Here is a 1,143,704-nt window from a genome sequence, read left to right on the forward strand (position 1 = left end):
CTATTCCTCATGTCTTTTTTTTTTTTTTCCCGGAGTCTCGCTCTGTCACCCAGGCTGGAGTGCAGTGGCGGGATCTCGGCTCACTGTAACCTCTGCCTCCTTGGTTCAAACAATTCTCCTGTCTCAGCCTCCTGAGTAACTGGGACTACAGGAGCATGCCATCACACCTGGCTAATTTTTGTATTTTTAGTAGAGGTGGGGTTTCACCATATTGGTCAGACTGGTCTAGAACTCCTGACCTCAGATGATCCACCCACCTTGGCCTCCCAAAGTGCTGGCATTACAGGTGTGAGCCACTATGCCCAGCCTTTTCATGTTTTCTTAATAAAGTCATTGAGTGGGGTGATTGTTACATTGGTGGTATGTTTTAAATTCATATTATGTTAATGCTCTGAGATTACTCAAGGGATCTTTCATTCTTTGGAGTGATATGTAAATGTTTGACTACAAAGTTATGGGAAGGATTTATTCCATTTCAAGGTCAGGGTTATGGTGGTTAGATGAATATTTCAGAAAAAGAAATACACAATATAGGGAATGCAGATTTTGGAAAATTTCTCCTCACATATATTGCCTCGCACTTACTATTCAATATATTTTTCTTGACTGACTGACAATGAATGAATTAGTAAATTATATTAATCCAGGTCTTGTCCCCTTCTCTGAATTAATAATAATTATTTTCTGAGCTTCAACCAATGCTTTTAGATGCTTTTGCTCCCATGTTTTGGCAGCTGGAATGGCTTTTAAAGTCCCTAATTAAGAACAATTTGTTAATAATTATCTTTGAATAATTTCCTTCTCCTATTTTTTTTTTTTTTTTTTTTTAGAAAGAGTTTCGCTCCTGTTGCCCAAGCTGGAGTGCAATGGTGTGATCTCGGCTCACTGCAACCTCCACCTCCCAGATTCAAGCAATTCTCCTGCCTCAGTCTCCAGAGTAGCTGGGATTATAGATGTGCACCACCATGCCAACTAATTTTTTGTATTTTTAGTAGAAAGGGGGTTTCTCCATGTTGGCCAGGCTGGTCTCAAACTCCTGACCTCAGGTGATCCACCCGCCTCAGCCTCCCAAAGTGCTGGGATTACAGGAATGAGCCACCACGCCTGGCCTCCCTCTTCTATTTTTTTAAGCTGTCTTTATACCCTCTAAGTCTTTTACTATTTTTCATTCCTTAGGTTAGTTTTTATTAAATAAAAGAGAACAAAACTTTTTTCTCTCTGCCTTTTAATAAATGTGACCCTTTCTGTCATCCTTTCCTTGATCCTTTCCAAATCAGTAGCAGTTGCCATAAGTGACGGCTGAGAGACAAGACGCCAAGTGCCATGGCTAAATTTAAAGAGCAGTGTTTGCACCTGTTGTTAACCGGCAATGACCAATCTCACGCCTACAGTTTTCTCCACGCCCTGCCTCCCACCAAGTACAACCCATAGCCTAGATTCTATGTGTTCATGTGTAAATAAGTACTGATGAAGATTATATACATTATATCAAAATTGAGAACGAATATAGCTTTTTTCTTTTCTTTTCTTTTTCTTTTGTTTTTCAGGGATGGAGTCTTCCTGTGTTGCCCAGGCTGGAATGCGGTGGTATGATCATGGCTCACTACAGCCTCAGCCTCCTGGATTCAAGTGATTCTCCCACTTCAGCCTCCCAAGCAGCTGGGACTACAGACAGGTGCCACCACACCAGGCTAATTTTAAAATTTTTTTGTAGAGATAGGGTCTCACTATGTTGCTCCCAGGCTGGTCTCAAACTCCTGGGCTCAAGTGATCCTCCCAGCTCAGCCTCCCAATATGCTGGGATTACAGGTGTGATCCACTGCATCCAGCCCCAAATATAGCATTTTGGCAATACATTAGTTTAGTTTAAGAGGAGCTGAAATTTGGGCAAAACCCAGCATGATATAAAGATGTATCTGACCTTGAAGAAGGCAGACTAATATGGCTCAGTATTTGATGAATTTTTGAAGACTTTTAAGGGACCAAAATAATTTTTTTTAGACTTGCCACACTTTGTGAAATTCTTTTAGATATCAGCATTGAAAGCTCCTATAAGTGTTGTATAAAAGAGGCAATCTAAGGAGTAACTGATATCATCTAAAGTTAGCTTCAATTAATTTACCAGATTGGCACCTCTAACCTGGAAGAGCTCTGTAGGAGAAAGATAGTAACATAAACAATTTTGATATGAAATATACATAGAATGGTGGGAGAAGGGAACTGTGGCCCAACCAACCAAAATAGCCTAATTAAATAGATGTGATAATCAAGGCCTATGACAGACCTCCCAGTCAGATCAGCTCAGATCCAGGACCAAGATACTGAGATAGAAACTCAAACAACAAATTATGAGAAGATGCAAGAGGGAGAGTTTAATTTTACTGGGACATTTACCCTCAGATGAGACCAAGCTGGTAATCAAAAGAACAGTAGGACAGGTGGCTACAGGGAGAGTAGGAGCAAAGAGTGGAGGTTGGAAGTGTCAGGGCATATTCAGGGTATGGAGAGTAGATATCTGGGCAGGAGGCTGGGCGTGGTGGGTCATGCCTGTAATGCCAGCACTTTGGGAGGCTGGCGGGTGGATCACCTGAGGTCAGGAGTTTAAGACCAGCTTGGCCAACATGGAGAAGCCCTGTCTCTACTAAAAATACAAAATTAGCCGGGCGTGGTGGCACATGCCTGTAATACCAGCTACTTGGGAGGCTGAGGCAGGAGAATCACTTGAACCCAGGAGGCGGAGATTGCAGTGAGTCGGGATTGCGCCACTGTACTCCAGCCTGGACTATAGAGTGACTCCACCTTAAAAAAAAAAAAAAAAAGGTATCCGGGCCGGGGATTGCTGAGAGAGGAGCCGCTTTACTAATTTGGGATTTTTTTGTAGTTGAACCCTATTAGAGAAAGTTATGATCTTTTGGCACTTTTGAATGCTCTGGAATGGATGGTGTTGGGTTCCGTAAGAACGTGAGCCGAATTCTTATGCACTTAGGAGGTGTGGTTTATTTAAGTGTAAAATTAGTGTCCCACCCTTTGAATCACTTCCGATAGAGATAAAAGACTTCCTATATCAAGAAGTCTAGTAAGCAGAAGATTACAGGAGGCCACATGTCAATGGAACACAAAAAGGACAGCTTTAAAGTTTGCTGCCAACCTCTCAATTTCCAAGAAACATGAACAAAGATAATCCTATTTGAACAAGCCCTGCCCTTCCCAACTCAGTGCTTTCCTGGAGTTCTGCTCTCAACAGAAAAACCTGCAGATTGGATGTTCCTGACTTAAAAGAATGTTAGATTATAAGGCCACTAAGTTATAAAATGAATGTGGAGTCTGTCATCCTTTGGAGACCAGGACATGAGCCTCCTTCCACACAAAACATTTTACAGGGATTATATAAATCTATCTCTGACTTATTATTTTTATTTATTCATTTTTTTGAGACAGAGTCTTACTCTGTCATCCAGGCTGGAGTGCAGTGGCCCTATCATAGCTTACTGAAGCCTCTAACTCCGGGGTTTAAGGGATCCTCTCACCTCAGCCTCCTCAGTAGCTGAGAATACTGACACACATCACCACACTGGGCTAATTTTTTTGTAGAGCTAGGGTCTTGCCATGTTGCCAGGCTGGTATCTCTGATTTAGAGTAGGGTTGAAATCTATATTAGAGTATGGGAAATGGGAGTGTTGGAGGAAGAAAAAAGAGAAACAAAAATGAGGAAGGAAAAATTGTGTGTGTGTGTGTGTGTGTGTGTGTGAAGTGAGAATAGATATAGATATAGACAGGAAAAGATATGTCCTGCAGTTTAAGAGTAGAACCCTTCTCAACTACGCTGACTAGAAATATTTATGATCCAGAGGAGCTGACAGAAAAAAGACAGGAATCATCACAGAAACTAGGAAATCATGGGAACAGGCGCGGTAGTGATGAAGAGTTGACTGCAGGTGGATATACGAGGAGAAATGGGAATAAAAACATCTGGAAAAACAGTAAAGCATAGCCAGCAAACAGGTCTAGGCTGTGGTTCGTAATAAATATTGGAAGGCGAAACCCTTTCCTTTTGGCTTTCCTCTTCGTGTACCTTTTCCTGTTAAATACTGCTGATTTCACTTGAATAATAATTCATATTATCAGTAAGCAATGAAATGCAGCCCCTAGATCTCTGGGCAGATTCCTTTTATGCTTTCTTGATCATGTCAATGAACCGTGTGCATCACCTACCCTAGTTATTCTGGAATGCTTAGGCAAATACTCCACTGAGTTGAGTCATACTTGAGAGTTGACGTCAGTGTACATTTTGGTAGAGAACCTAGTTAAGTTTCATGCTCCAGGAAGCCTGTTCTGATTAGCTTTAGTTAAAAAAAAAAAAATCAACCTGTGCTTAAGAGTTGGTACAGAAAACAATTCCGCAGCCATGTTGGTTTTAGTGACCATGTTTTATAATTACACAGTAATATGCAGGTGAGAACAATTTACTTTTCATATATATATAAATTGTAAGGTGTGTATATATATACATCTTAAATTCAAGCAGATGAGAATATTTTAAACCATTCAGAAGAATAACCACCCCTTAAAACTTCCCAGAGGTAACATGTTTTCTTCTGGAAACTACTATCTAAGTTATACATATATATAAATGACTTTACAAAGGGTCATCTATGCTCTGTCATCTATATTATTTAAACATATAGATAGCACCTGTAATCCCAGCATTTTGGGAGGCTGAGGTGGGAGAATCACTTGAGGTCAGGAGTTCAAGACCAGCCTGGCCAATGTGGTGAAACCCCCATCTCTACCAAAAATACAAAAATTAGCTGGGTGTGGTGGTGCACACCTGTATTCCCAGCTACTCAGGAGGCTGAGGTGAGAGGATCGCCTCTGAACCCAGGAGACAAAGGTTGCAGTGAGCCAAGATTGTGCCACTGCCCTCCAGGCTGGGCAATAGAGTGAGATTTCATCTAAAAAATACATATATATATATATGTATAGAGAGAATAATTTTTTTTAAGAGGGAGGGTCTCACATTCTCACCCAGGCTAGAGTGCAGTGCCATGATCATAGCTTACCGTAACCTCAAATTTCCTGGACCCAAGCAAGCCTCCTGCCTCAGCCTCCTGAGTAACTGGGACTACAGGCGTGCACCACCACACCTAGCTAATTAAAAAAAAAATTTTTTTAGAGATAGGGTCTCACTGTGTTGCCCAGGCAAGTCTCAAACGTGTGGTCTCAAGTGATCCTCCTGCCTCAGCCTCTCAAAGAGCTGGGATTACAGGTATGAGCCACTGTGCTTGGTACTCAATTTTTTAATGGTTGAATAATTTTCTGTTACAAAGTTAGTGTCTAATGTATTTAACCAATTCCCTGTTGGAAGACATTGAGGTTTTCTTCAACTTCTTTCTCATGAAAGTTACAATTTTTAAATGTTTTCTGTGGTTGTCTTGCCATCTTTTTTAAATATAGTATCTCTGGAGTGATCAGCACAATCTCTGGCACATAGCAGGTATGTTAATTCCCTTTCCTTCTCTCTCTCTATAATGTGTGCGCACACACACACACATATATACACACACGTACACACATAATTTTTTTTAGGTTTGAGAATGACTTTCTGTTGAGCTATCTACACTTTCTCCTTATCAGGCTTGGCCAACCAGCTCATGTGAGATATGTCCTTTGCAGCTATGAAGAAGTTTTTCTCTGTGAGGAGATAATTGATATTTGTTTCAATTAATTGCTGGCCTTGGATTACTAATACCCAGAACTGAGTATAGTCAGTTAATCCTCAGATTTATACAGCCTACCTCTCTCTGGTGCATCAGTGGTTTCATCTTAGTAGATAAAAGATGACATATTTTGGTAAATAGGTAGGAAGAAAACTTTTGCTAATACCTCCAGTTTCATGTTTGTGTACTTAAAAATATTATTTACTTAGTTCTTTTGCTAATGCACATGAGTAAATCTCACTGCAGGATGCACATCTAATGTTCATACTTGGAAAAATAGAGTAAAGGCAATTCTAGTAAAATTTCTTAAAGTGGAAAGTGGAAATGAAAGGAGCAATCCTGATTCATAGCTAGATCTGGTGAAGGCACAGAAAATAAAAACAAAACTAAAATCCATGGTGATCTTTGTAAGAAGGTGTGAAGGGGTGAGAGAGAAAATGACACAGTATGGGTAAGTACATCAAAAGCAGTTGGGATAAATATAGATGGGTGGAAAATGATTGCAAGGGAAATTGTTCCAGGAATGTCATGGATTTCCAATGAGGGGGATTACTGTGTGCAGCTGTTGAATGGGGGCTCATTCTTGAGGTCTCAAGTTCCACTTGTTGGGTAATAAAGCCTTTTGGGTGAGTGACGTGATATCTCACCCGGAGAAGCCAATCATCTCACTGTTTTGGGGTAGGTGGGGCATAAGGATTAAACAAACAAAAACTTCCACATAATTTTTAAGCTATTCTTGGCCAAGAAGGTACCATTTCAGTCAAACTTTAAAGAATATTCTTAGAACAAGTGATAATATTTTCTTCGTATTTATGTGTGTGTTTTGTTTTGGTTTTAAATTTATCATCTAAAGCTATACACTACAAAGATGTTTTCCAAAATTTAAAATAATGCTTGTATTTGCTTCCCGAACTATTTTCCTGCTCCAGATTTTAAAAAGAGGTGTGAGAATTTAATCAGCTCATAATAATAAACAGATAGCAAGGAAATACTCTTTTAAGGAAATTCAGGACCCAAAATTTTTCTTAGGCAGTATTCAAGGAGCCCACATTGTGAGTTTAAGTGGAAAGAAGTATTTTTCGCGAGAAAGTGATTGTTATTCCAAAGTGTATTCTGAGAGCTATTTTGGCAAATTTATGAAACATCATTAAAATAGCCTTTTACATGACTTTTTTTTTTTTTTTTTTTTTTTGAGAGGGAGTCTCTCTCTGTCGCCCAGGCTGGAGTGCAGTGGTGCGATCTCGGCTCACTGCAAGCTCCGCCTCCCGGATTCACGCCATTCTCCTGCCTCAGCCTCCCGAATAGCTGGGACTACGAGCGCCCACCACCACGCCCGGCTAATTTTTTGTATTTTTTAGTAGAGACGGAGTTTCACTGTGTTAGCCAGGATGGTCTCCATCTCCTGACCTCGTGATCCGCCCGCCTCGGCCTCCCAAAGTGCTGGGATTACAGGCGTGAGCCACCGCGCCCGGCCTTATATGATTTTTTATGACGTTATTACTGCGTTCTGTTTCTGTAAATGCACACAAGGTAAAGTAGTGCTGTTTCTGGAGAGTGTAAGAATATCAGTATAAAGGTGCTGTAAAAATGAATTGGGTATTTGAGATGTATACAGGTCTGTTAATTCACTCTGATGGCATGTACTCATTCTGGGACTTTGATATTGTAATCGTTCTACCCCTCCTATACTATGCTACACATCACAGTCATTAGATCACTCCGTGATGCAGGGTTAATTTCAGCATATCTAAATATTATCAGTTATGAATGATAACTCTGGGCGTGTAGTTGAGAGTTACAGCATACAGTTAATGGTTATTTGGTGCCTATTTTGCCAACTTAGAACACTGACTTAGAACTCTACTTAGAACAAAGCTTTTCACAAATATCTATATCCCCCGTTACCCTTATCATAGTTCTACCGTTGGTGAAGATTAGCTGAACCGAACATGCCATCTCTATTGCTGTTATTTTCACGGGCTTGGGTGCCAATTACCGGTTCCCTAGAATTTGCCCGTAATTGACTATGTCCCACTATAGGTAACTCTGGAAGTGACAGGCAGTTTCCAATGTGGTTCTCCCGCCTGTCGATTGGGCCTTGCAGGAAGCCCCGCCTCATCAACTCAGTCAAGGGCGTTAGTTGGCTCGGTGTCGGTGAGTGGCGGATCTTAGCTCCGCCCCGACCGTCCGCTGCGCTGCCTGGGTCGGCGCCGTTTCCAGTTGAGAGATGGCGGCCGCCGCAGGTAGATCGCTCCTGCTGCTCCTCTCCTCTCGGGGCTGCGGCGGCGGGGGCGCCGGCGGCTGCGGGGCGCTGACTGCCGGCTGCTTCCCTGGGCTGGGCGTCAGCCGCCACCGGCAGCAGCAGCACCACCGGACGGTGAGCGAGCGCGCCCGGAGGCTCCGGGGAGGGCGGGGCGGCGCTGGCGTGTGGGAGCCGCCGGCGGGCAGGCCGCCGGGGCAGCAGGCGAGTTACCTCAACTCCCGGCCGCTCCCGAGGTTGCCGGGCACCGAGGAGCCGCCGTGCCCTTCAGGCGCCTGCGGCGGCGACCAGGAAGGGAGGGCGGGCGGGAGGAAGCCGAGAGGAGGAGGAGGGGCGACGGCGGGGATGTTCCCGCAGGACTGGGGACACCAGGGCGGGGAAGGCACGGGACTTGAACCTCTCCCCGACCCACCCCCAATCTCGGTCCCTCCCTTCTTCGTTCTTAACAGCCCTGCCCCAAGGCTCCCGAACGGAGCCCGGTGGAAGTTGTCCCCTTTCCCTCCTCCTCTGGGCGGGTTGGGGAGTCCTGAGTTGCCGCGGCCGCCTTGTGTGTGCCAGGAGAGTGGCAGTGCCATGCTGCTGGGAGCTGCCCCGGAGAGCAGCCCAGGACCCCGGCGGGGCCGCCCCTCGTCCTCTCTCGTCCCGGAGGGGTCGGGCAAGAAGGAAAATCAAACTTTATCCACCTCTGTGACTTCCTGTGTGTGTGTGTGTGTGCAGGGGGAACCAGCTCCCTCGAGATGGATGCTGCATTGCTTCAGGAGGCAAGCTCCATCCTCTCGGGTTCTTAAAGGTGCTTTTGGGGGTCCTTTCGAGGGTTACTGTATAAGCGTGTTCACGCGTGCCTGAGCGGGAAGGGTGGGCAGCAGGCACAGGAGAAGCGAATATGACAAGTTATTGACAGAGGCAGAGATTTGGTGGTTGTATTAACCAGTTGTTGCTAGGTTTCATTGGCTGGCAGAAAAAGAGGATTTCTGTTTGAACACTCTTGGGTGAGTGTGTGTGTGTAAGAGAGAGAGACAGAGTGTGAGAGAGATTTCTTTTTTCAGTTGCAAGAGATGAATTTGGCATGGAGTTCTTAACCTAACAAGTCAGGAGGTTTCCTTCCCTTGGACTTTCTAGACCTGTATGTGTTGGTCTCTGGCCACCTCTGAGGGAAAGAATGTAGGTTTTATTTCCTGGGGCTGAGTTGTATAGTGTGGTTATTAGAGGATCACTGTAAACAGCCTGATAGGAGAAACTACAATAGTACCTTCAACTCTCAATAAACACATCACCTGCCTTGTTCTGATCATAGCTCTTAAGAGGAAACTGAACTGGAGCTCTTCAGAGAGGATACTCCTAAGGCCAATGACAACATCAGAATCAAGTGTCTGAAAGAGCTATGAAAAGACCTAATGCTCTGCACAAGCAAGGTGGTATTATTATTAGTCATAGGTATGGACTCTATCCTCATTCTTGTGAGAAGATTGTACCTCTTTTTATTTGGCATACTGGCATATTGCTTTGCTGAAGCTTTTGGGTGAGAGCCGAGCTTTTCCACAGTTCAATTTAATTTGCTTGTTTCGTAGCCTCCAGTTATGCGTTTTGTTCTCTTAAAAACATAAGGCCACCCCAAATTTTGATTGCATTCCCCTTTTCCTCGAACTATTTAAAGGCTTCCCAAGTTGTCCTTAAGTCCATATTTTAATAAGACATCTTCTGACTTTGCACAGTTTTTAAGACTGTTTGGGTGTGATATTCGTTTAGCATTTTTAAAGATTTGTGCCTTGTATATTTTCCATTATGCAAATTTGTCAGGCTGTGAGTGTCTCCCTTGTGGGGATGCTTCATGAAGGTGTTCTCTGTGCTATTCTAGGGTGGGTAAAAATGAAGTGCTGAATTTGTAACTGAAAGCACAATTAAAATGAAATGTTATTTCTAAAAGGCAGGAATGTTATGGGAATGGTGACTTGTACATGAATTTAGAATTGTAAGATTTTGAAAAAAATCGAAACTGATTATTTAAAATATATAAACAGACTTTTTATTTTTCTACAATTCTTCTGAAGCCATCATATATACAGCTGTTTCCATAGGATAGTCTGTGATTCCTTACAAGACATTCCATTTAGAAGATATTGAGACCCTGAACAGAGAGAGGCTTGGCCAAGGTTATGTTAGCTAATATGTAACAGTTTTAGGACTCCTACTCATCTGAAATAGTCTCACCCCTTATTGTGTTCCTTTTATTGTAAAGTGCAAATACTGCTTTACATCTCTCTACTACCTTGTAAAATGTCCTATTGTCCGTTAGGAGAGTATTGCTATTTCAAAACCCCATGAATGGGAATTCTCCTGTAAATAGGGTTGATTTGAGTACATATATTAGGTGAATATGGAAGCAAACAGCTTACCAGAAAGAATAGATGTTCTGGTAAAGTTCCCTGAGAGACACTAAGGTTGAATCTTGCTTGGGAGACATCCTGTGTATGTGCAGCAGATGGCAGTCTGCATTGGTCTCGATCACAAGTCCAGTTTGTGCCACTTTTGTTCTGCTGTATGGTATGGTAAATTACAACCGGGGGGCATAACCAGTTATAGCACTGCCTAATTTTTTGAGTGAGAAATTCATGTTTTCCAAGTTTCGAGAATGAGTCCAAAGCAATACAGTAGCTCAGCTAGTTGGTAAGTGCAATTATGAAGTTATAAACTTAGTTCGTCCCCTCCCCCTTCTCCATTATATCTTTCAACTGAGTAAATAAGAGTAAAGGTACAGGGGCTTATTCAATATTTTTAGCACCATCTAGTGTAATTTTTTTCCTTCTCTCCAGCTTGTGACTGTAACCAAAACTGATGTAAAATGTTTGTTGCCTGCTTTTCTGTATGGTTAGTGAAGGTGGCTGCTATTTTTAAGGATGGTTCTTCGAAGAGGAACTGCCTTTCACTGTGAGCTGTGTAATTCCATTGCTAAAACAAACTGTTTCATGTCTGATTATGACAGCCCCACTGTTGGCATTTTCTAGCAGTTAACGGCTATGCTGAATTACTACATCTTTTACTTAAGTCTGTCATTGTCCTGTTACAGTTTGTGACTGACTTGCTCTACTTTACACATCACAGTTCTTTTGGCAGTGACATTGTTTCAGCTTAACCTGAAAGTTTTAACAGGTTACATTGCCTGATACAGAGGCAGGTCTTAATTCTTTAATTGAGTTCCTCGTGGTCTGGCCCAATCTTATGCCAGATTCATCCCAGCACAAATACTCTGTTGTACTTAAGCTAGTCTCTGCACTGTCCCATACATCCATACTAAACCTTTATGGATTTTTTGTAGCTGAATTTCAGCCTTTATCACCCCAATCACTCCTCTAGCCTCTAAGGTTCATTTCAGGTTACAGACTGTGATGTACAATTCCCTTTGAATCTAACATTCTCACTTTACACGTGAGGAAACCTAATAAACTGAGGAAAGTGACTGTTAAGTTATGTTTGTGGTTACGAACAGACCAAGGATTAAAATTCCTTTACTTTTTTTTTTGATACAAGGTCTCGCTTTCTCACCTAGGCTGGAATTCATTGACACTATCACAGCTCACTGCAATCTTGAACTCCTGGACTCAAGCTGTCCTCCCACCTCGGCCTCCCCAAGTAATGTGCACCACCGTGCCCAGCTAATTAAAAAAATTTTTTTTGGCTGGGCATGGTGGCTCACACCTGTAATCCCAGCAACTAGGGAGGCTGAGGTGGGCAAATCAGGAGGTCAGGAGTTGGAGACCAGCCTGGCCAACATGGTGAAACCCCGTCTCTACTAAAAATGCAAAAATTAGCCGGACATGGTGGCAGGTGCCTGTAGTCCCAGCTACTCGGGAGGCTGAGGCAGGAGAATCACTTGAAACTAGAAGGTGGAGGTTATAGTGAACCAAGATCACGCCACTGCACTCCAGCCTGGGCGAAAGAGCGAAACTCCATCTAAAAAAAAAAAAAATTTTTTTTTTTGGTAGAGACAGGGTATTTCTACCAGGCTGGTCTCGAACTCCTGGACTCATCCTCCCAAAGAGCTAGTATTATATGCGTAAGCCACTGCATCTGGCCTAAAATTCCTTTAAATGGAGATGGATTCAAGAATTCCTAGTGTGAAGATGATACTTTTAGGGATAATTTCTATAGTTCATTACTAGAAAAATTTCTCTAAATGTGTAGAGAAAAAAAAATTCCTAGTTTGAATCTTGATTTGTGTAATTCCTGATTCTTAACCCTTTTCTATTTTTATTCTGTCCTCTCTGAATTCTGACATGATTTATTATCTTTAGGACACAGATTGACACTGACATGTTTTCTAAATGTTTTATTTGTGGGCATCTGATCTTACTGGGGAGATAAAGCAATGATGTGTATCTTATTACCTTTGTGGCTCATAGACTCTAGCACAATGCTGGGTACATAGGTGACACTCAGACAAGCATTAATTAGCTATGTACCCCTTTTTCTGCTTGCTGGGGAAAAGATATGCCCTTTATCTCCTCTTCCTATCCCCCTACCCCCGGTTTGGCTTGCTTAATAGCCTTCCTTAGGTAACCACATTTGGAGAATTGCTTTAAGCTTAGTATTGCCAGTACTGTCTTTGGTTGTATATTACACTTCTTTATGGTGGATTGATGGAAAGAGTTGGTACCACTGGAGTAGCTCAGCAGTGGTCACTAGCTTTCTGACAATAGCCAGCAAAAGTATAGTAATTACCCAGATTATTACAAATATATGTTTGAATCAGACTCTACATTTGTTGGTTTATTCTATATTAAGATTTTGAGAGTTCTGGATAAATACGTTTAAGAACAGACTTCTATTTATTTATTTTTTTTAGATGGAATCTTGCTCTGTTGCCCAGGCTGGAGTGCAGTGGCGTGATCTCTGCTCACTGCAGCCTCCACCTCCTAGGTTCAAGTGATTTTCCTGTCTCAGCCTCCCAAGTAGCTGGGCTTATAGGTGCGTGCCACCATGCCTGGCTAATTTTTGTATTTTTAGTAGAGACAGGGTTTTGCCATGTTGGCCAAGCTGGTCTCGAGCTCCTGGCCTTGGGTAACCCACCTGCCTCGGCCTCCCAAAGTGCAGAGATAAAAGGCATGAGCCACTGCACCTAGGCCAGACTTCTTCTATTTTTTTTTTTTTTTTTTTTGAGACAGAGTCTCACTCTGTTGCCCAGGCTGGAGTGCAGTGGGATGATCTCGGCTCACTGCAACCTCCATCTCCCGGGTTCAAGTGATTCTCTTGCCTCAGCCTCCCGAGTACTGGGATTACAGGCGCGCACCACCACACCTGCCTAATTTTTTTGTATTTTTAGTAGAGGCGGGGTTTTACCATGTTGGTCAGGCTAGTCTTGAACTCCTTACCTCGTGATCCACCCACCTCGGCCTCCCAAAGTGTTGGGATTACAGGTGTGAGCCACCGCGCCTGGCCGACTTCTTTTATTTTTAAGGAAGCAACCATTCTTTTTTTTTTTTTTTAATATATTTTTTAGAGACAGTCTTGTTCTCTTAACCAGGCTACAGTGCAGTGGTATGGTCGTAGCTTGCTGGAGCCCTCTACTCCTGGGCTTAAGCAGTCTTCCCATTTCAGCCTCCTGAGTAGCTGTGTATATAGGCATGTGTCACCATGCCTAGCTCATAAAAAGACTTTTGTTTTGTTTTGTTTTGTTTTGTTTTTTTAGAAACAGTCTTGCTATGTTGCCCAGGCTGGTTTCTTAACTCCTGGCTTCAATAGATCCTGTCACTTTAGCCTCCCAGAGTGCTGGGATTACAGGCATGAACTACCACATCCAGCACAAAATCTTGCTTATTTTAAAACTCATAAAATATCTGAATAAATGATCTTGGATATCTTAAAATTCTGATTATTTGAACTTTTCTAAGTCCCAAGTGGCTTTTCTTTATGCTTCATGTAACTCTTTTCTTTAACATGAAATCTAAATAGAAAATACAGCATCAAGAGTGGTGTAAGTCAAAGGCAATACATTGGTAGGAAATCATTCAGATGATGTTATCAATGAAATGCTATTTGATTTCAACTTCAAACATGAGGCAGCCCTAAAAAAATGATTTACTATCAACCGCTAGGATGTTTTTTTCTTCTTACGTTTTAACTTTGCATCCCTATAGATTTTCTTAAAAATTACTGTTTGTTTTCCTGTGATTAAGGTCAAGATTACCTTTTAATATCTCAGGATAGCTGTTAGAATAGAGGATTCAAAGGCTAATAGTCAGCCTTTGAATCTTCTATCCTTTTTTTGAGACAGAGCCTCACTCTGTCGCCCAGGCTGGAGTACAGTGGCGCAATCTTGACTCACTGCAACCTCTGCCTCTCGGGTTCAAGCAATTCTTCTGCCTTAGCCTCCCGAGTAGATGGGACTAAAGGCACGTGCTACCACGCCCAGCTAATTTTTGTATTGTTAGTAGTGACGGGGTTTCACCATGTTGGCCAGGCTGGTCTTGAACTCCTGACCTCAGGTGATTGGCCTGCCTCGGCCTCCCAAAGTGCTGATATTACAGGCGTGAGCCACCATGCTCAGCCCAATTTATTCTTTTTTTTTGAGACAAGGTCTCACTCTGTCACCCAGGCTGGAATATAGTAGTGTGATCACGGCTCACTGTAGCCTTGAACTCCTGGGCTCAAGTGATCCTCCAACCTCAGCCTTTTGAATAGCTAGGACTATAGGCACAAGTCATCACACTGGGCTAATTTTTAAATTTTTTGTAGAGATGAAGTCTCACTATGTTGCCCAGGTTGGTGTCGAACTCCTTGGCTCAGGCAGTCCTCCTGCCTTGGCCTCCCAAAGTACTGGGATTAGAGGGTGAACCACCATGCCCGAACCCTTTATTCTTTGATTAATGCCATACCATGGCTCGTGGATATATTAGAATTACTAGGATAACATGTTACGAAAACTAAGATGTTACTGTGGAAGTTGTGCACTTTAAAGAATCTTAAGAGTTGGCCGGGCACGGTGGCTCATGCCTGTAATCCCAGCATTTTGTGAGGCCGAGGTGGGCGGATCACGAGGTCAGGAGTTTGAGACCAGCCTGACCAACATGGTGAAACCCCGTCTCTACTAAAAATACAGAAAAATGAGCCGGGTGTGGTGGCGCGCACCTGTAATTCCTGCTACTCAGGAGGCTGAGGCGGGAGAATTGCTTGAACCTGGGAGACGGAGGTTGCAGTGAGCCGAGATCATGCCACTGCACTCCAGCCTGGGTGACAGAGCAATACTCCGTCCCGAAAAAAGGAAAAAAAAGAACCTTAGTGTTTAGAGTTCAGTAAGACCTTATATTGAGGGAACAAGAATATGAGCAGTGAAATGGCTTTTTTTTTTTTTTTTTGAGATGGAGTCACTCTGTCGTCCATGCTGGAGTGCAGTGGTGCTATCTCGGCTGTCTGCAATCTGTCTCCCGGGTTCAAGTGATTCTGCTGCCCCAGCCTCCTGAGTGCCTGGGACTACAGGTGTGCGCCACTGCCCCCTGCCCATTTTTGTATTTTTAGTAGAGATGGGGTTTCACCATGTTGGTTAGGGTGGTCTCGAACTACTGACCTTAGGTGATCTGCGCGTCTTGGCCTCCCAAAGTGCTGGGATTACAGGTGTGAGCCTCTGCGCCCAGCCGAAATGGTTTTTTTCTTAGTAGCTCAGCATGTTAATACAGAACTGGAAATGGGTCACGCATCCTCTGATTTTCCTGTTCAATTAGTTTTCCTACTAAATTACACAGTTCTTTGTTTCATTTAAAACACTTAAGCTGAGAGTGGTTCTAAAAAGTGGATTGGGGTCAAATTCTTTTTTTTTTTCGAGATGGAGTTTTGCTCTTGTTGCCCAGGCTGGAGTGCAATGGTGTGATCTTGGCTCACTGCAGCCTCTGCCCCCAGAGTTCAAGCGATTCTCCTGTCTCAGCCTCCTGAGTAGCAGGGATTACAGGCACCTGCCACCACGCTGGACTGATTTTTTGTATTTTTATTAGAGACAGGATTTCAGCATGTTGGCCAGGCTGGTCTTGAACTCCTGGCTTCAGGTGATCCCCCCACTTCAGCCTTTGAAAATGTTGGGATTACAAGGTGTGAGCCACTGTGCCCGGCCAAATTCTTAAAGTACCTAACTTCAAAGTCAGTCTCAAATAATTACCCTCTGATTTAGATTAAGCTTGATAATAACTGTTAAAAAATCTTTCCTCTGTAGGTTGAACACAAAAGGGAAACAATGCATTTATTTCATTGCACTTTGTTAAATGCTTGCAGTTAGCCTGTGTAAAAATGAAAGTTGACTTCAAGCAAATTAATTTTAATAAGTTTAGTGAATTATTGGTTCATAAACTGTGTACACACTTGAATCTTTTATATTGATAAAAATATAGCTTCATAAATTTTATCACCAATTGGGTCTAAAGCATGCTAAAGGTGAACTTTTTCTAATGCAGTTCTGAAATAATTTGATGATATGACATTGCATTTTGACATCTCAAAGATATGAGCCTTTTCCAAATGTTCTTTAATGACGTTAATACTATTTATTAATCCAGAAGAGTGAGTATTAATTTTTATGCTTTATTCCTAAAGTTTTCAGTTTTTATGTATTTTTTCTTGCTATTTATTTTCCACTTTATTGTTTGGGAAGTGTTTGTAATAATCATCAGAAAATTGCTGAGGAGTCCATTAGGTGTTTGAGACTGTGTAGAAGACAGTTAGAAATGTACGGTCCTGAACTCTACTGCCTTGTAGGTATCAGTATCATTTAAACTTCTTTTTTGCCTGCTGAGACAGGCCTACTTTGTACCTCTTTTCTATGGTAAGTAATGTTAGAGGATGTTTAAGAGCACTGTATTAATATCTGCTTTAAACTTTAGTTCAGAGAAAGTTAGTGTGACTGATAAGTTGTCAGATAATAAGAGAGCATATAGATTAGCTTGAACCACTTGGTTTCTACAGATAGAGGAATAGACATAGAAGAAACCATCTAAGACCTGAGGACATTGTTACTTCATTTAATTTTTTACCATAACCCTATGAGAGGTATTATCCCAGTTGTATAGTTTAAGTGTCATAAACTGGTTTAGTGCTAGGGATGCACTGAAAGCCAGGACACATGTTTTGGATTTAAGCCTAAGTCTGGCTAGAATGAAAACTGTACTGTTCTGGGGGTCAGTGTGGGTCATCCTTCCTTTTCATTTCTGCTCCTTTAGCATGTTCTTCCTCAAGCATCTACTGCTGTTTTCCTTCAAGAGATCTTGACATCCTTCCCACTGATTACCTTTCTTAAATCTCTTTCCTCACCCTCCCCTCCAGGTGTTAGCTGTTAGAGGTCTGAGATATTTGCCTCTTGGAGATATTCCTAATTTAGTTTGGATTTCTAAAATATTCCACCCAGCTGGGTGCTGTGGCTCGTGCCTGTAATTCCAGCCTTTTGGGATACCGAGATGGGGGAATCACCTGAGGTCGGGAGTTGAAGACCAGCCTGGCCAACATAGTGAACCTCCCCCCCATCTCTGTTAAAAATACAAAAAACAAAAAAACAACAAAAAAAGATTAGCCAGTCATGGTGGGGGGCGCCGTAATTCCAGCCACTTGGAAGGCTGAGGCAGGAGAATTGCTGGAACCTGGGAGGCAGAGGTTGCAGTGACCCGAGTTCATACCACTGCACTCCATCGTGGGTGACAGAGCAAGACTGTGTCTCAAAAAAAAAAAAGAAAAAGAAAAAGAAAAAATAAGTCCCACCCAGTAAACCTGGTAATTATTGAGTTGCTTCTATACCAGATACTTTTATAACATTCTCTAGAGTATTCTACAACAGTCCTTCTGGCAAAATAGTATTCCCATTGTACAGATGGAAAATGAAGACTTAGAAAGGTTTGGTAACTTGGAGATATTCAGAAAATATCTGTGGAACTCCTGCATTTTATGAGGCACTGCCGTGAGCATTGGAGAGAGAAATGCCTTTGTGCTGGTCGTAAAAGAGTTCACAGTCTGGCCAGGAGACATTGTAGAAACAGACTATAAGTGGCTGTGCTCCTTTTTTTTTTCTAAAGAAGGTTAAGCGGGAGCACTTAGGACCTACCTGTGAGAGCTGAGGAAGGCTTCACAGAAGAGGTCTTGCTTAAGAGGAAACATTTCGGGCCAGGCGCAGTGGCTCAGGCCTGTAATCCCAACACTTTGGGAGGCTGAGGCGAGTGGGTCGCCTGAGGTCAGGAGCTCAAGACTAGCCTGGCCAACATGGGGAAACCCCATCCCTACTAAAAAAATACAAAAATTGGCGTGGTGGTGTGTGCCTGTAATCCCAGCTACTCAGGAGGCTGAGGCAGGAGAATCACTTGAACCTGGAGGCAGAGGTTGCAGTGAGCCGACATGGCGCCATTGCACTCCAGCCTGGGCAACAAGAGCGAAACTGTCTCAAAAAAAGAACAACAAAAAAAAAGCAAACATTTGGAAATATAATGTGACTGGAAAAGCATGGTCAGCATTCCGGGCAGCACCAATCTGACATGACCTCATGAGCGAGTAAGATGTATTTGAGAAGCAGCCATTGGTTTGTTACAACTGGAATATGGGCAAGAATAGCTGGAGATTAGGCTGGACAATAGTAGTTATGCCAATGATAGTATTTTTCAAGTATATCGTGTGCCAAGAATTTCATGTAGATTATCTCATTTAATTCTTGTGATACACTATGAGGTACTGTTTTTATCCTCATTTTATAGGTAGTGAAACTAAGTTACCTACTGAGTTAAATGATTTGCCCAGGGTCACAGCTGCTAAGTGACACACCGTAAATGACTTACCCATGATCACACAGCTAGCAGATGTCACACCTAGCATATAAACCCAAACAGTGGCTTCAGATCCTGTCTCTTAGCCGCTGTTTCTATGATGAGGGATCAGACTATGAAGGGACTTCTGAAGAAATTGAAATTTTATTCTGTAGGTCAGTGTTTTTATGTTTTGTTTTTAACTCAACCCACAGTAGAAGTACATTTTACACTGTGACCCAGTTATGTGTATGCATTGTACACACATAAAACTAAAGAAAAGTGTCTGGGCATGGTGGCTCACGCCTGTAATCCCAGTACTTGAGGAGGTGGAGGCAGGCAGATCACTTGAGGCCAGGAGTTTGAGACCAGACTGGGCAACATGGTGAAACCAACCTAATACAAAAATTAGCCTAGCATGGTGGCATACACCTGTAATCCCTGCTACTCCAGAGGCTGAGACATGAGAATTGCTTGAACCCGGGAGGCGAAGGCTGCAGTGAGCAGAAATCACTGCATTTCAGTCTGGGTGACAGCAAGACTCTGTCTCAAAAAAAAAAAAAAAAAAACCTAAAGAAAAGTTTCATGAAATAATATTTTTACTATGTATTTTATATAGTTTCTGTTCTGTTTTGTTAAAGAAATACTGGTTGAGACCTAAATTGATTTTACATCTTAAGCCACAGTTTGAAAAAATACTACTTGCCCATAGGTGAGCCTCTGAAGAATCTCAAGTGGGAGAATCAGATGATCAGGTAGGTAATGCTGGCAGCAGTATGAAGGCTGGCTGGAAAGAATGGGATCAGAGAGGTAGAAGGACCAGTAAGGAGCGTCTCACTGAGCCAAGGAAAAGATGCCTGAACTAGGACAGTAGCATTGTAGATAGAGAAAAGGAAATAGAGAGAAGAGAGATTTAGGAAGTAGAACTGATAGAACTTGGTGATTGAATGTAGACTATCACTACCAGTAGAAAGGCCATTCAATTCAAGGTCTGTCTGACTTTATTACTCAGGCACTGAAACTTTATTTCTTGACCTTCGCTGAGTGTTCCTTTTTACAATCATGTTAAATATGCTTTTTTTCTATGCCTCTAATTTTGTATTTAAAACTGTGCTGACCTGCTACAATTTTAAGTTTTGACCTGATTTAAAGTTTGTGATTTAAAAAAAATTTTTAAATGAAATTAAAATTTTTCTAAAGACAAGGTCTTCCTCTGTCACCCAGGCCAGAGTCCAGTGGCACCATTATAAATCACTGTAGCCTCGAACTCCTGAGCTGAAGGGATCCTCCTGCCGCAGCCTCCTGAGTATCTGGGACTACAGGCATGTACTGCCATGCTTGGATAATTTTTTTTTTTTTTTTTTTTTTTTGAGATGGAGTCTTGCTCTGTAGCCCAGGCTGGAGTGCAGTGGTGCGATCTCGACTCACTGCTACCTCCGCCTCCTGGGTCCTGGTTCAAGCAGTTCTCCTGCCTCAGCCTCCCCAGTAGCTGGAATTACATGGACACGCCACCATGCCCAGCTAATTTTTGTATTTTTAGTAGAGATGGGGTTTCACTATGTTGGCCAGGCTGATCTTGAACTCCTGACCTCGTAATCTGCCCGCTTCAGCCTCCCAAAGTGCTGGGATTACAAGCATGAGCCTCCACACCCAGTCACCTGCATAATTTTTAAATTTTTTGTAGAGGTGAGGGTCTTGCTATGTTGCCCAGACTGGTCTCAAACTCCAGGCTTCTAGTGATCCTCCTGCCTTGGCCTCCCAAAGTGCTAGGATTATAAATGTGAGGCACTGTGCCTGGCCAAAACAAATTTTTGTAAAAAAATTTTACTTTAAGTTCTGGGATACATGTGCAGAACGTACAGATTTGTTACATAGGTATACATGTGCCATGCAAAAAATTTTTTTTATTTTAAAATTTATATATCAAAAATCAGATGCCTACCTTATTTTCATATGCCTGCTTCCCCTACTCTGTTCCATAGAATTTGAATGATTTGCATAGCAGTATGAAAATATTTGTTGAAAGGACATATTCTGGGCTGGGCGCTGTGGCTCATGCCTGTAATCCCAGCACTTTGGGAGGCTGAGGTGGGTGGATCACTTGGGGTCAGGAGTTCGAGACCAGCCTGGACAACGTGGTGAAACCCTGTCTCTACTAAAAATACAAAAAAAAAAAAAAGACTGGGTGCAGTGGCTCACGCCTGTAATCCCAGCACTTTGGGAGGCTGAGGTGGGCAGATCACCTGAGGTCAGGAGTTTGAGACCAGCTTGACCAACATGGAGAAACCCCATCCCAACTAAAAATACAAAAATTAGCTGGGTGTGGTGGCACATACCTGTAATCCCAGCTACTAGGGAGGCTGAGGCAGGAGAATCATCTGAACCCGGAGGGGAAGGTTGCAGTGAGCTGAGATTGAGCTATTGCACTCCAGCCTGGGCAAGAAGAGCAAAACTCTGTCTCAAAAAAAAAAAAAAAAATTAGGTGTGGGTGCGCATGCCTATAATCCCAGCTACTTGGGAGGCTGAGGCAGGAGTATCTCGCTTGAACCGGGAGGTGGAGGTTGCAGTGAGCTGAGATCGAGCCACTGCACTCCAGCCTGGGCAACAGAGCAAGACTCTCTCAAAAAAAAAAAAAAAAAAGGGTATATTCTGTTTATTATACTTCTCTGAAGCTTTGTGCTATAACTGAATTTTATGTTTGTTAATTAGAAGAATACTTTTGAGTAATTTTCTTTGACTTTATTCTCTTTAATTTTTCATTTCTATAATATATAAGTTGATAAAGAGCTTTCTAATGGCCTTAACTTGTTTTGATCTCCTTTAGGGACTATTGAGCATTGTATGATAATCTTATCTTTTTTTTTTTTTTTTTTTTAAAGTAGCCATTACTAAGCATGAAACCTTTTCGTAGTAAAATTGTACCAGCCTTCCCCTCCACATTAGAAATACAGATATATGAGATTCCTGCTGCTTCTGCTGCTCCAGTGACTCAGAAGGTATAAAAATATATAATTGAAAATGTTACTTGGAGTGATTATAGCATTTTGATTGACTAGGTATCTTACTAGATTGCTTTAGACAACACACATTCTTTGGTTTTCTAGTTATTACAGTACAAAAGTGTAGGTATTTATTTCTTTGATAACTCTGAAAGTTTTTAGAGATGTTGCAATATCTCTTTTTTTTTTTTTTTTGAGACAGAGTCTTGCTCTGTCACCAGGCTGGAGTGCAGTGGCGCGATCTCAGCTCACTGCAACCTCTGCCTACGGGTTTCTAGCGATTCTCTTTCTCAGCCTCCCAAGTAGCTGGTGACTACAGGTGTGTGCCACCACATCCAACTAATTTTTGTACTTTTAGTAGAGGCAGGGTTTCACCATGTTGGCCAGAATGGTCTCCATCTCTTGACCTCGTGATCTGCCCGCCTTGGCCTCCCAAAGTGCTGGGATTATAGGCATGAGCCACCGCGCCTGGTCTTTTTTTTTTTTTTTTTTTTTTTTGAGACAGAGTCTTGCTCTGTCGCCCAGGCTGGAGTTCAGTGGCACAATCTCAGCTCACTGAAACCTCCACCTCCTGGGTTCAAGCGATTCTCTTGCCTCAGCCTCCCGAGTAGCTGGGACTACAAGCTCTTGCCACCATGCCCGGCTAATTTTTGTATTTTTAGTAGAGGTGGGGTTTTACCACATTGACCAGGCTGGTCTTGAACTCCTGACCTCACGTGATCCATCTGCTTCGGCCTCCCAAAGTGCTGGGATTATAGGTGTGAGCCACCGCACCTGGCCGGACTACTATATCTTCTCTATCGGAAGAGAGATTATATTTGTAATGCTATTGGTGAGCCTTTTGAAATCTTTTTTTTTTTTTTTTTTTTTTGAGACAGAGTCTTGCCGTGTCGCCCATGCTGGAGGGCAGTGGTTGAGTCTCGGCTCACTGCAACCTCTGCCTCCCGATTTCTAGCTATTCTGCTTCAGCCTCCCGAGTAGCTGGGATTATAGGTGCACACCACCACGCCTGGCTAATTTTTGCGTTTTTAGTAGAGGTGGGATTTCACCTTTTTGGCCGGGCTGGTTTTGCACTCCTGACCTCAAGTGATCCACCCGCCTTGGCTTCCCAAAGTCTGGGATTACAGGCATGAGCCACCGCACCTGACTCGCCTTTTGAAATCTTATGGGAGCCAAGGATTGCTGTACCATCACAAAATATTTTTATTATTAGTTTTCTGAGATAGTTAAATAAATGAAGAGGTGGTCGTAGTGAGTGGGGTGTGTGTGTGTGTGTGTGTGTGTGTGTGTATTTCCCACCAAAACAAAAGTAATTGAAGAGAATTTGGTGCCAAGTGGTATAATAGGAACTGGGTCTGTTCCTCTTTGTTCTGTTAACTTGTTATTTGATCTTGGACAAGTGACTTAACCCCTTTGGTCTTAATATTTTTGTCAGTTAAATAAGGATGCTTGATTAGGTGAACCTAAAGGGCTTTTAATTTTTATTTTATTTATTTTTCTAAGGTGGGGGGTCTCACTATGTTGTCTAGACTGGTCTTGAACTCCTGGGCTAAAGTGATCCTCCTGCCTCAGCTGCTTCAGTAGCTGTGACTACAGGCACGCACCACCATGTTCAGTTAAAAAAAAAAAAACCTTAAAATTATAAAACATGTTGTATTTTTATACAGTACTTTACAATTAATTGTGTTATTTCATTAGATGGCTTGTGTAAAATCATAAACTCAGGTATCACATATTTGCTTATTCTCACAAGGGCCAAGAGCTTGAAATGAAGAAAAACAGCCTTCAAGTTCCTGTTTAGGACAGTTTTCATAATTATTTCTGACATCTTCATGAACAATTTACCTTGTATTCCTCTTAAACAGTTCATTATGCCTGTAGTCTCATCTTTCACCTTTGTTTTCTTTTCTCTAATCCAAATTGCCGAAGGGAGTGGAGGAAGAGGTGAAGATGTGGAAAGCCCAGAGAGTTGGAGAGTTGAGAGAAGGAAGAAAGCAGTTAAGGTCAGAGTACTGAAGTAAGATGGGACTGTACTAGTAATTTATTAATTCTGAGTTGTACCTTGCCAGCCTGAAGCAGAAAATGTTTTATTTTGTAGTAACACTGTAGGAATCCTAGGTGTGAAATCCTTAAGTGATTAGTTGCCAGCAGGAGTCAGTAGGCATAGTAGCCCTTAAATTGTTCCAGCTCTGTGAACTGAGCCTAGTGTAGTATCAGTCACATAGACATTCAGTCCATGTTGGGTGAATGAGAGTCAAAAAGTCCTAGACACTATTTCCTAAATCCTTCAACCCTGTGGGTAACACAGCTGTAGATCATCTTGTTCTCTGTGCCCAGATACTACAGTGATGGGAATTATGGGAATGTCAAGACGGAATGACTTCTCTTTGATTCATGAAGCAGCTAATACTCTTAAAACAGTTCCGGTTGTGCTGAACAAGCAGGACTAAATAAAATGCTAAGTAAAAATAGTAATGAAAGAAGATTGTAGAGCTATTATGTTAAAAGTAATTTGAGGCCAGGCTCAGTGGCTCACACTTGTAATCCCAGCACTTTGGGAGACTGAGGCAGGAGGATCGCTTGAGCCTAGGCTATGGTAAACTTTGATTGCACCACTGTACTCCAGCCTGGGTGATACAGTGAAATGCCCTATCTCTAAAAAAAAAAAAAAAAAAAAAATTTGAGAAATTGATACAGTGGCATCTACCTGGCATGATTGGTGGGAGTGTGGGCCATGCTGGACACTGCAGAAGAGAGAAAGGAACTATTTCAAAGAGGTGCTGCCAACTGTAGATTCTCTCTGTATATATATATTTCCAAAGAAGGCAGATTTTTGGAAGTGTTTATTTTGGAACTAATCTTGTGTATTTCCATTCTGTCCCCACTGTATCCTGTATTTTGTACTGCCAGAATTCTGATAGCTGCCATGAAGCAGGGCTGTGGCAAGTGGCCAAGTGTGATAAAAAACTATTTTTCATTTTAAAACAGAAAGTACAGATGTCAGAATACTTTAAAGAAGTATTTAAAGATAGAGTAGAGTGGAAGAAGTAGTAAAAACCTAATGAGAAGATTGAAGGTTTTCCACTTGCTTTGGATGCAATTACATTTTTTGTAAACAGAAGAATACCAGGTTATATCTGTCTTGATCTGTTAGTTTCTCTCTCTTTCCCCCTTTTTCCTCATCTGTGAGTGCTGGTGCTAGACACTTGCTGAATAGACAGGAAAAATTGATTTTCTGGTGTTTTTTTTCTTTTTTGAGAGGGCCCGTAGGGTATACTTTGTGTGAATATCTGCCTAGATATAGATATAGATGTTAATAGTTTGGTTTTGTTTCTTTATTGTTTTAAACCCAAAGAAAATGAAATCTTGTTTTCTTTTTATTTTCAGCTGTGACTTAAACGTTAAAAATGCTATCTAAGCACAGTTGAGATAGTAAAACAGAATTTTAGTGTAACATATTACAGAATTTTGGAATATTCATTTACTTAATGGAGAGCTGAACTCTAGTCAGTGCTTACTTTAAGTTTAATATCTCATCCTGCATTGGTGTTTGATTCAGAATGAATTCGAGTTCTTAGTGTGGTCAACTGCCACAAAGTTGGGTGAACTTTGAATATATAATGGCTTTCTGTTTTGTTTTGTTTTGTTTTGTTGACGAAGTCTCGCTCTGTCACCCAGGGTGGAGTGCAGTGGTGCGATCTCAGGTCATTGCTACCTCTACCTTCCGGGTTCAAGCAATTCTCCTGCCTCAGCCTCCCAAGTAGCTGGGACTACAGGCACGCGCCACCACGCCTGGCTAATTTTTTGTATTTTTTAGTAGAGGTGGGATTTCACCATGTTGGCCAGGATGGTCTTGATCTCCTGACCTCGTGATCTGCCCCCCTCAGCCTCCCAAAGTGCTGAGATTACAGGTGTGAACTACAGCGCCCGGCTAATGGCTTTCTTTTTAATGATTTCTAGAGCTTTTAACATGAAAAAGTGGAAAATGAAAGGAAACTATAATAGATTTCTTGCCTAAAATGGGTATTCTGTGTAAGATGAAAAGTAGAGACAAGCCAAGACCCTGAGTTATGGATCCAAATGTCACATCACAGCCAGTGTTAGAAAGTCATAACACTAGTGGAAGAAAAGGCAGAAGGTAAACTGATGGGAATGCTGTCAAAGGAGCTCACTTGGAAGGGCCATTCCATCACCTGAGGGTTTTTTTTTTTTTCTTTTTTGGTGGAGGTGGGGTGGTCGTTTATAAGGAAGTTACATTATGTTCAGTCAGACGTACAAGGACAAAAATCTTTTATTTTTAAATTATGAAGTGTGTCTTGTCTATAAAAAGAAGTAGAATAATATAATGTACAACCTTTAGCATGAGAAATTGAATATTATGATTATAATTGCTGCCCCCAAGTACCCTTCCGTAGACCTTTCTCCCAAAAGTAACATTCTCTTAAATTTGGTGTTTACCATCCCATGAGTGTCTTTATCCTTTTGCGCTCGTTCTCGCGCTCTCTCTCTCTCTGTGTGTGTGTGTGTGTGTGTGTGTGTGTGTGTGTGTGTGTGTATAATCCCATCTTTTCGGGAGGCTGAGGCAGGATAATTGCTTGAACCCGGGAGGCAGAGGTTTCAGTGAGCCGAGATCACGCCATTGCGCTCCACCTGGGCAACAAGAGCAAAACTCTGTCTCAAAAAAAAAAAAAAAAAATTACACTGTATGTATCCTTCTGCAAATCTTTTTTTTTGGAATGGAGTCTCCCTCTGTCACCCAGGCTGGAGTGCAGTGGTGCGATCTCAGCTCACTGTGATCTCCGCTTCCTGGGTTCAAGTGATTCTCCTGCCTTAGCCTCCTGAGTATCTGGGACTATAGGCATGCGCCACCACACACAACTAATTTTTGTATTTTCAGTAGACACGGAGTTTCGCCATGTTGGCCAGGCTAGTCTTGAACTCCTGACCTCAAGTGATCTGCCTGCCTCTGCTTCCAGAGTGCTGCAATTACAGGCATGAGCCACTACGCCTGGCCTTTTTTTCTTTTTCTCTTAATACTTAAAAAAAAAAAATTAGGCCAGCACAGTGACTCATACTTGTAATACCAGCACTTTGGGAGGCTGAGATGGGAGGATTACTTGAGGCCAGTAGTTTGAGGTTACAATGAACTATAATTGGGCCATTGCACTCCAGCCTGGGGATAGAGCAAGACTGTGTTTCTTTTCTTTTCTTTTCTTTTTTTTTGAGACAGAGTCTCACTGTGTCACCCAGGCTGGAGTGCAGTGGCGCGGTCTCCTCTCACTGCAAGCTCTGCCTCCCAGGTTCATGCCATTCCCCTGCCTCAACCTCCCGAGTAGCTGGGACTATAGGCGCCTACCACCATTCCTGGCTAATTTTCTGTATTTTTTAGTAGAGACGGGGTTTCACCTTGTTAGCCAGGATGGTCTCCATCTCCTGACCTCGTGATCCGCCCGCCTCGGCCTCCCAAAGTGTTGGGATTACAGGCGTGAGCCACCGCGCCCGGCCCAAGACTGTGTTTCTTAAAAAAAACAAACAAAAAGCAAGAAAAACCTTATTTAGTTGATACATGTGGTTCTGGTTCATTCATTTTTAACTACTTTGGCATTTCTGTCTCTATTTCATATATTTAAACCTCTGTTGACTGACAGACTTTTTGCTGAATATTCTGGGGGACAGGAAAGAGGAATTTATTATGTCATTTTTAAAGTTAGACTAGGAATGCTGTTTTGACTTTCAAAAAAGCCAGTTTTCCTTTTTTGGTGTGTAATGTCCTCGTTTATCATATTCCTGGGAAAATCCTTTGTACTTCCTGAGAGAAGGCAGAGAAGAAGAATGTTTTATTACACAGATGAACATGTCTTGTACAAAATGCAGAGCAGCATCTGCCACAATACAGTGAACTCATGGGGAATTGAGCTGCTGCAACAAAAGCCTGGGTTACTAAAATTCTCAGATGTTTCAAGTGCAGAAAAGCTGTGGGTGGAAATTTGTTGGCATTAATTCATTGTTTCTTTTCTGTGTGTTTGGAATTGTCTGCAATTTGGGTACTATCTGCTTTATTTTGTAAAAGGAGGTGCGCCTTTTATGGTAAAAAGGCTGTTCTTGAATTGTGTTGTGGTTTTATGGGGCAAGCAAAAGAAAAGTAAGGTCTAGAAATGAGGGGGCATACTTTTTGAGACAGGTAGTTGGTGTGAAATAAATATTTGTTTTAATAATAAATCTGTATGTATTAGTCAATGTATATTCTTACTTTGAAGTCGTTGTTTTAAAAAGACAATCTCTGATAAAGTTTTTTATCTTCTCAATTTCATGCTGTTGTCTTTCGTTTCCAACATTCTTGATAATGGTTTGAGCATTGTTGCAGAGTACACAGGGCAGAGCTTCATTCAGGTTGTCCCTCCAAATGATTTGCTATAGTGCATCAACGAGAAATGCTGAGGCAGCAAGGGAAACACTAATAAATTGGGTGGTTTCCAGGGACTATAGCTAAGGCAAGCAAACACAAGCCAAAATTAAAATGTTAGTTAGGCACCCAGGATATAAGTCTGGCCAGATATGCTATTAACAGTGAATCTTCCATTCTCATTAAATTATTTGAGATCTGTACAATTTGAAGATTGTTACAAATGGTGACCAATTTTAAGCATATTTTAGTTAGGGGTGGTACAATAGTCTTTTGGCTAAAACTTAATTAGAATGAAAAAATACTTTTGCCTCTTTTATTTGATAGATTCCCGTGCCTCAGGAATGATTAGAACTTAGTTGCCTATTTGTTTCTTTCATGGTTCTGAAGGGAAAGAGTGCTGGATGGACCTCCAGTAATGGAAGAGTTTTTTCTTTTTCCTTTTTTTTTTTTTGAGACAAAGTCTCGCTCTTGTTCCCCAGGCTGGAGTGCAGTGGCGTGATCTCGGCTCACCGCAACCTCCGCCTCCCAAGTTCAAGGGATTCTCCTGCCTCAGTCTCCCGAGTAGCTGGGATTACAGATGCCTGCCACCAGGCCTGGCTAATTTTAGTATTTTTAGTAGAGATGGGATTTCACCGTGTTGGCCAGGCTAGTCTTGAACGCTTGACCTCAGGTGATCTGCCTGCCTTGTTAGTGCTGGTTTTCTTGCTAACTACACAAATTATACTTCTGTAATAATTTTCACAAATTATTTTACCTGTGAAAAGTATAGGTATGGGGAGAGGAGATAGTGGTATGTGAAAGGGCCTTTTATATTTTTCTTGTTTTGGAATGATTTCCAATCATTTTCAAACAGAACCCCTACCAAAGAGTTGTGTGACTTGGCAAATGAACCAGAATTTTTTAAAATTTAGTGCTCCAAGGTTTCTAAAGTTTGTAAACTTGTTTCTGAAACTAGTGGATAGCCTAAGACTTTTTTAATTTAAAAAATATTTCTTGTTTCTTCATTATTTGTTAGGGTTCTGTCAGTTTTTTATATTCTGGAAGCACAGAGAATTTTTTTCCTCTTCCTTCATTTTTGTGTGTATGTGTGTGTGTGTGGTGTTGGCGTGTCGCTCTGTCGCCCAGGCTGGAGTGCAATGGCACGATCTTGGCTCACTGCAACCTCTGCCTCCCGGGTTTAAGTAGTTCTCCTACCTCAGCCTCCCGAGTAGCTGGGATTACAGGTGCGCTCCACTACACCTGGCTAATTTTTGTATTTTTAGTAGCGATGGGGTTTCACCATGTTGGCCAGGCTGGTCTCCAACTCCTGACCTTGTGATTCACCCACCGCGGCCTCCCAAGTGCTGGGATTAGAGGCATGAGCTACCACGCATGGCCAATTTTTTTCTTCTTTAATCTAAAAATATTTATAAAAGAATTGGTTTACGAGCTGTTACTTCAGTCCCCCCCCCCACCACCTCAGCGTTTTTTAGAGTTGGGGTCTTGCTTGTTGCCCAGGCCCAGGCTGGCCTTGAACTCCTGGGTTCAAGCAGTCCTCCTGCCTTGGCCTTTTGAATAGTTGGGACTATAGGCACACACCAACACAGCCAGCTAACTCCCAATTTTTATATTTGTTGAGCTTATGTGATTATCAGATATTTATCATTATTATTATTATTTTTGAGACAGAGTTTTGCTCCTGTTGCCCAGGCTGGAGTGCAATGGCATGATCTCGGCTCACCGCAAACTCTGCCTCCCGGATTCAAGCAATTCTCCTTCCTCAGCCTCTCGAGTGGCTGGGATTACAGGCATGCACCACCATGCCCTGCAAATTTTGTATTTTTAGTAGAGACGGGGTTTCTCCATGTTGGTTAGGCTGGTCTTGAACTCCAAATCTCAGGTGATCCACTCCCCTTGGCCTCTCAAAGTGCTGGGATTACAGGTGTGAGCCACTGCGCCCTGCCCAAATATGTAATACTTTATTTCTGAAAAAAGTATTTCAGAGTTTCTTACAGTCAATCTGGATTTTTCTAGGTTACAAGTCATTTTTTTAAAAAGTGCTCTCTTGTCCTAAGGGTCACTGTAATAACTAGTGGCTAAGAATGACTTAAACAAGGTCTTTTCAGACTTTCTTTCTTCTTTGGCATTATATGCTGAGGTACCCACATTAGCAGGCTCAAGAGGGCCTTTACCTTTGACATTTACTTTACTTTTTTCTATTCTTTTAGGTCTTTCACTACCATTCCTACAGTGATCAGTGATTGGCAAGATATCGTTTCCACCTCACTCTCCATGTACCATGCCAGTGACATCTTAGCTGCTAGAGTGTGGAGCTGGCCTGTGGGAGTCAAGTAAGTGCCTTTTTTACTATTTGGCATGGTTTTTGCTTACTTTGCAAAGCCATGTAGAGGAGCTTCTTAAGATTAGTTTTTAAAAAGGCACTTGCTTGATCCTTGTGGGCTGGCTCTTTGCTCCAGCCTGCTATTGAACACTTGGTAGCTAACATGGGGATGAGTTTAGTGAGGTGACTGTTGCACAATAGAATATTTTTACTATGGTACACCCTAAGGGATAACAGATCTGATCTTAGCCTGATTAGACCATATTGGTAAACAACCCCAATAAATCAGAACTGTGCTACCTCAAACAGTTACTCTGGCCTCTTGGAAATTTAATAGGTTATGGATGACCAAGGCTCTGCTGGTGTAAACCAACTAGATTGCATGGAAACAGGGCAGCTCTCCTTGGAAAGCCAGTTACCTTGGCATTTATCTTAATTAATTTGGCTTAATATATGGAAGAAGTAATGGTTGAGGTTAATCGGGTATGGGTTTCTATGTTTATCATTAAAGTTGCTAAAACCTGGTATCTTACTTTTGCAGGTCATCTTGTAAATTTTGCCTATATAAATTAACACATCCCCTGTATGTCATAACAACCATGTAAGGGAGAGTGTTTTCCTGCTCTGTCTTAGGTTTTGGTGATGTGACCTGTTCACGCAGGGGAAACTTGAACATTTGCAGGTATGTGAAAATCATGATTCATAAGCATTTTTTCCCTGCAAGCAGAACAGTTTATTTCGGTGTGAACTCATGTGGTTTTATGAAATCTATATTGCCAGTTGATTTTTCTGCCCCCTGTTACTGTAGAACAGGCCTTGACAAACTGTAGCATAAATCGTTGCTTGATTTTGTAAACAAAGTTTTATTGCAACACAGACATATCCATTTGTTTACAGATTGTCTGTGGTTGCCCTGGCACTATAAGGACAGAGTTTAGTTGTTACAACAGAGACGATATCGTCCATAAAGCCTGAAATATTTTTTATTTGGCCCTTTAAGAAAAAGTTTGCCAACTGCTACTGTAGGTGAACCAAACTTCAAATTGTATTTAGAAATAAGCTTGCCAAAACCACAATTGTTCTCAAATAGGCTTCTAAAGAGAAAACCAGGAAAGCCAAGACCTGTGCCATAATGCTGACTAACAAGTAAATATGTGCAGTATGTATAGTGGTATGATTGATTACTAATACAAGGTTACTGAAATGGAAAGCTATAATGGCAGTCCAGCTTCTTTATCTTTTCTTTTCTTTCATTCATTTATTCTTTCTCTTTCACACTGACTCTCGTTTCTTTTTCTCTTTTGCTTTCTCACTGGGTATAGGCATTCATTCAGTGGCAGGATGTTACTACTATTATTGGATTCTCTAAAGGTTTTATAGGCTGGGCATGGTAACTCACACGTGTAATCTGAACACTTTGGGAGGCTGATGTGTGAGGATCGCTGGAGGCCAGGAGTGCCTGACCAGCTTATAGTGAGGCCCCATTTAAAACAAAAAATTAGTTGGGCATGGTAGCATGCCCCTGTAGTTATGGCTACTTGGGAGGCTGAGGTGAAAGGATCGCTTGAGCCAGGAAATTTGAGGCTGCAGTGAGCTGTGATCATGCCATTGTACTCCAGCCTGGATGACAGAGCAAGACCCTGTTCCTTGAAAGAAAGAAAGGACCTCCAGATTCATGGAAGAATTATTACAGTTAAAATACCAGTCAGGGTAATGGAAATTGAGGACCAGAGTTATTCAAGGATCACAGAGCAAATCAGTGTTCTACTACTGAAACCAGAGGGTAGGTCTCCTGCTTCCTTTCCTAGGGTTCCTTTTGCTAGGTCTCACACCATATTAGGGGATGCTTGTTTTCCCTACTAGTTGAAAGGTGCACAGTCTATTTCCTTTCTCTCTCTCTCTTTTTTTTTTTGGCCCCTGAAGTAAAAGCAAAGACTCAATGATTTAAACCACAAAGATATGGTTGTTAGAGTATCGGTCTTACTTGGAATTTGGATGCTTTTATTGTTTGAAGATAACTAGGAGATTGTTTCTTTTTTTGAGACAGAGTCTCGCTCTCTCGCCCAGGCTGGAGTGCAATGGCACGATCTCGGCTTACTGCAACCTCTGCCTCCCGAGTTCAAGCAATTCTCCTACCTCAGCTTCCTGAGTAGCTGGGATTATAGGCACCCACCACCACGCCTGGTTAATTTTTGTAGAGACGGAGTTTCACCACTTTGGCCAGGCTGGTCTCAAACTCCTGACCTCAGGTGATCCGCCTGCCTCGGGCTCCCAAAGTGCTGGGATTATAGGTGTGAGCCACCGTGCCCGGCCGGGATTGCTTCTTAATGAGTCACTAAGTGCTTATAGTATATACTCAGAAAGGTTGGCTTAGATGGAATAAAAAAAGAAGAGCCTTGTTCATAATTTTGAAGCTAGGAGCAACACTAAAATTGGCATAGATAGAATGCTTTCCTCATATATCTATGTATCTAAGACCATAGATAGAAAGTATATTTGTGTATGTGTATGTGGGTATGTGTGTCTAACAGCTTTAAAAGTGCATCTGGATTGCATTTTGAAAGGAGTTTAGCAGGTGTGTTGCAATCTGCAGATTATGTTGCAGAGTTTTAATTGGACTTTAAAAAAAATTTTGAACAATTTTAGATTTACAAAAAATGGGAAAGATCAGACACAGAATTCCCATATATCCCTCACCTTCTTCTATTATTAACATTTTACATTACTTTGGTACATTTGTTACAATTAATGAACCAATCTTGATACATTATTATTAACTAAAGTCCATACTATATTCAGATTCCCTTAGTTTTTGCCTAGTGTTCTTTTTCTGTTCTTGGATTAAAGGAATTTTTATTAGCATGTTCATTGAAATAGGAGACCTTTGTATGATCACGTGAAGGTTAGGCTAGTTCTGAAGTCCCTTTCAGTTTCCAAGAGTCTATTTAAATGAGTACAACAGGCAAAGTTCGGACTTGTAAAGTTTATATTCTCCTGTTACATGTTGGGGAAAAAAATTGTTACTTTATCTTATTGATAGTAATGGCTCATCAATTGTTTCTAAATTTTAGCATCATCAGTTTCAGAATGGGCAAGATGGATTTGGTTACTTCTCTTATTAAGTGTCATATGCTAAATTGCTGGTGAAAATATTCTAAAGTAAATTGCCTCCTTTGGGAATGATGTGGATCAACTATCCTACGTCAATAAGTTTTTTCCCCACTGAAAGTAATTTTGGAGTCCATACCTTCTGATGAATCTATTAATCATTCATATTTCCCCATGAAGATTTAAAATAGTTTTTCCTTAAAAGTTCATTAGTTATTTACAAAAGTTGAACACATGCATACCCTATGACTCGGCAGTTCCATTTCTAGATTTATACAAAACAGAATTATATGTCTATATTCACCAAAAGACATGGACAGAAATGTTCATGGCAGGACTAATAGTCCAAACTGGAATTTTCCAAGTGCCTGTCAGCAGTAGAATAAGTATATAATTTGTGATATAACCACATAATGAGTATTAAACGGTGATCAGAATGAACAGGTTACAACTACATATAAAAATGCATGGTTCTCACAAATAACATGATGAACGAAAGAAGCCAGACACTAACAGTGCATGATTCCATTTATATAAGTTCAAAAGCAGGTAAAACTAATCAATAGTGTCAGAAGTCAGGAGATTGATTACCCTTGTTGGGGGTTTGGGGAAAGTGACAGAGGATATGAAGGGGGCTCCTGGAGTGCTAGTAATGTTCTGTCTCTTGGTTTAGGCATTGGTTACATGGGTGGGTTCATTTTGTGAAAAATTATCAAGTTTATACTTTTTCATTTGCATGTTATTCAGAAAGTATATACAAAAAGTATTAAAAGTATTAGCAGTTCTGGAAAAAACGCAACATTTCACTGTTAACATTTACAGGATATATAGAGAACCAGTTGAACAAATGAACCTTTTATCTTAGAATATATGCTGTCAGAATTATAGGATTATCAAGATACCATTATGTTACTGGAACCTTTACGGTCTTATTTGTATTATAAGAAGAATAAAGTAGCTGATGTTAATGGTCTCTTTTTATTGTAACCAGGTTTTTGAGATGCCCCAAAGGAGGACATCTTTTCTTTTTGGTCTGTTTTGAGTCACCAAGTCAAAACGTTCATCTGTTCTTTCACTACAGTAAAGAATGTTCAGTGAAATAGTTGTGCCTTTGGAATATTCGTGTGTTCGTGAGTGCTGGTATGTGTTCCTTCCCACTGATTGTTACATCAGCGAGTGAGCTGCAGTCTTGGTTGTGTGTGTATTTTACGTGTTCTTTTGGCTTTTAAGGTATCACTTAACATAACCAGAATGTAGAATCTTCTTCCCAAACAAAGCCCTTTTTGTGACTTTTCTTATTGTCACTTTTGGTTTTTCCAGTGACTTGAAGATAAATCACCTCAAGCATTTATCCTTTGTATTTCAAACAATACAATTATGTTCTTTTAGTTATTTTAAAATGTACAATTAAATTATTATTGACTATAGTCACCCTGTTGTGCTATCAAATTCTAGGTCTTACTCATTCTTTTAATTATTGTACCCATTAACCATTGCCACTTCCCAATCATTTTTATTGATTGGTTAGTTGATTGATTGAGATGGGAGTCTTGCCGTGTTACACAGGCTGGTCTTGAGCTCCTGGCCTCAAGTGACCCTCCCACTTCAGCCTCCTGAGTAGCTGGGACTGACTACAGGTGCAAAATACTACGCCTATCTAATTAAAATTTTTTTTTTGGAGAGACGAAGTCTCACTAGGTTGCCCAGCTGGTCTTGCACTCCTAGCCTCAAGCAATCCTCCCACTTTGGCCTGGGATTACAGGCATGAATCACTGTGCCTGGCCAGTAATTTTTTTTTTTTTTAAGGTTTTTTGGCTGTAAGTTTATTCAATGCAAAAGAATCTTCTCCAATTTTACTGAGGTGGCTGACCACGTCCACGACCAAATCCGCCTCTAAACTGGAATTCGGTTGCTGACCCAGCCCCAGCCTCGGCTTTCTTGTCGGCACCAGATGGCACAGCACTCTGTCTGTAGGTATCTCTGTCAGCTTCCCCTCTTGTGAGTCTCGCAGGTCGTTCACCCTGCAGACCTTTAGGCCTAGGCCTGCCAGTCTCTGGACGGCTACGGCGTTGGGTGGCAGGCACAATCTCCGGGGGCAGATGAAGGTAATCACGGAGATACTGGATACCCTCATTGGTAAGGTACCAGTAGAAATGTCTCCAGGCAAACTGTTCCTTCACGTAGCCTCGGGACTTGAGAGACTGCATGGCCTTCATGACATGAAGGTTGGGCACATTCTTGTCTGCCAGCTCCGGGTGCTTAGGCATGTGGACATCCTTCTTGGCCACCATGACTCCCTCCTTAAAAAGGAGTTCATAAATGGCAATCTGGTTCTTCTTAGGCATCAACATCTTGGCGGCTGCAGGGTCCGGAGCTGGGGCTGGAAAAGGCCAGTAATGGTTTTGCTAACCAGTGACTGCTTACTAACTTTCAGGTAGTGTGACATACCATACGTATATGATTTTATTTCATATATTCTGTGCACCAGTCCTATAAAGTAGGTACTATAAATTCTACTGCTGAAGAAATAAAGACAGGAAGGTCCTATGTAACTTGCCCAAGCTAGTAAGTAATGAAATTAGGAATTCAGGTATATGTCTCCATAGTTCCCAATTGTAACCTCTGTCTCCCCACGCTCCTGAATGCCATGAGTAGATTACTCCTTAATCACCAAGTGCATTCCCACCTTTGTCTTAGCCCTTTCACTTTGCAGATCCACTGCCTATTAGGCCCTTACTTGTTCCGTTTGTTCATTTCTCATCATCTCACTCTATCCATCCTTCAAGGCACAGCTCAAGTCCCATCTGTTCAGTGATTTCTTCCTCCTCCTTTCCAATTTATAGAATACTCCTTCGCCCTGCCACACATTTTATACTTTCATTGTGTTGAATCTATCTTTTTATATATGGATGCTTTAGTTTAAACTTCAGATTGTAAGCTCCTTGAGGAAGGGGCTTGGATTACAGATTTTACTTGTGTTCTCTGCAGTGTCTTATAAGAGATGTTCAATACATGTATATGTTGATCAGTTGAAATGATAATAGAACCCTTAATAACTGAAGATATGTAACGTGCATCTAAGACTCCTGGTTATTTGAGCTTCTTGAAGTACTTTATACATCCAACTAACAGTCTTAATTCAGAACCAGGAATGACATGTTTAGGTTAGAGTTAGATACTGATTTCTAGATAGGAAGCTTAGTAATTGTTGCTACATACTGATGCAAATCAGAATAGTTCTTTGTATCCAGAGCCTGAACAAAAGAGCCAGTGGTGAGACAGTGAGTTGATTATTTCTCACTGTTTCACCACTGGCTCTTTGGTTCAGGTTAACAATGTATCTCACCTAGATTATATTAACAGCTTTCTAATTAGTCTCCCTGCTTTTGTTCTTTCTTACCTGTGGTCATAACTCAGCAGTGGGAATGATGACGTCAGGCAGAAGGGAACTTATCCAGTAGCTTCTGATCTCACTCAGTAAAAGACAAGAGTTCTTCAAGGGGCCTACAGGTAGTGACGATAAACTGGCTCTCTGGAGGGGGAAAAGGTTCTGATTTGTAGCATTTGCCTGTTTTACTGGTAAAATTACTCCCACTCTGGCTGATTCAAAGTTCTAGAATGTACAGCAATCTGCTCTCCAGCCAGTATTGGCTTGAGCACATCACTGTTGAACATTTGGCTCCCTGTCTGACTCCCATCTGCTGCCACTTTCCCTCTTGCCCACTCCATTTTGTGATACTGACCTCCTTGCTATTCCTCAAACATGCTGAACATGCACCTACCTCATAGGATTTTTGCATTGCAGTTTTCTATCATTGGAATGCTTTTCTCCTGAATATATGCAGGTTTTCTTATTTCTTATCCCTCTCAAGTCTCTGCTCAAATCTTATATTCTCAGTAAGGTCTTCCATGATCTCCCTACATGAAATTTTTGTTTTATTGGTTGTTCTGAGATGATTTTAATATACACTACAGTGTTTTTGTACTCGTCTAGTGCCTTGCTGTAGTGATGCATTACAGCTATTTCTAGGCAGTGTCATCTGTGGGTGGGGATAATGGTTATATTTGTTGTTGAAACTTAAAAAGAATCATTTCATTTTGTTTGAAACAAAAATATCTGTGATACATGTAAACAAATCAGTTTGGGTCTCTTATTGGTAATTGCAACTTGAATTACTATCCACTTAAGCTCATTATGGGGAATACAACAATATTTATGGTTAAGTGTACATTTGGTAGTATATTGTTCTCACAGTAACATCATTGTGGGTTTGAAGATCTGTGCTAAGTTATGAAACAATGGAATTTATACACTTTATTTAAAGATAAATTGGATTTATAAGGAATTCTTGGTATAAATATTAAAATGTATCAATTAGTATAACATACTGATTTATTATAATTAAAAAAAGGTGTGGGCATCTGAATCCCAGCTATTCGGGAGGCTGAGGCAGGAGAATCACTTGAACCTGGGAGGCGGAGATTGCAGTGAGCAGAGATTGCGCCTTTGCACTCCAGCGTGGGCAACAAGAGCGAAACTCCATCAACAACAACAAAAAAGAGTATATGACTTCTTATGAACTAGATGTCACCTTTTCCCCTTAATCTCAGCTGTTTTTTTTCTTTTCTATTTTACCAAGGAACTTTAACCTTCCGCTTGACTTAATCTAGGCGTAGCCAACATTACAATGAGGTAACAAGATTGAGTTGTAGTTATTGCCACTTTTTTCTTTCTTTTTTTTTTTTTAACATTTAACTATTTTTACAAGCAAAATTCTAGTGTAACCAGAGTTGAAAACATGATAGCTATAATTACTTCTTAAAAATTAATTTTTCAAGATTAATTTCGATAGCCCATTTTTGGGGGGAGTTTGATTTATAAATCAAAGAAGAGAGTAGCTTGCACTGAAAGTTGCTACTTCTTCCTGTTAGATGATTAAGAAATAGAGACAAAGTCTGTTTCTTTTTTTTATGAGACCTTTTGTTACTTTCTTGGGTGACATTTTAACTAAAATTTGCATTATTTCTTTTCTCAAGACTATTGAACATGGGAGAAAAAGTCTCTTTTTCTTATCAAAGCTTAATTTCCTTTGTTCTGTTACTGTTATGTTTAGAAAATGTTTATTTTTGGCCAGGCGCGGTGGCTCATGCCTGTAATCCCAGCACTTTGGGAGGCCGAGGCAGGCAGATCACGAGGTCAGGATTGATCAAGACCATCCTGGCTAACATGGTGAAACCCCATCTCAACTAAAGATACAAAAGATTAGCCGGTTGTGGTGGCGGGCGCCTGTAGTCCCAGCAACTCGGGAGGCTGAGGCAGGAGAATGGTGTGAACCTGGGAGGCGGAGTTTGCAGTGAGCCAAGATTGGGCCAGTGTACTCCAGCCTGGTTGACAGAGTGAGATTCCATCTTAAAAAAAAGAAAATGTTTATTTTCTAGTCTTTTTTTTGCAGTTGAGTTTTTAAAAATTACCAAAGGCCGGGCGCGGTGGCTCAAGCCTGTAATCCCAGCACTTTGGGAGGCCGAGACGGGCGGATCACGAGGTCACAAGATCGAGACCATCCTGGCTAACACAGTGAAACCCCGTCTCTACTAAAAAATACAAAAAACTAGCCGGGCGAGGTGGCGGGCGTCTGTAGTCCCAGCTACTCAGGAGGCTGAGGCAGGAGAATGGCGGGAACCCGGGAGGCGGAGCTTGCAGTGAGCTGAGATCCGGCCACTGCACTCCAGCCTGGGCGACAGAGCGAGACTCCGTCTCAAAAAAAAAAAAAAAATAAATAAATAAATAAAAATTACCAAATTTGTCAGAACAGAGATTAAATTAATAAACTTGGCCGGGCGCGGTGGCTCAAGCCTGTAATTCCAGCACTTTGGGAGGCCGAGGCGGGCGGATCACAAGGTCAGGAGATCGAGACCATCCTGGCTAACACAGTGAAACCCCGTCTCTACTAAAAATACAAAAAATTAGCCGGGCGTGGTGGCGGCGCCTGTAGTCCCAGCTACTCGGGAGGCTGAGGCAGGAGAATGGCGTAAACCCGGGAGGTGGAGCTTGCAGTGAGCCGAGATCGCGCCACTGCACTCCAGCCTGGGCGACAGAGCGAGACTCCGCCTCAAAAAAAAAAAAAAAAAAAAAAATAAACTTAGTTTTCTGTTCATATATATGATGCTATGATTCTTATTTTTTCTAACATATTCAGAATCATTCATTTTTTTAAAATTTCTATTTTAAAAGTACTAAATATTTTGTCATAGAAAATTGAGATGTACAGAAAAATGGAAGAAAGAAGTGCTACTCAGAGACAACTATTGTTAACATTTTTATGTATTTCCTTCTAGACATTTTTTAATGGAATTCATCTTGCTTTGATAAAAGAATAGGTCATCTTTATATACAACATAAAACCATATAACTTACCATTGAAGATGACTCAAGGAAGAAAAAAACCCATGTAACTATATTTTGCTTTTTTTGCTCAGCATTATACAAAATATTTAACAAACTTGTCATACATATTTAATGGCAGCATAATATTCCAGAGTGGCTCTATCAGTAATTTGTTCTTGCAATATGCTTTTCAAAATATATTTTATTTTTGCTAGCACATTTGAGAATTTTAAAGGTAAACATTCTTTCCTCATTTTCACCTGATGACTTTTGTAGTTTGTTGTTCTGCAAATAGATTAGGTTACCTCCCTGACCGTGTTCTTCTGCACTCACAGGTAACAGCCACAAATTGTAATAATGCTATTCAGAACATCCTTAGAAGTTAATCTGTTTCAGATGGTATCTTCGAGAACTTTTAACACAAACTGTCAGATTCTTCTAAGGTCACTGGAAAGCCCATCCTTTTGTCTCTAGATTTACTCATCAAGAATGTTAAGAAATAGCTTATGATTCTTTAATATAGAAGATATAGTATACTTTTAAAAAATCAATTCCCTGTTACACATGTATGTTGTTTCCAGTCTTTTACAGTTATTTGCATTGCTATGGTGAATAACCTTGTGCATTCATCATTGCTTGTGTATGTGTTTATAGAATGTATTCCTTAAAGTAGAATGTATTAGAATTACTATCTGCTTACGTCTTTGCCAACACAATGTGGTACTAAACTTTCTGACTGGTGAAAAAGTGGTATCTCAATGAAGCTTTAATATGTTTTTCTTGTATAAGTGAAATTGAGCATCTTTTAAAAGTACTGTCTTTCTCTTTGCTGTGAACTAAAACTCATGTTCCTTAACTCTTGTAGAGATGTTGGTTTTTTCTTTGTAATTTGTGGGAGTTCTTTGTATATTAGGAAAACTAATCCTTTGTAATTTTAGCTGCATTTCTACCCCCCCCCCCCCAAGTTTGTCACTTTTTAACATTTTAAGTCCCTTAAGTCTGAATCTGGACATTCAACTCTTAGGCACATTTAAAGGGCTGTGTTACATATGAAAGTAGGGAACTACCTGTAAATGTTGCCAAGTAAACACAGTACTAGTCTTGAACATATTTGAAGACAACTATGTGGATGAAGGTTAGATTAGATTCATTCTTTTTCTTTATGGAGAAGCAAATTACAGCTCAGCATATGGAATAATTTTCTCTCATTAGATCAGCTTCAAAATGGAATGGAAATCCTTTGGAATAGATGGATTATTTGTACTAGATTTTTTTATTGGAAAGGAGATGGCAACCTTTTTCCCAGTTCATTGCACAAAATAAGCACTTAGTGTTGAATAAGTGAATCTTTGGGGCATCTGGATGGTTGGATTAGCTGGTTTTTAATAACTTTCATACTGTGTTTACTTTTTTATTTTTTTGAAACAAGGTCTCGTGTGGTCATCCAGGCTATAGTGCAGTGGTGTGAGCATGGCTTACTCTCCTGAGCCTTGACTTCCTGGGTGCAGGGAATCCTCCCACCTCGGCCTTTCCAAGTAGCTGGGTCTACATACACACACCACCACACCTGGCTAATTTTTTTTTTCTTTTGAGACGGAGTTTCACTCTGTCGCCCAGGGTGGAGTGCAGTGGTGCGATCTTGGCTCACTGCAAGCTCCGCCTCCCGGGTTCACGCCATTCTCCTGCCTCAGCCTCCCGAGTAGCTGGGACTACAGGTGCCTGCCACCACGCCCGGCTAATTTTTTGTCTTTTTTAGTAGAAATGGGGTTTCACTGTGTTATCCAGGATGGTTGCAATATCCTGACTTCGTGATCCGCCTGCCTTGGCCTCCCACAGTGCTGGGATTACAGGCGTGAGCCACTGCGCCCGCCCCACACCTGGCTAATTTAAAAACTTTTTTATAGAGATGGAGTCCTACTACGTTGCCTAAGCTGGTCTCTAACTCCTGATCTCAAGTGATCCTCCCACCTGGGCCTCTGAAAGTGTTGGGATTACAGTTGTGAGCCATTGTGCCTGGCTCATACTATTTTCGTTTAAAAAATATTTTACATGAAATGTAAGCCAGGCGCGGTGGCTCATGCCTGTAATCCCAACACTTTGGGAGGCTGAGGTGGGTGGATCACCTGAGGTCAGGAGTTCGAGACCAGCCTGACCAACATGGTGAAACCCCGTCTCTACTAAAATACAAAAACTAGTTGGGCGTGGTGGTGGGCACCTGTAATCTCAGCTACTCAGGAGACTGAGGCAGGAGAATCTCTTGAACCCAGGAGGCGGAGGTTGCAGTGAGCCAAGATCACGCCATTATGCTCCAGCCTAGGCAACAAGAGTGAAACTCTGTCTCAAAAAAAAAAAAAAAATTAATCTATATGTTCATACATATTGCCTTTCATATAACTAAAATCAAATTTCTTTCTTCCTTTCTTGCCTGGTTCTCTCTCCTTCCCATTTTGCTCCAAGATAACCATGTCGTATATATATCCTTCCATATTTTTCCTCATACTTGCATGATTATCCTATCTGTTTTTGTTTATTTATATATTTTAAGATAGGATCTTGCTTTGTTGCCAGGCTGGTCTTGAACTCCTGGGATCAAAGGATCCTCCCACCTCAGCCTAGTATCTGGAAATTATTCTAATAGACTAGAAGGTAAATTGAGTTGAGACGAATTTTAATGTATGGCTTTGGGGATGGCGGTTGGAAAATAAAGGCCATTTTGGCAATAGATTTTTATCTTTAAAGTGAGTATCCACTTGGTTGCAAGAGGATTAATTATAGGAATCTCTTCCTCTTGTAGTCTCTCAGCTTGAACAGATAAATATAGAGCACCAGTGCTCAGAGAGGGAATGCTGTAGAGAACGTGTGGGTAGCTGCTGTAGTTTTACACAGCAGATAACATCTAGAATAAAGAACAGATGAAAATACTCATTGAGGATTAGTGTTCTTGAAACATCATCACATGGAACATTCCCCAAGCCTAGCATTCAGAGCCATTCATAATCTTGCTCATCTTGCATGTTTGATAATATCTCCTATCGAGCCCAACATACTTTTCCCTAATCCCACTTTACTCGCTGCCTGCTGCATTCATTCCTAGTGCCAGACATTTGTTTTATCCTTTCGAAGATACATCTCTGCCTTTCTACATTCCTGATTACAATCTGTCTTTTCAGTACTCCACTCAAGTGTCACCGCCTTCATGAAGCCTCTTTGCTTTCTCTAGACCACATTGATCCTTTTTATCTCTTAACTCCTAGAGTACTGATACTTTGAATTCTTCGTATTGGTTCCCGAGTATGTATTTGTGTAGCAGTAGGAAGTGTTTTTTGAGTGCCTCTTGTATGGGAAGCACTATGGTAAATATTGGGTTTATAGGAATGAACACGACAGTTAATGTCCCTGTCCTTAAGAAGTTTTATATTCTTGTGGGGAGAGACAGCTAATAAATAATTAACAAGAAAATATCAGTAAGAATCTGATGAAAAAATGTATGAAGAATGAATCAGAGCTCTTAGTTGAAACGGCAAAGCCCAGTAGTTTATTTAAGCAGAATTAAAAAAAAAAATTTTTTTTTTAAATCTAATAAGATAGCTCACAGAATCTTCACGGATGCCAGAGAATCAGTCTTGGCGTCTACTTAGCTAGGAAAAATGCCCAAATTATACCACTGGACCAAATCATTGGAGACTACTGCTTTTGCCACTGGGAATAGGTATTAGAACTTGTAACTGTCTGTGCTGAGTGTGAGATGCCACTGCTAGGACCTCTGCTATTTCTGCTTCTGAAAGAATGCTGATATAACTCTGAAATGTTCTTTAGAATGGATTTCACATGGCGTCTCCATTATATCACTTGCCTCCTAATGAATATCATGTGAATGTGTTTTATTGGCATAATATAGGTCAATTACCTGCTCCTGGTTTGCAAGAGAGGATGGGTAACTGAATTTCTGACTTTTATTTTGAGGAGGTAGGATTTAAGGGATGAGAAATTCGCCAAACAAGAAAGGCTGTTTAAAGGTACTGAATACTTAACTAGTCAATTATTAATAAACTATGGGAAATTTGATACAGTGGAGTGATTGGAGGATTAATTTAGATTTGAGTAGTCACAGAAGATTTCTCTAAGTTCATGATACTTAAGCTGAGACATATATGACAAGGAGAAATCCATGTAAAGATACGGGTGAAGAGGAACAATACAGTCAGGATGGCTAAAGGTGACCTCAAGAAACCAAAGGGCAAGATGTCTGCTTATGCCTTCTTTGTGCAGATGTGCAGAGAAGAACATAAGAAGAAAAACCCAGAGGTCCCTGTCAATTTTGCAGAAGTTTCCAAGAAGTGCTCTGAGAGGTAGAAGATGATGTCTGGGAAAGAGAAGTCTAAATTTGATGAAATGGCAAAGGCGGATAAAGTGCGCTATGATCGGGAAATGAAGGATTATGGACCAGCTAAGGGAGGCAAGAAGAAGAAGGATCCTAATGCTCCCAAAAGGCCGCCGTCTGGATTCTTCCTGTTCTGTTCAGAATTCCGCCCCAAGATCAAATCCACAAACCCCGGCATCTCTATTGGAGACGTGGCAAAAAAGCTGGGTGAGATGTGGAAGAATTTAAATGACAGTGAAAAGCAGCCTTACATCACTAAGGCAGCAAAGCTGAAGGAGAAGTATGAGAAGGATGTTGCTGACTTTAAGTCAAAAGGAAAGTTTGATGGTGCAAAGGGTCCTGCTAAAGTTGCCTGGAAAAAGGTGGAAGAGGAAGATGAAGAAGAGGAGGAGGAAGAAGAAGAGGAGGAGGAGGAGGAGGATGAATAAAGAAACTGTTTATCTGTCTCCTTGTGAATACTTAGAGTAGGGGAGCACGATAATTGACACATCTCTTATTTGAGAAGTGTCTGTTGCCCTCACTAGGTTTAATTACAAAATTTGATCATGATCATATTGTAGTCTCTCAAAGTGCTCTAGAAATTGTCATTGGTTTACATGAAGTGGCCATGGGTGTCTGGAGCACCCTGAAACTGTATCAAAGTTGTACGTATTTCCAAACATTTTTAAAATGAAAAGACCCTCTTCTTGTTCTCCTCACTCTGTGCACTTTGCTGTTGGTGTGACAAGGCATTTAAAGATGTTTCTGGCCTTTTTTTTTTTTTTTTTTTTTTTTTTTAGTTTGTAAGGTAGTGTTAACTATGGTTATTGGCTGGAAATCCTGAGTTTTCAACTGTATGTATCTATAGTTTGTAAAAAGAACAAAACAATCGAGACAAACTCTTGATGCTCCTTGCTCGGCGTTGAGGCTGTGGGGAAGATGCCTTTTGGAGAGGCTGTAGCTCAGGGTGTGCACTGTGAGGCTGAACCTGTTGACTCTGCAGGGGGCATCCATTTAGCTTCAGGTTGTCTTGTTTCTGTATATAGTGACATAGCGTTCTGCTGCCATCTTAGCTGTGGACAAAGAGGGGTCAGCTGGCATGATAATTTTTTTTTTTTTTTAAGTGCGATAGTTTTTAAACTTTGTTTTTAAACAAACTGTAGAACTCTTCATTGTCAGCAAAGAGCCACTGCATCAATGAAAGTTCAAGAACTTCCTGTACTTAAACATGATTTGCAACGTTCTGTTATTTTTTTTTTGTATGTTTAGAATGCTGAAATGTTTTTGAAGTTAAATAAACAGTATTACATTAAAAAAAAAAAAGATATGGGTGAAGAGTATTTCAGTAGAGGGAACAAGCGAAAAGCCCCTGGTTTGAGATTGGGTTGGGGGTTTAGGGCATGGATATTATATGGTCTTATACTTACAACAGGAAAGAGTAGCAGGATGGCTAATGTGGTGGGAGTGTGGGAGTGAGAGGGAGTATAGTATGAGATAACACTGGGGAGAAGGTTCTGTTTTAACATAAGTTTGAGGACACTCCGCTTATTTCCTTTCCTACTCTGAGAATGACTTGTTGAGAGTAGGGATGAAATTATAGGTATATGGATAAGAAAGGCATTCCTGTGTTATTAAACCCCATGAACTATTGGATACCATGGAGGGACTAAAATTATTTGTATATTTGTTTAGGAGGAGAATAACATGAGGGATCTAGCAAAGATAAATACTAGAAAGACTATGTTTCTAGTGAGTAGAGGAATGAAGCCTGTTTTTATTCTAGTGTCCAAATCTGGTGGGCCTTGAAAAGAATTGCTTCTTCATTCTTCTTACCTTGGTATCCAGGAACAGTGTATTATGGTTGCAGTTACTTGTATTGTGCTAGCTTTTAGGACTGCTTCAAAATACCAAAAGGCTCTAAACCTAAATGTACACTGATAGATTTTTCCTATTAAAGAATAGCATTGTATAGTAAAGTGATAGAAAACTGTATTTTAGGCTGGCCGCGGTGGTTCATGCCTGTAATCCCAGCACTTTGGGAAGCCAAGGCGGGTGGATCACCTGAGGTCAGGAGTTCGAGACCAGCCTGACCAACATGGAGAAACACCATCTCTACTAAAAATACAAAAAAAATTTAGCTGGGCATGGTGGCATGCGCCTGTAATCCCAGCTACTCGGGAGGCTGAGGCGGGAGAATTACTTGAACCTAGGAAGCAGAGGCTGCCATGAGCCGAAATTGCGTCACTGCACTCCAGCCTAGGTGACAGAGCAAGACTCTGCCTCAAAAGAGAAAAAAAGGAAACTGCTTTTTATATTCCTTTTAAAAAAGAAATCAGTCCCACAAACACATGAGATAAATTTGCTTTTGGAATGTTAGAACAGTAACCACTCTGATTAAAGTGGTTTCTGCTTCTTGCTCACTCTTTTTCATTTGTGAAACTCAGCTTCTCACACTAGAACAGATAGATTAATACTTTCATACTGTGGAGTAGTATTTGGACTTTAGATGCACTAACAGGACTGTAGGTGGTAGTACTCAGAGTTACTCAACCTTGGCATGTCTGATACTTTGTTTCAGATCATTGAGAGGCTCTCTTGTGCATTGTAAGATGTTTAGTAGCATCCCTGGCCTCTATCCACTAGGTGCAGGTAGCGCTTCCCTCCCTAGCTGATAGCCAAAAATGTCTTTAGACTTTACCAAATATCACCTGTGCTTAAGAACCATTGCTGTGTCTCTCTTCAGCATTCTTTTTTTTTTTTTTGAGACAGTGTCTGGCTGTGTCATCCAGGCGGGAGTGCAGTGGCGTGATCTTGGCTCACCGTTAACCTCTGCCTCCGGAGTTCAAGCGATTCTCCTGCCTCTGCCTCCCTAGTAGCTGGGACTACAGGTGTTCACCACCACACCTGGCTAATTTTTTGTATTTTGAGTAGAGATGGGGTTTCACCATGTTGGCCAGGCTGGTATCAAACTCCTGACCTAAAGTAATCCACTTGCCTTGACCTCGCAAAGTGCTGGGATTACAGGGATGAGCCACCATGCCCAGCCTTTAGCATTCTTTTAAAATTTGTTCTCCTATTGGTCCTTTTTTTTTTTGAGACGGAGTCTCACTCTGTCACCTAGGCTAGAGTGCAGCACCTATCCGCTTCCCGGGTTCAGGCAATTCTCCTGCCTCTGCCTCCTGGGTAGCTGGGATTACAGGCATGTGCCACCATGCCCAGCTAATTTTTGTATTTTTAGTAGATATGGGGTTTCACCATATTGCCCAGGCTGGTCTCGAACTCCTGACTTCAGGTGATGTGCCCGCCTCGGCCTCCCAAAGTGCTGGGATTACAGGTGCGAGCCACCGCGCCTGGCTTATTGGTCCTTTTAAATAATATCTGATGACCACACCCTGTAGATGTTTTGCTGAGAATGCATACATGTGAACAGTCTCTGAATATGACCTCTTTATCCTAAGTAGGCAGAAAGCTTTAACATAGTTTTAAAATGAGAAGACAAAATCCCTTTTCCCATGTGTATATCATTTGGATCTTTCTAATACTTCTTTTGTAAGATCAGATAAGATTAAGTATGCAGCAATGCACTGTGAGCCATGCAGTGGTTGATTCTGCAACAACTTTTCCCCATTGTGCACCAGCAGTATGATTTCTGAAGGTTTCAGGTGTGAGTTCTGATTAGCCTTAAGCCGGTCGGTTTTTAAAAAGTTATTATATTTTTAGAGAGATGGAGTTTTGCCATGTTGTCTGGGCTAGTCTCAAACTCCTAGGCTCAAGGGATCCACCTGCCTTGGCCTCCCAAAGTGTTGGGATTACAGGCGTGAGCCATCACACCCGGCCCTAGTTAATTTTTTTTTAAAAATTCTTCTTAGTAGGGGTGTGGTCTCACTATATTGGCCAGGCTGGTTTTGAATTGGTCTCAAGTGATCCTCAGCCTCCCAAAGCACTGGATTATAGGTGTGAGCCACAACACCTGGCTGCCTCATTCTTTTTAAGTGGCCAGAAAAAAAAAAAAAAAAAGGATGTGTAGAGATCAAGCCTGTGAGAAAATGGAAACTAACTCCACTTGTTCAGATTTAGATCCTTTTATTGTAGATATCTTGCCACTGAGTGCCCAAGGAATGGATATTGGAAAGCTGTAGCTGTCCTTAACTTCAGTGTCAAAGAGTAGGAATCTCCTTTTTTAAAGCAGCGGCTTTATTGAGATCCAGTTCACATAGCATAACGTTCACCCTTTTAAAGTATACAATTCAGTGGTGTTTTTTTTTTTTTTTTTTTTTTTTTGAGACGGAGTCTGGCTCTGTCGCCCAGGCTGGAGTGCAGTGGCCGGATCTCAGCTTACTGCAAGCTCCGCCTCCCGGGTTCACGCCATTCTCCTGCCTCAGCCTCCTGAGTAGCTGGAACTACAGGCGCCCGCCACCTCGCCCGGTTAGTTTTTTTTTTTGTATTTTTAGTAGAGACGGGGTTTCACTGTGTTAGCCAGGATGGTCTCAATCTCCTGACCTCGTGATCCGCCCGTCTCGGCCTCCCAAAGTGCTGGGATTATAGGCTTGAGCCACCGCGCCAGGCCACAATTCAATGGTTTTAAAGTAGTCACAGAATTCTGCAACTGTGACTATCACTAATATCTGATTCCAGAATGTTTCCATCACTGCAGGAAAACAAAAAGAAAAACCCAACAACCCATGTTTAGCAATCACTCTCTATTCCCCTCTATACCCAGCCTGTGGCCATCACTAATCTTTCTTATTTCTATAGATTTTCCTCTTCTGGACATTTCATTTGAATGGAATCATATAATACTTGGCCTTTTGTGACTAATTTCTTTGACTTAACATAATGTTTTTTGGGTTCATTCATGTTGTAGGATGTTTTGACATTTTATTCCTGTTTATTGCTAAACAATAATGATATAAATATCCATTCATCAGTTTATAGACATTTGGGTGGTTTTTTTTTACTATTATGAATAATGCTGTTATGAACATTTGTGTACAGGTTGGACAAATATTTGGACAAATATTTTTATTTCTCTTGGGTATATACCTTTGAGTAGAATTGCTGAGACAGGGTAATCCTGTGGTTAACTTGTTGAGGAACTGCTAAACTATTAACATTTCCCAAAGTGGCTCTACCATTTTTTAATCCCACTAACAATGTATGAGGGTTCCAATTGCCCTGTCTCCTTGTCAGCACTTGTTCATGTATTTTTTATTTTAGCCATCCTAGTGGATGTGAAGTGGCATCTCATTGTGGTTTTGCTTTGCTTTCCATAATGACAGATGATATTCAGTGTGTCTTTGGAGAAATACCTATTCAGCACTTTAGCCCATTTTTAAATTGGGTTGTCTTTCTGTTGTTGTAAGAGTAAGGATGCCTTTTTAAAGCTCCTTTTTAATTCATTATGAATCTGGCATCTATTCATTTAGTTCATCTATTTGATAACTCTTAGAATATTTTTTCAAACAAGGCAGTTTTGTGCCCTTTTCAGTATCCTTCAGTTATTTTAAATGCTGGTCAGCAAGAGATTAAACTATAATTCTTAAGAAAATGAGATGGAGACTGTTGATGCGAACAGACAGATATGTGAAAGAAATTATAAAGCACTGCTAATGTAGATCAAACATGATAGGATCTGGTGAACCGAATTAAAGCTCTAGAATTCCTGTGGGAATTTGATTGAGCAAGTAATCTATAACTTCTGAGTGTGTCAAACTGCCCTTGGTTTCTGGTATGCTCCTTAAGCACACTTCCTCATCAGGAATATAAGAAACACCTGTGCTTAGTTTTGTAAGGTTTTGTACATAACATTTTGATTATGTATTTGTTTTACCTTTCCTCACCAGGAATTTGGGTTTAAAGAATTCATAATTGGTTTAACTAGATCATGTAGCTATGGTGTACCAACTTTTGTAGCAGCAAATGAAAGCTACTGAATATATTCTTACCTTGATTAAATGATAGGCGAGAGCATCCATGAGATGAAAATGGCCCTTTTGAGTGCTTTTTCTACATCTAGTGAGGTTAACATAATCTTTCAGTAAGAGCATTTATGTCAGATTAATATTAAATGGAAGAAAATAATAGTGCTGAAAGAAAGGTAGAGAAGATTGGAAAAAGCACAGGTTTTGGTGCCAGACTGAATTTCAGATCAAATTTTAACTCTCCCTTTCCTCTTTGAGTGACCTTGGACAAGGGAATTAATCTCTGTAAACTTCAGTCTTCATCTGTAAAATGGGATGGATTAAATATATCTTGAGGCTGTGCGCGATGGCTCACGCCTGTAATCTCAGCACTTTGGAAGGCCGAGGCGGGTGGATCACGAGGTCAGGAGTTCAAGACCAGCCTGGCCAACATGGTGAAACCCCATCTCTACTAAAGATACAAAAATTAGCAGGGTGTGGTGGCGCGTGCTTGTAATCCCAGTTACTTGGGAGGCTGAGGCAGCAGAGTTGCTTGAACCCGGAAGGCAGAGGTTGCAGTGGGCTGAGATTGTGCCACTGCACTCCATCCTGGGTGACAGAGTGAGACTCTGTCTGTCTCAAAAACAACAACAACAACAACAACAAAAACTATCTTGTACTGAGGCAGGAGGATTGCTTGAGCCCAGGAATTCAAGTCCAGCCTGGGCAACACAGCCAGACCCCCATGTCTAAAAAAAGGGAAATCTTGTAAGGTTGTTGTGAAGATAAAAAGAACCAACGTGTGAAAAGCATTTAGGGCAGTGCTTGGCACATAATGAGTACTCTGTTGATGGTACCTGATATATATGTTTCAAATACACACATATATATATGTATTTTTTTTTTAAGGAAAATTTAGATAATTTTATATAGCTTAACTTGCAGCATCTACTCAGTCTTGACAAGCCTTTCTGGTAATTTAATTTCACAGAAGGTAGATACAGTAAACCTGGGCCTGCTTTTTTTGTTTGTTTTAAAGAATTAACTTTTTATTATGATGGTACAATATGCTTATTGGAGAAAATTTGAAAAAATTATTTCAAAAGTAATTTTTTTAAAATTCAGAAAATTATAGTAGGAGTCTGTTAACAGAAACTTTAAAGGGAATGTGGTCCAAGAAGGAAAGAAAAATTCCTCAGAAGTAAATAATAATTATGTTAATTGGAAATTATATAAGAACTAGAAGCAGAGTCTATAAAAACTGATGAATACTACAAAAGAAATTCCTGATTGGGTGTGGTTGCTCACACCTGTAATTCTAGCACTTTGGGAGGCTGAGGCAGGAGGATCCCTTGAGGCCAGGAGTTCGAGGCTGCAGTGGGCCATGATCGAGCCACTGCACTCCTGCCTGGGCGATGGAGCAAGATCCTGTTTCTAGAAAAGAAAGAAAGAAATTCTTCCTTGCTTCAGTGAGATCTAAAATGGACATTTAGTCACTGGCCACATGTGACTTGAGGTGTGTATAGTCCAAACTGCTATGTACTACAAGTATAAAATACACATTGTACTACAAGTATATGTACTACAAGTATAAAATACACATTTATATGTTGCAATAATATTTCCTGTATATTGTATTAAGTAAAATGTTATTAAAATTAATTTTATCTTTGTCTTATGAATGTGACTACTGGCCTAGTTAAAATTATATATGTGGCTCACATATTCTGTTGGACTGCGCTGTGCTTTAGGCATTGTAATACTTACTAATTTTGAAATATTTGAAAATTCAAAGTTAAGATATTGGATAGTGAACCAAGGTTTTAATAATTTCCTTATAAACAATAACTGTTTTTTTGGGACAGGGTCACTCTGTCACCCAGGCTGGAGCTTGGTGGCCTGATCATGGCTCACTGCAGCTTTGACCTCCTAGGCTCAAGCAGTCCTCCCACCTCAGCCTCCCAAGTAGCTAGGACCAAAGGCGTGTGACACCATGCCTAGCTAATAAAATTTTTTTTTTTTTTTTTGTAGAGACAGGTCTCACTATGTTGCCCAGGCTAGTCTTGAACTCCTGGCTCAAGCTATTCTCCCACCTCGACCTCCCAAAGTATTGGCATTACAGGCATGACCCCGTCTCTACAAATAATTAAAAAAAAATTAATTGGGTGTCGTGGTGCACACCTGCAGTCCCAGCTACTAGGGAGGCTGAGGCTGTATTGCCTGAGCTCAGAAGGTTGAGGTTTCAGTGAGCTGTGATCAGGCCACTGCAGTGCGGGCTGGGTGACAGAGTGCGATTGTCTTTAAAAAAAAAAAAAAATCGTCTATGTTGTATCATGTATCAGAATTTTTTTTTTTTTGATAGCTGAGTAGTATTTCAGTGTTCAGCATTTTTATTAATGACATGGATAGAATATTTAGACTTGCTTTGCAAATCCATATACGACCTGGAATTGGCAATGAAAATAAGTTGTATTATTAAAGTGTCTTGGGTTTTTTTTCAGACTAGAGATTGAAAATAGTTATCAGACTGAAAGAATTGACTTAATTGATTAAAATGTATTCAACATTGATAAGTGCAAAATCCCATATATGATTTAAAAAGTTAGTGTTATTGTAAATGGATGTGATGTGGTTTAATAGCAGGTAATATGAAAAATACCTGGAGGGTTTCACTTGACAGCATGTTCATCATGAGTCCACAGTGCGATCTGGGCTCTACTAATAGAAGCGTGGTGTCCAGAATGAGGACTATGATTGTCCCAAAGTATTGTGTTCATGTCTAGGTACCTTACTTTAATGGTAAACATTTAAAAACAAAGGCATATTCAAGAGAGAAACCAGAATGATCTAATGGGAAGGTAACTAGCCACTTAGTATTAAAATAAAGCTGTTGTAAGGTAGAGTGGACTGCCTTGCGAGGTAATCAGATCTATATCACAGGATTTGTTCAAGCAGAAGCTGGATGAACACTTGGCAGGGATATTGTAGACTATTTTAGTTTCACTAGTTGGGTATAGGGGTGGAAAAGGTGCCTAATTATATAGAATATCTTTGTGGATTTTCAACCTTGATATTAATATTTTGTAATCACAGAACGTTGCAGAATACTGGGGTTTAAAGTGTTAATAGTGGTTGTCTCTAGGGGATGGGATAGGAGACTGTCATTTCCCATGTTATGTACTTCTTTATTTAATTTTAGTTTCTACAATGAGTGTATATTGCTCTATTAAAACAGTTGTAAGCACTTGTTTCTTGGCTAGTGACATTGCTGCAAAAAAAAATTCTTGTTTTGTAAATCAACACAAATTAATACTTAAAAATTTTTCGAAAGTAACTTAGTAAATTAGTATAAACAATTTAAGTGTTTAAAACCCTTTGTATTGGCAGATTTGCGTATTCATGGACGTTGGATATATGGACTTTTTTGCCATTGGAAGACTGATTTGCTTCATGAGCCTTTATTCTTTTCTGTAGTTGATCTGGCTGGTGACAGTGAAAGTTAGCTGGGCTGTTACAAATCATTCTGCGTACTCAGATTTACCTTCAGCTCCAAGGTTTGGATTATCAGATAATTAAACAGTAATGCCCTGACTGCTGCTGCCTAGTACCCTTGTCTAAAGGCTTAGTCCTAAAAGAAAATGAGAGTGGAAAAAATTGTTGCATTCTTAGGAAAATATTTCCTTCTAACCCAGACATCTTTTGTTTTTCCCCAGATGGTTCTGTTATATCCCCCAGAGACCAAGGGTTGGCCCTTTATGCTTATTAGGAAAGAAGGATTATGACCAACACTTGCCTTCTGGATATGTTTAGGATAGATGTTGCTAAGCTGCTTTAGTAAATAGATCGTAAACAAAAACTGAGCCACACCCCCTCCTGCCATTATTATCTTAGTAAATGTTTGCTTAGGATTTTGATTACTTAAATGCTGTGTTTCTCTCATGTACTTAAAAAATCTATAGCATTTTGTCAGTAAAGAGATGTATTAATATGCTTCCTTTGCCTTAGCTCAGTAGTGCCCTTTTGATGATTTTTTGGGCCAGGCATTTAGCAGTCTAAATGGTGGACAATCTTGGACATTGCCACTTGCTGTCACCATAAAGCTGTTTGGTGTTTGAGATGGTAGTGCTAGGAAAAATGTGTTAGCATTTGCTAAAAGAGCTTTCACAGGCTGGTCGCTTTCAATGTTTAAAAAAAGTTTATGTAAGACTGTTTATACTTCACTACAGTGTTCCCAAAAGCTTTCTAGTCTTGTTAGTGAAGCATGTGGGGCATATGAATTGTGGTTTAAACTCTAAATGGCCACAAACATTTTTCTTTAATATGACTCTAAACTTACTTTCTCTAAACTTAAGTTTGATACTGTAGTAGTTGTTGGTACCATAGTAGTTGTGTAGTTCAAACTCTCCAGTCATGAGTTTTCATTCTTGGATATGTTAGTGTCTTTGAGGTCGGGAAGAAAGAACAGAAGTCACTAATGTTAATAGCAGAAACTTTAACATTATAGGAATAAAAGTGGTAATAATAGATGAGCAGAAACCTTAATTCAAGAAATACTTGTTTCAAAAAATTATTATTCTGTACCTTCTGTGTAAAATGCCCATTACTAGGCCTGGGCCCTGGACTTTAAAATAGCATATAGTCTAGTTGTAATGGATCGATAATTTAAAATGTAAAAGGAGGGGTAAGGGAAGCAGCCGTATATGAATTCCTTAGAAGGAAAGTTGGTGTTATTTTCCCTTTTTCTTGCCTTTTCTTTCTTTTTTTTTTTTTTTCGGAGATGGTATCTCGCTCTGTTGCCTGGGCTGGATCGACGTGGTGCGATCTCAGCCCACTGCAACTTCCGCCTCCTAGGTTCAAGTGATTCTTGTGCCTCACTTCCTGAGTAGCTGGGACTGCAGGTGCGCACCACTATGCCTGGCTAATTTTTGTGTTTTTATTAGAGATGGGGTTTCACCATGTTGATCAGGCTGGTCTTGAACTCCTGGCCTTAAGTGATCCTCCCCCCCCTCAAACTCCCAAAGTGCTGGGATTTCAGGCGTGAGCCACCACGCCCGGCCTGTTTCCCCTTTTTCTGTTTCTTACCTTTTACTTGAAGTTCAAGAGTGAGCTGTGTAGGCACCAGGGCAACAAGATGTTTATTATATTCCTAGGAACTCCATATTCTTTCTGCTTTTAAGTTGGCATGGGAGCAGGGATGAGCAGTGGTATTGTTGGGGTTATCTTTAGGTACAATTGCTGCTTTAGTAGTCTTTAGGATTTACAGGCTTTTGAGAGTTAATGCAGCTGGATAAATACTTTAAACAAATGAGAAAACCTAGACTGGACACTGGGAACAGAGTTACAGTCTAAGTAAAAACCACTGGAAAAAGCTTTCAAATTCTGTTAATATAACAAAACTAATAATTATAGTAATCAAGAAGAATTTATTTGGGAAAAGTGAAGGGGAAGTTGGAGTAAACTTATATGAATAAGTATCCTGGGGGCTCTGAGAAATTGTTCCCACTCTTTCCTCCTTGCTTATACGTCCAACAAATCAAAAATAGCCTCCTGGAGTGAAGAAGAGAGCCAATCATGTATAGCAATAAAGTAAGTATATCCTACATGCTGGATTTAGCTTTTAGATTGAACAAATGTTAGAAAAGACTCTTTTCCTCTGGTTTGTGCTATTTATTTTAGATAAAATGGGGCAGAAAGACAAAGAGCCTTTCTAGAAAGTTTATGCTAAGCAAGGAAATGTGGATTTTTAATTGTCTTGAGACGAGAGATCTCGCGTGCTGATCACCCAGGCTGGAGTCCAGTGGCGCAATCTCGGCTCACTGCAAACTCCTCCTCCCAGGTTCACACCATTCTCCTGCCCCAGCCTCCCGAGTAGCTGGGACTATAGGCGCCTGCCACCACACCTGGCTAATTTTTTGTATTTTTAGTAGAGACGGGGTTTCACCATGTTAAGGGGGTTCACCGTGTTAGCCAGGATGATCTCGATCTCCTGACCTCGTGATCCACCCACCTCGGCCTCCCAAAGTGCTGGGATTACAGGGGTGAGCCACTGCACCCGGCCAGCCTGTATTTTAATAGTTAAGAGTTATAAATAGCAAAGCCAAAGGAAATGTTATGTAAAATTTACACTTTCTTATCTGTGGAAATGCCATATTTGGCACCGTTTATAATGGTCACTCCTTCTGCTTAAAATCCTCTGTTGACTGTTGCCTGGAGAATGAAGCTTAAAATCTGTGAACTTTGGTATTGAAAGCCCTTGATGGTTGAACTCAGCCTAGCCTTCTAGGCTATTTTTTTCTCCTTTCCTTTTTGCACGGAGCCTTTTGCTGTGCTAGATTCCTGAGATGTGCCTTATGGTTCTCTGACTTTGTTCACATCTTTCTGTGTGGGATATCCTCCTGTTCCTTTTCTACTGGTCAAAATGCTCGTTTTTTTTTTTTTTTTAAGGCTCCAGATCTTTTGTTTATATGATTATTAGGACACTCTTCTCATTATTATATTCAACTAGAGCCAAAAACATATTTGGGTATATATGGGAAGACACATAGCTATGTGCACTTATACAGTGTGAACATTGTGGTTTAAATGTCATGCCACAGTGATGCGCTATATATTATAGATGTATAGTAAATCATAATTAAGTTACTGAAGTAGAAACTATGAATTGAGAGAGACTAGGTGTAATGTACCTTAAAATTTTTTTGACTACTAGTGACTAATCTTCAAAAAAGAAAAGGCTGGAATGACCAGTTTACATTACTGTGAAGTTCATATATTCGAATTTGTGCTAGACCATTCCTTTCAATGCACTTTAAAAGTAACATTTGGAATTATATTTAGCACAACTGGAATCTTATTAAATTGTATTGCATCACATAGGATTTAAAAAATCTTGTATTGGGAATTGGAAAAGCGATAAAAGTCAGACTATATATGTGCTTTTTTTCCTTTGAATTCCAGCTTAAAAATGTTAATTTTAGTTCTAGGTGAATCCAGCATTTTAATGGTCTTCCTTGGAGTAGTGTTTTAGGCCTTCTTTGTTTATGAAACAGAGAAACATTTTCCATTTTAAAGAAAGCCAACTTCTTATGTTCCCAAAGTCTGACTTTTTCCAGGGGTACTGCTTTAGGGGTATGTGATTATTCAGCCTCTTTCCTCTAAAAGTAGGCTTGGTATATGAAGTTACCCAATGAAGAATATTAAGATTTTTTTTTTCTTTTCTTTTTTTTTTTTTGAGACCAGGCTGGCATTCAGTGGTGTGATCTTGGCTCACTGCAACCTGTGCCTCCTGAGTTCCAGCGATTCTCATGAGTAGCTGGGATTACAGGTGCGCACCACCATGCCTGGCTAATTTTTGTATTTTTAGTAGAGATGGGATTTCACCGTGGTTGCCAACTGGTCTCGAACTCCTGACCTCAAGTGATATGCCAGCCTCAGCCTCCCAAAGTGCTGGGATTACAGGCATGAACCACCGTGTCCAGCTGAAAATTAAGATTGTTATTTTCTTCTCTTATGATCCTATCAATCATTGTCTTTTCTCCTTACTGTGTGTTGGTTAATAGCTCTCTTGCTTACTGTTCTGTGGCCAGCTGTAAAAAGAGTGCCATCACGCAGTGGCTCACGCCTGTAATCCCAGCACTTTGGGAGGCTGAGGTGGGCTGATCACAAGGTCAGGAGGTAGAGATCATCTGGCCAACATGGTGAAACCTCATCTCTACTAAAATATAAAAAGTTACCCGGGCGTGGTGGGGTGCGCCTGTAGTCCCAGCTACTTGAGTGGCTGAGGCAGGGGAATTGCTTGAACCTGGGAAGCGGAGATCGCAGTGAGCCAAGATCACGGCACTGCACTCCAGCCTGGCAACAGAGCGAGACTCTGTCTCAAAAAAAAAAAAAAAAAAAAAAGAGTGTCATCTTCATGATCTTCTCACTTCTAGTGTGAACCTGACTCTTCCATTATCTCAAGATAGGAAGCCCCATAATTTGTTAATAGTGAAATGACTGGAATATACTATTAGAAATGGTTTTCCAAAATTGAACTTATTTGTCAGTTTTGTTGGAATGTCTTGAACAATGAAGCTTCAGAATTGTGATTTTTATTTCTATATTTCTTTCTGACTTCTCACTCGTATTCCTATTTATATTTTGTATGTTGTTTGTTTTCCTGATTTCTGATTTTGATTCCAGTAGGTCATAAGAGCTAATGTAGTACAAGGGTTGAGTTCAAACCAGCAGGTGCTATGAGTCATTTGCTCCTTTGCTGGGGCAGCCAGTGTGCTGCTGTTAAGTGTGGCTGTGTCTCAGCTCTCGGGAAAGATCCATTTAATCCAATTGTGACAGAGGGGAGATGAGAGCATGGTTCTGAAAGAAAAAGTTCCTAAATCTCATAGGCAGAGACTTCTTGGATACATAAAAAGATTCTGGCTGTGTTTAACGTAATATAGGCTTTTCCATTGTATTTTAATAGTTATTAACAATATATTAATAGTCATCCATTTACTTATAAATATATTTAATTGTAAACAATTAATCTTTTTTTTCTCAGATACAGTAGTTAATGAGTTTATAATTGAGTTCTTGAGAGAATAGCGTTTTTTTCTTTTTTCTTTTTTTTTTTTTTGAGACAGAGTCTCACTCTGTCCCCCAGCCTGGAGTGCAGTGGCACGATCTCAGCCTACTGCAATCTCTGCCTCCTGGGTTCAGGTGATTCTCCTGCCTCAGCCTCCCAAGTAGCTACGATTACAGGCGCCCATCCCCAGACCTGGCTAATTTTTTGTATTTTTAATAGAGATGGGTTTCACCATGTTGGCCAGGCTGGTCTCAAACTCCTGACATAGGTGATCTGCCCACCTTGGCCTTCCAAAGTGCTGGGATTAAAGGCGTGAGCCACCGTGTCTGGCGAGAGTAGCATTTTCTTGACCATAACTAAATACAGATTTCAGTAAGCATAAGCAAATTATGTCAAAAATATGTCCAATTTACTGGCATTTACTGAAAAGGATAAACAGAGAGAGACAGTCTTCTTTTGACAGTAGAAGATATTTCCATGCCTGGTAAAGCGAGAGGCACCTTAACAGTGAGAAGAGTGTCCATGTTCCTTGTGGTTAGTGGACACCAGCGTTAACATTTCCTGTGTTATGCTGCCAAGTTGATGATGGCTTGTAGGTTATGTGTATCTAAAACTTATGTCTGATTAGTCTTCTATCCTTTTCTGTGTATATCATGCACTACAAAACGACATTGCAGTCAACCATAACCTGCATGTGTGGATGGTCCCATAAGATTATAATGTCGAATACTGTACCTTTTCTATGTTTAGATATGCAAATATTTACCATTGTTTCACATTTGCCTATAGTATTTGTTACAGGAACATGTTGTACAGGTTTGTAGCCTCGGAGCAATAGGACATACTGTATATTCTAGATATGTAATAGGCTGTACCATCTTGGTTTGTGTAAGTACACTATGATGCCTGCATAATGATGAAATTGCCAAATAATGCATTTTTCAGAGTATATCCCTGTTGTGAAGGAACACGGGACTGCACTCTGTCCATCTTTGTCATCACAGGATTTTTTCAGACTTGCAATTCTATTTTATTTATACTCTGTTGTGTTGCCATTTCCCCCTATAGCTTCTCCACATTTTTATATATCATCCAGCTATTTTTTTAGACTTAAGTAAATAATGCTCAGAAATGAATATGATTCTTATAGCCTTGGTTTTCATGTGTTCTTTGGATGCTTGCATATTTATTGGAGAGAGTGATTGTGTGAAAATCCTGTCTAGTAGTATTTAATTAGGACAAAGTGGAAAATAAGTTAAACATGTCTTGCCCCCAAACTTTCACACATGTAAGTGTGCCTAATAACGAAGAGCTATTAATTTTAAGAGTATGTGGCCCATGGGCAGGGGCTGGACTATAGATAAATTGCAGGGATTGATTATACCCATTAGGGGAGACAGAAAACACCAGGGAACCCAAGTTAGGAAAAGTCTTTCTCCTGAAGATGTAATTAGAATGGCAACTTGCTCTTTGGGCAACTCCTGAGGTGATTTCTAGGGGGATGCAATGCTATAAATGCTACTAGGGGTTTTATTCAAGGTAGGAAGTCAGGGAAAGGGGGTAAACAAGTACTCTATATTTGGTTTTGGTATTGAATGGACATGTGAGAGTGTGTGAGAGAGAGCAGTGAGAGAGTATGAGAGAGAAGGTGAGGGGGAGAGAGAGAGAGAGGAAGAGACTTGATCATCATGTTGTATTTATGGCATTGCCCCGTCATTAGCTGTCTACAGAAAAGTGAGGATTTTTGGGCCAGGCGTGGTGGCTCACACCTGTAATCTGGGAACTTCAGGAGGCTGAGGCAGGTGGATTATCTGAGGTCAGCAGTTCGAGACCAGCCTGGCCAATATGGTGAAACCCGTCTCCAGTAAAAGATACAAAAAAAAAAAAAAAAAAAAAAAAAAATGCGGGGCATGGTGGCGGGTGCTCCTCGGGAGGCTGAGGCAGGAGAATAACTTGAACCTGGGAGGCAGAGGCTGCAGTGAGCCAATATTGCACAATTGCACTCCAGCCTGCGTGACAGAATGAGACTCTATCTCAAAAAAAAAAAAAAAAAAAAGGGTTTTTGGAGCCCCTTTAATATATGTATCTTTATGGGGGGAGATAGTAATATTCATTAGAATTAATTCCTTTATTCATTTACTGAATACCTACTGTATATGAGACACTGTTCTAATTATTAGAAGCTTTTTTTTCTGTACTTGTACAATTAAGGTGCTATGCAAGTCATGTTTCTACTTCTAGAAGGTTGTGCAAGTTATGCAGATTAGTGTATTATGAACTTAGAGGCAAATGAAAGAAACTTCAACAAATACAGATTAATTTTTCTTTATCACCTAGAGGGGTGGATGCTTTCATTGGAAGAGTGGCTATGAGGAAGTCATGGAAGATTTTTATGGGTATGATGGAATTTGAGACCAACTAATTAGACTTGAAAATAACCTTAGTTCTGCATAGTATATTTCTATATGAAATTCTCTTGGTGCCTGACGGCAGCTGATTCTGAGAAGCTGAGGAGGATACTGTTCTGTGGTATAATTAAACTCTGCCCCTCTTTCCAGAAATGCAGCCATTTGTGTTTTGTAGGTTATGCTGTAGCTCATCATTTTCATGTCTCTCCCTTAATAGTTTATATATATGTGTGTGTATTTATATGTATTATAACATATATATGTTATTTATATACATAAATAAAATATACATGCATCTCCCTGTTAACCCACTCTTAATATAGGAGGTATTTTCTATATAGTTTATAAATTCTTTCTCTATATTATGGAATAACTATATATAACCTATATAGTTGATCTTTTGGCTTCATTTTTCAGATATCTGAAGATGCTTTTTTTTTTTTTTTTTTTAAAAGATTTTTGGGTGGGTAATGTTTTGGAGAACTTTAGCAGTAATGTGCTATTCCTACTTAGTGACAGACTGAATGCAAGCTTGATTCATAGATTGACTTCATTTTGCCAACTAGCTTCTTAAATGCAGAGGAGTTTGGTGGGGAGGAGAAAGTGCTAGAATTTTTGGCTCACTGGCCATAGCTTTGGAGCAGAACACAAAACAGCAAGGGTAGACTAACTTCATTTTGTTAACTAGTTCCTTAAATTGGTGCACACCTGTAGTCCCAGCTACTCAGGAGGCTGGGGCAGGAAAATCGCTTGAACCCAGGAGGCAGAGGTTGCAGCGAGCTAACATCGCGCCACTGCACTCTAGCTTGGGCGAAAGAACAAGACTCTGTCTCAAAATTCAGGAGTTTAGGGAGGAGAAAGTACCAACAGGTCACAGCTTTGGTACAGAACATGAAACAGCACAGCTGGTAGTTATTCAAAAGGGTAGGTCTGCTCTCCTGTCTTAAAAACATCTGGTTCTGCCAGCTCTCTTTGAGTACCATGCAGACTTCTTACTGCCAGACCTGTTTCTGAGTTGGAGATCATTAAAGGAATGTTTAGATAAACCTCTGGGGTCAGCAGATAATCCCTGTGTCACCAGTTGAGATTTAATTTTTTTGTTTTTTAAACCTTTGGGTGTTTAGTGTAAGATAGAGGTTTGTTTTTGTTTTTGCTTTTTTGGTTTTGGTTTTTCCCCTTAACATGATCTACCCCTCAGCTTTTCTTTTGAATTTGTATAATAAGGCCCACAGATAAGTGTTTCCTTTTAATATTATAAAATTGTTTTTGGGTTAGTCTACATACATTAAAAAAACCTATTTATAAACTCTCAAGGCTTATGGACAACTTAGATCAAAACAATTTAATTCAGTTTTCTTAAAGCAAGCATGTTTATTTCTAAAGATTCAGATTTTACATTTACCTAAAGTTAGTTTTTCTTCCACTGGAATACTATTCAGAATTTTTTTTTTTTTTTGAGATGGAGTTTCACTCTTGTTGCCCAAGCTGGAGTGCAATGGCGTGATCTCGGCTCACTGCAACCACTGCCTCCCAGGTTCAAGCGATTCTCCTGGCTCAGCCTCCTGAGTAGCTGGCATTACAGGCGCGCACTACCACACCCGGCTATTTTTCTCTATTTTTAGTAGAAATAGGGTTTCACCATGTTAGCCAGAGTGGTCTCAAACTCCTGACCTCAGGTGATCCACCCGCCTCGGCCTCCCAAAGTGCTGGGATTACAGGCGTGAGCCACCGTACCTGGCCACTATTTGGTATTTTATGCATAGATAGCTACTATAGCATGCTACTTTCATCACAGGGATATGGCAAACATGTAGAATTTTCTCATAGTACAATGTTTTCACCGAGAGTCTTTTTTCTTGTTTATTTTTTCCTTTACCATATATTATAATATGGTATATTATCGTATATCATTACCATAAAATGATATATTACCATTATGTGGTAGTATACTATGTATCGTTGCATGGCCAGACTTTCTCACCAGAGTCTCAGTGTCTTCCTGTGAAAGCATAGTCAGATGTCACACTTGGCTAACTGTTAAAAAAAAAATTTGTTTTTATTGTGGTAAAGTATACATAACATAAGATTTACCATTTTAAATAATTTTTAAGTGTATAGTTCATTGACATTAAGTACTTTCATGTAGTTGTGAACCATTACCACTATTCACCTCCAGAATGTCTTCATTATTTTGTACTGAGTGGCTATTTTTAATGTTTCTAGGTGGAAGGGCATCCCAGCTGCTCCTGCCTGTGTTTTGTTTCCATGCATCCAGTTTTTCTTTGCAGTTTGGTGATAGTGGACATACTTGTCCTTTTCTCATTTATTCACTCACCAAATATTTGTTGAGCGTCTTACGTGTGCACAGTATAGCATGAAACCTAGTGGAAAACTATAGTTATAGTATTCGAATATAAGACTGATACCAGCCACACTGGCGTTGCAGTAATTTTTAAGAAACCAAAAAGAAAAGGCCTCCATGAAATGTTTGAATTATAGTCAGGCTTAAAATGAAAAAATATTTGAGCAGAACCTCCAAGTCACTTCACATATCTGGAGAATCAGAAGTTTTTTTGTGGTTGTAAAAAAACAAAACAAAAATTTTTTGTACAGGCGTTTTAACTTTAAGTAGAGGCGTAAATGTCATCTGTGTCTATGTAAATACTACCTCCCTTTTCAGTTGGATAAATCTGACTTAAATGCTCTCATTAAGTTAAATGCTTGAATTGTATCTATTAGAACAGTATCCTAAGCAGCAAGCCCGAGACTGTTATTTTCAGGCCTTCTGGTTCTAGGGTATGTAATAAGACTTCAGTGTTTGAAATGTCTGAAATTGTCTCCAAATAGATATTACGGTAGCCCTTATGTGTTTGGGGATTCTGTGCTAATTGCATAATTGTAATGTTTAGCAGCCATCTGAAATGTAAACTTAATACCAAATTTGTTATAATTGCTTCCATGGAAGGTAACCCAGGGTTCAGAAAAAAAACAACTTATTTGGACTTCTAATCCCTGCCAACTCTGAGATATCAAGACATGTAGTTATTATGTAGTGAGTTGGGGAGGTGACTAATTTATGATCTCTATCTAGAAGTTTGGTAAACACTTAGTGATAGGTTGCTAGGCATGAATTTAGTCTGTTTGAAATTTGGAAATATAAGTGTAATTCTGAACCTAACAGTGAAACTGTTTAGGCCTTTTCAGCCTAACCCTGGAAATGTGACTAAAACCAGCTAAAAATATAAACTAAAAATATAAGGAAAAGTTTAGGGACTAGATGCAGGGCAGAGGTGCTGATTTTTAACTCTGGTTGCTTCCACTTGCTGCTTTTAGTCCATGTTCAGTGTCTGTGTTTTGCTTCCTCATTCCTCGTTGCATTCCTTCTCTGTTGCCATGGGTTTCCCAAGCTGGCGTTATGGTCTTCCAAAATCCACTGTTGCGTTGTTTTCAGATATTTCAGGGATCACACATTGTCTATACAAATGTTATAGATACTTAATACATTCTTAAAGGATACATTCTGAACCACAAAAGTAAGGAGTAGTGCATTTTAAAAACTTTCTGAGTTTTTGTTGGTTTTCTTTTCTTTTTGTTCTTTTAAAAAATCTGTTAAGGAATGTATAGTGCTTGTTATGATGAGGTAATAAGGACTGTTCTTGTTACAGATAATTTTGTGGCTTTTGCACTTTGCGGCAATTGTTGTTATGCCTGCTATTGGTAATACGACAATTATTTTGGAAACACATCAAAACATAGAAATAGGTCAGGCATGGTGGCTCCTGCCTGTAATCCCACACTGGGAAGCTGAGGCAGGAGGATCGCTTGGGCCCTTGAGCCCAGTCAAGGGAACACAGGGAGACCTTGTCTCTACCAAAAAAAAGAAAGGAAAAAAAATAAAAAAGCTAGATGTGGTGACCCGCGCGCCTGTGGTCCCAGCTATTCTGGAGGCAGAGTGGGAGGATCACTTGAGCCTGGGAGGTCGCAGCTGCAGTGAACCATGATCATGCCACTGGCTTGACAGAGCAAGACCCTGTCTCAGAAAAAAACAAAACAAAACCAAACCATGGAAATATAATATGGCCATATATTTAATTTAAAATATTTTAGTAGCCATATTTTAAAAAGTGAGAAGAAACAAGTAAAATTAATTTGAATAATGTATTTAACATAAAAATATTTCACTATGTATTCAATATAAAAATTATTAATGAGTTACATTCTTTTTTTCGTACTTAATCTTCAAGAGTCTTACCACAACCATCTTTTTTTTTTTTTTTTTTGAAGCAGAGTCTTGCTCTGTCACCAGGCTGGAGTGCAATGGCACGATCGCAGTTCACTGCAACCTCTGCCTCCCGGGTTCAAGTGATTCTCTTGCCTCAGCCACCTGAGTATCTGGGATTACAGGTGCCTGCCACCACACCCAGCTAATTTTTGTATTTTTAGTAGAGATACAGTTTCACCAGGTTGGCCAGTCTGGTCTTGAACTCCTGACCTCAGGTGATCCGCCCGTCTTGGCCTCCCAAAATCCTGCTGGGATTATAGGCGTGAGCCACCGCGCCAGCAAACTGTCTTAATTATCGTTAGATTAGACACATTTTAAGTGCTCAGTAGAGCATGTAACTGTCATATTGAACAGCGTAGGTCTGCTTTTTATTATCTTTTCCCCATCAGATCCATTAACAAGGAGTGATAAGTAATAACTTTTTTCCTGTCTAGTGAACTATCCAAAGTGAATGTCAAGGAGATATAATGGCTGAGCAAGGTGGCTCATGCCTGTAATCCTGGTGCTTTGAGAAGCCTAGCGGGGAGAATCACTTGAACCCAGGAGTTTGAGACCAGCCTAGGCAACATAGCAAGACCCTGTCTCTACAAATAATGAATTTTAAAAAAGGAGATATAAGGAGTCTGGTTAATTCATTCTCTGAAGAAATACTTCGTTGTTTAAAAAAAGAAAAAAAACAAGATAAACCAGAAAGGACATCCTGGTCCATGTTTGTAACAGTCTCAAGAAAATAATTATAATTTGAAACCTGTTCTTTCCTTGACAATGGTATTACTTTAAGGAAACAGAAGTAAACTTTCCATCTGAGGATTAAGATGTTAGGGTCATTTAGCTTCTCTAGAATTTGCCACACAGCATCCTAAATTGGGATGAAAAACACTTACTATTCCACACTATCAAATAGCTGTAAAACTTGAGAATGTTGGATTATGATGGCTCACGCCTATAATCCAAACACTTTGGGAGGCCAAGGTGGGAGGATTGTTTGAGCCCAGAAGTTCAAGACCAGCCTGGGCAACAGCAACATGGTGAAATCCCATCTCTCCCAATAATTGAAAAAAAAAAATTTTTTTTTTTCTGGTCATGGTGGCACATGTCTGTGGTCTCAGCTACTTGGGAGACTGAAGTGGAAGAATTGCTTGAGCCTAGGAGGTCAAGGCTACAGTGAGCCGTAATCATGCCACAGCACTTCATCCTGGATGACTGAGTGAAACCTTGCCTCTAAAAACAAAAACCAGCTTGAGAATGGTGACATGGGTAGAGATTTTAAATGAGTGATTTATTTTTCTCCAACCTGACTGATAGGAGCTTTTCTTCTAAGGTATAAGGTATTTACTAGAGTGTGAAGCTATTTATATGCAATTATATAATGCAAAGAATAGAATTTGATTAAAATATAACACATTAGGTTGATCAAATTAAATTTTTCTGCCTTTTTTGGCCTAGTATAGGGATTTCTGTTTATAAGGACTGCTTTCTATGTCTTGGTGATAGATAAGGATTAAAAGTTAGATTCTTAAAGGGGGTTAGGATGGCCATGTAAGTCACCTCTAAATTACAGTGCCTTTTGAGTGAAAAAGAGTGCTGACAATAAATACGTTACAGGAGTAGGTGTTAAGCTGGACTATCCCAGGCAGATTGGGACATATGGTCACCCTAGTTAAAGGGTGCTATTGCAGCTTTGCTACCTTCTTCTTCTTTTTTTTTTTTTTTTAATGGGATGGAGTCTTACTCTGTTGCCCAGGCTGGAGTGCAGTGGCGTGATCTCGGCTCACTGCAACCTCCGCCTCCCAGGTTCAAGTGATTCTCCTGCCTCCGCCTCCCAAGTAGCTGGGACTACAGGTGTGTGCTACCATGCCCGGCTAATTTTTGTACTGTGTATGTTTTTTTTTTCCCAGTAGAAATGGGGTTTCACCATGTTGACTGGGCTGGTCTTGAACTCCTGACCTCAGGTGATCCACCTGCCTTGACTTGGCCTCCCAAAGTGCTGGGATTACAGGTGTGAGCCACCATGCCCAGCCTTTGCTACCTTCTTTTTGGAGAATCCTGGTAGGCTGTAGAAAGTGAAGTCACAGAATTCATCAGTGTAAAGTTCCTGATCTGTGAATGAGGTCTCCTTCATCTCAGAGCTTAGAACACTTTTTATTCAGGGAACACTGAACTGGAGAGATTGAGTAAGAGGAAAAAGGTAAATACTTTTAATTTAACAGACGAACAGTTTCTCCCATCCCTGCCAGAAGGTTTTACATGCGTGAAAACCAATGTGACAGAAGGATGTTTCCTTTTAATTGTGTAATATTATTATTATTTTTAAATTATTATTTTTTATTTTAAATTATTTTAAATTATTATTCCAATTTTTAAATTCTAGATTAAGATAATAAAATAGGTACAAAATTGAGCCCTAAGAAAACTTTGTTGCAAGGCATTGATTACAAATTTGATTTTTAAGAACATTGTTCAGTACCCTTATTTAGGCTTTTTGTTAACCGTCTTTGAGGGAGATATCCTGGCATTTATGTGGATGGGTGTCTAACTGCATGATCCAGTAGGCTTTTACATTTTCAAGAAGTGAGTATGTGATACATCTAATGTCATGGTCTTAGATATGCATCATTTGGAGGAGATACTGATTTTTTTCAGAATTTTAAAGTCTGTATTTAATAAAACTGACCTTTTTTTGATGTACATGTCTATGAATTTACATGGATTTGTGTAACTACCTTTACAATCAGAATGCAGAACAGTTTCATTGCCCCTAAATTTCTGTTGTGCTGCCCATTTGAATTCAGTTCTTCCTCTCATCCCTAACCCCTGACAACCTTTCATTTGTTCTGTTTCTATACTTTTGCCTTTTGCAGATTGTCATATAAATGAAATCAAATAGTTCACAACATTTATGTTAGCTTATTTAGCTTAGATTAGCTTATTTCACTCAGTACAGTGCCTTTGAGGTTCATCCATGTTATTGCATGTATCATAGTTTGATATTTTAATTCATTTTTATTTTTTATTTTATTTTTTTGTAGACAGAATCTTGCTCTGTTGCCCAGGTTGGAATGCAGTGGCGTGATCTCGGCTCACTGCAATCTCCATCTCCTGGGTTCAAGTGGTTTTCCGGCCTCAGCCTCCCGAGTAGCTGGGATTACAGGCACACGCCACCATACCTGGCTAATTTTTTATATTTTTGGTAGAGATGGGGTTTCACCATGTTGGCCAGGCTGGCCTCGAACTCCTGACCTAAAGTGATCCGCCTGCTTCGGACTCCTACTAAAGTGCTGGGATTATAGGCGTGAGCCACTGCACCCAGCCTCAAATGTTTTTTTCTCTAACATCTTCTTCTTTCTTTTCTTTCTTTTTCTTTTTTTTTTTTTTGAGACAGACTCTTATTCTGTTTCCCCGGGCTAGAATGCAGTGGCGCGATCTTGGCTCACTGCAACCTCTGCCTCCTGGGTTCAAGTGATTCTCATGCGTTAGCCTCCTGAGTGGCTGGGACTACAGCCATGCACCACAAGGCCTGGCTAATTTTTGTATTTTTAGTGGAGACGGGGTTTCACCATGTTGGCCAGGCTGGTTTCAAACTCCTGGCCTTAAGTGATCCACCCACCTCGGCCTCCCAAAGTGCTGGGATTATGGGTGTGAGCCATTGCACTCCACCTCTTTCTCTTCTTAATGATGATGATGTTGCACAGGCTCATGAGGGTCTGGCTTCCTTTGAGACATTGTTTTTAATCCCTGAGTGTCATTCATTCAGCAAAAAATTTTTGACCACTCATTATCTATTCCCTGCTGATAGGCATGCAGCTAATTTCCAATTATTTTCTGTAATAAAGATGCTGCTGTGAACATTCTTGTGCAGGCCTGCTTGGGTACATGTGACAGATTTTCTTTCTTTCTTTTTTTTTTTTTTTTCTGAGACGGAGTCTCGCTCTGTCGCCCAGGCTGGAGTGCAGTGGCGTGATCTTGGCTCACTGCAACCTCCACCTCCTGGGTTAAAGTGATTCTCCTGCCTCAGCCTCCCGAGTAGCTGGGACTACAGGCACCTGCCACCATGCCCAGCTAATTTTTTGTATTTTTAGTAGAGATGGGGTTTCACCATGTTAGCCAGGATGGTCTTGATCTCCTGACCTCGTGATCCCCCCTCCCTTGGCCTTCCAAAGTGATGGGATTACAGGCTTGAGCCACCATGCCTGGCTGCACACATTTATATCTTTAACTCATTTGTCTATTTGAAGTCAACCCTTAGGAGATAATACTTTTCATGCATTATCTCAGAGCAGATCAGTCTGCTGAGGACATAAGTGACAGGTCCAGATTTTTTTTTTTTTTTTTTTTACTAGGGATAGGGTTTCACCATGTTGGCCAGGCTGGTCTTGAACTCCTGGCCTCAAGTGATCTGCCTGCCTCAGCCTCCCAATGTGCTGGGATTACAGGCATGAGCCACCATGCCCACCCTCCAAATGTTTTTTTGAATGGGCAAAATAATCCACAGTAAATATAGACTGTGCCTTGTGTCTAAATGCTAAGAACATACAGGCATTAATGAAGTCGAAAACATTCTTTCTTAGTACTGTATTGATAAATGTGTGGGTAGCTTTTTGGTGGTAGTAATAAACATGAATAACAACAAAGCGATAACAAAACTGAGGGCACATTTGGAAGACAAAGAGACATGAAGGACAATGTAGGATCTGGTGTTAGTTTTGTTTTGGGTTTTGCCTGCTGCATGGGTCACAGGAAACATTCAGTTACCGAACTGGAGGCCTATTAAAATCCTCTCATTTGTAGGCCTGTGGCCTGTGTTTCCTATAGCAGAGTAATGTCTGCTGTGTGACTGTAAGTTTGGAATTTATGGTAATAGAAGCTTTAAATATCTCAAACATTGCAGTAAAGGTGGAAGGAGCCCTTCGTAAAGAAGCAAGGTCAAATACTCATTTTGAAGTTGAAATGAATCAACAGGCAGTCTCTGAAGAATGCCATTTCCAAGTTAAGAGAAGATGCAGTTATGCCATCATAACATCGTAACAGTCTGCTGGTTTCTGCACGACATGTGGATATAAAACACCATCTTTTCTATTGAGAGGCCCTAATTTAAAGCAAGAAAGTTCATTGGTTGTGGTGACTTTTTTAAAAGTTACTTCAAACATTATAGAGTGAAGAATTTTTCTTTCATAGAGGATACTAGTTAACCTTAGACTTCTTAGATTTGTAATGTTTACATATATCTCTAATGAAATAATTTTTTCTTGCAGTTTAAAGTGATCTATGAGCATGATTATCTTCCCTAAAATAAGTAACACCCAAAATAAGAATATATGATGTAAACATTTTAAAGAGTTAATACCAGCTGCAAAAATATTACTTGATGCTCCATCATATTAATACATTAAGTTCTAGTTACCAAGAACCCTTTATATTTACTCGTTGTTACATTGTACGATATAGTTTATAAACTGCTTGTTCATTTATCAAATTTTATTCAACATTCCCAGAAATGTCTAGTGCAGTAGGTGGTATTCATTTTTAGCATATTAGGAATCTGAGGCTGAGAGAAATTATGATATTAATGGTTAATGGTTACAGTTTATTGAGAACCTGTTAAGTACCTGGCACCTTAACATGCATCATTTCATGTAATACTCAAAACCACATAATGGGCCGGGCGTAATGGCTTATGCCTTTAGTCCCAGAACTTTGAGAGACTGAGGCTGGTAGATCGCTTGAGCGCAGGAGTTTGAGACCAGCCTAGGCGACATGGCAAAATCCTGTCTCTACAAAAAATACAGAAAATTAGCTGGGTGTGGTGGTGGCATGCGCTTCTGGACCCAGCTACTTGGGAGGATGACGTGGGAGGATCACTGGAGCCTGGGAGATTGAGACTGCAGTGATCTGTGATCATGCCACTGCACTGTAACCTGGGTGACAGAGCAAGAAGACTCTGTCCAAAAAACAAAACACACACACACACACACACACACACACACACACACACACACACACACAATGAAGCAAGTACTGTTTTCAACCATATTTCCCAGATAAGGAAACTGAGGTTTAGAGTGAGTGATTAAGTAACTTACCCTAGATTATATTGCAAGTAGCAATTATTATATAGTAAGTAGCAGAGTAGGCAGAGCCACACTAGCTATGAGAGACTTCTGTTTGGATTAGGTAAGTTACCCCCTGTGGTGAACCAATGAGGAAGCCAAACTTCTTCTGGCCTGGCACACCACCCCAAGCAGTAACTCGGGGACCTGTGCTTAGATACCACTTATCTCAGCATCTGTGAGCTGAACATGGGCAGAATTTCAGCCTTATTTTGCTTCCTTGATGCCTTTGTACTGTGCACAAACTGAGCCACCCTTACCTAAAGGTCTTAAAGCCCAGATTTCAATCCAGGTCTGTTTGAGTCCAGAGCTTATATTCTGTTTAATAGCATGCTGCCAATTAATGGCAAAGTTAAGACTTCAGCCAGATTTTCTAACCATCAATGTTTTCCTCTTCCTATTATGTATCATACAGGTTGGTTGAATTACAGATGACTCTGGAGGCTGGATCACACCTGTAATCTCAGCACTTTGGGAGGCTAAGGCAGGGGGATTACTTGAACTCAGGAGTTTGAGATGAACCTGGGCAACACAGACCCTGTCTTTACAAAGAATTAAAAAATTAGCCAGGCATGTTGGCACACACCTGTGGTCCCAGCACTTTGAGAGGCTGAGACAGGGTTTCACCATGTTAGTCAGGATGGTCTTGAAGTCCTGACATCAGGTGATCCACCCGCCTTGGCCTCCCAGACTGCTGAGATTATAGTCATGAGCAGCCCAGGAGGTTGAGGTGGCAGTTAGTCGTGAGCGCACCACTGCACTCCAGCCTGGGCTTAGCTAGACACTGACTCAAAAACAACAACAACAAAAAGTACAACAAATGACACTCAAGTCCCATACTGCTCTGGGCCCAGTTTGCAGACCTTTTTTGCGGATGATGTTAAAGATTTCTTAGGACTTAAAGGGTAGTAACCTCACATATTTCATAACCAGCTGTGTTTTTATGTGGCTCAAGATTTGTATTGAATTCCTGGTGTCACCACCTAGTTAGCTGTGTGACCTTGATCAAGTTAGGAAGGGAATATAATAAGTATAGTGGTTAAAAGCATGGGCGGTGGACTCAGATTACCTGGGGTCAAACTCTAGCTATTTCTTACTAGATATGTGAACTTGGGCCGCCTTTTTTTTTTTTTTTTTTTAAAGACAGAGTTTTGCTCTTGTTGCCTTGTCTGGAGTGCAGTGGTGTGATCTCAATCACTGCAACCTCCACCTCCCGGGTTCCAGCAATTCTCCTGCCTCAGCCACCCAAGGAGCTGGGATTACAGGCATGCGCCACCATGCCTAGTTAGTTTTGTATTTTTAGTAGAGACGGGGTTTCACTATGTCGATCAGGATGGTCTTGAAGTCCTGACCTCAGGTGATCCACCTGCCTTGGCCTCCCAAAGTGCTGGGATTACAGGCATGAGCCACCCGCCTGGCCAGCTTGGGCAATTTACTTTATGTCTTTAAGCCTGGTGTGTAATGTTGATGGTAGAGTGGGGAACAATTATACCTATCCAATGAGTTGTGAGTACTATATGAGTTAAATACATGAAGCACTTAGAATAGTGCCTTGCACATAAATATAGTAAATACATTAAGTACTATTTAAGTGCTAACTGTTGTTGTTATTGTTATTAATATTAGATCACTATGAGTTTGCACTTGTAGCCTATAATTCAAAGCAATTTGAATGGCCAAAGCATAAATAGATAAATGATCACCTAAATATGGCATCTCTTCATCCTTTGTTATTGTTCTTGTTTTTTTTTTTTTTTTTTTTTTTTTTTGCCATAAGAGTTTTCAAAGATTGTGCAGAGTGCTTACTTTAGGGATATTAGCCCAACTGAAACCATTTTTTTTTTTTAAACTGAGACAGAGTCTCTCTCTGTTACCCAGGCTTAGAGTGCAGTGGTGTGATCATAACTCACTGCAGCCTCAATCTGCCAGGGTCAAGCAGTCCTCCCACCTCTGCCTCCTGGGTGGCTGGGACTATAGGTGTGTACCACCATGCCCAACTAATTGTTTTCTTTTACATATTTTGTAGAGACAGGGTCTCACTTTGTTGCCCAAGTGGGTCTCGAACCCCTGGTCTCAAGTGGATCCTCCCACCCAGCCTTCCAAAGTGCTGGGATTACAGGTGTAAACCACCACACTTGGCTAATTTTTTGTGTTTTTATTAGAGACAGGGCTTTACTGTGTTGCCCAGGCTGGTCTTGAACTCGTGAGCTCAAGCAATCTTGTTGCCTCAGCCTCCAAAAGTACTGGATTACAGGTGTGAGCCTGGCCAAAACCAGTTTTTAAAAGAGGTTTACATGGCCGTATGGTATTTTATTTCTTTTTTGGAAACAATACTATTTGTACCGTGTTGTGATATCAATCTATGTTTGGATTGTTAGCATTTAAGGACTACATTTTTCAGTAGATTGCTGTAGGTTATAGCCACTAACAATTACTTATACATAAAAATTTTCTTTTGAGTCATTAGCCAGTTTGGGGAGCCTCTCAGGAGAAACTGCATAATTCACTGGGTGAATGCAAGTTCATTGCTCTTGGAGGCTGTGATAGCATAATCATTGCTTGCTGTATTCATGGTCAGTACACCTTCTGATTTGTTTTTAGCAGTAGTTTTGCCATATTCAAAGAAGAGCTCAATCTGAGAAGACTCTTTGATTTGGCCTTACTTTGGCATAGCTAGCATATTACCTTAAGTTAGCCTTTGCCATCCATTTTGTTCCCTGACCTTCCTTGTTGACGTTTTATGCCCCCCCACCGCGCCATGTCCAGCTCCCCTCCTCCCAATCCCTGCACCCTGCTGCCATCTTCTTTAGCACTGAAAAGTTAGAGTTTTGATCTCAGAGTCCATGAACTCAAGCTTTTGCTTTATATTTATAAAAGAACCATGTGAAGCTGCGCTCAGTGGCATACACCTGTAGTCCCAGGTACTTGGGAGGCTGAGGCAGGAGGATTATTTGAACTCAGAGTATGGGTCCCGCCTGGATAACATAATGAGACCTCCATCTCGAAAAAGAAAAAAAAAAAAGAAAAGAACCATATGAAAGTACATAAGTATATGAAAAAACTACTTAACATTTCAGAAAGCAGTAAATGGCACATTGCCAGGTGAGTGGTTTTATCAGTCAGGGTCTCACAAGGAAAACAAACCATTTCAGGCATTTACAACGGAAGGAATTCGATGAGGAAAATTATAACGCAGGTAGTGAAAGAGCTGAGAGCCAAATAGGAGATGGTGAGGTAATGTAGAGATTAGCAACAGGAAGTCACCACCACCACCTCCTTCAGCTGAAGAAACAAGGGAGATGTGACATTATTGTATAAGGAGTACAAACATTATTGTTTCAGGGAAAAACATGAAAAAGGAAAATATAATTTGGGACAAGTACAGTATGCTTCATCTCCTTCTTCCTCCTACTTCCCCACCCCCCACCCAAAGAACATACAGAAAGCTATGTAAAAATTGCTATTTTTTGAATGGAAGATTTTTACTTTTTCTAAGAGGTGCCAGCCTGTGTGTCAGTGCTAAAATATAAAAGTAGTTTTTCAAAAGACCATAAAAATTGGAGTAACATCACCTAGTTGTTACAGTTTTTTTTTTTTTTTTTAAATCTCTAAAGAGGGAAAGAATTTATGCCTAGCTAGCTGAAGTGGTCTGAAGAGATAATTTGAAGAGTTATTTGATAATATAAGCCAGTGTTTTTCCCCAACTAAATAATTCTGTACCCCTCCCCCATGAGAATGTTCTTTGAAGCAATTGTCAGAGAAGAAATATAATTTTTCCTTAACCCTCATAAGTTCACATTTGGGGACAAACCTTTATGACAAATGACAGATTAACAAGCGAAAAACAAGCAGGTGTATATTCATGTGTGCAGTGCACATGATGCAGGAGAAACCTCAGTGAGAAGTAATTCAAAGCAGTGGCTTACAACACTCGCCTATGTAGCATCTTCAACAAAGAGCAATGAATTTTCCAGAAGTGACAAGACAAAGGAAAGCAGGTTAATACTTCCAAAGGTGGGAAACTATGGGAAGGAAAGGTAAATATATGGCAGTAAACTAGTGGAGTAAGATTTGTGATCCCTCTGGTACCATATCTGAGTTGATAAGTTGTCTCCAGTAAAGGAGAATTTATATCTTTAGGTGGAAATGTAGGAGAGGAGGATAGAAAGAGCTCTTCCTTTATTCATTAATTTTTCTCAACTCCCTCTTCACAGATTGTTTGTTTATTTGGTTAAGAGGGTCTAACTATGTTGTCCAGGTTGGCCTTAAACACCTGAGCTCAAGTGATCTCTCATCTCAGCCTGCCGAGTAGCTGGAACTACAGGCACATGCCATTGCATCTGTTTCTTCAGTTTAAAATACTTATGTCAAAGAGAAATATTTTGGGGTGACATATTCTGGCTTCCTTTACAGCCCTCTGTGCTATATCATGTCCACAGATAACAGTTTTATACTGGTACACAGAGAGACAGTGTGTAAAATCTCAGATAATTGATGGTGTATGTATGAAACCTCAGAGAAATTGCCACCCAGAGAAAGGGAAATAGTTACGAAAGCAGTCTATTTCTCTTTTCTGAAAGTATGAATATGCAACTTTCAGTTACTAGAAATAATTTCCTTTAGCCTGCTTGTGGGTGGATGAGATTAATTGATGAGTATTGGTCAAGAAATAAGCCAATGCTTTTACCGAATGTGCCATTTTTTTTTTTTTTTTTGGCTTTCCCTAAAAGCAGAAATCACAGAATCATTAAGCTAATTAAACCCTGGTTTTCATGACTCTGTTTAATCTATTTTCTTGGCTTTGAGAAATTTAGTGTTTGAGGCCTTTTAAAAAATCTCCCTTTCCATAATATTACTTAAATTTTCTGTTGGAAACACAATTTTAAGACAGATTTAAGAAGTAGTGTGGAATAAGACAATGGTAATACACTTAGAAAAGGTTTGAAAAATGCAGTATTATTTAATGGAATGAACTTCAAGATAAAAAGGCTCTAGTTCTGTTTGTAGCTCTGTACCTATTTAGTTGTATTATTAAGGTTATGTTGCTGAACCTCTTTATGTCTGTTCCTCAAGTCTGCATGTAGGGTAATAGTACTTATGTTCATCTTACAAACTTAGCATGAAGTTTAAATTAAGTCTATGAAATTTGCTTTAAAATTAGAGACTCTCAGTACAAAAATAAATACTCTTTGTTACAGACTGAATGTTTGTTCCCCCCAAATTGATATTACAAATTTACACATTATAAGGTTGAAGCCCTAACCCTCAATGTGACTATTTGGAGATAGTGGCCTGTGAGGAGGTGACAGAGGTTAAATGAAGTCATAAGGGTGGGACCCTAATCCGATAGGGCTGGTGCCTGTTTAAGAAGACGACATGCCAGAGCTCTTTGTCTCTACCATGTGAGAACACAGTGTGAAGGTAGCTGTCTGCAAGCCAGGAAGAGAGCCCTTACCAGAAACCAGTCCTTGATTTGGAGCTTCTAGCCTCTAGAACTGTGAGAAAATAAATTTCTGTTGTTGAAGCTGTCCTCTCTTTGGTATTTTGTTTTGACAGCCCGAGCAGACTGAGACACTCCTGATGCTACATTATTTTTAAATTCTATAAAACTTCAATTTTTTTTTTTTTTTGAGACAGAGTCTAGCTTTGTTGCCCAGGCTAGAGTGTAGTGGCGTGATCACAGCTAACTGTAGCCTCGACATTTTGTATTCAAGTGATCTTCCTACCTCAGCCTCCTGAGTAGCTAGGACCACAAGCATATACCATGATGCCAGGCTAATTTTATTTTATTTTTCATAAATGTTTTGGTTTTCTTTTTAGAGAGGGTCTCACTCCATCACCCAGGCTGAAGTGCAGTGGCATGATCTTGGCTCACTGCAGGGTCAAACTGCTGGGCTCAAGCAATCCTCCTTTCTCAGCCTCCTGAATAGCTATTACTACAGGTGTGTGCCACCATGTCTGGTTACTTAAATTTTTTTTTTTTTTTTTTGCAGAGACAGGGTCTCACTATGTTGCCCAGGCTGGTCTTGAACTCTTGGCTCAAGCAAGCCTCCCACCTCGGCCTGTCAAAGTGCTGCAATTACGGGCTTGAGCCACTGTGCCAGGCCCATACACATTTTCATTCCTATTCAATAAACAAGGCAACTAAAACCCAAGATCTTACAATTAGTAAATGGTAGGGCTGAAATTCAAACATAGTCTCTCAGAAGCTTTTAAATTATGTCCTGATTCCTTCTGTTTCTTCTAGTTGTACTGGACTCAGTCGAATGCCAGGCAGGATATAAAGGTTAATGCCACCTTAGAATGTTGTAGGTCAGAAAAAAATTGTAGACTTCATCTAATCTGACTTTCTCATTTTATGAATGAGAAAACTAAGGTCCAGAGAGTTAATGAAGTGACTGAAGATTATAGCTAATTAATGAAGTGTGAAGATCAATATTGCTAATGTTTTGCAGTCCATTTTTAAGCCTGTGTAAATGCTAACCATTAGTAATGAGAAGCATCACAAAATGTTGAACAAAAGGTTTGAGTTGTATGTGGAACCAATCTTAAGCCACCAAATGAGCCTACATTTGTAATCTTTCTACTTTGTGTCTCCCAAAGAATGGAAGTAACAGTTGATAAGAAAGATAGGGCTGTCATATAATTTACAGATCTATTTTCATATTGGAAAATTTATTCTGAGGTACAAAGAAAATGAAGTTATCTTATGGCCAGAATACCTTTTCTCACCTTGTCACATGATGGTACTTTTTGGTATTTTATGATAGGCACTGCTATGCTTTCATGGGGACCTGTCTTTTTGCAAGTTCTTTCTCAACTGTGATGAATGACTTTGCCCAAATTCCAGATTTGATCAGTGGAAAGAATGATACATATGTTGATGTAAGAAATTTACTTTTAATTTCTTTTTTTAAAAGTATTTTTAAATTTCAATAGCTTTTGGGCTACAGGTGGTTTGGTTACAACCACCTGTAACATAGATGGTTACATAGTTTTTTGGTTGTATAGATGAAGTATATAATGGTGAATTCTGAGATTTTAGTGTACCCATTACCTGAGTAGTGTACATTGTACCCAATATGTAGTTTTTTTATTCCACACTCCCTCCTCTGAGTCTCCAAAGTCCATTATATCACTCTCTATGCCTTTGTGTACTCAGAGCTTAGCTCCCACTTATAAGTGAGAATATTTCGGAACATATTTTTAGTTCTAACAATTCCAAGATCTGTTAAGAACTATTTTTATTTATCCGAAGTGCTTTGTCCTTAGGCTCCTTAGGCCCCCTGAATATCTAACAAAATATATTAGTACTGAAAGTTCAGCCCTTAAATCAAGGATTTAGAAATCTTCAGAAAGTATCAAAGTACCATTTCATAACCCTCTAAAATCAAAACATACAAACTTGCTAGATTAAATCAGGAAGAAAAGAAACCCTGAACAGACCAATAGCAAGCAGTGAGATTGAATCAGTAATTTTAAAACTGCCAACAAAAACAAAAAAAGCCCAGGGCCAGATGGATTCACAGCTGAAATCTACCAGACATTCAGAGAAGAATTGGTACCAATCAATCCTACTGAAACTATTCCAAAAGACTGAGAAAGAGGGAATCCTCCCTAAATCATTCCTAATGACAATACATACTATGATTTTTAAAAATACATGATATTTGATATAATAGAGGAACAGGGATTTTTTTTTTTTTTAACTACATACATGCAAGTTCCATGGAAAGACTGGGTCACAGTGAATCCTTGTCTTAATAAAAAGAGGCATGTGAGAAGTAGTAAACTGGAAGGACTGGTGAGGAAATGTGAAAGGAACTCATATTGGCAATTAAGATTCTGGATTGGCCGGGCGCGGTGGCTCAAGCCTGTAATCCCAGCACTTTGGGAGGCCGAGACGGGTGGATCACGAGGTCAGGAGATCGAGACCATCCTGGCTAATACGGTGAAACCCCGTCTCTACTAAAAATACAAAAAACTAGCCGGGCGAGGTGGCGGGCGCCTGTAGTCCCAGCTACTCGGGAGGCTGAGGCGGGAGAATGGCGTAAACCCGGGAGGCGGAGCTTGCAGTGAGCTGAGATCTGGCCACTGCACTCCAGTCTGGGCGACAGAGCGAGACTCCATCTCAAAAAAAAAAAAAAAAAAAAAAAGATTCTGGATTGAAGAAAAATGTTTTAATTATACTAATAGAATCTTTGAAATTATGAACATGTGTCAGTTCTAAAATACTATTGAGCATCTCTATGTACAGGAACTATGCTAGGTACTGGGAATGCAGTTTTAAGTAAGAGTTTCTGCCTTCGATATTGTTAAGGTTTAGTCAGGGAGCAGGCACAGATAGTGATAGTATAATGTCATAAAACTGTTCCCAAGTGTATTAGATGTTTTTTTTTTTTTCCTGCAGTAATAAATTAAAATAACAAATTTATTATCTTGCATTTCCTTAGGTCAGAAATCTGACAGAGGTCCCACTGGGCTAAAATCAAGGTGTCTGCACGGATGTGTTCCTTTCTGGACCTGTGAGAGCAGAATCTGTTTCCTTGCCTTTCCTGGTTTCTAGAGACTACCCACATTTCCTTGGTTCATGATTTTTTTTCTCCATCTTCAAAGCTAGTGTTTTCATTTCCTTTCAGTCTACCATCTCTCTGGCACTCTGCAGCTGGAACAGGTTTTCTGATTTTAATCGATAAAATAACTGTGATTAGATTGGGCCCACCTGGATAATCCTGAGTGCAAACTTTTACATTTTTACATCAGAGTCCTTTAGCCATGTAAAGCTCCTTTTGCCATGTAAGGTAACATATTCACAAATTTTGAGGATTAGGGCATGGACACATTTTGGGGTCCTTATTTCGCCTACCATACTAAGGAAATATGAAAGAGTCTGGCACCTAACCCAGTTTAGGAGCCCAGGAAAAGCTTCGAGGAGCAGATCAGCTGGGTCTCAAACTGGGTGAAGTGGGAGTGTGAGTGGCTGCTGGCTGGGTGTCAAATGAGTGAGGGAAAGGCATTTGAGCTAAGGGGAGCTACATGAGTATATATAGAGGTGTGAAAAAGAATGGGTTTTAAAATTTTTATTTTTTAAAGAATCATAAATTAGTAAAAATGTAGTATGAAATGGCAGCTTGGGGATGGGTAGGGATGGAGAGAAAGGTTTGATTGTGGTGGGACTTTTGCATACTGTGCTTCACAGCTTCGGTTTATCCTGTAGACAGTGGCATGTCATTGAAGGATTTGAAACTGGGGAGTGACTTGGTTAGATTTCACTTTAGGTAGATCATTTTCAGCTGTCTGGAGGGGGAATAGGCTGGCAGTAAAGAGACTGAAAAGGCTGTTACTATAGTTCAGGTATCTTTATATATAATTCAGCTGATTAAGTTTTTGACTTAGGTGACTGAGTCATGCCATCAGAGATAGGAAAATACAGAAAGAAAGGTATGAGAGATGTAAGGTAATATTAATACTCTCCCCTTCACACTCCCCTCCCACACACACACATGCTCGCGCTCAAAATGAAAGAATGAACCGTGATTAGAGTCAACCTAAATTCCTATTTTTTTCCTCTAAAAATAGCCATTTACCGTCAGTAAATAAGCAGAACAGTTTAGATTCAACTGTTACATTTTTCCTTCTTAAGAGCTAACTTTGTTCCCTTTAGCATCCCCTTCACATTTACATAATGTTGACTGGACACATATTTTGTCTTTCCTTGCCCTGTGGCTTTCAGTTCCACTAAATGATTTAATAAATTAAGGTGTTGTACAAGTCCATTCCAGTTTACTTTCTTCTCCTTCATTTTGCTGTGGTGATTGAGCCAGTTTCTGGCTTACCAAATAGCCCATTATTCAATTTAATGGACAGTATTATCTTGTCTGAAGAAGGAACTTGATATTTGAAGATATCAAAAAAATTCCGGTGGCATAGTTACTGGTTGGGAGTGGAATTTGCGCGTAGACCTGATGTTAAAAAAACCTTGTGATTTCGCAGCATTCTAATGTATTGCATACCTAGGAATTCTAGCTATTTTGAAAGAATGATTCTGTGGTTGGTCCGGTAGCTGAAAGGTAACATAACATTTGAGCACATGTGCCCAAATATGTTCTGCTTACCAGCTGAATTAAGAGTTCTTACATTACACTGCTAAAACTATAAAATGTTTAAATGGTGATTATACTTTTTCATTAGGAAGACTATGCAGTAGGGAAGAATTATAATTTGAATTTAAAATATTGCATTCCCCTAAACAGATTTGGGGTTGTAATTTTAATATTTCTAATTGAGATATGGGCTACAGTCTACTCAGAGTAAGAAATGTAATTGCCATGAAGTTCTAAGTAGATGTATATGACTTTTGGCTATATTAAGAGAATAGGGTTTATCAGGGAATGGTCTGAATTTCTATAGCACAAGTTAACTGTAAATACTTTGAGAAAGCCACTAAATAGGTTAATTAATGACCACATATTTATAGAATGGGAAAACATATGACTTATATTGATGTGATGTTTGCCCTTATAAAGAATTAAATATTAGAGGGCCAGGAGTAATGGCTCATGCGTGTAATCCCAGCACTTTGGGAGGCCGAGGTGGGCAGATTGCTTGAGCCAGGAGTTGAAGAAGTGAACCCCATCTCTTTTAAAAAAAACAAGAAAAAGAAAAAGAAAAAAGAAAGGGCATATAGAGCAAGAGTTGTAATGAAAAGATGTTTATGTTTGGCCCTAACCTCAGTTTATAAATTCAGTTGTTGATAGCATAGTGCAGTTAATTCACAACTATTTGATTGTTTAGAAATGTATTAATTAAAATAGTTTTGCCATAAAATGTTGCAAAATCTATAAAGGGTTTCATAAGTACTATAAAAGAGGAAATGATAGAAGAGGGTAATGAGTAGAAGGGAAAGGTTTTATTAGCCTTTTGTTCTTCTTTATGCTAGCTCCTCCTGCAAAGTTGTTATTTCCTAGGTCATGTTTTATATTTCAAAGATTATTGTTTTAATAATCTGTAGGGCTTTCTATTATAGATATTATTAAGGCAAATACCTCCAGCAAGAATAAGGAATCAGTCTGGGCATGGTGACTCACACTTGTATTCCCAGCATTTTGGAAGGCCAAGGCCAGGAAGATTGCTTGTGCCTGGGAGTTCAAGACTAGCCTGGGTAACATAGCAAGATTCCATCTATACAAAAAATAAATATAACCAGGCATGGTGGCACATATCTATGGTGCCAGCTACGCCAGAGGCTGAGGCAGGAGGATTGCTTAAGCCCAAGATGTTGAGGCTGCAGTGAGTTATGATCTACACTCTAGCCTGGGTGACAAAGCCAGACCCTGTCTCAAAAAAAAAAAAAAGAATCCCTTTTCTCACCAATGAGTTATAGTAGCTCTAAAACTTGACAGAATAAAAACAATTCAGATGACTATTTTCTCCTTCCTTCCTTCCTTCCTTCCTTCCTTCCCTCCTTCCCTCCTTCCCTCCTTCCCTTCCTTCCCTTCCTTCCCTTCCTTCCTTCCTTCCTTCCATCAGAATCTTGCTCTGTTGCCCAGGCTGGAAGACATGGAGTACAGTGGCCAGATCACAACTCACTGCAGCCTTGACCTCCCAGGCTCCAGTGATCTTCTTGCCTCAGCCTCTAGAGTAGCTGGGACTGTGGGCGTGTGACACCACACCCAGCTAATTTTTAAATGTTTTGTAGAGATGTGGTGGTCTCACTATGTTGTGGGCTAGTCTTGAACACCTGGCCTCAAGCAGTCCTCTCACCATGGCCTTCCACAGTGCTGGGACTGTAGGTGTGAGCCACCATGACTGACTGTTTTTCATTTCTTGACATTCATATCAATTGGAATAAAGTTAAGAGAAATTTGCAAATTTTGAGTACCTTTTGTGTGGCTCTTTTTTCTTGTCTTTCTTTTTATAGTATAAATATGACAAGACTAGATTTTCTTGAATCTCAGATTAAACCCAACCTATCTTAATTAGCATTAGTAATTTATGGCAAAAGTCAAGGTTTGCCACAGTCTCTGAAGTTCAGATATCAGCTTTTCTTTTAATGGTCTTTATATATTGCTAAGTACAAAATATGCAAGAAAAAGCCAACCTATGTTTATTCATTACACATAGATCATTGAAGTTGTGAATTAGAAATCTGTACCTTAGAGCTGCTTGGACTACTAGAACCCTTGAATATTTTTCAATTTTACCTTTCACTAAAAAAAAATTCCTTTCTTATCTGTACTTTAGGAGATTGCAGAATCTTGTGGCAAGTGTATTAAAACTGACCATTCAAGGTCATAGCCCGTTTCTTGGTACTTGCATTTCTCTCTCTGTAAAATTGGTACTTCATAGCCTTCTGATGCTGTATTTCTGATACTTATTGATCAATTATGATTGAAAGCCAGGTTGTTTAATGCTCTGTCCGTTTTCAAATGAACTTTTATTTATTAAACTGTTTATTCCTTCTGATTTAAATAAATTTCATTTCCCTAAGATGAGTAGGTATGAAAAGTAATACTCAGAAGAGATTGTTCTTGTGGGGAGAATGCTTCTACAGGATCTATCTTTGATTTTGTATCTTTCAATCTTTTTAAAGTCAACTTTAATGAATTTGAACCTATTTTAAGTGTACAGGTAATAAGTTTGACAATTGTATGTGACTTCTACCACAATAAAATGTAGAACATTTTTATCATTGCATAAGTTCCCTTGTGCTCTTTACAAAGTTACCTGTCTTCTGTCATTACAAATTAGTTTTAGAGTTTGTATATAAGAAATATTTTTTATTTGTCTTTTCATTATTTTGTGAAAAGGATTATTTTACGTCTTTCTTTTTTATTTTAATGGATTACTTTGGTTTAAGACTTCAGGAGTTTCCAAATTAAAATAATTTCCCTTCTGCTGTCTGTCATGATCTTCTCATTTCTGAAGTTGCCTAGGAAAGGTCTTAACTGCAATTCATAGTTAAGAAAACTGAGACACAGATATTATAGAGGCTCAGAGATTACACAGGACTATGTGAGTTCTTGCTTGTTGAAAAAGGACTCAGTTGGAAGTCTTAGGAGAATGAGAATATTTTGATTTGACTATATTTATGGTTTTTACTATCAAATTGGTTAATTTAAGCTCTTTTGTATTTAATTTAATTTAGCTTTGTTTTAATTTTTTTGTAGAGATGAGGTCTCACTATGTTGCTTGGGTTGGTCTTGAACCCCTGGGCTCAAGTGATCCCTTGGTCTCAGCCTCCCAAAGTGCTGGGATTATAGGCACACGTCTTTGCACCCAACCCGTTTCAGCTCTCTTGTCTCTGGCATATTAGGTTCTGATGAATTTATAAAGGATAGAAATTAAGGATTTAAGATTTGTGTTTGAGTGCTGAGTCTTTCACTTTTTTGGGGGGATGACTTTGGTCAAAAGGTTTAGTCACTTAAGATTTCTGAAGTTTAGTTTTCTGATCTGTAAAATGAAATAATAATTCACAGTCTTATAGGAATGAAAAGAGAATGTATGAATAGACAGGAGTTTAATTTTGGGATCAGTTTTACCGGTTGTTTCATCTTCATCTTGTTAGGCTCTTTTAATTTAGGCAGATTTTAGATGATCAGATCAACTTGGAAAAACAGTATCTGAGGGAACATAGAAAATGTTAAGATTCTTAAAATGACTTGTACTATCTATTAAGATGAAGAGTTTCTAAGGGGAATAAAAAAGGATCATGAAACAAAGAGCAGTTACCTTTGAACTAGAGAGGAAAACAAACAAAACAAAAACAAAAAGACTTTTTAAAAAAAAGTTGCATTAATTTTTGCATAAAATAAAATTGTCATAGAATCTTAAATTCTGTTTCTGCAATCCTTGGAATTTTAGGTGAAACTACTGATTATGAAGTCATATTGGTATTTTATTAATCCATTTTGCCTAGGTTTTGAGATAGACATATGGTTTGTAGTCAATAATAAGATTCTGAAGAACTTCTACACAAAGGCTTCTGGAAATTTATTTCTTGTTTTTAAAAACATTTATATAATCTCAGTCAATTTAGGATTTAATATTCACGTTAGAATTCCAGTAAATTAGAATTAGGCAAATCAGTCTGGAATGCTATGCTACATAGTGGAGTTATCAAACCTTTTTTGTAATATTGTGCATCTATACAGTGGTTGCAAAAGAGGCTCAGAAGGTTGCATAGAACTAAGTTAGCAAGATTCAGCCCGTTAAATGGTGAGGTTAGTCTGTTCACCTTGATTGTCATTAGTAATATACTGTTCCATATTTCATTGCCTCTAAGATGCCATCAGTTGTAAGACACCGTTATTTATTAGCAGTAAGAAAAATTAGTTAAGATGACAATGCTTTGTCATGTGATTTCTTATTTTATGCTTATTGAAAAAGTTAGTTTAAAAAAAAAAATTAGATACAACTCTTAGACATTTAAATTGTCTCAGGAGTTCTCTTCCAAGCCACTGACACGTTATGCATGGTTTTTGTTTTTGAGACAGCAGCATCTTGCTCTTTTGCCCAGGCTGGAGTGCAGTGGTGTGATCATAGCTTACTGTAACCTTGAATTCCTGGGCTCAGGTGATCCTTCTGCCTCAGCCTTCTGAGTAGCTAGTACTACAGGCATGCACCACCACACCCAACCATTTTTTTTTTCTTTTAAGAGATACAGTCTTGGTATGTTGCCCAGGCTGGTATCTACCTCCTGGGCTCACGTGATCCTCCTGCCTAAAAGCACTGGCATTACAGCTGTGAACCATCGTGCCCAGACGTTTTGTACTTTTTGGTCCTGGAACTTTCTTAGTGTCAGTGGAATGTCTGAGCAACAGGACTTTTATTTCCTCCTAAAATGAACCTTAAGTGGTTTGTTGTCAAAGGGTTTTAGGTAACCAGTTATGCCATGAAGAATAAAACCAAGTTCTTGCTCACACTAACAATGACAACTGTGTTATAACTGCTACTTTGCTGTCAGAGATTCCACTGCAGGTAGATGCATCTTGGTTTCATACATGTTAAAATATGGGGAAGAAAGGTTTTAATATTGATGGAACATACTATTTTATTTATTTTTCATTTTTGTTTGTTTTTTGAGACAAGGTGTCTATGTTGCTGAGGCTGGTCTTGAACTCCTGGGCTCCAGTGATACTCTTGCCTCAGCCGCCTGAGTAGCTGGGATTGCAGACATGCATCACTGTGCCTAGCTGTAGAAGTTTGTTGATTTTAACAGCCTTATAAAATACAGTTACAAACCATACAATTCACCCATTTAAAATGTAACTCATTTCAGTGGTTTTTAGTGTAATCACAAGAGTTGTACAGCCTTTACCACAATCAAGTTTAGAACATTTTCATCACCCCAGAAGGAAACCCCATACCCATTAGCAGTCATTTCTCATTTCCGCACAATCCTCCCAGCCCTAGGCAACCAGTAATCTATTTTTCGTTTCTGTGGATTTACCTACTGTGGACATTTCTGTAATGGAATCATACATTGTGTGGTGTTAGGTAGGTGTTTAGGTTATTGATTTGAGATCTTTTAAAATATAGGTATTTACAACTATAAATTTCCATCTGAGCACCACTTTAACTGCATCCCGTAAGTTTTGTTGTATTGTGTCTTCATTTTCATTCATCTCAAAATGTTTTCAATTTTTCCTTTGTGGTTTTTTTTCTTTCTTACATTGGTTATTGGTAGTGTGTTGTTTAATTTCCACATATTTATGAATTTCCCAAATTTACTTCTGTTACTGATTTCTAATTTTATTTCGTTGTGATCAGAGAGCATACTTTATTATTTCAATCCTTTTAAATTTATTGAGGCTTGTTTTATGGCCTAGCATGTGATGTCTTACATTTTTATACCTCACTTTTCCCTCACTGCTTTCTTTTGCATTATGTGAATATTTTCTAATGTAACATTTAAATTCCTCTAATGATTTTTTTTCCCCACTATTTTAAAAGATTATTTTCTTACTGGGCTCTAGGGTTTATCATATACATCTTAATTTACCAAAATCCACTTCAGATTTGTACTAACTCAATTCATGTGAAATATCAAAAAGTTGCTCCAATTTGTCTCTCTTTCCTCTTTCTCTTTTGTGCTATTACATTTTTTTCTGTGCTATTATTAAATATTATAGGTATATATGTTACAAACCTAACAATGTTATAATTGTTACTTTGCATAATTTTATACCTTTTAAAGAAACCAAGAGAAATATGGAGAGCAAGGAATTTTTATAGAGTTTGTTAATATTCACCTTCTTATTTACCATTTCTGGTTGTCTTCATTTGTTTCTGTGTTTTCAAGTTACCTTTTGGTGGTGTTTTCCTTACTTCAATTCATGTTTGCTTCTACTTACTTTCTTTGTTCTGATATCGTCAAATATATTACATTCCTAAATGTTGTAGACCCAGTAGTACAATTATATACATATTATCCTATATAATTGCTTTTTGAATAGTTAATATAGAAATATGCATTTATACTGTCTTTTATAACTGTAATTACATTTACTGGAACTCTTCTTTTTTTTTCCTTTGTATTTGAATTACTTTTCAGGGTCATGTTCTTTCAGCCTGACTAGCTTTCTTTACTATTCCTTGTAATGCAGATCTGCTAGCAAGAAATTCTTTCAGTTTTTATCTTGGGATGTTTTATCTGCCTTCATGTTTTTTAAAAAATTATTATTATACTTTAAGTTCTGGGATACATGTACAGAAGGTGCAGGTTTGTTACATAGGTATACATGTGCCATGGTGGTTTGCTGCAAAAATCAGCCCGTCATTTTACATTAGGTATTTCTCCTAATGCTATCCCTCCCCTAGCTCCCTAATCCCCGACAGACCCTGGTGTGTGATGTTCCCCTCCCTGTGTCCATATTGTTCAACTCCCACTTACAAGTGAGAACATGCTGTGTTTGGTTTTCTATTCCTGTGTAGTTTACTGAGAATAATGGTTTATCTCATGTCCAGCTCTATCCATGTCCCTGCAAAGGACATGAACTCATCCTTTTTTATGTCTGCATAGTATTCCACAGTGTATATGTGCACATTTTCTTTATCCAGTCCGTCATTGATGGGCATTTGGGTTCATTCCAAGTCTTTGCTATTGTGAATAGTGCTGAAATAAACATACATGTGCATGTGTCTTTATAGTAGAATGATTTATAATCTGCCTTCATTTTTAAAGTCCACTTTGCTGAATATAAGATTTTTGGTTAACACCTTTTTTTGTTGTTTCGACACTTAGAATGTCATCCCAGTGCCTTGGGAGCTTCATTTTTTATTTTTATTTTTATTTTTATTTTTCATGTTTTAAAATTTTACTTTAAGTTCTAGAATATGAGTGCAGAACATGCAGGTTTGTTACATAGGCATACATGTACCATGGTGGTTTGCTGCACCAATCTATCGTCTAGGTTTTAAGCCTTGCATGCATTAACTATTTGTCCTAATGCTCTCCCTCCCCTGACCCTCCTCCCCACCACTGGCCCCAGTGTGTGGTGTTCCCCTCCATGTGTCCATGTGTTCTCATTGTTCAACTCCCACTTATGAGAGAGAACATGCAGTGTTTGGTTTTCTGTTCCTGTGTTAGTTTGCTGAGGATGATGGCTTCCAGCTTCATCCATGTCCCTGCAAAGGACATGATCTCATTCCTTTTTATGGCTGCATAGTATTCCATGGTGTATATGTGTACATTTTCTTTATCTAGTCTATCATTGATGGGTATTTGGGTTGGTTCCATGTCTTTGCTATTACAAATAGTGCTATAGTAAACATACATGTACATGTGTCTTTATGGTAGAATGATTTATATTCCTTTGGGTATATATCCAGTAATGGGATTGCTGGGTCAAATGGTATTTCTGATTCGAGATCCTTGAGGAATTGCCACACTGTCTTCCATAATAGTTGAACTAATTTACAATCCCACCAACAGTGTAAGAATGTTCCTATTTCTCCACAGTCTCTCCAGCATCTGTTATTTCTTGATTTTTTGATAATCGCCATTCTGACCAGCGTGAGATGGTATCTCACTGTGGTTTTGATTTGCATTTCTCTAATGATCAGTGATGTTGAGCTTATTTTCATATGTTTGTTGGCCACATAAATGTCTTCTTTTGAGAAGTGTCTGTTCATATCCTTTGCCCACTTTGATGAGGATTGTTTTTTTCTTGTAAATTTGTTTAAGTTCCTTGTAAATTCTGGATATTAGACCTTTGTCAGATGGGTAGATTGCAAAAATTTTCTCCCATTCTGTAGATTGCGTGTTCACTCTGATGATAGTTTCTTTTGCTGTGCAGAAGTTCTTTAGTTTAATTGGATCCTGTTTGTCAATTTTGGCTTTTATTGCAGTTGCTTTTGGCATTTTCGTCATGAAGTCTTTGCTCATGCCTATATCCTGAATGGTATTGCCTGGGTTTTCTTCTAGGGTTTTTATTTCTTTGGTTTTTACATTTAAGTCTTTAATCGATCTTGAGTTAATTTTTGTGTAAGGTGTAAGGAAGTGGTCCAGTTTTAGTTTTCTGCATATGGCTGGCCAGTTTCCCCAGCACCATTTACTAAATAGGGAATCCTTTCTCCATTGCTTGTTTTTGTCAAGTTTGTCAAAGACCAGATGGTTGTAGATGTGTGGCGTTATTTCTGAGGCCTCTATTCTGTTCTGTTGTTCTATATGTGTGTTTTGGTACCAGTACCATGCTGTTTTGGTTACTGTAGCCTTGTTGTATAGTTTAAGTCAGGTAGTGTGATGCCTCCAACTTTGTTCTTTTTGCTTAGGATTGTCTTGGGTATACGAGCTCTTTTTTGGTTCCATATGAAATTTAAAGTAGTTTTTTCTAATTCTGTGAAGACTTGTCAATGGTAGTTTGATGGGAATAGCATTGAATCTGTAAATTACTTTGGGCAGTATGGCCATTTTCACGATTAATTCTTCCTATCCATGAGCATGGAGTTTTTTTTCCATTCATTTGTGTCCTCTCTTATTTTCTTAAGCAATGGTTTGTAGTTCTCCTTGAAGAGGTCCTTCACATCCCTTGTTAGCTGTATTCCTAGGTATTTTATTCTTTTTGTAGCAATTATGAATGGGAGTTCATTCATGATTTGGCTCTCTGCTTGTCTGTTGGTGCGTAGGAATGTTTGTGATTTTTGCACATTGATTTTATATCCTGAGGTGTTTATAGTATTCTCTGATGAATAGTTTGTATTTCTGTGGGGTCAGTGGTGATATCCCCTTTATCATTTTTATTGTGTATATTTGATTCTTCTCTCTTTTCTTCTTTATTAGTCTAGCTAGCAGCCTGTTTTGTTAATTTTTCAAAAAACCAGTTCCTGGATTCATTGATTTTTTTTTTTTTTTTTTTGAAGGGTTTTTCGTGTCTGTATCTCCTTCAGTTCTGCTCTGATCTTAGTTATTTCTTGTCTTCTGCCAGCTTTTGGATTTGTTTGCTCTTGCTTCTCTAGCTCTTTTAATTGTGATGTTAGGGTATAGATTTGAGGTCTTTCTACCTTGCTGATGCAGGCATTTAGTGCTATAAATTTATCTCTTAACACTGCTTTAGCTGTGTCCCAGAGATTCTGGTTCATTGTCTCTTTGTTCTCATTGGTTTTAAAGAACTTCTTGATTTCTGTCTTAATGTCATTATTTACCCAGGTGTCATTCAGGAGCAAGTTGTTCAGTTTCCATGTAGTCGTGTGATTTTGCGTGAGTTTCTTAATCCTGAGTTCTAATTTGATTGCACTGTGGTCTCAGAGGCTGTTTGTTATGATTTTAGTTCTTTTGCATTTGCCAAGGAGTATTTTACTTCCAATTATATGGTCAATTTTAGAATAAGTGCCATGTGGCACTCAGAAGAATGTGTATTCTGTTGATTTGGGGTGGAGAGTTCTGTAGATGTCTATTAGGTCCACTTGATCCAGAGCTGAGTTCAAGTCCGGGATATCATTAATTTTCTGTCTCATTGATCTAATATTAACAGTAGGGTGTTAAAGTCTCTCACTATTATTGTGTGGGAGTCTAAGTCTCTTTGTATGTCTCTAAGAACTTGTTTTATGAATCTGGGTGCTCCTGTATTGGGTATATATATATTTAGGATAGTTAGCTCTTTCTTGTTGAATTGATCCCTTTACCATTACGTAATACCCTTCTTTGTGTTTTTTGATCTTTGTTGGTTTAAAGTCTGTTAGAGACTAGAATTGCAGCTCCTGCTTTTTTTTTTTTTTTTGAGACGGAGTCTCGCTCTGTCACCCAGGCTGGAGTGCAGTGGCGCAATCTCGGCTCACTGCAAGCTCCGCCTCCCGGGTTCACGCCATTCTCCTGCCTCAGCCTCCCGAGTAGCTGGGACTACAGGCGCCGGCCACTGCGCCCGGCTAATTTTTTCTAGTTTTAGTAGAGACGGGGTTTCACCATGGTCTCGATCTCCTGACCTTGTGATCCACCCGCCTCGGCCTCCCAAAGTGCTGGGATTACAGGCGTGAGCCACCGCGCCCGGCCTGGGTCTTGACTCTTTATCCAACTTGCCAGTCTGTGTCTTTTAATTAGGGCATTTAGCCCATTTACATTTAAGCTTAATGTTGTTATGTGTGAATTTGATCCTGTCGTCATGATCCTGTATGGTTATTTTGCACACTAGTTGATGCAGTTTCTTCAGAGTGTCATTGGTCTTTATATTTTGGTGTGTTTTTGCAGTGGCTGGTACCGGTTTTTCCTTTCCATATTTAGTGCTTCTTTCAGGAGCTCTTGCAAGGCAGGCCTGGTGGTGATGAAATCCCTCAGCATTTGCTTGTCTGGAAAGGATTTTATTTCTCCTTCAATTATGAAGCTTAGTTTTAGCCCTTATAATTTCTGATGAGAAGTCTGCTGCTAATCTTTTAAAAATTCCCTTATTAAATGATGAGTTCTCTTTCTGCTTTCAAGATTTTGTCTTGAGCTTTCAACATTTTTACTTAATATGTCTTGATGTGGATCTCTTTTTGTTTATCCTACTTGGAGTCTGTTGAGCTTCTTGGATATGTAGATTGTTTTAACTAAATTTGAGCAATTTTTAGTCATTATTTCTTTAAATACTTTTTTCTGATCCTTTTTCTCTACTTTGTGAAAAAAAAAAAAAAGTTTTCTCTGTGCTCCTATTATGCATATGTTGTTACGCTTAATGGGTTTCTACTTTTTCCAAGGCTTCGTAATTCATCCTTTTTTTCTCCATATTCTTCAGACTGCATAATCTCTTATTAATTTGTATTGAAGTTTGCTGATTCTTCTGCCATTTCACATCTACTATTCAGCTCCTCTACTGAATGTTTTATTTTCGTTATTGTACTTCTCAACTCCAGAATTTCCATTTTGAAGATAATTTATATATCCTAATGATATTCTCTATCTGATAAGACATTGTCCTCATAGTTTCCTTTACTTTTTAAAGTGCTGTTTTGTTTAATTTTTTGAACGTATTTTTAACAGTTGTTTTGAAGTCGTTGCCTGCTTTATTTGACATCTGGGCTCTTTTTTTTTTTTTTGGGACGAAGTCTCGCTCTGTCACCCAGGCTGGAGCGCAATGGTGTGATTATGACTTATTGCAGCCTTCACCTTCCGGGTTCAAGCGGTTCTCCTGCCTCAGCCTCCTGAGTAGCTGGGATTACAGGTGCGTGCCACCATGCCCGGCTAATTTTTTGTATTTTTAGTAGAGACGGGGTTTCACCATTTTAGCCATGACAGTCTCGATTTCCTGACCTCATGATCCACCTGCCTTCACTTCCCAAAGTGCTAGGATTACAGGCGTGAGGCACTGCGCCCGGCCCATCTGAGCTCTTTCAAAGGCGGTTTCTGTAGCCTGCTTTTTCCCCCTGTGTGTGGGTTATACTTGTTTCTTTGCATGTTTTATAATTTTTTGCGAAAACTGAACATTTTAGATAACATTATAGTAATTGAGGATACTGAGTCCATCCCCCAACTTCTCCATCCAGCTGGATGTTGTAGTTGTTGTTTGCTTATTTGTTTAGTGACTTGGTTGGACCATCTTGATAAAGTTTATTTTCCCTGCAGTGTGCAGCCTCTAATGTTGTTCCTCAGAGGTTACAGTCTTTGGCATGTGCAGAGTCACCTTGGGATGATGGTGGTTTTAGCAGGGCTCTCTAGCTGTCTCTTTCCTTGTTCTCTTTTAAGCTGTTTGCATATGTAGGTATCACACCCAGTTATTAGCCTCTACTAATTGCTAGCTGATTGCTCTGTTGTTATCAGTGATGCCAATGGTATAAATTCTTCCACAGTCTGATGCAATTAAATTTGGGCTTCATTACAGGAGTAGTTTTGAGGCCAACCTTTGTGGTTTGTTCTGAACTCAGGAATACTCTTTTTAGTTTTCTCTTTCCTAGGCGTGGTCTCTGGTAGAATTCTAGCTGATCTATGCTTTAGCTTGCTATTCTGGTAGAGCTAGCTACCAGTCTCTTGTTAATTGCTTACCACCAAAATCTTTATTGTTTTATACAGTGCCCTTAGGCTTGAACTTCCCTACACTGTGTTCTAAATAAAGTCACTTTCTTTGGGGAGAGATTTAGAGCTCTTCTCTTGTTATGATCTGCATCGAACTCTGGGCCAAACCTCTGTCACTACCCTAAAGCTGGGGGTGAGGATAGTGACCTGCTTCTCTCAGAATGACACCCCTGCTTGGTTTTCTGGACCTCTTTTATTGTGGAAATTTCACTTAATGAGTGGGCTGGGGCAAGGCAGCTGAGAGCCAGTATTTTTGGTACCTTGCCAGGGTAGAACTTCTGTCCTGTGACTGGGTCTGGGTAGAGAAGCCCCAGACTTCTCAGTTACTCTTGTTACAGAGTTTCTGCAACGTAGAGATGGTTGTATGAGAAACGTGGGTGGCCTGCCTCTCCTGGGAAGAGATGATAGTTCTCAATTGGGAGTTGAGGGAGGAGCTCTTTATTCTTTATTCAACCTCTGCTCCTGGGTTCAAGCGATTCTTCTGCCTCAGCCTCCCGAGTAGCTGGGACTACAGTCCACCACCACACCTGCCTAAGAGTAGAATTTATATCACATCGAAGTGGGAGGCAGTGGGAGAAGGGAGCAGGTTGTGGCTCAAATACAAGTTTTCACTCTTCTTACAGAAATTTAGTAGATTTTCTTGAATACATATTACTTCATTTGTTGCATGTTTTTAGGACAATTTCCAGACTTTAAATGATTGTATTTTGTTGTTTTTTTTTTCTTAAGAATTTTCACAATTATGGTTGTTTTGCTTGGTAGATGGTGCACAGACATCTTCACAATTTCATTCTAGAAGTTGTCTTCATTGATATTTATTTTCATCATCTTATTTTACACTTCTAATTACTATTTCTCTGCTATTTTTCTTGTGCTTTCCTTCTTTCCTTCTTCTTCTTACTGAAAATGTATTATTTGTGGCCATTTCCCTCCCTCCTCCCCCATGGGTTTAGAAGTTATATGTTCTTTATATATTTTATTAATATTTACCTGTACCTTTTTTTTTTTTTTTTTGAGATGGAGTCTTGCTCTGTCACCCAGGTTGGAGTGCAGTGGTGCAGTCTCGGCTCACTGCAAGCTCCGCCTCCCAGGTTCATGCCATTCTTCTGCCTCAGCCTCCCGAGTAGTTGGGACTACAGGCACCTGCCACTACGACCGGCTAATTTTTTGTACTTTTAGTAGAGACGGGGTTTCACCGTGTTAGCCAGGATGGTCTTGATCTCCTGACCTCGTGATCCACCTGCCTCGGCCTCCCGAAGTGCTGGGATTACAGTCGTGAGCCACCGTGCCCGGCTCTACCTGTACCATTTTAACATGCATTTCTGTCTTAAAGTCTAAAGTTAATCTGTATCTCTACTTTTCTTTCATACAATTCAGAAACCTTAGTATGCTTTTACTACCATCATTTCTTCTGTAATACAAAATGTTCCTTTTATTTTTTTATTTTTTATTTTTTTGAGATGGAATCTTTCTCTGTTGCCCAGGCTGGAGTGCAGTGGAGCAATCTCTGCTTACTGCAACCTCTGCCTCCTAGGTTCAAGTGATTCTCCTGCCGCAGCCTCCCGAGTAGCTGGGACTACTGGTATCCACCACTACGCCTGGCTAATTTTTGTATTTTTAGTGGAGATGAGGTTTCACCATATTGGCCAGGCTGGTCTCAACCTCCTGACCTTGTGATCCACCGGCCTTGGCCTCCCAAGGTGCTGGGATTACAGGCATGAGCCGCCGCACCCAGCCTATTTTTGAAATTTTTACTTATTTATTTTTTTGAACTGGAGTGTCGCCCTGTCACCCAGGCTGTAGTGCAGTGACACGGTCTCGGCTCACTGCAACCTCTGCTTCCCCAGTTCAAGCAATTCCTTGCCTCAGCCTCCTGAGTAGCTGGGATTACAGGCATGCACCACCACGCCCAGCTAATTTTTGTATTTTAGTGGAGATGGGTTTTACCATGTTGGTCAGGCTGGTTTCGAACTCCTGACCTCAAGTGATCTTCCTGCCTCAGCCTCCCAAAGTGCAAAATGTTTCTTTTATCTAGCTTTTAATTCTACTTCTTATTCTTCCCAAATAATTGTTGTTGTTATTGTCATTATTGGTTTTTATGTAATGCTGGTTTAGATTTATCACAAGTTTTGCCAGTTTTTTGTTTTTTGTTGACCCTTTCTTTCAGGTTCAGTTTTCTTTTTTTTACGTATTTAGTAGTAATTTCTCTTAGGGTATGTAGTAAATTCTCTCATACTATGTTTTTGTGAAAATGTTTTCATTTTTTCTTACCCTTAATGATAGCCTAGTGGCATATGGAATTGTAGCTTGACAGTTATTTTATCTCAGTCTTTTGATGATATAATTCAATATTGGAGTAATTAGACTAGTGTCATTCTAATTACACATATATATGTACATATATATACAAACATATACATATGCACACACATGTATATATACATACACATACATACACACATATACAACACAAACATTACTATCTTTTTTTTTTTTTTTTTTTTTTTTTTTAGGAGTCAGAGTTCTGCTCTGTTACCCAGGCTAGAGGCTAGAGTCCAGTGGCATGATTTTTTTTTTTTTTTGAGACGGAGTCTTGCTCAGTCGCCCAGGCTGGAATGCAGTGGTGTGATCTCGGCTCACTGCAAACTCTGCCTCCCAGGTTCGCGCAATTCTCCTGCCTCAACCTCCCGAGTAGCTGGGACTACAGGCGTCCACCACCATGCCTCGCTAATTTTTTGTATTTTTTTAGTGGAGACGGAGTTTCACCATGTTAGCCAGGATGGTCTCGATCTCCTGACCTCGTGATCCGCCCGCCTTGGCCTCCCGAAGTGCTGGGATTACAGGCATGAGCCACCATGCCCAGCCCAGTGCCATGATCATAGCTCACTGCAGCCTCAAACTCCAGTCCTCCTACCTCGACCTTTTGAGTGCCTAGAACTACAAATATGCCCCATCATGCCCAGTTAATTTTTTAACATTTTATTTTTGTAGAGATAGGGTCTCACCATGTTGCCTAGACTGGTGTCAAATTCCTGGCTTCAAGTGATCCTCCCACCTTGGTCTCCCAAAGTTCTGGGATTACAGGTCCAAGCCATTGTGCCCAACTTTTAACCATTTTTATTTATTTACTTATTTATTGATTGATTTTTGAGACTGAGTCTTGCTGTGTTGCCCAGGTTGGAGTACAGTGGTGCAATCTCAGCTCACAGCAACCTCCATCTCCCAGGCTTAACCAGTCTTTGCATCTCAATCAATCTCCAGAACTTTTTAATCATTTCAAATGGAAATTTTATACTCGATAAACAGTAACTTCTCTTTACCCCTACCCCGAGTCCTTGGTAACCACTGTTCTTTCTGCCCTATAAATTTTACTAATTTTAACTACCTCCTTAAAGTAGAATCATACAATATTTATCCTTTTGTGTCTGGCTTCTTTTACTTAGCATAACATTTCCAAGGTTCATCCATGTTGTATTATTCATCCATGAATAATTTTTCAATCTTAAAAATATGGTATATACATGTATATACCACATTTTGTTTATTCACTCATTTGTCTATAGCCGTTTTGGTTATTATCGCATTTTGACTTTTGTGAATAATACTGCTGTGAGCATGAGCGTACAAATAACTGTTTGAGTCCCTGTTTTAAAATCCCAGGCTGTATACTACCCAGACTAAGGAACTTTTCCCCATGGTTCTGGTTTTCAGTTCTCAATTACAGGTCCATGGGAATGTTTCTTATTTTTTTATGTGCTCTGTTATGCTTTATGCTTTTTTACCCCCAAAGAGACAGGGTCTCACTTTCCACCTAGGCTGGAGTGCAGTGGTGCATTCATGGCTCACTGTAACCTCAAACTCCTTACCATACCTGGCTAATTAAAAAAAATTTTTTTTGTGGAGATGGCTTCTTGCTATGTTTCCCAGGCTGGTCTCAAACTTCTGGCCTCAAGTGATCTGCTCACCTCAGCCTCAAGCTGTCTTCCCACCTCAGCTTCCCAAAGTGTTGGTATTATAGGTGTGAGCGAGTGCACTCAGCTCTTGTTATATATTTTTAATTTTAATTTTTGAGACAAGGTCTTGCTCTGTCACTCAGGCTGGAGTGCAGTGCTGTGATCACAGCTCATTGCAGCCTCAACCTCCTGGGCCCAAGGGATCCTCCCACCTCAACCTCCCGAGTATCTGGTACTACAGGTGCATGCCACCATGCCTGGCTAATTTTTATTTTTTAAAAAACTTTTTGTGGAGACTGGGTTTCACCATGTTGCCCAGGCTGGTATCAAACTTCTGGGCTCAAGCAATCCTCCCGCCTTGGCATTGTTCCAAAGTGCTGCAATTTTTTTTTTTTTTTTTTTTTTGGAGATGGAGTCTCGCTCAGTCACCCAGGCTGGAGTTCAGTGGCGCGATCTTGGCTCACTGCAAGCTCTGCCTCCTGGGTTCACACCATTCTCCTGCCTCAGCCTCCCAAGTAGCTGGGACTACAGGCGCCCGCCACCACGCCAGGCTAATTTTTTGCATTTTTAATAGAGACAGGGTTTCACCGTGTTAGCCAGCATGGTCTCAATCTCCTGACCTCGTGATCCACCCGCCTTGGCCTCCCAAAGTGTGGGATTACAGGCGTGAGCTACCGCACCTGGCCCAAAGTGCTGCAATTACAAACATGAGCCACTGTGCCCAGCCCTTTGTTATATTTTTATCCAGCATTTCTCCACGTTTTGCGATAAAAGCATTTTTATTTATTTTTATTTTTATTCTTTTTTTGGAGACAGAGGCTTGCTCTATCCCCCAGGCTGGAGTGCAGTGGTGCGATCTCAGCTCACTGAAACCTCTGCCTCCCAGGTTCAAGTGATACTCATACCTCAGCCTCCTGAGTAGCTGGCATTACAGGTATCCACCACTATGCCTGGTTAGTTATTGTATTTTTAGTAGAGACGAGGTTTCACCATGTTGGCCAGGCTGGTCTTGAACTCCTGACCTCAGGTGATCCGCGCACCTTGGCCTCCCAAAGTGCTGGGATTACAGGTGTGAGCTACTGTGCCAGGCTGTAAAAGCGTTTTTTAGCTTATCTGGTCTAAAGTATTGGTGATAACAAAAGTACTCCTTGATATCATTCAGGACATTTTGCGTATGTGAACTAGTGCTAGTTCATGTGGAACATATAGCAGTGTGTTTGAAAATCCTGGGATTAAAGAAATCTTCCTTAATTTCCAGAATCCTTGTCTTCGGATAAAGGTAGTTGTCATGGGAGAAGTTGAGTTCAAATTCAATTTAAATCATATTGCTAGTAGTACTACAGCTTTGACTGGCCTGAGGAAAGATGGATTGATAGTATCTCTGGTTTTTTACAATTTATTTATAAACCTAAATTATATAGCCTACTTATAAGTGGTATAATGATGCATTGTTATTATCTAGCTCCCCTGCCAAAATGCATAGTAATATCAGCATAGTTTAAGATGGGAAAAGTCTCAGTTTTCTTTTATTTGTTAGTATATATGTTATGATGAATGGTGAATAGCATACAGCAAATACTGAGAGAGTATATAATTCACTGTTTCCCACTACGCATTTACAGGGGAAAATACTGAAAATAGGTAGCCATTTGTCTTTGGGCCTTATTGGATATGGAATGCAATGAAGTACTTTTTGGATCCAGGGGATCTGTGATTAGCTTATACCAACATTGGCACATGAGGTTACAACCTTTTATTGCTGTTACTTTTTATCAAATAGAAAAAGCCTTTGGGCATGAGGTAGCAGAAGGTGAAATACAGTTAACCCTGAACAGTGTGGGGGTTGGGACACTGACCCTCCACATAGTTGGAAATCTGCGTATAACTTTTGAGTCCCCCAAAACTTAACTATTAACAGCTTATTATTGAGCAGAAGCCTTTCTGATAACATATATATGGATTTTTTTTGATAGAGTCTTGCTGTATGTATTATATACTGAAGCTAGAGAAAATAAAATTACTAAAAACCATTGGAAGAGAAAATATATTTACTGTTAATTAAGTGGAAGTGGATCATTGTATGAGTTGATAATTTAATTCTCCTACCACTGTGTTTCTATTAAGTCTGTTGTAAATCTTTTACTCAGGGCAGCATGATATCATTTGGTCTTTAATGTCTTAATTGTAATACCTCTCTGCTTTTCTTATTAGCTTAGGTAAGTGAGGGAATCTGATGACTTTGTGTGCTGGCAAATACACAGGTAGGCACACACATATCCTGGTGGAACTCAGTTATAAAGTATTCATTCGGATTACCCAAATTTTCAAAGGTAGTAAAGGCTTGAAAACAGGGTCTCACTTTTCACCTAGGCTGGAGTGCAGTGGTGCATTCATGGCTCACTGTAACCTCAAACTCGTTACCACACCTGGCTAATTAAAAAAAATTTTTTTGTGTGTGGAGATGGCTTCTTGCTATGTTTCCCAGGCTGGTCTCAAACTTCTGGCCTCAGAAGTTTTTTTTTTTTTTTTTTTTTTGAGACTGAGTCTCACTCTGTCGCCTAGGCAGGAGTGTAGTGGTATGATCTCAGCCCACTGCAACCTCTACCTCCTGGATTCAAGTGGTTCTCCTGCCTCAGCCTCCTGAGTAGCTGGGATTACAGGTGCCTGCCACCACACCTGACTAATTTTTGTATTTTTAGTAGAGATGGGGTTTCCCCATGTTGGCCAGGCTGGTCTCGAACTCCTGACCTCAAGTGATCCACCCACCTTGGCCTCCTGAAGTGCTGGGATTACAGGTGTGAGCCACTACACCTGGCCTAAAACTTCTTACTGAGTACTCCTAAACTGTTGAGTATACAAACACAGACCTGGACAGTGATCCATATTGAGAAATCTTAACTAGATCACTAAGATTCTACCATGACGCTATGACTAGGAAGCTATTCCTGTAAGTGATGGCAGCAAGTATATATACACATTTCAGGGTGTCTCACTATCTTAGATTAGGAAAAAGTATGAAGTTAAATGAAATTAGAGTATCTTTTAAACAGGAAACTAAAAACAATCATACTGTCTCATTGCAGTAGGGCAGTGGTTCTCAAATGGGGAAGATTTTGCCTCCTAGGGGATATTGGCAATGTTTGGAGACCTTTTTAGTTGTCAACAACTGGTGGGAGGTGACAACAGTGCCAGAGCAATTCTACTGGCATCAGTGAGTAGAGGCCAGAGGTGCTTCTGAACATATTTTAATGCACAGGTCAGCCCCTCACAACAAAGAATGATGGCATAACTCTTTAGAGAAGACAAGCTGAGTGGAGTCAGTGGGAAGGTATACATATCAGAGAGCGCTAACCTTTATTTCCCTTTATAGTAGGAAGTCAGTAGCTAATGCATGAACCTGAAAAGTCAAGAAGTGGTACTATAAGTGTGTTATTTAGAACTATGAAAGCAAACACCCAAAGCCACAGTTCAGAGTGATTCCTGTGGGGATAAGAAGAGGTGATGTGGGGGCTAGGAGCAGGTGTGGTGGTCATGGGTTACTGGTTTTTACAGGTTTGCAGATTACATAACGTTTCACATAATGTGAATGTATAATGGGTGAAAAAAAATGAAAGAGAATAAATTTGTATATACACATTCAAACCAAATACAGTGAGGCCCATTAAAATACCTAGTCAGAAATGAATATCAGTTCTACTGTGTCTCTGTGACCAAAATAACTATGGAATTATAAAAAGAAGCACAAGATTTATACATTGACAATTATAAAACATTGAAAGAAAGAAAACCCAAAAAAGAAAAAAGATGTTCAATGCTTATGGATCAGAACACTTAATATTGTTAAGAGATGTCAATACTCTCAAATTGTTCTACATATTTAACGTAATTACTCTAAAAATTCTTGCTTTTTTTTTGCATAATTTGATAAGCTGATCCTAAAATTTATATGGATATTCAAGGAACCCAGAACAGGCAAAGTAATCGTGAAGAATGAGAACAAAGTTGGAGGACTCACACTTAAAACTTACTACAAGGCTTCTAGTTCCAAAATGACAGTGTGGAAGCAAACTGGCTTAACTACCCCAGACCCCTTGCCCCATACCCCCCCACCACAGAACCACAAAAATTAATATACAGCACTAAGATTTTAACCAGTAACAACCCAGAGTTCAAATATGAGGATTAGAGAATCCTAGGGCCACAGAGAAGTGAAAAATTTTAAGCAGACGGTAGGAGAATCAGACTTCCACATCTTCATTGCCCCACTACCCCATTCTACCCAGGACCAAGAGTTTGTAAAATATCCTTCCAACTCATGGCTTCTACACTGGAAACAGTGAGGTAGTCAGCGAACTTCCCCACCATCTTGGGTTCCCTGTTGGGAGACTTGTCCTTGCCTTAACCTGTGGGAAGCACAGTGACTGCCTGAAGGGAGAAAATGCCTGAGGACAGGCAGAGACAAAGTGGAGAGGTGGGACTACCATCCTCAGCCCTGAAAACTGCTGTTACTCAGTCAAAGAAAATGCCAAATCACAGTGGCTGTTGAGCAGCACCATGCTGTAGGGGTTAGGTTCCCCAAGTCGCATGGGCACGAACTCCTAGCTAGCCTTGACACACTGCTGGGACAATCTCTTTGGGACCTCCTAGAGCTCAAAAGGAGGCAGTGACTTAGCAATATTGATTCACTAAGCAGATACATCTAATAAAAATCAAAGCAAGGCTGGGTGCAGTGGCTCACGCCTGCAATCCCAGAACTTTGGGAGGTCGAGGTAGGCAGATTGCTTGAGGCCAGCAGTTCAAGATCAGCCTGGCCAGCATGGCAAAACCCCGTCTTTACTAAAAACACAAAAATTAGCTGGGCATGGTGGTGCACACCTGTAATCCCAGCTACTCAGGAGCCTGAGGCACAAGAATTGCTTGAACCTGGGAGGTGGAGGTTGCAATGAGCTGAGATCGTGCCACTGCACTCCAGCCTGGGTGACAGAGTGAGACTCTGTCTCAAAACAAAATAAAAACAAGCCAGATAGAGAAAACCAGAATAACAGATCCTTCAATGCAAAGACATAGAAGGTATACCCATAAGAAACAACAGGGAATCGTGACCTTCCCAAAAGGACAAAGCAAAAATTCAGTGACTGGCCCTAACAAGATGGCAGTTTATGAGCTTTCTAAGAATTCAAAATAGCAGGGGTTTTTGTTGTTGTTGTTGTTGTTTGTTTGTTTGTTTTGAGACATGGTCTCACCTTGTCGCCTAGGCTGGAGTGCAGTGGCACAACCATGGCTCACTGTAGCCTCAACCTTCCAGGCTCAGGGAATCCTGTCACCTCAGCTCCCTTAGTAGATGGGACTACAGGAACATGCCACAACACCTAATTTTTGAGTTTTTTGTAGAGATGGTCACACCATGTTGGCCAGGCTGGTCTTGAATTCCTGGCTCAAGTGTTCCTCCTACCTTAGCCTTTCAAATTGCTGGGATTACAGGCATGAGCCACCATACCTGGCACAAAATAGCAGTTTTAAGGAAACTGAGCAATCTCCAAAATAACAAAGAAAAGTAGTTCAGAAATTTATCAGAGAAATTTAACAAAGAGATTGAAATAATTTTTAAAACCCCACAGAAATCTTGGAAACAAAAAAGACATTTGCTTAACTGAAAAACTGTATGGAGGCTCTCAGTGACAGAATGGACCAAGCAGAGAAAATAATTAGTGAACTTGAAGATGGGCTATTTGAAAATATACAGTCAGTGCAGAAAAAAGAATGAAAAGGAACAGACTGTATAAGATACAGAAAATTACCTCGAAAGGCCAAATTTAAGACTTATTAGTGTTCAAGAAGGAGGTGAGCAAGAGGAAAGATAGAAAGCTTATTCAAGGAAATAATAGCAGGTAACTTTTTAAAACTTGAAAAAGATAGAACTATCCAGTTACAGGATTAAACCCAAATAAAACTATCTCAAGGCATATAATAAACTCTCAAAAGTTAAGAACAAAAAGAAGATCCTAAAAGCAGCAAGGAAAAGCAGCAGGTCACATATAAAGGAACTCCAATTAGTCTGGCAACAGACTTCTCAGTGGAAGCCATACAGGCCAAGAGGGAGTGTAATGACATTTTCAGAATTCTCAAGGAAAAAATTGCCACCCAAGAATATTTTGCAAAATTATCCTTCAAAAACTGAGGTACAACAAAGCATTTCCCAGACAAATAAAAGCTGAGAGAATTCACCACCACCAGACCCATCTTACAAGAAATGCTAAAGGGAATTCTTCAATCTGAAAGAAAAACAAACAAACCAACAAACCAGTAACGTGCTAAAAGAAGCGTTTTCAGCGTATAAAATCCACTGGTAATATTAAGTACACAGGCAAATACAGAATACTGTATTACTGCAATTGTGGTGTGCAGTACACTTATAACTCTAATATGAAGCCCAAAATCACATCTGTCAAAAACAATAATAACTACAGCGACCTGTTAAGAGATAGGTAATGGAGGTAATATTAAAAATGTAAATTGAGTCAAAATATGGAGGAGATGGAGTTAAAGCATAGAATTTTTTTTTGTTTTTTTTTGTTTTACCTTTGTTTGTGTATTTTTGATCTAAGTTCTCATCTCTTTAAAATAACGTGTTATATCTCTAAGATGTTTTCTGTAAGCCTCATGGTAACCAGAGTACAAAAACCTATAATAGATTCACTAAAAATGCAACAAATTAAAAACAAATTACTAGGGAAAGTCACTTAACCACAAAGGAAGAGAGAGAGAAAGGAAGAAAAGTGGTTCAAAACAATCAGAAAATAAGCCACAAAATGGCAGTCTTGTGTCCTTACTTATTAATAATAACACTGAAAGTAGTATTGTCAATTCTCCAGTTAAAAGGCATAGAGTGGCTGAATGGACAAAGAAACAAAACCCAGCTCTATGCTGTCTTCGGGAAACCCACCTCACTAATAAAGAAACACATAAGCTGAAAATGAAGGGTGGAACAAGACATTCCATGCAACTGGAAACCAAAAAAGAGTCGGAGTAGCTATACTTACATTGAATAATATAGACTACCAATCTAAGACTGTAAAAAGAAACCAAGAAAGGCACCATATAAGATAAATAGATCAATTCAGCAAGAAGATATACAAATTATATTATAAATATCTGCGCACCCAATACTGGAGCACTTAAGTGTATAAAGCCGATGTTAGTAGATCTAAAGGGAAATGCAGACTACAACACAACTATAGTAGGGTGCTTTAACACCACAGTCTCAGTAATGGGCAGATTGTCCAGACAGAAAAATCAAGAAACATCTGAGTTAAACTACACACTAGATCTAATAGACTTGATATTTACAGAACATTTCACCCAATTGCTGCAGAATACACATTCTTTTCATTAGCACATCAAACATTTTCTAGAATAGAGTATCCCATAGGCCACAAAACAAGTCTGAAGACATTTTTAAAAAACAGAAATAGTATCAAGTATCTTTTCTGACCACACTGGAATAAAACTAGAAATCAATAACAGAAGGACCCTGGAAAATACACAAACACATGGAAATTAAACATCATGCTCCTGAATGACCAGTGGGCCAATGAAAAAATTAAGAGGAAAATTTAAAAATTTCCTGAAACAAATGAAAATGGAAAATACAACATACCAAAATCTATGGGATACAGTAAAAGCATTACTAAGAGGGAAGTTTATGACAATAAACACTTCTATCAAAAAAGAAAATTAGAATTTAAGTAAACAACCTAACAATGCACCTCAAAGAAATAGAAATGGAAGACCAAACCAAACCCAAAATTAGTAGTAGGAAAGAAATAAAGATCAAAGTAGAAGTAAATGAAATTGAGACCAAAAAATCTCCACAGAAGATCAATGAAACAAGAAGTTGGGTTTTTAAAAAGATAACCAGTATCAGCAAATCTTTAGCTAGTCTACAAAGGAGAGAAGATCCAAATAAAACAAAAAATGATAAAGGAGGAATAATAACCGAAACCTCAGACATACAAAGAATGGTTAGAGACTGTTTTGAAGAACTGTACACCACCAAAATGGAAAATCTAGAAGAAATGGATGAATTCCTGGATACCATATAACCTGCTAAGATTGAACCATGAAGAAATATAAAACCTCAACAAACCAATCATGAGTAATGAAATTGAAGCTGTAATAAAATGGGGCCAGGTGCAGTGACTCATACCTGTAATCCCAGCACTTTGGGAGGCTGAGGTGGGAGGATCCCCTGACACTCGGAATTTGAGACCAGCCTGGGCAACATAGTGAGACCCTGTCTCTACAAAAACAGTTTTAAGAAATAGTTGTGTTTGGTGGCATGTACCTGTAGCCCCAGTTATGTGGGAGGCTGAGGTGAGAGGATCACTTGAGACCAGGAGTTTGAAGCTGCAGTGAGCTATGATTGTACCACTGTACTCCAACCTGGGCAACATGAGTGAGACCCTATCTCTTAAAAAAAAAAAAAAAAAAAAAAAAACTGAAGAGGAGATAATACTTCCAATCTTATTCTGTGAGGCCAGGATTACCCTGATACCAAAACCAGAAAAGGACCCAAGAAAAGAAGAAAAGTACAGGCCAATATTATTGATGAACATAGATGCAGAAATCCTCAACAAAACACCAGGAAACCAAATTCAGCAACACGTTAAAAAGATCATTCACCATGATCAAGTGAAATTCATTCCAGTGATATAAGAGGATGATTCAACACATGCAAATCAATAAACATGATATATCACATTAACAAAGTTAACAAAAACCACATCATTGTTTCAACAGATGCTGAAAAATCATTTGATAAAATTCAGCACCCCTTTATGATAAAAGCCCTCATCAAAATGGGTATAGAAGGAGCACACCTCAAAATAATAAAGGCCATAAATGACAAATTCATAGCTAACATCATACTGTATGGGGAGAAATTGACATTCTTTTATCTTAGGACTGGAAGAAGACAAGGGTGGCTACTTTTACCACTGTTATTTAGCATAATACTAGAAGTTCTGGCCAGAGTAATTAGGCAAGAGAAAGAAATAAAGGCCATCCATATTGGAAAGAAAGAAGTCAGATTAGCGTTGTTCACAGATGACATGATCTCATACCTAGAGAAACCTAAAGACTCCACAAAAAAAATTGTTAACACTGATAAATGAGTTTAGGACAATTGCAGGATACAAAATCAACATACAAAAATCAGTAGCATTTATATATGTCAACAGCAAACAATCTGAAAAAGAAATCAAGAAAGCAATCCCCCTTATAATAGCTACAAAATACCTAGGAGTTAATCTAACTAAATAAGTAAAAGATCAAGGAAAACTATAAAACTCTGATGAAAGAAACTGAAGAGGATACAAAAAAGCAGAAAGATATTCCATGCTAATGAATTGGAAGAATTAATATTTTTCAAATGACAGTACTACTTGATGTAGTTTACAGATTCAGTGCAATACCTATCAAAATACCAATGATATTCTTCATAGAAATAGGGAAAAAAATTCTAAAATTTATATGGAATTACAAAAGACCTTGAATAGTCAAAGCAATCCTGAGCAAAAAGAGCGAAGCTGGAGACACTACCTGACATCAACGCTACAGTAAGCGAATAGCGTGATACTGGCATAAAAGCAGACACATAGACCAATGGAACAGAATAGAGAATCCAGATATCAATCCATGCATTTACAGCCAATTGATCTTTGACAAAGGCACCAGAACATACAATGGGGAAAGGACAGTCTTTCCAATAAATGGTACTGTGAAAACTAGATAACCATATGCAGAAGAATGAAACTAGACCCCTATCTCTCTACATTCACAAAATTCACATCAAAATGTATTAAAGCTTTAAATCTAAGACCTGGAACTGTGAAACTACCAAAATGAAATACTGGGGGAACCCTCCAGGACATTGGTCTAGGCAAAGATTTTTTGGGTTAGACCTCAAAAGCACAGGCAACCAAAAGCAAAAATAGATATGGAATTACATCAAGTTAAAAAGCTTCTGCACAGCAAAGGAAACAGTCAACCCAGTAAGGAGACAACACAGAGAATGGGAGTAAATATGTGCATCTGACAAGGCATTAATAACCAGAATATATAAGAGCTCAAACAACCCAAGAGCAGAATAACAAATAATCTATACAGTGAGCAAAAGATTCAAACACATGAAGACATGCAAATGGCCAAATAGGTGTATGAAAAATGCTCAGCATCACTAATAATTAGAGAAATGCAAATCAAAACCACCATGAGGTATCATTCCATCCTAGTTAAAATGTTTTGTATTAAAAATGACAGTAACAGATGTTGATGAGTATGTCTAGAAAAGGGAACCCTCATAAACTGTTGTTAGGAATGTAGATTACTACAGCCACTATGGAGAACAATATGGAATTTCCTCAAAAAACTAAAAATAGAGTTACTATATGATCCAGCAATTTCACTACTGGGTATATAGGCAAAAGAAAGAAAATCAATATTTTTTTTTTTTTTTTTTTGAGACGGAGTCTCGCTCTGTCACCCAGGCTGGAGTGCAGTGGCCGGATCTCTGCTCACTGCAAGCTCCGCCTCCCGGGTTTACGCCATTCTCCTGGCTCAGCCTCCCGAGTAGCTGGGACTACAGGCGCTCGCCACCTCGCCCGGCTAGTTTTTTGTACTTTTTAGTAGAGACGGGGTTTCACCGTGTTAGCCAGGATGGTCTCGATCTCCTGACCTTGTGATCCGCCCGTCTCGGCCTCCCAAAGTGCTAGGATTACAGGCTTGAGCCACCGTGCCCGGCCAGAAAATCAATATTTTTAAGGGTTATCTGCACTCCTATGTTTAATGCAGCAATATTGATAATAACCAAGATATGGAATCAACCTAAGTGCCCATCAGTGGATGAAAGGATATAGAAAATGTGGTATATATACACAATGGGATATTACTCAGCCTTAAAAAGGAATGAAATCCTGTCATTTGCAGCAACATGGATGGAACTGGAACCCATAATCTTAAGTGAAATAAACTAAGCCCGGATAGAAATATCACATGTTCTCATTCATATGTGGGAGCTTAAAAAGTAGATCACATGAAGATAGTAGAATGGTAGTTACAGAGGCTGGGAATGGCAGGGGGAACGGGGGGGAGGTTGGGAGGCACGGGGTAGAGCACCAAAGAATATAAAGTGGAAGCATAATCATGTTGATAACTTAATTGATTCATACTAGCAAGAACACTGTCCTTGTTTTGTAATAAACCAATAGTTATAATTAAAATGCCCCACAGGCATTAAAAAATATCATGCATGGAAATAATGAGAACAATTGAATATTGGACTAACTGGTCAAACTAGATTTTGACTGTTAATATAAAAAATCACTATCCTGGCCAAGTACACATTGAAATAATGTACTAAGCAACAAAGGATTTTTCGGTATATGATAAATACTGGAAAACCGAAAAAAAAAAAAAAAAAATTCAGCGGGGAAAAAAAACTGGCTGCAAAGCAACAGTAATGAAAACAGTGGAGAGCCTGCATAAGGATGGACTATGGAATAGAATCGAGAATTCAGAAGTATCTTTTCTTCTTTTCTTTTCTCTTTTCTTTTCTTTTCCTTTTCTTTTGTTTTCCTTTTTCTTTTCTTTTCTTTTTTAGATGGAGTCTCACTCTGTTGCCAGGTTGGAGTGCTGTGGCATGATCTTGGCTCATTGCAACCTCTGCCTCCTGGGTTCAAGTGATTGTCCTGCCTCAGCCTCCCAAGTAGCTGGGACTACAGGCACACGCCACCACACCCAGCTAATTTTTGTATTTATAGTAGAGACGGGGTTTCACCATATTGGCCAGGTAGATCTCAATCTCTTGACTTCGTGATACCCCCACCTCGGCTTCCCAAAGTTCTGGGATTACAGGCATGAGCCTGGCCTCAGAAGTATATTTTCACAGCACTTTGGGAAAGGCCTAAATGTAAGAGTTACAGCAATAAAACTCTGAAGACAACAGGTATAAACCTTCATGATCTTGGTCTTGGACTCGTCAAATGATCTTTTAGGTATAACACTAGAGGCACAAGTGGCAGAAAATAGACTTCATCAAAATTGAAAACTTCTGTGCTGCAAAATGATACCATTAAGGAAGTTAAAAAACAATCCACGAAATGGGAGAAGATATTTGCAGATCATCTATTTGTTAGAGGACTTGCATCCAGAATTTTTTTTAAAAAACCTCTCACAATCCAATAATACAAGGGACAAAAATCCCAACAGAAATGGGGTGATTTGAAATGACATTTCTATAAGGAGATGTACAAACGGCCAATTAGCACATGAAGATGCTCAACATCATTAGTCATTATAGAAATACAAATGAAAACCACAATGAAATACCACTTTATACATACTGTATGGCCAGAATAATGAGACAGAAAATAGCAAGTGTTAGTGAGGATATGGGGAAATTAGAACCTTCATTCATTGCTGTTGGGATTGTAAAATGGTACACAGCCACTTAGGAAAATAGTTTACTTCTCAAAATGTTGAACGTATATTTCCCATAGAACCTAGCAATTCTACTTGTAAATATGTATATACCCAATAGAAATAAAAGCACATATCTACACAAAAACCTGTACATATATTCATAGCAGCATTAGTCACAATAGCCAAAAAGTGAAATAACCCTAATATCTGTCATCTGATGAATGGATAAACAGAATGTGGTATATCCATACAATGCAATATTATTCAGCCTAGAAAGGAATGAAATACTGAGACATACTATAACCCAGATGAACCTTGAAAATATTATGGTAAATGATAAGAAGCCAGTCACAGAAGACCACATAATACCTGATTCCATTTGTTTGAAATGTGCAGAATAGGCAAATCCATAGAGAAAAAGTAGATTAGTGGTTGCCAGGGCCTGGGTAGAGGATAATGGAGAGTGACTACTTATGGGTATGAAGTTTCTTTTTAGGGTGATGATATTACTGGAATTAGATAGTGGTGATGGTTACGTAACTATACTAAAAACCACTTAATTGTACATTTTAAAAGGGTGAATTTTATGGTATGTAAATTATTTCTTAAAAGGATTTTTAAAAAACAGCTGTGGAAGGATGAAATGGAAAATTAAGTCTGCCGGTTATTTTAATGTTTTAAAGTATTCTTTGGCTAAGTGTGTGTGTGTGCGTGTGTTGGGTGAATTTGGAAGAGAGATACTGTTGTCATCATTTGTTAAAACAAATTTGCCATAACCTCTTACCATAGCAGGAATATCAGGGCTCCTTGATTTAGATGAAATCACTCAGAGCTTCTCTCCTGCTGCCCCCTCCCAACCTTCCCATCATCTGGAAAGATCTAGCAAGGAAAGACTTGGAAGAGTGATGTCTGGATCTTACCATGTCACTGCATCTCTGGTTTTCTCCAATGTTAGTGTCTTCTTTACACTCACAGGCTTATTTGTGATAGTTAAATGAAGTTTTAGATGGGAAAGGACTCTTAAAGAATTAAAATCATTCTGCAAATATAACACAAATATAATGAAACACTGAATGGTGTTTTAATTTGGTGACATTGTGATACCCATTTAATTGGTCTGACTGACATGTAGAGACAATAATTTAATTAATATTTTATTCATTTATTTGGGGGTATTTGCCTTCTTAATGGAATTTTAAGAATTGGAACACTCAAAATTAAATTTTTTTTTTTAAAGAATTGGAACACTGGAGTGGGGAGAAAGAGGATGGAACTATGGAGGAAATTTAGGTAGGAAAATATTTGATGTAGAATCTGGTGTGTTGTTATTGGTAATCAGGATAATTCTGGTGAATTGAATTTGTCGGGCAGAGTTTGGAGATAAAAAATTGTTGAGGCTGAGGCTACTTGGAGCCAATAGGACATCTTCGTTTAGATGTATAAACTAACTAATCATCATACTCTTAACCTGGGCTGCAAGCTTTCAGAATTTTTCCCCATAGCTTAACTTTGCCTCTGACACTTTGCTTTCTCCTACAGCTTACTCAATATCTTAGATTTATTAATTTTAAATGAATCATTGTGGAGTTAAAGTCATCTCTTAAGTCCTAGTCAGGTTATAGGTGGTAAAGATTCCACAAAACCAAAAATACACAGAGTATACAGTATTTGAAGTATCATTCATTTATTCAATGTTTGGTTAAAACAAGCCTTTGGGAGTTTGAGTATTTATGGTTGTTTTTAGAAATAGATGGTCATGTGCATCTGTAAAACTTAAACAGATGTTTTGTTTTCCTGAGAATCGGTTGAGGCTTAAATATGAGAGCTTAGCCTGAGCTAATTCCTAGGTGAAGAATGAGAGTGACAGGGTGCTTAGTTCCCAAATAATACTTCAGAAAAATAGGAACCTACTTTTATGTCATTTCTCTTTTTTTCCTCTTCCTTTGGTTGCTGCAGTATATTTAAGGTCTTTTTGACTTGGCCAAAGGAATAATGATCTTGGAATCCATTTTAGTGACAGGATCTCTCTGGAAGATCCAAATAGTCAATTCTGACAGAACAAGGACACTGACTTGTGGCCATGAATAGGCTGCAACAAGGGGAAACTCCTTTTCATCTTCATCAGATGTTTGGGGTCACTTTCACGACAGAAACCAACGAATGCTACCAGGACACTGCAGACTCCTCCCCACAGTCCCCAGATCATGAGTCTCTATACCCTGCCCTAGAGCTCTCCTTCACCATTGCTGATTCCACAAAAAATACCATGACCACACATTCAGATGAGAGTAACACAGTAATTGGCAATACAAAAGAATGTGCCATATTCTTCCTTAGTCTGCCCCAAAACTCCTTTGTGGAGTACTTGTAGAGGTAGAGTGATACTTAAGCTTGTCCATTTTTACTTGTAGAGTGCCCAGTACTTTCATACCCTCATGCTATGTGTGTATTTCTTCACTCTGTGCTTTTTCAAATACTCTCTTATTCTTTTCCATTTTTCTAACTTGTACATAATCCTTAAAATCGTGAATCTGTTTTGTTGTTGTTGTTGTTGTTTTTGGAGATGGAGTTTTGCTCTTGTCACCTGGGCTGGGGTGCAGTGGTGCAATCTCGGCGCACTGCAACCTCTGCCGCCTGGGTTCAAGCGATTCTCATGCCTCAGCCTCCTGAGTAGCTGGGATTACAGGCGCCTGCCACCATGCCCAGCTAATTTTTGTATTTTCAGTAGAGACGGGATTTCGCCATGTTGGCCAGTCTAGTCTCAAACTCCTGACCTCAGGCTGCCCGCCTGCCTCCCAAAGTGTTGGGATTACAGGCGTGAGCCACTTTACCCAGCCCATAATCCTTAAAAATCAAACTGAATTTCTGCCTCTTATGTAGAACTCATTTTGTTTGCTTATTTAACTTTATAGGGATGTGTGTCTAGTTCCTCTCATTAGTTTCTAAGTTCCTTGCATATAGGGCTTATAGATTGTTCGTATCTTGTCCAACAAAGCCAGTAGCTGCAGAAGTTATTTTGATTCTAGTGCAGCTGTCTTACTGTGAGCCAACATCCTGCAAAAGAAGGAGTTTGGAAATATTTGTGACTGGTAATGTCTTTCACTGAACCTAAGGCAAACCTGAGCAATTTGCAGAATCAGTTGAGGCTTAAATATGAGAGTATGTATATGTATATATTTTTTAAGATGGAGTCTCGCTCTGTCGCCCAGGCTGGAGTGCAGTGGTGGCGCCATCTTGTCTCACTGCAACCTCCGCCTCCCAGGTTCACGCCATTCTCCTGCCTAAGCCTCCTGAGTAGTTGAGACTACAGGCGTGCGACACCACGCCCAGGTAATTTTTTGTATTTTGTGGTAGAGACAGGGTTTCACCATGTTAGCCAGGATGGTCTTGCTTTCCTGGCCTTGCGATCCGCCTGCCTCAGCCTCACAAAGTGCTGGGATTACAGGTATGAGCCACCGCGCCCGGCTGAGAGCTTGTATTTAAGCTTCCTATAGGAAAGTGTGTAGGGAGTTTCCGGCCATGGAAAAAGGAAATAATTGGTTTGAAGTATTTGTGGAATGCACTTTAAGCATAATCAATATTCATCCTAAGTACTTCATTGAATAGTTTGAATGAAACCACCACATTGCATGTGCTCCACCTTGGCTAGAGAATGTCAATGTGTAGACTTTTCAAATTAGATTTTATCATCTGGCATGGGTATACCAACTAGTTACATTTTATGTAGAGCCTCCAGATATTTTGAAATGGATTATGTTTTACATTCCTTCCTATGCTTTCAGAACCATCACCTTCATGTCCAAAACAGTGTGATGCTATTCATTTTAGAATATTATTGAGGATATCACACTGGTGGCTCTTTGAAGGGATGTGTTTTGGACTCAGGTATGGAACTGCCACATGCCACTCATTCAACTCTTCGGCATCTAGGAGGCTTTGCATATGCCATGTGAATCCTCTCGTCCTAGGAGAGTTTACTTAGTGGAACAGTGTTGGGATTTCTAGCCTGTTTTCTTCTGAGGAAAAAAACATGTCAAGTTAAACCTTCTAGGATGAAGGGAGGATTTTGCTGGGGGGAGCTGTTGTATCTGAAGTGTTAATGTAGAGCAATTGCAGTTTATTTTCTCAAAGGAGGAAGAGAGATCATGCCAAGAAAAACGCATAGAGTGGGGTGGAGTGGAGTTGGGAAAGAAAATGTGACAAGTCCCTAAAATCAAATGCCTGTAGGAAGGATTTTCCGAATCATTAGCTCCAAATGTTGGGGGGTGGGGAGGATGTTGCTTGTTTCTTTATTTTTTTTTAAAAAATTATTTTACTTTGTTCTTGACTCTTTAGTTTCAGAAGCAGATTAAGGAAAAGCTTATTAGGAAGTCTAGAGCCATAGGCACTGTAGAAATTACCAGCCCCCAAAAGTCAATATCTAATTACTGTACCTTTTTGGCTGTTCCACGTAATTAACCATGCTGCTTGATCCAAGTGAAGCCAGGGGGAAAGCCGGGCACTGTTAGATGGTGTAGCTCCTTGCTTAACCCCTCATGTTGTAGTGCAAAGATGAGTGCCCACTTACCTGGATCTCTCAGGCGATGACATTTTCCAAAAGATTTTCTTCTGGTCCCTCTTGAGAACAATATAAAGAGTGTGTAATTCAGAGAGAGATTACTTTGAATTTGACTAAAAGGGAAGTACAAAGGCTTTGTTTTTTCAGATCCTATCAAATTAATACTGTCACATTTGGAAAATGTTGCTCTGTTTTAATAGATCTCTTAGAAGCATGTCTCTTATGCAAATAGTAATTGTGGTTTTTAAAGCTAATATAAATGTGATTCACTTACTTAAAATCAAGCCACCTTGTAGCTGTGAGTAGTTTTCCCATTTTGTTGAAGGTAAGTACAATTTTTAATTAGCTACATTTGGTTGCAGGAGAGGTTAAAAAATAGATTTAAGTAGGCATGTCCAAAAAGGACAGAAAGTCCCGCAAAGCAGTTGTCAGCAGGGATTAGATCTCTGGATGTCCTTGTTTGTCAGGAAAAGCCTTCCGTGTATCCAGTAGCTTCTGAAAATGTTAATGTGGCACTGTGCAGGGAGTCAAGGGAACAATCTCCTCATTTTCAGTACAGGATGCTAGGGAAAGCCTGTCGCTATGTGTGCGTGGGTGTGTGAGTGAGGGCTGGCTGTGCACTCTACCTCTCTGGCTGAAGTAAGTTGCAGTGCAGCTTTGCCTTTTCATGGGCTTGGGTGTGGGGAATCCCTCCTACCAAGAGTATTTTGGGAAATTCCTAAATGCTGATGTGTTCTCATCTCTATATAATGCCCTTGTTGGAGTGAGTAGCAAAACGCACATGGAGAATGATTTTAAAGCACCAGTCAACCAATTCCTGGTATGTGTCTTTTACTTGCTTGATAGAGCTGTTCAAGGAGAATCTTGCTGTTGGTCAAGGATTTTAGGCTTCCACATAGCACAGGGATTGCTCTTCTTTTCCTTTTCCAGGGCTTTTCCTGTCTCTAGATATTTAGCATGCAGATGCAGTTTCATGATCTAGCACGAGAATCTCCCACATTTCCACATATATTACACAGTCGGCGAAGCAAATGGTAATGGTGGCTGCTCCAGCCAAACCTGGCGGTGCTACTGCCATCACTTTTCTAATAACCTTAGTGTCTCTGCAACAAGGTTAGTGGTGGTATTTACCAAAGCTACAACTTTCTTTCTCCTTTCTCTTTCCCTGCTTCTGTTGTCTCCCTGTCTCCCCTCCTGCTGCCCCCTACCACTTAAGTTAATGAACTTGCCTGTGGTATGCAGAAATTAGTCAAACATGCATCTTTAAAAAACATTTTAGAGTTTTAAAAAATGTGCATAATAGAAATATATCCTAAAGTTCAAAAACATTCTGAGATTGTCACAGTTAGTGGCAGATTAAGGAAACAGAATATAAAATAGCCAAATATATTCCAGGAAGTCATGCTTGTTGAGTAGGCATTTATCTGACAGATTGAAATGAGCTTCTTTTGTGTGTTGGCACATAGTCCAGAATTGCAAGTTTTTCACTTTTAGTGTTTATATAAAATTCTCCTGCTGGCTCATTTCATGGAAATAAAGGCTCACTCACTTCATCTGTAACTTGTATCTGTAGTAAGACCCTTACAAGGACCGCAATTTTCATCTTGGTTTAATTTGCAAGAAAAACATTATTATGTACATATAGCTACTTGTTTTAATTTAGTGTCAGTTGTCAATGTCGTAGTAGAAATGAAGAAAGTCCTTTTGGAAAGGAGATTTTTATGGAAATCAAAGGAGTATTGCTCAGCAACTCTTAATAGGTGTTTACTGAATATATACTATGGGAATGTATGTGTGCTTTAGAGATTCTAAAGAATAACATATCCTTGCCTACAAGGTGTTGCTTACCAACTTGAGATGAAGATTCTCCGTAGAATAGGGAGTGAACAAGCACTGTGTGAAAAAAAAAGGTATTATGCTGTGCAACAAAATTTCAAGAATAGGGTAATACGTAATGGACTGATTTACTGTGGAGATCATTTCATTATATGTGAGATTGATGTCCAGAGATGTCATCCAGTTTAGTTAATGTAGTTCTGGCTAGCTGTTTGTGGAATTCTGGCTAGTTTGTTTTTTTAATGTCTTTATCCTCTTTCTTGTGTTATACTTGAACACATCAACATAGAGTGAGAAGTTAACTGTTTTTGTTACCTAAAATTAGTCACATAGTAAAAAGAGATGGGTTGAGAATCAGATATATTTGATTTTAAATCCTGGCTGTGCTCATTCTTAGCTCTGTGTGCCTCAGTTTTCTCATTGGAAGAACTGGGATATAAGTTACTAATTTACAGATTTGTTGGGATTAAATTATTTTCAAGCACGGCTGGGTGCTGTGGCTCGTTCCTATAATCCCAGCACTTTGGGAGGCGGAGGCGGGCAGATCACCTGAGGTCAGGAGTTCGAGACCAGACTGGTCAACATGGCAAAACCCTGTCTCTACCAAAAATACAAAAATTAGCAGGGCGTGGTGGCAGGCACCTGTAATCCCAGCTACTCAGGAGACTGAGGCAGGAGAATCGCTTGAACCCAGCAGGCGGAGGTTGCATTGAGCCTAGATTGTGCCACTTCACTCCAGCCTGGGCGACAGAGCAAGACAATGTCTCAAAATAAATAGATAAGTAAAAATAAATAAATAAATTATTTTGAAGCACAAAAGCGTTGCTTTTTCAGTTTTCTCACCAAATTTAATCGTCCTGGAAACATGCCATCACTGGTAGAATATTAGGTATTTAGGTTATTTCCCATAGCACTTGTTCTTACGCAAATTACCAGATTTGTGCTTTTCCACTCTCTCTTATGAATCCTTACATCCCCAGTGTCAAATAGCAAAATAGCAAAGAAAATTTATATATGGGAAGAGAAGGATTTTTCAAGGACCATATTTCAATCTCATGCTTAAAGGGTAAATTTCTATCCATTTAATAATGTAATATAAATTATTTTCATATTAAGCTAAACAAAACATAATTTGAAAGACAAATCTGCTGCCTTTGCATCTTACAAAATAACATGTCCTTCTAAACCCAGCTAAAGTCCTATCTCCACAAAGCCTTCTCTGGCCACTCCCGCCCACGGTAATTTTTTTCTCATTGAAAATGCAGTTTCTTTTGGTTATACAAATTTCACTGAGTTTTTGTTTGTATTGTTTTTTGAGACAGAATCTCTCTCTGTCACCCAAGCTGGAGTGGAGTAACGTGATCCCAGCTCACTGCAACCTCCGCCTCCCGGGTTCAAGCAGTTCTCCTGCCTCAGCCTCAAGAGTAGTTGGGATTACAGGTGTGTGCCACCATGCCCAGCTAATTTTTGTGTTTTTAGTAGAGATGGGGTTTCACCATGTTGGCCAGGCTGGTCTTGAACTCCTGACCTCAGGTAATCTGCACCCCCCTCCTTCCCCCAGCCTCCCAAAGTGCTGGGATTATAGGCATAAGCCACCGTGGCCAGCCAATTTCATTGAATTTACCTCTCATTTGGCACTTAAGCATTGTTATAAACCAGTATATGTGTATTTTTATTATTGTATCCTGCCTTGCCAATTAGATTGTAACCTCTTAGCAGCCATATATACCTTGTCTGAGAATTAGTTATTTTCTTTTTTTTTTTTTTTGGAAATGGAGTCTCACTCTCTGTTGCCCAGGCTGGAGTGCAGTGGCATGATCTCGGCTCACTGCAACCTCTGCCTCGGGTTCAAGCAATTCTCCTGCCTCAGCATCCTAAGTAGCTGGGATTACAGGTGCGCCACCACACCCAGCTAATTTTTGCATTTTTAGTAGAGACGTGGTTTCACCATGTTGGTCAGGCTGGCCTCGAACTCCTGACCTCAGGTATTCCACCCGCCTCGGCCTCCCAAAGTGCTGGGATTACAGGCATGAGCCACTGTGCCTTGCCTAGAATTAGTTATTTTCTTCACAATACCTCGTGGTGCTGTGTACGTGATAGGCACTGAGTTGATACCTGGTGCTTGAGGAAAGTGGTAACAATGTCAGGAAACAAGAACAGGTTTTTTTCTGTATTCAATTTGTACAGGAGGTTCTGGCTTATTTATTCAATAGGTATAGAGTCCTTACCCAAATAAGTAGCTGCTGACTATGAGTGTATGACTTCAGTTGATTAAACAACTCAATGACTGCTTTTCAGCACGCTGAAATGATGGGATTGTAGTGAAAACACAAACACATAGGTAGTAGGCTGGCATAAATGGTTGTACATACAAACTAGTGATGAGTGACTCATGCCTGTAATCCCAGTAATTTGGGAGGCCAAGGCAAGAGGATCCCTTGAGGCCAGGAATTGAAGGCCAACCTGGACAATATAATGAGACCTTGTCGCTACAAAAAATAAGAAAAATAGCCAGGTATGATAGTGTGTGCCTGTGGTACCAGCTACACAGAACCCTGAGTCAGGAGAATCACTGGAGCCCAGGAGTTGGAGGCTGCAGAGTGCGCCATGATGAACCACTGCACTCCAGCCTGGGCCACAGAGTGAGACCCTGTCTAAAAAAACAAAAACCACAAACTAGTGATGAGTGAAGTTCATCTTGTGCTTTCTATTTGGAAATTTTACACCAGATCCATACTTCTAAGAGATGGCTACAGGAGAATGTCTTTTTAAAATGCATTTCATATTTTGCATTGTCACCTAGTAACACATCATGAATAGTTGACTCTTGATAAAGTGTTTGCTTGCTAGTCCATAGCAAACCATATTTTAAAAGATACTGCAGTGAACCAGGTGGTTTGTTGGAATAAACCTCACATTTGCGGAGGAATTGCTGGATATATCTGATTTCCTTCCTTTGACAGTAGTCTAGAGTGGAGTGTGATGTCTTGGAGCCACTTAAAGATTTATCTTTTTCCCTAAGTGAAAAAGATAAAACTATACTTAGAGTCCTATAACTTGTTCACTTTTGCTTTCTATAATGTTTGTGTCTACTCCTTGAGCCTTTAAGGAGTAGGTTTGGGGTATTAGATGAGGAAAATTCGAGGGTTAGCTTGTAACTTCTAACTCCTTTTCCTTGGGTGACTTGACCAGTTCTGAAAATGAGATTGAATGGCTAGAGACTTTGGAAACATCTAAGGTACTTAAAGAATATAATCTTAGCACAATAGGTAGTAAGATGTTTTAGGTATAAATAATAATATGTAATTAAAGTTTTCTTGTTGGTAGCATGTGTACAAGTTAATATCTAATAGAGTCAAATGACTTGAATTTGGGTGGTTGCCAATACGTATTAATTATAATATAACATTCCCAAAATGTCTGTAGTTTCTGTTATGTTTAGCTACCTTAGCTTTAGCTTCGTGTCAAGTATAGGAGCTTGTAAGAATTTATAATGCTAGCTTTATGTCATCTTATAGTCTAACCATCTTGTTTTCAACTCTTGAATCAACTTGTTTCAACTTTCAGTTTTCTTTTATGAGAAACTGCTCCATTTTCATACTACATCCAGATAAAAAAGGTCAAACCATGTTTGACATACAAGATTAATTCTGCTCACCTCAAATGTAAGATTGGTAAAGTTTACCTCCAGGGTTCCTAGCTTGCCCTTTCTCTTTCCATTAATCCCTGTTAAGACCTGTTCCCTCATTATTCTCCATCAAATTTTCACCCAGGAAAAAGACTACCAATATCTTAATCTTTGTAACCCTCCTGGGATTCTGAAATTAGATTCATATTTCTAATAATCTACTTTCTGGCATGAAAGTAGTTTTCCTCTTTTAAAGGCATTTCAGACTTCAAGCCATTTAAATCACACCATACAATATGGAGCCCAGGAAAATGAATGTGAAAACCACCTAGCATAATCACAGACCTTCAGAAGGATGGCGGTTCCTCTTCTCACTACATGGTCCACTAGCCATTTCTAGTTATACGCTTTGGATGTATTTGCTGGCTTTGGTTCTGATTCAGACAGGGGTTTGATTCAGCAGACTTTATGTGGAACTTGTTCTAGGCCACACACATCATAGAACATTTAAACTGTAGATGTACACATCAGAATTCTGAACTCTGTGTATCTTTCTTAACCCTACAGCATTGAAGTCCCAACACCAGCATTTTGGTCTAGGTCTAGTATCTGTCTTTCATGTTGCAAAATTCACCAAAGAAGATGGGGGAAAAGACATTCCCTGAATCTGTATCCACTGAATGTTGGAATTTGCTATAGAAAGAGAAGAGAAATAATTCTCAGGTAATTCCAGTGCCTTCCCTCTTCCTTCTTCCACCCCCAGTTGGGGGTTGGGGGAGAAGCTACATGAATGTTGTATGTATTTTGTAACTCCCAGAAGCCTAAACAAACATCTAGAGATTTTGAATGGAATGAAATGTAAGGTGAATCATATACACTCCTCTTAGACATTGTGGTATTAAAAAAAAGACTGCAACATGATTCTGATGTATTTTATTTTTGAATTCTATTGTAGATGAATGGAGATGATGATATAAAAAGTATGATATAAAAGTTGAAGTGTACATCTCTTATTAAATTAAATATCTGATTGCTTGATTAAATAACTCTGGATATTCCTGGGATTCCCTGGTATTTATTTATAGCTCTGTATCTAGGGAAGGCTGGTGCTACATAATAAAAGCTACTAGGTGTGCTTTATGCCACTATGCTCAGAAAGCTTTGATTGCAGAAGTTCTTTTGTGAATAACACCACTTCAGTTGAAATGTAATCTCCTAGGATCTCAAATCCAGTATTTATTTTAAATCATAATAGTGCTTTTCATTTTTGTTACAGAGAACTAAGAAACAAAGAAACATATTGTGGTCTGACAAAGACAGATCAGATATTTTGGAAGCATTTTAAAATCTTGAAAGCCTTGCTCTATTCGTACATAATTAGTGGATATTCTTCAGAGTGATTGTTTCTCCCCAGAAGAAATAGTGTTCATATTCTATATTCTTGATAGTCTTAGAAGTTGGGGAGAGGGGTGGCAAACATACTAAAATTTAAAGTGAAATCGTCTTCTCATTGTTAAGAGGTAACAAGTGGTGGCACATTTTACCTTTGTTGCCCTGCCTTGTTCCCAACAGTTTCAAATTAATGGTGAGTATTATATCATTTTAGATCCTTTAAATTATGGAATGACTATAGTGTTTTAAAATCACATGTATGAAGCTCAGCTGCTGGCTGGCTCTCTCTTACCATAGTTAAAAAGTTGTGCAAAATGAACTGAATTTTAATGTCATGTGTAGACTGTAAACCGTAACCATTAGTATTCATTATTTCACTTCTTTTTGATTTTCACTCTCTTCACAACCTCCCTGTCTATACCCCAGTTCAGGGGAAGAATGTCAGTGTTTTTTATGCTAGTCCTTGGATGAATTATCTTCAGAGAATGTTTCTCTTTTTAAGAAACAGTGCTGAAAAGGCTATGCCTTTTCTTTCTCTTTCTTTGAGGTTTTATCTTAGTTATATTGCTTGTTTAGATATAGGATAAGTTATTTTTATTTTTATTTCCAGGAAGCCTTTCAGCCCGATGTGCTTTCCCATAGTTATTGAAATGCCACAAATCACCGGTGCAACTAATCTGAATAATTAGTAACTGAGTACAGGTATACTGGTTGTAAAATTATCTCTACATCTTTATGTAAGAATAGTAATTACATGAATTTACTTTTAATTTTTTTCCCTGCTGAACATGTTTTCTTTTATGTAGGAAATTCTTTCTAAATGCCAAAAAAAAAAAAAACCTAAAAAGATTTTTAAGTGATTCTATCCAGAAGAGATTGCTACCTCAGTTCCTTTTATCAAAAGCAGCCATACATGTAGTCATTTTAAAGAGGGGGGATTTTGAAGTCAAGTTTGAATCCCAGCTCTTCCACTTCCTAGCTGTTTGACCTTTGGGTAAAGTCTTTCAGTATCTCCATGTGAATATGAAAATAGTGTTATGAAACTGAACTGGGGTTTACTCGCCTGGAGCAGTAAAACTAGATATCCACACAGACATTTTGCAGTGGCAGAAAGAAAGGCTTTTATTTGCAGGGCACCAAGGAAGGAGGACCAGGCAGCTAATGCTTAAATCCTTACCTCCTTGATAGCTTACAGGTAAGGGTTTTTAAAGGCAGGGGTAAATTTCAGGAAAGCAGAAGTGACAGACAAAATCCTATGTCAATGCATGGAGGTTACACAGTGGTTTTGGCCTAACAGGACAGGATATCTTGAAGCAGCAGCTTATAGGTCATAGGTAGAGTCAAAAATTTTCCGATTTGTGCTTAAGGAAGAGAAGCTTTGTTTAAAAATTTGGAATCAGTGGAAAAGAATGTTAAACTGCTTCCTGGGGATGACTCTCTCCAGGCCTCTCAGGAAGAAATTTAGAACAAAGAAAGGTGGTCAGAGTTCAGCCTTCAGTTCTTCCGTATCTGAGGTCTACCTGCCAGTGGATCAGTTCCCAGAGAGTTCTAGGTGGGGCTCCTGGTTTTTGAAAAACTCAGAGACATATGTTAACATGTTATCTTCAGTCTCTGTAGGGAAACCAAACATCTCTAACCTTCCCGTCACCTTCTTTTTATCAAGTTACTTATTTACATCTCAGGGTCAGGTGCCTGGAATTTCCCTTAAAGGAACTCAGGATTTTCCTTTATTTTTTTATATGCTTGCCCAACCCCCAATAACTAACTCTCCCTCTCCACCCCCCAACCTACTCGCCCCAAAAGGGGCCTGCCTGCTCCATCTTAAATAATGTTAAGACCTCCTCAGGAGTTTGCATTGTAGAGTGAATGACATCAGTGCATGTAAGGTACAGTGCATTATAGGGCTAATGCCCAGTGGACATTAGTGGTAATGATGATTACACTGCCTTTCTTTTCTTTTCTTTTTTTTTTAAATTGAGATGGAGTCTCACTTTGTTGCCCAGGCTGGAGCGCAGTGGTGCGATCTTGGCTCACTACAACCTCCACTTCCTGCGTTCAAGTGATTCTTCTGCCTCAGCCTCCTGGGTAGCTGGGATTACAGGCGCATGCCACCACGCCTGGCTAATTTTTGTATTTTTAGTAGACAGGGGGTTTCACCATGTTGCCCAGTGGTCTCAAACTCCTGACCTCAGGTGATCTGCTCACCTTGGCCTCCCAAAGTGCTGGGATTACAGGCGTGAGCCACCGTGCCTGGCCTGATTACACTGCTTTTTAAGGCTTACTGCAACAGTATAGCTAGGTACTTAGAAATAAGCATTGTCATCAAGGTGAGGGAGAGCCTGCCTCAGATCCTCAGGCAAAATAAAGTCACAGATGAGAAGCCAGATGTTGAGCCACTTAAAAAGAGAGAGCAATCAACAAAAGGAAGAAATGGAGGAACTATTAAAATATTTTTGTAGAAGCCCAGTAGTTTAGGACCACTTACTGAATAGGCAAACAGTCGTATATACCTTTGTGGCCATGAGGATTTAATTTATTAAAGCAGCAACAGATTGGGTTCTGGTTATCTGTTGCTTTGTAACAAATCAGAATTAGTATCTAAGACAACAACCATCATTTTATTATTGTCTCTTAATAGTGTTGTGGGTTAACGGGGCCCAGCAAGGTTGTTGTTGCTTGGAATATCTGATATGGTCACAATCAGATGATGGCTGGGACTTCCTCACACGGATCTGACTGAGGCTGACTATTAGCTGGGCCCTTGGTTGGGGCTGTGGGCTCAAATATATCTACATGTGGTCTGTGTGACTTAGATTTCCTAACTGCATGGTGGCTGGGATCCAAGAGTAAGCATCCCCAAAGATCCAGGTGTATTGCTTTTCATGACCTAGCTTCAGAAGTTATATCATTACTTCTTCCATATTCATGGGACTACTCAGATTCAAGACCCACTTCTTGATGGGAGGAATAACAGTTTGATCATGCGGTGAGCTGAGCATGTGAGATGGGATGTACTGGGATGGCCATCTTTAGAAAACATTCACAATCCTCACATATGCAAATTACATTCAACACCTCTATCAATACTCCCAATTTACATTCTATTACAGTAGCAACTCTAAGTCTAGGATCTCATTATCTAAATCAAGTCCATCCCATTCTAGCAGGTGTTGTTAAAATTTTTTTTTTAATTAAAGAAATAAATCAAGCCCATGTTTGATTGAGGCTCCTTGGTCGCAGTTCCTTTCATCCAGCTCCTTGGGAGTCATTCCTCTTGATTTGAAGACCTTTTACTAAAGAGATAAGTTATCTGCCCCACATATACACAACATACAGTGGTGGGAAAAACATAGGATCACCACTACAGACCCTCCCATTCAAATAGGGGGAAAATGAGATTCGTAGAGTTACTGATCTGGAATCCAACCAGACACGTGGTGCTATTTCCTTGACTGGGGATAAGTCTTTCTGCCTATGGGGTTGTTTCCTAAGGCTCTTGGTTCTGCCTTCTGGGCTCTTCGTTTGCTGAGTCATCCTTACTTCTGCATAAAAGTAGCCTGTTTTTATTGCTGAGTAGTTTTCTTGGCCTATTTCTTGCCTATAGAAAGAAGTTTGGGAAGTCCAAAAGCCTCCCTTCATTTTGTTCTGTTTCTGTCCCTTTCAGTCCAAGCTGATATAATTTCTTTTGAATCTCTGTGAATTTCTTATGAGTCAGTTTATGAATTCACTTCATTAGACAGACCGACACCCCCAAATTTCTAAAAGATAAGCCTCTCTACCTTGAGCTCCCTCTGAGACTACTGTGGAACAAGACCCTTAGGCTTCTTAGAAATCTCTCTTTAATGTAGAGTATCTGTGAGGCATGCCCTTAAGATCTTTAAATAGTTTACCCCACCTCCCATTTGATATAGGGTCTATAGAGTACCTATGTAAATCTCCCTGAGTCTTAATAAAATATTTTAAAGGTTCATTCTGGATTTTATATTTTGCCCAGAATACATTTCTTCATTTGAGAATGGCTTGCTTTCTGGATTGAATGAAAAAAATGTTTATTTTTCAAACCCAGAAAATCCTAGGTTATTTATGTTTTCTTAAAATATTCCTTGAAAATTAGTTTTTAAAATTTATACTATCTCTCTTCCATTTCTGTTTAACTATAGCCAGCTAGAAGAAGACAAATAGTACCTTCAAAATTCTGTCCTAAAATCTCCTCATTGAGCTCATTAGGTATATTTCTTATTTTCCACATTACCATAGGTGACTATGTTACCAAGTTTTTCACCACTCTAGCTTCCAATAAAATTTTCCCCACTTTCCTGTAAGTTTTCATCATCACCTTCCTCAGGCCCACCCTGCCTCCACCTGCCATCCCATCTCAGTCATTGCCACACGTTTTTGGTTTTTGATATGGCATCACCCCACTTCCAGTAATATTGACTCTGGGTTATCAAGTTAAAATTGTTTCATATTCAGTATGTTTTAAGAAAAATGAGTAAATTTTAGAAATTTTTCCATTAAAACTGCTAAAAATTTGAAATGTGTATATGTGTATGATATGGTGATTTTTAAAAATCTTATCTTTTAGATATATTGAAATTTAGTGTATAACACGATATAATTTTTGGGACTTGGCATCAGCAGTATATTAGTGGGGGAAATGGAGTGTGGGTACAGTTTGATTGTAGCTCCCGATGACTGAAAATGTTGGTGGCTTCTGATGAGGCATCTATAATGTGGTGTCTGTTTCTTGGCACAAAGGAACAGTGTAGTTAAAAATGCCACTCTGGACCCGGGTGCAGCAGCTTACGCCTGTAATCCCAGCACTTTGGGAGGCCGAGGCGGGCGGATCATGAGTTCAAGAGTTTGAGACCAGCCTGGACAACATGGTGAAACCCTGTCTCTACTAAGAATACAAAAATTAGCCGGGCGTGGTGGGCCGAGCCTGTAATCCCAGGTACTCTGCTGGCTGAGGCAGGAGAATTGCTTGAACCTGGAGGGGAGGCCGAGGTTGCAGCCAGCTGAGATCGAACCACTGCACTCCAGCCTGCACAACAGAGCAGGACTCTGTCCCAGTGGAAAAAAAAAAAAAAAATGCCTTTCTGTAACTGTTAGAGCTCATTGATCCACCAAGAGTTTCTCATAAAACATTTCTCTCAGACAGTGATTTCTCTCAGAACCATTGTCTTAAACTGCATGCAGTACTTTCATTTCTCAAAGAGAAACCTTTAAAACAGTCCAGTTGTGGTGACTCACGCCTGTAACCGCAACACTTTGAGAGGCCAGTGTGGGAGGATGGCTTGAGGACAGGAGCTTGAGACCAGCCTGGCCAACATAGTGAGACCCTGTCTCTACAAAAAATAGAAAAATTGGCCAGGTGTGGTGGCATGCACCTGTAGTCTTACCTGCATGGGAGGCAGAGCCCAGGAATTCGAGGCTGCAGTGAGCTATGATTATATATCACTGCACTTCAGTGTGGGTACCTGAGTGAGACTGTGTCTCTAAAAAACCACAATAACAACAACAAAAACCTTTAAAACAACAAAGAGCTATCCTAACGAATACAAAGCCAGAGCTTAAACAGGAAAATTTATTTTGTTAATTTTTTATTTTTAAAGAGACAGGTCTCACTTTGTTACTCATGTTGGAGTAACATAGTGCACTGCAACCTCATCCTCCTAGGTTTAGGTGATCCTCCTGCCTCAGCCTGCCAAGTGGATAGTACTACAGATGCATGCCACTACGCCTGGCTACTTTTTAGTTTTTTTTTTTTTTTCTGTAGAGATGGGGTCTTGCTGTGTTGCTCAGACAGGTCTCAAATTCCTGGCCTCAAGTGATCCTCCTGCCTCAGCCTCCTAAAGTACTGGGATTACAGGGATTTAACAGATAAATTTAAATATGTTTCCTCCTTGACCAAGAATTATTTAACAGAGTTTCAAAATTTCCAGGTGGAATGACTTTATTTCTGATTTTGTTTTATTGCAGTATGATTAAGGATTTTTAAAAAATTTTTGCTACTACTTAGAATTTATTGATGTTTTCTTTGTAACCTAGTGTTCAATTTTCATAAATGTTGCATGGACATTTGATAATAGTTTTGTTTTTTAATTTCAGGGTACAGAATGCACCCATAGTATTGTAGCTTATTGACTAGGTTAAGTAGCCTCATTATTTTTGTCTACATGAATTGCGACGGTCTAAGAAGTAAAAGTCTCCTGTTACTAGTATATTTCTGTATGTTTCACCTTGCTGTTTCTACTTTATAACATAATTTTGTGTTATTCTTTTTTTTTTTTTTTTTTAAAGACGAGGTCTGACTCTTACCCAAGCTGGAGTGCAGTGGCATGATTTTGGCTCACTGCAACCTCTTCTTTTTTTTTTTTTTTTGAGATGGAGTCTCGCTCTGTTGCCCAGTCTGGAGTGCAGTGGTGCGATCTCAGCTCACTGCAAGCTCCGCCTCCCGGGTTCGTGCCATTCTGCCTCAGCCTCCTGAGTAGCTGGGACTACAGGCGTCTGCCACCACGCCCGGCTAATTTTTTTTGTATTTTAATAGAGACAGAGTTTCACCGTGTTAGCCAGGATGGTCTCAATCTCCTGACCTCGTGATCCACCCGTCTCAGCCTCCCAAAGTGCTGGGACTACAGGCGTGAGCCACCGCACCTGGCCGCTCACTGCAACCTCTATCTCCTGGGTTCAAGTGATTCTCCTGCATCAACCTCCTGAGTAGCTGGGATTACAGGTGTGTACCACCACGCCCAGCTAATCTCAGCTCACTGCAACCACTGCCTCCTGGGTTCAAGCAATTCTTCTGCCTCAGCCTACCAAGTAGCTGGGATTACAGGTGCATGCCACCATGCCCGGCTAATTTTTGTATTTTTAGTAGAGATGGTGTTTCACCATGCTGGCCAGGCTGGTCTTGAACTCCTGACCTCGTGATCCATCTGCCTCAGCCTCCCAAAGTGCTGGGATTACAGTCATAATCCCAGCATTTTGTATGCTTCTCTCAGGAGTTTTTTTCCTAGATGCATTTAGTTGTCTTTTTTTTATTTTTTATTTTTTAGAAATCTTTTCTTACTTGAGTAATATGTGGTGTTTATAAATCAAAATAATACAGAAGTGTTACAGAGCAAAAAGTGAAAGCCCTCTCATTAGCAGTTTGATATACATTCTTTCAGACTTTTCTCTGTGCATATACAATGTGTGGATATAATTTAAGCTAAAGTATAGAATCATACTCTATATTTTGAATATAAAATCAATCTATGTTTAATTTTATAAATTAATTTTTATACCTAAGATTCTGTAATATACTTTGACAGCTGTGTATGTGGATCAGTCTGATTCTTTTATTTTTGTTTTTTATTTTTTTGAGACGGAGTCTTGCTCTGTTGCTTAGGCTGGAGTGCAGTGACCTGATCTCGGCTCACTGCAACCTCCGCCTCCCAGGTTCAGGTGATTCTCCTGCCTCAGCTTCCTGAGAAGCTGGGACTACAGGCCCCTGCCACCATGCCCGTCTGATTTTTATATTTTTAGTAGAGACGGGGTTTCACCATATGGCCAGGCTGGTCTCGAACTCCTGACCTTGTGATTCACCCGCCTTGGCCCCCCAAAGTGCTGGGATTACAGGCATGTGTCATCGCGTCCGGCCTCAGCCTTATCCTTTTTAAAAGCTATATAGTTTTCATTGTATTGATATATCATAATTTATTAGATGATTTCCAAATATTCACTATAATTAATAGTATTACAGTGAACATTCATTCATTTAATAAATATTTAATGATTACCTGCTGTGTGCCAAGCACTATTTTTGGTGTTGAAAACTGGTAGACAAATCTTAAGTTCTAGCCTTCACAAAGCTGTTCTCTGTAAGCACTCCTAGCTTTGGGTACTTGTGACAATTTCAATATATAACTTTTTTTTTTTTTTTTTTTTTTTAAACGAGATGCGGTTTCACTGTGTTGCTCAGGCTGGACTTGAACTCCTGAGTTCAACTGATCCTCCCACATCAGCCTCCTGAGTAGCAGGGATTACAGGTACATGCCACTATGCTCAACTCAGAACATTTTTTGAAAACAGAATTGTTGGGGCTAAGAGTTCACATTCGATACTGCTAAATCTCTCTAATCTTTTCTCATCTGATAGAAAAAAAAGGTAAAACAAAACTCATGTCATTGTTTTTAATAAATATCATTATTATTACAATTAAACATTTTTTTCAGGTCATTGGCCATTTGTATTTCTTATTTTATGAATTACTTATTCATATCTTAAGGATTACAAATAATATCTGATAAGTAATAATGCATTGCTTTTGAAACATATTAGACATACAACATTTGTTTGGATGATTATAGTTCCTATTATTTCATTTTTTAATAATCAGTCTTGACAAATACAAGTTCAGCATCTCTAATTCAAAAATCCAAAATCTGAAACGCTCTAAAATCTAAAACTTCTCGAGTGCTAAAATGACATGCCAAGTGGAACATTTCACACCTGACCTCATGTAACATGTTGCAGTCAAAACGCAGGAATACAGCACACAGTTTATTCAGGGATCTCAAGGGAAAAAATACCTCCCCCAGTGCCCTCCAGTTGTGATATATCTTTTCCAAGCACAGCATGATGGTGATGCCAGACAGCCACAAATTGTCCACATGGTGGCCAAGATAGTTGAAACGTTTGCTTTCTGATGGTTCAATGTATACAGACTTTGTTTCCTGCCCAAAATTATTTAAAATATTGTATAAAGTTATCTTTAGCCTATGTGTATAAGGTATATATGAAACATAAATGAGTTTTGTGTTTAGATTTGGGTCCCATTCCCAAAGTATTTCATTATGTGTGTGAGGATATTTCAAAATCCAAAGAATTTCGAAATCTGAAACACTTTTGGTCTCAAGGATTTTGAATAGAGAATACTCAACTGGTAATGCAAAAGAGATGGAAAAGCCTCTTGCTCATGTATCAAGACGTATTTACTGAATGACTTAATGAGTCCATATATCTTCCAAAAACCCTGTCTACAGATTACAGCCTCTTAATTGTTCTTTCAATTTGAAAGGCTGAGAATCACTGATAACAAAAGAAAACATCCTATAACAGAATACTGAATAAAAGAGAGAGCTGTGCCTTTCTAAAGAAATTTTTGAATTCATTTGTGTTTGGATGATCTTTTCTAACCTTGCCATCATACATTTTTAATTGATATAATTTACACACAATGAAGTACACAATCTAAGGTGTTGGATTATTTTTTAAATAGTTTCACTGAGGCCTAGCATGGTGGCTCACACCTTTAATCTCAACAGTTTGGGAGGCCAGAAGTTCGAGACCAGCCTGGGCAACATAGCAAGACCCTGTCTCTACAAAAAAATTTAAAAATTAGCTAGGCATGGTGGAACACATCTGTAGTCCCAGGTATTTGAGAGGCTGAGGTGGAAGGATTGCGTAAGCCCAGGAGTTTGAGACTACAGTGAGCTCTGATGGATCACACCACTGCACTCCAGTCTGAACAATAGAGGGAGACCCTGTCTCTCAAAGTTTCACTGAAGTGAGAAACCAAAAATTTTAGTATATTTTCACTAATTTGTGGGGGTGGGGATAGGTAGAGGACATATTCATAGTACTTTGGGCAGTGTTCTCTAGAAAATTTATAGTACTTTTCGTGTTATTATACACTATCACCTATTAAGGTAACTATTCGGTTATAGTGCTGTAGAAATGGAGGTGATGAGAGGTTCTCATTGATTACATAATTTCCTAGATAGTGTTAACTCATAACATTTTTTCTTTTTCTTTTTTTTGCTGAAAGTATTTTCAAAAGGTACATTGATTTTATAGGTACAGTGTAGTGAATATAAGTGCCAGCCAGTACTGGAGCTAACATTAGAACTTTACCCTTCTGACTCTAGTTTCATGTTCTTCCCATAAACCTTACTTCCGCTTGGGTGGCTTGGACTGACTCTGACCCACAGACTTCTCAGGTGATTTTTGATAATTCTTTGTCAGTTTGTTTTCTTGAAAATTGCTACTTCATTCTAAAAGTAGATAATAGAAAACATCCTGTTTCCTATTAGTTGATGATGAGTCTAGGTAATTAGTTCAAAGTAACTTTTTTTTTTTTTTGATATGGGGGTCTTATTCTGTCACCCAGGTTGGAGTGCAGTGGTGTGATCTTGACTCACTGCAACCTCTACCTCCCAGGCTCAAGCGAGGCCTCAGCCTCCCGGGTGACTGAGACCACAGACATACACCACTATACCTGGCTAATTTTTTATATTTTTGGTAGAGATGGGGTTTCGCCATGTTGCCGAGGTTTGCCTTGAACTCCTGAGCTCAAGCAATCCACCCACCTCGACCTCCCAAAGTGCTGGGATTATAGGCGCTAGCCACTGTGCCCAGCCCTAGGTACCTCTTAATTGTGTTTTTACACATTTGTGTGGGATTTCCTTTAAACCACTTATGTGGCCTTTGAGGAATTGTGATACCAAGTGTTCAACACAAAACTGGAAACTTCCACTATTGAGAGGTTCATCCATTCTGTCTTGAAGGACAACAGGCATTTCCTGCTTTCCTTCTAGGTTTAACTTGTACTTCTTCAAGGGGCACATGGTTCTGGAGGGGCAGGTTCGTAGTGTTCCTGAGGATTTTCCCTGCCTCCTTTTAAACAATCATCTATCATTGCTTCAGTAACTAGCATTTTCAGTGAGTCTTTTGATTCAGTAGGGATAAAGAATAAACAAGACAAATTTTATTAGCCTTGTTTTCATTTAAAAATAATTCTGTACTTAAGTGAAATTTAAATAAACTCTGTTTGAGTTTTCTTTAAAAAAATAAAAAATAAAAAAAATGACTCAGAACTAACCACTCTGGCCAGAGCTACTGAACAATGTCTTAAAAGTTCTCCAGTGAAACTGACAAGAACCTAAACAAGGCTGACAAATTTGTAATTTCATCAGAAACTGAGCAAAAGGAAATGTATGGTAAAGGTAAATACTTATCCATTATAGACCATTGGATAGCCACAGCTCTTGGAGCCTGCCTTGCTGAAATATATTCAGTGTGTATCTACATACGAAATATTCAGCCTTTGCTTTAAAAGGCAAATAGAACACTATTCCTTTGTATAATCCTTAAAGCTTCAATTTCTGGTTTATGTTTTATGCTTTTATTTGAACATTAAAGCAATATTTGTTTGTATGTATTTCCCCTTATTCTGTATGAAAGGTGATCTGGTAAATCTGTTAAATCCTTTACAAAAACATCACCACTCAAACTTACTTTGAAATATTTGTAACTCCTGAGTAATTATGTTGAGTAGCATTTCACTATAGCTTAACCAACAGTGGTTTCATTCCCTGTACAGCCATCAGATCGTGTGCCAAAAGAATTGTATCTTATTTCATGTACTCATGACTCATTGTTTCTGTATTTCACCAAAAATAGACTAATACTCCTTTCCCCCTCTTCTCCTTTGTGGATTTTATTGTAAGAGAAGATAGGCTTAAAACATAATAATTTTCAGGAGCAAAATTACATGGGTTTTCCATCTAGGTAATCCATTTTGGCTTTTATTATTGTGGAGGAGAATATAGCTCATACAGTAGATGGTTGGTTGTTTCTTTTTCCTGCCTTTTTTTTTTTTAAAGAAATAATTTCTTCACAAAATCAGCAACAATTCTCCTTGAATTTTTCTTGTATTTCTTCATCCAGTTGGCTCTCATTTTCCCCCATCTTCTGCTTGCCTATTGTGATACTCAGTGAGCCTGAGGAGCTACAGAACTTTCATTTAAAAATGCAGAAATAGAAACAATTGACAAATGCTTGCCACAAAGAAAAAATTACAAACTCATAAATCTGGCCTGTTTAATTTGTTCTGCAGTAGCATCCTCTGCTATTAATTTATTTATGTAAGCTGTAAAGTCCAAGAAAAGGCTTGTGTTTTTAAAGGCTTTTCAGTTTCTGTTCTCCAATTTTTTTTGTAATAAGCATAAACTTCCATTTTATATTCTTCTTAATATTTTACTATGAAAGTTGAAAACCTTTATGAAAGTTGGAGTAATGGTTTAATGAATCCCATGTACCCAGTACCTAACTTCATCAGTTACCAACACATAGCCTATCTTATTTCATTTTTACCCCCACTCATTTTTTTGCACACACACAAAATACTGGATTGTTTTATGGAAATCATTTATTATATTGTTTTTCTGTATATACTTCAATATATTTCTCTGACATGTAAGGATAGCCACAATACCATCATCAAATCTAAAAATATTAACAGCATTTTTAATATCATAGAATATCTAGTCATTGTTTAAATTTTTCTGATTGTCCCATAAATTTACAGTTAGCTCATTTTAAACGGAATCCAAACAAGGACCAAACATTATATTCTTTCTTAATCTATAGGTTCATTCTCTTTGTTTTGGAATGTAAGTAAAAAATATATATATATAATAAGAGTGCCAACAATTTGCAATTTTTTTTTTTTTTTTTTTGAGACAGAGTCTCTCACTCAGGCTGGAGTGCAATGGTGCGATCTCAGCTCACTGCAACCTCTGCCTCCTGGGCTCAAGTGATTCTCGTACTTCAGCCTCCCAAGGAGCTGGGATTACAGGCGCCCACCACCACATCTGGCAATTTTTTTTTTTGTATTTTTAGTAGAGACCGGGTTTCACCATGTTGGCCAGGCTGGTCTCGAACTCCTAACCTCAGGTGATCTGACTGCCTCGACCTCTCAAAATGCTAGGATTACAGGTGTGAGCCATCACGCCTGGCCAATTTACTTATTTTTAAAGTCAACAAATGCCTCAAATACCACAAAATCCAGAAGAAAAACAAAACATTTTAATTAATTACCTGATACATCTCTATAATACTTTTTGTTCCTGCTTTGTCTTCATACTCTTTGATCACTTCTTCATATGACAAAGATTTTCTATTATAATTTCTTATAGAGAATAAACCTAATTCAGCCTTTTTCCTAACAGTTGATTGAAATTTGTTTTTTTGTTGTAGATCACATGCAAAAAAACTGGGAAATTCGCACACAGCTGCAGTGATTGTAGTATTAATGCACACAGAAGAGTATCAGTTCTATTTTGTGTGATTCCCAACAAAAATGAAAACAAAATATTTTGCATTGTAATTGCACCCACGTGTTAGCCAATAAATTTCTTCTTACTTATTGGTTGGTTGGTTGGTTGATTGGCTGAGTGCAGTGGTGCGATCACAGCTCACAGCAGCCTCAATCTCCTGGGCCCAAGTGATCTTACCACCTCAGCCTCCCAAGTAGCTAGGACTACAGGCGTGTGCCACTAGGCCTGGCTAATTTTTTATTTTTTGTAGAGATGGAGATTTGCTGGTTGCCCAGGCTGCTCTCAAACTGCTAGACTCAAGTAATATTCCTGCCTCTGCTCTGCCTCCCAAAGTTGTGGGATTACAGGCATGAACCACCTCACTGGACCCTAGTTTCTTTGTTTCTTTTCTTTTTCTTTCTTTTCCCCCTCCCCTCCCCTCTCCCTCTGTTTTTTTTTTTTTTTTTTGAGACAGGGTCTCGCTTTGTCCCAGACTGGAGTGCAGCAGTGCAATCTCAGCTCACTGCAACCTCCGCCTCCTGGGTTCAAGTGATTCTCATTCCTCAGCCTCCTGTGTAGCTGGGACTATAGGTGCCTGCCACCATGCCCAGCTAATTTTTTGTATTTTAGTGGCAACAGGGTTTCACCATATTGTCCAGGGAGGTCGGACTCCCAAGCTCACGCAATCCGCCCACCTCAGCCTCCCAAAGTGCTGGGATTACAGGTGTGAGCCACTGCACCCGGCTGCCCTAGTATATTTCTGATGACAGAGAACTTCCATTTTGATAAGGTGTCAGTGAGAACCCAATCCTTTGCTTACAGTTTACCCTCTTTTTTTCCCCTTGCTGTTTATTTGTTGAATAAACCAGTTCAACTGTGCTATAGAAAGTCCCTGTGGAATTTGCTAGTCATTCCCTAGATATTTACCCATCTAATAAAATATTTATTGAGAGTCTGTTATGTACAGGCACTTCCTGCTTTCATAGTGCAACAGTCTAGTAGATGAACAAACACTAATAATCTCACGATTAAATATCAAATTTTAATTTCATAAGCACTTAGAAGAGAGATTTGAAGAAAACTTTAAGAGCATTTCATAAGGGATTTGACCTATTCCAGTTATCAAGGAGGTGGTAATTGAATGAGGTCTGCAAAAATGAGTAGGCATTAACCAGGTGAAGAAATGACCTAGGGGATCTTTCTCTAACCAGAAGAATGGGGAAAGGCCTGGAGCCCACAGAGAAGAATGAAGAATATAGGAAATTTCAAAAAGCCTGTGTGGTGAAGTACAGAGAGTGAGAAGGCTGATGTGAGATGAAGTCAAAGACATAGGTAGGGAATAGTCCATGAAGAGCTTTTTCTTTTTTTTTCTTTGAGATGGAGTCTCACTCTTGTTGCCCAGGCTGGAGTGCAATGGCATGATCTCGGCTCACCGCAACCTCTGCTTCTTGGGTTCAAGCGATTCTCCTGCCTCATCCTCCCAAGTAGCTGGCATTACAGGCATGCACCACCATGCCTGGTTAATTTTTTTTTGTATTTTTAGTAGAGACGGGGTTTCTCTATACTGGTCAGGCTGGTCTCGAACTCCTGACCTCAGGTGATCCATCCGTCTCGGCCTCCCAAAGTGCTGGGATTACAGGCATAAGCCACTGCACCCGGCATGAAGAACTTTTTTTTTTTTTTTTTTTTTTTTTTTTGGTTTGTTTGTTTTGAGAGGGAGGCTCACTCTGTTGCCCAGGCTGGAGTGCAGTGGCGCGATCTCGACTCACTGCAAGCTCCAGCTTACTGCAAGCTCCACCTCCCAGGTTCACGCCATTCTCCTGCCTCAGCCTTCCGAGTAGCTGGGACTACAGGCGCCCACCACCACGCCTGGCTAATTTTTTGTATTTTTAGTAGAGACGGGGTTTCACCTTGTTAGCAGGATGGTCTCAATCTGCTAACCTTGTGATCCGCCAGCCTTGGTCTCCCAAAGTGCTGGGATTACAGGCGTGAGCCACTGCGCCCGGCCATGAAGAGCTTTAAAGACGGCTATGTGGAGGCCTTTGATTCATTAATTCATTCAGATATGCAATGGTTATTTGAGGGAATGTGTCGGTTATTTGAGGGAATGTGTCTGTTATGTGACAGGCACTTCTCTTGGTGCCAGGAACATACAGAATTAGTCATGGACCTTGCATTCTAGTGGTGGTGTAGGCAGTGGAGAAGAGGGTGGGAACAATAAATCAATAAGAAAGAATCACATGTGAAGTTCCAAGAATAAAATAAAGCAGAGTCTTGTGTTTAAAGCGATTGTTGAGCTACTTTAGATTGAATGGAAAGAGAGGACCTTTTTGAGAAGGGATTATTTAGTGAAACCTGAATGATGAGGAGAAACCAGTCATGCAAAAAAAAAAAAAAAAAAATCTATGGAAGGAATACTTCAGGCAGAGAAACGAAATTATGCAAGGCCATGAAGCCAGAAGCAAGCTTGGCCAGTTCAAGGAACAGTTCAAGAAGACGTTGGCCTGGGACATAAGGAGTGAGGATGTCAGAGTTACAAAATAAGGTTGGGAGAGGCATATAGCTAACATATAGCTATTAAACCATATTACAGAATCAGTCACAAAATAACACAGCTCTAAAGAGTGACATTTGCTTTGGTAGTAAATGTGGTTCCTTAAATCACTGAGAAACAATATTTATTGTATTGCTTTTCACACTCAGGAGTAGCATTTTCATTTATTATGTGGAAATTTAGCTGAGCTTGAAAGCCTGATGGCCACAAAGACTTTTATAAGGTTGTACATCTGTAGAGTGAAGGGGGAAAGAAGATGCATTGACAGTAATTTAATTATTTAGTACAGTCAGCTGAACTAAAACTTAAATGAGAATTTGGAGTATAGTACCTAAGCCTAAAGATAACCTTTTAATGGCTTCCTATTGTGCCAAGAGCACTTCTTCTGAAATCTTTAAAAAAAAAAAAAAAAAAAAAGTGACAGCACTTCTCCTTGGAAATGGCAACTTTTAATGTGGTCTAAGCCAAGAAGACTAATGAAATTTGCTTAAGTTCAATGAGTTCTTTTTTTGTTTGTCATTTTTATTAGAAAAGGAGGCCAATCATGATAGTATAATCAAACTCCAAAGTTTAGCTCCCAGGTAACTCAAGTCTAAATAGTTCATTGGAACAGTGAATCTAATACTTTGATTGTTTTGCCTCCTTTTACTCCTTTCACCATATACATACGCACCCTCCCTCTCCTCTCTCACACACACATAAGCTTTACTCAGAAAATAGACCTGATGTTGGATTTTTGACTTCAGCGTTGACTGGCTGTTCTAAGGGATGGCCAACAGAAGATAGGGCACTGGGAATCGTTTTCCTTTTCTTACCCAAGAACATCTGTTATTCATAAAATAACATATTCTGGTAATATGTATTTCCTGCAAATTATTAGCAGGAAATAGAAAAAACTGAAAAGGAAAATAATTGATTTCTGTCCAGATTCTGTTTACTTACTTAAACATCTAATTACTTTTCCAAATAGAAACAGTCACTTAAATGCAATCTAGTCAATAAGCAACATGAAATAGGAAAATTTATAGCAGTCTATTGACAAGCTTATTTTACTTGATGGTAAATAGATGATTTCTTTACGGAACACTTTTTAGGAGAAGAATAACCTGAATTTAAAGAGTAGTCACATTTTACAATGCCATGCTATCACCACTAATGGATATTAGGTTTCCTTTGTCATTATATTAAGCAGTTGGCTTACCTTTTCTTCCACCTGCTATCTTTGAAACTCAGCCATTTTCTCTTGTCTTTGGCTTCTGATACAGATCTCATTACCAGCCAAATGAGAACAGATTCAAGTAAATGTTTGCCCTGAAATTAGACAAGTCTACTGTAGAAATTTGTTTGTGAGGCAAGAATAGTCATAGGCATCTGAAACACTAGCTTCAACAGAACATACAATGATTGCAGAATCCAAAGAAATATTTCACAGTTTTGACTCAAGAATGAAGTTCCCATAAAATTGTTTTAAGTTTTCAGGTAGATTCTTAATATTCATGGCGTAGATAGCCATTAGATGAAAGGAAATAAGACCCTAGTAACATTTTTTAAGGTCATCTTGTAGAAGGAAGTATCCTTTCAGTACCTTGAGGGAGAGTTAGGATTGGTTTATTTTCTGGAAAGCCTCATGCATTAGTCTGTTCTCACATTGCTATAAATAACTACTCGAGACTGGGTAATTTATAAAGAAGAGAGGTTTAATCGACTCACAGTTCTGCAGCCTGTACAGGAAACATGTTTGGGAGGCCTCAGGAAACCTAGAATCATGGCAGAAGGCAAAGGGGGAGCAAGCACATCTTACCATGGTGGAGCAGGAGAGAGAGAGTGTGAAGAGGGAAGTGCTACATACTTTTAGACAACCAGATCTCGTGAGAACTCACTCACTGTCATGAGAACAGCAAGGGGGAAATCCGCCTCCATGATTCAGTCACCTCCTACCAGGTCCCCCTACCGAAATCGGGAATTAGAATTTGACATGAGATTTGGGTGGGGACACAGAGCCAAACCATATCATCTTGGAAATTATAAGATGTTTTGTCTTTATCCTTTCAGCAATGAGGAGCCAGTGAAAGTGTTCTGAAGAGATGATAATATCATCCTTTCTTTCTTTTGGAGAGCGACTGGTGCATTCTGATGGATATATTAGAAGGACAAAAGATTGGAGGCAATTGCAGTAGTAGTGACAATAACAGTTCTTTTTTGAGTGCCAGGCACTGTGCTCACTGTGCTTAATGCTTTATATGCATTAGCCCTTTGTCTTTTTTTTTTTTTTTTTTTTTTTTTTTGAGACAGAGTCTGGCTCTGTCGCCCAAGCTGGAGTGCAGTGGCCGGATCTCGGCTCACTGCAAGCTCCGCCTCTCGGGTTTACTCCATTCTCCTGCCTCAGTCTCCCGAGTAGCTGGGACTACAGGCGCCCGCCACCTCGCCCGGCTAGTTTTTTCGTATTTTTTAGTAGAGACAGGGTTTCACCGTGTTAGCCAGGATGGTCTCGATCTCCTGACCTCGTGATCCGCCCGTCTCGGCCTCCCAAAGTGCTGGGATTACAGGCTTGAGCCACCGCGCCCGGCCAGCCCTTTGTCACCTCACAATATCTGGATTTATCTAAACAGAAACTAAGACTTGAGGTAGTCAATGAAACTTGCTCCAAACCACAAAGCTAATAAATGGGAGAGCTGGGATTCAAATCCATTGGTGACTTTAGGGCCTGTGCTCTTAACCACTGAGTTATATTAATGTTGATAGAAAAAAGAAGGAACAGAAAGAAGCAAAAAGGGTGATGGTAGACTTGATAAGACGTGGAATTGGCTGGGAGTACAAAGTGAAGACTCTAAAATGACTATGGGTCTTAAAGCCTGAGAGACTGACCAAAAAGTTTGAGTTATAATTAATCGAAATAGGAAACATCAGAGTGGAGCAGGTTTGGGAACATATATTACTTCAGGGACTTAGAAGTATATTTGATAGAGCTATTCTAATAAGCAGTTGGAAATTTGAATCTGAAAATCAGTACAGAAAGGACTCAAGACATTATTTTCATTGAGATAATAACTTGAAGTTCTAAGAAAGGTTGAGCTCTCCAAACAGAGTAAGTATGAAAAGACAAGGGCAAAGAATAAGCCTTGATGAGTATTTAGGGGATAGCTGGAAGAGCAAGAAGTCAGTAAAGGAGACATAGAAGTGGTCAAAGACAGTAGAGTAAGAAGTAAATTCAGGAACTCCTAGAGTGTCATAGAATTCAAAGAAAATTTCAGGAGGGAGGAGGTAGTCAGCAGTATCAAATGTTTCCAAAAAGGCATAATAGTATGAAAAATGAGAAAACATCAGTGGAAATTAGGATTAGTGAAGGCAGGCTTGTGTGTGTGTGTGCGCGCGCGTGCATGTGCGCAATGTATGTGTATGGGGGTGGGCACAGTGTAGAACTAGACATGTTTAAGATTGGAGAAAGAAGCCATTGAAGTTGGAGCATTAAAGATGGAAGAGAGAAGAACTAACTGAAGAAGTAAAGGTATTCACCTTGCAAAGGAGTGGGGAGACATCTTTCCCTGTGTTAGAATGAAAGAAGAGAAAAAGAGAAAATTGAGAGAAACTTGGTGTTGGAGAAGACAGAAATTGTAAGGGTGAAATTTCAGAAATTTCCTATTTTAATGGTTTCATTAAAATAGGAGGTGAGGTCTTCAACTGAGAGGCAGGAAACAGTTCCGAATAGCTTCTGTAGGGAAGAAGTCCGAGAGTCCACTGACACATGTGAAAGCATTTAGTGGGTAAACTTTATCATCTAGCTAAGATTGGATAACATGATTTTGTAGTGACGTCAGTTAAGACAATTATGTTGCCTTTTTTTTTTTTTTTTTTTTGGTGATGGAGTTTTGCTCTTGTTGCCCAGGCTGGAGTTCAGTGGTGTAATCTTGCCTCACTGCAACCTCTGCCTCCCAGGTTCAAGTGATTCTCCTGCCTCAGCCTCCCAAGTAACTGAGATTACAGGTGCCTGCCACCACGCCAAGCTAGTTTTTGTTGTTGTTGTTTTGTGTTTTTAGTAGAGACAGGGTTTCACCATGTTGGCCAGGCCGGTCTTGAACTCCTGACCTCAGGTGATCTACCCGCCTCAGCCTCCCAAAGTGCTGGGATTACAGGTGTGAGCCACTGCGCCTGGCCTGTGTTGCCTTTTTCTCATAGGCCTTGCTTTATCCCACAGCAGGAGTTGATGAAATAAATTTACCAGAAGGTTAGAATTGGCACAGTAGGTCTAGGAGATCAAGGAAGCCAAAATGCTAGAGAACACAGTTAAAATAAGGCTTATACTGAGTATGGAGGTAGTAGTAGAGAAAGGACAATAGGCCTGGAGAATATTGAAAAGACTTGGTAACTTCTTTTGGTTGTACCCAGTAAGAAACCTCCAGCCTTCTCAGTACATGCTTTTAGAAATAGCTATTCAGTGTATACTGTATTAGTTTACCAACTGGGGTCACCCTTCGAACCAAAATAAACTTAAATCTTTTACTGCCAGTTTCTCAAGACAAAAATGAGTAATTTATAATGTAGGAAAGATAGACTGTAAAATAATTGATAAGATTTAAGTCTGGATTGCCTTTTCAGTTTGGTTGTGGTGGCTGTTGTTTGAGAAAAAAGGTTATTAATGTTAAAGGATAGTTGCATTCTAGACTCAGTGAGCCAAAATAAAATTTGTTGTGAACTTGTTAATGTGTTCACGTGTTTTTTGTTGAACTGAGTTGACATTTTTATGACAAACATTTTTTTGTGTCTGTTGTTCAATGAGAAGAGGGCCAAATATAACCAGTAGACTTGGTCCTCTACTAATCTGAATAATAAGATTTGTTTTGTAAGACCTGTGGGGTCCCTTCAGATTATTCTTACAATTGGATTTTCTTTTCTTAGCTAAACAGCCGCACAATCTCTCTTTGCTTTTCTTTCAATGATCACATTAGAGTTCCAGAGCAAGAGGCATCTTTCACTCAGTTTAGTTTGATTGAAAAGGCCCACTTAATTAAAATGCGTAAGTTGTCTTTGAGCTTATCATGTAATGATTTTCTTCTATCTCTGTATTAAGAGACTAAGTAATGATAATGTTTTGAATTTTTGCAAAATAAATTTCATGTTAACTAACTTATCTTTGAAGATAAAAGATAATTTCTCAAGATAACATAACTATGTTTTAAAAAGAATTTTACCAACAGGCCATACTGTCTTTTTCAGTCTTATTTTCATATTCATAGAATTCTGAATGCTGTCTTTTCTTTTATTAACATATAATCAGAAACATTTCTCTGTATCTTCCTCCTTGTTCAGTTAAAAAATAAATTTTATTCAGCCAACCCTGTGTTCCTTGTCATTTATGTACTAGATACACTTGAAAACAGTTTCCTATATTGAACGTATTTTAGGAAATAATAGTATTTACCTATTCATTTTGGATGTTTACAGTGCTTTTTTTTTTTTTTGACATGGAAAGTAAAATGCTTTTAATTTGTAATTTCAAGGTTTCTTTTCTTTTTCTTTTTGAGAGGGAGTTTTGCCCTACTGCCCAGGCTGGAGTGCAGTGGTGCGATCTCGGCTCACTGCAACCTCTACTGCCTGGTTCAAGCAATACTCCTGCCTCAGCCTCCCAAGTAGCTGGGATTACAGACACCTGCCACCATGACCAACTAATTTTTGTATTTTTAGTAGAGGCAGGGTTTCACCATGTTGGCCAGGCTGGTCTCGAACTTCTGAGCTCAGGTGATCCACCCGCCTCGGCTTCCCAAAGTGCTGGGATTACAGGTGTGAGCCATTGCGCCCGTCCTCAAGATTTCTTATACTTCATTATTGATATGAGGTGGAGATAGTGGGCCGAGCAAGAGACAGTACAAAAGGAAGAAAAGTGACCAGAGAGAACAGAATTCTGTAAAGAGATTTAGTGGTTGAAGACATGATGCAAAAGGACAAAGGAACCTCAGGGATGGTCTCTAGTGAACAATCTTTAGTATTATTGAGATATGCTTTAAAATAGCATCAGAAATGAAGGGCTGTTTTCTGACATACCTTTCTATCATTACAGAAGCAAATGGTTGCAAAGCAATGTAAAGAGGAAGTAAGCTTTCTTCCCATTACTGCTTTATGTAATGTTTTATCAAATGCTTTGGCTTTATGTTGTCCGGTTTTTAGTGTCCTGTGGGAAGTTAATGGAGAGGAGTATCCAGCCCTAATTCAAAAATACGCAGCTTGACAAGTTAATCATCTCTGGCTTAGTGCTTCAAGATGTGCTTTAACTGTCACCTCTGATTCCTGGATCACTTTCTTCACTGTCTTTTCTGAGCTGTACTAAACATTAAATAACATGAGGGCTCCTTGCTGCCAGCATTTGGAATACAGTCTAGTTCCTAGCCCAGTGTCCTAGCCCAACATTCTGGATTTTTTATATATGCTGTGAGGATGACTCATGGCAAGAGTTTGTTCAAACAGATTCACCATAGGAAGCTGAAGTGAGAGCTTTTGGCAACGCAGGTAGGGCCCATTGGAACATAAATTCAAATGATATATTGCTAGTTGTGGACTGCTAGTGAGCAACAACTGACCAGCCAACTTGAAATTAACATTTAGAGTTAGTGTCTTTTTATGAGCAAAGGCATCAGCCAGCAGTGTTATGTAACGTCCAGAGCTGTAAACAACTCTGCAGAAACCTAACCCTTTAATTGTAGAAGGTAATGAAAAATCAGGTAAAACTTGGGAAAGAAGTTGTAAGAGATCTGTTAATTTAAATACCAGCTCTTTTTTTTTTTTTTTTAAGAGGGAGTCTTGCTCTGTTGCCCAAGCTGGAGTGCAGTGGCACAATCTTGTCTCACTGCAACTTCCGCCTCCCGGGATCAAGCCATTCTCCTGCCTGAGCCTCCTGAGTAGCTGGGATTACAGGCATGTACCACCACACCTGGCTAATTTTTGTAGTTTTAGTAGAGACAGGGTTTCACCATGCTGGCCAGGCTGGTCTCGAACTCCTGGCCTCAAGTGATCTGTCCGCCTCAGCCTCCCAAAGTGCTGGGATTACAGGCCTGAGCCACTGTGCCCAGCAAATAACATCTCTCTTGATGTCTGCACTATGGATAGCATATTTTTGTGATTTTTTTTTTTTTCCTGACTGAAATGAAACAACACGATTGTTGTAAACAATATGGAAACTGTACATAAATTATAACCTGCAGATCTATTTAGTCTATGTCCTTCAGGTCTATAAATATATATATACATATATATATGTGTGTGTGTATATATATATTTTTTTGAGACGGAGTCTTGCTCAGTCGCCCAGGCTGGAGGGCGGTGGTGCGATCTGCAAGCTCTGCCTCCCGGGTTCACGCCATTCTCCTGCCTCAGCCTCCCAAGTAGCTGGGACTACAGGCGCCCGCCACCATGCCCGGCTAATTTCTTTGTATTTTTAGTAGAGACGGGGTTTCACTGTGTTAGCCAGGATGGTCTCGATCTCCTGACCTTGTGATCCGCCCGTCTCGGCCTCCCAAAGTGCTAGGATTACAGGCGTGAGCCACCGCGCCCGGCCACATATATATTTTTTAAACATAATTTAGGTTCTTGCTGCACACTGTGTTTTGTAACTGACACCTAGACCCAAAGAATTTTGAACCTTAAACCACCCCCCAATCTAACCTTATGAAATTGGAGGAGACATTTGAATCCAAGTGGCAAGGGATGGAAAAGGAAGGCAGTTACATACATGTCAACAAATGAGGGTCAAAGCAAATGGAAGAGTGCAACAGGAACTTTAGTAATGGTCAGGTGAAACTGGTAATCCTAATCATGGTAAACTGGTAAAAACCTAATTTGTAAGTGTGCCATGGAAGTCTTTTATAGTACAGCATTCTGCAACTGCCTTTAATCCAAGTGATACAACTGATTTGGCATGGCTGCTGGAACGGATCTCCAAACAAATGTTGTTCCTGGCACAGGCTTGTTCTGAGCAATTCTTTCACACTGCTGATGTTGTTTTTTTTATTTTTTTGTTTTTTTAAATATATCTTTCATTCCCTGGTGCATTAAAACCTATCAGGCCTATAATTTTTTGCTTTAAAGATTAGCTCTTCCTACAATGTAATGTGTGAGGAAGAGACTTCAATTAAAAGTAGCAGAATAAAGGAATTTTTACTCTTCCTTTCTTTTTTGAAACTCATTAAAAACAAGAAGACAGGAAAATAGAAAAGAAGTTCATTATTAGTGAAACTAGGCACAAAGCTAAGCCCCAGAATACAAACAATGAAGCATAACTTGCCAAATACATACTATGAAATCTAGACCACATATAGGAGGATGCTGAACCTCTCCTGTGAATTCCAAGCAATGTACTGATTTCTCTAAAAGTAAGGGTTATATTACTTTAAAGGTCTAACCAGTGAACCTTTGTTGTAGTGTTCTGACATTTAGTTTTTTTATAGACTCAAATTATAGATATGACCTGTTACAAAAAATAGGAATCTGTCCAACACAAGTGTTAAGAAATAATAAGGCAATAGGAGGAGATGAAAAACCAGTGGGAAAACCTTAGGAAAGAAGTATAAAAGAAAAATAAAAGTGTTAGAGAAGTGAAAACCACATCAGAAATAACAAAGAGTAAATGTAATCAGAGACATGGCTAAGAGGCTTGAGGAAATTATATAAATTTAAGAAAATACAGATATAAAAATTATAGAGAAGATGATAAGGGAAAACAAAGGACATCTATGCATGGCATCAGCAAATTTGTAAAGGGCCCAAAAATAAATACTTTAGGCTTTGCAACCATATAGTTTCTGTTACAGGCATTCAGCTCTGCCTCTTATAGTACAGGAGCAGCCATACACACTATATATGGCTGTGTTCCGGTGAAACTTTATTTACAAAAACAGATGGTGAGCTGGATTTTGCCTGATTTTGGTTGCTGACCTTCGTTGTGGAGAAAAATAACAAATGGAACTGAAGTAATATTTAGAGCTATAATAGAAAAATTTTTCTGAAATCATTAAAACCTTGAATCAAAGATGACTACCCTGTGGCCCAGGAATAAATGATATAGAACAATTGATACTGAGGCATATTTTGGTGAAAGTATAGAACTTAAATGGATAAAGAATTTGGTGGTCATGTAGGTAGTGGGATGGGGGACAGAGCTTGGGCTTACCTTAGCTTTCTCTTTAGCAAGAAACAATGTTAGAAAACAGTAGAGGAATGTTGACCATGCCTTTAGGTTAACCTGGGATTTTTTAACCAGCAAAATACTTTAAGCATAAATATTAGTACACGATGTGCTCTAGCATGGAAAAGCTCAGCAAATCTAATACCCATGAGATCTTTTTCAGACAGATTACATCATGATTAAAAACCTACCTAATCGAAAGAATAATCAAAGAATTCAGAAATAAACTGATAAAAAACAGTGTGATAAGAATTAAATTCATTTCATTACAGAGTTAATATGCCTCAGTGGAAATTACACTTTCAGAATAGATTATAAGTTTATAATCTTGATATTATAAAAATAACATAAATAAATCAGGTGGGGAAGGGAAGTGTAAATATCATTCCTTCATAGCAAGAAGGATCACTTGAGGCCATAAGTTCAAGATCAGCCTGGCCAACATGGTGAAACCCCATCTCTATTAAAAATACAAAAATACATGGTGGCGGGCTCCTGTAATCCCAGCTGCTTGGGTGGTGAGGCACGAGAATCACTTGAACCGGGGAGCGGAGGTTGCAGTGAGCCGAGATCATGCCACTGCGCTCCAGCCTGGGAGACAGAGTGAGACTCCATCTCAAAAAAATAATTAAAAAATAAACTCTAGAGGGATCTTTTAGGAACTGGTATATCATATGATTCAACACTCATTAACAAGTCTGGTTTTACATCAGATTTTTTTTCTTCAGCTATTTCAGTGAAAACTTTAAAATATTTTAAAAATAACAAGTAGGAATGGGCAAAACATAAAAGATGAGATTTATTCAGTTGTACAGTAGAAGTTTTAGCAATCATTTAAGTAAAAGGAAATTTCCTCTGGCTTCCTGAATTCAGTAATTGAAAGCTATTCCTTTACAGCCAGTTGGTGTGTGCTTTTAAATAGCCAACACACAGTGATTAAGACTAAGACGTCAGCGGGGCACAGTGGCTCACACATAATCCCAGCACTCAGGAGGCTGAGGTAGGAGGATCTCTTGAGCTCAGAAATTTGAGAACAGCATTGACAACATAGCAATACTGAATTTCTATTTTAAAAATTAAAAATTTAGCTGGGGTGGTGGCAAGCACCACCAGCTACTTTAGATGCTGAGGTGGTGGATCACTTGAGTCCAGAAGACCCAGGCTGCAGTGAGCTGCACTCCAGCCTGAGTGACACAGGAGATGTTATCTCAGAACAAAACAAACAAAAATGAATACATAACCTGGTGAGGTTGCTGACCTTCATTACAAAAGAATCTTCTGGACAGCCAGGCAAACAAGCAAGTTCATATAAATGTGATGAGGAATGGTAACATACTATCATTATTTAAATAGTTGCATTTAACAACTTAATTGACTAATAAAAATTGTTCTACAGCAAACTTAACTACTCATGTATTTCTATTTCTTTACTAGTGATTTATAATTACTTATTGGGCTAGTTTCCTGCATATTCTTCCCCTGACTCCTTAAAATTAGTGTAATCCAGAAGCATTCAGGAGAATCATTTTTGGTTAGTAGTTTCCCTTCCACCGTCTGTTACTTGGTCCAGAATTTCTGTGGTATCAAATATAAGACCTCTATATTGTAAAGCAAATACCCTATATCTATGTACATTTCAAGTAGAGTAATTTCAAGCTTCCACCTTGGAGAAGAGAGTAAACTCTCCTCAGATATGTTTGTTTTTTACCCTTCTACCTGGCATCATTGACACAATACAGTAATAGGACCCTTTAGTCAGTTCCATCTCATCACATGTCATTTCCTTGTAGAATTCCAATTTCACTTTATTTTCTTGTATTGACCTTACCTCCTTCTTAATAGTAACCTGAGGTAGGCTAGTTTGCTATACTGTATAAGGAAACCTGATATTATTTTGAATAAATGTGTGAATCAGTTCTTTAAACTTTGCTTGCCGTGACCACTGTCCTTGGACATTAGAATTTTATTGTCTTTAAGATGACAGTTATTAAGTGGTTACTATAAATGAGCATTAATAGAAGTACATGCACTGTTCCTGTTTTTAAAGGGCTTACAGTCTAGTTCAAGTTTTTGTTTTATTGTTGTTGTTTTTAAGAGATGGAGTCTCACTGTGTTGCCCAGGCTGGACTCGAACTCTTAGGCTCAAGCAATTCTCCTACCTCAGCCTCCTGAGTAGGTGGGACTAGAGGAGTGTGCTGTCACACCCAGTTTGGTTCGAAAAGTATCTTAAATGTTAGTAAAACTGTGTCTTATTTTGTATTAGTAAAGTAATAAGTAGACAATAGTAGAGCCTTTAATGGACTTCAGTGACCCAGAGAACACTAAGATTTTGTCCCAATGGAAATTAACATTTATTGAGTGACTTTGCATGTACTATAACAAAATCTAGTCAAGGACTAACTCTAACCTCTAAATGTGAAAAATATTTTGACTTGTACTGTTCTTTTAGAATTTTGTAAAATGGAAAATAGCTGCTTGAAAATAAGCAAAATTAACAATGTTAAATTTCCCTCTTGAAAAAGAATTAGCTGATAGGAAAGTTATAGAGTAGAAAACTTAAAAAGGCTTAAACAGTTTATAACTAAGCAACTCTTCTGGCTATGTTAGATTGAAAAATTTGATTTAAAATGAAAAGTTCCTCTCTAACCTAGGTCACCTGTGACTTTTCAGATTTTCATGTGCTTCAAAGCTAGGATTAGTGAGAAGAGAGAGGCTAAGTGTGAGCAAACCATGATTGCTTTGTTGTGGTTAATAATATTCACAGTGTTTTGCTAACTCACATTATGAAAATAAAGCAGAAAGTACTATTCTAAGAAGCCATCAACGTTCTTTGGCCTTCTTGACTTCTATGATTTCTATTTTGGAAACTTGAACTCCTTTACCACACCCTGATTGTAGAACTGACCAGTTTTTATTTATTGCCATTGTTACTGAAGATAATTAGTGAATTATTTAGTGGCATTGAATCTAAAGATGAAGATGATGGCCATCCTCAAAGAGCTTGTGTTGTCAAGACATAAGAATAGTACTAACTCAACCGGGCGTGGTGGTTCATGCCTATAATCCCAGCACTTTGGGAGGTCAAGGCGGCTGGATCAGGAGTTTGAGACCAGCCTGGCCAACATGGTGAAACCCTGTCTCTACTAAAAATACAAAAATTAGCCGGGCGTGGTGGCGCATACCTGTAATCCCAGCTACTCGGGAGGCTGAGGCAGGAGAATTGCGTGAACCCGGGAGGCGGAGGTTGCAGTGAGCCAAGATTGCACCATTGCACTCCAGCCTGGGCAACAAGAGCAAACCTCTGCCTCAAAAAAAAAAAAAAAAAAAAAATACTGACTCAACATTGTCTTATCAATGCTGTTAAATGATGTTAAACATATTGGCATTCAGTGTTACACATTGGAAATAAAAGTTACTTCTAACTCTTAATACTTTAATCCTCCTTTTTTAGAAACGTTCATTCAGTATATAAACAGATGCCAGTTTTTACTCTGTTGTATCTCTGTTATGCTTTCTTCTGCTGGACAAGACAGGGCAATAGATAAGATATTTTGTAGGATGACATTTGAAATTTTCAAGGGAGAAGTCCATGAAGAATGGTGTCTAGAAATTTACCAACATCTCTCAAAATCAATAGCAGAGAGGGATTTAGTTCAGTTTTCCTTATTTTGACAAATCAAGTGAGCCAGGAACAGCCTTATGACTTGCAGGCCATACATAGTTTGCTACTTTGAGGAAGTAGCTTTTGTGGCACATCTGACATTTTTGTGAGAAGGCAGAGTAGAAATAGGGAAAGAAGGGGGGCGAGAAGAGACAGCTACCACATACAGTCAAGACAAAACTTGCTAGCCCTTTCATTAATTGTTGCTACTTCTGTTTCCCACCATTCCCTCTACCCCAACATGCTAAATATTCATCCGTAAGTTTGTTTGTTTATTTTTCATCAGTAACTTTGGGTAGCAGAATTCTTATTAAATAAAAAGCAAGGGTAAAGTTTTTACATTCAAGGAGCTTACAATATTCTGAGTATCACTTTCAGTTTCCTAGGCTATAATAACTCATCAACCTAACATTTTTGGATTTTTAATAAATACTTCCTTATTTTTTATTTTGAAAATTTTCAAATCTGTATAGAAGTGAAAGAATAATGCAGTAGACATCTAAATTCCCTTTACCTAGATTCAGTAGTTGTTAACATTTTTCCAGTCTTTTTTTTTTTTTTTTTTGCACTAAGCCGTTTGAGCCATCGACACTTCATTCATAAAAAGTTCATAATGTGTCTCCTATGGACATTCTTCTACATAATCATAATACAAGTTTTGTACTCAATAAATTTATCTTAGGTGATAGTATTGTATAGTTAAATTGTAGTGTATTGAAAAATATAGTGAGATAGTTGTTAACTCAAGGAAAATTGGTTTTTTTACTGCCTGCCTCAATGGAAAATACATTTTGCCCATTGAAGAAAAGTCTGAGGAGAAAGTGTGTACGATTTATTCAGTGAACATGAGTGATATATGTCTGTTATAGGGCAGGAAGAAATAATCATGCTAGAAGTAAGGATCTTGCATCAATGGGGATGTGTCACAAAATATCCATTTACATTTCTGCCTCAAAGAATATTTCATTTGTGCTGTGCATGTGAATATATTTACATGCCTTGTGTTTTTGTCATTATTATTTACAAACATTTCTAGATAATTTTGTCAGTAAGAAATAAGGTAGTATGTGCCAGGTGCCATAGGAACTATTTATTAGATTTGATGCTTAATAATTTTTCTCATTCTCCTGTTCTACAAGCTATACTCATGAACTTCCCAGGTTAATTGTTGGAAGGAAATAGACAGTTTTGGTATTTCTCAGTTTCACTTTTGACCTCATGCTCATAGTTGCTGTAGGGTAAACATTTAGGTGATTATTTGTCAAAATTGCTCTGACTTTGCTTTGAAAGAGAAACACAGGTGTCCTTCTGGACTTCTTCATCAGTTTGATTAGTATTTTTTTTTTTTTTTGAAACGGAGTCTTGCTTATTGCTCAGGCTGGAATGCAATGGTGCGATCTTGGCTCACTGCAACCTCCACCTCCCAAGTTAAAGCGATTCTCCTGCCTCCACCTCTCAGGTAGCTGGGATTACAGGTGCCCACCACCATGCCCAGCTAATTTTTTGCATTTTTAGTAGAGACGGGGTTTCACCAGGTTGGCCAGGCTGGTCTCGAACTTCTGACCTCAGGTTATCCACCTGCCTTGGCTTCCCAAAGTGATGGAATTACAGGCGTGAGCCACCGTGCCCAACCTGGTTAGTATTTTTTAATGGGATAACAAAATGAAGTTAACAGTGCTTTTGGTCAGTAGTTATTCCCTACCACTTTCCATACGTGTTCCCTTTCTGTTGTTGGTTCCCCCCACCAAGTGGTGACATGGTACTAGACTCCAGAGAATAATCTGCCCTTTAACAGCTCAATATTGAGACCAGAACCTGCATGTTGTACATACAATTCTGTTCCTAGATTCAGTGCCCATTTTGCTAACTGAAATTGATTTTTCCTTTATTTCTAAAGCATTGTCCCATTTTTTGTTAACTTTGTAACTTCTTTGTGATCATTACTCCTGTCTAAGAGAAGTGATGGGTTCCTATATTGTAGGAAACAAACTAGAACGGGAACAAAGATCCATGACGAAAGTCAAACAGGCTTGTAAGACTTAATTTTTTTTTTTTTTTTTTTAACTAAAACTTTTGGTCTTCAAGGCCTGCATGAAGTACAAGGATCAACATTTTCTTAATGAAATGCACCCGTCTCATAAAATGTAGTGAAGTAATCAGCAAATTTTAAATTTCATCTGGTGTTTAAATATTATGATTTATTTGTGAGAAAGTTTTTGAATAATGTGTATTCCTTCTAGAAAACTGCTTTAAAAACCAATTGATTTATGTACATCTGGAGAATGAAAATGACCCAGTCCAATCTTTCTTTCCAGTCTCAATAAGATTGATATCCACGCCTGAGTTCCAAAAGCATGCTTTTCTGCTTGACTTTTACTCCACAATGTTTAGGGTGGCAGCATATTATATTTAGAAAGTTCCTCAGAACAATTTCTTGAAAATCTTGACTTTACAGGGATAGAATATCTCTCTAGACTGTGAAGAAACAAAGTTAAGCCCTTTGTCATACACACGAAAATGTCAACTTCAACTCAGCTGGTATTAAAAGCCCATGGCAACATCAAATCCAACAAAAAGTATTATAGGATTCTTGCTTTTTTCAAGTGCACATGGAACATTTTCCAGCTGACCACAGTTAGACCATAAAGCAAGTCCTAATAAATTTCAAGGGATTTAAATCATACAGAGTATGTTCTCTAACCACAGTGGAATTAAGATAGAAATTATATTTTCACTGGAAAATCTTCTGGTATTTGAAATCTGCATCAAAGAAGAAATAACGGCTGGGCTGGCCGTGGCTCACGCCTATAATTCCAGCACTTTGGGGAGGCCGAGGTGGGCGGATCACCGGAGGTCAGGAGTTTAAGACCAGCTTGGCCAACATGGTGAAACCCCGTGTCTACTAAAAATACAAAAATTAGCCGGGCATGGTGACAGATGCCTGTCCCAGACACCAATCCCAGCTACTAGGAGGCTGAGGCAGGAGAATTGCTTAAACCTGGGAGGCTGAGGTCACAGTGAGCCAAGATCACGCCGCTGCACTCCAGCGTGGGCAACAGAACGATACTCCTTCTCTAAATAAATAAGGAAATAACAACCAAGACTGACAGATCAAGAAAAAGTAGTCATAGTTTACTAATACTAGGAACAACAAAAAAAGGCAATGCCACTATACATTCTATGGCCATTAAAAAGTTATGAGGGTATTCTGAACAACTTTATGTCAATACATTTAAAATTTCACGCAAAATGGACAAATTCCTAGAGTAACATGACTTACCAAACACCAACACTAAACTTGATAATAAAAAGACAACCCAATGTAAAAATGGACAAAGATTCTGAATAGGCATTTTTCCAATGAAGATATAAAGGTGGTCAGTAAGCATATGAAAAAATGCTCAACATCATTACTTATCAGAGAAATGGAAATCAAGGCCACAATGAGATACCATTTAACATCTACTAAGATAGTATAATTGAAAAGACAGATAGGACTGGGTACAGTGGCTCCTACCTGTAATCCCAGCACTTTGAGAGGCCAGGGCAGGAGGATTGCTTGGAGCCCAGGAGATCAAATCTGCAGTGAGTCTTGATTGTGCCACTGTACTCAGCCTGGGCAACAGAGTGAGACCCTGTCTCAAAAAAAAAAAAAAAAAGAAAGAAAGAAAAAAGACAGTGTTAAGTGTGAGTAAGGATATAGAGAAACTGGAACCCTCGCTGTAAATGCAAATGTAATGTAAAAATAGCAGCCACTTTATATAAATAGTATGGCAATTCCTCACAATGTTATCAGAGTTCCCATGGGACCCCACAGTTCTACTCCTAGATAGCTATCCAAGAAGTAGGAAAATATATGTTCGTACAAAAACTTGTACATGAATGTCTATAGCAGCATTATGCATAATAGCTAAAAAGTGGAAACAACCCACACAGTCAGTGACTGATGAATGGATAAACAAAATGTCATATATCCATACAATGGAATATCATTTGGTAATAAAAAGGAATTAAGTACCAATATGTGCTACAACATAGATGAGCCTTGAAAACATCACGCTAAGTGAAAGAAGGCAGTCACAAAAAGAGTGCAAATTGGGCCCTGTGCATGCTCAGAAAATATAGAAGATGGTAGTGATGTTAGTAATGGTATTCTTTCTTTATACGCAAATAAGCATCTGCTGGTCTCTCAACTGAAAGTTGTGACTTAGAATGGCTTGCTAAGAGACTGGTCCCCATGTGATCCCTAAACAGACAGGAGAGGTCAGCTGGAGTATAGGCAGAGTGGGCTGAGGACCATTCTGGGTTGAATGTTTTCAGTTTTGAATTATATGTGAAAATCCTCTTAACTCTCTTATTTGATCTTCCCCTTTATACTGCACTAAGACCTTAATGACTGTTATTCTTTGGTATTAATCTTAATCTGTTCATTATGTAAAGTTACACCTTGGCATGACTTTGTTAAGGGTATTTTTAAAAACCAAGCAAATAAAAATAAGTCCCCTTAGCTAAAGGTAGAGAAAGAGAATAGAGGCTATCAAAATTAGTGCATTTGTTTGAAGCCAAAGAGTTAAAGACAAGTAAGACTTATGGGCTAGCACAGTGGCTCACAGCTGTAATCCTAGCACTTTGGGAGGCCGAGTCGGGAGGATTCCTTGAGGTCAGGAGTTGAAGACCAGCCCTGGCAACATAACCAAACCTCATCTCTACAAAAATTAAAAAACTTAGCTGAGCACAGTGGCATATCCCAGCTACTCAGGAGGCTGAGACAGGAGGATCACTTGAGCCCAGGAGGTCAAGGATGTAGTGAGCTAGGATCATACTGCTGCACTCTAGTCTTTTTTTTTTTTTTTTTTTTTTTGTTGAGACGGAGTCTCGCTCTGTCGCCCAGGCTGGAGTGCAGTGGCCGGATCTCAGCTCACTGCAAGCTCCGCCTCCCGGGTTTACGCCATTCTCCTGCCTCAGCCTCCCGAGTAGCTGGGACTACAGGCGTCCGCCACCTCGCCCGGCTAGTTTTTTGTATTTTTTAGTAGAGACGGGGTTTCACCGTGTTAGCCAGGATGGTCTCGATCTCCTGACCTAGTGATCCGCCCGTCTCGGCCTCCCAAAGTGCTGGGATTACAGGCTTGAGCCACCGCGCCCGGCCTACACTCTAGTCTTGATGGCAGAGTGAGACCCTGTCCCTCCCTACTATCCCCAAAAAGGCCTTTATGAATGCTATAAAATCTCCAATTAATGGAATGTGATTTGTTGTTCTTATGGTGTTCCTACTGGATAAAATCTGGAAGGAATGAAGGAATCTTATTAGTCAGGTGGTACATGATTTCTTTCTTTCTTTCTTTCTTTCTTTTTTTTTGAGACAGGGTTTCGCTCTTGTCACCCAGGCTGGACTGCAGTGGTGCGATTTTGGCTCACTGCAACCTCCGCCTCCTGGGTTCAAGCAATTCTCTTGCCTCAGCCTCCCGAGTAGCTGGGATTACAGGTGTCTGCCACCACGCCCGGCTAATTTTTTGTATTTTTTTTTTTTGTTTTAGATGGAGTCTTACTTTGTTATCCAGGCTAGAGTGCAGTGGCACGATCTCAGTTCACTGCAGCCTCCGCTTCCCAGGTTCAAGTGATTCTCCTGCCTCAGCCTCCTGAGTAGCTGGGAATACAGGCGCATGCCACCACACCCGGGTAATTTTCGTATTTTTAGTAGAGACGGGGTTTCACCATGTTGGCCAGCCTGGTCTCGAACTCCTGACCTCCTGATCCACCCGCCTCGGCCTCCCAAAGTGCTGGGATTACAGGCTTGAGCCACTGCGCCTGGCCTTATTATTTTTTTTTTTTTCCGGTAGAGATGGAGTTTCACCATGTTGGTCAGGCTGGTCTTGAACTCCTGACCTCAGGTGATCCGCCTGCCTCGGCCTCCCAAAGTGCTGGGATTACAGGTATGAGCCGCCACGCCTGGCCCATGATTTCTGTTATTCCAGTTTTGAGGTTTGTAACTAAGTGAGACAATTATGTTAGAAATGTAGGTAGCATATTTATTTTATTTGTAATTAGGTAAAATAACTTACAGTAAATGGAAAAAGAATTCTAAAACAAAACCAGCTACTTTGCTATAACTTTCTCTTTTTATATTTTTTTCTTTTCATGGTATGAGTTTCACACTCACACAACACATGGGAGGGTAGAGAGTGATTTTTATAGCAGCTGTTGTATCCCTCTCATTGCAGGGGAATAAGAAAGGCCTATAGTTATTTATATTTGTGAGTGGTAACTGCATTCTTTTTGTTATTAACTGAAGCTAGAGCAAAAATGAAAATCACACAAAGCATACTTTTGATTTGAAATTGTTTACTTCATTAATACAAAGAAGATTTGAGATGACTTCTCACCAGCATTTCTTTTTCCCTTTTTATTTTAGCCTTACCTGAGAAAAAAGTTAAGTCTGTAAGTCAAGGTTAAAATAAAGTAGCAACATGGGAGTGTACATTACTGAAATTCTTTCTATACTGATCTTTTTTTCTTCTATTCTAGCTTTTCTGATGCCTTTTAAAGGTTACAGAAAAGTAAATAAATCTGTTATATTTCACCTTAAAAAAGAGAAGAATACAACAGAGCACAATTGGGTCAGTAGATATTTATAATTCTTTTTCTCTCTTAATTTTTTATTTTGAAAAAATTCAAACCTACAGAAAATTGCGGAAAGACTACAAAGTACAGTCTTATACCCATTACCTAGATTCACCAGTTACTCATCTTTTGCCACATTTGCTTTATTTCTCTCTACCTATGTGTATGCACATGTGTATATGTATACATATGCATATTATTGTTTCCTGATCTGACAGTGTCAGGCATCATAATCTTTCACCTCTAAATATTTCAGCCATGTTTTTTCTAAGAACGATAACATCCTCTTGCTCCTGTACAATTCCAAATTTGTTTTTAATTTTTCCAGAATCCTGTCTGTTACCTGTGTTTTATCAGTATTCAAGAACAAAGGAAGCAGTGAGAGAAGTTATTAATAGCAACCACCCACTCCCTAAGTTATTCACCACTCTGCATCTTCCAGAAACCAAGTGGGAAAACAAAGAGGTTGATTTTTCAAACCAAATAAATACAAAGTAATTGATAGACAAGGCCCCATAGCATTAAGTAGGCCCAATTACTTATTCTATCACATATGGTTGAACTGTTTCTCTAAACTACTTTGTGGTGTGTGTCTTGTGTGTCAGGAAAGAATGTATTTGTATTTATTTTCATGAATTAATAGACTTTCAGAGTTGGAAGGGCCTTACAATGTATGTTATATAACCCATGCATTTTACAGATGAGAACTAAGATTCAAGGTCATGCAACTAGAGATGAGACTAGAATCTAGCCTTTGAAACTCAATGCATTGGTTTCTGCCATGTGGTGTTTCCTCTGTATGAGCCCTAGTTGCTTATGCTGGGGTCTTGATAAATGAGAATGGTGAAAGGTCTGACAATACTGTTCCTAGCTAACTAATGCATCCCTTTGAACTCATTTGCATGAACTGTGGTAGTGCTTCTCAGACTTTAATGTGCGTGTGAATTTCCTGGTGACCTTGTTAAAATGCAGATTCTGATTCAGTAGGTCGGAGGTGGGGCCTGAGAATCGACATTCTAACAAGCTCCCAGGTGATGCTGATGCCCCAGATCCATGGACTACATTTTGAGTAGCCATTTTCTAAAACAAACACAGATTTCTCAGGCCCTAGGCATCATCAAAGTAGAAAAAAAACACTTAAAAATATAAGCCCTTTCAGTTCTATGAGGTATAGACACAAATGTAACTAACACCTGTTTATCCATCACCAAACCAAAATAAAATACTTTGTAAAGTTTGTATTTTCCTAACTTTTATGGCACTTTAAGAAGGAAGTTTTATCTCAATATGTTGTAATAGATGCAACTAGTTCCCCAACATTGTTATGTCAACAAAATGCATTGAGATTCCACAGGCTTTAATGGCACTGTGTAAGAAAATATGAATTCAGGTGATGAAAAGAACCATTGCCAAACTGAACTGTCTATCAAAAAGGGCAACCAAATGAAGTTCCATTTTTACTCTCAATAAAACTCTACAAGCCAACTACATTTATTCATTTAACAGATACAGTACAGTGGTTCCCCCTCACCTGCTGTTTCACTTTTTGTGGTTTTCACTACCCACAGTCAGCTGCAGTCTGAAAATATTAAATGAAAAATGCTAGAAATAATTAAGTTTTAAATGGTGCACTGTCCTGAGTAGTATGGTGAGATCTCACATAGTCCTACACTGTCCCACTCTGTCCCACCCAAGACGTAAATCATCCACGTACAGTACAATAAGATATTTTAAGAGACCACATTTGTATAACATTTATTACAATATATTGTTGTAATTATTCTTTTTTATTATTGTTAATCTCTTACTGTGCCTAATTTATAAATTAAACTTTATCCATAGGTATGTGTTTATATGAAAAAACATAGGGTTTTGTACTGTCAGTGGCTTCAGGCATCCACTGAGAGTCTTAGAACATATCCCTCACAGATAACGGGGGAATACGTAGAGTGTCTATTCGCATGGAGTTTACATTCGGACTTTATTCCCTTGCATCTAAATTTATATGCTGCTTTGAATTGCATAAATGATTGTTAAAAGGTACAAATGCTAGGTTTTATGTGACAGTGAGTCCTTTAAGTAAAGATCTTTGCATTTGGGTTTTTAGTTTTTAAAAAGTAATAATGAACAACACATTCAATGACCATCTCAGTACAACATGGAATGCATTTGTACCTACATCAGTCAAAAATAAAACAGACCTTTAATATATAGGGAGAAATTTGTACTCTGTATCAAAAAATGCTTACAGAAATCATAATTACTTTTATTTCTCAGAGTAGCTTAGCAGTAAAACAACAAATCTTCAAATGTGTTTTATGTTGGTATCTGAAGAGATAGTCTTTTAAAACCTCAGATTTCTACCTTAATATCATAAGATGTTTATTTTGTATATTATCTCTGTTTAGAGATAGTTGTGGTTTTTGAAATGTATTACAGTAATTCAATTTTTTATGTTGAGTCAATCTCTTAAGGATATTGAAGGTTTATTTTGAGTTTGTTTCTGTAGAATATTAGTCATTCAAGTGTTATCATGTTTATATTGTCACTTTCCTTAAGTGAAACCAGCCTTGTGAAATGGTTTTGTTATCATTGTTGCATTATTTTTAATTTAACAGATGAAGAAACAGAGACTTAGAAGTGGAAATTCAAGATAGTGAGTTGTGGAAGTGGGCCCAAGTCTTCCCATTCCAGTGTTTTCCCCCACTATCCAATCTCCAGGTTAAAGCCACAGTCCTTATTTAGTATATCGGTAGATTAGAAGTAGTAAATGTTGCTGATATGATGTTTCAACAACTTTGCTGTATCAGGGATATGGAAAAAGACTGATCCCAACCTGTGTAAGCTGTTATAGGTGTGTCTTGCTTTAGACCAACTGAAATAGTTTATGCTGCTAATTGGAGTATCCGTACAAGCACTGAATTTTGGAGACAGGTTTGACAGAGTTGCTGAAATATGGGTACTCTGGTCTTAGAAACGAAATTTTTGGAACATTATTGAAAGGGGTTCATTTTATAAGCATTCCATGTTGTGCTAAGGGAAATGTAACAGGGAGATACAAGTGGACATATCCAAACTTGAGGCAGAGTGAGGATATTTATAATAAGATTTTAGCCATGGACAAATACATAGATACAGTTATTCCATCTAAAGCGGTTTGATGCAGTTAATATAGTTTAGTTTGATGTAGTTGGTAGCTGTTTGTTTCTTAATGAAATTAGATCCCAAGATTTTCTTAAAGGGAACTAGGTTAGTAAGAAAATAACTTTCCCTCTCTTTCTTTTTTTTTTCCTCTCTCTCCCTCCCTCCCTGCACCCTCCTCCCTTCTTCCCCCTCACCATTCCCCTTCCTTTAGCCTGATGTCTATTTGACTGTGAATATTTGGGGGCTATTGACAGGTTATTTAGATTTGACAGTCCTCCCAAGTTTCTGGAAGGAGTATACTGCTGAGTTTGCTCTTTTGAACTATGAAAGATGAATTAAGTATAGTTGAATAATTTATGATCACAGTAAGGAATTTAAAAGTAAATTTTGACTTGAATTTAATACTTTTCTGAGGGCATAAAATATCTTTTTTATCATTCTAAAGTTTAATTTTTGTTGGCTTAAATCTTATGTTTTGGAGAAATAAAGTTACAGTGTTTTGTAGCCTGACTCTAAATTGATAACACTAGGGATTAAGATCAAAGATAAAGGATTATAATACTACCGCAGACGTTATACTTTCTTTTAGTTTCAAGTCCCTGATTTTCCTTAAAGTTCTCAAGTTACTTATTAAAGATATGGACTGGTACCAAAAGAATAAACTTGCCGTCTCTTTTCAAGGAACTATGGGGGCACCAAATCACCTTATTCATTTGGCACCAATATTTCTAGGGAGGCTGGGTGCCTTGGCTAATGCCTGTGATCCCAGCACTTTGGGAGGCCAAGATGTACAGATCACTTGAGTTCAGGAGTTCGAGACCAGCCTGGCCAACTTGGTGAAACCCTGTCTCTACTAAAAAATACAAAAATTAGCCAGCCAGGCATGGTTGGTGCTCGCCTGTAGTCCCAGCTACTCGGGAGGCTGAGGCAGGAGAATCGCTTGAACCCAGAAGGCAGAGATTGCAGTGAGCCAAGATCGCGCCACTACACTCCAGCCTGGGCAACAGAGAGAGACACTAGGAAAAAAAAAAATTCCTAGAGATTTTCCCTTTCTCTGATAATTTTTGAAATACTTTCTAAATAATTAACTTTACTGAAGTTTAATCTTTGTATCTGCCAAGATTTAACTTAATTGACTATTTTAATCTTGGTATCTGCCTGTGAAATTTAAATATGTAAATATTACATACCATTTGCCTGATTGTTTTTGCTGACTTTTCTTTCTTTTTTAACTTTTTGGTATATTTTTCAAACTTTCAGCATCAGTCAAATATTTATTAAAAGCTTCCAAGGAAAGTAAAGGGGGAGGGAAAAAAAACCTAAACAGTAAAGGAAAAAAACTTTTAAAAACTTACTATTTTCTTGTGACATGTTAAAAATACAAAATTTAAACCACGAAATATTTTCAATTTAGGGGAGTTATGGAAGAGTTTAGAATAGTGATGGTTCTTTGACCTTGAGCTCTTATAATTGCTTCCTTGGTTTTTTTTGTTTTTTGTTTGTTGTTGCCATATTTCAAGGAAAAAAGGCAAGAGCAAAATAATTTTTGTTTTTGTTATCTTTATTAGACTCTAAACTTCTGGAAGGTTTAAAGGAAAAAAAGGACTTATATGTGTGTTTGTAAATACTTAATATGTGGTACTTTATAATTGGCAGTGTCATTATAGAAGTAGATGGGAAGGACTTTGAGAAAGTGAATTATCCCAAAACTACAGAAACTGTTCTATAAGCAAGGATCAGCAAACATTTTCTTAAAGGGCCAGATGGTAAATATTTGATACTTTGTGGGCCATGTGGTCTCTGTTGCAGCTACTCAACTCTTGCAGCTGTATATCAACCACTCAATTTTGCTGTTGTGATGTGAAAGTAGTTGAGTGGGGTATAGAGAGTAAGTAAATGAATGAGTTTTGTTATGTTCTAATAAAATGTATTTACAAAAACTGGCAGCCAGCCTGCCAACCCATGTTCTGTATCATCTAACAAATATTACTCATAACCAACCATGTAATGATGTGGTTCTCTTCCCCACAAAAACATCTCTTATTATTGTTGAGGATAATTTATGAAGTCATAGAGGACAGAGGATTTCTGTTTTAAAACGGCCCAGTGTATGTATATTGAAGTGATATGATGGTTGGGATTTCCTTCTAAGATACACTGAAGGGAAAAAACTAGGTGGATATAGATGAACTGAATTTGATAAAATGTTGATAAATATAGAAGCAGATGATGGGTTCATGAGATTTCTTCACACTGTGCTTCCTACTGTATGTGTTTGAAGATGTGAGTATTTAAAAGTTACTACATAAACAAATAATGGCCCAGTAAAGGCAGCAGTTTCTCTCTTCTCTTCTCACATCTTGGAATAGGAAGGAGAATAAGACAAAAATACAAGCCACATCTTCAGCACAACTAGGGAGATCTCTGCAATTCCAAAACACTTATTATATAAAGGAAGGTTGTCAGATCCAGTGAAGGTCAAATAGAGGTGTGTGGGGAAACCCTGAGGAATGATACCTATGGTTGCAGATCCCCAACAAAGCCAGCCAAGCACAGTTCTCCAAAGGAAGCTGCTGACCTCAGACTTCTCCAAAGCAGCATTCAACACAGATACTTTCCCTTCCAAATCCTCAAGGAAAGATTAATTTAGAAATTAACATGCCAAGCTACAGGAAATTTAGCTTTTATGAGTCCTACTTCTACAGGAAGAAGTGCAGCCAACCAAGAAATGAAAGGAGAAACTACAGCTAAAGAGTATTGGCAGTGAACATAGAGTCCATTGATCTATAGCATTAAGACTAAAACAAATGTGGAAATTAGATTTATAGAGCAGAATATGAATCGTTAAAACCTTGACAGTGCAGTAATGAAAGTCGATGAGGAAATAAATGATGTTGTCATGTTTTATAACAACCTGTCAAAAGATGTCATTTGAAATCAATAAATCTAGTAAAATCTTAAGATTGGGGTGGAGGGGAGTCTGTAGTTGATACATAGATACGTAGGTTAGAGTGAAAGGTAAACACTAAGGGAAATAATCTAATAAACTAAACCGAGTGGTAGAGGGAAAGAAAAAAGAAACATAGCTGTATTAATCATTGCTGATAATAGAGATAGGATTTTTATATGTTACAGTATATTTTATGTAAAACTATAGTTATAAAAAAAACTATAAAATATAGGATTTTTGTTTTTGTTTTTGTTTTTTTGCCTAACATGTATTCGATGAGGACTTGTTATTTGCCAAGCACTGTCAGTGACCAAAACAGATGAAAATTTTTGCTTCATGGGTTGGAGGAGACAGACAAAATAAAAATAATAAGTAATTTGTTAAGAGGTGTTAAATGTATGGGGAGAAATACAGCATAAAAGGATTAGGAGTACCCATTGATGAGATTGCTTTTTTTGTAGTGGGTGAGTAGACCTTAGTCAGACAATGAAATTTGAACAAATATTTGAAGGAACTGAGCCAGATAGTTATCTAGAGAAACAGTATTCTAAGCAAAGGTAGTTGCTATTACAAAGGCCCTGAAGCAAAAACGTAGCTGGGCTCAAGAAACAGGGAAGAGTGTAAAGGGGTAAAGCACAGTAATATAGGAGGGAGAGTGGTAAGCGATGAAGTCAGAGAAAATGGGATATCAGAGAATATTGGACTTTCAGAGGCCGTTAAAAGACTTCAGACTTTTACTCTGAAGTAGCTACTAGAAAAAGTAAACCTTTTTTATTATCAGAAGGAATATGTACATAAACAAAGTAAGCACAAATCATTGAGTAATTTTATTTTAATGTTTTTTAAGAAATGAGGTCTCACTCTGTTGCCCAGGCTGGAGTGCAATGGCACAATCATAGATCACTGCAGCCTCTTCTAACTCCTGGGTTCAAGCAGTCCTCTCACTCAGCCTACCAAAGTGCTGTGATTACTGGCGCAAGATACCATGCCCAGTCACTAGTAAAGTATTTTTACTTTAGAAAACATCGCATACAATTTCATAACTGATGAGAGCTTAAATATGTATGCTATATTAATTAAAGTAATTCTCCTATTAAAACATTCTCCTATTAAAACATTCCCAGATTCTAATTCTCCTAATTCTCCTATTAAAACATTCCCAGATCAGATTACTAAGAAAATGAAAGCAAAGAAACTCAGAAAGGATAACAAAATTAAAGAACACGCAAAGCTGTAATAGGCATATGCAAACTCAAACATGCAGGGATCATGTTCCTAATATTGGACAAGACTTAGTACAAAAACCATTACACGAGGAAAAAGAGCCTGCAAGATCTGCTTGAGAGCAGCTTTAAAGTGCTTCTCAGAAATACAAACAGAGACTTAAATGGAAAGACTTACAAGATTCTTTGGCAAAAATCAAAATCCTTTTTTAACCCATGAAGTTAATATCTCACAACAAGATATAGCTAGTATTTATTGAGAATGTACTCTATGCCAGGCATGTTCTAAGGACTTTATATGTATTACTCATTTAGTCCTCACAAGTACTTTACATGGGTGATGTTAGTATCACTTTTTGCCCATTTTTCAGTGAAGAAACCAAGGCACAAAGAAGTTAATAACTTGCCCAAGGGTTGCAGTTAAAGTTACTGACCTACAAAATGAACTCAGGCAAGATTATTTCAGATTCTGTGCTTTTAACCACTGCACAATACTGTTTTTTTGAAACCAATAGCTGTGCATGTGTGTGTACGTCTAGATAAACTGACTCTAAAGTTCATGTGGAGAAACAAATAAGAATAACTGGGAGATTTCTTAAAGAAAAGTAATAAGGGAAAACTAGCCCTACCAGACACTGAAATATAAGACTAGAATGTTGAAACAATGTGGCTACTAGAGCATGAGCAGAATAGAAGTTCAGAAATAGATCCAAATTCATGTAATTATCTGGAAAATTATAAACATAACATTTCAAATAAGAAAGGAAAAGATGTATTATTCATTGTATGGGACAGCTATGTTGTCATTAGAGGGAAACTAGATTTCGACTTACTTTGACTAGAAGTAATTCCTAATGAATCAAAGATTTAAAACTAAACTAGCTGTAAGCCAAGTCTCAAGTAATTTTTAAATTATTTATTTAAATTTTTTATAAATGTCAGTCTCACATTTCTGCATGCTCTCTTAAGTTGAAACGAGATGGAAATTAATGATAGTCATATGAAGTGCATCAGCACAAAGAAAAATCATTTAGGACTCTGTGACAATGCACACCTTAATACAGCTTAGTAGATGCTAAATGATTTTTCTTTGTGCTGATGGAATGGAGTATGTCAGGCCTGAAGCAGGTATATTGGATTTTATTCAGTTAATGCCTGCCCTTCCTCTTCCTTTGATACTTTTTGGGGCTGGGAAAGTAAAAGATACAAAGGAATAAAGTATTTGCCAAGTGAGAAATGTATTCAGTATTCATTCTGAAACATGGTTTAGTTATGAGAACCTGAGTTCCAGATCCACATCCACAGTGACATTGCTCTTCAAGGAAGTAGTAGAGGTGGATGTGAGTGGGAGTGATTTTTTCTAACACTCTGAAGCGGTCATGATTAAGGACCCAAGTAGTGAGGTTGCCTCTCCAAGTTTTTTAAAAAGGAGAGTGAACATAAAGACCAGAGACCTACTCCATAATAGTAAATTGTTGATACAGCTACTTAATAACTCTTATACCTGGTAAGAGATAGGAAGGAGATGCAGGTCTGAAAGGTAACCAGAGGAAGAAAAAGCCAGAAAGTTTACTTGAGGCCTGATAGTACCTAGAATCAATATTAAGTGTTTTTAAAGTACATAAAACATGATTTGTATAATTCTAATTTTGTTTAATGTAACATGTATACTTGTGTTTGTATATGTAAATGTGTTTGCATAAATCTTAAAAACACCAAAATGTTCACCACTATTATTTTAGGATGATAAGAGTTTGAAAGACTTTTATTTTCTTTTATCTGTATTTTTAAAGTTTTCTACAAAGCATACATATTACTTAAGTAATCATATTTATATATTTATTATATACACACACATAAGTATATGTTTGTTGTTCCATTCTGACAGTAGATGTATCTTTTATGTTGTCTAGGTACACCAAAGGATCTCTTCCTGGCAGAATTTGGGAGTTGTTTATTGCAGTACTGTTGTGCCCTCTGATGGTGAGTTTCAGCAAATCCACCGTTTATGTCTAATATTATTTCCCTCTTAGCTCAATGTTTCCTATTCTCTATCTGACACAAAAATTTATAAACCATACTCTTTCACTTAAGGTGGGCTTAGGGGTTAGAGAGGGAAAGGAGGAGAAGGAAAATAAAATTTGGATGAGAATCTAATGAGTTTAGAGAAGAAACCAAGAAGAAACACTAAGATCCATTAAGACTTCATAGGTTATTAAATGATCATATATCTTTTATTTTTTATTTTTGAGATGGAGCCTTGGTCTGTTGCCCAGGTGGAGTGCAGTGGTGCGATCTCAGCTCAGTGCAGCCTCCGCTTCCTGGGTTCAAGCAATTTTCCTGCCTCAGCCTCCTGAGCAGCTGGGAACAGGCGAGCACCACCATGCCCAACTAATTTTTGTATTTTTTGTAGAGATAGGGTTTCACCATGTTGGCCAGACTGGTCTCGAACACCTGGCCTCACGTGATCCATCCACCTCAGCCTCCCAAAGTGCTGGGATTATAGGCGTGAGCCACTGTGCCCAGCCTCATTTATCTGTTAAAACTAGGGACATGGTTAATTTGAAGATCACGGAAGCACCATCTTTTGTGTTTTCCAACCATTGGGTCTTCACATTATGGATAATGATGATCAAACACTCCAGCCTCTTGTTGTATCAGAGCCTAGACAGAAGGAACTCAAAGTCTAAGACCTCCTACTCTTGCTTGTCTTTTTCCCTACTTAGGTATAGGACTACAATACTCTTCTTTGATGTGGGAAGGGATAAACAGATGCTTGCAGACCACATGCAATCCTTTTTAAAGGTCTTTGATGCTATAAACTGTTGACAGGATCCAAACCTTTGTTGTTTTTATGGTAGTGGAGGGAGATGTGTTTATAACTCTTACTGCCATTTCTCTTACCCAGTAGTGTGCATTTACAGTTTAGGTTGCTTAGTTTAGGGGTTGGCGGTTAGATATGTTTCCTCTGTGTAAAGTTGAGTTTGATAGAGCTCTGATTTCAACCTTAGAAACATTTATTCATAAGCACAACAACCGCTGAAAGAGCGTCCTGCAAATTTACAAGGGTGCCTAAAACTAAAGAAGCCCAGAAAATGAATCATGAAAACACTAGAATCCCCAACTTTTAGTCAGTATAATTTTTTGCAGTGTTATCAGAATCACCTCCCAAAGCTGTTACGTGAATTTATAGATAGTGTGCTCGTATTTGCCAGATCTTCTAAATTTGGAAGAAAAATCCATTGTGACTACTTGTTTGTAATATGGAAAGGTTAAAAAGGGGAAAATAGAGCAAAATCAAAATAAGGAAAATATTAGCTGGCTCTCTGTTTCCAGTCTCTTAAAGACAAAAAAACTAATAAATTAGTACCAATTAATGTATAAATTAAAAAACAGTACTTAGCACTGTGTTGTGGCCAGAAAGGTAGCTGTGTTGCCCCCAGTCAAGAGTCAATATGTACCCAGATAGCAGTACTTTCTACATGGCCACGAGCCAGAGGACCATAATGCCACCTGGCTATGCTACCTATTCCTTTCCCTCCTTAAGCTCCTTCAATGCAGTGGGTGGGTATCTCTCTTCCTCCTGACACTGCTTGGTCCATTAAATAGCCAAATGGTGACTGTCCACATCTATGCCAGCACTACTCCCAGGTTCTGACTTACTCCATTACCACTGCAGGGTGCCATCATTAGATAGTTTGAATAAAAAGAATTTCTCTCACTGTAAAAAAAAGAAAAGAAAAGAAAAGGTTTATATTGCTGAATCCACTCAGCTTTTGCTGAACTATTTCATTCAAAAATTTCTAGTCTTTATGATATTGTTTAAAATTATCATATATTCAATATCCACATATATCAGTATATATTCATAAAGAATATCAACCAAGTCACATGTTATACTACAGCAGGAAGGTCAAGTCCTATTGGCAGTTATGATATTTAGTGGCAATTAACTTGAACTAATAAATTCATATTGGAATTGATATTAATTTTGCTACTTATTGCCATTACTGTTATCCTGTTATATATACCTACATATAGGCTGTGTTATATATACCTATATTCTGTCCATATGGAGATATTTCAGTAATTTAACAATGGTACAGTTATACTGGGGTATCTGGTCAAATGTTATCAGAGGACATAAATGCTAATAGGTTGCCAGTATGAGGGTTTGAAGGCAATATTATTTTTACAAAAACTAAAAGGATACCAACTTAAGAAAAAAAAGAGTGTCTCCCCAAATTCCAACTAACACTATTTATCCTTCTTAAGAAAACTAATTCGTATTACTTATCAAGAAATAAAAGCACAAAATTATTTGTTTTAATGTAGCTTGATGTTCCTTATTGTACATCTTTCTAATTTTGTACTTTTTTTTTTTTTTTTTTTTTTTGAGACAGAGTCTCACTTAGTCACCCAGGCTGGAGTGCAGTGGCACAATCTCGGCTCACTGCAAGCTCCGCCTCCCAGGTTCACGCCATTCTCCTGCCTCAGCCTCCCAAGTAGCTGGGACTACAGGTGCCCGCCACCACGCCCGGCTAATTTTTTACATTTTTAGTAGAGACGTGCTTTCACCGTGTTAGCCAGGATGGTCTTGATCTCCTGACCTCGTGATCCACCCACCTCGGCCTCCCAAAGTGCTGGGATTACAGGCGTGAGCCACCGCGCCCGGCCTAATTTTGTACTTCTAAGTTAATTTTACCTTAGGTCAGTATAGCTTGTGAGAAAACTGCTTAATCCACAGCTACTCCAGTAAGTAGAGTTTGGTCACCAGCAACAGAAATTTCTACCATCACTCCCTGCTCTTTGTTGTGACTGCTGGTCATCTTCAGTATTAAATGAGGACTTCACCCTCGGTTTTTAGAAGAGCAAGGTCTAAAATATCATATCCTGTAATTATGGTATTTATATACTTAGTAAATATACCTATATATACTGCTTTTCAGTAATTATTAATTATGTTAGTTGACAAATCTGGTTATGATGGTAACAACTGATAATAAAATATGTAGATTATCTTAAATGCTTACCTCTCTAACAAAGCAATCTAACAGGTTCTAGATTTTTTTTCTTTTTGGTATCGTAAATACTTATGAGGATCTATTGAAAGCTCTAGACCCTTTCTCTAGAAGAATTTATATAAACATAGGAAATTTTGCATACAATGTTATAGTGATACAGATTCCCCTAGACCAAACTGTGGAGCAAACACATACCCATACTGACACCCACGTTACGTTTTATGAGAGGCATTCTGCTTAAAGGTTAGGAGTACAAGCTTTGAAGTCAAGCAGACCTAGGTTTATATCCCAGTTCTACCACTTAACCTCCTTAAAACCCCCGGTAAGTGATAAGTCAAAGCCTGTTTCCTCATCCATGAAATATAGATAGTAATAGTTAACACCTCCAACAGAAAAATGTAGAAATAGTACTTATTCTGTAAGGAGTGGTTGTGGTGGTGTTAAAGACCTCAAATCTAAAACACGTGGTCTTAGACTTATTTTAATTTCTCTGTGCCCCAGATCCTCAACTGTAAAATGACTAATAGTAAAATTTTTATGGTTATATAGTTTATACTTACTTGAAGTCTTTAAAGCCTTCAGGGGTTTCCCTTCATGTTAGTGGAAGTTACAATGATGTGGATAATTCTGCTGTAGACAGTTTGTATAATTTATCATCCAACTCAGAACACTTTTGAGAATGAAAGGAGATGCCTGATACTTTTTTTTTTTTTTGAGACCGAGTCTTGCTCTGTCACCAGGCTGGAGTGCAGTGGTGCAGTCTCAGCTCACTGCAACCTCCGCCTCCCGGGTTCAAGTGATTCTCCTGCCTCAGCCTCCCGAGTAGCTGGGATTACAGGCACCCACCACCACGCCTGGCTAATTTTTTTTTTTTTTGTATTTTTAGTGGAGACGGGGTTTCACTGTGTTGGCCAGGATGGTTTCGATCTCTTGACCTTGTGATCCACCCTCCTCAGCCTACCAAAGTGTTGGGATTATAGGCGTGAGCCACCACACCCGGCTGCCTGATACTTTTTAATAGTGTAGACCAGGACCTATCTTCACTCTAGCTATTGGGAAAGTGTGAAAAGTGAGCTAGAGAAAGAGCAAGAAAAATAGCCTTATCTAGTTGCTTTTTTTTTAAATCCAGAAATGTAACCCTACTCAAACTGCCTTATATTAAGAATTGCTAGGACCTGGCATAGTGGCTCACGCCTGTAATCCCAGCACTTTGGGAGGCCAAGGTGGGAGGATCTCTTGAGTTCAGGAGTTCAAGACCAGCCTGGGCAACATAGACCTCATCTCTACCAAAAAATACAAAAATTAGCTGGGTGTGGTGGCATGTGCCTGTGGTCTCAGCTACTTGGGAGGCTGGGGTGGGAGGATTGCTTGAGCCCAGGAGGTCAAGGCTGCAACGAGGTGAGAAATCAAGTCAACAGTGAGCTAGGATCTGCTACTGCACCGCTCCCTCCTGAACGACAGTCAGACCTTGTCTCACAAAAAAAAAAAAAAAAAGTGAGAATCGCTAGAGAATTGTTATGTTTATCTTGTACTTAACAAAAGATGTAAGATTTCCCTACAAAAATTGTTTGTGGGCAAATCATTTTAATAATGAAAGTATCTGAAAATTCCTGTTTAATAATAAACAACCATCTGTTTAGTCAACCCAAGTAATAGATAATATATAAATTCTAAACCTAAGGTCTGCGAGTGGTTTTGGGAACCAGATATATGCTCCAGCTTTTTTTTGTTTTTGTTTTCTGTCCTGTTGCTTTTTAAAGAAGCTTTATTGAGCTGTATTTCACATACCATAAAATTTACCCATCATTGTACAACTGTCACAACAAACCATCTTTTTTTTTTTTTTTTGAGATGGAGTCTCGCACCAGCACCCAGGCTGGAGTGCAGTGGTGCAGTCTGGACTCACTATAACCTCCCCCTCCCGGGTTCAAACGATTCTTGTGCCTCAGCCTCCCTAGCAGCTGGGATTACAAGCATGCACCACCATGCCCGACTGATCTTTGTATTTTTAGGAGAGAGGGGTTTCGCCATGTTGGCCAGGCTGGTCTCGAACTCCTGACCTCAGGTGATCCACCCACCTCAGTCTCTCGAAGTGCTGGGATTACAGGCGTGAGCCACCATGCCCAGCCACAACAATCCATTTTTGAACCGCTCGCTTGTTTGTCAGTTGATAGTGTAGCAAAAAAATTTTTTTTAAAGTTCCCCAGTTCTAATCTTCACTCACACCCTCAACCCCAGGTAACCACCAATTTGCTTTCTGTCTCTGTAGTTAAACCTTTTCCAAAAATGTCATATAAATGGACTCATACAATATGTAGTCTTGCATCTAGCTTCTTTTACACAGCGCAATGCTTTCAAGGCTTATCCATGTTATAGTGTGTATTTGTAGTTCTTTATTTTTATTGCTGGGTAGTATTCCAGTATGTAGAAATATCCCATTTTGTTTATTCATTCACCAAATGAGGGACATTAGAATTGTTTTCCATTTTGAACTATTAAAAATAATGCTGCTGCCAACATTTGCCTATAAATCTTTGTATGGACATGTTTTCATTCTTCTTGGATAGATACTTATGAATGAAATGGTTGGGTTATACTGTAGGTGTATGCTTAATTTTTTAAGAAACTGCAAACTGTTTTCCAAAGTGACTGTACCATTTTGCATTCCCACCAGCAGTTCATCGGTGTGACAGTCTCCCTACATCCTCCCCAACCTTGGTACAGTCAATCTTGATTATAGACACTCTAATGGATATACAGTATTACTTCATTGTGGTTTTAATTTGGATTTCACTGATAATTAATGATATTGAACATCTTTTCATGCGCTTATTAACCATTCAGATATTTTATTTAGTAAAGTGTCTATTCAAAGGACCTTTTGAAAACATTTGACTATTTATCTTCTTATTATTGAGTTGTAAGAGTTCTTTATATAGTCTAGAGTTTTTCTTGTTAGTTTTTCAAATAGTTTTGAGAGAAAGGGGACAGATGTTATTAATGACTTTTTGTCAACTCATGTTAGTAACTGTTGTACACAGTTGGAAATTCTGTGTCATTATTGTATTGAGGGCACATACATACCCAACCACTATACCCCACCACTATATATCTTTCATTCCAGCTTTAAAAAGACTTGACAACAAAAAAGAAATGAAGCATTGAAGCTACTTAATCACCAAAAATTATAGGGCACACAGAGCTTAAGTATTTTAATGTGGCAGAGTTCTCACCAGCTTAAATACAAAGTTGTGAAAACAGAAGCACCTTATTTTTTTTATTTTAAAAATATATCCAACAGTTCAGATTTTTTTTTTTTTTGTAAGTAGTAATTACAATTTGAAACTTTACCAAAATGTGGATGCACTTGTTTCATCACAGAACTCTTTCCTTGAAGGATTCTTCAAGATTGACTTTTATATTACCAAGAAAAGAAGCCACATGAAATTGGAAAGACCTTTAAGCTTTATGTGCTGACAGTGAACTACTTCGCTTGGAGCAGAAGAAAATTTATGTCAGATTTCAGGTGATGCCATCCACTTCAGGATTGTCATCATTTTTTCCAATATTTTGAAGTGAATTTTGAGGGAATTGGAAACTAACTCATTTTCCTCCAGAATGCAGCTTGGTTAAAAAACTGATACTGCTCAAAGCAGTTAGTTCCTAGTTTTTGTCTGTTAACATGCATGTTGACACAATTAAAGAAAAATTCCTAATATCCAGGTCTCTTGTGGAAATTACAAAGGCTGTTAATATTAATGGCTACCAGCATCTCTGACAGACTGTTAAACTTCTTTGCCAAAATAACTACCAGAAAAAAATTTTTTTTTTTTTGAGATGGAGTTTTGCTCTTGTCGCCAGGCTGGAGTGCAGTGGCACTCAGCTCACTGCGCCCTGCTTCTCCTGGGTTCAAGTGATTCTCCTGCCTCAGCCTCCTGAGTAGCCGGGATTACAGGTGCCTGCCACCATGCCCCCCTAATTTTTGTATTTTTATTAGAGACGGGGTTTTACCATGTTGGCCAGGCTGTTCTCAAACCCCTGACCTCAGGTGATCCACCCGCCTCGGCCTCCCAAAGTTCTGGGATTACAGGCATGAGCCACCGCGCCTGGCCCAAAAAAAATTTTTGACTCTAATGAAGATCTTAGTATTCTGCACAGATGGCGCATCTTCCAAACTTAGCAATGTGCATACTTATACTGCCTCAGAGGAGAAAGCAGCTCCACCCATTGTAATAATGCATTGCTTTTCTTTCTTTCACTGGCACATACTGGCTTTGAAGACTCTTCCAACAGGCCTAAAAATTTTGTCTGCTCCCACAGAAGTAATCAATTTCATAAGAACAAATTTTTATCAAAAAAAAGTTTAAAAATTTAAAATTCTCCTTTGCTTTATTAAATTTTTGGCAGGAGTTTTGCTTTTTGAAAGAAAAGAAAGATTAGTACAGGAGGAGTTTATTCGTGGCTTGATTTACTTGGGGATATTTGGGGCTTTATGAATGAGTAATCTAATTCAAGACCTTATAGTTGTTATGGATTTGGCAGAAAAATCATAAACTCTTAGCCAAACTATTGCTCTGAGTAAGGTAAAGCCAGGAGTTTGAGACCAGCCTAGGCAACATGGTGAAACCGTCTCTACTAAAAATACAAAAAATTAGCTGGGTGTGGTGGCGCACACCTGCAGTCCTATAGTCCTGTAGAAATGGACAACCATGTGAATTTTCTACTACTTGAAGTATCTCTGTAGGCTAGTCATGAATGAAAAGTTTTGTCAGTTTCTCCGTAGGCATATAGGAAAACCGCAGAGATCTTAAAGATTACCTTCACACAGAAAACCTCACAATTGAAACTTGGATTTATAATCTTTTCACTTTTCATATTGTATTGAGTAGTGATATGAAATCAATTCTCAGACAATTCTTAGTTTCCTTGCACAAACTTAACCTAGCATCATTTCGCAAAGTGAGCTGTGATTCTATTTGTTATCGTATACCTTTCTCGGAATTTTCAGTACCACTTTTCATCAAAATAGAAAGTGCACAACCTTTTGGATATCAAAGATAATATTCAGTTTACCATGTTCCAAAACTAGGGCAGTATGTGACTTCTTTAGTCAAGCCAAACAATAGCAGCCTAGAATTTACATGTTCTTTCCTCTTGAATTAACTTTTATTTTCCGTTTAATTTGTGTATTTTATTTCTTTGTAAAAAACAGGAAATGGCCATTAATTTTGGTTCAAAAATGAGGGAAATAATCCTTCAGGTTTTGTAAACATTGATTTTTAAAATAGGGCAATACAAAGAAAATCGTATTTTCTTCGTATTACATATAAAATAAAGTAGTTATATAAAATGAAATTTTATAAATTATATAATTATAAAATAATTGTAAATAAATACAATAATTTATTTTATAAATTATATCTAAAATTTTTATGTACAAACTGTTTTGATTTTTTCAGGAAATAGGGTTGAGGAAGAAGTTCATCCATAGCTTTATCAGATTCTCAAAGAGGTTAATTAACCAAAAATACTAAAAAACAGATTATTTTTTTAGAGCAGTTTTAGGTTCACATCCCAAATGCGAGAAGGGTACAGAAATATCCTATATATTCCCTGCCCCCAAATCCTTGCATAGCCTCCCCCATGATGAATATCTCCCCATGAGAGGAGTACATTTGTTATAATTGATGAGCCTGCATTGACACATCATTACAACCCCAAGTCCATTAATTTTCGTTAGGATTCACACTTGGTGTTTTACATCCTATGGGTTTTGGGCAAATGTATATATGACATGTATCCACCATTATAGTATCACACAGAGGAGTTTCACCGCCCTAAAAATCCTCTGTGCTCTACCTATTCATATCTCCCTTTTCCCTAACTCCTGGTAGGCAGGTACTAATCTTTTACTGTCTCCATAGTTTTGCCTTTTCCAGAATGTCTTACAGTTGGAATCATACAGTATGTAGCCTTTTCTGATTGACATCTTTCACTTGGTAAGATACATTTAAGTTTTCTCTATGTCTTTTCATGGCTTGATAGCTCATTTCTTTTTAGCACTGAATAATAGTCTGTTATCTGGGTGTACCACAATTTGTCCACTTGCCTACTGAAGGACATCTTGGTTGCTTCCAAGTTTTGGCAGTTATGAATAAAGCTACTACAAACATCTGTGTGCAAGTTTTTATATGGGCATTTTTCAGCTCTTTTGGGTAAATACAGAGAATCGTGGTTGGTAGCAGTATGTTTATTTTTGTAAGAAAACACCAAACTGTCTACCAAAGTGGTTGTACTATTTTGTATTCCCAACAGTAATGAATGAGAGTTCCTGTTGCTTCACATCCTTGCCAGCATTTGATGTTTAACTTACTCTTTCCCCTTGTTAAACTCAGTGGAAGCAGTCATTTTTCTTCTCTTGACATTTAAAGAAAATTTTAATTATTTTATATATTTAAGTAGATTTTTCTGAAATTATTGTGAAGCAAACACATTTTGTTTATACATATTAATTATAGATATTCTGTCAGATGCAGCAGCTCATGCCTGTAATCCTAGCACTTTGGGAGGCCAAAGCAGGTTGATCACCTGAGCTCATGAGATTGAGACTAGCCTAGGCAACTTGGTAAAACCGTCTCTACCAAAAATACAAAAAATTAGGCTGGGCGTGGTGGCTCATGCCTGTAATCTCAGTACTTTACGGGGCCAAGGTGGGCGGATCACCTTAGGTCAGGAGTTCGAGACCAGCCTGGCCAACATGGCAAAAACCCATCTCTACTAAAAATATAAAAATTAGCTGATCATGGTGGTGGGCACCTGTAATCCCAGTTACTTGGGAGGCTGAGGCAGAAGAATCGCTTGAACCCGGGAGGCAGAGGTTGCGGTGAGCCAAGATTGCGCCACTGTTGCCTGGGCAACAGAGCAAGACTCCATCTCAAAGAAAATGTAAAAAAATAGAAATACAAAAATTAGCTGGGCGTGGACGCATACATCTGTAGTTCTAGCTACTCAGGAGACTGAGGCAGGAGGATCTCTTAAACCTGGGCGGTTAAGGCTGCAGTGAGCCCTGATCATGCCACTGCATTCTAGCCTGGGTGACAAGAGTGTGACTCTGTCTCAAAAAAAAAAAGTATATATATATATATATATGTATATGTATATGTATATGTAAATATTCTGAGGATGTTTTTGCGATAATATATAAGGAAGCTCCTTATTGTCACCAAAGTAGATAGATATTTAGTTTATTCTGTTAAAATGATAGTCTTATATTTTGTCTAACATATAATTTAACAAAGCATATAGACTTTTGGAATTATCCTTAGGAATATAGAAGTGATTGTTAAATTACTTGAGGGCATCTAGGCATAAAACTAGTAAAAATAAAATGTAAGACATTTATTGAGAATAATAAACTTTATTGAAGGACATAAGATAGGAATAAATGCAGTGTTATACCATCTTAATAGATATGAAGACAACAATTGTAAATTGTCTATTTTCCTTAAATGAATTTATAAATTCAATGCAATGCTAATCAAAACCCCAGTGGGAGCTGATCAGCTTACTTAAAAATTCACATGAAAGAGTAAAGCTATATAAAAAACTAAGATAAATTTGGAATAGGAAAACACGGGGACATGTGGTACCTAAGCATGTACTAAGACATATTTCTAAAACTGTAATAATCAAAACAATGAAGTATGGGTACAGGAAAGATTGTTGGATCAGATTAGAGAAAGCTTACATATATAGAAATCTGACATGCGATTGATTAGCATTGTAAAGCCAAGGAAAAAGGGCAGACTATTTAATAAATGGTGCTATTACAATCAACTTCTCAACATCACAAAAATAAATAAGTTCCAGATGAATTAAGGAGTAAAATGTGAAACACAAGGCTCTAAAAGGAAATAAAAATTTACATCAGAAACTAAAAACATTGAGTAGTACTACTTTCTCTTAGCCTTATTTTTATTTATAATAGGGGAAAAAAATCTGGTTTTTCAATATACAAATTATGGTATACAGTCATGCATGTACTGAATAACGACATTTCAGTCAACAATGGGCCACATATATGATATTGGTCCCAAAAGAGTATAATACTGTATTTTTACTGCACCTTTTCTATGTTCAGAAATGTTTAGATATACAAATACCACTGTGTTATAGTTGCTGACAGTATTCAGCACAGTAATATGCTATACAGGTTTGTAGCCTAAGAGCAATACCTAGATACCTACTAGGTGTATGGTAGGCTATACCATCTAGGTTTTGTAAATATTATCTATGATGTTCACACAGTGACAGAATCACCTAATGATGCAGTTCTCAGAATGTATCCCTGTTGTTAAGCAATGTATTCATAGAATGAAATTCTATATAGGAGGTTTTTTTTCTTTTTTTTAAATTTACCACTTCCTTATATATAGGAGTTTAAGTGAATGTTTCCAGAAATATGATTCAATTTAGATAAACCTCAAAGCAATGATTATCATAAAAGACAAGTTTTAGAGGGTTGTAAACACCGTGATCCTTTATATATAGGAGTCTCCCCTCCACCCCTTTTTCCATGGCTTCACTTTCCATAGTTTCAATTACCCACGGGCAACTACAGTCTGAAAATATTAAATGGAAAATTCCAGAAATAAACAATAAGTTTTTGTTTTGTTTTGTTTGAGACAGAGTCTTGCTCTGTCACAGGCTGGAGTGCAGTGGTGCAATATCAGCTCACTGCAACCTCTGCCTCCCAGGTTCAAGCAATTATCCTGCCTCAGGCTCCCGCGTAGCTGGGATTACAGGTGCCTGCCACCACACCCAGCTAATATTTGTATTTTCAGTAGAGTCAGCGTTTTACCATGTTGGCCAGGTTGGTCTCAAACTCCTGACCTCAAGTGATCTGCCTGCATCAGCCCCCCAAAGTGCTGGGATTACAGGTGTGAGCCACTGTGCCCAGCCCAATTAATAAGTTTTAAATTGAATGCTGTTCTGAGTAGTGTGATGAAATTTTGTGCTATCCTGCTCCATCCCACCTGGGATGTGAATCATCCCTTTGCTCAGCATATCCATGCTTTATATGCTACTCGCCCATTAGTCACTTAGTAGCTGTTTCAGTTATCGGATTGACTGTTGTTGTACTGCAGCACTTGTGGTCGAGTAACCCTTATTTTACTTAATACTAACCCACCATGTACAAGAGTAGTGATGCTGGCATATTGTTTTAATTGTTCTAATTTTTTCTTAGTTCTTTCTGTTAATCTCTTATTGTGCCTAATTTATAAATTAAACTTAAAAATTTTTTTTCTTCTTTTTTGAAAATGAAAATGTTTGACTGGACTGGGAAGGCTCCCCCCACCCCTCAAAGCCAGAGCTGACAAAATTGTTCCCTTTAGGGTCCAGATGGAGGGAACCAGGATAGGGACTGGGAAGAAACCAGGAAGCAATGAAGGGAAGGAGTGGAAAGGAATAATCCAAATGGAGAGGAATAAAGCCTCCAAAAATCTTCTACCTAAAAGTAGGAGATCTTAGATCCAGGGGAACTTCCTCCCAGGGTGGCCAGGGAGACAGTTGAACTTTAGATGTCAGTGTATCTGTTTCCATTTTTATTGAGACGAAATCTTGCCCTGTCGCCCAGGCTGGAGCGCAGTGGTGCAAACTCGGTTCACTGCAACCTCCGCCTCCCGGGTTCAAGCGAATCTCCTGCCTCGGACTCCCAAGTAACTGGGATTTCAGGCGCATGCCACCATGCTAGGCTAATTTTTTGTACTTTTTCACTAGAGACAGAGTTTCGCCATGTTGGCCAGGGTGATGTAGAACTCCTGACCTCAAGTGATTCGCCCGACTTGGCCTCCCAAAGTGCTGGGATTACAGGCGTGAGCCACCGTGCCTGGCCTGTATATTGATTTCTGATCATGTTGACAAGTTTACATTTGGTCAAGAATGTACCACTTCTCCATATGGGCTTCTCCATAGGGCTGCAGGATTGTCCTCATGATATGATGACTGGCTTCCCCTAGAGCAAGTGTACAAGAGACCAAAGCAGAAGCTGTAAAGTCTATTATGACATAGTCTTAGAAGTTACAGTCATCACTTCAGCTGTATCATATTGGTTCTGCAGACCAGCCCTGATTTGATGTGGATGACACTACTCAGGGCATGAATGTAGATAATCCCTGACTTCTGATGGTTCAACTTATGGTTTTTTGACTTTATGATGGATTTGTTGGAGTATTAAATGCATTTTTTGACTTACAGTGGGTTTATGCAGAGGTGATATCATAAGTCAAGAGGCATCTATACTATCTTAGTCCATTTCTTTGCTGCTATATCAATTGCAAACTGAGTAATTTATGAAGAAAAGATTGATTTGGCTTACAGTTCTGGGAAGTCCAAGATCGAGGAGTCCATCTAGCAAGGGTCTTCTTGTTGCATTGTAACATCGCAGAAGGCATCACATTGTGGGGAAGTGTGCACAGGAGACAGAGAGGGGAAACTAAGTTGAACTCACCTTTTTTTTTTTAATCAGGAACCCACTCCCCCAGTAACTAACCCACTCCTATGATAATGGCAAAAATCCAGTTACAAGGGCAGAGCCTTCATGACCTAATCACCTCTTAAAGGTCCTGCCTCTCAACACTATTACAATGGCAATTAAATTTCAAGGTGAGTTTCAGAGGAGACATTCAAACCATAACAAATACTTACAGGCAAGGATTATAGAGAGTCTTCTTGAAGGCTGGCTATCACAGTACTAAATATCGTGTATTGAGATATATATTTGTGCGTGTGTGTGTGTGCGTGTGTGTGTATAAATGGATGGAAATTTATACCAAGTTGGTAAACACCAACTGCCAACTTCAGGATAGTGGCTTCATTTGGAAAAAGATCACCCTGCTTCAATGTGGAAAATTGAACTGGAGCAAGGCTGGAATGAAGGACTCCAATTACAGTGCAGCTGATAGAATAAAAAGACAGTGGTGGCCTGGACTAAAATGGTGGTAGTGTAGAGAGTATCAGAGGGCTTAGAGATGTTTTAAAAATAGAATGAAAGGGCCGGGTGTGGTGGCTCACACCTGTAATCCCAGCACTTTGGGAGGCTGAGTCAGGTGGATCACGAGGTCAGGTGTTCGAGACCAGCCTGGCCAACATAGTGAAACCACGTCTTTACTAAAAATACAAAAAATTAGCTGGGCGTGGTGGCAGGCACCTGTAATCCCAGCTACTCGGGAGGCTGAGGCAGGAGAATCGCTTGAGCCTGGGAGGTGGAGGTTGCTGTGAGCCGAGATTGCGCCACTGCACTCCAGCCTGGGTGACGGTGCAAGACTCTGTCTCCAAAAAAAAAAAAAAAAAAGAAAGAAATGAAAGGACATGATGAGTAATTAGATCTGAGGAATGTCAGATTCAGATTCTGGCTCTACGAGTAGTCAAGGATAGCAGGTAATTTTCTGGCTTGGTCAAAAATAAAATAATGGTGGTGTTATTGGTTGAGATTATGGGTGGTTAGGGAAGATGGATTCACTTTTAGGACTTTTGAGTTTGAGTTATGGCTGTGGGAGACCCAATTTCTAGCAGACAATTGAATATAGGCTTGGCATATCATCAGCATTTACATGAGACTTTGGGAAGACACGAGATTCCCTAGAGAGTGTGTGAACTGAGAAGCACAGAGGCCGAGGACAAAGCACTTAGAAACTTTTAAGGGATGAGTAGAGGAAGAATAACTTATGAGGGGAAATTAGAAGGTCGAGACAGAAAGAAAAGCTAGAAGCCTCATAGAGGCCAATGGGGAAACTTTTTTACAAAGTGAGGGAGTCGTTAACATTAGATGCTGCTAAAACAAGCAAGTTAAGAACTAAAATATCTACTGAATTTAGCAAACTAATGTCATGTGTGACCTAGAAGAGGATTTCTTAGTCAAATGAACTATTGCTATTGAATTGAACTATGTGATCTTAGGAATATTATCTTTTCAGGAATATTATCTTTTTCTTTTTCTTTTTTTTTTTTTTAGACAGAATTTCGCTCTTGTTGCCCAGGCTGGAGTACAGTGGCACAATCTCAGCTCACTGCAACCTCTCCCTCCCGAGTTCAAGTGATTCTCCTGCCTCAGGTGCCTGAGTAGCTAGGATTACAGGTGTCTGCCACTACACCCAGCTAATTTTTTGTATTTTTGGTAGAGATGGAGTTTCACCATGTTGGCCAGACAGGTCTCGAACTCCTGACCTCAGGTGATCCACTCACCTTGGCCTCCCAAAGTGCTAGGATTACAGGCATGAGCCACTGTGCCCAGCCCAGGAATATTATCTAACATTACTAGACTCTATTATTCTTGGCTGCAAAAGAAGGTTGTTAGTTTGTATGATCTCTCTGGCCTTCCAGCACTGAAATTCTGTGATTATATCTCACATTTATGATGCAGAATATTACAGAAAATGGGGAGGAAATCGATAACGTTAAGATCATAAGCCCCTGAAATCATCCATCATACATAGTTCTACTCCAAGCAGCTTTGCAGAAAAAGCCCAACATGGGCTTCCTTACTGTACCAGTTCCCTTTCATAATAAGCCCTCAAAATATATACAGGTGATATATTTTAATGGAGATTTTACTCATTATTTTGAACACTAACCAAACTTCATACTATATATTTTTACAAGCATTTAAAAAATATTTTGCAAAATAATAAGCATTTGTATTTTATGACTGTTTTTCAACTCCTGATGCCTCAAAGGCATTTTTAAAAAATGTATTCCTGCTTCAAATGCAATTGTTTGTAGTTCCTGCACTACTCTTCTTAGTCTGCACAATTCCACAGCTTTCTGTTTTTATGCCTAAATCTGTTATCGTGTTATCGTGTTCTAACTCTAAGTATTCATGTTGAACGCTCCATAATTTCTAGGCTTTTTTTGAAACACACTGCTCTGGAACATACTTATGTTATTTCTTATTTTATTCACTTGGAAATCAAAACAAAAGAAAAAAAATCCAACCAAACAGCCACTTGATGCAATGTATACTTTAAAAGAATATTTTGTCTCTAGATGATAGTAACTGACAACTGTCATTAGCTTGTGAATACCCATTCTGACTTCACTACAACCAGCTGTTTATTGTTTATATTGTGAAACTTGAGGAACCTTGGCAATTGTTATTCCTGAATTGCAAACTAAGAAATCTAATGTTGACATTACAATCCACAGTGTAGGAGAGAAGAGCAGGCCTTGGGATTTCAAAAGCAGTATAATAAAGGCTTGTCAGCTCTGAAATGCGCTATTCATTGTAGAGTTTCTCAAAAGCTTTCTTATTTCATTCCCTTGAAAAAAGCATCATGCTCTTTAAAGGAAGAAGTTAAACTGGGTATGAAAGACCTTCATATTCTCCGTTGACTTTGACTCAGTTATTTTAAAACAGTAACCCCTAAGCATTCACCTGTGAAACTGATGTTTTAGTGCATTTGTAACTGCCCAACAGCTTCTCTGTGCCCAGTACCTGGATAGAGCCAATTTGTCAAGACAGGAGAATTGCAACAGAGAAAGAGTTTAATGCACACAGAGCTGGCTGAATAGGAGACTGGAGTTTTATTACTCAAATTAGTCTCCCCAAATTGGAGGCCAGGGTTTTTCAAGGATAGTTTGGTGGGCAGGGGGCTAAGGGAATGAGTGCCGCTGATTGGTTGTGGATGCAGTCATAGGGGTGTGGAAAATGATCCTCATGTGCTGAGTCCTCTTCTGGGTGGGGGCCACAGGAGCCTGAAAGGACATCTCAAAAGGCCAGTCTTAGGTTCTACAACAGTGATGTTATCTGCAAGAGTGGGTGTGGGGAAGTTGCAAATCTGTGACCTCTAGAATAATAGCTGGTAATCCCTTACACTTACATTTTAGCAGAATTCAGCCACCTCCCATCTTCCTAACCTGGTGCTCTTTCGTTAGTTTTGTGAAGGCAGTTTATTTTGGGGGAAGGCCTATTATTTAAACTAAAAACTAACTTTCTCCCAAAGCTAGCTAGGCCCAAGCCCAGGAATGACCAAAGGCAGTTTGGAGGTTAAAGGAAGTATGGGGTTGGTTAGATTAGGTCTCTTTCACTGTCATAATTTTCTCACTTTTATAATTTTTGCAAAGACACTTTCAAGATTCTCCAGATATATTTCAGACTCACAGATTCTATCTCTTTTTTAAATTCAACTCTCTCTACTTCTTGATCTGTGGTTACTCTTTTTCACATATATAGAAAGGGGATAATTGGATAATTTAATCACTAATCTTAATGACTTCATCATCATTACTGCTATAGAAAAGATAGAAATATTCTCATGTTAGTGGTTCTGACTTCAGGAAACAGTAGATTAATTGCTAAGGATTCTTTTAGAACAAGAAGGAATATGACACATTTTAAAAATATCTTTAGGTATTGCAAACTTTAGATAGTACATGCTATATATTCAATTCAAATTACTATTTTGACCTCTTCTTCCTTAGGAAACAGACTATTCCTTTGGACAGAAAAAGGCAATAGGGATTTCTGATTTTGCCTTTTAGTTTTTATGTAAAAATTCAAATCATACATCCATGAAGTATTAACTGCTGTGGGAATTACTATCCTGCTATAAACAAGTAGAACACCAGACAAAATATCTGAAACAACTCTTTTCAGACACTGGACGATAGGCACATAGGACTGTGATGCCTGAGATAAGAGGAACAAATGAGTTAAACCCTGCATTGGTTGAGTTTACAGCCTGAGGCAGCCTCTAAACTGCATCACAGAGAAGGGAAACAGAGGTTGGCCATCTAGTTAAGATGAAGAAACAGAGATCAGAATTTGTAAATCTCAAGGCAGCTAGAATTTATGAGACAGAGATTTACAGAGGAAGGAGCTATGAAGAAAAAGAGGAGTCTTGGAAATCTGCAAAGGCATCCTGTGAGACTTTGGCTGAATTCTAAACCACAAGACCAGGCTAAAACTTCCTAGAAAATAGCTATTGCCAGTAACATAAAATGAATAATTTTGCTTCCCTCTAGCCACAGTAGAGAGATACATTTGAACACTTGAACATTTGGTAGACATTCTCATAAGAACCATATCTTAGAAGTAGGGACAAATTGATCCTAGAATAAAGGATTCCCTAGATCTCTCCTAAAAGAAGTTTTTGAAGTCTTGAAAGTGCCAAACTAACATGCAAGTAATTTAACTATACAAGACCGAGCACTCCACAATGTAAAATTAAAAATGTCTAACCACCAATCAAAAATTACTAGGCATATGAAGAAGCAAAAAATAAACCTTCCAAAAATACAGTCAATGAACAGACCTGGAAATGTCAGAGATAATGGAATAAACAGCCAAGAAGTTAAAATAGCTATTATAAATATGATCCTTATGCTCATAGAGAAAAGGAAAAGCATAAGTATAATGTGAAAAGAAATGGAAGATATAAAAAGAAATGGAACTTCTAGAGGTGAAAAATATGTCTGAAATGAAAACACCATATAGATGGAATTACCAGAAAATTAGACACCACAGAAGAAAAAAATCCATGATGTTGAAGTATATTGCGATTAAAACTATCCAAAATGAAACTGAGAGGGGGAAAAAAAGAAGCCCCTGAAATGTATGAAGAAAACCTCAGTGACCTGTGAGACAGTATCACATGGCCTAACATAAGTGTAATTGGAATCCCAGAAGGGTAGGAGACAGAAAAAAATAATAGTTGAATAAAGGTCAAAAGTTTTCCAAATTTGAGGAAAGCCAGATCTAAAAAATCTAACAACTCCCAACCATTCACAGAGAAAAGCAAAGCACATCACAGTCAAATTGTTGAAAACCAATAATAAAAGGAAAATGTTAAAAAGCAGGCAGAGAGCTGGGCGTGGTGGCTTATACCTGTGAGCCCAGCAGTTTGGGAAGCCGAGGCAGGAGGATTGCTTGAGGCCAGCCTGGGCAACATAGTGAGACCCTGTCTCTACAAAAATAAAAATTAAAAATTAAAATTAAAAAAACTAGCTGGCCCAGCGCTTTGGGAGGCTGAGGCGGGTGGATCCCCTGAGGTCAGGAGTTCGAGACCAGCCTGGCCAACACAGTGAAACCCTGTCTCTACTAAAAATACAAAAATTTGCTGGGTGTGGTGGTGCGTGCCTGTAATCCCAACTATTGGGGAGGCTGAGGCAGGAGAATCACTTGAACTTGGGAGGTGAAGGTACAGTGAGCCAAGATCACACCACTGTACTCCAGCCTGGGTGACAGAGCGAGACTCTGTCTCAAAAAGAAAATAAAAATAAAAATTAGCTGGGCATGGTGGCACATGCCTGTAGTCCCAGCTACTTTGGAGGCTGAGGCGGGAGTATCCAGTGAGCCCAGTAGTTGAGACTGAGTGAGCCATGATGGTACCACTGAACTCCAGCCTGGGCAACAGAATGAGACCATGTCTTTATTAAAAAGTAAAAGTTTTTAAAAGGCAGACAGAGGAAAAAAGACATAGAGGAACAAAGATAAGAATATACACAAACTCTTAATATATACTATACAAAACAAAATCTGTTTAAAAGATAATCAGAAGGTAAAACACAAAAATAATGTGTGGTTTATAATATATGTAGAAAAATGTGTGAGAACAATACCATGAAGAATGTAAGCAGGGGGAATGGAAGTATATTGTTGTAAGGTTCTCTAAAACTATACCTAAAGTGATACTATATTATTTGAAGACTGATTGTGATATGGTAAAGATGTATAACACAGAACAGAATTCAGCAAACTATGACCTTCAGCAGTGCTCCTCAACGTTTTTGGCAGCAGGGACCAGTTTCGTGCAAGACAGTTTTTCCATGGTACCAGTCTGTGTCCTGGGGGTTGGCGACCCCCTGACCTACAGGCCAAAGCCAGCCCATTGCTTATTATAAATAAAGTTTGTTGGAACACAGCCATGCCTATTTATTTATATATTGCCTGTGGCTGCTTTTGCACCACAGTAACAGAGTTTATAGTTGTAACAGAGATCTTATGACCCACAGAGTCTAAAATATTTAATACCTCAGACTTTACAGAACAAAGTTTAGCAATACCTGCTCTAGAGTAATGCTTAAAAAAAATAAAATAAGGGCCAGGCCTGGTGGCTCACACCTGTAATCCCAGCACTTTGGGAGGCCAAGGCGGGCAGATCATTTGAGACCAGCCTGGCCAACATAGTGAAACCCTGTCTCTACTAAAGAAAAATTAGCTGGGTGTGGTGATGGGTACCTGTAGTCCCAGCTACCCGGGAGGTAGAGGCAGGAGAATGGCTTGAACCCAGGAGGTGGAGGTTGCAGTGAGCCAAGATCACACCACTGCACTCCAGCCTGGGCAACACAGCAAGACCCTATCTCAAAATAAATAAATAAATAAATAAAATTGTATTTAATAAGTCAACAGCCGAGATTAGCTTGGGCATTGTGGCTCAATCCTGTAATCCTAGCACTTTGAGATGCTGAGATGTGAGAATTGCTCGAGTCCAGAACTTCAGGGTCAGCCTGGGCAACATAACGAGACCCTGTCTCTACCCTGCCCCCCCCCCAAAAAAATTATCCAGGCATAGCTACATGTGCCTTTAGTCCTAGCCACTCAGGAAGCTGAGGGAGGAGGATCACTTAAGCCCAGGAGATCAAGGCTGCAGTGAGTTGTGATCACACCACTGCACTCCAGGCTGGGAGACAGATTAAGACCCTGTCTCTGAAAAATAAAAGTGAGAAAAAAAATAGAGATTAAATTATAATAAATAGTGATTAAATGAAAAAATCCTTTTTAAAGAGATTAAAAGATAGTAAATCTAAAAAATGGCAAGAATAGAGGAAAAGTAGAAGAAAGAACAGTAGGGTCAAATAGAAAATAAGTAGTAAGATGGTAGACATATACTCAGCCATACTTATAATTACATTAAATACAAATAATATATACACTTTAATTAAAAGACAGAGATTGTTAGATTGGATAAAATAGCAAGACCCAACTATAAGCTTTCTGCAGGAAACTCACTTTAAATAAAACATGGATAAGGTAAAAGGATAGGGAAAGATACACTATGAAAACATGTCACACAAAGGCTTGTATGCAAATAATCATAAAAGCTTTATTCATAGTAGCCAAAACCTGGAAACAACCCAGATGTTCATCAACAGGATAAACAAGTTGTGGTTTGTCTATGCAATGACACTCTTCTCAGGAATACAAATGAATGACTACTAATGAACTAGTTAATTGATGAACTACTAACAACAACATAGGTGAATCTCATAATCATGCCAAGAGAAAGAAGCCAAATACAAAAGGGTCCATAGTGTGATTTTATTTATATATAACTCTATAAAACTCTAATCTGTGGTGACAAAAATCAGATCAATGGTTACCCAGGGATTAACTGGGATGGGGATCAGAGAATTTGGGGGAATCAAAAATGTTCTTTATTTTGATTCTTATGTCAAAACTCATCAGATTTCCATTTTAAATAATGTATTTTGTTATTTATAAGCTATGTCTCAATTAGGGTTGTTTCTTGAAAATTCAAATCATGAAAGATTTTAGTGTGAAGATTTTGTGTATAATGTAGGCCTTATGAATTACTAGAATAGACAAGGAAATAAGATGTAGATGTCTACAACTACAACTGTGGAAAACTTGATGCATTTTGGATTTCCAAAACATTAATCTCACACATTTCCTATAAACTCTTTGATTAGTAGGGATATAAATCCTTAGAAGCATAATAGAATGTAATTTTTGACTCATTTTATTTTTAAAAATTGTTTTTAGAAGCCAGGCATAGTGGCTCACGCCTTTAGTCCCAGCACTTTGGGTGGCCAAGGCGGGTCGCTGCTCAAGCTCAGGAGTTCAAGACCAGCCTGGGCAACATGGTGAAACCCTGTCTCTCCAAAAAAATATATATATATAGCATGGCATGGTGGTGCGTGCCTGTAGTCCCACTAACTTGGGAGGCTGAGGCAGGAGAATCGCTTGAGCTTGGGAGCTCGAGTCTGCAGTGAGCTGTGATCATGCCACTGCACTCCAGCCTAGGTGATAGAGCAAGACCCTGTCTCAAAAAAAAAAAGTTTTAGACATGGGGTCCCACTCGGTTGCTCAGGCTGGAGTGCAGTGGCACAATCATAGCTCACTGTAGACTCAAACTCCTGGGCTCAAGCAGTCCTCCTGCCTCAGCCTCCCGAGTAGCTGGGACTACAGACACGTGCTGCCACATCTAGCCAACCTTTGATTCTTCAAAGGAGCTAGTAAGGAAACATTATCATTTATGTATCATGTAGTGTGCTAAGTGTTTTAAATTATTTATGTATTTCACTCATTTCTCACAACAGCTCTACGAGTTAGGGATTAAACCTTTTTTTTTTTTTTGAGACGGAGTCTCGCTCTGTCACCCAGGCTAGAGTGCAGTGCCACGATCTCGACTCACTGCAACGTCCTCCTCCCAGGTTGAAGTGATTCTCCTGCCTCAGCCTCCCTGGTAGCTGGGACTACAGATGTGCACCACCACGCTCAGCTAATTTTTTTGTTTTTAGTAGAGACAGGGTTTCACCATGTTGGCCAAGATGGTCTCAATCTCTTGACCTCATGATCTGTCCACCTCAGCCTCCCAAAGTGCTGGGATTATAGGCGTGAGCCACCACACCTGGCCAAAGCCCATTTTATATATGAAAAAAGTGAGACTCAGAGAAGTTACATAATATGCCCAAAATTACAGAGCCAAGATTCAGTCCCAGGTTTGACTCCAAAGCCTGTTTTCTTTCCTCAGTGCTAATATCATCTTTAAATGCTTAGTTGCTTATGTAAAACATTTTGATTTTAAAAATGCATTTTAAAAAAATGTATTTGAAAATTATTGCGAAAGAGGGTTATTCTGATGTTTGTTTTACTAGGGCCCTACAAATCAAGAATACTGAGGGAAAAAATAAGGAAATAGGCATGCTATGCTATACTTTTGTAGAAGATCCCTTCAATTTTATAACTCATAATAAACTTTCCCTTCATAACATTTTGTTATAAAATCTTAAACAACAGAGTTTTGGTTCTGTCTAGCCAAGCTCATGAAGACATTCAAGAGAACATGAATTGTTTTTGATAGAATGTTAACTGAAGAATGACGAGGTTCATGAATTTGGAAAGGAGACGTATATTTCTCATAAAGGTTGCAGCCTGCAGGGTGGCCATTCTGACAGGCTGGAAGTGTAGCCTCTATTCAGAAGCCAAAAACGGACACTTTGAGGAATAGGCAAAAAGAACAGGAATGCATGCTGAGCAGGGTGGCCAAATGTACATACTCAGTACACTATAGGAGAGGTCATGCATATTTATGAAAAGAGAAACATGTGTATGCACAACTGAGCTTCATGCCCCTTCATGGGTCCCGTGTACAAAAAATGGCTGCATCAGCATGATCTGAGGGTGGAGTTTTCAGCTCTCTGGTGTCAAAAGATGAAGCAGAGGGTGTGAAAACCCTCACTGTGCATTCTCCGTAGACTGGCCAGAACCACTTCACGGTCGGTGGCCTCTTGTCAGGCAAAAAAGAGGGGCAGTGTTGGGCAGTTAATTGGTTGATATCAATGGTGGAGTCTTTTGAAAGGGCTAGTTTCTCTTAAGCCCTTAGGAAGGAGTGCCTAATGGTGGCTAGCAAGGAGGGGATATAATGAGTTGTGTCTGACCTCCCATCCTGTCATGGCTGAGAACTTAGCTTTAAAGGTTTACCCTGGGTGTCCCTTTGGCCAAGAGGGGGTCCATTCAGTCAGTTGAGGGGCTTAAGATTTCACTTTTGTTTCTCACTTATCAACTTGTACTATATATACATGAATTGCCTGTTTTGGAGTAGGAGTCTCACTTATTAGGGTACTTCTTGAAAGCTCTGGATCCCAAGAGCCACGTCCTATAGGCTATGAAGTCTGGCCCAGCAATCTCTGACTGCTTAATAAAATCTTGCTAAATGGATCCAGGGCTTGTATTCACCAATATTAAGAGCTTCACCTGATATCCTTGGGAAAGCCTCTCCTTGACCCACTCAGAAGACAGTTCCTTGCCTGTTTTTTCATATCTGTAAAATGAGCTGTGTGATCCATTTGATCTTTTATAAGCCAGTTTCCAGAATAACCTTCAACTAAAGCTAAAGGGCATGTTCTTAAACCTTCTTTGAAAACATTTTAAATCATGCTAATAATAGACCACCATGCAAGAATAGTAATAATGTGACTTTAACTTACATTGAAATCCAATTATCATATGTTTTTGGGTCTTTTTCATTCAGATGTTACAGTGGTTTATCAAAATGGGTTACCTGTGATATCTGTGAGGCTACCATCCCGGCGTGAACGCTGTCAGTTCACACTCAAGCCTATCTCTGACTCTGTTGGTGTATTTTTACGACAACTGCAAGAAGAGGATCGGGGAATTGACAGAGTTGCTGTCTATTCACCAGGTATAGTCACCATCATTATTAATTACCATCTACCCCTCATTTCACCCCACAGCAATTTCTAGACACATACATACACCATACACGTAGCTACAAAAGAACCCTATACTGTTAACTTCAGAAAACTTTTTTCTTTTGCTTAGCACTTACCAGGAGAGAAAGTGATTTCTCTCCCAGTAGTACTCAGAGTATAATTGATCGATTTTAGCAAATGTGTATGCACAGGGAATCTCATTCAAAAGCATCTCACATATAATGCCATGAGCAAGGATGAACAGTCAATCACATTTTATATTATTGAGACTTTTTATCATTACTTTAGGTGTAGAATAAATACTTCCAGTAGTTAAACCCTCATGTCTGGAAAGAAAAGTTTGCCAAAATAAAGAAGTATATGATTTGAAAAGAATATAAAATAAGGCACTAAAAATTACCATTTTATGTATTTCATTTATTTATTTTTTAAGTTTTTTAATTTTTTTCCCATTTTTAAGTTTTTTTCCCATTGTTTTTTCCCCCATTTTTACTTTAAAATTTTTTAAATCTACAGAAAACTTGAAAGATTAGTACAATAAATGCCCATTTACCCTTCACCTGGATTCACCAGTTAACAATTACCACATTTCTACTCATCTGACAATATAATTAGTAGACCAGCGTGGTGGATGTATAATACTTTGTTAACCCCAGCATCTGTCTCTACTGAATTATTGGCAACTAATCAATGACTATACTGAAGAGTACCATATGTCAGAAAATACTGTTTTTTTGTTTTTTTGTTTTTTTGTTTTCACTCAACCAGCTTCCATTATGGACAATGTTAAGTCCATACAGCTCTCCCAGTGACCCTAGATTTCCAATGTACACCTACAGAACTATGACCGTTAATTATTTCACTTGCTCATATAGTTCACAGGAGAAGCTGTTGTTAAATCTTCACAAACTCGAGTCCTAAAAACAGAGCTTTAGGCAACCTAAACTTTGCATAGAACTGGGAAATGAGGTAAAAAGTTAACTGAAATTTGAAAAGGAGGAGGTAATTTTTAAAAACTATTTTGAAGATTGAATTTTCCTGACCATTCTTGAATAATTATGGACCTATGACAAGTTTCATTTGAAATTTTCACAGATGGTGTTCGTGTTGCTGCTTCAACAGGAATAGACCTCCTCCTCCTTGATGACTTTAAGCTGGTCATTAATGACTTAACATATCACGTACGACCACCAAAAAGAGGTAAAATAGTAACCTTGGTAAGGTCACAGAAATGTGGGAAGGGCTTTTGGAAAGAACTTTATTTTTTTTCCTTGGGTAACCTTGAGAAACAGACAATATTCAAAGAACACTGAAAGAGCTCATTGAGTACCTGGCACTTGACTAGTACATTGACTAAAATCACTTAGATTCTGCCTTGACTAAAATCACTTAGATTCTGCCTAGATGCCAGAATGCTTTATTATCTGACATTGTCACTCTGTTTCACATAAATGAATGTCCTACATAACTGAAGCTCCTTCCCTTCATAAAGGCCAAAAGTCGTACTACTTTAATAACATTACAGGGGATATCTTTTTAAAATAAGCTGTAGGCTTCTCTGTTCTCTTAAGTGTTGTAATAAGTATTGAGCTTTTTTTATGGCTCAAGATCAGCAGTCTGAAAGTCAATTATTGTACAATAATAATAGTTCTTAGGAACTTCTGACATGATGCATGGTTGGTTGTTTTTTTTGTTTGTTTGTTTTGTTTTTTGTTTGTTTTGAGACAAGGTCTTACTCTGTCACCCAGGATGGAGTACAGTGGCATAATCACAGCTCACTGCAGCCTCGACCTCAAATTATCCTCCTACCTCATCCTCCCAAGCAGCTGGAGTAGCTTGGACTACAGGCATACAGGCATGTGCCACCATGCCTGGATAATTTTTTTTATTTTTGTAGAGATAAGGTCTCACTATGTTGCCTAGGCTGGTCTTGAACTTCTGGGCTCAAGCACTCCTCCCTCTCTGGCCTCCCAGAGTGTTGGGATTATAGGCATGAACCACTGTTCACAGCCTGTATATGCTTTTATGGGAAAAGGAAAGGTGCTTGCCTCAGACACAAATTTTAAGAGGGCACCAAACAACTCAGTAATCAAGATAAAGAATTGTTGTTTTGTTTTTAAGAGTCTCGCTCTGTCGCCCAGGCTGGAGTGCAGTGGCGTGATACTGGCTTACTGCAAGCTCCACTTCCCAGGTTCAAGCTAGATACGGGTTTCACCATATTTGTCAGGCTGCTCTTGAACTCCTGACCTCAGGTGATCTATCTGCCTTGGCCTCCCAAAGTGCTGTGATTACAGGCATGAGCCACTGTGCCCAGCCGCCGGGCTAATTTTCGTTTTTAGTAGAGATGGGGTATTGCCATGTTGGCCAGAATGGTCTTGAACTCCTGACCTCAAGTTATCCACCTGCCTCAGCCTCCCAAAGTGCTGAGATTATAGGCATGAGTTACCACACCCAGCAAGATAAATGGTATTTTAATGTACTACTTTAAAAAACCAGAGTTAATGCAAAAAATGCATGATGAATAAAATTTTAAATAAAGACAGAGTCAGTATTGCTAATATTTCTTTTCATCCTGGTCTCTACTGTGGCTCTGCACAGTACAATGCTAAGTAGCCCTCTAAAATAGCGTTTTGAGTTGTGTCTTTTTTGGTCCTGTTTCTCTATTTGCCCTTGATATTCATTGTTACTCACTGCTGTTGTTAATGCCCCTTCCACCACTCCTTCCACCAGCGCCATAGGACAGCAGTTCCCAACCTTTTTGGTACCAGGGACCAATTTTGTTAAAGATAATTTTTCCACTGACAGTGGTGGCAGGGGCAGAGGCAGTGGTTTTGGAATGAAACTGTTCCATGTCAGATCCTCAGGCATCAGTTAGATTCTCATAAGCAGCACACAACCTAGATCCCTCACATGCACAATTTACAATAGGGTTTGTGCTCCTATGAGATCTAATGCTGCTGCTGATCTGACAGGAGGTGGAGTTCAGGCAGTAATGCTTACTCGCTGGCCTCCTCCTGTGTAGCCTGGTTCCTAACAGGCCACTGACCAGTACTAGGTCGCACCCCAGGGGTGGGGGACTGCTGCTGTAGGACATCCCTTCTTTTCAATCCTGCTTTTAGGAATTGGGTTTAGGCCTGGTAAGGTGGCTCACACCTGTAATCCCAGCACTTTAGGAAGCCGAGGCAGGAGGATTGCTTAAGACCAGGAGTTTGGGACCAGCCTGGGCAACACAGTGGCAACCAGCCTGGGCAACACATCTTTAAACAAAAAAAAAGAGAAAGAATTGGGTGTAACATAGAAAAGTTCTGAGTGAAACCCTGTTATTAAATTCCTCTATAATCTGGTCCACATCTACCTTTTAAAATGTTTTCTTTCCCTCTTACATGTTGCCTACTTTTTCTCCACTGTGTATTCCTTTATGGTTTCCTGAACTATGCCCTGTTCTTTCCCATCTCACTGTTTGCTCACTTTCTTCTGCCTAAGATGCCTTTCTTCCTAACCCCCGTTTTCTCAAGTCAAAATTGTCAATATTGACTCTTCCAGTAAGCCTTTAATGATCATACTCTTTCCTTCTCTGACCCCTGACCAACCAAAAGTGATAAATATCTTCTCTGAATTTTGCTTCGTCCTTTTCTTTGATGCTCTGAGGGAAGGCACTGTGATTTCATATTCCCCATTGATTCCATCTATATTGAGTGAATTAAATGTGTTCACTGGGTAGCATTTTGATTGTGCAGAGGCCATATTCACTTTCTTTAAGCTAGATGAGAGGGGGCTAGCTGGGAGAAAGTATAGAAAAGTATCCTTAAATAGTAAGAATGGAAAGATATTCTTTACATACAGTTGACTGTTGAACAAAGCAGATTTGAAAAAACTTGCAAACGAACCACATAACCTAGAAATATCCAAAAAATTAAGAAAAGTTAAGTATGTCATGAATGCATGAAATATATGTAGATACAAGTCTATCTTATTTTATTTTATTTTGTTTTTGAGACGGAGTCTCTCTCTGTCCCCCAGGCTGGAGTGCAGCGGTGCAATCTCAGCACACTGCAACCTCTGCCTCCTGGGTTCAAATGATTCTCCTCCCTCAGCCTTCCTGTAACTGGGATTATAGGCACACATGTTTCACCATGTTGGCCAGGTGACCTCAAACTCCTGACCTCAGGTGATCCACCCACCTTAGCCTCCCAAAGTGCTGGGATTACAGGCCTGAACCACCACGCCCTTCCTATTTTTTATCATTTACTACCATAAAATATATACATATCTATTACAAAAAGTTAAAAATTATCAAAACGTATGCACACACAGACCATGCATGATGCCATTTGCAGTTAAGAGAAATGTAAAGATGCAGTATTTAATAATGTCTGCATAAAATTGACTCTAGTACATAGTATACTACTCTAGTGATTTCATAGCCACCTCTTGTTGCTGTTGCTGTAAACTCAAGTGTTTTTGATATCAGCTTAAAATGCTGTGTGATGCTAATTATCTCCTCATGGGTAGTTCATTTCTCCAGTAAATTGTCTATTGCAGTAAAAATTGATCTCTTGCAGTTCTTGAATTTTTTTGTGTGTTTAGTCCACCTTGAATAACACCATGGGACCCATATGAAGTGATGCTGGAAGTGGTCCCAAGAAGGAGAGAAAAGTGATGACATTGCAAGAAAAACTTGGATTGCTTGATATGTACCGTAGACTGAGGTCTGCAGCTACGGTTGCCCATCATTTTAGACAGATGATTTATCTTGCAAACAGACAATATAAACTTACAATGTAAATAAATACAGTATAGCACTATAAATTTATTTTCCCTTTATGATTGTAATGTTTTCTCTAGCTTACTTTACTGTAAGAATACAGTATATAATACATATATAAAACATTTGTTAATTATGTTATTGGTAAGGCTTCTGGTCCAGGTAGGCTATTAGTAGTTAAGTTTTTGAGGTTTCAAAAGTTGTAGGGGGGTGGTGCCCCAACCTCGCCCCCCAACCACATTGTTCAAGGGTCAACTGTAGTAAGGCATTATCGAATCAGATTTTATGAACTTGGAATAATTAAACATGTAGACCAGGGACAGTTAGCCATATATCAGCTATGCTAATGTGTTTTTCTTCTTTATTCCCTGATTCTCAGGCTAGAAGTTCTCTTTAAAATAACAGAAGTACAGGTCCTATTTTACTGAGGTGTGTTTTTGTGTGAATTGCCTAGAGAGTTCATCTGTTTAGATTTTCTATTGGTAACATTCCGAAAGTTCACTAATATATTCCTATATAAAGTATAACAATCAGGAAAGTTAAGATGTGAGTTTCCATATATTATGTTGTCAAAAACTAAAGGTATTTTAATCAATCAATAAATACCAACCATTTCTGTAATAACTGTATTTTTTAAACAGAAATGAATGTTTAGTTTTTTAAATAAAGCTTTTCTCAAATTGAATAAGAAAAGGTAGAAATTGAAAAAACAGGGGATTGTATTTGATTCCCTGGTGATTTGGCAGCCTAAAACAACCCATTGCTTTATCTGTATCCAGGAACTGTGGAGTATCTACCTTGCTTTTCTAGAAGTAAATTAGGGTATGAAGCTTGCAAGGGTCAAAAATCTGTAATTCATGGAAATAATCGTAAATTGAAGTGTGAACTTTAGTAACTCAGTAGCAGCATTGGTGTAGAATTTCAAAAGACCTTTTTAATGTTTAGATACACACATCATAGCTCTCTTAGTTCTGTTATTCTATAGTGAGATTATGCCATCAGATACCATCTCTCACAGAAACTCAATATGATTTTAAATCCATAAACACTTTGTTTTCCTTGATCTTAAATTTAATTATTTTTTTGAGACAGGGTCTCACTCTGTCACCCAGGCTGGAGTGCAATGGCGTGATCACAGCTCATTGCAGCCATGACCTCCCAGGCTCAAGCAGATCCTCCCACCTCAGCATCCCAAGTAGCTAGGACTACAAGCACACGCCACCATGCCTGGCAAATTTTTTATTTTTTGTAGAGATGAGGTTTCCCTATGTTGCCCAGGCTGTGTTTTCCCTGTTTTGTTTTTTTTTTTTTTTCTTTTCTTTTTTTGAGATGGAGTCTCGCTCTGTTGCCCAGGCTAGAGTGCAGTGGTGCAATCTCGGCTCACTGCAAGCTCTGCCTCCCGGGTTCATGCCATTCTCCTGCCTCAGCCTCCCGAGTAGCTGGGACTACAGGTGCCCGCCACCATGCCCAGCTAATTTTTTTGTATTTTTAATAGAGATGGGGTTTCACCATGTTAGCCAGGATGGTCTTGATCTCCCGACCTCGTGATCCACCCTCCTTGGCCTCCCAAAGTGCTGGGATTACCGGCATGAGCAACTGCGCCTGGCCTTTCCCTGGTTTTTAAACATAGTAAAGAAAATCTTTTTTTCTCCTTTTGATAAAATGCAAAATAGGCTCAAATTTTGTTTCTACCTTGTGTCTTTCTGTCCCTGGTTGAGGAAGGTATTGCTGGCATCCAAGGTACCACCACTCTTTTTCAGCTGACTACAGTAAGAGAGTGGTTTAAATTCTGTATTTAAGAGGGATGCCATTCATTGAATAAGCATGTTCCTTTGCCCTGTGTTGCAACGCTTTAGTGGAAGGGCTAAATGGAGGAAAGAGATAGAAGGCACTAGGTTCAGGATGTTTAAGAGGAATAGTACTAGAGTTTCTTTGTGTTTTTTTGTTTTTTGTTTCGTTTTGAGGCTGGGGTATAGTGGCGCAATCTCGACTCACTGCCACCTCCACCTCCTGGGTTCAAGCGAGTCTCCTGCCTCAGCCTCCCCAGTAGCTGGGATTACAGGCGTGCACCACCGTGCCCGGCTAATTTTTGTATTTTTAGTAGAGATAAAATTTCATCATGTTGGCCATACTGGTCTAAAACTCCTGACCTCGTGATTTGCCCACCTTGGCCTCCCAAAGTGCTGGGATTACAGGTCGTGCCCAGCCAATACTAGAGTTTTATATATACATGGAGAAGATGGAACAAATCTGCTTTATCTAATAAAATAGTTCATGAAAGGGGACTGAACTTGCAGAAGAAATTTAATATTGGTATAGTAGAAGCACTGTAATGTAGCCACAGGCCTAGAAATCAGGAGACGTGGACTCTACCCCTTACTGTGCCATTCTGGACAAGTTACTTCAGCCTCCTAGAGTGCAGTTTCTTCTTCTGGTAACTTTGGACAGTTTAAGGCTATATGCAAATGTGAGCAGCAGCTTTGGTACAAGGAAGACACTGTTGACATAGATGACTTCTGGAACTCAAAGTGCTCTTCCTTTTATGTTCCCATTAATTCAGCACACATTTACTGAGGCATACAAGATACCCAGCTAGGTGCTATATCCCGTTTTACTATATCGGCTCTTCTCTAATCCAATTTGCTACCTTCTTTTGAATTTTTTCATTGATTGAACTTCTATAATAACTGTACTAAAGGACATCCTTAAAGAATGTTCGAAATACATGGTTAATTCTGACTGTGGCTTGTTTTGTTTAGAAGAGTGCTACCCTTATGCTGTACCTAACATTGAAAGCTAGTAAGAATCTAAAAAAAAATGTGCTTAAAAAAAAAAATGGGCCGGGCGCGGTGGCTCAAGCCTGTAATCCCAGCACTTTGGGAGGCCGAGACGGGCGGATCACGAGGTCAGGAGATCGAGACCATCCTGGCTAACACGGTGAAACCCCGTCTCTACTAAAAAATACAAAAAAAAAAAACTTAGCCGGGCGAGGTGGCAGGCGCCTGTAGTCCCAGCTACTCGGGAGGCTGAGGCAGGAGAATGGCGTGAACCCGGGAGGCGGAGCTTGCAGTGAGCTGAGATCCGGCCACTGCACTCCAGCCTGGGTGACAGAGCGAGACTCCGTCTCAAAAAAAAATGGACAGCTTTAGTCAGCAGAGTTTTTATTTGATTCTGAAAACATAATTTTTAGATTTCTAGAAATACATGCTACTCATAGTAGAGGATATTGAATGAAAGAACTTAATCTTTCACCCTTTCAGTCGTTCTCATAACTTCATACCCTTTAGACCATGATACTGAGGCTCCTACAGCTATTCTCTGTCTTTCCTCATCAGGAATGAATAAAAGTTGGTATACTAGGGAGAAGAAGAATGAGAGTTAAGATTATTAGAATGGGCCAGGCACGGTGGCTCACGCCTGTAATCCCAGCATTTTGGGGGGTTGAGGTGGGTGGATCACGAGGTCAGGAGATAGAGACCATCCTGGCTAACACGGTGAAATCCCGTCTCTACCAAAAAATACAAAAAATTAGCCCGGCATGGTGGCAGACACTCAGGAGGCTGAGGCAGGAGAATGGCGTGAACCTGGGAGGCAGAGCTTGCAGTGAGCGAGATTGCACAACTGCACTCCAGCCTGGGTGACAGAGCGAGACTCCGTCTCAAAAAAAAAAAAAAAAAAGATTATTAGGATGATGGCATTTTTATTTATGCCTTTGTATTTGCAAATTTGAAATACTATATATTTTTCCCTTAGGACTTACTAAGGGGAAAAAAATCAATTAAAATGGCAGAACTACAGATAAGTTATAGTCACCATTTTAATAAGCATAATAATCAGATTGATTCTAAACCTCTCTACTAGTTTTTAACAGTTGCTTTAATTTTGTTTTTATCTAATGAAGATCATTATTATTTGTATTATTTTTCTTAATGTTAATCATACCCTCATTTGTAGCATTTAGACTTCCAAGAATATAATGGTAGGTATTTGTTTCAAATTTTTTTAGTTACCCAAATACGAATTTACTTTTTTTTTTTTTTTTTGAGGCGGAGTCTTGCTCTGTCTCCCAGGCTGGAGTGCAGTGGTGCAATCTCGGCTCACTGCAAGCTCTGCCCCCCGGGTTCACGCATTTCCCTACCTCAGCCTCCTAAGTAGCTGGGTCTACAGGCGCCCACCACCACGCCCAGCTGATTTTTTGTATTTTTTTTTTTTTTTAGTAGAGACGGGGTTTCACTGTGTTGACCAAGATGGTCTTGATTCCCTGACCTCGTGATCATTTGCCCACCTTGGCCTCCCAAAGTGCTGGGATTACAGGCGTGAGCCACCAGGCCCAGCCATGAATTAACTTTTTACATTTGTGGACAACTTTTTTGTTTTAACAAAAACTATAGGCTGGGCATGGTGGCTCACGCCTGTTACACCAGCACTTTGGGGAGGCCAAGGCAGTCAAATCGCTTGAGCCCGGGAGTTCAAGACCAGCCTGGGCAACATGGTGAAAACTTGTCTGTACAAAAAATACAAAAATTAGCCAGGCTTGTGGCTGGTGCGCACCTGTAGTCCCAGCTATTCAGGAAGCTAACCTCAGAGGATTACTTGAGCCCTGGAGGTAGGGGCTGCAGTGAGCCAAGATCACGCCACTGCACTCCAGCCTGGGTGATAGAGTAAGACATTGTCTCAAAAAAAAAAAAAAAAAAGAGAACTATTACTTTCCTTCAGTTTAACACTGAAGGCGAGATACCTATAATGCATCAGTCTGCCTCATGTGATAGTCCTAGGAATAGTAATCATTTAAGGCATACATTTTTTTAAAAATGTAACTCCTTTGTTTCAGACCTCTTAAGTCATGAAAATGCAGCAACGCTGAATGATGTAAAGACGTTGGTCCAGCAGCTATACACCACACTGTGCATTGAGCAGCACCAGTTAAACAAGGAAAGGGAGCTTATTGAAAGACTAGAGGATCTCAAAGAGCAGCTGGCTCCCCTGGAAAAGGTAAAACTTCAAATCTCAGGTTTTTCACCTTACCTGTATTTTTTCCAGAGCATATATGTTTCTGTTTTTTCTTGTAAGTTTTATGCAGTTGAGTCATGTCAATCAAATTAGTTCTTTAGTTTATGGGACTGAACCATAAAAAAGTTTAAGTCAAAGCTAAGAAAGGGCTGAAAAACGAATCGTTTGGAGCCTTGATAATGGACTTAAGAGCTTTCAGTTCTGAATGTACTGCCCTTAACCAGATTTACCACCTTTAAAATTAAGATCAGAATAATTGCTGATCAGGAGAGGCTCTTGAGTATAGTGGATAATGATTTTAGCCAAGTTAAGAAGGAATATTACAGTTGGCCCTCTGTTATCTGTAGGTTCTATATTCGCAGATTTAACCAACCTCAGATAGAAGATATTTGGTAGGGGGTGAGGGGACAATAAAACATAACAAGGCTGGGCATGGTGGCTCACACCTGTAATCCCAAAGCTTTGGGAGGCCAAGGCAGGCCGATCACCTGAGGTCAGGAGTTTGAGACCAGCCTGCCCAACATGGCAAAACCCCATCTCTACTAAAAATATAAAAATTAGCCAGGCGTCGTGGCATCATTTGCCTATAGTCCCAGCTACTCAGGAGGTTGAGGCACAAGAATCACTTGAACCCAGGAGGTAGAGGTTGCAGGGAGCCAAAATTGCACTACTGCACTCTAGCCTGGACGACAGAGCAAGACTCTGTCTCAAAAACAAACAAAACAACAACAACAAAAAAAGAATACAAATTTTAAAAATCAATACAATAACTACATAGCATTTACATTGTATTATAAGTAACTAGAGATGATTTAAAGCATATGGGAATATATGTATAGGTTATATGCAGATACCATCCCATTTTATATAAGGGACTTTAACATTTATGTATTTTGATATCTTGGTTTGGGGGGTATCCTGGAACCAATTCACCACGGATACCTAGGGACAACTGTATATAGATTATTATGCAACTATTAAAGGGACTATATAGATTTTATTTGCCATAGAAACCAAATTATAAAATAGTGTGCATACTATGATCCAGTTTTTAAATGTATTATGTATATACCTAGACGCATTTATATATATACATACACAAAGAAATCAGAAGGAATACGTTCCAAAATGCTAGTACAGTAGTCGGGTTATGACTGATTTTTCTTTACACGTTTCTGAATGTTTACAATGAATATATGTTACCTTTATTTTTTCTATGATATTTCAATTTTAAGAAATCAGATTGTAAGGAGTAAGGAAGGGAACAAAGACTCTTAGTCGTTTGCATTTTCTGATTCCTGAAAAAGAATTTTCATCGTTTATAGAATATTTACTATGTTTCATGAATTGTGCTAGTATTTTACCTATATTTTCTTATTTAGTCTTCGGAACAACTCTTTAATGAAGTTAATGGTGATTTGCAGATCAAGGCTCTGAATTGAGCTGCTTTAAATCCAGAGTCCGTGTTCTGTCCCTAGTATATCACTGGAGTTAAAACTGAGAATAGATTAAATCGTGTATGCAACAGTGAAAGAATATAGGTATGTGTGCATTTCCCTCTTTCAGAGAAGATAATCTTGTGATTGGATGAAGACCTGTTAAAACTGAGTTATTCATGCCCATATTTTCACCCACTTCTAGGGTGAAACATAAAATACAAATGCCCTAAATAGTAGTTATACTTACATGTATATATATATTTTTCAAGGCGGTTTCATTCATTCACCCAGGCTGGAGTGCAGTGGTATGATCTTGACTCACTGCATCCTCCAGTTCCTGGGCTCAAGCGATTCACCCACCTCAGCCTCCCGATAGCTGGGACTACAGGGATGTGCCACCATGCCCTGCTAATTTTTGTATTTTTTGTAGAGATGGGATTTCGCCATGTTGCCCAGGCTGGTCTTGAACTCCTGGGCTCAAGCAAGCTGCCCACCTTGACCTACCAAAATGCTGGGATTACAGATGTGAGCCACTGCATCTGGCCTAAGATATTTTATTCAGTGAAAACTGCAGATACTATTTAGGAAGACAAGCTATATTTACTAGAACTGAGACTTGTGTCTTGATTATGAGCCCTGTTTCTTTAGTGAACATAGAACAGTTTAAACCTTTTTAAATTGGTGTTATGTCAAAATGCCTTACAATTATGTGTGCCCAATAGGTACGAATTGAGATTAGCAGAAAAGCTGAGAAGAGGACCACTTTGGTGCTATGGGGTGGCCTTGCCTACATGGCCACACAGTTTGGCATTTTGGCCCGGCTTACCTGGTGGGAATATTCCTGGGACATCATGGAGCCAGTAACATACTTCATCACTTATGGAAGTGCCATGGCAATGTATGCATATTTTGTAATGACACGTCAGGTAAGAATTCCTCTTCAAGTAACTTTTTATGAGCTAGTAATAAAGTTTTAATTTTCAAAAGAGTTTTCTCTTTTTTCTCATTTTCTAAGGCCAGTTTTCTTTAAGTACTCATCCTTTACACACATACACACACGTGTGCCACTTGTGTATTAGGCAATATTCCAAGCAAGTGCTGTAGATTGAGAGGTAGATAAAAGACATGGATGACAGTTGCGTCTCATATTTAATATGGCTGCTGTTGAACATATGCATTTTCTTTCTGTTGTTAGATCAGTGGTCACAACCTATTTGTGTTTGAGAAAATGACAGCACAAGAATGTTATTTAACCTATCTTGGCCTTCCAAATGTGTCTAATAGAGAAGAAAGTAAACTGTTTTATGTCCTACAATTGCTTGCTCAGACTTTTTAGCACCTAGTGGCATGTCTGGCTCATACTAGTCACTGTGAACAGAACTGAACAGTCACATCATTCTTATCTGATCACAGCTCTGGGCATGGCTTGCATCTGTCTGTGACATTTCTGTCTCTCTCTCTCTCTGTGTGTGTGTGTGTGTGTGTGTGTGTATCTTTAGCGCTTGCTCTCTTGTGCTCTCTCTCTCTTCTCTCTCATTTACACACACTTTTAATGGCTTCTTTTTATCTACTGATTTAAGTCCAAACTCCTTAGCCTGGGTATTCATAACAGGTTGCTATCTGTCCTTTTCAGATGTCTCTCAACTCCTCTGTGTATGTTCTAAACAAGCCAAATTCTATTCTCTATTCCCCACAGTGACCTGAGTTTTCCACCCTTTTGTTCCTTACTTCACATCATTCTTTCAACTGGGAAAGTTCTCCCTGTTGATCTCTACCTGTCATCTTTCAAGGTTTACTTAAATGTTTATCTTTCATGAACCTTTGACCAATTCCTTGTAGCTAACTTTGATCTCTCCCTCTTCTAAGTTCCTATAACATATTGTGCCCCTCATTTTACTCATCCCATGTGCTCCCTTTTATTGTAATTATTATATGCTTTCTTTTTCTCTGTGCTAGACTGTAGTATCTTTTTTTTTTTTTTTTGGAGACAAGAGTCTGTCACCCAGGCTGGAGCACAGCGGCACGATTTCTGCTCACTGCAAGCTCCTCTGCCTCCTGGGTTCACGCCATTCTCCTGCCTCAGCCTCCTGAGAAGCTGGGACTACAGGCGCCTGCCACCACGCCCAGCTAATTTTTTTATATTTTTAATAGAGATGGGGTTTCACCGTGTTCAACAGGATGGTCTCGATCTCCTGACCTCGTGACCCGCCCGCCTCAGCCTCCCAAAGTGCTGGGATTATAGGCTTGAGCCACCGCACCCAGCCTAGACTGTAATATCTTTTGAGGCTAAGCATTTGGTTTTATTCAGTTTTTATTTCTAAGATCTTATTTCTAAGACTTAAGTCTTTAAGTCTAAAAGACTTAAGTCTAAGTCTTAAAAGTCTAAAAGACTTAAGTCTAAGTCTTTTAGATAAAAGGCACATGTTACACAGTGATTTATATCTACATTCCCTTAGGCACTGTGTAACATGTGCCTTACATCTAAAATACTAAATGAACTGAACATATCAAATAAATGACACAATGCTTTGGGAGGCCAAGGCAGGAGGATCACTTGAAGCTAGGAGTTTGCAACATAGCAAGACCCTGTCTCTACCAAAAAACAATTTTTTAAATTAGCCAGGTGTGGTGGCATATGCCTATAGTCCTAGCTACTTGAGAGGCTGAGGCAGGAGGATCACTTGAGGCCAGGAGTTTGAGGTTACAGTGAGCTGTGATCATGCCCCTGTTCTCCAGTGACAGTGTAAGACCCTGTGTCATAAGTAAATAGATATATAACAGCCATGTTTTCAGCCAAGCACTAATTTTTTCCAGTTATACCTTAAATCTAAAGATCACCCTTGATATATCTCTTGCTGATTAATTGGGTACAAAATGGTGGTATTTCCTTGTGGAATTTGCATTTCCTTGATTACTGAAGAGGTGAAGCATTCTTTCCACTGTGAGATACCCATACCTTTTGCTTGGTCATTACTGTTAAGTACCTTTTGCTAAGCCTTATTATGTGTTAAGCATTTTACATCTAGTAACATAAGTACATATATTCATATATTTAACCTCAACCCTGTAAGTATTTATATATCCCCATTCCATAGATGAGGAAACTGAGTCTCCAGGAGGTTAAGTAATCTGCCCAAACATTATATCTAGTTCACTGTAGGACAAGGAATTGAACCCAGATTAGTGTGACTCTGTAGGCTGCTCACTTTCTACTCAATTATACTGCCTTCCGTTGAGTTCATTTATGAGGAGTAACTTTTGAAAACTATAATTAGAATAGAAATAAAAATATATTGGGGAAATAATTACTGCTTACAAAAAGCTGTTTTGTAAATGTTTTCTGTATTAGACTTGAATACAGTGTTACCACTTTCTCCCTTTTCATGCTGCTGTAGAATCTTTAATGCCTTACCTGTCCTACTAGTTAAATGCTCCATTCTGTGATTCCCAAAATAGTCTTGCTGCCCTCAAGTGACAAGTTGCAAAATAGCAGTAGTAAACAATTTAGTCACTATTCACTTATGAATAGGAAAACAGTGACCAAATAAAATGTAGTTTTCACATTAAATATTTTTACTAACATATCCATCTTAATACCCCGAAGCAAATGCCTGTTCAGTGGCATTTAAACTCTTCTAAACTGCTGTTACTATGAGTTGCTGTACTTGTTAGCAATCTAAATATATGCCAATAATATGTTAAGTTCCAAAGAATCTTTCTAAGATGGCAAGCTCCTTGAAATCATAAAATCAAATGGAATATTGAGTGTTGATTAATATTTCAGTAGAACCTGAGTACTGATTTCTACTATGTAGAAAAGGAGCTGGGCAGTAAGACTTGCCTGTGGGAGCTGTGTCATCATGCACATGGGCCAGCCGTCCCACCATCTGGCCCATGCCTTTTCAATGAAGGGGATGATGTTGCCTCATGGGAGTGAGCATTGATTCTTGGGGAGTAAAAACATTTTACATATTACAATGCATAAACAGATAAACAGTATATTAAACCTCCTTTGGGAAGTAGGAGTAATCAGGAAAAAATGCCTTAAAAGGCTACTTAGGGGGACAATAATGAAAAAAGTGTTCATAAATAGTGACCTAGCCTTTAATACCCTTTACCTCCTCAATTCCAATAACCATCATTTATATTGTACTGCAGCAAACCACTTCAATGGCTGTTCAGGGCCTTCTTTCCTAGAACTGTCCCACTTATAATATAAATTAGTATGTTAATTTCTGATAATTTATTTTCTTTCTAGACCTTTTATTCACTCACTCACTCCTTCGACCTCATCCAGACCTTTAAGCTACTGGCATCTTTCTCTTAACTTTTTACTATCACCTTCCTCCTGTATCACTTCCTTTTCTGTCCAATTTAAACTGTGTTGTCATTCTCTTGTTAGTATCCTACCATCCCTGCCCTTTTGTCTTTCCACAGTATGTACTCTATAAACTCCTGATATTGGATTAATCTAGTCCTTTATCCTATCTATGTCTAGGCTATTAAATATTGCTAGAGAAAAATCATGTCATAGTGTAGAACGGGCCACTGCTTGTGTTTCTAATCACGTTTTCTTCCCTCATATCCCCATAGTAGTTATTCTAAGACTTCATCAAGATCCCCATCCCACCCTTAACCTTACCTCCTACTTCTCCTAGAAAATTGAAATTAACAGATAGAAGCTTTCTAATTCTTAAGACTGTAAATGCAACTATATCTGTACCGAATTTTACACTATTTCCATCAAATTCCAAGAAGAGGTGGCATTTTCCTATTTAGGGCTAGCCCCTCCACATGTTCTTAGTCCCGTTCCTTCCTCCTAGTATCTTATTCCAATTTATTTTTTGTATTCCCTGTGTTTTCAACCTCTCCCTCTGACTTTCTTTCCTAATGAAATTATCTGCATCTTTTCTCACTTACTATCAAATCACAATTTTTTTTTTTTTTTTTTTTTTTGAGACAGGGTTTTACTCTGTCTCTTAGGCTTGAATGCAGTGGCATAATCACAGCTCACTGAAGCATCTACCTCCCAGACCCAAGCAATTCTCCCACCTCAGCCTCATGAGTACCTGAGATCGTAGGCATGTTCCACCATCCCCAGCTAATTTTTAAAAATTTTTTGTAGACAGGGTTTCCCTACGTTGCCCAGGCTGGTCTCGAACTCCTGAGCTCAAGTGATCCTGCACCTCAGCCTCTCAAAATGCTAGGATTACAGGCATGAGCCACTGCACCCAGCCCAAATCACAGAAATTTTAGAAGAGTCTAGTACATAGTTGCTCAGTAAATGCTGGTTGCCCAAAAGAGGAAGCACAGAATAGATTTGAATAAACTTAATTAGTGTGTATATTTACATCCTAAGGGAACATAGGTGAATAGCCTAGTAACAGCATGTTAGATGAATGTAGAGGGCTTTCCCTCAAGTTCTTAATCCACTAATTATCCCTTCAGTCGATTCAGACCTCGATTTTATTCATTTTAAAAAGGTTTCCACAAACACTTTAGCTATCAGTCTTCTAGTATCTATTATCTGTCATCATCAATAATTAAATATTTACTCTGTTTCTAGTTGTAGCATACTAGGCAATCAACCAGTCCTTCCACTAAGAAAAGTTAGAATTGTTAGACAAAACAATACACATCTGCTTGAAGATACTAGAGAACTAACAAAATAGCAAAAATTGCTAGGTGAGGGTCTAAATAAGAAGAGTTCCAGGAAGATGAGACTAGTATTTAGGTGTGCTTTTTCCTCTGGTAATTTATGCTAATTGAGAAGGGTATAGTGGAGAGGCCAAGAAGCTGAGCCACACTTGTTAGCCTAGAGGAACCGCAGCCTTAGAGATTGGTGTCTAATGATCACTAGAGTAGGCGAAACAGAAACTGTCTTGCTTTGATTTGGAACCTGTAAAGGCTACCATTGTAGAATAAGGATGAACCTGTTATAGGCTCTCTCAAGTACTGTAGCTCATCTTTCATTCATCTCAATCCTGTAAATTAGATTGAGGTAGTCTTGGAATAATGGTAATCCCCGAGTGCTGATGCTCACAGGTTTAATGCAGAAGCAAACATAAATCATCCCTGGGAGGAGATAACATTATTCTAAACCTTAAATTACTTCTACAGATAATTTTGCTTTTTTATTTTTTTATTTTTATTTTATTTTATTTTTTTAAGACAGGGTCCCACTCTGTTGCCCAGGTTGGAGTGCAGTGGCACAATCATGACTCACTGCAGCCTCAAACTCCCAGGCTCAAGCAGCCCTCCCTCTTAGCTTCCTGAGTAGCTGGGACTACAAGCACGTGCCACCATGCCCAGCTAGGTTTTTTTTTGGCATTTTTTGGAAAGCTGTAGTTTCTCCGTGTCACTCTGACTAGTCTCAAACTCCTGGGCTCAAGTGATCTGCCTGCCTCGGCCTCCCAAAGTGCTGGATTACAGGTGTGAGCCACCGTGTCTGGCCAGTTTTGCAAACATTAAATTAGACATACAATAAAAATAAGCAGATACACAAATAGCTACAGAAACAATAGACATTACAGACACAAGGACTCCAGATATTGGTATTATCAGACATAGCCTTTAAAATAAATATACTTACTATATTCAGGGAGATAAACAACAAGGTTGAGAATATTGGCAGATAACTTGATTTTTTTTTTTTTAAAGAACCCATTGAAAAATTTTAGAAATGAAATATAATGGATGAGTTTAATAGTAGATTAGACGTGACCTTGAGTGAGGCACAAGAAACTATTCAAAATGAAGTGTGCAGATACAGAAAGATGTAAAATATAGGAAAGGATAAGAGACACAGGACACAGTGGAAAGGCCTAATATATATTTAATTTTATTGGAGTCTCGGAGAAGAGAGAGAGGATGGGAAGAAACAATATTTAAATAAAGAATTAATGGCTGAGAATTTTCCAAAATGATGAAAGACATCCATTTACAGATTTAAGAATTCCAACCAATATCAACCAATATAAAAACTGGGCGCAGTGGCTCACACCTGTAATCCCAGCACTTTGGGAGCCCGAGGTGGGCAGATCACTTGAAGCCAGGGGTTTGAGACCAGCCTGGCCAACATGGTGAAACCCCTTCTCTACTAAAAATACAAAAATTAGCTGGGCATGTTGGCACACATCTGTAATCCCAGCTACTCAGGAGGCTGAGGCATGAGGATCAGTTGAACCTGAGAGACAGAGGTTGCAGTGAACTGAGATCACACCACTGCACTCCAGCCTGGATGATAGAGCGAGACTCTGTATCAAAAAAATAAAATAAAAATAAAAATAAAAAAGGAAATTTCCATTGAGACATATCGGTAGTAAAACTTCAAAAGCCAAAGCCAAATGGAAAAATCTTAAAAGCAGCCAAAGAGAGAAAAAGTTTGCCTTCAAAGGAGTCCCTGTTAGACTGAATGCTGACTTCTCAGTAGCAGCAGTGAAAGCCAATGGGATAGTATCTTCAATTTTTAGAAAGAAAATAACTGTCATCTTAGAATTCTATACTCAGCAAAAAATATCTTTCCAAAATAAAGACATTTTCAGACAAACAGAATTTGTCACCATCAGATCTGCACTGAAGGAGATACTAACAGATGTTCTTTGGGCAGAAGAAAGATTATCACACATGAAAAGTCAGAAAAGCAGAAAGGAATAAAGAGCAACAAAAATGGTAAACCTGTGAGTGATGAGTCTAAACAAATATTAAATATATAAAACCATTATAATAAACTCTTAAGGAATTTAAGATATAGAGAGAATTAAAATATGCAACAACAGGCCGGGCTCATGCCTGTAATCCCAGCACTTTGGGAGGCTGAGGCAGGCAGATCATTTGAGGTCAGGAGTTTGAGACCAGCCTGGCCAACATGGCGAAACCCCGTCTTTACTAAAAATACAAAAAATTCAGCTGGGCATGGTGGCACACACCTGTAACCCCAACTACTGGGGAAACTGAGGCATGAGACTCGCTTGAACCCAGGAGGTGGAGGTTGCAGTGAGCCGGGATGGCGCCATTGCACTCCAGCCTGGGTGACAGAGTGAGACTCTGTCTCAAAAATAAATAAATAAATAAAATTAAATATGCAACAACAATGACATATATGTCTGGAGCAGGTAAATAGACTTAAAATGTCTAATATTCCTTCATTGTCTGGGAATAAGGTAGAAGTACCACTCCTGTTCACCTTTGAAGAGGAGGCCCTAGCCAGTGCAGAAGGCAAGAACAGAATATGGAAGATATAAGGATTGGAAAGAAAGAAAACTGACACTTAGAGATTTTGTACATGAAAAAATACAGAAGAAATGTACAGATAATTGATTAGGATCCGTAAGTGAGTTTCATAAGGTTATTGGATACAAGGTCAATGTATGTAAATCAATTGCATATCTATATGCTAGCAACAAATGGTTAGAAAATGAAAATATTTTAAAGCTGCACCTTAAAATTACTTTTAAAAATACATAGACCACATGTAGAAGGCAAAGAAGGGGGGAAAACCCTAGAAATATATTGTATAAAAAATGGATAAGACTCTATCCAAACATGTCAACTCTACCCAACTAATCCATTAGATTCAGTGCAATCCCAGTCAGTCAAAAACCCAACAGATTTGGGGATTGGGGAAGAGATTTGAATAGACTGCTTCTAAAACTGATATGGAAATGTAAAAGACTAAGAAAAGCCAATAAACTCTTGAAGAAAAACTGGGTAAGAGGATTTGCTCTATTAGATATGAAGACTACAGCTTTAGTTATAACACTTCAATGACAGTGGCACAAAGATAGACCTATAGAATAGAAGAGTATAGAAACAGACCCAATGTAAATGAACTTTTGATTTTAAAAAGTGATAGGTCATGCCTGTAATCCCAGCGCTTTGGGAGGCCAAGGTGGGAGAATCAATCACTTGAGGCCAGGAGTTCACGACCAGCATGGACAACATAGTGAGACCCTATTGCTAAAAGAATTTTTTTAATTAGTTGAGTGTGGTGGCGTGCACCTGTAGGTACCAGCTACTCAGGAGGCCAGGGTGAGAGGATTGCTTGAGCCCAGGAGTTTGAGGTTGGAGTGAGCTATGATTATACCACTGTACTCCAGCCTTGGTGGCAGAGTGAGACTCAAAAATAAATAAACAAAAAAGATGGCCCTACAAAGAAAGGAGAGTCTTCTTCAATAAATGGTGCTAGGATAATTGAATGCCTATATTAAAAAATGAAATAACCCCATTTTATACTATAAACAAGAATAAATTCCAGGTAAATTGTAGATCTAAATGTGATAGGTAATGTAATAAAACTCCTATAAGAGAATATCTTAATGACTATAGAGAATGATTTCTTACACAGAATGAAAAGCACTAACCATACAGGATAAGAATGGTAAAGTAAGCCAGGCACTGTGGTGTGTGCCTGTAATCCCAGCTACTTGGGAGGCTGAGATGGGAGGATCGCTTGAACCCAGGAGTTTGAGGCCAGCCAACACAGCAAAATCCCATATCACAAAAGAGAAAGAATGATAAATTAGACTACATTAAATTATTATCTGTTTATTAAAGAACACCATGAAGAAGGTAAACAGGCTAGAAGGAGATACTTGCAGTATATATAACCTACAAAGGATCTATATCCAGAATATAAAAACAAATTCTACAGATCAGTAAGAAGGTGACAGAATCCACTAGAAAAAATGGCAAGAGATCTGGACAGGCATTTCTAATAAAGGATATGCAAATGGCCAATAATAGATTAAATGAAAAGGCCTCAGCCTCTTAGGGATCAGGAAAATGCTGTGTATCTCCAAGAGAAATGAAAACATACATCCACACAAAAGCTTGTACACAAGTGTTCACAGCAGGATTGTACATAATAGCCCCAACATGGAAACAATCCAAATGCTATCAACTGAGGAATGGATAAATAAAATATGGCATAACTATTAATGAAATGTTACTTGGCAATAAAAATAAATGAAATACTGATACATGCCACAAATGGATGAACCTTGAAAATGTTATGCTAAGTGAAAGAAGCCAGATACAAAAGGCCATGTATTGTATGATTCCACTTATATGAAATATCTAGAATAGACAAATTATAGAGGCAGAAGATAGATTAGTAGCTGCCTAGAACTGGGAGTTTGGGGGAAAAGGAGAATTGACTGTCACAGGGTATGGAGTTCTTTTTTGGGGTGATGAAAATGTTCTAAAATTATAGCAATGATTGTACAACTCTGTGACTATATATAAACCATTCAGCATTATACTTTAATTGGGTAAATTGTACTGTGTGTGAGTTATATCTCATTAAAGCTTTTTTTTAAAATGAGATAGTATTTCATACACAGCAGAATGGCTAACATCTTTTAAACCAGCAATATCAAGTATTGGCAAGGATGTGGAATGATGGTACCTCTCATAATCCTGCTGGTAGGAATATAATTGGTACAGCCATTTTGGAAACTGTTTAACATCACTTCTTACATTTGAACACATGCATACCCTGTGATCTAAGATTTTCCACTCCTAGATATATCTCCAGCAGGAGAGATAAATCCAGAAATGCTTTTGGCAGCATTATTAGTAAGAACCAAAACAACCCAAAAGCTTATCAATAGTAGAATGGTTAAATAAACTACGATGAAGTCATACAATATAATATAATGGAAATGAATAGACGGCAGCTATACACAAAAGGTGAATTTCACAAACATAATGTTGAGTGCAAGTAGCCATATAAATATGTACTGTATGACTCCATAAAATTCATAAAACAGGTAACACTAAGTTGTGGAACTTAGGAATACATGCTTAAGGAGGTAAGTTATAAAGAAAGCAAGAAAACAATTACCATAAAAGTCAAGAGACTGATTACTTTGGGGGAAAGAAGTGTGAGTAATTGGAAAGGGGCAAGAGGGAGTTTCTGGATTGTTGGCAGTGGTCTATTTTTATAAAATCTGGTGATGAGTAACATGTTCATTGTGTGTTGATTCATTGTGATGTACATTTTGTGTGTACTGCTCTGTATGTTTCACAGTAGAAATGTTCAGGTAGTAATTAAATACTTAACACAGCACATGTCAGCATACATGTGTATATATGTATTGAATCTTAGCAGCAGTTAGTGACTATTTTGTGAAGATAGTATGCTAAGGACTGATAATTCCATTTCTTCATTTTTTTAGGAGTATGTTTATCCAGAAGCCAGAGACAGACAATACTTATTATTTTTCCATAAAGGAGCCAAAAAGTCACGTTTTGACCTAGAGAAATACAATCAACTCAAGGATGCAATTGCTCAGGTATTACAAAAATTAAAATAAATCCCAGCCCCATCTTGCATGGTTATTATTATTATCCACAGCCACAGTTCTTCAAATGAGTAAACTGAAAGAATGTTCCAACCTTCTTCCTGTATAAATTATTCGTCAGTTGATTACAGTAACTATTTTAGGCATGGACATTTCACTAGAAAGTTTTATAAAAAGCAAGTGAGAAGATGGTGTGTCCGCTCCATCCTGTTAACACCAGCACATTGACATTTTTAGGCCTACTTTTACTTTTTTTTTTTTTCATTTTATTTCTTTGTAGTTGTCTGTTTCTACTTTTCCCTCTGCTTTTTGATTATTTCTATAATAATTGATCTAAGATTTTTCACATAAATGTGTGGTAGTAGTGGGGAAAAGTAAAACCCAGGTAAGAGGGAAAGACTGCTAGAAATCTTTGCCAGGGACAGGTTAGAGGTTATTAAACTAGAAGATACTTGGAAAAGATTGATATATTTTATTTTTCGTAGAAGCTACCTCTTTCAAATTTCTGGATGTGCCTTCCTCACTCTGTTATCTTTGATTTTGGTGAATAAACCCTTATTCTTTTTCTCTGTAGTCTTTGTGACTTTAGAGATTTTTCAGCAATCTCTAGAAGCTTTTCCATCCTCTTTATGTTTAGTTGCCCTTCTCTGCCTTTCCTGTCTCTTCTTGATGATGGGGTTGTGCTTTGAATAGGCTTAATCCATATTCCTGCTTTGGCCTAAGTGGAGTTCTGTCTTCCTTTACTATGTACGGTGGTTCTAAACTGGAGGGAATACATCAGAATCATCCCTGGATCTGTTAAAAGTACAGATGCTTCAGTCTCACCCTAGGCTTGCTCGTTAGTCCAACTCCTCTGGGGTGAAGTCCAAGCATGTGTGAGTTTTGAAAGTACTACAGTTGACTCCACACGCTGTTTTAAAATTAATTGGCTAAGTAAAAACTTAAACAGATACTGGATAAATAAAATCTTGAGTAGCATGAAGTCCTGGCTCTTAGCCCTTGTGAAAGGGCTTCTCACTGGAGAAACACCATCAAGATGCCTGTCTCAGATGCTCTTTACATTCTTAGCCTCTGAGTCCTACCCTGTTGATAGCACTGCTTTTTCTGGAGGCTTTGTTGAGGGCTGAAACTGCCAAGGAAGGTTTCCATTTTGTATTCACCCTTTGTTGTCCTATGTCGTGAGTTAAAATGCTTTGTTTTTCAAGGCACTCTTATTTTGAGAGTTATTGAGATGATCTCTGACTCATAGTAATGGAGAACAGTTTCCTTTTCTCGGTAGAGAGTAATTTCATTGAAAGCTTCGCTAGCCAGTTTTTCTCACCTTTTGTTTCTATTTTAGGCAGAAACGGACCTTAAGAGACTGAGAGACCCATTACAAGTACATCTGCCTCTCCGACAAATTGGTGAAAAAGATTGATCTGCAAAGAGCCTCTGAATCCCGGCAGAAGGAACACCTGTTTGCCTTTTTAATTAAAGCCTTGCAGGTGGAAGCTGGGAGCGATGGGGGTAGAGCGTTTTTACCTTCAATTATAAAACAGAAACAGAAAGGATCTGAGGGAAGAAGGGAATGTTAAAACCTGAGGATCAGGCATTGTGGACTGTAAGCTCAAAGGGCTTAGTGAATATTGTCTTAACCAAGTATCTCAGTTTCTGGATGAAAATGATGCAGTTATATAGTAGAGAGATTCATAAAGAGAAAATGATGCTGGAGGTGTTTGTTTCTTGCATCTTTGCAGAGTCAGCAAAACAGTAACACACCAGCACCCCACTCTGCTCCATTTGTTTTTAATTTAACTGTCCCTATTTTTGACATAGGAGTAAATAAATCTACCAGAAAAGCAAATTCTCATGATATGCTAAAATATCATTAGCATTTATTTTAAATTGGACCCAGTCTCTGCAGAGTTACCAGGAATCTCTCCTTCCTGCATCCCTTTACTGACCACCTACCTGTACCTCTTAGCTACACTCATTTTTTCCATTTGATAATTGGAACCAACTTAAAACTGTTTAATAATTGACACTTTAGATTATCTCTTAATACCTTCTTAAATGTCTATATATCCCAGTGCTCTGGATCAGTGTCTAAAAATCATTGGCAACACTGCATGAAGTTGTTGGTTTTGTTTTGTTTTGTTTTTTTATTAGTTAGTCTTTCATAGGAGGAGAAATTGCCCTCCTTTATATACTTATCTATGGATAATCCCCTCTCCCTCCACAACACAAATCAGAGGGAAGGGGGGCATTCAGCTGTACTACCAAATCAGGAAGATGTAAGGTTTACAAATTGGCTAAAAATCATGGCTCTGTAGCCATTTCAACCAGAATAAGTTTATTGCTAATCTGCTTGTGTGACAGCATTCCAGGCCAGCCAGATGGCACTGCCTTGTCTGGAGGCTTTGTTCATCTCGAAGGACACACAATTCCACACTGTTTGTGAGCCCTCCCACCTCCACAACTTCAGTTGTTGTAAATCAAGTGTGTGAATCTCAAAGGGTGCAATTTATCTTTATATAGAAATACATTTCTAGGGCTTCCTTCAGCCCACTCTCTTCACCCTATTTTTTCTTATCTTAAATTGAGAGAAAGAGAATTAATCTTATACTTTGTCAAAACATTTTCTACCATATTTCCAGATGACATCTGCGCTTGAAGAGTCAAAGGAATCTGTCTAATATCCTGTTTTTAACTGCTGTAGGGGCAGGATGGAAAGGATGATGGGGGCTGCCACACCACTGATTGGCCTTTTCTTTCACGTGATTCATCCTTCCTCATTGTGGCAAGGAGTTTCTTTCTCTTTTTCTTCCTCCTTTGGGATCATTGTGTATGAAAAGAAAAACTTTAAATGACAAATCCAGACTCCAGGTGCCTTGCAAAGGTTGAAGGCCAGCCAGGATTGCTGCTGCTGCTACTCCTGCCACCACCCCTTTCATTGGCATGATGGAATGAAAGGATGCATGTCTCCACTTCCTGACCCTCCGCCCACTTCCTTCTCCCTCCACCACCCCCAGTCATCAGCTCCTTCCCTCATTTATTTTTGTTAAGTTGTGTGAATTATTTTTAAACCATTTATCCTGTTTGTGCATAGGGTTTTTAAGAAGAAACAGCACAGTGCAATGAGCAAATCTTTTCGGGGTGTGTGGGACGCAAGGGAGGGAGGACATGGAGAAAAGTTCTTTAAACAAATAGCAAACTATTGAACATGTGTAAAATCCTGTATCATTTATGAAATATGTATAAAAAGCAATGTACCTTCTGGAACAATAAATACTTACTCAATTTTTGAACGATACATCTCATTATTTAAAACAAAACCAGAAAAACTACATTTCCTGTGATTCTAGGTAGTAAGTTTTTACTTCTAAAATTCATTTTTATAAAAATATCATTATCAAATTAAGCTCTCTTCCTTAAGCCCGTATTTCAAAAATAGGCGTTTCACTAATTCTTCCTGAACCTAAGATAGTCAGTATTTTCCTAATTTGCCAGAGTCACCAAGAGGTTGAGTGACCTCTACAACCATAAATAAAGTCAGCAGCAGCAGTCTCAGTGAGCCTGAATCCTCATCTCCTGATTGACAGGAAAAATGTCCATGGTATTGGATCACCTGGATTGCCCAGTGTGGGCTCCTGGACTCAAGAATTAATTGTTCAAAGATGCACCAAAATTAAGTATTCATTATTTTCAGAGTTTGTATCAAATTTACAGTTGTAGCCAAACAGGAAATATCACATGCTGCCAAGGTCACCACAAGCATATTTAAAAACTTGTATTAAATATCTGGTTGCTGTAGTGCAATATGAGGTGCTGTTCAAACAGCCTCTGTAGCTGTGGTCCTGCCTTCTGGCAGCTTACAGCAGCCTAACACAGACAACCCTCACCCACGTGTAAGGTGTAAGAATTTAAGGTTTGACAGAGCAGGAGCATCGCCATCTTGGACAAGCACCGCCATTTTAAGTTCCCTTTGATTAAAAACCGCCTAAATCCAGCCCAAAATCATCAGCTTAATGGCTAATGTCAGCATGACCATAAACCACAAATGACACCTTAGACCAGAAACATTCCAACCCTGAGATAAAGCCCCCTCTGACCAGAAACATCCCAGCCCCGAGATAACCTCTCCTCCGAACAGACATTCCAACCCTGCAATAAAATTCTCCTCCACCCAGAAATACTCCGAGCCCGTGATAGGCTCTCCCTCACTAAACCCTGAAGTACCCATAGTCTGTAAGAGAATGCTCCTGATCGAAATCAGCCAGAATATTCTCCAAAATAAACCTGTCTTTGACTATGGAGCCACTTTTTGTGTTTCTTTCTTCTTCAACTCTTACAAGGTTGAAAATATTAAGTCATTTTTTGCATTCAGTAAATAGTATCTACATACTTCACACATTCTGTTAAGCTTTGCAGGGTTGTTTTTGTTTTGGTTAGGTTTTTTAAGGAAAATAAAACCATGATTCCTGCCTTTAAGGAGCTTACAATTTGAAGTTTAAAGCAGGAGTGTCCAATCTTTTGGCTTCCCTGAGCCATACTAGAAGAAGAATTGTCTTGGGCCACACATAAAGTACACCAACACTAATGATAACTGATGAGCTAAAACAAAACGCAAAAAAACCTCAATGTTTTAAGAAAGAAAGTTTACAAATTTGTGTTGGGCTGCATGCGGCCTGCGAACCATGGGTAGGACAAGCTTAAAGTATAGTGAACCTAACAACAAAGGAAACCTGATTTAAAAATGATCAAAGGAGTTGAACAGTTCTCCAAAAAGATATACAAATGGCCAATAAACACGAAAAGATGCTCAACATCACTAATAATTAAGGAAAGGTGAAACTACCGTGAAATACCACGTCACACCCATTAGAATGGCTATTATCAGAAAAAGCAGAAAATAAAACGGTGGTGAGGAAGCAGAGAAATTGGAACCCTTGGCACTGCTGGTGGGAATGTAAAATGGTTTGTCTCCCGTGGAAAACAGTATGGTGGCTCCTCAGAAAGTGGAACAGTTACCATATGATCCAGCAATTCCATTTCTGGGCATATGTCCAAAAGAATTGAAAGTAGGGACAAACAGACGTGTACACACATGTTCACAGCAGCATTATTCACAATAGCCAAAAGGTAGGAGCAATCCGAGTGTCCGCCAACAAATGAATGGATCAACAAAATATGGTGTGTACACACAGCTGATTATTATTCAGCCATACAAGAATGGAATTTGGTCACATGCCATAATGAGGATGAGCCTTGAAGACACATGCTAAATGAATCGAGCTAGTCACAAAAGGACAATTACTGTATGATTCCACTTATATGAGTAGTCAAATTCGTAGAAATACAAAGTAAAATAGTGGCTGCCAGGGATAAGGGAGGGGAGAATGGGAAGTTATTGTTTAATGCATACAGACTTTCAGTTTGGGAAGATGACAAAGGTCTGGAGGCGGGTGGTGGTGATGGTTGCCCAACAATGTGAATGTACCTAATGCCACTGAACTGTACACTTAAGTGGTTAAAATGATAGATTTTAGGTATATTTTACCACAATGGAAATTTAAAAAGCATAGTGGATTAGAGGCAAATAATGATAACATCAAATCTATTACTGAGTGTAAGTAATGCAGTTTCGCTGAGGGAGCATAGACTTTAGAGGTGGAAAAAGTAAAAGGGTTCTCAGAACATGGTCCCCAGAACAGCAGCATGTCATCTCCTGGAGTTGTTAGAAATGCAAGTTTTCCAGTCCCTCTTGCATCAGAAACTAGGAGTGGATCCAAGTGTTCAACAAACCCTCCTGGTGATTCTGATGAGAACCCTTGATCTAGCCTAACCATTGCTTTAAAGAGAAAGGAACGAAGGCACAGAGATGGCGTCTATGTCACAACTCCTCAGAGCGTCCTGTAGTCAAGTACCAGATGAAGTGACTGGAGGACTGCTGAGCATGGTGACTGGTGAGTAGAAAAGATGTAACCAGGGGTCATGTTAACGCTAATGTGGTATCCTGCTCGTCAGGGTGCAGCGGTAAGCACGTGGTAGATGCTTTCAAACACAAATACAAATAGGTTGACTTTTAAAATCTATCTGGAAAGATTTCACAGAAAAATAGGACTTCTTAGATTTTAGAGCTCAGTTTCACCGAAACACTTCAGAGTTTTAATTCAGTTTCATCACTGCCAACCTTTGTTGCTCTCCCAAGTAAGTCCAAACTCCTTGTTTCCCATGGTGCACTTGTGATATTTCCTTAGGATAAATGTATAGGTCATTTTTAATGAATCCTACTGAATATAAGATTACCTACTTTGCCTGTAATCCCAGCACTTTGGGAGACCAAGGTGGGTGGATAGCTTGAGTTCAGGAGTTCAAGACCAGCCTGGGCAACATGGCAAAACCCCATCTCTACTAAAAATACAAAAATTAGCCGGGCGTGGTGGTGCACACCTGTAGTCCCAGCTACTCGGGTGGCTGAGGCAGGAGAATCACTTGAACCCTGAAGGCAGAGAATGCGGTGAGCTGAGATCGCGCCATTGCACTCCACCCTGGGCGACAGAGTGAGACCCTGTCTCAAAAGAATACTTACTTGATAAATGTTTATATTTTATAAATGCATCATACACTGAGCAACCCCTCCTCTTTGAATTTCGGCTCCTGTGACTCCACCCTTGCATTTCCTTTCATAAATCTGTGATTACTTCTTGGTCTCCTTTACAGCGTTGTATTCCTCTGTCCACATCTTTGATATCAGGCTTCCCCAAGGTTCCATCTTGGACCCCATTTTCCATAGGTGTGATCTCACCCCCCTCCCCTATTTCAATTACCATTTATATGTTGGTAGCTCTCAAATTGTTACTCTAGCTCAGATGCAGATCGTAGACTGATTTATTCACTTCCTAACTGGTCTATTTCTAGCATTGCCTTCTGTACATTAAATTCTCTCAGTGTCACCAGAGTATTTTTGTTTTTAAATTCTAATGGCACATAATTAAGAAAAATTATAACATATGACCAAACATCAACATTAAATATGGGGGAGGAGACAAGACACCACAAAGAAGCAATTCACCAAACCCAAAACTTGGAACATTCTGTAGGACAAATGGTGGGGTTTCGTCAACAAATGGGAGAAAGAGGGGAAGACCATTATGGATTTAATATATATATATATATATTTTTATATATTAATATAAATATATATATTTTTGAAACAGAGTCTCCCTCTGTTGCCCAGGCTGGAGTTCAATGGTACAATCACAGCTCACTGCAACCTCCGCCTCCCAGGTTCAAGTGATTTTCCTGTCTCAGCCTCCCAAGTAGCTGGGATTATAGACGTGCACCATCACACTCAGCTAGTTTTGCATTTTTAGTAGAGATGGGGTTTCGCCATGTTGGCAGGGCTGGTCTCGAACTCCTGACCTCAGGTGATCCACCCCCCTTGGCCTCCCAAAGTGCTGGGATTACAGGCATGAGCCACTGCACCCAGCCAATAAAAATAAATTTAAGTGACAACCAAAGTGTAATATATAAATCTTGTTTGAATCCTGACTCAATCCAGGATTAAAAGGAATATTTGGAACTATTGGAGCAATTTAAATATGGTTTGGGTATGAGTTAAGGAATTATTACTAATTTTCATAGTTGTAATAAAAGCATCATGATTATGTAAAAAAAAAGACCATGTGTTAGAAATGCATACTGGTATGTAAATGAAATGAGATTGACAAAATGTTAGTAATTATTATAGCTGGGTGTTCATTATCGTTCTTTATACTTTTGTATATATATTTGAAATGTTTCATCATAAACAGTAAAAAATGAAAGGGCAGGTCAACTAAAAAGGAAAAAATAGAAATAAGGTGGAAAAACACTTACCATCCTGGGAATTCTTGTTTACAGAACCAAAAGCTATCTGGTGAAAGTCCTTGACTCCAGCAATCAATCCTGGCAACAAGTCTGGGTTTATCTCATGCACACGTCCTCTGTTTCTCTGCAACACATATGAAGCCCTCAGATGGCTTCCTAGGCACAGGAAGTTGTGGGGGTTTGTTTTTTTTGTTTAAAGCACTAATACTTAGCAACACTATCCTGCAATGAGACAGCAGGGTCATCCATTGCTGCCATCAAACCACAGCTTAATAAGTTAATGGTCAAATTGCCTGTGTCCCACTGATGTTAGTAATAAAGTAGCTAACTAAAATTTTAGATCAATGGAAACCCCTTGCTTGACCATAAACCCTGTGCTTCTGGAGACCATTTGCACTTTTTTCACTGTCAAAAACCAGTGATTGGCCGGGCTCGGTGGCTGACACCTCTAATCGCAGCACTTTGGGAGGCCAAGGCGGGTGGATCACGAGTCAGGAGATCGAGACCATCCTGGCTAACATGGTGAAACCCCGTCTCTACTAAAAATACAAAAAAGTTAGCTGGGCATGGTGGCGGGTGCCTGTAGTCCCAGCTACTCAGGAGGCTGAGGCAGGAGAATGGCATGAACCTGGGAGGTGGAGCTTGCAGTGAGCCGAGATCAGGCCACTGCACTCCAGCCTGAGCGACAGAGCAAGACTCTGTCTCAAAAAATGTGCTATGAAGCACATTTTCTCTCCTTTGTCTAAATGTGAAACTTCAGTAAATTTTGACATTTAATTTTCCAGAGTGTTAATTTAATGAGTAGTTTCTAATTTTAAGCTCCTACCCCATCTTAATGTGAGAATTAGTGAAATAAATAACATAAAACCATTTTTTAATTTTGGGAGTAAAGACAATAAAAACATGAGGTATTGCTGCTTGAATTGGTAAAAACACAATTTAAACCTTGTTTCTTTCAGAAGTTTTGATGTCAAAGACCGTAATAAAACAAACTTAGGAGCTCATTTCAAGAGAATACTGTCCTTGTCCCATACCTGTCCTTACTACTTTGTTTTGTGTGCTATTGTAAGCTCCTTGACTATCTGACCAAGACAGGTTCAATGATTTGGCTTCATCCATTCTCGTTTAGTGTGCAATGCTATGGCTGCAACATTGTGAAATCAATTCCTGTAAGTCACAAAGCAAGAATTTGATGTGAGGGGATGTCCCTCATTTAGAATTCCCTTCTGGATAAGATACTGGAGGTTCCATTGCAGGGAATTCTTGAGAGAAAACAATAGGAGGATGAGGGATTGTGGTTTTGTTTTGTTTTGTTTTCCTAAAGAAAACTATCAATAAAGGAACCGTGTTGACAGTGTAAAGCAGTGCTTCTCTCTGGGGCCAAGGCCAGAGCTGTGGACACCTTGTCCCACTCATCCTCATCCTCTTCCTCTGATAAAGCCCCTGCCGGTGCTGATAAAGTCTTTCTCATGAGAGCCTAGAGGCCTTAAAAAAAAAAAAAAAAAGAAAAAAAAAGTGCTTGAAAGAGAAGGGGACAAAGGAACACCAGTATTAAGAGGATTTTCCAGTGTTTCTGGCAGTTGGTCCAGAAGGATGCCTCCGTTCCTGCTTCTCACCTGCCTCTTCATCACAGGCACCTCCGTGTCACCCGTGGGTGAGTCTCACGTCAAGAACTTGGCACAATGCACTTTTTGTTGTGGCAATTTGCTATAATGTACAGATGATTAAGAACTAGATTCCAGTACCTTAAATGCTAGCTCTAGAATCTTGTAAGAAAAGTCCCTGAAAATAGATTTCCAGAGAATTTCTGTTACATGTTCCAATTAGCCTCTCGCCTGGACATCCAAAATTTCCATGGATCTGCCATATCCCACAGCTTTCACTAGCTAAAGAGTTCCTGGAGTTTGTGTAAAAATAATTCTGTCTTCTTTGTGTTCTAGGCACTTTTATATTTCCAACTTGAAGAGCCAAAAAAAAAAAAAAATTTAAAGTTGAGCATAGAGTTTTTCTTTAATGAAGGCAAGGGACTGAAAGCTCTGTTGCCATGAGGGGCACAGATCTGGATAAACCAGACTTATCAGTCTTTATATCAGAATATACTTTTTGCACAGATCGAGTGAATCTTAAATTGTCTCCCTCCTCAGACTTGGTGCAAAACTGGCCAATCAGACAAAGAAAAGTTTCAATTCCAGTTACTAACAGATTTCTCTCTTGCCTCTTTTTCTAGTAGAATATCAGTACTAACTGGAAGAGAGGGTGGGGGTGAGATGGAGAGAACCATCCTTCTTGACACTTTTGAGTAGTTCAGTATTTAATTGACCCTGGTCTATTTCTTCATGGTTGCTCTAGCACCTTAAAGGATACACATTAAACAAAAGCTTGTGGCCAGGCACGGTGGCTCACACCTGTAATCCCAGCACTTTGGGAGGCCAAGGCGGGCAGATCACCTGAGGTCAGGAGTTCGAGACCAGCCTGGCCAACGTGGTGAAACCCCATCTCTACTAAAAATACAGACACACACAAAATTAGATGGGCATGGTATCGCATGCCTGTAATTCCAACTACTTGGGAGGCTGAGGCGGGAGAACCACTTGAACTCAAGATGTGGAGGTTGCAGTGGGCTGAGATCGAACCACTGCACTTCAGCCTGGGCAACAGAGGGAGACTCCGTCTCAAAAAAATAAAAAATAAAAATGCATTTAAAAAAATGGCGGTTTGAGACCCTCAGGAGACCTGATACCTAAATGTAATGTGGGATCCTGGAACAGAAAGATATAGGTGGAAACTAAGGAAGTCTGCATAAGTGTGGACTTGAGTTAATAAGAAGGTATCAATAGTGGCTCATTAACGCGACAAAGTTACCATGCTAATGTATGGTAAGTGTATGGCTAAAGGTAACACGCCATAACAAGGGAAACTGGGTGTAGGGCATGTGGGATCTCTTTGTCCTATCATCTCAATTATGCTGTAAATCCAAAACTGTTCCAAAAAATATGCTTGAGCTACCTGTCATTAATCACCCCATATCTGCTGCCAATAACTAACCCAAGGTTCTCTCAGAAAGTTGTCCTCCTGAAAAATCTCCACTCCCCTTTCTTCCCACCCTTCTCCTTACCTATTCTGCCTCTAGTACCTCCTGTATTCCCCATTCTTTCCATATACCCTTGCCCTTCCCAGATCTTTTCCTCCAACCCCCAACTCCTCAAGGATGATATATGGCTCAATGCCAGAGGCGTGATAAAGGGGGAACTTTGAGGACTGGAGCTGGTGTTTGCCCTGGAAGTGAGAGAAGAGGGAAAAGAAGGGATGAGAAAGGGGGAAGCAAAGTGGGGTGATGAGGGAGGAGGATGGAAGAGGAGGGAGCAGGAAAAAAGGGATGCTTCCCAACCAAGCTCAGGCGCAGGGTCGAAAGTGGGCTGTGATTCAGGGGAGGCTGTCTGTTGGATAGGACCTGGAGGGTTGGAGGACTCAACACTGGGGCGAAAGAGTGGGGACACAGACATCAGTTCTCTGTCCTTGGCCCTGCATGGTCCTGGTGGAAGACGCCAGAGGAGTGGCTGGCAAGTGGGCATCTTAGCAAACCATTGAGGAGCTTCTGGCAGGCCAGGAAGGAACCCACAGGGCTGTTCTTTTTGAAGCCCTCCCAATTAGATGTATAGATCAGCAGTTTAGGATGAATGTGTGCAATACCAGATTCTGGGCTTCACACTGAGATTGAAAACAGGATATAAAACCAGCAGCCAGATTATTAGATTGGATTGCTGCCTTAAAAGGGTGTAGAGTGGGATGGGTACATTTAACGTCAGAAAGTATTGGATGGTTAACTTTTAAAAATACGTATGTATTATTTAGTTAGTTACAGAAGGTGGCAGATAAATTTCTCCTCCTCATACCCTATCTCCCCTACAGCAGGGGAGCAAGTGAACTTTTAGCAGACAGCCAAGAAATGACATTTTACTTGAAGGAAAAACTTTATAAATAAGGAAATAGTTACTGAGAGAGGTTTAGGAGTTTCTGTAGAAGTCATTAAAAGTTGAGTATCTAGCCATCTCTTATAAAATTAGAGCCAGGGAGAGGAACCAAATATTTCCATGACTCTATAATCACCTGTGAAACTGCTCTGGAAACTTGTTTGTAAGAAAAAGCCACAGCTGGGAGAGCAAAGGAGGAAATCTGTCCCCTTTGAGGAGAGAGAGAATCTGAGGATATTTCTTCCCCTCAAAGGATTCTGGTCTAGGGCTCAGCTGAGATACATAAGGGGCATTTTAAAGAAAGAGGGTTGTTTCTGCCATTTGCATCCCTGCATGTTATTTCCAGAAAATGCAATATCCCACTTCTTTCTTGCCTTAAATTGTCATATTTTCTTGGAGGCCATTAGCAGTGGGCTATACTTTTCGCTACGTGTGACTGAAGTTTAGAGAGTAAACTTAACTTTGAAATATGGATATGTAGATTGGAAACATCTAAAGTATTTTCTAGACAAGTTAGATTTGGTGATCATGGCCGATTCATATTTAATCGTTGTGCAGTATTTGCGAATACTGAATTCCCTGCCCACGAAATATATTGGCCCTAATGTGAATTCCCTGCCTACAAGATCAGTTACGTAAGTCAACCTCATGTGCATTAAGAAGAATAATATAGTACTCTCTGGCCAATGTTCCTTTCTAGAACTTCTTGGTTTCATAGATTCTTCATAAGGACCATTTACCTATGTTGATTCATTAATTAGTTTCCCTGGAGCTAAGGGGAGCAATGAGAATATTGGAGATATTGGTGTCTTTAGTCATTGAAATGTTGTTTTTCTATTTATTTATTTATTTGTTTGTTTATTTATGAGACAAAGTTTTACTCATGTTGCCCAGGCTGGAATGCAGTGGCATGGTCTTGGCTCACTGAAACCTCTGCCTCCTGAGTTCAAGCGATTCTCCTGCCTCAGCCTCCCAAGAAGTTGGGATTACAGGCACACACCACCACACCTAGCTAATTTCTGTATTTTTAGTAGAGATGGGGTTTCACCATGTTGACCAGGCTGGTCTCGAACTCCTGACCTCAGGTAATCCACCCACCTCGCCCTCCCAAAGTGCTGGGATTACAGGCTTGAGCCACCGCACCCAGTCAAAATGTTGTTTTTCAATGTCTTCATGACATATGATAAAATGTTTTGGTTGAGATATGGTAATTTATGCACTAAACACATATGCCTGAGAAACTTGGCTATATGACAGCTAGGATAATAATGCCATGGTTAACTACGAATACACAAAGTTCTTGGTATTTTCAATAAGCTGGTAGAAGATATACCAAAATTCACTTTGAGAATATTTCTGGTAACTACATGCTAGTATACTGTGTATTTCAAAATAGGTGGCATGTGCCCGAGGCCTTTATCTTTTCAGTGGAATGAGCTTTTACACATTCCTGATCAAGTCAAACTTTCTAATAATGCAAAATTCCACCTACAATCTTTACAAATAGCCAGCCAAATACTTTTTTGAATATTTCCAAGGATTGGAAGCTAACTGCCCTGTGACATAGCCTCTCCCATGACTGGATAGCTGAACTGAAATGTGCTTCCCCATAATTCGTACTTGTTCTTGTAACAGAATAGCTAATTCCTCTTCCACAAGCCTATTCCAGATTTTTAAAAAACGAATATGTGTTTTCTTCAGTCTTCTTTTTTCAAAACCATAATTCTCAACTTCACCAGTAAATAATTTTTAGGACCCCTTCTAAGTCTGGTCAACTTTCTCTGAAGTTTGTCAATTGCTTTCAAAAAATACAGTCTCCAGCAGAGCGCCAAGTTCATGCCTGTAATCCCAGCACTTTGGGAGGCTGAGGCAGGAGGATCACTTGAGCCCAGGAGTTCAAGACCAGCCTGGACAAGATGCCAGAACCCTATCTCTACCAAAAAAAAAAAAAAACAAAAATTAGCCAGGTGTGGTGGCATACACCTGTGGTCCCAGCTACTTCAGAGGCTGAGTAGGGAGGATCACTTGAGTCCAGGAGGCGGAGGTTGCAGTGAGCCATGATTGTACCACTGCACTCCAGCCTGGGCGACAGAGCCAAACCCTGTCTCAAAAATAATAATAATACAGTTTCCAGGTAATGAACAAAATACTCAGAGTATGGTCTGACTCGCGCAGAGTTCAGTGAGTCTTTAATCCTAACCTCCCTTGGTCTGAACACCTATCCTTCTATCAAATAATTATTATGGATAAAAATTCAGTTCAAGCTAACGCTTAATATTAGGTTTGAAATAATTTTGAAAAGGGCATTTATGCAGCATGTTTAAATCAACCTAAGGAACCTTAAACAACTATTTTTTTGGGGACCTTAACTAATTTCTCTTTTGAATTCAAAAATGTCCAAATGCAAGACCAGGAAGGTGGACTTGGGCTGTTGGTGCTGTGATCTGAAACACTCCAGGTACTCTGAGGTATCTTTTTCATTTCCAGCCTTAGACCCTTGTTCTGCTTACATCAGCCTGAATGAGCCCTGGAGGAACACTGACCACCAACTGGATGAGTCTCAAGGTCCTCCTCTATGTGACAACCATGTGGATGGGGAGTGGTACCGCTTCACGGGCATGGCAGGAGATGCCATGCCTACCTTCTGCATACCAGAAAACCACTGTGGAACCCACGCACCTGTCTGGCTCAATGGCAGCCACCCCCTAGAAGGTGACGGTATTGTGCAACGCCAGGCTTGTGCCAGCTTCAATGGGAACTGCTGCCTCTGGAACACCACAGTGGAGGTCAAGGCTTGCCCTGGAGGCTACTATGTGTATCGTCTGACCAAGCCCAGCGTCTGCTTCCACGTCTACTGTGGTCGTGAGTACCTTCCCTGTGCTCTTTTTCTCCACCAACAAGGCCACGGATGGAGTCCAAAAGTGCCAACTATAGGATACGCAGTTACAGTGACAACTATATCTCAATCTGAACAACATTGATGTGGGGCCAAAGATACCTCTAGATTGTGATTTCTGAGATCTCTTCACAGAACTTCTGAAAAATTCCTGAAGAAATAGAAGGGGAAAGGAGCTATGACTTTAATCAGTTATTTTTAATTTTGTCCGAATTCCATTCAAACAACACATTAGAAAATGAAATATTGGGCTAGGTGTGGTGGCTCACATCTGTAATCCCAGCACTTTGGGAGGACGAGACAGGTGGATCACAAGGTCAGGAGTTTAAGACCAGCCTGGCCAAGAGACCAGCCTGGCCAATAAGGTGAAACACCGTCTCTACTAAAAATACAAAAATTAGCCAGGTGTGGTGGCGTGCACTTGTAACCCCAGCTACTCGGGAGACTGTGGCAGGAGAATTGCTTGAACCTGGGAGGTGGAAGTTGCAGTGAGCCGAAAAATCACGCCATTGCACTCCAGCCTGGGTGACAGAGTGAGACTCCGACCCAAAAAAAAAAAAAAAAAAGAAAATGAAACATTGATTTAGGTTATCTAAATAGTGGATTTCCAACTTGTTTGAGTATGGAGAACCCCTTTTTAAGATCTCTAGATAGATAGATAGATAGATAGATAGATAGATAGATAGATAGATAGATAGACAGATAATCAGACACCCATATGGTTGGATTGTGTTTGGTGTCCACTGATTTTTTAAAATGATATATAATGGAAGAAGCTACTTTGTGTCAGCAATACTTCTAATTTCTGTGTTATTAATCCTGTCAAGATCTGTATTCATTTTAAAAATAGAGCACTAGAAGAGTAAGACGTAACACTTTCTTAGTCTACAGCTCATTTATGGTGAGGTTTTAGATTTGCAGACAGTCTGTGGCCACTCAAGGGCCTATGGATCTGAAGTTGGGAATCATTGATCTAGAAGACAGAAGATGCCCTAGTTTGTTGTTTTCCACTGGGTTATATAAACCCTGAACAATGAGAATTCCCTCGATGGTGGCTGGAAACTCATCCCCCAGGCTACACTCATGAGGCTCTCTCAAGGAGAGGGTCAGCTGGATGCAGTGGCTTATGCTTGTAGTGCCAGCCACTTGGGAGGCCAAGGTGGGAGAATTGCTTAAGCCCAGGGGTTTGAGGCCAGCCTGGGCAACATAGGGAGACCACCCCTCCTGCCCCACCGCACCATCTCTAAAATGAATGAAAGAGTGTCCTCTGGTCTCCTCCTCTCATGAAGATAATCTTTATTCTTCCGTAGATTTTTATGACATCTGCGACGAGGACTGCCATGGCAGCTGCTCAGATACCAGCGAGTGCACATGCGCTCCAGGAACTGTGCTAGGCCCTGACAGGCAGACGTGCTTTGGTAAGAAACTCATCAAAGGTAGAATCAGGCTATTAGGATTGAAAGGACAAATCAAAAACTCTTCCTGCCTCAGAGCGCCATCATTTTCCCAGTTTGTGTCTCCAAACACTTGGAATGGCGTTTCCTTTTTAGTTTATACCTGGACTGAAAGCCCCACACCAAATTTGTATCACGGTTAGGGACAGTAGAGAATTGTGCCCTCCACTAGAGTAGCCACAGGTGGCCATGGCTCACTTGAGATGTGGCTAGTATGACGGAAAAATTGAATTTTAATTTAATTTTATTTTAATTTTAAAACCGATGTTTGGCCACACACGGTGGCTCACGCCTGTAATCCTAGCACTTTGGGAGGCTGAGGCTGGCAGATGGCTTGAGCCCAGGAGTTCAAGACCACCCTGGGCAACAAAGAAAAACCTCATCTCTACAAAAAATATGAAAATTATCTGGGTATGATGGCATGTATCCATAGTCCCAGCTCCTCAGGAGGCTGAGGTGGGAGGATCACTTGAACTTAGGAGTTCAAGGTTACAGTGAGCCATGACACCACTGCTCTCTAGCCTGGGTGACAGAGTGAGACTCTGTTTCTAATAATAATAATAATAATAATAATAATAATATCTTTAATATTGGTTATATATCAAAGTGAAAATATTTTGCATATAATTGGGCTATATAAAATATTATTAAAATTAATTTCACATTTCTTTTTTAAAAATTTTAATGTGACTACTAATAAATTTTAAATATGTAATTTGCTTTATATTTCTGTTGGACAGCACTGATCTAGAATTATCTGAGGACTTACTCCTCTAGCTTCACTGATATAATTTTGGTCATTCTGAGTAGCAAGAAAGATGAGTCAGATTGTCCGTAGGAAATCCAGAGTTGTTGAATTGTATACTATGTTGTCTATAACTAGAAAAGAACAGAGATGAAAACCCCAAGATTGAATATCATCTCTCTTTTTCTTTAATGTTATGAAGGTTTTGGATTCAGACTCAAATAGATTTAAAACAAGTCTAGAGAGAAAGGGGAAGATTGCCCTACCCTGGTCCCCCAAGAAGAACAGTAACAGGTCAGGATTGAGGCAGGAGATTAAGGTGAAAGGAGCATAAAAGGCTTATTGGTGTTTGTTTGTTTGTTTGTTTGTTTTTGAGACAGGATCTTGCTCTGTCACCCAGACTGGAGTGCAGTGGTGTAATCTCAGCTTATTGCAGCTTCGACATCCTGGGCCCAAGTGGCTTCTTGTTTTAGAAGAGCTTTTGCTCTTCAATCTCCTAAATGAGCCAGGGGCAATGGCTCATGCCTGTAATCCCAGTGCTTTGGGAGGAGGAAGCAAGAGGATTGCTTGAGACCAGGAGTTTAAGACTAACTTGGGCAACATAGTGAGACCCCATCTCTATAAAATAAAAAATAAATTAGCCAGGCATAGTGGCAGCCTTCCAAAGTAGCTGAAGTTTCAGCTGAGGCAGGTGGATTGCTTGAGCCCAGGAATTTAAGGCTGCTGTCAGCTCCAATTGCGTCACTGCACTCCAGCCTGGGCAGAAGAGCAAGACCCTGTCTAAACAAACAAACAAAAATCATAAATACATCAATAAATAAAACCTCCTAAATGAACCCCACTGACCATCCTGTGGAGCAGGTTTCAGCCCTGCCATAGGAGTTGTTAGGGGTCTGGTGTGGTTGATTCTGAGTATGTGATTTAATGCTAAATGGCTTGGGGTAGGGGCAATAGTGGTTCCTGAAGTTTCTCCCTACCCTCATGTATTCCTGTTCAAAAATATTTAGCTTTATTTTAAACCAGGAGTTGCTTATGCATTTCTTTGCTTTTGTTTTAATACAGCTCTTGAAGAGGTAATACATTTAAATGGTTCTCAAATTAAACAACATGAAAAAGTATACAGCAGGCTGTCTAGCTCTCAGTCACCCTCTTGCCCCATTTCCCTCTTCCCCAACTCCATCCCAAGGAAACGGTTGTATTATTTTCTTATATGTGCTTCCAGGGTTTCTACAGTCAGATTTTAAAATGCATATATATATATGTGTATTAGCCTGTTCTCATGCTGCTAGTAAAGGCATACCCAAGCCTAGATTTATAAAGGAAATTTATAAAGGAAAGAAGTGTAATCGACTCACAGTTCCACATTGCCGGGGAGGCCTCACAATCATGGCAGAAGATGAGGAGAAGCAAAGTCACATCTTATATGGCAGCAGGCAGGAGAGCATGCGTAGGGGAATTCCCATTTATAAAACCATTGGATCTCGTGAGACTTACTCACTACCAAGAGAACAGTGTGGGGGAAACTGCACCGATGATTCAGTTATCTCCACCTGGCCCCACCCTTGACACGTGGGGACTATTACAATTCAGGGTGAGATTTGGGTGCAGACACAGCCAAATCATATCAATATGTTTACTTATTGGCCATTTTTAAACATCAAAGGTAGCGTATCATTCACTTCTCTTCCTTAATTTATCTTAGACAATCTTTTTCTATCAAAGCCCCAAGTTCCTATGTGGGATCTGTGGGACTTCAGGGAGGTGAATCCTCTGAAACTGTAGACAGTGTTTTGTGTTTGTGAGCATGTGTCAATTTTCCTTTAGTTTTTATTTAAATGTAATAATTTTAATTATTTATTTTAAATTATATAATTTGTTCAGGCAGCAAAAAAGAAAATAATATAACAGACACTCATGTACCTAGATTTAACTAGAGTTAAGTTTTGCTTCCTTTTTGTTTTTCTTTTTCTTTTTTTTTTTTTTTTTTGAGATGGAGTTTCACTCTTTTGCCCAGGCTGGAGTGCAATGGCACCATCTCAACTCACTGCAACCTCCATCTCCTGGGTTCAAGCGATTCTCCTGCCTCAGCCTCCAGAGTAGCTAGGATTACAGGTGCCCACCACCACGCCCGGCTAAATTTTTTGAATTTTTAGTAGAGACAGGGTTTCACCATGTTGGCCAGGCTGGTCTTGAGCTCCTGACCTCAGGTGATCCACCCGCCTTGGCCTCCCAAAGTGCTGGGATTACAGGCGTGAGCCACCGTGCCCAGCCCTCTTTTTCTTTTAATTTAAATATAATTTTGTAAATACAATAAAGCCATCCTACCCCATCCTGCTTTCTTCTCTCACCCTCCAGGGGTAATCATTGTTTTGAAGTTAGCATGTGTTCTTCTGGTCCCATTTTAATGCTTTTATTATTTATGTATGTACCCATAACAGTAGATAGCATTGTTTTGTGTGTTCTTAGAATTAACATAAAAATGATACCTTACCCAGTGTGTGAGATTTTCTCTAGCAGGTACCCGTAAGAATGGAACTGCTTGGGCATAGAGTGTCTTCACTAGCTATAAACAATAAACCCCCAAATAATGACGGCTTTGAAAAGTAGAAGTTTATTTCTCTCTCATAAGATAAGCAGTCCAGGCTTGGAATGGAGGCTTCTAAGGGACCTACCCAAGCATGGGTGTCACCATGTCCACATCCGGGAAGGCTGTGAGCCTCTAACCGTCTACTTTCCAGGCAATATAATGAGGAAAGGGAAAGAAGGGGACTTGATAAAGATTCTTAATATTATCAACTACATTTTGCATTTCTACAAGTTCTGTTTGTTTTCAGTTCTGCCTTGTCTTTTTACACACTTCTTTTATTTTGCTTATTGTCCTTTCTTTTATCTTTTTACTAATTCTTTAAATACTTGTATTATGGACTTTTCTGGATAATTCTGTTATCTCCAGTTCAAAGCCTCCAATGATCACACCAATGCTGTCTCACAGTGGATCATTCCTCATTTAAGTGTCTTGTGGCAAACCATCTTCTGTTGTAGTTTTTTTTTCTGTAGGACACCACTCTTGTCATCTGGTATCTTTGTTTAGTGTGGCTATAAAGGAATACCTGAGGCTGGGTAATTTATAAAGAAAATGGGTTTATTTGGTTTATAATGCTGCTGGCTGGGAGACTGAGCATCTGGGGAGGGCCTCAGGCTGCTTCCACTCATGGAGGAAGGTGAAGGGTGCTGGCATGTGCAGAAATCTCATGGCAAGACAGGAAGTGAGAGTGAGAAGGGGGAGGTGGCAGGCTCCTTTTAAACATGCTGAAACTAATCTAATAGAGCAAGAACTCACTCATTACTGCAAAGATAGCACCAAGCCATTCACAGGGGACCTGCCTCCAAGACCCGAACACCTCCCATTAGGCCTCACCTCCAACATGAGATCAAATCTCAATATGAGGCCAGGCATGGAGGCTCATGTCTGTAATCCCAGCACTTTGGGAGGCCGAGGCAGTTGGATCACTTGAAGTCAGGAGTTCATGACCAGCTGGCCAACATGGTGAAACCCCGTTTCCACTAAAAATACAAAAATTAGCTGGGCGTGGTGGCGCGTGCCTGTAATCCCAGCTACTCGGAAGGCTGAAGCGGGAGAATCGCTTGAAACCTGGAGGCGGAGGTTGCGGTGAGGTGAGATCGTGCCACTCCACTCCAGTCTGGGTGACAGAGACTCTGTCCCAAAAAAAAAAGAAAAATCTCACTATGAGACTTGGAGGGGTCAAATATCCAAACCACAGCACCTGGTTTGAGGAAGTTTTACACAGAGCACTTTTTCAAATGCTTCTGTTGGCATCACAGATTCTTTATCAGACCAGGCCAAATTTTCCATCAATTTCTCAGCTTCAAGATTCCCCATACCGTGTGGGAAGTGTAAAACCATACTTGAGCCATGGCAGAGCCCTGGCTTGGGGCTTCCATTGGTTGTGAAGGCTTTTCTTTCTCCTAGAGCCTTGGGCGGAGTTTCCTTATTGTTTCCCTGGGCCGCTGGGCAAAGTTCTCCCCATCTCATTGAGGGGATACATTTTCTGGGGTTTAGACTTAAGCAGGGTTTCAGTCACAGCTTATCTCCTCTCCTGGGGCCAAGGTGATGACTCCTGTCACCGCATGGGTGTTTAAACCTCAGTCCATGGTTTATGTCCTATCTAGGCCTGTTATTCCTGAGGACCATGACAAATTTAGCTCCCAAGCTTCCCTTTCCTTGTTTGTAAAAAGAAAGGCATAGACATTTTCTGCCAACTGTGCGTTTTTTTACAGCAAGAGTCCATACCCTCCATCAGATTCTTAAAAAGATTAGCAACCATTGCTTAAGTACAGTGTGAGAATATACTAATTTAAAAAACAGATTTTGAGGGCAATAGTTCATATTATAAAAGAAAATTGCCTTACAAAATATTTTATCAGCTATTTCCTTCTGTAATGTAAGCTCCTCTCATGACTTAAAACAATTTACTTTATAAGTTTGTATTTATTTAGCAACTTCTCAGGAACTCATTAAAGAAAGTGAAATTCACCAATACAAATAAGTAGGTGTACCCAGGACACAAAAGGAACTTCATTTTCCCATTGTTTTTCCCTGAAGAGAAAGTAATTGGCAAGCAGTTAGGTACCTTCCACTCAGTAAAGGGCAGATGAACCAATAACATGGTTAAGGAGATCAGGTAGATGGGAGCGATGATACTGGATCAGAGGGGGAGCTGGGTGGTGGAAGGTCCATCAACAGGATCTGAAAAGATGTGGAAACTCTGCCCAGGGGTTTGGGAAAGGCTGAATCACTCAGCAGTATAGAAACAGTGTGGTTTCTCTTCTGCAGATGAAAATGAATGTGAGCAAAACAATGGTGGCTGCAGTGAGATCTGTGTGAACCTCAAAAACTCCTACCGCTGTGAGTGTGGGGTTGGCCGTGTGCTGAGAAGTGACGGCAAGACTTGTGAAGGTGAGAATGGGCAAGAAGGGACCCAAATCAAGAGCCAAAGGAAGCCACTGGCTTATTCTCTGATGTTCAGGAAACTGCCTTAGTGTCCAAAGAGAGCAACAGTTTGGCTGTGCAAAGAAATGACAAAGGGGTTCATCAACATTGAGAATACTCACACTGTGGACAGAATTCAGTTTTGATTTTGTCTCTAAGATTTAACAGGAGCGAATTTTGCAAGAGGCAGAAAGCCACATTTTTATACGAGAAATAAAAATAGGGTGTTCTGGCCAGGTGCAGTGGCCCATGCCTGAAATCACAGCACTTTGGGAGGCTGGAGTGGGAGGATCACTTGAGGCCAGGAGTTTGAAAGACCAGCCTGGGCAACATAGTAAGACACTATCTCTACAAAAATTAAAAAATAAAAATTAGCTGGGTATGGTGGTGCATGCTTGTAGTCTCAGCCACTCAGAAGACTGAGGATTACTTGAGCCCAAGAGTTTGAGGCTGCATTAAGCTATGATTGCGCCACTGCACTCCAGCCTGGGCAACAGAGAGAAAATATCTCAAAAAAAAAAAAAAAAAAGGAGGGGGGATATTCGGTATTTCTCAAACTTTAATGTGCCCATGAATCACTTAGGATCTTGTCAAAATGCAGATTCTGATTTAGTAGGTCTGAGATCAGGTCAATATATTGCATTTTTAAAGACGTTCTAGGAGTCACCTATGCTGCTGGTCCAAGGAGCACACCTGGACTAGCCAGGTAATAGAGGCAGTAGCATAACCACTGGCCGACAGCTGTGTTTCCCAAACTTCCCTGCTACTGAGAAGCACCTGGGGCTTTTACACTCAGCCCCTCTGAGACCCTCTCCTGCAGCCTCAGCTTCAGAGGAGCTAAGATGGGGCCTTAGAGTTTGTGTTTTCAACAAGTTCCACGGGTGACTTTTATCATCTTGGAAGTTTAAGCCATTTCCTCTCCTCCCCATATGCTTTGTGTTTATGGGAGATGAATACAGTTTGGGGGGTAAATAAAATAATCTATTTAATTTTACTTTTAGATCTGTTTTTAATAGCAGACATTTTATAGGACTTTATACATTTATATAACTAATAACAAAAAAGAATTCATAATATATATCAAATAATTGAAATGGAAATTGCCTACCATTATTATATGAAACTTAGACAATAACCCTTCTCTAAGGCACATTTACCCTTGCAAATTGTCACAACTAAAATTCGCCAGGCACAGTGGCTCATGCCTGTAATCCCAGTACTTTGGGAGACTGAGGTGGGTGGATCACTTGAGGTCAAGAGTTGGTAATCAGCCTGGCCAACATGGTAAAACCCCATCTCTACTAAAAATTCAAAAATTAGCTAGGTGTGATGGTGGGCGCCTGTAATCCCAACTACTCAGGAGGCTGAGGCACAAGAATCATTTGAACCTGGGAGGCAGAGGTTGCAGTGAGCTGAGATAGCGCCACTGCACTCCAGTCTGAGCAACAAAGAGAAACTCCATCTTAAAAAAAAAAAAAAAAAAAAAAAAAAAAAAAAAGGGCCGGGCGCGGTGGCTCAAGCCTGTAATCCCAGCACTTTGGGAGGCCGAGACGGGCGGATCACGAAGTCAGGAGATCGAGACCATCCTGGCTAACATGGTGAAACCCCGTCTCCACTAAAAAATACAAAAAACCAGCCCGGGCGACCAAAAAGAAAAAGAAAAAAAAAAAAATTCCATCACTTCTACTTTAATAAGTCAGAGTTCTCATGACACCCTGCAGATTACATGGAGAGATAAATGGTATAATTGTTATTATTTACAGAGGATATATATTTGTTCCTTAGGATAATTAAATTTGTGGAATAATAGAGCTGTGGTACTACTTACAAAAGTTCACTTTATTCTAGCTATATTCAAAATAATAAAATACTACGCCAAAGGGAAAAATTATGGCTAGTGTCCATATTTTATTTCATGCAACTAACTTTGCATTATTAACTGAGAGACCATTAACCGGAATATTAAATTACTGTTCCTTATAATAAGACTAAATGTATTTTAAACTTTATTGAATAGGGGTAATGTCCAGAGTCCTCCTTAAATCTTAATTATTTTATGTATGAATCTTTACATATTTGAATGTTAATAAAATGTTCCATAAAAACATTTGTAATTATTTATGAGTACTTTATTGGAAAGATTGCAGTTAATCCTGCCTCATATAATCTTAAAACCTAATAACCATAACTGAAAAAATATTTTAGCAGAAGATGAAAATTAAGTGTGAGTTATACTTTAGGATTAATATTCCTGTTTATAACCCTTAAGTTTTATTGATAGTCCAAACATATATGTTTCTTTAGCTAAGCTATTTGATAATTATATGTTCATTTTTTTTTAAAAAAATGGCCTTTTAAATTTTTTTTTTTAGATTCAGGGGGTACATGCACAGGTTTGTTACATGGAGACATTGCTTAATGCTGGGATTTGGGTTTCTATTGAGCCTGTCACCCAAATAGTGAATATAGTACCAATAGGTAGTTTTTCAACCCTCACCCTGCTCCCTCCTCCCACCTTTTGGAGTTCCCAGTTTCTTTCTTTTTTTTTTTCTTTTGAGACAAGGTCTCACTCTGTCACCCAGGCTAAAGTACAGTGGTGCCATCTTGGTTCACCGTAGCTTCTGCCTCCCTGAGCTCAGGTGATCCTCCCACCTCAGCCTCTCGAGAAGCTGGGACTATAGGCATGCACCACCACGCCAAGCTAATTTTTGTAGAAACAGGGTTTCACCATGTTGGCCAGGCTGCTCTCGAACTCCTGAGCTCAAGCAATCCACCTGCCTTGGTTTCCCAAAGTGCTGAGGTTCCAGGTGTGAGCCACTGTGCCAGGCTCCCTGTGTCTATTTTTATATAGTTTATATTTGTCCCATCTTTATGCCTGTGTGTACCCATTGTTTAGCTCCCACTTGCAAGTGAGAACATGCAGTATTTTTCTGTTCCTGCATTAATTCATCTCTTGTTAGTTTTTAAGTAATTTTTATTTTTTGTTTTACTTACTATTTATTTATTTATTATTATTATTATTTTTAAGACAGAGTCTCACTTTGTTGCCCAAGCTAGAGTGCAGTGGGGCGATCTCAGCTCACTGCAACCTCTGCCTCCCAGGTCAAGTGATTCTCCTCCCTCAACTTCCTGAGTAGCTGGGATTACAGGTGCCTGCCACCATGCCCAGCTAATTTTTAGTAGAGACGGGGTTTCACCATGTTGGCCAGGCTGGTTTTGAACTCCTAAGCTCACACAGTCCACCTGTCTTGACCTCCCAAAGTGCTGGATTACAGGTGTGAGCTACCACACCTGCCTGTTTTGTTTTATCACAAAAGTGTAGAAGAAAATACAGAGGAGCAAGAGAAAAATAATTAAAATGACCCACAATCCATTTGCCAGACATAGCCATTCTAAACATTTTGGTATATCTTCCTGAGAGACTTAAATATTTTAAGCTAATTTAAATTTTCAGTTTCTTTTATATTTTGTATTTTTAGACCTGAAAATATCCTGAGTGAACATTTAGTACAACCTCTTCATTTTACAGATATTGAAATTGTGACTCAGAGAAATAAAATGACTTAAGGAAGGTAATTTTTAAGGGAAAAAAGTGCTATTAATGTTCATTTTAACATCTTACAACATATTTTTGTGCTTTCTTCTATAGTATTATATATAATCTTCAGCCATTTCAAAAGCCCTTAGGTATGCTTTTATCCTTCAAAAATATACAGATGTATAATGGCCAGGCATGGTGGCTCACACCTGTAATTCCAGCACTTTGGGAGGCCAAGATGGGCGAATCACGAGGTCAGGAGATTGAGACCATCCTGGCTAACACGGTGAAACCCCGTCTCTACTAAAAATACAAAAAACAAACAAACAAAAAATACAGATGTATAAACTAGTATTACTTAATCTCTTTTAAGTGTTGCAAAGAGTAATTCATTGCCATATTTTTCTCTATATACATTTCACAAAAACTAATTCATCCTAAGTTAATTTATTGATGTTCCAAGTAACTGCTTTTTAAAAACTATTATTGAACTGAGAGAGTTATTGCTATAACTGGAAATCAGCTTTTATCTTTCCCTGAGCATCTCAGATGTTTTGAAAACATTCCCTTTCTTTATTTTAACCTAGAACAGGGGTCAACAAATTTTTCTCCAAAGGTCAGATGGTAAATACTTTAGGCTTTGTGGACCATACAGAATCTGTAGAAACTACTCAACTCTGTTCTTGTAGTGAGAAAGCAGCCATGCAGGTAAATGAATGCACACGGCTATGTGCCAATAAAACTTTATTTGTAATAATGTGTAGCAGATTAGAATTTGACAACCTCTGACCTAGAAGATAATGTCCAAGTCCCACAAAGGTCATTTTTTTTTTTCTCTGTTAAACATGAAATCACCTTATAGATTCTTCAGTTTTCAATGGAATATTTTTCCTTTTTGTCCATTGCCTTGAGTTTGCTTTTTGAACATGCAAAACATTAAAAAGGGAAAATTAAACAAAACCATCTCATAAGAGGACAATCACCAAGAATTTTGTTTAATGGACTCAGCATGATGTCCAGGCCTCATTTTTATAGTTTGCTGTCAGCCCAAAGCCCTTCACCCCCAGTGCTCTTGTCCTAGATATTTGAGGAGAGGGCCAGGTGACCCAGCCAGTCCACAATAAGTCAGATCTATCCAGCCAATTCAGGTGAATTTGTATTCTGTCAGTCTCTTTTACGTCAATAGTGCTCTATAAAATGTCAAATTGGTTGGATTAAATGTTACAGCAAATAAGAAATCACTTTTGGGTCCTAGTCCTAAAAACTCATAACCCCCAGCTAACCATAAGAAAAACATCAGACAAACCCAAACTGAAGGACATGCTACAAAATTCCTGACCAGCTTAATTGGGTAGAGTTACGGATATTGGAAGATTGCTCTTTGTAGCTATGATATTTCATAAACATTCTTTGAGGTCTTGCCCGAATGTCTCAGTCACTAGGTTAGGCACCAGGGATGCTACCATAAGTTAAGTATAATCCCTGATGCAAAGTGCCAGAATTCTTGGGGTAGAGGGTTGCAAGATGATTCCCTTTTCTGTTGGCTTCTACTGCAGACATTGAAGGATGCCACAATAACAATGGTGGCTGCAGCCACTCTTGCCTTGGATCTGAGAAAGGCTACCAGTGCGAATGTCCCCGGGGCCTGGTGCTGTCTGAGGATAACCACACTTGCCAAGGTAGTACATGGGGCGGAGCGGGGGCTTGTCTCTACTCTGATTACACTTCTTCCTCTCGCAAAGCTCTTTGTCTTCCTCCCCCAAGTGTGTCAGGGTTCTCGTCTTTTAGAACAATGGCTCTTTGAGCAGTGTATATTGCTGAATCATCACTCTGGAATCATTTAACAGAGAAGATCTCTAAGAAAGGATTACCAGAAAGTTAACTTTAATTTGCTGTTTATCTTTGGTTTTTGACTACTTTCTATGGTTAGTTGTATGACTAATACTCAATATGGAAGCATAAGTCATTGATACAGCTACTCTCTTTTCTAACAGGGCTTGACACTAAGTGAACTCAGTTGAAAGCCCTGAGGAACATATTCCTCTCCCTACACTTAGGATATGAGGGTTAACAATCCTCTGATAATTGTTTTCTGGAAATCTAATTTTTTTTTTTTTTTTTTTTGGCAGAGTCTCACTCTGTTGCTCAGATGGAGTGCAGTGATGTGATTTCAGCTCACTGCAACCTCTACCTCCTGGGTTCAAGCAATTCTCCTTCCTCAGCCTCCTGAGTAGCTGGGATTACAGGCTTGTGCCACCATGCCTGGCTAATTTTTGTGTTTTTAGTAGAGGTGGGGTTTCACCATATTGGCCAGGCTGGTCTCGAACTCCTGACCTCAAGTGAGCCGCCCCCCTCGGCTTCCCAAAGTGCTGGGATTACAGGCATGAGCCACCGTGCCTGGCCTGGAAATCTAGTTCCTGATGTCCAGAATATTCATCCATTCATCTACCAAACATGTAAGGGGCACCTGTGTCTGATTTCTTTGCACCACTACACCATCGTTATGATGTGTCTTCACGTATTGGACGCTGACAGAGCTCAAGTATTCTTTTCAGGATATTTGCAGAGTCTAGAGAAGAACCTGGGAATGCTAAGGAAAAGCAATCTTTTTTATATTAAGCTAAAGTGGTGAAATTTATAGTCAGAGTTTATGGTTTCCTGAGCAATGCAAGGACAATTTGGAAGCCTTTCCCAAGTGCGCTAACACTGTTTTTATTGTCTCTGTTTTACTAGGCAGTAATTAATGGTAAAGTCACAGCAGTATCGTTATGTACCTTAGGCCTATATCAAAGCAGCACTTTTTCTGTATTGCCAATAAACTGTGTTTGTGCTGAAAGTTAATCTCTTAGGTGTTTCAGTTCACAGAGTTATGCTGGCTACACTTTGAAACCAATGTTTGGTGAATTGAAAGTCGAACCTGGTATTTCCTAATTCAGGGAACCATATATTTGAGGAACATTATTTCACCATAATCTTGGGAGTTATGAATAGTGGTTTTATTCACCAACTTGTTTTCAGCCCCTCTGATTTCCTTGGGGATGGAACAAAAAGCTCAGGTTTTGTGAGGGTGAAATTATTTCTCCTAAAAGGCTTCCTCTCGATTCAGGTTTCCTGGCTCTAACAGTGGCCTCTTTTCTCTGCAGTCCCTGTGTTGTGCAAATCAAATGCCATTGAAGTGAGCATCCCCAGGGAGCTGGTTGGTGGCCTGGAACTCTTCCTGACCAACACCTCCTGCCGAGGAGTGTCCAACGGCACCCATGTTAACATCCTCTTCTCTCTCAAGACGTGTGGTACAGTGGTCGATGTAGGTTCCTCCTGGAGGGCACTCAGGGAATGGCCAAAAGCCGGTTATTTGGGAGGTGGTGGACAGAGGTATGCCATGTGGCTTGTGTCATAGATGAGATATTTACGCACAAAAGATTTGAGCTCAAAACATCTTATGTCATTCATTTAACCAACACGTTCTTGAGCATCTGCTGTGGTCCTGGCACTATGAAGAATTCTGCTATTCCTGTTTTCAAATACCCCATCTCTCCAGTATGCGCAGACATTTTCCTGAATGCATCAGTACCGGTGGTACTGGAAGGCTGGCTACATCCCCTCTGACCAACTATTTTATTTGAAGAAAGTAACTAATACAGATGATGGTTCATTTATGGTGGAGAGTTCAAGTATTGAACCAGGTTGAGTGAAAAGGTTTATATTTTCATCCCAAAATCTGCACACAGCCCTGTGCTGGAGAGTTAGACATGTATGAAGTCCTGCCTTTTAGGAACTTGCACAGCAAAATTGAGATGATGACACAGAAAATGTAAGGAAAGGATGAACAGTGAGACGGATGACAGGTCCTGTAGGAGTCCAGTCAAGGGACAAACACAGCAGCAGTCAAGACAAGTGGGACTTGGATCCAGGTGGAAGTGTGTGTGTGGTTTACACAGCAGAGAGGAAAAGAAAGAGCCTTTCAGATGGGAAACAAGTGAGCTAGTCTCTGAGAGGGGATATGCAGGCCTGTGCGGAGGCATGTGGAGAGTGCAGCCGGACTGGCCAGGAATTCCTACTGGAAAATGAAACCGGAAAAGTAGATGGGGCGGGCTGAGCTTCCAAAGGCCTGCCTTGTGTGCTAGGGTGAGCCGTCTGGATTTGATCCCACAGAAATGGGTTTAGGCAGGGACTGTGGTGATGAATGCCATGATCTGACAGCAGCTTGCAAGATGGATAGAGCAGAGGGGGCCTGCATGTGGATCAGCACGGAGGCCTTTGCGATCATTTGGTTAAATGAATATTTATTTATGACTCTAATTAAATGAAAATCAGAAAGCTGATTCGACTTGCAGTGAGACAAGTGGGGGATATCCAAGGAGCAGGTGGTCCCACTTGAGGCAAGTTATGTTGATCATATCGGTGGATAATCAAATGGACATGCCGCATGGTAGGTTGGCGCTATTCTCCCGTGTACGGCAGAGCAGAGGAATCTGGAGATAAAGAGCTGAAGACCATCCGGTGAATGCCACAGCCGAAATTCTGAGTGTGCAAGAGTTCACACAAGGTCATGCTGCCGCCGCATCACCAGGTCTAAAATTCCTGAAAGAAACATAACGGGCGGAAGCTGTCCTTTTCTAAAATACCAGAGCTTTGGATTCGCTGATTCTGCAGAGATCGGGTATTATGAGTAATACTCTAAAGGAATGTGTGGGGCTGCCCAAGAAGTAGTGTGTAAAACTCTTTTTTTTTTTTTTCTTTTTTTTTGAGATGGAGTTTTGCTCTTATTGCCCAGGCTGGCAATGGAACAATCTTGACTCACTGCAACCTCTGCCTCCTGGGTTCAAGCGATTCTTCTGCCTCAGCCTCCCAAGTAGCTGGGATTATAGGCACCTGCCACCACGGCCGGTTAATTTTTGTATTTTTGTTGAGACGAGATTTCACCATGTTGGTCAGGCTGGTCTTGAACTCCTGACCTCAGGTGATCCACCTGCCTCAGACCCCCAAAGTGCTGGGATTACAGGTGTAAGCCACTGCACCCAGCCTTTTTTTTTTTTTTTTTTTGGTATTATTTTCTTATTTATTAAAAAGTACACAGCAAAGAGTTAGGCTGTATAATACCAATAGTTAGGATATAAAGCCATGTATAATAATGGGCTAATTAGGAGGTAAAGAGAAGTTCTAAATGCGAGCCATGTGAGTTTAAGTTACAGTTGATTCTTGTTATTCACAGTAGTTATGTTCTACCAAGCTGCCACAAGCAATGAATTAGGTAATACGGAAGCTAATTTCTTTAGCAAGTAAGCATTGCTCCTAGGGGAAACACTGGGTTAGGTTCCTGTAATCCTCTGGTTACAACATTTTTGTTAACCAATCAGTTAACAGTCTTGTTCTGTGTGTGTTTCCATTTAAAGATACCTTATTTAATATGCATTATAGATTCATTAACATTGCACTCATGGCCAGCAGCACTGCAACTCATATCTGGAGTTTATCAAACACCTATTTTCCCATTTTCCCTGTAAGGCTGTCATAGCCTCCTTGTGCTTGGGATCACTAGACAGCCCATCTGCACTGCATGTGTGGGTGCCTTTCAACAGCAACATTGCTCACAAAACACAAACATGCAAAAGCATGCCGTTCTGTAGATCACAAAAAGGATCCTGGTTTACAGTATGAGAGCTAAAACAAGAAGGCAGTGGTGCCTTGTTGGACCTCAGCTGGGAATGTGCCACTGTGCACATTCTGAGAATAACCTCAGAAGCATAGTGAGTACTGATTTTGGGGTTATAAATAAATGTTAGCTGCTAGATGAATTCACACATACTAAATGCACGAATAATGGGCATCAACTGTACATGGTAAACCTGGGGGGACTTCTTAGAAGAGATGAGTTTGAGTGAGGCATTGAAGGATGGGTAAATGAAGATGGGAATGATGGATGAGGAGAGATGTCAGCCACTAATGAGTTCTAGTCTCATCATCACACTCGTCCCTTTCTGACCACAGATCATTTCTTTTTTTTTTTTTTTTGAGACGGAGTTTCACTCTGTTGCCCAGGGTGGAGTCCAGTGGCGCAATCTCAGCTCATCACAACCTCTACCTCCCAGGTTCAAGCAATTCACCTGCCTCAGCTTCCCAAGTAGCTGGGACTATAGGTGTGTGCCACCACGCTCAGCTAATTTTTATATTTTTAGTAGAGACAAGGTTCCACCATGTTGATCAGGCTGGTCTTGAGCTCCTGACCTCATGATCCACCCGCCTCAGCCTCCTGAAGTGCTGGGATTACAGGCATGAGCCACCGTGCCCAGCCGACCACAGATCATTTCTTACTCTTGTATACCATAGTCTTTGAAGCTGAGTTTTATTTTTATTTTTATTTTAAGCTCAGGGGTACATGTGCAGCATGTGCAGGTTTGTTACATAGGTAAATGTGTGTCATGGGGGTTGGTTATACAAATTATTTCATCACCCAGGTATTAAGCCTACTGCCTGTTAGTTATATTTCCTGCTTCTCTCCCTCCTCCTGCCTTCCACTCTCTGATAGGCCCCAGTGTGTGCTGTTCCCCACTATGTGTCAGTGTGTTCTCATCATTTAGCTCCCACTTATAAGTGAGAACATACGGTATTTGGTTTTCTGTTCCTGTGTTAGTTGGCTAAGGATAATGGCCTTCAGCTCCATCCACGTCCCTGCAAAGGACATGATCTCATTCTTTTTTTTGTGGCTACAAGTATTCCTTGGTGTATATGTACCACATTTTCTTTATCCAGCCTATCATTGATGGGCATTTAGGTGGATTCCATGTCTTTGCTATTGTGAATAGTGCTGCAGTAAACATACACGTGCATTGCATGTGTCTTTATAATAAGACGATTTATAATCTTTTGGGTATATACCCAGTAATGGCATTGCTGGGTCAAAGGGTAGGTCTGTCTTTGGGTCTTTGAGGAATCACCACACGGTCTTCCACAATGGTTGAACTAATTTACACTCCCAACAACAGTGTAAAAACATTCCTTTTTCTCCACAACATCACCAGCATGTTATTTCTTGACTTTTACTAATAGCCATTCTGACTGGTGTCAGATGATATCTCATTGTGGTTTTGATTTGCATTTCTGTAATAATCAGTGATGTTGAGCTTTTTTTTCATATGTTTGTTGGCCACATGTATGTCTTCTTTTGAGAAGTGTCTGCTCATGTCCTTTTCCACTTTTTAATGTTTTTTTCCTTATAAATTTAAGTTTCTTGTAGATGCTGGATATTAGACCTTCATCAGAGAAAAAAAAATTTTCTCCCATTCTGTAGGTTGTCTGTTCTCTCTGATGATAGCTTCTTTTGCTGTGCAGAAGCTCTTTAATTTAATTAGATCCCATTTGTCAATGTTTGCTTTTATTGCAATTGCTTTTGACATCTTCATCATGAAATCTTTGCTTGTGCCTATGTCTCAAATGGTACTGCCTCGGTTGTCTTCCAGGATTTTTATAGTTTTGGGTTTTACATTTAAGTTTTTTTTTGTTTTTTTTTTTTTTTTTACTTTATGAAAATACTGAGTTTTATTTTATGTGTATCTTTTTGTCTCTCCACCATTTCCATGTCCAACCACTGCTACTACTATGTCCTATCATAACATTCCACACATGCTTAAACCCAAGTAAAGGGTGGAGTTCCATCTTTGAAAACTAAACAGGTATTTTGGACAACACATTCTTGGCAATGGAACCTGGACAACATTTATCAAACATTGTAGGGAAAGTTCTCACTCTGCATTACAAAAAGGACAGCCAGATATCAACTGTTACAGAAACGAAATAAGATGGAAAATTTTTAACAAATTGTTTAAACTATTTTTTTAAAGAGACTTCCTCCATTGCCAGAGATCTTGAATAGCCTCCTGGTCAGTCATCTGGAAGCAATTCTTCACATAATTGATGAACTTGGCTTCTACTTTGGGAAGAGAATCACGTTTTTCTATACTTGCTTGCATTTTTGCTGTAATGTCTTTTACAGAACTAGGTCCTTTTGGTGTTTTAGGAGTTTTTCTGTTTTTTTGAAGGGTTCTTGTCCTTTTGATCTTGGTGTTGATGATGGTTTTGAGTCTTTTCCCTTCTGATTTAAGTTTTGTGCATTTTTGGCTGGAGTATCTTGTATAGATTTCTTCACTTTTTCTTCAGCTTCCTCATCATCTTCATCATCATCATCATCTTCATCATCATCTTCATCAGCAGCAAGTTTTACTTTTTTCTGTGGAACCTTGCTACTACCTCCAGGGGCAGACTGCTTTCCAGATATACTTAAGTTTCACATCCTCCTCTTCTTCATCTTCTGACTCTGCATCTTCCTCCACAGTTACTCAGTACTGTCCACTAATATGCAGTGGACCTGAACCACACTTCAACCTTAAGACCACTGGTGGTGTTATTTCAAAGCCCCCAAGGGAAATGGTTGGCTGTACAGACATTTGCAAAGTTGCCAGTGTTACTTTAATTGGACTGCCTTTTTAATTCATTGCCTCTGCTTCAACAATGTGCAATTCATCCTTTGCACCAGCCCCTAAACTGACCGTTCTTAAAGATAACTGGTGCTCATTTTCATCATTATCCACCTTAAAGTGATAATCTTTGTCAGCCTTTAGTTCACAACCAAAAAGATAGTTCTGGGGCCTCAGGGGGCTCATGTCCATGTCCATCGAATCTTCCATTGGGTGGCAGCACACACAGGTGGGAGAGAAGGCGGACGGAGATAAACAACCACTGCTCAAGAGAACAGCCGCACAGGACGGAATCACACCAGGGTACACTTAAGTTTTTAACCCATCTTGAGTTAATTTTCCTATATGGTGTGAGGAAAGGGTCCAGTTTCAATTTTCTGCATATGACTAGCCATGTATCCCAGCACTGTTTCCTCATTGCTTGTTTTGGTCAGGTTTGTTGAAGATCAGATAGTTGTAGGTGTGCAGTCTTATTTCTGGGTTCTCTTTTCTGTTCCATTGATCTGTGTCTGTTCTTGTACCAATACCTTGCTGTTTTGGTTACTGTAGCCCTATAGCATAATTTGAAGTTGGGTAGCATGATGCCTCTAGCTTTGTTATTTGCTTAGGATTGCCTTGGCTATTCAGGCTCTTTTTTGGTTCAATATGAATTTTAAAATAGATTTTTTCTGCAAAGAATATCAGTGGTAGTTTAATGGAAAAGCATTGAATCTATAAATTGCTTTGAGCAGTATGGTCATTTTAATAATATTGATTCTTCCTATGTATTTCCATTTGTTTGTGTCATCTCTGATTTCTTTAAGCAGTGGTTTATAGTTCTCCTTTTAGAGATCTTTCACTTCCCTTGTTAGCTGTTTTCCTAGGTATTCTTTTCCTGGCAATTGCAAATGGGAGTTCATTTGTTATTTGGCTCTCAGTTTGACTGTTGATGGTGTATAACAATGCTGGTATTTCTGCACATTGATTTTGTATTCTGATACTTTGCTGAAGTTGTTTATCAGCTTAAGAAGCTTTTGGGCTGAGATGATAGGGTTTTCTAGATATAGAATCATGTCATCTGCAAACAGGGATAGTTTGACTCCTCTCTTACTATTTGAATGCCCTTTATTTCTTTCTCTTGCCTGATTGCTCTGGCAACTTCCAACACTATGTTGAATAGGAGTGGTGAGAGAGTACATCTTTGTCTTGTGCTTGTTTTGAAGGGGAATGCTTCCAGCTTTTGCCCATTCAGTATGATGTTGGCTGTGGGGTTGTCATTCATGGCTTTTATTATTTTGAAGTATATTCCTTCAATACCTAGTTTATTGAGAGTTTTTAACATGAAAGGATGCCAAAATTTATTGAAATCCTTTTCTATATCTGTTGAGATAATCATATGGTTTTTGTCTTTAGTTTTATTTATGTAATGTATCACATTTATTGATTTGCATATGTTGAACCAACCTTGCATCCTGGGGATGAAGCCTACTTGATTGTGGTGAATAAGATTTTTGATGTACTGCTGGATTCAGTTTGCCAGTATTTTGCTGAGGATTTTTGCATCAATGTTCATCAAGGATATTGGTCTGAGGTTTTCTTTTTTTGTTGTGTCTCTGCCAGATTTTGGTTCAGGATGATGCTTGCCTCATAGAACAACTTAAGGAAGAGTCTCTCCCTTTCAATTTTTTGAAATGGTTGCAGTAGGAATAGTACCAGCTCTTCTTTGTACAGGGGGTAGAATTCAGCTGTGAATCTGTCTGGTCCTGGGCTTTTTTTTTTTTTTTTTTTGGTTGTAGGCTATTACTGCCTTAATTTCAGGGCCTCATTATTGGTCTCTTCAGGGATTCAACTTCATCCTGATTCAGTCTTGAGAGGATGTATGTGTCCAGGAATTTATCCATTTCTTCTAGGTTTTCTAGTGTATATGCATAGAGGCATTTATAATATTCTCTGATGGTTGTTTGTATTTCTGTGGGGTCAGTGGTAATATCCCCTTATCATTTCTGATTGTGCTTATTTGATTCTTCTCTCTTTTCTTCCTTGTCTAGCTAGTGATCTATCTATTTTATTAACTTTTTTGGAAAAACCAGCTCCTAGATTTGTTGATCTTTTGAATGGTTTTTTTGTGTCTTTATCTCTTCCAGTTCACCTCTAAGTTTGGTTATTTCTTGTCTTCTGTTAGCTATGGGGTTTGTTTCCTCTTGGTTCTCTAGTTCTTTTAGTTGTGATGTTGGGTTGTTAACTTGAAATCTTTATAGCTTTTAATGTGGGCATTTAGTGCTATAAATTTCTCTCTTAACACTGCCTAACCTGTGTCCCTGAGATTCTGGTATGTTATATCTTTGTTCTCATTAGTTTCAAAGAACTTCTTGATTTCTGCCTTAATTTCATTATTTACCCAAAAGTCATTCAGAAGCAGGTTATTACATTTCCATGTAATTGTATGGTTTGGAGTGAATTTCTTAGTCTTGAGTTCTAATTTGATTGTGCTGTGGTCTGAGAGACTGTTATGATTTCAGTTCTTTTGCATTTGCTGAGGAGTGTTTTACTTCCGATTATGGGTCAATTTTAGAGTAAGTACCATGTAGTGATGAGAAGAATGTATATTCTGTTGTTTTGGGGTGAAGACTTCTATAGATAATTATCAAGTCCAACTGATCGAGAGTTGAATTCAGGTCCTAAATATCTTTGTTAATTTCTGTCTTGATGGTCTAATATTGTCAGTGGGGTGTTGAAGTCTCCCACTATTATTGTGTGGGAATCTAAGTCTCTTTGAAGGCTTCTAAGAACTTGCTTTATGAATCTGGTTGCTCCTGTGTTGGGTGCATATATATTTACCATAGTTACCTCTTCTTGTTGAATTGAACCCTTTATCATTATGTGATGCCTTTCTTTGTCTTTTTTGATCTTTGCTAATTTAAAGTCTGTTTTGTTGGAAAGTAGGATTGCAACTCTTGCTTTTTCCTGTTTTCCATTTGCTTGATAAATTTTCCTCAATCCCTTTACTTTGAGCCTATGTGTGTCTTTGCATGTGAGATGGATCTCTTGAAGACAGCATATCAATGGGTCTTAGCTCTGTATCCAGTTTGCCACTCTGTGTCTTTTAATTGGGGCATTTAATCCATTTACATTTAAGGTTAGTATTATTATGTGTGGATTTGATCCTGTCATTGTGTACTTCAGTATGTTTTTATAGTGGCTGGTAGTGGTTTTACCTTTGCATATTTAGTGTTTCCTTAGGAGCTCTAGTAAGGCAGGTGTGGTGGTAACAAATTCCCTCAGCATTTGCTTCTCTGAAAAGGATCTTATTTATTCTTCACTTATGAAGCTTAGTTTGGCTGGATATGAAATTTTGGGTTGAAAATTCTTTTTCTTTTCTTTTCTTTTCTTCCTTCCTCTCTCTCTCTCTCTTTCTTTCTTTCCTTCTTTCTTTCTTTTGACAGAGTCTTGCTTTGTCTTCCAGGCTGGAGTGCAGTGGTATGATCTCAGCACACTGCAACCTCTGTCTCCCAGGTTCAAGTGATTCTCCTGCCTCAGCCTCCTGAGTAGTTGGGACTACACGCATGCCTGGCTAATTTTTATATTTTTAGTAGAGATGCGGTTTTATCATGTTGGCCAGGCTGGTGTCAAACTCCTGACCTCAAGTGATCTGCCTGCCTCAGCCTCCCAAAGTGCTGGAATTACAGGTGTGAGCCACTGTGCCTGGCCATTTAAAATTCTTTGCTTTAAGAATGTTGAATATTGGCCCCCAGTCTCTCCTGGCCTGTAGGGTTTCTGCTGAAGGGTCCACTGTTAGTCTAATGGGCTTCCCTTGTAGGTGACTTAGCCTTTCTCCCTGGCTGCCCTTAACATGTTTTCTTTCATTTCAACTTTGGAGAATCTGAAGATTTTGTGTCTCAGGGATGATCTTCTTGTGGAGTATCTTCCTGGGGTTCTCTGCATTTCCTGAATTTGAATGTTGGCCTGTCTAGCAAGGTTGGGGAAGTGCTCATGGATATCTTGAAATATGTTTTCCAAATTGGTTTTATTCTCCCAGCTCTTTCAGGTACTCGAATCAGTCATATATTCAGTCTCTTTACATAATTCCATATTTCTTGGAAGTTTTGTTCATTCCTTTTTATTACTTTTTCTCTATTCTTGTCTGCCTGTCTTATTTCAGAAAGACAGTCTTCAAGCTCTGAGATTCTTTCCTCTGCTTGATCCATTCTGCTATTAATACTTGCAATTGCATTATGAAATTCTTGTGTTTTTTTTAGCTCTATCAGGTTGGTTATGCTCTTCTCTATCTTGGCTATTTTCTTTTCTTTTCTTTTTTTTTTTTTTTGAGATGGAGTCTCACTCTGTCATCCAGGCTAGAGTGCAGTGGCATAATCTCAGCTCCCTGCAAGCTCCGCCTCCCAGGTTCATGCCATTCTCCTGCCTCAGCCTCCCCAGCAGCTGGGACTATAGGCACATACCACCATGCCCAGCTAATTTTTGTATTTTTAGTAGAGATGGGGTTTCACCATGTTAATCAGGATGATCTCGATCTCCTGACCTTGTGATCCACCTGCCTCGGCCTCCCAAAGTGCTGGGATTACAGGCATGAGACACCATGCCTGGCCTATCTTGGCTATTTTCTTTGTCAGTTTCTATAATGTTTCATCATGATTTTTAGCTTCCTTGCATTGAGTTAGAACATGCTCCTTTAGCTCAGCGAAGTTCGTTTTTATCCACATTCTGAGGTCCACTTCTATTATTTCAGCCATGTCAGCTGCAGCCCCATTCCAAACCCTTGCTGGAGTGGTGATGTAGTCATTTGGGGGAGAGAGGGCACTCTAGTTTTTTGAGTTTTCCCTGTGTTCTTGCACTGATTCTTTCTCATCTTTGAGGGCTTATCTACCTTCAGTCTTTGATGTTGCTGATCTTTGGATGAGGTTTGGGGGGTTTTGTTCTCCCACTTTTTTTTTTGAAATGGACCCTCACTCTTGTCACCCAGGCTGGAGTGCAGTGGTGCAATCTCGGCTCACTGCAACCTTTGCCTCCTGCATTCAAGCGATTCTCCTGCCTCAGCCTCTTGAGTAGCTGGAATTACAGGCCCATGCCATGACACTTGGCTAATTTTTGTGTATTTTTAGTAGAGATGGGGTTTCACCATGTTGGCTACTGGTTTCGAACTCCTGACTTCAGGTGATCCACCTGACTGGGACCCCCAAAGTGCTGGGATTACAGGTGTACTGATTTGGCCTTTTTTCCCCCCTTTTAACAGTCTGGCCACCTTTCTGTAGGGTTGCTGTGGTTAGCTGGGCATCTGCTCCAGTCCCTAGTCACCTCAGATTTTCCGGTACCTGGAGGTATCACCAGTGAAGACTGTGAAACAGCAAAGATAGCAGCCTGCCCCTTCCTCTGGGAGCTCCATCCCTGCACAGTACAGACCTGTTGCCAGTCTTAACATACCTGTAGATGGTGGTTGGAAACCCCGGTTGGGAGGTCTCACTCAGCCAGGAAGAAAAGGATTGGGGACCTGCTTAAAGAAGCAGTCTAGCCCTGCTTTCATAGAGCAACTGAAGTGTGCTGAGGTACCATTTCCATCACCCCCCAGTCAGGTTGAGCTCTCCAAAGCCTGGAGGCTGAAACAGCTAAGTTGCTGAAACAGCAAAGATGGTGGCCTGCCCCTTCCTCTGGGAGCTCCATCCCAGTGGGTACAGACCTGTTGCTTACCTGAACACACCTTTAGGAGGTGACTGGATACCCCATTTGGGAGATCTCACCCAGCCAGGAGGAAAAGGATCGAGGACCCACTTAAAGAAGCCATGTGGCCATGCTTTCCTAGAGCAGCTATGCCATCCTGGGGTACTGCATCCACTTCTAGACAGTTTGGACTCCCTGCAGGCTAAAATGGCTGAGTTGTCCAAACAGTTGTCCAAACAGCCTACCCCTCCCCCTTGGCACTCCATCACAGGTAGAAGTCAAAACTCTGTCTGCTGGAGAATATGGGCAGAGCCAGTAGGAGGCCCCAGTTGGGAGGTCCCCCCCAGAGATAAGGAGCAGAACAGGGTCCCACTTAAAGAAGCAGTCTGGCTGTGTTTTGGTAGAGCTAAGACTCTTAACAGTCAGGATGGCGTGATAAAAAGAGGAGGGCAGTGGGAAAAAACAAAACAAAACAAAACTCAGCCTTAGGCAACCAAATCTCTAATGTGTTTTGAGTTAGATAGACGCTGGTAGAATGTTAAGGTGAGAGGGGAGGATAAAAAAAACTCTGTAGAAATAAACAGACAATCTCTTTCCTCTCCTCACCCTCACCTGGCTCAGGTGGTGAATGACAAGATTGTGGCCAGCAACCTCGTGACAGGTCTACCCAAGCAGACCCCAGGGAGCAGCGGGGACTTCATCATCCGAACCAGCAAGCTGCTGATCCCAGTGACCTGCGAGTTTCCATGCCTGTACACCATTTCTGAAGGATACGTTCCCAACCTTAGAAACTCCCCACTGGAAATCATGAGCCGAAATCATGGGATCTTCCCATTCACTCTGGAGATCTTCAAGGACAATGAGTTTGAGGAACCTTACCGGGAAGCTCTGCCTACCCTCAAGCTTCGTGACTCCCTCTACTTTGGCATTGAGCCCCTGGTGCACGTGAGCGGCTTGGAAAGCTTGGTGGAGAGCTGCTTCGCCACCCCCACCTCCAAGATCGACGAGGTCCTGAAATACTACCTCATCCGGGATGGGTAATGCTGCTGCGGGAATGGTCTCATCACCCCTAGTTCGCATCCAGCCTCTAAGTTCACAGCACACCCAGTTATTTACTAAAACTGCATGGCACGACTGTCAGCTCTTTATTAGTTCAGGAACCACTTACTGACATTTTGGAGGTAAAACTAGTGAAGGAGAGGAGAGTCAAAAATGGCTCCTAGGCTGGGCGCAGTGGCTCATGACACAAACTGGTGTCCAGTTTGTGAGTACAGCGAATGATAAATGGGACAGACGCTATTAGTGAAAAAGGCTAGGTCTGAAGAGGCCTTCACAGGGAAAACTTTAATTTTTCTTTCATTCCCAAAAAGCTTGAGTACACTCCAGCCTCCTCCACCCCTTTGGCTCTCCTTGGGCCAAAATGTTGGGCTAGATTGTTTTTCCACCTCTGCTGAAGCAATCAAGTCTTATGTGCTATCTGCCCTACTTTCAGCTGCGTTTCAGATGACTCGGTAAAGCAGTACACTTCCCGGGATCACCTAGCAAAGCACTTCCAGGTCCCTGTCTTCAAGTTTGTGGGCAAAGACCACAAGGTGAGTTGAACATCTTTAATTTATAACCCCTGAACCTGAGCCTTTTTTTTTTTTTTTTTGGTGTCCCAATATATTGACATTCCAAGAGCCCACTGTGAGGATCTGCATGGGCTCAAGAAAAAATACAGAGAAACTGGCCATTGAGAAGCTTAACCCTTTCATGCATGTCACACCCCACTGCCTGCCAAAATCACTGTGCTGTTCAAAGAAAATATTATAGGATCATAATTTAATTTAAAATCTTTGCAGGCAGTTATGGTTGAAAAGTCAGTGTGGTGATTGGTCAAATGGCAAGGGATATGGACAGGAAATTCACAGAAAAGACAAATAGTGAAATGTTCACTGAAAATAGTACTTAAGTGCTGATGAAAACAATTATAAGACACCATTTTATACATATTAAATTTATGAAAATTATAAAATACAACACTTACAAGGTTACAGGGAGAAGTATACAGCGACAGTATAAATTGGTACATTTTCTGGAACATTGTCTGATAATATGTAATAATAATCATAAAATCATCATATTCTTTTATCTAAAAATTCCAATTCTGACAGTTTCTTAAAAACAAAACAAAACAGAGGCAGGTGGATTGCTTGAGGCCAGGAGTTTGAGACCAGCTTGGGCAACATAGCAAGACCTCTTCTCTACAAAAAATTTTAAAATTAGTTGGGCATAGTGGCACACATCTGTAGTCCTAGCTTACTCAGGCAGCTGAGGCAGGTCACTTGAGCCCAGGAGTTCAAGGTTACAGTGAGCTATGATCAGGCCATTGCACTCCAGCCTGGGTGAGAGAATGAGACCCTGTCCCTAAAAACAAACAAAAAAAATTTTTTTTTTTTTTGAGACGGAGTCTTGCTCTGTCACCCAGTCTGGAGTGCAGTGGTGTGATCTCAGCTCACTGCAAACTCTGCCTCCCGGGTTCACGCCATTCTCCTGCCTCAGCCTCCCGAGTAGCTGGGACTTCAGGCAGTCCCCACCACACCCTATTTTTTGTATTTTTAGTAGAGAAAGGATTTCACCGTGTTAGCCAGGATAGTCTTAATCTCCTGGCCTTGTGATCCGCCCGCCTCGGCCTCCCGAAGTGCTGGGATTACAGGCGTGAGCCAATGTGCCTGGCCCCAAAAAGATTTTTAAGCCAAAATGGACAAGATGTGTTGGAAGTGTCTGTAGATCATTGTTATAAGGGGGTAGAAGAAAAAGCCCCCAACGAACAGGGCTAAGGGCCACAGTATATCAATTTAATGCAATATTAAGAGTTATTAAAATGATAAATACGGGAAAAGCAGACATAAAAACTGTTGTCATAGCAATTTACAGGCATATTAAATATGTTACATTTAAAAAACATGTATACTCATGGATAGAGGTTATAAAGGGCTATATAGAAAAGGTTGTAGTGAGATAAGCTGAAAGTTTTTTTATCGTTGTTGTTAGAGTGTAGTTGCGAAACATTTAAACAAAAGGAAGTTGAAGAGGCCGACATTCTTTTCCACACTGCTTGTAAGTATATGCGGGTCCGTTCCAGCTACACCATGGTTACAGAACAACTGCTGACAATGATGGCTGATCCCGATCGCCCTCAATCAGGCAGGCAGCCCAGGCAGTTACCTACAGAAAGGCGCTTGCAGAGAACACTGGTTATTTGACAGCACAAGTGCATGGGAGCCAATGCTATCCCCAGACCTTGGTGTGAAGAAGGAAGATGTTCTAGTAGATGTTGCTTCACAAAGGCCTCTTCTGTTCCAGCTCCATGCAGGAGTTATGAATATGGGTTTTTTGATCACCCACGTGACTTAAATGCAACCTTTGCCACATTTTTTACTAAATGTTTACATTTTGGCAAGTTCCTTTACCTCTCTGTCTGTTTCCTCATCTGTAAAACGGGATGATAACCTCTGCTTGTGGGTGTCCTTGTTAAGATTACATGAGTTAATGCTTGGGAACATTGAGTATTGTGTCTGGCTCCTTAGGGTGCCCCCCAAGTGGCAGCAGTTACTGTTTTTATTAACAATCGTGATCATCTCTTCAGGAAGTGTTTCTGCACTGCCGGGTTCTTGTCTGTGGAGTGTTGGACGAGCGTTCCCGCTGTGCCCAGGGTTGCCACCGGCGAATGCGTCGCGGGGCAGGAGGAGAGGACTCAGCCGGTCTACAGAGCCAGACGCTAACAGGCGGCCCCATCCGTATTGACTGGGAGGACTAGTTCGCAGCCACACCTCGAGTCCCTATATTGGGTGGCTCTGCTCTTTGGAGCTTCTCCCCCCGGCCCTCTAAGAACATCCGCCAGCACCTAGGCTCAGACTTCACACTGTGAGTTCAGACTCCCAGTACCAACTCACTCTGATTCTGGTCCATTCGGTCAGCACAGGCCACAGCACTGCTGAACAACGTGGCCTGGGTGGGGTTTCATCTTTCTAGGGCTGAAAACTAAACTGTCCACCCAGAAAGACACTCACCCCATTTCTCTCATTTCCTTCCTACACTTAAATACCTCGTGTACGATGCAATCAGATCACAAAATCAGAAGCCGGGTATAATATTTCAAGTAATAAACCCTAGAAAAATTAAACAGTTACTGAAATTATGACTTAAATACCCAGTGACTCCTTAAATATGTAAATAATAGTTATACCTTGTAATTTCAATTCAAATGCAGACTAATGATAGGGGAGTTGGAAGTTTATCAATAAAATAGTACATAATTTTAAAAGTAGTATTTGGTTTTTCTGTCTCATACTAATTTCTTTTTCTTTTTTTTTTTTTTTTTTTTTTTGAGATAGAGTCTTGCTCTGTCACCCAGGCTGAAGTGCAGAGGCGCAATCTCAGCTCACTGTAACCTTTGCCTCCAGGGTTCAAGCAATTCTCCCGCCTCAGTCTTTTGAGTGGCTGGGACTACAGGCATGCATGTACCACCACACCCAGCTAAATTTTGTGTTTTTAGTAGAGATGGGGTTTTTCCAGGTTGACCAGGCTGGCTCGAACTCTTGGTCTCAGGTGATCCACCCACTTCAGCCTCCCAAAGTGCTGGGATTACAGGCGTGAGCCACCGTGCCCGGCCATCTTTTGATACTTCTAATATATTGCCTTAAGTGAAATATTTTTACCTAATAAATATTAATAAATTCATCAACATGTATTTAAGTGCTTCAATGAGATGTAACAGAATTAAAGTTTGGTACCATATTCCCTGTTATTTGGTGTTCTGTACCCTCAGGTTGATAAGATAATAGAAAAAAGTATACAATTCTGCCATACTGTTTTGTAGGTACTTAATAAGTTTTATTGAAATAAAGTTATAAACCACAAAAAATAAAAATATAAACCACAAAGATAAATTTTATCTGCAGTTAACTCCAATTTCTTTATATGCCAATTAATTTTATGGCCTTTACATAAGATCAGAAAAGTTTTTCTGCTTTTAGTTTTTAAAAGTTGCTGCAGTCTGGGCTCAGTGGCTCATGCCTGGAATCCCAGCACTTCAGAGGCCAACGTGGGAGATTTCCTTGAGCCCAGGAGCTCAAGACTAGCCTAGGCAACATAGTGAGACTTCGTCTCTACAAAAAAATTGTTTTAAATTCGCCTGGCATGGTGGTGTGCCACCGTGGTTCCAGCTACTTGGGGAGCTGAGGTAGGAGGATTGCTTGGGCTCAGGAGGTTGAGGCTGCAGTGAGCCATGGTAGTGCTCCAGCCTGGGTGACAGAGTGAGACCTTGTTCCAAAAAACCCCAAATCCCAACAAACAAACAAACAAACAAAATGCTACATTTAATGGTTCTTAGTAGAAAAGTAAAATTAACAAAAGTAAGGGCAAGGAGAAAAGGATTTAGATAGAAGTCAGCAACTTTTTCTGTAAAAAGCCAACCGGTAAATGTATTAGGCTTTCTGAGCCCTGCAGTCTTTGCCACAGCTACTCAACTCTGCTGTTGTAGTGCAAGGACAGCCACAGAGAATATGTGAACAAATGTGAGCATGGTTATTGCAAAAAAAGATTCAAAACCAGGCTTTGAGCCAGGTGTGGTGGCTCACGCCTGTAAACCCAGCACTTTGGGAGGCCGAGGCAGTGGGATTATTTGAGGTCAGGAGTTCGAGACCAGCCGGGCCAACATGGTGAAACCCCGTCTCTACTAAAAATACAAAAATTAGCCAGGCCTGGTGGCAGGCACCTGTAATCCCAGCTATTCAGGAGGCTGAGACAAGAGAATCACTTGAACCCAGGAGGCGGAGGTTGCAGTGAGCCAAGATCTAGCCACTGCACTCCAGCCTGGGTGGCAGAGTGAGACTCCCTCTCAAACAAATAAACAAACAACAACAACAACAACAACAAAAACAGGCTTTGGGCTAGGCTTGGTCCACAGGACTTAGTGGGCCAATTTCTGCTGTAGATTAGTGGCCCCCAGCCCTTCTGTGCAGCAGAATCACCTGGAAAACATTTATAAAATACCAGTGTGTATTCTTTATTGGTTTGTTGTAAAGGATTCTCAGGTGATTCTAATCCATGGTTAGGGTTGTGACCCGCAAGTTAGGGAATGGCCACTTGTCTCTCACTCCCGACAGGCTGCAGGGACTTTTCCTAGCCAGCTCCGTTAGTAACTCTTACCAAGTACATCTCAGATCTTAGCATGACTCTAACGTCATTTAGTAACTGGCAATACCAGCAGGGTCAGGTCACCGAAGGGAAAAATGAATCCTCAGAGACCTAATTCCATCTGACCTTCTCCTCCATTGGCCTTAATCAGGTAAGCCTCTGAACCTGCCCACCTGTTTTCTCTTTTTAGCATCAGTGGGAATAACTGTGGTCATCGGTGGAACTTACCAGGTTGGGTTTTGGTCTCTTCTAAGTGAAATGGAAGCATATTGGTGATAATGGAATTCATTCATCTCTATCCAAATGTTCTAAAAAGTACACTTTATTAAATGTGAGATGCTTACTGGCAACTGAAACATGGGCCAGCAGAAAGTCATTGCCTCCCAAATGCCTGTACTCCCCACAATTTCACTCATGAAAATAATTGTCAGGTCCAGGAATTGCAGGGTTTTCTTGCATTTTAGTCTTTAAGCTAAGAACTGAATTTCCAGGCAACGTGTCTTGGCTGGGGAGAGCAGTCTTAAATGAAGAGTAGCCTTCAAACCACTCCATGTTTTTTTCAATTTTCCTCAAAAGATAGGACTCACTTTCCAGGTGTAGAAAAATGTTTCCTTTCTCCTGCTTTGTGGTGTCCAAACTGTTGGAAGAACGAATGAGTCACGCTGACTCGATTGACATCTCGAAGGCTGACAGCTGTGGTGTCACTCAAAACCAGGAAGGAATCACTTCTTCCTCATAACTCTTCCTTCTCCTCCTCTGCACAGATGCAAGCTGCCCGCTGACTATTCATAAAGGGGCGGCAGCCCAAAGTCCACACGGTGTTGAACACGGTGTCAACCAGGGAATCACAGGCTACTTGAAAAAGATGAAGAGGGACAGAAAGGTTAACATTGAGTAATTCTGAAGAGGAACTGTATTTCCAGAGATGACATGATACCCAGAGGAAAGTAGAGACAGTAATCCAAATACAGAATTCAAAGGAAGAGCATACATTTCAGAGAACATTCTCAGAAAAGCTCCCACCCAATCCAGTAAAGCAGAAGACACCTGGAGGTGCCCTCGCATGTGGGCCCTTGATCAAAACAATGGTGAGCAACCAGAACCTCCCACACCACCGTGCTCACTCCGTGGAGAATGTTTTTTGCAGAAGACTCCCTCTTTTATGTTTTCCATAGCTTTCCCATCTATGGACATACCACCCGGAACACACCCAATCTCGCCTAGAGTTTTCACTGTTCAGGTATTGGATGAACAACCATTCGCTGATGGAAAAACATTTGCATGTGTTGGATATGTTCGTTAGCCACTGTCTTAGGAGCCAAGGATACAGAGACAAAAGGCATCATCCTCAACTTAAGGACTCCACAGTTTGGATAAAGTGGTGGACAGGTAAACAGATAGCTACACTACTTCATGATGAAAATAACCCCAAGGTGGTATGGGAGCCCACAGAAAGGGTCTCTATCCCTTCGCAGCAAGGGTTATTAGGGGAGGTATCTTAGGGGAAGTAATATATCTAAGTTTAAACTTCAAGAATGGTCAGGAAAACGAAGTACTGATGCATACTAAAACATGGATGAATCTTGAAAACATTATGTTAAGCAAAAGAAGCCAGACACAAAAGGCCACATATTGTATGATTCCGTTTATATGAAATTTTCAGAATAGGCAATCCATACGGAGAGTAAAACAGTGATTGTCTAGGGCTGGGGTGGGGTAGGGAAGGTAATGAGTAATGACTGTTGATGGCTACAGGGTTTCTTTTGGGACTAATGAAAATGTTCTAGAATTAGATTGTGGTGATGGTTGTACAATTCTGTGAATATACAAAAACCACTGAAGTGAAGGGTATATTTTATGGTATGTGAATGATATAGCAAATTTTTTAAGTTGGTTCATTGAAAAGATAAAAAATGTTGACAAACTTTTAGCTAGACTAACCAAGAAAAAAAGAGAGGATTCAAATTACCAAATTCAGGAATAAGAGAGAAATGTCACCAACAATCTTACAGAAATAAAAAGGATTAGGGCCAGGCACAGTAGCTCACGCCTGTAATCTCAGCACTTTGGGAGGCCGAAGCGGGCAGATCAGAGGCCAGGAGACCTCTTGGCTAACGAGACCCTCTAGGCTAACACAGTGAAACCCTGTCTCTACGAAAAATACAAAAAATTAGCAGGGTGTGGTGGCGGGCGCCTGTAGTCTCAGCTACTCGGGAGGCTGAGGCAGGAGAATGGCGTGAACCCGGGGGCAGAGATTGCAGTGAGCCAAGATCGCACCACTGCACTCCAGCCTGGGCTACACAGTGAGATTCCGTCTCAAAAAAATAAAAATAAAAAGGATTATAAGGGAATACTATGAATAACTACATGCCAAAAAATGTGGATAACTTGGATGGAATGGACAAGTTTGTAGAAAGACATGAACTGCTGAAACTGACTCAAGAAGAATAGAAAATATGAATAGATTGTTAGTGTATACAAATACAATTACTAACCCAAGCTGGTGATTTAGTAATTAAAAACTTCCCCAAAGAAATCCAGTTCTACTTGGCTTTACTGAGGAATTTTACCAAACATTTAAAGAATTAATATCAATCCTTTCTAAACTTTTTAAAAAATTAGGAGAGAAGGGATCATTGCCCAACTCATTTTACGAGGTCAATATTACTCTGATACCAAAACCAAAGACATCACAAAAATAACAAACTATAGACTAGTATCTCTTGTGACTATAGATGCAAAATCCTTAACAAAATACTAGTAAACTGAATCCAGCAACATATAAAAAGGTTTACATCATGACTAAGTGGGATTTAGCCCAATAATGCTAAACTATACTAAAATCAATTAATATGATACACTACATCAATAGAATATAGAACAAATACCACATGATCATCTCAATAGATGCAGAAAAAACATTTGAAAACATCCAACACTTTTTCATGATAAAAACATTCAGCCAGACGCAGTGGCTCACGCCTTTAATCCTAACACTTTGGGAGGCCAAGGCGGGTGGAGCACCTGAGGTCAGGAGTTCCAGAACAGCCTGGCCAACATGGTGAAACACTGTCTCTACTAAAAATACAAAAATTAGCCAGGCATGGTGGCGGGCACCTGTAATCCCAGCTACTCAGGAGGCTGAGGCAGGAGAATCACTTGAACCCGGGGTGCGGAGGTTGCAGTGAGCTGAGATAACACCGCTTCACTCCAGCCTGGGCATAAGAGTGAAACTCTGTCTCAGGAAAACAAAAAGAAGAAGAAGAAGAAGAATTTAAAAAAAAAAACAAAAAACACTCAACAAACTGGGAAAAGAGGAGAACTCCCACAACCTGATAAAGCCCATCTAGAGACAGCCATAGCTAACAATCATGCTCAATGGTGAAAGATGAAATGCTTTTACTCTAAGATCAGAAACAAGACAAGAATGTCCACTCACAACACTTCTATTCAATGTTGTATTGGAAGCTCTAGCCAGGGCAATTAGGCAAGAGAAAAAAATTTTAAAAATCCAAATTGTAAAGGAAGATGAAAAGCAGATGGCATTATCTTATATATAGAAAAACCTATGGAATCCATGAAAAAAATCAATTAGAACTAAGGAGTTATTTCAGCTGTGTTGCAGGATATAAGATCAATGTACAAAAATCAAATGTATTTCTATACATTATTAGTAAATGATCTGAAAATAAAATTTAAATACAATTACATTTCAATAGCATTAAAAAGAGTAAAATACTTAGGAATAAATTTAACAGAAGTCCAAGATTTGTACTGTGAAAGCTATAAACACATTGTTGAAATAAAGAAGACCTAAATAAATGGAAAGGACATTGATATAAATATAATTTTGTTAAGATGGCAATATTCTCAAACTGATCTATAGATTCAATGATAACCCTCTCAAAATTCTAGCTGCCATTCCTTGGAGAAATTGACTAACAGTTCCTAAAATTCATATGGAAATGTGAGGGATCCAGAATGTCCAAAATAGTTTTGACAAAAAAGTACACAGTTTAAGAACACATCTTGATTTCACAATTTACTGCATAACAACAGTAACAGACAGCATGGTCCTGACATAGATCAGTGGAATAGAACTGAGCGTCTAGAAATAAATCTTAACCTTTATGGTCAATTGATTTTTGACAAGGGTGCAAAGATAATTTAATGTAGGAAAGAATAGTCTTTTCAACAAACGGTGCCAGAACAACTGAATATCCACATAGAAAAGAATGAAATTGGACCTTTTTCTTAGGACCTTTTTATATTTCTTCATATACAAATATTAATTCAAAATGAATCACAGACCTAAATGTTAAGAGCTACAACAATGAAACTCTTAGAAGAAAACATGAGTAATTCTTTGTGACCTTGGGTTAGGCAAAGCATTACTACATATGACACCAAAAGTACAAATGACAAAAGAACAGATTAAAAAATAGATAAATTGGACTTAGAATTTGAAACTTCTGTGCTATAAATAATACCATCAAGAAAGTAAGGGGAAAAAAACAAAAAAAGGGGGGAGAAAATGTTTGCTAATCATATATCTGATAAAGGACTTGAATATATAAAGAACTCTTACAATTCAATAATTAAAAGACAACACAATTTAAAAAGAGACAAAGAATCCTAATAGACATCCAAGTATATATGCAATGGCCAATAAGCACATAAAAAGATGCCCAACCTCAGTAACTGTCAGGGAAATGCAAATTAAAATTACCATGAGATACAGCTTCACAGGGAGTAGGGTCTATAATTAAAAAGACAGATAATGACAAATGTTGGTGAGGATGTGGAAGAGCCTGAGCCTTCACAATTTGCTGGTGAGAATGCAAAATGGTGTGGCCACTTTGGAAAACAGTTTGGCAGCTTTTCAAAATGTTAAACATAGAGTTACCATTTAACCTAGCAATTCCTCTCCTAGATACATACCCAAAAGAAATTAAAACATATGTTTCCACAAAAATTTGTGCATAAATGTTCATAGCAGTATTATTCATAATAGCCAGAGGGTAGAAACAACACAAATGTCCATCAATTGATGAATGGATAAAGAAAATATGTTGAGGGAGGTTCCAAGATGGCCAAATAGTAACAGCTCCAGTCTACAGCTCCCAGCATGAGCGATACAGAAGATGGGTGATTTCTGCATTTCCAACTGCATTTCCAACTGAGGTACCAGGTTTATCTCACTGGGGTTTGTTGGACAGTGGGTGCAGCCCACGGAGTGTGAGCCGAAGCATCGCCTCACCCGGGAAGCGCAAGGGGTCAGGGAATTCCCTTTCCTAGCCAAAGGAAGCTGTGACAGACGGTACCTGGAAAATCAGGACACTCCCACCCTAATACTGCACTTTTTCAATGGTCTTAGCAAAAAGCATACCACATTATATCCTGCGCCCAGCTCAGAGGGTGCCATGCCCACGGAGCCTCGCTCACCACTAGCACAGCAGTCTGAGATCAAATTGCAAGGGGGCAGCGAGGCTGGGGGAGGGACGTCACCATTGCTGAGGCTTGAGTAGGTAAACAAAGCTGCTGGGAAGCTCGAACTGGGTGGAGCCCACTGGAGCACAAGGAGGCCTGCCTGCCTCTGTAGACTCCACCTCTGGGGGCAGGGCATAACTGAATAAAAGGCAGCAGAAACTTCTGCAGACTTAAACATCCCTGTCTGACAGCTTTGAAGAGAGTAGTGGTTCTCCCAGCATGGAGTTTGAGATCTGAGAACGGACAGACTGCCTCCACAAGTGGGTCCCTGACCCCCGAGTAGCCTAACTGGGAGACACCTCCCAGTAAGGGCCGACAGACACCTCATACAGCTGGGTGCCCCTCTGAGATGAAGCTTCCAGAGGAAGGATCAGGCAGGAACATTTGCCGTTCTGCAGTATTTGCTGTTCTGCAGCCTCCGCTGGTGATACCCAGGCAAACAGGGTCTAGAGTGGACCTCCAGCAAACTCCAACAGACCTGCAGCTGAGGGTCCTGACTGTTAGAAGGAAAACTAACAAACAAAGGACATCCACACCAAAACCCCATCTGTAGGTCACCATCATCAAAGACCAAAGGTAGATAAAACTACAAAGATAGGGAGAAACCAGAGCAGAAAAGCTGAAAATTCTAAACATCAGAGAGCCTCTTCTCCTCCAAAGGAATGCAGTTCCTCACCAGCAATGGAACAAAGCTGAACGGAGAATGATTTTGACGAGTTGAGAGAAGAAGGCTTCAGACGATCAGTAATAACAAACTTCTCCAAGCTAAAGGAGGATGTTTGAACCCATCGCAAAGAAGCTAAAAACCTTGAAAAAAGAATAGACGAATGGCTAACTAGAATAAACAGCATAGAGAAGACCTTAAACCACCTGATGGAGTTGAAAACCATGGCATGAGAACTACATGACGCATGCACAAGCTTCAGTAGCCAATTCAATCAAGTGGAAGAAAGGGTATCAGTGATTGAAGATCAAATTAATGAAATGAAGCAAGAAGTTTAGAGAAAAAAGAGTAAAAACAAATGAACAAAGCCTCCAAGAAATATGTGACTATGTGAAAAGACCAAATCTACGTTTGATTGGTATATCTGAAAGTGATGGGGAGAATAGAACCAAGTTGGAAAACACTCTTCAGGATATTATCCAGGAGAACTTAGCAAGGCAGGTCAACCTAGCAAGGCAGGCCAACATTCGAATTCAGGAAATACAGAGAATGCCATAAAGATACTCCTCGAGAAGAGCAACTCCAAGACACATAATTGTCAGATTCACCAAAGTTGAAATGAAGGAAAAAATGTTAAGGGCAGCCAGAGAGAAAGGTCGGGTTACCCACAAAACAAAGGGAAGCCCATCAGACTAACAGTGGATCTCTTGGCAGAAACCCTACAAGCCAGAAGAGAGTGGGGCCAATATTCAACATTCTTAAAGAAAAGAATTTCAACCCAGAATTTCATATCCAGCCAAATTAAGCTTCATAAGTGAAGGAGAAATAAAATCCTTTACAGACAAGCAAATGCTGAGAGATTTTGTCACCACCTGGCTTGCCTTACAAGAGCTCCTAAAGGAAGCACTAAATGTGGAAAGGAACAACCAGTGCCAGCCACTGCAAGAACATGCCAAATTGTAAAGACTATTGATGCTACGAAGAAACTGCATCAACTAACGAGCAAAATAACCAGCGAACATCATAATGACGAGATCAAATTCACATATAACAATATTAACCTTAAATGTAAATAGGCTAAATGCTCCAATTAAAAGACACAGACTGGCAAATTGGATAAAGAGTCAAGACTCATCAGTGTGCTGTATTCAGGAGACTCATCTCACGTGCAGAGACACACATAGGCTCAAAATAAAGGGATGGAGGAAGATCTACCAAGCAAATGGAAAACAAAACAAAAAAAAAGCAGGGGTTGCAATCCTAGTCTCTGATAAAACAGACTTTAAACCAACAAAGATCAAGAGACAAAGAAGGTCATTACATAATGGTAAAGGGATCAATTCAACAAGAAGATCTAACTATCCTAAATATAACTGCACCCAATAGAGGAGCACCCAGATTCATAAAGCAAGTCCTTAGAGACCTACAAAGAGACTTAGACTCCCACACAATAATAATGGGAGACTTTAACACCCCACTGTCAACATTAGACAGACCAACAAGACAGAAAGTTAACAAGGATATCCAGGACTTGAACTCAGCTCTACACCAAGCAGACCTAATAGACATCTACAGAACTCTCCACCCCAAATCAACAGAATATACATTCTTCTCAGCACCACATCGCACTTATTCCACAATTGACCACATAGTTGGAAGTAAAATACTCCTCAGCAAATGTAAAAGAACAGAAATTATAACAAACTGTCTCTCAGAACACAGTGCAATCAAACTAGAACTCAGGATTAAGAAACTCACTCAAAACCACTCAACTACTTGGAAACTGAATAACCTGCTCCTGAATGACTACTGGGTACATAATGAAATGAAGGCAGAAATAAAGATGTTCTTTGAAAACAATGAGAACAAAGACACAACATACCAGAATCTCTGTGACACGTTTAAAGCAGTGTGTAGAGGGAAATTTAAAGCACTAAATGCCCACAAGAGAAAGCAGGAAAGATCTAAAATTGACACCCTAACATCACAATTAAAAGAACTAGAGAAGAAAGAGCAAACACATTGAAAAGCTAGCAGAAAGCAAGAAATAACTAAGATCGGAGCAGAACTGAAGGAAATAGGGACACAAAAAACCCTTCAAAAAAATCAATGAATCCAGGAGCTAGTTTTTTGAAAAGATCAACAAAATTGATAGACCACTAGCAAGACTAATGAAGCAGAAAAGAGAGAAGAATCAAATAGATGCAATAAAAAAATGATAAAGGGAACATCACCACTGATCCCACAGAAATACAAACTACCATCAGAGAATACTATAAACACCTCTACGCAAATAAACTAGAAAATGAAGAAGAAATGAATAAATTCCTGCACATACACCCTCCCAAGACTAAACCAGGAAGAGGTTGAATCTCTGAATAGACCAATATCAGGCTCTGAAATTGAGGCAATAATTAATAGCCTACCAACCGAAAAAAGTCCAGGACCAGATGTATTCACAGCTGAATTCTACCAGAGGTACAAAGAGGAGGTGGTACCATCCCTTCTGAAACTATTCCAATCAATAGAAAAAGAGGGAATCCTCCCTCACTCATTTTATGAGGCCAATATCATCCTGATACCAAAGCCTGGCAGAGACACAACAAAAAAAGAATTTTAGACCAATATCCCTGATGAACATCGATGCGAAAATCCTCAATAAAATACTGGCAAACCAAATCCAGCAGCACATCAAAAAGCTTATCCACCACGAACAAGTTGGCTTCATCCCTGGGATGCAAGGCTGGTTCAACAAATGCAAATCAATAAATGTAATCCATCATATAAACAGAACCAAAGACAAAAACCACATGATTATCTCAATAGACGCAGAAAAGACCTTCAACAAAATTCATCAGCCCTTCACGCTAAAAACTCTCAATAAACTAGTATTGATGGAACATATCTCAAAATAATAAGAGCTATTTATGACAAACCCACAGCCAATATAATACTGAATGGGCAAAAACTGGAAGCATTCCCTTTGAAAACTGGCCCAAGGCAGGGATGCCCTCTCTCACCAATCCTATTCAACATAGTGTTGGAAGTTCTGGCCAGGGCAATCAGGCAAGAAAAGAAATAAAGGGTATTCAGTTAGGAAAAGAGGAAGTCAAATTGTCCCTGTTTGCAGATGACATGATTGTATATTTAGAAAACCCCATGGTCTCAGCCCAAAATCTCCTTAAGCTGATAAGCAACTTCTGCAAAGCCTACAGATACAAAATCAATATGCAAAAATCACACACATTCCTATACACCAATAACAGACAAACAGAGAGCCAAATCATGAGTGAACTCCCATTCACAATTGCTTCAAAGAGAATAAAATACCTAAGAATCCAACTTACAAGGGATGCGAAGGACCTCTTCAAGGAGAACTACAAACCACTGCTCAATGAAATAAAAGAGGACACAAACAAATGGAAGAACATTCCATGCTCATGGATAGGAAGAATCAATATCATGAAAATGGCCATTCTGCCCAAGGTAATTTATAGATTCAAGGTCATCCCCATCAAGCTACCAATGACTTTCTTCACAGAATTGGAAAAAACTACTTTAAAGTTCATATGGAACCAAAAAAGAGCCCACATTGCCAAGACAATCCTAAGCCAAAAGAACAAAGTTGGAGGCATCATGCTACCTGACTTCAAACTATACTACAAGGCTACAGTAACCAAAACAGCATGGTACTGGTACCAAAACAGAGATATAGACCAATGGAACAGAACAGAGGCCTCAGAACAGAGGCCTCAATGGAACACCACACATCTACACCCATCTGATCTTTGACAAACCTGACAAAAACAAGAAATGGGAAAGGATTCCCTATTTAATAAATGGTGCTGGGAAAACTTGCTAGCCATATGTAGAAAGCTGAAACTGGATCCCTTCCTTACACCTTATACAAATATTAATTCAACATAGATTAAAGACTTAAATGTTAGACCTAAAACCATAAAAACCCTAGAAGACAACCTAGGCAATCCCATTCAGGACATAGGCATGGGCAAGGGCTTCATGACTGAAACACCAAAAGCAATGGCAACAAAAGCCAAAATTGACAAATGGGATCTAATTAAACTAAAGAGCTTCTGCACAGCAAAAGAAACTACCAGCAGAGTGAACAGGCAACCTACAGAATGGGAGAAAATTTTTACAATCTACCCATCTGACAATGGGCTAATATCCAGAATCTACAAAGAACTCAAACAAATTTACAAGAAAAAATCAAACAACTCCATCAAAAAGTGGGCGAAGGATATAAACATACACTTCTCAAAAGAAGACATTTATGCAGCCAACAGACACATGAAAAAATGCTCATCATCACTGGTCATCAGAGAAATGCAAATCAAAACCACAATGAGATACCATCTCACACTAGTTAGAATGGCGATCATTAAAAAGTCAGGAAACAACAGGTGCTGGAGAGGATGTGGAGAAATAGAAACACTTATACATTGTTGTTGGGACTGTAAACCAGTTCAATCATTGTGGAAGACAGTGTGGCAATTCCTCAAGGATCTACAACTAGAAATACCATTTGGCCCAGCCATCCCATTACTGGGTATACACCCAAAGGATTGTAAGTCATGGTACTATAAAGACACATGCACACGTATGTTTATTGCAGCACTATTCACAATAGCAAAGACTTGGAACCAACCCAAATGTCCATCAATGATAGACTGGATTAAGAAAATGTGGCACATATACACCATGGAATACTATGCATCCATAAAAAGGATGAGTTCATGTCCTTTGTAGGGACATGGATGAAGCTGGAAACCATCATTCTCAGCAAACTATCACAAGGACAGAAAACCAAACACCGCATGGTCTCACTCATAGTTGAGAATTGAACAATGAGAACACTTGGACACAGTGTGGGGAACATCACACACCAGGGCCTGTCGTGGGGTGGAAGAATGGGGGAGGGATAGCATTAGGAGATATACCTAATGTAAATGACGGGTTAATGGGTGCAGTACACCAACATGGCACATGTATACATATGTAACAAACCTGCACGTTGTGCACACGTACCCTAGAACTTAAAGTAGAATTAAAAAAGAAAAAAAAAAAAAATACAATACAGCCATACAATGGAATATTATTTAGCAATAAAAAGGAATGGAATACTGATACATTCTACAACATGGATAAACCTTGCCAAGTAAAGTAAGTCAGTCACAGAAAACCATATATTATATGATTCCATTTATACTAAATGTCCAGAACAGGCAGTTCTAGAGGTAGAAAGTAGGTTCGTGATTTCCTCAAGCTGGGCAGGGGGAGTTTGGGGAGAGACTGTTAATGGCCCTGGGGTTTCTTTTCAGGATGATGAATATGTTCTAAAATTGACTGTGGGATTGACTGCATAATTCTGTGAACATATTTAAAAGCATTTAAATGAGTGAATTGTATCGTGTGTGAATTGTAACTTAATAAATCTGTTTCAACAACAACAAAAAATGAATGATTAGTGCGTTTCACACAGGGGCAGAAAGGAATGGGCCATCTACCCAAGTAGTTTATTCACCAGGTTGGAAACACTCTGTGCAGAATCTACGAAGGGACATTTCTGAGCCTACTGAGGCCCATAAGGAAAAATAGAATATTCTGTGATAAAAATGAGAAATAAGCAATCTTTGAAAATGCTGTATGATGGGTGGATTCATCTCACAGAACGGAACCTGTGTTTTGATTCACCAGGTTGGAAACACGCTTTTTGTAGAATCTACAAAGGGACATTTCTCAGCCCATTGAGGGCTATAAGAAAAACATCTAATATCCCGCGATAAAAACTAGAAGCAAGCTATCTGAAAATGCTTTGTGATGTGTGGATTCATCTTACAGAAAGGAACCTGTGTTTGGATTCGCCAGGTTCGAAATACTCTTTTTGTAGAATCTAAGAAGGGGTATTTCTGAGACCATTGAGGCCTATAAGGAAAAATCGAGTAACGTACAAAAAAAAAAAAAAATTAGAAACAAGCTGTCTGTGAAAGTGCTTTATGATGTGTGGATTCATCTCACAGAATGGAACCTGTGTTTTGATTCACCAGGTTGGAAACACTCTTTTTGTAGAATCTACGAAGGGACAGTTCTGAGCCCACTGAGGCAGGAGTCAGGAGAGAGACCAGGAATGCCCAAGATGATGGTGGAGAGGAAGGCTAGGGCTGAATCAGAAAGGGCCATGTACGGCATACTGAGGAGTCTGGATTTAATCCATAAGGAGGAATGTATTGAATGATTTACACAGGGGGTCAAGATGATCAGATTTGTGTGGCATATCTGGTCCCAATGGTGACCATCAATTAGATGGGACACAGAGACTGGGTTAATTTGCAGTAACCAGGCAAGTGAGATATGAAAGAGATACTTGGGAGAATGAATCAATAGGACATTGCTTGCAGAAAGTAACTTGACCTGACCATAGATTAGCAGCAGGCACTTTTTCATCCTCTGTAGAAACAAAATAGGATGATACTCCCTTTCATAGGGCACACTGAATTATTCACATTTCCAAGCCCTCACACCTTCACCTCCAGACTGCACTCTAGACATTGATCTATGAAAAGATCCAAAATTCTCTCTGCTGCAGACACTGTCTGTGGTGTGGAGCCAGCTCTTTATCAGCCTGCATTTCAACTCTTGTCTTCTAAAAATAGAAAATGCTAATTCACAACTGGATACAATATCCTGGCTTCAGAAACTGAGAGAGTAAAAACTTCCTAAGTAAATTAGGAAAAAGAAATAGTCAGTGCTAGAAACTAGGTAGCAAAGCAGTTGTTTAAAATAACTATCCTTGCTGGGCATGGTGGCTCACACCTGTAATCCCAGCACTTTGGGAGGCTGAGGCAGGCAGATCACTTGAGTTCAGGAGTTCGAGGCCAGCCTGGGCGACATGGTGAGACCCCCCCCCCCATCTCTACTAAAAATACAAAAATCAGCTGGGCATGGTGGCACATGCCTATAATCCCTGCTACATGGGAGGCTGAGGCACAGGAATCACTTGAACCCGGAAACAGAGGTTGTAGTGAGCCAAAATCACACCACTGCACTCCAGCCTGGGTGACGGAATGAGATTCTGTCTCAAAAAATTTGTTTAAATTTTTAAATAAAATAATTGTCCTCAAGTGTATAGAGATCTTTACACAGAAAAGGTTTCTTGAATTCCTACCCTGACTGAAAACAAAACAAACAAACAAAAAAGGCTTAAGCCAAACCAAGCGGTCCTATAAGGAATAATTCCTGATATGGAAAATTATTTAACAGTGGAATGGATAATCCAAGCCAGTTGGGCAATTCCTTCTCCAGCCTTAAATGATAGATTTTTATTTTTTCTGGGAAGGCTTTGGTGTAGTCGTTTACCTTCAGGAGTGGAGCCAGCAGCTCGCGGGCAGGACAGCAAGAACTTTAGTGAAGGAGTGCCCAGAATCTTTCCTTCACCATTTCTTGCTCAGCCACAGTGTTCCGTCAAGAATATTCAGTTAGCTCTGATGATCTCTTTGAGTCAAGGGGTTCTGGCTATATCTCAGTGTGAAAACAGGAACAAAACTCCCTGTGCACTGTACATGCCATTGAGATACCTACCTTCCACTTTGGAGACAAAGCCCAGACTCCGCTTAAGGTCAGAGCAGATGGAGTGGAGACACCATCGGAATTTTGCATCGCAGCGATATTTGTTGGCACCGCACGTGTCATAGCAGACGTCCAGCTGGTTGCAGCACTTGGTCATTGCTGGAATGCCCAAGTCCATCTGGGGAAAAGGGAAGGAAGGGAAAAGAAGGGGAAGAAATGCCACGTTTAGACTAAGGACCTTAGGCAACCTTGCCCACCTTGTTATTAACTAGCCGGTTCTCACATTTCTATTGCATATCCCGATCAATTCAGAAACATCAATGACTCAGTAAAATGCCAACAGTCACAGGATTACAAGTTTTCATTGTTACTTAGTTATTAGTTCAATAAGCGATTCTGGCCCATTTTTCACCTTTTTTTTTTTTTTTTTTTTAGATGTTAGTAATTTTACAATTCAGAGGCAGCTTACAGTAATGAAAATAGAGACCGGAAGGGTAGTCAAGAGAGCAGAGCCACAGGGCTTCTAAATTAATTAACACTTAACATTCCCATGTGAGATTTTGTGTGAGCAAAGGATTCTACGGCTAAGAAGTATAAAAAAATTCAGCCTCAGTTCATCAAGAGATCACCAGCATCCCAGACAGCACTATTTTAAAGGTGTGTGTGTGTGAGTGTGTGTGGATGTGTTGGAAAGTAGAGTGGGTATAGAACACACAGCTCCTGATCACAAGAGGGCTGTAGTTAAACCACAACATCTCACACACACCCATGCTTACTAAGCATCCTATAAACAACTGTAAATGTAGTGGCATAAACTGTGTAACTAAGTTCATAAAATGCCACATGTGTCTGGGCGTGGTGGCTCACGACTATAATCCCAGTCACCTTTGGGAGGCCGAGGTGGGTGGATCACTTGAGGTCAGGAGTTCGAGACCACCCTGGCCAACATGGTGAAACCCCGTTTCTACCAAAAATACAAAAATTAGCAGGGCATGGGCTATGTTTGTGTGTTTGCAGATTTCTACGATGTCAGCACTCCAAACATAGCCAGTTTGGCACTACTAACATGAAGTCAGCTGCTTGCAAAAGTCATGATGATATGTAACAATCAGCTCTCACTGGCCAGCACCAGCTGGCTCCGGCACATCACTGGAATGGTCCACTAATTTCAATAAGTCAAACCTGTCAGATCTATCTCAAATTAAGTTATGTCGTGATGTCCTAAGTCTCAGCTGACATTTTCAGTGGTGATTTCAAAGTTCTGATCCACTACCAAGGGTTTATCTGAGGGACAGCTGTCCCTGGGAAAAGGAAATCACATATCTTCTTTGAAAATTCTCTCCCTCATATCCTTAAAATACTTAATTGTATTGCTCAACTTTTTTCCAGAAACAATCACTTCCATCAAGGATAACTCTAGGATTGCTCTCAGTCAGAACCAATCAACCAAGAAGGTAATGCTGGCAGTACATACACTTTCTGGTACCTTGAGACCCAGGAAATAGGAGCCGCAGCCGTTGGGCTCTTGGGGCTTGTAGCCAGGTCTGGGCATCGGTGCCTTTCCTTGCAGGAGGAAGAAAGGAAAGCAAGAAGAAATATTTAGAAATCAAGCATTTGGGAACATTCATCAAATGAAAATTTTCTAAAAGCATATTTCACTTTTTCTTTAAAAGTCACTGTTCCTCACATCCAAATCAGGTGATGATGATGATGATTCTTCTCACAGAAGAATAATGACTTTCAGACGACTTTGACTTTTTCTCCTAATCTCAAAAAATCTCATGAGTTTTTTTTTTTTTTTTTTTTGAGACAGGTTCTCTCTCTCTCACCCAGGCTGGAGTGCAGTGGTGTGATCTTGGCTTATTGCAACCTCTGCCTCCTGAGTTCAAGCAATTCTCGCCTCAGCCTCCCAAGTAGCTGGGATTACAGGCATGTGCCACCATGCCCAGCTAATTTTTGTAATTTTAGAAGAGACAGGGTTTCACCATGTTGGCCAGGTTGGTCTCGAACTCCTGACCTCAAGTGATCCACCTGCCTCGGCCTCCCAAAGTGCTGGGATTACAGGCGTGAGCCACCGCACTCAGTGAGCACTTCTTTACTTACATTTCTAATGTTTTTTAAATGCATAACCTTGAAGATAAGGGCCATGGCAAAACCCAACTAAAGCTCAAGTTTCCTCATTCCTTAACCACTGCAAGACCATACACCACTCAAAGAACAAGCAGAACACAGCTTGATCACAAACTTAATTATTTCGTAGTTATGAAATATTTCAAAACTGTTGAAAAGTCAGAGAAACAAACAACTCGTACCAAATGCACAAACATAATAAATGTTAACATTTGCCAAACTTGCTATAACGATGTTATATCTTAGGCATTTATTTAATTAAATGTGACAGTTAAAGTACAGGTTTAGGGTGCTGTTGAAGCCTCTTTGCACTCATCATTCTGTTTTAACTTTTAGACACTAAGTTTATATTTTAAAGCCCTTACTTTGTATCATTCTGCAAAATTGTCTTGATTATGCTTGGACCTTTACTCTCACAAAGAACTTTGCAATTTTTTTGAATTTGTAGAACCAACTTAGTAAATTCTGCAAGAAAGATGGTCAAGAGTTTTATTGAAAAATCCATCGAATGTATAGATTTGGAGACAGCTGTCCTGTTCGTCTAGGATACTCATGCTCCTTCACCAAATACAGACACGGTATAGTTCTCTGTTTACTTATGTCTTCCTGTATGTCATTCAACAGGGCACTGCAATTTTCTCCATATGTGTATTATACTTTCTATATACCTATATTATTCAGATCCTTAAACAAGATGGAATATCTCATAAAAATCCGGAGCTAAGACTCATGCCTCTGGTATAGTAAATCGGCACTTTCCTGGAACCCAGGCTGCTTCCAGCTTTCTACTCTACCAGCTGTAGAGTGTAGCCCTGGCTCTCATGGTCTAAGATGGCGCTTCAGCCAACATCCATATTACCTGTAACAGGACGGGAGGAGTTGGAAGCGTCCAGCCCCTCTCTTCAGTAAACACACTCCAGAATGTTATACCCGTCACTTCCTCATACTTCCCTCTGGCCAGACCTTAATCAAATGGCAAAATCTGGTTGCAAAGGTGGGCTAGAAAATGAAGTGGGCAGCCATGAGCCCAGCTAAAATGTGGAAGGAGGGGCTTGATACTGTAGAAAAGAGGAAGAATGGATATTAGGGGACACTAAGCAGTTTCTGCCACACTTTGGGTATTTGTTGCTGTGATACATGTGGTTATAACATTGTGGTCCAAGATGACTTCCAATGATGCCCACCTCCTGGTATTCACCTCCTTGTATGTAGTCCCAGGAGTGGTCTGTGTGACCAAGAGAATACTGCAGATGTGGAGGTGTGTTCCTCCTAAGACTAAGCTATAAAAGACCACGATTTCTGTCTTGGGCTCTCTTACTCTCCCTCTCTCACCGTTCACTCTAGGGGAAGTTACGTCATGAACAGTCCCATGGAAAGACCCATCTGGCAAAGAACTAAAACCTCCTGCCAATAGCCACATGAATTTAACAAGAGATCCTCCAGCCCCAGCTGAATCTCCAGAGATGGCAGCATCAGCTGGGCAACATGACCTCAACCTTACGAGAAACTGAGCCAGAATTGCCCAGCAAAGCCACTCCAGGATCCCCGACCCTTAGCAACTGTGTGATATAATCTTTGCTACTGTAAGCTGCTAAGTTTTGAGGTACCTTGTTGCTCAATAATATATAACTGTTTCAGTTGCCATTATGATTTTTTGTTGTTGTTGTTGAGACGGAATCTCACTCTGTCGCCCAGACTAGAGTGCAGTGGTGCAATCTTGGCTCACTGCAGTCTCTGCCTCCCAAGTTCAAGTGATTCTTCTGCCTCAGCCTCCTGAGTAGCTGGGGTTACAGGTGCACACCATCACACCCAGCTACTTTTTGTATTTTTAGTAGAGATGGGGTTTCACTATGTTGGCCAGGCTGGTCTCGAACTCCTGGCCTCAAGTGATCCACCCACCTTGGCCTCCCAAAGTGCTGGGATTACAGGTGTGAGCCACCTTGCCTGGCCTGCCATTATGATTTTAATCTCTTTGTTATATTTTTTTCTATGACAGCTTTATTGAGCTATAATTCATATATCATATACATTCACTCATTTAATGTGTACGATTCAATGGTTTTGGCATATCCACAGAGTTGTCCAGTCAACACCATAATCTAATTTTAGAACATTATAATCTCAAAAAGAAACCCTGTACCCATTAGTCACCACTCCCATCTCCCTACCCCCAGCCCTAGGCAACTCCTTCACATGAATTAAATCATACAACAGGTAGCCTTTAGTGTCTGGCTTCTTTCACTTAGCATAATGTTTTCTGGTTTCATACATGTTGTAGTATGTATCAGTACTTAAGTTCTTTTTATTGCCAGAAAAACCTTCCATCGTATAGGCATACCATATTTTGTTTACCCATTCATCAGTTAATAGACATTTGCGCTGTTTTCACCCTTTAGCTATTATGAATAATACTGCTACTAATATTTGTAGACAGGTTTTTGTGTGGACATGTGTTTCATTTCTCCATAAGAATAGGATTGCTGGGTCATATGGTAACTCTGTTGAACATTCTAAGGAATTGCCACACTGTTTTCCAAAGTGACTGCACCACATTCCCACCAGCAATGCGTGAGGGTTCCAGTTTCTCCACATCCTCACTAACACTAGCTATTGTCTGTCTTTTTTATTGTAGCCATCCTGGCGGGAGTGAGGTGGTGTTTCACGGTAGTTATGATTTGCATTTCTCTAATGATTATGTTGAGCATCTTTTTATGTGCTTATTGGCCATTCATATAAATTCTTTTGGAAAATGTCTTTTTAAAGCCTCTACCCACTCTATAATTGAGTTATTTATCTTTTTACTGTTGAGTTGTAAGTGTTCTTTATGTATTTTGGAAGCAAGTGCCTTGTCAAATATGCAAATATTTTCTCCCATTCTATGGGTTGTCTTTTCACTTTTTTGATGGTGTAACTATTTGTTTTTTCTTCTTCTTCCTCTTCTTTTTTAAGAGATGGGGTCTCGCTGTGTCACCCAGGTTGGAGTGCAGTGGCACAATCATAGCTCACTGCAGCTTCAAGCTCCCTGGTTCAAGTGATCCTCCTGCCTCAGCTGTCCACGTAGCTATGACTGCAGGTGCATGCCATCGTGCATGGCTAACTCATAAATTTTTTTATAGAGATGGGGTCTTGCTATGTTGCCCAGGCTGGTCTTAAACTCCTAGGCACAAGCAGCTCTCCAACCTCAGCTTAATGAGCTGCTAGAATTTCAAGCATGAGCCACTGTGCCCTGCCTCTTTTCATTTTCTTTTTTTCTTTTATTTTTTGAGACAAGGTCTCTCACTCTGTCACCCAGGCTGGAGTGCAGTGGTGTGATCTTGGCACACTACAGCCTCGATCTCCCAGGCCCAAGCAAGCCTCCCACCTCAGCCTCCCTAGTAGCTGGGACTACAAGTGCTATCACTGCACCTGACTAATTTTTGTATTTTTTTGTGGAGATGGGGTTTTGCTATGTTGCCCAAGCTAGTCTTGAATTCCCAGACTGAAGCTATCCACCCATCTTGGCTTTCCAAAGGGCTGAGATTATAGGCATGAGCCACAGCACCCAGCCTTCTTTTTCTTATTGAGGTGAAATTCAGATAACATAAAATTAACCGTCTTAAAGTGTGCAATTAAATATATTCACAATATTGTACAACCATCACCTTTATCTAGTTCAAAAACATTTTCATCACCCCCAAGGTAGACCTTGTGCCCATTCAGCAGTCATTCCCTGTCTCAGGCAGTTTGGATGCTATAACAAAAATACCATAGACTGGATGGCTTACACAGCAGAAATTTATTCCTCACAGTGCTGAGGGCTGGGAATTCCAAGATCAGGATGCCAGTGCATTCCATGTCTGGTGAGGGCCTTCTTCCCGGCTTGCAGATGGCCTTGTCTTCTCTTCTTTCTCTTTCTTTTCTTACGAGGACACTAGTCTCATCATGGTGGCCCCACATTCAAGACAGCATCTCAGCTCACTGCAACCTCCACCTCCTGGGTTCAAGCCATTCTCCTGCCTCAGCCTCCGGAGTAGCTGGGATTACAGGTGCCTGCCACCACGCCTGGCTAAGTTTTTGTATTTTTAGTAGAGACAGGGTTTCGCCATGTTGTCCAGGCTAGTCTTGAACGCCTGACCTTAAGTGATCTGCCCTCCTCGGCCTCCCAAAGTGCCAAGGTTACAGGCGTGAGCCACCATGCCTAGCCAGAGAATGAAACATCTTTTTCACAACTTTGCTGAAAAGGACATTCGCTACAGACTTGGCTCGGTTTCTTGGGTTACCCTCTGCCTTTTTGCCCTTGATAACTCACAGAAGATAAAACTCTGCTATTCTAGTTTGAAAGATACCGGAATGGAATTCCTATCCAGCCTGCAGCTGATGATGGTTATTTTTATTTTATTTAATGTTTTATGTTAACTTCAGAAATTCTGTTTAGAAATGAAGCTGAAAGTATAAGTTCTAAGACAAAAGGTAATGGTTTCAGTCTAGGCAAAAACAGAAATCATTCAAGAATACCATATCCTCAAATTATCATTTGAGGAGCTTATGGTTGATGTTTTAAGTCTAGGCATTAATAATGTATCATATCCACAGATGTTTTATTTTCTGGCTGGAGCTGTTTATAGGAGTGAGAGGCCGACAACTTGATCCTGCTCAAATTCACATTTTAGTGTTCATAAAAAAAGTTTTATTGGAACACAGCCGCACTCATGATTTAGCTATGGCTGCTTTCACAGAAAAAAACAGCAGAATACTGTTCTAATCTTGATGTGAGGATGGTTTTCTAATCAAGACATAAAATTCAGAAGCCATAAAGAAAGAGACTGACAGATTTGATCTTATAAAACTTAAAAGCTTCTGAATAAAGTGAAATACCATAAAAGTCTTAAAAGACAAACTGGAGGGAGATTGAGAAGAGTTAGCCAAGAATCCAAGAGCTCTGCCTGCCAGTGGTGGACACTGCCTCCTGAGCCCACCCTTTTATCTCTCACTGGAAAGAGCAGCACAAACTTTCAGGGCTTTGTGTCCCAGGGCAAGAGTTTTGCCTTCCCGGGAGGGTGCGTCCATCCTCTCCACCCAGCTGGTTCCCCGGGAGGTGCTAGCAGGGAGTGAGTACGCTTTATTGAAAGGTACATCTGCAGCAAACCACTGTGGCACACATTTGCCTGTGTAACCAAACTGCACATCCTGCACATGTACCCCAGAACTTAAAAATCAACATTTAAAAAAGGATTAACATTTATATTTCCAAAAGAAATTCACGGGAGTGGTTTTTTCCTGTCTGGCAGCAATAGTTCTTATCACTCTTCTTTTAAATTTTGCCACTCTGTTGGCTGAAAGTGGCATCTCATTGTTACTTTAATTTGTAGGCCCCTGATCAATACTGAATTCAACCATATTATTTGTATGCAAACCATTTAGTTTTTCTTTTCTGTCAATTGCCTATTTCCATTCTTTGCTCATTTTTCTTTTAGACCTTTCGCCTATTTCTTCACAGTTCGTAAGAACCTTTTTGTAGTATACATATTGTGTCTTTGTCATTTATTTTACAATTTTCCACTTAATAGTATGATTTTTCTATTAATGTTGTATTGTTATAAAGAACAGATAATGATACCAAATGAATAATAAGAGTATTTACTAAACTATTATAGGCATGGCTTCATCAACAACCCCGACTAGCTGTCTCAAACGTGAGAAAAAATAATTTCCAGGCGGGGAGCAGTGGCTCACACCTGTAATCCCAGCGCTTTAGGAAGCCCAGCAGGGGGATCACCTGAGGTCATGAGTTCGAGACCAGCCTGGCCAACGTGGTGCAAGCCCGTCACTACTAAAAATACAAAGTAGCTGGGCGTGGTGGCGCATGCCTGTAATCCCAGCTACACCAGGAGGCTGAGGCAGGAGAATCACTTGAACCCAGAAGGTGGAGACTGCAGAGAGCCGAGATGGTGCCACTGCACTCCAGCCTGGGTGACAGAGGGAGACTCCATCTCAAGAAAAACAAAATTCCAGAAAAAAAAAAGAAAAGTATGTCTTCCTTCCTCTCAGAAACACTCAGATGCAACATGACTAATACATCAATGGAACACAGCAGGACAGAGGCAATTCTCCTGAAGAGAAGAACTCTGTATTTCAGTTGCGAAAACAGATTAAGTTACTGCAAAAGGTAGGGTGACCAACTTGTCCTGGTTTGCCTGGTACCATCCCAGTGTTAGTACTGAAAGTCCCACATCCCAGGAGCATCTCCCCTGCTCCCTGAGTCCCCAGCAGACTAGGAGGTCAGTCACCCAAAAACAAGAATAATCTGTTTGCCTCTAAGCCAGTGGCTGTTTTCATTTTTTGGGCTCTGGATCCCCTGGAGAATCTGATGAAGTCTGTGAGTTATTTCCCTGGAAAAAGATACAAACTCACAGGTTTATAAAATTTTGCTGTAAAACTTCAGATAAAAATTCTCTTTAAAAAATAAACTGATATTTATTTTTATTTATTTGTTTATTTTTGAAACTTAATCTCGCTCTGTTGCCTAGGCTGGAGTGCAATGGTGTGATCTCGTCTCACTGCAACCTCCGCCTCCCGGGTTCAAGTGATTCTCCTGCCTCAGCCTCCCAAGTAGCTAGGATTACAGGTCGCGCCACCACACCCAGCTAATTTTTGTATTTTTAGTACAGATGGGGTTTCACCATGTTGGCCAGGCTGGTCTCAAACTCCTGACTTCAAATGATCCACCTGCCTCAGCCTCCCAAAGTGCTGGGATTACAATAAACTGATGGTTAAAGAAACTTTTAAGATACTTTTACTCTTGGAACTAAATCCAGGAAGAAATTCATTTTCAGGATCTTTTATTAAAGTGTGAAAGCGTGAACAGCATCATCATAGAAACTCTGCTCCATTGACCCAGCTCCAGAGACCTTCGTGAGGCAGGTAACTCTCCAGTCATTGTTCCCTCGAGGGACTTCTTCCAGAAGCTGAGAGGCTGTTGTCCAGCCACTGGGATTTCTGGGATTTTTCATTTTTATGTTGAAAGAGAACTGGAAGAATCTGAATGCAATTAACCTGTTCACTAGACTGTCTTTCTCATAACGTTTATAAAATGTGTTTGGTACCTACTATGCTCTCTATATACTACTGATTCTTTATGTATATTATCTTTAATTCTCACAACACCTTTGCAAGGTGGGTATTAGTAACACTATTTTTACATATTTGAGGAAACTAAGGTTGAGAGAGTCAGATAACTCACCCAAGGTCACCAGCAATGGGATATTTTCCCCTAAATTCAAATCCATGATTTTTCCATTACCGTGCTTATTTCTCAAAGTCTAGTTCAAAGACTACCCATTAAAAGTGCAGTTCCAGCCAGGCGAGGTGGCTCACATCTGTAATCCCAGCACTTTGGGAGGCCGAGGGGGGCGGATCACGAGATCAGGAGATTGAGACCATCCTAGCTCACAATGAAACCCTGTCTCTACTAAAAATACAAAAAATTAGCTGGGCGTGGTGGTGGTGCATTCCAGCCTGGGTGATAGAGTGAGACTCTGTTTCAAAAAAAAAAAAAAAAAAAAGTGCAGTTCCAAGGTCCCTCCACAGGCCTACTGCATCAGAATCTCTGGAGATGGAAAAGGGTATCTACATTTTGGAAACAATTCTCAAGGAAGTCTTGTTTGCATTGGTACAGAGTCTTTTTTTTTTTTTTTTTTTTTTTCAGACGGAGTCTCGCTCTGTCGCCCAGGCTGGAGTGCAGTGGCGCAATCTCGGCTCACTGTAAGCTCCGCCTCCCGGGTTCACACCATTCTTCTGCCTCAGCCTCCCGAGTAGCTGGGACTACAGGCGCCCGCCACCATGCCCGGCTATTTTTTTTTGTATTTTTAGTAGAGACAGGGTTTCACCATGTTAGCCAGGATGGTCTCGATCTCTTGACCTCGTGATCTGCCCACCTCGGCCTCCCAAAGTGCTGGCATTACAGGCTTGAGCCACCACGCCCGGCTGGTACAGACTCCTTAATGACAGCTGTGCTAGGTATGCCATTGACACACGCTGGATCTTGTCATATTTATAGCCCACTTGTTTGACAAGTACAGATTTTGTGTGTTGGCACGAGAACAAATTACTTTAGATACGAGAAGCATGGAAAACAATGTTGACATGCTATCGTGGGCTACCAGGATACATACACAGTTTTATCTGCCTGCATAATTTAACCTGTGGGCTGAAGTTCTCTAAGAATGACGTCATAGAATGGCATTCCTTTACCTCGGCTGTGCTTTGCAATCACCTGGGAAAAACGTTAAACTACTGATGTCTGGGACCAACCCACAGAAATTTTGATTTAATTGATTTGGTGCCAGGTGTTGTTAAAGCCCCGCAGGTGATCTGAAGTGTACCCAAGTTAGAAAGCCGCTGTTTTAAATAGTAGTTAGTACCTATCAAAGGTAAGATCTGGCTGGTGCTGTGGCTCACGCCTATAATCCCAGCAATTTGGGAGGCCAAGTTGGGAGGATTGCTGGAACCCCGGAGTTGGAGACCAGCCTGGGTAAGATGGTGAGACTCCCTTCTCTACAAAAAGTTACAACATTATCTGGGCATGGTGGCGCATACTTGTAGCCCAAGCTAACTGAGAGGCTGAGGCAGGAGGATCTCCTAAGCCCAGAAACTCTTACTAATCAGAAACACCTGGAGTGGGGCCCGGCGACCTATTTAAATCAGCCCTCCAGGGGCTTCAATGCACAGGCGAGTTTGAGAATCACTACTTAAAAAACAAGCACGGTGCATGAGAGCACGGTTGCGTCACAGAGCAAACTACAAAAGCGCAGACTCGTTAGTAGGCGTTGTCTGTTCCAAAGATTGCTCGATTCACAATCAGTTTGAGAAGATATTTTGTACTCTTGGGCACAGCCGACAGGTTTTTGGCTCCACTGGGTTCCAAGGTAAGGAGGCGTAGTCCCCTATTTTTCTAAGTGTTTTTCAGGCCTCTCATTGAGCAGGCCGTTTTACACAAAGTGAGAAGAGTTATTTGCCTTCCTCTTCTCTCTATTTACTCTTCCCATCCCCCACCAGTTGCTGCTGGCGTCCACCCTGCCCAGCCAGAGGCTCTGCAACTAAAATTTGCTGAAGTCTTTTAATGCTGTTTTGCTAGAGAAGGAAGAAGAGGGTTTGGTTCTTGATTTCCTAATAAAAATTCCTGCTGTTACCTATTTGCTGAACCACAGATATTAGTCTTGTGTTGCCTTTAGGAAGGAAAACACCTGTGTTGATTCCAATGTCTGAAGTGAGTCAACCCCTTCCCTGCCCCATCTGTGCAAACGAGGTGAGCATAATCCAGTGGCAAGGCCTCTGCGTTGGTCTAACTGCCTTGGACAAATACACGGTTTCAGGCCAAGGTGGGTCCTAACAGACCAGGCATTTTTCTCTGTGAAGCTTTCACAAAGAAGCTGCAGCATAAATGGTTAAACCATAGATTTTAACTATAGATGGTTAAACCATCTATGCTGCAAAACTTTGGGTCCTGATGCAATGATTAACCATTACCTCCTAGTCACTGTTAGTGTATAAGGAAGCGATTTTCCCCACTCAAAAACGAATAGAGAGACTTATGGGGTGATTCCGGGAAGTTTGTAGTTTTTTTGTGCATCTCTTGAAAGTGGACTTTTTCTCTGTTATTTGGAGAAAATATTTCTCAAATATTTTTTCCTGTTAGACTAAACTGATCATTTTCATTTCTAATCCCATGATGAGATAGTTGACTAATTAAACCATAAAACTAATGCTACCCATGACCTGAGACTGTGCATGCTTTCATGCGCATCGGCAATTATAAGGTGCTACCCAGCTTCAGGGCCTGGGGCTCCACATTTTGCTCCCATTACATTAATTTCCAGGGCCCAGTGAAGGAAGCACTCGTGCCAGGGACTCCGTGCCGGCAGTCAGGTGTGCACCTCAGCTCCTGTGTACCCCAGTCCTACTCAGGCAAGGTAGGGGAAGTGCTCCTGCCAGCTCACAATTCTACATCTGGCGCCAAGCCCAGGGGACAGCCCTTGGGATCCCTGGTGAGCCACGAACCCTTTCTCTCCACAGCAGGCCTATCATTGCCGAGGCCGCAGGCAGGGACAGCTCCCCTGGGAAAGTCCAATAAATTGATGGCAGTCAGGGACCGAGAGCTGGGAGGACGGTGTGAACTGCAGCAGCGGGGAGGGACAATTTGTTTCCAAGCTGAGCACAGAGCAACTGAAGAGGCGGTTTTGTCCCGTGGCAGATTTTCCTCTGCATGTTCAGCTTCAGTTTTCATCCCTGGGAATTCCTCACAGAGACCTCTCACACCCACCCTCCTTCTTCCCACCCCAGGTACCCTTTTCCTAAGAACAGCCTCACAACAAACTCATAAAATGGCCCAGGGAAGGTTACCCAGATACAATACAGGAAGCTCAGTGAAATGTGAGTTTGAGATAACGAAGAATTTGTCAGGATAAGTATGTTCCAGATATTTCACTGGATATACTTATACTAATGACTTATTTGTTGTTCATTTGGATTTCACATTTCACTGGGTGTCCTACATTTTTATCTGCTAAATCTGGCAGCTCTAAATGGTTAACAGGAAAAAGTCCAAGACAGATCGTGGCCTCTCTGGGGCTGCCCATGGGTCCACCAGCGACAGTTTTCACAGAAAGAGAAAACGCACACTCACCATATCGGCACCTGTACTGACAGACTCCATTCTTCCCTCCCAGCAGCTCCAGAAAAGAATCGAAGTAGCTGTTGACAGATTCAAAGCTTCCCCGGAGGTGCCGAAGGCCCCAGTCTGAATAGGACTCCTCCGCATCAGGGCTCGTGTCACTCTGAGCCAGGCCAACCCCAAGGCTGAGCCACAAAACCAAGAAGCCACTGGCCAGCTTCATCCTGCAGCCAGGTAGGTACTGGCTTCTCTCCTCAAACCCCAGCCAGTGTCCCAGAAGTCCAGGGACAAACCCCCTACCCAGATGTCAGGCAGGACTGGGAAAGGGATTATCTGGAACATTCAATCTGTCTGTTCCCCAGAGGTGGACTTTAAACATAGCTACGGAGGTTGGGATGAGATCAGGGCAATTAGAAAGAGGGCAAAGGTTAGGGAGTGGGAGGGCCAGGGAGAGAGAACACTTCAAAGTGGATTCTGCCACCCTGGAGGAGGGAGATGTTGACCAACTTCGAGGACGCAGAAACGGTGAAGCATTCGGAGTTCTACCCCCACCAGCTTGTTTACCTATTGATCAGTTACAAGTGTGGCTCTTCAGGGCCAGCCTCTTGGTAGAAGAGCTTGCCTGAAGGTCCTAGTCGCACCCCTCAGCCAGCTAGCTACCTACACAGTCTCCAAGGAGAGTCAGGAGGATGTGTAAAGGGCTCAGGAAAGCCCCAGTGATAGGGGTTAATAGTCACTTTACCAAGGGTCACAATATTGTCAGAGTTTGTACCAAGTGTGTGTTAAGTAGAAGTTCAGATGTGAGACCCCGGCTTCTGTTTTGGAACCCACATGGCTCTCAGACTTATGAATCCTCTAATTTGGCAGAGCTCCCAGATGCAGCCATCTGAGTGCAGGGACAGTTTTGCTTCTATTTACAGCAGTGTCTCTGTTTACACTCAGCAGCACTGAATCGTAAGACAAGATCTACAGATGGCCCAAGGACGATTCTGGGGGCACTCTGCTCTCCTGCTGGTGTTTTTCCTTTGAGTTACTTAAAAGTCAGAGGGTTTATCAAATAGTGTATTTGAGAGTTTAGGCTTTTAAGACTGTTGACTGAAGTCTAGTGTTTTCGTATCATTTTCAGTTTAGACTCTGCTTTTAGTCGTGTGAAGAAATGCCATCTATAAAATCACTAGTCTAGGGCCAGGCATGGTGGCTCACGCCTGTAATCCCAGCATTCTGGGAGGCCGAGGCGTGTGGATCACCTGAGGTCAGGAGTTTGAGACCAGCCTGGCCAACATGGTGAAACCCCGTCTCTACTAATAATACAAAAATTAGCCGGGCGAGGTAGTGGCTGCCTGTAATCCCAGCTACTAGGAAGGCTAAGGCAGGAGAATCGCTTGAACCCAGGAGGTGGAGGTTGCAGTGAGCCAAAAACATGCCATTGCACTCCAGCATAGGCGACAAGAGCAAAACTCTATCTCAAAATAATAATAATAATAAAATAACCACCAGTCTATAAAAATGATACCTTTATGGACCACATGAATCATTTAGCTCCTTTCTCAAATATTTATCTGGAAAGCCCCATGGAAAATAATGAATTAAATGAATTAATTTCTTCATTTCCAGTAAATGTGTTTGGCTAAAGAGACTCCAGGAAGGGCAGTGGTTAAAAATTATTCACAGTCACAACAATGCCACCCAATATTTTAAAGCATCTATACTTTTTCAAACCACTTTCATACACACACACATACACAGAGAGACACGGAGACATACACATGCACATATGCACAAATGTTCACGCAGGGTAAATGTTCCCATTTCGGAGGTGAGAAAACTGGTGCAGAGGGTAAGTGACTTGATCAAAGCTGGACAGGCTATCAATGGGTAAGCTGGCACCAGGGCCAGCTACATAATTTGTGGGGCTTCGCCAAAACAAAACTGAGAATACAGAGCTCCTTTTCCAAGTGCAGAGGAACGTGCCATTAATATACTAACTATAGGCTGGGCATGGTGGCTCACACCTGTAATCCCAGCACTCTGGGAGGCCGAGGCAGGCAGATCACCTGAGGTCAGGGGTTCGAGACCAGACTGGCCAACATGGTGAAACCCTGTCTCTATTAAAAATACAAAAAGATTAGCCAGGCGTGGTGGTGCGTGCCTGTAATCCCAGCTACTCAGGGGGCTGAGGCAGGAGAATTGCTTGAACCGGGGAAGTGGAGGCTGCAGTGAGCCAAGATCGTGCCACTGCACTCAAGCCTGGGTGACAGAGCGAGACTCCGCCTCAAAAAAAAAAAAAAAGCTAACTATAAAGCTTTTTCCTTTAAAAAATTTTTATTATTTGTAAAATATAATAAGGTTAATAGAGATACATGGGTATCAATATATACATAAATTTAAAAAAAATTTTTTGGTGTCATAATTTTATATGATACTATAGATTATGCAATATCTTGATCATAGGATTTTTCTGACTGGCTTTTCTGAAAATTCATTGATTAGGTCATCAAAGTTTATGCTTTTAACAACCTAATTTTCAATCAGTATAACTGAATGTGATGTCAGTTGCTCTTGGCAGTTGTAAGATAGCAAGGAATATTTGATACTTTTTCATTTTGAGAAGGATCTTTTTGCTGATGCAACTGTTACTAGAGTTGTTAATAGTATTTTCCCCCCATTTCTTGAAACTTTATACATTTTTTAACTGTGATAAAATATACATAACATATTTACCATTTTAACAATTTTTAAGTGTGCAATGCAGTGACATTAAGATTATTCATATATTGTCATGCAACCGTCACCACTATACATCTCCAGAACTTTTTCATCATCCTGAACCAAGATTCTGTTCCCATTAAGTGGTAAGTCCCCATTCCCCCTTTCCCCAGCCTCTGGCAGCCACTATTCTACTTTCTGTTCTTATGAATTTGCCTATTCTAGGTACCCCACATAAATGGAATAATATAATATGTGTCCTTTTGTGTCCGGCTGATTTCACTTAGTATAATTTTCAGTTCATCCATGTGGTATGTATCAATACTTCACTGAGAATACTGCTGCTATGAATATTGGTGTACAAATACCCATTCAAGTCCCTGTTTTCAATTCTTTTGGGTATCATATACCTAGAAGTGGGTTTGCTGGGTGGTAATTCTATGTTTAACTTTCGAAGAACCATTATACTGCTTTCCACAGTGGCTGTACCATTTTACATTCCTGCCAGCAATGGACAAGATTTCTAATTTCTCCACATCCTCGTCAACACTTGTTTCCCTTTTTTTTTTTTTTTTTTTTTTGACAATGGTCATCCTAATGACTGTGAGGTAGTATCTCATGCATGTCCCTCATAATTAGTGATGTTGAGCATCTTTTATTGTGCTTTTTGGCTGTTTGTATATTTTCTTTGGAGAAACATCTATTTAAGACCTTTGTCCATTTTTCAATTGGGTTTTTTTGTTATTGTTGAGTGTCAGAAGTTCTCTATATACTCTGGATATTAATCTCTTATCAGGGCCGGGCATGGTGGCTCATGCCTGTAATCCCAGCACTTTGGGAGGCTGAGGTGGGTGGATTGCTTGAGCTCAGGAGTTCAAGACCAGCCTGAGCAACATGGCAAAACCCCACCTCTACAAAAAACAGCCAGGTGTAGTGGTGTGTGCCTGTAGTCCCAGCTACTCAGCGGGCTAAGAGGGGAGGATGGTTTGAGCCCACGAGGTTGAGGCTGCAGTGAGCTGAGAACATGCCACTGTGCTCCAGCCTGGACAAAAGAGCAAGACTCTGTCTCAAATCATCATCATCATCATCATCATCTCTTATCAGATATATAATTTGCATATATTTTCTCCCATTTTGTTGGTTGCCTTCTCACTCTTTGGTAGTGTCCTTTGCACAAAAGTTTGAAATTTTGATGAAGTCCAATTTATCTATTTTTTTGTCCTTTGTTGACTGATTTTGTGTCATAGCCAAGAAAGCGTTGGCAAATCCAAAGTCATGAAGATCTTGACCCTATGTTTTCTTTGAGTGTTAGAGTTTTAGCTCTTATGTCTTTGATCCATTTTTAAAAATCACATAACAGGGTTGGGAGCTGTGGCTCACCCCTGTAACCCCAGCACTTTGGGAGGCCAAGGAGGGCAGATGGCTCAAGACCAGCCTGGGAAACATAAGAACATTGTCTCTACAAAAAACACAACAAATCAGCTGGGCATGGTGGCGTTTGCCTATAGTCCCAGATACTCTGGAAGCTGAAGTGGGAGGATTGCTTTAGCCCAGGAGGTGGAGGTTGTGGTAAACTAAGATTGTGCCACTGCACTCCAGCCTGGGTAACAGAGCAAGACCCTGTCTCAAAATAATAATAATAATAGTAATAATAGTTTTATTTATGTTGCTAGGATTGAGGTACAAGTCTATTTCTTTGGAATTATAGTTTTTTATGAGACAGAATATCACCCTGTCACCCAGGCTGCAGTGCAGTGGCACAATCTTGGCTCACTGCAACCTCCATCTCCTGGATGCAAGCAATTCTGCCTCAGCCTCCCAAGTAGCTGGGATTATGGGCACCCACCACCAAGCCCAGCTAATTTTTGTATTTTTAGTAGAGACAAGGTTTTACCATGTTGGCCAGGCTGGTCTTGAACTCCTGACCTCAAGTGATCCACCCATCTCAGCCTCCCAAAGTGCTGGGATTACAGGCATGAGCCACAGTGCCTGGCCTGGAATTATAGATCTTCTGTGTTGGCAGGAATATGAAAGTTAATCTCATCCAGCAGGTCTTCTAATACTTGAATTCCCTCTATGCTCATCAGCTTTCTTGGTAGCTTCAGAGTTAGCTATTACATTTTTAATATGTAAGGAGGGAATGATTATGTTTTAGTTTGAAAATTTAAACATGCTTTTTTTTTTTTGAGACAGGGTCTCACTCAGTCACCTGGAGACAGTGGCTTGATCATGGCTCACTGCAGCCTTCACCTCCTGGGTGAAGCAAAGCTTTCTCTTAATAAAAAGAAAATTTAGCCTATCATGACTCCCAGTGTTTTTCTCAAAATTGTAAAGAATGAAGCAAATGGATTTCTAGAGAAAGAATATAGCACATTCCCTTCCTGAGTTGTTTCTACCTACACTCTAAGGTTTGACTTCTGCAGTTGCTGACATACCATTGTTATGATGAGAGATGCTGTCAGTTTTGAATGAGAAACAGAAGAATATCGTTGGAATACGTAAAGAAAAATTGAGCATTACTTATTTACAGGATGCTTTTCTCTATGTGACAACCAGCATTCACTACCTAAATTAATAGCATATTTTAGAAATCAGCCTCTTTATACCATGGGTTTTCTAACTCAACAACTTGGTTAGGGATTTAGTGAAGAGAACAGGGTATTTCTGAATGTCAGTCTCACGAATTCTAGCTACACTTTCCATCTGTTTTCATCAAACTCTTGGGTTCCAAATGTCTTCATTCTTTCACAAAGTTTTCCTCCCTCTTTTATTTCCATATAGAAGTTTTTGGAATACCCTTACTTTATGTATGAGAAAGGATGAAAAGTAATGAGACCAATTTCATCAATAATGTATGTGCTAATGAACACTGACCTTCAAAGTTAGTTAAAACTTGTCTCGGGGGCCCAGTGTTGTCATTGTTAAAAATAGCTCAAAAATGTTTCGGAACTGCTTTAGGAGCCACATAGCCTGTTCCACTGCACTGGGGCTAGATCGGTTGTTCTAAACCTTGTTTCACATTAGGGTCACATAGGGAGCTTGAAAAATATGATGTCCAGGCCCACCCCCAGAAATTCTGATTCATTTATATGGGATTTGATTTATTTAGAGTTAATTTTTGTATGTGGTGTAAGGTAAGGTATCAAATTCATTCTTTTTCACGTGGATATCCAGTTTTCTTAGTACCATTTGTTGAAAAGATTATCCTTTCCACCATTGAAAAGTCTTGGCATCCTTGTCAAAATCATTTAACCATATATTTATGGGCTCTTTATTCCATTCCATTGGTCTGTATGTCTGTGTGTAAGCCAATACCATACTGTTTTGATTAGCTCTGTATCAAATTTTAGTGTTTTATTTTTATTTTTTGTAGGTACATAGTAGGTTATATAATTATGGAATACATGAGATACTTTGATACAGGCATGCAATGCATAGGAATCACATCATGGAAAATGGAGTATCCATCCCCTCAGGCATTTATCCTTGGTGTTACAAGCAAGCCAATCATACTGTTTTAGTTAAAGTGTACAATTAAATTATGATGGACTAAAGTCACCCTATGGTGCTATCAAATACTTTGTCTTATTCTTTCCAGCTATTTTTTTGTACCCATTAACCATCCCCACTTCCTCGCTATGCCCACTACCTTTCCCAGCTTCTGGTAACCGTCCTTCTACTCTCTATCTCCATGAATTCAGTTGTTTTTATTTTTAGATCCCATAAATAAGTGAGAACATGTAAAGTGTGTCTTTCTATGCCTGGCTTATTTCACTTAACAAACATAATGATCTCCAATTGTATTCATGTTGTGGCAAATGACAGGATCTCATTCTTTTTTATGGCTGAATAGTGCTCTGTTATATATATGTACTGTATTTTCTTATCCATTCATCTGTTGATGGACACTTAGTTGCTTCCAAATCTTGGCTATTATGAACAGTGCTGCAAAAAAACAGAGGAGTACAGATATCTCTTCAATATACTGATTTCCTTTCTTTTAGGTATATACCCAGCAGTGGGATGAATGGATCATGTGGTAGTTCTATTTTTAGGGTTTTTTTTGTTTGTTTGTTTTGGGGAAACCTCCAAAGTGTTTTCCATAGTAGTTGTACTAATTTACATTCCCACCAACAGTGTACGAGGATTCCTTTTTCTCTGTATGCTCGCCAGCATTTGCTATTGCCTGTCTTTGGATAAAAGCCATTTTAGCTGGGATTAGATATCTCTTTGCAGTTTTTATTTGCATTCTCCAATGATGTTGATAACCTTTTCATATACCTCTTTGCCATTCATATATCTTCTTTTGAGAAATGGCTATTCAGAATTTTTCTATTTTTTAAATTGAATCATTCACATCCCCCCTCCCCCCTACCCTATGGAGTTGTTTGAGCTCCTTATATATTCTGGTTATTAATCCCTTGTCAGCGGAGTAGTTTGCAGATATTTTCTCCAATTCTGTAGGTTGGTTCTTCGCTTTGTTGATTGTTTTCTTTGCTGCGCAGAAGTTTTTTGTTGTTTTTGCTTTTTACCTTGATGTGATCTAATTTGCTCATTTTTGCTTTGATTGCCTGTGCTTGCAGGGTATCACTCCAGACCAATGTCCTGGAGAGTTTTCCTGATGTTTTCTTGTAGTAGTTTCATAGTTTGAGGCTTAGATTTAAGTCTTTAATCCATTTTAGTTTGAGTTTTGCATGTGGTAAGAGACAGGAGTCAAGTTTCATTCTTCTGCATATGGGTATCCAGTTTGCCCAGCACCATTTATTGAAGAGACTTTCTTTTCCCCAATGAATGTTTTTGGCACCTTTGTCAAAAATGATTTCACTATAGGTATGTGGATTCGTTTCTGGATTCTCTATTCTGTTCCATTGGTTTATGTGTCTGTTTTTATGACAGTACCATGCTGTTTTGGTTAGCATAGCTCTGTAGTATAATTTGAAGTCAGGTAAAGTGATTCCTCCAGTTTTGTTCTTTTTGTTCAGGATAGCTTTGGCTATTCTGGGTCAAATTTTAGGATTGTTTATTCTACTTCTGTGAAGAATGTCGTTGGTATTTTGATAGGGATTGCATTAACTCTGTAGATTGCTTTGGATAGTAATGGACATTTTAACAATATTGATTCTTCCAATCCACGAACATGGAATATTTTTCCATTTTTTTGTGTGTCCTCTTCAATTTCTTTCATCAGTGTTTAATAGTTTTTCTTGTAGAGATCTCTCACTTCTTTGGTTAATTCCTAGGTATTTAATTTTATTTGGGGCTATTGTAAATGGGATTACTTTTTAAATTTCTTTTTCAGATTGTTCACTGTTGGCATACAGAAATACTACTGATTTTTGTATGTTGAATTTGCATCCCACAACTTTACTAAATTTGTCAGTTCTAATAGTGTTTTGGTGGAGTCTTTAGGTCTTCCCAAATATAAGATCATATCATCTGCAAACAAGGATAATATGACTTCTTCCTTTCTAATTTGGAGGCCCATTATTTCTTTCTCTTGTCTTATTGCTTTAGGTAGGACTTCCAGTACTATATTGAATAACAGTGATGAAAGTGGGCATCCTTATCGTGCTCCATATCTTAAAGGAAAGGCTTTCAGTTTTTCCCCATTCAGTATGATACTAGCTGTGGGTCTGTCATATATGGCTATTATTGTGTTGAGGTATGTTCCTTCTATCCCCAGTTTTGGTTTTTTTTTTTTTTTTTTTTTTTTTAGGATTTTTATCACTAAGATATGTTGAATTTTATCAGATGCTTTTTCAGCATTAATTGAAATGATCACACAATTTTTGTCCTTCATTCTGTTGATATGATGTATTACATTGATTGATTTACATATATTGACCCATCTTTGCATCCCTGGGATAAATCCCACTTGGTCATGATGAATGATCTTTTAAATGTATTGTTGAATTTGGTTTGCTAGTTTTTTGTTGAGGATGTTTGTATCAATATTCATCAGAGATATTGGCCTATAGTTTTGTTTTTTTTTTTTTTTAATGTTTTTGTCTGGTTTTGGTATCAGGGTAATACTGGCCTTATAGAATAAATTTGGAAGTATTCCTTCTTCCTGTGTTTTTTAGAATAGTTAACGTAGAATTGGTATTAATTCTTCTTTAAATGTTTGGTAGAATTCATCAGTGAAGCCATCAGGTCTCAAGTTTTTCTTTGCTGGGAGACTTTATTGCGGCTTCGATCTTGTTACTTGTTATTGATCTGTTCAGGTTTTGGATTTCTTCATGGTTCAATCTTGGTAGGTTATATGTGTCTATGAATTTATCCATTTCTTCTAGATTTTTGAATTTGTTGGCATACAGTTGCTCATAGTAGCCATTAATGATCCTTTGAATTTCTACAGAATCAGTCGTAATGTCTTTTTTAGCTCTGATTATTTATTTGGATCTTCTTTCTTTTTTTCTTAGTCTGTTTAAGGGTTTGTAAGTTTTATTTATCTGTCTAAAGGTTTGTAAGTTTTATTTATCTTTTCAAAAGATGAACTTTTCGTTTCATTGATCTTTTGTATTCTTTTCAAATTACTTATTTCTGCTCTGATCTTTATTATTTCCTTTTTTCTACTTTTGGTTTGGTGTGCTCTGCTCTTGCTTTTTAGTTCTTTAAGGCGCATCATTAGGTTATTTGTTTGAAATTTTTCTTTTTTGATGTTGACACTTATAGCTATAAAATTCCCTCTCAGTGCTGCTTTTGCTATATCCTGTAGGTTTTGGGATATTGTGTTTCCATTATTTGTTTCAAGAAAATTTTCAATTTCCTTCTTAATCTCTTCATTGACACACTGATCATTCAGTAGAATATTGTTTAATTTCCATGTGTTTGTATAGTTTCCAAAAATTCTTCTTATTGATTTCTAGTTTCATTTTGTGGTCAGAATGATGCTTATATTTCAATTTTTTGGATGTTTAAAGACTTGTTTTGTGACCTAACATACAGAATATCCTTGAGAATGATGCATGTGTTGAAGGAAAGAATGTGCATTCTGCAACTGTTGGATGAAATGTTCTGTAAATATCTACTAGGTCCATTTGTTCTGTAGTGCAGATTAAGTTCAACATTTCTTTGCTAATTTTCTGTTTGGAAGATCACATCTAGTGCTGAAAGTCAGATGTTGAAGTCTCCAGCTATTATTGTATTGCAGTCTCTCTCTCTCTCTCTCTCTTTCTCTCTCTCTCTCTCTCTCCCTCCCTCCCTCCCTCCCTCCCTCCCTCCCTCTCTCTTTAGCTCTAATAATATTTGCTTTATATATCTGGGTGCTCCACTGTGGGGGGCATACATATTTACAATTGTTATATCCGCTTGCTGAATGACCCTTTTATTATTATATAACGACTTTCTTTGTCTCTCATTACAGTTTTTGTCTCGAAGTCTATTTTGGGCATAGAGGTGCATAGTGGCTCATGCCTGTAATCCCAGCACTTTGGGAGGCTGAGGCAGGCAGATCACTTGAGGTCAGGAGTTCGAGACCAGCCTGGCTAACATGGTAAAATCCCGTATCTACTAAAAATACAAAAATTAGCTGGGCATGGTGGCATGTGCCTGTAATCCCAGCTACTTGGGAGGCTGAGGCAGGAGAACTGCTTGAACCAGGGAGGCAGAGGTTACAGTGAGCCAAGATTGCCCCACTACACTCCAGCCTGGGTGACAAGGCGAGGCTCCATCTCAAAAAAAGATATCTATTTTGTCTGATGTAAGTATAGCTACTGCTGCTCTTTCATTGTTTCCTTTGGCATGGAATATCTTTTTCCATCCCTTTATTTTCAGTCTGTGCGTATCTTTACAGGTGAGGTGTGTTTCTTATAGGCAACAGATCAGTGGGTCCTGCTTTTTTATCCATTCAGCCATTTTTGACTGGAGAGTTTAGTCCATTTACATTCAGTGTTATTATTAATAAGTAAGGACTTACTCCTGCCATTTTGTTATTTGTTTTCTGGTTGCTTTGTGGTCTTCTCTTTCTTCTTTCCTTCCTTCCTATCTTCCTTTTAGTAAAGGTGATTTTCTCTGGCATGATTTAATTTGTTTCTTTTTATTTTTTGGGTATCTGTTGTATGTTTTTCTTTTCTTTTCTCTTCTCTTCTCTTCTCTTCTCTTCTTTTCTTTTCTTTTCTTTTCTTTTCTTTTCTTTTCTTTTCTTTTCTTTTCTTTTCTTTTCTTGAGATGGAGCCTTGCTCTGTCAATCAGGCTAGAGTGCAGTGGTGCAATCTTGGCTCACTGCAACTGCCACCTCCCAGGTTCAAGTGATTCTCCTGCCTCAGCCTCCTGAGTAACTGAGACTACGGGCATGTCCCACCATGCCCAGCTAATTTTTGTATTTTTAGTAGAGACAGGGTTTTGCCATATTGACCAGGCTGGTCTTGAACTCCTGACCTCAGGTGATCCACCCACCCCGGCCTCTCAAAGTGCTGGGATTACAGGCGAGAGCCACCACACCCGGCCATGTTGTATGTTTTCCAATTTGAAGTTAACATGAGGCTTGCAAATACTCTCCTATAATCCTCTATTTAAACTGATGACAATTTAACAATGATTGCATAAACAAACATGCAGAAAGAAAATAAAAACTGTACACTTTAATTTCATTACTCTACTTTTAACTTTTGGTTGTTTTTCTTTGTCTTATTGTACTGTCTTAAAGTAGTAGATACTATTTTTGATTGGTTCATTTAGTCTTTCTACTTAAGACTAGTTTATACACCATGATTACAGTGTTACAATGTTCTGTGTTTTCTTTGTGCTATTACTAGTGAGTTTATACCTTCAGATGCTTTAGATATATATATGCAGGGTCTCACTCTGTCACCCAGACTAGAATGCAGTGGCACAATCATGTCTTACTGTAGCCTCGACCTCCCAGGCTCAAGCAATTTTCCAACCTCAGCCTTCCAAGGAGCTGGGACTACAGGTGCATGTTACCACTCTGGCTTGCTTGCTTGCTTATTTATTTATTTATTTATTTATTTATTTATTTAGTAGAAATAAGGTTTCACCATGTCACCCTGGCTGGTCTTGAACTCCAGGGCTTAAGTGATTTGCCCTCCTGTGCCTCTCAAAGTGCTAGAATTACAGGCATGAACCATCATGCCTAGCTGAGATGATTTCTTATTGCTCATCAATCTCCTTTTCTTTCAGATTAAAAAACTCCCTTTAGCATTTCTTGTAGGATAGGTCTAGTGTTGGTGAAAGCCTTTAGCTTTTGTTTGTCTGGGAAGGTCTTCTTGCTTGAAGGATATTTTCACCAGATATATTATTCTAGGGTAAAAGTTTTTTCCTTCAGCACTTTAAGTGTGTCATGCCACACTCTCCTGGCCTGTAAGGTTTCTACTGAAAAGTCTGCTGTCAGACATGTTGGTGCTCCGTTGGGCAACAGAGCAAGATTTGTCTCAAACAACAACAACAACAACAACAAAAACAAGACTCTGATGCATTCTTTAGTATTTAAATTGCATTTTACAACTCTAGAATTTCTGCTTGACTCATTTTAATAATTTCTCTGTCTGAAAGGCCACATATCTCTGTTTCTCCAGAATTGGTCCCTGGTGACTTATATAATTTGTTTGGTGAGGTCATGTTTTCCTGGATGGTCTTGATGCTTGTAGATGTCCATGGGTGTCTAGGCATTGAAGAGTTAGGCATTTTTTGTAGTCTTTGCAGTCTGAGCTTGTTTGTGCCCATACTACTTAGAAAAGTTTTCCCAGTGTTGGAAGGGACTTGGGCTCTAAACTCAGTAACACTGTGGTTCTTGCAGACTTATGGAAGTACTGCCTTGGTGGTCTTGGATAAAATCCAGAAGAATTCTCTGGATTACCAGGCAGAGACACTTGTTTCCCCCGCCCCCTGCCCCTTCCTTTCTCTTACTTTGTTCTCCCAAACAAAGCCTTTCTCACTGTGCTGGACTGCCTGGAAATGGGGCTGGGGGGACACAAGCACCCCTGTGGCCACCACTGTTGGGACTGTGCTGGTTTAGACCTGAAGCCAGCACAGCACTGGGTCTTGCCCAAAGCCTGCTGTAATCACTACCTTGCTACCACCTATGTTCACTCAAGGACCTAGGGCTCTTCGATCAGCAGGTGGCCAAGCTAGCCAGGTTTGTGTCCCTTCCTGTTCAGAGCAGCAAGCTCCCCCAGGCCCCAGGTGGGTCTAGAGATGCTGTCTGGGAGTGAGGGATTGGAGTCAAAAACCTTAAAAATCGACCTGATGTTTTGTTCTGTTGCAGCTAAGCTGGTACTCCAGCCACAAGACAAAGTCCCACCTGGTCTTCCCTCCCCTTTCTGCAAGCAGAGGAGCCTCTCTCTGGGCATCACCATCAGTGGCCCAAGGGGTGTTCTGCCAGGCCGCTGCCAGTGTTCACTGAAACCCAAGAGCTCTTCAGTCAGCTTGTGAATGCTTCCAGGCCGGGAACTCACCCTTCAGGGCAGTGGGCTCCCCTTTGGCCCAGGTCCAGAAATGCTTTCCAAGAGCCTAGGTTTGGACACAAGGACCCCAACAGCCTGCTTTGTGCTCTACCCCACTGTAGCCAAGCTGGTACTTAAGGTACAAGATGAAGTTTTATTTACTTTTCCCTCTGCTTTCCTCAAACAGAAGGAATCTTTCACTGTAACACCATACCCGGGAATGTGCTGGGTCACACCTGAATTCAGCCCTTCTCAGAGCCCAAGGCCCATGGCATATTCCCTGGGTATCACTGTTGGTTATTCAGGGCCCAAAGGCTCTTCAGTAAGTAGGTGATGAGTCCTGTCAGGATTGGATCCTCCCCTTCAAGGCAGCAGGTTCCCTTTTGACCCAGGGTGTGTCTGGAAATGTCTAGGAGCTAGGGCTGGGAACAGGGGCCTCATGACTGACTGGTACCCTATCCTGCTGTGGCTGAGCTGGCATCCAAGATGCAGTACAAAGCCCTCTTAACTCTTCACTCTCCTCAAGCAGAAGGAAGGAGACACTTCCACTGCTGTGAGGGGGGCTGCCTGAGTGTGGGGAGGGTGGCACAAGCCCACCCTTAGCTGCCCCATCTGCTATCTTCCTAAGTCACATGCCACCCTAGTCTACTGGCTCTGAGTCCTGCCCAGTCCTGAGTCAAAAACCTTAGAAATCTACCTGATTTCTAAGAGTTGCCTAGGAATTGCAATCCTTGTGTCCTAGACTGCCTTTCGTTTACCTAGAACCCCAGAGCACTTTGGCCATAGTGGCGAGAACTCAGGTTCTTACTGCTGGCATGGGCACTTCCTTTCTGGCTAGGGCTGGTCCTGATGCTGTCTCTGCGCATGAGCACTGGCTGAGCCCCGCACAGCTTGCTCTCTGCTGTGTCAGGACAGCACCGAGTCCAATGTAAAGTCCCCCAGTTGGCCTGGCACAGTGGCTCATGCTTGTAATCCTAGAAATTTGGGAGGCTGAGGCGGGTGGATCACTTGAGTACAGGAGTTTGAGACCAGCCTGGGCAACATGGCAAAATCCCATCTCTACAAAAAATAACAAAAGTTAAGCAGGTGTGGTGGCATGTGCCTGTAGTTCCAGTTACTTGGGACTGAGGTAGGAGGATTGCTGGAGCCCAGGAGGTTGAGGTTGCAGTGAGCCAAGATTGCGCTACTGCACTTCAGCCTGAGTGACAGAGTGAGAGTCTATTTCAGAAAAAAAAAAAGAGAGAGAGAGAGACAGAGAGAGAGCCCCCCAGTTACTGTACCTTCCCTTTCCCAAGGTCACAGATTTCTCCCTGCCGAATGGTTGTTGCGGGGGTGTGGGGTGGCAGGGAGGGGTGCAATTCAAGACTGCTTCTCCTACCTTCTCCAGTGCCTCCTTCAGTAGTATAAAGTTAAAACCAGGTACTGCAATTGCTCACCCAATTTTGATTCTTGTGATGATGCTTTTTGTGTGCAGTTAGCTGTTAAAATTTGGTGTTCCTGAAGAGAGGACAAATGGTATACGCTCCTATTTTGCCATGTTGCTCCACACCTCTCCCCCACCCCATATCAAGTTCTTTGGTTTTTTGTTTTTTTGTTTATTTGTTTGTTTGAGATAGAGTTTCGCTCTGTCACTCAGGCTGGAGTGAAGTGGCATGATCTCAGCTCACTGCAACCTCCGCCTCCTGGGTTCAAGCAATTCTCCTGCCTCAACCTCCCAAGTTGCTGGGACTACAGGTGCACGCCACCATGTCCAGCTAATTTTTGTATTTTTAGTAGAGATGGGGTTCCACCATGTTGGTCAGGCTGGTCTCAAACTCCTGACCTCAAATGATCCCCCAACCTCGGCCTCCCAAAGTGCTGAGATTGCAGGTGCGAGCCACTGCGCCCAGCACCATATCAAGTTTTGAAATCAGGAAACAGGAGTTCTCCAACTTTGTTCTTTTTCATAACTGTTTAGGCTGTTTGGGGATCCTTACGATTCCACATGAATTTTAGGATGGACTTTTCTATTTCTGCAAAAAAATCATTGGGATTTTTAATAGGAATTGCATCAAATCTGTAGAAGACTTTGGTTAATATTGTCACCTCAACAATATTAGGTCTTCCAATCCATGAACACAAGATGCTTTCATTTATTTACATCCTTTTTGATTTATTTTAACAATGCTTTATATTTTTCAGTATATAAGACTTTCACACTGGGTGCAGTGGCTCACGCCTGTAACCCCAGCACTTTGGGAGGCCAAGGTGGGCAGATCACAAGGTCAGGAAATCGAGACCATCCTGGCTAACACAGTGAAACTCCGTTTCTACTAAAAATACAAAAAATTAGCCAGGCACGGTGGTGGGCGCCTGTTGTCCCAGCTACTTGGGAGGCTGAGGCAGGAGAATGGCATGAACCCAGGAGGTGGGGCTTGTAGTGAGCCGAGATCGCACCACTGCACTCCAGCCTGGGTGACAGAGCAAGGCTGTCACTTCCTTGAAGTGAAAAAGACTTTCACTTCCTTGAATAAATTTCTTCCTAAGTATTTTATTCTTTGATGCTTTTGTAAATTGAATTATTTTCTTAATTTCCTTATCAATTGCCAATTATTAATGTATAAAATGCAACTTATATTTTGTGTTGCTTTTGTATCCTACAATTTTGCTGAATTCATTGTTTGGTTCTAACAATGTGTGTGTGTGTGTATGTATGTGTGTGTGTGTCTGTGCATACATGCACATGTATCTTAAGAATTTTCTACATATAAGATTATGTCATCTGTGAACAGAGATTCTTTCACTTCTTTTTTTCCAATTTAGATGCCTTTTGTTGCTTTATTTTATCCTAATTGTTGTGGTTAGAACTTACAATACTATGGCGAACAAAAGTGATATAAGCTGGTATTATCGTCTTATTCCTGATCTTAGGGAAAAAGCTCTCAGTCTTTCACCATCGAGTATGATGTTAACTGTGGGTTCTTCACACATGGCCTCTATCACATTAAGAAGATTTCTGTCTATTCCTAGTGTGTTGAGTGTTTTTATCATGAAAGTGTATTGAAATTTGCCCGATGCATTTTGTATATAAAGTGAGATGATTGTGTGGGTTTTTTCCCCTCCATTCTATTAATGTGAGGTTTACATTATTATTATTATTTTTTTCCCCAAGACGGAGTCTTGTTCTGTCACCCAGGCTTGAGTGCAGTGGCACCGTCTCAGCTCACTGCAACCTCCACCTCCTGGACTCAAGCAATTCTCCTGCCTCAGCCTCCCTAGTGGCTGGGATTACAGGTGCCTGCCACCATGTCCAGCTAATTTTTGTATTTTGGTAGAGACAGGGTTTCGCCATGTTGGCCAGGCTGGTCTTGAACTCCTGACCTCAAGCAATACACCCACCTTGGCCTCCCAAAGTGCTGAGATTACAGGTGTGAGCCACCACACCCAGCCTTAATTGATTTTTTAATACATTGAACCATCCTTGTATTTCAGGAATAAATCTCAGTTGATAAGATGTATAATCCTTTAAAATTTATTATTGATTTTGATATGCTAGTATTTTTTAAGAGTCTTGGCTGGGCACAGTGGCTCATGCCTGTAATCTCAGCACTTTAGGAGGCCAAAACAAGAACATCACCTGAGACCAGCAGTTTGAGACCAGCCTGGAAAATAGGCAACATAGCAAGACTCCACCTCTATAAAAAAATTTTAAAATAGCTGGATGCAGTGGATGCGTCTATATTCCCAGCTACTCAGGAGGCTGAGGCAGGAGGATCACTTGAGTCCAGGAGGTCAAGGCTGCAGTGAGCCATGACCATGCCACTGCGCTCCAGCCTGGGTGACAGTAAGACCTTGTTTCAAAACAAAAAAAAATTTTTTAAACCCAAAAACTAAAAATACAAAAACAAAACAAAAATAATAAAAAAACAGAATATCATTATGTTGCCCAGGCTGGAGTGCAGTGGCTATTCACAGGCATGATTGTGTATACTACAGCTTCTAACTTCTAGGCACACAGATGTGTGCCACTGAGCCTGGCAATTCACTAGTACTTTTTGTTTGTTTATAGACATAGGGTATCACTCTTGCCCAAGCTGGAGTATGGTGGCATGATCATAACTCACTGCAGCCTCAAACTCCTGGGCTCAAGTGATCTTCCTGCCTCAGCCTCCCAAGTACCTAGGACTACAGGCTCACACCTGGCTAATTTATTTTTATTTTTATTTTTATTTTTTTTTATTTTTTAAGAGAAGAGGTCTTACACTATGTTGCCCAGGCTGGTCTCAAACTCCTGACTTTAAGCAATCCTCCTGCCTTAGTCTACCAATGTCCTGAGATTACAGATGTGAGCCACTATACCCAGACTTGCTAGTATTTTGATGAGGATATTTGTATCTTTATTTGTGAGGGATGTTGGTCTGTAGTTTTCTTGTAGTGTATGCCTGGCTTTAGGATTAGAATTTTCTGGGTTCTTAGAATAAGTGAGAAAGTTACTTTTGGAGGCCGAGGTAGGTGGATCACCTGAGGTCAGGAGTTCGAGACCAGCCTGGCCAACATGGTGAAACCCTGTCTCTATTTCAAAAAAAAAAAAAAATTAGCCAGGCGTGGTGGCAGGCACCTGTAATCCCAGCTACTTGGGAGGCTGAGGCAGGAGAATCGCTTGAACCCGGGAAGCGGAGGTTGCAGTGGGCCAAGGTCATGCCATTGTACTCTAGCCTGGGTGACAGAGCAAGACTCTGTCTCAGGAATAAGTGAGAAAGTGTTCTCCTCTCTTTAGTTTTTTGAAAAATTTGAGAAGGTTTGGTGTTAATTCTTTAAATGTTTTGTAGAATTCACCAGTGAAGCCATCTGGTCCAGGGCTTTTCTTTATTGGTAAATTTTTGATTACTGATTCAATCCCATACTCTGTTCCTATTTCATTAGTCTGTTCCTATTTCATAAGTCTGTTCCTATTTCTTCATTATTCAGTTTTGGCAGATCATGCATTTTTAAGGAAGTTGTATATTTCATGTAGGTTATCCAACTTGCTTGTGTATAGTTGTTCACAGTATTCCCTTATAACCCTTTTTATTTCTGTAAAATTAGTAGTAATGTCCCTACTTTCATTTCTGATTTTAGAGATTTGAGTCTTCTTTTTTACTAAGTCATTCTAACTAAAGGTTTGTCAATTTTGTTGATCTTTTAATAGAACCATCTTTGGTTTTGTTGATTTTTCTCCATTGTTTTACTATTCTCTATTTTATTTTTTTTTCTGTTCAAATCTTTATTATTTGCTTCCCCCTTAGACTTTTGGGTTTAGTTTGCTCTTCTTTTTCTTTTCTTTTCTTTTTGGTTTCTGAGAAGGGGTCTCACTCTGTCACCCAGGCTGGAGAGCAGTGGCATGATCTCATCTCACTGTAACCTCCACCTCCCAGGTTCAAGTGATTTTCTTGCCTCAGCCTCCAGAGTAGCTGGGACTACAGGTGTGTGCCACCATGACTGGCTAATTTTTGGATTTTTAATAGAGACAGGGTTTCACCATGTTGACCAGGATGGTCTCAAACTCCTGACCTCAAGTGATCCACCTGCTTCTGGCTCCCAGAGTGCTGGGATTACAGGCACAAGCCACCACACACAGCCTGCTCTCCATTTTTTTTTTTTTTTTGAGACGGAGTTTTAATCTTGTTGCCCAGACTGGAGTGTAGTGGTATGATCTTGGCTCACTACAACCTCTGCCTGCTGGGTTCAAGCAATTCTCCTCCCTCAGCCTCCCGAGTAGCAGGGATTACAGGCATGTGCCACGACGCCTGACTAATTTTTGTATTTTTAGTAGAGACAGGGCTTCACCACGTTGGTCAGGCTGGTCTTGAACTCCTGACCTCAGGTGATTCCCCCTCCTTGGCCTCCCAAAGTACTGGGATTACAGGCATGAGCCACTGTGCCTGGCCTTTTCTATTTCTTTAAGGTATAAAAGTTAGGTTATTTACTTAGATCTTCCCTCTTTTTTAATACATTTACTTACAACTATAAATCTCTCTCTCAGCACTGTTTTTACTGTATCCCATAAGTTTTAATATATTGTATTTATGTTTTCATTTGTTTCAAGGTATTTCCTAATTTCTCTTGTGATTGCTTCTTTGACCCATTGGTTGTTTAAGACCACATTGTTTAATTTCCATATATTTATGAAGTTTCCAGTTTTTCTTCTGTTGATTTCAAATTTAATTCCATTTTGGTTGGAAAGATAGTTTGTATGATTTCAGTATTTTAAAATACTTTAATTTTCTTTATTTTTAATTGACAAATAATAGGCCAGGCTTGGTGGCCCATGCTTGTGGTCTCAGCTACTCAGGAGGCTGAGGACTGCTTAAGGCCATGAGTTTGAAAGCAGCCTAGCAACAGAGCAAGACCCCACACCCCATCTAAAAATAAATAAATAAATAAACAAATACAAATTAGCTGGATGTGGTAGCATGCACCTGTAGTCCCAGCTACTTGGGAGACTGAGGCAGGAGGATCACTGGGGCCCAGGAGTTCAAGGCTACAGTGAGTTATAGTTGTTCCACTGCACTCCAGCCTGGGCAAAAGAATGAGACCTCCATCTCTAAAAATAGTAATTATTATTGTACATATACATGGGGGCTACATAGTGATGTTTCGATACATATATAGTGATTAGATCAGGGTAATAAGCATATCCATCATCAAACATTTATCATTTCTTTTGTGCTGAAAACATTCAATATCCTCCTCCTAGCTATTTGAAACTATATATTATTAACTAGAGTCATCCTACAGTGATATAGAACACTAGAACTTCGTCCTCCTGTCTAGCTGTAATTTTGTATCTTTCAATAAAACTCTCCCTTCCTCCCACCCTTCCCAGTCTCTAGTATCCTGTCTTCTACTTTTTACTTCTGTGAGATAAACATTTATTAGCTTTCACATAAAAGTGTGAACATATTCATTTATTATACTTAATAGAAAGTATTTAAGTTTCTGTTCCTGGCTTATTTCACTTAGCAAAAGGTCCTCCAGTTCCACACATGTTGCCACCAATGACAAGATTTTATTCTTTTTTATGGCTGAATAGTAGATACACATATATATATCACATTTTCTGTACCTATTCATCTGTTGTTGGACACCTAAGTTGATTCTATCTCTTGGCTATCGTGGATAGTGCTGAAATAAACATGGGAGTGAAGACGTCTCTTTGATATACTGATTTCCTTTCCTGTGGATAAATGCTCAGTGGTGAGATTGCTGGATCACTTGGTAGTTCTATTTGTAGTTTTTTGAGGAATCTCCATACTATTCTCCAAAACTAGTTTACATTCCCACCAACAATGTATAAGAGTTCCATTTTCTCTACATCCTTGACAGTATTTGCTATTTTTCAGTCTTTTAGATAGTAGACATTCTAACTGGGGAAAAATGATACCTCATTGTGGTTTTGATTTGCATTTATCTGATGATTAGTGATGCTGAGTATTTTTTCATACATTTGTAGCCATTTGTGTGTCTTCTTTGGAAAAATGTCTATTCGGATCATTTGCTCATTATTTAATCATAGTGAGTTTTTTTTTTGTTTTTTTTTTGTTTTTTTTCTGTTGAGCTCTTTGAGTCCTTCACATATTCTGGATATTAATCTCCTATCAGATGAGTAGTTTGAAAACATTTTATCTCATCCTGTAGGTTGTCTTTTCACTCTGTTGATTGTTTTGTTTTGTGGTTTTCTGTGCAGAAGCCTTGTAGTTTGATATAATCCAATTTGTTTATTTTTGCTCTTGTTGCCTGTGCATTTGAGGTTTTATTTATGTTTTCCTAGATGAATGTCCTGAAATGTTTCCCCTGTTTTCTTCTAGCAGTTTGATAGTTTTGGGTCTTACGTTTATGTCTTTGATCCATTTTTATTATTAAACAGATTTGCCTATAGAGTGATAGGTGGGGTTCCAGTTCCATTCTTCTGCATGTGGATATCCAGTTTTCCCAGCACCATTTATTAAAGAGACTGTCCTTCACCCATGAGTATTCTTGGCACCTTTATCAAAAATCAGTTAGCTGTAATATGGATTAATTTCTGGGATTCCCTATTCTGTTCTGTTGATCTGTTTGTCTCTTTGGGTACCATGCTGTTTGGGTTACTACAGCTTTGTAGTATATTTTGATATCAGGTAATGTGATTTCTCCAGCTTTCTTCTTTTTGCTCAGCATTGCATTGGCTATTTGGGATCTGTTGGAGTTCCAAACACTGTTTAAGATTATTTTTTCTATTTCTGTGAGGATGCAATTGGTATTTTGATATGGATTGCATTGAATCTGTAGATTTCTTTGAATGGTATTGTCATTTTAACAATATTCTGCAATCTATAAGCATGAGATGTCTTTCTATTTGTATCCTCTTCAATTTCTTTCATCAGTGTTTTTCAGTTTTCCTTGTAGAGAGAGATCTTTTATTTCCCTGGTTAAATGTATTCCTAGGTGTTTATTTTTTGTAGCTATTGCAAATGAGATTGCCTTCTTGATATCTTTTTCAGCTAGTTTGTTGTTGGTGTATAGAAACACTACTGATTTTTGTATATTGATTTTGTAACCTGCAAATTTACTAAATTTTTTCCGAGTTCCAAGAGTTTTTTAGTAGTCTTTAGGTTTTTCTGTATATAAGATCATGTCCTCTGCAAAAGACAATTTGACTTCCTCCTTTCAAATCTGGATGTCCTTTATTTCCTTCTCTTGTCTAATTGTTCTAGCTAGGACTTCTAGTACTATGTTGAATAAAAGTGGTGAGAGTGGACCAGGCATGGTAGCTCACACCGGTAATCCCAGCACTTTGGGAGGCTGATGTGGGTGGGTCATTTGAGCCCAGGAGTTCAAGATCAGCATGGGCAACATGGTGTGACCCTATCTCTACAAAAAATAATAATAATAATAATACAAAAAATAAATTGCTGGGTGTAGTGACATGTGCCTGTAGTCCCAGCTACTCAGGAGGCTGAGGTGGGAGGATCACTTGAGCCTAAAAGTTCAAGGCTGCAATGAACTATAATCATGCCACTGCACTCTAGCCTGGGTGACAGAATAAGACCCTGTCTCAAAAATCCACTGTCTTGTTCAAGTTTTTAGAGAAAAAGCTTTTAGCTTTTCTCCATTCAGTAAGATGTTAGCCATGGGTTTGTCACACATGGCCTTTATTATGTTGAGATTATATCCTTGTATATCTAATTTCTTAAGAGTTTTTATTGTGGGCCAGGCACGGTAGCTCACAGCTATAATCCTAGCACTTTGGGAGGCTGAAGCAGGCAGATCCCTTGAGCCTAGGAGTTTGAGACCAGCCTGGAAAACGTGGCAAAACCCTGTCTCTACAAAAAATTTTAAAAAATTTAAAAAAAAAAAATTAGCCAGGTGTGGTGGCATGTGCCCATAGTCCCAGCTACTTGGGGGACTGAGGCAGGAGGATCGCTTGAACCTGGGAGGTCAAAGCTTCAGTAAGCCAAGATCATGTCACTGCACTCCAGCCTGGGTGACAAAGTGAGACACTGTCTCAAAAAAAAAGGGGGTTTTATTGTGAAGGGATGTCTATCAGATGCTTTTTCTGCATCTATTGAGATGATTATACAGCTTTTGTCTTTCATTCTCTTGATGTATGATGTTTATTGATTTGTGTATGTTGAACCATCCTTGCATTCCTAGGATAAATCCTACTTGATCATGGTGTGTTATCTTTTGATGTACTGTTGAATTTGCTTGCTAGTATTTTGTGGAGGATTTTTGTGTCTGTTCACTAGGGATATTGGCCTGTAGTATTCTTTTTTGTTGTGTTCTTTCTGGTTTTGTTATCAGGGTTATCCTGACCTCATAGAAGGAGTCAGGAAGAATTCCCTCTGTTTCAATTTTTTAAAATAGTTTGACAAAATAGGTTTTAATTCTTTAAAACTTCAGTAGAATTTAGCAGTGAGGCATTCTGTTCCTGTGTTTTCCTTTGCTTGGAGACTTTTTATTATTGATTCAATCTCATTACTTGTTACTGGTTTGTGCAGATTTTATATTTCTTCTTGGTTCAATCTTGATAGGTTGTATCTGTCCAGGAATGTACCCATTTTCTCTAGGTTTTTAAATGTATTAGAATAGTTGTTCATATTAGTCTCTAATGATCCTTTATATTTCTGTGGTATCTGTTGTGTTGTGACAACTCCTTTTTTGTTTCTTTTCTTTTCTTTTTCTTTTTCCTTTTTTTTTTTTTTTTTTTTTTGATATAGAGTCTCACTCCATTTCCCAGGCTGGAGTGCAGTGGCATAGTCTCAGCTCACTGCAACCTCCGCCTCCCAGGTTCAAGCAGTTCTCCTGCCTCGGCCTCCTGAGTAGCTGGGATCATAGGCTCGTGCCACCATGCCTGACTGATTTTTATATTTTTAGTAGAGACAGGGTTTCACCATGTTGGCCAGGCTGGTCTCAAACTCCTGACCTCAGGTGATCTACCTGCCTTGGCCTCCCAAAGTGCTAGGATTACAGGTATGAGCCACCATGCTAGTCCTGTTTCTACTCTCCCTCTTTTTTTTTTTTTTTTTTTTTTTTTTAGTCTAGTTAATTGTTTTTTTATTTTAGTTTTTCAAAAAAAAAAAAAAAAACAAACCTTCTTGTTTAACTGATCTTTTGTATTTTTAGTCTCAATTTTGTTTATTTCTGGTCTGATTTTTTTTTCTTCTATTGATATTGGGCTTGGTTTGTTCTTACTTTTCTAGTTCCTTGAGGTTTATTGCTAAGTTGTTTATTGGCAACCTTTTTACTTTTTGATGTAGGCATTTATCTCTATAAACTTGCCTCTTAATACTGCTTTTGTTGTATCCCATAGATTTTGGTGTGTTTCTATTTTCATTTGTTTCAAAGAATTTTAAATTTTCATTCTTAATTTCTTCCTTTACCCCTTGGTCATTCAGAGGCATGTTGTTTAATTTTTGTGCATTTATATAGTTTCAAGTGTACCTCTTGTTATGTCTAGTTTTATTCAATTGTGATCAGATAAGATACTTGATATATTTTGATTTAAAAAAAATTTTTGAGAACTATTTTGTGTCCTAACATATGGTCAGTCTTGGAAAATCCAATCCACGTCCTGATAAGAAGAATGTATATTCTGCTGTTGGGTGAAATGTTCTATAACTGTCTGTTAGGTCTATTTGGTTTATGGTACAGTTTAAATCTGATGTTTCTTTGTTGATTTTCTGTCTAGATGATTCATCTAATGCTGAACATGTGGTGTTGAAGTCCCCAATTATTATTGTTTTGGGGTCTATCTCTTCTTTGGTGTTGGGTGCATATTTATTTACAATATTCTCTTGCTATATTGATCCCTTTAGTACTATATAATGTCCTTCTCTCTCTGTCTTTTTCTTTTTTTTTTTTTTTTTTTGAGAGGGAGTCTCGCACTGTCACCCAGGCTGGAGTGCAGTGGCCGGATCTCAGCTCACTGCAAGCTCCGCCTCCCAGGTTTACGCCATTCTCCTGCCTCAGCCTCCCTATAGCTGGGACTACAGGCGCCTGCCACCTCGCCTGGCTATTTTTTTTGTATTTTTTAGTAGAGACGGGGTTTCACTGTGTTAGCCAGGATGGTCTCGATCTCCTGACCTCGTGATCCGCCCGTCTCGGCCTCCCAAAGTGCTGGGATTACAGGCTTGAGCCACCGCGCCCGGCCTGTCTTTTTCTTTTAACAGATTTTGACTTGAAGTTGTTTTGTCTAAGTATAGCTATTCCTGCTTGATTTTTGTTTCTAATTGCATGGAATATCTTTTTCCATTCCTTCCCATTCAATCTATGTGTGTCTTTAAAGGTGAGATTAATTTCTTGTAGGCAGCATAGAGTTAAGTCTTGTTTTTTTTTAATCCATTCAGCCAGTCTATATCTTTTAAATGGGGGAATTTAATCAATTTATATTCAAGGTTACTATTGACGGGTGAGGACTTATTCCTATAATTTTATTGATTGTCTTCTTTTGTTTCATATATCCTTTGGTCCTTACTTCCTCTGTTATTTTAGTGATTGAGTGGTTTTCTGTAGTGATAAAGTTTGATTCCTTCTCCTTTTTTCTTGGTATATCAGCACTACCAGTGAGTCTTATATTTTTCATGTTTTCATTATGGCGATTATCATATTTTCATTTCCAGATGTAGGACTATTTTGAGCACTTCTTGTAAGTTGGTCTAGTGATTAATTCACTTTGTTTTTGCTTGTCTGTGAATGACTGTATTCCTCCCTCATTTTTGAAAGATAGTCTTGCTGGGTATAATATTCTTGGCCAACAGGGTTTTTTTGTTTGTTTGTTTCCTTTCAGTCCTTTGAATATATCCTCCCATTCTCTCCTTGCCTATAAGATTTCTGTTGAGAAATCCACTTTGAGCCTAATGGGGACTCTCTTGTACATGATCTGCTGCTTTTCTCTTGCTGCTTTTAGAATTCTTTCTTTGGCTTTGACTTTTGATATTTGACTAGAGTGTGCCTCAGAGATTATCTGTTTGGGGTGAAATATATTATTTTTTGAGATGCCTGGACCTGGATGTCCATCTCTCTCCCAAGACTTGGAAAAAGTTTTCTGCTATCATTTCATTAAATATGTTATCCTCACCTTTCCCCTTCTCTTCTAGAATGCCCGTAATACAAATATTTGTTTACTTAATGGTGTCCCACAAATCCTGTGAGCTTTCTTCATTTTTTTTTTCTTTTCTTGTCTTGTCTATTTTTGTTATTTCAAAAGACTTGTCTTCAACTTCAGCAGTTCTTTCTACTGGTTGGTCTAGTCTACTGTTGATGCTCTTAATTGTATTTTTATGTCATTCATTAAATTATCTAGGATATCTGCTTCATTCTTTTTTATAACTGTCCGTCTCTTTGGTGAATTTGCCCTTCAAATCATGAATTGTTTTCCTGATTTCATTGAATTGTCTATCTGTATTATCATGTAGCTCAGTGAGTTTCCTTAATATTATTATTTTGAATTCCTTTTCTGGCATTTCATATATTTTCCTATGATTGGAGTCTGTTGCTGGAGAATTATTGTTTTCCTTTGGAGGTGTCATGTTTCCTTGCTTTTTCATGGTTTATATATCCCTACATTGATTTCTACGCCTCTGATACAGAAGTTGCCTCTTCCATTTTTATGGAGTTGGTGTTGTAGGGAAAGATTTATTTGTATGAATGAATCTTGGGCTGTTGGTTTGGTGGGGCGCATTGATTTCTAGGTGGATGCAGTAGTAGTATATTCTCCATGTAGTTGCTTCAGCTGTAATCCATATTAATGATGCTTGTGTGTTTCTTAGTGGCCTAGGCTGAGAGAGTTTGTGGTGATTGTGGTGCAGCTTTGCCAAGTGTGGGCTTGCCAGGCTGTTTCTCAGGTTGGAGGCATGTGCATGCACACAGTGGGTCAGCCAACTTGGAGTCTGACTCATTGGGGTTGGGGGTATGGGGCTGTTACACTGGCCAGAAACACAGGCACAAAGTTGGTTGGCTGGCCTGGGGTCTGTTTCTCAGGCCTGGGACATAGCATGGCAGCTTGGTTGGCCTGGGGTGTGTTTGCCCAGAGTGATCCACAGGGTTGTTTTGTAGGCTTGGGACATGATCACAGGGCTGCTCAGCTAACCTGGGTGCAGGTCTGCTGGGCTGGCCCACAGGACTATTTCTCAGGTCCAGGACATGAGCCCTTGGCTGATTGGCCAGTCTAGGGATATGTCTGTCAGGGGTGGCCCATAAGGCTGCTTCTCAGGGGTGGGCATATGACTATTTGACTGGCCTGGTTGCATGTTTGCTGGGGGTGGCCCACAGGGCTGTTTCTCCAATCCAGGACTTTGGTGCTGCTTGGCTGCCCTGGGAATATGTCTTACAAGGGTGGCCTACAAGGCTGCTTCTCAGGCCTGGGATGTAGGCACAAGGCTGCTTGGCTGATCTGGTGGTGTCTGTTGAGGGTGGCCCATGTTACTGTTTTCTTGTCTAGGACTTGAGTGCGTGGCTGCTTGGCTGGCCTGGGGGCGTATTTGTCAGGAGCAGGTACAGGACTGTTTCTAAGTCTCATGATACAGCTGCACAGCTGCTCAGCTAGCCTGGGGGCATTTTTGCAGGGTATGGTCCGCAGGGCTGTTTTGTAGGCCTGGGATGCGGGCACAGAGCTACTTGGCTGGCTTAGGGGTGAGTCCATGAAGGTGTCCTGTGAGGCTGCTTCTCAAATCTGGAATACTGGTGCAAGGCTGCTAGGCTGGCTCAGGGATGTGCCTAACTAGGATGGCCTGTAGGGCTTTTTCTTAGGCCACAGACACAGCTGCATGGCAGCTCAGTTGGTCTGCAGATGTGTTTGCTAGGGACAGTCCATGGGGTTACTTCAAAGGCCTTGATCACAGGCACACATACAGCTGTTTGGTCAGCCTGGGGGAATGCCTTCTAGGGACACCCCATAGGACTGTTTCTCAGGCCTTGATTGTGAGAATAAGGCCTTTGGGCAGGCTAGGGGTGTGTCTGTGGGGATGGGGGCTCTGCAGGGCTGTTTCTCAGGTCCTGAGTGTGCGTATATATGCATAGCTCCTCTGCTGGCCTAGGGGTGTATCAGCTGCTCAGGGGCCTCTTCTGCTTGGGAGAGAGCATGCCACAGTTTGGCCAGGTCAAGCGAAGGTTTGCCCTGCATGAGACTGCCAGGCTGATCCTCCAACTGGAAGTGCATTGGCAGGGGTTGGTTTCCCTGCTATGCAGGGTCAGAGTCACAGCCAATCCTGGGCCCAGGCTCCACACAGCTGGGGTTGTGGCATTCAGCTACCATTGTGGGCTTGGTGGAATGAAGAGGGCGTCACAGTGCTGGAGAGGTGCAGTGGCTACTGGTGCCCCCAGGGCAGGAAGCACACCAGAGGTGACTCTCATCTCAAGATGGTGCCATGCTGCAGCAGCTTGGTTCACAGAGGGTTGGGGTGGGGAGTGCACACATTGTGTCCCTAATCTGGGGCAATGCAGCTGCATGAATTCCTGGCAGTTCTCCAAACTGGGCTCAGGGCTGTGAGGCCTATGGGATTCTCCTGTTGTAAGGACTGTTGGTGTTTCTGGTGGCAAAGGGGGCTGGTGGAGATCTTCTGCTTACCTTCTCCCCACAACACCAAGTCCCTAGTGACTCTGAGCAGATCCTATCTGGGGAATGGTTGTCATGTGGAGTAGGGGACAAGGTTGCAGTGGCCGGGTGCCTCCACGCTGTCCTCCTGAACTTCCAATCACCACAGCTGCATCTCCCCTCCCCTGCTGCACTCTAGTGCTCTCCTGTCAACACTCCAGTCAAATCTCAGCTCTCAAATCTTGTTTTGTAGCCTAAAATGTGGTCTATTCTGGAGAATGTTCTGTGTACACTTGAGGAAAATGTGTATTCTGTTAGGTGGAGCGTTCTGTATGTGTATTTAGGTCCGTTGTTTTATAGTATTGTTCGAGTCCTCTATTTCCTTAGTAACTTTCTGTCTGGTTGTCCTATCCATTATTAAAAGAGGGATACTGAATTCTATACCTCTTACTGTAGAACTGTATACTTCTCCCTGTCAATATTTACTTTTTTTTGCATTCTGGTGTTAGGTGCATATATGTTTATACTTGTTATATCTTTTTGATGAATTGACCCTTTTATCAATATATACTGTCCTTTGTCTCTTGTAACAGTTTTTTTTTTCACTTGAAGTCTACTTTGTCTAAAATTAGGACAGTCACCTCAAATCACTTTTGGTTACTTGCTGTTTGCATGGAATATATTTTTCTATCCTTTCATTTTCAGCCTCTTTATCTTTAAATCTACAGGGAGTCTCTTACAGATAACATGCACTTGGATCATGTTTTTTTTTAATCCATATTTGCTAATCTCTGCCTTTTAGTTGGAGAGTTTATTTACATTTAAAGTAATTATTGATAAGGATTTACTCTTGCCATTTCACTATTTGTTCTGTATATGTTTGATAACATTTTTGTTATTTCCTCCATACTGCCTGCTTTTGTGTTTTTTTTTTTTTTTTTGTAGTGACACATTTCTATTCCGTTCTCATTTAATTTGTGTATATTCTATAGATATTTCTTTGTGGTTACCACGGGGATTACATACAACACATTAAAGTTACAACAGTATAACTTAAATTGATACCAAGTTAATCATATACAAAAAACCCTATTCCTATTTAGCTCTACCCATCCATTTATGAATGTCACAAATTATATCTTTATGCACTGTATGCCCAATAACATAGATTTGTAATTACTTTTCAGGTGTTTATCTTTTAAATCCCTTAGAAAATAAAAGGTAGAGTTCCAAAACAAAATTATAATAATCTTTTATAGTAATCTTTTGTATTTGCCCATGCATTTACCTTTAATAAAAATCCTTCTGTCTTCATGTGGCTTTGAGTTGTTGTCTAGCATTTATTCATTTCAACCTGAAGAATTCCCTTTAGCATTTCTTGTAGGGCAGGTGTAGTGGCAATGTACTCCCTCCATTTTTATTGATCTGGGAATGTCTTAATCTCTCAATTTTGAAGAACAGCTTTGCTGGATAATTCTCAGTTGATGTTTTTAAATTTATAAATTTTAAAATTTATATATATATATATATATATATATATATATATTTTTTTTTTTTTTTTTTTAACAAGAAAATCAAAGATGCCATCAGTTGATTTTTTTTTTTTTCCTCTTTCTTTCAGCACTTTAAATGTATCATCCTAGGCTGGGTGTGGTGGCTTACACCTATAATCCTAACACTTTGGGAGGCCGAGGCAGGCAGATCACTTGAGGTCAGGAGTTTGAGAACAACCTGGCCAACATGGTGAAACCCTGTCTCTACTAAAAATAAAAAAAATTGGCCAGGCATGGTGGTATTCACCTGTAATCCCGGCTACCAAGGAGGCTAAGGCAGGAGAATTGCCTGAACCTGGGAGGCAGAGGTTGCAGTGAGCCGAGATTGCACTGCTGCACTCCAGGCCTGAGGAACAGAGCAACACTTTGTCTCAAATAAGTAAATAAATAAAAATCAGTCAATCAATCATCCCACTGCTTCTGGCCTCTAAGATTTCTGCTGAGAAATTGGCAAGACGATCTTATTGAGGCTTATCCCAGCTGCCTCAAGTTCCTGCAGAGACCTGAACAGCCCTGAGGCATGTATAGTAGACATACCAGGGGTACCTGAGCTTCCTCCTGTGCCCACAGATCCGATTGTGTCTCCACTGCTCACCTACATGCTCTATTCTCCCATTAGATTTCATGTACAGAACACGAGTTCAAAGATAAAAATTTTAAGAACTTCAAGACAGTAACAGCAGAGCATTAAACCAACCACGGGGCTTTTCTGGGGGGGATGGCACCCATGAAGCTGACCCTGGCTGGGACTAAAACTCAGCTATCCCAATTCACAGCCCCACATACTCTCTATTCCAGAAGCAGCAGAGCCGCTCTTCAACTGAAATCTTAAGTGGGACCGGGTGTGATAGCACACTTTGTAATCCTAGCACTTTGGAAGGCTGAGGTGGGTGGATCACTTGAGGTCAGGAGTTCAAGACCAGCCTGGCCAACATGGTAGAACCCTGCCTCTACTAAAAATACAAAATTAGCCAGATGTGGTGGTGTATGCCTGCAATCCCAGCTACTTGGGAGGCTCAGACACGAAAATTGTTTGAACCCAGGAGGCAGAGGTTGCAGTGAGCTGAGATTGTGTCACTGTCCAGCCTGGGCAACGGAGCCAGACACTACCAAAAAAAAAAAAAAAAAAAAAAACCTAAGTGGAAGTAGAATATATAATCCTTAAATACTAAAATACTTTTTTAAAAACCACAAGTTTATAATAGATAACCTGACCACTTGAGGCTTTTTAAAGATTCAAGTTCATAGGTATCACCTTATCTTTGCTTCATGTAAGTTAAATTCACCTCCAGACTAAAGAAGCATAGCATACTGTCTTTTCTACACAGTCTTTAATTACCATACTCCTCTCCTGAAACGCCTTCCTCTAACTGGTTAAATCTGATACATCCTTTATGGCTCAGTTTCACTTATTCTTCTATGAAATTTATTTAGCTTAACTGTAATTAACAGTGACCACCACTTACTGAGTGCTCACTCTGTGCCTGGCCTGGGCTAGGTGTGTTTTACTTTTTATTTCCAAGAATAGTAAGTAGTAAGACTCTTGCTGCTTAGAACACAACAATTTAAGCAAAAGGTAGTTTGTTAAAAATTATCAATTTGGTCACAAAATCTATGCGAGTGTTGAACTTGGATGCTAGATGGCAAATAAAATTTCCAACCTACCACTGCTGCCACTCAGTACTTAAGACACTAACCAGACAGTGTTGTGCGTCTGTAGTTCTAGCTACTCAGAAGGCTGAGGTGGGAGGATCACTTGAGCCCAGGAGTTCAAGGATGCAGTGAGCTATGATTGTGCCACTGCACTCCAGCTTGGGCAACAGAACAAGACCCTGTCTCTCTCTCTCTCTGTCTCTCTCTCTCTCTGTCTCTCTCTCTCTCTGTCTCTCTCTCGCTCGCTCGCTCTCTCTCTCTCTCTCTCTATATATATATATATATATGCCAGAAACTGTGTCACAGAAGCTCTGAAAGAACCAGATGCCACCATCATGAGGCTTGCCACAAAAGATCCGGTCTCCTTGTGCAATTGCTGCCATATATTGTTCTGGCGTATATTTGCTTGACGAAGCCTAGGCAGATTCTTGCAGATATGGAAGTCTTGCAAATATTTTAACTTTCAGCCTCTTTGGTATATGAAAGTAAGAATTGGAATAGGCAGAGTGAGGTTTTCTAAATTATCTCCTACTTCTTTTCTTTTTCTTACATTATCAACACATCTAGAACCATTTTGAGTGGAAGAAGTGCTACCAAGCACTCTGAGTTTATTTCTGGCATTATCTGAAGTGTTTCAAAATTAGTTTCACAATCAAGTGTGATATTCGTTAGATCCTGCTAATCAAGTTAAGGAGGTTCCCTTCTTCTAGTTTTCAAAGAGTATTTTGTCTTATTTTTAAAATCGTAAGTGGGTGTCAAGTACTTTTCCCCAACAATATATCTGTTAATATTGTGGATTTTATTAACAGATTTTTTTGAGACTGAGTTTCATTCTTGTCCCCCAGGCTGGAGTGCAGTGGCACTATCTCGGCTCACTGCAACCTCTGCCTCCTGGGTTCCAGTGATTCTCCTGTCTCAGCCTCCCAAGTAGCTGAGATTACAGGTATGCACCACCACGCCCAGCAAGTTTTTGTATTTTTAGTAGAGATGGGGTTTCGCCATGTTGGCCAGGCTAGTCTCTAACTCCTGACCTCAAGTGATCCTCCTGCCTCAGCCTCCCAAAGTGCTGGGATTATAGGTGTGAGCCACCGCGCCCATCCTTATTAACAGATTTTTAAAATGTGGAACCATCTTTACATTCTTGGGATACATGATACTTGGTCACAATATTTTTGATGCATGGTTTACATTGCCTGGTTGTTTGCTAATTTTTAAAAAGTAGACTTTAATGAATAATTTACATAGAATAAAATGCATGCATTTTAAATATACTATAAAATGAGTTTTGTTAAATGTATGCACCTGAGGAACCACCAGGATACAGAACATTTTGATCACCCCAAAATGTCTCTTGTGCACCTTTCATGTCAATTCCCAGCCTACTCCCACCCCACTGTTGCCCGTGGCAAACAGTGATCTACTTTCTAATCACTATAAATTTCTTTCCTACAGTGTCATCAATGTAACTATAGAGTATTTACTCTTTCATGCCTGGCTCCTTTCACACAGCATTTTTGGAGATTCATATATATCATTGGATATATAACTAGTTTATTACTGAGTATTACTCTAAATGGCAATACCATAGCTTGTTTACTCATTTCACTGTGGATAGAAATTTGGGTTGTTTCTAGTTCAGGGCTGTTATGAATAATGCTGTTGTGAACACTCATATTACGAGTCTTTATATGTACCCATTTTCAATTCTCTTGGGGAAAATACCTAGGAATGGAATTCATGGGTTATATGAGAAGTACACAGTCATTCCTTGGTATACACAGTGGATTCCTCCAGGACCTCCCATATATACCAAAATCCATGCATTCTCAAGTTTCTCAGTCAGCTCTGTGGAACATGCATATTTGAAAAGTCAGACCTCCATATATGTGGGTTTTGCATCCTGCAAATATGTATTTTCCATCTGTGTTTCACTGAAAAAAAATCCAGTTCAAACCCATGTTGTTCAAGGGTCAACTGCATATTTAACTTCATAAGAAACTGCAAAACTGCTTGCTAAAGTGGATGTGCCATTTTGCATTTCCACCAAGAGTATATGAGTTCCAGTGGTTGCACATCCTCCATTGTCACTCTTTTTAATTTTAGCCAGTATAGTGAGTGTGTAGTAGTATCTTACTGTGATTTCAATTTGCATTTCCTTGATGACCAATGATCTTAAGCATCTTTTCATATGGTTTGTAGTTATTCATGTATCTTCTTTAGTGAAAGCGTCTATTAAAATCTTTGCCCTTTTTAAATTGAACTGCCTCAATCTGGATACAAGTCCTTTTTCAGACACACACACACACACACACACACAAAATTTTCTTCTAGTCTGCATCTTGCCATTTCATTTTCTTAAGTGACTTTCAAAAAGAACTTTCAAATATTGGTAACCTCCAATGTATTTTTTTCTCTTACGGTAAATGATTTTTTTTGTTTGTTTTCTGGTTTGCTTGTTTAATAGAACACGGTCTCACTATATTGCCCATGCTGGTCTTGAACTCCTGACCTCAAGTGATACTCCTGCCTCAGCCTCCCAAAGTGCTAGGATTACAGGCATGAGCCACCACACCTGGCCGAGGTTAATGCTTTTTATGTCCTAAGAAACTATTGCCTACCCCAAAGTCAAAAGTATTTTTTTCCTAAATGTTTATACTTGTAACTTTCACATTCAGGTATATAATTCATTTCAACTTATTTTTTGTATATAGCATGAAGTAAAGGTTATGGCTTGATACATAGGTGATAGATAACAAATTTGTTCCAGTTACACTTGTTGAAAGGTATCCATTTTCTACTGAACTGTGTTGACTCCTTTGCGGACAATCAATTGAATGTGTATGTGTTTGTCTCTTTCTGGACTTTCTATTCTGTTCCATTGATCTATATGTCTATTCTTAGAATAATAACACTATCTTCGTTTATCATTGCTTTATAAAAAGTCTTTAGGCTGGGCGCAATGGCTCATGCCTGTAATCCCAGCACTTTGGGAGGCCGAGGTGGGTGGACCACTTGAGGTCAGGAGTTCAAGACTAGTCTGGCCAACATGGTGAAACCCCCATCTCTACTAAAAATACAAAAATTAGCTGGGTGTGGTGGCGGGCACCTGTAATCTCAGCTACTTGGGAGGCTGAGGCAGGAGAATTGTTTGATTCCAGGAGGCAGAGGTTGCAGTGAGCTAACGCTGCTGCACCCAACCTGAGAGACAGAGTAAGACTCCGTCTCCCAAAAAAATAAAAGTCTTATATTAGGTCATGTGAATCTTCCAACTTTATTCCTTTTTTCCCCCCCAATTGTCGTCTTTATTCTGGATCCTTTGTATTTCCACATAAATTTTAGGATGAGGCAAGCATTATAGTTCATACCTATAACCCCAACTACTCAGGAAGCTGACAGGGGAGGATTGCTTGAGCCCAGGAGTTCAAGGCTGCAGTGAGCTATGATTGTGCTACAGCATTTTAGTCTGGGTAACAGAGCAATCAATACCCTGTCTCTTCAATTAATTTTTTTTTTTTGTTTTTAGAATGAGTCTATTTAAAAAAAAAACCTGCTTGGATTTTGATTGGGATTGTCTTGAATATATAGGTTAATTTGGGGAAGGCAAAATTGAGTCCTCTGATCTGTGAACATGATATCTATCTCCATTTATTTAGATCTTCTCTAACATTTCTCAGCAATGTTTTATAGTTTTTCAATATACAGCTCTTATACATATTTTGTTAAATTTAAATCTAAGTGTAACATTTTTCAGACTATCATACTGTTTTTTAAAATTCAGCTTTTAATTCATTTTTGTATAGGGACTTTGTATTCCACACTCCTGTTAACCTCTACTGAGTTTTAAAAACTCTTTTGTAGATTCTCTAGGATTCTTTTTAATCAACACCATCATGTCACCTATGAATGATGACTACTACTTCACTTCTTTCTTTCCGAGGTGTGTGCCTTTGATTTCCATTTCTTACGTTATTGCATTAACTAGGATTTCTAGTTCAATGTTAAGTAGGAATGGAGGAAAGCAGATATTGTTGCCTTATTCCAAACATAAGGAGAAGGCATTCTGTCCTTTACTGTTTAAATATGCTAGAATAAGATTCTTATAAATGCCTTTTATGAAGTTGAGGAAATTTCTGTTCCTTGCTGTTTAAAAGAAAAAATAATGAGGGGCATTCCAAGATGGCTAAATAGGAACAGCTCTGGTCTGCAGCTCCCAGAGTGATCGACACAAAAGACGGGTGATTTCTACATTTCCAACTGAGGTACCCAGTTCATCTCACTGGGACTGGTTGGACAGTGGGCGAAGCCCATGGAGGGCAAGCCAAAGCAGGGCGGGCATTGCCTCGCCCGGGAAGTGCAAGGGGTCAGGGGATTTCCCTTTCCTAGCCAAGGGAAGCCATGACAAACTACCTGGAAAAACGGGACCTCCCACCCAAACACGGCAATTTTTCCAAGGTCTTAACAACTGGCAGACTAGGAGATCCTCTCCTGTGCGTGGCTCAGTGGGTCCCACACCCATGGAGCTTTGTTCACTGCTAGCACAGCAGTCTGAGATTGACCTGCGAGGCTGCAGCTGGGCAGGGGGTGGGACGTCCACCATTGCTGAGGCTTGAGTAGGTAAACAAAGCGGCCAGGAAGCTCAAGCTGGGCAGAGCCCACCACAACTCAACAAGGCCCGCTGCCTCTACACTCTACCTCTGTAGGCAGGGCATAGCTGAACAAAAGGCAGCAGACAACTTCTGCAGACTTAAACGTCCCTGTCTGACAGCTCTGAAGAGAGGAGTGGTTCTCCCAGCATGGAATTTGAGCTCTGAGAAGGAAGAGACTGCTTCCTCAAGTCCCTGACCCCCATGTAGCCTAACTGGAAGACACCTCCCAGTAGGAGCCGACAGACACCTCATATAGGTGGCTGCCCCTCTGGGACAAAGCTTCCAGAGGAAGGATCAGGCAGCAATATTTGCTGTTCTGCAGCCTCCACTGGTGATACCCAGGCAAACAGGGTCTGGAGTAGACCTCCAGTCAACTCCAACAGACCTGCAGCTGAGGGACCTGTTAGCAGGAAAACTAACAAACAGAAAGGAACAGCATCAACCTCAACAAACAGGACATCCACACCAAAACCCCATCTGTAGGTCACCAACATCAAAGACCAAAGGTAGATAAAACCACAATGATGGAGAGAAACCAAAGCAGAAAAGCTGAAAATTCTAAAAAAAAAAAAATCAGAGCACCTCTTCTCTTCCAAAGGATCGCAGTTCCTTGCCAGCAACAGAACAAAGCTGGACGGAGAATGACTTTGATGAGTTGACAGAAGTAGGCTTCAGAAGGTCGGTAATAAGAAACTTCTCCAAGCTAAAGGAGGATGTTTGAATCCATCGCAAGAAAGCTAAAACCCTTGAAAAAGGATTAGATGAATGGCTAACTAGAACAGTGTAGAAAAGACCTTAAATGACTTGATAGAGCTGAAAACCATGGCACGAGAACTTCGTGATGCATGCACAAGCTTCAATAGCCATATGGATCAAGTGGAAGAAAGTATATCAGTGACTGAAGATCAAATTAATGAAATAAAGCGAGAAGACAAGGTTAGAGAAAAAAGAATACAATGAAATGAACAAAGCCTCCAACAAATATAGGTCTATGTGAAAAGACCAAATCTATGTTTAATTGTTGTACCTGAAAGTGATGGGGAGAATGGAACCAGGTTAGAAAACACTCTTCAGGAAATTATCCAGGAGAACTTCCCCAACCTAGCAAGGCAGGCCAACATTCAAATTCAGGAAATACAGAGAACACCACAAAGATACTCCATGAGAAGAGCAACTCCAAGACAATAATTGTCAGATTCACCAAGGTTGAAATGAAGGAAAAAGTGTTAAGGGCAGCCAGAGAGAAAGGTCGGGTTACCCACAAAGGGAAGCCCATCAGGCTAACAGTGGATCTCCTGGCAGAAACACTACAAGCCAGAAGAGAGTGGGGGCCAATATTCAACATTCTTAGAGAAAAGAATTTTCAACACAGAATTTCATATCCAGCCAAACTAAGCTTCATAAGTGAAGGAGAAATAAAATCCTTTACAGACAGACAAATGCTGAGAGATTTTGTCACCACCAGGCCCGACTTACAACAGCTCCTGAAGGAAGCACTAAACAGGGAAAGAAACAACCAGTACCAGCCACTGCAAAAACATGCCAAATTGTGAAGACCATCGATGCTATGAAAAAAACGCATCAATTAACGGGCAAAATAACCAGCGAACATCATAATGACAGGATCAAATTCACACATAACAATACTAACCTTAAATGCAAATGGATTAAATGCCCCAGTTAAAAGAAACAGACTGGCAAATTGGATAGAGTCAAGACCCATCCATGTGCCATATTCAGGAGACCCATCTCACGTGCAAAGACAGACACACATAGGCTAAAAATAAAGTGATGGAGGAAGATCTACCAAGAAAATGGAAAGCAAAACAAAACAAAACAAAAAAAACAGGGGTTGCAATCCTAGTATCTGATAAAGCAGACTTTAAACCAACACAGATCAAAAGAGACAAAGAAGGCCATTACATAATGTTAAAGGGATCAATTCAACAAGAAGAGCTAACTATCCTAAATATATATGCACCCAATACAGGGGTACCCAGATTCATAAAGCAAGTCCTTAGAGACCTACAAAGAGACCTAGACTCCCACACAATAATAATGGGAGACTTTAACACCCCACTGTCAATATTAGATCAACGAGACAGAAGATTAACAAGGATATGCAGGACTTGAACTCAGCTCTGTACCAAGCAGACCTAATAGACATCTACAGAACTCTCCACCCCAAATCAACAGAATATACATTCTTCTCAGCACCACATCATACTTATTCTAAAATTGACCACATAATTGGAAGTAAAGTACTCCTCAGCAAATGTAGAACAGAAATCGCAACAAACTGTCTCTCAGACCACAGTGCAATCAAATTAGAACTCAGGATTAAGAAACTCACTCAAAACCATACAACTACATGGAAACTGAACAACCTGCTCCTGAATGATTACTGGGTACATAACGAAATGAAGGCAGAAATAAAGATGTTCTTTGAAACCAATGAGAACAAAGACACAACGTACCAGAATCTCTGGGACACATTTAAAGCAGTGTGTAGAGGAAAATTTATAGCACTGAATGCCCACAAAAGAAAGCAAGAAAGATCTAAAATCGACACCCTAACATCACAATTAAAAGAACTAGAGAAGCAAGAGCAAACACATTCAAAAGCTAGCAGAAGACAAGAAATAACTAAGATCAGAGCAGAACTGAAGGAGATAGAGACATAAAAAACTCTTCAAAAAATCAATAAATCTAGCAGCTGGTGTTTTTTCTTTTTTTTGAAACGATCAGCAAAATTGATAGACTGCTAGTAAGACTAATAAAGAAAGAGAAGAATCAAATAGACACAATAAAAATGATAAAGGGGATATCACCACCGATCCCACAGAAATACAAACTACCATCAGAGAATACTATAAACACCTCTACGCAAATAAACTAGAAAATGTAGAAGACATGGATAAATTCCTGCACATACACCCTCCCAAGACTAAACCAGGAAGAAGTTGAATCTCTGACTAGAATAATAACAGGCTCTGAAATTGAGGCAACAACTGATAGCCTACCAACAAAAAAAAAGTCCAGGACCAGACAGATTCATAGCCGAATTATTCCAGAGGTACAAAGAGGAGTTGGTACCATTCCTTCTGAAACTATTCCAATCAATAGAAAAAGAGGGAATCCTCCCTAACTCATTTTATGAGGCCAGCATCACCCTGCTACCAAAGCCTGGCAGAGACACAACAAAAAAAGAGAATTTTAGACCAATATCCCTGATGAACATCGATGTGAAAATCCTTAATAAACTACTGGCAAACTGAATCCAGCAGCATATCAAAAAGCTTATCTACCACGATTAAGTTGGCTTCATCCCTGGGATGCAAGGCTGGTTCAACATACGCAAGTCAATAAACATAATACATTACGTAAACAGAACCGATCGCAAAAACTACATGATTATCTCAATAGATGCAGAAAAGCCCTTGACAAAATTCAACAGCCCTTCATGCTAAAAACTAAATAAACTAGGTATTGATGGAACATATCTCAAAATAATAAGAGCTATTTATGACAAACCCACAGCCAATATCATACTGAATGGGCAAAAACTGGAAGCATTCCCTTTGAAAACTGGCACAAGACAAGGATGCCCTCCCTCACCACTCCTGTTCAACATAGTGTTAGAAGTTCTGGCCAGGGCAATCAGGCAAGAGAAAGAAATAAAGGGTATTCAATTAGGAAATGAAGTCAAATTGTCCCTGTTTGCAGATGACATGATTGTATATTTAGAATACCCCATTGTCTCAGCCCAAACCTCCTTAAGCTGATAAGCAACTTCAGCAGTTTCAGGATACAAAATCAATGTGCAAAAATCACAAGCATTCCTATACACCATTAACAGACAAAAAGAGAGCCAAATCGTGAGTGAACTCCCATTCACAACTGCTTCAAAGAGAATAAAATACCTAGGAATCCAACTTAAAAGGGATGTGAAGGACCTCTTCAAGGAGAACTACAAACCACTGCTCAATGAAATAAAGGAGGACACAAACAAATGGAAGAACATTCCATGCTCATGGATAGGAAGAATCAATATCGTGAAAATGCCATACTGCCCAAAGTAATTTATAGATTCAATGCCATCCCCATCAATCTACCAATGACTTTCTTCACATAATTGGAAAAAACTACTTTAAAGCTCATATGGAACCAAAAAAGAGCCCACATAGCCAAGACAATCCTAAGCAAAAAGAACAAAGCTAGAGGCATCACGCTACCTGCCTTCAAATTATACTACAAGGCTACAGTAACCAAAACAGCATGGTACTGGTACCAAGACAGATATATAGACCAATGGAACAGAACAGAGCCCTCAGAAATACCACCACACATCTACAACCATCTGATCTCTAACAAACCTGACAAAAACAAGAAATGGGGAAAGGATTCCCTATTTAATAAATGGTGCTGGGAAAACTGGCTAGCCATAGGTAGAAAGCTGAAACTGGATCTCTTCCTTACACCTTATACAAAAATTAATTCAAGATGGATTAAAGACTTAAATGTTAGACCTAAAACCATAAAAACCCTAGAATACCTAGGCAATACCATTCAGGACATAGGCATGGGCAAGGACTTCATGACTGAAACACCAAAAGCAATGGCAATGAAAGTCAAAATACACAAATGGAATCTAATTAAACTAAAGAGCTTCTGCACAGCAAAAGAAACTACCAGCAGAGTGAACAGGCAACCTACAGAATGGGAGAAAATTTTTGCAGTCTACCCATCTGACAAACGGCTAATATCCAGAATCTACAAAGAACTTAAACAAATTTACAAGAAAAAAACAACCCCATCAAAAAGTGGGCAAAGGATATGAACAGACACTTCTCAAAAGAAGACATTTATGCAGCCAACAGACACGTGAAAAAATGCTCATCATCACTGGTCATCAGAGAAATGCAAATCAAAACCACAATGAGATACCATCTCATGCCAGTTAGAATAGCAATCATTAAAAAGTGAGGAAACAGATGCTGGAAAGGATGTGGAGAAATAGGAACGCTTTTACAATGTTGGAGTGTAAATTAGTTCAACCATTATGGAAGACAGTGTGGTGATTCCTCAAGGATCTAAAACTAGAATTACCATTTGACCCAGCAATCCCATTACGGGGTATATACCCAAAGGGTTATAAATCATGCTACTATAAAGACACATGCACACGTATGTTTATTGCAGCACCATTCACAACAGCAAAGACTTGGAACCAACCCAAATGTCCATCAATGATAGACTGGATTAAGAAAATGTAGCACATATACACCATGGAATACTATGCAGCCATAAAAATGGATGACTTTCTGTCCTTTGTAGGGACATGGATGAAGCTGGAAACCATTATTCTCAGCAAACTATCACAAGGACAGAAAACCAAACACCGCGTGTTCTCACTCAGGTGGGAATTGAACAATGAGATCACTTGGACACAGGGCTGGGAACATCACACACCGGGGCCTATCAGGGATAGCATTAGGAGAAATACCTAATAAATGATGAGTTGATGGGTGCAGCAAACCAACAGGGCACATGCTTGCCTATGTATCAAACCTGCACATTGTGTACATGTACCCTAGAACTTAAAGTATAATTTTAAAAAAAAAGAACAATATTGAATTTTGTCAAATACTTTATCTGCCTCTATTGAAGTAATCATGTGGGTTTTTTTCTCTTTTTTTCTGGTACTGTGGTAAATTACATAGATTTAATTTTGAATGTTAAACCAATTTTGTATGCCTGAGATAAATACAACTTAGTCATTTGTTTATTGTTGGGCTAGACTTGCTAATATTTTATTTTATTTTACTATTTATTTATTTATTTACTTATTGTTGTTGAGACAGGGTCTCTTCCTGTCGCCCAGGCTGGAGTGCAGTGGTGCAATCTCGGCTTACCGCAAACTCCACCTCTTGGGTTCAAGCAGTTCTTCCTCAGCCTCCCGAGTAGTTGGGATTACAGGCACCCACCATCATGCCTGGCTAATTTTTGTATTGTTTTAGTAGAGATGGGGTTTCACCTTGTTGGCCAGGTTGGTCTCAAACTCCTAACCTCAGGTGATCTGCCCGCCTCAGCCTCCCAAAGTGCTGGGATTACAAGCATGAGCCACCATGCCCTGCTGCTAATATTTTTTTAAGGTATTTTGCGTCTGTGATCATGAGAAATATTGATGGGTAGTTTTTTTTTTTCCTTTGAATGTCTTTGGTTTTGGTATTGGTGTAATGCTCATCTCTTAAAACGAGTGGGAAGCTTTCCATTCTCTATTTTCTGAAGCAGTTTCTATAGAATGGGTATTCAACATGTTTGATAGAATTCACCAGTAAAGTTATCTGGACCTCAGCTTTGCTCTGTGGTAATATTTTAAATTATTAATTCAATTTCTTTACTTGATGCGAGGCTTATTCAGACTTTGTTTCTTTGTGAGTAAATTTGTATATGGACTTTGTAATTAGTTTCTTTCAGTAACTGTACATTTAAATACATTGTCAAATTTATTGGCATAAATATGGTAATAATATTCCATTATTGCCCAGGTACAGTGGCTCACACCTGTAATCCCAGCACTTTGGGAGGTGGAGGTGGGCAGATCTCTTTAAGTCCAGGAATTTGAGACCAGCCTAGGCAACACAGCAAAACTCCATCTCTACAAAAAAATAAAATAAAGAAGTGCTCTTATTTTTTTAAAATTCCATTATCATCCTTTTAATGTCTGTAGACTCTGTAGTAATGTCTCTTTTCCCATGCCAGATACTGGCAATTTGTTTCTTCTCTCTGTTCCTTACCAGTTTAGAAGTTTGTCTATTATATTAATCTATTTATGAAATCAACTTTTATTGTAGTCCTAGCTACTCAGGAGGCTGAGACATGGGGACCACTTGAGCCCAGAAGTTCGAGGCTAGACTGGGCAACATAGCAAGACCCTGTCTTGAAAAAAAAATAAATCAACTTTTGGTTTCATTTCTCTATGGTTTGTCTATTTTCAATTTCTTTCATTTCTGTTCTTTGTCACCATGCTTCTGCTTACTTTGAGTTTAATTTGATCTTTTTCTAGCTTTTAAAAAATAGCTTTATTTAGATACAATTCACATACCATACAACTTACCAACTTAATGTATACAATTCAATGGCTTTTAGTATATTCACAGAACTGTGCATCTACCATCATAATTTTAAAACATCTTCATTACCCTAAAAATAAACCTTATACCCCTTAGCTATTATCTCCCAATTTCTCTCCTCCATTCCAAGGCTACCATTAACTACTTTCTGTTTCTATAGATTTGCCTTTTCTAGACATCTCACATATAAGGAATCATTCACTGCATGGTCCATGATGACTACCTTATTTCTTCACTTCTTTTTATAGTCAAACAACATTCCATTATATGGTTTTTCTAGCTTCATAAGGTGGAAACTTAAATAATTTTGAATGTTTCTTCTAACATGGATATTTAGTATTGTAAACTTTCAGCAAAGCACTACTTATTTTCAACTTACTTTGGGTTTTTCTAATAGAATACACAAATTTTAAATCTTTTTTTTTACTATGCCATAAACATTAAATTTATGTTAAGTAGTGTTTATGGTATAATACCAAAAACATTAAGATTTGATAACTAGTGAATGCTCTCATTGTCTTTCACATCTATTTCATAATTTCCATTTGAGTGCCTGAAGCTCATTCTTTAGTAGATTCCTTTTCAAGGGATTATAGAAAGAATATTTTCTGAATTCCTGCATGTTAATAGATTTGTCTGTATGCTTTATACTTAAAGGTTAGTTATGCTGGATATAAAATTCTTTGTTCACATTTTCTTTCCTTGACTATCTTAAACATACCCGTTTTTCTTCTGGAATAAAGTGTTGCCGTCAATATCTGATAATCTAATTTTCTCTTCCTTGTAAGTCATGTGCTTTTTTTTTTTTTTTTTTTTTTTTTTTTTTTTTTTAAAGACAGAGTCTCACTCTGTCCAGGCTGGAGTGCAGTGGTGTGATCTCAGCTCACTGCAACCTCTGTCTCCTGGGTTCAACGCATTCTCCTGCCTCAGCCTCCTGAGTAGCTAGGATTGCAGGTGTCTGCCACCATGCTTGACTAATTTTTTGTATTTTCAGTAGAGACAGGGTTTCACCATGTTGGCCAGGCTGGTCTTGAACTCCTGACCTCAAGTGATCCACCCACCTCGGCCTCCCAAAGTGCTGGGATTACAGGTGCGAGCCACTGTGCCTGGCCCAGTCACATGCTTTTACTGCCTAAATCCCCACAGGATTTTCCTCCTCTTTAAAATCTGGTAATTTTGTAAGAATCAATTCGTGTTGGTCATTCTGACTCAATATTCTTACATATATAATATGCTCTTCAATATGTGGTTTTTAAATACTGTTGTTTATGAAAGTTTTCTTAAAATATAATTTTTAAGCTTTGTTCTTTTCCTTGGTTTTGTTTTGGACTTCCTATTATCTATATGATAAATCTTTTTTGAGACCCATTGGAGGCTCTCACTCCTTCAACCAGCCTGGGGCTGGAGTGCAGTGGTGTGATCATGGCTCACTGCAGCCTCAATCTCCTCAGCTCAGGTGATTCCCCCACCTCAGCCTTCCAAGTAGCTGGGACTACAGGCATGTGCCACCCACACCCAGCTAGTTTTTTGTAGAGATGGGGTTTCACCATGTTGCCCAGCCTGCCTTTGCTTATTTTCAATGTCTGTCTCTTTGAGGTCTTTTACTTCTATTTTTTCTCTTAATTATCCTGTTTTTCACCTTTAAGATTTTTGCTAATCTCTTCATCTGTAGATGGACACTTGGGTGACTTCCACTTTTTGGCTATTGTGAATAATGCTGCTACAAACATGGATGTACAAATATATTTTCAAGTTCCTGCTTTCAGTTATGTAGGGTATAAATCAAAAAGCAGAATTGCAGGACCACATTGTAATTCTGATTAATTTTTTATCGTGATTATGTATTTTTATTGTGATTATGTTTGGATACATATTTTATTGGGATTATATGTATCCATACATAATCACAATAAAATTATACATAATCACCATAAAAAAATCCGAATTTATGTATGTACATGTTATACATACATAATCACAATAAAATATGTATAATGTAAAACTTATCAATTTAACCATTTTAAAGTGTACCATTTTGTGGCTTTTAGTACATTTACATTGTTATGCAACCATCACCACCATCCATCTTCAGAACTTTTTCATTTTCCCCAACCGAAACTCTGTACCCACTAAATACTCACAATTCCCCTCCCCCAAGGTAAACATCATTCTTCTGTTTCTATGAATTCAATTACTTTAGGTACATCATATAAGTGGAATCATACAGTATTTGTCCTTTTGTGTTTGGCTTATTTCACTTACTATGTCTTTAAGGTTCATGCATGTTAAAGAAACTTTAGAATTTCCTTCCTCTTTTAGCTGAATAACATTGTATTATGTATGTGTATATATCACATTTATCCATTCACCTGTCTATGTACAACTTAATTGCATCCACTTACAGTTATTGCGAATAATGCTACTATGAACATGATGTACAAGTACTTCTTTGAGTCCCTGTTTTCATTTCTTTGGGGTATATGATTCCGGAGGTGGAACTGCTGGATATGTTAACTGTATAATTTTTTGAGAAGCTGTCAGGCCACTTTCCACAGTGCCTGCACCATTTTACATTCCCCCTAGTAATGCAAAGGTTCCAATTTTTCCACATTCTAGCCAACACCTGTTATTATCTATTTTTTAATAGTAATAATCCCAACGTGGTATTATAGTTTTGATTTGCATTTCCCTAATGACTAGTGATACTGAGCATCTTTTCATGTGTTTATTGGATGTTTGTATATTTTCTTTGGGGAAATGTCCATTCAAGTCCTTTGCCCATTTTTGAGTTGTTTTCCTATTGAATTACAAGGATTTCTGGGCTGTCTGTATGTGTCTTTATGCCAGTACCAGTTTTGATTACTGTAGCTTTGTGGTAAGTTTTGAAATCAGGACTTGTGAGACTTCCAATATTATTCTTTACCAAGATTGTTGGCTATTCAGAATGCCTTGAGATTCCTTATTTTAGGATGGATTTTCCTATTTCTGCAAAAATCTCCTTAGTCTTTTCTGTAGCTGTAACAGAATACCTACCACTTGGTAATTTATAAGGAAATTTACTGGGCTTACAATTCTGGAAGCTGGGAATTACAAGGGCATGGTGGTGGCATCTGGTGAGGGCCTCATGGTGCTTCATAACAGGGTGGAAAAGTGGAAGGGGAAAGAAGTGTATATAAAAGAGACAGGACACAGGAAGATGAACCACTTTATGACAACATGCTCTTGCAAGAGTTTCGACTAACTGTCTTCTCATGGGAAAGATGTTAATCCATCTTAATTATCTCTTAAGACCCAGGCTCCCAAAACGATTACATTGGCAATTAAATGTAAATATGAGTTTTGGTGGGGACAAACCACATGCAAACCATAGCACCCTCATTGGGATTTCCACAGGGAATGTTTTTCCATCCCCTTACATTGTACCTGTGTCTCTAGATCTAAAGTGAGTCTTACAGACAGCAGCTAGTTAGCTCCTGTTTTTTTTTTTTTTTTTTTTTTTTTCTTGATCCATTATGCCAATCTATATCTTTTGATCAGAGGGTTTAATCCATTTAGTCACTGATGGGGAAGAACTTCTCTGCCATTTTGTTTTCATGTCTTAAGATTTTTTTTTTCAGACAGGATCTTGCTGTTGCCCAGGCTGGCGTGCAGTGGCACAAGCACAGCTCACTGCAGCCTTGACCTCCCAGGTTCAAGCAATTCTCCCACACCAGCCTCCAGAGTAGCTGTGACTGTAGGCATGTACCACCAAACCTGGCTAATTTTTTGAAAAGATGGCGTCTATGTTGCCCAGGCTAGTCTTGAACTCCTGGTCTCAAGCAATCTTCCTGCCTCAGCCCAAAGTGTTGATATCAGGTGTAAGCCACTGCCCCTGGCAGTGTTTTTTTTTTTTTTTTTTTTTTTTGGTCTCTATTACTGGCTTCCCCCACCCTTTTTTGTAGTAAACACATTTTTGATACCCTTTTGTCTATATTCAATACATATTTTCTTTGCAGTTATGAGGATTACATCTTAATGTCATAACGATCTAATTTGAATTCTAGCCTGATGTTGAAGTGAATTTTTCAATTCAGGTACTGTATATTTCAGCTCCAGAATTCGTTTTGTTCCTTTTCTGTCTCTTTGTTGATATTCTACATATCATTTCCCTAACTTCTTCTGGCTCTCTGTCCATGCTTTTCCTTTAGCTTGTTGAGCATATTTAAGACAGGTGTTTTAAGTATTTGTCTAATATCTGTGTTTCTTCAGAGACAGTTTCTGTCACCTTTTCTCCCTTTGAATGGGCCACGTTTTCCTGTTTTTGCCTTGTGGTTTTCTGCTGGAAAAATGGGAATTACAAAAAAAAAAAAAATCATCTCTCCCAGTTTTTGCAGACTGGTTCCATGATGAGGACAACCCTCCTTCACTAATTAGCAGGCATGTTCTGAGCCTTGGGAGCAGCCTGGGGTGACAGCTTCAAGTCCTGCAGCTTTTCCCAGACATGTTGCCTTTCCCCATGTGAGCGCTCTGTTAAGTGAAACAGACACTCCTTCAGGAAGCCCCCAGATGAGTGAGAATGCTGGAAATAAGTTCTGCTCCATTCCCTCCAGTTCAAGGGAGGGAACTGAGCAACACTACAGAAAAGTTCTGGTTTTCACTGAGATTAGAAGTTTATACTATAATGTAAATAACACTGCTTTCTTTATCTAGAAAGACTTGCTACAAAGTCAACTGAATTAAATGAAGGAGGTACTTACTGATGTAGTTTATTTTGATGTAAACGCCTTTGTGGAGAAGAAACCCCATGGTAGCTCATCTAGAAGCCACACTGACTCTAGCACTGTTTCAGAGCACTTTCAATATTCCCTTACTTGAACTTTTCATGGACTATTTTCCCCATAGTTGCAGAAATAAGAAAAGAATGTGGGAAAGATAGCACTGATTATTTTTAGTATGGACTACTTTTTTTCTCTTACAAGTCAAAAGGTGTTTCACATAACAGAACCTCACTTTTTTGCCTTTTAAAAGCAAAGTAAAAATAGAACTAAATTCAACTGTTATGTAAGTTATTTCGTTTTCTCAGACTTAATGATTTAATCATGCATGTATCAAAAGATGACATTAATATTTCTTATACATTAACCATTATGTAATTATTATATATATGACTCATGATATATCGAAACCTGTGTAAAACCTACATTGGAATGGAGTTCAACTATACTTATTAAAGTAGGTATTACAATAATTCTGACTCTTTTTTGGACTTATGTGAATGCCTTTTCTAACTTGAAACACAATCCTTCTCCCTAAAAAGCACTGAAATGTAAAGTGTACATCAATCTATATTTAAAATGTTCTATTCTGAATTTGAAGTGCTTAGCCTAAAACAGACTTTTAGAAATAAGCCTATTATGAATTGAAAAGACCAACTGACAAAATTGGAGATATTTTCCTTTTTCAGATTTTAGAGCTTATTTCATATGTGATTATCTTGCTCTGTATAACACTACAGTCAGGTGCCACCTAACCTTTCAGTCAATGACAGACTGCTTATCTGGTGGTGGTCCTGTAAGATTAAAATACTCTATACTGTATCTTTTTCTACTTTTAGATACATACATTGTTAGCTCTGTTATAATTGGTTACAGTATTCAGTACAGTAACATGCTGTATAGGTTTGCAGCCTAGGAGCAATACGCTGTATCACATAGCCTAGGTATGTAGCAGACTATACCATCTAAGTTTGTGTAAGTACACTCTATGATGTTCCCACAACAACAATCTTCTAATGATGAGGCATTTTCCTCTCATTAAGCAACATATAACTAATTTCAACAGAATAGTGCTACAATGAAAGTTCAACAAGACCTCAAAAGCAGGCGATGGAGGACTTCCACTCCTTTTGGTTGCTCCTTTTACTTAACATCTGCTTGTATATAAGTTAGAGTAGGGCATTCTTACCAGTTTTCCTGAGTCGAAATTTGTATTTAACTTAAGGCTACATTTACACAGAAAGTAAACTTTAAAGTCCTCAAATTTAAGAAAGTAGGCAACCAAAAGAACTTTACTGGTCTACTACAGTTAATTTTGCAAAACATCATTAAAGTGATTGAATAATATCCAAGGACATTAGGAACACAGGATTATGAAATTTTATTCTGATAAATCTGGTAACTTATGGTTCTCTATTAACTCATTCCTTTTTGTCTAAGTTACCCAATATTGTTCCCTCTAAAACACTAACTTTTACTATAGTAAAAATAAGCACTGCCAAGAGAAGAGATTGGTCCTTGTGTTGCTGGCTATCTGGATTAAGATGTCATTTTTTCCATTCTGCTTTCTCCTAGCAATCTTTATTTCATAATTCTGTCTGTTCAAGTGATTTATAATTACTTAATCCTGATTTGGTGTGTGTATGTGTTTTAGTATCACACTGTTTTTTCAGGGTCTTGCTCTGTTGCCCAGGCTTGAGTACAGTGGCACAAGCATAGCTCACTCCCAGGCTCAAGGGATCCTGCCACCTCAGCCTGCCCAGTAGCTTGGGACCACAGGCATATGCCACCACAGCTGGGTAACTTGATTGTTAGTAAGAGACAGGGTCTTACTATGTTGCCCAGGCAGGTCTCAAATTCCTGGGTTCAAGAGATCCTCCCACCTTGGCCTCCCAGTGTGCTGACATTGTAGGCATGCACCACTGTGCCCAGCCTATATATTTAACAGCAATCCAGTCATTCAATAGTTTAGTCCATTGGGCTCTGCATACAACCTGTTCGTTTTTCAGCTATATAGACTTAAGTGGTATGGAAGTTACATATAGCAGTCAACACATGGCTATGTAAAGATATTTAGATTCTTTTAAGCAGCAAGATTTTTTATACACACACATATTAGTTTATAAATTATATACATATATATGTGTGTGTTGGTTTACTATTTGTAACTTCTCTACACTCTCACACCGTAATAACCATTTTATTTTTATTTTTTCAGATGGAGTCTCGCTCTGTTGCCCAGGCTGGAGTGCAGTGGCGTGATCTCTGCTCACGGCAACCTCTGGCTCCCACGTTCAAGCGATTCTCCCACCTCAGCCTCCCGAGTAGCTGGGATTATGGGCGCCTGCCACCATGCCCAGCTAATTTTTTGTATTTTCAGTAAAGATGGGGTTTCACCATGTTGGCCAGGCTGGTCTCAAACTCCTGACCTCAGGTGATCCACCTGCCTCGGCCTCCTAAAGTGCTGGGATTACAGGCATGAGCCACCATGCCCGGCCAATAACCATTTTATTATAATTTCACTGAAGTAGATGATTGATCACTTTCATTTATTGCATTTACCATTCAGCTTTCCAAAGAATCCTAAAGTCAGTTCATTGTTCTTTTTGTAATCTTACTAGGTTATTACCACCTAGTTACCACATTTGCTTACCCCACTGTTAAGATGTTCTGGTGGATACTTCAGTTAACTCCATATTTGTGATAACTCCCTATTTAAAGTTAATGAGAATAAAATTAATGACTGATGAAACTTCCAATATGGAAGAAAAGGCTTAGGGTTGGTGAGGAAACCAGTTTCCACATTTTCCACATTATCCAAGGTAGTTCCAGTCCTCCTTTGTGTGAAAGTTCAGCATTAAGAGAAATACAGAATTGTAGTAATGGAACTAAAAGCTTCATACTGGATTTTTCCCTCTCTTTTCATTTGGAAAGAAAAATAATTGGTAATTATAAAACTTTAAAGGGTACTGTATGATCTAATTCTGAAAGAATTTAATAATTCCCACGTGGGGTTCCAAGTTGAATATAATGAAATTTGTAAGATTATGGAATATGTAATTTCCTTCTGAAAGATACTTGTATTCTACTTTCTATAACACACATGGCAATAAACGGTATTTTACATCCTTTGAACCCCTATATTCTACATTTTTGAGTTTTTTGCTTCCATTTACTTTACTAAAAAAGTTTTTAAAAAACCATCAATGGTCACAAAATCTGAGTGGATGACAGTGCTGAACTTAATTCTCCATATTTCTAAAATACTTATGTTGGAACAAAGGCTAGTCAGAAGAAAGGAACTTCAGAGTTCACTTTTAAAATGGGTAAAAACACCCACTTTCCCAGAGAATCAAACCAAATTCTTCCTTCAGTATTTAAATACTACATAAAGGATAAGGATAAAGAACCCTTGTGTGAACTAGGATTCACAATAAGTAATGTAAATAGTCTAAAGCATCAATTAACATACTTTATTAAGCTCACAGCTTTGTATCACCACACATTTTTTTATTGGAGAAAGTCTTAAGTACCATTATTATAATAACTTTTCTTTTTTGAGACTGAGTCGTTCTGTCACTTAAGCTGGAGTGCAGTGGTACAGTCTCAGCTCACTGCAACCTCTGCCTCTTGGGTTCAAGCTATTTCCCTGCCTCAGCCTCCCAAGTAGCTGGGACTACAGGTATGCACCACCACACCCAGCTAATTTTGGTATTTTTAGTAGAGATGGGATTTCACAATGTTGGCCAGGCTGGTCTCGAACTCCTGGCCTCGAGTGATCTGCCTGTGTCAGCCTCCCAAAGTGCTGGGATTGAAGGCATGAGTCACTGTGCCTGGCCCATAATAACTTCATAACCACAGTAAAGTATTTTAGAGCTCTGTTTGAAGGAAACACATTTGGACTCATGAAATATCTGAAACTTCAGAGAGCCCAAATTTTTCTTCCTTAACCATGTGACATTAGTGTGAGTGGAAACCAACAGTATAAACCTAAGCCCTATGTGTGCTAAAGAAATAACATAAGTTAACCTGTTACTGCCACATCATACATTTGGATTTAAATACGAAAAACACCACACAGAAAACAAACATTTTTTAAAAAAAGATTTAAGATCATAAATAGGTCATTGTTGTCACAACACATTTCAGAATCTTAAAAAAACAAACATTTTGGCTTCCTAAGAAAACGACTTTTAAAAAAAATCAATTCCCTCATCACTGAAAGGACTTGTACATTTTTAAACTTCCAGTCTCCTAAGGCACAGTATTTAATCAGAATGCCAATATTACCACCCTGCTGTAGCAGGAATAAGAGGCAAGGTATTAGCACTAAGAAAAACAGCAAAATTTCTGGACAAAATCATCTGTCATTTTAAAAAAGGGATAAAAAAACAGACTAAGTGGTGAGTATTTTAGTTAAGAAGGCCCAGTGTTGTTATGCAGGACTTTTTTTTAAAAAAAAAAAAAAAAAAAAAAAAAAAAGCGAAATATTTTAACTCAAGTAGGTTTAATTCACCACAGAAGAGCTATGAGAAAAGAGAGGGGCTGGTAAAATACAGTATACTTTCTTTAAAAAGGACTTGGGAGGAAAAAAGTCAACTTAGAAGACCATATGAAACATCACATGGAACCCAGTTAGTGTCCTAGTTTATTACTCGTCTTCAGATCCAGAAAAGAGAGTAAGACACTAGGTAAACAGAACACCCAGACACATCTGTAAGGCATTTGTTTCCTATCACACGGCCCATTCTAGCTTAACACCCACCGACTGAGATGTAGTACAATAGTAAAATTGGATGCTCAAATTATATTTTTATCTAACCAAAAAGTTCTTTAAATATAAAATTCCTCACTTTAAACTCTGTCTTGTCTTCTGTGATACCAACAGAACTTTAAGGTTGTACATATGCAATATGGTGATTTAGTGTTACTTTTAAAAGAACCCACAAAGTAAGCGATTGTCCACAGATGAAACACGGGATGAGGTTCATGACTGAATCAATCATGGAGTGTTAGTCAACTGTAAACTCCTGAAAGTTAAGACTAGGAAATGTGTATATCAGACACATAAGAGTACAACAATAGGAGAGGAAGGGAAGCCTGTTGGTCATTCCAATTCTGACAAGGTGCAAGGTCTTCGAAATTCTTGTCCACGTTCATGGAGCCATTTATTGGATACTGTGAGAGAAAAGTAATATATTAATTTCCCCCTTAATCTAATCAGTATTTAATTAGTTTCTAAAAGCTAGGTCTATAACAAAGTTTCAACATGGGATAAAAGTTCAACACCAAAACTGGATAAAGGCAGATACTACTTAAAAACTTGGCTAAATGCTGAAAACACAGATTTTATATACCTATATACATATGTGTACACACTTGTGTTTATGTACATACATGTATGTATACACATGTGTATATTTGCAAGTCTATGTGCATCTCCTAAAGTTTCCAATGTTCAATGTGAGGCTTGAAATGAGACACAAATGGACTTAAGATACAGGTACAGATAGAGTAGAATATTGCTTTATGTACTGTTTTCAAAGTACAACCTCCAAAATACAAAGGCATTTTAATAACGAACACAAACTTTTCACTCTAAAGGAACAACTCTCTAATCAACCATTGCTATTGTATGCTCATTGTTTCCAAAATACCTTTAAAAAATGTATACCATGTAAAAATGTATCCCAAAAGGAGTTAATTTTCTATTTTTTTTTTGTCTCCAGTACCATAGAACCCAATCAAAATATCTGAAGCAGAAACTTTAATTCTTAACTCCTTTATCCTTTTTCAACCCTTGTATCTACTCTTTATTCATCAAACCCTGACAATTTTCCTTATGTCTCTCTCGAAGCTATTTGCTCTCCAACCCTTTCACTGATGCTTTAATCCAGGCTGTTGTCATCTCCCACTTAGACAACAGAAAACAACTTTCTAAACTCTCTCTCACCAACTAGCCTTTCCTCATTCTAGTCCAGTGGTTCTTAAACACTATAATCATGAGGGGAGATTTTAAAATCCTGATCAGGCCTCACTCCTTAACCTTGTTATGTCTTTATGTAACCACTAAACAGGTGGCTAGTAACACAGATTGAAATGGATACATGGGGCTAATTAATAGATATTAAAACTAATTTCACCTGTTTCTTATTTTTTTTAAAAAATGTAACCATTCCTGCACTTGCATGTCCCTGAAAGTGAGTGCGTCTTTAAATTTTGCACATTGGGTGCTACTCGAGCCTCATATTAGAACCTGGTGTCTAACATGTTTGGAAAACTGCTGTTCTATCTTTTGGACCAAATTTAAAGAATAAGCTTTGAAGAAGGCTCCCCAAACTTAGGCAGTCACCATCTTCTGTTTACGTTTTTGTAATAATATGTACATTATAATCCATTAGTATGTCTCAATCAGATTATTAACCCTTTGAGGGGAAGATATTGTCTTATTCAATTTTGAGTTAGACAATGTTTCTTAGGATAAGTGAAAATAGAGTTAAAAATAAAATCTGTCATCAAAATTCTGATGACAAATTTATATTAAGATTAGGCACTTGTTTGGTTGAATCCTGTACAATGTTAAAATCATATTAAGCAAACATTGTGGGGGCTTTTGTTTTTAAGACACAGATAATAGTTTCAAAATAGAAAACAAAAATTACATTCTCTTCACAAAATATATGAAATATTTACCCCATTTGTTGCCAACTAGCACTGGACAGGCTGCATGCCGTGTACTATAATCTCCTTCTCCACTGGCAAACAGATTATACCAGAAAACAGCAGTTCCCTACGGAGAACAATTCACAATTATCCCCAAGTATACAATGCCAGGTAATCACTTTCGGCAGTGATTACTTTTTTTTTTTTTTTGAGACGGAATCTTGCTCTATCACCCAGGCTGGAGTGCAACCTCTGCCTCCTGGGTTCAAGCGATTCTCCTGCCTCAGCCTCCCAAGTAGCTGGGATTACAGGCGTGCACCACCAGGCCTGACTAATTTTGTATTTTTAGTAGAGACGGGCTTTCACCATGTTGGTCAGGCTGGTCTCAAACTCCGGACCTCAGGCGATCTGCCCATCTCGGCCTCCCAGAGTGTTGGGATTACAGGCGTGAGCCACTGTGCCCAGGCGCTTTCTTAATTTTTCCTTTGTTCCTGTGGAAGAACTCCTCTAAAGCAGCATTTTATCTTCCTCTAATATAATTCTGAAAATATGGTTATATCACTTTAAAAACTGTTTTTGATCATATGAAAAATACCATAAAAATGCTTGACAACAAAAGTATTTGCCAAAACAAAGCTAACATATCTTACATAGCAAGATGGAGGGGAAAACAATACAGAACCCATTTTAGAAATGAAAAAATTTAAATACTAATTCCTGGTCATTCATTACCTCTACACACTTGTGGCAAAGACCATAAAAATACCTCTAAAAATGTAATTTGGCCAGGTGCAGGGGTTCAGGATCACTTGAGCCTAAGAGTTCAAGACCAGCCTGGGCAATATAGGGAGACACTGTCTCTACAGAAAATTTAAACATTAGCTGGGCATGGTGACATGCACCTGTAGTCCCAGCTATTTGGGAGGCTGAGACTTGAACCCAGGAGGTCAAAGCTGCAGTGAGCCATATTTGTGCTGCTGCACTCCAGCCTGGGCAACAGAGCGAGAACATGTCTCAAAAAAAGAAAAGAAAAAGAAAAAAAAATGTAATTCATTAATTAGACCATGAATACTAGTGCATCTCTTCCTTAGGGAAAAAATTAATAAACCAAAAACAAACCAAACAGGCTTACTTTTTTGGGCCAAACACTAGCTCCAACTTCAGGAAAAACAGTGGCTCCTCCTGCAGACACATCACTCATCTATAAGAAACAAGAGGGTGTTATCGAAAGCGCTGGTAGAATAAAGTAAAACACGCCATTATAAAGACTTGATATTGGATACTAGAATATTGGGAACATATGGACTTGTTCTTATATAGCGGGGTTGGTACATGCTACTCAGTTTTTAATGAATAAAATGCCATTTAGGTTTATACACATAAGTAAAAAAACTAAAAGCAAAGGAATGATTAACAAAAAACCATCAGATGGGAGAGTGGGGATATAATTTGAGATAGGAATTTATTTATAGCCAGAGGGAAAAAGAAATGACTTAAAACTAATAAATCAATACAGAGATATAAATATGTATTTTATTGTATTAGAATGTAATCTCCATGGAGGCAGGAATTTTCGTCTGTTTTGTTCATTGCTGATCATTAGTGTCTAGAACAGTAGTACCTCAAGAACAGTAGGTGCTCAAGAAATATTTAAATAAATGTAAAAAATAATGAGAAAAATAACAAACTAAAATCAGTTTTGCCATTTCTCATGGTAGGGAATCAAACATATTAAATAAAAGTGAGAAAGTTAAAGGATTATATAAAGATAACCTAGAAAAATATGGAAACCTTTTAAATTAACCGAAGAATCACATAAAACAAGGCAAAGGAAACATGGATCATAAAGGTTTTTTTTAAAGCAACATAAGTAGAATGCATAGACTGATTAGATCACAGAGCAAAACCCAACTATATGTTGTAGCAGAGCTGCATCTAAAACAAGTGACTTAGAAACACAGAACACAAAAACGTTAAGATTTGGGGCAAATGCTATCCAAGGAAAACAGGGTATGATCTTAGTATGAGACACAGTTTAAATCAAGGTAAAAAGCATTAAATGAGATAAAAGGTATTTTACAATGATAAATATATAACTAATAATAAAGAACTAAGAACACTTAACCAATGAAAAAATTAACTTTGGCTGGGCGTGGTGGCTCACGCCTGTAATCCCAGAACTTTGAAAGGCCAAGGCAGGCGGACCACGAGGTCAGGAGATCAAGACCATCCTGGCTAACACGGTGAAACCCCATCTCTACTAAAAATACAAAAAACAAAATTAGCCAGGCATGGTGACAGGCGCCTGTAGTCCCAGCTACCTGGGAGGCTGAGGTAGGAGAATGGCATGAACCTGGGAGGCGGAGCTTGCAGTGAGCTGAGATAGCACCATCACTGCACTCCAGCCTGGACAACAGAGAGAGACTCTGTCTCAAAAAAAAAAAAAAAAAAAAAAAGGAAAAAACTGACTTTGAGGAAATTAAAAAGTTGTGCATGAGAGAAAAGTGATTTGAGATATTCTATGTGCCTCTCTGGGGAGGTATTTAAATAACGGGAAAAATGATAATCAATTAAAATACTATGCAACTGTTTTAGAAAAACAGGAAGGCTGTTTACATTAAGAGGGAGAAATGGATAGTGGGCCAAATAATACAGCATCAATATTCATAAAACAAATACAAGGAGAACCAGGAACACATAAACACTAATGGCTTTTAAACATCTGAAAAGATGCTCAACTTCTATAATGAGAATGCAAATTAAAGCCACAATAACTGCTAATTTGATAAGTGAAAGATACACAGATCAAAAAGTCTGACAAACATACTTCACAAATATATCCCACTTAAAATTGGGATATAAATTGGTACAACCTCTAAGGAGACTCACCTCTAGAAAATATGCAAGGCTTCACAGCATGAATTTGTGCACTGTACTAACCCTCTCCTGGTTTTCCCTTTGTGATATTTCTCTTTTCTATAATGTACCTTGCCTCCTTTTGGAAACAAGATGGAATTGTGAGAGGAATACAAATTGGGAATTGGGGAGAAAAGGAGGCATATGGAGAGGAAGGAAACAGGGAAGGTGGCAGGGAGAGAAGAAGAAAATAGACTGAACAGAGAGAGATTTTGGCAGGGAGTGAGATACTACAGACAGCAAAAAAATGTAATTCAAATAGGGCTAAGGAATGGAAAGAGCAATAAAATAACCAAAATTAAGTATAGAGATATATATAGGTGTTTTTTTTTTTTTTTTTGAGATGGAGCCTCACTCTGTTATCCAGGCTGGAGAGTACAGTGGCGCCATCTTGGCTCACTGCAACCTCTGCCTCCCAGATTCAAGCGATTCTTGTGCCTCAGCCTCCTGAGTAGCTGGGACTACAGGAGTGTGCCACCATGCCCAGCTAATTTTTATATTTTCAGTGGAGACGGGGTTTCACCACGTTGGCCAGGCTGGTCTCGAACTCCTGACCTCAAATGATCTGCCCACGTCGGCCTCTCAAAGTGCTGGAATTACAGGCATGTGTCACTGTGCCTGGCCTAAAATACCTTTAAGTTAACAAAGGTTATGACATTATGGCAGATTGCATTTTCCAAATATAATACATCCCAATATGTCCCATCCTACATGCTATTCTTATGTGACACTGACATTTGTCTGCAGTAGTAGGGTCTATGTGCCCTCTCCTTGAAGCTGGGCAGACCTTTGTAATTGCTGTAACAGAATACAGCAGGATGACATCTGTGACTTCTGAGGGTAGGTCATAACAATACCATGTACTTTTGCATTGTTCTTTTGGGATGCTTCGTCTTGTAATCCAGTCACTATGCTGTGAAGAAGCTCAGCCGCATGTATTGGCCAGAATTTAGGCATTCTGGCTGACAGCCAGCCTCAACCTTAGCCTTCAAGATACCCCAGTGCCAGACATTTGATGGCAAATGCATGTCAGATTTGGAGCAGGAACCATGAGTTGAGCCCAGTCAACCTCATAACTGTTAGAGATACATTAAGAAAATCATTGTTATTTTAAACCACTCAGAAAAGAGAGTTTTGGAGTGATTTATTTGGGGTAACTAGAACAAACACTAAAAACAATTTTAAAAATTGAATTATGATCATACTGTTTTAAAAGTTTGAGGTAGGGCTTCTGGGGACTGTAATGTGCTATTTCTTCACCTTAGTACTGAATACACCAGAAGTGTTCACTTTGTGAAAATTAATCAAGTTACAATACTTAATTTGTGCACTCTTCTGATATACTTCAATAAAAAAATGGAATTCAGAAGTTTACTGAAATAATGTGTATGTACAGAAATTCAAATATAGAGAGATTCTTATATGCACATATTATATGTGACTAAACAGAGAGCCTATATGTCAAATTATTAATGATTATCTGCACGTAGTGGCACTATAAATTTTAAGTTTGTCCAAAAGTTTCTATAATGAACATCTATCTTACAGCCTGAAAAAGTTGCAAATGCAAAAAAATTCTTAACTCCCTTTACTCAGTTATAAAAATGTTAAACTAGGATGGTGAATCAGAGCTACACAGAACAAACTTAACACAGTAAAATGAATCATGTGATCAAATCCCAACTTAACCTAAAAATTTTAGTGACAACTTACATAAAACAGCCATGTAGCAATTCTATTTCCTGTCCCCAGCTCTTTGAAAGCATCTGGCTCATCTTTCTGTGAATAAAAACACAGCAAATTCAATGGTATAAAAATTCAGTAATACAAATACTCTAGTGGCAACTAAACATCAGTAGTAACATCCTGAAGAATATGCCAACAACCCCAAAAGTTTCCCTTGTAATGTCCAGTGCACTATAAACATCAGGCACTCTTTTTGTAAAGATGGAGTCTTGCTATATGGACCAGGGTGATCTTGAACTCCCAGCCTCAAGCAATCCTCCTGCCTTGGCCTCCCAAAGTGCTAGGATCACAGGTGTGAGCCACTGTACCTGGCCTCAAATACTTGCTCACTGAACTTGTATACTGGATACTTTAGACAAGATTACAGGATAAAAGGCAGACTTATTAGCCTAAATGACAGCCATTATTTGCTGACTACATATTATTTTAAAAATCAATACCCACAATTTTAGCTTCCAAAAAAATACGATGTGACAGCCATCTCTTAGCTACATTCCTAAAGCTTAATGTACCTTGAGACTTACTTTGAACTCATGACCTACTGAAATATTTCCTAGTATTATTTTTCTTTTTTTCTTTTATTTTTTGAGATAGTCTTGCCCTGTCACCCAGGCTGGAGTGCAATGCCATGATCTCAGCTCACTGCAACCTCCACCTCCCGGGTTTAAGCAATTCTTCTGCCTCAGCCTCTCAAGTAGCTGGGACTACAGGCATGTACCACCATGTCTGGCTAATTTTTTTGTTATTTTTAGTAGAAATGGAGTTTTGCCATGTTGGCCAGGCTGGTCTTGAACTCTTGACCTCAGGTGATCCACCCACCTTGGCCTCCCAAAGGGCTGGGATTACAGGCATGAGCCACCACGCCTGGCCCCTAGTATTATTTTTCTAATAATGCTAGTAAAGTGACTTTCAGTACTATAATCAAGCTAGATAATTAATATCTAAATATTTATATCTAAATTAAAATACAATACAACCTCTTGGCATTTCTCCCAGAAAAATAAAAATGTATTTTTCATACAGAAACATATACACATCTTTATTTGTAATAGTCAAAAACTAAAAACTATCCAAATATCCTTCGATGGGCGAATGGCTAAACTGTGGCATATCCATAACATGGAATACAGGTTGAGCATACCAAAAGTCCAAAATTCAAAATGCTCTGAAGTTCAAAACTTTTAGTGCTAACATGACATATGTGGAAAATTCCACACATACTACTCCCTGAAGTAGCTCCCCTATCATACACACTATGCCCTAGCCAGGATGGAAACAGACAGTTCCCCATAAGGCTCCTGCATCACAAGAGATTTATTTTCAAACCCATTCTTTCTTTACTGAAGGTGTAATCTTTGTGGAGATTTAGATTTTATGCTGGGGTCTCAAATTCAGCAGCCTACACTGTGGCAGATCTTCCTCTTACAGAGCTGTTTATTCCCAAAGCTCTAATTCCTGCAGGCACAGACCTCCAGCCTCTGTGCTTTGTCCCCTCTTTAATTCTCTAGGTTTGGGATCACCTTTGTTCAGTTTCCCTTTTGGAATACCCTTTACTTTCTTCCAGGTTTGCCAATGCATTTAAAAGTATCTTAAGTGATTTTATTGGGTATCTAGGTGTTTTTGTTTTTGTTTTTTTAAACTGCTAAAAAGGTTTCACAGAATGCCACACCATATTTCCATAAATTCCAAATAGGCTATGAATTTTTAATGTTAAAAGAACAGAATTAACATGTTGACAAAGAATCTCTCCTTGGCCGAACTACTCAGGCTCCTCTGAACTTTCTTCTCAAGTAGGCCCTGACTTTGGGCTTCTAGTATTTATCTCTGCATTGTCCAATTTGAGCAAGAACCCTGCTAAGTCAAGTGAGCCAGAATCCCCCATGCTTGCCATGTGATCACCCTCAAAAGCTAACTGGGTTCTTCATCTTCCACTATCCCCTGGGTGATGATCACTCTGCCCTGACTTCAGCAAAGATCTCGTTAGGTCAGTTTAGCCTGAATCCTCCCTTACCTCTTAGTAATTTTCCATCTACTAACACCCACTCTTGCTCATTGGCTATAAATTCCAACTCTTCCTTGTTGTATTTGGAGTTGGGCTTAATCTCTCTCCCTTACTGCGAAATCCCACTGCAACTGCCGTGGTCCCTATACCTATCGCAATGGTCCCCTCTTGAATGAAGTCTGGTTACCATCTTTAACAAGTGTGAAGAATAATTTGTTCTTTAACAATGTAATGCGGCCAGGCAGAGTGGCTCACGCCTGTAATCCCAGCACTCTGGGAGGCCGAGGTGGGTGGATCACCTGAGCTCAGGAGTTCAAGACCAGCCTGGCCAACATGGTGAAACCCCGTTGCTACTAAAAATACAAAAATTAGCTGGGTGTGGTGGTGCGCATGCCTGTGATCCCAGCTACTCGGGAGGCTGAGGCAGGAGAACTGCTCCAACCCAGGAGGCAGAGGTTGCAGTGAGCCAAGATCACGCCACTGCACTCCAGCCTGGATGACAGAGTGAGACTCTGTTTTTTTGTTTTGTTTTGTTTTGTTTTGAGACAAACAATGTAATGCATAAGCCTCAGTGAATTTCTCCATTTCTTTTTTACTTACCCGTGCGAAGTCAAAATGGGGTTCATACTGTCCTCCAACTCCATAATTTGCTACCTGAAGGAAAGACACAAAGCATGAAAGAAAAGAACTATAAAGATTACTATTCAAAAAAAATCTATGAACCTCATTTTTTGGACTTTTATAGACCATGGTCAGGTATTTACAGAGAAATGAAAACTATTTAAAATCAATGAGAGTTCCTATGAAAACAGGGATGAAAAACAAAGGACAGCTACTGTATATCTATAGATATAGATCTTTATATCTATAGATCTATATATATTTTTATCTATATATATGTACCCCTCCCCACCCCCCCGCCAGAGACAGGCTGAAGTGCAGTGATGAAATCAGAGCGCACTGCAGCCTCAACCTTTGGGGGCACAAGTGATCCTCCCACTTCAGCCTCCTGAGTAGCTGGGACTACAGGTGCATGCTACCACACCCAGCTAATGTTTAAAAATTTAATACACAAGCTAAAATTTGAGATTTCTATTACTTTGTTTCACTAAACACTTTCCTTTGGAACTTAAATAAAAAAATGTTTTCCAAAGCCCCAAATGCTGGCGAACTTGCAATCTACTGTACCTGGCCTCAGAGTCTGAGATCCATCTGAGCCTACCAATCCAGGTTCTGGAGTAACTACTACATGGTGCCTCATCCCCAGGGATAGGAGTTGCCACTAACCCTATTGGCTCAGGCTCCTAAATCATAGCCAAACCCTGCATCCCAGACTCAAACCTCCAGAGCATCCTCTCTTCCCTAGAGTTGGGCCAGGGCTGTGCCCAGTCCGCCAGGGGTAGACTCACAGCTACATACTGACACTCTTTTCCCAAGCAGCTAGAGGGTGCCTCAGAGTCACAGATCCTGGCACTATAGGCAACCTACATCCAACCCTGCCATGAGAGTGACCCTATACCCTAAGACCCAGGTGTTACAATAGTATGTGAGACCCTGAGACCAGGATCCTAGCCCCACAGCCACTCCAAACGCTAGAACCTGGATTGCAGCACTATGGCAGCTGCTTGTAGGATATGTCAGACCTGCCACAAGAAGACTCCCACTGGCTTAAACTCCCTACTGTGCGGAAAACAAGATTCCAAAAGCTCTTGCCACTGAAGATACTAACAATGTACTCCACAGCGACCACCACCACAAACTTCTCCAGCCTAGGCTGCTGAGGCACCCACAGTTATTGTTGACAATGAATACAGCTGAAGAAGCTACAAGAGACTACACTACTGAACCTACCTGGAAACACAGTCACCACACCCTTCCCAAACAGTCCAACTGAAGCGGAAAGTTTAAAAGAGCCAGTTGTTACACTAGATGCAAAGACATCAATGCAGGAAACAAGAAACATTAAAAAGCAATGAAATATGACACTGCTGAGAATGCAACTCTCTAGTTACAGGCCCAAATGAAAAGGAAAACACCTAGCTAGAAAAAAATTCAAATAATGATCTTAAGGAAACTCAAACAGATAAAAGAAAATACAGATAGATAATTCAATGAAATCAGGAAAACAATTCATGATATGAATCAGAATTTCAAAAAAGAAAGATATCATAAAAAAGAACCAAACAAAATTCTTGCAGCTGAAGAATTCAATGAATGCAGGAGGCTGAGACAGGAGAATAGCTTGAACCTGGGAGGCGGAAGTTGCAGTGAACTGAGATCTCGCCACTGCACTCCAGCCTGGTGATAGAGCGAGACTCCATCTCAAAAAAAAAAAAAATGCTGCACCAGCACACTTAATTAAGCAAAACGATCTCTGAACCTGAAGATACACTGTTTGGTATTACTCAGGGGGAAAAAAGGAAACATAATGAAAAAGGACAGAGAGAGCTTACAAGACTTATGGGACACCATTAAACATTTGTATTACAGGAGTTCCAGAAGAAAAGAGGGTAAAAGGCATAGAAAACCTATTTAATAACAGCTGAAAACTACCCAAGTCTGGGGAAGAGAGAAGGGTATCCAACTCCAGGAAGTTCAAAAGTCCCTAAATAGATTCAACCCAAAAAAGTCCTCTCTGAAGCACATTTTAGTCAGATTGTCAAACATCAAAGAATTCTAAAAACAGCAAGATAGCTAGATTAACAAAGAAAAAGAAAGATCCAAATAAGCACAATCAGAAATAACAAAGGTGACATTACAACTGACCCCAAAGAAATATAAAAAGTCCTTAGAGATTATTATTAACACCTCTATGCACACAAACTTTTATAAAAGGCCTAGAAGAAATGGATAAATTCCTGGAAACGTACAACCTCCCAAGACTGAACCAGAAAAAAACTGAAACCCTTAACAGACCAATAAGGAGTTATGAAATTGAATTGTAATTAAACAAAACAAAACAAAAAACCTACTGACCAAAAAAAGCCCTGGACTGGATGGATTCACAGCCGAATTTTACCATACAAAGAAGACCTAGTATCAATCCTACTGAAACTATTCCAAAAAACTGAGAAGGAAAGACTCCTCCTTAACTCATTTTATTAAGCCAGCATCATTCTGATACCAAAACTCATCAGAGACATGATGAAAAAAGAAAACTTCAGGCTGATATTCCTGATGAACAGAGACACAAAATACTCAAAAAAATATTAGAAAACAAAACCTAGCAGCACATCAAAAAGCTAATTTACTACAATCGAGTAGGCTTTATTTGTGGGGTGCAAGGTTGGTTCAATAAATGTAATTCACCACATAAACAGAATTAAAAACCATATGATCATCTCTGCAGATGCAGAAAGAGCTTTCAAAAAAATTCAACATCCTGGCCGGGCACAGTGGCTCACACCTACAATTCTAGCACTTTGGGAGGAAGAGGTGGGTGGATCACCTGAGGTCAGGAGTTCAACACCAGCCTGGCCAACATGGTAAAACCCTGTCTCTACTAAAAATACAAAAATTAGCTGGGCATGGTGGCAGGGGCCTGTAATCCCAGCTACACAGGAGGCTGAGGCAGGAGAACTGCATTAACCCAGGAGGTGGAGGTTGCAGTGAGCCAAGATCACACACTGCACTCCAGCCTGGGCAACAGAGTAAGACTCCATCTCAAGAAAAAACAAACAAACAAAACCAGAAATAACAGATACTGGGCAAGGATGAAGAGAAAGGGGCATGCTCATACACTGCTGGTGGGAATGTAAATTAGTACAATCACTATGGAGAACACTGTAGAGGTTCCTCAAAAAACTAAAAATAGATCTACCATATGATCCAGCAATCCCAATGCCAAGTGTATATCCAAAAGAAAGGAAATTAGCATGATGAAGAGATACCCGCATTCTCATGTTTATTGCAGGACTATTCACAATAGCTAACGTATGGAATCAACCTAAGTGTCCATCAACAGATGAATGGATAAAGAAAATGTGGTGCTTACATATAATGAAACACTATTCAGCCATAAGAATGTAATCTTGTCACAGGGATGGAACTGGAGTTCATTATATTAAATAAGCCCAGCACAGAAAGACAAATATCACATGTTCTCACTTACATGTGGGATTTCTGCATTTCCAACTGAGGTACATGGTTCATCTCATTGGGACTGGTTGGACAGTGGGTGCAGCCTATGGAGAATGAGCCAAAGCAGGGCGGGGCATTGCCTCACCTGGGAAGCACAAGGGGTCACAGAATTTCCCTTTCCTAGCAAAGGGAAGCCATGACAGATTGTACCTGGAAAAATGGGACACTCCCGCCCACATACTGCGCTTTTCCCATGGTCTTAGCAACTGGCAGACCAGGATATTCTCTCCTGTGCCTGGCTCAGTGGGTCCCACGCACATGGAGTCTTGCTCACTGCTAGTGCAGCAGTCTGCTGGCTGCAGGAGGGGCGTCTACCATTGCTGAGGCTTGATTAGGTAAACAAAGCAGCCAGAAAGCTCAAACTAGGCGGAGCCCACCACAACTCAGCAAGGCCTACTGCCTCTATAGACTTCACCTCTGTGGGCAGGGCAAAGCTGAACAAAAGCCAGCAGAAATTTCAGCAGACTTAAACATCCCTGTCTGACAGCTCTGAAGAGAGCAGTGGTTCTCCCAGAATGGCATCTGAGCTCTGAGAACAGAAGACTGCTTCCTCAAGAGGGTCCCTGACCTCCACGTAGCCTAACTGGAAGACACCTCCCAGTAGGGGCCAACAGACACCTCATACAGGTGGGTGCCCCTCTGGGACGAAGCTTTCAGAGGAAGGATCAGGCAGCAATATTTGCTGTTCTGCAGCCTCTACTGGTGATATTCAGGCAAACAGGGTCTGCAGTGGACCTCCAGCAAACTCCAACAGACCTGCACCTGAGGGACCTGACAGTTAGAAGGAAAACTAACAGAAAGGAATATGTCAACATCAACAAAAAAGTCATCTACACCCAAACCCCATCTGTAGGTCACCAACATCAAAGACCAAAGGTAGATAAAACCACAAAGATGGGGAGAAACCAGACCAGAAAAGCTGAAAATCCTAAAAATCAGAGCACCTCTTCTCCTCCAAAGGATCACAGCTCCTCGCCAGCAACAGAACAAAGCTGGATGGAGAATGACTTCGATGAGTTGACAGAAGTAGGCTTCAGAAGGTCGGTAATAACAAACCTTCTCACCACTAAAGGAGCATGTTCTAAGTCATTGCAAGGAAGCTAAAACCCTTGAAAAAAGGATTAGACGAATGGCTAACTAGAACCAACAGTGTAGAGAAGACCTTAAATGATGGAGCTGAAAACCATGGCACAAGAACTTTGTGACGCATGCACAAGCTTCAATAGCCGATTGGATCAAGTGGAACAAAGGGCATCAGTGACTGAAGATGGAATTAATGAAATAAAGTGAGAACACAAGTTTAGAGAAAAAAGAGTAAAAAGAAACTAATAAAGCTTCCAAGAAATATGGAACTATCTAAGAAGACCAAATCTACATTTGATTGGTGTACCTGAAAGTGACAGGGAGAATGGAACCAGGTTGGAAAACACTCTTCAGGAAATTATCCAGGAGAATTTCCCCAACCTAGCAAGGCAGGCCAACATTCAAATTCAGGAAATACAGAGAACACCACAAAGATACTCTGTGAGAAGGGCAACTCCAAGACACGTAATTGTCAGATTCACCAAGGTTGAAATGAAGGAAAAAGTGTTAAGGGCAGCCAGAGAGAAAGGTCAGGTTACCCACAAAGGGAGGCCCATCAAATTAACAGCGGATCTCTCGGGAGAAACCCTACAAGCTAGAAGAGAGTGAGGCCCAATGTTCAACAATCTTTTTTTGTTGTTGTTGTTGTTGAGACGGAGTCTCGCTCTGTCACCCAGGCTGGAGAGCAGTGGCCAGATCTCAGCTCACTGCAAGCTCCGCCTCCCGGATTTACGCCACTCTCCTGCCTCAGCCTCCCAAGTAGCTGGGACTACAGGCGCCCGCCACCTCGCCCGGCTAGATTTTTGTATTTTTTTAGTAGAGACGGGGTTTCACCGCGTTAGCCAGGATGGTCTCGATCTCCTGACCTGGTGATCCGCCCGTCTCGGCCTCCCAAAGTGCTGAGATTACAGGCTTGAGCCACCGCGCCCAGCCTCAACATTCTTAAAGAAAAGAATTTTCAACCCAGAATTTCATATCCAGCCAAACTAAGCTTCGTAAGTAAAGGAAAAACAAAATCGTTTGCAGAGAAGCAAATGCTGAGAGATTTTGTCACTACCAGGCCTGCCTTACAAGAGCTCCTAAAGGAAGCACTAAACATGGAAAGAAGCAACCAGTACCAGCCACTGCAAAAACATGCCAAATTGTAAAGACCATCGATGTTATAAAGAAACTGCATCAATTAACGGGCAAAATAACCAGCTAACATCATGACAGGTTCAAATTCACACATAACAATATTAACCTTAAATGTAAATGAGCTAAATGCCCCAATGAAAAGGCACAGACTGGCAAACTGGATAGAGTCAAGACCCATCAGGAGACCCATGTCATGTGCAAGACACACACAGGCTCAAAATAAAGGGATGGAGGAAGATCTACCAAGCAAATGGAAAGAGAGAGAAAAAAAAAAAGCAGGGGTTGCAATCCTAGTCTCTGATAAAACAGACTTTAAACCAACACAGATCAAAAGAGACAAAGGAGGCCATTACATAATGGTAAAGGGATCAATTCAACAGGAAGTGCTAACTATCCCAAATATATATGCACCCAATACAGGGGCACCCAGATTCATAAAGCAAGTCCTTAGAGCCCTAAAAAGAGACTCAGACTCTCACACAATAATAATGAGAGACTTTAACACCCCACTGTCAATATTAGATCAACAAGACAGAAGGTTAACAAGGATATCCAGGACTTGAACTCAGCTCTGCACTAAGCAAACCATTATAATAGACATCTACAGAACTCTCTCCACCCCAAATCAACAGAATATACATTCTTCTCAGCACCACATCATACTTATTCTAAAACTGACCATATAACTGGAAGTAAAGCACTCCTCAGCAAATGTAAAAGAACAGAAATTACAATAAACTGTCTCTCAGACCACAGTGTAATCAAATTAGAACTCAGGATTAAGAAACTCACTCAAAACCATACAACTACATGGAAACTGAACAACCTGCTCCTGAATGACTACTGGGTACATAACAAAATGAAGGCAGAAATAGATGTTCTTTGAAACCAATGAGAACAAAGACACAACGTACCAGAATCTCTGGGACACATTTAAAGCAGTGTGTAGAGGAAAATTTATAGCACTAAATGCCCACAAAAGCAAGCAAGAAAGATCTAAAATCGACACCCTAACATCACAATTAAAAGAACTAGAGAAGCAAGAGCAAATGCATTCAAAAGCTAGCAGAAGGCAAGAAATAACAAAGATCAGAGCAGAACTAAAAGAGATAGAGACACAAAAAACCCTTCAAAAAAAATCAATGAATCCAGGAGCTGGGTTTTTTGAAAAGATCAACAAAATTGATAGACCGCTAGCAAGACAAAGAAGAAAAGAGAGAAGAATCAAATAGATGCAATAAAAAATGATAAAGGGGATATCACCACTGATCCCACAGAAATACAAACTACCATCAGAGAATACTATAAACACCTCTACGCAAATAAACTAGGAAATCTAGAAGAAATGGATAAATTCCTGGACACATATACTCCCAAGACTAAACCAGGAAGAAGGTGAATCTCTGAATAGACCAATATCAGGCTCTGAAACTGAGGCAATAATTAATAGCCTGCCAACCAAAAAAAGTCCAGGACAAGATGGATTCACAGCTGAATTCTACCAGAGATACAAAGAGGAGGTGGTACCATTCCTTCTGAAACTTTCAATCAACAGAAAAAGAAAGAATCCTCCCTAACTCATTTTATGAGGCCAACATCATCCTGATACCAAAGCCTGGCAGAGATACAACAAAAAAAAAGAGAATTTTAGACCAATATCCCTGATGAACATCGATGCGAAAATCCTCAATAAAATACTGGGAAACTGAATCCAGTAGCACATCGAAAAGCTTATCCACTGCAATCAAGTTGGCTTCATCCCTGGGATGCAAGGCTGGTTCAACATACACAAATCAATAAACGTAATCCATCACATAAACAGAACCATCACAAAAACCATATGATTATCTCAATAGATGCAGAAAAGGCCTTTGATAAAATTCAACAGCGCTTCATGCTAAAAGCTTTAAATAAACTAGGTATTGATGGAACATATCTCAAACTAGTAAGAGCTATTTATGACAAACCTACAGCCAATATCATACTGAATGGGCAAAAACTGGAAGCATTCCCTTTGAAAACTGGCACAAGACAAAGATGGCCTCCCTCACCACTCCTATTCAACATAGTGTTGGAAGTTCTGGCCATGGCAATCAGGCAAGAGAAATAAAGGGTATTCAACTAGGAAATGAAATCAAATTGTCCCTGTTTGCAGATGACATAATTGTATATTTAGAAAACCCCATTGTCTCAGCCCAAAATCTCCTTAAGTTGATAGGCAACTTCAGCAAAGTCTCAGGATACAAAATCAATGTGCAGAAATCACAAGTATTCCTATCCACCAATAACAGACAAACAGAGAGCCAAATCATGAGTGAACTCCCATTCACAATAGCTTCAAAGAGAATAAAATACCCAGGAATCCAACTTAAAAGGATGTGAAGAACCTCTTCAAGGAGAACTACAAACCACTGTTCAACAAAATAAAAGAGGATACAAACAAATGGAAGAACATTCCATGCTCGTGGATAGGAAGAATCAATATTGTGAAAATGGTCATACTGCCCAAGGTAATTTATAGATTCAATGCCAATGCCATCCCCATCAAGCTACCAATGACTTTCTTCACAGAATTGGAGAAAACTACTTTAAAGTTCATACGGAACCAAAAAAGAGCCCATACTGCCAAGACAATCCACTTCTTCTTTTTGGCCAGACCTGGATGACAGTTTATTACTTAAAATTGAAAAGAGGCCAGGCACAGTGGCTTATGCCTGTAATCCTAACACTTCAGGAGGCCAAGGCAGGCAGATCACTTGAGGCCAGGAGTTCGAGAACAGCCTGGCCAACATGGTGAAATTCCATTGCTACTGAAAACATAAAAATTAGCTAGGCATGGCAGCATGTGCCTGTGGTCCCAGCTACTTGGGAGGCTGAGGCAGGAGAATCACTTGATCCCAGGGAGCGGAGGTCACACTGAACCAAGATTGCACCACTGCACTCCAGTGAGACTGTCTCAAAAACAAAAAACAAAAAACAAAAAAGGTTGAAAAGAAGCAAAAGCAAAAGTATCACCTTTCTAATGAATTTATGAGCTGCATATTGACTGCATTTGTCTTAGAATTTTGCAACCAGGCCAGGCACAGTGCCTCACGCCTGTAATCCCAGCACTTTGGGAGGTCAAGGCAGGTGGTCAGGAGTTCTTGAACTCTTTGAGGTCAGGAGTTCAAGACCAGCCTGACCAACATGGTGAAACCCCGTCTCTACTAAAAATACAAAATTAGCTTGGTGTAGGGGTGCATGCCTGTAATCCCAGCTACTTGGGAGGCTGAGGCAGGAGAATCACTTGAACCAGGAGACAGGGGTTGTAGTGAGCCGAGATCATGCCACTGCACTCCAGCCTGGGCCACTCCATCACAAAAAAAAAAAAATTGCAACCAGAAAGGCTATAATAAAGGCATTGGTTTTTTTAGTGCATATTTTGATAATTTCAAAAAAAAAAAAAACTAATACAGAAAAGGGAACTCAAATATTTTTAAAAGTATTTTTCTATAGGAAAAGACTAAGGAATAGACATAATGCTGACAAAGGGGAAGACTAAGCTGTTTCTTTTCTCTGGTTTATAGGCCTATGCTTTTTTATTTATTTATTTATTTTTTACTATTGAAACCAAATGAGATTATTATACATTGATTTTATGTTTATTCTCTATAACTAACATTCCTATATATACCTGTTTACTACAGATATTCTGAGTCAAGTTGTGATTATGACAAAGTGAAGAAGAATTATTTTGAGACAGCTGCTTTTGATGACAAATGATTTATAGACATAAAAGTAACAGTAGAAAAAGAGAAGTGATAAAAAAAAGTCAGTCCTATGTTTCACTATTACAAATAAAGGAAAACTATTTGCTTAAAAATAAATAAATAAATGAATAAAAAAAAAAAAAAAAACTATTTCTTAAAACCCACCCTGGCCACTTGACAGGCAAACTGAGGTCTGGGGGATAGAAAAAAAAAATTGCAGTGTACTTAATATTAGTGATATGTATTTTTCATTTCCCTAGACATCTATACTCAACAGGAAGAGTTTTCATGTTTTGACAAGAAATTTAAAAGTCACAGAACAATCATAATTTTTCCCATTATTAAAACCACTTTGCGTGGTTGCAGCTTACAGGTCACTTTTTAAGGTCCCAAACTATCATGCAAATTGAGGACTACCTGTTCAGTGTAAAGGAAATCTCCTCTGAAGCATCTCTTGAAGAGTAAAAATGACTTAAGGATAATGTGATTACCTACCTGTAATTCCTCTGCTGTGGAAACATCTAGTCCTGTTAGATCCTGTATTCTCATATTAATTCGAGACACCACAGGGTTTTCATAGCCAGAGAGCCAGGCACTAAGAATAAGAAGAATATTAGTTTTATTGATAATGTTTCATTACATGGAGACTAATAGCTGTTATTTTGAAAGCCATAATATTTAATATGTAGGACAATAAACCTTTACTGACGGCATTTAGTTCATTTTCTTGCTTACTATCATCTTTATGAATGGATAATGTAATTTTTTTTTAATGTCACATTCTACTGTTAGAGGTTGGGAAGGAAAAAACTAATTAAATTTATTATAACACTTCTATGAAAACAGTTGGATTAATGTAAGGAGGCTACATTGAAAGCCACCTACATTGAGAACTTCAAAAAATTCTTTAAAAAACCATACCAAACAAAACAATGTTCCTTCCAGGTAAGGTATAGGAACTGACTATGGTGGAAGTCATGGGGTCTTTAGCTTGATCTACATAATGCTAATATTTTGTAAGAAAAAAATTATGCTTACTGCCTAAATTTTGAAAAGGTACCCAAACACACCTACTGAAGGATGGACAATTATAGGTGTTGGTAAGGATGTGAAGAAACTGGAACCCTCATACATTGCTGATGGGAATGTAAAAGGTGCAGCCACTTTGGAAAACAGTTTGGTACTTGCTCAAAATGCTAAACACAGCTACCAAATGACCCAGCAATTTACTTCTAGGTATATATCCAAGAGAAATTAAATCTTATGTCCATACAATAACTTGTACAGAATTTTTAATGGCATCATTACATATAATAGCCAAAAAGTAGAAATAACCCAAATATCAATTTATAAATGGACACATAAAATATGGTATATCTATAAACTGGAATATTATTGTGTCACAAAAAGGAATAAAGGTACTGGTGAGGCACAGTGGCTCATGCCTGTAATCCCAGCACTTTGGGAGGCCAAGGTGGAAACGTCACTTGAGGCCAGGAGTTTGAGACCAGCCTGGGCAACACAGTGAGACCCCACTCTACAAAACATTTTAAAAATTAGTTGGGCATGGTGGTATGCACCTGTAGTTCCAGCTACTCTGGCAGCTGAGGCAAGAGAGCCGCTTGAGCATAGAAGTTTGAGGCTGCAGTGAATTATGATCACACCACTGCACTCCAACCTGGGCAACAGAGTGAGACCCTGTCTCTACATACCTGGATGGAACATATTAAGTCAAGCCAGATAAAAAGGCCACATGTTATATAATGCCACTTCTATGAAATATACAGAAGAGGCAAATCCATAGATAATAGAAAACAGATTACTGGTTGCCAGGGGATGGGGCTGGGGGGAATGGGAAATGACTCCTAAAGGGTATGGGAATTTTTGACAAAAATGTTCTGGAATTAGACATTGGTTATAGTTGCACAAGGCTAAAAACCACTGAAATGCATACTTTAAAAGCGTGGATTTTATGATATGGGAACTACATCTCAATTTTAAATGGTACCTCCAAATTCAACTATATCCCTTTTTCACATATGCTTTTAACCAGTCAATCAGTCCTTCGCTTTCTTCAGTTCTCCTCTCACTGAGCTTTGATTCCATAGATCATCATTTATAACAACACTCTTTCTAAATGCCTAAACTCAACTGTCTGGCAAAAACAATCCTGGATAAATCTCTTTTCTCCAAGCTTATATCTGTGTCACCAAACCCTACTGGAGAAAGTCATGAAATAGGGCAGACATGTCCCACTAAAAATTCATGAATACCACCTTCAAATGGGTTCTTCACTTTTACTTCCTCTTCCACTCTGTACCCTACCTCACTTCAGCCTCTCCCGTCACTCAGTAGATAATGTATCTCCTACTTCAGAGGAAATAAACGCCTTTACAATTAAAAATTATTTCTCCAACTCTGTATATCCCTCCAGTTACCAATCTTTCTTTTCCCTCTTTCAAGCTAACTTTGTCAGATTCCTAATCTCTGAACTCATTGTACTCTAGCTTTAGTCACTTATATCACTCCCTCAAAATTGCTCTTGCTAATGTTACCTATAGCCCTATTGTGCTTCTCAATCTAATGACATTTTTTCAATTCTCATTGTATTTGTTCCTTTGGTAACATTTGTGACAACACTCATCCTTTTGGAAACTCAAACACTCATTCTCCAGGCATTCCTCCAGTGTCTCAGGCTGGTTTGTCTTGGTCTCCTAATTTACAGCCTCCAACACTATATTCTGCCTCCCTCTCAGGACCGCAGCAACATTTCCTCAAGAATGTATTTCCTCTAGCCCTAAGGCTAGCGAGTATGCTCTTCCCTCTGCCCAGAATATTCTTTTTCATTTTGCAAAATTAAGACTTTGGATATCACCTTAGTTACCACTTGTTTAGAGGAGCTTTCCTTTACTTCTCCCCCTGCCAGACGAAGCCAAAGCTTCCAGAGGCAGACAAAGGAAGCGAGCAAGCGTGAGAGAGCGAGCAAAAGAGAGTGTGTGCGCGTTTCTTTAACAGGAGGAAGACATGGAGAAGAAAGAAGTTTTTACTAATCCAACATGAAACTAACACGACAAACAGGGTGGATTCTTAGATGAATCTAAGGTTTATCCCATATTACTAAAATTACTTGCTTGGTGATCTCTTGCAAATTTTTTGGGACTGGCTGACTATTATAGAATTCCTCAGTGTAGCAAAAATGGGACGAATCAAAGTGTTACTGTTGTAAAGAATACAGCTGCTTAAGTATATTAAGAATTTTTTTCTTCTAATTCTGCCCCAAGTTCCTGGTAGCACTAATCTGGTGTATGTCAATGTACCTGTCTTTCCTGCCTGGCACTATTTGATGGATGTCTGAACTTTATAAGGAACCAACCAACTACTGACTTGATTTTTACAGGTAATTGCAATGCTAAATTGGCAAGTATTCTAATAAAGCTTTGAACTAAATGCCTCATGAACAAACTGTTCCTATTCCATCCTGGAACCTATCACCCACAGAGAACCTGTCTTCTGATATCTTCAACTTCCCTCCCTGCTACCAACAACTTTTAAATATCTAGTCTTATCATTTCCTCTTGTACTTTGGTGGAATCATCGTCCTTCAGCCTTATAGAGGCAGACTTTCTATCTATGCTTTTGATACTATCCTTTCTAACTCTAGATGCCTTACTCCAGCAGTTATTGCCTCCCTTTTATCTTTAATCTCCTCCTTGTCAATGCTTGCTTATTGAAGTCTCCTGCTACCAAAAAAAATACCTTCACTTTAGCCATTCTAGCAAATTACCACTCCAGTCTTTCACTTTACTCCTTTAAAACTGCAAAAGCAAGAAATGCTTATTACATTCCACAAATGGTCATGGGACACTGGTTATCTACACGCAAAGAAAGAGGCTGGACTTCTGCTTCACATTATATTAAAAAGAATTACTCAAGATGGATCAAAGACCTAAATGTAAAAGCTAAAATTATAAAAACTGTGGGAAGAAAACACAGGAGCAATCTTTGTGACGCTGGACTAAGCAATGGTTTAGCTATGACATCAAAAGTACAGGCAACAAAAGGAATAAACAGGACATTATCCAAATAAAAACCTTTTGTGCTTCAAAGAATAACATCAGGAAAGTTAAACAGGATGGGCATGGTGGCTCAAATCTGTAATCCCAGCACTTTGGAAAGCCGAGGCAGGAAAATCGCTTGAGTTCAAGACCAGTCTGGGCAATCTAGCAAGACCCTGTCGCCACAAAAAAAGTTTAAAAATTAGCCAGGTATGGTAGTGTGTGCCTGCAGTCCTAGCTACTCATGATGCTGAAGCGGAAGGATTACTTAAGCCCAGGAGTTCAAGGATGCAGGGGACACAATCACACCACTGCACTCTAGCCTGGGCCCCAGAATGAGAACCTGTCTCTAAAAAAATAAAAATAAAAATTTGTGGTAAAATATATGTAACATAAAATTAGCCATTTAGACTATTTTTAAAATTATGGTAAAATATATATAATAGAAATTTTACCATTTTAATTATTTTAAGTGTACAATTCACTGGTGTTAAGTACATTTACAATACCTTGCAACCATCAGCCACTATCCATTTTCAGAACTTTTTCATCAAAACCAAATAGAAACTGTACCCATTGAATAACAACTCCCATCTCTCCCTCCCCAAAACCCCTGGTAACCCTCTATTCTACATCCGTCTGTATGGATTTGCCTATTCTAGGTATCTCCTATAATCAGAATCATATAATGTTTGTCAATTCTGCTTATTTCACTTAACATGTGCTTTCTTTTTTTTCTTTTTTGGAGACAGGGTCTCACTCCAGTTGCCCAGGCTGGAGTGCAGTGATGCAATCTTGGCTCACTGCAGCCTCAACCTTCCAGGCTCAGATGACTCTTCCACCTCAGCCTCCCAAGTAGCTGGGACTATAGGCGTGCACCACCAAAATTTTTTGTATTTTTAGTAGAGACGGGATTTCATCATGGTGACCAGGCTGGTGTCAAACTCCTGGACTAAGGCAATCTGCTTGCCTCAGCTTCCCAAAGTGCTGAGATTACAGGTGTGAGCCACCACACCCAGCCAACATGATTTTTTCAAGGTTCATCCATGTTATAAGCAGGGTATCAGAATTTCGTTTCCTTTTTTAAGGCTGAATAATATTCTGCTATCTATATATACCACATGTTTATCCATTCATTTGTTGATAGACATTTGGGTTGCTTCTAACTTTGGGCTATAGTGAATAAATGCTGTTATGAAGATTGGTGTGTATCTGACTCCTTGCTTTAAATTCTTCTGGGTATGTACCTAGAAATAGAATTGCTGGATCACGTGGTAACCCTAAACTTTTTGAGGAGCTGGCAGACTATATTCCACAGCAGTGACACCACTTTATATTCCCATTCCTCACTGCCTTTTAAACTACTGCTTTTAGGAAAAAAAAAAAAAAAAAATCTAATAACCTCCCAGCACTTTGGGAAGCCAAGGCAGGAGGATCGCTTGAGAACAGGAATTCAAGACCAGTCTGGGAAACATAGTGAGACCCTGTCTTTACAAAAAAATAAAAATAAAAAATGAACAAAGTGTGGTGGCACTTGCCTATAGTTTCAGCTACTTAAAGGCTGAGGCAGGAAGATTGCTTGAGCCCAGGAGTTCGAGGTTGCTATGCCCATACCACTACACTCCAGCCTTGGCAACAGAATGAGACCTCATCTCTTAAAAAAACAATGGAACAACACCACAAACCTTTAATTCCAGGAGTGGCCATGAGAGTCTACCAATTAAGTACTGGTTAAATAATAGGTTATTTCTAATTTTTCTCTATTATAAACAATATTGTAACAAAAATGCTGTGTCTGTATCTTTGCACACTTGGGGGAGTATCTCTGTAGGATAAATTCCTAGATGTGGAATTGCTAAATGACTTTTACATTTTGATAAATGTCAAACTTCCCTCCAAAACAGTTGCAATGATTTACACCTACCCATTTCATAAAACCCTTGCCATTTTCAATCCTTGTATTCTTTGACAATCTTAGCAAGGCAAAAATATTTTAATGGTTTAAATTTTTTAAGTTTTTATTTGCACTTCTTGTTATATCATAACATATCTCGGCCAGGCGCAGTGGCTCACGCCTGTAATCCCAGCACTTTGGGAGGCTGAGGTGGGTGGATCTCTTGAGGTCAGAAGTTCGAGACCAGCCTGACCAATATGGTGAAATCCCATCTCTACTAAAAATACAAAATTAGCTAGGTGTGATGGTGCACGCCTGTAACCACAACTACTTGGGAGCCTGAGGCAAGAGAATTGCTTGAACCCGGAGGTGGAGGTTGCAGTGAGCCGAGAGCACGCCACTGCACTTGAGTCTGGGCAACAAGAGCAAAACTCCATCTCAAAAAAAAAAAAAAAAAAAACCTCAATGAAGGGTTTGAGTCTTAGCAGTTAAAGCCAATGTTGATTGTAGGTTAAAAAACAAAAAACTGTCAACCTGTCATCTTAATTGTAGTTCTATTGTAGTCACTACAGAGGAAAATGAATTCTTGATGCATGGGAAGTTATTTAATTTGGCTTTCATGTAAAATCCCCTCCAAAATATAGTAACACTCCCTTTTTTTTGAGATGGGGTCTGGTTCTGTCACCCAGGCTAAAGGGCAGTGACGCTATCTTGGCTCACCTTCCACCTCCAGGGCTCAAGCAATCCTCCCACCTCAGGCCTCCCGAGTAACTGGAACTACAGGCATGCACCACCATGCCCGGCTAATTTTTGTATTTTTTGTAGAGATGAGGTTTCACCATATTGCCCAGGCTGGTCTCAAACTCCTGAGCTCAAGCAATCTACCTGCCTTGACCTCCCAAAGTACTGGAATTACAGGTGTGAGCCATCACACCTTGCCCAAAATATATTAAGACTTTCCTTAGTTTAAGAACTATCTTTGGCCAGGTGCGGTGACTCAAGCCTGTAATCCCAGCACTTTGGGAGGCCAAGACGGGCGGATCATGATGTCAGGAGATCGAGACCATCCTGGCTAACACAGTGAAACCCCGTCTCTACTAAAAAAAATACAAAAAAACTAGCTGGGCGAGGTGGCGGGCGCCTGTAGTCCCAGCTACTCGGGAGGCTGAGGCAGGAGAATGGCGTGAACCCGGGAGGCGGAGCTTGCAGTGAGCCGAGATCTGGCCACTGCACTCCAGCCTGGGCGACAGAGCGAGACTCTGTCAAAAAAAAAAAAAAAAAGAACTATCTTCAAGTTATTCATCTGGATCCCATCCTTAACAAACCATTACTGCTAATCTGTCTTCAGCGACATTATTATAGACATACCAGGTTATCTAAAAACTCAGCTCTGAATTTACATTGTAACATTACTAAAAATTCAATGGAGATCATTATACTGTAATGTATTTTAATTGTCCATTCTTCTAGGACCTGGAAGTCTTACTCCTGTGTTAGATTAAATCTTAAGAAATCCAGAGGTTTTTCTTTCTAGTACTCAGGGCTTTAACTGAGTTTGGATTTTTTTTTTTTTTTAACATTATAGCATTTAATAGGAAAAAAACATTTGAAGATCATTTATCTTTCATATAACTGTAATTGAAAATGTCAACTAATTATACAGTGTTTTTCCCCATAAAACACAATTTAGTGCCAGGAGAAAAAAGAACTATTTCTTCAGATAACTTTATATGTGTCCTTGTTTTTCCATTAAAAATTAGATAGCCCAAAGTATCTTCCTTTTGGCCTTAATGACAGGACCTGACGCCAAAGCTGCGCATTCAATTAGAGTAACATTTCTATGCTTTTTTCCTTTCTATTGAGTGTCTGCTGTTAAAAAAAAACAAAAACAAAAACAAAAACTTTATGCTTTTGTAAAATATCACTAGAATACACACAGTAAGGGAGCAACATTCTTACACAGCAAGACTACACTTCTAATATGTGAGTAAGGAAGGCACACTGAAGTAGACAAGACCATTCTGGAGGTTTTGGAGATTGTTACAAAACCTCCAAAGAAAAATGTCAGTAATATAATTTGAACATGATCCCTACCTTCTTCTTCTAACCCGACACATCCATAAAAATATTCTATGATTAGCTAATCTAAAACTACTATATTTTTTTTTTTTTACAAAGGCAAAAGATAAGTCACACCCCAAAATGCCAGTAACAGAGTACAAAATTTCCAATAATTCTTCTCTAGGTGCTTGGTTAACAAAGGCTAATCATCTAGACTGGGAATTTATCCAGTCCCTTTGCTTCTTAGTGGGAAAATTATACAATAACACTGTACATCCACCCATTTCAGTTATCTCAGTCTGAGTACCACAGTTCAACCCATTAGAGGGCAGTGTTGTTAAAAGTTATGCCGTTAAAAAAAAAAAAAAAGCTGAATAACTCAAAACTTTTTGTATTTGTTTATATATATTATACTCTAACACTAATTTGCTCCTTAGTAACAAGGTAAACAAAATCGTAAGCCAAAATATCATATTTATGATATATTTAAGGCCAGGCATGGTGGCTCATGCCTGTAATCCTAGCACTTTGGGGGGCCAAGGTGAGAGGATCACTTGAGCCCAGCCAGGAGTTCAAGACCAGCCTGGGCAACAAAGCAAAACCACATCTCTACAAAAATACAAAAATTAGCTGGACATGGTGATGTGCACCTGTAGCCCCAGCTACTCAGGAGGCTGAGGTGGGGGGATTGCTTCAGCCCAGGAGGTGGCAGCTGTAGTGAGCCATGATTGTGCCACTGCACTCCAGCCTAGGTGACAGAGTGAGACCCTGTCTCCGAAAGAAAATAAAGTAAAATAAAATAAATACACAAATACATATATAAATATCATGTTACATTTATGATATCATAAATACCATACTGTAGGAAATAATTACTTCAGAGAAAAAAAATGAAAATCACTTTCCCACCAGAATCAAAAAAGTTTTTCTACCACTCTAAATAGATTATTGTTTATTTGCATAGGTTGTTATTTATATTACTTTAACTAGACTTTATGAGTTCACTTAACTATCTTTTCAGGGCACACAACTGAATGTTTACATTTCAAAAACTTCAAATTCCATTTCTCTGCTCTAGTCAAAATTATTAGCTTTTCCATTTACAAGCTGTAGTAAATTCTTAGAGTTTTTATTTGTTTTTTAATACCGGAAAAGACAGAGATGACTTGCCAAAAGTTAACAGATGGTCAGTAACATAAGTAAAGCCTTTTTTGGCTGGATACAATGACTCGCGCCTGTAATACCAATACTCTGGGAGGCTGATGTGGGAGGATCACTTGAGCCCAGGAGTTTGAGAACAGCCTAGGCAATATAGTGAAACCCTGTCTCTACAAAAATTTAAAAATTATCCAAACGTGGTAGTGTGCACCTGTACTCCCAGCTACTCGGGAGGCTGAGGTGGGAAGATCACTTCTGCCCAGGAGTTGGAGGGAGCAGTGAGCTATGATCATGCCACTGGACTTAGGCCCAGATGACAGAGCGAGACCCTGCCTCTATTTAAAAAAAAAAAAAAAAGGCTGTTTTGTTTTATGGGGTTTTTTGTTTGTTTGTTTTTTGAGATGGAGTCTCGCTCTGTTGCCCCGGCTGGCGTGCAGTGGCGCAATCTCGGCTCACTGCAAGCGCCACCTCCTGGGTTCATGCCGTACTCCTGCTTCAGCCTCCCGAGTAGCTGGGACCACAGGCACCCACCACCACACCTGGCTAATTTTTTGTATTTTTAGTAGAGACGGGGTTTCACTGTATTATCCAGAATGGTCTCGATCTCCTGACCTCGTGATCTGCCCGCCTCGGCCTCCCAAAGTGCTGGGATTACAGGCGTGAGCCACCGTGCCTGGCCTGTTTTATGTTTTTTAAATAGCAAAGGAGTTCCAAAAATATCTTGCCAAAAAAATTCTATTTGCTAAAATGTTGGAACAAATTATTACTTCCACTGAAGGTGATGTCATCGCTTAGACAGTTCTCTAAATACAGATATTTGAAATTCCTTTCTAAATCATTCAAAATACAGATGTTCCCAGGCTACAAGGGATTAAACTAACTGACATCAGAACACAAATTTTCTTCCATTTGGCAACTGAGATACCTTTTTTCCTTTTTTTGAGACAGAGTTTTGCTCTGTCACCCAAGCTGGAGTGCAGTGGTGCGATCTCAGCTCACTGCAATCTCTGCTTCCCAGGCTCAAGTGATCTTCCTATCTAAGCCTCCTGGGTAGCTGGGACTACAGACGTGCACCACCACTCTCGGCTAATTTTTTTCTTTTTAATTTTTTGTAAATAAAGACAAGGTCTAGCTCTACTGTTCAGACTGGTCTCAAGCTCCTGGGCTCAAACCATCCTCTCACCTCAGCCTTCCAAAGTGCTGATATTACAGGCATGAGCCACCATGCCTGGCCTTCTAATGCTAGTAGCTAAATACCTTCTGCTGTGATTTATAATATGTAAGAATGGTTGTACCTTTCTCAAAAATTCAATAAAACTGCTTGAGCTACAAAACTAGAATATTTAAAAAATAGGTTTGAAATGTTTAGAAATATTTAGTTTTTTTTTTTTTTTTAAAGTGTATAGATCACTTTCCTACAGTGATTTATTTTGACTTATTGGCAACAGTCCATTGACTGTGGGCTGGATATTTCTTCAAAAGGGCCATTGTATATACAGAAAATTTCCAAAAAACAGTCTTCCAAAACATTGAATTCATGACTTTTTTTTTTTTTTTTTTGAGAGGGAGTCTCGCTCTGTTGCCAGGCTGGAGTGCAGTGGCACGATCTCGGCTTACTGCAATCTCTTCTCCCGGGTTCAAGCCATTCTCCTGACTCGGCCTCTTGACTAGCTGGGATTACAGGTGCGCCACCACACCCAGCAAATTTTTGTATTTTTAGTAGAGATGGGGTTTTACCATGTTTGCCAGGATGGTCTTGATCTCCTGACCTCGTGATCCACCTACCTTGGCCTCCCAAAGTGCTGGGATTACAGGCATGAGCCACCGCTCCCAGCCGTAATTTTGTTTTATATGCTTCCTAGAAGCATGCAAATCTAGAGAATTTAGCTATTTACAAACTTTATGACAAAAAATGTGTAAAACCATGCAATAATCTGATAAAATCTGTAACCGTTTATTTTTTATTTTTTTAAAGGGGTTTTTTGTAAATATGAATTAGGTTCTGTAACAGAATGGAAAATTAGCTTAATGTAAAAATCAGGTTAATTACAATGTTCAGAAGCACTGTAAGTCACATATCAAAACATGTCTATGCAAATTAGTTTCTGCAAATCCTTACTATTAGTGTTCCTTAAGGATAATTGCTCCTGTGATTAAAATGAAAGCATATTATGGCAAATTTAAATTTTCTTCATGTCTTCTAATGGGGTTCAGGACACTCTACCCTAAAATACGGCACTGTATCATTTGAGCAGAAGCAGAAGGTCTCTCTGACCTTCTCCTATTCTTTTCCCCTTAAGCAGACCACAAAAGAATTCTCTGGGCTGGGCACGGTGGCTCACACCTGTAATCCCATCACTTTGGGAGGCTGAGGCGGGTGGATCACGAGGTCAGGAGATCGAGATCATCCTGGCTAACATGGTGAAACCCGTCTCTACTAAAAATACAAAAAATTAGCCAGGCAGCGGCAGGCGCCTGTAGTCCCAGCTACTCGGGAGGCTGAGGCAGGAGAATGGCGTGAACCCGAGAGGTGGAGCTTGCAGTGAGCCAAGATCGCGCCACTGCACTCCAGCCTGGGAGACAGAGTGAGACTCCGTCTCAAAAAAAAAAAAAAAAAAAAAGAATTATCTGACCTTCCTCTCAAGCAGTATAAGACTTTCAATCCAGAAGCATCCTCTCTCTACCTGGAGGAAAGGAACATCCTTATCCTGAGACACAGAGATACCAAGAAGTATCTGAACAAACAGGCTTTGCTAATTTCCCCCCAGTTTATTACCATTAGATCATATCCTCTTTGTTCGTCATACTTCTGCATGACTATCCACTCATCAAACCTAGCATAAAAATACACAGGTTTCCTCCTCTGGGGAGAGGGCATAGCTAAACAGAAAGCAGCAGAAACCTTGGCAGAGGTAAATGCCCCTGTCTGACAGCTTTGAAGAGAGCAGTGGATCTCCCAGCACAGAGGTTGAGATCTGACAACAGACAGACTGCCTGCTCAAGTGAGTCCCTGACCCCTGAGTAGCCTAACTGGGAGACAACCCCTACTAGGTGCAGACCGACACCTCACACCTCACACAGTGGGGTACACCCCTGAGATGAAGCTTCCAGAGCGAGAATCAGACAGCAACACTCGCTGTTCAGCAATATTCTATCTTCTGCAGCCTCCGCTGCTGACACCCAGGCAAACAGGGTCTGGAGTGGACCTCAAGCAAACTCCAACAGACCTACAGCTGAGGGTCCTGACTGTTAGAAGGAAACTAACAAACAGAAAGGACACCCACACCAAAACCCCGTCAGTACGACACCATCATCAAAGACGAAAGGTAGATAAAACCACAAAGATGGGGAAAAAGCAGTGCAGAAAAGCTGGAAATTCAAAATATCGGAGTGCATCTCCCCCTCCAAAGGAACACAGCTCATCACCAGCAACAGAACAAAGCTGGACGGAGAATGACTTTGACAAGTCAAGAGAAGCAGGCTTCAGTCGATCAAACTTCTCAGAGCTAAAAGAGGAACTATGTAATCAGCACAAAGAAACTAAAAACCTTGAAACAAGATTTGACCAATGGCTAACTAGAATAACCAATGTAGAGAAGTCCTTAAAAGAACTGACAGAGATGACAACCGTAATATGAGAACTACGTGACAAAAGCTCAAGCTTCAGTAACCGACTCGATCAACTGGAAGAAAGAGTATCAGCGACTGAAGATCAAATGAATGAAATGAAGCGAGAAGAGAAGTGTAGAGAAAAAAGAGTAAAAAGAAATGAACAAAGCCTCCAAGAAATATGGGATTATGTGAAAAGACCAAATCTACGTCTGATTGGGGTGCCTGAAAGTGACGGGGAAAATGGAACCAAGTTGGAAAACACTCTGCAGGATGTCATCCAGGAGAACTTCCCCAACCTAGTAAGGTGGGCCAACATTCAAATTCAGGAAATACAGAGACCACCACAAAGATATTCCTTGAGAAGAGCAACTCCAAGACACATAATTGTCAGATTCACCAAAGTTGAAATGAAGGAAAAACTGTTAAGGGCAGCCAGAGACAAAGGTCGGGTTACACACAAAGGGAAGCCCATCAGACTAACAGCAGATCTCTCGGCAGAAACTCTACAAGCCAGAAGAGAGTGGGAGCCAATATTCAACATTCTTAAAGAAAAGAATTTTCCTTTGGGAGGCCGAGACGGGCGGATCACGAGGTCAGGAGATCGAGACCATCCTGGCTAACACAGTGAAACCCCGTCTCTACTAAAAAATACAAAAAAACTAGCCGGGCGAGGTGGCAGGCGCCTGTAGTCCCAGCTACTCAGGAGGCTGAGGCAGGAGAATGGCGTAAACCCGGGAGGCGGAGCTTGCAGTGAGCTGAGATCCAGCCACTGCACTCCAGCCTGGGCGACAGAGCGAGACTCCGTCTCCAAAAAAAAAGAAAAGAATTTTCAACCCAGAATTTCATATCCAGCCAAACTAAGTTTCATAAGTGAAGGAGAAATAAAATCCTTTACAGACAAGCAAATGCTTAGAGATTTTGTCACCACCAGGCCTGCCCTACAAGAGATCCTGAAGGAAGCACTAAACATGGAAAGGAACAACAGGTACCAGCCATTGCAAAAATATGTCACAATGTAAAGTCCATCGATGCTAGGAAGAAACTGCATCAACTAGCGAGCAAAATAACCAGCTAGAGTTATGCGAAAACATGGCTGCGGCAGGTTTGGTCCTTCTTTGTAGGAGAGTCTCAGCTGCCCTGAAAGCTTCCAGGTCGTTAATAACTCCTCAGGTCCCTGCCTGCACAGGGAGCAGCATGGACCTGTCAGCAACTAAGGAACAAAAGTAATGAAGATTTACACAAACTTTGGTATGTCTTACTGAAAGAAAGAAACATGCTTTTAACCCTAGAGCAGGAGGCCAAGTGGCAGAGATTGCCAATGCCAAGTCCAGAGCGGTTAGATAAGGTAGTAGATTCCATGGATGCATTAGATAAAGTTGTCCAGGAAAGAGAAGATGCCCTAAGGCTTCTTCAGACTGGTCAAGAAAGAGCTAGACCTGGTGCTTGGAGAAGAGACATCTTTGGAAGAATCATCTGGCATAAGTTCAAGCAGTGGGTTATACCTTGGCACCTAAATAAAAGATACAATAGGAAACGATTCTTTGCCATGCCTTATGTGGACCATTTTCTCAGACTGGAACGTGAGAAACGAGCCCGCATCAAAGCACGGAAGGAAAATTTAGAGAGAAAGAAAGCAAAAATTCTTCTAAAAAAGTTTCCACATCTTGCTGAAGCGCAGAAGTCAAGTCTTGTCTAAGATGTCTGAACTCTTAAATTTACCATTTTGTTTTTCTTGAATAGTCTGTGTACAAGAGTAAATATGTTAAGTGGTTTATAAAGAAATTCTGTTTTTAAAAAAAAAAAAAAAAAATAACCAGCTAATATCATAATGACAGGATCAAGTTCACACATAACAATATTAACCTTAAATGTAAATGGACTAAATGGTCCAATTAAAAGACAGAGACTGGCAAACTGGATAAAGAGTCAAGACCCATCAGTTTGCTGTATTCAGGAGACCCATCTCACATGCAGAGACACAGATAGGCTCATAATGAAGGGATGGAGGAAGATCTACCAAGCAAACGGAAAAACAAAAAAAAGCAGGGGTTGCAATCCTAGTCTCTGATAAAACAGACTTTAAACCATCAAAGATCAAAAGAGACAAGGCCATTACATAATGGTAAAAGGATCAATTCAACAAGAAGATCTAACTATCCTAAATATATATGCACCCAATACAGGGGCACCCAGATTCATAAACCAAGTCCTTAGAGACCTACAAAGAGACCTAGACTCCCACACAATAATAATGGGAGACTTTAACACCCCACTGTCAATATTAGACAGATCAACGAGACACAAAGTTAACAAGGATATCCAGGAATTGAACTCAACTCTGCACCAAGCGGACCTAATAGACATCTACAGAACTCTCCACCCCAAATCAACAGAATATACATTCTTCTCAGCACCACATCACACTTATTCCACAACTGACCACAAAGTTGAAAGTAAAGCACTCCTCAGCAAATGTAAAAAAAACAGAAATTATAACAAACTGTCTCTCAGACCACAGTGCAATCAAACTAGAACTCAGGACTAAGAAACTCAATCAAAACCGCTCAACTACATGGAAACTGAACAACCTGCTCCTGAATGACTACTGGGTACATAACAAAATGAAGGCAGAAATAAAGATGTTCTTTGAAACCAATGAGAACAAAAATACAATATACCAGAATCTCTGGGACACATTTAAAGCAGTGTGTAGAGGGAAATTTATAGCACTGAATGCCCACAAGAGAAAGCAGGAAAGATCTAAAATGGACACCCTAACATCACAATTAAAAGAACTAGAGAAGCAAGAGCAAACGCATTCAAAAGCTAGCAGAAAGCAAGAAATAACAAAGATCAGAGCAGAACTGAAGGAGATAGAGACACAAAAAAAAACCCTCCAAAAAAATCAATGAATCCAGGAGCTGGTTTTTTGAAAAGATCAACAAAATTGATAGACCGCTAGCAAGACTAATAAAGAAGAAAAGAGAGAAGAATCAAATAGACACAATAAAAAATGATAAAGGGGATATCACCACCGACCCCACAGAAATACAAACTACCATCAGAGAATACTATAAACATCTCTACACAAATAAACTAGAAAATCTAGAAGAAATGGATAATTTACTGGACACTTACACTCTCCCAAGACTAAATCAGGAAGAAGCTGAATCCCTGAATAGACCAATAGCAGGCTCTGAAATTCAGGCAATAATTAATAGCCTACCAACAAAAAAAAGTCCAGGAGCAGACGGATTCACAGCCGAATTCTACCAGAGGTACAAGGAAGAGTTGGTATCATTCCTTCTGAAACTATTCCAATCAACAGAAAAAGAGGGAATCCTCCCTAACTCATTTTATGAGGCCATCATCATCCTGATACCAAAGCCTGGCAAAGACACAACAAAAAAAGAGAATTTTAGACCAATATCCCTGATGAACATCGATGCAAAAATCCTCAACAAAATACTGGCAAACTGAATCCAGCAGCACATCAAAAAGCTTATCTACCACGATCAAGTGGGCTTCATCGCTGGGATGCAAGGCTGGTTCAACATATGCAAATCAATAAACGTAATCCAGCATCTAAACAGAACCAAAGACAAAAACCACATGATTATCTCAATAGATGCAGAAAAGGCCTTTGACAAAATTCAACAGCCCTTCATGCTAAAAACTCTCAATAAATTCGGGATTGATGGAATGGATCTCAAAATAATAAGAGCTATTTATGACAAACCCACAGCCAATATCATACTGAATGGGCAAAAGCTGGAAGCATTCCCTTTGAAAACTGGCACAAGACAGGGATGCCCTCTCTCACCACTGCTATTCAACATAGTGTTGAAAGTTCTGGCCAGGGCAATCAGGCAAGAGAAAGAAATAAAGGGTATTCAATTAGGAAAAGAGGAAGTCAAATTGTCCCTGTTTGCAGATGACATGATTGTATATTTAGAAAACCCCACTGTCTCAGCCCAAAATCTCCTTAAGCTGATAAGCAACTTCAGCAAAGTCTCAGGATACAAAATCAATGTGCAAAAATCACAAGCATTCTTATACACTAGTAACAGACAAACAGAGCCAAATCATGAATGAACTCCCATTCACAATAGCTTCAAAGAGAATAAAATACCTAGGAATCCAACTTACAAGGGATGTAAAGGACCTCTTCAAGAAGAACTACAAACCACTGCTCAGTGAAATAAAAGAGGACACAAACAAATGGAAGAACATTCCATGCTCATGGATAGGAAGAATAAATATTGTGAAAATGGCCATACTGCCCAAGGTAATTTATAGATTCAATGCCATCCCCATTAAGCTACCAATGATTTTCTTCATATAATTGGAAAAAACTGCTTTAAAGTTCATATGGAACCAAAAAAGACCCTGCATTGCCAAGACAATCCTAAGCCAAAAGAACAAAGCTGGAGGCATCACACTACCTGACTTCAAACTATACTACAAGGCTACAGTAACCAAAACAGCGTAGTACTGGTACCAAAACAGAGCTATAGACCAATGGAACAGAACAGAGTCCTCAGAAATAATACCACACATCTACAGCCATCTGATCTTTGACAAACCTGACAAAAACAAGAAATGGGGAAAGGATTCCCTATTTAATAAATGGTGCTGGGAAAATTGGCTAGCCATAAGTAGAAAGCTGAAACTGGATCCTTTCCTTACTCCTTATACGAAAATTAATTCGAGATGGATTAGAGACTTAAATGTTAGACCTAAAACCATAAAAACCCTAGAAGAAAACCTGGGTAATACCATTCAGGACATAGGCATGGGCAAGTGCAGGGGCCTTTGAAAACAGTATGCTGAGAATAGATAGGGCTCAAGGACAGTATCTCCAATTGAACTTTTAATGAACTCCCGTAGGCGCCAAGAAGGCGGGCAGATAAAGAAGAGCATAGAAACAAAGAACTGAGTAGAAGGTTATATCTGGGAAAAGAAAGTTTGTTTTGCATTGCATTCTTTCTGCTGACGTGGGGTTTATGGAGTATAAATAAAGTGAGGCGGAGGCTCTGAGCGCGGCCGCCATGTTCTCTGTGTGTCTTTGTCTTTTGTGTGTTCTTTCATTCTCCACCACCCCTGGCACGGACCCCAACAGGCAAGGACTTCATGACTAAAACACCAAAAGCAATGGCAATGAAAGTCAAAATACACAAATGGAATCTAATTAAACTAAAGAGCTTCTGCACAGCAAAAGAAACTACCATCAGGCAACCTACAGAATGGGAGAAAATTTTTGCAATCTACTCATCTGACAAAGGGCTAATATCCAGAACCTATAAAGAACTCAATCAAATTTACAAGAAAAAAACAACCCCATCAAAAAGTGGGCAAAGGATATGAACAGACACTTCTCAAAAGAAGACATTCATACAGCCAACAGACACATGAAAAAATGCTCATCATCGCTTGCCATCAGAGAAATGCAAATCAAAACCACAATGAGATACCATCTCACACCAGTTAGAATGGCAATCATTAAAAAATCAGGAAACAACAGGTGCTGGAGAGGATGTGGAGAAACAGAAACACTTTTACACTGTTGGTGGGACTGTAAACTAGTTCAACCATTGTGGAAAACAGTGTAGCAATTCCTCAAGGATCTAGAACTAGAGAAATACCATTTGAGCCAGCCATCCCATTACTGGGGATATACCCAAAGGATTATAAGTCATGCTGCCATAAAGACACATGCACACGTATGTTTATTGCGGCACTATTCACAATAGCAAAGACTTGGAATCAACCCAAATGTCCATCAGTGACAGACTGGATTAAGAAAATGTGGCACATATACACCATGGAATACTACGCAGCCATAAAAAAGGATGAGTTTGTGTCCTTTGTAGGGACATGGATGCAGCTGGAAACCATCATTCTCAGCAAACTATCACAAGAACAGAAAACCAAATACCCCATGTTCTCACTCATAGGTGGGAACTGAACAATGAGATCACTTGGACACAGGAAGGGGAATATCACACACTGGGTCCTATTGTGGGGTTGGGGGAGGGGGAAGGAATAGCATTAGGAGATATACCTAACGTAAATGACAAGTTAATGGGTGCAGCACACCAACATGGCACATGTATACATATGTAACAAACCTGCACGTTGTGCACATGTAACCTAGAACTTAAAGTATAATAATAATTTTTTTAAAAAGTTAGAAAAAATGAATAAGACCTACTGTTTGATAGCACAACAGGGTGACTATAGTCAATAGCAAGTTAACTCTAAAATAACTTAGAGTTTGCAACTCAATGGATAAATGCTTGAGGTGATGGATACCCCATTCTCCATGATGTGATTATTTCACATTGCATGCCTGTATCAAAACATTTTCTGTACCCCATAAATATATACACCTACTATGTACCCATAAAAATTAAAATTTTTAAAAAAGTTTAAAACTAAACTGTCATCTACTTGTTATTTTTCTTACAGATGTAAATTTGATTCTTGTTCAATTTGTGTTGAGCTGAAACTAGAAACTATCTTTTATTTGTAGAAATGAAAGAAAAATGAAAGTTTATCTTCATCCTGGTTTTTAAAAAGTTAGAAATGTTCATTACAAATACCTCCCCAAAGTGTTCTAGAGAGGATTTAATGGGATAATCTAAAGTTTTCAACATAATTCTTGAATAATATGAGTTTCTCAATAAACGCTAAAACAAAACAAAACAAAACAAAACACAGGTTTCCCTGTTTCTTTGGGTTCTTATTTTTTTCCTATGTCTTTTCTTTTTTTAAGACAGGGTCTTACTCTGTCACCCTGGCTGGAATGCAGTGTTGTGCTCGTGGCTCACTGTATCCTCAACCTCCTCAGGCTCAGGTGATCCTCCGCCCACCTCAGCCTCCCAAGTAACTGGGTCTACAGGTACATGCCACAACACCTGGCTAATTTTTTTGTATTTTTTGCAGAGATGGAGTTTTACCACGTTGCTCAGGCTGGGGTCTTCATTTCTAAAGGCTTCTTGTCATGTAAATTTTGTATTAAATAAATTTGTACGCTTTTCTCTTGTTAATCTGTCTTTTGGTATAGGGGTCTCAGCTACGAAGCTAGTGATAGGCAAGAAAAAAACTTTCTCTCTCTTACTGGGGCAAAAGGGCAGGTGGTGTTATACAGCTGAGACAAGAAACCAAGACATGTGTATAGTAATGTTTAAGGTTAATATATAAAAGGCATATGGTTCTGCCCAAAAAAGAAAAAGGAAATGCTGAATCAATGCATTTGGTCCAGCCTCATCTTTCTGTCTTTTTGAAGACAGCAGTAATCTTCAAAATTTCTCTGAGTACCTCCTAAAATGCTTGTTAAACATCTATGTTCGCCTTTGCATAATTTTTTTAGTTGACAACTAAAATTTTTCATGATTTAATTTCAAATGATTTAATTGTCATATTGAAAATGTCAGTAATTTCTAAAAAATGATTACTTTAAAAATGTATCCACTGCAATCTAAATACCATAATGATTTGCTATCCATCATCATCCACTTAAAATATGTGAACAAAATTTTTTTTAAATACTTGGACATTTTACATCTTTTTTTTTCTTGATGGTACATTTTCATTCCATTCTTACCCTAGAACAGTGATTCTCAACAGGGGTGGAGTCACTAGAGGTAGTGGGAGGTATTTTACCTATCAGGGGACATTTGACAATGTCTGGAGACATTTTTGATTGTCACAAATTAAGGAAGGGTGCTACAGGCATCTAGTGAACCACAGATGCTATTAAACATCCTACAAAGCTGAAGACAGACCCCAACAACAAGAATTATCTGACTCAAAATGTCAATAGTGCTATTGAAAAGGTTAAACCTTGTCCTACAGTGACACATTTTTATGCCTGAAAATCTTTTATCACATTATACTTCTCTATATTAAAAATATTTATACAATTAACAAAAATATGAATTTCCTAAAACAAAAAGCCTGTGTTAAAGTCCTATAACAAGGCTGTGTTAAAGATAGTATCTTCTGGATTGTTACTATAATTATTATTCACATATGTTAATCTAAATAACATGACTAAACAATCAATATCAAATATACACAAGTGAAAATATATTAAGATGTTCCTAATGCGATGGATGGGGTTTATGTTTGTTATATTTCATTAGTTATTGTGTCTGTGGATAAATATTCTAATTGTTAGAATAAAAATTCAGCACAAAGATATTTCTATTTTCATGAGAGCCGAGAAACCTTCACAAGTAGATGGAAAAGGAGTTCTATTGTAATAATGTCACTCAATTCTGTGAGCTCTAAGTTACACAGTGAGCTCTTTTTAAAAAATTATTTTAGTGATCAATCAACTAACAACCTAATAAGATTCTCTTTAAACATTGTTAAAAGCAAGGAACTTGCAAAGGCTTTGTTATATGGTCATTCAAGGCACTTACTTACACAATACCTGCAGCTACTGGGTGACCCTGAGATTTTTAAACCCCTGCTTTACTACAGAGTCCAAAAGAGGCCTTGTTTAATGAAGGGAATTTGGGAACTTCTCTTAGTTCAATATGAGAACACATTTCATTTATCAAAGTTTGGGGAGCCTCAACATTTTGTAAGTTAATGTTACTTTGGAAAACCTCTATTAACTGCCCATAACCATGTTTATTAGTCCATCATGAAAACTCCAGCACAGATATTATCAAATATCTATGCTTAATCGCCTAGGTCTTAGAAACGATATCATGAGTTTTCAGAAAATTAGATTCCCAAGAAAGAAATGGTCCAAATATGACTGAAGTTCTCTCCATTACTCCCTTACCTCTTAGACACTCTGTACTGTGCTGTGGTCAATTTTCCAGTCTCAGGGTCATGTACTGTAGCTCGGCTCAGCTACAAAAAAAGAGAAAGGACAAGGACTTACTCCAGTAGCAGGCAATTTTGGGCTTTTTGTTTGTTTTGTTTTGCCAAGCCACAGGTGATTGGAAGGGTTCAGATTGGTCTGGATGGTGGGTAATGGTCTCAAATCCACAAAAACATTTAGAAAGGTGGCAGTAAGAACAGCCACTTCCAAATCAAGAGAAAATGAGTCGACAGATTTTTGTTGTAGATTTATTGTCCTTTCACTTTTTTTTTTTTTTTTAATCATTTGAAGCTGTATGTAAATGATTTATAGCACTGGGTTTCACAGAAACTTTCTCAGATCTAGAAGTTATTTAAATATTTTGAAAAAAAAATAGTAGACTCCTTAAATTCATTTTTCAAAACTCTCACTGAGATAAAACTGTTTTCAAATCTCTCTGGCAAAGTAAAAGGCAACTAAGTTTACAACTAATTTCTGGAAGACTGAGCTCAGAAGCGTAATTCTGTTCTTCCTACTGCCAACTTTTGAGTCAGCGAATTTTTTTAAATAAAAAACTCCAACAGGAGGAATACAGATTACTACATAATGACAATGGTATTTTACAAGATGTATGAACAAATGCCAACACAATCACCATGAAGGAGGATGTGAATCACTGCAGTATTTATGAATGAGAGAAAACTGCATAGGTGAAGACTACCACTCCCAGATTCAGGAGGCTGCTGCTTTATTTCCCCTTTTGGCAACAAAAGGGAAAAAGAAAACAAGTATCAGGCCACTTCCCGGATATTTGACACCTGATCTGAAGAAAGATAAAAAGCATATTAATTCTCGAAAAATAACATACCAATTAAAGATTAAAAACAGAACTTCTAGTGAAGGAGAAAGACCTGTGAAACACAAAGCAGTTTACCCATGCGTATCCTGTGGTGGTAACTTGAGCTGGTGACTGAAAATGACCTACTTCCCTTAAATGAATAATTCCTGTAGGATGTACAAAATACTCATTAGAGGGCAAAATATGCAGCACACACATCTCTTACCTTTTGCTAATTCTGTAATGTACCGTCTCCAAGTCTCCTGTTATTGGGTTTGAAATGGTGGCTCGCCTCAGCTGTGAAGCCAACCATCAAAATAGTTGCATTACAAGACAAAAAACTGAATCACATTTACCCAACCAGTCAGAATTCCAGGGTTTTTACAAAGGAGGCTAAAAAGAGAAAATAACTCCATACACTTCCAGTCACCTTGTGCTGAGCCTTGAAAGACGGTTAGTTTTTTAGGTTTTGGGGGTTTTTTCCCCTCAATTTTTTGTTTGTTTTGCATAGATGGAGGACATACAAACAAGAGAGATTGGAAATTAAATTTATTTCAATGGTGAAAGGACATGACAGTGAGAAAAAGAGACATTTCTGAAATTTGAAGTCTAATTTACAGTTAAAAGAATGACCATCTGGGGGTGGGGAGAGAAAGGGAAAAAAAAGAAGAACGGCTATTTGCAATTAATGATCCATTCCAAAATCTCTGACTTTAATTTTTTTTAGTGATGGAACTGTTTGCAAAGGTTAATGTTTTCAATTCATTTTAAGGTCAATCTTTTGTCCCTTCAAGATATCCACTTATTAACATATATAGTGAAATAATCTTGGACTGAGAACAAAGGCAGAGGAAAAGAACTCATAAATGTTAAGAACAGTAAGAGAAGACAGCCTAGATAATAATTTCAATTTTTTTTTAATGGAAGGATGATTCTGAGGTGGTAAGAGCATGAAATTTTATTGCCATTAAATTTATTGACCAAAAACAATCCAAATTGAGGAATCTCCAGAATATAACTTGATCTCCAAGCTGAAATGAATTAATTACCTTGGATGGCATCAATAATACATATTAATGTTAGACCAATGTTTTGCATTTATAATGTAATCTTTGGCCAAAAAAAAAAAAAAAGAAAAGAAAAACCACCAATTTTTGGAAGCAGTAAAATTCTAAAAGAAATTCTAAGTTCATTTTGTAGTATAGATATCCCAGATAATTCAAACCTTTGATATAAAATAAGGGTTAACAAACTATGGCTACAGACCAAATTCAGCCTGCTGCCTGTCACTGGAAATATAATTTTACTGTAATATAGCCACACTCTTTCATTTACATATTTTCTTTGGCTGCTTTTGCACTATAATGGCAGAACTAAATAGTCACAACAGAGATCATATGGCCTCCAAAGCCTAAAAAATATCTAACATTGACCTTTATGGAAAAAATCTGCCAACTCCTTTGTAGTGAGAGCAAGGCATGCCTAGAATTTATTCAACAATCTCTTTATGAAAGTGATGGCAGCTTGTACTTTACTATCAAGAAGACCAAATATGTTTTAAGAACAAGCTGATGGGGGAAAAGGCAAGAGCATAAAGGGTAGTCTTTTCCACATTCTCACTAAAGAAGAGTTTTCATGCTAAACACTAAGCTTACAGATTGGGTTTACATTAGATTCTTTTTCTTTTAAGATAAATTATGTGGGTTAAAGTCAGAAAACTATCACCATTTCAAATTAACATAATGCTTGTGCCCAATTATATCCTGTTATAATAGTAATAATGTGCCTAAAAGGGAATAAAAATACTTCCACAGTATTCTTTCAATAAAAATATAGAAGTTATGAAGAAGCTGGGCTTTGAGTAGCCTCTGAGATTAGAAGACTCCAAAATATATAGAAAAGTTTATCAGGAAGACAGTGAAACACAAATTTGCTAATGGTGAATAAAAATCTCATCAATAATTTTCATAATTCAGTGCTTAAAAACCAGCTGAAGGGTACATTACTTGTGTTGATAACAAACGGAAAAACTGGCATAAACAGAGCATCATTAGTAACTCCATTATGCTGAGGCAACAATATCTTTAAAAAATCTGTGGCGTTATTAGTATATCAATTATCCTATTTTCTTACAAAGAAAAATTGATACAAAGGTACAGTATATTGAGGAGAAATAAAAAAAAAACATTATTTACCCTTGGTTTTGCTAGGTCTTTGACGATTTCAATTTCTGCATCAGAAATAATATCATGGAAGCGAATAATACGAGGCTTGTCCCATTCATCCTCCTGTTTAGCTGGAGCTAGAATAAATTTAGGATTCCGGTTTCCATCATGGTAGCGGCAAAAGAGTTTTTTCTGTCTCCGAGGGGTCTAAAGTTAAGAATATGATGAATATATTAGAATAATAATACTTTTAATATCTATTCCTATGCAGATAAGAGACAATAATCATGCTTGCATATACAGAGTATCTTTGGAAAAATATACAAAAGCAGTACTCTGCAAATATTTTGCCTCAAACAGGATGTTCAGAATTTTAAATACAGTATTAATGATGATTTTCTGGGTGAGAGAGGCGAAGTCTTAAATAAGTTCAAATGTTTAAATATGAAAAACATAATGCCATGTTTATGAAAATATTAAATGCCCGGCATTGCTCTAAATGGCACAAAGTAACTGGCAAGCACCCAGAGACAAAAAGTTTCTAGAAGAAAAAAAAAAACTAGGTTTTCCTAAATACTTCACAGTTAAATGCTTGTGGCAAAAAAAAAGGAAATTTTTAAGGGCAAAATCAAAAATGGACAGCTCTGAAAAAGAAAAAAGTTATTAAACAAAGATCCCGGATGCTTTTATTAGGCAGTATAAAAATAGAGCAGTCAACAAAACAAATTCCCTTCAATCATCTATGTATTATATTAATAAGTTATTTTGTTGCCTACTTCTCTTAATTAAACAAGTATGTCAGGCCTGGCATGGTGGCTCATGCCTATAACCCCAGTACTTTGGGAAGCTGAGGTAGGAGGATCACTTGAGCCCAACGAGACCAAGACCAGCCTAGGTCACACAGCAAAATCTCATCTCTACAAAAAATTTAAAAAATTAGCCGGACATGAGGGCACTTGCCTGTAGTCCCACATACTTGAGGGGCTGAAATGGGAGGACTGCGTAAGCCCAGGAAGTAGAGGTTGCAGTGAGCCATGATCATGCCACTACACTCCAGCCTGGGTGATAGAGCAAGATGCTGTCTCAAAAATAAAACAAAACAAGTATGTCACATAAGCAGGAATATGAGTAGTTTGTTTCAATTATTATACTAATAATATACTAAAACAAATAATGGTTTATGTTTATTCTCCATGCACTTTACCTAGAATCAAATCCAAGGCTTTAATTTTTACTAAGTCTTTTTACATAATGATGAGATGAATTTAGCTATTCTGAGAAAAAGAATTTTTTGTTTTTGTTTTTGTTTAGACAGAGTCTTGCTCTGTCACCCAGACTGGATTGCAATGCCTTGATCTTGGCTCACTGCAGCCTCCGCCTCCTGGGTTCAAGCAATTCTCCTGCCTCAGCCTCCCAAGTAGCTGAGATTACAGGTCCCTTCTACCATGCCTGGTTAACTTTTTGTATTTTTAGTAGAGATGGGGTTTCGCCATGTTGGCCAGGCTGGTCTTGAACTCCTGACCTCAGGTGATCCACCCGCCTTGGCCTCCCAAAGTGCTGGGATTACAGGCATGTGCCATCGTGCCCAGCAAGAATGTTCTTTTGATCTTAGGCAAAGTTGAGTACGTGTTACATTAACAGACTGGCAAATTAGCAGACTCTTGTTTTATATCTACAGTTTTGTTCCCTAAGAGTTATTAAGAGCAATAAAAATTTCTGCTTATTATGGAAATTTGAACACTAGATACTTGACATTACAAAACTTGTGAATTTTTAGGTGACAATGGTATTGTAGTTATTTTGAATTTGTATCTTTAAAAGATACATACTAAAATATTTAGTAATAAAACAGAAGAGAAAATGTTTAATAAGGGGACGGGCACGGTGGCTTACGCTTGTAATTCCAGCACTTTGGGAGGCCGAGGCGGGCAGATCACGAGATTAGGAGATAGAGACCATCCTGGCTAACACGGTGAAACCCCATCTCTACTAAAAATACAAAAAATTAGCTGGGTGTGGTGGCAGGCGCCTGTAGTCCTAGCTACTCAGGAGGTTAAGGCAGGAGAATGGCATGAACCCGGGAGGTGGAGCTTGCAGTGAGCCGAGATCGCACCACTGCGCTCTAGCCTGGGCAACTGAGCGAGACTCCATCTCAAAAAAAAAAAAAAAAGAAAAGAAAGAAAAGAAAAGAAAATACTTAATGAGTCTAACAGTGTCACTATCTTTGTATTTACTCATTAGCTGAAGCATATCCTCCTAGGACTCCATGAACCTAGCTATCAAAAGTGTCCCATAGGTACTGTATACTTTGCTGTTAGTGGTTAAGCTGTCAACAGTCATCAATATCAAAATGTAAAGCCCAGCTTGAGTTTACTAGCAGTAAAGAAAACGTTAAACACTTTTCAAATGTTTACACTTAAAAGTACTTACTCCAAAAATTCATTAACTCTTTCTATGCATGCCTGCGTTCAATTGAAAACTAATACCACATGAAATTCCTTTTCAAAAGGTTCCATAATCAATTAATATTGAGAAAGAATGTATATCATATCACAATGCACGTTATCATAAAAAGGTTCTGAGAAGTCTTGAGGCTAAACAAAAACCTACGTTCAACTTTAACAAATGTTCCCCAGACTTTGTTCTTTTTTGCTTTTGACCTAATATCTATTAAGATCTTTGGAACTGGAATTCTGAGTTATAAATACATAAATATAAATATACAATAAACAAAGAAATATTAAAGATTTATTTAATATTTTATTTAATTAAAGATAAAGACAAAATCTGTTAAAAACTTTCTGCATTTTGAGTATTAAATAGACTAAAGCATTTCACTAAGCAATCTTGTCAAGGTTAACTAGGAGCAAAACTACAAGGGATTATTGTATAGATGAATCTGTTGTATCTCATAAGATGCATAGAGTAGTGTTATTATCTCTAAGACTGCTGAACAGAAGGGTGCAGTGGCTCACGCCTCTAATCCCAGCACTTTGGAAGGCCAAGGTGGGAGGATCACCTGAGGTCAGGAGTTTGAGACCAGCCTGGCCAACATGACGAAACCCCGTCTTTACTAAAAATACAAAAAAATTAGCCAGGCATGGTGGCGAATGCCTGTAGTCCCAGCTACTCGGGAGGCTGAAGTACAAGAATTGCTCGAACCCAGGAGGCGGAGGTTGCAGTGAGCCAGGACTGCGCCACTGCATTCCAGCCTGGGTGATAGGGGTTCTGTCTCAAAAAAAAAATAAATAAATACATACATACATACATACATACTACTAAAATCTCTCTTGCATTAAATATAAGAAAAACTATCACTTCCTTTAAACTTATTTGATCCTTCACCCTTACCTGATCCTTCCAGGGTGAAGGATCAAATGAAAAAGGTAATACTGCACAAACATACGTAATAGTATATGATTCACAAGCTTTATTTCAAAGCTATTTTACTAATAATTGGAACATATTAAATGTGGCACCCACAGAGAGATAATGGTATACTGTAATTTTCTTAAAAAAGTTTTTTAGGCCGGGCGCAGTGGCTAACACCTGTAATTCCAGCACTTTGGGAGACAGAGGCAGGTGGCTCACAAGGTCAGGAGTTTGAGGCCAGCCTGGCCAACATGGTGAAACCCCATCTCTACTAAAAATACAAAAATGAGCTGGGTGTGGTGGCAGGCACCTGTAAACCCAGCTACTCAGGAGGCTGAGGCAGGTTAATCACTTGAACCCAAGAGGCAGAGTTTGCAGTGAGCCGAGATCACGCCACTGCACTCTAGCCTGGGCGACAGGGCGAGACTCCGTCCCCCCCAAAAAAAAAAAAAAAAAAACTTTTTGAGAGACAGGGTCTTATTCTGTAGCTCAGGCTGGAGTGCAGTGGTGTAATCATAACTCACTGTACCCCTGAACTCCTGGATTCAAGTGATCCTCCCACCTCAGACTCCTGAGTAGCTAAGACTACAAGTGTGCACCAGCATGCCCAGCTAATTTTTAAATTTTTTTGTAATGGGGGCTATGTTGCCAAAGCTGACATACTGTAGTATTTTATGCAGCCATTCTGATTGTTATCACATAGGCTTAAATATAAAAATGACTGATTCTCTCAAGAACTGTGTACAAACACATACACACACACATTCACATACACACAATTGGCTTTTCCACTTTACCATTTTGATACCCTCCCCACGGCACAGCATTTCGTACTTCTGTCTCTCTGGCAGGTAATCCACAGCAACCCCTTTTTTCTTTGGTGTAGTTTTCTGATCAGACTGGTCATCTGAAGCAGACTTATTGACATCTTTTTCTTTAGCCATTATATACTCAAAATATTTTAAGTTACCATTAGCTCTCTGATGTTCAGGATCTATTAGAAGAAAAACAAAGCATGTCCACGGGTAAGTTCACACTTGTTCAAGCATCAGAATACAGTAATATAAAAATAGGAGACATTATAATTTATCTTCCAAACCAGGTTGCTTCTGTGAGTGAAAGGAGGCACTAATGAAAATTATTATACCAAAATAATAGCTATAAGTTACTAATGCCCCCAAGTAAATCAGGACATACAGTCACCTATATAAAAACAGTTCTGGGCCGGGCCTGGTAGCTCACGCCTGTAATCCCAGCATTTTGGGAGACTGAGGTGGGTGGATCACCTGAGGTCAGGAGTTCCAGACCGGCCTGACCAACATAGCAAAACCCCATCTCCCCTAAAAATACAAAATTAGCCGGGCATAGTGGTGGGTGCCTGTAATCCCAGGGAGTCAGGAGGCTGAGGCAGGAGAATCACTTGAACCCGGGAGGCAGCGGTTGCAGTGAGCCAAGATCGTGCCATTGCACTCCAGCCTGGGCAAAAAGAGTGAAACTCTGTCTCAAAAATGACAGTTCTGGAGACAGAAACAGTCATTTATTTAAAGGTGGCAACTGGTGCTTTTACTTTGAGAATTTACTAATCAGCTATAGGAACTAAGTTCAATTTGATGTCAAATGAATTTTAAAACCTTACTCATTCTACTTATTTTAAGCAATGAAAAAGATTTTTCTAAGACTGAAAAATAATCACATGAGGAAGACAGGGGATAAGCAATTCAAAAGCAACCTTTACCGCAGATACATTATAAATGTAGCCTACTTCTAAGGGCTGAATGAAGTTCAGTCCCAAATTTCTAAGTAAGAAGGAAAAGGGAAACTAAAGATATAATTTTCAAATAAGCTAGAATCCACTAACTGCCTCAGAATTGCTAGTCATAATTTTGAACTACCTTTTAGTAGGAGAAAAGAAGACTAAGCTGCCCATCTGAGAGGAAAAAAAAAAAAACTAAAGAACCACACACACATAAAAATAAAAAGGCAGAAGAATGTATAGAGACTTCACTTGTGACAGTAACTAAGTGTTTAGGCTACCTAGGCTTAGATTGTAAAATATTTCTTGTCCTTCAGAAACTGCTCACAATAAATGTTACGATATTCAATATTAACCTGATTTTGTAAAAGCAAAGGAAACGTGTGTACAGGGAAGAGGAGTATACACTAAAAGGAAATAAATGTGTAGTAGGTGTCTTTGAGTGACTGGCTTATGGATGACTCCTCAGTATCTTTTTCTGTTTTAATAAATTTTCTATAATGAGTACAAAGCATATTTTAAATCAAGAGGAAATATCACTGGAAAATACTGAAAGGAAAAAAGATTACTTGAACCAATATCTTAATTTATTATCACCCAACTAAGAAATAACCCAATTATCCAAAGTTCATTTTCAGCAGATCAATCCTTTTGAGCTGTTTGATTCTAACATACACATATTTTCGTATTTTGTAAAAATAATTTTTAAAGTTTTAAAACTTCATTATATACCAAAGGCCACCTAAACTTATTGTCATACAAATTCTGGACTCCATCTCCAGAGATTACCATTTAGTAGATCTAGGGTAGAAATCAAGAAATTTTCATTTCTAACAAGTATCCAAGTAATTCTGATGCATGTGGTGCTTGGGCCATACTTGAAGAAACACTACATCTTTGTTCAAAGTACTACTGATAAAATTCTCCTAAGATATGTTTCCAACATTTGAATTTGATAAAATACATTTTGAGCCCATCTATTTTAAATCACTTTATTTTAAAATATGAAATGCAATAAAACAAAACACCCTTCAAAGGAAACTGATTAACATTTAAAATGGCAACATGGTAAACAAACATTTTTGACTGAGTTAGTTACATTAGCTTCAATTTTGAAATTCCTGGAGAATATAGAGCAGAGAAACACAACCACTGTTGCAGCACTATTAGGTGAGAAAAATCAGTCATCATTTACTTTGAGAAAAAAAAGAAAGAGGATAATGTATGTTTAACAAGTAAAGCTCCTGACTTATAACAAATGAGAAAATACCAGAAGTATATAAAAGGGGAGACACACATAGAGAATATATCTCTCTCAATATAACTATAACCTTAAATTAGGCCCAGATAACATACCTAGTTCAAGCAGCTTCTTTGTGAGCACAAGTGCCTTATCCAGGTCTCCCTGCTGATATACCGCGTAGCTCAAATAATCTAGAACAGAGACTTTATCTATGGTAGAAATCTCGCCTTCGTCCAGTTGCCTTAGGGCTTGTTCCATCCACAGTTCTGTATGGTAATAATCTGCTTCTGTATAGGCCACTTTGCCCAACTCAAAGCAGTCCTCAGCTGTTAGAAAAGATTTGTGTTTCACTCCTATGAAAAGAAAATACAGAGAACTTTAGGAATCTTAACACTACTGTCTATTTATTTAGGACTACACAGCTTTCAAAATGCTGTCTCACTTCTATTTGAAGTTCACAATAATCCTCTGGATAAGCAAAAATTACCCTAATTTCATAAACAAAGGAACAATCTATAATATAACGTAGACTGACAAGAATCACACAGCTGGTAATAGGGGACACGGAACCTACAGAACCCAAGACTGAAGTTATCAGCCATCATACCAAAATGAAACATCCATTAAGTTGAAACATACTATTTTCTAACGGTAGGAATTACCATATGAGATTTTTTTTTTTTTTTTGAGACAGAGTCTTGCTCTGTTGCCCAGGCTGGGATGCAATGACACAATCTCAGCTCACTACAACCTCCGCCTCCCGGGTTCAAGTGATTCTCCTGTCTTAGCCTCCTGAGTAGCTGGGATTACAGGCATATGCCACCATGCCCAGCTAATTTTGTATTTTTCATAGAGACAAGAGTTTCTCCATGTTGATTAGGTTGGTCTCGAACTCCTGATCTCAGGTAATCTACCCACCTCAGCCTCCCAAAGTGCTGGGATTACAGGCGTGAGCCACCACGCCCGGCCACCATATGAGATATATCTATCTCACTCCTAACCAACAATCTGGGCAAGAGATGAATGTACAGGAGGAGAGGTAAATATATCAACTGGATTCTTTCTTTTAAACAGCATTAATATGTCATTTAAATACCAGAAATTCACTCATTGAAAAATTACAGTAGTTCTTAGTATATTTACAGAGTAGAGCAACCATCACAACAATCTAATTTTAGAACATTTTAATCACTCCAAAATGAAACCCTGTAACCATTAACAGTCACTACCCATTACCTTCCCCACCCTGCCCCAGCCCTAGACGACCACTAATCTACTTTCTGTCTCTGCAAATTTGCCTATTCTGGACATAATGCTACTGTGAACATTTGTGTATAAGTATCTATGTGAACATGTTTTCATTTCTTGACTATATACATATGAGTGGAACTGATTGGTCCTATAGCAACTCTATGCTTAATGTTTTGAAGAACTGCCAAACTGTTTTCCAAAGTGGCTACAACGTTTTACATTCCCACCAACAAGATATGAAATTCCAATTTCTCCACATCCTTGCTAATACTTGTTATTGGCCTTCTTTTTTATTATAGATGTTCTGGTGAGTATGAAGAGGCATTTCATTGTGGTTTTGATTTGCATTTCCCTGATGACTGATGATGTTGGGCCTATTATCGTGTGCTTACTTCCATTTGTGTATCTTCTTTGGAAAAAATATCTTTTCAAAGCTTTTGCCCATTTAAAAAATTTGGTGGCTAGGCATGATGGTTTCACACCTGTAATCCAGTGTTTGGGAGGCCAAGGAAGGAGCACTGCTTAAGGCCAGGAGTTTGAGATGAACCTGGACAACGTAATGAGACCCTCATATCTAACAAAAAAAATTTTAGAAATTAGCCAGACATTGTGGTGCATACCTGTAGTCCTAGCTAGCTGGGAGGCTAAGGCAGGAAGACTGCTTAAGCCCAAGAGTTCAAGGTTACAGTGAGCTATTACTGCACCACTGCTTGCAGAGAGCTATTACTGCACCACTGCTTGCACTCTGTTAGAGTTCTTTATCAAGACAGAGTCTTGCTCTGTCACCCAGGCTGGAGTGCAATGACACGATCTCAGCTCACTGCAATCTCCATCCCCAGGTTCAAGTGATTCTCCTGCCTCAGCCTCCCAAGTAGCTGGGATTACAGGCATGTCCTACCATGCTGGCTAACTTTTGTATTTTTAGTAAAGATGGGGTTTCACCATGTTGGCCAAGCTGGTCTTGAACTCCTGACCTCATGTGATCCACCCACCTAAGCCTCCCAAACTGCTGGGATTACAGTTGTGAGCCACTGTGGGTGCCTGGCTCAGCTATATGACTTTTAAATATTTTTCCCATTCTATGTGTTGTCTTTTCAACTCTCTTGATGGTGCACTTTTGAAACTGTGATGATGAAGTCCAACTTATTAATCTTTCAGCACTTGTGCTTTTGGTGTTATTTTGTCAACTTGCTTCTGCAGTGAAACTTCCATTTTAAGAAAAGGAGGTATTTGATAGTTCACATGAGATAAAATATAAATAGAAAACACTTCAGAAAATACTTAGTCTCATTCATCACTGAAGAAATAAAAATTAAAACCACCACAAATAAAAATATTTTAAAATAATGGCCTAGATTTATTGAGGTCTTACTATCTGCCAAGTATTTGTCACTTATTTAATCCTCAAAGCCATCTTACTACAGATGAGGAACTAAAATAGAGGTTAACTAATATGCCCAAGGTCACATGTTTAAAAGCAAGAAATGGAATCGGTTCAATATAACTCCAGAAGTTTGTGCTCCTGATGTTGTAACATTAAACAGCAAAACCTAATAGTGGATGGAAGCAGCAATATAAACTGGCAACTTTGCTTTTAAGAAATTCAGCAATATGAGAAAAGAAGAATTTAAACTCTATGACTTAATACTACTATTTTTCAGTTATTTCATTGAGATTTAGTACTAGGGATTGGGGACCTTCCTGTATAACAGATTTTTGTGGCTGAATCATATTATAGCTAAAAACTGTAATAAGCTAAAAGCAAGGAAATAAGGAAACATATAAGCAGATACATCAATTTAATGGAATAGCATTTTTCATTAAGAAAGATAATTTCAATGCTATAGAGAAAATTATAAGAAATTTAAAAATAGAAAATATGAACAAATAAGATACCCCAGGCCAGTCGTGGTGGCTCACACCTGCAATCCCAGCACTTTGAGAGGCCGAGGCAGGCGGATCACCTGAGGTCAGGAATTTGAGACCAGCCTGGCCAACGTGGTGAAACCCTGCCTCTACTAAAAATACAAAAAAATTAGCCGGGAGTGGTGGCAGGCACCTGTAGTACCAGCTATTCGGGAGGCTGAGGCAGGAGAATAGCGTGAACCCTGGAGGTGGAGCTTGCAGTGAGCCGAGATCGCGCCACTGCACTCTAGACCTGGGTGACAGAACGAGACTACATCTCTTAAAAAACAACAACAACAAACCACACACAAAGACAAAAAAACTAAAGTCTAATTATGTCTACTTGGAATTCTGGAAGAAGAGAATACAAAGAATATAGATAAGATAGTGTTTAAAGAGATAATGGTAGAAAAATTTCCAAAATTAAAATGCATGAAAGTTCAGATTCAGGAAACAAAGAATTCCAAGCCAAACAAAGCTCATTTGAGGGCGTCTTAAGAATGTGTTTCAAGGAGGAAAATTCCAAAAGGAAAGTCTAATGAGGTACAATAAACAATGATGAACAATGAAAATGGTATACATAAATACCACTCTAAATTAAAAAAAGGGCCGGGCACAGTGGCTCACACTGGTAATCTGAGCACTTTGGGAGGCAGGTGGACTACTTGAGCTCAGGAGTTCGAGACCAGCCTGGGCAACATGGCAAAAGGCCGTCTTTACTGAAAATACAAAAAATTAGCCAGGCATGGTAGCGCACGCCTGTAATCCCAACTACTGGGGAGGCTGAGGCATGAGAATTGCTTGAACCCGGGAGGCAGAAGTTGCAGTGGACCAAGATTGCACCACTGCACTCCAGTCTGGACAACAGAGCGAGACTCCGTCTAGGGAAAAAAAAAAAAACAGGTGAATAAAGACAACATTGATGGGGTGAAACTAAGGGAAAAAAGAAAGGGGATGGTCACGGGACGTGCTGCAGCATGGTGGCAATCTTTAGATGGTTATTAAGAAATAGGATGAATACGGCCGGGTGCGGTGGCTCAAGCCTGTAATCCCAGCACTTTGGGAGGCCGAGACGGGCGGATCACGAGGTCAGGAGATCGAGACCATTCTGGCTAACACGGTGAAACCCCGTCTCTACAAAAAATACAAAAAAACTAGCCGGGCGAAGTGGCGGGCGCCTGTAGTCCCAGCTACTTGGGAGGCTGAGGCAGGAGAATGGCATAAACCCGGGAGGCGGAGCTTGCAGTGAGCTGACATCTGGCCACTGCACTCCAGCCTGGGCGACAGAGCAAGACTCCGTCTCAAAAAAGAAATAGGATGAATAAAGTAGAAACTGACAGGTGTGAAGACAACAGTGACTCCATCTTGCATGCTAATCTACCATGTTTACTTTTGATTAACCTCAGTCCCACAAATGCCTGCTGATTTCTACTTTACTTGCTGTCCTTAGTGTAAGAACATGTACTCACTATAAATCCTGCCTTTAGAGCAAAGCAACCTTGATGTTATCACAAAAATTACAGGGTATGACACACATAGCATTCTTGCCTGTTCTGGAGCTTACCTTTGTCCCTATAGAGCATGTACACCCTTTCCCTATGGCATTTAAGTCATGGGTCTGGGGACTAATGGTGCAGAGATCTACCTGTCTTGCTGCTGCCCAAGACCATGCTTCCATCTATAAGTTTCCCAATAAATCATCCTTTACTGACAATAAGTAAAAAAAAAAACTGTAGAAACTCCACAAAATAGAGCAATAACATGTAGCTATAAAAAGAAATGAGGATTTCTATACATGATATGAAGTAATGACTGGGGCATATCAATATCAATAAATTAAAGCACCAAAGTACATAACAGTATTTACAGTATGCTTTTTTTTTTTTTTTTTTTTTGAGACAGAGTCTCACTCTGTTGCCCAGGCTGAAAGTGCAGTGGTGCAATGGCTCACTGCAACCTCCGTGCCCCAGCTGGGTTCAAGCAATTCTCCTGCCTCAGTCTCCCGAGTAGCTGGGATTACAGGCGCCCACCGCCATGCTCAGGTAATTTTTGTATTTTTAGTAGAGATGACGTTTCACTATATTGGCCAGGCTGGTCTCAAACTCCTAACCTCAGGTGATCCACCCACCTTGGCCTCCCAAAGTGCTGGGATTACAGGTGTGAGCCACCACACCTGGCCAGTATGCTATCTTTTGTTTATGTTGACAGAACATAGAAGTAGACATACATTTGCTTATATTTTAAAAAACTGGAAATAGTAAAACTAACAAAATGGTCACATAGAAAAAAGAAGGGAATAGGTTGAAAAGTACAGGAATGAAAGTGAGATTCCTGTGTGGTTTTTTTTTTTTTTTGAGACGGAGTCTTGCTCTGTCGCCCAGGCTGGAGTGCAGTGGCCGGATCTCAGCTCACTGCAAGCTCCGCCTCCGGGGTTTATGCCATTCTCCTGCCTCAGCCTCCCAAGTAGCTGGGACTACAGGCGCCCGCCACCTTGCCCGGCTAGTTTTTTGTATTTTTTAGTAGAGACAGGGTTTCACCGTGTTAGCCAGGATGGTCTCGATCTCCTGACCTCGTGATCTGCCTGTCTCGGCCTCCCAAAGTGCTGGGATTACAGGCTTGAGCCACCGCGCCTGGCCGAGAGTGAGATTTCTGTTAATGTATCTTACTAGTCTAGTTTGGACTGTCAAAGAATTTAAAAGTTTTACATAATTTAAAACAATAAATTGGCTGGGCACGGTGGCTACAGCCTATAATCCCGACACTTTGGGAGGCCAAGGCAGGACGATCTCTTGAGCCAGGGAGTTCAAGACAAGCCTGGGCAAAAGAATGAGACAATGTCTTCATTTTAAAAAAAAAAAAAAAAAAAAGAAAAGAAAAGAAAAGAAAGCCTGGGCGCTATGACTCACACCTGTAATCCCAGCACTTTGGGAGGCCAAGGTGGGCGGATCACGAGGTCAGGAGATCAAGACCGCTAACACGGTGAAACCCCGTCTCTACTAAAAATACAAAAAATTAGCTGGGCACGGTGGCGGGTGCCTGTAGTCCCAGCTACTCTGGAGGCTGAGGCAGGCGTGAACCCGGGAGGCGGAGCTTGCAGTGAGCCGAGATCACACCACTGCACTCCAGCCTGGGCGACAGAGCAAGACTCCATCTCAAAAAAATAGTAATAAAATAAAAAATAAAATTAAAAAATTTTTTAAATTAAAAAAATTTAAAAATTAGCCAGGTATGGTGGTACATGCATGCCTGTAGGTCTAGCTTTTTGGGAGGCTGTGGCAGAAGGATCCCTTGAGCCCAGGAGTTCAAGGCTGCACTGAGCTACAATCATGCCTCTGCACTCCAGGCTGGGCAATAGAGCAAGATATTGTTTCTAAAACAAGCAAACAAATGAAAACAATGAATCAAAAGAAAAAACGAGGACAATCCCTAAAAATCTGAGGAAATGAAATAAATGAACCCAACTGTGTAACATTTTAAGGGCATAGCCACAAAGAGAAATGAATTTAAAACAAGATTTTGACTGATCATATCTAGAGTCATGTATTTTAAGGATATAAAGTGCAAAAAAACTGTATTCAGTAGTCTTAATGTTATTAATAGTATGACTAAAATAGTATGAGTTAATGGTATGAATAAAATAATAATCATATTAATATCCTTAGGAATCAAATTTTCAAAAGAGATAGAAATATAAACCCTGTGGTTTTCAATTTGAATTAAACAATATAAACTTCATATTTCCTGTCTCTGTTTATAACAAACTTGATAGCAATAATCACCCCTAGAACCTAGCTAGACTCTGCAGCTTAAATGTCATCCCTGTTCAAAGGAATCAAGCCTTGCCAGGCAAGGGGTGGCACACCTGTAGTCCTAGCTGCTCAGGAGGCTGAAGCACAAAGATCACTTGAGCCCAGGAGTCCCAGGCTGCAGTGCACCACGATCACATCTATGAAGAGCCACTATACTCCAGCCTGAGCAACATGGCAAGACCCTATCTCTTAAGGGGCGGTGGCGGGGGAAGGACCAAGGCTCATAAAAGAAATGCCTGGTTGCTACTCTGGAGTAGAAAAGAAACCTGGAAAAAAACTGTGCTAGAAAGCAAGGAAGTTTCCTCTCTATCAAAGATTAATAACATAGTCAATTCAAAGAAACAAGCCTATCTAAAGATGCTCTCCGGCCGGGCGCGGTGGCTCAAGCCTGTAATCCCAGCACTTTGGGAGGCCGAGACGGGCGGATCACGAGGTCAGGAGATCGAGGCCATCCTGGCTAACCCGGTGAAACCCCGTCTCTACTAAAAAATACAAAAAACTAGCCGGGCGAGGTGGTGGGCGCCTGTAGTCCCAGCTACTCGGGAGGCTGAGGCAGGAGAATGGCGGGAACCCGGGAGGCGGAGCTTGCAGTGAGCTGAGATCCGGCCACTGCACTCCAGCCTGGGCGACAGAGCGAGACTCCGTCTCAAAAAAAAAAAAAAAAAGATGCTCTCCACTGGCCTAAAATGGGATAATCTGAGATCAAAGTAATACTGAATAGGCTGAAATACAAAAAAATAAAATAAAATCCATGAGTTCATGGTATGTCGTGAAAATTATATATCACTACTAAAAATGGTTAGGACACTAACTCATTACTCGGAAAACTGATAAAGAAGACTAATTATAGACTTATCCTGCCTTTCCTATATACAGTTCAGGGTAACCAAAAGGTTCATGAAGGAACGTTCCTGTTTATAGACTTCCAGTTAATAAAAGTAAAAGGAATAATGGAATGAAAAAAATCACCATTTTGTAAACCCTAATGAAATAGTGGTTCTAGGCAATGATCATCAAAGGCTGCCAAAACCAGCAGATAAAACTTAAGGAGAACTTTATATGGAGGGATCAGGCTCTCATCACCTGAACTCCACTCATCAATCAGCATCATAAAAAGTGGGACAGGACATTAGGTGTTGGTTCATGCAGTTCAACAGAAAGTTCATAGCACCACCTATGGAGTTAATTTTAAAATTTAACTTGAATCTAATCGAGCCTCAAGTTCTAACCAATGTGTAGGAAACATAGGCATTAAGGAACATGTTAACCACCAAGTAGTCAACTCCAGAATGTGGAACATTCCACGTAACATATGACTAGGCTTCCTCAGCTAACCAATGTCATAGAGAGAAAGAAAAAAGAGAAAAGGGGATAAAAGGGACTTAATAGACATAATAAAAAAAATACAACTGTAAAAAGACAACTTTGAGATCACCAGAGAAACAATATTGACTGGGTATTAAATTATATTAAGGAAATATTGTCAATTTGTTAAGCAGGGTGACAGTAAGTGGTTATGTTACTTTTTTAAAAAGACCAGCTGGGCGCAGCTACTTGGGAGGCAGCTACTTGGGAGGCTAAGGCAGGAGGATCACCTGAGCCCAAGAGTTCAAGGCTGCAGTGAGCCATAATGGTACTACTGCCTGAGCAATAAAGTGAGACCCTGTCTCTAAAAAAAATTAAAAATAAATTACAAAGACCTACTTGAGGCCAGGAGTTCAAGACCAGACTGGGCAACATAGCAAGAGCCCATCTCTACAAAAAATTTAAAAATTAGCCAGGTGTGGTGGCATGCACCTGTAGTCCCAGCTGTTCAGGAGGCTAAGGCAGCAGAATGGCTTGAGTCCAAAAGTCCAAGGCTGCAGTGAGCTATGATCATGCCAATGCACTCCAGCCTGGGTGACAGAGTGAAATCTTGCCTCGAAAAAAAAATTTTTAATAAAGACATGATCAGTTAGATACGCGTGTTGAATTATGGACAAAATGACATGATGTCTAGGATTTGCTCTTAAAATACTCCAACAAAAACAAAAAGAAACGGTGGAAGGAGTAGATAAACCAAGAATGACAAAATGTTTAAAACGTCTGGAGCTTGGTGATGGCATAGGTTCATTATGTTATTACCTTTATTTTTTGTGTGTGATATTTGATATTTTCCAAAATAAAAGAAGTTCTATAAATAATGAAAAAAGGAGAAAGTCATGTCCTACAGGGCTCTTTTTATGTTATTATACAGAAAATCACATAGTTCCCTGACACTATCAAAAAAAAAAATGACAGGTATGTGAAAAAATAACAAGCCTAGACAAGAAAATACTACTTATCCAAAAACATTTCTTTCAGAATATACAGTTCTGAGACTAAGTCAATATTATACTAGTAGTCATGATTCCAGAAGAGTAGTTTTTAAAAACTACTGGTCAAAGACAGACTAGCCTACATTTTCTCTGATAAAACAGATAAAACTGTATACATTTTTTAAGTGTCTGATAACATCACAAAGAAAACTGGTAGAGAAACAAACACATTGGTGGCTTCTTTAATAAATTTTGATTGAATACACTTCAAAGAGTCACTAAAATGACCAGAACCAGACTTAGCTATAACCTACCCAGTGGTGGTCACATATGTTTTTAAAAAGATGCTAACAGAAAAGGAATCATGAGAAATAAATCAAAAGGAAGTAAAGTTATGGGCACGTTTCGTTAATGATCAGACATTTGTAAACTACAGAAAAGCATGCCCTCGTCTGACAATGAGCTGTTGAATTCCAGTATCAAACAGAGTCCAAGCTTGGAGGTGTAGGCACTGGAGGATCACATAACCCAATATAATCAAATATTCAAATCAATCACCTCCATTTGCATTTTTTTCTGGCCCCCCATTAGTCACTTACAGACAGTAACTCATTATCAGTATACTCCTAAAATGAAGACCCACATTTTGATGTTTTTCCCTTAAATAAGTCTCTATCCTGCCTTCCACTCTAGGAAAGGATACTATCTTAGTGCATTTGTGCTCCCATAACAAAGTAACAGAGGACTGGATAATTTATTAAAAAAAAAAAAAAATTTATTTCACACAGTTGTAGAGGCTGGGTGAGATCCAAGGCACCAGCGAGTTCAATTGTCTAGTGAGGGCTGCTGTCCTCTTCCAAGATGGCACCTTGTTGCTGCACCCTCCAGAGGGAAAGAATGCTATGTCCTCACATGGTGAAGGTGGAAGGGCAAGAGAGCTAGGGGTTGCATAAAGCTTCTTTCATAAGGGCCTTAAATCCCATTCCTGTAGGCCCCACCTCTTAATACTATCACACTGGCCATTAAATTTCACCATCTAAATTTTGGAGGGACACATTCCAATAATAGCAGATGCTAAGAAACTAACTTCTTAATAGTTTAACATGACTTAGTTCCAGAAACGAAAGACGCATATTAAATTTTGACAATGCTATTATTTTTTCAGTTACAAGAACCAGTAAACTGAGAAGATAAGCTCATAATGCAGCAATTATAAATGTTTCTCTTAGGGACATGCAAAACACATGAGATAACAGTATGCCATTAATCCATGTAGATAACACCAGTAATATTTTTTTACATAACCGGATATTCTGGTAACATTATTTGAACAAGCATGGCAGAGATAGTAGAATATCTTTAGCTATTCTGCTTTGGTAAAGTATTTCTGCTTGTCTTACCTACTGCTGTATTAACAATATTAAAGGCAGACTGCCTGGGAATCTGATTTTTAAAATAAATGAAAAGTAATGCAGTATTTGAAAAGGAAGACTGTTTCCAAAGTAGAGAACATGAGAATAAGAAGTAAATAGGCAAGAAAACAAAGAAGAAAATGAAATAAGGAAAGTGGTATGGGCAGAAAGAGACTGTAAAAAGCTTCATATAAAAAGCAAACTGGGCCGGGCACGGTGGCTCACGCCTGTAATCTCAGCACTTTGGGAGGCCAAGGCAGGCGGATCACGAGGTCAGGGGATCGAGACCATCCTGGCTAACATGGTGAAACCCCGTCTCTACTAAAAATACAAAAAAAATTAGCCGGGCATGGTGGTGGGCGCCTGTAGTCCCAGCTACATGGGAGGCTGAGGCAGGAGAATGGCGTGAACCTGGGAGGCAGAGCTTGCAGTGAGCCGAGATTGTGCCACTGCACCCCAGCCTGGGCGACAGAGCAAGACTCCGTCTCAAAAAAAAAAAAAAAAAAGCAAACTGAATTTGATGAGAAACAAGTTGTAAATTCCTTTAGTTCAAAGGAAGAGGCAGGGATGACAGACACGAACATACCAAATTGAATATAATAAACCAAACTGAAAGTAACACTAAAAACAGTCCTTTAATTTATTGTCACAGTAGAAACTATAATATCAGGCCAGGTACAGTGGCTCTTGCCTGTAACCCCACCACTTTGGGAGGCTGAGGGGGGTGGATTGCTTGAGCTCAGGAGGTCGAAACCAGCCTGGGCAACATGGCAAAACCCTGTCTCTACAAAAAATACAAAAATTAGCTGCTTGTGGTGGCACGTGCCTGTAGTCCCGGCTACCCGGGAGACTGAGGTAGGAGGATCACCTTAGCTTGGGAGGTTGTGGCTATAGTGAGCTGTGATTGTGCCACTGCACTCCAGCCTGGGCAATAGCAGAGTGAGATCCTGTCGCAAAAAAAATTAAAAAAATGAAGAAAAGGAAAGAAAAGAAAGAAAAAGGAAACTATAATATCACAGGCACTATAGGAAAAACATTACTTAGAAATACACTTTTAGCCAGACGTAGTAGCTCATGCCTGTAATTCTAGCACTTCCGGAGGCTGAGGTGGATGGATCACTTGAGGTCAAGAGCTGGAAACCAGCCTGGCTGACATGGTGAAACCTCATCTCTACTAAAAATACAAAAATTAGCCAGGCATGGTGGTAGGCACCTGTAATCCCAGCTACTTGGGAGGCTGAGGCAGGAGAATCACTTGAACCCAGGAGGCAGAGGTTGCAGTGAGCCGAGTTGCACCACTGCACTCCAGCCTGGGTAAGAGTGAGACTCCATGTCAAAAAAAGAGAAAAAAAGAAAAAGAAATACATTTTTATGGTTCATCCGTTAAACTGAGAGAGACATGTAATTCAAAAATTCTTGCACTTCACAAGAACACTCAATGGATCAAAACTTAATTTGTAAGGGAGAACTATGTTTAAAATGCACATACTTAGAAGTTAATGTCCCACCTCTGAGGCAGTGTGGTACACTCATAGCTGAGTGAGCTCCAGAGATGTCTGGAAAATCTGCTGCTTGCTGCAGTTACCTTATTAACTTACCAAGACAGTGATGCAAGTGACCAGAAGGGTGAACATTCAACTTCCACATGAAGCAAATTGAATTTTATATGTAAGACATTTTCTATTACTGACCCCCACCCCCTAAAAAAAAACCACAGCTTTAAAAAAAGGCATGATATCTTTGGCAGATACGGATCTATTCAACAAATCAGGGTTGGGAACAAATAGTCTGAAAACTAAAGGAAGTCCTTAAGAACTATAAGGACAACACTGATGTCGAAATGTATATAACCTATCAGATTTTACATAAAAATATCAACAAAGCATTTCAACAGGTAGGCCCAAAGCGGCAAAAGAAACAGATGAAACTAATCAAGCAGTGATGTGGCATCAATATAAATCCACTAAGCATTTCTCTGACTTTTTTGTTTGAAGAAAATTTAAAATACATGCCATACTTCCTCCCTCTCCCCCACCATTTCACACCCAAATTGCTAAAATTTTTAAAGTCTGACAAAACCAAGAGCTGGCAAGGATATGAAGAAATGGGAACTCTCATACAATGCTGGTGAGAGTATAAATACACGCTCTGGAAAACAATCTGGCCACATCTGGTAAGCACGATGAAAAACCAAATACCCTGATTTCTTATGCCCTAAGAGAAACTCTTGCACATGACTACATGGTCACAAAAAAATCAACAAGGATGTATCAAACCTCATTTGATAAAGCAAAAAATTAGATAAAATATAAATGTACATCCATCCGCAGAAGAATGAATAAATAATGTTATACAATACCACATAAGCAGTAAGATGAATGTGATCAACATAGATAAATTTACTAAACATATTAGGTTAAAAAAAGGTTGTAGAAAGATACATAGGGTGTGATGCACTATTCACGTAAAATTTAAAAACAATACAATGGACAATATATGTGATCGTTTATAAAAAGATGACAGGATACACACCAAGTTCAGAACAGTCATCAGTTCTAAAGAAGGGAAGGTGCACAAGAAGCCTTTGAACACATCTGTGATATTTGACTATTAACAATAGAAAATAATCTGGGTTGGGGGAGCCTAAAAACTCTTATGCTAGCATTCATGCTATTATTTTTACCACTTATAGGATATAATGTGATTAAGAAATTTCAATCATTTTACTTATAAGTAATTTGCATGAAAAGTCAGTAAGAACTAGCCCAAAACTGTGATAAAAGAGGGAAAAAAGTTAACAAGGAGATAAAAAGTAGCTGAGAAAGAATGAATATTGCCCCTAAGACTAAACACAGTGAAATCAGGGTTAAATAATATTCAAGACCATTTTGATGAGAATATAATCATGTTTTAAACAAAACACATAGAGTAATCTAAATAACGTTTATTACCCACCACCACACATTTGGGAGGCTGAGGTGGGATGTTTTCTTTTTTGCTTTTTGTTTTTTGAAATGAGGGTCTCACTCCGTTGCCCAGGTTGCAGTGCAGTGGCGTGATCACGGCTCACTCCAGCCTTGACTCCTGGGCTCAACTGATCCTCCCGTGATATGGTTTGGCTCTGTGTTCACACTCAAATATCACCTTGAATTGTAATAATCCCCACCTATCAAGGGCGGGACAAGGAAGAGATAACTGAATCATGGGGGCAGTTCCCCCATGCTGTTCTTGTGATAGTGAGTTCTCATGAGATAGGATGGTTTTATAAGCACCTGGCATTTCCCCTGCTGGCATTCATTCTCTCTCCTGCCACCCTGTGAAGAAGTGCTTTCCACCATGATTGTTTCCTAAGACATCCCTAGCTATATGGAACTGTGAGTCAATTAAACCTCTTTTTTAAAATAAATTACCTAGTCTTGGCTATTTCTTTATAGCAGTGTGAGTACGTCCCACCTCAGCCTCCCAAATAGCTAGGACTACAAGCAAGCACCACCACACCCAGCGAAGTTTTCATTTTTTTGTAGAGTCAGGGACTTGCTATGCTGCCCAGGCTGGTCTTGAACTCCTAGCCTCAAGGGATCCTTTCCACCTTAGCCTCCTAAAGTGCTGGGAATATAGGCATGAGCCACCATGCCAGCCCTATTTTGTTAAATGGAACCTATCCAGTTGATGAAGCCAGAAATTCCGATCAAGTACATCATCAAATTCTACTATTCTACTCCAATAAATAGCTTGATAATCTATCCACTATCACCTCTTACTTAAATATTTGCAACAGCCTCCTCCCTGGTTCTTTGTCCCTTGGCCCCAACCTAATCTCCATTCGGCAGCCAGAATGGTATTTCTAAAAGGAAAAATCATAAATTCCCTTTACAAACTTTTTAATAGCTCCGCACTGCACTCAGGACAGTTCAATCTCTTCCACATGGCTTACAAAGCTCTCCAAGAGATGGCTTCTGCTTACCTCTCTAGTCTCAGCTCTCACTACTCTCACAAAGCCAAACCCCCATATCCACCTGGTGCATTCACCTCTTGCACTCTACATTAAGCCATACAAACTACATGTTAGTTATCTGAATATGATATGCTCTCTCCTTTTGACCTTTCTACATGTTCCCTCTGTCTGGAACACTTCTCTCACACCCATTACCCATTCCTCTCTCCCTCTCCCCCATTTTTCTGGCTAATTCCTTATCCATTGGATCTCAATTTTTTTTTTTTTTTGAGGTGGAGTCTCGCTCTGTCACCCAGGCTGGAGTGCAGTGGCCGGATCTCAGCTCACTGCAAGCTCCGCCTCCCGGGTTTACGCCATTCTCCTGCCTCAGCCTCCCGAGTAGCTGGGACTACAGGCGCCCGCCACCACGCCCGGCTAGTTTTTTGTATTTTTCAGTAGAGACGGGGTTTCACCGTGTTAGCCAGGATGGTCTCGATCTCCGGACCTCGTGATCCGCCCATCTCGGCCTCCCAAAGTGCTGGGATTACAGGCTTGAGCCACTGCGCCCAGCCGGATCTCAATTTTTTTAACGTCATATTTTCCAGGAATTCTTCCTTTACATCTCTTATGAGGTTCACCAATAGGTTTCTTTTGACGTGCTCACATGGTGGTATCCTGAATTTCTCTCATCCAAGTACTCATCTTACTATACTGTAAGAATGTTAAATACCCTAATGGCAAGGGTAGTGTATGTCTTATTCATTACGTGTCCTCAGTACCTAACATAATAGCTGGCACATATTATTTAATATCTATTAAATGTGTTTTAAACCTGAAGCCAATTTTAAAAATAAGGTCATAATCTTATCAAAAGTGTTATAATGTATAATATTAGTAGAAACTGAAAATAAAATTTGCAAATTTGTACATTTTTGGAAGTTCAAATTAATGGAATTATATTCCAGTTTAACATAAATTTTATTTACTATTATAACATGTTTAGTTTTTACCAACAGATACCTTCATCTCAAATAAAGGGAGATGAGCAAGAAAATACTTTGATAAACTGATTTTTCTTGCTGAGAAAATCAATTACAGCTGGGCGCGGTGGCTCAAGCCTGTAATCCCAGTACTTTGGGAGGCCGAGAAGGGCGGATCACGAGGTCAGGAGATCGAGACCATCCTGGCTAACACGGTGAAACCCCATCTCTACTAAAAAATACAAAAAACTAGCCGGGCGAGGTGGCGGGCGTCTGTAGTCCCAGCTACTCAGGAGGCTGAGGCTGGAGAATGGTGTAAACCCGGGAGGCGGAGCTTGCAGTGAGCTGAGATGCGGCCACTGCACTCCAACCTGGGCGACAGAGCGAGACTCCGTCTTTAAAAAAAAAAAAAAAAAGAAAAAAAAATCAATTACAGTATGAAGACAGAGACAACATATTTTATTTCTGCAGCTGACAATGACAGGAGATAGTAGTGTTAATAAGTCACAAACTTTGAAAAAGTGAGGGGTGGCAGAAGTAAATTATCATGAAAGTAACTGTAACTTAAAAAGAGGACTTTGCCAAAAAATAGGTAAGAAAGTAGGATGTTCCACACTATGGAACACTTTAAACATATGTGGATACCCAAAACATCTTGGCTTTTAATTATTTAACATATAAACTTTGACTATCAATTCCCTTATAGGTTTACATACAAAGCTTACGAAGAATAGCATTAGGTGTTCTGAATAAAAACATTTGGTAAAATGATAGTTTCTTTTCTTTACACACTAAAATTGCCTACTCAAGTTAGCCTCTATCAATACTAAGTTTTCAGAGTAACAAGCTAGAAGCCTACCTATAACTATTAAGCCCTAAGAGAAAGGGAAGGTGATTCTTTAGTCTTCAAAGGCTATGAAACAAACTACAACTTAAAATCTTAAAATGCAGAAGTCTTTTTTATACTAACATTGTCTTAATGGACTCAACAGAGAAGCTAGGTTATGGTATTTTATAGAATGGAAGAATGATCTTACCTGGAAGATTACCCTTTGAGATGGTATCTGTATCCAAATTGTAGGTATCCTGGAGACGTAACAGAGCTTTGGCTGCCCCAACCTGATCTTCATCATTAGGAAAGTACTGTCTCTGAATGGTTAGGTTAGAGATAAAGCCTTGAAATAGATAAATAAAAGAAAAAAAGACTGTAGAACCTCATTAACTTCCCATAAAGAGACTTAATAAGGACTGTTCAAAATCTATTTTATTATTTTCTACCATACCATGAAAAGTTCTACATACTCAACAAGAAAAACTTAAATACACTGAATGAGACTTGGCATACTTCTAACTTGTTTAATCTTCCAAAAGCCTAGTATTGTTTAAGAACTGTAACACTGTTATATAAATTATATCTGTATTACCAGGTAAAGATCACCTAACATAATAGTTATGAGTTTTTAGTTATATAACATAGCAAGAAAACAAAAGTGCATCCACTAAGTTTGGGAAATGAACACATTTATGGGTCTGAAAATAACATTCATTGACAATCATATTTCCAGATAACAGATGGTAAGTAAAATGTGTGCTCTTAAAGTTGTTTTCTTCTTCCATGTATTACACATTATATAAATATGGAAATATATAAAGTTTGGTGGAATTCTTCAAGGACAAGGAAGAGATATTAATTATATATTTAAGATCAATAGCTAAGCTAGTTTACTAAAATATATTTAGATCAGTTTAATTATTAAACATGGTGTTGATCCACCAAAATTTACAATATATAAAGCTAATCTTAAAGAGGATTTACATAAAGTATAGCAAAAATCAAACTAACAAACCAATTACTGATAACTATATAACCCCAAGGAGAATGGATGCTAAACACTCCTTAAGAAATAAAAAAAGTAGTTTAAAATTTTAATATAAGTATCATTACTTGTGAATAAAAATTAGATATGAGACTTCCCTCTCGTACTGATTAACTTATAATCAACTCTATGGTTTTTTTGTGAGACAGAGTCTCACTCTGTCATCCAGGCTGGAGTGCAGTGGCACGATCTCAGCTCACTGCAACCTCCACCTCCCAGGTTTAAGCAATTATCATGCCTCAGCCTCCCAAGGAGCTGGGATTACAGGCATGTGCCACCACACCCGGTTAATTTTTGTATTTTTAGTAGAGATGGGGTTTCACCATGTTGCCCAGGCTGGTCTCCAACTCCTGGCCTCAAACGATCCACCTGCCTTGGCCTCCCAAAGTGCTGGGATTACAGGTGTGAGCAACTGTGTCCAGCTGACTATGTATTTTGAACAGCAAGACACCAGGCGCTTTTTTTTTTTTTTTTTTTTGAGATGCAGTCTTGCTCTGTCACCCAGGCTGGAGTGCAGTGGCACAATCTCGGCTCACGGCAACTTCTGACTCCCGGGTTCAAGCGATTCTCCTGCCTCAGCCTCCCAAGTAGCTGGGATTAAAGGTGCCCACCACCATGCCCGGCTAACTTTTATATTTTCAGTAGAGACGGGGTTTCACCATGTTGGCTGAGCTGCTCTCGAATTCCCGACCTCAAGTGATGTGCCAGCCTCAGCCTCCCCAACTACTAGGATTACAGGCCTGAGCCACCGTGCCTGGCTGAGACCTGGCATTTTTATGTAAATGAAAATGTACAAATGAATAAATAACTAGAAGAGGGCTAGAGTTTATATCAAGCATATTTTTATGCTGTTTTGTCTCTTTTTAGAGACAGAGTCTTGCCATGTTGCCCAGGCTGACGTGCAGTGGCTTTTTATTGGTGGAATTCCATTATTAGATCAGCATGGGAGTTTTGACCTGCTCTGTTTCCAACAATATTTTTAGTTTTATGACCAACTCTCAGTCGCAATTTCACTAGCAAGTTTTACAAATTTTATAGAAGGCTATAATATTTCTTATGCTACAAACAAAATTCTAAGAAAAATTAAAAATATATAGCATTATAGCATTATAGAAATGACTACTACAGATTAAAACAACAAAGTCCCAAGGTTCACATTATAAAACAACTTAGTTTATTACTTGAGAATAAATATGTGGATTTCCTTTAAAAAATGTGTTCAGGGACCAGGAACCAGGGCTCACGTGTGTAATCCCAAGCACTGTGCGAGGCTGAGGTGGAAGGCTCACATGAGGCCAAGAATTTGAGATCAGCCTGGGCAACATAGCAACACCTTGTTTCTACGAAAGAAAAATTTTTTAATTGGCCCAGCGTGGTGGTCTATGCCTGAAGTGCCAGCTACTGAGGAGGCTGAGGTGGGAGGATTGCTTGAGCCCAGGAGTTCAAAGCTGCAGTGAACCATGATTGTGCCACTGTATTCCAGCCTGGGCAACAGTGAGACCCTGTCTCCAAAAAAAAAAAAAGGTTCCCAAGGTGTTATATAGTACAGAAAATAATCACGGACACTTCCCTCTCACAGTAAAGAAGTATTCACAAGTACTTGCCATATTTTTTGTTTCAAGGCTTCCTGACCCCTGTGCATAATAGTCACTGCTTACAAACACTGGTAAATACCCTTGTAGTATTTTGTCTACATAACTAGCTCAGCTCCTTTCCATCTCTTTTTCTTTTTTTTTGGGGGGGGGGGGGCATAATCCCTTTACCTCCTTACTGAAGTCCAGATTTAGTCTTCTACGTCTGTTATTAAAGTATCTAAAACATTTCAACACTCCAACTACAATTGTATCACTTATTCACTATTACGGTTTGCAGCCTCAGTTTGATTGTCTACATTGAGCAAACTACTTCTAAACTTCAAAATACTAGATAGAACACAGCTAATATTTCTCTTTATAGTAACACTCCCAACATTTTTTAAAATTGATTGCAGATACATACTTTTTTAAAATTTGAAGGTAATCCTAAAATAAAAATGATTACTCTCAGAAATGAAGCTATATGCCAAATAATCTATTCACTTTTGCAGATTTCAAAACAAAAGTCAACAACAAATGAAATTACTTCTTTTTTAGTCAAAGAATTCAGGATTTTGACTAAATTAACTCTATTCAAACCAAATGCATCCAGGCAAAATCCAGTTATAACACTGAACACTTGGTTTCCTGGGAACTGAATTTATCACTAATTTTATTATTTCTACAGATGGTGGCAATATTGCCTTACTCAGGAATCTCTTCAGACTTACCATCTGACATATCCTTAAGGACCAGATTCTCCAACTCACTCCACTCAGTATTCAGACGTTTCATTAATTTGAATGCATTTACTGGATGACCAACAAATCCTTCTGGATCTTTTGTCGCTGTACTAGTTAGCCGATCTAACTTCTCTGCCCATCTACAGATGTAAAACATAAAAACTGAGAATAGGTATATTTCATAGGGAAAAACATAATTTAGTGAAACGCTCAGAAAAAATAATGACTAGAAGTTTTTGAGTTCAACTATACGTATAGTTTCTTTTTAAAGTAAAATTATAAGGTCTCTTTAAAAAGCAAGATCCTCTTGGCAGAATCAATACAACTATAGGACTTTTTGTTTTAATTTGGTTTCTCCCAAATGGTTACAGTAAATGGAACCTCCCTGTCTTAGTAAAAGTTGTGACCGAATCCCTCTAGTAAAAGTCTAAAAATTCATTTCCTCATAGGTTCCAGGGCCAAATAACTGATTACTACAAACTACAAATTAGCCCAATCCAAATTCAATTACATGTTCATTTAAATCAACTTATACTAAGTCTTTACATCCAGTTTCTAGAAACTATATCTTAAAACAAAAAAACTGAACACTCAGCTTCAGCTACTCATTAAATAAAAGACAGGAATTCTCAGGTCAGGATTAACTATGAACATGAGTCAATTAAATTCATATTTGAGAAAAACTGTATCAATTAAATAACACTAACCATACTTATCACTATAATCTCTACAGTGGAACCATGGGAGTAAAGGATAAGTAGAATTGGAAAACTGCAGCAGCAGGTGGGTTGACTAAGAGGTTAGAGGAGGATAGAAGATATTAGCAATACTTTTAAAATTATCAGTCAGGCTGGGTGCAGTGGCTCACACCTGTAATCCCAGTACTTTGGGAGGCCAAGGCGGGCGTATCACCTGAGGTCAGGAGTTTGAGACCAGCCTGGCCAACATGGCAAAACCCCGTCTCTACTAAAAATACAAAAATTACCCAGGCGTGGTGGCGCACACCTGTAGTCCCAGCTACTCGGGAGGCTGAAGCAGGAGAATCACTTGAACCTGGAAGGTGGAGGTTGCAGTGAGTCGAGATCATGTCACTGCACTCTAGCCTGGGCAACAGAGCAAGACTCTGTCTCAAAAAAAAAAAAAAAAAAAAAATTATTAGTCAACTTCCCATATCCATCCTTTTTTTTTTTTTTTTTTTTTTTTTTGAGATAGTCTCTTGCTCTGTAGCCCAGGCTGGAGTGCAGTGGCACAATCCTGGCTCACTGCAGCCTCCACCTCCTGGGTTCAAGTGATTCTCCTACCTTAGCCTCCCAAGCAGCTGGGATTACAGGCACGTGCTACCACACCCAACTAGTTCTGTATTTTCAGTAGAGACAGGGTTTCACCACGTTGGCCAGGCTGGTCTCAAACTCCTGGCCTCAAGTGATCCACCCTCCTCAGCCTCCCAAAGTGCTGGATTACAGGCATGAGCCACCACACCTAGCCAATATCTATCCATATTCTTATCTCAACCCATATTCTTCCATGTGAAAGCTGGCCCAAGTCTAACTTGTTCTCTATACTCCTATTTTAGCCATTTCAACCGGCTTTGTAAGGTTCAAAAATGGGTTTCATTTCTACTTAAAGAATATTTTAGCTCGAGAAAGAAAACATCCAGGTTTAGTCAGAGTCATAATAAGTAAACATTTTGCTTACTTTTTTATTTGTTCTAACTTGTCCTCTTCTGCCTTAATATAATCTTTCAGGGAAGTCACCAGATCTTTCTCAGTATGAATCAAATCAGTCATCTGACCTAGTAGAAGGGGAAGAAGGTTATCAAATACTCATATCCTTCAACACAGGTATGTTAAGAATAAGAATGATTAAGATTGTTTCATTCAATGAGACAATTTAACTGGCATGAATCAGATATGCTGGAGACGATCTTTTCTTCCTTTTTTACCAGATAAACCAAAATAAAGCCAAAAACTTCTAATCAAGAGTTCCAGTTCTGATTTTCAAGCCACTTAATTTTGCAAGCTTTAGACTGTGCTGGCAAATTGTCTTTACATCTACAAATGTATTTTTAAATTGCAAATCAACACTACTTTCCAAAAATTAATGTTTCTTCACCTTTACTTCTTTATTTCTTGAACCCCTTACCTTTGTTTTTGAGACTAATTAGAATTAAATTTTTATTTAATAAATAAAAGCCACACTAAAAAAGCTTCAAATAATCTGTTTATGTATAACAGAATACGAGAACCCATCATTTTATATACTGGAATCAAGAGTCATAAGTATATACTTATGGGCCAGGCGTGGTGGCTCACGCCTATTGTAATCCCAGCACTTTGGAGGCCCAGCCAGGAGAATCCCTTAAGACCAGGAGTTGAAGACCAGCCTGGCCAACATGGTAAGACCCTGTCTCTATTCAAAATAATAATGATAAAATATTTTTTAAGTTATAATACAAAAAAAAACTGGTGTTCACGGTAGATTCTTAAGTGGAAAAAGCAGATTAGATACATATGCAGTATATTACTTGTATATCTGTGCATTGAGAAAGACTAAGTATATGCATTAAATTATTTTAACCTGAATATGTATCATTTTTATAATAAAAAAATTAAAGAAAATATCAAATTATTTAAAAAGGACCTTTTAAAGGGGCAGCAAATAAACCTATACTCTGGGAATACACTGTATTTGTTTTTGCTGATTTTAAAACACTAAAAAATGGAAATTAAAAAATGCAAAACCAAAAAAAATCAACAAGTAGTAAGACTTACCAATTGAAGTAAAAAAGCCTGGATGAGCCAAAGACTGGGGAAGCAGAATTCCTATAATTAATATATACCAGATCATCTTGGAAGACTTAATTTTACAGGATCACACACCTACAACAGAAATAGAGAAATGCAGCCATTACTTAAAAAATACAAAAGGAGGGAGGAAAAGTTCCTTATCTATTATTTCTATGAAAAAGTAAAAGATTCCAAGGTTGCCCATAAAATTGATGTTATTATCAATTGTGTAATAATTTAATAATAGCTACTATCTTTTTTTTCTTATAATTAGAGTACTGCCATGACATTTCTTTTTTGTGGTTTTATTCTGTTTCTTTTTTTTTCTTTTTTTTTGAGATAGAGTCTCTGTCGCCCAGGAGTCCAGTGGTGTGATCTTGGCTCACTGCAACCTCCGCCTCCCAGGTTCAAGCAATTCTCATGCCTCAGCCTCCCAAGTAGTTGGGACCAAAGGTGTGTACCACCACACCTCGCTAACTTTTTGTCTTTTTAGCAGAGACAAGGTTTTGCTATGTTGGCCAGGTTGGTCTCGAACTCCTGGCCTCAAGTGATACACCTGCCTCAGCCTCCCAAAGCACTGGGATTATAAGCATGAGCCACTGCACCCATATTAGAGAAGAATGTATGTTTGTTATCACCTGATAATTTGTGCTTAAAAATTCATGCTGAGTTTGTTCTCCTTAGTCACTATTACAATTAGAGTAAATGACTAGCAGGTGGCTTTTTTGTATAGCCTGAAAAACAAGTTTTCTCTGTGATTTGGACCTATCCCATGAATTTCCCATAAAAATATACCAACTTATCTATTTAAATATTAAATATTACCAATACATTTTCAAAATGTTAGACTATATTTTAAAGGAAAAAGATTTCAGAGCTGATTAATCCTTAAAATTCCTAATTTGTTCCATCTTTTTCATATATACATATATTATATATGTATTTTTGAGACAGTCTCAAACTCCTGACCTCAGGTGATCCGCCCGCCTCATCCTCCCAAAGTTTTGGGTGGATGGGCTGGTGCGTGAGCCATAGCACCCAGCCCATCTTTTTCCTATAACTTAAGTTTTTAAAATAAATTCAATCAAAAGTTGTAGATTTGGGGGCAATAAAATGTTCTAAAATTGACTGGCCAGGCACAGTGGCAGGTGCCTGGAGTCCCAGCTACTTGGGAGACTGAGGCAGGAGGATCACTTGAACCCAGGAGTTCAAAGCCAGCTTGGGCAAGATAGTAGGACCCCATCTCTAAAAAACAAATGAATAAATGAAATAAAATTGACTGTGGTGACTGACTGATGGTGGAATGACTCTGTGAAAGTACTAAAAACCATTGAATCATGAATACTAAATGGGTGAATTATAAGGTATATGAATTATATTGCAATGACACTGTTCTCTTGGTTTGGTTTTTTAAGAGACAGGGGTCTTGCTATGTTGTCCAAGTTGAACTCAAACTCCTGGGCTCAAATGATCCTCCCACCTCAGCCTCCTGAGTAGCTGGAAATACAGGTCTGCACCACTGTGCATATCTTTTTTTTTTTTTTTTTAAGTTATGGAGAATCCAAAATGAATAAATAGCCATGTCCATTTAAACAAGTATTTTCTCTCAAAGGACCCAGACTTCAGTTTTGTTTCTCTTATCAACTGTGTTCTATGTAAAAAAAAAAACAAAAAAAACAAACAAAAAAAAACTTAGCCTAAGACATGTCTGTGGCCTCTATTCTTTCTTTTTTTAAACCTGGCAGCAAAGCCCATTTGTGTTTTTGCTCTATATCCATGGTAGCACTGTCTTTTCTAGTGAGGATTCTTCACGGCAAATGAGGATATAAACTAACCAACAGAAAGGCTTTACCTCACTTTCCCAGATGCCCTGCTAGCACTCTTCTCTTGCTCCTTCTCCCCTACAAACATGAACTTTGTCTTTCTTATTACTTTACAGGAGAACAAGTTACCATTACAATATAGTTTGCTCCAGTAACAGGCTCCCATTGGTTAAACTGACTTGTCAACCTGTTCCTCTTTGTGCAGGCCCCTCTGACTCGTCTTCCTATGTGACATGAGCTAAACCAAAAGGCTCAAGTTCAAACTGAAAGCTCCCCATTCTACAAGAGCTAAAAAAATAACTCCACTGTCCCCCTAACTTGAATCTCAATAAAAACAGATCACCACAAAAATTGGAAGTATTCCTTAGTCTCCTCCCTCGAGTTTGCGGCAAACTTCCAGATATTTCCAGAACCACAAAGTAATGAAATACACTGCTCTTTTGGCTACGTTACAGTGATTTGGGGAAGGCTTCTAGAATGTAGCAGATGTAGACACTTCCTATCCTGGGCTCCTGCCAAAGCACAAGGCTTTTTGAAAAGCCTGAGCTGTCTGAAGAGTCTAGAATTTTCCGTTTAAACAGATTTCTATTCTGATTTTCTTCATGGATAAATGCTATTTGCAGAAAATACAAATGTTTTCACTGTACTAACAGAAGGCTAATCACAAATGTTATCTAAACTTTTAACTCTGATAACAGAGTTTAGATTTGTCAGAAAACAGGTTATTTTGCCATTGTTAAAATATATTGTCACTAAAGTTTTTTGTCATCTTTCATTGTCCTTAAATCTCACAAGGAATTAAAAACCATTAGCCTACAGAAATAACTAAAAATAACCAGCTTAAGATAGTATTTTTCTTCAAATAGCATGAAAATATTTTAAGAATGACAGAGCCTATATAAAAATTCAAAACAATCATAGAAAGAATAAGTATCTTTACCGTACATCATGTTTCAAAATAAATTCTAGATGGATTACATAGTTATAATCAACAAAACAAAGTAAAACAAACAGCAACAACAGAATAGTTATCAGATCTCTAAAAGCAGAGAATTTCTAAACTTAAAAATAAGAAAATGCCCGGGCACAGTGGTTCACACCTGTAATCCCTGTACTTTGGGAGGCCAAGGCAAGAGGATCGCTTGAGCTCAGGAGTTTGAGACCAGACTGGGCAACATGGCAAGACCTCATCTCTACAAAAAAAAAAAAAAAAAAAAAAAAAATCAAAAAATTAGCTGGGCATGGTGGCATACACCTGTGGTCCCAGCTACTTGGGAGGCTAACGCGGGAGGATCACTTGAGACCAGGAGGTTGAGGCTGCAGTGAGCCATGATCTTGTCACTGCTCTCCAGCCTGGACAACAAAGTGAGACCTCATCTCAGGGAAAAAAAAAAAAAAAGAGAGAGAGAAAGAAAACAACCTATCAAAAGCCAGATGGAATTTGAATACACAAAATAAGCTTATGTGTGGGGAAAAAAAACCAAAAAACTTTAAAACTCAAACTAGAAAATCATTTAAAGAAAATAGAGCACTTTTAAGGAGCTCATACAAATCAATAAGAAAACCACTAAGATGTTAATAGACAAGTGGATAAAGAACTTGGAACTCACAAAAAGGAAAAGTTGTTAGCTCAACAAAAAATGCTCAAACTTATTAGTAATTAATGACATAAAATAAGACACCATTTTTGCCCATCAAGTGAACAATTAACAAGCAAAATTATTTAATGTTGTTATATGCCAAGGAACTTAAAATGAACACATCCTTTAACTTGTAGAGTTAAATGAAAAAACAAGATTTAAAAATTATCATACAACCCTGGTGGAATCTATACTGACTAAGATTATGTTTTCATTACCACAACACAAAGTTATAAATAAATTAACACTGGTCAAAATAAAGAAAAAATTAACATCATAATATGGTCATAACTATGCAAGAACATATGCAGAGGAAATTCACCAAAGTGTAATTGTCTCTGGTTAGCAAAACAGTAGATAATTTTCTTTCTTTTTTTTTTTTTGAGACAAGAGTCTCATTCTGTTGCCCAGGCTGGAGTGTAGTAGCACAGTCTCGGCTCACTGCCACCTCTGTCTCCCGGGTTAAAGCGATTCTCCTGCTTCAGCCTCCCAAGTAGCTGGGATTATGGGCATCTGCCAACACGCCCGGCTAATTTTTGTATTTTTAGTACAGACGGGGTTTTGCCATGTTGGCCAGGCTGGTCTCGAACTCCTGACCTCATGTGATCTGCCCGCCTCAGCCTCCCAAAGTGCTGAGATTACAGGCGTGAGCCACCACGCCCGGCTGATAATTTTCTTTTATATCTCTGTATTTTCCAGACCTCCTGTAATACATTTTTACAGTAACAAAAAAATTAACTTCGTACAAAATAATAAACCTAAAGCATTAACTCTTATATTAAGATACCCTAAACCTTTTAAGAAGTAGTTAATTACTCTCTAACAAAAGAGTAACTAACAAATAATATAAGGTTTTGAGCATATTCCATTTTCTAGTTCTATAAGCCTCTACATTTCACTTTCTTTTTCAAAGATACTTAAGCCTAAACTGGGTGCAGTGGCTCATGCCTGTAATCCCAACATATTGGGAGGCTAAGGCGGGAGGATCACTGGAGGCCAGGAGTTTGAAACCAGCCTGGGCAACACAAGGAAACACCAATTCTATAAAAAAAAAAAAATTTAAAATAGCCAGGTGTGGTGGTAGTCCCAGCTACTCAGTAGGTTGAGGCTGGAGGATCACTTGAGCCTGGGAGGTAGAGGCTGCAGTGGGCCATGAATGGGCTACTGCACTCTAGCCTGGGTGACAGAGACTGTGTACCCATAAAAATAAGAGTAAGGACAGGTGTGGTGGCTCACGCCTGTAATCCCAGCACTTTGGGAGGCCAAGGTGGATGGATCACCTGAGGTGAGGAGTTCAAGGACTAGCCTGGCCAACATGGTCCCCGTCTCTACCAAAAATACAAAAATTAGCCGGGTGTGGTGGCAGGCGCCCGTAATCCCAGCTACTCAGGAGGCTGAGGCAGGAGAATCACTTGAACCCAGGAGGCAGAGGTTGCAGCGAGCCGAAACCGCGCCACTTACCCCAGCCGGGGGGAAAGAGAGAGAGACTCTGTCCCCAAAAAAAAAAAAAAAAAAAAAAGTTTTGTTTGTACAATATGCATTTTAGATTTCTTAAACTTAAATATAAATTATGAAGTGAAGTAAGGCAAACAATTCCAAATTCAGCAGTTTTCATGAAACTTCATTCAAGACTAATTGTGTTGTTTCGGAGACAGGGTCTGGCTCTGTTGCCCAGTCTGGAGTGCAGTGGAGCAATCACAGTTCACTGCAGCCTTGACCTCCAGGGCTCAAGCGATCCTTCCACCTCAGCTTCCTGAGTAGCTTGGACTACAGGCTTGTGCCACCATGACCAGTCAATTTTTTAAATTTTCTTTTATTTCTTGTAGAGTTGGGATCTCCTTATGTTGCCCAGGCTGGTCTCCAACTCCTGGACTCAAGCAGTCTTCCCACCTGAGCCTCCCAATGTGCTGGGATTACAGGTATGAGCCACCGCGCCCAACCCAAGAATGAATTTTATACAGCAGTTATACTACTTGAAAAATGATTGAGGGAAAAAACTGGCATTCTCTTTAGAAAATGACCGTTATATACAAAGAATAACCAATCACAGGAAAAAATTTTAAAAAGTTCATTTGCAACAGCAACACTTAATTACCTGGGAATAAACAAGAAAACTTTAAATTTGCCCTAAAATTAACACATTAAGACCATTTTGAAGTTTAAGACAATAAACTGGCCAGGCTTGGTGGTTCATGCCACCGAGGTGTATGTAATCCCAGCACTTTGGGAGGCCAAGATGGAAGGATCACTTGAGCTCAAGAGTTCAAGACCAGCCTTGGCAACATGGTGAAACTCAATCTTTACAAAAAAACACAAATATCAGCCAGGCATGGTGGCATGCTCCTGCAGTCCCAGCAACTCAGGAGGCTGAGGTGGAAGGATTGCTTGAGCCCAGGAGGCAGAGGGTACTATAAGCCATGATTGTGCCACTGCACTCCAGTCTGGGCGACAGAGTGAGTCCATCTCATTAAAAAAAAGAAATTATCTTCATAACTTTGGATTAGGCAATTAATCATAACGCTTAGGCAACAGTTTCTTAGATATGACACCTAAAGCACAAGAAGCCAAAGAAATAAACAAATTGAACTTTGCCAAAATCTAAAACTGCTGTGCTTCAAGAAAGTGAAGACAACATAAAAAAGTATTTGCAAATCACATTTCTGATAGTATCAGGTTTAGTATCCAAATATATAAAGAACTCAGAACTTAATAATTTTTTTTTTTTTGAGACAGAGTTTTGCTCTTGTTGCCCAGGCTGGAGTGCAATGGCACAATCTCAGCTCACTGCAACCTCCACCTCCTGGGTTCAAGCAATTCTCCTGCCTCAGCCTCCCGAGTAGCTGGGATTACAGGCACAAGCCACCACGCCTGGCTAATTTTGTATTTTTAGTAGAGACGGGGTTTCTCCATGTTGGTCTCCATGCTGGTCTCGAACTCCCGACCTCAGGTGATCTGCCCGCCTTGGCCTCCCAAAGTGCTGGGATTACAGTTGTGAGCCACCGCACCCGGCCAGTAATTTTTTTTAATGGGCAAAAGATTTGAATAGACATTTCTCCAAAGAGGCAAGTACATGAGAAGATGTTCAACATCATTCATCACTATGAAAATGCAAATCAGTTCCACAATGAGATACCACTTCACTGCCACTTTGATAGCTACAGTAAAAAATGACTAGTGGGTACAGTGGCATATACCTGTAGTTCCATCTACTTGGGAGACTGAGGCAGGAGGATCACTGGAGTCTAGGAGTTTGAGCATATAAGTGCACTATGATTACACCTGAGAATGGCCACTGTACTCCAACCTGGGCAACACAGTGAGACTTCATCTCTTTAAAACAAAAAGTGACACACAATTACAAGTATTGACAAGGACAGGGAGAAACTGGAACTCTGATACATTGCTGGTAGAAATGTAAAATGAGGCAGTTGGTCTGGAAAACAGTTTAGTTCCTCAAAAAAGCTAAACAGAGTAACCATATGGCCCAGATATTTCACTCATAGGTCTATACCCAAAAGAAATGAGAACACATGTCCACACAAAAACTTGTGCATGAATGTTCATGGCAGCAGCATTATTCATAATAGCCAAAAGGGTGGAAATAACCTAAATATCCATTAGTGGGTAAACAAAGTGTGGTTCTATCCATACAATGGAGTATTATTTGGCTATAAACGGAAATGAAGTACTGATATATGTTATAACACAAATGAAACTTGAAAACATTAAGTAAAATAATCTCCAGAGACAAAAAGTAGATTAGTGGTTGCCCAGGGCTAGGCAAGGGACAATCGGAGTGACTGCTACTGGGTCTGGGGTTTCTTTTTGGAGTACAATAAATGTTTTAAAATTGATTGTTGTGGTAACACAACTGTGAATATATTAAAAGTCACTGAAATGCATACTTCAAAGGGGAAATTGTATGGTACAAGAATTATTACTCAATAAAGCTGTTTTTAAAAAATTAAAAAGAAAACAGGCTAGGAGCGGTGGCTCATGCCTGTAATCCTGGCGCTCTGGGAGGCCGAGGCAGGCAGATCACTTGAGGTCAGGAGTTCAAGACCAACCTGGCCAACACGGTGAAGCCCCATCTCTACTAAAAATACAAAAATTAGTCAGGCGTGGTGGCACGTGCCTGTAAATCCCAGCTAATTGGGAGGCTGAGGCAGGAGAACTGCTTGAACCCAGGAGGCGGAGGTTGCAGTGAGCCGATATTGTGTCACTGCACTCCAGCCTGGGCAAGAGAGTGAGACTCCATCTCAAAAAAAAAAAAGAAGTCAACCTAAGTTCTCATTTCACTTGGGTAAATACCTAGGAGTGGGAATGTTGGGTCATATTACAAGTGTATATTTACCTTCATAAAAAACTGCCAAACATTTCTCCACAGTAGCTATACTATTTGCCCTCCCAACAGCAAAGGAAGAAAGTTTCCATTGCTCCACATTCTTACCAGCATTTTGTATTGCCGTTTTTTCCTTACTTTCTCTTAATATCTTAATTTTCACAATAGGCATATAGTGGTATCTCATTATGGGTTTAATTTGCAATTCCACATTACTAATGATGTTTAATGCCTTTTTATTTTTTATTTTTGAGACAGAGTCTCACTCTGTCACCCAGGCTGGAATGCAGTGGCACAACCTTGTCTCACTGCAACCTCCGCCTCCTGGGTTCAAGTGATTCTCATGTCTCAGTCTCCCGGGTAGCTGGGATTACAGGCATGTGCCACCACATCTAATTTAATCTTGTACTTTAGTAGAGACAGGGTTTCGCTATGTTGGCCGGGCTAGTCTTGAACTCCTAACCTCAGGTGATCCGCCCACCTCAGCCTCCCAAAGTTCTGGGATTACAGGCATGAGCCACCATGTCCGGCCTATGTTTAACACCTTTTGGGGTGTTTATCTGCTGTTCATACACCTTCCTGCATAGTGTCAACTCAAATCTTTTGCTCTTTTAAATTAAGTTGTTTACTTACTGAATTTTTTTTTAATAGAGATGGGGTCTCACTGTGTTGCCCAGGCTGGTCTCAAACTCCTGGACTTTCAAGCAATTCTCCAGTCTTGGCCTCCCAAAGTTCTGGGATTACAGAAGTGAGCCACCATGCCCAGCTTTGAGTTCCTTATACAGTCTATTTTTGGTCAAATATGTGATGGGGAATATTTTCTCCCAGTCTGTGAAGTCTTTTTATTCTCTCAACAGAGTGTTTGGAAGAACAGAAGTTCTTAATTTTGATGAAGTCTAATTTATCAGTTCGCTCATTTATGAATCATGTTCTCGGTATCATGTTCAAGAAATCTCCGCCTGACCCATGGTCAAAAATATTTTTGTCCGGCCGGGCACGGTGGCTCATGCCTGTAATCCCAGCACTTTGGGAGGCCAAGGCGGGCGGATCACGAGATCAGGAGATCGAGACCATCCTGGCTAACACAGTGAAACCCCGTCTCTACTAAAAATACAAAAAATTAGCCGGGCGTGGTGGCGGATGCCTGTAGTCCCAGCTACTCGGAAGGCTGAGGCAGGAGAATGGTGTGAGCCTGGGAGGCAGAGTTTGCAGTGAGCCGAGATCCTGCCACTGCACTCCAGCCTGGACGACAGAGCGAGACTCTGTCTCAAAAAAATACATATATATATTTTTTTCCTATGTTTTCTTTCAAATATTTTATAGCTGTACATTTTACTTCACAATCTATGAACCTTTTTAAAATAGAAATGGGTCTCACTCTATTGCCAAGGCTAGTCTCAAACTCCTGTGCTCAAGCAATCCTCCTGCCTCAACCTCCCAAAATGCTGGGATTACAAATGTGAGCGACCAGACCCAGCCTATGAACCATTTTGAACTAATTTTTGCATAGAGTGTGAAGTACAGATTGAGGCTCTAATAAAGAAAAAGATTTCATTTTGATGTTTGAGTGCGGATTGCTTTCAAGTCCCACACCTCTCTCCCTTTTGTCCCACATCTGGGTAAGTCTGTAAGAAAGCCCAGGTATTCCCTCCCTTGGTATTGGTGTGAAGTTGAAACCATGTAAATACCACACATGGGAACCATCAAACAATTTCCACCTTTTGGTCACAATGAAAACCAAAGCCACCCACCCTGTTTCACTTTTGCTTCATTCTGGACTAAACCTAAGTCCTTGACCTTGAGGACTCCTTTTGCTGTTTACTGTGTAAGTAAACTTTATTTCATATCCATTGGTGGATTCATGTCATTTGTCCCTATATTCATATAAATTCCTGGGCAAGGGACTGCCCAGTGTCCAACAGTGGATACTTGGTGTCCAAATAAAACAAAGATTCTTTTTTTTCTTTGCATATGAATATTCGACTGTTCCATACTATCCTCTATTGAACTGCCCTTACACTGTTTCAAAATGAACTGACAATTTTTGTGTGACTCAATTCTCTATTTTGTTCAATTGATCCGTATGTCTATCTTTTCTCCAATGATAGTTCTCGGCTATTCATTCTTGGGTTTTACTGAAGTTCCAAAAATCAAAGAACTTTGATTCCTGTAATGGAAATATCTAGAGAAACTTGTGTTTAACTGACTCTGCAGAGATGAAGGCCAAATTCTCATATGTACCTATAGCATTACTCAAATACTATTCTTAGTACAAAAAAGTTAAATATATTCTTATCTCTGAATATGAGCTATTCAGACCAAGGCCACTCAGGTCAGAGTAAAATACCCAAAAGCTAGCTTTAGCAGTCCCTTTCCTCCTAACAAATGGATTATTGCTCTGAGGCCCAGGTATACTCAGCTTCATCCCTCCCAAGGCTATTCTGCCAAAATTCCACTTTTATTTACCCCAGTCTACCCCTTCTCTTTCTAGCCTTCAATTCTCTCTCTATTCTAATGCCAGATCCAAATTTCTCAAGTTGAGGTAAAGACAGACAAAATAAGACCATATATACTACAATAGGGACAAATGAATTAGTGGTTGCAGAGGATGTGAATCTAGATATGCATTTCCATTCAGTGCTACAGATTTAATATGTAGTAAAATGTTAGCCACATGGTGATACATCATGTACTTTTTATGACCTACTTCTCCTATGAAACATTTCTCATCATTCTTGATTCTCCTACAGTCTACTGGGCATATTGTAAATGCCTTTTTTTTTTTTTTTTTTTTTAAAAGAGACAGGGTCTTGCGCCATTACCAGGCTAGAGTGCAACGGTGCTATCATAGCTCACTGCAGCTTCCAACTCTTGGGCTCGTGCGATCCTCCCACCTCAGCCTCCCAAGTAGCTACACTACAGATGTCTGCAACCTCATGCCCCATTAATTTAAAAAAATTATTTTTGTAGAGAGATGGGGTCTCACTACGCTGACCAGGCTGGTCTTGAACTCCTGGCCTCAAGTGATCCTCCTGCCTCAGCCTTCCAAAGTGCTGGGATTAAAGGCATTAGCCACCATGCCTGAGCAACATAGTAAGACCCTGTCTCTAAAAAACAATTTAAATATAAATTTAAAAATTAAAAAATTGGTTCAAGTTTACTGTAGTTATACAGGTTGATAAAATAAACCACTAAATTACAGTCCTCTCTTTGCATTACTTATAATGGAGAAACAGCTCAAGTGTCCAACAAGAGAGCAAGGATGACCAGGCATGGTGGCTCATGCCTATAATCCCAACACTTTGTGGGGCAGATGGGAGAATCACTTGAGGCCAGGAGTTCAAGACTAGCCTGGTCAACAGAGCAAGATCCCATCTCTACAAAAAATTTAAAAATTAGCTAGGCATGGTGGTGTGCACCTGTACCCCGAGCTACACCCGGAGGCTGAGGCAGAAGAAGGATTGCTTGAGCCCAGGAGTTCAAGGCTGCAGTGAGCTATGATCACGCCACTGCACTCCATCCTGGGCAACAGAGCAAGATCCTCTCTCTTTAAAAAAAAAAAAAAAAAAAAAGGTTGAGTGTACTAATTCCACATAATATTACTATTTAAGAAAGAAATGAATAAACAAAATATGGACACATTTTTATGAAACACTAAACATGAGGAAGAGGAAGTCCCAATATAGTACCCATTCACTAATGACAACTAGGTAAGAAGTCTGAATCTCTATAATGTATTTTTAGCAAATATCAAACCAAATATACTAACAGTCATACTGATCATCCAAAGGAAGACAAGGAAAAAGAATGTTTTTCATCACACAGAGTTTAAAAACTGCTGGAGTAACCTAAATGAGAGTCCTTTTGAATTGCCGAAGCTTTTGTTTAGGTACGATACTTATTCAGCTAGAGAAAAACTAATGACAGGGCAGCTTCAATTTATACAAATAAATTTTGTTGAATAGAAACACAAAGCTTTGGCCGGGCACAGTGGCGTGATCACACCTGTAATCCCAGCACTTTGGGAGGCCGAGGCGGGTGGATCACAAGGTCAAGAGATTGACACCATCCTGGCTAACACGGTGAAACCCCATCTCTACTAAAAATACAAAAAATTAGCTGGGCGTGGTGGCAGGCAACTCTAGTCCCTGCTACTCGGGAGGCTTAGGAGAATGGCGTGAACCCAGGAGGCAGAGCTTGCAGTGGGCCGAGATTGCGCCACTGCACTCCAGCCTGGGTGACAGAGCAAGACTCCGTCTCAAAAATATATATATATATGTATATATATATATGCACACACACATATACTCATTTTATTTGGATTTTTATATATATTCATATATTTACACACACACATTATGGTTTAATTACAAGATTCAAGATCTCACTGCAAGAAAAGCAATAAAGCTTAATGCCAAGAGCCTGTGCAATTTATTTTTGTTTACTTCCAAGCCTGTTCCACTTTCAGAATGGAAAACCAAAGATAAGTTACCATATATAGGAGGGAGCATGCAATGTGATATACTTTCACAGACTACACAATTTAGCAGTTTAACAATTCTAACAACCTATTAACTTTTGCTAAAACCCTTCTGGCAAAAATGTATTAGGGTCACCCACATATACAAGTCCAGTCAGACTTACACGCCCAAATCAATTTTCAGAAATATTCAATACTGCCTCAAGACACCTAGATACCCTTAAAGAGTAGCTTCACATCTCTTACTTTTTAGGGGTTCTTATAAGAGAGTTCATGGATGGACTTGAGTGGGGGAGCAGGAAGTGACATATAACATTCCATGAAGGGTGTATTTGCATTTTCTGACCTAGGACCACAGATTCCATCAGATTCTAAAAGGATTTCATGACCTTAAAATAGTGTCAGAACCACTATTATGTATCTCACAGGTCAATCAAAGAGCAATAATTATATCCTAGTTGATAACTGGTTACTAAGTAAAATAAAGCATTCCTTCCACAGAAAGGCAGGCTCACAAGCTTTATGGCTGTCCCAGCTCTTGCTGCATCCCTGGAATAAATGCCGTCTGAACTTAATTGCCCTACTGAAAAATATTGCTTTTCAGTATACAACTTCCTCTGCAGTAATAGAAAAAGTTAACGACTGCTTGCCGAAAAGCCAAGATTCATCCGCAACAACCCAGACCACACAGGCAATATAAAACTTTTTTTAAAAATTGTCTTTTGCACTAATTTTTTTTTTGGCATAATTAAAAGTTGTACACATTTTTCATCTGTTTTACCTAAAATCTAAGTTACCAAAACACAAAATGGTCAATGTAATTATCCTTCTACCAAACTCCTGGTTTTCAGTACTTCAAAATGAAACTCATTTCAAAATGTCAATAAAAACAGCACTACCTATTTAAAAGAGAAATGATCCTTTTCCTAGTTAGTCTATGTAAATCTAAGAGGCATTTGCCATCAGCTATCAAAAACAATGGCAGGACTTAAGGCACAACGTCTCAAAACCAAAACTGACTATGACTTTTATTAAAGGTAAGTGATAAAATCTCTGTTTCCCACATAAAGAAAAAGGCAAAATTTGAAGTTCACGTTTCAGATTCTTAAATTACGCTCACAAGGTTAAAAAAAAAATCACGGGGTGTGTATTCACATTTCAAATCAAAACAAAATATAGTTGAGGTTGTTCACGTTCAGCTTCTTGAATACATCCTCTTAGGATACCCATTTTCTCCATAGAAACTTGATTTTAAAAATCCCTTTAAATGTTTAAATTAACTTCCAAGGTTCCTGCTTTGCAGACTGAATTTTTCATCTGATTATTTTAGGAAAAGACAAGCCTCATTCATAAGCTATGTCTAAACCTAAAAGGGGAAATACGTTTCTAACCAGAACTTTAAAAAAAGGAGAGTAAAAAATTGATGAAAGAACACTGCTGCCACGTCTTTGCCCCTCCCCCCCTTCACGTAGTGGCTATTTCATCCCCTCCGAGTGCATTCCAAGGGAAAGTCCAAGAACCACCGCTCTCGGAGAAACCAGAAACAGTTAAGTGGAAATTGGCAAGTCTCTTTGGCCTTTTAGATCAATTCCTACAAGAGGATCTAGCTGCTTCTTTAACCCTTTTTTTAAAGAAAACAGTGCAAAATTCCAAGAGTCTTCACTCAATCCGGAACGCGTAAGATGTTAGCATCTAAACATTGAATTTGTATTCAACAGATTAGATTATTTAGGAGAAAGAGACTCATAGTTATCATACCATCCTTCCTCCCCATTGAAACATACATCCGGGGGCCAGCCATGTAATCCAACTCAAAATCCTCACACAACCATGTAATTTGTTGGACTGATGTGGACTTTTAAAAGCTGCAAATTCTGGGGAGACAGAGCCAAAGAGACAGAGACTGAGAGAAGAGCTCTTATCTCTTTTTTAAAAAAGTTGTGGGGAACAAGAGGGAAGGAAGCTTCCCTGACGACGAGGTGACCCGAGAGCCTACTTCCTCGGTGCTAGGAGCACAAAACTCGGCGCCCCGGGCTACGTCTGGCTGCTAATACTGCTCCGCTGCGCGCAACAGATGAGTTCAGCCGGAACTTTCTGGGGAGGTCCCCCCAGCTCCCGGCGACTTTCGATAGGGCAAAAACGCCTGGCGCGTTTCGGATTCAGCTCCAAGCCTTAAAATCCGCTCTCCACCGCCACTTGCGAACCATCTGCGGCTGTGGCGGTCAAAAACCCACGCCCCGCGCTCGCGTTCCCCTTAGCCTCGTTAGGGAGGACCAGGTGCAGGGAAACTTGGAAAAAAAAAATCAACAGGGTGATTCCTCCCCGGGAAGGAAAATTCAAGAAAGTCCTGGTCCCTGGGGCGGGGACTGAGGCTGCAGCAGCCCAAGCGGTCCGAGGCGCACCGAGGACGGAGGTGGAAAGGGGGGCACGAAGGAGCAAGGTCGCCGGGAGTCGCGTGGCGCAGGGAGAGGGGCCGAGTCTCCCGAGGGGAAGGTACCGAGGCTGCTGTGGTAACCTGGGGAACCCCCGGCCCAGAAGTCCCACCACAGCTGGGAGGAATGGATCGCCGCAGCCGTCCAAGAAGGTCCACGGCTGCCCAGTGGCCTCAGCCTCGGTCTCCCGGGTCGAGGGAGCGTCTCACCTGGAAAGTGGGACAGGAGGGCGGCGCGCTCTTCAGTCCCCTGTTGCCTCCACTCGGAGCGGCTACTTCCTGCCCTCAGCCCGCTGGCGGCGCAACTGGGCAGCAGAGGGAGCCCGTTAGCCCTTTTATAACCTCTAGGCCGCGACGGCAGCGCCAGGGAGGAGGCGACTGCAGCCCTCGCTACGTGAGCTCGATCACACCAGCGCTCCGGCGACTGCGCAGGCGCCAAGCTCGGGCCTCCCTGCTGCCCCCACCCGTGGCCGGCCCGTGGAGTCTGAGGCTGAGAGGAGTGGGTGGGACCGGCCGCCGTGGTGTGGGTAAGCGGGCCTGGGATGTAACGCGCCTGCGCAGGGTTCTCGCCTCGCCAGCGTTACCGTAGTTACCACGGGGTTTCCCCGCTCCTGTTCAGTTTGCCTCTTTGATTTCAGGGTCCGCGTCAGGCCTAAGCGACGAGGCCACCAGCCATAAAGTATCTTAAAATTGAGAAGAGGAACGTGGGAGTGTAGAAAATAAAGAAGAATTTTTATAGGGTGGAAAATAATAGAGATTCTGTCTTGGTATCTCAGCTGTCTTGTCCCTAAAGGCTTTTTGCTTTGCTAAACTCCCTCTCACATCTCAGCACTCATTTTATACTAAACTTGCTCTATCTCCTACCTTTATACCTTATCAGTAGATAATAGACTGAGAGCTCCAGGGTCAGGTTATCTGAATTCAAATCCTGCCTCAGTCCTGTGTGTAACACTAGGCGTTAACAACGTCTCCGTATCCGTTTACTCATCTGTAAAATAGGAATGACGATACTATCCATCTCGTAAGCTTCTTGTGAGAATAAAATGAGGTAATGTATGTAAAGCACAGGCCTCACACACAGAAATGACTTGGTAAATATTAGATTCTCCAGTAACATTAATTTATATAAGGCACCCAATGTTGCGTTTGATCTTAGTCTAACATTTGCCTTAGTTATAAAGTAACCCCAAACCAAGGGTTTCTTTATATCTCCCTGTACTATGAGGGAGAATACAATGAAGGAGATAATTTTTCCCTTGTCAGTGAAACAGAAAAATGAGTTGCTAAGACTTGTTATTAATTAAGAATTGTGGTTTCTAAAGTTTTCCATGTATGCTAAAAAGTATAGCAATAATTAACATTTGACTCTTAAATGCAGGAGGTGAGGTTGATTACGTAGCTACAGAAAGAGAGAGAGGGTACTTTGGGAGCACGAGGCAACTAAAAAGTAGATATAATGATGTCTAAATCAATGGTTCTGAAAGTATAGTCAGGGAATCCGTAAAGTCAAAATTATTTTCATACTAAGACTTCATTTGCCTTTTTCACTCTAGTAACAATACAGTGAGGTCTTCCAGAGACTACATGTCTGTGATATTGCAACAGATTGAACGCAGACGTGGATATGAGAATCTTCTATTAGCCCACTGAGGAGATTTGCAGAAATGTCAAATAATGCCACTCTTCTCACTAAATTCTTTTGCTTTGGAAAATAGTTATTTTTCATTAAAAATATGTTATTAGGCCAAGTGAAGTAGCTCACACCTGTAATCTCAGCACTTTGGGAGGCCGAGGCGGGAAGATCACCTGAGCCCAGGAGTTCAAAATCAGCTTGGGCAACATGGCCAGACCCTGTCTCAAAAAAAAGTTATTTATTTTATGTTAACATATATCAGGTTTATTGTTGTTTTAAATGAATATTTTACGTTTGTTTTAATTCCTAATATAGTAAATGTTGATAAACGTGATCCACATAAAAGCTTTTTGGAGTCCTCAATACTTTTTAGGAGTGTAGAGTAATTATGAGACCAAAGAGGCAGGGCGCCTGGTGGCTCACGCCTGTAATCGCTGCACTTTGGGAGGCCGAGGCAGACGGATCACAAGGTCAAGAGATTGAGACCATCCTGGCCAACGTGGTGAAACCCCGTCTCGACTAAAAATACAAAAATTAGGCTGGGCGCGATGGCTCAAGCCTGTAATCCCAGCACTTTGGGAGGCCGAGACGGGCGGATCACGAGGTCAGGAGATCGAGACCATCCTGGCTAACACGGTGAAACCCCGTCTCTACTAAAAAATACAAAAAACTAGCCGGGCGAGGCGGCGGACGCCTGTAGTCCCAGCTACTCGGGAGGCTGAGGCAGGAGAATGGCGTAAACCCGGGAGGCGGAGCTTGCAGTGAGCGGCCACTGCACTCCAGCCTGGGCAACAGAGCGAGACTCCGTCTCAAAAAAAAAAAAAAAATACAAAAATTAGCTGGGCGTGGTGGCACACACCTGTAATTCCAGCTACTCAGGAGGCTGAGGCAGGAGAATCATTTGGACCCAGGAGGCAGAGGTTGCAGTGAGCTCAGATTGCACCATTGCACTCCAGCCTGGGGACAGAGTCAGACTCCATCTCAAAAAAAAAAAAAAAAAAACTGTCTCAAATGGAGCTGTAATGAACATATTCACTGGCTCTACATGGAGCTGACTCTGAAAGTTGACAGTTTACTCAGTAATTAAAATGGCCGTAGACTCTGCAGCAGATTTACTGTGAAGCTAAGGAGGCTTCAATTTTAGGGGCCCTCATTTGCACTAGCCCTTTCCAAGTCCCTGGAAGGGTCCCTAGTAATATGTTTACGCTGTCCTATGCTTTTGTAAAATTTGTAAAAGTAATGTATTTTAAACCACAATCTTTAGTCCTTAGTGACTTTCCTCCACCATGTTTCTCTTTGTCTAGTGTTGGAGTGGCAAGCAAACATTTTTGAAATTTAGCTAAAGGGAAGTTGAGTTAGGAATACATTTGGTTCGAATTTACTGGGATATATTTTTATAACCCACAGTCACTTCCATGTGTAGTTAAGATATTGCCAGCTGTCCCAGTGGCTTCTAAGAATACTCCAATTGCCCATTGTGCTGACCCACCCAGCATTATAAAACAAAGGTGCAGGGCCAGAACTCTTAAAGTTATTTTAATGTGTCCAATGTTCTAGCATCAAAAGCTATGTGGATAGTAGAAGAGAAGCAGGGTTGAAATTTTGGGAACCTGAAGCTAATCTGTGGGAAATTATTCCAATTATTGGATGTATAGAATTGTAAAGATTTAGCATTTATCAACACCTAGCCAAAAAAGTTGTTTTTTTGTTTTTTTGTTTTTTTGTTTTTTAAGAGACAGGGTTTCACTCTGTCACCCAGGCTGGAGTGGAGTTGCATGATCATAGCTCACTGTAACCTCCAACTACTGGGCTCCGGCAATCCTCCCACCTCCCAAGTAGCTAGGACTACAGGCATGCACAACCACGTCCGGGTTTTCTGTAGGGTTTTGTTTTGTTTGCAGAGACAGGGTCTCACCATGTGTCCAGGATGGTCTTGAACTCCTGGGTTCAAGCAATCCTCCCGCCTAGGCCTCCCAAAGTGCTGAAATAACAGGCGTGAGCTGTGGGGCCCTGCCCAAAAAAGAAATTTATATTTTTTTCTCAGAACTTGATGAGGACATCCACAACAAACTGTAGTTTAAAGAAATCTGATGGGTCCTGAACTCTTTAAGTCATATATAAAATAATCTATTGGAAGCGGATGTGGTGGCTCTCCCAGGTAATTCCAGAACTTTGGGAGGCCCAGGTGGGAGAATCCATTAAGGCCAGAAGTTTGAGACCAGCCTGGGCAAGATGGTGAGACCTTGTCTCTACAAAGAAAGTTTTTTTAATCAATTGGGTGATACGTGTCTGTAGTCCCAGCTATTCAGGAGGCTGAGGCTAGATAATCAGGATATAGGATGCAGCAAGCTGTGGTGTCACTACTTCACTCCAGCCTGGGCAAAAGAAAGAGACCCTGTGTCTAAATAAATAAATAGCTTATTGGAGATTTTTCCAAACTGGACAACAAGCCTAATAATGTATATGACATTACCAAGAATGAGTTGTGAACTTTAATCAATCACATATGCTATGTGAATTAGAAGAGAAAGACAGTCTGGGTTAGTAATCCAAGATTCATAGAATAAATATTTATAGAGCCGGGCGCGGTGGCTCACGCCTGTAATCCCAGCACTTTGGGAGGCCGAGGCGGGCGGATCACGAGGTGAGGAGATCGAAACCATCCTGGCTAACACAGTGAAACCCCGTCTCTACTAAAAATACAAAAAAGTAGCCGGGCGCGGTGGCGGGCACCTGTAGTCCCAGCTACTCGGGAGGCTGAGGCAGGAGAATGGCGTGAACCCGGGAGGCGAAGCTTGCAGTGAGCCGAGATCGCGCCACTGCACTCCAGCCTGGGCGACAGAGCGAGACTGTGTCTCAAAAAAAAAAAAAAAATTTTTAGAACACCTACCTTCTGTGTCAAAGGCACTGCCTACTGAGCTGTGGAAGATCAAACTTTAATTAGACAATCTCCACTTTTAAGGAGCTTATAATCTTCGTTGAAAAGAATTAAAACCTGTACTGTGGCAATAGAAATTCACTCATCCATAAATAATTGCCTGCCCATATAAGCCAGACTATGCTAAGTGCTGGGTACATCATTCCTGCTGTTGTAGAATTTGGAGTCCTTTGAAGGAAACTTACAACATAAAAATGTATGTTTCAGCTGGGCATGGTGGCTTACGCCTGTAATCCAAGCACTTTCGGAGGCTGAGGCAGGTGGATCATCTGAGGTCAGGAGTTTGAGACCAGCCTGACTAATATGGTGAAACCCCACCTTTACTAAAAATACAAAAATTAGCCAGGCATGGTGGTGTGCACCTGTAATCCCAGCTACTCCAGAGGCTGAGATAGGAGAATTGCTTGAACCTGGGAGGCAGAGGTTGCAGTAAGCTGAGATCACACCACTGCACTCCAACCTGGGCAACAGAGCAAAAAAGAAAAAAAAATGTATGTATGTATGTACAACATTAAAAAACGCACACACACAAATATACATACATACACATTTGACAAGTGAAAATAATAAGGAAACCAGGCATGGCTCATACCTATAATCCCAGTACTTTGGGAGGCCGAGGTGAGTGGATCACCTGAGGTCAGGAGTTCGAGACCAGCCTGGCCAACATGGCGAAACCCCCGTCTCTATTAAATAAATAAATAAATATATATATACATATACACAAAGAAAAATTAGATGGACGTGGTTGCGCATGTCTGTAGTTCCAGCTACTTGGGAGGCTGAGGTGTAAGAACCACTTGAAACCGGGAGGTGGAGGTTGCAGTGAGCTGAGATCATGCAGCTGCCCTCCAGCCTGGTTAACACAGTGAGATTCCATCTTAAAAAAAAAAAAAAAAGGCTTGGCATGGTGGCTCACGACCATAATCCCTGCGGCCAATAAGCATGTTTGGTGGGGCACAGTGGCTCACACCTGTAATCCCTGCACTTTGGGAGGCCAAGATGGGCGGATCGCCTGAGGTCAGGAGTTCGAGATCAATCTGTCCAACATGGTGAAACCCGGTCTCTACTAAAAATACAAAAACAAAAAACAAAAAAATTAGCTGAGTGTAGTGTGATCATACTAATCGTATGATAGGAGAATCACTTGAACCCTGGAGGCGGAGGTTGCAGTGAGCTGAGATCGTGCCATTGCACTCCAGCCTGGGCAACGAGAGCGAAACTCCGTCTCAAAAAAAAAAAAAAAAACTGAAACCATCAGGGTGCTATGGGAAAGAATAATGCAAGGGACGTGGCTTAGATTGATATCACAAGAAAAGTATCACTATAGAAATGACATTTAAACTGAGAACTGAATTAGCTAGATGAAGTGTGTGAATTTAGAGAGAGAGAATATTACTGTGTATCTTTATATGTGAGGTCCATGTAGCCACACACACACACACACACACACACACACACACAACTTGGTGCATTTGAGGAGCTAAAGAAACTCAACGTGGCTGCAATGCAGTAAGGAAGGAAGGAACCCATATGAGAGGAGATTGGAGAGGTATGCAAAAGCTAGGTCATGCCGACCTGTTAAGTACTGTAACAAGTACAATGGGAAAGCATTAAAGTATTTCAAGCAATGGAGTAACCTTATGTTGTTTACCTTTAACAGAGAAGAAACTCAATGTAAGAGGATGGATTTACCTGTGAATGCCATGTCAGCGGACATGTGGATGGGCCTTGGGAGTAGAAGTGATAAAGACTTCTTCCTTGCTTATGAATAGGAACATGACAATCAAGACATAAGGGATTCTAGAATGTAGCTGAAACCGGAAACGACTCTAGTCATTAACAAGCTGGCACTCTGGCATTGTGGGAGATGGCGGCAGTGAGGTAGCCAGACCACCTACGTCATGTGGCCTCAATGGGGATACTCACTGTGGTAGGCAGAATAATGGCCCCTCAAAGATGTCCACATCCTAATTTCGAAAACCTATGAATATGTTACCATACATGGCAAAAGAACTTTGCAGATGTAATTAAAACTGGCAAAATAATGGTATCAACAACCAAAATAAGAATACTGGGACTGAGCACAGTGGCTCATGCCTGTAACACCAGCGGCTTGGGAGACCAAGGTAGGAGGATCATTTGAGCCGAGGAATTTGAGACCAGCCTTAGCAACTTGGCGAGACTCTGTCTCTACAAAAAAAATAGAAAAATTATCTAGGCATGGTGGCGCCCACTTGCAGTCTCAGTTACTGGGGAGGTTGAGGTGGTAGGGTTGCCTGAGGCTGGGAGGTAAAGGCTGCAGTTAGCTGTGATTGCACCACTGCACTCCAACCTGGGCTACAGAGCAAGATCCTGTCTCAAAAAAAATTAAAATAAAAATTGGGAAATTGAGCTGAGTCTGTAGAGAAGCTAAAAAGTTTGATTTTGAATCTTACTGGGTTTGAAATGACAGATGCTCTCACAGGGTTGAAACACAATCTTCCAATTGACAAGTTTGTCCATATGAAGCAGATTTCCATATCACATTGTTCATTCACTCAAGAAATACTTGTTGAGCACTTGCAATGTGCCAGGAATTGTATTAGGTATTAGAATTATATTGGTTAATTTTAGTTTGTGAAAAGTTATGAATAACATGACAGGTGTAGCAGATTCCATTTTCTCCTTTTCCATTTTCTAGTATCTTTCCTTAGTAATATATTCACTATACATTATTCTTTCAATATCAATAGTTTGAGCCCTGAATAGTAAATATTTTCTAGTTCTATAATTTATTGTGGGATATCTAACAGCTATTCTATCAACCATAGAAAATATTTATAAATTTTAAGAATATTTTACTCAAAACAATAGGCTACATTTCAGAAGAATGCTTCTGCTTCTAAACAAACAGAATCTGAGTTGGCTATATGAAAGATTTGTAGACCTTGGCTGGTCCATGCATTCTTCTACCCAAATGAACTTATCAAGAGCTCAAACAAACCAGGCAAGAATGCCAGGAATCTCAGTTTTCTTTGGTGAAGCAAAACTCAGAGTTTAGAACCTAGAGTTCATTCAGTCACAAAATTACAGAAGTTGGTAGAAAGTATAACTTCTTATTTGGAAGGAACAGTAGTTGAATCAGTGAACCCAGATTTTAGTCCACCATTAACGGCATCTGAGTGAATCCTTTTAACTTTTATGCAAAAATGTCTTCATTCACCAAATGGCCATAATAATATTTGCCTCACCATCCACACAAAGACATTATAAAAGTCAATTGATGTTATTTTGAAATTTCTTGGAAAAGTATGAAGTACCAGATTAATATGAGTAATCATCATTGGATGCTGTATGATATACGATTGTGTGGTATTTTATTTTGTTGTTGTTTGTTAATCATAGAGCCAAAGCTGGTAAGTTTTAGACCTGTTTCAGTGACTTTGAGAAAATAATGAAATGAAAAAATAATTATAACTAATCTTAATGCAAAGAGTAAAGGAGAGAGAGATATACTTGTGGTATCTATAATTAGTCTAAGGTTAATGTTTGTTCTTAAGTCAATCCAGAAGTGAAACATCACTGCTTCATATCCTGTATCAATTTAAGAAATACTTTGTTGTTGTTGTTGAGTCAGAGTCTCCCTTTGTCACACAGGCAGTGGCACCATCTCAGTTCACTACAACCTCCGCCTCCCAGGTTCAAGCGATTTTCCTGCCTCAGCCTCCCAAGTAGCTGGGATTACAGGCACGTGCCACCAGGCCCAGCTAATTTTTGTAATTTTAGTAGAGACAGTTACAACATGTTGGCCAGGCTGCTCTCAAACTCCTGACCTCAAATGATCCACCTCCCTAGGCCTCCCAGAATGCTGGGATTACAGGCGTGAGCTACCAAGCCTGGCCAATTTAAGGAATACTTTTAATGGAACTACTGTGGCAGATTGGTTGCATTAATAAATCCAATTCTTCTCCACTTTCTGTATTCATGTCTGTGTAGTAAAAAATAAACCTTGCCCCAACAGGTATATAAAAAGATGCTCAACATCATTATCATCAGAGAAATGCACATCAAAACTACAAGATATCAGTTCACCCCAGTTAAAATAGCTTTTATCCAAAAGACAGTCAATAATGAATGCTGGTGAAGATACGGAGAAAGAATTCTCATACACCATTGGTAGGAATGTAAATTAGTATAGCTGGATCACTTGAGCCTGGGAGGTTGAGGCCGCAGTGAGCCGTGATTGCGCCATTGCACTCCAGCCTGGGCGACACAGCGAGACCCTGTCTTTTTTTTTTTTTTCTGAGACAGAGTCTCACTCTGTTGCCCAGGCTGGAGTGCAGTGCAGTGGCACGATATCGGCTCACTGATACCTCTGCTTCCCGGGTCCCGGTTCAAGCAATTCTCCTTCCTCAGCCTCCCGAGTAGCTGGGGTTACAGGCACGCGCCACTATACCCAGCTAATTTTTGTATTTTTAGTAGTGATGGGGTTTCTCCATATTGACCAGGATGGTCTTGAACTCCTGACCTCGTGATTCCACCTGCCTTGACTTCCCAAAGTGCTGGGATTACAGGCGTTAGCCACTGCGCCCGGCCAAGATCCTGTCTTAAAAAAAAAAATCCCATAAAAACCAAAATCCTGTTTCCATTAGCAGTTACTCCTCATTATCTTTGAACACTACCTCGTCCCCATCCCTAGGCACTTTTTATCTCATAGATTTGCCTATTCTGAATATTTCACGTAAGTGCAATCACAACCCTAGGTATATTTCATATAAATTGCCCCCATTCCTAGCCGATCACTAATGTGCTTTCTGTCTCTATATATTTGCCTATTATGAACATTTCATATGATTACAATATGTACTCTTTTGTGACTGGATTATTTCACTTAGCATAATGTTTTCAAGCTTTATCCATATTGTAGTATATATAATTCCTCTTTGTTGCCAGAAAAATGTCATTGTATGGTTGGATATGCCACCTTTTGCTTCTCCATTTATCAGTTGATAGTTATTTGGGTTGTTTGTACTTTTTTTGGTTATGGTGAATAATGCTGTCACCAAAATTAATTTACAAGTTTGTGTGGACGTTTGTTTTCAATTCTCTTGGGAATATAAACCCAGCAGTTAAATTGCTGGGTCATTTGGTAACTCTATATTTAACTTTACGAGGAACCACCAAACTGTTTTCAAAAGCAACAGCACCATTTACAGTCTTACCATCTGTGTATGAGGATTCCAATTCCACCACATCCTCACCACTTCTTGTCATTATCTGCATTTTGATTGTAGCTATCCATTGGGTATAAAATGATATCTCATTATGATTTGATTTGCATTTCCCATGCAAATCTTTTCATGTGCTTATGGGTCATTTTTTATCTTCCTTGAAGATATATCTATTCAGATCCTTTGCTCATTTTTAAATTTGGTTGTTTATCCTTTTATTACTGTGTTGTTTAAGTGTTCTTTAGATATTCTAGATACAAGTCTCTTATCAGATACATGTCTTGCAATAATTTTTTCCCAATTCTATGAGTTGTCTTCTATATTCTTCATGGTATTGTTTGTAGCACAAAAGTTCCTAAAATTTTGATAATGTCTTATTTTTCCCTTTGTTGCTTGTGCAAAAGAAGCCAAATGAGGTTTTAATAGAAATTGCATTGAATCTGTAGATCAATTAGGGGAATATGCCATTTTAACCAAATTAGGCCTTCCTATGTATGAACATGGGATTTTTTCCATCATTCCAATATTTTCCAATATTTATATTCAATTTTCCTACATCACACCCAGACAGAGATACAATCCTGATCTAGAGTATGGTGGTCAAAAGCATAGATTATTTCTTAAGACAGATTTAGGTTAATATACCATCCCTTCTACTGATTAGCTGTGTAAATATGGACAAATTACTTATCTTTTTTATTTTTTTTTTAGATGGAGTTTCGCTCTTTTACCCAGGCTGCAGTCTAGTGGTACAATCTTGGCTCACTGCAACCTCCGCCTCCTGGGTTCAAGTGATTCTCCTGTCTCAGCCTCGCGAGTAGCTGGGACTACAAGAGCATGCCACCACACTCAGCTCATTTTTGTATTTTTAGTAGAGATGGGGTTTCACCATATAGGCCAGGCTGGTCTCAAACTCCTGACCTTGTGATCTACCTGCCTTGGCCTCCCAAAGTGCTGGGATTACAGGCATGAGCTACTGCGCCTGGCCTACTTAATTTTTCTAAGCCGTATTTTCTCATCTGTAATGTGCAATTTTTTTTTACTTTTTTATTTTTTTAGACAGGGTCTCTCTGTCACCAAGCTGGATGGAGTGCAGCGGCATGATCTCGGCTCACTCCTGGGCTCAAGCAATCTTCCTATCTCAGCCTCCTAGGTAGCTGTGACCACAGGCTTGTGCCACCATGCCCGGCTAATTTTTGTATTTTTTGTAGAGATGGTGTTTTGTCATGTTGCTCAGGCTGGTTTCTTGAACTCCTGAACTCAAGCAATCTTCCCACCTCAGACCCCAAAGTGCTGAGATTACAGGCGTGTGCCACCACACGCAGCCTAAAGTACAAATTTTAATGCGGATTTCATAGGATGTGAGGATTAATGACAAATGTGGGACACTTAGCATAGTGCCTGGAACACAGCAAATGCTCAGTCTGAGCTATTTTTATTATTATAGCACTTAACAATTACTACAAAAAATAGTTATTTTGACTTTTAAAATTATTAGAGCCCCAATTTCCCCTTAAGTGTGTTTCTCCATCTCCTTAGAATCCATTGACTTTATATCTTGTTTCCCTACAATCTTCTGTGTCTTCTTTAAGGATAATGAACCAATCTGATTTATTTATTAATTAATTTATTTTTTTGAGACAACGTCTCATTGTGTCACCCAGGCTGGAGTGCAGTGGCGCAATCTCAGCTCACTGCAACCTCTGTCTCTTGGGTTCAAGCGATTCTTGTGCCTTAGCCTCCCAGGTAGCTGGGACTACAGGTATGCGACACCACACCTGGCTTAATTTTTGTATTTTTAGTAGGGTTTCTCCATGTTGGCCAGGCTGGTCTAAAACTCCTGACCTCAAATGATGTGCCCGCCTCAGCCTCCCAAAGTGCTGGGATTACAGCCATAAGCCACCGTGCCCGGCCTAATCCGATCTCATCTTTGATCACCATGCTCTTTCCTAACCTTTCCTAAAACGTGCAAGGCACACTCCCACCCCAGCGCCTTTGCATATGCTCATTTTGCTCTGTCTACAAATTTCTTTCCATAGATATAAACTTGGTTTATTTATCACCTTCTTCAGGGTCTTTGTTTAAATATTATCTTAACAGTGAGGCTGACCATCCTATATAAAATAGCAAAATAATCCCTCTACTTACCTTGCTTTATTTTTCTTCATAAGCTTTATAGCCATATGACACATTGTATATTTACTTGTTTGTTTCCCCTTCTAGAATGTAAGTTACACAAGGACAGAGATTTTCATGTTTTGTTCCCTGCTGTATCCTACCTCGATATCTCTATATCTCTCTAACAGTCCTAGGCACATTGGGTACTCATTAAGCACATGTTGAATGAGTGGACTTCTTCTCTTGGCTAGGTACGGTGGCTCACACCTGTAATCCCAGCACTTTGGGAGGCCGAGGCGAGTGGATCACTTGAGGCCAGAAGTTTGAAACACCCTGGCCAACATGGCAAAACTCTGGCTCTACTGAAAATACAAAAATTAGCCGGGCATGGTGGCATGCACCTATAATCCCAGCTACTCGGGAGGCTGAGGCAGGAGAATCACTTGAATCCTGGAGGAGGAGGTCTCAGTAAGCCAACATTGCACCACTTCTCTCCAGCCTGAGCAACAGAGTGACTCTGTCTCAAAAAAAACAGTGTTTTCTCTCATAGACAAGTAACCTTAGTAGTAAAATGAGAAGAGAGCAGCACCCAAGTAGTTCTGCTGAGAGGTGAAGCCAGCTGGACTTCCTGGGTCGAGTGGGGACTTGGAGAACTTTTCTGTCTAGCTAGAGGATTGTAAACGCACCAATCAGCACTTGTGTCTAACTAAAGGATTGTAAATGCGCCAATCAGCACTGTGTCTAGCTAAAAGATTGTAAATGCACCAATCAGCACTCTGTAAAAACGCACCAATTAGCACTCTGTGTCTAGCTAAAGGATTGTAAATGCACAAATCAGCACTCTGTAAAATGGACCAATCAGTACTCTGTAAAATGGACCAGTCAGCAGGATGTGGGCAGGGACAAATAAGGGAATAATAGCTGCACGCCAGACAGTAGTGGCAACCTGCTCAGGTCCCCTTCCATGCTGTGGAAACTTTGTTCTGTTGCTCTTCACAATAAATCTTGCTGCTGCTCACTCTTTGGGTCCGTGCCACGTTTAAGAGCTGTAACACTCACCACAAAGCTCTGCAGCTTCATTCTTGAAGTCAGCGAGACCAAGATCCCACCAATTCCGGACACACTGCTAGGAGACTGCTTCCAGTCAAATGGAATGCTCTTCCTCTGATCAAGAAATGAATCCTACCATAAATTCAAACATATCTATACATACCTATACAGAGTCCCATCCTTTTAAATTGGAAGAACTTTGTGAAATTTTAGAGCTAGTTCTAAAGTGTGCAGAGAGAGAACTAGAGATATACTAAGGTTGAAAGGTATTTGATTCCCACCCCTACTTCATCCTCTCTCCAGCCTCATAATATATGCCTTCTGTGTACGAGGGTGGACTTAATGACTTTATCTTTTTTAAATTAAAAAACGGATCTAATACTAGTTTACTTTCTCCAAGGATACAGTAGTTCTCTTGGTAATAAGATCTTAGATGTTCATGCTTTTGACAATCATGGTTAACTTGCAGTTGGAGAACACGGCGGCATGCCTGGTAACTGAACTACAAGTCCCAGAGTGCATCTCTACGAGGATTCTGCGAAGTGTGGCAGAAGCTGCAATGGTCCCTCTGGGGAACGGAAGCCGTTGAACGTGAACATTTGGTTTCCTCCTTTGTGCTGATTCCTGAGGAATAGGAAGGTGCCCCGAAAAGAATTCAGAGTGAGTATAGTGAAACAGAAACCTGCTCAGCTTCTAAGTGCAGGAAGGACTTCACAGGGAGGCATGATCAGAACTTGAAAAAAGGTCGCGGTCACAGCATTTTAACATTTTAGCTTAATCTCTTCCTTTTTGCAAAAACCACGGATATAACCATAGTTTTGCCTCATAAGTGTGGAGCTACCTCAGTAACCACAGCTAATCATTTTCTGATACTTTTTTGGAGAGTCATTTAAAAATGCAACTTGCTAACTTCTCACATTGTGCCTTAATTTTTATTTTTTTTTTAAAGGGAGGAAAAAATATTCTTTAGAAAGCAAACTATAAAGCAGGTCAGTGAGACCTTCAAAGTTGTTTCCCCGTGGTTCCTCAGTTCTCCATATTTCCCCATCCCACGGAGGTCCACAGTCGTGGAGAAATGGACTCTAAAAAGAGCTCTTTTTTTTTTGAGGCGGAGTCTCACTCTGTCGCCTAGACTGGAGTGCAGTGAGGCGATCTCCGCTCTCTGCAAGCTCCGCTTCCCGGGTTCACGCCATTCTCCTGCCTCAGCCTCCCGATTAGCGGGGACTACAGGCGCCCGCCACCATGCCCCGGCTAATTTTTTTGTGTTTTTAACGGAGACGGGGTTTCATCGTGTTAGCCAGGATGGTTTCGATCCCCTGACTTCGTGATCCGCCCGCCTCGGCCTCTCAAAAGTGCTGGGATTACAGGCGTGAGCCACCAAGCCCGGGCTAAAAGAGCTCTCTTAAATACTAGGGAACCTGGCCTCTTCTCGGTGGAAGTAACCACTAGATTCAAGATGAGCTTTTTTGTCACGCTCTAGTGCTTAATTAATCTTTCTTCTGGAAAGATGAACAGGATAAGAAACATGTGTGAATCATTTGTTATGGGGAGTTCAGAGAAACTATTAATGTTAAAGCACCTTGCCTCATCATTTAGTAGTTGGGTAAGACCGCTATTACCTTTCATCTCTATCAAACATTGTACTTTTAACAACATAAATAGCTCTGTGACCATCAGCTCATGAATCAGCAGGCCATGATAATCTACAACTGGCTAAGCTTAATTTAGTAGCAGAAACTAGGCAAAACATCTGGCAACAGTTCCCAGGGTCCAAGAAACTCACCAAATGAATTCCCTTTGGCTCATGGAATATGGTGAGGTGTTTTGGGGTAACAGTGGCATGGAGGTAGCCCCATTAACCAGTTAGTCTCAGGAACTACTATTTTATTAGGCTTTTCTTTTGTCTTAAAAGGAGTAAGTACACATGGCTTTTTTTTTTTTTTTTTTTTTTTTTAGTACAGAAAAATGAATAAAGCAAAAATTACCGGCACCTTTTTCAATCTTTATCGTCATCCCATTCCCCTAAATTAGTCACTCTTAACAGTTTGGTATGTATACTTCTAGTCATTTGAAAAATATAAATAAGGCCAGGGGTGGTGGCTCATGCCTGTAATCCCAGCACTTTGGGAGGCCGAGGCAGGCAGATCACCGGAGGTCAGGAGTTCGAGACCAGCCTGACCAACATGGAGAAACCCCGTCTCTACTAAAAAATTACAAAATTAGCTGGGCGTGGTGGCGCATGCATGTAATCCCAGCTACGTGGGAGGCTGAGGCAGGAGAATCGCTTGAACCCGGGAGGTGGAGGTTGCGGTGAGTCGAGATTGTGCCATTGCACTCCAGCCTGGGCAACAAGAGCAAAACTCGGTCTCAAAAAAAAAAAAAAAAAAAGAAAGAAAAGAAAGAAAAATATAATTAAATACATATAATTTATGTATATTGGTATGTCTGTGTCCTTTTCTTTATAAATTAATTAGGTCATGTTAACCAACTGTTCTTGTTTTTTCTCCAGCTTTATTAAGGTATAATTGACCAAAAAATGTATATATTTAGAGTTTACAATGTGATATTTTGATACAGGTATGCATTGTGAAATGATTAAATCTAGCAAATTAATATATCCATCACCTCACATAGTTTGTGTTGAGAACATTTAATATCTACTTTCTTAGTAATTTCCAAGTATACAATACATTATGAACTATAGTTACCACACCAGCACAATAGATATCCAGAATTTATTCATCCTCACTGAAACTTTGTACACTTTGACTAGTATCTCCTCCAAGTCCTCCTTGCTTTTTTTGTTTACTTAATAATATATTCTAAGTATCTCTCCCTGTTACTATATATATTTTTTCACTGTTATATTATTTTCTATTTGTTCTTTTTCTTTTTCTTTTCTTTTTTTTTTTTTTGAGACGATGTTTTGCTCTTGTCGTCCAGGCTGGAGTGCAATGGTGTGATCTCGACTCACTGCAACCTCTGCCTTCTAGGTTCAAGCAATTCTCCTGCCTCAGCCTCCCGAGTAGCTGGGATTACAGGCATGTGCCATCACGCCCAGCTAATTTTGTATTTTTAGTAGAGACAGAGTTTCTCCATGTTGGTCAGGCTGGTCTTGAACTCCTGACGTCAGGTGATCTGCCCGCCTCGGCCTCCCAAAGTGCTGGAATTACAGGCGTGAGGGACCGCACCCAGCCCTTCTATTTATTCTTAAGTCACGTATTAATCCATTTTATCATAATTTTCAGTTAACATTCGTGTACATATCCTTTCCTTCCTAGGGTAAATTTCCTAAACATGGAATTGCTGAGGAAAAAGGCTTATGATTTGACACTTTAATAGATATTTCCAAATCAACCTGTAAAAATATCATACGAGTTTACATTCTGAGTGGTGTATGAGCCAGAAATAATGACTTTAAATACATTTTTTCTAGTATATCACACTAGTTTTGGGGTTATTAAAGTAGGAATAATACTTTTAACAACCTCCTAGAGTGCTTTGCAACCCACATATTGCATACTGCCTTCTGTGAAAGCTGGCTATCTGTTTTCTCTCTCCTGCTAGAGTTCCTTGAGGGCAGGGATTTCCATCCTTTATATTTTTGTGTTCTTTAAGGGACCCTGAATAAAGTCAGTACTCAATAAATACTTTGTTGAATGTCATTTGCTAAATATATTTTACTCATGGCTAGGACATAGATTGTAGCCAAAACTGTCCAAGGATTCATCATCAGTGATTCACAATTATGCAACCAAGAAGCAGGACTAAATTTTAGATGTTCTTCAGTTATTTAGTGTCAAAGCTTGCTTTCCTCAGACACAGTGAAAAGGGTGGTTGGTTATTTAACTGTAATGAATTCTTGACTTTTTTTACTGCCAATGTGACAGGTACTTTTCATGGGGAATAAAATACTGATACACAATTTAAAGGGACCATCTCTGCCAGAATGGATTCTTTAGTTACAGTTTTTTTTTTCTTTCCCAATGAGCTACAGAAAAATAGAAAATATCTTGGATCCATGTGAATTTGCATAGCTGCCTTCTGAAAAAATGTCCTAATGCTGTGACTTTATATATTCTTATCTTTTTTTTTTTTTTTTTGAGACAGAGTCTTGCTCTGTCGCCCAGGCTGGAGGGCAGTGGTGCTATCCCAGCTCACTGCAACCTCCGCCTCCCAGGTTCAAGCAATTCTCCTGCCTTAGCCTCCTGAGTAGCTGGGATTAGCAGGCGCCACCACGCCCAGCTAATTTTTGTATTTTTAGTAGAGACGGGGGTTTCACCATGTTAGTCAGGCTGGTCTCAAACCCCTAACCTCGTGATCTACCCACCTTGGCCTCCTAAAGTGCTGGGATTACAGAAGTGAACCACTGTGCCCAGCCCTATATATTCTTGTCTACAGGATTCCTTCTACTTCATTCTTATTCTAGGTGGGTAGAACAGGTTTCAGTTTTCTAGATGATGAAAGAAGTACTGAAATGTTGAGATCCCATAGCTACTTAGGGGTAGAAATGCAATTTAGAAACAAGATCACCTGACTCCTATTGAGTTTGTCTTTCCTTAATATTACAAATTGATCCCATCCTGGCATAAAATATAACCCTCTTGGCAATTCATTACTTTAAATTTCATATTATGACTTTTTTTTAAAACTCCTGTTTTTTTTCCTAAGGACCTGACAATGTTCCTGTATTGTGGAATAGCTTGCAGGAGAAAATTCTTTTGGTGCTATAGGCTGCTGTCAACCTATGTTACTAAGACACGGTGAGTTTTAGCCAACCTGAGCTTTGATTATTCTGTATGGCCCATTAAATTATTGTGATATTATGATTTTACATATATAATTAGGTTTATGATTATATATACATTATATATTATGTTTGTGTGTGTGTATGTATGTATATATATGTGTATATATATATTCATCTGTGTTTTCTGGCTCATAATTCCTATGGCCCTTATTACAGTCTTTTGTTATAATGTGGGGCACTTTAGACCTCAGGGGCAGGCCTCAGGAAACAAAATCTCTTGTACCTTCTCCTGTCCTCCTTTTACCTGCCCATGGCAGGACTCTAATCTGATTGTGGGTCCAAAGACCCTAATTCCAGAGAGCGTTGTGCCCCATACTCTGGAGGAAGGAAGGCTGCACAGAGAGGCCAAGGAGAACCTGAACAGACAGACATTGCTGGGTTTCCGGTCAGTCTGTTAGTATGAAATCATAACCATTTTGTCCAATCACATTTCTACATGGTTGTCAATCATGCCTATGTAATGAAGCCTCCATAAAAACCCAAAAGGACAGGGTTCAGAGAGCCTCTGGATAGCTGAACACATGGAAGTTCCTGGAGGGTGGTGCACCCAGGGAGGCATGGAAGCTCCACACCCTCCCCCCACATACCTGGCCTAAATGCATCTCTTTATTTGTATCCTTTGTAATATCCTTTATAATAAACCAGTAAACATAAAAAAAGTATTTTTTAAGTTTTTTTAGAGATGGAGTTTCACTCTGTCAGGCTGAAGTGCAGTGGTACGATCTTGGCTCACTGCAGCCTTGATCTCCTGGGGTCAAGTGATCCTCCCACCTCAAACCCCAAGTAGCTGGGACTACAGGCACATGCCACCATGCCTGGCTAATTTTTGTATCTTTGTGTAGAGACAGAGTTTTGCCATGTTGTCCATGCTGGTCTGAACTCCTGAACTCTGGCAATCCACCTGCCTTGACCTCCCAAAGTGTTGGGATTACAGGCATGAGCCACCACACCTGGCCAAAAAATTTTAAACTAAATATCCAATGATATCTAAAATATCTCACACACTTGAATATAAGTTCTATTAAGATCAGACTTTGTCTTTCCACTGTGGTACCCCTACTTCATAAAACAGTGCCTGGCACATGGTAGGCACTAAAGTACTGTTGAATGAATGAACAGTAAGGGAGAAATTAAGTAAATTAAGGTACTATAATAGAATAATAAACATGTTAAAACTATATTGTTCTATACCTGTCACTTCAGATGAGAAAAACTGTATTGAATAATATTTCATGAAGTTTCCTGTAAATAAGGTAGATAACCCCACCCCCTCTCCCCAAGAACTAAACTTCAGTGAAAGGTAGAGTAGGAAATAAAAATCTACAATAGCACATGAAGATGATAAAGACTTTTTTGTCTCAGCCTGGAGAAATTAGAAATCTGTGAATTTGAAATCACTAGACTGCTTTCATACACTTTTGGGGGTTAAATTTATACTATCCGTGTGGTGTGGTCCTAGAACCCTTAACCTAAGAAATAATTTTTTTTTTTCTTTTTTTTCTTTTTGAGACAGGATCTTGCTCTGTCACACAGGCTGGAGTGCAGTGGTGTGATCATAGCTCACTGCTGCGTCAACCTCCCAGGCTGAATCAATTCTCCCACCAAGTAGCTAGGATCACATGCGTAGCTACTTGTGCACCACCATGCCTGGCATGCATATATATATATATATTTTTTTTTTTTTTTTTGAGGCGGTTGCTCTGTTGCCCAAGCTGGAGTGCAGTGGCGCGATCTCAGCTCACTGCAAGCTCCGTCTCCTGGGTTCACACCATTCTCCTGCCTCAGCCTCCCGAGTAGCTGGGACTACAGGTGCCCACCAGCACACCCGGCTAATTTTTTGTATTTTTAGTAGAGACAGGGTTTCACCGTGTTAGCCAGGATGGTCTCAATCTCCTGACCTCGTGATCTGCCTGCCTCGGCCTCCCAAAGTACTGGGATTACAGGCGTGAGCCACTGCGCCCGGCCAATATTTTTTTTATTGTTTGTAAGCTAGGGTCTTGCTATGTTGCCCAGGCTAGTCTTAAACTCCTGGGCTCAAGCAATCCTCCTGCCTCTACCTCCCAAAGTGCTGGGATTATAGGCATGAGCCACCATGCCCAGCCTAAGAAATGAATTTAAGTAGTAACCTTGGACTGAAAATACCCCTGGGGCACCATGTAAACACAAATATAAAACTCCTTAGGAAGTATATACTCACAACCAGTGATTCCTACATATAAAGCCCTACCAAGCATGAGTGCCCAGTCCAAAATTTAGAGGCATATAAAGGCTGGGTGCAGTGGCTCACACTTGTAATCCCAGCACTTTGGGAAGCCAAGGTGGGCAGATCACTTGAGGTCAGGAATTTGAGACCAGGTTGGCCAACATGGTGAAACCCTATCTCTACTAAAAATAGAAAAATTAGCCAGGTATGGTGGCGTGCACCTGTAGTTACAGCTACTCAGGAGGCTGAGGTGGGAGAGTCACTTGAACCTGGGAGGTGGAGGTTGCAATGAGCCGAGATCATGTCACTGCACTCCAGCCTGTGTGATAGAGTGTCTCGAAAAAAAAAAATTAGAAGCACATAAACATAAAATCCTACATGAACAAGGGTGAACAAACAACAAAATTGTGACACTTGTTTCAGATATTGTTGGATGTTTAGGTTGCTTGTACTCCTTTAACAAACTACAAGAATTTTTTTTTTTTCTTTTTTTGAGACGGAGTCTTGTTATGTTGCCAGGCTGGACTGCAGTGACGTGATCTTGGCTCACTGCAACCTCTGCCTCACCAGTTGAAGTGATTCTCCTGCCTCAACCTCCCGAGTAGCTGGGACTACAGATGCACGCCACCACACCCAGCTAATTTTTGTATTTTTAGTTGAGACAGGGTTTCACCATGTTGGCCAGGATGGTCTCTATCTCTTGACCTTGTGATCCACCCACCTTGGCCTCCCAAAGTGCTGGGATTACAGGAGTATGCCACAGCGCCCAGCCAAGAATAGTAACATGATTATTGAATAGAGTTTAAGTATGTTAAAGTGATTAAATAGGCCGGGCGCAGTGGCTCAAGCCTGTAATCCCAGCACTTTGGGAGGCCGAGACGGGCGGATCATGAGGTCAGGAGATCAAGACCATCCTGGCTAACACGGTGAAACCCCATCTCTACTAAAAAAAAAAAAAAAACAACAAAAAACTAGCCGGGCGAGGTGGCGGGTGCCTGTAGTCCCAGCTACTCAGGAGGCTGAGGCAGGAGAATGGCGTGAACCCGGGAGGCGGAGCTTGCAGTGAGCTGAGATCCGGCCACTGCACTCCAGCCTGGGCGACAGAGCAAGACTCTGTCTCCAAAAAAAAAAAAAAAGTGATTAAATAAATCTATTTAAGAATGAATAAAAATAATGAGGCCAGGCACGGTAGCTCACACCTGTAATCCCAGCACTTTGGAGGCCAAAATGGGTGGATCACCTGAGGTCAGGAGTTCGAGACCAGCCTGGCCAACATAGCAAAACCCCATCTCTACTAAAAATACCAAAATTAGCTAGGTGTGGTGGCGGACACCTGTAATCCCAGCTACTTGGGAGGCTGAGGCAAGGGAATCACTTGAACCCGGGAGGCAGAGTTTGCAGTGAGCCAAGATCACGCCACTGCACCCCAGCCTGGAAAACAAGAGCGAAATTCTGTCTCAAAACAAAAACAGAGAAAAGAATAAAAGTCTATCAATAAAGAATATGATGTGAAAATGTTTACATATGTTTAAGAAAAAAGGCTACAAATTAGTAGGTTTGATGGATTCTAAATATATATGTATTGATATATAATATTAATCACTTAAGAGAATTCCAAGGTGTAAACAGTGATTATCCCTGAGGGGTGGGATTTTGATGATTTCCTTTTAAAAAAATTGACAATTGTATATTCTGATTATTAAAGACTGACTATTTTTTACTGTTAAAATAAGGAAAAACTTTGTTTTAAAATAATCTAAATATTTTCAGCTTTGATCATCGTAGCAACTTCCATGCTATTATAACTGAAAAGGGAAAATAAATTTTTGAAAATAAGAGATCCTGATCCAGAGGAGTGTAAGGAACTTTTGGATCTCAATTCCAGTTCCAGTAAGGCCTTGGGTCTAAGACCTTAACCTGGGTGTTTTTGTAGGTGTTTTGCTTTTTAGGGTCATTAGGGCAAGTACAGGTTGTACCACTCTTTCTGTTCTTTTACGATGGCAGCAGTGTTTGTTCTATTGTTTATATTTGGTAACTTCTGAGTGACACATGTCTCTCCTTTGACATGCATTGAGTCTTTGCCCCAGGAGGCTACAGTGACTCATAATAAGTTTAAAAATATCACAAGTCTTAAAAGATCAGGTTTCTTTTGTCTTCTATTTATAAAGAGCTCATTGTAACCCCTTTTATCACAGTCAGAATAGGTTCTGAAAGATACCACTGGGTGCATTTGTCTTTTTGCTTTTTATTTTCATGTTGAGCCAGCTCTGCCTACTAGTATTACAAGAGTTCTCAGGTCCCACAGGAAATATCTGCAAACTATTTTTCCAACTTGACAAAAGCAGCCAGTTTTTTACCTGAGCGTCTGTTTTAGGGCTTTTGACAGGCAAAAATGGCTAACCCCAAGGCCCCAGGGGAATCTGCATTCTGTCCCTGCTGTTCACAAGGATTTGAAGGGAAAGACTCAGCCCACCCTTAATGAAGGTACTGGAAAAGCCTGGTACTTACCCCATTACTATTGCCTTTTTTTGAGAAACCAAGAATAGGAGGATGTTCCCTTTTTCCACATTTTCATTTTGGCTACTGAAAATACTATGGCTGGGCACGGTGGCACATGCCTGTAAATTCCAGCACTTTGGGAGGCCGAGGGCAGATCACTTGAGGTCAGGAGTTCGAAACCAGCCTGGCCAACATGATGAAACCCCACCTCTACTAAAATACGAAAATTAGCTGGGCATGCTGGAGCATGCCTGTAATCCAAGGTACTCGGGAGGCTGAGGCACGAGAATTGGCTGAACCTGGGAGGCAGAAGCTGCAGTCAGCCAAGATCATGCCACTGCACTCCAGCCTGGGGACAGAGTGAGACTCTGTCTCAAAAAAAAAAAAAAAAAAGAAAGAAAGAAAATGAAAATACTATCCTTATTAAATAGGTTAAGTATAGGTTTCATCAGTGCTCCCTTTGTCTTTTTTTTTTTTTTTTTTTTTTTTGAGACGGAGTCTTGCTCTGTCACCCAGCCTGGAGTGCAGTGGCGTGATCTCTGCTCACTGCAACCTTCGCCTCCCAGGTTCAAATGATTCTTCTGCCTCAGCCTCCTGAGTAGCTGGGACTACAGGCGCGTGCCACCATGCCCAGCTAATTATTGTATTTTTAGTAGAGACAGGGTTTCACCATATTGGCCAGGCTGGTCTTGAACTCCTGACTTCGTGATCCACTTGCCTTGGCCTCCCAAAGTGCTGGGATTACAGGCGTGAGCCACTGCGCCCGGCCAGGTGCTCCCTGTGCTAGAGATAAGGAGTTAATGGTATCTACTTTGGGATCTAGATGTTTGAAATAAGGGTACATTGAAGGTAAAATTTGTTCTTTATCTTCCCTAGATTGAATGAGGGTCACTGAAGATACAGTGTTTACTCTTTGTCTGCTGTGAAAAAGTTTGTTCCCATCTCTAGGTATTTTGTGGTTGATGTTTTATCACTGTACTTGTTTTCCTTTCACTCCACTGCATGTAAATTCTTGCCTCACAGTGTAATATTGGCAGAGTACCTTGAAGGTCAATTCAGTAAATATTTATTACCCTTGAAGTTCAATTCAATAAATATTTATTGAATTGAGCCATTCAATATGCTAACTACAGAGATACAGAGCTGAGTAAAGCATACATTCCCCTTAAGGAGATCATAGTCTCTCAGACGAGACAGACAAATGAACAAATAAACCAATAGTGCAACCACAGAAGCATAGGTGAGGTACACAGTAAGACAAAGGAGGGAATGAATGATTACCTACAGCCACCTCAAACCCTTTTTGGAGCAAATTAGGTTGTAAATAAATAAAGGGAAATAACCATGGTAGGAGAGGGATGCAGCGGCAGCATTCTCAAAGATGAACGCTATACAGGTAACTAAGGGTGGTTTTGTAATGGTTTATTTCCCAAATACAGGTATTTATTTGAACTGAAGGAAGATGATGATGCATGTAAAAAAGCCCAGCAAACAGGAGCGTTTTACCTCTTTCATGGTCTGGCTCCTCTGCTTCAGACTTCAGCACATCAATACCTGGCCCCCCGACATAGCCTGTTAGGTAAGTCCAGAGTGGACCAGTGGTGTTGACCAGCCTGTGGCCACTAAGCAGAATTCAGCCCATAATGAATTCTAAGAAAGATCCTTGAACTTTGGAGTCTAGATTTTTCAAAAAGCTTTTGAGTCTCATGCTTGTATAACTGCTTCTGCCAACTAATAATTTATTTTATGAACTCTAGTTGTCCAGTCAAATATTATTTGGTGATGAAATGAACCACTAATGCCTTAAACCAGGGGTTGGTAAAACTGCTGTCCAAATTGTACCTGCTACCTGTTTTGTAAATTAATTTTTATTGGAACATAGCCATACTCATTCATTGACATATTGTTTATAGCTACTTTTGCACTACAGTGCAGAGTTGTGACAGAGACTGTATGACTCACAAAGCCTAAAATATTTAGTATCTCTTTCCAGAAAGTTTGCCTATCTTTGCCTTAGAGCAGTGAATTCCAGCCTCCACTGAGGTATACACTATTATGCTAATTAAGAGTTCTATCATGGCCGGGCAAGGTGACTCACACTTGTAATCCCAGCACTTTGGGAGGCTGAGGCAGGAGGATCACGAGGTCAAGACATTGAGACCAACCTGGCTAACAAGTCTCTACTAAAAAATACAAAAAAATTAGCCGGGCGTGGTGGCGGGCGCCTGTAGACCCAGCTACTTGGGAGGCTGAGGCAGGAGAATGGCATGAACCTGGGAGGCGGAGCTTGCAGTGAGCCGAGATCGCGCCACTGCACTCCAACCTGGGCGACAGAGAGAGACTCTGTCTCAAAAAAAAAAAGAGTTCCATCATAACTTCATTTTTATTAGAAGGGTCAAGATTAAAAGTGAATTAAAATAAATTTGCTTTTAGAACTCTTTTAGCATATATAACTAAAGCTATCTAAGCCACTGAGATTTGTCGTTCAAAATGCAAACTTTGGCTGGGTTGGGTGGCTCATGCCTGTAACCCCAGCACTTTGGGAGGCTAAGGTCGGTGGAATGCTTGAGCCCAGGAGTTCAAAACCAGCCTGGGCAACATAGTGAGACCCTATCTCTACCCAGGAACAAAAAATTAGTCGAGCCTGGTGGTGTCTCAAAGACAGAAAACAAAATGTGAACTTTCAGTTTTATATGAGTCACTATATACTGACTAACTTCTGTATTGCCAGTGAATTTCCCCCATAGGTTAGAAGTTGGAGTACTTGGATAGGTAGTTTCTAGCAGTGCAGAAGAATCTGAGGACTCCATCAGAAGGCACTATACATTATTTAGAGATTTAGCAATGTTTATGTTGTATTATGATTTTTTTGTGTTATGTTATATTATGAACAAATAAATATGAGTCCGTCATGAACAAGTGTATAGGATTTCTCCCTACACAGCACTCATCTCTTAGAGATTGGCATCTCAGATGAGTATTTTACTCTACTTTGGTCCACAAAAGTAGCACATTCTGGAGGTTAATTACAGAACTGGTTTGGTCTTTAACTGCAGCCTTGAACTTCTGGGCTCAAGAGATCCTCCCACCTCTGCCTTCCAAGTTTTTGGAACTACAGGTGTGCACTTCACTGCACCCGGCTGATTTTATTTTTTGTAGAGACAAGGTCTTGCTGTGTTGCCCAGGCTGGTCTCAAACTCCTGGCTTCAAGCGATCCTCCCTGCCCCCCAGCCTTGGTCTCTACCATTTTAAGTGTGACACTTATTTTTTTTTCAATGACTTAATAAGTTAACTATCATGCATCTTACTATCTAGGGGATATTTTCCTTTCATGATACAGTCATAGAGTAATACAATGTTATACAAGAATTCCTTCGTTGGTCTAAAGTCCTCAGATTGCTAAGGAGAAAACAGGCCTGGAAAGGTTAAACGGTTAGACCAAGGTTACGTAGCTAATTAGCTGCAGCTGGAAGCCAAGTATACCTACTTTAAGCTGAAGTAGACGATTTTCAGTGAGTCTAATATGGCTGTAGTGATTTAATAGAAACCCTTGTGTTTTGCTTTTCTCCCTTCTGTTTCGTAGAGTTGGAAAGGCTCCTGGGTAAATTTGGACAGGATGCACAAAGAATAGAAGATTCTGTGTTGATTGGATGCTCTGAGCAGCAGGAGGCATGGTTTGCTCTGGATCTAGGTCTGGATAGCTCCTTTTCCATAAGAGGTACATAACATTATTCCTAATGGGTACTTCCCAGTGGTCTTCAGAATTTGGGATTTCACGTAATGGTAAAATTTAAAGGAAAAATTGGGGAATACGAAAGGCTATCAACTTTCTATTTTTTTAAAAAGGACATTAAAAATATTGTCATCTGCTATCATCATTTAAATGAAAATAAAGGATATTTTAATGCCTTCTAAGTTAGGTGATGGGTACATGAATGTTTATGGTATTAGTCTCTGTACCATTATACATTTTATTTATTGAGACAATGTCTTGCTGTCGCCCAGGCTGGAGTGCAGTGGTACAATCACAACTCACTGCAGCCTTGCCCCTCTGGGCTCAAGTAATCCTCCCACCTCAGCCTCCTGAGTAGCTGGGACCATAGGCATGTACTACCATGCCTGGCTAATTTTTAATTTTTTTTTAAATAGAGATGGGGGTCTCCTTATGTTGCTCAGGCTGTTCTCAAACTCCTGGGCACAAGCAATCCTCCCTCCTTGGCCTCCCAAAGTGCTAAGATTATAGGTATGAGCCACCACACCTGGCCTATACATTTTATATATATATATATTTTTATATATATATATATATTTTTGTGTGTGTGTGTGGTGGAGTTTCACTCTTGTTGCCCAGGCTGGAGTGCAATGGCGCAATCTCGGCTCACCGCAGCCTCTACCTCCCGGGTTCAAGCGATTCTCCTGCCTCAGCCTCCCTAGTAGCTGGGATTACAGGCATGTGCCACCACGCCTGGCTAATTTTGTATTTTTAGTAGAGACTGGGTTTCTCCATGTTGGTCAGGCTGGTCTCGAACTCCTGACCTCAGGTGATTTGCCTGCCTCAGCCTCCCAAAGTGCTGGGATTACAGGCAGGAGCCACAGCGCCCGGTCACATTTTGTATATTTCAATATTTCATAAGAAATGTTAAAAAAAACTTATGACATCATTCTTATTTCTTTTATGAATACAGGTGAATAAAAATGTTTCCATAGAGTAGCTCTGGGTCCACAGACCTGCAGTTGGGAACCACTTTGCTATTGGCTCATGGCTCCTGTCAGGCTTTCCTTCTGTCTTTAATGGTCTAGGTATAAATGTAGTGATGCTGGGATGAGGTTCAGACAGGAGCCATGAGGTCCCACTTCATCTCTTTTCCAAGGATAAGCTAATGCAAATGTTCTTGTTGCCGCGAAGAAGATCTTGAGACATACTATGTGCTAATGTTTCCCAAACTGGCCTGAATATAAGAATCACCTGGTGCTTGTTAAAAAATAGAGATTGCTGGGCCTCACTCCATGCCAGCTGCTTTAGAATCTCCAGGTAGGGGCTTGAGAATCTTGCTTTTTAAAAAAATTTTATGTATATATTTATTTATTTTGAGATGGAGTTTTGCTGTCACCCAGGCTGGAGTGCAATGGTGCAATCTCAGTTCACTGCAACCTCTGTCTCCTGGGTTCAAGTGATTCTCCTGCCTCAGCCTCCCGAGTAGCTGGGATTACAGGCACCCGCCACCAAGCCTGGCTAAGTTTTGTGTTTTTAGTACAGACAGGGTTTCACCATGTTGGCCAGGCTGGTCTCGAACTCCTGACTTCACGTGATTCACCCTGCTTGGCTTCCCAAAGTGCTGTGCCTGGCCTTTTTTAAATTTTAGAGATGGGGTCTTGCTGGAGAGCAGTGGCTATTCACAGGTGTGATCATAGTGCACTGTATGTAGCCTGGAACTCCTAATGGCCTCAAGCCATCCTCCTGCCCCCGCCTCCTGAGTAGCTGGGACTACAGGCACACACCCCCACACCCAGCTGAGAACCTGGATATATTTTACTTTCTCCAGTTCAATCTCAAGAGGCAAGTTTGGGAAACACTATTTTAACAGGACAGACTGGAGAGAGGCCCTGAAGCAAAGTTTGTCATTGTTTAATTTCATTATCTTTTCTAATTTTCTAGCCTCCTTACACAAACCTGAAATGGAGACAGAGCTCAAGGGGTCTTTCATTGAGCTGAGAAAGGCTCTCTTTCAACTCAATGCAAGGGATGCCTCCATGCTGTCCACGGTAGATTCTGGTTTCTCATTCTGCAGGAAATTTAGTAGAGCGCTATGTGTGGGTAAATCCACGTGTAAATCCAAGGCTACAGTGACGTTTGATTTCTTCTTTTGCAGATTCTAGTCCTTTCTACAAACACTGGCAGGACAATGTGCTGTAGGAAGATTGCTTATTCTCCCTTCTTTTGCCCTTGTTTTTGGCAGAACCACTGTCAAGATCATTGTCTCCTAAAGACATGCAGATCTATGGCAATAGGATCTGACAGCCTCATAAACATTTTTAGTGACCCACACAGCATGACATACAGCATCATGTTTTCCCTAAGAGAAATTACTTTACATTGCTTTAATGACTTGCCCTCACAGCTTTAGATTTCACTTGCTAAAGTATTTTGATTGTGCATTTAATTTAAAAAGAAACTTCTAAATATTTTTTTAGTTGCAAAAAATTCCAACTTTACTGGGGAGAAGAACATTTTAGGATGTTCAACTATACTAGGAATGTTTTATTTTTAAGCTGGTTAGTGAATACATGGGTGTTCATTTTATTACCTTATATACTTTATATGTTTTAAATCATAATACATTTAAAAATATGCTTTCTTTTATTCAGATTTCTGATGCTAGAGGAATATGTTCAGTTAGTTTACTTGTCCTAAAATTTAAACAGTAACCATATAAATTACGTGGGCTGGAAAGAGATTGGCATTTCCCTGTGAGTTGTTCCAGATAGTAGGCCCAGTGCTGTTAAAGATGAGCCCCGCATTCTCTACAAATGAAACCAGGCCCATATTTGTGTCCCTAGGCTCAAGCTCTTCTCCGCTGGCATGATGCTCATCAGTTCTGCAGCAGAAGTGGGCAGCCCACCAAGAAGAACGTGGCTGGCAGCAAGCGTGTGTGCCCTTCCAATAATATCATCTATTATCCACAGGTAAGTATTGCTGTAAGAGGACGGTAATCCAAGAAGACTGTGCACTGCTTTGTCCTGGGGAAGAAAGCCTGTGCAGTTCCTTAATTATACATTGCTTTAGCTCATTGGCAGGCCCCCAAGTGCCAGCATCTCAGTTTCCATTCCCCTTTCCTAGATGGCTCCTGTGGTGATCACGCTGGTGTCAGATGGGACCCGATGCCTGCTTGCCCGCCAAAGCTCCTTTCCCAAGGGAATGTATTCTGCCTTGGCAGGTTTTTGTGATATAGGTAAGGAGTTAAGGGGATATACAGGTGACACTGGAAGATACACAATCTTACTAATACAATCTTCTCTGTCTTGTTGCTATGGAGTTTGGATTCCCAAGCACATTCTTTTCTATCATGTCAAGAAAACTGCCTTCTGGCATTATATATATATATAAAATTTCTGGCATTATAAACACACACACACACACACACATATATATAAAATTTTTTCCTTTCCTTTTTTTTTTTGAGACAGAGTCTCACCCTGTTGTTCAAGCTAGAGTGCAGTGGCACAATCATGGCTCATTGCAGCCTCAACCTTCTGGGCTCAAGCAATGCTCCCACCTCAGCCTCCTGAATAGCTAGGACTACAGACGCAGGCTATCATGCCCGGCTAATTTTTAAAAATTTTTGTAGACACAGGATCTCACTGTCTTGCCTAGGCCAGTCCTGAACTCCTGGCTTCAAGTGACCTGCCTGCCTTGACCTCCCAATGTGTTGGGATTACAGGTGTGAGCCACACTATTTTTTTAAGCAAATTTTCAAACATAGGAGATTGTTGAAAGAATTATACAGTGAACACCCATACACCCACTACCCAGATTCTATAATTTTTTTTCCTCTTCACATGTAGGCATTTGTTTGTAGGGAGGCCACAAGCTTCGTGCCTCTCATCACAATGACCCCAGATTCCTGTTGGGTGTGTTATAAACAGAGGAGCCATTCTTTAGGCCCCCTGCTCTGAGCACACCCCTAGATTCCATAAATTTTTACTACACTTACTTTATCACAAAGCTGTTCATCTATCCATTAATTAATCTATCTTATTTTTTGATGCACAGATTTAAGATATTAGTACACTTCTTCCTATTTCAGCAGGCATAACATTAGCTAAAATTCAGTATTTATTTACAGGTTGGTTTTTTTCTCTAGTCTATTGGGGTCAAATTTGCAAATGGTGAAAAGTGGAATTTTATGAAAGCTGAGGGCAGTAGTCCCTCCTACTGTCACCCTTACTTTGCATTATAATAACTAACCTAGCAGGCTTAAGCACTGTGGTTCAACACACAGCTCTGTACCTGATTCTTATTATTAGAATGACTCGGAGTTTTAGGACACTCCCAAGAGCATTTCATTGAAACTTTGGAGCCAGTGTTGTGTGCCTTTCTCAAATGGGCTGTCTGTATCACCCTTCTAGCTACAGGGCTGTCCTGAATTAATCTGAGTGCTTGTAGGTGAAAGTGTGGAAGAGACCATCCGTCGAGAAGTTGCAGAAGAGGTGGGATTGGAGGTGGAAAGCCTGCAGTACTGTGCATCCCAGCACTGGCCCTTTCCTAGTGGCTCACTCATGATTGCTTGCCATGCAACTGTGAAACCAGGGCAAACAGAAGTAAGTTCTTATGTTTCCCTTATGCTGTGATAGTTCTTTTGCTTCGTCTAATCTGCTCATCAGCAAGTACTTATTAAGCACTTGTCTAGTCCAGCATCATCTAGATTATATAAACATTTGTAAAATATGATGTAGGGCTGAGCACGGTGGCTCATGCCGGTAATCCCAACACTTTGGGAGACTGACGTGGGCGGATCACTTGAGGTCAGGAGTTCAAGACCAGCCTGGCCAACATGGCAAAACCCCATCTCTACTGAAAATACAAAAATTAAGGCCGGGCGCGGGTGGCTCATGCCTGTAATCTGAGCACTTTGGGAGGCTAAGGTAGGTGGATCACAAGGTCAGGTGTTCAAGACCAGCCTGGCCAAGATAGTGAAACCTCATCTCAACTAAAAATACAAAAATTGGCTGGGCGTGGTGGCAGGCGCCTGTAGTCCCAGCTACTTGGGAGGCTGAGGCAGGAGAATTGCTTGAACCCAGGAGGTGGAGATTGCGGTGAGCTGAGGTCGAGCCATTGCACTCCAGCCTGGGCAACGGCAAGAATGCATCTCGAGGCCGGGCGCGGTGGCTCAAGCCTGTAATCCCAGCACTTTGGGAGGCCGAGACGGGCGGATCACGAGGTCAGGAGATCGAGACCATCCTGGCTAACACGGTGAAACCCCGTCTCTACTAAAAAAATACAAAAAACTAGCCGGGCGAGGTGGCTGGCGCCTGTAGTCCCAGCTACTCGGGAGGCTGAGGCAAGAGAATAGCGTAAACCCGGGAGGCGGAGCTTGCAGTGAGCTGACATCCGGCCACTGCACTCCAGTCTGGGTGACAGAGCGGGACTCCGTCTCAAAAAAAAAAAAAAAAAAAGAATGCATCTCGAAAATAAATTAATTAATTAAATTAAATATGATTTATGCCCTCAAGGAATTTGCAGCCTATTAAAGGAAGCAAATAATCTCCATTCTTCCTTGCATATATGTCAGTCATGAGATAATTTCTTTTCTTTTTTTTTTTTTTTTTTTTGAGACTGAGTCTTACTCTGTCACCCAGCCTGAGTGCAGTGGCACAATCTCAGCTCACTGCAACCTCCGCCTCCTGGGTTCAAGTGATTCTCCTGCTTCAGCAGAGAAGTATATACCCTTGAAATTATCAAACCATCATCACTATCAATGCCATAAGCTTATTCATCACCTACAAAAGTGTCCTTCCACCTTTTATTTTTCTCCCACCCCACTATTGTTTTTTTTATTTTGTGGTAAAAGCACTTGATGTGAGATCTATTTTCTTAGCAAATTTTTATGTGTATAATATAGTATTATTAATTGTAGACCTTATGGTATACAGATCTTCAAAACTTATTTTGCATGACTGACACCTTGTACCCTTTGACCAGTGGCCACCCCCGCCATTTTCCCCTCTCTTCAGCCCCTGGCAACCACCACTCTACTCTCTGCTTCTATAAGTTTGCCTATTTTAGATTCCACATATAAGTGAGATCATACAATATTTGTCTTTCTGTGTCTGGCTTATTTCACTTAGCATGTCCTTTGGACCCATCTATCTTGTTGCAAATGCAGGATTTCCTTCCTTTTTAAGGCTGAATAATATTCTATTCTATGTATATACCACATTTTCTTTATCTATTCATCCATTGTGAATAATGCTGCAGTGAACATGGGAGTGCAGATACCTCTTCAAGATCCAGATTTCAGTCCCTTTGGACATATATCCAGAAGTGGGTTGCTAGATCAAAGGGTCATTCTATTTTTAATTTTTTGAGGAACCTCCATATCTTTTTCCATAGTAGGTGCACCAACTTACATTCCCCCCAACAGTATACATGGGTTTCCTTTTCTCTACATCCTTACCAATACCTGCTGTCCTTTGTACTTTTTTAATAGTAGCCATTAAAGAAGGTATAATAGTAGCCATCAAAGAAGGTATGAGGTTTTCATTTGCATTTCCCTGATTATTAGTGATGTTGAGCACCTTTTCACACACCTGTTGGCCATTTGAATATCTTCTTTGGAGAAATGTCTATTTAGATCCTTTGCCCATTTTTAAGTTGGCTTATTTATTTTTTGGTATTAAGTTGTAGGAGTTCCTCATATATTTTGGATATTAACTCCTTATTAGATATAGGGTCTGCAAATATTTTCTCCCATTCTGCAGGTTGTCTCTTCACTCTGTTGATAGATTCCCTGATTCTGCAGAAGCTTTAGTTTGATAGAATCCCTACTTGTCTATCTTTGCTTTTCTTGCCTGCACTTTTGGTGTCATATCTAAGAGACTGCTGCCCAGTCTAATGTCTAGAAATTTATTCCTTTATGTTTTCTTCTAAGAGTTTTATTGTTTCAAGTTTTACATTTAAGTCTTTAATCCATTTTAAGTTGGTTTTTGTATATGGTGTAAGATAAGGGTCCAGTTTTGCATGTGGATATCTGATGTTCCCAACACAGTTTTTTTTTTTTTTTTTGAGATGGAGTCTGGCTCTGTTGCCCAGGCTGGAGTGCAGTGGCCGGATCTCAGCTCATTGCAAGCCCCGCCTCCCGGATTCATGCCATTCTCCTGCCTCAGCCTCAGCTGGGAGTACAGGCGCCCGCCACCTCGCCCGGCTAATTTTTTTTGTATTTTTAGTAGAGACGGGGTTTCACCATGTTAGCCAGGATGGTCTCGATCTCCTGACCTCGTGATCCACCCGTCTCGGCCTCCCAAAGTGCTGGGAATACAGGCTTGAGCCACCGCGCCCGGCCCCAACACAGTTTTTATGAGACAATTTATCTTTTATTGTCAGGACTTAAGAGTGTCTTACATATAGTAGGCACACAATCAGGCATCATTTAATGACTGACTGCAGGATTGGTCTTACTGCTCAAGTCAGTTAGGATGTTGGGAACTAAAAATAGAGTCTCACTCTTGTCGCCCAGGCTGGAGTGCAGTGGCACGATCTCAGCTCAGTGCAACCTTTGCCTCCCGGGTTCAAGCAATTCTCCTGCTCAGCCACCTGAGTAGCTAGGATTACAGGTGCCTGCCAGCATGCCTGGCTAATTTTTGTATTTTTATTAGAAACGGGGTTCCACCATGTTGGCCAGGCTGGTCTCAAACTCCTGACCTCAGGTGATCCTTCCACCTCAGCCTCCCAAAGTGCTGGGATTATGGGCATAAGCCACCATGCCTGGCTAGACATTGTCTTATCCAATGTCATCTTGCACTTCCCTGACCGATGGTCTCTGCCTGCCAAAGTTTGCCTATTGTATGTTTTGGTTTTTATAGAATCTTTTATAGAATATCTAATCTATTTCAGCTTCCTCAGCATGAAGTTCACGTTACTTTGCTTCTTGCAAAGATGAGACTATGCTTTTGACTATCGTTAACCCTTATCCTTTAAAAAAAAAAAACAGTGGCTGGGCACGGTGGCTCACGCCTGTAATCCCAGCACTTTGGGAGGCAGGTGGATCACCTGAGGTCAGGAGTTCTAAACCAGCCTGTCCAACACGGTGAAACCCCGTCTCTGCTAAAAATACAAAGAAATTAGCCGGGTGTGGTGGTGGGTGCCTGTAATCCCAACTATTCGGGAGGCTGAGGCAGGAGAATCATTTGAACCTGGGAGACGGAGGTTGCAGTGAGCCAAGATCACATCATTGCCCTCCAGCCTGGGCAAAAAGAGCAAAACTCCATCTCAAAAAAAATAAAAATAAAAAAGTAATATTTGTATGTTCTTTTTTAATTGAAAAATTTATACAATCAATAGAGACACAAGGAAAAATAGGTATTATTCATAATTTATTCTCAATGTTAACCACTCTCAACATTTTAGTATTTGTACTTCCAGGATTTATTTAATATATCTTATCTTTTTTTTTTTTTACTATGTTAAAAATATATTTAACTCTCATTTCTTAATTATGCCTCTTTTGCTTCTGGGCAGTATCTAGAACTGACTTTCATCTAACCTGGAGATCCCAGGTATTATCTTCTAAGATTGCTTAGTTCTAGAATCATTTTCTGACCTTTGGCCATAGTATTCTAAATTTTGTAGCTCCTGACCTTACATCCTTTTCTTCCTTATGTCTTTCAGATCCAGGTGAACTTGAGAGAATTAGAGACAGCTGCCTGGTTCAGTCATGATGAGGTAGCCACAGCCCTGAAGAGAAAGGGCCCCTATACTCAGCAACAGAATGGGACTTTCCCATTCTGGCTGCCCCCTAAGTTAGCCATCTCCCACCAACTGATTAAGGAGTGGGTGGAAAAACAGACCTGTTCTTCCCTGCCTGCTTAGCCCAGACCAAGTAACTTAGATCGCTCCTTGGTATTCCTGAGGGACAAACTAGAGATCAGTTGACAAAGAAGTGACAAAAGACAAACTACAGGACCTCAGAAGGGCAGAGCAAAGGGCGAGCCTACAGTAAGACACTTCTATCAGCAGTGTTAATGGAAGAAATTCCTACCAATGGGCAATCAAAAAAGCCAGTGTGAGAAGAAAACTGATGAGCTGTCAACTGTCAAAACTCAGGGGGAAGGCGGAAGCATTAGTTTGGATGTAGGCCCTTGTTCAGTCATTTTCTCCAAGGCCTTGGAAACAAACATCTTTTGGCATATGGCTTGTTAATGTTGTGTTTACACTAACTGCCAAAATGTGCCTGTTGTAAGTTTGGTGAAGACTTTTATCTTAGTATTGAAAATATATAGCAAGTTTCAAGTCATTACTGAGTTACTTGTTACCCTTACAGAATTAAGAAAAATAGCACAGTATAACATATTTAAATTCATGTACAGGTGCATTCTAGTTACATGTACATGGTAGTTAAATAAAAGTCATAATTAAGTCATTATGACTCAGAGTACTTTATAATAAACCAGATGCCATGAGGCTCTGTTGAGGTAGTAGAATCTCAATGGGACTCCAGAGAGTAAGTCTTTTTTGCTGTTTTCAGCTCTGTCACATGCTCAGTTCGTGACCCAGGGAAAAGACTCCTGCTTTGCCATGCCTGTTTTCCTAAATAAAACAGTTGCTGGCATTTGCACATCCACAATGTGTTGATTAACTTTAACAAAGGGATTGGTGGAGATAAACAGATGCCAAACCTGACCTATTTCTTAAACTTTATGGAATAAACTAAATTTAGGATTTCTCATCATTCATATATGATGCCATAAGGGAGAAGAGATTATTTGGGGAAAATAAAATGTCCACACCTTTGTTCTGATGTCTTTTTCTGTTCCATGAATTGAGAAAATTTTACAAGGTGAGAATTTGGGGGTAGGGGAAAGGATCCCTATTGGTGACAATTAAACAATTAAGTCCAGGTTTCAAGTCAGTGGAACAACTGAAGCAATGTGCAGGAGAAATGTTAGAGGTCTTGCTGAAAAGAGGAAATAATCATATCTTCAGAAGATTCTAGGCACTAATTTGTGATTAAAGACACAAGCTCCAGAGACCCTAAGGTTATTTACACGTCAAAGTCCCATACGACTAAGTTCCAAAGTCCTATAGGACTAAAGAGATTCTAGAACTAGAAAAGTTAAAGCACTGAATTTCCTTTTGATCTCAAAAGGTCATTGCTCTCTCCACAGCCAGCAAACCATCATTGCTTTGGGGAAATCAAAGTGCCTTCATCAGGAAATGTTGAGGGATAATATGTGATGGGACTTGATTGTCTTGTTAGATTGGCAGCTTGCCTTTACCTGGGCTGAACCCAGCATGCAGAAGGGTAAAGCACTCACAAAAGAGAGGTTCTGAGATTTCTTCATATCTTGCAGTTAGAAGAAAACAGTTCAGGGTCCATGTGTATTACCATCTCCCAATCTTTTCTATCTCTATGTGGGTGTGTTTGTGAGCACATGTGTACACATCCCCAATCTGAAAATACTGATAGAAAGGGGAGTGTGCGGAGTTCCTGGTTATGAGTTTCCCAAACTTACCATGGAGTAACTGTTTGTTTTTTGATTAATGTGTTTTTGGGAAAGAAAAGATGAGAGTGGCTAGCAGCAGGAGCTGCAACATTGAACTTTGCTTCTCAGTAGTGAGTGGGAAAAGAACTTTGCTGTAGAACTCCAAGGATATCTGAAAGCTGAGGCAGAAAAGAACAGGCTTGGGATACTGAAAATGGCAGATAAATAAAAGAAACTTTGGTACAGGGCCTACCTGACCTGAGAATATATATGTGGGCAATGAATTATGAAGGTGCTAAGGATAAATATAACTCATCTGGGTCCATGATGCAGAATAGAAAAACAGATGAAAGTCAGTCAGCCCTGGTAACCAGAATTTTAAAAATTTTCATTTATATTTTTGCCTGTCTATCACCCCTTCTCTACCCAATATTTAATCCTCAATGAAGATAAACCTAATGTACCACAAGTGCAATGGGGAGAAACCTTTTTCTCATAGTTGAGCTGGGATGGCATTCTGGACCCCATTTTTAACATGAGAAATGTAGCTTCAAAACAAACAGTAAAAATATATTTAAAATAATTATTATTTAAAATGTTAAAATGTTGCACAATATCATCTGATGTGTTACTTTAGTCAATGTGTAACACCCTCTTCCTTAGTTCACTTCAGTGAACACTAGGAAGAGAAAGGATTGGAGTGGGGTATGGTATATTTAGTATTTATTTATTTATTTATTTTTGAGACGGAGTTTCGCTCTTGTCGCTTGGGCTGGAGTGCAATGGTGCAATCTTGGCTCACTGCAACCCCCGGCTCCCGGATTCAAGCTATTCTCCTGCCTCAGCCTCCCAAGTAGCTGGGATTACAGGCACCCACCACCATGCCCAGCCATATTTAGTTTTTATTAGTTTGTGATAGTAAGTTCTCAAATGAGAACTCTACTACACCATTCTCCTAATTCCTCCCTTGGTCAGTGGAGAGGGAACAGTATGAATCTACTTCCATTGTTTTTACTTGGATAGGGTAAGATATAGTAAGGGCATCTCTCTGCTGCATGCGATAATAAAGAAGAATCCAGAGACCTAGATTATAAAAACATGGTCAATATATGGAGCTGTCTGTAGAGAAGACTTTTTTTTTTGCTTTTAATGGTGAATTTTATGATATATAGATAATGATTTATTTTAGGAGGAATATGAGAATCATTTTAAGAAACATTTCATCTTAGCAATAGATATATCAGCTATATTAAATATCAAACCAATTAATTAATTAAAACAATTAAGTACAGTATCAGGTATGAAATGTCCAAAATAGGCAAATCCATAGAGACAGAAAGTAGACTAGTGGTTTCTAGGGGCTGGGAGTAGAAGGGAATGAGAGACTATTAGTGAGTATGGGGTTTCTGATATTCTAGAATTAGATGGTGGTGATGGTTGCACAATTTTGTAAATATACTAAAAACCCCTGAATTGTATAAAGGGTAAATTTTTTGGTATGTGACTTATATCTCAATATAGCTGTTATTTACAAGTAAATAAGTTCTATATCTTGCTTCAGGTACATACATACATGTAAAAATTCACTGTACACTCAAGATTTGTGCACTTAACCATATGCATGTTATGCCACATTAAAAAAATTGAAAAGAAAAACTGAATGAGTTATCAAATCCAAATCTGTCAGCTTGAAATTTTGATCTGAGGATGAATAGCAGTAAGGGAGAAATTTAAATATTTAGAATTACTCCAAGGGTATATTGTGGTAGGCCATGTCCTTAGCACAAAGTGTGTGAATTTCATCTCAAAGTTGTCTAGGGGTTAGATTCTACCCTGCCGAGTTCAAAACCTGTGTGTAACCCACAGCTGAGATCACAAAGACTTGTGCCAAGAGGGCCACAATTCTCATGTAGGAGAAGTCAATCTGTAAAACTTGTAATGAAGAAACATTTTTACTAAATGAGTAATCTAAACTAGAAATGAACAGAATCATATTCAATATTTATTTAAAAAGAGAAAAGAGAAGCTAAATGTGCTGGTTAATTTTTCGTTGGCTTACTTGTTGGTCTGTGATCGGTGTTGTCAGGCAGCTGCACTCCCATGCTTTGTAAAAGATTGGAAGCGGGTCCTGCCAGTCCAGCTTGGGAGCTATAGGATTCCAATATATTTGAAACCAGGTTCAGGTCCACATCTACTGGTGCCATAACAGATTCTCCTGTATCAGAATCTTCCTGATCTGAATTGTTGTCAGTAGTCTGGGATACAGGTTCCTTATTCATGGAGGGAAAAGAAAATTATGGGATAATATATCATTAGGTTGCATGGTGGTTACAATAAAAAGATAACTAAGCCACAATGTAAATTTGCATTCCAAATTAAAAAGGAAACTTCTTATCCTTGGTTATATAAACTGAAAATGAAGTCTAATAAGTTATATGGCTTAGCACAGATATTAACACTTGGTTCTAAAGATTATAAGACACTTCTCTCCAGGAAAGACTCTTGCAAATCAAATAAATCGCATGTCTATTTTGAAATAGCTCAAGGGCTAACAGAATTAAGAAGGTACATTTATAACTTGTCTAAGAGTCTTAAAAGAAAGAAACATAAAAGTGAATATTAAATGAAATAATAATGTAAATTTTCTTCAAAATGAAAGAAGCGAGTGTTCCTTTCTTTCCCAGTGAAAAAGCTTAAAAATGAAAACACAAGGCTTTGTGGTTGCAACCACAAAGACTCTAAATTGTTAGTTGGGCCTCTGATTCCACAAGCTGGGGAAAGGATTTGAAAGATTACAGCTCGATAGACTTTTATGTCCTTGCTACCCAAAGTGTAGTCCATGGAGCAGCAGAATCTCCATCGCTTGGGGCTTATTAGAAATGGAAAATCTCAGCTGGGAGTGGTGGCTCACACCTGTAATCCCAGCACTTTGGGAGGCTGAGGTGGGTGGATCACTTGAGGTCAGGAGTTTGAGAGACCAGCCTGGCCAACTGTCTCCACTAAAAATACAAAAATTAGCCAGGCATGGCGGTGCACACCTGTAGTCCCAGCTACTTCAGAGGCTGAGGCAGGAGAATCGCTTAAACCCAGGAGGCAGAGGGTGCAGTGAGCCAAGATCGCACCACTGCACTCCAGCCTGGGTGATAGAGGGAGACTTCCATCTCAAATTAAAAATAATAATAATAATAAAATAAAACAAAGTGATTTTTTTTAAAAAAAGGAAAATCTCAGGCTTCATCCCAGGCCTACTTAATCAGAATCTATGTTGTAACATGATCCTTTGGCTTATATTCACATTAAAATTTAAGAAATACTGCTGCTTTAGATAAATCTAATGTATGGTTTCTACTAGATTTTGACAATTCTGGAAGTGATTATAGTTTTAAAAGTGGTTTAGATGACCAAAGCAAGGGGAATTAACATTAATTAAAGGCCTATTGTAGGTTTTTCTGCTGTCTAATTTGGTTCTCATGTTAATTCTATGACATGAGGATTACTGGTTTATAGACACATTGACAGTGGACAGCTGAGGTAGACTTCAAACCCTCACCCATAAGACTCCAGGGTCCTTGCTCTTTCCATAATGCCTCTGTTTAGGATTAGACAGTGGTGGCATTAAAAACTAGGATGAAAACATAAATGGAAGGTGAATTCTAAATTTGGCTCTAAATTAGGGAAACATACAAAATCAACTGTCAAAACTGGAAAGTTATTTGGATGTTTAAGATCCTTTCTATTTATTTACTTATGTTATTTTGTTTTAATCCACTGTGGCCCAAGGCACAGTCTCAAAAGGTCTTGAGAACATGTGCCCTCTCTTTTTTAAAATCCATTTAAGCTGTAGTTTTTTAAAACTACTTTTGAAGAAAAATCTATTTAAGAAGTTGTAGTGTACAATCGCATTCTAATTTGAGCATATTATATGACCTTTTATTTTAAATCCTGATAGATAACATAGAATAAGTAATATAATGAAGCTTATGTTTAGGAAAATTAAGTCTATGATCCTTTATCCTACCAGAGTTAGGAAAACAATTAACATTCTTATTTATTTCAAATCTCACACAGCAAAAAAAGAAAAACTATGATAAAATATGGTTTTAGCTATCTGACATACTAGACTCAGAAAGAGAAAAAGGTTAAAAACACACATACCACTTGCTTTCTAGTGGTGAAACTTTTGCCGATGCAGGTGTGTGCTAGTTCCTGGTCCATCTGGGCCATATATGACTTGAGATTATCAAGAGTTCCTTTCAGAGAAGCCTCTTCGCCAGGTTCGTGTGTTTCGAAGTCCAAGTCATCATCACTATCTAAACATTCAAATTCTTCCTCATCCAGATCATCAGAATCTGACTCGTGAGGCCTTGGCCCTACATAGCCCCCAAGAAAGAAAGAGCCACTTGGTAATTATTATTATTATTACTTTTTAGTTACTACGCATCTCAAAATAATTAGAATGTTACCCACAGAAAAAGACACATAGTCTACTTCACAAAAATCCCTTTTACAAATGGTAATGCTGTGCATTTAATGTTGTAGAATATGTGTGCATTTAATGTTGTAGAAAAGCGTACAGGCTGAGTCAAAAGATTTAGCTTTAAAAAAAGTGAATTCAATTAATTAAAATATTTTTCTTAAAACATTTAAAAACTACCTAATAAATGAATACATTTTGATGTAAACATTCAAGCCATACAAATATTGTCTCAAATCTCACACTCTCCCCAGAGGTAAGCATCTTTTAGCAGTTTCTGGGTATCCCGATCTTCATCTCTGCAGTTCTGTACATATATACATATTATAATGATTTTTTAATTGAGTTATCTTTTTCTTATTGATTTGTAAGTACAGTAATTCCAAAAAAGAACAATATAATATGGGAGCCAAGGTAAAACCCTATTTAAACACACAGCATTCAGTCACTCTCAAATATTTAATGAGGCCAGGCGCAGTGGCTCACACCTGTAATCCCAGCACTTTGGAAGGCCGAGGCGGGCGGATCACGAGGTCAGGAGATCGAGACCACCCTGGCTAACACGGTGAAACCCCGTCTCTACTAAAAATACAAAAAAATTAGCTGGGCGTGGTGGCGGGCACCTGTAGTCCCAGCTACTCAGGAGGCTGAGGCAGGAGAATGGCGTGAACCCGGGAGGCAGAGCTTGCAGTGAGCCGAGATCGCGCCACTGCACTCCAGCCTGGGTGACAGAGCGAGACTCTGTCTCAAATAAAAAAAAAAAAATTTAATGAGCAGCTACTGTATATGTCAAGCACTGAGCTAGGCAGCCTCTACAAAATTATTCATGGGTAGTAATTCATGGTTGAAAGCAATTCAAAACCAGGAAGAGAAAGCAAATATTTTGGCTTCTGAGATATCTAATAACCCAATGCTCTAGCAACAGCTATACGACTTACAGTTTCAAAATGAAAGTCAACATCACACCATTACTTACCTAAAATCTTATCAAAATAATTAAGAAAAGAATCTGCATCAAAAGTTATTGGAGCTTCAGAAGGTTCTCTGCAATATTAAAGGACAAAGACAATTTATTCTAAATACAACTGTTTGAAACTTTTCTAAAGTAGTGCCATTCTTAGGAAAGCTACCAAAGATAGAATTTCTAAGGAGGCACAGCAAGAAAAATTGTAGTTTTAAAAATTCTTGAGTTTATTGGCCTTGAAGGACAACAGAAATGGGAAAGTCTGATAAATGAAAAGTAAAAATAGCATCTTGTTTATGTACATTTAGCTTATGCTGATTTAGGGACCTACCCACTCTCTAGCCCCAATAAGATATCTAGCATTAGCAAAACCATTATTTATTTGAGTTACTTTGTTCTTTTAAGGACTAAAGCTTAAAAAATAAACAAGAACGTATCTTCCCTTATCCCTGCTTTCTTAAAGAGAGAATACCAAATATAAATTTAGATCTTTCATCAGGTTCAAGAGTATCAACACTAATAATGATATATGTGATACACAAGTAACAATTATTATTATTATTATTATTATTATTTGCTCTCTCTGTAGCCCAGGCTGCAGTGCAGTGGCGCGATCTCAGCTCACTGCCAGCTCCACCTCCCAGGTTCACGCCATTCTCCTGCCTCAGCCTCCCAAGTAGCTGCGATTACAGTCGTGTGCTACCATGCCCAGCTAATTTTTGTATTTTTAGTAGAGTTGGGGTTTCACCATGCTGGCCAGGCTGGTTTTGAACTCCTGACCTCGTGATCCACCCACCTTGGCCTCCTAAAGTACGGGGATTACAGGTGTGAGCCACCGCGCCCAGCCTACAAGTAATAATTCTATCTACCTGTTTTTCCTGTTACTTGCCAAATGTAATTTCACATTTCTGTTATTATTTCTGCCTTTGAGTTTTCAATATCCAATCTGTTTGCAGGGCGGGAGATCAGAGGTCTGAACTTGTTGAAAGCTAAATGTTGAGCCCATAAAGCTACTAAAGAGTAAAGTATATGGTTTCCCTGTGTGGTTCTGGATGATGGTTTTTAGGGTGATCTTTCTGGCTTATTTCAAGGATTGCAAAGGATGAGACTTCTAGAAATCTGACTTCAGATAAGTAAGTTATCACCATACTAGGCACAAAAAAGAAAGAAATCTGTACAACTCATTTACTCAAAAAAAAAAAAAAAAGTGGAAATGGCAATGACTATGACTTCAACATTTGGGTTCTAACTATTTATATATTTATACTTTAACACAAATTACCGAGGCAGCTCTGCTCCCTTGTGGGTTGAGACTTTGGATATGAAAGCTTTCATGCTCTCTGAGACTTGAGTTAAGTCATAGTTCTGCTCCTTCTCCTCCTTGGAAATAGACTCTGATTCTTTTTTGCCAGCAGCTTCCTGCAGCAGCTGGTCCAGCTGATCTGGTGAGAGATCTAACCACTGGTCATCTGAAAAAGAAGAAAGCATGATACTGCCATTCTACATTCACATGATAAGTCCTCTTAGGAGAGGATCCTGTGAGACTTAGTAGAACATTTTAATTTTTTTTTTTTAACCCTTCCACTGTATCCTGGTCCATCACTTACCATCCTCTGGAGGAAGATTAGCTGCTTCTTTCTTAAGGTCTTCTATATCAAATGGTATTGTCTGTAATAAGGTTAAGATTTCTTCACCAGGGCTCATAGCAAGAGAACTATGAAAAATAAAAAACATGAGTATTTCTTCATAAGAGAACCTAGAATAGTAATCATAAATACATAGTATTTTAAAGTTGGAAGGGATTAGCTAGTCTAATTTGGGGAGTTTTTTTTTTTTTTTTTTTTTTTAAAGAGATGGGGGCCGGGCGCGGTGGCTCATGCTTGTAATCCCAGCACTTTGGGAGGCCGAGGCGGGCGGATCACGAGGTCAGGAAATCGAGACCATCCTGGCGAACATGGTGAAACCCCGTCTCTACTAAAAATACAAAAAATTAGCCGGACGCGGTGGCGGGCGCCTGTAGTCCCAGCTACTCAGGAGGCTGAGGCAGGAGAATGGCGTAAACCCGGGAGGCGGAGCTTGCAGTGAGCCGAGATCGCGTCACTGCACTCCAGCCTGGGCGACAGAGCGAGACTCCGTCTCAAAAAAAAAATAAAAAAAAATAAAGAGATGGGGTTTCATTGTTGCCCAGAATGGACTCGAACTCCTGGGTTCAAGTGATCCTCCTACTTCAGCCTCCCAAGTAGCCGGCACTACAAGTACATGCCAAAACACCTGGCTCTAATTTGTTTGTTTGTTTGTTTTTGACAGAGTCTCACTCTGCCACCCAGGGTGGAGTGCAGTGGCACGACCTCGGCTCACCACAACCTCTGCCTCCCGGGTTGAAGCAGTTATCATGCCTCAACCTCCCAAGTAGCTGAAACTACAGCCATGCGCCACCATGCCTGGCTAATTTTTGTATTTTCAGTAAAGATGGGGTTTCACCATATTGGCCAAGTTGGTCTCGAACTCCTGACCTCGTGATCCCCCTGCCTCGGCCTCCCAAAGTGCTGGGATTACAGACATGAGCCACTGTGCCCAACCTTCTAATTTGTTTTTAAGCATATTTTTAGGTTACAGATCCCTTTTTCTCAAAAAAAAAAACTTTTACCAGGAATTCTAAAATATAGAAGGGCTCAAAGAAAAATGGCCTTGATTAAAGTGGAGGATAGGCCAGGCACGATGGCTCATGCCTGTAATCCCAGCACTCTGGGAGGCCAAGGAGGGGAGATCACTTGAGGTCAGGAGTTCACTTGGCCAACATGGTGAAACTCCGTCTCTACTAAAAATACAAAAATTAGCTGGGCATTGTGGCACACGCCCGTAATCCCAGCTACTCAGGAGGCTGAGGCAGGAGAATTGCTTGAACCCGGGAGGTAGAAGTTGCAGTGAGCCACCCCAGCATGGGCAACAGAGCAAGACTCCGTCTCAATAAATAAATAAAATAAAATAAAAATAAATCAAGTGGAGGATAGAGGCTCAGAGATCTACACAATTTGCCTTCCCTTTTGGCTCTGAAGCAGGCTCCATGGAACATCATTATGAAGCCACTGATCTCGTATAATTCTTTCTATACATATATGTATAGACAGGGTCTATATGTATATATATGTACATAGAAAGAGTTGTATTATATTAATAGTACATATACATATAAAAGACGTACTAAAAATACATAAAGACATACATATAACATATATATTTTATATATAAAGAAAAGAAGATCCAGAAGGAAAGTATCAATTAAAATTTATCTAGCATGTATTAAATGCTATGCTAACACTTTAAATACATTTTCTTATTGAGTCCTCTCATCATTATTATAGAAGGTAATAATCCTGTTTTACAGATGAGAAAACCAGAGCCCAGGGAAGTTCTATAACTTTTGCAAAGTCTGTACTACCCAGGAGGCAGAGGTTGCAGTGAGCCAAGATCATGCCATTGCACTCCAAGCTGGGCGACAAGAGAAAGACTCCATTGGGTGGGGGCCGTGGCTCACGCCTGTAATCCCAATACTTTGGGAGGCCGAGGCGGGCGGATCATGAGGTCAGGAGATCGAGACCATCCTGTCTAACACAGTGAAACCCCATCTCTACTAAAAAAAAAAAAGAAAAAAAAGCCAGGCGTGGTGGCGGGCGCCTGTAGTCCCAGCTACTTGGGAGGCTGAGGCAAGAGAATGGCATGAACCTGGGAGGTGGAGCTTGCAGTGAGCTGGGATCACGCCACTGCATTCCAGCCTGGGCAACAGAGTGAGACTCCATCTCAAAAAAAAAAAAAAAAAGAGCAAGACACAGTCAAAAAAAAAAAATCCTCATTCTTTAAGACTTAACTGAAATACCTCCTCCCTGAAGCCTTCCATTATCTTTCTTTTTTTAACTTCTCTGCTTCAACCTTTGTGAAAGTTTATTACCTCTCACTATGACTCTCTTTAGCATTTGATATTCCACAATGATTTTTATTTTGCCTTTTGTTATGATTATTTGGGTTATTCTTTTCTCTCTCCTAGTAATGTTTACATATTAATAATACAGAGTAGAGACAGTTCCCCATCACCTACGTGATTTTGCAAGATATGCAAATGTTTATTCAATTAAAGCAAGTCCTTTATACAACTTGATCTGGTCCATTCTTAATAGTTCAGACAGGGTGCCATCAATTTATGTAACAAATCATGTCAGCATTATGTCACTCACTCAACACATAAGTATCTCTGTGCATAGTTTCTTTTTTTTCTTTTTCTAAGACAGGGTCTCACTCTGTCGCCTAGGCTAGAGTGCGTGGCATGATCACAGCTCACTGCAGCCTTGACTCTTGGGCTCAAGCAATCTTCCTACCTCAGCAAGTAGCTGGGATTACAGGCATGAGCCACTGTGCCTGGCTATTTGTTTGTGTATTTTTAATTTGAGTAGCTGGGATTACAGGTGCCCACCACCTCATCTGGCTAATTTTTTGTACTTGTAGTAGAGATGGGGTTTCACCATGTTGGCCAGGTTGGTCTCAAACTCCTGACCTCAGGTGATTTGCCCACCTCGGTCTCCCAAAGTGCTGGGATTACAGGCGTGAGCCACTGCGCCCGGCCTATTTATTTATTTTTAATTGACAAAAAAGGGTATAGGTTTATCATGTAACTTAAAAATATTGTAGAGATGTAATCCCAGCACTTTGGGAGGCTGAGGAGGGCAGATCACAAGGCCAGGAGATTGAGACCATCCTGGCCAACATGGTGAAACCCTGTCTCTGCTAAAATACAAAAAGATTAGCCGGGCGTGGTGACATGCGCCTATAGTCCCAGCTACGCGGGAGGCTGAGGCAGGGGCATCGCTTGAACTGGGGAGGCAGAGGCTGCGGTGAGCCGAGATCGCGCCACTAAACTTCAGCCTGGCGACAGAAGGAGGCTCCGTCTTAAAAAAAAAAAAAAAACTACTGTAGAGAAAGCTAATGTTTCCTTTGATGACCACTGCCACCCATCCCAATCCATTGTCTTGTTCCCCAGAGGTGACTGCTTTCTCAAGTACACTTCGGCGCTTTTCTTTCTCTCTGTGTGTATATATATGTATGTTTCTATTTATTGTATTTGCTGTCTGTCCTTTTGCTGGAATGTTATTCCCCTAAATACCTGAATGCCTCACTTCTTCACTTCATTCAGGTCCCTTCTCAAAGAAAACTTCCTTAGAAAGGCCTAAGGAAGTTTAATCTTCTAGAAGATTAAACTTATCTATCTAGAAGAGCAGTCTCTACCCCTGTATCCCCACTCACTGCTTTTTCTTCATAGCACTTACTACCATCTAACATTATATAATGGCTTGCGGTCTTTCTCCTACATTAGCATGTGAGCTCCATAAGGACGAGGACACTTTGGGTTCATTTATTATATTCCCAATGCCTGGAATAGGACCTGGCACATAGGAGGCACTTGATAAATATTTGTTGAATAAATGAATATATATGTATCTATAAATAATGTATAGTTTTGTTTTGTTTTGAGACAGAGTCTTGCTCTGTCACCTAGGCTGGAGTGCAGCGGCACGATGTCGGCTCACTGCAACTTCCGCCTCCAGGGTTCATGCGATTCTCCTGCCTCAGCCTCCCGAGCAGCTGGGACTACAGGTGCATGCCACCACGCCCAGCTAATTTTTGAATTTTTAGTAGAGACAGGGTTTCACCATATTGGCCAGGCTGGTCTTGAACTGCTGACCTCGTGATCCACCTGTCTTGGCCTCCCAAAATGTTGGCATTACAGGTGTGAGCCACTGCGCCCAGACTGTATAGTATTTTGTGTATTTAAAATTTTTATATGTGTAACATCCACATGGTATATATTTTATTCTTTTTCATTTTCATTTTTAATTTTTGTGGGTACATAGTAGGTGTATATATTTACAGGATATATGTTTTGATACAGGCATGTAATGTGAAATAAGCACATCATGGAGAATGGAGTATACATCCTCTCAAGCATTTATCCTTCAAGTTACAAACAATCCAATTACACTCTATGTTAAATGTATAATTAAGTTATTATTGACTATAGCCACCCTGTTGTGCTATCAAATAGTAGGTCTTACTCATTCATTCTGTTTTTTTTGGTACCCATTACCGTACGTATTTATAACTTGTTTTTTTTTTTTTTTTCACTGACATTGTTTTTGAAATCTATTCATTTAGATCAGTGGTTCCCAACCAGGGAAAATTTTGCCCCCTAGGTACATCTGGCAATGTCTGGAGACATTTTTGGTTGTCATTATTGGGGGATGAGGGAGAAGTGCTATTGATATTTACTGGATAGAGGCCAGGGATGCTGTTAAATGTCCTATGAAGCGCAAGCCAGTCCCTCACAACAAATTATCAGATTTAAAATGTCAGTAGCACTAAGGTTGAAAAATCCTAAATCAGATATATGTAAATATAGTTAATCTCTGGTTAACTACTAGATAGGCTATCATATAAATAAACTGCAATTCATTTATCAATTATTGATGGATACTTCGGTTGCTTGTAATTTTTCACTATTACAATCTCTAATAAATTGGGAGAAAGTCTATGATATTATATGTAGGAGCTAAAAACAATTCTGAACTGAGAGATAGAGAGCAGAATAATGGTTGGCTGGGTTCTGTGGCTCACACTTGTAATCCCGGAACTTTGAGAAGCCAAGGCAGGAGGATCTCTTAAATCTAGGAGGTCAAGATTGCAATGAGCTATGACTGTACCACTGTACTCCAGCCTGGGCAACAGAGTGAGACTCTGTAAAAATAATAATAATGAAATAAAAAAGGTAGAATGATGGTTACCAGAGGCTGGGAAGGGTAGCAGAGAGCGGGGGGAAAAGAGGGAATAGTTAATGGTTACAAAAATTAGTTAAATAGAAGGAATAAGAGCTAGTGTTTGCTGCTCTGCCTATGGAATAGCCATTCTTTATTCCTTTACTTTCTTAATAAACATACTTTCACTTTACTCTATGGACTCGCCCCAAATTCTTTCTCGCACGAGATCCAAGAACCCTCTCTTGGGGTCTGCATCTGGACTCCTCTTTAGTAACATCTTCCTGGCAAATCCCAAAAAATATTTTTAAAAAAATTAAAAAGAGCTAGTGTTTGGTAGCACAAGAGGGTGACTACAGTTAATAATAATTTATTATATAGTTCCAAATACCTTTAAAAAATTGAATAACTAAGAATTTTCCTAACACAAAGAAATAAATGCTTGAGGTGATGGAAAGCTTAATTACCCTGATTTGATCATTATACATTGTATGCCACATGGACATTATACATGTAATCACGTGTACCCCATAAATATGTACAACTAGTATGTAGCCACAATAATTAAAAATAAAAAATTAATGACTGGGTGCATTGGCTCACGCCTGCAATCCCAGCACTTTGGGAGGCCAAGGTGGGTGGATCACCTGAGGTTAGGAGTTTGAGACCAGTCTGGCCAACATGGTGAAACCCTGTCTCTACTAAAAATACAAAAATTAGCCAGACATGGTGGTACGTGCCTATAGTCCTAGTTACTTGGGAGGCTGAGGCAGGAGAATCACTTCAACCCGGGAGACGGAGGACTGCACTCCAGCCTGGGCGATTAAGTGAGGCTCTGTCTAAAAAAATAAAAATAAAAAATAATAACAATAAATGAAAAAAAGTGAAAATGAAAGGTAAATCTAAAATAAAAGTCTACGATATTAATTCAGCTATTTTTTAAAAACCACAAACACTGGAAATTCAACAACAGGTCTGGAGGGAGATGGAAGTTTGGTTTTAAACTGTTTAAAATTTATCCTGGTGTGCAGAATGGGAGCCTCTCCTGCAACATAAATTAAAACGTTGGAGGACATTTAAGCTACTTGTAATTTTTTCCCCAACAGTAAAAAACAGTTGAGTAAATTATGGGGGTACATCCATTTGCTGGAATATTGTGCAGCTTTTTTTTTTTTTTTTGAGACGGAGTCTTGCTCTGTCACCAGGTGCAGTCTCAGCTCACAGCAACCTCTGCCTCCTGAGTTCAAGCAATTCTCCTGCCTCAGCCTCCCAAGTAGCTGGGACTACTGGCGCGCGCCATCGTGCCCGGCTAATTTTTGTATTTTTAGTAGATACAAGGTTTCACCATGTTGACCAGGATGGTCTCAATCTCTTGACCTCGTGATCCGCCTGCCTTGGCCTCCCAAAGTGCTGGGACTACAGGCGTCAGCCACTGTGCCTGGCCATATTGTGCAGCTTTTAAAAATTATGTTTATAAAGACTGTTTAATGCCATGGAAAATGTGATATCATAATGAGTAAAATTACACAGAGGAGGATGCAAAATTTCTTTCGTTGTTTTTGTTTCTTTTTTGAGGCAGAGTCTCACTCTGTCATCCAGGCTACAGTGCAGTGGTGTGATCACTTGAGTCCAGGAGGTGGAGGCTGCCAGCCTGTGTGGCAGAGTGAGACTCCGTTTCAAAACAATAAACAAGTAAGAATAATAAATAAACAATAAATAAAAAATAAAAAGAACTACCTAAATACCAATCTTTGTAGTAGGAGTCTTAACAATAACTCACCTTTCTGGCCGGTTTACTGAGAGCTGGAAGTAATTCTCTGCCATTTCTAGCCTTTCCCGGTACTGAACAGAACCTTCTATCAGTCCCTTAAAAAAAAAAAATGGTCTTCAGAACATTGCTCACACGTCGTCATGAAAAAAATGTGTTCACCAGCAACTTTCAGGCAGGCAGCAAATAGTCTACTACTCAGGAATCACGTGTCCCAAGTCCTAGGCCCTGATTTGTCATTAATGGGCCTGTTTGAGTTCCAATTTCTTCAAATGAGGGGACTCGGCTAGATGTAGTGATTCCTAATCTTTTTCACCATTAAGGGCCTATTTCCAGTTTGGAGAGTTTTCTACCATTTTCTTTTAAGATATAATTGGTTGGGTGTGATGGTTCACACCTATAATCCCAACACTTTGGGAGGATGAGGTGGGCAGATTGCTTGAGCTCAGGAGTTCAAGACCAGCCTGGGCGACATGGTAAGACCCTGCCTCTACGGAAAAAAAAAAAAAAAAAGTTAAAGATATAACTGATTAACTAGTAATTCACAAAACAAAGTACAGAAAGTTTGCCAAGTAGAATAAAAAATGGCAAAATCCCACCACTACTATCATTTGTGTTTTCTAAATGCATATTTATAGTGATAGTCATACTTAGTATTTTACATTTTTTAAGAATATACTGGCTGGGCACTGTGGCTCATGCCTATAATCCCAGTACTTTGGGAGGCGAGCTGGAAGGATCACTTGAGGACATGAGTTTGAGACCAGCCTGGGCAACATAGCAAGACTTCGACTCTACTTAAAAGAAGAAAAAAAAAATCATTAGCTAGGCATGGTGGCACATGCCTATAGTCTCAGCTCTTTGACAGGCAGAGGCAGGAGGATCACTTGAGCCCAGGAGTTCAAGGCTGCAGTGAGCTATGATCCTACTACAACAATCTGGCTTGCATGACAGAGCAAGACCCTATACAACAACAATAACAACAACAACAGTAATAGCCGGGCATGGTGGCTCATGCCTGTAATTCCAGCACTTTGGGAGGCCAAGGCGGAGGGATCACCTGAGGTCAGGAGTTTGAGACCAGCCTGGCCAACATGGTGAAACCCCATCTCTACTAAAAATACAAAAATTGGCTAGATGTGGTGGTGTGTGCCTGTAATCCCAGCTACTCAGGAGGCTGAGGCTGAGGAGAATCCCTTGAACCTAGGAGGCAGAGGTTGTAGTGAGCCGAGATTGTGCCTTTGCACTCCAGCCTGGAAGGCCAGAGCAAAACTCCGTCTCAAAAAAAGAAAAAAACAAAAACAAAAACAAAAACCACCATATATATGCTACAGTATCTTAAGTACTTTTTGTATTGCTATGACATCTTTATCATCATCATATTCTTAGGGACTTTTCTACTTCTTGGATATTTCCTTTAAAAAGATTATTCAAAGTGAAGGTTCCAAGTCTGAACCTTTCTATACCTCTTGGAAGACACTACCAAATTACTTTCCAATTAAGATTCTACCAATTTGCAATGTTACCAGCAAGGTATAGGAGTATTATTTTTACCATACTCTTGACAGCACAGAATATCATTCATATCCTTTTGTACATACATGAAAGACATTCTTCATTACTATGTTTATATGTGTATCTTTACTACTTGTGAAGTTGAATATTTTAAGAGAAATTTACTAGATATCTTTTAATAATTTTTAAAATCCACACCTTTGCTAATTTTCCTATCTGGTGTTTTCGTGTTTGCATTATCAAGTTTTTGCAAGTTGTTTTATCTGGTACAAATAATCTCTTTCATCATTTAGTACCAACAGTATTAATTCTCCTCTAATACTGGAAACAGTTCATAGACACCTCCTTCATTAGCACCTGAATACCACTGAACTAGAAAGTCTGCTTTAACTCTAGCTTCCATAATTATGTCACACATTTAAATATGGACTATAGGACTTTAAGTTACTGGCTTGATTTTCCCTGGATTGTATACTTACAAACAAATACTTTCCAAGTCCTACCTTAAAGTAATCATTCTTTTTCAGACTTGCAAGGAAACTGGCCCAGAGTGGTGAGGCAGTCACAAGGGATTTCTTGCAATCAGAAAAATGTGGGCTACATTTGGAGCATAAGATCTCAAATCCATGAGCCTAGATGAGACAGGTAGAATTTTTGTTATTAAGTTCCTTTTTTTTCCATATCTTATTATAACACATTACTTTCTTTCCACTGAGCCACACTCTAGAACTAGGTGACTGGATACATGGGCATTTGGACAATTATAACACTTTTTGAATTTTATGAAAAATATAAACTTATTCCCAAGTTTCTCAATCATTCTAGATTACTAAAAAATAAAAGGAAAGAAAATGATATGCAACAAAGATTCCTGTTCTCTTCAAAGAGATTCCTTTTCCTGCTGATTACAAAACCAGAAATTTACATTTATTGTTTGATTATGAAAAGGGTTACAAAAGGTTTCTTGTCCAATAGAAATTATACATAAATTGAACATGATCTCAGACATAGTAAAGGGAGGAAATCACTTCATTCTAAAAGTCTTTTGATTAAAAAAATATAATAGATGCACATGGCTAAATGTGATGATCAGGGAGCTTCCCTGATCAAGCTACACAACACCGTTACCAACTTCTTGCACATCCTTTCAGAAGTAACCTACACACTGAAGTAGGTATGTGTGTGCCTCTCTGTATGCATAGCTTTCTACTCCACCCCTTTTATTGCTCAATGGACACATACACACTATTTGACACCTTGCTTTTGACACTTAACCATATACCTTGGAGATCACTTACATGAGCACACACAAATTCATCCATCTTACTTCATGGCTAAAGCATAATTTATCTATTCCCCTACTAATGGACATTTAAGTAGTTTCTAATCTCTTGCTACTATGAACAATGCTGTCATGAGTATGCTCCATATATGTCCTTGTATATATGTAAAATACATAGAGAATCATTTCCTAGAAGTGAAAATGCTGATCAAAAGGGTTTGTGCATTTTAAATGTTGATAGATACAGATAGTCCCCAACTTATGATGGTTTGACTTAACACTTTTTTGACTTTATGATGATGTGAAAGCAATATGCATTAGGTAGAAACCTTACTTATAATTTTTATCTTTCGCAGGCTAGCAATATGCATACTCTCTCATGATGCTGGATACACAGTGGCAGCAAGCTGCAGTTGGCAATGTGATCACAAAGGCAATCAACCAATACTGTACTCTACACTATACTGTATTCAATAAATTACAAGACATATTCAACAGTTTATTATAAAATAGGCTTTGTGTTAGATGATTTTGCCCAACTGTATGCTAATGTAAGTATTCTGAGCCCATTTAAGATAGGCTAGGCGAAGCTATGATGTTTGGTGGGTTGGATGTATTAAACACATTTTTGACTTATGATATTTTCCATTTTTGATGGGTTTATCAGGAAGTAACCCCATTGTAAGTCAAGGAACATCTGTTTTGCCAAAATGTTCTCCTAAGGGATACAATCAACTTATATTCCTATCAACAATGTCTGAGAGTGTTTTTCTCTATATATTCTCAACAACCCAGTATGTATTATCAAGTCATTTGATACTTGCTAATAAATGATGAAAAACACTATTTTGTAGCTTTAAAGTACATTTCTTTTATTATGAGTAAGATTAAATATTTTTCGTGTGTTTAACTTAAAGGTCACCTGTATTTCCTTTCCTGTGGACTATGTTCATAGTTCCTGAACATTTTAAAATTAATTGGCTAGTATTATCTTTTTCATATTGACTTAAAGGAACACTTTATATATTAGAGAAGTCAGCTTTTTTTCATTTAGATTGCAAATATAACACTTTTTCCAGATTTGCTAACTTTTGACTTTATTTATGGAGTTTTTCTTTCCCGTGCAGAAATGCTTAATTTTTGCAAAATCAAATTTATCAGTCTTCCCTTCATAGCTTCCGGTTTCAAGTCATGCATAGAAAGGCCTTTCCTATTCAAATTATAAAAGGCTCTTTTTTTTTTCAAATTTTATACTTTTAATTTTTATGTTCAAATATTTGATCCAATTGGAATTTATTTTGGTATAGGTGTTAGGGAATCAACTTCAATTTTTCAGGTGACTTTACACTTGTCCCATCATCACTTACTAAGTAATCCATTTTTTTCATTCTAAATTGAAATGCCACATTTTACTGCATTCTTACATAAACGGTGTATTTCCGGACTTTTTATATTGTGCCACTGTTCTATTAAAAGCCCATTTACATAAAAAAAGAAAACAACATGTTCTGGTTCAATATTACCAATTTCATGCCCAATTCATGGGCTCGGTACTGGGGATCAGATGGAGGGGGCAGCCTGTATCCACTCCGCCGGTCCGGCACAAACCTTTGTTGCACCAACTGTGCATATAGACATTTAGTGAATGTGACCTGGGCATCAAGACACAAAATACATGAGTCTTTTCCTGAAATTAAAATTGTGAATATCACTTCACAGTTAAATATAATAAGAAGTCCATTTATAAGCTTCATCTTCATATGAAATGCAAAGAAAATTCAACCTATTCACTGCCTACTTGTTTTTCGTAACAGCTTTATTGAGATACAACTCACATACCATAAAATTTACCCTACTGCTGGCCAGGCATGGTGGCTCACACCTGTAATCCCAACACTTTGGGAGGCCAAGGTGGGCAGATCACCTGAGGTCAGGAGTTTTGAGACCAGCCTGGCCCATGGTGAAACCCCATCTCTACTAAAAATACAAAAATTACCCAGGCATGGTGGCGCATGCCTGTATAATTCCAGCTACTCGGGAGGCTGAAGCAGGAGAATCACTTGAACCCGTGAGGTGGAGGTTGCAGTGAGCCGAGATTGCTCCACTGCTCTCCGGCCTGGGCAACACAGCAAGATTCCATTGCAAAAAAAAAAAAAATGTACTCTACTTTTTAGTAATCACTAGTAAAATTCTTATCATTAGTTATATTATACAGCAATTAAATGGGTGGAAGATAAAGATAATTCTTTTTTTTTTTTCTTTTCCTGAGACAGGGTCTTGTTCTGTTACAGAGGCTGGAGTGCAGTGGAGCAATCATGGCTCACTGAAGCCTCAGGGATGGGGTTTCACCATGTTGGCCATGCTGGTCTCAAACTACTGACCTCAGGTGATCTCCCAAACCTCCTGGGGTCAAGTAATTCTCCTGTTTCAGCCTCCCAAGTAGTGGGGATTACAGGTGCCCACCACCACAGCTGGCTAATTTTTTTATTTTTTGTAGAGATGGGGTTTATTATGTTGCCCACTCTGGTCTCAAACACCTGGGTTCAAGTGATCTACCTGCCTTGGTCGCCCAAAGTGCTGGGATTACAGGTGTGAGCCACCATGCCTGGCCAAGAATAATTCTTAATTCCCTGGAAGAGATGAAATGTTTTATTGTCAAGAAGGAAATAATTAGGCCGGGCATGGTGGCTCATGCCTGTAACCCCAGCACTTTGGGAGGCTGAGATGGCTGAATCACTTGAGGTCAGGAGTTTGAGACCAGCCTGGCCAACATGGTAAACACTGTCTCTACTAAAAATATAAAAATCAGCTGGGCGTGTTGGGAGGTGCCTGTAATCCCAGCTACTCAGAAGGCAGGAGAATCACTTGAGCCCAGGAAGCAGAGGTTGCAGTAAGCTAAGATGGCTCTACTACATTCCATCCTGGGTAAGAAAGTGAGACTCTGTCTCAAAAAAAAAAAAAAAAAAGGAAATAATTACAGAAATAGAAAAATATGGTCAAAAATAGCTATGAAACATTGAGTATAAAATGGGGAGGCAGGTCTCTTGAAAATTTCCTTCACTGGGTGCAAGAAAAGAAAAAAATGTGTATAGTTTGAGCATCCCAAATGTAAATATCTGAAATCTAAAATGTTCCAAAATCCAAAACTTTTTGAGTCCCAATGATATGCTCAAAGTTTTGAGATTTCAGAATTTTCAGATTTGGAACGCTCAACTAGTAAGTATAATGCAAATATTCCAAAATCCAAATAAATCTGAAATCTGAAATACTTCTGGTCCCAAGCATTTCAGATAAGGAATATTCAACCTATATTAACACGCTATGAAGAAACAGAATATTTCCTTTTTCTTTCTAGAGAACAATTAAAATAATGTTTCATTCACTGAGCACTGAGAAATGTAAAAAGAGAAAAATAATAATGTTTCAACTCTGTTTCCAGTAAGAGAAACTAAATGACCAAGATAGGAATCTTACCGATGTCATTATTCGTGTTTCAGGCAAGAATGTCTTGAAAACACGACAGGCTCGCAGGTCAATAGGGTCTCGTAGGTAAAATGCCTGGACTGCTGCAGACACCAATCTGGGGCGCTGCTTTAGCACTGCCACAATGCCAGCTGGAAGGAAGCAGTGTGCTCGATGAAGGGAGACCTGAATTTTTTCTGGGTACCTGGGACAGGTAACATAATTACTTTCATTTTACAGTATATAAATACCTAGAATTCTTATACCATTCACATTCTTTTTGACATCTTCTCTTTGTTCATTGAGAGCAGTATGTAGAGAGTGACAAGAGAGATGAAAAAAGATACTGTATATACACTTAATACTATAAGAAAGAAGAGAGGGAAAGAAAAAAGTAGGAAGAAATGGAAAATAAAGAAAAGGGATTATGGTAGCTCAATAAAAACAAAACAACTTTGGGAGGCTGAGGCGGGTGGATCACTAGGTCAGGAGATTGAGACCATCCTGGCTAACATGGTGAAACCCCGTCTCTACTAAAAATATAAAAAATTGGCTGGGTGTGGTGGGACATGCCTGTAGTCCCAGCTACTCAGGAGGCTGACGCAGGAGAATTGCGTGAACCCGGGAGGCGGAGGTTGCAGTGAGCCGAGATCACACCACTGCACTCCAGCCTGGGTGACAAGAGCAAAATTCCACCCCAAAAGCAAAACAAAACCAAACAAAACAAAAAAACCAATTATACTTTGGAATAAACATAAAATCAGAGTTTATTTTTCTAAAATAATGGTGCAAAGTATGCTGAAGCTAAAAGAGATTTTTATTTTTTATTTATTATTATTTTTGAGACAGAGTCTTACTCTGTCGCCAGGCTGGAATGCAGTGGTGCAACCTCGGCTCACTGCAACCTCCGCCTCCCTGCAACCTCCACCTCCTGGGTTCAAGTGATTCTCTTGCCTCAGCCTCCCCAGTAGCTGGGACTACAGGGGCCTGCCACCATGCCCGGCTAATTTTTTGTATTTTTAGTAGAGATGGCGTTTCACCATGTTGGCCAGGATGGTCTCGATCTCTTGACCTCGTGATCCACCAGCCTTGGCCTCCCAAAGTGGTGGGATTACAGGCGTGAGCCACTGCACCCGGCCAAAAAGATTTTTAGTATTGTTAATACCTGAATGGTGCTTACTTATTTAATAGGCACCCAAATTTGAATGGATGAACTAATATGTTATTAAGCTAAGACTTTCTTTTCTGAATAAAACTTCAGCTTTAAATAAAGCTGACATAGGTCAAAGAATTCTGACATAGGTCAAAGAATCCCATATATAGACCCAAAACAACAGAAAAAACCTGAGCACCTTGTTTGGGCTCCATTAGGTTTCTACTTTTTATTTATTTATTTATTTTTTTGAGACGGAGTCTAGTGGTGCGATCTTAGCTCACTGCAACCTCCGCCTCCCGAGTTCAAGCGATTCTCTTTGCCTCAGCCTCCAAAGTAGCTGGGATTACAGGAACCTGCTATCACGTCCCGCCTTTTTTTTTTTTTTTTTTTTTTTTTTTTTTGTATTTTTAGTAGAGATGGGATTTCATTATGTTGGCCAGGCTGGTCTTGAACTCCTGATCTCATGATCTGCCCTCCACTTAGCCTCCCAAAGTGCTGGGATTACAGGCTTGAGCCACCGCTCTAGGTCCAGGAAGTTTCTATTTTTAAAGGTCTCAAATTTTTTACCCATGGATATAGCTAATACTTAGCCACAATATCTAAGGTGTATAAATGCAAAAATATTGGGACAAGATTGTAACACTTCTGAATGGGAATTTAAAGATGTATCTATTTCCCGACTTTAAAATCTCTAAGTTTAATGTATTAGTCTATTCCATAAAGAAGAATGAAGACAAAATGAAAATTAGCATTAATCTAGGTGAAAGATATTTTACAGTCAAAGAAAGACTGATCAACTCCAACAGAGCTTTAAGGAAAACAAACAAAAATCAAAGAAAGACTGAACTACACGAAACCAAAAGGTTCCTTAATTAGCAATGTAAGTGATATTTTTCTTACCCTCTGATGCGCCTACTCACAGCAGCTCGTATAGATTCTGAAGCAAGTATTTTTTCTGGATGTGCTGCGATGATATTCAATGCTTGTGGAATTGTTGGAGGTGTGGTGGGTAACCAAGATTCTGCTCCAGGTTTTCTTGGTGCAGGAATAATACACAATTCTCCATGGTGGAAAAATACCTGCAAATGGTACATTTTAATTTTCATAGTGGGCACTGGCAAACTGTAGGTACATATGAATGTAATGCAGCATGATTTCATCTCTATAAATTTTCTAAACTTGTGTATACTTACCCTATTGGTGCTATTATCAGGATCCAACCATTTAGGGAGAAAGTCAGCAGCTTCTATTAACAAGAATTCACCATCATTGTCTTCAATCCTAATGCAAGAAAATTTCCAATTTTGCATTCAAAAAGCACATATCTGCTAGTAACCAGAACAGTTTTATTCTAATACATTTTCCTCTTCATCTTAGTAAATATTTGAATAGGTACTATGTGCAGATGGCTATAAGAAAGCAAAATGTTTAAGATAACATTAAGCACTGAAGGAGACAATAAGATTGTAAGGAGGAGTTGAAGGTAGAGATAAGGAGAGAAGATAAGCAATTTACATAAAGAAATATTAGACAAAAATATGAAAATATACAAAGTACTATAGGGTTCCAAAAGAAAAAAAAAAACATATAGCTGAGATTAGAAAAGCCTTCATGTAGGAGGTGTTATTTGGGCCTGAAAAGATAATTATTTCTGACTCATTTGCATCACTTTTTTTCTTATTTTTGAGACGGAGTCTCGCTCTGTCACCCAGGCTAGAGTGCAGTGGTGTGATCTCGGCTCACTGCAACCTCCACCTCCTGTGTTCAGGCGATTCTCCTGCCTCAGCCTCCCGAATAGCTGGGATTACAAGTGCCCACCACCATGCCCAGCTAATTTTTGTATTTTTAGTAGAGACAGGGTTTTGCCATGTTGCCCAGGCTGGTCTCAAACTCCTGACCTCAAGTGATCCACTCGCCTCAGCCTCCCAAAGTGCTGGGGTTACAGGTGTGAGCCACCATGCCCGGCCGGCAACACTTTTTTAAATTTTACTTTTAAAAATAGGTTATACATTCACATGGTTAAATTTTTAAAAATATATATTAAAATTTACATGGCCAGGCATGGTGGCTCATGCCTGTAATCCCAGCACTTTGGGAGGCCAAGGTGGGCGGATCACCTGAGGTCAGGAGTTCAAGACCAGCCTGACCAACATGAAGAAATCCTGTCTCTACTAAAAATACGAAAAGAAATCAGCCAGGCATGGTGGCGCATGCCTGTAATCTCACTTACTCGGGAGGCTGAGGCAGGAGAATTGCTTGAACCTGGGAGGTGGAGGTTGCGGTGAGCCGACATCGCACCATTGCACTCCAGCCTGGGCAACAAGAGCAAAACTCCGTCTAAAAAAAAAAAAAAAAAAGTTGCAAAATGAAAAAGTTTTCCTCCTACTTTTGTCCCTATCTGCTCAACCCTACACGCATCACTACTGTTTCTTGTATATCCTTCTAGAGTTTGCTTACACATAATCTAGCTATATAAATATATATTTATATTTTCTCCCTGTTTTACACAAGACATAGCATATTTTCTATACTGTTATATACCGTTCTAGCTCTATACTTCTATTTTTATTATTTTATTTTATTTTTGAGACAGAGTCTCACCCTGTCGTCCAGGCTAGAATTAGTGGTGCAATCACACTCACTGCAACCTCTACTTCCTGGGCTCAAGCGATTCTCCTGCCTCAGCCTCCCGAGTAGCTGGGACCACAGGTATGGGCCACCACACCTGGCTAATTTTTTGTATTTTTAGTAGAGATGGGGTTTCACCATGTTGGCCAGGCTGGTCTGGAACTTCTGACCTCATGTGATGCTTCTGCTTCAACCTCCCAAAGTGTTGAGATTACAGGCGTGAGCCACCGCCCCAGGTCTACAATGTATTGTGTTCTTGAAACTTGCTAAGGCAGTAGATTTTAAATGTTCTCACCATACACAAAACAATAAGTATGTGAAGTAATGTATGTTATGAGCTCAATTCAGCCATCATACAATATATATATATTTCTTTTTTTTTTTTGAGACGGGAGTCTCGCTTTGTCACCCAGGCTGGAGTGCAGTGGCCGGATCTCAGCTCACTGCAAGCTCTGCCTCCCGGGTTTATGCCATTCTCCTGCCTCAGCCTCCCGAGTAGCTGGGACTACAGGCGCCCGCCACCTCGCCCAGCTAGTTTTTTGTATTTTGTTGTTGTTGTTGTTAGCCAGGATGGTCTCGATCTCCTGACCTTGTGATCCTCCCGCCTCGGCCTCCCAAAGTGCTGGGATTACAGGTGTGAGGCACCGTGCCCGGCCAATATATATGTATTTCAAGACAACATGTTATACATAATAAATATACACAATTTTTATTTGTCAATTTTAAAAATAGCCTTCGTGCAGTGGTTCACACTTGTAATCCCAGCACTTTGGGAGGCTGAGGCGGGTGGATCACTTGAGGTCAGGAGGTTGAGACCAGCCTGGTCAACATGGTGAAAACTTGTCTCTACAAAAAATACAAAAATTAGCCAGGTGTGGTAGTGCACGCCTATAGCCCCAGCTACTCAGGAGGATGAGGTATGAGAATCGCTTGAGCCCAGGAGGCAGAGGTTGCAGTGAGCCGAGATTGTTCCACTGCAGTCCAGTATGGGCAACAGAGTGAGACGCTGTCTCAAAAAAATAAAATAAAATGAAATAAAATAAAGCACAGTGGCATGTGCCTGTAGTACCAGCTACTCGGGAGACTGAAGCAGGAGGATGGCTTGAGCCCAGGAGTTCAAGTCCAGCCTGGGCAAAACAGTGAGACCCTGTCTTTAAAAAACTAAATAAATAATAAGTAAACTTAAAAATTTTAAAAATTTAAATAAATGTATTTAAAGATAAAGATAAAATGAGTTATCACTTAGATTTACATCCTGAAGTATTTAAGGATCAAATGACAGCCACAGATCAAATAATGAAGACCATGAGTTGGTAATTGTTGAAGCTGGATAATGGGAACATGTGGGTTCATTCTCTCTACTTTAATGTATGCTTAAAATTTAAATACTAAGTTTTCAAAGGTTTCTTTTTCCCCCTTCTCTTTTGTTCTGTTGGGAAAGAGGTTGGTTGGGTAAAAAAAGATCAGAATTTGGGTGCTGACTAGGAAAACTAGGATAAAATATAAGTGGGCGGAACGCCCTCTGCTGGCAATACATGGTAATTACAGAAAACTCGGGTCCCATTTTTAACGGTGTTACCTACTTAGCTTCCTATACGATTGTTCACTGACTTCTCTTTAAATTGTTTCTGTGTATGAGTTCTCAAAAAATATAGCTATGGTCTAGTACAGGAATACACATTTAAAAATACGTGAAATATGTATGTATGTGTATGAATGGAATTTTATTTTTCAAAGATTCATAAGGAATTTAATGGTGATTACTTCTGGGAAGCAGAGCAATAGAACCCTTTGTATCATCTGAATTTTGTTTACCACATGTATTTGTTTTTTCATAATTAGAATTTTAAAAAGAAAACCTAAAATAAGTAGGTTTTATTTGAAATCTTTTGGAAGTTGAACTCTTTGATACTACCTTAATTCTTTCTCAAGAAAAGGAAGTCACAAGAGAAGAGAAAGAAAATACAGATAAGGCTGGGCATGGTGGCTTATGCCTGTAATCCCAGCACTTTGGGAGGCCAAGGTGGGTTGATCACCTGAGGTCAGGAGTTTAAGACCAGCCCGGCCAACATGGTAAAACCTTGTCTGTACTAAAAACACAAAATTAGCCAGGCATGGTGGCACGCGCCTGTAATCCCAGCTACTTGAGAGGCTGAGGCAGGAGAATCGCTTGAACCCGGAAGGTGGAGGCTGCAGTGAGCCAAGATCACACCACTGCACTCTAGCCTGGACGACAGAGCAAGACTCTGTCTCAGAAAAAAAAAAAAAAAAAGCACAGATACTTTTCAAATCTGTACAATTTCCAGCAGACTACAGGAGAAAAATAAATTACTAAATATATAAAAATGTAGTCACACTGTTTCAGTAATAGAATTCTTTTAGAATAATTAAAATAACTACAATACCTTGCTACTAACTCTGGAAATTCCTTTGTGATCTGCTTTATTACATAAACAATAAACCATTCATCCTCAATATTATCCCCAAACTTTGTCACGCCAAACATATGAGCAGGAACACTTCCTAAAAACAAGAGAAAAGCAACCATGTAACCAGATAAATTTGTTACTGCAAATAAAATGCACATAATCATTCAATAGAATAAACATTCATTGACTGATTGCTCTAAGTACTAGGGAGCAGGGGTTGCACTCCTGAAGAAGAAGCCTACTCCTGAGGAGCTCAGGGTAAAACAAGACAACCAAATGATCTCAAAACAAGATAATGAACTCTAGAACAGGGGTATGCAGTAAGGCCTATGTGAGTATAAAGGAAGGGATATCTGTGCTATGCTTGCCTGGAGGAATGACAAGAGGTGAGCTTTCCAGAAAAATAGAAAAGCATGTGCAAAGGCACAAAGGCATGCTGTACAGAGTATGTATGTATAGAGTATTCTGGGAATACCACGACACTAGATTTGGATGGAGCACAAGTTTTCAAACATGTGCACTATTCACAAATACATGGAAACTAAACAACACACTCTTGGAATAAATCACAGGGAAATTAGAAAATATCTTGGGACGAATGAAAATGAATGCACATCATACCAAAACTTTAAGGAATTCAGTGAAAGCAGTGCTAAAAAGGAAGTTTGTAGGTGTGAAAGACCTCAAATCAACAACCTATACCTCAAAAAAACCAAAACAAAACAAAAAATAAAAACTAAACCCAAACCTAGCATAAGGAAAATAATAAACATTACAGCAGAGATAAATAAAATAGAGACCAGAAAAAATAACAGAAAAACAAAACAACTGAGTTGGGTTTTTTTGAAAAGATTGACAAACTATTAACTTGATTAACCAGGAATAAGAGCAAATACTCAAAAAACTAAAATAGGAAATCAAAGAGGAGACAGTACAACTTATGTCATAGAAACAAGAAAGATATAATTCTATGAACAATGGTATACCAGTAAGTTGGATAATGTAGAAGAAATCGACAAATTCCTAAAAATACACAACCTGTCAAGACTGGATCATGAGAAATACAAAAATCTGAACAGATCTATAACTAGTAAGGAGATTGAATCAATAATCCAAAAGCTCCTAACAAAGAAAAGCTGGCTTCACTGCGGACCTCTTCCAAACATTTAAAGAATTTGACATCAATCCTCAAAATCTTCCAAAAAAATAAAGGGGAGGGAATTCCCAAATCCCTTCTGAGGCCAGCATTACCCTAACACCAAAGCCAGACAAAGACAATATAAGAAAACTGTAGATCAATATCCTTGATGAATATCAATGCAGAAATTCTTAACAAAATATCAGCAATCTGAATTCAACAGCACATTAAATAGATTATTCACCATGACCAAGTGGGATTTATTCCTGAGATGCAAGGATGGTTCAACACATGAAAATCAATGTACAGTAATATCCCACATTAACAGAATGAAGGTCAAACAAGTGCATTACAGAGTGTCTCAAGAGTTGCCATGGCAAACAATAGGTAGAAGAACAGCCCAACCAACTCTTCTTCTCCCCACCCCAGATCTCAAGTTTCTTCAACTAGAGAATACAATTAAAGTAACTGTTTTTGTCTATGTTAGACTTCGATTTAAATTTCATCTACTGAAGGATATTAAGCAGGAGAGTGACACAATCAAGTTTGTTTTACAAACGTAATTGGCAACAGTGTGAGGAACTAGAAAGACAGGAACCAGAGAGGTAAGTTAGGAGGCTGTTGTCGTTTTTTAAATGTAGAGATAAAGAGGGCCTACATTGAAGCCAAATAGATGTAGAGAAGGGGTCATATTTTAGAAGCATTCAGGATTTAGCATCTGACTGAACATGGTGAAGTGAGGAACTGATTATGATTTTGAATTACTGACTAGCTTGGATAACTGGGTGGATGGCAATGCCATTAAACAAGATAAGAAAACAGTAAAAATGGTTTTCTAGAGACAGAGAAAGGGTTGGTTTTAGATGTGCTGCACCAATGTGACAGTGTTCTTGTCAATAAATATCATATGTATGTCAACGAATAAGAGTTCAATAAAATTAACAGTAGGGAAGATATGTAGCAATTGCTAGCCAAAAGATAAGAGATAAGCACTAAACTGAGAGTATCACAGTGATGTATACTTGTGATGTATACATGGGGGTATCTTGTGATGGTATCACAAGATGCCAGGCTCCTGATCCTAAATAAGACCTCACATAAGTCACTGTGTAAAGAGAGACTTGGTCACCTACCCATGATTTATTTTCATAAAACTATAAGAAATGACAGAACTGTAGTGTGACCAGTTCCCCACCAGGCTACTTAAGGGTATATGTCTGCTGCTTAAACTTCGAAGGCCAGCTGGCAAGCCAAAGCCATCATGCCCAGCAGAGTAGCAGGTCCTGAGAACCCAAACATTGCAGGGCATAGCTGGGAACATACCAAGGAAAACAGTATCATTGCTATACACAGTAGGCAAAGAGCCAAAAAATTAGCTTACAAGCAACTTAAAGATGGGAGGTGGGGCAGATTTCTGGAGCTGTCCTGATGCTGCCCAGGAGTGTCCTGTCTGTAAGTCCTAATAAACTCATCTACTTGCTAAGATAGACCTGTCCGAGTGATTCTTTGGTCTCTCCGCTCCCTTCTACTTTAATTCTGGGTTTTTCTCATAACAGGACAGAGTGCCATATTTTGCCAGAGGTCAGATCTCAAGCACCAACAACACAGGGAAGCAATGAAGAAACCTCAAAATGCTTATAAGTGGCAAATATTAGCCATAAAGCCCAATTATTTATCTTTATAAGCCGGGCAGAGCCACTCAGATCCTCACCAAAATGGCTATATGAAACAAGGCAGCCTACTCAACACATCAACATAAGGAATACTGAGTAACAGCAAAAAAGGAACCATAATTAAAGCCAGATACCTGTAACTGTTTAGTATAGATACTTAGATACATTATGCATAGTATAGTAACTAAAGTTCAAAAGAATAGCCATGAGTTTAATAATGTTTAGTATGTGCTAATTCCTAAGGCAGATTTAGAAAGTTTTCATTAATATGATTTTTTTTAAAAACAAAGCTTTATGGCTAACTGATTATAGACAAGTATTACTTACCTAAAAAGTTTAGTGCATTAATCTCTTCCTGCCAACACTGAATGAAGTGTGGACTATTACACATACACATCACTGTTGTCAGGATAACATTAAAAGTCACATTAATCCACACAAGTAAAAGAGCCTTACCTTTCCCAGGTTTATATTTGAGATTGAAAGGCTGATTCTGCCAGATGTAGGGGACCAGCATAGGTGCAAACCGGGTCATTATTCTCTCAATATACTTCTGAAGAACCTCTTCGTGTTTATCTGAGTCCCTTGATTCATCTGGTATCAGGAACAGGCAGTACTCCACTGTGTCTTCCATTGCAGCAAGCTTCATGGTTTCTTCCATTCTTCTTTGAAAACTACATTTAAAGTTCCAAAATATAAACCACATAGAACAATGCAGAAGTAACATCTGAACTCTTTTAGATGACTCTATGAACACTGTTTTCTAAAATTTAGTTAGGCCAGGCACAGTGGTTCAGGCATGTAATCCTAGCACTTTGGGAGGCTGAGGCAGGCAGATCATTGGAGGTCAGGAGTTTCAGACCAGCCTGGTTGACACGGTGAAACCTCGTCTCTACTAAAAATACAAAAATTAGCTGGGTGTGGCAGCAGGCACCTGTGATCCTAGCTACTCAGGAGGCTAAAGCAGGAGAATCACTTGAACCTAGGAAGCAGAGGTTGCAATGAGCCAAGATCATGCCATTGCACTCCAGCTTGGGTGACAGAGCAAGACTCCATCTAAAATAAATAAATAAATAAATAAATAATAAATAAAATTTAGTTAGCCACATACCATCATCATGGTTTTTGCCTTGACCACACACCACCTACAGTAATATTTATTTAATGTTTTAAACTTCATTTATTTATTTATTTGAGTTGGAGTTTCACTCTTGTTGCCCAGGCTGGAGTGCAGTGGCATGATCACAGCTCACTGCAACCTCCACCTCTTAGGTTCAAGCCATCCTCCTACCTCAGCCTCCCAAGTAGCTGGGACCACAGGTGTGTGCCACCATGCCCAGCTAATTTTTTTGTGTATTTTCAGTAGAGGCAAGGTTTTGCCATGTTGCCCAGGCTGGTCTAGAACTCCTGAGCTCAAGCAGTTCTTCCGCCTTGGTCTCCCAAAGTGCTGGGATTACAGGCATGAGCCACTGCACCTGGCCTAATATTATTTTTAGTGACACTTTACACTTAAAACTTTATCTTTAAAATTACGTTACAAGGAAACCTTGATATAATACAGTGAACAGAAATCCAGTATCACATTCCCCAATTAATACGTATGTAAGAATAAAATCTTTATTTTTTATATTTTTCCTATTTTGGAAGAATGAAATTTTTAATGTTTGCCCTTGTACTAGCAGTGGTATGTGTAACATATTTCGAGAAACACTGCACTAATATCCACTGTTTACATACTATATCAAAAACCCCAGTTCTGCCACTAATTAGCTGTGCCACTGTGGACACTTCACTTTCTCTTTCTGGGTTTTTTTCTTTAATTTAGGATAAGTTATCTACCATCTCTAAAATCTCTCCCTGCTTTAAAATTTTGTTACTTAAACTCTAAAGCATAATCTATCTTGCTCTGCAGAATGTACATTTCTTTCTTTTATGAACATTGTATGGTGTAGAGAACTACAAAACATTCGTGTCCTGTCATCTTACCTCTGTCCTAAATTTGCCCCTTTTTCAAGTCTCATGGGATGGTAGGTATATCTTTCTTTTCTGTTTTTTTTTTTTTTTTCTGAGATGGAGTCTCGCTCTGTCACCCAGGCTGGAGTGCAGTGGTGAGATCTCAGCTCACTGCAACCTCTGCCTCCCAGGTTCAAGCGATTCTTTTGCCCCAGCCTCCCGAGTAGCTGGGACTGTAGGTGCCTGCTACTACGCCAGGCTAATTTTTGTATTTTTAGTAGGAATGGGGTTTTACCATATTGGCCAGGCTGGTCTCGAACTCCTGACCTTGTGATCCGTCTGCCTCGGCCTCCCACAGTGCTGTTTTTCTTTTTTTTTCTTTTTTAATTTTGAAGAGTACATAGTAGGTGTATGTATTTGTGGGGTACATGAGATATTTTGATACAGGTATAAAATGGTATAAATTATAAATTTTAAGCACCTCAAGGTAAATGAGATATCCATCGCCTTAAGCATTTATCCTTTGTGTTACAATCTAATTATACTCTTTTAGTTATTTTTATTTAAAAAAAAATTTTTGTAGCTAGGACGTGCTCTCATCTGAACTTTTAGTTATTTTTAAATGTACAATTAAATATTATTTACTACAGTTACCCTGTTGTGCTACCAAATACTAGTTTTCATTTGCTCTATTTTTTTGTACGCTTTAACCATCCCACTCCCCCACCAACCCTCTGCAACCCTTCCCAGCCTCTGGTAACCATCCTTCTAGTTGCTATCTCCATAAGTTCAACTGTTTTCATTTTTAGCTCCTACAAATTAGTGAGAACATTTAAAGTTTATCTTTCTGTGCCAGCCTTATTTCACTTAACATAATGATCTCCAGTTCCATCCATGTTGTTACAAATAACAGAATCTCATTTTTTCTTTTTAATGGCTGAAAAGTACTCCACTGTGTGTATGTACCACATTTTCTTCATTCATTTATCTGTTGATGGACACAGGTTGCTTCCAAATCTTGGCTACTGAGAATAGTGCTGCAATAAACATGGGAGTGCAGATATCTCTTTAATATACTGATTTCCTTTCTTTTGGGTAAACACCCAGCAGTGGGATTGCTGGATCACATAGTAGCTCTATTTTTAGTTTCTTGAGGAATCTCCAAAACTGTTCTCCATAGTGATTGCACTAATTTACATTCTCATCAACAGTGTTTTCTCCAAATCCTTGCCAGCATTTGTTATTGCCTGTCTTATGGATAACAGCCATTTTAACTGGGGTGAGATGCTATCTTACTGTAGCTTTGACTTGCATTTCTCTGATGATCAATGATATTGAGAACTTTTTCATAAACCTGTTTGACATTTGTATGTCTTCTTTGAGAAATGTCTATTCAGAGCTTTTGTCCAATTTTTAATCAATTATTAGACTGCTTCCTAGAGAGTTGTTTGAGCTCCTTATATATTTTGGTTATTAATTCCTTGTCAGATGGGTAATTTGCAAATATTTTCTCCCATTCTGTGGGTTCTCTCTTCACTTTGTCGATTAATTCCTTTGCTGTGTAGAAGCTTTTTAACTTGATGTGCTCCCATTTGTCCATTTTTGTTTTGGTTGCCTCTGTTTGTGGGGTATTACTCAGGAAATCTTTGCCCACTCCAATGTCCTAGAGAGTTTCCCCAATATTTCCTTTTAGTAGTTTCATAGTTTTAGGGCTTAGATTTAAGTCTCTAATCCATTTTGACTTGATTTTTGTATATGGTGGGAGGTAGTGGGTCTGGTTTCATTCTTCTGCATATGGGTATCAGTTTTCCCAGTACCATTTATTGAAGAGACTATCTTTTCGCCAATGTATGTTTTTGGTACCTTTGTTGAAAATGAATTCACTGCAGACATATGGATTTGTTTCTGGGTTCTCTATTCTGTTCCTCTTTTTATGCCAGTGCCCTGCTGTTTTGGTTACTATAACTCTGTTGTATAATCTGAAGTCAGGTAATGTGATTCTTCCAGTTTTGTTCTTTTTGCTCAGGATTGCTTTGGCTATTCTGGGTCTTTTGTGGTTCCATATAAATTTTAGGATCTTTTTTCTATGACTGTGAAGAATGTCATTGGTATTTTGACGGAGGTCGCATTGATATTTCTTAATTTCCTAGGGGTTTTCCTTACTTATCTCTTAATTTTCTAAGGGTTTTCCTAAATAAGAGTACTAGTTTATTCTTGCTGCCAGGTGATGCTTGGTAAAGGAAGGAACCGCGGTGGATGCACCACCCTAACTCCACGATTCCAATCTTACTCAGCTTTCTAAGAGATTCATAAGGAACCTACTTCTTCTATCCAGACACCCACTCACCACAGTCTGGCCAAATCATCATTTTGCCTTTCAACGCAGAGGGACAGACAGTAATTTTACCCATTCACCCCGTAACGCCAAACACACCTCATCATGCAGAATTTGGTGTCAGAACTTGAAGGGACTCTATGATCACTACTCAGGTGAATGCCTCACTGTACATATGAGAAAACCCAGAGCACAGAAAGAGAAGCGACTAAGCAGCAGGGGCTTGACTTGGAGTCTAGTGCTCCTTATCCAGTCTAGGCTCCCTCCTGCCATCTAACAAAATGAAGCCAATTTATCTTACGGTTCCAGGGCCTCTCCTGCGCGTCTCTGCTGTGGCACCTTTCCTTAGCCGCCTCTCCGACTCCGAGAGCTGATCGAGAGCTGATCGAGAGCTGCCACAGGCCGCCGAAGCCTGGATCAGGCTCTGTCCCGACGCCTGCCCGGGACCTGTGGCCAGCAGAAACCCTGAAAGCCTGAAACCCGCTCAGTCCCCGGAACCTTGTGTGTCGTCACTGCTGTGCGTCGGTGAGAGCATTCTGCGGGTGCCCGGGTGCCTTCGTCACTTCCGCCCCCGCGGCAAGGCGGGGAGGTCGGAGAACTGGAGAGGTGGGGACACTGGGGAGGTGGCGGCTCGGAGTCTAGGCGACGGGGCAAGACGGGGCCGGTAGGTGGCGGGAGGGGGCCGGGCCGGAGCTGGCGGGAGGGCCAGGCCCGGAGGCCCCCACCCTAGCGTGCCCGCCCCGGCCGCGGCTGAGGAGGAGGAGGAGGAGGAGGATGATCTCCAGATACAGTAGGAAGACGGTGCCACAGAGCTTGGAGCTGTGAGTGGACTGCTCAGCCACCCCAGCCGGGGCGGGCCGCGGGCGCTCTGGGGACCCTCCTTGACCAGTCCTTCGTTCCTTTCCTTTCCCAGGGCTGGGGAGAGATTTTTCTTCGGAATTCTCTCCTCTCTGCCCTGCTGGACGCTGCCCCTTCTTCCTCCATCTCCAGCTGAGGGCGTGTCGCCCTTGGTCTGTAATTCCTGAACTCAGGCACTGGGTCCGCTGAAGCATTTGTAGCATCCGCAGTGCTTCAGGTCCCATTGTTAATGGCCACGATAGCTCGAGAAGTTATTAATAGCTTAATAACTAAGCTATTAAGGCTTAGTTCCTGAGGGCTCCAGGAAAGTGCTCACTTGACACTGTGCAAAGCTATTTACATACATTTGATCACTCCTATCAATGATATCAGTTTGGGAACATTATTTTGCACATTCTACAGATAAAGATCCCAGAATTAAAGGTTGTAGCATCCCAAAGATCACACAGCTTGAAGGTGGTAGAGCTGAGAGGTACAAACCTGATGTCGATCTGATGCTGAAGCCTGTGGTCATAACCATCACACATACTGCCTCCCCACCTCTGCAATTAAGCACCAGAATCCATAAAGATCAGTTTTGCTTTTGAGACTTTAGAGAGCAAATATTTCTGGCTTTAAAAAGATCCACCCCCACGGCCGGGCGCTGTGGCTCACACTTGTAATCCCAGCACCTTGGGAGGCTGAGGCGGGCGGATCATTTGAGGCCAGGAGTTCGAGACCACCCTGGCCAACATGGCGAAACCCCATCTCTACTAAAAATACAAAAACAAAAATTGGCCAGGCGTGGTGGCGGGCGCCTGTAATCCCAGCTACTTGGGAGGCTGAGGCAGGAGAATCACTTGAACCTGAGAGGCAGAGGTTGCAGTGAGCGGAGATCACGCCATCGCACTCCAGCCTGGGTGACGAGTGAAACTCCGTCTCTAAATAAATAAATAAATAATAAAAAAGATCCATCCCCTACCCTGATTAAAGTGTTGTATAATAATTTAGAAAGTAATAATAGTATCAAACATTTATTAATGCTTTACTATTCCAAAAGGGCCTTCACTTTATTTTTTTTTTTTGGAGACATGGTCTTGCTCTGTTGTCCAGGCTGGAGGGCAGTGGTGCAATCCTTGCTCACTGCAGCCTCCACCTATAGGCTCAGGTGATCCTCACAATGTAGCCTCCCGAGTAGTTGGGACTACAGGTGCACACCACCACAACTGGCTAATTTAAACAAAATTTTTTTTTGGTAGAGACAGGGTCTCACTATGTTGCCCAGGCTGGTCTCAAACTCCTGGACTCGAACAATTCTCACACCTTGGCCCCCCAGAGTGCTGGCTTGAGCCACCATGCCCAGCTGACTTCACTTTTTGATCTTCTTAACAACTCTGTAAAATGAGTATGATTATCTTCAGCCTCTCAGGAGGTGAAATTATATCAGAAATGTTACACATTTTAAGATTATATAGCCAAAAAACTCAGGAGTTGAGCTTGGGTTTTAACCCCAAATTTCAATTTTTTTTCCTTCATGGAACTATATAATTTTAGCAACCATAAATATATTAATTACATATTAACTATAAGTGAATTTATTAATTAAATATTAACTTTTTCTCTTCATTTAGCTATGTAATTTTAGCAACCATAAATATATTAATTAACTATTAAGCGTTAATATGTATTAAATATTAACTAATTAAATTTAATTAAATGTATTGATTAAATATTGTTAATTATCATACACATACATGATAATTGCAAGCATGATATTTTGAGTCATTCTTGAGTTTCTGACTAGGCTCTCTTCCAGCCACGTGACTTAGGCAAATTACCACATCACTGAGGCTTCATTTCTGTAATATAGGAATAAGACCTTATCCAAAAGCTTATTTAAAATGATGGTGTGGGCTCCCACGCCTGTAATCCTAGCACTTTGGGAGACCAAGGTGAGTGATTGCCTGAGCTCAGGAGTTCAAAACCAGCCTGGGCAACACGGTGAAACCCCGTCTCTGCTAAAAATGCAAAAAATTAGCTGGGCATGGTGGCATATGCCTGTAATCTCAGCTACTTGGGAGGCTGAGGCACGAGAATCACTTGAACCTGGGAGGCAGAGGTTGCAGTGAGCCGAGATCACGCCACTGCACTCCAATCTGGGTGACAGAGCAAGACTCTGTCTCAAAAAAATAAATAAAATAAGAATAAAATGATGGTGTGGAGCTTGACACACATACATTCTCAATAAATGGTATTTTCCTTGTCCCTTCCCACTTTTACTTGGGATACAATAGGCATACAAAGAAAATAAGTCTGAAACCTCTCTTTGCCTTTTAGAAGCTTATTATTTATTAAGGAACAAGATATCTACATGGTAGCAGTTTAGTTCCTAGTAAACTCTTTGGGAACTAGGAAGAAGAAACAGTCATCTCTTAGATTTGGAATGTGTTGTTTCTACTTAAACAGTCGTTTCTCAATAAAGTGACTGAGGTTTAGCTGAAAATCTGCTTTTATGATTAATTCCAACCATTCTGAAAGTTTTAAAAAAATCTTGTATGGAAAAAAATGATAGGCACTTATTGGACCAGAATTATTATTAACTAGGATAGTTATACCAGTTTTCTTTCTGGTTTTTTTTTTTTTGTTTTTTGTTTCTTGTTTTTTGAGACAGAGTTCTCTGTCACACAGGTTGGAGTGCAGTGGTGCCATCTTGGCTCAGTTGCAACCTCCACCTCCTAGGTTCAAGTGATTCTCCCACCTCAGCTTCCCAAACTGCAGGACTACATGCTCAGCTAATTTTTGTATTTTTTAGTAGAGATGTGGTTTCGCCCCAGGCTGGTCTTGAACTCCTGAACTCTAGCGATCTGCCTGCCTTGGCCTCCCAAACATCTGGGATTATAGATGTGGAGCCACCGCACCTGGCCTACTTGTTCTTGATTGTTGATTTGATACTCCCTATAAGGCCCAAAAGATGATTCTGTAACTGGAGTCAAGATGAAGTGAATAATGAAGATAATGAAGATAAAATGTATCTGAATGGGAGCAAATTCAAAGCAATTTTTACTTTAGATGTTATAATAATGATAACTTGCTTTGAAGCAGTAACTTTAGTTTTCTACCTAACCATTAAAAATTATAATTGTTGAAGAGAGTTTGGGAAAGGATTGATTTTCAACATACAGCTTAACATTTTTTTTTTTTTTTTTTTTTTTTTTTTGAGACGGAGTCTCACTGTGTCTCCCAGGCTGGAGTGCAGTGGCGCGATCTCGGCTCACTGCAAGCTCCGCCCCCCGGGTTCACGCCATTCTCCCGCCTCAGCCTCCCAAGTAGCTGGGACTACAGGCGCCCGCTACCGCGCCCGGCTAGTTTTTTGTATTTTTAGTAGAGACGGGGTTTCACCATGTTAGCCAGGATGGTCTCGATCTCCTGACCTTGTGATCCACCCGCCTCGGCCTCCCAAAGTGCTGGGATTACAGGCTTGAGCCACCGCGCCCGGCCAGCTTAACATTTTTTAATGAAAAATTTCAAACATAAACATATAGAGAATAGTATCATGAACTACCTGTCACCCCACATTCAACAGTTGACAAAGTTAAAATGTTTGCTTCATCTATCTTCCTTATCCTTTTGTCTTTTCTTTTTTTTTTTTTTTTTTTTTTTGAGAGGGAGTCTCACTCTATTGCCCGGGCTGGAGTGTAGTGGCGCCATCTCGGCTCACTGCAAGCTCCGCCTCCCGGGTTCACACCATTCTCCTGCCTCAGCCTCCCAAGTAGCTGGGACTACAGGTGCCCGCCACAACACCCGGCTAATTTTTCGTATTTTTAGTAGAGACAGGATTTCACTGTGTTAACCAGGATGGTCTCGATCTCCTGACCTCGTGATCTGCCCGCCTCAGCCTCCCAAAGTGCTGGGATTACAGGCGTGAGCCACCGTGCCCAGCCTCCTTATCCCTTTCTTAACTTCTCTGTGCCTGTCTGTGAAATAAGGAAAGCAAAACCGCAGATACTGCCATTTCACCCCTATATATGTCATTATGTATCTCTAAAAATTATGGACATTTTTGTATGTAGTCATAGTGCTATTATTAAATTTAATGATATTTCTTTATCATCTAATTGTCAATTCATAGATTTCCCTGGCAGACTAAAAAAATGTCTTAAGTCTCTATTTCATAGCTTGAATTTGTATTTATGATCCTTTCCACTTTTTCAAAGACAAACTCTTGGTTGTAGGATCACTGAATGAGAGACATACAGATGACTCTGCACAAATTGATCTCCACTATTTGAGAAATAATTTAAAGTGCGAGCTCCACTGACTGGACTCTTAGCTTTATCTTTATATAGAACAATGGTACAATTCACTAAAATCTCCAACTCTTCATTTCCTTCTAGAGGCCTTCCTCTGAGAGCCAGACTACTAGGATTTTTTTTTTTTTTTTTTTTTTTTTGAGACAGAGTCTCGCTTAGTCGCCCAGGCTGGAGTGCAGTGGCGCGATCTCGGCTCACTGCAAGCTCCGCCTCCCGGGTTCACGCCATTCTCCTGCCTCAGCCTCCCGAGTAGCTGGGACTACAGGCGCCCGCTGCCTCGCCCGGCTAATTTTTTGCATTTTTAGTAGAGACGGGGTTTCACCGTGTTAGCCAGGATGGTCTCGATCTCCTGACCTCGTGATCCGCCCACCTCGGCCTCCCAAAGTGCTGGGATTACAGGCGTGAGCCACCGCGCCCGGCTGACTACTAGGATTTGAATCTTGGCTTCATCACTTACTAACCATGTGACCTTAAGCAGGTTACTTAATCTTTCTGTGCCTTAGTTTCCTTTGAAATAAGAGTATTTGAGATTTATGACATACATTTGCATATTAAAGACCTGGAAGACCTCTTGTAAAGACCTGTGTAACTTTGTTTAACCTATTACAGTTGCTAAATTTATTTGACTACAGAATTTTGTGAGGAAAGTCTACCGTAGATTACTAGGAACATATATTGATTGACCCCATAGATTACTGGAACATATAATGATTGACCCCATAGCTTAATCCAGTGTACACATTGGAGTCTCTAGAGCAGCAATATTCAATACAAATATGATATAAGCCACATACGAAATTTAAAATTTTCAGGTGATCACATTAAAAAAGAAAGGTGAAATTGGCCGAGTGCAGTGGCTCATGTCTTGAATCCCAGAACTTTGGGAGGCGGAGGTAGGAGGACCATTTGAGGCCAGGAGTTAGAGACCAGCCTGAGCAACATAGCAAGATCCCCATCTCTAAAAAAAATTAAAAATTAAATAATTGGCCAAGTGTGGTGGTGAGCACCTGTAGTCTCAGCTACACAGGAGGCTGAGACAGAAGAATCCTTTGAGCCCAGGAAGTCAAGGCTGCAGTGAGCTATGACCACACCACTGTACTCCAGTTTGGACAACACAGCAAGACCCCATCTCAAAAAATAAAATAAAAGTGAAATTTTTTTACCTTTTTAATTTGAAATAATTATAGACTCACAGGAAGTTGTAAAAATAGTACTAAGAGTCCCATGAACCCTCCACTCATCTTCCCCCAATGATGACATCTTATGTAACTGTGGTATAATTTCAAAGCCAGGAAACTGACATTGGTACAATACTGTTAACTAGACCTACAGACCTTATCCAGTTTTTACATCCGCTCCTATGCATGGGTATGTGTGTACATAGTTCTTTCTATGCAAGTTGGTCCCATTTACAGATTACTGCAAATATGACTATAAATCAAGATAGCTGTTTCATCACCACCAAGGAACTTCACTGGGTATCCCTATCCCTTTATAGTTATATCCACTCTTGTCTTCATCCATGGCAACTATTAATCTGTTCTCTACCACTATAGTGTTGTCCAATATACCATTATATAAATGGCCCTTAAACAATGCAGGGGTTAGGGGTATCAACCCCCTGTACAGTAAAACATCCACGTTTAACTTTTGACTCCCCCAGAACTTAACTACTAATAGCCTACTGTTAACTAGAAGCCTTACCAATAACATAGTCAACACAAAAATAGACTGGTAGTTACGCATATTTTACACATTCATGACATACCTTTTTCTGAAATGTTTTCGATATTTCTAGGTTACATGGTTCATCTGTTGAGTTTCTTCAAATTGTTGCAAATCTCCAAAAAATTTTCCAATATATTTATTGAAAAATTCTGCATATAAATGGGCTCACACAGTTTAAACGTGTGTTGTTCAAGGTAAACTGTAGTATTTAATGGTTTTTTGTATTGGCTTTGGCTTTTTGCACTAAAAAGCATGGTGCTCTTGAGATCCATCCAAGTTGTTGCATGTATCAATAGTTTATTTCTTTTTATTGCTGAATAATATTCCATTATGTGGAAATATCAATGTTAAAGGACATTTGAGTTGTTTCCAGTTATTTTTTTCAATTGTAAATAAAGCTGTTGTGAACATTTGTATACAGATTTTTGTATGAATGTAAGTTTTCATTTCTCTAGGCATAATGCCCAAGAGTGCAACTGCTAGGGCTCTGGGTAAATGCATATGTTTAGTTTTATTAGAAACTGTCAAACTATTCCAGAATGGCGATACCATTTGACATTCCTGCCAGCAATGTATGAGACATCCGGTTTCTCCACATCCATGCCTGCATTTTTTGTTATCATTATTTTTAATTTTAGCTGTTCTAATTGGTGTGTGGTGATATCTACTACATTTTCAACTTGTAGTGACATTAATTTTAAGAATATATTTTGTTTAACCCAATATATCCAAAATATTATCATTTTAATATGTAATCAAGATAATATAATTAGGCCGGGCGCGGTGGCTCATGCCTGTAATCCCAGCACTTTGGGAGGTCGAGGTGGGCAGATCACGAGGTCAGGAGATCGAGACCATCCTGGTTAACACGGTGAAACCCCGTCTCTACTAAAAATACAAAAAATTAGCCGGGCGTGATGGTGGGCGCCTGTAGTCCCAGCTACTCGAGAGGCTGAGGCAGGAGAATGGCGTGAACCCAGGAGGCAGAGCTTGCAGTGAGCCGAGATCACGCCACTGCACTCTAGCCTGGGCGACAGAGCAAGACTGTCTCAAAAAAAAATAAAAAATAAAAAAGATAATATAATTAATGAGGTATTGCAAATTCTTCTTGAAATCCAATATGTTTTACACTTAAAACACAATTCTGACTAGCCACATTTTAACCACTGGTGGCTACCATATCAAACAGTGCAGTTCCAGAGCAGAGGAAGTAGGTGACTCTAACATCTAGATTAAATTATTGAATTGTATGTATTTTTTTATAGAGGAAATATAACTTTGTTTTGTGTTTCATAGGAAAGGAATAACAAAACATGCTCTTAACCATCGTCCCCCTCCTGAGAAACTGGAGGACGTTTCCCCCACCAGTGACAGTCATGAGAAAGACACAAGTTCCCAAAGGTAATAACACTTTTGCATTTGCTCATGGCAACGGTTTTGTTTTTTGGCTTAGGATTGGTGTCAAGCCTGGTGCTACTGAAAACAAAGCAAGAATTTTTGTCATGTTTTCAGTACCATATAGTTTTCATTCTGAAACAGCTAATGAGAACATCATACATATTTTCATAACCTTTGAGAGGTAGTATTATAAAGTAGTTAAGAACATGGATAATCTGCCATGGGATTAGAGTGAAAAAACAAACAAACAAACAAAAAACAGAACATGGAGCGCGGTACTTATAATCCCAGCACTATGGGAGGCCAAAAGGTGGGAGGATCATTTGAGCCTAGGAGTTTAAGACCAGCATGGGCAACATGGCAAACCCCATCTCTACAAAAACAACAACAACAACAACAAAAAAAAACATAGCCAAGTGTGGGGATGTGCACTTGTGGTCCCAGCTACTACGGAAGCTGATATGGGAGGATTGCTTGAGCCCAGAAGGTCAAGGCTGTGTTTACACATATAATTAGGCTGGACGCAGTGGCTCATGCCTGTAATCCCAGCATTTTGGGAGGCTGAGGCGGGCGGATCACGAGGTCAGGCCTCTGTCTTGGTTCACTGCAAGCTCTGCCTCCCGTGTTACACTTAGTGGTGTAAACACTGTGTTTACTTACTATACTCCAGCCTAGGTGAAAGAGCGAGACCTTGTTTCAAGAAAAAATATAAATTGGTCCAGTGCAGTGGCTCACACCTGTAATCCCAGCAGTTTGGGAGGCCGAGGCAGGTGGATCACAAGGTCAGGAGATCGAGACCATCCTGGCTAACATGGTGAAACCCCGTCTCTACTAAAAATACAAAAAAATTAGCCGGGCATGGTGGTGGGTGCCTGTAGTCCCAGCTACTCGGGAGGCTGAGGCAGGAGAATGGTGTGAACCTGGGAGGCAGAGCTTGCAGTGAGCCGAAATCACGCCACTGCACTCCAGCCTGGGCTACAGAGCAAGGCTCCATCTCAAAAAAAAAAAAGAAAGAAAAAATACAAATTAAATAAATATTAGAGCAAGATTATAAAAAACAAACAATAAAATAGCATAACATAAATAAAAAAGAACATGGACTCAGGAGGAGTCCAACATCTGATTTTTAATCCTGGTCCTGTAAATTATTAGCTGAGTAACATTGGGCAAATTACTTACCTGATAATAGTATATCTTATAGCAGCAGTCCCCAACATTTTTGGCACCAGGGACCGGTTTTGTGGAAGATAGTTTTTCCATGGACTGTGTGGTGGGGTGAGGGATGGTTTCAGGATGATTCAAGTGCATTACATTTATTATACACTTTATTTCTATTATGTTTACATTGTAATATATGATGAAATAATTATACAACTCACCATAATGTAGAATCAGTGGGAGCCTTACAGCTTGTTTTCCTGCAACTAGACAGTTCCATCTAGGGATGATGGGAGACAGTTACAGATGATCAGGCATTAGATTCATTAGATTCCCATAAGGAATGCACAACCTAGATCCCTTGCATGAGCAGTTCATGCTCCTGTGAGAATCTGATGCCACCACTGATCTGACAGAAGGCAGAGCTCAGGTGGTAATGTGAGCCATGGGGAACTGCTGTAAATACAGATGAAGCTTCATGCACTCACCCCCTACTCACCTCCTTCTCTGCAACCCAGTTCCTAACAGGCCACAGACCAGCATTGGTCTATGGCCCCAGGGTTCGGGACCCCGTCTTATAGGATGTTGCAAATATTAATGAGATAATGTATGTAAAACTTGGCACAATGCTTGGCATGTAATAAACGCTGAGTAAATATTAGCTGTAGTTATTTTAAGTAATAGAACAGGGAAGATGGTTCTTCAGTCTCTCAGAACTTCAATTAGTGTCTGAGATGCAATGTGTGATAAAAAAAAAAATATTGTATAATCATAGGCTGGGTGTGATGGCTCACACCTGTAGTTTCAGCACTTTGTGAACCCAAGGCGGGTGGATTGCTTGAACTCAGGAGATCAAGACCAGCCTGGGCAATATGGCAAAACTCTGTCTCTAACAAAAATACAAAAAAAAAAAAAAGGGCTGGTCACGGTGGCTCACACCTGTAGTCCCAGCACTTTGGGAGGCCGAGGTAGGCAGATCACTTGAGGTCAGGAGTTCAAGACCAGCCTGGCCAACATGGCAAAACCCAGTCTCTACTAAAAATACAAAAATTGGCTGGGCATGGTGGCTCACACCTGTAGTCCCAGCTACCCGGGAGGCTGAGGCAGGAGAATCACTTGAACCCAGGAGGAGGGGGTTGTAGTGAGCCGAGATCATGCCACTGTACTCCATCCTGGGCAACAGAGTGAGACTCCATCTCAAAAAAAACAAAAACAAAAGTACAAACAAAATTAGCCGGCCATGGTGGCACGCACCTGTAGTCCCAGCTACTTGGGAAGCTAAAGAGGGAGAATCACTTGAACCCAGGAGGCAGAGGTTGCAGTGAGCTGAGTTTGCACCACTGCATTCCAGCCTGGGTGACAGAGCGAGACCCTGTCTCAAAAAATAAAAAATAAAAAGTGCCATACAAGATCAGATACTACTACTAACATTTTTGAAATGTCTTTAGTTGTCAAGAGTATGTTATAAGCTGGGTACGGTGGCTCACGCCTGTAAATCCAAGTACTTTGGGAGGCCGAGGTGGGCAGATTGCCTGAGCTTAGGAGTTCAAGACCAGTCAGGGCAACATGGTGAAACCCCTTCTCTACTAAAATGCAAAAATAAGCTGGATGTGGTGGTGCACACCTGTAGTCCCAGCTATTTGGAGGCTAAGGCAAGAGAATCATTTGAATCCAGGAGGCTGAGGTTGCAGTGAGTCAGTATCATGCCACTGCACTCTAGCCTGGGTGACAGCATGAGATTCTGTCTCAAAAAAAAAAAAGAATATGTCATAGGTGAGATGAAGTATTCATTGTAAACTATGACTAGAATTATTTGGAATGACGCCATCAATTCTATAGGAATTAGGACTTCCATGATGCTCGAATTTCAAGCTCTTCATTTATTTTTGCCTATGTGGATATATTTGTACACATGTTTATCACCTAGTAAGTTACTGAGTAGTTAATGCTACAGAAACTTGAGGACATATGAAAAATTTTCTTTTTTCTCTCCTTTTGTGCCTTTAGCAAGTCTGACATCACAAGAGAATCATCTTTTACATCAGCCGACACTGGGAATTCACTGTCTGCTTTTCCAAGTTATTCAGGCGCAGGGATATCTACTGAAGGAAGCTCGGACTTCTCCTGGGGATATGGTGTGAGTTGTATGTTATCAGTCTGATGGAGTGCTTGGGAGACGATTCTGGGAGTTAGGATTTGTCAGTATATTTCATTCTTTCACTCTCCTGCATTGTTTCTTTACATTTATCATACTTCATAATAGCTGTAAAGAAGCATCATTCCTCATCTTCTTTCAGTATTTGCTTTGTTTTATTGATATAGTAGTTGAGCCTTAGACATGCTAAGTGTTCAATTTAAACAGTTGTAGGTTGGTGGGGCGCGGCGGCTCACGCCTGTAATCCCAGCACTTTGGGAGGCCAAGGCGGGCGGATCACCTGAGGTCGGGAGTTTGAGACCAGACTGACCAACATGGAGAAACCCCGTCTCTACTAAAAATACAAAATTAGCCGGGTGTGGTAGCGCATGCCTGTAATCCCAGCTACTCTGGAGGCTGAGGCAGGAGAATGGCTTGAACCTGGGAGGCGGAGGTTGCTGTGAGCCGAGATCGCACCATTGCGCTCCAGCCTGGGCAACAAGAGCAAAACTCCCATCTCAAAAAAAAAAAAAAGAAAACAGTTGCAGGTGAATATGGATTTGGGCTCTGGGTCTATTCCTTTTGCCATGCTCAGTCCACTAATGTATGTCTTTACCACTAATGTTACCTTGTTGTTTAAAATGTTTTTGAAAGTTTATTATTAAGCCATTATAGCCTGGGAAAATATTTATGATATATTGGTAATGAAAACAAACAGGTTATAAATCATATGTGTAGTGTCACTCTAATTTTGTTTTATGTATATTCTTGCCTATATTAGTGAAAAGGACGAAGAATATTTACTCAAAATATTGTTCAGTTATTAATTAGGTGATGAGATGAGTGATTTTTACTTCTTTACTTATTTTTGGCTATTTCCCATTATAAAATGTTATTTTTAAAAGACCAACAACCCTAAAAATTTTTTAAACACAATTTTTATGCATAATTTTATCACCTTGATGCAAGATGCAATAGACATTTTTATTTCTTGTGGTTTTTCTTTTGGAACCTAGTCTCGCTCTGTTGCCAGGCTGGAGTGCAGTGGTACAATCTTGGCTCAATGCAACTTCTGCCTCCCGGGTTCAAGCCATTCTCCTGCCTCACTCTCCTGAGTAGCTAGTACTACAGGCATGCATCACCATGCCCAGCTAATTTTTGTCTTTTTAGTAGAGACGAGGTTTCATCATGTTGGCCAGGATGGTCTCTATCTCTCGACCTTGTGATCTGCCCGCCTCAGCCTGTCAAAGTACTGGGATTACAGGCGTGAGCCACCACTCCCAGCCAACATTTTTATTTCTATATCTTTTTTTCAATCTGTATTTACTTTGGCTTAGTTATAATCATGATGTACATGTAGTATTATGCTGTATTTTTTCACCTAATATTTTATAAACACTTTTCCACAATATTGATTTTATACAATATTATTGTTAGGATCTTTCTTTCTTTCTTTTCTTTCTTTCTTCTTTCTCTGTCACCCAGGCTGGAGGACAGTGGCACTATCATAGCTCACTGCAGCCTCAAACTCCTGGGCTCAAGCCATCCTTCTGCCTCAGCTTCCTGAGTAGCTGGGACCACAGGTGCATGCCACCACACCCTGCTATTTTTTTTAAGAGGTGGGATCTGGAACTCCTAGCCTCAAGCAGTTCTCCCACCTCAGCCTCCCAATGTGCTGAGGTTATAGGCATGAGCCACTGCACCCAGCCAAAAACCTGCTTTATTTTTTTTTAAAAACAAAAAGCCTGCTAATTGTTAAAACCTATTTACATTACACCGAGTTATTTTCTAATCATTTTGAATGTATATATACTTTCCTTTTATAGTTGTATGATACATGTACATACTATTTTGTGGCCTATTTTTTTCATTTACCGTCATTTCATATAGACATTTACTACCTCCACACTGGTCAATCTGAATGTTATATAATATTTTCCTGTCTTAATATATCATAATTGGATCTTTCCCTTATTATCTGATGCTTGGGTTTTCACGGTTTTGTTTTTTTTTTTTCATTCAATAAATATTTATTGAGCATGGTTGTTTTCCCTGTACTTGGCCTTGGGAATATGGGGTGAGTGAGACTTACATTATTCAATGGTCTAATGAGGGAGATTTTCAAAAGTAAGTACAAAAGGTGACAAGCGCTCTAAGGAAGATGACAAGGTGCTGAAATAGAACATTATCAGGGGGATTCACTTTAGATAGGGATCTCAGGTAAGGTAGACCTGAGACTTGAAGACAGAAGAGCTAGCCATGTGAAGAGTGAGGAAAAGACTTTTCCAGACAGGTAACCAGCAGCATATGCAAAAGCCCAAGGAGGAGAAGAGCTTCATGTTTCCAAGGGAAAGTGTTTGGTGTATTCTTGGAAGTGATAAAAGGTCAGGATGGTTGGATGATGGAAAACCAGGGGGAGGAAAGCACAAATGAGATCAGAGAGGTAGGCGGGACTAGATCATCAGGGCCCTGCAGGCCAAAGAATTTAAACTGTATTCTAATAATTAGATGCCTCATCCGGAAGATTTAGTGTACTGACTATATATTTCCATTAGGTCTCTCTATATTATGATTAGTATCTCTTTATAACTTATAAATGTCATACAGATGTTTCCCATATCCTTGCTTTCCTTTTGGCATTTATAGACTAACAAGTTTTTAAAATATATTCACATGTAACCATCTTACTTTTGATCTTCATTTCTTCACTAGTCAGGATTTTATCTTTAGAAAAATTGAATGTTGGCCGGGCGCGGTGGCTCAAGCCTGTAATCCCAGCACTTTGGGAGGCCGAGACGGGCGGATCACGAGGTCAGGAGATCGAGACCATCCTGGCTAACACGGTGAAACCCTGTCTCTACTAAAAAGTACAAAAAACTAGCCAGGCGAGGTGGCGGGCGCCTGTAGTGCCAGCTACTCCGGAGGCTGAGGCAGGAGAATGGCGTAAACCCGCGAGGCGGAGCTTGCAGTGAGCTGAGATCCGGCCACTGCACTCCAGCCTGGGTGACAGAGCCAGACTCCGTCTCAAAAAAAAAAAAAAAGAAATTAAATGATATAATTTTTACACAGAGAAAGCTCTAGGCCCAAGTGAATTCTCTCATCCATTTGTGGAAGAAATAACATGATGCAAACTTTTTTCCAAAAAGTATAAGGAATGCTTCTCAATTCAGTTTATAATAAGGTCAGCAGAGTCTTGATGCTAAAACCTGAGAAAGACAATGTAATAACAGAAAATTATGAAGTGGGACTTTTAGTATCAGAGTAAGTAGCTTGGCAAATACTCCTCCCCAAAAGCAACAATGAAACTGGATAAAATGCTAAGGTGCAACTATTTAAAGGGTTTGCAAATTGACAAAAAGTATATAATAAATAAAGAAGCAATTATTCATGAAAACCAGTAGAACTTTGGGTTAAGAACAGTGAGAGTCTATTCAACTACAGAGGGACAAGCTGTGAAAATTAGCAGCTTCACTGTTGGAGAAGGCTCAGTAGGTTTGGAGTGAACCTGGAGAGACCCTAGGCCCAACAGCATGTAGGTAACAGTAGTAAACTTGATGGGAAGAACAGTTGCTGAGATAGCTTGAGGTTTTAGTCCTGGCTGGGACAAACAATGGATTGGCAAACTATCCAGGAATTTATTAAGGATATCTGGGAAATAAGACGGTCACAGGAGGCCTTGATAAGCTTTCCATACATCCACGCAGGACTGACCAAGCTATCTACATATCCCTAGCTGACCGTGAGTCAGCTTGCAAGTGCAGAGAAGCAAGAGGGCATCCAGAAACTAAAAGCAGATGCAAAAACTGCTTGAATTTGAACTAAGACAAAATAAACTTTAAAAGAAAAAATACTATTAGAAACAAAGAGGGACATTTTATAATGATAAAAGGGTCAATTCATCAGGAAAATAGAGCAGTTATAAATGTAACATCTAATAACCAAGTCTTAAAGTTCCTGAAGCAAAAAAATAACTGAATGGAAAGGAGAAACACTATAGCAATTATAGCTGGAAACTTTAATACCCCACTCTCAATACTTGTAGACCACCTAGACAAAAAATCAGCAAGGATATTAAATACCTGAACAATACTATCAACCAACCTGACCTAACTCACATCCTACCTAGTGACAGCAGTATAGATACTCTTCAAGCACACATAAAACAAGTTTTTTTAACTATAAAAAGATGTAAATTATACAAGGTATGTTCTCCAACCACCTTGGAATTAAATTATAAATCAACAACATACATTTGGGATATCCTCAAATATTTGGCAATTAAACATCACTCTTCTAAATAACACGGGTTGAAAAAGGAATCTATAAGGGAAATTAGAAAATATTTTGAACTGAATGAAAAGGGAAAAGCAAAATATCAAAATTTATGGGATGCAGCTAGGAGGAAATGAATAGCTTTAAATGCCTACAGAAAAACAGGGAGGTCTCAATAATATAAGTTTCTACCGTAACAAACTAAAGAAAACAAACTAAATCCAAAGCAAAGCAGAAAGAAGGAAATAATACAGATAAGATAAAAATTAATAAAACAAAAAAGAGAAAATAAAGTCAAAAGTTGTTTCTTTGGAAAGAAGTCAGTAAATTGACAAATCTTTAGTTTGTTTGATCAAGAAAGAAGAGAGATTGACATGATCAGGAATGAAAGAGAGGGCATAACTCAACTCTACAGAAAGTACTAAGAGAATTCAGTAAACAACTTAATGCTAACAAATTAGATAACTTAGATGTAATGGACAAATCCCTACAAAGACATAAATTAACAAATTGACTTACACAGAAATTTAAAATTTAGATAGAGCCATACCAATGTAATTGGGTTATTTCTATCTATGTAATTTCTATTTAAATAAACTAAATTAATAATTAAAAAATCTTTCGACTGATCACAGTGGCTCATACCTGTAATCTCAGCACTTTGAGAGGCAAGGAGGGAGGATCACTTGAACCCAGGAGTTCAAGACCAGCCTGAGCAATATAGTGAGACCCCCATCTCTACAAAAACTAAAAAAATTAGCCAAGTATGGTGGCACGTGCCTTTAGTCCCAGCTACTTGTGAGGCTGAGATGGGAGAATCGCTTGAGCCTGGGAGGTCAAGGCTGCAGTGAGCCATGGTCACACCACTGCACTACACTGGGCAACAGAGTGAGTCTGTCTCAACAAACAAACAAACAAAAAATCTTCCCACAAAGAAATCCAGGCACAGATGGGCTAGTAAATTCTATCAAATATTTAAATTCTAGTAAACTCTATCAAATATTTAAAGAAGAAATAATAACAATATTTCAGACTCAGAAAATCAAGGAACATTTTCCAATTCATTCTATGAGACCAGTATTACCCTGATACCAAAACCAGACAAAGACAAGAAAAGAATTCTTTATATAAGAGATTCTAAGGAATAGAAAGAAAAAAAGAAAAATATTAGAACTGATATATGAATTTAACAAGGCCACAAGGTCCAAGGTCAATATGTAAAAATCAGTTTATTTCTATATACACTTAAATATTTAAGAAGAAATAATACCAATCCCTCACAAACTCTTTCAGGAAAGAAAGAACAGTTCCTACCTAATTCATTCTATGAAGCCAGTATGACCTTGATATCAAAGTCAGTCATCACAAGAACACTACAAACCAGATGCCTCTTGAAATTAGACACAAAAACTTTATTAGCCAACCAAATCCAATTACATAAAAGGATTATTTACCCCGACCAAGTGGGTAAATAGGATTTATCCCAGGAATGCACGACTGGTTCAACATTAGAAAAACAACTCTTCATCTGGGTAGACAGACGTTGAAAAAAAGAAAAACAACTAATTTAATACATTATATTAATAGAATAAAGGACAAAAATGACATGATCATCTTAATAGTAACATAGAAAAAACATTTGACAAAATCTAACACCCATTCATAATTAAAAAAACACTCAACATACAAGAAATAAAAGAGAATTTAATCAACCTGAAAGGCTGGGCATCTACAAAAAACTTAGAACTAACGTTATTATATGTAACAGGAAAAGACTGGATACTTTCCCCTTAAGATTTAGAACAAGGTAAGGATGTCCACTCTTGCCACTTCTATTCAGCATTGTATTAGAGGTTCTAGCCAGTGTAAGACAAAGAGGCATTCAAATTGAAGAGGAGGAAATAAAAATGTCTTTATTCACAGATGTCATGATGTAAAAAAAAATCCAGAAAATTTACATTCCCTCCATTACCACCCCCCAAATCTAGTAGAACTAATAAATGAGTTCAGTTAGGTCACAGTATACAAGAGCAATTTACAAAAATATGGTTTTCATACAATGCGATATTTTTCAGCTAGAAAAATGAAAGAGGTTCTGATATATGTTACAACTTGGGTGAACCTTCAAAACATGCTAAGTGAAAGAAGCCAGACATGACACATCACATCTTGTTTGATTCCATTTATATGAATTGCTCAGAAGAGCAATTCCATAGAGACAGAAAGTAGATTATTGGTGGCCAGGGACTGGGCAGAGAGAGGAATGGGGAATGACTGCTAATGGAAACAGTTTCTTTTGAGGGTGATGAAATATTCTAGAATTAAGATATTGGTGATAGTTGCACAACTGCGAATATACTAAAAACACTGAATTTGACAATTTAAAAGGGTGAATTTCATGGTGTGTGAATTCTATCTAAATTTAAAAATTTGTATTTCTACACATTGGCAGTGAACAATCTGAAAATGAAAATTTAAAAATCACAATAGAATAAAAAAGTTCTTAGCAATTAATTTAACAAAAGCAACACAAGACTTGTACATTGGAAATTTCAAAACATTGCTGAGAGAAATTAAAGAAAATCTAAATGAATGAAGAGACTTCCATGTTCATGAATTGGAAGACAGAATAATAATATGGCATTTCTCCCCAAATTAATCTATGTATCAGTGCACTCTCTATCAAAATCCTAGGAGACATTGTTATAGAAATTGATAAGCTAATCCTAAAATGTATATGAAATTGTAAAGGATCCAGATTAGTAAAAAAAAAAAAAAAAATTGAAACAAATAGAAAATTAGAGGACATATACTACCACATCTCAAAACATAATATCAAAACATTAGTCAAAACAGTGTGGGCAGGGCGTGGTAGCTCACGCCTGTAATCCCAGCACTTTGGGAAGCCAAGGCGGGTGGATCACCTGAGGTCAGGAGTTCGAGACCAGCCTAGCCAACATGGCGAAACCATGACTCTATTAAAAACACAAAAATTAGCTGGGCACGGTGGTGCAGGCCTGTAGTCCCAGCTACTCTGGAGGCTGAGGCAGGAGAATCACTTGAACCCAGGAGGCGGAGGTTGCAGTGAGCCAGGATTATGCCACTGCACTCCAGCCTAGGCGATAGAGCAAGACTCCATCTCAAAACAACAACAACAACAAAAATAGTGTGGTACTGACAAAAATATGGTCATATAGTCAATAGAACAGAATTGAGAGTTCAGAAATAAACTCTTACATTTAGGATCCATTGATTTCTGACAAAGGTACAAAGGCAATTCAATAGAGAAAGGATTTCTTTTTCCTAACAAATGTTGCTGGGACAATTGGATGTCCATGTGCAAAAAGATGAATTCACATCATATAAAAATTTTACTCAAAATGAATTATAAACTTAAATATAAGAACAAAAACGGCCGGGCGCAGTGGCTCACGCCTGTAATCCCAGCACTTTGGGAGGCCGAGGCGGGTGGATCACCTGAGGTCAGGAGTTCGAGACCAGCCTGACCAACATGGAGAAACCTCGTCTCTACTAAAAATACAAAATTAGCTGGGCGTGGTGGCGCATGCCTATAATCCCAGCTACTAGGGAGGCTGAGGCAGGAGAATTGCTTGAGCCTGGGAGGTGGAGGTTGTGGTGAGCCGAGATCGTGCCATTGCACTCCAGCCTGGGCAACAAGAGTGAAACTCCGCCTCAAAAAAAAAAAAAAAAAAAAAAAGAACAAAAACTATAAATCGTTTAGAAGAAAATGTATAACCAAATCAAGACCTTGGATTAGGCAACAAGTTCATAAATAGGACACACCAAAAGCATAAGCTATGAAAATGGATAAATTTAACTCCTTCAAAATTTACATATTTTTTGCTTTCACATACCTCATTAAGAAATGGAAGGACACCAGCCTGGCCAAGATGGTGAAGCCCTGTCTCTACTAAAAATACTAAAAATTAGCCAGGTGTGGTGACGGGCACCTATAATCCCAGCTACTCTGGAGGCTGAGGCAGAGAATCGCTTGAACCTGGGAGGTGGAGGTTGCAGTGAGCCAAGATCACACCACTGCACTCCAGCCTGGGTGACAGAGAAAGACTCCATCTCAGAGAAAAAAAAAAAAGAAAGAAAGAAATGAAAGGACAGATCACAGATTGGGAGAGAATATTTCCAATATCTGACTTGTATCCAAAGTATATAAAGAGCTCTTAAAACTGCATATTAAAAAGAAAAAAAGAAAAAAGGCTAGGCACAGTGGCTCATGCCTGTAACCCCAACACTTTGAGAGGCTGAGGCCAGCAGATCATTTGAGCCCAAGCATTTGAGACCAGCCTAAGCAACAAAGTGAGACCCCCATCTCTAAAAAGTAAATAATAAATAAATAGATAAATAAAAAGGAAAAATAAAAGCTGAAATAATGGGCAAAAGACTTGAAAAGACATTCCATGAAAGAAAAATACATAAATGGCCAAGTAGCATGTAGAAAGATGCTCCATATGATGAATTATAGAGAAAATGCAAATAGAAAACTGGGAAGATAGACCACTCCACATTCACAAAAATTGCTAAAATTAAAAAGACTGACCATACCTAGTACCGGAAAGGATGTGGAGCGGGTTTAACGCTCACACATTTCTGATAGGAGTGCTAAATTGTATATCTATCCTATAAAATAGTTTAGTAATTTCTTTAAACATACATTTATTATGTGACAGCAATTTCACTGCTAGGTATTATCCAAGAAAAATGAAAACATGTCTAGAAAAAGACTTGTACATGAATGTTTATATCAACTTTATTCATAACAAACAATATAAACAAATACTGAAAATAACATAAATGTCCCTTAACAGGGGAATGAATAAACAAATTGCAGCATAGTCTTAAAACAAAATACTTTTCAGCAATAGAATGTAATGAATAATTAATATATGCAATAACATGAATGAACCTCAAAAAGATTCTCCTGAATGAAGACAAACACAAAAAAGTGCATCCTGCACAATCCCAATTATATGAAGTTCTAGACCAGACAAAACTAACTTACAGTGATAAAAATAACTCAACATTTTGGAAAACTTCAGCTGCAAAGGAATGTGAGGAGAAATGTTTTATATCTGGAAAGGAATGGTAGTTACTAGGTGAATATTTTGTCAAATCTCATTGTGCTGTACCCTTAAATGTGCGTTTTGCTGCATGTAAATTATTCCTCAGTAAAGTTGATTAAAATTTTAAAGTCCTCAAAGAGTTAAAGGACAAGATAACATCTATTTAAATTATTAGAGGTTTTTAAACAGAGCAGGTAAAGATATTAACTTAACAGGCAAATATGAAGAACCAGTTAAACATCTTCAAAGTGAATAGCATTTGAAATATCTCAACATATAAAGTAAGCTGGACCCAGTGAAGCAGATAGTAGCGAATTGAATGCTAGAACTAAGAAAATCACCTAGAACCGGGGAACTAAAGACAGAATTTGAAGAGTAGTTAGGAGACATGGAGGATGGATTAAGAAACTACAATATATTTCTGACAGAAATTTTAGAGAATAAGAAAGAGGCAGTATTCAAAGAAGTAGTCACTGATTTTTTTTTTTTTTTTTCAGACCTGAAGAAAGATATGTTTGAAAAGCCTATCAGGTGAAAGACAATTTTTTAGAGAGGGGTCTTGCTATATGATCCAGATTGGAACACAATGGCTAGCCACAAGTGCCACCATGGCCCAGTACAACCTCAAACTCTTGGGCTCAAGCAATCCTCCTAACTCTGCTTCCTGATTGATTCACTGGGACTACAGGTGTAGGCCACCATCCCCAGCTTTGGACAAATTAAAAAAAAAAAACTCCCAGATAGATAGATACAATTTTTATTGGGTAGGGGTTGACTTTCATGTTTAGGGTGAAAATACATTATTTTCATCTTATACTTTTAAAAGAAGATACGATTTTTTTCCCACTGGAACACTGGAATGTAAAGGGATGTGTAAATTTAGATGTAGTAGAGGGTAAGCAAGGAATCTGAAAAAATGATCAGATTTGCATTTTGTAACCATCCCTCTGACTGCTTTTTTTTTTTTTTTTTAGAGATGAGGTCTCACTTGGTTACCCAGGCTGGAATGCAGTGGCACAATCATGGCTCACTGCAGCCTCGAACTCCAGGGCTCAAGTAATCCTCCCACCTCAGCCTCCTGAGTTGCTGGGACTATAGACACAGACCACCATGCCTGGCTAGTTTTTTATTTTTGTTAGAGATGGCTGTCTTGTGATGTTGCCCAGGCTGGTCTCAAACTTCTGACCTCAAGTGATCGTCCCCACTTAGCCTCCTGAGTTGCTGAGATTACAGGTGTGAACCTCTATGCCCAGCCCTCTGACTATTCTGGGTTTTTTTGTTTGTTTGTTTGTTTTGAGACAGAGTTTCGCTCTTGTTGCCCAGGCTGGAGTGCAATGACACGATCTTGGCTCACTGCAACCTCTGCCTCCCGGGTTCAAGAGATTCTCCTGCCTCAGCCTCCCAAGTAGCTGGGATTACTGGCATGCGCCATCATGCCCAGCTAATTTTGTATTTTTAGTAGAGGCAGGGTTTCTCCATGTTGGTCAGGCTGGTCTCGCACTCCTGACCTCAGGATCTGCCCACCTCGGCCTCCCAAATTGCTGGGATTACAGGCGTGAGCCATCCCCCATCCCTGACTTTTTTTTTGAGACGGAATTTCGTTCTTGTTGCCCAGGCTGGAGTGCCATGGCGCAATCTGGGCTCACTGCAACCTCTGCCTCCCAGGTTCAGGCGATTCTCCTGCCTCAGCCTCCCGAGTAGCTAGGATTACAGGCGCCTGCCATCACGCCCAGCTAATTATTTGTATTTTTTGTATTTTTGTAATTTTTGTATTTTAGTAGAGACAGGACTTCACCATGTAGGCCAGGCTGGTCTGGAACTTCTGACCTCAGGAGATCCACCCACCTTGGCCTCCCAAAGTGTTGGGATTATAGGTGTGAGCCACTGTGCCTGGCCTGACTATTCTTTTTTTTTTTTTTAATTATACTTTAAGTTCTAGGGTACATATGCACAACGTGGAGGTTTGTTACATATGTATACATGTGCCATGTTGGTGTGCTGCACCCATTAACTCGTCATTTACATTAGGTATATCTCCTAATGCTATCCCTTCCCCCCACCCAAAACAGGAACCGGTGTGTGATGTTCCCCTTCCTGTGTCCAAGTGATCTCATTGTTCAATTCCCACCTATGAGTGAGAACATGCGGTATTTGGTTTTCTGTTCTTGCAATAGTTTGCTGAGAATGATGGTTTCCAGCTGCATCCATGTCCTACAAAGGACAGACTCATCCTTTTTATGACTGCATAGTATTCCATGGTGTATATGTGCCACATTTTCTTAATCCAGGGCCTGACTATTCTTAAAGGGTGGACTACAGAGGGCAAGGACATAACATAAGTTGTCAATTGCCAAGTGAAAGATGCAATATACAGGCCGGGCGCGGTGGCTCAAGCCTGTAATCCCAACTGGGAGGGGAGGCGAGGCGGGCGGATCATGAAGTCAGGAGATGAAGTTATCCTGGCTATTGGTGAAACCCCATCTCTACTAAAAATACAAAAAAAAAACTAGCCCCGGTGAAGTGGCGCCTGTGGTCCCCAGCATCTTGGGAGGCTGAGGCAGGAAGAATATAGGCGTAAACCGGGAGGCAAGGGCAGAGCTGAGATCCGGCCACTGCACTCCAGCCACAGGCTGACAGAGAGCCAGACTCAGTCTCAAAAAAAAAAAAAAAAAAAGATGCAATATACAAAGTAATATACACAGGATTTTCTGTCTACCTTTTCTTAAAAATGGTAGAACCAGGCCAAGTGTGGTGGCTCATGCCTATAATCCCAGCAGTTTAGGAGGCCAAGGCGGGCGGATCATGAGGTCAGGAGATCGAGACCATCTGGCTAACATGGTGAAATTGTATCTCTACTAAAAATGAAAAAAAAAAAAAAAAAAAAAATTAGCCGGGTATGGTGGTGGGTACTCAGGAGGCTGAGGCAGGAGAATGGCGTGAACCTGGGAGGTGGAGCTTGCAGTGAGCAGAGATCGCTCCACTGCACTCCAGCCTGAGCGACAGAGCAAGATTCCATCTCAAAAATAAATAAATAAATAAAAATATATAGAGACTTTTTTTTTTTTTTGAGACACAGTCTCACTCTGTCACCCAGGCTAGAGTGCAGTGGCACAATCTTGGCTTGCTACAGCCTGTACCTCCCAAGTCAAGTGATTCTTGTGCCTTAGCCTCCCAAGTAGCTGGGATTACCTGTGTGTGCCACCACGCCCGGCTAATTTTTGTGTTTTTAGTAGAGACGGGGTTTCACTATGTTGGCCAGGCTGGTCTTGAACTCCTGGCCTCAAGTAATCCACCCATCTCAGTCTCCCAGAGTGCTGGGATTACAGGCCTGAGCTACCATGCCTGGTCTTTTTTTTTTTTTTTTTTTTAAGGCTAGTCAAGTGAAGCAATAGGAGTGGAGAGGAAACAAAGAAATCCGTAAGTGGTTGTGATCAATTAGCTGTAAACACCACTGTACTTGGACCAGCCTAAAAAACAGACATTTATCTAAATTTTCTTTAAATATGAATGGAGAAGATATCTGAAAATTCCAAGATCTGAAAACTCACTAATTTAATTTTTCTTTCATGGAAACACAGCAGTATTTCAAGTAGACTAAACATTTAAACAAAACAAGTCTTACTGCTTTCAATCTTTACAATTTTTAACAGAGAGTGAAGCTCACCTAAATATTTGGGGGGAATATTTTCTTTTAGGAACTTGATCAAAATGCCACTGAAAAAGTCCAGGCAATGTTCACAGCCATTGATGAACTCTTGTATGAGCAGAAGTTGAGTGTGCATACCAAGAGTCTACAAGAAGAGTGCCAACAGTGGACAGCCAGCTTTCCTCACCTCAGGTACTGAAGCCCTCCAGTGGACTTGTATTCATGGATAATACTAAAATTTAAAAAGTAGATTTTTTTTAAAAAAAAGCTTGTATTCTAAAATCTTTCTGAGCATGACTTTAATGAATATAAATAAGGCCATGTGGTATAAAGCCTCAGCTAAGAGAAAACTTAAGTTGGTAGAAGTTTCTTAGAGTTTCCATAACTAACAATATGTGATCCTAATGAAGTAAAACTATTTCTACAACAGCAGCTGAGGTCTAGTATCTGGGTACCAAAAAGCCCTTCTTTTGAACAGGATGGTCAGAAAATGTAACTGTTGTATACAATTAAATTCTTTTTTTTTTTTTTTTTTGAGACGGAGTCTCGCGCTGTGTCACCCAGGCTGGAGTGCAGTGGCGCGATCTCGGCTCACTGCAAGCTCCGCCTCCCAGGTTCACGCCATTCTCCTGCCTCAGCCTCCGAGTAGCTGGGACTACAGGCGCCCGCCACCACGCCCGGCTAGTTTTTTTTTTTTGTATTTTTAGTAGAGATGGGGTTTCACCATGTTAGCCAGGATGGTCTCGATCTCCTGACCTCGTGATCCACCCACCTCGGCCTCCCAAAGTGCTGGGATTACAGGCTTGAGCCACCGCGCCCGGCCTAAATTCTTACATATACTTGAAACTAGACAGAGGCTGTTCAAGAGCTTCCTTCAGAAACTGCAATAGTACCACTAATTGCACATACTTGAAATTTATAAAGCTTCATGTTCTTAAGAATGTAATTCATAGTTTTCACTAATTTGACTGGGCCTTCATCCCATTTTGGCTGATTTAATGAGGACTATTATGAAGCATGAAGGGCAGATTACAGATGTTTGCTTAGATTTCTTTGATTTTTTTTTTTTTTTAACACCAGGCTATAGGTTTATCTTTTCCATCTCCATTCTGTGGAAGAGATATACCTGTAGTAAGGCTCTGGATTTACATTTTCTCATTCTTAATCAGTATCAGACTGTATACTGGACTTTTTATGTAGAGCTATCAAATATGTTCAAAATATATCTAGATTTTGTATGTATGCCAGTGAAAGTGCTTAATTGTGTGTGTGTTTCTTCATTTTGAAGGATTCTAGGTAGGCAGATAATCACTCCAAGTGAAGGTTATAGATTGTATCCCAGATCCCCTTCTGCTGTTTCTGCTTCATATGAAACAACCTTGTCTCAAGAAAGAGATTCTACTATGTGAGTATTCCATTATGTAAGTATTTCAATGTGCCCTAATATGCAAGTATTATATCCTACCAGTTGTATTAAGGGATTAAAATACTTCTTCCTACTTACTGGTATTTAGTAAAGCATAGCAAATTCTGTAAGATGGTCCGTAGTCTTTGTGTATATTAAAATTTTATTATGTAATTTTGTTCAAAAAGTTATACCTTTCTTGGAGTGTATTAGTCTGTTTTCTGTTGCTTATAACAGAATACCTGAAACTGGGCAATTTATAAGGAAAAGGAAGTTATTTCTTACAGTTCTGGAGGCTGAGAAGTCCAAGGTCAAGGGGCAGGATCTGGGAGGACCTTCTTGCTGGTGGGACTCTCTGCAGGGTCCCAAGGCAGTGCAGGGACTCACATGGCAAGGGGGCTGTTCATGCTAATATGCCAACTCGGGTTTCTCTTTTTTTTTTAATAAAGCTACCAGTTCCCCTTCCACGATAATCCAATAATCCATACATGGATTAAACCATTCACGAGGACAGAACCCCCGAGATCCAATTACCCCTTAAAGGCTCCACCTCTCAACACTGCCAAATTAGGGACTAAATTTCAACATGAATTTTGGAGGGGACAAATATTCAAACCATATAATAGTGCTTAAGGATATTCTTGTTATTCAGGTCTCTATATCTATATATATTTACATACATCTATAAATATGGACACTTCCTTCTTGACATAAATGTGTAAATAGAATGGTTTTTTAAAAATGTCGAAGTCTAAGAAAAAGACTTTTAAAACTTTTTTGAAAAAATGTTGAAAGTGATTTTTTAATAACGTAATATTAATTACAATTTAATATCTTTAAAGAAATTAAACTTCAAAGTACTTTTTTTTTTTTTTTGAGATGGAATCTCCCTCTGTCACCCAGGCTGGAACAGTCTTGGCTCACTGCAACCTCTACCTCCCAGGTTCAAGCATTTCTTCTGCCTCAGCCTCTCGAGTAGCTGGGACTACAGGTGTGCACCACAACGCCCGGGGTTTCACCATACTGGCCAGGCTGGTCTCGAACTCCTGACCTCGTGATCCATCCGCCTCGGCCTCCCCAAAGTGCTGGGATTACAGACATGAGCCACCACACCCAGCCTTTTTTTTTTTTTTTTTTTTTTTTTTGAGATGGAATCTTGCTCTGTCACCGAGGCTGGAGTGCAGTGTGCAATGGCACAATCTCAGCTCACTGCAACCTCCGCCTCCCAGGTTCGAGCAATTCTCCTGCCTCAGCCTCCCAAGTAGCTGGGATTACAGGCGCCCACCACCACGCCCGGCTAATTTTTGTATTGTTGGTAGAGATGGGGTTTCATCATGTTGGCCAGGCTGATCTTGAACTCCTGACCTCAGGTGATCTGCCTGCCTCAGCGTTCCGAAGTGCTGGGATTACAGGTGTGAGCCACCATGCCCGGCCCAAAGTAATTTTTTAATGGCAAGATCTTTTGAACACCTCAGACTTTTTAAATAGTAGCAAAATAAACCTAAATAGGATTACTTTGAAACCTATACCTATACTTAAATCTACTGTAAAATATAATATCATAGTTTTAATTCATTTAAAAAATTATTCGTATACTTTTTCCCATGGCTGCAGTTTTACTTATTCGATACCTTCCAATAGTTGTAGTAATACTTACTTTTGGAGCCTCCTTGAGTCTGTGGTAATCTCACCAGACCATAAAGTAAAACATTACTGTTAGGGTTATGGGATCTGGGTTATCAACTGATTTTTGGTCAGATAATGATATTTATTTGCTGTTCCTAAAGTGATTTAAACTCAAGCTGCTGGTCGTTAGGCATTCTTTTTAAATTAAGTCTCATGCATTATATCGATAAGTTTACTCCTTTAATATAATATAAAAAATTTTACAGCCTAATGTCACCCACAGAAATGATGTATTCTTTCATTCTCTCTGATCAAAATTATATAACTCATATTCTGTTATTAGGATATATCGACCTGATCTGTTAATGTAAACTTTATATGTGCCTTATTTTATAACTATCAATGGTAAGTTCATTTAGAAATTTAATCTTCAAGGAAATAAGAAATCAAGTCTGAGCAGTTAGTCATCCTTTTTAGGACATCTGACTATATCACCATTCTGCGACATATTGCTAATACCCTTTCCTTTTTACTTGCTACTACCAGTGTTGATTAGTCTTCCTATTTTTGGTTCTACTTTTTCCTGGGATATTTGACTCACAGTTCTCAATAGTTTTCTTTACTTACACAAGTAAAACAAATACCTATTTACACTTTATACACAGACATATACTTAGAAGAAACAAATTATCCAGGTATATTAGCACACCACTACTTATTGGAAGTCATAAAAAATTAAACAAAATCCATGATATTTACCTCTTTCATGTAACAGCTACTTTGTTCATACTTTATATTTTTATTCTTGAGTACCATTATGAACTCATAGCATTTCAAAATATTTATATATTTACTTAGCAATAATTAGTATTGATGCTGTAATTGTTACAAGTTAGCCACTTAAAGCTAGTACTTTTGGTTTTGTTTTGACTATATCTTTGCTTTCTGGTACAGTAGGATGTGCCAGGCCCATCCTTAACTTTTTCTTCCTTTAACATCTAGAATCAGCTGAACTTTAAGGAGACTTACTCCTTTGAGAGGCTAATACAGTTGTATTAAAGAACCAAGTTGGGTGGTGAGGGTATGTAAGTTGTGCTACTGCTATTTTGCCACTTTGTTTTATTTATTTATTTATTTTTCAAGAGATAGGGTCTTGCTCTGTCACCCAGGCTGGAGTGCAGTGGCACAATCATAGCTCACAGCAGCCTTGAGCTCCTAGCCTCAAGCAGTCCTCCCACCTCAGCCTTCTGAGTGGCCAGGCTATTTTGCCACTTTTTGCTGTGAGAGGTATGAAGAAAATGTGTCATTAATTCATTTTGATTTTTCAGTTTAACAAATCAGGTTATCATAAAATATAAGGTTTATCAACTGCTAAGACTTTCTATAAAAATAACATTTCAGATTATATCCATTCTTGCCCTCTCCAGCATATTCTCCACATTAAATCAGATTTTTTTAAATTCAGGGTTGATCCTTTCTGTCTCCCACTTAAAAACTTTCAGTAGCTTTCCACTGAATTTAAGATAAAAATCTAAAATTGTGTCATCAGCTGGCCCCTGCCTACTTCTCTAAGACATCTATCAGTCTCTCTCTCTCATTCATTAATCCTTCCAACACTGGCTTTCTTTCAGACCTCAAATGCACGAAACTAGGTATTTGGTTCAGTTCTCTAGGAGTTCTTGGGCCAGAAGAAAGTAGTAGAGTAAATAATATAGTAATACAGCATCTTCCTGTTTGTATCTCTAACACCTAGGACAGTGCCTGTAACATGGTTAGCAGTCAACTTGCTGCTTCCTTTTCTTTTTGGTTTTGTTTTTTGTTTTTTGAGACAGGGTCTTACTCACTTGTACAGGCTGGAGTGCAGTGGTGCAATCACAGGTGACTACAGCCTTGACCTCCTGGGCTAAAGCAATCCTCCTGCCTCAGCCTCCTGAGTAGCTGGGACCACAGGCGTGCTCTACCACATCTGGCTAATTTTTGTATTTTCAGTAGAGATGGGGTTTCACCATGTTGCCCCGGCTGGTCTTGAACTCCTGAGCTCAAGTGATTTGCCCACCTTGGCCTCCCAAAGTGCTGGGATTACAGGCATGATGCGCCATGCCTGGCCACTCTTTTTTCTTAACTAAGTAAAAGCAGATCATATTTCCATTTTTAGAAAAACTACACAAAAATGAATTAATGTATACATTGACATTATGGTTGCAAAACAAAGTAATTAATGTCTAGGTCAAAATGAAGTTCCTCAGCACTGTAAGACAGGGTGAGAGAAACAAACACACAAAAAGAAGAAATTCCAGCCAGGCACAGTGGCTCACGCCTGTAATCCTGGCACTCTGGGAGGTTGAGGCAGGTGGATCACTTGAGGTCAGGAGTTTGAGACCAGCCTGGCCAACATAGTGAAACCCTGTCTCTACTAAAAATAAAAAAAATTAGCCAGGTGTGGTGGCGCACGCCTGTAATCCCGGCTGCTTGGGAGGCTGAGGCAGGAGAATCCCTTGAACTTGGGAGGCAGAGGTTGCAGTAAGCTGAGATCACATCACTGCACTCCAGCCTGGGCGACAGAGCGAGACTCTGTCTCCAAAAAAAAGGAAAATCCAGGAACTTGTGGCAACATACAGGGGAAATACAGGCCAAAAAAGGATCCCGAAAAGATGAGTTTGAAGACATTTCCACTTGAGAAAAACTATGCATTCTGCTACTTCAAGTTAGCTAAGGGGCTTATTTATACTTAGATATATATCCCAACAAAAAATAACTAACTATAATATCTAATGAGTTGCTAAAGTACATGACTACATGCTGAATTATAACCCTTTAAAAATCATTAAAAGAATGGAGAACCCAAAAATAAACCCTTGCAATTATGGCCAAATGATTTTCGACAAGAGTGCCAAGACTACCTGGGTAAAGGACAGTCTCTTTAACAGATGGTGTTAGGAAAACTGGACACCCACATGCAGAACAATGAAGTTAGACCCTTACTTATACCATATACAAAAATTAACTCAAAATGGATCGAAGACCTAAATGTAAGATGTAAAACTGTGCCAGGCGCGGTGGCTTAAGCCTGTAATCCTAGCACTTTGGGAGGCCAAGACGGGCGGATCACGAGGTCAGGAGATCGAGACCATCCTGGCTAACACGGTGAAACCCCGTCTCTACTAAAAAAATACAAAAAACTAGCCGGCCGAGGTGGCGGGCGCCTGTAGTCCCAGCTACTCAGGAGGCTGAGGCAGGAGAATGGCGTAAACCCAGGAGGCGGAGCTTGCAGTGAACTGAGATCTGGCCACTGCACTCCAGCCTGGGTGACAGAGCGAGACTCCGTCTCAAAAAAAAAAAAAAAAAAAAAAAAGATGTAAAACTGTAAAACTCCTAGAATAAAACATAGGGGCAAGGCTTCAGGCCATTGGATTTGGCATTGATTTCTTGAATATAACACTAAAAGCACAGGCAACAAAAGCAATAACAGACAAATGGAACTACATCAAATATAAACACTTCTGAACATCAAAAGAAACAAAAGAATGAAAAGGCAATATATGGAATGGGAGAAAAGATTTGCAAATCATATCTGATGAGGAGTTAATATCCAGAATATATAAGAATCATCTATAACCCAACAACAACAAAAAATAGTAATCCAGGCTGGGCATGGTGGCTCATGCCTGTAATCCCAACACTTTGAGAGGCCGAGGCGGGTGGATCACCTGAGGTCAAGTGTTCAAGACCAGCCTGGCTATACATAGTGAAACCCCATCTCTACTAAAAATACAAAAATTAGCTGGGAGTGGCAGTGTGCACTTGTAATTCCAGCTACTCAGGAGGCTGAGGCAGGAGAATTGCTTGAACCCAGGAGGCAGAGGTTGCAGTGAGTTGAGATCGCACCATTGCACTCCAGCCTGGGCGGCAACAGTGAAACTCCATCTCAAAAAATAATAATAATAATTCAATTGAAAAAATGGACAAAGGACTTGAATAGACAATTCTACAAAGATATGCAAATGGCCAATAAGCACCTGAAAAGATGCTAGGCAGGAAGGATAGCTCTTGGCCACTTGTTCCTTCCAATCATCCCAGAGGGCCTTGGCAGTAATCACTTTTTTAGAGATGCGGAACTGTACTTCCTAATGCCTACACCTGGAAGGACTGGTTCCAAATTAAACTCTTTGTGTAAATAAAAAACCTAGCAGTCATTTTATCCTCCATGAATGTGGGAGAAGAATAAAGTTATGTCACACAAGAAAACACATCTCTATTTAAATATAACTACCAGGGCAACACAGTATTAGGTAAGATAACTGTTATTCTTTTTGTTTGGTTGTTTGTTTTAGGAGACAGGGTCCCACTATGTTGCCCAGGCTGGCCTCAAACTCCTGAGTTCAAGAGATCCTCCTGCCTTGACCTCCCAAATAGCTGGGACTGTAGGCACATGCCACTGTATCCAGTCTATTCCTTTGTTAAATAAATGAATTACAGACATTATATAAATTAAAGGTTATTTTCCAGATATAGTAATCTCCAAAGTCCAATGATTTAAAAGATTCCTTTGTTAAAAATAACATATGCAGTTTTTCAGTCAGATGCTAAGTAGTTTTTCACATCATGTCTGGTGGCTCCGTGGATTATAACAGCAGAGAACATGGCGGCCCACAGAGAATGGACCCTGATGGTGTCATCGAGAGCAACTGGAAGGAGGTTGTTGATAACTTTGATGATACAAACTTAAAGGAGTCTCTTCTTTGGGGTATCTATGCTTATGATTTGAGAAGCCTTCCGCTATTCAGCAGAGACCTATTATTCCCTGTATTAAAGATTCAAAAGATGGCCGGGCACAGTGGTTCACACCTGTAATCCCAGCACTTTGGGAGGCCGAGGCGGGTAGATCGCCAGAGGTCAGGAGTTCGAGACCAGCCTGGCCAACATGGTGAAACCCCATCTCTACTAAAAATACAAAAATTAGCTGGGCATGTTGGTGGGTACCTGCAATCCCAGCTACTCGGGAGGTTGAGGCAGGAGAATCAACCCTTGAACTTGGGAGGCGGAGGTTGCAGTGAGCCGAGATCGCGCCATTGTACTCCATCCTGGGTGACAAGAGCAAAACTCCATCTCAAAAACAAAACAAAACCAAAAGTACCCGAAAGTTATTTCTGGCACTTGGAGACTATACGGGAGCAACATGTCATGCCTGCATTGGTGGAACAGATGTTCAAAATGAATGCAAAAACTGCAGGCTGAAGCACCACATATTGTTGGTACACCAGGGAGAGTATGTGATATGTTAAACAGAAGATACCTTTTTCCAAAATGGATCAAAATGTTAGTTTTGGATGAAGCAGATGAAATGTTCAGCCAAGGGTTTAATGATCAAATCTATGAGATTTTCCCAAAAATTAAATACAAGTATTTAGGTTGTGTTGCTTTCTGCCACGATGCCAACTGATGTGTTGGAAGTGACCAAAAAATTCACTAAAGATCCAATTCAAATTCTGGTGAAAAAGGAAGAATTGAACCTTGAAGGAATCAGTTTTATATCAATGTTGAGCGAGAGGAATGGAAGTTGGATACACTTTGTGATTTGTACAAAACACCATTAAACAGGCTGTTATTTTTCTCAATACAAGGTGCAAGGTGGACTGGCTGGCTGAGAAAATTCATGCCAGGGACTTCACAGTTTTTGCTCTGCATGGTGACGTGGACCAGAAGGAGAGAGATATTATCATGAGGGAATTCCGATCAGGGTCAAGCCCTGTTCCGATCACTACTGACTTGTTGGCATGTGGGACTGATGTCCAAGTGTCTTTGGTTATAAACGATGATCTACCTACCAGTCATGAAAACTATATTCACAGAATTGGCAGAAGGGGTCGATTTAGTAGAAAAGGTGTGGCTATAAACTTTGTTACTGAAGAAGACAAGAAGATTCTTCGTGACACTGAGATTTTTCTACAATACTACAGTGAAGGAAATGCCCATAAATGTAGCTGATTGTATTTAATTCCTGGGATGAGAGAGTTTTGTATGCAATGCTCCCTGTTGTCGAATAGACAATTACAATGTGCGTTGTGCTTCTTTCTTTAGGAATATTTGAATCTTGTCTCAATTCTCATAACAGATCAGAAATACAGATTTTGATAGCAAAGCAACATTAGTCGTGAGCTCTTGTGAGGAAAGTCATTGGCTTTATCCTCTTTAAACTGTTAGGATAGGTATAAAAGAAAAAAAAATTTTCTTTCTTCGAAATTTATTTCCTAGTTCTGTAGAAATAGTTGTATTAGATGTTCTGTATTATTTAATAATATATTTGGGGACTAAAATATATAAGTGCTGTATAAAGTCAGCCAATTATATTAAAGTAGTATGTCTGCCCTTATTGTGTTTGTCATTAGCCTGAGTAGGAAGGCCTTTAAAATTGATTTTTTTAGAAAGCATTCAAATGCATTTTATTTGGTATTGTATTTATTGCAATCAAGTATTTAATTAGTGCTAAGTGTGAACTGGACCCTGTTGCTAAGCACAAGCAAGCAATCATATCCTAAGTAGGGTTAGATTCCCAGTAAAATTGCCATATTGCACATGTCTTAATGACGTTTGAGTGTTAAATAAACTGTATATTCACTTAAAAAAAAAAGAAAAAAAAAGGAAATAACGGCCAGGCGTGGTGGCTCACGCCTATAATCCTGGCACTTTGGGAGTGTGAGGTGGGCAGATAACCTGAGGTCAGGAGTTTCAGACCAGTCTAGCCAACACGGTGAAACCCCGTCTCTACTAAAAGGACAAAAATTAGCCAGGCGTGGTGGCGCACACCTGTAATCCCAGCTACTGGGGAGGCTGAGACAGGAGAGTCGCTTGAACCCTGGAGGCAGATCTTGCAGTGAGCCAAGATCATGCACTGCACTCCAGCCTGGGTGACAGAGCGAGACTCTGTCTCAAAAAAAAAAAAAAAAAAAGAAAAGAAAAAAAAGAAATAACATTTACAAAGACAACTTTATGGTTGTAGAATACTATCTTATTTTTTGCTGCAGCTTTAGGGGAAATGGGAATATTTTTCCTTCTTATGTAGCTAAAATTTCTTCTAATAGCAGTTATATTTGGCCTATAGTTGTTAGAAATTCCTATTTGTTTTTCAACACAAAGAATTCCATTAGTTACCACTGACTAAAAATATAATTGGTTATTAGTATAAATGGAATAATACAATAGCAGAATAACATAATGGAATGTTGGATATACATTCCATATGTTTGATAGCTTTTTTTTTGTCACCCAGGCTGGAGTGCAATGGCGTGATCTCTGCTCACTGCAACCTTTGCCTCCCAGGTTCAAGGGATTCTCCTTCCTCAGCCTCCCAAGTAGCTGGGATTACAGGCGTGAGCCACCATACCCGGCTAATTTTTTGTATTATTATTATTTTTTTTTTTAAAGGAGAGACGGAGTTTCACTGTGTTAGCCAGGATGGTCTCAATCTCCTGACCTCGTAATCCGCCCACCTTGGCCTCCCAAAGTGCTGGGATTACGGGTGTGAGCCACTGCCCCTGGCCTAATTTTTGTATTTTTTAAGTACAGACAGGGTTTCACCATGTTGGCCAGGCTGGTCTCAAACTCCTGACCTCAGGTGATCTGCCTGCCTCAGCCTCCCAAAGTGTTGGGATTAGAAGCATGAGCCACTGTGCCCAGGCTGTTGGATAGCTTTTAATTTTATTATGGTAAAAAAAAAAATTACTGTCACCACTATTTTATACAAGAAAAATATTAACACAAAAAAGCATGAAGTACATAATCTCAAAATAATGATAATCCTTTTTAAGAAAAGATTTGGCAATATTACTAGGTATTATCGCTAATATTACTAAGTATTTCACTAATTTTGGTGTGGAACAGTAAAAATTTTGTCATGGATTGGCATAAATCTGCTGACTGGAATTTGGGAACCATTGTTTTAGAATTTTAGAACAGAGACTTAAAGAATCTTAAATCGGCCGGGCGCGGTGGCTCAAGCCTGTAATCCCAGCACTTTGGGAGGCCGAGACGGGCGGATCACGAGGTCAGGAGATCGAGACCATCCTGGCTAACACGGTGAAACTCTGTCTCTACTAAAAAATACAAAAAAACTAGCCGGACGAGGTGGCGGGCGCCTGTAGTCCCAGCTACTCGGGAGGCTGAAGCAGGAGAATGGACTGAATCCGGGAGGCGGAACTTGCAGTGAGCTGAGATCTGGCCACTGCACTCCAGCCTGGGTGACAGAGCAAGATTCCGTCTCAAAAAAAAAAAAAAAAAAAGAATCTTAAATCTCCAACTTAAAGATTTTTAGAAACAGTAGTATCAGCTGATTTAGACATATTGGATCTCCAAATCGATTCCCTCCCTCCCTCCCGCCCGCCCTTCATCCCTTCCTTCCTTTTTTTTTTTTTTTTTTTTTTGTGAGAGAGGGCCTCACTTTGTCACCCAGACTGGAGTACAGTGGTGCAATCTGAGCTCATTACAGCCTTGATCTCCTGGGCTTAGGTGATCCTCCCACCTCAGCCTCCTGAGTAGCTGGGACTACAGGTGTGCACCACCACATCTGGCTAATTTTGTATTTCTTGTAGAGACAGGATTTCGCCTTTTGCCCAGGCTGAGCTTCTCTTATCTCTTACCATCTCCATCCCAGTGCCACCTGCCATGGTCAAGGATCTTATCTGCTTACCAACTCTTGTCTAAGAGAAGTTTACTTCTTTTTATGTTAAAGAAGTCTGGAGGAAGGCAATGTAAAGTGGTGGCATGGTGTTTTCAGGGACTAAGACGCTTCATCTTTCTGTTATATCATGTTAGCCCACTATGTTTTTTCTGAAGTTTTCTTCATGGTTCAAGATAGCTGATAGAGCTCCAAACGTGATATTCACTTTCCAGGTAGCAGAAAGGAGGAAAGACAGCAGGGCCAAATGGTATTCCCTGCAGTCACACCAGTTCCCTTTAAACAGCCTTCCCAGAGTCCTACAAAATAATTCTGCTCATATTGCATTGACTATGTCTGGCTGCAAGGTGACTGGGAGATGCAGTCTTTGAGGTGGATATGTTGTTTCCATGAATTGGGATGATTTTACTAGGAAAGAAGGAGAGAATGGATATTGAGGGGCATGTAGCATTCTCTACCATGTATGTATATGGTTTTTATGAAATTATATATTTTGTAATCTCTTTATACTTAATATTTTATTGTGGACATCTTCCATTTTTCCCAATATTAACGTAAGGACTTTATTCCATTGCATGAATATATCACTATTTAAGAAACTCATCCCCAAATCCTCTATTTTGAAACAGTTCGGCTAGTTTCTATTTTTGGCAATTATAAACAATTCTGTGATCATAATTCTTTTTTTTTTTTTTTTTTTTTTGAGATAGGGTCTCCCTCTGTTGCCTAGGCTGAAGTGCAGTGGCACAGTCATGGCTCATTGCAACTTCTGCCTCCCAGGCTCAAGTGATTCTTCTACTTCAGCCTCCTGAGTAGCTGGGACTATAGGTGCATGCCACCATACCTGGCTAATTTTTGTACTTTTTTGCAGAAATCAAGTTTCACCATGTTGCACAGGCTGGTGTTAAACTCCTGGGCTCAAGCGATCCACTTGCCTCAGCCTCCCAAAGTGTTGAGATGACAGGAATGAACCACTGTGCCCCACCAATCATAATTCTTATAGCTAAATCTTACAGGTCATATCCTTAAAGGAAATCCCTACAAATGAAACCACTGAATCAGAGAAAATGTGTATTCTAAAGCTCCTAATACATATTTCCAAAACGTCTTCCAGTAAGATTTTCCCACCAGCCTTGTTTAAAAGTGCCATGGGTTTATTTTATGTATGTATGTATGTATGTATGTATGTATGTATGTATGTAGGTATGTATTTTGTGACAGTGTCTTGCTCTGTCGCCCAGGCTGGAGTGCAGTAGTGTAATCTCAGCTCACTGCAACCTCCACCTCCCAGGTTCAAGCAGTTATCCTGTCTTAGCCTCCCAGGTAGGGATTACAGGCATATGCCACCACACCTGGCTAATTTTTGTACTTTTAGTAGAAATGGGATTTCACCATGTTGACCAGGCTGGTCTTACTCCTGATCTCAAGTGATCCACCTGCCTTGGCCTCCCAAAGTGCTGGGATTACAGGCATGAGCCATGGGCCCAGCTGCCATGGGTTTATTCTGTTTTCCTAGTTAAAAAGAAAATACTTAAGGCACAAAAAAATATAAAGAGCAATACAAAGCGTAAATTGGTTATATTTAACATTTGATTAAACTGAGATCCATTTTTTAAGATTTTATTTCTCAGATTCGATTGACTTTCTCCAAAGTAAACCCACTGAAACAAATGAGTCATCACATATTTATTGAATGCCTAGGAAGGAAGAGAAATTTAAATATTAATAAGATAAGATCCCTGCCCTTAAGGAGCATATATTTTGGGCAATGATGGAGTTACTGAAATAAGGATATAACCTCCTGAGATATCTTACGATGTAATTAGGAATGTGATTATTCTTAGTTTTTAAAAAACTTGTTTGTTAGCTTGTTATCGTTTAGATATTTGTCCTTGCCTAAATCTCTTGTAGAATTATAATCCCCAGTGCTGGGAGGTGGGGCCTAGTGGGAGGTGTCTGAGTCATGGGGACAAATCCCTCATGACTTGGTACGATCTTTGCAATAGTGAATGAGTTCTCATGAGATCTAGTTATTTAGAAGTGTGTGGCACCACTCCACACACACACTCTCCTTCTCCTGCTCTGGCCACGTGATACGCCTACTCCTGCTTCACTTTCTACCATAAGTTAAAGCTTCCTGCAGCCTCTCTCAAAGCAGATGCTAGCACTATTAGCACCATCCTTCCTGTACAACCTGCAGAGCTATAGGCCAATTAAGACTCTTTTCCTATAAATTACCCAGTCTCAGGTATTTGTTGTTGTTGTTGTTGTTTGAGATGGAGTCTTACTCTGTTGCCCAGGCTGAGGTGCAGTGGTGTGATCTCGACTCACCACAACCTCTGCCTCCCGGGTTCAAGCAATTCTCCTGCCTTAGCCTCCTGAGTAGCTGGGACTACAGGTGCGTGCCACCGTGCCCAGCTGATTTTTGTATTTTTAGTAGAGATGGGGTTTCACTGTGTTGGCCAGGCTGGTCTCAAACTCCTGACCTCGTGATCCGCCCGCCTTGTCTTCCCAAAGTGCTAGGATTATAGGTGTGAGCCACCACACCTGGTTAGGTATTTCTTTATAGCAATGCAAGAATGACTTCATACAGAACACTGATACCAAGGAATGGGGTATTGCTATAAGGATACCTGACAATGTGGAAGTGACTTTGAAACTGGGTAATGGGCAGAGGTTGAAAGGTTGGAGGGCTCAGAAGACAACAGGAACATGAGGGAAAGTTTAGAATTTCTTAGAGACCAGTTAAATGATTGTGACCAAAATGCGAATAGTGAAATGGACGATAAAGTCCAGGCTGACAAGGTCTCAGAAGGAAATGAGGAACTTATTGGGGACTGGAGCAAAGGGCATGCATGTTATGCCTTAGCAAAGAACTTGGCTGTATTGTGTCCATGCCCTAGAGATCTGTGGAATTTTGATCTTGAGAGTCATGATGTAGGGTACTGGGTAGCAGAAATTTCTAAGTTGCAGAGTGTTCAAGAAGTAACATGGCTGCTTCTAACACCTGTGCTTAGATGTGGGAGCAAAGAAATGACTTAAAGTTGGAATTTATATTTAAAAGGGGAGCAGAGCATAAAAGGTTGGAAAATTTGCAGCCTAGCCACGTGACAAAGAAAGAAAAAGCTTTTTGGCATGAGGAATTCAAGCAGGCTGTGGAGCAACAATTTGATAGAGATATTTGCATAACTAAAAAGCAGCAAAGTGCTAATAGCCAAGACAATGGGAAAAAGGCATGTCAGAGACCTTCATAGCAGCCCCTCCCATCACAGGCCCAGAGGCCTAGGAGGGAAGAATGGTTTTGTGGGGCAGACCCAGGACCTTGTTGCCTTGAGCAGCCTTGGGACACTGCTTTTTGCTGGGGCTCAGCAGGGCCCAGTTACAGCTTGACTTGCCACTTTAGAGAATGCAAACTGTCCTGATCTCAAGTGATCCATGGTGAAACCTGTCTCTACTAAAAATACAAAAATTAGCCAAGTGTGGTGGCGGACGCCTGTAATCCCAGCTACTTGGGAGGCTGAGGCACGAGAATCCCTTGAGCTCAGGAGGCAGAAGTTGCAGTGAGCCGAGATCATGCCACTGCAGTCCAGTTTGGGTGATTCAGTGAGACTCTGTATCAAAAAAAAAAAAAAAAAAAAAAAAAAAGGGTTGCAGGCAAGCTGTAAGCCTTGGCAGCTTCCATGTGGTGTTAAGCTTGCGGGCACTCAGAGGGCAAAGAGTGAAGGCTTGGCAGTATCTGTATAGATTTCAGAGGATGTATAAGAAAGCCTGGGTGCCCAGGCAGAAGCCTGATGCAGGGGTGGAGTCCTCACAGAGAACCTCTACTGGAGCAGTGCAGAGGGGAAATAGGGGGTTGGAGGCCCCACACACAGTTCCCACTGGGGCACTGTCTAGTGGAGCTGTGGGAAGTGCGTCACCATCCTCCAGACCCCAGAAGGATAGATTCACCTTGCACCCTCTACCTAGAAAGCTGCAGGCATTCAGGACAGGTGCTCACGCCTGTAATCCCAACACTTTGGGAGGCTAAGGTGGGCAGATCACCGGAGGCCAGGAGTTTGAGACCAGCCTGGCCAAAATGGTGAAACCCCGTCTCTACTAAAGTACAAAAATTAACTGGGTGTAGTGGCGCTCACCTGTAATCCCAGCTACTCAGGAGGCTGAGGCAGGAGAACTGCTTGAACCCAGGAGGTGGAGGGTACAGTGGGCCAAGATCCTACCACTGCACTCCAGCCTGAGCGTAAGAACAAGACTCTGTCTCTCAAAAAAAAAAAAAAAAGAAAAAGGAAGCTGCAGGCATTCAACTCCACCCCGTGAGAGCAACCTTGGTGGCTGAACCCTGCAAAGCCATGGGGTAGAGCTCCCTAAGGCCTTGGAAGCCTACCCCTTGTACCTCCTTGTGGGACATCAAGGGGCTCTAAGAGTTAATGACTCCCCTACTGGGTTTTGAACTTGCATGGGACCTGTAGCCCCTTTCTTTTGGAACAAAAATGTTTAATGCCTATACTCCCATTGTATCTTGGAAGTAAATAACTTGTTTTTGTTTACAGGCTCATAGGTGGCAGGGATGTGCCTTGTCTCAGATGAGACTTGGGACTTTGGACTTTTGAATTAACACTGGAATGAGTCAAGACTTTTGAGACTTTTCGGAAGGCATGATTGTATTCTGCAATGTTAGAAGGATATGAGATTTGGGAGGAACCAAGGGCAGAATGCCCGCATCTCATATTGAATTGTAATCCCCCATGCTAGAGGTGGGGCCTGGTGGGAAGTGTTTGGGTCATGGGGGAGGATCCCTCATGGCTTTGTACTGTCTTTGTGATAGTGAGTTCCCATGACATCTGGTCATTTAAAAGTGTGTGACACCTCCCCTCCCACACACATTCTCTCTTGCTCCTGCTCCCACTTAACATTCCACCATGAGTAAAAGCTTTGTAAGTCCTCTGCAGAAGCAGATGCCAGCACTATGCTTCCTATACAGCCTCCAGAACTGTGAGCCAATGACATCTCTTTTCTTATAAATTACCCAGTCTCAGATATTTCTTTATAGCAAGGCAAGGATGACCTAATACACAGCTATAGCTGTTTGCATCTAAAAAGACAGCAAGCAGCATCAGATAGTCCATAGTACATGTAGGCAGAATAGTTCTATGACCAGAATTTAATCTTCCTGTTCTGAGAAATGGTAGGTTATTGAGGCTTAGAATAGGTATTGCCAGGGCAAGGGGTGTTTGAGCCAAAACTCATGTAACTGTGTTGCCATCAGAACTGTTTATGTTTAGATAATTAATATTTACTTCTTCTTTCCTCTCCAAGATTTGGTATAAGGGGAAAGAAGTTACATTTTTCATCTTCTTATGCTCATAAAGCATCTTCCATTGCCAAATCCTCCAGCTTTTGTTCTATGGAAAGAGACGAGGAAGACTCTATAATCTTCTCAGAAGGAATAATTGAGGAATACCTAGCATTCGATCACACAGATATGTGAGTATTGTGTCTTTTAAGCTTTTTACTCCCCTCTTATTTTGTGTATTAATACCTATTTTTTCTAAATGATGCTACCAATGTATACAATTAAATATATGCCAGTTTCTGTTATTTATTTTCTCAGGTATCCAGAATTTATATTCTTATTGCTTCCATATACTAGACTTCCTTGTGTATTTTATACCTTCACACATCATTTACCTGTTCCTGAGATTAGAGATTTTAAAATAAGTTTATTTTTTCCCCACATAGTTTGATTTTACCCTTTTGCAAATTACCACCAGTGGGACCTTTTAAAACCTTTTAAAAAAGCAGTTGAAGAGATATGAACTTTGTTTACATAAATCCTGTTTGAAAAAGGTATATACAGGCCAGGCGCGGTGGCTCACACCTGTAATCCCAGCACATTGGGAGGCCGAGGTGGGCAGGTCACTTCAGGTCAGGAGTTGGAGACCAGTCCGACCAACCTGGTGAAACCCCGTCTCTACTAAAAATACAAAAATTAGCTGGGTGTGGTGGTGCATGCCTCTAATGTCAGCTACTTGGGAGGCTGAGGCCAGAGAATCGCTTGAACCTGGGAGGCAGAGGTTGCAGTGAGCTGAGATCACGCCACTGCACTCCAGCCTACGCAACAGAGCAAGACTCCATCTCCAAAAAACAAAAAAGAAAAGAAAAAGTTACAAACAGTTTGTTTAAAACCTTATGGTTGGCACAGATTTTATAATTAATGTCTATTTATATCTATTCTTACTGTATTCTAATAGTTGTCCTATCACATAGATATGATTTATCTTCTTTACAGGATAGGTGAGAATCAGAGTAGTTAATGATCTGTCTAAAGTAAAGCTAAAACCAGGATCTTATTCATCTGATTCTCAATCCAGTCTTCGCTTCACTATTCCTTGCTACCTTTCTGAAACATTAACCTGTTAAACTACTCCTGTAAGCCTTTAAAAGTCCCAGATTTGATAGTCACAGCAGCATATTTGAAAATAAGTGAGAATTTCTCTTTAGGATGTGCGGCTGTGGTTAGGTCTAGTAGTTAGTATTGCGTCACATGATTCTGGATGCATTTTTTTTTCCCCATTGTATTTTTTCCCATTGTATTTCCTGCTGAGCCATGTTCATTCACGTATCACTCATGTGCACACAGCCCTAGGGCCAGCTAAATACAAGCCAGGCTTCTATACGTAATACCACTGAGCTAGAATTGGAAGCAGGTTCTTTTGTTTTTTTCCAAAGACTGCCCCCTTCCCTTTCACTTCTCCTGTATCAAATTACTTCTATTTTCTATTTATTACTTCTAGTTGGCCTGTTTCACATTACTTCTATTTTCCATTTTTCCTCAAATCAAAATGAATTTTCAGGTAATACACGGATGATTTTAGAAAGGCAGCCTTCCCTTTAGAAATACCTCTAAGATGTTTTATAAAGTGACAGAGTAGTTCAACGTTTAGAATGTTCCTAATTGAAAAGATTGAGGGTTGAAAAATAAACCAAAACACTTATGGGAAATTAGAGTATACAGTAATTTCAGCAAATGATTTTAGTACAAATGGAAAAACCATCTGGAAAAAAATATAAGGTTCCTAATTTATTCTTTCCATAAAAATAAACTTCACACATTAAAAAAATTAAATGTGGCAAATGAAATCATATACATTTAGAAGAAAATATAACATGGAAGACTGTTTTTAAAAAATATAATTTGGGAATGAAGGCCTTTTTAACCATAACACAAAACCTACAAGTCACATAAGAAATTCTTAAATAACTACACAATATGAAAGTTCTGCCTAGACAAAAACCTCATTTCTATGATACAATGCTGCTGTGAAAAACAAATTTAAAAAAATAGAAAAAAACTAATTTCTGCAGTAGGAATTGAAAAAATAAACTCAAAGTCAAAAAACAAATGACACACTAGGCAAAAATGTTTGTTGTTCATTCACGGATAAAGAGTTAATTTCTTTAATATGTACGTCAATAAGGAAAAGACTAAGGACAAAACAAGCAAATAATATCAATATAAAAATAAAATGGATTTTAAACATAAATGAAATTCAACTTTGAAATTAGAGATATAAATTAAAACTATAATTAGGTACTTTTATCTTTTAGATTGGCAGAGAACAAAAGATAAAGAAGTTTCATCATTCCTTGAGTAGGTAAACAGGTATATTCTTTCACCATTGGGCCATCTGACTCTTTAGAGGAAATTTGGCAGTATCTTTTAAATTGAAATGCACATACCCTTTAACCCAATAAGTTTATTTATAGGAATTTATCCTACAGACATAATCACTTGTGAAGCCAAAGAACTGTGCATAAGGATATTAATTACAGCATTGACTATAAGAGCAAAAGATTGGTTGGTTGATCAATAAGAGGCAAGTTAAGATACAGTACATACAATGGAATATTCCGCAGCTGTTTTTTAAGAGGCAGATTAATATGTTTCGTTTTGTTTTGTGTTTTTGAGACAGAATCTCACTCTGTCACCCAGGCTGGAGTGTAGTGGCGCGATCTCACTCACTGTAAACTCCACCTCCTTGGTTCAAGCAATTCTCCTGCCCCAGCCTCCTGAGTAGCTGGGATTACAGGCGCCCGCCACCTCGCCCGGTTAATTTGTGTATTTTTAGTAGAGACGGAGTTTTGCCATGTTGGCCAGCCTTGTCTCAACTCCTGACTTCAAGTGACCCACCTGTCTTGGCCTCCCAAAGTGCTAGGATTACAGGCGTGAACCACCGAGCCCAGCCTGGATTGGTATGTATTGATAGGGATCAAGGACCAAGACACATTGTTAAATAGAGAACAAGGGGCAGTAGAGTGTATAATGTAACTTTCTCTGGAACAATGTATAATATTTGCTTCTGGGGATGGGGACTGGGGGACAGAAATGTAGGAGACATCTTTTTCACTATATATCCTTCTGTACAATTTGAATTTTTCTCATCACATGGATGTTATCTCCTCTAAAAAGAAATATAAATTTAAACACAATTAATACTGCTCACCATACTCCCCCACCTAATGCCAGGCCAACTCTTCTTAGGGAAGGCAGAGATGAGAGTCTGTAGCTACGCTGCATAAGCCTTGTTGCACCCTTCTTTCCTGCCTACGTTTTCCTAATACTTGAGATCTCTGTTTCCCTAGGGGTAACTTTCACTGTAGAGACCTGGAGTTATTTATTCCTCTTCTAAGCCAGCTTCAGAATGTGTTTTGTCTTAGTTTATGTAATACATCTAACTTAGGTGAGCACAACTACCAGCTAGATTTTTTCCCCCAGAACTCCAGGGCTATTGGTATTCCTGTCTGGAGAAGCAAAGATAACTTGGCTAACTGAGACTTTCTGGGCTACAGACACAACTGTCCCCAGAAGAGCCTCAAGAGAAGCTCCTGTGCTGTTTTGCTCCCCTCCTTTTCCTTTCTAACCAATTACCAAATGTTTATTTGGCTTAGTAAAAGTATACTAATTTTAATCATTTAGGTGGAATGTTTCTCTAATGAATCATCGCCTCAAGTATAATAATTACACAGCATCATGACACTGCCATGCACATCATTAAATATCACATTAATATTAATCTAAGGGCCAGGTGCAGTGGCTTATGCCTGTAATCCCAGCACTTTGGGAGGCCGAGGCAGGTGGATTGAGGTCAGGAGTTTGAGACCAGCCTAGCCAACATGGCGAAACCCCATCTCTACTAAAAGTACAAAAATTAGCTGGGCATGGTGGCAGGCTCCTGTAATCCCAGCTACTTGGGAGGCTGAGGCAGGAGAATTACTTGCACCCAGAAGATGGAGGTCACAGTGAGCCATGATCGCGCCACTGCACTCCAGCCTGGGCGACAGAGTGAGACTCCATCTCAAAAACAAACAAACAAACAAAAATTAATCTAAGTTTTCTCCTGTTACAACAAAAATTATTTCCGGGTGCTTAATCATCATAACTGCGCAATTAACAATGCTCATTCATTTAAAGCTAAAAAACACAAAATCAGTAGTTGGACCTTTAGAATGTTCCTAATTGAAAAGATTGAGGGTTGAAAAATAAACCAAAACACATATGGGAAATTAGTGTATACAATAATGTTGCGGGAAGTCAGGGACCCCAGAGGGACCGGTTGAAGCCGTGGCAGAAGAACATAAATTGTGAAGATTTCATGGACATTTATTAGTTCCCCAAATTAATACTTTTATAATTTCTTATGCCTGTCTTTACTGCAGTCTTTGAATATAAATTGTGAAGATTTCATGGACACTTATCACTTCCCCAATCAATACCCTTGTGATTTCCTATGCCTGTCTTTACTTCAATCTCTTAATCCCGTCATCATCTTCGTAAGCTGAGGACGATGAATGTCGCCTCAGGACCCTGTGATGATTTGTGCAGTGTCAGCTGCACAAATTGTTTATAGAGCATGTGTGTTTGAACAGTATGAAATCTGGGCATCTTGAAAAAAAAAAAACAGGATAACAGCAATGTTCAGGGAACACCAGAGATAAGACTTCTGGCCACCGGACCAACAGAGCCATATTTCTCCTCTTTCAAAAGCAAATGGGAGAAATATCACTGAATTCTTTTTCTCAGCAAGGAACATCCCTGAGAAAGAGAATGCGCCCTGAGGGTAGGTTTATAGGCTCTTCTAGAGACACTTGTGTCTGTAGCCCAGAAAGTCTCAGTTAGCCAAGTTAACTCTGCTTCTCCAGACAGGAATACCAATAGCCCTGGAGTTCTGGGGGAAAAAATCTGGCTGGTAGTTGTGCTCACCTAAGATAGATGTATTATATAAACTAAGACAAAACAAATTCTGAAGCTGGCTTAGAAGAGACGCCTTAAGGCGTGCTGTCTTTTATGGTCCAAGCCGAAGGGATGAAATAAGCCCTGGTCTCCTGTAGCGCTCCCAGGCTTATTAGGACGAGAAAAATTCCCGCCTAATAAATTTTGGTCAGACAGGTTGTCTGCTCTCAAACCCTGTTTCCTGATGAGATGTTATCAATGACAATGCGTGCCCGAAGCTTCATTAGCAATTTTAATTTCGCCCCATACTGTGGTCCTGTGATCTCGCCCTGCCTCCACTTGCTTTGTGGTATTTTATTACCTTGTGAAGTATGTGATCTCTGTGACTCACACCCTATTCCTGCACTCCCTCCTCTTTTGAAAACTGCTAATAAAAACTTGCTGGTTTTACGGTTCGGAGAGCATCACGGATCCTGCAGACATGTGATGTCTCCCCGGGACACCCAGCTTTAAATTTCTCTCTCTTGTGCTCTTTCCCTCTATTTCTCAAACCAGCTGAGACACCTAGGAAATAGAACCCACGTAACTATCGGGAGCGGGTTCTCCCAATGCAATAATGATTCTCAGCCTTCTTTTTCTTGTTCTAGTTTTTGGCAGAATAGTGGGATAGAGTGGGGATAAAAAGGGAAATGCAATCTCTTATGTTGAGAACTGCCTTAGTTCCCAAGACAGCTTCATACATGTGCTCCACATGCTGGGCAGGCAGCAGGGCAGGCAGGGTGGGAGCACCAGTCGTTCCTAAGAAGCACAAAGGACAGTGGTGAACACTCAGTGAAGAATCATCATGAAGTTTTTCCCTCTTGCTTCTGTTACAGGAAAGAGGGATTTCATGGGAAGAAATCAGCAGCAGCTACAGAGAAACCGAAACTAGGGTATCCTCCCATTGCTCCATTTTACTGCATGAAAGAAGATGTCCTTGCTTATGTGTTTGACAATGTATGGAGCAAGGTTGTGAGCTGTATGGAGGAGTTGACACGTAGTCACTGGGAAGGATTTGCCTCTGGTAAGGATCTTTGTGAAAACAATGTAAAGATCAATTGTTTATGATTTCTAAACCCTAACCAGTCTATTAGATGATATGCTTCATAGTGCAAAAGGTGGGTATGGGCCAGGCACAGTGGCTCATGCCTATAATCCCAACACTTTGGGAGGCCAAGGGGAATGATCACTTGAGCCCAGGAGTTTGAGACCAGCCTGGGCAACACAGTGAGATCCCATCTCTCTAAAAAAATTAAAAATTAGCCAGGCATGGTGGCATATACCTGTAGTTCCAGCTATGCAAGAGGCTGAGGTGGGAGCATCACCTGAGCCCAGGATGTCAAGGCTGCAGTGAGCTATGATTGTACCACTGCACTCTAGCCTGGGCATAAGATGAGAGACTCTGTCCTCTCACATACCACAACATGTCTGACACCAGTGGGTGGGGTTTTTCCCCCACAGCCCAAGCAATTCTGACACCACATTCTCCAGTAGACACCAATGGAGTGTCCTGTAATTCAATTCAGTTCTGACACAATCTACCAGGAGATACTGTCAGATCCCACAAATTAAGGGCCCAGTCCCACAAGACTACCCCCAACTTCAGATGCCAGTTGCAGGCTCCAAGTTGTGACCTGAATTTCTGACCTACTGCTATTTAGGGCTCTCTGAACCTAGTCCTTTAGGGTTTTTATGGAGGTTTCATTTTGTAGGCATGATTAAATTGTTGGCTATCGCTGATTAACTCGACCTTCAGCCCCTGTCTTCTCCCTAGAGGACAAGGGTTGGGGCTGAAAAAGTGAAAATGTTCCAACCTTCTAATCACATGGTTGGTTCCCCTGCCAACCATTATCTCCCTACCCAATCCTCAGACTATCCAGGAGTCCCTAACCACCAGTCATATGATTAGCATACAAAAAAACACTTACCACTTTGGGTATTATAAGAGTTTTAGGGCTGGTGTGGTGGCTCACGCCTGTAATCCCAGCACTTTGGGAGGCTGAGACGAGTGGATCATGAGGTCAGGAGATCAAGACCATCCTGACTAACACGGTGAAAACCCATCTCTACTAAAAATACAAAAAAAATTAGCCTGGCATGGTGGCGGGTGCCTGTAGTCCCAGCTACTTGGGAAGCTGAAGCAGGAGAATGGCGTGCACCTTGGAGGTGGAGCTTGCCATGAGCCGAGATTGCGCCACTGCACTCCACCCTGGGTTGACAGAGTGAGACTCCATTTCAAATTAAAAAAAAGGGCAGAGACCAAATGTATGTTTATTATCATCTCATGATATGGTATGATATGACCATATATTTAGTCTCTGCCCCTGATTTCAGATCACAGTAGGTCTGACTTATGTTTGTATTTCCCACAGAAACTAACAGGTATTCAGCAAATATTTGAGAATAAGTAGATAAATAAAAAGGCCTAGTCTATGATGATTAGACAGAGCTTGCAGTTTCTCTTTGAATATAATGATTTGCGAAGAAAAATCATGTGCAAGTAGCATGTTTTTTAAACTGCTTTATTAAAGCATAATAGATATATAATAAACTACACTATTTTTTTCTTTTCATTTTATTTTTATGTATTTGAAGGGTCCAAGTGCAGGTTTCTTATGTGCATGTATTTCTTAGTGATGAAATCTGGGTTTTTAGTGTACCCATCACTCTCAAATCGTGAATATTGTACTCAACAGGTACTTTTTCAACCGTTGCCTCCCTCCCACCTTCCCATCTTTCGGAGTCTCCAGGGTTTCTTATTCCACTCTGTACGTCCATGTGTACCCATTTAGCTCTCACTTATAAGTGAGAACATGTGGTATTTGACTTTCTGTTTCTGAGTTAGTTTGCTAGGATAATGGCCTCCAGTTCCATCTATGTTGCTGCAAAAGACATGATTTCATTATTTTGTATGGTCAAGTAGTAGTCCATTTTATTTATCCAGTCCTCTGTTGATGGACACTTATGCTGATTCCATATCTTTGCTACTGTCAATAATGGAGCGATAAACATATGAGTGTGAATAAATATGTATTTTTTGAGACGGAGTTTCACTTGTCACCCAGGCTGGAGCTCTGTGACATGATCTTGGCCCACTGCAACCTCTGCCTCCTGGGTTCAAGCAATTCTCCTGCCTCAGCCTCCCAAGTAGCTGGGATTACAGGTGCACGCCACCACACCCAACTAATTTTTTGTACTTTTATTAGAGATGGGGTTTTGCCTTGTTGGCCAGGTTGGTCTTGAACTCCTGACCTTAAGTGATCCTCCTGCTTCAGCCTCCCAAAGTGCTGGGATTACAGGCATGAGCTACTGCACCTGGCTGTAAATATTTTTTGATAATTTCTTTCTCTTTGTGTATATACTCAAGAGTGGGATTGCTGGATCAAATGGTAGTTCTATTTTTAGTTCTTTGAGAAATCTCCATGCTTTTTTCCATAAAGGCTGTACTAATTTACTTTCCCACAAACAGTGTATAAGTGTTCCCTTTTCTCCGTGTCCTTGCCAACATCTGTCATTCTTTTTTTTTTTTTTTTTTTTTTGAGGCGGAGTCTTGCTCGGTAGCCCGGGCTGGAGTGCAGTGGCCGGATCTCAGCTCACTGCAAGCTCCGCCTCCCGGGTTTACGCCATTCTCCTGCCTCAGCCTCCCGAGTAGCTGGGACTACAGGCGCCCGCCACCTCGCCCGGCTAGTTTTTTGTATTTTTAGTAGAGACGGGGTTTCACGGTGTTAGCCAGGATGGTCTCGATCTCCTGACCTCGTGATCCGCCCGTCTCGGCCTCCCAAAGTGCTGGGATTACAGGCTTGAGCCACCGTGTCATTCTTCATATGGTCGTTGGATACTGGTATGTCTTCTTTTGAAAATGTCTGTTCACGTCTTGTTTCTCTCTCTCTCTGTTTCTGTCCCCCTCCCCCCCCACCTCTCTGTCACCCAGGCTGGAGTGCAGTGGCACAATCACAGCTCACTGCAGCCTTGACCTTCTGGGCTCAAGTGATCCTCCTACCTCAGCCTCCTGAGTAGCTGGGACCACAGGTATGCACCACCACAACTGGCTAATCTTTTGTATTTTTTTTGTAGAGACAGGGTTTAACCATGTTGCCCAGGCTGGTCTCAAACTCCTGGGCTCAAGCCATCTGCCCATCTTGGCCTCCCAAAGTGCTGGGATTACAGGCGTGAGCCACCATGCCCAGCCTGTTCATGTTCTTTTTCCCCTTTTAAATAGGGTTATTGTTTTCTTATTGAGTTGAAATCCTTGTAGATTCTGGATATTAGTCATTTGTCAGATGCATAGTTTGCAAATATTTTTTGCCATTCTGTAGGTTGTCTGCTTATTTTGTTATTTCTTCTGCTATGCAGAAGCTTTTTAGTTTAATTGAATCATTTGTCTATTTTTGTTTTTGTTGCTTTTGCTTTTAAAGACTTGGTCTTAAATTCTTTGCCTGGACAATGTCCAGAAGACTTTTTCCTAGGTTTTTTTCTAGGATTGTTATAGTTTCAGGTCTTGGGTTTAAGTCTTTAATCCATCTTGAGTTAATTTTTGTATATGCTGAGAGGTATGGGTCCAGTTTCATTTTTCTGCATATGGCTAACCAGTTTTCCCAGCACCACTTATTTAATAGAATCCTTTCCCCAGTGTAGATTTTTGTTGACTTTGTCAAAGATCAGTTGATTGTAGGTATATGGCTTTATTTCTTCGTTTTCTATTCTGTTCCATCAGTCTGTGTGTCTATTTTTATACCAGTACCATGCTGTTTTGATTACTATACTCTTGTATAATTTGAAGTGAGGTAATGTGATTCCTCCAGCTTTGTTCTTTTTACTTATGATTATTTTAGCTATTTGGGCTCTTTTTTGGTTCCATATGAATTTTAGGATTTTTTTTTCTAATTCTGTGAAAAATGGCATTGGTAATTTGATAGGGATTGTGTGGAATCTGTAGACTGCTTGATCTGTACAGTCATTTTAACAATATGGATTTTTTCAATGAGCATGGGACGTTTTTCCATTTGTTTGTATCATCTATGAATTCTTTAGTCAGTGTTTTGTAGTTCTCCTTATAGAGATCTTTCACCTCCATGCTTAAATGTAATCCTGGATAGTTTACTTTCTTATAGGTATTATAAATTGAGTTGCCTTCTTGATTTGGTCCTTGGCTAGATCATTATTGGTGTATTGAAACCCTACTGACTTTTGGATCTTCATTTTGTATCCTGAAACTACTAAATTTATTTATCAAATATAAGTTTTTCGGTAGAGTCTTTCAGGTTTTCCAGATATAAGATCATACCATCAGCAAACAGGGCAATTTGACTTCCTCTTTTCCAGTTTGGATGCCTTTTGTTATTTTCTCTTGCCTGATTGCTCTGACAAGGACTTGTTGAATAAGAGTGGTGCAAGTGGGCATCCTTGTCTTGCTCTAGCTTTAGGGAATGCTTTCAGTTTTTCCCTGTTAAGTATAATGCTAGCTATGGGTTTGTTGTATATGGCCTTTATTATGTTGAGGTATGTTTCTTCTATGCCTAGTGTGTTGAGGACCTTTATCATGAAGTAATGTTGAATTTTATCCAGTGCCTTTTGTGCATCTATTGAGATGATCATTTGTTTTTTGTCCTTAATTCTGTTTATATGATGTATCACATTTATTGATTTGCATATGTTGAATCATCCTTTCAACTCTGGGATAAATCCCACTTGGTCATGTTGTAGTGTCTTTTTGATGTGCTGTTGGATACAGTTTGCTAGTATTTTGTTGAGGATTCTTGTCTGTATGTTCATCAGGGATATTGGTCTTTTCTTTTTTCATTGTGTCCTTGTCTGATTTTGGTATCAGCTGTACTGGCCTCATAGGGGCCATGAGCAAGAAGATGTGAGGAGTACAGTCCACTTAAGTCTTGGTCTCACAGCAGCCTATACCAGGGAATCAGGTATTGTCCTAGGTATGCATAGGAGAGCGTGGCTTCCCTGTCCCTCCTCTACCAGGTGGCAGCTACAGCAACATCAACTCAAACTTGGCTCAAGGATAGGGTGCAGCCCAGTATTAAATTCTCAAAATGTACCTTGGGCCTGCCACCAGGGAGGGTAGAGCCCCTCAAACTACATATTTAAAGTGTGTTATAAGTTCTGACCTATGTATATACCCATAAAACCATCACCACAATCAATATAGTGAACATATCCATCACCCCCAAAAGTTTATGCCTTTTGTAATCCCTTCCTCCTGCCCTTGCCTATCTCTGCATCTCCAAAGTGATTATCACAAAAATAGTGATCTGCTTTCTGCCATTGTAGATTAGTTTGCATTTTGTAGAGTTTCATGTGAGTGGAATCACATGTACTCTTTGTCTGGCTTCTTTCACTCAGGATAATGATTTTGAGATTCATCACTGTCATTATGAGTATCAACAGTTTATTCCTTTTTATTGCTGAGTAGTATTCCATTGTATCACAATTTGTTTATCTGTTGATGGCCAATTGTATTCTTTTCAGCTTTGGGCCATTACATGTAAAGGTGTTATAAGCGCTATTGTACAAGAAATTGGGGGCATACATATTTTTTTTACTGGGTAAATTCTTCATAGTAGAATGGCTGGCTTATAGTTAGATATACATTTCACTTGTTAAGAATTGTTTATGTAGGTTTTCTGTGCTGCTTAACAAACTGTCACAAACAGTGGCTTCAAACAACATACCTCATATATTTGTGAGTCTGAAGTCCAGAAACAGCTTAGCTAGTTCTCTGTTTAGGGTTTCACCTGGCTGCGATCAAGGTGTTGGCCAGGGCTGGGCTCTCATGTGGAGACTCAACCAGAGAAGAAGCCACTTACACTTTTGTGCATTCTTAGAAGCATACAGTTCCTTATAGCTGTAGTATTTATGTCAGCTTTATTCTTCAAAGCCAGGAAGAAAGACTGAGAGCTAGTGGACTAACAAGACAAAAGCCTATATAATATAATGTGATCATGGGAATGACATCCCATTACCTTTACCATTATCTATTGGTCTGAAGCAAGTCACAAGTCTTGCCCACACTCAGAGTGAGGAGATTACACGTAGGCATGAACACCAAGAGGTAGGAATCATGCATGGGCCACCTTAGTGTCTGTCTACTACATGCCTCAATGATTCATGTTCTCCCACATACTAAATACATTCACCTCACTCCCAAGGTTTTCAAGAGTCCCATCCCATTGTAGCATCAGCTCAAAGGTCTGGAATCTTATCATCTAAATCAGGTCCTGGTGTGGATGATGTTCCTAGATGTAATCCATTCAGTACAGGTTCTATACACAATTTCTCTCCATTTGTAGATCTGTGAAACTAAAGAGACAAGTTGTCTGACCCCAACACACCCAGCATACAAGAGTGGGACAGGCAAAGGATAACAGTTATAGACAGTACAGTTAAAAGGAGCAGGGAATGGAAGGTTAAAAAAAGGGTTCACAGCAATTCTGAAATCCAGCTGGGTAAATATTGGAAGTTCCATGACTAAGTTTCAAGGGACTAATCCTCTGCAGTTCTTTGCTCCATTCTCAGGGTGCCTGGTTTCACCCTCTGAATCATCTTTCCTTTTTTCATGAATGGTAACGTGTTTATAGCTAAGTGGTTTTATCAGTCTGTTTCTTGCCAGTAGAATTTTGGGGGTCTGACAACTTTATTCCATTTTGTAGTGACTCTGTCCCTTTAGTCCAAATTGGCAGTTTTTCTGTTGAAATAATTTTCTCAAAAACTTTCTGGCTCTTCATGGTATCAGTGGGGTTTACCAAATTAGACAAGAGCCACATCTGTATCTTTTCAGATCATTTCTTCCCTATCTTAGGGTCCTGCTTGAACGGCTGGCTGAGAGACAAAGCCCTTATCTGTGGTTTAAGAGGATCTTCGAGATCAACCCTTGATCTCTTGAAGGGACCCTTTGTGTGGGCAAATACTCTAACCTTTTGATCTTTCTGAGATGTTAGTAAAAGGCTGTCTACTCGCACCTTTTTTTCTCTAGATCACTCTGGCCAGTATTAGCATCTTTTACCCTCTAGAGAGACCGAGAATTTTCAAAATCATCAAGTCCTGGTTACTTTTTGTTGATCAGCTTTCCCCTCAATTTTTCTCTCTCATCTTACATTTTATTATAAGCAGCAAGAAAAAACTTGGGCGTCACCTTCAACACATGGATTGGATCATCACTTAGAAGTTATGCTTTCTACAAGACCACAGGAGACCATTTCACTAAGCTTTTTGCCACTAAATAACAAGTGTCTCCCTCCAGTGACCAATAACATGTTCCAGGTCTAGACTTCTGCTCTCAGTCTGTTCAGAGCAATTTATGCATTTTTTATCATGCTTCTCAAAATTCTATCAACCTCTATCAATAAATAGTCAAAAAGGAAATTAAGAAATGAATTCATTTACAACAGTATCAAGAAGAATAAAAGAAATAAATGTAACCAAGGGAGTACAAGACTTCCACACTGAAAATTATGTAATATTATAGAAAGAAATTAGAGGAGACCTAAAGAAATGGAAAGACATCGCATGTTTTTGGAGTGGAAGGCTTAATATTGTTAAGATGTTATTACTCCCCAAATAGATCTACAGTTTCAGTACAATCCCTATCAAAATTCCAGCTGCCTTTTTTGTAGAAATGGGCAAGCTGATCCTGAAGTTCATATGGAAATGCAAGAGACTTTGAATAGTCAAAACTGTATTTATAAAGAATAAAGTTAGAGGATTCACACTTCCTGATTTAAAAAGTCACGACAAAACTGCAGTAATCAAAACTGGTTGTGTGAAACTGGCATAAGGACAGACAAATAGATCAATGATTCCGAATAGAATCAAACGTTCAGAAATACACCCACACATATGTGGCCAATTAGTTTTCAAGGGTGCCAAGATCATTTAATGGGTGAAGAATAGTCTTTTCAACAGATGATGCTGGAACAACTGTATATTCACATGGAAAAGAATGAAGTTGAATCCTGACTTCATACCATATACAAAAATCAACTCACAATGGATCAAGAACCTAAATTTAAGAGCCAAAATCATAAAACTCTCAGAACAAAGGAGTAACTCTTCATGACCTTGAATTTGACATGACATTGTTAGATACGACACCAAAAGCATGAGCAGCAAAAGAAAAAATGATAATTTGGACTTCATCAAAATGTAAAACTTTGTGCTATAAAAGACATTATCAAGAAAGCAAAAGACAACCTGTAAAATGAGAGAAAATATTTAGAAATCATATAACTGATAAGGATCTAGTTAAAGAACTGCAACTCAATAATAAAAGCAATTTTATTTTAAAATGGGCAACTAATTTGGATAGATGTTTCTCCAAAGAAGATATACCAATGGTCAATAAGCACATGAAAGATGTTGTCTTTGTTCCCTAATGACGTCGTTAGTCATTAGGGAAGTGCAAATAAAAACCACAATGAGATACCACCTCAATGCCACTAGGATGGCTATGTGTATATATATTTTTAATTACATTTTATTTCTTAAAAGAAAAATAACAAGTGTTAGTAAAGATATGGAGAAATTGGAACCCTCATACATTGCAATGGGAATATAAAATGCTGCAGCTATTGTGGAAACAATTTGGCAGCTCCTCAGCATGTTAAACACAAAATTGTCAAAAGACCAAGAAAATTCCACTCCTAGGTATATAAAAAAGAGAACTGAAAACAAATGTCCATACAAAAACTTGAACATGAATGCTTATAGCAGCATTATTCATAATAGCCAAAAAGTGGAAACAACCCAAATGTCCATCAGCTGCTGAATGAACAAAGTTTGGTTTATCCATGTGTCATGGGATGAATTATTTCCCCCCTGAAATTCGTATGTGGAAACCCTAACCCCCAAAGTGACTGTATTTGGAGACAGGGCTTTTAGGGAGGTAATTCAGGTTCTGAGGTCATAAAAGTGGGCTCCTAATCCAATAGGGCTGGTGTCCTTATTAGAAGAGGAAGGGACACCAGAGATCTCTTTGTACACACACGTGGAGAAAAGGCCATATGAGGACAGAGAAAGAAGGTGGCCACCTGAAGGCCAGGACAGCACCTTGATCTTGGACTTCTGGCCTCCAGAACTGTGAGAAAATAAATGTCCATTGTGTAATCCATCCAATCAATGCTATTTTGTTATGGCAGCCCTAGCAGACTAGTACACCATGCAATGGAATATTATTCAGCCATAAAAAGGAATTAAGTACTGATACATGTTACAACATGGATGAACCTTGAAAATATGCTAAATGAAGGAAGCCAATCACAAAGCATGATGTATATGGTATGATTCCATTCATATGAAATGTCCAGAATAGGCAGAGCCATAGAGACAGAGTTTAGTGGTTGCTGGGGGATGGATGAAGAGGGAGATTGAGAGGTACCGTGTTTCTTTTTGGAGTGATAGAAATTTTTTGAAATTACATAGTGGTAGTGATTGCACAACATTGTGACTATATTAAAAACCACTGAACTGTATACTTTAAAATGGTTAAAATGATGAATTTTATGTTATATGAATCTTAAAAAAATTTTTTTAAATTCTTTCAGCCTGAAAAATGTCCATTAACATTTCTTGTATGTGGGTCTGCTAGTGATGAACTGTTTCTTTTGTAGATGTGAAAATTTCTTTATTTGCTTTCATTTTTGCAATGAAATTTTATGAACTCTATGTGAATAGTTTGCCTTCTAGTACTTTTAAAATGCTGTCCATTTCTTCTCGCTTGCATTGTTTCTGAAAAGAAATTTGTTGTCATCCTTATCTTTGTTCCTGTGTGCATGTATTTTTTTTTTTTTTTTTTTTCTGGCTGCTGTTAAGATTTTCTCTTTATCACTGATTTTGAACAGTTTGATTATGATGTGCTTTAATGTAGTTTTCCTCATGTTTCTTCTGCCTGGAGTCTGTTGAACTTCATAGATCTATAGGTTTGTTTTCATTGTTTGGAAAGCTTTCGGCCATTATTTCTTCAGATTTTTTTTTTCTGTCCCTCATCATCCATCAGGACTTCGGTCACTCACAAATTAGTCCATTTGATCATTGATCCCTCAGGTAACTCATGCCTTAAAAAATTTTTTTTGTATTCTTTTTTTTTCTGTGTGTATTTCATTCTGGGCAATTTCTATTGTTATGCCATCAAGTTCATTAATCTTCTATAATGTTGAATCTGCTCATTTAGTGTATTTCATGTGAGATATTGTCATTTTCATCTCAAAGTATGATTTGAGAGAGACATATATATTTTCCATGTCTCTATTTGATGTTTTGAAAATGTGGAATAACTTGAATATCTGTATTAATTCTAGGTTGGTTTCAGTTGATACTCTCTTCATTATGGCTTGTATTTTCCTGCCTAGTGATCTTTGATTAGATTTCAGACATTGTGAATTTTACCTTACTAAGGGATGAATTTCTTTTTATTACTGCTTCTTTTCTTTTTTTTTTTTTTTTTGAGACGGAGTCTCCCTGTGTCTCCCAGGCTGGAGTGCAGTGGCGTGATCTCGGCTCACTGCAAGCTCCGCCTCCCGGGTTCACGCCATTCTCCTGCCTCAGCCTCCCAAGTAGCTGGGACTACAGGCGCCCGCCATCTCGCCTGTCTAGTTTTTTGTATTTTTTAGTAGAGACGGGGTTTCACCGTGTTCGCCAGGATGGTCTTGATCTTCTGACCTCGTGATCCACCCGTCTCGGCCTCCCAAAGTGCTGGGATTACAGGCTTGAGCCACGGCGCCCGGCCCATTCTGGTCTTTCTTTTATGATTTGTTAGGTCTGGAGCAATGTTCAGTCTGGAGCTAATTATTACCCACCTGCTCAGGCAAGATCTTATTCTGCCCAGTGCTCCATGAATTGAGTTTTTCTGGTCTGGTGGGTGGGAACAGGCAGTATTCCTTGTTTCATGTGAGTAGCAGGTACTGTTCCCGTCTTTCAGGGTTTGTTTTTGTTTTTGTTTTCCTAGCCTCAGGTGGCTTCTTCTCAAACGTGCACTGATCAGTACCTTTTGAATGCTCAAACAATGCCCCACCTTCTGCAGATATCATGGGTTCTCTTCCTGTGTATTTCTCTTCTCTAAGATACTCTGTTCTATGAATCCGAGCTGCCTTGGTCTCTGGACTCTCAACTCAGGGGAGTCCACCAGGCTTGTGCCTCAGTTCCCACTCTTTATGCCATATCTTGGAAACTTTTTCAAGGCAATTGCAGGTCCAGTCTCATGTATCATCTCAGGGTTTACTAACTTTCATTATCTGATGTACAGTGTCTTGAAAGCCATTGTTTCATTGTTTTATTGGTTGTTTTAAGCAGGAGAGTAAACCCAGTTCATGTTACTCCATCTTGGCTGGAAGCAGAAGTCCAACATTTTTAAACTTTTTATTTAATCACAGCTTGCCAGGAGTAAAAGGGAAAAAAAAGTTTTTATTGAAGTGTAATATACACATAGAAAATTATAAAGTAAGTTTACATCAAGTAAGCTTGAGGATTTTTTTGTCTCTACAAAAAATAAAAATAATTATCCAGGGTGTGGTGGTGCATGCCTGTAGTCCTAGCTACTCAGGGGACTAAGGCAGGAGGATCCCTTAATCCCAGGAGTTTGAGGCTGCAGTAAGCTATGACTGTGCCAATATACTCCAGCCTGGATGACAGAGCAAGACCCTGTCTCTAAAAAGAAAAACAGTATACTTGTATGACCAGCACCTAGATCAAGAACAGACTGTTGCCAGTACTCCAGAAGCCCTTCTCATGCTTTCTCTCAGTCAGCTACTTAATCCTGCCCCCACAAGAGTAACCTCATCCTGACTTCCGACAACACAGATTAATTTTGCCTGTTTTAAAATTTTGTAAGAATGGATTCATACAGTATATACCCTTATGCACCTGGTTTCTTTTATTCAATATTATGTTTGTTAGATTCAGTTACATTTTGTTCACAACAAGTTTATTCCCATTGCTTATAGTGTTCCATTGTATGACTATATCACACCCTACTGTTGATGGATATGTGGGTGGTTTGTCTAGAATATAATACTATTATGAATATTTTTGTATATGTCTTTTGATGAACTTAAGTACTAGATACATATGGGTAGAATTGCTAGGTCAGAGGATATGCTATTCTAACTTCAGTGGATACGGCCAAAAGAATTTTCAAAGTGGTTATACCTACTTACAGCCTCTCCAGTATTGTGTGAATTCCAGTTGTTCCACATTTGCCACCCTTGATGTGTGGTCTTCGTGGGTTTATTTTTAAGCCACTATGTTGTATGTGTGTTAGGTTTTGTTTTTGTTTTTGTTTTCTAAAGCTTGTATTAGAGAACAGGACTAGCACTCTCTTTAAAATGAACCAGTTTATATTATATGAGGTTAATTTTTTTGAGACACGGGACAGGTAGTAATTAAAAGTCCAGAGTAGGCCGGGCACGGTGGCTCAAGCCTATAATCCCAGCACTTTGGGAGGCCGAGATGGGCAGATCACGAGGTCAGGAGATCGAGACCATCTTGGCTAACGTGGTGAAACCCCGTCTCTACTAAAAAATACAAAAAACTAGCCGGGCGAGGTGGCGGGTGCCTGTAGTCCCAGCTACTTGGGAGGCTGAGGCAGGAGAATGGCGTGAACCCAGGAGGCGGAGCTTGCAGTGAACTGAGATCCGGCCACTGCACTCCAGCCTGGGCAACAGAGTGAGACTCCCTCTCAAAAAAAAAAAAAAAGTCCAGAGTCATACCCAGACTCCCATAATAATAAACCCTGGTAATAAACAAAGGAACTCCTGGTTTCAGTATATCAACCACCGTGTACCAGATAAAATCTTATTTCACCTTTCACAATTTACCAGTGTTGGGCTGTGAATTAATATTCTTTTATTTTTCTGTGCATTCATACATTAAGATTATTTTATTGTATTATAACTGTAATTTTGAGACTAAAGTCTAAAAACAAGACATTATGAAATGGAGCTGGAGGATCTCTAATTGGCCTTTAGTAGGTTGACTGAAATACCTTAAAACAGGGGTCAGGAAACTACTGTCTATACAGAGGCCGGTGTATAGTCTTTGACTATACAAGACTATGGTTCGTCTTTGACAACCATACAGTCTCCGTTGCAACTACTCAACTCTGCCCTTGTAGCATGAAAGCAGTCATAAATAAGATGTAAATGATTGGGCTTCGCTGTGTACAGTAGTATATACTCAGTACATATGTTCGCCAAAAGATATGTGCAAGAATGTTCATAAATATCACTATATGCTAGAAAACATACATCAGAAACTACCCACATGTCCATCAACAGTAGAACGTGATATATTCATACAATGGAATATTATACCACTATGAGAATAAACAAATGATTATTACTTTTTTTTATTCTTTTTTTTTTGAGACAGAGTCTAGCTGTGTTGCCCAGGTTGGAGTGCAGTGGTGTGATCTTGGCTCACTGCAACCTCTGCCTCCTGAGTTCAAGTGGTTCTCCTGCCTCAGCCTCCCACGTAGCTCTGATTACAGAAGCCCGCCACCACCCCCGGCTAATTTTTGTATTTTTAGTAGAGATGGGGTTTCACCATGTTGGCCAGGCTGGTCTCAAACTCCCGACCTCAGGTGATCCACCCACCTTGGCCTCCCAAAGTGCTGGGATTACAGGTGTGAGCCACCGCGCCCAGCCACAACGTTATTTTCAAAAACAGGCATTCGTATGGGGTTTCTTTTTGGGGTGATAAAAAGTTATTTAACTAGAGGTAAGTGTTGCACATCATGATGAATGTAACTAATGCTGCTGAATTGTATACAGTCATGTGTGGCATAATGACATTTTGGTCAACGTTGGACCACATATATGATGGTCTCGTAAGATTATAATGGAGCTGAAAAACTCCTATCACCTAATGATATTGTAGCTGTCATAAAGTCAAAGCACAACTCATTACTGATGTGTTGATGTGTTTGTGGTGATGCTAATATAAACAAACCTACTGCACTGCCAGTCATATAAACATACAGTGTAAACAATTATGTACAGTACATATACTTCATAATAAACGATTATATTACTGGTTTATGTATATACTATATTTTTATCATTATTTTAGAGTGTTCTCCTACCATGTTTTTTAAAGTTAACTGTAAAATAGCCTCAGGTAGGTCCTTCAGGAGGTATTCCAGAAGAAGGCATTGTTATCACAGGAGATGACAGCTCCATGTGTGTTACACACCCTTTGAAGATCTTCCGGTGGGACAGGATCGGTAGGTGGAAGACAGTGATATTGATGATCCTGACCCTATATAGGCCTAGGCTAATGTGTGTGTTTGTGTCTTAGATTTTAACAAAAAGATTAAACAGTAAAAATTAATTTAAAAATAGGCAAACCTCATAGAATAAGGAAATAAAAATATTTTTGTACAGTTGTACAGTGTTTTGTGTCTTAAGCTGTTATTTCAAAAGGATCAAAGAGTTAAAAAAATAAATTTATAAAGTCAAAAAGTACAACTAAAGGTAATTTATTGAAGAAAAAGAAATTTTAAAAATTGTAGTATAACCAAAGTGTACAGTGTTTATAGACAGTACAGTAATGACCTAGGCCTTCACATTCACTCATCACTCACTCAGTGACTCACTCAGAGCAACTTTCATTCCTGTGAGCTCCATTCATGGTTAAGTAACCTATACCAGTGTACCATTTTTGTCTTTTGTACCATAATTTTATTGTACTCTTTCTATGTTCAGGCTTGTTTAAATATACAAATACTTACCATTGTGTTATAGTTGCCTCCAGTAATCAGTACAGTAACATGCTGTACAGGCCTGTGCCTAGGAGCAGCAGGCTAAACCATTTAGCTTAGGTGTGTAATAGGCTGTACCACCTAGGTTTGTGTGAATACACTTAGACATTCACACAACAACAAAATCACCTAATAATGCCATTCTCAGAAGGTATCCCTGTTGTCAAGTAACATGAGTGTAAAATGGTAAAATGGTAAGTTATGTGTATTTTACCATAATAATTTTTTTTTAAGTAGTAGGCCCGATTTGACCCATGGGCTATAGTTTGCCAACCCTGCTCTACAACATGATCCCCATGAGAAGCAGTGTCATATAATGATTGAAAGTACAGACTTCGGGCCGGGCGCGGTGGTTCACGCCTGTAATCCCAGCATTTTGGGAGGCCAAGGTGGGTGGATCACGAGGTCAGGAGATCAAGACCATCCTGGCTAACATGGTGAAACCCCGTCTCTACTAAAAATACAAAAATTAGCCGGGCGTGGCATTGGGCACCTGTAGTCCAAGCTACTTGGGAGGCTGAGGCAGGAGAATGGCGTGAACACGGGAGGTGGAGCTTGCAGTGAGCAGAGCTTGCGCCACCACATTCCAGCCTGGGCAACAGAGCGAGACTCCGTCTCAAAAAAAAAAAAAAAAGATACCAACTTTGTTGCCAGACAACCTGGGCTTGACCACTGGCTCTGACACTAACTTTATTTAGATTCTTGGCTAGTTGCTTAACTTCTTTGAGCCTCAGTTTATCTATAAAATGAGTATAAATACTAATATCTATTTCATAGGATTGTTTAAGAAATAAACCAGTTACATGAAAGTATATAGAGTAGTTCCTGGAATATTTAAGAGCTCAATAAATGTTAGCTATTGTCATTACTTTTTATTAGAATAACTGGAATTATAGAAAGAGAACACTTGCAGTTTTGGCTTTGTTACAGACCAGTTGGTTCATTGTTGTTAGAACAAACTGACAGGTGCTGGTACAAACCTATCTCTTTTTTTTTTTTTTTTTTTTTTTGAGGCGGAGTCTCGCTGTGTCCCCCTGGCTGGAGTGCAGTGGCGCGATCTCGGCTCACTGCAAGCTCCGCCTCCGGGGTTCCCGCCATTCTCCTACCTCAGCCTCCTGAGTAGCTGGGACTACAGGCGCCCACCACCGTGCCCGGCTAATTTTTTGTATTCTTAGTAGAGACAGGGTTTCACCGTGGTCTCGATCTCCTGACCTTGTGATCCACCCGCCTCGGCCTCCCAAAGTGCTGGGATTACAGGCGTGAGCCACCGCGCCCGGCCCCTATCTCTATTATTAGAGCAACTTTCCCAACCGTTGTGCGAGGAGAAAAGCCTAACTGCATGCAGGTTTGCAATATATACAATAGGGCTGTGAACTGTAACCTCAAAGTGTATAAAACTCTGGTGAAATGTAATCATATATTTATAACTTGTTTTTATAATCATTTTAACTTTTAATCAAGATAGTTTTACAGTCTACATTAATGAAGAAAAATATTTTGTATTTTTATTTATTGAAACACGGTTTCACTCTGTTGCCCAGGCTGGAGCGCAGTGGGGCCATCAGAGCTCACTACAGCCTCAATCACTTGGGCTGAAGCTGTCCTCCCACCTCAGCTTCCCAAGTAGCTGGGACCAAGGGCATATGCCACCATGCCCAGCTAATTTTAATTTTTTTTTTGTAGAGATGGGGGTCTCCTTATGTTGCCCAAGCTGGTCTTGAACTACTGGCCTCAAGCAATCTGCCTCAGCCTCCCAAAGTGCTGGGATTACAGATGTCAGCCACCATGCCCAGCCTGCTTGGTCATTTTTATGGTGTCTTGTTCTTAGTCGTATTTTCTATTTCTGCTTTTGTTTTACATTCTACATCTGTCAATTCCAATTTCTGAAGTCCTTACTGATCTGATTATGTTGTTTCTGCTTGCTTTTTTTCAAGATGCCTTGTTTCTTCGTGGATGTGATTTTTTTTTTTTTTTTTTTTTTTTTTTTGAGACGGAGTCTTGCTCTGTCACCCAGGCTGGAGTGCAGTGGCCGGATCTCAGCTCACTGCAAGCTCCGCCTCCCGGGTTTACGCCATTCTCCTGCCTCAGCCTCCCGAGTAGCTGGGACTACAGGCGCCCGCCACCTCGCCCGGCTAAGTTTTTGTATTTTTAGTAGAGACGGGGTTTCACTGTGTTAGCCAGGATGGTCTCGATCTCCTGACCTCGTGATCCGCCCGTCTCGGCCTCCCAAAGTGCTGGGATTACAGGCTTGAGCCACCGCGCCCGGCCAGTGATTCTTAACAATGGTTTCTAATCTCATAACTTTACCTGTGGGAATTGAGATCTGGATTAATGAAGGTTTCCCTAGAGCTACGCTGTCCAATAGAGTAGACATCAGCCACATTTGGCTGTAAGTTAATCAGTTCCTCACTCCCTAGCCACATTCTAAATGCTCTATAGCTACAGGAGGGTGGTGCCTGCTGCCACACTGGACAGCACAGTTGTAAAACATTTCCATCAACTCCAAAGGTGTGTGGGACAACTGTGCCCTAGAGATCTTTTTCTCCTTCCGCCAGGTACCAGTAGGCATCATCAGCCTGGGAAACCACTTTCAACTAGTCTTGGGTGGAGGGGTTTTTTGAACCATGCAGGTGGTATAAAATTGGGCTGCAAAGGTAAGTGAAGCCTTGTTTGAGATTATGAATTCTCAGGAGAGATCTTTTTTCACAATACTGTTGCTGTGGGCCAGAAGATTATCCATGGATAATATATTCTGTTCCTTTGCCCAGATGATGAGAGTGATGTTGCAATTACCAGACCCAATTCAGAAAGTTCATGTGTGCTGAGTGAACCACATCCTTTGGTGTTACCACGAGTGCCACAGTCTAAGGTGCTGTCCATTACCTCAAATCCGGTAAGCCTCGGAGGGATCAGTTGGAGACCACAGGGCTACTCTCACCAGAGGAAATTTGCTCAGAGTTGTTTGCCTTACTTGTATGATTTCTGACTGAATATGTTTTAGTAGAGTTATATGTTTATCATAATAATCCAGTGACTCTTTGCATTGGTCAGTTTCAGTTTAAAATATTAATAGCAAATTAGAGTTGATAAATACTTCTCAGTCAGCTCTTCTGAGGAGGCATCCATAAGTTGTGCAACCTAGAATCAACCACGTGGTCAGCCTAAGTCTGTTTTGGGAAGAGTGGAGGATACCCTTATGATAAAAATGACTCATCTTAGATTCTCACAGCCTTGACATTGTCCTTGGAATGTCTCCTTCCTTTTGAGTTTTTCCTTCCTTTTTCCATCAACTTGGCCCACCCTGTTTTTTTTTTTTTTTTTTTTTCTCCCCAGTTTTTTGAGACAGAGTCTTGCTCTGTCACCCAGGCTGGAGTGCAGTGGCATGATCTCAGTTCACTGCAACCTCCACCTCCCAGGTTCAAGCAGTTCTCATGCCTCAGCCTCCTGAGTACCTGGGATTACAGATGTGCACCACCACACTCGGCTGATTTCTGTATTTTTAGTAGAGACAGAGTTTCACCATGTTGGCCAGGCCCGTCTCGAACTCCTGGCCTCATGTGATCCGCCTACCTCAGCCTCCCAAAGTGCTGGGATTAAAGGCATGAGCCACCGCACCCTGTCCCTGTTTGTTTTTTAGAGACAGGAGTCTCACTGTGTTGCCCAGGCTGGTCTCAAATTCCTGGGCTCAAGCCACCTTCCCACCTCAGCCTCCTGATTAGCCACCATACCCAGCCTGTTTTTGTTTTTTAATATTTAAATCTGTTAACTTTTTTGCCTTTTGGATGTTTAGTACTCATAAACCAGGTATAAACATCAAACAAAAACAAAGAGAAAAGCTATTTCAAGTGAGTCTGAACAAGCACAAAGATAGTATTTCTTGCAGGAGGCAGATGAGGTTGGTCTTATCCCTGTGTAATGATTTATGTATCTCAGTTCCTACACAACAGTTTCCTGGTGTTACTTTTGGGGGAAAAAAAAAAGAGAAAGGTGTTGGTATATTGGCCAGATGTTGTGCAGCTGGATTTACAAAACAGGTATTTAAAAAGAAAATTAGGCCAAGGTTGGCGGGTCACTTGAGGCCAGGAGTTCAAGACCAGCCTGGCCAATATGGTGAAACCTCATCTGTACTAAAAATACAAAAATTAGCTGGGCATGGTGGCAGGCACCTGTAGTGCCAGCTGCTCTGGAGGCTGAGGCAGGAGAATCACTTGAACCTGGGAGGCAGAGGTAGCAGTGAGCCAAGATTACGCCACTGCACTCCAACCTGGGTGACAGAGCGAGACTCCGTCTCAAAAAAAAAAAAAAAAAAAAAAGAGAAAATTAGGAAGGCTCGTAAGTCATCACACCAGGGATGAACCAGGTAAATTAATGTTCCCTTCGTGGTAGTAAAGCACTTCTGCATGTTGAACTGTTGTGGCTGTGGTTTAGTAACTTAAGCCCTGAATAGTTAGACATTCTGGTCACTGATGACCTACGGAAGGAGAAGAGTTAACTCAAACATTCTGAAGAGAAAGAGGAAGGAAAATACATTCTGTGGCAGCGGAGATTGCAGAAAAGGCAATGAGCTGATGACCTGAGAAAACAAGCAGGGCTCTAGGGGGGCAATGCCAGTCAAAGAAACATTACATCCTGCTAAAATTAGAACAGATAAGCTTACCTCCTAGTACAGAGTCTTTAGGATTTAGGTTTTCACTGAGGGCTGACCTGCTCCACAGGTAGTGAAAGAGGACTAGTTTGCAGAGTGCAGGATTATGTGATGATGAAGGAGATTAAGTTAGAGTTTCCCCTTACTATTTTCTATTATTGTTCCATATTTTGTCTGAGTTTTCTCTATTTTAATGTAAACAATAACAACAACAAACGTCCTCACTCCCCATGAGAGGGCTACTGTTTTCATCCAGATTGATCAGGCTTCCCCTACCTGCTGTCATTTAGGAATGGAGAGGAAAGGAGGGACCCTATCACATGGACAGTTGACTTGGGGCCCCAGCTAAGGGCCCCAAGATGTTACAAAAATTAAAGCATGGGGAAAAAGTATAAATAACCAAATTGGAAATATTAACTTTTGGCAAAGTTGGAAAACCAAACAGGTGTCTTCTCCAACCGATCATGAGTATTATCTTCTTTCAACATGTAGATGAGTCTCTGTCAAGCAAGCAGTCATCAGCCAAATGTGAATGGTCTCTTGGTTCATGGGATGCCTCTACAGCCAAGAAATCTCTCCCTAATGGACAAGCTCCTGTAAGAAGTTCAACATTTTCAGACTATACAGTGTAAAAGGGAAATAGAGGGAAAGCAAAATCAGTTTATCAGTATGCATGTACTGAGTGCCGACCAAGCAACCACAAAAACTCCTGTGGAGTAAAACATCCAAGGGACATGTTCTCCACCATCAGGGGGCTGATAATATAACTGGAAAGAGAAGACATACATGGGTAAAAAGACACCTAACCATATGGCACTTTTGTAACTGAGTGCCATGTGTGTGCTGTCCAGAATGAGTGCTATGACAGCCCCAAAGCATTCTGGTGTAAGTGTAGGTTTTGAACTTGTCCTTGAAAGATGGGGCTTCAGATAAGCAAAGGAGAGCAGCAAGGGAATTCTAGGTAGGAGGAATGATATGGGGAAAGGTTTGGAGATAAGAAAATACAAAATACTTTGGAAAGATCATTTTTGAGATAGAAGAATGGAAGACAGGTCAGAACTTTAATGCTTGTGATCAAAGATAGCTGACAATCTTCTAAAATTAATAGGCCATGGTATGGTTAGCGGGAAAGAAGTGACTATGGAACTAATAATGAATGTTAGGACCAGATTGTGGAGGGTTTTGAGTGCCGTGTTTTTGGGATCATCCATGTTATGTATGACCTCCTCCCTTGCTGAGGAGTATTCTGTTGTAAGAATACACACGATTTATCTACCTGCTCTCCTGTTAATTAACACAGGTCATTTCCAGGTTAGAGGTATTATACATAAAGGTACTCTAAATATTCTTGTATAGGTCTTTTTTGTGGTTTTACAGTTTCGTTTCTCTTGAGTTGATACCTAGAAATGAAAGGGTCCTAGGACAGGTATATGTTCAGTTTCATAGGAAACTGCCATATGGTTTCTCAAAGGAGTTGTACCATTTTACACTCCTTCCAACAATGTATGAGTTTTGGTTTGGGAGCACATATATTTAAATCAGGAATCTGAAAGATCGATTTCACAGCAGTGTAAATGGATGGAGTGGAAGGAACTGAAGGTAAGGGGTCAATGCAGGAATCCACACGCGAGCTACTAAGGGTCTGCACTTGTGCAGCCACACAGGGTGAGAAAGGAATGAGCTATTTTGGGAGATATCGTCAAATAAGTGAAATTCTATAGAAATAGAGGAATCAAAGTTATCTCAGATTTCAAGCTTGAGAGAAGCCTGTGTTAGAAAAGATGGGTTTCTTTTGGGGTGTTTTCAGTGATGGGCCATATCACTGGAAATGTGGAAGAGGTCGGATCTGGAGACTGATCTAAAAGTCACCTAGCTAGAGATGACAATCAAATCCAGAAGTTCATAGAACAAAATAAAGGTGAACATAGGGCAGCTAAAGCCTAAACCTTTTGTAATTAGAAAGCAGTTAGGGTGTGTTTAAAAAAAAAAAAAGAAGGCATAAGTGAATTGCTACAGAGGCAGGAAGACCAGAACAGTCTCCAGGTTTAGCCCTATTCCTTGATGGGGAGCATCCCTTCACAGTCCTCCAAGCACGGTGCCATGTTTTGCACTAGAGGACACCAAAGTGGACTGAAAGGTTGAGGAACTTGCTGAAAGCTGTAGGAGCAAACGGCAGAGCTTAGCTGCTTTATTCACTTTTCTTCCATTTAATTGTGCAGACACTCTTAGATGTCTTAAATAGTCACTTGCTTTAAAAAAAAAAAAAAATACAAAATACACCTGAATCTGTAGGCCAGTATTTAAGCTACTGAACTGTTTAGGTGTGGTATTTTATTTACTGGATGACTTACAGAAGAGGGTTGTAGTTCAGTTATTGATGCAGATGGGGCTACTGTGGTCCCACAGCTCTGGCTCTGGGCAGCACAAGACCCTCCAACTTGCTCAGCACTTCAGTCTCTACAGTGGGAACCACACTGGTGCCACAACTGCTCCCAAGCAGCAGTATCTGTCTTTCAGTTGTCTTTCTGGTGACAATCTTTCAGCACAAAAGAATGCCTCAGACAGAGTAAGAATCAGCCTGTGGCAATTTTTGGGAAGCATTTTGTAGTAGGTGTCCTTCAGGCTTGCCTTCACTGGTGACTAAAAGTGACTGTGATGACAGGTGGATAACGGACTTGCTTTCCCAAATGTCCATTCTAGTAAATTATGATTGAAATAATGAATAGATTCTCACACCTTAGCTAAAGTACCATCTGGAAACTAGTGTTACTTATTGAAAGGTTTTAATTTTTGCTTTATTTCCCCCTAAGTGTAGTTTCTAGTCTAAGGCTTTTTACCCCGTGAGTCTTGTCTTCCTGACATAGTGATCTTTACTTCATTGTGGGTTTCTGATTTGGCTACTAGAGATCTTGATGACAAGCTGCTTATGAGGCCTGGGTCCAGTACCATCCTTTCAACTCGAAATTGGCCAAATCGAGCTGTGGAGTTTAGTACATCATCTCTGTCATATACAGCGCAGTCCACCAGGAGACACAATCCACCGCCACGAACCCTTCATCCGATCAGCACGAGCCATTCACGTGCTGGAACACCAAGACCTATGGAAGAAATCCTCAGAGGAGCCCGAGTGTAGGTTTCAAAAGCAGAACTTCTGGAAACCGTGGTAAAACTAATTCAGTTTACATACAGAGTTAATTTAAACATAAGACTGAAATCTATGCCTAGAAACTAATCATTAAGTAGTCTTATGACAGATTGCCCATGGGTTTAGATCCAATAGAAAATTTTTTAGTGGGGTTAAAATTTATTTTATTTTTTAAGGTAGAGTCTCACTCCTGTCGCCCAGGCTGGAGTGCAGTGGCATGATCATGGCTCACTGCAGCCTCAACTTCTGGGCTCAAGTGGTTCTCCCACCCCAGCCTGCCAAGTAGCCGGGACCACAGGCGCGTGGTGCCACCATGCCAGGTTTTTTTTTTTGTGTTATTAGTAGAGACAGGGGTCTTGTCATGTTGCCTAGGCTGGTTTCAAACTCCTGAGCTCAAGCAACCTGCCTGCCTCAGTCTCCCAAAGTGCCGAGATTACAGGCGTGAGCCACTGCACCCAGCAGGGGTTAAATTTTAATGAAATAGATACTGAATCTTTCTGGTGATCTAGCTAAAGAGTTCTATGTCTATTTGTAAAAATAAAATGTTGGCTAGAATACTATATTGGGGTTACAAAAGGAATAAAGAACCTATTTATTTAATCAAACATTTTCCGTGGTGGGAACATATTTAGTGAAATTCACTCCAAAATAAGTTAATTCCCCTTTAAGGTTTTTCTGCACCATTGGGATCCGTTTATTCCATTGACAATGAAAACTTTATAAACCTCAGATAAGAAGTTGCTTACATACCAGGAAAAATATCCCTTACCACTTCCTAGGAAGTGACACTAAAATTAATCTCCTTTCCCACCCTTCATTCACTACACACTCTGAGCCTCATCATGCAAAAAATACCTAGGAACCAATTTTAAACATATAATTCTTTTAGCTGTTGATTCACAAAATGTCTTAGGATGATTAGTTTCTAAAAATATCCTCAAAGGTATGAAATAATAAGGCCACAGCAGTGTTTTCAATTCAGCTTCCAAGTTAAGCATTATTATGTGGATGTAGATATATCTATACCAACAGAGCTATAAATTCATTCATTTGGGGATGAGTAGTCTTGATGTATGATTAATCTCTCATTCCTTCTTACAGTACTTTTTTTCAAAGTTGAAAAGTAAGTTGCTTTATTACTTCTGGGGCATGAAATTATCATTCAGTTTCAATTACTGTCTTAAGGATGAGGAATACTGCAAGCTGCTCCAGATCCTACTGAAGGGAATGAAGGTTTAGGAACTTTACCCGAGAACTATGGTTATTAGGGAGAAGGATAACCAGAAGGTCCAGAACTGTCAAGAATTCCATCATCAGCTGGGAATTTACAAATCTAAATCAGCAGAGAAGTGCAATACCAGATAAGGACAAATGTTTTATTCCAGTTCTGTGGGAGAGAAAAGGTCAGCTTCTGTTGTATACCCAGAGTATGGAGCTTCAAAACAAAATCAGAGAACACTATTTTAAAAACTAATTTTCCAAAAATCCTGAGATCTCTACTTAAAAACATAGGCAGCCTAAAGCTTTCTGTGCACATTAAACTCATCTGCTTCATTTATCTGATTTCTAATCAATTTGCTGGTATTGTTATAACTTCATGCTTTCATACCTTGGTGTTTGTTGGTGGTATCTGCAGCCCAGTGGCAGCCGACTCGCTCTCCTCTCCCTCACCAATGCCCCTGAGTCGAAATAATCTGCTACCACCTATTGGCACAGCTGAAGTGGAACATGTGAGCACTGTGGGGCCACAAAGACAGACGGTATGTTTCTTTCTTATTGCCTCTCCATGTACTTACCATACAACCTCATGGGCAGTAATTCTGCAGGATCTGTGCCCTGATCTTGATTTATACTGTGTTTTGTCAAAAGTACAAACAGTGTGATAATTTATGACGTGGAATTGGAGCTGTTTGGCCTGCACTTATCATATCTGCCATGGTCAATAGGGTTTTTAACTACATACCACACTAGAGATAGTTTTCACTGTTTCTGTAACTTCTGTCTCCTCTGCAGAAACCCCGTGGCGACTCTACTCGAGCTCAAAGTGCGGTGGTGGATGAACCTAACTATCAGCAGCCACAAGAAAGGCTCCTTTTGCCCGACTTTTTCTCCAGGCCCAACACAACTCAATCATTTTTGGTAGAGTGACATACTCCTAGAATGGTCTTGATAGTTGGGGAAAGAAAACGTGGGGGAATACTAGTTTGGCAGACTTAAGACTTTATCTAGAGGCTTAACTCAGAATAAAAGTTGAGTTTCCAACAATAAAAAGTGTTATAAATACATTTTGCTCAAATTCTCACTAGTCCCTGATGCCTATTCTTTAATGTCTTATACGGAAATCACAAATTCTAAGCAATTTAACACTTAGATATGTCTGACCACAAGCAAGAATATTAAATCCCAGTGCGTATCAGATAAGCATAACTTCATTGTGTAACCCTTTTCTTCTGGAATTACATCAAAAGTGGTCTCAGATTATGATGAATCCTGATGGATGAGTGGGTTGGGACTTTTAATAAAAAATTTTTTTCAGAAGCAGGCTCTTGCCATGTTGGCCAGACTAGACTTGGAACTCCTGCACTCAAGCAATCCTGCCTTAGCCTCCCAAGTAGCTGGGACTACAAGTGCACACCACTGCACCCAGTTTAGGACTTTTTCTTTCTACTGGTGTTTTAAATGCTGATACTACCTACCATTTATTGTGCATTTACTAGTCTTATCAGCAATGGGGTCATGCACTGACCTTCCCCATTTGTAGGCTGGGAGCTCGACCCCACATAATCTGCTTTGTGGCAAGAGCGCTTGGAGAGCCTGGGGAAGTAACCAGGGACCCCACATCCTGGAAGTTTTTGGGATGGTGGTGTTTACAGCACACTTGTCCCAACTCATGACCCCTGAATCACAGCAGGCTAAAGCACTGCAAAATTTTTCTTCTATGAGAAGAGTGGTAAGGATAATCAATACCAAGACCTCTGTATTAGTTTCTTAGGACTTAAGAAATGACCAACAACTAGGTGCCTTAAAACAGCAGAAATTTTTTCCTCACAGTTCCAGAGACGAAAAGTTCAAAAATCAAGGTGTCAGCAGAGCTATGCTCCCTTTGCAGGGTCTAGGGAAGAATCTTTTTGTCTCTTCCTGGATTCTGGTGACCACCTGTGATCCCTGGTGTTCCTTGGCTTGCAGCTGCATCACTCCCAATTTGTTTTTTTTTTTGAGACAGAGTCTTGCTCCGTCACCTAGGGTGGAGTGCGATGGCGCAATCTCAGCTCACTGCAACCCCTGCCTACTGGGTTCAAGCAATCCTCCTGCCTCAGCCTCCCCAGTAGCTGGGACTACAGGTGCCCACCACCATGCCCAGCTAATTTTTGTATTTTTAGTAGAGACGGGGTATCGCCATCTTGGCCAGGCTGGTCTTGAACTCCTGACCTCAAGTGATCTGCCCACCTCAGCCTCCCAAAGTGCTGTGATTATGGGCGTGAGCCACTGCACCTGGCCTTTTTTTTTTTTTTTTAAGACAGGGTCTCACTCTGTTGCCCAGGCTGGAGTGCAGAGCACAGCTCACTGCAGCCTCAACCTCCTGGGCTTAAGTGATCATCTCACCTCAGCCTCCTGAGCAGCTGCAACTACAGGCGCATGCCACTACGCCCTGCTAAATTTTTTATTTTGTAGAGATAGGGTGTTACTATGTTGGCCAGACTGGTCTCAAACCCTGAGGCTCAAGTGATCCTCCCACCTCAGCCTCCCAAAGTGCTGGGACTACAGGCATGAGCCACACACCCAGCCTGCCTCTGTCTTTACATGGCTTTCCTCCCTGTGTGTCTGTGTCCAGGGTTCCCTCTTCTTACAAAGATACTAGTTGCTGAATTTAGGGCCCACCCTAATCTAGTGTGACTTTACCTTGATTCATCTGTGAAGACCCTATTTCCAAACTTGGTCACATTCACAAGTTCCAGGTGGGCATAAATTTTGAGGGAACACTGTTCAACCTAGTAGACCCCACAAGGTTGACTTAGGGAGAAACTCACCAAAAACAAGAACAAAAAGGAAACATGAGCATTTCTGATTCTTGGGGTTCAGTGTGAACCCCAGAAAGTTTGAGAACTTCTACTGAATTTGCCTTCTCATAATCTGATATAGGACATTTATTAACTAGTACTTAATGATTGTATTACACAGCTAGATTCTCTCAAACTTTTTTTTTTTCTTGAGACGAAGTCTCCCACTGTCGCCCAGGCTAGAGTGCTGTGGTGCAATCTCAGCTCACTGCAGCCTCTACCTCCTGGGTTCAGTCGACTCTCCTGCCTCAGCCTCCTGAGTAACTGGGACTACAGGCATCTGCCACCACACCCAACTATTTTTTGTATTTTTTTAGTAGACAGTGTTTCTCCAAGTTGCCCAGGCTGGTCTTCAACTTCTGACCTCAAGTGATCCCCCTACCTTGGCCTCCCAAAGTGCTGGGATTACAGGTGTGAGCCACCACTCCACTCTCAGCCAAACATTTCATTTTTTTAAGAGACAAGTGTCTCACTACATCACCTAGGCTGGAGTGTAGTGGTGCAATCAGCACACTGCAGCCTCAAACTCCTGGGCTCAAGTGATCCTCCCACCTCAGCCTCCCAAGTAGCTGGGATTACAGGTGTGCACCTCTGCACATGGCTAAAAATGTTTAATTTTTTATTGCTTTAGGAATAAAACCGAACAGATGAAAACATTTCAGTCTTCTCTTTAGGTTTATAACAAAAAACAAAGTAAAAATTACTTACCATTTCTCTCCCCATTTGCTGTCATAAAAAGGGAGATAGATAGTTGCTCAAGAATGCTAGCTGTGAGACAGGCACAGTGGCTCACACCTGTAATCCCAGCATTTTGGGAGAGTGAGGTGGGCAGATCACCTGAAGTCAGGAGTTTGAGACCAGCCTGGCTAACATGGTGAAACCCATTTCTATTAAAAATACAAGAAAATTAGCCAGGCATGGTGGTGCACACCTATGATCCCAGCTACTCAGGAGGCTAAGCCGGGGAGGCGGAGGTTGCAGTGAGCCGAGATTGCGCCATTGCAAACAGACCGAGAATACTCTGTCTCCAAAAAAAAGGAATGCTAGCTGTGAGTCCTGGGCCTGGCACTACAGACTAGCACTTCGCTCCTTGCTGTTTTCATCTAGAATAGGGGCCAGTAAACTACAGTTCCTGGGCTACTCACTCGGCCTACCACCTTGTTTTGTAAATAAACTTTTATTGGAACAGTGCCACCAAGCTCATGTGTTTATGTGCTGTCTATAGCTGCCTTCATACCATAACAGCAAGGCTGAGTAGTTGCAACAAGCACCCTATGGTCCACAAAGCCTAATATAATAACTATCTGGCCCTTTACAAAAAATAAGTTTGCTGACCCTTGATCTCTAAAATATAGGGGCTTCACCAGAAAAAAACTTCCTGAAATCTCTTGATTTCAGTGTTCTCTCAAGGGAACTACTGGGGGATGTTTTTAATCCATAAGCCCCAGCAGGATGTCATATATAGCTTTATCTGATATTTGTATTTTAATATTTTAGTCATATCTCTACAATTTTTAATTCCTTGAGGTAACTGAAATGTTTGCATTTGATAACGCTAAAAAGTAAATGTAAAGTTAAATTTCAGTATGGTGGTAAAGTCATAAGTATTTCAATGTTGCCGAAAAGGCTGGTTCTGTTTTAAATGAAAGCATTCATTTAAAATATATGCAGCAGCCAACAAAAAGAAATCAGACAAACTCCCTTAGAAGCTAACTGAAATATTAAACCATACGGATTATTTATAAATGCTGATTTTCTTAACGGCATAGTAATAACATTGAAGAATATGCAATTTTTACGATAAATGGCTTTGTGGGCATCTGGCTTGGGGTTTTCTACTTGAAATTCAACACAGTGCACTCAGCTGACTTTTCCCTCAGGTTGGTAGTCTATGCCTTTTACACTGTTGATTTCAAGGTTTTCCTGTGAACCTGATAAATATTATCCTTTGTGAGAAGCTGCATCCTAAGAAGTGTCTCCTCTTTTTCTCTTTTAGCTGGATACACAGTATCGTCGCTCGTGTGCAGTTGAGTATCCGCATCAGGCCAGACCTGGCAGGGGATCTGCAGGTACAGGTGGAGCCACGGCCCTTATTTACTACTGTGTGGTTAAGACCCAGCCTTTGTCTTTTTTCCTACATCTGTTTCCCCTTCTTTCAGATTTTCTTGGATTTATTGTTTTCTCACATCTTTGTAAATCACCTAAAATTCATTTTGGAACATGGGGTATAATAAAAAGCTAGGAGGGTTCTATTGCTCAGAGCCAAAAAGTTTCAGATTCTTGTTTTCTTCACACCATGTAAATTAACTTCTCACTACTTTGGTAAACTGCTTTGTTTTTTAATCTAAAAAGTTTAACCCAAATTAGTCCTTATTATAACGTTCAAAATATTCTTTGAGAACATGGCATGGATTTTGTTATGTAAGCAAAAGTCATATTCCTATGGATTAACTGCTTTGATCAGTTAATCTGTTAGGCCAAGGTAAGAAAAGAAATTCTAAACCATCAGGATATGCTAAGTCTGATTCTATCCCATTAACTCTTTTTATCTTTAAACTATACTCTGTAGATATACTAACAAAGAAGTGATGGGAGAAAATTGAGGGATTTTTTTTTTGAGACAGTCTCACTCTGTTGATCGGGCCAGAATGCAGTGGCACGATCATGGCTCACTGTAGCCTTGAACTCCTGGGCTCAAGGGATCCTCCCACCTAAGCCTACCACAAGGGGCTATAAGCAGTGCCACCATGCCCAGCTAATTTATTTTTTGTACAGACAGGGTCTCGCTATGTTGCCCAGGCTGCAGGATATCTTAATTCTTCCTGTGACAGTCTTACCACCATCAGGGTCATTCTTTTATACATGCTCAGGTAAATTTATAAGTAATGAACAGTTGAGATATTTCCTGTTAATAAGATTCATCAGCAACTACAGTAAAAAACTAGTCTGCCTCAAACCATCTTTGTAGTCCAAGTGATTTCCCAGCTCAGTTCCCGGTAGCACTGTCTGGTAGAGTCTTTGAATGCTTTCGTCAGATTCTGCTTTCAGATCTGCATTTGAACTATCATTTCAGCTACACTGAAAGTCAGGTATAACTGGCCGGGTGTGGTGGCTCACACCTGGAATCCCAGCACTTTGGGTGGCTGAGGCAGGCAGATCACGAGGTCAGCAGATCGAGACCATCCTAACACAGTGAAACCCCATCTCTACTAAAAATACAAAAAATTAGCCGGGTGTGGTGGTGGACACCTGTAGTCCCAGCAACTTGGGAGGATGAGGCAGGAGAATGGTGTGAACCCGGGAGGTGGAGCTTGCAGTGAGCTGAGACAGTGCCACTGCACTCCAGCCTGGGCCACAGAGCGAGACTCCGTCTCAAAAAAATAAAGAAAGGTGTAACTAATGTTAACACTGAAGTGAGTAAATCAGACATCTTGGTTCTTTTTAATTAGTGGGCTCTTCTGCAAAACTAGTTCACTGCTTTCATACCTTAAGAAAGTCCAATTCATAACTGGAGCAAAAAAGCCCTTAGCTATAAACTTGAGAGTTATTATCAAAACTTAGACTGCCTACTAATGTTACTCTATGTCATCTGACAGGTCCTCAGTTACATGGGTCTACAAAATCTCAAAGCAGAGGCGGACCAGTCTCTCGAACCAGGCAGGGACCATAAGGCAAATGAGAAGAACCTGTCAGGCTGCAGGAAACACGAGATTTCATGAAGCCGTATTCAGTCATCAAGTGATGTAGAGCTTGTATAGAAGATCGACTAGAAACCATCTTCATGAAGGGTGATTTTGGCACAAGTGACTTAAACAAAACAGCACAGCCGCCAAAAATGACATGCGTGTTTTTTCTATCTCCAGTTACTGTCTCTTTCAGCAGAAATTAACCTATTCCATTGGAAAGAAAAGTTTGTACCCAAAGATGCAACAATGAATAATAGCCAAATCACTGCTCATGTTGTCTCTTAACAATGATCAGTTCAATCATATAGGATTTGATGAGCTCACACATACATAAAAAGCAGCAAATGGTCAGTGACAATATCACTGGCTTCAGAATACTTCAGCTTGTGTTCATTTCTGGAGAGCTATACTCAGTTTTAAGTCATTTTGCTGTCAAAAATCTGACCTCATCCAACAGATGTCATTCCTAAAACTCTCTTTAGATGTCCTACCCTATTAACAGATTAAAATGGAAGAGGTGTGTAACTAAAGACATAAATGTTAAGCATTAAAGTAACTTCTGTAATAAAGTATATTGCATATTTTTTTAGATAGGACAGTTCAACCTTATGATGCCTACCTGATGCCGGGTTATGCTTATTTTCTTCCTAAAGTAGGTTACTGGTCATATCTTTTTTCCAAATATTAAATGCACCTTGCCAGATATTCTCCTGCAACTCTAAGGAAAGGAAGTCAAAAAATAATTTGTAGAATCTACTATTGGGCCAAAGTATAATTCCCTAAAAGTTTAAGAAACCCTGGCAATTAATTCAGCATAAACATATCCTATAAACAGCAGGAGAGGTTCAGCTTTCTGACTTTACTGTGGACCTAAGGGCATTCATGAAAGCAGCAACAGTTTTAACTATGGCTTAAATTTATTTTAAATTTCACTAAATACAAATCTTGATTGTCATGCCAGTTTTAGATCTTATTAATTTTCAGAATGGATAAATTCAATAATCATAAATTACAATAACTTTTTTTTTATACCAAGGTGTTCTAATGCCATCATATGAAGACAGATGCTTCAAAGAACCTGCATTAAATTATATTTTTAATACAATTTAAAACTATTTTTAACCTATTTGTAGCCACAAACTGAAAATGTGTCGTCTTTACCTTAGAGCTAAAGGCTTACTTTATGCATATGGCATACTTAATAGTCTAAAAATCAAACATTTAAACAGTTCCTTAAAAAGTTCCATATATTCTCATACCAACTCATCTAAATAGAAATGAAAATCTCTGTATTGTTCTCACAAACCATTACCAAAAGTTCACTATAACAATTAGATCGCCCGGGCGCGGTGGCTCAAGCCTGTAATCCCAGCACTTTGGGAGGCCGAGACAGGCGGATCACGAGGTCAGGAGATCGAGACCATCCTGGCTAACACAGTGAAACCCCGTCTCTACTAAAAAATACAAAAAACTAGACAGGCGAGATGGCGGGCGCCTGTAGTCCCAGCTACTCGGGAGGCTGAGGCAGAATGGCGTGAACCCAGGAGGCGGAGCTTGCAGTGAGCTGAGATCTGGCCACTGCACTCCAGCCTGGGCAAGAGAGCCAGACTCTGCCTCAAAAAAAAAAAAAAAAAAAACAAAAAAAACAAACAATTAGATCAATATGGCTTGCCTTTCAAAGTTAAAGAGTCAGAAAGGCGCCTCTAAGAAGTCATTTAGCCCAATTCCCTCACCTTGTTTTCCCTCAAAGCCGGTGCAATTTTTTTTAAACCAGAAAACTGGACATATTTAATACATACAGTTTGACAAGTTTGTATTTCACTCTTTGTTTTGATGTAATAACTTTTATAAAAGGAGACAGATTCAGACAAGCTCAGTGAAAGACATTCAGCAATCAGTGGCAGGACTACAACACACATCTCTCTATGCTAGGGAAACCAAGCTCTCTATTATAAAGCTGACAGGGGCTATTGTTTTCCACTTTTCTCTCATCCTAAACACCATTCGCATTTCTTCTAGGTCACATTTTTACTGGGATCATTTACAAAGCCCCCAGAACTTAATCATCATGTTTTACTTTTTTTATTTAATCATATACAACTCTTACAAAAATGCTTGAAGTAATTTAACACCCATACATCAGTACAAAACCTGGCTGAGTAAAATGAAGAGAGGGTCTATTCAAGATCATTAAGACCAAATGTAAACTGGGAAGTATGTGGAAGACAGCTGTCCAGCAAGTATTTGGAAGATGTTCTAGCTGGGTAGAGAGCCTAATCTAACAGACACGCACACTGCAGAAAACAGCATGAACAGAACCACATCTTAGATAAGAGTTCTGTGTACCGAAGATCTATGGAGGCAAGTGCTGTCAGGAAGGACACTACCTCCCTCCGCCCTCCCAACCATCACCACCAAGTTCCTTCTGGTAAGACCTCACACAATGTCAAGTGCTTTCTAGGAAATACTAAGATGCTTGGTCTAGTCAATCTGAAAAATTCAGGCTGGAAAGACACCTTCTCTCAAGAGTTGACTTTTGCCTTCAAATCTTGCCTGCACCTTGCCTACGATGGCATCAATTTACACCTAAGGACCTTTGAAGAGAAAAATTCCATTATTTCTTTTCTTTCTTGAGAGATTTTTTCCCTCCTCCTTTGGAAGATTTGCAGTACTTTGCTTCCATCTGAGCCAGAAAATTGTCCATTTCCTTTTGCCGATCCTTTTGTCTGCTCTGTTTGAGAAGTTAAAACACAAGCTTTTACAACATTATCCGTAGACAGAAGGTACTTAGCGGTTGCCAGGGGCTGGAAAAGTGGAGTAACTACTAATGGGTAGGAGTTTTTTTGGAATGGTGAAAATGTCCTACAATTGGTGTTAATAATTGTAAAACTTTGTAAATACATTAAAAACCACCAAACTGTACACTTTAAAAGGACAAACGGATGGTATGCGACTTATGTCTTAAAAGAAGAAAACAAAATACAACATTCCAAAGAAAATATTAGCAATAGGAATCAGATCATTAAAGATGTGGCAACAAACTGCCAAGTTTACCTGAATGGCTGCCTTCAGGCTATCCACGCCTTCATCAAGCCCCAACTCCTTTCTGCTCATTTCTGCTTCTTTCGCCTCTTCCTGAGCCTGAAACAGAAACTCACATGAGACTCAGGGCCACCGGAAAATGCTTAAAATACATTCTCTTTCCAAAAACAAATCTATAATACTGTTTCAATTTGAGGATTATATGAATAGACAAAATGAACAGAATTACATAACTATGTCATTCATTAAAAGGCAACAATGCTCATAGCAAGCATAGATCCTCCGATTCCAATTACCATTTGTTTTTTCCCCAATTCTACTTACTAGAGGTAGGAAGTACTTTGGCACTCATAAATCACATGGTGATAAAAGGGAACATGAGGCCAGATATGGTGGCTCACACCTGTAATCTCCATACCTTGGGAGGCCAAGGTGGGAGGATTACTGGAACTCAGGTGTTTGAGACCTGCCTGGGTAACACAGCGAGACCTCATCTCTACAAAAAATAAAAGAAATGAGCCTGGTGTGGTGGTATGTGCTTGTAGTCCCAGCTACTAGGGAGGCTGAGGTGGGAAGATGGCTTCAGCCTGGGAGTTCGAGGCTGCACTGAGCTGTGATCATGCCTCTGCACTCCAGCCTGGATGACAGAGTGAGATGCCATCTCTTAGAAAAAAGAAGGAAAAAAAAAAAAAAAAGAAAGAAAGAAAGAAAATGATGCAATTGCCAGGATACAGGTACTTCCAATTCCTCCCCTGGAAACCCAATTTACTACATGGGACTGGTGGTGCCTTGTGAACAACCCCAGTTTAAAATGACTTCTGGGTAGTCAGAAGAAACAACATCAATAAACTCAGTTTTAACATTTACTTACCTGATTTCAAAACAACCTTCCTTTGCCAAGTGTTCCTAGAACAATTGTTTAAAAAATACCACAAGCACACCTTAGGGTAACAACTATAAGATGCCCCAACACCCCTTGTGAATTTTCTAACTAGCAATTAATGCTATTAATACTGAGGAGGATGATACATTAGAATCCCCATCCCAATAAGACACCCATTTCCTTGTATTCAAATTATCTCTTTAAATTCAGCATCCCCCTAAGGTTTGTTGAACAGTCTCTCAAAACTATGCCATTTTTCTCCTCAAACTCTAGGGAAGTTTCTCAAGTTAACAGTCTACTGTGAATGCAGCTGTGCTCAGTTTCATCTCAGGAAATGAACAACTTAAGATTTGACTGTCAGCTTGAGTCTTAGCAGGTGTAGCCTATGAACCAAAATGCTCTTGATATACACTCCACTGCTCCCCTCAGCTCACCAGAAAGGTCAGCCTCTTATTTAGGCAAAACAGGCCCTTTGAATTTTCACCGGAATCAAAAACGTCAGCTTTCTCTCCGCATGCATCTCCTATGTAAAAGCTGCAGAAAAGTTTCTGAGGGCACTCATGAGGGCAGCAACAGTTCTAAAAGTTGTGTGCTCCTTAAGAGAATCTAATGCCTGATGATCTAAGGTTTCATCCTGAACTACCCCCCCAACTCTCTTCACCCCCACTGTCACTGGAAAAACTGTCTTCCACAAAACAGGTCCCTGGTACCAAAATGGTTGGGGACGGCTGAAGTTTTTCTTTAAAAAAAAGAAAGAAAAGAAATTCTGTGTTCAACTCAAGAATCAAACTCTGGGCAAAGGCCCAAAAATCTGCACTTTTAACAAGACAGTCTCTGTCATTCTCTTTTTACCCCCTCAACCGAGTAACGATCACTGCCCATCCTGTGTACCTGGGTTCCACTAACTTTATCTCCTGAGAAATGCCTCAGCAATGCTATAAGAATTGGCCCAGAAGAAAAAAGATTTCAGCGCTACTTTACTATGGTAATTTTAAACAATCTATGCAATAAAAATCATCTTGAGCACAACATACTAGAAAAAGGTTTCCTTGATGAACTGGTATGCCCATTTTATTAGATCAGAACTGTAGATCAAGTTAACCCTAGTCCTTACTTCTGGAGTTTTATATTTACTTCCACTGCTGTAAATACCCTCAAATCCTTTTTGGAAGCAGTCAAAATATAAATCAACAGTATTCAAAATCTTACCCTTCTTTTCCTTGCATTCATCTTTTGTTTCGATTCTTTGACAAAGGCATTATAGGATGGGATCTCTCCGGCGTCAATAGCCTGCTGAATGATACTCCTTATCCTAGGTTCCTCTGTGTACTGCACGCAAAGCACAGACTCCATGATCTGATCCATGTCACCCTTGAAGTCCAGATAGGCCTGTTTAATATCGGCCAGCTCTTCTTCCGAACCTTTGTATGTCTTTTCAAAAGCTTGAATGTCCTCTAAAGATATCTGATAACAAAGGAGATTTGCTTTAACGTTGAGGATTTTACTTTAAATAAAAGATACATTAGTAAAACTAGAGTTAGGTGTTGAATTGCTGCAATGCAACAGTTGCTTGAGTTGAAATTATTGAACCAAATTTTCTATGCTTAAGCTTTTCCGGAGTCGTCCTTTTTAAATCCAATCTTCACATCTGCTAACTAGGGACCAGAGAAGTTTCCAACGGTGAAAGGAGATCCAGAATCAGGACTTACATTTGGATATGTAAAATAAAGAACATCCTGCAAAAAAAATAAATCTGCCCTTTTCAGTGCAACAATCACATTAACAGGAAATTTAAAGCCTGTTTCAGTAAGTGTGCGTGTATTTATATTTCAAGGCCAAACTCAAAAATTTTAATTCCTACAAAATTAACACAAAATACAAGATCTTAGAGGCAGTCAATAAAGGTTTGTTGATGGATGGTAATAGCCATAAAGAAATCTCCAGAGTCCTTTACCTTTTTAAAGAGTAGCCGCCAATACGCCTCCCAGTCTCGGTCTTGGGTGAGCACAGGAGAGTCCTCGTCCACTGTTCCCTGCTCATCGTACACTGCTCTCTGTTCTCTGTCACTGAGAACGGAATAGACTTTTCCCAGGATCTGAGGGTAGAGAGTATCCGTAAATCGCCCCTGCTCCTCCCACCGAAACCGCGGCGCGAGAAATAAAGATCAGAAGGCGGCGCCAAGCGGAGCTCAGCGCGCTCCCCCGGGACGGGGCCCGGCGGCCAAAAGGCTGGGGACATCCTGGCGGCCCGTCGGCCTCGGGGCGTGTCCCTGCATACCTGGAAGCGACGGGTGGCGTCCTCTTTGTCGCCCTCGCCCACCCGGTCCGGGTGTACCTGCAGGGACACCTTGTGGTAGCCTCGTCGGACCTCGCCGTCGGAAGCCTGGCGTCGCACACCCAGCACCCGGTAAAGGTCGGCGGTGCCGAACACTTCCTCGCAAAGCTCCAGCAGCCCCATGCCGGGCAGGGATACGACCTCAGAGGAAGCAGCTGCCGCCAACCGTGCCGGGTACAACCCAGGACTGCTTCTTTTTCCCGCCCAAAATGCCCAGGGCGCCTGCGTCACAAGCACTGAAGGGGCGTGACCACCCGCCCCCCCCGCCCGCGCGCATCCGCGCTTTACGGCGGCCGCAAAACGAGCCGTGACGAGGCAGGCGCGGGCCCGAGTAAATAACACTGGCGCGTGGAGTCGGAGTCCTAGGCCGGCCGCGCGCAGGAGCCAGGTCTTCAAGGAAGTGATGTTCCTCGGTTCTCTCCTCCCCTTGCTCTGGAAATCTGGCGTCCGTCTTACCTTTTAGTGTCCCAGAACAGCTTTTTCAAAAAGTTCATATATTAGCTTGAATTTACAAACTGCTGGCCTATTTTTTAAGTAGAAAATGGCCAAACATCAGCATTCAGCAATTTCACATGGTTCGACAGATTTTTTTTCAAAAATGTTCCTGAAAGGAACAGGTAAAGCTGTAGGCCCAAATAATTTTGCACCCCACTGGTTGGAAATGCTGGGGTACTTTCCCTCTAGCCCTGCAGGAAAAACTCTATACTGAAACCCAAAAAGCACAAAACACAAAAACTCTTACCTAACAGGACTTTCACCTTACACATTGGTGGAGGTAACATGACCCAAGCCCCCGTCTTAACAAACTGCTGAAGCAAAGGCGCTTTCTTTTAATAATCTGTGAAGTTCACAGCTGGGTTTGAACATGTTGGATCCCAGGTGGCAGCAGGGTAGGCTGGAGCAATCATCCAAGAGATGGTGAGAAACTTGGGCCTGGAGACCCAAAGCAAGGCTGAAGCCGGGGATAAAACTTTGGAAGTAGGAGAAGCTCACAAAGGAAGTATGCGTATACATGTATTAGACAAAGGATAAACAATACTAAGTGAATACCCGAGTTGGCAGAAAAATACCTTATCAAATCTTATCCCGACTGATTTAGCATTTTTCAGAATCATTCTGCTCTGCCAATAAGTTTCTGCAAAGCCTCAAACTCTCCAGGATACATTAATATCTTTTAAACCTCCCAGGGTTGCCATGATTTTCAAAGCATTTCTCTTTCCCACATCCAAGATCAAACTCAGCTGAAGTCAGTTCCTCTCAACCTGCCCTGGCATCAAAATCTCAAAGCAAGCAGGGGCCAACCAGCAACAACCCCGGGGGGGGGTTTGCCAACCACAGAATTTAAGATGGCTGGTAATCGTTCTCAGAACATAAAACACAAAATAAGTGGGCACATTGATAGAACCGCCTCTATAAATTTCCTATATCTTAGTCACATAACAGAGTTAAGACATCTGTCTTTGCTCATTTTTTCCCCTCTATGGACAACATAATATGTTGGGAAGGGCTTTCCAGGAGGGCACAACTGGGGTATAAATCTTACATCACTGGGCAAGTTTCCACCTCTAGGCCTCAGCTTCCCTATCTGTAAAACAGAGATAATCCTACCTGCCTTCATGCCTTACAATCGTCACGAATAATCCTGTACACAAAAGGCCTAGGACATATGTAGGTGCTTTACGATATTATCTTTCTTCCAGTTTCTCATATTTTTAAGGTACTCAAATACATCAATTTTAACATTTTTCTATATACACATTTGCTACTGAAATCGAAATACTCTTTTATTGCAACTAAAATTTTCAAAAAACCAGAAAATCAAATTAATTATTATGCTGTAGCCAAATTATGTAATGTTTTCTTTTCTTTTTGAGACAGGGTCTTACTCTGTCACCCAGGCTGGACTGTAGCGGAACAATCACAGTTAAGTATCGGCCTCCTGGGCTCAAGTGATCTTACTGCCTCAGCTTCCCGAGTAGCTGGAACTATGTGTGAGCACCACCACACCCAGCTAATTTTTAAATTTTTTGTAGAGATGGGGTCTTGCTGTGTTGTCCAGGCTGGTCTCAAACTGGTCTCAAGTGATCCTTCCACCTCAGCCTCCCAAAGTGCTGAGATCACAGGTGTGAGCCATTGCCCCAATGGTATCTTTATATTATTTCCTCACAAGTTACTTCAAATTCTTGATGTTGAATTTCATCTCACTGACTTCAGGCTTTTAAAACACATGGGAATGCTTGAGACCTATGGATAGTTGTGAGTCAAATAAAAAAGTAGAGCTAAAGTATACTGAAGTTATTCAAATACATTCAAACTGTAAGATCCCTTATAAATTACTGGCATCAAGGTAGGAAGGAAAAGATACAGGAAGTAAAATGCATCACTCATCACAGGTTGTCAAAATTATTGGTATACAGTTTATCCTAACACAGAGCAGGTTTCTTAACCGTCTCCATAAAATTACCAGCAAGAAAGAAAAGTACAAGAATAAGGTTCACAGCTGAATTGGCTTGGTGTCCTAATTCCCTATTCCAGTATTCTCAGAAGGATCCCATCTATGATATATGCAGAAATCACAGCCACATTTGAATGGTTCAATCTTGATTCATTCTGAACTCCCTTAAGCCCAGCAGTTTCTCATTCTTAAAAGGTAGGTTATTAAACCCCAAAAGCAATTTTCATAACAAATTTACATTTGTATATTTAAGAATATGCATTAAGGCCGGGAGTGCTGGCTCACGCCAGTAATCCCAGCACTTTGGGAGGCCAAGGTGGGCGGATCACAAGGTCAGGAGATCAAGACCATTCTGGCCAACATGGTGAAACCGCATCTCTACTAAAAATAAAAAAGTTAGCTGGGTGTGGTGGCACACACCTGTAGCTCCCCAGCAACTCGGAAGGGTGAGGCAGGAGAATCGCTTGAACCCAGGAGGCGGAGATTACAGTAAGCTGAAATTGCACCACCGCACTCCAGCCTGGCAACAAAGCGAGACTCCATCTCAAAAAAAAAAAAAAAAAAAAAAAAAAAAAAAGGATTTGCATTAAGCAAGACAATATAAATCTCCAATTACAAAATCAGTAAGAAAGGTAACTGTTCTTACACTTGCAAGATGAACATGAAGATTTGAACAGGCCGTGAATAGTCTGGCTGGGGGTTTTGAAGCAGGATGTCTTGGAAGCCAGTAGATTGTAAAGTTGTCCAAGAGACCCAGAGCCCCACTCAAAAGTCCAATCCTCCCACAGTCACTGTCTATCCCAAGACAAAGTCCAAAAAAGCTAATTAGTACCCACATCCAGCGCTAAGTCACACAAGAATAAATCTCTCCATGGGCCCTGTGCAGGTCAGGCCAGAAGAGCAAGGACAACTCAGGATACTCCATTTATTGAACTCCAAATCTAACAAAATTAAGATCTCTGCAGAGTGTTTCAAGAGAACCTTGACTTTGTTCCCACTGCTATGCTCACTAAAGTCAGCTCACTTATGTTTCTGTAGCCTCTGTATCTGTAGCTTCTGCATCTGTTTTCTGAGAAGCTAAGAGGACTTCACATGCCCGTTTCCTTCGCAGTCTCTCAGCATTTGTGATCATCATAGGATGCAGAGGGAAAAAGCCAGCAAGACCTAAAAGCAACAGATTTTTCACTTATTATAACACCGTATAAGCCAATGCTTCCCTAGGAACTCTGTCTCACAGAACTGAGGTCTGAGATCTGATCCAGTGCATGGATGCAAACCATGCTCCTCGCTTGCCAAACTCTGTACTGCTTCTCCCCGGCAAGGAGACAGTGGATGTCTACTTCCTAATAATATTCCCCTTACTTTAAAAAAGATAAACTGACAGATGACCATTCAAAACATACTATTCCCATTTTTAGCATAAAATACCAGTCACCCAAAAAGTCTTACAAAGGAGTCCACAAAAGGGGCCTCCAGATTCAAAATGCCAATTAGATCACAACTTCAGCTCCCACTTCAGTCCTGAGCAGTGTAGAGGGAATGAAAATAATTCTTTTTTTTTCTTTGAGATGGAATCTCCCTCTGTTGCCCAGACTGGAGAGCAGTGATGCGCTCTTGGCTCACTGCAACCTCCGACTCCTGGGTTCAAGTGATTCTCCTGCCTCAGCCTCCCCAATAGCTGGGACTACAGGCGTGTGCCACCACGCCCAGCTAATTTTTTTTTTTTTTTAGTAGAGACGAGGTTTCACCACGTTGGCCAGGCTGGTCTCGAACTCTTGACCTTAAGTGATCCACCCGCCTCGGCCTCCCAAAATGCTGAGATTACACGCATGAGCCACCATGCCCCGCCAAAAATCATTCTCATACCCACTGTCCTGGAGCTGACTTCAGTTTAAAATCCCCTCAATAAGATAAGACCAGAACTGAGTTACCCAGAAGCTTTTCCATAGACTTAGTGAGGTGGGCCCCGCAGCCAATCCAATGACAGATCCTGTCTAGGTTGAGAGCAACGATTTTTTCTCCATGACTGTTGGGCAATGGATCATAGGATCCCAGCTGCTCTACGAAACGGCCATCCCTGGGACACTTGTTGTGAGCAACCACAATGCGGTAGAAGGGCCGGTTGGTGCAGCCACCCAGGGCAAGGCGGATGGTTAAGTGGCCCCCACGGTAGGACTTGTAGAGGAGAGGACCTGTAGAAAAGCAAGTGGTTAGGACACACACACACACAAAACAGCACAGAAAGGGCAAAATGACACCGACAGCACAGTTCCCTTTTTCCACTGAAATGTCTCACTTCCAATCTATTCCTGTCAATTCAGTTGAGATGCTATTCTTCTTTGTGAAACCCCTCTTGGCCACTCCAGCCAGCAATGACCTCCTCCTCATACCCAAACCCACTCGGCAAGGGCTTCCCATTCACTAGGCTCTGTGACCTTGTGCGAACCTTAGCTGCTTCAGTGGGGTGGAAATTTTTCACCAGTGATTAACTGGGGAAAAAACTGAGAGGAGGACCAAATGTAAGGCAGTGTGGCTGCTTCAGGTTCGGGTTGCCTCCATCGCGCCTGGGAGAGCACCGCCCCACCCGGCCCCGAACTCCCGAGCCCCGTGACCGCCCGGTACGTCTGGCGGGGACCTGATGACTCACTGAGGTGGACCATGGCGCCGCCGGCATACGGCTCCTCGGAGCGCCCCGCTACCCGCACGCACCAGCTCTACGGCCTTAGCAAGGCAGAAGACAGACAGAAACAAACTGCAGGCCGCACCGCCTAGCCGTCCAAAGCCCGAAAACCTTGACTCCGGCAGCGGATGGTCCACTCGCCCCGCCTCTTCCGCTTGCCGCCCTATACTTCCCACAATGCAACACGGTGACCCCTAACGTACCTTAAACTGCTGCAAAAGAGGCGTTTCTCGTGGTGTCTTGTGGGCGTGACGGTGCGATCCCTCTCAGGCTTCTGAGTCTCTGCTGGAGTCAGAAGTTTTGGGCGAATCCCAGGCGCTCCAAGAGAAATGCTACACCATCCATCCATCTTGCAGGCGTTGCTGCCCAGGCGCAACGCTGAGAAGGCAAATACTAAAGGGCGCTGTCCTTTCCTCGTGGAGCTCACAGTCCGCTGGGGAGACCGTGAGATGACAGCGGAGAAACTAGGGCGATCAATAGTACTCAGTGCAAGGAGAGCGAGCAGAGAAGGCAGACTTAATGCTTGCTGAGGAAGACTTCACAGAGGAGGTAGTGTCAGGGCTGAGACTAGAAGAAGGATTATAAGTGACTAGAGTTTACTTTATCCTTCTCGTTAACTAAAACTAATTTACCTCTCACCTCTCCTCCTATTGTCATCCCACCCCTGTCGAGGCAATCACACCTTAAAAAATAAAGGAGAGGTTATTTCTGCTTTTGCCGTGCTGTGATCCAGGGCAGAAGTGAAGTATGATTTTTTTTTTTTTTTAAACATCTGTAGCCCTAGAATATGGCCTCAGTGATGAGGGTAATGGTGTCTCCTTGGAGCCCTAGTGGTTTAGATCCATGAAGATGCCTGTGAGAAGGTGTCAGTAGTGAGAAGGTGTCAATAGCTCCACCTTCAGCAAAGACCTCTCTATTCAGCTTTTTTCGTTAATTGTTAGTTCCAAAGGGCTAACATGCTCTTTGCCCTAATACAGTGACCCAGCATAGCAGTCTTCCTCCAGGGCCACCTTTGAAAATGATGCCTTAATTCTTGTATTTCAGTTAACTGAACCTGGCCAGAGACCTTAGCACCAGACTTCCTCCAGGAGTGATCCAATAAGCTTTCATCAGAAACCCTAATAATGACCCCACTATACCTTAATTTTATTATATGTATATATATGCCATATAATTATAGCAATTACACTATAGTTATATAACTAAATACCTACATATAATTCAGTATACGTTAACTCCAGAACCACACTGATGAATTTTGAGTTTCATATCTTCATTTTTTATTGTGACCCAGTTTCTTGTCAACCAGTAAAACATCCAGTAACACAGCCAATGGAAATAAATGAATGGGTCTCTGTTTATGGTGAAGATTCTTTCGTTCTCCAACTCCAGACTTCATATGGTGAAACTCTCTGGGAAGGAAAGGAACTCAGAGTCCCATACGGAAAATTGTTCAGCTGGAGGGGTATCAGAAAGATGGATTTCCAAAGCCAACTGTTTCCTGTAGTGTGTGGATCTCTGCAAGCAGAGCCTCATCTTTCAATTTCAGCTACATGAAAGAGAAAGAAAGGGAAATATATATGTCATACGTGATATACTTTATGTGGCTTTGAAGACCCCTCTTTTGTGGGGCTACAGCTAAAGAACATAGTTCCCGGGGATGGAATTGGCTCTTCCTCTTTCCCTACTTCGTGAAAACTCCAGTAGAAGACCTTAGAACCTTGTCCTGGTTACATGGATATGTTTACTTTGTGAAAATTCATCAAGCACTTTGAACAGTCATGATTTGTACATTTTTTTGTAAGATAACTTCATTAAAGTCTACTTTTTTATTTTTAAAAAGTGTTCACATTATTACCAGCATCTCTTGGCTAATGCATAGTATTCCCATCTGGCAAGTGATATCAGGGAATCAGAGACAGAAATCATAGGCTTATATTAGATCTGGTTTTAGTTTTAGAATCTAGATATGTAGTAGAGGCATCTAGGAGCCTACTGAATACCGATTTTTTCTTAGTAACAAAATCTTAATTTCTTTTCAAGGCAGCAATGCAATCAGCTAAAAAGCCACATTTTCCTGCTTCCCATGCAGCTAGAGGTAGTCATGACCAATTGTGGCCCAATTAAATGTAAACTAAAGTCATTGGGTAGGACACCTGGAGAAGCCCTTTATTTAGGGAAAGTCCTTTAAAGGGAAGTGAAGTAGCATGGCCCCTTTTTCCTTTTTCCCTTATTGTTCTTTATCTTGCCTGAGACATGGATATGATAGCAAGTTACACTGGCTGTCTTGCAACTATGAGGGATAGAAACTGCATGCTACAATTAGTGCAGCACAAAGATAGATGTTGGGTTCCTTGATGACATTGTGGAGCTGTGGTATGAGCCCTGGACTTTTCATTAGATGAGAAAAAACTAACTTGTTTAAACCACTGTCTTTCAAGTCAAGTTACTTGGAATTCATAACTAATAGAACAGGCCAGGCATGGTGGCCCCCACCTGTAATTCCAACACTTTGGGAGGCTGAAGTGGGTAGATCACTTGAGACCAGGAGTTTGAGACCAGCCCGGCCAACATAGCAAAGCCCTGTCTCTATTAAAAATACAAAAATTAGCTGGACATGGTGGCACATACCTGTAATCCCAGCTACTTGGGAGGCTGAGGCACAAGAATCACTTGAACCGGGAGGTGGGGGTTGCAGTGAGCTAAGATCGTGCTACTGCACTCCAGCCTGGGCAACAGTGCAAGACTCTGTCTCAAAATATATATGTATATGTAACTGATAGAACAGACCAGGGGTTGTTCATGAGCCAAATCCAGCTCATTACCTGTTTTTTATTTGTTTGTTTTTGAGATGGAGTCTTGCTCTGTCGCCCAGGCTGGAGTGCAGTGGCATGATCTCGGCTCACTGCAAGCTCCACCTCCCGGGTTCACACCATTCTCCTGCCTCAGCCTCCTGAGTAGCTGGGACCACAGGTGCCAGCCACCACACCCTGCTAATTTTTTTGTATTTTTAGTAGAGACGGGTTTTCACCGTTAGCCAGGATGGTCTCCACTTCCTGACATTGTGATCCAGCCACCTCAGCCTCCCAAAGTGCTGGGATTACAGGCGTGAGCCACCATGCCCAGCCACTACCCATTTTTTTGTAAGTAAAATTGTACTGGAATACAGCCATTCACTTATGTATTATCTACAGCTGCTTTTGTACTACAAGTGCAGAGTTCAGTAGTTGCAACAGACTATTTGGCCTACAAATCCCCCAAAATTTCCTATTTTGCCCTTTACAGAAAATGTTTGCTGACCCCCTAGACTAGACCAACCCCTACATATTACATGAGGAAAATGAAGCCCACAATATTAACACAGTAAGTTAATGGCAAAACCAGAATCATAATTCAGGTTGACTGACTCCCAGGCTACCTTTCTATTAACTATTATATATTCTCTCTAAAGAGTTGGAAGAAAGATCACCCATGATAATACATAGGTTATTATTACAAACCCAGCAGCCCCACAACAATGGCAAAGATGCTAAGAAAAGCCTCTACAAAAATATTCACATTATGAAAATCCTGAATTAAGCCAGTACCTCCCTCCTAATTTCCCACCCTCAACATGGGGCAGGCAAATGACAGAGGCATCTGTGTCATACCTTAATCATGTACTTGTAGGCCTGCTCAGCTTCTAATTGCCGCCCAACCTGAAAAAAAGGACAGCAGCTGGTGATGATGACAGGTCAAACATTATGGTAAGGAAAATACATTGCCTCAGTTAAGGCAGAGGCACCTACCCCTTAGGCAGAGGCTTCTACACCTTCCAGTTAAAACTTCTGAATTCAGAGGGAAAGCTAGCAAATGAAAGATGGTAGGGAGAAAAAGGTTTTAAAAAAAAAAAAAAAAAAAAAATCCTCCTGGCTGGGCACAGTGGCTCATGCCTGTAATCCTAGCACTTTGGGAGGCCGAGGCGGGTGAATCACGAGGTCAGGAGATTGAGATCATCTTGGCTAACACGGTGAAACCGCATCTCTACTAAAAATACACAAAATTAGCTGAGTGTGGTGGCACGTGCCTATAGTCCCAGCTACTCGCAAGGCTGAGACAGGAGAATCGCTTGAACCCAGGAGGTGGAGGTTGCAGTGAGTTGAGATTGTGCCACTGCACTCCAGCGTGGGCGACAGAGTGAGACTCCATCTCAAAAAAAAAAAAAAAAGGAAAAAAAATTCCTCCTTCATTTTGAAAAGCTTAAAGATAACCTGGCCTCTCACCTTTTTGAAAGCACCATGAGTCATTTGTTCCTCTTACGATTGAAGCCATTCTGTTAATAATAATTAACACTTACCAGTCCATACTATGTGATTTACATTGTTTTCATTATTGATATTGTTTTTAGTGCTTTAAGTTCATTCTTAATCCTCAAGACCTAGGAGATAACTACTGTTATTTATTATTCCCAGTTTACAGAGAGGATAAGTAACTTGCGAGGGTTATGAAGCTAGTAAGTAGAGGAGCCAGGTTTAAAACAATGCAGTTTGACTCCAGAGTCCAAGTTTTTAACTACTACATTACTCTGTCTCTAGGAATTAGAAAAAGTAGGTATCAGAATTACTTCTATGAAGATCTGGATATGAGATAAGAACACTACTCCCCCCAGTTGATATTATTCTTTGCATGAAGCACTCCTCCAGAAGTTAAATGAGATAATATGAATCCACTATTCTACTTCTTGAGTTTGTCACATAGTAACTAACTTAGAGTATCCAAAGTCACTTAGAAAAGCTTAAATATGTAAGAACCACAGAATGTTCAGGTCTGAAGGGGACCTGGGGAATATCTAGTCCAATTTTCTGACTAATGCTAGTCCATATGAAAGTTTTACTAGTTCACAAAACTTTCATACCCTAAACCCTTACTTCCTACAAATCTACACTTTGAAATGTTCCCACCTGAAGTTCACTGAATTGCCAGCAGCATTTTCCAGCACACCTTCCCTTCCTACCACTATTACTTTGTTTCCCTCCTGCCACAAGGAGGCAGAGGCCCAAATGATGTGAAGATCCAGAATAGCCAAAACAATTTTGAAAAATAATTTTTCTGCTATCATGAACACTGCTGCAGTAAACATACTTGTACTTATCTTCTTCTTCTTCTCCTTCCTCTTTTTGTTTTGAGACAAAGTCTCACTGTCACCCAAGCTGGAGTGCAATGGCACGATCTCAGCACTCTCGCGATCTCAACGCTGCAACCTCTGCCCCCTGGGTTCAAGCGATTCTCCTGCCTCAGCCTCCTGAGTAGCTGGGATTACAGATGTTATACATATCTTCTTGTATTTTTCTTAGGATTATATCTAGCTATTGCATTGCCAAATTGTAGATACTAATATAACTAAATGATGCCACATTGTACTTAAAAGTGGTTGTGCCAATTTACATCCAATTGCAATTATGAGAATCTTCATCAGTGCTTGTTGCAGGAAGTCAGGGACCCTGAATGGAGGGACCAGCTGGAGCCATGGCAGAAGAACATAAATCGTGAAGATTTCATGGACATTTATTAGTTCCCCAAATTAATACTTTTATAATTTCTTACACCTGTCTTTAGTGCAGTCTGTGAACATAAATTGTGAAGATTTCATGGACATGTATCACTTCCCCAATCAATACTCTTATAATTTCCTATGCCTATCTTTACTTTAATCTCTTAATCCCGTCATCTTCATAAACTGAGGATGTATGTCGCCTCAGGATCCTGTGATGATTGCGTTATCTTCACAAATTGTTTGTAGAGCATGTGTGTTTGAACAATATGAAATCTGGGCATCCAAAAGGAACAGGATGGCTGCAATTTTCAGGGAACAAGGGAGATAACTATTGGTCCTCACTGCCTGTGGGGTCAGAGAGAACAGAGTCATATTTCTTTTCTTACAAAGGCGAATAGGAGAAATATCGCTAAATTCTTTTTCTCAGGAGGGAACAGCCCTGAGAAAGAGAATGCATTCCCAGGGGTATGTCTCTAAAATGGCTGCTCTGGGAGTGTCTGTCTTATACAGTTGCAGAAAAGGGATGAAATAAGTCCCGGTCTCCTGTAGCGCCCCCAGGCTAATTAGGATTAGGAAATTCCTGCCTAGTAAATTTTAGTCAGACCAGTTGTCTGCTCTCAAACCCTGTCTCCTGATAAGATGTTATCAATGATAATGCGTGCCCAGTGGGACATGAAATTTCATCAGCAATTCTAATTTCGCCCTGGTCTTGTGATCTCACTCTGCCCCCATTTGCCTTATGATATTTTATTCCCCTTGAAGAATGTGATCTCTGTGACCCACACCCTATTTGTACACCCCTCCCCTTTTGAAATCCATAATTAAAAACTTGCTGGTTTTGCAGCTCAGGGGGCATCACGGAACCTGCCGACATGGGAGGTCTCCCCCGAACACCCAGCTTTAAAATTTCTCCTTTTGTACTCTTTCCCTTTATTTCTCAGACCGGCCGACACTTAGGGAAAATAGAAAAGAACCTACATTGAAATACTGGGGGCTGGTTCCCCCGATAAGTGCTAATACCATACTTAAATTTTTGCCAAGCTGATGGCTGTGAATTTCTGCCACATCATTATTCTAAGTTGCATTCTTATGCTTACTAGTGACACAGAGCTTCTTCTCATACATGTATTAACTTTTACAGTCTCCACATTAGCAAACTGCATATTCCTATGTTGTCCCCCATGCCCCTCCCCCTCCTTTTTTTTTTTTTCTTTTTTGAGACAGGGTCTGGCTCTGTCATTTAGGCTGGATGCAGTGGCACAATCACAGCTCACTGCAGCCTCAACCTTCCAGGCTCCAGTGATTTTCCCACAGTTTTAAAGTTGGAAACTCAGGTATAAAAAATGACACTAAAATAAAGTTTAAGGACTTTATTATAAATATTTGCAGAATTTATAACAGAGGATTAGCATCCAGGTTATATAAACAGCTGCTACAATAAGGAAAATCTCTATAATCTGATTTTAAAATGGGCACAGGGTTGGGTGCAGTGGTTCATGCCTGTAATCCCTGCACTTTGAGAGGCTGAGGGGGAAAGATTGCATGAGCCCAGGTGTTTAAGACCAGCCTGGGCAACACGGTGAGACTCTGTCTCTATAAAAAATGAAAAAATTAGGCGTGGTGGCACACATCTGTTGTCCCAGCTACTTGGGGGGCTGAGGCAGTAGGATCACTTGAGCCCAGTAGGTCGAGGCAGCAAGTGAGTTATGTTCCTGCCACTGCACTCCAGCCTGGGTACCAGAGCAAGAGCCTGTCTCAAGAAAAAAGAAAAAAAAAAGGACTCAGATCTTAGATCTTTAGGGTTGGGCACAGAGGCTCATGCCTGTAATCACAGCTCTTCGGAAAGCTGAGGCATGAGGATTACTTGAGGCCAGGAGTTCAAGACTAGCCTGGGCAACATAGTGAGACTCTGTCTCTACACAAAATAAAATAAAATAAATTATCCAGGAGTGGTGGTGCATGCCTGTAGTCCCAGCTACTCCGGAGGCTGAAGCAGGAGGATCCCTTGAGCCCAGGATCACCCCACTGCACTGCACTCCAGCCTCAGCAACAGAGCAAGACCCTATCTCTTAAGAAAAAAAACTTAGGTCTTTAAACCAGTTGGAATTGTGTGTGGTGTGTGAGGTAAGGAACTAATTTTTTTTTTTAATGTGGATAGTAGCCAGTTGTCCTATCACCATTTAGTGAAGAATCCATCTGTTTCTCATTTTGCAGGTGCTATATAGTGTCTTTATAAAAAATAGCTATATTAAGGCATAACTTACATGCCATAAAATTCACTAATTTTAATGTTATGTTGTGCAAGCATCAGCACAATCCAGTGTTAGAAGACTCCTACCACTCCAAAAAGTTCTTTCATGCCTGTTTGCACTTACTCTCCATCCTCACCTTTGGCTCCAGGCAACCATTGATCTATTTTCCTTATTTCAAGTAAATAGAATCAAATAATATATAGTCTTCTGTGCCTTGCTTTTTTCACTTACCATAATATTTTTGAGGTTTATCCATATTATTACATGAATCAGAATTTCATTTTAACTGCTGAGTAGTACTCCATTGTGTAAATATTCCTCATTTTGTTTACCCATTCACTGATGGACATGTAAAATGTTCCCAGTTTTGTGCTATTATTAAATGCTGTGATAAAAATTCATATACAAATTTTTGTGTGGACATATGTGTTCATTTCTCTTAGTTAGATATAGAGAAGTAGAATTGCTGGGACATATGGTAAATATATGTAACTTTTTTAGAATCTGACAAACTGTTTACCAAAGTGTTGTACCAATTTACAACCCTATCAGTAATGTATGAGGATTCCAGTTTATCACATCCTTGTTACTACTTGGCATTGTCTATCTTTTTTTTTTTGAGACAAGATCTCATTCTGTCACCCAGGCTGGAGTGCAGTGGTGCCATCACAGGGGCTCACTGCAGCCTCAACCTTCCAGGATCAGGTGATTCTCTCATCTCAGCCTCCCAAGCACCTGGGACTACAGTCACCCGCCACCACACCTGGCTAATCTTTGTATTTTTTAAATTTTTTTTAATTTTTATTTACTGTATTAGTCAGTTTTCATGCTGCTGATAAAAACATACCAGAGGCCGGGCGCGGTGGCTCAAGCCTGTAATCCCAGCACTTTGGGAGGCCGAGGCGGGTGGATCACAAGGTCAGGAGATCGAGACTATCCTGGCTAACATGGTGAAACCCCGTCTCTACTAAAAATACAAAAACCTAGCCGGGCGTGGTAGCGGGCGCCTGTAGTCTCAGCTACTCGGGAGGCTGAGGCGGGAGAATGGCGTGAACCCGGGGGGCGGAGCTTGCAGTGAGCCGAGATCGCGCCACTGCACTCCAGCCTGGGAGACACAGTGAGACTCCGTCTCAAAAAAAAAAAAACATACCAGAGACTGGGCAATTTACAAAGGAAAGAGGTTTAACTGGACTCACAATTCCAAGTGGCTGGGGAGGCCTCACAATCATGGTGGAAGGCAAAGAGGAGGAAGTCACGTCTTACGTGGATGGCAGCAGGCAAAAAGAAGCTTGTGTAGGGAAACTCCCGTTTTTAAAACCATCAATCTTGTGAGACTCATTCACTCCAGGAGAGCAGTGCAGAAAAGAGCCACCCCCATAATTCAATCACCTCCCACCTGGTTCCTTCCACAACAAGCGGGAATTGTGGGGGTTACAATTCAAGATGAGATTCGGGTAGGGACACAGCCAAATCATATCAGACGGGGTTTCACCATGCTGTCCAAACTGGTCTCAAACTCCTGGGCTCAAGCAATTTGCCTGCCTTGGCCTCCCAAAGTGCTGGGATTACAGGCATGAGCCACCATGCCTGGCTTATCTTTTTGATTTAAGCTATTCTAGTGGGTGTGTAGTGTGTTGTCAATCTGCATTATTTTAAGGGGTATTTAAAATTTTTTCTGACAATTTCAGATCAAATAAAAGTTACAAAAACAGTTCTCTCTTCCTTCTGTCAGGAAGGAATACATGTACTGTATACATATACAAAATATATGTATACATATACAAAATATATGTATACATATACAAAATATATGTATACATATACAAAATATATGTATACAGTAGTCCCCCTTATCTGAGGTTTTGCTTTCCACACCTTCACTCACCCAAGGTCAACCTCAGCCCACCAAGATCTGAAAATATTACATAGAAAATTCCAGAAATAAAGCCTGTAATCCCAGCACTTTGGGAGGCCGAGACGGGCGGATCACGAGGTCAGGAGATCGAGACCATCCGGGCTAACACGGTGAAACCCCGTCTCTACTAAAAAATACAAAAAACTAGCCGGGCGAGGTGGCGGGCGCCTGTAGTCCCAGCTACTCGGGAGGCTGAGGCAGGAGAATGGCGTGAACCTGGGAGGCGGAGCTTGCAGTGAGCTGAGATCCGGCCACTGCACTCCAGCCTGGGCGACAGAGCCAGACTCAGTCTCAAAAAAAAAAAAAAAAAGAAAAGAAAAGAAAATCCAAGATCACGCATTGTATTCATTATTTATGTCTCCAGTTTCTTTTAATCTGGAATAGTTCTTGAGTCTTTGTGTTTCATGATATTGGCATTTTTGTTTTAAAAATACAGAGCGCTATTTTGTAAACTATTCCTCAATTCATGTTTGTCTGATGTTCCCTCATAATCATATCAGGTTATGAACATTTAACAGGAATACCATAAAAATGCTGTGTTCTCAGTGCACCATATGAGGAAGCACAAGATGCTTATCTCAATACTTGTGATGTTAACTTTATTACATTGCTATCTGCCAGGTTTTTCTACTCTAATGTTACTATTGTCCCCTTTGTAATTAGTAAGTATTTTGTGAGGAGATACTTTGAGACTATGAAATATTCTCTTACTCCTTGAACTTTTCAACCATAATTTTAGCGTACATTGATGATTGTCCACTGAATCTATTGTGATGGTTTCCAAATTGCGATTTTCCAATTCCATCATTCTTCATACATTTAGCAGTTCGCCTTTGACCGTAAGCTTTCCTTTCTCTCACCACTTATTTGTTTAATTATATCACGGTGGGCTCATAGATTCTTATTTGTAATCCTTTTCTACAATTATATATTTGGATGCTCAAATTATCCTTGTTTTAGCCAGAGGGAGTCCCCACTTTAAGCTAGTTCCTGTTGATTTTATTTTTTTCCCTATGCCGTTTTGATATGTGCCACTCTTTCTTTCAACATTTTTTATTTTCTGACTCAACAAGACATCTCAGACTCATCTTTCACTTTCCGGGCACTAGTTCTGGAATTTTTGGCCCTCTTCCAAGAAGCCTCTGGTCCCCCGACAAACCCTTTCCTTCTAAAGTGGACAAATGCCCTATTTCTTAAATGGATTTAGAAACCAAGACCTGAGCATTAGATGTGCTTATGGCCCCTGCCACCACTATTTATTTTTGAGACATAGGTATTTAGACACATATGAATATATTTCTATAAATACACATATATTTCTACCTATTTATACCTGTATCTATTTAATCTATCAAACAAGGAGCTCTTATCAGTATCTCCCATTCTAATTCACCACTACAAGGTTATTCTATCCTTCTTGTTTCCACATTTGTAACTTCCTTTGAAGCACAGTGAAAAATGTGACTCCCATTATCCACAACATAATTATTTGTTAAATCATAGAATACCTAGTAATTTCAGAACTGCTAACTCATGCCTCTGCAAAAATGAAGCCTAAAACTATACTTTAAATGTGTATAAAGGTTTTTTTTTCTCTTTAGCCTGATACATAGTATGTATTAGTCTACATTGCAAAGAATGTTTTCAAAAGTACCACGAGTTAATTATTTTTCTGCATTGTCAGTGTAATTACGTCATTCACTTGAAATACAATTTTATTTGGTTTTGTTTGTACGTAATTATGTGGTCTCCCCATTTCTTGCTGATTTTCTTTTTTAAAAAATACATGAAATATTAGCATGGTCCCAAAAGTCAGAACTCTACAAATAGGGACAATCACAGTGCCATTCCCCTCATTTCCTCCCTCCTCTACCCATGCCCACTCATGTCCTGTAGAATCTACTCTCATTAATCTCTGGTTTATCCTTCCTGTGCTTCTTTTTGCACTAAAGAAGAGATTCGTGTATATTTTCTTCTTTTTCCTTCTTTCTTTTTTTTTTTTTTTTTTTTTTTTGAGACGGAGTCTCGCTCTGTCGCCCAGGCTGGAGTGCAATGGCCTGATCTTAGTTCACTGCAAGCTCTGCTTCCTGGGTTTACACCATTCTCCTGCCTCAGCCTCCCAAGTAGCTGGGACTACAGGCGCCCGCCACCTCGCCCGGCTACTTTTTTGTATTTTTTTTAGTAGAGACGGGGTTTCACCGTGTTAGCCAGGATGGTCTCGATCTCCTGACCTCGTGATCTGCCCGTCTCGGCCTCCCAAAGTGCTGGAATTACAGGCTTGAGCCACCACGCCCGGCCTTTCCTTCTTTCTTACACAAAAGGTGGTATAATATTGCACTTCACTTTTTTTACCGAATAATATAAACTGAAAATCATTCCACATCAGTTCATAGAGATCTTCCTCATTATTTTTTCAGCTGCATAGTATTCCATTATGTGAATATACCATAATTTATGTAAACATTCTCCCATGCTTAATAAATGAACTCCATTTAGGTTGTTTCCATTATTTTGCGATTGCAATATGCTGTAATTAATAACTTGTGCACACTCATTTTCAAATTGCTAGAGGAAGTGCATCATGGTAAATTTCCAGAAAACTCCAATTACTTTTAAATACTATCTACTCAAAACCTAAGTTTCCATACATATGTCGGTCTATTTCTGTCTGCCAATGGTTTCACTTACCTACTCTTACACTAATAGCACTCAGTGTTAATTGTTGCAGCTTCATAATAAGGCTCGATATTTAATAGGAAAGCCCTTCCTCCTTACTCTTTCTTCCATACTGTCATAGCTATTTTTTTTTTTTTTTTTTTTTTTGGCCTTTATTCAACCAAGTGAATTTTAGGATTTATCTCATCAAGTTCCTTAAAAATCTTGTGTTATTATTTTTATTGGAATTGCCTTAAACTTAGATATTAATTTAGGGAAAACTTTCATCTTTATGTCATCAAAACTTCCTGCCCATGGACATGGTGTATCTTTCTATTAGATTTTCTTTTACAATGCAGTCTTGTGATTTTCTCCACACAGGTCTTGAATGGGATTTTAAAAATCAGACTTTCAAACTGATTGTTCCTGATTTTGATGACATTGATTTTTTTTTTTTTTTTTTTAAGACAGAATCTCGTTCTGTTGCCCAGGCTGGAGTGCAGTGGCCGGATCTCGCTCACTGCAAGCTCCGCCTCCAGGGCTTACACCATTCTCCTGCCTCAGCCTCCCAAGTAGCTGGGACTACAGGCACCCACCACCTCGCCCCGCTAGTTTTTTTGTATTTTTTAGTAGAGACGGGGTTTCACCGGGTTAGCCAGGATGGTCTCAATCTCCTGACCTCGTGATCCGCCTGTCTCAGCCTCCCAAAGTGCTGGGATTACAGGCTTGAGCTACCGCGCCCAGCCGACATTGATTTTTTTTTTTTTTTTTTTTTTTTTTTTTGAGACGGAGTCTCCCGCTGTGTCACCCAGGCTGGAGTGCAGTGGCGCGATCTCGGCTCACTGCAAGCTCCGCCTCCCAGGTTCACGCCATTCTTCTGCCTCAGCCTCCGAGTAGCTGGGACTACAGGCGCCCGCCACCACGCCCGGCTAGTTTTTTGTATTTTTAGTAGAGACGGGGTTTCACCATGTTAGCCAGGATGGTCTCGATCTCCTGACCTCGTGATCCACCCGCCTCGGCCTCCCAAAGTGCTGGGATTACAGGCTTGAGCCACCGCGCCCGGCCCGACACTGATTTTTATATTGATCTTTTATCCAGCAGCTTTGTCCATCCACTTCTTTGTGTTAATCTTCATTGACTACATTTATATTATTCAAAAGTCAAAAGGATATAATAAAGCATACATTGAGTTTTGCTTCCACCTGTCTCCTTATACACCCTGTTCCCCAATGACTGCCCTGTGTAGTAACCATCATTGTTAGTTTATTATCTACCATTTCAGTACTGAACTCTTTTTATTACATATTTCGGTTTGCTTGTAGATTTTCTTGGGTTCCTACCTAATCCTTTTACCTTCAATTTCTTTTATGTGTGTATGTATGTGTGTTATTGCCTTAATGGAACCTCCAGTATAGTTTCAAGTAGAAGTGACAATAACATTTTCCTTATCTTGTTCCTGACGTCAAAAGGAATAACTTTTCACCATTTCATATAATAGTTTAGATTTTGGGACATGTAGTTTCAGATTTTAAAAAAGCTAGTTTGTTTTTATAAAAAGTCATGAATGGGTATTAACTTTAGCCAATGATTTAGTTTTTTTAATAATTAATAGAATAAGAATAGCCAATGATTTTAATTTAGTTTCCATTTTGCTGCTAATATTGTGTCTTCCCATTTTAAACAAAATTCTTAGTCATGCAAGAGGTTTGTCTGTTCACTAGTCTCTGCAAAAAACAGCTCATAATTTTGTTAATCCTATTATGTCTTTGTTGAAATTTTCATTTATTTCTACTCCTTATCATTTTCTCAATTATTTCTTTGGGTTTCCTTACTTTCCCTTTACTACTTTATTTATTTAAATAATTAATTCATTGATTTTCAATCTTTGTTCTAACATATGTATTTAATGCTATAAATTACCCTCCATTTATTGCTTTAATTTTATCCCATAATTCTAATATATATTGGCTTTGCTTTTATTCAGCCTCATTTCAGTTACTTACTGAAGTATAATAAACCAATCCAAAACTTAATGGCTTAAAATACAATATGTTATTTCTCAAAATTCTACAGGTAATGTGGACTGTTTTGCTGGTTTTCCCGGAGATCACTCATGCAGCTGAGGTCATATGACAATTTGGCTAGGACTTAAGGATCCAAGAAAACCTTACTCAAATAGCAGTTAATGTTGGCTGTTGGCTGGAGTGATTCAGTTCTCTTCCATGTGGACTCCTATAGCCTTCTATAGGCTAAACTGGGCTTCTTCACAGCACAGTGGTCCCACAGTTTCAAGAGAGCAAGAGTGGTAGCTGAAGGCTTCTAAAAGCCTAACCTCTGATAATTCACACAATGTCACTTCCATCATATTCTACTGGTCAGGGAAAATCACAAGTTTAGCTTAGATTCAAGGGGGTGGAGAAATGACTCTGTCTCTTGACGGGAGTGAGTGGCAATATAACATTGCAAAAGATGTGGACATGACAGCATAATTAAATGGGGACCATTATTATAAAAATCTACTACAAGGCCTAATTTTCTACTGCTGTGTATAACACCCATTTATCATATCACATTTTCCATAGATCAGAAGCCTGACATTATTCAACTAGTTCTTTGCTTAGGGTCTCACAAGGCCAAAATGAAGGTGTCATCTGTGCTGGGTTCTCATCTGCAGGCTCTGGAGAAGACTGTACTCCCAAGCTTATTCAGGTTGTTAGTAGAATTCAGTTCTTTGTGCTTGTAGGTTCCTAAAAGGTCCCTATTTCCCTGCTGGCTCTCTGCAGGGGCTGCTGTTAGCTTCTGGATGCCACCCACATTCCTTGACATGTGGTCCTTCTCCATATTCAAGCCAGGGATGCTATACTGAATGATTCTTATGTTTCAAATCTGACTTCCTTTCTGCCCCCATCACCAGAGAAAACTCTGCTTTTAGAAGATTTACCTGACTGGGTCAGGTCCACCCAGATAATATCTGTATTTTAAGGTCAACTGATTTGGTATTTTATTTACATCTGCAAAATCATTTCACAGCAGTACCTACATTAGTGTTTAATAGATTAATCTTACGGGAGGGGGCCATCTTTAGACTTCTGCCTAGCACAGAAGACTTCATATTTGAAGTGTCACAAGGTTTCTTCATTGACTTATTAATTACAAGCATGTTTTCAGTTTCCAAAGGTATATGAGTCCTTTTTTTTTTTTTTTTGCGACGGAGTCTCGCTCTGTCGCCCAGGCTGGAGTGCAATGGCCGGATCTCAGCTCACTGCAAGCTCTGCCTCTGGGGTTCATGCCATTCTCCTGCCTCAGCCTCCCTAGTAGCTGGGATTACAGGTGCCCGCCACCTCGCCCGGCTAATTTTTTTTGTATTTTTAGTAGAGACGGGGGGGTTTCACCATGTTAGCCAGGATGGTCTCGATCTCCTGACCTCATGATCCACCCGTCTCGGCCTCCCAAAGTGCTGGGATTACAGGCTTGAGCCACCGCGCCCAGCCCAAGTATATGAGTCTTTTGGGCTTTATTTTAGTTGTTGATTTATCATTTTACTGCCATGTGATCTGTATGTATTTGTTGAACTCCTCTTTCTGGTTTTGCATGTGGTCAACTTTTACAAATAACTCATTTGAACTTGAAAAGAATACGTGTCCTCTCATTGTTAAGTGAAGAGTTCTATATTGGTGTTTGAACTCAAACCTGTTGAATGGGTTATACATCTGTGTATATATATATCCTATTTTTTTCGTATTTGACTTATCAATTTCTAAGAGAAGCATATTATGGTCTTCCATACTGGCCCTTTTAGTTTAAAGATGAGGAAATTGAGGCCCAATAAAGTAAGGTGACTTGCCTCAGATCCTAGAGCTAGTTAGGGGAGAGCTGGGGTAAGAACTCTTTTTATTTTCTTTTATTTATTTATTTATTTATTTATTTATTTATTTGAGATGAGGTCTCACTCTGTCACCCAGGTTGGAGTGTAGTGGCACAATTTCAGCACTCTGCAACTTCTGCCTCCCAGGCTCAAGCGATCATCCCACCCCAACCCTTGAAAGTAGCTGGGACCACAAGCTCTCCACACCATCCCTGGCTAATTTTTTGTAGAGGCAGGGTTTTGCCATGTTCCCCAGGTTGGTCTCAAACCCTGAGCTCAAGTGATCCACCTGCCTCAGCCTCCCAAATTGCTGGGGTTACCAGTGTGAGCCACTACACCCGGCCAGACCTCAGGTATTTTTTAAATATTGATATTTGGAATATTTACACTAAACAGAAAATCTAGTAATTTTTGTTTTGTTCATTTCACTTATAATAATACTCCCCATCAATTTGGTGTCATATTGGCCAGTGGAAAACTGAGGGCTGCTCTCATTATTCCCAATGTGGTCTTAGACTGATACGCAAGTTATTTAAGTCTAACTATGGGAGAGTTACTTTTAATAGGTAAAGCACCTACCATGAACTCCCACATTACCCTCCACCCAATATCCCCTCTAAATCAAGGACAAGCACCCTCAGCCAGCATTTCAATGGGAAGAAATGATTCAGAAACACTAGTAGAACATCTCCTTCATCAATCTTTGACCTAGTTTATGTTGTGATACAAGATTGCTCCTATTTTTAGAACTTCCTTTCCAGAGAAACACACCTAAATATATTATTTTTAAGCATGTTTCAAGTAGATCCTGCTCAGACTTGGCCCTTCCTTTGTCATCAGCATAATCATTACACCTAGAGCTTATCAGATTTCAGCTACCATGCATTAATAGCCATCTGCTGCCCCTTGCTTACTTGACCCCTCAAGGGCATTGTGTAAGGATAATAAACACTCACTTTCAGGCAGACCAGAGCCAGATATGCCCATACTTCAGCATTGTAGTTGTTCAGTGCATTGGCTTCAGAGAGAGCATCCTCAGCCTCTGTGAGCTCCTCCAGCTTGGCAGAAAAATGAGACATGTGAGTTAGCTTAGCTGAAACCACTATGTCCCAATAATACTGGTGTACACGACCTATAACAATGGTTTTCAACTTTTTAATATTTTTAGCATCAGAACTCTTTTCTGCAAATGAAATCTTATGTGGTGGTTCAATATACGAACCAATTAAAAGTAGAAGAGCTCTGATTAAAAAGCCAGGTTGGGGATTCTGGAACCCTGCCTAGTAAGCTCTTAACTTATACCCCTTTCTTCCTTCCCTCTACAGTGGTCCCATCAGGACATCTATAAACCATGGAGCTTCAGGTGCAAGGTTGGAAATTCACAGGAACTCAACTCTCATGTGTGCATCATTCAGTGATTTATCCACATACTGTGGGCTCTCAGATACATTTATAGCTTTTTAAATTTACATTGTGCATCCTTTTCCTGAGGTAAAAGTCTGATTTGCCTGTTGAAATACTATTGTCCAGAAAGCTTTCTTTCCCCTAATATCAGTTATTAACAGCCCAATCCCGACCAATCAGTGCAGTATTCAGAGACTCTAGGGTGCACTCTGAGCTCTGGGCACATGGAAATTGTTGCTGCTTCCTAACTGTGAGTTTGCTCTGCTGCTTTGTAAAACATTCCAAAAGGTTCTCCCTTCTCCAATGAAGTAGCTCTTCTCTTTTCTTTTCTTTTCTTTTTTCTTTTCTCTTTTCTTTTTTCTTTCCTCCCCTCTTCTCTCTTTCCTTTCCTCTCCTCTCTCTCCCCTCCCCTCCCCACCATTCCCCTCTCTTTTCTTTGTTCTTTTTTCTTTTCTTTTCTCTTTTCCGCCTCACCTCACCCCGCCTCACCCCGCCTCATCTCACCTCTCCTCTTTGACAGAGTCTCGCTGTGCTGCCCAGGCTGGAGTGCAATGGCGTGATTTTGGCTCACTGCAACTTCCGCCTCTCAGGTTTAACGGATTCTCCTCCCTGAGCCTCCTGAGTAGCTAGAATTACAGGTGCCTGCCACCACAGCCGGCTAATTTTTGTATTTTTAGTACGGATGGTGTTTCACCATGTTGGCCAGATGGTCTTAAACCCCTGGCCTCAAGTGATCTGCCCACCTTGGCCTCCCAAAGTGTTGGGATTACAGGTGTGAGCCACTGTGCCCAGCCCACTTTTTCTGCTTTAAAATAATTAAATAATGGGTTTCTAGGCTGAAGACAAGATGAAGAATGGCCTTTCACCCACGCCCACACTTTGAAGTCTCTGAGACATTGATTTACTATTTAATCAACCTACATTTGCCAAGGATTTGCTCTGTGTCAGGCAGTATGCTAGATGCTGGGAATAAAAAAATAAAATCCTGTAGTCCCAGGTACTCAGGAGGCTGAGGCAGGAGGATCAACCAAGCCCTGGAGGCAGGGATTGCAATGAGCTGAGATTAAGCCACTGTACACCAGCCTGGGTGACAGAGCAAGACCCTGTCTCAAGTAAATAAATAAAATACAGTATCTGCCCTCAAAAGAGCTCACTGACAGATGTGTGAAAAACAAAACACAGGCCGGGTGCGGTGGCTCATGCCTGTAATCCCAGCACTTTGGGAGGCTGAGGTGGGAGGATCACCTGAGGTTAGAAGTTTGAGACCAGCCTAGCCAACATGGTGAGACCCCGCCTCTACTAAAAACACAAAAATCAGCTGGGTGTGGTGGCACACACCTGTAATCCCAGCTATTCAGGAGGCTGAGGCAGAAGAATCACTTGAACCCAGAAGGCGGAGGTTGCAGTGAGTCGAGATGGCGCCACTGCATTCCAGCCTGGGTGACAGAGCTGTAAGAAGATACCAATACTATACTGTTAAGTATTAAAAAAGGTTACAAAGGAGTAAATATTTACATTTTATACATTAAAATTGCTTTCATATATATGAAAAAAAGATGGGAGAAAAATGCATTCAATGTTAACAGTAGTTATCACCAACTTGTGGAGTTATGGATACTTTAATGTTTTCTTCATATTTTGTATCTATTTTCTTCATATTTTGTATCTGTATATGTTTTCTTCATATTTTGTATCTGTCTATTTACTTTTAGAGATGAGGTTTTGCTCTGTCACCCAGGCTGGAGTGCAGTGGCACGATCATGGCTCACTGCAGCCTCTAACTTCTGTGTTCCCACCAAGCAATCCTCCCAACTCAGCCTCCCAAGTATCTGGGACTACAGGCACATGCCACCATGCCTGGTTAATTTTTAATGTTTTAGTAGAGATGGGGATCTTGCTCTGTTGCCCAGGTTGGTTTCTCTCAAACTCCTAGGTTCAAGAGATCCTTCTGCCTCAGCCTCCCAAAGTGCTGGAATTACAGGTGTGAGCCACTGCTCCTGGCTTCTTCTAAAGTTTCTATAATGAACACATATTATCTTTATGGTTGAAAAATAGCAATGAGGGGCTAAGTCAGGTGGCTCATGCCTGTAATCCCTGCACTTTGGGAGGCTAAGGCAGGTGGATCACTTGAGGTCAGGAGTTCAAAACCAGCCTGGCCAATATGGTGAAACCCCATCTCTACTAAAAATACAAAAATTAGCCTGGCGTGGTGGTGGGCACCTGTAATCCCAGCTACTCAGGAGGCTGAGGCAGGAGGATCACTTGAACCCAGGAGGCGGAGATTGCAGTGAGCTGAGGCGACACCATTGCACCACTGCACCACTGCACTCTAGCCTGGGAGACAGAGCGAGACTCCCTCTCAAATAAATAAATAAATAAGTGAGTAAGGTATTCAAAGAAAAGGAGAGGCATGGAATCAATAATATACCTGAAGAAATTAGGCAGGAACAAGACGATGTTTGCCTCTTTGAAGACTGGAGGAAATGAGAGAAGGTTAAGTAAAGAGTTTTTAGGAGAAGCAGAGCAAAAGCTTCTACCAGAAGCTATAGCAAGTCCTCCTCCATATCGAAGGGTCACAGTGCTTAGTGTCAATCAATTTCTTTAATTGACTTGAATAGATTCTTCATCTCCCATATCACCTTTTTCTTACAGATAATATCACAAAAGAGTGTCTATACCAAATAACATGAATTTTTTTTATTATATAGCTTCTTGGTTCAGGTTTTTCTGGGATTTTTTTAAAAGATCTTTTATTTTTCTAGTTAGAGTTAAGTGACCTTCAGTTCACTGAACACCTGTGAAGAACAACTTTTCATTACAGCAGACAGCCCCGATGGCTATTCCAACGTCATTACAAACTCCCAGGAGGCTTGGAAGGCCAAGGAATCAAGGTCAGCTGTATGCACAGCCCTAGTCTCAAGCCTTCATCCTCTTACCCGATAGCAGGCGATTCCCAGTCCTAGCCAGGTAAGGCATGAAGGTGATCTCTTACAGGCTTGCATGTAGATTTTCTTTGCCTGTTCATACTGTAGAAAGAAAGCACCACTAAGCTACTGTTCCAGAAGCTTCAAACCCCGTATTGCTGGGATGATCACAGGATCTCTGAAGTTGCTCTCCAGAACAATCTAAGTTAAGTAAGACCTTTAATTGTACTTTTACATCTACCTTAAGGGAGTTATTGCAAGAAGATTGGTGAGAGGAGATGGATAGATCACATGAAAGGGCAGACTTTCACTTGGAAGTAGTTCCAAAGACATTTATAGTCTCTGCAAGAGTTGAGGCAAGGAGTTACACTGAAAGCGGGGGCAACCATCATGATTATCTGAATTCCACCTTGACTTCATGGATTACCCTCTTTCACTTAAATGCAACATCATGTGGTGGCATGACAAACATACAATCTCTGGACTAAAAGGTGTACTTGATATAGCCTCATCATTCTGGAAATCTATTCCCTTTGTTGTAAAGGATCTTAGAATTTTAGAAAAACTCAAAAGACAAACTTTCAAAGGACATATCCCTGAAGGGACAATTTCTTGTCCTGTATCTCCAACATGAGATGCATCTATAGCTGAGCCTCAGCAAACAGCCTAAGACCTGCTTGCCCAGGGTCTGCCTAAGTCAGCAGTGCTCTGAAGATGCAGCTTTCAATGACAACAGAAAGAGAACTTTTCCTTATATACTTCACTACAGTGGGATAGGGATTTCTGTCAAGCCTATATGAGCTTTCCACTACGTCATACAGCATTGTAATTTCTTGTTGCTGTTGCTGTTTAATATTAAATAAAAAGACAACTGGGTGTTCTGACAGGAAAAATACAATAAAGTCAAAACAAAAGCAGGGGAGTCAAAAGGCCTTTGGCAGAATGTTAACTGTTATAGTGAGATGATGGGTCCATGGTGGTTCATTCTACTATTCTGTTTGCTTTGTATGTATTGAAATTTTCCATAAAAGAAAGGTTTGGTTTTTTTTTTTTCAAAGAACTCGGAATATTTCCCAAAATATGGGGAGGGGCTGCTTCCATGGTCAGGTCAGAGTGCCCTATGGAATGGGGTTAGCTTCAGCTAGATTAAATAGAACCCTTTGTGTTAAGGAGAAAGTTTGGAGATAAGTCCTTTTGAAGCCCATGATACCTTCTGTTAGGTAAGTCAAGCTAAGGATGTTTCGACTACTGAGAATACAATTTTAGCTAACATAACATTTACTGAGTTCTTAAGAACTGTTTAGTAGCATAATGGTTAAAATCACAAACTCTGGTTTCAGCCTGCCTGAGTTTGAATGCTGCTTCCACTAATTACTGGTTGTCTGATGTTGGGCAAGTCACTTTACCTTTGGATGTAAAAGTGTCATTATTATAATACTATTTTAGTCCACACAGATGGATATTAATGCTTGAATTACAATCAGGTCCCAGACCATGGGGTTACTCCCCATCCTCTACCCCTCACCTCTTTCTCTTCCAGATAGATGAGCCCCAGCCGCAGGAAGATGAAGTGCATCTCAGAAGCATCCACTACAAAGCTAATGGTTCGTTCATAGCATGCTTTGGCCTCAGAATGATTTCCACTCAGAAAATAGAGATGGCCCTTCAGGCCCCAGACATTGGGGTTCTGGGAAAGTGAAAAACAAATAGTACATGGGATAAGGTAACATTTAAAAGTACCTTGATGATCTTTGTTTAACATTTAAATTTAGATAGATTAAGTCCATTTCCTTTCTCTTTTCTTTTTCAGATCAACTGTTTTCTTTTTCTAAGAGCATTCAGAAACATAACCATTTAATTGTACTGGGAGACATTTTTCTAGGTCTGCCCTCAGATTTCTTTCTTGCAGTCTTCAAAGCCATTTTGGGTGTGAAGTAAATATTAAGAAAAACATTCAAGCATAACCCCGATACTGTTCACATGAGAAAAGAGAAGAAATATAGAAAAACTGAAATAAACACTATCAGCTAAATATATCCTTTTCTCTGCCCTTTGCAAAACTCATGATTACTTTATTTTTATTTTTTTGAGACAGAGTCTTGCACTGTCACCCGGGCTGGAGTGCAGTGGTGCAATATCCACTCACTGCAACCTCCGCCTCCCAGGTTCAAGCGATTCTCCTGCCTCACCCTCCCGAGTAACTGGGAGGCATCACCACCTTTAAATAAACCCCCTTCTCCAGACTCAAGAGGCTTTAGCAAAAGTCATTACCAGGTAGTCCATCTGGGCTGCTTGTTGAAGGTATTCCTCTGCCTTGGCAAAGTCCTTCTTAAGAATGTGTGTCTGGGCCAGCACCAAGTAATATTCACAGCTGGGGCCTCCTTGAGGGCATAACAGCTCATGTGCAAGCACTCTGTGCACATACTGCAAGGAAAATCAGATTATAAGGAGCATATAAATGGCTGCATTGTGTCTTTTTTCGGTTGAAGGATTCTGCCTCTAATAATAAACAACAAGAAATGTATTACAGAATGAAATAATTATCCTCAACTTCAAAAGGTAAAGGGTGAATTACAAACATTCTGCACTTCATAGTTTCATTACCAGCTATTTACCTAGTCACCAAATGAAGACATTTCCAAGTGAATAACCTGCAATATCGTATAACTCTGGTCTTGCTAGTCATCATACTAGGTAAGTGTTAGACTGTATGTATTATGCAGCAGACAAAGGCACATCATCAACCACCCCACTTACAAAGTAGGTAATATTTTCAGGCAGTTGACATTGTAAGGAAACTTAAGTGAGGTAAAACTGCCTTTCTAACAATCTAAACTTGAAATCTTAGAAACATAAATGTGTGTTTTGGATCTACCTCCAAACATTAGTTATGTTTACCAGTTTTGTACTTTGGGTGAATTTTTTTTTTTTTTTAGAGACAGGGTCTTGCTCTGTCACCCAGAGCTGCTTACTGCAGCCTCCTGGCTTCAAGCAATCCTCCTGCCTTGGCATCTCAAAAGTGCTGGAATTATGGGGGTGAGCCACCATGCCTGGCCAAATCTTTGCTTTTTACACTTTATAAGACCTACAAATTTAACAAAGTTAGATATACTTCTTAAGTCGAAGATAAATCCTTCTTTTCATCTCCCACTGTTCCCATCTCAGTCTATAATGTAGAAAATTCTACATTACACTTACACCTTTTTAGGAGAATACTAGAGGGAACGCAGCTATTTTTTCTACCTGCCTTCTGGGTCTCTGACCCGGGGGTGCTAATGACTTATTTAGCTGTGGAAGAAGAGAGTCTGTTTCTATTTTGGGGAGGGTTAATGTGTTAAAGGCTCCTGCTTAATGTGGCTCAGTCCCACCCAGTTGATAATTCTTGTCCTTTCTTGAGTTTGCCTGCCCTCGAGTAGGGCATGCACTTGGCAGGATCAAAACCAAACACTCTTGGCTCCTGCATCTTGCTCTCTCCTACTGCTTGCTCATGAATATGTTTCTTGCTTCCCATGTGATAGGCAGACCTCCTAGGATGCTATTCTTCTCTCAGAGGAGACTTCAGTTCTTCAGCTGCTGTACCTGTGACTGCATGGGTAAGTCAATTGTGGGACCAGTTACGTTCTCCAGCCCAGTTTTACCCATAAAAATAAGCTAATATTTTTATTCCCCGATATAGTACTATGTATGTTTCTACTTGGATCAAACCTAGAAGGGAAGAAGGGAATTATTTGGCTCCTGTGAACCCCCAACACTCACAAAATGAATTCCCATAATAAAGTGATATCAGGCAACATATGCCTTAGAGTCTGATTTAGCTCTGTTGGTATTCTACAGGGAGCAGAACTTGCAGTGAGGTCTTCTGCTGCCATGTGCAAAGAGTGGTTCATGTTTGGATGTTTTTCCCGTTGGGCTTAAAGTATGCTCTCAAAAGCATATTTGATTTCTGTTTCACAAATATCTAAGCTTGAAAGATACCATTATGGATAGAATAAGGAGTTTGCTAAAATCTTTCCATCTACTTGCCCTTTTCCAAATATTCTGACCTGCACAGCCTTGACTTTCATCAAGAAACGTATGGTCTCCATGAAGATGGTGGTAGTTTGAGAAACACCATAATGAAGGCCGGGATGCAGAAAAGCTGATGAATCTTGACATTTTGATGCTTCTGAAAATATTACATTAAAAAGATTGAAGACTGGATATAATAGAAAAAGTGTCAGAAATTCAGACACACTCTTCCAGGCGCGGTGGCTCATGCCTGTAATCCCAGCACTTTGGGAGGCCGAGGCAGGTTGATCATGAGGTCAGGAGTTCGAGACCATCCTGGCCAACACAGTGAAACCCCATCTCTACTAAAAATACAAAGATTATCTGGGCATGGTGGCACGTGCCTGTAATCCCAGCTACTTGCGAGGCTGAGGCAGGAGAATCCCTTGAACCAAGAAGTCGGAGGTTGCAGTGAGCCAAGATTGCGCCACAGCACTCCAGCCTGGCAACAGAGCAAGACTCCATCTCAAAAAAGAAATTCAGATACACTCACGTAGCAGAGAGTCTTCTTATCTAATACATGAGAGGGATCATAATCTAGAAAGCAATTGACTGCTCTCTAGCAATGGTCCCCAAAAAGGAGAACTCAAAGGTTCTCAAGGTAAATCTACTTGTGGTTCCAAATGCAAGAACAACTAAATAAAAAGGTTTTAAAAAGTATTCAGATCTTCTTGAATGTGAAACACAGTTTGTAGATGTTTTTTAAAAATGAAGAACTGTTAGGAAATCATAGGTCTGTAGTTGGCTACTTCTGTGAGCTAAATATAAAATCCTTGCTGGCCGGGCGCGGTGGCTCAAACCTGTAATCCCAGCACTTTGGGAGGCCGAGACGGGTGGATCACGAGGTCAGGAGATCGAGACCATCCTGGCTAACACGGTGAAACCCCGTCTCTACTAAAAAATACAAAAAACTAGCCAGGCAAGGTGGCAGGCGCCTGTAGTCCCAGCTACTCGGGAGGCTGAGGCAGGAGAATGGCATGAACCCGGGAGGTGGAGCTTGCAGTGAGCCTCACTCCGCTCCAAGCACCCCCTCCTGGGTGAAAGACGCAAACCTGCCCCTAAAAAAAAAAAAAAAAAAAAAAAAATCCTTGCTTACTGAGAGAGTTACACCATTGAGTTTGGATTTCAGAGCCTAGTTATCAACTTCAAACAAGTCAGGATTGCCATTTCATCATAAGAGTCTTCATTTTTGTCTAGCTTATGCCCCTCTTCCAAGTGGAAATCTTTATTTCTAGTTACCTTTCTTTGTTGGTATCTCCTTGATAAATGTGTTAGATGGTTTTTGGTTTATACTTGGATCCCAAGTTTGTGTAGTCAAAATGGGTTCTTGTGAATCAGACTGCAGTTTGGAGGATTCTTCAAGAAATTTGTCTAGAATAGATAATGCAGCTCCTGGTCCTAAACAGATTAAATTTTAACGAAAAATAAAACTTCTTACATTGGGTATTTAAAGGTTATTGTAAGAGATACATTTTGCAAAGCATAAGAAACATATTCCCTAAATATTTCATGAAGGACAGACTTGTTTGGTAGACTTGTTTATATTTTTGAATAATTTAAAGAGTACAAACTAAACTGACAAAACAGTTTTGTCACTGTGACCCCCCAGTACAACCGTGCTGCTAGTCCAAGTCATGATAATATCAAACAGATCCCTATTTTAAGTTATTTAAATAAATAAATCTTTTTATTTAAACATTTGCATACAGATCTTTGCAAGGATATGTTTGTTTCAGTTGGGTTAAGATCTAGGAGTGAAACTGCTGGCATGTGTATGTATGTTTAAGCTTATTTCAAAACTTGGCAATTTTGTCCTCACTTTAGTAGCACATATACTAAAATTGGAACAGCACAGAGAATAGCATGGCCCCTGCACAAGGATGACTCACAGACTTCTGAAGCAATCCACATTTTAAATGGATGTAACAAAATATCACTCCACAAATACATACAAATACTATACATCAATAAAACAAATAAGGGGTTGGGGCCAGGTGCGGTGGCTCACACCTGGAATCCCAGCATTTTGGGAGGCCAGGTGGGTGAATCAGGAGGTCAGGAGATCGAGACCATCCTAGCTAACATGGTGAAACCCCATCTCTACTAAAAATACAAAAAATTAGCCGAGCATGGTGGCAGGCGCCTGTAGTCCCAGCTACTCGGGAGGCTGAGGCAGGAGAATGGCGTGAACCCAGGAGGCGGAGCTTGCAGTGAGCCCAGATTGTGCCACTGCACTCCAGCCTGGGCGACACAGCAAGACTCTGTCTCAAAATAAATAAATAAATAAAAATAAGAGGTTGGGCAAGGTGACTTACGCCTGTGATCCCAGCACTTTGGGAGGCTGAGGTAAGAGCACTGCTTGAGCTCAGGAGTTCAAGACAGGCCTGAGAAACATGGTGAGACCTCATCTCTACTAAAATAAAAATTAGCCAGGTATGGTGTTGCACACCTGTAGTCCCACGCTTGAGGGACTGAGGTGAGAGGACTACTTGAGCCTTGGAGATAGAAGTTGCAGTGAGCCATGATTTTGCCACTGCACTCTGGCCTGGGTAACACAGCAAGACTCTGTCTTTAAAAAAAAGAGAAAAGAAAAATAACCTTTAAATATTGCCATTTATTGGAAGGCCATGTAAGTATATGAAAAAAAAAAGAAAAAAATTACCAGTTTTCTCAAGTGGTTGCACCATTTTGCATTCTTACCAGGAATGTTTGAGAGTTCCAGTTACTCCACATCCTTGTTATAAATTTATCTTATCAATCATTTTAATTTTAGCTATCCCAGTGGTAAATTACATTGATTTTCAAATGTGAAACTGATCTTACAACCTGCTTAAATATATTATCTTTTCTATATGTTGCTGAAATTGAGTGGCTATTTGTTAAGAATTATTATGTCTAACCTGGTGTGGTGCCTCATGCCTATAATCCCAGCTATTTGGGAAGCTGAGGTGGGAGGATCGCTTGAGGCTAGGAGTTTGAGACCAGCCTGGGCAACATAACAAAACCTTGTCTCTTAAAAAATAATAATAATAATAAAATTAAATAAATAAAGAAGTATTGTATCTAGGCTTATGAAAGTTATTTGTATGTACTCTTCTTTCTTTGGGATGACTTTGTCTGGTTTGATACCAGGGTGATTACTGTTCTCAAATTATGAGTTTGGACGTGTTCTCTTTTTCTCTATTTTTTGAACATGTGGTATGATTGAAATTATTTCTTCCTTAAATATTTAATAAAATACACTAATAAAGCCTTTTGGGCCTGAAGTTTTCTTTGTGAGAGGTTTTTATTACGCACTTAACCTCCTTAGGAGATACAGGGCTATTCAGATTGTTTCTTCCTGAGTATGCTTTGTTAGTTTATGTCTGTCAAGGTATTCATACATTTCATTTAGGTTGTTAAATTTGTTGGCATTAAGTTGTTAATAACTTCTCCTTATTATCTTTTTAATATTTATAATATTTTCAGTGATGTCCTCTCTCTCATTTGTGATATTGGTAATGTGACTTCTTTTTTTCCTGATCAGATTTATCTGTTTCATTGATCTTCTGAAAGAAACAGCTGTTGGTCTCATTGATTGTCTCTATTTTTGTCTGTTTTCTATTTCATTGATTTCTATTCTGGGCTATTTATTTCCTTTTACTTATTTTGGGTTTAATTGGATTTTCTGGTTCTAGCTTCTTAAGGTAGAATCTTAGATCATTGATTTTAGACGTCTCTTATTTTCCAGTATAAGCATTTATAGCTATAAACTTTTCTCTAGAAAATAATTTAGCTAATCCCACACATTTTGATTTGTTTTGCCATCATTACGATTAAGTTCAAACTATTTTCTTTTTTTTTTTTTTCTTTGAGACAGAGTCTCGCTCTATCGCCCAGGCTGGAGTGCAGTGGCGCAATCTCCACTCACTGCAAGCTCCACCGCCTTCCAGGTTCACGCCATTCTCCTGCCTCAGCCTCCTGAGAAGCTGGGACTACAGGCGCCCACCACCACACCTGGCTAATTTTTTTGTATTTTTAGTAGAGACGGGGCTTCACCGTGTTTGCCAGGATGGTCTCGATCTCCTGACCTCGTGATCTGCCCGCCTTGGCCTCCTAAAGTGCTGGGATTACAGGCATGAGCCACCGCGCCCGGCAAGTTCAAACTATTTTCTAATTTCCTTTGTGATTTATTCTTCGACCTGTGGGTTGATTATTTATTTATTTAGATCCGTATGTATTTATTTATTGAGACAGACTCTCACTGTCACCCAGGCTGGAGTGCAGTGGCACAATCACAGCTCACTGCAGCCTCGACCTCCCATGCTCACATGATCCTGCCATCTGAGCCTCCCTAGTAGCCAGGACTACAGACACGCCACCACACCGGGCTATATATATATATTTTTAACTTTTGTAGAGATGGAGTTTTGCCATTTTGTGCAGGCTGGTCTCGAACTCCTGGCCTCAAGTGATCTGCCTGCCTTGGTGACCTGTGGGTTATTTAGAAGCGCATATTTCCAAAAACTTGAAGTTTTCCTATATGTCCAGTGATGAGATGGTAAATGTTTAACTGTTGGCTGTCAGGGGTGTGTGTGGAGCCTGGTTTGCTGATTTCCATGATGTAAATTTTCCTACCATGGCCAATATCAAGCTACCAATGTCATGTCATTGAATATAGAGTTTCAATCCCATTACTGGGTATACATCCAAAATAAAACAAATCTTTCTACCAAAAGGACACGTGCTTGCAATATTCACAATAGTAAAGACATAGAATCTAGCTAAGGTGTCCATCAATGGTGGTCTGGATAAAGAAAATGCAGTACATATACACCATGGAGTACTGCACAGCACAAAAAAGAACAAAATCATGTCTTTTGCAGCAACATGGATGCAGCTGGAGGTCATTATCCTAAGCAAATTAATGCAGGAACAGAAAACCAAATACTGCAAGTTCTCACTTATAAATGGAAGCTAAACACTGGGTACTTGTGGATATACAGACACGATTCTAGCGAAAGAAAAGGTGGGGAAAAGGGGCTGACTGGGTTCTCCCCCAGCTCCTCCTAATGAAGAGAAAAAAAAGGCCAGGGATCCCCCAAAGCCAATTAAGCTCATGGATCAACTCATCCTTGCTGAGGCTGGGGAAGGCTGGGGAAGGCTGAGGAAGGCTGGAGAACGAAGCAGCCATGTGGATGGTCTGAGCCACATGCAGAGAGGAGGAGCAGAGGGGAGGATTGGGCAGCTGGCCTGGCTAGCTATCAGGGTGGAGGGGCGAGGCCAGGGCCAGCTTACCCTGAAAATCCCCCTCACACGTATCCAAAACTGCACCACTCATATTACACAGCTGTAAGAACACAATGATAGGATTCAGAGAAAGGAATGAACATGACAAAACATGAATGTCACACACACACACACACAAACTATGCCAATATTACAGTCCCAGGCGGGCCACACCAAACCATGATGGATTCCACACTGGCTCACAGACCTGAATGTATGGGACAAAACAACAGTCTACTACCAAAAGGATGTTAAAACAGGGCTTGCATGGGCCTCCCTGTAACTGGGATTACAGGCGCGCACCACCACACTTGGCTAATTTTTAAATTTTCAGTAGAGACGGGGTTTCACCATGATGACCAGGCTGGTCTTGAACTCCTGACCTCAGGTGATCTGCCTCCCTCAGCCTCCCAAAGTGCTGGGATTACAGGTATGAGCCACTGTGCCCAGCTAATAAGTTATATTTTTATTTTCATTCAGTTCAATATATTTTCAAATTTCCCTGTGACTTCATCTTTCATTAGAGGAATATTTAGTAATGTATTGATCATTTCTAAGTGTTGAGAAATTTTCCTGTTATCTTTCCTTTTTTTTTTTTTTTTGAGACAGAGTCTTGCTCTGTTGCCCAGGCTGTAGTGCAGTGGCCCAGTCTCAGCTCACTGCAACCTCCGCCTCCGCTGTCCAAGCGATTCTCCTGTTTCAGCCTCCCAAGTAGCTCAGATTATAGGTGTGCACCACCACACCCAGCTAATTTTTGTGTTTTTAGTAGAGACAGGGTTTTGCCATGGTGGCCAGGCTGGTCTCAAAACTACTGACTTCAAGTGAGTTGTCAGCCTCAGCTTCCCAAAGTGCTGGGATTATAGGAGTGAGCCAAGAGCCACCACACCTGGCCAGATTTTTCTGTTATCTTTCTATTAATATGACATAGGGGTGAGACACACCCAAATGTAAGTATGAATTTGTCTGCATCTCCCTTGGCTCTGATAGTTTTTGCTTCATTATCTTGCAAAGCTGTGTTGTTTAGTGTAAACACACTTAGAACTGGTATATGTCTCCTTGGTGAATTAACCCTGTTATTGTTATTTAATGTTTCTCTTTGTCTCAACTTATTTTCTTTGCTCTGGAGTCTTCTTTGTCTAATATTAACATAGCTACTCCAGCTTACTCTTATTGGTTCATAAGCTCTTATTGTTTATCCTTTTATGCTTAATTCATCTATATCACTGTGTTTGAGGATTTTTGGGGACAGGGTCTCACTATGTTTTCCAGGGTGGTCTCAAACTCCTGGCCTCAAGCGATCCTCCCACCTCAGCCTCCCAAAGCACTGGGATTACAAGCATAAGCCACTACACTCAGCCTATATCATTATATTTGAAATGAGGTTCCTGTACACAACATATAGTTGAGGTTTTTAAAATTGCTATTTAAAGCCAGTCTCTGTCTTTTAATTTGTATGTTTAGACAATTTCCATTGAATGTAATTATGTTAGTTTCCTATTGCTGCTGTAACAAATTACTACGAACTTAGTGGCTTAAAACAACACAAACATATTATCTTATAGTTCTCAAGGCCAGAAGTCTGAAATCAGTTTCACTGGATTAAGGTCAAGATTTGGCAGGGCTAGTTCCTTCTGGAGGCTCTAAGGGAGAATTTATTTCCTTGTCTTTTCAGCTTGTAGAGGCTACCTATATATCTTGGTTTGTAGCCCCTTTCCTCCAACTTCAAAGCCAGAAGCATAGCATCTTCAAATATCTTTTCTCTGGCCCTCTGATTCCGTTATCACATTGTCTTTTTTTTGTCTGTGACTTCTCTCACATCTCTCATATAAGGACCCTTGTGATTACATTGGACCTACCCAGACAATCCAAGATAATCTCCCCGTTTCAAGATTCTTGACCACATTTGCAAAGTCTCTTTTGCTATATAAGGTAACATTCCCCGGTCCCAGGGATTAGGACATGAACATCTTTTGGGGAGCCATTGTTCAGCCTACCATAGTATTTATCTATATTAGGGTTTAAGTTTGCCATTTTATTATTTGTTTTCTATTTGTTCTCTCTGCTTTTTATTCTACTATTTTCCTTTTTCTGCCTTCTGTGAATTATGTGAACATTTTTTAGTATCCCATTTTGACTTATCTATAGTGTATTAGAGTATATCTGTCAGGCCTCTGAGCCCAAGCTAATCCATCATATCCCCAGTGACCTGCACGTATACATCCAGATGGCCTGAAGCAACTGAAGATCCACAGAAGTGAAAATAGCCTTAACTGATAACATTCCACCATTGTGATTTGTTTCTGCTCCACCCTAACTGATCAATGTACTTTGTAATCTCCCCTACCCTTAAGAGGGTTCTTTATAATTCTCCCCACCCTTGAGAATGTACTTTGTACGATCCACCCCTGCCCCCAAAACCTATAAGAACCAATGATAAGCCCACTACCCTTTGCTGACTCCTTTTTCGGACTCAGCCCGCTTGCACCCAGGTGAAATAAACAGCCATGTTGCTCACACAAAGCCTGTTTGGTGATCTCTTCACACGGACGTGTGAAACATTTGGTGCCGAAGACCCAGGTCAGCCGGACTCCTTCAGGAGACCAGTCTGCTGTCCTCATCACTCCGTGAAGAGATCCACCTACGACCTCGGGTCCTCAGACCAACTAGCCCAAGGAACATCTCACCAATTTTAAATCGGGTAAGCGGCCTCTTTTTACTCTTCTCCAACCTCTGTCACTATCCCTCAACCTCTTTCTCCTTTCAATCTTGGTGCCACCCTTCAATCTCTCTCTCCTGTTAATTTCAATTCGTTTCATTTTCTGGTAGAGACAAAGGAGACATGTTTTATCCGTGGACCCAAAACTCCGGCGCTGGTCACGAACTCGGGAAGGCAGCCTTCCCTTGGTGTTAAATCATTGCGGGACGCCTCTCTGATTATTCACCCATGTTCCATTGGTGTCTGATCTCCACGGGGACGCCTGCCTTGATCATTCACCCACGTTCCGTTGGTGGCAAGTGAATTGCGGGGAGGCCTGCTTTGGCTGCTCACCCACCTTGCAGCCCAGGGCTGCTCCCCACCCCCTTCTCCGCGTCTCTACCCTTCCCTTAAAACTTGCGTCCTTCACTATGGGCAACCTTCCACCCTCCATTCCTCCTTCTTCTCCCTTACCCTGTGTTCTTGAGAACTTAAAACCTCTTCAACTCTCGCCTGACCTAAAATCTAACCATCTTATTTTCTTCTGCAATACCGCTTGGCCCCAGCACAAACTCGACAGTTGTTCCAAGTGGCCAGAGAGTGGCACTTTGAATTTGTCTATACCAAATTATTTTGCCTATCCACCCTGTGGTGCCCAACCCATGTACTCTTTTGTCCTCAATACATTCCTCCACAACTCACTACTCCATTCTTGATCTTAAAGATGCTTTTTTCACTATTCCCCTGCACCCCTCGTCCCAGCCTCTCTTTGCTTTCACTTGGAGACTGACCCTTACACCCATCAGGCTCAGCAAATTACCTGGGCTGTACTGCTGCAAGGCTTCATGGACAGCCCCCATTACTTCAGTCAAGCCCAAATTTCTTCCTCATCCATTACCTAGCTTGACATAATTCTTCATGAAAACACACATGCTCTCCCTGCTGACTGTGTCCGGTGCATCTCCCAAACCCGAACCCCTTCTAGGAAACAACAGGATTTAAATCTTAATTACCATACAATGTCGACCAGACCTAGGAGGAGCTCCCTTCAGGACAGGATGATAGATGGTTCCTCCCAGGTGATTGAGAAAAAACCCCAATGGGTATTTAGTAATTGATATGGAGACTCCTGTGGAAGCAGAGTTAAAAAATTGCCTAATAATTGGTCTTCTCAAATGTGCGAGCTGTTTGCACTCAGCCAAGCCTTAAAGCACTTATAGAATCAAAAGACTATCTCAATCCTGACTCAAAAGGTTAGCTACACCCTCTCTGAAATGAATTTGCATAAGAACTGTTGTTTATAGGAATGCATCTTGATGGGGCAGTTGGTTTGTTATGAAATACTCAGGAGCCCAGTTCAGCTCTAGGAGTCACCCTGAGTGCACAGGCAATATTGGACATGCTGGTAAGGGACCACCAGAATCCAGCAGCCCAGACCCCTTTCTTTGTGGTCAAGGCGGGAAAACAGGTGCAGGATGGCTACATCGGGAAGCGTAACTAATCCGATAAGCAGAGGTCCATGGGTGGTTACGCACCCTGGAAAGGAACTCACCCCTGAGTGCAATGGCAATGTTGGGCACGCTGGTAAAGGACCACTAGAATCCAGCAGCCTGAATCCCTTTTTTTGTGGTTAAGAGAGGCGAGAAAACAGGTGCAGGACTGCTACATCGGTGAGCATAACTAATCCGATAACCAGAGGTCCCTGGGTGGTTATGCACCCTGGAAAGGAATAAGCATTAGGACCATAGAGGACGCTCTATGGCTAATGCTCATCGGAAAATGACTAGGGGTGCTGGCATCCCTATGTTCTTTTTTCAGATGGGAAATGTTCCCCCCAAGGCAAAAACGCCCCTAAGATGTATTCTGGAGAATTGGGACCAACTTGACCCTCAGATGCTAAGAAAGAAATGACTTATATTCTTCTGCAGTACCGCCTGGCCACAATATCCTCTTCAAGGGGGAGAAACCTGGCCACCTGAGGGAAGTATAAATTATAACACCATCTTACAGTTAGATCTCTTTTGTAGAAAAGAAGACACATGGAGTGAAGTGCCATATGTACAAACTTTCTTTTCATTAAGAGAAAATTCGCAATTATGTAAAAAGTGTGATTTATGCCCTACAGGAAGCCCGCAGAGTCTACCTCCCTTCCCCAGGGCCCCCCTGACTCCTTCCCCAACTAATAAGGACCCCTCTTCAACCCATTCGGTCAAAAAGGGGTAAATAATGAGGGGATAGACAAAGGGGTAAACAATGAACCAGAGTTCCAATATTCCCCGATTATGCCCCCTCCAAGCAGTGGGAGGAGGAGAATTCGGCCCAGCCAGAGTGCACGTACGGTCTTCTCTCTCAGACTTAAAACAAATTACAACAGACCTAGGTAAATACTCAGACAACCCTGATGGACTCCTTTCCTTCCTAGGCATGGTTAGGTACTTCCACCTTTGGATACCTAGTTTTACCATCCTGACTAAACCATTATGTAAACTCACAAAAGCAAACCTAGCTGACCCTATAGATCCTAAATCCTTTCCGCACTCTTCTTTCCGTTCCTTAAAAACAGCCCTAGAGGCTGCCCCAACACTAGCTCTCCCTAACTCATCCCAACCCCTTTTCATTACACATAGCCAAAGTGCAGGGCTGTGTGGTTGAAGTTCTTACACAAGAGCCAGGACCGTGCCCTGTCGCCTTTCTGTCCAAACAACTTGATCTTACTGTTTTAGCCTAGCCCGCATGTCTGCATGTGATGGCTGCTGCCACCCTAATACTTTAGAGGCCCTCAAAATCACAAACTATGCTCAACTCACTCTCTACAGTTCTCATAACTTCCTCACACCTGACACATACTTTCTGCTCCCCGGCTCCTTCAGCTATACTCAATCTTTGTTGAGTCTCCCACAATTACCATTGTTCCTGGCCCAGACTTCAATCCAGCCTCCCACATTATTCCTAATACCACACCTGACCTCCATGACTGTATCTCTCTGATCCACCTGGCATTGACTCCATTTCCCCATATTTCCTTCTTTCCTGTTCCTCACCTGATCACACTTGGTTTATTGATGGCAGTTCCACCAGGCCTAATCGCCACATACCAGCAAAGGCAGGCTATGCTATAATATCTTCCACATCTATCATTGAGGCTACTGCTCTATCCCCCTCCACTACCTCTCAACAAGCCGAACTCATTGCCTTAATTTGGGCCCCCACTCTTGTAAAAGGACTACACGTCAATGTTTATACTGACCCCATATCCTGCACCACCATGCTGTTTTATGGGCTGAAAGGTTTCCTCACTTCGCAAGGGTCCTCCATCATTAATGCCTCTTTAATAAAAACTCTTCTCCAGGCCTCTTTACTTCCAAAGGTCCATACACAGCAAGGGCCATCAAAAGGCATCAGATCCCATCTCTCAGGGAAACGCTTATGCTGATAAGGTAGCTAAAAAAGCAGCTAGCGTTCCAACTTCTATCCCTCATGGCAGTTTTTCTCCTTCTCATCCAGCCACTCCCACCTACTCCCCCGCTGAAACTTCCACCCATCTTTTCCCATACAAGGCAGATGGTTCTTGGGCCAAGGAAAATATATCCTTCCATTCTATTCTGTCGTCATTTCATAACCTCTTCCATGTAGGTTACAAGCCGGTAGCCTGCCTCTTAGAACCTCTCATTTCCTTTCCATCGTGGAAATCTGTCCTCAAGGAAATCACTTCTCAGTGTTCCATCTGCTATTCTACTACTCCTCAGGGATTATTCAGGCCCCCTCCCTTCCCTACACATCAAGCTCAGGGATTTGCCCCTGCCCAGGACTGGCAAATTGGTTCTACTCACATGCCCAGAGTCAGGAAACTAAAATACTTGGTCTGGGTAGACACTTTCACTGGATAGGTAGAGGCCTTTCCCACAGGGTCTGAGAAGGCCATCGTGGTCATTTCTTCCCTTCTGTCAGACATAATTCCTTGGTTTGGACTTCCCACCTCTATACAGTCCGATAACGGACTGGACTCTATCAGTCAAATCACCCAAGCAGTTTCTCAGGCTCTTGGTATTTAGCGGCCCCTGGTTTTACCTCAAACTGCCACCCTTAAGTCTCTCTTTAAGTGGATAGAAGATCTTCAGTAACAAAGTACACTCCAATACTTTCACCCTGATGAAGTCCTATTCTTTACTTTTTTTTTTTTTTTTTTTTTGAGATGCAGTCTCACTCTGTCACCCAGGCTAGAGTGCAATGGCCCAATCTTGGCTCGCTGCAAGCTCCACCTCCCAGGTTCACACCATTCTCCTGCATCAGCCTCCTGAGTAGCTGGGACTACAGGCGCCCACCACCATGCCCAGCTAATTTTTTGTATTTTTAGTAGAGACGGGGTTTCACCGTGTTAGCCAGAATGGTCTTGATCTCCTGACCTCGTGATTCGCCCACCTCGGCCTCCCAGAGTGCTGGGATTACAGGCGTGAGCCACCGTGCCTGGCTATTCTTTATTTTTATACTTACCCTTATTCTCATTCCTGTTCTTATGCCACCATCTACCTCTCCCCAGCTGTCTCCACCACACTATCAATCTCAGTTACTCTCTCCTAGCCGTTTCTAATCCTTTAACAAACAATTGCTGGCTTTGCATTTCTCTTTCCTCCAAAATCATCGAGGCCTTGACTTACTTACTGCTAAAAAAAAAGAGGACTCTGTATATTTTTAAATGAAGAGTGTTGTTTTTACCTAAATCAGTCTGGCCTGGTATATGACAACATTAAAAAAAAAAAAAAAAAACAAACTCAAGGATAGAGCCCAAAAACTCGCCAACCAAGCAAATAATTACACTGAACCCCCTTTGACACTCTGTAATTAGATGTCCTGGGTACTCCCAATTCTTAGTCCTTTAATACCTGTTTTTCTCCTTATTCAGACCTTGTCTTTTGTTTAGTTTTTTAATTCATACAAAAACTGCATCCAGGCCATCACCAATAATTCTATATGACAAATGCTCCTTCTAATAACCCCACAATATCACTCCTTAACCTCAAAATCTTCAGTTGAATCTCTCCCACTGTAGGTACCCACGCCGCCCCAATCCCACTTGAAGCAGCCCTGAGAAACATCGCCCATTATCTCTCCATACCACCCCCAAAAATTTTCGCTGCCCCAACACTTTACCAGTATTTTGTTTTATTTTTCTTATTAATATAAGAAGACAGGAATGTCAGGCCTCTGAGCCCAAGCTAATCCATCATATCCCCAGTGACCTGCACGTATACATCCAGATGGCCTGAAGCAACTGAAGATCCACAGAAGTGAAAATAGCCTTAACTGATGACATTCCACCATTGTGATTTGTTTCTGCCCCACCCTAACTGATCAACGTACTTTGTAATCTCCCCTACTCGTAAAAGGGTTCTTCATAATTCTCCCCACCCTTGAGAATGTACTTTGTGAGATCCACCCCCTGCCCCAAAAACATTGCTCTTAACTTCACTGCCTAACCCAAAACCTATAAGAACCAATGATAAGCCCACCACCCTTTGCTGACTCCTTTTTCGGACTCAGTCCGCTTGCACCCAGGTGAAACAAACAGCCATGTTGCTCACACAAAACCTGTTTGGTGATCTCCTCACACGGACACGTGAAACAATATCTAACTGTGGTTTGTTTTTTAGTGGTTCCTGTTAAGACAGAGCTGCAAACTATAGCCTACGGGCCATATCTGGCCTGCCACCTATATGTATAAAAAAAAGTTGTTTTAGGACACAATCACATCCATTTTTAAATGCATTGTCTATGACTGCTTTCACATTACAGTAGCAGAGTTGATTACTTATGACAGAGACCAGATGGCCCACTTTCAAATTACTGTTTTAAAAAATATTTTATACTTGCACCTTGTAAGAGAGTTTGCCACACCACTTCATGCTGCTTCCATTACTGCAAATAGAACATTAGTCTTATAAATGTGACTTCCACTGATAGAATGGAAACTAAATTACAAGAGGTAGGTAAATTAGATACATAAGAAACTGAGACAAATTAAATGGAACACATGTACATTGCTCCATTAGTGATATATGGAAGTAGAGAAATACAATATTGGGTTAAATGAAGGCAGGCAAGAGATTGGGCTATTTTGAATTACCAACAGAAGAATGTGTTGGGCTATGAGTCTAGATGAAGAAGATGGAGACTTACGGTTAAACAGGGTAGATAGGTTACATATATATATTTCCTTATTCTTATTTCGAAAATCTCACTAAAATGAGAATTTAAAATGTATAAAACTACAAAGATGAAGAAAACAGCAGAGGAAAAATCAACTACAAGAAATATCAAAAAACCTTTGAAGGACAGAAAAGTAGATGGGAAGGACTTCTGCTTCTGGCAATTATTGACTGGGTCATTCAGACCAATTTCCCACTGAGGGCAACCAGAAAAGGTGAACAAAATATATGTTTTAAAAACATGCTTGAATATACCAGAGAGCTAACCAGATAGACTCTCTAAGCTCAAATCTAGGAAATGCAGAAACCCAGGGTTTCAGCTCATCATTTGAAACTACACTTTTTTTTTTCTTTTTGAGATGGACTCTCACTCTGTCGCTGAGGCTGGAATGCAGTGGCACTGTGTTGGCTCACTGCAACCTCCATCTCCTGGGTTCAAGCAATTCTCCTGCCTCAGACTCCCAAGTATCTGGGATTACAGGCGGCCACCACCATGCCTGGCTAGTTTTTATATTTTTAGTAGAGATGGGGTTTCCCCCAGTCTGGTATCGAACTCCTGACCTCAGGTGATTCACTCATCTCAGCCTCCGAAAGTGCTGGGATTACAGGCATGAGCCACTGCGCCCGGCCTGAAACTATATTTTCTTGCAGGGGTATACGAGTCTCAAGCGTGACACTGGGAGTCTGGCAGGCTCCACTTTACTTTTGATTGACTCTCAAGGATGTGTATGGCAGACACTGGTAGACAATGACCACCAAAAGGAATTTGAGTTGAGACACCAAAGAGCTACACTCTAAAGGATGAAACTGAAATAGGCCTTCACAGGAATTATAAGTCATCTTCAAATCCTCTTGATCCCTCAAACTGAATTAGTTTACCAACAGAGTGTCCTATATATGATTTAAAAATAACCAGACACACAAGGATACCTGACAATATGAACCAAAACAAATAAAAAGGAGAGAAAATATAAGTAGTGTCACAGGAGGTGGTGACACAAACTTTACAGTTGCCAAGGCCAGCTTGGTCATGGAGACCCTAACCCAGCGGCACTAGACGAATTAAAGACACACACACACACAGAGATATTGAGTATGGAGTGGGAAATTGGGGCTGACAGCCTTCAGAGCTGAGAGCCTTGAATAGTTTTACCCACATATATATTGACAGCAAGCCAGTGATAAGCATTGTTTCTATAGATTATGGATTCACTAAAAGTATGCCTTAGGGGAAACAAAGGCATGGGCTCTGGCTAGTTATCTGCAGCAGAAACATGTCCTTAAGGCACAGATCACTCATGCTATTGTTTGTGGTTTAAGAATGCCTTAAGTGGTTTTCCACCTTGGGTGGGCCAGGTGTTCCTTGCCCTCATTCTGGTAAACCCACAGCCTTCAGGGTGGGGCGTCATGGCCATCACAAACCTTTTACAGTGCTGCAGAGATTTTGTTTATGGCCAGTTTTGGGGCCAGTTTATGGCCAGATTTGGAGGCCTGTTCCCAACAATAGTCACTGTGATCAAGAAAATAAAGATCAGATTAAGAATTTAATCAGAACAGTAAACTATAATAAAAGTGATGAAATGGGAATTTCAGAGCCTATTGCTCCTGCACTACAAATCTGTACAGGCTGTTACTGTACTGAATACTGGAGGCAACTATAATACAATGGTAAGTATTTGTGTATCTAAACATAGAAAAGGTACAGTAAAAATACAGTATTATAATATCACGGGACCACTGTCACACACGTGATTCATCATTGACTGAAACGTTATGTGGTACATGACTACATTTTTATGTGTATGAAAAAAAGATCCTTTGATTATGTAAGAAAATATTGTTAATCCTAGGTGATAGAGGCAAATATATTTTTTCTATTTTACTATTTATTAATGTGTATTGTAGAATAAACTTATTTTATGCATGCATGGCCTCAATATGTTTATTACTCATACTTTTCTTAGGAAGCTACTGGAGGATGTGCTCCACCAAAATGAGGAAGCAAAGTATGAAAGAGGAAGGCACAGAATCCAAGAAACGATGCATCTTGAAGTTAAAGGAGATTTTCAGAATCACAGCAAAGGAACGTCCCAGGAGAAGAGTTACCCATCAGGCCTAGAGGGTAAGCACTCAGAATTGAAGAAGGAAGATAGAAGGCTTTGGAGGAAGAAGTATCTCTAGGGGGGAAAAATGGACTGATGCATTTTAACGTATCTCTCTATCTATCTATCTATCTATCTATCTATCTATCTATCTATCTATCTATTTTTCTGAGATGGAGTCTTGCTCTGTTACCCAGGCTGGAGTGTAGTGGTGCAATCTCAGCTCACTGTAACCTCCGCCTCCCAGGTTCAAGCGATTCTCCTGCCTCAGCAGGAGTTGCTGGGACTACAGGTGCTCGCCACTACACCCAGCTAATTTTTGTTTTTTTAGTAGAGATGGGTTTCGCCATATCGGCCAAGCTGGTCTTGAACCCCTGACCTCAGGTGATCCACCCGCCTCGGCCTCCCAAAGTGCTGGGATTATAGGTGTGAGACACCGTGCCCGGCCAAACATATCGAAAATATGGATGGGCACTTGACAATACTTTTGAAGCATGTGGGGAAGAAGGCAAAAGGAACACAGAACTCTAAGTTTTCTGAATAAATTAGGCAATTATTAGTTCTTGGAAAAATAAAGCTATAAAAGAACAAAAAAATACAGAAAGTGGCTCAGCAGAGAACAGTATGTTTATAGAAATAATAATATAAACATTGATATTGATGTGTCTTACCTGTCTAATATATCTCAGGTTCTGTCAATGCCATAGTCTTCTGGACCCTCAGGTACATGCTCTGTATCAGGCACTTTGGCAACTGCTTCTCTATGAGAGGCCCAGTCACAGTCCTGCTGATAAGGCTGACTGCCAGCACTTGGGTTCATGGAGGCCTACTACCTAGGAGCTACTTATTTCTTCACCAAAGAGAGCCAGGCCCTCCCCGACCCCTTGGTTGGACAGTTAGTTCAACCAGTCACATAATCTGAGTTCCTGGCTCTTCTCACCACTTCTGGATGGGACAAAATTCTATACTTTAGGGTATGGCATATGACTTCCCAAGCAGGTACCAAGAGGACCAGACTATAAAACTTAGAAGTATGGGTGCAATTAACTCCACAGTTGATTAATTTTGACCAACGGAAGAGAAGAGACAAAAGAACAGATTCTCCTTCCTTCTTCCCTCCCATATTATTCAGATTCATGGTTTCCCTGTATAGCCTGAATGCTTGGAGATGTCCCATAAGACTGAGCAAGTTTACCTGCAAAGCAACCAGTTGCATTCTTTGCAGTTTATCATAATGAAATGGCTAATGTAGACATAAGGTGTCACCTTATATTGGTTCATAGCCTTTGTTGCCTCTCATACCATTTTTTCTTCACTCTGCCTGTACTGAAATTAACTCTTCTAATTAAAGTATTAGCATTAAATTCTTGACTCAGGCTCTATTTTACATTAAATTCAGGCTAATAGAATTGATTTTACAACAAAAAATTGATATGAGTACATAAAGATGATGAACATAAACTGAAAAAGAGTAACATTTCAAACTCAAAAAAATAAAGAGAAACATTTAAACTTTAGAAGCATAAATCAATGATTTAAAGAACATATATAGAGAAGAGTAACAAAACCAAAGCTGGTTCTTTGAAAAGATTATGTTAGGCCTTTGTCAAGACTTACCAAGAGAAAAAGGCAGAGGATGCAAATAAACAAAATGCAAGTTGAATGGGGTAAATAATTACTAACAAAATCCATATTAAAAATAACAAGAGGCTGGGCGTGGTGGCTCATGCCTATAATCCCAGCACTTAGGGAGGCCAAGGCAGGCAGATTGCCTGAGGTCAGGCATTTGAGGCCAGCCTGGGCAACATGGTGAAACCCTGTCTCTACTAAAAACACAAAATGAGCCAGGTGTGGCAGCACATATCTGTAGTTCCAGCGACTTGGGAGGCTGAGGCAGGAGGATTGGTTGAACCTGGGAGGCAGAGGTTGAAGTGAGCCAAGATTGCACCACAGCACTCCAGCCTGGGTGACAAAGCAAGACTCCATCCCAAAAAAAAAAAAGACTTGTAGATGAATGTCCATAGCACTTTTATTTTAATAGTTCCCAACTAAAAACAACACAGATATCTATCAACAGGTGAATGGATGAACTAATTGTGGTATATCCATACAACGGAATACTACTTAGCAATAAAAAGGTATGAAGTATTGATACAAGCAACAACATGTTTAAATCTCAAAGTAATTATGCTTAGATAAAAAAGAGTACATACTGCGTGATTCTATTTAATTCTGGAAATTCTAGAAAATTCCAGGTGTTTTCTAGAATTCAAAAATTCTAGAAAATGCAAACTTATCTATGGTAATAGAAAGCACATCAGTAGTTGTCTGGAAATGGGAGCAGGAGAAAGAGATGCCCACAACTGGGCATGAGGAAAGTTTCAGGGACAATGAATATGTTCACTATGTTGATTGTGGTGATGTTTTCTTGATTGTGCACATATGTCAAAATTTATCAAATTGTACATATTAAATATGTGCAATTTTTGAAATGTCAGTTACACCTCAAACTGTTAAAAAACGTAGGCACACAAAATAATAATGCACACATGCAAGGAACACACAAACAAAAACACACAAACCACACATTAGAAAGGCGATATCTTAAAGTGGAAGAAAAGAGAATCACAGAACAGTGGGGGAAAGGGAGTAGATAAATACATTTGAGAATCGTAAGAGAGGGACTTCATGTGGTAGAGAGAAAAGTGAGGGGGGGAAAATTAAATTTACTCTGTTAGAATGGTACTCCTTTTAAAGACAGTAAATTCTCTAAGATTAAAACAATTGAATCTCAATAGTAGAAGCTTCAGATCACTAATCATATGAATGAGGAAATATTTAGAAGTTAAGAGTTTTTCCTGGTATCGCTGAAATAACTTAAACTCCATGTATTCATTCATCTGACAAATATTTACGGAGTGCCTACCATGTGCCAGCTTCTGTTCTTAAGGCCAGTACTTTTCTTTTTATTTTTTAAATTTTGTTTTAGAGATGGGATCTTGGTCACTCAAGTTAGAGTGCAGTGGCATGATCACAGCTCACTGCAACCTTGAACTCCTGGGTTCAAGTGATCCTCCCATCTTAGCCTCCCAGGTTGCTAGGACTACAGGTGTGAGCCACCACACCTGGCAGTAATTTTTCTAATAGCCACTCATCACCTCTATTCCCTGGCCCTACCTGCTGGGGCTTCCACCTTGATTGCTGTTGCAGAACCATTTGTGATTCCCCAAGGGCCTAAACTAGATTCTCTCTTCCCTCTTTCCTCAATGTCTTCCACAACACCAGCGCTCTTTTGCTTTGTTACTTGTGCCTGAAGCATCTGTGCCTGAAGCTGTTTGGAGGCCTCATGAAATGCCATTTCCATTCGAATATCATTGTTTTGAATTTCATAGTACAAACCTGGGGAAAGAAAAATGTTGAAATAAATATGACTATTTCCCCACTATCATATACTAAAGAATTGTATTTCACTTATTTTTTCCATATTTTACCAAAGTTTAAGAACTACATGATGAGCCACTGAAGAAGAGAAAGGAAAAAGGGAGAATCTTATAATGGGGAGAAAACACATTCAGATTACAGGAAAATATCTACCAAGTAAAGTCCAGGCTACAACATTAGTTGGTTCCAAGCAAGTAGCATCCTCAAAGAAAATTTCTGCTTGCTCATAGTTCTCCAACAGGACAGCCAGGACACCACACAGCAACAAGCTGAGAAAAGATCACCAACATGATTAACAACATGGTCCCATGTCACATTTATGGAACCAAGACAATTTCATGTAGAAACTTATCTGTTCCTTCCCACTGATTCCTCATCTCCTTTCCACCTATACCTGTGGATATGACTCTGGTTGAGGGAAAGGGCTTTCCGAAAACACTCTTGTGCTTTGATGTTGTCTTCAGTTAGGAGGCAGAAGGCACCATAGTCCAACCAGTGATCCAGATTCTGGGGCTCACGGACCAATCTCTATGCATCAGGAGAGCCAAGATTATTTGTGATACTATGTCCTATTTTTATGCATACAACATCACATGGTAAACATGATAAATACTGTAAGTTCTATGAAAGCAGAGGTTGTGACTTCTTTTTTGCTTATCACTGAATCTCAAACGCCTAGCGCAATCGCTGTTCTGGCCTTTAGTAGGTGGTTGAAAAAAGTATTAATATAATTAAAAATTTGAATCATCAAGCTATTTATTCCTAGTGTCAGTATTCTGGTCACTTTAAACTCACCTTGGGAGCCTAAAGATTCATTGTATTGTATATCAACCATATATAATAATTTCTGCATTAATCTTCAGATGGCAAATATAAGTTTATCTACAAATCTGAAAAATTCACTTCATGATGAGTGAAAACTATAAAAATTGCTTAAAGAAATTTAAAAAGACATAAATAAATGTAAAGACATTCCATGTTCATGGATTGGATGACTTAATATTGTTAAGATGCCAATCCTATCCAAAGCAAGCTGCAGATACAAGGCAATCCCTATAAAAATCCCAGTGAAATGCCTCAAAATTCTCAAAAAGTTAAACACAGAATTACTGTATGTCCCAGCAATTTCATTCGTAAGTATATAGCCAAAATAATTAAAAATAGGTACTCATACGAACGCTTATGTACAAATATTTTTGAGTTTTGAGAGTGCTTTATATTCTGGATACAAATCCTTTGTGATATATATGTTTTATAAATATTTTCTCCTAATCTGTACTTTTTCTTTTCTTTCTCTTATGACCTCCATAGAGCAAACATTTTCAACTTTGATGAAATTCCATTTTATCACATTTTTCTTTGATCGATCATGTTTCGGTGTCATGTCTAAGAACTCTTCCTGATTCCAGGTCAAGATTCTGTCCTATGTTTCTTCTAAAAGTGTTATAGTTTTACGTTTTACATTTAGATATATGTTCCATTTGGAGTTGATTTTTGTAAAATGTTTAAGGTTGAGGTTTATTTTACTTTTTGCAATTGTTCTAACACTATTTACTGAAAAGACTATCCTTTCTCCATTGAATTTCTTTTGTCAAAAGTTGAATGACCTTATTTGTGGGGGCCTATTTTTGGACTCTATTTTATTGTTCTATGTGTCTACACTTTCACCCATCAAGTTGGATTTTAAACAATCAAAAATGACTATTTATTATGCCCATATTTCACAAATAATACTAGCAATCACTGTGAAGATGTTTAATTACCTCTTTATAATATGCTGCTGCCATCTCAAAGTTCTCATTGACTTCTGCTTCAAATGCAAAGAGTCGAAGCTGTTCACTGCTTGTAAAAATGGTTGCAATAGTGCCTTGGACATCATCTGGCATGGTCTTGTCAACGTCAAGATGTTAGGTAGACAAAAATGAAACAATTACAAGTACAGAGATTTCATAAGCATAAATCCAATATGAGATCCAGTCATGACATCTAAAATGATACTGATTGACATCTATAATGACAGTCTTGCCAAAAAAGTAAAAGAATAAGAGTGAACCAGGAGAGAAATGTCAAGGGTGAAAGAGAAGCTCAGGTATCTGAATACCAACAGTCTGAACTCATGGAAGTAAGTAAAAATTGCTTAGGGCAGAAATGACTGCCTCAACCCTCAGGGCATTCATAGTCCCTGTGCAGGTCACCTCTGAACTCAAACAGCTTCCTTCATTTTCTCTAGTGTATATGACAAATATTATCTTTTTTTTTTTTGCATCATGACATGAAAAAGGTTGGCAAGCCCTGGCTAGGGTCTTTAAATGTGAAGAAAACAGGATATTAAGGGTAAAGCTTTAGAAGACAAATCTATAGTTTTATTAAGAAATATGGACTGATAGATCCTTCAAAGGAAACAAAAAGGTAGGAGGAAAACCAGAAAAAGAATATATCCTACACACACAGATTGGGAGAGCAGGTCTGGTGTAATTAGGAATCTCCTGAGTCAGAAGCTATGGTCAAGAAAGAGTCCACAAAATTATTTAATTAGAAGTCAAAATAACATCAGTGACTTTAATAAGGACAACTGCTAAGAAATGTGGACAGTAAAGCCAAATTTGAGATAGGCCAAAGAGGAGTTTCCGACCATTGATTAATGCTTTTGTCCTGTTCTTTTTAGTTTTGATTATCTTGAGCCCCAAATCCTTGCAGCAATGCACTTCTGCACCCAAAACAGAATACTCTAATATCCCACTCCCAGATCCAACATTCCACGTCTTGTCTTCCACCTTTTTGTTACTTAGCGCACTGGAAACTGCTGACTTTATTTCCTTCAGTTCCAATAAGCTCATCACTTCCCAAATGGATCAGCCTGAACCTCATGATTACCCACTCAGGCTACTCTCTCACCAGCATACTTTCATCTCAGGCATCCTTGTCCCTCTCCTGCATTTGTCCTGAAAATTCTCAAATTAAAACAATCATGCAATCTGACTTCTTCATTCTAAAACAAGAGCAGCTAACTGGTCCTAAGGAAAACTGCATAGACACAGAGACTGGTATCTAAGCTGCCACAAACTCTTGTGGCATTCAGTCTTAGCTGGAGACCTTTAATACCCTTAGTAATCTATGTATTTGTCTTTGCTTAGCAGCATATTCCATAATGCTACGCAGTATCTAAGTTTTCTTCTCTTTCTTCAAGTTTTTCATTCAATCCTCATCCCCTTCACTTTCAGTAAACACCTTACTTCACAGAGATAATAGAAATCATTAAGTAAGAAATCCCTCAACTATTACACTCCCTAGCTAAATTATTTATTTCTGGATCTATTGTATCACTTTCTTTTCAGTCTCAGAGAAAGAAGTGTTGCAGCCTTCTCTGTTTCAAAGTTAATCCTTCCATTTAAAGTCTTGGCCCTTTCCCAGGTGTATACCCTGAGCCTGCCATCAATTATCCCCTCTTTCCTCAATTTTCAGCTTCTCCCACTGTGCTGACTTTTTCCCAAACCTGTGCATGTGCTCAAGTCTTTTTCATCTTAAAAAGAAAATCCCAGGCCAGGAGCGGGTGGCTCATGCCTATAATCCCAGCACTTTGGAAGGCCATGGCTGGTGGATCGCTTGAGTTCAAGAGTTCGAGACCAGTCTGGGCAACACGGTGAAACCCCATTTCTACAAAAAAAATAGAAAAATTAGCTAGGCGTGGTGTGCACCTATAGTCCCAACTACTTGAGGGGCTGAGGTGGCAGGATTGCTTGAGCCTGGAAAGTTGAGGCTATAGTGAGCCACAATTGCACTGCTGCACTCCAGCCTGGGCGAGAAAGAGAGAAAGGGAGAAAGAGAGGAAGGGAGAAAGAGAGGAAGGGAGGAGAGGGAGGGAGGGAGGAAGGGAGGGAGGAAGGGAGGAGAGGGAGGGAGGAGAGGGAGGGAGGGAGGAAGGAAGGAAGGAAGGGGAGGGAGGGAGGGAGGGAGGGAGGAAGGAAGGGAGGAAGGGAAGAAAATCCCTATAACTTCTAGCTACTACTTTTCCACTTTTTTCCTTCATCATCCAACTTGAATTTATATTCATCTGTTTCTTGATTGCTCATTTACTCCTCAATTCATTATAATTTGAATCCCCCCATTAGCCCAATAATACTGCTATGTAAAGGTTAACAATAACTTCCTTATTGTCAAATCCAATGAAGACTTCAGTTTGTTTTTCTTGAATTCCTAGGAGGATTTGACAATGTTGACTACTTTTCTTTAAAATTCTTTTCCTTTGGCTTCTGTGACACCATTGTCTCTGGCTCTTTGCCTCTTTAACAGTCCCACTTGTCTCCTTCAATTTTTCATTCATTCCTTAAATGTTGTTATTTCCTAGGGTTCTACTGCCAGCTGTCTTCTCTCATGTTTTTCTCAGGCAGCTCATCTATGACCATAGCATCCATATATCATGGCTCCCCAGATCTGATCTCTAGCTCAGATCTCTATCTTGGGCAAAACCCCACTAGAGCCTATGTTCAAAAGTGAATTCAGTACCATCTGCCTCCCACCAAATTTACTCATAATTGCTTTCCATGTCCTGGTTAATGTTTTTCTTTTCTTTTTAGTATCAACCAAGAAGTACTGAATGGTATCAATCACCCATTGAAACTTAACTTAAACTTTTTCCTCCTTATTATGCAATAATCAACTAATATCACAGTTTTGTCACCTCTAACTCATCCTCCATAGTGCTATCAGAGTGTTTTAGCAAATGTAAACCCGATCGTATTATACCTCAGTGTAAAATAATTCAATGTATTGTTCCCAACTACTAGTGAGGAAAAAGTCAAAACTTCTTTTTCTCAAGCTCTACTCTCAATTGCTTTTCAAATCAAATCATCCATGCCCAAGGCAGGACTGTTCTCTTAATCCTTTGATGCTGGACACTCCTGTCCTACCCTCCTCCAGGAAGACAGAACAAAGTGAAATAAGAGGTGATGGTGGTAGAGAAGAAAAACAAGGAAGAAAAAAGCAAATAGAATAAAGAATTTGAGGAGGCACAGATGGTTAGACACTACCAGGGGACAAAAAGACTCCAACTTTGTCACTGGTTTCAAATAAACTACCCCTGAATACATACAAAAATAAGCAAATTAAGGCAAGATGCAAGACTTACAAATATAAACAAAAAAGTGGGTGGGACAGCAGACCACCAAACAGAAAAGCCATGTTTGAAGTGTCACGGTCATTTGGGTATAATATCTGAAAACTCATAATTTTTCTTGCTTTTATGATCTTCAATAAAAAATTAAGAATTGTACCTGTTCACAGCATAAACAGAATGGTAATTTTCATTTCACAATTTATGCAACCTATTTTATCTGTTTTCGACAATTCCATCACATTTTTTAAAGTTGTGAAATTTATTTTTCTAGGAAAGTGAAAGAGCATATCTCCTTGTTTTTTTCCAAAATTAGTCTTAAACTAATTAGGCTTAGGCAGTTTCTTACTCATCCTTGTGTTTTCAGTGCCTAGCACAGAGCAGACACTTCAATAAATATTTGTTGAATAAACAAAGGAAGGAATCATTCATAGAAGACTCTGATGCTCTACAGAGAAAAGAAAGTGCTCTCAGTTCTTGACACTTACCTGGTTTAGGGCCACATGCATCTGATCTACTAAGAACACATAGAGCTCACTGATAAATGTCTGCAGTTCCTCCTGACTTTCAAATGATGTTGTCTTCAAGTATTTCTCTCTCACAATCTTTACCACAGCATGCTGCAAGACATATAGATCACCCATCTGATAATACAGTCCAGCACTATGCTGATAGCATGGGTCTCTCTAGGGCTTTCTGGTCTAAAGCTGATCAAAATTTCAGAAGGCGATTGATTTCTCCCTTGGTGGGTGGTATTGGCTCTCCAAATTCCCCCCAATCAACATACTCTGTATGATTTTTTCTTTCCTTAACATCACCATCATCACTAATTGAAGCAATGCAAAGTTCATACTATATGAAGAGAATCATAAAGCTGAAGAAAATCTGAGCATTAGGTTTAGGCATTATGTCTCTCATGGTGACCATATGGTTCAAAGGGGAAAGGGAGAAAGGGCTGGGCTGAGAATCCAGAGAATGGAATTCTGGTTCTAATGCTGCCACTGTACAACTTCATAAATTATTTTATACTTTGGTACCTCAGCTTTCTATTTGTTAAGAGGATATGTAGTTCTGGTATTATTATTTTACTTTAGAAGATGATTGAGAAGCCAAAGAGAGATAACAAGTATAGAAGCTTAAAATGCTGTACAAATATAAACACAGCATGTTGCTATAGCCAGGACAGCTTCTTTTTTCCCCACTAAGGTAACATTATTGCCAGGTTTTATAATCTATGCATTATATTATTTAATTATCATAATGACCTTATGTGATAATATTAACCTCATCCTTGTTGCTAGGTAAAGAAACTGAGGCACAAAGAGATAAAGTCACATTTCAAGGTCACCCAACTAGTAAATGTGGAACCAAGAGTCAAACTGAGACATGAGTACACCACCTGCTGAGAATACCCTCTTGCTTCCATGAACATTTGTTGTTTTTCCCTCTATGACTTCCGTGTTCTTTCTTTATATCTGTTTAGTACAGTGCAGGACACATAGTAAATGTGTGTACAAAGGCACTGTAGTGTAGCAGTTAAGAATGTGAGTTCTGGAGGCAGACTGCCTGAATTTAAATCCCAACATTGATCTTTACTATCTCTGTGACTTTGGACAAATTCCTTAGCCAACTAATATTGCATTTTCCCATCTATAAAATGAGCAACACCTACTTTATAGGATTGTTATAAGGATTAAATTAGTAAAATATGAAGCATTGATAAATATGCCTGGAAAACAGTAAACATGTAATAAATGTTAGCCATTATTATTCAATAAATGATTATTAAGTTAACTATTTCTCAAATCTTAGTGATTCCATAAATTAGGGAAAGATTTGGAGTTTTTTGTTTTTGTTTATACATTCTGAATTTTAAAAAGTAAAATGTAATGCCAGTAATTAAATGTATCCTAACTCAAGACATGCTACTGTAGTCCTAATGATTAAAGCCTCCTTTCTGATAACTGTCTCATCTTCAATTTTAAAACTAAAATTAATTTTTTAAGAGAGATTTGAATGGGAAGCAAGAAGAATTAATTATGGAGTCAGTACCAGACAGAGTTTCTGCCTCCTATAGTGACAGTGAAATCTGGTCCAAAATCTGGCCCAGCCTCAAGTAAATAATTAGTTTCTTAAAAGCCCTCATTCAGGATATTTGTAATAATTTATTCCAAGACTGCAGGAATGGAGCTTCTCCTGACACTCTATCATAGAGAACTTAGCTCTTTGCCCCAACCAAGAAAAGTAAGAGTATAGCTGAACATAATCAGAGGAGAAAATGTGAACTGAGTATGTGGAGAAGTTGCTCCATAAAAACCCATGGAGTAATTAAACAAGTGAATGTTTTACCTTGAGTTGTTCTTTGAAAGCAAAGTATTTTCCAGAGCAATTAAGTTCATAGCTGAGCTGGCACTTCTGCTCCTCCAAGGTTTCACTATCCATATCACTCTCCAGTTTGGCCACCTGTTTTCCAAACATTCTGTAGTACTCATCTAGAATGGCTCTAGAAATATTCTTGATCTGTGTGTGGTAGTCACTCACTGCCTAAGAAAACACAAAACATCTGGTAGACACCTCAGAGAGGTCAAGAGCATGGATTGGAAGTCTAAAACTGAATTTGGTTTTGTGTCCCATGATACTTTGTTTGTTTGTTTTAGAGACAAAGTCTCGCTCTGTCACCCAGGCTGGAGTGCAGTGGTATGATCGAGGGACTTCCCCCTTGAACTCCTGGCCTCAAGCGACCCTCCTGCCTCAGCCTCCCTAGTAGCTGAGACTACAGGTGCGTGCCAGCACACCCAGTAATACTTTAAATGTAAAATGCCCTTTTCTTCCCAGCTTAGAGACTACCAGCCAAAGATTAAACACTGTATGCTATATGCCATCGATCACAAATGGAACCAGCAATGAAAATACGTAAGGCTTCAAACAAGTTTTCACCCCCTCTGGAAGACATATGAAAGAGTCCATGCAATTATCAAGTGCATGCACTCAATATCTTATTACTTATCGTTTCATCTTGGCTTTGGCACTTGCCTTCTGAGCTCCTCCTGTCCGACGGGTAAGAGGAGGCCTTGGAGGAATCATTTCCTTGACCCTGTTATCAGGAAAGAATAAAAATAAAAAACAAAAAACATTTTATTATCTACAGATGTATATTTTCTTACATCTTACCCTCAAAGTGTCTGGGTCGGGGAGATCTGAGGTCTCTTCCCCCACTGCACTTGAGCACTGTGCTATTTTATAATGTAAAACCCTAGATGTGAACCACAGCAAAGTATATGGCTATGGACCATACAGGAGGGAGGTCAGGAAGCAGCTACTCAGGGAGTATCTAAGTTGTATTTTTGGTTAATTTGAGCCCTGGCTTTACCCTTACATATTTAAAAACTTGTGGCATACAAGGGCTGTTTGGGGTTTTGGAAAGAAATGGGTATCAACATTTTAGAGGCACTCAGTAGCATCTCTGAAAACAGAACGATTTGGAAATCCGAGTGGAACAGGCAAATAAAACCTCTTCTTTCCTCCCCGTCTACAATAAAAGTGTACTCTTGGCATAATTTATAGGACTGCATTAAATTACAATAATGCTATCAAACCTTAAGGTGAGTAAAAAACCACATTTTGTCAATGTCAATCTACTTATGCCAAAACCTCTACCTTCTGTTTTCAGAAGCCCTTACAAGAACCTAGAAGGAATTAAGTTATAGTTCTTCTCCCTTTTAGTTTCAGGTTCTTGCTAAATATATTACACTACCTTGAAGTTCACAATTAAACTCACAAAATCTATTTTTCTTACTAGGTCCTATGTAATGATACACCTCTGTTCATAATTACTAATATTAATTCTATTTATTTAAATAGGTAATCCATTTATATTATTCAAAATCTAGAAGGTATGAAACTGTATAGCAAAATATCTCCTTCCGAAAACGACTCTGTCTGACAGCTTTGAAGAGAGCAGTGGATCTCCCAACACGGAGATTGAGATCTGAGAAGGGACAGACTCCCTGCTCAAGTGGGTCCCTGACCCCTGAGTAGCCTAACTGGGAGACATCCCCCACTAGGGGCAGTCTGACACCCCACACCTCACAGGGTGGAGTACACCCCTGAGAGGAAGCTTCCAAAGCAAGAATCAGACAGGTACACTCGCTGTTCAGAAATATTCTATCTTCTGCAGCCTCTGCTGCTGATACCCAGGCAAACAGGGTCTGGAGTGGACCTCAAGCAATCTCCAGCAGACCTACAGCTGAGGGTCCTGACTGTTAGAAGGAAAACTATCAAACAGGAAGGACACCTACACCAAAACCCCATCAGTACATCACCATCATCAAAGACCAGAGGCAGATAAAACCACAAAGATGGGGAAAAAGCAGGGCAGAAAAGCTGGAAATTCAAAAAATAAGAGTGCATCTCCCCCGGCAAAGGAGCGCAGCTCATCGCCAGCAACGGATCAAAGCTGGACGGAGAATGACTTTGACGAGATGAGAGAAGAAGGCTTCAGTCCATCAAATTTCTCAGAGCTAAAGGAGGAATTACGTACCCAGCACAAAGAAACTAAAAATCTTGAAAAAAAAGTGGAAGAATTGATGGCTAGAGTAATTAATGCAGAGAAGGTCATAAACGAAATGAAAGAGATGAAAACCATGACACGAGAAATATGTGACAAATGCACAAGCTTCAGTAACCGACTCGATCAACTGGAAGAAAGAGTATCAGCGATTGAGGATCAAATGAATGAAATGAAGCGAGAAGAGAAACCAAAAGAAAAAAGAAGAAAAAGAAATGAACAAAGCCTGCAAGAAGTATGGGATTATGTAAAAAGACCAAATCTACGTCTGATTGGGGTGCCTGAAAGTGAGGGGGAAAATGGAACCAAGTTGGAAAACACTCTTCAGGATATCATCCAGGAAAACTTCCCCAACCTAGTAGGGCAGGCCAACATTCAAATCCAGGAAATACAGAGAACGCCACAAAGATACTCCTCGAGAAGAGCAACTCCAAGACACATAATTGCCAGATTCACCAAAGTTGAAATGAAGGAAAAAATCTTAAGGGCAGCCAGAGAGAAAGGTCGGGTTACCCACAAAGGGAAGCCCATCAGACTAACAGCAGATCTCTCGGCAGAAACTCTACAAGCCAGAAGAGAGTGGGGGCCAATATTCAACATTCTTAAAGAAAAGAATTTTAAACCCAGAATTTCATATCCAGCCAAACTAAGTTTCATAAGTGAAGGAGGAATAAAATCCTTTACAGATAAGCAAATGCTTAGAGATTTTGTCACCACTAGGCCTGCCTTACAAGAGACCCTGAAGGAAGCACTAAACATGGAAAGGAACAACCGGTACCAGCCATGGCAAAAACATGCCAAAATGTAAAGACCATCGAGGCTAGGAAGAAACTGCATCAACTAACGAGCAAAATAACCAGTTAATATCATAATGGTAGGATCAAGTTCACACATAACAATATTAACCTTAAATGTAAATGGACTAAATGCTCCAATTAAAAGACACAGACTGGCAAACTGGATAAAGAGTCAAGACCCATCAGTCTGCTGTATTCAGGAGACCCATCTCACACGCAGAGACATACATAGGCTCAAAATAAAGGGATGGAGGAAGATTTACCAAGCAAATGGAGAACAAAAAAAAGCAGGGGTTGCAATCCTAGTCTCTGATAAAACAGACTTTAAACCATCAAAGATCAAAAGAGACAAAGAAGGCCATTACATAATGGTAAAGGGATCAATTCAACAGGAAGAGCTAACTATCCTAAATATATATGCACCCAATACAGGAGCACCCAGATTCATAAAGCAAGTCCTTAGAGACTTACAAAGAGACTTAGACTCCCATACAATAATAATGGGAGACTTCAACACTCCACTGTCAACATTAGACAGATCAACGAGACAGAAAGTTAACAAGGATGTCCAGGAATTGAACTCATCTCTGCAGCAAGCAGACCTAATAGACATCTATAGAACTCTCCACCCCAAATCAACAGAATATACATTCTTCTCAGCACCACATCGTACTTACTCCAAAATTGACCACGTAATTGGAAGTAAATCACTCCTCAGCAAATGTACAAGAACAGAAATTATAACAAACTGTCTCTCAGACCACAGTGCAATCAAACTAGAACTCAGGACTAAGAAACTCAATCAAAACCGCTCAACTACATGGAAACTGAACAACCTGCTCCTGAATGACTATTGGGCACATAACGAAATGAAGGCAGAAATAAAGATGTTCTTTGAAACCAATGAGAACAAAGATACAACATACCAGAATCTCCGGGACACATTTAAAGCAGTGTGTAGAGGGAAATTTATAGCACTAAATGCCCACAAGAGAAAGCAGGAAAGATCTAAAATTGACACTCTAACATCGCAATTAAAAGAACTAGAGAAGCAAGAGCAAACACATTCGAAAGCTAGCAGAAGGCAAGAAATAACTAAGATCAGAGCAGAACTGAAGGAGATAGAGACACAAAAAACCCTCCAAAAAATCAATGAATCCAGGAGTTGGTTTTTTGAAAAGATCAACAAAATTGACAGACCACTAGCAAGACTAATAAAGAAGAAAAGAGAGAAGAATCAAATCGATGCAATTAAAAATGATAAAGGGGATATCACCACCGACCCCACAGAAATACAAACTACCATCAGAGAATACTATAAACACCTCTACGCAAATAAACTGGAAAATCTAGAAGAAATGGATAATTTCCTGGACACTTACACTCTTCCAAGACTAAACCAGGAAGAAGTTGAATCCCTGAATAGACCAATAGTAGGCTCTGAAATTGAGGCAATAATTAATAGCCTACCAACCAAAAAAAGTCCAGGACCAGATGGATTCACAGCTGAATTCTACCAGAGGTACAAGGAGGAGTTGGTACCATTCCTTCTGAAACTATTCCAATCAATAGAAAAAGAGGGAATCCTCCCTAACTCATTTTATGAGGCCAACATCATCCTGATACCAAAGCCTGGCAGAGACACAACAAAAAAAGAGAATTTTAGACCAATATCCCTGATGAACATCGATGCAAAAATCCTCAATAAAATACTGGCAAACCGGATTCAGCAACACATCAAAAAGCTTATCCACCATGATCAAGTGGGCTTCATCCCTGGGATGCAAGGCTGGTTCAACATTCGCAAATCAATAAACATAATCCAGCATATAAACAGAACCAAAGACAAGAACCACATGATTATCTCAATAGATGCAGAAAAGGCTTTTGACAAAATTCAACAGCCCTTCATGCTAAAAACGCTCAATAAATTCGGTATTGATGGAACGTACCTCAAAATAATAAGAGCTATTTATGACAAACCCACAGCCAATATCATACTGAATGGGCAAAAACTGGAAAAATTCCCTTTGAACACTGGCACAAGACAGGGATGCCCTCTCTCACCACTCCTATTCAACATAGTGTTGGAAGTTCTGGCTAGGGCAATTAGGCAAGAGAAAGAAATCAGGGGTATTCAGTTAGGAAAAGAAGAAGTCAAATTGTCCCTGTTTGCAGATGACATGATTGTATATTTAGAAAACCCCATCATCTCAGCCCAAAATCTCCTTAAGCTGATAAGCAACTTCAGCAAAGTCTCAGGATACAAAATTAATGTGCAAAAATCACAAGCATTCTTATACACCAATAACAGACAAACACAGAGCCAAATCATGAATGAACTTCCATTCACAATTGCTTCAAAGAGAATCAAATACCTAGGAATCCAACTTACAAGGGATGTAAAGGACCTCTTCAAGGAGAACTACAAACCACTGCTCACTGAAATAAAAGAGGACACAAACAAATGGAAGAACATACCATGCTCATGGATAGGAAGAATCAATATCGTGAAAATGGCCATACTGCCCAAGGTAATTTATAGATTCAATGCCATCCCCATCAAGCTACCAATGAGTTTCTTCACAGAATTGGAAAAAACTGCTTTAAAGTTCATATGGAACCAAAAAAGAGCCCGCATCTCCAAGACAATCCTAAGTCAAAAGAACAAAGCTGGAGGCATCACGCTACCTGACTTCAAACTATACTACAAGGCTACAGTAACCAAAACAGCATGGTACTGGTACCAAAACAGAGATATAGACCAATGGAACAGAACAGAGTCCTCAGAAATAATACCACACATCTACAGCCATCTGATCTTTGACAAACCTGAGAGAAACAAGAAATGGGGAAAGGATTCCCTATTTAATAAATGGTGCTGGGAAAATTGGCTAGCCATCAGTAGAAAGCTGAAACTGGATCCTTTCCTTACTCCTTATACGAAAATTAATTCAAGATGGATTAGAGACTTAAATGTTAGACCTAATACCATAAAAATCCTAGAGGAAAACCTAGGTAGTACCATTCAGGACATAGGCATGGGCAAAGACTTCATGTCTAAAACACCAAAAGCAACGGCAGCAAAAGCCAAAATTGACAAATGGGATCTCATTAAACTAAAGAGCTTCTGCACAGCAAAAGAAACTACCATCAGAGTGAACAGGCAACCTACAGAATGGGAGAAAATTTTTGCAATCTACTCATCTGACAAAGGGCTAATATCCAGAACCTACAAAGAACTCCAACAAATTTACAAGAAAAAAACAAACAACCCCATCAAAAAGTGGGCAAAGGATATGAACAGACATTTCTCAAAAGAAGACATTCATACAGCCAACAGACACATGAAAAAATGCTCATCATCACTGGCCATCAGAGAAATGCAAATCAAAACCACAATGAGATACCATCTCACACCAGTTAGAATGGCGATCATTAAAAAGTCAGGAAACAACAGGTGCTGGAGAGGATGTGGAGAAATAGGAACACTTTTACACTGTTGGTGGGATTGTAAACTAGTTCAACCATTATGGAAAACAGTATGGCGATTCCTCAAGGATCTAGAACTAGATGTACCATATGACCCAGCCATCCCATTACTGGGGATATACCCAAAGGATTATAAATTATGCTGCTATAAAGACACATGCACACGTATGTTTATTGCAGCACTATTCACAATAGCAAAGACTTGGAATCAACCCAAATGTCCATCAGTGACAGATTGGATTAAGAAAATGTGGCACATATACACCATGGAATACTATGCAGCCATAAAAAAGGATGAGTTTGCGTCCTTTGTAGGGACATGGATGCAGCTGGAAACCATCATTCTTAGCAAACTATCACAAGAACAGAAAACCAAACACCGCATGTTCTCACTCATAGGTGGGAACTGAACAATGAGATCACTTGGACTCAGGAAGGGGAACATCACACACCGGGGCCTATCATGGGGAGGGGGGAGGGGGGAGGGATTGCATTGGGAGTTATACCTGATGTAAATGACGAGTTGATGGGTGCAGCACACCAACATGGCACAAGTATACATATGTAACAAACCTGCACGTTATGCACATGTACCCTACAACTTAAAGTATAATAATAATAAATAAATTTAAAAAAAATAAAATAATAATAATAATAATAATAATGGTGGAAAAAAAATATATATATATCTCCTTCCAACCTTATTGCCCAGCCTCCTAGTTTCCTCTCCAGAGACAATGTTATTCATTCATTCAAAATAGATACTGACAGGCCAGGCGTGGTGGCTCATGCCTGTAATCCTAGCCCTTTGAGAGGCCGAGGCGGGTGGATTGCCTGAGCTTAGGAGTTCGAGACCAGCCTGAAATCCTGTCTATACTAAAATACAAAAAATTAGCTGGGTGTAGTGGTGTACTCGGGAGGCTGAGACTTGAGAATTTCTTGAACCTGGGAGGCGGAAGTTGCAGTGAGCTGAGATCGCACCAGTGCATTCCAGCCTGGGCCACAGGGCAAGACTCTGTCTCCCACAAAATAAAAAAATAAAAATAGATACTGAGTGCTTACTGTCCATCAGGTAGTTTTCTAGGTTTGGGAATAGAGCATTAAACAAAATAGACAAAAACTCTTACTCTCATGGAGCTTACATTCTAGTAGGGAAAGAAAGACAATAAATAAGATAAACAAACAAGATAAATACGCTAGTAATATGTCCCATAGAGAAAAATAATGCAGGAAGGCAGACAGACTCTATTGGGGGTTGAGGGTGGTGGAATGCAGGAGCATATTTCACCAGGAAGGCCTCGCTGAGATGATAACATTTGAGTAAAGACCTGAGGGAAATGAGGAAGCAACTGATGTAGTTTGGGTATTTGTCCCCATCCAAATCTCATGTTGAATTATAATCCCCAATGTTGGAGGTGGGGCCTGGTGGGAGATGTCTGGGTCATGGAGGTGGATGCCTCATGGCTTGGTGCTGTCTTCATGATAGTGAGTAAGTCCCTGCAAGATCTGGTCATTTAAAAATGTGTGGCACCTCCCCCAACTCCCTCCCTGCTCTCTCTCTCTCTCTTTTGCTCCTGTTTTGACAATGAAATATTATTTGGTAATAAAGAAATTAAGTATCAATATATGCCACAATATGAATAAACCTTAACAACATTAGATTAAATGAAAGAAGCCAGTCACCACATATTTTATGACTCCAGAGTTGGCAAATCGATAGAGAAAAAAAGCAGATAAACGGTTGCTTAGGCTTGGGGGTTCAGGGTGGAGGAGTTGGCACAATGGTTGAGAGAAAAAGGAGAATGACTGCTAATATACATGGAATTTCAATTTTTGGGGTAATGATAGTATTTATAAAGTTGATTATGGAATGGCTGCACAATTCTGTGAGTATACTAAAAGCCACTGAATTGTACACTTTATTTTATTTTTATTTTTCTAAGTTCACATCAGACAGCTAATATGATGATGTCACAACAAGGCTTGAGGGAGGCACAGCTCATGCATGAGCATAAACACCCAATCATCACGCTTATGAACTACAAAGGGATCAGAATTGGATACTTTAAATGGGTGAACAAAATGAAAGAAAAGATGATGGTGGTAGAAAAGTATATGGTATGTGAATAGTATCTCGATAAAGCTATCATTAGAAAATAAAAAGGAAGAAATTGAAGGGTAGAATGGTAGATGTAAGGAAACTTACATCTAAGTACATATTACATCTTACATGTAAGTCCCAGATGAGGGACTACTATGGCTTGGACCAGAGAGTATGTGAGAATTAGGAGAGGTTCAGCTTGAAAAATAAATGTGGGAGCCATCAGTGTACTGATGGGATTTAGAGCCGTGAGACTAGATAGAAACCAAGGAAGTAAGTATAGATAGATAAGGTGTTCAAGCACTGAGCTCTGGGGGACTCCAACATTTAGATGCTGGAGAGATAAAGAAGGCCAGGGAGGGAGGAATAAAGCCAGGAGAGTATAGCATCCTCACAACCAAGTGAAGAAAGTTCCTCAAGGAGGGTTGGGTAGTTAAATGTTAATGACAGATCAAAATGACCCCAAGAACAGACCGCTGGATTTAACAATGTAGTGATCAATGATGACCTTAATAACAACATTTATCTGAAGACAAATTATTGGAAGTGAGTTACCTGATCAAAGAGTTAAAAGATCCATGAATTTGTATTTAGATAGCATTACCAAATCGCCCTCCACTGGAATTTTACCAGTTTATACTCGAACCAGCTTATATGAGAGGACCTGTTTCCAAACATCCTCAACAACAAAATAAATTATCAAGCTTTTTTTATTTTCAGCAATTAAAAAACAAGGTACTTCAGCATAGTTTTGAGTTTCTTTTATTATGGAAATAGTTGAGCTTCTTTTCATATGTTGAAGACTGCTTTAAATTTAGGCATATTCTTTTTTTTTTTTTTTCTTTTTTTTTAGACGAGTCTTGCTCCGTCGCCCAGACTGGAGTGCAGTGGCGTGATCTTGGCTCACTGCAAGCTCCGCCTCCCAGGTTCATGCCATTCTCCTGCCTCAGCCTCCCAAGTAGCTGGGACTACAGGCACCCGCCACCACACCCAGCTAATTTTTTGTATTTTTAGTAGAGACGGGGTTTCACCGTGGTCTCAATCTCCCGACCTCATGATCTGCCCGCGTTGGCCTCCCAAAGTGCTGGGATTACAGGCGTGAGCCACCACATCCAGCAATTTAGGTACATTCGTATACAGTGACATAGATTTAGCAGTTTGGTATAACATGGCTCAGGCTCAGCCTGCAACCAAAGGCAAATAATCTTTCATAAGTATTGAGTATAATTTTCTTTTTTATTTTCTTTTTTTTTTCGTTTTGAGACAGGGTCTCGCTCTGTTGCCCAGGCTGGAGTACAGTGGCATGATCATAGTTCACTGCAGCCTGGGTCTCTAGGCTCAAGCAATCCTCCTGCCTTAGCACCCCCACCGCCCCCCACCACTGGGTAGCTCAGACTACAGGTGTGCACTACCACACCCAACTAATTTTTTTATTTTTAATAGAGATGAGGTCTTGCTATGTTCCCCAGGCTGGTCTCAAACTTCTGAGGTCAAGCAATCTTCCTGCCTCAGCCTCCCAAAGTGCTGGGATTACAGGTGTGAGCCACCATACCCAGCCTAAGTACAATTTCCCATTGTTGCCATTCTTTTTTTTTTTTTGAGATGGAGTCTCACTCTGTCACCCAGGCTGGAGTGCAGTGGTGCAACCTTGGCTCACTGCAAGCTCTGCCTCCTGGGTTCATGCTATTCTCCTGCCTCGGCCTCCTGAGTAGCTGGGACTACACACACCCACCACCAGGCCTGGCTAATGTTTTTGTATTTTTAGTAGAGACGGTGTTTCACTGTGTTAGCCAGGATGGTCTCGATCTTTTGACCTCATGATCCACCCACCTTGCCTCCCAAAGTGCTGGGATTACAGGCGTGAGCCACCACGCCCGACCTATTGCTGCCATCCTAATTAGCTCTTGCTCTATAATTTTATCACTTGGCCTAGCTTGGAGAAGAAATGCCTTCCAATTCCCTACAGACAAAAAAAAACCTTATTGCTAATAAATGTTTCTCATAAAAAAGTCCAAGAACATTTAAACATTGATAAACCACAGTTTTTAAAGTACTATATAGAGTACTTTATATACTATAAATGGATAAAAAGTTTCAGGATATAAAAGTCATAAAAATTGCCGGGCGCGGTGGCTCAAGCCTGTAATCTCAGCACTTTGGGAGGCCGAGACGGGCGGATCACGAGGTCAGGAGATCGAGACCATCTTGGCTAACATGGTGAAACCCCGTCTCTACTAAAAAATACAAAAAACTAGCCGGGCAAGGTGGCGAGTGCCTGTAGTCCCAGCTACTCGGAGGCTGAGGCAGGAGAATGGCGTAAACCCGGGAGGCGGAGCTTGCAGTGAGCTGAGATCCGGCCACTGCACTCCAGTCTGGGCGACAGAGCAAGACTCTGTCTCAAAAAAAAAAAAAAAAAAAAAGCCATAAAAATTGCTTCTGCATTTGTTGTAAAACTGTCATTAAGGATACTGTTATACTGTCACTCTGTATTCCCCTATGTAAGAGCCCAAATTAGAAACCTGTTTTAGAATTTAATGCCAGGAATAAATGTGGTCTCTTTTGTGACTAACATGCTTCTCCCTTTATGATTAGAATTATAGAACTTATAGGGCTTCCCTTTTTGTTAGACAGCTCAGATTTGATGCTTATTTATGAGAGCTGTATTTAATGCGGCCTTCCTTTTCCATCATTTTGAGTTTTTGACTATTTCTAGATTATCAGTTTTATTTTGTATGTCATTTATGATAAATATTATCAGATTATATTTGGAAGGGGACTAAATGCAAAGTTTTTAAAAACTCAAGAACACTCAGGTATAAAAGATGAATGTTCCATTATTAGCAGGTAATTCTCAAAGCAAACTTCCAAATTATTAATAATTATGTGTAAAAATGTTTCACTACACAATTTACAATGTGGATTAAAATTAAAATGAGAAAATTTTCTCCCCATCAAAATAGCAAAAATAAAAAAGTATTGTGTTGGTGAATATGTGAAGAAACAGTAGTCTCATATATCACTTATAGAACTGTAAATTTTTTGGAAGGCAATTTGAGGATATTTATCTAAAGTCTTAAAAATACATGTAATAAATAGTCTCCAAGGTAGAAGCCGCTATTTCCTTTCATCTTTCTCTGAGTATAATGCTCCTCACATCAAGAGGTAAAGTCTAGATGTCAGCAAAAATGACAGGGCAGGTAACTCTAAACTCCCACCCCTCCAGATAAACTTAATTTAAAAAAAAACCCAGAAACTGAAACTGTCAGAACCAACTTGTTAGAATGTTGGGAAAAAAAGGTTTACAGTAATGAAGAGAATGCTGAATCCAGAAAAAGGCAATTCTAAATCAGCAGGAAAGCTTTGTGACATTTTTACTTGCTCTTGCCCCACTGCACACTGCATCCCCAGCTCAGCAGCACTCTCAAAGGTGGCAGCCTGGATTTCTAGTGTGGCACACTGGTCCCTGATTCTGGAGGGAGCGGAGCAGACCTTATTCTCAAATTACTATGTTTGTTCTAACTTTTCTGGGACTGCCTGAGAGACCGGTGCAAGGCACTCATCTCTGTTTCTCCTAACTCAGTGTGGAAAAGCACTGAAACCTATACAGGGTAGAAAAGTATTGTTCAAAAACATTGTAAGGTTATCGAATCCCCACAGCTGTTTGGGGCAAAGCATTATGGTTGAGACATACAATAGACCACCTAAAGCCTGAGAAGAAAAGCTGGAGAGTTTCTTTGGAAATTAGAACATTCAAAAGTACTTGGGTGTACTGGGAAATTCAGAAAGCCACATGTATGCCCAGGACAGGATGTATGCTTAAAATTGACCAGAGAAGACCCTATGCTTTCACCACTGATTGATCTACAGGTTCAGTATAAGCAGGAAGTAAAGGCTGAGGCAGAAATATAAATGGCCTGGTTAAGTGTTAAAAGAATGCCTCAGCACAGAGCCATCTGTAAAGATTGGCACAAAAAATTTTTTGTTTTGTTTTTGTTTGTATTTAGATCCTGGCATTCAAGGAAATCTGTCAAAACACTGGCTGAACACAAGTTATACCTTAAACAGTAAAAAGCAGCCAAACCTAATGAAGGGAAAAGTTTGATTTCCAAAATTCCCATATGATAGTATCCACATGTCCAGTTTTCAACAATGATAAAATACAAATAGTACAAATAAATAAAAGTATGACTCTTTCAAAGAAAAAACTATAGCAATTCTCCCTAAAGAAGCCCAGCCATCAAACTTACTACACAAATACATTAAATCAACTTTCTTATACACACTCAAAAAGCTCAAGGAAGCCATGGAGAAAACAAAGAGAAAAAAGGAAAGCAATGTATGAACAAAATTAGAGTATCAGTAGAAATAGAAATTATTTTTTAAAAAAAACAAGAAGTCTAGAGCTGAAGAGTACAATATTTGGAATAAAAAATTCACTAAAGGGTTCAACAGCAGATTTGATCAGGCAGAAGAAAGAATCAGTAAACCTGAAGACAAAACAATTGAAATAATTCAGTCTGAGGAACAGAAAGAAAAAGAATGAAGAAAAGTGAACAGAATTTAAGACCTATAGGATGCCATCAAGCTGACCAGCTACACATCATGGAAGTTCTGGAAGAAACTTCCCCCTTTCTAGAGAAGAAAGGGGGAAGAAATAATTTTAAAGAAATAATGGCCCAAAACTTCCCAAATTTGGTGAAAGACATGAATCAACACATCCAAGAAACTTAATAAACTCCAAACATGAAAAATTCATATATCCACACTAAAACACACCATAGTCAAATTGTCGAAACACAAAGACAAAGAAAAAATATCAAAAACAGCAAGAGAAGTGTGACTTGTCACATACAAGTGATCCTCAATAAGATTAACAGCTGATTTCTTATCAAAACCATGGAGGCCAGAAGTCACTGAGATGACATATTTAAAGTCTGAAAGAAAAAAAAAATTGATAACTAAGAATTCTATATCCAGGTGTCTCATGCCTATAATCCCAGCACTTTGGGAGACTGAGAAGGAATGACCACTCGAGGCCAGGAGATTGAGACCAGCCTGGGAAACATAGTGAGACTATGTCTCTACAGAAATTACAGAAAAAAAGGTAAAAGAATTCTATATCCAGTAAATTATCCTTCAAAAGTGAAGAAGACATTAAGACAATCCCAGGTTAACAAAATTAAGACAGTTGATAACAGGACCTACCTCATAAGGAATGCTAAAGGGAGTCCTTCAGGCTGAAATGACAAGACACTAGTCACTACCCTGAAGCCAGATGAAGAAATAAAGAACACTAGTAAAGGTAAATATGAAAGCCAGTGTTAATGTATTTTCAACTTGTAACTCCTCTTTCTCTTCTTTTTTGATGACAAATGCATAAAATAATAATGATAAGTCTATGTTAATAGGCACACAATAGATAAATATGTAATCTGTGACAGTAACAATGTAACAGGGGAGGGACAGGAGATGTATAGGAGCAGAGTGTACAGTACTGAAATTAAGTTTGTATTCAAACTAAGCTGTTACAGGTTTAAGATGCTAATTGTTGTCTCCAAGTTAACCACTAAAATGACAACTAAAAAATATATACAGAAAAGGAAAGAAGAGGGAAATCCAAATCGTATACTGCAAAAAATCAGCTAAATATAAAAAGGCAGCAATAAAGGAACTGAAGAACAACAACAAAAAAGACATGCAGACAACAAACAGATAAATGACAGAAGTAAATCCTTCTTTATCAGTAATCACATTAAATGTAAATGGATTAAACTTTCCTATTAAAAAGCAGACACTGGCAGATTAGATTAGAAAAACTCACACAGAATCCATCTATCTGCTGTCTACAGATACTCCCTTTAGATATAAGGACAGAAGGAAGTCAAAGGTAGGATAAAATCAGATATTCCATACAAATAGTAAAAAAGAGCTGAGATAGCTATATTATTGTCAGACAAAATAAACCACAAATAAAAAGAAGGTACAAGAGACAAATAAGGACATTAAATATTGATAAAAGATTCAATATAGCAATACAATACAACATTTATAAATATATACAACAGAACCCCAAAATTTATAAAGCAAAAACTGACAGAATTGAAGGGAGAAACTGATAGTCCTACAATAATAGAGACTTCAACACTCTACTTTCAATAATGGCTAAAACAACCAGACACGAGATTAATAAAAAAATAAATGATTTAAGTTGGGCATGGTGATTCACGCCTGTAATCCTAGCACTTTGGGAGGCTGAGGCAGGCAGATTGCCTGAGCTCAGGAGTTCGAGACCAGCCTGGGCAACACAGTGAAACTCCATCTCTACTAAAATACAAAAAAAAAAAATGCTATAGTCCCAGCTGCTTGGGAGGCTGAGGCAGGAGAATTGCTTGAACCTGGGAGGCAGAGGTTGCAGTGAGCTGAGATCATGCCACTGCACTCGAGACAAAACAGAAGAGAAGAGAAGAGAAAAGACAGGAAGACAAAAAGACGGAAGTGATTTGAACTACCCTATAAACCAATTAGATCTAACAGACATATAGAGAACATTCCACTCAGTAACAACAGATTACACATTCTTCTCAAGTGCACGTAGAACATTCTGCAGGGTATACCATATGTCAGGCCACAAAACAAGTATCAATAAATTTTAAAAGATTGAAATCATGGCTGAGCATGATGGCTCATGCTTGTAATTCCAGCAATTTGGGAGGCCAAAGCGGGCAGATCACCTGAGGTCTGGAGTTCGAGACCAGCCTGACCAATATGGAGAAACCCTGTCTCTATTAAAGATACAAAATTAGCCAGGTGTGATGGCACATGCCTGTAATTCTAGTTACTCAGGAGACTGAGGCAGGAGAATCACTTGAACCCAGGAGGCAGAGGTTGCCATGAGCTGAGATCACACCATTGCACTCCAGCCTGGGCAACAAGAGTGAAACTCTGTCTCAAAAAAAAAAAAAAAAGAGATTGAAATCATATGAAGCATATTTTCTGATCACAAAGAAATAAAACTAAAATTGAGTAACAGAAGACTTAAAATTAAGAAAATAAGAATATTAAATAACTGAAATAAGAAAATTTAAGCAACACACTCAACCAATGGTTCAAAGAAGAAACCACGAGGGAAATTTAAAAAAAAAAAAATCCTTTAGACAAATGAAAACAAAAACCAAATAAAAAGTTATGAAATGCAGTGAAAGCAGTGCTCAGAGGGAAACATATAGTTCTCTACACATACACTAAAGAAGAAGAAAACTCAAAATCAATGACATAACTGTATACCTTAAGGAACTAGCAAAAGCGGGGCACACTATGCCCAAAGCTAGCAGAAGACATAATAAAAGAAAGAATGAATATTAGAGTAAAAACAAATTAGTGGATAGAAAAATAATGGAGAAAATCAATACGCTTTAAAAGTTGGTTTTTCAAAAAGATCAACAAGATTGACAAACTTTTAGCAAGATTGACTAAGAGAGAAGACATGAAAGTGGAAACATTACTACCAATTTTAGAGGGATAAAAAGGAGTATTAGAGAATACTATGAACAATTGTATGCCAACAAGTTGAATAACCCAGATGAACGCACAGCTTCCTAGTAACACACAAGCAAAACACTATGGTACAATATAAACAGTTCTTTAAAATTACATATATGTATATGAAACGTGCATGTGTGTGTTTATGTATGTGTAACATGGGGGGCTTTAAAATAACTCCAGAAGGATAACACCAAGGTGTTAAAAGCAGTTATCACTAGGTGAGTAGAGATCTGGATGTTTTTATTTTTTAATTTTTTAAAATTTTAATTTAATTATTACAATTTTTTATAGAGTTGGGGTCTCACTATGTTGCCCAAACTGGTCTCAAACCTCTGGGCTCAAGTGATCCTCTCGTCTTGGCCTTTCAAAGTGCTGGGATTGGACTTTCAAAGTGCTGGGATTGGCCGGGCATGGTGGCTCAAGCCTGTAATCCCAGCACTTTGGGAGGCCGAGACGGGTGGATCACGTGGTCAGGAGATCGAGACCATCCTGGCTAACACAACGAAACCCCGTCTCTACTAAAAATACAAAAAATTAGCCGGGCGCGGTGGCAGGCGCCTGTAGTCCCAGCTACTTGGGAGGCTGAGGCAGGAGAATGGGGTGAGCCTGGGAGGCGGAGCTTGCAGTGAGCCGAGATTGTGCCACTGCACTCCAACCTGGGCGACTGAGCGAGACTCCGTCTCAAAAACAAACAAACAAACAAACAAACAAAAAAACAAAACAAAAAAAAACACAAAGTTCTGGGATTACATGAATGAGCTACCACACCTGGCCTTGGGTATCTTTATATACTTTCTTGTTCATACGTATTTCCTATAATTTTTTTTTTTTTTTTTTTTTTGGAGACAGAGTCTTTCTCTGTCTCCCAGGTCGGAGTACAGTGGCGCAATCTCGGCTCACTGCAACCTCCGCCTCCCAGGTTCAAGCAATTCTCCTACCTCAGCCTCCCGAGTAGCTGGGATTACAGGTGCATGCTGCCATGCCCAGCTAATTTTTTGTATTTTAGTAGAGATGGGGTTTCACCGTGTTGTCCAGGCTGGTCTCAAACTCCTGAGCTCAGGCAATCTCTCCGCCTCGGCCTCCCAAAGTGCTAGGATTACAGGCATGAGCCACCGCACCCAGCTTCCTAAAAATTTTTACAATAAGTATGCAATGCTTTTGTGATAAGGTAACAACAATAACAACAACAACAAAAACTTCATCTAGAAAAAAACCAGATAACTCCTGCTTAGCCCAAGGGAAATTACAATCATGGGGACAATCTGACTTTCTCTTATTTACACCCAAATTGTACAAAACTAGTATAAGCACCATAGCTACAAACCTTCTGGCTAGCTCCTCTGGCATTCTCTTTGGAACCAAAGCTTTGTCCAGCTGAATTTCCAACACAATGTATGTCCCTGCTTCTACATATTGCTGTAAAGACATTGTTTTCTTATTATTTCCAGAAAAAAATATATTTATGAAAAATTTAGTAACATAAGATGATACTCACAAGAAGTGAGAAAACTGCATATATAACTACATATACAGTGTGATCTCAACTGTTAAAATACTTTTCACACAGAAAAATGACTGGAAAGAAATAGAGCAACAGTGGTTTTCTCTTAGAGGAAAGGATTTTCAATTTTATTCTTGGAAGCTTCTACAGTGTAACAGTGCTTCAGCCCTGTTTAACTTGTTCTCAATACTTTCCCAGGAACTGTTTTAAGTGAATGCCATCCTCTCTGCCAGCAACCTTCTTTCAGGTGGGTCCTGCAGAAAAATTCTCTCATAAACTTCTTACATTCCCACTCACAGTCTCCTCATTACCATCTACCAACTCCAGCTGCTGGACAGCTCTACCCAGATTTTTGCCAGCATCCTAAATACACGTCCAAAATTGAATTTATTATTTCCCCAATGTCAATCTCTCTTGATTTTTCTCTCAATGGTGTTGTCATCCTTCCAGAAAGTGAGGCCTGCAACCTGAGTTATCCTTAACTTTTCTCATCAATACCCCCAAAGCTTCCCAATTGCAAATTCCTTGCCTCTGCAGGTTTCTGACTTTCTTTACTGCAACCCCTGCCCTAAATAAAACTGTCATCAACACTCATCTATACTAAAAGAAAAGCCTGCAGCTCTACCCCACCTTCAATCTCTTTTTTTCATACCCTTGCAAGAATTCTGACCTGAAACACACATGAGGTCTTATTTCTATCTGACTTTAAAACCTTTGATGTGAATCTCCTAGAAGAGGTTCAAGAATCTGTCATCAGCTATACAATAAAGTCCAAACTTTTAAATAAGCCTTTCAAGTCTTTCCATTACCTGATTCAGCCTCTTTCTTCTTTCCTAACTCTTTATAGAATCTTTCCTTTAATTTATCTATATACCATACACTGTAACTAACTGACACACCCTAAATTCTGCTCTTGCAAATTCTCTGTGTTGTTCTCTCTCAAGCTGCTCCCTGTCTCTGAAATGCCTCTCCCTCCATCTTCTTATGGCAAACAGGTCTCTTCATCTTTCACTACTTAGTATGGATATCACCTCCTCCATGAAGCCTTCCCTTAGACTTCCCCATCCCAATATTTGCCTCCTCAGAGCCCACACAGAACTTTTATTTGTACCCTTATTATAGCACTTATCAAAATTATTTACTATGGTTATCAAAATTATATACTATATACCAGTCTGTTTCTCCTACCAGATGCTGAGTTTCCTGAAGGCAGATTAATAAATGCTGCAGAAGATGCATCTCTGCATCCCTTATAATGTTTAACATAGTAGAATTAATAAAAGATATAATATTTTAATGCTGGAAAGGACCTTAAAATTAACCTGGCATCAGTTCATTTTACAGAATTTCAACAAGACAAAGAAATTTGCCCAAAGTCACAGACAACTAGTCATGGGCAAATATGGAATGATAACTAACATCCTGCCCAAGCATTTTCCACTGAAAATGCCTTGCTTAATAAGGGTCTGGTTAACTTAAACTTAATTTTCCAAACTTTATGCACAATTACCTGTCCTTCAGGATTGTGACTTAGAGGGGGTTCACCTTCCAAAGGAGTATCTGAGCTCTGAGATTTTATACTAGGTGCCTGCTGAAAGAAAATGAACACACTTCAAAAATTGAATTCCTACATGGTCTTCATAGTGACAAGAACAATGATCTCTACATTGCATCAAAATGCAAACTAACAGCGCCATAAAAAAGAATGAGTTATTGTCCTTTGCAGGGATGGATGAAGCTGGAAACTATCATTCTCAGCAACTAACACAGGAACAGAAAACCAAACACCGCATGTTCTTACTTATAAGTGGGAGTTGAACCATGAAAACACATGGACACAGGATGGGGAACATCACAAACCCGGGCCTGTCAGGAGTGAGGGCCAAGGGGAAGGGACAGCATCAAGAACAAATACCTAATACATGCGGGGCTTAAAACCTAGATGGCAGATTGACAGGTGCAGCAAACCACCATGGCACATGTATGCCTATGTAACAAACCTGCACATTCTGCACATGTATCCCAGAACTTAAAGTAAAATTTTTTTTAAAAAAAGGCAAACTAATATCGATACAAGTCACCAAGTGAGTAATCAGTGAAGTCTCTGGAATGTAATCTAACAGGCAAAATCATCACCTTCCCAACAACCTACCACATCCCCAGGCCTAGGCCTTCCATCTATATCCTTTTCTTTCACTGGTTTATCTTCTTTCAGATTCTTAGAAACAGCTTGCTTGGACAGCAGAGAATTAATTCCCCCTATTTTATTATTATGAATCAAGTGATGGCCAATATCCCGGAACAAGCTCAGTAAACATTTGGTCTGAAAACGAACAAAAAAAGCAATACATGAGACAAACTTGAAAGAAGTACACGTTATTTTTTTACCATTTAGTTTTCCAAACAATTTCAACATTTAACATCAGAGAGAAAGAAGGGACTTGAAAGACTTCATTGTATTTGCCTCCTTCTAGAACAGGTAAAAACACCACAGAAAGTTAGTTGCCTACTATAGCATTTAAAGGATTTAGAGGAGACCTTACGACCTGGCTTGATTCTGGCATCTCATAACTCTTGTAATCAGAATGCTTTTAATCTTTGACACAGAATTTCAAACCAGGCTGGACATGGTGGCTCACACCTGTAATCCCAGCACTTTGGCAAGAGGATTGTGTGAGATCAGGAGTTCAAGACCAGCCTGGGTAACATAGTGAGACTTCATCTCTACTAAAAACAAAACAAAAAAATCAGCAAGGTGGGGCCGGGCATGGTGGCTCACGCCTATAATCTCAGCACTTTGGGAGGCCAAGGCGGGTGGATCATGAGGTCAGGAGATCGAGACTATCCTGGCTAACACGGTGAAACCCCGTCTCTACTAAAAATACAAAACATTAGCCAGGCGTGGTGGTGGGTGCCTGTAGTGCCAGCTACTCGGGAGGCTGAGGCAGAAGAATGGTGTGAACCTGGGAGGCGGAGCTTGCAGTGAGCCAAGATCACGCCACTGCACTCCAGCTTGGGCGATAGAGCAAGACTCTCTCAAAAAAATAAAAATAAAAAAATAAACAATAAAAAAATCAGCAAGGTATGGTGGCACATGCCTGGTAGTCCTAGCTACTAGGGTGGCTGAGGTGGGAGAATCACTTGAACCCGAGCAGTCAAGGCTACAGTGAGCCATGACTGCACCACTGCATTCCAGCCCAGGCTACAGAGCAAGACTCTGTCTCAAAAAAGAAAAAAAAAAGGCCATGTGCGGTGGCTCACACCTGTAATCCCAGCACTGTAGGAGGCCGTGGCAGGTGGATCATCTGAGACCAGAAGTTCAAGACCAGCCTACCCAACATGGTGAAACCCTGTCTCTACTAAAAATATAAAAATGAGCTGGGTGTGGTGGCATGCACCTGTAATCCCAGCTACTGGGAAGGCTGAGGCAGGAGAATCACTTGAACCCAGGAGGCGGAGGTTGCAGTGACCTGAGATGGTGCACTGCACAGCAGCCTGGGCAATAGAGTGAGACTCTGTCTCAAAAAAAGAAAAAAAATTAAAATTAAATTAACATTAACAGGTTGAATTCACTTCTATACAAGAAATAGTATCTATTTAGTTACCACTGCCCTATCAGTTATAATTGGAAGGATAAGGCAAGTTTAAAGTTCAAAGCAAACTCTTTGTATGGAAAAATTCAAACTATAGACAAATCACCAGAAAAGGATTTTACAACAATTTTTCCCTAAAAATTCTTTTTTGAAATAAACAATTTTTAAATTAAATAACATGGATGATTCTCAAAATAATTTATGTTGAACAAAAGAACCAGACCAAAGGAGGCCAGGTGAGACGGGAGGGGTAGACAGAGGTGGGCAAAGGAATAATAGAAGACACAAAAATCTTTGGGGGGTAATGTGTGTATGTTCATTATCTTGATTGTTGTGACAGTTTCACAGATGTACAGATATGTCAAAACTTTAATATTGTACAATTTAAATATATGCAGTTTATTTATCAATTATACCTCAATAAAGCTGTTTGAAAACAATCCAACAATATTAATTGTAAATACTAAAAATCACTCACAATCCTGCCACCTCTGTGATAAATACTGTATTTCATAGATTCAAAGACATAAGCTTTCTCAAATTTTAACATCGCTGGGGTATGTTCTATAAAAAGAGTATTTCATATAAGTGGTATCATACAATACATAGTCTTTTGCATCTGCCTTCTTTTACTTAGCATGTTTTTGAGGTACATCCATGCTATAGCATGTGTCAGTTGGTTCATTACTTTTTTATTTTTTATTTTAGTTATTTATTTGAGACAGAGTCTCACTCCGTCACCTAGACTGGAGTGCAGTGGCACAATCACAGCTCACTGCAACCTCTGCCTTCTGGGCTCAAGCCATTAGCTCACCTTAGCCTCCTGAGTAGCTGGGACTACAGGCACATGCCACCACCCCAGCTAATTTTTGTATTTTTTGTAAAGATGGGGTCTCACCATGTTGCCCAGGCTTGTCTCAAACTCCTGGCCTCACTGATCTGCCCACCTAGCCCTCCCAAAGTGCTGGGATTACAGGTGTGAGCCACCACACCTAGCCCAAGTTTACTACTTTTTTAAAAAAACAGGTTGGGCACGGTGGTTCACACCTGTAATCCCAGCACTTTGGGAGACCGAGGCAGGAGATTGCTTGAGCCCAGGAGTTTGATACCAGCCTGGGCAAACACAATGAGACTCTGTCTCTACAAAAAAAATTTTTTTGTTTTAATTAGCTGGATGTGGTGGCCTATGCCTGTAGTCCCAGTTACTCAGGAGGCTAAGGCAAAGGATCACTTGAACCCAGTAGTTCGAGGCTGCAGTGAGCTATGACAGTACCACTGCACTCTAGCCTGGGTGACAGAGAGAGACCCCATCTCAAAAAAAAAAAAAAAAAATTGAGATATTCACATATACACAACATACCCACTTAAAGTGCATGATTCAGTGATTTGGGGATTTTATATCATTAGTAGTTCATTCCTTTTCACTGCAAAATAGTATTCTCTTGTATAGATATACCACATTTTGTTTATCTGTTCACTATCTGCGGACATTTGTATTATTGTGAGCTTTTAGCTACTACAAATAATGCTGCAATAAACATTCACATATATGTCTTCGTGTGAATATAGGTTTTCTTTTTTCTTAGAAATTCCTAGAAATGATTTGTTGGGTTCTATGGTAAGTTTATACTTACCAAAGATATTCTTTTTTGTTGTCGTTGTTATAAGGCAGGGTCTCACTCTTGTCACCCAAGCTGGAGTGCAGTGGCATGATCACAGCTCACTGCAGCCTTGATTGCCTGCTAGACTCAAGTGATCCACCTACCTCAGCCTCCCAAGTAGTAGGACCACAGGCATGCACAAACAACATACCCAGCCAATTTTTTTTTATTTTTTGTAGAGATTAGAGATGGGGTTTTGCCATTTTGCCAGGCTGGTCTCCAACTTCTGAGCTCAAGCAATCCACCCATTTCAGCCTTTTAAAGTCCTGGGATTACAGGCTTGAACCACTGCACCTGGCCAGATTTTCTATACAGTTGTCTTTTCCAGTATTGAGAGCTGAATACTGAAATTTCTAAATACTATTGCCAAATTGCCTATTTCTCCTTTCAATTCTGTTGGGTTTTGCTTCAAGTATTATGAGATGATTGTGTTGTACTGCTAATGGTGTATACACTTATAATTGTCCTGTCTTCCTGATGAATTGATGCTTTAATCATTGTGACATTCATTCTGTCTTCAGTAATATGTATTTCTAGTCTTAAAACTATTTTGTCTGGTATTATTGTAGTTACTCAGCTATTACCCTTTCTGTTTCCATAGTATATCTTTTGTACCTTTTTACTTCAACCTTTTGTGTATTTGAACCTAAGGTGTGTCTACTTTAAACAGTATATAGTTGAATCTTGATTTTTTTGTAAATCCAATTCAATAATTTCTATCCTTTTATCGGTGTGTTTAGACCATTTACATACAATAATATTGTTGAAATACTTAGATTTTTATTTTCCATGCTATTTGCTTTCTATATATCATCTGTTTTTTGTTGTTCTGTTCTTCCTTTAACTACCTTATGTTAAGCAAATATTTGTGATATCCCACTTAATTCCTTTGTTGAGATATATATATGACATACACATAAATATATATGTATATATAATATGTATGGACATACACACATATATATGTGCATATGTATATGTATACACACACAATTTTCTTAGTGGTTACTTAGGGATTACAACATACATCCTAACTAATCACAATCTATTTCACATCAATACTATCTTAATTCTGGTAAAATACTGAAACTTTGCTCCACTATAGCTCCATTCTATCCTCCTTCCTTTATGCTATTATCATATAAATTAAATCTATATGTTAACCCAACAATATAACGAATACTTTATCCAATCATGTATTCTAAAGAAGTTAAGAGTAAAAATGAAAAAGATCTATTTCTAAACTCCTTTACATTAACTTACATTTAACCATTTCAAGTATTCCTCATTTCTTCTTATGGATTCAAGTTAGCAACTGGTATCACTTCCTTTCAAGCTGAAAGACTTCCTTTAGTATTTCCTGCAAGGCATGTTTCCTAGCAACAAATTCTTTCAGCATTTATCTGGGGATGTCTTTATTTTGCCTTTGTTGTTTTTGTTTCTTTTACTGAGACAGAGTCTCACTCTGTCATCTAGGCTGGAGTGCAGTGGCGTGATCTTGGCTAACTATAACCTCCTGCCTCAGGAATTCTCCCGCCTCAGCCTCTTGAGCAGCTGGGATTACAGGTGCACACCACCATGCCCAGGTAACTTTTGTATTTTTAGTAGATACAGGGTCTCATCATGTTGGCCAGGCTGGTCTCAAACGCCTGACCTCAGGTGATCCACCCACCTCTACCTCCCAAAGTGCTGGGATTACAGGCATGAGCCACCGCACCCAGCCCTGCCCTTGTTTTCAGTTGGTAGTTTTTGTGTATGTGTGTTTTTCTTTCAGAATTTCACATATGTTATTCTACTGCCTTCTGGTTTCCATTGTTTCAGATGAAAAAAATCAGCGGTTAACCATATTGATTCTCCCCTGTAAGTGATGAATTGTTTTTCTCCTGTTGCATTTGTGATGTTCTCTTTGTCTCTCTCCTTCATTTGACTATATATAATGTGTATATTTTGGGTCTCTGTGTGCTGATCCTAACTGGGATTTTCTAAACTCCTTGGATCTGTAAATTAATGTTTTCATCAAATGTGGGATATTTTCAGACATTATGTCTTTATACTCTTCCCTGTTGGGACTCTTATTACATATTTGTTGGTTGCCTTCCACCAAGATTGCCATTTTGATGTAGTTTGGCTCTTTATCCTCTAGAAATCTCATGTTAAAATGTGATCCCCCTCCAGTGGGTGACAGCGTGAGAAGACCATGTCTCAAAAAAAAAAGGAAGAAAGAAAAAAAGAAAAGAAATGTGATCCCCAATGTTCTAGGTAGGGCATGGTAGGAGGTGTTAGGGTCGTGGGGTAGGTCCCTCATAAATGGCTTGGTGCTATTCTTGAAGTAATGAGTTCTCACTCTGTTAGTTACAAAGAGATCTGCTTGTTAAAAAATAATCTGGCACCGCTCTCCTCTCTTTTATGCTATTTCTCTCACTATGTGACATGCCTGCTTCCCCTTTGCCTTCCATCATGATCGTAATGAGACAGAGTAGGGATGGGACTTGGCATTCAGCTCACCCCCACTGGATAATTCTTTCATGCATTCTTGAGCTAAAGGTAAGGGTGGGGAAGGCAGAGCAGCCCCAGACAAGAAGGCCTCAAACTCCTTAGTTTTTCATGCATTAGTACTTCTCAGCTTGTTGATGCTTTTGGTCAATTTCAAGGATGGTGAAATGACTTTTTGTCCATTTGTCTAGCTTTATGGTTGCTTTTGTGGGGAGATGATTTGTCAACCTCCTCACTTGGCCATAGCCAGAGATATTTCCTTTCCAATGTTTTCTATATATTTTAAAAATTATTGTAAAAAAATGTGAATATATTTATATTCTGACTTTCATTTAACAGACTATCATTTATATTCTCTCATGTTTTAAAATTTTTCATGAGGATAATTTTTAATATATGCACAATATTCCCCTATCATATGTGTATAATAAAAGTGATAGCTAAAATATTCTGTGTGCCAACTACATTCCTAGTACTTTATATATTTCATCTCATTTAATAGGTAAAACAATTCTAGGAAACAAGTATTGCCTCCATTTTACTGATGAATACAGTAAATGTGAGACAAATTTAGTCACTTGCCTGAAGTCATCCAGCTAGTAAATGGCAGTTCCAGAATTCAAACTCTAGGGTGCCTGAGTGGGTTATCAAACCTCATAACTTTTCTATTATGATTCACTGTTTCCCTCAGATTCACCAAGAGTATCTTCATGTAGAAAGATTTGGATACATTTCCAATTATTCCCTTGAAATAGTTTCCTAGAAGTAGAAGTCCTATTGGAAAGGATATAAGTATTTCAAGCTTTTGAATACATATGGACAATAAATTTTTTTGCAAAAAGTTTTTACCAATTTACGCTCCTACTAGCTCCTACTAGCAGTGAATGAAAGTTGTTTTACTGAGATTGAGCAAGGATCCTCTTTTTAGAGGCCTGTGCTCCCCAAGCATGGAAATAATGGAAAATTCTGAAGTTCCTTCAAGAGACATTCTAGGCACCCAGCTAGCCCCAGAAATAAATAAGTAACTTAAACAAGAAGGTAATAGTAGCCTAAAACAATAGCCAAGGAAGTTAAAGTTCAAAAGATGTTTGCTTTATAGAAACTAAACATAACATCTTAACATATGTCCCTGAGTTGTCTTTCTGAGCCTCAGAAAGAACCACTGAAGGAACCACTGAAAGGATCAGATGGCCCTCAGATCAGCTAATGGATCAGCCCCCAGCTAAGAGGGAAGTGAAGACTGAACTATATGGTCCTTTGTTCTAAATTTCTTTCTGGGGTGCTTGGAGAAAGTCACTCCCCCTAGCCAGTTAACATTTTGCTACTGACCCCAAATTTTTAAACAAAGCCTCTCTTCCTTAACAACTGCAAATCAGAAAGTCTTTGAATCTATCTACCACTCTCAAGCCTCCCTACCCCTGCCTCAACATATCCTGCCCTTTTAAGCTTAAACCAATGTGTAACTTGCATATATTGATTTATGATTTTGCCTGTAGCTTCTGCTTTCCTGAAATTTACCTCTGCTTTTAAAAATCATTGCCTGCAAGCCATCAGGGAGCTCAGGATTTGATAATTTAGCTGCCTGGTCCTCCTTGCTTGACACCCTGCAATGAAAGCCTTTCTTTCTATCACTGCAAACCTTGGTGCATATATGTGGTTTTACTGTACTAGGTGAGCAAACATCAGTTTGGTTCTATAACATTATCACACCTTTGCCACCAATGGGCATTATCATATTTTAAAGAATTGTTGAACTTTTCAAGTAAAATGATAACTATTGTTATTTAAATTAATAATTCCTTGATTAATAAATAAGGCCAGATGTCTCTTCTTATATCTATTGGCCACTGACACTTCTTCTGTGAACTGCTATTTCATGTACCTTGCCCATTAAGAAAAAGTTTGTTATTCTTCTAGATTGAAAAAACTACTGTATTTCAGGAATAGTAGCTATCTTTCAGGAAACTACTGTATTTCAGAAACAGTAGCTATCTTTCTGATGTGTATTCAAATATTTTCCCTAGTTCTTCAGTTACATTGTAATTTTGTTTATGAAGGTTTATTTTATATATAGAACCTTGACGTTTTTGGTAAACAAAATACTTTATTTCATACTTTTCACTGCTTTCAAGCCTAGGAAGTTTTCTCTTACTTCATATCTTTAATACTTATTTTTATAGTCTTCACATTTAACTTTATTTAATAAATTCATTTGAAATTTATTTTGATCTATGTTATATGCAACACTTGCATTCTTTTCTCCCATTTTTTTATTTTTAATTTTTTTTGAGACAAGGTCTCACTCTGTCACTCAGGCAGAGTACAGTAGCACGATCACAGCTCACTGCAGCCTTGACCTCCTCGGCTCAATCGATCTTCCTACCTTAGCCTCTGGAGTACCTGGGACTACAGGAATGTGCCACCATGTTCTGCTAATTTAAAAAAATATTTTTTTTTTGTAGAGATGGGGTCTCACTATTTTGTCCTGGTTGGTCTTGAACTCCTGGGCTGAAGTGATACTCCCACCTCAGCCTCCTGAAGTTCTGGGATTACAGGTGTGAGTCACCATGCCCAGCCTTCTTTCCCATTTAACTATCTATAAAGCATTAATAATTATCCTTTTTGTTTTTTCTTGAGATGGAGTCTCGCTCTGTCTCCAGGCTGGAGTGCAATGGCACAATCTTGGCTCACTGCAACCTCTGCTTCCCAGGTTCAAGCGATTCTCCTGCCTCAGCCTCCTGAGAAGCTGGGACTACAGGCGCACCACATCACGCCCAGCAAATTTTTGTATTTTTAGTAGAGACAGGGTTTCACCATGTTGGCCAGAATGGTCTCAAGCTCTTGACCTCGGCCTCCCAAAATGCTGGGATTATAAGTGTGGCCTATAAAGTATTAATATTTTTAATGGCTACATATTTCATCATTTTTATTTACTATGATTTACTAAACATTCCTCTATTAGTAAACATTTAATCTCATTTTTAGTTTTTGCTATTATAGGTTTCAAAAAGTTTTCATGAATATGAGATGTTTGAACCTATTAAATTATGTCCTTAAAATAAATTTCTGGCCGGGCACAGTGGCTCATGCCTGTAATCCCAGCACTTTGGGAGGCCAAGGTGGGTGGATCACCTGAGGTCAGGAGTTCGAGACCTGCCTGTCTAACATGGTGAAACCCTGTTTCTACTAAAAATACAAAAAATTAGCCGAGCATGTTAGCGTGCACCTGTAATCCCAGCTACTTGGGAAGCTGAGACAGGAGAATTGCTTGAACCTAGGAGGCAGAGGTTGCAGTGAGCCGAGATCGTGCCATTGCACTCCAGCTTGGGCAACAGAGCGAGACTCCATCTCAAAAAATAAAAATGATAAATAAATAAATAAATAAATTCCTATAAATGTGGCTTCTAGTTCAAAAGATACCGATGTAGAAACAGTTTATTACTCAGTTAGTGTACAACTAGATGATGGGGTTTTCATAAATTTATTATTGAAAAATAGCTGTCCTAATAACACTGACATAATAATACACTTTTGTTATTGTTGCGTGTTTTACAAAGCCTCGTTTTCTCTTAGGAAGCAATATGATAAAACTGACTTCTTGCTTGAATATATGATTTTAACATTTTTACACCTAATAATGGAAAAAAAACATATTCTAGTTCATTAATTACCACATGGATTTCAGTTTTTCCATATTTAACAACAATAGACTTTTTTTTTTTCTTTTTCTTATATATATATTTTTAAGACAGAGTCTTGCTCTGTCGCCCAGGCTGGAGTGCAGTGGTGCAATTTCGGCTCACTGTAACCTCCGCCTCCGAGGTTCATGCAATTTTCCTGCCTCAGCCTCCCGAGTGGCTGGGATTACAGGCAGCTCCAGCCACCACACTCTGCAAATTTTTGTATTTTTAGTAGAGACGGGTTTTAGCCACATTGGCCAGGCTGGTCTCCAACTCTCAGCTGCCTGCCTCAGACCCCCACAGTGCTGGGATTATAGGTGTGAGCCATCACACCCAGTCACACTTATAATGCTAAAAGTTTTTTTTTTTTTTTTGAGACGGAGTCTCGCTCTGTCGCCCAGTGCACTGGCGCAATCTCGGCTCACTGCAAGCTCCGCCTCCCATGTTCACGCCATTCTCCTGCCTTAGCCTCCAGAGTGGCTAGGACTACAGGTGCCTGCCACCACACCCGGCTAATTTTTTGGATTTTTAGTAGAGATGGGGTTTCACCGTGTTAGCCAGGATGGTCTCGATCTCCTGACCTCGTGATCCGCCCACCTCAGCCTCCCAAAGTGCTGGGATTACAGGCATGAGCCACCGTGCCCGGCCTATGCTAAAAGTTTTATACCCAAATTTATTGAGGTAAAATTTAAGTACAATAAAAATAAACCATACATATTTAAAGTATATAATTTCATCAATTTTGACATATGTGTATACCTATGAAACCATCACCACAATCAAGATAACCATCATTTCCATATCCCTAATATTTTCCTTTCATTCCTTTGTAATCCATCTCTCCTTCTATCCCTGTTCCCAGGTAACCATAATCTGCTTTTTATCAATATAGATAAATTACTTTCCCAGAATTGCATATAAATGTAATTATACAGAATGAACTTTTCAAGACCCTGTCTCTATATAAAATTTTTTTTTTTTTTTTTTGAGACGGAGTCTCGCTGTGTCCCCCAGGCTGGAGTGCAGTGGCGCGATCTCGGCTCACTGCAAGCTCCGCCTCCCGGATTCACACCATTCTCCTGCCTCAGCCTCCTGAGTAGCTGGGACTACAGGCGCCCACTACCGCACCCGGCTAATTTTTTGTATTTTTAGTAGAGACGGTGTTTCACCGTGGTCTCAATCTCCTGATCTTGTGATCCGCCCGCCTTGGCCTCCCAAAGTGCTAGGATTACAGGCGTGAGCCACCGCGCCCGGCCAAAAAAATTTTTTTAAATAGCCAGCCACAGTGGTGCACATCTGTAGTCCCAGCTATTCAAAAGGCTGAGGCAGGAGGATCCCTTGAGCCCAGGAATTTGAGGCAGTAGTGAGCTATGATTGTACCACTGCACTCCAAAGCGAGACCCACATCTCTTAAAAAAAAAAAAAAAGTACTCTCTTTTCTCCCTTTTGTCTAGCTTCTTCCATTTGGCATAATGCATTTGAGATTCATCCGTGCTGTTGCATGTATCATTAGCTCATTTCTTTTTATTGTTGAGTAGTATTCCATTGTACAGAGGTACCACACAATTTGTTTTTCTATGTTCTCTGTTAACCTGTTGATAGAGATCTAGGTTTTCAGTTTTTGCCTTTTCATTATCCTAAATTTTTTAAGGTCCAATGCAGAATGACTATAAAGCTATATATTTAATATCCTAGTATACCAACTGGTTCTAAATATCAGTTGTAAAGATGTATATGCTAAAGATGTAAGTAAACAGATATATAAAGGATAAATTACCATGATGCTTTTTATGCAATTTTTTCTTACCTTTTCATGGACTACACTGTCCAGGTAAGGGTAAACATGAAAAGCTCCCCGAATTCTCTTCACACCTGGATACAACAATGGGACCATATTAACATAAGCCACACCATGAAACGAAAGCTGACCTTCTTCATCAGTCTAAAGGAATAAAACCAGAGAGTTATTAGTGCTATAAGCAATATAATATAAGGTATGGAGCTCTGACTCAGCAGTTCAAAGGCCTGGTTTTAGAAACTAACTCTACTACTTAGCCAGTTACGTGACTTTGGATCAGTTACATAAGACATTTTGGGGCCTTCTTTATCATCAAAATGGGTTCAATAATACCATGATCACTGAGAAAATGCATATAAACAGTGTTAATAGTAAAGGCAGTAGTTGCATCAATACAAACTCAAATTAATTGATAATATATATATTCAACCAAAAAGTCAATTTCACCATGTGGCTTCCTAGGAGAAAGTGAAGCTTTATAAAAAACAACAACAATAACAATAACAAAAAACTTAAAAGGAATCAGAAGCTATGGCTTTTAGCTTTAGTTCACAGACTCAAACAAATAAAAGGGACCTTACAAATTATCTGGACCAGTGATGACAAATAGGCTTTAACTTATATCTAAATTCTCATTAATTGGTGGAGGTGTTTTAGCATAGTTGGTTGAGAAAAATTATCTGCATTTATCTTGGTTCAAAAGGAAAGAGTGCTTTGATTGATCAGCATTATCCACCATGGATGAAGGCGGATGAATGACAGTCTCCTGTCATGTATTTACCATACTTGATTTCACCTAAACTTTCATTGCAAAGATGAAGAACATGTTAATAAATATATTTTAACAGCATTTTTTAATGGTTGTATGGTTTGCCACAGAAAATTTTTATAGGGAAAAAAATCAATTTTGTGAAAGAAAATAAATTCCAAGCATAAAAGTAACCTCTTTGATTTCACCTATTATAATAATAATTGGCAACTAGATTAAAAAGTCCTATGCTCGGCTGGGCGCAGTGGCTCACGCCTGTAATCCCAGCACTTTGGGAGACTGAGGCAGGTGGATCATGAGGTCAGGAGTTCGAGACCAGCCTGATCAACATGGTGAAGCTCTGTCTCTGCTAAAAATACAAAAATTAGCCGGGCGTGGTGGTGTGTGCCTGTAATCGCAGCTACTCAGGAGGCTGAAGCAGGAGAATCACTTGAACCCAGGAGGCGGAGGTTGCAGTGAGCCGAGATTGCACCACTGCACTCCAGCCTAGGCGACAGAGTGAGACTCCATCTCAAAAAAATTAAAAAAAAGTCCTATGTTCATGTGATAACAGATAGTTTAGAAATCTAAGGAAAGTTTGCCAATACTTATATACAACAAAGGGAGAAATGGTTACATAGTGATAGTATTTTTATTATGTGAAAAGCCTATGTTTAAAGTCAGCCAAACAATTTAGATACTTATTAAATGTCTGCTATTTGCCATACATCATGCTAGGTACCATGGAAGATACACATCAGCCTACTACATGACCCCTACTCTCAGGGAGTTTATGAACAAGCAGAAAAGACCAGACATGCACAGGTAAAACAATAGATAACTTGTACTAGGCTCATCAAAGCTAAGCCTTTTAAAAATAGTAGTATATCTAAGATTCCTATTACACTAATTAGCAGGCTAAAACATTTTAAGTAGGCAAGTTTAACCATCAAACTATTGTGAAGGGCTAAAGAGAAATAGGATATCTGGTAATAAAGCCTAGAGAGTTTTTAGTGAACAACGGGGAACTAGGGTGGCCAATAATCCTGGTTTTTCCTAGGACAGAGGAGTTTCCTGGGACATGAGACTTCCAGTGCTAAAACAAGTGAAGTTCAGGGCAAATCAGGATGAGCTAGTCACCCTTGGGAGAACAGCTATATTAATTCACATTTTCTTTTGGTATCAGAATTGAAGCAGAATAACAGGTCGAGTCTGATTCCACATTTCTTATATAAATAGTTTTGAGGGGGCATATTTACCTTTTCAGTTTTGCCAGCTTTCCCTTTGGGTACAGTGACCAGAGGAACTCTTGTGATCTCTACAGGCCAAAGCCGGCAATCGGCAATTCGCTTCTGAAAACTGCAAATCAAGAATCAGTCCATTAGCATTATATGTAAAAATAAAGTCAGTATAATTTAGGTTAAAGGGAAATATTCTCTTTTATTAGGTAATATAGAGTATACATATATAAAAATAGCGGGGCTGGGCTCAGTGTCTCATGCCTGTAAATGCCAGCACTTTGAGAGACCAAGGCAGGCAGATGGCTTGAGCCCAGGTGTTCAAGATGGTCTGAGCAACATGGCAAAATTCCATCTCTATGAAAAATACAAAACATTAGCTGGGCATCGCAGTGAATACCTGTGGTTCCAGCTACTTGAGGAGGCTGAGGTGGGAGGATGGCTTCAGCCCAGCAGGTCAAGGCTACAGTGAGCCGTGATGGCGCTACTGCACTCTCACCTGGGCCACAGTGAGACCCTATCTCAAAAAAAAAAAAAAAAAAAAAAAATTTAAATAAAATAAATAAAAATTTCTTACTGGGTTGGTGGTTTTTAAAACTTTCCCAAACCTATAACATTCCAAAAATAATTCTGCTCAACTTCTAGTGAGGCAAATTGAACACTTTTAGAGCAATTTAGCAATATGAATCAAAAACCTTCAAAAATCCATAATCATTCACTATAAATTCTACTTGTAGTGATTTATTCTAAAGAAATAATCAAACAAGTTTACAAATGGTATAAAATTGGTTATTTCTACTGTGAAAATTATATCCAGTTTCAGCTCCAACAGTTTTGAAGTAATCCCACCAGTCCTCGCAACAAGAAAAATGTTGACCAAATTGAAATACATAACATTTCTTAGATCCATCATAGAATTGAGGTCACAAGGCAAAAACTGCCATCCTGAAATTGAGAAAGACAGGAAAATACAGAGGATCACAGCTGCAGTCAGCTTAAAGACAGCAGAAGCCAGTGGTGCCAGCAACCAGTAGAAATAGTTTAATGATAATTTTGACAAATTGTTGGAGACTGAATGTAGACTAGCTGGGAGTGAAAAACTCCAGGGGGCCCACTGTTAAGGGTCCCCATACTTACATAAGTTTTAAATCCAGGAGCCCCACCAAGTTCTCACAGTGAAGATGGAAGAAAAATACCCTCATATTTCAGGCAGGGAGAGAAGAAAAGTAACCATTTTGAAATATGGCCGCAGCATTCTCCCTATCAAAGGGTTGACCTTTAAGGGAAACTACTTTACCAGATCCTTATCTGATCTCAGGGAAGGGCATTTAGACAACTCCAACCTATCTAGCTTCCACAGGGATAGGAGGAAAAAAAATTATGAAACACTTCTGAAAGTCACAGCCCAGGGACCCAAACCTATTTACTGAGACTTCATCACAGGTAATAGAATACTTCTCCCCAACAATTTGCCACTACATCAACAGAGTTTCAATATAATAACAATGAATTACAACTGAGAGGGCTACACACCACTCTATTAGAGAAGTTCTTGGGCAAATCCAAAGACAACAGGGGAGGTGGGGGGGGAAAGGAAACTGAAGCCTCTGGCACTTACAACTATAGCAAACAAGAAACACAACCCAGCTCCTAACCAGATTAACATAATACCTCACACTAAAAATACTAGTTACCTCAATTCCTATTACCCAATATATAATGGCTAGCTTCCAAATTAAAAGGCTATAAAGAATGCTAAAAGGCAAGAAAAAATATAGTCCAAATAGACAAAGCTACTATAAGACCTAGACTAAGATATGACATAGATTTTGGAATTATCAGATAGGAAATTTAAGTAACTATAATTATATTAAAGACTCTTAAGGAAAAAGTAGGCAACATGCAAGAACAGATGGGTAATGTAAGCAGAGATGGAAACTCTAAGAAAGAATCAAAAGGAAATGCTAGATATCAAAAACACAAACAAAAATGAATAATTCATTTGATGGGCTTCTAAGTTGACTGGACATGGCTAAGGAAAATAAAATCAGTGAACGTGAGTATATGCGAATAGAAACTCCCCAAACTGAAATGCAAAGGAAAAAAAATGAAAACAAAAAATCATAACAGAATATCCAAGACTTGTGGAACAATTTAAAAAGGTGTAATTAGGCATAACGGAAGAAGAAAGAAAAGAGCAGAAGAAATATTTGCAGTAATAATAGCTAAGAATTTTCCAAAATTAGCTGACAGACACCAAACCACAGATCCAGGAATCTCAGAGAACGCCAAGCAGAATAACGACAAAAACAAACAAACAACTATATCTAGGCATATCGTTTTCAAACTGCAAAAAAGAAAATCTTGAAAAAAAACCAGAGGAAAAAACACTTTACCTATGGAAGAACAAGGGTTAGAAATACATTGGACTTCTCTTCAGAAACCATGCCAGCAAGAAGAGAGTAGGGCAAAATATTTAAAGTTGTGAAAGAAAAAACCACCAACTTAGAATTCTGTACCTACTAAAATTATCCTTCAAATGTGAAGGAGAAATAAACCCTTTCTCGAACAAACAAAAATGAGAGGAGTTTCTGGCCACTAGACCTGCCTTACAAGAAATGTTAAAAGTTTTTAGAGAAAAGGAAAATGACATGGGTCAAAAAACTTGTATCAACATAAGAAAGATCATCAGGAAAAGTCATAAATGAAGGTAAAATAAATTTGTTTTTTTATTCTTAATTGATCTGATAACTATTTGTTCAAAGGAATAATGACAACAATGTATCCTCAATAAAATATTAGCAAATCAAATCTAACAATGTGTAAAAAGAGTTATACACCATGACCAAGTGGGGGACCAGGGGTATATAAAAACTCTCTAAAACATCTGCTCAATTTTTCTGCTCGATTTTTCTATAAATCTTAAGCCATCCTAAAAAATCAGATACTCTTTTTTTTTTTTTTTAAGTCAGAGTTGTTCATTCAGATTGTATATATATTGGTAATCCCTCAATTGTCATCTCTAAAGACCAGGTCATTGTGACAAAGACTGATAGTTACCTACACAATATGTGTACCTGTTCTTTATTAATTAAATCTTGATTTAGCCTGGGTGACAATGTGTTCAACTAAAACATTTTATTGTCTAGCCTTCTTGCATCTAAAGGTTGGCTAATGAGACATAAACAGAAGTTGCCAGATTCCAGGAAGGTTCCACAAGAGGGGTTAAGACAGCCAGCATGTGTCCTTTTTTATAACAATTCTCCTCTTCCAAATTTCTGCCAGAAATGTGAGTGTGCAAGCTGGAGCTCCAGCAGCCACCTTTGCACCATGACACAACCTTGTGGATGGAAGTCACGTAGTAAAGAAGGTAGAGCAAAAGGAAAGATGGAGCCTGGATATCTAATAACACTGTGTAATCATCATACATACCAATTCTGGACTTTTTTTTTTTTTTTTTTTGAGATGGAGTCTTGCTCTGTCACCAGGCTGGAGTGCAGTGGCGTGATCTCGGCTCACTATAACCTCCGCCTCCTGGGTTCAAGCGATTCTCCTGCCTCAGCCTCTCGAGTAGCTGGAACTACAGGCAAGCACCACCATGCCCAGCCAATTTATGCCCAGCTAATTTATGCCCAGCTAATTTTTCTATTTTTAGTAGAGACAGGGTTTCACCATGTTGGCCAGGATGGTCTCAATCTCTTGACCTCATGATCCGCCCGCCTTGGACTTTCAAAGTGCTGGGATTGCAGGTGTGAGCCATTGCACTCAGTCGACTTTTTTTTGAGACAAGGTGTCACTCCATTGCCCAGGCTGGAGTGCAGTGACTCAATCACAGCTCACTGTAGCCTCAACCTCCTGGGCTCAAGCAATCCTATCACCTCAGCCTCACAAGTAGTAAGACTACAGGTGTGTATCTGCACCAAACTAATTTTGTGTGCGCGCGTGTGTGTGTGTGTGTGTGTGTGTGTGTGTGTGTGTGTGAGCCAGGGTCTTACTTTGTTGCCCAGGCTGGTCTTGAACTCTTGGCTTTAAGAGATCATCCTCCTCCCAAACTGCTGGCATTATAGGCATGAGCCACCAGGCCCAGCTCAGACTTCTTTTATACAAAAGAGGAATAAGCATTCACCTTGGTTAAACCACATTATTAGCTGTTTCTGTTATTAGCAGATGAACACAACATCACTCTAATATATAGATGTGATAAATGAAAGTCTCAATCTAAAATCACCTTAACTCAAATATAAATAAAATTAACAAAAGTAACATTTCTTCCCATCTACAAGCCTTTGTGGGTTAGACATATTTCCTTCCTCTTCTTACCTGACCACTGCAGAAGGATCAAGGTAGCAGCGACTTTCCAAGTCCCAAATAATCCTTTTCTTTATGCACTCTGCTTGATTCCTAAATTCACTGTCCTGTAAAATATAAGATATAAAGACTTCTGTTCTCTGTATCTGTGCCATGATTTCATTCTGCTCCATCTATAGGGCATTCTTTTAATGGATTTGTTCACAATACTTTTCTTACGACTACTATTACTACTATAAGTATGACTACTATTGCAACTACTACCACCACCTTAAAATTATGAGTACTTTATTAATAAAGTATATAAGATAAATTATATATATAATAGTTACATTGATCCGGTACTAAGATCCAAATACTGACTAAGATAACCCCAATCAATGATTCTCAACTCTAGATGTACATTAAAATCATCTGGAATTTTTTTTTTTTTAAATAACACCTGGACCCGGTGCAGTATCTCACACCTGTAATCCCAACAATTTAGGAGGCCAAGGCAGGAGTACTGCTTGAGGCCAGGAGTTTAAGACCAGGCTGGGCAACAAAGTGAGACCTCCATCTCTAAAAAAATTTAAAAATTAGCCGAGTGTGGTGGCATGAGCCTGTGGTCCCAGCTACTCACGAGGCTGAGGCAGGAGAATTGCTTGAGCCTAGGAGGTTGAGGCTACAATGAGCCTCAATAATCACACCATTGCATTCCAGCCCGGGTAACAGAGTGAGACCCTATCTCAAAAAAATAAAAAACCAAAAAAGCAAAAAACACCTGGCATTGGTACTATTTTAAAAGTAAATTCTTACATAGTTTACCTGGGTTAAGGCTTGGCCATTGTTATTGTTTTCAATGCTTTCCTGGTGACTGTAATGTGCAGCCAGGATTGAGAATTAACAATCTAATCTAAAACATAAAATATAATCTGAATGTCTAAAATAAAATGTCTGATCTAAATTCAAATAGAAATCTAAGAAAAGTATGAATTTTCACTAATCACAATGATGAGAAAAGATACTGCGCAGTGTTTTTCCAATATTCCTAGCCTCATCTCTACTATTTTATATATTTAGAGTCAGACCATGAAAAATAATTCGACCATCCTTATTTTACAAATTATTTTATTAAATGTTTCCATCAGTGGATTATCAGCTCATTCAAGAAACATCTGCAAGTGTGTTATACTATTTTCTATGCCCTTGACAAATTTGCGGTAATTTATATAATTAATAATAAGTATATTAAAGTATGTACATACAATGTCACATTATACAGCAAGTACAAATAAAGAAAAAGAGTGAGACTGCTTTTTATGTAATGTGCAAAAATCTCAAAAATACACAACAAAGTAAAACAAAGCAAGTGCATATAGTGTGTTTAAGTATGTACTCTTCACATTTGTGTAATAAAAATGATGGGGAAAGAATATATGTATGTATTAGTATATGCATATATATATGATTAAACACAACTCAGTTTTAAAAAATGAAAAACCGGCAGGGCGCAGTGGCTTGCGCCTGTAATCCCAGCACTTTGGGAGTTGGAGGTGGGCAGATCACTTGAGGTCAGGAGTTTGAGACCAGCCTGGCCAATATGGTGAAGCCCTGTCTCTACTAAAAATACAAAAATCAGCAGGGCATGGTGGCGTGCGCCTGTAATCCCAGCTACTCAGGTGGCTGAGGCATGAGAATAGCTTGAACCCAAGAGGCAGAGGTTGCAATGAGCTAAGATAGCGCCACTGCACTCCAGCCTGGGTGACAGAGTGAGACTCTGTCACAAACAAACAAACAAACAATAATACCTTGAGATAAAGGAAAAATAACAGTGTCTTCCCAACAGATTGTAGTTCTGAAAATAACAAGACTTTGAATACTTCCTGAAAATCTGGACTTCTAAAGATAAGAACTTTTATCGGCCGGGCACAGTGGTTCACACCTGTAATCCCAGCACTTTGGGAGGCCGAGGCAGGCGGATCACCTGAGGTCAGGAGTTCAAGACCAGTCTGGCCAAACATGGTGAAAACCCATCTCCACTAAAAATACAAAAATTAGCCAGGTGTGGTGGCAGGTGCCTGTAATCCCAGCTACTTGGGAGGCTGAGGTAGGAGAATCGCTTGAACCCAGGAGGCAAAGGTTGCAGTGAACCGAGATCACGCCATTGCACTCCAACCTGGGCAACAGGAAGGAAACTCCATCTCAAAAAAACAAAAAAAGAAAAGAACTTTTATCCCTGATGTTTATTATGCTGATGTCTGAAGATATTTTATAACCTTTGTATATCTGAGAATCAAGTGAAGAAACCTGCAGTTTTGCCATCATGAATAGACTAACGTAAATGGGGTAACGTTGGTAATTTTGTGTTGCTTTCTTATAAAAACATTTGACCTTGAACAACACAATTTGAATTGCCCACTTATATATATGCGGATTTTTTTTTTTTTTTTTTTGAGACAGAATCTTGCTTTGTTGCCCAGGCTGGAGTGCAGTGGTACGATCTCGGCTCACTGCAGCCTCTGCCTCCCGGGTTCAAGCGCTTCTCATGCCTCAGCTTCCTGAGGAGCTGGGATTCAGGCACACACCACTATACCGGCTAATTTCTGTGTTTTTAGTAAAGACGGGGTTTCACCATGTTGGCTGGGCTGGTCTCAAACCCCTGGTCTCAAGTGATCAGCCCGCCTTGGCCTCACAAAGTGCTGGGATTACAGCCACTGCACCTGGCTCATATGTGAATCTTTTTTTTTTTTTTAGACAGAGTCTCACTCTGTTGCCCAGGCTGGAGTGCAATGGCACAATCTTGGCTCACTGCAACCTCTACCTCCCGGGTTCAAGTGGTTCTCCTACCTCAACCTCCCGAGTAGCTGAGATTACAGCTGTATGCCACTACACCCAGTCAATTCTTGTATTTTTAGTAGAGATGGGGTTTCACCATATTGTCCAGGCTGGTCTCGAACTCCTGACCTTGTGATCCACCCGCCTTGGCCTCTCAAAGTGCTAGCATTACAGGCATGAGCCACCACATCTGGCCACGTGGATCTTTTTTAAACCAAACATGGATTAAAATACAGTATTTGCGGGATGAAAACCCACATATATGGAGGGCCAACTTTTCCTATACATAGTTACTATAGGGCTGACTAAAGTACTTGAGTATGCACGAATTTTGCTATTTGCAGGGGTCCTGGCAACAATCCCCCAAGTATACCAAGGAATCACTATACTTTTTTGTTTGTTTTGTTTTTGAGACAGAGTCTTGCTCTGACACCCAGGCTGGAGTGAGGTGGCACAATCCTGGCTCACTTCAACCTCCGCCTCCCAGTTCAAGTGATTCTTGTGCCTCAGCCTCCCAAGCAGCTGGAATTACAGGTGTGTGCCAACATGCCCAGCTAAGTTTTGTATTTTTAGCAGAGACAGGGTGTCATCATGTTGGCCAGGTTAGTCTCGAACTCCTGATCTCAGTGATCCACCTGCCTAGGCCTCCCAAAGTGCTAGGATTACAGGCATCAGCCACTCCGCCCAGCCAAGACGACTATACTGATTTTTTATTTGGTGAGTCAGTCCTGAAGTCTGACTCCCTTTCACAATTTCCAAGGAAACCTTTTCTTTACTTTTCTAAATGCTTCTGTCTCTGAGTCTTCCTTTGACTTATGTATTTCCTTTTATATACATAAGAAAGTATCTGGAAGGAAACACAAGAAACTGTAACAAAGGTGATGACTGTCACAGAATCCTTGGTCTGTTGCTTTTCCAGCAGAAAACCTCTGTGGCTGGTGGCACCTTTGCCCAAATTTTGGTTGGGCCTGGTAGGCTCGTTTCACTCACTTGGCCTGGCAGGCTATGCTAGGCTTGCATACTGGCCAGGATCCCACGCCTGCCAAGGGTGAGCCAGGCATGGAGCATTGAGGGGTGTGTGAGTAAGCGATCATGGGGTCTGGCCATTGTGCACAGCCAGGCATGCTGGCTGCAGCAGAGCCAGAAGCTCCAGGCACCACCACAGGTGGCAGCTCCCTGTGAGGCTGCGGCTGAACCAGGCATACTGCAAGCAGCTTCCATGGCTGGCACCAGGGAATGTGGTGGTGCTCAGAAGCTTGGAGACACCAGAAACTGAAGAACCCCTGGTGTCACAGCCCTGGCTCAGGGAGCTCCTAGGTCTGGGCTTCCCAAAGGACCACAACTCTTCTCTCTTCTCCCCTTTTTGTCACCCACAATGTGATGAGCAAGGGACATGTTTCAGCCCTGTTTGTGTTACAGCTCTTTCAGCCCCACCATTCCGCAGGTCCTGAGTTCTTGTTTTGCATCCAGGAAGAATGAGGTACACAGACAAGTGGAGGGTGAGTAAGGCAAAGAGGTGCTTTACTGAGCAACAGAACAACTCAGAGGAGACTCACTGAGTAGTGGTAGCTCCTCTCTGCAGGCAGGTAGTCCTGACAAGTGTCCAGCTCTCAGGAGAGGGGAGACCCACAGTGGGTAGCTCCTCTCCACAGGCGGGACGTCCTGACGAGTGTTCAGCTCTCAGCAGAGAGGAGACCGACAGTGGGTAGCTTCTCTCCACAGGCAGGTCATCCCATCCTTTGCCTGAGTCTGGTTGAGTCCTGGGTTTTTATGGGCTTCAGAGGGGAGGAAGTGGATGCTGATTGATCCATGGGAGGCCATGGGTGGGGCCAGAAAAGTACCTTAAGTTCTCATCCCGGTCCATGGGAACTAGCAGCCTGGCCCCCAGACCTAAGGCAGTCCCTGGCCTGAAGGTGGGGTTTCACTGGGGACCTGCCCCTTTTCGCCCAGGAACCTGTCTGCCTCCTGCTGCCATCCACAGTGCCCTGGCTGTTCATGCTGAGGGGTGCCTGCAGGCCCATGCCAAGCTGCCCTCAGTGGCCCCTTGGACTTTCTCCCATGCTCATGGGTGCCCAAAGTCTGGAGGGGGATCAAGATGGCAGAGGGTTGGTTTGTCAGCACTGCCCTGAGTACATGCACACCTGGCCAGGTTGTGACAGCACCGGGCTCGGCCACAACTTTGCTCTGAAATTGGAGCAGGCACCAGGAGTAAGCAGAGGCCAGGCATCAGGAGCAGGCACTTCCAAGCCCGTGGGGGCAGGAGGGCTTCCCAGATTCCGAGAGTGCAGTGATGCCTGGGTATGCAGCTGTGGCTGGGCAGCTGCAGCTGCACATGGGAGGGAAGGGCTCCCACTTGTTCCCAGCTCCTGCCAGCTCCATGGAGCGTGTAGGCCCAGCCAGGACTCCCCCACTGCAGCCAGCATCATGGCAGGAGCTGCTCCAGACTGGCTACTGCTGCCATCACTACTAGGGTAATGAAATGGGGAGGAATTAGAAGGAAGAGACATGACTAGAGGGACACTTTCACTGCATAGATCTTCATTTTTAATTTTGACAGTAACTGATAATTACCTATTCATAAGTCAATAAATTTAAAATAAAATAAAGAGTATATGTGATATAAATTATTTTGTTTTCTGGACTTAAGAAGTCAGAAGATATCCGAATCAGAATTAGATACGTGTTTTATTTTGGCATGTAATTATTTTGACAGGTGACAAATGTATATAAATCAGAGTAATTCACAAAATGTTTTCTCATCTGTCAGTACACTAAGTTTATCACAAAAACCCGTATATCAGGTTCTCACCTCAGGATGGTTGAGTTCTCCTTCTTCTTCTTCATAGGGACCACCAACAATGAATGCATCAGGAATGTTATTAGCTCCTGGAGCCAGAATGTTGGCAATTGGCCACTTTTTGGGCCGGGGAACAGGTTCTCTTTCCCCTCCAAGCTTCAGAGTTCCATTCTTAAATAAAATGGGATAGTCCTTCTACAGAAATAAATACCATACGTCAGGAAAGTTTGTAAAGGACTTTGAAATGGACAAGAAGATTAATCAAGTCTTTTCAATGGAATGCTGAGTGTTGTCAAACATACCCCACTATGATTAATCTGATTCTAGAGAGCGGCCTGTGCCTTTCATTGTCTTTGCAACTCTGTAACTTATAGACATTTGATAATAATGCAAATTATTCTGGTTCATAAATATGCAGATACAGTTTGTCCAGTGGCAATGTAACTGATTATTTCCCTGAAGCTAATGACAAGTTTTGAATTATCGGCAAATTCATTTCAGCATTCCTGATGCCTATATACTCCTTTGAACTCATTGTCACATTTTACTGATTCCCTCACTAATAAGTTAAATAAAATCTTGGACCAACTTTTGTGTTATTTATTTTATACGAGAGTTGTGTTTATACCTGTTTAAAAAGTATCCTTTAGAAAACAAACTAAAATCTGGCAAGGGGCTAAAAATATAGGCATTTTCATGTCTTATAACTTATCCAAAGAATACTTGCAGTAGAAAATTGGTAAAATATGTAAGTAGGCAATCTATAGAAGGGGAAATTAGAACATCCAACATTTAAATAAAAACATGCTACATTTCATTAATAATCAGTAAAGTGCACATTAAAACAATGAGGTATCAGCCAGGCAAGGTGGCTTAATGCCTATAATCCCAACACTTTGGGAGATAGAGCCAGGAGGATCACTTGAAGCCAGGAGTTCGAAACCAGCCTGGGCAACATAGCGAGACCCCTACATCTACAAAAAAAAAATTAAAAATTAGCCAGATGCAATGGCATGCACCTGTAAACCCAACTACGTAGGAGGCTGAGGTGAGAGGATTGCTTGAGTCCAGAAGTTCAAGGTTACTGTAATCTATGATTGTGCCACTGCACTCCAGCCTAGGTGATGAAGTGAGACCGTGTCTCTTATTAATAGATAGACAGAGAGATATATAGATAGACAAAGGACAGGAACAAGAAGTTTACTGGAAAAGAAAACCAAATGGCCCTTAAATTAAAAGAAAGTTCTATTTCCAACACTATAGCAAACTAAAGTACAACAGATCCTTTATCAGCAACAAACACACAACAAACTAGATAAAGTAGAACAGCAACAACAACAAAAAGTTATATTTTATCACATAGCCAAGGTCAAAAGAAGTAAATGAAAGTCTAGGCTGGGCACAGTGGCTCATGCCTATAATCCCAGCACTTTGGGAGGCCAAGGCGGGCGGATCACAAGGTCAGGAGTTTGAGACCAGGCTGGCCAATATGGTGAAACCCCGTCTCTACTAAAAATACAAAAATTAGCTGGGCATGGTGGTGGGTGCCTCTAGTCCCAGCTACTCAGGAAGCTGAGGCCAGGAGAATCGCTTGAACCCAGGAGGCAGAGGTTGCAGTGAGCTGAGATCATGTCACTGTACTCCAGCCTGGGCAACAGAGTGAGATTCCGTCTCAAAAAAAAAAAAAAAGAAAAGAAAGTCTAAAAGTGCCAGAACTGGCAGCAGCAGCAGCAACTCAATACCCAAGGTATAAGCTCATGAGCTGATGCTGTGCCAACCTAGGAAATGTCAGACCCAGACACTACTATACAGAAGCAAGCATGGCCCTGTGCCCAGGCAGGACAGGAAGCTGGAACTAAGGCTGCTGCATAAAACTAGGACCTGGGCGTGGTGGCTCATGCCTGTAATCCCAGCACTTTGGGAGGCTGAGGCATGCAGATGACCCGAGGTCAGGAGTTCGAGACCAGCGTGGCCAAGACGGTGAAACCCCGTCTCTACTAAAATACAAAAAATTAGCTGGGCATGGTAGCAGGCACCTGTAGTTCCAGCTACTCAGGAGGCTGGAGAATTGCTTGAACCCGGAAAGCAGAGGGTGGAGTGAGCCGAGATCATGCCACTGCACTCTAGCCTGGGTGACAGAGCGAGACTCCATCTCCATCTCCAAAAACAAAGCAAAAAAAAAAAAATCTAGAACCTGGAAGGGCAACCTTTCATCAAATATCAGAATAAAGGAGCCGTTTTCAAGTTTAAAATGATGCAAGAAACCTAAAAGAAAAAAATTTAACTAATTAAAAAACTTTTGTATACCAAAGCAATGACCCAAATTAAAAATAAATAATAAACCAGAAATAAACATGATAAACTATAAATTGACAAACTCGAAAGAAAACATTATTTTTCTCTACATATGAATTTTTTTTTTGTTTTTTTTGAGACAGCATTTCACTCTTGTTGCCTAGGCTGGAGTGCAATCTTGGCGCGATCTTGGTTCACTGCAACCTCTGCCTCCTGGTTTAAGTGATTCTCCTGCCTCAGCCTCCCCAGTAGCTGGGATTACAGGCACCCACCACCATACCTGGCTAATTTTTTGTATTTTTAGCAGAGACAGGGTTTCACCATGTTGGCCAGGCTGGTCTCGAACTCCTAACCTCAGGTGATCTACCTGTCTCAGCCTCCCAAAGTGCTGGGATTAGAGGTGTGAGCCACCACACCCCAGCCAGAATTTTAAAAATCAGTAAGAAAAATACTAAGACCTCCAGAAGAAAAAAAAATAAAAGGCACTTTCAATTATCAAAATTAGCAAAAACAAAGAAAAAATTTTCAATACAATCCCAAAGTTGGAGAGAGGGCAATGCACAGATCTGCCTCATATAGCTATGTGAGTTGTTCCCTGGAAGGGTGATCAGCCATCTCATTTGCCTAGGACTGTCCCAGTTGTGGTACTGAAAGTCCCATATCCCAGGAACCTCCTAAGTCCTCAGCAAACTGAAGAGTTGCTACACAACTTTAGTGGGTGATTCACATACACGGCCCTGGAAATAAGACAAGTGAAAGTGTTAACTGAATAGAAGCCTTTTAGCAAGCAATTTAGAAATCTCCATCAAGAGCCTAAGAAACTCCATATCCAATCATTCCTATACCTGGAAATGTGGCCTAAGAAAATAATCTGGAATTAAGAGAAAGTTTTGTTTAACAAAGCACATTGCACAAAATCTGCAAAATGTACACACAAAAATAATCTGTATAGAAATACACCAAAATTGGCCATTTTAAATGTCTTACATATTTTCTACCATACATTTATATAAATTATATTTAATGCACAATATATAATAAATATGTAAATCATAAACATTAAAATCTGTATATAAAATAGAGATAAACTGTATTTTTCAAGCCTAAAATAAATCTCAGCTATTAGCAGTACAATGTTTTGAATGAAATCTTAGAGGTGAGGAAGAGATGACCATATGAGTACAGACATGTTTGAATCTCTATAAACATCTGGCAGTAGGGTTTTACCTCTCCAAGTGATGGAACTTGCAGACCGACCATGTAGTTCTGCCCAGGACCTGTTGGAATGAAGGATTCAGGCACAGAGTAAGCAGCCTCCAACGTGACCTTTAGTAGATTGCCCCCTGAGATCTGGGCTGTGGTCAGTAAAGGCTCTGCCACTAATACTTTAACTTCAAGACTGCACTGCTGTAAAAGAATAAAATCATGCAACATTTTGAAAATTGCCAGAGATCTTCCTTTTTTGCATTACCTCATTTGAATCTCATATTACTGTACAAGATAAGCAAGAAGGTAAAGCTTAATTATTTCCATAAGTTGAAATCATGTTCTCTAGGTCCCGTGAGTTGGAGATAGAGCCAAGAAGAGAATCTTATTCCTAAACTGTTCCCTGCCCACTCTACCATATTGAGGTAAAGTATATCTATAAATACATATAAAACAGGAATTGTAAGAGTCTATTGAAATGTTGGCCAGGCATGGTGGCTCACTCCTGCAATCCCAGCACTTTGGGAGCTAAGGCAGGTGGATCACCTGAGATCAGGGGTTCAAGACCAGCCTGGCCAACACAGTGAAAACCCATCTCTACTAAAAATACCAAAATTAGCCAGGCGTGGTGGTGCACGCTTATAGTCCCAGCTGCTGGGGAGGCTGAGGCAAGAGAATTGCTTGAACCCAGGGAGGCAGTGAGCTGAGATCGTGCCATTGCACTCTAGCCTGGTCAACAAGAGTAAAACTCCATCTCAAAAAAAAAAAAAAAAAGTCGACAGAAGTTGCACATGAGTAAGTGAGATTGGGTGCTTTTTTGCTAGTCTATATTTTATTATTATTATTGTAATTTTTAAATTAAATTCAATTAAATTTGAGACAGAGTCTCGCTCTGATGTCCAGGCTGGAATACAGTGGCACGATTTCGGCTCACTGTAACCCCGCCTCCTGGGTTCAGGTGATTCTTCTGCCTCAGCCTCCTGAGCAGCTGGGAGTACAGGCGCACACCACCATGCTCAGCTAATCTTTGTATTTTTAGTAGAGACGGGGTTTCAACATATTGGCCAGGCTGGTCTTGAACTCCTGACCTCGTGATTCGCCCGCTCGGCCTCCCAAAGTCCTGGGATTACAGGCATGAACCACCGCACCCGGCCTATTTTTGTAATTTAAATGTAATGCTTTGTAATAAGAAAATATTTTTTTCTGATAGATATGTATATATTCCACATAAATAGGTATAGACATATATGTGTATACCTCTGACATTTTCACTCAGGATACATACAAAGTAGGTTTTAAATGTGTATTGAGGCTGGGCAAGGTAGGCTCTTGCCTGTAATCCCAGCACTTTGGGAGGCCAGGGCAGGCATATTACCTGAGGTCAGCAGTTTGAGACCAGCCTGGCCAACATGGTGAAACCCCATCTCTACTAAAAGAGAATATACATAAAAATTAATCGGGCAGAGTGGTGGGTGCCTGTAATCCCAGGTACTCGGTAGGCTGAGGCAGGAGAATCGCTTGAACCCAGGAAGTGGAGGTTGCAGTGAGCCGAGATCATACCATTGCACTCCAGGCTGGGCAACAAGAGCAAAACTCCATCTCAAAAAAAAGAATGTGTATCGAATGCTAGGCACTCTGCTCCATCACTAGGGATATAAAGACAAAGAAGACATAGTTCCTTTCAACATAGAACTCATGTCATAGTGCCAAGATTTATGCGAAATCTATACTAGAGACCTGTACAAAATGCTGCAGTCAAGGAAACCAAGGAGGGAGTGAATAATTATTTGGCTGGGTTGACATTTATAGGATAAATAGGCATTTACAACCTGGATTAGCAGAGGAAGGAAAGAAAAAACCATTCTGGATAAGAACAGTTTTTGTGGGCTGGTCCAAAGGTAGTGAGTTATTTCAACTGACTGTTCGCAGTCAGTTACAGATCAAATTCTTTGTTCTATTCTTTCCCGTGTCTCACTACTGCACTTGGCTGGTCTTAGGGGGCAAAAACAGTCTATGTAAAGAGGGATTGGAACAGTATGGTATCTTCCATTTAGGTATATGTAAGTAATTCAGGATTCTGGAACTTGAAGTATTAATATAAGGAAAGGAGTAATGAGAGATGAGGTTGAAGGGGGAGGCTTCCATTATAAAGGATGCTGTATCCCTGCTAAGCAATCTGGACCTTAACTTGTAAGCAGCGGGTGAATCCATGAACTACACAGTACTAAGTAGGGGAAGAGATAAGATCAGATTCACTTTTAAATCATTGTGCAAGCCATGGGGAGGTTGAACTGGAGGGAGGTAAAGGTAGGTACAAGGCTATTTGTAACTATCCAAGTGAGAGATAATAAGGCAATAAAGAGTAGGAATGAAGCCAAAAAGAAAACCTAAAGACACTTAGAAGATGGAAAAGGCAGAATTTGGTGAAAGGCAGATTTGAGGATTGGCAGTAGTTAGGGTCTGAGGGAACAGTCATAGACATAATTTAGGTTCTATGTTCCATGATTTCATGGATGGGTGATGCCACTAGTCAAAAAACTAAGATAAAAGGAAGAGTAGGTTTCAGGGAAGATACTGAGTTCCGTTTTGGAATGTTGAGTTTTAGGTGCCTATGAGATAACATTATAGAGATATACAGTAGGTGCTTATAAAGTCTGATATTCTAGAATTCCAGAAAGGGGTCTGGGCTAGAACTGTTGGATCAGAAATTTTCAGTGAGAGGCATGCTACCATGCCCTAAAGTATATGAGGTGCTTTCATATACTATTTGATCCATCAGGACATAGCTCAAGAGTTATTTCCATGGTTAAGCCTTCCTTGCCTCTACCCGTGGACAAAGTAACTGATACCTGCTCTATGCCCATGTGCCTCACTTCACCATTTAACCACACTGGGTTGTAATCTATGATATGTATATTGTGGGCTTTTCAAAGTAGGACTCCGCCTTATTATCTTTGTCTCCCAGAATCTAACACTAAGTGTGCTGTGAGAAGAAAATGCCCAATGCATTACACTTAACTGAACTGAACCTTAATAGCAGACAGAATTGTTACACTGAATGGCAGGCTGAAATGTTGAGAGCTAAAACTCTGATTACCTTAGCACTTGATCTAGGAGTTTCTAAGGGTGAGCCTTGCACAGGGTGCAATGGAACTGTTGTTTGAAATGAACTCTGTCCTGCAAAAAGAAGCCCAAGTTGAGCCAAAGAAGAAAGGGTTAAGTTGGGATGACTGCAGGCAGAGATAAATGTGCCCACTTTACCCCTCAAATGCCTCAAATTCATTGAGGCTAATTTCTATATCTCTCTGGGGCTAAGTTTTTATGAGCTTTGCCATTTCTGCTTTTGGGCAAAGCACACATCTGACCTTCCAGTAAGGGAAGAAGGTCCACCACCGCCTGACCAAGAATTAAGGTCTTCTCTTCTTTCTGTTTCTTTTCCTTTGGTAAAACTTCAGTCACAGTTACTAGAAAAATCAAAACAAAGAAAATGAGACATTTAAAACATCCACCCGATAACCAAGGTGCAACACACAAAGCATTGGCAAAGATATGTACGTTAAAAAAAATTAACTTGAAAGTAAAGAAGGCATCAACATCAGTGACTTCTGATGGAAAATACCGGACCACTTCAGACACTTTTGAATATTTTGCCTGCAAGTTATAATAAGAAATAGGTTTTAGATCATAATCATGTACATGCATGTGTATAAAAGTAACTGAGGCTGGGCGCAGTGGCTCACGCCTGTAATCCCAGTACTTTGGGAAGCCGAGGAGGGCAGATCACCTGAGGTTGGGAGTTCGAGACCACCCTGACAAACACGGAGAAATCCCGTCTCTACTAAAAACACAAAATTAGCCAGGCATAGTGGCCCATGCCTGTAATCCCAGCTACTCGGGAGGCTGAGGCAGGAGAATCGCTTGAACCTGGGAGGCGGAGGTTGTGGTGAGCCGAGATCAAGCCATTGCACCCAGCCTGGGCAACAAGAGCGAAACTCCGTTTCAAAAAAAGAAAAGAAAAAAAAAGTAACTGATACATATGATTATATAACAAAGCTTCATATAATATTAATCTTTACTAGGTCAAAATCCTTAGTTATTTTCTATTCTATTTCATATAGAAGAAATTACTGGTCATAATGCCCATCAATTGATCTTACAAATGGCTAAAAAGTCACAATCTGAAGTTTGAAAAACACTGCTCTAGGGTGGGCGAGGTGGCTCAAGCCTGTAATCCCAGCACTTTGGGAGGCCAAGGCAGGCGGATCACGAGGTCAGGAGATTGAGACCATCCTGGCTAATACGGTGAAACCCCGTCTCTACTAAAAATACAAAAACAAAATTAGCCAGGCATGGTGGCGGGCGCCTGTAGTCCCGGCTACTCAGGAGGCTGAGGTAGGAGAATGGCGTGAATCCGAGAGGCAGAGCTTGCAGTGAGCAGAGACTGGGCCACTGCACTCCAGCCTGGGCGACAGAGCGAGACTCTGTCTCAAAAAAAAAGAAAAAGAAAAAAGAAAAAGGAAAACATTGCTCTAGATCCCCTATATTGCCTACCATAAGGCTTGACACATTTTGGAGTAATCCTGTAGCACGCAGAGTATGTACAAAGTTTTTCACTGCAGCATTACTCTGTGTGCTTAACACTTGTTAGAACAATTTCAAAATTTCAAATACACAAAGTAGAATAGTGTAACAACTATCCATATAACCATAATCTAAATTTAACAATTTTTTTGCTTCATCATATGTAGCTTTGTTTGCTCAAATACTTTTATCATATTTTCTTTGTTTGCTGAAGTACTTTTCAAATAAATTACAGACATCATGACATTTTACTCATAAATACCAAAATACACAAATCCCAAGTAAGATATTTTCCTAGAAAACCACAATCACTTTACCACATTTGGCAAGTGTGTGATAATAGCATTAAATAATTCCTTAATTCATCTAGTGTCCAGTTGATATTTAACATTTCCCAATTATCCCCAAATTTATTTTATAGCTGGTCTGTTCAAACCAGAATCCACTCAAAGACCACGTGTTGCATTTGGTTGTCATGTTTCTTTTCATTTAGACCAGTCCCCCCTTTCCACATACTTCTTCTCTCAAACATTTCTCTCTTTTGTTGAAGACACCAGGCCAATAGTTATACAGAATGTTACACGTTCTAGATTTGTCTCGTTTTATTCCTCATAGCATTTAATTTGTTTCTCATTTCCTGTGTTTCCTACTTGGGTTCAGTTTCAGCGTTTTCAGCAAGGATAATAGAGTTTGATAACATATTTACCTATGTGGTATGTTATCAAACTCTGTGACCTTTGTAACCTGACAGATGAAAATAGCATCTAAGCATAATTTTATTTTTTGTATTAGAATCAGGTTGAAATTTTTTCCATATATTTAAGGACCAGTTATAGTTTCTTTTCCATGAACTTTTCATATTCCTTTCATATGTTTTGTATACTTTTCCATTAGATTCTTGCTCTTATTAATATGCAAGAGCTCTTTAAAGGTAAATTTGCCTTCTGTCTAGAAATGAATTGCAAATTGTAATCCAGTTTGTAGCTTGTCTTTTACAGTTGCTAATGAATATATATATATATTATTTTTCTGTGGTTTCTACAGTTGTGAAATACTTATAAAGGCTTCATCTCTCGATTATTTTAATTCCATGATTTCTTATGGTAGTTACACGATTTAATTTTTTACCCACATTTTATCCAGCTGGTATTTATTTTGGTAGTTTGTTTGTTTGTTTTTCAAGACCAGGCCTCACTTTGTCACCTGGGCTGGAATGCAGTGGTGTGATCTCAGCTCACTGCAACCCCTGCCTCAAGGGCTCAAGTGATCCTCCCACCTCAGCCTCTGGAGTAGCTAGGGCTACAAGTGCTCACCACCACACCCAGCTAGTGTGTGTGTGTGTGTGTGTGTGTGTGTGTGTGTGTGTGTATATATATATATATTTTTTTTTTTTTTTTTCTTGAGATGGAGTCTCGCTGTGTCGCCCAGGCTGGAGTGTAGTGGCGCAGTCTCAGCTCACTGCAAGCTCCACCTCCTGGGTTCATGCCATTCTCCTGCCTCAGCCTCCCAAGTATCTGGGACTATACCCGGCTAATTTTTTGTATTTTTAGTTGAGACAGGGTTTCACCGTGTTAGCCAGGATGGTCTCGATCTCCTGACCTTGTGATCCGCCTGCCTTGGCCTTCCAAAGTGCTGGGATTACAGGTGTGTGTGAGCCACCACGCCCAGCCCCAAAGTGTTGGGATTACAGGCATGAGCCACTGCACCCAGCCACTGTTTTTTGTTTGTTTGAGACAGAGTCTCGCTCTGTCACTCAGGCTGGAGCGCAGTGGTGTGATCTTGGCTCACTGCAACCTCCACCTCTCAGGTTAAGTGATTCTCCTGCCTCAGCCTCCTGAGTAGCTGGGACTACAGGCACGCTCCAACACCCCCAGCTAATTTTTGTATTTTGAGTAGAGATGGGGTTTCACCATGTTGACAGGCTGGTCTTGAACTCCTGACCTTGTGATCCACCCACCTCAGCCTCCCAAAGTGCTGGGATTACAGGCTTGAGCCACTGTGCCTGGCCCATTACATTTTTTTAATTCAATTGAGATCTTCCAGTTCTTGGAATGACTTGTGGCTTTCAGGTGAAACCTGGACTTTTCCTGTTGTTATGAATCTCTGGATCTCACTTACACCTTCTGTTTTCAGCTGGCATTTTCCAACACCACCCCAACAGAAGAAGGAAGGAGATGTTGCCTCATTACTGCCAAGTTGGGGGTGGAAGTCTAGGTTCCCTACTCAGCCTCCGCTGACACCTGATGTGGGCAGTTCCTCATTACTGTTGAGCAGGGGAATTGGAGTCCTGATTCCTTACTTGGTTTCCACTGATACCACAGTGGGTGTGGTCTCATTACACCTGGGTGATGGTGAAAGCTCTGACTCTAAACTAGGCCTCCTCTGATACCACTCCAGTGGGAAGCAAAAGGGCACCTTGTTACTGACAGTTTGGGAGAGAAGTGCAAGATTCCTGTGGTCTCCACTAACATTATGAGGGGTGGGAAGGGGAATCATTACCAGAGGGGATAAAAGTCCTGGTTCCCTACTTGGTCTTCTCTGACATCACTAGGGTAATGGAGAATCTCATTTTTGAGCTTTGTGAGAGTGGAAGTCTAAGCTCTCCACTCAGCTTGATTGAGGGTGGGGGCTACAGTTTTTTTTCCTATGGTTTTTAGCTGGAGTAAGGAATTACTCTCTAAAACTTTTCTGTCTTATTAGGCTGCCCCTTTCATAGTCTTTTGGCTAAACAGAGCAGACTTTTTATCAGACTTGCTTTCTTTTTTCTTTTTTTGGTCTGTGCCCATTGGTGTCTCCAGGTTGCCACCTTCTTCAGCAAGAAGTATGGGATATATAAGGCAAAAAGAAAACCCAAGGAACTCACCACTGTGTCATTCCCCAGGTCCCAAGTTTCCTTCTCTCCACCTTTCAGAGTCTCTTATTTTTATATATAATGTCCAGGGTTTGTAGTTGTATTCAGTGGGAGGAATAGAAAAAGTACATCTATTCTATCTTCTCAAAAGTTTTGCTTTTAATCCTTTTTATTTCTAATTAATGCGCTTAAGATTATAAATGTACCTCTAAGTACAACTTTAACTATATCCCACGAATTCTGATATTTGGTGTTTTACTGTTGATCTCTTCCAAATGCTTTGCAATTTTTATTATGACTTTTTTATTTGTCCCATAAATTATTCATAAGTATGTTTTTAAATTTCCAAATAGTATTTTGGCTATCTTTTTGTTATTGATTTCTAATTTTGTTGATTGTTACATTTTGGCAGAAAAGGTGTCTGTATGCTATTGATCCTTTGATCTATGGTAGGACTTGCTTTATCGCTTAGAATGTGGCCAACTGCTATCATAAAAATGCTCCTCCTGTGTTTTAAAAACATATATATTCTTTAATGGTTAGTACAAGCCTATGATTATTCCTAGGGAAGACTTTTTTCTCTACCCAGGATCTAGACAGAGATGCTTAAGCAGATTTTCTTTTCCTGGTCCATACTTTTTGAGATCTTAACTTGTGATGGGGAGGTGATCTCAGTCTCTATTCCCCCATCAACAGCAGCCAAAGGTTTTCTGTCCTTCTGAGAGCATTAAAACCCAAGCCCCTAGGTTTTGGAGTACTGCCTTCTCCCTGCACACTTCCACTAACACATACACACCAACAGCAGCTGTTCAAGATTTCCAGGTTTCAGTTCCTGCCTTGCTTCTGGGAACAAAGGAAGTGCCCTTTCTTTCTCATGATTTTAGTTACATGTTTAAAAGAATGTTTTGGTTCTGCTTTTCCCATCCAACATGATAGGGAAGAAGGCAATCAGGACATTGATTTTTAGAACCACAAGGACTTACAGAACACAGGTTTGTGAGCGAGGTCATCTAAAGTGATTCCTCCTTCAGGATTAAACTCAAAACTGCTAGTGAAGTTGTATTTTGCACTTCCTTCTGGAGAAACAGTAATTTTTGCAGAGTCTCCCAGAACCACTTGATTGAATTCTGCCCGAATAAAGGTAACTGGAGTATCTCCTTTAAAACCTTTCTGTTGGCAGAAACACACCACTTTACAATTATATTTAAATAGAGAATTTTCCTACACATCTGGCAACCCATTTTGATTTGGGCTAAATAGCATTTTTCATTTTTTCCTAACAAGCAACATCACAAATACAAAAGGAATAGGTAGAAAAATAATTAAACAAATCTAGTTTTACTTAAATGCAACATTCCATTTAAGTGCTGTTATGTTGGAGTTTTGAAAACAACATTTATTGTGTTTCACCTGATAATAGAAGTATACTGAGGAACATTTTTAAAAGAAAGAAAATTAATTACCTGCAATCTTACTGTAACATGTAAGCATTATTAACATTTTAGAATATATTTTCTAGTGTTTTGTTGTGAATATATGGATGTGCACGTGTATACCCATACACACACACAGAGATACATTTTTATATATGCATTTTAAAACAAAGTGGAGCTCATTAATTACATTCTCTTTGAAATGATCTTTTTAAACTTAATATACTGAATATTTTCCCATTTCATTATACTCCTAATTTTTAGTACATCACATTGTTGTTGTTGTTGTTTTAATTAATCAAATAGAATTAATCACAAGGGAAACTCTGGAAGAATTCAGATCCTTCTCAGGAGAAAGGGAAAAAATTGTATGTGAACTGCTGTCTAGGGAAACTAAAACCACTGTTTCTTTCATCCTATTAAATTTAGTATTCAAATTGCCGAGTATTTGAGACACACAGTAATGTGACTTGGAGATCACAGACTAACAATAAGGAACACTGAGGCGGAATGCCACTGCTATATAAAGCCAGGAGGTTTGGAGGTAAAGAATGAAGCAAAATTCCATTACTCCTGCAGGTACTCCCAAACTAAGGATTTTGTAAATTTCCAAAAGTAACTTTACCAAATCATATCCCTCTGTCACGGTGATCTGCACGAGTCTGCCTGTTGATGGCACTTGCTCCATATCACCAACTGGGAAAGTCCCTCTGGTTTTCTTTGGTCTCTGTAAACAGAATGAATCAACCTGTCCCCTCATGTACCAGAGCTGCAAAAGTACCCATATTCCATCATAACCAATACCAGGGAGAACCTAAGGAAATACCATAGTCCAGCACTGTTTTATTCCCCACATCCAACCTTTGCTGCTGGACAGGCAGTGCTTTAGGGAGCTGGTCACAAGGATGATTTCACTGGTTAGCGCTAAAAGATGTTTATACAGGTAACTAACCCATTAAGCACAAAGTCTCACGAGACAAAGTAGGAACACCTTGACCTCCCATACCCTACATCAGGGGTCCCCAGCCCGAGTCATGAACCATTACCAGCCCGTGGCCTGTTAGGAACCGGGCCGCACAGCAGGAGGTAAGCAGCAGGCAAGCAAGCAAAGCTTCAATTCTATTTACAGCCATTCCACATCACCTGCATTACCACCTGAGCTCTGTGTCCCGTCAGATCAGTGGCGGCATTAGATTCTCACAGGAATGTGAACCCTATTATAACTGAGTACATGCAAAGGATCTAGAATCAAATGCCTGATTTGTCACTGTCTCCCATCACCCAGAGATAGAACTGTCTAGCTGCAGGAAAACAAGCAGGGCTCCCACTGATTCTACATTATGGTGAGTTGTATATTTCATGATATAGGCTGGGCGCAGTGGCTCATGCCTGTAATCCCAGCACTCTGGGAGGCGAGGCGGGCAGATCACGAATCAGGAGTTCGAGATCAGCCTGTCCAATATGGTGAAACCCCATCTCTACTAAAAAATACAAAAATTAGCCGGGTGTGGTGGCATGCGCCTGTAGTTCCAGCTACTTGGGAGGCTGAGGCAGGAGAATCACTTGAACCTGGGAGGTAGAGGTTGCAGCGAGCTGAGATCACACCACTGCACTCCAGCCTGGGTGACAGAGTGACTCCGTCTCAAAAAAAATACATAGGCCGGGCACGGTGGCTCACGCCTGTAATCCCAGCACTTTGGGAGGCCAAGGCAGGCAGATCATGAGGTCAGGAGATCGAGACCAGCCTGGCTAACATGGTGAAACCCCATCTCTACTAAAAATACAAAAAAATTAGCCAGGCATGGTAGTGGGCACCTGTAGTCCCAGCTATTCTGGAGGTTGAGGCAGGAGAATGGTGTGAACCCGGGCGGCGGAGCTTGCAGTGGCCGAGATTGCGCCACTGCACTGCAGCCTGGGCAACAGAGCAAGACTCCATCTCAAAAAATATATATATATATATGTATATATATATTTTAATTATTATATATTACCATGTAATAATAATAGAAATAAAGTGCACAATAAACGTAATGTGCTCGAATCATCCCCAAATCATCCCCGCTGCCCCCAGTCTGTGGAAATTGTCTTCCACAAAACTGGTCCCTGGTGCCAAAAAGGTTGGGGACTGCTGCCGTACACCCTTCACAGTGTTCTCTGGTAACCTTTTTTTTTTTTTAATCTGCAAAGCTCCCTTCAAACATTATTTAACTTCTCAGTTTTACAAAAATATATTTTGAGAGCAGGAAAGAAGCAACCACATAAAATGGTAGTCCATTGGAAAAGGTCTTAATATATATACCTTATTTAGTCAGATATACTGTCAATTTTACAATACTAAGGGCACAAACAATTTCAAAAATAAATTGGATATTTGTTTTTTAGAAAAGGTCTTTTCTCTCTCCTTCCTTCCTTCTTTTTTTTTTTTTTTTTTTTGGTTTTTGTTTTTGTTTTTTCAGGCTCTCACTCTGTCACCCAGGCTGGAGTGCAGTGGTGCGATCACAGCTCACTGCAGCTTCAACCTCCCAGGCTCAAGTGATCGTCCCACCTCAGCCTCCTGAGTGGCTGGGACTATAGGCATGCGCCACCACGCCCAGCTAATTTTTGTATTTTTCGCAGAGACAGGGTTTCACCACGCTGTCTAGGCTGGTCTCAAAGGCTAGGCTCAAGCAATTCGCCCACTCAGCCTCCCAAAGTGCTGAGATTAAAAGGCATGAGCCACTGTGCCTGTTGAAAAGGCCTTATTTTCTAACTCAATTCAAACGTTTACTGAGGACATACTATGCTAAGTGTATTTGGTGATACAAAAGAGAAAACGACATCTTACAGCCTTCAGACTTTATCATTATCCTGCCTCTTCTCAGCTACTCCAGCATTTTTCCAGACACCTAAAAGTCTCAGATCATTTGTTCAACAACATATTTCTGGGCTGTTTCAGGGCTTTAGTGGCACTGACAACTTCTTTGTCAAATGTACATTTAAAATGCCCTTTTGTATCAGTCTTCTTTCCTTTTGAATAATATGGCATTAGGCCTTCATTACCCTTCTGCTAGACTGTAACAAAAGCCTCCTAACTGGTGTCTCTGACTCCAGTTTCTCACTCTAACTCATCCCGCTTCTGTAAGAACTGCTCATTGAAAAAAACTTTGTTAAGCTTGGCACCGTGGTGGGTGCTGAGGATACAAGAGATAAGATGTGAACTCTCTAACCTCAAGAAATTTAAAATCTAGTGAGGACGAGAGATGTGTAACTAGACCAGGAGTCATAATCTGTGAGACAGGTGCTCTGACAGAGGAAAAGAAGGGAGGAGTGAAAGAAGGAAAGGGAGGGAAGAAGTGCTCTGACAGAGGAAAGGAGGAAAAGGGGGGTGGAAATTTATTTTTTCTTTTACAAATATAAAGAATGTGAGAAGTAAGGAAATTAACTGATTATAGCCAGTGTACCAAGTGTGCTTCACATTTATTATCTTAAACGTAGCCTCCCTTCTAAGTGATTCTTAAATCTCTGTTTGAGTGAAAAAAACTGAGCTTCAGAGAAGTTTGTTATCGTACCAGCAATCATACAGCAAGGAAGTGCTGCATGAAGCTGGGACCTAGCTGGATTTGAGAATACGTGTGCATGCCAGGAAAATCTTGGAGGAAGTACCCTGGAACTATGTCTCAATAGAGTAAAGGGAAGGATATTCCAAGAAAGGCAACAGATTTTAAAACGTTCAGAGGCAAAACAACACACATAGCAAGTAGCAAGTAGCTTGCAGTGGTGGTGTAAGAAGAAATAGGGAGAAAATGAGATGAGACAAGCAGATAACTACCTTATTAAAGTACAGATCTGATCATACCACTGTCTTGTTCCCTCTCACCTACCAAACAAAGTTAAACTGTAACACTACAGTTTAACTGTAGTTAAATGTAGTACTACATTCAGGGCTTTCTAGGATCTTGCAGTGCCAGTCAACTCCCCTCTTCTAGCTTATGCTCTTGCTTAGTATTTTTCAAAGATCACCTGCATTTAGTCACTTCTGAACCTTTGCATTTTTCCTTCCCCCTGGAATGATCTCTCCCTTTCTACTCACTCCGTCTCTACAGCAAATCCTACTCATCCTTTAAAATCCAGCTCAAATGCTTCCTAGTCCATGAAGCTTCCCAGTCGGAAAAACCTGCCTTTCCTCTGAATTCATTTAGCAGTTTACACGTCTCTTGTGGCATTACCACAAGCTGTCCTGTTTATGAAGACTGGGTATTCAAAGGACCTTTCCTACTTAATAACTATGTGCCCCTGGGCAAAAGCCTAACTTCTCTAAGCCTCAGTTTCACCTTCTGTAAAATGGATAACTTCCAACCTGTTTCACATTGTGAATACCTCCTAAGATATTAAAGCTGTTTAAGCTATGAAGCACTGCACAAATGATATTATTAATATGCAGCGTTTGTCCTGAGAGCTCAATTACACCTTCGAAGGCATGTGACCTTCACGCATATTTACGGGCCCCGAGTGCCTGGCACCCATGTCTTGTACACAAGAGGCGTTCGCGTCGTGTTTGAACTATGAATGCAAGAAATAGGACTAAAGTTATGATCAGGGCAGCTAGGGTGGGGACTCTTGTTGCCCCCGGCAAGGCACGCATTTCTTGTCATCTGCTCGGAAGAAGCTACAAGGGGAGAGTCCAGTGAGAAAAAGGTTGGACGAAAGAGGGGATGTGACTGGGTCTGGTCTGGGGGACAAGCGCAGTCCGCGCGGAATGAGACCTACGACGAGAAGCGGTTAAGGAGGACCTACGTCGAGAAGCGGTAAAGGAGGACCTACATCCGCGCTCCTGTGGAGGTCGCCGGGCTGGGGCTGGGGCTGGAGGCAGAGTCCGCGCCTGGCCGGGCCAGCGGCTTTTCGGTCTAAATAACGGGGTTTTCAGCCTGGACTTAGCTGAGGGAGCAGAAGATCGGGGTGACGGCTGTGGTGTGGCCGCAGGACCGGGGTGGGGAGGCCGGGAAGAGAGGGTTTCTTCAGGAGGGATAGCTGTCTTACCTGCAGCAGCCTCAGTTATGTTTTTGACAACTATAGCAACCAACTACCTCTCGCGAGAACTTACTTTTGGCAATCGCAGCAAGTTTATTCCAAGACTCGCGATAACCCTCTGGGGACGAGAGCAGGGAGCGCGACCCTGAGCTTCTGCGCCTGCGGCCTAGCGCCGGCTGTAGCCCCGTCATTTCGAGTCCCTGCTGTTTCTGCGGATGCTTTACCTTGGCAAGCGTTTGGGTTAAGTGCACAGGTTTCCATCTTTACATTTTGCTTTCTGGACTCTTTTATTTCAATATTTCTCCATAATAGTAGGGAAAAAAGCATAAGGAAGTTTAAAGAAAAAGGCCTTTATTAAACTGATTTGAAAACAATCATTTAAATATTTCTGCGTGAAATATGCAATATTTTAAAAATGAGCCTGTCACGCACTGTTGATGACAGTGCAAAATGACCCTGCTCCTAGGTGCTCAATATTTGTACAATAAACAGACCTGAAGTTTATGATGTTAATACAAACTTTTAATATTCAAAATTTAACATTAAAGAGCTAAAATAGCAAAACACAATAGCAACAACCTGGAAACAACCCAAGTGCCCGTCGACGGAATAGTGGATGAGTGGACCAATAAACTGTGGCATATTCACAAAGAGGCATATTACAGGCAGTCAAAGTTAATGAACTGCACAACGCAGATGAATTTTAGCAATATGTATACTTTAAATTGTTGCAGTATTAAGAGCCAGCTTGAAGGGACTCCCTTGGGCCAAATGAGGGACTATTTGAGCATGAAGTAAACAACGACCATAACGGATTACAATCCATTGAATATGCAAGTCCGTGTTGATATAGAGAAACAGGAAAACTCCTTCGAAGTAGGATGCCAACACAGAAGTGTAGCAAGAAGGATGGAAATAGAGAACTACCATTTGACAACTACTGAGGAGGATGACTCAGGCAGGAGTGTTCAATGGATGCTAAGGCTGGTGGGTAGATGTTCTGTGAGGCATAGAATACTGGGGTGATTTTGGAATGCTTCTCCCATGGAATACTACTCGATTTCAGAGGGGAAAACACTGAATGGAAGCAACCAACATGATCAGGTGATCATGGTTAACATCATCAGTGTTGGGAGGAGTCTACATTGTGAGCCTCCTGGTGAAACACACTAAAATCCACAAAGTATCCCTTTTGGTTTTCCTACCATCAAAGGAACTCAGGTTGTAGACCATCCAAGGACAGGAAAGACTGGGAACTGTCTCTGACTGAGGTTATATGACAACTAAATGCAATATGTATCTCTGTATAGCATTCTGGACCAGAAAGGAAAACAACATTGTTAGGACAGTTGGCAAAATGTGAATTAGCTCTGTGAATCACATACCACCGCGAACATGCCCGATCTCGTCTGAACTGGATGGTATGTTGTACCAATATTGAATCCCTGATGAGGAAGTTTGTTTGTTGTTAGGTAGGAGAGTGTCCCTGTTTAGGGGAAAATAAACACTGGTGTGTTCAGGAGTGATGAGAAACTATCTCTACAATTTGCTCTCTTGACTCTCAAAAGGTCCAGAAAAAGACTAACAAGGGATACATACACATGTACACACACATATGCACATGCATGCACACATGTACGCATACACACACAGTGAGCAATGAAACAAGTGCAATAAAGTGTTAACTATTTGGGAATCTGAGTGCAGGGAACATGGGACTTCCTTACACGATTTGGGCAACTTTTCTATACATTTGAGATCATTTCAAAACAAATTATTAAAATATATACATACGCATAGCCACTCTACCTGGGAAGTTCTTTGCTTAGGATATAGAGTTACCAGAGTCAAAATTTAAAATTTTTGTTTATGTGAATAAAGAAACATTATAAACACTAAAAGAAATACTTTTTGGAACTTGCAGTGTTACAGGTAATAAAGGTTCTCAAAATAAAACTACTGTGGCACTACTGAGTAAGGATTTCTCTCTGGATTTTTTTCCCAAGTGAGGGTTTTGGGTGAATTTGCACTGAGGCAGCTATCTCACTTGCAAATGACACACTTTTTCTACATAATAAGCTGGGTTAGGCCGAGTCTTTAATAGGGAGCTGTTCTTCCAGAAATTGCTCATGATCTTGATCTACTTAGTACTTTGCTTCAAGGTCTTAGGCAAGCAAGGATAAATAACAGATGTCACTTCTTTAAACATAATTAATCTCCATTCAACTGTAGGGTACCTGAGAGCAAGGGCTGTATGTTACAATTTTCTTTTTTCTTTTTTTTTAAGACAGAGTCTCACTCTGTAGCCCAGCCTGGAGTGCAGTGGCACAATCTGGGTTCACTGCAACCTCCACCTCCTGGGGTCAAGTGATTCTTGTGCCTCAGCCACCAGAGTAGCTGGGATTACAGGCACCCATCACCACGCCCGGCTAATTTTTGTATTTTTAGTAGAGACAGGGCCATGTTGGCCAGGCTGGTCTTGAACTCCTAACCTCAGGTGATCCACCCACCTCAGCCTCCCAAAGTGCTAGGATTACAGGCGTGAGCCACCATGCCTGGCCTTTTTTTGTTTGTTGTTTTTTTTTAAAATTGAGACAGTCTTGCTCTGGAGTTCGGTGACATGATCTCGGCTCACTGCAACCTCCGCCTCCCGGGTTCATGTGACCCTCCCACCTCAGCCTCCCGTGTGTGTGTGTGTGTGTGTGTGTGTGTGTGTGTGTGTGTGTGTGTTACTGTTCTTTTATTCTCCTACAGTGCTTAGCAGTGGCCACTCTATTTGAAAGGCATTCAATACTTTTTGACTGATTTAAAACATCCACTTGTGTATGGAAAAAGCCCTCTTTAGTGGTATGGAAAATATAATAGTACTGGAATCATAATAAAATCATCTACATATGCAAACCAATTTCAGGGAAGAAAAACTATAAAAATCTCTTTCTAATAAAATTCAAATGCCTTGGTCTGAGTTTCAAAGGCCTCCACTAAATGATGCACTAGCTCAACAAATTCCTTTCTCATTACTCCAAAAGACATGTTTCTAATTAGCTAATTTGTTACTTCCAAAGTCAACATATTTCTGACACTCAGTAAAACAATCAAATGTATTGCTCATCCTCAAATTGATCTACAGATTGAGAGCAATCACTATTAAAATCCCGACTTTTTTTTCCAGAAATTAACAAGCTGATCCTAAAATTCATATAGAAAAGCAAGGGACCCACAGTAGCCAAAACAATCTTGAACCAGAAGAACAGTCGGAAGACTCACACTTTCCAATTTCAAAACTGTCTACAAAGTTGCAGTAATCAAGTAATGAAGACAATAATAAAGGCATAAAGATAGCCATATAGATCAAAAGAATCAACTGAATTGAGAGTTCAGAAATAAACTCTTATATTTATGGTCAATTGATTTTTAACAAGAGTGCCAAGATGATCTAATGGGATGTGGGAGGGAGGGCGGTAATATAGTCTTTTAAACAAATGGTACAAGAAAAAACAATGTCCACATTCAAAGAATGAATTTGGACCCTTACCTAACACCATATACAAAAAATAACTCAAAATGAACCAAAAACCTAAATGTAAGAACTAAAACTATAAATTTGAGGGTTTTCTATTTCTGTGAAGAATGTCATTGCAATGTTGATAGAGACTGTGTTCAATCTGTAGAGCACTTTTGAAGTATGAACATTTTAGCAGTGTTAATTATTCTAATCCATGAACATAGGATACTTTTTTTTTGTAGTAATTGTGAATGAGATTGCTTTTTTCTTTTTCAGATAGCTCACTATGGCATATAGAAATGCTACTGATTTTTGTATGTTGCTTTTGTATCCTGCAACTTTACTGAATTTATTACTTCTAGCAGTTTCTTGGTAGAATCTTTAGGGTTTTCTGTGTATAAGTTCATGTCATCTGCAGACAGGAAGTTTGACTTCTTTCTGTCCAATTTAGATGTCCTTTGTTTCTTTCTCTTGCCTAATTACTCTGGCTAGGACTTCCAGTACTATGTGACTAGAAGTAGTGAAAGTGGCTATCCTTATCTTGTTCCAGATTTTAGAGAAAAAGCTTTCAACATGTCCTCATTAAGTATGTTAGCTGTGGGTCTGTCATACATGGTCTTTATTGTACTGAGGTATGTTCCTTCCACATCTAATTTGTTGAGAGTTTTGTTTTGTTTGGTCATGAAGGGATGTTGAACATTACCAAATGCTTTTTCCACGTCTACTGAGATTATCATATGGCTTTTATCTTTTGTTCTGTTAGTGTGATGTATCACAAAAATTGACTATCCACATGCAGAAGAATAAAACTAGACCCCTATCTCTCACCATTTACAAAAATAGCCTCAAAGGGGATAAAATATTTAAGCATAAGACCTGAAACTATTAAACTATTAGAAGAAAAAAAAAACACACAGGAAAAAATGCTTTTGACATTGGTCTGAGCAAGGAATTTTTGGATAACCCTCAAAACACAGGCAACAACAACAACAAACATAGACAAGTGGGATTACATCAAACTAAAAAGCTTCTGCACAGCAAAGGAAACAATCAATAGATTGAAGAGACAGCATATAGAATGGGAGAAAATATTTACAAACTATGCATCTGACAAGGGGTTAATATCCAGAATACATAAGACACTCAACACCAAAAAAGAAAAAAAAATGCAAAAAACAAAAACCCCCACAAATAATCTGATTTTAAAATGGGCAAAAGATCTAAATAGACATTTCTTGAAAGAAAGTATACAAATGGCCAATAGATTTATGAAAAAATGTTCAACATCACTAAACATGAGGAAAATGCAAATAGTGTATCTACACAAACATAGATAGCATAGCCTACCACATACCTAAGTCATATAGAGTATATCCTATTGCTTCTAGGCAACAAACAGGTATGGCATGTTACTATACCAAATACTGTAGGCAATTTTAACACAATGGTAAGTACTTGTGTATCTAAACATAGAAAAAGTACAGTAAAAATATGGTATAAAAGATAAATAGTACACCTGTAGAAGGCACTCATAATGAATGGCACTTGCTGGCCTAGAAGTTGCTCTGGGTGACTGAAGGAATGAGTAGTGAGTGAATTGTGAAGGCCTACGACGTTACTATATACTACTGCAGACTTAATAAACACTATATAATTAGGCTACACTAAATTTATTTTAAAACTTTAAATAATACATTTACTTTAGCTTACTGTAACATTTTTGCTTCCTAAACATTTTTTTTTTTCCCCTTGGAGTTAGGGTCTCGTTCTGTCACCCTGGCTGGAGTGCAGTGGCATGATCATGGCTCACTGCAGCCTCAATCTTCTTGGGCTCAAGCAAACCTCCTGCCTTTTTGTATTTTTTTGTAGAGATGGGGTTTCACCATGTTGCTCAGGCTGGTCTTGAATTCTTGGGCTCAAGTGATCCACCTGCCTCGGCCTCCCTAAGTGCTGAGACTACACGCGTGAGCCACTGCACTCAGCCTAAACTTCTTAACTTTTTGACTCATAGCTATACAAAAATATTTTCTGTACGTCCTTATAAGGTTTTTAAAAATTATTTTTTACAGGCCTTCTACAGGTATACTATTTATCTTTTATACCATATTTTTACAGGTGGCTGACACCTGTAATCCCAGCACTTTGAGAGGCCGAGGCAGGTGGATCATAAGGTCAGGAGATCGAGACCATCTGGCTAATATGATGAAATCCCGTCTCTACTAAAAATAGAAAAAATTAGCCGGGTGTGGTGGCGGGCGCCTGTAGTCCCAGCTACTCAGGAGGCTAAGGCAGAAGTATGGCGTGAACCCAGGAGGAGGAGCTTGCAGTGAGCGGAGATCATGCTGCTGCACTCTAGCCTGGGCGACAGAGCGAGACTCTGTCTCAATAAATAAATAAATAAATAAATAAATAAATAAATAAATAGTTTTTTACTTTTTGAGCTTTGTTAAAAACTAAGACACAGGTCAGGTGTGGTGGCTCTGGCCTGTAATCCTAGCACTTTGGGAGGCCGAGGTAAGAGGACTGCTTGAGTCCAGGAGTTACCAGCCTGGGGTGACATGGTGAGACCACGTCTCTTCAAAAAACTTAAAAATTAGTGTGGTGTGATGGCAAAAGCCTGTAGTCCCAGCTACTTGGGACGCTGAGGCAGGAGGATCGCTTGAGGCCAGGAGTTCAAGGCTGCAGTGAGCAATTATTCCACCACTGCACTCCAACCTGGGTGACAGAGCAAGACCCTGCCTTCAAAAATAAAAAAACAAAGACACAAATACACACATTAGCCTAAGTCTACACAGGCTCAGGAAAATCAACATGACTGTTTTCCACCTGCACATCTCATCCCACTGGAAGGTCTTCAGGGGCCTAACACACATGGAGCTGTCATCTCCTAAAACAATGCCCTCTTCTGGAATACCTCCTGAAGGTCCTACCTTGGGTTTTTTTGTTTGTTTGTTTGTTTGTTTGTTTGTTTTTTGAGACGGAGTCTCGCTCTGTCGCCCGGGCTGGAGTGCAGTGGCCGGATCTCAGCTCACTGCAAGCTCCGCCTCCCGGGTTCCCGCCATTCTCCTGCCTCAGCCTCCCGAGTAGCTGGGACTACAGGCGCCCACCACCTCGCCCGGCTAATTTTTTTTTTTTATTTTTTAGTAGAGACGGGGTTTCACCGTGTTAGCCAGGATGGTCTCGATCTCCTGACCTCGTGATCCGCCCGTCTCGGCCTCCCAAAGTGCTGGGATTACAGGCTTGAGCCACCGCGCCCGGCCCCTACCTTGGGTTTTTTATAGTTAACTTCTTTTCAATGAGTAGATGGAATATACTCTAAAATAATGATAAAAAGTCTAGCATTAGTAAGTACTAAGTGATAGGAATTTTTCAGCTGTGTTGTGTTATGAAACTACTGTCATATATGTAGTGTTGTTGACTGAACCTTCATTATGCAGTGCATTGTTGGTGAGAATGTAAATTGGTACAGCCACTGTGGAAAATAGTAGAGGGTTCCTAAAAAAATTAAAAACAGAACTACCATATGAACTAACAATCCCATATATCCAAAGGATATGATATCAGTATGTCAAAAAGATGTCTGCACACCCATGTTTATTGCAGCACTATTCACGATGGCCAAAACATGGAATCAACCTAAGTGTCCATCAACAGATGAATGAATATGTGGTAAATTTACACAATGGAATACTATTCAGCCATAAAAAAGAATGAAATCCTGTCATTTGGAACAACTTGAATGAGCCTAGAGATCATTAAGTGAAATAAGCTAGGCACAGAAAGACAAATACTGCATGATCTCATTCATATGTAGAATCCTAAATTTTTTTTTTTTTTTTTTTTTTTTTGAGGCTGAGTCTCACTCTGTCACCCAGGCTGGAGTGCAGTGGCGAGGTCTCGGCTCACTGCAACCTTCACCTTCCAGGTTCAAGGAATTCTCATGCCTCAGCCTCCTGAGTAGCTGGGATTACAGGCACATGCCACCACACCCAGCTATTTTTTGTATTTTTAGTAGAGATGGGGTTTCACCATGTTGGCCAGGCTGGTTTCGAACTCCTGTCTTCAAGTGATCCACCCACGTCAGTCTCCCAAAGTGCTGGGATGGATTACAGATGTGAGCCACTGCACCTGGCCTTAAAATGTTGATCTAATAGAAGTAGAGAATAAATAGTGGTTACCAGAGGTTGGGAAGGGGAGGGAAGAGGGAGGACAGGGAGAGGCCAGTCAATGGATACAAAGTTACAGCTGATAGGAAGAATAAGTTCTAGTGTTCCATTGCTCTGAATGGTGATTATAGTTCATGGTAATGTATTACATATTTCAAAATAGCTAGAAGAGAGGATTTTGAATCTTCTCATCACAAAAAAGATGACTGAGATGATGGATATGTTAATTACCCTAATTTATTACATATTGTGTACATGTGTCACAATTATACTGTCCCCATAAATATGTACAATTGTATCAATTAAAATGTTTTAAGTCTTGAAGAAAAAATAATTTAAAAATTTTGTACATCAAAAGACACCATCAAGAAAACAAAAGCCAACCGATGGAATGGGAGAAAATATTTTGTGACTTGTGTATCTGGTAAGAGTCTACTATCCAAAATATATAAACAACTTTTACAACTCAACAGAAATACAAATTACCCAAATTAAAAATGGGCAAAGTATTTGAACAGATATTTTTTTAAAGAAGATATGCAAATAATCAATAAGCACAAAAAATATGCTCATTAGTCACAAGGGAAATGAAATGAAAATCACAATCAGATGCCACTTCATATCCACCAGCATGGCTATAGTGAAAAACATAGGCAATGATAATAAGTGTTGGCGAGGATGAGAAGAAATTATTAACCAGGTTTGTTCTGCCCGTGCTGGGTAAACCAATCACTGTGATGACACATTTTGCAAAAGAGAAAAGATTTATTCACAAGGCAGCCCAGCAAGGGGGCAGGTAAATAGCTCTCATATCTGCCTTCCGAAAATAAGGCATAGGGATGTTTATGGGTTAGAGAAGCAGGGTGGTCTAAGGCATGGGGAAAGGTGATTGGCAGTGGGGGAAAATGAATCATCCAGTGATCTGCACAAGTGTAGTCAGGATTCATGGCACTTCATAGGATGACTGTTCAGAAAATGGTGACATTAGCATCATCTGAAGGTGGAGTGTTTAGCCTGTGATGTCAAAAGGCTACCTCTTCAGCATTTGCTCAGGCCTGGTTGAAGGGTCAGTGGTTGCAACCAGTTTGAACTGGAGAGGAGCTGTCCCAAGTTCCTGAAAAGCAACTTAAGTGACCGTTACCATGGTGACATGTTATTTATAGATTATATAGGAAGCCAGCAAAGGTTAAATGGTGTGGTCTTCAGCTACATAGAAAAAAACAAAAGGCAAATGACCAAATTGCAGGGCAGACTTTTTGTGGATCTAATCAGATTAACCCCCAGATTCAAAACTTTATTGCTGATAGGATAATAATATGGTACAGCCACCTCAGTAAACAGTTTGGCAGATCCTCAAAAAGTTAAACACAGGCCGACTGCGGTGGCTCATGCCTGTAATCCTAGCACTTTGGGAGGCCAAGGTGGGTGGATTGCCTGAGCTCAGGAGTTCGAGATCAGCCTGGGCAATACGGTGAAACTCCGTCTCTACTAAAACGCACACACACAAATTAGCCAGGTGTGTGGCGGCATGTGCCTGTAATCCCAGCTACTTGGGAGGCTGAGGCAGGAGAACTGCTTGAACCTGGGAGATGGAGGTTGCAGTGAGCCAAAATGGCGCCACTACACTCCTGCTTGGGAGACAGAGCAAGACTCCGTCTCTTAAAAAAAAAACAAAAGTTAAACATAGATATACCATATGATCCAGCAATTCTTTTTATTTGAGACAGAATTGTCTCACCGTGTTGGCCAGGCTGGTCTCGAACTGTTGACCTTGTGATTCACCTGCCTAGGCCTCCCAAAGTGCTGGGATTACAGATGTGAGCCACTGTGCCTGGCCTAATTTTTGTATTTTTAATAGAGACAGGGTTTCACCATGTTGGCCAGGTTGGTCTTGAACTCCTGACCTCAGGTGATGATTCAGCAATTCTACCCCTAAATGTATAGCCAAGATAGTTGGGAACATAGGTCCACACAAAAACTTAAACATGAATGTTCACAATAGCATTATTCATAATAGCCAAAAGGTGAAAAACACCCAGATGCCCATCAACTGATGAATGAATTTTTTAAAATGTGATATAATTGGTCAGGCCTACGTGGCTCATCCCTGTAATCCCAGCACTTTGGGAGGTCAAGGCAGGCAGATGACTTGAGACCAGGAGTTTGAGACCAGCCTGGCCAACATGGTGAAACCCCATCTCTACCAAAACTACAAAAAATTAGCCGGGCATGGTGGCACACACCTGTAATCCCACCTACTCAGGAGACTGAGGCAGGGGAATTGCTTGAACCCAGGAGGCAGAGGTTTCAGTGAGCCAAGATCGTGCCACTGCACCCCAGCCTGGGCAACACAGCAAGACTCTGTCTGAAGAAAAGAAAAAAAAAAGCAATATAGCCAGCCACAAAACAGAATGAAGTACTGATTCATGCTATACCACAGATGAACCTTAGAAACAGTATGCTAAATGAAAGAAGTCAGACACAAAGGGCTACATATTATAAGATTCCAGTATTAGGAAAGTCCAGAATAGGCAAATCCAGAGACAGAAAGTAGATTAGTGGTTGCCAGGGACTGAGTAGGAGGGTGAGGAATGAGGAATGACCGCTGATTGGGTAAGGGGTTTCTTTTTTGGGGTGAGGAAAATGTTCAAAAATTGATTGTGATGATGATTGCACAAATTTGTGAATATGCTGAGAACCACTGAATTGTACACATTATTTTTTAGAGATGGGGGCCTCACTTTGTCACCTAGGCTGGCGTGCAATGGCACAATCATAGCCCACTGTCACCTCGAACTCCTGTGCTCAAATGATCCATCCTCCTGCCTTGGCCTCCCAAGCAGCTAGAACCACAGGTACGCACCACCACACACAGCTAATTTTTTAAATTAATTTTTGTAGCAACGGAGTCTTGCCATCTTGCCCAGGTTGGTCTCAAACTCCTGGGCTCAAGGAATCCTCCTGCTTTGGCTTCCCAAAGTGCTAGGATTATGCACAGCTGAATTGTACACTTTAAAAGGGTAAATTGTATATATGAATATATAGCTCATATTTTTAAAAGCTTAAAAATATGTTGCTTGGGAAAGGACTCTGGGAGGATGGCAGACAGAGTAGGAAGTACCAGAAATCTTCCTCCCCACCGAGGTTGTCTGAGGTAACTATTGTGGAATTCTGGAGTCTATTGAAGGTTTGCAACTTCCAGAGGAAGACCTGGATGGCAATTTGGACTATTAATTTCAATTTTTGCTCTTAGCACAGTAGCAGCTACCCATCCTGTGGGAGGCGAGTGTGCATTTGTTCCTGTAGGAGCCTGCACATAGCCTGTGGGAGCCAGGGTAGGCAAAAAAGGATCCTATCCTCCAAATATGAGGTATCTGTGCTGATTCCTGAACACTGCTTCTGATCACAGGGGTACAGACAAAGAAGCAGGGGCCATTGCTGCACCTCCCCCAATTGTTGCAAGTCTCTCCCTCTTCAGGTGAAGTGACTTTCAGAGGATTGAAAGGTCTGTCTTTACCCCTACCCTTCAGTTTTCTCTTTTTCTCCCTTTGGGGTGCAGACATTAAAGACAAGGACATACATATATGGGGAAAATCAGAAAGTGGCCACCCACACCTAGGGAAAGGTACAGGCTCAAAAACACCTGAGAAGACCTTAAGTTTATACCTCAGTATGATCCTTGGCACAGAGACAGCATACAACAATTAAAAAAATAAATAAATAAACAATAAACAAATGCAGTAACAAAAAATAGCAAACCCTGGGGAAAGGGGAGAATCCAATTTTCAGAGTTACCATATTATTAAACCCAAATGTATAATTTTCAATGCAAAAAATCACAAGGCATACAAAGAAACAGGAAACTATCCCCAATCAAAGGCAAAAATAAACAGAAATTGTCTCTAAAAAAAGACCTGGGCCGGGCGCGGTGGCTCAAGCCTGTAATCCCAGCACTTTGGGAGGCCGAGACGGGTGGATCACGAGGTCAGGAGATCGAGACCATCCTGGCTAACACAGTGAAACCCCGTCTCTACTAAAAAACACAAAAATCTAGCCGGGCGAGGTGGCGGGCGCCTGTAGTCCCAGCTACTCGGGAGGCTGAGGCAGGAGAATGGCATGAACCCGGGAGGCGGAGCTTGCAGTGAGCTGAGATCCGGCCACTGCACTCCAGCCTGGGCCACAGGGCGAGACTCCGCCTCAAAAAAAAAAAAAAAAAAAAAAAAAAAGACCTGGTGACAGATCTATTACATAAAAAAATTTTAAAACGTGTCTTAAAGGCTGGGTGTGGTGGTTCATGCCTGTAATTCCAGCACTTTGGGAGGTCAAGGCAAGAGGATCACTTGAGGCTGGGAGTTCAAGAGCAGCCTGGGCAACACAGTGAGACCCTGTCTCTTAAAAAAAAAGAATTTAAAAATAAGCCAGCCAGGTGCAGTGGCCTGTGTCTGTAGTCCTAACTAGCCACTTGGGAGGTTGAGGTAGGAGGCTCACTTTGAGCCCAGGAGTTGGAGGCTGCAGTGAGCTTTGATTGTGCCACTGCTCTCCAGCCTTGGTGACAGAGTGAGATCCTGTCTCAAAACACAGAAACAAAAAACTGTCTTAAAGATATCAGGCCAGGCGTGGTGGCTCATGCCTGTAATCCCAACACTTTGAGAAGCCAAGGTAGGCAGATCACTTAAGCCCAGGAGTTTGAGACCAGCCTGGGCAACACAGTGAAATCCCATCTCTACTAAAAAATACAAAAAATTAGCTGGACGTGGTGGCACACACCTGTAGTCCCAGCTACTCGGAGTCTGACATGGGAGAATCAACTGAGCCAGGTAAGTTGAGGCTACAGTTAAGCTGTGATTGTGCCACTGCACTCTAGCCTGTGTGATAGGAGTGAGGCCCTGTCTCAAAAACATAAAATAAAAGAGATGATCAAAAAACTAAAGGAAGATATGGAAAAAGTCAAGAAAATGATGTATGAAGAAAATGGAAATATCAATAAAGAGACAGAAAACCTAAAAAGGAACCAAAAAAATTCTGGAGCTGAAAAATACAATAACTGAAATGCAATAATTCACTAGCAGGATTCAAAGACAGATTTAAACAAGCAAAAAAAGAGTAAGTCAACTTGGAAACAGGACAATGGAAACTGAGTCTGAAGAACAGAAAGAAAAAAGATTGAGGAAAAGAGAACAGAGCCTAAGGGACCTGTGAAACACCATCAGGTGGACCATCATACACATTGTGGGAATTCTAAAGGACAAGAAAGAGGAAGAGAAAATATTTGAAGAAATAATGGCTTAAAAGCTTCCTAAGTTCTGTGAGACATGAATATAAACGCCCAAGCAGCCCAATGAACTCCAAGTAGATGAACTTAAAGAGCCACATTAAGACACATTTTAATCAATCAAAGTTTCTTTTTTTTTTTTTTTTTTTAAGACGGAGGCTCACTGCAAGCTCTGCCTCCCGGGTTCATGCCATTCTCCTGCCTCAGCCTCCCAAGTAGCTGGGATTACAGGTGCCTGCCAGCACGCCCGGCTACTTTTTTGTATTTTTAGTAGAGACAGGGTTTCACCGTGTTAGCCAGCTTGGTCTTGATCTCCTGACCTCGTGATCTGCCTGCCTCGGCCTCTGAAAGTGCTGGGATTACAGACGTGAGCCACCGTGCCTGGCCTTTAATCAAACTTTCTAAATCCAAAGAGAGAATCCTGAAATCAGCAAGAGAGAAGTGATTTACCACATACAAGATTTTTTTTTTTTTTGAGACGGAGTCTTGCTCTGTCGCCCAGGCTGGAGTGCAGTGGCCGGATCTCAGCTCACTGCAAGCTCCGCCTCCCAGGTTCACGCCATTCTCCTGCCTCAGCCTCCCGAGTAGCTGGGATTACAGGCGCCTGCCACCACGCCCGGCTAATTTTTGTATTTTTAGCAGAGATGGGGTTTCACCATGTTGGCCAGGATGGTCTCGATCTCCGGACCTCGTGATCTGCCCGCCTTGGCCTCCCAAAGTGCTGGGATTACAGGCGTGAGCCACCGCACCCAGCCTAGATGTTCTTAATAAGATTATCAGCAGATTTCTCATCAGAAAGAATAAGATGATATATTTAAAGCGCTAAAAGAAAAAAAAAAACTGTCAACCCAAGAATCGTATATCTGGCAAAACCGTCCTTAAAAAGTGATGAGGAAATTGACATATTCCTAGATAAAAGCTGGGAAAGTTCATTACCACTAGACCTGCCCTACAAGAAATGGTCAAAGAAGTCCTAGTCCTGCAGGATGAAATGAAAGGAGACTAGACGGTAACTTGAAGCCACATGAAGAAATAAAGATCTCAATAAAGGGTAAATATATGGGCAATTATAAAAGCTAGTGTTATTGTGATATTAGTCTGTAACGATACTTTTGGTTTTCTACATGATTTGAGACAAATACGTTAAAAAAAACTAAATGCTAGTATGACTGTAATTTTGGTTTGTAACTCCAAATTTTGTATTCTATGTAATTTAAGAAACTAATGCATTTAAAAGAATTAGTTTATGTTTTGGAGCACACAATGTAAAAAGATGTAATTTTGTGACATCAACCAAAAGGGTGAGTGTTATTACTTTAGGATGTTAAATGTAATCCCAATGGTAACCACAAAGAAAATAGCTATACAATATACACAAAACAAAGGGAAATGAATTTAAATGTTTCACTACAAAACAACTAAACACAAAAGACAGTAATGCAGGAAATGAGGGACAAAAAAGCAATAAGCCATATGGAGAACAAATAGCAACACAACAGAAGTTCTTATCAGTAATTACTTTAAATGTAAATAGATTACATTTCCTTTTTTTTTTTTTTTTTGAGATGGAGTCTTGCTCTGTAGCCTAGGCTGGATTGTAGGGTCATGATCTCAACTCGCTGCAACCTCCACCTCCTGGGTTCAAGCAATTCTCCCACCTCAGCCTCCTGAGTAGCTGGGATTATAGGCACATGCCACCACAACCGGCTAAGTTTTGTAGTTTTTGTAGAGATAGGGTCTCACCATGTTGGCTAGGCCAGTCTCGAAGTCCTGACCTCAAGTGATGCACTGGCCTCAGCCTCCCAAAGGGCTGGAATTACAGGTGTGAGCTACCATGCCCAGCTGGGATTAAACTTTCTAATCAAAAGACAAAGACTGGGCCGGGCTCGGTCGCTCACGTCTGTAAATCCCAGCACTTTGGGAGGCTGAGGTGGGCAGATCACGAGGTCAGATCGAGACCATCCTAGTTAACATGGTGAAACCCCGTCTCTACTAAAAATACAAAAAATTAGCCGGTGTGGTGGCGGGCACCAGTGGTCCCAGCTACTCAGGAGGCTGAGGCAGGAGAATGGTGTGAACCCGGGAGGTGGAGCTTGCAGTGAGCCGAGATCACGCCACTGCACTCCAGCCTGGGCCACAGAGCGAGACTCCATCTCAAAAAAAAAAATAAATAAATAAAAGACAAAGACTGGCAAAATGGATTTTTAAAAAATCCTTGGGAGGCTGAGGTGGGCGGATCACAAGGTCAAGAGATCGAGACCATCCTGGCCAACAGGGTGAAACCCCATCTCAACTAAAAATACAAAAAATTAGCTGGGCGTGGTGGCACACACCTGTAGTCCCAGTTACCAGGGAGGCTGAGGCAGAATCGGTTGAACCCGGGAGGAAGAGGTTGCAGTGAGCCAAGATTGCTCCACTGCACTCCAGTCTGGCAACAGAGTGAGACTCCGTCTCAAAACAAACAAAAATCCAACTTTATGCTGTCTACAAAACACTCACATTTGATCCAAAGACACAAACAGATTAAAAGTTAAAAGACGGAAAAAGACACTACATGCAAATAGTAACCAAAAGACAGCAGGGGAGGCTATAGTAATATCAGACAAGATAGACTTTAAATCAAAAAAGGTTATAGGGGCTGGGCATGGTGGCTCATGCCTGTAATCTCAGCACTTTGGGAAGCCGAGGCGGGCAGATCACCTGAGGTCAGGAGTTCAAGACCAGCCTGGCCAACATGGCAAAAACCTGTCTCTACTAAAAATACAAAAATTAGCCAGGCATGCTGGCGGGCACCTGTAATCCCCACTACTTGGGAGGTTGAGGCACGAGAATTGCTTGAACCTGAGAGGTGGAGGCTGCAGTGAGCTGAGATTAGGCCACTGCACTCCAGCCTGGGCAGCAGAACAAGACTCCATCTCAAAAAAAAAAAAAGAAAGAAAGGTTATAGGGGACAAAGTATATTATATAATAAAAAATTCAATACTGCAAGAAGATATGACAATTATGAACATCTACACACCTAATAAGAGACCACCTAAATATATGAAGCAAAAACTGATAGAATTAAAGAAACAGTTTTACAACAGTAACTGGGGCTTCAATACCCCATTCTCAATAATGGATAGAAAAATCAGCTATAAGGAAAAAGATAACTTAAATAGCACAATAAACTAGATCTAATGGACACATACAGAACACTCCATACCTAACAATGGTAGCATATACATTCTTCTCAAGTACACATGGGATTTTCACCTATTAGGTTGGGTATTATCAAAAAGGTAAGACATAGCAAGTGTTGGCAAGAATGTGGAGCAAAGGGAACCATTGTACACTGTTGGTGGGAAGGTAAATTGGTACAGCCATCATAGAAAACAGTATGGAGGTTTCTCAAAAAATTAAAAATAATATGATACAGCAATACCACTTCTGGGTATGTATCTGAAGGAAATGAAATCAATATCATAAAGAGGTATCTTTACTCCCATGTTCACTGCAGCATTATTCACAATAACCAAGATATGGAAACTACTCAAGTGTCCATTGATGGATGAATGGTTAAATAAATTATAGTATATATACACCATGGAATATTATTTGGCCAGAAGGAGGAAATTCTGGCCGGGTGCAGTGGCTCACGCCTGTAATCCAAGCACTCTGGGAGGCCAAGGCGTGTGGGTCACCTGAGGGTCACGAGTTCAAGACCAGCCTGGCCAATCTGGTGAAACCCCATCTCTACTAAACAAAAAATTAGCCGGGAGTGGTGGCAGATGCCTGCAATCGCAGCTACTCAGCAGGCTGAGGCAAGAGAATTGCTTGAGCCCAGGAGGCGGAGGGTGCAATGGGCTGAGATTGCACCACTGCACTCCAGCCTGGGGAACAAGAGTGAAACTCCATCTCAAAAAAAAAAAAAAGGAGGAAATTCTGCCATTTGTGACAATGTGAACTATAAACTTAGAGATCATTATGCTAGGTGAAATAAGCCAGACACAGAAAGAGAAGTATTATATGCCATTTATATGTGGAATCTAAAATAGCTGAACTTTTTTTTTTTTTTTTTTGAGACGGAGTCTCGCTCTGTCGCCCAGGCTGGAGTGCAGTGGCCAGATCTCAGCTCACTGCAAGCTCTGCCTCCCGGGTTCCCACCATTCTCCTGCCTCAGCCTCCCGAGTAGCTGGGACTACAGGCGCCCGCCACCTCGCCCGGCTAGTTTTTTTGTAATTTTTAGTAGAGACGGGGTTTCACCGTGTTAGCCAGGATGGTCTCGATCTCCTGACCTCGTGATCCGCCCGTCTCGGCCTCCCAAAGTGCTGGGATTACAGGCTTGAGCCACCGCGCCCGGCCAAAATAGCTGAACTTAAACAGAGTGGTGGTTGTCCAGGTGAGAAGTGGGGAAAATGGGGAGATGTTGGTCAAAGGGTATAAACTTTCAGTTATAAGATGAATAAATTCTAGAGGTTTAATGTAGAGCATGATATCTATAGTTAATAATGTATTGAACACTTAAAATTTGCTATGGTAGTAGATCTTAAGTGTTTTCACTACACACGAAAAAATGGTAACTATGTCAAGGTGACAGATATTTAGTTAGCTTGACCTTAATTGCAGAATCATTACGCAAGAAATGCTGATATCAAAACACCATATTGTACACCTTAAATATATGCAATTTTTTATTTGTAATAACTCAATTTAAAAAAGAAAACAACTGGAAAAAAAGTAGGCTATGTATCTTAAGCATATAAACATTTGACCCTTTCTTAAAAGGTGCTACAGGTAATACTCATCTATTTTCTATGTGGAAAGTGTTTATGAATACAGAACCAATTTATGCAAAATAAGATGCAAATTATTCTAGATGTAAAGAGATGAAATTTTTTTTAAAGTACACAGTTTTGACATACTATCCACTCTATCAAGCAGACCTAGAGGGATTCTGGAAGGCAGAGCTTTCAGCAACCTTCTAAAAAATTATGCAATGTTATTACACGGAATCAGAGATTGCTGTAATTTTTATTCAATTTGACATCTTGATGAGAATGAAAGTAGTAAGAATGAAGGTTTACAAACATTGCAATATTACTGTATCATTGTGATATGGCTTTACATTGATTATATGTAGAGAACAAAGTAACATTAGAATTAAGGCAATAACAACATGTGCAAACCAAGCACATTACCCTGATACGGTCCTTGATAGAAAGCTCTTTTGGTTAGCTGATGTTTGATATTGCTGCATGCAGGTCATTGCTCTGAAGGATAAGCTATGAATAGAATTTTTTTTTCATTAAAAAAAAAAATCCCTCCTACTGGCCCACAATAGCCAGAAGAAGTCTTCGGTAATCTCCACTCGTGTCACCTGCAATCATTGTGCCCAGAGTCTTCTGATACATCTGAGCAAACATCTGTTTTATTTGTACAAGGTCAATCTGCATAAGAAATAATATTTCTGTTAGAAAAACAACTGTGATAACTGATATTTATTAAAATTCTTTTAAAATAATAATATCTTAATAATAATCAAAGCTGAAGGAGGAAAACACCAAGTGACTGACATTTTATGGCTGGCACTCATACCAATGCTAGCACTACCCAATGAAGGTCTGATTCACAGCTCTGTAAAATACTGGATAAGGGTAGTATTAGTTTCATCTATTATTCCAAAGATACCAGTCATTTAAAGACATTTGATAGGATGACTATTACCAAAACCAAAAAATAGTCAGATGTCACGAAATGGGAACACTTGTACACTGGTCGATGGAAAAGTAAAAGGGTCCAACTGCTATGGAAAATAATATGGTAATTCCTCAAAGCAAAACAAAAAAACTCCCAAAGAATTACAATATGACCTAGAAAGTCCACTTCTGGGTATATTCAAAATAAGTGAAAGTAGACTTGAACAGGTATTTGTACACCCATGTTCATAGCAGCATTATTCAGGTAGAAACAAACCAAGTCTCACAGATGAATAAAAAAAAAAGGTGGGATACACGTACAATGGACTATTTATTACTCAGTCTCAAAAGGAAGGAAATTCTGACATGCTACAACATGAATAAACCTTGAGGACGCTATGCTAAGTAAAAGATGACAGTCACAAAAAGACAAATATTGTATGATTCCACCAATATGACGCACCTAGAGTAGTCAAACACAGGGACAGAAAGTCACATGGTTTGTTGCCAGCAGTTGGGAGAAAGAAGAATGGGGAGTTACTGTTTAAGGAGTATGGATTTTTAGTTTTGTAAGTTGAAAAAACTTCTGAAGGTGAATGGTAGTGATGGTTGCATAACAATGTGAATGTACTTAATGCTACTTAAAAACGGCAAATTTTTATGTTATGTATGTTTTATCACAACTTAAAACATCCTGCTTAGAAAATTTAAGTTAAAGAACAAAGTTTCTTTCAAAATACCATATTCTGGTTGTTTTCTTTAAAAATAATCTACCTTCTTTGCTATAACTTAGGGTTTTTGGCCAGGTGCGGTGGCTCACACCTATAATCTCAGCACTTTGGGAGGCCAAGGCAGACGGATCATCAGGAGTTCGAGACCAGCCTGACCAACACAGTGAAACCCTGTCTCTACTAAAAATACAAAAAAATTAGCGGGCGTGGTGGCACACACCTGTAATCTCAGGTACTCAGGAGGCTGAGGCAGGAGAATCGCTTGAACCCAGGAGGCAGAGGCTGCAGTAAGCCGAGATTGTGCCACTGTATTCCAGCCTGGGTGACAGAGCGAGACTCCGTCTCAAAAAAAAACCAAACACACACACACACAAAACCCAAAAAAACCCAATAATAATAATAATAATAATAATAATAATAATAATAATTTAGGGTACTTTTTTTAAACACTGGATCTCTGTCACCAAGGCTGGAGTGCAGTGGTGCGATCACAGCTCACTGCTGCAGCCTTGACCTTCCGGGCTCAGGTGATCCTTCCACCTCAACATCTTGGGTAGCTGGGACTACCACGTCCCGCTAATTTGTGTGTGTGTGTATTTTTTGTAGAAATAGGTTTCACCATGTTGCCCAGGCTGGTCTCAAACTCCTGGGCTTAAGCAATCCTCCTGCCTCGGCCTCCCAAACTGCTGAGATTACAGGAGTGAGCCACCACACCCCGCCATGTTTTCTTTCAATTAAAAGTTCAGGTTGGGTGTGGTGGCTCACACCTGTGATCCCAGCACTTTGGGAAGCCGAGGCGGGTGGATCACTTGAGGTCAGGAGTTCAAGCCCAGCCTGGCCAATATGGTGAAACCCCATCTCTACCAAAAAATACAAAAACTTAGCTGGGCACGGTGGCGCACACCTGTAGTCCCAGCTACTCTAGAGGCTGAGGTGAGAGAATTGCTTGAACCCAGGAGGTGGAGATTGCAGTGACCTGAGATTGCACCTCTGCACTCCAGTCTGGGTGACAGAGACCGTGTCTCAAAAAAAAAAAAAAAAAAAAAAAAAAAGACACAAATGTCATTTCTTCTGGGAAAACAATAATTTTTTATAAGTGCAGTAAATATATAAAGTAAAATTTTAAAAAATGAGGCTATATTTAAGGGGACAATGATGAATTTTTTTTTTTTTTTTTTTTTTTTGAGACGGAGTCTCGCTCTGTCGCCCGGGCTGGAGTGCAGTGGCCGGATCTCAGCTCACTGCAAGCTCCGCCTCCCGGGTTTACGCCATTCTCCTGCCTCAGCCTCCCAAGTAACTGGGACTACAGGCGCCCGCCATCTCGCCCGGCTAGTTTTTTGTATTTTTTAGTAGAGACGGGGTTTCACCGTGTTCGCCAGGATGGTCTCGATCTTCTGACCTCGTGATCCACCCGTCTCGGCCTCCCAAAGTGCTGGGATTACAGGCTTGAGCCACCGCGCCCGGTCAATGATGAATATTTTAAAAACTGTTTATTATTAATAAAGGATGCTAAATTTAAATAGTGTTGATATCCAATAGGATTAATCTACATAGGCTTTTCATATAATTTTTATATAAGCAAAATGAAAATCAAAAGATAAATGTCTAACTTCCCATCAATTTGTATTCTCCATTGACCTTCTCAAGTAGTAAAATCTGTTAGTATTATCTTCATTAGGGCAGAGTGGCCTATTTCACTAACGCAAGCTTCTCCCACAGCATGAGGAAAGTGAATTTTCTGTTCTTTATACCACCTCTTTTAGGTGACAAAGAGAGCTCTTTCTTACCATTTTTGAGGGATTGACAACCAGCTGGGGAACTTCTAAGAAATCAACATTGAACATGGAGTAGACCCGACAAAAAGAGAGAGGCCTGCCTCACCTCACTTCGAGTGACCACAATCCTGACCAGGGTGGAGTCATCTGTGCCAGCACCTTTCATAGCATAGTAGAGCCTCTCAGCAAAGAAGGCAGGGCGGTTCAGGGCACACTGCACTGCAAGTTAGAGATGGTTGAGACATGGAATCATGATCTGACAAGAAGTGTACCCCTCCAGCTTCATTTATCACTTCTAGCCCGCCTTTGATTATTTTCTCTGTAATCATCTCAGAAACATGAGGTGAGTTAAGGATGTTCAGATGTTCTCCTCCTTGATTTTTTTTGAGAAGGCTCTCACTCTGTCACCCAGCCTAGAGTGCAGTGGTGCAATCATGGCTCACTGCAGCCTCCCAGACTCAGGTGACCTTCCCACCTCAGCCTTCTGAGTAGCTGGGTGTGAGCCACTGCCCCTGGCCCGACATTCCACTGTTAATACCAATGTGTTACTAATACTCCCCTTAGTCCTAATATCCATGAGAATGAAACTTTCACTTTGTTAGACATCTGTGTATTAGACCACCAGAAACTGGTTGTTTAATTTCAAAAAGGAAATGAGTCTCACTGGGCTGAGTACCTGAAATACCTGTTTTGAGGACTCAAACTGCTTCATGGTGATGCTGTGAGTTCCTCAGGGCTTTCCCTTTCTCTTTAAAGGAAGTGCTACAACTATCAGGTATTCTTGCACAGTTCTCAAGAAAGGCCTACAGATGAAGGCCAAATAATCCCCAAACAGCCCTGTTTGATCACAGCACTACCACTCATAGGAAATTGCATGTAAAAATACAGGATTGTTTCTGGGGGCTTGTCCAATAAAGAAAACAAAGAACAAAAAACAAACCCCAAAGGATTAGGAGGTCACCTACTGCCTAAGCAGATTCCACTTGGACTATATTATCAACATTTAAAGGGAACAACTATTCAAAGCTCCCACTCATTTAAAAACAAAATAAAGCAAAGCACAAAAAATATCTTACAGATGGTCTTCAAACCACTTTCCACGTATCCGGAAAACTCACGGCTCACACTGCTTAATAAATCTCGATTAGCCATCTGCAAACAAAATTAAAGGGTTAAATATTTTTTTTATCTTAAAACAGAAGCCAAATCTTCAGAAGAAAAGTTCATACTCTGGAATAAGCCTCCATGGTAGCTCTCAGCTGAGGAAAGCTTCTTGTGGCAAGGATCATGTTAAAGCAAGATTCATCGGTCCCTAGTCTCCCCTCACCAGCTTGATAGAGACGCTGAGCATCTTCCTGAGCCATTTGGTGGTTTACACTCTGGTTCTCATCACGATTTCCCTGCAAAAGAGAAAGGCAGAAATTGGAAGAAATAAATAAAAGTTCCACTTAAACACTTTTTTCCAATCTAATTCATTTTTGGATTTAGAGAGACAATTTATTTTATTTCATTTTTTTGTTTTTGTTTTTTGAGATAGGGTCTTGCTCGTCACTCAGGCTGGAGTGCAGTGGCACAATCACGGCTCAGTGCAGTATCGACCTCCTAGGCTTAAGTGATCCTTCCACCTCAGCCTCCCGGGCAGCTGGAACTACAGGCACAAACGACCATGCCTGGCTAATTTTTTTATTTTTTGTAGAGGCAGGGTGTCTCACTGTTGCCCAGGTGCTGTTCTCTAACTCCTGGGATTAAGTGATCCTCCCGCCTTAGCCTTCTAAAGTGCTGGGATTATAGATGTAAGCCAATGGGCCTGGCCTAAAGAGATAATTTATTAAAGATTAATCCATAATGTCTGTCATGCATATCCTTCATTTCTATGCATGGAAATACAACTAGTAATTTATTATACTGTCAACTGGATTTTATAATATAAGATCATGGTTTAATGAGGTTATGTTAAAAACAAGGGCTTTTGGGAGCTAAATTAAACCCAAATGTTTAAACAAAAATATCTCTACTAGGAAATATAAACTACCACTCAAATGAAGAAACAGTTCTCTTAGCTGGAATTTAAGATCAATATGCGGCCGGGCGCGGTGGCTCAAGCCTGTAATCCCAGCACTTTGGGAGGCCGAGACGGGCGGATCACGAGGTCAGGAGATCGAGACCATCCTGGCTAACACGGGGAAACCCCGTCTCTACTAAAAAATACAAAAAACTAGCCGGGCGAGGTGGCGGGCGCCTGTAGTCCCAGCTACTCAGGAGGCTGAGGCAGGAGAATGGCGGGAACCCGGGAGGCGGAGCTTGCAGTGAGCTGAGATCCGGCCACTGCACTCCAGCCTGGGCGACAGAGCGAGACTCCGTCTCAAAAAAAAAAAAAAAAAAATCAATATGCACTGTACTGAGTTCTACTTTGTATTCATTCACGCAACTAAGAGATATTAAGCACTTTCTTTGTGTCAGGCACTATGTTAGGTGGTAGGGACACAGGAGAGACAGGGTCTCTGCCCTCAAGAAATGTAACTCTAGGGCAGAAGGGAGGGAGGGTGTAATATGGAGGCTTCATAAACTTTCTTTTCTTCATCTGAGTATATTTTAAGAGACACGATTTCACTATGTTGCCCAGGCTGGGGTGCAATGGCTATTTGCAGGCATGATCATAGCCTCAAACTCCTGGGTTCAAGTGATCCTCCTACCTCAGCCTCCAGAGTAGCTGGGAATATAAGCTCACACCACCACACTCAGCCATCTAATCTTAATATATAGGTATTTACTATAAATACATGCATAAAAAGGACACATTAGCTTTACAGAAGAAGCTACAAATAACTCACTTTCTGCTAGACTGTGCCTATTTGTATACCAACTCTTCCCTGGAATAGGAGAAAAGGAAGGAGGAAGGAAGTGTTTAAGCTTAGATAGGCAGTTGGTTTCTCTCAAAAACAGAAAGACAAACCCAAACAAGAAAAGGTTGCCTTTTAAAGTCTCAGGGACCATCTTAGGAACAAGATGGAAAGATGCTCCTTGCAGCTGAAGAACTGTCTTCTGAGCACCTGGCACAAGGAATATGTAGAGGCACATTCTACATGGGCGACTGAATATAACACAGGAAAAAGTACTCACGAAAAATTTCCCCGATTATTGCCTTTGGATTCACACACACTTTCCTAGGAAGTTACTCCTCTACTCATGCCCTGGAAAAGGTAGGGCTGGGCCTTGAACTCTGCATAGAGACTCAGCACCTCATGTAAAATCTTAATACTCGTTTTTTAGTATTGTCTGTTTTCCTTCTTGTTTCTTTTAAATCCTAACCTACTTCCCTTCTCTGTTACTCTGATGTAGGTAAATTCAATTTCCTTCAACCCATTTACTTTGCTTTCTCATTTCCATGTCCACTCACTGTTACACACTATCCTTTCCACACCTACCTCCCTTTTTATTTTTTTAGATGGAGTTTTGCTCTTGTTACCCAGGCTGGAGTGCAATGGCAGAATCTCAGCTCACTGCAACCTTCACCTCCTGGGTTCAAGCGATTCTCCTGCCTCAGCCTCCCAGGTAGCTGGGATTACAGGTGCATGCCGCCACTCCTGGCTAACTTTTTGTATTTAGTAGAGATAGAGTTTCACCATATGGGGCAGGCTGGTCTCAAACTCCTGACCTCAGGCGATCCACCCGCCTCAGCCTCCCAAAGTGCTGGGATTACAGGCGTTAGCCACCACACCCAGCCCCTCCCTTGGCTCTTTAGAGCCCCTCCTCTCCTTTAGATCCCTCCAGATGGTCCAATCTTGTGCACTAGCACAATAGCCAGTAACTCTTGATATTGAATTAGCATGCTAGTCATTTACATAATCTCTTTCAAATACACCTTCATCATATCTCATTCTAAGTGTGCTTCTTTTCTTTTTTCTTTTTTGAGGGCAGGATCTCACTCTATTGCCCAGGCTGGAATGCAGTGGTGCGATCACAGTTCACTGCAGCCTCAATCTCCTGGGCTCAAGTGATCCTCCCACTCAGCTTCCTGAATAGCTGGCACTACAGGCACATACCACCATGCTTGGCTAATTTTTAAAAATGTTTTTTGTAGAGATGGTTTCTTGCCATGGTGCCCAAGCTGGCCTCAAACTCCTGGCCTCAAGCAATCCTCCTGCCTTGGCCTCCAAAAGTGCTGGAATTACAGGCGTGAGGCACCATGTCTGGCCCTAAGTGTGTTTCTAATGCCATTCCAAATACGTTGGAGTATTTTCTGTCAATTCTCCAGCATATCTGGGGAATCAAAATAAGGAAGGTGCTAATCACAGTTATTACTGGGAACCCTAAAACATTTTTCTGCATTTCTGGGTCTCCTCACAGAGTCCTCACTTCCTGTAGCACCTCTATGGCAGTCCTACACGTCTTCACTTGATGGTATGGCATAATGGGGCATGATAGTGATAAGCTCAAGTGTATACTTTCATCCCCATCCCAGCCACAGAGCCTCGTATTGGTTTCTGATTCCATACAACCTTAGAGGTTAAATCTTTAATTCCTTACAAAAGCCAGATTTACAGGAATAAATCTCAACAGTAACTACAAAGAAATCTGTACACTGGTTTCTGTGTTGTCCTTCTGAAAGATGACAATATTGCAAGGTGGCTAAATATTAAAAGGAGTAAAGAATGCTCACTGGCAAAAGACTTTTAAAGTATGTTCCCTCTATCAACGCACAAGCATTCATACTGTACTTACCTGGCACATGGACACAAGTAAACGCTCAAAATGTCCTGATGTATCTGACCTAATGTCCTTTTCAAGGTCTCGTCCAAATTCTGACTGATAACATCTGACAATTTCTCGGATTTCCTGATTTGTTCTTGTGCACAAAATCTCAATCAATACACGTTCCTGAGTTCCTGCTCCCTACATGAAATGAAGGGAGGATTATACAAATAAAAATGAAATTTCTGCAAGTAATTAAATCTTAACTGCTTCATCAAATATTACTTTGTTCTCTAGAACTAAAAACTATATATTCAGATGGATGACGGGAAATAAAGAATTGCTTTAATTACCACTGTAAATTCAGAACTGCCATAATTTGTACGGTCTTACATATGAAATAGGACAAAATACTCACAACAAATGACATACAGTACCTGCATTGCTTTCCGTAAGCTCCAGGCATCGTAATACGTAGGAGGCATGAAGAGGGCCAGAATCAGTTCTTCCATATTTCCACTTAACTCTGATTTGAGATCTTTGATTAAATCCTATTTAATTACAAATACAAGCTAAGTATATGTGTTCTCCAAATTTTGTCACTTGAGTGTAATGTATGTACAAGCAGATCTATTTTATTCATTCTATCAATGAACATTTAATAAATTCTTATTCCACTCTACGAGGTACAAAAACAAGGGATATATGAAACAAAGAATTATTCAAACTAACAAAATGATAAACAGATATTTACTTAGTAAAAGAAACTGTTCTTGGTTCTATGAGGAAGTAGAAACCTTTATGATCTTGTTCTTATTTGTTTTTTGTTGTTGTTATTTTTTTTGAGACAGAGTCTTGCTCTGTCACCCAGGCAGCAATGCAGTGGTGTGATCTCGGCTCACTGCAACCTCCGCCTCCTGGGTTCAAGCGATTCTCCTGCCTCAGCCCCCTGAGTAGCTGGGACTACAGGCGCATCCTGCCACGCCCGGCTAATTTTTGTATTTTTAGTGGAGATGGGGTTTCACCACGTTGGCCAGGCTGGTCTTGAACGCCTGACCCCAATTGATCCACCTGCCTTGGCCTCCCGAAGTGCTGGAATTACATGCATGAGCCACTGTGCCCAGCCAATCTTGTTCTTATTTGGAAAGATACACATCTAAAATAATAATAATAATAATAAGGTAACCTGTACTCTAGCACTGGGTAAGTAGCATAGAAATAAGTAACAGAGAAAGTTGAAACAGAAAAAGTTCAAAGTCAGCTAGAGAGCTCAGAGAAGAATGTAAAAATTAGCACGCAAAGAGGAAGGAGAAAGGTATTTCAGGTAAGAAGGAATACCACCAAGGAACACAGAAGCGGTTCCCAGCCTTGACTCTTCATTACATTCATTTGTGGAGCTTTAAACAAAACAAAACAAAACAAAACAAACCACTGACGTCCAGGACTAAGACTCAGAGACTCTGTGTATTTTTAAGTTTTAAAGGAAATTACGATGTTCAGTTAAGGTTGAGAATCACACATATAGAGGCAAGAATGAGCAAAGCTTGTTCAATGGAACAATAAGACAACTGTTTTTGTTACAGAGGAAGGTTTTCATAATAGATGAGTTAAAACAAAGTTGTAACTAAATCTTGGATTACTACATTGAATGCCAAGCTAAAGAATGTGGACTTGATTCTGTTTGCTGGGAGGAACCACTGGAAACTTTTCATGCAAGAAAATGGCACTGATGTAGCAATAATATTCAGAATGGATGACGGTGACAAAGAAGCTATAGATGAAAACATTTAGGCTACTGGAATATTTAGTTAAGAGGTAATAAAGTCTTGGACTTGAGTGATAACAGTGGAAATGAGAAGAAACAAAGTAGACAAAAGAAACATTTTAAAGGGCCACTTTATAGATTAGATCAATAAAAACTAGTAAATAACCAATTGCTAGGACAAAGCATACAGAACACTCTGACTGATAAAGAAAAACATGGAATCAAAGATGACTCTATAGCAGGCTAGAACAGTATTTTACTAATTAGGAAGTTAAGAGGTGGCTAGTGGTACGGAAATCAGATTGTTAGTTTTAACTCTAAAGCAATATATAAGAAAACTCGAGATAGCATTGTACAGCCTAGATAAAACATTCATAACATGGCAAATATCTTTGTGAGAAAAGTGAGTCTGATGTTGAAGCTTAAGGAAATCTAGGGTTTATGTTGCATAAACAGTCACTGGGCTGGGCAGACAGGGAAAGGCAGAATAGAATAAGCAAGGTGGGACTAATCAATGGACCACTACACCATTCTGAAAAACATAAACTAGATGCAGAGAACATTAGGACATTTTTAGGATTCCTATTTAAATGACAAAGCAGGTCGGGCGTGGTGGTGCAGGCCTGTAATCCCAGCACTTTGGGAGGCCAAGGCGGGCAGATCACATGAGGCCAGGAGTTTGAGACCACACTTGCCAACACGGTGAAATCCCGTCTCTACTAAAAGTACAAAAATTAGCTGGGCGTGGTGGCAGACACTTATAATTCCAGCTACTTGAGAGGCTGAGGCACGAAAATTGCTTTTGCCTGGGAAGTGGAGGCTGCAGTGACCGGAGATTGTGCCACTGCACTCCAGCCTTTTGAGACTCTGTCTCAAAAAAAGTAAAAAATAAAATAAAATAAAATAAATAAATCAATAATGCAAAGCAGTGTGCTATCCATGTTTTCCCATTATATCTGAGGAATAGTGTCATTTTTTAGCCATAGAATCTTGTTGGATTTAGAAACTGATAATCCATTCAACAAATATTAAGTGGCTGTTGCCATTATACACTTGGTACTGTAATACAAAGATGACTATGACCATGGTTTGTCCTATGGGAGCTCAGTTTTTGGGGGTGGGCCATGAGATTAGTTATAACAGAGGTTTTACAAAGTGCTGTGTACTTAATACTACAGTATTAAGAAGAAGCTAAATTCTGTCCAGACTAATGAAAGAAACTTCACAGCGTAGCTGATATGTAAGCCAAATCTTAAAGAAGTTGGCCATGAAAAAAAGAAAAGGTATTCAAGGCCAGAAGAATGGCATGTACACAACACAGAAGCATAAAAGATCATGGTGTGTACACAGAATGGCAAACATTTCCATATTATTATTTTTTTGATATAGGGTCTTGTTCTGTGACGCAGGCTACAGTGCAGTAACACAATCACAGCTCACTACAGCCTGACTTCCTGGGCTCAAGCGCAATCTTTCCACCTCAGCCTCCCAAGCAGCTGGGACTACAGACATACACCATCACACCCAGCTAATATAATTTGGTGTCATTGTTGTTGGAAATGAAGTCTCCCTATGTTGCCCAGGCTGGTCTCGAACAGCTGGCCTCAAGAAATTCTCCTGCCTTGGTCTCCCAAAGTGCTGGGATTACAGGCATAAGCCACCATGCTCAGCCCATATAATTTTAATATAGGACATGTTTAGAGAAAGGGAGAGAAGCACAAGACGAAGAATAAACAAGGGCTATGTAATAAGCCTTGAATCCCACTGTAACAGGCAGAAGATTGAGAACCATCCTCTTGATCATGATTGTAGTCGTGATCTACTTTCTACTGAATATCTATCACATGTGTGACCGGAGTAAGGTATAATTATGAGATCAAGAACTACTCTAGAATGAAAAAGCCTTTTAAGAGAAATAGGCAGGGCACAAAGTGCTATAAACCCAGCACTTTGGGAGGCCTAGGCAGGCACATCACTTGAGGTCAGGAGTTTGAGAGCAGCCAGGCCAACATGGTGAAACTCTGTCTCTACTAAAAATACAAAAATTAGCCAGGCATGGTGGCGTGCACCTGTAGTCCCAGCTACTTGGGAGGCTGACGCAGGAGAATTGCTTGAACTTGGGAAGCAAAGATTGCAGTGAGCTGAGATCGCACCATTGCACTCCAGCCTGGACACTGCAGTGAGACTTCATCTCAAAAAAAAAAACAGAGAAATATATAGGGAATACAGTACTCTTGAGGTCTCTGAAGTCTAGTTGTCCCTTTTTTGCACACCAGGTACTAATCAAAATATAGTATCCAATCTGACATGAATGCAGAGTCTACCGGCCACTGCTGGTGCTTACTCCAGGAAAGAAAAACATACCTTGCCATAAGAGGTCTTAAATGCTGCTTTAATTTTTTGCCTCTGATCATTGGAACGGTTGGCCACCACATCCACAATTGCCTGCTCGTCTGTCCCTGGAAGAACCACACATGTTTAAATAAGGACAAAGTATGTGCTAGGAGCTGCTTGAGGTCATCGTTTTTTTGTTTTTTTTTTTTGAGACACAGTTTGTCACCCAAACTGGAGTGCAATGGTGCGATCTAGGCTGACTGCAATCTCCACCTCCCAGGTTCAAGCAATTCTCCTACCTCAGCTTCCCGTGAAGCTGGTATTACAGGCATGCACCACCACACCCATCTATTTTATTTTTTATTTTTAGTACAGATGGAGTTTCGCCACGTTGGCCAGGCTGGTCTTGAACACAGGTGATCCGTCCACCTCAGCCTCCTAAAGTGCTGGGACTATTGGTGTGAGCCACCACACCCAGCCTGAGGTCATCTCTGAGAATGCTTACAAGGAACTAGACATCAGATTAAATTCAGGTACGTGCACCCAGGCTGACACATAAACTTGGTTTATGAGATAAGGTTTATTTTTACTTTAGAATTGATCACTTTAACTTATTAACAAAGAGAAAAATTTGTTTTCCTTACCAAAACCCTTCATTGCCTTACGAAGAATTTCTGCATCTCTCATAGCATCAAAGTTGGCAGCTGGTCGGATAGTTCCTTGAGTGCCCTGAGTCATTGCAGCAGGCTGAAAATAAAAGACATAAAATCTGAGTCAGCATTTCCAGAAAATTTCTAATGAGGAAACTTAAAGACTTCCCCAGACATCAATCTTAAGTAAGAAGGCCAGTGTTTGGGTTCTAGGGCAAGGATATGAGCATTTTATTACCAGGGCTCATTCTGGAACAGACAGGAAAGACCTATCCCCCTTCAGGACAGATTTTTCTCCTGCCAACAGATAGCCAGACACCAAACTTCCAGGAGACAAGGTGGCCAAACTTGTGAAATTAAAGTCACAATCTTCTTATGGTTTCCTTTTTGGTAGAATAGGAAGAAAAAAGGAGATTGATCCCTGAATAGTGTGAGATGAGCAACAATGTTTGATTTAAAAACAGAAGAATATAAAATGGCTTTAGTGAAGTAGAACATGCATGCCCAGTGAGATTTCAAACCAGCAATATAATTTTAGTAATATCTCTTAATTTCCTATATGGACCCTGATTATAACACATGAAATAAGTCTATATGAAAATAAAAAATTGCAATTTGGTAAATACTATGGTAGTAACTGTTTCAGGCAAGAATCACCAATGGGTGCTAAAATTAGGTGGCAAAAGTATAAAGAAACAGGATATTTGCATAGCTTATAACATTACAGCAGAGAAACCTTGCAGACACCAACTTAAATGATCAAAATTAATTATCACCAGTAATGGAATAAGTCAACAATAAGTATCTCCTGATATGATGCACTGGGGGCACAAAATCATTTCTGTGGTACTCTTGCCAAAAAGGCATGACCTGGATTTAACCATGAGAAAATATCAGACAAACCCAAATTAAGAAATATTTTACAAAATAACTGACAGTGTTCTTCAAAAGCATCAAGGGCATGAACAACAAAGACTGAGGAACTATTTCAGATTAAAGGAGACTTAAGAGACATGACAATAAATACAACACTGCGTTCTGGATTTGATCCTGAACCAGAAAAAGGACATCATTGACACAACTGGTGAAAATGAAATAAGGTCCATAGGTTGGGTACCAGTACTATATCAATGTTATTTGCTGATTTTGATCGTTCTATTGTGTTTATGTAGGAAGTTAACATTTGGAGAATGTGAGTACAGGGTATATACGAATTATTTGTACTATTTGCAAGCCTAAAATTATGTCAAAATTAAAAGATAAAACAATTTAAAATACAAAGCTATGAAATAACTCAATAGTTTTTCCCTATTTTTTATTTTTTACAGATAGGGTCTCACTCTGTTGTTCAGGTTGGAGTGCACTGTTCAGGTTGGAGTGCAGTGGCACAAACATAGCTCGCAGTAACCTTGAATTCCTGAGCTCAAGCAATCCTCCTGTCTCAGGCTCCTGAGTAGCTAGCACTACATGCGTGTGCCCAGCTAATTTCTTACTTTTGTAGAGACGGGTGTCTTGCTATGTTGCCCAGGCTGGTATCGAATTCCTGGCCTCAAGTGATCCCCCTGCCTTGGCCTCCCAAAGTGCTGGAATTACAGGTATGTGCCCAGCCCAGAACAATTCAAGAAGTTTCTTTGGGTATTCAAGTCAGGGCTTAAGAGGAATGGGATGAAGATGAGGCTCCACTACTTTTTAAAAAAATTTTAATTGTAACAACACATTTCTTGTATGTCTGAATGTTGACCTAAAATAAAGATTACTGTTGTAAAATAAGTGTTTTCACCACAGAAAACACACACACACACACACACACAATTAATTCAGTATCTCCAAAATATTATCATTTAAACATGCAATCAATACCATTTCAAAATAAAAGGTGATTCAACTGCTTTTTAGACAACTGAAACGGTTTTTAAAGTTATACACATTGAATACAGCAGTACGCCAGCACTTGTAGGGGCAAACAACTGAGGAGATGAGAACAAGCCCCATCTTTCAGCAGCTTTTCAAGATAACACTTTTATGGGTCAATAGCTCCTCCCACTCACATATATTTTTACTCCAACATTTTCTTCTACTAGTAAGCCTTAACATCCATCCTCTACTAGTTTCCAAGCTAGGGCTGTAAGCAGAGAACTAACAAATATACCTATAGTGGTTTTAATAGAAAGCTAAAATTATTCTACTTGTAGCAAATATTCAAGTATAAAGAATTTTTATGAGCCTTCATGTCTCAAGAAATTAAGTTTCCTTTGATGTAACCACTGTCACTAAAATCCTAAACAGGACAGAAGCCATTGTTTCTAATACACTGGACTAGATAAACTAACGCTCACTGCGTATCGTCTGATGATTCTCATTTTCTGTGATTCTCTTCTGTAAAAAAAAAAAAAAAAAATATATATATACACACACACACACACACACATATATTGATTTCATATTTCATCTGTGGGGGAAAATTTTTTTGATGTATTCTCTGTTGAAAGTCTAAGTTGGAAGTCAATTTTCAAGAATACTGTCATCTTCCAGGCATTAAACTGAATTCAAAGAAAAGAAATCAGGATCTGGGCTGGGTGCAGTGGCTCATGCCTGTAATCCCAGCACTTAGGGAGGTCGAGGCAGGTGGATCACAAAGTCAAGAGATTGAGACCATTCTGGCCAACATGGTGAAACCCCGTCTCTACTAAAAATACAAAAATTAGCTGGGCGTGGTGGTGCACACCTGTAGTCCCAGCTACTCAGGAGGCTGAGGCAGGAGAATCACTTGAACCCAGGAGGCGGAGGTTGCAGTGACTCAAGATGGCGCCGCTGCACTCCAGCCTGGCAACAGAGCAAGACTCTGTCTCAAAAAAAAAGAGAAATCAGGATCTGTGTTCTTGAGGTTAAAACTCTAGGGGAGAATTCTCAGCACAATCCATTACCAGAAGTTCCAACATTTGCCATTCTTTTTTAATGCCCATTTGATTCCAACCTTCTTGCTGAAAAACTATCATAGAGCTGGGTACAGTGGCTCACACCTGCAACTCCAGCCATTTTGGGAGGCTGAGGCAGGAGGATCACTTGAGTCCAGGAGTTCAAGACCAGCCTGGGCAACACAGCAAAACCTTCATCTCTACCAAAAATTAAAAAATTAGGTGGGCATGCTGGTGCACAACTGTAGTCCCAGTTACTCAGGAGGCTGAAGGAGGAGGATCACTTGAGCCCAGCATTTCGAGGCTGCAGTGAGCTTTGATCATGTCACTGTACTCTAGCCTGACCTGAGCAGCAGAGGCCCCATCTCAAAAATGAACAAACAAATGAAACAACAACAATCAACAACAAGACTATCACAGAATTAGAGAACTGGATCAATCAGGAGGGATAAAGTGGCCCAACTTCCCATCTAAGACAAAAAATTTTTTTGCACCTTCCTTGATACACACAGACACATCCATACTCACATCAACCAAAATCTGCCTGTGGACTTTCAGTGACAAGAAGCTCACCCCTCACAGGGTAGCCTATTTCACTTCCATCTTAAAGTTCTTCCAAAATCGAACACTCTACATTCTGTTAACTTCTACCTACTGGTTTTAGTTCCAGCTTAAGGTGGCAATTGTTACATAAAATAAGTTGCATACGAGACTAACGAAGAAAAGAGAGAAGAATCAAATAGATGCAATAAAAAACGATAAAGGGGATATCACCACTGATCCCACAGAGATACAAACTACCATCAGAGAATACTATAAACATCTCTATGCAAATAAACTAGAAAATCTAGAAGAAATGGATAAATTCCTAGACACATACACTCTCCCAAGGCTATACCAAGAAGAAGCTGAATCCCTGAATAGACCAATAGCAGGCTCTGAAATTCAGGCAATAATTAAGAGCCTACCAACCAAAAAAAGTCCAGGACCAGATGGATTCACAGCCAAATTCTAACAGAGGTACAAAGAGGAGCTGCTATCATTCCTTCTGAAACTATTCCAGTCAATAGAAAAAGAGGGAATCCTCCCTAACTCATTTTATGAGGCCAGCATCATCCTGATACCAAAGCCTGGCAGACACACAACTAAAAAAGAGAATTTTAGACCAATATCCCTGATGAACATCGATGCAAAAATCCTCAATAAAATACTGGCAAACCAAATCCAGCAGCACATCAAAAGCTTATCCACCACGATCGAGTGGGCTTCATCCCTGGGACACAAGACTGGTTAAACATACGTAAATCAATAAATGTAATCCATCACATAAACAGAACCAAAGACAAAAACCACATGATTATCTCAATAGATGCAGAAAAGGCCTTCGACAAAATTCAACAGCCCTTCATGCTAAAAATTCTCAATAAATTAGGTATTGATGGGACGTATCTCAAAATAGTAAGAGCTATTTATGACAAACCCACAGTCAATATCATACTGAATGGGCAAAAACTGGAAGCATTCCCTTTGAAAACTGGCACAAGACAGGGACGCCCTCTCTTACCACTCCTATTCAACACAGTGTTGGAAGTTCTGGCTAGGGCAATCAGGCAGGAGAAAGAAATAAAGGGTATTCAATTAGGAAAAGAGGAAGTCAAATTGTCCCTGTTTGCAGATGACATGATTGTATATTTAGAATACCCCATCGTCTCAGCCCAAAATCTCCTTAAGCTGATAAGCAACTTCAGCAAAAGTCTCAGGATACAAAATCCATGTGCAAAAATCACAAGCATTCTTATCCACCAATAACAGACAAACAGAGAGCCAAATATGAGTGAACTCCCATTCACAATTGCTTTAAAGAGAATAAAATACCTAGGAATCCAACTTACAAGGGACGTGAAGGACCTCTTCAAGAAGAATTACAAACCACTGCTCAACGAAATAAAAGAGGACACAAACAAATGGAAGAACATTCCACGCTCATGGATAGGAAGAATCAGTATCGTGAAAATGGCCATACTGCCCAAGGTAATTTATAGATTCAATGCCATCCCCATCAAGCTACCAATTACTTTCTTCACAAAATTGGAAAAAACTACTTTAAAGTTCATATGGAACCAAAAAAGAGCCTGCATGGCCAAGATAATCCTAAGCCAAAAGAACAAAGCTGGAGACATCACATTACCTGACTTTAAAGGCTACTCCAAGGCTACAGTAACCAAAACAGCATGGTACTGGTACCAAAACAGAGATATAGACCAATGGAACAGAACAGAGTCCTCAGAAATAATACCAAACATCTACAACTGTCTGATCTTTGACAAACCTGACAAAAACAAGAAATGGGGAAAGGATTCCCTATTTAATAAATGGTGCTGGGAAAACTGGCTAGCCATATGTGGAAAGCTGAAACTGGATCCCTTCCTTACACCTTAGACAAAAATTAATTCAAGATGGATTAAAGACTTAAATGTCAGACCTAAAACCATAAAAACCCTAGAAGAATACCTAGGCAGTATCATTCAGGACATAGGCATGGGCAAGGACTTCATGTCTAAAACACCAAAAGCAATGGCAACAAAAGCCAAAATTGAGAAATGGTATCTAATTAAACTAAAGAGCTTCTGCACAGCAAAATAAACTGCCATCAGAGTGAACAGACAACCTATAGAATGGGAGAAAATTTTTGCAATCTACTCATCTCACAAAGGGCTAATATCCAGAATCTACAAAGAACTTAAACAAATTTACAAGAAAAAAATCAAACAACCCCATCAAAAAGTGGGCAAAGGATATGAACAGACATTTCTCAAAAGAAGACATTTATGGAGCCAACAGACACATGAAAAAATGCTTATCATCACTGGCCATCAGAGAAATGCAAATCAAAACCACAATGAGATACCATCTTACACCAGTTAGAATGGTAGTCATTAAAGTCAGGAAACAACAGGTGCTGGAAAGGATGTGGAGAAATAGGAACACTTTTACACTGTTGGTGGGACTGTAAACTAGTTCAACCATTGTAGAAGACAGTGTGGTGATTCCTCAAGGATCTAGAACTAGAAACACCATTTGACCCAGCAATCCCATTACCGGCTATATACCCAAAGGATTATAAATCATGCTGCTATAAAGACACATGCACATGTATGTTTACTGCGGCACTATTCACAATAGCAAAGACTTGGAACCAACCCAAATGTCTATCAATGATAGACTGGATTAAGAAAATGTGGCACATAGGCCGGGCGTGGTGGCTCAAGCCTGTAATCCCAGCACTTTGGGAGGCCGAGACGGGCGGATCACGAGGTCAGGAGATCGAGACCATCCTGGCTAACACGGTGAAACCCCGTCTCTACAAAAATACAAAAAACTAGCCGGGCGAGGTGGCGGCGCCTGTAGTCCCAGCTACTTGGGAGGCTGAGGCAGGAGAATGGCGTAAACCCGGGAGGCAGAGCTTGCAGTGAGCTGAGATCGTGCCACTGCACTCCAGCCTGGGTGACAGAGCGAGACTCCATCTCAAAAAAAAAAAAAAAAAAAAAAAAAAGAAAATGTGGCACATATACACCATGGAATACTATGCAGCCATAAAAAAGGATGAGTTCATGTCTTTTGTAGGGGCATGGATGAAGTTGGAAACCATCATTCTGAGCAAACTATCACAAGGTCAAAAAAACCAAACACTGCATGGTCTCACTCATAGGTGGGAATTGAACAATGAGAACACTTGGACACAGAATTGGGGAATATCACACACCAGGGACTGTCGTGGGGTGGGGGGAAGGGGGAGGGATAGCATTAGGAGACAAACCTAATGTAAATGATGAGTTAATGGGTGCAGCACACCAACATGGCACACGTATACATATGTAACAAACCTGCACGTTGTGCACATGTACCCTAGAACTTAAAGTATAATAACAATAAAAAAAAATTGCATACATACATGTGCTTTACTTTTAGTGTTTTATGTTTAAAAATCATTCACATTCAGTCATAAAATGATTTCCCTAAAAATATAAGCATGCTTAAACTACAATCAAAATTTTCATAACAAAAGTGATTACAGGTTTATAACATGATTGGCAAACAACTTCAACAATGAAAAAAAGGACTGAAAGCAACTTACATGACTGTATCAGCAAAGCACCTTTGTATAAGAGAGAGACCACTGGTCTAGAAGGCAGAAGATATAGACTAGAATCTTCTCAGCTTTGTCCTTCACTAGTTTTGTGGCCCTAGACAAGTTTCTCAACCTCTCTGGAGCTCACATACCTCAAAGTGAGCTAAAAAAATCACTAAGGTGTTCCTCTTCCAATACTAGAATCCTTCTCCTACCCTAGCCTAAAACAAGCTTGAAAATGCTAGATATCCACGAATATCCAATATAGAAATTAATAAGAAAATCAAAATAAAAGTAAGCATAAAAGTATGCTGCTTATTATGTTCCTAGTAACTTGCATAGGCTATAAAAAAATTAACAAGGCAATTTAAGAATAAAATTTGGGATTAAAATAAGAAGCCAGGCCATGCGCAGTGGCCCATGCCTGCAATCCCAGCACTTGTGGGAGGCCGAGGCAGGTGGATCACCTGAGGTCAAGAGTTCGAGACCAGCCTGGCCAACATGGTGAAACCTCGTCTCTATTAAAAATACAAAAAATGTGCCAGGTGTGGTGGCGTGCACCTGTAATCCCAGTTACTCCAGAGGCTGAGGCAGGAAAATCACTTGAACCTGGGAGGTGGAGGCTGCAGTGAGCTGAGGTCGTGCCACTGCACTCCAGCCTGGGTGACAAGAGTGAAACTCCATCTCAAAAATAAATAAATAAATAAATAAATAAGCAGCAGCCATACATAGTAGGGCAAATATTTAATATATGGGAAACTCTGCAGCTACTGAGAAAATCCATTCAACAGACTAACTGGCTACCATGTCTAAAGCCCTACCAACCATTACAGGAACATAAAGATAAAATAGATACAGTTGAGCCCTTAAGGAAGTAATGAGAGACAAGTACATGAGAATCAGAAACAAAGGCACACATATAAAGGACCTAGTGATTAGTGAACATTAGAAAACCTTACTCACTTCACTGCTATAATCCAAAGAAACAGGAGAGAAAACAGGATAGGAAGGAAAAGATTCTGTATTGATCTGAAAAAAGAGTGAAAAGTTATAAAGGTAAAAATGGGAAACAAAACCACCCTACATAAATCACTGTCAGAAATACCAATCTCCAGCCACCCAAATTCATAGGTATAACTGCTCGTAAGGGCAGGGAAAAGGAAAAAGAACTAAAACCAAGAGCCCAGGTGAATTTCTAGGATAAAATTGTGAGAATCATTACCTATGAGATTGGACCTATGCTTGTCTTCTCAAAGTCATCAGGACACTATTAATGCAGATGGACCAAAGAAAGTATGGAGTCTATTAGAAGCAAAGACTTTAGTCTTCCATTACAATAATGGGCCATTTCTTCTGACCCATGGAAACCTCAGCAAAGGGAAGGTTCCTTCTTTATCTAACTACCTAGACTGAGCTTAAAAGGTAGGAACAAAATACCTGACTAGGGTAAGTAGGTTGTCCTCCAGGATACTGAGAAGGCATCTGTCCTCCAGGAAAGCCACCTATATGTTAAAAAGAATAATAATACAGCAACAGGTCTTATATGTTTTAATTTTTCAAAACAGCATTGACGACTATGAATATGGAAACATACAAGAACATTTACACTATGATATTCATGAGGATAATTTTTTAAAAATATAATTTACTGAATCTAAAACCAACTTTGGTCATAAGAACCTTTTAAATATTCCACGTTCTACAAAAGATCCTCACAAATAACACTTTTTTCACACTTGAACCAGATTAAATTCTGATTCCATCTGGAATGGTTATCATAATATAGTTCTGGGGGTGGTTTCACTAGTGGTACAGGAGTGGGCAGAGAAGTTCCTGAAGGCTTCCTTTTTGGCTTTGGGACAGATTTTTTTAATAGAAAAAGTGTGACTTTATCTCTATTTTACTGATTAAACTTTTCCATCAATGTAATACATTTCATAAAACCATTATGTTTAAAATTATTTATGGAAATATCTAAACATTTATTGCAGATTATCTCAAATAAAAACTAAGTTCTCTCAATGGCGATTTTAAAATTCAAAATATCATGATACCATTTTTGTCTGGACAGCTGGTACCTACCAGGTAGTGGGACCTGTGCTGGACCACCTCCATAAGATTGTGAAGGTGGCTGTGGGTAGCCAGAAAAGCCTGCTCCACCTGGTGGGACTCCAAATCCTTGGCCTGGAGGAACTAAAGAACAGGTCAATAAACTATAGTACAGTTCTCATGATTGCAGGAAAAACCTTAGAAAAATGTCTATTGTTAAAAGTGGAAAAAATATGCTATTAATGCTATAATAGCAGTCCCTTTTCATCTAGATTCAAAACTTCAAATTATCCAGTAAAAAACAAGTTTTAAATTTTTATCTTATTTATTTATTTTTTTTTTGAGACAGAGTCTCACTCTGTTGCCCAGGCTGGAGTTCAGTGGTGCAATACCGGCTCACTGCAAACTCTACCTACCAGGTTCAAGTGATTTTCCTGCCTCAGCCTCCCAGGTACCTGGGATTACAGGCATGCGCCACCACACCCAGCTAATTTTCATATTTTTAGTCAGACGGGTTTCACCATGTTGGCCAAGCTGGTCTCAAACTCCTGGTTTCAAGTGATCCAACCACCTCAGCCTCCCAAAGTGTTGGGATTACAGGTGTGAGCCACCGCACCCAGCCAAAATTTTACTTTATTACTTTTCCTTACTAACTTAAAATACAAAAATTCTAAGGTTTTTTTGTTGTTGTTTTTCAGGGGTCTTTTTTACCTTTGAATAAAGCTGACCTAAAGGTCACAGTCTTGCTAATTGAAATGTCTTAATCAGGTCTTAAGACTACAAACAAGCAAAGTGTTACATATTGATCCTTTATTGCCATGAAATTTATTCCAAGTCCCTTCACAGTGGAATTTTTGAAACTGCTCCCAGCTTTCATGCCCCCAGAGAATCTTCATCCCTCCATCTTGCCAGCTAGGTCAGAGCGACTTGACCTCACACAAGACAAGCAGGAATGAAGAGGATAAACGGAGAAGGAAAAAGTGCTACAGCAATCCCAATCATTACTAATTCCGCAACCCATAACTCACCTCCGGGATAGGATGGCGCTCCCCCTGGCTGTGGGGCACCAGGATAGCCTCCAGGGGCTGGATAACCTCCAGGCGCAGGGTAGCCTCCAGCTCCTGGGTAGCCACTACTTGGCACTTGTGGGTAGGCACCTCCCCCCATTGGAGGAAAGCCACTAGGATAAGGATACTGACCAGAAGGGGGAAAAGATGACTCCTGACCTGCAGGCTGAAAAATCAGAATAATTTTTAAACAAATGCGATCATAAAGAACTATGACCCATCTAAAAATAAGGAACAAACAGAGGTTATTATTAAGGTCTAGCTCATTCTTTCACTTTTTAAAAGTCTCATTAGAAATCCTGGAATCTTATACTAGTTTATCAGTATACCAGTTTGTAAGGACACTTGTTTGTCAGAATTCAGTTAAATTTAATTCTACTTGAGTCAGGCAAGAGGGGTCTGCTTCTCTATTTGGGAGTCAGAACAGGGTTCTTTACAAACCTCAAGGTTTTAAGAAAAAAAAAAATAAAAAACCTCATTAGTTCCTTCATTTTCCCAGCATCTACAAATATAAGAAAAATCCTCCTCTATACCCTAAACAGAGGAATTTGAGGCTCTTTTGCAACACATCTGGATCTGTTACATAATATTTAAACATGAAAAAGGTAACCTGTATATCACATCACACACAGGATGTGACATTTTGGACCTCACAGTTCAGTGCAGTAATACGTAGAGAGGCAGAGATTGTCGCATGTTCACTGAACTATTTCTCCCCAGGCCACAAAGCTATACAGACTACATTTCCCAGACCCCCTTGCAGTTAGGTCGGACCACATGAATGAATATCAGTGAATGAACATAGACAGAAGTGACATATACCACTTTCTAAATCTGTCCCCTAAAAACCTCTGGCAAATCCTCCATGTTCTCTCTCTTCCTTCATCTGCCACCCATAAGCAGAGGATCCAGCAGAGGACTTCAAAGTGCTAGAGGATGGTAGGATCAGAATAAGGAAGGAGCCTGGAAACCCAAAACACTGCATGAAACAAAGCCTCGTCCCACCCACCCCCTATCCACTACTGACTTCCAGGAGACTGAAGAAAGAAATACATTTTTTTTTCATTGTGTTAAGTCACTGAGATTCGGGAGTTGTCTGTTTTAGCAATTAGCCTATGCTGACTGAAATAGTTACTAAAGTCCTGTTTGATACATAGGGACTTGGGAACATATCCATAATTCTCATCTCTCCTGTGATAAATTCACAAGAGCTATATAATCACTTTGCATAAAGATAAACATATCACAAACTTGTATAGACCCCTCTTGCTATTCTCCCAGGGTTAGATAGCAGCCCCACAGTTATGAGTATAAAACTGAAATGTGGACAGGGCTAAGTGGCTCATGCCTGTAATCCCAGCACTTTGGAAGGCCAAGGTGGGTGGATCATGAGGTCAGGAAATCGAGGCCATCCTGGCCAACATGGTGAAACCCCATCTCTACTAAAAATACAAAAACTAGCTGGGCATGGTGGCATGTACCTGTAATCCCAGCTACTCGGGAGGCTGAGGCAGGAGAATCGCTTGAATCCCGGGAGGCAGAGGTTGCAGTGCGTTGAGATCGCACCACTGCACTCCAGCCTGGTGACAGAGCAAGACTCCGTCTCAAAAAAAAGAAAAACAAAAAACTGAAATGTGGCCGGGCGTAATGGCTCACGCCTATAATCCCAGCACTTTGGGAGGCCAAGGTGGGCAGATCATTTGAGGTCAGGAGTTTGAGACCAGCCTGGCCAACATGGTGAAACCCCTTCTCTACTAAAAATACAAAAATCAGCTGGCCATGGTGGTGGCACCTGTAATCCCAGCTACTCGGGAGGCTGAGGCAGGAGAATCACTTGAACCCAGTAGGCATAAGTTGCAGTGAGCTGAGATCACACCACTGCACTCCAGCTTGGGCGCAGAGCGAGACTCTGTCTCAAAGACAAAAAATAAAACGAAACAAAAAAAACCTGAAATGCACAATTCTTAGTCCTCAGAGTAGTATAGCTATCAACAAGGTGGAACTTAGTAGCACATTTATAAAACGTACTCCAAGTCTAAGAACTATAAATCCACTGCAATTTATCTCTGGGTCAAGCCAAGCCATTAATTATTTTAAACATTCTAACACAAAGGTTAAGACGCAGTGATACTATGACTCAAGCGTATTAAAAAAAAAAAAAAAAAGAACCAGTGATTCATGGGATGGATTTTGCTTACATCTGTGTTTTATTGGCTCATACAGCAGTTAACATTTTTAAAAACTAACTCCTAAATTTTGAAACTTTGGACAATTTCATATAGAACCCAAGTTTCTGGCTTTACTTGAAAGGCTGGAGTATCTAGCAAAGATAAGTGTGCCTCCCACCATGGCTACACAGGGCTGGTGCTAAGCACCTGCCAGCTTTCAATAGACAAAGCAAGACCTCTCTAGTTCCCCACACAACCGCCTTCGCTCACTTGTTCTACTCAGTACCTGTGAGCATCTGAATTTACGACCCCTGCTCTAGCATATCGGTAAGATCTGACATGGCCAGTCCCAAACACCACCTGTTTTAAGGATGTGAGGTATTAAGTGGCAATACTTACAGGATATCCAGGGAAAGGTGGGTAGCCTGTTGGGGGATAGCCTGGGTATGACATTCTGTAAGAACAATAAAAAAGGTCCTCTGTAAGTTTTTTTTTTTTTTTCGAGACGGTGTCTTGCTCTGTCACCAGGCTGGAGTGCAGTGGCATGATCTCGGCTCACTGCAACCTCTGCCTCCCAGGTTCAAGCGATTCTCCTACCTCAGCCTCCCAAGTAGCTGGGACTACAGGTGCACACCACCATGTCCAGCTAATTTTTGTATTTTTAGTACAGATGGCGTTTCACCATGTTGGCCAGGATGGTCTCAATCCCTTGACCTGGTGATCCACCTGCCTCGGCCTCCCAAAGTGCTTGGATTACAGGTGTGAGCCACTGTGCCCGGCCCGTAATTTCTTATAATGGTTAAGGCCTTTGAAAACATATAGATATACACACACACACACCCCACACACACACACAGGGTTTTATGCAAAATATTTCTCTTTTCAAAAGAGTCTGGCATAAAATTAAAGTGTGGATATTAGGGATATAAGTAAAGCTTATTAAATGCTTATTTCATCATTCACACCAATGGAATCAGTACAGCCTAGTAAAGTTTCCAACTTTGTCATGACATACAATTTTTGTCACATCTCAATTCTACCACTACTATTATTTATGAACTATTCTTCTTTTCTCCTTTTTTTTTTGGAGATGGAGTCTTGCCCTGTTGCCCAGGCTGGAGTGTAGTGGCGTCATCTCAGCTCACTGCAACCTCTGCCTCTGGGGTCCAAGTGATTCTCCTGCCTCACCCTCCCGAGTAGCTGGGATTACAGGCGTCTGCCACCATGCTCGGCTATTTTTTTGTATTTTTAGTAGAGACGGGTTTCACCATGTTGGCCAGGCTGGTCTTGAATGCCTAACCTCAGGTGATCCGCCCACCTCGGACTCCCAAAGTGCTGGGATTACAGGCATGAACCACCTCACCCGGCCAAGGCTTCACTTTGGAAGCAGAAAGCAGTCCTCACCAGATGCCAGCACCTCGATCTTGGACTTCCCAGCCTCCAGAACCACACCCAGCCAATCTATTTTTCTTTAAGCCAATTTTTTACTTCCGTTTATTTTTAAAGTATGCTTATTATCAGCACACTTTTAAATATCACCATACTTTTAAATGGAAAACTTCTAAATGGAAAACTTCAGTAGTTTTCTTACTACAAACAGAAGGTAATATTAAAATAAATACTTAGCTATTACAATAAAAAGTCCTTTCTAGGTGCCACAGAAATCCCCTCATATGGTGATATAACCACATTATGGGAAACAACGGTACAATGGTTAGGAGTTAACATTCTGGAGTCACATATACGTGGATTAAACTCTAGCTTTCTTTTTTTAAACTTTTTATTTTTGAGACAAGGTGTTGCTCTGTCACCCAGGCTGGGGTATAGCGGTGCAATTACAGCTCGCTGCAGCCTCGACCTCCTGGGCTCAAGTGATCCTCCCACCTCAACACCCCCTGCTGTAGCTGGGACCACAGGTGCGTACCACCATGACTGGTGAATTTTTGTATTTTTTTGTAGAGATGGGGTTTCACCATATTGCCCAGGCTGGTCTTGAACTCAAGTGATCTGCCTGCCTCATCCTCTCAAAGTGCTGGGATTACAGGCATAAGCCACAGAGCCCAGCCCGAAATTACTGTTTTAATGACACTTTGAAAATTATTCCTGTGTAGTTATGCTATCAATTTGACACATATTAGATCCATTTGTTTCATTTTGCTTTTGACTTTTAAGGTTTTAAAATTTTTTGATTTAGTTTTATAATTATATAAAACATTTTCTGGATTCTAAAGTCAAATCTACAAAACAAGATATGTTCAGAAACCTGTTAACTTCTAACCCTGTCCCTTACTATCTCCTACATATGATTACTTTTACAGTTTATCTACCTATCTTTAAGTACATAAGCTGATATGTCTATATTTGTATCCCCATTCCATTCTTACATAAAACATGCTGTTTTTTTTTTTTTTTTTTTTTTTTTTTTTTTTGAGACTCACTCTGTCGCCCAGGCTGGAGTACAGTGGCATGATCTCAACTCATTGCAACCTCCATCCCTTGGGTTCAAGTGATTCTCCTGCCTCAGCCTCCCAAGTAGCTGGGATTACAGGTGACTGCCACCGCGCCCAGCTACTTTTTGTATTTTTAGTAGAGATGGGGTTTCACCATCTTGGCCAGGCTGGTCTTGAACTACTAACCTGGTGATCCACCTGCCTCGGCCTCCCAAAGTGCTAGGATTACAGGCATGAGCCACTGCTCTTGGCCCATACTCTGTTTCTTTACTGGCTTTTTTCTCCTATTATGGCTATCATCCATAGTCTTCAATCCTTTTTAAAAACAACAACATAGGCCAGGCACAGTGGCTCATGCCTGTAAATCCCAGCACTTTGGAAGGCTGAGGCAGTAGAATCTCTTGCGGCCAGGAGTTTGAGATCAGCCTGGGCAACAAAGAGAGACCTCATCTCTACAAAAAGTAAAATAATTAGCCAGGCATGGTGGTGTGCACCTGTAGTGCCAGTTATTCAGAAGCCTGGACAGGAAGATCACTTGAGCCCAAGACTTCAAGGCTGTAGTGAGCTAGGATCGCACCACTGCACTCCAGCCTGGGCAACAGAGTGACACCGTGTACCTTAAAAAAAACAAACAAAAAACACAACTACATAGTACTTCAGTGTGTGGCTACATCATGGCTTATTTAATGGCAGACATCTGAGTTATTTCTACTCTTTTAACTATTAGTCTTGCAACGAACAGCCGTGTACAGGTACCTCTCTGTATATTTTGCCAATATTATCTTTGGGGAAGATTCCTAGAAATGGCATTGCTGAGACAAGCGGTAAAGGTGAATGTGATACTGCCCAATTCCCCTCCACAGGGGTTGTACCAATTTGCATTTTCACCAGCACTGCCAACAGAATTTTCCATCTAACATCCTGGATTTCTAGCTGTGTGAATATGGGCAAGTTACTTAGCTTCTCAAAGGAAGTTACTTAGCCTTTTTAGGCCTTATTTCTTCACCTATAAAATGGGATGTGAACATACCTACTTAAGGATGTTGTTGTAAGAATTAAGTAAAAGAATATAGGCAAAGCATTTAGCAGTGCTTGGAATAAATTAAGTCCTCAATAAATGTTAACTGCTATGATCACAGAGAACTGTGATATATAACACAAGAATATTAAAAAATAATTAGCACAAAGTTTGGCTTTTATTCATTCATTATAACACTTTCAGTATATTTACCTTCTCAATTTTATTAGACTTAGACTAATTTTAAAATTAAAATGCTTTCTGATGGAAAAAGAAAGTAGGGTGGTAGAGTGTGGTTAGTCTGAGATTAAGGAGGCATTCATATATTATCTATTCTGTGATAATAATGGTGATCAAAAGTTGATAGTCTTCTGATCAGCAAACATAACACTGGAAATATCTTTTAAAAACTGCAGTCTGTACCAGAAAGTTTGAAAGTTACGTTCTTCAAAAGGTACTCATTTCCATTTGGAAAAGTAAACAATAACCTGCACATCAAGTGATGTTAAGACATTACTATTTTTTTAGGTGTGATAATGGTATTATGATTTTCATCAAGTATTCTGATCTTTTAGAGATATACACTAAATATTTACAGACAAAATGATATGTCAGGGATTGTGTCAAAATAATATGCAGGAATATTATATATAATATAGTGCAGGAATTTAGACATAATAAGCAATCAGGAGTTGATAACTGTTCACGCTGGGTGATGAGTACATGGGATTCATTACACTCTCCTGTCCATTTTTGAAAAGACGGCTCATGTAAAATAAATGGAGCTAGTGTGGTTAAAAACAAATATCCCTATATATATACATGTATCTTCTGCATTTGAAGAAAACACTATTAACCTAAAGCAAATGCAAATAAACAGAGAAAAAACAAACATTCAAAAGAATACCCTCTTAGCCTGATCAAATCTAAAATACGGTCAGGCACAGTAGCTCACGTCTGTAATCTCAGCACCTTGGGAGGCCAATGCCGGTGGATCACTTGAGGTCAGAGACCAGCCTGACCAACATGGTGAAACCCTGTCTCTATTAAAAATACAAAAATTGGGGCTGGGCACGGTGGCTCACGCCTGTAATCCCAACACTTTGGGAGGCTGAGGAGGATCACAAGGTCAGGAGACTGAGGCCATCCAGGCTAACACAATGAAACCCCGTCTCTACAAAAAATACAAAAAATTAGCCGGGTGTGGTGGCACCCACCTGTAGTCCCAGCTACTTGGAAGGCTGAGGCAGGAGAATCACTTGAACCCGGGAGGCGGAGGTTGCAGTGAGCCAAGATTGCACCATTGCACTCCAGCCTGGGCCACAGAGCAAACTTCTGTCTCAAAAAAAAAAAGAAAAAAGAAAAAAGAAAAGGCTGGGCGCGGTGGCTCACGCCCGTAATCCCAGCACTTTGGGAGGCTGAGGCAGGTGGATCACCTGAGGTCGGGAGTTCGAGATCAGCCTGGCCAACATGGTAAAACGCTGTCTCTACTAAAAATACAAAAATTAGCCAGGCATGGTGGCATGTGCCTGTAATCCCAGCTATTCAGGAGGCTGAGGCAGGAGAATTGCTTGAGCCGAGATCACGCCACTGCACTCTAGCCTGGACGATAGGGCAAAACTCTGTTTCAACAACAACAAAAAAATCTAAAATACTATTAGTGATCAGATATAATATACCTGGCAAATATATCTATATAAAGTCAGTAATCACTTTTTTGGCATCTACAAGAAAACATTGCTACAAGTGGAGAGTGAATGATCAAAGGTTTAAACTAGGTTTTTAAAGGTGCTAGACACAGATAGGCAAGAAAGTAGAACAATGTTATTTGCAAGGCAAAAGGTGGGATGTAACTGTGAGGTGGAGGATCACCAAAATAGACTAAGGAGCAGATTAAGACAGAAGTCAGTTAGGAGGACTTCCGTATGTGTAGAATAAAATACTCATCATTCTCCACCACACCACTCTTAACATCCTTTATCTGTCAATAGCACCACTGCTTAAATTACCTAATACTCCAGTATAGTAAGAAACCCAGTATTTTTATCTTCTTTTTTTTTTTTTTTTTTTTTGAGACAGAGTTTCGCTCTAGTTGCCCCGGCTGGAGTGCAGTGGTGTGATCTCAGCTCACTGCAACCTCCACCTTCTGGGTTCAAGCGATTCTCCTGCCTCAGCCTCCTGAGTAACTGGGATTACAGGCACCCACCACCACACTGGCTTATTGTATTTCAGTAGAGAGGGGGTTTCTCCATGTTGGCCAGGCTGGTCTCGAACTCCTGACCTCAGGTGATCTGCCCACCTCGGCCTCCCAAAGAGCTGGGATCACAGGCATAAGCCACCATGCCTGGCCAAAACCCAGCATTTTTCTATCCATCCTTTGAAATGCCTCTCTTGTAATTTCTGTTCTCATGGTCACATACTTAGACCAAGTTTCATCACTTGATGCCTATCTTACTAAAACTCCTTCTCTGTTTATATTCTTGCTTATACTCTCTCACCCTCCCAATTTTCTCAGACACTGTCACTACACTTTCCTAAAATGCTACTCTTTCAGCAAACTGCTCTTCAGCTCAAAAATCATCAATGACTACTGCTAGAGTATCAGATGAAAATTAATTGGCCTGATATTCAGGTCTCCTTAGTATTGGCTCCAATTATTTATATATATATATATTTTTATATATATATATATATATATATTTTTTTTTTTTTTTTTTTTTGAGACGGAGTCTCACTCTGTCACCCAGGCTGGAGTGCAGTGGCCGGATCTCAGCTCACTGCAAGCTCCGCCTTTCGGGTTCACGCCATTCTCCTGCCTCAGCCTCCCGAGTAGCTGGGACTACAGGCGCCCGCCACCTCGCCCGGCTAGTTTTTTGTATTTTTTAGTAGAGACGGGGTTTCACCGGGTTAGCCAGGATGGTCTCGATCTCGTGACCTTGTGATCCGCCCGTCTCGGCCTCCCAAAGTGCTGGGATTACAGGCTTGAGCCACCGCGCCCAGCCTATTATATATATATTTTTGAGATGGTTTCTTGCTCTATTGCCCAGGCTGGAGTATAGTAGCGCGACATTAGCTCACTGCAGCCTTGATTTCCTGGACTCAGATGATCCTCTTATCTCAGTCTTCCAAAGAGCTGAGACTACAGGTGCACATCACCATACCTGGCTAATTTTTTGTATTTTTAGTAAAGACGGGGTTTCACCATGCTGCCCAGGCTGATCTTGAACTCCTGGGTTCAAGAGATCCACCCGCCTCAGCCTCCCAAAGTGCTAGGATTACAGGCATGAGCCACCGCATCCAGCCTCTATTTATCTATTTAATTCATTTCTTACCAACACCTAACCCGTGTCAATGCAAAATCTCTAACACTTGAACTATTCCCAGCATTCCTTTGCTTAAGCCATTCTTATCATTAACGGACTTGGCCCTCAACCCTGGGCTTACTCACCCCTCCTATCTAGCTCAAGTCTTCTCTCTTCCTTCTTTGAACAACGAGGTTGACTAAAATAGTGTTTCCCAATGTTTTCTTTTTGAGACAGTTTTGTTCTATTGCCCAGGCTGGAATGCAGTGGCACAATCTCGGATCACTGCAGCCTCGCCTCCTGGGTTCAAGCGATTCTCCTCCTTCAGCATCCCAAGTAACTGAGACTACAGGTGCACACCACCACACCTGCTTAATTTTTGTATTTTTAGTGGAGACAGGGTTTCACTATGTTGGCCAGGCTGGTCACAAACTCCTGACCGCAAGTGATCTGCCTGCGTCAGCCTCCCAAAGTGCTGGGATTACAGGCGTGAGCTACCGCGCCTGGCCTCAAACTTTAATGTATATATGAATCCCTAGGGATCTTGTTAAAATAGAGACTTTAATTCCGTAGCTCCAGGATGGGGCCTGAGATTCTGCATTTCTAAAGCTTTCAGGTGATATGGCTTCTGCAGGTCTGTGATTCACACTCTGATACCAGAATACTTCGGGATTTCTGGATCTACACCTAATTTTCTCAATTTGTAAATATATGTTTTGGCACTTCTCATCAATATAGCTATAAATGATTCATATTTCTTTTATACCAAGATGCCAAATAAACCCAACTCAAGTCAACGTTTATGAACGTCCACTGTGTAATAAGCACTGTCCTAGGTGCTGATAGAAAGATTGAGAATAAGTATTCAGCCTTTTGAGTACACAGTATAGGAAAATGAGATAATATAGTGTCTCTTATGACAGGAACACAGGATAGAAGCTAAAAATGTGCTGAATTGAGAATAAATGGACATAGATTGAATCAAGGCTGTAAGTCAATAAGAAACATAAAATGATACAAAAACTGACCCAGTCAATTCTAAATTGTCATTTGGGATCCCAAAGGGCTGGATATAAAAACAGGGACAGGCTAATTGTTTTTTGCTTTTTTCTTTTCTAAGCCTGGTTTGTATAAAGAGTAAAGGAGAGGCAAAAGCTCTAAAGAATGGTCAGATAGGCTGGGCGCAGTGGCTCAAGCCTGTAATCCCAGCACTTTGGGAGGCCGAGACGGGTGGATCACGAGGTCAGGAGATCGAGACCATCCTGGCGAACACGGTGAAACCCCGTCTCTACTAAAAAATACAAAAAACTAGCCGGGCGAGATGGCGGGCGCCTGTAGTCCCAGTTACTTGGGAGGCTGAGGCAGGAGAATGGCGTAAACCCGGGAGGCGGAGCTTGCAGTGAGCTGAGATCCGGCCACTGCACTCCAGCCCGGGCCCCAGAGCGAGACTCTGTCTCAAAAAAAAAAAAAAAAAAAAAAAGAATGGTCAGATAGGCTGGGCACAGTGGCTCACACCTATAATCCCAAAACTCTGGGAGGGGAGGGAAGGGGGAAGGGGAAAGGTAAGGGAAAGGAAAGGACAAGACAAAACAAGGAAAAAGAAAAAGAAAAGAAAAGTAGATAGACAAAGGACAAAAGGGTCAGGGTCAAAATAAAGGAAAAAAAATCTGAAATTAATTTATGAGATAAATTAATAGTAATCTGAAAGGCAATAAGCAGTTATAGTACCAAAGACTTCATAAGCAATTTAAATTTCTAAGTCTCAAGAAATTGTTCCAGTGACAAAACCTATATCTAAATTCTTTAGCTACTATCCTAAATCTTACCTTTGAGAGCCTGAAGGAATTATGTCAACAAAAATGAAAATAAGGCAAAGATTATCTGTATATAATAAAAATTAAAGCAATTTTAAGAAAGTGAATTTTGGTACATTTTGAAAAACAATTATATAAAAGACTAGAATGCAATTCCATTTCCAGGAATGTACCTTATAGAAATACTTGCACAAGGACAAAATTATATACGTACAAGGCTATTCATTGCAGTATTTTTGTAATAGGAAAAGGTTAAAAACCACCTGAACGTCCATCAACAAGGGACAGGTGTCATCCCAGGGATGCAGGAATGATTTAACATATACAAGTCAATAAATGCGATGTATCACATAAACATAATTAAAAACAAAAACCATATGATCATCTCAATAGATGCAGAAAAAGCATTCAACAAAATCCAGCACCCCTTTACAATAAAAAAACTCTCAACAAACGAGGTATAGAAAGGACCTAACTCAAAATAATAAAAGCCATATACAATGACAAAGCCAACATCATACTGAATGGGGAAAAGTTGAAAGCATTCCCCCTAAGAACAGGAACAAGACAAGGACGTCCACTTTCACCACTCCTATTAGAGGGAAAGCAAGAGAAAGCAATAAAGTGCATCCAAATTGGAAAAGAGGAAATCAAACTATCACTGTTTGCAGATGTTATGACTATATACCAAGGAAATCCTAAAGACTCCAACAGACTCTTAGATTTGATAAATGAAATCAGTAAAGTCTCAGGTTACAAAATCAATGTACACAAATCAGTAACACTGCTAGATACCAAAAACGTCCAAGCTGAGAATCAAATCAAGAACTCAATCCCTTTTACAACAGCTGCAAAAATAAAATATAAATAGAATACCTAGGAATATGCTTAACCAAGGAGATGACAGATCTCTACAAGGAGAACTACAAAATACTGCTGAAAGAAATCATAGATGACACAAACAAATGGAAACTCATCCCGTGCTCACGGATTGGAAGAATCAATATTGTGAAAATGACTATACTGCCCAAAGCAATCTACAGATTCAATGCAATTCCCATCAAAATACCAAGATCATTTTTCACAGAAGTAGAAAAAACAATCCTAGCATTTATATGGAACGAAAACGAGCCTGAATAGCCAAAGCAATCCCAAGCAAAAAGACAAATTTGGAGACCTCACATTACCAGACTTCAAATACACTACAAGCCTATAGCTACCAGAACAGCATGGTACTGGTATAAAAGTAGGCACATAGACCAATGGAACAAAATAGAGAACCCAGAAATAAAGCCAAATACATACAGCCAACTGCTCTTTGACAAAGCACACAAAAACAAAAGTTGGGGAATGGACACCCTATTTAATAAATGATGCTGGGAAAACTGGCAAGCCACATGAAGATGAAACTGGATCCCTATCTATCACCCTATACAAAAATCAACTCAAGTTGATAAAAGATTTAAATATAAGACCTGAAACTATAAAAATTCTAGAACATTGGAAACAGTCTTCTAAACACTGGCCTAGGCAAAGAATTCATGACTAAGACCCCAAAAGCAAATGCAGCAAAAACAAAAATAAATAGATGGGACCTAATTAAACTAAAAAGCTTCTGCACAGCAAAAGAAATAAACAGAGTAAACAGACCACCAACAGAATGGGAGAAAATATTTGTAAATTATGCATCCAACAAAGGACTAGTATCCAGAATCTACAAGGAACTGAAATCAAAAGAAAAAAAACAATTGCATTAAAAACTGAGCAAAGGACATGAATAGACATTTCTCAAAAGAAGATATACAAACGGCCAACAAACATGAAATAAATGTTCAACATCATTAATCATCAGGGAAATGCAAATTAACCACAATGAGATACCACCTTGCTTCTACAGGAATGGTCATTATTAAAAAGCCAAAAAAAGGGCCTGGCGCGGTAGTCCACATGTGTAATCCCAGCACTTTGTGAGGCCGAGGTGGGCAGATCACCTGAAGAGGTCAGGAGTTTAAGACTAGCCTGAACGGCATGGAGAAACCTGTCTCTACTAAAAATACAAAATTAGCTGGGCATGGTGGCACATGCCTGTAATCCCAGCTACTCAGGAGGATGAGTTAGAAGAATTGCTTGAATCCGGGAGGCAAAGGTTGGGGTGAGCCGAGATGGCACCACTGCACTCCAGCCTGGGCAATAAGAGCAAGACTCAGTCTCAAAAAAAAAAAAAAAAAGTCAAAACACAATAGATGTTGGTGTGGATGTGGGGAAAAGGGACCACTTATTACACTGCTATACAGCCTCTACAGAAAACAGTATGGAGACTCCTTAAAGAGCTAAAAATAGATCTACCTTTTCACCCAGAAATTCCATTGCTGGGTATCTACCCAAAGGAAAGGAAGTCATTATATGAAAAAGACTTTTGCACATGTATATTTATAGCGGCACAATTCACAACTGCAAAGATGTGGAATCAACCTAAGTGCCCATCAACTGAGTGGATAAAGAAAATGTGGTATACATAAACCATGGAATACTACTCAGCCATTAAAAGGAACAAAATAATGTCTTTTGCAGCAGCTTGGATTAAGCTGGAGGCAATTTTTCTAGGTGAAGTAACACAGGGGTGGAAAACCAAAAGCCGTATGTTCTCACATTATAGGTGGAAGTTAAGCTATGAGTATGCAAAGGCATAGGTATGAAGTGTTATAATGGACTTTAGAGACTCAGAAAGGGGTGGGTGAAAGGGGGCTAGGAATAAAAACTACACATTAGGTACAATGTACATTACTTGGGTGACTAAAATCTCAGAATTCACCACCATATAATTCATCCATGTAACAAAACACCACTTGTACTCCAAAAGCTGCTGAAATTTTATCTTTTATTTTTTTTGGAGATGGAGTCTTGCTCTATCATCCAGGCTGGAGTGCAGTGGTGTGATCTCCATTCAATGCAACCTCCACCTCCCAGGTTCAAGCGATTCTCCTGTCTCGGCTTCCCAAGTAGCTGGGATTACAAGCACGTGCCACCACACCCGGCTAAATTTTGTATTTTTAGTAGAGACACGGTTTCACCCTGTTGGCCAGGTTGGTCTCGAACTCCTGACCTCAGGTGATCCACCCACCTCGGCTTCCCAAAATGCTGGAATTACAGGCGTGAGTCACTGTGCCGGGCCACTGCTGAAATTTTTAAAAAGGAGGGACAGGTGAAACAGATTATGGATAGCCATACAAGGAGGTGTTATGTGGTTATTAAAAATGAGGCAGCTTTTTTGTTTTTTTTACCCATATATGAAACCATCTGTAACACATATCAATGAAAAAAAAAAAGGCAAAGGGAAAAACTGCATAGTGTGCAGCCATATGTGTAAAAAATGTACTGATTTGGACCTATAGAATATCCCTGAAAGGACACTCAAGGAAGTAGAAAACAGTGACTGTCTCCTGCATGAAGAACTGGGACACAATGGAGAAGACTATTTACTTTTCTCTTTCACTCTTTTTTTTTTTTTTTTTTGAAATGGAGTCTCACTCTGTTGCCAGGCTGGAGTGCAGTGGTGCGATCTCAGTTCACTGCAACCTCCACCTCCTGGGTTCAAGAGATTCTTCTGCCTCAGCCTCCTGAGTAGCTGGGACTACAGGCGCGTGCCACCAAGCCCGGCTAATTTTTGTATTTTTAGTAGAGACGGGCTAGCACCGTGTTAGCCAGGATGGTCTCGATCTCCTGATCTCCTGATCTGCCTGCCTCGGCCTCCCAAAGTGCTGAGATTACAGGCGTCAGTCACTGCACCGGCAAAGACTGACTTTTCAATGTACTTTAGCCCTTAGAATTGTTCATATATCATTTATTCAAGAGGCAGATTTTAAACGTTTTTGTAAAAAGCTAAATAACGCCCAGAGTGACTCAAAAAAGTTCTCAACTTTGCCCAAATGAACAGAGTTTTTGTTTTTTGTTTTTTTGAGAGGGAGTCTCACTCTGTCGCCCAGGTTGGTATGCAGTGGCACAATCACGGCTTACTGCAACTTCCGCCTCCCGGGTTCATGCCATTCTCCTCCCTCAGCCTCCTGAGTAGCTGGGACTACAGGCGCCTACCACCACGCCCGGCAAATTTTTTGTATTTTTAGTAGAGACGGGATTTCCCCCTGTTAACCGGGATGGTCTTGATATCCTGACCTCGTGATCCACCCGCCTCGGCCTCCCAAAGTGCTGGAATTACAGGCGTGAGCCACTGCGCCCGGCCTTGTTTTTTGTTTTTTTTTGGGGGGGGACAGTCTCTCTGCCGATCAGGCTGCAGTGCAGTGGCGATCTCAGCTCATTGCAACCTCCGCCTCCGGGGTTCAAGTGACTCTCCTGCCTCAGCCTCCAGAGTGGCTGCCATTACAGGCGCGCACCACCACGCCCAGCTAATTTTTGTATTTTTAAGTAGAGACAGGGTTTCACCGTGTTGGTCAAGCTGGTCTCGAACTCCTCCTGACCTCGTGATCCTCCCGCCTCGGACTCCCAAAGTGCTGGGATTACAGGCATGAGCCATCGCACTCGGCCTTTTTTTTTTTTTTTTTTTTTTTTTTTTTTTTTTTTTAAACATTCTCTGCTGTTAGCAACCACTTTTAAAAGGCTAGAAAATCATTTTTGGTTTTCCAAACCATCTCCACCCAGTGAGTCAGTCAGTAAGAGGGCTGGGTCTCACCGTTTCTCACAGATGGCATGAAGCCCAGGAAACCAAGAGGCAGCTGTTGCAAATTTATGGGGGGAAAAAATACACGAAACAGGAAGGGTGACTGAAGATAACGCGCAACAGCGAATACAATTTTGCAAAACCGGCCTCTAGGTCTGGTAGGATCATTTAAATCAGTCAGCGATTTGGAGAAAGAACGTGGAGGCATGGCTAGTCCTCTGCACGGACAGGTAGGTAGTCACCCATCAGTGAGGACTGAAAGTTTGCAGTGTCCAAAATTATCTCTTCTACCTATTTAGGGCTTGAAACTCTTTCCTTGCCTGGAAGGTAACTCATTACACTCACATCATCTAATTCGGACACATTTAGCAGATTAGCTGGCTATCAGCTGGCAAAAATTATGGCATTTACGGCAGCCGGAAGATAACAGCGTCATGTCTGTCACTTTAGGGTGGACATCAGCCATCTACCTCTGCACCTTGGTTTCCTTGGGCAGTTTTTGCACAGGACGAGCTAATTTCTTTTTTTTTTTTTTTTTTTTTTTTTGAGACGGAGTCTCGCTCTGTCACCCAGGCTGGAGTACAGTGGCCGGATCTCAGCTCACTGCAAGCTCCGCCTCCCGGGTTTACGCCATTCTCCTGCCTCAGCCTCCCGAGTAGCTGGGACTACAGGCGCCCGCCACCACGCCCGGCTAATTTTTTGTATTTTTAGTAGAGACGGGGTTTCACCGTGTTAGCCCGGATGGTCTTGATCTCCTGACCTCGTGATCTGCCCGTCTCGGCCTCCCAAAGTGCTGGGATTACAGGCTTGAGCCACCGCGCCCGGCCAGGACGAGCTAATTTCAACACACATTTGCTGCTGGTCGGGGAACAGGAATTAAATATGGACTGCTATCCTAGAAGAGCTTCCAAGAACTGTAAACGAGAACCAGTGTAAAACCTTGGCCTGGCGCATTCTGTCCTACGCTTCACTAAGCACAGTAAAAATTTCCCAAGTTTCCCTAAATTCGCTGTGTCACCGGAAAGTACAGCCACCACCAGCCAGATGGCTTTCAGCACTGCCCGTGCGTTTCCCTACTCAGCCTCCCGCAAGGCGGCTGGGCCACGCTCCGGCCTCAGCCCCTCCACCTGACCGAGGGCGGGGCGCCACTGGTCCCTGGGATTTCCAAACGGACCGAAGGGCTTCCCGTAAGCCGCGCCGGCCGCCTCACCCACGCCACCCCAACACACCCTGGCCGGCAGCCCGGCTCCGAGAGGCGCACACCGGGTCGCCGCCACCCGGGAGGCCCACACGGCCCTTCAGACGCGCCCCACCAGCTCCGGGACAGCGGCGCCCAGAGCAGGCCGAGGGCAAGACCACCGAGGCGGACAAGGTGGGAAGGGGAGGGGGCGCCGCTCCTCACCTGACCCCGGCAGCAGCGTCACAGCCCAACGCGGTCGCCCGCAAGATGGAGCCGGGGGCGGGCCCAGGGAAGGCGGGGCGTCTCGCGAGCCCGTTAGGATCGCTGCTGCAGCCGGGAACGCCCCCGAAGCCGGAGGGGGCGGTGCAGGGAGCGGGCTGTCCCTGAGTCCCGCCCCTAGGCTCCACCTGAGAGAAAGACTCTCCCTTCGTGTGGCCCAGTGGATTTTTAATCACATTTATCTGTCGCAAGGACCCTGAGCCAATCCCTTTTAAGGCTGCCTCAAGTCACCTAGGAAGTTGCAGCAGTCCTGGGGGTATCCGGGGCCCCTTCAGTGGTGGGCAGTAGAGAAGGGCTGAGACAGGGAGGCTGGTGCAGCCTCTCCGCCTTTGAAATGCCGTTCTCCAGGTATTTTCTGGGGACAAACACAGCGTTTTTTGTCAGCCTCCTGTGAAAGTAATATTTGTGGGAAATCTTAGTTGGAACTGTAGATGAACTAATCAAAATCACTCCCGAAGGGAGTTGTTAGGTGGTTGTAGGCTCCCCTCGTGGGCTTGAGCATTAAACACACATTAGCATTAAACATTCGAGGCAATTACAAGGGCTCAGATCAATATTTTAAACTCGTTAAGGAATTTATATTACAGAGCAAAAACCAATCAGCTACCTTTTAGAGTGGTAAAAGGTAGTTTCTGGGTGTGGTCCCTGGAACAGCATCATCATAATACTGGAAACGTGTTAGTAATGCAGATTATTGAACTCCACCTTAGATCTACTGAATCAAACTCCCGGGATGGTGCCCAGCAATCTGTTTTAACAAGTCCTCCAGGTGGTTTTGATGCACACTAAAGTTTGCACATCTGATGCACATCAACTTATTCCTCTATACACTTTTCTACCCAAAAGCTTCCTCATGGGGGTGGAATAGAGTGGACTACGATTTTAAATGGGAAGAGCAAGCAAAATATACATGGCTTCCAAATAAGTGTGTGGAGTGAAAAGTATTTGAGGAAGGTCACTGCCTGATTTAACAATGGTAGACAAAACTGCACAACTCTCTGGGTGACCAGCATTAATTCCCTGGCGCCCAAGTCTGTCTACCTGGAAAATAACAGGACTTTCTGTCCTACCTACCCCAGAGACCTCCAGGATTTAAGCATTGCCTGAGAAGCCTACTCTGTTCATTCTACAGAGTTCCCTTTGTGAGCTCATTCCAAACCCTCCCTCTGCCTTAATTACCACAATAACAGGGTATTTGCCAAACCTGTTATTTCTAGTCCACTTTCCTGAGCTGCAGGAATAGTCCAATAGTCTACCATGACATTTGCCATTTCATCCTTTCAATTCATCCTTTCTTCCTAGCATAAAAGGCGTTCCAGGATCGGAGACCCTTCCCTCCTGCAACCTCTGCTTAGAAAGCACTGCTCGGCCGGGCGCGGTGGCTCAAGCCTGTAATCCCAGCACTTTGGGAGGCCGAGACGGGTGGATCACGAGGTCAGGAGATCGAGACCATCCTGGCTAACACGGTGATACCCCGTCTCTACTAAGAAATACAAAAAACTAGCCGGGCGAGGTGGCGGACGCCTGTAGTCCCAGCTACTCGGGAGGCTGAGGCCGGAGAATGGCGTGAACCCGGGAGGCGGAGCTTGCAGTGAGCTGAGATCCGGCCACTGCACTCTAGCCTGGGCTACAGAGCGAGACTCCGTCTCAAAAAAAAAAAAAAAAAGAAAAAAAAAAAAAGAAAGCACTGCTCAGCTTTTAACAATTATTCATCTAATTAGACTTGTTTCCAAGGTTGCTCATCTCCCTCTTGCTCCAATAAACTCTTCCTGATCTTTTTTGGAGTCAACTGGACCTTTTTAAATTTTTTAATTTTTTGGAGACAGTGTCTTGCTCTGTCACCCAGGCTGGAGTGCTGTGGTGCGATCTAGGCTTACCGCAACCTCTGCCTCCTGGGTTCAAGCAATTCTCATGCCTCAGCCTCCCGTGTAGCTGGTAGGCATGTCACCACGCCCAGCTAATTTTTTGTATTTTTAGTACAGATGGGGTTTCGCCATGTTGGCCAGGCTGGTCTCAAACTCCTGGCCTCAAGCGATCCACCTGCCTCAGTCTCCCAAAGTGCTGGGTGTATTACAGGCATGAGCCACCATGCCTGGGTCAACATCTCTGAAGGCCATTGTATGTCCCAGAGTTCATGTGAAATAAGAGGCATCATGCTTCTAATGTGAACATCCCACTGTGTCAGTCTGGTTTTTTGTTTGTTTGTTTTCGGTTTTTTGAGACAGAGTCTCATTCTGTTGCCCAGGCTGGAGTACAATGGCACGATCTCACCTCATAGCAACCTCTGCCTCCCAGGTTCAAGCAATTCTCCTGCCTCAGCCTCCCAAGTAGCCGGGATTACAGGCGTCCACCACCACGCTGGGCTAATTTTTTTTTTTTTTTTGAGACAGAGTCTTGCTCTGTCGCCTAGGCTGGAAGGAGTACAGTGGCACAATCTCAGTTTACTGCAAGCTCCGCCTCCCAGGTTAACACCATTCTCCTGCCTCAGCCTCCCCAGTAGCTGGGACTACAGGCATCTGCCACCACGCCCGGCTAATTTTTTGTATTTTTAGTAGAGACGGGGTTTCACCGTGTTAGCCAGGATGGTCTCGATCTCCTGACCTTGTGATCCACCCGCCTCGGCCTCCCAAAGTGCTGGGATTACAGGCGTGAGCCACCATGCCTGGCCTTCACTTTCCTTAATTACTAACTTCTGAACACAGTGGTCTTTGGTCCAAACATACCAAGCTTGTGACCAAATGCAACAGAGATTCTCAGGACCTTTGCACTTGCTATTGCTTCTACTGGGAATGTTCTCCATGGTGTCATCTCAAATGTCTCCTGGCTGGACGAAGTGGCTCATGCCTGTAATCCTAGCACTTTGGGAGTCCCAAGGCAGTCAGATCACTTAAACCCAGGAGTTGGAGACCAGCCTGGGCAACATGGTGAGACCCCATCTCTACAAAAAATATAAAAATTAGGCATAGTAGTGTGCACTTGTAATCCCATCTATGTAGGAGGCTCACAGGGGAGAATCACTTGAACCCAGGAGGCAGAGGCTATAGTAAGCCAAGATCTCACTACTACACTCCAGCCTGGGTGACAGAGCCCGACCCTGTGTCAAACCAACAAAAAATGTCATCTCCTCAGAGAGGTACTTCCTGAACATTAGTAGCTGCCACCAGCACAACCACCACTACCAGCTATGCTCATTATTTAATTTTCCTTATACCACTTAAAAGCATCTGAAATTCTGTGTTTATTGTTTTTGTCCCCAACTAGAATGTAAGCTCCTTGAGAACAGGGATATCTTTAGAGCCTAGTAGTGAGTGTTTGATAAATAATTGTCTGATTGACTACAATAGGGTCTCCAAAACCCAAGCCAACTACTTCATCTGGTGATCAGCCAAATATAGATTTATTTCCAACACTGGAAAAAACTGGCTCTGATAGATCTACTGAGAGAACCCATGTGTTACCCTAAAGGATTTTCAAAGGTAGTTTTGAAAATATTTTTTTCATTTCATATGCTGACTTTAGAAAATATAACTCCATTATATTGTCCTTGCTTTTGTCAGTCTCCTATTAAGGGCAGAAGCCATCTTAGAATCAGCATTTGACAATAAGCTAGGCATTTGGACTTTTATGTACTATCACCACCATTCTACTAAATTGGATGTTTTTGTGCCACCTGTTACTGTGTAGTTTCTAATTATATTCTGGCTGACAGATACATCACCCTTCATCCATCACAATCAGCAAACAAATCCTATAGATTTTACTTTCATGTTCTACCTGCAAAATGTCACTACTTATTTACTTTACTTGTAGTTAAAAATTACCTCTTGCTCTCTATACCTACTGATATAATCTTAGCTGACACCTACATTATCTCTTGTCTGAACCATGACAGTAGTGTCCTAACTGGATTTTCCATTACCAAACCATCTTACACACTACTGCTAGTTCAATCTATGTTACTGAGCAAAATTCAAAATGGTATTTATCAAATAATAGCTACTAAGGACATACTATTTGCTAGGTACTGTGTTAAGGATTTAAATATCCTTATTTTTTACATTCTCTAAGATTAAAAAAATTTGGTAACAGCTTTACTGAAATATAATTCACCCATATGTGTACAATTCAATGATTCTTAGTACATTCAGAGTTGTGCATCTATCACCACAATCAATTTTAGAATGGTTATATCCCATACCCTTTACCCATCACCCCCAATACCCCTATACTCCCCCTCCACATGCAGCCACTAATCTACTTTGTCTCCATAGACTTGTCTATTCTGAACATTTCACATAAATGCACTTGTACAGAATGTAGTCTTTTGTAACTGGCTTTCATATTGTAGCATGAATCAGTATTTCATTACTTTTATGGTCAAATACTATTTCCTTGTAAGGATTTACCACATTTTGCTTATCCATTCATAAGCTGATGGATATTTTGGTTGTTTTCATCTTTTGGCTATCATGAATAACGCTGCTATGAATATTTATATACATATGATTTCATTTCTCATGGGTACAAACCTATGAGCAAAACTGCTGGGTCAAATGGTAAGTCAATTTTTAACTTTTATTTATTTATTTATTTATTTTTAAGGGGCAGGGTCTTGACTCATTGCCCAGGCTGGTCTCAAACTCCTGGCTTTAAGCAATACTCCTAGCTCAGCCTCCCAAAGTGCTGGGATTACAGGCGTGAGTCATCATTACCTGGCCCTCAATGTTTAACTGTTTGAGGAACTGCCAGACTGTTGTTTTCCAAATTGGCTGCATCATACATTCCCACCAGCACTGTTATGAAGGTTACAATTTCTTCAGATCCTCATCAACACTTGTTACTACCTCTTTTTTTTTTTTAATCATAGCCACCGTAGTGGGTAGGAAGTGGTATCTCATTGTAATTTTAATTTGTATTCCTTAATGATTGATGATGTTGAGCATCTTTTTATGTACTTATTAGCCATTTGTACATCTTTTTTGGGGAAATGTATGTTCAGATCCTTTGCCCATTTTTTAATTGGGTTATCTGTCCTTTTAAGTTGTAGGTCCCTTATCAGACATACAATTTGTGAATATTTTCTCTCATTCTTTACACTTTTTTTTGGGGGGGGGGGACAGGATCTCGCTCTGTCACCCAGGCCGGAGTGTGATCATGGCTCACTGCAGCCTCCTGGGCTCAAGTGATCTTTCCATCTCAGCCTCCCAAGTACTGTGACTACAGGCGTGCGCCACCATGCCCAGCTAATTTTTTCTTTTTTGTAGAGATAGGTCTATGTTGCTTAGGCTCATCTTGAACTTCTGGGCTTAAGCAGTCCTCCCGTCTTTGCCTCCTAAAATGTTGGGATTTCAGGTGTGAGCCACCACATCTGGCCCAAAATTTTAAATTTTGATAGTCTAATTTATTTATTTTTATTTTGGTTGCTTGTGCTTTTGGTGTCACATCTAAGAAAACATTGCCCAATGTAAGTTCATGAAGATTTTACCCTTTATTTTCTTTGAAGAGTTTGTTTTAGGTATTTGAACCATTTTGAGTTAATCTTTGTATATCGTGTGAGGTGAGGGTGTAATTTTATTCTTCTGCACATGGATATCCAGTTGTCCGAGCACTATTTGTTGAAAAGTCTGTTCTTTTCCCAATTAATTGCTTATGTACCCTTGTCAAGAAGCAATTGACCATAAATGTTAAGGTTTTTTTTCTTTTCTTTTCTTTTTGAGACAGGTTCTCACTTTTCACCCAGGCTGGAGTGCAGTGGCGCAATCTTGGCTCACTGCAGCCTCAACCTCCTGGGCTTAAGCGATCCTCACACCTCAGCCCCTCAAGTAGCTAGGACTACAGGTATGTGTTACCATGCCCAGCTAATTTTTTTTTGTATTTTTTTTAGAGACAGGGTTTCAGGATGTTGCCCACACTGGTCTCAAGCTCCTGAGCTCAAACAATCTGCTTGCCTCCACCTCCCAAAGTGCTGGGACTACAGGCATGAACCACTATGCCCTGCTATTCTTGTTACAGTCTGAATGTTTTGTGACCCTCCTCCACCTCAACACATACACATACATACACCACACACACACACACACATATACAGATTTACATGTTGAAATCCTAACCTCTGGCTTTAGGAGGTTGGATCTTTGGGAAATGATTAGGTCATGAGAGCAGAGCCCTCATGAGTGGGATTAGGGTCCTTGTAAAAGAGGAAAGAGTTAGCTCAGTCACCCCTTCCACAGTAACAACATGCCCTTCCCAGACAGAAAATCTGCTAGTGCCTTGATCTTGGACTTTCCAGCTTCCAGAAATGTGGAAAATAAATTTGATGTTTACAAGCCACACAGTTTACAGTATTTTGTTACAGCAGCCCAAGCAGACTAAGACAATTCTCAATTCTATTGCACTGACCTATATGTCTATTCTATGCCAGTATCACATTGTCTTGACTACTACTATTTTGTACAGGTTAAACATCCCTAATCCAAAAATCCGAAATTCAAAATACTCCAAAATCTAAAGCTTTTTGAGTACCGAGATCCAAAATGTTCCAAAACCTGAAACTTTTGGAGTGCCGACATAGCACTCAAAGGAAATGCTCACGGGAGCATTTTGGGTTTTCAGATTAGGGATATTGAACTGGTAAGTATATAATGATTATAGGTTTTGGAACTGGGGGCTGGGCACAGTGGCTCATGTCTGTAATCCCAGCACTTTGGGAGGCTGAGGAGGGTGGATCTCTTGAGCTCAGGAGTTCAAAAACAGCCTGGGCAACATGACAAAATCCTGTCTCTACAAAAAATACAAAAATTGGCTGGGCGTGGTGGCTTGCACTTGTGGTCCCAGCTACTAGGGAGGCTGAGGTGGGAGGATCACTTGAGCCGGGTGGGTGGGCGGGGGCAAAGGTCGCAGTGAATCAGGATAGGACCACTGCATTCCAGTCTGGGCAACAGCGAGACTCTGTCTCAAAAAAAAAAAAAAAAAAAAAAGAAAGAAAGAAATTGGGATGTGTGAGTTCTCCAACTTTGCAAACATTTTCGTTTAACTTCAATATTAATTTGGGGTACTTGGTATTATCTCCATTTTACAGATGAAGAAACTAAGGCTTAGAGAAGTTTAGCTTCCCCAGCGATACAAAATTTGATGGCTGCCCCAGGATTCATACTCAAATCTACAAAAATCCACAATAATCCTATAATCTTATCTCAGTCTACCTTCCAGATTTAATTTATACTAATCCCCAAAGGTACCTTCAAATATCCCATAGGCTTTTCTGCCTCCAAACTTCCCGTCCTGTTGCTCCTTCCATCTTGAGTGCCCTGTGCTGTTTCATAAAATTCCCACTCAGAATATTTTCAGTATCATTTAACAAAATGATCTCTTTTCACTCTATTTCCTTAGCACCAGAAGCCTCTCTCATGTTTCTTACTCCATATTATACCTTGCAATAAAGGTATCTCCATATACATAAATATTATTTCCCTTCCTAAGAATAAACACCATGTCTCATTCACCTTTCAATCTCCCCAAAGCCAAAACACAGTACCTGTAGCATGACAGGTACTGTTTTGAATGAACATATGAAATTCTAAAATTATCCCTATTAGAGTGGGCAACAGAGTATGTATGTGTGTGTTGGGGTGATGGGCTGTATGTGTGCGAGAGACAGTCATGGCAAGATTGTAGGAATGAATACCTAGGAAATGTCCTAATCCTGAGAGTGTGATAAGAAGAGGATGATACTGGCTGGGCACGGTGTCTCATGCCTGTAATCCTAACACTCTGGGAGTCTGAGGTGGGAGGACTGCTTGAGCCCAGGAGTTTAAGACCAGCCTGGGCAACACAAGGAGGCCCTGTCTTTAGAAAAAACAAAAAGTTAGCTGGGCATGGTGGTATGCACCTGTAAGTCCCAACTACTTGAGAGAATGAAATGGAAGGATCACTTGAACCCAGGAGTCTGAGGCTGCAATGAGCTATGATAATGCCACTGCACTCCAGCCTTGGTGACAGAGCAAGACTGTCTCCAGAAAAAAAAAGGAAAAAAAGGCTGGGCGCAGTGGCTCAAGCCTGTAATCCCAGCACTTTGGGAGGCCGAGGCGGGTCGATCACAAGGTCAGGAGATCGAGACCATCCTGGCTAACATGGTGAAACCCCGTCTCTACTAAAAATACAAAAAACTAGCCGGGCGTGGTGGCGGGCGCCTGTAGTCCCAGCTACTCGGAGGCTGAGGCGGGAGAATGGCGTGAATCCGAGAGGCGGAGCTTGCAGTGAGCTGAGATTGCGCCACTGCACTCCAGCCTGGGTGACACAGCGAGACTCCGTCTCAAAAAAAAAAAAAAAAAAAAGTAAAAAAGAAAAGGATGACATGAGGCAAATGTGTGACAGAGTGGCAGACCCAGAGAACTGATGCTAATTACTCTGTTAGCAAGAGAGAAACTTCCAGTCTTGAGGTGTTATGTGCAGATGAGTAATACTTGCCAGTGAACGGGAAATAAAACAAGTGACTTGAGAAGCCCCAAACTGAGTTTATTGGGCTATAGAATGGGGGATAAAAAGTAACTCCAGTATATTCAGGTAAAGTCTGATATAGCTTGGGATATCTCAAATACAACACCAGGGCTACTCTAGGGTCAAAAGTCCCCAAGAGAAAACAGGAAAATTAGACATTTCTCTCAAAAAAGCCAGGAAACAGGACAGTATACCAATGCTTACAACCTCATCCATGTTCCTAGTGACTTCCCTGACTTGTCCATTCTTGTACCACTTCAAGTCATCAACATCTTTCCATTTTTTAGCCCAAATTACTGGATGAGAAGAAAGTCTTTTTCAGAAGAATAAGGTGGTTCTCATTCTTCTCCTCAGTGCCATCTGGTTCCAGTCAAAAGGTAAACTTCCTTACAAAGGAAAGTGTTAGGAACTATAAGCTCTGGAAAGACTAACATCAGGGCCTCTTCTCACCCACTCAATCTAATTTCCTATCTCTAAAAGGTACTGTGGCTAAACTCTTAGAAACCAGTTACATTGGCTGGGCATGGTGGCTCATGCCTGTAATTCCAGAACTTTGGGAGGTCAAGGCAGGCAGATCACCTGAGGTCAAGGGTTTGATACGAGCCTGGTCAACACGGCGAAACTCTGTCTGTACTGAAAATACAAAAATTAGCCAGGTGTGGTGGTGCGCACCTGTAATCCCAGCTACTAGGGAGGCTGAGGCAGGAGAACCACTTGAACCCAGGAGGTGGAGGCTGCAGTGAGCCGAGATCGCGCCACTGCACTCTAGCCTAGGCAACAGAACAAGACTCCATCTCAAAAAAAGAAAGAAACTAATTACGTTATACAAAAACTCTCATTCAGCTTAGAATTTTTACCCAAACAGTGAATGAGGTTTAGAATATAGTGTTTTTCAAAGTTTGCAAGAATTTGGCATTAGCAGGGTAATTTCATCACAACCTCCCCATTTTCCAGATGTCCAGTCATGATCTATTTAAATCCCACCATCCACTTTCTCTTCTAATTGACTATTATCCAGCTGACAGGAGCTTCCAAGAAACATGATATAATATGCACTGCAGTATACTGGCTGCTTGTTGGGGTTGGAATAGACCTGTTCAGGTTTGAGGGACATGAAAGGATTAGCCCCATAGGCAGTGATGTGTGTATCCAGTTCCACCAGAATCTGCAAAGAGGATACCAACTCCTGATGACTGTAGAAGAGAGAAGAAAAATTACTGATTGTGACAGAGATAAAGAAAAAATTGCCCAAGAGCCTGACATTTCTGTAATCACCAATCCCCCAAATTGCCTAAGGCTGGACTAGGCAAGGGCTATCCTTCCCTCCCAAATGTCTCATTAGATACTCAATTAACTAGCAAAGGACTGTTCCAAGGGGATGAAAAAGTCATATGTGGAAAAGAACATCCTCACCAGAAGGTAGATGAGCAAGAGGGGGCAAAATGAGCTCATCTATATAAAGAGAGATGTAAAGTCAGGGAAGTATCACAAATAGGAATAGGTTAAAACCTGTAAACAGTAATCAATGTAGGAATCTTATAGTCACGAAGTAGCAGCAGGGTGGGCAGCCAAGCCTCCATCAAGTCTGGGGAGGAATGGAAACCTGTGGAACAAAAATGAAAATGGGAATAGGGAAAGACTAAAGCAGACCCTAAGAGCAAGATATTTCTTTGACTGTGAGCACCCCACTCCTCACCTTGCTTATCCCCAATCATTATCATCATTATCATCATCATCATCATCATCCACTCCAAGTTCTTCGATGAAAAATTCTGAACCCAAGTGTAGTACATATTGCAAATCATCAAGAAAAGTTGTCATCATATTGTGTTTAATGAGACCAAACGAATGGGATTCCAAAGACAGAAGATACAAGATTCAGGATGGAAAATTCTCAGGGAAGCCACCCTCTATTCCCCTGAACCAATGAGTCTTACCTGGATGGAATGCTGCCACCAAATCTGGATGGTCTGTCTGCCCAGTCTCTACTTGCTCCTCCCAGAAGTCATGATAGAGGCCCCTGTGGGCACTAAGCTGAATTGTGCCAGGTTCCAGGGGTGAAGTTGAGGTGCTCTGTGAAAAGCCATTAGCCACGTCTACACCCACCATGACCACACGGAGTCCAAGGTGCCCAGGAAACATGTGGCCAAGTTCATCATAGTCCCCAGGGCGAGTAAGAAATGTCTCCACATGGGAAGCACCAACCACATGCACTGTGCTTCCCCCAATTCTCCTAACATCTATCTCCAAGGCCCTAAGTCCTAGGCCCAGAGTCAAGGGCCGTGACAGGACATCTGTCAGCAGCCGCTTCAAAGATCCCTGCAGGACATCTGGGTCTGGCCTTGGCCGTCCTACACTGGCCCATAAAGTGGTCACGGCATGACTGACTAGCACAGCATCCAGTGTAGCATCTAGGTGTAACCCCTTCATAGAAAACCAGGAGTCCCAGTCCTGTACAGCTTCAGGGGGCCATGGCCAAGGTCCTGAGGGTAGGACAAAATCACCTGTAGGAAAGAAGAAATAAGAAGTAACCTAATGCTTTCCTGGCTTCAAAATTTGCCCCTCACTAATGATCAATATTCCCTCCATGTTCACTCTGCCAACCTGTGAGCAGGGGTGCCCCAACCTTTGCCCCACTTCCTCATTTTTTCGTAACAATATGATTTTGTATCTTCCTTTAAATACAATCAACTATGACCATTACAGCAGAGTTCCTCAACACCACCACTCCACCTGTGACCAGAAGCCATTCCATGAGACGGTCCACAGCCACAAGACGAAGCTCTTGACAAACCCTCCTGTGTGCAGGCCAGTCTGACCTCTGGCACTCCGGACCACAGTAATAGACATTTCTGCACCTGAGACAATGAGAGAGAAATAATTCTTATACTATAAATGTGATTGGGGTTATCTGAGGAAAGGAACTGATATTCCTGCACCTAGGATGGTGAATAAGTAAGGAAGGTAGGGAGAGGAATGACAGCTGATGCACCAATTTTGGGGACTACATTTGGCAGACAAGGCAGGAGGGATTGGGAATATAATTATTCTGCCAGACAGAGTGATACCTTACTCTCTATCTGGAACTTTTTATATCACTATTAGAAAAAACACCACGAGTTTGCAGCTGTCCTCTCATAACAGGTATGGTTCAACCCCCACCTCCCCAGAACAAATGTAGTCTTACTCCTTGAGTACTTGAGAGAGAGATAGAGAGGACTGTATTGTGGTTTCTTGTCTCACTTCCCAGTAACACCAAAAATAAGCAGGGTTAGAACATTGTTCTAATCTCTGTAACCTGGATGACAAAAAATGAGGACCTAAGCCTTAGGTTATTTTGAAAACTTTCAGATCTTTCCTCTTGGAATGAGGTCGTAGTACAGGAACCTCTGCCTCCTGGGTTCAAGCAATTCTCCCACCTCAGCCTTTCGAGTAGCTGAGACTACAGGTGTGTGCCCCCACACCGGGCTAATTTTTGTATTTTTAGTAGAGACAGGGTTTTGCCATGTTGGCCAGGCTGGCCTCATGTGATCTACCTGCCTTGGCCTCCCAAAGTGCTGGGATTACAGGCATGAGTCATCATGTCCGGCTAGTACAGGATCATTTCTGAATGTCTCTCGATTAGCACCCCCACAAGTCACCTCTTACAGTGCCGGAGAACCTTGGAGTCTGAAAGGCCACTAGGGAGTACTCTACAGTGAGCACAGAATCGAAATGTGTCTTCCATCCTCTGGAACATTTCTTGAGGACATCGAAATCCAAAGCCTGATACAGGGGTACCCCCATCTACCACCAACCTGCAGAGACAGCATGGAGAAGGAATGGCAGTGGGCAAAGGAGTATCTCCAAAATCTCTCATGCCCCTCATCTTGTCTCCTACACATTTCCACTTACTCCTACGTCTCTCACTGCCATCATTTTTCACTTAAGTGAATATTTCTTCTTTTATAGTAATATAGTAACTGGCAAAAGTCAGGATGAGAAAATAGCTTATTGCAAATACTTCATATTCCCCAAACTGTACTCCCTCTCCACCTTCTGAAATTTACTTCTACCAGAGACAATATATCCCTCTTCCATAGAGCTGGTCACTCACTTGTATTCTTCATAGCTTTTCATGTTCAGCTTTTGAAGGATCAGCTGCGATAGGCCAGGAACATTATCATCCAAGGAGAAGAAGCCAAGTGTGTCAATGCTAGGGCCCGGTTTTGAGGGGGTCAGAGGCATAGGGGTCACAATTGTGGTTGGGGTCATAATGATGGGAGCCACTGATGAGGGAGGTTTCCTGTGCCTTCGTCGCCGGGACCGTGGAGCCATGGCCTGTCCAGTGATATGTGGAGACTATATGCAGAACAGACATGGAATAGAATTTTACAAGCTGGACACATGTGAAGTGTTTTCATATGCTTGACCTTTCACTTCTCATTCAAGTCTCTCACACCCAGATTATCAGTAAGATTTATTCAGTATTTACTGGTTATTGATCACCATAGGCAGTTGTGAAAAATAGAGAAAAAAGAGTTTGTTGTTGTTTTTTGAGATAGAGTCTCGCTCTGTCGCCCAGGCTGGAGTGCAGCAGAGCAATCTCAGCTCACTCCTCCACCCAGCCTCCAGTGTAGCTGGGACTATGGGCAGGCGCCACCATACCTGGCTAATTTTTGTACTTTTTAGTAGAGATGAGGTTTCACCATGTTGGTGAGGCTGGTCTCAAACTCCTGACCTCAGGTGATCCACCCACCTTGGCCTCCCAAAGTGCTAGGATTACAGGCTTGAGCCACTGCGCCCAGCCAAGAAGAAACAATTTTATATGAATATAATTTATACATATTAAGTCCCATTTTATATATATATATATATATGTATGTATATACATATGTATATGTGTATATATATGTGTGTGTGTGTGTGTATATATATGTAAATAAATGCATTAAAAAAATTTGACAGGGCCCATAGAAAACTGGTAACAGCCAGGCATGGTGGCTCACACCTGTAATCCCAGTACTTTGGGAGGCCAAGGCAGGCAGATCACCTGAGGTCAGGAGTTCAAGACCAGCCTGGCCAACATGGTGAAACCCTGTCTCTACTAAAAATACAAAAACTTAGGTGGGTGTGGTGGTGGGTGCCTGTAATCCCAGCTACCTGGGAGGCTGAGGCAGGAGAATTGCTTGAACCCAGGAAGTGGAGGTTGTAGTGAGCCGACATCACAGTATTGCACTCCAGCCTGGGCAACGAGAGCAAAACTCCGTCTCAAAAAAAAAAAAAAAAAGAAAACTGGTAACAGTGATTAACTCTGAGTAGGGTAAGAAGCCAGTTAAATAGGAACTGGGCTGATCGAACACGACTGTATACTTATCTGTAATGTTTGACTTTTTTTATCAGGAGAAAATGTTAATATATCTTTAGTGTATTTTAAAACTCAATTTAAAAGAGGAAAAAGCAATAGAAGTTTTAGTTGTCCAAAGCAATCATCCAATTGGAGACTTAGACAATTTAATCTAGTTAGAGAGAGAAAACATTTTGAAACACCTATTATCACATTTATAAGCAATTTGCCAAGTAAAAATTAAATGTAATACAAAACGTGCACTAAGAGTTATGTAGTCAAGCAAGTCAGAAAAATTTCCTACAGTGGTAAGTTTTGAGGTAGAAATAAGCCTACACTCAGTCACTATCTGGCTGTGACTCTGTGCTGTCCTCCTTCCCTGTCTCATCTTCTCCCATGCCTTCCATAAGAGCTAAGGAAACAGGAAGGACCATATGAGAAAAATTAAAATGTCCATTCATGTAATATGTATTTACTGATAAACAGATGAAATCATCTGCAAAACACTCTATATAGAAGCAAAAATGAAAAATATATATCTCATCTAAAAGTCTTGTAGGGAAATTAGATATAGACTATAAGGTACTATATAAATCCAACCAGAAAAGTGCAACTAAAGCACTAATGGGAGATCAGAAAAAGAAATCTCTCCAGTCGGTGAGAATTTCTTCAGTGGCTTTCTTCATGAAGCGGGTAGCAGTTGGAATAGACCTTGAAAGATGGGAATACTTTGAATACTTGGAAATAGGGAAAAAATTCTAAGCACAGAGGAGAGAATAAACACAGAAATATGGATAGAAACATTCTGCAAATTAATGAAACAGAATGACTTGAGTTTGAACGTTTAAAGTATAAAGACCTAAACTTTAGAAGTAAAAAGTCTATAAAAGTCTATGGGGGAAAGGTTCATGACATAGGTTTTGGCAATAATTTCTAGGATATGACACCAAAAGCACAGGCAACACCACCACCAGCAAAATAGATAAATTGGACAGCAAAACTGAAAACTTTTGTGCATCAAAAGATGCTAACAGCAGAGTCAAATGATACCCCAAAGAATGGAAGAAAATATTTGCACGCCATATATCTGGTAAGGTGTTAGTATCCAGAATATATAAAGAATTCCCACAACTCAATAACAAAGAACAAACAAAAAAACCACCAAACAACCCAACTAAAAAATTGGGCAAAATATGTGAATAGACATTTTCCCAAAGAATATATGCAAATGGACAATAAACACAAGAAAATAAGGTCAATAGTCATTAGGAAAATGCAAATCAGAGCAACAGTGAGATATCACTTCATACCCACTAGTATGGCTATTATCAAAAAAACAGAAAATAACAAGTGTTGATGAGGATATGGAGTAATTTGAACCCTCATACACTACAGGTAAGAATGTAAAATAGTGCCACCACTGTAGAAAACAGTATGGCAGTTCCCCAAAAAGTTAACATAATATTACTATATAACCAGAAATTTCATTCTTAGGTATGTGCCCAAAATATTTAAAAACAGATACTCAAACCAATATTTATAAGTGAATGTTCATAGCAGCACTATTCACAACAGCTAAAAGGTAGAAACAACCCAAAAAGGTCCATCAATGGATAAATGGATAAACAAATTAGGATATAAATATACATATGAAGATGTATATTATTCAGCTATAAAAAGAAATGAAATACTGATACATGCTACAATGTAGATGAACTTCAAAAAACATTATGCTAAGTGAAGAAAGCCAGACACAAAAGGTTATATACATGTTGTATGATGCCGTTTCTATGAAATATGTAAACAGGTAAACCCAGACACATAAGGCAGATTGGTAGTTGCTAAGGGTTGGGTGGAAGGAAAAATGAGGAGTAACTGCTTAATGGTTATGGGGTCTTCTTTTGGGGTGATAAAAATGTTTTGAAACAAGACAAAAATGGTGGTTGCGCAATACTGTGAATATACTAAATGCCATTTAATTGCTCACTTTAAAATTACTAATTTTATGTTATATGATTTTCACTTCAATTAAAAAAGAAAGGAAGGTATTCATAGAAACTGAGAGCCTAAAAAGTTATTAATCCCCAGATTAACTGTCTTCAGGTACAGAGAAATGACAGAGGATTAAAAATGCTGGCCATATGAATGAGGTAACTGTTAAAGTTCAAACCAGGGATCATGTTTTGTTACAAAAATGATCTGACATTTGATCCTTCTAGATCAGATCTGTTAGGAAAAACCTCAGAATCATCATGCAGCTGAGGTGTATGCAGGTGGCAAAAACAAACAAAAAGCTCCCAGAATTATCTAGCTCATATCCATATCTTACAACATGACTCTTAAAAACCCATCCTCAGGTTAATGGAGGAATAAATTTGTATTTTCCTTTGTACTTTCTTTCTCCTCATCCTTACGTTTCCATCTACCCTCTTAATATCTCCCCTTGGCCGGGCGCGGTGGCTCAAGCCTGTAATCCCAGCACTTTGGGAGGCCGAGACGGGTGGATCACGAGGTTAGGAGATCAAGACCATCCTGGCGAACACGGTGAAACCCCGTCTCTACTAAAAAAAAATACAAAAAAACTAGCCGGGCGAGATGGCGGGCGCCTGTAGTCCCAGCTACTCGGGAGGCTGAGGCAGGAGAATGGCGTGAACCCGGGAGGCGGAGCTTGCAGTGAGCTGAGATATGGCCACTGCACTCCAGCCTGGGCGGCAGAGCGAGACTCCGTCTCAAAAAAAAAAAAAAAAAAAAAAAAAAAAAATATCTCCCCTTATCCCAAGGGTGAATGGATGGTTTCAGAGTCCACAGAACAGAAATAGCCAAGCTCACCTGTATACCATATCCTATATATTACCTTCAATGAAGAAGAAATTGGACCTAATGATATTAGATTATCTTACGGTTTAAGGGTCATGTCCTTTTAGTAAAAGAGTAGATGGAATTGCCCTTCACACTTTAGGACCCCATTTCCAACAACTAACCTCATTCTCTCCTCTACTTTTAATCACCTCACATTCTCATTGCATTTTCAGAATCACTGCCATTCTAGAAAAAGCATTTATCTACTCTACCCACCCGCCTCAGGCAAGATAAGACTTTCTTTTTCTTTTTTTTTTTTTTTGAGACGGAGTCTCACTCTGTCACCCAGGCTGGAGTGCAGTGGTGCGATCTTGGCTCACTGCAACCTCCACCTCCCGGGTTCCAGTGATTCTCCTGCCTCAGTCTCCTGAGTAGCTGAGATTACAGGTTTGCACCACCACGCCTGGCTAATTTTTGTATTTTTAGTAGAGACGGGGTTTCACCACATTGGTCAGGCTGGTCTCGAACTCCTGATCTCGTGATCCGCCTGCCTCAACTTCCCAAAGTGCTGGGATTACAGGCATGAGCCACAGCACCCGGCCAAGATAACACTTTCTTAAACCTTGGAAGAATGGACTTTTTTTTTTTTTTTTTTTTTTAAATAGGTATGGAAGGAGAAGTGTGATTTAAGACAACTCTAGGGTCTTAAGTCCCAGAATTTATAATAGATATCTCCCTGAAGTTAAAACATAAGCCTTTTTGCTGCAATGGAAGCAAGTCACTTAAAGTCAGGAAGGTACTGCTTTATTTATCTGCATTTCCAAGGAGAGGTCTTCCTCTAATGGAAGATTAGCTCTTGGCAATCTGGGAGTTGGTTGAACTGGTTAGAAAGCAGAAGTATCACACAGTTTGGGGAAGAGGAGTGGTGGTAAAAAATCCCTAATGTCACAGTCTCCTCTGTGTCTAGAGCACAATGTTCGTGATACAAATGAGTTAGCTTTCTGGCAGAAAAGTAAGAAGGTGGGTGAGAAACCAGGTCTTTGATCTGCATCTATATATATCATCAGGTTCATGTTTGAGTTTGTATACCCCAGGCCCAGACACAGCTTCCCTGGTTCTAATTTTCCTGCAAAGAGCCCCAGGCTCCTCCCTGTTTATGGGTTATAAACTGAGAGAAACAAAGGAAAAAACAGGGGACACACGGGAGAAGCTGGAAAGAACTGCAATAAGCTCTTTGAACTTTCCAGAGTCCAGAATGTTCTCCACTTAGAAAGGGAATCCCTTTCATTTTTTTCTAGCCATCCCCAGTGACTTAGGCTCTAATTTAGTCCCAGTATAAGAGAGAGAACACCAACACCAAGAACTGGAGAGGAGAGGAGAGGAGACACGATCTTGATTGCCTAGAAAAACTTTTATCCTTCATGTCCAAATTACAAGTCAAAATATTAATCTATTCCTAGACCTAGGTTTCCCATCTTCTGCTTTACCACCAAGAGTCCCAAGCTTCACCTAAACTACAGTCATATTTTCACTATCTGCAGATAAGGAGTGCTCATCTAATTTTCTGTAAGTCACCAAAAAATGCAAAACATCTTTGGGAAGGTAGGGAGAAGGGAGAGTGAAACTGGTCATTGGAGATCCTTATAAGGTGGCAGGAAAAGAAAAGGAGAAATGCATTAAGGACACTGTAATTACGGCCACATTCAGCTGTTTAATCAGTGATTAACACTGCCTGGGGTGATAAATACTTTACTCAATTATAAACTAAGCAAGCAGACAGGTTGACGGAAAAAACTTACCCTGCTAAGTCCTCAGCTTCCTTCCTTCTCTCTTTCCTCCAAGTGAAGTGAGTGCTTGATCTCTTCAGATCTAGGCTGTGACTTACTTGCAGCTGTCCCTTCATATCACTTTCCTTTGCAAACTGCTGAAATGCTGAGTCTCAGTGATTAAGTGTGCCCTGCCAACCAGACAGACAAGGCTGAATTCTCCCTAATGAGGCAAAGAGAGATCTGTCCCCCTGCCTGAGGGCTTCTCTCTTTCTAACCTTTGTTCTCTGCCAAGAGGGCTCAGGACTGTCAACACTCCCAAGTGTTAGCCAAGTAAAGGCCAGGCAGGCTGACAAAAAATGAAACCTACTGCTTCCTAGATTTCTCTCACTCAAGGCAATATTTCTGTTTTCAGTTTACAGCTTCAGAAAAAAAACCCTTTGGATTAGTGCAGAAGTCAATATTTGATTGGAAAGGGTAAGCACCTTTCAAACCACATGGGAGGAACCAGAGGATCAGGAATCCTCCGGAGTTCTATTTGTTGATCTAGACACAGGATGAGTTCCCCCAGGCCCAGTGTCCTTTTTTAGCATAACAAACACTGTTCAAACAAAACTCAACAATGTCCAATCTTGGACTAAGTAGAAGGGAGAAAATAAATAGCCATTTAATGATACAGAATGAAATCAGTTGTAGGGGAAACATGCAGAATTAACTTATAAAATTCACTTTCCCTGAAAGAAGGGTAAGGTAAACTCTCCGAGTGAGTGTCATCAGGAGCACTTTACCTGTTTAAGAGAGGAATAAATGCTTCTGGGATATTAAACAAAACCAAGGCCGGGCGCGGTGGCTCACGCCTGTAATCCCAGCACTTTGGGAGGCCGAGGCGGGCGGATCACAAGGTCAGGAGATCGAGACCACGGTGAAACCCCGTCTCTACTAAAAATACAAAAAATTAGCCGGGCGCGGTTGTGGGCGCCTGTAGTCCCAGCTACTCGGGAGGCTGAGGCAGGAGAATGGCGTGAACCCGGGAGGCGGAGCTTGCAGTGAGCCGAGATTGCGCCACTGCACTCCAGCCTGGGCGACAGAGCGAGACTCCGTCTCAAAAACAAAAAAAAATAAAAAAAATAATAAAAAAAAATAAACAAAACCAAAATATTAGTTAATGACTAAAAATACACACTATTTCCAGGAAAAGAAAATAGAAAAGAATCAGCTCAACCATTCTCTTATCCTCCTTGTAATCGCAGCTGATGCAGGAAATTCAATTCCACATTCCTAGCTTCTTTCTACTTACAGATATCCTATCTGATGTTGTTAGGGCAGTGGTCCTAAAAGACTGCAAGATATGACTTTCTTACCCCCTCCAAAAATTTTTTTTATTTTTATTTTTAAATAAAAAAGTTCTGACTTTCTGCTTATATCTGGCCCCAGCTCTCACTTACCTGCTTCTGTGAACATCATCAAACTGTGGAACAGAATCACTTGCAATGAGGTCCCGGAATGTGGCAAATCAAATCCACACAGGAACCCCAAACTGCAGAAAGTACAAACTACACGCAGGCAAGGTGCAAGAAAAGTGTTAAGGATTCAACCAAACACTGCATAACATTATGTAGAACAGCTGTGGATAAAGGAAAATCAGTTGCAATAGGCAAAAACCCTAAATAAAATAGGGGTAATTCACTTTGAGCAAAAGTTTAGGCCAACTTCAAATTTAACGGGCTTCAAAATTTAGCTGAGAACCTCAAATGTTAGTTCTGTTAATAATGGCTGAACTGCAGAAGATACAAGACATCAGAGATTGACTTTTCTAATTCAGAAGTTGTCAATGAATATAAAGGAGAATGGTAATATAGAAAAACTTTGATGTTGAATACTTATATTTTACCATCACTGACTTGCTCTGGTAGACATTTAAAGTTACAATTTAAAAAGTCTGAACTTTTCACAATTTGTATTCATCATTAGTTGTATTTTAAAAATCTTAATAAATGGTATGTTGTGAAACGAATTATGAAGAAAGACTAGAAAGAGGTTCCTATTCAACATGTAGTAAGTGGTCTGTGAGCCACTGTGTGATACTTTATCAGTCTTCAGGTATATTGCTTTTCCTGAGTGTGGTTCCATTCTCTTATTTTCCTCTTTTTACCATCAATCCATAGTTTTTTTGCTGATAGTACTTAATGCTCACCCATGATTCCCACAAACACTATATAATGCTAGTTATGCATCTAAGGGCTAAGGAAGTTCCTGGCACCTGATATACTAGTTAAACTCTTACTTTATTTACTTTTTTTTTTTTTTTGAGACGGAGTCTCGCTCTGTCGCCCAGGCTGGAGTGCAGTGGCCAGATCTCAGCTCACTGCAAGCTCCGCCTCCCGGGTTCACGCCATTCTCCTGCCTCAGCCTCCCAAGTAGCTGGGACTACAGGCGCCCGCCACCTCGCCCGGCTAGTTTTTTTTTTTTTTGTATTTTTTTAGTAGAGACGGGGTTTCACCATGTTAGCCAGGATGGTCTCGATCTCCTGACCTCGTGATCCACCCGTCTCGGCCTCCCAAAGTGCTGGGATTACAGGCTTGAGCCACCGCGCCTGGCCACTTTATTTACTTTTTAATTTTTCTATTGGGTCTGTGTTAGCCAGATAAACTCTTTACCGAATAGCTTTCATAAAACAACATCAACAACAATCTTTAAGGTATGCAATGCATAACCTTAGAGCAAACTCATGGACTGCTTTGTAAGTTAACATTATGGCAAGCAGAGAGTTATAATAATTAACAATTTGTGGCCAGGCATGGTGGCTCATGCCTGTAATCCCAGCACTTTGGGAGGCTGAGGCGGGTGGATCACGAGGTCAGGAGTTTGAGACCAGCCTGGCCAACATGGTGAAACCCTGTCTCTACTAAAAATACAAAAATTAGCTGGGCGTGGTGGTGGGCGCCTGTAGTCCCAGGTACTCGGGAGGCCAAGGCAGAAGAATCACTTGAACCCACGAGGTGGAGGTTGCAGTGAGTTGAGATCATGCCACTGCATTCCAGCCTGGGTGACAGAGCGAGACTCCGTCTCAAAAAAAAAAAAAAAAAAAAAAAAAAAAAGAAAAAGACAAAAGAAAACTATTTGAGAAGTTCTGTGTTACCTGGAATTAGGCAAGTACGTGTATGTGTGTGTGCATGCACACTTGCCTAATATATTTACATGTATATATTTTGTTTATTTTTTTAAGGGATGGGGTCTCACTCTGTCACCCATGCTGGAGTACAGTGGTACAATCATAGCTCAACACACAGCTTGCAACCATGAGCTTCTAGGCTCAAGCAATCCTCTGTCTCAGCCTCCCAAAGTGTTTGGATTACAGGCATGAGCCACTGTGCCGTGCCTGTATTTTGACTTAACGTTTTATAATGTATCTCATTGTAATTATTGTTGAGACTGTAATTCAAGTTATTGTATTATATTATTATATAATTTTGAGCAATATCCTAATATCCCTCAATGTGCAAAATCCTATACTTACTTTGATTATGACAAAGAAGAAAGGAATAAGATAGGAAAATGCAATTATCACTAATATTTTTTCTTGTTGTTAGAATACCCAGTAAATTCGCAACACCACTATAACAAAATTCTAGATAATAACATATTTTCTTTCAATTAAAAGATAATAAACAGTGATCTTAAATATTAGATTTAGGAGGCCTATAGTAGGCATATAAAGTCCTCTAATACTCAGTTACTAATGCTCATGTAAAACAAGTATATAACAAAAGTTTTTTTTTAAGGCAAAATTTATAAAGAATTTAATTAATCAAATCACCATGAACTATCCACGAGATAATCTCCGGAGGATATCCCAGCTCTAGTAACAGGATTCTCTGATTTGCATCAAAAGGCCAAATCAGACTGCATCTTCCAAATAAAACCCAACACAGAGATAGGAGCAGCGGCCCATGCATGGAATTTATTGTGTGCTACTGTTTATAAAATACTCGAATAGTCCTGCACATGCATAATATTTCCAACTTAGACAGGAGACCATACAGGGTGCACTTTCTGGCAAACAAAACAACAGATGGTTCCGCTGCCTGGAGCTCTGAGTTGTATTCCAGGGCATGAGGGAAGCAGGCCACCAAAGTAAAGGGAAATACCAAACTACAGTGGCAATCAATACAGGTCAATAATTGTGAAAAATTAGCACATGGTTCCATTTAGTTTAACCAAGCAGTTCAGTAACTATCAAAAGAAAAGTTTCAACATGCAGTCTTGACTTTTATGCTTCCACTAACATCTGAATGATTGAACAGAACCATTGCTTCTAGGCTGCATTGCTTAATCAAAAACACTTCCAGAACATTTTAAAATTTCCTTTGCATTAAAACATAAAAATGATAGAAAGCCAGCAGCAAATCACCCTGGTGGCTATTTAAGCAACTTGAGTACTCACAATAAACTAAAATTTCTCATAACATCTAGGTAACCTATACATGTCGTACCTGTACATCATAGGTCTATATATTAAATATTTGCAAAATGAAAACATGCATACACAAAATACGTCAAGTTTTACAGACATGATTTGAATTAAAATTTACTTTGACAATGTACAAACTTCTTTTAAAGTACCTTAAATGAGTAATTCTGTAATTCTTCATAATTTTGAAATTTAGAGGTTTTCTTCTTAAATATCTGGGGTGTAAATCTTAAAAGATCTGGGCAAAAAAGATTCTAAATTAGTTTTTGGATTTGTGTTCAAGTAAGAGAGCCTGCCTAGAAATAGGATATGCATTCATAATTAAAAAATACCAAGACTATGTTACAGAATTAGCCACATTTAAGAACTATAGACCTGAGGTCAACATTTTGTATAAATGCCAACTGGGTTTCTCGGCATTTTGCTCACAATTCAAAATACAGCTAGTAACCTCAGAAATGTATTTTAAGACCATGCTAATTCATCCTTTAAAGACATTTCATGGAAAAAGAAAAGTCCACATTAGCTCTTAGGATTGCATTTGAAATCCTGATTGAAAAACAAAATCTAATTCTACTGAAGGGGAAAAGAAATCTGATTTGTAAACTTAAATGTGTGAACCACAAGCATAAAATGGAGGTGTGGATGCCCTCCACTGGAAATTGCCCCAAGCCCCTTGCTCACTGCTCTCCACCTTGGCAGCGATGACCCAATCTTATCAGATAGCACATGTCCCAGGGCCCTCAAGCCTCCATCCAGGAAGGGGGCTGGGGTCTCAGAAGCACAATGGTTTCTTCAGAGGGACTGTGACATTTACAGTCAGCTTGGCCGACCCCTCCAGCTCCTCGGGTGATCTGTCCATTTGGGGCCCGAGATGTGAGAGTCCCTGGGAAGTCGTGGGTCACTGGGCAGTATGGTTGCCCGTCCCGTGGTTGTCAGTGGCATGTGCGGTGTTCAGAGAATTGAAACCATCTTGCTGTACAGCATCTTTCCGAGGTGGCATTCTCTCATTGATCCTATCCAAACCCTTTGCCTCTTCAAAACTGCAGATTCTATGTGGTGGAGAGAATCCTCGTATTGCTTAACAAAATGCAAATTTGATAAGTCAGTAATTGAAAAACATTTCTGAGATTTCAAAACATAATTAATGATTTTTAAGAAGAAAGAAATTAGTAGCTGTAAGTAGCAACACTTAAATCTTACTTTAACTGAATCCTATCCTCATTTCAGTCTTCCCTTAAAATGTGAAATGTTTAAACCTAAATATAAACATGATAGCTTCACAGGTGACAAGTGTTAGCAAAGCCTTCCAAAAAATAAAAATCCAAAAAAATGTTAACCCTCTCCTGCCCCCAAAACCAACCTCCAGGCAATGGTCTCAGGGTCTGTCTGACTTCTACTATACCAATTATCTCCTACGTTAGTCCCTAAGATCACCGGTGACTATAACAGTAAGGCAGCAACGAGAGTAGGGGCAAGTGAGGAGGCTAAACAAGGTTAATCCTCAATATACAAATCTGTACCAAGAGCTTGGGAGGAGAAAGAGGTAAAGAAAGGTTAAAATATAGTAAATCAGAACTATCTTGGAGGTCAAGATCAGCCCATCACCACCAATATAACATTAAAAAGGTGGGAAGTGCCTCCAAGAGTTAGATCTGTGTATGGCTGATAGCAAAAAAGTATTTATAATCTCTTATTTTAGGAGATGTTTTCCTTAATTCACTGGCCATACTGCACAATCTTTGGGAACTCAAATCAAAATAAATGGCAATTCTCCACCAAATGTATGGTTTCTCATTCACTTCATCTAGAATGATGCATCTTCCATTATTAACATGTTCACAGGAAATATTTTCAAACCACTAGTTATAATCTGGTTGCTTAATATCTGCAATCCCTAGGACTTAGTCTGGCACATGAACCAAACAAATGGCTGGGGCTACAAACACTGAGGAATGTGAAATACCAAGCCAACACATGATATGTATGAACATAATCTTATCCATAAACTATAGCCCAAACTGCAGCCAAAAAAAAAAAAAAAAAAAGAAAAGAAAATCATTATAGTGACAGTTCCTGTATTCTCAGCCAGGCACACTACTGGATATGAGTAAAAAACTCACACCTATATCTAGAGGAGGTTTCACTTAAGGAAAAAAATCTGAGTAGCATAGAATCATGCAAAATATGGAACAGATCTCTATTTGCAGGTCAGTTTGGCAATTTCCATTAAAACAGGCAACTTTATAAAGCTATACTGTATAGCATAATATGCTATACTCTAAATAAATCAGAAACATTACATTCTGATTGCATATTACACTGGAAAAAAGAAAAAGACTGTCACCATAGACATCAGCCCTTCTGATTTAAAAATGAAAAATAAAAAAAAGAGGGCTGCAAGGCTTCTAAACTTGATGAATCAGTGAGTCTGATTCATCTTGGGCTGTAAAAACTAGGAGTAAAACACACCCACAGGACATTCTCTGATGCCCACCCACACACCACAGATCTCTGCCCAGCACAAGGACTCTGATCATACCTTTTTCAGCCTCAATAGCCTCAACTGTGGCTGTACAGAAGTGAGCAGAGGCATGCAAAATGAATGAGAGAGATGAGAAGGGTCATATTGTACAGCAGAAAAGGCAATGATCACTTAAAATATCACAGTATCCCACACTACATCATCATTTACAATTTAACATAAATAGTACCCAAATTAGAGAGCCCCATCCAAACCCCCAATTCCTGACACAGCACAGTTTACATACAGCACTATGACAACATCACTCAGAGCACAGAACACATAAACCTACTGTAAACAGACACCTCAGCACCCATGCAAATACACTCCAGTATTAATTACCCATCTTGAATCAGTAATTTGATGGCCTTAGAATTTTCCATAATGTTTATTATATCCCATCCATCACAATCACAGAAAAATGCTCTAGAGTGAAATTATAATAGAATTATAGCAGAAAAGCAAACAGAAAAGTCTTTTCTTTCATGTCAATGAGAAAAATACTCATTACCAGTTGGTTCCCTAAGACATAAACTAGAAGGGGTCAGCAGTGCTTTACCTGTCACTTCTAATTTATAAGGCAAAACATAAGCTGCAAGGGCTGATATGACTACAGTGAAATTTAAGGGCAGTAAACTTGGTGAATTACTCTAAGTAGAACAGTTCCAGTTCTGTGGCTCTGTTCTTTGTCGGGGACCTGAAAGGGCTTCTCCTGTCTACCAGGAACTTCCTTTCTATTCTAGTACTGATGTTCCAAATACCTACAGATACTAACATCTATAGCCTTAAAAAATTCCATTTATACTGACACAGTTTATCATGAACTCAAATTTGTCTCAGGAAGACTACTGAGCATCTTTTCAAACTCATCTACCCATTAAAGAGACATTAAGGAGTGGAAGTGAGGTCTTACAGGCATAAATTCTAATTATTTCATGATATAGACACATAGGTCATATTATAAATAAGAAACATATTCTTGGTATAGTGTGTCACTGGTTCATTTAGAGAATTTCAACATAATTAGTCAAATATTTTATGGTCAAAGATTCTTTTTTTCGCTCATTTCTGGGTTTGAACTGTATAAAGAGCTCACACTGAGGACCAGGACCTAAGATAGCAGACAACAATACTGGCTTACAATATTGTCCATTCCCCCTATTACTCAGAATATTTGTAAAAGTAATGCCCTTATCTCTTCTATTTTGCTTCTTCTGCAATAAGGCCAATTAGAATAATTATTCCTGAAGTGATCTTTTAGCAATTAACATGATTTAGAAATAATTTTATCCAAAGCAATTATTAATGTACAAGAAACTGATGAATCTAAGGTATTAAAGTGTACTAAGTTAGAAAATGTTGATCTTAACCAGACAGTAAAGTGAATTGGGGATCCAAAAGAATTAGGACGAACACTGAATACAGGAAGAGTTAATTTTCCTTAACTGTTAAACTACATTACAAATCGGGCAGGGCATGGAGGATCATGCCTATAATCCCAGCACTCTGGATGGCCGAGGCAGAAGGATCCCTTGAGCATTTGAGCCCAGCCTGGGCAACACATAAAGAGAGCTCATCTCTCCCCACAAAAAGTTTTAAAAATTAGCCGGGAATGGTGGTGTGCATATATAGTCCCAGCTACTCCGGAAGCTGAAGCAGGAAGATCGCTTGAGCCCAGATCTGCTAATTGCAAAACTCTATCTGAAAGGCACTATTTCTCCACTATTTGCTTTCAGTTATATAGGGCATCTTGACATGGCCTTAATAAGTTTGAGCATAGTGCTATCTCAAACTGTGTTCCTCAGTACTACACAGTTTAGATAAACGACCAAGAGGAATTTGGTATTACTAAAATAGAATTGGCCACATATATTTCCCATATAGATCCTGGTGAAGGTAGCATTACAGTGCTAGCTCCCAATCAAATTTCCCAGAAAGAAAACATACATAAAATAAATATGAACAGAAAATCCACCTCCAATAGAGTTGTGCAGTTTGTAAAAACACTCAAGTAACGTCATGTAAATTAACTTTTAAAGTTTTTGAAAACACAATTTTTATTTTCTGACAGGCAGGTGGTCTTAGAATTAAATTTTTTTCCTTTTGCAATACCTCTCAGTTATACACACTAACATCAGGGAACGTACCTACTAAAATTTAACATGTAGGATAACTTTTTAAAAAATAATCACAAAAATGCAGCTTTTGTATGACTTTTGTTATTTGTTTCAAAGCAGATTTATCTTATCCTAGGAAAATAATTTCGACCAAATGCCCAAACCACACTATCAAGAGCTAGCAAAACTAGAAGCTATTTAGTTTAAGGGGTCCCAAATTAGACCCCTTAAACTCAATTCCTTCCAGTAATTTAGTCCATGCTGAGAATAGAGAGTTCCTCCAGCAAAGCTGTCTTTCAAACCTCCCCTGCAGTAGAGGGTGGTTTCAAAGTTGAAGGAATGAGCTTCAAGCCGTGAGCAAATTAAGAATAAACAGAAGTGCTGAGCTGTCAACAAAGCATGTAATTAGCAGGTGCTAAATGTGAAATCTGAAAGCAAGGTTTGCTGTGGATACAATATAAAAGTAATGTTATATCCAAGGATAATTGAGAGATGACTATAGTGTAGATTGATTTAAGTATGATACCCTTTTGGTTTTATTTTTCTTTTCTGAACGAAGAAGAATATAATATTTTTGAAGCTATTAAAGTTCATCCTTTTATATTAACATTTTTACTAGTTTTATCAAATGTTTAAGATCTTCTTGTTTTAATGTACATTCATAAAATTCTTTTTAGTTCATTTTTCTACTGTTTATAATATAATAAGAAAAATGGAGGGCAAGGAATGTAAAGCAAATCAAAGCAGGTTTTTTTTAAAAAGAAAATCAAAAAAGAAACCTCATTCAGAATGAAAAGTTATAACTATAATTTCAAAACACAGTGTACTTTTCAGATATACCAGTGGTGGTAGTGAACAATACAATGACATTTAAAATAGAACATGTATAGGCTACAAGTAAAAATTGTTTACAGGAGAATTTTTTTTTTTTGCTAAAAAGCAATCATTGGCCAGGCATAGTGGCTCACGCCTATAATCCCAGCACTTTGGGAGGCTGAGGTCAGAAGACTGCTTGAGCCCAGGAGTTTGAGACCAGCCTGGGCAATACAAAAATATAAAAAAATAAAAAATACAAAAAATACAAAAAATTAGCTGGCTGTGGTGGCGTGTGCCTATGGTCTCAGCTACTCAGGAGGCTGAAATGGAAGGATTGCTTGAGTCCAGGAAGTTGAGGCTGCATTGCACTCCAGTCTGGGTGACAGAGCAAGAAACCAGACCCTGTCTCTCTCTCACACACACACGTACACATGCACAAAAAAAAGAGAGAGAGAAAGAAGAGAGGAGAGGAGAGGAGAGAGCACTTATTATGGAACCAAAGGAAATGAAATTGTGAAGTCAAATGTAAATTCATTCAAAATGTTAAAATTGCCTATCTTTTTCTCTCTAAAAAAGTCACGAATTACAACACCAAAAAGAAACTTAATTACGACTAAGGAAAACATCAGATCTGTTGCTATTTTAATAGACAATGACCCTTAGAGGGCTGTCAAAAGTGGCTACAAGAAATTCAGGCTTTTCCACATCACGTATTTTTGCTTTCCAACCACAGGAAAAGAAATCTAGACTGAATTACTGTGTATGGTCACTAATACTCACATCACTCTCTTCTATTTAATCTGTAATGGGCTTTAAAAAAGTTAACCCAGTATTTACACAAATATTTACGCCAAAAAAAAAGTTTTTTTAAGTATAAAATATTCAATGAGCCAGATTACAGGAATGCTTTACGTATAATTCTTTTTATTTTCATGCAAAATAAAGGCACACTTAATAACACCCTTTCAATTTTGACTTACAGGATTTAAATTCAACCCCTTATAACAATGACTTAATATCTAATGTTACATTCATGTTCAGAATGCACAAAGTGCAGCAACAAATGCAGCAAACCTCGAAACAAGGTGCTACAAAGCTGCTTCTACATTGACAGACAGACAAGTGTCTGATGGAGTAATTTAATTGAACATACTTTTACAGACATACAGCTAACCTAAAGAAAGACAGACAGATTTAGGAAAGCAGCTACATCTGCAGAGGAAGGAAACAGCATGTTACAGACAGTTAATTATACATAGAACATTTGACAAACACCACAGAAAACAAACTTTGGCATCATTTACCAGGGTACAAAACCTTGCACAAATCTTTTGGTAACTGAAGTGCATAAATAATGTTCTGGGGCCTAAGCAGGTAGTTAGCTCTAAATTAAGTAGTTTTAAATATAAGCATAGTCTAATACAATGACATAAATTTAAAAAATTAAAAATAAGAAACTTGGAATTACATTTCCATTTTAGTAACAGGAATATCCCTGATTCACATTCTGAAACTGGGGCTTTTAAAAGAAAAGGGTGAGTTAGACAAATGAATAAATAAATATTTCAGACATTATGATATGAGCTGCTCCCATATCATTTCATGAAAAGCTGAGGAACTGACCATTATTTTCAATTGAAAGGAATACCCACTCTATCAGTTTTCTGCCCTGATCAGGTATTAATGAGACACTAGCTAATACAGTACCCTGTCTAGGTCAGCTGCTGAGACAGGAACTAAAAAACAGAAGGAATTCCCTGCATGCATTATGTGAATTGTTAGCAAAAGAGTGAGGTGTGCCCCAGTCCATCTGAGGCACAGCAAGTTGCATAACATCATTACCACTTTGCAGGGTCTGCCGTCCTCCAGCTAACACTCCACTAGGCAACATCCCTGTGGGAGTCAGGCCCTTGAGTGTCAGCACACTTTCACTCTCCTCCCTATAGCAGAGAGATATAACAAATATCAGATACTTCCAACAAGTACTTAATTTAAAAGAAGACATAGGGTCTAGATATAGGCCATATATAAAATTTATGACATTCATTGCTATTACCATATTTTCCTCAATTTTGAGACATTTCAGGTATGAGGGTGTGCCTTACAATTGAGGCATGTATTATTTTTCCTGAAAAACTTTATTAAGTATGTGTTAAGATTCATCAAGGGGCATCATACTATTGAGAAAATATGGTATTTCATATGCTCTGAAGTTCAAATGTCTGATGTAGTCAGTTTTGCTAACAAATTTTTAAAGACTGATGTATTCATTTGTACCCTTAAACCTGGTCTTCCTGAATTAACCTCAGGGAAGGCAATTTATGGCTCCAGCACAAGGGACTTCCTATATGGAAGAACAAGTTCATCAAGAATACTCTAAAAAGCATCCCCTCTTTCTTATACTGCTCTAATTTTCAAGGTGTAAATTTAGTGTTATCACAAAAGGAAAAGAGATACCAAAGATGAGCAATAATAATCACCAGAGTCAAAAATCTTAGCTTCAAAGGGACTTGCGTTCCCATCTTCAATATACAAATATATAATTAACTTCTTTTTCTTTTTGAGACAAGGTCTCACTCCGTCACCCAGGCTGGAGTGCAGTAGTGCAATCACAGCTCACTGCTGACAACTTCCTGGGGCTCAGGCGATCCTCCCATCTCGGCCTTCCGAGTACCTGGGACCACAGGTGCACGCCACCAGGCCCGGCTAATTTTTGTATTCTTTTTTGTAGAGATGGGGTTTTGCCATGTTTCCTAGCCTGGTCGTGAACTCCTAAGCTCAAGCATCTGCCCACTTCGGCCTCCCAAAGTGCTGGGATTACAGGCATGAGCCACTGCACCCGGCCTAAGCGCCTAAGTAACTTTTTTTTTTTTTTCTGAGACAGAGTCTCTCTGTCACCCAGGCTGGAGTGCAGTGGTGTGATCTCAGCTCACTGCAACCTCCACCTCCCAAGTTCAAGCAAGTCTCCTGCCTCAGCCTCCGAGTAGCTGGGACTACAGGCATGCACCACCACGCCCAGCTAATTTTTGTATTTTTAGTAGAGACGGGGTTTCACCATGTTGGCCAGGATAGTCTCAGTCTCTTGACCTCGCGATCCACCTCCCTTGGCCTCCCAAAGTGCTGGGATTACAGGCGTGAGCCACCGTGCCTGGCCAGGCCTAAGTAACTTCTATATAGGAAGAATGATACTCTGTTGCTTTTTTTTTTTTTTTGAGACAGAGTCTTGCTCTGTCTCCCAGGCTGGTGTGCAGTGGCGCAATCTCGGCTCACCACAACCTCTGCCTCCCGGGTTCAAGCAATTCTCGTGCCTCAACTTCCCGAGTAGCTGGGATTACAGGCGCATGCCACCACGCCCGGTTAATTTTTGTATTTTCAGTAGAGATGGGGATTCGCCATGTTGGCCAGGCTGGTCTCAAACTCCTGACCTCAGGTGATCTGCCCGCCTTGGCATCCCAAAATGCTGAGATTACAGGAGTGTGCCACCACACCCGGCCCCATGTTGCTTTTAGATGCAGGACAATGCTTGTAACAAGGTACAATAAACATAATTTCTGCAAAACAAATAATCAAGAAAAGACATCATTACCTGAGAACAGAGAAGACTCTTGCCATCTTGCCAATTGCTCGAATTTTGTTTCTTATGATTTCTTTCCGGGCTGCAGCTGAACCTACTTTCAATGGAATAAATAGAGAGAAAGGCTCAAGTTTAGGGCATGCATGCTTACAATATGCTATTAGCCTGTTCCACACTCATCTAAACCAATACCAAGGCCCCTGCCACCAGCTTACATGGAGGAGACTAGATGAACTCATGCTAAAAAATGTCTTGCTCTCTCAATATTTAGCTCAGCATTGGTCTAATACTGGGGTCTGATCAATGTAGAAATAAAAAGTAATCCACAAACTTTAATATTTCACTAGACTGGCTAATCAGTAAAACAGCAATTGGGGCAAAAAAAAAAAAAAAAAAAGCAAACTTGAGCCCAACTTGTATTACAAACCAGAGGGCAAAAACTGATAATAATCTTATAGTCTCTGTTTAATTTTCATGACAGCCTACGGCATGCAGACTAACAGACTAAGAATTTGTAACAGTCCTGTAGTCTTATTTAACTATCACAAAGTATTTGACATGCAGGCTGACAATATCCCATCAGACTATGACAGAGTAAGCTTCTTTGGTTTGAGTTGGTCTAAAATTAATGGCATGAAGGAGCTACTGTGCAGGTAATCCTGAACTAAGGGCCATACCAGCATTTCAACAATGCACATCTTAACTTAATGTACCAGGTATTCCTAAGGTCATGCAAATATATACAATCTTTTACATCTCTAGGTGAGTATGACATAAGCAATGAGAAAAACATGGCTAAAGGATCACTACTGCTTCATCTCTAAAGGGTTAGCTGTGCTATCTATGACTGATGTAGAAGAGAATAAACCAAAACAACTAAATCCTTGGCTGAAGAATGACTCAAAGGTTTTATCTTCCTTCCCTTGGCCTCCAGAAAGAACAACATCAATCTCAGTCCTGTTATTTCATATATAGCAACTAGAATCACTCTGGACCCAAAAGTGTGGTTCCTTAGAGCTGTGCTTCATTCAACACAATGAAAACACACATGGAAGCACCATGGTTGAGGAGAAGGTTAAGGAAAGGCTAAAGACACTAGTTTAAAAGGGGCCTTAGGTATACAGAGGTCTGAACAACTGTAAGTCTTCTGGGAGAGAACATCTCATTTAAAATTCAAGCAGTCCACAATTACATATAATTAAAAACTAAGATAATGACTGGACCTGACTGCAAGAAAAGAGAAAAAGAAATCCAACTTCAAAGATAGAAACAAAAGACATATTTTAGGGGGAAAAAAATAGGCTCCATGACATGTTTATGATCTTCTAAAGGGTAAATATTACAAGCACTGAAGCTACAGCTTTTACAAGTCCAAAACTGTGTGGGTACCTGGGTACCATGGCACTCTAAACAGGTATTTTTAAAATACCAAAAAAAAAAAAAAAAAAAAAAAAAAAACAACCCAAAAACTAAAAATTCTAAGAATCATAGAATATTAGAATTTGGAGACATTGGAGATACTATAAAGTGCAATCTCCTCATTTTATAGACAAAGAAACTGAGGTTATTAACTGACTTGTTCAAGGATAGAAGGTAAGTCTGGTTCTCTTCTAATAAATTATTATAAACATTTTGTTTTAAAATTGACAGAATTTGTAAGTAGCTACACTGGGGATAAGCAGAAGGAGGTTGGGGAGGATGGCTGTAATAAGTACATTCATATTTTCAGTCTTAATTTCTGTATCTATAAAACCAAATGACATGTAAACTATACTGATATCAAATGAAAAAATCACAGGAATATAAAAACACTGTACAAATCAGGATTTTAAATCAGTCTACAAACACATCATGCATCATATTAAAGTAAATGTCCACAGTAACATTTCTTTGGGAAATAATACAGACAATCAAACAACCCTAATCATGCAGGGAAAAGTACAAAACATTACAAATAAGCAAAAGAATGAAATTTTAAAACAGGAATGAAAAGGAGGGAAAAATATTTCCATGCACAGAAAGACAGATATCTTGGAATATGACTTCTAAAAATACCAAATACTAACTCAGATAAAACTTAAATTAAATTTGCACAAGGCCCAAGAGGACTCTGCATAGACATTACTCAATGAATGTGCTAACTTACATGGACATGAGGATAACTTATGAAGTCATATTTCAAAACAATGTTACTCTGTCTGGTCTGTACCTTTTTTATTGCCATATATGAGCCGTTCTTCAGATGGAGAGTCCAGAAAAAAGGAAGTGAATGATGGAGAAAAGGTGGTTGAGACAAATAAAAAGATAGAGATTTAACTTGGCAGTGGTACTGAAGAATGAATGTAGAAAGAAAGGGAGAAAAATGAAGGCCCTCATATTTGGAAACTTGAAAAATGTAGTACTGTAGAATCTGGTGAATAAAGAGGGATGCCACTAGGTAGAACTCTAAAGATTTCTTAAAAGATATGTGCACGGAAGAAATTATGGACAGAATGACTATCATATCTGATGAAAGCAGACATAATTAGGGACAGAAAAAAACATGTGAAAACACATAAGACTGATAAAAGACTGCTAACAACAATTGCACATTTATAGTCATACCCCTAAGGAAATGTGTCACCTGTGGAAGTATGTTAAGTAAAAGGTAATGACACAAATGAAATACAAACTCATGTGGTTCTTCAAGGACACCAACATCTGCAAAATGTGTAGTACAGTCAGAGAAATGTAGGTAACTTCATAAACTGCCTCAGTAGAAAACCTCACCCCCTCCCAACGAAGGAAAAGCTAAACCTCCCATACTCCCTAACAAGAGCACATGATTTCCTGAATCTGAATTGCAGAACTTTTGCATATACTTAGGAGCAACAGTATGTGCTTTCTGTCCCCAGTCCAATCTGGGAATTTGGGGGACATCTTTTTGCAAAAATAGCAACAGATTGTTTCAAATCAAGTAATAGTTCTAAGAGTAGGCAGCTGGGGTGGTTTCATTTGAGCTTTCCCTATCTTCCATTCAAATGCTGAGATAAATTATTCCATTATAGGAAATGTACTTATTTTAGTGAAACTGCAACACATATGGATTATGTACTTCCCTTTACCAAACTGAAGACAAAAGATAAATATCTGGAAAAAATTGCATGCAACCTAAATATCACAGAAATCAATGCTCGAAAATTCTCTTTTATGATTAACACTTCTAAAAGGGATGCTATGTGCATTTATACATTTAGTGTTAATGCAAATTTTTGTCTTAAAAATGACCCCACACATACATTAAACAATACAGAGCACCAAAGATTTACCACTTAACAATAGTCTTATGCCTTTACCTAATCTTAGCTTTTTTTTCTTGAGACCGAGTCTCGCTCTGTCAACCAGGCTGGAGTGCAAAGGCATGATTTCGGCTCACTGCAACCTCTGCCTCCTGAGTTTAAGCGATTCTCCTGCCTCAGCCTTCCAAGTAGCTGGGACTATGGGCACTCACCACCACGCCCAGCTAATTTTTGTACTTTTTTAGTAAAGACAGGTTTTGCCATGTTGGCCAGGTTGGTCTCAAACTCCTGACCTCAGGTGATCCACCCACCTTGGCCTCCCAAAGTGCTAGGATTACAGGCGTGAGCCACCACGCCCGGCCATCTTAGCTTTAAATATACAAAAATTAGTTCTTTCCTGACACTCAGAAATCTCCAATCCTGCTCTCTCTTTCCCCAAAGAAAAGCTAAACCCTTATTCTGATTCCACAGCCATCCCATCAAGTTTTCTTTCTAAAGCCAGATTTCTCCCCAGACCAATTCCATAGGATGGTTCCACCATTGTGTAAGAAAAGAAGAAGGAGAGAACAGAATGCAAGCCATTATGGTGAAAGGAAAGGAGAAAAGATGGACGGAGTAAGAGGGAAGAAATTAGGGAGTACAAATAAGGAAGGGAAATAAACCTAGTTCCAGCAGCTCTTTCCCCACCCCACTTTAAACCTTAGTATCTATCCGAATCTCCTCCTCTATCCTCCATTTCCTCAACATTCTTTATCTTCCAAACCATTCCCATTTCTCCATGCAAACTCCCAGACTCATATTCCTAAAACTTTCTTAGAGTCTCTACTCCTAATACTTGGTAGTGGAAGAGTGAAAAAAATGAGGAGTAATTGTACCTGCCCTGTTGGCAGTAAAGGGAGATCTATTTCTAATATTAAAAGCTGGAACTCAGTGTATTTTCCCATTGAAACATTGTCATAAATGGTGCTTAACAATTTTTAAAATTATTTAAGAGTGGGAAAGAATTTTCATCCTCTCTATTCCCTCAGTTTCTGAATAAGAAAACTTGAGAAATTAGGTGCCTTTTCTAAGATTACACAGCTAGTGAACGGTAGTGACAAGACACCTAAACCACTGATCCTTTTCATTAAACTACACTGCCTCTTTAATGATCAAATTCAATTCAACCCTGGAATGCAAGAATGATATAACAAGGGGATAAATTATCATACTAATAGGAAAAATACTGATGATATATAAAATCTTCTCATTAGAATATAATAAAATTTTATATTTATTTCTGGTTCAATATCAAAACATGACTTGGTATCTTTATTCATATAAATCATAGGTACCTAAAACCAAGTACTATAATTAGACTAACAAGTAACCTTTTTTTCTTATTATTATAAGAAGAGGACTAAAGCATTATCTACCATCATTCCTATTTAACATACTATTGGCCGTACTGATAATAACTTTTAAAGCATAAAAGAAAGGTAAAAATACAGAATAGAAGTAATATCAATCCCCTATAAATAACATATTTTTAAAAGTAATAGAAAACAAATTAAAAATTATCATAGAAAATAATTCTGCTGACTCAAGTTTGTTAGATATAAGATAAACCCACAAATATATATTCTTTTATACAGATAGAAAAAAAGAGACACCAGTTGTAATAGTAATAAGAACATAAAATACAGATGTATTTTTTTTTTTTTTTTTTTGAGACAGAGTCTCGCGCTGTGTCACCCAGGCTGGAGTGCAGTGGCGCGATCTCGGCTCACTGCAAGCTCCGCCTCCCAGGTTCAGGCCATTCTCCTGCCTCAGCCTCCGAGTAGCTGGGACTACAGGCGCCCGCCACCACGCCTGGCTAGTTTTTTGTATTTTTAGTAGAGACGGGGTTTCACCATGTTAGCCAGGATGGTCTCGATCTCCTGACCTCGTGATCCGCCCGCCTTGGCCTCCCAAAGTGCTGGGATTACAGGCTTGAGCCACCGCGCCCGGCCAATACAGATGTATTAACTTGACAATGACAAAATTTTTTCAAAGAAAAACTATATAATCTTAAATAGAGGAATTATGTATTAAATGAAGTAATTATAGTAAATAAAGTAATTATATAGAGCAAGAGTTCTTGGTCTTAGTTTGGAAAACTAAATACTATTTATTTTAAAAAAGAAAGAAAGAAAGAAAGAGAAAGAGAGAAAGAGAGAGAGAGAGAAAGAGAGAGAGAGAGAGAAAGAAGGAAGGAAGGAAGGAAGGAAGGAAGGAAGGAAGGAAGGAAGGGAAGGAAGGAAGGAAGGGGAAATCCCAGCACTTTTTGAGAGGCTGAGGTGGGAGGACTGCTTGAGGCCAGGAGTTCAAGACCAGCCTTGGCAACATAGGGAAACCTCATCTCTTAAAAAAAAAAAAAAAATTAAAAAAACTTCCCTAGATTCAGATATAGAATTAACATAATATCAATTAAAACTCTCACTAAATATTTCACAGAATTTGAAAAACAGAAAACTTTCTTTAAAAATTAGGCTATGTGCCAATAATTACTTCAATTATTAATTATCTCAATACCTACAACATTATGAAGTAGGTATTACTGTCACTTCTTTAAAGATGAGAGAAACTGAGACTCAGAAAGGTTAAGTAAGTTGCCTGATGCCACAGAGTCATTATAAGGAACTAGAATCTAAGCCCAGGTCTATTCTTACAACAAAAGTGACAGCAGAACAGGGAAACAAAATATATATTTGAAACTATTCAATGGCTGGGCATGGTGGCTCACACCTGTAATCCCAACACTTTGGGAAGCCAAGGCAGGTGGATTGAGGTGGGCGGATCATCTGAGGTCAGGAGTTCGAGACCAGTTTGGCCAAGATGGTGAAACCCCGTCTCTACTAAAAATACAAAAATTAGCTGGGCGTGGTTGTGGGCATCTGTAATCCCAGCTACTTGGGAAGCTGAGGCAGGAGAATCACTTGAACCAGGGAGATGGAGGTTGCAGTGAGCCAAGATTGCACTACTGCACTCTAGCCTGGGTGACAGAGCAAGACTCTGTCTCAAAAAAAAAAAAAAAAAAGGAAAGAATTAAAATAAGGAAAAGTATTATTCACTAAAGTTTACTATCCAAACTAAAAAATAACTGATATAAATATACTATGTCAGTTATTAACAAATGTGTAAGAATAAAAGCGCATCTCTGCCTACCACCAACAGATGGCAATGGTAGCACTTGTACACAGTTACTTTGTACTTTCAACAAATGAGCTTTCAAGTGTTTAAGAATCAAACCTGTTTGTAAGTAGAGAAATTTCTAAATAGGTTTCATTCAGATTTTACTCAAAAAGTGATCAAATGAAACGGATAGTTTTACACAGTTGGAAAAACAGTAATTTTCTTCTTAGCATCATTAGAAATCAAAGAAATGTAAACTTAAGCAACTATAATTTACTACTATATAGCCATGAAGAAAATAAGTAAAAATGACCAAAATCCAATGAGGTAGTCCTGTGGAGAAATATGTCTATGGATTCCTTGCTGGAGGCACTTCATAGTGGTCCAATCCTTCTGCAAAGCAATGTGGTAGTTCACAGCTAAAACAATGAAGCTAAAAGAGTTACAGAGTTAATTCTGTAACTCTATAATTCTCTTCAATAAATTTATTCCAAGAAGGAAAATAAAAGCTATAATACAAATATGTTTATTTTACTGCTATTCATAAGGATAATTTGGAACCCAGTTGCCAAACAATGTGAGATTAACTATGAAAATTAAATTATCGTGTGTGTGTATTTTTTTTTAATAGAGACAAGGAAATCTTTCCATATTGCCCAGGCTGGTCTCCAACTCCTGGGCTCAAGGGATCCTCCTGCCTTGGCCTCCCAAAGTGGTGGGATTACAGGCGTGAGCCACCACATCTGGCCAAACATTATAGTTTATCAATGGACTTAGAAATATGTAGCTATTAAATCTTACCAATATATAGACCATGTTCAAAATATGGAAACATTGAAATATTGATTACAACTATAAAAAGTATACTAAAACAAAGATGTGAGGGGAATATGGAAGGGAATCATTTTCGGTTTATAAATTGTTTACCTTTTTATGTACTTGGGTTTTAATTAAATATTTAAATAAAGTTTTAAATAAAAATTTCAAAACAAAATAAAATGAATTTTTTTTCTATAGTACTACTTTTTACTATAAACATGCATTAGGTACATAGGCTTGTTGGCTTACGTAACAACCATGTATATAACTTTGTTTCTGTGGAAAAAATGCTTTCAGAATCTCAAACTAAATTAGCAAGTAGTCTTTTAGAACACAGCCACACTAATTTAGAAACAGTCTATTTTCGTGTCTAAAAGGAAGGAAAAGCAAAATTGGGAGTTCAGGTATGCTTTTGATACATTAAGAATATTGTTCTAATAAAACAAATAGTATTTTTATCCTCTTTTCTCTAACCAGTGTCCATATTCATCAAGAACTACATCCTTTTAATACTTCAGTTTTCCTTTCCTTATGTTCTTTCTTCCAAATTTCTCCTTTCCCAAAGTTCATCTTCTTTCCAATATTACCATAAAAAAAGAAATCACTAAAATTATTTTCAAATCTTAATATCCAAAAAAAGTAGCTTGTTACTTATCAAATAGCATATGCTGAAAGCAATGACTATTATTTGCAAAATAGTGTGTACTGAGGCTAGGCAGTAAAGAAATATCATTTCACAATAAAAAAATAGTAAGATGAATAATCATACCATCAAACTGGTCTTCACCTTCAGTCATTAGTTCATCATCAGAGCAAATACTCAGAACATTTACCAACATTTCTGTCACTATTTGGAAAAAAAAGTTACATGTTAGCTGACCATATATAACTGTCTTTACATATACATAGCAACTATTTCTACAAATGGTCAAATAATGTTTAGCCCAAGAAAGCAAACACATTCTTACAGCAAGAACGATGGAAATAAAAAATGCAAAGGCTTTCAAAAGGAAAGAAATTCAGTGGATAACAACTCTGAAAGAGATTCTTTATGGAACAAATTTTCAGGCCTCTCAAAAAAAAAAAAAATTAAGCCCCACAGAGATAAGAACAGAGATGAATAACAACTGAATGTATACATTTCAAATCTTCATTCATGGATATAGCATAATAAGAAAAAAAATCATGGCAGAGTTTTACTGGTTCCAAAAAGTCTCAGGATTTAATTGTTTTTGAGACAGAGTCTTGCTCTGTTGCCCAGGCTGGAGTGCAGTGGTGTGATCTTGGCTTACTGCAACCTCTGCCTCACAGGTTCAAGCGATTCTCCTGCCTCAGCCTCCCAAGGAGCTGGGATTACAGGCATGCACCACCACGCCCAGCTAATTTTTATAATTTTTTTTTTTTTTTTAACGAGAGATGGGGTTTTACCATGTTGGTCAGGCTGGTCTTGAACTCCTAACCTTATGATCCGCCCACCTCGACCTCCCAAAGTGCTGGGATTACAGGCGTCAGCCACTGGGCCAGGCCTGATCTTTTAAAAACTGGCTCAGCAACTCCCTTGAAATTTATTTCTAAAGATTACTAATGACTAACAATCTGAACCCTTGGCAGTTTTATAGACTTAATCCTCTTTCACTATTCTATATGTTTTTTTCCTTCTCTTCTCCCTTGGTTCTCAAGATTCTACTCTTCTGGTTTTCTCATGATTGGATCATTTTTCCGCAAAACTTTGGATATCCTCAAGATTCTCTCTGCAGTATTAATCCTCCTATATGTTCAATCACTTGGAATTTCTGTCTATTATCATATTTACAGTTTGAATTATCACCTCGTTGAAGATGCTTCCAAAGTCTGTATCTCCAGTGTTAACCTCTCCTTCAGGCTCCAGATTTCCTTGCTGGTTTTATTGTCAACTGTCTTAAACCATTTGTATACTGTATGTTTCCCCTACTAGAATGAAAACTTCATGAGTGTAGGATGTTGTTTAATTCACTATTATAACTTCAGAGCCTGGCACTGTGCCCTGGCACATGACAGGTACTCAATTAATAACAAATAAGTACACAAAATAAGAAAAATAAAAGCAAATTTCAATTAATAAAGAAAAATGTCTACTGAATATTAGCAGTTAGATGTCCTGAAGGCACCTAGAAATGAACATATCCAAAACAAAATTCAATACTTCTACAAACCAATTTTTCCTGCTATAAATATACTAAAAGCACCCCACATGTCAAGTATGACACTAAAGCTCTAGGATTCAGGTATGAAAGGCACAATCTCTACCTTCAAAAAACTTACTAACTACCAAAGGAGATATTAAATATCAACCGCAAAAGACTGATGAAAAACATGCTATAAGTATTCAAAGATACACAAAAGACCTGCTAGGGAAGGCAAGGCTTTTGATAGATGACATTTGAGAGGAATCATAAACTAGGAGTTTGCCAAGTGGAGAGGGCAGAAAAGGCATTCTAAACAGAAGTTAGAAAAATGATGTAGTAGTCATTTATCACAACAGAATAGAATTGAGAGTCCAGAAAGAAAACCTGATATTTAAGGTCAATTGATTTTTGACAAGGGTGCCAAAACAATTCAGTGGCTAAAGAACAGTCATTTCAACAATGGTCAACTACAAAAGAATAAAGCTGCAAATGGTCACATGCGAAAGAATAAACTGCACTCCCTCTACTGCACACCACATGCAAAAATTAACTCAAAATGGATCAAACACCTAATGTAAGAACTAAAACTCTTAAAAAAAAACAGGGGTAAATCTTTATGAGCTCGGATTAGGCAATGATTTCTTAGGTATAACAACAAAAACACAAGCAACAAAGGAAAAAATAGATAAATATGACTTTGCCAAAATTAAAAAATTTTTGAAAGAAGCCAGTCACAAAAGACCATATACCATATAACCTTATTTACATAAAATGTCTAGCAAAGGCAAATCTACAGAGACAGAAAGATTAGTCTTTCTGATGGTTACACAACTCTGAAATATACTTTAAATAGATGAATTGCATAGTATATAAATTATATTTCAATAAAGCTGTTATGCTGTATACCTAAAATATACACAATAAAATGTATTTTTTTAAAAAAATTGAAAAGTTCTGTGCTTCAAAGGACAAAAAAATCGGGCACAGAAACATGTGCCTGTAATCCCAGCTACCTGGGAGAATGAAGGAGGAGGATCACTTGAGCCTAGGAATTTGAGACCAGCCTAGGCAACAAAAAGATCCCATCTCTAAAAAAAGAAAAAAAAATAGCTAGTCATGGTGGGACATGCCTGTAGTCTACCTACTTGGAAGGCTGTGTGGTAAGATTGCCCGAGTCCAGGAGTTTGAGATTGTTGCAGTGAGTTACGACTGCACTCCAACATTCTAGCTGAGGTGACAGAGTAAAAGCCTAAAGGACACTATTAAGAAAGTGAAAGTCAGCCAGGCGGGGGGGCTCATGCCTGTAATCCCAGCACTTTAGGAGGCTGAGCAGGCGGATCACTTGAGACCAGAAGTTTGAGATCAGCCTTACCAACATGGTGAAACCCCGTCTCTACTAAAAATACAAAAATTAGCCGGGCATGGTGGCACAAGCCTGTAATCCCAGCTACTTGGGAGGGTGAAGCAGGAGAATCGCTTGAACCTGGGAGGTGGAGGTTGCAGTGAGCCAAGATGGTACCACTGCACTCCAGTCTGGGAGACACAGTGAGACCCTGTCTCAAAAAAAAGAAAGAAAGAAAGTGAAAGTGGGAGAAAATTATTTGTAAATCATATATGATAAGGGACTTGCATATGGAATATATAAAAAACGGCCGGGCGCAGTGGCTCCCGCCTGTAATCCCAGCACTTTGGGAGGCCAAGGCGGGCAGATCACGAGGTCAGGAGATTGAGACCATCCTGGCAAACACAGTGAAACCCTGTCTCTACTAAAAACACAAAAAAATTAGCCGGGCGTGGTGGCGGGCCGCCTGTAGTCCCAGCTTCTCGGGAGGCTGAGGCAGGAGAATGGCATGAACCCAGGAGGCGGTGGAGCTTGCAGTGAGCAGGGATCGCGCCACTGCACTCCAGCCTGGGCAACAGAGCGAGACTGTCTCAAAAAAAAAAAAATATATATATATATATTATATAAAACACAACTCAACAACAATTATCTTGTGTGAAACAACTGAGATACAGAAAAATACTGCATCTTCTCCTAAGTGGAAGCTAAATAATATATATACATGGAGGTAGAGTGTGGAATGATAGACAATGGAGACTTGGAAGGGTGGAGAGGTGGGAGAGGTATGGAAGATGAAATTACTTCATAAGTACAATGTATGCTAGTCTGGCGATAGATACACTAAAAGCCTTGACTTCACCACTATGCAATATATACATGTAACAAAATTACACTTATACTTCATAAATTTATATAGACAACAAAAAAATGTTTTATTTTTTAGAGACGGAGTCTCACTCTGTTGAGTGGTGTGAACTTGGCTCACTGCAACCTCTGTCTCCCAGGTTCAAGCAATTCTCCTGCCTCAGCCTCCTGAGTAGCTGGGATTACAAGCGTGCATCACCACACCCAGTTAATTTTTGTATTTTTAGTAGAGACAGGGTTTCACCATGTTGGTCAGGCTGGTCTTGAACTCCTAACCTCATGATCCGCCTGCTTTGGCCTCCCAAAGTGCTGGGATTACAGGCGTGAGCCACCGCGCCCGGCAAAAGAATTTCTTTAATAAAGAAAACTTTAAGACAAATATTCCAATTATAAAATAAGCAAAGGATTTGAAAATATATTCATCCTCAGCTGGGTGTGGTGGCTCATGCCTGTCACCCTAGCACCCTGGGAGGCCAAGGTGGGTAGACTGCTTGGGCAACATGGCAAAACCTCATCTCTATATTAAAATTTATATATATTTTATATATTAAAATGTATTTTACATATTTAAAATATTTTTATATATTAAAATGTATATTTATTTTAAAAATATATATTTTTTTCACACTGCTGATGAAACTGTAAAATGGTACAGCTAAGGCCGGACACAGTGGCTCACGCCTGTAATCCCAGCACTTTGGGAGGCTCAAGTGGGACAATCACCTGAGGTCAGGAGTTCGAGACCAGCCTGACCAACGTGGAGAAACCCGTCTCTACTAAAAAATACAAAATTAGCTGGCCGTGGTGGTGCATGCCTATAATCCCAGCTACTCAGGAGGCTGAGGCAGGAGAATCACTTGAACCCGGGAGGCAGAGGTTGCGGTGAGCCCAGATGGCGCCATTGCACTCCAGCATGGGCGACAAGAGCAAAACTCCATCTCAAAAACAACAACAACAACAACAACAACAACAACAAAATGGTATAGCTGTTTTGGGAAGATCCTTAAAAGGTTTATCATAGAGTTACGATATGATCCAGCAATTTCACTCCCAGATCTATACTCAAGAAAATGAAAACATAGGCCAGGAACAGTGGCTCACACCTGTAATCCCAGCACTTTGGGAGGCCAAGGCGGGTGCATCACAAGGTCAGATCGAGATCATCCTGGCTAACTCGGTGAAACACCATCTCGACTAAAAATACAAAAATTAGCCAGGTGTGGTGGCGGGCGCCTGTATTCCAGCTACTCAGGAGGCTGAGGCAGGAGAATGGCATGAACCTGGGAGACGGAGGTTGCAGTGAGCGGAGATTGCGCCACTGCACTTCAGCCTGGGCGACAGAGTGAGACTCCGTCTCGAAAAAAAAGAAAAAAGAAAATGAAAACAAAACTTGCACATGCATATTATTTGCAGCATTATTAATAAGAGTCCAAAAGTGGAAATAAATGTCTGTCAGCTGATGAATAAAGCGAACGAAATGTGCTATATCCATACAATAGAATACTATTCCATCATAAAAAGGAATGTTATACTGATTCATGCTACACCACAGATAAACCTTGAAAATATGGAAAGAAGTCAGTCACAAAAGAGCACACACTGTGTGATTCCATTTATATGAACTGTCCAGAATAGGTGAATCTATGGGGACAGCAGATTGGTGGTTACCTAGGGTTAGCAAGGGGGGGTTAGGGGAAAATGAACAGTGACTGCTAATGGGCACAGGGTTTCTCTGGAGGGGATGATGAAAATGTTCCAAAATTGTGGTAATGGTTACACAATTCTAGTATATATAAAACATGGAATTATATAATTCAAATAGGTCAACTGTATGGTATGTGAATTACAGGTCAATAAAGCTGTTATAAAAAATAAAGAAAAGTATGAGGGTATAAAACTTAAAGAGCATAGCACGTTCAGAAAACTGGCTTTGCTGTGTTATGGCTATAACGCAGATAATGTGAAAGAGAAAGGCAGGAAATGAGGCTGAAGAGAAAAGTAGGGAAGGTCCGAGGATTTTGTGTGACAGGTTAAGGTTTTTCTTGAAAGCTACATGGAGCCATTTAACATATACTAAATAGTAGCTTTAAAGTATGTATTTTCATCCAGAAACTTGGCTTCTGAAAGAAAGGCAAGAAAGTAATAGCGCAAAAAAAAAAAAAAAAAGTCATAGCACAGTAGTTAGAAAAAGACATCAGATGAGAGAAATGTTATTTGTTTTTTATTTAAAGATCAGATAGATTTGAATAATTTATAATAGAACTAGTACGGAGAATGTGAAGATATGGAAGATATAAATGATAAAGCAAGTTTCCTAAAAAGCAGAATGGTAATAGAATCTAGAGACAAGTTAGACTGGCTTGAATGGAAGGGTCACTTCTTCAACAAGGGAAGATTCAGGTTTATGAGAAAGCCTAGGTGCCCAGGCAGAGCAGGGGCAGAGCCCTCACAAAGAGACACTACTAGGACAGTGCCAAGGGAAAATGTAGTGCTGGATGCCCCACACAAACTCCCCACTGAGGCACTGCCTAGTGGAGCTGTGAGAAAGGGCTGCTGCCCTCCAGAATGGTAGAGCCACCGGCAGCTTGCAACCTCAGTGTGGAAAAACCACAGGGACACAACTGCCCACTCAGCGAAGCAGTGTGCCCAGGATGTAGGACATGGAGTCAATGATTATTCTGTAGCTTTAAGATTTAATGACTGGCGCGATGGCTCACACCTTAATCCCAGCACTTTCAGAGGTCGAGGTGCATGGATCACTTGAGCTCAGGTGTACGAGACCAACCTGGCCAACATGGTGAAACCCTGTCTCTACTAAAAATACAAAAATTAGCCAGGCATGGTGGGACACGCCTGTAGTCCCAGCTACTTGGGGAGCTGAGGCAGGGTAATCACTTTAACCCAGGAGGCAGAGGGTACAGTGAGTGAAGATCGCACCACTGCACTCCAGCCTGGGCGCGACAGAGCAAGATTCTGTCTCAAAAAGAAAAAAAAAAATTAATGACTGCCTGCTGGGTTTCAGACTTGCATAGGGCCTGAACGAACCCCTTTTCTTTTAGCCGATTTCTCCCTTTTGTAACAGGAATGTTTATTTTATCCAATGCCTGTATCCTCATTATATCTTGGAAATAAATAATTTGTCTTTGATTTTACAGGTTCATAGGTAGAAGGAATTTCGCTTGAGTCTCAGATGAGACTTTGGAGTTCGCACTTTTCAGTTAAATGCTAGAATGAGTTAAGACTTTGGGGAACCATTGGCAGGGGATGATTGTATTCTGATATATCAGAAGGATATGATATTATAGAGACCAGGGCCAGAATGATATAGTTTGGATGCTGTAAATTTCATGCTGAATTGTAATCTCGTGTTGAAGGTAGAGCCTGGTGAAAGGTGACTGTATCATGGGGGTGGATTTCTCATGAATAGTTTAGCACCATCCCTTTGGTACTGTCCTCACCATAGTGAGTAAACTCTTGTGAGATCTGGCTGTTTTGTAAGTATCTGGCATCTTCCCCCTTGCTCTCTTGCTCCTGCTCTCACCACGTGAAGTGCCTGCTCCCACTTTACCTTCCACCATGAGAAGTTCCCTGAGGCCTCCCCAAAAGCCAAGGAGATGCCAGTGCTATGCTTGTACAGCCTGCAGAACCATGAGCCAATTAAACTCCTTTTTTTTTTTTTTTTTTTTTTGAGATAAAGTCCCATTCTGTCACCCAGGCTGGAGTGCAGTGGAGTGGAGTGATCAGCAAACTGCAGCCTTGAACTCCTAGGCGCAAGTGATCCTTTCACCTCAGCCTCCCAAAGTGCTGGGATTACAGACATGTGCCACTGCGCCTGGCCCTCTTTTCTTTATAAAATTTTTTAAAAAATGAAAATTTAGACTCTATCCTAAGCAAAATGGGAGAAAAAAACAGACTAAGGATATAAACGGTATTAGGGTTCTACTGAGAGCTCGGCTAATGTTAAAAATCAAGGGGTGGTGCCAATTCATAAGTCTGTAAAAATCTCCAGCAGCACTCTATACTGTGGCTATAGGAATGGAGAAAATAGATGGCTGGATTTGACTAGACCTAAGATGTATAGGATAAATGAAGTAGAAAAACAGAAGAGAAAGGAGTTTGAGGGTATGTTAAGAAGGGAGAGGTAAAAAGTGATTTGACTAGTAAGAAAATGACTTGGGCTGGGTACAGTGGCTCACACCGGCAATCCCAGCACTTTGGGAGGTTAAGGAGGGCAGATCACTTGAGGTCAGGGGTTCAAGACCAGCCTGCCCAACATGGCGAAACCCTGTCTCTGCGACAAACACAAAAATTAGCTGGGTGTGGTGGCACGCACTTGTAATCCCAGACTTGGAAGGCTGAAGCATGAGAACTGCTTGAACCTGGGAAATGGAGATTGCAATGAGCTGAGATCATACCACTGTACTCCAGCCTGGGCAACAGAGCGAGACTCTGTCTCAAGAAAAAAGAAAAAAAAGAAAGAAAGAAAATGACATACTGAAAAGCCTAGAGATTCCAATGAACATGAAGAACAGCAATAACCTGAGTAAAGGGTTGTTGTAACAAGAGTTTTCTCATCGGAGTGTGTTAATGGTACTATCTTCACCAGACTCAAAATATCCAAGTCATCTTCAACCATTCCCTAGCCTTAAATATGTAATCTTGTTAAGTCTCACTGATTCTACTTCCACTATTCTTTCGGTTCTCCCCACTCTCTGTTCCTAATGCTACCAGGCCTTCATTATGTCTTTACCTGACTTCTGGTGTAACAGGTCTCCCAACCTCAAGTCTTCCTTCCAGTCCACTTCACCACAGTTAATTTTTCTAAATGACGACTACAGTCAAATTCCATCTCAGTGGCTTGCCCACCATTTATCAAAGTTCCAACTTCTCTGTGTGGTGATCAGTATCATCATGATCTAGCCCTAACCTTTAATTCCTTTTCCACTACTGTCCTTCATATATCCTACTCACTCATCAAATTAAACCCTCAAAGAGACCTATGATTTCTTGCTTTCAGACTCAGGCTCGGGAAGTTCTCTTATCTAGAATTCTGTTGCTCATAACAAACCAGCACCATTCCACCATTCTTCAAGCCTCTGTTCAAAAGCTACTTTAATCCCTCTGACAGAAATAACCTCCTTTCTCTTTTTTTTTTTTTTTGAGACAGAGTCTTGCTCTGTTGCCCAGGTTGGAGTGCAGTGACATGATCTCGGCTCACTGCAACCTCCACTTCCCAGGTTCAGGCCATTCTCCTGCCTCAGCCTCCCACGTAGCTGGGACTACAGGCACCTGCCACCACGCCCAGCTAATTTTTTGTATTTTTAGTCGAGACGGGGTTTCACTGTGTTAACCAGGATGGTCTATCTCCTGACCTCATGATGCACCTGCCTCGGCCTCTCAAAGTGCTGGGATTACAGGTGTGAGCCACCGCGCCCGGCCTCTCCTCTTTTTTTGAGACAGAGTCTCGGTCTGTTGCCCAGTCTGGAGTGCAGTGGCACAATATTAGCTCACTGCAACCTCCGCCTCCCAGGTTCAAGCAATTCTCTGCCTCAGCCTCCCAAGTAGCTGGGATGACAGCTGCCCGCCATCACACTCAGCTAATTTTTGCATTTTTAGTAGAGACAGGGTTTCACCATCTTGGCCACGCTGGTCTTGAACTCCTAACCTCGTGATCCACCCACCTCAGCCTCCCAAAGTGCTGGGATTACAGGCATGAGCCACCGTGCCCCGCCCCCGAGTCACCACGCCCAGCCCATCTCAATTCCTATAAAACTAGGCTTGTCTTGGAACACTTACCATATTACATCTTATTATCATTATTTATATATCACAGATCCCATATTAACCTGCAAAGACCCATCTTACTTGTATCTGTATTTCCTTGGTACCTTGAATAAAACACTTAAAAAAAATCTAGTAAATAAACAAATCTTCCATGTATGACCTTCTATGGAAGATCATATAACATTAGATCCTCTAGAACAGAGGTTCTAAAGGAGGGTCAATAAGTGTGAAGACTGCAAATTCATTTCAGAACTACGACCATCCTGAAAATGTTGTGAGTACACACGTTTATGCGTGAATTTTTCTGAAGCAAAAGTCCATAATTTTTATCAGATTCTCAAAGGGGTTCTATATTAAGAAATTAATGCTTTTGGTGGTGGCTCACACCTGTAATCCCAGCACTTTAGGAGGCTGAGGCAAACAGAGCTCTTGAGGCCAGGAGTTTGAGACCAGCCTGGCCAACATAGTGAAACCCTGTCTCTACTAAATATAAAAAAATTAGCCAGGTGTGGTACAGCATGCCTGTAATCCCAACTACTCAGGAGGCTGAGGCATGAGAATCATTTAAACCCTGGAGATGGACATTGCAGTGAGCTGAGATTGTGCCTGGGCAACAGAATGAGACTGCATTTTAGCCTGGGCAACTGAATGAAACTGTGTCTCAAAAAAAAAAAAAAATTGGCTGGGCGCAGTGGCTCAAGCCTGTAATCCCAGCACTTTGGGAGGCCGAGGTGGGTGGATCACGAGGTCAGGAGATCGAGACCATCCTGGCTAACACAGTGAAACCCTGTCTCTACTAAAAATACGATAAACTAGTCGGGCGCGGTGGCGGCCACCTGTAGTCCCAGCTACTCGGGGGGCTGAGGCAGGAGAACGGCGTGAACCCGGGAGGCGGAGTTTGCAGTGAGCTGAGATGGCGCCACTGCACTCCAGCCTGGGCGACACAGCGAGACTCCGCCTCAAAAAAAAAAAAAAAATTAATAAATGTTTTTATGCATACTTTTAAAATGTGAGTCTTTATTTTTTAGAAATATATTCTAAAGTATTTATAGATAGAAAAGAGTTGAGATTTGTTTTAAAATAATTGACGTATGAGGTGGGGAGTACTGGATGGGGACATAAATGATACAAGATTGGCTATGATTGGATAATTGTTGAAGATGAATAATTGGTACATAGGATATTCATATTATTCACTCTACCTTGGTGTATGTTGAGAATTTCCCAATGTAAGTTATTTTACTTCTTCAGAGACTGGGTTTTGCTATATTGTCTAGGCTGGGGTGCAGTGGCTATTCAGATGTGTGATTATTGTACACTGTATTCTCAAACTCCTGGGCTCAAGTGATCCTCCTGCCTTAGACTCCCTAGCAGCTGGGACTATAGGCCAATGTAGGAATATTTTTAGTGAAATAGAAAAGGGGTTCTTGGCTAGGTGCAGTGGCTCACAGCTATAATCTCAGTGCTTTAAAAGGCCAAGGCAGGAGGATTACATAAGCCCAGGAGTTCAAGGCTGCTGTGGGCTATGATGGCACCACTGCATGCCAGTCTGGGTGACAGAGTGAGACTCTGTCTCTATAAAAAAAATAGTGGGAGTTCTTAGCCCCCAAAAGGGTAGAGAAACACTGCTTTCACCTAATTTTGGGATTAAATCAGCCTCTCAGGAAGCCTCTGGCTTAGGTTAATTGCTTCTCAGGAACTAGACCCAGAGTCCAACTGGCTTCTTGGAAGTAAAACAAATGTCACTTGCTGCTTTTCACACAAGAAAATGTTCATTAGAATCAAGAAGTAGTCAGGCTATCTAAACAGCCTTCATGTATTAAAATAGCAAAATATGCAAAGAGTTTGAGAAGATTTTCTTACTGTGCTCAACACTGGCTAGAATTCTATTTGCACGTAATGTTAAAAGCTGAGCTTTACACTTTTAGAGAGATGTGAATAATTTAGAGAAGATCTAAAGAAAAACAACAAAAATGGTCAAAAAGTTTGAATATCTCTTTGTTTATAAAAGATGATTTAGAGTGGCAACAGAAAAACTAAAGATCACTTAGTAGCAGACCTCAAATGTAGGAACACTGATAAAAGCCTACTGTTCTCCATCTTCACTTATAAGGGATCCACAGAATTCATCTTAAATTATCTCATCTCTCAAAAGGAGTTGGGCTAAATGATTGTTAAATCCACTTATGAGCTCTAAAAACCCTATGATGCCCTGGTTTTTGATAGGTGCATTAGTTGAGAAAAACCTGTTATCTCTATTTCTTTCCTTGTTTAAATACTCATAGCATAAACATTTAGATTAGATATAATGAAATATTTCCTTATGTGGGACCATCAGAGAATCAAATTAGAATCTATGAAATGTGCATTTTCCTCCTACCTTATCTTCCTGGCCCCTCCATCCTTCCCATATTACATTAAAATAGTTGAGCTCCAGTCTAGCCTGAAGGCAGGAGAGTGAGCAGGATGAATTATTTAATTCCCTTTAGTCTGATGATGCTATGACTGAACTATTTCTCATACACCAAAGATAGAAGGTTGTAAGTGTAATGCATCCCTTGCACCTAAGCCCTTAACTGGCCCCCTTCTCAAATGCTAAAGGGTAATTCTATCTCCATATTAACACTGGACCTACTTAGTAAATGAAGAACACCAAAGGCAATCTGTAGAAAACCTGTTTAACATACACAGTTTAAGTATTAATTCTGAATTTCAGAACTACAAGTTGCCTTGGCAGAAGTGGCATATCTCATACAGAAAGGAACATTTTGTAATATGGAAGAGGTGAGAAAAAATAGAGGGGGATACTGAACAAAATGTTTTATAATCATGTCTGTACTCTCATACTGTCATTTTCCACATATGGAAACTGAGGCATTTTCTTATAAAAAAATTAACTTAAAATAGAAAAGAAGAACATGATAGGTAACAAAATCCTAAGAATTCTATAGAACTACAAATGAAACACAGAAACAGAATTTCTTAAATAGCATTTATTTTCTCTCAAAAAGCCTATTATGTACTAACAAGTGTTCCTCTAAATTATCAGAAAGGCATCGCTACTAAAATTTTATATACATTTTTTATATAAGAGAAGGAATATTGGGTTACAATCTGAATTTCTCTTTATGATTTCTCTTAAAGTACAGAACTGCTATTAAAATGACTAATATTGCTAAAATGAAGGCTACTAGATTTTCCCATGAATTTCAGTGGAATGTCCCAAAATGGTGTTAAGATATGCAGAAGGACCCATTTCAAAGCAATTTCTCCACCCCTTCATAAAAGATTTAAGCTAAAGAAAAAAAAAAAAGAAAGAAAACCCAACAGCTGAAGACATTGGGCTATTTATAAGTCTTCTCCCAGTCCCCCAGACAGCCTCACATGGGGGCTGTAAACAGCTAACTAAAATATCTTTGAGACTCTTATGTCCACACCCACTGACACAAGTAGAGCTGTAACCACAGTGAAACTAGACTTCAGTTTCCTTTAGCAAGTATGTGCCTATGATAGTAAACTGGAGTAAATGTAACAGTAATAAAACAATTAAAAAAAAATAAAAATTATACCTTTTTCTCCAACAAACGGTAAAGACCATGTGAAGACATCCATAAAATTGGGCAACCAGTAAGGATGTGGAGAACAGTTAAACTGTCGAATATTCATCACATTATTTTCATACTTTAATACAGCAGCTGCAAGATAAGTTGAACATAGATGTAACTATTTGTAATTAGCCTTAAAAATATAAAATACATAAAAGCAGAAAAATATTAAGAGGAAGGGAGATCGGGGTGAGTGGAATCAGGGCTGGTAGAGGGAGGAAGGAACGAATTTTTAATAATAACACACGTTTTGTTTTTAACACTGTCATGTAGAACTCTAACTATAGTCAGGTCTTCATATTACTAATGAAATTTCCAGATTCTTTCCAGAATGTTTGTTTTACTTTATAATCCAATGATGAACATGCACTTTTACTAAATCCAAAATTGTGAAAACTCAGTTTTTAGAAGAAACAGATAATGGCAATGAGCAATTTTCTAGGTTTTTAAAGTTCATACAAATTGAGAATTTAAGATCTTTCTAGCTTCAGGCAACCTGAAAAGTATAGCTGAATGGTAATAAAGCAAACAAAAAAATCCCATCCATTTGGAACATTTTACTTATAAATGTATGAATGTATTTGTTTCATTTAATATGGAAAATCAGGCAAAACTACTAAAAATAAATATTTTACTTTGTTTAGAAAAAAAATCCCACTAAAACACGAAAAGAGAATATTATAACCAAATAATCCAAAGATAACATATTCATCTCAAATGCAGGTATTTAATGTTTCAATATGTTGATATAATTAAAATCTTAAATGACCTACATAGATTTCAATTACTGGTTATATTACTGATAGAACACTGGGTTAGAAGGGCTGGATTCTCATCTAAACTATAGCGCATATTAGCTGTGCAAGGCTTGGTAAATTATTCAACTAATGTGTTTCTCATTTATAAAACAGGAATAATATGTCTACACTGCTTTACCACAGAGGTTTAAGATCAGACAATGCATTTCACATGAAAATACACAAAAGTATAATGTCTTGTAGATAATATTTTATGGTTACTTTTTCACTTTAATGACAAGCACTGGAATGCAGATGTTAAATTCCAAGATTTGTGATTTTGGCTAATAAAGAATCAAAAGTAATCCTGCTACACGTTACTGTTTACTAACTTAATAAGTATTATGTTTGTTTCCCATATGAAATTTCCATCTGAAATAAAAGTATTTTAAATTATATGTTTTGACAATCAGTTCAAAGTGGGAAAATAAAGCATTTTAAATTAGCCTCAAAAATTATGAGCTGATACCAAGCTTTCAGATCTTTTGTAGGGGAGAAAAGAGAAAAATCTAGAAAATTGCCTTATGGATAGAATGAAAAATTACAAACATACCCATACAATGTAAACACTCAAACCATTAACACTATTTATGTACAGACTCAGAACTACAAAGAGACATTTGATTTTTGACAAGACAGTCAATGGTTTGAGTTTCTTTTATAAGTACTAAAAAAAAAATCCATCCCTTAACTTCCTGAGTCAAACAAACAACGGACAATCAGTAAGGCAGTACTCAACTGGACACTGAACACTAGCTCCCTTAATACTAACAAGGGGAAATCACAGCTGAGGAATTAGAGCACTGATAGAAAGTTAAATTTAACACTTGGTTCTGTTTTTGAGAATGGAATCAGGGCAGGAGTGCACTGGCTCAGGCCTATAATCCCAGCACTTTGGGAGGCCGAAGCAGGCAGATCACTTGAACTCAGAAGTTCAAGACAAGCTTGGTGAACATGGTGAAACCTCATTCTATAAAAATACAAAAATTAGCTGGGCGAGGTGGCAGGTGCCTATAATCCCAGCTATTAGGGAGGGCTGAAGCAAGAGAACCACTTGAACCCAGGACGCAGATGTAGTAGTCAGCCGAGACTGCACTACTGCATTCCACCTGGGCAACAGAGCGAGACCCTGTCTCAAAAGAGAAAGAGAGAATGGAATCAAAACTTAGATGTTTCTTTTAAAAAATGAAGTCATATGGCCGCCGGACGCGGTGGCTCAAGCCTGTAATCCCAGCACTTTCGGAGGCCGAGATGGGCGGATCACGAGGTCAGCAGATCGAGACCATCCTGGCTAACACGGTGAAACCCCATCTCTACTAAAAATACAAGAAAATTAGCCGGGCGAGGTGGCGGGCGCCTGTAGTCCCAGCTACTCGGGAGGCTGAGGCAGGAGAATGGCGTGAACCCGGGGGGGGGCGGAGCTGGAAGGGGCCCGAAATCCCCCACTGCCCCCCAGCCGGGGGCAAAAGAAAAAGCCCCCGCCTCAAAAAAAAAAAAAAAAAAAAAAATGCAGTCATATTTCATAAGACATCTATAGTATAAGTTCTTGTAGCATATTCTGTACCAAATTTATCCAGCATGCTACTGTTTGGTCTCAGGCAAATGTTTTAATCTTTTCACCATCACCTCTCATCATCCAAAAAAACTCTTCCTCTGTTCCTCTTTTGAACTTACACCATGACTCTTATTTAGCAATGACCTCATTCTCTCTCTAAATGCCCTTTTTAAAGTCTTTAACCTTCTGTTCTTTCCTCTTGGCACATCCACTCCAGTCTGATCCTGAAGCCATGGCATAGTCAACTGAATTCCAGACATGTCAAGACAGAAGAGAAGCTGGCCTCTTAATTTCATCTTCCAAAGATGTAAACTACATAAACATACCCAATCTCATCTTCAATGTCCTTGGCACACACTTAACTAGATTAAGACCCTTTGGCACTTTCTGTTAATAAATTGTATTCAAAATAAAATGAAATCCAATTACTATAGACAGGTCAAATTTTCAGGGAAGGTGGGAAAATGAAAATCACTGGAACAGAAGGCAAAGAAAAAAGCAGTAAAAAGAAAGAGAAGAATGTATCCCTCAAATGAGATGAAGCTGGATTAATTTTTTTAAAAAAGCTCAAATACAAAGCTTCATGGGGCAGTGATAAGACTGTGGAGGTAAAAGAAGGAGATAAGAAAGGGAAAGAGAACCTAGATCAGTGAACATAAAACAAGAAACATGATAAACTAAACAAGCAGACAGTGCAAATAAAATCATCAAAGCAGCAGCAGCTTTATACAAACAAGAAAACATCCTCAATAAGGGAAAAGATTTAAGAAAGGGGAGTTTGAGAAAATCATGTTTGGTTTTGCTTGATGCACTTAACTCAGAGCACATTTTACAAAACGTTTTTTTCGAGACAAGTTGTGGAATGGGGTTACGTATTACTTAGTTTCACATTTTGGATTTTTATTTATTGTTCTCTCCCCTCCCTTATATCTTACAGTTATTTATAAAGAATGTGGATACTAATAGTTTCAAACAACACCCTTTTTTTATTATATTAAAAGTCTATTAAAATACTAAGTTGTTTAACAATTTTTATCAACAACATCTTACCTTTATTATTGTAGACATCTAAGTAATTAGGTGCCGAAAAAATTGTTATTAATGAAGGGAACCCTGTAGTTTGACTTTTTCTGTACATTCTATAGCTGCAAAACAAATAGCTTAATATGCATCGTAAAGCATCAATCATGGTTACTAAGTTTGATTTATATTTTAGGTGTTAATTTGGGTCAGGGAAACAGAATTCTTACCCTGCATCTTGAGCTTCATGAGCTCTAATAATCGATAACAAATTATTGTTTTGCAAAAATTCACACACTGCTGGATAGCTGTGGGGGAAAAAGAGTAAATTAAGTAAAATAATGGTTTTTTTGTATGAAGCATATGCTTTGTTAACAACTAAAATGTGATTAATCTTGGATATTTTTCCTTACTTATAAAAATAAGAACATCCTCGAACTGTATTGTGACTAAAATGTTCCTGTGATTTTTCATTTCCAAAATCTTCAGAAGGATCGGACCATAACAAGTCACACATTGGTCCAAATGCAGGTGGCTCTTTGAATCTATCTAACTGTGAAAGAAAGAAAAGAAAGAACAGAAGTAACTCATCACAAAGTAAGGACAAAATGTGCATAGGAAAATATACTAACTTTGAATACAGCTCATAGTATATTATTGTGAATAAACAGAAGCTATTTCCTCAAGATATCAGTATATTAATTTTTACCATTACCTAATCTTGGCAGTGAAAAGAAGTGTGAAACTTCTACTCTACTCAACAATGTACTATAAATAGAAATCAATCTTGGAAGTAAAATATATACTTACTCTCCTAATATCATCCAGTGTGTGTATTTCTGGTGAAAGTCCACCATGAACACAAAGAAACTGTTGGTTTAAAAGTGCAGCAAGAGGCAAACTATCAAAAGCTTCCATACAAGCTTCATAGACTCTTTCCGAATACTTAATTTTACCTAGGAAAACAAAAAATTAATTGAAAATTACATTACTGGTTGACCATTTTAAAAACATATATATTAGATTTTTATTTCTTGTTCTCTCCCCTCCTTTATATCTTTTAGCTATTTATAATGAAATTGAGATAGTTACAGTTTCCATTGTAAAAGGTAATAGCCCAGATAGACAGACAGACAGACAGACAGATTGCAAGAAAACTATAGAGACAGTAAACAGCAAAGTGGTGGCCAGGGTTTCAGAGTGAGTGAAGGGGTGACTATAAAAAGGTAGCAAGAGAGAATTTATGGCATGATAAAACTTTTCTGTATCATGATAGTGGTAGTGGGCAACTCTATGAAGTGTCAAAAGTCACAGAAGTAAATACCACAGAGAATAAATTTTACTGCACACAATATTTTTTAAGGAAAGCATCTTCCCCTATAAGAATCAACAAAAATACGCAATGTTATCAGTCTTATAAAGACAAAATATTTGCTCTCTCTAAAATTATTCTGGATGATATGTCTTATGAAGCAAAATATTTGCTCTCTAAAATTATTTTGGATTATTCAGCAAAAATGTCATCAAGTATTATTAAAAATAAGTAAGTCAAATCTCTAAAAACAGGCAAGGCACAGTGGCTCACACCTGTAATCCCAGCAAATTTAGACAGGCCAAAGCGGGCAGATCACTTGAGGTCAGGAGTTCGAGACCAGCCTGGTCAACACGGCAGAACACCATCTCTACTAAAAATATACAAAAATTAGCCAGGCATGGTGGTGTGTGCCTGTAATCCCAGAGACTCAATGGCTGAGGCACGAGAATCACCTGAACCCAGGAGGTGGAGGTGGTAGTGAGCCGAGATCACGCCACTTGCACTCCAGCCTGGGTGACAGAGTGAGACTCCATCTCAAAAAAAAAAAAAAAAGAAATCTCTTAAAAACAGCTCAACCCTTCACCTTTATCAGCCAAATAAGGCAAAATGAGTACAGTTGAGGTTAAAATCATTTTAATACTTGCTTTATTTTACTCTAAGTCAGCTGTGGTTTTTGGGGGCGGAGTCTCGCTCAGTCGCCCAGGCTGGAGTCTGTAACCGGATCTCAACTCACTGCTTCCATGCCTCCCGGGTTCACGCCATTCTCCTGCCTCAGCCTCCCGGCTGGGACTGGCTCCAGCCACCTCGCCAGCTAGTTTTTCCAGCCATTTTTAGTAGAGGCGGGGACTCACGTGTTAAGCCAGGAATGGTCTTGATGCCTGACCGCAATCCGCTCCGTCTCGACACCTCCCAAAGTGCTGGGATTACAGGCTTGAGCCACCGCGCCCGGCCGTCAATGACTATTGTTATTACAGGCAAGACGACTACATCATCACAACAAAATTCAAAGTTCATCTATTTTTTCTGAAAAATAAAAGTAACAGCATACTCGTATGTCAGAAAAGCTGAGGGGTTCCTCTTGTCTACAATGAATACTTAAAAATGGGCAGTGAAGCACGAAGCCAATATAGAAACAAAAGAAAGACAAAACTCTACCAAATCAAACTATCATTTACTTTTAGAGAGATGTCATGCACTTTCCTTTGCTCCTTTATAACTTTAAATTCCTGAGTATTTTGGTTTTGATGAGATTTTGGTAGGTGGTTTGTTATTTATCTAAGCAAAGAAAAAGAACTTAGTTCCTACTTCCTGTTTTAATACTATAATATTCAAATATTTTTAAAAACTATATATATATCCAGTACCAGAGGTTCTAAACTGGTAGTGTGCTAATGAACCTGTTTTCTAGCACTGTGGTTTAATAAAAATTCTAATTTGACTGCTTTTAGGTCAAGCATGCACTTTCCAGGACTTATCTTACTCATTTAGGTTAACTGCCTGATCCTTGACGGTGTAAGAGTATGCCACTTCTGCCACTACCCATCACTGTATTTTTCTCCTTTTACTGCAAGTCTCTACTTAATATGATCTTTAATGGATCATGTTTTGAGTCTCAAAACGTTGAAATTATTTCTGTTTTTAGAATTTAACTCTACTTAATACAGTCATGAATATTAATTTAAAAAGCACAAAGTCAGGCCAGGCACAATGGCTCACACCTGTAATCCCAGGACTTTGGAAGGACGACGCAGGCGGATCACTTGAGGTCAGGAGTTAGAGACCAGCCTGGCCAACATGGTGAAACCCCGCCTCTACTAAAAACACAATTAGCAGGGTGTGGTGGCGCGTGCCTGTAATTCCAGTTACTGGGGAAGCTGAGGGAGGAGAACACTTGAACCCGGGAGGAGGAGGTTGCTGTGAGCCGAGATCGCACCACTGCACTCCAGCCAGGGCGACAGAGCGAGACTGTCTCAAAAAAAAATAAAAATAATTAAAATAATTAAAAAGCACAAAGGTTTGATGTGTGAAAAAGGCCTAACCTTGTTCTGTAACACGCTTACAGGTATTAGATTACCATTGCGGTAATAATTTGAGAGAGAAAAGGGATAAACATTGTAGGTTAAGAATTTCACCAACCACTGTACCTGACTAGTCTTAAAACTATGATACAAAAAAAAAAAAAAAATTTTTTTTAAAGAGTTTCAATCATTAAAAGCATGATTGAAATGATCTACAATGATAACAGGATAAACAATTTGTTAGGATCCCTCACAGGAATGCCTCAAGATTGAAGGACAAAAATCTCCAATGCAAAAAAACATTTTTTTCTTTTGGTTTTTATTTTTTCCTGTTAGAAATATATATATATATATATATATATATGAGACAGAGTTTCGCTCTTGTTGCCCAGGCTGGAAGTACAATGGCACAATCTCGGCTCACTGCACCCTCCACCTCCCAGGTTCAAATGATTCTCCTGCCTCAGCCTCCTGAGTACCTGGGATTACAGGCACATATAACCACATCTGGCTAATTTTTGTATTTTTAGTAGACATGGTGTTTCGCCGTGTTGGCCAGGCTGGTCTCAAACTCCTGACCTCAGGTGATCCACCGGCCTCGGCTTCCCAAAGTGCTGGGATTACAGGTGTGAGCCACCATGCCCGGCTTAGAAAAATTAATTTTAACATTAAAACTTATATATAAAACTCTAAACTACTAAGTGTGTTTGTAAAAGTTAAACATAATAGGAAATTCTGAAATGAAAAAATTTTTTTTTTTTGAGACAGGAACTGACTCTATAGCCCAGTTTGGAATGCAGTGGGACGATCTCAGCTCACTACAACCTCTGATTCCCAGGCTCAAGTGATCCTCCCACCTCAGCCTCCTGAGTAGCTGGGACTATAGGAGTACACTGCCACACTCAGTTAATTTTTTTTTTTTTTTGTACTTTTGGTGGAGACGGTGTTTCACCATGTTGGCCAGGCTGGTCTCCAACTCCTGAGCTCAGGCAATCTGCCTGCCTGGGCCTCCCAAAGTGCTGGGATTACAGGCGTGAACCACCATGCCCCACCAAAAACTTCTCAATTAAACACCATTAAATACCAAAGAGTGCTCGACAACTTTCCTCAAAGCTTTACGTGTAGACATGAAATCTATCCTTACATGTTGCACTGTAAAGTCCTCAAAACTCCTACTACACACATAAGTCCAAAAGAATACTGAGGAAGTGAAAACATTTCTCCTGGCAGTACTCACATTCCTGCTTAAAGGTAAAATATTCAGTAAGGTGTCTGCATTCATGGTTGCCTCTCAGAAGAAATAATGTGCTTGGGTATAGAATCTTCAGAACCCATAAATATAAGACACACTGCAAAAGAAAATTTTTCTAGTGAATTTATCTTGTATTTTTGTTTAATGAAGCTGCTTGATCTTTGCTCCTTTTCCTCTATTAACCTTACCATCCCCTATTATCTTTCCTTGTCCCTTACTAAAACATAAGCACCACAAAATCACAGATTTTGTCATCTTACTCACTTTTGATTCTCTACTCCTAGAAAAGTAGCTAGCAAATAGGAGAAGAGCAATAAATATTTGTTGAATGAATGAGTCAAACAATCTATTTAATTACTTTTGATTTACAGACTGCCCAATATAAAAACAATTAGCACATTGGTCTACAGACGCCTATTAGTAAATAAAATAATAATGTCAAAATAACAGCAGCTAACATTTACTGAGTACTTACAATGTGTGAAGCACTATATAATTAATTCTCCTAATTTATTCCTTAAACAACACTATGAAGTATGTAATATCATCTTTATTTTACAAATCAGAAACTGAAGCAAAGATCTTAAGTAACTTGTCCAAAACCACAAAACTTCTAAGTGATGGAGACAGGATTCTGATCCTCTGATCTTAAGCATTATTGCCATGCTACCTAATGAAGGGAAGGTCCATGTTTTATGTTTGTTTAGTTGATTATGAATATTGCCTTACATATGGTAAGTGCTTATTATCTGAACTAATTCAATGCAAATGTAATTTTTTACATAAAAATATTATTAAACATTATAGCAGATGCTGTTCTCTAAATAGGTTTAACATAAGAGACTCACTATTTATTTGCTTAAAAAAGGAAGAACTATTTCATATGGAAATAAGCATGGTATATAATCACATGCAAAAAGAAAAAACAAACTTTTTTATTTTTAGAGACAAAGTCTCACTGTAACCCAGGTTGGAGTGGCACAATTACTGCTCACTGCAGCCTCAACCTTCTGGGCTCAAGCAATCCTCCTACCTCAGTCTCTTGAGCAGCTGGGACTTACAGGCACATGCCACAAGGCCCAGCTAAGTTTCTGTATTTTTTTGTGGAGCCAGGGTTTCACCATGCTTCCCCGGCTGGTCTCGAACTCTTAGGTTCAAGCAATCTGCCTGACTTGGCCAACCTGTGCTGGGATTACAGATGTGAGCCACCACACCCAACCAAACTTTATTGTTAATAAATTAAGGTATATTTAAACGTGTAACTATTCACACCTTCATTTTATTCAAAAGGGAAAAAAGTAATAAAATCAGGGAAATAATCTGTTCTCATTGCTTGTTTTGAGTCTTTGTTATTTTCCTTTTATAACAACAAAAAGTATTAAAAGAATCAGCTACATCCAGGCACGGTGGCTCACGCCTGTAATCCCAGCACTTTGGGAGGCCGAGGCAGGCAGATCACCTGAGGTCAGGAGTTCGAGACCAGCTTGACCAACATGGTGAAACCCTGTCTCTACTAAAAATACAAAAACTAGCCGGGAGTGTTGGTGGGCACCTGTAATTCCAACTACTCGGGAGGCTGAGGCAGGAGAATCGCTTGAACCTGGGAGGCAGAGGTTGCAGTGAGCCGAGATCACACCATTGCACTCCAGGCTGGGCAACAGAGTGAGAGTCTCAAAAAAAAAAAAAAAGAGTCAGCTACAAAACAATCTTATACAAGGATATGCACACCAACTTAGTTACCAAATAAGCGTCATAAAACTGTTTATTTTATTGCTTTTGTCAAATGCCTGAAATTTTTTTGTTAGGATGGGCCATTTTCTGATTTGCCTGAAGCCTTGTGATAATTTGGGAAAAGCTGACGAGGCTAATAATCAACTATCAGCAGGAGGTAGAAGAACTCAGGATAGTAAAATTCCTAAGGGAAGCAGGACTGACGGAGTCTAGAACTTCCTTCCACTCTTGAGAATCCTAGCACACCTCAGAAAAAAAGGTATATTGGAAACACTGGAGAAGGGGATATAAACAACAGTAACCAACGTAAATTCACCAGGTAAGGTTTCAATATCTAGGAAAGGTGGTTAAAAGCACATGCTTGGAGTCACATTGCCTGGCTATGCTGTTTACTAATAATACAACCTTAGGCAAGTTACTTAACCTCTCTAAGCCTCAGGTTCCTCATCTATAAAATGAAAAAAACAACAGTACTTACCTCATTAATATTATTGTAAGGATTAATCAACATGTGTTCAGTGCCTAGAACATGCTTACAACATATTAAATGTGCAACACAGGTATCTATTGGTAGAAATTTGACCCCATAATTCTACCTCTAGGAATTTGTCATACAAAAATAATCGGGCAAGTATATAAAGATGCATGAATAATATGACTCATTGAAGCATCATTTGTAAAGGCAAAAAACTGGGAACATCTTCAGTGTTTAACCACAAGGAATTAATTAATTATAGTTTGTTATTAGGTGGAAAACAATGTAGCTATTGAAATGATGCTACAAGTTTATATTTACTGACTTGGAAAGACATTCGGTGTAGGGATGTATGAAAAAGCAAGTTACAGACAATATTATAATATGATCCCCTTTTCATTAAAAAAAAGAAAGAAAATGTATATATTGGAAAATACATATTGTTCTACAGTTACAGAATTTTATTTATACAATTTAAAAAGCTGGCAGGGCAACAAGGCTCACATCTGTAATCTCAATACTTTGGGAGACCAAGGCGGGAGGATCACTTGAGCCCAGGAGTTCAAGACCAGCCTGGGCAACATAAGAGACTCAATTGCTACAAAAAAATTAAAAATTAGTCTGGGCATGGTGGTGTGCACCTGTGGTCCCAGCTATTTGAGAGACTGGGACAGAATGATCCCTTGAGCTCAAGAGCTCAAGGCTACATTGAGCCATGCTGGTGCCACTGTACTCCAGCATGGGCCACAGAGTAAGACACTGTCTCAAAAAAAAAAAAAAAAAAAGAAAAAGAGAAGAAAAAGAAAAAAGAAAAAGGAGCAAAAGGAACCATCTACTGTTAAGTGATAATCAAAAGGTCATTTTAATGCCTCAAGTTTTTAAAAACAAATTAATACCTTCCAAATACACAAAGATTCCATATGATATACTTGAGTCTTAATAGCTACATAAGGAGAAACAGAAGCACTAGGGCTCAAGCAATAAAAAAATCACAATATACTTTATTTAATCAGAGAGAATTCAAGTAATCTTTTTTCACATGGTTTAATGCCTTTAGGGGCAAGAGAGATAAATAGCACTAACTTTTTAAGGCCACTAGTTAACAGGGCAATAAAGACCCCTCAGTCTGCTCAAAAATTCCACTGGGGAAAAAATGGCAATTATAATTATATAAACAGAGTTATCCAAACAAATTTATTTGAATTGTTTGAAAGACAGAACAGGAATAAACAGTAGCTTTTCATAAAAACTTCAGAATATGCAGAGTTATTTAAAAAAAAACCTAACACAGGTACTTGTGAAAACTAGGATTAACGGAAAGCATCTCTGTTAACACTTAACAGCAAATCAAATGACAGTTTATGATTATTACCTCTATACTAAAATAACCTCTGTCCACATAATCGCCAAGAAAAAGGTATCGTGTATTAGCAGGTGATCCTCCTACTTCAAAAAGTTTCATCAGATCAAAAAATTGGCCATGGATGTCACCACACACTGAAACAAGAAGATTATTAGACAAGGGAAAAAAATCTCTAAAATAACAAATTTTAGTTAAGTTAAAACGTATTTTACAAAAGACAGTATAAATGCTATCAAGAAATGTCTGAGAAGGAAGTAGTCTGTGAAGAGTCATGATTAGGATGATGTGTAACCAAGTGTTCATGTGCTCAAGATCTAGAAAAAGATGTAACAGAAATAATGAAATTTGTGGTCAGTGACAAACTGTCATCTACATTTATAAAGATCGTCTCTAGGACTCCAAGGATGTGTTTTAAGTTTCAAGATGACAAAATTACAATGGTGGCAGTTAAAATATCCATTCTAACTCAATACTTTCTGTTGCTCTCTAAATGGTCACTTTTGGTATCTGATATGATATCAAGGTATTTGACCCTAACAATTGAAAGCAAAGTTAAGTATTGAATCAAATTGAAGTATGGTCAATACAATTGATGAAACCTTAACGAAAGCATAATAGACTAACTTCTACACTCAGATTATTTAGAATCATGTCTATTCACTGAAAACAGGCAATCTTTTTTAAGTATGGAAAATAATTTGGAAATTCAAGATAATGTCCAAGTAATATTGATTTAGCATACAGTATCATTGAAAACAGTAAGTTTTAAATCCACGCAACTAAACAACGACATAATAAAAATAATACCCAAAACATGAATAAGCTTACCTGTGATTGGAGCTTCTACTTCTATCATGGTTTTCTCTCTCCGAAGGATGGCAGCACCTTCGTTGATAATTCTAAGCGCAATTTCTTCATCTACTCGACCTTCTTTTACCAAGTGATTCTTCAGAACATCAACCCTGGGTATCCCATCCAGATCAAATACTTCTTCAGATGTCAAGCGATGTGTTGGGGGGAAAGGGACAGCTGCAAATTTTTTTAATTAATAAAAAATAAGTCACCAAAAATATATTAACTTAAAAACTAATAATTGGATCTAGATAAGAATAAAAATTGTAAAGCAGAGATTTTTCTTTCTTCTTCATTTATTGGGTAGAAGTGTTTTTCTAAATAGTAAGCAAATTATACCACTTTTAAAGCTATTTATATTAACATGTTCTTTGTTGAGAATTATTAGAGAACTGAGTTGTCTCACAAAATTAAGTTCTTTCAGGATAACCAAGCTTTTTTGTTTAAGCCAAAACATTTTTAGGCAGAACTCTCAAAATATTGTATTACAGTATTAGATATTCTTTACCTTAAATGAAGTACAAAAAATACAATTTAATGCTGGGAGTAGTGAAGCATGTCTGTAATCACAACTACTTGGGAGGCTGGGGCAGGAGGATCTCTTGAGGCCAGAAATTGGAGACCAGCTGGGGCAACACATCGAGACACCATCTCAAAAAAACCCCACAACACTTTAATACCAAATAAGCCTAAATAGAAAGAAATTCCAAATACAAGGTGATTTACCTTATCCCTTTCTAACAAGAACATAAAAACAGTGTTTTCTGACCAACTTGACTATACACTTCTAGAGATATAGACCAAACACCAGATGTTTACTTCTGAAATGTAAATTAATTTAGTAGGCTTAAAATAATAAACCATAATATCAAAATATTGATTTTTCTCCTACCTTAATGTTTCACAAAACACTTTCATTCAAAATCTTTATGCATAAATTCGAAACCAGTGCATTCCTTATCATTGGAGTCACTTTTTGAGTCATCTAACACACATTCTGAAAGCAAATCATCTTCATTTCCATCTAAACTGTTTGAGATACAGCACTTTTTGCATATGTGTAAAATGTTATCACTGCAAATTTATCCCTGTAATTTTTTTTTTTTTTTTTGAGATGGAGTCTTGTTCTGTTGCCCAGGCTGGAATGCAGTGGCACGAACTTGGCTCACTGCAACCTTCGCCTCCTGGGTTCAAGGGATTCTCCTGCCTCAGCCTCCCGAGTAGCTGAGATTACAGGCATCCGCCATTATGCAAAGCTAATTTTTGTATTTTTAGTAGAGACTGGGTTTCACCATGTTGGCCAGGCTGGTGTCAAACTCCTGATCTCAGGTGATCTGCCCACCTTGGCTTCCCAAAGTTCTGAGATTACAGGCATGAGCCACTGCACCTGGCCTATCCCTACAAATTTAACCAAAAGTTCCCATTTCATCATAGTTAAGTAGTTGGTTTTTTCACTCTGCAGTACATATTTATGATTTCCATAAGAAATCACCAACTGTACTGTTTTTAAGTGATATTTGTTGAGTGGAATGGAAAACATGAATGTTTATTTCAATGGCATCTAAGCACAATTTTGAGGTCATATACCTAGGAAAAATTACTATCTAGTAAGTTTTTCTTATTCCTTTTTTACTGAATCCAACAAGTAAATCTTTATGCATTCAAAATCAGCTTGGACTGAAGCAGTTTCAGGCTCTTTACTGAATAGTACTTTGCTTTGCAAAATAAAGAAAGTGAGAGAGAAATGTACATTAGGAGTGTAATAAATATAGACTGAAATGTAAGGCAGCTCCCTCTTTTCTGAAAAAAAAATTTTTTTTAAGTAGGCTGGGTGCAGTGGCTCACGCCTGAAATCCCAGACTTTGGGAGGCCAAGGCCAGTGGATCACTTGAAGTCAGGAGTTCAAGACCAGCCCGGCCAACATGGTGAAACCCTATCTCTACTAAAAACACAAAAATTAGCTGGGTGTGGGGGCGCATGCCTGTAGTCCCAGCTACTCGGGAGGGTGAGGCAAGAGAATCACTTAAACCTGGGGAGGCGGAGGTTGCAGTGAGCCCAGACTACGCCACTGCACTCCAGCCTAGGCAACAGAGTGAGACTCTGTCTCTATCTCTATCTGAGAGATATATATATATATCTGAGCATATGGTATACAGTATTTTCCTGATGCTTTAGGGTCATGATTGTGATTATCAATTATCACAGAGAAGCCTGTAAATGTACAGGACCAACTGCTCCTTTACATTTCAACTTAAAGTAACCAAAAAAAAACCAAACAAAAAAAAAAACTGGGTTAGATTCATATCAATTACCTAAGAAAGAATATAACCACATTCTCATATCAGGAGAAAACATTAAGGAAGAACTCAATCCTTTACAAATGAGATAAGAACTAAGGCAGAGGGATGCCAACCATTTCTGAAAGACTGAAATCACTAATCTTTTTTTTTATTACTATTTGATATATAGTAAAATAAAACTGGACTTTATTTTCCCTTCACAAGAAACATGTATTATCATTACTTTTTACTCATCTAGAGTAAGGCATTAAAATATATTTTACCCCCAAATATAGCATGTCAAGATTCTAATAAAATAAAAGCCTCAAAGTATGTTTTTACCAACCAAAGATTAAACAAACCATTATATATGCTATAACCAAATTTGCCCTCATGGTAGAGTAATTGTTTAAAAAAATAAACATTTTTAATGAACTGATTACTAAATAAATCAAGTGTTACTTTTGGGACATTATAAAAATGAGAAGGTTAAATATTTCTTACTAATAAACACAAATTTCTGAGATCAAGATAGAATCACAGTTTTTTCATCAGGTCAGAGAAATTTTTTTTTTTTTTTTTTTTTTAGCACTCTACTTGGGAAAAGAAACACTATTTAAGATGCTGTGATCTGGCCGGGTGCGGTGGCTCACGCCTGTAATCCTCGCACTTTGGAAGGCCAAGGCAGGCAGATCACAAGGTCAAGGTTTTGAGACCACCCTGGCCATCATGGTAAAACCTCGTCTCTACTAAAAATACAAAAATTAGCTGGGTGTGGTGGTGCACACCTGTAGTCCTAGCCACTTGGGAGGCTGAGGCAGGAGAATCACTTGAACCCAGGAGGCAGGTGTTGCAGTGAGCCAAGATCGTGCCACTGCACTCCAGCCTGGAGACAGATCGAGACTCAGTCTCAAAAAAAAAAAAAAAAAAGGAAAAGAAAAAAAAGCTGTGTTCTACATGATGAATATTTCCTATTTATTTATTTATTTTGAGACAGAGTCTCACTCTTGTCGCCCAGGCTGGAATGCAGTGGCGAGATTTCAGCTCACTACAACCTCCACCTCCTGGGTTCAAGCGATTCTCCTGCCTCAGCCTCCCAAGTAGCTCAGATTACAGGCGCCCGCTACCACGCCCAGCTAATCTTCATATTTATAGTAGAGACAGGGTTTCACCGTGTTGCCCAGGCTGGTCTCAAACTCCTAACCTCAGGTGATCCGCCTGCCTCGGCCTCCCAAAGTGTTGGGATTACGGGCATCAGCCACTGCACCTGGCCTAGATGATATATACTTCCTAACAATCAACAACATAATTCCACTAATTGCTCAATTCAGTTCAAAACATAGAACTTCCCAAAAATCCACCTATGAGACCACTCCCTACTTCCCCCTTAGCCAGACACAAGTGGTACTGCATGTTTTCAAGCACACTGTGAATGCTCTACTTCAAGTCACACTGAAGAATTATAATGTATTCACCTGAAAAAGAAAGTATAAACTGACTCCATGCCACAGTTAGTTATCTAAAGACCTGTATTTCCTATTTATTTTTCAACTCAAGGCACTTCTACATTTCAAAACCAGCTAGGACAGCTTTTAAAAATGTGTACAGGTTGACTGGTAGAAAAACGTCACCTACTCATGAGTAAAGGTAGATGAAAGGTATAGGGAATCAATGTTAACATAACACAGAAAATAAAAATTGGCAGTTTCAAATGAGTATGTTTTGGCTGGGCGCAGAGGCTCATGCCTGTAATCCCAGCACTTTGGGAGGCTGAGGCGGGTGGATCACTTGAGGTCAGGAATTCAAAACCAGCCTGGCCAACATGGTGAAACCCCATCTCCACTAAAAACACAAAAAATTAGCCAGGCGGGGTGGCCGCACGCCTGTCGTCCCAGCTACTCAGGAGGCTGAGAGAGGAGAATCGCTTGAATTGGGGAGGTGGAGGTTGCAGTGGGCTGAGATCGTGCCAGTGCATTCCAGCCTGGGCGACAGAGTGAGACTCCGTCTAAAAATAAAAAACAAAAATAAAATAAATTTTAATTTATCAGCAAATAAGAGAAAAAAGGCATGTATAGTATTGTTTCGCAAGTGGAGAAAGGAGCTTCAGCAGGAGACCTGACGGGGCAAAAGATAACTGTCGAAATAGAATTTGGCCTAAAATAAGTTGCTCAATAGAGAGTCAAAATTTTTTTTCATCAAAAATTAATTCTCTGGCCAGGTGGGGTGGTTCATGCCTGCAGTCCCAGCACTTTGGGAGGCCAAGGCAGGTAGATCACTTGTGGTCAGGAGTTCAAGACCAGCCTGGCCAACATGGTGAAACCCCATCGCTACTGAAAATACAAAAATTAGCCAGGCATGGTGTCACACCTGTAGTCCCAGATACTTGGGAGGCTGAGGCAGAAGAATCGCTTGAAGCTGGAGGGGGCGGAGGTTGTAGTGAGCCGAGATCGTGCCACTGAACTCCAGCTGGGGCGATAGAGACTCTATCTCAAAAAAAAAAAAACAATTAATTCTCAACTACCACTTTGTTTTGCAACTCCTAAAGCATTTTAAAGCACTTCCATATAGTTTTCAGGCTTTTTAAAGGTTTTTCTTTTTTATTTCTAATTCATCTTCAGCCAAGTATTTCTGCTTTTCCAGAGTTTATTTTCCCCCCTCCATATATACTTTTTTCTCCTAATTTTCAGACTATGTTTCCTCACTTTTCTATATTTGTGATAGGGAAAAACCAGAAAATAAATGTATATACATGCAATACAAATAGTCAACAACTGAAATGGCTAATAATAGAGAATGTGTTGGAACAATCTAAAGAGCTACAAAATCGGCCAGGCATGGTGGCTCACGCCTGTAATCCCAGCACTTTGGGAGGTTGAGGCAGGTGAATCACCTGAAGTCAGGAGGTCGAGACCAGCCTGACTAACGTGGAGAAACCCTGTCTCTACTAAAAACCCAAAAATTAGCTGGGCATAGTGGCGTGCGCCTGTAACCCCAGCTACTCAGGAGGCTGAGGCAGGAGAATCACTTGAACCTGGAGGGGCGGAGGTTGCAGTGAGCCGAGATCATGCCACTGCACTCCAGCCTGGGTGACAATAGCAAAACTGTGTCTCAAAAAAAAAAAAAAAAACAAAAACAAACAAGAGCTACAAAATCCCCTCAAAACCTAAAAATCTTGATTTGGTAACATTCATTTTGACCAAACTGTTCTGTTGAAAATCTTCCTTTTATCCAAATTTTGACATGAAGGGCATATCTATATAGTAACCAATAATATTTGCAAGGTATTTTCACTCACATTTAATGTATAGTGGCTAAAAAAATAGGACTGAAAAACATTTTAATTTAGGAAGTTGGAAAAATAAACCAAGAACACAGACTGATCAGGAATTGGGAAAGAGGGGATGATGGTACAGACATCTTCTTAATGTTTCTACCACTGGGCAAAGAAACCTGAGAATTAACTGATCCTGTTCCCCAATTCTAAGCAAGGGCTGCCCTCTTAGCCCTATGAGGCCTCTAACTTCAACGGGGGTACAGCCTGTGCCAAGTGAATAACTTGACTCCAAAGTATCATTCAGATGCCTAAGGTCAGTTAATCCCATCGTGCTTCCCATCACTGCTATCCTTGGCAACTATCCAAAATACAGTCTCTACATCTATACTTCTAAATTTTTGTCTGTATTTCTTTCCCTCATACCATTTCCTTCTTGCTGTTCTCCCTCCATCCTTTTCACTGGGGCCTTCAGAATTCCTATTATAAGATTTTGTTTTAATCTATCCCACAATCCCTACACACAATCTTTTTTTTTTTTTTTTTTTTTTGGCGGAGTCTCGCATTGTCGCCTGGGCTAGAATGCAGAGGCACGATCTCAGCTCACTGCAACCTCCACCTCCCAGGTTCAAGCAATTCTCCTGCCTCAGCCTCCCAAATAGCTGAGACTACAGGTGCACACCACCACACCCAGCTAATTTTGTGTGTGTGTGTGTGTGTGTGTGTGTATATATATATATATATATTAGATGGAGTCTAGCTCTGTTGCCCAGACTGGAGTGCAATGGCGCAATCTGGGCTCACTGCAACCTCTGCCTCGCAGGTTCAAGCGATTCTCCTGAGCAGCTGGGATTACAGGCATGCACCACCATGACTGACTAATTTTTGTATTTTCAGTAGAGACGGGGTTTCACCATGTTGGCCAGGCTGGACTCGAACCCCTGACCTCATGATCCCCATGTCTCAGCCTTCCAAAGTGCTGGGATTACAGGTGTGAGCCACCGTGCCCAGCCAATTGTTTGTATTTTTAGTAGAGACGGGGTTTCACTATGTTGGCCAGACTGGATTTTTTTGTTGTTGTTTTTTTGTTGTTTTTTTTTTTGAGACGGAGTTTTGCTCTTGTTGCCCACGCTGGAGTGCGATGGCGCAATCTCAGCTCACTGCAACCTCCGCCTCCCAGGTTCAAGCGATTCTCCTGTCTCAGCCTCCCAAATAGTTGGGATTACAGGCATGCACCACCACGCCCAGCTAATTCTGTATTTTTAGTAGAGCTGGGGTTTCCCCATGTTGGTCAGGCTGGTCTTGAACTCCTGACCTCAGGTGATCCACCCACCTCAGCCTCACAAAGTGCTGGGATTACAGGCGTGAGCCACCGCGCCCGGCCTCTCTGTTCTTTAGCTCTACACAGAATATTTGTAGTGTCTTGTCTCTCTAGTTTAATTAATCTTGGGTCTCCTGAAGGATACTTCTCAAATTCTTTTTTCAAAGTGGATGGTGCTCATTTTTCCACATTCCACTAATCCCAGCGGAGACTTCAGCATTCTCTTAGCTCTCCATTAGCACTTCCAACATCATTGCTCCACTAAGGAAAAAAAGATGCCTCCTCCTTTGAGATTCATGCCTCTGGCTAGTTTACCCTTATCCCAGCTATCTATTAAACTAGCGATTATAGGAGGCTGAGGCGGGTGGATCACCTGAGATCAGGAGTTTCAGACCAGCCTAGCCAACATGGTGAAATCCGTCTGTACTAAAAATACAAAAATTAGCCAGGCATGGTGGTGGGCACCTATAATCCTAACTACTGGGCGGGTGCTGAGGCACGAGAATTGCTTGAACCTGGGAGGTGGAGGTTGCAGTAAGCCAGGATTGCACCACTGTACTACAGCCTGGGCGAGAGTGAGACAGTGAGACTTTCTCTCAAAAAAAAAAAAAACTAGTCATCAAAAGCTCAAGTTTCTGGCCCACAAGTCTTATCCATTCTAAGTTCCACCATCATCAAGGTCTATGTGATAACCTATCTAAAACTTAAGAACTGGCCAGGCGCAGTGGCTCATGCCTGCAATCCCAGTACTCTGGGAGGCCAAGGCGGGTGAATCGCTTGAGGTCAGGAGTTTGAGAATAATAGCCTGGTCAACATGGCGAAATCCCGTCTCTACTAAAAATACAAAAATTAGCAGGGCGTGGTGGTAGATGCCTGTAATTCCAGCTACTTGGGAGGCTGAGGCAGGAGAGTTGCTTGAACCTGGGAGGCAGAGGTTGCACTGAGCCGAGATCACGCCACTGCACTCCAGCTGGGGCAACAGAATGAGATTCCATCTCACCAAAAAAAAAAACCAAAAAAAACAAAAAAAACAAAAAAAAAAAACAGGAAAAACACAGGTATTAAGAAATGTTTACAGAATTAATGATTATAGTTTCCAAAATACTTGTTTAATGACACTAATTTATGTAGCAATGACAATATATTTATAGTGTTTTATTCATAGTTGACCAAGTACTTTCACATACATAATTCCACGTGATTGGCCGGGCGCGGTGGCTCAAGCCTGTAATCCCAGCACTTTGGGAGGCCGAGGCGGGTGGATCACGAGATCAGGAGATCGAGACCATCCTGGCTAACCTGGTGAAACCCCGTCTCTACTAAAAATACAAAAAAACTAGCCGGGTGTGGTGGCGGGCGCCTGTAGTCCCAGCTACTTGGAGGCTGAGGCAGGAGAATGGCGTGAACCTGGGAGGCGGAGCTTGCAGTGAGCCGAGATCGCGCCACCGCACTCCAGCCTGGGCGACACAGCGAGACTCCGTCTCAAAAAAAAAAAAAAATAATAATAATAATAATAATTCCACGTGATTCCGAGGCACATCCTGTGAGTTTGGTCAGGCACATTTTTGTTTTTTGTTTTTTTTTCCGACACAGTCTCGCTCTGTTGCCCCAGCTGGAATGCAATGGTGAGATCTCAGCTCATGGCAACCTCCACCTCCCAGGTTCAAGCAATTCTCCCTACCTCAGCCTCCCGAGTAGCTAGGATTACAGGCATCCATCACACCGGGCTAATTAGTATATTTTTAATAGAGACGGGGTTTCGCCATATTGGCCAGGCTGGTCTTGAACATATGACCTCAAGTGATCTGCCTGCCTCTACCTCCCAGTGCTGGGGTTAGGGTCAGGCAAGTTTTATCTCCATTTCACAAACGATAGATAACAGGTTCAGAGACATTAAGTTGTTTCTCAAGGGGTTTCACTAGTAAGAAGTAGAGCCATAGTTGAAACTGAAGTCTTCAGAATGCTGCTCCTGTATCATCTGTCTTTATACCAACATAATGACAATTTTCTTTTGACAAAAGGAGACATCAAAAGGCTGATCATGGCTGGGCATGGTGGCTCACACCTGTAACCCCAGCACTTTGGGAGGCCAAGGCAGAACAATCACTGGAGCCCAGGAAATTGAGACCAATCTGGGCAACATAGTGAGACTCCTGTCTCCATAAAAAATAAACAAAATTAGCCAGGCATGGTGACGTGTGCCTGTAGTCCCAGCTACTTAGGAGGCTGAGCTAGGGGATCGCTTGAGCCCAGAAGTTTGAACCTGCAGTGAGCTATGATCATGCCACTGCACTCCAGCCTGGGTGACAGAGCAAGATCCTGTCTTGAGGTTAAAAAAAAAAAAAAAAAAAAAGGCCTCATCATGAAGAATGATATAACCATTTGCTTGCCAGGAGTAGAAGTATGGTTTGGCCGGCCGGGCGCGGTGGCTCACGCCTGTAATCCCAGCACTTTGGGAGGCCGAGGCGGGCGGATCACAAGGTCAGGAGATCGAGACCATGGTGAAACCCCGTCTCTACTAAAATAGAAAAATTAGCCGAGCGCAGTGTTGGTAGCCTGTAGTCCCAGCTACTCGGAGGCTGAGAGGCAGGGAAGTGAACCAGGGCCGGAGCTTGCAGTGAGCGAGATGCTGCCTCCAGCCTGGGCGACAAGAGCAAGACTCCGTCTCAAAAAAGAAGTATGGTTTGGCCACATGCTTTAAGATTCAATAAATCCAACAGCATTGTCTTCAAAATTTCAAGGTATCCATTGGGTCTCTTTTAGTTCGTGGTGGTTCTTTAAATATATCTTTCCCTCAAAATTGGCTCCCGTTCCTGGCTTACCCCTGTTAAGGTATCACCATTCTCTATCACTCACACTTAATGTCATTGTTCTCTTTCTGAACTCTAAGTCCTATTGATTCTTCAAATTCAATTTTCTTAAATTTCCATTGTTGCAGTATTAGTTCAAGTTCTTATCATTTACTAGAAAAATATTTTCTTCCTCTTTGACCGAACAAAGTAGTAAATTAACCTACTCAAAAACTTGGGGTAGTTTCTTAATGACTAAAGAAAAAAGAAAAAGAAAACCTTGAATCTTATATTCAAGATTCTTCTCAATTTAACCATTCTCAGTCTTTTAAATATCATTCCAATCTTTGCATCTAACTACAATTGCCCAATTTAATCTAGCCCTAAAGCAAAATTATTCTGATTACTGTTTCCTAAAAAACTGTTGCTCACCTATTTCACTTCCATACTCAATCACTCATCCAATATACTCACCTTCTACTATTAGTAGGAATTTGTGTCATATCTAGTTTTTCATGCCTTGGTCATCCCCCACTTGAACTACTCCATTAATCTCCTAACTAGACAACCTTCTCCCCTACCAATAATTTGTTGCACACAACATGACCAGAATTAGCCATCAAAAAACAGAATACTAGGTCACTATTCTACTTTAAACCTTCAATAATAATAATAATAATAGTGATGGCTACGACTGGTTGAGTACTTACCATGTGCCAGGCCAGGCACTGTGGTACCTACTTGACGTGCACAGTCTCTATTAATTCTCCAACAACCCTATAATAAGATTTTATTAGTTCTACTTTACAGATAAGAAAATTAAGGCTTGGGGATGTTAAGTATCTTGTCCATGGCAAAAAGGTTATTAGGTGGTAGAGCCAGGATTCAAACCCAGGCAGTCTGACTCCAGAGCTTGTGTTTTTAATTATCCAGGTACTATATACTGCTATATTGCTTAACAGCTTAAGTTTCAGCTCCTCAACTTGTAATACAAAAGATCCTTTCTAACTTCATTCCTGTCACTCCTTGCCAAGCACTTTACATACTTCTGCCATACATTTCATACTTTTTTCAAATTCCATGCCTTTCTGCTTGTTTTCCCTACTCTAGCCCCACTTTCTGTCTGGCGAAATTCTACTCATCCTTCAAGGACTACCTAGAAACATTATCCTCTCAGTGATGCTTTCCCTCAAAGAAAGATAGCCAGTCCCTTCTTTACAGCTCCAGTAGCGCTTTGTACCAAATTCATTATATTATTTATTTATAATAGTATGTTCCCCACTAGAATGCCAGCACTACAAGAAAATCTATCTTACTTAATATTCTATTCACGTCTGTATCATCAATGCCTAGCACAATGCCTGGTACAAAGCTGGTACTCAATAATCATTGCACAAATAAATGGTCCCAATCCTCTATTTTAATTCTAACCATCCATCAAGGCCACTTTGCTTCTATACAAGCCATTCCTAGACCATTCCAGTCCAAAGTCATCACTACCTCCTTTGAACTCAGACAACTTGCTGGCTCAGCAACTTACCTGGCAATTATTAACTATACCTGTCCTTATGACATATATTGATAATTTTTCAAGAATATTTATTCATGAATCAAGACTATATTTTATATTTTATACTTTTGTTGTTCTCCTACAGTTTTGTGATACAGCAGACATTTAATAAATATTTGCTATTTCACAACTGTCATGTTCCAAAATAAATTTTACATACCATACACAGATGATGCCCAATTAGCTTCAGCTTATTTCATCTCTGGGTATAAAAAACATTTTTTATGGTGAAATGAAGTCATATGATTGGCATACTTTGTTTAATAAATCAAGGTTTTTTTACCAAACTTTTCCTTACAACTCTTGCCAATTCATTCAATAGCTCTGGAACCTGAAGCTTTTGCCTCACTACTGAGCAGCTGTATATCCAACTTGGCATTTTCCTTTTAAGGTAACTTGTTACCATAGTGTTCCCCTTCCCTTTCCCTCTCACTCCATCCCCTCACAGTCTCTTTTTCTCTCTCTTTCTGTTCCTTTGCTTTCACTAGGACACATGGTACTGAAGATTTATTTTATTTATTTTTATTTATTTATTTGAGACAGAATATCGCTCTGTCACCCAGGCAGGGGTGCAGTGGCACCATCTTGGCTCACTGCAGCCTCCACTTCTCGGGTTCAAGTGATTCTCCTGCCTCAGCCTCCCGAGTAGCTAGGATTACAGGTGCTTGCCACCACGCCCTGCCGCTAACTGTTGTTTGTTCGGTTGGTGTTTTTTGTTTTTTGTATTTTTGAGACAGAGTCTCGTGCTGTCACCCAGGCTGGGGTGCAGTGGTATGATCTTGGTTCACTGTAACCGCCGCCTCCCAGTTCAAGCGATTCTCCTGCCTCAGCCTCCTGAGTAGCTAGGGCTACAGGCATGTGCCACCACACCTGGCTAATTTTTGTATTTTTAGTAGAGGCGGGGTTTCACCATGTTGGTCAGGCTGGTCTCGAACTCCTGACCTCAGGTGATACGTCCGCCTTCGCCTCCCAAAGTGCTGGAATTACAGGCATGAGCCACTGTGTCCGGCCAAATTTTTGTATTTTCAGTAGAGATGGGGTTTCACCATGTTGGCCAGGCTAGTCTCAAACTCCTGACCTCAAGGGATCCTCCTGCCTCGGCCTCCCAAAGTGCTGGGATTACAGGCATGAACCACTGCGTCTGGCCTAAAGATTTATTTTAGTATGGTTAACAGTAATGGGAGTGGAAAGTAAAAAAAAAAAAAAATTTCCAGGAGTTATCTTTTTACATAGGTAAGTCCACAAAATAGACTTTGTAAACAAAAATTAAAATTCAAGCTGCTTTAAAATATAATGAAATAGAACTAGCAAGAAACACTGAAGTAGCTATGTCACGCCAAGGCTATATGGATTATCTGAAAATAAGTTATCTGGCTGGGTGTGGTGGCTCACGCCTATAATCCCAACATTTTCAGAGGCCAGGGTGGGCGGCTCACGTGAGGTCAGGAGTTTGAGACCAGCCTGACCAACATGGAGAAACCCCGTCTCCACTAAAAATACAAAATTTGCCGTGTGTGGTGGCGCATGCCTCTAATCCCAGCTACTCAGGAGGTTGAGACAGAAGAATTGTTTGAAGCCAGGAGGTGGAGGTTGCAGTGAGCCAAGATCATGTCATTGCACTTCAGCCTGGGCAAGAAGAGCGAAACTCCGTCTCAAAAAATAAATAAACAAACAAACAAACAAATAATAAGTAATCCTCCTAAAGCAAAAGTACTAGAAAACACTTCAGTCAAATGACTTCAGATTTATAAGCAAGGCAACTGGCAACAGCATGTAAATGAATTCTAAGGTTGCCAATCAGAAATATTTTAGCTTAAAAAAAATTAAAACACATAAATTCAGCATTTAGGTTCAATCTGAAAGTCTCATAATTTGAGGTTAATATAACCCAGCAAATAATGTTAAGAAAATGACTCACGTTATAGGTGCTAAAATGAACATATACCCAATATTGACAATGCTCTCTAAGTAAAAAGGTGAATTTTTCTATTAATACTAACAGTCTTGATACTCTCAAGAGACAATCCAGCTTTACAAATCTAGAATCTGGTATACAAAGCAAAAAGTACATTTTTTAAGTATCTGGGGAAAAAAGGAGGTATCTGGGCAATCCAGGTCAAGTAAACTTTGTGGGGAGGAGAGAAAGCAATATTTATCAATTCAGGGTTTTGTGCTTTAATTACCTATACCAGCTTTGCTGATGTGGTAAGAAAGCACACATGCAGATACGGTTAGATATTTTTCCTAATTTTTTTCCATTTTCTTATTTCCTACATAGCTAAAGAATGCTTAATAGAACATAATTAAAAGGGTATATACCATCTCACTTAATAAGGTGGGTTAGATCAACTTTCAAACAGAGGAAGAATTTGACTTGAGCCAGCAGTTGGAGTAGGCTCAGACTGAATTTAATCAACCAAAAACCTAATCACCCATAATCAATGACATGGAATTACCACTAATAATTTTAGTGACAAGCTAATCACATTTACATATGAATCACCTACAGTATTCCAAGCTCCCAAATTTCACAAAAAGTGAATTTCAGGTATCTGATCTTAAACACAGAAAGACTTATACACCCTTAAAAACCTACATGACCATAAAATGTAGGCCTTATGACTAGAAACATAGAGTATAAAATTTTGACACTAAGAAGTTGCAGGGAGGCAAGCCAGGCGCGGTGGCTCACGCCTGTAATCCCAACACTTTGGGAGGCCAAGATGGGAGGATCATGAGGTCAAGAGTTTGAGACTAGCCTGGCCAACAGGGTGAAACCCTGCCTCTGCTGAAAAATACAAAAAATTAGCCGGGCATAGTGGCACACACCTGTAATCCCAGCTACTTGGGAGGCTGAGGCAGGAGAATCGCTTGAACCCAGGAGGCGGAGGTTGCAATGAGGGAGATTGCGCCATTGCACTCCACTTGGGCAACAAGAGCGAAACTCTGTCTCAAAAAAATAAAAGAAGTTCCAGGGAGAAAAAGACTACTTGCATTTAATGCCAACAGATGGTCTCCATAATATTACTACTAAGAAAATGTATGGATACAAAACTACCACCACATTGTGGACTTAAAAGAAATTTGGATTTTAACAAGTTAAACTTAAGCTGAACTCACACACAAGTCATCATTTATCTTAGGCAACCAGTATTCTGTACCATCAGGTATCACATTATAGAATAATTACTGAATAAAAGACAAGGAAGAATCCTGAAAATGAAATTTAAAAGTGGATTTCTGGATCTGTAAGAAAGGTGAATTTCCCAGTAAATGCAGGAGACTCCATGAGCAGTGCAAAGTAGTCTGTTACACACCATCTTTAAACACATAATCCATACAGCATTCCAACTGGTTAACAAATTCCATAAAAAAATGAAAGTAGTCTCTATGAAGAGGGCTCAATGAAGCACAAGAAATATGATAACCATGAGCTTTATTTAACTATAATTTTCTATATTAACAAGCTCCTTTCCTATTTATCTAAATCAAATGGCTTTTATTCCACACCAATAATCTGCAAATATGACTGCCTTGGACTCACAACTCACCCCTAAGGAATCTGCCTTATGTTTGGAATCTTATTTTCACTGCATTAAAGCAGTACAGAAAAAAACATTACCACATATATGACAAGGAATAAGAAGATTCACAAGCATAAGGATAGCATAAACTCATTGTTCAGGAATGTGATTGGTTACCCCATCTAACAGTCTGGTGAAAAGTGCCCAGGGAAATGAACACACAACACAGAAATACAGTCAGAAAATGACTGTAGCCAATATCCCGTTCCCACCCCCACAAAACTCCAGGATTTCTTGACAGAACGAATGCCTGCATCACTTTTTTTTTTTTTTTTTTTTAAGATTTATCTGTATAAGGATTCCATAAATTCTTTATTCAGCTCATTCCAATGCCTGGCCCAACTGGATATACCAGTAACTTACTTCTAGGTGCAAATCAGTGTTTTGTTTTTGTTTTTGGAGACAGGGTCGGGCTCTGTCGTCCAGGCTGGAGCACACTAGCGCAAATCTCGGCTCACTGCAACCTCCGCCTCTCAGGCTCCAGCGACTCTCGTGCCTCAGCCTCCCGAGCAGCTGGGACTACAGGGGAGCGCCACCATGCCCGGCTAATTTTTATTTTTTGTATTTTTGGTAGAGACAAGGTTTTGCCATGTTGCCCAGGCTGGTCTCCAACTCCTGAGTTCAAGCGATCCGCCTGCCTCATCAGCATCCCAAAGTGCTGGGATTACAGGTGTGAGCCATCACACCGGGCCAAATTAGTATTACTCTTTTAAGAACCAAAGAAGGTTCACGTTTAAAATTTTTAATTAAAAAAAAAAAAAAGAAAAAAGGTTTCCTTGATTTTTTTTTTTTTTTTTGAAACGAGGTCTTGCTCTGTTGCCCAGGCTGGAATGCAGTGGCATGATCTCGGCTCACTGCAAGCTCCGCCTCCCGGGTTCACGCCATTCCCCTGCCTCGGCCTCCCAAGTAGCTGGGACTACAGGCGCCCACCACCACGCCCGGCTAATTTTTTGTGTTTTTAGTAGAGACGGGGTTTCGCCGTGTTAGCCAGGATGGTCTCGATCTTCTGACCTCGTGATCCGCCCACCTCGGCCTCCCAAAGTGCTGGGATTACAGGCGTGAGCCACCAAGCCCAGCCGTTTTTAAATATTTTAATGGAAACATATGAGTCAGATTTCCAAAAGTAGGCTAACAGTGTTTAAATACTGTGCCAGTGTATTTGAGAAGCTGAATGAAAACAAAAGTACCTATGTTTTAAAAATAAATACAATACAAATAAGGAAAAGTTTATTCTACGATTTCAATTTATCAATCAAGATACATGGTAAAGAGAATCATTTCAATTATTTTTCACCTCCACAGCAGTGTTTGAGGTTGGTAGGCTCTCCCAGGAAGCTTGGAATCTTAAGCAACTCTCAATTAGCTCTCAATTTCTCTATTTTAAATTAATCTGCTGACCTGTTGTGGGTAAACATCCATAAATTCTGCCCTGGCTGAGAAACATTTAACTTTTTCGTCTAGGATGAGTGTGTGGGTGTGTGTTTGTAGGGGAGGGGTAACCCATTTTGACCAAAGTGTTGACGGTTTTCTAAGTAAATACTTCCTATCCACAATTTTGTTGTTGTTTATGCTGCTTTCTCTCCCTTTCTGCACTATAAAGGCTGGCCTCCCAATTCCTTACCCAACCCTTCACCAAGGTCCCATCCCACAAGGTTCCCCCAGTTTCTGCTCCGGGTGGCACCTGACGGCCAAAAGTGAACCCCTGCGGTTGTCGCTAGCTAGACGCGGATAGGGCGGACGACTGTCACTGGGGAGCAAGCGTGAGCCAAAGCCGAGGTGATTTCTGACTGCTCACCGGCGGGCCTCGCGTGGCTGAAGGTCTCCGAGCCCCTCAGTTCGCCCCGGCAAGCCAGAAGTGCAGCTGTCGAGGGGCAGGAAACTAATCGCGGCCCCTGCGCCGCTTTGACAGGCCGAGTGGGGAGAAAAGAGGCTCACTGCAGCTAACAGCCTCAACCCTTGGGCTAGAAAGCCACGGGAGCAAAACCTCCGCCCCGGCCTGAAAGCAACCGGTAGACCGCGGAGCCACTGCCACCGACTCAGTCCTGCCCAGCAGGGGCCCGCCCAGGGGCCACTCCCCAAGGGAGGCAGCCACTCACTCGCCCGCCCTTCCGGGCCCACTCCCGAGGGGACGGTCTCCCGCCCGCTCTCACACACAGCTAGCTCCTCAGGCCAGGCCCCCAGGGCTTCGTCCACCTCTCACCTTTGACGACGCGGTCAGCCCCGGGAGGGGGCGGCGGGGGCGGGGGCGGGGGCGGTGCAGCCCGGGCCGGCTCCGGGGCGGCCATGCTGGGCCCGGGGCTCGGCTAGGCTCTGGGCCGGGCGGGGTTGGGGGCGGGGGCGGCGGCTACCAGAGCCAAGCGGCGGCGCCGCCGGGGAACATGGCGGACCCTCTTTCCCTACAGAGGGGCTAAGACCGGCATGCACTGCGCGTGCGGGGGTGGGGGCGGGGCAGGCTCTAGGGACTTGGGCAAAATTACTGAGGCTAGGAGAGAAACAGGACGAGGCCAAGGGATCAGGTTAAAATTCTTTGCATGCGGAATCAAGAATGAGGAGATGGGGCAAGTCTGTAGCTAGGTGCTGCGATGAACGACTGCGAGGAAACACACCCGCTCTCATGGCATTCCCATTAAACTGAGGAGACGTGATTAAACCTCAGGATCTCCTACTAATAGAGAAACAAATGTATAACGATTTAGTTACCAGATCTGAATACTAAAGGGTTGGCAGGGGACCACAGAATAGAGGAAGCATTGTAGGTTCTAGAGTGGAGAAAGGACCATCCAAAATGCAGTTTGAAAGAGAATTCTGGCCTTTGTGTTTAGAGTCTGGAATTGTCAAGAGTCTGAAGGCACAGAATAAGAATGCAGCTAGAGCAATTTCAGCGCCACAGTTTGTCAAAACAGGTAAGGGGAAGAAAGAAGATGACACCAAGAGATGTACAAAGAATCTGAAGAATTCACCTGAAAAGGACACAGCCTCCTCCTGGAAGGCAGAGGAGTAAATAGGGAATTGGAAATTAATTCCTTATTTCTGTGCATGCACAGAACCTGGGCCCAGGTGATTATGGACCCTTTATAGAGATCAAGGTGACTGACATTCATGGGAAAGGAGGTAGAGGGAAAAGAATTGACTGTTTATCAAAAATTATTAGACGAGTGCATCCACGACACCAGGAGATATGTTGAATCATGGACAGGGACCAGCATGTCCACTAAGCTGTATATATCTTGATGGTGCAGGATCCAAGTGGGATGGAACAACAAATTCCTGCCCATCGTCCTGTTCAATAATACATGTGCTCAGAATCTGTTCATAATGGATGGTGATAAGTAAGTAGTAGCCCGAAGGTCTCAAAGAGTACCTTTCCACCTCTTCTTTGTGTCAGTTTCAATCCTGAGACCCAAGGTGAAAGATGAAGGGAAAGACCAACAATGGGTATTTTCCAAAAAGGGAACCCACAAGCTATTATTTAGAGGGAAGTCTCAGGAGTGAGGCACGGGTGAAAATGGATTTTTCTGGCATGGAAGGGCCATAACACTACAGGGGAAGGGAAAGGGAGAGGCCCCCATGGAAGGAGAGGAAGGAACAGGAGGCATGTCACAAACTTATAAGATAGAGGAAAGGCACCCAGAGTACATCGATCAGGAGTGAGTTTGTAAGAAGAGCTTGAATCCCCAGAAAATCTCCCTAAGGAGGGGAGGAAGGAAGGAAGTGTATAATGTACTGAGTACTGAATGCTGTATCAGGAAAGGGATAGGAAACATCCTAGCAGCAATAGTAAAAAGGACAGGCACCCTATTTTAGGACCCATTGATTCCCACCTTGATTGTATATCCTTCAACAACTCTCTGGCTCCTCACTTCCACTCAGTCAAAAGCCACTTCATATATTTATCTAGGCCTCCCCGCCCCAGTACAAAAAAAGCAAGAGCATACAAAGGGAAGAATGACAAGGAATTAAATAGAACTATCTTATAGATTTATTAATGAAAAATACTTTACAAAAACAGTATGTTTGGCCTAAAATAGTTCAGCTGATTCTGAGGGTTCACAACAACAACTGAGCAAGTGGTAATAATGGCTGTGCTGAGGACAGAAGGCTGTGTTAGTGTGCCTCACTCCATCTGTTCAAAAGGGTGAATGTTATGTTGGCAGCTCCGCATTCTAGGCCTAAGGTTTGGAGGGCACAAGGAATGCTGACAGGCCATAATACCTGGGCAGGGGGCTGCCCTGATGATGTAATCAGAACCATGACCACAGGGCTACATGTCCCCCCAAGGATGGGAGATAGGGAAGACAAAGGGTCAGGTAATAGGGATAGGTGGATAAAACAAAGAGTAGAAGTTGGGAATATAGTAGGGAACAGAGGACGAGGGCTCAGGTGGAGGTGGGGACATAAAGCATCCAGGAATAAAATGTGACCTTAAGATCCTAAGGAATGGGTAGTATCCAGAGTAATACCATGGATTCATCTTTAAAGTGGCTCAGATAAAACCCTTAAACAGCAGCTGCTTCCTTTTGCTAGGGGGAATGGAAGTTGGAATTTCAAATATCCCCTCCCAAAGAATCAGGTCTTTTTAGAGGTTCCTGACACCCTTAGGAGAACCCACCAATTCTATGTTGAGATAAGAATAGCACAACCATGGCAGTGATGCAGGGTACCAACGCTGCCACAGTACAGTTTTTTTGTTTTGTTTTGTTTTCCGAGACGGAGTCTCACTCTGTTGCCAAGCTGGAGTGCAGTGGTGCGATCTCAGCTCACTGCAACCTCTGCCTCCCGGGTTTAAGCAATTCTCCTGCCTCAGCCTCCCGAGTAGTTGGGACTACAGGCATGCACCATCACGCCTGGCTAATTTTTTGTATTTTGGTAGAGACGGGGTTTCACCATGTTGGCCAGGATGGTCTCAATCTCCTGACCTTGTGATCCACCCGCCTCAGCCTCCCAGAGTGCTGGGATTACCTTGTGAGCCACCGCGCCTGGCCCACAGTACAGTTTTACATAGAAAGGTGTAGCTCCAGGAAAGGAAAGGAGTAACCTTTACCATCGACTGTGCTGCAGGACTCTAGCCCTGATCTGCTCTCTTCTGGAGGCATCTGATAGAACAGACAGAAACCCTTCTCCCACTGTCCTCCTGTGTCCAGAGCGGGAGGCATAACTGCTTTGCCTCCAGTCGTCATCTGGGGGCATATCTACTCTTCGAGGACCAGGGGTTCGGGACCCTGGAACAGGATCTGAATTCCAATCTGACCTCCGGGGTACATGAAGACTGCTAGATGGTGGGTACACAGGATGAACAATGGGAGGGTGGGAGGGTGAATGGGAAAGATCACCCCAGGACTGAGCGTGAGGAACCTGAAGGCCCTTGCTTCTTTCTGGTAGTGTGGCAGTGTAGGTTAGCTGAGGATTGCACCCTGGAGTAGTCAGGAATCTGGTCCCAATATGCTGGTTGGTCTCTGACCAGGGTGCCCAGGAGGTGTCTGTTCTGGAACGATGGGGGAGGCTCTGGTAATTCAAAGTCCTTCCTGTGTACTTGGCCCCTTGGGAAGTTTCACCCCTGTCACACATAGCCAGAAACTGCTGGACACTCCTCGAAGTTCCTGGGGAAAGAAAAGAAACCCAAAGACTGAGCATCTTCAGAATACCATTCTTCCCAAAGAGCCATGCCTAGCTGTTTAGCCCAATTCCCTACCAAGAGCATACACACAAGGGAAAGAAGGAACCAAGCTGTGCTTTTGATTCCATTTTTTAAAATTCGTAATATACATCAAAATCAAATATCATACTTCCAACCTGGGCAAATGAAACAGTCTCATGGATGTTGCCATACCTCTACCTCCCTCCACTATAATCTCTTATCCACTATACACACGCATACAAAAGGAGGGCTCCCTAATATACAGCAATATATAGCAAACGTATACTCCGTTTGTGATGGCTATACTTCTAGAACCACCATACCAAAACCTCACTCAGCTTTTCTTTTTTAAAAAAATAGAGATGGGATCTCACTATGTTGCACAGGCTGGTCTCGAACTCCTGGGCTTAAGCAATCCTCCCATCTTGGCCTCCAAAGTGCTGGGATTACAGGTGTGAGACACTGTGCCTGACTTTTTTTTGTTTTTTCCAACTTTTCTTAAAATGTTATCTTCACTTCAGTTAAGCTGCCTTCGTTTGATCTCTGAGATCTAATGTGGAATGCCTTTTCTTATACATTTATTCAACTTTGGCACTGTTAATATCTTGGGCTGATAATTCTTTGTTGGGGTTGGGAAGAGACTGCCCTGTGCATTGTGTGACATTTAGCAGCATCCCTGGCCTCTACCCACTAGATACCGGTAGTACATCCCCTTTATCCGCTGAGAACCACTGCCTCAAGCTTGGACATCCAGCGCATGAGGGGAAAAAAGAGAACATCTCACTTGGAAGGTCAAAGAAAGCCAAAATGATGTTGCCCACCTTCCCCACAATTGTCTGGGTCTGTACACATGGTGTGGGTACTCCATGTATAGGGTCTTTCCAATTCTCCCACTCATTCCTTGTCTTCCTAGACCATCCCTCAGCTGAGACTCAGAGAACAGAAGGAGAGAAAACTAGCTGATAGAGATGACCATTTCTGTTCTGGGGGTGTCCCAAAGACTGGGTATTAACTCCCCTTTGTCAGTTAAAAGCTTATTCTATCATGACTGAAGCAGTTCATTCTCATAAGTAGACAGACTCTAGGGGTGCTGGTCTAGACCCTTGGTCTAAGAATCATGGTGCCCAACAAATGATTTAATATTTATCTGGATCAATGCACGACTTTGAAGCAGTAATTCATACCCTCACACCACTCCACCTTGGGATACCCCCCTCCCCATAGGTATACTGATTTGACCCTATGAGGCCCCTGAAAAGGTACCAAATTCTGGCATATAATATTAGATTTGGGGGAGTTACCTGGGAGTCTATGGGGCTCCCCTGCCATGCTGGGCATCAGGACATCTGGGGACAGGAACTGTGGTTGGGGAGGGTAGAGTTGGGGACCGAGGAGAAACACAGAAGGGTCATGGATGACAGGGAGGGAAGAGGAGCTGGAACAACGGTGCCCGGTTTCCAAAGGCTTCCTCACGTTTGATGAATCCTTATAATGAGACAAGACAAAAAAACATAGAGATGAGGATTAACACAAAGCAGGATGTAGTTGGGTAAACACAGTGAGGCAAGCAAAGGGAAATGGAGGGAACCAGAGCACAAACATGCCTACATGCCTTGTTCTGCAGTAGGACCCAATTTATTCAGTCACTCTCCCTGCCAGCCCTCTAAGAAACTGCAAACTTCAGATCCTTATCCCTTAACCAGTCCTCCTCATATCCCTCACCTTCCCAACCCTACCATTCAGGTCTTTAGCAAACTCCTTAATGCTAACAGTAGAATTAGAGAGATTGAGATAGAAATTTAAAAATAAAAACAAAATATGAGAAATTCAGAAAGCCTGAGAGAATAAGAAAAAAAAATCCTTATTCTAAGTACTGGGAATAAAACTATATATGTTTAAATGTAGAATCAAGAACTCTACCCCATCTTCTCTCCTGTCACTGCTATACATTCCACAGCTTCCTCTTTTGCCTGTCAAGTTTGTATTTACTGATGCTTATGTCCTGCTCTATTCCCTATTAATTATCTACTTTTATGATAAATACCCAGAAATATTCCCCTTTAATATCTGAAACAGTAGCATATCCAAAATTGAACCAAAATCCTTCCAAACTCCTCCTCCTGGTACCTCATTTTCCTAAATCACCCATATTCAAACATTGGCAATGACCTTGATTTCCTACTTCGCATCCACAGTTCCATTACTTGCCAAGGACTATCATTTCTACCTATGGGGTTTATATTTAAATTCACCTGGACTACTGCAACAGCCTTCAATCTGCTCTTCCTATCTCCTATCCACTCCTTACCATGGTCTACAAGGTCCTATGTGATATGGCCCTACTGCTCCTCACTTTATTTCCTATCATTCTTGGAGCTTTTACACTCTAATTTTAATGTTCCTCAAACACACCAAGCTCATTGCTACCTCAGAGTCTTTCTACTTACTGTTTCTGTTACCAAGAATATTCTTCTGATGGCTCACACCTTCATATCACTGAGGTCTCTAATCAAAAGTTACTTCCTTAGAGCTGATTTCCCTCACTACCCTACTATCAGGAATAGCCCTCAAAAAAAACACTATTACCTCTTTTTTTTTTTTTTGAGACGGAGTCTCGCTCTGTCGCCCAGGCTGGAGTGCAGTGGCCAGATCTCAGCTCACTGCAAGCTTCTGCCTCCCGGGTTCACGCCATTCTCCGGCCTCAGCCTCCCGAGTAGCTGGGACTACAGGCGCCCGCCACCTCGCCCGGCTAGTTTTTTGTATTTCTTAATAGAGACGGGGTTTCACCGTGTTAGCCAGGATGGTCTCGATCTCCTGACCTCGTGATCCGCCCGTCTCGGCCTCCCAAAGTGCTGGGATTACAGGCTTGAGCCACCGCGCCCGGCCCACTATTACCTCTTTACTCCTTATTCTCTTGCCTTATTTTATTATTCTTTATCATACTTATCATTGTCTGGCATTGTATCATTTATTTGTTTATTGTCTTTCTCCCCTATTTCTTTTTACTTCAGTATCCCTAGCACCTTGAACAGTGCCTAGAACAATGTGGGCACTTAGTAATAATACGTTAAATAAAATAATCTATATGCCAGTATGTCTAATTTCCTTTACGAGACTGCAAGCTACTCAAGGGCAGAATTTGTGTTGTTTCATCAGTGTATGCTCACAGCACCTACCACAACATGGCACAAAATAAGCATTTATCATACTGCCTAAGGACCAGGTGCCACTCCTCTCAGCATGTGACATAGCTAATTACTCCTTTCTTCTTGAAACATTCTCCCCTTGGTGCCTATGGTACCACACATCCCTGGTTTCCCTTCAGTCTCTCTAGTCTTTTTTTCTCAGTCTCCTTTTAGGGTTCTTCAAAAGAAGAACCACCTTAAATCTAATGCTCTTTAGGGATATGTCCTGGCTCCTCTTCTCTTTCTGCAAGTCTTTTCCTCTTTTCAATGGGTATGATTCCCAAATTTCAATTTCCAGCTTATATATCTCATTCCAAAAGCCTGCCAGATATCTCCACTCAAGCTTAATATATGCAAAACTGAATACATATCTTCCCTCAAATATATCATTATCTAACCATAAAACTTGAGTATCATCCTTTACCCCCTCTCCCAACATCCAGGCAGGCACCAACTCCCACTGATGTTTACTTCCTAACTGGGTCTCAAATACGTCGACTTATCTCTATCCTTCCAAACTACTTACTGTGACATACAGGGCTGTCTGCGGTCCATAATATTCTTTGTATCCTCTCGTCAACACTCTCCATCATCTCCCCTCGCCAGACTTTCTAATCCTGCCATACTAAATAAGCTTATTTTAATTCAGTTAATATTTGCTCAGGTCCCTTTTACCTGCTATATTCTTTTTGCTTCCTCCAGGAAGCCTTCCATGATACCTCAAGCCTGATTTAAATGTCCCTTCTATTATGTTCCCATAGGATCAAATTCTTAATACATTATAATTGTTTATTTATCTGTCCTTCACTGTAGACTGTAAGCTCCATAAAAGCAGGGACTACATCTAATTCACCATTGTATCTCCAGCACCTAGCACAATACCTAGAACACACTCAATAAGCACTTATTTATGTGTTTATTTTTGTGTTAGGAATCTTGTGACAGAATCAATAAGTATTTATTTAAAAGAATGAATCAATGAATGATACAGAAGTCAGAAGAAAGGAAGCCAATTCTCCTTGGAAAATAACAATTTGCCATTAAATGAATTGAAAGTACATGAGAACAAATGCTAGGCAGGAGAGTCCACCTTTTCCAAAAAAGAATGGCAGACTGATCAGAATTGTTTAGGAATTTATGAACCATAAATTGAATGAATCTTATTATAAATTCAGCTGAGTTTTTCTGTTTGTTTTGTTTTGTTTTTGAGACAGAGTCTTGCTCTGTCGCCCAGGCTGGAGTGCAGTGGCTCAATCTCAGCTCACTGCAATGTCTGCCACCCAGATTCAAGCGATTCTCCTGCCTCAGCCTACTGAGTAGCTAGGAGTACAGGCACCCCCTCCCACCATGTCCAGCTAATTTTTATATTTTCGCCATGTTGGCCAGGCTGGTCTCGAATTCCTGACCTCAGGTGATCCACCATCCTCGGCCTCCCAAAGTGCTGGGATTATAGGCATGAGCCACCACGTCTGGCCTCGGCTGATTTTTAAAAATTAGAAAAATGAGTACCTCTTAGGAGGGAAACTGAATCTGAAGAGCTGGTAGAAGACAGACTTGGTTTTCACCATATATGCTTTTATACCTTTTTATTTTTGTACCATGTATTTAAAACCTGTTTTTACATTTTTCCTGAACTGACCTAGTGGACAACCTTCAGTGCACTGGTACTTTGTACCCTGACCTCTACTGTAATGAAAACTCAACTTGGGCAAGGAAGTGAAATTCTCCAAAGGTATGATTACCTACAGACCTAGCCACTGATATTATTTAAGTCTGTTGATCTCTAATGGCTTGGGCTTTCCTGCCCCTTCTGCCTACACATTACTGCATTAGTACCATATGAAAATTCGCAAGGCTTTTTTCTTTTTCTTGCTGATGCACATGCTTCACTTTAGATTGAAAACACACTGAATTCTATTCAATCACATACTGGGGGTGAGGGGAAAAAGCAAACCAATACCGCATCCCATTTCTTTCCTTCTTCCTTTGATTAGTGCAGTGGCTTCTGACCTAATCAGCAGCCTTTGCTTCTCAGATTCCTCTCAAGGCCATTATGACTCTTCTCACCCTAGGAAACCCTACAACACACACAGCCTTTCAGAACTGCTACAGGGAATAGACATTCCTCCGGGCTCCAACTGAATGTTTGTAAATAAAATAATGACTGCGTGTCCTTATTTTTGCTGAGTACACAGGGCTTTTCCTCACACTACAACCTTCACTTTCTCCCTGCTTCTTCACCTGCACTGTATTTTTGCTTAGCAAGGAGGAAGGTGCTCTGAATAGATGGACCCTGATTCTACTTACAAAACTGTGGGAAGAAACTGGAGCTTCCTCCCTCTCTGAGACAACGGTGCCACTGAGACTGCGTGAGATGCGACGTAAGTTCTCTGCACTGTACTGCTCATCCTCCCCACACTCCCTGCTGAGGCCTCGGCAAGGTGTAGCCTTCAAACACACAGACACATACAGGCAGACACATAATACCAGACTTATGGTTTTCCCACAGACACTATCCTCAGGGTATGGGAAAGAATAGGGGAAGACTCAGTAGTAATAGATACCTGAATTACATGTATTGGTAAGATAGTGGCCATGTAAAAATCTCCTCTAATTCAAAAGAAGCCCAATCATAGACCTTATTTTCTTCTGATAGCCCCATATCACCATGCCTCTGCCTTATCATCATCCCTACCAGACATATCTTTCCATAATTCCTTCCCCAACACACCACCCCAGGCCCAGCACCTTAGCACCTGAGGCTGCTACCTGAGAAGTACACACTGTTCTGGCTTCATGGAGACTCTGCTCCATTTCTGCTGTTGGAGTCTTTGAGAGACCAGGATCAGGGGCTGAGTGCAACCTCCTCCCCATGCCATCTGCAGAGCCTGAAGAGGAAAACATAAATACAAGTTGAGGCTGTTTCTTCTGCTAGGGCCTAACCTCTAAGCCTAGCAGCACAAACTCAGGAGTTGTTGTTTCACTAAATAATAAATATGCATTCCTGAATTCAACGGGGGGACATGCTCCTGAAATTTAGAAACAAGAGGGGCCAGACGTGGTGGCTCACGCCTATAATCCCAGCACTTTGAGAGGCCGAGGCGGGTGGATCACAGGCCAGGAGATCGAGAACATCATGGCTAACACAGTGAAACCCCGTCTCTACTAAAAATACAAAAACTTAGCCGGGCATGGTGGTGGGCACCTGTAGTCCCAGCTACTCGGGAGGCTGAGGCAGGAGAATGGCGTGAACCCAGGAGGTGGAGCTTGCAGTGAGCCAAGATCGTGCCACTGCACTCCAGCCTGGGCGACAGAGTGAGAGTCCGTCTCAAGAAAAAAAAAAAAGAAAGAAACAAGAATTTTAGAATATGGATAGTTTACTGAATGTCCCCATCTTGCTTCATTTCATTTTTGTAAACATAATCAGCTTCTGTCAGACTTGGGCTCAAGACTTACAGACAGAGGAAAAATCTAACACAGTGATTTTCTGAAGTATCTGTGGTGACAAAAGAAATTATCTCCAGTCTAGTTCAGAATTGAAATGATCAAAATAATCATCTATCAAACCTCCTCATTTTATATAACAGGAAAATGAGTTCCAGGGTCTGACAGTTTAGTAGTTTAACCAGGATTAAAACTCTCTTGATTTTCAGCACAGTACTCTTATCATCTCACCTGGTGACCTCTTGTACTCTGAGCAGGAGCACCTCAGGAATGTTTTACACATGTAATGCTCTTTTCCCCTTAGCTTCTCTCAAATCATTTAAATTCTAAATAACCACTAAATGCTTACCTCTCTTCAAAACCTTTCTAGATTGTTCAGAGTTGCTCTAAACTGGATTGGTGACTCCCAAGGGGCTAACCCCAATCCAGCTAATTAAGTTTTCCATTCTGAAACTGTATATGCCCTTGACCTACATTTGATACATATGTCCATGGCCAATTCATGTCTTGATTTGATGATGTGATTCTAATATATCTATATGTGGCTGAAGCTGATATTATTCATGTAAGTACTGTAAGACCAGTTATTTTCAGTATTCCTGGGTACTTAAATGCAGTGCTTTCAATACCACCTCAGATTCATCTGGGAACTTTTAAAAATATAGCTTTCTGGATGTTACCACAGACCTGAATCAGAAGGTTTGTGGTTGGTGCCTGGGAATTTTCATTTTTGAAAGGTTCCTAAAAAGTCCAAGAAAATATCCTTGGCCGGGCATGGTGGTGTACACCTGTAATCCCAGCACTTTGGGAGGTTGAGGCGGGCGGATCGCGAGGTCAGGAGATCAAGACCATCCTGGCTAACACGGTGAAACCCCATCTCCACTAAAAATACAAAAAATTAGCTGAGCGTGGTGGTGGGCGCCTGTAGTCCCAGCTACTCGGGAGGCTGAGGCAGGAGAATGGTATGAACTCGGGAGGCAGAGCTTGCAGTGAGCCAAGATCATGCCACTGTACTCCAGCCTGGGTGACAGAACAAGACTCCATCTCACACACACACACACACACACAAAATATATATATATATATATCTCCTTGAACATTATTGGGGGAAATGTGAAATGTTACAGTCTTCCTAAAAAGCAACCTGGTAATCGCCAGTAAAATAAAAAATATATTTATCCTGTTGCCCAACAATTCTAATCCTGAGAAGAAGAAGAAAAAAATACCAGTTCATAACAACATATGTGTAAGAATATTTTCTACTGACATAATTTATAGTAGCCAAGAACTAGAAATAAAGTAATGCCCATCTATAGAAGAATAGCTAAATACATTATGGTTTAATACTAAATATTGTTCAGTCACTTAAAAAGAATGAACTGAGTTAAACGAGATGATTTGAAGGAATTTTAATGAAATGTTGCATTAAAAGGAAAAAATATGTAAAATGATATACAAGCAAAAAAAAAAAAACACTTTCTGTATATGTAGGTCTACATAGGATTGTATGAACAGAAAAATACAATGTATGCACACTACATAATTACCTGGGGAAGGAGGGATGGCTGTGAGAGAAGAGACAGGAAAATTGTGTATAATAAAAACACCATGTGTGTTATGTTCTTATTTCTATAAAATTATTCATGTGTTTTTTGGGTTTTCTGAGCCACTCCTCAGATGACTATAGGTAGCCAGGTTTAAGGATTACAGCTAAGGCCAGGCGCAATGGCTCATGCCTGTAGTCCCAGCACTTTGGGAGGCCAAGGCAGGCGGATAACGAGGTCAGGAGTTCGAGACCAGCCTGACCAACATGGTGAAAACCCCATCTCTAACAAAAATACAAAAACTAGCCAGGCGTGGTGGTGGGCGCCTGTAATCCCAGTTACTCAGGAGGCTGAGGCAGGATAATCACTTGAACCCAAGAGGCAGAGGCTGCAGTGAGTCGACTTCGCGCCACTGCACTCCAGCCTGGGCAACAGAGACTCACTCCATCGCAAAAAAAAAAAAAAAAAAAAAAAATTACAGCTATCGCCGGCTGTGGTAGCTCATGCCTGTAATCCCAGCACTTTGGAAGGCTGAGGCAGTAGGATCACTTGAGCCTAGGAATTCAAGACCAGCCTAGGCAGCATAGTGAGACCCCCATCTCTAAAAAAAGAAAGAAAAAAAAGCATTAAAAAATTAGCCAGGTATGGTGGTGCACATCTGTATTTGGAAGCCTGAGGCAGGAGGATCATTTGAACCTGGAAAGTGGAAGCTGGAGTGAGCCATGATCGTGCCACTGTACTCCAGCCTGGGTGACAGAGTAAGACTTTGTCTCAAAAAAAAGAGAAAAGAATTACAGAGTAATGTTTAGAATTGGCTGTTCCTCTAATCAAGCCAAGTGTGACTCCTAGACAAGAAGGTAGCCACTGGAATCTCCTGAAGGGAGTAGAATCTGATTCCTTTAAAAGAAGGCAGGGTGTGATGGCTTACACCTGTAATCCCAGCACTTTGGGAGGCTGAGGCAGGTGGATAACCTGAGGTCAGGAGTTCAAGAGCAGCCTGGCCAACATGGCGAAACCGGTCTCTACTAAAAATACAGAAATTAGCCGGGTGCAGTGGTGTGCACCTGTAGTCCCAGCTACTCGGGAGGCTGAGGCAGGAGAATCACTCGGAGGCAGAGGTTGCAATGAGCTGAGATCGCACTGCTGCACTCCAGACTAGGTGATAGAGCGAGAATCCATCAGGAAAAAAAAAAAAATTTAAGCAGAGGTAGAGGTGGCCATTTGTAAGGGAATTTCTAGAATAAATAAAAAATAGGGTTAAGATGATGTCTACTCACTGATCAATCATAACAAAAGAAAGACTACCAGACATTATGTATTTGCTGATATGGCATAAGAAATACAAAGAACTTCCTATTAAATATTATTGCTTTTAAAATTTGTATCTGATTTTAATTGAGCCTCTAGCTCTAAGTACTAAGCTGCAGGAAAAATGAGGGCTAGAAGAACATGGTGGTTTTTTTGGGACAGAGTCTCCCTCTGTTGCCCAGGCTGGAGTGTAGTGGCCTGATCTCAGCTCACCACAACCTCCGCCTCCCTGGTTCAAGTGATTCTCCTGCCTCAGCCTCCCGAGTAGCTGGGACTACAGGTGCGTGCCACCATGCCCGACTAATTTTTATATTTTTAGTGGAGACAGGGTTTCACCGTGTTGGCCAGGCCGGTCTTGAACTGACCTCGTGATTTGCCTGCCTTGGCCTCCCAAAGTGCTGGGATTACAGGCGTGAGCCACTGCACCCGGCCACAACAAGTTTTTTTTTCTTAAAGACTTAAAACTATAATCAGCAAAATCTACAATGTGTGAAATGTTAAAAGACAATGACCAAATTTCTTCAACAAATAAATGGAAGGGGAAAAAACAGAGGGTATCATACTGGCAAAAAAACCCAAAACCAAAAACAACAACAACAAAAAAAAGACTTACGAGCCTTACCATCAAAAAGCAATGTGTGTGTCTTGTTTGAATCCTGACTTGAAATAAAACAACTGTAAAAAGACATTTATGGGACCACTGAGAAAACTGGAATATTGGCTAGGTATTATATTAATAAATTATTGTTAATTTTTTAGGTATAATAATATTACAGGTTTGTCTCTTAAAAAAGAATCTGGCTGGGTGCGGTAGCTCATGCTTGTAATCCTAGCACTTTGGGAGACCAAGGCAGGTGGATCACCTGAAGTCAGGAGGCAGAGGCTGCAGTGAGTCGAGATCGTGCCACTGCATTCCAGCCTGGGTGACAGAGCGAGACTCCATCTCATTAAAAAAAAAAAAAAAGAATGTTTATTTCTGAGAGATACATGCTAAATTATTTATGAATGAAATAATATAATGTCAGAGATTCAGAGATTTGTTTTAAAATAATCTAGAGGAGGCTGGGCATGGTAGCTCATGCCTGTAATCCTAGCACTTTGGGAGGCTGAGGCAGGTGGACTACTTGAGCTCAGGAGGTAGAGACCATCTGGGCAACATGGCAAAACCCTGTCTCTCCAAACCACACAAAAAAATTAGCCAGATGTGGTGGTGTGTGCCTGTGGTCCCAGATACTCAGGAGGCTGCGGTGGGAGGACCTCAGAAGTGGCCCTGATGGCATCACTGCATTCCAGCCTGGGCAACAAAGCAAGACCTTGTCTCAAAAAATAAAATAAAATAAAATAAAATAATGTAGAGGGGAAAGGAAAGTGGTGGAGGTATAGCTAAATCAAAACTGGCCATATGCGCAGTGGCTCACTCCTGTAATCCCAGCATTTTGGAAGGCCAAGGTGGGCGGATGACGAGGTCATGAGATGGAGACCATCCTGGATAATATGGTGAAACCCCATCTCTACTAAAAATACAAAAATTAGCCAGGCGTGGTGGTGCACACCTGTAGTCCCAGCTACTTGGGAGGCTGAGGCAGGAGAATCACTTGAACTCAGGAGGCAGAGGTTGCAGTGAGCCGAGATCGCGCCACTGCACTCCAGCCTGGGAGGTAGAACAAGACCTCGTCTAAAAAATAAATAATAAAATAAAATAAAATAAAATAACTGCCATATGTTGATAACTGCAAGATAATCACTATGGAAGGTGGTTATAAGTACCTGGAGGGTTATCATAACATTTATTTTGTTTTTTTTTTTGAGATGGAGTTTTGCTCTTGTTGCCTAGGTTGTAGTGCAATGGTGTAATCTCAGCTCACTGCAACCTCCGTCTCCCGGGTTCAAGCAATTCTCCTGCCTCAGCCTCCTGAGTAGCTAGGATTACAGGCGTCCACCACCACCACGCCCAGCTAATTTTTTGTATTTTCAGTAGAGCCATGTTGGCCAGGCTGGTCTCCAACTCCTGACCTTAGGTGATCCATCCGCTTTGGCCTCCCAAAGTGCTGGGATTACGGTGTGAGTCACTGTGCCCGGCCTACTCTTATTCTTTACTTTTGAATATATTTGAAATTTCCCATAACAAAAGGTAATTTCTTATTTTTTAGATATCTATAAGATGGTGTCTGCTCAAGTTCAAAGTACGATGAAATTCAGAATATAGGTCAAGAGCAGTGTTTATATAACACTTTAGGAACTACAATTATGTCAAAATCTGGTCACAAAAGACCACATACTGTATGATTCCATTTATATGAAATGTCCAGAACAGGCAAATCTCTAGAGACAGAAAATAGATGAGTTGCCTGGGGTTGGGGGAAGAGAAGGAGGAGATAAAGAGTGATTTGCCAATGGGTACAGAGTTTCTGGTTAAAACGCTTTTTTTTTTTTTTTTTTCTTTTTGAGACAGGGTCTCACTCTGCCACCCAGGCTGAAGTGCAGTGGCGCAATCTCAGTTCACTGCAACCCCCACGTCACCAATTCAAGCCATTCTTGTGCCTCAGCCTCCCAAGTAGCTGGGATTACAGGTATGTGCCACCACGTCCAGCTAATTTTTGTATTTTTAGTAGAGACGGGGTTTCACCATGTTGGTCAGGGTGGTCTCGATCTCCTGACCTCAAGTGATCTGCCCTCGGCCTCCCAAAGTGCTGGCATTACAGGAGTGAGCCACCGCGCCCGGCCCTGAACCATTCTTTAGCACAGCATACGGGAGAAGCCATGGGCAAATACTTAGTAATCTCTTACTTTAGAAGGAGGGAAGTTGCCTGTGAGTGATAATTCTGCCCCTTCCTCCACTCTAGCCAGAAAAATGTCTAGCTCTTGTCATGGAGGCTTTCTGAGTAAAGTAGAAAGTTCTACTACCTCCTACTAAGCTGGGGATACTATCTGTATAGAATACCCCCTTCTGATCTTTCCCTGCTTTCAGCTTTTATATGATCCTCCCTCCTCCCCCCAACCCCTGTTTGCATTCTTACCTGTTTGGCTAAGTGGGTGCCAGGCTGTATCCTGCTGCCCCCATCCAGAACAGTCAAGTTGTGAAGCGTGAAGACTGGCCTGATACAGAGACTCCAATTCTGAGGTCTCCTGCTCTGTGTCTTGGTTCCAATGTGGATGCAAAAGGATGTGATTTCTCTCTGGATAGGTTACACATATATGGGAATCATGAGGGGAGGACTTCATTCCTGGCCTAGAGGCCGCATGTTTAGGCTGAGAATCACAGAACCTTGTGACATTCACCCAGGAATCCAAAGGCAAGGAAGTCCCCAAGTCAGCACTGCTGCCCAGACCCTTAGACCTAGCATCTCTCACTTGGAACGGCTTCTCTTGGTATATGTCTGGCTCTGCCAACCTGGGCTGTCCTCCCCTAGAAGTTTCACCATTAGGCAGCCCAGAGTTTAAGGCAAGAGAAGAATGTTCAGTGGACTCTTCCCAGGAAAGTGGTTTGTCCCCACTCTCCAGAGAGGATTGTTGCTTTGCCCATGGCCAGTGGCCTTTCTCTTGACCCTGTGAGAAAGGAGGCTTAGAATCAGAAGGGGAAGAGTTCTTCCTTAGACTACCTGACAAACTTATTTCCTTGAAACCTGTACTATCTCTCATGGAGACACCCTGCATCCTCTGGAACTGCTCAGCCAGAGAACGGACAAGCCCCTTCGTGCTGGGAAACTCTGGCCTGTAGGGCTCCTCACTGCCTCTGTCCACTTTTAAAGTCAATGAAGTTTTGAGGCTTTGGCCTTGGAGGCATTGGTTAGTTTTCTGCACAGGATCAGGACAGCGAAGCACAGATGAAGAAGCAACAGGCAGTATGGGGTGGCAGGTTCTATACAGGGGAAGGCTGGGCTGAGCTGATGAATTTGAAGGACTACAGCCTAGGCTATGTTCATCTCCCCTCTCAGAGGTGGCTATTCCAGGCATCACCAGGGAGGGGTTATTAGCAGGGTCCCTCTTTTCTTGGAATAGCTGTTCTTGAGCAATGCCTCTTCCTTCTTGTGGAGGTAGCTTGCTGCAACTGCTGTTGTCACACCTAGAGCCTTGCAGCTTACCCTCTGGGGCATCCAATGGCTCCCAACTATGATGAGAATTCTTCTCAGTCCATCCTGGTGTTTTAGGTAAACCTTGCCTGTGGAATGCAGAGGGTTCAATGTTGTCTACTTCAACCGAAGTCAGAAGCTTCAAGGCAGATCTACTGGGGGAGCTGTGCTGTGGGGCAGATGACACTGGAGATAGTGATGAGTGTGACTCATGGCAGGAAGCAGGTGAATGGAAGAAAGAACTGGCCCCAAACTCTGTATCCGTGCCGGGTTCCAGTTGGGCCTCTTGGCTTAACAATACTTGGAGCGGGATAGGCTGTTCACTGAAACAAATGGAGACAGCTAGTCATAAGCTGCCTTGACTGACAGGAACACTTACAGAAAGAACTGTTCATTCCATTCCCATTTCTAGCTATTCACACAGGGAATGGTAAAAATAAACAGAAAGACAAGCACAAGTAGAGTCAGTAGTTCAGAGGATCACAAAAGAAAAGGCACATGGTCAGCTCACACCAAGGTAAATAGGTAACATTAATCCTCTTTATTAAATGCCCTCACTAAAGGTGCACAGTAACATTAAGTGGACCCCTTGCCAATATTCTTCACTACCTGTGAAGTCACATTCCAATCACATTCTACTTGCAAATTAGGAAACAAAATCAGCTAGTCTCACATGCAGATGACATGGAAGGTAAGCAAAGCCTGAAAATCACTCATACCAAACAGCAAAAATCCAGGATGCTATACAGGGAGGCAAGTCCTACCTGGAGTCCTGAGAGGCAGCCCAGCCAAAGGAACCATGAGGCCACATTTACAAAATACACGGTGATTTGGGCTCATGGGAATACACAGAAATCAACCATTTCAAATATGTTTTTAAAATCTGGATTTTGTTCTATTAGTCACTGAGATGTTTCCCCAAAGCAATATGACTCTCTTGAGATTTAGGAGTAGGAGTAGGGATTAACTGTATTTAGTTGGTTTCTCACTAATTGTTTTGTATTTCTGATTTTAAAAACTTAATGTTACAAGGACTTAAATAAAGCCTCAATCACTCACCAGGAAGTATATGTTTTCTGGAAAGGGTTTACCTATCTAAATTGCTTATATTCAAAACAAGCCCCTAAATTCAAATGAAAATATACTATAAACTTTTGAGGGTATAGTCACCCAGTCACCCTTATAACATTATGGAGAGTAAGATATACTAATATGGGAAGCCTAATCATAAAAGGCAATATACATAATGGTTAAGTACATGTGCTTTAGCATCAAATAGACCTGCATTTTTTTTTTTTTTTTTTTTTTTTTTTGAGACAAGGTCTTTCAATGTCACCCAGGCTAGAGTGTGGCAGCACCATCACAGCTCACTGTAGCCTTGACCTGCCGGGCTCAACCAATTCTTCCACCCCAGCCTCCCAAGTAGCTGGGACCACAGGTATGCACCACCATGCCCAGCTAAATTTTTTTTGTTTTTTGTAGAGACAGGGTTTTACCATGTTGCCCAGGCTGGTCTCAAACTCCTTGACTCAAATAATCTGCCCTCCTCAGCCTCCCAAAATTCTAGGATTACAGGCATGAGCTACCATGCCTAGCAGTTAACTATTTTTGAACATTTGCCTTTTGAACATTGAGCCCAGGAGGTTGAGGCTGCAGTAAGCTATGATCATGCCACTGCACTCCAGCCTGGGTGAAAAAGCAAGATCCTGTCTCAAAAAAAAAAAAAAAGTTAACTGCTTTTATTAATTTATATTTTGAAAACTACTCAGAATTATTAATGGTCCAAATTAATGTTTATTTAAATTCATCTATTCTAAGTAAAAGCCAAATTCAAGGGCTGAGATGAGAGAACTACAACAATGACTACTGGAACTTCTTTCCTAGTCCTGACCATAAAGAAGCAAAGCAAAGGGAATAATTGTGTCTCTTCTTTATGGTGCAATCAGAGCAAGAAAGACTGCTTTCTCGGCTTCCATAAGGATAGGAAGCATTGAAATCCCAAAATAAATCACATGGTAGCTACTACAACATGAAATGTAGCCTAGATTGCCATGTCTAAGAACATAATATATATATACAAATATAATAATCGCATTACACAAGTCCAGGGCTAAAGTTACCCATGGGAAATGTGGACAAATAGTCTTATTATGCTGTACTTTTGCATCCTAGGAATTATTAAGGAAAGGACCAGCAGTACAATGAGTTTTTCACTGTATGTCTGACCTGAAAGAAGAAAATCTTTTCAGAGGACTCCTCTCTCCCCTTCAGTCGGCAAGACAATGAGAGCTCTTGCTATAGAGTACTCATGGTCACTTCTTCCCCTGGCGTTCATAAACTAACATGGTTCCCAAGCACTACCTTGTTGGCTGAGGGAGAGTCCCCGCCTGTGACGGGAGGCAGGCTGAGGGCTGCGACGGCTGCTGTGGTGATTGCTGCTGCTGCATGCGATCCTGCAGGCTCCGTGCTTTTCGAATACTGATTTGCAACTTCTTATCGACTAGGGCTCTGCTGTGCGTGCTACAGCTGGCACCATGCAGGGCAAGTCTTAGTTTAGCTAAAATGCAAAAGAAAATATAGCAGAAACAGAACACAAAACACAAACAAAAATAAAAAGAATAAAATTGAACAAAAATGAGCAAAGATATGCAGTAAAACTCAAAAATATGTAGCAGGAATGCAAGGCACGGACCATGCATATGCTGTCCAGGGCAAAGAGCTGCCTCTGGCTATAAGGAACATTGATGGAAGCCATGGAGGCCAAACAGGTTAATCCAAATTAAAAAACAAAACAAAACTAAAATAAATCAATAAGATAAACCGGTGCCTCCATCTTAGAGATTGCCACTCTTGTCCAACTGACCTGTCTGACTCTGGTCTCCACACTCTACTCTCACCCCTCTCTTCCCAATGGCCAACAGCAGAAATAAGATCCAAACCTGTATCTCTCTTTATAGACCACAGCTTCTTGTGGGTCACATACAAGAAGCCGATACCAATTCTAAGCCTTAGTCTCTTGCTGTAAGCTTATGGTGCTGCATACTATGAAGGTAGGGGAGAATCAGAAAGAATCAAATATTGAAGTAAAAAGTCACAGGCCTGGGAAGTCATAGCCAATTTATTCAGTTTTCCTTCTATAAGCTCCAACTCACTAGCCAGTGACTAGCAAAAAAGCAGACTAATCTCACATCTGAGGTCTAACTTTATCCTGGAATAAGAAGGTAGGCATGACTGGAGAAATCATCTATGGATTCCTTGCTGAGGTTATTCTGGTAAATATCCATAGGCCACAGTGCCAGTGCCAGGTACACTTAGAAATCTAAAGGGCAAAAACAGCTAACAGGCCTCAGTTTGGGAGAGCAAGAGTGAGGAGACACAAAAACTGTTGTCTGAGTGACAACACTAATAATACCTATTGTGAAGTTAGTCAAAAGTGCCATAGCCATAGCAGTTAGAGTTACTTACAGATAGCTTCATTACAGAGAGCCAAAGCTGCAGCACAGTCTCCTTTCTGTTCCAGATGCAGTGACTCTTCAAATACTGACTCTGCCTCTTGCAGGGACCTCTCAAAGCCGTCACTCCTCCCTGAAAGGGCCAGCACTTTTCATTTTCATTACAATTCATTCCAACTTTTCCTGTGTACTGTTGTTTCCCTTCAGTACACAGAGATCCTTGCTGCTGAGCCACTGGTCTACCCTTATTCCAACTGTTCATTGCTATTAAGAATTCTCTGAAACAAGCAGGACATTCATTTTGCCTTAACCGAGATGTTACCAAGGCCATGAAAGAGAGGCATGCCATTAATGGCCACATATTCTAACACCAAGACTCTTAGGAAGTCCCTCAAGGAAAGAACAAAGTATTCCATATAGCAGAAGGGTAGGTTCTTATGCCTGGAAGTGAACTGCTCTTTCCCAGTGCAATTCTTGCCAACTAGTGTCAGAACACCCTTGATGTCGACTGAGACCTTCACTGCTAAGTTATGGCAAAGGTAGCTTCATTATTCTGTGGACAACCATCCATACCACTTATTTACTTCACCAAATCACAGTCCTTTATGCACCACCCTAAACTGGAAAATCAGTACACCTCTTAGTCACAGATGGTCTACACTTGCTAATCCAATGTATCTGCCAGGGCAGTTGAACGGCCTTCGTTCCTGGTTTGCATATACATACTTTTCATAAGCATTGCTAAGTATTTACTTTCATCATGCTATTCCTCACCAAAACTACCCGCAAAGAAGTCAACTTCCCATACAGCGAGCAGGGAATATTCCATCCTTCTCTCAAATTGAATGTGTGCCAAAGCAGGAGCAGAAGAGTCTAAAAACAATACCAGATGAAAAGGCTAGGAAGTACAGGCAGAGAAATTTTTGTAAAAGAACTCTCATGTTTATGTATCCCTTGCCCTCTACTTGCTCATAATCATAAATTGGCAGCAAGCTGTAACATAAGTTCACCTACAAATGGGATTGCCAGTGAGCCTTCACAAAGTTGCAGGGGGGAAAAAAAAATGTCTGAGTTACTTCTCCCATAATGTCCCTCATCCTCCACTTACCTCCAGCTGGACATGGTAATAAAGGCTCTTCCACATCCCTAACATTCACTTCCTAATTCATCATGACTTTTTGAGAGCAATGGGAAGACAATGGAAACAGCAGGTTGGTTCTGAAGAACTTGGCACTCAGGATCCACTCTATCTCTAGAGGTGTGCTTTCCCTTACTTCCCAGACCTGAAGTTCTCTCATAATATTTGTAATCAACTAAATGTATACAACCTTTATAATCAGAGGTAGTGCCTAGAGCCATTTTTTTTAAGTTCTCTACGGAGATCTAGACAAGCTACAGTTGATCAATCACTGTACTAAATTTTAATTCTTATCCTCCAGAATCTTAGTATTCCATTCCTTGCTCATGCAGGAAATGCTGAACCACAGTGTATGGAAAATTGACAATGAAAGATAGCCAGTGGGCTCTCCTCCTAACTTTAATCTGTTGCCCAACTGGCAGAGAGAGAAAAAAAGGAAAGGAGAGAAATGACAAGACCCCTTTATTCAGAAGCAAAATAAACCTGGGACACCAATGTGATTATAGCTTGAGGTCAAAAAGGGAAAAAAGACTATCCAAATATAGAGACAGCTAAGTATTAGGATTTAAAACTAATTTGGAAACGAATACAATGTCTTGGGAAATATGAGGCAACAATTACCTTGAATCAAAAGAGAGTAGTATTAAAGGAAAAAAGCTGCCCCCAAACAGGATTACTTGGCCCAAGAAGATTCTCTAAGTGTATATAAAAAGAGAAACATGGTCAACAGAAAACAGCCAAAAAAGTTAAAAGCTTGCACTTACAAACTTGGACCTTTATACTGCTTTAGCACAATTTGTTGTAAGTGGGGTTTCCAAATTATAAAAATAATAAAGTCATTTTATAGGGGAAAAAAACCTAAGATATAGGTTTCATGGCCTATTTAAGGTAGATATCTCAGCTTGGCTGAACTATTTTTTTTTTTTTTTGAGATGGAGTCTTGCTCTGTCACCCAGGCTGGAGTGCAGTGGCATGATCTTGGCTCACTGCAAGCTCCGCAGCTGAACTATTTTGAAGGTTAGTCTCTTTTGGTACAAAGTGACATCCTAAAAAAATTCTAGGAAGAAAAAAAGTCTAACGTGGGGCAGTTGTGGAAGTCAAGTCATGCAAATTGTTTGAGGTTAGAGAATCAATTGTCTTGGTATCAAAAGTAAACTGGCTTTGTTCTTGCTCCTGTTTGGCAGATCCACTTCCCTGATGCTCCAGGTGGAATATTTCATGGGTATGTTTCTTCCCAGCAAGTAGAATTCCCCTCGCTGTCAATGTGGCTCACTGCCATTTTCAGCTATTTCTGACTCAAGGCTAGTTTTATTTACACCTTCAACAGATGTTCATGGGAAACATTATTCATGAACAATACACTATCTCTAATAAATTTAATAGATGTGCCCCAAATCAGGGCCTATCTCCAGTTAATAGTCTTGTCACATCCTACTCTAACTTGTTCTCACTGGAATGGGTGAATTAAGATTTTAAAAATTATTTTGCTAAAGAGAAGACAGGGAACTTACAAACTTAGATGTATTTTTCTACCCTTTCTGTCTTTCCCCATCACCCACAACCTAATGCTCACAACAATTACCCTGATTCTGCAGTTCATCCAAATCCATGAAGCGGCTAGGATGAGGGTTAAACCCTTTCGCTGCCTCTAATTCTTTCTCCCGTTTTCTTCGAAGTTCCTGTTCCTGCGCCCTCCTGGCCACCTCTTCCTGCAATTCATCCAGTTCACTTTTAGAAGATATCTCCTCACCTGTAATAAAAGCAAGGGAGAAGTCACTACATTTCCATTACCAAGACTAAGTACTTGATGAATTTTTAACCACTGCAATACTTTCCCTTTGGAATTCTTGCTTTCAATTTGGAGTTTATTTATTTATTTATTTATTTTTATTTTTTATTTTCTTGAGACGTAGTCTCACTCTGTCGCCCAGGCTGGAGCGCAGTGGCGCGATCTTGGCTCACTGCAAGCTCCGCCTCCCGGGTTTACGCCATTCTCCGGCCTCAGCCTCCCGAGTAGCTGGGACTACAGGCGCCCACCACCTCGCCCGGCTAGTTTTTTGTATTTTTTAGTAGAGACGGGGTTTCACCGGGTTAGCCAGGATGGTCTCGATCTCCTGACCTCATGATCCGCCCGTCTCGGCCTCCCAAAGTGCTGGGATTACAGGCTTGAGCCACCGCGCCCGGCTATTTATTTATTTTTTTGAGATGGAGTCTGTGTTGCGCAGGCTGGAGTGCAATGGCGCCATCTCAGCTCACTGTAACATCCGCTTCCTGGGTTCAAGCGATTCTTCTGCCTCAGCTTCCTGAGTAGCTGGGACTACAGGCACGTGCCACCAAGCCCAGCTAATTTTTGTATTTTTAGTAGAGACAGGGTTTGACCATGTTGGTCAGTCTGGTCTCAAACTCCTGGCCTCATGATCCACCTGCCTCGGCCTGCCAAAGTGCTGGGATTACATACAGGTGTGAGCCACTGCACCAGGCCCAATTTGGAGCTTTTATTTTGGATAATGCTTCCCATAATCAGATTCAGGATGGCACTTGGGCCAGGAATAATAATAATAATAATAATAATAATAATAATAATGATAATGATAATAACAACAGGCCAGGCACAGTGACTCATGCCTGTAATCCCAGCACTTTGGGACGCCAAGGTGGGAGGATCACCTGAGGTCAGGAGTTTGAGACCAGTCTGGCCAACATGGTGAAACCCTGTCTCTACTAAAAATACAAAAATTAGCTAGGCTTGGTGGAAGGTGCCTGTAATCCCAGCTACTCAGGAGGCTGAGGCAGGAGAATCACTTGAACCTGGGAGGTGGAGGTTACAGTGAGCCAAGATCATGCTATTACACTCCAGTCTGGGGGACAAGACCAAGACTTCGTCTCAAAATAATAATAATAATAATAACAACAACATTTATTGAGTGCTTCACAACAATGGTATTACACTGAACATTTGCTCAGCGCTTACTATGTGCCAGAAATAGTTTTAAGCACGTTTACATGTATTATTTCATTTAATCATAACAACAACTTACAAGGTAGATACTATTACCCCCATTTTAGGAATGAGGAAACTGAGTCACAAAGAGGATAAATAATTTGCCCAAGGTAAAACAAATGGGAAATAATGAAGCTAAATTAAAGTCAAGTAGGTTAAATTCATAATCATGCTTTAATCATTAGAGAACACTTTCTACTAAGTGTTGTCACTGACTGACTGGGGAGCTTCAAGCATGTCATTTTCTCACCCTTAATTTCCACCACCTCTTTGAATTTGTAAAATGTCCACAGCAGTAAAAGTCCAATTTTATAAACCTTTCTAGATGGATCTAAATAGATCTAGAAGGATGTCCATAAAAAATTAAGTGAAAAATTGAGTGAGAGAAAAACATGTATAGTATGACTTCATCTTACTTTTTAAAAATGGTGCTTACCTATATATATGTACATAAACTTATCTATGTACTTGTGTAAGCATAGAAAAAGACGGAAAGATATATACTACAATGGTAACAGTGGTTCCTTCAATTTCAGGAGGCAAAGGGCAGATTATTGAATTACTGGACTTGATTTACCTCTGTAGTTTTTTAAAAGAGTATGCAAAGTTACCATATAAGAAAGTTTGTTTTGTGTCTTAATAAAATGGTTAGATCAAATTGTGGGGCATAAATAGGGCTTGTTATACAAAGAGGATGGTGGGGTGATATGGTGTGTGAAGAATCTTGTCATAACTCCTTGCTAATTATCTTTTACCAATTGAAGAATGCTGTTGGTGAATTCTATCCAACTAGTCCAGAATTGAGGACTATTCAGGAGATCATGAGACTCAGTCTTTAGTGCAATAAAAAAAATCCTGGCTATCTGAAGAAAAGGGAGAATAGTCTCATGCATGATTCACAAGTTTCTCAAAACAATGTTATTCAACATGAAATAAATTAAAATATGGGGAATAAACCAAATGTATAATTACAATGGGAAGCCCAAATTTCTTCCACGTGTCTCTTAACTGTAACTTACTAGAGCACAGGATTCCAGAGATGTCTGCCTTTATAGACATTGTTCTGCTCTGCCAGATATCTGCAACCTTTAGTGTACATACCTAAAAGGGTTCATGCCTTTTTATTACTGCTGCTGCAGGCCTTTCTTCCTGCTACGTCTAAGAATTGTCAGTAACTATCAAGAGAATTGGTAGTAAGACTAAGATATTTAGCCACGGGTAAGGATAAATTTGAATTGCTTATTTCCAAGTTTTAAAAATAGGCACATATGTACCCCTTTGGTATGTCAATTCATAATACTAAACAATAAGAAATCCATTTTCCAAGAGGCTGTCACTAATCCAAGGAAAGCCCTAGGATCTATTCTTCCAAAAAATGGGGATGTTATTAACACTGTTCACCATATTTCTGTCCCTTCTTGCTCCCACAAGGGCTCCCTCCAAGTAGAAAGAAATATTCAAGCAGGCTGTGATGAAGAACAAAAAATAGATAAATCCAAAGATGGAGCAACTGAAATGACTCTACATTTACATTCTGATGGAATACTCAAACTGTAACTGTCCTTTTTTTTTTTTAAATGGAGTCTCACTCTGTCGCCCAGGCTGGAGTGCAGTGGCACGATCTCGGCTCACTGCAACCTCCACCTCCCAGGTTCAAGCAATTCTCCTGCCTCAGCCTCCCAAGCAGCTGGGACTACAGGTGCACACCACTACGCCCGGTTAATTTTTTGTATTTTAGTAGAGATGGCGTTTCACCATGTTGCCCAGGCTCGTCATGAACTCATGAGCTCAGGCAATCTGCCTGCCTTGGCTTCCCAAAGTGCTGGGATTACAGGTGTGAGCCACCGCACCCGGCCTATAACTGTCCTCTAATTTCAAATATACTCAAGTAAGTCTGGTCCCCAGACAAAACTGCTGGTCAAATCCAGTGTCCTTCTGCTTACCTGAGAAAGGCTGACTCTTTGTCCAGCCACCCATGGATGCTGTGGAGTCCACCTCCAGGATGCTACTACTGTGCGACTTTGGGATATGACGCCAGGAAGGAACCAACCCAGCTGATCTCTTAGCACTTGGATCCCTTCAAAAGAGAACCCAGAGTCTAGTGAAAGCATGAAAGCAGGTTACAGTAACATTCCTAGGACTAAATCTCTCTCTCAAAAAAAAAAAAAAAAAAAAAAAAAAAAAACACATCAAACTGACATAATTAGAGCTTCTGCTAAATTACTTCTAAAGAATTGAAATATCCACTCATTCTCCTATCTAATCTCATCTCACCTCATTCACATCTTGTGCATCTAGCACAGTATCTGGTACATAATACGTATTCAAAATCTGTTGAAAGTATTAATGAACGTATTGGTTTCATATCTATTTCCTTCTTTCTTACTAAACCTTTGTACCATCTTCTCATAAGTAAAACTGAACAGGATCCTGCGGACAGGAAAGAACATTGAGGGAGTATGAACATGTGGTTATCACCTTTCATTCCTTTCAAAGCAGCTCTACTATTAGAAAAATTGCCTTGGCTGGGTGCAGTGGCTCACGCCTGTAATCCCTGCACTTTGGGAGGCCAAGGCGGGCAGATCATGAGGTCAAGAGATCAAGACCATCCTGGCCAACATGGTGAAACCCCATCTCTACTAAAAACACAAAAATTAGCTGGGCATGGTGGCACGTGCCTGTAGGCCCAGCTACTAGGGAGGCTGAGGCAGGAGAATCGCTTGAACCCAGGAGGTTGCAGTGAACCAAGATCGCGGCAGTGCACTCCAGCCTGGTGACACATCGAGAGACTCCATCTCAAAAGAAAAAAGAAAGAAAAAAGAAAAATTGCCTCTGTGGCAACTCAGTAAAAATAATGTATGGAGATTTGAAATTTATAAAGAAAACTGAGCCCTACGGGCAGGGTGCAATGAGTGCTAATAAACTGTCATCATTATTATGAATACTATTAGCATCATAAAACACAGAGTCCCAGTGACCCAAAAACAAATCAAAACAAAAACTATCCCACCACACTGGGTGTGGTGATTCACACCTATAATCCCAGTACTCTGGGAGGCTGAGGTGGGTAAATCACTTGAGCCCAGGAGTGAAAGATAAGCCTGGGCAAAATGATGAAACCCCATCGATACCAAAAAAAAAAAAAAAAAAAAGCAATGACAACAACAAAACACTATCCCAAAACAACATTTGGGTTTTTTCTCTGATTTTAGGATTACATAAGTTTTAATTCACTAATCCATTCTTTTTGAGATGGAGTTTCATTCGTCACCCAGGCTGGAGTGCAGTGGTGCAATCTTGCCTCACTGCAAACTCTGCCTCCCGGGTTCAAGTGATTCTCCTGCCTCAGCCTCCAGAGTAGCTGGGACTAGAGGTGCACGCCATCGTGCCCAGCTAATTTTTGTATTTTTAGTAGAGACAGGGTTTCACCATGTTGGCCAAGATGTTCTCAATCTCCCGACCTTGTGATCCACCCACCTCAGCCTCCCAAAGTGCTAGGATTACAGGCATGAGCCACCATGCGGTGGCCTACTAATCCATTCTTCTTTTTTTTTTTAGATGTAGTTTCACTCCGTTGCCCAGGCTGGAGTGCAATGGCACGATCTCGGCTCACTGCAACCAGACCTCCCAGGTTCAAGCAATTTTCCTGCCTCAGCCTCCGGTGGCTGGGATCTGGCCACCACCGCCCGGCTAATTTTTTTTTTTTTTTTGTATCTTTAATGGAGCAGAAGGGTTTCATGTTGGCCAGGTTGGTCTCGGGTTCCTGACCTTGATCCACCCACCTCAGCCTCCCAAAGTGCTGGAATTACAGGCGTGAGCTACCACAGCCAGCCTAGTCCATTCTTTTCTTTTCTTTTTTTTTTTTGAGATAGAGTCTTGCTCTGTCGCCTCGGCTGGAGTTGCCATGGCACGAGCTTGGCTCATTACCACCTCCATCTCCTGGATTCAAGTGATTCTCCTGCCTCAGCCTCCCAAGTAACTGGGATTACAGGCGCCTGCCAGCATGCCTGGCTAATTTTTGTTTTTTTAGTAGAGACGGGGTTTCACCATATTGGCCAGGCTGGTCTCAAACTCCTGACCTCAAATGATCCACCCACCTTGGCCTCCCAAAGTGCTGGGATTACAGGCGTGAGCCAACATGCCTGGCCTAATCCGCTCTTTAATACATTTTTTTACTGCATATATTTAAGGTATACAACATGATGTTATGAGATGTTATGAGAGACAGTAAAATGGTTACTATAATTGAAGGAAATTAACATACCCATCATCTCATATAGTCACCCATTTTTTTTTTGTTTTTGTGGCAAGAGGAGTTAAAATCTACTCATTTACCATGAATCTCATATGCAGTGCAATTTTATTAATTGTAGTCCTCATGTTTTACATTAGATCCCTAGACTTGTTTATCCTACATATCTGAAAAATATGGAAATCTTCACAAATTTTTGTGTCACCTTTGAGCAGGGGCCATGCTAATCTTCTCTGTATCATTCCAATTTTAGTATATGTGCTACCAAAGCAAGCACTAAACAATTATTTCATTATCCTTAGCAAACTAAGACAGGTACAGAAAACCAAATACGGCATATTGTCACTTATAAGTGGCAGCTACATGATGAGAACACATGGACACACAGAGGGGAACAACAGACACGGGCCTATCAGAGGGTGGAGGGTGGGAGGAATGAGAGGATCAGGAAAAACAATTAATGGGTACTAGCTTAATATGTGGGTAACAAAATGATCTGTACAACGAACTCCTATGACACAAGTTTATCATAACAAACCTGCACATATACACCCTGAACTTAAATTTTTTTAAATTACTTTATACATAACTGTACTTCAAAGTATTTCAAAGATAACTGTACATAGAAAGTTCTCTCCTTTCTCAAGTGCCTTTGTTCTTCCAGCAGAGGGTGCTGTTGTTATAGGAAGTTGATAGAGCACATAGTAGCAAAGGCCTTCCCTCCACTTGTCTAAACCTTGCCTGAAAGCCCCAAGTAGGTGGCTCACATTGCTGCAAGGGACAGTGTCACAACTGTTCAAAGGTCAAACAATACCTGTAGACATTTGAGCTCTCAGGCAGGGCTGCATCCAGGCTGACGGGGCTGCTGCTGTTCCTCTCACTGCTTTCATAGCCAGATTCCATTCGCTGGATTAGTCGGGGGTGCTGCTCTAAAAGGTGAGAGCCTGGCCGTGCTGGGCCCCAGCGCTTGTACTGGGGGCTTGGTCCACCAAATTTAATGTCATAAGAAGGTGGCTTGCTTGGTTCATCTGGTATAAATTCTTTAGCTGTCCCAATCAAAAGACAGGTATGGAAAACGAGGTAGATTTAGCATTTGCCTAAAATCAAGACCTAACTAACTCCTCCCTCTGGCTACTTACTCACTGAACTCATATCCTTAAAACACCCAACATCAGAGTAAAAATGCCCCTTGCCAGATGTACCAAAAAACCCAGGTTTTAAAAAGACACAAATCAACTTTATTCAAAAGCCCAATTCTTCCCCCATTCTTCCCTTATCTCCTCACCTGAATCCTCAGAAAAGGGGCTAAGCTGGGTATAGCCACAGTGCTTCCTTTTGTCCTTACTAAAGATACTGTCAATATTCAGAGATTCTCGTTTTGGTCTCCATGTTGGACGATACTTGCTGGAAGAACTGGATTTTGACTCACTGCTGGTACTCTCTATTTCCCAGTCACGAGAGTGTAAAGGTAGGGTCTTAGGAGGTTTTTTGTCAGGCTGGTCTCCTCCCCTGCCCCCACAGTGGGAGCCTACATTGGTCTGAGAAGCCAGGGATGGTCTGTTATGGATCATATTGCTGACTGTCTCTTTAAAATCCCTCAGCCTGTTGGTGCTGCTGGATGGTTTGGAGGCATTTCTAGGAGCCTGCTTCTCTTTCAGTGTTTCTCCTAAAAACACAAAGAATGAAAGAAATATAGATGTTTAAAGTGATCATGGATACTAGATCCCAGTGTCGAAAAAGCAAAGAAAAGCCCTTTGAGCAGAAAGGAGAAGCCAACAGTCTGGAGCATGACAGAAGTTTGATAGCGTGAATGAAGGCGAAAGAGAAGCAGTGCAGAGGGGCTTGCCTTCACTGTGGTATCCTGAGGCCTGGGGCTCGTCGCCTTTCTTCCTAACCCGACCAGAGCTCCTCTTGCGCTCTATCAGTGACCCTTTCTTGGATGTGTGTTTCTGATTACATTCACTATCAGTCAGGTGTCCTGAAAAAACAAGGAAATTGGGGTAAGCTGGTATCTGAGACTAACCTCCATCCTCCTGAGAACCTACCTAATCTCCCTTTGGGAGTGCCACAAATTTAGAGTGCCCATGGAACAGAAGCTGTAGGGCATAGGCTATCTGATTTCAGTGTAGGAACCTCCCAGTAGATAAATGCAGAGAAGGGCCGGGTACAGTGACTCACACCTATAATTCCAGCACTTTGGGAGGCTAAGGTGGGCAGATCACTTGAGGCCAGGAGCTCGAGACCAGCCTGGCCAACATGGCAAAACCCTGTCTCTACTAAAAATACAAAAATTAGTCGGGCATGGTGGCATGTGCCTGTAGTCCCAGCTACTGAGAGGCTGAGGCATTAGAATCACTTGAACCCAAGAGGTTGCGGTGAGCTGAGATCATGCCACTGCACTCCAGCCTGGACAACAGAGCAAGACTCTGCTAAAAAAAGAAAAAAAAAAAAAAAAGGATAAATGCAGAGAAGCTGGGAGCATCCAAATTTACAATGTCTTGACCAATCTCAATCCCACTGATAATCTTCCCCAGTGACCCAGAAGGTCTAACGACATGTTTCTAGGTAACTTTTTAAAGGCAAAAGTTTTAAAGATGGTATAAAAATGTCAGGTAGCCATATACTTTCGCTCTCATAAATTGAAGACAGAGTTTTCCTTTTATTTATTTAGCAACACATATCAAATAAAGTCTGATTTTCAGTACATCTGGTATTATCCTGGATACTCCAGACTTTGCCCACAAGAGCTCTGATTGTATATGGCTTTAAGACCCAGTTCTAAGCTTCCCTTAATTGTAGATCATTTAAAGAACACTTCAACTTTGATTAATTCTCATTCCTATCCCCTACCCACGCTTCACGAAACTTGGCTCTATCCAGAGATTACACATCACAGTTCCTTAATACTAATCACTAGGAAAACCAGGAGAGCTGGGCTCTTTTATGTAACTTGCCCAGCTTCATGCCCATAGTATGCAAATACATGAGCATGATTTGATGACAGCAAAGGTCAGATTCTAAAGGATATAAGCAACTAAAGTGCTGGAAGCCAGAGATGAATTAAGCAGGTAAAATAATTTTGAAGATACACTTAGGAAAAAAAAAAAAAACCTTAGGTCAAATGCACGGAAAGCTAACAAAAATTTGTTTTCACATAACAGTATATGAAAATCCTTATACATATTCAGGTATCACCAGTGTAGTGATATGGATAAATATTTTCAATCAGTTGCCCCTTGGAATCTTGTATTGCTTTTATTTGGTCCTTTTCTACCTCTGTGCCCACAAGAAAGATTTAAGAGAGGAGGAAATGACTTGGAGCAACTAAGTCTTTTTTTTTTTTTTTTTGAGATGGAGTCTAGCTCTGTCGCCCAGGCTGGAGTGCAGTGGAATGATCTTGGCTCACTGCAAGCTCCGCCTTCCGAGTTCACGCCATTCTTCTGCCTCAGCCTCCTGAGTAGCTGGGACTATAGGTGCCTGCCACCACGCCCAGCTAATTTTTTGTATTTTTTTTAGTAGAGACGGGGTTTCACCATGTTAGCCAGGATGGTCTCTATCTGACCTCGTGATCCGCCCACTTTAGCCTCCCAAAGTGCTGGGATTACAGGCGTGAGCCACTGCGCCTGGCCGCAACTAAGTCTTACAAATGTTAAACCAATGGGCATGTTCTCCATTCCTCACACCCTCCCTGCCAAAACCCCTAAACCATTAACACAAATCTGCCTCTACTGGAAAATACGCTTAGTTTATCCTGTGGCTTGGCTTCTCCCTGGTTCACAGATTCAAAAAGTGGGTCTAAAAAACTCACATCTGACACAATCAATGCAGTAGTCATCAAAAGAAAGCCAACACAAGTCTGACCAAACCTCTAGGTCCAACTACCAATTTACAAGAAATATAGGACACAGAAACATGTTAAAGTATACCATAGGAATAAAATCAGCAAAATTCAGAATGTGGGAAATCTACAGGACAAAATACCTAGTTCTAGCAATAAATTGCAAGGAAAAAAATAGAGGAAAAAACATTATATTAAAAGAAACGCAAAGGACTTATCAACTCATCACAATACACAGACCTCATTTAGATGCTGAGTCAAACACATAAACCATGAAAATATTATAATACTTGTAAGTGGATATTTGAACACTCATTGGTTACCTAGCAGTTTTAAGGAATTATCATTACTATTTTTGGTTTTTTTTTTTTTTTTTTTTTGAGACGGAGTCTTGCTCTGTCGCCCAGGCTGGAGTGCAGTGGCCGCATCTCAGCTCACTGCAAGCTCCGCCCATCATTACTATTTTTAAGTGTTATAATGCTACATTTAAAAAGTGATTCTTATGTTTCAGCAAACATAAGAAATATTTATGGAAAATGTGATAAAATGCCTGGGATGTGCTTCAAAATAATCCAGGAGTGGGTAAAGGTACAGGTAAAACTAGATTGGCTGTGAGTTATAATTATTGAAACTAAGTGATGAGTACATGAATGGGCAGTACACTATTCTATATAGCTTTGAATATCTTTGAAATTCTTGATATTAAAAAAAAAAGCCCCCCCAGCTTATAAACCACCAATCTCAAACAATGAGCTCACGAATTCCCACAGTCCCTAAGAATATGGATACTGTTCTATGCCTTAGGTATTCTATCTCCCAGAATAAACTTTTCATCTCAGCAGTCATTCACTGTTCTTGCCTGTATTGATTTCTTCCTCTGACATGGGTATACTCTCCTACAGATAAACAAAACAATGCAAGAATATTCTCCGCATGGAACTCATAATAACAAATAGATTATCTTTCATTCTTTTGCTTCTCTATCCTTCAGGAAGCTTAGCAAGCTGACATGCAGTTGTCCCTCACCAATCCCATAAATAGGCCCCTTCTATCAAAGCTCTTCACTTAGGACAAAGCCTGGCATGAGAACATGATGATATGCAAGATCACAGGGGCTTAATGGGATACCATGGGAATCAAGAGGATAGGAGGAGAAAGGCAGACTTGAGAATAATCACGTCAATAATCACATTACAATCTTTATTGACATGCTGCTATTGACAGGAGTATGTGCAATGGAGCATCATGGTTCATTCAAAACTGTGTTGCTTCTTTGTATCCCATTCAATTGCCCAAATTCTGTGCCATTCTGCCTTTGCATAACAAACATTTCTGACTTGCCCCAGTTTCTTTTTCTTCTTTTTTGAGTCTCACTCTGTCGCCCAGCCTGGAGTGCAGTGGCGTGATCCCAGCTCACTGCAAGCTTCGCCTCCTGGGTTCACGCCATTCTCTTGCCTCAGCCTCCTGAGTAGCTGGGACTACAGGTGCTTGCCACCATGCCCAACTAATTTTTTTTCTGTATTTTTAGTAAAGACGGGGTTTCTTTTTTTTTTTTCTTTTTTTTTTTTTTGACAGGGAGTCTCGCTCTGTCGCCCGGGCTGGAGTGCAGTGGTGTGATCTCCGCTCACTGCAGGCTCCACCTCCCAGGTTCACGCCATTCTCCTGCCTCAGCCTCCTGAGTAGCTGGGACTACAGTTGCCCACCACCACGGCCGGCTAATTTTTTTGTATTTTTAGTAGAGACGGGGTTTCACCATGTTAGCCAGGATGGTCTCGATCTCCTGACCTCGTGATCCGCCTGCCTCGGCCTCCCAAAGTGCTGGGATTACAGGCGTGAGCCACCGTGCCCAGCCAGAGACGGGGTTTCACTCTGTGTTAGCCAGGATGGTCTCGATCTCCTTACCTCGTGATCCGCCCGCCTTGGCCTCCCAAAGTGCTGGGATTACAGGCGTGAGCCACCACGCCCGGCCTCCCAGTTTCTTTTTCTTAGGAGATCTATGCAGGAATTGATTCAGGCAAGCAGGACCCTCTGTGTAAGTCCCTACCTGTGTCCCGACTGCTCTGAGACATGGAATCATTCTCCACATTATAGATGACTGTCCCCTGAGAATCAGAAGAGAAGTGACTGACCACAGACTCATGGTGGGAATGTTTGTAGGGATAGCTCTCCGTTGAGGAATCTGTTCGAGTGTCACTTGAGATGGAGGGCTCCCTCCCTGAGGGAAGGAGGAAACACATATGCAAAAAGTGAGGAAACAGAACAGTAACAGAGAGAAGGAAAAGAGATGGACACAACAAAGCTCCATAAGGCAAGAACTTCCTAGACACAAGTGTGAGAAGGATATGCTATACCATCGAGCCATTCTTCACAACACCCAACTTCCAGATCACCCAGACACATGTAAAATTCTTCCCATCCCTTTCCCTACCTTGCTGAAGCCCTCACTTTGCCTGCCACTGTGAAAACCTGTGAGGGTTTTACAAAGTCTATCAGGGAAAAAACTGAAGTAATGAAAAAGTTGTGAAAAGTAGGATATATTTAGATGGAAAGTCCCAGGACAACCTGTCATACATAGTCAGTTGTTCTCCTATCCCATAATCTTTCTCCTATACTCCCAAGAACGTCACTTAAAATTTCTGAATGGATATTAGATGCATTTTTAATGTCTCTGAGAAATTATTAGGGCTGTTACTTATATGAAATACATTAGTATAAATTAGTTCAATCAGACTGCTTCCCTCTGAATAGATAGCTGAGATAAGTATAATAGGACAAATGGGTATTTGATTGAAGGGAAAAGAGGTAGAACAGGTCTGGGTGGGGTATGAGAGGTGGAAGAAAGCACCAGGTACCAAGCAGGAGGGAGGTACAAAGGGGAGAAAGAAAGATGTCAAAGTCAAGCATCTTCTCTTTCAAAATTATATTAAGGGCCAGTATCAGATCTAGAAGAGTAAAATAATATTTCTTCCTCCTTTTCAGAAATCAAGCCAAAACTATTAGGTTATACCTCAAATACATTATAAGATTCTGTGGGCTATCCTAGAACTTTAGCCATCAAGCTGAAAATTGTTTTTACAGAAAGTCATTACTTAAGTTCTAAACAATTAACTTAGAAGTGAAAAAGTGATTCATAAGCAGACAAATATCACTACTGGACATGGAATTCCTCCCCCGCCCCCCGCCAAGACAGAGTCTTGCTATTTTGCCCAGGCTAGGCTCAAACTCCAGGTTCAAGTGATCCTCCCACCTCAGCCTCCCAAATAGCTACGATAACAGGCATGCATCACCCTGCCCAGCTACACATTTGCAATTTTAAAACAAAAATATCTCATGCCAAACAAAATAACTAGCCTTACAGTGGCTCAAATAAAACAACTCAATTAAGTCACTGTTAAATTGCTTATAAAAATCAGCCATCCTCAACACTCTTTTGACAACTGAAGGAAATAAAGGCTGGCACAAGTTAGGCTTGAGCACAGATTGGCACTTCTTTCTTACCTCTAATGGATCCTCTTTCTCCAAGCTAGGTTACGTGCTAAGGACATAATTAAGTATGAGTCCCAACTGTTTGATCACATGGGGTGAGAAGAGAAGAGAGGTAAAGAGCCAGGCTGCTCACCTGAATCTTCACTGTCGTAGCATGTCCTGCTGTATGAATGGAACTCAGCTTGGGGAGGCAGGTCCTGGGTGGATACTGGGGTACCCTGGGGATCTGCATAAAGCAGCAGCAGGGGCTGATAATGCCCCTTGATGCATTTGGTCACCACATCCTTCCATTTGGGCCCAATCTGAACCAGAAACAACCAAAAGAACAGGACAATTATACTTCATATCCACAATTCACAACATATCTTCCTGTTCTATATTCCTAAAGAAAATAAAAGAGATGAAAAGACAAGAATTGGGTAAAAAGGCAGCAAAAAAGATCTCAGACCTAACACTTTTTTTATTAAATCTTTTTTTTTTTCCTTTGCTAAGTCCTTTTAGAAAGCACTAAAATCCTATAGAAGAATAAAAGAATGAATAAAATTACTTTTATTTCTGTGAACCATCAACTCAGTTGTAAAATAGGAATAAAAGTTATCAAAGGTGGATATGCTATGTGAGGGAACTTCAGCTGCCTTGGTGACCAATTTCTTTTCACAGACATCAGATTAAAGCCCTCACTAGAAATCTGCATTTCCTTAGTTTTCTCCCAAATATTAAAATCACTTTCATGAAGCTGAAGAGCAGACAGAAACTCTCTCACAGACTGCCTTAGAACAAATGACATTCAGTTTCAGAGTCTGCAAATGGCAGGATATAAAATGTCAAACTGCTTAGAATAGACAACTGAACCTCTCGGCCTTAGCCCTGTGCTGGATTCAGCTCTGTTACCACAGTGGAAAAGTGTAAGAGAACAGCCACCGAATCAATTCAACCCAGTCCTCAAACTCACCCCATTTTAAGCTTGAACCAGTCACATTTCTTAGATAATGTGCCGCTCTTGGGGTTGGACAACTAGCATAGTGGTATGTTAATAATAGATGTCCAGTAAACTTATAACTGAGTTATTATTTTAATTAAAACATTTATATGCTCTTCACATATTAATATAATCATATTTACTACTTTGTAAGGGTATTTTCAAATAAAAACCCTAAATCTAAAAGAATTTATATAAATTGCCCCAAATTACAATAATACAAAAAGAGACAAAGAAAAGAATAAGGGAATTTGACAAACACTTTACTATTTGTGGAAGACACTGCTTAAAGTCTGTGGATTGGTGTAGATTAGTCACACCTTATCTCCTTATCTGCTAACCTTATCACAAGCAGCTTCCTAACTCATGCAGATCACATAAGCCACTTCAATCGCAAACTCTGTAGTTTAGACAGTATCAACTTTCCTGCTTTGTCATTATAACCCTACATGACTTATAACTATCCCAAAACACATGTTACTCTGTGATGGGGCACTTCAGGAAGATAACAAAGAATAATTTACAGCAGCCCTGACACAAAGTAGTACCCACTGGTAACTCCAAGATCTGAAATTCTGGACTTTGTATTAACCTTATAACCTCATTTGAGGCATTAGAGTGTTCCTACTCAAATCAATCAACACACACATTAAAAAAACAAATAACAACAAACAACCATTCCTCTCTGGAGTCCTAGTTTCCAAGAAGACAAAGAAAAGAAAGAACATGGCATGCCAAAAAAGGGCTGCAGCTATGTGCAGCCCATTCACTGCATGAACTGTGCCGGATGCATGCCCAAGGACAAGGCTATTAAGAAGTTTCTCATTCAAGGCCAGGCACGGTGGCTCACATCTGTAATCCCAGCACTTTGGGAGGCCGAGGCAGGTGGATCACTTAATGTCAGGAGTTAGAGACCAGCCTGGCCAACGTGGAGAAACTCCTTCTCTATTAAAAATACAAAAATCAGCCAGGCGTGATGGTGCACGCCCATAAGCCCAGCTACTTGGGAGGCTGAGGCACAAGAATCACTTAAGCCGGGGAGGCAGAGGTTGCAGTGAGCCGAGATCATGCCCCTGCACCCCAACCTGGGTGACAGCGCAAGACCCTGTCTAAAAAAAAAAAAAAGTTTCTCATTCAAAACATAGTAAAGGCTGCAGCTGTCAAAGACATTTCTGGGCCGGGCGCGGTGGCTCAAGCCTGTAATCCCAGCACTTTGGGAGGCCGAGACGGGCGGATCACGAGGTCAGGCGATCGAGACCATCCTGGCTAACACGATGAAACCCCGTCTCTACTAAAAGATACAAAAAAACTAGCCGGGCGTGGTGGCGGGCGCCTGTAGTCCCAGCTACTCCGGAGGCTGAGGCAGGAGAATGGCGTGAACCCGGGAGGCGGAGCTTGCAGTGAGCCGAGATCGGGCCACTGCAATCCAGCCTGGGCGACAGAGCGAGACTCCGTCTCAAAAAAAAAAAAAAAAAAAAAAAAGACATTTCTGAAGTAAATTTATTTGATGCCTACATGCTTCCTAAGCTGTATGTAAAGCTACATTACTATGTGAATTGTGCCATTCATAGCAAGGTAATCAGTAATCAATCTCCTCAAGCCCAAAAGGTGCTAACATCCCCACCCAGATTTAGACCTTCGAATGCTGACCCATGAACTCCACCAAAGCCCACATAAGAAGCTGACTCCTCAGGACTGAAGAAAAACTATTTTCTAGGAAAAAAAAAAAAAAAAAAGGAGATTATACTTTCAAAAAAATACTTTGGGCCAACCACTGTGGCTCACGCCTGTAATCCCAACACTTTGGCAGGCTGAGGAGGGAGGATCACTTGAGCCCAGGAGTTCCAGACCAGCCTGGGTAACATCTCTAAAACAAACAAAAAATTTTAACTAGCTGAGTGTGGTGACCACACACCTGTAGTTGCCACTACTCAGGAGACTAAGGTGAGAGGATTGCTTGAACCTGGAAGATAAAGGCTGCAGTGAGCCATTATCATGCCACTGCACTCCAGCCTGGGTAATAGAGTGAGAAGACCCTATCTCAAAAAATAAAATAAAATACTTTGTCACCTATAAATACAAAACTGCTGAATGCCTGGTGAGGGGATTCAGAGGATATAATAGAAGATACACTGTTCCTATCCTCGAAGAACTAGCCATCTTCAGGGGAAGACAAGATGATACCTTCATAAATTCAACAGGCAGACAGATATAAAAATATAAAATACTCCAGGCACGGTGGTTCATGCCTATAATTCCAGCACTTTGGGAGGTTGAGGCAGGCGAATCACAAGGTCCGGAGTTCGAGACCAGCCTGGCAAACATAGTGAAACTCTATCTCTACTAAAAATACAAAAATTAGCCAGGTGTGGTAGCATGCACATGTAGTCCCAGCTACTCAGGAGGCTGAGGCAGGAGAATCGCTTGAACCCAGGAGGCAGAGGTTGCAGTGAGCCGAGACCAAGCTATTGCACTCCAGCCTGGGTGACAGAGTGAGACTGCATCTCAAAAATAAATAAATAAATAAATAAATAAATAAATAAATAAATAAATAAAATAAAAATATAAATATAATACGTTGTATGGAAATGTGGGGAGGTCCCATTCGAAATTATGAAAATGAAACACTAAAGACAAATAATTATTCTTTTTTTTTTTGTAGTCACCAAACACTTCAAAAAGGGCTTGACTATTCCTACCTCCTTAACATGAGCATCATCAAAATACATCCATTTGCGAATCTTTGTTTGAAAAAAGAATGTAGAATAATGTTTGCCATAGTAACAGATCATTCCTACTAAGTACAGTTCAGATTGCTTGGCCCGGTCATCTGTCACTCTGAAAAACAGCTGGGGGGAAAGAAGAGAAAAGAAAGTACAGTCATATATTCAACCCTCCCACATCATCTCTCAGCAGACTCCATCGACATTTCTTAAGTAAGGTACTGACTTGCTTCTCTTCCCTTCAGTTTAAGATTTTTGTTAGTTTAGATTAATCATCAGAACTTAACTTTAGCACTTTGTGAGGCCAAAGTAAGAGAATTACTTGAGGACAGGAGTTCGAGAACAGCCTAGACTAGATAGCAAGACCCTATCTTTAGGCCCAGCGTGGTGGCTCACGCATGTAATCCCTACACTTCAGGAGGCCGAGGCGAACAGATCTCTTGAGGGCAGCCTGGCCAACATAGTGAAATCCCATCTCTACTAAAAATACAAAAATCAGCTGGGCGTGGTGGTGCACGTCTATAATCCCAGCTACTTGGGACGCTGAGGCAGGAGAATCACTTGAACCCGGGAGGCAGATTGCAGGGAACCGAGATCATGACACTGCACTCCAGCCTGGGCAACAGAGTGAGACTCCATCATATAAAACAAAACTAAACTAAACAAAAACACCCTATTTTTACAAAAAAAAATTTTAATTAGCCAGGTGTGGTAAGTGCACACTTAAGTGCTAGCTGTTCAGGAGGCTGAGGTGGCAGGATCCTTTGAGCCCAGGAGTTTGAAGCTGCAGTAAGCTATAATTGTGCCATACTCCACTCTAACCTGGGTGGCAAATCAAAAACCTCTCTAAAAAAATAATTCTTTTAACTAAAAAAAAAAAAAAAAATTGACCAGACATGGTGGCTCATGCCTGTAACCCCTGCACTTTGGGAGGCCAAGCCAAGAGGATCACTTGAGCCCAGCAGTTCAAGATTAGCCTGGAGAATGAAGCCAGATCCTGTCTCTACAAAAAAATAAAAAATTAGCTGGGCATGGTGGTGCACACCTGTAGTCCCAGCTACTCAGAAGGCTGAGGCAGGAGGATCACTTGAGCCCAGGAAGTCAGTGCTACAGTGAGCTGTTTGTCCCACTATACTCCAGCCTGGATGACAGAGCAAGACCCTGTCTCTAAAAAAGAAAAAGAAAGAAAGAAAAAAATTAACCTAAACAGACAAAAAGGAAAAGCAAGACAGATAGTGGCCAGTAAACTGGTATGGTGATGATCTTTCTTCATATCTTTCAATAATTTTCTTATCAGGGCCTATCATAAGAGGAGCCAGGAAAGTTGGATTAAAAAAAAAAACAACAACCGGCCAGGTGCAGTGGCTCACACCTGTAATCCTGGCACTTTGGGAAGCCAAGGTGGGCAGATCACCTGAGGTCAGGAGTTTGAGACCAGCCCGACCAACATGGGGAAACCCCGCCTCTACTAAAAATACAAAAAAATTAGCCGGGCGTGGTGGCGGGCGCCTGTAATCCCAGCTACTCGGAAGGCTGAGGCACGAGAATTGCTTGAACCCAGGAGGTGGAGCTTGCAGTGAGCCAAGATCGTGCCACGGCACTCCAGCCCCACGACAGAGCGAGACTCCCATCTCAAAAAAAAAAAAAAACGGCCACACAACTGGCTGGGCATGGTGGTTCGCATCTGTAATCCCAGCACTTTGGGAGGCCGAGGTGGAGGATCACGAGGTCAAGAGATCGAGACCATCCTGGCCAAAATGGTGAAACCACGTCTCTACTAAGAATACAAAAATTAGCTGGGAGTGGTGGCGCACACCCGTAGTCCCAGCTACTCAGAAGGTTGAGGTAGGAGAATCTCTTGAACCGGGAGGTGGAGGTTGCAGTGAGCCGAGATCGTGCCACTGCACTCCAGCCTGGCACAGAGCGAGACTGCCTCTCAAAAAACAAACAAACAAAACAAAACAAAGCAAAACCCTATCTACCTGCCTACTTCCAAAAGTTTTTTTTATCAGCTGATCCCACAAATAAAATTTTCTTGTTAATAACCTAAGTAGAGCAATACAGCCATGCTCATTATCAGCATTTCAATTCCTAGCTGCCCAACACAGTCCTAAGAGCTAAGAGACATATTTTAAAAAAAAAAAAAAAAAAATTGAAAGAAAGGATTCTGGCCTTGAGGAACCTATTTGGTTGAAAAAACAATCATGAAAATTAAACCTTGAGCTTCAAGTTAGTGATAAGTTTAAAAAAAAAAAAAAAAGAACAGTACAGAATATGTAGGTCACAGAAATTTAGAATAAATGATTGTTTTTGATGCCAGGCGCGGTGGCTCACGCCTGTAATCCCAGCACTTTGGGAGGCTCAGGCGGGCAGATCATGAGGTCAGGAGATCGAGACCATCCTGGCTAACACAGTGTAACCCCGTCTCTACTAAAAATACAAAAAATTAGCCAGGTGTGGTGGCGGGCACCTGTAGTCCCAGCTACTGGGCAGGCTGAGGCAGGAGAATGGCATGAACCTGGGAGGCGGAGCTTGCAGTGAGCGGAGATTGCGCCACTGCACTCTAGTCTGGGCGACACAGCAAGACTTTATCTCAAAAAAAAAAAAAAAAAGAAATGATTGTTTTTGTTTTTAAGAGACAGGGTCTTGACATGCTGCCTGGGCTAGAATGTAGTGGCTAGTCACAGGCAGGATCATTGCACACTAAAGCCTTGAACTCCTTAAGCAATCCCCCCACCTCAACCTCCTGAGTAGCTAGGTCTACAGGTAGGCGCTGGTGAAAAATGGAGATTTTATTGTGCACAGCCTACTCAAGTAAGATTCCTTGGGAAGAAAACCTAAAATAAGATCCCAGAAAGTTCATTTATTCTCAATCATGGCTTAATGACATTAAAAAACAGTAACAAAGGCCCTCTTCAGTCACAAGATTATCCCAGACATTGGTTCCACACTGTGAATTTCGTATTTTTGGGCGCAGGTCACCAACTTTTAACTTCTTCACCTACTATACCAGTTCTAGTCAGGAATGCCCCTCTTTGGACCTTACTGCCTCCCATGGTTGAATACCCTTCCCTACTCTATACTCATATAAACTAACAATAAATAGAACATACAATAACTCTTTGAATTACTGATTTATTTTTATCAGTAGCTAAGCTCTGCCTACCCTGTCTTTCAAGGCCAAGTCATCCCATTTCTTCTTAAAAAACCTTTGCCACCTATAAAAGGAGGTATATGAGCACATACCTGCATGCACGGGTATCTGTACACAAATAAACAAGTTTATCTGTCCAAAACATTATAATACTTGTCATCTAGGACATACCTGTTTGTTTAGTGCTCACTGCTCCTAAGCAATACTAAGACACAAGAACTCAAAGTGAGAGATAAAGGTAACTAACACTCACATCACCCAGCTTAAGGCAGGTTCCCAGGCTGTGGATAACATCTTCTGCTAAGTCTGAGTGGTCTGAGTCCCATACCAGCCCAATCGTGATAATCTGTGGAGCATTCATCAACACACGGCGAATCCTGATCCTCTCTCCACAGTTGCTCTGAAATACACATACAAGGCTAGTTCAACATGTTTCCCACTGGCTTTGCCTCAATCCCACTGATCGACGGTTCCCTTTCCCACTCCAAGCCCCACCCCTGATTTAACTCACTGGACAGTTCCGCAGATCCCCCATGGTGCTGGCATTCTGCAGCAGCTCACCAAACATGCTTGGTGAAGGTTTCTCTCGTCTTTCCAGCATACAAATAGCCTGATTGCTTCGAGATGGGGAATAGAAGGGGAATGATGATTTGTACTTAGTTACTGCTAAATCAAACATTAATGTAAATTCCTAACTCACACGTTTGACTTTCCTCCTCTGCCCACTATACCAAAGCCCCTGACCAGGCTCAGTGTCCCATAAACACAGTGAGTACCTCTACCTGGTACTCATAGAATCCCCACTCCTCCTCCCACTTCGCTTGCCAGTACTGAGCCTAAGAAATGGGGAGGGATGGGAGAGGAAAGGAGAACAAAAGTTATTTTTAAATTACTGTTCTGCATTCCTACAATATAGCACAGACTCAGCAATGAGGATATAAAACTATTTGTGTTTTTGGTGGTAGTGGTGGTGGTGGTGGTTTTTTTGGGACATGGTCTCGCTCTGTTACCCAGGCTGGAGTGCAGGGGCTCAATCTCAGCTCACTGAAACCTCTGCCTCCTGGGTTCAAGTAATTCTCATGCCTCAGCCTCCAGAATAGCTGGGATTACAGGCACATGCAACCACGCTTGGCTAATTTTTGACATTTTTAGTAGAGACAGGGTTTTGTCATGTTGGCCAGACTGGTCTCGAACTCTTGGCCTCAAGTGATCTGCCCACCTGGGCCTCCCAAAGTGCTAGGATTATAGGAATGAGCCACCATGCCCAGCCAGGATATAAAACTATTTGAATGTCTTCAATTAAAGTTCAATAGGCCAGGCACCGTGGCTCACGCCTGTAATCCCAGCACTTTGGGAGGCCAAGGCAGGTAGATTATTTGAGGTCAGGAGTTCAAGACCAAGCCTGACCAACGTGGTGAAACACCATCCTACTAAAAATACAAAAAAATTAGTGGGGTGTGTACTATTTGTGGAAATAGCTGGAAGTCTCAGCTACTTGGGAGGTGGAGGCAGGAGAATCACTTGAAACCGGGAGGCGGAGGTTGCAGTAAGCTGAGATTACGCCACTGCACTCCAGTCTGGGCGACAGAGTAAGACTCTGTCTCCAAAAAAAAAAAAAAAAAAAAAATGTCCAATCAACTAGAGGAATGCCTAAAGGCACAACAGAAAATCTTGTAAGACTCACCAAAGGGAAGTGGTGGAGATATAATGTACCATCTGGATGAAAGGCAGCGGATCAGAAGTGGCACCACAGCTAGTACAAACACACTGGGCCAAAGAGAAAAAGGCAAAACCAAGCAACCATAGTCAGGAACTGTTTTGGCACCCATTTAACACCCCACATCCCAGGATAAAGTGTTCTTGAACAAAGGTCAAAAAAAAGATGGAGCTAGAGTTCACCTGCTCAAACAATGTCATTGCAAATTTCTGATGGGAAATGCAGTGTTGGGCAGTACATATATCCTCTTTGGTTTCATCAGCAATGTGGAAGTGAATTCTCATCAGGAGGTTTTCCTGACAGTGAAAGAACAAAAGCAGTACACCAACAATATTTAACAGACAAATACATAAATTGGTAAGCAGCTTACTCAGAGAAACAGCAACCTTTCTGGAAAGTAGGAATATTTTGATTTTTTTAACTTTTTAGTTTAAAATAATTATAAATTCATAGTGAATTTCAAAAATGTACAGGAGATCCCCCGTATCCTTCACCCAGCTTCCTCCAACAGTAACATCTTTGTTTTTCTTTTTTTTTTTTTTTTTGAGATGAGTCTCGCTCTGTCGTCCCAGCTGGAGTGTAGTGGCTTGATCTCAGCTCACTGCCAGCTCCGCCTCCCGGGTTCATGCCATTCCTCTGCCTCAGCCTCCCAAGTAGCTGGGACTACAGGCGCTCGCCACCACACCTGGTTAACTTTTTGTATTTTTAGTAGAGACGGGGTTTCACCATGTTAGCCAGGATGGTCGCGATCTCCTGACTTCATGATCTGCCCGCCCCAGCCTTCCAATGTGCTGGGATTACAGGTGTGAGCCACCACGCCCGGCACATCTTTGATAACTATACCAGGAAACGGACATTGATAGAATCCAGACTTTATTCAGATTTCACCAGTTTTACATACATTCATTTGTGTGTGAGTATGTATAGCTCTGTGCCATTTTATCAAGATATAGACCAGTTCCATCACAAGGCTCCCTCATGCTAGCCATTTAGAGCCTTACCTGTCCAAACCCAACCCTAACCTGTAGAAATCACTAATGTTTTCTCTCATCTCCATCATTTTATTTCAAGAACGTTATATAAATGGGATCATATACCACATAACCTTTTTTTTGAGACACAGTCTGGCTCTGTCGCCCAGGCAGGAGTGCAGTAGTGATCTCAGCTCACTGCAACCTCTACCTCCCAGGTTCAAGCGATTCTCGTGCCTCAGCCTCCTGAGTAGCTGGGATTACAGGTATGCACCACCATGTCTGGCTAAGTTTTTTTTTTTTTTTTTTGAGACGGAGTCTCGCGCTGTGTCACCCAGGCTGGAGTGCAGTGGCGCGATCTCGGCTCACTGCAAGCTCCGCCTCCCGGGTTCACGCCATTCTCCTGCCTCAGCCTCCGAGTAGCTGGGACTACAGGCGCCCGCCACCACGCCCGGCTAGTTTTTTGTATTTTTAGTAGAGACGGGGTTTCACCATGTTAGCCAGGATGGTCTCGATCTCCTGACCTTGTGATCCACCCGCCTCGGCCTCCCAAAGTGCTGGGATTACAGGCTTGAGCCACCGCGCCCGGCCAAGTTTTGTATTTTTAGTAGAGACAGCATTTCACCATGTTGACCAGGCTGTTCTCGAACTCCTGACCTCAAGTGATCCGCCCGCCTTGGCTTTCCAAAGTGCTGGGATTATAGGAGTGAGCCACCGCGCCCAGGCCAGCATATAACCTTTTGATATTGCATTTTACACTTAGCGTAATTCCCTTGAGATCTGTCCAAGTCGTGTAAATCAATAGTTTATTTTTATTTTTATAAAAATACTTAATGCTTTGTATTGCTACATAGTTCTTCACGGTACAGAAGTACTATCTTTTGTTTAGCCATCTACTCACTGAAGGACATTTGGGTTGTTTCCAGTTTTTTACTATTATGAATAACACTTCTATGAACATTCATAAACAGGTTTTGTTTTAATATGAGTTTTTGTTTCTGTGGGATACATGTCCAGGAATGTAACTGCTAGATCATATGGTACTTTACATGTCTAGCTTTTTAAGAAACTGCCAAACTGTTTTCCAGAGTAGCTATACTGCTTTACATTCCCACGAGTAATATATCAGTGATCCAGTTCCTCAGGAGCACCTCTGATTTGGGGCCACATTTTATCCTGTGATGAGATATATATCACTGTTAAATTTTCTTTTCTTTTCTTTTTTTTTTTGAGACAGAGTCTCGCTGTGTCGCCCAGGCAGGAGTGCATTGGTGCAATCCAGGCTAACTACAACCTCCTCCTCCCAGGTTCAAGTGATTCTCTTGCCTCAGCCTCCCAAGTAGCTGGGACTATGGGCACCCACCACCATGCCTGGCTAATTTTTGTATTTTTAGTAGAGATGGGGTTTCACTATGTTGGCCAGGCTGGTCTTGAACTCCAGACCTTGAGATCCACCTGCCTTGGCCTCCCAAAGTGCTGGGATTACAGGTGTGAGCCACTGTGCCCAGCCTCAAATTTTCTAAATGGATGTACAGAGAGTCTTTTAAAGGCTGACGGATAGAACACAGAGTTCAGAAGAGTGAGGGGCACTGGGGGCAATGTAGCTATCTATCTAGCACATCACACTTATGCTAGGGACTCAGTTATTCCCTGATTAATTATCTTTAGAAATGGAGGAGCAGCATCAGTATCAGCATTACTTAGGAACCTGTTAGATACAGATATTCAGAGACCCCTCCACTAGGCCTACTGTATCAGAAGCTCTGGGGGTACAGCCCAGCAATTTGTATTTTAATGAGCCTTGGATCCTCTGAAGGTGAAAGCTGATATTTTATGCAATGACAAGCACAAAACCACCAGCCTAAAGGAAAAATAATAACACACTGCTATAATAAAGACATTTTAGATCCCTGAAAAATCAGAGAAACTCCTAGTTCTAACTGTAGAGATAACGACACAGTAAATTCCACCATAAAGTAGCCAGTCCCTGATGGAGACCATCAGCAGCCCCACCCCATATCAAAAAGGGTCAGAGGCCAGCACTTACAAAGCACTCTGCAGCATCATCCATAATTCCCAGCTGGAAACGTTGTTCATCCTGGAAAGTCTTTGCCAGAGCACTGCGGAGAGTGTCAGATGGAAGCACTTTTTCACTACTACACTGAAACTGGTTAAAGATTCCCTGTAGGAAGAGGTTAGACAAGAGAAAAAGTGCAATGCTGTTATTAAACTAGTATACATCCTAGTCTGTCATGCTAGCATCTCCATGATGATAGCTATGAAACCAAATGTGCTTCCCATGGGTTGACATGCTTGCAGTTAGTAATTAAAAATAAAATCAAGAGTCAGAATGAAGGGCATGATCTGTGCTAATAAATATCCTCATTCCTTCATCTGAGTGTGATGCCAAGGACACATTAGGAGAAACCACTGTCATGAATTAATGTAATGCAGTTACCTCATTTCTTCTTCCTCTAATACAGACAGAAGTAGATGGGTTAGGTAAAAAAAGAAAAAATACATATAAACATATCAACAAATTATTTTCTGGGGGTTCATCCTATGAATCTTGACCCCCTTTCTTTTAAAATTTTCAGCTAATATAAAATTACCAAAAAGTACAAAGACTAATACAACAAAAATCTGTGAGTCTAATACCCAGAAATAAACATTCTATCATGTTTACTTTCATCTACAGATAATGCCAAAGTCCTGTTTAAGACTGCCCCACTCTCTACCAGCCACTCATATCATAAATTTGTTGTATAATCTTGTTTTTAATAGTTTTATATATATATCCCTAAATAATACATAGGATACTTTTGTGTAGATTTGTGGGTTTTTTGTTTAGTTGGTTTTTTGTGTGTGCTTTTGTTGTCTTTTTTTGAACAAGGTCTTGCTTTGTCACACAAGCTGGAGTGCAGTGGCATGAACATGGCTCACTGCAGCCTCAATCTCCTGAGTAAATGGGACTACAGGCATGCACCACCACACACCGCTAACTTTTCAACTGTTTTGTAAGAGATGGGGTCTCACCATATTGTCCAGGCTGGTCTCAAACTCCTGGGCTCATGCAATCCTCTCACCTTGGCCTCTAAAAGTGCTGGGATTACAGACATGAGTCACTGCGCCCAGCCCTATTAGTATTAATAGGCTGAGGCAAGAGAATGACGTGAACCTGGGAGGCAGAGCTTGCAGTGAGCCGAGATTGCACCTCTGCACTCCAGCCTCGGCAACAGAGCAAGACTCCAATTCAAAAAAAAAATTGTTTTCTCATTCTGCCCTCTCACTAGCACCTTTCCTCCTCATACATACTGAATATCTACTCCTGCAGCAGCTCAAGAACAGATTACTGTGTAACCTGCTATTATGTTCCTACAAATGTCTCCATATGATGTGGGGGAGGCAGTGCCAGCAATACATATTTGGTATTCTTTAATTAGCTGTGAGGGAAATCTGTTATAATTACTCCACATTATTTTGGCTCAACCTAGAAATTTATATACAAGTCCATTATAAGGTCAAGGAAAGGCAGGGCAGGGCCTTCCATAATTTGTTACTGGAAGGGGAAGAATGTCTATTAGTAACCTCTTAAACTAGACCAAAAGGAATGATCTAGGTCCACAGTTAAATAATTGGATATGTGTCCAGTGACCCATGGGATTTTGAACCTTTGGAGAAATAAGGAGAAACAAAGGAAAAGGAAGGGGGGGAAAGCAGTGACTGCTTTTACAAATTGCATAGTGGCCTGATGACATCATGATTTGTTGAAAGGTCAACCCAGCTTGGCAAAACTTAGTGACCACTATTACATCCCAGCCTGTTGCTCTTCTCAATTGTTACTGGTAAGAAATTACTGCTGACATAGGCTCTATTGCAGAACAAACGATGGATGAGGTTTGGTCCTTTGTTCAAAATCCAAAATTGTTTCCAAAACAAACCAATAGGAAATTATTTCCAGGATAGTTCTATACAAATCTGAAATTTATAAACTCCGGCCCCTTTAGTCTTCTTCAACTGGATTTCCTCAAGAATTAAGCCCTAATACTCTAGGGCCTTAACTGTTCCTAACGAAATAGCAACTCTCCTATGCGTAGCACTAGCTATATGCCATCTTGGAGAGAATTAAGAAAATAGTCACTCTAATCACTTTCTGTGTTCTGTGGTTCTCAGATGACCCTGTTTGAGAAAAGTCAGGACTCTACTCAAAGATGGTATGGTGTAATAGTTAACAGACTGGATTCTGGAGCTAAAATGGGTTCAAAATCTCAACCCTGATACTTCAGCTATATGATCTTGGGTAAGTTATTTAACTTCTTTAGGCCTCAGTTTCTCTTTTAAAAGAGAGTTTAATAACAGCATTTACACCAGCCTGACCAATATGGTGAAATCCCATCTCTACTAAAAATGCAAAAATTAGCCAGGTGTTGTGGTGAGTACCTGTAGTCCCAGTTACTCGGGAGGCTGAGACAGGAGAACTGCTTGAACCTAGGAGGCAGAGGTTGCAGTGAGCCGAGATCGTGCCACTGCACTCCAGCCTGGGCGATAGAGCAAGACTCCGTCTCAAAAAAAAAAAAAAAAAAAGAAAAAACAGTATTTACTGCCTAGGGTTATTTGAGGATTAAATGAGTACACACACACACACACACACACACGTATATATAAGATATATATCAGCCGGGCGTGGTGGCCCACGCCTGTGATCCCAGCACTTTGGGAAGCTAAGTCGGGAGGATTACCTAAGGTCAGGAATTCAAGATCAGCTTGGCCAGTATTGTGAAACTCTATCTCTACTAAAAATGCAAAAATTAGCCAGGTGTGGTGGCAATCACCTGTAATCCCAGCTACTCGGGAGGCTGAAGTGGGAGGCTGAAGCAGGAGGCTGCAGTGAACTGAGATCACTTGTACTCCAGCCTGGGTGATAAAGCGAGACTCCGTCTCAGGAAAAAAAACAAACAAAAAAGGATATAGGCCGGGCGCAGTGGCTCAAGCCTGTAAACCCAGCACTTTGGGAGGCCGAGACAGGCGAATCACGAGGTCAGGAGATCGAGACCATCCTGGCTAACACGGTGAAACCCCGTCTCTACCAAAAAATACAAAAACTAGCCAGGCGAGGTGGCGGGCGCCTGTAGTCCCAGCTACTCGGGAGGCTGAGGCAGGAGAATGGCGTAAATCTGGGAGGCGGAGCTTGCAGTGAGCTGAGATCCGGCCACTGCACTCCAGCCTGGATGACAAAGCCAGACTCCGTCTCAAAAAAAAAAAAAAAGGATATAAATGTATATATCTTAGACTAATCCTTGTCAGTGTGATAAATGCTAAATGTTAGGCATTATTATTATTATTCTATTTAGGAGTCATTTCAGGTTGCTAAAGAGACTGTCTGTCACTGTCCTATGCTGAAAGAAGGGATCTGAGTCAGATGCTTCTACCTTGAGCTACTTCCTCAGTCGCTGAGATCTGAGTAGGAAGAACTACACTTTTTCCTATTCTCTATTCTGTTTCTCCCATTCAAAGGAGGCATATTTCCCATGACCTAGATAACAAGGGTTTTAGTACAGAAAGGGAAAGGTCTTAAGGTCAGAGCTCTAACTGCACCCAGAGCGGGTCTGTAACAATAGATCTGGCTCCTCAGTTCAGTGGTATCAACGTCTCTATGATATAATCTTTTCTCACCTCTTAATTACAGGCAGCCTTCCTCATACACACTGAGAATCTGAATGCATTCAGAATGGCCTCTGACTACATCTTCTTTATTCTCTTATTTTAATTATTGTTGTCAGTCTTGCTCTGCTATTGTTAGGAAGAAGCAAGTGTATTAGGGGTAAAGCTGACTGAGCCCGCCCAGCATGCATCTGTGGAGCTCTGGAAGAAGCTGTAGCACAAAGCCCCTCTGTTAGAGCAGCACACTAACCTCTGTGTGTCCCTCTCACATGAGCACAGGGACTGGAATGGGCCTCCTCCCGTTCTCTTTTTCACCCTCCTCCCACCTTTCCCAGAGGGAGATCCTGTTCACACCAAAGAAAGCCAAGAACATTTAGTTCAGCAGTAAGAACAGGTGGCAGCACCAATAAGGAACAAAAACTGGTATTCTTCCAATTGCTGAGTTCTATGACAGGCAGGGAGAAAGGGCAGGAAGAAACAAAACCCAAGAATCACTTTTCCTGTGGGGTCCCTGATGGTTCCATTTCAACAAGTAGAGAAAATCCACCTTGGAGTTTCTCTCTGCTCTTCTTCACAGGGTGAAACCAAAGAGGTCTTCCTTTTCATTCTCAGGAAAAGGCAAATCACTTTTTGTTAACTAGTTTCTTGGATGCAGTACAAAAGCAACAAGACTTTAATGACTAAAAGCAGGTGCTTCCCCACCCACCTCTCTTGATTAAGCAGCAAACAATTCTATCCACATAAGCACATAATTATTTGGATTAGTAAAAACCATGTAAGTAAGAAAGAAGTGCCATAAAAACAGAAAGTCTTTGTGCTTCGGCATCTACAAATGCAGCTGTTGCTTAAGTATTTTTTCCCCTAAAACAGACTCTTGTCTTTAAGTGGGAAACAGCTGTTTTTTTCTCTCTCAGGATTTCCTAGTCTTATATCTAAAAGAAGTCATGAGTAAAGAAGGTGAGGATTAAGGAGAAAGGTTGTCACTAATTGTGGTGCTTTTTGAGCTCAAGGTCTTTGGAAAGTGCTCCAGTGGGCAGCCCACTTCATCCCTGCAATACCTTCTGCACAGGTGTGACAAACTTTACACCCTGCCATTAACTCTTTTCTTAGGGTTTCTCTTCTCGATCTGAACTTCCCAAATCACTCATCATTTTGGCTCTCATAATCACTACTTTCGCTACATCTCCAGGGAATCACAGAACTTAATTGGCCAGTCTGGCTTCTTTGTAAACACTACCCTCTGTAAGTTAGTTAAGGGAGCTAGTCCTTGAGGATCACTGACTACTGGAAAAGAGAACGTTCACTTGGTTTTGTGTATTCAAAAGAATGTTGAAAGTTGTCTTTCAAGAGGGGAGAAACATTTTACCCTTTTGGCACCCAAAAATAACACAGGATTTTAACATTTTATTGTAGAACACTTCAAACATACAAGGGTAGACAGAAGAGCTAAATCAACTCCTTTTATTTATCATTCAACTTCAACAATTATCAACCTGTGGCCAATCTTATTTCATCTATACCACCCACCCACTTACTCTCAGATCATTGTGTAACAAGTGCCAAACATTTTTCATTTATAAATATTTCAAAATATATCTCTAAAAAATAAAAACGTTTTCTCTGAAACATAACCATAAGGCTGGGCACTGTGGCTCACGCCTATAATCCCAGCACTTCGGGAGGATGGCTTAAAGCCAGGAGTTTGAGACCAGCCTGGGCAACAAGGCAAGACCTTGTTTCTACAAAAAAAAAAAAAAAAAATTAACTGGGTGCAGTGGCATACACCTGTAGTCTCAGCTACATAGTTGGCTGAGGTGGGAAGATCGTTTAAGCCCAAGAGTACCAGGCTACAGTGAGCTATAATTGTACCACTTCACTTCAGCCTGGGTGACAGAGCAAGACCCTCTCTCAATAAATAAATAAACAAACAACCATAATATCATTATCACACCCCAAAAGGTATTAATGCCTTAATATCATCACATATGTAATTTAATACAAACTCTTGATCTAACTTTGGGGAAGGCAGAGAAGAGCTGGCTAGTTTCTCCCTTGGGATTCTCTAACCATATATCTACCTTCTGGACTCTGATTAGAAAAGCACCTACATATCCTTTACCAGTCCCTTTAAATTAAAGTCAATTATCAATACCATATCATCTCATAACTTTAAGACTTTATTTGCATTCTGTTCATAACAATATTTGGGACTTGCAATGGTGAGGTTAAAGACAATCATAAACTACATATCACACTCATGCCTGCTACCACCTATGCAAACTAGAGGCAACTCACATATGCACAAAGACAAGAGACACAGATAAGCAGGAACACCAAGACTTCAAGACAATGAACAGAGACAGAGATGGGCCAAATTCACCAGAGAATGGTATTGCTTTTAGTGAGAAACAACAAGCTAATGTCGAGGTTTTATATAATATAATAGTCAATTTACTAATTTTTGCCAAGATCAAAACTGCAAGACTCTTATAAATTACCAACAGTATTCAAATCAAATTTTGAGAATCAATACATAACCACTTACCCCTCAGGAAAAACTGAATGGGGAGACCCTTCTCGATAAGCACAAGGTTTTGAGATTGTCTAAACTGTAGGATCTGCCATAAATTCTGGCAAGGAAAGAATCATGATGATTCACTATATATTTCCTTGCAGTCGTACCCCTTCTATTTGAATATCATATACAATTCTGAATTCCAAATTTTAAAAAAAGATGAAGGATTCATTTTATACTATTCAAGTTTTGCCAATGGATAAATTAGTTGAGAATATTTAAATTATGGCCGGGCGCGGTGGCTCAAGCCTGTAATCCCAGCACTTTGGGAGGCCGAGACGGGCGGATCACAAGGTCAGGAGATCGAGACCATCCTGGCGAACACGGTGAAACCCCGTCTCTACTAAAAAGTACAAAAAAACTAGCCGGGCGAGGTGGCGGGCGCCTGTAGTCCCAGCTACTCGGGAGGCTGAGGCAGGAGAATGGCATAAACCCGGGAGGCGGAGCTTGCAGTGAGCCGAGATCCGGTCACTGCACTCCAGCCTGGGCGACAGAGCGAGACTCCGTCTCAAAAAAAAAAAAAAAAAAAAAAAAGAATATTTAAATTACTCACAGCCTAATAGGAACTTAAAACTAAGGGAAGGACGATCAAAGGACCATACAAATATGATCATATTCATACATAGGTGATCAAAACAATGAAGTTAAACTCAAGCAGATGATATTTGGATTAGACATAAGGACATACTTCCCTATGTGAGAGCTGTTTATTACCAGCTAAAATTTCTGGGGAATACACTAGAAATCTAATTTCCTGGTTTAAAGAATCAGTCCAGAATAATGAGTTTTCTCTTCTCTGATAGTGGCTGTGACTAAAGAACAATGAAGAACCTTCCATTTCTACAATCTGCAAAAGAAAGGAATGGATTAATAATGAACAATGAGTAATTTCTTTTTTTTCTTTTTTTTTTTTTTGAGAAAGTCTCGCTCTGTCACCCAGGCAACAATCGTGCAGTGGCACCACCTTGGTTCGCCACAACCTCCGCCTCCCAGGTTCAAGCAATTCTCTGCCTCAGCCTCCCAAGTAGCTAGGATTACAGGCACCCGCCACCAAGCCTGGCTAATTTTTGTATTTTTAGTAAAGACGGGGTTTCACCATCTTGGCGAGGCTAGTCTTGAACTCCTGACCTCGTGATCCACCCGCCTCGGCCTCCCAAAGCACTGGGATTACATGCATGAGCCACCGCGCCCGGGCTGAGTAATTTCTTACATCATTTTATTCTCTGTGCTTATGCTTCAGTACACAACAGAGAAACAGGCATAAGGTATAACTTGAAAAACACTAGAGATTTATTCCTTGAATTCTCAAATTTCCCCCAATCAACAAGTGGACTACAAGCAGAACACATACCTTCCTGTTGCATCAGAACAGTCTAACTGCTCTCCACATACAGACATTACAGGATACCTTATATACAAAATTCTGCTTCCTCCCCACCCACCCCCTGCCAGCACCATTCCCAGGCTTTTATGCCTTATACTAGCATACTTAAAAGAAAAATCACTAATTGAGAAGATTTGTTTAATTTAATCAATCAATGCACATTCTGCTTTGCCTATAACAAAAAACACTCTGTCCTACATCCTGGCACTGCAAAGCCTCTAGTACAATCCCTGGAAGAGCAAAATCTTTGTGGCACACTAAATACAGAGGACGGATTTCCTCTACTGAACAGAGATAAATAAATAAGCCAACACCAAAGTCAAGTCATACCCTGGGGGCCAGGGGTGTAAGAGTAGATTCATTGTGAATAATAAATAAGACCACTGGGCTATAGGCATAACAGTAATTTAGGTTAGAAAAAATATTTTAGTGACATGAGATAGAAAAAATGTGGGGCTTTTGAGGGGACAGGGTAATTAGCACACAAACTTCTTCAAATTTTCTTTTTTTTTTTGAGATGGAGTCTCACTCTGTCACCCAGGCAGGAAGTTCAGTGGCACAATCTTGCTCACTGCAACCACCACCTGCCAGGTTCAAGTGATTCTCCTGCCTCAGCCTCCCAAGTAGCTGGGACTATAGGTGCCTGCTACCACACCTGGCTAATTTTTTTTTTTTTTTAAGACGGAGTCTCTCTCTGTCGCCAGGCTAGAGTGCAATGGCGCGATCTCAGCTCACTGCAACTTCCACCTCCCAGGTTCAAGCAATTCTGCTGCCTCAGCCTCCCGAGTAGCTGGGACTACAGGCGCATGGCACCACACCTGGCTAATTTTTGTATTTTTAGTCGAGACACGGTTTCACCATGTTGGCCAGGCTGGTCTCGAACTCCTGACCTCAGGTGATCCACCCACCTTGGCCTCCAAAAGTGCTGGAATTATAGGCATGAGGAAGTTTTATTCTCAAAAGGAGAATAAATGGGTTACTTATCAAATAAATGGGTTCAGTGACTAACCACTTCAAGACCAGCTCAAGAAGGATTTAAAAAGCCATTATTCTTTTTTTTTTTTTTTTTTTTTTTTTGAGATGGAGTCTTGCTCTGTTGCCCAGGCTGGAGTGCAGTGGCTAGATCTCGGCTCACTTGCAACCTCGCCTCCAGGGTTCAAGTGATTCTCCCATCTCAGCCTCCCGAGTAGCTGGGACTACAGGGAAGCACCACCATGCCCAGTTGATTTTTGTCTTTTTAGTACAGATGGGGTTTCACCATATTGGCCAGGATGGTCTCGATCTCTTGATCTCATGATCCGCCTGCTTCGGCCTCCCAAAGTGCTGGGATTATAGGCGTGAGTCACTGTGCCCGGTCTTCAATTTTTAAGTCAGAATTGACAGGCATCATGGTTCAAAGTAAGCAGAATGACACACTGACACAAAACATTTTCAATGAAAGGCATAATTAGTAACTTGCATGCAAGATTTTGAGGCTGAATTTACTGTAGGGACTTAGTATCACGTAACACAGAAAAAACCCAGTACATTTTACAGAACCAAAAGAAATGGATCATAAATACTATGTACAAATCAAAGCAATTATAAATACTGGAACAATTGTATACAGGCATGGGATTGTATTATAGTACACATTATAGTATACAATACTATACAAATGTATACAGTACAAAAAGGGAAAGTTGGCTAGCCTCTGATTCATCTAGAAACATGTTAGTGTTTCCTTTTGTCCTTAACAGTGGTTCCTAGAGTGAATAATTATGCTCCAAATAAAAGAAATCTGACTTTACACAATTGGCAAGTCCTTATAAAGCTGACTCGTGAACAACTCAGTGGTTAGGGGAACTGACCCCATATAGTTGAAAATTTGTGTATAAATTTTGACATCCCAAAAACTTAACTACTAATAGCCTACTGTTGACTGGAAGCCTTACCGATAATATAAATACTTGATTATATAGACTACTATCTACATGGTAGGCATTTGTGACATAACTTTTTCTTAATTATTTTGATAATTCCAGGCTACGTGGTTTGTGAGTTTTTTCAAATTGTCACAAATCTCAAAAAAATTTACAATGTATCTATTGAAAAACAATATAAATGGACCCACACAGTTCAAACTCGTGTTGCTCAAGGGTCAACTGTATTTCAAATTGAGAAAGTTTGGAGTTTCCTGTTTTGGGGGAAAAAAACTACAAAACAAAAATTTTACAACCAGGCGTGGTGGCTCATGCCTGTAATCTCAGCACTTTGGGAGGCCAAGGCAGGTGGATCACCTGAGGTTGGGAGCTCAAGACCAGCCTGGCCAACACGGTGAAACCCTGACTCTACTAAAAATATAAAAAATTAGTAGGCCGGGCGCGGTGGCTCACACCTGTAATACCAGCACCTTGGGAGGCCAAGGCAGGCGGATCACCTGAGGTCAGGAGTTCAAGACCAGCCTGATCAACTTGGAGAAACCCCCACCTCTACTAAAAAGACAAAATTAGCCAGGCGTGGTGGCACATGCCTGTAATCCCAGCTACTAGAGAGGCTGAAGCAGGAGAATCACTTGAACCTGGGAGGTGGAGGTTGAGATGAGCCTAGATCGCGCCATTGCACTCTAGCTTGGGCAATAATAACAAAACTCCGTCTCAAAAAAAAAAAAAAAAAAAATAGATGGGCGTGGTGGCAGGCACCTGTAATCCCAGCTAGTCGGGAGGTGGAGGCAAGAGAATCACTTGAACCTGGGAGGCGGAGATTGCAGTGAGTCCAGATCATACCACTGCACTCCAGCCTGGGTGACAGAGCCAGACTCCATCTCAAAAAAAAAAAAAAAAAAGTATTTTACATATCAACTTCACATTAGAGAATGCAAACAGGGCCGGGCATGGTGACTCACATCTGTAATCCCAGCAGTTTGGGAGGCCGAGGCGGGCAGATCGCTTGAGGTTAGGGGTTCGAGACCAGCTTAGCCAACATCGTGAAATCCCATCCCTACTAAAAATATATACAAAAATTAGCCACCACCTACTGGAAAGGCAGAGGCAGGAGAATCACTTGAACCTGGGAGGTGGAGGTTGTAGTGAGCTGAGATCACACGACTGCACTCCAGCCTGGGTGACAAAGTGACTCCATTTAAAAAAAAAAAAAAAGAGGGAATGCAAACAGATCATAGTCAGCCAAAAGGATTTCTTATTAGCGTCACCAAACATCCCTCTAATACTGAAATAGGAAGCAGTGAAAAAATGGGATTTCAGCATATAAAATTATACCCACACTGGAAATACCACAAGGTAACATGTAACTTAACCACAGAATGCCAGATAAATGCTTTGCTGACAGAATCCCAGGTCTGCCTTCTTCTTTCACCAGGTCTTTTCCATCATCACTCTAGCCTCACCCACAATAAACACATATTTTACTCTTCCCTTACCAAATGAGAAAGGCCTACTAAAAAAAGTGAGACCAAAAGTTACAGGATGAAAACCTCTTTCCATCAAATAGGACAAGAGTGAGAAAGATCATAAAAGAAAGGAAGAAAAACAGAAAGCAACTACCAAAAACTCCATAACTATTTAATAAAATCCAAGAAGGCCAGGTACAGTGGCTCACGCCTGTAATCCCAGCACTTTGGAAGGCCGAGATGGGCAGATCACAAGGTCAGGAGTTTGAGACCAGCCTGGCCAATATGGTGAAACCCCGTCTCTAATAAAAAAAATACAAAAATCAGCCAGGTGTGGTGGCAAGTGCCTGTAATCCCAGTTACTCAGGAGGCTGAAGCAGGATAATTGCTTGAACCCTGGAGGCAGAGGTTGCAGTGAGCCGAGATCACGCCACTGCACTCCAGCCTGGGCGACAGAGCAAGACTCTGTCTCCAAAAAAAAAAAAAAAAAAAAAAATCCAAGAACTACCAAAAGATTATATCAACCCAGAAAACCCAGAAAAGTAGAGTGTTAATAGTATGGTCCAAGCACTGTACTAGGCACTGTGAGAAATACCAAGAGAGAAGAGTTGAACTTCTTTCCCAAAAATTTATTCAGCCATGCTAAATACTGTTAAGTCAAACAACCATAGATCTAGATAGACAATATGTCTAAAACTTCATGAAGGGAGGGCAAAGTGACTCACATCTGTAATCCTAGCAGCCTGGGAGGCCAAGGCAGGAGGATCACTTGAGGCCAGGAGTTTAAGACCAGCCTAGACAACATAGCAAGACTCTGTCTCCATTTTTTTTAATTAAAAAATTTAAAATTTAAATAAAACGTCATGAAGAAGCTAACTTCTGAAGCAGAGTTCTGAAAAGTGAATGTGGCTTGGCAAAAGGGAGGTAAAACTCCACGCAAAGTGAATGGCATCTGAAATGTCTAAGAGGTAGACATAGCAAGTGCACTATTATCATAGCTGAAATGGAGAATGCCTATGCAAGGAAAGGAAAGATAGGTAAAATTAGGTTTTGAAATGTTTGTAATCATACATTTTTAAGTGATTTAAGAAACAAGTGGGAGCCACTTCAGGATTATGAGAAGATACTAACTTCAATATAGCATTCCAGGGTATTCTTAGGTTTAAAAACAAATGAAGTAGGAAGATACTACAGATAAAGAGGCAATTTAGGGATCTGGAAAAAAGTAATCTTTTTACAAAAACAGTGGGCAAAAAGACTTACTACCAGAAATACAGACCAGAGGGGAAGCATAAAGAGAAATGACAATCTGTTAGCTGGGCGTGGTGGCGCACACCTGTAATCCCAGCTACTCGGGAGGCTGAGGCACGAGAATTGCTTGAACCCAAGAGGTAGAGGTTGCAGTGAGCTGAGATCATGCCACTGCACTCCAGCCTGGGTGATAAGAGCAAAACTTTGTCTCACAAAAAAACAAACAAACAAACAAAAAAATTACAATCTCCATGCTAGAATTCAGGCAATTTTAAATCTTTATACTTTAGTGTGCTTCCCAGAATGGCTGCAGTGCTTTTCTACATTTTATAATTAAAATAGTCATACAAAAAGAGAATAAACATAACATATACACAGCCAAAGAATAATAAACACCCACACACCCATGTGCCCACCACCCAATTTAAGAAATAGAAAAATAAACCATGAGTTTAAGCCTCTCCAACTGATTACATACCCTTACATGAAATCCACCCTCCACCTTCTATAGAACACAACTACCCTGAATTTTGTGAAAAGCATTTCCTTTTTCTCTACAGACTTATCACAAGCATGTACTCCTGAACAGTATGTTCTTCAGTTTTGCCTGGTTTTGATTTATATATAAACGGAATCATGATTCATATAGTCTTCTATGACTTGCTTTTTTCAATCAATGTGATGTTTTATGAGATTAGCCCAAGTTGTCGTATGCAGCTGCAGAATTCATTTTCATTACTGTATAGTATTTTACTATTGGAATAAACCATAATTTTTAAATCCACTCTAGTGTAGTTGGAATGTGTTATTTAAATTTTTCTACAATCTCAAAATATACTACTTTGAACTTTCTCAAATATATCTTCTGGCACATTATGTATCAAGAAGTTTTCTACAATGTATTTCTAGGGGTGGAATTGCGAGGTGGTTACATGGTGCAAGTTCAATTCTACTAAGTAATGGTAAACGGTTTTCCTAAGTAGTGATATCGATTTATATTTCAGCTAGCAATGTATGTCAAGTCCTCATTATCCCACATTTTTGGTAACATGAACTTTTTTTTTTTTTTTGAGATAGACCCTGTCTGACACTCATGCTTGACTGCAGCAGTGTGATCAAGGCTCACTGCAGCCTCAACCTTTTGGGCTCAAGTATTTTCCCATCTCAGCCTCCCAAGTAGGTGGGACCACAGGCACACGCCAACATGCCCAGATAATTTTTAAAAATGTTTCCGTAGAGATAGGATATCACTTTGTTGTCCATGGTGGTCTCAAACTCCTGAGCTCAGCAATCCTCCTGCCTCAGCCTCCCAAAGTGCTGGAATTACAGATGTGAGCCACCACCGCCTAGCAGTAACAATTTTATTAGATTTTTAAATGTCTACCAAACTGAAGGGTATGACTTAATTTACATTTCTTAGATTAATAATGGGGGAAAGCATTTTTCATACGCTCAGGGGTTATTTGGGTTTCCTATCCTGAAAAAGGCCTGTTTGTAGCTTTGTCCATTTTTCTCGACTCATTTTATTTATTTATTTATTTATTTATTTATTTATTTATTGAGACAGAGTTTCGCTCTTGTTGCCCAGGCTGGAGTACAATGGCACAATCTCAGCTCACCACAACCTCCGCCCTCCAGGTTCAAGTGATTCTCCTGCCTCAGCCTCCCAAATAGCTGGGATTACAGGCATGTGCCAACATGCCCGGCTAATTTTGTATTTTTAGTAGAGACAGGGTTTCTCCATGTTGGTCAAGTTGGTCTCAAACTCCCAACCTCAAGTGATCTGCCCGCCTCGGCCTCCCAAAGTGCTGAGATTACAGGCGTGAGCCACCGCACCCGGCCTTTTATTTATTTTTTATAGGAATTCTCTGGAGTTCTATGCTGGATACTAATCTTCTGTTACATATATATGTTGAAGATATTTTCTCTAGGTTTGTAGCCTTGTCTCTTTGCATTCTTTATGGAGTCTTTAAATAAATGAAAGTTTCTGAATTTCTGTAGTAAAATTTATCAATTTCCTAACCTTTTTTTCATGTCTTATTTAATAAGTACTTCCCTATCCCTGAGGTCATGATACTCTCTCATAGTTTCTTCTAAAACTTAAAAAAAAAAAAATTGGCCGGGCGCGGTGGCTCACGTCTGTAATCCCAGCACTTTGGGAGGCCGAGGCGGGCAGATCACGAGGTCAGGAGATAGACACCATCCTGGCTAACATGGTGAAACCCCGCATCTACTAAAAATACAAAAAATTAGCCAGGCATGGTGGCGGGTGCATGCAGTCCCAGCTACTCGGGAGGCTGAGGCAGGAGAATGGCGTGAACCCGGGAGGCGGAGCTTGCAGTGAACCGAGATTGCACCACTGAACTCCAGCCTTGAAGACAGCGAGACTCCGTCTCAAAAAAAAAAAAAATTGAGACAGAGTCTCACTCTGTCACCTAGGCTGGAGTATAGTGGCACAAACACAGCTCACTGTAGCCTTGACCTCCTGGGCTCAAGCAAACCTCCTGCCTCAGCCTCCCAAGTAGCTGGGCCAACAGGTGCGCACCACCATGCCTGTCTAATTTTTGACTTATTGTAGAGACAGGATCTCATTTTGTTGTCCAGGCTAGTCTCAAACTCTTAGGCTCAAGCGATCCTCCCACCATGGCCTCCCAGAGTGCTGAGGTTAGAGGTGTAAGTCACATTTTAGTCCTTAATTCATCTGAAATTCTTACTTTTGGTATGGTATGAAATAGGAAACTAATTTCCTTTTTTCTTTTCCCTATAGGGATAACTAATTGTCTAAACGCCATTATTGAAAAATCCACTTTCTCCTTAGATTCACAGGGCAAGTAGCAAGTTTCCTATATGACTATTTCTGAACCACAAATTTTGTTCCACTGATTTATTTGCCACACTGTGTAGATACCACATTATCTTAATTATTATAGTTTTATAATAATTCTTGATATCTCATAAAGTATGCTAGTCATTAATACTGTTTGGCAAATATCTCTGGTCTTACCCCTCTTAAGGATCACCATAGGACTACAGTTCCAGGTTCCCTTGTGGGTCAGTGGGACAAGATTAGTTCTGTTTCAATGAGCTGTGAGCAGAAGTGACCTGCTGAGCATTAACTGCCTGTGCAAAACCGTCCAAAGCTCTTTTTCCCTCTGGCTTAGCAACTAATATTTTATATGGTGATCAAGCATGGTGCTGTTCATGCCAGCACCTTGAGAGGCCAAGGTGGGAAGATGACTTGAGGCCAGGAATTCAAGACCAGCCTTGGGTAACATAGCAAGTCCTCATCTCTACCAAAAAGTAAATAAATAAAAAGGAGTTGGGCATGGTGGCACACATCTATAGTCCTAGCTACTTGGGAGGCTGAGGCACAGAATTGCTTGACCCCAGGAAACTGAGGCTGCAGTGAACTATGACTGGTACCACTGTACTCCAGGCTGGGTGACAGAGCAAGATCCTATCTCTAAAAAATAATAATACTCAATACAATTGTAGCTTTGGTACCTAAGTGATATAATCAATCGTATCCCTACTTATCTTCAGTGAATGAGAAATAAATCTTTGGTATATTAATCACAGGGAGTTTAGGGTTCTTTGTTACCACAATATAATTTAGCACACTCTGGGCCAGGAATGGCAGTTCATGCCTGTAATCCCAGCACTTTGGGAAGCCGAAGTGAAAGGACTGCTTGAGCCCAGGAGTTCAAAACCAGCCTAGGCAACATAGTCAGAACCCATCTCTACCAAAAATTTAAAACTCAGCCAGACATGGTAGCACATGCCTGTGGTGCCAGCTACTCGGGAGGCAGAGGCAAGAGGACTCCTTGAGTCCAGGAGGTCGAGGCTGCAGTGAACTGTAGTAGCCCCACTACACCTCAGCCTGGGCAACAGAACAAGATCCTATTTCAAATAAATAAATAAATAACTTAGCCTGCCTACTCTGAAGTCACACTCTGTTGTTATTTTTCAGTACTGTCCTATTTTTCCCTGTTTGTTATGTAAATTTCAGAACTGTCTTTTCTCAACTTCCAAAATAAGCCTACTGATGAGAGTATACATGAGTACAACCACATTGGAAAACAAATGGCATTATCTAAAAAAGTTGAAGACGTACATATTCTATGATCTAGCAATTCCAGTCCTGGGCATGTGTACAAAAGAAATGTGTACACATAGGTAAACATGTACAAAAATGTTCTCAGTAATACTCTTCATAAAAATTAAAAACTGGAAACAATCCAAATGACTGCCAACATTTGGTAGTTGGTCAGGCACAGTGGCTCACGTCTGTAATCCCAGCACTTTGGGAGGCCAAGGTGGGCAGATCACCTGAGGTCAGCAGTTCGAGACCAGCCTGGCCAACACGGAGAAACCCTGTCTCTACTAAAAATACAAAATTAGCCAGGCGTGGTGGCGCATGCCTGTAATTCCAGCTACTCAGGAGGATGAGGCAGAAGAATCGCTTGAAACCAGGAGGCAGAGGTTGCAGCAAGCTGAGATCGTACCATTGCACTCCAGTCTGCTCAACAAGAGCAAAACTCTGCCTCAAAAATGAAAAAAAAAAAAAGAAAAGAAAAAAAGAAATACCATACAATAATGAAAATGAACTAGACCTACACACAACAACGTAGATGCTCTCATAAACATATTGCTGAGCTAAGAAACACACACAAAATTTACATAGAATGATTCCATTTACAATGAAGTCTCAAAAACAGGTAATCTTTAAATTAGATTAAGAATAAATATATAGGTAGTAAAACATCAGATAAAACAAGGAAATGGGCCAGGCGCGATGGCTCACGCCTGTAATCCCAGCACTTTGGGGGGCCAAGGCGGGTGGATCACAAGGTCAAGAGTTCGAGACCAGCCTGACCAACATGGTGAAACCCCGCCTCTACTAAAAATACAAAAATTAGCCGGGCATGGTGACATGCACCTGTAATCCCACCTACTTGGGAGGCTGAGGCAGGAGAATCACTCGAACCCAGGAGGTGGAGGTTGCAGTGAGCCGAGATTGTGCCACTGCATTCCAGCCTGGGCGACACAGTGAGACTCTGTCTCAAAAAAAAAAAAAAAGGAAATGATTACCACAAACATTAGGAAGTCCCTGGGAGAAAAGAGATCTGATTGAGAAAAAAGGGAGGATAATTTTCTTTCTTTTTTTTGTTTTGTTTTGAGACAGTGTCTTGCTCTGTCGCCCAGGCTAGAGTGCAGTGGTACGGTCCTGGCTCACTGCAACCTCCACTTCCCGGGTTCAAGTGATTCTCATACCTCAGCCTCCTGAGTAGCTGGGATTATGGGCATGTGCCACCACACCCGGCTAATTTTTTGTATTTTTAGTAGAGATAGGGTTTTGCCATGTTGGCCAGACTGGTCTTGAACTCCTTACACCTCAGGTGATCTACCTGCCTCGGCCTCCCAAAGTGCTGGGATTACAGGCGTGAGCCACTGCGCCCAGCCAGTTCTGTTTCTACAGCTGGCAACAAACAGAAAATGCAATTTAAAAAGCATTTTATAATAGCAACAAAGTATATGCAGTAAATATGAATAAATCTTACAAAAATGGTATAAGACATTTGTGTAAAACCTCCACAGAGATCCAGTACAACAAGTAATCAAAGTCAACACCCTTGCAATAACTCTTCAAGTCAAAATAGAAAATTGCCAGTACCGGCAGGGCATGGTGGCTCACACCTGTAATCACAGCACTTTGGGAGGCTGAGGCGGGTAGATCACCTGAGGTGTAAGGAGTTCAAGACCAGTCTGGCCAACATGGCGAAAGACCAGTCTGGCCAACATGGCGAAACCCCAGCTCTACTAAAAACACAAAAAATTAGCCAGGCGTGGTGGTGGGTGCCTGTAATCCCAGCTACTTGGGGGGCTGAGGCAGGAGAATCGCTTGAACCTGGGAGGCAGAGGTTGCAGTGAGCTGAGATCGCACCATTGCACTCCAGTCTGTGCAACAAGAGCAAAAGCCCGTCTCAAAAAAAAAAAGAAACAGAACTGAATGTTATGCCTTGATGCAACAACCCACTATACTCTCTTATTGTTGCTTCTGACTTATCAGTAGATTGAGTTTTCTTGTAACAGTCATATCATCTGCAAATAACAGCAACTTTGTTTCATCCTTTATAATCTTTATATCTTTCCTTTGGGTTTGTCTTATTTACAATGATTAGAATCTAGTTCAATGATGGACTGTACTATTTTCATGTTCTATAAAAGTATTTTAATTTTTTTTATTTTTTTAGAGACAGGATCTTGCTCTATCACCCTGGCTGGAGTGTAGCGGCACAATCATAGCTCACTTCAGTGTTGAACTCCTGGGCTCAAGTGATCCTCCCACCTCAGCCTTCAGAGTAGCTGAGTCTACAGGTATGTGCCACTATGCCCCGCTAATTTTTGTTTTCTTTGTAGAGATGGGGTCTTCCTATGTTGCCCAGGCTGGTCTCACATTGCTGGCTTCAAGTGATCCTCCCATCTTAGCCTCCCAAAGCACTGGGAATACAGGCATAGCCACTGCTCACAGCCCTATAAAAGTAGTTTTAAAGTGGGGAACAAGAGACATCGTACAGGAGGACCCAGGTGCTGATGGCTCATTTCAAGTGTACTCCTTCATATGTTTATCACCATTTCCCTTCTCTCAGAAAATGAAGCCCTCCATCCTGGATGAGGGAATAGCTCTTGAAAACTGGCTATTCTAACAATTTAAACTTCTTAACAACTAAAATCAAGTTCAGCTCATCCACACTTCCAAATTAATCTATCTGCATTACAAGTCTATAATTTTCAAATCAAGTATACAATAATTAAAAGAATAGAAACAATGCCATCTAAAACGTGAAGTGTGTTCAAACTAGAGACTAATTATTTAACATCTATATAGCACTGAGGAACTGAAAAGCACTTAGGGGAAAAGAATCAAACTTTTAATACACTCCCAACACAACAGATGAGGCAGTGAAGGAAAATAAATCTCTTGGTTAGATCAGGCAGTGATGTAATGAGGAAAGTACCAGAATTCTAACACATCCCCAGAGTTATGAAGACCCAAAATATAGCCTTTGATAAATACATCCCCAAGACCATTTATCTATCCACCACAAGCAACTGTCTCTCTGAAAGAGTCCCAAAATATTTCCTCAGCCCAACAAATTGACAATTTCCCTTCTGTACTTGTGTATCTCAGAGGGTAGTCTAGTGGTTGGCTTTCTTCATCTTTCCAGCTTATATAACGATACTGATTTATACTAAGTAACAGTTTGTCCCTCAGGAAAATGAAATATAACAAGAGTGTGGCAGCCAGTTCTCCAGAGTCCTACCCAGATCAATGAAGAGTACAGCACAGTCCTGACTAGTCAAAGGCCTCTCAGAGGTCATATAAGTGCTCTCATCCCTTCTTGGTACAGACAAGAGTTTCCAGAGTCAGACAGTTCTTCTACTAGGGACTTCTCCAGGATTCACATTTCCCTAGTAAGTATCCCAAACATGTTTTGCTTTTTTGTTTTTCTCTCCCTTTCTGAATGACATTTTTTGTTGTTGTTTGTTTTTTTCTCCCTAGCATGGCCCTAATGCCATGAATCAGACTTCTTTTGGACTTACTGACCACAGGACTACTGTATTTCTTCTTTATCTAAGTTAGATACTTAATGTATCTTTCAGAAAATCAGATAAAATGCCCTTTGGATGGACCCCTGTCTAAATGGGCACAGTAAGAAATGTTATATTCAACTTGTAAGAGATTTGGTTGTATTAAAATTCATATTTGAACTCCCCAATAAACCAATAATTTATATTCTATATATTGTTACAAGTTATAATGGTTCCAGCTGGGCATGATGGCTCACGCCTGTAATCCCAGCACTTTGGGAGGCCGAGGCGGGCATCACCTGAAGTCAGGAGTTGGGAGGCCAGCCTGGCCAATACAGTGAAACCCCGTCTCTACTAAAATTAAAATTAGCCAGGCGTGGTGGTCGGCGCCTTGGGAGGCTATTTGGGAGGCTCCCTATTTGGGAGTCAGGAGTTCAAGACCAGCCTGGCCAACATGGTGAAATCCCATCTCCACTAAAAATATATTTCAAAAACTAGTCACCACCTACTGGGGAGGCGGAGGCAGGAGAATCATTTGAATCTGGGAGGGGGAGGTTGCAGTGAGCCGAAACTGCACCACTGCACACCAGCCTGGGTGACAAAAGCAAAACTCCGTCTCAAAAAGAAAACAAAACAAAAAAACAAGTTATAGTGGTTCCAAACAAAGGGTAGAAAACAAGATGTTTATGACCCAAGTGGCAAAAAGTTCAGAAGAATCGCTTATCTCTTTCTAAAAATATCTGCCCGGCCGGGCGCGGTGGCTCACACCTGTAATCCCAGCACTTTGAGAGGCCAAGGCAGGCGGATCACCTGAAGTCAGGAGTTCGAGACCAGCCTGGCCAACATGGCGAAACCCCGTCTCTACAAAAATACAAAAATTAACGGAGCATGGTGGTGCGCGCCTATAATCCCAGTTACTCAGGAGGCTGAGACAGAAGAATTGCTTGAACCCAGGAGGCGGAGGTTGCAGTGAGCTGAGATTGTACCAGTGCACTCCAGCCTGGATGACAGAATGAGACTCCGTCTCAGAAAAAAAAAAAAGGAGAAGCATACTTGCATAGTATTCTGTCACATCAAATAGAGCTGCATAAGCAAAACAGGTTCAGTAAAAGAGACTACCCAAGTCAAGTACTAATTCTTTGAAGCAATTAAACCAATCATATCCATTTTTGCACTAAACCACAGGTAGATAATTCAGTAACAAATTCTTTAGCATCATCCTGATTAACCAAACCACCTTGATATTGACCATGTGGCCACCCAATGGTAGTGAGAAGAAACTAATTGGAAGTACTTACCTTGAGAGCACAAAAGATGCAGGAATCTCCCATGCACTTGTGAGTTGTAAGCTGCCTAAAGCTACGTCGGAAGATATCCAAGTGCCACAAAACCTGGTGAGAAAGGGAAAACATTTCATTACTCTATAAAAAGCCACCATTTAATTTTAAAGTAAAAGAGTTCAAGCAAACATAGGTAATGACTGCAGAAGATATCTTTATTCCCAGAGAAAACTTCATTCTAGTATATTAAAACAAATGTGAAAAATGGTGAGATATCTAACAGGAAAAATGAATGGTCATATTCTGGGAAAGATATTAATTTGAACATAAAGTGAAGGTAATACAGTTAAAATATGACATGACATACATCAAATGTGATCCTGAAGAGGAAATTTATGGGTTAAAGCTGAAGAATAAGGATTTACATTAATGATCCACACAAGAAAAGCAAGAATATTTTATAACTTATATTAGAAATGTGAACCCATAGAAATGTGAACTGTAGTATGGAATTTTTTCTTTGTTAGAACTCTCAATTTTTAGACATTTCTAAGAGAATTGTGATCTCCTTAAGTCAATAGGGTAAAAAATTATGATTTCTTTTTTTTTTTTTTTTTTTTTTAGACGGAGTCTCACTGTGTCTCCCAGGCTGGAGTGCAGTGGCGCGATCTCGGCTCACTGCAAGCTCCGCCCCCCGGGTTCACGCCATTCTCCCGCCTCAGCCTCCCAAGTAGCTGGGACTACAGGCGCCCGCTACCGCGCCCGGCTAGTTTTTTGTATTTTTAGTAGAGACGGGGTTTCACCATGTTAGCCAGGATAGTCTCGATCTCCTGACCTTGTGATCCACCCGCCTCGGCCTCCCAAAGTGCTGGGATTACAGGCTTGAGCCACCGCGCCCGGCCAAAAAATTATGATTTCTATACTTTTGTTGAAATGGAAAAAAAATATGATATTAACAGTGATAAATCATGTTATAGTATATACCCTTGATGTGATGTGTTGAAAACGGCACTATACTTTTGTGGTCTTCCTCCCCAAAACCTATTACCCTAGTCTAATCATGAGAAAAGCATTAGACAAATTCCAATAGGGGAAGGGGGATATCCAAAAAAATACTTGATGAGTACTCCTCAAAACTGTCAAAGATTATCAAAAACATAAACATTCTGAGAAAATGTCACAGCTAAGAGAAGCCTAAGAAGACATGACAAGTAAATCTAAATGTGGTATCCTGGATGAAATCTTGGGCCAGGAAAGGACAGCAGGTAAAAACTAAGGAAATCTGAATAAATTGCAATTTTCAGTTAAAAAAGAAATGATGTAATATATAGCATAATGCCTTAGGAAGCTCCCCCCTTGCTAGGAAAGCATTTAATGTCATAATATGTGAAAAAGCATAATTTCTGGAGCCCCAGATGACGCACACCTCTGGAGCTTCTTCTTACTTATATGTCTCAAGATCCATACTCTAAAAGTTCTTTGAAACTAGCTATGCTCCCAAGTAAATAACATCTTTTTATAACAAACGTAGTAAGTTCAACTCATCTGTGGCAAATACAGCTTTGAAACCAAAAGTCAGAATATTAGCTCATAGCAACAACTATTTTCAACATGTAACATGATTATAATAGGGACTCCAAAACCATCAATGCCTCAATCATTAAGTATGGATACAGAAATATGTGTGTGTGTGTGTGTGTATACATATATATAATGTATTGTATATGGCACTGGAAATTAGAATGGAAACTCATAAACAGCATTGTTTCAACTGACAATATAAATAGACCACATAGAAAAAAACAATTATAAAAATGGGACTATGGCCAAGAAGGGGGTAAACATACACATTTATATCAATGCCTTCTTTTGCCTGCTTCTAAATCACAAAAGTATTACCAGGATAAAAAGTAACCAAAAAAACTAATATGTGGCCAGGTGTGGTGGCTCATGCCTATAATCTCAGCACTTTGGGAGGCCAACGCAGGAGGATCGCTTGAGCCCAGAAGTTCAAGACCAGCCTAGGCAATTACAGTGAGATCCCCTCTCTACAAACAATTAAAAAAAAAAAATTAGTCAGGTATGGTGGCACGTGTCTGTAGTCCTAGCTACTAGGGAGGCTGAGGTGGGAGGATCGCTTGAGCCCAGGATGTTAAGGCTGCAGTGAGCTATGAGTACACCACTGCACTCCAGCCTTGGCGACAGAGTGAGACCCCTGGCTCCAAAAAAAGAAATAAAGAAAGAAAACTAATATGCATCATCCAGGACAAAAACCTAGCCAACTCCACCTAAACACATGAAATTTGTGGTAATAATTAGGGAAAGTACTTAAAATTTTTTTTATAGGGTTGCCAGCACATAATTTTTTAAAAAAATTGTTTTCAAATAAAAACTTAAAAACTGAGAAAGAGACTGGGCGCCGTGGCACACACCTGTAAGCCCAGCACTTTGGGAGGCCGAGGTGGGCAGATTACCTGAGGTCAGGAGTTCAAGACCAGCCCAGCCAAAATGGCGAAACCCCGTCTCTACCAAATGTACAAAAATTAGCCCGGTGTGGTGGCAGATGGTCTGTAATCCCAGCTATTCAGGAAGCTAAGGCAGGAGAATCGCTTGAACCCAAGAGGCGGAGATGGCAATGAGCTGAGATCCCACCACTTCACTCTAGCCTGGGCAACAGAGCGAGACTCCGTCTCAAATAAATAAAAACTGAGAAAGAGCATGAAACTTTTATTACTTAGATAAGCTTGGCAACATTCTTGTATTATGAATGAGGAAACTCAGACACTATTACCTGTACAAGGTCACAAGACTAGTCTACAGAATGGCTAAAACTAGAACCCAGGTCTCCTCCTAATGCCCAAGACCATTGTTCTTTATACTAAACATCTTGTCTTCTCTCATAGCAACCTATTTTCTCATAACATCTGAGGAGTCAAGCTAATATTTTACCCAAGTATAATTATCTTGGGTGGAAAATTTCATTTACTTTTACACTGAAGAGCAGAAAAGAAGAGAAAGTAATTACTTGAAAGTTAGGCCAAGGGGGATGAACTTAACACGCTATGGGCGTGACTGGGCAGAGCAGACAGACAGAAAGCTTTGGGATTCTAAGACCACTTAAGTAGCAAGCAACAGTGAAAGGGAAAATGTAGGGTAGATAATCACCTTAAGGGAATTTACTTTCCCCTAGCTCTATTCAAGTGTATCTGACTAGACACCAGTTATGAGCCAAAACAGGAGAGCTCAAAGGGAGGAGATAAATTGGACAAAGACTAGACTCCATTCAATATGTGGGCCAAAAGCCTGAATATTAAGAGACAAGATTACCATACCTGAAAGTCTTTGACTTGTGGAAAGAATTTTGCTTCTATACTAGAGAAAAGCATCTAGGATAACACACCTGGCTCCCAAAAGGAAAAACAGAAAACAGGCCAGGCGCAGTGGCTCACGCCTATAATCCCAGCACTTTGGGAGGCTGAGGCAGGTGGATCACTTGAGGCTAGGAGTTCAAAACCAGCCTGGCCAACATGGTAAAACCCTGTCTCTACTAAAAATACAAAAATTAGCTGGGTGTGGTGATGCACAGCTGTAATTCCACCTACTTGGGTGGCTGAAGCATCAGAATTGCTTGAACCGCCGAGATCACCCATGGTCCCAGCTACTCAGGAGGCTAAGGCAGGAGGATCACCTGAGCCCCGGAGGTCAAGGCTGCAGTGAGCTGTGATTGGGCCACTATACTCCAGCCTTGGCAATAGAATGAAACTCTGTCTCAACAAAAAAAAAAAAAAGAAAAGAAAAATAAGAACCCGTAGAGATTGCTCAGGAAAAAAAGTTGATAAATAGAAAGATGAGCCAGGCGCGGTGGCTCCCGCCTGTAATCCCAGCACTTTGGGAGGCCGAGGCGGGTGGATCACAACGTCAGGGGTTCAAGACCAGCCTGACAAATATGGTGAAACCCTGTCTCTACTAAAAATACACAAATTAGCCAGGCATGGTGGCGGGCACCCATAGCCCCAGCTACTGAGGAGGCTGAGGCAAGAGAATCACTTGAACCTGGGAGACGGAGGTTGCAGTGAGCCAAGATCGCGCCACTGTACTCCAGCCTAGGCAACACAGCAAGACTCCATCTGAAAGATCACCTGGCCCATTTACCTCCCTTTAGGCATGTAAATAATAGTAGTTACAGTTATTATTTTTTCTCTTACCATTATTAATCCCTCTTTTTGTAAATGAGGTAATTGAGATTCAAAGAGATAAAGTGACTTGCCAAAGATCACACAGATAAATGTAAAAATGACCTCAGGTTACTAACCTCAAACAGAGACTATCAAGAATTTTATTTAAAAAGAGTTACCAGAAATACAGCATCAGCAATTAAAAGTCAAAGTTCACCAAAAATAATTACCCTTACCTGCAGGGCACTGTTGAGGAAGCAGCTGTTTTGCCCTGGCTCATTGCTGAGGCCTTTGCTAGGGGCTATGGAGGTTGAGCTTCGAGGTGCAAACATCCCTTGTACACTACCACGACCCCCTGAAAAATAATTTCTCTTCCAAGACATTATTGTTCAGCCTGAAAAAAAACGGAGAAGGTTTTGTGCCTTTTTGGCAGGAATTTATGTCTGCTAAAGTTCTAAAAGGAAAGGGAATCCAGAATTTAGTGAATTTATGTTGGAAGATTTTGAGTTTACCACCTTCCAAATATCATCTGCATAGTTCAAGGGACTCAGGTATCCTCCTAGATCTAGATGACAGAGTCCTTCCTCACTTGTTCCAAACAATCTCCAAAACGTAACATGGCACAGGACTAATGCAAACAGAGAAATCCTTAAGTATTGCTTCCTTCTATTTTTCTTGAACAGCCTCAATAACGTCCTGGTGAAGTGGGTGTAATTCTCAACTCCAGCAGCATCCAGGATCAGGGTAAGATGTGTTCTTCAAGCTTGTTGATAATGCTTCTTATGGACTGAAGATTTTTCCAACTGGAAGGAGAGGTAGACAGATAAGCAAGAATCCAACATAACCCTCCTCGCCCTTTATTGCCTTGTCTCATCATCCTCTGAAGCAAAAATTCAAATTCTGAGCAACTGCAAAAGGTTCCACAAAGCCAAGAAGAAGCCTGTTTGAATCATCTGAGGTTTTTGTTGATGTTCTTGCTCCTTCTTTTTAATGTGCCCCAAACTTCTATTGTCTCATCCAGATCTTCAGCAAGTCTCTCCTCTTTCTTCTGGGACTAGAATAGCCAGCTGTGTCAGAGAGCTTTAACAGAAATAAAAAAAATCAAAAGCTTGCGTCACTTAATGACTCTACTGGCTTTGGACTGTTCTGCCAAGATCAACGTTGCCTCACCTCTTGCTATAAACTGGAAACCTTGGCAAACAATGCCAAAAAAAAAAAAAAGAAAAAAAAAAAAAAGAGAGAGAGACACCCAAACTAAAGAGATGGAAAAAAGGTATGAACAGCTTTACTTTCAGGGGAAAATTATCTGCAATTTTCTTGAAACACAAGAAAGTTGATCTGGATAGAAATAAAACCCAAATACAAACTTTCCAGTATCAGGCTAACACAAAACAAATCACCAAGTAAGCACACACCAACTAGGAACTGAAACAGTTTCTTTTGGACATTGTGAATAAAGCACTTTCTAAAAGGTGTTTTCCAAGAATATGCTTATGAAAACCTGCTTAAAAGTGAGAGCAGTCTATGTGAGCAGTCTAAGATCTGTTCTGAGTAAAGATGTTCCACCCAGAGAAACACTGATGGTGAGTAAACCACAAGTCCTTAACATGCAGTTCAAGAGAACTAAATCTCCTCCTGCCCTGTTTGTTTGTTTGTTTCATTTTTGCCAGAGGATCAGAGAGATAATTTGGGTTACAAATCACTTAATCTCCAGATTATATCCAAGGGCTCACAATCAGAGGCAATCCATTGACCAACTTTAGTTTTCAACTAATTAAAATGCCAGTGAGGCAACAGAGAGTAATACCAAAGCAAGTATGTTCCCTGGAAGGAAATCACCACATCTCCAACTTTAAGTTTTCCTATAAGGCTGCCATGTCCATCTACATAAGGAAAAATGTTTAAATGTTAAGTGTTAAATTTGCCAAGATCAACAATTCCTCAATCTTCTCCCTTCCTTCTCACCATCATATGCACCATCTAAAAACGCAAAAATGCTTTAACATCTTAATCACTCTCTTGGAGATCACCTAGCATTGTCTACAGCATGTCCAGTGGAAAAACTGAGGTACAGGAATATTAAATGGTTGCATAAGACTGTTCTTTCCCTTCTGTAAATTCCTAGACTATTTATAATCTACATGTCACAATTAAAGTATTTGATTATACAGTGTACTGTCACATTATTCTCTATTTTTATTACCCTCTGTTTTATATCGTATCTGTCATAATATGACTACATGAAATGAAATAGTAACTACAGTTAGGTATGTGCTAAACACGATACTTACGTCCTTTATTCAATATTCACAACAGTCCTATCAGATAGTTATTAATAGTTCCATTTTACAGAAAAGTAAAGGGAGGCTTAAAGACATTAACTTGCCCAATTCAACGCTGGTAAGTGGCAGAGCTAGAAATGTTTGACTATTAAACTATGACTCAATTATATATTTTATTATTCTATTCCAAAAGCTCCTATTACAGTGCTAGTCATAAGGAGGCAGTCAATAAATACTGCCTGATGATTAACATGACACCAGAAAAGAACCCATGTCTCCCACACAGACTATAAGACCCTCACCTCTCTACACACACCCTCATACACACCCCACTCAAGGCCACCAAACAACTTCCAACAAGCCATGCAGCATTCCTTCAGCTCAACTGCTGCAAAGGAATGACAAGTACCAAGCCTCCACTTTGCTCACAGCCAAAAGGACTTGGCACACAGGTGGGGTTTCCAATATCCACATTAGGAGCTTAATGAAACTCAGCCTGCCCTATGACACACACTCCTGAGTACAGGGAGCAAAAGGAGAAAAACACAGTAGCAGAGAAAAGATTCTCAGGCTCTGAATGGCAGTATTATGTCGGCTAAAGCAGTAAGTCCTCAGACCTGTTTTAGGTGTGTCACCAGCTAGAAGTGACAGCATAAAGACCAGACAAGAGAGGCAGTAACAAGTGGTCCAGAGAAATACTAACACCAAAAACATTTCACTTAAATTGTAGATATAGCATTAAACAACGTAATCCTTCTCCAATGCCATTTACTGAAGATATGTGAGGAGGGGAATTATAGTTTTATCTGTATGGCTCTCACTACCTAGTTTATTTGTTTGTTTGTTTTGTTTTGTTTTGTTTTTTGAGGCGGAATCTCACTCTGTCGCCCAGGCTGCAGTGCAGTCGCGCGATCTTGGCTCACTGCAGCCTCCGCCTCTTAGGTTCAAGCAATTCTCCCGCCTCAGCCTCCCAAGTAGCTGGGATTACAGGCATGCACCACCATGCTCAGCTATTTTTTATATTTTTGTATTTAGTGGAGACAGGGTTTCCCCATGTTGACCAGGATGGTCTCCAACTCCTGACCTCAGGTGACCCTCCCGCCTCGGCCTCCCAAAGTTCTGGGATTACAGGCGTGAGCCACCATGCCTGGCACCTATTATATTTAGTACAGTAACATCCTATACAGGTTTGTAGCATAGGAGCAGTAGGCTATATCATATAGTCTAGGTGTGTAGTAGGCTACATCATCTAGGTTTATGCAAATTCACTTAAATGATATTCACGCAGTGACAAAACCACCTCACAACACATTTCTCAGAACATATTCCTGTTGTCAAGCAAAACATGGCTGCACTTTTGCCATACTTTTACCTAACAATCCTACTCCTAGATATTTTACCATAAAGAAATAAAAAATTGGGCTGGGCATGGTGGCTCATGCCTAAAATCCGAGAATGGGAGGCCGAGGCTGGTGGATCACTTGAGGTCTGGAGTTCGAGGCAAGCCTGGGCAACAACGTAAACTTCTAGGAAAATAAAAGCCAAAATTGGGACGGAAGCATGTCATCTTATTACTTATTACTTATTTCCTTGTGTAACACAGTTACTAAGTTGTATGTCCCACTGTTCCCAATCTGAAAACACTAGCCTCCTGTGGGTAAGCCAAAAACTTTTCCACGTATGATATGATGGAAAACAGTGGGTCTCAACCTTTTTGCAGTGCCTCACATCCAAAGGCAGATTTACCAACCCACTAATGAAACTTAAGCTTCAGGGCTCTTTCTCTTGCACAGATTCTCAAGGCCCAATATCTCATTTTCTGTTTCAAAAAATATTTTCCTTAAAGGAGGCCCTCTGAATTGTATAAGCTTCAAGTGTCACAGAATCTGAGTCTGCCCCATCCACATTACATAAACTGGGCTTTTATAGTATATGTCACTTGAGAAAATACATAATTCAAAAAGCTACTTTGAATTCAGTAATACTAATAACTTTGCATTTTATAAAAGAAACATCTAATGTTATTCTCTGTATAAAATTTGTTTTACCTAAATAGATCTAAATATAATATTTAGTCCACATTTGGATTTTGGATTCTTGTGTTCACAGCAAGTAACTCCACAGTCCACAGGGCTAAATTGAAAAGATCATTACAGATTAAGGCTGCCAGAATTAAAGGCATACCTCTAGAAGCTGGTGACCTTTAGAAAAAAACACTTTCTCTGTATTAGTGAAATACAGAGAATGATTCCTTCACAAGTATACACAGTACAGCTTAATGTGCTACCATTTTTCTCAGGCCAAAGTAATAAACCAGGCTCCAGCTGCAGCCACCCTAATTATCCCCCACTGTATTCTTCACCAACAAAGTCAGCTTCTCTCAGCCTCTGTTTCTGAAAAAACCCAAAGCAGTCATTCAAATGGAACTGGCTTGTGCATAAAGGGAGACGAGGCCTGGAAGGACACTGGGCCAGAAGGAGCCTGGCGCCCTAAGAGACAGTGGGGTAAATGAGGTCCAGAGAGCTACAGGTTATTAGCATAAGAGATTCATTATGAGCAGAGCTGGAATTGAACTGAAACCAATGAAGACTAGATAGAATTTGTTCCTGCAAAGCCTGGGAACCCTTTGATAAAACCAGGTGTAAAGTGTGGGAAGTTTCGAAGGAGATGAATTTTTTTTTTTTTTTTTTTTTTTTTTTTTGTGACAGAGTTTCGCTCTGTCGCCCAGGCTGGAGTGCAGTGGCACGATCTCGGCTCACTGCAAGAGCCACCTCCACCTCCCAGGTTCAAGCAATTCTCCCACTTCAGCCCCCGAGTAGCTGGGATTACAAGTGTGCGCCACCATGCCCAGCTATTTTTTGTACTTTTAGTAGAGACCAGGTTTCGCCACGTTGGCCAGGCTGGCCTTGAACTCCTGGCCTCAAGTGATCCACCCACCTCGGCCTCCCAAAGTGCTGAGATTACAGGCGTGAGCCACCACGCCCAGTCAAGGAGATGGACCTTTTAAGCTAATTAGTTTCACAGTAACTAAAGTTCAATAAAGTCTTTAAGGAGACACTACTAATTCCATGTGTAGAGAACTCCAAGACATTAATAAAAACAATAGTATCAACGTATCTCCACTAAGGCATTTATTAACTACATAGGAAAACATAGTAGTTTCACAATGGAGAAACCCAGCAGAAACTACCTTAACAAAGTGATCAAGGTCAAAATAACCAGTAATAATACATACTGACATCACGAATGCCATGATATGATGTACTGAAAAGGACACAAAATTATTTCTGTGGTATTCTTGCCTAAACCATAATCTCAGTTCAATCATCAGAGAATATCAGACAAATCCAAATTAAGGAATATTTGACAAATAGTCCTCAAATTGATATTGATCAATATTCTACAAAAATGTCAAGGTTATAAAAGACAAAGACTGAGAAACTTTTACAGAATACAGAAGAGTAAGGAAGAAAAACACCTAAAATGCAATGTGAGATTCTAGATAGGATTCTAGACAGGGTCTCGCTCGCCATCTTGCACAGGCTGCATTGTTCACGAGGTCAGGAGTTCGAGACCAGTCTCGCCAACATAGTGAAACCCCATCTGTGCTAAAAATACAAAAATTAGCTGGGCATGGTGGCATGTGCCTATAATCCCAGCTACTCAGAGGCTGAGGCAGGAGAATTGCTTGAACCAGGGAGCTGGAGGTTGCAGTGAGCCGAGATCACGCCACTGAACTCCAGACCGGCAACGGAGCGAGACTTAGTCTCAAAAAAAAAAAAGAGAGACATTGACCTAGTTTGTGATCCTAGAGTCCACTGAGGGTTACATGTGAAACCTCTTGGCTTACTATGTTTAACATCACAGTATGGCAATTAATGGGTTGTTTTATTAGTCCAGAAACCTGTTTCTCAGAGCTAAATGTGCACAGAATGAATTAACAGAGAACTTTAAAACTGCAACATCAGGGGTAAGTAAATGTAAAATGATAGGGGTCTTGTTAGGATGATGAAATTATGGATTTTTTCCTTTTTTATATTTTCTAAATTAACTATAATTTATAAATAATCTATAAACTATCACTTCCTTAAAATAGGGGCTTAAACACATTTTCCCTAAAAATAGAGTGAAGGGACTCGAGACCAGAGACAACCAACCATTGAGACCCGTAATATCCTAACAATATGAAAGCTGGTTAATAATTGGTAACTATTTCCTTTTTAGAAACAGAGGGCCTAGTGCGGATCTCTATTTCCTTTCATTCTATTCTCACTGCTGCTGCTACTAAGGTTCAGATCCTCACCACCTCTAGACCACTGCACCACATTACTGACTCACTGCCAGTCCTCTAATCCTACATGTCACTACCACCTGACTCCTAAAACACACTCCACACCATGTCACTCCCCTTTTCAAAATATTTAATGGCTCCTAGAGGGAGATATTCTTTTGGCTGGAAAAGAATAATGGTATTTTTCTAATTCACAGGAAAGAAAATTAATAGATAGATTTTTCACAAGTTTCTCTCCCATAATTTTTTCTTACCTACTTAGTCTACTGCTAGCAATACAAGAACTTGAACAAATAGTAGCAAAATTAAGGGGGAAAAAATCAAGCAGTCAATTGGACCTATTTTAACAACTTTTTTCCTAACTGACTGTGTTAAGCCATTTTTGCACTGCTATAAAGAAATACCCAAGGCTGGGTAATTTATAAAGAAGTTTAATCAGCTCATGGTTCTGCATGCTGTATGGGAAGCATGGCACCAGCATCTGCTCAGCTTCTGGTAAGGCCTCAGGGAGCTTACAATCATGACAGACTGCAAAGGGAAGCCCAGGTGTCACATGGCTAAAGAGAAAAGGGGGAGGTCTCAGACTCTCTTCAACAACCAGATCTTGCATGAATTAACTGGGTGAGAATTCAGTCATCACCGAGCTATTCATGAGGGATCCACCCCCAGGATCCAATACCTTCCACTAGGCCCCAACATTGGGGATCACATTTCAGCATTAGATTTGAGGGAACAAACATCCAAATCATATCACTGAATCGTGTTCATGATTGTGATTTTTATTTTGCATATTTTTGATGTTCACATATTCTGCCAATAAAATTAATTCCTGGCCAGGCATAGTGGCTCACGCCTGTAATCCCAGCATTTTGGGAGGCTGAGGTGGGCAGATCACAAGGTCAAGAGATCAAGACCATCCTGGCCAACATGGTGAAACCCCATCTCTACTAAAAATACAAAAATTAGCTCAGCGTGGTGGCAGGCGCCTGTAGTCCCAGGAGGCTGAGGCAGGAGAATCTTGAACCCGAGAGGCGGAGGTTGCAGTGAGCCAAGATCGTGCCACTGCACTCTAGCCTGGTGATAGAGCAACACTCCATCTCAAAGAAAAAAAAAATTAATTCCTAATTATAAGATGGAATTAAATATGCCTGGCACCAGCGTAAAGTTTGAGAATCACCGGACCTTACCACAAGTTCCAGCTTCATCTACTCATTCACTCACTGATCAGATATTTCATTGATCATTACGTGCCTCTCATTCATCCTCCACTCCAAGTACACTAGACTCCTTTCTGTATAACAAATATACCCTGTCCTCTACTTTCTCATTGTCTTGACTCTAGTATTGCCTCTCTCTGGAATGCCTTTCCTCTCCATTTATTCTTGCTGAAAATTGTAACTATCCTACAAGGAAAAGCCTTCCCAGATCATTCTCTCACCTTCTCACCTTTCCAATCTCCCAATTTATTTCATCCTCTTCTGTGCTCTCAGTGCATGGGAAGGGTCTGGATTACAATACTCACATTCTCCCTCATATTACAGTTATTTGTGTACATGGACTACATTTTATCTTAAGGGCATCTTTTTTATTCCACACAAAGGTTGAATATAATAGGCACTGAATCACTGAGAGTTTCATTGAAAGAGAAAACTTTTTGTTTGAAGGTACCTAGCCTAGAACAACCAATTCTAACATCCTGATAAATTCTGACTCTCCTTAAAGAAAAGAACCGACAAAATGGCCATATCTAGCTTGAGATACTGCTGACAACTTCTTCTAATAGTGACTGTATCAATGGAAACAATATTGGCTTCTGATTCAAGCTTGACAATAGAAAGAGATAAGCATCTACAACCATAAAAAGGGCCAAGCTATTTGTTGATTTATGGGCTGGTTATCTTAAACTCCCCAGCGATTAGTTACTCAACTCAAACAATTTCCTGAGGGCTGGACTTTGGCAGCTTCAAACTATTACATCATGTATAACAGAAGAATTGTATGCTGATAAAGGACAAAAAGTCTTATTTTTACTACACAAGAACTTAGGTAACTGTCATGTATAACAAATTTGTCTAAAACTTGTTAAAAAGTAGTTGGAAAGAAAATAAAAAGGCATGTTTCACTTTGTTATAACTGACAAATTGTAAGAACTAAGAAATGACAGCTGCAGGTTACTTAGCCCTTCCTTATAATGATCCAGAGTTGTATAATTTACTGACTTCTAAGAGAGGCAGCATGGTAGTAGAAATAACACAGTGGTTAAAAGTGTACCCTCTGCAGGCCGGGCATGGTGGCTCACACCTGTAATCCCAGCACTTTGGGAGGCCAAGGCAGGTGGATCACGAGGTCAGGAGATCGAGACCATTCTGGCTAACACGGTGAAACCCCATCTCTACTAAAATACACCAAAAAATTAGCCGGGCGTGGTGGTGAGTGCCTGTGGTCCCAGCTACCTGGGAGGCTGAGGCAGGAGAATGGCGTGAACCTGGGAGGTGGAGCGTGCAGTGAACCGAGATTGCACCACTGCACTCCAGCCTGGGCAACAGAGCGAGACTCCATCTCAAAAAAAAAAAAAAGTGTACCTTATGCAGGGCCAACAATATTGCAGAACCTCGGGAGGTAACATGCTTACAATGGAGATCCAAAGGGTCCCATTCCTAGAGAACATTATGTGAATTATACAACGTGGGGACACAGAGTTAGTGGAGTAGAACAGGTCTCGGTGCTACCACCTAACAGCTGTGTCATATTGACCAAGTCATTGAGCTAACTCTTAGGTACTTCATCAGAAAAAAATGGGATTAATAAATAACATCTGTCTCGGCCGGGCGCGGTGGCTCAAGCCTGTAATCCCAGCACTTTGGGAGGCCGAGACGGGCGGATCACAAGGTCAGGAGATCGAGACCATCCTGGCTAACACGGCGAAACCCCGTCTCTACTAAAAAATACGAAAACTTAGCCGGGCGAGGTGGCGGGCGCCTGTAGTCCCAGCTACTCGGGAGGCTGAGGCAGGAGAATGGCGGGAACCCGGGAGGCGGAGCTTGCAGTGAGCTGAGATCCGGCCACTGCACTCCAGCCTGGGTGACAGAGCGAGACTCCGTCTCAAAAAAAAATAAATAAATAAATAAATAAATAACATCTGTCTCATAGGGTTGTTTTAAGAATTAAATAAAATAATGCAGATATGTATAATTAGCCCAGTGCCTAATATGTGGTAAGTGTGGAATAAATGTATTGATGATGATTATGATGAGGATAACGATGATGAAGAATAAGATGAATCTACATCCCAATCCTAGCTCCATCACATTCAGGACATTTACTACCTATAATAAATGTGATTTGCTGAAAGGATGCAACAAAATAATGTATGCAGAATACTTAGGGCCAGGTACAAAACAGTAACTGTGATTATGATTACTGACCATCCTCTATATGCATTCTCTCTCCCCTGTCTCCCTTTCTCTCTTACAGGCAAACACACACACATAAAACTACTATAAAAATTTCAGGAGATTAAAGTATAATTGATAGCATAAATCCCAAGGTCATATAAAAATGAGGGGAAAATGTATCTTTTTTTTTTCTTAAATGTATCCATTTTTGTTGTTGGTTTTTGTTTTTGTTTTTGAGACGGAGTCTCACTGTCACTCAGGCTAGAGTACAGTGGCGTGATCTTGGCTCACTGCAACCTCCACCTCGCAGGCTCAAGCAATTCTCCTGCCTCAGCCTCCATAGTGGCTGGGATTACAGGCGTGTGCCACCACGCCCGGCTAATTTTTGTATTTTTAGTAAAGACAGGGTTTCACAATGTTGGCCAGGCTGGTCTCAAACTCCTGACCTCAAGCCATCCGCCCACCTCGGCCTCCCAAAGTGCTGGGATTACAGGTGTGAGTTACCGCACCCAGCCTGGGAAAAATGTATTCTAAAAACAGTGCATTCTCAATACAATTTACCTAGACTACTGCAAAAACTTTCTAACTATTCTTTCCCCTCTAATCCCGTCTATACAATATTGCAAAAGCAAACTGATGAATCTCGATTAGCTCAGAAAACTTCAGCGAGAAAACACAGCCAAAATTCTGTCTTTGAATGGCTTTCCACAATCTTATCCCCTGCACATTTCCAACCTCATCTACCAGTACCCTTAAAACACATACAAAAAGATTTGTTCTGTGCACATGCCCAGTTTTTTTGTTTTTTGTTTTTCTCAATCAAGGAATGCTCCTCCCTTCTCTACTCCCATCTTCCCAGTCCTATGTAATACTAGCAATCTTTTCCACTCAGCAAACCTGTATGAAGAAGTCATACTACTGGCTACTTATAGTGATAGGAACTACTAATAGTCATACATCATCAGGAAGGAGCAGTGATTTACATTAATTCATTTCCCAAAGGATTGTCTTTTTAAATACCTCTCCACACAAACTGGGACTTCTCTCTCCCTCCCAGGAACATCATGAATCAACATGTAACCGGTATATCAATACTTTATTAGAATACAATGTAGAAAGTTACATGCGTTACACTCAACAAATGCTCATTCTGGCCGGGCGCGGTGGCTCAAGCCTGTAATCCCAGCACTTTGGGAGGCCGAGACGGGCGGATCACGAGGTCAGGAGATCGAGACCATCCTGGCTAACACGGTGAAACCCCGTCTCTACTAAAAAATACAAAAAAAAACTAGCCGGGCGAGGTGGCGGGCGCCTGTAGTCCCAGCTACTTGGGAGGCTGAGGCAGGAGAATGGCGTGAACCCGGGAGGCGGAGCTTGCAGTGAGCTGAGATCAGGCCACTGCACTCCAGCCTGGGCGACAGAGCGAGACTCCGTCTCAAAAAAAAAAAAAAAAAAAAAAAAACAAAAAAAACAAATGCTCATTCCTTGTTAAACAAATAAATGAAGAACTAAGTTGCATGAGACCAATCAAACTCACATTTTTCTGTTTAGAGATAACTCAGTTACAGGAATAACCAAACAGCTCTTTAGCTTATCCCTGAATCTCCTGCCTAAATCATATCGCACCTAAATCATACCTTGTGCTTCCAAAAGGTCTGCAGAAGAAAGATACTCTATTTTATGGTCAGTAGGACAAACGAAATGTTCTTTCCAAACCCTACTGCCAATAGCAGCAAACTAGTAACAGCAGTGGTTAAAGGAATGAAAATCAATAGCAATTTATTAGGCCCCTGGATAGCAAAACAATGAGTTCCAGAAAGTTGCCCTATATAATAACCTTCTGATTCAATCATTTAGAACCAGAGATTTTTATCCTGAATTTTTAAAATCACTAAAACTTTTTACATTTAAATACTTGATTCCATCAATGCATTATTTATTAATCATTATAAATATACTCAAATTATTTCAGTACAAACAATAACGAAAGTATGACAGTGCTATCAACAAGAGGAAAAAAGGAGGGGAAGCAAACTGACAGCACTGGCTTGACTCATTTCTGTTGGGAGAACACTGGTACTGAATGGCACAAGCAACTCCAGTGTGAGAGAGCAAGCACATGACTGACTGGGAGGGCGACAGAGGATACCAAACAAAGGAGGACATCTATAAAGAAGCTTTCCTCTGTAGGGGCAGGAGGTGAAGGGATGAGAAGGAATCCACTGAAATCTACTCTAACAGCCTTTACAATACTCAGATGAAAACATGCTACCAGACTTCACACTCTGAGCCAGTTCATATTCTAGCTCTACCACTTACAACTGAGTGATCTTCAGCAGATTACTTATCCTCTTTCATCAGTTGTAAAATTATAATAATGGTAGCCCACTTAGTGAATACAAACTACATGTTTGGTACTGCACTAGGCACTGGACACATGGTATATCCTCTAATTCTCACAATTAACCTGCCAAATAGTGATTATTTTTCTCATTTTGCAGGAAAGAAAACCCATGTTCTTTCTACCTATGTATAGCCGCTTTCTAGAGGGACAATACTACTACCTGGCCAGGTTGTACTGGAAATTAGAAGTAAATGCAAAGCACTTAGCAAGGACCCAGCACTTACCTCATATTAGGAGCTCAGGAAATCATTACTGTACGAACACAACCATCATGTGAGTAAGTGCCTCAATTGAACAGCAATGAAATCCCAGAAACAAGTTTCCTCTCACATCATCTACCATAAAGATGACTTCTAACTACCTGTAGTTTGGGAGACTCCAAAGCTCATCACTTATAACTGCTTGAAATACCAAAGTATCAACCATCCAGTATCCAAAAAAAATTTTTTTAATATACAAATATTCTTAGAAGCTCAAAACATAAAACACAAGGAAATAACCCATTATGAAAGTGATATTTGACTCAATCTAAAGATCAAATATTAAATATTTTACTTTCAAAAGGATTATAGGCATCATGCCTCAAGGAAGCAGGTGCTAATGAACAAATCTATCTAACTTCCCAAAAATAATTCCCAGAAGCATCTGTTATCCTGAAGTACTTGGCAAATCATTTCCCAGAATTGACAACATATTGCCAAAATCTTAGCGGATTTTGCCAACACTATTATGCTGATAGGAAAAAAGAATCATTCAGCTACTTTCCAATTTAGCCACAAAATAGGCTCTTTTCTTCACTATTACTTTAACCAGTATGTTAATACTGAAAATAGGTATACAGAAATCACAAATAACATTCTTCTGTTTGAAGGAAGTTTAAAATACCAAACCCACAACTCTTGCCTTTAATTCTAAGGAACTCAAGAAAATCTATGATTTTTTTTGAAAAAAAAAAAAAAGAAATCTCCAAAATTTAATAATTGAAACAGGGAGGAGGGAGAAAGAGCAGAAACAACAGCTTGCAAGATGCCTCTTGAAAGTTGAGAGAGTCCTAAAATCTCAATTTCAAAGTTTAAACTACTGCTGTTTAAAGAAATGGTTTATTAATCAGTGCTTGGGAATATTTTTTTTAAAGAAAGAAAACTTCACAAAAACTAATCAGTTCCTGCAATCTTCCATCTATCTGTTTTTGCCACAACAACTACAATACTTACCAGACAGCACAGTCAACCTCCAGCAAAAGACCTCTAATCACGAGGGTATCTGTGGGGCAAGTGATACAAGAATGGGGAGGAATAAGGGAATAGCTAGAGCTGTGGGGAGGGAAGGGTAGGAGGGAGGAGACAAGTGTAGCCAGCAACAATGAGAAACTGTGAATCTAAACCACAAGGACTTCCTGCAGAACAGGATATCAGAGAGAAGGCAATTCTTTTTACCAACTACCAGGAACTCAGCACTGACAATTCATGACAAAGTTAAAAAGGTGGAGCTTCCAATTAAAAACAAAGTAAACTTAAGAAACTAACCAAAAGTAACTTGAAAGGACATATCACAAACTTCACTTGAGGCTTAAGAAAAACAATTATGAAACTGTTTCCTGGGGCATTCCTGATGGAAAAGGTCATCAAACAATAAGGTTTGCAGGATGGCTGCTGCTTCCAAAGAAGGGCCGGTCCCCCCAAAAACAGTCCTTTGCACTGCAGTCTAAAGGAGCACGAGAAGACAACATATTTGTAGTTGTTTACAGAATAATTAAAACAATGTTATTATTGGAATCCCTAATTCAGAATTCCAAGACTGGGCTTAAATTAAATCATTTTAATAAGCAAAACTCTTCCAACTGTTTTAAACGAGCCACACTATTAAAGAAAATTATTATTTAAACTGAGCCATTGGAATTTGAGTCAATTTTAAAATGCTTGGGATCTAAAGGTTCTCAACCCCAAAGTCCGCAACAGGGAAAGATCTCCACCCCTCTCTCGGGGAAGAGACCTAGTTATATCACCAAGAACAAACAGCAGGCAGGGTCCCACCCCCAAACATGTGATCAGTCAACCGAGAACTTGCATTTGCAGGCAGGGCACAAAGGCCCCAGAGGACCAACACACACCCTTCTATGTATTATCTGAGGTTATAAAACAGTTTTATTGAAAGAGGTTGTTTTATAAGCATACTGATGAAAAAACTCATCAGTAGACTCCTTGCCAAATATGAAGGTCTGTTGTATTTCTATAGGTTGAGAGAAAATATATGAGTTCACTAAAAAAAAGATACAATTAAGATTTATTGGTAAAATTTAACAAACATGGGCAATGTCCAAAACTAATTAAGCTCTTACATTTTAACAATACAGTATATCAAATTGAAGTAGTCCTTTGGCCACAGGAAAAGTGCCGCAAAAAAAGAAAAAAAAAAGAAAAAGAAAAAAAAACACTGTTGCTTTTCTTGTTAACCATTAGCATTCTAATTCAGGTCTCCGAGTGCCAGGTGGAGGAGGAGGTAGTAATGCCATTTCGAAGTGTGAAACACAAAATTTCTACTGGTAAGTTCTGACTGCAAATAAAGATATACAAATATCAAGACCAAGCTCTTCAATCAAGTCATTAAAATATAGGTATACATTCATTGTGAAACCAATCAAATAAAACTAGAGTACTGGGACAGAGTTACAGAGCTTCAACCCTGATTACAACCAGACAACATTACTTTTCATGTCTCATCCAGGTAAGGGAAGTGATCCACAGGGAAATCTCACTCTAATAGATTGTAATCTCTCCAGAGGCCCCTCAGAAAACAACTCCCATAAAAATCTGCTATGATACTCACATTCTGCCTTGCACAAGTTATTTTCAGACATTTCTTATTCCCTCTTCAAGACTGCACAAGAGGTTCTGTGCCAAATAGAAAGAGAACCCTGTATCAACCACTGGGCTTCTCCATTCAAAATAAATTGAGTAACTACAAGTTCGTGGTAGGTGAGTGTAGAATTGCCTGTAGAAAAGGTTTTGTAGGCCGGGTGCAGGGGCTCATGTCTGTAATCCCAGCATTTTGGGAGGCCAACACAGGAGGATCATTTGAGCCCAGGAGTTCGAGACCAGCCTGGGCAACATAGGGAGGCCTCTTCTCTACCAAAAAAAAAAAAATTTAATTAGCCTGCTATGGTGGCATGAACCTCTGGCCCAGCTACTCCAGGCTGAGGTGGGAGGATCCCTTGAGCCGGAGAGGTCAAGGCCCCAGTGAGCAGTGATTATGTCACCGCACTCCAGCCTGGGCCACAGAGCAAGACCCTGTCTCAAAAAGAAAAAAAAAGAAAAAATGGAAAGAAAAGGTTTTGTGTACATGATTGCTAACTACGTCAAGAGGGAGAGTGATATACAGGGTTTCAGTTTATTATTTTTTAAAATAGGGTTTTAGTTTAAATGTTCAGGTATTCTAAAGTTGGATGACTAGTTACAACAGTATTTTGTAAAACTGTGCTTCAACAAAACTTAACAAGTCATATTTTCCAAGTACTTCACAGGGAATATGTAACACCACAATAGGTCCACCTTAGACCAGAATAGACAAAGGTATCTGAAAAAATATAAATATTATTATCAGGGAGAAACAATCTTTAGGATTTGAGTAAATCAATCAAGAAAAATCCTTGGAGGGTAGTGAGGAGGGTAATGGAAAAGCACAGGCTGAAAAGTCCTATTTGGTCACATTCCATAACTTTTCATTATTGGTTTCCACTAGCAAATAGAGGAGGGTACAACAGAATGTTCAATTTAATAAAAGAACATTTTGCTTCTCTTAAAAGTCATGGCTGGGCGTGGTGGCGGGCGCCTATAGTCCCAGCTACTCTGGGAGGCTGAGGCAGGAGAATGGCGTGAACCCGAGAGGCGGAGCTTGCAGTGAGCTGAGATCCGGCCACTGCACTCCAGCCTGGGCGACAAAGCGAGACTCCTGTCTCTACTAAAAAAAAAAAAAAAAAAAAAAAGTCATAAAAGAGAAACAGAGGATTTCTCTAAGAAAAACCAAAATGACTCCCTCTGGAGTAACCCCAAAGTCAAACCATCATTGTTGTCTTTTATTTCTGAGATGCTAATGATAATGCTGATGTTGGCAGTAAAGGCAGGAACTGAGTGACTCCACTGTAGGAATGAGATTGGAAAATAAAAGACTCTTTTTTTTTTTTTTTTTTTTTTGAGTCTGAGTCTTTCTCTGTCACCCAAGCTGGAATGCCGTGGCATGATCTCAGTTCACTGTAACCTCCACTTCCCAGGTTCAAGTGATTCTTGTGCCTCAGCCTCCTAAGTAGCTGGGATTACAGGTGGGTGCCACTACGCCCAGCTAGTTTTTGTGTTTTTAGTAGAGATGGGGCTTCGCCATGTTGGCCAGGCTGGTCTGAAACTCCTGACCTCAAGTGATCCGCCCGACTCAGCCCCCCAAAGTGCTGAGATTACAGGTGTGAGCCACTGCTCCCAGCCAATAAAAGACTCTAGATTTTAGAATGTAGTGACAAAATTTGCGGACTTTTTATTTATTTATTTATTTATTTTTATTTTTATTTTTTTTGAGACGGAGTCTCACTCTGTTGCCCAGGCTAGAGTGCAGTGGCCGGATCTCTGCTCGCTGCAAGCTCCGCCTCCCGGGTTCACGCCATTCTCCTGCCTCAGCCTCCCGAGTAGCTGGGACTACAGGCGCCCGCCACTGCGCCCGGCTAATTTTTTCTATTTTTAGTAGAGACAGGGTTTCACCATGGTCTCGATCTCCTGACCTTGTGATCCGCCCGCCTCGGCCTCCCAAAGTGCTGGGATTACAGGCGTGAGCCACCGCGCCCGGCCGACTTTTTATTTTTTAAGAGACAGGTTCTTGCTCTGTTGCCCAGGCTGGCTGCAGTGGTGTGATCACAGCTTACTGCACCGTCAAATTCCTGGGTTCATGCAATCTTCTACCCTCAGCCTCCCAGTAGCTGGGACTACAGGTGTGTACCACCAGACCCAGCTAATTTCTAAAAAATTTTTGAAGAAACAGAGTCTCAGTATATTACCTAGGCTGGGACTTTTAAATAAACTGTAGGATTGGGGTGGGGAGGGGTGGGGAAGAGACTGCTTTATATCAAGTGAAAGGCTTTAGCATTTGATCCTGGAGAGAGGGGGAACTTAATTCAGAGCTCTTAAACTGGAGTTCTAGCAAACAAAAATAAGAGATGGACTTGATCTTAGCTAATAAGGAACCTAAGAGAAAATATTCTAGCCTTTGACTCTAGGTTGTAAAGAAGAATATACCATGAAGTAGATGAAAAACAGGAAAACTACATAACTAATTTGAGTCTAGGGGTTTTTTTTTTAACTTCTTAAAAAAATTTTGGTTTTGTTTGTTTTTAAGACAGCATCTCACTCTGTCACCCAGGCTGGAGTGCAGTGCCACAGTCTCAGTTCACTGCAATCTCTGCCTCCCGGGTTCAAGTGATTCTCCTGCCTCAGCCTCCTGAGTAGCTGGGATTACAGATGCATGCCACCACACCCGGCTAATTTTTGTATTTTTAGTCAAGACAGGGTTTCACCATGTTGGCGAGGCTGGTCTCGAACTCCTGACCTCACATGATCCACCCACCTCAGCCTCCCAAAGTGCTGGGACTACAGGTGTGAGCCACCATGCCCCACCACTATTTTCTTTTAAAGACGGAGTCTCACTATGTTGCTCAGGCTGGAATGCAGTGGCCAGTCACAGGTGCAATCCCTGTGCAATCACAGATGACTCTAGTTTTTATTCTGAGATTAATTCACAATGTTAGCAGAGCATGTGTACCTTAAACAGCTGGTTGTTTCACTCAAGTACACATTACTGAGAAGAGGAATATTGCAGAAAGGGTAGAGGGAAGAGGAAAAAACTGATTCAAAGAATATATTTTGGAGAAACTTTGGCTGTTAATCACAGACCTGAGCAGCAAAAATCATCCAAGAAATCTCTGTATTTCTCACACAAATGGACTCTAAAGAAAGAAGAAAGGGAGATAGGGGCCACATATTTGGGCTTCTAATGTTATAGTATCATTATTATTTAAATTCATTTATTTAACTATATCTTGCATAATTCTAAAAATTATATCAAATAGCATTATGTCATTATAAACATTAACCACCCTGTCTCTAGAACAAGGGTTTTTAAGTCTTTGACTGGACTTACAGCTCCTAGAAAGCAAGAAGAGTATGAAAATCCCTCTCAAGTACACCACAGAATTACCTAAATGCTAGTCTTACAGAAAGTAATCAGCTGGGCACGGTGGCTGACGCCTGTAATCCCAGCACTTTGCGGGGCCAAGGTGGGTGGATCTCTTGAGGTCAGGATTTTGAGACCAGCCTGGCCAACATGGTGAAAAACCCGTCTTGACCAAAAATACAAAAATTAGCTGGGCATGGTGGTGTGCGCCGGTAATCCCAGCTACTCGGGAGGTTGAGGCAGGAGAATCGCTTGAACCAGGAGGTGGACATTGCAGTGAGCTGAGATGGTGCCACCGCACTCCAGCCTTGGCAACAGAGTCAAGATCCAATTAAAAAAAAAAAAAGAGGCCAGGTGCAGTGACTCATGCCTGTAATCCCAGAACTTTGGGAGGCCAAGGCAGGTGGATCATTTGAGGTCAGGAGTTCAAGACCAGCCTGACCCACATGGTGAAACGCCATCTCTACTAAAAATACAAAAATTAAGCCGGGCGCAGTGGCTCACGCCTGTAATCCCAGCACTTTGGGAGGCTGAGGCAGGTGGATCACGAGGTCAGGAGATCAAGACCATCCTGGCTAACAAAGTAAAATCCTGTCTCTACTAAACATACAAAAAAATTAGCCGGGCGTGGTGGCGGGTGCCTGTAGTCCCAGCTACTCAAGAGGCTGAGGCAGGAGAATGGTGTGAACCCGGGAGTCGGAGCTTGCAGTGAGCCGAGATCAAGCCACTGCACTCCAGCCTGGGCAACAGAGCGAGACTCTGTCTCAAAAAAAATAAATTTAGCCAGGCAGTAGTGGTACGTGCCTGTAATCCCAGCTACTCAGGAGGCTGAGACAGGAGAATTGCTTGAGCCGGGGAGGTGGAGGTTGCCATGAGCTGAGATCAGGCCATCACACTCTAGTCTGAATAACAGAGTGAGATCCTGTCTCAAAAAAAAAAAAAAAGAATAAAGTAGTGGTCGTGTTGTTCCCCCGACCCTGCCCTCATCAGTGGTTTCCAAGGTTTCTGTTACCTGAGGTCAACATGGCCTGAAAATATTACACAAAAATTTTGTGAGTGACCAGGACATGCATCATCTTTGTCCAGCTTATCCACATGTCTACACTTCCCACCCAACAGTCACTTAGTAACCCTTCAATTATCAGATCGACTGTCAGGGTCTCTCAGTGCTTGTGTTCAAATAACTTTATTTTACTTAACAATGTTCCCAAAATGCAAGAGTAGTGATACTGGCAATTCAACAGGCTAAAGAGAAGCCATAAGGCGCTTCCTTTAAGTGAAAAAGTGAAAATTATCGACTTAATAAGGAAAGAAAAAAAGCTGCTAAGCTGCTACACTAAAGCTGCTAAGGTCTACCATAAGAACAAATCTATGTATGAAATTGTGAAGAAGGAAAGGAAATTCATGCTAGTTTTACTGTCAAACCTCAAATTGCAAAAAGTCATGGCCATAGTTCATGGTAAGTGAAACCACCTTTGCAAAAATTATAACTGAGAAAATTATTGCAGTGAAAGAGATCTGACCTACCTGACTCCCTGTTGCTTCTAACTTCCAAGCTGTTCTTGTTCATTTCTGGACAAAAGGTGAACTAACTTTGGGAGGAACTTAGTTTACAGTTTAACTCTGAAATAAAGACAAAAACACAGCCCTTTCCCAAAACAAACCCTCTTCTTGCCTGGGGACTAGACTGCCTTTGTAGGACTAACAAATTGCTACAAGATTAGAAATTATGCTTTAAGAATCATGCAGCTAAAGGCCCCAAGGTTCTGCACCTCCCTAACTGCTCCTAGGGATAACATCACTAATGTAAAACTTAAGATTGGTGCTCGAGATATTTTTCAAACCCTGAACTCGATGGATCACCTGGTGCCATCCAGATAAATAAACTGTCTCATCTGGTCTTGTGGTCCCACCCAGGAACTGACTCAGTGTAAAACGACAGCTTCGACTCCCTGTGATTTCATTGGTGACCTAAGCAATCAACACTCCCCACTCTCTGGCCCTCTACCCACCAAATTAGCCTTTAAAACCCCAATCCTGGAATATTCCAGGAGACTGATTTGAGTAATAATTAAACTCTGGTCTCCTGTGCAGCCAGCTCTGCGTGAATTAAACTCTTTCTCCATTGCTATTCTCCTGTCTTGATAAATCAGCTGTATGGGGGCAACGGACAGAATGAACCCGTTCAGTGGTTATGTAAGTGCTTAGTTAAGATGGAAAAGGAGGCCAGGTGTGGTGGCTCACTCCTGTAATCCCAACACTTTGGAAAGCCAAGGCGGGTGGATCACCCGAGGTCAGGATTTCAAGAGCAGCCTGACCAAGTTGGTGAAACCCTGTCTCTACTAAATACATAAAAATTAGCCGGGCATGGCCGGGCGCGGTGGCTCAAGCCTGTAATCCCAGCACTTTGGGAGGCCGAGACGGGCGGATCACGAGGTCAGGAGATCGAGACCATCCTGGCTAACACGGTGAAACCCCGTCTCTACTAAAAATACAAGAAAATTAGCTGGGCGAGGTGGTGGGCGCCTGTAGTCCCAGCTACTTGGGAGGCTGAGGCAGGAGAATGGCGTGAACCCGGGGGGGCGGAGCTTGCAGTGAGCCGAGATCGCGCCACTGCACTCCAGCCTGGGGCACAGAGCAAGACTCCGTCTCAAAAAAAAAAAAAAAAAAAATTAGCCGGGCATGGTGGTGGGCACCTGTAATCCCAGCTACTTAGGAGACTGAGGCAGGAGAATCACTTGAACCCGGGAGGCAGAGGTTGCAGTGAGCCGAGATCACACCACTGCACTCCAGCCTGGGCAACAGAGCAAGACTCCATCACAAAAAAAATAAAATAACCCATGCAGACTGACTGCCTATGGAAAAAATAAGAATAATCTACCAGGGACCTTCCTGGTAAAATCAAGATGGTCAGTGGATACAGTTATTCAATGTCTGACACATACACTTAACCAATCAATGAAATTTGTATCACTACACATGATCAGCCACATGAAAGACTGTGAAACTAATGGGATTTTGACTCACTATATGTAGAACAATCCCCTGATCCACAAAACTCTCAATCCTAAATAGAAGTAATGAAATCCAAAAATAGAAATAGAATTTGTTATGATCAATCAACCCATACTCTTCTTTCTCCTTAATACTTCATATTATATTTAGTCATTTATAATTGAATTTTCCCAAGATTTAACAATTTTACACGTCTATGGTTTTCCAACTACTTTCCTTTCCTCTTTTTGGATATAAAGACATTTGTCTCTCTCAGTCTTTATGGTTTCTCAAAGATTAACAACAGTGGCTCTGAGATCATCAGCCCGTTAACTCAGCATCCTGAAATGTAATTCATTTCACCCTTAAGACTTAAATTCATTTAAAAATGTTCACTATTACCATCTTGGGCTACAGTTTCCAGTTTTTAACTTGCTATATACTTTCTAGTTTGAAAACAATTATCCCTGCTGCTAATAATAATCTATATAATATTTATTTTTTGAAAGAGCTTTACAATTTCTCAAAAATCCTGCAAAATAGGTTAATATACCGCTATCCCATTGTATAGATAAGAAAACTGAAGCACAGAGAAATTAAAATTATTTGTCCAAGGTAAAGAGCTACAATGAACCAAAATCAATTGCAGTTTTGGGCTTTCTTTTTTTTTTTTTTTTTTTTTTTTTTGAGACAGAGTTTTGCTCTTTTTGCCCTTGCTGGGTGCAATGGCGCGATCATGGCTCACTGCAACCTCTGCCTCCTGAGTTCAAGCAATGCTCCTGTCTCAGCCTCCTGAGTTGCTGGGATTACAGGCATGCGCCACCACACCCGGCTAATTTTGTATTTTTAGTAGAGACGGGGTTTCTCCATGTTTGTCAGGCTGCCTTGAACTCCTGACTTCAGGTGATCCACCCACCTCAGACTCCCAAGTGCTGGGATTACAGTTGTGAGCCACCGCGTTTAACCCAAGGGCTCTTTTCATAAGGCCATGTGTATCTTTCATACAGAACTTCTCAGGATTGCACGTAAAATTTTCTCTGCTAAAAACTGATTTTTTGATTAGCGGTTGACAGGAGTTAAGAAAGGTATAGGGGTGGAAGGGAAGTGGGGGTAGCTACAAAAGGACAACACAGTAGATCCTGTGGTGATGAAAATATTTGGTACCTTGACTGTATCAACATCAATATCCCGGTTGTAAAATTGTACTGTAATTTTGGAAGATATTGCCATTGGGGGAAACGAGGTAAATGAAACATCAGATCAATATTATTTAACTCTGTATAAATCTAGAATTATCTCAAGATAAAAAGTTCCATTCAAAATAATAAACAATTGGGGCCTACTTGAGGATAGAAGGTGGAAGGAGGGTGAGAATTAAAGAACTACCTATCAGGGGCTGGGCGCGGTGATTCATGCCTACAATGCCAGCACTTTGGGAGGCTGAGGCAGGCGGATCACCTGAGGTTAGGAGTTTGAGACCAGCCTGGCCAACATGGTGAAACCCCATCTCTAACAAAAATACAAAAATTAGCTGGGTGTGGTGGCGGCTGCCTGTAATCCCAGCTACTCAGGAGGCTCAGGCAGGAGAATCGCTTGAACCTGGGGGGTGGAGGTTGCAGTGAGCTGGGATGGCGCCACTGCACTCCAGCCTGGGTGACTAGAGCGAAACTCCATCTCAAAAAAAAAAAACACACACACTACCTATCAGGTACTATGCTTATTACCTGGATGACGAAATAATTTATACTACAAAACATGTAGTTTACCTATATAGCAAACCTGCACATGTACCCTGGAACCTAAAATAAAGGTTACAAATAAATAAATGATAAACAATTGATATTTCTTTTCTAAACCAATTTCATTTTTAAGAACCTTACCTAAAGTGAATAGGAAAGTTTGGGTAAATTAAAACAAAACAGGATCATGTATAGGAGCTCTGAAATCCAACACAGAAGTCTTCAAATGTGGGATGTTTCCTCAATAAAAGCTCCAAAACAAGCCATGAAGATCCTTGAAAATAAAAAAGGAGCTCCCAGGATTCTTATTTCCTAGAGAAATGAAACCAGTCAAGACACTGTAGGAAACAAAATTGTTAAGTCATGAAAAGTCACCTCAAAAGGAAGTAGTAGAATAAAGTTAGAACCACCAAAGCTTTGCTTTCCTCAACACAATACACTTTACTGCGATCCTCAACTTAGAGAAAGATTATGTGTGTGTATGTCACCTTCAACCTGATATTCACACACATATTTCAAAAGCTTCCCCAAAAATGCCTTTTTAACTTTTTCCTTTCTTTTTTTTTTTTTTTTTTACTACTCACCAAGTGCCTGAAGCGTCAATCATTTCCTGCTTCTCCCAGCTGCAGGACTTGCAATTAGGAAAACATTCAGTCAGTGTCTAGAGCAGGTCTGGTTAGAAGGATGAGCTCATCCCTTTCAGTTGCACACCTGATCCTCAAGAAGCTGCCCCTCCTCCAGCAAGCAGATCTTTGTATGTTTAAAGTGACACCCACAACCTGTACAACCACTCTGCCAGAGCCAAAGTCCTTCGTTATACATGCCTAGTGCCATGGAATCACTTCCTGGTCTAGCCACCTCACACAGCCACCGAACGCAGGTGGCAGTGGCAACAGCTGCTGCTGCTGCTACTATGGCTTCGTTATAGAAGGACTTCATTTTCAGCTATTATGGAGGTCAAGTCGTTCACCACTGCCCTGGAAACACTGTAGTTTATTTCAACAGCCCCTTGTCCACAGTCAGATCTTACCAGAATCATGCCTTCTTTCAAAACTTACAGCCATTTTTCTGAACCAAAAACGTAGCACCTCAACATTGCCTTATTCCATTTGCCCTGTCTAAAAGTTAAATTAGCCAAGGCAGCTAAATGTACTGTATGTATTTAGAGCTAAAATGTTCCCAACTCAAGTTTGCCCTCAGTTCCACTACCTCTAAGAAAACATTTACTCTGCCATAGCAGTCTATTTATTGGTATACAGTAATCCTAACACAGAGATATCTAAACTTCACTTCATATCAAAATAGTATAATAGCCAGGCATGGTGGCTCACGCCTGTAATCCCAGCACTTTGGGAGGCCAAGGTGGGTGGATCATGAGGTCAGGAGATCGAGACCATTCTGGCTAACACTGTGAAACCCTGTCTCTACTAAAAATACAAAAAAATTAGCCAGGTGTGGTGGTGGGCACCTGTAGTCCAGCTACTCGGGAGGCTGAGGCAGCAGAATGGCATGAACCCGGGAGGCGGAGCTTGCAGTGAGCTGAGATCACGCCACTGCACTCCAGCCTGGGTGACAGAGCGAGACTCCGTTTCAAAAAAGAAAAAAAAATAGTATAATAGTGGCCAGGCATGGTGGCTCACGCCTGTAATCCCAGCACTTTGGGAGGCTGAGGTGGGTGGATCACCTGAGGTCAGGAGTTCAAGACCAGCCTGACCAAGGTGAAAACCTGTCTCTAACAAAAATACAAAAATTAGCCAGGCGTGGTGGTGGGTGTGCGCCTGTAGTCTCAGCTACTTGGGAGAGTGAGAAAGGAGAATTGCTCAAACCCAGGAGGTGGAGGTTGCAGTGCGCTGAGATCGCACCACTGTGCTCCAGCCTGGGTGACAGAATAAGACTCTGTCACAAAAAAAAAAAAAAGAGAGAGAAAATAGTATAATAGTGGTACAGGGCTGGGCGTGGTGGCTCAAGCCTGTAATCCCACTTTGGGAGGCCGAGACGGGTGGATCACAAGGTCAGGAGATCGAGACCATCGTGGCTAACACGGTGAAACTCCGTCTCTACTAAAAAATGCAAAAAAAAAAAAAAACTAGCCGGGCGAGGTGGCGGGCGCCTGTAGTCCCAGCTACTCAGGAGGCTGAGGCCGGAGAATGCCGTGAACCCGGGAGGCGGAGCTTGCAGTGAGCTGAGATCCGGCCACTGCACTCCAGCCTGGGCGACAGAGCAAGACTCCGTCTCAAAAAAAAAAAATAGTGGTACAAAATATCTTCAATCATAAGTACATGGGTTCCAAATAGTCATTCAACAAACATTCCTGTATACCTATTATGTGCAAGTATCTCTGATAGGGTGCTGAACTGGGCTTTGGACAACAGCATCACAAAAATTTAAGAAAGAACTCATCCCACCTTAGCCTTCCCCAGGATCTTTGCAGAATTTTTACTTCAGTCATGACAAGCTTCTAATACACTAACAGGCTGTCTAAGGAGTATAAACTAGTCAGAGAAAAATCAAATTCATTAGTGGTTACCTTTGGTGAGGGACTTGTAATCAATAAAGGGAAACTCGGGAGCAAACTAATTTACTAATATTTAATTTGATAGTGGTTATAAAAACGTTTACTGTATTATTCTTTTAAATGTCTTACAAAATATATAATAAAATTTTTAAAAACCAGAACTGTGAATCAAAGGAAAAGAGAGAGGACAACCCATGAGATGGGAGAAGATATTTGTAAATCATTACTCTGATAAGGAGTTAATATCCACAATATATAAAGAACTCCTGCCATGTGCGGTGGCTCACACCTGTAATGCCAGCACTTTGGGTGGCCAAGGTGGGCAGATCATTTGAGGCCAGGAGCTTGAGACCAGCTTGGCCAACATGGCGAAACCCCATCTCTACTAAACCTGTCTCTACTAAGCCCTGGTCTCTACTAAAAATGCAAAAAAATTAATCAGGTGTGGTGGTGCACACCTGTAATGCCAGCTACTTGGGAAGCCGAGGCAGGAGAATCACTGGAACCTGGGAGGCAGAGGTGGCAGTGAGCCGAGATCATGCCACTCAACCCCAGCCTGGGTGACAGAGTAAGACCCTGTCTCAAAAACAAAAACAAAAACAACAAAAAAACTCCTACTACTCAACAACAACAATACACAATTATAAAATAAACAAAGAACTTGAACAGACATTTCTCCAAAGAAGATACACCAATGGCCAATGAACACAGGAAAAGACACTCAAGATCACTAATCATTAGGGAAAATAAAACCACAGTGAGATATCACCTCATACTTATTAGGATGGCTACTATTAAAAAAAAAAAAAACGGTGGCCAGGCACAGTGGCTCACGCCTATAATCCCAGCACTTTGGAAGGCTGAAGGGGGCAGATCATGAGCTCAGGAGTTCGAGACCAGCCTGGCCAATGTGGTGAAACCCCGTCTGTACTAAAAATATACAAATTAGCCAGGTGTGGTGTTGCGCACCTGTAGTCCCAGCTACTTGGGAGGCTGAGGTAGAAGAATCGCTTGAACCCAGGAAGCGGAGGTTGCAGTGAGCCGAGATCACACCACTGACTGCAGCCTGGGCGACAGAGCAAGACTCCATCTCAAAAACACACACACACACAAAAAAAAAAAAAAAAAAAAAAAAAAACAGTGTTGGCAAGGACGTGGAGAAATTAGTAACCTTGTGCACAATGGTAAGAATGTGAAATGGTAAATAGCCAGTATGAAAAATAGTATGATAATTCTTCAAAATTAAAATAAAATTACATATGATCCAGCAATTCTACTTTTGGTTACATATCCAAAAGAATTGAAAGTATGCTCTCAAAGAGCTAACTCGCCAGGCACATTGGCTCACACCAGTAATCCCAGCATTTTGGGAGGCTGACGCAGGAGGATTGCTTGATCTCAGGAGTTTGAGACAAGGCTGGGCAACATAGTTAGACTCCAGCTCCACAAATTTTTTTTTTTTTTTTTGAGATAAGAGTCTCACACTGTTGCCCAGACTACAGTGCAGTGGTGCAATGTTGGCTCACTGCAAGCTCCACCTCCCTGGTTCATGCCATTCTCCTGCCTCAGCCTCCCAAGTAGCTGGTATGTCCAGAGTTGGATCCTTCCAGTGGGTTCTTGGTCTCGCTGACTTCAAGAATGAAGCCACAGATCTTCACGGTGTTACAGCTCTTAAAGGTGGCATGGACCCAAAGAGTGAGCAGCTGCAAGATTTATTGTGAAGAGCGAAAGAACAACGCTTCCACAGCATGGAAGGGACCCAAGTGGGTTGCCACTGCTGGCTGGGGTGGCCAGCTTTTATTCCCTTATTTGTCTCTGCCCACGTCCTGCTGATTGGTCCATTTTACAGAGTGCTGATTGGTCCATTTTTACAGAGTGTTGACATATTTACAATCCTTTAGCTAGACACAGAGTGCTGATTGGTGCATTTTTACAGAGTGCTGATTGGTGCATTTACAATCCTTCAGCTAAACACAGAGTGCTGATTGCTGTGTTTACAATCCTCTAGCTAGACAGAAAAGTTCTCCAAGTCCCCACTCAACCCAGGAAGTCCAGCTGGCTTCACAACTCACTGGGACTACAGGCGCCCACCACTACACCTGGCTAATTTTTTGTATTTTTAGTAGAGATGGGGTTTCACCATGTTAGCCAGGATGGTCTCGATCTCCTGACCTCATGATCCACCCACCTTGGCCTCCCAAAGTGCTGGGATTACAGGTGTGAGCCACCACACCTGGCCAATTTTTTTTTTAATTAGTGGATGTGGTGGCGTGTGCCTGTAGTCCCAGCTACTTGGGAAACTGAGGTGAGAGGACCACTTGGGCCCAGATGATCAAGACTGCAGTGAGTCATGATTATGCCACTGCATTCCAGCCTGGGCAACAGAGCAAGATTCTATCTCAAAAAATAAATAAAGAGATAACTGTATACCCATGTTCATAGCAGCATTATTCACAATAGACAACAGGTAGGAGCCACCTAAGAGAACGGGTAAGCAAATGTAGTACACACATATAACTGATTCAGCCTTAAAAAGGAAGGAAAATCTGACACATGCTACAACACAGATGAACTTGAGGACATTTTACTAACTGAAATAAGCCAGTCACAAAAGGACAAATACTCAATGACTCCATTATATGAGTCATGAAGAATAGTCAAATTCACTGAAACAGAAAGTTGGATGGTGGTGGCTAGGCACTTTGGGGAAGGAGGAATGGGGGGCTTGTTTAATGGATTTAGAGTCTCAGTTTAATGGATTTGGAGATGAAACAGGGTGACCAGGTGTGGTGGCACACACCTGTAATCCCAGCATTTTTGGAGGCCAAGATGGGCGGATCACCCAACATCAGGAGTTCAAGACCAGCCTAGCCAACATGGTGAAACCCTGTCTTTACTAAAAATACGAAAATTAGCCAGGCGTGGTGGTACAGGACTGTAATTCCAGCCACTCGGCAGGGTGAGGTAGGAGAATCGCTTGAACCCAGGAGGCAGAGGTTGCAGTGAGCTGAGATCACCCCACCGTACTCCAGCCTGGGCGGCAAAGTGAGGATGTCTCAAAAAAAAAAACAGATGAGACACAGTGCTGGAGAGTGGTTGCACAACAATGTGAACGTATGCAACACTATTGAACTGTACACTTAAAATGGTTAAGATGATAAATATTATGTTATTTTACCACGATTAAAAAAAAAGTAAAGAGAACTAATCAAAACACAAAGTGGGGTGTGATGCTGCTCACCTGTAGTCCCAGCCAATCAGGAGGCTGAGGTGGGAAGGAATTACTTGAGCCTAGGAGTTGAGTACAGCCTGGGCAACATAGGAAGAGCCCATCTCTTAGCCTGATCAGTATTAAGGTGTTGAGTGACAAACACTCTACATTCAAATTCAAATAAACAATCTGCTGCTTTTCTCATTTCAAAAAACAATTCAAGCCTTACTGGTGATATTTGTTGAAAAGGACTAATAGGCGCCAGGTGCAGGGGCTCATGCCTGTAATCCCAGCACTTTGGGAGGCTGAGGCAAGCGGATCACGAGGTCAGGAGATTGAGACCATCCTGGTCAACACGGTGAAACCCCATCTCTACTAAAAATACAAAAAAATTAGCCGGGCGTGGTGGCGGGCACCTGTAGTCCCAGCTATTCGGGAGGCTGAGGCAGGAGAATGGTGTGAACCCGGGAGGCAGAGCTTGCAGTGAGCCAAGATCGCGCCACTGCACTCCAGCCTGGGCAACAGAGCAAGACTCCATCTCAAAATAAATAAATAAGAAAAGGACTAATAGACATCAAATTCATTACTCCTAACTGAACAGTTTCATACAACTGAAAAACCTAATATATTCAGGGCAGCTAATATATTTCTAAAGGCAGGAATTAGAAAGTAAATATTGACCAGACACAGTGGTTCATGCCTGTAATCCCAGCACTTTGGGAGGCCAAGGCAGGAGGATAGCTTGAGCCCAAGAGTTTGAGACCAGCCTGGGCAACATGGTGAAACCCCATCTCTACAAAAAATACAAAAATTAGCCAGGTGTGGTGGTATGCACCTGTAGTCCCAACTACTCAGGAGGACCAATTGAGTCCAGGAGGTGGAGGCTGCAGTGAGCCATAATCCCGCCATTGCACTCCAGCTTGGGGGACAGTGAGACATGGTTTCCACAAAAAGTAAATATCATTACTAGTTTGCTTAAAAAAAAAAAGAAAGAAAGAAAGAAAAAAAAAGACTTAGCCTAAAGAACATAGCTTCCAAATACTAAAGATGGTAGCTTAGAAATAAAATAGTCATTAATAATTTATTATATTCTATACAAAGTTTGAAGTCTGCATTAAGTTATTAAGGGCCCCATTCCTGAGGCTTATTATTCAAAAGGGTGGAAGTAAGAAAACTTCAATTTTAAAAACTAAGAAGTAGGCCAGATGCTGTGGCTCATACCTGTAATCCCAGCATTTTGGGAGCCCGAGGAGGATGGAGAGCCTGAGCTCAGGAGTTCAAGATCACCCTGGCTAACATGGTAAAACCCTGTATCCACTAAAAATGCAAAAAGTTTCCCGGGGATGGTGGCATATGCTGTAATCCCAGCTGCATGGGAGGCTGAGGCACGAGAATTACTTGAACCCAGGAGATGGAGGTTGCAGTGAGCCGAGATCATGCCACTGCACCCCAGCCTGGGAGACAGAGCAAGATTCCATCTCAAAAAAAAAAAAAAACTAGGAAGTAATCCTTCAGAGGAAGAAATGTGCTTAACTGAGTGGTAAGGATTAAATGAGTTGCTGTGTGCGAAGTGTTAAGCCTAGCTCCTGCCACACGGTATTGCTCAACAAAAGTTATTCAGACTTGGCCGGGTGCGGTGGCTCACGCCTGTAATCCCAGCACTTTGGGAGGCCGAGGCGGGTGGATTATGAAGTCAGGAGTTCAAGACCAGCCTGGGCAATATGGTGAAACCCTGTCTCTACCAAAAATACAAAAATTAGCCGGACGTGGTGGCACATGCCTGTAGTCCCAGCTACTCCAGGGGCTGAGGGAGAAGAATCGCTTGAACCCAGGAGGCAGAGGTTGCAGTGAGCTGAGTTCATGCCACTGCATTCCAGCCTGGGCAACAGAGCGAGATTCCATCTCAAAAAAATCAAACAAACAAAAAGAAACAGTTATTCAGATTTTCTCCATTGTCTCATTTCCCTACATTTCCCTCTTATAATACCAACATAACCAAAATGAGTTTGACTGTTTTTAACACAAACATGAACAATATTTGAAATAACTGTATACACTTAAAAAGTAATTTTATAATCACTATCTTTTAAAACTTAAAACAGTTCGGCCGGGCGCGGTGGCTCAAGCCTGTAATCCCAGCACTTTGGGAGGCCGAGACGGGCGGATCACGAGGTCAGGAGATCGAGACCATCCTGGCGAACACGGTGAAACCCCGTCTCTACTAAAAAATACAAAAAATTAGCCGGGCGCGGTGGCGGGCGCTTGTAGTCCCAGCTACTCGGGAAGGCTGAGGCAGGAGAATGGCGTAAACCCGGGAGGCGGAGCTTGCAGTGAGCTGAGAACCGGCCACTGCACTCCAGCCTGGGCTACAGAGCGAGACTCCGTCTCAAAAAAAAAAAAAAAAAAAAAAACTTAAAACAGTTCAAGGAAAGGAAAAAGAAAACTGAAATTTAGAGTCCCTATAACATTATGGCTACTGTGCTAAGAACTGACATCTATCACTTCATTTAATTTGTTCAGGTAGGTTATTATTATCCTAATCTCACAGATAAGGGAAGTGAGGTTCAAAAATATTGAGTAATTTGGCCAGGCTTGGTGGCTCATGCCTGTAATCCCAGCACTTTGGAAGGCCGAGGCAGGCGGATCATTTGAGCCCAGGAGTTCGAGACCAGCCTAGCAAACATGATGAAACCCAGTCTCTACTAAAAATATAAAAAATTAGCAGGGCATGCTAGCGCGTGTCTGTAGTCCCAGCTACACAGGAGGCTGAGGTGGAAGGATCACTTGAACCGGGGAGGTGGAGATGGCAGTGAGCCAAGATTGTGGCACTGCACTCCAGCTGGGAGGGCCAAGTGAGACTTCTGTCTCAAAAAATAAGTAAAATTTATATGGAAAGGCATAGGCCCCAGGAATATGTATTATAGATATCAGTAAGTACTCTAAAACACTGAGGTGTCTAAAGCTTAATTTGGTAATTATGAAGTTTCTTATATCAAGTCTGTAAAATAAGCTTGATGTTTCCTTAGACCTAGGGGGCATCAGGAAAGGTGAAAATCCAATACTAAAATGATATTGCCTCTCCCTGGTGTTCCACTAACACTGAAGAAACACACAGAATTCCCATCTGTTCATAAATACCCTTCTGATCTTCAATGACCATGAGTAAAGATAAATAAGGAGTTGAAAGAAATGGCAAAAAAGAACCAAAGAACTTATCTTATTTTGGCACTATACAGCTCTGACTGGGGTCAACATCCAAGACAGGATGTACCACCAAAGGAAATGGATCTGCACAGAGAAATAAAAGCTGAGCCCAGGTCAGAAATGAAACAATGGCACACAAATAAGTTCTGTTTCCACAGAGAATGCATTTTTCTATATAAACTTTACCACGAGGCCGGGTGCGGTGGCTCACGCCTGTAATCCCAGTACTTTGGGAGGCCGAGGTGGGCGAATCACTTGAGGTCAGGAGTTCAAAATCAGCCTGGCCAACACGGTGAAACCCTGTCTTTACTTAAAATACAAAAATTGCCGGGCACGGTGGCTCCTGTCTGTAATCCCAGCACTTTGGGAGGCAGAGGTGGGCGGATCACGAGGTCAGGAGATCGAGACCATCCTGGCCAACACGGTGAAACCCCATCTCTACTAAAAATACAAAAATTAGCTGGGCATGGTGGCAGGCACCTATAATCCCAGCTACTCAGGAGGCTGAGGAAGGAGAAGCACTTGAGCCTGGGAAGCGGAGGTTGCAGTGAGCCGAGATCGTACCACTGCACTCCAGCCTCGCTACAGAGCGAGACTCTGTCACAAAAAAAAAAAAAATTAGCAGGGTGTTGTGGCATGTGCCTGTAACCCCAGCTATTCAGGAGGCTAAAGCAGGAGAACTGCTTAAACCTGGGAAGTGGAGGTTGCAGTGAGCCAAAATCATGCTACTGTACTCCAGCCTTGGTGATAGAGCAAGACCCTGTCTCCAAAAAAAAAAAAAAAAAAAAAAAAGTAGCTAGGTGTGGTGGCACACGCCTGTAATCCCAGCTACTCAGGAGGCTGAGGCATGAGAATTGCTTTAACCCGGGAGGCAGAGGCTACAGTGAGCTGAGATCGCACCACTGCACTCCAGCCTGGGTGACAGAACAAGGCTCTGCCTCAAATAAAAAAAATAAAAATAAAAAAACTTTACTGTGAAACTACATTATCTACAAGATGTTTCTTCAGAAATTTCTTCTCAGGAGAAAATTAAAAATTTTTCTTCCAAGACTTAATAATTGTCACTCACTTCCTGCCAGCTTTATATCAGAAACTTTTAGCCAGGCACAGTGGCTCACACCTGTACTGTAATCCCAGCATTTTGGGAGGCTGAGGTGGGCGGATCACTCCAGGTCAGGAGTTCAAGACCAGCCTGGCCAACATGGTGAAACCCCAACTGTACTAAAATTACAAAAATTAGCTGGACATGGTGGCAGACACCTGTAGTCCCAGCTACCTGGGAGGATGAAGTGGGAGAATCACTTGAACCCAGGAGGCAGAGGCTGCAGTGAGCCAAGTTCGCACCACTGCACTGTAGCCTGGGTCACAGAGCAAGAACTGACATCTTTCACTTTTCTGAGACAGTTCTGTCTCACAAAAAAAAAAAAAGAAAGAAAGAAAGAAAGAAAAAAAGAAACTTTCAAATATCCTAGAAAAAATGACACAGGTCACAAGAAAACAAAAATGTATTTTGCACGAATACAATATAGGCTTACCTTGGCTTCTGTTTTCATTTAAAAACTCAAATGCTATTTTTAAAAAATGTGCTTTTAGAAACATGTTTCTTGCTTTCAACATGGCACGGGAAGGTATTGCTACCATACAGCGCCAAAACACTAAAATATGGGTTACAGAAAAGCTTGTTAGTTTCATACCAACAATAATAGGGCTAGATTTCCTATTTGCAACAAGTTGTGTAACGAATATAACAGCTTTTCCTTAAAAGTCAGTTATCTATAGAGAATATTTATACAGACAAACTGAAAGAAATAAGAAAAATTCTAGAAGAGTGAGTTTTTTAAAAAACATTTTTGTACATTCTACCATCATACCTCCTGAATATATAAATATTCATGTATGTGCCTGATATAAGCCATAAAAATAAAATAATTCACAAATTTATTATATGAAATTATCCCTGAAACTAAGCAAAATTTGGATAAGTTTTTCTACAAATATACTCTCTGGGAGAAAAAGATAGAAAAGTAAGCCTTAAAGTGAATTCAATTTTTCTACTACTTCTCATTAAATATTAAAAATGTGTCCATATTTTTTAATATTGATAAACTAAATTAAAAACCTTAGTGAAGTACAAGGTATGGTAGCTCCTATCTATAAGCTCAGCTACTTGGAAGGCTAAGGTGGGAGGACAGCTTGAGTGCAGGAGTTCCAGGCCAGCCTGGGCAACACAGTGAGAACCCAGATCTAGAATGAATGAATGAATGAATGAATGAATGAATAAAAAATAGGCTGGGCCCAGTAGCTCACACCTGTAATCCCAGCACGCTGGGAGGCCGAGGCGGGTGCATTACTTAAGGTCAGGAGTTCGAGACCAGATCGGTCGACAGGGTGAAACCCCATCTCTACTAAAAAAAAAAAAATACAAAAATTAGCTGGGCAAGGTGGCAGGCACCTGTAATCCCAGCTACTTAGGAGGCTGAGGCAGGAGAATCGCTTGAACCTGGGAGGCGGAGGTTGCAGTGAGTAGAGATCGCACTACCGCACTCTGTCTAGGCAACAGAGCGAGACTCCATCTCAAAAAAATAGTAATAAAAATAAAATAAAACAGACCAGGTGCAGTGGCTCATACCTGTAAGTCCCAGCAATTTGGGAGCGAAGCAGGCAGATCACTTGACCTCATGAGTTCCAAACCAGGCTACACAACACAGTGACAACTCATCTCTATGAAAAATACAAAAAAACTAGCCAGGCACAGTGGTGTGCACCTACAGTCCCAGCTACTCAGGAGGCTGAGGCAGGAGGATCACTTGAGCCCAGTGAGGTTGAAGCTGCAGTGAGTTGAGATCCCACCACTGCACTCCCACCTGGGAAAGCATTAGACCCTGTCTTAAAAATAAAATAAAACAACATAGATAGACAGAAAACCCAGTTTATCCTATATGTATAATTAAATATCAGATACAGTTATTATTTACATATACTATTGAGGATTTTTAATCTGATCAATTTTATTGAGTTAGCTTCTCCCCAATTTTAAGCGCAACCCCTCTCAGATGGCACATAACTATAAAAAACATTAAATACAGAATTTTATAGTCAAATCACATTTGTACCCAAAAGTAGGCTTTTCCCCCTTGTTTTAATTCATAAATTTATTCAACAGACTTGATTTTACAAATTCTAACCATCCTAGAATTTTCCTCATGTCAAGATATTACAAGCATTATAACAGCCTATTCTAAGTGTTTTACCCACTGATAGTCAAGAGATTTCCCCTAAAAGTAAACAGCAAACTAGAAAACCATTGCCAGCTATATGATAAAGAATATATTTGAAGGCCGAGTGATGTGGCTCATGGCTGTAATCCCAGCACTTACAGAGGCCAAGGCCGGCACATCACCAAGATCAGGAGATCGAGACTAGCCTGGCCAACATGGCAAAACCCAGTCTCTACTAAAAATGCAAAAACAAGCGGGGCATGGTGGTGCATGCCTGAACCCCACTTACTCGGGAAGCTGAGGCAGGAAAATCCTTGAACCCAGGAGGCGGAGGTTGCAATGAGCAGAGATCTTGCCAAAGCACTCTAGCCTGGGAGACAGAGTGAGACACAATCTCAAAAAAAAAAAAAAAAAGAATATATTTGGCTGGGCGTGGTGGCATACACCTGTTATCTCAGCACTTTGGGAGGCCAAGACAGGAGAATGACTTGAGCTCAAGAGTTTGAGACCAGCCTTGGCAACATGGTGAGGCCCCGTCTCTACAAGAAATACAAAGAATTAGCCAGGCATGGTGGTACATGCCTCTGGTCCCAGCTACTCAGGAGGCTGAGATGGGAGGATTGCTTAAGCCCAGAAGGTCAAAGCTGTAGTGAGTGGTGATCGTGCCACTGCACTCCAGCCTCTTTTTGTTTTTTGGAGATGGAGTCTCACTCTGTTACCCAGGCTGGAGTATAGTGGTGTGATCTCTGCTCACTGCAACCTCCGCCTCCTGGGTTCAAGCAATTCTCCTGCCTCAGCGTCCAGAATAGCTGGGACTACAGGTGTACGCCACCACGCCCAGCTAATTTTTGCATTTTCAGTCGAGATGGGGTTTCACCATGTTGGCCAGGCTGGTCTTGAACTCCTGACCTCAGGTGATCCACCCGCCTCGGTCTCCCAAAGTGCTGGGGTTACAGGCGTGAGCCACTGCACCCAGCCTACCACCCTCTTCTTTTTTTGAGACCCTGTCACTCCCACCAAAAAAAAGAATATTTTTACTACAAAGAGATTTAAAACATGCCAAAATAAGAAAAAAAATTGCACATGCCATAACAAAGATAGGCAAAGACATGAACAGTTAGAAATATGACTATCTTGAAAACCCAAAAGGGCTGGGCATGGTGGCTCACACCAAAACTTTGGGAGGCTGAGGCAGGCTGACCATTTGAGGCCAGTAGTTTGAGACCAGCCTGGCCAACATGGTGAAACTCTGTCTCTACTAAGAATACAAAAAATTAGCTGGGCGTGATAGCGCGTACCTGTAATCCCAGCTACTCAGAAGGCTGAGAGGGAAGAATCACTTGAATCCAGAAGGCGAAGGTTACAGTTGAGCCGAGATTGCGCCACTGCACTCCAGCCTAGGTGACAGAGCAAGACTCTGTCTCAAAAAAAAAAAAAAAAAAAACCAAAAGAATAAAAAACATATAATTAACAAAAGGATTTAGTGGCTCACACCTGTAATCCTAGCACTATGGGAGGCTGAGGACAGATCACTTGAGGCCACGAGTTCAAGACCAGCTAGGCCATGGAGAAACCTCATCTCTACCAAAAATACAAAAATTAGTCACACATGGAGCCACACACATGTAATTCCAGCTACTGCGGAGGCTAAAGTGGAAGGATCATTTGAGCCCAGGAGGTCAAAGCTGCAGTGAGCCAGTATCACACCACTGCACTCCAGCCTGGGTGATACCTGTCTCAAAAAACAAACAAAAAAACTGTATGGTATCGGCCCAGGAATAAACAACTGAAAAGAACAGAGATATTCAAAAGTAAACACATGCAGGCTGGGCGCAGTGACTCGTACCTGTAATCCCAGCACTTTGGGAGGCCAAGGCGGATGGATCACCTGAGGTCCGGGGTTTGAGACCAGCATGGCCAACATGGTGAAACCCCGTCTCTACTAAAATTACAATAAATTAGCTAGGTGTAGTGGCATGCACCTGTAGTCCCAGCTACTCCAGAGGCTGAGGCAGAGAATCACTTGAACCCTGGTGGCAGATGTTGCAGTGAGCCGAGATCACACCATTGCACTCCAGCCTGGGCAACAAAAGTGAGACTCCATCTCCAAAAAACAAACAAAAAAAAGGAAACACAGGCATACATACATACACACACACATGGTGAATATACGGCAATTGAGAATATGATGAAGACAAGATTTAATATCATTAAAGACAGGATATTCAACAAATAGGCTTAGGTCAGTTACATATTTGTGGAGAAAAAGAGTACCTCCAAAAACATATAAAAATAAATTCCAAATCAATTAAAGGGCTAAATATGTTAAGCTAGTAAAGAGTTCGAATATAAAATATTTTTATAATTTTGGTATGGAGAGAGCCTTCTTTTTTTTTTTTTGAGACGGAGTCTGGCTCTGTTGCCCAGGCTGGAGTGCAGTGGCCGGATCTCAGCTCACTGCAAGCTCCGCCTCCTGGGTTCACGCCATTCTCCTGCCTCAGCCTCCCGAGTAGCTGGGACTACAGGCGCCCACCACCTCGCCCGGCTAGTTTTTTGTATTTTTTAGTAGAGACGGGGTTTCACCGGGTTAGCCAGGATGGTCTCGATCTCCTGACCTCGTGATCCGCCCGTCTCGGCCTCCCAAAGTGCTGGGATTACAGGCTTGAGCCACCGCGCCCGGCCCCGGAGAGAGCCTTCTTAAGCAAGCCTCAAAACCCAGAAACCATTAAGAAAAAAGATAGTTATGAAATTTTAGCACATCAACAGACACTATAGATGATGCAACAGATTGTAGAAAATATGTGCGACATGTGTTAAAAATACAGGGATACATAGACAGAGTTCCTATTAGTCAAAAGAAAAGTGAAGAGAGGTGTGCACAGTTAATGGGTACCAAAAAAAAAAATAGAAAGGCTGGGTGTGGTGGCTTACCTCTGTAATCCCATCGCTTTAGGAGGCCAAGGCAACAGATCAGTTGAGGCCAGGAGTTTAAAACTAGCCTGGCCAACATGGTGAAACCCTGTCTCTACTAAAAAATACAAAAATTAGCTGGGCATGGTGGTACCCACCTGTAATCCCAACTACTTGGGAGGCTGAGGGACAAGAATCGCTTCAACCCGGGAGGCAGAGGTTGCAGTGAGCCGAGATCACACCACTGCACTCCAGTCTGGGCAACAGAGCGAGACTATCTCAAAAAAAAAAAAAAAAATAGAAAGAATGAGTAAGAGGGAGTATTTGATAGCACAAATGCTTAATAATTTGTAAGTCAATAATTTAATTGTACATTTTAAAATAACTATAATTGTTCATAACACAAATAATGAATGCTGAGGGGATAAATTCCCCATTTTACATGATGTGATTATTACGCAATGCATGCCCATATCAAAACATCTCATGTACCCAATAAATATACACACCTACTATATACCCACAAAAAAATACATATATTTTTAAAAATAAAGCCGAGCATAGTGGCTCACACCTGTAATCCCAGCACTCTGCAAAGCTGAGGTAGGCAGATTGCTTGAGGTCAGGAATTCCAGAACAGCCTGGGCAACATAGCAAAACTCTGTTTCTACAAAAAATACAAAAATTAGCTGGTCATGATGGCTCACACTGTGGTCCCAGCTACTCGGGAGGTTGAGGTGGGATGATCACCTGAGCTTGGGAAATTGAGGCTGTAGTGAGCGAAATCACTCCAGCCTGGGCAACAAAGAGATCTCTCTCCAAAAAAAAAGGCCCAGCACAGTGGCTCACACCTGTAATCCCAGCACATTGGAAGGCCAAGGCAAGAGGATCACTTGAGGCCAGGAGTTCGAGACCAGCCTGGCAAACATGGTGAAACCCTGTCTCTACTAAAAATACAAAATTGGCCAGGGGTAGTGGCAGGTTCCTGTAATCCCAGCTACTTGGGAGGCTGAGGCAGGAGAACTGCTTGAACCCAGGAGGCGGAGGCTGCAGTGAGCCGAGATTGCGCCACTGCACTCCAGCCTAGGCAACAGCGAGACTCCATCTCCAAAAAAAAAAAAAATTACTTCAAGTTCCATTCATGTATCCTCAGCAAACTAACACAGGAACAGAAAACCAAATACCGCATGTTTTCACTTAAAAGTGGGAGCTAAACAATGAAAATACATGGACACAGGGAAGAGAACAACACACACTAGGGCCTGTGCGGGGGTGGGGAGAGCATCAGGATAAACAGCTAATGTATGCAAGGCTTAATACCTAGGTGATGAGTTAATAGGTACAGCAAATCACCATGGCACACATTTATGTAACAAGCCTGCACATCCTGCATGTGTATCCAGGAACTTAAAATTAAATTAAATTCTTAAAAAAAATACAAAAATTATCTGGGCGTGGTGGCAGGTGCCTGTAATCTTGCCTCTTCAGGAGGCTGAGGCACAAGAACCATTTGAACCTGGGAGGCAGAGACTACAGCGAGCTGAGCTCACACCACTGCACTCCAACCTTGACAACAGAACGAGACTCTGTCTCAAAAAAAAAAAAAAAACTTAAAAAAATGTTTTCAGAGAATAAATGTAGCTTTGATACAAAAAGAAAAACTGAAATGGGCCCAGGGAGCGGGGAGGGGTAGAATGGGAAGAAAAAAGCCCAGTTACAAAATAAGCAAAGAATAAGCAATTCCACTGAAAGAAATACAGCCAAAAAAGAAATAAAAAGATGTTAGGCCGGGCATAGTGGCTCACACCTGTAATCTCAGCACTTTGGGAGGCCAAGGAGGGCAGATCACCTAAGGTCGGGAGTTCGAGACCAGCCTGACCAACATGGAGAAACCCGTCTCTACTAAAAATACAAAATTAGCCGGGCGTGGTGGCGCACACCTGTAATCCCAGCTACTCAGGAAGCTGAGGCAGGAGAATTGCTTCAAACCAGGAGGTAGAGGTTATGGTGAGCCGAGATCGCGCCATTGCACTCCACCCTGGGCAACAAGAGAGAAACCCCGTCTCAACAACAACAAATATAAATTAGCCGACTATGGTGGCACATGCCTGTAATCCCAGTTACTTGGGAGGCTGAGGCAGGAGAATCACTTGAACCCAGGAGGCAGAAGTTGCAGTGAGCTGAGATCATGCCACTGCACTCCAGCCTGGGCAACAGAGACAGACTCTGTCTAAAAATAATAATAATAAATAAAATAAATAAAAAATAATAATAAATATGGAAAATGTTCAACTTCATATCAAATAAATGGAAATTTAAAATGAAATCACTTGGCCAGGTGCAGTGGCTCATACCTGTAATCCCAGCACTTTGGAGGGCTGAGGTGGAAAAATTGCTTGAGCTCAGGAGTTCAAGATCAGCTTGGGCAATATAGTGAGACCTCATCTCCTCAAAAAAATTAAAGATTAGGCTTTCTCTTCCTGGTTCCTAGCAGAGTCAGGAAAAGCTTTGTTGAGAGGGCAGGGTGAAAAACACTTTTTTAAAATTAGCTGGGCATGGTGGTGCACATCTGTAGTTCCAGCTACTCGGGAGGCTGAGGTGAGAGGATTGTTTGAGTCCAGGGGGTAAAGTCTACAGTAAGCTGTGATTGCACAACTGCACTCCAGCCTAGGCGACAAAGTAAGACCCTGTCTCAAGAAATAAAAATAAGGCAGTGGTTCGCACCTGTAATCTCAGCACTTCGGGAGTGCAAGGTGGACGGATCATCTGAGGTCAGGAGTTTGAGACCAGCCTGGCTGACATGGTGAAACCCCATCTCTACTAAAAATACAAAAATTAGCCGGGCTTGGTGGCAGGTGCCTGTAATCCCAGCTACTCAGGAGGCTGAGGCCGGAAAATTGCTTGAACTGGGGAGGCGGAGGTTGCAGTGAACCGAGTTGTGCCACTGCACTCCAGCCTGGGTGACACAGCGAGACTCCATCTCAAAACATTAATAAATAAAAATAAATAAATAAAATGAGATCACCTGTCTTCTCTTTTTAGCAGCAGGGTCTCACTCTCACTCTGACATCCAGGCTGGAGTGTAGTGGCATGATTTAGCTGACTGCAACCTCAAATACCAGGGCTCAAGTGATCTTCCTGCCTCAGCCCCTCAAGTAGCCAGGACTATAGGTGCATGCTGCCAGACCCAGCTAATTTTTAAAATTTTTTGGTAAAAAATTAGCCAGGGCCGGGCACAGTGGCTCACGCCTATAATCCCAGCACTCTGGGAGGATGAGGCAGGGGGGATCGCCTGAGGTCAGAATTTTAAGACCAGTCTGGCCAACATGGTGAAACTCCCTCTCTACTAACAGTACAAAAACTAGCTGGGCATGGTGGCTCACGCCTGTAATCCCAACTACTTGGGAGGCTGAGGAACGACAATCGCTTGACCCAGGAGGCAGAGGTTGCAGTGAACTGCGATTGCGCCACTGCACTCCAGCCTGGGTCACAGAGCGTGACTCCATCTCAAAAAAAAAAAAAAAAAAAAATTAGCCAGGCCTGGTAGCTGGCGCCTGTAATCTCAGCTACTCAGGAGGCTGAGGCAGGCTAATCGCTTGAACCTGGGGGCAGAGGTTGCAGTGAACTGAGATTATGACACTGCACTCTTGCCTGGGCGACAGAGCGAGACTCCATCTCAAAAAAAAAAAAAATTTTTTTTGGTAGAGGCCAGGCAGGTGGCTTACACCTGTAATCCCTGCACTTTGGGAGGCGAGACAGGCAGATCACCTGAGGTCAGGAGTTTGAGACCAGCCTAGACAACATGGTGAAACCCTGTCTCTACTAAAAATACAAAAATTATCTGGGTATGGTGGGGTGTGCCTGTAGTCCCAGCTACCGGGAGGCTGAAGCATGAGAATCACTTGAACCCAGGAGGTGGAGGTTGCACTCCAGCCTGGGCGATGAAGCAAGACTAATCTCAAAAAACCAAAACAAAACAAAACTGCACGTATTTCTTTTTTTCTTTTCTTTGAGACACAGTGTCTGTCAGTCACCCAGTCTGGAGTGCAGTGGTGGGATCATGGCTCACTACAGCCTCAACTTCCCAGGCTCAAGTGATCCTCTTGCCTCAGCCTCCTAAGTAGCTGGGATTACAGGTGCATGCCACCACATCCTGGCTAAATTTTTAAATTTCTTTGTAGAGACAGGGTTTCTCTATTTCGCCATACCCAGGATGGTCTCGAACTTGTGGGCTCCAAAGTGCTGGGATTATAGGCGTTAGCCACCACACTCAGCCTAATATGTGTTATAATGCAATTGTACTCTTCCACTTTTTTCTAAATCAGAGAAGCATTTATTAAATGCCCCAGCAGTGCAGCTGAAGACAGAAAAATTAAACAGTAATATAGCAAACCAAATATAGGAAGCACCTAAATAAAACACCTGAATCACTTATCCTTAGTACAAGTAGGAAGTATAAGTACAGTTTAAGGTAAACAAGTAATCAGTTTGTATTCTATCATCTATCAGTAAATAGCCTCTTGACAAAACTGGTTTCCCAAAATTAGCTGAGGGCATCTATAACTCTATAGTAATTATTAAATATAACTTGGCAATGTGGTACAGTATAAGGAATAGTTAACTGGAAACCAGGACATCTGGGACATTGCAGCTATGTGACTTTGGGTAGGTCATTTAAAAGTTCTCTAGGCGGCCAGGCACGGTGGCTCACACCTGTAATCCCAGCATTTTGGGAGGCCGAGGCGGGTGAATCACCTGAGGTCGGGAGTTCGAGACCAGCGTGACCAACATGAGAAACCCCGTCTCTACTAAAAATACAAAATTAGCCGGACGTGGTGGTGCATGCCTGTAATTCCAGCTACTCAGGGGGCTGAGGCAGAAGAATCGCTTGAACCCGAGGGCCGGAGGTTGCAGCGAGCCGAGATCGCACCATTACACTCCAGCCTGGGAAACAAGTACGAAACTGTGTCTCAAAAAAAAAAAAAAAAGAAAGTTCTCTAGGCTTGCCGGGCACAGTGGGTCACGCCTGTAATCCCAGTACTTTGGGAGGCCAAGGTGGGCAGATCACTTGAGGTAAGGAGCCTGACCAATATGGTGAAACTCTGTCTCTACTGAAAATACAATGATTAGTCGGTCGTGGTGGTGGGCGCCTGTAGTCCCAGCTACTCAGGAGGCTGAGACAGGAGAATTGCTTGAACCTGGGAGGTGGAGGTTGTAGTGAGCCAAGCCAAGATTGTGCCACTGCACTCTAGCCTGGGCGACAGAGCGAGACTCCATCTCAAAAAAAAAGAAAAAGAAAAAAAAGAAAAAAGAAAGTTCCCTAGGCTTTAGTTTCCTCAATATAAAATGAATGGAATGGACTGTTGACCTCTGAGCATTCTAATAAGTCTAGAACTGATTATCAATACTTCATTAATGGTATTTGTCATTCTCCCTTAGGTTTTGGGGGATTCTTTTTTTTTTTTCTTATCAGTAGAAATAGGGTCTCACTCCATTGGCCAGGCTGGTCTTGAACTCCTGGCCTCAAGCAATCCTCCTGCCTTAGCCTCCTAAAGTGCTGGAATTACAGACCTAATCTCACTCAGATTTTTAAAGAAGCCATTTACAAAGATATAAAATTTGGGGGCCAGATGTGGTGGCTCATGCCTACTTTGGGAGGCCGAAGCGGGTCAATCATCTGAGGTCAAGACTTCGAGACCAGCCTGCCCAACATGGTGAAACCCTGTCTCTACTAAAAATACAAATAAGTATCTGGGTGTGGTGGTGAGCGCCTATAATCCCAGCTACTGGGGAGGCTGCGAACAAAAGCAAAACTCCGTCTCAAAAAACAAACAGGTTGGGTGCATCATGCACATATTTAGCATCATGCTAACATTCACATTAGTTCCTCATATGTAGTGTAAATATCTGAGGGAGAAAATATATGAATAAATAAACAGATACCCCTATCCATTTATACCTTCCAAGTCCCACCCAGAATTCTGGTCTCCCGGCCAATTCCACCTGCAACCTCTCCCCACTTCCTCCACACCAAGACTCCCTCTCTCCCTACAAAAGAAAGAAATCTTTCTTAGTATATTAGAATCACATAAATTTCCGACACCAATCTCTAATCTACCATTTACTAGCTCAATAATCTTTGGTAACTTCCTGAACTTTTTAAGCCTCAGTTTTCTTTAAAACTAAAGTAACTAGTACCAGCTGCAGAGCAGAGTGTTGTTATAAAATAAAATGAGATAATGTGCCTGGCACATTAATAATCACTCAATGAATGTCAGCTATTATTATTATTGCCTTAAGACTGTTGTAATATTTATTTACTTACTTATTGATTTATTTTAAGACAGAATCTTGCTCTGTTGCCTGCGTTCGAGTGTAGTGGCATGATTTCGGCTCACTGTAACCTCTACTTCCTGGGTTCAAGTGATTTTCCTGCCTCAGCCTCCCGAGTGGCTGGAATTACTGGCAGGCATCACCATGCCCAGCTAATTTTTGTATTTTTAGTAGAGACGGTGTTTCACCATGTTACCCAGGCTGATCTCGAACTCCTTAAGTGATCCGCCCACCTCAGCCTCCCAAAGTGGTGGGATTACAGGTCTGAGCTGCTGTGCCTGGTCCATATTTATTTACATTTACAGTAAAGGAGTACTAAAAAAAAACTAATAGGACCAGCGAGGTGGCTCACACCTATAATCGTAGCACTTTGGGAGGCTGAGGAGGGAGGCTCACTTGAGCCTAGGTGCGCGAGATCAACATAGGGAGATCCTGTCTCTAGAAAAAGTACAAAAATTAGCCAAGCACCTGTAGTCCCAGCTCTTGGAGAGGATGAAAAGCAAGAGGATTCCTTAAACCCAGGTGACTGAGGCTGCAGTGAGCCGTGATTACTCCACTGCACACCAGCCTGGACGACAGAGAATGCGTCTTTAAAAAAAAAAAAAAGGTTTAATTTATGAACTGACCAGTGAATTTTCTTCTCAAACTTCCATTCTTTTATCTCTTCTGAGAAACTTACTATGTGTTCACTAATGCAGCACAGTTTAGAGTTTGCTTAACACTTTGTAATTTTGAAAACTCTTAGGCTGGGCATGGTGGCTCAAGCCTGTAATCCCAGCACTTTGGGAAGCCAAGCTGCCAAGGCAGGAGGATTGCTGGGTATCATAGCCAGATCAGCTTAGGCAACATAGCAAGGCCTCGTCTCTAAAAAAAAAAATTTTTTTTTTTTTTTTTTTTGAGACAGAGTCTCACTGTGTCACCCAGGCTGGAGTGCAGTGGCGCGATCTCGGCTCACTGCAAGCTCCGCCTCCCGGGTTTACGCCATTCTCCTGCCTCAGCCTCCGAGTAGCTGGGACTACAGGCGCCCGCCACCACGCCCGGCTAGTTTTTTGTATTTTTAATAGAGACGGGGTTTCACCATGTTAGCCAGGATGGTCTCGATCTCCTGACCTCGTGATCCACCTGCCTCGGCCTCCCAAAGTGCTGGGATTACAGGCTTGAGCCACCGCGCCCGGCTTTAAAAAAAAAATTTTAATAATTAACTGGGCGTGGATACATGCACCTGTGGTCCCATCTACTCGGGAGGCTGAGGTGGGAGGATAGCTTTGGCCCAGGAGGTTGAGGTAGCAGTGAGCTGTGATGACACCACTGCACTCCAGCCTGAGCAACAGAGTGAAAACCTGTCTCAAAAAAAAAAAGAAAAGAAAATTCTTACTTTTGAGAGGCTGAGGCGGGAGTATCACTTGAGCCCAGGAGTTTGAGACCAGCCTGGCAACATATCAAGACCCCATCTCCAAAAAAAAATCAGCTGGGCATGGTGGCCCTCACCTGTAGTCTCAGCTCTATTCAGGAGACAGAGGTATGAGGATGGTTGGAGCCCAGAAGGTTGAAGTTGCAGTGAGCCATGATCTTGCCACTGCATTCCAGCCTAAGTAACACAGTGAGACCCTGTTGCAAAAAAAAAAAAAAAAAAGACAATTCTTTGTCCTGTCAACTACTATATAAAACTCTTCGGGGGCAGAATCTTGTCCCATACTTTCATGTTAATATATTGTGCTTATTACATTGTTAAGTATCTTTTTCTCTATCAGTCTGCCCTCATAGGGTCTGAGTAATTCCAAGGCAGAGATCAAGTTCTACCTGTATTTGTATCCTGAAGGCTTGGCAATCAGACACAAATAGGTCCCAATAAATATTAAGTGGATAAATGAATTAATCTTTTTTCCCTGCAATGCCTTACACAGTACTTTACACATAACAGGAGTTCAGTAGAGCTTGTTATTGGATTCATGCAGAAATCTTTTGGACTCAACCACCACACAAAGCTTTATCTTGCCTCAGAAAAGCACTTCTATTTTAAAGTTTAGCTGCTGACATTACAAATTAGGTTTTACTCTAACATATATCAAATAAATGGGTTCAGTGACTAACCACATCAAGACCAGCTGAAGAAGGATTTTAAAAGCCTTTTTTTTTCTTTTTTTTTTTTTTTTTTTTTTTTGAGATGGAGTCTCGCTCTGTCGCCCAGACTGGAGTGCAATGGTGTGATCTCGGCTTACTGCAATCTCCGCCTCCGGGGTTCAAACGATTCTCCTGCCTCAGCTTTCCGAGTAGCTGGGATTGCAGGCGCGCGCCACCATGCCTGGCTAATTTTTGCATTTTTTTAGTGGAGACGGGGTTTCACTATGTTAGCCAGGCTGGTCTCGAACTCTTGAGCTCAAGCAATCCGCCCACCTCCGTCTCCCAAAGTGCTAGGATTACAGGCGTGAGCCACCGCGCCCAACCAAAAAGCCATTATACTAATTAATGCATTTGTCAACCTCAACATGAAAAAATCCAGTTATATAATCACGAGAGGTTATCCTTTTCAAATTTATACTTACAAAAGATAGAAAAATGATCACAAAACGTATCTGTCGATTGAAATAAATTATTTTTATGACTGACTTGAAGCCATTGTTTTCACTACAAATAACAGTTAACCAGAAAAGTGGTCCACACCTATTTCCAGAAAACACTCCTTAAGACTCAAAGACTAGATGTTTTCCCCTCTCAGTGATTTTAACTCCTGAGAGACACCTTTTATTTCAACATTGAGACATTCAAAACATGTTCGGTCTCCTAAAATAAAATTTAATTCATTTCTTAAAAGGCAACTAGCTTGATAGGCACACTTTAGGAACACTAGGTTTTACATCCAAATAATTAAAACCATCCCTAGATTTAGTGTTCAGCCTGCTGCTGCAATTAAAAAAAAAAAATTGGTTTTTTAGTTACATTTGTGGAAGGTTTAAGTGTCGTCGTATTCCACATTTTTTCACCATATCATCTAACCTGACTACCTTGCATATATTTCATCAGCACATCGTAAAGAAATTGTACACTTGAATGAGTCTGGGAAGAAACGTAAGCTTAGCACACACCCCCTTCTTCCAACTCAATACGCTTCAGAGGAAGCAACCTTAGTGTTTTTTTCTTCTCAAGAATCGCTCTCTCCCGCCCCCCCCACCCTGCGCTTTATTTTAGAGTAGCATTCATTCATTATCCTACTCGTAGTTTCTCAGCGAAAAGAACCATCCCAACTAATACTAGTTCACCAGGACTTCCCTTTCGCATCTCAGAGTGTCCGTGGGGAATTTCTCCGGAAAGAGGGAAAGGAGGCAGTGACGGTCTGGGACGCCACCATTCCCGCCACGCCATGTAGGACCCAGATCCTGGCGCGCGGTCCCCGACCAGCCTCAGGCAGAGCCCGGGGATCTGTAAAGATCTGATCCCTTCTCCTCCCTCCACCCCCTAACCAGTGAAAAGAAAACTGGGCCCAGCCTCTGTGCTCTCATTCAACATACCCTCCTCCTCGCTGTACCCCATTTCTTCCCACTTCTTTCCCAATGTAGCCTGGTCCCTTTATCCAGTTCCGAGTCTCCGTAAACACCCTGCTCCCAACACACACACCCCTCCACGCTCCAGCCCGCGCCCCTTGAACCCCACTACACCCGGGTCCCTCCCCCTGGACCTCCCAGCAGCTCTAGCCCTCCCTGCGTGCCCTAGAGCAGACCGGCGCCGCGTCCCTGTACCCACAGGACCCAGGTCCTGCCCCACACGTCACACTCAGGTCCATTCCTCCCGCGACCTAACCTTCCCCGCGCCCCCTCCCCAAGCGCTACCCCCTACACCCGGTTACCCCCGGCCCCGCCCCCCTGAGGGTGTCGCACTCACCGCTTCTGCCGCCGCATACTTAACCGCCGCGGCTGCTATAGCTACAGGGAGCCAAGGCAACCAGCTCTCGCGACACTTTCCTTGGCCACGGCGAGAGCAGACGAGAAGAGACTCTCGCAAGAAAGTAAATGAGTCAGGCTGGAAACGGCGAAGTATATCTCGCGATAGCAGAGTTTAAAATGGCGGACTCAAGGCGTTTTATGGGTGGCCCGGAAAGGCATGGAGGTGGGGCGCGGGCGAGGATGAAGCTTAAATTGGCCGGGAGTTGGAAAACGATTGCAGGCGGGACCGTCCGAAGGGGCTGAGGAAACTTAGCCTGGCAGACCCTACACTGGGATAACTTTAGGGATATGGTCTTCTTTTCCCAATTTCCTCAAACTTAGAGCAGCGTCGCCTTTAGCTGAAGGTTCGTTTTCCCAGCATTTTCCTTCTCCAGGCGGAGTAGTTGGAGACAGGGCAAGCCAGAAACTGACCTTCCCATCTCCTCATTCCGTTCCATCAAGAACTTTTCATCGTTCTTTCCCCACCCTGGTTTGTAAATGGTGTTTAGCTTCATAGAAACGTTTGTCCATGGGTGTCCTGCCCCATCAGTTAGCCCCAGCAATAGAGGAAGTTACCAAAAAAAAATTTTTTTGTATTGACCTTGGATGCAGAAAGGAACCGCATTGGTGTGTGATTTGAATTTTGCAACTGTTGCTTCCTGCCCTGTGGCCACGTCCCCCTTACTTGGTGACTCTCAGCACTTAGTTGTGGGGCTTTTTCTCTCTGCTCTCAGACAACTATAAAAGCAGACTAATTGAACAGCATCTAGAACAGAAGGTGGATTTAAAGAACATTGGTCGGCCGGGCGCTGTGGCTCACGCTTGTAATCACAACACTTCGGGAGGATGAGGCGGGAGGACTGCTTGGGCCCAAATGTTCCAGCCTGGCCAACATGGCGAAACCCCGTCTCTACAAAAAATACAAAAATGAGCCGGGCATGGGCCGTAGCGGTGTCTCACGCCTGTAATCCCAGCACTTTGGGAGGCCGAGGCTAGCGGATCACGAGGTCAGGAGATCGAGACCATCCTGGCCAACACAGTGAAACCCGGTCTCAGTCTCTACTAAAAATACAAAAGTTAGCTGGGCGTGGTGGCATGTGCCTGTAATCCCAGCTAATCGGGAGGCTGAGGCAGGAGAATTGCTTGAACCAGGGAGTTGGAGGCTGCAGTGAGCCGAGATCACGCCACTACACTCCAGCCTGGCGACAGAGCGAGACTTCGTCTCAAAAAAAAAAAAAAAAAAATGAGCCGGGCGTAGTGGCGTGCCTGTAGTCCCAGCAACTCGGGAGGATAAGGTGGGAGAATCCCTTGAGCTGGGAGGTGGGGGTTGCAGTGAGCTATGATCACACCACTGCACTCCAACAAACATAGCAAGACTCTGCCTCAAGAAAGAGAGTGTAAGAGAGAAAAAAATATTTCAACATATAACCAATGTTATTAACAAGATAGCTTACATTCTTTTTTTCGTACTAAGTTTTCAAAATTTGGTGTTTATACTTGGAGCACATCTCATTAAGGACTGGGAGCATTTTAAGAGCTCAAAAGCCACATGCAACTAGTGATGACAGTATCGGACAGCGCAGACCTAGACTCTAGAGTAATGAATGAGCACTCTGGATGACTGGGGGGTGGTATCATGGGTGTGTGGTGTATGTAAAAGAAACCCTTGAAATTGCTAACTCAAATGGCTGCAGAGGCTAGGCAAGTAACAAAGATGACCTGACATAGGGACTAGGACCCACTGGAGACTACAAACTCCTATCTAAAAGAGCCACTTTTCCTGAATTTTAAAACACAGTGATACCAAACAAGATGTCTGAGCAGGACACACAGCTAACTCTGTGGCCAATGTACTGCCTCAGTGAACCATGGTATTCAAATGTCTGAAACGCAAGGATTTTGTTTTGTTTTTCATTTTTTTGACACAGGGTCTCTCTGCCATTCATGATCTCAGCTCACTACAACTTCCACCTCTCCCATTCAAGCGATCCTCCCACCTCATCCTCCCAAGTAACTGGGACTACAGACACCTACCACTACACCTGGCTAATTCTTGTAGAAAGGGTATTTTAACAGAAGAGTAGTAACTAGGCAAAGGGATGGCAAACCTTGAAAATCTGACCAGATTTCTTGCTGGGTCCTGTACAAGTGTGTGCACTTTAAGCCACCATTGCAATTTAGGATTATAATTTAACTTCTAAGTAGAATTTCCTACTGAGGAGGTAATTTTACAGCCATCCTGGGCTCCCTGTAAATTAATAAGCTGATATCATGATTTTTTATTATAGTTAAAATTTTAGACATTCTGAGCTTAAAATAATTATTTCCAGGTTTTCAAAGTTGTTGACCAGCAGACTCCAGACATTTTTTCCTCCAACTTTAAGAGAAGGCATATATATATATAGAGAGAGAGAGAGTTTTTTAGTTTGTTTGTTTGTTTGTTTGTTTTGAGACAAGGTCTCACTCTTTCACCCAGGCTGGAGTTCAGTGGCATGATCTCAGCTCAATACAACCTCCACCTCCCGGTTTCAAGCAATTCTTTTGCCTCAGCTTCCAAAGTAGCTGGGATTACAGTTGCGTGCCACTGTGCCCAACTAATTTTTTTGCATTTTTAGTAGAGACAGGGTTTCACCATGTTGGCCAGGCTGGTCTCGAATTTCTGGCTTCAAGTGACCTGCCCACCTGGGCCTCCCAAAGTGCTGGGATTACAGGTGTGAGCCACCACACCTGCCCTACGAGAAGGCTTTTAATTATTTTATGGTTGACTGAAAGCTCTTTGTCACAGAAAAGTTATTTGTCTTTGTACTACTTTTGCCTGATACAGGACCTGGTATACGGAAGGCACACAATATTTGTTAAAGGAACATAGTCCTTAAACTTTTGAGGGGCTCACAGACTTAAAACCTGAGAATCTGATGAAGGCTAAGGCTTATACAGATCTTAACTGTGCCCTATCCATATTCCCTCAAACTACCCCAGAGTTCAACTCAACTTTGGTAGACAGATCTTGTAAAGGCCCAGAACTTCTTACCTCAAACACCTGAGTACCTCTGTGTGGAAGTGCTAGTGGAGTTAACATTACAAGAGACAATCTGCAATCAATGAGAGATGGGATTTGGTAGCTAAATATTCCAGTTCCTCATCCCCTTAGTGGAGTCAGTCTGAGGTATATTCTACTGTAATGTTTCTCAAAATTTTCTAGCATATGATAATCACCTAGAGAGATTAATATGACACAGATTCCGGCCAGGCTCAGTGGCTTACACTTGTAATCACAGCACTTTTGGAGGTTGAGGCAGAAGGATCACTTGAGCCCAGGAGACCAGCCTGGGCAATATGATGAGACTTTGTGAACATGGTGGCACACATCTGTGGTCCCAGCTACCTCAGAGGCTGAGGTGGGAGGATCACTTGAGCCTGGGAGGTTGAGGCTGCAGTGAGCCAAGACTGCATCATTGTGCATCAGCCTGAGTGACAGATGCACAATGGAGAGTCTGTCTCCAAAAAAAAAAATGAAAGAAAAAAGATAGAGATTCCTGGGCCCAAGAGTATGCATTCTAACCAAGCTCCTGGGAATACTGATGCTGCTGCTAATCCATGGATCACATTTTTGGTTTTTTTTTTTTTTTTTTGAGATGGAGTTTCACTCTTGCTGCCCAAGCTGGAGTGCAATGGCCCGCATGACCTCGGCTCACTGCAACCTCGCCTCCCGGGTTCAAGTGGTTCTCCTGCCTCAGCCTCCCAAGTAGCTGGGATTACAGGCATGTGCCACCACACCCAGCTAATTTTGTATTTTTAGTAGAGACGGGGTTTCGCCATGCTGGTCAGGCTGGTCTCCAACTGCTGACCTCAGGTGATCCACCCACCTCAGCCTCCCAAAATGCTGGGATTACAGGCATGAGCCACCATGCCCAGCCTAGACCACATTTTGAGTAGCGTTGTTTCTAAGACTCCCCAGTGGGATTCAGCCTCAATAGCTCAAAGGGACTTTTGGCTTTCCTCTCACTCCCTTATACTGCTTGGATTTCTTGGGATCATATCCCAAATGAACTGGTCTTGCAACCAAATCTTTCTTTCAGAGTCTGTCTAGGGTGGGTGGGAGAATACAAACTATAACAACCCTCTCCTTAGGAAAAAGTATAGAGGTGTGGGTGCGGTGGCTCACGCCTGTAATCCTAGCGCTTTAGGAGGCCAAGGTGGGTGGATCACAAGGTCAGGAGTTCAAGACCAGCCTGGCCAACATGGTGAAACCCCATCTCTACTAAAAATACAAAAAAATTAGACGGGCGTGGTGGTGGGCGCCTGCAACCCCAGCTACTCAGGAGGCTGGAGCAGGAGAATCGCTTGAACCCAGGAGGCGGAGATCTCAGTGAGCTGAGATGCACCACTGCACTCCAGCCTGGGTGACAGAGCGAGACTTAAAAAAAAAAAAAGGAAAAGGTACAGAGTTTTGATTACAAGTTTAGAGGAGGTAGGCCAGGCGTGGTGGCTCGTGTCTATAATCCTAGCACTTTGAGAGGCCAAGGCAGGCAGATTGCTTGAGCTCAGGAGTTCAAGACCAGCCTGGGCAACGTGGCGAAACCCTGTCTCTACAAAAAATACAGAAAATTAGCCAGGCATGGTGGCGAGTTCCTGTAGTGCCAGCTACTTGGGGGTGTGAAGTGAGAGAATCACTTGCACCTGAGAGGTGGAGACCGCAGTGAGCTAAGATTGTGCCACTGCACTCCAGTCTTGGCGACAGAGTGAGACCCTATCTCAAAAAAAAATAAAATAAAATAAAAATACTTTAGAGGGGGTATGAATTCCCTGGAATTTGCTCATTAGATTATAAGTGAAGATGACCAGGGTAAATGCCATTTGACCCAAGGTGCACTAAAATGTGATCCATCTAATGCAGATTCTGGCAACTTAATCTAACCATTAGCAGCTCATGGAGTTGACTGAATTCAGCCAGCTCTCCTTAGAAGTTATTTTCTCAGATCTGATTACTATGTTTTCATTCTTCCTGGTCTGCATTATTCTTACTTTGTGGAACATGGCAGTAAGCCTGGGACTCTTAAAGAGTCCCCATCCTTGAAATCAGCAAAAAGAATATTATTGCGCATTCCTATTGGGCTCGTAAGATTTATTCCCAACCATACTGCTTTCTGGGTACCACTGTAGTGCCCTTGTAACCCTTAGATATTTTCTTGCTGTGTTCAGCACAGAGCCTGGCATACTATAACTGTAGCTGGTTTCTCGCATTTCCTTCTGGATTCCACATGGCCCCCTATTCTATTTCATCCTTTGGGAATGTGTAACCTTTGACACGTATATTCCTAAGCTCACTTGGGTGTCATCTGGAAACTTTATGGCATGCTCTAGTCTGTGACAATCAAGATAACCCTGATTATACCAGCTTCTAATCAACTACATAAAGAGGGTGAACACCAGGGTCACCAACACCTATTTCCCAACTACAGTGCACAGCAGCTTTTTAGCTTTGCCAACATTTGGGCCGGCACATGTGTTTGTGCATGATTATTTGTCTCATGTACTATTGAATAAACGTCTTTGTACACAAATATGAATGTGGTTTTGTGGGTATGGGTGTAGGTGTGTAAGCAACTGGAGCTCAGGTCTGTCTTAAAGTTTGCATAATGAATGTTTAGTATTTGGCTTAAATTAGTCTCTGTGCCTTGTTAGCCTCAGCTTTCATCTGCCCTCAAATATCAGAGGAAGAATGAGTTCATTTTCCTTGAAGTTTATTGACTGTTACTGGTGGCAGAGCAAATTCCATAAATGAGCAGGTTCCATATGGAGCAAGTAGAAGGGGAGCTCTGAGTTGGTGAGGAAGGATGTGTGGAGTGGGGACTTGGAGTAAAGGATGGAAAGGTAGATCTCTCCTTTTTCCCTCCATTCCCATAAGGATATTGGATTAACAATGGGGGCTATCTGCTCAGCATTCCCTCTCCAAATTGGAGCCAGAAACGGGAAACAATGCAAATCAGAGGAGGAAACACCTCACAGCTCCTCTGTTTCTCCATCCAAGGGGATGCCAATATCCACGTTGTAGTCTACAGGCTCCCCAGAGCTCAGCCAGGGAATAGGGGTTCGATTGAAAGAAGGCCTGTTGGAGAGGTTCTGGTTGTAGAGGACCAGGGGTTCACTCAGCAAGGGCCCCAGGTCAAACTTGGGCATCTGGAAGGTCATGCGTTTGGAGGCCTTCTCATATCCACCATAGGGCATTGCCGTCCTGAGAAGGGAACACATTATTTAATTAAGAATCAGAATAAAAGAAACAGAGCCTTATCATGAGATGCTACCCTCTTTGAGAATAGGGAAATCTGGGAATTCTAGTTTGGGATTGCATCTGTACTCTTTCTTCTTCCCTAGCATCCCATTTTGCCTTCCTGGTTAGCTTGTTTCCCCAAAGCTAATAATGAGAAAAGGACTCTAGTGTGTACTAAATAGAGACTCTTGGATAGCTGTGACCCAGACCAGCATTTCAGAGAAAGTGACCCCAAACACTATAGACCCAAGGGTCTGAGGTCACCTTACATGACAATGTAGAAAGGCCAGGTGCGGTGGCTCACACCTGTAATCCCAGCATTTTGGGAGGCCAATGTGGGCAGATCACTTGAGACCAGGAGTTTGAGACCAGCCTAGCCAGCATGGTGAAACACCATCTCTACTAAAAATACAAAAAAAAAAAGGCCGGGCGCGGTGGCTCAAGCCTGTAATCCCAGCACTTTGGGAGGCCGAGACGGGTGGATCACGAGGTCAGGAGATCGAGACCACCCTGGCTAACACGGTGAAACCCCATCTCTACTAAAAAATAAAAATCCAGCCAGCAGGCGGTCGGTAGTCCCAGCTACCGGGAGGCTGAGACAGGAGAATGGCAGGAACCCTCGGGAGGCTGAGCGAGCTGAGAGATCCGCCACAGCACTCCAGCCTGGGCAACAGAGCTGTAGACCTCGCCTCAAAAAAAAAAAATTAGCGCGTAGGTACACCCGTCATCCCAGCTACTCAGGTGGCTGAGGTATAAGACTTGCTTGAACCGGCCGGGCGCGGTGGCTCAAGCCTGTAATCCCAGCACTTTGGGAGGCCGAGATGGGTGGATCACAAGGTCATGAGATTGAGACCATCCTGCTAACCCGTGAAACCCTCGCCTCTACTATAAAATACAAAAACTAGCCGGGCGAGAGGTGGCGGCTTGCAGTCCCAGCTACTCGGGAGGCTGAGGCAGGAGAACATGAACCCGGAGGGCGGAGCTTGTAGTGAGCTGGAGATCCGCCACTGCACTCCAGCCTGGGCGACAGAGCGAGACTCCGTCTCAAAAAAAAAAAAGAATTGCTTGAACCCAGGAGGTGGAGGTTGCAGTGAGCCAAGATTGCACCACTGCACTCCAGCCTGGGTAACAGAGCAAGACTCTGTCTCAAAAAAAAAAAAAAAAAAAAATTACAATGTAGAGACCCCCTCCCTCCAACCCTAGTGGATAGTGGATGACCTGGCTGAGAGCAATTAATGTTGCCTGGAAAATCCAGGTTCCTTAGGACCAAATACAAGAGCACCTTTCTAGCTCTTCCCTATCCTTTCACACAGACCTCCTCTCCATGGGCTAGAGAAGCCTAATCCAAAAGAACAGATACTTAGGGCCATCTAAAGCAGGGTGGCTGGGCATGGTGGCTCATGCCTGCAATCCCAGCACTTTGGGAGCCCGAGGCAGGCAGATCACCTGAGGTCAGGAGTTCGAGACCAGCCTGGCCAACATGGTGAAACCCCATCTCTACTAAAAATACAAAAATTAGCTGGGCGTGGTGGCATGCGCCTGTAATCCCAGCTACTAGGGAGACTGAGGCAGGAAAATCACTTGAACCCAGGAGGCAGAGGTTGCAGTGAGCCAAGATCATGCCACTGCACTCCAGCCTGGGCAACAAGAGCAAAACTGAATCTCAATAAGTAAATAAATAAAGCAGGGTATAAGGAAATAGAATCATATTACAGGGAGAATAATGGCATCCTAACCTTGACTGGAAGACAGCCTCAACAGGCCTTCAGACATGTAAAATATTATTCCCATTTAACATTCAAAGCAACCCAGGCTCAGAGGTAGAGTGATTTCCCCATGCCTACACAGCTAATAGATGACCATTGAACTAGAATTCAAATCTACCTCCCAGCAAATTTTTCCTTCATCACACTGCTATGATGAAGCTGAGATAGAGTGAAAAGAGCAGGGCCTTTGATTAGCGCCCCCATATCCCTGCCATCTTTCCTTAACCGCCTTCTGAAACATTTGAATTAGTCTCCATCCTAACTAAAGACACAGTGCCTCACATTAGAATGCATCTGGTTCCTTCCTCACCACCCCTACCTGTTGAAGGACTTATATTTGGGAAGTTCAGCTTTGGCCCCATAGGCCAGCAGGTCAATGCCAAGTTCCACTTTTTGCTGGGGGTCAACCCCCATGGCTCGCTCCCATGGGGAAATATAGGTCTTGAACACAGTGATATGTTTTCCTTCTCCGCCTGCCTGGTCTCCTGGTAGCCATGAGAGAGAAAAGTCAGTCAAATAATAGCAGTTAGTAGCCAATGAAAGTTAATCCCATGTCCCTACACTAGGGAAATTGCAGGAGCCAGGGACTAAAGATATAATATCCTGGTAATTGTATAAGGTTTGTGGCATAATGATAGTCTGTGGGCAGATCTGTGACTGAATCCAAAAAGCCAGGAAGGTAATGGAAAAACAAGGCTTCTGGGTAGAATAGACACATCTCTATATACTCCTGGACCCAGGGAATTCACCAAGATATTTATGATAAACTGATATTATTATATTTAATATTAAGATATTTAAACTGGGCTCCTCTGCTCCCCACACCCAGTGTAGACATCATTCCTGGGACAACTCTGCTCTAGGGACCAAACACATTACTCTTGGGTAGGTATACTTGCCTGATCCTGTCTCACCAACCCCTGCTGTGCCAGCAGCTCCTCCTCTGCCAGCCTGGCCCGCAGGACCACCTGTACCCCCAGCTCCAGACCCAGAGCCCAGATGGTGCTGCTGATCAGATCCGTACTGTCCTGCAGAGCCACTGCCCCCTGCCTGGCCGCCGCCTCTGCCGTTGCTCTTGCTGTAGGAGAATCCCTGAGCAGCTGTGCCCAGCTGTCCCCCCACTGTCGGAAGGAACTTCTGGAAGTGATCCTGAAAAGAAGACAAAGTGAGGGGAAGGTTAGCAATGGGTATGGAAAATATACAAAAACAGAAGTATGTTTAGCAAAGGCAGAAACAGTGTCTAACAAGAAGACCCTGAATTTTCTGAGATTTCCCCCTCCATTTGATGGGTAGTACATGGGCTGACTGACAGAATAAAACTCTTCTTTTTGTTGGTTTGATTTTTTTGTTGTTTTTTTGAGACAGAGTTTCACCCCTGTTGCCCAGGCTGGAGTGTAATGATATGATCTCGGCTCACTGCAACCTCCGCCTCCTGGGTTCAAGCAGTGCCCAGCCTCAGCCTCAGCCTCCCAAGTACCTGGGATTACAAGCATGCACCATCACACCTGGCTAATTTTGTATTTTTAGTAGAGACAGGGTTTCTCCACGTTGGTCAGGCTGGTCTCAAACTCCCGACCTCAGGGGATCCGCCTGCATCGGCCTCCCAAAGTGCTGGGATTACAGGCATGAGCCACCTCACCTGGCCTAAATTAAACTCTTCTTAAGAGGTAGGACCCCCTTGGCTCGTTTCCTCCAGTTATACCTAGGGTAAGGGCAGGGCATTCTCCATGCTCCCCTTTCTCATCCTTAACAAGTCAAAAAAGACCAAGATTCCTGCCCAACTTAAAAAAAAAAAATGAAAAAAAATATTTTGCTTTTTGAGACAGAATCTGGCTCTGTCACCCCAGGTTGGAGTGCAGTGGCACAATCTCGGCCCACTGCAACCTCCACCTCCCTGGCCCAGGCAATCCTCCCACCTCAGCCTCCCAAGTAGCTGGGACTACCAGCATGCCACCATACCCAGCTAAATTTTGTAATTTTTTTTCCTAGAGACAGGGTTTGCCATGTGCCCAGGCTGGTCTCAAACTCCTGGGCTCAAGTGATCCATCTGCCTCAGCCTCCCGAAGTGCTGAGATAACAGGCATGAGCTGTGCGCGGCCCCAACTAGAATTTGGGAGGATGGGGTTGCCATGGAGAACCCAGTCTTAATTACAAGGACTAGAGAAATTTCTGCCTCCTCCCTTCCTCAGCTTGTCCAACAGTCAGAACTCTCTTCTCTCTCCTTCTTTCTCTCCCTCTCTCCTCTTGGTGCCTGTTGGACCAGGACTTCCTGACTGAAACTGTAGCAGGTGGGGGGAAGGGTGGCCAAAAGGGCAACATTAGATTCAAACTCAAAGCCTAAAAATAACCCCATCAACTTCTTCAGGAGGCTCTCCTGGCCATCCCACCATGTACACCCCAATGCTCCACCCAGTGTAACCGGACCCAGGCAGAGAAGAGGGCTTTTGGCCTCCTAAAGTTAGATATGAGCAGCTCAGCACTTTTACTCTGCTCCTATATGAGGACCAATGACAGACACTTCTGCCCCCGGCCCCATGCAGGCATCTAATTCCACTCTCCCCCAGACACTTGGAGAAGGTGGAGAAGGAAGAAAGGAAATGGAGAAGGTCCCTCTTCCTCAGCTATACCATCCTGTGCCTGGCCTCTCTCCAGTCTCCTCTTTCTTTGGAGAAGGAGCCTGACTAGAATATATCTTGAAGGACAGTTTCAGTCTCACCTGGGGCTCCTTAGGGAATAGACTGATCCTTTAAATGAAAGAATGGCTTAAATGGGAGATGGCTGTAGAAACTCAATTAACTCTTTCTAGGGTTGCCAGATGTAGCAAATAATATACAGGATACCAATTAAATTTGAATTTCAGATGCACAACAAATATATATATATTTTTGAGACAGAGTCTCTGTCACCCAGGCTGGAGTGCAGTGGCATGAACACGGCTCATGTTCATGCAGCCTCTACCTCCCAGGCTCAAGCCATCCTCCCACCTCAGCCTCCAGAGTAGCTGGATTACAAGTGTGTGCCACCACCCCCAGCTAACTTTTTAATTTTTTAATTTTTTGTAGAGACAGAGTCTTGCCATGTTGCCCACGCTGGTCTCCAACTCCTGGACTCAAGCAGTCCTCCTGCCTTGGCATCCCAAAGTGCTGGGATTACAGGTGTGAGGTATCACACTTGACCCAAATACTTTTTTAGTATAGATATGCCCCAAATGTTGCATGGGATTTACTTATACTAAAAAATTATTCATTTGCATCTGAAATTCAAATTTAAGTGGACATCCTGTATTTTTATTTTAATGTCCCAAATATTGCATGGGACATATTTAAAAAAGAATTCATTGTGCATTTGAAACTCAAATTTAATTGGGTATTCTGTATTTTAAAATTTCAATTTAATTATTTGCCTTATCTTTCTTTTTTCTTTCTTTCTTTTTTTTTTTTGAGACAGAGTTTCACTCTTGTTGCCCAGGCTGGAGTGCAATGGCACAATCTGGGCTCACTGCAACTCCGCCTCCTGGGTTCAAGTGATTCTCCTACCTCAGCCTCCTGAGTAGCTGGGATCACAGGCACCCACGACCACGCCCAGCTAATTTTTTGTATTTTTAGTAGAGATGGGGTTTCACCATGTTGGCCAGGCTGGTCTCAAAAGACCTCAGGTGATCCACCTGCCTCGGCCTCCCAAAGTGCTGGGATTACAGGTGTGAGAGCCACCATCCCGGCTGCCTTATGTTCTTTCTAAAATATTTTTAAAACTTTATCTTTATGTCCCAAATATTGCATGGAGCATATTTTACTAAAAAATTATTCACTGTGTATCTCAACTTCAAAATACAAGACAAGACTGCCCCACTGGGCATCCTGTGTTTTATCTGGCAACCTATCTTTAACACTTACCCTTACTAGGAAGGAATTTTCTCCCTAAGGGTGTGGTATTCTCCAATCCTTCAGTGGCTCTTTGATGGAAACTGGGTTTCAGAGGTGGGCTGTAACTCACCCTGGAGCTGCTGAGGGCTCAATATATCTGGGGGTTTAACAAATTTATAAATTTTCAGGGAGGGGATGTTGACTGCATTTTGGAGGCTCAGGGCCTACTAACAAGCTGTCAGAACAGGCACCAGGCTTTGAGACAGTGATAAAGTTTCAGACTCACCATTGAGCTGTCAGAGAAAACATCAGGGTGGTTCTCATAAATAAACTTCTCCACCCTCATCTGCCGCAGTTTGAACATCTTGGAGCCCCGGTTGGTAAGCAGCGACAGTTCCTCCAACATCACATCCCTTGGGACACTGATCTTTTTGCCCAGGTTCAAGCCTGAGCCCTCCTGTCCACCTTTCAGGGAGGCAAAGAAGAATCAAGGGAAAGAGGAAAGTAGGGTTTTCTGGGCTCAGAATGCAGACCTCATCCACAACTAAGTGTGAATGTGTGTCCTGGCAGAGATCATTTAGGGGAACAAATGCTGTCTAGTTTGTGAGGGACTTTGATTTCCTGGGACTTGGAGAGAATGCATGGGAACTGGGGTGCATTGTGGAGATAATGGGAATACTAGAGTGGAGAGGCCAATAGGGTAAAAGAGGCATGGGCATGGGGTACAGAGCAAAAGGAGTAAAGGAACATCATAGATGGAGGCCATTGGAGAAAGCATGGCATCAGGAAAAGCCCAGAGGCCAATCTTATGTGGAGTGTAAATACAGATGCCATACATATACATATTTTTTATTTTTTATTATTATTTTTTATTGTTTTGAGACAGAGTCCTGCTCTGTCACCCAGGCTAGAGTGCAATAGCGTGATCTCAGCTCACTGCAGCCTCCGTCTCCCAGGTTCAAGCAATTCTCCTGCCTCAACCTCTTGGGTCGCTGGGATTGCAGGCCCGCACCACCATCCCTGGCTAATTTTTATATTTTTTGGTAGAGACGGGGTTTCACCATGTTGGCCAGGCTGGTCTCAAACTCCTGAGCTCAACTGACCTACCAGCCACGGCCTCCCAAAATGCTGGGATTACAGGCGTGAGTCACGACGCCCAGCCTACATTTTTATTTATTTTATTTTACTTTTGAGACAGAGTTTGTTTGTTTGTTTGTTTGGTTTTTTGTCAGAGACTTGCTCTGTCACCCAGGCTGAAGTGCAATGGTGCGATCTCAGCTCACTGTAGCTTCCATTTCCTGGGTTCAAGTGATTCTCCTGCGTCAGTCTCCCAAGTAGCCGGGATTACAGGCACTCGGCACCATGCCCAGGTAATTTTTCTATTTTTGTAGAGACAGGGTTTCACCATGTTGGCCGGGCTGGTCTTCAACTTCTGACTTTAGGTGATCGGCCCACCTCAGCCTCCCAAAGTGCTGGGATTTCAGGCATGAGCCACCACGTCCGGCCTTTTTTTTTTTTTTTTTTAATGGAGATGAGGTCTCATTATGTTGTCCAGGCTGGTCTTGAACTCCTAGCTCAAGTGATCCTCTCACCTCAGCCTCCCAAAGTGCTGGAATTACAGGTGTGAGACACAGCTCCAGCCCTATTTGTATTATTTATATTGAGACAGAGTCTCACTCTGACACCCAGGCTGGAGTGTAGTGTCACAATCACAGCTCACGGCAGCCTCCATCTCCCAGGTTCAAGCGATCGTCCCACCTTAGCCTCTGGAGTAGCTGGGACTCTAGGTGCATGCCACTATACCTGGCTAATTTTTGTACTTTTGTAGAGACGAGGTTTCACCATGTGCCCAGGCCAGTCTCAAATCCCTGAGTTCAAGCGATCCACCAGCCTTGACCTCTCAAAGTTCTGCGATTACAGGCGTGAGCCACTGCACCTGGCCCAGACTTCTGTCTTAACTGCTTTCCCTTTTCTTTCCCTCAGTGAGCTCTGGCTCCAAAGAGTCTCTGAGTATTGAAGAGCTCTTCACATGCATGCACCCCTGCTCATCCCCAGGAAACATGCCTGTGCAGTTTTCCATTTTAAGTACTTACATAAGCTCCCTAGCTCTGGGGAAAGAAGTAAGGGAAATTAACCACTTATTGAGACCTGAGTCTGTGCCAGTCTCCATTATATTTTCTTCCTCAAATATACCTCACTGACTCATGGGTCCTGTGGTCCTGGACCTGTGCAGGGTAACATGGCAGGGTATTGTCTCAGATTATGAAGTAAAAAGGGTAGAAGGTGTTGAATCTTTTCTCTCTTTCTCCCTACCCTTCTTACCCTTCCCTCTCCCACTCTCCATCACCCGCCTTCCCACCAGTTAATTTCTCTTGTCTGTTCACCCTAAGATATATATTTCTGGGACTCTTGGGTTAGGGATGCTCTTAAGAAGTCCCACACTAGGTAGATGCAAACGTGTCCTACCTCCAGTGAGTTCCATGATCAACTTGCTGGATTTCCTCTTCTTATTAGGGGCCGGGGTTCCTGAGAGCGGCATTGTGGAGGTGGATTCAGCCTGGATAGGGTGGGAAGGAGGACTTGGAGGATGGACAGGGACTGGGAAGAATGAGTGTCTGTAGGAGAGCACTACTTCTTAACCTGGGTTTAAGGGCTTGAGGGGACAAAAAAATATATTTTATTCTTTTTTAGAGACAGGATCTCACTCTGTCGCCCAGGCTGGAGTGCAATGGCACAAAAATATATTTTTTTCTTTTTTAGAGACAGGATTGCACTCTGTCGCCCAGGCTGGAGCACAATGGCACAATCATGCCTCACTACAGCCTCAACCTCCCTGGGCTCAGGTGATCTTCCAACTTCAGCCTCCCGAGTAGCTGGGACTATAGGTGTGCATCACCATGCCTGGCTAATTTTTTTTTTTTTTTTTTTTTTGGTAGAAATGAGGTTTTGCCACGTTGCCCAGGCTGGCCTCAAACTCCTGGGCTCAAGCAGTCCTCCTGCCTCCCAAAGTGCTGAGATTACAGGGACGAGCCACTTCGCCTGATCCAGATTTTCAAAGAAGTATGTATTTCCCCAAAAGGTGAAAACTAGTGCTTTAGGGCTTCTCTTTTCCTGGGATGCAGGACAGGAAGTATAGATGCACACCAGCCCCTATTGTCTACCAACTTGTTGTGAGCTGTTTTTTATAGAGTCAGTGCAAGAATTAGGAACATAGCTAGGCGTGGGGAGTGTTTTTTTTAAAAAAAAAACAAACAAACAATAATACAGGCAGGGCAATGCACCCAGGTTTCATCAACTTGGCATGATTTGAAGTTTTTATTTGCATTGGGATATCAGACTGGGACTGTGATTCCAGGCTCTGGTCTCTCTTCAGTCTTCCCCCAGTCCCCAGGAGGACAGAGAAATGTTCTGCCAGGGTTGAAGAGATTCAGCCAAAAACACTCTCCATAGGAAGGAGAGGTTGTTGCTCCTTCATCAGGCCAGCTGGAACATGGCCTGGGAAGTCATGGCCCTGCTCCTGCAATCACTCCCACCACAGACCCCAGAGTGGGGCAGGTGTGGAATTGGGAAGGGTAGGGAGCATCCAAATCCCGACACATGTAAATTCAGCAATATCATAGCAGTGGGGAATTGGGGTGGGGCAGAAACATAGTAATAGGATCTGGCAATGGAAAGGGACAAACTGGGATAAGATAGACTCCAGTCCCTTCTTAAGAGAAGTTGGCACTCAGTGAAATGCTGTCCTCTTCTAAGTCCTGTCTCACAAAAATACATCTGCAACTCTACTGACTTAGTGGGGTCTCACTTCCCATTCTTCCAGTGCCTCCCCCGACATCTCCATTCCCCCCAAACTCCTGGGCCCCCTCCTTCCAGCTGGACAGCTGGGAGCTGAGCATAGATGAGGAGAGGGGAGACTCCCCCAGGATCAAGAATCACAATTGTAGACACAGAAATAGAAGTCAACAGAGTGGGCTCCAACCTTTCTAACGATAGAGCTGCAGACTTACCGGCTGCTCGGGCGGTGGTTAGCTCTCCCTGGGGTCCAGCAGCTTTGGAGGACTGAGCTGCTGTGACCGGAGAACACGAGCTGGGCAGGCGTGGGGGCAGCACTGGCAGTGGGGGAGGGAAGTTAGTTATTAATAGAGATGATGAGTGCAAGCAGCTCAAATGGCACAGGGGGTACTGAGACCCTGAAACCAAGATCCCTCCCTCTTTGCCTAGAGGCTCAGGAAGGAGGGAAAAGGCCTTTGGGATTCCCCCACTGAACTGTCTGAGCCAGGAATCAGTCTGCCCAGGGACTCCCCTTCACATTGCACCTAGAGCCTGAGATCCAAACAAGCACTTAGGTAGAAACTGAAGACTGAGAGGGAGACAGGAAGTAGACAGCAAGTATTGGATAGGAATTCAGTCAGAGAGAGAGTCTGGGGAACATGCCCTGAGGGCCACACAGAGCCAATCCAGGGCAGAGTAGAGAGACCTGTGGGTGTATTTGGGGCAGGGAGGGCTTAAAGCTCTATGTCTGGGGACAAAAAGGGAAGTCTTCACAATGGAACTGCTCTTTTAAAGTTCCTGGATAGCAAACCCAGTACCTCCTACAAAGGAATTATGTGGGGAATACTTGACAATTATTCTGTCTGCCTCACTCTATTCTTTCCTCTTGAGCTCTGGCAGTTTTAAGAAAAGGCAAATACTTGGATCTGCCTTTTTTTTTTTTTTTTTTTTTGAGATGGAGTTTCACTCTTGTTGCCCAGGCTGGAGTGCAATGGTGCGATCTCGGCTTACTGCAACCTCCACCTCCCGGGTTCAAGCGATTCTCCTGCCTCAGCCTACTGAGTAGCTGGGATTATAGGTGTCTGCCACCATGCCCAGCTAATATTTGTATTTTTAGTAGAGATGGGGTTTCACTACGTTGACCAGGCTGGTCTCAAACTCCTGACCTCAGGTGATCCACCCGCCTCGGCCTCGCAAAGTGCTAGAATTACAGGCGTGAGCCACCGCCAGGATCTAGTCTCTAAGGAGTTATTCTCTAGCCACCACGCCCAGCCAGGATCTGCCTTTTAACCTCCATTTGCTGTTGAGGTGCTCAGTTCAACCTACTGGGCGGGATAGACAGCGATTTCTCCATGAGAAGCACATATAGGCTCTCTGAGGTTTCTATGTGATATTTCCTTCAAAGGGAGCACATACCACATAGGATCTGGACTGTGCCATTTGTACTGTTCCAGCAGAGTTTCTGGGCAGGGTCACAAGCTTCAGAGCCCCCCTTGGGGAAAGCCTATCATTTGCCCAGCTCCGTCTTCAGTAGCTGCATGATCTTCCTCCACCTTCTGCTTAGATTCTGGAACCAGCTGTGGCAGCACTTCTGCTGCAGCCACTACCACCCTGTTGCTGCTACCTGAGGAAGTGGCTTTGTTTATTTATTTGAGACAGGGTCTCACTCTGTTGCCTGTGCTGAAGTGCAGTGGCACAATTTGGGCTCACTGCAACCTCAGCCTCCACAGGCTCAGGTAATCTTTCGACCTCAGCCTCCCAGGTAGCCAGGCCTGCTGGTACATGCCACCACACCCAGCTAATTTTCATATGTTTTGTAGAGACAGGGTTTTGCTATGTTGCCCAGGCTGGTCTTAAACTCCTGGGCTCAAGCAATCCTCCTGTCTTAGACTCCCACAGTGCTAGGATTACAGGCATCAGCCACTGTGCCTAGCTGGCTTTTTAAAAAATTATTTCTTTATTTTAGAGATGGGGTCTCACTATGTTGCCCAGGCTGGACTCAAACACCTGGGCACAAGTGATCCTCCTACCTCAGCCTCTGAGTAGCTGGGACTACAGGTACACCAGGAACTGGCTTTTGTAGCTTCCTTTGTCCCTTTCTGCACTCTTTACTCTTCCTGACCATGTCCTTTTTCCATCCTGTGGAGACCCTAAAAGGTATCCCCTCCCAGTTGGCTTCTGCCCAGGCCAGTTATGCCTCCAGACCCCTCATCTTTTGTCCTCCTCCATCCCCTCCCAACCCAAGGAAAAAAATTAGAAGAAAAAATAGGCCGGGCACGTTGGCTCATGCCTGTAATCCCAGCACTTTAGGAGGCTGAGGTGGGCGGATCACTTGAGGTCAGGAGTTCAAGACCAGCCTGGCCAACATAGTGAAACCCCAGCTCTACTAAAAATACAAAAATTAGGCCGGGCGCGGTGGCTCAAGCCTGTAATCCCAGCACTTTGGGAGGCTGAGACGGGCGGATCACGAGGTCAGGAGATCGAGACCATCCTGGCTAACACGGTGAAACCCCGTCTCTACTAAAAAATACAAAAAACTAGCCGGGCGAGGTGGCTGGTGCCTGTAGTCCCAGCTACTCGGGAGGCTGAGGCAGGAGAATGGCGTGAACCCGAGAGGAGGAGCTTGCAGTGAGCTGAGATCCGGCCACTGCACTCCAGCCTGGGTGACAGAGCAAGACTCCGTCTCAAAAAAAAAAAAAAAAAAAAAAATATATATATATATATATACACAAAAATTTGCCAGGCATGGTGGCGCGTGCCTGTAATCCCAGCTACCCGGGAGGCTGAGGCAGGAGAATCACTTGAACCCAGGAAGCAGAGGTTGCAGTGAGCTGAAATTGCACCCACTGCACTCCAGCCTGGGCCACAGAGGGAGACTCCATCTCAAAAAAAAAAAAAAAGAAGAAGAAGAAGAAATATAAATAGCGAAAGGTGACTTCGTCATCACAACCACCCTCACCCTCAAAACCAAAAACAAACTGAAAGTTTGATCTCCTTCAACTGAGTACCCTAAACGACTGAGTGGGTGAAGACAGGCTATTTAGCCTATGGTCTCTGAGATCTTTCTTTGGAATTAGGAGACAGTGCACTTGGGAGAGTCTGCAGCCTGGGTCTGATTATTGGCACAAACATGCCCTCTGCTGGCAGAATAGGAGCAATGGCACTTTCCTTCTCTGAAGTCTTTAATTCTCACCTACCTCTAATGCCCTCCCTTCTTTAGCAGTCTCAATTCACCTTTCTTCTTCCCTCTCCCATCCCGCGTTCCCCTCCAGCTGTTGCTTTCTCTCCATTTAATTCCCAGAGACTGTTTAATATGGTTGCTTCCTCTAAGGAGCAAGGAAATATTGACGGCAAAGGGCTCAGAGGGCCTTTCCAACTTCTCTGAGTTTTGTGAACTGAGGCCTTGCCTAGAAAGCATGAGGCAAGGGAAGGAAAGGGGAGAACTTGGATGAAGACTATGGGGAGAGGGAACCAAGAAGAGTGATGGAGGTGGCTAAATCAGAGCAGGACAGAATTGGTAGAAAAGAGCAAAAGAACTGGGAACAAAGGGCAAAAGGGTGAAAAATGGGAGGACAGGAATAGAGACAGTTCAGAAATCAGATCGGGGAATGGGTTAAAGAAGATCAAGGAGGCCGGGCGTGGTGGCTCAAGCCTGTAATCCCAGCACTTTGGGAGGCCGAGACGGGCGGATCACGAGGTCAGGAGATCGAGACCATCCTGGCTAACACGGTGAAACCCCGTCTCTACTAAAAAATACAAAAAACTAGCCGGGCGCGGTGGCGGGTGCCTGTAGTCCCAACTACTCGGGAGGCTGAGGCAGGAGAATGGCGTGAACCCGGGAGGCGGAGCTTGCAGTGAGCTGAGATCCGGCCACTGCACTCCAGCCTGGGCGGCAGAGCGAGACTCCGTCTCAAAAAAAAAAAAAAAAAAAAGAAGATCAAGGAGAGATCAGGATTTAGGTATAAAACTAGAAGATAACAGCAACAGAAGGTATGGGGCATAAATTTATTCTTGTGCACAAACCAAAGTATTGTGACTCACACCCAACAAGCAAAGGAAAATTATCACTTTCCAGATTAAACGGCAAACGTAGCTGATGGTGGTCTTGGTGAGAAGGGAGTCCACACTCCTCTAAGATCAGAGATCAGGACCTGAAGCTGAAAAGAAGCAAGAGCTGGGGTTTTGAGGGATGGGGTGGTACTGAAAAGAGGTTTCTGGGTGTTTCTCTGCTCTTTCCCAGGTAGTCATGGCAAGCTGTAGAAGACACACTGAAGGACAGACTCAAGGAAAGTCACACAGACACCAACTGTTCTTCCAACACTCAGCACACACCCTCACACCTCCCTTCTGCCATTATCCCCTTCCATTCTAACAAATACATTCTTCTCCCTCAAATTTTTTTTCCAATTCCCTTCTCACACACAGTTGGTTTCTTGTTACCCAACTTTACTTTTTCCCAATATGGCATTGTCCCTCACCATACTTCTGTCTGTGGCTCAATCATTTAAACTCATTTCTGCCATGCTTCTGGTTTCAGCCTCACTCTCCACACTCTGACTCTCTTCTCCTTTCTCTCAAGCTCATGAGGCAATGAAGCCAATGATCTGTTCATTCTCATAGGGAATTTTCTTTTTTTTCATTTCCTGGGTACTGGTTTGCTCAGCACTGGCCTCTCAAGTTGCTAACTTTCTGAAATCCTGAGGAATAGAATTATTTGTTCTATTCCTGGTCTAGCTGATATAACTCAGCCCATGCAAACTTTCCTGGCCCTTCAGTCTTTTCATGCTCCATAACTTTCACAAGATGCTGGACACCTGCTACAGACATTGGTCTCTAAGGAGTTATTCTCTAGCGAATCTCTTTCTCCCACTCAACTCCATGTGGGGATATCTGACCCTTCTATCAGTACAACAATAAGACTCAGATTGGGTCTTTATTTTGACCTCCTCTCTTACTCATGCCTCAGACGGAAGAGCACATCTGTGCGCGCACACACACACAGGCCTAGGTATATGCCAGCCAAGCTTGGGAAAGCAGAGTGGGGGGTGAGGGTGGCTTAGGGCAAACAACGGTCAGTTCAGTCCCTTTGCTATGTGCCTGGTGGTGAGCTTCTTGCTTAAGGTCCCAGTGGTCACTTCTGCTCTGTTTACTTCTCACTGAACATTAAAATGGGGCCCACGGAGAAAAGCACAAATGTCAAGGAAGAGAGATCTGTGGAGGAATACGGGTGGAGAAGCCTGGAAATAAAGACAGAGATCCAGGCAAGGAAATGCAGAGACAAAGAGAGGCAAAGATACCAAAGCAGACATAGTTGGTTGGAAAGCGGCAGGGAGGTAGAGAGTGAGGAGGAAGGTGGGGGACGGGGACATCAACTTGGAAACTATCTCTGGCATGAGGCAATTTAGCTTCCAGATGCCAGTGACAGGGGGTGGGATAGGGTAGGAGAAGCAACTTTAGGAACTGGATGTTCCACCTCTCCTTGGTCCTGGGACCTGTGCCTGCTCACTGGTGCCCTGCCCCAGGCCTCCACACGTGAGCCTGCAATCCTGTTCTGGTGGCTGAGAATCGGGGCCTGGCTACCTGGAAACCACAGGAGCTGGGAGAAGCCCCAAGGCCCCTGGGAGACTCTGGAGGAGGGGCTGGGCTAGGAACAGGGGCTGAGGCCAGCTCTGTTCTCCAGATGGGCTCATCCAGTGTAGTGGCTGCTCGCGGGGCAAGCACAGTGGGAACCAGGGGTTCTGCAGTGGGCTGGGGCGCCGGAGTGGAAAACCGGCGAATCTCCTGGACTCGGGCAGTTTTGGGGGGCCCTGAGGCGGTAGGGCCAGGAGTCGGGGGAACCTCATCAAAACAGAACATGGCAGTTTTAAGTTGATAGGGCTGATGCCGCATAAAATCTAGAGCCTTGATGCCCTGCTTGGGTGTTGCCCGAGGCCCCTGGGATTGGGCCTTAGGGAGAGTTCGGGCCGCCTGGGGGAAAAAGGGAGAGAGCAGTGGGTTGTAAGCAATAGGAGGTGGGGCACGGATGTTGGGTGAATATTTCCAGGACGGGGGCAGAGACGGGGTAGGAGAAGGACTTCTAGGCCGAGGGCCAAGACCAGGACCAGGTGTACCTTCCACCACATACCTGTCCGCACGGCTCTGCCGCTTAGCAAATAGCTCCCCACCCCTGCCCTGCAGCCTTGGTGGCTCAGGGATTACAGCTGAAGAGACTGCCCCATTCACGAGCCCATCAAGGAGCCCTCGAGATGGGGGCTTAGGAGCCACTGGGGGTGGAGTCTTAGGAGTCATAGGGGGCGGGGTCTTGGGAGCCATTGGAGGAGGGGTCTTAGGTGTCACGGGAGGCAGGGTCTTGTAACTCTTGGCCCCTACTGGCTGCATGAAGTTGCAGGCTTCAGCCCCGAGGCTCAGAGCATCCTCCTCAGGACCAGATTCTGCACCCCCGGCCCGGGGCTTTTCATCCAGGTTCTGTACCAGCGATAGCAGCTCGGGGTTGGGCGAGTTCTTCGTCTCCTCCTTTCCCGGCCGGAACATCTGCTTCCGGGTCCCCCGGCGCCGGGCCTCCTGCAGGATACCCGTGCGGGCAGCTGGCACAGAGATGCGCTGCTCCCGAGCGCTGGGGGGCTCAGGAGCCCCTGGGCCTGGGGCAGGCATCTCTGGGCGCACAGAGGGTCGCAAAGGCGCAGATAGGAAGATAGAAGCTGTGGAGGTCATGGCAGCTGCGCTAGGAGGAGCGGGGGGCTCTGGGGTTCCGCCTGGAGTGACAGGCCGACTGGGGGCTGGGATGTACAGGGAGCTGGTGGCTGTCACAGGGCCCGAGGAGCGTGAGGCGCTGGGGGAACCAGAGACTGGTGCGTGACTGGGAACCCCTGACGTGAAGCTGGGCAGAGGGGTGGGCCCCTGCGGAGAAGACAAGAAGGGGGGTGGGGCGGGGCTGAGGCCCCCCAGGCTGTCGTTGGCCCTCCTGGGGGCTAAAGGCCGGAAAATAACCGAGGTGGTAGTTGGCCGCTGCCCTTGTAGGCCCGGGGTAAAGGGCCTAGCTGACCGGTTAAAGATGTTTGGAGTTGGGGTCGGGGCTCCACCACCTGGTTGGAAGGGTCTGGGGCTGGCTACAGGGGCCGGCAAGGGGCTGGGTGGGAGCACAGCCGCCTCTGGGGGAGCACTCTGGGCCCGAGGTGGTGACTGCAGGCCCTCCCCGTTGAGCATGGTTGCTGGTTCGGCCCGCACCAGTTCCTGGGTGCTGGAGTCAGTGCGCTGGCGCTGCTGTTCAAAGAGCTGCACCCCTCGCCCAGAGACCTCACTCAGCTGCCCTCCCAGCCCAGAGCCCTGGCCCTCTGATGCTCTTGAGCCCGCCCTGGCAAGCTCCATGTCCAGATAGGGACTGTCCCAGTCAGACTGATTGGTGAGGCTGCGGGCGTCGGAGAAGGCTTCTTCGTCCAGCTCTGACTCACTCGTGGGGGGAACGCCGTCCTCCTCCTCCTCAGCGCCGGTCCCAGCAGCAGCCCCGAAGCTCACCAGAGTGTACTTCTTGGCTCTCTGCCGCCGTTTCTTAAACATAAGCACCCCTTTGGAGTGGGGGTTGGGGGCTGCAGTGAGCAGGGACGCAATTGTCCTGCATTTGGTCTTGGCCTCTTTTATGCTTTTCTCTTGGAGGCTCTCTGCACGTTGCAGTTCTGGGGAGGCCAAGAAGTAAAATGGTCAATGGGTCTTCCCAGCCTCTTCTAGTCCTGTTCCCCAAGGCTTTCACCTCCCATCCCAGCAAGCTCCCTCTTGCACTGGCCCGACCCACAATGTCCCCTGTGACAAAGTCCTCTGACTTAGGGGCAGAGTGGAGGGTGAAAGGTGAAACCAAGGACAGTTAAAGATAAGGCAAAGTCCAGTTGACTGCCCTGACACTGCTCTGACCACAGCCCTTCCATCCCATCTTACTGCTATTCTGCTCCTATCTTCCAAGAGATGTGCTCTTATCCACCCCACACACATTCCTCACCTACCTCCCATTCCTGACTGGCAATGGGAAGGGGAGGAGAAAGATGTGTCACTCTCCATGGCAGACAGGGAGAGAAGCAGGTCCCAGGGAGAGGAAAGATGAGAAGGAACACTTTCCACCCACCATAGGGACCATGTTAGGAGGCTTCTCATGAAGCTTACGACTCATCCTCTCCGCTACCCCTTACCCCTATGATATGGACACAAAGAACCCTTAGCAATGAGGATCTTCATTCACAATTCCACCCCCCTCATGCAATCCACATCATACACATTCACAGAAATAACTCCTACCACACAACACTTCAACAAGAATAGCCGTCTAGTGAAAGTCAACTGTAGGCGTACTTTCTCCTATTTTCTCTCTCATTCACATATGCCCCAGCTTACATACAGCTCCATTCACATACATATATGTAAATACACGTGTCCATGTAAAAACACCATCACTCAAATACATTCACACACCTACATGCTCTAGGTGGCCCTTCATCCCAGAGACCTCCCTGCAGAAACCCTGTTACTAACAGTGTAGACAGAATTCTAAAGTTTATCTCGGCCTTCCAGCTGCCAAGGCAGTCGTCTGGGCTTCACACCTCTGCTACTCACAGTCAGGGGTAGTCTCCATCCAAGACGCAGGAGAAGTCAGGGTAATGTTCTCCAAGGCAACACTCCAAATCTTTAGGATACCTCAAGGTCACCAGCTAAATATATTATTTCCCCCAAGCTGGGGATGGTAGTGGGGTGGGCTTCTTTGGGGGTCAGAACTGTCTCTACGTAGAGAGCTCAGGCAGCCACTGCCATCCAGGCACACAAGGACAATGTGCTAAAGGGAACCAGGGCAGGGCTTTCCATGCCATGTGGGGCCTGGGTAGGTGGGGCCAGGAAATGGGAGAGGCTGCCCTGCTGCGAGGACCCCACCTTGCACATGGATACTCTCTGGTCTATGGTCCCCAGTTCCTCCTGAAAAATTATTGAAATTCCATCTACTTTCCACTCAAGGTACCACGCTCCTTTGTAATGAGCTCCTTTGTAATGAGCGTGGTACCTTGAGTGGAAAGTAGATGGAATTTTTTTCATTTGTGTCATTCCTGTCATCCCAGCGTTTATACCTCAGAATAGTGCTGTGGATGAGACAACAGGCCCTGGAGTCAGAGTTCAGTTCAGGGTTTTGGTTCTTGGGAGAGTTACCTCACCTCATTAAAGTTCGGTTTCCTCATCTGTAAACGAGGGTAGACAATGGCTACCTCATAGGATTGCTATAAGGATTAACTGAGATAATATAGTAAATTTAGCACTTAACACAGTGTGAAGGCCCACTATAACCATTACTATTAAAGCCTTCTTGACACTATACTTTCTTTATATGGATACTTTCTTGTTCACACATATCTTGTCCCACGACTCACACATACATGCCTTCATATATTCATAATGTACTCATACACACTCTGTTCCCATGAGTTTTCTACAGCTCTTGTGGTCACAAACCCCTTTGACATGTGATCATAGCATCACTGAGAAAGGGTCAGTGAAACTCTCCTGAGAAAAGGAGGAAGAGGACAGCAAAAAGGAAGGAACAAGAGAGTAAGACCTTTCCCAAAGACTGCCCTTCCTAAACTGTTGACATCTTCCCCTCCATTCTAGACCCCAGACTCTCATAGATATGGGAGGGTAGTACCTGCATAGAATGAGTCTTGGAGCTCAGGAACTGGGTCTGGGGCTTTGTCGTAGCTGACTTGGCTGAGGGGCTCTTGGCTGATGGGCTCAAAGGTCTCCATGCTGAGAAAGGCAGTGTTGGCTGGAGCAGGACCAGCTTGAGCCACCCCCCACGCCTTTTAAAGCCCCTTTGTCTTGTCCCCAGAGCTGGCAGCTGAATGAGCTCACTGTGCTATTTTTGGAACCTGGCCCTCTCCCTTCTCTGGGCTGCCCCACAAGTGCCGGTGTGATGGACGTGGGCACCTGCTTTCCCTTCCCCCAACCCCACCCCAGCAGACAATGAGGTCTGCTTGACTAAAAATACCTCTGAGCCAGTAGCTACAGTCTCATCCAGCATTATGGGAAGGGAGGGGGAGATAAGTGGAGAATTGAGGAAAGCATGGGATCCTAGGCACACATCTGGAATTCCTAGGATATTGGACACTCAGGGATGTCAGACTCTCAACTCTCATGTCCTTAGCCTCCACTCCAAACTGAGAGATACAAAGTTCTAAGGATCAGGAATCAAAATGGTGGAGGAAAGGAAAGAAATATAACTAGAGGGGGAATCCTGAGATTTCGGAGGTAACAAGAACGGTCTCTGTGGGAAAGGCACAGGAGGCATAGAGTAGGGAGAAAGTTTACCCTTAGACCTTGTTCTGTCGCTCACATCAAAAATAGCAAAGAGCCTGAGATAAGTGGAATGGGCTTTTTCTGCCCAGGCCAACATTCTTGCCTGAGATAAGGAGCCAAAGCCAAAGCTCCCTCCCTCTGCCACTTCCCCGGGATCTCATGATCGTCCCATAGCCTCTCAGTCCCCAGGAATCCTAACGGAACTTGCAAATGTCAAAGGTACCTGCAATTAACACTAGAAAGAACCCCTTGGCGGGGCGGTGGCTCATGCCTGTAATCCCAGCACTTTGGGAGGCTGAGGCAGGTGGATCACGAGGTCAGGAGTTCAAGACCAGCCTGGCCAACATAGTGAAACCCCGTCTCTACTAAAAATACAAAAAATTAGCCAGGCATGGTGGCAGGCACCTTTAATCCCAGCTACTCGGGAGGCTGAGGCAGGAGAATCGCCTGAACCCAGGAGGCAGAGGTTGCAGTGAGCCAAGATTGCACTCCAGTCTGGGTGACAGTGCAAGACTCTGCCTCAAAAAGAAAAAAAAAGAAAAAGAAAAAAAAAGAACCCCTGTAGCTTTGACCCACTTTTATTTATTAATTTTTATTATTTATTTATTTATTTATTTATTTATTTATTTTTTTTTTTTTTTTTGAGACGGAGTCTCGCTCTGTTGCCCAGGCTGGAGTGCAGTGGCCGGATCTCAGCTCACTGCAAGCCCCGCCTCCCGGGTTCACGCCATTCTCCTGCCTCAGCCTCCCGAGTAGCTGGGAGTACAGGCGCCCGCCACCTCACCCGGCTAATTTTTTTTGTATTTTAGTAGAGACGGGGTTTCACCGTGTTAGCCAGGATGGTCTCGATCTCCTGAACTCGAGATCCGCCCGTCTCGGCCTCCCAAAGTGCTAGGATTACAGGCTTGAGCCACCACGCCCGGCCTTATTTATTTATTTATTTATTTATTTTTTATTTTTATTTTATTTTATTTTATTTTTTTTTTGAGAGGGAGTCTCGCACTGTCGCCCAGGCTGGAGTGCAGTGGCCGGATCTCAGCTCACTGCAAGCTCCGCCTCCCAGGTTTACGCCATTCTCCTGCCTCAGCCTCCCTATAGCTGGGACTACAGGCGCCCGCCACCTCGCCCGGCTATTTTTTTTGTATTTTTTAGTAGAGACGGGGTTTCACTGTGTTAGCCAGGATGGTCTCGATCTCCTGACCTCGTGATCCGCCCGTCTCGGCCTCCCAAAGTGCTAGGATTACAGGCTTGAGCCACCGCGCCCGGCCTATTTATTTATTTTTAAGACAGGGTCTTGGTCTGTTGCTCATGCTGGAGTGCAGTGGTGCAAACATGGCTCACTGCAGCCTAAACCTCCCAGGCTCAAGCAATCCTCCGGCCTCAGCCTCCCAAGTACCTGGGACCATAGACATGTGCCACCGTGCTTGGCTAATTTTTAAATTTTTATTGGAGACAAAGACTCACGATGTCGTCCAGACTGGTCTCAAACTTCTGGCTTCTGCCAGGAGCGGTGGCTCACACCTGTAATCCCAGCACTTTGGGAGGCCAAGGCAGGCAGATCACCTGAGGTCAGGAGTTTGAGACCAGCCTGACCCCGTCTCTACTAAAAATACAAAAAATTAGCCAGGTGTGGTAGCAGGTGCCCGTAACCCCAGCTATTCGGGAGGCTGAGGCAGGAGAATTGCTTGAACCTGGGAGGTGGAGGTTGCAGTGAGCCAAGATCACGCCATTGCATTCCAGCCTAGGCACAAGAGCCATACTCCCATCTAAAAAAAAAAAAAAAAAAAAAAAGAAAAACTCCTGGGTTCATGCTATCCTCCTACCTCAGTCTCCCAGAGTGCTGGGATTACAGGTATGAGCCACCTTGCCCAGCCTTCAACCTGCTTTTAAATACTCCCCTGTCTTGTGTCTGTACTCTGCTTTCACCCCATCATGACACACAATAACAGTTATCACCACCACCAAACCCTTCATCTATTTGTGTCTCTTTCCAATTTCCCTACTTACCCTGTTCCTTGGTTGAACTGAATCACCTTACCCTTTTGCCACATTGGTTCAAACAGCAAAAATAATGGGGGTCATGAGAGTAATTATGCTCCCCTTCTACTCATACTCTTCTCCTCCTGTCCCCAAGACTGTATCCAAGGGGCCCAAGGTAGGGAGAATGTATGGCTATAGAAGGGTAGATTTAAGGCTCAGATTGAAGGATCCTGGCTGGGGAAAAGGGATTCAGGCACTCACTGGCTTGCTTGGCCTTCTGGGTGTAGGTGGTAGTAAGATCTTCTGCCACCGGGTGGGGAACAGGCCCCACCATAGGGATGAGATGAGGACCAGGCCGGAGGGGGCCATGGGGTAACAGCAGAGCCTCAGCTGGGGGTGGCTGAAGGGCTGCCCCATCCTCCCAAGACGGGGAGCTCACACGGCTGTCACCCTGGCTGGAAGGGCCAGGGATAGTAGGTACTGGCTCTGCAGGGCTGTCAGACAGGTAGACCTCATCAGGTGGGGCACCCGGAGGGGTGGGCCTTGTGGGGCCTCGGCGGCGAGGTCGGCGAGGCTTCTCCTGCGCGGCAGGACCATCAGCATCACTGTCAGTCTCTCCGTAGTAAGCCTCACTATCAGGAGGTGAACGAAGACTCCCAGGCTGAAGAGGCTGAGGAACTGGAGCACCAGGGGGCTCAGGACTCAGTGGAGATAAGGGTGACAGCACCTGAAGCTCATGGGGAGATGGAGATTGCACAGGACCCTCGTCTGCTACCCTGGATAGGAAAGATGACAGAGCTTGAGAGATGGGCTAGGTACTGACAGCTTGAGAGGTCTGGAAGGGATAGAGGGAAGAGGTAAGGGAGAGAGAAGGCTGTCATACAGTTGGAATGGGTGAGATGGGAAGAGTGAAGATATGAAGACAAACTGGGAGGCAAATGTGCTTAAAGGGCTGTAAGTGGAAATAGGCTTAGAGGAAGATGTAATGAGGAGACAGGCCAGGGGTTGAAGTAGGCCCATCAGTCAAATACCCACTGACATCCCCATCCCTTAATTGCAGATACATTCAAGCCCTCTGGGAGGCAGACACAAACCATCTACACTCCAGCAGAAATGCACGAGCAGAAATAGGTACCTGTTAGTTGCTAAAGCCAGGCCAGTGAGACACAGAGCTGAGACAGGCAATGGGAGTCCTGGATTAGGGGAAGAGAAGAGGAGGGAGGTCCATACCGCTGCACAGTGAGGACAAGCTGATTTCCTGAGGCATCGATGAGGCTCATGGCACTGGCATGGGAGAGGTTGGTGCAAGAGACCCCATTGATTGCCAAGAGCTGGTCCTTCTCTCGGAGTCCTGCTCTGCCAGCCTGGCTCCGTCTTCGAATCTGAGATGTTGAAGGAGACATTGTAGGTAAGAGAGGGCTCCAAAGGGAATAGAATGAAAGGAAAAGACAGGAAGGATCCATAGGAGGGGATTTTACTTTGTAGGGTAAGAAAGGTGGGGAGATGCATGGAAGTGGCTGCAGTTGAAGTGGTCTGTCTAGAGGGAAGAAAGTATACAGATTGGAGAAAGAAATACACCATACTGAATGAAAGAGGCTTGGGAAGAACAACATGGGGTAGGTACTAGAAATGGTGGTTACTGGCTGGGCGCAGTGGCTCACACCTGTAAGCCACTTTGGGAGGCCTAGGCGGGTGGATCACTTGAGGTCAGGAGTTCAAGACCAGCCTGGCCAACGGGTGAAACCCTGTTTCTACTAAAAATACAAAAATCAGCCGGCCGTGGTGGCGGGCACATGTAGTCCCAGATACTTGGGAGGCTGAGGCAAAAGAATCACTTGAACCCAGGAAGCAGAAGTTGCAGTGAGCCAAGATCACATCACTGCACTCCAGCCTGGGCAATAGAGTAAGACTGTGGCAAAAAGAAAAAAAAAAACGAAAAGGAATGTTGGTTATCTCCATAAGCTTTTTCTTCAAAGGCAGTATCTATATTGGCCGCTAATTCTCTACTAGGCCTTGGAACCCCAGGTGCCATTACACGTCAAGATTTTAGAACAGTACTCCAGGTTGGAGGGAGTCCAGTGGGATTCTGGGAGATTGTGATTATTTGGGTATATGTGTGCCATGTGTACACACAAATGTATGTATGCCAAAGTAATAACAGTAGTAGTGGCTACCATTTATTGAGTTTTTACTAAGTGTTGGGCACTGTGCTACATGTATTATTGCATTTAATCCTTAGAATGGTTCCATGAAGTAGGTACAAGTACTATTATTATCCACATTTTTACAGTTCGGAAAACTGAGCCTGTGGGGTGAAACCAAAAGGGTAACGACTTCGTCTGTGAAGCCAGATCTTGCCATAACCCTCCTAGCACCTAAAAAAGTCTTGCCTAGTGAGAGAAAGGATCTGACCTAGGGAAAGAGCACTGAAGGCATGGGCAGAGCAGGGTGAGCCAGGGTAGAACTGGGCTGGGCTAGGCTGTGCGAGGCAGTTTCAGTTCATCACATATCAGTTTAGTCAGAGAGAAATTAGAACCTTCCCTGTATTTCTGGAGTTTGGAGTAGAGGCACATACTCAAGAGAACAAACACTGGATGACCAGAGCTGGGCCTCTGATACCACAGTGCTGCAGGGAACTAAAACAGAGTCTTTCTTTTTCCTCTGCTCCCTGAAAACCAAGAATTCTGTTTTCTAATAGACCCCCCACAAGAAGCCTGTGGTCAGATGCTACTCCCACCATGAGACTTGAGCATGCTTCCCTGCCCACTACCCACCCCATCTTCACAGCCTCCCACCCCCACAAACCCCACCATATGCCACCACACATCTCTTCCCAGGAACCCTTGGGTTCCCTTTCCCTGAAGCCTCATTTCAGGGGCTCTCCCTTACCTTAGACACCTGTAAGGGTTTCCTCTGCTCGGCCCCCCCCTGAAGTCGGAAGCCCCAGGGGGCTCCCCCTGATAGTGTGACCAGCACCTCCTCCTCAGCACCCATCACTCAGCTTGGCCTATGGCCCCCGGAGTTGGAACAGTGTCTCAGGGAGAGAAGTTGAAGTGCTCGAACCCCGTCCGGCCTTCCTGTCCGGCTGTCCTGCTCCTGCTGCCCCAGGCCTCCCCCCCACACCACACACCACAGGCAGGCAACTTGGCCCTGGGATCATTACAGTCCAGCACACGTGTCCCATCAATCGCAGATGTGCTCAAAATAGATGCTGCTTGCACTCCCCTCCCTCCCCCATCTGTGCTAGTCCTAGAGCTAATTATAGTACAAACTTCTGCCCTCCATGTTCCCCATTCTCCTGCATGGGCCTTTTATTCAGGACTAACACAAACTCTCTAGGCTCTATAACCAATGTACACCCTTTCAGGAACTGTGCCTTCTCTAATAGGACCATGGGCTAATCTCAACTGCTTTCCTCCAAAGACCATTTCAAAGTGGCAGCAGCAGGGGCTTCAATTCCATAGCCGGCAAAGAATGGCTGGGCTTGCTCCAAGATCCCAGGAAAGAATGCACCCTCGCTATATAAATTTATCTGTTAATTAAAATGCTGGGCCAGGCATGGTGGCTCACACCTATAATCCTAGCACTTTGGGAGGCCAAGGTGGGTGGATTTCTTGAGTTCAGGAATTTGAGATCAGCCTGGACAACATGGTGAGACATGCCCTATCTCTATTTTTTTATTATTAAAAAATGTTAAAAACAAAACAAAACAAAACAAAACAAAACTATAGGCCGGGCGTGGTGGCTCACGCCTGTAATCCCAGCACTTTGGGAGCCAAGGCGGGCGGATCACGAGGTCAGGAGATGAAGACCATCCTGGCTAACATGGTGAAACCCTGTCTCTACTAAAAATGCAAAAAATTAGCCGGGCGTGGTGGCAGGTGCCTGTAGTCCCGGCTACTCAGGAGGCAGAGGCAGGAGAATGGCGTGAACCCGGGAGGCGGAGCTTGTGGTGAGCCAATGTCGTGCCACTGCACTCCTGGGTGACACAGCGAGACTCTGTCTCAAAAAAAAATTAATTAATTAAAAAACTATTAAAAAAATTACCTATTGCAATACATACGTGGTCATGGAAAGGTATGTAGGTGTGCGTAAACATACCAAACCGTGTTAATACAATCTCTACTTGTCTCTAGGTTTCCATTACAAGAATGTCTCTGTTACAAGGCACAACATTATAGTGCTATAACTGTGATTATCAAAGGCTACAGAGTTTCATAAAATAGCTGCCCACCTAGTGTATGTTAAATACTGTTTGCCTTGGTATATGCCTCTGTGTCCTAGAAACACTTGGGCTGGGTGCAGTAGCTCATGCCTGTAATCCCAGCACTTTGAGAGGCTGAGACAGGTGGATCGCTTGAGCACAGGAGTTCAAGACCAGCCTGGGTAACATGGTGAGACCCTGTTTCTACAAAAAAATTTAGCCAGGCCTGCCTGGTCACATGCTCCTGTACTCCCAGCTACTTGGGAGATTGACATGGGAGGGTTGCTTGAGCCCTGGAGGTTGAAGCTGCAGTGAGTCATGATCCTGCCACTGCACTCTAGCACTCTAGCCTGGGTGACAGAGTGAGACCCTGTCTCCAAAAAAAAGAAAAAAAAAGAAAAAGAAAAAGAAAAAGGAAGAAAGAAAAAAGAGATCTCCAAGAAGAGAATACTTGGGATTTTGGGGTCAGAAGAAATGAACTTGGGTTTTTTGGTTTTTTTTTTTTTGAGACGGAGTCTCACCCTGACGCCCAGGCTGGAGTGCAATGGAGATCTTGGCTCACTGCAATCTCCACTTCCCAGGTTCAAATGATTCTCCTGCCTCAGCCTCCTGACTAGCTGGGACTACAGGCATGTGCCACCACACTTAGCTAGCTAATTGTTGTATTTTTAGTAGAGATGGGGTTTCACCATGTTAGCCAGGCTGGTCTCGAACCCCTGATCTCGTGATCCACCCACCTTGGCTTCCCAAAGTGCTGGGATTACAGGTGTAAGCCACTGTGCCTGGCCTTTTTTTTTTTTTTAGACAGAGTTTTGCTCTTGTTGCCCACACTGGAGTGCAATGGTAAGGTCTCAGCTCACTGCTACCTCCACCTCCCAGGTTCAAGCGATTCTCCTGTCTCAGCCTCCCAAGTAGTTGACACTACAGGCACCCGCCACCACGCCTGGCTAATTTTTGTATTTTTAGTAGAGACGGGGTTTATTCATGTTGATCAGGCTGGTCTCGAACTCCCGACCTCAGGTGATCTGCCTGCCTTGGTATCCCAAAGTGCTGGGATTACAGGCATGAGCCACTGCGCCCAGCTTGACGTTGGGTTCTTCTTCCATCACTTAGTAGCTGTGTGATCTCAGGCAGGGCAGTCACTTGGCCTCATCAGTAAAAAGAGGATCTAGGCCAGGCTCGGTGGCTCATGCCTGTAATCCCAGCACGTTGGGAGGCCAAGGTGGGTGGATCACCTGAGGTTGGGAGTTTGAGACCAGCCTGATGACCATGGAGAAACCCCGTCTCTACTAAAAATACAAAAATTAGCCAGGCATGGTGGCACACGCCTGTTATCCCAGCTACTTGGGAAGCTGAGGCAGGAAAATCGCTTGAACCTGGGAGGCGGAGGTTGTGATGAGCCAAGATTGGGCCATTGCACTCCAGCCTGAGCAACAAGAGCGAAACTCTCATCTCAAAAAAAAAAAAAAAAAAAGAGGATTTAAATATCTATTCATTCTCTATTCATTCACTATTCACACATTTACTGAGTGTTAGCTACATGTCAGCCATTGTGCTATACCAATGGATTTCAATTAACCTTCAGTGCATATTAAAATCACCTAGAAAACTTTTACAGCTACTGAGTCCCTAAGAAAAGACAGCATATCAGCATATAGGATTAAATGATGATGCAATGAAGTTTTACACACACACACACATCCTTAGGGACAGATTTTATTGGTCTAGTACCTGGTAGTGGCATTTTAAAAAGCACCACAAGGCCAAGTGCAGTGGCTCACGTCTGTAATCCTAGCACTTTGGGAGGCTGAGGCAGGTGGATCACCTGAGGTCAGGAGTTTGAGACCAACCTGGCCAACAAGGTGAAACTCCATCTCTACTCAAAACAGCAAAATTAGCCAGGCATGGTGGCACATGCCTGTAATCCCAGATATTTGGGAGCTGAGGCAGGTAGATCACAAATCTGGAGGTCAGGAGCTCTGAGACCAACCCGCCTGCAAGGTGAAACTCCATCTCTACTCAAAATACAAAATAGCCAGGCAGGCCGGGCGTGGCTCAAGCCTGTAATCCCAGTGACTCTTTGGGAGGCAATGGTGACGGGCTGGATCAATGCAGGTCAGGAGGACTCCAGGACCATCCTGGCTAACAAGGTGAAACCCCGCCTCTACTAAAAAATACACAAAAAACTAGCTGGCGGGGCGGGCGGCCGTGGTCCCAGCTACTCGGGAGCCGGAGGCAGGAGAATGGCGCGGAACCCGGAGGCATGGAGCTTGGGTGAGCTGGAGATCCGCCACCGTGACCTCCAGCCTGGGCGCACAGGAGCCAGACTCAGTCTCAAAAAAAAAAAAAAAAAAAAAAAAAAAAAATTAGTCAGGCATGGTGGCACATGCCTGTAATCCCAGATACTTGGGAGGCTGGGGAATCGCTTGAACGCGTGAGGGAGAGGTTGCAGTGAGCTGAGATCACACCATTGCACTCCAGCCTGGGCAACAAGAGCGAAACTCTGTCTCAAAAATGAAAATAAAAATAAAAAGCACCGCAGATGATTCTAATATGCAACCAAGGTTGAGAACCACTGAGTGCAGATATAGAAACCAATAAATTGCAACACATTAGTCTCTATCCTCAAGAAACTATGGTACCGAGCTGGGTGTGGTGGCTTATGCCTGCAATCCTAGCACTTCGGAAGGCCGAGGCGGGCAGATCGCTTGAGCCCAGGAGTTTGAGACCAGCCTGGGTAACATGGTGACACCCTGCCTCTACAAAAAATACAAAACTTAGCTAGCTAAGTGTGGTGGCACATGCCTGTAGTCCCAGCTACTAGGGACACTGAGCAGGGAGGATCACTTGAGCCTGGGAGGCAGAGGTTGAAGATTGTGCCACTGCACTCCAGCCTGGGTGACAGAGACCCTGTCTCAAATGGAAAAACAACAGGTGGGGGGAGGGGGAAGAAAGAAACTGAAGCTAGGATCTACCACTTACTAGGGGTGCAACCTTTTTTTTTTTTTTTTGAGACGGAGTCTCGCGCTGTCGCCTGGGCTGGAGTGCAGTGGCCGGATCTCAGCTCACTGCAAGCTCTGCCTCCCGGGTTTGCGCCATTCTCCTGCCTCAGCCTCCTGAGTAGCTGGGACTACAGGCGCCCGCCACCTCGCCCGGCTAGTTTTTTGTATTTTTTAGTAGAGACGGGGTTTCACTGTGTTAGCCAGGATGGTCTCGATCTCCTGACCTCATGATCCGCCCGTCTCGGCCTCCCAAAGTGCTGGGATTACAGGCTTGAGCCACCGCGCCCGGCCGGTGCAACCTTTTTTTAAGACGGAGTCTTGCTCTGTGTCCCAAGCTGGAATGCAGTGGTGCAATCTTGGTTCACTGCAACCTCCGTCCCCTGGGTTCAAGTGGTTCTCCTGCCTCAGCCTCCTCAGTAGTCGGGATTATAGGCATGCGCCACCACATCCAGCTATTTTGTATTTTTGGAAGAGACAGGGTTGGCCAGGCTGGTCTCAAACTCCTGACTTCAGGTGATCCGTCTGTCTCGGACTCCCAAAGTGCTGGGATTACAGGCATGAGCAACCATGCCCGGCCCTAGGGGTGCAACCTTAAGCAAGACAGAGGATACTTTCCTATATTGATGAGTCAAGTGGGATGAATCATGTGAAAATGCTTAGCAGAGGACCCAGTTTAGATCAGGTGCTCAACATATGTTAGTTGAATTTGGCAAATTATTCATCTAGACTAGTGGTTCTCAATCAGCAATGGAATCACCTGGAGGGCCTTAAACCATAGCTTGCTGGGCCCCACCTCCAGAATTTCTGGCTCTTATCTACGCAAAGTGGGTCTGAAATTTGCATTTCAAGCAAGTTTCCAGGTGATACTGATACTGCTGATCCGAGGATCACACTTTGAGAATCATTGACTAAAAACTGATAGGTCAGGTGTGGTGGCTTCACACCTCTAATCTCAGCAATTTGGAAGGCTAAGGTGGGAGGAATTTGAGACCATCCCGGGCAACACAGGGAGACCTATCTCTTTTTTTTTTTGAGACGGAGTCTCGCTGTGTCGCCCAGGCCGGAGTGCAGTGGCGCGATCTCGGCTCACTGCAAGCTCCGCCTCCCGGGTTCACGCCATTCTCCCGCCTCAGCCTCCGAGTAGCTGGGACTACAGGCACCCGCCACCACGCCCGGCTAGTTTTTTGTATTTTTAGTAGAGACGGGGTTTCACCATGTTAGCCAGGATGGTCTCGATCTCCTGACCTCGTGATCCACCCGCCTCAGCCTCCCAAAGTGCTGGGATTACAGGCTTGAGCCACTGCGCCCGGCAGGGAGACCTAATCTCTACAAAAAATTAGCCAGATGTGGTGGTACATACCTGTAGCCCCAGCTACTCAACTACCCAGCTACTCCTGCTGAGGTAGGAGGACCACTTGAGCCCAGCCTGAGCAAGAGAGCAAAACCGTCTCTAAAACAAACCAACAGGCGGGGTATGGTGGCTCATGCCTGTAATCCCAGCACTTTGGGAGGCTGAGGCGGGTGGATCACGAGGTCAGGAGATCGAGACCATCCTGGCCAACATGGTGAAACCCTGTCTATACTAAAAATACAAAAATTAGCTGGGGTGGTGGTGCGTGTCTGTAATCCCAGCTACTCGGGAGGCTGAGGCATGAGAATCACTTGAACCTAGGAGGCAGAGGTTGCAGTGAGCCAAGATTGGGCCACTGCACTCACTCCAGCCTGGAGACAGAGCAAGACTCTGTCTCAAAACAACAGAGGACAGAACAATCTACCTGTTTAGTGTAGCTTAATGCCTAATATATAGTTTCTAGCACAGCCTAAAGTGCAAATTTTTCAGTGAATAAACCACTCTGTGCCTCAGAATAACTGATATTTACTGTCAATAATATGAGAACAAACACTTTTGTTCACTGCTGTATTTCCAGAACCAAGAACATGGCTTGGCACACAATGTAAGCGCTCAGTGGGTTCACCCTGCCTGCTGCCTCGACAGAGCCGATTTATCAAGACCAGGGAATTTCAGTGGACAAAGAGTAATTCACGCAGAGCCAGCTGTGTGGGAGACCAGAGTTTTATTATTACCAAATTAGTCTCCCTGGGCATTCGAGGATCAGAGTTCTTAAAGATAATTTGGTGAGTAGGAGCTTGTGAATGGGGCGTGCTGATTGGTCAGGTTGAAGATGGAATCATAAGGAGTCGAAGTGAGGTTTTCTTGCTGTTTTCTGTTCCTGGGTGGGATGGCAGAACTGATTGAGCCAGGTTACCGGTCTAGGTGGTGTCAGCTGATCCAACGAGTGCAGGGTCTGCAAAATATCTCAAGCACTAATCTTAGGTTTTACAATAGTGATGTTATTCCTAAGAGCAATTTGGGGAAGTTCAGACTCTTGGAGCCAGAGGCTGCATGACCCCTAAACTGTAATTTGTAATCTTGTAGCTAATTTGTTAGTTCTGTAAAGGCAGACTGGTCCCCAGGCAAGAAGGGGGTCTTTTCGGGAAGGGGCTATTATCAATTTGTTTCAGAGTCAAACCATAAACTGAATTCCTCCCAAAGTTAGTTCCACTACACCCAGGAATGAATAAGGACAGCTTAAAGGTTAGAAGCAAGATGGAGTCGGTTAGGTCTGATTTCTTCCACTATCATAATTTCCTCAGTTGTAATTTTGCAAAGGCAGTTTCAACAGCAGTGCTTGAAAAATTACTAAATCAATAAATAGTACTGAAAAGTTCAAATGAGGTCATATATACGAAAAAGCAATCCTACCATTGTTAGCTATAATTACTTCGCCATTAAACGAGGTAATAATAATTACTGCAAGAATTGTAACTCTTCCAATAGAGAGCAGAGACCTTTTGGCTCTGATAAAGCTCTGCACCTAAACGAAGGCGCTGTATAAAAATGGTTAATAACAATTGACCTTTACTGAGTGCTTACTATGATGCCAAGCGGCCTACGTGGCCTAATTTCATCCTCTCAAATTCTTACACGGGCATTATTATTTCCATTTTACAAACTGTAGAGCCAGACCTCAGACCCCTACATGCACGTTGACACCAGTTGTGGCCCTTTACCACCACCACACGTTCCGCAAATCTCATGACCAGCAAAGGCCACGGGTGAGATCAACCCAGCAGACGGAAATCAACGGGGTCAGGGGTCAGCAGGAAGTGACTACAAGCTCAGAGGTCACTAATATGTCACAGGCAGAGTGATGGGGCATTATTAAAGATAGTTTGACAAATTGTTTTTAATCTCATCTCTGTTGGTGAGGCCATAAAGTGACCGGAACATCTGAAAAAAAATGTCAGGAGGGAAATACATACGACTCAGCAGAGGCGCCCAGGCGGCGGCCATGATAGGAAGATGAAAGTGGCGCATGCGCGGTTCCCGAAATGCAGACGTGGCAGAAGGAGTGGCCCGGCCCTAAAGCGTGGAGGAGGAACTTCCGGGGGTGACGCGACGACCCCCTCGGAACCGGAAGTGAAGCCTGGGAGCCTTGACGTTAGGAACGAAGTCTAACCTGGATCTGGAGCCGGGTGAGGAGTGGCATCGGGAGGTTGGTGGGTAGGAAAGCGAAGGAGAGGTCAGGGTATTACTGGCCAGATTGGGGTCCGGTTTCAGAAAGAAGGGAGGAGCCTGGGGGCGGGGCCTGGGAAGAGACCCTCCACCTCACGCATCCACTATCCAGGAGCAGGTCCTAGACCCTCCCTTCGTCTCTCGGCCCAGATTCCGGCTCCTGCTTCCTGCCCCGAGCCTGTTAAAAGGTGCAAGACGCTTGGGCTCTGTGCTTAACAGAGCAGCCGCCTCTCTTATCGTGGCCTTAGAAGCTGACTTGGCTTCTCGGTCTTGATCCTCGGCTCTCCGAGGCTCCATAGCTTGACTACTTTCAGAGTTCTAGGAAGCTTGCCCCGCCCCTTTGGGTTGTCACCCTCGACTATCCACCAGAATGGAGTCGAGACTTCAGTCTGACTCCAAGATCTTGAATGTGTTTGAGGGAATTATTTTCTGGAGAAGAAGCTCCTTTCTTTACCCCTCCCCCCGACTTTGGAAAGATAAAGGGAGGGGACATATTTTAAACTTAGTGTTAGTGACCTGTGTAAGGTTTAGGATTTGGACGAACAGCTACTGAGATAACTTTGAGTTTAAAGAGTTTTGGACGAGGATCAGCTCATTTTCTATAGTCAAGGTGGCCCTTCTAGCAAAGGGGGAGAGGCCCATTGTTCCCTCTGCAGCAACTCTGAGTGCTTCTGCTTCCTGGGCCTCTTCTGTCTATAGGATAATTGGAATGATACAGCTGTTGAAAGTAGATGTGATGAGATAGTTTTCTTGGAAAGACCTTATCTAGAAAAGGCCCTCTAATTCATCCCTGTGTTGGTGAGCAAGATTGTAATAATTTTGATGGTGGCCGAGATTCGTAACAATCGTAAGGGGAGCAGAAACAGGAGAGTTGGAGAAGTGCATTGAAATTTAGAATATTTATAGTCTTCTGCTTGAGGGATGAGATGAATGATTTTTTCCATGAAATCTAACTTTGCCCCTGATTCTTGAACTGTTTCCTCAGATTATGTGAAGAAGGTGCCTGTTCTGCACTCGGTTTTAATCTGTTACCTTGCTAGAGTTTTCAGGTGTCCTTTACATTTATTTATTATTATTCTTTTTTTTGAAAGGGAGTCTTGCTGTGTTGTTCAGGCTGGAGTGCAGTGGCACGATCTCAGCTCACTGCAACCTCTGCCTCCCGGGTTCAAGCGATTCTCCTGCCTCAGCCTCCCAAGTAGCTCGGATTACAGGCGCGTGCCATCGTGCCCGGCTAGTTTTTGTATTTTTAGTAGAGACTGAGTTTCTCCATGTTGGCCAGGCTGGTCATGAACTCCTGACCTCAAGTGATCTGCCCGCCTTGGCCTCCCAAAGTGCTGGGATTATAGGTGTGAGCCACTGCGCCCGGCCAACATTTATTGATTTTAATGCTTCGGTTTTGGCCGGGTGTAGTGGCTCACGCCTATAATCCCAGCACTTTGGGAGGCCAAGGTGGGCAGATCACGAGGTCAGGAGATCGAGACCAGCCTGGCTAACAGGGTGAAACGCAGTCTCTACTAAAAATACAAAAACTAGCCAGGCATGATGGCACGTGCCTGTAATCCCAGCTACTCAGGAGGCTGAGGCAGGAGAATCGCTTGAACCCGGGAGGCGGAGATTGCAGTGAGCTGAGATCGTGCCACCACTGCACACTCCAGCCTGGCAACAGAGCAAGACTCTGTTTCAAAAAAAAAAAAAAAACCTTCAGTTTTAAGGTCCATACATTCTTTTGGTGGAAAGACTGGGGTCGGAGTATCATTTGTATTATGGCAGTTTAGCTAAAGAATGTCATTTCTGTAAATCAGTCTAAATTTTGTCATTGAGGGGGAAGGATTTTAGTGGATCTGTTTTAGACTTTTAGCCTGACTGATTTTAAATCAATTGTTTGGCACACTAGAGGGTACTGGATGTTTGTTGGATGAATGGATGCTAGAGTGAATGAATGGAAAGTGGGAACATTGTTTCTTTTACCTGTAACATCAAGGTAGTTCATCAGCCACAAGACTCTGTGTGACTAGACACCAGAAATCATACCACTGGGGAATGGAGGCTGCTGCTCCATTTCAGTGGGTCTGTCTGAAGTTGAAATTTATATTCTTTAGACAGTGACAAGGGGTGGGTGGTCAGAGTAACAAAATCCTTGCTTTTAAGAAGGTAATCTGAATACTGACTGCGGCAGAAAATTACTAAGATCCTGTGGATGTGTGAGGATTATTAAACTGATCACTGTCTGATAAGATCAATTTCTTTTTATCTCTACTTCCTGCCCTGAATAGTTGCTCTCTTTAGAAAGTTCATTTTAACTAATTTCTCGTCTCTCTCTCTAATAGGTGAGACCAAACCGGGAATGCTTTCATAATGAACGTCAATCAGTCAGTTCCACCTGTGCCATCATTTGGGCAGCCCCAGCCCGTCTACCCAGGGTATCATCAGTCCAGCTACGGTGGGCAGTCAGGGTCCACAGCCCCCACCATTCCCTATGGAGCCTACAATGGCCCAGTACCAGGCTATCAGCAAACACCCCCCCAAGGTATGTTTCTGTTTATTTTGAGCTAGGGAGGGAAATCAGCAGAGTCTTCAGGTTGAGTTGTATTGCTCTAGCTAAGCTACCTGAGGAGTTTGGGTGACTGGGATTGAGGAACATAAATCTGGCCCTGTGTAGCTGAGAGCCCTGTGGGCGCCCTTCCCTTTTATTATTATTATTATTTTTTTTTTTGAGACAGAGTCTTGCTGTCACCCAGGCTGGAGTGTAGTGGCACGATCTCAACTCACTGCAACCTCTGCCCCCCGGGCTTAAGCAATTCTCCTGCTTCAGCCTCCCCAGTAGCTGGGATTACAGGCATGTGCCACCATGCCCAGCTAATTTTTGTATTTTATTTATGTATTTATTTAGAGACGGAGTCTCACTCTGTCGCCCAGTCTGGAGTGCAGTGGCACCATCTTGGCTCACTGCAACCTCTGCCTCCCAGGTTCAAGCAGTTCTCTGCCTCCGCCTCCTGAGTAGCTAGGATTACAGGCGCCCACCACCACGCCAGCTAATTGTTTTGTATTTTTAGTAGAGATGGGGTTTCACCATCTTGGCCAGGCTAGTCTTGGACTCCTGACTTTGTGATCTGCCCGCCTCAGCCTCCCAAAGTGATGGGATTACAGGCTTGAGCTACCGTGCCTGGCCTGTTTTTTTTTTTTTTTTTTGAGACGGAGCTTCACTCTTGTTGCCCAGTCTGGAGTGCAGTGGCACGATATGGCTCACTGCAACCTCTGCCTCCTGGGTTCAAGTGATTCTCCTGCCTCAGCCTCCCGAGTAGCTGGGATTACAGGCATGTGCCACCACGCCCAGCTAATTTTGTATCTTTAGTAGAGATAGGGTTTCTCCATGTTGTTCAGGCTGGTCTTGAACTCCCAACCTCAAGTGGAATTACAGGCATGTGCCACCACGCCCGGCTAATTGTTTGTATTTTTAGTAGAGATGGGATTTCGCCATGTTGGCCAGGCTGGTCTTGAACTCCTGACCTCAGGTGATCCACCTGCCTTGGCCTCCCAAAGTGCTAGGATTACAAACGTAAGCCACCGCGCCCAGCTGTCTTCCGTGTTTTTAGGTAAGGTACTGTGTTTTTGCCTTAAGCCATCTAGTGGGAACACATCTCCCAGGTTCACTGACAGCTCATTTACTGTGGGTATCACCTGGTCACATTGTTCAGAGCTAAATGGAAGGGTTGTGGTCCATGCCCCTCTAGATCCTGTGACCAGGACCGAATATTTCCTGTTGACTTGTAGTCTCCTTGAAATCATTTATTCCTCATATATGTTGAATGCCTTTTGTTGGACTGATGATTCTTATATATAAATTAGCCTGGGACAGTGTAGTTTATGGGGATGAAAAGTGTGATATTTGTGTGCCTGACTTTTGGTGCCTCTCATATCTTTCTTCTGATATCAGTCCTTTTCCTTTGCTTGAGTTTCCTTTGCTTCTTAGATGCTCTGTAATATCATGGTAATAAGAGAATACTAATCCGATGCTGCTTTAGGTTGAGTGTTTGGTTTTTACCTTACTTTTTCTTTCTTTTTTTTTTTTTTTTTTCTTTTTTGAGACAGTCTTACTCTGTCGCCCAGGCTGGAGTGCAGTGGCATGATCTTGGCTCAGTGCAACCTCCGCCTCCTGGGTTCAAGCAGTTCTCCTGCCTCAGCCTCCCCAGTAGCCAGGATTACAGGCACATGCCACCAAGCCTGGCTAATTTTTGTATTTTTAGTAGAGACAGGGTTTCACCATGTTGGCCAGGCTGGTCTTGAACTCCTGACCTCGTGATCCACCCGCCTTGGCCTCCCTAAGTGCTGGGATTACAGGCATGAGCCACCACGTCCGGACTTACCTTACTTTTTCAAGAAGAGCAGCTAGTACTCTACAGATTCTCCACAGGGGCTTTTTGGAAGTAGTTAACAGTAAATCTTTGCTTAGGCTAGCTGATGATTTAGGGTATGCCAAATTCTTTATGCTTTTATAAAGGGATATGGAAAAAAGAGGCATCAAAGAGATACGAGTAAGATTTGGGAAATAATGAAGTATGACGATTTTAATTATAACTGTGGGGAAAAAAAAAAAACTGATGAGATTAGGCCTCAGATCTTTGGAAGAACCTTAATTCTAAGCTGAGACTTTGGCTGAACAGAGTCCACCTCCGCTTTGTCAAGTCCTGGAGTTTGGCATTCTCTCATGAGAAAGCTTTGTTAGAGGAAAACATATCTGATTCTGTCATGGTTGGTGAGCAAGTTTAGGTTAATCATGTTCCTGTAGGCAGGTTCTATAATGTCTAGTCTCTACTGAGGGCAGAGCAAAAGAAAAACAATTCTTTGAACAGAGGTCATCCACATTTCAAAAGTGATGTGCCAAGTAACTAATTGCTTTTTCCCTGAACTTCATGTGTGAAGAATGGCTAAGAGTAGTGAAAGTAGCTTTGATGGTGGTTCTAAGGAATAGGAAGGATGGAGTACAGCTTTTGTGAGGACATAGGTGGCAGTGCTAACGGGAGGACAGGCCAGCTGTCCTTATTGAACTGTTGGGCAGAAACAAGGTCTCCGACCTATAGGAACACGTTCCTGAATCACGTGCTGTTTGAAGTTTTCACACTTAGAAGTGGATGAAAGGATATAGTTAGTATAAGCAGAATGAATGAAGAAGGTGGCAGAATAATCTCCCCAAGAAGTGTCTTTCTTTGTAGCCTAGTTCAGTATATTACTTGGTCATCTTTTGAGTGTCCTTTTTCATATATGCTCCAGGTTTCTGAGTTCTGGAGTAAGATCTTTTCCTTAGAAGAGTTGACTTGTTGTCTAGGGTAAGAATATTAGGTAGTCTTGGATTGACTGAGAGTATGGTGATCAAAGGAAAGCCCTACATTCTTGTGTCTCTGGCTACAGCTTCACCCCTAGTATGCTTGTCTAGGAGAGTATAGGCCCCCTGTTGGGAATCTGTGTTTAGAATACTGCTGTAGCTAGAGTTGTATGCTGGTAGTGTCCTTTTCGCTGCCTAAACTGTGGTATTGGGCCAGTGAAGGTCTGAGTTTATTGATCCTTGCTTTGCATTCCTGGCTCAGGGTGGAGGAGAAAGTTATTTCCCAGTCACTTAGTTTCTGTCCTTTACCCTCAGGTATGTCAAGAGCCCCACCTTCCTCAGGGGCACCTCCAGCCTCAACAGCACAGGCTCCTTGTGGCCAGGCTGCATATGGCCAGTTTGGCCAAGGAGATGTACAGAATGGGCCAAGCTCCACTGTTCAGATGCAAAGGTAGGTACTTGGTCAATCTAAAATTGGTCTCATGAGGCTGAGTGCGGTGGCTCATGCCTGTAATCCCAGCACTTTGGGAGGCCAAGGTGGGTGGATCCCTGAGGTTAGGAGTTCGAGACCAGCCTGCCCAACATGGAGAAACCCTGTCTCTTTACTAAAATAAAAAATTAGCTGGGTGTGGTGGTGTGTGCCTGAAATCCCACCTACTTGTGAGGCTGAGGCAGAAGAATCAAGAGGCAGAGGTTGCAGTGAGCCAAGATCGCACCATTGCACTCCAGTCTGGGCAATAGAGTGGGACTCTGTCAAATAAATAAATAAATAAATAAATAAATAAATAAATAAAATCGGTCTGATGAAAGTAGAAAGGTTAGGAAGTTATGGGTTTTTTTTTTTTTTTTCCTCTCCTTTGCCTTTCTTGTAGATCACTTTTTCTCTTCCTTCTACCCTTCTGTACTTTGTCTTCTTTTTTCCAGGTTATAGGTACTGCTGATGTCCAGCCCTGTGGATTACTGACCCATCTTAGTACCTGGGTTCCTTTGCATATTCTTCCTTTTCTGTGAACTTGAGTTTCTTGCTTTACTAGACATACGTCTTCAATAATGGTTGCAGTCCTATTGAACCTACCCTAAGGGAGAAATGGGAAGACAGAACCTCAGGATTATTTACATCTCTTTTGATTTGCCCCTTTCCTCTAGATCAGGCACTTAGTAAGACTGATTGGTTAAGTTTGGGTATGGCCAGTTAGGAACTGAAAGATACTAAAAGGGAAACCACATAAATGGTGAAAACTTCAGTGGTACAATGACCCAATAAACCCATTTTAGCATGAAAGTCCATTAAAGGAGGGCAGTCATCTCTATTAGAGTGCTTTTTAAAATTTTTAAATTTTTTTGAGACAGGGTCTCACTCTGTGGCCCAAGCTAGAGTGCAGTGGCAGGATCACAACTACCTGGAGCCTGGACGTCTCAGGCTCAGGTGACCCTCCCACCTCAGTTTCCCAGGTAACTGGGACTACAGGCATGAGCAACCACACCCAGCTAATTTTTTGTATTTTTAGTAGAGATGGTGTTTCGCCGTGTTGCCCAGGCTAGTCTCAAACTGCTGAGCTCAAGCGATCTGCCCACCTTGGCCTCCCAAAGTGCTGGGATTACAGGCATGAGCCACTGCACCTGACCAGGAGTGTTGTTTGTTTTTGGTAAATAAAGAGTAAAATGTAACTGTGGGAAAGAGGTATGATAATAGAAAAGTCACTTTCTGACACTTTAACTGGGTGTCCAGAATACACATTTTTAGCATTGAATGTAAGCATGCATAAGTCAAACAAGTGGGGTACATAGAAGATAACAAGTACACAAATGTACATAAAGTTATAAAACAGGGTGAGGGTACAGTGAGGGGGTAGGGAACTGTTTTAAATACATTGGTCCGTGCTGGGTGCAGTGGCTCACTCCTTTAATACCAGCACTTGGGGAGGCTGAGGTGGGAGGATTGCTTGAGCCTACAAGTTGAAGGCTGCAGTGAGTCATGATTGTACTGCTGCACTCCAGTCTAGGTGACAAAGCAAGACCCTGTCTCAAAAAAAAAACAAAAAAAACAAAAAAAACAAATGAATGCCTTAGTAAATTATTATATAGCAAACTCCTTTGTAACTGCAACTACAACCCAGATGAGGAAAGATAACTTTGCCACTCACCCCAGAAGGCTTTTCCGTGTGCCCCGATTGAAACATTAGTCTGTCCCTCCCCTCATAAATAACAATTATCCTGCATTATCCTGACTCTTACAGTAATTTCATGTTTTTTTTTTTTTTTTTTTTTTGAGACAGAGTCCTGCCCTGTTGCCTACGCTGGAGTGCAGTGGTGTAATTTCAGGTCATTACAACCTCCAGCTCCCAGGTTCAGGCGATTCTTCAGCCTCAGCCTCCTGAGTAGCTGGGATTGCAGGTGCCTGCCATCACGCATGGCTAATTTTTTAATATTTTTAGTAGAGACAGGGTTTCACCATGTTGGCCAGGCTGGTCTCGAACTCCTGACCTCAAGTGATCCACCCACCTTGGCCTTCCAAAGTGCTGGGATTACAGGTGTGAGCCAACACACCCAGCTGACTTTCTTGTGGTTTTTAAAAAATAGTTTACACTTGGCTGGGTGAGGTGGCTCATGCCTATAATCCCAGCACTTTGGGAGGCCAAGGTGAGAGGATTGCTTGAGCCCAGAATTTTGAGAGCAGCCTGTACAATACAGGGAGACCCCCATCTCTACAAAAAATAAAATGTTAGCTGGGCATGGTGGCATGCCTGTTGTCCTAGCTACTTTGGGAGGCTGAAGTGGAGGTTTCGTTTGGGCCCAGAAGGTTGAGGCTACACTGAGTGTGATCTCGCCACTGCACTCCAGAGCTTGAGAAACAGAGTGACACTGTCTCAAAAAAAAAAAAAAAAAGTTTACACTCAAATGTACAACCACACATACCACAATTTAGTTTTACCCACAGGAAAAACAGTTGGTGTGTCTTTTAAGTCTATAAGCTCCACCTCTGTCTTCTTTTTCTTAGTATTTATCTGTTGAAGAAAACAAAACAGTTAACCCAAAGAATTTCCCACAGTTTGGACTTTTTACATAACATTTACTTCACACTTGTCCAACCCGTGGCTCACAATCTGCATGCCTCAGGACAGCTTTCAATGTGGCCCAACACAAATTCATAAATTTTCTTAAAACATACGAGGTTTGGCCGGGCACGGTGGCTCAAGCCTGTAATCCCAGCACCTCGGGAGGCCGAGACGGGCAGATCACGAGGTCAGGAGATCGAGACCAGCCTGGCTAACACGGTGAAACCCCGTCTCTACTAAAAAAAATACAAAAAACTAGCCGGGCAAAGTGTCGGGCGCCTGTAGTCCCAGCTACTCGGGAGGCTGAGGCAGGAGAATGGCATAGACCCGGGAGGCGGAGCTTGCAGTGAGCACTGAGATCCGGCCACTGCACTCCAGCCTAGGCGACAGAGCCAGACTCTGTCTCAAAAAAAAAAAAAAAAAAAGAAAGAAAAAAAAAAATACGAGGTTGCCGGGCGTGGTGGCTCACGCCTGTAATCCCAGCACTTTGGGAGGCCGAGGTGGGCGGATCACCAGGTCAGGAGATCGAGACCATCCTGGCTAACACGGTGAAACCCCGTCTCTATAAAAATACAAAAAAATTAGCCGGGCGTGGTAGTGGGCGCCTATAGTCCCAGCTACTCGGGAGGCTGAGGCAGGAGAATGGCATGAACCCGGGAGGCGGAGCTTGCAGTGAGCCGAGATCACGCCACTGCACTCCAGCCTAGGGGACAGAGCGAGACTCCGTCTCAAGAAAAAAAAAATGAGATTTTTTTTTAAAGTTCATTACCTGTCACTAGTGTAGTGTTAGTGTATTTTACGTGTGGCCCAAGACACTTCTTCCAGTGTAGCCCAAGGAAGCCAAAAGATTGGACACCCCTGATTTACGTTGTATTAGGTATTATAAGTAATCTAGAGATGATTTAAAGTATATGGGAGGAGGCTGGGTGTGGTGGCTCATACCTGTAATTCCAGCACTTTGGGAGGCCAAGGTGGGTGGATCAGCTGAGGTCAGGAGTTCAAGACCAGCCTGGCCAACATAGTGAAACCCCATCTCTACTAAAAATACAAAAATTAGCTGGGTGTGGTGGCGGGCACCTATAATCTCAGCTACTTGGGAGGCTGAGGCAGGAGAATCGCTTGAACCCAGGAGGCGGAGGTTGCAGTGAGCCAAGATCGTGCCACTGTACTCCATCCTGGGCGACAGAGTGAGACTTTGTCTCAAAAAAAAAAAAAAAAAAAAGTATACAGGAGGATATATGCAAATATGATGCCATATAACCCACATCCAATTCTATTGACTCCACCTTCAAAATGTTTATCAAATCTCACTACAGTCATTCCTCAGTATCCATGGGGGAATAGTTCCAGGACCTCCCCTGACCAACAGATACCAAAATCTGCAAATGCTCAAGTCCCTCATATAAACTGTATGCAAGTAGAGATGTTAGGTGGGCATTTGCATATACAAATCTGCAGCTCAAGACTGATGTTAGAACTGGAGATAGAAATTTGGAAGTCCTCAGTCTATAGATATTTAAAGCCATGGATGAAATCATTTAGAAAGTGAGTAAAGAATGGAATTGAGGACTTGGAGCTTACCAACATTTAAAAGTAAAGAGGAGCCGCTATCAAAAGATAAAGAGGGGCCAGGCGTGGTGGCTCACGCCTGTAATCCCAGCACTTTGGGAGGCAGAGGCAGGTGGATTGCTTGAGTTCAGGAGTTCGAGACAAGCCTGGGCAACATGGTGAAACCCTTTCTCTACCAAAATACTAAAATTAGCTGGCTATGATGGCACATGCCTGTGGTCCCAGCTACTTGGGAGGCTGATGTGGGAGGATGGCTTGAAACCAAGAGGTGGAGGTTGCAGTGAGCCAAAATCTCACTGCTGCACTCCAACCTGAGTGACAGAATAAGACCCCATCTCAAACAAAAAACAAAAAAAAGAATGAGAAAGAGCAGTAGTGAGGTGGGAGATAAGCCAAGAGAGTGTGGTGTCCTGAAATCAGGTGAAGAGGGTATTTCAAGAAGGTAAGAGAGTAATCAGCTATGTCAGATGCTGCCAAATGGTAAGATGAAGACTGACAATTGACCATTGGATTCGGCAAGGTTGGCATCATCGATAAAGGCAGTTTCAGTGTAGACATAAAGAAAACTACCCAGTTGGAGTGAGTCAAAGAATTTCAGCCGGGTGGCAGATTGACATAATCTGAAAACCCTCTGCTACCAACATCTAGAAAGGAGAGAGAAAATAGAAACAAAAAAAATTTTAAGTGCAAAGTTAAGCTTAAAAGAAAATGTGAATTTTTTTTTGTTGTTGTTAATACGTAGTCCTGCTCTGTCGCCCAGGCTAGAGTGCAGTGGCACGATCTTGGCTCACTGCAACCTCCACCTCCCAGGTTCAAGTGATTCCCCTGCCTCAGCTCCCAAGTAGCTGGGACTACAGGTGTGGGCCACCATGCCCAGCTAATTTTTGTATCTTTAGTAGAGACGAGGTTTCACCGTGTTGGCCAGGCTGGTCATGAACTCCTGGCCTCAGGTGAACCGCCCACCTTGGCCTCCCAGAGTGGTGGGATTACAGGCATGAGCCACTGTGCCCAGCCGTCAAGTAAGGACTGAAAATCAGAGTGGTAAATTGATTCTGGGGCTGCCTGTAGATTGGGTGGATTCATCATCTTGAAAAGCCAGGGCCTTAAATTTAAGCAGGTACTGGGGAAGGCAGATGAGTCCTTGGGCTTTCCTGAGAGGAGTTTTGGAACTGAGATATTGTTTATAACGTCTGGACCTGGGCTGCACCTTCAGTGAGCAAGCCAACTAGGGGAAAAAAGGTCTGCACGCTGGAAGAGGGAGATAAGGAGTCCTGTTTCTCTCAGGCTGACTGTGGATGGGTTAAAAAAAAAGTTCTTGGGACTGCAAATGGACATGACGGATCTTTTTGGAATGATGAAAATGTTATAAAATTTGATTCTGGTGATGGCTGCATAACTATAAATTTACTAAAAATCATTGAATTGTTCACTTAAAAGGAATTAATTTAATGGTATGGAAATTACATCTCAATAATGTTTTTTTTTTTTGAGGTAGGGTTTTGCTCTTATTGCCCAGGTTGGAGTGCAATGGCACGGTCTCAGCGCACTGCAGCCTCTGCCTCCTGGGTTCAAGTGATTCTCCTGCCTCAGCCTCCCAAGTAGTTGGGATTCCAGGCGTGACCACCATGCCAGGCTAATTTTTTGTATTTTTAGTAGAGATGGGGTTTCACCATGTTGGCCAGGCTGGTCTTGAACTGACCTCAAGTGATTCACCTGTGTTGGCCTCCCAAAGTGCTGGGATTACAGATGTGAATCACTGTTCCTGGCCATTTTTTTGTTTGAGATGAAGTCTTGCTCTGTCGCCCACGCTGGAGTGAAGTGGTGAGACCTTGGCTCACTGCAGCCTCCACCTCCCAGGTTCAAGTGAATCTCCTATCTCAACCTCTTGAGTAGCTGGGATTACAGGCGTGCACCACCATGCCTGGGCTAATTTTTGTATTTTTTTAGTAGAGATGGGGTTTCACCATGTTGGTCAGTCTGGTCTCAAACTCCTGACCTCAATGATCCATCTGCCTCAGCCTCCGAAAGTTCTGGGATTACAGGCATGAGCCACCGCACCTGGCCTAATTTTTTTTTTTTTAATTTGAGGCCAGGTGCAGTGGCTCACACCTGTAGTCTCAACACCTTGGGAGGCTGAGACAGGAGGATCACTTGAGGCCAGAAGTTTTAGACCAGCCTGGGCAACATAGGGAGATCCTTTCACTATCAAAAAAAAAAAAAAAAAAAGCTGAGCATTGTTGGTGTGCCTGGGAAGCAGAGGCAGGAGGATTGATAGAGCCCTCGAGGTTGAGGCTACAGTGAGCCATGATGGCTCCACTGCACTGTAGCCTGGGTGACAGAGTGAGACTCTGTCTCAGAAACCAAAAACAACAACAAAAAACAAACAAACAAAAAATGGATCTAGGGTGACACTATTATTACTGGAGTACCTTCTGGAAACAAATGTGGAACAACCACACCTCAGTCCGGGCTGGAAGGGATTATCAGAGGAAGGCATTTTGATTAGAGTTGGGCCAGGCACAGTGCTCATGTTTGTGATCCCAGCACTTTGTGAAGCCAAGGCGAGAGGACTGATTGAGCGCAGGAGTTCAAGACTATCCTGGGCAGCATAGCAAGACCCTACAAAAAAATAAAAATAAAAATAATTTATTTTTGTTTCTCTACAAAAAATAAAATAATATATATATATTTTTTCTCTACAAAAAATAAAAAAAATTAGCTAGGTGTGGTGGTGTGTGCCTGTGGTCTCAGATACTTGGGAGGGGAGGCTTAGGTGGGAGGATTGCTTAAGCCCAGGAAGTCAAGGCTGCAGTGAGCCACAGATAAGTAAGTGCCATTGTACTCCAGCCTGGGTTACAGAGTGAGACCCTGTCTCAAAAAAAAATAATAATAAAAAGTAAGGCTGGGCACGGTGGCTCACGTCTGTAATCCCAGAACTTTGGGAGGCCGAGGCAGGTGAATCATGAAGTCCAGAGTTCTGAGACCAGCCCGGCCAACATAGTGAAACCCTATCTCTACTGAAAATACAAAAATTAGCCAGGCATGATGGTGGATGCCTATAGTCCCAGCTACTTGGGAGGCTGAGGCAGGAGAATTGCTTGAACTGAACCCAGGAGGCAGAGGTTGTGAGCCAAGATCGCACCACTGCACTCCAGCCTGGGCGATAGAGCTAGACTCCGTCTCAAAAAAAAAAAAAAAAAAAAGAAAAGGAAATAAAGACAGAGTATAGACCTATTCTTTTGTAATGTTTAGCTAAAAGGGGAGCAAAAGTTTGAGGAGGCTGTGAGGTAATTTGGTTGGATTTTTTAAAAAGTTTTTGAGATATAATTCATATACTATGCAATTCGCCTATTTAAAGTGTTTTTGTATATTTAGTGGTTTTTAATATATTGATAGATATGTGCTGTCACAATTTAGTATACTGACAGATATCACTCCAGTCAGTTTTAGAACATTTTCATCATCTGAAGAAGAAATACTGCATTCTTTAGCTACCCCTGTTTAGCTATTCCCCCATTCCCCTATTCTTCCAACCTTAAGCAACTCCTGATCTACTCTCTGTCTCTAAAGATTTCCCTATTCTGGACTTTTCATTAGAATAGAATCATATACTATGTGATATTTTATAATCGACTTCTTTAATTTAGCATAATATTTTCAAAGTTCAGCTATGTTGTAGCATATATTAGTACTCCATTCCTTTTTGTGGCTAAGTGGTTTTTCATTGTGTTGCTACATGCTACATTTTGTTTATCCATTCTTCTGTTGATGGACATTTGGGATGTTTCCACTATAGTTGGTTTTTGGGGTTTTTTTTGTCTGAGAGATGTTTGTATGTTTTTGTGCTGATGGGAATAATCAGAGAGGGAGACACTGAATGGAAAGTATATTGGAAAGACACTGTGGTAGACTGAGGCGGGTAGATTGGTTGAGCTCAGGAGTTTGAGACCAGCCTAGGCAACATGGCGAGACTCCATCATCTATAAAAAATACAAAAACTAGCAACTGGGCACGGTGACTCACGCCTGTAATCCAGCACTTTGGGAGGCTGAGGTGGGCAGATCATGAGGTCAGGAGATCGAGACCATCCTGGCTAACATGGTGAAACCCCGCCTCTACTAAAAAATAACAAAAAAAAAAATTAGCTGGGTGTGGTGGCAGGCACCTGTAGTCCCAGCTACTCAGGAGGCTGAGGCAGGAGAATGGTGTAAACCTGGGATGGGAGGCAGAGCTTGCAGTGAGCCGAGTTCGCGCCACTGCACTCTAGCCTCGGCGACAGAGCGAGACTCCGTCTCAAAAAAATAAAAAGACAGAAAAACAACAAAAAAAACCTAGCCAGGAATGGTGGCATGTGCCTTTGGTTTCAGCTACTTGAGAGGCTGAGGTGGGAGGATCACCTGAGCCTGGAAAGTTGAGGCTGCAATGAGCTGTGATCACACCACTGCACTTCAGCCTGGGTGACAGAGTGAGACCCTGTCTCAAAAAAAAAAAAAAAGCTGGACAATCAGTCTGCGTTTGTTTGATTTACTATTTATTAAGGTTCATGCATGCTTATGTGTGTCTTCCCTTGCAGTGCTTTCAGTGCTTCAGATTACAAAACTAAGGAGGTTTGTAAGAATTGAAGCAGAGGAAGCAATAATTTAGTTAGCAGAGTAAATAGTACTTGACCTGAGGGTGCTTGGTTTATGTTTGTGGAGTGAGCTTAATGGAAAACAAGATTTTCCATGAATAATCATGGTATAAACAATCAGGAATATAATTTACCCATAAATATACAAAAGTATGAAGCCATAAAAGAGTTCAGGGTTAGAGTAAGATGTCACAAAACAATGTAGCTTCCTGTACGATGCGAAGCTTCTGCTGACTTCAAAGGATGTCCTAGCCCCACTAGTCACCTCTGCTTTCTTTCTTTTCACAGGCTGCCTGGGTCTCAGCCATTTGGGTCCCCATTGGCCCCTGTGGGCAACCAGCCAGCTGTGCTTCAGCCCTATGGCCCTCCCCCGACAAGTGCACAGGTGACTGCGCAGCTGTCTGGAATGCAGATCAGCGGTGCTGTGGCCCCAGCCCCTCCCTCTTCAGGGCTGGGCTATGGTGAGTGGCTATGAACACAGGAGTGTTACTGTCTCCTTTTCAGAGGCATCAGACTCTGGGGTTATACCTGAATCTCTATTATTTCCCTTGTATTTCCTGTGCCTCTGAGCCTCAGAAGATGGGACAGTCATACCTGCCCCTCTTGTGTGGAAAGGAAAGTCGCTTTACCGAACAAGGAGGCAGAATGACTGGGCTTTTGACTCTACCTTTATTCTACTTCTCAGGCCCACCAACATCGCTGGCTTCAGCCTCAGGAAGTTTCCCTAACTCTGGTCTGTATGGCTCCTATCCTCAGGGCCAGGCTCCTCCCCTTAGCCAGGCCCAAGGTCATCCTGGGATCCAGACTCCCCAGCGATCTGCCCCATCACAGGCCTCCGGTTTCACACCCCCAGCTTCAGGGGGTCCTCGGCTGCCTTCGATGACTGGTCCACTCCTGCCTGGACAGAGTTTTGGAGGGCCCTCAGTGAGCCAGCCCAACCATGTGTCCTCACCTCCTCCTCAAGCTCTGCCCCCTGGCACCCAGATGACTGGGCCCCTGGGACCACTGCCACCTATGCACTCCCCGCAGCAGCCAGGCTATCAGCCCCAACAAAATGGTGAGTCTTGCCCAAGGTCTGTCTAGAATCTAGAGGCATTGGCTACTCAGGTGGTTTTTGATGTTTTTTATTTGTTTGTTGTTAGTATTGCTAAGTGGTGAATTAGATGGGCAGCTTCAGGGTATTATTCCTAGGATATGGGGTTTATAAGACATTATTTTTTCTTGTAGTTCAGATGACATGGTCTTTCTGAATGGCTTTGCCAGGCATTAGTGTACCTCATAATTCTATGTTTGTAGGAGTCTAGTCATTTTCCTGAGGCCTTAAGAAGAGATAGGGATGGGATTTTGAGTTCATCAACCTTATGCCCTTGTCTCAGGTTCCTTCGGACCAGCCCGGGGCCCTCAGCCTAATTATGGAAGCCCCTACCCAGCAGCACCCACCTTTGGCAGTCAGTCTGGGCCTCAGCCACTGCCTCCTAAGCGCCTGGACCCTGATGCCATCCCAAGCCCTGTAAGTAGAAACTTACATGGTCCTGAGGAAGGGTTTGTGTCTGCCAGATAGGCAGGTCAATCTAGATGAAATGTTTGCCTAGCATTTTCTGATAATTTTCCCTTTTTGTTCATCTTCTTGGAGAACTTACATATAATTTGACTCTGAACTGGAACTTGAGGTTCTAGGAGTCTTTTGGGGGGCTGTTTTACTCTATAGATGGGCAGAGAAGGAAGGGAAACCAAGAGTGAGCAGCAGCACCAGTAGATCTGTGAGTTGAGGACTGTACTCTGTCACTACTGTACATACATAGTATGGTAGCCTTTGTCCTTCTGTGGAGCAGTGACTGGGTCTTGTCCCCTTAGATCTAGAAGGATGGCCTTCTTCCTAATGGGTAGAGCAGGTGGGAATTCTCTATGTTAGATGTTAAGAGAAGGAAAGCCTCACTGGTTTCTCTGCTCTTACTTGGACAGTTTTAGGAGGAAGTCCCCAGTACTTTTGTCTGGTAGGCTTCTGCTGTGTAGATGGGGAAGAGTGAAACGACAGTTTATGAGGGCAGTGTGTATGTAAAGTCCCACTGGAGAGCTTTTCCCAGGAAGAGGGTGAATTGCACCCTTGGGGAGCCATCAGAATCCTCAGGCCCTGCTTATCAGACTCAGAATAGAGACTAGGACTGTACTGCCAAGTAGGGGCCACTTTATAGTTCTGTCTGTAACATTTGCTATGTCAGTTACCTTGCCATGCTTAGCCATTGTCATATTCCATTCTGTTCTCTTCCCTCTTCCTCCTTTGGGTAACCACCACAGTGAGGGAGCCTGTTGGCCGAGGAGAACTCAGGAGAATTAAGCAGCCCCTCTTTCCTTCCCCCTCCTTCAGTAAGAAGGAGAATCTGGTTGGATGTGAAGGGAGGCTTCTTGTAGCATAAGATAGTCCTTAGAATGGGAGGTTTGGCCTTTTAGGGGAACATTCCTGTTCTTCTTCCTTACGGTTTCTTCCATTCAGCCTCAGCCCCTCCCTGTATAACTCCTGCTTGCCTCCTGTTTGTCCCTTTCCTTGTCTTTCTACATCATAGTCTGAGCCATTAAAGCCTCTGTGTTGAGCCAGAAAGACTTGGAATTTCCTATCTAGAGGGGGCTTGATTTCAGCAGTATGAGCTGGGCTCCAGCTGTTCATGTCTAACTCAACAGGGTTGAGAGAAGTAACATCTGCCTCTTGTTCTTTTGTCTCCCTCCTTGTATTCCCCTGCTGCCTTTATTATTAAAACACTAAAAGCAACTCAGTGAGCTGCCTCCTCAGCAGAAAACCAGGCACAGAATAGACCCCGATGCCATTCCTAGTCCAGTAAGTGCAGGGGGTGGGTGTTTGTGCATGTCATTCCTGTGTTAGTGCCATCCATGCATGCCTGTGACCTCATCTTCACCTCATCTACCATGTCCATTCCTCTCCATTCTCTTCCTTTAGCCCTAGCCCTTATAGATACTCACTTATACAAGCTAAAAGGATATGCATGCCTCAAGTCACCAGGTAAATGAAGAGGTAGCAAGCTGTTTGCCTTGAGTATGGGGTGGTGGAAGGTCAGGCTCTAAGGGTGGGGTCAGGTGGCATGTTAAGTTTTGGCTTTAGTCCTTCTGGCTCCTCCAGGAGCCTGCAGGTGATGTGTGATGGAAGAGGACAAAGTTGAACAGTAGATCATTCCACTTTGGATTTGATTTGTCTGTAGCCTGTTGTGGAGAAATATCGGTATAGGAACGTACAGATTCATAGTATCCCAAACTGGAGTTTCTTACAGGAGAAGAGACTGCTGGTTTGGGAAAGTGTGAGTACTTTCTCATCTGAAGAGTATTTTTCACTCTGATATATTTCTAAGCTTCAACTTTTCTGCCATGGGATAGAGAGTCTCATTTGCCCTTTGCTTTTTCTGGTTTTCCAAACCCATCTTGAAGTAACTGACCAAAGGTCATGAGCCTGCATAAAGGTCTGAATATGAGTTTTGCAGGTCCTTTATTTTCCTTTGCTGAGTCTGTCAAAATGTGGAGGACTGAGGATTGAGCTATAAGGATTGGGTACTTATCCTCTCCTCCTATATATACACATTGATGCTTACCTGAAAGTAAGGCAGCATCTGCTTCCTCACTTTAGTTGATCATTTCTGGTCGTTTAAATCTCTCCTCACCCTGTCCCTTGAATTTCATTGAGTGTAGAGTCATTCCAGGTAGATTCATTTTTACATGGTTACTGTTGTCTCTTTTCCTGCTCTGACTCAGAATGTGTCTTGGAGAGAGGATCGGGGAAGGCATGATGGGGGAGGGGAATGGAATCTAATCATGTTTGAAGGTTTGTGATCAGAGCTGGGGCTTTTCCTGGAATGGGAGGAATGAGAGGGTGTTCACGATTGATGGGGGGTTGGGGTCAATTCATAAAGAAGCCCATTCTCATGTTGCCAGCCCAGCAGGCTGCTGGGAGTGAAAGATTGGCTGCTGTAGGGTGAAAGATTGGCATTGCAGCATTTTATATGATCTCCAGAAGGAGAACAGGCCTGGTGCATGAGGTGTTCCCTGGCAAATTTTTAGTTTTTGTGTTACGGCTCTAGCCTTTTTTTCTCTTGGCACTCTGGGACCTGACACTTCCTTTTTCTCCTGTCACCTCACTCATTTCACTTCTCTGCAGATTCAGGTCATTGAAGATGACAGGAACAACCGGGGTACAGAGCCATTTGTTACTGGAGTACGGGGCCAGGTGCCACCCTTAGTCACTACCAACTTCCTGGTGAAAGACCAAGGTGAGAATTAGCTCCTCCCACAGGGGCTTTTTCTTCAAGATTATCAGCTTATGGTTGGGGCCTTTTTTTTTTTTTTTTTTTTTTTTAGTTTTTAACCAGAGACAAGTTCCCTCTAGTCCCTCTGGGGAAAAGGCCACCATCACCTAGCTTTGTGGAGATGATGGAGAGCTGGTGTCTGGAAGGATTCTGTGATCTGACTTGGGTCTTCTACCTCCTTCTTCAGGGAATGCAAGTCCCCGATACATCCGATGTACATCCTATAATATCCCTTGCACATCTGACATGGCTAAGCAGGCTCAGGTGCCCCTGGCAGCAGTCATCAAACCGCTGGCAAGGCTGCCCCCAGAGGAGGTGAGTCAGGGAAGGGGCTAGAGTGTAATGAAAGGGAGGGAGGTAGAGGGGGGACTAAACTTTCTTCCTGGATGTGATTCCGGCTTCACAATGGAAGATATTTTAGTTAGGCAGGAGAGGAGACTATCTTTAGTGGCTTTCTATCCCAGGGTCCATCCCTGGAGAGGGGATGGTAGGGATGAGAGTGAAAGCCCAAGACATTGCTGTGAAGGAACATGGATGGTCCCTAGGGGGAACAAGCGGTATGAAAAGAGGTAGGATCAAACTGTAGGGGAGAAGACAGCTGAATGTAGGAACCTCTTGTATGATGGTAATCTCCAGATGATGAGAAGGACATTATTCCATGTTTTCCTGACTGTCCTGTTATCCCAGGTTAGGGCTGTCAGAACAGCATATAAGCAAAAAGGGAGATTAGGATCCAGTGATCCTTCTCTCACCTGTTTTGTGGCCTGATCTGTCACCCCAGTACCTGATACCAGGATGTAGAGAGCGAGCGAGGCAGCTGCTCCACCAGGCCTTGTTAGGATACTCATATTCAGCCTTGCTTATCTTACGATAGGGTTCTCTCTTACTAGAAGCCCAAGGCTCAGTTTATATTCCGCTTCTCTCTCTGTCTTCCTCTGTGTGTTTGTGTATTTCCATCTGGGTCCCATTGGGGATAGTTGGGCACTGATCTCTTATGTGTAGGGTGACATTTGGGGCATCAGTAGCTGGCACGGAATCCCAGGGATAGGGGAGGAGGTGTTATAGATATTTGGTAAGGGAAGGAGCTAGAGTCCAGATTCTTTTTTTTTTTTTTTGAGATGGAGTCTCGCTCTGCTGCCCAGGCTGGAGTACAGTGGCCGGATCTTGGCTCACTGCAAGCTCTGCCTCCTGGGTAGCTGGGACTACAGGTGCCCGCCACCTTGCCCGGCTAGTTTTTTGTATTTTTAGTAGAGACGGGGTTTCACCGTGTTAGCCAGGATGGTCTCGATCTCCTGACCTCGTGATCCGCCTGCCTCGGCCTCCCAAAGTGCTGGGATTACAGGCTTGAGCCACCGCGCCCGGCCGAGTCCAGATTCTTAGAGCAAGAGTGAAGGGGATTAGAGATGGGATCAGAAAGGAGAATCCTAGATAATCTTGGCTTTCTCCCTCATATGCCATGGCAGCCCCTGGTCTGATACGGCCGGTTTTGCAGTTCCTCTTCTCTTTCAGTGAGAAATGCAGCTCTGGGGGTGGGATGTAGCAAGAGAGAACTATATAATTTTTACTCATAGGGACATTTTCCTGTGATTTGTCCTTACTCCCTTTCATCAATGTGCTTCCTACTTCCTCTGTAGGCAGAATATCTACACCATGCGCCTTCTCCCTCCGGTTGTTCCTCCTCATCTCCTGGCTGAACCTACTGTAGTTTTCCTTTATGTCTGATCCCCCTCCCCTTTGTGCCTTAGGCTTCACCATATGTTGTGGACCATGGGGAATCTGGCCCTTTGCGCTGCAACCGCTGCAAAGCATACATGTGTCCCTTTATGCAGTTCATTGAAGGAGGGAGGCGCTTCCAGTGCTGTTTTTGCAGCTGTATCAATGATGGTATGTTCATGGAAGCTGGGATTTGGGGAAAGGTCTTGATTGTATCTTCCTTGTTCTCTATTAATAGTTAGAGAGATGAGGGTCCATTTTTCAGGAGCTGGGGAAGTAGGGCACATGGGAATGAGGGATAGTGGAGTGAGCTCAGCTAGGGCTAGATATACTGATTGAAACTGGATCTTCAAGTAACACACTGCCATGCTCCCCACAGTTCCCCCCCAGTATTTTCAGCACCTGGATCATACCGGCAAACGTGTGGATGCTTATGACCGTCCTGAGCTATCCCTGGGCTCTTATGAATTCTTGGCCACTGTAGATTACTGCAAGGTGAGGGAAGGTAGAATGGGAGGAGCAGTGGGTGGAGGATAATGAGACAGCTAAGAATGGCTGTTATCATTTCCCTCACCCCTTTTTTGTCCCTTTTTGATGTTGACTTCTCTCTAGTCAGCTGGCCTGGTTAGCATTACCCCTCTCCCCAACATTTTCTTCCTTTGCAGAACAATAAGTTCCCCAGCCCTCCTGCCTTTATCTTCATGATTGACGTCTCCTACAATGCCATCAGGACTGGTCTTGTTAGGCTCCTCTGTGAGGAGCTCAAGTCACTGTTAGACTTTCTACCTAGGTGAGAGTTACAGAACTGAGGTGTTTCCTGGGGTTAATGATAGGGTGTCTGGGTTGACTGAAGAGATGAAGCCTGATGTCATGAAGTTGTGCGTGGTGGAAAAGGTGGCAAGTCTAGGTAACAATGTCACCTTCTACAGGGAGGGCGGGGCAGAAGAGTCAGCAATCCGCGTTGGCTTTGTCACCTACAATAAGGTGCTCCACTTCTATAATGTGAAGAGCTCATTGGCCCAGCCACAGATGATGGTTGTGTCCGATGTGGCTGACATGTTTGTGCCACTGCTGGATGGCTTCCTGGTCAACGTCAATGAGTCTCGGGCAGTTATCACCAGGTAAGAGCCAGATTGTGGAGGTAAAGGTTGGGAGTGGCATGGGTACCACCATAGAAGGTCATGGAGTTGAGCAGAGGTGTTGGACAGTGGATGGAAAGGGGCTGTGGCCCAGGAGTTGTCAGATTCTAGAGGCCTGATGACTCTTTAGGGAATTGAGAACTGAGGTATCTGGAATCTGGATAGCAATTTTGGTTGTTTTCCGTCACCTATCTCTTTAGCTTATTGGATCAGATTCCAGAAATGTTTGCAGATACAAGGGAAACAGAGACAGTATTTGTCCCAGTTATCCAGGCTGGGATGGAGGCTCTGAAGGTAAGGCTGGAGTATCTGGCAACTTCCTCTAACTCATTTTCCTCTGACCATCTTATCCCCTGGGATACAACCTCTTTCTTCAGTAGTGGATGACTGTCCAGTAAGTTAAACTGTCTGACATAGTTGGTGCTTAATAAATGACAGGGGAAGGGGTGGATGAATAAAGAATAAACAAGTAGTCCTCTCTTTTTTCCTAGGCTGCTGAGTGTGCAGGGAAGCTCTTTCTATTCCATACATCCCTGCCCATTGCAGAGGCCCCAGGGAAACTGAAGAACAGAGATGACAGGAAGCTGATCAACACAGACAAGGAGAAGGTGTGGGACTGGAAAATGGGGGAGGGGAAGGATTTTTCATTACAGAGGAAGTGGGGACTCTATTTTCTTGATGGGGGCTAGGACCAGACACTCTAGCCTTTCAAATACCATATCTGTGACTACCAACCTCCACTGCTGCCATACTTCTCTACTCCATCTGATGCCAAAGCTGTTGGTAGACTTCTGTTTATTTTTTAAAGGAGAACTTTTGGCCAGGCACAGTGGCTCATGCCTATAATCCGAGTGCTTTGGGAGGCCAAGGTGGGCGAATTTTTGAGGCCAGAAGTTCGAGACCAGCCTGACCAACATGGCAAAACCCCGTCTCTACTAAAAATACAAAAATTAGCCGGGCGTGATGGCACACACCTGTAATCCCAACTACTTGGGAGGCTGAGGCAGGAGAATCGCTTGAACCTGGGAGGCAGAGGTTGCAGTGAGCTGAGATCACGCCACTCTATGCCAGCCTGAGCGACAGAGTGAGACCCTGTCTCAAAAAAATGAAAAATAATAGATAATTTTTTACTATTGCAAAATCCTTGGAAGTAGATCTGAAGTCTCCCATGAATTTGAATATCCCATGCTAGCTATTCAGTTCTCAAATAGGGCAGAGCTGGGATATTTGAACATTTTCTTCTCCCCATTTTCTTTCCCCCTATTTTCTTTCCCCCTAGACTCTGTTCCAGCCTCAGACAGGTGCCTATCAGACCCTGGCCAAAGAGTGTGTGGCCCAAGGCTGCTGTGTAGATCTCTTTCTCTTCCCTAACCAGTATGTGGATGTGGCCACGCTCTCTGTTGTGCCCCAGCTCACCGGTGGCTCTGTCTACAAATATGCTTGCTTTCAGGTATGGTAATAGTATTTGCAGTGGCAGATGGCAGCAGGGCTGGGAATACCTGCTTATATATGGAGTGGCTGACTCATTAATAGAAATAGCGCTGGGGCTGGGCATGGTGCCTCACGCCTGTAATCCCAGCACTTTGGGAGGGTGAGGCAGGCGGATCACCTGAGGTCAGGAGTTCAAGACCATCCTGGCCAACATGGCAAAACCCCATCTCTACTAAAAATACAAAAATTACTCGGGTGTGGTGGCGGGTGCCTGTAATCCCAGCTACTCGGGAGGCTAAGAATCCCTTGAACCCGGGAGGCGGAGGTTGCAGTGAGTGAAGATTGCGCCACTGCACTCTAGGCAGGGCGACAGAGTAAGACTCCGTCTCCAAAAAAAGAGAAATAGTGTTGGAAGAGAAGACTGCATAGTCTAAAGAAGTGAGCCCGAGAGTGTGGCAGTTAGGAACATGGGCCTTGGAATCAGTCCTGCATTGATATTCTGGCCCCACCACTTACTAGCTACATGACCTAGGATAAATTACTTAAGTACTCCCTCTTTTGTTCCTTCATCTGCAAAATGGGGTTAAAATACTTAAGTAGGATTTGTCTACAAAATTAAATAAATATATGTAAAGCACTCAGTGTGGTACCTGGTGTGCAGTCTAAGTGTTTAAAAGCTATTGTTGTCATCATCATTATCATCGTCACTGTAATGATGATAATTAGGCAGCCTTGTAGAGTGGAAGGGGTACAGGGAGATTGTCTGCAGGATGAGCTATGTCTAGTCAGTGATATGACTCTGGGTCTGGGGCCCTGCAGGTGGAGAACGACCAGGAGCGGTTCCTGAGTGACCTGCGTCGTGATGTCCAGAAGGTTGTTGGCTTTGATGCTGTGATGCGGGTCCGGACAAGCACTGGTCAGTCCTGGTTGGAGAAGAGCAGGTGGGGGGCCTAAGTCTGGAAGGGAGGCATGTGGCACTTGTCATACCTTTTGCCCTAACTCTGTCCATGTGGCCTCAGGTATCCGTGCTGTAGATTTCTTTGGAGCTTTCTACATGAGCAACACAACAGACGTGGAGCTGGCTGGGCTAGATGGGGACAAAACGGTGACTGTGGAGTTCAAGCATGATGATCGGCTCAATGAAGAGAGCGGAGCCCTCCTGCAGGTGGCAGGCGGGAGGCGGGGCTGGGCAGGAAATGTGTCATTCGCTTGGTATAGAAGAGGGTGAGGAGTGGGTAGAGAGCACTGGAAGAAGAGACTGGGCAGGGGAGTGGCTCATTTCTCTCTTCTAGTTTAATAATGTAGCAAAGGGCCTTCGTGAGGGAGGGGTGTGAGTTCCCCCTTTCTCCCTTCCCCTAGTGTGCCCTGCTTTACACCAGCTGTGCAGGGCAGCGTCGGCTCCGCATCCATAACCTGGCCCTGAACTGCTGCACCCAGCTGGCTGATCTGTATCGAAACTGTGAGACTGACACGCTCATCAACTACATGGCCAAGTTTGGTGAGGGTAGAGGCAGGGCAGGGTGGGATTGGGGCTGAGAGGTCCAGGATGGTGAGCGGGTAGTTATGATGGTGGGAATGCATACATGATGGGCAGCTGACCAGTGACTGTCTTTGCTTTCCCATCCAGCATATCGGGGAGTCCTGAATAGCCCTGTGAAGGCTGTTCGTGACACTCTCATCACCCAGTGTGCCCAGATCCTGGCCTGTTACAGAAAGAACTGTGCTAGCCCCTCCTCTGCAGGACAGGTGGGGCAAGTATATTAGTGGGAGGTGGGGTTCTTGGGACAAATGTTTGCATTTGGGAGGGATTTCTCATGATCATCGACTTTATTTTGATAATCCCCTCAGTTGATCCTTCCTGAGTGCATGAAGCTACTCCCAGTTTACCTGAACTGTGTGTTGAAGAGTGATGTCCTGCAGCCTGGAGCTGAAATCACTACTGATGACCGTGCCTATGTCCGACAGCTAGTTACCTCCATGGATGTGGCTGAGACCAATGTCTTCTTCTACCCTCGGCTCTTACCTTTGGTGCGATTGAGGGTTGGAGTTTGAGATCTTGCATGGAGCAAAGGGCCTCTTAGGAGGAGGAAAGGATAGGCTAATATCAGTCTGACACTAGTGGAATTTGTTTTTATGTATTTTAGCTGATGCAATTTTCACACTGAGAGAGTTACTGAGACCCCAGAAGGGGTGGTATCTGAGGACTTAGCTTTCAGAATTTTGTGTGTGGTGGGGGACAGACTTGTCTTATGGTCCTTGGTAACCTTTTGCTCCCTTCCTTTTGTCTAGACAAAGTCTCCCATCGAGAGTACCACCGAACCACCAGCAGTTCGAGCCTCTGAAGAGCGTCTAAGCAATGGGGATATGTATTTACTGGAGAATGGTCTCAACCTCTTCCTCTGGGTGGGAGCAAGCGTCCAACAGGGTGTTGTCCAGAGCCTTTTCAGCGTCTCTTCCTTCAGTCAGATCACCAGTGGCTTGGTGAGGGCAAGGAGTCAAGGAGAATATGGGTGTGGAAGTATACTTTGTGAAACGATTGGGAGCCAATAAAGTTAGTGTGCTAGTCCCCTCAAATATCAGGGAACACTTGGGGACAAGGGCAGTTGCTGTCATTCTTCCCAGGCTTCCTTGTTTCAGATGATGCATAGATGTGTGCTGCCCCACCTTGACTGAACTCAGAGTGCCTTACCATAAGGATAAATGAATTTTGTGTTCTAGAGTGTTCTGCCAGTTCTGGATAATCCACTGTCCAAGAAGGTTCGAGGCCTCATTGATAGCTTAAGGGCACAGAGATCCCGGTACATGAAGGTAACACTGATCTGAACCCTGGATTTCTTACCGTGTCAAGTCCTCGCCTAGAAGTGGGGGTTGGGTGGGGAATGAGTTAGTGACTGCCAAATGGGATTTCTGGGCGTGTTTAATTTCCTTTGGCATTGCCTCATGAACCCTGAATTCTGGCTATAGCTTATCGTGGTGAAACAGGAGGACAAGCTGGAGATGCTGTTCAAGCACTTCCTGGTGGAAGATAAGAGTCTGAGTGGGGGAGCATCTTATGTGGACTTTCTCTGTCATATGCACAAGGAGATTCGGCAGCTACTGAGCTAAAGCAAGTGGGTAAATGGCACAGGGCCCAGGCCAGCTTCCAGAAAGCACCCCAGGATGTCAGAGAAATTGGGACAGTACCATATCTTATGTCATGTAAGCTGACCTCAGTCTCTTTGGGGGGGAGGGGGAGATATAAGGAGACACCTTCTTTCTGGGCTCAACTATCCTGCCACTCTGTCATGTCCTGCTGATCGAAGGTGCCCCTGTTCCCTCACTCTACCCTCTTTTTCCTGCTAATCCTGTCATAATGAATGTAGTTTCTCAGTTCACTGTATATGATTCGGTATTGGGGGTTTGGAGGCACCCAGACCCTGGCAATATTATGTGTCCTTTTGAGCCAGTCTCCCCAGAGGAGAGGGGCAGGCAGGAAAGAGTGGGGATCCTAAGGTTACTACAGGGGGTGGCTAATTCAGCTCAGTGTCATCCACAACTTCCTATATTAGGGATAAAACATACAGGTGCACAAGAGCTGGGGTATAGCCCATAGGTGGTGGAGAGAAAAGTGGTCAGTCCTTCTTGGGCCTGGAGGTTAGAAGTCAAGTTTCTCTGCTTTCATTGCTCACTCGCTCTCTCCTGCAATGATGATCACTCCGTGGATAGAGAGACACTGTCAGAGATGACCTGGGAATTCAGTTGCAAAGTATATTAAGATCTGGGAGAGGTACCAGTCTCCTTTCCAGCTGGAGAGGCCCCAACACTGGATGGTTCTATAGGGAGCCTAGGGAGCCTGGTCATCAACTTGCAATACCTCACAGAGCCAGTTCACATCCCACTCTGAGCTCCCACGAGAAACACTGCTTCTCCAGGCCCGGGGTTGTTGGGGAGAGAGGCAGAGGCAGCTGGAGCGCCGTTCTCTCCTGCCGGGACACCGCTTGGGCTTTGGTATTGACTGAGTGGCTGACAGTTATCTTCCAACCCCAACTGGCTTGGGGGCAGGACAAGGGCTAGGCTTGACGGTGGCCAGGCTTGCCTGCTCCCCGCCTGGGATGCCCCTGCTCTGGACCTCTCATTTCTCATTGGTTTATTTTTCAATGCATCTTTAATTTGTAAAGAAATAAAATAAATTAAGATGTAACCATTAGCCTCATGTTTACTCCCGAAAGCTCACTTTGCTTTTAGCCCTAGCCGTCGGCTGAGCGGAGCTGCGCATGCGCCGCGTGCTCCCGTGGCATAGAGCCTCGTCCAGTCACGACTAGCCACTGGGCGGGGTGCGTGCCGGCCGAGGGCGCCGGCTGCCAGAGTGGACATGGCGGCCGGCCCCACTGGGGCGGTGCTGGCCCTCCTGGGGGTGCTCAGTGTCTGTGCAGCCCGCGCCTATGGGTCCGTGGCGGAGAGGGAGGCCGGCGGTGAGGCGGAATGGGCGGAACCGTGGGATGGCGCGGTTTTCCGGCCGCCCTCGGCGCTGGGCGCAGTGGGGGTGACGCGGAGCTCCGGAACGCCGAGACCAGGGAGGGAGGAGGCCGGAGATTTGCCGGTGCTGCTGTGGTGGAGCCCAGGGCTATTCCCCCACTTCCCGGGAGACTCGGAGCGAATCGAGTGTGCGCGCGGCGCTTGCGTGACGTCCCGGAACCGCCGAGCGCTGAGGGACTCGCGGACGCGCGCGCTGCTCTTCTACGGCACCGACTTCCGCGCTTCGGCCGCGCCGCTGCCGCGCCTGGCGCACCAGAGCTGGGCGCTCCTCCACGAGGAGTCGCCCCTCAACAACTTCTTGCTGAGCCACGGCCCGGGCATCCGCCTCTTCAATCTTACCTCCACATTCAGTCGCCACTCGGATTACCCGCTGTCGCTGCAGTGGCTGCCCGGGACCGCCTATCTGCGCCGCCCGGTGCCTCCGCTCCGGGAACGCGCGGAGTGGCGCCGCCGCGGCTACGCGCCGCTGCTCTATCTCCAGTCCCACTGCGACGTGCCTGCGGACCGGGACCGCTACGTGCGCGAGCTCATGCGCCACATCCCGGTGAGTGAGTGAGGGCGGGCTGGCGGGCGGGAGGGGAGGGAAAAGAGGGGGCGGGCTGAGGCCAGGACTCTAGGTGTCCAGGCCTCCGGGCCGCACCCTCATGACTTCCCTATTCTACCCGGTCTAGGTAGACTCCTACGGGAAATGTCTGCAGAATCGGGAGCTGCCCACTGCGCGGCTACAGGACACAGCCACGGCCACCACCGAGGATCCAGAGCTCTTGGCTTTCTTGTCCCGCTATAAGTTCCACTTGGCCCTGGAAAATGCCATCTGTAACGACTACATGACAGAAAAACTGTGGCGTCCCATGCATCTGGGCGCTGTGCCCGTGTACCGCGGCTCTCCCTCTGTGAGGGACTGGATGCCGAACAATCACTCCGTCATCCTGATTGATGATTTTGAGTCTCCTCAGAAGCTGGCAGAGTTTATTGACTTTCTGGACAAGAATGATGAGGAATATATGAAATACCTGGCATACAAGCAACCTGGGGGCATCACCAACCAATTCCTTCTGGATAGTCTGAAGCATCGGGAGTGGGGAGTGAATGATCCTTTGCTGCCTAACTACCTCAACGGCTTCGAGTGTTTCGTCTGTGACCACGAACTGGCTCGGCTGGATGCCGAGAAAGCCCACGCGGCCTCTCCCGGGGACAGCCCCGTCCTTGAGCCCCACATTGCCCAGCCCTCACACATGGACTGCCCAGTGCCCACACCTGGCTTTGGCAATGTGGAAGAGATTCCTGAGAATGACAGGTAAGAATGCTGGGGTCCCTTGCAGCCATCAAATCATTTACTTACTTGCTTACTGTGGACAATTAAGTAGCACTAGGTGCTGAGCAGGTGCAGGAGGAAATTATGATATGTGCTCACTCTGTCTTTAAGGTGTCAGCAGTCTAATTGGGGTTAGGATAAGACAAGCTGAAAAAGCTGAATAGATGTAAAATATAATTCAAGGCAACATATGAAAATCAGCTTATGTGGACAATGTTTCCAGTAGTGGTTCAAAAAGATTGAACCAGAACCCAGGGCCTGTGCAGACAGGGGAGAGAGAAAATGGGGAAAATAAATAGGGGCAAGGCTGTAAATATCATTAATACCAGGCTCAGGAGTTTGGACTGCACTAAAAACTCAACTATTTGAGCACCTTTTATAGAGTGGACATGGGGGTGGGGAGTAGAGGAGAGCATTTTGAGGGAGGCTTTTCTGCAGTAGTCAGGGCTTCCACCTGTTAACCAGCCATAATTTTTTTTAAGCAGCTGTGCTGAGGATGAGCCCCATGTACTTGGTGCATGTGGGGACACACTGCCTGTGTAACTAGAAAAACTAGGCATGGCCGGGCATGGTGGCTCACGCCTGTAATCCCAGCACTTTGGGAGGCCAAGGTGGGAGGAACACTTGAGGCCAGGGGTTCCAGACTAGCCTGGACAATGTAACAAAACCCTCTCTGTACAATTTAAAAGCTAAAAGCCTGGGGTGGTGATGCATGCCTGTAGTCCTAGCTACTTGGGAGGCTGTGGCAGGTGGATTGCTTGAACCCAGGAGTTCAATGCTGTAGTGAGCTAGGATCGTGCCACTGCATTCCAGCCTGGGTTGGAGTAAGACTGTGTCACACACACGCACACACAACAATGCGCAATGTGCATCAGAAGGGAAGCGAATAGGCTACTGCAGTAGGTGGCAAAAGGTGGTGGTATTGGGAAACAAGGCCAGCATGAGGTGTGTGGGGGGGAAATGTTGAAAGCACTTGTAGCAAGCCACACCTGTTGGGGGAGAGGTGATAAGATTATTAAGCTTAAGTAAGACTGCTAGAATGGCCTACAGAGACCGACTTGGACAGTGGATGGCAGCAGAAGGCCATTTATTAATAGATGCTGCTGGCAGTTTTGTCCCGATGGTTGGAATGCTTCACCAACTAATTTGTATCTAATTACAAATTGTTTGTATCTGAACATAATATGATTTACTAGAGGAAAAGTACAAAAAAAATGTGAAACATTAAGAAAATAAATATTCAGGTTATGTCTTTTCTAGATGCTGGATGCTACTTCATTTTGATGCACCTTCATTTTGATTATTGGGATAAAGGTGAAACTTAAAAGATAATCATCTAAAGACCCCTGCCCCCTTGCTTTCCTTATGGAGACTACCACTTCCAGTCTGACCTCTGCTTTGCCTGCCTCTGAACCCCCTCCACATTTGGGAGCCAGAAGCAGGCAAGTCAGGAATTGTAATCGATTGGGTAGGCTGTGTGATGTCTTTGTATTTGTGGCTTTTAGCCTGTCACTTGGGCTAATATTGGATTTACTTCATGTTGTCTTCCCATCGCAGCAGTCTTGTCCAAGTTAGAGACCACTGTATCTGCTTAAGATGTCTTTGGCCCCACTCAGAAAAAGGCAGGACTCATAACTATGCTGCAGTTCCATAATCCAACCCCCATTTTGGTATTTCAGTTGGAAAGAGATGTGGCTGCAAGATTATTGGCAAGGTCTGGACCAGGGGGAAGCTCTCACTGCCATGATCCACAACAATGAAACAGAGCAGAGGAAATTTTGGGATTACCTACATGAAATCTTCATGAAAAGGCAACATCTCTAAGTGCCCTTGCAAGAACCTTTAACTTGGCGGAGCTAAGGAGATTTTATTCTATCCTGGGACATAAGGAGCATCCACTGCACAAACCCTTACTGAACACTGTCTTTTCATGGATTCAAGGCATTCCAGTTTTATCTATTAAGATTTTATCTTGGCCGGGCGCGGTGGCTCAAGCCTGTAATCCCAGCACTTTGGGAGGCCGAGGCGGGTGGATCACGAGGTCAGGAGATCGAGACTATCCTGGCTAACATGGTGAAACCCCGTCTCTACTAAAAATACAAAAAACTAGCCGGGCGTGGTGGCGGGCGCCTGTAGTCTCAGCTACTTGGGAGGCTGAGGCGGGAGAATGGCGTGAACCTGGGAGGCGGAGCTTGCAGTGAGCCGAGATCACGCCACTGCACTCCAGCCTGGGAGGCACAGCGAGACTCCGTCTCAAAAAAAAAAAAAAAAAAGATTTTATCTTAATGATGAGTAGCCAAGGTCTAACATAGGGCCTCTCCTCAAGGAGAGATGGAGGCATACAATTCTTGGTTCAGTGAGAAACAGAACCCTAAAACATCCATTTGATTCAAGGTGCTGGTCGAACAGTTTTTAAATTACTCAATTCTCTATTTCATCCTTTGAGCTGTACTTGACTACCAATGAAGTAAGATGGGTCAGGTTACGACTTACAACTTTTGTTCTATTCCCCAAACTCCTCATTATTCAGTACGTTTCCCAATAATCTCTTCTTCTCATCTCTTGCTTTATAAATTGTTATGTTGGTGGAGAAGCAAAACTTCTGGTGAGTTGTATTCTGGTTTTTTGCATTTTTTATATTATGTACTTTGCTTTCATGTCAAACTTCTATTTTACTTTTTTTTTTTTTTGTATTTTTTTGTAGAGATGAAGTTTTGCCATGTTGCCCAGGTTAGTCTCCAACTCCTGGATCAAGCAATCCATCCGCCTTGGCCTCCCAGAGTGCTGGGTTTACAGGCATCAGCCACCTTACCCAGCCCTAGTTTTGTTTTTTTTTTTTTTTTTTGTTTTTTTTTTTTTTTTTTTTGGCCTTTTCTGTCCAGGTGTAGTGGCTTATGCCTGTAATCCCAACACTTTGGGAAGCTGAGGAGGGGCGACTGCTTGAAGCCAGGAGTTTAAGACCATCGTAGCAAGACCCTGTTTCTAAAAAATATAAAAGAATTAGCAGGGCATGGTGGTGCACACCTGTAGCCCTAGATACTTGGGAGGTTGAGGCAGGAGGATCACTTGAGTCCAGGAATTTAAGGCTGCAGTGAGCTATGATCATGATCACTGCACTCCAGCCTGGGTGACAGAGCGAGACACCGTCTCAAATTATATATATATATATATATTTTTTTTTTTTTAAGACAGAGTCTCGCTCTGTCACCAGGCTGGAGTGCAATGGCATGTTCTCGGCTCACTGCAACCTCCACCTCCCTGTTTCAAGCGATTCTCCTGCCTCAGCTTCCTGAGTAGCTGGGACTACAGGCATGCACCACCACGCCCAGCTAATTTTTTGTATTTTTAGTAGAGATGGGGTTTCGCCATGTTGGCAAGGATAGTCTTGATCTTTTGACCTCGTGATCCGCCTGCCTTGGCCTCCCAAAGTGCTGGGATTACAGGCGTGAGCCACTACACCCGGCCTCAAATATATATTTTTAATGGCCTTGTCTTTCCTGGTTTTAGGCCCTTTCCCACAATTTCTGATGGAAATACAGAAACCTTGCCATCATTCTTACTGCTGGTTTGCATCTTATTTATGGTATATCTGGGATTCCTTCTCATGAACAGAAAGATTCAGTGGCTGTTATATGCCTTGTCAATTTAATGTATTGCCCTGTCCTCTTTTTGATCAAAGATGGAGACTAAGACTGGGAATTATGACAGAAAAAGTCGTATTTTTCTTTAAATGATTTTGAAATGTTAAAATAGGCCAATATGAGTCAAAGTGCAAATTTTTCGGTATGTTGACCAAAAAAAAAAAAAAAAAAAGAAGCCCAGGGAAAAAAGTGCAAATTTTTATAGTTCCTAATTCTTTTGTTTGCCGAATGAACTGTTCCCTCTATTTTATTGTTTTTATATGCTACGAAGTCCCATCTTCTGCAGTTATGGAAACAGTGTAGTAGTATGTTTTAGTAATTATTTTATAATCTGTAGCACTTTTCACTTTTAAGTGCAATGAATAGTCCAGCTTCATTCACTGTATTACTGATAGGCTTTCATATGACCTTTTTTTTTTTTTTTTTGAGATGGAGTTTCGCTCTTGTCGCCCAGGCTGGAGTGCAATGGTGCAATCTCAGCTCACTAGAATCTCCGCCTCCCCAGTTCAAGTGATTCTTCTGCCTCAGCCTCCTGAGTAGTGGCGATTACAGGTGCCTGCCACCATGTCTAGCTAATTTTTGTATTTTTAGTAGAGATGGGGTTTCACCATGTTAGCCAGTCTGGTCTCGAACTCCTGAGCTCAGATGATTCACTTGGCTTGGCCTCCCAAAGTGCTGGGATTACAGGCGTGAGCCACTGTGCCCAGGCTCCCCTTTTTTTTTTTTTGAGGTAGAGTCTCACTGCATCACCAAGGCTAGAGTGCAGTGGCACAATTTTGGCTCACTGCAGCCTCTGCCTCCCATGTTCAAGCAATTCTCGTGCTTCAGCCTCCAGAGTGGTGGGATCACAGGCGCGCACCACCATGCCTGGCTAACTTTTTTGTATTTTAGTAGAAATGGGGTTTCGCCATGTTGGCCAGGCTGGTCTCAGACTCCTGACCTCAAATGATCCACTTGTCTCGGCCTCCCAAAGTGCTGGGATTATAAGAGTGAGCCACCGTGCCCAGCCTGAGACTACTTTTTGATGGAGCCCACTCAAAGGGATGAGGAGGCAAGGCAAGATATTTAAGCCACAAGTGGCTGGCTAAATAAAAGCTTAGAGCTGGGCGCACCCAGTACCAACAGGTGGCTCACACCTGTAATCCCAGCTACTTGGGAGGCTGAGGCAGGAGAATTGCTTGAACCTGGGAGGCGGAGGTTGCAGTGAGCCGAGATCACACCACTGCACTCCAGCCTGGGCAACAGAGTGAGAGTCTGTCTCAAAAAAAAAAAAAAAAAAAAAAAGCTTAGTCAGATTTGGGGATGCAGCCAAACCCTTCTATTGCTGTGGTTTGAACATACAGTCTAATGAGCAGGGAAACCATTAGCTCTTTCTGGGGCAGTGGAACAGGAAAGAATACCTTGGACCTTAGAGCTACTCTAGTTGTAATGTATTAATGAGGTATCACTAGAGAAGTTCCACAGTTTATCAGTATATTATCTATACCTCTATCTACATATCTATATAGATAGATATATGTTAGATGCTTCAACAACTAGGGTCTACACTTAATATACTGAAATCTAAGGATGTGGCCAAGAAAAGCTGTAATTAGGCTGAATTTCATTGCCAAAGTTGTTCTTTTTTCATTTAATCCTTTAATAAAAGATGATCTTCATAAATTACAGAAAGTTTGCTTACCCTGTTTGACCTTTTGCAGAAAAGAACAAGAGGGAAGACCTCCAGGCTGGGTGCAGTGACTCATACCTGTGATCCCAGCACTTTGGGAGGCCAAGGTGGGAGGATCGCTTGAGCCTAGGGATTCAAGACCAGCTTGAGTAACATGGCAAAACCCCATCTCTACAAAAAATAGAAAAAATTAGCTGGGCATGGTGTGTGTGCCTGTAGATTCAGCTACTTGGGAGGCTGAAGTGGGAGGATCGCCACTGCACTCCAGCCTGGGTGACAGAGTGACACCCTGTCTCAAAAACAGAAACTGAAAAAAAAAAAAAAAAAAAAAACTTCAAAAATATATCTAAGCCACATGTGATGGCATGGGTCTGTAGTCCCAGCTACTCAGAAGGCTGAGGCAGGAAGATCGCTTGAGCCCAAGAGTTTGAGGCTATAGTATGCTGTGAGTGCACCTATGAGTACCAACTGGGCAACATAGACCTGTCTTTAAAAAAAAAAAAAAAAATCTGTTGGGCTGGGTGCAGTGGCTCACGCCTGTAATTCCAGCACTCTGGGAGGCCAAGGCGGGCAGATCACCTGAGGTCAGGAGTTCAAGACCAGCCTGACCAATATGGAGAAACCTCATCTCTAGTAAAAATACAAAATTAGCTGGGCGTGGTGGCTGGCACATGACTGTAATCCCAGCTACTCAGGAGGCTGAGGCAGAAGAATCGCTGGAACCCAGGAGGCAGAGGTAGTGGTGAACCGACATCACGCCATTGCACTCTAGCCTGGGCAACAAGAGTAAAACTCTGTCTCAAAAAAAAAAAAAAATTCTGTTAAAATTTGATATAGTAGGCACTGACAAAAGAGGTCAAATGCAGGACTGATTTCTAAGCTTGCAATCTATCTAAATGCAGATGCTAATTTAGAGTGCATAATACATATTACATAAGTACAGACCTAGGTCAGGACTTAAATTTCATTATGTGCAATAAAAAGGTTAAGTGATAGTTAAGCAAGGTGTAGAATTATCCTTACCTCTCCTTCTAATGACACGAGCTCATATTGGCATTCCTTTGGTACTTTGACGTATAAAGTGGGCAGTTGTTTCTGAATGACTGTTGCTGGAGCCTCAGGCCTGCTTTGTGCTCGGTGCTTTCCAGACTTTCTCCTTTATTCCTATCACCATATAAGTACTCAGAAAAGAGCAGTGTAAACCAGGTGTTACATTTCCACAAGGGAAAGTAGAATCAAGAATAGGCACATGATACTTACTGAAAGCTTCACTTTCCCTATAGAGAAAGCAAGCAATATGAATTTTCTGATTTGGGGCCCAGCCTGCTCTGTATACAGCAGCAGACTCACTCACTGCAGGTTGGCATTATTGGTGACAGAAATGTCTGCTAGGAGTCTTTTAATTATACTCTGGAGTGTGGAGGTGGAGTGCAAGGCTGCTTCCTTTATTACTGCAAGTGTTATTTTCTATTACCTCAGGTTTCGTTTTGTATAATAAACTGCTTCTTGTTAAATAATGTCTTCTGCTTCATTATTTTTTGGGGGTGGGTGTAATAAAGTTGGAGATTTGTAAAAAAGTTTCAGGTTGGGTGTGGTGGCTCATGCCTGTAATCCCAGCACTTTGGGAGGCCAAGGCAGGAAGCTCACTTGAGCCCAGGAGTTCAAGAGTAGTCTGGGCAACATACTGAGACCCCATCTCTACAAAAAATAAAAAAAAAAACCTAGCCAGCCGGGTTTGGTGGTGTGAGCCTGTGGTTGCAGCTACTCCAGCAGCTGAAGCAGGAGGATCACTGGAGTGAGGCCAAGGCTGCAGTAAGCTAATCATTCCACTGCACTCCAACCTGGGTGACAGAACAAGACCCCAAATCCAAAAATAAATAAATAAAACGTTTGTTCATTTAACAAGTATTTATTGGTACTATTCTAGGCACTGGGGATTCAGCAATGAACAAGATAGACAACGTGTTGTTCCTTCTTTCATGCTTACATTTTTAAATGGGTGTTAGGGATAGGTCAGGCCATAATAAGACACTTCAGACTGTGATAGGTGCTATGAAGAAAACAGGTTGATGGTGGGGTGGGAGAGGTCAGAGAAGCCCTCTGACATTAACTGAGACTTAAGGGAAGAAAAACAACCAGCGATGCAGAAATCAGTGGGAAGATTCCAAATATCTGTGATAAGTCATTTTTAACACACTACATTTACAAATCCAAATAAATGTTGCTCCTCCAAAGCAGTCATGAGCTACAGGCTTGTTTCTGCTTCCATTACCAAAAACATTTCTTGGAGCTTATTTGGAAATGCTATGAGAATACGCTGCACATCTTTGAAATGAGTTTTTGTAAACAGCCAGAAGTAACTTGAGAACCAAGTCTGGCTGGGCGCAGAGGCTCAGTCATGTAAAGCACTTTGGGAGGGCGAGGCAGGAGGATCGCTTGAGCCCAGGAGTTCGAGACCAGTCCAGGCAATATGACAGAACCCCGTCTCTACAAAAAATAATTAGCTGGGCGTGGTGTCTTGCACCTGTGGTTTCAGCTACCCAGGAGGCAGAGGCGGGAGGATCGTTTGAGTTCAGAAGTTTGAAGCTGCAGTGAGCTACGAATGTGCCACTAGAACTCCAGTCTGGGCAACCAAGAGAGGCCCTGTCTCATAAAAAAGTCTGATGAAGCATCACAATTGAAGGTCCAAGTCTGTAAGACTGGCGAGAGGATTAAAAAAGACGATGAATGCCAAGTGTTTAAGCTTCATCCTATCAACTGAGATTGTTATAAATGAGCAAATGGTATCTAGTAGTAGCAGCAGCAGTTGTTATAAAATGAAACAAGTCTAATTTTTCTTTGCGGCTTTGTAGTGGTCCTATAGGTAATGAAAAACAACAGTTCTTGCAAGGTTTATTAAAGTAAAACAATAATCTTTCCCAACCCAACATCTTAAAGTCTCAAATTTTGATTCGCTCCCCCCCCCCACCCCGCCCTATGCCAATAGCCTCTAGACCAAGCCGGTTACCACCAGAAGAGTGTCCACTTACCAGGGCCCTTTCCTGCATGTCCCCGGCCTCGTACTGCCCCCAGACTTCGGGGCCCGGAGCCCATCAAGGAGTAGCCTCAGTCGGCGTACGAACCCAGAGTCTCCTCCTAATCTGCTGATGAGTACGAACCCGCCGCTGTTCGAACCCAGCATCGCCGCAGCCCCGGCCAAATAAAAGAAAGAGGTGGCCGCCGGCAAGCCATTGAGCCTTCCCAGAGCTCCGCGGTGATTCGTCGAGCCCGTAGGGATCTCGCGAGGTCACGCACGGAACCGCAAAGCCTGCCGGGAGCTGGGTGTGCGATGGCGACACCCAGCCTGCGGGGTCGCCTGGCGCGGTTTGGGAACCCTCGGAAGCCTGTGCTGAAGCCCAATAAACCTCTCATTCTAGCTAACCGCGTCGGGGAGCGTAGCCGGGAGAAGGGCGGTGAGCAGTCGGTGTCAGGAGGGCCCCGGAGCGGAAGCCGGAGCATGAGCAGAGGCGGGTGGGTAGGAGGGCAGGAAGGTGGGTCTTCTTGTGACTGAAGGTCCCCCGGATCTGCCCCTCCAGAGGCGACTTGCATCACGGAGATGGCGGTGATGATGGCTTGCTGGAAGCAGAATGAATTCCGCGACGATGCGTGCAGAAAAGAGATCCAGGGCTTCCTCGATTGTGCCGCGAAGGCTCAGGTGACCGATGGCTCCTGGGGTGCTTTCTCAGGAAAAGAATGGGGGAGATACAAGTAATGATTCTCCCTGCCTTTTGCTAGGAAAGGCCCTTTCATTCATTTGGGAGGTATATTATTCACGCCAAAGTGGGAAAGGTTACAGTTTTGAAGGCTGTGTGATCTTGACGGATTTATTCATTGCTCTGAACTTTATACTATACGTAAAATGAGGCTAATACCACTTTGAAGAATGTTGTGACTGTCAGATGAAGTAATGAATGGGAAAACCATTTTGAAAAATGTATAGCGCTGCTCAAGTAGACATTATTGTCTGAAATAGAACTAAAGAGACTAAAACTAAATAATGACAATTGTTTGGTTTCCAGCCTAGGCTTAATTGCTAGCAGAGATGGTAGCTTCTGAGCATAGTCTCATTTGTAGGTCCCAACGCCCTTTTGTTGAAGAGCGGCTGACATAGATCTCTCCAGGCTGGTTAACATCTTCATGTGCTTTAGGGCATTGTGAGAACTATGGGCCTAGATCAGGACAAACTTGATTTATTGATTGATTTTTTGGGTCAGATCTTAAAAGTCTGCACTAGACACACTGTAGAGCTGTCATTCTTGTATTTGTTCTGTGTTTTCAGGAAGCCCGAAAGATGAGATCAATACGAGAGTCTGGGAGTTTACCTCCAAATAAATTGAATAAATTGTTACAGAGGTTTCCTAACAAACCTCACCTCAGCTGAAAATGGACAAGTATTTTCCATGACTGAAATATAGCTTCTGACAACTATGCGGAGGCATTTTAGAGACATTGGCATTGCCATGCCCTCTTTGGAGGGTAGAAGAGACAAAACACTTTTTTCACCCTTTGGAATCATAGTATGGGTAGAAGTTATGATATATCTTGAAATAAAATCCTCTGAAGAGAACTTGGCCTTTTGTTGTGAATTAGGTACTCTCTTCATTCTTGAACCCTGTTTCCTCCCCTAGACCCTGGAAATTATTTCTTTCTTGATTTGCCCTAGGAGCAGGACAAATCCCGTTGTCTTGTCTTTCCCTGCATTTGAAGTCTTTTACACCATTTAGTGCCCTTGCCTTTGGATGCAATAAGGAAGTTGGAGTTTGCTATCGTCTGTAAATACTTAGTGATTGCCTATTTTGTGCATAGTCCCTGCAAGGTGCTCTCTAAATAATCAAGTTAACAAACTGGTGACCTAGAGGTTCTACAGATGTGTTTTATGTGACCCATGCAGTTAAAAAAAAAGTTTTAAAATTAGCTGGTCGTGTTCAAAAATAGGAAAAAAAGTCATTAAAATTTCACATTTTAGCTTTATTTATTTGTTTGTTTATTTAAGACGGAGTCTTGCTCTGTTGCCCAAGCTGAAGTGCAGTGGTGCTATCTCAGCTCACCGCAACCTCCGCCTCCCAGGTTCAAGTGATTCTCCTGCCTCAGCTTTCTGAGTAGCTAGGATTACAGGCACCGGCCATCATGACGGGCTAATTTTTGTATTTTCAGTAGAGACAGAGTTTCACCATGTTGGCCAGGCTGGTCTTGAACTCCTGACCTCAAGTGAACCACCCGTCTTGGCCTCCCAAAGTGCTGGGATTACAGGCGTGAGTCACCGTGCCCGGCCACTTATTTTTTTAATAAAAAAAATTAAAAGCTCTGGCAGCCCTATTTTCTTGTTTCCACTTGGCAATAATTAGGTAGAGCTGATTATCATTTGTCTGCATTCTCCAGTGACCTCACTACTGGACTCTACAAAATGGTGAAACAGAATTAAAAATTGTCTACTTTATTACCTGTTTACTTCTCTCAAGTTATCTGCCTAGTTGCTGAAGGCATTCACTGTTGTGATTCCCCTAATATTAGGAAAAACTACATAGCATTTTATGTGTACTCTGCCCTTTCAGGCATAATTGAGTTAGCTTTTTAATGTACTTTACAGCATTAAATGTGGGACAAACATCAGTGGTGCTTTTAATGCAGCAATGGGATAATTATTAAGGTAAGAAGGGGTCTTGCCTCCCTGATCCACTGACAGTTGTCTCTTCCCACATTCTTCATATCCCCTGCATAGAGCCCTGGGCAAGTGCCCAATTCTACAGGATGAGCCTTTTAGCTATAGGAAGAAGCTCAGTGCCTATGCACTTTGGACTAGGCTTAGGAGTTTGTTTTTGTTTTTTTTTTTTTTTTTTGAGACGGAGTGTCGCTCTGTCGTCCAGGCTGGAATGCAGTGGTGCGATCTCGCATCACTGCAAGCTCCGCCTCCAGGGTTCACACCATTTTCCTGCTTCAGCCTCCCAAGTAGCTGGGACTACAGGCGCCCACCACCATGCCCGGCTAATTCTTTGTAGTTTTATAGAGACGGGGTTTCACCGTGTTAGCCAGGATGGTCTCAATCTCCTGACCTCGTGATCCGCCGACCTCAGCCTCCCAAAGTGCTGGGATTACAGGCGTGAGCCACCGCGCCCAGCCTTAGGAGTTCTTAACCTAGGTCAATAGACTCCACTTAAGACATCTGTGAACTTGGGGGAAAATTTGTATTTTTAACTACAGCTGAAATTTAGCATTTCAGTCAGGGCTATGGAAAACAAACCACAGTAACATTATCAAAACCTATATGAAATCACGGTATTTTCATATCATGTTACAGTTGGTTATAAATATCTCAAAAAGCATTTATACTGATGACCAGCTTCAAAATTATGATAGTTACTACACTGCCTCCTAGATCTTGTCATTTAATGTGTAAATAAAGGAGCATTATTACGTTACAGATTTGTTCTATTAATAGTTTAATAATTGTATTTAAACAACTGGTTTCCTTTGTAATTCTTGGTGTTTTGTGCATTTGTAAACAATCTGAGAAGGGGGTCCAGAAACCTGCCTAGACTGCTAAAGGGTCCATGGCACAAAAAAAGGTTGAGTTAGTAGACCCAAAGGCCGTATGGACAAACAGTACAACCATTTCCTGAAATCAAATGCATTCTTTTCTGATGTTTCCCCAATTAGACCCTATAAAAAGGTCGGCTGGATTGCAGACTTCTGGACTACGATTCCCAGAAAGTAGTGCGGCCCTGGGGCCTATCCAGAGTTAAGACAATAACTCCATCCAATAGTTCCTGTCCTCTCCTGACAGCCTACAATTCCCAACATGCATAGCGGCTGTTTATTCCTTGGGGGCATTATGGACTCCGAGTTATTGCTGGGATCTGTAGTTGCTTCGTATAACATTGGGGGTTGGCTTCCTCTTATAGTGTCTGAGGGTGGGCTCGAGGGAAAAAAAGCAAATGCAGCAATTAAATAAACGTGTCCCTTACATCCGCCCGTACCCGATCCGGATCCCGAGCGCGCGAGGGCGGAAGTGGTGGCGGCCCGCGCGGCCGGAAGTCCAGATCAGCTGATGGGGGAGGCGGCTCCGCAGCCGCCTAGAGGCCCCAGCCGCCGAGCGCTTCGTCCCGGCCTTAAGTCTCGGAGACTGGCCAGGATCACCGCTTGCACCTCGCTGTTGGGCGAGGCCCGGTTCCGTCTCTTTCCCAGGCCTGAGATTCTCGCCCGGCACGGCCGCCCTGAGCGCCCCGGCCACCCCCAGCCCCGGCTCGCCCCTCAGGCCCCGGGCCTCCCCTCCACCCCCGGCCGGCGGCCCAGGCCCCGGATCCGCGGGGGGGGACCCGGCTCCGGGGGGTGCGGGCCCCATGGAGCTGATGTTTGCGGAGTGGGAGGACGGAGAGCGCTTCTCATTCGAGGATTCGGACCGTTTTGAGGAGGATTCGCTCTGTTCCTTCATCTCCGAGGCCGAGAGCCTCTGCCAGAACTGGCGGGGATGGCGCAAACAGTCAGCGGGGCCCAATTCCCCCACTGGCGGCGGTGGCGGAGGTGGCAGTGGCGGTACCAGAATGCGAGGTGAGAGTGAGCTGGGGGGAGGAGGAGCGGCAGGCCCTGCTTGGGCCTCGCTCGGGAGCTGTCCGGGACCAGGAGCTGTCCCCGACCGAGAGCTCCCTTCAGCCAGGGGAAGAGCGGGGAGCTGTCCCCGGCCGGGAGCTGTCCCCGACTGGGAGCTGTCCCAAGCTTAGAACAGACTTCAGAACTCGCTTTTCCGGCTTTCCTGGGGTGGGCTGGCTTCTCCACACCTGTGTGTGTGTGTGTGTGTGTGTGTGTGTGTGTGCGCGCGCGCGCGCGCGCTCTGTGGCAGGGAGATCTTGTGGACAGAAAGTAAATCGTTCGTCACTCCTTTGCCTTAGAGATGGGATAAAGGAGAAGAATCTTGTCTTTGACTTGGGAATACTTAACTGAGTTCAGTCTAAGGCATACCGGAAAGTAGACAGAAGAGAATGTGGGTAGGGGGCTGATTGTGAAGAAGTGACCACTTGTGGCGTGTCACCGCATTGCAAAATGCATTGGGAGCTTCTTGCTTCGGGGTGATGATCTCTGATCCCAGAAGCACCAAGAAGGGATCCCACCCAGAGGAAAGTAGAGGTGAACTGGCCTGCCAGAGATTCCATAGTTCATAGGTTTAGATCATAGGCTTTGTTTGCTTCTGGCCATATCAAACATCTGTCAGAAGCCAAGGCTGGGACTTGCCTGCTGTGCCTTCCTCATGGCACAGTTTTTGTCCTGGTCCTCAGTGGAAGCTGGCTTTTTTCAGCAGTTGAGTTTAATTTGTGTGATTGTACTCAGGGCTTTCCAAGAGTCTCGTTTTCCAAACTGGTTTGTGGAGATTTCTGGTGCTCTTTTGGGACACGGAGAAATTTACATACATCACTTTTTTTTTTTTTTTTTGAGACGGAGTTTTGCTCTTGTTGCCCAGGCTGGAGTGCAATGGCACGATCTCGGCTCACCACAACCTCCGCCTCCCCAGTTCAAGCAATTCTCCTGCCTCAGCCTCCTGAGTAGCTGGGATTACAGGCATGTGCCACCACACCCGGCTCATTTTTGTATTTTTAGTAGAGATGGGGTTTCTCCATGTTGGTCAGGATGGTCTTGAACTCCCGACCTTAGGTGATCTGCCCGCCTCAGCCTCCCAAAGTGCTGGGATTACAGGCGTGAGCCACCGCGCCCCGCACATATATCACTTTTTAGGAGTGGCGGAGTGGTGACATTCAGCTTCAGTTAGAGAGAGAATATGTCCTGTGTACACACACACAAACACACACAGATCATAGGCAGTTTTACCGTGGGTCTTCTGTGGCCTTCCGGCTTCTTTCATGTTTGAGTATGTGGGTAGTATTGGGGCTTAGTGCTCCCACACTTTGAGGGAAGTAACTGAAGTCATGGTGATGAAGATTGTTCACATATTGGTATCTTCCTGGTTAGGTTAAAATCTGGGAAAACGTGCCATATTACCCTAATCCCCCCACTTCAGTCACTCACTTGCAAAATAAAGGGGTTGGCCGGGTGCGATGGCTCATGCCTGTAATCCCAGTACTTTGGGAGGCCGAGTTGGGTGGATCACTTGTGGTCAGGAGTTTGAGACCAGTTTGGCCAACATGGTGAAACCCCATCTCTTCTAAATATACAAAAGATTCGCTGGGTGTGGTGGCACCCGCTTGTAATCTTAGCTACTTGGGAGGCTGAGGTGGGAGGAAAGTTTGAATCCAGGAGGCGAAGGTTGTGGTGAGCCAAGATGGCACCAGTGCACTCCAGCCTCGGTGACAGAGTAAGATTTCATCTCAAAATAAATAAAAAAATAAAAAATAATAAAAAATAAAGGGGTCAACTTTTTAAAAAAGGTTCTTTTTAATTCTATGATTTTCTGATCTATCTTTTAATGTGACTGGCAATTTTGTAAGATGTACAGTTTGTCCTATTTTTCCTACTTTTTGATTAAAACACTGTGGAAAACCTTGAGTGGTAAAAACCTTTATCTTAGTCCAGGTGATTCCAGTTGCAGCAGCAGCTAGGTCCCCTGTGATAACTGTCTCCCCTTGAGGGTTTCCAGTGTGGGAAGTCATCATTTAGGTATGCCAAAAGTGGTCCGGCCTCTCGTGCTTCTTGAGATCCCTTCCAGGCTCTGGTCTATCTTTTCTCCTTAGCTGGAGGCCTACAGTCATCTAGAGTAAAAGAGATGGTTAAAAAAAAAAAAAAAAAAAAAAAAAGCAATTGGAGGCAAGAATGCCAGAGGAGAGACATTAACCATGTAATTTGAATTTAAAATGTTCGTGGAATATGGGAAATTCAATGTTGAGCCATGTGAGCAGGGTTACTTGCTAGGGTCCTGGAATGCACCTCTCTGGCCAGGAGTTTCTTAAGATATCTCTGGTATCTTCTGTTCTAGACCTTAGGTGTACCCGGCTGTGGGCTGGGGATTGTCCAGCTCCCCTTTCCCATATGGAGCCTTAAGGGTTAGTGTATCCTGCAGGGGGATCCCTAGGACTTTCATCCAGGTCTCCTCTTTCTTTCATAGTGAAGATGAGGCCCAGGATGTGGCACTGGCATGAGTGCCAAGAAACCATGGCCCTTTTCGTTTCCTATTCTCTTTCCCCTGATCCCAACCATTGTTTGCAAAGATGGACTGGTGATTCCATTGGTGGAGCTGTCAGCAAAGCAGGTGGCATTTCACATCCCATTTGAAGTGGTGGAGAAAGTTTACCCACCGGTGCCTGAGCAGCTACAGCTCCGAATTGCTTTTTGGAGCTTCCCTGAGAATGAAGAGGACATTCGGTGAGGCCAAAGGACTGATGGTGGGAAGTGGGTTCCTGATACTCCACACTCTCTGCTGGGTTTCCCATTGAACAAAGGAGACATTGTATTTGGGGCAGTGGTGAGAGGAAGACAAGGGAGGGATTGCCTGGGATTCCCACCCCCCCCACCGCCCGCTCCCCCCTGCCCGGAGAGAGAGTGCCTAGGGCATTGTGGTCTCTGACAGGGTCTGCCAAAGGTTATTTGCTGAGTTTTGGCTGTGTCCTTTTCTTCACCCCCAGGCTGTATTCATGCCTGGCCAATGGCAGTGCAGATGAGTTTCAGCGAGGGGATCAGCTCTTCCGCATGAGGGCTGTGAAGGACCCATTGCAGATAGGTGAGTGGGCCATCATGCCATGTGGCACACCCTGCTCCTCCCATCCCCTGGCTTATGAAGTAAGAACACACCGCAAGAAGCTGGAGCATGTTGTCTGAATAACTGCAGGGCCAGGGTCAAGGGCAGAGACCCAGGTCTTGACAGTGTTCCCTGACCACGCCCCCATTTCTCCCCAGGGTTCCACCTGAGTGCTACAGTGGTGCCACCTCAGATGGTCCCTCCCAAAGGGGCCTACAACGTGGCTGTGATGTTTGACCGCTGCCGGGTCACTTCCTGCAGCTGTACCTGTGGGGCTGGGGCCAAATGGTGCACCCACGTCGTGGCACTCTGTCTCTTCCGCATCCACAACGTGAGGCCCTCCCAATTTATCCCGGCCCTATCCTACGCTCCATCCCCCCCTTCTCTGCTGCATGCCTGGCTACAATGTGAGCCCCCTCACCTCCCCTACTCTGCCTCTCTGTCCCCCAGCTCCAGCTCCAGCTCCAGCAAGCCTGTTCTCAGATTATTCCATTTTACTCTGTGTCCCCTTCAGGCTTCTGCAGTCTGCCTACGAGCCCCAGTCTCAGAGTCCCTGTCCCGGCTACAGAGGGACCAGCTGCAGAAGTTTGCTCAGTACCTCATCAGTGAGCTCCCTCAGCAGGTAGGTGAGGTCGGCACCCCCTCCTGCAATTAGCTCCGGGCCAGGCCGCATAGCGGCCTTCCTGTTAGGCCCAGGCCTCCATGGGTTCACCTAGGCCGTGTTCTGCCTGCCTTTGTCTCTTTCTCCCTCAGATCCTCCCCACAGCTCAGCGTCTCCTGGATGAACTCCTGTCTTCCCAGTCAACAGCCATCAATACAGTGTGTGGAGCTCCGGGTGAGTGTGGGGAGAAAGATGGGCAGTAGGAAGAAAGCAAGCTTGTAGTGCAGAGCGCCACTTACTTAAGGCTTGCTGTTGTCAGGCGAATCCAGGCCCCTATCTCTAGGTGACTGACTGCTTGTCATCCTCAGACCCCACAGCAGGGCCCTCAGCATCGGACCAGAGTACTTGGTATCTAGATGAATCGACACTCACTGACAACATCAAGAAGACACTGCACAAGTTCTGTGGCCCCTCCCCTGTGGTCTTCAGGTAAATCAGATCTCTGCATACCTGTGTCTGTGGTGGAGGGGGAGCATCCCTCAGGCTGATGACAGATCCTTTCTTCTATCCTTGCCTGTGACCCCTAACTTTTATTCCCTGAACTGGCACAGTGCCTGGCACACAGTTGTCACTAACGAATCGATGGAAGATGGTGACCTTGTACAGTCACAGAGTGGTCTGCTCTTACCTAGCAAGAGTTCTTTTTCTTCCTTTGATAGATCAGGAAATGGAGGCAGAGAAAGATTTAAAGAGTTTTTGTGGCCAGGGGCGGTGGCTCATACCTGTAATCCCAGCACTTTGGGAGGCCAAGGTGGGCAGATCACCAGAGGTCAGGAGTTCAAGACCAGCCTGGCCAACATGGTGAAACTCCATCTCTACTAAAAATACAAAAATTAGCCAGGCGTGGTGGCGGGCGCCTGGAATCCCAGCTACTCGGGAGGCTCAGGCAGGAGAATTGCTTGAATCCTGGAGGCGAAGGTTGCAGTGAGCTGAGATGGTGCCATTGCACTCAAGCCTGGGCTACAGAGCAAGTCTCTGCCTCAAAAAAGGAAAAACAAAAATTGTTACAGATGTCCTTTTCTCTCTGTCTTCTGTATTTTGGGGCCGGAAGCCCTTTTAGGTTTCATTGAGCCCCGTCTTACTATCATGGTTTTCTGTTCCTCTGCTTTTATAGTGATGTGAACTCCATGTATCTGTCTTCCACGGAGCCGCCAGCCGCTGCTGAATGGGCATGTCTGCTGCGCCCTCTGAGAGGCCGTGAGCCGGAGGGCGTCTGGAACCTGCTAAGCATCGTGCGGGAGATGTTCAAGCGGAGGGACAGCAATGCTGCCCCCTTGTTGGAAATCCTCACTGACCAGTGCCTCACCTATGAGCAGGTAATCACCCAGCGTTGGGGAGCCCCATGGTGGCTCATTCTCTCCCTCCCCCCACCTCATCCTCCTTTTGCTGAAAGGGACTCTGGAAGGGCTACTCTGCCTTTCTCTGAGCTCTCAGGTGCAGCTCACAGCCTTCTTTGTCTCCAGATAACAGGTTGGTGGTATAGCGTACGTACCTCAGCCTCACACAGCAGTGCCAGTGGGCACACGGGCCGTAGCAACGGGCAGTCAGAGGTGGCAGCCCATGCCTGTGCCAGCATGTGTGACGAGATGGTCACACTGTGGAGGCTGGCCGTGCTGGACCCTGCACTCAGCCCCCAGCGGTGAGTCTCCCCTGAGGCTCACCACAGAACTGAGCCTGGGCCAGCTCAGGACAGACTGAGCCTTCATCTCCTTGTTTGCAGAGACATACCATGATTTTAGTCCTCGGGAAATGGGAGGTGCTGAGCACTGGTGTTAGCAGTGATTTATGAGTCCTTTTTCTGAGAGGCTTTCATCCTTCCCTCCCCTAAATAACACCCATTTTCAAAATTCCCCAGTGTTTCAGTGATGTTTATGGGGCTGGGTCAAGAAGTAGTTCCTGTGTCCTTTTCCCGTGCCCCTCTTTGGGGTGTACACCTACTCCATGCCCATCCTTTCCCAGTAGCCCCTCAGCAGCCTCCTGCCCCTTGTTCCCACAGGCGCCGGGAACTGTGTACACAGCTGCGGCAGTGGCAACTGAAGGTGATTGAGAACGTCAAGCGGGGCCAACACAAGAAGACGCTGGAGCGGCTCTTCCCTGGCTTCCGGCCAGCGGTGGAGGCCTGCTACTTCAACTGGGAAGAGGCCTACCCACTTCCCGGTGTCACCTACAGCGGCACTGACAGGAAGCTGGCACTGTGCTGGGCCCGGGCCCTGCCCTCTCGGCCAGGTGCCTCCCGCTCTGGGGGCCTGGAGGAATCCCGGGACCGGCCCCGACCCCTTCCTGCTGAGCCAGCTGTGCGGCCCAAGGAGCCTGGGACCAAGCGAAAGGGCTTGGGTGAGGGGGTCCCCTCATCACAGCGGGGTCCCCGCCGCCTCTCAGCTGAAGGGGGAGATAAAGCTCTGCATAAGATGGGTCCAGGTGGGGGCAAAGCCAAGGCACTGGGTGGGGCTGGCAGTGGGAGCAAGGGCTCAGCAGGTGGCGGGAGCAAGCGACGGCTGAGCAGTGAAGACAGCTCCCTGGAGCCTGACCTGGCCGAGATGAGCCTGGATGACAGCAGCCTGGCCCTGGGCGCAGAGGCCAGCACCTTCGGGGGATTCCCTGAGAGCCCTCCACCCTGTCCTCTCCACGGTGGCTCCCGAGGCCCTTCCACTTTCCTTCCTGAGTCCCCAGATACTTATGAAGAAGATGGTGGTGTGTACTTCTCAGAAGGGCCTGAGCCTCCCACAACCTCTGCCGGTCCCCCTGGCCTACTGCCTGGGGATGTCTGTACCCGGGACGACCTCCCTTCTACAGATGAGAGTGGCAGTGGGCTTCCCAAAACCAAAGAGGCAGCCCCTGCAGTTGGAGAGGAGGATGACGACTACCAGGCGTACTATCTGAATGCCCAGGATGGGGCTGGGGGCGAGGAAGAGAAGGCCGAGGGCGGGGCTGGGGAGGAGCACGACCTGTTTGCTGGGCTGAAGCCGCTGGAACAGGAGAGCCGCATGGAGGTGAGGGGATGGAAGGAGGGAGGGCTGGGTGCTCCTTAGCCACAGCTGGGAGGGGCCTTCTAGCTCTAGTTGAGAGTGTCAGGACCATCACCAGGACTGTGAGAATCCTGTTGCAGGCGCCGAACTGGCCTCCCTGCTTTCAGTCTACTCTCTTTCCTGCTGCTTCCACATGATTTTGCTAAAATGTGATGGTATCACTCTCCTACTTAAAACCCTTCAATGGGTTCCTGTTGCCCTTATGATAAAATGAAAGTGCTTGGCATGACCTATGAGGGTCCACTTGATCTGATCTTTGCCTGCTTTGCCAGCCTCACTTGGCTGTTCTGTCCTTTGCACTCCAGTCAGCTGAACCACTCCTGTATCTGCCAGGCTGTCTCTTGCCTCCAGGATTTTGGACAGATTGACCTTTCTGCCTGGAATGTTTTTCTCCATTAGCCAGTGTTTCTTCTTCATGTCTTAGGGATCTTAAAGATCATTTCTTCTGGCGAGTCTCTCTGATACTGTCCCTCTGCCCCAAGATATCCCGCCTGCTTCCCATTGACTTTTCCCTGTAATAGCTGGCATCACGGTGGCGTGTGTTTATGTATCTGGGTCTCTAACCAGAGCTCCTGTGGAGCAGCGCAGGGCCTGGCATGTAGCAAGTGTTCAAGGAATGTTGGCTGCATGAGTGACCATGATGTCCTGCCCCTGGAAGTTGGGACTTCAACCTTTCTGGTCCCATGTCCTCCTTCCAGGTACTGTTTGCCTGTGCTGAGGCCCTGCATGCACATGGCTACAGCAATGAGGCCTCCCGTCTCACCGTGGAGCTTGCCCAGGATCTGCTAGCCAACCCACCCGACCTCAAGGTAGAGCCGCCCCCTGCCAAGGTGAGAGAGACCCCCTTCCTCTACCTTCCCTTCCCCCACTTACCCCCAACCTGCTCCCATGCCCCACCCCAAGTGAGAGCCTCCTTCTACCTCCACCAGGGTAAGTCAGAATCATCTGCCTGTCTCCTGTGTTTCTTCCTTTTCTAGGGCAAGAAGAACAAGGTATCCACGAGCCGTCAGACCTGGGTGGCTACCAACACCCTGAGCAAGGCAGCTTTCCTGTTGACAGTGCTAAGTGAGCGTCCAGAGCACCACAACCTGGCCTTCCGAGTTGGCATGTTTGCCTTAGAGCTGCAGAGGCCTCCAGCTTCTACCAAGGCCTTGGAGGTCAGAGGCTCCATCTCAGCCTTGTACTTCAGTCTCTTTAGAGCCTTATACCTTGATCTCTGTTGACACACTGGAGGTCTGAGCTCTTTCCTGTGCCCTCAGGTGAAGCTGGCATACCAGGAGTCTGAGGTGGCTGCCTTGCTCAAGAAGATCCCTCTGGGTCCGAGCGAGATGAGTACCATGCGGTGCCGGGCAGAGGAGCTTCGGGAGGGGACGCTCTGTGACTATCGGCCTGTGTTGCCTCTCATGTTGGCCAGTTTCATCTTTGACGTCCTCTGTGCTCCAGGTATGGTGCCTGACCCTACAGTAAGTGGGGAACTGGGGTAGGGGTAGCTTTCTCTAAGAAAAACCAAGAGCCCCAAGGTTCTGAATCACCTTTAGGACCCATCAGGCAGCTTCATGGGTAGGTCTGTGATGATGAGGATTTTGGGTTCCCTTGCATTTTTTTCCTGTGCATGATACTTCTGTCTGCCTGACTTACCCCAACTTTTATACAGTGGTTTCTCCCACAGGTTCCCGGCCCCCAAGTCGCAACTGGAACAGCGAGACACCTGGGGATGAGGAGCTGGGATTTGAAGCAGCAGTTGCTGCCTTGGGTGAGTCTGTCAACGTCTTGAGCACATCCATGAGCTAAGCCTGGTTCAGGTCTTAAAGGACATGAGACCTGTGCCTTGTTCTGAAGGGCTGTATAGTAATGGGAAGGTCAGGGTGACGTGTGTGAGCCAACTAGTGCCTGTAAGACAGTCAGGAATTCAGGGCAAAAATGTGTGCTATATGGCCGGGTGTGGTGGCCCATGCTTGTAATCCCAGCACTTTGGGAGGCTGAAGCAGGAGGATCATTTGAGCTCAAGAATTCAAGACCAGCCTGGGCAACCTAGCAAGACCTCATCTCTACTAAAAAAAAAAAAAAAAAAAATTAGCCAGGTGTGGTGGCACATGCCTTGTGCTGCCAGCTACTCCAGAGTCTGAAGTGGGAGAATTGCTTCAGCCTGGAGATTGAGGCTGCAGTGAACCGTGATTGTACCAGTGCCCTCCAGCCTGGGCAACAGAGTGAAACCTTGTCTCAAAAAAAGAAAAAAAAAAATTGTGTGCTGTGGGTGTTGGGTATTGTAAGGGCACCAAAACAGAAATCTAGGGAAAGGCCTAAGGGAAGTGGTAGAATATGGAATGTGGGTTAAAAAATCAGTAGGTCCTAGACCAGCGAACACCGTGAGTAAACACACAATGCAATTAAGTTTTCATGAGAATGAGGAGCCCAGCTTCCCTAAAGTGGTAAGTATATGCTGGGTAAGCAAATTGGACCTGGTTATGAAGGTTTTGAAAAGCACACCAGAGCTTAGGTTGGATGTAATAGTCAATGAGGACTTCTATAGGTGACGTGGGTTGGACCAAGGGAACCCCTTACCTCATATGCTAATGGCTTGGGAACCCTGGCCTCTTGCCTTTGCTGCCTTAGGAATTATGACTACTGTCAATCCCCATAAGGTCCTCTTTCTCACAGGCATGAAGACAACAGTGAGCGAGGCAGAACATCCCCTCTTATGTGAAGGTACACGTCGGGAGAAGGGTGACCTGGCATTAGCACTAATGATCACTTACAAGGACGACCAGGCCAAGCTTAAGAAGGTAAGAGACTGGGGTCGGGTGCAGTGGCTCATGCCTGTAATCCCAGCACTTTGGGAGGCCGAGGCGGGCGGATGGCTTGAGCCCAGGAGTTTGATAGAAGCCTGGGCAACATGGCAAAATCCCGTCTCTACCAAAAAATACAAAAAATTAGCAGCTGGGCGTGGTGACACATGCCTGTAGTCCCAGCTACTCGGGAGGCTGAGGTGGGAGGATTGCTTGAACCCAGTAGGCAGAGGTGCAATGAGCCGGGTTTGCGCCACTGCACTCCAACCTGGGTGACAGAGCGAGACCCTGTCTCAAAAAAAAAAAAAAAAAAGTAAGGGACTGAGGTACTGGGGCCTTTGACAGGCAGAGAAAGAGAGCACATTTTACTACCTTTCTCAGGGAGTTTCCAGTACAATGAGAAAAGTGCTATTTTAGGCTGGGTGCAGTGCCTCATGCCTGTAATCTCAGCACTTTGGGAAGCAGAGGCGGGAGGATCGTTTGAGACCAACCTGGCCAACATAGTGAGACCCTGTCTTTACAAAAAATTAGAAAATTAGCCGGGCATGGTGGCGCGCGCCTGTAGTCCCAGTTACTCGGGAGGCTGAGGTGGGAGAATTGCTTGAGCCCAGGAGTTTGAGGCTACAGTGAGCTATAATCATACCACTGCACTCCAGCCTGGGCAACAGAGCGAGACCCTGTCTCTTAAAAAAAAAAAAAGAAGAAGAGGAAAAAAAGAAAAGTGCTCTTCTGCCCGTAGGAGGTAAGTAGGGAATCTTGGGGACATCTCATAAAGAATAAGAGGAGACCAGTGGTTCTTATAGGAGTGCTAGGGCCGGGGGTGGAAGAGAAGCAGAGGGCATAAAGTCATTCATTCGCTTATTTCAGTATTTATTGACTATCAGTATATTCTGCCCTGTGGGTGTTAATGGAGGATACCAAGATATGTTGGGGTTGAATAAGTTACAAACAAAAGACATGTAAGCCAGGAGGTCATCCTGTGGTTGTAACTGGGGAAGGCTCCCTGAGGATGTAGCAGTTGGCCATTTCATTTCAAGGAGACAGGAAGGTAACAGAAGTCAGGAGCTAAAGGGCATCCTGTCACTGCTTCTCTGGAGGTCACTGCTTCTGTCTTCCAGATCTTAGACAAACTCTTGGACCGAGAGAGCCAGACACATAAGCCACAGACGCTGAGTTCTTTCTACTCATCTAGCCGCCCAACCACAGCCAGCCAGAGGTCTCCTTCAAAGCACGGGGGCCCATCTGCCCCAGGGGCCCTGCAACCACTGACCTCAGGCTCTGCAGGGCCTGCTCAACCAGGGAGTGTGGCAGGGGCTGGGCCAGGCCCCACTGAGGGCTTCACAGAGAAGAATGTGCCTGGTGAGGTGGGGGCACTGGGCAGGGGGGATGAATGGTGTGGAGCTATGTTGAGATCCCCTTTCCTGGGCTCATCCCAGCGTCCTGTTTTCCTCACCTAGAGAGTTCCCCACATTCCCCCTGTGAGGGTCTTCCATCTGAGGCAGCTTTGACCCCCAGGCCAGAAGGGAAGGTTCCTAGCCGGTTGGCACTTGGCAGTCGTGGAGGCTATAATGGACGGGGATGGGGGTCTCCAGGACGGCCTAAGAAGAAGCACACAGGTAGGACAGCCTGTGGGCTAGCATAGAGGGAAGGATAATCCTGAAGGTTGGAGTCTAACATCTGGGACTCCTGACTTCTGAGACTGACTTCTTTTGGGGGGTTAGGCATGGCCAGCATTGACAGCAGTGCCCCTGAAACAACATCGGATAGCTCCCCGACCTTAAGCCGGAGACCACTTCGAGGGGGCTGGGCCCCCACCTCCTGGGGTCGAGGTCAGGACAGTGACAGCATTAGCAGCTCTTCTTCAGACTCCCTGGGCTCCTCATCCTCCAGTGGAAGTCGCCGGGCCAGTGCCAGTGGAGGAGCCCGGGCAAAGACTGTTGAAGTTGGCAGGTCAGTGGGAAGAACTCCCCATCTTCCCTGATCTGGCCCACCCTCAGAGCCATATCCCTAGTGCAATCCAACCATTGTCTCCCAGCATCCTCACTTTCCCTGGTCCTTCCCAACCTACCGGGATACCCATTTCAAAGAAACCCCAACCCCCGTCCCTACCCCATTGCCCCTTCAGGTACAAGGGCCGCCGCCCCGAGAGTCATGCCCCCCATGTACCCAATCAGCCATCAGAGGCAGCTGCACACTTCTACTTCGAGCTGGCGAAGACAGTGCTGATCAAGGCAGGGGGCAACAGCAGCACTTCCATTTTCACACATCCATCTTCCTCAGGGGGCCACCAGGGTCCTCACCGCAACCTGCACCTTTGCGCCTTCGAGATTGGGCTTTATGCCCTTGGCCTGCACAACTTTGTTTCTCCCAACTGGCTCTCACGTACTTATTCTTCTCACGTTTCCTGGATTACAGGTAAATCATTTGACCTGACCTGGGTATGGGAGGGGGATTAATTGGTGGGGATAAGAGCCTTATCTTTGTGGGGGATTACTGATCTGATAAAGAGACATTATTCTCACACCCCAGTGGTGCCCACACTAACCCAACTCTGCCCTTCTCTTCTTTCCCCTAAGGCCAGGCCATGGAGATAGGCAGCGCAGCCCTGACTATACTGGTAGAATGCTGGGATGGGCACCTGACACCCCCTGAGGTTGCATCCCTGGCTGACAGGGCATCACGGGCAAGAGACTCCAATATGGTGAGGGCAGCAGCAGAGCTGGCCCTGAGCTGCCTGCCTCATGCCCATGCATTGAACCCTAATGAGATCCAGCGGGCCCTGGTGCAGTGCAAGGAACAGGTATTTCTATGGGAAATCTGGGAACCTCTTCTGGGGTATCTGGGCAGGGAGGTTGGGCATGGGAAAGCTAAGGGCCCAGCTCTTGATTCCCATATTCTGGAGTTTACAGATGACTGTTGGTCCTCTCATGGCGACATTTTGCCTATTAATGTGCTTTTGCACCCATCTTTACAACTCAAAGGTTAGGTTTATTTCTGTTTTACAGATAAGGAAATGGAGGCCTACAGTTTAGGGACCAAGATCATCACTCAGGATAGAAAACTTAGGGAAGGCCTCATACATATAAGACTTGAATGGGAGGGGGCTGTTAAATTAGTTTGGAACTGGGACTATAACCTGGGTCTTGACTGACTTTGATCAGTATTTATTCAGTGTGTGAAGCACTCACTGCTCTGATAACGGACTCTGAGCATTGACACTGACCTCTGATGCCTCCCTGGGAATGAGACAGCTCTGAGGGAGACATTGGAATCTCATCTAACACCATCCATGTGGTAAAGGCCTTTCCCCCTTAACACTCTGTTCCCCTCTCTTCCAGGACAACCTCATGTTGGAGAAGGCCTGCATGGCAGTGGAAGAGGCAGCTAAGGGTGGGGGAGTGTACCCTGAAGTGTTGTTTGAGGTTGCTCACCAGTGGTTCTGGCTATATGAGCAAACTGCAGGTGGCTCATCCACAGCCCGTGAAGGGGCTACAAGCTGTAGTGCCAGTGGGATCAGGGCAGCTGGGGAGGCTGGGCGGGGTATGCCTGAGGGTAGAGGGGGCCCAGGGACTGAGCCGGTTACAGTGGCGGCGGCAGCAGTGACAGCAGCAGCCACAGTGGTGCCCGTCATCTCGGTGGGGTCTAGTTTGTACCCAGGTCCAGGACTGGGGCATGGCCACTCCCCTGGCCTGCACCCCTACACTGCTCTACAGCCCCACTTGCCCTGTAGCCCTCAGTACCTCACTCACCCAGCTCACCCTGCCCACCCCATGCCTCACATGCCCCGGCCTGCCGTCTTCCCTGTGCCCAGCTCTGCATACCCACAGGTGAGACCAGTGTTCTGCTGGGGGGGTGAGACGTGGGAAAATACTGGGAATTCATAGGGGGTTGGAGTGGGGTACTCTGGGAGTATAATTGGGCTGTCCAAAAGTCCTGGTGAGGTGGTGGGAGTCTGGGGGACCCAGCCCAACTAAAATAAGAAATGACGTTCGGGCATGGTGGCTCACGCCTTTAATCCCAGCACTTTGGGAGGCCGATGTGGGTGGATCACTTGAGGTCAGAAGTTCGAGACCAGCCTGGCCAACATGCGGAAACCCCATCTTTACTAAAAATTAGCTGGGTGCACGCCTATAATCCCAGCTTCTTGGGAGGCTGAGATGGGAATCACTTGAACCTGGGAGGCAGAGGTTGCAGTGAGCCGATACCGTGTCCCTGCTCTCCAGCCTGGAGAACAGAGCAAGACTCTGTCTCAAAAAAAAAAAAAAAAAAAAAACTGTCAGGATAGCGGCTTGTGGGGGTGAAGCAGGAAAGCAACATCCTAATCGAACTTGGCATCTGCCCTCTGTTCTTCTCCCTGCCCCTAGGGTGTGCATCCTGCATTCCTGGGGGCTCAGTACCCTTATTCAGTGACTCCTCCCTCACTTGCTGCCACTGCTGTGTCTTTCCCCGTCCCTTCCATGGCACCCATCACAGTACATCCCTACCACACAGAGCCAGGGCTTCCACTGCCCACCAGTGTGGCCTGTGAGTTGTGGGGCCAGGGAACAGGTGAATGGAGGGGAGGCACACTGGGCAGGGGAGGTGGGGAGGGAATCTTCTCTGCCTCTCTTTGGGCTGAGTTCCTGACATGGCTCTCATCCCACTTAGTGAGCAGTGTCCATCCAGCATCCACATTTCCAGCCATCCAGGGTGCCTCACTGCCTGCCCTGACCACACAGCCCAGCCCTCTGGTGAGCGGAGGTTTTCCACCACCCGAGGAGGAGACGCACAGTCAGCCAGTCAGTCCCCACAGCCTGCACCACCTGCATGCTGCCTACCGTGTCGGTGAGAGGACATCCCTTTCTGTGCTCCTACCTGCAGTTGTGCCAGTGGCTCCTCAGAGGACCCTTCCTCTAGCTCTTCATTTGTTTGCTGTGGGGTCAGGTGGCAGGTTGGGGTAAAGGGTGAAGAGGATACTCCCTACCATGTACCCACTCTTATCTCCCAGGAATGCTGGCACTGGAGATGCTGGGTCGCCGGGCACACAACGATCACCCCAACAACTTCTCCCGCTCCCCCCCCTACACTGATGATGTCAAATGGTTGCTGGGGCTGGCAGCAAAGCTGGGTAACACCTCCCCTCCCTAGGACCATTTCCCCCCCCCCACCTGCTCTCCCCCACCTTCCTTATCCCAGACCTCCTTCCTAGCTCTTGCTCAGAGTTGAGGCCTTGGTCGGGTATGTGTGCGTGCGCGGGGGGCGGAGGGTTACCTCAGCTCCTGGGGTGGAGGGAGGCTCTCTGCCAGGCCAGAGCTGAGATATGTAAGTTGGGTCCCTAGGGCAGAGGTGGCCACCCCCGTCTCATGCCCCTCCCCCTGCCCCCCAGGAGTGAACTACGTGCACCAGTTCTGTGTGGGGGCAGCCAAGGGGGTGCTGAGCCCGTTTGTGCTGCAGGAGATCGTCATGGAGACGCTGCAGCGGCTGAGTCCCGCTCATGCCCACAACCACCTGCGTGCCCCGGCCTTCCACCAACTGGTGCAGCGCTGCCAGCAGGCATACATGCAGGTGACAAGCTAGAATTATGGAGCAGGGTGGAGCACTTCCTGGGTGGTCTTGTACCAGAGGGAAGGGAGGCAGGGCCTGGTTCTGTGCTCATCCTGCACACATCCTCCTCCAGTACATCCACCACCGCTTGATTCACCTGACTCCTGCGGACTACGACGACTTTGTGAATGCGATCCGGAGCGCCCGCAGCGCCTTCTGCCTGACGCCCATGGGCATGATGCAGTTCAACGACATCCTACAGAACCTCAAGCGCAGCAAACAGACCAAGGAGCTGTGGCAGCGGGTCTCACTCGAGATGGCCACCTTCTCCCCCTGAGTCTTTCACCCGTAGGGTCCTATACAGGGACCCAGGCCTGTGGCTATGGGGGCCCCTCACACAGGGGGAGTGAAGCTTGGCTGGACAGATCATCCTCACTCAGTTCCCTGGTAGCCCAGACTGACAGCTGCTCTTGGGCTGTAGCCTGGGGCCAAGATGTCTCAGACCCTAGAAGCCTAGGGCTGGGGGAGACAGCCCTGTCTGGGAGGGGGCGTTGGGTGGCCTCTGGTATTTATTTGGCATTTATAAATATATAAACTCCTTTTTTACTCTAGTCGACCTGGGCCTTTCCCTTCTTTCCAAACTCCATGTGCAGATGAACCTTGAACTGGGGGGAAAACTGACGCTTTAGTCTAAGTTTTTCCCACTCCAGGGAGGCAGACAAAACAGAAAAATAAGGATGTTTATTAAGGACATTTCTAGCCCACAGCTAGGGCTCATACTCAGCTCTATGAGCCACTGTCCGACCTCATCCCCATTCAATGTGAATGACATTAGGGAGGCCGGGCCACAGGTAGATCCCACTGCCTGACTAAAGGGGCCATAGCAAGGGGTCTCTCCCATAGCCAGGTATAGATAGATACACTGCTGTGGATGAAAAGGGAAATCTCATTGGACTAATACATTCCCCTATACCCTGCCTGAACCCTCTCATTCCTCCCCACCTCCCAAGATGATGGGTCAAAGGTACCTAGTACCATGATGTGGGGTACCAAAGGAAGTCCCTTTATTCGCCCCAGAACTATGGGAAAAGGATACCCTTCCCTTCTCAGGGGGCTACTGAGGTAGAGGGGGAGGGGCCAGGCCACTCTAATCCCCCTTGTGGGCTCTGCTCTGGGCTTGCCCCTTAGGGAAGCAGAGGGCATTTTGCTGGTACGGGAGGCTGGGACATCAACCCAGACTGGAATGCTGCAGTTCTTCCCGAAGCCATGAGGGCACTGGCTGGCCAAGCCGGCTCAGCAGCTTCGACAACTCCAAATTATGGTTCCGGAAAAAATCCGTAAGGAAAAGACGGGACTGACAGGAGAAAATGGAGGCAGAAATGGTAAGAAGTGGGACACTAGTGGGACACAGAATCAGATCCTGGAAGTGGAGAGGGATTCCCCAGCCCCTGGCTTTACTTACCTCAGTGTCCATATCTGGATACCTCCGGCCTTTGCTCCGGCCTAGGCAGCGAGTCTTACCACCTTCAAGTCCCTGGCACCAAAATCCCTTATCGTCATCAAACCTGCTCAACAGGAAGAGGCCATGAGGTGGCAGGGAAAAGAGAAACTCAAGTTCCATAAATGCACAATGCCCCTCCCTGCCCACAGGGACATGTCTCTCCTTGTGAGACAGTAAATCCATGTCTCTAACAGACATGGTCAACCTGCTTCCCCATTTCCCATAGAGTACTCCTCCCCTGGGTCATGCTCTCCCACCTGAGGGTCCGTGTGTAGTTCAGAAAGGGTGTGATACCCAGGAACTTCTGGATGCTCTCCATTGAGGCTGCTGGGTTGGTACGCAGCTCTTGCCCATCCACAATCAGCAACTAAAGGGACAGGGATGTGGTTCCCTCTATATTCCTAAGAAGCCTCTGGGCTGAAGGGAAGAAGAGGGGAAGGGGAACCCCACTGATGGCTCTTGCGGGGATTATACCTGTCCAGAGGGGTAGTAAGTCAGCCAGCGTTGTAGATGGGTAGAATAGTAGCCAGGGACAAGACAGCGGTTCTGCAGGGAGCGTAGTGCCAGAGGGGTCTGGGAGGAGGCTGAAATCACCTGATAGAAGGTATAGTTCAAAGCAACTGGGTCTCCATGGGCTCGCTGATGCTGAAGGACGAAGAGAAGGAAGGTGAAGGACTAGTGATTTGACAGTATTATTATGCCCTTACGCTTGGTCTGGTGACAGACAGTACAGCATGGGTACCCATCCCCAAGGCACTAGTAAGTTTCTCTACCCTCACTCCTTCCTCCCTCTCTAGCATAGCAGTCACTGCCCCCTACCCGCTACCCCCAACCTTTAGCCTGTGTGTCCCTAGCTTCAGGCAGACCTGGTACCAGGAGTAGGCCCTGTCAGCAGGGTTGGTGAGCACTGTGATGATCTTGGCTCGTGGCAGGAGGGCAGCCCCCCGCCGTGGTACAACCTCTGAGTCAAAGTAGGTGGCACTTTTTTCAAATAGGAAATCAGTGCTGGCATTGGAAGGAACAGGGAAGAAATCCATGTACCTAGGAAGTAGCACAGAAGAGAGAGAAGTAGAAAGATATGCAGAGTGAAGTGACCAGAAGTCTGTGCTGAGGGAAGCTGGAATGGGGTATTTTGGGGGAAGGGAGTGTTCCTCTGAGAAACATTCAAATGGGACCCAGGCTCACCAGTCAATACCCTTGTGGTAATTAGGGCCGTTGAAGAACTGAATCTCCTCAAATGTGCTGGGGCTAGGGAAGCTGCTAGTTACAGCTGGGTGCAGGCTCAGGAAGAAGTGAATAGCTGTAGTCCCTAAATGGGAGAGAAAGAACAGGCCATTGTGGGAGGGAAGCCCGCTCAACAGCATAAGCTTGAAGGAAGTGAAAAAATAACCACTCTGGGTAGGAAAATCCCCCATGGCCAAACGACAATGATAGGAGGCAAGTCTGAGAGAGAAGGGAAGGGCTAAAACAGTGGTTCTCTGCTTTAACTGTGCACCAGAATGACTTGTGGAGCTTGTGAAAACACTACAGATGATTCTGATATACAACCAGGGTTAGGAATCACTGCCTCAAGAGACTGGATCAGTGAGGGGTGGGTATAAAAGGAGTTCCTTTTTTTCTCCCTTAAAAATTCAAATTAAGGCCAGGCGCGGTGGCTCATGCCTGTAATCCCAGCACTTTGGGAGGCCAAGGCAGGCGGATCACTTGAAGTCAGGAGTTCGAGACCAGCCTGGCCAACATGGTGAAACCCCGTCTTCACTAAAAATACAAAAATTAGCCAGGCGTGGTGGCACCTGCCTGTAATCCCAGCTACCGGGGAGGCTGAGGCAGGAGAATTGCCTGAACCCGGGAAGTGGGGTTGCAGTGAGCTGAGATCGTGCCACTTCCCTTTAGCCTGGGCAAAGAAGTGAGACTCTAGGCCGGGCGCGGTGGCTCAAGCCTGTAATCCCAGCACTTTGGGAGGCCGAGACGGGTGGATCACGAGGTCGGGAGATCGAGACCATCCTGGCTAACACGGTGAAACCCCGTCTCTACTAAAAAAATACAAAAAACTAGCCAGGCGAGGTGGCGGGCGCCTGTAGTCCCAGCTACTCGGGAGGCTGAGGAGGAGAATGGCGTGAACCCGGGAGGCGGAGCTTGCAGTGAGCTGAGATCGGGCCACTGCACTCCAGCCTGGGTGACAGAGCGAGACTCCGTCTCAAAAAAAAAAAAAAAAAAAAAGAAAGAGGACTCTATCTCAAAAAAAAAAAAGAAAAAAAAATTAAAATTAAAAACACTTTTTTCATTCCTGTGATTACCTGGAGAGAGGAGAGTTCCTTGACAAAAGGATCCTTTGGGTTTAAGGCAGGGCAAGAGAAGTTAGCTAAGGATACTTCACCTGTTTTCTGGGGTCCCACAATGAGGAACTTCGGGAGACGATCACAGGTTTTCTCCTTGGACCAGATATCTTTGTGCCTCTTGTCATCACAGGGATTCTGAAGCCAGGGCCAATAATCAGATAAGGCCTAGTCTTTTTTTTTTTTTTGAGACGGAGTTTTGCTCTTGTTGCCCAGGCTGGAGTGCAATGGCATGATCTCGGCTCACTGCAACCTCCGCCTCCTGGGTTCAAGCAATTCTCCTGCTAGCTGGGATTACAGGCATGTGCCACCACGTCCGGCTAATTTTGTTTTTAGTAAAGACGGGGTTTCTCCAAGTTGGTCAGGCTGGTCTCAAACTCCTGACCTCAGGTAATCTGCCTGCCAAAGTGCTGGGATTATAGGCATGAGCCACCGCACCCGGCCTGGCCTAGTCTTTTCTTAAACCCCCATCCCAGCTGGGCGCAGTGGCTCACATATGTAATCCCAGCACTTTGCGAGGCTGAGGTGGGCAGATCACCTGTAGTCAGGAGTTCAAGACCAGCCTGGCCAACATGATGAAACCCCATCTCTACTAAAAATACAAAAAATTAGCCGGGCGTGGTGGTGGGTGCATATATTCCCAGATACTGGGGAGGCTGAGGCAGGAGAATCGCTTGAATCCGGGAGGTGGAGGTTGCAATAAGCAGAGATTGTGCCATTGTACTCTAGCCTGGGTGACAGATCAAGACTCTGTCTCAAAAAAAAATCAAAAAAACCAACAACAACAAAAAAACACCCCACCCCTATCATGTCTCTCATCAGACTGAACTCCACCTTTACCTGCCAAAGGGGGCTTCGCTCCTGAGGGAAAAGTTCAAAGTACTTCTGTGCAAGCGGGACAGGAGGAAGGGTCTGTAGGCGCAGCCGTGTCCAGCACTGGAGGAAGCGCACCAAGCTCTCAAAGGTGTACAGGCCCAGCCGATCATTTCCATAATTGGACAGATGGGTCATAAAGATGCTAATCTGTAAGGGGGTACCTGCATTTCAGATTTGGAGAGCCTACCCCACCTCTGAATTAGCCTTGGAGTAAAGGTCCCAGCCTGCAAACACCTTGACTCTCCAATCTTCTAGCCCTTCCTCTCAGCACCTTACCGGATTAAGCAGCACCGTCAGAAAGAGCTCTCCACCTCGGATGCTCCGGTCTAGTTCACGAGAGCCTCCAGGATACTCATTATAGAAGATTGTGTGAGTGAAGAGGCCACATGTCTGCCGGGGCAGCACCTGGAGGGAAAAGAAAAAACAGATAAGATTTGAAAGACAGAATGAGAAGTAGATGGAGGATACTGGGATTTATAGAGGACTCAGTTTGAAGTTATAGCAATAAAGCTCTTACTGAGGGTGTTAAGATTTTTTCACCTTTTTACCCCTGATTATGTACCCCATACTTGGACTGGCAGTTGATAGAGAACATAGGTCAATGCATGTTGAAAGCTGTCTAAATGTGAGAGTTTGATTCAAGCTTATATTGGGAGTCCCTCACCATAATGCCATTGTGAATGAAGCCACGACGGTAGCGGGCGGGGCGGAGATGGGGATACTCCTCAGTGCTGGTCACCTGGATGCCCCACACGGATTTCCAGGCCTCATAGAGCTGCGTGTGGATGGGGTACACGCCCGAGTGGTGGGGGGCCACAGCATACCCCAGATCCGTGGGAATCCCATGCTCCTGGGAATGGCATAGACTCTCACCAGGACCTGGTGAGGTTTGGGGAGTAGAGGGTAAAGAGGGTGGGGAAGCCTCCAAATAAAGAAAAATGCAAAGGGTAGGAAAAGGGTAGCCCATTAGGGGATGGTAGAAAAGGAAGCATGGCTGGGAGAAAGTATGGGGAAGAGAACCAAAGGTCTTACCAGAGCAAACTGTTTGTTGAGCCTCATCTGGTCAGCCAGCACGGAGCGATTGTGGAACAGGTGTGGCTGCATGTGACTCCACATGTGCGGGAACCACCAGAACTCTTTGCGGTGCTTCAGCAGCATGTCGTCCCCTGCATCCTCCTCCTCTGTCCCTATGACCACACGCTGACCACTGACCACAGCCAGTCAGCCCCTGTTCCCTCCTTTGTTTTGTATTAACACTGACCACTTTCCATCCCTGGGACAACCCTACTGATCCTTGCCTAAGTAAGACTTTCTATTTGCCCCATTGCCAACTTGCCCTCCAGCCACCCGTGCGAACCTAAATTCATGCCCACCACTAGCTCCTCACAGCAGTCTGACCCCAAACCTTGACCCTTTTCTCCAACTTGTCTGCCCAGGGAGGTGGACAGTGAAGGGACAGGTCAAGCTATGATATGCTAAAGGAGTAGGGGAATAAGCTCACCAGTATGATAGAACTTGCCCGAGAAGCCCAAGTTGAAGGTGAAGTTGGGGACTAAGGTCCTGAGTTTGTTCTGGGTGGTCAACAGAGCCTGGGAAGAATAACAGGAACGCGAGAAATCAGGAGCGCAGGCTGAACGGGAAATACATGAGAAGTAGCATTCTTCCTGCCTGGAAAGGCAGGGAGTGTACCTATGACAAGCTCAGAATCAACGAAGGGAGTATGACAGGCCAGAGTGTGAATAGCTTCTAAGAAAAACATTTAAGTAACAAGACTGACCTCAACATCAGCCACCTTCATGCGGGTCCCTTCCTTGCCCACAAAGATGTCATCGATGTCTACCAAGATGTAGCGGTCGAGGTCCAGGCAGAGGCGCTTGCCAGTGAGGTATGCAACAGCATCAACGAAGATAAGTTTGTGGAGCCAGAAGGAAAGGCCGTGACCAAAGAGCACCCGCTGGATGCCATCATGAAGCCCCAGGTCCTGTACCACAGTGGGAAGCCGGGCCCGACGAAGAACTGGTCCTGGCACCAGGGGCTCAGCTGGCCGAAGGCTGGCAAGAAGCACTGGTTCATATGTACTATGATTGGATTGGAAGATGGTCCAGTCATCACCAGGCAGTGGCCCTGGTTCTAGGCGGCTGGGGCGTGTGAGATGCAGTAGCGGGGCAGAAGGATTCACTTGGTAGTCCCGGAGCCCCAAGTTTGAGTGTAAAAAAAGGGGAAAGCCCTTAAGCTGGGCACTCAGTAGGCTGTGCTCGTGGGCTCGGAAAAAGCCAATGATGCCCACACCATACTCCACACAGTACCGGTCTAGCAGTTCTCGACTCCAGGCATCCAAGTTGACATACTTGAGCAGGTTCTCATAAATGACCAAGACATAGCGGCCATGGGTATTATCAGTCAATGTGGGCATGTCCCCTCGGCCAGGTGCCAACTCAGTGCTATAACGAAAACGACTAGATTCCAGGATGGCCACAATTTCCTGCCCCAGCTGTGAGTATGCACTCTCCACAAACACAAGGACCACAGGTTCAGTTCGAACTGTCTCTGGAGGCCTGGGGGGCCGAGGTGGAACTGGAGGCCGTGCAGGGCCAGGACCAGCTGCCCCACTGCTGCTGCAGTCTCCCAAGGGCAGGGGCAGGGGCTCCTTGGCCTTAGGGCTGGTGGACACATAGTAAGCCAGGAAGCCCATGGAGCCCAGGCTGAAAGCAATCAGCAGCAGTATGAGGCGGTGCAGTTCCAGCTGCCGAGCTGGGCGTACAACCTTCCACAACTGGAGCATGGCGGGGGGAGGAAGGGAGGGAGGAATGGGGACCACCTCAGGGGATGGGAGGTAGGAGTTCTATAGGCTAGGACTGTCTTGGAAGGGTAGAAGGATAGGAAAATATGGGACAGGGATTCCCTCAGGGGGAGTTTCCTTAAGAGGTGGAGATGAGTCCCCTTAGTATAGGGTAGGGGAGGCAGAAGGGGAAGCAGGGGGCAACCATACAGAGTCCACTAGTCTCAGGTCACCATGGCCCCCTGGCCCATGGCTTCAGGCTGCAAATCTTGCCAGGCTCTCCCCTTGGCCCTGGCTGAGTGCCTCACATCAAAGGTCAGCAAAGTTCAATCTCTGCCCCCCTACCTGTAAGACAGAGAAATCAGTGGGTTATTCCTCCTTCTGAAACTGTGTCATTAATCCATTTTCCTCCCCATCCCATCTCTCTTACCTCCTGCTTATTGGATAATCTGTTCTCAAAAAAAAAAAAAAAGAAAAAAAGCCTCCTGTAGGAGAATCTACAAGCTAAGTCCTTTACCTTGGCTTCACAGCTTGTTCCCTTTCCTTTTCTTAAAATACCCAAATGAATGTCCAAATTCTTCACTCTAAGCAAAGCTCAGAGATGGAGCAGTATATGCAAATGATAGAGGGGAACAAATCTCCCATCAACAAGAGGCTAAATATCCTAGGAGGCTAAAAACAGCCCTGCTCTGAAAGGAGTTCCTAGCCCATGACTGAGTAGCTGGCCAGCCAGCAACAGCTCTGATCTTTCTGTGAGGAAGGGACGGAAAGCCCCGGAAGTCCTCAAAAGTCCCATGCTCCAATGAAATATCAGATAAGGAACTCATGAGTCTGTTAATCGTCCTCATCAATCAAACCCAAGATCACAGCCAACAGCATTAACGAACTTGCAGTCAGGTGGACACTATGGTGGGGGAGTTCAAAAGGAAAGAGCAATCCTCATGATAGGTAATCATTCTACCAGTTTCCAAACCCAGAACTTAGGGACTCCCTTACCCGTTGCTTGTGAAACATTACCCGCCCCTGACCTTCACCTCAACTTTGCCAGTCAGGAGATAAAAATGTAACTCCTGAGCAGGCCACACACTGGGTGCTGAGAAAAGCCAGACAACTGAGTCCACTCTAGTTCTCCTTCCTAACTTAGCCTAAGTGGTTCTCCAACCCGATTCCTAAACAGTTCAGAAGAGTCCCTGAGCTAGCCTGGAGAGACATGAGGTATTGAGTTCAGTTACACAAACAGAACAACTTGAGTAAGGACTGGATGACAGAGAGTAACAGGAGCTTAAATCACATCCAACCAATGACAGAAGGAAAGAGGACAGTGTGATCAGAAAAACACAGTTTTAAGGAGGTCTAATTTTGGGGATCTCTTTTATTATTTTTAGATGGAGTCTTGTTCTGTCACCCAGGATACAGTGTGCTGGTGTGATCATAGCCTACTGCAGCTTCAAACTCCTGGGCTCAAGTGACCCTCCCACCTCAGCCTCCCATGTAGCTAGGACTACAGCTGTGCACCACCACGCCCTACTAATTTTTAATTTTTTTTAGAGATGGGGGTCTTGTTATGTTGCCCAGGCTGGTCTTCAACTTCTGGGGTCATACAATCCTCCCGCCTCAGCCTCCTGAGTCTGTTCTTTTTCTTAAATCAACTGCTTCTTTAAGTTTTATTGTCACTATCCCCACCTCAGCCTCCTTGTAAGGCTGGCAATCCCTCTCTACCACCTACCCCCAAACACACACATCTCAGGGGTGATAAGGCAGAGCCGAGGTCCTTCAGAATTGACAGAGATGATTTAAAAACAGTTCAGGCCAGGCATGGTGCCTCACACCTGTAATCCCAGCACTGTGAAAGGCCAAGGCGGATGGATCGCCTGAGGTCAGGAGTTCAAGACCAGCCTGGCCAACATGGTGAAACCCTGTCTCTACTAAAAATACAAAAATTAGCTGGGCGTGGTGGTGGGCGCCTGTAGTCCCAGCTACTCAGAAGGCTGAGGCAGGAAAATCACTTGAACCCGGGAGGTGGAGATTGCAGTGAGGTGAGATCGAGCCACTGCACTCCAGCCTGGGTGACAGAGCGAGACTCCGGCTCAGAAAAATAAAAAATAAAAAAAACAAAAACAGTCCAGCTTTGGCCTAGGTAAAACGACATGAGAAGAGAGCTGGGGGAGAGGATCAAAATGGTGACGAGAAGGGGTGAATGCTAAGAATTTGATGCAACTTTAGAGAAACATCGTAGTGAGGAGGTCACTGACGGGAAGTTGATACTCAGGGTGTATCATCCCGTATTTGAGAACTTACAACTTGCCAGCCATTCTTCTAAGAGCTTTACATATATTTAATCTTCATACCAGCCCTAAGAAGTAGGGAAAACGTACGTGCTCCATTATCCCCATTTCACATATGAGTAACTCAGAGAAGCTTAGAAACTTGCCCAGGATCACACAGCTCAGTTGATGGGAGGGCTGGGATTCGACGTCAGGCCTGTCAAGCTCCAGAGCCGCGTTCTTAGCCGCTGCATTTTAGCTTCATACCTGGAAGAAGCAGCAAGGTTTAGGGAAGGGGCGCCGCAGGCCGGGCCAGTGAACGCTGAGGGCCAGCAGGGCTGGGCGGGGTGGGTGTGTGCGGGAGGTCTCTGAGAACGGCGAAGCCAGACGGGAGCCGGGCCTGGGCTAGGGGAGACCGGGACGGCCGGAGCAGCGGCGCGGAGGCTACGGGCGCCGAGGGGGCCCGAGGCTGGCGGGTGGAGGGGCCCCGCCGAGAGGAGACGGGGGTACAGGTGGATGCGAAGAGCGCACCGGATGTGGGACACCAAAGGGGAAGGGGCCACGGGCGCGCGGCGGCGACTCCGGGGTGACATCGAAAACAGCCTCTGGGCTGGGAGAGCCTTGCGGGAAGAAGGGAGCCCGCCCGGTCCGGACGGGAGCGAGGCGGTTCTGAGGGAGGCCGGCGGAAAGGATCGGGGTGGGGGGCGCACGCTGGGCCGCCCCGGGACGACCCTGAGGGTGGCGATGGTGGCAACATCGAGGAGAGTCTGTTGCGGGGCCTGAGCGCGACCGTGGGCGGGGGGTCTCCTCAGGGGCGGCTCACCCGGAGGACTGGGCGGCGTCCCCGCTGTCCCCGGGCTCCGCCGCGTCCCGGGGCTGCCCGGCTTCCCTGCTCTCGGGGCCACGGGCCGCGTCGCGGCTGCTCCGCCATCTCCGAGCGAACGCTCTGCCGCAGCCTGGCCCAACCACCGCTCCCACCGGGGGAGGCGGCGCGCCGCCGCTGGTGGCACCCGCTCGGATCCACCGACTCCGGCCCTAGCAGCCGCGCGACCTGGGTGCCGGGAAACCAAGCGGCCCTCCGCAGTGCCGGGCCGAGCCGCGGCCTCCGAGACGGCGGGTGGACGCCCCGCCCGCGGAAGCGCACCCCCTCCTCCTCGCGCGATGGCACCGCCGGCCGGGCGTCGGGGACCGCGACTCGGTAGCAGGGGCGGGCTCAGGCCTGGGCTCATCCACTCAGCCCCTCGGAGGGGGAGCCGGGCCGGCCCACTCGGAGGGGACGAGGCGGAGCGGCCTAGCCGGAGGCGGGACCAGGGGCGGGGCGAGGCCCTCAACCGGCTCCCAGGGCACTCACCCTCCCTCCCCTCCCCGCCCCGCCTCGCCTCCGCAGCACCGAGCGCTGGTTGGAGGTTATGAGGAAGTTTTTTTTGTTTTTTTTTTTTTTTCTGTTACGGAATCTCACTCTGTCCCCTGGGCTGGAGTGCAGTGGCGCGACCTCGGCTCACTGCAACCTCCCCCTCCCGGGTTCAAGCGATTCTTCTGCCTCAGCCTTCCGAGTAGCTGGGATTACAGGCACCCGCCACTACGCCCAGATAAATTTTTTTGTGTTTTTTAGTGGAGAAGGGGTTTCACCATGTTGGCCAGGCTGGTCTCGAACTTCTGACCTCGTGATTCGCCCGCCTCGACCTCCTAATGCCTGGGATTACAGGCATGAGGAAGTTTTATTCTCAAAAGGCCCCAATGGGAGTAGGAGGAGGTACCTCTCTCCAACCTGGTAACCCAGGCTGCTAAAATCTATGCCTCTGGCCGTAAACCTCCAACAGCAGTAACACAATGGACTGTTTAAAGGTTATTTTATTAAATATCTTCAGTTCAAGGTTTCATTGTAACAAAGCTATGAAGGGTCTACCAACATTCAGAACAAACACTATTTTTAAATTATTTCTATGTTGTCATGCAAAAATTCTGCATCAAATGCCTTCCATTTCTTGTTTAAAAGGTGATTTTTTAATAGTCTATTGTCTATAGATGCTGACATTAGCCCCAGAAGAGGAGTAAGAATGCTAAGAAGTGGGGCTGGAGCAGCCATATGAAGCTATGGGTCTCAATGAATTCTAAGACCATTTGTCTTCAAGCCAGCAAAACGAAACCCTGTGGTGAAGGGATCTGCGTGCTGGCACTGCAGACTGCAGGGCAGGAAAGGGCTAGGGCCCAGGGGCTGGGACATGCATGAGCTGCTCGGAGGAGCCTGGCTAAATCCAAGCACCAGCACCTTTGAGTCTGCTCTCTTTTCAGCTGGCTCCCAAGTAAACCTGTAGCTTTGCCTCTTCTCCTAGCTCTCGTGCCTCCTGAAGGTAGTCCAGGGAACTGGAATCTACCCACCTTTCCCCCCAAAGTGGAGATGTTTGTGCAGATAAATCTGCAGCGTTGTTTTGAGGGAAACCAAGGCCATCACCAATCGCTCCTCCATTATCTTCTTTGCTATCTGCTTAGGGTATAGACCTCTTCCTCCTGGAATGGAACTCCTTGAGCACAGAGAGGGACAATGAAGGTAGAAGCCTTGGCTCTGGACACCTCTTTCGGGTTACATGCGGGGAGGGGTGATGCCCATGCAGATTGTCCAGCAGTAAGTCTATACTTCAGTTGGTCAGTAAAGAGGCCTCTGTAAGGACACCTCTTCTTCTTGCCAGAGCAGTCAGGTCAATCTCAAAGACAGGAAAAGAGATGGACGTGCAGCAAGGAAGAATAAAAAGGGAGGCAGCCTCGAAGAGAGCCTCAATGCATAGAAATGACCACCACCTCTTCTCCCACTGCCTCACTCCTCCCATCCCACAGGGGCACTTGGCAGAGGGCCCAGGCCCAGATGAGGGTCAGCATGGGGACCATTACCGTGAAAAGGCAAGACAAAGATGGTCCAGATTAGCACAGAAACAAAACAGCCAAAGGCGGCACGGGAGCCCTGACCAGGGCCCGGCTCTCTCCTTGCTGAGTTAGAAGAAAACATGAAGCAAAGCAGCAACAACCCCTCCCCCTCCTAGCTGCAGGGATAAGGCCTCAATATCAGGGCCCACATGCATTGTGCATCCTATAGAAATGGATGAGTGAGTGCATGTCAGATTAACGCGAGGTTTCTCATCAGCTTCATGGCGGGCACACTTCTGCAGCACCAATTCTCTTCCCTTCTACACTAAATGAGACAGTACACATCAACGTCCGGGCCCTTAGTCCTGAGGCCACCACTTCTCAGCTGCCTCCACAGCAGGCTGGGAGCTCTGTGTTCTCTCCCAAGTAGGTCTGATGGTCACGATGTTCTCATCAGCCCCATTCTAGGCGCCTATGCAAGTTCCAAAGAAGTCCGTTCCTAGACCTGGGGTAAGCAGGCCACCTCAGGAGCTCCAATCACATCATGGCCCCCAAAGCTCTGTCAGAGTTCTTGCCTGGTCCCCCTGAGTCCATGGGGACCAGAGAGGCCAAGCTCACCTCTTCAAGGCCAGTGGGTCAGCCCGCTGCTCATGCCAGGATAGACCTCATACACACTCCTGCCTTCTTGCCAACCCAAGGGCTGTCGGTGGTTTTAAAACGCATCATGGTACGGATTCCTTTTTTTTTTTTTAAACAATCTTTTTTTCTTTTTTTTTTTCTTAAATGTAAAAAACACCTCGGTACAGCAGAGACAGACACGAAGGGCGGGCGGGAGGGCTGCATGCAGGGGCGTGCATTGGCTGCTGCCGCTTTTGTAATTGAATTGTTTTAAACCTCAAACAAACAGGACTGCCGCTGTCACTCAGGCCCTCCAGAGCCACTGGCTGCGAAGGTTCGACCTCTGGCTGGAATCTCCTAATGCCCCTGTCAAACAGGACAGAATGTGGTAACAGAACAGAGGACAATGAGCACACAGATGAGTTCCAGCGACTTTAGCACGCTAAACACGTGGCCAAGTAGGCCTGAGAAGGTGGGGAAAGTGGGTGAAGCTAATGCTTAAATACAAAACTGCCTCCCATTTGCTGAGCACTTACTAAGTGCTTTACTTATAGTATCTTACTTAATCCTCACAATGATTAAATGAGGTAGGTACCACTCTCTGCCTCTCTTTGACAGCTAAGGAGACTGAGTTTAGGGAGGGGAAGTAACCTGAGGTCACCCAATTTGGAGTCACGGAGCCAGACCCCAGTCTGTCTGATTTCCGAGCACAACTTATTACAAGCATTCTACCAGCCTTTGCCAATCCTCTGGGATGGCCCACACCTCCTCTCCCAGGGCCACCTCCCAGCCTTCTCTTCTTCCTCTGACCCCACCTGTCCCAGGCCCTCCCAGCCCCTCTCCCCCCTCAACCAGGTGCACCTGTGGCTGAGCTCACTGCAGCGGTGCGGCAGGGGCCCCTGAGCAGTGATAGTGGACATTGAGCCACTTGCCATCCCGACGGTGCCAGACCCGGGTCTCTTCTGACTGGCTGGTGCGAGGCCGACCCTGCCCGTCGATGTACTGGGTGAGGCGGATGTAGGCGATGCACGCTGCGTCCTCCCCAATCACGTGGACGTGTGGGTTTAGGATGGTGGTATGGATAGGCTTGCTGTTCTTGGACAGGACTACAGGGCAGGGTGGGGTAGGTAAGAGGACATCAGGCCTGGGCACCTGCATTTTCCTCCCAGCCTGCACTTCCAAGTCTTACCAACTCCCGAGCAACCATTCCCAGAATCTCCAAGTCCCCCCCGCAAACGCCCTCCAGAGGCCAGGATACCACATTACATTAGTCTTCTTTATCCAAAAGGAACAGAAAGATGGGCAACAATGATAGTAGCTGCTGCTCTTTTAATCAGGCATTGTGCTGGGGTTTTACATGCCTGAGCTGTATTTCTTGCTGGATAATATTTTCTTCATTATAAGATGAGGAAATAGGTTCAAGGAATAATTTGCTCAAATCACACACCTGAACTCAGGACCATGTGACTCTAACTGAAGCCTACAGATTTTCTGTTTTGTTAGGCTGAGTTTAGATTTCAAAAGGCTTGGCTCGCCCCTAGCTAGGGCTGCAGAACAAAATCATGAACTTAAACCATTCAAAATTGATTTGTAATTTTTTTTTTTTAAGGCACCAAAGCTGAAAGAGAATCACCAAAGCACCAAGCTCAGGATATTCCCAGGATTCCCTGGGGAAAAGGCAAAAGAAGTTGGATTGCCATTATCAGCATATGCTGTGAAAACTGTGTTGCTTTTATTGAGATTCACATTTTAGTTCAATTCAAATGTTAGACAGGGGCTACATGTCACCTTCCTAGAATTAATATAAACTCTGGAATTGCTTCTGGCTAATAGAATTACTTAGATAACTGAGAGTTTATATATGCAGCTGAGATGTGATAAGGGTGGGAGTCAGCAGAGAAGTTAGTGACTAACTATAACTCAGGGCAGGATAGGGAAGGCCCAGCATAAAGTGGGAAGAGATAAAAATAAGGAAGGGGAGGGTCTCATAGAGTAGACAGAAAGATGGGAGGGGGTGATGATTCAGCTTCTTATCCCCTTATCTTCCACGAACTGGCCAGAATGTACACCCCACCCCCCATACAGGACGCTTGCCTTCCTCCATAGTCAGGAAGATTCTAGCCACAACTTCCGATCTCACAAATCACCAAGAGTACCCTGGTTTGCACATTCTTATCCTGGTTTTAATTTCCTCTATTTTGAAACCTGCAGACACAGAGCTTAGTTCTTACGTGCTGAGATCATCTCAACCTAATCTCAAAGGGTTTCCTTCCAATCCATCTTGGAAAGAGGTGAGGCTTAAAGCAATGAGTGAACTTTTTTTTTGAGATGGAGTCTCGCTGTGTTGCCCAGGCTGGAGTGCAGTGGCGCAATCTTGGCTCACTACAAGCTCCGCCTCCCAGGTTCACACCATTCTCCTGCCTCAGCCTCCCAAGTAGCTGGAACTATAGGCGCCACCACCACGCCTGGCTAATTTTTTGTATTTTTAGTAGAGATGGGGTTTCACCGTGTTAGCCAGGATGGTCTCGATCTCCTGACCTCGTGATCCGCCAGCCTCAGCCTCCCAAAAGTGCTTTGATTACAGGCGTGAGCCACCGTGCTCAGCAAGAAATAAGTGAACTTGATTGTGGTGACTGGGACTGCCACAAGGCAGTTGTGGAATGAATGGGCACTTGGGGCTCAGAGCAGGGCCTTCAAAGGTGCCTGTTTACAACCATCGGGGCACAAAGGGGCAAGCATACAGAGTAGGAGTGCAGCATGAAGGTCAAATAAGGGAAAAGTGGGCAACTGGGATGAGGAGGTGAGCAGGAGACAGAGGCAAAGGGGTGAAGGGGCAGGCAGGAGTATATCAGCAGCACGAACCCACTCACGATTCTCAAAGTAAAACTTATGGAAATCCATCCCCTCCACGAGGTTACCAAGGGCCTCAGGCTCAAAGGAAGTGAGGCCTGGATCACAAATCTTCCTGCAGGGAGAAAAAACAAAAAAGCAGCCTATCAGGCTTCTGTGGAGCGATTTGTCTTCCTTCCTTATCAGCAGTGTCTACCCAGTAGCAGCAGGCTAGCTGTGGCCATCCCAGACAAGACAGCGAAGATCTTCCAGGCCTGCCTGCTGAGCCACTCAGCCCTGTGCTTTCGGCCCACCACCAGGACACCGTGGGTGAGCTCAGGGAATCTGCCTGAAAGGGCTCCCAGCTTAGGAGAAGGCTTAACTCAGATACTTTGCCCAAGGTCCAAATTCCCTTTCCCCAGGGTCCTAATTGTTGTCTGGAAGCAGGGAAGGCCTTGGGAGATGACTTAGGTCACAAAAAAAAAAATGGGTCTCTACTTACGTGTAGGCCTCAAAGTCCCCATTGTTGATGGCTTCAATCAGCTGTTCTGTAATCTTAATGATCTCCTGTTTTCTCACTGTGGAGGAGAAAAATCCATCAATTTACCTACTGGGGTACCTCCTAAGTGACAGAGAGCCTTCCCCAGTCCTCAGGAGTCCCCTGTGATCACTTATGACAAAGACATCCCTCTTCTCTGTCTCTAGGGCCGTTGGCAGAGGAGCGAACCCACCTTCCCTTCTATCTCCCTCTCTGCAGTCTGCAGACACAATGACCACTTCCTCCTGAAGCCCAGCCATTAGTTATGGTTCTTTGGCCTTGGCCTCCCGCTCTATCAACAACCAGGTTGCAGAAAACACACTTGCCTTTAACAGGTGAGGAGCCTGGTACATCGTGAATGCTGTGAGCCCCTCCCCTGTATGAGCAGCCTCTCTCACAAGCATCTCTCAATAAGGCTGCTTCCACCCCCAATTTACTTCTCTCACCTGAAGGGGCTCAGTCAGGTCTCAATCACCACCCCCACTCTTAGCCCTCATTCAGTGGCCAGGATCCAGCCCTGGGCGACAGGCAGCCTGACAGCAGAATGCAGCTAGGGCTGGGGTGCCAAAAGACCATCAGAGCCCTAGGATGGATGCTTTCCACTGCTCATCAACTCCACAGGGCTTTTCTGGGAGAAATGATCCCAGAATTGTAAAAACCTGTGACAGCCTGTACCAGAGAGGCTGCTCCGTTTACCTCTCAAGGCTTGGGAAAGCTGTACATTTCACACCAGCTCTCATGCCAGGAGGTGTTCCTCAGGAAAACCAGACAGGGCTCAGACTGACAGGCAGGCAGAGGTGGTGCCCTCCAGAGCCTTCCTCCCCAACCCATCCCAAGCCAAGGGACAGCTGGTGATGTCCTGCTGCCCTGGGCTTCTCTTATAGGGAATGCCACTATCAGCAGGGGCTGCCGCCAAGGTAAGGGAGAGCGTGGGTTGAGCTTGGGCTCATCTTAACCCGAGCCCTGGGTTGGCCCAGGCCACAACCCTTTCCTCACAGGAGCGAAAGGCTGCAAGACAACTGCAAGCATTAGAACAGCACCACCATGGCCTGGCCAGGCCAGCACAGCCAAGCAGCACAGCTGGGACAGGGCAGCGCAGCCAAAGGCACATCCAGGAGGGAGCCCCACAGTCATCAGCCCTGCTAGGCTGCAGCTCCAGGTAAGCAAGCAGCAGGTTAAGGGAAGCAAGGAGTTAGATGGGCTTCCTAAAGCAACAGGCAGGTGTGCACCCACAACACACACACCCTCTCCAACCCACCAGACCCATCTGGATGACCTGACTGGGGCCCCACGAGTGAAGAGGGTTGTGCTTAGAAACTCTGCAAGGATAGATGGTGGGAGGAAAGGCAGCAGACACAGGCATCCTCCAGCACAGATGTAACTAGAAATATGAGGATGAGCCCCTGATAACCCAGTGAGGCACTGTATCAAGACTTCCTACTGCCTCGTCTTTTTTCCAATAAGGCTCTGAGGTGCAGGCCGTTTCATTTCCACGTTACAGATAAGGAACCTGCAGCTCTGAGAGGTTAAACTTCACACTCTTGAAGGCAGTGTATCTGGGATTTAAACTCAGATCTGTCTTGCCTCTGACCCCATGCTCTTAATATGTTATGCTGAGACTCAGGAAGCACTACATCCCCAACACAGTTCCTTGCTGTCACGATTTCCCCATCACCCCACTCCCACCCTCACAGACCTGACTTCCGACTCTGCCCTTCTTCCTGGCTCGGCGCTGAGGCAAGGCCCACTGCACATCTTGGGGACTTTCTACTCCCCCCACCCCAGGCCATGTTCTTCCACCCACTCTTCTCATATTTCTTTGGGCCCCAGACTCAGGGGCCCCTGCCTGGTCTCAACAGCACCTCCAATTGACCCCCCACCCCTAGCAGAGGCCATGCTCCCGGAGCTTACTACCATGGGCAGCTGGGCCGGGCTGACAGCTGTGGTGGGGGTCCCTGAGGGGCTTCAGGACGAGCCAGGGAGACGGAAGCCAGAATGTGCCTCCCTCACACTTACTGGCTGAGGAGCAGAGAGAAGGCTGGGGCTGCATGCCTGCAGAGGGGGCTGTTCTGTCCCGGGAGCTCCGTCCTTCAGGCACCGAGCTGCCATTCCCAGTGCGGAGCGGGGCAGCTAACCAGCCAGGGCAGGGCAGGGCAGGGCAAGGCAGAGCAGCCAAAACAAACAGAACAAGGCAGGTGAGCGAGCAAGCCGGACAGGACCCGAGCCCATGGCGCTGCAGAGCCGGGGCAAGGGGACGCCTCGCCTCAGGCTGCTGTGGACACTGGACCACATCCCACGCCGCCGCCTCTGCCAGAGAGGCCTCCCAGCTGAGGGCACCAGGCAGGTGCCCAGACCTGGGCCGTGGCTTCCAGACGAGCCTTACAACAGCCTGTCCAAGGACCCCTGCTCCCGGGGAAGATGTTCCAAGGGGCCAGGCCACAGGGTCCAGAGCCCAGCAGTGATGGCGCCTCCTATGTTGCCAGCAGTGCTGGAATCGAACTGATCTGACCTCACTCACAGGGGCCTGGAGCTACTATGATTCACTTCCTCATAGCTTTCTGCTATTTTTTTGGTTCCAAAACGTTTGATGCCCCCTTGCCGCCCAGGGCATGCTCTCCCAGCTCTGTCCTACAGTGTTCCTCTGTCTTTTCTGATGGCCTGGCCCAAAGCCACTTATGGAATTCAGGCAAAGGGAGCAATTCCAGGAGGCCCAACTAAAGAGCAGGACAGAGATTCCCAGGGGTCCGGCCTGCCATGCCCTCCCACCCCCCTGGCACTCTAGCCAGGCCCAAGCTTAGGCTAGTGGTCCTTACAGGCCCACCAGGACACGACCAAATGTGGCCTCACAGTTGTCAGATTGGTTCCAACTCCATCATTCAGGCCAAGATCTTAGGACTAGAGTGACCAACTCATCCCAGTGTTCCCAGGACTATCTGGGTTTTATATTTATTTATATATGTTCTTTTTTTTTTTCTTTTGAGACAGAGTCTTGCTCAGTCCCCCAGGCTGGAGTGCAGTGGCGCGATCTCAGCTCACGGCAAGCTCCGCCTCCCGGGTTCATGCCATTCTCCTGCCTCAGCCTCCCAAGCAGCTGGGACTACAGAAGCCTGCCATACACAGTAATTTTTGCATTTTAGTAGAGGCGAGGGTTTCACCCGTGTTAGCCAGGATGGTGCCGATCTCTGACCTCATGATCGCCCGCCTTGGCCTCCCAAAGTGCTGGGATTACAGGCGTGAGCCACGGCCTTGACCTTTTTTTTTTTTTTCTTTTTGAGACAGAGTCTCATTCAGTTACACCCAGACTGGAGTGCAGTGGTGCGATCTTGGTTCACTGCAACCTCCACCTCCCGGGTTCAAGCATTTTCATGGCTCAGCCTCCCGAGTAGCTGGGATTATAGGACCCTGCCACCATGACCGGCCTTTTTTTTTTTTTTTTTGAGAAGTTTTGCTCTTGTTGCCTAGGCTGGAATGCAATGGGGCGATCTTAGCTCACTGCACCCTCCACCTCCCAGGTTCAAGCGAATTCTCCCACCTCAGCCTCCCAAGTACCTGGGATTACAGGTACCTGCTACCACACCTGGCTAATTTTTTATATTTTTAGTAGAGATGGGGTTTCACCATGTTGGCCAGGCTGGTCGTGAACTCCTGACCTTCAGGTGATCCACCCATCTTGGTCTCCCAAAGTGTTGGGATTACAGGCGGGAGCCACTAGGCCCGGCCTTTTTTTGTAGTTTTAGTAGAGATGGGGTTTCAGCATGTTGGCCAGGCTGGTTTCGAACTCCTGACCTCAAGTGATCTGCTTGCCTCGGCCTCCCAAAGTGCTGGGATTACAGGTATCAGTCACCTTGCCTGGCCTATTTATTTGTTCCTAAAATTTCTTTTTTCTTTTCTTTTTTTTTCTTTTAATAGAGACAAAGTCTTGCTATGTTGCCCAGGCTGGCCTCAAACTCCTGGCCTCAAGCAATCCTCCTGCCCTGGCCCTCCCAAAGTTCTGGGATTACAGGTGTGAGCCAGCACTCCTGGCCCATCACAGTCTTAAAACCAAAAGTTCTGTGTCCGGGGAAAACCAGGATGATTGGTCACTCTATTTATGACTCATGACACTTGTGGGCTACTTTGGCAGGGACTTAGGGTACCCCTGTTCTGGGATGGCACATCATTATCAGCGACAGGAACAGTTCTCTGAGCCCTGGCCCCTGGAGAATCTCTAGCTTAGCTATTTTAGACTTGGGGTCAAAGAAGAGAAGCCTCTTGCCCAGCTCAGCAACACCACACAGGGGCCTCGTATCTTGGCTTGTGGAAAGTAGCTTTTATACCAAGCCCTCTCCTAGGGGCATAGGAGCCAGCATTCCCAGTTCTGGGAGCAGAAAAGGCGGGTGCCCCATTGGAGCCCAGGTACCTGGGTCACTGCTGGAGTCCTTCCCCCTCCAAGGGCCAGCACCTACCTTTGAGGTCCTCATCTTCTGTGGTGGTGTTGCAGCTCTCTGTGGAGCCCTGTAGGCCAAAAAGAATATGTTTCTATATGCTCCATCCCTTGGAAGCCAGAGGAGCAAAGCAGAACGAAAGCAGAGTTTGTGCTCCTACAAGAGGTGCAAGGAGACCGTGGAAGGTTCTGCTTCCACCCTGGCTGTCTGACTCTTCCCAAATCTCCTCCCTAGTCTTCCCCCACTTGGTAAATGCCCCTAATTAGACCAGTTATTCAGGCTAAAACCTGGTGTCATCCTCAATCCTTCTCTTTTTCCCTTATATTCGGATTGCCCAATCTAAAAATAAAATCTTTTGGTTCTGCCTCCAAAGTAAATCCCATGTCTTACCTCTTCACTTCCAATACACAGCTACAACCTGACTCCAGGCCACCAGCATCTCACACCTGAACCGCGATAACAGCTTCATGGTCTCCTTAACTTCCCCTAGAGTTTTTTTTTTTTTTTTTTTTGGAAACAGAGTTTTGCTCTTGTTGCCCAGGCCAGAGTGCAGTGGCATGATCTTGGCTCACTGCAACCTCCACCTCCTGGGTTCAAGTGATTCTCCTGTCTCAGCCTCCCGAGTAGCTGGGATTACAGGCGCCTGCCACCACGCCTGGCTAATTTTTGTATTTTTATTAGAGACAGAGTTTCTTCATCTTGGCCAGGCTGGTCTTGAGCTCCTGACCTCCGCTGATCCACCTGCCTCGGCCTTCCAAAGTGTAGGGATTACAGGTGTGACCCACCGTGCCTGGCCCTCCCTAGAGTTCTTGATCATGATGTGGCCAGAGTGATGTGTTAAAGTGTCAGATAGATTCTATTACTCCCAACAGCTTCTCCTTGCTGCTGGAAGAAAATGCAAACTCCTACAAGGGCCTCTGTAGCAGGCCCTGCTGCTTCTCCAACCTCATCACTCTCCTAGGTTCTCCCCGTGTCACTTCCCTCTTCCCTCTGCTTGATTACACATGCCACACCTGAGCTTCAGTTCCTTCTGCCTAGGGCACTCAGCCTCAGAGTTGGCCTGGTTGCCTCCTTCCCACCCACCATTCAGTTTTTCGCTCAGATATCACCTCCTGAAAGAGGCCTCCTCCTGACTACTTAATTCAAGGCCCTGTTCTCTCTCTCTCTCTACTTTGGTGGGGTTTTTCTGTTTTCATTTTTTAGATGGAGTCTTGCTCTGTTGCCCAGGCTGAAGTGCAGTGGCACGATTTCAGCTCACTGCAACCTCTGCCTCCGAGGTTCAAGCGATTCTCCTGCCTCAGCCTCCCAGGCAGCTGGGATTACAGGGATGTACCACCATCCCCAACTAATTTTTGTATCTTTAGTAGAGATGGGGTTTTCCCATGTTGGCCAGGCTGGTTTTGAACTCCTGACCTCAAGTGATGCGCCCGCCTTGGCCTCTCAAAGTGCTAGGATTACAGGTGTGAGCCACTGCACCTGGCCTTCTCTCTACTTTGTGCCATTTTCTTCAGACTACCTATTGACATTAGATTTTATCTTATTTATTTCTTTGAGAGACTAAGTCTCACTCCGTAGCCCAGGCTGGAGTGCAGTGGCATGATCTCAGCTCACTGCAACCTCTGCCTCCCAGGCTCAAGCGATTATCGTGCCTCAGCCTCCCAAGTAGCTGGGACTACAGGCACGCACCACCACACTGCTACTTTTTTGTATTTTAGTAGAGACGGGGTTTCACCATGTTGCCCAGGGTGGTCTCAAACTCCTAAGCTCAGGCGATCTGCCCACACCTTGGCCTCCCAAAGTGTGAGAATTACAGGTGTGAGCCACAGTGCCCGGCCTATTTTATCTGTTTGCTTATTGGTTTTTTATCTGCCTCCCATCCCACCCACCGTTTGAACAGGTAATTTGTCTTGTCACCTCTCTAAACCAGAGCCATGGATGGTATCCAGGCTTAACAGATTGGTTCAGGAATGCTGGTGAAAACACCAAGGGCACAAAGGGGCCAGGCCACGGAGAATGCTCCAGGGTCCAGAGATGCTCTTGCCTGTTTTTCAGTGAACGTTTACTCTCATTTAAACTTCCAACATATGGAGGAAGATTCTATTATTATCATCCCCAATTTGCAGATAAAGGATACTAAGGTGCAGGGCCAGGATTCAGACCAGGTCTGTCTGACTGCAAAGCCTGGGCTCCGTAAGGTAGAAAGCCCTTCCTCAGAATGGAGCAACTATGAGCACAGGCTACCTTCAGCTGAGCCTCTGCAAACGCCTTGGCTTCAGGGTGCAGCCTGTAGACCCCTGGGACCCAGCCCACCTGTCTCCTGCTGACCTGGAAAGCAGGAGACAGGCTCAGGAGCCACTCACCTTGATCCCATCTGTAGCGTTGTGTACCACAGTGGTTTGTGGTTCCTGTGAGAGAAGATGAAAATTACCCTTCCAACTTGGGAACAGACTATGGCTCTTCCCTGAGGAGCCCCACCTGCACCCCAGGACTCCCACAGACCCTGTGATGACCACTGAGGCCTGCCCACCAGCCATCTCCAGAAGACAAAATGTCCGGCTCAACTGGGGTCCCAGGCAGCTGGGATAGCCCTGGATTTTGGCAGTAGCACTGGCTGGTAAGAAAGAGAGGCCTGGCAGGTGCAGGTGCCCAGGAGGCTGAGACAGCAAGGGCCTCTGTCCCTGATTCCTGTCAGTTCTGAGGGCTTTTTCCACATGGGGTTCCCACAGGGCAGGTACACTGGAGGAGCTGTGGGACTTAGGGCACAGGCCGGGCCCTGCCACAGTGTTCATCACAGGGTGTACACTGGGGAGAAGAATGAGGTCTCCCAGAAAGAGCCAGGACAGGAATCCCCCTCGGCAAGCTGAGCCCAGAGAGCCACCCGCTGCGCCCGCCTTCTGCCTTCCCTAGTTCCTGGCCCCACACCCGCCACGTCAGGTGGCACGAGGGTCCGCAGGAAGGAGGGGAGTAGCAGGCACCATCACTCCTCCCTCTTTCCCAGTCACCCCCTGCTGACTCTCTATTTAGCCACCACTAGCAGAGGGAGCTCCAAGAGCACACAGAACCCCTGGAGGAGCCCAGAGAGAACTCAGCTAGCACGAGGCGCTCCAGGAGCCTGGAGACCTCAGCACCATCCAGAGGTGGGGACCCCAGCCCTCGTTCCTGTTTCTGGCTTTGCAAAAGAGAGACTGAGGCAGGTTTTACAAGGAGGCCTCCAAGAACTGATGTTCAGGTCCCAAGAAAGCTCCTACCCTCTCCTTTCCTAAGCAACTCACCTTCCCAGCCCCCACAGGAGACCCACTGGGGGTCCTGGGCTGGGCCTAGGAGGTTCAGCTGAGAGCCCTGATCACTCTTCCCCCCACCAGCGAAAGGAGCAGGAGCAGGAGCAGCAGTTCTGCCATGCGGGACGGAGTGCGGCCAGGCGGGACAATGAAGGGGAAGGGGCATACAGGGTGGCACACAAAGCAGTCTGCTCTATGGGGACCAAGAAAGGAACAGGCCCAGGAGGTCAGGGAGGGGGCACAAGAGGAGGAAGAGGGAAGGGGCAGGAGGCAGCCAGGGGCAGAGGCAGAGAAGCTGTAGTCAGGAGGTACCATGGCCGTCTGCAAGGGCGCGGGCTCTTGGGCTGGGCTTACGAGACTGTTTTTGTTGTTGCTCTGTGGCTGAGACAAGAAAACAGATGGTTTAGTTCCTCCAGAGTCCCCAAGGCCACTCAGGTTCAACTCCCAGACCTCCCTTGCCCCCTGGCCTGGCCTGGAGGAGGTAGGCCTGAGGTGGCCTCCATACGCTGTGCAGATGGAAGCGATGGCTGGAGAGATGATCGGAGGAAGTATTTGTGGGACCCAGAGACGTAGCTCTTGGGGCACCCTTAAGGCGGGACAAGCCCAAAGCCTTGTTTTAAAGTATCTCTCCAGAAATCTCTGCTTATGCCAGGTGCCATGTCATTGCACAATCCACACCTGACCCAAAGAAGTTCAAGATCTTCTTCCCACCATACAGGGAAAGGGGGGGTAATTTACAAGAAAGCAAAACAAAATTCAGAAACTCTGGTCCCCTATCTGTGGGCAGTCTCCTGCTGCCCTTTCAACCCAGCACCTTTATTTCCTTCTTACAACACCAGCTCGAAGCCTGAAACAAAGAGAAAGGAGAAAAGAAAGTATGCCTGGCCTAAGAGATGGTGTCCAGAGGATGGGGGTGGAAGTCCATTTCAGACCAAAACGCATTCACTGACCTCAGGGAGCAGAGTCAGGGCTGTGCTGTTCACCTTTTTGCCTGACAAATCTTAGGCCTGATCGGCTAGAAGTAAGGGCAGTATTCCGGGGAGGGGCAGGTGAAACCCAGAGGGGCTGTGGCTGTAGTCCCAGAATCTGGCCTCCAGGACAGAGTAGGCCACACACAGGCCAACATTCCCAACAGCACCATGACCACCAGGGATACTCCTTGCCTTTCAAAACTACATGGTGGTGGCCGGGCGCGCTGGCTTACACCTGTAATCCCAGCACTTTGGAAGGCCAAGGCGGATGGATCACCTGAGGTCAGGAGTTCAAGACCAGCCTGGCCAACATGATGAAACCCCATCTCTACTAAAAATACAAAAATTAGCCAGGCGTGGTGGTGCATGCCTGTAATCCCAGCTACTCGGGAGGCTGAGGCAGGAGAATTGCTTGAACCCAGGAGGCGGAGGCTGCAGTGAGCCAAATTGCACCACTGCACTCCAGCCTGGGCGACAGAGCAAGACTCCATCTTAAAAAAACAAAAACAAACAAACAAAAACATTACACAGAGCGGCACAACAAGGGAGGGGCAAGGGGAAGATGGAAGGAAGGAAGGAGGCTGATCTCCAGGGCAGGGAGCCATATCCATGTGATATTCTCTGCCTCTGATAAGTTCCCTAACCAGCATACTCAATCTCACTGAGTTCCAGTGGGGTTGGGGGCCACTGAGAAGCAGCCTGATGCCTGCAAATTCTTCAATAGGAGGTGGGACAAATGTGTGGCTACCATCCCTGCACAGGGCACAGATGATACACTGACAGCTAGAATGTGTGTCTTCTCTTCTAGGACATACACAGAAAGCATCCTACTTCTTGCCTGGAGGCCTCTTGGACCAGACCTGAAGCCGTCCACTGCCAGCTTGCTATCAATGGCTCAGACATCCCCAAACCCAGGGCTAGGCATGGAACCTCAAGCCAGGCACCAAGTGACTCCCTGAACAAGACTCCACAGACTGCGGCAGGCTAGAGAAGAGGGGTCCCAGGAGTAGTGAGACGGTGCTCTAAACTCATAGGAGCTCTGCTGTCTCCATTCCCACCAAGAAGAAGCAAAGCCCACCTAGCTCAGTGAATGATGCTGACCTGTTTGGGGTTGGTTAGAGAGGGCTGCCCTACCTGTAAATCCCAGCTGAGGCCAAGACCCTCACAGGGGGCAAAGACTCCAGAGTGCCCATAAAACCTGCAGAGGGCTGGGATGTCACCCAAGTGGCCCCACCTCTGGTTTTTTTTTTTTTTTTTTGAGACGGGGTCTTGCTGTCGCCCAGGCTGGAGTGCAGTGACACAATCTCGGCTCACTGGAAGCTCTGCCTCCTGGGTTCACACCATTCTCCTGCCTCAGCCTCCCAAGTAGCTGGGACTACAGGCACCTGCCACCATGCCCAGCTAATTTTTTGTACTTTTAGTAGAGACGAGGTTTCACCATGTTAGCCAGGATGGTCTCGATCTCCTGACCTCGTGATCCGCCTGCCTCGGCCTCCCAAAGTGCTGGGATTACAGGCGTGAGCCACCACGCCCGGCCCCCACCTCTGGTTTTAATGGATGGTTTCATAGTGACTCAGGCTGCTGCGTTGCCCTTGGTGCCCAGTGTACTGTGAGAAAGATGAGTTAGCTGTTCCCCTGAGGGCTGGGTGGGCAGGATGAACCACTGGGCACAGCTGGAGAATGGGATTTGCATGGGGGCAGAGCCAGGAGAGCGAGACTCACAAGTGGGAGCCTGCAACCAGCTCCTCTGCCCACCACACAGTTGCCCTCCAGCTGCCAGTCTGTAGGAAGCAGCTGCTCATGCCTGGGAAGCAGGGCCTCTCCTTCTGGGTGACAGCGAGTGAGGGTCTCTCCCTTGCTTGCCCCAGGTCCCTACCAGCTTCACATCCTACCCTGGGCTGCTGGGGGCTGTCCAAACTCCACAGCAGGGGGTGCCACACCACCCCTTCCAATGCCCACTTTTTAGGCCACTGGGTGACCTTGGGCAATGGCCCCCGCCTGGCAGGACAGGCCACACCTGCCCACACAGCACAGACATGCAGTGAGGATGAGTGAGGCACACGCACGTGGCAGAACGGGTTTGCGTGGCTGGCAGGAGGGCACAGGCAGCATGGAGTGGGCGATGGGTGGGCAGGCAAGGCTCACCATTAGGTGCACGCTGGAACTCGACTTCCTTTTCTGGACACACCACAGCAAGAGGGAAAGAGAAGGGGAAAGAGGAGGTAAGAAGAGAAGCACAGAGACGCTGCAGGTTAGCGCACCAGCATGGGCTCTGCATCGGGGAGAAAAGAGCGGAGGGAGACCCGGAGTCCAGCACCAGAGGGTTAAACAGCACATGGACTGACAGGCACTCATACCCTCCAGACCCTGGGAGGGAAGAACTCTTTTGCAGTCAGGTTCATAGACACAGATTTAGTCTTCTGAGATGTCTCAGCCTTGCTCAGAAAAAGCCTCTTAAGGAGATTAAGTCACAAGTCTGTGAGAGGAAGTATCATTTCGCTACAAATTTACAGGTCTGGGTTCATAGGGTTAGCTCACCCTGTAATGTTATTTATTTTCTCTCATTACTAGAACTGTCTGAAATTCAAGTGAGCAGCCACCAGGGAAAAAGCAAAAGCTACTATAGGCTGTCCTCAGCTTTAATAAAATTTGACTTCTCACTTCGCTGCACCCCTACTATGCTTTTTAGATAAAGATGCTGAGCTTTGAAAATCACCTAGCAGTTAAATGTTGGCCTTCCTTTGTCGGTATAGCCACGCTTGTTTACAGTATTTGAATTTTTTATAGCATTTTGCAATTCGTGGGAAATGGAAACGAAGGAGTGCCAGTGATTAAAACTACAGTGATCATAAAAATGCAGGGATGTAAGCCACAAGGAATGTTGAAAGCAGTGATTCCTCAGCCTCTACTAAATGCTCACGAACTTTACGTTCACATGTGAAACAGACGCATCAAGATGAAGACCACGCGGAATGCTAAAAATATATCCCAGAAGACTGCGTCTAAAAGGTGAAGGGTCATTATGAATGTCGTCATTAGCTCACTGGGGGTAAGGTCCCCCCAGAATATGTCTGTCTGTCATTCAACTTTTGCACATACATTTAACAATGTCCAGCAAACACTGAGGGCTGTTTCAGGTACAGTAAACACAGCTGATAAACTGCTCCTGCTCTCAAGGGGCCAGCATTCTTTAGAAGGCATTTTCAAGGATTATTATTATAATCAATGAAAGAGGCTACAGATATTGACAATGGTCCATAATTTAGAATTAGATCTAAAGGAAAAGAAAAACCTAAATATAGTTAAGCCTCTTTTACATTGGCCTTTTATTTATTTATTTATTTATTTATTTATTTATTTATTTTTTAATGGAGTCTCGCTCTGTTGCCTAGGCTGGAGTGCGGTGGCGTGATCTCGGCTCACTGCAACCTCCGCCTCCTGGGTTCAAGCAATTCTCCTGCCTTAGCCTCCTGAGTAGCTGGGATTACAGGTGCCCACCACCACGCCCCGCTAATTTTTTGTATTTTTAGTAGAGACCGGGTTTCGCCATGTTGGCCAGGCTGGTCTCAAACTCCTGACCTCAGGTGATCCACCCGTCTGGCCTCCCAACGTGCTGGGATTACAGGCGTGAGCTACCGCGCCCGGCCTTACAGTGGCCTTTTAAATATGCTCAAATATGAGATTTTACTTCTAAGATTATCCCTCAAAAAGAGAGAGTTCCCTTATATTCATATATATAACATAGGTAGCTGTGTGTGTGTGTGTGTGTGTATCTCCTTATCCCTTTACCCAACTAAAGTGTTACTGCTTTCAGGAAGGTTCTTATCTTATGTCTCTTTAGAATTTCCACGGTACCTAGCAACATGCCTTATAGTTAGCATACAGGCCACGATCGATCGTTTGCTGAGTAAGCTGGGTTTGCGGACGTTGGTTTTCCCCAGGCTAAAGAAGAGCATAGGTTTCTAACTTGCACTGAATCACAGCAGCAAGAACTCTATGCAGGCACTCACTCACCAGGCCCAGGCTTGGTTCTGGTGATTTTCAGGGCCCTGTTGTCAAAGGCCATTGCAGGATCTTGACTTAAAGCAGATTTTTGACTAATGGGGAATAAGTTCTCAGCCTTCTCCTGGCTGGCTCTATTTTTCCTAAATTGTCCTGCATGAGAACCTGAGATCACCTTTTTCCAAAGACTGTTTCTCAGGTTAGTGAACATTTTTCAATTTCCTTGTCCATCCTTTCAGGGATTTGCCCTTAGCCATGCATAGCTGGGCTCCTTCTGAACCAGCACACTACCACATTGTCTAAATGTGAAGTCTTTTTATTATTTTTTTTAGAGATAAGGTCTTGCTCTATGGCTCAGGCTGAAGTACTGGCATGATCACGGCTCACTGTAGTCTCAACCTCCTGGGCTCAAGGGATCCTCCCGCTTCAGCCTCCTGAGTAGCTAGGACTACAGGTGCACACCACCATGCCTGGCTAAATGCCAGATGATTTCTAAAGAATCATATCTCACTTTTACTTAAAAACTGTATATTTATTTAAAATTTTAAGCTGGAAAAGGGTTCAAACCTCTTTCCCATACTTAATTTAAACAAAATAATTCAAATAGTACTTAGGGAAATAACTTTCTTTTTTAAAGATAGGATGGCCATTCTGGCCTTGGGACTAGCAGAAGGCACGAGTTGTCCTACCCTCTCAGGATCTGAGAGTTTGTGGCCTCTTCAGTCTTATCCTCACAAGTGGCTCTTACTCTTCCACAGACCCTGGGTCACTGGCATCCACCTTCAAAGAAATCTAAATAGAAGCCAAGTCCCCCAAATCAAGAGCACAAGATAGACTAGCTGCTCAAACCAATGCTAGTATTTCGAACATCTTGCAGAAAGCTTCTGAACAGTTAAAAAGAAATTGCTCTATGGACACTTAAGCGGTAGGAATTGAGGAGGGGGAGTTGGGAAGGGAAGATGGGATCTAAAAGAAGAATCCATGATGCTGAAAGCTCAAGACCGTCTGAGCTACGTCACAGGCCTCCCTCATAACATTGATCAAAACCTTGACTTTCAGGAGAGCCTGGAAAGGTCAGACTCTTTTGCTTTGTCCTCTCCTTTTCATTTGTCACCCCTTTGATGCAGCCACAACATCAGTTGTTATTTACCTGTTTCATATTATAAAAGGACTGCAGCCACAACACAAGCAATTTGGAAAACAGAAGGGGCATGGGAAAACCACTCATACTCCTAGCAAAATCTTCCAGTCTGTTTAAAAAATGCAGTCAGCCGGGTGTTGTGGTTCATGCCTGTAATCCCAGCACTTTGGGAGGCCAAGGCAGGTGGATCACGAGGTCAGGAGACCGAGACCAGCCTGGCCAACATAGCAAAACCCCGTCTCTACTAAAAATACAAAAATTAGACGGGTATGGTGGCACGTGCCTGTAGTCCCAGCTACTTGGGAGGCTGAGGTTGGAGAATTGTTTGAACCCGGGAGGCGGAGATTGCAGTGAGCCAAGACCGCGCCATTGCACTCCAGCCTGGGTGAGAGTGAGACTCCGTCAAAAAAAAAAAAAAAACAAAAAACAAAAAGAAAGCAATCTTTTAAGATATCATTATAGGCCAGGCGTGGTGGCTCATGCTTATAACCCCAGCACTTTGGGAGGTCGAGGCGGGCGGATCACCTGAGCTTAGCAGTTCAAGACTAGCCTGGGCAACATGGTGAAACCCCGTCTCTACTAAAAACACAAAAATCAGCTGGGCGTGATGGCACATGCCCATATTCCCAGCTACTCAGGAGGCTGAGGTGGGAGAATCACTTGAGTCCAGGAGGTGGAGGTAGAAGCGAGCCGAGATCACACCACTATGCTCCAGCCTGGGGGACAGAGTGAGACCCTGTCTCAAAAAACAAAAAAAAATATATCGTTATAACATACAATAATACAAGCATATGCCCTATCTCTTTTCTTTTTTTTTTTTTTTTTAATTGAGATGGAGTCTTGCTTATGTTACCCAGGCTGGACCTCCTGGGTTCAAGCAATTCTCCCACCTCAGCCTCACAAGTAGCTGGGATTAACAGGCATGAGCTGTCACACCTGGTATTATGCTTTACTTTAAAAAAAAAAATAGTATTTTTTTAAAAATTCTGATAACAGTAGTGCACAATCTAGATGAAAAATGTAGGATACAGAAAAATGTATAAGAAAAAAAGTTTCTCAAATTCCCATCACCTGGTGAAGTTACTGTTGACACTTCAGTGGGCTTTCTACCAGTCCCTTTTTTATCCACATATTATATACTGAATAAATATCTACAAACACATTTCTTCAAACCAAATTTAGATGATAATGTATGTACTCCTTTATTTATTTTATTTTTTGAGACAGAATCTTGCTCTGTCACCAGGCTAGAGTGCAGTGGCGCGATCTTGGCTCACTGCAACCTCCAACTCCCTAGTTCAAGCGATTCTCCTGCCTCAGCCTTCTGAGTAGCTGGGATTACAGGCAAGTGCCACCATGCCCAGCTAATTTTTGTACTTTTAGTAGAGACAGGGTTTCACCATGTTGGCCAGGCTGGTCTTGATCTCCTGACCTCGTGATCCGCCCACCTTGGGCTCCCAAAGTGCTGGGATTACAGGTGTGAGCCACGGTGCCTGGCTTGTCTGTACTCCTTTATATGCCACTTCCTTCACTTAATATAAAACATTTCTGCACTTTTTCACTTAAACATCCCTATAGTCATGAAAATTAATATTTTGTAATAGTTTATTACATAGATTTCCTATAATTATTTAGTCATTTATTGGCTTTTAAAAGATCTTTTTATTTTTAAATTTAAAAACATTTTTAAGAGTTGAGGGTCGGCCGGGCGCGGTGGTTCAAGCCTGTAATCCCAGCACTTTGGGAGGCCGAGACGGGCGGATCACGAGGTCAGGAGATCGAGACCATCCTGGCTAACACAGTGAAACCCCGTCTCTACTAAAAAATACAAAAAAAATAGCCGGGCGAGGTGGCGGGCGCCTATAGTCCCAGCTATAGGGAGGCTGAGGCAGGAGAATGGCGTGAGCCTGGGAGGCGGAGCTTGCAGTGAGCTGAGATCCGGCCACTGCACTCCAGCCTGGGCGACAGTGCGAGACTCCCTCTCAAAAAAAAAAAAAAAAAAAAAAAAGAGTTGAGGGTCTCACTATGATGCCCAGCTGGCCTCAAATTCCTGGGCTCAAGCAATTCTCTCCTGCCACAGCCTCCTGAGTAGCTGGGACTACAGGTATGCACCACTGTGGCTGGCTCCTTACTGGCTTTTCAAATTGTCTCCAATCTCTTTTTTTCTTCTTTTTTTTTTTTAAACAGAGCCTCATTCTGTAACCCAGGCTGGAGTGCAGTGGTGTGATCCTGGCTCACTGTAACCTCAACCTTCTGGGCTCAAGCAATCTTCCCACCTCAGTCTCCCAAAGTAGCTGGGACTACAGGCACGTTCCACCAAGCTCGGCTTTTTTTTTTTTTTTTTAGAGATGGGGTCTCACTACATTTCCCAGGCTGGTCTCAAACTCCTGGGTTCAAGCAATCCTCCCAACTTGGCCTCACAAAGTGCTAAGATTACAGGCATAAGCCACTGTGCCCAGCCTCCAATCTTTTCAGTTATAAATAATGTCATGTTCAACATTTTTCTGCTTTTAGCTTTTCCCTATTTTGAATTATTTCTTTAGGAAAAACTCCCAGAAGTAGAATTAACAGGGTAAAAGAGGTAGAAGCATTTTTATGGTTTTGACACGCAGGCTGTTTTAGAAAGGACCATTCTGGTTTTCACTATCATCACTAGCTAAAGAGTCCAAAAATGGCACCTTGTTTCAATTTGCATTTCTCTGATACTAGTGAGGCTAGAAAGTTTTCCACATTTGTTATCCAGTTCTACTTCCTCGTTTTCAGGTTGTCAGTTTATTTTCTTTGATCATCTATCTACTGTTTTTTGTTTGTTTGTTTTGAGATGGAGTCTTGCTCTGTCCCCCAATCTGGAGTGCAGTGGCGTGATCTTGGCTCATGGCAACCTCTGCCTCCCAGGTTCAAGTGATTCTCCTACCTCAGCCTCCCGAGTAGCTGGGACTATAGGCATGTGCCACCACACCCAGCTAATTTTTGTATTTTTAGTAGAGACGGGGTTTCACTATGTTGGCCAGGATGGTCTCGAACTCCTGGCCTTGAGTGATCGGCCTGCCTCGGCCTCCCAAAGTTCTGGGATTACAGGTATGAGCCACCGTGCCCAGCCTCTACTGGGTTTTAAGAGGAATTATTTGTTACAGAAACTCTTTCAATAAAAATATCAACCCCTCCCATCACAACTGCTATGAATATGCGGTTGGCCTTTTAATTTTGGGTGGTCACTAGCCTCTGGTTCCCACCATAATACTGAAGCTCTTTTCTCAAAAGAATGTGGCATAAAACTTATTTACTGAGCACGTATCAGGGTCAGACACATAACACATTGCAGGGCTAGGTTCCCCACACATGTCCTCATTTAGAGCCTTTACCTAATGATGTGTCTGCCCAGCCCTCATCCTCATGGTTCCTGGAAGAGCTGCTGCTGCTGCTGCTACACGTCTGTTTTTCCCCTACCTCTCTGTCCTGCCTCCATTTCTTTGCCGACTCTTGTTCCAGCCCTTTCTTAAGACATAACCCCGAAATTTTGCCTTTACCAGACTCTCAAACCTTCATGTGCTTTGGATGCATGAAAGTGTTAAAATTCACAGATTCTGCCTCCCAGCCAAGGCCTCCAGAATATGAATTCCAAGCTGGGCCCTGGATGTGCATGGTTTGAGCTGGCTCCTTGGGCTAATCTTACATGGCTGCACATGACCTTCATCTTTGAGACCAGTAGTATCTAGAAAGGTTGGCTGGAAACTTGTTCTGTAATGGTGCCTGTATCCATCCTCTCCCCTCCACCTCAGCAGTCACTGCTTTATTTCAGGTCTCATTTTACGCAATTGCTCTTCCCTTCAGCCATAAAGAAGATACTGAAGTTCCCAGAATCATCATGCTGTTTCAGCCTCGTGTATCTTCACATGCACTCTTCCCTCTGCCTGGACTATCCCTCCCCGCCTGTTTGCTCCTTAACCCAGCAAAATCCAGCTACTCCCTCAAGCTCAATTCCTGGGCTGTCTCCTTCCGGAAGATTCCTGTCCTGGTTTGGATGTTTATCTGTCTGCTCCCCCAGCACCTGCCGGGTGCACACCTCCCTGAGACCTTAGCAGACTGCAGAGAACCAGTAGCTGCCTTGTGTCTCTCCCACTGTGAACACTTTAAAAGGTGGATTAAGTTTTGCCTTCCCAACTCCCAGGGGCATGGCAGGTATCTTTTTTTTGGTTATTTTTTGAGACAGGGTTTCACTCTGTCACCCAGGCTGGAGAGTGGAGTAGCTTGATCTTGGCTCACTGCAGGCTTGAATTCCCTGGGCTTAGGCAATTCTCTCACCTCAGCCTCCCAAGTAGCTGTGACTACAGGTACACATCACTATGCCCAGTTAATTTTTTTTTCCCCCCACAGACAAGGTTTGGCCTAGGCTGGTCTCGAACTCCTGGACTCAAACAATCCTCTTGCCTCAGCATCCCAAAATGCTGGGATTACAGGAGTGAAGCCACTGCACCCGGCTTGCCAAATCATTTCTATCAGCACTCTCACCATAGCTTCCCTGCTCCATAGCCTACGGTATTTCCCACAGTCTGACACAGAAACTTCCAATTCTGCCTGATAACACTGATCCAACCATATTTTTGACATCCCTCTACCACACACCCTGTGTTCTCATTGGGCAGAGAACATCAATATGTATAGGAGAACCCATACACATATAATTTGTTGTTTTTAAGTTACAGAAATGGCATGTTCTTTTCTTTTCTCTTTTCTTTATTTTCAGATGGAGTCTTGCTCTGTTGCCCAGGCTGGAGTGCAATGGCGCAACCTTGGCTCACTACAACCTCCGCCTCCTGGGTTCAAGCCATTCTCCTGCCTCAGCCTCCCGAGTAGCTGGGATTACAGGCACTGGCCATTATGACTGGCTAATTTTTGTATTTTTGTAGAGACAGAGTTTCACCAGGTTGGCCAGGCTGGTCTTGAACTCTTGACCTCAGGTGATCCACCTGCCTTGGCCCCCCAAAGTGCTGGGATTACAGGAGTGAGCCACGAAGCCTGGCACATATTCTTAATTTAAAGAAAACATATAGCAGAAAGTAAAACTGCAAAGTGAGTCTCACCTATGTCCCTGCAGCTTTCTCCAGTAAGCTCTCTCCTATGAGCTTCCTGGACTAAACCATCTCACGTGGGTCCACTAGCAGCGCTCAGATGACTCCAGGGCACGGCCCCCTTCCTATGGCGACTGAAAGCCACACCCGCTCTTACACCTCTGTTATGTACCCCTCAGAACAGAATGCTGCATGGACCTCTGACGGACAGGTACTTATTAAACACTCTCTCCAACTAAACCTGCCCCTTTTCCTCACCTGGCTCCATCCATCTAGCTCAGGGGCAGAGCTTGGGGACTGCACGATGCCCCCAGCTCCATGTCAGAGGGTGTGCGTGGAGCCCAAGCTCCCCTGCAAGGAGTGGAAGGACAGAGAAGCAGGCATGCAGAGAATAAGGGAAAGAGGAGGGAGTGGGGAGGGAACGGGGCGCATGTGTTTATCTCAGCTGTGGACGCAAGATCTTGGGAAAAGGTCCAGTGAAAATCTAGTCTAGAGTGTAAGTTGGGAGGCTTCAAGATAGCATGAGCTCCTACCCAATGCCCTAGCCCCAGGATCCTTTCTGTCCCCAAAGCATCTACAGAATGTCTTGGGCCCTGTGGGTAGCCCCAGCCACCTCTCCTCTACCTTGGCCAAGCAGCCATTCCCAGCAGGGCTCCTGGTGAGTCCCAGGTCCCTCCTCTTGCCCCAGTCCCATGGGAAAAGCTCCCTCACCCAGTGGGAACAAGCCGTGATCCACCATGGCCCTTGCCTTTTCCTGAGGAGCCTATGCATCAAGAAAGCTCGAGGCTCTGGCACTCAGTGGGATCTGAAAGTGTTGTAGAGAGAAGGAAAAAGACCAAAAGGAGAGTGGTTTCAGGTTCCAAGCCCCATACCCTGCCTAAATCACTCAGTCAAACTTGGCTTTCACTTGATTAAAAGGGTTTGTGATAAAAAGGAAAAAAAGAAAGATAACCAAATGACCTAAAAAACCCAGAGTCAAGCCCTGGAGATGAAGCATCCGTGTGGAAGTCAGGTTCCGGATTCAGCTCTGGTATAAACTATGATTTGGATCACTTCCCCTGAGTCATTCCCATCCAGCTAGGGCCAGGAAAAATACCTCCCTACTTCCCTCTCAGGCCAGCGAAACCTTCTGTTCTGAGCACAAAGGCATCTGGTTTAAAGCAGACTAGCAAGAATAGGAAGATTCCCTGGGAAAGGCGGAACCAGGTGCCAAGAATTCCCATAGTGACTGCGGGGATAAAGAAGTCAGTCTGTTCAGAGGCTGGAGACACTTACCTTGACACCGCCATCCGACTTCTTGTTCAATAGGCTTTTGGCAGCTGTGAAAACAAAGAGGAAAATCAAGTCTCCTGCACTGTACCCTCTCCCCCACCTGAAGTCCGGCAGCCAGATCCACAAGAGAGTGCTGTGTCTGACAAGGGGGCCAAGGATCTCCCGAAACCCCCGAAAGAGGCACTTCCTCTAGCCTCTTGGCAAGAAGGCGATCTCAAGTGGCGTCAGAGCCCTCAGGGTGGCACCTCAGGATCTCCTCTGCAGGAAAGAGGGCATGGATGCACGGCACTTAGAGGAGAAACCATGCTCAGTACTGGAGCTGCCTGGGACACTGGGGACTCTGCCTTTGACAGCTTCCACCCAGGCCTGGAAGCAGAGTGCCAGGGTGAAAGGGTGAGGGCTCCATCCCTAGGTGCCATGGCAGTTCTCTGGATGGCCAAACTGCAAGGATGCAAGACATCTCCTGAGTGTTCTCAAGAAGCAGAGTGTCACAGTTCACACAGGAGACCAGAGGACAGACAGACACAGATACAGAAACCAGGACCACCTACAGGAGGGTTTTGCCAGGGGGTTGAAGCCTTCACTGGGCAGGTCCTCACCAGGTTCACTGGGTCCTAGCTGCCACCCTTTTCCCCAGTGTCCACTCTCTGGACCCGTGAGCAGGAAGGACTGGGCAGAATAATGAGCTGTCAAACAGATTCTAGCCAGGCATGGGGTGACGCTCCAGGCTGATGAGCTCTGTGCCAGAAGGCTGGTGATACCAGTTGGCCACAAAAGGCCACAGGAAGGCAGCAGACAGTGGGGAGGAGAGTCTGGGAGGCACAGGGAGATGGAATCAGCCCAACTGTCTGATCCACCTGGACTGCCTGCCTTGGGTTTTTATCTTGGTTCCACCACTTGCCAGCTGTGTGACCTTTGGTGAGTTACTTAACCTCTCTGAGCCTCAATTTCTTTATCTATAAAATAGGATAAAGTAGGGTCGACATCACAGAACAGTGGTGGGAATCCAGTGGGATTATGCATGAAAAGCACTTAGCAGAGTACCTGGCATATAGCAAGTACTCAGTAAGTGTCCACCATCGTTGTCACTATTGCTGCCACCCTCCTGCCCTTTGGGTAGCCATTCCTCCCCAATCTGTGTTCCCTCTCTCTCCAGTGAGACTAGGGGTCCTCCCATTACAAGAATTCTGGCTCCAGAAAAAGGTCTTTGATCTTATGTTGTGCTGGGTTTGAATGTTGTTTTTTAAATGTGTTGACTCCTGTGCCTGACCTACCACTGTCTAAGTGCTTTCCATTCACCAGCCAGCTCTCAACACTGGTTGCCCATTAGGATCACCTGGGAGCTTAAAAAAGCATATAACCTATCCTATCCCCAAGGCTCTGATTTTATTGTCTGGGGTGGGCTCCTGGCATTAAGACTTCTTATGAGCTCCCAGGTAACGGCTGTACTGCACAGGCGGGGCTGAGAGCCTTCGACAGGGTGATCTTAAGAACCACCATGTAATATATCATCCCCGTTGGGGAGGTGAGGACACTAAGGCTGGGAGAGCTGATGTGACTCGCTCAGGGTGTGGCAAGGCTAGGATCTGAACCCAGGAACAGCTGGCTCTGAGGCTTCTGCACTCTGGAGCCTTTCAGACCTGGAGGCCTGAAAGCGCCAGACTTCACAATTTTGAGGGGCGCAGCTCCTCCGTGGGGTCTTAAACAGTGCTGCGGAAGTCTAGTCCTAGCACCAGGCAGCTCAGGGCAATGCCCAGCACTGTCTCTGAGGGCCCACTGTCGGCTGCGACCCTCCCAGGGCGTCGGGCTCTTGGCAAGTTTCCCGCTGCCCGGCTCCACGCCCCCAGGCTACTGCCCCCTGAGTTGGCAAGCGCCCAGCATGCATGGCTGGTTAGGGGGCTCCGTAACAACAATGCGCTTGCAGATGCCAAGTTAGGTAGTCCATCCGGCATGCCCATCTCAGCCCGCAAGCATGGGACTCGCCTCCCTGGTGAGTGGGCCTGGCATGCTGGCCCTCCTGGTGGGGTGGCAGGGGGCCGAGGCAGGCGGTCGGGGAGGACTCATGCCACGTACCTTGCCCGGCCAGGCCGGCGGCGCTCGCGGCAGGCGAGGCGGGGGCGGAGCTCTGCCTGCCAACTGAGGGGATACAGTCTCTCAGTGCACAGAGCCCCGCAAAGCCACGGGGCCGTCAGCAGCGAGCATGCCCCAGCGCAAGGCGCAGCCCAGGCGGCGTGGCCAAGCCAGCCGAGCTGGGGGAGCAGAGCGCCGAGGGCAGGCCGAGGAGGCAGGCACAGCCAGCCCTGCAGCAGTCTGGGAGCCTGGGAGGACCGGGCTGGGCCAGGGCATAGGGAACACTGCATCCCCACCAGATGGAGAGGGCAGCAGTGCCTGTCTCATGACCCCCTCAGGGGAGGGTCCATGGCGAAGTGCTTGAGCCGGTGAGAGGCAGGTGCCCCTTCTCAGGTAGCCCGGCCCTAGCTTAAGGCTGTGATGAAAAGCTCTCCCTTTTAGTCCTTCCCTCTTTAGAAGCTAAATGAGCCCACAATGAGTGAGCCGGGGGCGCAGAGCAGCCCTCTCCCCTCTCTACATCCCACACACTAGAGGGATGGTGTGTGAGACCCAGGGAGGGTCTGTGGCCCTTGTGCAACTAAGTTTACTGGCGGGCCCCAGCTCCATGCCCCCCAGCCCCTCAGAGACACAGGTCCCTGTCTTAAGGGAGGTAGCCGGGAGAGGCAGCATTTTCAGTCTGTGTGTCGCAGTGTGCTGAGGGAGAAGGTACCCAAGAGATAAGCCCCAGAAAGAAAACAAAGGCTGCTGAAGCAATACACTCTGGAGGCCCCAATTCGCTGTTAGCCAAACTGCTAGAGTCCAGGCTGAGCCACATCTCCTATTGGAGGTCAACTGAAAAAACAGCCCTAGGGAAATATATCGGTGCCCTTCCTTCTTGATTGCATCCATAGACACCTCTTTCTGCAGAAGCTTCCGGACAGACTCTGTCCTCACCTGTCCCAGAGTCAGGGCAGAAGAGGACATCCTGGAATGCTTGCGGCATTGTTTGTCTCCTCTGACCCAAGGCAAAGTGAGCTCAAAGGCCAGTCTAAGTCTGGCCAATAAGAACACGAGGCGCTATAGGGATGAATAAAATGCTTTGTCCTAACACTCGATTTCCTGAAACCAGGATGCCAGTTTCCTGAAATGGAGGGGGAGGCTGACATGGAGGCCCGGGGCCACAAGACAGGGCCCTTGCTATTGACTGGCCGGGCTAAAAGAAAAGCAGCATTCTGACTTCACATTTCTTCAACTTAGAGGGTAGAGAGGACAGAGCTTCACTCTAGGGGCAGCACAGAAACGCCTTTAAATGTCCTCTGGAAAGGCTCGTAGACCCAAAAAGTAGAAGCTGCGTCATTAAAGCATAAGAAGCAGGGCGTGGGACTACAGTTGCAACTCCACCGGAGGCAGCCAGCCACGCTTCCCCGTTCCCATCTGCGAGAGGTGGATCCAGACCACAGTATGCCCGTCGTGGATACCCACGACACAAGATCAAGCCCCAAACCAGTGTCAAAGGAGGCCTGAGGCAGGGTACCACCAGCCCAGGCTTACTATCCAGCCCTGGCCTTCCAGAGCTCCATGGCTCTCAGGCTACACTACCAAGCCCTAGGCCTCCCTGCCTGCAGCATCCTCACAGCCAAGGCCCTTGGGGTTACCTGGAGCCAGCGCAGGTGAGCCCATCAGCACGGATACTCAGAAGCGGCTCCCACTGAGTGGTGGTTTAGGCTCCCACACAACCCCCTTTCCATGGTGGTGCAGAGGGGAAGCAAGGGAGGGAGTCTTATTATGGGAAGGAGAAGGGGTGTCTTGAACCAAAACAGTGAGGCAAGGGATTAGAGGGAGGGAGGACCAGAGGAGATGGCAAGCTGGGCAGAGCCCTCTCTGTCTTCAGTCTCGACATTAATCTTTTCCTCACAAAAAAGCCACTGTGCTTCCCAACTGAAGGCAAACAATAATAGGGGCTGGGGTAAGGGTGGGGGCAAGAGGGGAGTGGAGTGTCTTGCATCTTAAAAAGAAATGTCAAGTGTGATTTACAAATTATTGGTCCCACCTCTCCCAATTCTTCATGCAAATTTAAGCAAGTTCCTTTCCCTTTCTCCTGCTGGTCTTTATTTCTTCACTTTTATAGCTAGCATCATAGGGAATATTTTAAGCACAAGTCACCACAAAAGGTTTAAACATCTGGAATAATTTCTATTAGTCATCTCCACTTGGGCAAAATGAAGTAAGAGATCATCCCAGCAGGCAAATGAATGGTGGCAATTTGGCAATTGAGAAGACTCGCTGTACCTCATCTCTCTTTTCTTCCCCCAGCACATTCTCCAAGATCCTAGAGTGGCTACAATCTGTAAAGTGCTGAGAGTCTTCAGAGAGTTAAATAAGAATCCAGAGAAACAAGGTACATAAGCAAGGTGGGCAGGCTACTCCTTGGGAAGTTCTAGGAAATAGAATTCACAAATGTGAGTCCAGCCCCTGAATCTCAGGAGCAGGACTCAGCAGCAGCAGCAGCAGCCCCTCAAAACAGGATCCTCACTCGCCCTGGTCAAGGTGTGGCCCAGGACGCCGAGGAAACCCAGCAGTGCCTGGGATGGCAACAGCCCATTCCTGACCCACTCACCTCGGCATAATCAAAGTACACAGCTGGGAAAACATACCTGAGAAGTTCCTGGAGACAAGCATGGTTGTGAGGATGGCACCCTGGGGAAAGAGGAAGGTCCTGTGAATTCACTGAGACCCTAGAAAAGGGCAGGCTGGTCTTAGGCAAAGGCAGGTCCAGGATAGAGCCTGAAGACATCAGGCCTCTGGGCCCCCTCCCCTGTGACATGTACAACCTTCAGAGCCCAGCTCCAGCCAGGAGGGGAGCTTCCTTCTGTAATGGGGCAGGAGCCACACTTGTGCAAGGCATGATGTCAAGGAGGCTGGCAGCCCAGAAATGACACTCACCTTCAGTTTTCTCCGGGCGTTGAACTTGCGCAAACACTCCACAGTCTCCTGACGATGCATCATGGATGCCACCGTGGATCGTTGCTAGAAACCAAACAGACAGGCTGTGAGCCCCAGCCCAGATCCTCTGCCCCTCCCACAGTCCTGGTACCAACACCATGTCCAGGACAGGGTCATGCACTCAGCCACCCCAGAGTTGCTCTGAAGATGATATGAGGTCACAGATAACACTTTAGAATAAAAGCACTACCCCAAACTCAAGGTTACAAAGGACAACATGAATGTGAGAACGCCGTAACTGATGCTAGATGGGCTGCTGAGAGCACGTCCTATTCTTCCTTGGGAAACGGAGGCTATGGAACAGAAGAGTACCCTGGGGGCTGTGATCCTCATTCAGTTACTCCTTAGGCAGCTGCTTACTGAGCACCTACTGCGTTCCAGATGCTCAGCAGCGAGAGAACGGCAGGGTTCCTGCTCTCTACAGAGGACGTTCCTTCCTTCCAAGAGCCCCTCTCAACACACACCCAGCAAGGTCCTGAATGAAGCCGTGATCCCAGAAGCTAAGGATCGTCACCTTGAAGCATCAATTCTTTTCATCATTCTGGATGGAATTTTTTTTTTTTTTTTCCAACGGAGTCTCACTTTGTCATTCAGGCTGGAGTGCAGTGATGTGATCTCGGCTCGCCGTAGCCTCCGCCTCCCAGGTTCTCCTGTCTTGGCCTTCTGAGTAGCTGGGATTACAGGCACATCCTACCACACCAAGCTAATTTTTGCATTTTTAGTAGAGATGGGGTTGGCCATGTTGGCCAGGCTGGTGGTCTTGAACTCCTGACCTCAAGTGATCCGCTCGCTCACTTCGGCCTCCCAGAGTGCTGGGATTACAGGTGTGAGCCACCGTGCCCGGCCTTTTTTGGATGGAAATTTGTCTTCAGTGAATTTACTGCTAACTTCCTGGCCTCCTTAAACAGAGTCCATGGGACATAGTCTACATTTCCTCGATGACTCAGTTGTCAATACCAGCATCAATTATTATGTAATTTCAGAATATAGTGATGTCCTCAGGGGCTCAAGATACACAGGACTGTAGAGGGTAGGGCCTGCAAAAATGACCCCAGAACAGAATACTTCCCCCATTCTTGGGTGCCTGTTTCAGGTTGCTTGCCCTCTCCCCTTGCTGTTGCTGTCTTCACCAGCCTGTCAGAAAAACAAATCCTGGCACCTGCAGCCAGGTACCCACACCACCACGGGGCTTCCTCGTGATCCTTTCCCTCACCCTTGGCCCACTCTTTCCAGGTCCGGAGGCAACTCTCCCCACCTTCTCTACCTTCCCCAAGTCTCTCATTTTGCCTCCTCCTTGGTGTAAATTTCTCCAAAAGCAAAATGAGAGGTCATCAGCAAGAACCCCTTTCAGCTCAGACTCCCACTCAGAAAGCGATTTTCACCTGCCTCCACCCTAACAGGAGTCTCAGGGGGATCATGCCTCATGCCTGGGGTGGACCCCTTGCCCTTGGCTCAGGAGCTCCCTCTCTTTTTCTGCTATCCAAACCTTTGCTTCCCCAATTAGCCAGGATCTTCAACTCTTTTCCTTTGGACTAGATTCTTCTCCATAAATTATAGTTAAGCCTCTCCTTAAATTAAAAAAAAAAATTTTTTTTGAAACAGCATCTCACCCTGTTGCCCAGGCTAGGGTGCGGTAGCACAGTCATGGCTTATTGCAGCCTGCAACTCTCTAGGCTCAGGTGATTCTCTCATCTCAGCCTCCCAAGTAGCTAATTTAAAAAATTTTTTTGTAGAGATGGGGTTTTGCCATGTTGCCCAGGCTGGTCTCAAACTCCTGGGCTCAAGTGATCTACCCATCTTGGCTTCCCAAAGTGCTGGGGACTACAGGTGTGAGCCACCACGCCTTGCCAATATAATCTTTAAAAAGAATTTTTTTTTTTTAGAGGCAGAGTCTCCCTCTGTCACCCAGGCTGGAGTGCAGTGTCATGATCTTGGCTCACTGCAACCTCCACCTCTTGGGTTCTAGTGATTCTCATGCCTCAGCCTCCCAAGTAGCTGGGATTATAGGTGTGTACCAACATACCCAGCTAATTTTTTATATTTTTCATAGAGATGGGGTTTCACTATGTTGGCCAGGCTGGTCTCGAACTCCTGGCCTCAAGTGATCTGCCCGCCTTGGCCTCCCAAAGTGCTGGGATTACAGGTGTGAGCCTTACATTAAAAGCTCCCTCAGCCCATCCTAATCGAAGTAGCACCATTTATTTCCCACCTCACTGCCTAGCTCCCCATGCCCCTCCTCACCTTCACTCCCTCTTTGTCTCACTGAAAACAGGCTTCCATCTTTCTCTCCACTGTCTCAGTGAAATGATGAAACAATGGCATCTAATGGTCAGAGCCAGGGGATTCTTCCCCAACTTAATCAGGGACTCTTCTGCATCTGATTCCCGACGTTCCCTTACTGAGACCCCCTGTTTCTTAGTTTCTGGGTCTTCTGGAAGGTCTCACTCTCATTGTCCTTTGCTGGGCCCCCTAACTCTCCCTGTCATTTAAATGCTGGTGTGTAGTGGCCGTCTCGTCTCTACTACAGCAATACAAGCTCACCGTTAAGAACTCAACCAGCATAGGCACAGGCCCATCTATAGCATAGGAAGAGGCTATTTCTACAGCCTCACTACCAACTGCACAGAAATGACTACAACCTGGATTTCCAATTTTTAGCTTCTTTTCTAATCTCTAGGACCATATTTCTAACCACCCACTGGATGTGTCTGGCTGGAGGTTGCCAGACACCATACTCAGTAGGCACAAAATGAAAACCATCATCTTGTCTCACAAACAAGCTCCTCCTCTGGTTTTCTTCTGGGCCAATGAGGGTACAACTCTCTGCTCAGGGACCAACTTGAAACCTGGCCGTTCCCACAGATCCCTCTCTCTTCTTTGCTCCCCCAAATCCAACTGGAGAGAATTAAATCCTTTAGGTTCTCTCAAATATCTCTTGAATCTCAACACACTGCACCTTCCCCTATCCTTACCCTCCGCTGGGACCTCACCTGGTCTTGCTTAGACTATTATGACTATTAAAAAAGCCTCCTGAGCTCTCTGTCTCCAGCCCTTTTCTTTCAAAAATTTTCAATTCCCTTGTTTTTTTTTAAAGAGGTGGGGTCTGACCATCTTTCCCAGACTGGAGTACAAACACTATTCACAGGTGCAATCATAGCTCATTGCAGCCTCAAACTCCTGGGCTTATGATCCTCTTGCCTCAGCATCCCCAGTAGCTGAGACTATAGGCACGTGCCACCGTGCCTGGCAATTCATTTTTTATACAACTTTCAAAGTGTTCTTAAATGCAAATTTTGTTCCTTCTTTAAAACCCTTAAATGATTCCCTATGTTTCCAGAATAAAATCCAAACTCCTTAGGCAGAAACTTATATGTCAGGGAATCTTTTGCCTCATTCTCTTGCATTCTGATATTTGCAGCCTCATCGACAACCAAATAACTCAACATTCCTTTAATTCACCACACAGTTTCCCATAACCTCTTACCGTGCTAAACACTGCAGGTTAACGTTCTGAGGACCTCGTTATTTGCCAAGAACCAGGACAGGGGTGTCACCTCCTCCATGCAGCCTTCAGTAACCCCACTACCCACTAGGAACAGTAGGAGCTCCTGTACTCTCACTAGATTCTTGTACATACTTGTCACATTGTAACATGATTGCCTGTTTGAGTGCCTGTCTCCCTAGATGATCTTTGGGGGCAGGGACCATGCCTCATTCATCTTTGTATCTCCAGCACCCAGACGGTGACCAGCACCAAAGAGGTATTCAATAAACACAGAATGGACAGATAAATAATGCCTCGTGGTTGTCAAGATGCCTAACTTACCAAATCCTCTTTTTTGAAAGTAGACATTTCAGCTTGAAAGAATTGTGTATGAAAACAGAGTACGTCGCCCCAAACTGATAGCCTTAGGGGACTCTCCTAGGACTTCAGCACAGAAGCTTTATGCCTCACCTTCTATGCTTTTAATGACTCAGAGACCCCTTCTGTTGATTTGTTGGGTCTTGGTCCCTGTTCCATTGGAGTTGAGATCTGAGTATGAACCCCAGCTTGGGAATTCACTTTGGGTTTTGCTAGCTGCTTTCTATCACCAGCTACCTGGAGTCTGCAAGGGTCAACCTGATCCCTCATCTAAGAACAGAACCAATCCCAGTCTGACAGCCATGAGTAGGGGAGAGAGGAGTAGCGGCCCGCCAGCCCCCATCAGCCTCCCGAGTCTCCCTGGTGACATTTATTGACCCTGGCCCTCAACAGTCCTCTGCCCGCCTGCTCAGTTCTTGCTTGGGGCCCAGAATGAATCTCTGCTGGTAAGAGGGAGGAGGTGGTACCGAGGGCACATGGAGGGCTGACACCCCTGAGCTCCTTGGCCACTGGCAAAGATACTTACACAGACCCACGGGTGCTTGAGAGCCTGGTCAGCCGTGATGCGCTTTGCTGGGTTTATGGTCAGCATCTGGTTGATCAAGTTCTTGGCTTCAGGAGTTACCGTGTCCCATTCTGGTGATGGGAACTAAGGAGCAGGAACAGGGAGAAGAGGAATATGATATTGGTGAGCTTCACACCCTGAAACATTGGCTCTGTCTTCAACTCAACTCCTGTAATTGGGATACTCTGTGGTACCTAAAGCTGTGAACAGCAGAGTTGGAGAAGCCCTGGGGCTATCCCAGAACCCGTGTCAACTTAAAGACTGGGAAAGACAGACAGAACACTCATGGTTAGAACACCAGAATATCAGATCAGAGCAGGAAGGGGACTCCAACATTCTCTGGTTTAAGCCCAGCTCTCTACTTAGGAGGGAATGGAGGCTCAGCGATGTGTCCAAGGTGCCACTGCAGTGAAGGGAGTCTCCAGGCCTTCTGTCCCTGTGTTACATAGCACACCAATGAGGCTGCTCCATTCTTTGCAAGTAAAGATCAAAGGACTTTAGTGGGCTCCTCAGCTTTAGTTACAAAGAAGGCTGTGCAAAAGAAAGTTGCTCCCTGGGACATAGGGTGGCAAGAATTGGGCCCTGGATGCCCATCCCTGGGTCCTCAAAGTCCCCTGACACCCCCTGTATCACGTGACACACTAAACAAGCCTGCTCCCTTGGACAAAGCCCGAGGAGCAGGACATCTGCCCTTCCTGGCCTGGCTGCCCGGCTCTCTGGTCCTTACATCATAGGCTCCAGCCTTGATCTGCTGATACAGCTTGTGCTGATCCTCATCCCAGAAGGGAGGATAGCCCACCAGGAGGATATACAGGATGACCCCTACGAGACAGAACACACAGGTCATGGGGGTCAGTCGCCTACTTCCCTGAGGAACCAAGAAAAGCCATGCAGGGCTCAGAGCCACCTAGAAAGGCAGGGGCCATACCAGAGACAGAAGTGGATGCCAGCCAATAATGCTATGCTACCAGCCCCTCCTGCTATGCCTCACACTTCACGTCACCAAGTCACACCAGGGATTTCTTTAGGCACAACCCATCCTCTAGGGCGTGGGCAAATCCCTCTCCAAGAAGGATACAATGTCATCCCAGAAGCACTCAGGGAGGAGAGTGTGATGGGAACGGCCATCCCAGGGGCACTAGAGCAAACACTGTAATTTCACATACACCAGGCATGTATGTGTGACCCGCAAGGAATAGCGATGCCTCTTTCTTGCCATCATCGGAAGTTAAGGGCCCTTAACAGCGAAAAGCTGAGAGCGTGGAATGGGCTTACCGCAGGCCCAGATATCCACAGGTTTTCCATAGGGATCTTTCCTCAAGACCTCAGGGGACAAGTAACCTGGGGTTCCAGCAAAACCTGTAGCAGAAGAGAGGGCAGAGGCATACTGAACCCACTTTCTCTCTCGTTAAATCCACACCAATCATTTCCCCCAAGTCCCTTCTCATTCCTGCTGCTTTTGCTACATAAGCACTCAGCACATGGGCAGCAAGAGCTGACAGGCTGGGCTTCTTGTAATGCCTGGAGCCTGAACCAGAGGACAAAGCCGTATGCCTACCAGGAACTCCAGCTCCTTCCCAGAGGCAGCAAGAAAGCAGTGCTGACAACAGCTAGACTTGCTGTAATGAGTCATGTAGGGCCAAGAGAGATCTCTGCACCCTCCCACCCTCTGCCAGTCTCTGAGGAGGCCAGGACCATTAAGGGTCTGGCTTCTAGTTCGTCACTTTGGGAGGCCAAGGCGGGCAGATTTGAGACGGAGTCTTGCTCTGTCGCCCAGGCTGGAGTGCAGTGGCCGGATCTCAGCTCACTGCAAGCTCCGCCTCCCGGGTTTACGACATTCTCCTGCCTCAGCCTCCCGAGTAGCTGGGACTACAGGTGCCCGCCACCTCGCCCGGCTAGTTTTTTATATTTTTTTAGTAGAGACGGGGTTTCACCGTGTTAGCCAGGATGGTCTCGATCTCCTGACCTCGTGATCTGCCCATCTCGGCCTCCCAAAGTGCTGGGATTACAGGCTTGAGCCACCGCGCCCAGCCTTGGCTTCTAGTTCTAATAGAGGAAGGCCGATCAGGAAGAGGAGGAAGGGCGGGGGCTGCATTCTGGGAAGACAGGGTTACCCTTACCAAACCAAGCCTGCTGCTCTCCCTGTACTTCGATGGCTAGGCCAAAATCAGCCAGCTTGACAGCGGCACCCTTGCATTTACTCGCCAGCAGCAGGTTCTCAGGCTGCAGAAGGAACAGAGAGAACCTTGTGAGCACCCACCCTGCAGCCCAGAGGGAGCCTAGTTTGGACCTACGCAGTACCACTATCTGGCACCAGGTGGCGCCAACACTTCATAAGCAAAGGCAAGGAGGGGGGCCTGGGTAGTACCTTCAGGTCCCTGTGGACGATGTCATGCTGGTGGATGTGGTTAACACTCTCCAGAATCTGATGTATACAGTGGCTAAAAAAGCAGAAGGAAAACAAATGTTAGTGCAGGGTTAAACCACCTCATCCACAACCACACGCTGCAGACTAAGGCATGTGACAAGGGGCCATGGATTCACAGAGAATCACTTAACAGCCACTGGAACCTTAGACTCTGCACATCATCTTGGTCAACCTATTTAAAGAAAGAGGAAACCAAGGCCCAGGAAGATTCAATGGTTTCTCTAGGATCACCACTAGAATGGGTTCACCTCACCCCCTTTTGACTGGAAAGGTCTAACACAACCAATTCATTTCCAAGAGATCAGGAGACAGTCCAGAATGCTGAGGAAGATGAGACCATCCAACTCCTTCCTTCTTTCTCTTTCTCCATATAGTAACTTTGTTCTTGGAGAAAAGGTTTGTGCTGGTAACTTAGGAAGGAGAGCCCAACTAAACAACCTAAGCTACTTTGAGGGTGGGTGCACTCATTCATTCCCCTAAATGTTTACTGAGTGCCTAGGATATGAAGATGGACAAGACCCAACAGCTGCCCTGAGGTTTGGCACCCAGTAACGCAGCTAAAACAAGTATCTAGATGCCTTTAAGAAACAATTTACTTGAGAGCTTCCAAACAGGGCGCTTGAGGAGCACTTCTGATGATTTTGCATAGAGAAAAAAACCCAAAGTTACATTATTTTATTTATTATTTTATTTTTGAGACAGGGTCTCACTCTGTTGCCTGGGTTAGAGTGCAATGTCGTGAACACAGCTCACTGCAGCCTTGACCTCCTGGGCTCAAGCAATCCTCCCACTTCAGCCTCCCCAGTAGGCTGGGACCACAAGCATGAACCACTGTGCCCAGCTAATTTTTGTAGTTTTTGTAGAGACAAGGTCTCACCATGTTGCCCAGGCTGGTCTCAAACTCCCGAGCTCAAGTGATCCACTCACCTTGGCCTCTTAGTGTTGGGATTACAGATGTGAGCCACTGCGCCCAGCCACAGTCACACACGTAAATCAGACTGTCCACATTGCAAACCATCCTGCCATCCCTGTCATCAAACTCCTGGCAGGGAGTGGGGGCAGTCTAGAGCAATGGTTTTCAACTGGGAATGAATTTGCCCCCCGCCCCCACCAGGGGACATTTGGCAATGCCTGGAGAAATTTCTGGTTGTCACAACTGGAGGAGGGATGCCCCCCAGCATTTGGGGGGCAGAGGCCAAGGATGCTTCTAAATGTCTGCCACAATGCACAGGAGAGGCCTCACAGCAAGGAAGTACCTGGCCTAAAACGTTAGTAGCATCAAGGCTGAGGCACTTGGCCTAGAGCATAGACCCCTGTCATCAGGTACTATCTGGTATACTGAGCATGTCTGCAGAGCATCCCGGTGTATTGGGCTGGGTGGCCTGAACTTACTATTCCTAAAATCTGATGCTGGGGATCCCACAAGAACCAAGAGGTCGTACTGGGTCCCTGGGGGCTGAAACTCGGGCCTCTCCATAGGACACAGCCCAAGAGTGGGCCACAGAAACTTTAAGACTGAGCTATAGAGGCGAATCTCCACAGAGATGTATAATTAGAACAGAGCCGGGCTAGCAGGGAGCGCCTTCTGGCCAAAAATGGCAAAAGTGCGAAGTGTCCCAGCAGAGCCAGGCCAAGCCCACTGGTACAGTCACCCCCCTCAGGGCCCCCTCCCTACAGCTCTCCCTCCTCCCCGCAGGCTCCCTGAGCCATCACTGCCTCCTCTGTCTCAGAGCCTGGTCCTCCCCTGCTGGCACTGGAATTCATCTCCCCACTTGAGAATTCTTCCCGAGGCTGAAGCATCTGAAGTTGATCAGCAAACATTGGCCTCTCAGGGTTGAGAAATTCGTGAGGAAGCTGCACTCCCCCACTCTACAGAGGCAGCCAGAGCTGCCACATAAGCCAGATAAGCTGCAGGCAGGATGATCAAAACCAGGTTGTAGGGACATCATCGTCCGAGAAAAGCGAGGCTGGGGGAAGAGCCAAGGCGGGAAAGGCAGGCTGAACAGGCGCCTCAGAGTGTGGGTGAGGGAGGCACCAGGGATTCCAGGGAGGGCAGAGGCTGAGGTATGTGGCCAGGGAATGGTCCTCAAGTTGCAGGAGCCCCACGGCAAGGCCGGTCATGGTGGTCTAGGGACAAGGTGACAGAGGCTGAAAGTTCCCGGGGCTCTCTGGTTGTATTATTACCTAGAACTCTCCACTCCCTCAGGATAGAAATCATGTTTTCTGCACCTCTGCATCATGCCAGAGCCTCAGCACAGTGATTTGAGAACACTAGAATTTGTCAAAGGAAAGAAAAGGGCAGAGGGGGACATTGGGCATTGTGGCGAGCATACAGTAGTGCAAAAAGAAGTATTTCTGGGGTCACAGGGTAAAGGAGACTTGGAAAAGCTTTGTAAAACATTCATCTGGAAGTGATTGTTTGGGTGTGAGGGGAAGGGGACGTAGTCTCGCTCTGTTACGCAGACTGGAGTGCAATGGCATGATCTTAGCTCACTGCAACCTTCGCCTCGCAGGTTCAAGTGATTCTCCTGCCTCAGCTGCCCAAGTAGCTGGGATTACAGGCGCACACCACTACACCCAGCTAATTTTTTTGTATTTTTAGTAGAGACAGAGTTTCACTATGTTGCCCCGGCTGGGCTTCAACTCCTGACCTCAAGTGATCCAACTGCCTCGGCCTCCCAAAGTGCTGGGATTACAGGCATGAGCCACTGCGCCTGGTTAAGAAGTGTTGAATTTTTAACTTCTAATATCACCCACAGTATGTAGCCCTAGCCCAGGTCAACAGAATCTTTCTCCAGACAAGAGCTATTCTTATCTTCCCCAAAGACTATTCAAACAGGCACAATGCTGGCCCCCAAAGGTGGCCAAAACTTACTTCAGTCCTAAACTCCAGAGCTACACTTGAACTCTCAGGCCCTCATCCTACCTGGCATCTGCTTCACTGTAGTACTCTCTGGCCACAATGTCTTCAAACAGCTCCCCGCCGGTAACACTGCAACCAATGGGAAGAAGAGGGTCAGAGGTGGAAAGGGTCCCTTGACCAACCCCAATGTCCAAGAAGAAACAGGGTCACCCTGTAGAATGGCTTTCAGAGAAATCCCAACTCCCCATGCATTTCATGTGAGACCTCAGAACACACTCGATCCTTCAGTGACACCCGGATTCTCCTTGAGGTATCATGGGCCCTCCCTCCCTTCTGGACATTTCTTTTTCCAAAATCCACAGATTCACTAATAGGCAGAGATGAAGATACAGGGATCTAAGAGAAAACAGTCAACCTACCCCAAAAGTCACAGCTTTGAGACCAACATAAACACTAAAATATCACTGCCCAGGAAGGACAGAGCTACTACTGAAGTTGAAGAGTAATGAGACCAATGACACAGACCCAACCCTGAGAATCCTGGAGAGGAGTGTCCAGGAGGTGAAGAGCCACTTTTAAGACATTAAACCACAACCAGCATGGAGGAGAGACCCAATCCAATGGAGCCTGGTTTCCGACTAATGAAAGCTACCTCTGATTTCTCAGGATTTTTAAGGTCATGCAAAGAGCTGTATTTTATTTCTTCACTAAGGACAGCACACAGAAACAAGACAAAGGCATCTGCGCAAGGTGTGCTGCTGAACAGAAGTGCGAGAGGAACGCTGTCCTGGGATTCAGAGCCCTGGGGGGACGCTGGGGGAACATGGAGACCCCCTTGGTGGGGGCAGCAATCTGCCCCAGTCAAATCCTTTCTCTCGGACCAAGGAGGGGGCCCTGGGCAGAGGCTGGAGAGCCTGTTTAGGCCTCTTCCTGAGCCTTCATTTTGAGCCAGCTGGAGGGAAAGGCCCCCACACCCTCAGAAAGTGGCACTTACAGGTCAAACACGAGGTAGTGAAACCCTTCTTCAGAAATACTGTCATGGAGGCGCACTGCAAGAGAGGAGATGGGGACAGAGATTAACAGAGAGAAAACTCGGAAATCCTGGGCTTCTCCTCCTCAGTAGCCCCACCCCTGCCCCATCCTGTCAGGCTCATGGGGCTCTCCAGAAGGAGCAGCGTGGGGAAGTGGCGACGTGCCCAGTGCCCCCCAGTGCAAAGCTACACAGCCTGGGAGCCAGAGTCTGGCGCTCTGGTTGCCACCTCAGACTCAGGCAAGAGAGAAAAGCTTCATGGCTAAGAAGTCAAGATGGAGAGAAGCCGGAACCTTCCCAGAGGGCTGGTCTCCGAGAAGGTGGTCCTGGGATATGATGCACGATGGTGAGATGCAGCGTGAGCAGCACCTAGCAATGTTGACAGCAGGGGACAACAATGACCAGATGGGAAAGCCAGAGAGCTCTTCCAGAGCAGTAAATGGGAGCAGAACTAAGGGGAGGGGAAGAAGGTGGAAAGGCAGAGCTCAGCAGGAAGGCACGTGGTGCAGGATAATGGATGGCGAGCCTGGAAGGCCACGCACACATTCAGGCAATGACGACAGTAACAGTTTATTAAGTGCTTTCTATGCCAGGCCTTGTGCTAGGCTCTTGCATACATTACTGATTCTGCAAGCATTTATTGAGTGCCTACTGTGTGCTGGACCCCATGCTAGGTAGTGGGATTCAGGAGGAACAGACACAGTGCCTGCCTTTGAGGAGTTTATTATTCCTTTCGACCAGCTGAGATGAATGTTATTCCCATTCTATAGATGAGGGCACCAGAGGCTCAGGGACATAAAGGCCAAAGAGCTTCTAAGTGGTGGGTCAAGATGTGAATCCAGTGCTACCTGACCCCAAAGACTGTGGTCTACACCACTGCTTCCCGTAAGAAACATGGGGCAGCCCCCATATCCAGGCAACAAAGCCCTGGCATCCAAAAGAAAGACCACTTACAAATGTCCCTAAAGCAGCATCGCAGACAGGTCTGGGAGGGCGCCGCAGGAAGAAGACTCGGGCGACGCACCAGCTGCGAGAAAAGGCTGGCAGGCGGAATCCCTCCCCGCTCCCCGCCTCCAAAGCTCTTGGGCAAAAAACCAACCTGAAGTCTTCTGAGGTCTCCTCTTCAAGTTTCTGCCCACAAAGCCACCTCTGGGTTAAATGCCAACCCCTGAGCATCATTCTAATGCAGACACAACTCCGCTTTGGCTGACTATCCCGTCCCTCCCCTCACCTGAACTCTCTTGATGGGGAACCTCTGTTCCAAAGGCCTCCCTCGGTTTGACCTTTGCTCCAAGCCTTGGCAGTTACAGGCGTACCTCATGGAGCACTTCAGGAATGGCCTGACACCAAACTAACTGGTTCAGTGCTGGGAGACAAAGAAATGGCCATGTCTCTTCCTGGGTGGGCCCTGGCTGCTTCCGTTTCCAGTGTCATACGTTTCCTCAGGGCTGAGGTGCTTCCCTTTGTCCCCTCCCCACGAAGCAAGATCATTCAGAAAGCAAAATATACAACCCAGCCGGCGCAGTCCCGAGGCACTGACCTATAGCCCTCTTGTTCTCCTCCCTTGATGACTGAGGACTGCGAAGCCTGCCAGGGCTGGAGCCAGGGCCTCAAGACTGTTTCCGCCTCCCATTACCTACACTACCTGATCTGATCTAGTGACTCAAACCCCAAAATCCCATCCCAATCTCAGTATTTCTGCGAACAGGATCAAAGGCAGGTGATACTTCCAATATTCTTCCTCCTTAAAACATTCTCTCCTGGGTAAACAAGATGCTTCCCTAGGCCTGTAGATGACAGAGGGGGCTTTTAGGACAGGAGGAAGGAGCCAGCACCAGGCCCCTGCCTTCCTCCCATAAAAACTAGCCTGGGCACACTCCATATACACTCCATCAAGTGCTCTAGAAGTCCTGCCACTGCCTCCGTCCCACTCACTTGCGCACCTCTGGTCTAGGTCGGTGCCTCACGCTGAGTCTCGCTGCAGCTGCTGCTCCCTCGCTTCCAAAAGGACTTTCCACTTAATTAAAAATTTGCTATTAAAAAGCATTAAAGTGTGTAATACAAATAATCTCCTGGAAATCAGCTGTCCCAGAAGCTACAGACCAGCTCCATTAGGGAGGTGACTAACAGCAGCAGCATGGGGAGCTAACGGGACAGCAGGTGTGATGCTGACAATCATCTCAGAGAAGTGGAGCCGCTCAGCTCTGCCTGGGCCTGGCGCTGAGCCCTCCCTCAGCCAGAGCCCCACCCCATGCCCAGCATCACCCCATGCCCCACACCACCCTGCCCCCACCCAGCACAGCAAGGCCAAGAACAGGGCAAGAAGTGCAGGCACCCAGGCCTCTGCCTAGACATGGAGTCATTGGCGTCTGCCCTTCTCCAGGAAGGCCACACACAGAGCCCAGGTGGGAGGAAGCCGGGGAAGGGAATTAGAAGAGAGGAGCAGCAAAGGAAGACTAATCCTTCCAGGCCACCCAGCGGAGAGAACAGCTTTGATGTGTGCCCCAGAGCAAGGCGCCCGCCAAGACAAGGAGGGATGGAGGAAGCCGTATCTGAATAAGACTGCTATCGATATTTTTTTAATTTGTAAAGAAATTAACAGGGCACTGAAGACAAGAGGAGAAATGACTGTGCCATTCTAAATGCCTACTTAGCAACAGCAGATTCATTCTTTCTTTTTTTTTAAGAGTCAGGGTCTCACTATGTTGCCCAGGCTGGGCTAGAGATCCTGGTCTTGAGCCATCTCCTGTCTCAGCCTCCTGAGAGGCTGCGACTACAGCTGTGAGCTACTGCACCCCATTAGATTCTGATAATAACAATCTAAATCTAAGAACTAACACTTAGTTGAGCTGTCCCTGTGTGCCGGTGTTGTTCCATGGGCTCCACGTGCATTACTGTATTGAACCCTCACATCAACTGCGCAGGGTAGCTACTTACATATAAATAACCCCATCTGATAGGAGAGGAAACTGAGGCTCCATAAGAAACCTGCCCAAAATCACACAAAGCGGCGGAACCTGGACTTGAATCCAAGACAAACCAACATCAAGATTCCTGATATTGCAGAGTTGCTTGGGAGTCACCTTCTCAAACTCTTAGGCAAAGGAACTCTAATCTGTCCCCCCCTACCCCTGGCCATTCTGACTGGCTTGACAATGTCCACTGGGCAGCTACCCTGGAGCAGGCGAGGCTGTACATGCTACGAATGTGGCCGTGAAGAAGAGGAGCCGGCCCTGCCACCTGGAGCTGCCAGGCGAAGAGGGAAGACAGGCTTTAAACCAGCAATTACACAAATGCGTAACTAAGCACAACTGTATCATGCTGTGAGGCAGGAGCAGAGGGACTATGGATGCGTAGAATAAAATAATCTGACACCCAGCCTGTTCCAGAGTAAAGACAGAGCATGAAGGCCAACAAGGGCCAGGCCACGTCCATCGACAAGACGTGGGGAAAGGAGTATAAAAGCATTTACTGCATTTCAGCAACAAACCTAATTGCTGTTCTTTAAAAACCATAAAAGACAGAACAGGCCAAAACACCTACAAACCTTTACTTGATATTTCATGTCTTCAAGGACTGAGATAGCCACAACCCAAATGTTGTGGCTATTTCCAATTCTTTAAAAACCACCCAACAATATGCCACATTTTAACTAACAAATCTTTCTCCAAAAAGCACTGAAAAAGTGTTGCTGTTAAAAATATCTGCAGCAATAACACAGTGGGAAGGAGGTCCTGTTGCCATGGGGGCTTGTGGGGGACTGAGCTGCCCCCCAAGAGTTTGCTGTGGCAGGGCTCCCCCCACCCCCACCCTGGGGGCAGGGATGTAGGAACTGCACAGTCATGATTCAATGTTTCTTTCTTTTTATTTGCAACTGTTTCTTTGCTACACTTACTGTTAGCTGAATGGGTATTAGGCTCAAGGGTAAATGGTCAAGCTTGAAAAACTTGTGAACTGAGTCGAGGCTGGGGGTCTTGAAGAGATCACTTCTAGGGGCTGGAATCTCCGTTTTCATCATCTCCCTCCTAGCCTCCTTTCCTGGCTGAACCCTTTCATAACAACTCCACAAAGGGACCCAGATAACAAAACAGAGGCAGGCACAGAGGAGTTAAATAACTTGCCAGAGGTCACAGCTACTAATTAGCAAATCCCAGATTCAACCCCCAAATCTGGATGCGACTCCAAAGCTGCAAACATTGGCTTCTCCAAGTGTAGACCAGCATGCGGACCAGTAGCATGAGCATCAGCTGGAGACTCAAGTCCTACCCCAGACCCCCTGAATCGGAATCTGAATTTTAACATGATCCCTGGTGAGTCATAAGCACATAAAAGTTTGAGAAGTGCTGCTCTAAACCACGATGCTAGACTATGATCAAAACTGCTGGGGCAGCTCAGCACGAAGGAAGACAGAGTCTATTCATTACAGGGCTTGAGAGCAGGGAGCAGGCAGATCACAGGTAGAACAGACTTCATTCAGACCTCAGACTTCACACCAGCGTCTCCTCCACTCAGCTCCCCACTGCTGGCCACACTCCCAGCACCGTTTGGAGTTCGGCAGTGTGCCTTCCACCCAACAGGCATTTTGTTGTTTGTTTGTTTGTTTTTAATTAATAAACTTTATTTTCAAAGCAGTTTTAGGTTCACAGCAAAATTGAGCGGAAAGTACAGGGTGTTCCCAAATACCCAAGAGAGAGCGTTCCAAAATACCCCATGTCCCCCCACCACACACAGCCTCCCCTACCATCAACACCTCCCACTGGAGTGGTAGATTTGTTACCATCTATGAACCCACATTGACTCATCATCACCTATAAGTCCAGAGTTTACATCAGGGTTCACCACTCTTCCAACAGGCTTTTAACTCCTGGGACAGAACATCTAGCTATTAAGGGGAAACAGCATGGCTGGCCCCTAGCACCAAATGCCCCATCTGAATTCAGTGCCTCCGAGTCTGACCGCAGCCGGGGCTGACCACGTGCTCTCTGCTCTAGCTTCCTCGACTGTGCACTGCTCTTGGGCTGGCCCGTTTGTTTCCCTTTGGGATGGAGTTCAAGAGGCCAGAGCCAAAAGGGTCACAGTTCTGAAGGGCAGCGCAGTGGAGAGAGGAGAGGAATAGTGAATTAGGGGCACAAAATTGCCTCCTCTCCTGCCACAAGCCAGGTCCAGATCCATGGCAACCGCAGCCTCCTGGACCTGCAGCTCCGCCACATCTCCAAGAGCCCTGGTTCCCACCGGATGCTGGAGCTCCCAGGACACAGTCCTGACTCCCATTTCCCTCTGCCCACCCTCAACCCCAGAATCGGTCCTCGGACCAACCTCCTTAGGACCTGGGAGCAGTCATGAAATGGAAGCACAGTTCTAGGAAATCAGAGGCCAACATAGTGACTGTGCCCGACCTGGCCTCTGAGCAGACGGCCAGGATAGATGGTCTCCGCCTGCCTCCATTCTGAGCCCAGGGCAGATGGTGAAAGGAAACGGCTACCAAATGAAGTGAAGTCTAAGAGGTAAAAAAGTATGTATTTAATTCTAGAAATAAATAAAAAGACGCCTAGGGCTTTTTTCTGCTAGAATTCTATTTTGTCCTTCCTGTTAATTTCTCAATTGTCTTCATTATACCCTGACCCGTCCGTGGTCAACCCACCTTCGTCGCGGGTGATGCGGACGTGGTTCTGCCTCCCGCATCATTGACCCCTAGCTGCTGTTCTCCTGCCTACATGAAGTCAGATTATCACTGCTGTACCAGTTGGTCACAAGGAGCATAAAAGGAAGTTACCTTCCTCAGATATTGAGACCCAGGTCTGGAACATCAAAATGCTTCTGGGCTTATGGGTGGCTTTAGTCACGCACACGCTTTTTCTTCCTGTTCTGGAACTTCTAGGTCAGAGGTCACAAGCTTGCAAGGCCTGCAGGGGCCCAGGTGGGCAATGCAAATGTGAGCTCATAGTGGGTGACAAGGATGGTGGCCAGCGGGCTGCAGGGGCAGTCACTGCTCCCCACAGCTCCTTCTCGCCATGCAAGGTGGGGACTCAGCAGAGCTGAGCCTTCTGACTGGAAAGGCAAGGGAATAGATTTTTTTTCTTCAAAATGTGAAATCTCATTTTTAAATATTGGCAAATAATAAAAATATTTTTAGACCACTGAGCCAGCCAAGCAAAACATGCCTGAATCCATGACTGCTGTTCTAGGTGTTACCCTCTGTGGGCCCTCTCCTACCCAGGGCAACACGTCAGTCCCCAGTGCGCTATTTTCAGGTAAAGGCCTAACCTTAGAGACCACCTAGGAGCTCCAGTAGTTCTGAGGCCAGGAACCCACCAGCTGAGAGGTGCTGGCTCTGCAGAACACACTGCATCAGGCAGAGCCGATCGCCACGAGCCACGCCAATCTGCTTCGGGTGTAATCCAAGCTGCTGATTGCCATCCACAAAGCCCTGCACAGCTGACGTTCTGACTACCTCAGAGCTGCTCCTCTCCCAGAGGGCTAGAGCAGGACCTCAGCCTTTCCCTGACAGAGCTCACTTTGAGTGTTCTAGCCCGAGACCTAGGAAGCCAGGGGCTGGGTAGCTCTGAAGGAAGCATTAGGCTTCAGCAAGTCACCTCACAGCCCTGGCCGCCAACAGAGCAGAGCAGGTGGCCTCCGGGGCACGGTGGGAGCCCTGATATTTAGGCCATGCCTGAGGAGCACAGAACACGTGTTGTCTTTTGTGATGACTCAGGGCTTTTAGGGAAAACCTAGGAGATGCTCCTTGCTCTGCCTCAAGTCAACACTGGGGCTTCTGCTCAGACACTGCAGCCAGCCCAGTTTCTGTCCCTTCTGCAAGGAGCACCAAATCAGGGCCAACGCTTTTGGCAAAGACGGTTTCAGCTGAACAAAGTAAAACTGAGCCAGAGTGGGTTGAGGCAGGCAAACATCCTCAGGCTTTAGCACAACCAACAATGTTCTCTTGTCCCCCAAGTCAGGGTGGGAGCAGGGAGAAATCCTCTTTTTTCTCCTTCCCCATCTGAGTGGTTCCTGCCATCCCTTCTCCAGAGAAGCCAGGCGAGGGGGCAGCTTGCTTTCCTGGCTCTGGGGAATACAAATGGGAGCACCATGGAAACCCCCAGAGTGTGCAGGACACTGCAGCAGGAACAAAACTCTTTCAGGTCCACAAACAAAATCCTGACCCTTTCATGAGGGCTGTGGATGGCCCCTGGTGAGGGATGCTGGCAGGCTAGGAGCCCGGAACCTCACACGCTGAGGACCCTGGACCTCAGCCCAAAGACAGAAGGAGAAAGGGAAGAAATAGCGTCTGAAACCTATTCTGATGCCTCACACCCCAGCCCTGAGAAGGTGCCGCAGTGATGCAGATACTCAGGTCTCTAAACTAGAATGCCCCAGAATTCTGAGACACAGTTGCTATCCTGCTCATGTAAAAACAGACACCAGGTGAAGGTCCACAGACAGAGGTGATCCCACACACAAAAGCAGTGGATATCTGTTCTCCCTGCTTCTACAAAATACCCACAAAATGCTCCATGACCAGGCACTCACCGATGTTTGGATGTTTCAGAAGTCGACATATCCGAGCCTCACGTTCTAGTTTCTGGTGATCTAAAAGCAGAAGAGAAAAAATAAAAGCCATCAACCATCCATTCTCCTTGTGGTCACCTTGTTACTCATATTCCTTCAGTTCTTAGGTACTAACTATGCACTTGTAATGATTTGCTGAAGTAATGCAGCAAGTCATGGCAATCCTGGAGACAGCTTCTTTTCCCTTCATTTTAGGTCTCACTCTGTCCCTCAGGCAGGAGTGTAGTGGCATGATCGCAGCCTCAAACTCCTGGGCTCAAGTGATCCTCCTACCTCAGCTCCTGAATAGCTGGAACTATAGGTGACAGCCACCAGGCCTGGGCCAGATAGTTGTGACCACCTTTTCCAGATGAGGAAATGAGCCAGTGAGCAGCAGAGCTGGGATGTGAATCCAGGTCTTCAACTAAAACTCTGGCGCTCTTTCCACCACAACAGGGTTTCAGTGGCCTAGGGTGTCCAGAATCTCTTTTATTTTTTTCTTTTTGAGACAGAGTCTCATTCTGTTGCCCAGGCTGGGGTGCAGTGATGCCATCTCAGCTCACTGCAACCTTCGCCCCCTGGGTTCAAGCAATTCTCCTGCCTCAGCCTCCCAAGTAGCTGGGATTACAGGCACACACCACCATGCCTGGATAATTTCTATACTTTTAGTAGAGACGGAGTTTCACCATGTTGGCCAGGTTGGTCTCGAACTCCTGACCTCAGGTGATCTACCCGCCTCGGCCTCCCAAAATGTTGGGATTACAGGCATGAGCCACCGCACCTGGCCCAGAATCTCTTTCTTGTTAAGAATACTAATAATAGCTAAGTTATACTGAGCACCTAATACATACTTGGCACTGGCTAGGGGTTTTGCATATATTCTCTACATAGTCCTGATGGCAAGCCTGAAACATAATGATGCTGATAATAAAGAGGTTGATGATCAAGATAATGATGACTTAAAATAATAATAGCTAACATTTATTGAGAGCTTACTTCTACACCAGGCAGCTGCCTCTTTTAATTTATCCTCATAACAACTCTAGGAGGTTGGCATTAGTATGATGCCCATTTTATAGAAAGAGAAACCAGGACACAAATCCTGCTTCTCCCCAGGGTCCTCTTGGCCACCACTGCTGTGAGCTTTGACCTCTTCACATTCAGACGCCAGGATTACTCGGTTTTGGTGGAATAACCAGAAATCCACAAGTCCCCAGATCCAAGTGAGCTGCGTGGGTCAATTCCTTCCACAGGAAGGCAGAGCTCCAGTACGTGGGAAGAGAGGATGCTACTCACAGCACGGAGGCCTCACAGCCCTCCCTCACTGTCCTTCCCTCTTTCTACTTGCTGAAATCCTGCCAAAAGTCACCTCCTTCATGAAGTCTTCCCTGCTCCTCTCGGTAGACTGTGACTTCTCCCTCCTACTCCACCCCCCCAATTTCCCAATGCACTTCTCACGATTCTCACATCATATATTACATCAGTTATCTTTCAGTTGCAAGCTCTTCGAAGGGCGGGGGTACCTTTCCGGGTAGTGCTTTCTAGAGTTCTTTCTGTAAACAGGGGCTTAATAAGGGTTCACCAATAACCACAGTAGTAGCCATAACAATCGCTTACTGAGCATTGACTACGTATCAGGCAGAGGCATGGATTACCATATTTCATACCTACAGAAACTCTGTGAAGTAGGGATCTGATTAGCTCCATTATATTACTGAGGAAACAGGTTTAAAAAGAGAGTAATCTGCCTAAGGTAACACGGACAGGCAGTGATGCAGGTGATCTGAGCCTAGAACCCTCTTTCTCCACCCCTGTACTATTATGGCCAGATAAAGAATGGTGAGAGTTGAGTTAAGACTCCAGGCTTTGGAGGGGGTCCAAAAGGAAGAGAGTCCAGTTCACCCCGAATTATCCAGGCCCGGGCACGCGCCTCCACATCCATAGCTGCCAAGCTATTCCTGTCTCCCTGCCTCTACCCTAAACAGCAAAAAGCCTCTGTAAATCTTCCCATGGCCCGCACAATGATCCCATCAGGTGAATGCTATGATTGTCCACATTTCCAGATGATGAAAGAAACGGAGGCCCAGGGAAGTTAAGTAACTTGCCCAAGATCCCACAGCAGGAAAGAGATAGAACTGAGATTCAAACCCAGGCCTGTCAGTTTGAGATAATGTAGGGATTATGGACTAGAAGAAATTCACATTTATTGTTTCACTAACCAAACCCAGCTTTGTCCTAAACTTTCCCTCTAGCAACAGCTCTACTTTGTGGAAGGAGGTGGGGACAGACAGAGATTAGTTCCTACTGCCCAGCTAATCCGTCCCAGCTGCCCAAAGATCTGGGTCAGACCTTCCTTCCTGTCCCTGGGTTCAGCATGATCACCGACCAGGATGCAGCCAGGAGAACCCCAAGTCACTCCCAACTCCCAGATCACCTGGCATCCCCTGGTCCCAGGCACAGGGATGTGGCCAGTGACCTCCAGAAGCAGGCACTCAAGGAGGCTGTAACAGCCTCGCCTGGTGGCTGCGGGGCTTGCTTCTTCCAGATCTGGCAGGATGTTGACATGACCCCACCTTCCTTCCATCCCTGGACTTGAGATGGAGCTACCAAGCTAGCCAGCCCCAAAGCTACACACCCACAGCCCTCTCTCTGGGCACACATCTCACCACCCTCCAGTCCATAACTCTCGAGCTTCGTTGCCTGGGCAGGTGCAGGAGAACAGCATCTTGCAATGCGGAGGTGGCAGCTGAGGGAAGGCCCAGAAGATTAATGTTTATCTCCTTCCTTAAGTCTCTTACTAGCTAATGGTTACAGTCCCACAACAGCAACAGCACTAAAAATAAGGGCACGATGATTTACCGGTGACTTCGAGTGGAGAGGAGACACAAAGACTCAGGCTCCCAACTCCTCAAAGGAGCTGCCCAGCATCCAGAGGGTCCTTGTTGGCCTCTTAGTTCAGCCTTAACTCCAAGGAGCTGAGCCCTGTGTTCCCGGCAAGGCCCAGGTCTTCTCTGAACCCCAGGACCGCACCTTGATCCTCATTCTGATTCTAAACTGTGGAGTATGGCAATTAACAACACATCGGTTTTGGAGTCAGACAGCCCTGGACTGAGCTCAACACTGCCACATCCGGCAAGCTATTAAACCCACCCGAGCTTCATTCATTCCTTCAAGAAATATTTATCATGGCTGGTCACGGTAGGTCAATCCCAGTACTTTGGGAGGCCAAGGTGGGTGGATCACTTGAGGTCAGGAGTTCAAGACCAGCCTGGCCAACATGGTAAAACCCCATCTCTACTAAAAATACAAAATTTAGCCAGACATCCTCACTGGAACCCAGGAGGTGGAGGCTGTAGTGAGCCAAGATTGGGCCACTGCACTCCAGCTTGGGTGACAGAGCGAGACTCTGTCTCAAAAAAAAAAAAAAAGAAATATTTACTGAGGCCTACTATATGACAGGCAGTATTCGAGATGCTAGGAAGACAGTGGTGAACAAAACAGACAAAAATCCCTGCCCTCATGGAGCTGACACTCTAGTGGATTGTATGTGGGGGAGGGACAGACAATAAGAAAACTCAATGGCACATTAGATGTCACAGCAAGTGCTGCGTAGAAAAAGCAGAGAAAGCGGGGAGTGTAGATTTAAGTAGGGCAGTCCAGGAAAGCCTCAGTAAGGAGGTGACATTTGATTAGGACCCAAAGGAGGTGAGACAGTGAGCCAGGCACCTTATCCTGGGAAAGAGGTTCCTCACTTCTTTTTTTTTAAGACTGAGTCTCGCTCTGTCGCCCAGACTAGAGTGCAGTGGCACGATCTCGGCTCACTACAAGCTCCGCCTCCCGGGTTCACGCCATTCTCCTGCCTCAGCCTCCCGAGTAGCTGGGACTACAGGCACCCACCACTATGCCTGGCTAATTTTTTTGTATTTTTTAGTAGAGATGGGGTTTCACTGTGTTCGCTAGGATGGTCTCCATCTTCTGACCTCGTGATCCGCCCGCCTCAGCCTCCCAAAGTGCTGGGATTATAGGCCTGAGCCACTGTGTCCAGCCAAGAGGCTCCTCACTTCTAAAATGGAGCCAGCAAGATCTGAGGTTTAACTGAGGTGGTACAGGTCAAGAGTTTTGCATAAGGTCTGGCATATAGCTCCTTTCCAAGGGCCCAGTGAGAAGCTTGACAGGGTCTCCTGGGCTGGGCCTGTGGCCACAGCTATCACCAGAGACACTGTGAATGGGACCCACTGTCCCAGGCAGATACAGGGTCTGCAACACAGCAACTAAGCCCTCCTGCCTGGCTTCTGGGCTCCCCACATGGTCCTCCATTGCAGTCCTGGGGGTGGAGTGTCCTTCCCTGTTTTGGTGGGGCCCACCAGTGTCTACAGTCTGCAGGTGACAGGCAGCAACAGGGGCTCCTCAGAGAGAGGGGAACACCGCAGGATGTGCCACTGTCTGCTTCCCTCCTCTTCCTCGCAGCCGTGGCGCCCTGCCATCCACAAGCTCTCCTCAATGAACAGAGGTTTCTGCCTGCCACGCTCTCCCCGTTCCTGCCGCCATGCACTGCCCGGCCACCACCCAGCCTCTCCAGCTGTTGTCTCCTATCTCTTCCCCTGACACTTCCTGTCCTGTAGTCACCTCCAGGGCTGCCCCACAGCTGCAAAAAAGCAGAGGGTCCACCCCAGCAGCAGCGGTAGCAGAGGGGTTCCAGGATGGAGTAGTGGTTTCTAGATCATCTTTCCCAATGGCAAGGGCATCCCAGCTGGACGCAGCATCCCCAACCCCAAAAAGGGCGAGGCCACTGAATGGGCTTGGTCTATAGTGGGAGGGCCCTGGCTCAGTATCCCAAGGTGCTGCAAAGGTCTCCCTGGAGACACCCCTCCTTGCAGTGACCACTAGGGAGATGCTCAGACCTTCCAAGGTGGACCCTCCTCCACCCACCTTTCTACCAGGCTCATCCCCGCCCCTCCCACAGCCCAGCCCCCCCTTCCTGTTTGACAACAGCCACTTCCCGCTTTTGCACAGGGCCACTTCCTGCCTGCCTGTGTGCTACTGCCATGGAGAGACCCACCCCTGCCGGCCTTCAGCCCAGCTCCAACCACAGCCCTCTGCAGGTTTTCCCCAACATGAGCAGAGGTAGCAACAGGAGCAGAAAGCAGAAGCGGCTCCAGCCCTTCCCCAGCAGCCTGCCCAGGCCAGAGTGGTCTGAGCCGAGGCCAGAGCTAGGCCCTGGGAAACAAGGATCCTAGAAACCCAGCCTCTCCCGCCTTCTGCCCAAGTGCTTCAGGACTTGGTCCAAGGCTCCACGATTCACAGGAAGGGTAGCAAGAAGTGACCAGATGCACCGAGCGATGCAGAAAAGAGGAAGCAGATAGGGAGGTGATAGCGTGCAGCCAAGGGGTGCACCAAGCCTGCCCTTGAACCACCTCCCCCTCTGGCCTGAAGACAGAAGCCTACTCCAATGCCCTTTCCTTCCTCTGCCAGGTCAGGGGACCAGGGAGGGTTGGCCACAGACTCTCCATGGCTCTCTCAGAGACGGGCCTGCTTGACTTAGAGACATTTTCCTAAAAAAAAAAAAAAAACCACACAAATGACAGCACTAAGATCCTGCTGCCACCTAAACATACAACCCTCTGTACGTGGGAAAGGATGCACATTCCTACTCTGACTGAGGGCTCTCCCAAGTTCCAATCTCAAAGGCATTCTTAATTTTGCAAACGGCATTTTGCAGGTCTGTGCCTGTGACCCCAAACATGGATGTGAGAAGCTTCCTGCAGCCCCACTGATTTCAGGGCTTGATGGGAGGCAGCCTCACTTGCTGCCCTCCTGAGTGCCCCTCATCTTCTTTCCAAGCAACAGAGGCTCCTGTCTGGCCCCCTTGGGGTCACTCTGAGCAGAAACAAGGACACGGCAGGGATTTGGTGTCATAATCCACCTTCCCCAGCTGCTTATGCACAGCCCTGGGCCTGGGGCACTGACCAGTGGGATTCCCAAGCCACAATCCCACCGACCTCATCCTGACACTGCGATGCCACATCCCTCCCTCTTTGAATCTCACTCTAAAGGTGCAAAGAGTCTCCAATTAAAAGCAAAGTCCATCCACCACGCAGGAGCAGGACCACGGCTTCTAATGCCCTCACCCGTGTACACCTGGTGACTAGCTGGGGGATGTGATACAGAGGGACGGGGCCTGAAATGTGCCCATGTGAACCCCCAAGGCTCTGTGCATGTACCCAGCATCCTCCCCTTATCTTCAGTCCTTACGCAGTTTTAACTTGGTGACACAAAGACCTGAGCCCCACTTTGGCCTCTGGATCTCAAGGCAAGGGAAGCTCTAAGGAGGGAGAGAGGCTCCAAAAAATGCCCTACAGCGAAAAGGCCCTAAATCAGCTTTGACGGAGAAAATCCCCAAGGGGTCACTAGCAAGCCCCAAGAAGGCAAGGCTCTGCCTGGGGACACTCTGGCTGCTCTCAAGGGCCAGAAAAGGGTCAGCCATCGTGTTCTCCATGGCCCCCGGCAGGGCTCCTGGTGCCTGCAGCCTTTGCCCACTGTTTTGGTGACATTTCCTTCATGGTAACCAGCCCCAAGTAAAACATCCCAGGAAGCAGCCCCTAAAAATAGCTCCTCCCAGGGCAGCAGCAAGCAGGGGGGAGGGGAAAGAAAGGGAGGAGAAAAGAGGGGAGCAGATGGGAAGCTGCGGCTGCTGCTGATAGGGCCCAGGAAGCGGAGATGGTGTTGGGGAGGAGTGGCTGGAAATCTCCCCACCGCACAGCCCAGAGAGGTGGGTACAGATGGGAATGGGGCCTCAGCCAGCAACGAGGAGGGATTTGCTCCACCAGGCTTGGAGCTTGGGGCTTAGATGGAGAGGTGTGAGGTGATATGCCAAGATTCATCACAGGAACAAAGTATCCAGAACCTGTGTTTTAAAGAAAGGCGCCAAGGAGTGGGTGGAGGCCACACGGACTAAGGATGCTGGGTCTGAGCCCTGGCAAAGTCACAGGCACCTGCAGTGCAAAAAAAAAAAAAAAAAGACCCCAGACAAAGCTTTTGTGCCTTGGTTTCCCCAGCAGTCCTGCGGCAGATCTGTCTGGCCATGGGCAGATGACAAAGGGGCTCTGCAGAGAGGCATTCAAGAGGTGCAAAGTGCCCATGTCCTCCTGTCACCACCCTTTTGGCACCCATGGGATCAGGCCCTTGTTGGTCTGCCAAAGCTGTTCAGAGAGCAGCAAGCATAGAGATGGGAGCAGGAATGGTCACACACAGCCTCCCCTTCCCTGTCTCCAGCCTCAGCAGAGAATGGGGTCAGCCACACACCTCTAGGGTTTCAGCACAGCTTCTAACAAGGGTATGGTGACAAGGGACCAGAGGAAGCAGCAGGAAGAAGGCAGGGGCCTCCCTGATGGGACAGGGTAACCTTCCCACCTCCATCCCCACACCGTGATGCAGCACCCCAAGTCACTCTGAGAAGGCAGGTGGGAGGGGAGGGGGACAGGCCAGTGTTGTGTGCGCTAAGGCCCCCAGCTCAACGTGACCATGTGACAAAAGCCGCCCGGCAGAAGCCTTCGCACAGAAGGACCTGCAGTCGGCTTCCATCCCTTCAGGAGAGAAGGTAGAGGCGTTCCATCACCGATATGCAGGATGCCCATTTTTCTGTTTACAGAAATTGGCCTGTTTTACCCGCAGGGGGAAGGCATGGTTTTGCACACAGCCTCCTTAAATGCTTCCTCGAGGCCGGTGTTCCAGTGCTGTGTGGATTTCTCTTCCTTCTCCTACTCCCTGCATTGCTGCTTCCTCCTCCCTTCTCTTCCCCTCACTTCACCCAGATCCTTAACAGGAAAGTCTCACTGGGAGATACCACAGGGGACACAAATGTCATGGGGGCTACTCAGGCCAACACTAAGGGGGCGGGGATTCTCAGCTGGCACCATCCAGGGGATCCCATTTCAGTCCCCAGGGCCAGCTGGACCCAGAAAGGGACAGCCTTTACCCTTCTGGTGGCCAACATGCCACAACCCAGCTTGCCGCAGCCTCAGACACAGACACCCCAATCCGGAGGCCCAGAACGAGGCCCCTAATCACAGAACAGCCCATGTGCACAGATGGCCACATAGCAACAGACACACAATCTGGAGAAGGCTGGGCCAAGGTGTGTCTGTTGAATTCCAGAGGGCATGGCAAGAGCAACTGTTGTTGCAGATTTTAGGTGGCATCTCTTAAAGAGTGGCTCATGCTTCACCTGCATGAAATTCACTGGAGCATGTGTTAAAAATGCAGATTCTGCAGCCCCACCCTAGACTTTCTAAAGCAGAATCTCTGTGGCTAAAGTTCGGAAATCTGCATTTTTAAAACCAGTACTCAGGGTGATCCTTATGCACAATAAATTCAAAATCACTACTTGGAAGAGATCTCAACAGTGGCCCTATAGTGCCATTAGTGACAAGGAAGGAGGAATCATCAGCTAAATGTCTGCCTACATCTCCCACTCTGCCTTATGCCCCAAGTACAGGTCTTTATCCTCATCTGTCCTCTCTTCCAGCAGCCGTATCAGGTCTGCAGCCTGGCTCCCTGCATCAGAAAGGGAGGACCCAAGCCTGTAGCAGGGTACAAGGACTCTGGCAACTTGACTCTGAGTTTCCTGGGAGCCAAAGCCAAAAGGCAACCACGATTGGTTACATAGTCCTCTTGACCCACTCATTTAATGCGTATGTGGCCGGCAAAAGTCAGGCACTTCGCTAGGGCCTGTCCATGAAGAAGTAAAGAAACACATAAGGACCCTTCCCTCACCTCCCAGGTCCTCACAAAGAGGAAAGCTTTTGCTTACATTTAGCTTCAAAAGAAATTTCTTCACATGGAATGTACAGATTAAATAAATATGTTAAAGTATTATAACAGATTTCATAACACCATTTCCAATAGCATCTCTTAGTAAGGCCAAGGGCATTACCCCAGTATCCATCTCAGTGAAAGCAACTGGAATCCAGATAAATGGTACATACACAGAAGTTTCTTCTGATGCTGATTGTTCTAGGGATAAATCCTAAACAACGTAGAAGAAAGGACCATTTGCCCTTCAACTGTAGCAATATGGGGGAAATACTTTGGATATAAGCAAAGAGAGCAGGATATAAAATGTTATGCTCCGCGAGGTGAAAATCTGTATGCATATGAATAAAGATAAGAAGGGAATATGAAGATTTAAAAATAAAAAAAGACATAAGGGCTCAGGCTCCTTGAGGGGGGTGCTCTTAAATCTTAAAATAACGACTTATCATTGCCATCACCTGGCCCACTAGCTCCTGCATCCAAGCCTATTTTAAATGCCTCCTTCGGCCTAGTGGAGCTAAGCTTGGAACCATGGGCTCCCTTAAGAACCCAGCTCCACTCCTATCACGGTTCTGAAGCAAACGGAGTGACGTTATGTGACTTTCAGTGACTTTATGTAGACAGGCCCGCAGACAAAGACAGTGCTCAATGCATATCCGCATGAACTCCCCACCCTACAACCTAGCCGCCAATGTGGGCCTCTGAGACCATAGAGACAAGACACAACAGCCCAAAAGAAGGCTTCCTGTCTCAACTGGACCCCCTAGAAGACCAGGTGATCCCTCTCCCTGCCTCCCAGCCACCTCACCGAGGATGCCAAAAAGAAACAGCTCTATACCCTCTATCTTTTCAGTTTGTAGCCCAGAGAATCACAAACAAGAAAGATAGCAGGCAGGAAGACCCAGTGAACACAGCAAGCCCCTTCAGACCTTCATAGATGACCCTGGTGGGCCCACGACATTCCCAGACACAGAAATCCAACACCTGCGGAGCCCTAAACAGACAGCGACGAGTGAAACCCAGCCCCAGTGCCTGCACCTTTATAAAATATACAGTGTAAACTGAGAGTCTGCAGGGAAGCCATGGCCCTCACTCCCTAACCCCATGGGCACCAGCCCATGGCTACCCCGGCCCAGTTCTCTCCAAGAGCTCACATCCCCCATGCCCACACCTATAGTCCAGCTCCACCTTGTTCCCTCCATCTCCAAGACAGCCCCTTTCCACTCTCCCACCTCCACACAGTACTGGCTGGCACTTACACATTCTGACCCCTCTGGCTGGCATCTGTGCCTATCATCTGTGCCTCTGTCCCAAAGTCAACCTGGCACACGAAGCCACACAACAGAGCCCAGTCTTGGCATATCCATTTTGGGAGAGGGGGAGTTTCTGTCTGAAGCATATACTTTTACACAAGAATCCTCTTCTTGAGGAGGGGGGGAAATCAAAGAGAAATCAAACCTCATCCAGTTTGGCCAGGGAAAGATATCCGTTGGGAAAGATGGGACAAGGTTGAAAGGAGGTGAGGAAGGGAAAGCGATGCTATCACACAGGTCATGGAAGTTCAGGCAGGTAGGGAAGGAGTAGGAAATGAAAGCCCCAGTCAGGCAGCTGCAGGAAGTCACCACATCACCTTTCCTCACATCCCAGAATTTGGCTTCCAGCCGTCTCTCCTTCCCTTACCCCTGGGTCAGAGGACACTGGTGAGATGAGGATAGCAAAGCATTGCGTCATCAACTGGAGACACCAGACACCAGCCCCGTTTCTGATGCACCAGGGTTCTGCTGTGTGGGTATGAGAGGTATCCAGCCTCAAGCCATCGTTCCTGCCTGCACCTTCCATCCTTGGCCAGAGGATGTCTGCCAGAGATCCCAGCCCCTGTTGTCCCCCCCCACCCCTACTCCAGGGAAGGAGGGCATCTGACTGCCCACATATCTCTATGGCAACCATCCTCAGACTCAAGGTACCCAGAGAAAAAGAAAACAAACAAGTCCAACTTTATAGGCAATACACACGAACAGCAAGAGGTGGAGCTGGATGGGAGTCAGAAATTAGTGCTCTACTAGGGGGATGGAGAGAGAGTCCCCAGCCAGGTGGTGGACAAGGCCCTGCTAAACAGGTCCCAGAACAACTGCCAACATGATAGAAGCCCAATGTCATCTCCGTGAAATTGTAGAGCTTCTCTGAGCATTTGGGACATCTATTACGTCTCTTATCCCAGAGAAACCCGGGTCATTATTGGCCAAGGCCCATGTCTTCCCCAGGGCATGTGTCCTGGCTCCTAATACATTTATGGCATCCTACTGCCCAGCCCTAATTCCATTCTCTGAGTCTCACAACCTTTGTTCCCCAACTGCACCCTGCAGCCCTCCAAGATCTGACCTCTGTACTCACCAGACCTGTTTACAGAGCACTTCACACAATGCTGGGTCTACACCTATCAGATGAGGTGAGTTTGGCAAGCACCCAATAGGAGGTTCAGAGAGTGTAGGTTCAAGGTGTGAAAGACAGGCCCTGACCCTCCTAGCCTCAGGTACTTGGGAGGATCTCGCAAGTGAGGCCCCATAAGCCTTGGCCTTTATGCTCCTCAGACTTGGAGGCAGTGCAGTTCCTGCCCAAACCAGGCCTTTGGGATTTCTAGACCATGAGGCATCACCCTCCACCCAGGACAGACTACATCTGCTGCTGCACCATCAACTTTGTAATTTGATCAAAAAAGCAATCAAGTTCATCTGGCAGAATTTGTTCCTAAGAAGCCCTCGCCAGTAGCAGCCTCCCCTGATGTTTACAGATTCCCTTCCCTTGGGAGTCTGTTCTGCCGCCTGGTGGGCAGGGGAGGCTGGCTTTGTCAGAGCTGCTCACTTACTGCATTTCCATCCTAAGTCACCACTGGGGCACAGGGACCAGGAAAGGCCTGCAGTAGCCACCACTGCCCCAAAGGGAGAGGGCTCCAAATGCCCCAAATTAAGAGCTCCCCATTCTGTACCACCCACTACCCCCATATCCTCCACCTCCCTGAAGACTGAACTCCCTCGAGCCTTTGGGGGCCACTGCAGCTACCTGCATCTCTTCCTTCATTCTTTTGTACCTGGGCACTTCCAGTCCCCCATGCAACTCCTTTTCTGGCTTCAGCCTGACACAAAGTCCAATCAGTCTGAAATTCCAACTCCTCTCCAAGTGCTAAAACGCACAACCCCCAATTTCTGGGGCTCCTTCAGAAGAAACCATAGCCCCTGGAGGCATCCTCAGGAAGAGGTCAAGACAGGGAACACTCACCCCGGGCAGACAACTTCTTGGTATTGATGATTTTTGCTGCATACTCCTGCGTGGAGGTTTTCTTCACACACCTGCGGACCACAGAGAAAGCACCCCTGGAGGGAGAAGGGGGAAAGAACTGGGACACGGAGCAGGGCAGAGTGACACAGACACACTTCAAGTCTGGGGACGATGATGCTCCCACCACCAGACCTCTAGTCACACGCACACACACCGGGGCTGCGACCACCACTATCCAACGTGAGGCAGAAGGACGCGGCCACCGCAGGTCACTGAACAGATGTGGGTGGTGTGCCGCGCTCCCACCCCCTCATCCAGTCCCTGGGCAAGGCAACAGCCTCCACCTCAGGCTGCACATCAGGAGCGGGTGGGCGACGCTGAAAACACACACCTGCTGCATCTCAGACAGCCCTGCGGTCCCGGCCAAGAGAACCAGGGCAGAAGGGAGCAGACAGACCCTGCCCTTCTCTCACCAGGAACAGTTGAGGGTTGGGGAAGGAGAGATTAAAAAGAGGGTATCATCCCCTGAAAGAGAAATCTCCCTCAACCATGGGGCAAAGTGAGGCTCAACCCCCCCCCTCCTCTCCCACAGCCGGCTTCATCTCACTGCATCCCGGCTCAACTGACAGCAAGGGAAAAGAGGACACAGTCAGACATCAAGAACTCCCCTTCCCATGTTATTTTCCTTGACGTCCCCCCCCCAATGGGAGCTCGCACTCTCAGCTCTGGAAACGTCTAGGGGGGCGGGCGGGGCGGGGGCTGCAGTGGCCGGGCTCGATGCCGCGGGTGGGGGTGGGGGGCCGGGGCTGCTGCAGCGGCCAGCTCAGTGCGGAGGGGAGGGGGATGCTGCGGCTGCGGCGCGGCTCCCGGGACCACTGCAGGGATGGGGGGAGGGGACGGGGGTGCCGCAGCACTGCCCAGCCGAGGGGCTGGGAGCCTGGAGCGGCACTCGCGGGGGGCGGGGCCGGGCGCCAAACAGCCCCCCCACGCCCGGGCTCCGCAGCGGGGCTAGGGCTGCAGGGCCGGCGAGGGTCCTGAGTGCGAGGCGCGTGGGACCTGGGTTCAGGGTGCGGAGTGAGCAACCTGGCAGCGTTGGGAGGTGGTCGGGAGCGGGGCGCATGAAGGGTGCAGAGGGGCGGGGCTGGAGGGCACCCGGGAAAGGTCCGGGGGCTGCGGTGTCCGCGGCGGCGCGCGGGGAGCAGCGGCCCCGCCAGCTGCTGCAGGGCGCCAAGGGGGATGCAGGGCAGGGCGCGGGGGGCGCGGGGCCCAGAGGCAGCAGGCGGGAAAGGCGGGGGTGGGGCGGCCGAGGGGGCGCCGCAGCGGCCGGTGCAGGGCCGGGGGGCGGGGCGAGAAGCCGCATAGCGCCCGGGCGGCAGGGCAGGCGGGGACCGCGGCGGGCTGGCCGTACTTGCCAAGCTCCTCGAAGAGCTGGTAGTCGTCGGTGAAGCGGGTGCAGGTGGCGGTGGTGGCCATGCTGGCGGGCGGGCGGACGCGGCGGTGCAGCCCGCGCCGACGTCGGTGCACAGTCACCGCCGCCCGGCCGAGGGAGCAAGAGGAGGAGACGGGGCTGAGCCCGGCAGCACCGCGAGACTTTACCGGGGAGAGCGAGGGAGGGAGGGACACCCCCGCGCCGCCCGCCCGCCCCGCCCCGCCCCCAGCCCCGCCGGCCCCCGGCCCGCCCCCGGGGAGGGGCCTCCCGCCGCCGGCCCCGCCCCGCCCCGGAGCCGCCCGCGCTGGGCCAGGCGCGCTGGGTAGCCGAGGGGAGGGGGTGCCTGATCCGGTCCACCCGTCCGGGCAGACCGAGCTGGAAGGTTCGCGACTTATGGGCTTGTCCCGGGACGGACCCCGCGCAGGCTCGGGAATGTGCATGCGAGGGTGCGTGTGTTAGGAGTGTAGGGGTCTGGACCACTGAGCTCTCTGGACGGGACCCACACGCGGGTCCCGAGCCCCCAACCGGGCTCCTAGCATGTGGGGAGAGAGCCAAGGTCAAGGAGCCTGTGCCAGGTTGCATGCCCGGGAGGCGCCCCCAGTCTGCGCAGAGCCAGCTGCCAGCCGCCTTCCCTCCGGGAGCTGACAGTCTAGACTTGCGCAACCACCAGGACCATTATTAGAAAGAAACCCTTCAGGCGCGGGTTGATCAGGGAGACCAGGCCAGGTACAAGGATACAGGTAGGACTCTGCGTCCCTGCATCATAACTGCAGAGATGAAAGAGTATTCTCTATCCGGCCAGCAGTGAAAGGGGTGAAGTGGAAAGACTCAGAAAGTTTTGCTTTGTGCAGTGGGGGCTAGAAGAGAAAGTGGAAGAAAGGGGAAATCCCCATTTTCTTGCAAGGCACCCTCGTACTTTTATTTTCTGGCACCTACCACATTTTGTAATGAGGCATTGACTGGTATGAGGGGCAGTAGAGCTATCTCATAGCTGTGTAAGAGTGAACTTGCATCAAACTGCCTGGCTTGGATTTCTGGGCAACTCACTGATGAGCTCCGTGACCTTGGGTAAGTCACTTAATCTTTTTTTTTTTTTTTTTTTAGACGGAGTCTTGCACTGTGGCCCGGGCTGGAGTGCAGTGGCGCAATCTTGGCTCACTGCAGCCTCCACCTCCTGGGTTCAAGTGATTCTCCTGCCTCAGCCTCCCGAGTAGCTGGGATTACGGGCACCCGCCACCACGTATTTTTAGTAGAGATGGGGCTTCACTATGTTGACCAGGCTGGTCTTGAACGCCTGACCTCGTGATCCACCCGCCTCAGCCTCCCAAAGTGCTGGGATTACAGGCGTGAGCCACTTCGCCCGGCTGGGAATAATAATATTACCTACCTCACAGGCCTGTGAGCACTAAATGGGCTAAGGCACTTAGAATAGTACTTGGTACCTAATTAGAACTATGTTTGCTGGGCCGGGTGCGGTGGCTCATGCCTGTAATCCCAGCACTTTGGGAGGCTGAGGCGGGTGGATCACGAGGTCAGGAGTTTGAGACCAGCCTGGTTAACATAGTGAAGCCCCGTCTCTACTGAAAATATGAAAATTAGCTGGGCGTGGAGGCGCGCGCCCATAATCCCAACTACTCGGGAGGCTGAGGCAGGAGAATCACTTGAACCCAGGAGGCGGAGGTTGCAGTGAGCCGAGATTGCACCATTGCACTCTAGCCTACACTCCATAGGATGAGACTTCATCTCAAAAAAAGAAAAGAAAAGAAAGAACTATGTTTACTGTTATTATTTCTTTAATATTTGCCTTCCCACTGAATTGTAGGCTCCAATAAGGTGGGGCCTCTGCACCTTTTGTTCACCATTGTACTCTCAGCCCCAGACCCTCAGTAAATATTTGTGGGATGACAGAGGGAGATACCACCCCTTCTCCTGTCCCCACTATCACAAGTTGGTGGGACAGAGGCACATAACCGTCTCGATGGGGGACAAACTGGCTGGGCAGGTTCCTGACCTGCCTGGGCAGCTGTCCCCTGAGGCTGAGGCCAGCCCTAACTGGGCAGGGTGGAGCTCAGCCAGAGGCTGCCGCACAGTCTTGATTACAGCAGGATGCCCACTGGGAGTTGGGCCTCCGTCTCGAGCAGGCTCGCTCTGCCAGAGTAGGGGGCTGAGAGGTGTCCCAGCCTCCCAAGCTGCCTCCCTGAGGGGTGAGTGGGGCAGAGCTCTCCAGGAGTGCTCCCCTCCTGTCCTGACCCAACAGCCCTGACAGCTGCTTTGGGAACCAGACTACCCAGTAGGGGTGATTAGGGAATGGGAGGGCGTGAAGCCCTAAAGCAAAAGCATTAGCAGTTCTCTAGGGAGAAGGGTAGAGAGGGCCAAGGGAAAGGGTAGCAGTGCCAGAACACCATGCCCCACCCCTCCCCAGGGCAACAGGAAGTAAAGTGGAGAGTTAGGCCACTTCCTATCTCAAAGCACCTGGGTGAGAGCCAGGTCCCAAGTCTCAGTGTGGGGTAGGGCAATGAGATTGCGTACATGGAGATGCCAGTAAGTGTTGAGTTTCTGTCATCCATCTTCAAAGCAGAAGCAACCACGAATATCAGTTGATCATCAATGTGCCCTTCCCAAGTGCTCAAGGCAACTTGCTTCCTGACCTCCAGGCTGATACTTGAAACTTTCTATTCATGAATGGAAGGTGGAATGAGGAGAGGAAGAGAGGTCAGAACAAGCACAGAAGAGGGCTGCCATGGGGTCCCCTAGGAGTATCCCTGGGCAAATGTAAAACAGGACTACAACCCTGACCAGTCTCACATGCCTGCTGGGAGAGGAACATCATCCCGACTAAGGGGAGGGTTCAACACTAGGTGTTTCGGGGTAACCATATAAAGCATTTTGCACTGTATCTCTAAAAGGTAAAGTGATGAGAAAAATATTGGGGTGAAGCCTCAGGGGTGACTCACAGTACTACATAAGTGGAGCTAGCTGCTTTTCAACAAATATCACTCCCTACCACAGGTTTGCCACTGCCTTTTACTTTTTGAAACATCCAAATAAAGTAGAAAATTAGAATTCACACAATTAGAAGAAAACTTAATCCATTGTCTTTTTTTTAAATTTTCCCCCTGAGACAGGGTCTCGCTCTGTCGCCCAGGCTGGAGTACAGTGGTGCCGTCACGGCTCACTGCAGCTTCAGCCTCCCAAGTAGTTAGGACTACAGGCATGTGCCACCACACTCAGCTAGTTTTAAATTTTTTTGTGGAGATGAGGTCTCACAATTTTGACCAGGCTGGTCTCAAACTCCTAGACTCAAGCAATCATCCTGTCTTGGCCTCCCAAAGTGCTGGGATTACAGGCATGAGCCACCTTGTCCAGCCTCCTTTTTCCTTTGTATCTCTACCTCACTTCTCCCTTCCTCCCTCACTACTTCTCTCAACAGCGCAGCCTCTGACACATCCATAGTGGTGGTTTGGAGCCTATAGATACTTCTGTGTGCACACACAAACACACACCCTCGCACATACACCCTCCTCTATCCCCACTGATGTAGCGCCCACACAGCATCCAGCTACCCCACAGCAATTAGAGGGAAGATGCACACAAATAATAACAAGCTCACCAGCTCCCTTCACCTCAGTATCTATGGCAACCTCCTGGGGTCTTGGGGCTGGGTTGCTCCGGTTGCAGTCAGTCCCCTGGGCAGCACCAGCACTCAGGCTGTGCTCAGAGCTCGGAGAACAGGGAATGACAAAGTTGTCAATACCCTGATAATCACCAGAGGCACCCACTGGGTGGGACCCTCCATCATTCAGATCTTTCTCTTTGAAGCCTGCAAAGTCTCATGTCCATGAGGGGTTTTTAATCCATATTCTAAGCAGAATCCATTGGGTTACATGGCCAGGCTCCAACAGCTAGTCAACATATATATTGATGTTCCACATAAGATTTGGTTGCAGTTAAGACTCCCTAACTAAAAAGAAGTTTGGAACCCATTGGACTTCTGGGTCCTTTCCAACTCTGAGATTCTATGATTAGTTTTGGAGAATTAGGAGTGATGAGATCATGACCTCTCTCCAAGGAACTCTGAGAGAATTATTAATGGTGAGGCATTTAAAACTGGAGAGAAGATGTGATCATGGAGATAGGAAAGAGTGAGAAAGCAAATACATTTGTTCTGAGACAGTGTCTCACTCTGTCACCCAGGCTGGGGTGCAGTGGTGCGATCCTAATTCACTGCAGCCTTGAACTCCTGCGCTCAAGCCGCTCTCCTGCCTCAGCCTCCGGAATGGCTGGGACTACAGGTCCGTGCCACTATACCCAGCTTAATTTTTTTTTGGTAGAAATGAGGGTCTTGCTATGTTACCCAGGCTGGTCTTGAACTCCTGATTTCAGGCTGTCCTCCTGCTTTGGCCTCTCAAAGTGCTGTGATTACAGGCATGAGTCACTGCAAACACAATATTTAAATAAGCAATCCTCACACTGGGAGGGAGTGAAGGATGCCCCCCTCTGCCCTGGAAGACACATCAGAAAAAGCCTACCAGTGGGCTTCTCCAAATCACTACTTTTTCCCATCCCTCCTGAATCTAAAAGCTGAAAAAAAAAAAAAAAGGGACTGAGAACCACAGATTATGTCAATGACTACAGCATTTTGTTTTTCTTCTTCTCCTTCTTTTTTTTTTTTTTTTTTTTTAAGATAGCGTCTCACCATGTCGCCTAGACTGAAGTGCAGTGAAGTGATCCCAGCTCACTGCAGCTTCTATCTCCTGGGCTCAGGCCATCCTCCCACTTCAGTCTCCTGAGTAGCTGGGACTACAAGCACGAGCCACCATGTCCAGCTAATTTTTTTAATTTTTAGTAGAGACAAGGTCTTGCTATGTTGCCTGAGCTGGTCTTGAACTCCTGAACCCAAGCAGCCCTCCTGCCTCAGCCTCCCTAAGTGCTGGGGTTACAGGCATGAGCCACCACACCTGGCCTGACTGCAGTATTTCTTAGAGGAGGGGCTGAGATATTTGAGGTGAATGGCTGAGCTCCTGAAGTTTGGGACATAGGAGATTTTGGAATGAGAGGCTGAGGTGTTTGAGGCAAGGGCTGCAGCATCTGGTGTAAGGAACTGAGGTGTCTGGAATAGGGTTTGAGGCACTAGGGATGAAGAGCTGAGCTGAGAAATTCAGGTAAGTGTAGAAATATGTAACGTGAGGAGCTGAGGGCCTGATGGCAGGGAGCTTCCGCACGTTTTCCAGCCAGCGGGTTAGTTCCAAAGAGCAATGTGATCCTGGCCTTCTCATCCATCCAGTCCAGGGCGTGGCCCCCTCTGCCTCTTGACCCCTCTGCCATCCTCCTATAGACTGTGAGCTTCTTGAAGGGAGGGCATGGCTGATCTTTCTCCTTGTATCCCCAACACCTACCATTGAAGCCTGGCACATAGTAGGTGCTCAGTCATTTGGAATGAATGAAGTATTGGGTGCAAGGGACTGAGATACTTGGAATGAAGAGGCAGAACCAGCAGACAAATCTGTCATCAGAGACAGTGACAGAGCTGTCATCAGAGGCACAAGCAAGGTACTGATGCCATGACAGGCGGGCGGCATGCATCAGTGTGGACGACCTGAGCAGGAAGAGCGGCATGTGGGGCCCCCTGGTGGGCAAACGTGAGGCGCACAGGGAGGGATGGGAAGGGGAGCGTCAAAAAAAAAAAAAAAAAAATGACAAAGCGAGGTGTGGTGAGGATGATAAAACTCACCAGGGAAGCTAACGTCTAGAGAAGGCTTGCTACTTGCAAGGCTCATGCACTAAGCACTCTAAATAATCTACTCCATTTAACTCTCACCATCACCCTGCAAGTATGAAAGTTTAGAGGAGGAAACTGAAGTTTAGAAAGGTAAAGTAGCATGCCCCAGGGCAAATAGCTAACACAGTTTATGGTGGAGCTGGGAGAATATGATTGAAGGGCAGTGAATAGAAAGAGATGGGGGGGCCTGTAAATTGAATGGGGGCCAATTCAGACAGGCTCACACCACTACTACCATCTAGGTTGGAATCTTAAACTCAGTGTGGATTTATCTCAATCTAGTCCCAGCCCCCTGAATCCAGGCATGTACCCACAGGGGACATTTGTTCGTTCGTTCGTTCGTTCATTCATTCATTCATTCATTTTATTGAGTAGCTCCTCTGTTCCAGTCATTTAGGAAACAGAAGAGAAGAATCCAGCAAAACTCTGCCTCTTGGCGCTTACATCCCTGTAGGCAGGCAGTGTACCTGGAAAGAGGTCATTTTGGACTGAAGTTAGGTCCTACTACAGAGAAAGTAAAATCAAGTAATGAGGATAGAGAGTGATGGGGTAGGGAACATAGAGGGCGCCTTTAACCGAGGTACTCAGACCTGGGTGCTGTTTGAACGCAACTTTTAAGGGAGACATTTAGGAATAACATTTAGAAATGATGATAAGGAGGTAGTTGTTTGAAGATCCAAACGAGCATTCCTGGTGGAAGGGGCAGTGACAAAGTCCTGAGATAAAAAGCGGTCATGGTCCCAGCTACTCGGAAGACTGAGGCCTGAGGATCACTTAAGCCTGGGAGGCAGAGGATGCAGTGAGCCGTGATCATGCCACTGCACTCCAGCCTGGACAACAAAGCGAGACCCTGTCTCAAATAAAATAAAATTTTAAAAAAAGGTCATGGAGTATTTGAGGGGTGGAAAGAAGACTGGTGTGGCCAGAGTGGGCCAGGGGGCAGCAGTGGGAGAATAGGGCCCAGAGGCCCTAATAAACCCCACCATCCTGGTACAACCACCCTGACGTTCCTTCTGTGGTCATAACTCGCAGGGAGCCCACAGGGGCAGGCTACCTCCATGCTCACAAACAAAGGAGACCTGAAATCCCAGTTCAGTGCAAGAAGACACCTTCATCAAGGACAGACATAAATCTGGGTCTGGAGCTAGAAGTGACGCTGTTTCTTGGCCCTTGGCCACCACAAAGAAGGGTGGTAGAGATGGCCACAGGATGACCTGTCTGCACTCCAGGGGTTCTGGAGGTGGTGCACTGGGGGTCTCTGCAGAAACAGACAGTGTCCACTTAGTCCATTCAAACAACTGTCTCCCTGCCCTGGGCAAGCTTTAGTCTTAACCCCTGCAGAGGACAGCAAGAGGCCAGAAATAGGCCCTGCCTTAAAGAGCTTTACTCACCGGGGACAAGAAGATAAACATGATAATAAAACAAGGATACAAACCCCAAGATTAGCACCACAGGCAGCCTCTGGGTCTTTGCACAAGTGGCTGCCTGACTCACTCTTCCCTCCCCTCTTTGCCTGTCTGTCCTCCCGTTCTCTGCCCAAGCAGCATTTTCTCAGGGTAACTTTCCCTGGCCTCTTGACCAGATCAAATTCGTGTCTTGACAGCCCCAAAAGTACCATCTGCCACTTCTTCAAAGCACTCGTCCCAAGTGTATACAGGTGTTTCTATGACTACAGGCCTCAAGAGGGTAGGATCTATGCCTGTTTATGTTCATCCTGGCATCCCCAGGATCTAAAGTGACTCGGCTGTAGTAGGTATTCAACAAATGCTTAGAAAGTAAAAGCAAAGCATGGTGTAAATGGGAGTAATGAAATCAGTTGGAACCATCAGAAGTGACTTAACAGAAAGGAAAGAGAGGAAGGATGTTGGTGGATAGAAGTGGAATTGAGGTGGCAATGCCAGTGGAAAACACAGTGTTGAGGTGCTGAGGGCTTGACAGGTGTTTGGGACACAGGGTGGTCAGGAGAAAAGGAGGGGAAGGTGTGAAGAGGGGAGAAACAGGCCATAAAGCTGGGACCAGCCACGTGGAAATCATGCCTGGCTGTGGGTGGGCTAACAGGCCAGGCAGGGATGTGCCTCAGGAAGGACCCATGTCAGGCTGGGCACAGTGGCTCACGCCTGTAATCCCAACACTTTGGGAGGCCAAGGCAGGAGGATCACCTGAGAGGTCAGGAGTTCGAGACCAATATGGCGAAACCCTGTCTGTACCAAAAATACAAAAATTAGCCAGGCGTGCAAGTGCACGCCTGTAATCCCAGCTACTTGGGAGGCTGAGACAGGAGAATCACTTGAACCTGGAAGGCGAAGGTTGCAGTGGGCCAAGATCGTGCCAGTGCCCTTTAGCCTGGGTGACAGAGTGAGACTCCATCTCAAAAAAAAAAAAAAAAAAAAAAGGAAGGACCCATGTCCAACTCTCTGGACTCCAGGCAGGGTCCAGAGGCTGCTAGGTCCCAGACCTGAGCTACAGATGATCTCCTTCCAGACATTCGCACTTGAATGTCATACTATCCACCCAAATTCGACATGATCCTTCTCCAAATTAACCACACTGAGAGGCTGGATAACATGATGGTTGAGAACACACTAGCTGTGGGAGCCTGTGAGCATTTCTTTTGTTTTTTGTTTTTGAGACATTATCTCGTTCTGTTGCCCAGGCTGGAGTGTGGTGGTGCAATCACAGCTCACTGCAGCCTAGACTTCCCAAGCTCAATCTATCCACCTATCTCGGCCTCCTGAGTAACTGGTTTTACAGGTGTGCGCCACCATGCCCAGCTATTTTCTTTTTGTATTTTTTGTAGAGATGGAGTTTCACCATGTTGCCCAGGCTGGTCTCAAACTCCTGACCTCAGTGATCTGTCCGCCTTGGCCTCCCAAAGTGCTGGGATTACAGGCGTGAACTACCGCGCGTGGCCTGTGTTTTATGACTTGTCTGTGCCTCAGTTTTCTTACTGGCAAAATAGGAATAATAATAGTACTCACTTCATAGACTTTTTTTTTTTTTTAATTAGCATCTTATTTATTTTCACTGGCCAAAAAAATGTATATATTTATCATATACAACATGTTGTTTTGAAATATGTATACATTATGGAATGGCTAAATCCAGCTGATTAACATATGCATTATCTCACATACTGTTTTTTTGTGTTGAGAACACTTTAAAATCAACTTTCTTAGTTATTTTCAAGAATACAGTACATTGTTATTAACTATAGTCACCATGCTAACTCTTTTTTTTGAGACAAGGACCCACTCTGTCGCCCAGGATGGGGTGCAGTGGCATGATCTCAGCTCACTGCAACCTCGGCCTCCCATGTTCAAGTTGGTATTACAGGTACGTGCCACCAGACCTAGCTAATTTTTATTTATTTATTTATTTATGTTTGTAATTTTAGTGGAGACAGGGTTTTGCCATGTTGGCCAGGCTGGTCTCAAACTCCTGATCTCAAGTGATCCACCCACCCCAGCCTCCCAAAATGCTGGGATTACAGGCCACTGCACCCGGCCAATCACAGTGCTATATCTCCTGATAGTTCTCTTGAACTTATTCCTCCTAGCTATTGATAGGATTTTATGAGGAATAAATTATCAGTATAAGTGAAGGGCAAAACAGTGCCTGGAATAGTCAGGGCTCAATAAATATTAGCCATTAGAACTATATACCTCTTGCCACCCTTGACTGGTTTTCTTCTCAGGATCCCTTGGCTCTGACAGTGACATGACTAGTCTGCCAATGACTTAGGTTGAGAATCTTGGAGTCAATCTTGATTCATCCCTTATCTCGCTTAGGGGACAGAGCTGGGTTTGAATTCTGGGATTGCTGCTTACTATTAATACTTGTGCAACCTTGGGCAAGGTACTTAAGCTCCCTGAGCTTCGTGTTCCTCATTGGTAAAATAAAGATGTTGTAACTTTCACTGTAGGGTTGTTATAATAATTTAATGATAGTATTTGTAGGTGAATGGCTCGATGCCTGATGCTAAATAAATGGTACTTGTTATTATTATCATCCTGTATATCACTAGGAACTGACACCCATATATTTTCCCTTTACATGTCCTTGTATCCATCTCTTCTTTTTTATTTCCCTCCCACCATCCTGGACTAGGCCTTCCTCAGCCTCCTGAGTTTCTGCAGTAGCCCTCCTTCTAACTTTGCTGACCCATTTTATTTATTTTCCTCTTTCTTTCTTTTTCTCTTTCTTTCTCTACCTTTTTTTCTTTCCTTCCTCCCTCCCTCCCTCCCTCCTTCCCTCCTTTCCTTCCTTCCCTTCCCCTTCCTTCCTTCCTTCCTTCCTTCCTTCCTTCCTTCCTTCCTTCCTTCCTTCTCTATCTCTTTTTCTTTCTAAGAAATATTGGCCAAGCGCAGTGGCTCATGCCTGTAATCCCAGCACTTTGGGAGGCCAAGGTGGGTGGATCACCTGAGGTCGGGAGTTCAAGACCAGCCTGACCAACATGGAGAAACCCTCTACTAATGTGTCTTTATATTTATATTTATATTTATATGTGTCTATATATTTATATTTAGTCTCTACTAAAAATACAAAATTAGCCGGGCATGGTAGTGCATGCCTGTAATCTCAGTTACTCAGAAGGCTGAGGCAGGAGAATCGCTTGAACCCGGGAGGCGGAGGTTGCAGTGAGCTGAGATTGCGCCATTGCACTCCAGCTTGGGCAAGAAGAGCAAAACCCTGTCTCAAAAAAAAAAAAAAAAAAAAAGAAATATTAATGGGACATTGTCTCAGTGTTGGGTATATAGTAGTGAACAAGGCCGGTCGCGGTGGCTCACCCCTGTAATTCCAGCACTTTAGGAGGCCGAGGCAGGTGGATCACCTGGGGTCAGGAGTTTAAGACCACCCTGACCAATATAGTGAAACCCCATCTCTACTAAAAATACAAAAAGTAGCCAGGTATGGTGGCACGCGCCTGTAGTCCCAGCTACTCGGGAGGCTGAGACAGGAGAATTGCTTGAACCCAGGAGGTGGAAGTTGCAGTGAGCAGAGATCACACCAGTGCACTCCAGCCTGGGTGATAGAGCAAGACTCTGTCTCAAAAAAAAAAAAAAAAGGTAGTGAAAAAAAGAGATGATGTCTCTGCCCTCAGGAAGCCTACCTTCTGGTGAGAGGAACAAACAATAAACAAATGAACAAATAAATATTTAATACATCAGGTGGTGATAAGTCTTACCAAAAAATTAAAGCAGGGAAAGGGATAGAGTGGCAGAGGGGTGCTATTTGATATAACGTGGTCAGGGAAAGCCCCTCTGCTGAAATGAACACATAGGCAGAGATCTGCAGAAAATAAGATCACTTTCAATAGGCTACTTCTTTGCTGAAATGCTGTTTCCTTCAGCATTAAGTACGAATGCCCATGTAGAACTCTCCGGAACCTGCATAGTTCTGGTCAGTCTTGTGGTTTTGCTCAACTCCCACACTGCCCTGCTTTTGTGGACAGGCTCCACATGCTGAAGGATGTGCATCATTAGGTTAATAGTTCCTATCTCTGATAGTGGTATCAATGTGAACTTTTTTTCTTCCTTAAATGTGCTTTCTAAATTTCTTATGTTGAGTCCGGGTGCAGTGACTCATGCCTGTAATCCCAGCACTTTGGGAGGCACTTGAGGTCCCAGCACTTGAGGTCAGGAGTTTGAGACCAGCCTTGCCAACACGGTGAAACCCCATCTCTACTAAAGATATGAAAATTAGCCGCCGGGCGCGGTGGCTCACACCTGTAATCAGCACTTTGGGAGGCCAAGGTGGGCGGATCACGAGGCCAAGAGATTGACACCATCCTGGCCAACATGGTGAAACCTCGTCTCTACTAAAAACATAAAAATTAGCCAGGCATGGTAGCTTATGCCTGTAATCCCGGTTACTTGGGAGGCTGAGGCAGGAGAATAGCTTGAACACGGGAGGCGGAGGTTACAGTGAGCCGAGATTGCAACACTGCATTCCAGCCTGGTGACACAGCTAGACTCCGTCTCAAAAAAAAAAAAAAAAAGAAAGAAAAGAAAAAGGAAAAGAAGTTTGCTGGGCATGGTGGCATGTGCCTGTAATCCCAGCTACTTGGGAGGCTGAGGCAGGAGAATTGCTTGAACCCTGGAGGCAGAAGCTGCAGTGAGCTGAGATTGCGCCACTGCACTCCAGCCTGGGTGACAGAGCTAGACTCCATCTCAAAAAACAACAACAACAAACAAGACGGAGTCTCACTCTGTAGCCCAGGCTGGAGTGCAGTGGCGTGATCTCAGCTCACTGCAAACTCCGCCTTCCAGGTTCACGCCATTCTCCTGCCTCAGCCTCCTGAGTAGCTGGGACTACAGGCGCCTGCCACCACGCTCGGCTAATTTTTTGTATTTTTTTAGTAGAGACAGGGTTTTACCATAGTCTCGATCTCCTGACCTCGTGATCCGCCCACCTCGGCCTCCCAAAGTGTTGGGATTACAGGCGTGAGCCACCGTGCCTGGCGTTTCCTAACTTTTTAATGATCGCCATTCTAACTGGTGTGAGATGGTATACCACTGTGGAAGACAGTGTGGCGATTCCTCAAGGATCTAGAACTAGAAATACCATTCGACCCAGCCATCCCATTACTGGGTATAAACCCAAAGCATTATAAATCATGCTGCTATAAAGACATATGCACACATATGTTTATTGCAGCACTATTCACAACAGCAAAGACTTGGAACCAACCCAAATGTCCATCAATGACAGACTGGATTAAGAAAATGTGGCACATATACACCGTAGAATACTATGCAACCGTAAAAAAGGATGATGAGTTCCTGTCCTTTGTAGGGACATGGATGCAGCTGGAAACCATCATTCTCAGCAAACTATCACAAGAACAGAAAACCAAACACCACATGTTCTCACTCATAGGTGGGAATTGAACAATGAGAACACCTGGACACAGGAAGGGGAACATCACACACCGGGGCCTGTTGTGGGATGGGGGGCTGGGGGAGGGATAGCATTAGGAGATGTACCTAATGTAAATGATGAGTTAATGGGTGCAGCACACCAACATGGCACATGTAACAAACCTGCACGTTGTGCACATGTACCCTAGAACATAAAGCATAAATTTTAAAAAAAAAAAAAAAAAAAGGAGGAAATGCTATTTAAAAAAAAAAAAGAAAAAGAAGTGAGGAGGCTGGGCCTCCACTCCAAACGGGCAGTGATTCTGCTTGTCCACTAGAGGCCGCCTTAGACCCAGTTTTAGAGAGCCAGCGAGCCGCCAGATTACTCAGCCCACTCCACCCCAGGAGTCATTTCCAGCACCAAGTCTGTCTTAGCACCCAAGGCCCCACAGTCTATTGGTGCCTCCAGCTTTGGTTTCTTCCAGTAGATCACTACATCTCAGACATGGAATGAGCTCCAGAATAAAAGTTGCTGATGCCAGCTAGATAACAGGAGTGTTCTGGCAGGTTCCAGGTGCCCCTTGATGAGCCAAATCAACAAATATATATGGGGCACCCAACTGAGCACCTTCTGTGTACTAGGCAGGATACTATACTCTGGGACTAGCTTGGTGAACAAGAGCTCCCTTCCTACCCTCCCAGCTCTTATGATCTAATGACGTACACAGACAAACCTAAAATCAATGCATTGCGTGATAAACTGCTGACATGATTTCTCCTCCAGGGTTAGTTCTCTCTATGTCTCATTTCACTGAATTATCCCATGGGACACCTATTTGCTTTAGGGCAAGGAAGTAAGGCCAGAAGCAGAGAAAAGAAAATCATCCACATTTGGAGAATCACTGCAGAACCCCTCCTTTCTGGAGGTAGAAGGATCTCCAGTGTCTTCTGGTAGATCTGAGGGCATCTGGGGCTGGAGCGGGTACTAGGGACGAGGAAGCACCAGGCCACCTCAACACAGCCTTCCTGCTCTCCCTTCTCCAGGTGGCCTGGGAGCTTTGCTTGGAAAGGGAAGCAGATTCCCCAGACTTTGGGTTGCGATCTGCCTGCTTGCTTTCTCACTGATTTCTCTTTGTCTCTTTTTGTTTATTTATTTCTTCCTTTTTCTCAGATTATCTGTCAGTCAATATGTTTGTCAAATGACTGTGATATTCAGGGCACTCTTTTTCGCTCAGAAGCATGAGGTCAAGGAAGTCACAACAGAGCTGGGGAGACAAGATATATAGAGAGAGAGACAAACTCCCATGCAGTGCAGCATTTTTGTAAGTGCAAGTTGTGGCTGCCCGTGGCCATTTCTAGGGATAGATCCCTGGGGTCTGAGGGGGTCTGGGAAGGCTTCCTTCCTGGAGGAGCTCTCAGCCTGCCCAGTGGTGGATTTCTGTGTGTGGGTGTTTTCAGAAAAGACAGAGAAGAGTGAAACATCCCCTCCACCCAGTTGTTCATTCCACTGTGCCTGGACAAGGGTCTCAGAGGCCCCAGTGCTCCACATTCCTGAGAAGCAGCTTCTGAGTCAGAGCCCCAGAAACAGCTGAGGCGGCTTCAGGCTGGAGTCTTGGCTCTGTTTTCCTCCATTCTGTCCAAAAGCAACTCCCTCCGTAGCTATTTGGATGTGACCAGAAACCCAAGCAGGGCCCTGGGGTGGGAGCCTGGCTCAGCCAAAGACTACAAAATGGATTTGTTCCCTGCATTCCCTCCAGGGCTGCAGCCGTCAGGTAAAGGTGGGTGCCCAGTGACACCTGTGCCAGAAAGCCCAAGGGGCAGGGGAGACTCACCTTGTGCCTACAAGTTGCAGCCCCCAATGCAGCTATTATCGGGTTGCCTCCGGGAAGGGGGTCGTAATTAGGATTTGGCTTAAGTTAAGACAGCAGCATTCCCTGGGCAATCTGCCAGTGCCTCCTCACTGCCTGGGCGTGGGGCCCAGGACATGCCAGGGCAATGCCAGAGAGCTGACTCAGGGGGCGGCATAAGGGGAACAGAAAAACCCTTCCCACTCGCCAGCCAAGAGAGGAGATGAAGCTGCCCAGGGGCCCGCTGTGATGGCCCTGTATGCCCAGACCACCAGCAGGCTCTGTGTATGGGGTCACTTCTCATGCCACAGAGCCATGAAGCCCCATATTTCCCAGGGCCATCAGCAGAAGGTCAGGGCTCCCCATTCATTCTCTGAGTTCCTTTCTTCCTGCAAAGACCTCTAGCTATGCAGGTCTAGGTTCCCCAAACCCCCTTCTACGTTGACGCAGGCCCTGCCATTGCCACTTTCTTAAGACTGACCTTGGACAAGTCACTTACTTGGATGAGATTTAGATTCCTTATATTTAAAGTGCGGTGAAGAATATCTGCCTGCCTCATAGGGCTGCAGTAAGGATCAAATGAGATAATGTCTATGAAGGTATCTTGCATATTATAAAGCACATTTATAATAAGGGTATTATTGTTGTCATCATTATTCCTGAGACAGAAATTATAGCCTCTGGCTCCTGAAGCTCAAAGTCCCCCTCTTTTCCTCGTTTATTCTGACAAGTTGCTCTGAAACCCAGTGCCGTAATCTTAACCTAGCTGTGAGCCTCGGAAGCATTGACACCCGCTCTTCTGTCTGGTGCTATGGTGCCAGCTCCGGGAAGCAACCCCCATCACCCTAGCTCTGTTAAACCGGTTCTTTCTCTTCTAATCAGACTCCTCCAGCCCAGTTTGCCTGCAGCGATGACAAAGAAACCTAAAATAGCACAGGCTGTGAAAACACCGCTAGAAACTGGGCTTGGGGCATAAGGTGCTGTCTGTCACCCATGGGCCTGTCTGGGCATCCCATCCAGGTGCAGCCCTCTGCCCTCCAGGGTCTGGACTGTCTTCCTTTATGCAGCCCCAGGATGACAGTTCCTCCTGTCAGCACTTTGGGTGGCTGAATTGGATGACTACCTAGAAAGCTGGCTTGGCTAGAGGTGCCAGAGGAGGGGGCTTACTGCTCCCTCAACCAGGTCCTCACCCGTGCGCTCTTGGGAACTTCCCTCGTGCCAAGAGGCCAGGTGAGCTGAGCTAATATCACAGGGAACAGCAGCTGCAACTGTGGCCCCAGGGAAAGTTGTGGACTGGGTACTGGAAAAGTCTGATTCTGAGGACCCTGTGGCCAGCAGGCCCTGGCTTGTCACTGTAGCTATAGAACCAGTTTGGTGTGCAGCTGCTGGAGTGCCTGCCTGTGGGCCACTGGGCCTGGCTAGGCTCTGGGATTTCCCATGGGGCCTTCATATGACTTACCCTGGTGGGAGTGGTGGCTGCCAAGGCCTGATTCAAATGAGGAAGCTTGCAGCAGGGAGCCATGGGCAAGAAATGCTGTTCTAGCAGGAACACTCATCATTGCTGAGCCCTTCTCTAACTGACCCGATGTTAAGCCGCCATTTGCATGTGGCACGAGTCTCTATCTTTAGAACTTTCTCGGCCGGGCGCGGTGGCTCAAGCCTGTAATCCCAGCACTTTGGGAGGCCGAGACGGGCGGATCACAAGGTCAGGAGATCGAGACCATCCTGGCTAACACAG

The 1,143,704-nt window shown here is 42.0% G+C and overlaps 22 protein-coding genes, 3 long non-coding RNA genes, 4 other non-coding genes and 5 pseudogenes across 144 annotated transcripts; 14 read left to right on the forward strand and 20 right to left on the reverse strand.

The window, feature by feature from the left end:
* Positions 1-7,923: 7,923 nt before the first annotated feature.
* MCU (mitochondrial calcium uniporter) lies at positions 7,924-216,605 on the forward strand. Of its 3 annotated transcripts, XR_651685.3 has the most exons (10): positions 7,924-8,094; positions 30,344-30,466; positions 31,090-31,138; positions 166,214-166,283; positions 190,597-190,767; positions 191,894-191,998; positions 200,395-200,555; positions 202,735-202,938; positions 213,193-213,309; positions 214,658-216,605. XR_651685.3 is itself a non-coding variant. In XM_003903787.4 (8 exons), exons 1-8 carry the CDS (start codon positions 7,945-7,947, stop codon positions 214,733-214,735), a joined length of 1,056 nt encoding a protein of 351 aa, XP_003903836.1. In that variant the 5' UTR covers positions 7,929-7,944; the 3' UTR covers positions 214,736-216,605. The 3 variants fall into 3 exon arrangements, 2 of the variants coding, with proteins under 2 accessions (XP_003903836.1, XP_009212977.1); XM_003903787.4 differs by lacking the exons at positions 30,344-30,466; positions 31,090-31,138 and having other exon boundaries at positions 7,929-8,094; XM_009214713.4 differs by lacking the exons at positions 7,924-8,094; positions 30,344-30,466; positions 31,090-31,138 and adding an exon at positions 23,316-23,733.
* On the reverse strand, positions 35,354-35,947 carry LOC101003300 (annotated as a pseudogene). Its single transcript, XR_651683.3, has one exon. The product of XR_651683.3 is annotated as a 40S ribosomal protein S10 pseudogene (transcript).
* On the forward strand, positions 42,238-45,664 carry LOC103887540 (annotated as a pseudogene). The gene has a single exon (XR_651684.3). The product of XR_651684.3 is annotated as a high mobility group protein B3 pseudogene (transcript).
* Positions 216,606-221,981: 5,376 nt separating the features above from the next.
* Positions 221,982-257,087, forward strand: OIT3 (oncoprotein induced transcript 3). Its single transcript, XM_003903785.5, has 9 exons — positions 221,982-222,823; positions 227,628-228,002; positions 229,347-229,454; positions 235,091-235,213; positions 240,341-240,463; positions 241,928-242,088; positions 253,526-253,941; positions 254,397-254,496; positions 256,533-257,087. The coding sequence occupies exons 1-9, from the start codon at positions 222,763-222,765 to the stop codon at positions 256,701-256,703; spliced, it is 1,638 nt and encodes a 545-aa protein (XP_003903834.1). The 5' UTR covers positions 221,982-222,762; the 3' UTR covers positions 256,704-257,087.
* On the reverse strand, positions 246,529-247,496 carry LOC108584820 (annotated as a pseudogene).
* Positions 257,088-259,388: 2,301 nt separating the features above from the next.
* On the reverse strand, positions 259,389-286,059 carry PLA2G12B (phospholipase A2 group XIIB). Of its 3 annotated transcripts, none has more exons than XM_009214711.4 (4): positions 285,616-286,059; positions 274,312-274,388; positions 272,838-273,003; positions 259,389-259,939 (listed from the first exon to the last, which is right to left on the reverse strand). In XM_009214711.4, exons 1-4 carry the CDS (start codon positions 285,824-285,826, stop codon positions 259,818-259,820), a joined length of 576 nt encoding a protein of 191 aa, XP_009212975.1. In that variant the 5' UTR covers positions 285,827-286,059; the 3' UTR covers positions 259,389-259,817. The 3 variants fall into 3 exon arrangements, with proteins under 3 accessions (XP_009212975.1, XP_009212974.1, XP_003903835.1); XM_009214710.4 differs by having other exon boundaries at positions 259,389-259,936; positions 274,300-274,388; positions 285,616-286,056; XM_003903786.5 differs by having other exon boundaries at positions 274,300-274,388; positions 285,616-286,056.
* Positions 286,060-336,937: 50,878 nt separating this feature from the next.
* Positions 336,938-426,871, reverse strand: P4HA1 (prolyl 4-hydroxylase subunit alpha 1). 2 transcript variants are annotated; one of them, XM_031652266.1, is made up of 15 exons: positions 425,391-426,871; positions 410,450-410,557; positions 409,374-409,470; positions 407,667-407,818; positions 404,522-404,659; positions 388,010-388,249; positions 385,698-385,894; positions 381,559-381,735; positions 378,505-378,575; positions 357,417-357,516; positions 347,413-347,466; positions 344,778-344,843; positions 341,281-341,349; positions 340,179-340,275; positions 336,938-338,663 (listed from the first exon to the last, which is right to left on the reverse strand). In XM_031652266.1, the coding sequence occupies exons 2-15, from the start codon at positions 410,523-410,525 to the stop codon at positions 338,593-338,595; spliced, it is 1,605 nt and encodes a 534-aa protein (XP_031508126.1). In that variant the 5' UTR covers positions 410,526-410,557; positions 425,391-426,871; the 3' UTR covers positions 336,938-338,592. The 2 variants fall into 2 exon arrangements, with proteins under 2 accessions (XP_031508126.1, XP_031508127.1); XM_031652267.1 differs by lacking the exon at positions 378,505-378,575 and adding an exon at positions 379,590-379,660 and having other exon boundaries at positions 337,584-338,663.
* LOC101001563 lies at positions 370,776-371,491 on the forward strand (annotated as a pseudogene). The gene has a single exon (XR_651682.4). The product of XR_651682.4 is annotated as a 39S ribosomal protein L47, mitochondrial pseudogene (transcript).
* Positions 426,872-438,500: 11,629 nt separating the features above from the next.
* Positions 438,501-495,950, reverse strand: ECD (ecdysoneless cell cycle regulator). Of its 3 annotated transcripts, XM_009214707.2 has the most exons (15): positions 495,719-495,950; positions 491,586-491,803; positions 488,295-488,412; positions 484,455-484,542; positions 484,162-484,340; positions 482,118-482,310; positions 480,167-480,295; positions 477,865-477,993; positions 475,859-475,944; positions 468,889-468,995; positions 468,564-468,750; positions 467,294-467,361; positions 465,999-466,213; positions 463,903-464,113; positions 438,501-438,756 (listed from the first exon to the last, which is right to left on the reverse strand). In XM_009214707.2, exons 2-15 carry the CDS (start codon positions 491,788-491,790, stop codon positions 438,635-438,637), a joined length of 2,037 nt encoding a protein of 678 aa, XP_009212971.2. In that variant the 5' UTR covers positions 491,791-491,803; positions 495,719-495,950; the 3' UTR covers positions 438,501-438,634. The 3 variants fall into 3 exon arrangements, with proteins under 3 accessions (XP_009212971.2, XP_003903827.2, XP_021799069.2); XM_003903778.4 differs by lacking the exon at positions 438,501-438,756 and having other exon boundaries at positions 463,824-464,113; positions 495,719-495,949; XM_021943377.2 differs by lacking the exons at positions 438,501-438,756; positions 463,903-464,113 and adding an exon at positions 465,078-465,465.
* On the forward strand, positions 438,674-479,489 carry NUDT13 (nudix hydrolase 13). Of its 5 annotated transcripts, none has more exons than XR_651681.2 (9): positions 438,682-438,792; positions 442,804-442,895; positions 449,084-449,223; positions 451,228-451,362; positions 453,301-453,407; positions 454,203-454,328; positions 454,483-454,594; positions 455,772-455,963; positions 460,030-461,151. XR_651681.2 is itself a non-coding variant. In XM_017962944.3 (9 exons), the coding sequence occupies exons 2-9, from the start codon at positions 442,813-442,815 to the stop codon at positions 479,024-479,026; spliced, it is 885 nt and encodes a 294-aa protein (XP_017818433.1). In that variant the 5' UTR covers positions 438,682-438,792; positions 442,804-442,812; the 3' UTR covers positions 479,027-479,489. The 5 variants fall into 5 exon arrangements, 4 of the variants coding, with proteins under 4 accessions (XP_009212970.1, XP_017818433.1, XP_009212969.1 ...); XM_017962944.3 differs by lacking the exon at positions 460,030-461,151 and adding an exon at positions 479,000-479,489 and having other exon boundaries at positions 455,809-455,963; XM_009214705.3 differs by having other exon boundaries at positions 455,809-455,963.
* On the reverse strand, positions 455,200-455,327 carry LOC116269606. The gene has a single exon (XR_004177225.1). It is a non-coding gene; the product is annotated as a small nucleolar RNA SNORA11 (small nucleolar RNA).
* A 33-nt stretch (positions 495,951-495,983) lies between the features above and the next one.
* On the forward strand, positions 495,984-574,388 carry FAM149B1 (family with sequence similarity 149 member B1). Of its 3 annotated transcripts, none has more exons than XM_003903780.2 (14): positions 495,984-496,238; positions 503,589-503,693; positions 506,856-506,985; positions 520,046-520,188; positions 521,285-521,401; positions 537,012-537,179; positions 542,802-542,989; positions 560,497-560,621; positions 562,866-562,969; positions 565,278-565,502; positions 567,155-567,278; positions 567,532-567,657; positions 571,573-571,645; positions 573,173-574,388. In XM_003903780.2, the coding sequence occupies exons 1-14, from the start codon at positions 496,192-496,194 to the stop codon at positions 573,244-573,246; spliced, it is 1,749 nt and encodes a 582-aa protein (XP_003903829.1). In that variant the 5' UTR covers positions 495,984-496,191; the 3' UTR covers positions 573,247-574,388. The 3 variants fall into 3 exon arrangements, with proteins under 3 accessions (XP_003903829.1, XP_009212968.1, XP_017818431.1); XM_009214704.1 differs by having other exon boundaries at positions 537,090-537,179; XM_017962942.3 differs by lacking the exon at positions 495,984-496,238 and adding an exon at positions 501,752-502,486.
* On the forward strand, positions 526,968-529,085 carry LOC101000526 (annotated as a pseudogene).
* Positions 574,389-575,328: 940 nt separating the features above from the next.
* Positions 575,329-581,297, reverse strand: DNAJC9 (DnaJ heat shock protein family (Hsp40) member C9). The gene is made up of 5 exons (XM_031652268.1): positions 579,465-581,297; positions 579,142-579,282; positions 578,397-578,651; positions 576,317-576,403; positions 575,329-575,993 (listed from the first exon to the last, which is right to left on the reverse strand). Exons 1-5 carry the CDS (start codon positions 579,642-579,644, stop codon positions 575,877-575,879), a joined length of 780 nt encoding a protein of 259 aa, XP_031508128.1. The 5' UTR covers positions 579,645-581,297; the 3' UTR covers positions 575,329-575,876.
* MRPS16 (mitochondrial ribosomal protein S16) lies at positions 581,280-584,832 on the reverse strand. Of its 2 annotated transcripts, XM_009214703.2 has the most exons (4): positions 584,624-584,832; positions 583,908-584,168; positions 583,001-583,140; positions 581,280-581,765 (listed from the first exon to the last, which is right to left on the reverse strand). In XM_009214703.2, the coding sequence occupies exons 1-3, from the start codon at positions 584,634-584,636 to the stop codon at positions 583,001-583,003; spliced, it is 414 nt and encodes a 137-aa protein (XP_009212967.2). In that variant the 5' UTR covers positions 584,637-584,832; the 3' UTR covers positions 581,280-581,765. The 2 variants fall into 2 exon arrangements, with proteins under 2 accessions (XP_009212967.2, XP_031508129.1); XM_031652269.1 differs by lacking the exon at positions 581,280-581,765 and having other exon boundaries at positions 582,888-583,140.
* A 1,080-nt stretch (positions 584,833-585,912) lies between these two features.
* Positions 585,913-696,728, reverse strand: CFAP70 (cilia and flagella associated protein 70). 6 transcript variants are annotated; one of them, XM_021943372.2, is made up of 28 exons: positions 696,650-696,728; positions 692,195-692,296; positions 691,120-691,306; positions 686,070-686,168; positions 685,802-685,881; positions 682,726-682,905; positions 679,216-679,398; positions 673,602-673,696; positions 669,303-669,402; positions 667,305-667,439; positions 656,223-656,393; positions 655,581-655,661; positions 653,894-653,985; positions 637,104-637,164; positions 636,420-636,614; positions 634,559-634,690; positions 630,724-630,849; positions 629,355-629,488; positions 629,114-629,229; positions 628,697-628,918; positions 610,491-610,649; positions 609,248-609,369; positions 607,476-607,628; positions 606,730-606,891; positions 605,217-605,306; positions 601,833-601,934; positions 588,307-588,354; positions 585,913-586,205 (listed from the first exon to the last, which is right to left on the reverse strand). In XM_021943372.2, exons 2-28 carry the CDS (start codon positions 692,255-692,257, stop codon positions 586,125-586,127), a joined length of 3,369 nt encoding a protein of 1,122 aa, XP_021799064.1. In that variant the 5' UTR covers positions 692,258-692,296; positions 696,650-696,728; the 3' UTR covers positions 585,913-586,124. The 6 variants fall into 6 exon arrangements, with proteins under 6 accessions (XP_021799064.1, XP_021799065.1, XP_021799063.1 ...); XM_021943373.2 differs by having other exon boundaries at positions 655,581-655,658; positions 696,586-696,687; XM_021943371.2 differs by having other exon boundaries at positions 696,586-696,687.
* Positions 611,063-611,166, forward strand: LOC116269548. Its single transcript, XR_004177175.1, has one exon. It is a non-coding gene; the product is annotated as a U6 spliceosomal RNA (small nuclear RNA).
* LOC116269611 lies at positions 644,874-644,977 on the reverse strand. The gene has a single exon (XR_004177230.1). It is a non-coding gene; the product is annotated as a small nucleolar RNA U13 (small nucleolar RNA).
* A 17,451-nt stretch (positions 696,729-714,179) lies between the features above and the next one.
* ANXA7 (annexin A7) lies at positions 714,180-755,326 on the reverse strand. Of its 4 annotated transcripts, none has more exons than XM_009214698.4 (14): positions 754,131-755,326; positions 739,872-739,926; positions 737,266-737,470; positions 736,271-736,372; positions 735,626-735,690; positions 735,152-735,217; positions 727,139-727,241; positions 726,525-726,619; positions 722,833-722,946; positions 722,426-722,596; positions 718,933-719,103; positions 718,780-718,855; positions 717,810-717,922; positions 714,180-714,948 (listed from the first exon to the last, which is right to left on the reverse strand). In XM_009214698.4, the coding sequence occupies exons 2-14, from the start codon at positions 739,923-739,925 to the stop codon at positions 714,826-714,828; spliced, it is 1,458 nt and encodes a 485-aa protein (XP_009212962.2). In that variant the 5' UTR covers position 739,926; positions 754,131-755,326; the 3' UTR covers positions 714,180-714,825. The 4 variants fall into 4 exon arrangements, with proteins under 4 accessions (XP_009212962.2, XP_003903821.2, XP_009212963.2 ...); XM_003903772.4 differs by having other exon boundaries at positions 736,271-736,381; XM_009214699.4 differs by lacking the exon at positions 735,152-735,217.
* A 7,354-nt stretch (positions 755,327-762,680) lies between these two features.
* Positions 762,681-774,880, reverse strand: MSS51 (MSS51 mitochondrial translational activator). Of its 6 annotated transcripts, XM_009214697.4 has the most exons (8): positions 774,020-774,880; positions 772,608-772,765; positions 766,780-767,024; positions 766,325-766,480; positions 765,417-765,541; positions 764,621-765,187; positions 764,193-764,286; positions 762,681-763,876 (listed from the first exon to the last, which is right to left on the reverse strand). In XM_009214697.4, the coding sequence occupies exons 3-8, from the start codon at positions 766,998-767,000 to the stop codon at positions 763,657-763,659; spliced, it is 1,383 nt and encodes a 460-aa protein (XP_009212961.1). In that variant the 5' UTR covers positions 767,001-767,024; positions 772,608-772,765; positions 774,020-774,880; the 3' UTR covers positions 762,681-763,656. The 6 variants fall into 6 exon arrangements, with proteins under 6 accessions (XP_009212961.1, XP_009212959.1, XP_031508130.1 ...); XM_009214695.4 differs by lacking the exon at positions 774,020-774,880 and having other exon boundaries at positions 772,608-773,482; XM_021943370.2 differs by lacking the exons at positions 762,681-763,876; positions 774,020-774,880 and adding an exon at positions 764,380-764,455 and having other exon boundaries at positions 764,172-764,286; positions 772,608-773,485.
* A 1,629-nt stretch (positions 774,881-776,509) lies between these two features.
* Positions 776,510-836,698, reverse strand: PPP3CB (protein phosphatase 3 catalytic subunit beta). 8 transcript variants are annotated; one of them, XM_009214673.1, is made up of 15 exons: positions 836,479-836,693; positions 819,441-819,641; positions 818,622-818,746; positions 815,029-815,140; positions 811,269-811,414; positions 810,872-811,011; positions 810,689-810,766; positions 810,489-810,583; positions 807,051-807,176; positions 794,096-794,173; positions 788,286-788,312; positions 786,089-786,170; positions 784,345-784,442; positions 779,588-779,617; positions 776,510-778,125 (listed from the first exon to the last, which is right to left on the reverse strand). In XM_009214673.1, exons 1-15 carry the CDS (start codon positions 836,561-836,563, stop codon positions 777,947-777,949), a joined length of 1,602 nt encoding a protein of 533 aa, XP_009212937.1. In that variant the 5' UTR covers positions 836,564-836,693; the 3' UTR covers positions 776,510-777,946. The 8 variants fall into 8 exon arrangements, with proteins under 8 accessions (XP_009212937.1, XP_009212936.1, XP_009212939.1 ...); XM_009214672.1 differs by having other exon boundaries at positions 786,089-786,173; XM_009214675.4 differs by lacking the exon at positions 836,479-836,693 and adding an exon at positions 836,074-836,179 and having other exon boundaries at positions 786,089-786,173.
* Positions 836,699-838,234: 1,536 nt separating this feature from the next.
* Positions 838,235-958,702, reverse strand: USP54 (ubiquitin specific peptidase 54). 23 transcript variants are annotated; one of them, XM_009214677.4, is made up of 26 exons: positions 957,692-957,782; positions 932,936-933,106; positions 927,782-927,834; positions 924,681-924,745; positions 909,719-910,562; positions 905,326-905,418; positions 884,223-884,357; positions 881,387-881,500; positions 881,172-881,254; positions 879,999-880,104; positions 879,741-879,887; positions 876,310-876,459; positions 872,765-872,933; positions 871,190-871,360; positions 867,154-867,285; positions 866,593-866,973; positions 866,122-866,353; positions 862,999-863,132; positions 859,637-859,804; positions 856,930-857,049; positions 855,826-856,021; positions 852,412-853,787; positions 845,868-845,986; positions 845,406-845,546; positions 841,215-841,398; positions 838,235-839,875 (listed from the first exon to the last, which is right to left on the reverse strand). In XM_009214677.4, the coding sequence occupies exons 5-26, from the start codon at positions 909,863-909,865 to the stop codon at positions 839,316-839,318; spliced, it is 5,058 nt and encodes a 1,685-aa protein (XP_009212941.2). In that variant the 5' UTR covers positions 909,866-910,562; positions 924,681-924,745; positions 927,782-927,834; positions 932,936-933,106; positions 957,692-957,782; the 3' UTR covers positions 838,235-839,315. The 23 variants fall into 23 exon arrangements, 22 of the variants coding, with proteins under 22 accessions (XP_009212941.2, XP_021799054.2, XP_021799055.2 ...); XM_021943362.2 differs by lacking the exons at positions 927,782-927,834; positions 932,936-933,106 and having other exon boundaries at positions 957,692-957,774; XM_021943363.2 differs by lacking the exons at positions 927,782-927,834; positions 957,692-957,782 and having other exon boundaries at positions 909,719-910,285; positions 932,936-933,353.
* On the forward strand, positions 844,521-846,115 carry LOC108587609. Its single transcript, XR_001906397.2, has 2 exons — positions 844,521-844,830; positions 845,361-846,115. It is a non-coding gene; the product is annotated as an uncharacterized LOC108587609 (long non-coding RNA).
* LOC116269646 lies at positions 865,478-865,584 on the reverse strand. Its single transcript, XR_004177253.1, has one exon. It is a non-coding gene; the product is annotated as a U6 spliceosomal RNA (small nuclear RNA).
* Positions 958,703-963,829: 5,127 nt separating the features above from the next.
* On the reverse strand, positions 963,830-974,369 carry MYOZ1 (myozenin 1). Its single transcript, XM_003903765.2, has 6 exons — positions 974,010-974,369; positions 972,469-972,559; positions 970,289-970,467; positions 967,039-967,288; positions 966,459-966,624; positions 963,830-964,337 (listed from the first exon to the last, which is right to left on the reverse strand). The coding sequence occupies exons 2-6, from the start codon at positions 972,539-972,541 to the stop codon at positions 964,106-964,108; spliced, it is 900 nt and encodes a 299-aa protein (XP_003903814.1). The 5' UTR covers positions 972,542-972,559; positions 974,010-974,369; the 3' UTR covers positions 963,830-964,105.
* A 3,390-nt stretch (positions 974,370-977,759) lies between these two features.
* SYNPO2L (synaptopodin 2 like) lies at positions 977,760-996,678 on the reverse strand. 3 transcript variants are annotated; one of them, XM_009214666.2, is made up of 4 exons: positions 996,601-996,678; positions 987,301-987,452; positions 986,332-986,846; positions 977,760-981,443 (listed from the first exon to the last, which is right to left on the reverse strand). In XM_009214666.2, the coding sequence occupies exons 2-4, from the start codon at positions 987,348-987,350 to the stop codon at positions 979,276-979,278; spliced, it is 2,733 nt and encodes a 910-aa protein (XP_009212930.1). In that variant the 5' UTR covers positions 987,351-987,452; positions 996,601-996,678; the 3' UTR covers positions 977,760-979,275. The 3 variants fall into 3 exon arrangements, with proteins under 3 accessions (XP_009212930.1, XP_003903811.1, XP_009212931.1); XM_003903762.5 differs by lacking the exon at positions 996,601-996,678 and adding an exon at positions 988,960-989,646; XM_009214667.4 differs by lacking the exons at positions 986,332-986,846; positions 987,301-987,452; positions 996,601-996,678 and adding an exon at positions 983,441-984,407.
* Positions 996,679-996,708: 30 nt separating this feature from the next.
* Positions 996,709-1,024,201, forward strand: SEC24C (SEC24 homolog C, COPII coat complex component). Of its 6 annotated transcripts, XM_009214669.3 has the most exons (25): positions 996,709-996,813; positions 999,181-999,380; positions 1,002,489-1,002,624; positions 1,011,717-1,011,889; positions 1,012,114-1,012,161; positions 1,012,282-1,012,485; positions 1,012,805-1,012,938; positions 1,014,190-1,014,258; positions 1,015,585-1,015,696; positions 1,015,920-1,016,047; positions 1,017,478-1,017,616; positions 1,017,825-1,017,940; positions 1,018,111-1,018,235; positions 1,018,375-1,018,566; positions 1,018,785-1,018,878; positions 1,019,076-1,019,192; positions 1,019,864-1,020,034; positions 1,020,835-1,020,931; positions 1,021,035-1,021,180; positions 1,021,375-1,021,513; positions 1,021,643-1,021,761; positions 1,021,864-1,022,043; positions 1,022,305-1,022,496; positions 1,022,734-1,022,823; positions 1,022,980-1,024,199. In XM_009214669.3, the coding sequence occupies exons 2-25, from the start codon at positions 999,209-999,211 to the stop codon at positions 1,023,118-1,023,120; spliced, it is 3,234 nt and encodes a 1,077-aa protein (XP_009212933.1). In that variant the 5' UTR covers positions 996,709-996,813; positions 999,181-999,208; the 3' UTR covers positions 1,023,121-1,024,199. The 6 variants fall into 6 exon arrangements, with proteins under 6 accessions (XP_009212933.1, XP_009212932.1, XP_003903809.1 ...); XM_009214668.3 differs by having other exon boundaries at positions 1,012,114-1,012,485; XM_003903760.5 differs by lacking the exon at positions 1,014,190-1,014,258 and having other exon boundaries at positions 1,012,114-1,012,485; positions 1,022,980-1,024,195.
* FUT11 (fucosyltransferase 11) lies at positions 1,024,199-1,027,915 on the forward strand. Of its 3 annotated transcripts, none has more exons than XM_003903763.5 (3): positions 1,024,199-1,025,074; positions 1,025,202-1,025,827; positions 1,027,525-1,027,915. In XM_003903763.5, the coding sequence occupies exons 1-3, from the start codon at positions 1,024,367-1,024,369 to the stop codon at positions 1,027,667-1,027,669; spliced, it is 1,479 nt and encodes a 492-aa protein (XP_003903812.2). In that variant the 5' UTR covers positions 1,024,199-1,024,366; the 3' UTR covers positions 1,027,670-1,027,915. The 3 variants fall into 3 exon arrangements, with proteins under 3 accessions (XP_003903812.2, XP_021799053.2, XP_009212935.2); XM_021943361.2 differs by lacking the exon at positions 1,027,525-1,027,915 and adding an exon at positions 1,027,106-1,027,518; XM_009214671.4 differs by having other exon boundaries at positions 1,024,328-1,025,074; positions 1,025,206-1,025,827.
* A 5,133-nt stretch (positions 1,027,916-1,033,048) lies between these two features.
* Positions 1,033,049-1,034,425, reverse strand: LOC108587607. The gene is made up of 2 exons (XR_001906395.3): positions 1,034,185-1,034,425; positions 1,033,049-1,034,012 (listed from the first exon to the last, which is right to left on the reverse strand). It is a non-coding gene; the product is annotated as an uncharacterized LOC108587607 (long non-coding RNA).
* A 19-nt stretch (positions 1,034,426-1,034,444) lies between these two features.
* CHCHD1 (coiled-coil-helix-coiled-coil-helix domain containing 1) lies at positions 1,034,445-1,035,761 on the forward strand. The gene is made up of 3 exons (XM_003903759.5): positions 1,034,445-1,034,607; positions 1,034,731-1,034,849; positions 1,035,474-1,035,761. The coding sequence occupies exons 1-3, from the start codon at positions 1,034,484-1,034,486 to the stop codon at positions 1,035,573-1,035,575; spliced, it is 345 nt and encodes a 114-aa protein (XP_003903808.1). The 5' UTR covers positions 1,034,445-1,034,483; the 3' UTR covers positions 1,035,576-1,035,761.
* A 1,501-nt stretch (positions 1,035,762-1,037,262) lies between these two features.
* Positions 1,037,263-1,054,476, forward strand: ZSWIM8 (zinc finger SWIM-type containing 8). Of its 11 annotated transcripts, none has more exons than XM_009214651.4 (26): positions 1,037,263-1,038,739; positions 1,041,343-1,041,496; positions 1,041,757-1,041,851; positions 1,042,028-1,042,200; positions 1,042,384-1,042,491; positions 1,042,623-1,042,704; positions 1,042,839-1,042,959; positions 1,043,645-1,043,846; positions 1,043,994-1,044,169; positions 1,044,527-1,045,520; positions 1,046,255-1,046,365; positions 1,046,534-1,046,713; positions 1,046,816-1,046,999; positions 1,047,211-1,047,309; positions 1,048,215-1,048,339; positions 1,049,461-1,049,701; positions 1,049,800-1,049,958; positions 1,050,064-1,050,292; positions 1,050,468-1,050,757; positions 1,050,919-1,051,142; positions 1,051,681-1,052,169; positions 1,052,707-1,052,890; positions 1,052,990-1,053,166; positions 1,053,330-1,053,449; positions 1,053,776-1,053,886; positions 1,053,999-1,054,476. In XM_009214651.4, exons 1-26 carry the CDS (start codon positions 1,038,532-1,038,534, stop codon positions 1,054,457-1,054,459), a joined length of 5,697 nt encoding a protein of 1,898 aa, XP_009212915.1. In that variant the 5' UTR covers positions 1,037,263-1,038,531; the 3' UTR covers positions 1,054,460-1,054,476. The 11 variants fall into 11 exon arrangements, with proteins under 11 accessions (XP_009212915.1, XP_009212913.1, XP_009212914.1 ...); XM_009214649.4 differs by having other exon boundaries at positions 1,037,264-1,038,739; positions 1,046,255-1,046,386; XM_009214650.4 differs by having other exon boundaries at positions 1,037,264-1,038,739; positions 1,046,255-1,046,386; positions 1,047,226-1,047,309.
* On the reverse strand, positions 1,050,664-1,064,811 carry NDST2 (N-deacetylase and N-sulfotransferase 2). Of its 9 annotated transcripts, XM_009214659.4 has the most exons (16): positions 1,064,445-1,064,811; positions 1,063,733-1,063,888; positions 1,060,356-1,061,702; positions 1,060,080-1,060,167; positions 1,059,611-1,059,765; positions 1,059,243-1,059,428; positions 1,058,855-1,058,983; positions 1,058,543-1,058,725; positions 1,057,744-1,057,840; positions 1,056,552-1,056,675; positions 1,056,233-1,056,407; positions 1,055,841-1,056,011; positions 1,055,624-1,055,733; positions 1,055,328-1,055,430; positions 1,053,197-1,053,253; positions 1,050,676-1,050,776 (listed from the first exon to the last, which is right to left on the reverse strand). In XM_009214659.4, exons 3-16 carry the CDS (start codon positions 1,061,358-1,061,360, stop codon positions 1,050,738-1,050,740), a joined length of 2,622 nt encoding a protein of 873 aa, XP_009212923.1. In that variant the 5' UTR covers positions 1,061,361-1,061,702; positions 1,063,733-1,063,888; positions 1,064,445-1,064,811; the 3' UTR covers positions 1,050,676-1,050,737. The 9 variants fall into 9 exon arrangements, with proteins under 9 accessions (XP_009212928.1, XP_009212925.1, XP_009212923.1 ...); XM_009214664.4 differs by lacking the exon at positions 1,053,197-1,053,253 and having other exon boundaries at positions 1,050,664-1,050,776; positions 1,055,661-1,055,733; XM_009214661.4 differs by lacking the exon at positions 1,053,197-1,053,253 and having other exon boundaries at positions 1,050,664-1,050,776.
* Positions 1,055,125-1,059,101, forward strand: LOC103887538. The gene is made up of 2 exons (XR_651676.3): positions 1,055,125-1,055,247; positions 1,058,525-1,059,101. It is a non-coding gene; the product is annotated as an uncharacterized LOC103887538 (long non-coding RNA).
* A 643-nt stretch (positions 1,064,812-1,065,454) lies between the features above and the next one.
* Positions 1,065,455-1,127,649, reverse strand: CAMK2G (calcium/calmodulin dependent protein kinase II gamma). 30 transcript variants are annotated; one of them, XR_004176976.1, is made up of 23 exons: positions 1,127,460-1,127,649; positions 1,126,052-1,126,146; positions 1,113,950-1,114,009; positions 1,106,387-1,106,441; positions 1,105,456-1,105,521; positions 1,102,470-1,102,542; positions 1,102,222-1,102,324; positions 1,101,377-1,101,460; positions 1,100,829-1,100,923; positions 1,100,063-1,100,185; positions 1,095,615-1,095,698; positions 1,095,326-1,095,368; positions 1,092,696-1,092,758; positions 1,090,626-1,090,669; positions 1,081,284-1,081,316; positions 1,078,480-1,078,548; positions 1,077,250-1,077,294; positions 1,074,911-1,074,959; positions 1,072,482-1,072,595; positions 1,070,430-1,070,505; positions 1,069,961-1,070,063; positions 1,067,960-1,068,204; positions 1,065,455-1,067,464 (listed from the first exon to the last, which is right to left on the reverse strand). XR_004176976.1 is itself a non-coding variant. In XM_009214633.3 (23 exons), the coding sequence occupies exons 1-22, from the start codon at positions 1,127,522-1,127,524 to the stop codon at positions 1,067,972-1,067,974; spliced, it is 1,725 nt and encodes a 574-aa protein (XP_009212897.1). In that variant the 5' UTR covers positions 1,127,525-1,127,649; the 3' UTR covers positions 1,065,455-1,067,464; positions 1,067,960-1,067,971. The 30 variants fall into 30 exon arrangements, 27 of the variants coding, with proteins under 27 accessions (XP_009212897.1, XP_009212893.1, XP_009212898.1 ...); XM_009214633.3 differs by having other exon boundaries at positions 1,069,969-1,070,063; positions 1,078,522-1,078,548; XM_009214629.3 differs by having other exon boundaries at positions 1,069,969-1,070,063.
* Positions 1,127,650-1,143,704: the final 16,055 nt, after the last annotated feature.

Source organism: Papio anubis, chromosome 11, assembly GCF_008728515.1.
Source record: "Papio anubis isolate 15944 chromosome 11, Panubis1.0, whole genome shotgun sequence".
NCBI lineage: Eukaryota > Metazoa > Chordata > Mammalia > Primates > Cercopithecidae > Papio > Papio anubis.

What these genes read in the sequence shown, in the direction of transcription:
- ZSWIM8 (XM_009214649.4), top strand. Translation starts at nt 1,038,532, where the DNA reads ATGGAGCTGATGTTTGCGGAGTGGGAGGACGGAGAGCGCTTCTCATTC. An exon ending in AAGACTGTTGAAGTTGGCAG is followed by an intron (nt 1,050,293 to 1,050,467) that starts GTCAGTGGGAAG and finishes TTGCCCCTTCAG; the next exon opens with GTACAAGGGCCGCCGCCCCG. An exon ending in TCACGTTTCCTGGATTACAG is followed by an intron (nt 1,050,758 to 1,050,918) that starts GTAAATCATTTG and finishes CTTTCCCCTAAG; the next exon opens with GCCAGGCCATGGAGATAGGC.
- ANXA7 (XM_003903772.4), bottom strand. Translation starts at nt 739,925, where the DNA reads ATGTCATACCCAGGCTATCCCCCAACAGGCTACCCACCTTTCCCTGGA. An exon ending in AAGTGGTTTGAAGACCATCT is followed by an intron (nt 717,923 to 718,779) that starts GTAAGATATTTT and finishes TCTAACTTGCAG; the next exon opens with TGCAGTGTGCCCTGAACCGC. An exon ending in TTGTGGTCACTCGAAGTGAG is followed by an intron (nt 714,949 to 717,809) that starts GTGAGGCAGGCC and finishes TTTCTTATGCAG; the next exon opens with ATTGACCTTGTACAAATAAA.
- SEC24C (XM_009214668.3), top strand. Translation starts at nt 999,209, where the DNA reads ATGAACGTCAATCAGTCAGTTCCACCTGTGCCATCATTTGGGCAGCCC. An exon ending in ACAAATATGCTTGCTTTCAG is followed by an intron (nt 1,020,035 to 1,020,834) that starts GTATGGTAATAG and finishes GGGGCCCTGCAG; the next exon opens with GTGGAGAACGACCAGGAGCG. An exon ending in GCCCCTCCTCTGCAGGACAG is followed by an intron (nt 1,021,762 to 1,021,863) that starts GTGGGGCAAGTA and finishes TAATCCCCTCAG; the next exon opens with TTGATCCTTCCTGAGTGCAT.
- CFAP70 (XM_021943372.2), bottom strand. Translation starts at nt 692,257, where the DNA reads ATGGAGCAAGTGCCATCAACAGGCAGACTCGTGCAGATCACCGTGACA. An exon ending in CCTTCTTCCCTTACTGGAAG is followed by an intron (nt 685,882 to 686,069) that starts GTCAGATGTGTG and finishes TTCTTTTTGCAG; the next exon opens with GACAGAGTTCATTTCAAACA. An exon ending in GTCACAATCCTGAAGGACAG is followed by an intron (nt 653,986 to 655,580) that starts GTAATTGTGCAT and finishes ATGTCTTTACAG; the next exon opens with CAATATGTAGAAGCAGGGAC.
- CAMK2G (XM_009214629.3), bottom strand. Translation starts at nt 1,127,524, where the DNA reads ATGGCCACCACCGCCACCTGCACCCGCTTCACCGACGACTACCAGCTC. An exon ending in TACAGTGAAGCAGATGCCAG is followed by an intron (nt 1,102,543 to 1,105,455) that starts GTAGGATGAGGG and finishes CTGCTTTTTTAG; the next exon opens with CCACTGTATACATCAGATTC. An exon ending in TTCTCTCTGCTCCTCAGCCA is followed by an intron (nt 1,070,506 to 1,072,481) that starts GTAAGTGTGAGG and finishes TCTCCTCCACAG; the next exon opens with TGAGAAAACAGGAGATCATT.
- FAM149B1 (XM_003903780.2), top strand. Translation starts at nt 496,192, where the DNA reads ATGATCTCCAGATACAGTAGGAAGACGGTGCCACAGAGCTTGGAGCT. An exon ending in TCCCTAATGGACAAGCTCCT is followed by an intron (nt 562,970 to 565,277) that starts GTAAGAAGTTCA and finishes TTTGGCTACTAG; the next exon opens with AGATCTTGATGACAAGCTGC. An exon ending in ATCCTCAGAGGAGCCCGAGT is followed by an intron (nt 565,503 to 567,154) that starts GTAGGTTTCAAA and finishes TGGTATCTGCAG; the next exon opens with CCCAGTGGCAGCCGACTCGC.
- USP54 (XM_009214686.4), bottom strand. Translation starts at nt 909,865, where the DNA reads ATGTCTTGGAAGAGAAATTATTTTTCAGGGGGTCGTGGTAGTGTACAA. An exon ending in ATGATGCTCATGTTAAGGAG is followed by an intron (nt 872,934 to 876,309) that starts GTAGGAATAGTC and finishes TTTCTGGTTCAG; the next exon opens with ATTGGGCCCAAATGGAAGGA. An exon ending in GCACCCACTTAGCCAAACAG is followed by an intron (nt 845,987 to 852,411) that starts GTAAGAATGCAA and finishes TTTCCTCTTCAG; the next exon opens with GCTCTGCAGATGGCATGGGG.
- PLA2G12B (XM_003903786.5), bottom strand. Translation starts at nt 285,826, where the DNA reads ATGAAGCTGGCCAGTGGCTTCTTGGTTTTGTGGCTCAGCCTTGGGGTT. An exon ending in TCAGTACAGGTGCCGATATG is followed by an intron (nt 274,389 to 285,615) that starts GTGAGTGTGCGT and finishes TCCTCCTGCAAG; the next exon opens with GAAAGGCACCGATGCCCAGA. An exon ending in GTCTCAAGGTACCAGAAAGT is followed by an intron (nt 273,004 to 274,299) that starts GTATGTACTGCC and finishes CCTTTTCCCCAG; the next exon opens with ATGGACTTGGGCATTCCAGC.
- CHCHD1 (XM_003903759.5), top strand. Translation starts at nt 1,034,484, where the DNA reads ATGGCGACACCCAGCCTGCGGGGTCGCCTGGCGCGGTTTGGGAACCCT. An exon ending in GCGTAGCCGGGAGAAGGGCG is followed by an intron (nt 1,034,608 to 1,034,730) that starts GTGAGCAGTCGG and finishes CTGCCCCTCCAG; the next exon opens with AGGCGACTTGCATCACGGAG. An exon ending in ATTGTGCCGCGAAGGCTCAG is followed by an intron (nt 1,034,850 to 1,035,473) that starts GTGACCGATGGC and finishes CTGTGTTTTCAG; the next exon opens with GAAGCCCGAAAGATGAGATC.
- ECD (XM_009214707.2), bottom strand. Translation starts at nt 491,790, where the DNA reads ATGGAAGAAACCATGAAGCTTGCTGCAATGGAAGACACAGTGGAGTAC. An exon ending in AAGGGAGCAGAGCTGCCTCG is followed by an intron (nt 467,362 to 468,563) that starts GTAATTTGTGTT and finishes TTAATATTGCAG; the next exon opens with AGAACCTTCTGAAGCTCCAA. An exon ending in CACCGATCACAGACCAACAA is followed by an intron (nt 438,757 to 463,902) that starts GTAAGCCAACGA and finishes CCTATTCCTCAG; the next exon opens with GAATCAGCACAAAGGAGGAA.
- NDST2 (XM_009214657.4), bottom strand. Translation starts at nt 1,061,360, where the DNA reads ATGCTCCAGTTGTGGAAGGTTGTACGCCCAGCTCGGCAGCTGGAACTG. An exon ending in GGGCCTACTCCTGGTACCAG is followed by an intron (nt 1,056,012 to 1,056,232) that starts GTCTGCCTGAAG and finishes TTCGTCCTTCAG; the next exon opens with CATCAGCGAGCCCATGGAGA. An exon ending in AACTACACACGGACCCTCAG is followed by an intron (nt 1,055,431 to 1,055,623) that starts GTGGGAGAGCAT and finishes CCTGTTGAGCAG; the next exon opens with GTTTGATGACGATAAGGGAT.
- MSS51 (XM_009214697.4), bottom strand. Translation starts at nt 767,000, where the DNA reads ATGGCTCCACGGTCCCGGCGACGAAGGCACAGGAAACCTCCCTCATCA. An exon ending in GGAATGGCTTCTGGTCACAG is followed by an intron (nt 765,188 to 765,416) that starts GTGGAGTGGTGG and finishes TCTTTCCTACAG; the next exon opens with GTGATTTTGTCCTACCCTCA. An exon ending in GGTGGCAGCATTCCATCCAG is followed by an intron (nt 764,287 to 764,620) that starts GTAAGACTCATT and finishes TTTGTTCCACAG; the next exon opens with GTTTCCATTCCTCCCCAGAC.
- OIT3 (XM_003903785.5), top strand. Translation starts at nt 222,763, where the DNA reads ATGCCTCCGTTCCTGCTTCTCACCTGCCTCTTCATCACAGGCACCTCC. An exon ending in CACCTCCGTGTCACCCGTGG is followed by an intron (nt 222,824 to 227,627) that starts GTGAGTCTCACG and finishes TTTCATTTCCAG; the next exon opens with CCTTAGACCCTTGTTCTGCT. An exon ending in TTGTGGGCAAAGACCACAAG is followed by an intron (nt 254,497 to 256,532) that starts GTGAGTTGAACA and finishes TCATCTCTTCAG; the next exon opens with GAAGTGTTTCTGCACTGCCG.
- SYNPO2L (XM_003903762.5), bottom strand. Translation starts at nt 989,064, where the DNA reads ATGGGTGCTGAGGAGGAGGTGCTGGTCACACTATCAGGGGGAGCCCCC. An exon ending in AACCCTTACAGGTGTCTAAG is followed by an intron (nt 987,453 to 988,959) that starts GTAAGGGAGAGC and finishes TCAACATCTCAG; the next exon opens with ATTCGAAGACGGAGCCAGGC. An exon ending in CTTGTCCTCACTGTGCAGCG is followed by an intron (nt 986,847 to 987,300) that starts GTATGGACCTCC and finishes TTTCCTATCCAG; the next exon opens with GGTAGCAGACGAGGGTCCTG.
- NUDT13 (XM_009214705.3), top strand. Translation starts at nt 442,813, where the DNA reads ATGTTCCTGTATTGTGGAATAGCTTGCAGGAGAAAATTCTTTTGGTGC. An exon ending in CCCCCGACATAGCCTGTTAG is followed by an intron (nt 449,224 to 451,227) that starts GTAAGTCCAGAG and finishes TCTGTTTCGTAG; the next exon opens with AGTTGGAAAGGCTCCTGGGT. An exon ending in TGAAACCAGGGCAAACAGAA is followed by an intron (nt 455,964 to 460,029) that starts GTAAGTTCTTAT and finishes TATGTCTTTCAG; the next exon opens with ATCCAGGTGAACTTGAGAGA.
- MYOZ1 (XM_003903765.2), bottom strand. Translation starts at nt 972,541, where the DNA reads ATGCCGCTCTCAGGAACCCCGGCCCCTAATAAGAAGAGGAAATCCAGC. An exon ending in TTTTCTCTGACAGCTCAATG is followed by an intron (nt 967,289 to 970,288) that starts GTGAGTCTGAAA and finishes TCTTCTTTTCAG; the next exon opens with GATCACTTCCAGAAGTTCCT. An exon ending in AAATATAAGTCCTTCAACAG is followed by an intron (nt 964,338 to 966,458) that starts GTAGGGGTGGTG and finishes TTCCCTTCTCAG; the next exon opens with GACGGCAATGCCCTATGGTG.
- DNAJC9 (XM_031652268.1), bottom strand. Translation starts at nt 579,644, where the DNA reads ATGGGGCTGCTGGAGCTTTGCGAGGAAGTGTTCGGCACCGCCGACCTT. An exon ending in ACGCCACCCGTCGCTTCCAG is followed by an intron (nt 579,283 to 579,464) that starts GTATGCAGGGAC and finishes CTCTACCCTCAG; the next exon opens with ATCCTGGGAAAAGTCTATTC. An exon ending in TGAATGCAAGGAAAAGAAGG is followed by an intron (nt 576,404 to 578,396) that starts GTAAGATTTTGA and finishes TTTCTGTTTCAG; the next exon opens with GCTCAGGAAGAGGCGAAAGA.
- MRPS16 (XM_009214703.2), bottom strand. An exon ending in GTCTATGGAAAAGCTTCTGG is followed by an intron (nt 583,141 to 583,907) that starts GTAACTCAGTTC and finishes TGTTGCTTTTAG; the next exon opens with GTCTTGCTGGCTTTTTCCCT.
- MCU (XM_009214713.4), top strand. Translation starts at nt 23,563, where the DNA reads ATGAACAATTTACCTTGTATTCCTCTTAAACAGTTCATTATGCCTGTA. An exon ending in GAAGGAAGAAAGCAGTTAAG is followed by an intron (nt 23,734 to 166,213) that starts GTCAGAGTACTG and finishes TATGTTGTCTAG; the next exon opens with GTACACCAAAGGATCTCTTC. An exon ending in ATTTTGTAATGACACGTCAG is followed by an intron (nt 202,939 to 213,192) that starts GTAAGAATTCCT and finishes TCATTTTTTTAG; the next exon opens with GAGTATGTTTATCCAGAAGC.
- P4HA1 (XM_031652266.1), bottom strand. Translation starts at nt 410,525, where the DNA reads ATGATCTGGTATATATTAATTATAGGAATTCTGCTTCCCCAGTCTTTG. An exon ending in AAGTTAGAACAAATAAAAAA is followed by an intron (nt 407,819 to 409,373) that starts GTAAGCAAAATG and finishes TTACATCTGTAG; the next exon opens with ATGGGCAGAGAAGTTAGATC. An exon ending in CTAGTGTTTGGCCCAAAAAA is followed by an intron (nt 340,276 to 341,280) that starts GTAAGCCTGTTT and finishes TGTTCTCCGTAG; the next exon opens with GGAACTGCTGTTTTCTGGTA.
- PPP3CB (XM_009214672.1), bottom strand. Translation starts at nt 836,563, where the DNA reads ATGGCCGCCCCGGAGCCGGCCCGGGCTGCACCGCCCCCGCCCCCGCCC. An exon ending in GAGGTTATTTTAGTATAGAG is followed by an intron (nt 815,141 to 818,621) that starts GTAATAATCATA and finishes TTTCTTTTGCAG; the next exon opens with TGTGTCTTATATTTATGGGT. An exon ending in TTTTACCTTTAAGCAGGAAT is followed by an intron (nt 811,415 to 815,028) that starts GTGAGTACTGCC and finishes TTGTTTTCCTAG; the next exon opens with GTAAAATTAAGTATTCGGAA.
- FUT11 (XM_003903763.5), top strand. Translation starts at nt 1,024,367, where the DNA reads ATGGCGGCCGGCCCCACTGGGGCGGTGCTGGCCCTCCTGGGGGTGCTC. An exon ending in AGCTCATGCGCCACATCCCG is followed by an intron (nt 1,025,075 to 1,025,201) that starts GTGAGTGAGTGA and finishes TACCCGGTCTAG; the next exon opens with GTAGACTCCTACGGGAAATG. An exon ending in GAGATTCCTGAGAATGACAG is followed by an intron (nt 1,025,828 to 1,027,524) that starts GTAAGAATGCTG and finishes TTGGTATTTCAG; the next exon opens with TTGGAAAGAGATGTGGCTGC.